This window comes from Sus scrofa, chromosome 8 (genome assembly GCF_054392235.1).
Source record: "Sus scrofa isolate SSC_HxYL_T2T_F1_AM1 chromosome 8, Sscrofa_HxYL_maternal_Yorkshire_Landrace_v2.0, whole genome shotgun sequence".
Lineage (NCBI taxonomy): Eukaryota > Metazoa > Chordata > Mammalia > Artiodactyla > Suidae > Sus > Sus scrofa.
Window position 1 is genome coordinate 17510758 of NC_139390.1, and position 1153433 is coordinate 18664190.

The following is a 1153433-nucleotide window of genomic DNA, read 5'->3' on the forward strand; positions in this document are numbered from 1 at the left end:
GTACATATATGTCAATAAATATATGTGTGCATGTTCATGTACACCTGTGTGTACATGTGTATTTATATGTGCATATATATATATACACACACACATACATATATACATGTGTATGTATATATATAAAGAGAGAGAAATAAAAAGGGTTTTGTGATCTTCCATCTGCAAACTGAGGACCCAGGAATGCCAATAATATAATTTAGTCTGAATCTAAAGCCATGGGAACCAGGGGTTGATAGTGTAATTCTTTTTTTTTTTTTTTTTTTGTCTTTTTGTCTTTTTTTAGGGCCGCACCCTTGGCACATGGAGGTTCCCAGGCTAGGGGGTCTAATAGGAGCTGTTGCTGCTGGCCTACTCTAGAGCCACAGCAACGCCAGATCTGAGCCGCGTCTGCGAACTACACCACAGCTCACGACAACGCCAGATCCTTAACCCACTGAGTGAGGATAGGGATCGAACCCACAATCTCATGGTTCCCAGTTAGATTCGTTTCCACTGCACCAAGACAGGAACTCCAGATAGTGTAATTCTCAGTCTAAGGGCAAGAGAAGCTGAGATGAGATACCCTAGCTCAAACAGGAGGCAGGGAAAAGGCAAATTCCTCCTTTCTCCATGTTTTATTCTGTTCAAGCCCTCAGTGAATTGATTGATTCCCATCCACATGGGAGAGGTAAACGTGCTAAATGCCAATCAATTCTGATACCAGTCTCTTCTAGAAACACCCTCCCTGACAACCCAGAAATAATATTTAATCTGGGAGCTCTGACCAGTCGCTTTGACGCTTTGACCACTTTAACTTTGAGGGGACATTTTCCCAGCTCCCCTTTTACTCTTTTAACTTCCACTTTGGGAATTCTTCTAATAACCTGATGTCTAATCCTGAAAACCGACAGCCTTATGTAGATATTCTTTCTTTAGACAACTCTTTTGTTTTGCTTTTTTTTCCTATAGTCCAGAGTAAAAACATATATGCCATATCTTTTATTGAGCCAAACCAATTGTAATGTGTTCTAAGAACCCATCTATCCATGCTGCCTGGACATGTATTCTGAATCATTTAGGGTTTTTTCTCTGCTGCACTGATCAATCTGCACTGAACTGCATTAATGCAAAAGTTCTGTAGTGGAGAGGGAGTTTCATCCAATGAAGATAATTCAGAGAGAAGCCTCAACTTTGGTCCACATTGGTCTTTGCTGAAATTGGTTAATTCTGCTGAGTTTCCTGAATATGAAGAACACCTTGTCTCCGACCTTCCCTTGGGCATGGTGGAACTTGCTAAGGTAGGGAAATGAAGACATTGACCCTGCCTTCTGAAATACCCAACACAGCTCTTGATCTCAAAGGTCATTTAGCCTCCTTATAATGTAGACATGAAACTGGGAAGCTTCCCACAGGTCGTAAAACCTGTTCCTTTCATACTCTTTTAAGAACCTCTCCTCACCTCCTTCTAGAGTTCAGTCTCTTCTGCCTTCCCATCTCAAGGCCTCCCTCCATCCTCATTCCCCCAGGCACATCCTGAACAAACTTCTTTGAGTGGCCTTTGAAAAATAGAACTCTGTCCTTTCCTTCCTCTGGGAAGGGGTGGAAAACAAGACCACCAGTGAGGTAGTTTTCACTTATTCACTATTTTATTTCCTTCTTTCATTTCTCCCTCCCTTCATTCCTTCCCTCTTGACATAGCTACTTCTTATGTCCTCCGTATAACTTAAGGAAGTTTTATCGCGCCTAGCTTCCATATTGCCCTTATGCAATTCTGTTTCAAATGTCTTTAACTGTTTCCATTTTCCGAAGTTTGCCTTTCTTATTATTTGATCAGTAAACTCCTATTATTACAACAAATCTCAGTTCAGAGATCACTTCATTCAGTCTTTTAACAAATATTTAATATTTATAGAATGACTCCAGGCACAGGCAGATTTTAGTAAAAACGAAAGGTAAGATTCTGCTTTCATGATGCTTATGTCCTTTGTGAAGGATGCTCTACAATAGCCCAGTATTGATACACACCTTCTATTACAGCAGTGATTCCCAACAAGGTGTATCATTGCTATTATTGTGTTACATTTTAATTATTGGTTTTCACATTTGTACTTTCCATAATTCTAAAAATTCTTGAGGGTCTTACTTATATTGTTTTGGGTCCCCACCTCATTGCTTACTAAAGAGTTTGGCATACATTAAGTGATCACAAAATGCTTGTTGAATTTAAAAGATTTCAAATCTCCCAAGTGTCCACTGTACAAAAGCACTGTCATAGACCCTTTAGAGCAACTGTGAAGTTTGATAAGACAGGCAGCAGTATGCTCAAAAATACTAATAGAGAGAAACAGAGAGTTGTAGTTTAATGGGTATAGAGGTTTAGTTTGCTAGATGAAATTGTTCTGGATATTGTTTGCACAACAATGTGTATATACTTAATGTTATTGAAATACATTTAAAATGGTTAAGATGGTAAAGTTTATGTTATCTGTACTTTATGTTAATTTTGTTATCTGTATCTAAATACAAAAAGACTAAAAGTCTCATAGAGATAAGTTTTGCTCATATTCAAAATGATATCAGGGAGTTCACATTATGGCGCAGTGGAAACGAATCTGACTAGGTTGCAGGTTCGATCCCTGGCCTTGCTCAGTGGGTTAAGGATCTGGCATTGCCGTGAGCTGTGGTGTAGTTCTCAGACGCTGCTCAAATCTGGCATTGCTGTGGCTCTGGCATAGGCCGGTGGCTACAATTCCGATTAGACCCCTAGCCTGGAAACCTCCATATGCCGTGGATATAGCCCTAAAAGGACAAAAAAAAAAAAAAATTAAAAATAAAATAAAATGATATCAAATTAAGTGTGGTAATTCTTCTAAGAAATGTATAGATCTGATTGGAATTCATAAGATGGTAAAGTGACTAAGGAAAATTCCATCTCCTCTATTCCAGAAAACTTGCCTACACCACTCCTGGAAGACCTGACGGTCCTGTGTGGGAAATCTTTGGAATTTATAAAGTGAGTAGCAGAATTTATGGGTAAAGAAAAACAGGTTAATGTTTGTTGAGTTTGAATCAACTCTAACTTGTCAGAACTTCCCAGGAGACTGTGTCCAGCAGGCATGAGAAATACAGGGTATAGGCTGAGGAAAGAAGTCTGGATGGAAGCTAGTGATTGGAAATTCACTCCCAAACAAGCCTGCACCCATGATAGTATATCATGTCTGAGAAGGAAAGAGGGCAGAGAAGGGAAAGCAGAGAAAGCTGTGGACTGACCTCATAGTATATAAGGGTACCAGAGGAAAGTGAGATTTATAATGGAGATAAAAGGAAAGGTAAGAAAAGAAGTAAACCTACTGATTTTTTTTAATCTTCTAATAATGAACACTGACCTTAGCTGGTGTTGTATTGTTTCAAAGAAAAAGTTATGATATATATTTTTATTATCTGTTAATAAATACTAACATTTGTGTCACACTTTACTGTTTACAAAGTTGGTCCTTAGAAAGGTCCCATGAGGAAGGAATCCATTCCTCCCATTTTGCAGAAAACTAAATGCTATGTATTATAGTTTATTTTCTTTCCACATGGGCAAACAGGAGAAACCATGTTTTCTGACACCAATTCTCCTTCTCATTTTAAACACAGTTTATTGACACCTTATTTTTAACACTGATTCTCAATTTTCCCCTATGACATCCTTGTCCTAAAAAGTAATAATTCCTGTGGAAGGGTAAAATGGGTGGTTGTATGATCATGGATGACTTTGAAGAGAGCAAATTGATTTGAGGGGCAGAGGTTTTTTTTCCCATCCCCAAGGACTATGTGTGTACCATGAAAATGGAGGCAAAAAAAAAAAATGGAGATCACCCTTTGAAGAACTTTGATAGTGAAACAAAGCAGAGTTAGGCTGCTTTCTTTAAAAGTGGCAGGACTGAATAAGACATTTTCCTAACATATAAAAGATCTGAGAATCTTCAGGAAAATAATTACACAGTGGATTAGAGGAGATGGAAAAATGCAAGAAGGCAAAAGAATAACAGAGAGAAGGGGTCCTCCAGGAGACAGGAGAAAATGGAATCAAGAAGTGGTAGGATTCGCTTGAGAAAGGAGAAGGGACACTTCTCTCAGCAAAGAAGAGAAGATCAAAGTCTTTCTAAAGGTAGAAAAAGATGAAGAATGGCTATGGTAGGATTGTTGACAAAAAATCTTGAGATGGAGAGGAGAGAAGATAAGTCACCTGCCCCAGATAACTCCAGACTTTTCAGAAAATAAAACAGGACATTAGAGTAAGGGAGAACAAACTCTACATTGAATTACAGGAAGAGTTTAAAAGGATTTACAGTGCAGAGGTTATATGGCACCAGAATGTGGGGAATACCCCAAGCTTAAACTTGAAAAATGGAGTCTTGAAAAGGTTAAGAATGAATATAACCCTCTGGGTCCAGTTCTTGGTGTGTAGATTTCATTCCTTCCTAAAAGGAAATAGAGTGCCTTGGAGAGATGGCTAATTCCAGAGAGGAGGAGGGGCGCCAAAGAGAATACAAGATAAACTGTAATATCTTGTTGTGCCTGAAAATAAAAAATGCTCCAAAAATGGACATGGAAAGGAGCCAGATTGAAGTGATTCCCAGAAGGTGAATCTGAAAAGATTTGAACTGATGATGTTGATGTGTTATAATCCATTGAATAAAAAAAGAATACACAAGTTCATACTAATAATAAATGAATAAGCAAACATTCAGGGAGAGGGTAAAATGGAATGACAGCTAATAAATGTTGAAGAAAATGAAAGAGCAAAGTCATCATTGTGCAGTCACCATGACTATAGTGGAATCACCCAGAAATCAATAATGGAATCCTAACATCAGTGTGTGAAAAGTTCATGAGAGATGTCATATTTTCAAGGTCTTAGAACGTCTCCTCATAAATTATGTATTAATTACAGAGAAAGTAATTAGTAACTGCGGAAACACGACAGTCATCACTTGAACCAAGAAATCAAAGTTAAACATACAATCCAGTAATCCCACTCCTGGGCATATATCCAGACAAAACTATAACTTAAAGAGATATATGTGTCTGCATGTTCATAGCAACACTATTCACAATATACAAGACATGGAAACAACCTAAATATTCATTGACAGATGAATGGGTTAAGAAGATGTGGTACATGTACATAATGGAATACTACTCAGCCATAAAAAAGAATGAATAATGCCATTTGCATCAAAATAGATGCAACTAGAGATTCTCATACTAAGTGAAGTAAGTCAGAAAGAGAAAGACAAATACCATATGATATCACTTAGATGTGAAATCTAAAATATGGCAGAAATGAACTGATCTGTAGAACAGAAACAGACTCACAGAGGAGAGAATAGACCTGTGGTTGCCAAGGCAGAGAGAGAGGGAGTGGGATGGATGAGGAGTTTGGAATTGGTAGATGTAAACTACTACATTTAGAATGGATAAGCAATGGAGTCCTAATGCATAGCATGGGGGAACTATCCAGTCTCTTAGGATAGACCGTGATGGAAGATAATATAAGAAAAGGAATGTATATGTATATGTATGATTTGGTCAATTTGTTGTTCAGCAGAAATCGTACAACATGATAAATCTACTTTAATAAGACATACTTTAAAAAGAAATAAAAATTAAATTTACCCCAAATGGGACAAATTGATTGACATTCTGTGCATCCTAATGTGATGCTCTGAGGATACATAATTACATCGTGGCATTCCTGCCTAAAAATGCATACTTTAAATTTAATCATTAGAAGCATTAGACATATTACATTGAGGAAGAATCTATGACATAACTGGTCTATATTCTTCAAAAACATTGATATGATGAAAGACAAAGAAAGCATAAGAAACCGTTCCAGATGAAAGAAGACTAAAGAGACTTGACAAGTCAATTAAATAGATGAACTTGCCCTGAATCTTTATTCAGAAAAAAAAATTCTGTGAAGAACCAATTGGAAAAATTTGAATACTAGCTGTAAATGAGTATTTATTAACATTTAATTCCCTGACTTGTATAACTTTATGATGGTGATGTATAAAAATATTTTGGTTCCTGGGAAATATAAACAAAAAGCTTTCAGGAGCAGAGTCTTGATGAATATAATTTGCTCTCAGGTAGTTCAGGAAAAAAAGAATAGAATACTTACAAAGAAAGAGGAAGAAAATGATTTAAGGCAAATGTGGTAAAATGGTAACAACTTGTGAATCAGGGAGAAGGGAATATGAGGTTCTTCATCCAATAGTTAAGATTTTTCTAAAAGTATACAATTATTTCAGAATCATTTGCCACCAAGCTAGTGATTAGTGAGTACCTGCTAGACATCAAGCCTAGGAGAGGTACTAGAAATCCAGAAGTAGGAGATTCAATTCCCGGTCTCAAGTGGTTCCCAGGTCACAGGAGGAAACAGAGAAACCAGCATTCGCAACCCTGGAATCAGTGCTAGAGTATGCAGAGGAGCAGAGCAGGCTTAGAAACAGCCCTTAGATGGGAAAGTGAGGTCAAAAGGTAGGTTGGTTGATTTTACTTCTTATCAAAACTCAAAGAGTTTCCTATTGCTTACCAAAACTCCCCCCCCCCCAAAAAAAAACCAAGCAACCAACCAAAAAACCACCTTCAAACATGTTAACTAATGGATTTTATCTACTCTGCCAGACTCCTTCGAATTGTGCTGGCTGCTTGGGGGTTGTTTTAAGAAACATCCTGATGGAGTTCCAGTCATGGCTCAGCGGAAACCAATCCGACTCATGTCCATGAAAATGCAGGTTCGATCTCTGGCTTCGTTTGGTGAGTCAGGGATCTGGCATTGTGGAGAACTGTAGTGTAGGTTGCAGATGAGGCTCGGATCCCACGTTGCTGTGGCTCTGGGGTAGGCTGGTCGCTATAGCTCCAATTTGACCCCTAGCCTGGAAACCTCCATATGCCCAGGGGTGCAGCTCTAAAAAGAAAAAAAGAAAGAAAGAAAGAAAGAAAAAGAAATTCTGAGTCCGTAACATGCACTGAGTTACAGGAACAGTGCCTGGCACAGAACTGTGGATCTGAGGTCCCTGTCCATTATTAGTTTGCTAGGGCTGCCTTAACAAACTACCACAAACAGTGTAGCATGAACAATAGGAATGTATTGCCTCTAGAACTAGAGGCTGGCAGTCAAAATTATGGTGGGGCTAGGGTTGGTTCCCATCAAGGGCTGGGGAAGTAATATATGCCCTGCATCTTTCCTAGTTTCAGAGGGTGTGTTGTCAGTCTTTGATGTTCCTTCACTTGTAAATCAGAGATCACACTGCTCTCTGCCTTCATATTCACATGGCATTCTCCCTGTCTGTCTGTCTTTGTGTCCAAATTTCCCCTTCTTATTTATGCAGACACAGTCATATTGAACGAGGGCACACTTGAATGACCTCATCTCCTCTTGATATCTGTAAAGCCACTATCTCCGAATAAGGTCATAATCACAAGTTCGTAGGGGGTTAGGTTTTAACAATTTTGAGGGGACATAATTCAACTCATAACACTGTCTCACCATGACATTTACAGCTCTCAAAGAATTTCTCCCAAACCATCTTTTCAATCATATTTCATATTCCTCCTTATTAAAAAAAAAAAACCCTATTCTAAATAAGCTGCTATAAATGCCCTTGGAATACTTTGCCCCTGGGTCTGATCACGGCTAACACATTCTTCTTCCAATTCTTGATTGTTATACATCGAGTTACTCCTAACACAACATGTGGCTTGATTTTTCTTTGCAGAATTTAAACTTTGATCTTATTTACACATTGATTTATTTATACTTTATCTCTTGTTATTAGGTTATATGCTCCACAAAGGTGAACATTCTGCCTGTCAGGGTGATTACCAGAGCCTTGCTGCCAAGTTCAGTGCCTGGCAGGTAGTAGATGCTGAGTATACATCTTCAAGTACAATGAGGACAGGGGCCATTTCAGTCTCTGTTATATTTTTTCTTCTTATTTTGACCCAAAGTAGGGATTCTAAGTTTTGAATAAGTATATAAATTTGAGCCACCTACAGGACAGTAACAATTCATCAGAATAAACCAAAATGTCCAATGATAATATAGCATTTGAAAGCAAACAAAATGAGCACCTTTCCATGACTACAAATAGAAAAGAAAATCTCCATTGGAAGTAAATTAGAAATATAAAGATAATAAAACATAGGAAAACAATAATAACCACAAAACCTTTAACATGGAAAGAGTTCAAAGCACATAAAAGCTGATGCATCTATGTTTTAGAAGACTCACACTGCCAACATTGAAGAAAACAGTGACAGAAAATATTTAATTTGGGATCAATTTGGCTTTGTTTTGCCCAACCTGCTTTTGGACAAATTGTTTTGTTCCAAGTGCATTCAGCCTCAATGGTATTGTGTGTGTGTGTGTGTGTGTGTGTGTGTGTGTGTGTGTGCGCTGCATTCAGCCTCAATGGTATTGTGTGTGTGTGTGTGTGTGTGCGCGCGTGTACGTGTGTGTCTTCTGGTTCGGTTTCATTTGTTTTTGTGTGTGCTTTCTTATTTGTTTTTGTTGCAATAATTACCAAGGGCATACAAAAGCCACTCATTAAGTCATTAAATGATAGTCATTGTTGCTGCTATGATTACTGGTCTTCACAATAAATGTATGTCTGTAGGAGGTGGAAAGGGAATATCATTTTAAACCTGAGAAAATGAATGCTTAAAGGTCTTACATGCCTAATCCAAGGTTAGGTAGGGCTACAACAAGAGTCCGAAGAGTGCCTTCTTTCCCTGGTCCATACTGTCTCTTTAGATTTATTTGTTCAGTCACAATCTGGAGCCAAACTCTTTGGGGAACAGAGTGCCTAGGGTTCCGTTTCACCTGCCTTTCTCAGCCTCACACTGCCAAGCTGTAAGGTTAACCGGTGTGAGTCAGCTGCCTGCTGTACTGCCAGTTGATCAAGTCACATGGCCAATCCCTCACAGGCAAGGAATGTCACCATTCCTGGGTTAGTCACCTGTGTGTGGGCAGAGCAAGAGGGCCCCAAAGGTAAAACTGCAGTCACACTGACATAATTACTCAGCTGTTCTGTCCCTGCACTGTATAGCAAAAAACAGTGGGACACTGAAAAGCAGAAATGACATGACACAGAAAAACAGGCACCAATGGAAAATGCATCAAATGAAGACAAAAAGAGTATGTCTTAAGTTTGATTTTCAAGCAATATATTCATCAAAAGTGGCCATTTGTACAATTAGATAGAGTTGGGATATATTTTAGTTACAGTATGTTTGTGTAAAGAGTAGAAAGCAGACTTCCTCCAAGTTCATGGATGACAACCTTGGGAATATGCTATGTTACTTTCTAGTGGTAAATAGGACAATGCACTTCCCTTCAACAAAATAAGCCATCCATGGTCAAATATAATGTATGTTGCATGTGCAAAAACATTGATTATCCCATCCCTGCCATCCATTTGCATTTCCTTGTGTCTTCTTGGTGGCTTTTTGCATAATGGTGAGCAATGCATCACTTACACACTTGAAACAGAAATATATACTTTCTTTAATATGCAAGCCTAATGGTTCCATTTGACAAAAGAAATCCCAGTGATCTATATGGTCTCTTAAATTGATCCACATATTGTGGTATTCAGGCCAAGTTACTTGCTCATCATTTCTTAACAGAAAATGGAAAGACAATAGCATTAGTAAATCAAACCAAAGGTGTGATTAAATGCCCAGTGACTATCAGGCATTTGTTTCAGTTTCACCACCTTGACTTCTTCCAGCCTAGCCAGGGGAGGAGGCTGTGTTATTTGCATGCTCTAGCAAGGGCATTATACAAATCACCCTATGCTATTGACCCAACCACAGCAAGGGAAATGGTTGCTAGAATATAGTGTTCGTATATCAAAGGCAAACCTCCAGTCAGGACACACCTGGATTCTCATTTAAGAGGATTCACTTTGTTGCCTTACAGTATTTGCCCTTCCCAAGACACAAACACACTAGCTTCTCCTCCAGTTTTCTTGAGGTTTAGCCATCCTGACAAACAGGCAGTAAGCTCTTACTTTAAAAACTTTATGCTTGCTACATCTTTCTCAAAATTTCTTTACCATCCACTTCCACAGAATTTTGGGTTTTAAATATGGGTTTTATTTTCATCTCTAGCTTTAAATCATGCAAGATCTAGCCTTTTCTCAGTTGTGCTTGTTTGAACGGTGATTCCATCTCTTTTCACTTTGATGTTTTGACCCCTTGGGTCAGGGATGCCTCTGGATTCCGCCATGGAATCTGGGTGCTACAGTGATCTATGGAACAGCTTTCCATTAGAGCTTCATCGATACATTAAGTATCTGAACTCTCAAGAATGATAGGAGAGGGACTTCCCATCGTGGCTCAGCAGAAACGAATCTGACTAGGAACCATGAGGTTGCAGGTTCGATCCCTGGCCTCACTCAGTGGGTTAAGGATCCAGCGTTGCCATGAGCTGTGGTGTAGGTCGCAGATGCAGCTCGGATCAAAAAGACAAAAAAAAAAAAAAAAAGAATGACAGGAGAGGTTCATATGCTGGTCTCAAAGTTGGAGAATTCATCATTTCTTTCTGGCAGAGTGCCCTCCAATTCTTTGTGGGGACCCCTCTTTCAGAGTCTCACACAGAAAGGCTGTATTTGGAGGGGAGCAATCACTTACCTAGTGGGGCAAAGTATATCTACTTAGCTATTTATTCACCATATATATTTTTGGATTTGAAAAGTTGTACAGAGATTTCCCCTTATGGCTCAGCGATTAACGATCCCAACTAATATCCATGAGGATTTGGGTTCAATCCCTGCTCTTGCTCAGTGGGTTAAGGATCTGGTATTGCAGTGAGCTGTGGTGTAGGTCACAGACATGGCTTGGATCCTGTGTCGCTGTAGCTGTGATGTTTTCCCTCAGCTGAGCTCCGATTTGACCCCTAGCCTAGGAATTTCCATGTGCCACGTGTGGCCCTAAAAGGAAAAAAATAAAAATTGTGCAGACATGTTGTAATGGACAGTGCAAAGACTTGTTTTAATTATAATCCTTGGTTTATGACACATTGTTGTCCTTGAATCTTGACCTTCCCAATTTATTTTTTTAGCTAGATAAGATGAAAATAATTAGCACTCATGTATTTGTCACCCAATTCCTTATATCTACCAATTTGCTTCTACCTAACTCTATCTCCTCTGCTTTCACAGAGATATGACTACCTGAAATTTTGTAATTCCCTACTTTATTTATTTTTTTTAAACAAAGTGCTACCTAGTTTTGTTTTTGAATTTAGTAAGCAGGGCTCCATGTAATCTTCCAGAATGTCATTTTTTTCACCCAGAATTATGTCATTGAGATTTGTTTTTCTAGATGCACCTATCATTGATTCTCATTATTTGCAGTTATGTTCTGGTAAGTCACTGTGGATACTGAATCAGCCAATATTGGACAACTGCTTCTAGTAGAAATGCAGGGTTAAGTTCCTATAAGTCTCTGGTCACAACATGTTAAATGAGCAATTCTTAATCTTTTTTTATGTATACTTCCACTTAATGGCACCTTATTTAACATATATCACTGATTCATTAATATGAATGAATGAATATATCACCTCGCAGCCAAGTGGACTATAATTCTTGCATTGTCAAAACTTGCAGAACACAACTTACAGAACACATGCATTTTCTCTAGAAGTCATACCACGGCTTTCCGGCCACTTAGGACCACTTGAAAGCACTTTAGTACTGCACTTGGAGGCCATTTAAATAATAAAATCATCAACAAAAGGCACAAAAATGAGAAAAGTGTGGCACTGAAGAGACTGTGAAACGGATGCTTGTTTATAACATGAGAGCTGAAACAAGAAGGCAGAGTATCTTGTGCAAAGGCAACTCAAATTTCTCACCATGTGTGTTCGTTCATAAGTGACCATGGAAGTGCTACAAGTATGTGTTTTGGGGCTACACAAAAAAATTTAACAAATAGGGAATTTGCAAATATTGCATAGAGAATAATGAGGATTGGCTCTAGTTATCTTTCATTCATTTTTCTTGCTATGTGATAATTCATAATGTAAATATACCTTTTTTCTTTTTTGTCTTTTTAGGGCTCCACTTGTGGCATATGGAGGTTCCCAGGCTATGGGTCCAATTGGATCTGTAGCCACCAGCCTACATTACAGCCACAGTAATGCCAGATCCGAGCCTAAACTGTAACTTACACCACAGCTCACTGCAACACTGGATCCTTAACCCACTGAGTGAGGCCAGGGATCAAACCTGCATCTTCATGGATGCTAGTCGGATTCGTTTCCACTGAGCCAAGACAGGAACTCAGTAAATATATCTCATTTTAAAAATCATTCTTCTGTTAATATACATTTGAGATTTTATCAGAAATGTTTTTTAAATAAAATTTAATCTTTCATGGTACATGAATTGATCATACTGCTGAAATGATTGTACAGGGGAGAAATGCTGTTTTTAGATACATATAATGTTCTGTATTTACATGACACAATGTCAACTCCTATGTGTCATCAATCCAATCCTTTACACACATATTTAACACTTGACTTTATAACAGGAACAGAGATGTATTAGATGTAGAGTAACTTATCACAATTTTTGAAGACAAGAGTGTATTCTATGTTAAAAATCTGTGCGGTGTTAAATAAACATTGCTAATCAACTATACTTTAATAAAAAAATTAAATATGTGTGGGCATGGTTGTAGACTCTGAAAACACAGAGATAAAGGATGATCATTGTTCTCCATGATTTTCAAGTCTAGGAATATGTGAACAGATAACATAAAATTATAAATACTATGAAAGTAGTATAGAGGCTACAAAATCCAGTCACAGGAAGATTGACTTCTCCATCAAGCTATCAGATAAAGCTCCCAAGAGGAGCTGGAGATAATGTTGATACTTGAAACATAGTGATACCTACCTTACGAGCCTTTCATGACACTTTCCAATGGAAAATTTGCCAATTCCCTGGGCTTCATTATTACTTGTATTTGAAATACAGAAAGACCAGGTTTGGCCTTTACACATGAGCATTTCCCTCAGTTTCATGCAGTCTTCTCTGCTGACAATAAATAAGGACCTTGGGTGCTATGAGTTGGTTTTAGTTGATGTAAGGTTTGTGTGTGTGTGTGTGTGTGTCTTTTGTCTTTTTAGGGCTGCACCTGTGGCGTATGGAGGTTCCAGGCTAGGGGTTGAAACAGAGCTGTTGCTGCTGGCCTATGCCACAGCCACAGCAATGCCAGATCTAAGCCATGTCTGCGACCTACACCATAGCTCATGGCAAGGCCAAATCCTTAACCCACTGAGCAAGGCCAGGGATGGAACCCGCAACCTCATGGTTCCTAGTTGGATTCATTTCCACTGCACCAAAACAAGAACTTGCAGTTGCTATAGGTTTTGATGCAATCAAACTTATATTCCTCTATCCTCCCTTAAGCTTTGGTTATATGTGTATTGCAGTTGAGATATTCCTGAACTTGACGGTATCAAATATGACTGGCCACTCTTATCCAAATATATCAGTTCCTCTTTACAGGCACCGAGACCTTCTCAGTATAAGCCAATGCTTTCAATGTCTCGTTCTAAAATCAGTATCACTAGCCCTTTTTAGAAATATAAATTCTATACTTTCATCCCATACCTAGTTAATCAAAACTTCCTGGGATGAGGTCCTGTGGCCTGTGATTAAAGAAATCTTTCAGGTAATTTGAATGCATGCTAAAATTTAAAAACCAACGCAAAAGGCAATCTTCATTGATTTAACCTGTCCCTAAGCACTAGGTTTTGTCAGAGATGTGAATTGATCAAAGGATGTTTTCTGGCTCCATCTTAATTAAGGAGTTAGGGTAAGAATTAAGAGGGTAAGTGATCAGAGGACTATAAGTTGTAAATCACGAGTGGTAGGGTGCAAATGCACTACATGGGTTGTAATTGAGAAAGCTCTTAGAGAAATGAAGAAATATGCCATTATAGCCAAGCCCAGATGTCACTACCTGGAAGCAGCAATTAAGTCTATTTCTTTAGACCCACCCAAACAGATTTGTAGATCCTTGGTACATGTGCCTATGCCCACAAAATATGGTCCACTCTTCAACAGTATTGGCTTCATCTTAGAACTTTAAGAACTAAACAGTCTTGGTGCTCCATCTCAGATCATTGAGTGGAACCTGCTTTCAAATAAAATCCCCAGGTGACTGATGTGCAAATAATGTTTTGAGAAGCATTGGTCTAATCTCTTGCACGTGTTATATGATATATGTTGCTTCTTAATTTTAAGTGGATGAAAGAATGAATAAAACCTTCCATAAGTCATTTAACCTTTAGACATTAAAGAGAAACACCCTTAACACGAGTATGCACTTGTCTAGCAAGAGCTATGTGCTGATCCTCATTTAAAAATGTTATATATGTTCATTCATTTAAGCCTATGAAATAGGTACTGTAAATATCCAGAGTTTACACAGAGAGGTTGAGTCATTTGTTCAAGAACATTCCGTGAATAAGAGACAGAATTGGGATCCACATTTCACCAGTTTCGCTCCTGATCCCGTACTATTCCTAAGGCTGTCTCCCCTGATTCTCCTATGAGCAGAGAGCTGCAAGGCATTTGATTAGATGAGGAAGTTGTGTTGATTCTGTCGAATCTCATAACCCGACTTATGGACGGTGGAGCAGAGTATGTCCAATTGCGGTCTTTTTTCCACATTCCTTGTGATTTCTTTTAAAGGAATTTCATTAGAGAAACATCTCTGGATTCTTAGGCCCCCTAAGTTGCCTGACAGATGTATCTAGGATAAGGAGCTGAGCCCATTAAGGGTCAGCTGCTTCTGGGTTCTCTTGGGCTCTGCCTGTCTCCAAGGAAACCCGATCTCTTTCAAATGAACCCAGAGAAAAGGGCCTGTCTCCATCTAGTGAGACTTAGGGTTTTTTAACAGTTTTTGGTACAGAGGGTTAAATTTGTAATCTCAGGAAAGCTGTTGTTGCTGGACATCTGAGCTACAGCCTTCAACCGACCCATCAACACCAGTTAACAAAGACATTTTTTTTTTTTTTTTTTTTTTAAGGGCTGCACCCACAGCATATGGAAGTTCCCAGGCTAGGAGTCAAATCAGTGCAGCAGCTGCCAGCCTACGCCACAGCCACATCAATGCAGGATCTGAGCTTCATCTGTGTCCCAAACCACAGCTCGTGGCAACACCAGATCCTTAACCCACTAAAGGAGGCCAGGGATTGAACCCATGTCTTCATGGATACCGGTCAGATTTTTTACTACTGAGCCATGGTGGGAATGTCCATGGTCTATATTTCTTCATTTAAGATCGTCATTGTCTCAGCATATATTGGAATCAAGCATGGATTCTTTTCTCTCTTCAAAACCTTTCAGATGTTTACACCAAGGGAAGTGAGACTGCCTTCTCAGAATTTTCATAGCAAAAATATTCAGTCACTGTAACAGACATAAGTGCAGTCTAATGAAATTGTTTTCATATACGGAGGAATCCAGATGTCTGTGATATTGTGCAAGCTCTTTCTTCTACCTTGCCCATCTGGAAAAGCAATGCTCCTCCTGTGGTATAAGGTCACCTCTCCAGAGGTCTCCTTTGTCATGAAGCTTTCCAGGGCCTCCCCAGGGACCACCGTGGGCTCTTCCTCTCAATGACCCTTATTGATCCCTTGATATTATACCTGAATTATAATATTCACTCCCAAGAGAGAGGCCTTGAAGAAAGGGACTACCCACTCTTCTTCGAAAAGAGCCCACACAGTTATGGCTGGGCACAGAGTTGTCATGAAATAGATATTCATTCAGTGAATCAATGGATGAATAACTTGGACTTGCAAGGTGAACATATTTTGAAATTAAATGTGGATTAGGGCAATCTTTGCACACAGAAAAAGAATTATCATAGAGGTTCATGAAAGAATAGCTGCTCTGAGTTGGTTAAAAGCCCAACACCAAATTGAAATATAATTGAGTTATTTTAGAATACTTAGAGAAAATATGGTGATTTATAGCCTGGAATTTTGGAATAGTATCAGACTGATAAATTTAAGGCATTTGGCCCAATAAGCCCACTCACACGAAAGAGAATATGCAGTCAGAGGAACAACAACTCAATCTAGCCTTGCTTGGCAGCTCAGCAGGTATCTTTTGGGAACTTATAGAAATGTCCAGATAATACTTGGCCTACAAGTGGCTCGATGGGAAAGTGCAAATGGTTACACTTGGAAAAAAATCAGCTAGCTCCTATACTTAATTGTAAGTATTTTCTCTGGATCCTCCTCCTCCTGATCTGGTTTGTCTTGAACCTGCACAATCAAGGAAGGAAGGGTTGGTTATGCAAATCCCTGTCTGAATTATCCCAAACTTCAAATTGGCAGGATCTGAATTCACAACATTTTTACGCAAGTGCATTCCATTTCAGCTCTTCCAGATAAAATGTTCTGTGGAAAAGTTGGAGGTGGTCCAAACGACAGCGACTGAAATGATTAAAGGTTTGACTAATATTCCCTCTGAGGAAAGGCTAAAGGAATGGAGTTTATTTAGCCTCGAGAAAAGAAGGCTGAATAAGGAATTAATAATAGTTCTCAAGTATATGAAGAAGTGTGTGTGAGTGACAAAAAGCAGATGCTCTTACTTCTAATGAGTCCAGAACAAGAGGAACGTGTCTTGAGGCAGGAGAAAACTGTATGTCATCCTTAGAAAGCTTTCCTGGCTTTATAAGACCCACTACACTGACATGTTAGGGACTGCTCCAGTGGATGTTTTCTGAAAAACCTGAACATTTACCTTTTTCCATAGGCTCATACTAAGTCTTACCTGGATGCGGTGGGTTAGACTAAATGACCTCTCTTTGTCCCTCTAACCTGGCGATTCCATGTGAAGAAAGGTCATCTGGTGGAATTGATGAGAAAGTTAAAATTGCACTCCTGGATCAGTGAATCTGTACTGCAAGAGAGAACCTTTCAGTTCTGAGTGGCCAGTTTGAATTTCATCCTGTTGGCAGCAAACCAACGTTATAGCACACTGCCAGCGCAGCCTGGACACACTGCACTATCCAAAGTAATAAGCCTCGTTGGCATTGCACTGAGAGTGTTCTATCTTACCTTTGGAGGAAAAAAAAAAAAAGTCAGGACTGCATGAACGACAAACTGCAGCATCTTTTAGATTTACCTCAGGTACGAAGACAGCAAAGCCTCTACAAAAAAGCATCAGACCAGAGGAAACAAGACAGTCTAGACTTTAACCTCCAAGGACTCGGGAAGCTCTGAAACAAATAGGATGGGATCAGAACAGGTATTTCTAGGACATAAGTACCAAAGATACACATGTGGAACTTGCAGTCTCTATGTTATCATCGAAACTACAGGACAGTCACAAACTAGGGGTTCTGAAGAGCTACTCTAGTAAACATTACAGTGAAAAGTCTTCCTGCGAAATTCAAGTATTTCCCGAGACCTGAAATCAACGGATATTCGTGACCTCTTCTTTTCTATCCACAGCTCCCTCCCAATTCCGTACGCAGCCATCCCCAGGTTTCTTTCTTCTATACAGTTCCTGTCTATAGCCACTTTTTGCATCCTTACTGCCACTCTCTGATCCATCTTCTTTTCAAGTATCAACCAAATCCTGGAAGTAACCTTCTCACCAGTCTACCTGCCTCTTCCTGTCCACAAACCACCTTACACACAGTAGACAGAATTTCTAGATTGCAGATCTCATCATCACTTACCTGCATGGAGATCCTCAGTTAATTCTCCTGAATTCCAAAATAAAGGTCAGACCATCCCTGTAAGGCATAAAAGACTTCCACAGTCTAACTGATGCCCCCTTCTTCAGCTATGCTCCTATCCCCAACTGCAAAGTAATTTTCTGTTCCCTTGATGACTCATGGTTTTTCAAACCTGTATGCCTTGACTCATGCTACTCCGTTTGTGTAAAATGCCACTTGATTTCCCACCCCAGCTTCCTGTTCCATATTTCCCAGGCATAATCTGTTTTCATATTTCTGTTAAAGCACCACTTCCAACAGGAGACTTCCTAAATCCCTCGGGATTATTGCAGTGCTAATAATACTGTCTACTTCTACATTCTCCTGACATAGAGCTATTTTAGTGATCATTTTCAGTTTTCTTTGCCTGCTCAAAATCCATGCCCCCTTTTTTTCTAATTTTCTTCCCCCTGTGATGTGAATTCTTGGGTGGCTTGCCATCCAGAGTGCCCTGCTTTCCCCTAGCCAACTGGTGAGCTGAGATAAAGCTAGGCCAGTTGAGCTCATGCTCTTGGAAACTGAGATCTTGAGTGGAGAGACCTAAGGATGGAGAACGGTTAGTGCTGATTAATACCAGTGCTGGAAACCTAACAAAACCACTGATTGGTCCCTGACTTTCATCGTGGAGTCCCTCTGGCTCCTACCCATTTGGAAACCTTAGTTACTCAGATTTCCTTTTAGTCCTGCGAGCAACTCTATAACCTTCAAATAATTTTTAATTAAAATAACTAGAGCTGAAGTTTATTTATGATAACTACTCTTTTAGGACTTATCTTTTATTTTTCTGTCTTAATGTATAGGCTGTTTTCTCTTAAGGGGCAGGGAGCAGCACTTAACATCGTTTTATGCTCATCATTTAATACAATGCCTGCCTTACCCCATGGGTGAGTGAATGATCTACCTTGCGGAATGGACATGGGCAAGAAGCAGTGATTAATACCAGCCTGGTGGAAGGATACTATTGTCTCTGTATTGGCTTATATTATTTGTCAATGACTAGGATGAAGATCTAGATGGCATACATATCATATTCTCAATTGGCATGATCTGGGAGGGATAGCAAATATATGAAATGACTAAATCGGGTTCCAAAGAGATATAAGTCATCTTTAAGGATATTACATTTTTAAAGACAGGTTTATTGAGCTATTATTAATATACCATAAAATTCATTTAAAGTATACAATTCATAGGTTTTTTAGGGTAGTCACATAGTTGTGGAGCCATTGCCCAAATCTAATTTTAGAAGATTTTCATCACTCCAAAGCACAGCCCCATACTCATGAGCTGCCCATCCCCCACTCTAATCCTCAGCTCTCAGCAATCACTAATTTATTATTGGGCTCTATAAATTTGACTTCCCTGAACATCTCATATAAATAAAACATACAGTATACTACATGTGTGACTGGCCTCTTTCACTTAGCATGTTTTCAAGTCTCATCCATGCAGAAGCATGTATTGATACTTCCTTCTTCCCTATTGTTGAATAGATATTTCATTGTATAAAGATTCCACTTTCTGCATATTCATGCATCATTTGACAGATACTCGGGTCATTTTCATTTTCTGACAGGTATAAATAATGTCACTGTGAACATTCATATTCAAGTGTTGTATTGCTGTGTATTTTTCTTTTAATGTGGTATATATTAGAAATGGAATCACTGAGTCATATGGTAAATTTATGTTTAATTTTTTGAAAAACCACCAAAATCTTTTCCAAAGTGGCTCCACTATTTTTACACTTCCACCAACAAGGTACAATAGTTCCAGGGTCTTGGAAAAATATTTTTCCAATTTTTTTTAAATTAGAGTTTTTTGTTGTTGTTGTTGTTTTTTGTTTTGTTTTGTTTTTCCAGGGGGTTGGTGGTGACTGTAGCATGTGGGAATTCCCAGGGCCAGGAATCAAACTTGTGCCACAGTAGGGACATGAGCCACAGCAGTAACAAGTTAAGAACGCTGGATCCTTAACCCACTGAATCATCAGGGAACTCTGAAATTGGTTTTGTTTATTATTAACATTAAATTATAAAAGTACTTTACATATGCTGGATAAAATCCCCTTAATTGGAAATATGATTTGCAAATATTTTTCTCCCATTCTGTGATGTGTCTTTTCACTTTCTTAGTGGTATCATTTACAGCACACATTTTTTTTTATTCAATATATATTTTTTTCTTTCATCATTTGTGCTTTGGATTTCATGTCCAACCTAAAATTTCAAAGTTTTACTTTATGTTTTCTTTTGTGAGTTTTATAGTCTTAGCTCTTATTTTTTGGTCTATGGTTCATTTTGAGTTATTTTTTTGTGTATGGTATAAGGTTTGTGTTCACCTTTACTCTTTTGTGTTTGGATACCTAGTTATTCCACATCGTTTGTTGAAAACACTATTCTTCCCCCCATTGATTGTCTTGGTACCTCTGTCAAAAATCAATCAAACAAATATGCAAGGGTTTATTTCTGGATTCTCAATTCTATTCCATTGAACATATGTGTCTATCTATATGCCAGTACTGCACTATCTATATTTTAATATTGGAAAATATGAATCCTTCAACTTTGGTCTTTTTCAAGATGGTTTTGGCTCTTCTACGTCCCTTGTATTTCCATTTAAGTTTTAAGATCAGCTTGTAAACATCTATAAAAATAAATAACTGGGATTTTGATGAGTTAATTTTATATTATGAAATATCAGTTTAAATACCTAAACAACCATCAGTAATTAGTTAGGACAGGGTGATTTAAGGTCCCTGTCAACTCCGAGATACCAGAGTTCTGAAAATTAACCGTGTTAGAAGAAAAGTGGCAACAAATAATAATTTAATTTAATTATTAAAGTAGGAATTTCCTTTAATCTTTTACTAGGACCAGGCTTCAAGATTTTTTTTTTTTTTTTGTAATTTGCCTATGGTTCATCATTATCACCATTGAACATTAATATTTATAGTTATCACGGATAAAGCTGTTAGCTCACTTCTGTGATTTTAGCAACTTAAAAGAATAATAGGAGTTCTCGTCGTGGCTCAGTGGGTTAGAAGTCAGACATAGCGTCTGTGAGGATGTGGGTCTGATCCCTGGCCTCACGTGATGGGTTAAGGATACCATGCTGCTGCAAGCTCTGGTGTAGGTTGTAGAGGTGGCTGGGATCCTGAATCGCTGTGGCTGTGGCAAAGGCTGGCAGCTATAGCTCCGATTCAGCAACTAGCCTGGGAACTTCCTTATGCTGCAGGTGTGGCTGTAAAAAAGAAAAAAGTAAAAAAAAAGAAGAAGAATTTATTTTAGAGAGACAGGAAAGGTTTCCAATCTGGAGCGGACAGAGACTGTGCTCTACATTCTTTCGTAATATTAGCATCAAGTATCTATCACCTAGCGCTAGTAGACCTCAGATTTCCAGGCTAAACCTGACGAATAAAAAGATTGGTTTATAAGAGCACCCAGCGATGTTCATTTTTAGTTCTTCCCTCATAGATGATTGCAATGCTTCTAAACATTCCTTAAGATCCTTTCCCAATTCTTCCCTGACCTTTACGGAAAAGCCCAGAAAATCTTCACAGATGGCCATAAGGACCATCTTGTCGGTTATTAAACATCATCTATCATTTTCTTATTACTCAGTTCTAGCTCTATGGAGAGGAGTATGAGACTTCAAATGCACAGAAACTGCCAAAAAAGCCTTCACAGCTTTGGGAACAGTTCTATCCCATCCATTTACAACTAGTCCATTCTCAAAGCTACCATGTTATATTCCATTGAGGTCCTTGACTTCTCCAGGCTAAAAATATTAATAATAGTAGGAAGGCTTTTAATATTACTATTAATAACACTGATTTATTGATATTCATGTCTCTTAATTCATTATTCACGTATTTTAACCATTTTAAAAAATCAGTTATTTTTTCTTGTCTCCTCAACTTGCAAGAGTTTCTTTCCTATTCACTATTAATCCTATATTGGCTTTTGATGTTGTGAATAATTTTCCCAGACCCTTATCTATCATCCACTTTTATCAGTGGTTTCCGTCAGCAGATATCCTTTATTTTTAGCCATTCAAAATTACCAATTTTTCTTCTCCTGTTTTGCTTTACCATCTCGTTTAAGAAGTTCACCACCTGTGGGGGGAAATATTTTGCCTATTTTTGATCTAGAAACTTGATAGATTTTTCTTTAATACTTACATTTTTATTTCATTTTTATATTTTTGCTTTTTAGGGCCGCACCCACGACATATGGAGGTTCCCAGGCTAGGGGGTCTAATTGGAGCTACAGCTGCCAGCCTACAGCACAGCCACAGCAACACAGGATCCGAGCCGTATCTGTGACCCACACCACAGCTCACGGCAACACGGGATCCTTAACCCACTCAACGAGGCCAGGGATCAAACCGGCAACCTCATGGTTCCTAGTCAGATTTGTTTCCACTGTGCCACGACAGGAACTCCTTTTCTTTCTTTCTTTTTTTAATATTTAAGTTTTTAATCCATCCATGGGACAAGGTGGGGGGCTCTCTTTATATGATATAAGACAAGGATCAAGATGTCTTTTCATTTTCTATAAATGAGCCAGTTTTCCTGCCTCAATGACTTAAATCAAATTGTGATATATAAATGCAATTTATTTTAAGCCTTTTTTCTTAGGCTTCTTATATTTTATCACACTACTCATGTATTTTTTCTTTTCCTTTTTTTTTTTTAAATGACGGCTTTCCAACATAGCTTTCCAGAAAGAATTCCTTCTTGTTGCTCTTTAAAAGTACTCTATGCAGCACTGTCATCTTTCTTTTAAATTTTGGAATGAAAGTTTCACTTTTTTTTTTTTTAACAACAGGAACACCCAATAAAATTTTCTAAAATAAATATTTAAAAGTATAATAAAAAAGTGAAAACACTGTCCTCCAGATAACGTTATAATATTTTAAAACTGATTATTGTTGTTATAGAGAAGCTCTTTTTTCTTATTTTTCTTATTTTGCTTCTGACATCTCAGTACCCTTTTTTATTTGCTACAATTAATTATTTGGAGTTAATTTTACTGAGTTTTCTAGTGATAAAATCAGGTCTTTGGCAAATGATGATCATTTTCCCATAGCTAAATTTTGTAATCATGCTTTCCATCTTGTCGCATCAGCTGTTATATGTGTTCTTTGCTATGATTAAAAGGTGTCGAGCTTTTGAGTAGCTAGCAAGAAAAATTTATTGTCAAGCAAAGAAGCTAGGGACTGAGTAAGTGGCAAGAAAACAAACAAAAAAACAGACAATGATAGTAATTTAAGTGTGGGGTGATGGGACAAGTCCTGGACCAGTATCATGCCTGCAAAGAAAGAGATATAGGGAGGAGTGGGCTTAGATGCTGAATCAGCAATGAGGATAGAAACTAAACGTGACTCCAGGTCTGCACGTCTGAAGCCCAGCGGTCCACCTGAGTGACTGTATAGTAGGTGGCTATTACCAAAAGTTTTTGTGAAAATATTAATTAGATTGTTTTAGAATTATATCAAATCAGTTGATGAAATTTGGAAACTGTCTCTGGATAAACTAATTTCAATCCTCTAATAGCATATAGCAATCTCTTCATTTGTCTAGATTTTATTTGGGGTCAGTTAATATAATTTGTTTTTTTCCTTGTAAATGTATTTTGCATTCTTCATCAGATTATTACTTGATACTTTATATATGTTATTTATTGTTATATTAATGTTTTATTTTCATGCTATTTTCTACATAAATAGCAATGGTTAAAAGGGGACAAGATTGATTTTTGTCAATTGATCTTGTGTCTGGTAACTTAACAGACTACTAAGGTAAGTTTAATATTTTATCTTAGGATAATGTTGGATTTCCTACACAGGTTTTCTTACCTAAATCCTAAATTGTATTTGTATTCTTCCAATCTTTGCATTCCTTATTTCTTCTTTTCACAGCATTTCTCAGGAAATCCAGAACTGTGTTAAACAAGAGCGGTTATAAAAAAATCATTATTTTATTCATGAACTTGAAGGAATATGACTCAAGTTTTTCCATTACTTTGTATGCTTTAGTTATAGGGCCTATATTAAGTTAGAGAAGTTTCATTCTATGAGTGATTTTCTAAGTGTCTGTCAAAAACAGACACTGAGATTTAGTAAACAAATTTCTTGCACCTATTAAAATAGTTGTATGATTAGTTCTTTATGTGGTGAAATAGAAAATGGATCTATAAATGCCTTATTTTGTATTCTACTTATCCAATTTCAAAATCAATATTATACTAGTCTCATAAAAATGTGGGTGTCGTTGTTGTACACCTATAAATGTAATAAAATTCATTAAGTAATAAAAAATAATTATGAAAGAAAAAAAACTTGGGTGTCTCTTGCTCTTTTTTTTTTTTTAGTTTTCTGAAAAGCTGAAAAGTCTTTTATAAGCTAGAAGCCATCTATCCCTGTAAGTATAGAAGAAATCAGCTATGAAGCTATTTAGAACTGAGGCATCTTTGAAAGAGAGTTTGAAATTACCATTTCAATTTCTCTAATGGTTATTGGTCTATTCAGGTTTTTATTCTCCTTGCTTCAATTCTGTTTTTTTATATTTTTATACAAATACTTCTCTTCTTTCTAGGTTTTCAAATATATTAGCGTATACAGCTGTTATAATAAATTTTTATTATTTCTAAATTTTTGTGTATATATATTTATTATTGCTTTTTCATTCTGTTTTGTTGACATGTATATTTGCTTTTATTTTTTTCCTAGATCACTCTTGTCAGAGTTATCTTTACCACATGAATCCTTTTAAAAAACATTTTTTTGGAAATATTCTCTCCATGTTGATGGGATTTATTTATTTGTTCATTTACTGCATATGTATTGAGCATCTGTCACGTGCTAGTCTTTGTTACAGGCACTTTGATATAGCAGTAAATAAAGCAGACTAGCACCCCTGGCCTTATGGATGTTACATGCCCATGCTATTTTCTAAATTTAGCTAAGATTATGATCGGGTCCTCTTGCTTCATTAAATATTCTTTTGTTTGTCTTTTCCAACTTTTTACATTGGATGCATCTGAATTTCACCCTTAGAAATGCATCTACATTACGTGCTAAAAATGGTATGTTTTAATTTCCTTTATGATTTTTCTTTATATGTATTTTATTTTTAATCTCCATTTAATTATGCCTAACATAAATATCCATCAATACATTGTTTTCAACTCTTAATAGCTCTATCTCCCTGCAAATAGAGTTCTTGTTTCTTTGAGTGATAAACTACTTACTCGTCCCTAATGTCATGTGCATGTTACATCTATCTATCTATCTATCTATCTCCTTTAGGACTCTCTTTCTTTCTCTTTTTTTTTGGGGAGGGGGGGGAACTGACCCATGGCATATAGAAATTCTCAGGCTAGGGGTCCAATCGGAGCTGTAGCCACTGGCCTACACCATAGCCACAGCAACACCAGATCCAAGCCATGTCTGCCACCCATTCCACAACTCACAGCAACACCAGATCCTTAACCCCCTGAGTGAGGCCTGTGTCCTCATGGATACCAGTCAGATTCATTACCCCTAAGCCATGACAGGAACTCCATCACTTTTCTTCTTATCTAAGTACTTTCTCAAAAAATATCCTTTTTTTTTTTTTGCCATTTCTTGGGCCACTCCCAAGGCATATGGAGGTTCCCAGGCTAGGGGTCAAATCGGAGCTGTAGCCACCAGCCCTACACCAGAGCCACAGCAACACAGGATCCAAGCCACATCTGCAACCTACACCACAGCTCAGGGCAACGCCAGATCGTTAACCCACTGAGCAAGGGCAGGGACTGAACCCGAAACCTCATGGTTCCTAGTCGGATTCGTTAATCACTGCGCCACGACGGGAACGCCTCAAAAAAATATTCTTAAAGAGGATTATATGAAGTAAATCTTATGAAGATTGAATATAAGCTTTATTTGCTTATATTTAAATAATTTTAGCTTATTAAATCTTTGTTTGACGTTTCCTTCAATAGTTTGAAAGAAACTATTATTTTTTCCTTGTTTTGCTATTGAAAAACAAAATGTTCAGTGATTTTTTTTTTTTATTTAGGAAATTTTAGCATATTTTATTTTTCCACTTTTTAATTTTTGGTATTCTCCACAAGTTGTCTATGTGTAGGTGTTTTTTTTTTTTTAATCGAACTATTTGTCACTCTATAATCCTTTTCAAATTGACGTCTTTCATTATCCACTAATTGTAATAAATTCTCACCCCCCATTTCTTAAACTCTGTTATCTCATCCATTTATGGGTTTCTTACCTTTTAGGAATCATAAAAAGTTAAAACGCTAATTCTATTCTCCATATCCTCCAACACTTTTTTTTTTTAATATTTCAGTTCCTTTCTGCTGTTTTGTGCTGACATCCCCAAACTCCATATTCTACGTCAGCAGTCCATTCTGGATGGACCCACCTTGATGGAGTTTTTACTCTTAATTCACATTTTTATTTTTAAGCTGTATGTGGCTGGCACTGGGGTTGCCCCCACCTTGGTTTACCATCAGTTAAAAGTGCTTCCCATCACCCCCAGATTGTTCACATTTTAAAAGTTGCTCTGAGAAATAGCAACAACAACAACAACAAAGAGACAAAAAAAAAAAAAAAAAAAAAAAAAAAAAAAGGGAGTTCCCGTTGTGGCGCAGTGGTTAACGAATCCGACTAGGAACCATGAGGTTGCGGGTTCGGTCCCTGCCCTTGCTCAGTGGGTTAACGATCCGGCGTTGCCGTGAGCTGTGGTGTAGATTGCAGACGCGGCTCGGATCCTGCGTTGCTGTGGCTCTGGCGTAGGCCGGTGGCTACAGCTCTGATTCAACCCCTAGCCTGGGAACCTCCATATGCCGCGAGAGCGGCCCAAGAAATAGCAACAACAACAACAACAAAGAGACAAAAAAAAAATAAATAAATAAAAGTTGCTCTGTGTATGTCAATGTTTTTCTCTCCCCTAGGTAGTGTTACCAGGGTGCCCTTCATGGGAAGGACGCATCCTATACTCATTCTCATTCTTGACAGAAACTGAAAGTCAAGATTTGTCTTTTATATCCACAGTGGAAAGCAGGAGAGTTTTGAGAAGTCAGGTATGAATCCTAGCAGGATATCCCCTTGGCCATGCTGGGTCTCTTCCAAGAATGTCCCAACCATCACATGTTCTTGAGACCTGCCAGTACATTGATCATGACTGAAGAAGATTGAAGACCTGGACAGAGTGACATAAAAGTCAAGCAACAGGGAAATGAATTCCAACAATAAATCGCATGTTGACTGAGAAACCATTATCACCTCCCAGGGATCGATATTCTTATTTTATACCTACAAAGGCTGATTGAAAGATAAAAAGAAAATATTCTCTGCTCTCACCTAGGTTGTCACACTGGAGGGTGTCAGGAGGCATGCAGATGGATCCTTAGCCATTGGAAGCCTTTAGAATTTGCTCTCTTCTTTCTTCCACTTGTGCTTGTTTACATACGTACACACACACGCAGAGCCCTTCTTTATCTCTCCCCGAATTCCACATGACTTGGAAACTGATTACCCATGAGCAAGCTGTCACTAGTAATTTCGCATTTTCTCCCACATTTTCTGCCCTCTACTGTGAGGTGCATCTCTCTGCATTCCAGAAGAATATACTGCAAATGAAGCATAAAATACACTATGTAATAGTAAATACTAAATAATAGTAAAACATTTAACATATAATGCTATATATTATAATAAATTATATATTATATACCCCTGTGTATAATATTCTAGCATATTATTTATTATGAGAACAATTATTATTTGGCACCATGTAGTATAGTAACATCTAGGGGTACCTGTTTTCCTTCTGATGCATTTTCTGGTTGTCTTTGGGAATCTGTACATTCATGTTATAGGAAAATAAAATGGGGCATTCCCAGTAGATTTCCATTGTTAAAGGTGCTTTTGTTGAAAATTACCAGTTCCACATATTCAAAGTTCACCCCTAGCATTTCTTATGTCCTTTGAGGGGTATGGGAAGCACAGAAGGGGAGAAAACAAGCAGAACTCCATACTACTCAATATCTCCTGAAGATTCCCAAATTTGTGGCTGGCTGGCCTTCCTGGAATCTTTATCAGTGTCCTACCTGTCCATCAGAAACAGAGATGAGTTACTCAGAGCAAATGTGTTAATAAAACCAGATAGGCTACAAAAAAGAACAAGATAATGCCATTTGCAGCAACACGGATGTACTTAGAGATTATCATACTAAGTGAAAAAAGTCAGAGAAGAATGTCGTGTGATCTCACTTACATGTGGAACCTAATTTTAAAAAAGAACTAATAAACTTTTTTACAAAACCCTAATTTAAAAAGATACAAATACACTTATTTACAAAAGGGAAAGAGACTCCTAGATTTCAAAGACAAATTTACAGTTATCAAAGGGGAAACATGGGGAGAAGGATAAATTAGGAAGTCGAGATTAACATATACACAGTACTATGCATAAAATAAATAACCAAGAAGGACCTACTATACAGCACAGGAAACTCTACTCAAGATTCTGTAATGACCTATATGGGAAAAGAATCTAAAAAAGAATGGATGAGCGTATATGTATAACCGAATCCCTTTGCTGTACACCTGAAACTGACACAACTACACTCCAATACATTTTTTAAATTATATAAAAATATAACAGGAGTTCCCATTGGGGCGCAGCAGAAATGAATCCAACTAGGAACCATGAGGTTGTGAGTTCGATCCCTGGTCTCGCTCAGTGGATTAAGGATCCGGTGATGCCATGAGCTGTGGTGTAGGTCGCAAACACAGCTAGGATCTGGCGTTGCTGTGGCTGTGACGTCGGCTGGCAGCTGCGGTTCCTATTTGACCTCTAGCCTGGGAACCTCCATATGCTGCAGTATCACCCTAAAAAGCAAATGTGTGTGTGTGTGTGTGTGTGTGTAACATTCTAAAAACAAAATAGGAAACCATGACTAATGTACAAATACCAGCCTCATAGGCCAAGATGTTTTTTTTCTCTCTTGTTCATTGCAGTATTCTCAGCACTTAGAATAGTACCTAGAAAACAATAAATACTTGTTGAAAGAATTAAAAGAAAAAAATATATATATTGCACTACTAAAACAAAAATCAGCTACCAGTTGCCAGGTGCCTCTTACATAGTTTTTATTATGCTCTGCCAGAAAGATACATTCTTTCTTTCCTGTGTTGCTGGAGCAGGAAAAAAGGTACAAATACTAAATCACAGGAGAGGCCAAGGGGAGATGACTGCCTTGGATGAAGGTTGGTATTTATGTGGTTTCTGTACAAGCCAGGTACTTTATAAACATTATTTCATGTTATTTTCCCAACAACACTGTTAGGAGTTTGCTATTATGAACTTCTACAGTTGATGAGCCCGAGCTTAATGGCATTCAATAACATTCCAGTTTCACAAGTAATAATGGGGAGAGCAGATTTCTCCAGAAGCACGTCTGAACCTAAATTTTGTACTCAGTCTACTCTCACACAAGAGCACAGAGAGGATTCCTTCCCTTGATTAAATATGGAGCAGCTTAAAAACTCTCCCACCTGTAACGTGTCTGCTCTAGACCTTATGTTCCCCTGTAGTACCCAGCCCCCCACCACTTAGGCATCCAGAGCCCTTAGCCAGTCTGAGTTCTTCCAGCCAGACCATCTCTGATAAACGAATTCTCTCTTAGGTGTTAGCCAAGAGGTTGTTCTTCGGTGTTGTTGGGGTTTTTTGCTTCTTTGTGGCTTAGAGTGTTTTTGCCTTTGATTTTTTTGGCCTTCCCTAGAGAACCATAAATAAAGAAAACCTTGTTGCTTTCCTATTTGCTATTGTTTAATTCGAAGAGTTTCATTCCCTTGAACCCAAGAACAGACCATGTGAACACCAAATATACTATCATCTTAGCCAGACAGTGGGAGACAAACATCATATGCTATCACTTATAGGTGGAATCTAAAGGATACCAATGAACATATGCACAGAATGGAAACAGACTTAAAGACTTTGAAAAACTTATGGTTGGGAGGGAGGGATTGACTGAGGATTGGGCAAGGAAACATTCTAAAATTAGGATGTGATGACGGTTGTACAACTGTAAATATAATTACATTCATTGAATTAAATACACACACACACACACACACATACACACATATATACTATCACCCAAATGAAGTGAAATCTAGCCAATTATCCATACCCTATGGTCCATTTGGCACCAGAAGACCTAATATCCGAAAATGCAAGAGAAAGTCAGTCAGATGCTCCTGAAAAACATTTCCTTGAGACAATCAAGGTAGAAATAAAAAAAATCTCCAAAGTTTGGCCTGTGGATGTTTATCTTGCTAGATACCGTCAGTAGCTGCTTATTGAGCTGGCTAATGTTTAATTTGAGTAACCTTGTGGAAAGACCTGTTTAAGTGGCCCTATCAAACAATAGCAGCAAGAGGAAAGATAAGGAGAAAGCATAAAAGGATTATTAAAGAAATGCTGGGGGTGGAATTTATCTCTCCAAGCAAATCAGCATCTTCTGGGCTTAATAGAAAAATCCTATAATAGGTGGACAGATAGGAACCTGTTATTTTCCAGAACTTAGTTGCATGTGGGTGGTTTTAGTCTGATTTTGTAGCAGAGAGTTGGGGAGGGGAGACTGCGATTTTCAGATCACTATTTGTATAACATATTTTCAAAGATCCTGACATCCTAAATACTTTTATTTTTCAACAAGGGACGAAAGTGAAGGGAGGGAGAGGGGTTTAAGAATTTCTTCCCTGATTCTCCTTCTACCATGTAGATGTATAGCAAAGAAATCTCTGTCGATCTCTTCAGCAACATCTCACAGCAGCACTTGGATAAGCTTTGACCAGTTATATCTGAGTAGTTTTACTAAGCAGCCAGAGTATAAAAAAGAGAGTCTAGAGAGACTAATTACTAAATTGAGGGAAAGTTTGCTTTTCATTGTCTCTGTAACCTAGCTAGACACAGTAAAACTTCTAACATGTGTTCCTTGCATTTCTCTATCACAGAAGAGAATTAATAATGTGCATGTATTGATTTTTTATTTGTATAGTTGTTGAAGCAAAGGGGTTGAAGTAGAGAATCCAAGATTCTATTTGACCAATCAGTTTATATTTGTTAAGAACTTAATAAGTGGCCGTCTCTGTGGGAATTTGGAACAGGGCTATCAGAAATGAAATGACTTTCCTTTGGGTGCTTACAGTAGAGGTGAGCTGACAAGATATCCATACAGTAGTCACGGTGGTAGAGTAAGATGCTATAGATTTGACTCGTTTCATTTCCTTTTTTTTTTTTTTTTTTTTTGCTATTTAGGGCTGTGCCTGTGGCATATAATATGGAATTTCCCAGGCTTGGGGTTCAATCAGAGCTACAGCTGCAAGCCTATGCCACAGCCATAGCAATGTGGGATCCGAGCCACATCTGTGTCCTACACCACAGCTCAGGGCAATGCCGGATCCTCAACCCACTGAGTCAGGCCAGGGATGGACCCTACATCCTCATGGATACTGGCTGGATTCCTTACCACTGAGCTCTAATGGGAACTCCCTTCATTTCCTCTTCTGTGTTAACCAGCAGCCCATAATTACTGGACTTCCCCATAGAAATTAAGTTCTAGGACAAAGAGTTGAATAACTAGCTGTGCCTCACAATTATCTGTGAAATCCTAAAAGCTCAGATCAACTGGCTTCACCCTGGATGAAAAAAATCAGAATCTCTCTGGATAATTGTCACAGATTAAATGTTTGTGTCCCCCCCAAATTTATATATAGAAGCCCCAGCTCCTAGGGTGCTGGTATTTGGACACAAGGCCTTTGGAAGTAGATGAAGTAATGAAGGTGGGGGCCCCATTATGGAATTAGCACCCCTATAAGAAGAGAGATGAGAAAGCTTGCTCTCACTCCGTGCTCTCATAAAGAAGAGGTCCTGTGAGACCACAGCAAGAAGGAGGCTGTCTACAAATCTAGGGGAGGGTTCTCCCCAGAACCCCACCATAGCAGCATGCTGAGCTTGAACCTACAACCTCCAACACTGTAAGAAAATACATTTCTGTGGTTTAAGCCACCTCATCTGTGGTATTTTGTTATGGCAGCCTGAGGAGACTAATCCAGCGAGCCTAAGAGTTTGTGATGAACTGAGCTCCTAGTGTTTCTGCCTCTACGTATATGATTTTTACAAGATAGTAATTAATTTTTTTTCAAAATGTTCTTCATTGTTTCATTGCCTTCCAACCATTCAGCTATAGTCACCATTGCCTCAGTAGGAAAATGGCTATAACCCAAGAATAAAACAGATTTAGTCATGCCATAGTTTAAATTATGACCTACAAAAGAAAAGAAAAAGTCTGTTGAACTTTAGCCTCCAGCACTTCAAAATGTCACACAATTTAGAGATAGGGTCTTTACATAGTTCAAATGGCTTTATTAGGGTAGGCTTTAATCTAATATAAATTATCTTCTAAAAATGGGAAAATTGGACACAGATATGGAGAACCCTATATGAAGACTGAATTATGCTATCCCAGGCCAAAGAATGACAAAGAGGACCAGTAAACAACCAGAAGCTATGAGAGAGGCATGGAACAGATGTCTCATGCCCTCAGAGGGATCCCACCATCCTGACATCTCAGTGTAGGACTTCCAGCCTCCAGAGCTGTGAGACAATGCATTTCTATTCTTCAGGCCACCCAATTCGCAGTACTTTTTTTTAATCTCCTTGGCAACTCAAGGAGATTAATATAAATCATCTAAAAGCTAAAGCACTTATGACTTCCAAGAGTCACGATCTTGAGGAAAGATTGCTTGCTTGTTGGTTTGAGGTGGATTTTGTGTTGTTTTATTTTGCTTTCTAAAATTTACCATTATATATCAAGATTCAAAATCCTGATACTTCCTGTTGTGGCTCACTGGAACAAACCCAAATAGTATCCAGGAGGACACAGGTTTGATCCCTGGCCTTCCTCAGTGAGTTAAGGAGCCAGCATTGCTGTGAGCTGTGCTGTAGGTCACACATGTGGCTAGATCCCACGTTGCTGTGGCTGGGGCGTAGGCCGGCAGCTACAGTTCCCATTCGACCCCCTGCCACCAGTGAACTTCCATATGCTACAGGTGCAGCCCTAAAAAAATAAAAAATAAACACAAATCCTATAGTACTTAAACTGGTTGCTCTCAACATTTCATGTGCATCAAAGCAGCAGGAAGCATTTGCTAGAATACAGATTGATGGGCTCATCCTCAGTTTCTAAATCAATAGGCCTGAGATGAGGCCTGAGTATTTACTTTTCTAATAAGCTATTAGATGATACTAATGATGCTGGTTTGAGGACAGAGAAGAATGTTGGCTGACAAAGGAGACCTTTTAATAACCAAATGGTGGTGAGAGTTGGAGCAGTTGGTAGAGGAAAGAATCAATGAGTAAACACAGAAGCTGTGCCAACTGGGATACAGAGCTGGTACTGAAATATGTAGAAGGAGGAGGCTTAATCCGTGGTTCTCTAAAAGAGGGTCAATATAAGTGATCGGGAATTGCACAGATTTCGTAGTTCAGATATTTTTGTATATTTGGCCATGTTTTGCAGAACATACAATTCTGGAAGAGCTGGATTACTAGAGGGGAGTTAGAAGGCTAATCAGAAAGAAAGTTTCAGGCAGAGTGAAAGAGTAAATAGAAGGTGCAAAATCCTGTGACTGAAAAACACAGCACACGTTCAAGTGAAAGAAGGCCAGAGTGGTTGGAATGTGGATACTGTGGCAGCTCACTTCTGTGACCCTAGACAGAGGTGGGAGAACATTTAACAGAGATGAGGCTGCAGATTACAAAATAGGTGGGCACCCTAGAGGAACCCTGTTAACTCGGTTTGGTTGTTTTAAAGGTGGAAGAAACCTCTAACTCTGCTGGATCTTCCACATTTGTACTGAGCTCAAAGGTAAAGACATGATAGAGGCTCTTCATGAATTTGCTGAATCTTCCAAGTCCAACCTCTACAGGCCAGCTGGTAGCCAGGTCAAGAAGGCAGGCATTCCATTTTATACAGAAAGCATCTCAGGTCAGGTTCTCCTGAAGCAGGTCCTGAAAAAAGATTGATGTGAATGCACCTTATCAAGGAACAGCTCCTAGGAAAAAGAGTCAAGAAGTGGAGGAAAAATAGGGAAGAAGAAGTTAAAATAGGGTGCTCTCCTGATGCTGAAGAATTCTAGTGCATAAATCACATCGTAGGGTTGTCTTGGTCCGAGTGGGGTCAGAAGAACTCCCAAGGGCTTTCCTCCAAGATGAGAGCTTCCTGATAGCCATTGGAAGTCAAAACATACCAAAACTAGGGGAAGAATGTAAAGAAATGGTAAAGAGAAGCTACCTGTGCTGCCATAACCAAATAGATTAAGTGACCTCAATGAAACAAATTCACTTTATCATGGCTCTAGGTGAGGAGAAGTTGATTAACTTGTATCATCCAATTAAGTTTCTGTGAAGTCCCTTTCCTTGGGCTGTAGATAATTGGCTTCTCACCATGTCCCCAGTGCCTGTGGATGTTGGCAGAGGGAAAGATGTCCTCTTCTTATAAGGGCACTAATTCCATCCCAAGGGCACCCCCCCACCCGCCACGACCTAATCCTATTATCTCCCCAAAAGGTCCAAATACCACTACATTGGATGTTAGAACTTTAACAAATCAGTTGGGGTGGGGAGGATGGGGGGATGCAAACATTCAGTCCACAACAGAAGCCCATATCCATAGTAGTGGATATGGTTGAAATGTGGACAATAACACATTTATTATGTCTTCCCTTGTCTACTTCTAGTCTTTCCTGATGCTGGCTTCAGGCAGGATCATGTCAATCCATTCAATACGTTCTCAAAGTTTGGAAACTCCTGCACTGGTTTAGAAGACTCTTTAATTTCTGTAAATTTTCCTGTTTGCCCAACCCTATAGGGTTTGTGTGCCCCAAAGCCTTACCCTGAGCTTACCCTAACTGAGTCACAAAGTCACACGTCAGAAGCACACCTTTCAGAGATTAGGTGTAGATTAGTTCTGCATTTATTTAACGGAAATATCATAGAGGTCACTCTCTCAGAACAATGGAAGTCTATTGTTGAGGAAGCATCTGAGTGTTACTCCAGAAAGAGGAAACACACAGCAATGTCCAGATGGCAATTCTCCCGCTTAAAAAAAATAAAGTCCCTTCCCTGGAAGTATTGCAGTGCATCAAAAATAACATCAAGCTGTCTTACTTCAAAAGAGCAGGAAGGATATGTTTTTGGAAAAGTATTTTGCACTGTAGTTCAATTCCTCCCTGAAGCCCATTCCAAGCTGAGGATGGAAAAGTATCACCCAAGAGGTCAATGCAAACATCGTCCCTTGTAGAAGTTCTCTCTCACTGAGCTTGCTGACTTTTCGGTCTTCAATTTCACATTTGTTTCTGGTATATATATACATACACAAACACACACACATATACACATACATGTATGTGTGTGTGTGTGTGTATATATGTAAGTGTATTTGTGTTCCAAAAAAATTTGCTTTAAGTACTCTGTTTGGAGTTCCCTTCGAGGCGCGGTGGTTAACAAATCTGACTAGGAACCGTGAGGTTGCAGGTTCGATCCCTGGCCTTGCTCAGTGGGTTAACGATCCGGCATTGGCGTGAGCTGTGGTGTAGGTTGCAGACACGGCTTGGATCACATGTTGCTGTGGCTCTGACGTAGGCCAGTGGCTACAGCTCTGATTAGACCCCTAGCCTGGGAACCTCCACATGCCGCGGGAGCGGCCCTAGAAAAGGCAAAAAGACAAAAAAAAAAAAAAAAAAAAAAAGAGAGAGAGAGAGCTCTGTTCATCTTCAGGCTGACTATAAGCATTAAACTAAGTGGTTGTAGAACAAATACATTAGGGATGGGCTCTGGCATCACACAGACCTGGATTTGAGTCCTAGCTCCACCACACTTGCTACAATACTAACCCTCCCTGAGACCCAATCATCTCATCTGTACAATAAGGCTAATTATGCCTTATCCCAATTAGCTGTTGTAAGACAGGCATTAGATTCCATTTGTAAGGCTTTCAGCTCAGTACTTAGTACACAGTTATCTGTAAAATAAATATTTACCATTATAATAATAACTATATTGGAGTTCCTGCTGTGGCGCAGTGGGATCAGCAGCATCTCTGGAGCTCTGGGCTGCAGGTTCAATCCCTGGCCCGACACAGTGGGTTAAGGATCCAGTGTGGCCATAGCTGAGACATAGGTCACAACTGCAGCTCAGATCTGTTCCCTGGCCCAGGACCTCCTTATGCTGCAGGACGGCAAAAGAAAACAAAAAACAAAAACAAAACATAATCCATTTCTTATTAATTCAAACACCCCCTAAATCAATTTCTAATTGAGATAAGTAGTCTGGTTGCACAATGAATTCTACAGAATGAACAAACTTTAGTGCTTGAAGGAATATTAGGATCAAATATCCTTCACTTTCAGATGATAAAACTAAGGTACCAAAGATGCTCTGACTTGTTCAAGGCCAAAGAGCCCCCTGGCAGAGGCAGCACTAAAACCCAGTGCTATCTTTCTACCACAGTCTGTTACACCTCAATTCATATTTGCTAAAGGAATGGATCAGTTTCTTTTTAGAATTTATAGATGTATACATGTATAAAGCTGTTTCAGGACAGGCAATTCCAGGTAACATGTCCCCAAAACAACTGAGCATTCGTTTGACACACATTATTTGGAACCATCAAAAAATGTATGTTGATGCCTGAACATGCCAGAGTCTTGGAAGCGGAGGAGAAGTGTTTAAATAGCAAACAAACCTGAGTCATGTTATTAAAGGACACTTGCTTTGGAATGGAACTCTGGAGTGTTTAATTATCAACATGTGCCTTTCCATCCCCGGCCTATTAAATCATCTGGCCTGCTAATAATAGCCTGTTTAGCCATCAGGAGAAGATGGATGAGTTTTAGTTCCCATTTTCAAATCCGAGGGATCTGCCCTGTTTCTGAATTATCTGCAGATGAAGATTAGTCACTGAGGCATCTGTAGGTTGTACAGAGGACACTGGCGTCTTGGCCAGCACATTTATCCTCACCAACGTGCTCCTCCCTCTCCTCCCGGGCTTCCACTGGTGAATAGAGACTGAAAGAGCCAAGGTTAAATGTAGGGAAGGAAACCTCACCAATTAAAAAGCTCTTTTTAGCATTTGTAAACTGGATTTAATTGCTTCCCTTTTGTAAACCATCTGTGAGGAGATCACCTATTTAGCTTGGCAAAGGAAGTTGTACATGTAGCAGGACTGCTTTTACAGAGACAGCTGTTGGATTTCCTTTTCTTGTTTCTTTATCCTTTTTAATCTAGATCTAGCGCTCCTGTTTACCTGTTGATGTGTAACAAACTATCCCCTATCCCGACACGGAGTGGCTGAAAACCACAGTTTATATGGATCATGATTTTGTGGATCAGGAATTTGGGAAGAGCTTTACTGGGTTTCTCGTCTCTGCTCTGTGAGGTGGTAACTGGAATGGTTTGACTGGTCCACCATGGCTCACTCACAGGGCTAACAAATCGGTGCTGGTGTTGGCTGAGAGGTTAGCCCAGTGTCTCCTCGGGGTGACTTGGTTGTGATCCATGGGGGCCTATCTGCAATCTGGTTGGGCTTCCTGTAGTAAGAGCAGCTGAGTTCCTAATATCAGTTTTCTTTCCGTCCAGTGACATCTGTTAAACACGTTTTGACCTAGCCTCAAAGTCCCAGATGGCCACTTTTGCTGTATTCATTGGTCAAGCAAATCACTTAAGGTGAGCTCATATTCCATTTGGATGGAAAATATACTCCCTCTCTTCAGGGTAGAAAGGCAAAGATTTTGCAGACATCTTTATCCTATCAAGGAAAATCATAATGAATAGAAATTAATTACCTCCTTCCACCCCACAAATCATCTGATATTTCTCAGAAGCTTGAAAGTATTTTTAATTTATTCATCAAATCTCCCTCCACTCATGATATTTAATATTTCATGTAATAAATTAAATATTCAATTATGTATTTATTTAATAGTTAATTCACTTATTTAATATTTAATTTAATAAATATTTTGCAATGTTTTAAAACAATGATTTTAATCACTCAATCAAATTCCATTTATTTTTCTCATGATTTTTTTCCTTTCCTTTCCAGCCCATTTCCATATTGATTATCATACTCCAAATGCCATTCTGGATCCTAAATAACTAGTCAGCAATAAAAAACAGAAGCTTCAACACAACATTATCTGTGAAAATAAGGCAGACAAGGGAAAAAAATAATTTAAAAACATTTTCCAAGCTAAAGAAGAATCTTAACAATGGTAGAGCTTTGGAGATATTTAGATGGCTTTTATGCAACCCTTTCTCTTTTATGCTCCAAGGAGTAAGGGTACAAAAAAATTAGTTTGCAGATCATATCAGTAGACCCCAAGTAGAAATTAACTAGTAGTAAAAATCTCCTATATTGAGTCCCTTTTCATTTGCCTATATTTGCATATGAATACCTAACTAATTGTTGTGAAGTAACAATTAAAAGAACAATAGCAGAAAGAAAAGGGGCTTGAGGCTGCAACAGACACCTGGGAGACTGTATTGAAAATGCTTTTTAAATATTTGAATTTTTTTCAGTAAAGACAAAGGCACTGAATCCTGCACACAAAGGGCTACCAAAAGAATCAAAGTGGGAAAAAGTTCGTGATCTACTGATACCATTTTTTGGTAGCAAGAACTCAAATTCTTCCCCCTTCAGTCTTGAATATCAAGGCACTGTAATCTGTTTGGAACCCAAGTTCTGAGCTCCCCCTGCCACGCTCCTAAATTTGCACTACACTTCTTCAAAATGATACTTTGAAATAGTCGTTTAATGTTTCTTTAGCAGAGAGTTTGTTTACTATGCTTGTGAAACTGAGCAGGACCCTATAGGGCTCTTCTGCACCAGAGCATTTCTGTATCCCCCATTTCTTCTTTTTTTAGAAAACAGGTCTCATTCCTTCTCCATGACATTCGCTGAGTTCTAAAGGGCAGGTTCAAACACTTCCTAATCAGGGAAGGGAAGGGATGTAGAGACTACCGAGGAATCAGGAAATAATACTGCACCTTCAGGCAGGGTCCTGGTTTCTCCTCAAGGGATACACCTAACAATATCTTGGAGCACTTCTTGGAGAACTGAAACCCCCAACAAATAAAGATCCTAACTACTTAATGAAGCATTCTTGCTTCCAGAAAGAATGAGGACCACCAGCCCCAGGCCAGGGATCACCAAACACCGACTTTGAAGAAGAATGGAAACTTGCATCTACCCTGATGATGATCTGTGGCCCTATTTTCCACCCCAAATCTGTAAGACCCCCTCCTAGTCTCTCCCAAAGTAGAGCACATTTGGGCATTAGCAAATGTGGCCTCCTTTGCCTGGCAAAATATAAAGCTCCTTTTTTTTCTCCTTTGCCTCAAACTCCCTTTCTGCATTTCTATTCAGCACCGTTAGACAGAGAACCGAGTGAGTTTCAGCAACACTTGGGACTAGGTGGCCTTCCTTGTTCCCTTTTGTCATCCTGAGCAATTCTGCTCTGTCCCCAAACTAGCTTACTTCACTCAGTAAAACTAAGCACTTGGCCTTGACCCCTTTTCATTCTACTTCAAAAGCAGTTTAGCAAACACATGTGCTATCTTAAGCACAATCATTGTAATAGAGCTTATAAAAATGTTGCCTGCCTTGCATCTATTCCCTTTTCTGATAATAGAATGCTAAGTTTTCTTTACACAAATTTCCCCCATAATCTCAGTTTCTGTGGCTTCTGAATCAAATTCTACCCTCAGCTTTTAGATTCAAAACAAGGGAAGGTACAGTTCAGACACAGAGATGGACTAGGATAATGTGAACACAAGAAAAGAACAGGGAGAAAGACCCAAGGAAGAAGAAAGACAGGTACTTCCCATCACGGCTCAGCGGAAACGTATCTGTCTAGTATCCATGAGGATGTGGGTTTGATCCCTAGCCTCACTTAGTGGTTAAGGATCCAGCATTGACATGAGCTGTAGTGTATGTCACAGATGTGGCTCAGATCCTGAGCTGCTGTGTCTATGGCGTAGACCAGCGGCTACAGGTCTGATTCGACCCCTAGCCTGGGAACTTCCATATGCCATGAGTGCAGCCCATAAAAAAAAAAGCAAAATAAATTTTTTTAAAAAAGAAGAAAGACAGGGGAGTTCCTGTCGTGGCTCAGTGGTTAACTAATCCGACTAGGAACCATGAGGTTGTGGGTTCGATCCCTGGCCTTGCTCAGTGGGTTAAGGATCTGGCGTTGCCGTGAGCTGTGGTGTAAGTTGCTGATGTGACTTGGGCCGCGAGTTGCTGTGGCTCTGGCGTAGGCCTGCGGTTGCAGCTCCAATTCAACCCCTAGCGTGGGAATCTCCATATGCCACAGGAGCAGCCCTAGAAAAGGCAAAAAGACAAAAAAAAAAAAAGAAGAAAGACAGAAAACACTGATGATATTGTTTGAAATCTTGAATCCAACCATGTCTAGACTATATTTTCAAGTTATACAAGCCAATTTATCTGCCTTCTCTGACACATACAGGCACACGCATGCCTACACAGAAACATTTGATTAATTTATATAATTAAAATAATAGCTGTTTACATAATAAAAGATAGTAGTTGCTTAAGCTGGTATGATTCGGATTTCCGCCACTTGAAATCAGGCTTTATGAATTCAGTCCCTTGGAGTTGACATTGTGGCTCAGTAGTAATGAATCTGACTAGTATCCATGAGGATGTGGGGTCAGTCCTGGCCTCAGTGGGTTAAGGATCTGGCGTTGCCATGAACTGTGGTATAGGTTGCAGACTCAGATCCTGCATTGCTATGGCTGTGTAGGTCGGCAGCTATAGCTCTGATCTGACCTCTAGCCTAGGAAATTCCATGTGCTCCTGTGAAGCCCTAAAAAGACAGCAACAAGGGAGTTCCCTAGTGGCTCAGCGGTTAACAAACCTGACGTGGGTTCATGAGGATGCGTGTTCGATCCCTGGCTCCGCTCAGTGGGTTAAGGATCCAGTGTTGCCGTGAGCTGTGATGTAGGTGGCAGAGGAGGCTCGGATCCCTCATTGCTCTGGCTGTGGTGCAGGCCAGCAGCTGTATATCCAATTTGACCCCTAGCTTTGGTACTTTCATATGCCTTGGGTGCAGCCCTAAAAAAAAAAAAAAAAAAAAAAAAATAGACAGAAACAACAATATAATCCCTTGCTAACCAAGAAAGAACCGAGTCTTTTCTCCAATTATTTATAGTACTGCCCTTCCAAAGCACTGTCAAATTTCAACTCAGACGTTAAATTCACAACACTGGCTTTTATATAATAAGTGCAAACCCACTAAATATAGCCTTTCCAAATTACATATATCTTTTATGGGATTATTCAACATCGCTAACTAAATTATCCAATAAAAAATTATTTAATTTGGAGTTCCTGTCGTGGCACAGTGGTTAACGAATCCGACTAGGAACCATGAGGTTATGGGTTCGATCCCTGCCCTGTTCAGTGGGTTAACGATCCGGCGTTGCCATGAGCTGTGGTGTAGGTTGCAGACTCGGCTTGGATCCTGTGTTGCTGTGACTCTGGAGTAGGCCGGTAGCTACAGCTCCGATTCGACCCCTTGCCTGGGAACCTCCATATGCCTCGGGGGCAGCCCAAGAAATGGCAAAAAGACAAAAAAAAAAAAAAATTAATTATCTAGGCAAAACTTTCCTGTTAAAATACACACTCACATATACTTTTTGACTAAGGGTAAAAGGCCAGAGTATTCAATTCCCTAGGTGGGTACATATCTAACTAGTGCCCCCATATGTGTGTGTATTTGGTAGCTTTGCTAGAGTGACAAATAACTCCAATATCTCTGTGTCATATAACACAAAGGCTTATTTCTTGCTCACATTACGTGGAGGCTTTAGTCCAATAAAGTTCTGTTCCTGCAATGGCTCTGTTTCATCTGTCTTCTCAATTAGACCTGCATACTATGGGAGCAACTTCTATCTGGAATATGCCATTCTCAGAGCCAGAAAGAACAAGCAAGAGACTAAGCTGAACCATGGAACCCTAGTTAAAGCTTCTGCTCTGACATGGCACACACTATGTTCCCTTAGATTGCACTGGCCAAGTCCACCAACAGGACAGGAAAAGATATGCCACCCAAACAGTGGCATGGCAAGTTACACAACAAAGACAAGGATGTATAAACTCCTCGGAAAGGTAAGAGTGAGTTGTTTTGAACAATGATATAATCTGACATGATAGATATAATCCGACACAATAGGTTTGTGTCGAATTATATTACTCTCTTTACCTGACTGCTCTCTAGGGCACCACTATGACTTCAATCCAGAACTCAGGCATTCATTAGCTTTCTAGAGCCTCCCATGAGAAAATTTACCTTCAAGACTTAGCACAGAGAAAAACCATACACCCCTGCAGTGGGGAGACATGCCTTAGAGGTATGAAAGTTTAAGGTTCTTTGCAGGAAGGAGGAGTTTGCAGGAAGGAGGAGTAATTCACTTTCTATGGTGGGTTCCCCTATGGTCACTGCTTTGCACAGGCTTGCTAAGAAAGCTATATGAAAATGAATTAACTCTAATGTATTGGTCTTCGATATGATTAGCAAATATTTTGTCTCTGCCATCCAATTCCTCTATGTCTTTTGTTTCTGCGTTTTTGTTTTTTACGGATACATGAAATATGCACCCCCTCCAATGCTGATGCTATTAAGATGTGATTATCAGTGGAAATTTCATTCAATAAATGTATTCACACACTTACAAATTCTAAGACATTCTAGTAAATGCAGTTTTCTCCATTTTGCTATATTTCAACTGATGTTTTAGGATCCTTAGGTGGGCATGATTCCAGTAAGTGGCTATTTAACAAACCACCCCAAAGCTTATCAACTTAAAACAATGAAAATCTTTTATTATATGTCATGATTTATATGAATCAAAATTTACCTATTTATTTATTTATTTATTTGCATCTCTCTCTCTCTCTCTCTCTTTTTTTTTTAGGGTTACAAACACAGAATATGGAAGTTCCCAGGCTAGGGGTCGAATTTGAGCTGTAGCTGCTGGCCTATGCCATAGCCACAGCAACGCCAGATCCGACCTGTGTCTGTGACCTACACCACAGCTCGCTGCAACACCAAAACTTTAACCCATTAAGCAGGGCCAGGGATGGAACCCTCATCCTCATGGATACTAGTTGGATTTGTTACTGCTGAGCCACAAGGGGAACTCCCTGAATCAGAAATTTAAGAGCAGCTCCATTCTTTGGTTCTGAAGTTTAGACTGATCATGGCCAGTGTCATGAAGGCTTCCTTGCTCATGCATATGGAGTTCCAGCTGGGAAGACTTGAATATCTGGGAACAGACAGGATCCTCAGGTATCTTCCTGGAATATGTGGTTTTCTACGTGATCTCCAGCATAGCATCTTCAAAACTACTTAACATGGCTCATCAGACCTCCAAAGGTACAAGTACGTAAAGAAAAAGAGAAGAGGGCTCCAGGTGAAACTACATGATGCTTTATAATCTAGCCTCAAAAGTCAAGAAAGTGTCAATTTTGCCATGTTCTCATAGTTGAAGCAGTAACACAAGTATGCTTAGGTTGAGCCAATGGACCAGAGACCTCATCTCTCAATAGAGGATTGTCAACTTCACTTTGTAAGAAGAGTGTGTGGGATGAGATTAATATTGGTGTGATCATCATTGGAAAATCCAATTTGCCAAAAATACCCTGGCTTCCTTGCCCCTTAATCTAGTTCTGATGAGATACATTGGATTTGAATCAAAAACTGTTACAGTTAGAAGGAAAAGACCATAAAATAACCTCATGCAACTTTTTTCCAATTGCCAATTCAAGGAATTTAAGTAATTGCCCAAGGTAAGACAGGTAATTGGATATAAGTATACCAAAATTAGACTAGGAGTCTATCCTGAGCACTTTTCACTGAATCACAGCAGCAGGATGATTCATTTTATTGGGCTTCGGTTTTACAGGTCATGGCCATGGTGTCATTAAAATGATAAAAGCTGAATCTCAAGTTCTATTGAATTGCAAATACACTTTTATCTGGCCTTGGATATTTGGTTTTTTAGATTTGTTATCTGGTAATGATAAATACTTAAATCACTGGTCAAAACAGAACAACTTCACTCCTATACAAAATTAACCCCAAATGCACTATAGATTTATATACATATATTTTTTTTTCTTTGTTTATTTTTTTATGGCCATATCTGTGGCATGGAAGTTAGGCCAGGGGTTGAATCAGAGTTGCAGCATGGCCTATGCCACAGCCACCACTGAGCAAAACCAGGGATAGAACCACATCCTTACAGAGGCAATGGGTCCTTAACCCAATGAGCAGCAATGGGAACTCTGGACCACAGATTTAAATGTAAATATAAAACTATAAAACATTTAGGAGAAAAAGAAGAGATATATCATATTACTAAAATACATAAAATGATAGTTGGTATGATTTCTCTTATGTTCTTAAATCTATATGAAATAAGCAGTATTACTAGTTTTATAAGAACTTCAAACTCAATTACTTAATAGTTGAATTCAAAGTCTTAGGGCAATTGTGGTCATCTATTTTATAATCTATTTTATATCAAATAAGTAGTGGCAGTTTGTGTTTTTCAATAAACTGATTTATTTCACCTATGTTGTCAAACTTATGTGTGAAGTGTTGGTCATAATTTTTCCATATTATTTTTGGTATCTCTGTAGAGTCTACAGTGGTATCCCTTGCTTCATTTCAAATATTGTAATTCTTTTCTTTTCCTCCCTCAGTCTTGCTAGCTGTTTGTCAATTTAATTTTATTGATCTTTTTAAAGAATAATCTCTTGGTTTCATTGATTTTCTCTATTGTGTTTCTGTTTTGAAGTTCACCAATTTCTGCTCTTAATACTTCCTTCCTTCTGTTTGCTTTGAGTTTCTTTTGTTCTCCTTTTGATGGATTGAAATGGAAGCTTAGATTATTGATCTGAGGAATTTTTCCTAATGTGTGAATTTAGTTGTACAAATACGCTGTTTAGCAGTGCTTAATCTGTGTCCCATAAATTTTTTAACTCAATGAATTTTATTACATTTATAGTTGTGCAACAATCACCACAACCCAATTTTATAGCATTTCCATGGGTTATAATAATTTTATTTCCATTTTCACTCAGTTAAATGAACTTTTTAAAATTTCTCCTGAAACTATACCATGGCTTATTTACAAATATGCTGCTTAGTTTCCATATGTTTGGAAATTTTTCTGTAAATTCCCTTATTGAAGTCTAGTTTGATTCCATTGTGGTTAGAACACAAACTGTATGATTTCAACTAGTTTAAATACATGAGGTTTTAAAAAACCCTGAAATATAGGGTTTTCTACCTCAGGATGTGATTCATGGCATTTGAAAATAAAGTGTGTTCTGCTGTCGTTGGATGTTCTAAAAATATTGAGTATATACTGTTGGCTAAATGGTGCTGTTCTTCTATATCCTTGTTGATTTTCAGTCCAGTTTTTGTTTGTTTGTTTGTTTGATTTTCTTTTTTTTTTTTTTTTTTAGGGCTGCAGGTACAGCATAGGGAAGTTCCCAGGCCAGGGGTCAAATTGGAGTTGCAGCTGTTGGCCTACACCACAGCCACAGCACCACCAGAACCAAGCCACATCTGTGACCTATGCCACATAGTTCATGGCAGCACCGGATCCTTAACCCACTGAGTGAGGCCAGGGATTGAACCCACATCCCTATGGACACTAATCAGGTTCATTACCACTGAGTCACAACAGGAACACCATCTGTCCAGTTTTTCTATAAATTGCTGAGAGAAGGGTGAAGATCTCCAAGTATAATGGTGAGTGTATATTTTCTGTTTCAGTTTTATCAGTTTCTGCCTTACACATTTTGCAAATCTGTTGTTTGGTGTATACATGTCTAGAAATTCTGTCCATTGCAGGTTTACCCTTTTATCATTGTATGTTAATCTTTCCTGTAATTTTTTTTTGTTCTAAAGCCTTCTTTATCTGATATTAATATATCCATTCCTATTTCCTTTGATTAGGGTTTGCATTATATATATCTTATTTTATTTTTTTAATTACTCAGTGACTTTTATTACATTTATGGTTGTAAAACAATCACAACCAAATTTTATAGCATTTCCATCCCAAACCCTCAGTGCATCCCCCCACCCCCCAACCTGTCTCATTTGGAAACCATAAGATTTTAAAAGTCTGTGAGTCAGTATCTGCTCTGAAAGAAGTTTGTTGTGTCCTTTTTTTAGATTCCACATGTCAGTGACAGCATTTGATGTTGGTGTTTCATTGTCTGACTGACTTCACTTAGCACGATAATTTCTAGGTCCATTCGTGGTGCTAAAAATGCCATTATTTCTTTCATTTAATGGCTGAGTAAGATTCCATTGTGTGTAGGTACCACATCTTCTTGATCCACTCCTCTGTCGATGGACTTTTAGGTTGTTTCCATGTCTTGGCTATTGCAAATAGCGCTTCAATGAACATCAGAGTACATGAGTCTTTGCGAGTCATGGTTTTCTCTGGATAAATGCCCAGGAGTGGGATTGCTGGATTAAATGGTAGTTTTATTTTTACTTTTCTGAGGAATTTACATACTGTTTTCCACAGTGTTTGTACCAATTTACATTCCCACCAACAGTGTAATAGGGTTCTTTTTTCCCCACACCCTCTCCAGCACTTATTGTTTTAGACTTTTTGATGATGGCCCTTCTGGCTGGTGTAAGGTGGTACCTCACAGTGGTTTTGATTTGCATCTCTCTAATAATGAGTGATGTTGAACATCTTTTCATGTGTTTTTTGGCCACCTGTATGTCTTCTTTGGAGAATTGTCTGTTTAGATCTGCCCATTTTTGGATGGGGTTGTTTGTTTTTTTGGTATTGAGCTGCAGAAGGTGCTTATAAATTTTGAAGATTAAACCCTTGTCAGTTGATTCATTTGCAAAGATTTTCTCCCATTCTGTGGGTTGTCTTTTTGTTTTGTTTAGGGTTTCCTTTGCTGTGCAGAAACTTTTAACTTTAATTAGGTCCCATTTGTTTATTTTTGTTTTTATTGTCATTATTTTAAGAGGTGGATCTGAGAAGAAGTTGCTAATATTTATGTCAGAGAGTGTTTGGCCTATGTTTCCCTCTAAGAGTTTTATAGTGTCTGGTGTTATATCTAGGTCTTTAATCCATTTTGAGTTTATTTGTGTTTGGTGTTAGGAAGTGTACTAATTTCATTCTTTTCCATGTGGCTGTCCAGTTTTCCCAGCACCACTTATTGAATGGGCTGTCTTTTCTCCATTATATGGTCTTACCTATATATCTTATTTTAAAATAAATGGCTCGTGTTTATAAATCACTCTGACAATCTCTTTTAATTGGTTTATTTATGTTATTTACATTTAATATAATTATTAATACTTTTAGGATTGAGCCTGCCATTTTCATTTTGTTTGTTCTCTCAAGTTTTTATTTCTTTTTTTTTCTGACTTTCTGTGGGTTATCTAAATTTTTAAGACTATTTTGATTTAACTAGAGTGTTTTTTGTGTATATATTTTTGTGTAGCTTTTCTAGTGGCTCTTCTAGGTATTACATTATATATGTGTATGTATGTGAGATATATAGATAAATCATCTCAAATCATCTATCTATCCAAATATATATGTTACTTAAACTAGTATAAATTTAAACCTTCCCTCTCTTTAAGTTCCTTTGAACTTCCCTATTTATAATATAATTTTCTTAAATATTTTCTCAGGGTATGTTTACAGCCATGTCATATAATGTCAAAAATTTTGCTTCAATTATCAAAAAAAAAATTAGAAAACTCAAGAGAAAGGGGAAAAGATTATATTTTTTCATATTTTATTTATTTTATTCTTTCCTTCCTTACAGAGATCCTGCACTTCTTATTTTTGTTTCCTTTTTGTTTAGAGAACTTCCTTTAGCCATTCTTATAGAATAGGTCTGAGAGCAAGAGATCATCTTAATTTTTTTTCATTTAAGAATATCTTGGTTTCTCTTTCATTCCTGAAAGTTGTGTTGATGGGTATAGTTTTCTAGGTTGACAGTTCCTTTTTTGTTTTTTTAGGGCCACACCCACGGCACATGGAAGTTTCCAAGCTAGTGGTCAAATCATAGCTACACTTCCTGGCCTACACCACACCCACAGCAACACCAGATCTGAGCTGCATCTGCAACCTACACCACAGATCATGGCAATGCTAGATCCTTAACCCACTGAATGAGGCCAGGGATAGAACCTGCATCATCATGGATCCTAGTTGGGTTTGTTAGCCGCTGAGCCACAATGGGAACTCTGATGGTTTTTTCTTTCACCACTTATTTCTGTTCTACATCACTTTTTATAAGACCTCAGCTATTATTTTACTTGTTTCTCACTTACTATAAGGTGTTATTTTTCTCTGACCACTTTCAATATTTTTTCCTTGTTTTTAGTTTTCAAAAATTTAATTATAATATTAATTTGCATGTATTCCTCTTGGTTATTACTGCTTGGAGTTTACACAGCTTTTTGAATCTGGAGATTTATATCTTGACAAATTGGGACAGTTGTTCATTATTTCTATGTGTAACTTCTTTATCCCTGTTCTCTTCTTCCTCTTTTTCTTAAACTCCAGTGGCAAGAAGGTTAGGTGTTTGATTATAGCTTCACAGATCCAAAGATTCTGTTGATTTTTTCAATCCATTTTCTCTTTGCTATTCATATCAGATGATTTATATTTTTCTATCTTCCATTCATTTATGATTTCCCCTGTACCTTCCATTCTGTGATTGAACCTGTTAACTGAGTTTTTTATTTCAGTAATTTTATTTTTAGGTTCTAAAATTTCTGCTTAATTCATCTTTATATTGTCCATTTCTTGCTGAGACTATTTCTTTGCTGAGACTTCTTATTTTTTCATTTGTTACAAACATATTGGTAATTGGTTATTAAAGCATTTTTACTGTTGCTGCTTTAAAATGTTTGATAATTTTAACACTTTGTTATTTCAGTATTGGAATCTCGATTATATTTTATTTAGTTTGAAATTTCCTGATTCCTCATATGAAAAATGATTTTTATTTTTTAATTATTTATTTATTTATTTATTTATTTGTCTTTTTGTCTTTTTAGGACCGCACCTGCAGCACATGGAGGTTCCCAGGCTAGGGGTCTAATCGGAGCTGTAGTCGCTGCCCTACACCAGAGCCACAGCAACGCAGGATCCGAGCCACGTCTGCAACCTATACCACAGCTCATGGCAATGCCAGATCCTTAACCCACTGAGCAAGGCCAGGGACTGAACCCGCAACCTCATGGTTCCTGGTTGGATTCGTTAACCACTGTGCCATGAAGGAAACTCCAATAAATGATTTTTATTGAAGTCTAGTACTTTTTGTATTACCTTAGGTAATTTTTTTTTTTTTTTGCTTTTTTTTTTTACATTTTTAGGACTGCACCTGTGGCATATGGACGTTCCCAGGCTAAAGGCCTACACCACAGTCACAGCAATGCCAGATCCAAGCTGCATCTGCAACCTACACCACAGCTCACAACAATGCCAGATCCTTAACCCACTGAGTGAGGCCAGGGATTGAACCTGCAACCTCATGGTTTCAAGTTGTATTCATTTCCACTGCGCCACCACAGGAACCCCTAGGCAATTCTCGACAATACTAAACTTCACTTTCAGCTGGATTTTTGGAGGCATGACCTACTGAAGAAAAAGAGGAAAGCACTCCTCTAGTACTGAGGAGCCAAATGATGCACCTTAACTGTTTCAAAATCTGTGGATCTTTTCCCTCCTTTGAAGATCACTAAGGACTGGGCTAACCATTCATAATGCCAGTGAAGTCTCATAACAAACATCAGTCAAGAGGACTATTTTCCAACCAGTTCAATCATCCTGCTCTGCTAAAACCCATCTCATCCTATAACTACAAAATAATGTCTATCATGTAATTCTTCCTCATTTGTATTTGGAATTATTTTGGAAAGATTTTTTTGTGTTTGTTTCTCTATGTACATAAAGTATGGTTGTCATAATTTTGATAGAGTAACTGCCAAGCCAATGTAAATAGAATAACTAAATGCATAGGCTTATGTGATTTATTCAATAAATATTCACTGATTCCAAATATCTGTGAAGCATACATACCAGAGATCAATGCAGAACGAGATGCAAAAAGTTCTTATTCATGTGGAGTTTGTAATCTAAAGAGCTGAAGCACTAGTCAGGTAACAAATCAAAAAGAAGGAAAGGGAGCTCCTCCCATGGTGCAGCGGAAGCGAATCTGACTAGGAACCATGAGGTTGTGGGTTCGGTCCCTGACCTTGCTCGGTGGGTTAAGGATCCAGCGTTGCCATGAGCTGTGGCGTAGGTCGAAGACATGGCTTGGATCCCGGTTGCCGTGGCTCTGGCGTAAGCTGGAAGCTACAGCTCCGATTAGACCCCTAGCCTGGGAACCTCCATGTGCTGCAGGCGCAGCCCTAAAACGACAAAAAGACAAAAAAAAAAAAAAAAAAAAAAAAAAAAGGAAAGAAGGAGAGAGAGGGAGGGAGAAAAGTAAAAGGAAGGAAGGGAAGAAGAGAAGGAGGACGTGAAGGAAGAAGAAAGGACATTTCTGGCAGTGTGAACTAAGTAGGAAAATTAAAAGGGTAATGTGATAAACCACACTTGGCCTGTGTCCACTACTCAAATACTTAGTGACTTGAAAACTACATTGTGCTTTGTTTAGAGTTTTGTGAGTTGAGAATTCTGGAAGGATTCAACTGGGTGGTTTTTCTGTGACAGTGGCAGCTGGGACAGGAGAGTCCACTTCCAAAAACAGCTTTTTCATGCACATGTCTTATACTCAGGGCATCTCTCTCTCTCTTTTCTTTCCCCCCCTTTATTTTTCCACATAAGATTTCATTCTCTATCCCTCTGTGTGGCTGAGGCTCCTTACAGTGTGGTGGTCAGAGAGCGGTCACAGTAATTACATGGAGACTTGCTTCTACGTTGCCAGTATCTTATGGCCAGAGCCCAGAGCATGACTTATGAGCAGTCACAGAATTTACCTAGATTTAAAGAGATGCTACAAAGGCCCCTAGCTCAATGGAGAATGCCAAAGCATGCAAGGCCATCTTTAATCTGTCATAGCATCTTTGGGAAAGTGTTGAGCGATTAAGATAGCTTTCCTCAGGAGGCTATATTTGAACGGAGTCCTAAATGACAAGAAGGAACTAAAATGCTAACTTCTAAAAGCAGACCATACTAGGCAGAAGGAATTGCAAGTACAAAAATGCTGATGCATAAATGAGTGATGTAGTTGAGAAAAGAGGGAAGTCTAGTGTGGCTGGAGCTTGAAGATTGAGGGAGAGACTTTAAGGAGATGAGACAGTGAAAGTAGAGGTGGTTGGCCACAGGCAGGGATTTGGATACTATTCTTAGTGTAAGAGAAGGCATTGGAAGCTTTTGAAATTAGCATGAAGTAATTTACATATTTAAAGGATTAAAGAAGTGTAAGAATAGCAGTTGGAAGAACAGTTAGGAGACTATCACACAGTAATTCAAGTATGAAATGATGATGACTTAGACTCCCTTGATTCCAGTGGAGATAGATTTAAGATGAATACAGATATAGGAATAGGTTTAGGGATAGGTATAAGTATAGGTATGAATATAGACATAGACATAGACATAGATTTAGAGGTAGACCTATATAGGTATAGATTTAAATAGAGATAGAGATTTAGATATACATATGCACATAGAAATCAATATGGAAATAGTTCTAGCTATAGATTGAGATAGAAATAGAAATATACATAGAGAAATAGAAATAGATAATAAAGATAAGATATAGAGACAAAGAAGTATAGATACATTTAGATACAAATAGAGATATCAACATAGCAGTAGATATGAATTTAGAGATAGAGACACAAACATAGATGTAGGTGGACTCGATAGAATTTGCCAGTGAATTAGGTAAGAAAGATTAAAAAAAAAAAGAATTCAAAGATGACTGCAGCACCTGGATGCAGAGAAATGCTACGGACTGAGTTAGAGACTAGTTTATGGACATTAGTCCACTAAGGTAAAATAGCCCTAAGAAAACCTTCGAAATCAGAAGTACTTGTGGAGGGTCATGTCATATCTCTCTGGGTACCCACTGATTTGTTCCCTCCTCCCTCCTACACGAATGGTCTTCCTTACCTCTGTCTTTTATCCCAGCATTTCTCACGTTCAGGAATCCTGTGATGGGTCTGGAATCCTATGATTGGGAGAGTGTCACAGTCTCTGGAGCAAGACAGGTCTGCATTTAAACCCCATGACTACCACGTACAATCTGTGGACTATGGCAAATTAGCTCACTTGTATAAGCTTTAGCATCCCCCACTTCCAACTGGGAAAAAAAAAAAAACTGTACCCATCTCACAGAGCTGCTCTGAGAATTAAAAGGAAAAACAGTGTCAGAAGCATTTCTGTGTCCAGAATTTATGAGGGCTCAAGACCTGTTACTCTTCTTTTCCTTTAATTCTCAAGCCTTTCACACTCCTATTTGTTTCTTATGACCCAACCTTTCTTATTGCTTTTATTAAACTGTTTATCTTCACAATGCATTAATTCATAATTATTTCTGTCAAACTGATACAATCCCCTGAAAAAAACTGTAATTTTCTTAAAGACAGCGATACACTATTACACATCCTCTTTTTTCCACAACATCCAGCCCAACACCGAACATTCTATATATACGGTATAAAATAAGCCTTGTTGATTGATTCCTTTTTCTTTTGGTGAGTTAAATAATTCTTCTCTAATATTAAGGTTCCAAAGAAAAATTGATTCTAAAAATTGCTTCATGGATTTTCCTAATTAAACAAGAAAAGAACCTCAAAGATTTTTTTCAAATTCTTTTCAGATGTTCTCATATTTCATAGGTTGTTATAGATATAAAAACAAAGGTCTCTGTAATAGATGATTTTTTTTTTCCATCAAGGTGGCTGAGAGTCCACATCTACAAATTACATTGATGTGTCAGTGTCTTAAAATGAATTAATTATATTAGAATGTTTGTGAATACAAATTGCCCATCTATCTTGATGTAAAATTTACCTGTGAAAATGTAACTTCCTTGGGACTTCCTATTGTGGCTCAGTGGGTTATGAACCTGACTAGTATCCATAAAGATGAGGTTTCAATCCCTGGCCTCACTCAGGGATAAAGGATCTCGAACCTATTCTCTTTCTTACACAGAGTATTAAGGCATACTCACAAAGGCTGGGCTCTTCCTTTCACTGCAAAAGTCATGACCACTCAGAATGAAGTTTGTCTCCAATTCTTTTTTTTTTTTTTTTGTAATTAGCAGAAAAGGCATTTAATACTGATCAAATATGAGCACTGATGCCTTAGTCAAAACTCCTTAATTTGAAGAGAATTTCTTTTTGTAAATTCTTAATGAGCCACTTGTAAAATTATCTCTCTATGATTTGAGAAATTTTATTTTCAAGGAATATCTGTCACTTTACATCATCACTGTGTACTGGTCTTGGTATCCATCAGTTTCCCCCACTGGAGGTTTTTGTGAAATAATAACTCCTATTTTAATAATAATCTCACATAAGATAAGAGAATGGTCAATATGGATTTGATGATTGAAGTCATTAGAGTAAATGAGGGGGAGGAGTGACAGTACTTAGGGAAGAGAGAGAAAGATGAGAATAGATTCTCATGAAAGTCTAATATTTAATGAACAGGCAGAGGGAGAATAATCTTTAAAGTTAGCTAAATGACCAATGATGGAGGAGGAAATCCAGGGTAAATGATGTTAAGGGAAAAAATCAGAAAGGATTTTCAACAGCAATCACATTATTAAGTTTTGCCAAGGTTAAATAAGGCTAGAAATAAAAATGCTCATTGCATTTATGAATAAGGAGATCACTAATGACATTTGCTAGTGAACTTTCGATAAACAGCAATAGTAGTCTGATTACAGTAAGTTGTTATAGGTGTGAAATAAAGACGCAGATGTCTGTGATATTCAGTTTCTCAACTATGAAATGGATACAGTAACACTTTCCTTGGGCTGATGGGAAGCTTACATGAGATCAAAATCTTCTAACATGCTATTTAGAACATAATAGCTACTTAAAAATATTTCGAAGAAATGGTTTTTGTTCAACATTATCAATACCAGATGAGGGATTCCATATTAATTCAGTAAAATTTAATTCAACTTCTGTGGGTTAAAAACAAAGGCTCCATTAATTAATAAAAGATAGTAAGTCATCTTCATCAACATTTATTAATGATTAGGACATAAGTCAATGTTTTTGAGCACATGGAATTGATAAAATTAATCTAAATTATACATGCTAAAATACTATCAAAAATAAATAACAATTTCCATTACTTCAATATTCTGTGGGGTAAAATAATGTCCTGAGAACAAAATTATATGAATGCATTAAAGACTGATATAATGTAATCAGATTATATTCATAAATCAATTCTGTACTGCAATCCAAATTACAATGATGTTTATTATACTAATCTTGCCAGGAAGAAAAAACTGTTTAAGACAAGTTACAATTTATTAAGTAATTAATTCATTGTGTTCATAGTTTTAGCAAATTTTATGAGTGAAACATGTCATAGGAATGTTACATATGAGTGAAATATGTCATTAGGGATGTTGCATCTTTTTACTTAAACTTTAAAATAATTCTGGGGCAGAAAGTGCTCATTTCTTTTTTTTTGCAAATGCCAAAATGTAGATTTATAGAGACTAAGAGTGTTGCCCAGGACACACGGCTATTTAATAGCAGTATTTGAACTTAGCCTTTGTCAGTTTAACTCTTAAGCAAACTAGGAGGTCAATTTCCTTTAGTCTCAACATCTCTACTCTAAGAAACAAGGCATTAGGTTACATCGTGTTTTAGTCTTCATAAACAAATATCTGTTCATTATGCAATACAGAAAAGTCCTCTGTTAAAACCTGTTCAGGTTGATGATTTAAAGCATTGTTGTTGGCTTTATCAAAGATAAATGAGAATGTAGGCGGATCTTTTCACAGTCTGGCTGAGCTTGTTGCAGCTTTTCTGGGCTGCAGGGGGTCCTGCCTGGAGCTGGCAGTCCTATGCAGCTGGTCCACTAGAGCATCCCCTGGGGGCTTGGGCGGGTAGCAGGGCCGTTGGAAACTGAAGAGGCTCCTCCCCGGGGCAACCCGACTCAGAAAAACCGTCCGAGAATTAGGCCGATCTATTCACAGCCTGGCTAAGCTTGTTCTAGCTTTTCTAGGCTGCAGGCCTTTTCTCGGGGGCTGGTGCTGTTTGGTGCTGCTCTGCGGAAGTGTAGCCCCTCCAAAGGGCAAGCAGGCCTGTGCAGGGACAGCCCCTGCGGTGGTAGGCTTAGCCACAGCAATTAGACAAACAAAAGAAATAAAAGGCATCCATATAGGAAGAGAAGAGATCAAACTGTCACTGTATGCAGATGATATGATACTATACCTAGAAAACCCTAAGGACTCAACCCCAAAACTCCTTGAACTGATTAATAAATTCAGCAAAGTGGCAGGATATAAGACTAACATTCAGAAGTCAGTTGCATTTCTGTATACCAGCAATGAAACATTAGAAAAGGAATACAAAAAAATGATACCTTTTAAAATTGTACCTCACAAAATCAAATACCTCGGAATACACCTGACCAAGGAGGTAAAGGACCTATATGCCGAGAACTATAAAACTTTAATCAAAGAAATCAAAGAAGATGTAAAGAAATGGAAAGATATTCCATGTTCCTGGATTGGAAAAATCAATATTGTGAAAATGGCCATCCTATCCAAAGCAATCTACAGATTCAATGCAATCCCTATCAAATTACCCATGACATTGTTCACAGAACTAGAACAAACAATCCAAACATTTATATGGAACCATAAAAGACCCAGAATAGCCAAAGCAATCCTGAGAAACAAAAACCAAGCAGGAGGCATAACTCTCCCAGACTTCAAGAAATACTACAAAGCCACAGTCATCAAAACAGTGTGGTACTGGTATCAAAACAGACAGACAGACCAATGGAACAGAATAGAGAATCCGGAAATAAACCCTGACACCTATGGTCAATTAATCTTTGACAAGGGAGGCAGGAATATCAAATGGGAAAAGGAAAGTCTATTCAGCAAGCATTGCTGGGAAACCTGGACAGCTGTATGCAAAACAATGAAACTAGAACACACCCTCACACCATGCACAAAAATAAACTCAAAATGGCTGAAAGACTTAAATATACGACAGGACACCATCAAACTCCTAGAAGAAAACATAGGCAAAACACTCTCTGACATCAACCTCATGAATATTTTCTCAGGTCAGTCTCCCAAAGCAATAGAAATTAGAGCAAAAATAAACCCATGGGACCTCATCAAACTGAAAAGCTTTTGCACAGCAAAGGAAACCCAAAAGAAAACAAAAAGACAACTTACAGAATGGGAGAAAATAGTTTCAAATGATGCAACTGACAAGGGCTTAATCTCTAGAATATACAAGCAACTTATACAACTCAACAGCAAAAAAGCCAATCAATCAATGGAAAAATGGGCAAAAGACCTGAATAGACATTTCTCCAAGGAAGATATACAGATGGCCAACAAACACATGAAAAAATGCTCAACATCGCTGATTATAAGAGAAATGCAAATCAAAACTACCATGAGATACCACCTCACACCAGTCAGAATGGCCATCATTAATAAATCCACAAATAACAAGTGCTGGAGGGGCTGTGGAGAAAAGGGAACCCTCCTGCACTGTTGGTGGGAATGTAAACTGGTACAGCCACTATGGAGAACAGTTTGGAGATACCTTAGAAATCTATACATAGAACTTCCATATGATCCTGCAATGCCACTCTTGGGCATCTATCCGGACAAAGCTCTACTTAAAAGAGACACATGCACCCGCATGTTCATTGCAGCCCTATTCACAATAGCCAGGACATGGAAACAATCCAAATGTCCATCGACAGATGATTGGATTCGGAAGAAGTGGTATATATACACAATGGAATACTACTCAGCCATAAAAAAGGATGACATAATGCCATTTGCAGCAACATGGATGGAACTAGAGAATCTCATACTGAGTGAAATGAGCCAGAAAGACAAAGACAAATACCATATGATATCACTTATAACTGGAATCTAATATCCAGCACAAATGAACATCTCCTCAGAAAAGAAAATCATGGACTTGGAGAAGAGACTTGTGGTTGCCTGATGGGAGGGGGAGGGAGTGGGAGGGATCGGGAGCTTGGGCTTATCAGATACAACCTAGAATAGATTTATAAGGAGATCCTGCTGAATAGCATTGAGAACTATGTCTAGATACTCATGTCGCAACAGAAGAAAGGGTGGGGGAAAAAACTGTAACTGCAATGTATACATCTAAGGATGACCTGACCCCCTTGCTGTACAGTGGGAAAATAAAAAAAAAAAAAAAAAAAGATAAATGAAATAATGATATATACTCACAAAGGACTTATTATTAGTTATAATTTATTAGTATTAGTGCATAAGTACTGAGGAATGAAAGTTGCATCTATGACTAATTTCAAAAACTTGAAGTCTAGAAGTTTTACCCATACTGGGGTCCAACTTTGATATTGTACATTGCCTTATAGCACTGGACATTGCTTTTAGAAATTAAAAATGTATAGTTGATGAATTGCTGATACCTAGGCAATCTACGAAGACAAGAATGTAAAAAATAACTTGTCTACCTTGTGCATTGGGCCCAAGAGGCAAGAACTGCTTGCTATTGATGAGATGACTAAAATTTACTTTAAGATATTTCAACGTAGCCCTCTATGTTATGCTGTTAGAGGTTTGTTAATTGGTTAAGCTATGACCACATGCAGATGATGGCTCTAAACAGGAATTTCCACTCTGAGGGCATCTAGCTAGTATTTTTAATTTAAAATATCTCTTACTCTTGAATTGGCTTCTACCTGTGCTTCCATTATCCCAATCGCAATAACAATGTTTTACTAAGTAGCTAGATGATTGTCAGAAAAAAATGTTGTCAAAATCAATATCCTATTAAATATCATGGTTAACATTAGACTTGAGTTCCCATTGGTAAAATATTCAAAATATTTTAGATTGGCAAAAACATTTTAGAGAACGTCTAATACTTGCTTAGACAGGGTGAATACGTCTAGGCTGCACTTTAAGAAATCATTTCTTAAGTTCCTGTGCCAGCCCCTTGGTTCGGAAGATTTCTAGTTTCCAGATACAGACCGCAAAGGCCACCCGTCCCTACCTCTGACCTGGTGTTACATTTACCTTGAGTGAATGTTTCATTCAAAGTGATGACACTTTGAATGAAACAGGACAGCGGCCTAGGACTTATCAGATTTATAGAACGAATCGTGTGGATTTTCAAAGCTTGCTTCCAAATAAATGATTAAAACAAACAAACAAAAAACTCAATAGTTAGATGAAAGATACTAATCTGAAGTATCTTCAGCAGGTAGCCTGCTCGTGGAGGATTAGACAGACCTGACCCTCTTCGAACTTCTTGGTTGTCTGGTTTTCTACCAATAAGTATCTGAATGTTAACGTGTATAAATTGGTTTAAGATCATGTGCATGATACCAATGCACATGGGCCAGACCATAATGGGAGGAGATATTTTTGATTATTGAGAAATTGCCATAGCTTTTTCTATAGTAAACCTCATCATGCAACAGTGGAAATATCTCAGAGGTCAACAAGCCTGCCTCCCACGACCCTCCTCTTATTCTTTCTGTTTCAAGGATAATTTTACCACTTTAACTAAGACAAGGATCATTCCTATGTAGAGAATATTAGCAGCCACTGGATACTATTCTGATATAAAAGCACATATTAAAATAGCTCGATATAAAACCACCTGTTTTTCCAAATATTTTTCAAAAGCATCTTGCATTCTAAATGTGTACATATTAAAGATATACATCTTTACATATTTTGATCCTAATTGTCCAAATTAATATGCAAATCTAAAACTCCTTATTCTGTGTTAGATACAGTTCTCAATGAGTTTTAACCAGAGAGATGACTACGTATGTCAGATGACCCTTATCTATTCAATATTACATTCATAGGCCATTTAGAAAAATAGAGTTCTTTAAAAAAAAAAAATTGGCATCCTTCGGATCAGCACAAGTTTTGACTTAACGTAGTAGAAATATAATCACCTAATATATAGGTGATATCTCTGTTTCAACTACTGTGATTGTCAGCCATTAACTTGGAAAGAATAGAGGTTATTCCATAGCATTTAGAGCAGAAACATAATGGAACATGGTCCATTATTGAATTCACTCTAAAAGCATTTCTTAGAGCACCTGTTAAATCTGTCCTTAATTTTGCATATGGATAGCACACTGGGTGCCAAGGAACTCAAAGTTTCATTTCTGCTAGTGGGAATCAATATTAGTGATTGAATGGGACAAGTTCATCTGTCTACCCAACATTGAAATATGACTGATGTGGTGAAACTACATCTAGTTGGAAGGAACAGAGATATTTGATAGCAAAATAGGTGAGATCTTGCCAAAGACCTTCCCCCTCCTTCTGTTTCTCAATGACATCTGAACCAGAACCAATGTAAGAACTATCATGTTTCTGAAATGTTCCAAGGTCACCCTTCTGGGACGTTGTTTCTGCCGTCTTACTTAGACACATGTTTACTCTCGTTCTTAAAAGAGGTCCATCTGTGGAATAAGTTTTTTTAATAGGAGTTGTGCATTTTAAATAAAAATAATAATTTGACCGGGTTGGGGAGGAGTGAGAATTTTTCACAAGGCGCTATTCCAAATTCCTCTAGTCCTATAAACTACATCTTCCTTATTTCAGATGTATTTTTGAAAGAGTCTAAGGTTAACCCCCAGGCGTAAATGCATATTTTTAGGAAAAAGGTTTGCCTCCTCCAATGTAGATTTATATCAAGATTTGTGTGTGGGGGGGTGATTTGGTTTTGCTTTTACTTGCAAAAGGAGCATTTCTGAAAATGCTGCATTAAAAGTCCTTGGCATAGCAGCAGGCAACAACTGTGAATGCAGGCATAGACACCGTGGATAGCTAAATTGATCTCACCTCAGTGTACTCTTTGGTATTTAGGCTTTCAGTGATCTGTTAAATGCTCTGCACATTTTAAAAGCTGTTTGCAGGCAATTCATGTAAGGTGGCATAACAGGCAATGGTTTGCATTTGCAAAACCTGTTTATTTAACAAATTCGGTTTGGCTTCAGTTGGATATTTTGGCATATTATATTTTTATCTCTTCAAGATTTAGAAAATTTTTCTTTAGGAGTCTTCCCATCTTGCCTACAAAAGAGTAACAAATGCTGTCTTTCTTGGTAATCTTTTGAATGGTATTCTCAAAACAGGATTATCAGAATTCCTTTTCCTACTAGAGAATCCTGAATCAGCAAAAATTTTAGCTTTGCTGCATACTTAAAATAGGTTGGCATGAATCTAGCATGGTATTGCTGGCATGTGTCATTAAAAAACAAACAAAAAACCTGTAATGTCAACAGAATATGACCAGCGTGTGGAAAGATTCTATCCTAAAACACACCAGTGCCTGCTGCTTTTCTGCTGCTTTGCCGCTATGCTTTAAGAAGACAGACTAATGATTTTGAATTACAGTGGTCTGGTGACTTGTCTGTGACAGAAATGATGGGCTTTTGGACTAGCCCAGTCTTCTCACCTCCCCATTATTGGTTTCTCATTGGCCATTCATACCATTCAGTGTCCTCTTGGATACCCTTAAATCTCTAGATAAGCTCTTTAAGATAGAGAGCTGATGGAAAATGGGAATGAATATTGCCATTATGTGGAATCTACAATTTCTTTTTCTTTTTTTCTTTCTTTTTTAGAGCCACACCTGCAGCATATGGAAGTTTCCAGGTGAGGGGTCAAATTGGAGCTATAGCTGTCAGCCTAAGCCACAGCCACAGCAACTCAGGATCTGAACCACATCTGCACCTACACCACAGCCTATGGCAATGCCGGATCCTTAACCCACTGAGCAAGCCCAGAGATTGAACCCACATCCTCATGGATACTAGTCATATTCTTAACCTGCTGAGCCACAACGGGAACTCCAAAACTATAATTTCTCTAATAAATGAAAGAAAGCTTGGCTTCAGGATATCTGGGGAAAACAATTCAACTACAAAAGAAAGCAAGAACTAATCCAGAAGAATCTTCCTTTGTTTCATTTCTGAAATCCAGTCCTCTGCTGAAGTGGTACTATTCACCTCTTTGTAGAACTTTAGCTATGAATTCTAGTGGCTTTGTGATGCTGCTGTGTGGCCAGGGTTGGTATCTGACTCTCCATATTGTCTCTCACTCATGGTCTCACTTTGGGCTGCTTTCACAGTTTCTGATCTCCGAAGGTGGAAAGAACCCCTGGAGAAGGTGTTCAAATGCTGTGCATATTTATGGTTTTGTCCACCTAGCATCCACAGGTGCAATCCAAAAGCCTTTGAAATTCCCTTCACGGGCTTAACCCTCCACCATTGATACCAGTCTTGACGGGGCTGTAAATCACTTATTTCCTCTACTGTAGAAAGCAATGAAGTCCCTGGAGACATGATGGGCTCCCCCAATGAACTCTTTTCTCTCAACTCTGTATAATTAGCTTAATAATTAAGTTCAACCAATCAGATTCTTTCTCCAGGAACTCTGAATCTCAGCAAGAGAATTTCAAGATTGAAAACAGAGCGGGTATTGATTTATTCTATCTGGCAATCTGATAGCCTAGCCAAATAGTTTTTCCTGTCCTGATTGTTCTGATTCTATTTGAAAATATGTTTGTTTATGTGTGTGTGTATGTGTGTTTGTGCATGCACAAGCTAGTTTTCTGATCTATATACTAATTATTTTAAGCTGCTAGTATCTTCCCAGGAAATTTATTTTTGCTCGAATCACTCATAATATATTTTTATTACTTTCAACAAAAAGGAAAGCAAATAAACAAAGCAACAACAACAGAAAAAAACAAAAACAAACAAACAAAAAACAAAGGATATATCCATCACAAACCCTTTCCAGGACAAGGTAGAATAGAAACAAATGTAATAAGTATAAAAGCAGGTTTGGGGCATTTCTTCAGGTGCTAGGCTGTCATTAATTCTGACATCCCTTTGTAGGAATCCCTTTGTGGGGAAGAACGTTTCAAACAATACGGAGTTTCAGTCTGTAGGAAAATTTCAAACCCAATGTAGTAAGCACCTACTACAGGTCACATTTATTATGAGAATAGGTATGAGAGATAAAACAATGAAGAAGCCACTTGCAAGCAGCTTATAGTTCAGCCTAAGAAATACACATAAACAAATGTTTTCAAAATAATACTGTAACCCAGCTGTAGGGCATTTCCATATGGACCACTATTTCCCCTCAATGTCAACTTTGACCTAGTATATTTCATCTCCTAGACAGAACCTACTCACATCCATATGTGTGTCACCCATGTAGATTTTTCTCAAAGATGGGTGAGGAAGGAATATGGAGGATCTTATATCGCATACCCAAAACATCTGCCTCATGCATTTGCGAGATGTTTCCTTTCTCAGACTTCTTTTTCTTATCTTTTCCCCAGGGAAACTTTGTCCTTTTCTCTTTCTTGCCAGCAAATATCTTCCTTGACACTTCCCTTTCTCTTACACTCTTTTTATCCTACCAAATGATTACTCCTCCAAATTTGCTTTATCCCATCCTTCGCACTTCTCAATGAACCAAGGATCTTCTGGTAACAGGATTCATTATCCTTCATAGGAAATTGTAGAGTACCAGTGAAGGTTTTTGGTAAATACGATGACATCTGGTCTGGGTTTCAGCGTGTACCTAAAATCTGCTGAATAGCATAGGTCTATACAATTCTCATATCTTTCTAGGTTTTGTTTTTTTTTTTTTTTTTTTTTTTTTTTTTTTTTTTCCCCACCACTTAACCCAAATCTATTTCCATTAAGGGTCTTTGGCTAAGATAAACTATGTTCTTTGTAAAATGTTCTATATTACAGATATGCAAGAAAATAAAAAGTCATCTTTAGGGTAGCTTGATAAGATCACCTTTATGTATCTTATCCCAAGATGTCATCAGTTACATGAATCGCTACATAAAAGAAACCCAATTGAAGGTACGTAAATGACAAGGAGAGCATCTAAATTGTCATCATCAGAAGTTCCAAAGCAATCATCTTTGCCTTGTGAAGTTCAGTAGTTTTACAGCACTGCTGAGTAACCTGATATTCTCATTCAATGGTGATCACTTGGAACACACTAAGTTATAATCAAACATTCCTACCCACAGTCCCCTTTCCCTGTGTGTTCAGTGGAGCCAAGTCTAGAAGGATGAAACTAGAGACAGAGAGGCAAACACATTATATACTGAAAATACTCCATTACAACAGGCACTCTCCAAACAACACGTGCAAACACACACACAGACACACACACACACCCTCATACTAACACATGCCCATTTAATATCAGAATACCTGCCCTTAGGGCTCTTTTTCCAGGGTTAATTTGTAATGAACAGGGTTGTTTCTACTCTTTCTGAAGATTCACTCTCCTCCCAAAAGTGTCGGCTTTCTCAAGAACCTATAAAACCTCAGCACAAGAAATGCTCAAAATCCAATTGGAGATTCACCACATTTAGCATATTGTTCTATGTCTGCATAAGCAGTCAGTCTTCCTTTCTTAGAAGTTTCTAAATTTCTGTGACATTAGATCCTGTTAAAAATTAAGTATAGGACAAAAGCCTTGTGGTTTCCCTGCCACTGAATTTGGTGGCAGGCAGTAAGAGCTTCCGCAGCTAATGGACACATGGGCTTCAGTCACAGCTCATTACATTGCCTTCTCATGGGGAGCATGTATTAGTGATCACCTCCAAGCAATCAATTTCATCCAGAGTGGGCTTAATGGAGTATATATACATATATACATATATATATATAAAATTGAATCAAAAATATATGCAAAATCCCTCTTATCTGCATTGACATAAGACAGTGAAAAGTGAGGCTTTTATAAAGCTCTAAGATAAAAATCGTGAGAACCAGTTGTTTTATAAGAAATTATGATTGTGGCAACCTGGCCCCAAAATGGGGAAAAAAACAAGGCACTGCGGTTAAACTTAATACTACACAGGGCTCACCAGAAGACATGCCTAAGTCGGCTAGGGAACTTTTTTCAATTACTCTGTCCCAATCTGACAGGCTCAACCTTGCCCCACATAGCAGGCAAGTCCCACATAGCAGGTCTATGGGATATACAACAACTCTGTCTTTTGTATATTTAAACCTGGTGGCCACACATCTATTATCTGTCCAAACAAGACTGTTGGTGCAGGATCCCAGGGAGTCATACTAGGACAAGCCTGACTGCTTCCTTTGGGTGGTATGACCTAACACTGCCCCCAACAAGCCATTAACCTCCCCCCCACATCCATTGCCTTGTTGGAGTGTTATCAATGCTAAAGAAACTAAAGCCTAAGACAAAAAAAAGTGCTTCCCAGTATGACTTGAAATGCAAACAACTGAGGACTTCCTGAGATTTCAAAAGAGGGACAGCAATGCCCTCCTGAATATTTATTAAATTATAATATATGAAAATATATTTTAAGCCCTAAGGGAGCATTCAGACAAGAATCGATTTAAGAAATAAGTAAGATATGCCTCACATGCAACTCAAAGTTAAATAAGAAGGCCAGCCATTCAGTTCTTTTCCAATTCCTGCCGTATTAATGTTCCTAAATGCACAGACTTGAACTTGAGCAACCATTTAGGCATATCCAGTTTGGCCAATGATTATAGTTTTCTAATTTCATCAGAGGTTCTGATGGTTAAAATAGGGAGAGGGTCCCTTCCAAGCTTACAGGCAGCAAATGGCTTTTGAACTAGAGCTAATGCCATCACAACAGATTTTCTTTGTTAGCAAGCATACAACACCCATGTGGGTGGCATGAACTTTCTGGCAAAACATAAATACACAGCATGAGGAGCTATGAACACATGCCCTTAAATGTGCTTCAAAAGAATATAGCATGTTTTTCTGTTGCTTCCTGAATTAACTCTGAACTGGAAAACAAAGTTTCATATTACAGCAGGAGTAACTCAAGCAATGTGTTCTTCCTCCCACCCCTCCTCTGGCAGAGGGATGTGTTGGCAAGAGCAGAATTAATACTTACAGGTTATGGAGTTCCCATCGTGGCTCAGTGGAAACAAATCTGACTGGCTTCCATAAGGATGCAGGTTCGATCCCTGGCCTTGCTCAATGGGTTAAGGGACCAGTGTTGCCATGAGCTGTGGTGTAGGTCACAGATGCAGCTTGGATCCTGAGTTGCTGTGGCTGTGGTATACCACTGCCAATTAGACCCCTAGCTTGGGAACTTCCATGTGCCATGGGTGTGGCCCTAAAAAAAAAGGAAAAAAAAAAAAAACCTTACAGATTTACTTGGTCACATCAGCCTGAGAATTAGATATAATTGTGATGCTGCTTATATACAGATGATGATGTTGGCCCAAGTAGGACTTTATTTATTTTTAGACATTGAATTAGGTTTACTGAAACAAAACTTCATAGGCATCCCATAGCTGATATATTTTAATCTCTCTGGGAAACATTCCTCAGCTTCACCTTTCAGTTTCTGCAGGGGCTGTGGGATGAACTTTTCCTGGTTTATAGTTCCCTATAGTCAGCCATTCTGGGGTCTCTGACTGCAAACTAGGCTGGAATGCAGTTGCTGTGGAATGCACTAATTAATTACATTTATTTTACATAATTGGCATTAGCGCTTTCTGAACAAAAATGCAAATTTATGGAAATTGGTTGAAATACTTATGCAAAAAAACATAAAAATGGACTACTAAATTATTGCAAAAAATCAGGTAGTTTTAATTGAACAGCTAAAAGATTTGTACTTTGCTATATGATTATATCTAGTAAACTCAATTTAAAAAGTAAGTTCATTTGCTTTTATCTAACCCTTCCACATCTTGCTCAGTATTGTTGGTGTAATTATCGCCAATAAAGGGCCAATCTTATTTTCTATCTCTTTTTGCATCAAGCGTTAGTTCTGTAAACAGAAATGGAATATGTTATTCTTTTGAACAGAGCCTTGTGCATAACAAATTAGGAAGCATCAGGCCAAAGAGTTGCAAAGCAACTAATTATTGCTTAAAGGGACATATTGCAGCACCCTGCTTATTTGCTGTTTTGCAGGGGAAATGACTTTGCTGTAGATCAAGAGACTTTTCACAGAAGATCAGTGCAAGGCAGTTGTAAGGGAAATGGGCTTGCAATCAATAGAATATATCTGGCAATGGTGGCAAAGTGTAATGCAGACAGATACGTGGTTAGCGGTGTAATAAAAGAATATTAAGATGGCTTGTGACATAAGAGTGAATACTTGAATACCAATAAATGAGCACTTAATTAAAAAAAAGTGTCAAGAAATTTGGAATATGGATGGGTAAACCCTAAATGAAAGGAGTGAGAAATAAAGCATTGCCAGGTTAAGGGACAGAGACATTTACATACAATTAACAAGATAATAATTATTGATGGACAACTCCCCAAATTCAAAGAGATCCAATTTAATATACATTCAGCTAATCAAGAAATTAGACTGACCTCTAGACTCCAAGGGTGTGGAAGCAGATTCACAAGATTCGAACAATTACGCTAAGGCACTAAATTTCTTATTCCCTATGTTTTCCTTTGGAGAAGGTAGGGAGATGGTTTGGAACAGGTTGAGGATGGGCTTACCTTTCTGGTGCTATTTTAGTGCCTCCACTTGGATAATTATTTCTTAAAACATCCTCAGGACTCAACCTAACACTTTATTCTCTTTAGATTATAAAATGTAATGGAAGCTTGCCTGAGACTATTTAAAGCTTGTCAAACTCTCATCAAGACATAGTAGGTGAATTGATCTTTATAAATAGAGGGCTACATTCTCACACTTTTTTCCTCTGGAATGATGAGTGACTAAAGGAGAAATCTAGTAATCTGAAGTGGAGAAGTGAAATTACTAAGATTTAAACACTGTTTCCTGAAATATTCAGATTTTTAAAGCCAAAATGGGGCTATGTTTTTTTTTTTTTTTTTAGGGCTGCATGCGCAATATATGGAGGTTCCCAGGCTAGAGGTCAAATTGGAGCTGCAGCTGCTGGCCTACAACACAGCCACAGCAACATCAGATTCGAGCTGCATCTGTGACCTACACCATAGCTCAAGGCAACGCTGGATCCTTAACCTACAGAGCAAGACCAGGAATCGAACCCCTAACCTCATGGTTCCTAGACAGATCACAACGGGAACTCTGGGGCTGTGATTTTAAGTCTCATCATATATTTCCTGTGTGATGACACAACATTTCTTCAATTTTCCTCTTTTGTTTTACTACTTGCTATTCTGCATGTGTATTTGCTCCTACTGTGTGCAAAATAGTACAACACCTGCAGAGAAATACAGAATATGTTTCACAATTTTTACTTTTCTACTGACACCTACAAAATACAAAGTATCAGGAAGTCTAGGAAATGTCTATAATGAAAGTAATAAAGAATGAAGTTTAAAGAGAATTCATTCAATTTTTCCTAAATGCTATATAGATGACAAACTGGATCTAAAAGCCCACATTTCGATTACTGGGCATTAATATCATATATTTCCATTTAATATTATTGGAGAAAGCATTGAAATAATTATACACATTCTTTCCTCCTCCTTTCTTATCTTTTTTCATTTTTGCTTATCCTTAAAATTAAAACTATTTGGATCATGCAAGATTTTCAGAACGGCCCTCTGCCAAAATATAGGAAGTACAAACCAGAAAGATACAATAAAAAAAATGCTCCAATCAGTTCAAAGGAGTGAACAATGTAGTACACAGGTTAGATCTGAGTAGAGCTGCTAGAAAACCAGCAAAAATGCTGGGTTAACTAGTAACATTTGTTGTCATCAGAAGCAAGTTCCTGTCACCAATGCATAGTGAAGCCAAACAAACCTTAATTTGGGAGATTTGGGGCAGAGAAAGATTTATCGTAAGGGCCAAGCAAGGTGAATGGGTGACTTGTACTCAAGATACTTGAACTGCCTGATAGTTCAGGGGAAAGCAATTTTATTTTTATTTTATTATTATTATTATTTGCTTTTTAGGGCTGCACCCAAGGCATATGGGAAGTTCCCCGGCTAGGGACTGAATCCGAGCTACAGCTGCCGGCCTACACCACAGCCACATCAATACGGGATCCAAGCCATGTCTGAAACCTATACCACAGGTCCTGGCAACACAGGATCCTTAACCCACTCAGCGAGGTCAGGGATCGAACCTGCCTCCTCATGGATGCTATCTGGGTTCATTAACCACTGAGCCAGGAAGGGAACTCCCGGTAAAAGCTTTTAAAGGGAACTTTATGGTAAGGACTTTATGGAGTGTGACTTCCCTCTGATTGGTTTGCAATGAGGTAAGAATGTGGTGTGCCAGGAATGACAATCATCAGCCTTCTGGGTCCAACCAGTCTGGGGTCTCTGTACACAGATACCATTCCCCATCTGGACGGGGCCATTAGTACCTGTAGAAGAACTCAAAGATATATTGCTATGTATATTCTTTGAGGAGGAACGGGGACTCTACCTTGTTGCTGTGCTATTGTTTCTTGACTGCTTTTCATTTGCATCTGCATTTCCTCATTTCCCTGATTAGTAACTATTTGAATCTGCCCTTTGGGACTCAGAGGAGGTCTAGGAGGCTGAAGCCTTTTTCTTACAACCAAGACATGGGAGAGACATGGAAAGACTTTTTTACCCAGGAGGGCTCCACGGATCCTGCTAGGTTTCAAATTCATATTAATAAAACTATCAGAATGATTAATGTTGGAGCCTACACACAAGTTCATTGAATATTGTTCATCAAACCTTCGGTTCAATGTCGGAATTATACAGATGAATACAAATCAGTGCCTAGCCCCTGTCTTCAGTGTAGAAAGAAAACCAGAGGTGCAAAAACACCACCGACCAAACAGTGAAGGGGACTAAGTGAAACAAAAAGAACAGGTTTCAAGATCTGAAATTGGATGGTGTCAGGAAGGAGATGTGAGAGTTCCAGGATGGTCAGTGGTGGGAAGGAAAGATTCTGGGTAAGGTGAGTGCTGAGCTAGGTTTTGACAGATGAATAGTTGTGCCTGGATTTAAAAAAAAATACATTTGAATTGGGAGGTTCTGTATTATACACAAAGACAACAATAAATGCAAATGATATAAAAATTATATAAAATTATTTAGGCATTATCTGTACTGGAAGAACTCAGAGATGTTAAATATTCCTAGTGTGCAAATTGCAGAGATTGACCACCATCTCTGCTGGAGATGGTGGTCAAATCATAAATGGTTTTGCAGGTCAGAGCAGAGAGTTTGAACTTTTTAACCTGTTAGCAGTTTATCCCAAAAGATTCCCTCAGGTTTTCTTTTAAATTTTTCATATACCCCCATGGTGGTCCTTGTCAGAACTTGCTAGTGAACAAAAGAGAAGGTCTTTTTCAACCAAATTTTTCCATAGTGTAAGTTTTGTCATCCTTTAGATATCTTGAAAAAGAAAAATAAACTACCTTAGATTCCAGTTTCTTTTCCCATTGCCACCTCCAGAATTCTGCCTTTAAGTTATTAATTAACATTATTTTTTATTAAATATCTACTATATGCTCAATGAAAATAGGGGGGGGGAATGCCATTTTACTGTTTTTATTGATAGTGACAGAAAGGATTCATACACAAAGAAGAGGTGATTCAGAACACACTAAATTTTGTCAGCACAAAATAAGTCACTCACAAAAAAGACCTAAATGTTTTAAACCAGGAGCCATGGAAATGATACATGATACATTTGATACTTCTTTCCCTATTCTGTAAAGCTTCAGTGCACTCATATGAGAATACTATGTAAACCAGGATTCATTAACTCCACTTGCTACATCAAGATACTTAGGCAGAAAGAGAGAGCAGGACACTAGGTGAAAACCTCTTTATGAGCATGGCTGGATCTCAAAATATAGTTCCCTAATTCTAACTCAAGTTTTTTTCCAACAAACTAATCATTTTCACATCCCATCCGTTGAGCCTCAGAAATCTCACCAGCAAAAAGCTGGAATGAAGAAAGAGTAAGAGTATAGTACTGTAGGAAGTAAAGGAAAATCTACAGCTTGGTAAGTATCTGTGGGCTTTAAGGAAATTAGCTTAATTGTAAAAAATTATTTTACAAGTCATAGCTCCTTACAATAAAATTCCAAACCCTCCAAACTGTCTTTGTTATGTTGTTATTTTTACAGGATAAATATTGGGTACTCGACTTTAATACTCTTCATAAGTAACCAAATACAGTATCTGAAAAACACAACTATACCCATGTATGCATGTCCACACACACACGTTGTCTCTCAGGGGGAGTGGATGCTTGAACAAGAGTGAGTTTGCCAAGTAATGGTACCCCAATACCTTGATGTTATTTGTCACATTTAAGGAGACATTCAGGGCCAATCATTGTGCTAAGTGTCATACAAAAACATATTCTCATATTATTTGCACAATTATACTGAGCTGAATTTTACAAACTAGGAAAGTGTCGGTAATTTATATTGAGTTTGAAGCAATGTCTGTCTGATTCTAGAATCCACACATTCCATCTTGATGTCATCAATACTGAAATGGGTGGAGGATGCTTTGAAGTTTGAGTTTCTCCCCGACCTAACAAACAGACTGGGTAAAACTAATGAGTAGACAGTCCCACCAGCAAAATTGTATTTAGAGTTGATTGTTATATAAATAATGCATGCACATAATGTAAAAATCACATTTAAAAAAAACAGAAGGTATAAAACAGGAATTTCTCTCACTCAACTGACTTATCCATATTCTCACTCTCATTAGATAACTGCTTTGAATCCTTCATTTCAGTTCAAACTGGGTCCATGAAGTAAAAAAATATGTATTTATCAACATTAAATAAGTGTCTTTTAGCATTCAATTTGAATGATGAGGAAATTTTCAGTTATACCACCTTTATTTCTTTTCTATTCAGCCAAGTTCTCTCAGCAATATGACTACTTTTACATTGTTCAAGTTTGCAACACATTCATTGAAACCAGCAGTCATAATTATACTGTCTAGCTTTGCCCTACAGTTTGGTTCTAAATGCTGAAAATTTTTAAAGTGTTTAGCCTCTACCTAGGTATTCTAAATGGATCTGTGAGAAGCACTGAACTATCCACTTAAAAGATAGAATTTTGTAAGTCTAAAGCAAATTATCTTTTTTCAATTGCTCATGTTTATGCCATCTTTTTTTTTTTCTTTGTTTTTGGATCTTGATTTAGTTTTCCACATGGTTTGATCTAAGAGTTAAAAATTAAGTCATTGATATCACATACGTATTGTTCACTGACCCTAGGTAACATTTCTTCCTTATATATGACGTGTTCTTTTTAGAAGCTCCAAATGCCTTTTATTTCCTATTAGTACATTATTTTTTGTTAAGCACTTAGGGTCCAAGGGAACTCCTAAACAGCTCATGAAATCATTCTTTTATTCCTTAATAAGTCCCTCTAAGAGCAATTTGTCCTTCTCTTCTACCCTAAATTTTAAGTCCACTGGACCTCTTACATAATTGTTCTCCTGGGAATTTCCTTCATTGTTTTCCTTAGCTGGAGCCACTTCTTCTTGGAAACCCATGTGGTACGTATAGTGTCCATATAAAACCATGTCAGTTTTGGTCCTTAAAATCTTTATGAGTCCATTTTAATTATTAGTTTTATCGATCATTTTGTGATTTCCTTTTGTGTCTGGAAGTTTTTGGTTGTGCATTGTTCACTGTCTTCGAAAAATATTTGGGGTCATGGGTTCTCTATGATCTAGGATGAAGCAGCTTTCTACCACATTCTATAAATCCGTGACCACCCCAAATCAAAGCTTGCAGTTTATGTGAAGTGCCAGGTAACATGAATCCGAACTGCAAATCTGAGTAACAGCATTGCAATAATCATAGCTCTCAGAGTTTTTGCTCTTGTTATCTTTTCCCATCTTTTTCTCTTCAGCCTTGAGACAACTTTCACTGTCCTCTGAGGATAGACTAACTTCCAGTTTACTTGTATCTTCCCAGGTCAATGTGGAGATATCTCCAGTTCAACATTGGATGGGCCTTGCTTGCTAAACCACAGACTCAAGTTTGCTGGCAATAACAAATGTCCTCAGAGTAAACGCTCCTTTATTTGAGGGCAGGACACTGTTTGTATCTCTGGGTTCCTATATTCCCACAATTTGTTTTGTTTTGTTTTGTTTTTAGGGCCGCACATGCAGCATATGGAGGTTCCTAGGCTAGGGGTCCACTTGGAGCTACAGATACTGGCCTACGCCACAGCCATAGCAACGCCAGATCCAAGCCAGGTCTGCGACCTACATGTGTTCGACCTACACCACAGCTCACAGCAACACCAGATCTTTAACCCACTGAGCAAGGCCAGGGATCAAACCCACAACCTCATGGTTCCTAGCTGGCTTTTTATCCGCTACACCACAACAGGAACTTCATAAATTTTTTTAACTTAGTAACTCCTTGCTATGTTTTCGGCTAAACAATACTTTGAAGAATTTTTTTTTTATATTTTATCTAGAATTTTTTGTTATTTTTAGCAAAAGTATCCAAACGACCTGGATCCCTATGACTGAAAACAGGACACTTTCTCTTCATTCTTGCAGGTCAGTTATTTCCTTTGCTTATTTTGGTGTTTATGCGTTAGGGACAGGTGGTTTTTGTTTGTTTTTGTTTTGTTTTGTTTTTTCATCAGCAAATTCAAGCTTTCCCAATAGTTTCACTTTCGCTGTATATTTTAACATTTTATGTTCCACAAGTTCTATTCTCATCTTCAGAAACACCATTTTTTTTTTACAAATATTCAATTTCCTTTTTCTGTCTTCCACACTGAGTATATTTTTATAATCAATTTTAAATGTTATTTTATTCTCTTTTATGCAATTTTCTCAGACCCTTTTGCAATATTCTCGACAGTATTTTCTGTTGAATTTATACCTTACTGTTGTTTTTTTAATGTGCCTTTTCTCTCTATTTTGTTTTCTTTGTTCTCTCCCATATCCTCTCTAAGCTCTTACTTGCTTTTTATCTCTGACCTTTGTTTTATAATTTCTTCTTTAAATCCTTGTGTCTTTTGTTTGACACCTTGTTTCTTTGTTTTACTAAATAAACAATGTTATTCTTTTGAGTCTGAGGTTAACTAGTTGTCTGAATCCATCTTAGTGTTTCCTCGGGTAATTTTGTTAGTCTATGAAAAATCTTTTCTTATTAAATTGTATTTTGTGAGAAAATAAATCTAGATGACAGATCCAGGAGTGTGGGTTGGAAAAAGTTGGGAGGAGCTGTGGGACTTCCTATAAATCTATTCTTTCTCTATAAACTACTGATGGGACTATGGGACCAGGATTAGGCACTCAGAGTTGATATGCTTAAATTGGAGAAGAACAAGGAAGAAATTTTTTCTATCATCACATAATTGCACACTGTTTCTTCCTGCCATAGCTCAAAGGTTATCTTTTCAATATCCTAATGGATCTAAGACTCACTAGAGTTTATAAACACCATTGCAGTATAAAATGTCAGTCTAACGAAGTGTCCAGTACATGCATAAAAGTACTTTTAAAACACTGTATTTTTATTAATTTTTATGGTTATAAGCATTCAAATTATTGAAAAGAGGTGTTTCTTTATTTTTTCCTAGAAGAGTTTTCTTTGCTCTAGTTTAGAGAATTAGGAATGATACATGAATTCATTTTACATCATTTTGAACAAGATTATGGCCAACTTACCTTGACCTCTCCAGGAAAGTAGACACTTGAGTGACTTCCAGGTTGTCTTTGGATGAAGGGATAACCATGTAAAGACCCTGAGGTAGGAGTTAGTTGGCATGTTTGACAAATTGCAAGGGGGACAGTGCGAATGGAGCAGAAAGAGTGGGTAAAAGATGAGGTCCGATAAGTTGGGGGACAGGCTTATGTTAGGTCTTGTTAGGTTTTTAACGTTTACTCTGAATGAGATGGGGAGCCACTGGAGGGATTGTAGCAGAGGAATGATATAATCTGGCCTATGTTTCCAAAAGATTCCTCCAACGGGTATCTCAAGATTAGACTGTAAGGGAAGAAAGGTAGAACTGAGGAGACCAGTTGGAAGGCTATTGAAATGATACAGGTGAGAAATGATGGCAGCTCATAAACATCATTTGCAGTGGAGGGAGTGAGCAATGGCCAGACTCTACATACAATTTCCAGAAATCAACAAGAGAATTTTCTGGCATATTGGATGTGAGCTGTGAAAGAAGGACATTAAACAGGAATAATTCCTAGTGTCTAGTCCTTAACAACTGGAGTGATTCTGTTAAGATGGAAGAGACACTGGATGGAACATATATTTTGGAAGATGATTTCAGGAGTTCAGATTGGATATGTTTTGTTTTGTTTTGTTTTGTTTTGTTTTGTTTTGTTTTGTTTCTGGCCACGTTTGCAGCATGTGGAATTTCCCAGGCCTGGGACGGAAGCTGCATCAGAGTCCAACCTAAGCTGCTGCAATGACAATGCCAGATCCTTAACCTGCTGCACCATAAAAGAATTCGAAGGATGTGTTAAATTTGAGATGCCTCTTAGAGACATTTCACCTGAAATGATGTTATAATCTGGTATTTTTGAGTTGGATAGTGTTACCCCAAAAATCATATCCATGTGGAACCATTGAAAGGGGCCTTATTTAGAAAAAGAGTTTTTGCAAATGAAATCAGATTAAGATAAGGGCATACTGTATTAGGGTGGGCCCTAAATGCGCTATGATTAGCATCCTTACAAGAAGAGAGAAATTTGTATGGAGACACAAGCACATAGGGGAGAAATAATGTGATGACAGAGGCAAAGACTGAAGTAATGTATCTCCAAGCCAAGGATGCTAGTGATTGATGGCAGCCAACAGAAGCCAGAGGAGGCAAGAAAGGGTCCTTCACTAGAGAGAGTATGGCCCTGCCCACACCTTGACTTCAGACTTCTAGCCTCTACCTACACCCGTGACGTAATTAACATATGTTGTTATAAGGCTCCTAGTTTGCAATAGTTTGTTATGATAGCCTAGGAAACTAATCTACCTATGTGCATTACTGTGGTCTGACTGGCTCTCAGCACTGCAGAACCTTTAGCTTCTGTATTCTAGATTCTCTGAGTCTCTTCCTACAAGAATGGGGCATGTTCATTCTGGAAGGCAGGAATCTGCTTCAGACACCCAATGAAGTTTGAGCTAAAAATCTACAACCATTAGTTGGAAAAGACATTATTTTTCTGTTGTTGTTGTTTTACTTCTCCAGCGGTAGTTTGTTCTCCATCTTGCATTTATGCAGATAATGTTCTCAACACAAATTCTATTTTTTTTTTTTTTTTTTTTTGCTTTTTAGGGCCACACCCACAGCATATGGAGATTCCAGGCTAGGGGTCAAATCAGAACTGTAGCTGCCAGCCTACACCACAGCCACAGCAACGTGGATCCAAGCAGCATCTGCGACCTACACCACAGCTCATGGCAATACCAGATCCTTAACCCACTGAATGAGGCCAGGGATGGAACCTGCATCCTCATGGATGCTAGTCAGATTCATTTCTGTTGAGCCATGACAGGAAGTCCAATACAAATTTTTTCTGAGATTTAATTTCCTCGTGTCTATGAGAGGGAAGTTCTAAGAAATGCAGTGTGTCCCTATAACAGATTTTGGAATTATACAGACAAGGTTAAAAAAAAAAAAAACTTGAAGCAAATTTAACAACTTGCCTCATGTTTCTCTTTAGAAACACTATCTAAAGAGAGTTTCATGGATTAAGGACATCAGTAAATTAGAAACAAAATAGTTTTTTTTCTTGTTCAGGTATTACCAGTCATGATATATCCAAAATGCTAGCTAATTAAGCCATTTACTCTTGTTCTTTAGAAATGAAGGCTGTCTTATCCATCTCCTAGGCTTTGAAGAAAAGTCTAAGCACTCATACTTGAAGTAGCAGCATCTTACCCTAAAGATCCTTAAGACCCTGTTTTGAAATTCTACATCTCAGAGTTCCTGCGGTGGCTCAGCAGATTAAGAACACAACACATTGTCCATGTTGCCATGGCTGTGGTGTAGGCCTGCAGCTGCACCTCTAATTTGACCTCCAGCCTGGGAACTTTTATATGCTGAAGGTGTAGCTGTAAAAAGAAAAAAATAAATTAAATTAAATTAAATTAAATTAAATTAGGAGTTCCTGCTGTGATACAGCAGAAACAAATTTGACTAGCATCCATGAGGATTTGGGTTCAAGCCCTGGCCTCTCTCAGTGGGTTAAGGATCCAGCATTGCCATGATCTGTGGTGTAGGTCACAGATGTGTCTGGGATCCTGTGTTGCTGTGACTGTGGCGTAGGCCAGCGGCTATAGCTCTTATTTGACCCCTAGCCTGGGAACTTCTATATGCCGTGGATCCAGCCCTTAAAAAATAAATAATTAAATTAATTAATTAATTAAATTCTGCATCTGAATTTACTTATGGATGGTAAAAAAAAAAAAAAAAATCACAATGCATGTTTGTCCTCTGCCATGTGCCCTCATCATTTTGAGTAAGGTGAAGTTTTAGAAAGAAGAAAAGCTGGGGAAAGATCTCAAAAACTGCAGAATTTCTCTGAGGGTCAGAAAGACAATAGGTTTTTTGGAAAAGTAATGGGGGGACGCTCACATGGTGAGGATAAATTGACGGGGTTGAGCTGAAAGCTAAGCATCTGGCTTATGAAAATTTTTGCTGTCGCTGCTGGAACTAGTCAGCATTATATAGTTCCTTGATCACTAGGGACCTTACGCTCTGTCTTAAGCTATTTGTGCACTAACAGTAACTTTGTTCATTCCATGATTTCTACTATTTATTGGGGAGGGAAAGAATAAACACTGTCTGAAAAACCTGAACATAAAGAGATCTTAAAATAAGGAGATCGAATATCAAAAAATAAAAAAAATAATAGAATACGTTGAGATGCAATAAATCCAAATGGTTTTCCAAACAGGAGGGAAAAAACTAGTTAAAGTAAAACTGAAGGAAAGATGCAAATAAATAGGTAAATTTCTTATTCAGGATCCATTTGGAGGCTGTATTTCTTGGCAGTTACTGCTTATTATTTTCATGTTTCTAGTTTCCCATCTCCTTTTGTCAGTCTACTGAAAGCTTGTTAAAATCTTATTTGCTTTTCCTGTTCTTTTGTGATGGTTGTTCTTGCCTAAACTTTAATGTTAAATCATGTAGAAGTGAGATAAAAAGGAGAAAAAAAATCCACCAAAATAGGCACTGCAGTGGCCTGGTTTTATGGATATTTTATATATTGATCAGCTTGTTTTATTCAGACTAGATGGGAGAAAAATTGGGAAATAAGGAATCTCTCTTAAATAGTAAATTACAATGCTGATGCAAGGATTTCCTGGAGAGATTGGTTAGAGTCTGAAAGAAGTTCTGATGTAGAAAAGAAATAATTTGTTCATGGATACTCCAAGAAGAACAAGAGGTTGCTACACTAATCTTATATCGTCTTATTTTGGAGATGATAATATATTTATTTTTGTCGTCCAGAACTAAAGGCAGTGTTTGACAGATTGTAGATCTTCCATAAATAGGTGAGAAAGGAATATGTGAATAAATAAATTGATGATGCTAAATAAGTATACACTCATCCGATTAAAAGGAATCTGGTCCATTGAGGTTCTAATGGTCAGAAATGTTAGTTTCCACACCCAAACCAAGGACCACTTGAATACAAATCATATGCCCTTAGTCACTGTCTAACATGATTTAGAGAGTCCTAACTGTAGTCTTGGGCAAGTAACATTTGTGAGCCTCCTTTTCTAAAATTGGAATAGAATGAAATAATATCCCAAGACATAGTTGTGAAGACAATGAGTAATAATGCATATAAAGTGCTTATCATTATGCCTAGTGCATCATTGGGAATGATGAAGATAGAAGAAAAGGAATTATATTAAGTGTTTTCCTGGCTATTGTCAGCTACTTGTCTAACATTTTCTCTTTCTTATTCTTAACATTCTCTAGAGACCTTTCCTCCCCCACCCTTTTTTTTTTTTTTTCTGCTATTTCTTGGGCCACTCCGCGGCATATGGAGATTCCCAGGCTAGGGGTCGAATCGGAGCTGCAGCCACCGGCCTACACCAGAGCCACAGCAACGCGGGATCCGAGCTGCGACTGCAACCTACACCACAGCTCATGGCAACGCCGGATCCTTAACCCACTGAGCGAGGCCAGGGATGGAACCTGCAACCTCATGGTTCCTAGTCGGATTCGTTAACCACTGCGCCACGACAGGAATTCCTGAGGGTTTTTTTTTTTTGTTGTTGTTGCATGGGAAGTGTATGAATGGGTATATTCAGTATGCCTTTTAAGAAATGACAATGGGAGTTCCCCTTGTGACACAGCAGAAACAAATCCCATTAGTATCCATGAGGACATGGGTTCCATCCCTGGCCTTGCTCAGTGGTTTGAGATCCAGCATTGCTGTGAGCTGTGGGGTAGGTCACAGACATGGATGGATCCCCCATTGCTGTGGCTGTGGGGTAGGCCAGCAACTGTAGCTCCGATTCGACCCCTAAACTGGGAATTTCCATATGCCACTTCCATATGCCATGGGTGTGACTCTAAAAAGCAAAAAAAAAAAAAAAAGAAAGAAAGAAAGAAAGAGCAGAAAGCAAAAAAGAAATGGCAATTGAATACTTTTATTAGACTTTATATTTGAAATGTAAAGCAAAAATCAAGTACTTATTTCAAGTTTGCATTTCATGAGTGAATATTAGTTGCCAAGACAGACAATTAAATATCCTATATCCTGTAAATGTGGGTCCTTTACCTGAGAGAGCCTGCCTTTACTAAATATCCTGTTAAGTTCAGTTCTTCCCTCAAAAGAAAAAAGCAATTGATGTTTTGCCATGATGGTTACATCATTCACTCAAATATTACTCTTTTATTGTATATATATACATATTTCTAATAAACTTTTAACATTCTAGAATAAATTTTTAAATTTTTTATTAAAGTATAGTTCATTTACAATGTTCTGTCATTGTCTCCTGTATACCAAAATGACCCAGTCATACATACATACATATATATATATTTTTTCTTTTTAGGGCTGCACTTGTGGCATATGGAAGTTCCCAGGCTAGGGGTCGAATCAGAGGGGCAGCTGCTGGCCTACACCACAGCCGCAGCAATACAGGATCTGAGCTGCATCTGTGACCTATGCTGCAGCTGGGGGCAATGCCAGGTCTTTTAATTCACTGAGCAAGGCCAGGGATCAAACCTGCATCCTCATGGATACTAGTGAGGTTCTTCACCTGATGAACCACAATGCAAATTCTTTTGTTTTTTTCCCCATTCTTTTTCTCATATTATCTTCCATCATTCTATCTCAAGTTAATAGATATATTTCCCTGTGCTATACAGCAGGACCTCATTGCTTATCCATTCTAAATGTAATAGTTTGCATCTACTAAACCCAATAAATTTAGATTTACCGAAAAGTTGGGAAGGTAGTACAGAGGGTGCCATATAGCCCACAACCAGTTTCTCCTGTCATTGGCACTTTACATTAGTATGATAGATTTGTCAGAATTAAAGAATCAATACTGACACATTTTTATTCAATCCATACAGATCCTTCATACAGATTTTCTTACTTTTTACCTAAATGAACTGTTTCTGTTCTAGGATCTTATCCAGGACCCCACATTCCATTTAATACTCATGCTTCCTTAGGTTCCTCTTGGCTGTAACAGTTTCTCAGGCTTTCCTTGTTCTTAGTGGCCTTGAGCATTTTGAGGAGTACAGGGGTTTATCTTAAGTTCGCCCTGGGGTTAGACTGGGGTTGGGGAAGGAGGACCACAGAAATGAGGTATTATTTAATCAAACCACACTCACAATACCTGTTATCAATGTGCCTTGTGTTGAGGTTAATTTTCATCTCTTGGTCAAGGTAGTGTTTGTTAGATTTCTCTACTGTAAAAATGTAGATTTCTCTACATTTTTCTCTCTTTCTGTGTTAGAAGCAGGTCACCAAGGACATCTAATACTAAGGAAGTGAAGTGGTTAAACTCCAACTATTTAAAAGGGTATTATCTATATCACTTATTTGGAATTCGTCTGTATGAGAGATTTTTATATGTGTGATTATAATCCAGTACTACCCTTATTAATCAGAGTTTTCCAGAGACGTGCATATATATATACAGAGAGAGAGAGAGACAGACAGAGAGACCCAGGAGGGGGGGATTTAAGGAATTCATGCAGTTGTGGAGGTTGGAAAGTCCAAAATGTGCACAGTAGGCTGGCAGGCTGGAGACTCAGAAGATTTACAGTTAGAGTTCAAAGGCAGTCTGCTGGAAGAATTTCTCTTTTCTTGAGAGAAGTCAGTCTTTTTTCCATTAAAATCTTCAGCTGGTTGGATGAGGCCCAGCCACATTATGGAGAGTAATCAGCTTTAATCAAGTCTTTAATTTCAGTGTTAGTTTCATCTAAAAAATAATATTTGTAGGAAAATTTCAAATAACATTTGAAATTATTTGAAATGATTTCACATGTGAGCTGGTTACCATGACCTAGCCAAGGTGACATGTAAAATCTATTGTCACATTACCTTAATTACTTTGTTGCTCAAAGAGTTCCAAATTTGGCCATTGGAAGTGGTCTTTGAGGACCCTTTGACATATACCCCGTTATTGTGGTGTGTATTTCTTTTTTGGGGGGAAATTCCTTACCATCTGGCACTGTAAGAAACTCAGACATATGCAGTAGTCTTCTCTTATCCAGAAGGACACATTCCAAAAAAGCCAGTGGCTGACTATAACTTCAGATAGTACTGAACCATGTATATGCTATATTTTTTCCTATACACACATGCCTAAGATAAAATTTAACGTATAAATTAGATACAGTAAGAGATTAACAACAACTAACAGTAAAATAAAAATATTTTAAATTGAACAAAGAATACCTGTTGAGGAGTTCCTGTCATGGCTCAGAGGCTAATGAATCCAACTAGTATCCATGAGGACATTAGTTCAATCCTTGGCCTTGCTCAGTGGGTTAAGGATCTGTGAGCTATGGTGTAGTTTGCAGATGTAGCTTGGATCCTACATTGCTGTGGCTGTGGTGTAGGCCGTCAGCTATAGCTCCTATTGGACTTCTAGCCTGGGAGCCTCCATATGCTGGGGGTGTGGCTCTAAAAGACACACACACACACACAAAATCTGTTGAGTACCTAAAAAAACAAAAACCAATTATAGCAATATATTGTACTAAAAGTTATGTGAATGCATCCCCCCAAAAATATCTTATTGTACTCTACTCATCTTTTTTCTTGTGATGATGGAAGATAAAAAAAAAAAAATCTACATGATGAGACGAAATGGGGTAAATGACATAGGCCTTGTGACATAGCATTGGGTTGCTGTTGACCTTCCGATGATGTGTCATTGACATGGACAGAATGGCACAAAATTTCATCATGCTACTCAGAGTTGCAAGCAATTTAAAACTAATGAATTGTTTATTTCTAGAATTTCTTTTTTTTCCCTTTTATTATTATTATTTTTTAATAGTTATTTCCCCAATACAATTTTTTTTCCTACTGTACAGAATTTCTTATTTAATATTTTTGAACCTCTGTTGACAACAGGTAATGGAAACTTCAGAAAGTGACACTGCAGATAAGGGGCGGACTATTGTGCTGTGTATTTCCTCCCATATCCTTAAGACAGCCATTTCTCTAAGCAATATGTAAGTGTATTTGTATGTATGTGTGTGTGAGAGAGAGAGAGGAGAGGGAGAGGGAATGCCCTTGGGTGTCTCTTCTTATACAACTCTAATTTTATCAGGTCAGAGTTCCACATTTATGACCTCATTTAACCTTAATTACTTCCTTAAATGTCCTATCTCCTAATACAGCCACACTGAGTGTTTATAGCTTCAACATATAAATTTTTTTTAGGGGGGGAGGCACAAACATTCAATTCATAACGTATTATTTTATTTCTACCTAAAGAACTTTTAACATTTTTTCAGGGAGATAAATCCCCTCAATTTTTATTAGTCTGAGAAAGCATTTCTCCTTTGTCTTTTAAAAATAGTTTTGCTGGGGGAGGGAGTAGGAGGAATCAGGAGCTTGGGCTTATCAGACACAATTTAGAATAGATTTACAAGGAGATCTTGCTGAATAGCATTGAGAACTATGTCTAGATACTCATGTTGCAACAGAACAAAGGGTGGGGGAAAAAATGTAATTGTAATGTATACATATAAGGATAACCTGACCCCCTTGCTGTACAGTGGGAAAATAAAAAAAAAATATTAAAAAAATAAATAAATAAAAATAGTTTTGATGAATATAGAATACTAGATTGGTGGTATGGGGTGGGAGGTTCTTGCAATATTTTAAATATTTCACTCTGCAATCTTCTTTCTTGCATTGTTTTTAATGAGGAATCTGCAGTGATTATTATCCTGTCCTTTTATAGGAGAGGTGTTTTTTTTCTCTTCCTTTGATTTCTTTCAAGATTTCTCATTTTAAATTTTTTGCGGCATAAATATAGTATTTTACCCTGTTTTGTGTTTCTTTCTTTCTTTTTTTTTTTGGTGTGTGTGTGTTCTTTTATCTTCCTGGATTTGTAGTTTGCTGTCTTTCATTAATTTTAGAAAGTTCTGCTTTTTATTAGTTCAGGTAATTACTCTGCTCAATTTTCTTTTCTTCTTCTATTCCAAGGATATGTATGTTACACATTTCAGTATTGTCTGACAGTCCTTGAATGTCTGTTCCCTTTTTAAAATGCTTTGAGCAAAAAGAACTGCATTTCGCTTTGGGAATTTTCCATTGACCTATCTTCAAGTTCACAGATCATTTCTTGGCCATGTCAAGTCTACTGATAAATATATCAAGAAGTCCTCTTCGTTTATGTTACACTATTTTTGATTCTTTCTTAGTCTTTCCATCTTTCTACTTACATTATTCATCTGTTCTTTCACATTCACTCTTTTTTTTCTAGTAGAGCCCTTAAAGTGTTGATTATAGTCGTTTTAGATACTCTGTTTGATAATTCCAAAATCTGTGTTATATATGAACCTGATTCTCATGCTTTGCTTCTTCAGACTTTTTGTTGTTTAATTGTTTTTGTCTTTTGACATACTTTGTAATTTTTTCCTTGAAAACGAGACATGTTTTGTTGACTAAAAGAACTTGAGGAATTGGCCTTTGGTTTGCAGATTTAAGTTAATCTGGCTAGGAGTTGGACTGAATCTAATGTTCATTGTAGATCTAAATGCTAGAGACTTCGAATTTCTCTAATGCCTTGTTTGGGTCTTTCCTATATGTTATTCCTCAGGGAGCGCCTGTATGCACAGCTTTTCCAGATAAAAACCATGGCTATTGGCCCAGAGCCCCATTTACCCCAGTGGTAAAGTGAAAGGGGAGCAGAGTTATCTATAATCTTCTGATTAATTTTCAGCCCTTTAATGAGCCTTTTTATTCAGCCTTTTTTTTTTTTTAACCTTCATGTTTCCTCCTATGCAAAATTTTCTACAAGATTTTCTATTCCCTTGCATAACTACAGTGTTTTCAAACTATTTCCTGAACCCTGAACCTCTAGACTGTATTTTCCCCTTTAGGTGAGACAAGAAGCCTGAAAGAGGCTGGAAAGGGAGGAATTCCATTCCCTCAGCTGGGATTAGATTCTGGCAAACTTCATTCCCCCTGGAAGAGTAGGCCTTTGTTACAGTGAAGGCTCTGGGTATATTTTACAGTGATTACTCTTCACTACATTTTGCCAGGGCCATAAAGGTATTTTTTTCTGGATATTTACATGAACCTGGTGGAGTTCCTGGAGGTAAAACTCAGAGAACCGTGCCCTCCTCCCAAGACTTTGGACACTGGGTATTTCTCAATATCTTGCTTGTCCACACTCTGCCACAAGCAGTTCATCAAAATTATCGCTTAAGTGTTACTGCCAGATTATAGCTCCAGGACTTCTGCCCCAGGGAGGCAGATCTAGGCAGGCAGACCTAGGCTGTATCTCTCGGATGCACTTACCTCCAGAGATTTCGGAATGCTGATTTGCCCTAAGACCTCAATTCTCTGATTGGCCCAAGAAAAAGTCACTGATTTTCAGGTTGTCCAGCTTTTCTTCATGTCAGGGTGAGGGTGGTAACTTTAATTACTTTACATGTTAGAACTGAAGCCAGCAGTCCATATTTTTAAAACTCTACATAATTTTGCAATTTCATTTAAGTTGTTTAAACTTTATATAATTTATGCTAGTGTTTTAAATTAGAAATTCTAAATGACCATGTCACCAAAATTGTCATTTACCTTCCTCTTATGTGCTTCATGCCACCTAAAAATCTTCCATCCTCATCAATTTACCCTGAGGAATTTCCGCTAATTTATTTCATACATCTCATCTACTACAAGCCATATCAACTCTCCATTAAAGATTAAAGGTTAAGATATAGCAAACTTTCATATTTTTTGTGATATCAAATAGTAAATAATCAATTAGAGCAACTTATGAGTCAGATATAACTCCAGGCCTCATTTATTAAGGGAACACACAGCATATAGTCTCCAGACTAAAATGACGGGGCAAGAAGCGAGGCTTTAAAACTGCAGTGCATATATTCTGGCTGTTGCTTTTTTTTCTCTTTTTGGCTACTTATAACTTGACGGATTCAGTAATTGAAAATTTAGAATCTTGGCTAATGAATGTGTCACAGCATGGGATAAAGGGCAACCTCATGCTTCCTGACAATAAATGCTTAATCCTCCCTCCTTGAGAGACTTCAGAAAACTCTAGTAATTGAGGAAGCAAGAATATCTAACCCTGGAGTACAACTTTATATGAACACTGTGTAGTTCATGGCACACAAGGGATCTTTTAAAAACAGAACATTGGTGTTCAGTAAGTTTACCCTTTGACAAATGATTGTTTTACTGTATACAATACTCCCTACAAAACTTTTATTACTATTACACAAAAGAGTAATAAAATGAGATACACCTTTTTTTTTTCCTTCTCTTAATTATACATCACTTTTGCTTCTATAACTACAACCTAGTATTTACCTGAGAGAGAAAAAAATTCTGGGGAACCCTATGCAAAGTTGATAAAATAAGCAATGAGCTAATGCAAGAAGCAGTTATTGATTTATCCCTGAATGACCCAAGAATATCCCACCTCTATTTTCTGCCATTCCACCACTGGAGAGCCAGTAATAGTGACCCTACCAAAAGAATAGTCAGCCAACCTGTAAAAATGAAGGGAGGTATTTCCCATTTAATTCTTTGTTTTCTTGTGCCATACTAATGAGAAAATATTCACTACGAATGCAGAAATTGACAAGTGTCTCTTCTCCCCTCCCCCCCCACACCCCTGTGCTGTGTGTCCAGAGAGAAATTCTTCCAGAGATGATATCATATGGAAATAACAATACACCCCATTAATTACTCTCTCTAAGGAAGAGACATGTGACACGTCTTACAGAATCAGCTCAAAAGACAGAAAATCCAGAGCACTCATTATGTATTTTCTCCTGACACAGCACATTCAAATCTGGAAAAAAGAGAAGGCTGTCTTATCATAGTCAGCAAAAAAGGAAACAAAACAATGCTCCTATTTGCACACCTCTGGTCATTTGGAAGATTATGCGTTATGCTACAAATATTATTTTCCAAAGATCCCACGTGGTGTCGTGTAGGGAACATGGGATGGCTAATTAAAAACAAATTAAATCTCTGTGACTTCTTAATCTATGTGATCTTCTAACAGTTATTTAACCTCTCTGTTGCTCGTACTTAAATTAATCCTTATCTTGGAAGGTTGTAGTAAGAATTTTCATGAGACGGTGAAAGTAAAGCATCCAGTAAAGGGTTTAGCACAGAAAATAACTTGGCAAATGTTTGCTTCTTCTTGCCTGATAGTCTCTCCATAAGCAAATGAGACCTAAAATATAGCTACAGCGGCTTAATTACTTTAGTTGCTGGTATGCCGGAAGATAATCTCCAGAAATATCACCTACTTCATCCAGTCAACAATCAATTATTTCTCATCTGGTAAAATCTTCTTTCTCCGGGGGTTCCTGTTGGGGTTCAGTGGGTCACAAACTCAGCTCGCATCCATGAGAATAGAGGCTCATTACTCAGCCTCACTCAGTGGATTAAAGGTCTGGTGTTAACCATGAACTATGGTGTAAGTTGAAGACGCAGCTCGGATCTAGCATTGCTGTGGCTGTGGTGTAAGCTGCTGGAGACAAGTCTGATTCGACCCCTAGCCTGGGAACCTCCATATGTCGCAGGTGTGAGTCTAAAACGACAAAAATAAAAATAAAAAACAAAAAATAAATAAAAGAGACATGTATCCTACTGATGTTATTATGTAATAATGGAATATTGTGACAATTGTTTGCTTATTCATCAACTTAGATGTGACAGGCCAATTTTTGAAAGATACACCCAAAGTTACTATGGCTGTGGTGTAGATTTGAACTCTAACCTGGGAATTTACATATTTCACAGGTGTGGCCCTCAAAAGCAAAAAGAAAGAAAGAAAGGAAGAAAGAAAGAAAGAAAGAAAGAAAGCTTCTTTCTATTCTTTTAAGGCCTTTCTCATCAGCATATTGTCAGAGGTTTTAAAGAAAACCTTCTGGAGTTCCCATTGTGGTGCAGCAGAAATAAATCCGATTAGGAACCATGAGATTGCGTGTTCAATTCCTGGCCTCACTCAGCGGGTTAAGGATCCTGCGTTGCTGTGAGCTCTGGTGTAGATCGAAGACACGGCTTGAATCTGGTATGGCTGTGTCTGTGGGGTAGACCGGCAGCTAAAGCTCCGATTAGACCCCTAGCCTGGGAACCTCCATGTGCCACAGGTGTCGCCCTAAAAGGACAAAAGACCAAAGAAAACAAAAAAGAGAGAGAGAAAAAAAAAAGAAAAAGAAAATCTTCCATTTTAGATATCCAGTGTTCTAGGTACATCTGATAAGCCAAACCTGGATTTTTTTTTTTTTTTTTCCCACTGTACAGCAAGGGGGTCTGGTTATCCTTACATGTATACATTACAATTACAGTTTTTCCCCCACCCTTTCTTCTGTTGCAACATGAGTATCTAGACATAGTTCTCTCAATGCTATTCAGCAGGATCTCCTTGTAAATCTATTCTAAGTTGTGTCTGATAAGCCCAAGAGCTCCCGATCCCTCCCACTCCCTCCCCCTCCTGGATTAATCAGAGAACACCACTTCCTTGGCCAGAATTATTGGCCTGGGTTTAGGAAGGAAATTCAGCTGAGGAAAATCACGATCTTTCAGTAGAATTTTTCAAATGGCTGCTGGAAAGAAAGAAACAATGTCCTGTCTAAAGAAATATGAGGAGTTCCCATTGTGGCTCAGCGGTAACAAACCTGACTGGTATCAGTGAGGATGCGGCTTTGATCCCTGGCCTCACTCAGTTGGCTAAGGATCTGGTGTTGCCATGAGCCGTGGTGTAGGTTGCAGGCACTGCTCACATCTCACATTGCTGTGGCTATGATGTAGGCTGGCAGTTGCAGCTCCGATTTGACCCCAAGCCTGGGAACCTCCATATGCCACAGGTGCAGCTCTAAAAAAGCAAAAAAATAAAAAATCAGACAAAATAAATAAATAGATAAAAATAAATTTGAAAAATAAAGAAATATGAATTTGGAAATTGCGTGAAGTTGTAATGTTCTCTGTCTGAGGAAAGAGCCGGTTGCAATAGAAAGGAATTTGCTGACAAGCAAGAGGAAGCTTCAGGTACCCTTACTTTGCCATGATAGTTTTGAAAATTAAGACATTCCTTTAAGATTCAGTGCAGGTGTCACCTCCTCTAGCAAGTCAGTCGCAATCTTGCCCTGCTGGATTTAGGGCTCTGCTTTCTGCCTTCGCATACAGTCCTGTGACCACATCTATCCTAACTGTGACTACTTTATAATGATGTATCAATTGCTCTGTCATCATCAGTGTCCCTAAGGGTCAAGAAAGACTTGTTTTATTGTTTAATACTCAGTACATCTCTTGGTACTGAATGCATCCTATCTGGGATATAGATATAAAATTCTTTTTATTTTTTATTTTTATTTCTTTGTTTTTGTGTGTATGTTTAGGGCTGCACCTGCAGTATATGGAGGTTCTCAGGCTAGGGATCAAATTGGATCTGTGGCTCCTAGCCTATGCCGTAGCCACAGCAGCACTGGATCTGAGCCTTGTCTGCGACCCACACCAGAGCTCCCGGTATTGCCAGATTCCTAACCCACTGAGCTGGGCCAGGGATCAAACCTGCACCCTCATGGATACTGGTCATGTTTGCTACCACTGAGCCAAAATGAGAACTCCCTATAATTCTATTTTAATTGACACTTCTGTTTTTAGTTGAGTTATTCATTGACCAGCAGACCACAGCTGTGCCACAGCATTTGAAATTTCATTTTCATGTGTCTTTATGGTTGCTTTGATTACTCTGGTTGAGATTTGATGACTTAAATGCATACACTGCTTTATTTTATCATATTTTTACTGTCATCATAGGCAACTAGAAACCTTCAGCAAAACAATTTTGAAAAAAAAAGACCCCCTAAAACCTATCTTTTGGGAAAAGTATTCATATTTCACCTGAAAATCTTGCTCCTCTCTGCACACATGATCTGTATTTAATTTTGGCAGAGAAAGAACCACACTTCTATTTGACTGTTTGTCTCATTTTTAAAAGCTACCTTGTTTGTTTGTATTAATTATGAAAGTGCTTCAACCCACGAGCAAAATACCACATGTTAAATGTCAAAGCTTGAGAAAAGAAAAGCCACAATCTTTTTACACTTTAGTTCAGTAGGGCTTGCATTTTATTTATTTATTTATTTACTTAGATTCTTGAAAGTGCAAGGCCCTTAAATTAACTGAAGTGAAGCTAAAGTGAAATGATTTTCACACTCCCTAAATTTCTCTCCAAAACACAGTAATCAGAAGCCAAAGACTGAGATACCCCTAGGTAAGAAGCTATCGGAAAATAAGTGGGAACATTTTTTAAGGAAGACAGGAAAAGACTGTTTGGGCTGATGCCTTTCAAGGCTTTTACTAATTCTGCTCTAGAAAGTCCTCACTGAGTTCTCAATACTTAACGAATATCCACACAATTCGGGATTTTGTTTTAGATTCAATTTCTTCAGAATGCCTTTTAGGCCAATTCATGTTCAATGCCATTGAGAGAGGATTTATGACTGAATTCTTCATGCGGGTTGCTTATCCAGTCCCCCAGACCAAGGAACAATGAGACCAGTCCTGACTTCAGAACCAGGGAGACTTGTGTTCAAATCCAAGCTGTGATCTTTAGCAAGTCTCAGTGTCCCTAAACCTCAATTTAATTGTATAAAAACTTCAGCTAAGGGATACCAACCTCTCAAGGTTGTTGCATGGAAAAATGAGATTTGTATATAAAGTATAGCACATGACATGCAAAAGGTGCTTCAAAATGGTAGTGATGATTCAACAGCATTATGAAACCATATATTTGTGCCAGGTATTGTGGTGAACACTGATAATAAGGGGCAAGGACAAGTTATTTCCCTCTGAGTGGTACCTTCTGTAGGGGACAGTCCTGTCCACAAGTAAATGAATGAATGAGGGAATGAATGAATGAATAAATAACTAAAGATTTTTTTAAATATAATGAAGAGGAGCAACAATGAAGAGCATGTTGGCAAAGTAGGGGAAATGATGCTTTTAATGGGTTTTCTGAATATGTGATATTTATATTGAAACATTTTGGTGATTGAGGTCCAGCTGGTGGAAGTCACCTTGGGAAAAATAGTCCAGGCAAGAAGGACACAGGCAAAGGCCCTTGGGTTTCAGGGAACTGAAAGGAAATTAACATGGATGGAACTTAGAAAACAGCTGGATTTTGGAACAAGATTCGTTGAGAGGTGGGCAATAAAAATCAAGAAGAAATGACAGGAGCTTAAATTTGATCCTAAGAACAATGGGGAAGGGAGTCTTGAAATACTTAAGCAAAAGAGTAACTTGCTCTAAGTAACCTGGTTAGTTTGAATACACTACAGGAAGGCAAGGGTTGAGACAGAGACACCAGCCAAAGTTTTTTAGAACAGTCTGGGGGAGAAATGATAGTAATTTGCACTAAGATGGTAGTCATGGAATTGAGGTCATTTACACTGACATATCATACAGGTTTGTCACTTATAATATGATTCAAAACATCAACACCACCTCATCAAAGCACCTAAACTCAGCATTGTCTCAAAGTTCCACTTCCTCCACTCTCTGCATTTTGTTTGTGCATGTCTCTTTTGCTCTCCCTCTTACATCGAAGTTTCCTCTAAGGTTCGAAGCTCCATCTTACCTGTCTTGCTTGCCAACTCCCTCCATTCCTTCATTCCTATCCCAAGAACAAACATCTAACATTTGGGCAACAGCCAAAAAATGGCCACGATAAATAAATGATCAGTGTCATAATGAGCAGTTTGCAAGTTTACCAATTCTCTCTGGTGCTGTTCCCTTCCAGAAAGTACTGCAAGTCTTCCTCTGACATTTGAGGCGCCCTGACATCTTTCAGAAGGCTACCCATACCAACGGCGCAGAAGATTCTGCCTGATTATCTGGTTTAGAAATAGTTTCTTTGAACATCTCCTCATAACCAGAGGTGAGTTCCAGCTCTGGCGTTATTGCTGGCCATAATTAGCTCGAGTTAAACTGCCCCTGTGCCTCCTGGCAGGCAGATCACCTACATTAATACTGCTACCAGCTTAAGCTGGCTCTGGGGAGACATTGTATGTGACAGACTTTATCTTCAGGGCAAACCGCCACCGAGTGCAGTTGCAGAATACATGGCTCTGCTCAGTTCACTTAGCACCGTATTTGATCGGTGGGGCTTGTGGGCAAGTGTCAGAATAATAAGGACACTAATCATTTGTAATTGTGTGGCATCACTCATCCAGGAATCTCCGAGGACTTTGCGGGAGCTAATTAATTCTGACAATGCCTCTGTGAGCCAGGTAAGTGTTATTATCCCCATTTTACAGATGAGGAGACTGAGTAATGGAGAAATTAAGCAGCCGGCTCAAGGTCGCTCAACAGAGCGATGAAAACTCAAAAAATACCCCTGAGCCTGCTGAGCCTCTGCCTGCCTTGTCAATTAAATGATCAGCTCATCATTACTCGCGGCTTCTTAGATGATCATGTTTTATTAATGTATGCTGTTAAGCAGCTGCCATATTTCACCCAAGAGGTGGCCACCTTTCAATCAAGGAGAGAGTAATTCTGGTTTACAGCCACTGTGGTAGCAAATGCTCAAGGAAAGTTAAGCTGCCTGCTTTCTATGATATCACTCACTCTCTGCCCTTAATGACTTCTCGCTTGGGAAAAATATCTGGTCAGAAACTTTTGATTGGTTGCTTTGCACCTAAGGTAATTGGGAGTAATTTTTGACATAGGAGGGAAGGATATGACATCCATATTTCTCAAGAAGGGAGGAAAACCTGCCTTGTTATTATAAAAAAAAAAAAGAACCAAACTCATTATTTTACTTCAACGATCAAAAAGCAACTGAAATACACATGCAAAAGCTCCACATAGTGACTCTGAAGGGAGATGAGAAACTTTGAATGCTGCAAGAGAATATCCAGGTAGACATTTTTAAACCCTCTCTTTGGTCAGGGCGTGATCCAATTTTTGTTCTTTGCAGGATTATAGAGTGAACGGAAAGGTGAAGGGCAGAGAAGCCAAGCCTGAGACAGATGTGAAGAAAGGGAAATTTGTTTTCAAGGCCCGGCCGTGACCTTTTCTTTGTTTGCTTTCTTGTGAGCAGTAGCGTGTGGCTGAGAGAGAATGTGGAGTTTAGGAACAGATTTCGCCACTTTACCCTAAGTCCCCTCCAGCAAGAGTTTTATGTTTTTAAACCCCTGTTTCCTCATCTGTAAATTTGGAGTATACTCCACCTTGCAGGATTAATGTGCCGTTAGAATGGAATAGCATGAGGAAGATGTCTGGTTTTATGCTTAGCAGGGAAGAGACGCTCAAGAAAAGCTAATAATGTGACTATTGTTAGAGCCCCCAAACCCTCAGATCACCTTGGCTATTCAATATGCCCTCTACCAGTCCAGCAAGAACTGAGCCTCCCCTTGGCTGTGTCCACGTTCTCCTCCCCCTCCTCACTGCTTACTCACGCTTTCGTCCAGTTTGCCCTCGCATTCATTCACCATCAGAACACCCATTTCTTCATCTATTTAATGAAAAGGACCCTCCCCTCTGCATACCTGATCACGCACTGTCAGTATAAGAAACAAATGGATGACTAACTCAGCTGGGGGAGTTCCCACTGTGGCTCAGTGGTTAATGAACCTGACTGGTAACCCTAAGGAAGTCTTGCTCAGTGGATTAAGGACCCAGCATTGCTGTGAGCCGTGGTGTAGGTTGCAGACACGGCTCAGATCTGGCGTTGCTGTGGCAGCGGCTGTAGTTCTAATTAGACCCCGAGCCTGGGAACTTCCATATGCCATGGGTGCGGTCCTCAAAAGACAAAAAAGAAAAAGAAGAAGAAATAACTCGGTTGGCGTTGTATCCTCTGGCAAGCCACCAATTTTAAGTTTTCAGACATGACCACTATCATTTCATAAGGCTTCACTCAGGGAAGACATTTTAATTATTCACCGTAAGACATTAATGATAAAGAGGAAGTGGTTTACCCCTGCTAGGTAATACTGGTTTGTTTTAATAGAGGCCCTCAGTGACTTAATTCAAAATTGGAAACATTCGTGAAAATCCAAAGCAGAGGAAAGAATATGGAGGGGATTTATTTGAACGAAGGAACCCCTAAGTTATCTTGCATGTGTTTTGCCTTTAAACAAGGATTGTCCCTTCTGGCACATTTTATATCTCTGCAACCCTTTGCATAGCGCTCAAAGGTGATCTTGATAGAGAAATCAACGACAACAGAAAAGGACATTGATCATCTGGTCACCCAACAGCCCGTGTTCCATTTTCATCTCTCCTGTCTCTGCTTCCACTACGAAAAGGTTTCCTTGTATGACAACCTCAATTTCAGTTTTTTTTTTTTTTTTCCCCACGGCTAAGAAGAGTTTTCTGCTGCAAGTGTTAATTGTCTTGACAAGGATGCCTGTCCTCTTAATTTGAACAGTGACTGTGCTAAATGATGCAAAAAATACAAAGATCTGTAGTTATACTCCCCAATAGAAAATGCTGTTATGAAAAGGTCTGCTTTTCATGTAAAAATCCCTGCTAACTGTTCCAGTGGTGAAAATGTAAGCCCGATACAAATACAAAATCCGAGTGCCAAAAAAGCTAATAAAATGATAAGATTCTGGCACTGATTCTCGATGCTTGCAATGATGTGCTGAAATATGCCAAGTCATGTTCAGGAAGAACATTAGGCTGTTCCTATAAATGGGACCTACGGATCAGCTAAAGCAATAGAGTCTAATTACTATTATTAATAATAGCAAGAGTATATTAATCGCTCCTATCAGCAAGCAGGTATAATATTGACCTTTCCTTTCAAAGACAGCCCTAATGCTATTATTTACTATGCCAGGCATTTTATTCTGCGGCACTGGTCACAAAATGATTAACACAAGAATGTCCCATGCTGCACTATCAAAATTCTTTTGAATTCCAGTGGACAAAAGGGTGAACGTGCCCTTCAACTGAAGAGCGTCGATCTCCACGCATAAAAAGTAAGGTGGAAAACAAACACCAGCCTCTCCAAGATGATCAACTGAAATAATGACGATGGTATTCCCTGAGGTAGAAGATATTTCACATTTATTCACCTGTCTATCCATCCATCCACCCAATTCTCTTTGTGTTCCACCACAATCACCAGCAGCATGCATTGAAAAATACTCGTTGATAATAGGTCACTCGTGGCAAAGATAGTTGGACCCAATAAATCTCATGCATTCTAATACATTTCTCAGGTTGGGGCAAATAAGGATTGCACAGGTCGATGAATTGGGAGAGAAAATGACAAGGGCAAGGCAATTAAGTGTCAGTGTGCCTCCTTTACCTCCCTCTTCTCCTATTAGGACAATTTCAGAGGCCATGTGTTGCAAATGACATATCCACAAGGTGGGCAAAGTCCACCTAGACCGCATCAGTTTCAAATAAAGGAGGAGGAGACCCTTTTTTTGTAGCAAACTGCTGGATTGTGAGGTTTTGTCTATAGTAGCATCTACTGTTCATTTTCCTGGTACATAAAATCCGAGCATTGTTTAGTGTCTCTGTGCAAGTCACTCAGCTTCTTGAGGTCTATTATTTTTCACAGATAAAACAAAGAATTCTCTTATTTCTAGCATTCTACAGTTGCCAATGCATTTCTTGAGTATATTGCAGAGAAAAAGCATTCAATTATTGGATTTAGTCTACCCCTTTCTCTTACTCTACAGACAAAATATATTGACCCATCATTAATATTCTCACAGTTTTTATGCATAACTCTTCCATAGTATTTACCCTACTGTATTGTCATTATTTGTCTATGCATCTCTCTGTGTTTTTTGCTTGTTTGGTTGGTTGGGTTTTTTTTTTTTTTTTTTTTTTTTTTTTTGCACAGGACTATGACTCTCCTGGGGACAGGAATTGTCTTTTTGATCACTTTATCATCAGGACCTATGAGAACGCCTAGCAATCAATATTTTTTGTTGTTGAAATGTAATTATGAATCTTGGAAGGACTGCTTGCAATAACTTATCTGTCTCTTTCCTGCCACCACTAGGCAAAAATTGGCATATAGAATCTATAAGGCATTTTAGAGAATGGAAGTGCATACAAAGGAGGGCAGAGGACGAGTGAGAGAAAGAATGAAAATGGATTTGAGAATACTAGGGGAGAGAACAGGAGTAACTTACTGATGTCAAAGGGGATGTGGAGAAACTGAACGAGTTAAGCCAGATGACATTGTGAAAAGTCCAGGTCAGAGCACAAGGGCCATCTCAAGCAGAGCACCTAATCATTTTTGAAGGAGAAAATGAAATGTGACTGAGAATTGGGAGTTCAGAGATGGGATCATCATACATTCAATATCTTTCTTTGTTTCAAGCAGGGACATGCCATTGCTGGGACTTGGAGGGAATGAAAATTTGAGATCTGATGGCAGGGCCTCAACTCTCCAGATGTCTGGGGCCAAGAAACAAGACAGGGTGAATTGGTCAGGATGCTGGTGACAGTTTCAAACTTGTTTGACAAGTAGAACAAGACAGGATGATATGACTGGATGCCAAGTGGAGTATCCAGCCTCTGGTATTGTCTCAACTCATATACTCATAGAAAGAAAACATTCTACTCTATTGCTAAAAATGTCCAACTCATTTGTGGGCATCTCCACAAAGCATCTCCTCCTCAGCATGTCACCAGGGTCTTCAGAAGGCCATTCATTGTAACACTGGTTGGCAACAACTGGACTTCGCCTGATTGTTTTCTACCACTAAAGCAAGGAGCTTCAGTTTTTCAACATGAAATAATCTTCCCTATCCTTGAAACTGGATCTTGATATACCATCCACAATCCGGGGAAAGTCACAAAGCTAGGACCACAGCACTCGAAGACAGCGATCTGCCTTTATCAAATCCCACCCAGACTGGTGCTCAGGCAAGTCAGGCCAAGGGGCCAGTGACACAGAACTATGGCCAGGCTGGGGATTAAATTGCAAGGTGCCAAATAAGCAAAAAACACCTCAAAGAGGTGAAAAGGATGAGCGGTATAGTGCTGAGAGTCAAGTGAAGCCTTGAACCTAGAAGGCAGCAGCAAAGCCAAAATAAATTATGAAGTCAAATATCAAGAAAGAAATGTCACTGATAGTTCCCTGGTGGCCTAGCAGTTAAAGACTCAGGGTTATCACTGTTGTGGTTCTGGTTATTGCTGTGTTTTGGGTTCAGTTTCTAGCCTGGGAACTACTGCATGCTTCAAGCACAGCCCAAAATCTTAACTAAGAGTAAGAATAATTAAGAGGAATAATTGAGAGGAAAAGATGAGTAAAGGTGAGTGACCGGATGATGTTTCCATGCCAGTACTTTCCAGTATAGAAAAGTAGACTTCAAAGAGTTCTGCCTCTATACCCAAGTTCAAATACATGCTGTCCTCTCTTCGGACCTGAGCTCCAAAAATCATGCTCCTGAATAGTTCTGTATCTCAACTCCTTCCCTTAGGTTCTGTCTAGTATATTTGCGCCCTCAGCTTCCCTGGTGGGTTGATCTTGTTATATTTATCTATGATAGGACTAGAAGACCTCTTAAATTAGAATTCCACCTTTGGATTTCAGAAAGCCCATGGCTTCAGTCTTTCAGCCTCCTTGTGAGTCATCCAGGAGGATTGTCTACGTGGTGGTCTCCCTTATTCCCCTACCTGTCCCTTTCATATCGTCTCTGCATTAATTTCCTGGACCTCTTAACCGTCTCCGCTTTCTCTAGGACCATTGTGCTTTTAGGTACAGAAATTCTCCCTTGAATGCAGCTAGGCTGGTTTGTGTCATGTTCCCAGGGACTGACTCTAATTTCTTGGTTCTTAGCTGAGTTCCTAGTTCTAAAACTGGCTGCTATAGTCAATTAATTGTATAGCTAATTGTATAGCATCAGTGTATATTTTATCTGACCAGTATCACTAAAGCTGTTAGTTGATTCTGCCTACTTTCTCCATAATTAAAAAAAATTGCATTTCTTTAAGCAACATTAATAGGATAATTAATTTTTTTTTAATGTGGAAAGAAAAATCTTTAGTCACCAGTTCCCTGATTTCTCCTGTTGTTTCAGAACTGGGCATCGAGTCTGGCCAAGGGAAATGATACAGTGATAACTGGATTGCATCAGTCATGATACATTTTGGGGTAAGAGTCTAAATTCTGTACAATCAAAGGATGTCCACAAACTACCTGAACAGATTGAAGTTTGTTAGCAGGGAAGAAAAGGGGAATGGCTGTTGAATATGCAATGGACTTTGCCTTTTTTTTTTTTTTTGTCTTTTTAGGGACACCCCTGCAGTATATCAAGGTTCCCAGGCTAAGGGTCGAATCGGAACTATAGCTACCAGCCTACACCACAGCCACAGCAACATGGAATCCAAGCCAAGTCTGTGACCTACACTACAGCTCAGAGCAACACCACTGGATCCTTAAGCCACTGAGCAAGGCCAGGGATTAAACCCACATCCAGTCGGGGTTGTTACCTCTGAGCCACAAGAGTACCTCCAACTTTGCATATTTTTAGCTATAACAACGTTGTCAAATTAATTGAGAAAATAAAATTCTACAAATGGGAACTGTCCAATAATCTGATGGAGTCCTGAGTTCTTGCTCTGGAACTGTCCAAGCAGAAGTCAGTTGACCATCTGAAAGTAAAGGACTGATGGGAAGCCGAGCTAGATTTTAATTTCTCTGCCTTACATGGCAGATAAAGTCACAAAGCATTTGAGGAAAATCATGAAAACACTGAACATGAGGGCAACTAGGAAAACTTTCAAAAGCAAACTTTGGGTTTTTTGGTTGTTTTTTCTAGGGCCGCTCCCGCGGCATATGGAGGTTCCCAGGCTAGGGGTCTAATCAGAGCTGTAGCCGCCGGCCTCCTACGCCAGAGCCACAGCAACACGGGATCCGGGCCGCCTCTGCAACCTACACCACAGCTCACGGCAATGCAGGATCCTTAACCCACTGAGCAAGGCCAGGGATCGAACCCACAACCTCATAGTTCCTAGTCGGATTCATTAGCCATTGAGTCACAACGGGAACTCCATCAAAAGCAAACTTGACTCCTTCTACAACTTTGCTAGGACCTGTAAACACATGGCCCATACTGATTACGTCGTAGAATGTTGTTTCCTCCAATTTCTTTTCTTCCTTTCCTACTTTAGTAAGGGAACCATTGACTTTTAATTGTGCAGGTGGCTGGCTGCCCAGCTGAAGGCTACTATTCGCAGCCTTCTTTGCAGCTGGCATAACTGTGGTAAGCTCTCTGTAATGGAATGAGTTTGACTTCCTATGAGTGGCCCTAATGTCAGTACATTTGCTGTCCTTCTGTCCTTGATCCTCCTTCTTCTTGCCTGACATGTGGACATGTTGGGAAATGATCTTGAATGATTACTGTAAAGGCAAAATGCAGAGCAAATGAACAAAGAGTTCTGTTCTCCAAGACTGTGGGGCCACAAAATAAGTCTCTGTTGCTTCCATGAAAGCTTCTTCCTTGTTTAAATTTGAACTTGAAAACATGAAAATCTTCTTCTTTGTTGAAACCACTATTTATTTTCTTTTCTTTTCTTTTCTTTTATTAATTTTTTGGCTGTGACCGTGGCATGTGGAAGTTCCTGGGCCAGGGATCAAACCTGCGCCAAAGTTGTGACCATGCCACAGCTATGGCAACATTGGATCCTTAACCCGCTGAACCACAAGGGAACTTCCAAGCCACTGTTATTTTTGTTTTTGTTACACTGGGCAGATCTTTATCTTAATAAAACTATGGCTCTTCTCCATTTCAAACAGTAGCTTTTGCAGACTTTGGCTAGGTCTCTAAGAACACAAGTCCAATCTTACCTCTCTCACTCTTTGTAAATGGCCTCATATCTTACTTTTTTGATGACAATTTTGGCAATTAAGATAAATTTTCTTTTTTTGCTTTTTTTAGGGCCACACTACGGCATATGGAAGTCCTCAGGCTAGGTGTCGAATCAGAGCTACAACCGCTGGCCTATGTTATAACCACAGCATTGTGGGATCTGAGCCATGTCTGTGACCTACACCACAGCTCACAGCAATGCCGGATCTTTAACCCACTGAGCAAAGCTAGATCCTTAACCCACTGGGTGAGGCCAGGAATCGAACACACATCCTCATGGATCCTTGTTGGGTTTGTTAACTACTGAGCCACCAAGGGAACTCCCTAAGAGAAATTTTCTGAAAAAAGTTTTAACCTTCAAATCTACAAATTTGTCTGCATCCATATCTATATGGATTTAGACCCTCCTGCCATCACAGACCAAAGTGTACAGAGCAGTCTTTCTCAAGGATATTATTCTATTCTTTTTTTTCATATAACGTTAATATTACTCTCTTTATTGTTACATCACATTGAATTTAATATATATTCAGTTCTCCAACTCTGCATGTATGCACGTATTTGTGCAGTAGGAAAGCAGGGGTAGGATTGAGGAGAGAGCAGCTTAAGAAAGTGATTGAAGTGCACCCCGCATCTCAGGCTTTGTGATTTTCATCACAAATATCTAGGAAAACACAGAAAGAGATGAGAGTGAATAATAAACCAAGAAACTGAGATTGACAACTAATCTACTGCCAAAATCTTAGAGGAATTTCCTCTAATTATAATATTCATGGAGTGGAAAAGAGAAACACAATTGTCAGGTAACATTACCATATACCTTGTCACTTGCAGGAGATCAAAACTGCCAACGTGAAGGACGATGCAGAGGCAAATCAGCACACTTGCCAATGGTATGGCTCAGAAAAGCGGAACCTGTGATCACCACCTACCGCCAATAGATTGTATCCCCACAGACCTCTCAAACGGAATATGAAACATAGGTTATAAAGTAGCTGTGTGTGTGTGTAAAAGAGTGATGTGTGTATCAGATGAAAAGGATTACATGCACACGTGCACATATATTCCAGTCCAAATTCCAGATTGCCTGGTTTGGACACCTAAATTTTTTCGGGGATAACAATTTTCAGGAATTCTATACTCATAGGCAGAGAAGTTAAGCTATAACGAATTATCATCTTAGAATATAATGTGAAAAGAAAAATAAATGCATGTTATTGGAATACCAAATTTTGTTTGTTGGTTTTGTTTTGGGCTTCAGCCACAGTATCCAGAAGTTCCTGGGCCAGAGATTGAACCCATACCACAATACCGGATCTTTAACACATTGGGCAGAAGGGAACACCTAATTTGGCGTTTATTGTCTCAGGAAATCAAAGAACCACTGTCTACTTTCAATCATTCATAAATAAATATTCCTCCTAGTAATAATAATAACAAGCATTTATCAGATGCTAAGTACAGAGCACTCACTGGAAACCAGGTTGCCTGGATGCTAATACCATTTCTATATTTTATAATCGATATGACAGTGGGCAAATTACTTAATCTGTTGCTACCTCAATTTATTCACCTATAAAATGAGTATAAAATTGTTGGGAGGATTCTATTAAGTTAACGTTTGAAGTACTTTAGTCCAATATATGTTTGATATCAGTATCAATTCTCCTAGGATGCCATAAGGTTTGTGTTATTATAATGTCCATTGCATAAATAAAGTAGGTCTTGCAGAGGTTAAACGACTCTTCTAATAATTGGTAGACCCAAAATTTGAATGCACCATTTTCGTGAATATATCTAGTATCCTAATTCCTAGAGTGTGTTGCCGCCTCACAGCAAGTCAAGATACCTCAAGGATAGATGTTAAACACGTCAGCATCACCACTGACCTCTAAACACCATGAATTTGGCATTGAGCCATGAATATCAACCAACCTTTTGTTCAAGATCTGGGAAGAGGACTTTTAACAGTAACCCAGGGATGAGCAGAAGGAAATGATAGTCCTCTATCAACCATCTACAGATACCCTTTGTTTAAAGATAAGAACACTGAAAACAGAAAAATAAATGCTTCTACCGAAAATATTGTGCACATTAAAAGGAAGAAGGAGACATCAAGATGCAGAGAAAGAACAGTTTAAAAAGTCACTAAAGGAAACAGAAATTGCAGAAATGGTCTGCTTTGTAATCTTAATAGAAATGAAAACTACAGCCTCTGAATAAAGAGATGAAAGATGAGATTACATGAAAATAAGTTGAGATAAGAAAGGAGCTGGCTGAGAGGCAGGTAGAAATAAAAACAGGAGTTTGACATGATAAAGAAAGATTATAAGGAGATTAAAAATGCAATAATAGAATAGAAATCTGCATTAAAAGCAATAAAGAACAGAATTAACACTATAGAATTAGTGATGATAATTTTAAATCCTAGAATCTGCAGGAAAAAAAAATGCAAAATAAAGAAGAAAAGCTCCAACATGCAGACACTGATGGTAAGGACCAGGAACAAAGAGAGAGTCTGACGTGGGGATTTTTAGAAGCACACATGACCAAAGAAGCAATTGTTAAAGCTATTTTCAAAGGAAGGTATATAATACCTATATTCAATGAGTTTTTAAATCAAAAAGGAAACTCACGACATGGGTTATATATGGCTGACACTTTAGTTTTGAATGTATTTATAGGTCAATGTCACCGCTTATTACAACATTGTAATATGTACATTGAGGAAAAACTAAAAAATGCAGATAAATAGAATATTTTTAAAGTTGCCTACCACCCTTTTACATAAATATTATTAGCTCTATGCTGTATAGTATTTCAGATTATACGTGAAAATTAATTACATCATACAAACTTACAAAACATACATGATATTTTATAACGTCTCTATCCATGTCTGTGCTCTGTTTCTCTTCAAAAGCAGCATTTTTTTGTTAATGAGAAAAATATCTCCATCGTTAAAAATTCAAGCTTTGCATAAAATTATGAGTAAAAATCTTTGTTACCTGCAATTTCTCTAAGAAATAAACTATTGTCATTTTGAAAAAGTTTTTCCAAGTTTCTCTTTATGCAAATGGAAATCTGTAAGTACAGATGAATTGTGAATCTGACCAAAGATGAAAATAGAGATAAAAATAAATATAGATAAATTGTTACATAAATTAATCATACAGACAATGCTATATTGATGTCTAACTTTCACTTAGCAATGGATCGGACATACTATACATCAGTTAATAGAGATTTATTTTACCGTGTTGATTTCAGCAGATTATCTTCTATGACTGTGCCATGATTTATTTAATTCATTGACTATTGCTGAGCACTTGGATTATGTTTAAACCTCTCTGTGACTTACTTTTCTCATCTATATAATGGGGATAATTAATATTCCTCTCAGATTACCTTAAGAATAAGCTGAGTTAATAAGGGTACAGAACTTAGAAAAATGTATAGTACATAGTAAAAGTTATATAATTATGCAATATTATTTTAACTAATATTATATTTAAATTGTGCATTGTTTTTTAATCATAAATATAATTGAGGAAGAAAACTTTTCATGTGTATATTTTAATACATCAGTTCAACTTTATTCTAAGAAGTGCCAGAATCAAGTTTTTTTTGTTTGTTTTTTTCTCTTCTTTTCTTTTCTTTTCTTTTAGAGCCACACCCATGACATATGGATGTTCCCATGCTAGAGGTCAAATCAGAGCTACAGCTTCGGCCTATGCCAAAGCCACAGCAATGCAGGATCAGAGCCACATCTGCAACCCTCCACCACAGCTCATGGCAGCGCTGGATCCTTAACCTGCTGAGCAAAGCCAGGGTTTGAACCCATATCCTCATAGATCCTAGTTGGTTTGTTAACCACTGGGCCACGAAGGGAACTCCCAGAATCAAGTTTAAGTGTTACATTTGTTTCAGGCTATTTATTATTTTTGTTATTCTTGGGAATGGATTTTTTTTTTTCACTTGTTTTCTAGCTGGCTACTATTTGATACGTAAGTAATCTGTAGAACTTATATTCAATTTTATAATTAGTCTCCTTACTTAATTTTCTTAGAGAATTTTCTCATTTCTTACTTCTAGGTTTTCATTTGGTTATATTTACTTATCTCATTAAGCACAATCATTTTTATTGTTTTTGGAATATATATACTGAGTATCATATTCTAAAAAGCATAAAGTACAAAATACCAAATTACTCCCAAATAATATTACTTGCCAGAAATAACCAATATTTGGTGAGGTCTCCATGCATATAAAAACAAATATTTTTTATCTATTTAAACAGACATGGGAGAGGTAGATAGACACGTGTACATCAAGACATGCTAATATGCTGGTATTAAGTTTAAAAGGATTTAATTTAATTTTACCTGAATTTAAAGAATATTAAAGAAAATGTGGTCAATTTAAAGGAATTAATATATTTTACTTAAGATGTTTTTATTTGGTTTTTAAAATATGAGATATCGAATCCTTTAAATTCCTCTGGGTTTAAGGAAAGAGATACTGAAAATATTAATGAGCTGAGGCATGATGAATTTAAGCTCAAGTTCAATGTAGACAACCTTGAATTATTCCTTGTTATCAAATGTGAAATAGACTCATGTATTTCCTCATAATTAAACCCTCCCTTAATTATCCTTTTTGATGATCATATTTTATTTCAAATTTTCTACAGTTTATATCATGCTCTGTAGCCATAATTATCCCAGTCAGTCTTATTTCTACATTTAAATAGATTTAATGATTTGTGGGAATTTGTCGCACTATTGGGCTCTTATTTTAATCCACCTCTTGGTAGATTTTTTTCAAAGGAGAGATTATGAATTCTATCTTCTGTGAGTTTTCTCAGTTTTATATGTCTTTTGTCCTGTATGTCTATTACTCTGTCTGCTGGAGCATATCTTGGTTGGGTATGATAATTTTAGGTAATACCTTCCTTTCCTTAGAATTTTGTATATTTTACTATGGTTTTTCTGAGAAGTCTAAAATTGATTTAAAGTTTTTTCCCTAGAAAGTAGACTTGGTTTTTCTCTATGGATGCTTGAGAACATATTTCCTTATGGTTAAATTTAGTACTAAAGCAAGATACAGTTTGATGCTTATTCCTCTGTTTCAAGTTACTTCACACATGCTGTGAATTTTTATTTTTCCACATAAATTTGAGAGTATGTTTACAAAGTACATAAACTATGAGATTATGGGGAATTTGTGGGAGTTTATAGCATTAGGTCATCCAACCGATGGAATACTGTCGATCTCTATAGTAGTTTTGTGAAATCCTTATTTCCTGGATTCAAAATAGTTTTCATTGACATATGAATTGCATTTAATTTTTAGTGTACTTTGACTTGATCTTTATTGCAAGATTACTGTAAATTGATCTTATGTATGATAAGCTTACTAAACTTATTTGATAGAGTTATTTGCTACTTCTTTTATTTTTCCATGTCAATGATCACATTTCCTACAAATAATGATGGTTTTAGATTTCCTCTTTCAACTTTGACAACTTTTTACTTATTTATTTACTTATTTATTTTTACTTCCTAAGAACGTCCTCAGGACCTCCTGCACTATGTTTAAAAAATAATAATAATAGTGAGCTTTGTTACCTCATAGAGACTACATTCAATTTTCTCTATGTATTTTCACCAAATACAGTGAATTCTATGGTATACTGCTTAGACCCTCTCCTTCAAGACAGAAGCTCTCATTCTTCCAGCTGCTGACATATCAACAGCTCTCATGCAAGTCCCGCCAACACTTGAGCTTGGCTGAAGAGACCCTCCTTGCACAAAAACAAAGCCTTTTCCCAGGGACATATCCCAGCTAATGATGGGTAGATTTGGTTGTATAAAATTATGGCCCTCTTATTTCAAATATGCTCACCTCTGAATGGCTGTGCCCATGCTCCTTACAGGATTAGGTGAGGCCTTCATTACAATTCATAGTTAAAATCTATTTAATATATAAAATATGTATATATATATATATAAAATAAAATAAAATCTATTAAATAATTTTATTCATCTATTCAGATAATTATTTGATTTTTATCCCATATCACTGTAATATATTACCATATTGGTAGACTTTCTGGTGTTAAGCCAACCTTACATTCCACAGATAAACCTAACTTAGGAATCATAATATACTTTATAAAAATTATTGGACTTTTTTTATATCACATAATATATAATCATATGTAAGACTAATATTTATGTTATATATATATATTAATAGGTACATATATATGATCATTAGATTTTTTAAAATCTACATTCATATGTAAAGTGAGCCTGTTCTTTCCTTTTTCTTGTACTGTCCTTAATAAATATAGCAATAAAGTAATAAAACTCAATATAGCAATAAAACTATATAAGCCCTATTAAATTAGCTTTAAATGTTGGCTTAAATATTAATCAGAATACATAAAGCTAAATTGTAAAAAGAAAAACAAATATCGATGTTTTAAATATAGCACTTTATGGGGGTTCCCTGCTTGGCTCAGCAGTAATGAATCTGACTAGTATGCATAAGGATGCAGGTTGGATCCCTGGCCATGCTAAGTGGGTTAAGGATCTGGCATTGCTGTGAGCTATGGTGTGGGTTGCAGATGCAGCTTGGATCCTGCATTGCTATGGCTGTGGTGTACGCCAGCAGCTGCAGCTCCAATTGGACCCTTGGCCTGGGAACTTCTGTATGCTGCAGGTATGGCCCTAAAAAGATAAGTAAATAAATAAACAAACAAACACAAACAAACCCTTTGTTGTGGCTTAGAGCAACCCAGGAATGGCTGGCAAGGGTGGTGGAAGGGAGCATTTCATAGGAAAGAAAGGAAAGAAAGAAAGAAAGAAAGAAAGAAAGAAAGAAAGAAAGAAAGAAAGGAAGGAAGGAAGGAAGGAAGGAAGGAAGGAAGGAAGGAAGGAAGGAAGAAAGAAAGAAAAAGAAAGAAAGAAAGAAAGAAAGAAAGAAAGAAAGAAAGAAAGAAAGAAAGAAAGAAAGAAAGAAAGAAAGAAAGAAAGAGAAAGAAAGAGGGACGGAGGGAGGGAGGGTGGGAGGGAGGAAAGGAAGGAAGGAAGGAAGCAAGGGACAGAGAGAGAGAGAAGGAAAGAAAGAAAGGAAAAGAGAAAAAAGGAGAAAAGAAAAAAGAAAGAAAAAGAATAAAGGAAGAAAGAGCATTTCATTTCTTTCTTATGCAAATAAACGAGAAATGAAAAATGTTACATACATCTCTGAACATTTTTCTTTTTTTTTTTTAATTTTTTCCCACTGTACAGCAAGGGGATCAAGTCATCCTTACATGTATACGTTACAATTACATTTTTGTTCCCCACCCTTTGTTCTGTTGCAATATGAGTATCTAGACAGAGTTCTCAATGCTACTCGGCAGGATCTCCTTGTAAATCTATTCTAAGTTGTGTCTGATAAGCCCAAGCTCCCAATCCTTCCCACTACCTCCCTCTCCCATTGGGCAGCCACAAATGTATTTTCCAAGTCCATGATTTTCTTTTCTGTGGAGATGTTCATTTGTGCTGGATATTAGATTCCAGTTATAAGTGACATCATATGGTATTTATCTTTGTCTTTCTGACTCATTTCACTCAGTATCAGTCTCTAGTTCCATCCATGTTGCTGTAAATGGCATTATGTCATTCTTTTTTATGGCTGAGTAGTATTTCATTGTGTATATATACCACAATCTTTCTAATCCAATCATCTATTGATGGACATTGGGTTGTTTCCATGTGTTGGATATTGTGAATAAAGCTGCAATGAACATATGGGTGCATCTGTCTTTTTTAAGGAAAGTTTTGTCTGGATATATGCCCAAGAGTGGGATTGCTGGGTCATATGGAAGTTCTATGTATAGATTTCTAAGGTATCTCCAAACTGTTCCCCGTAGTGGCTATACCAGTTCACATTCCCACCAACAATGCAGGAGGGTTCCCTTTTCTCCACAACCCCTCCAGCAGTTGTTATTTGTGGATTTATTAATGATGGCCATTCTGACTGGTGTGAGGTGGCATCTCATGGTAGTTTTGATTTGCATTTCTCTTATAATCAGCGATGTTGAGCATTTTTTCATGTGTTTGTTGGCCATCTGTATATCTTCCTTGGAGAACAGTCTATTCAGGTCTTTTGCCCATTTTTCCATTGGTTGATTGGCTTTTTTGCTGTTGAGTTGTACAAGTTGCTTATATATTCTAGAGGTCAAGCCCTTGTCTGTTGCATCGTTTGAAACTATTTTCTCCCATTCTGTAAGTTGTCTTTTTGTTTTCTTTTGGGTTTCCTTTCCTGTGCAAAAGCTTTTCAGTTTGATTAGGTCCCATGGGTTTATTTTTGCTCTTAATTTCTATTGCTTTCGGAGAGTGACCTGAGAAAATATTCATGATGTTGATGTCAGAGAGTGTTTTGCCTATGTTCTCTTCTAGGAGTTTGATGGTGTCCTGTCTTATATTTAAGTCTTTCAGCCATTTTGAGTTTATTTTTGTGCATGGTGTGAGGGTGTTCTGAACATTTCTTTATTGGAATTATCCTCCATGCAGTGCTCAGTGACCCAGTACTCTTTGATTCTGTTGTTCTTCCATCTACATGTGAGACTTTTTCATTCCCAAGCCTGAAAGTGCCAGGAGTCACTTCTGTTCACCATCTATTGGCCAGAACTGGTCACGTGATCTCACCTAATTATAATGAGGATTAGAAAGTAGAGAATTCTGTGCCTACAAAAGAGGAGAACTGGATGTTAATAAGAACCATTTCACTTTCTGTTTTCTGTAACAACTTATACAAGATTTATGTATTGTTGATTTAAAAATAAGTGCAAAATAAGTTGAGGATGATGGGTACCTAGTAACCATTTCAATTGAAACTATAATATAAACTAAAAAACAAAAGGTTGGAAGACAGTATGTGGCTATAATCTTTTGCTTGATGAGGGATGGAGATATGTAGAAGAGAGGAGGGGAAAAAAGAAGGAGGAGAAAGTGTCAAAACATGAAGGAAGGAGTTCCTGTCGTGGCTCAGTGGTTAACAAATCCGACTAGGAACCCTGAGGTTGCGGGTTCGATCCCTGGCCTCGCTCCGTGGGTTAAGGATCCGGCATTGCCATGAGCTGTGGTGTAGGTTGCAGATGCGGCTCGGATCCTGCATTGCTGTGGCTGTAGTGTAGGCCGGTGGCTCCAGCTCCGATTACAAGGTTGTTCTGAATAAGTTATTATGTGTAACCCATCACTTAGATTGGTTCTCAAGATATAATTAATAGTAAAAATTATGAACTTCATTTCAAAGTGGGAGAAACTAGACATATACATGTAGAAGTAGAATCCTTGGCTGTGGAATCACGTTTACTGGTTAAAGAGTCAGACTCTGAGCCAGACTGTCTTGGTTGAAACCCTACTTTGCCCCTTATATGCTTTTTTTGTCATGCAGGGAACAGGTAATTTTATCTTTCTGAGTCTCAGTTTTCACATTTGTCAGGTGGGATCACAGCAGTAACTACCTCAGATAATTAACTGAGCTAAGGACTGTTCGGTGTTGAACACAGTGCTGAGCTCATGGGAAGAGCTACAAATGAGACCCTCTCACAGCTGAACAATTTTTTTCAGCTAGAACGAAGTTTATTTACTTATTTATTTATCTTTTTCAGCCACACCCACAGCCTATAGACGTTCCAGGCCTGGGGATTAAATCCGAGGTACAACTGCAACTTACACCTTCGCTGTGGCAATACCAGATCCTCAACTAGCTGTGCCACAGCAGGAACTCCTAAAACAAAGTTTCTTAACTCTATTGTGTATGCAGTGGGCAGTACATTCATGTGTTTTGAATGTTTTAATTGAGTGAAGTTTTCAGGTGGGAAAAATTTAGCAAAATTCCACCATAATATAAGCATTTATGAGTTCTTTCTTTCTTTCTTTTTTTTTTTTTTGGTGAAAGGTTGGAAATGGTAAGAAGTTGATCTATATAACAACTTGTCATTATCAAATTGTCTCTCCTTCGTAACTCATAAATTCTTTTTGCAATTTGGACTTTATTTTTTAAGCAAATATTTATTGGCTTGCTTATTTCTCACTTTTGCAGAGAATTTTATCATTTTAAAGTAAAGGGCTGGAGTTCCTGTCGTGGCTCAGCGGTTAACGAATCTGACTAGCATCCATGAGGACGCAGGTTTGATCCCTGACCTTGCTCGGTGGGTTAAGGATCCGGCATTGCCGTGAGCTGTGGTGTAGGTGCAGATGCGTCTTGAATCTCACGTTGCTGTGGCTGTGGCGTAGGCTGGCAGCTATAGCTCTGATTTGACCCCTAGCCCGCGAATCTCCATATGCTGCAGGTGGGGCCCTAGAATAAGTAAAGCAAAAAAATGAAAAACAAAAATAAAAATGAAGGCCCAAATGAGGAGTGTCAAACATCTTTTCCATGTTTCTCTAAAATTCAGTTAAAAGTTTATAGCAAGAAAGGAGAAATTCAGACCCACATCTGCTCTGAAAGAGCTATGTGACACCTAGAAATCCTGCAGCCTGAACTCAGGATGATCTCTCTGACCCAGAAAAATATAGTTTATATTCAAATTCTGTGCTGGCTTCCTCAACTTTTTCATTCCAAGGAAAGTTCTATTAACATCAATGACATAATTCTTCAGTCAACCAGAGGGGGACCTCTGTTATTTAGACCCACTTATTTTTGTGTCTGATACTATTCTGGGGTCTGTGAATATAGCACTGAACAGTACAAACAAGGTTTCTGTCTTCATGAAGCTAGCAAGTCAATGAGAAAAAGCCAACCAAACAAATAGATGCAGAATTATATCTACTGAAAAGATTTTAAAAATTAATGTCTTATATACACATACTCACTTTCAAGCTCATAACCTATAAAATAAATCAACTTAAAAATGAAATATCATCCTTACTGATCAAATTGAACTTTAAAAGGAATAATAACATGATTAGTCGTATAAGCAAAGAAAGGAAATCAACCTGAATGCCCACAAAGAGAGAAATGCTCCAATGAATTATGGTGCCCTCACACAATGAAAGATTATGCAGTCCTCTGCTCTGAGGGAACAAGAGATTAAGTAGTCACAGGATTCTACCCTCCGGGCATATCAATAGTAGCATTATGAATTGGATATCATTTCAGCACATTTAAGACTGAAACAAGAAATAGATCTTCTCAGTTAGCCACCCCGAGTCGCCTGATCCTATTTATAAGGCACTTGAACATTAAATGGCTCTTTGAAAACAGTCTTTTCATACCTTAAGTACAGCTTGAATCAGAAACACATATATTTTGTAGCTATTTGAATCACAAAAATGATTGAGTTTTTGTCAGTTTAAGAGAGATTATCAACTCCGCATATCATATCTGTGAAATGCCAGTGGACTCTCTCCCACAGGATTTTTATTGGAAGACACACACTTTAGTCTCAGATGCAACTTGCTTTGCATCTCAGTTTTATCCATGTATTACCTTTGCAGATTTCCTGCATTCTCTTTAGTGCATTTTACTTACCTGTAAAGTGGGGATTAAAGTGAATGATTTGAAAGTGTTGCATGGGTTCAAATTTATAAAGCTTCTAACTCGACTTGGCTCATAGTTGACATTTTTAAATGATTGTGTTTCTCCTATTTTTTTCCCCTTCATTGCTTCCATATGCCAGGTAGGAAAACCTAAAGATGCCTAGCTATGGTTGGAAAATGAAAGCTTTAAGAAGAAAGAGAGGAAAATGGAACTCTGGGTTGAAGAGGGGTTGTCTTTTGCAGTGGCAGAGATTGTTAGACCTGCCTTAACTTTAAAACCAAGAGTTGAAAATAGAACTCAAATTAGGACACAGAACTGGATGAGGATGAGAAAAATCCTAGTCATTAATAGGAATCCCAGGCAAATAGAAAGGGGCAGAGACAATTTGGGGCTCAGACCTACTGGGTGATCAAATGTATTAATAAAGTCAGACAGAAAATAAGAGCCCAGACTGATTCATGTAGTCTGGGGTTGAAGAGAAGGACTCTAATCTTTCTTAAAGTAGGGTAGGGGCTCAGGGCACTGGTAGCACATGATTTAATTTTAGGTGGCACAATTTATTTGATTTGATTTGACCTTATTTTATTTTACCTTTTATTTTAATGGCTGCACCTGCAGCATATGGAAGTTCTCAGGCTAGGAATCCAATTGGAGCCACAGCTGCCACCCTACACACAGCCACAGCTGTGCCAGATCCAAGCCGCATTTGCTGCAGTTTATGGCAACACTGGATCCTTAACTCACTGAGTGAGGCCAGGGATTGAACCCGCACCTTCATGTTTCCTAGTCGTATTTGTTTCCGCTGAGCCACGAAGGGAAGTCCTACTCCTTGTCACTTTAAACACTTCCCACTGGCGATTAGACCCTCTCATGATGTCTGTCAAAGGGATTGTGAGGAGAGGCTAAATTCCGTGTCTCCCCCTGGTCCTCAGTTTTGGGGCCTTGACAATTCAGAGAAAGGTCAAGCTTGGTCAGAAACTTTCCCAAATTGCACACTTTACTAAATTTTCAGTAGGACAGGCAATTCTCTAACTCAATCTTAGACCATTACTCTGCAAAATCTTAAAAGAAAATCAGCGATAGCAGGACCTTTCCATTTGAAGAATGAGGAAGTCAAAGGAGCCTGAATATCTCCCATTCTTGTTGAGAGCACCATTATATCCTGACTGGCAGAATAATAACCACCAAGGGAGACACTGTTGCAGGCCGGAGATCCAAGAGTGAAAAGCAACTGCAGAGATGTAGCTTCTACTGGCATTTGGAAAGCAAACACCCCAGATAAAATTGGACATAGGAGCATATTCAGAACTCAAGAAATCAGCGTGACTAATAACAGAAGGGGGCATTTAAAAATGCTATGGCCCCTTGTCTAGCTCCAGAGGGCCTGGCTGGGGAAAAACAACACCCAGGGCAGGAAGTTCAACAGATGAAATCAGGTTATTTAGGTCTTTATTAACCACAGGCCAGGGATGTAGATGATGGAAAGGAATAAGGTATGTTTCTCACATCTTCAGTATTGATATTATAAAAAAAAATCACTTCTGTAGAAAAAAATGCAAAAGGAAAGTACTGTCCATTAAACAACTATCATGGGCTAGGCATTTTACACGTTATGTCATTTTACTTATTTATTCATTTAATAACCATTTATTGAGCACCTAATACACAAGCCAGGGACTATCAAAGTGAGGAAGATAGCATCTTTCTCCCCAGGGAACTTAGGTCTCAGTGAAAGAGATAGCAAGGAAAGTACTAAATATGCAAGATAAGTTTTCTGTGAAGAAAAATAAAGCAGGTGAAGATTAAAGAGTGGCTGAGAAGATAGGCTGCTGGATAAAAAATGATGGAGAAGGCCATGTGACAAAGAGCACTGGAGCTTACACCTTAAAGAAATCACAGAGCTAGTTAAATAAAAGCAAGTCCAGTTCCAGCAATAGGAGGGGCAAGTGCTCAGCCCTTAGGGTAGGAATGGGCTTGACTCATTCTAGGAAGAGCTCACTCAGTTCCACGTGGTTGGAACTGAGTGAGCCATGAAGGGAAGGTCAGAAAGAAGCAACAGCAGGATGAAGCCATGGAGACAGCCCCACATCCTAGCAGAAACCTAGAGCATCTCGCCCTCGAAATAATCTGGTGTAGGAGGCTTTCTGGTCCTAGATTCTTAGATATAGAGAGCTGAGAAGAAAGCCTCGAAGTTCTTGATATAGCAAAATTATAATATATTATATTGTGTTTAATAAGATAGTGTATAGAATATATTATTATATAGTATATAATATTACATAGTCTACAATTATATACAACATGTAATTATACGATATAATATATAAGACAATATTTAATATACGGTTATATAATGTATTTATATTTTATAATGATATATTTCTTGTCTATATATATTTTATAAAGTACTTACTATATATGTAAATTTACATATTTACTATACATACATATTTATACATGCATCCATATATACATATACTGGAATATAATCTATAAATATAAATAGATATTATATAAATACCATATGTAGATATATAAGTAATATACAGTTACAATATATAAAATATGGATAGGATATTAGAACCCAGATTTGATGTTTGCACATCCACCATTACTTCACCACTCTGCATTACTTAAATTACATCCCAAGTTACTTGGAAGAGTGTATGACAGACCATTTATAGCAAATCTTCCTTTACAATTTAAAAACTGGTATTTAAGTATCTTGATTCTATTCAATATATAATTATTGAGACTAAGCATGTATACAGCAGAGTGCTGCTAAGGATGGGAAAGACATTTCAGAGAACACCTTACATCCAAGGTGTGTGCAGTCTTTGTGGAGAAAATAGTCTAGTAGCAAACTGGAATCGTTTCTAAAGCCTGGGCAACTGTGCAGATTAGAGGTAAGAGACTAAGGAGGTAGGATCTGGGGGCTGGTTGAATAGGCTGGTTTGAGTGAACCTTACAATAGAAAATGTCAAAGCCCCCTGGTGGCCAAAGGATTAAGGATCTGGTGTTGTCACTGCTGTGGTGCAGATTCAATCCCTGACTCAGGGAGCCGTGGGCAGGGCTATAAAAAATAAAATAAAGTGAAATAAGATAAAAAAATATTGTAATCCTGATAACACCAACTTTTGGAGTGAACGGTTTGTTAGTTTACGTGTTGTTTGGGTTGGGTGTCTATTTTAATAACTTCCCAATAGAAAAATAAACAAGCAAGAGTATGGTTAATAAACTGCAAGAAGAAAAAAAAAAGAAAAGAAAAGAAAAGGGGACTTCTATCAGATATTAAAACATAGCATGCCATCATTAATTAAAATATTGTGATATGGATACATAAGCAGAGAGATAATTCAAAAGGAGAAAAATAGAGAGTTCGGAAGTATACCCAAGTTGCAGGTAAATATAATATTGGATAAAGACAGTGCCTGAAATCAGTGAGTCTATTAGATCCCTAGGTCTGCCATAACAAGTCCCACAGACTAGATGGTCTTACAGCTCTGAAGGCCAAAAGCTGGAAATCAAGGTGTAGGCAAGGCCATGCTCCCTCTGAAGTCTCTAGGGGAGCACACTTTCCAGGCTTCAGCCCAGTTTCCATAGCCTCACCTGTTCCTTGGCTTTTAGATGGGTATCTTCTCTTTGTGTCTTTCATAGATTCTGGCCATTCCTACCCTAAGGGCCCACCTTATTGTCCTCATTTAAACTTGATTATCTCCGTAAAGATGTACCTTCCAAATCAGGTCACATTCTGAAGTACAGAGGGTGATGACTTCAGCCTCTGCTTTTAAGAGGACACAATTCAACTCATAACAATAGGGGAAAAAAGATGGGGAAAACGTAAATTAAAAATGATCAAATTACAGTCACACTTCACACTGTACCCCGTTTTTCTATGAACCTAAAACGGTTATAAAGTTTATTTTTTAAAACAGACTGTGGTTGCATAGGTGTACATTATTTTGGAGCTAAAAGAAAACTAGCAAAATCTCAATATAACCCTACTCTCTTGTTTTGCATTAAGGAACACAGATACCCAAAGAGACTAAATGACATGTGAGTATCACACAGCATCCATGTGTAAGATCTGCATCTCTAGAAAGTCTTATTCTCTGGAAGATCATCAGAACATAAATTAAAGGTGTTGATGTACATGGGTTTATTTGCTGATGAATAATTAAAGTGCAAGTAATAGCCCATAAAAATAGAAATCAAAATACATTATGATCTTTAAGAGGAAACTTTAATGTATACCATTTTTTTTTTAATCTAAGATTCTGGAGTTCCTGTTGTGGCTCAGCAGGTAAAGAACCCAGCATAGGGTTGGGGTACAATGAGAATGAGGGTCGAATCCCTGGCCTCACTCAGCTGGTTAAAGATCCAGTGTTGCCACAAGCTATGGTGTAGGTCACGGATATGGCTCAGATCTGGCTTTGCTGCGGAGGAGGCCTGCAACTGCAGCTCTGATGAGATCCCTAGGATGGGAACTTCCATATGCCACAGATGGGGCCATAAAAATTTTTTTTAAAATCTAAGATTCTGAAGAATCCTAGAATGGCATGTAGAAAGTGACAAAACAATCTCATTAACTAGTTGTATAGCAAATGTATGAAACAACCTCACTGAAGGGATTAAGGGAAAAGATGCTAAGCTAAGTAACTGGAAATGGGTGGTGTCTGTACATCCAAAGGGAAAAGAAATTATACAGAAGCACTGTACTCCAGTTCACCTTATTCCCCATGGGGGCAGGGGTTAACAGCTCTGATTTTGCTTGCACATATACTTGAACAATTAAATAAATGCATGGCAGATGGTGGGAGCCCAGTTTCTCATGGCTGGAGGGGGAGGTTATTTGTGAGCAAGCAGGAAAGACTAGAGTGACCTATGTTGTAAGGGATTTGAGTCAGAGACATCAACACGAATTTGTGTTTCACTTAATATAGATACAGATGGTTAGACATAGATATATTTATCGTTGTGTGTATATACACAGATTAATGTACACATCATGCATTTCCTCATTCTCTCAGGTGAGTGTGCCTAGAAGGAATAGCATTCCAGTAGCAAGAAGTACATCTAGAACTCAGACCTTGGTTTCTACTATCATTCTCCAATAAATGGAGCCAGAAATCCTTGGAGAAATGTTTGATTCTCCAAGGGCAAGAAATCTACAAGGTGGGCCTGGAACATAGACTAGTGACAGAGCTCAGCACGGCTCAGCAAAAATGAATCTGACTGGGATCCATGAGGACGAAGGTTTGATCCCTGGCCTTGCTCAGTGGGTTAAAGATCCAGCATTGCCGTGAGCTGTGATGTAGGCTGCAGACACAGCTCGGATCTAGCATTGCTATGTAGGCCGGCGGCTACAGCTCCGATTCGACCCCTAGCCTGGAAACTTCTTTATGTCATGGGTATGGCCCTAAAAAGACAATTAATAAACAAATAAATGTGGGCTGCCAATAGTGACGTCCTTTTAAAAAGGACAGACAGTATGGGAAGGGGCAGGGACAAGTAACTTGTCAGTAGAAGAACCTGACAAACATTAGTTAAGGCAGGAGGTCAAGGCCCGTAGCAACAGGGATGTCAGGTTGATGGTGTATACCCTTCACGGGATGGATTGGAAATCTCTTTGATCCTGTGATCTTCACTCCAAACTCATTAGCCCAGTCTAATCACTAGATAAATATCAGACAAAACTAACGAACAAACGTTTTACAAAATACCTGACTAGTATTCCTCTAAACTCCTAAGGCCTTCAGTGAAGAAAGGGTCATAGCCAAGGGGACATGACTCCTAGATGTAATGTGTTATTTTGGATGGGCTCCTGGAACAATAAAAGAATATTAGATCAAAACAAAGGAAATCCGAATACGTCATTGAGTTTAGTTAATAACAATCTATCAATGTATGTTCATTAATTATAACATAGGTATCATACTCAAGCAAGATGTAAATAACACATGCACTCTTTGTCCCATACACCTAAAACCATTAAAAAATAAGGTGTATGTTCTAAAAAGATCACGGTTGCATAGGTGCTCATTATCATTGAACTAATAGAAATCTATTTCTATTATGAGATATCTGAATATAACCCTATTCTCTTATTTTGCATTGAGGAACACTGATACCCAGAGAGACTAAGTGACATGTGTAGATCACATAGGATCAAAGTGTGAGGTCACATAGCATTAAAACTTGCTCAGAGTTAGGACAACTTCACTTTATCCTGAACAAGCTCAAATGCAAGCCCAAAGCAATCTGAACTTCAACAAGTTTCTTTTGAAAATGTATGAAATCATTTCTGGTCACTTTCTTCCAAAATGTTAACCAAAGTTAGTCAAATTCTAAAAAGTCATCCCAAACTGTGTCTACGGAGACAACATTTAGCCCACAGAATTAATGAGTGATTCTGAGTGATACCTCCAAAAGAAAGGCAAAATTTCTCCATCCCATGGTGCAATGTTTCAGTCGGATTCTTGTGGTTTTATCTGTCCAACAGCCTTTTATTTATCTATTTATTTTTTTACATAGCCAAACCTAAGGCATGTGGAAATTCTTGGGCCAGAGATCGAACCCACACCTCCATAGCAACCCAAGCTTCTGCTGTCAGATTCTTAACCCACTGAGCCATAGCAGGAACTCTTGTCCTAGAGCCTTTAATCCCAAAGTGTTCAGAGACTCAAAATTAATCAGGCTTTGGGAAACAAAATGGGCTGATCATTCTTAGAAGAGAACAAGGTCTCATTTAGGAAGTCACTGTACTGATTGAGATATAATGAAACAAGTAAATGTCTCCTAAACCAAATCCCTAATGTTACCAGATCCACCTGAAGTTCCTCAGTAGTCTAACCAGCCCAAGAAGCTACTTTATTTTCCAAAGCGTTCTCTGCATAATAGAACGAGAGCAAGAAAGCATAAGCTGACTGATCTGAACTGTTAGTGGAATTAAACTCCCACCACCTAAGTCCATCTGCCACAGGAAAGGACCTTCTTTGGCAATGCTAATGGTCCATCACACTCTGCCTCCTTGGTTGTTCTGTTCCAGGGTTTCTCAGCCTGGTTCACACTAGAACCACTTGGAGAACTTGCAAAAAATGCTGGTGTTGGATGCCTACCTGGGTGTCTCTCTGGAGGCTGGATTCAAACCTTGCCACATGGGCACTACATGGGCTCCACAGATTTATCTAAGAAGATACATTCTGGAGTTCTTATTGTGATTCAGCAGGTTAAGAACCCAACCTAGTATCCATAAGGATGCTGGTTCAATAGCTAGCCTCACTCAGTGGGCTAAGGATCCTGCGTTGCCACAAGCTGCAGTATATGTTGCAGATGCAACTAAGATCTGGCATTGCTGTGGCTGTGACATAAGCCTGCAGCTGCAGCTCTGATTTGACCCCTAGCCTGGGAATTTCCATATGCTGCATGTGTGGCCCTAAAAATAAAATATAAATAAATAAATAAAAAGACACAGCCAAGAGAATCACAGATCTATGTCTACTAACCCGTCAAACCCCCTCACATAATTTCTGAAAGACAAGTTATTTGCTCTAGAACTATTACTGTTTTGCTCTGGAACTTTTATTTCTTTTTCTTTTTCTTTCTTTCTTTCTTTCTTTCTTTCTTTCTTTCTTTCTTCCTTTCTTTCTTTCTTTCTTTTTTTTTTTTTGTATCATTTGTCTCTTTAGGACCGCACCCATGGCATATGGAGGTTCCCAGACTAGGGGTCAAATCAAAGCTGTAGCTGCCAGCCCATGCCACAGCCATAGCAACATGGGATCCAAGCCATGTCTGCAACCTACACCCCAGCTCATCACAGCAATGCCTTATCCTTAACCCACTGAGTGAGGCCAGGGATCAAACCCACATCCTCGTGGATACTGATGGGGTTTGTCAACCCCTGAGTCACAATGGGAACTCCTGGAACTTTTATTTCAAAGAACTATAAAAGCTAGAATGATAATACAAATTAACATTTAAACAGAGAAGTGCTACCAGTTTAACAACCTACACACTGTATGCGGATGAATTGCAATGTTCAATTCCAATAAAATATATCATTATTGGTATACACTTTTATGTCAGCCTATATATAATAAAAGGAATTATGTTTCTGCTGGACATTCTGTTAACTTTGAGACATTTCTGTCAGCCTCTCCTGGTTGTGCCATAAGGGCCTCCTATACCATGGTTGTCACAACTGGAGCAATAGGAGTGAGAGGGGCAAGGAGCGGGTTAAGTATTAATTTGTGAAGTGGTACATTATTAGCTTGTAAAGAGTTACTGTTGGTTTGGTATGATTCTAAATGATCACTTTTCTATGCTGTCCTTCCCTCCAATTCAAGAGGGGTTTGGAGGTGACAGGAGACATCAGCCATGACTCATTCATGGGCTTGTTCATATAAACTACCTTCTCTTCTTCCTCCCTGCATTACTTAATGTGTGTGAAAATTGATCAGATCTTCACTTCAGCAAAGAGGGAACAAAGACACAGACCAGAATGAAAACATGGTCCCAACAGGTTTTTCCCTTGCTCTTAATATTTTCTGATTTGGTATAAGAACAGATCGGATTGCGATTGAAAATTAAATTTCTAATTTTATGAATAATTATAAAATGGTATTTCTTAACATAAAATAATAAATTAAGCTAAACAAAGGAATTAAAGATTTACAGCTAATATTAGTAGGGAAGCATAGAAGAGGGACCTAGGGCATTAATATAAAAACATAAAAAGACAGTAGTCAATACCTCCAATTTGTTGTCATCTTGGTCACCACCCACATTTATATGTATATTTACTTTCAACCGTCACTTCTTCCTCTCATGTGAGAGGAAGATATATGTGCATCTGACTGTTTTTAATACATCTGGCTCCATCAAACACATCTGCTGCCCTTCAGTACTTCTGTCTCCATGAGCTCTGTCTGCATCCAATGCAGGTAGCATTTTCCCACAAATGCAGGTTGCCACGTAGTCCAAATTTTAAAATGTTTCAGAAAGAGGAAGTAGAATCCAGTTTTGCTTTCCCTTAGTGCCTTGCTTGGTTTTCATCATCATCCATGATTTAACTTTTGTCGCATTGATGCAGGCCTGGGCTCTCCCTTTTCCAAAATTCACTGGGAGTAACTTTCATTCCAGAGCTGACACCAAGATTTAGCTCAGAAGTTTCCAGAGACTGAGACTTAGCTGTATTTTCCCACTGAGAACAAAGCAAAGAAAGTGAGGTGACAGTATTCTTGTTTCTGGCTTGCTTTGTTTGTGCAGCATAGTCTTCTATGAACTAAGAAAACATCGAAGGAAAACAACCAAGATATCCCCTAATTATCTGTAAACTCAACCTGCTTTAAAGATAAATGAAAAGGGCAAATTTAGGCCTTGACTTGTTCCAGTCGACAACCATTAAGGGACCTTTTGCAATGCCTAGCCTAACCCCAATCACACCTGACACCCCTCACTTTTCCTATAAATTGCACTCCAGTGCACCGTTCAGAAAGCAAACTCAGAGCAAGCCAGCTGTGGCTACACAGGAACGTTGCTATGGATTCATAGGTGTGACTGAGTGCATTTGTCTTTATCTGATTTTTCTCTCCTTCAGTCTCCCCCGCACATATCCCTCCACCTACCACATCCACCTTTGCTCATTCCCATTAGGCAGATTTATTCAAAAGAAGTAACAAGGTTTTCCAAAAACCTGGCTAAACCACCTGAAAAAGCTTGAAAAATGTTGGGATTTGAATATGAAAAAAAAAATTGATAAACCAGTAATTAAATGTTTTGACCCAACATTCAGAAGCAGTCTGTGGACGTCTACACCCACTGCGGTTCCAGCAACGTTATCCACTGAGGCAGCTAGGAGCAATTCATCCACATAGTCCCCTGCCTCCTCTCGTGCATCTCTCTCCTCTATGCACTGCCCTAAGCATCAAGGTTTTATAGGAGCGAAGTGAACCTCTATCACTACTGGACTTACACCTGCCATCAATCAGGTGGACCAGAGTTCAGCCCAGCTGAATGGTTTCTATCGCCCGAGCACACCTCATGACACTGGAAATGCAAAAAGGAAATGAGACACAGGCTCTGCCTTCAAGGTTCTTCTAGTCCAATAGAGACAGGCAGTCATGTATAAATAGGTGACTACCATGATAAGAACTAGTGGAAGATGTAGGCATAACACATTGTAGGAACACAAGAGAGATTTTTCAATATACTTAAAAATGCAGGAAAGGAGAAGAGATGACACACAGATGAGATGAGATGAGAGTTAGAGGAATAAATACGGGAAGGCTTTTAGGAGGGTAAACTGAATAAAGTAAGAAACAGAATGGTAAATGTGGTTAACGTCAAGAAGTTAAGGGAGTTCCCACTGTGGCTCAGCAGGTTAGGAATCCGATTAGTACTCACAAGGATGTGGGTTCGATCCCTGGCCTTGCTCAGTGTGTTAAAGGATCTGGCATTGCTGCAAGCTGTGGTGTAGGTCACACACCTGGCTTGGATCTGACATTGCTGTGGCTGTGCCGTAGGCTGGCAGCTGCAGCTCTGATTAGACCCCTAGCCTGGGAAATTCCATATGCTGTGGGTATGGCCCTAAAAGCAGTAGACACATACCGAGTATAAGTTGATGAGGGCTGGAATTAAAGCTATAGCAGTAGATTGGAGATGCTTAGGAAGGCCTAAGGAATTTAGTAACATTCTGTAGATGATAAGGAGTCATTGAAAGGGTTCAAAACTTAAAATGATCTTCTAGTTTTCTGATTTGAGCATCCGAAGAGAGGGGGGATGCCATCACTGGGCAAGAAAATAGATGGAGAGAGAAGGCTGAGGGGTGAGGATGGAATGAGAAGTTTTGTTCTCAATGCGCTGAGCGGGAGGAGGCTGCGGAAGATACATGTTCATATTTTCAGTAAATTGTCTTAAGGTAGGAATTAAGGGTGAAGAGAGAGACAGAGATTTAGTAACATCAGCATATGGAGAGTTGTAAAACTATAAAGTTACACTATATTGACCAATAAAAGTATGAGGAAAGAAGTAAGGTAATGAGCCAGAAATGGATCCTTGGAGAACCCTATCCTTTGAGGAGGTCCCAGTAACCCAGAAGGGATGGGATTAGGACAGTATGTCCTTTGGAAAAATGTCCACTAGAATCACTTATGTTGCCTTCGTAAAATACTTCTACTGACTTCCTATTTCTAGCCTCTCAGATCTAACTTAATACCTCTTAGGAGGGGCCTGGACTAGGTATTTTGAAAAATCTCGTCATTGATTCTGATTTTTGCTTTTAGTTTAACACCGAAGGGGAGTTTCAAAAGGTGTAGATGGGAATGTCACTGAGAGAGCCTGACTGCGAAGACCAAAATAAATCCATTATGCTGGTGTCAGGGAGGTCACTGGTGACCTCTGCTAGAATGAATCAGGGAAGAAGGGAACAGAGCTTAGATTGCACTCGAATGCTTTCTTAGTGATCTATTGCTACCTAAAAATTATCTCAAATTAGCAGCATACAAGAACACACATGCATTATCTGATAGTTTCTGTGGGTGTCTTCTGCTTCATGGTCTCATATACATTCAAGGTATGTCAAGTGGGCTGCCTTCTTAGCTGGAGAGTCCAGTGAAAAGAATCCACTTCCAAACTCAAAGAGGTTGTTCTCAGAATCTGTTTCTTTGAGGTTGTAAGACGGAGCGCCCCAGCTTCTTGCTGACTGTGAGCTGGAGGCCACCCTCAATAATGAGGCGTTGACCAGCATTCTTTGCCATGAAGGCCTCTCCAATACGTCCACCTACTTCACCAAGCCGGCGAAGGCGTCTCAAGAATGAATATCCCAGTAAGAAAGAATCCTTTATATTGTAATGTAATCATCAAGGGACATCCCAACCCCTTTGCCATATTCCACTAGGTAGAAGAGTGTCACAGATACTGCTCACGCTTAAGGGGAGGAAATTCTACAAAGACATGCATACCAGCAGCTGCCCCATGGGGGCACCTTAGAATCTGTGTGCCAAAAATAGCATATCTTAAACATTTTCTGTGCCCAGGTTTTAATTTTTAAGGTGACTGAGCGATGACATGGAAAGATCAACACACCGAAAGAAAGGTTGAATGTTACTCAAAGTTCCTCTAGCAAGGCACGGCTCACTGAAGATCTCTAGGAGGAATTCAAGGTTTCAGGAAGGTGAAGCAAGAACAAGGGGTAGATTCTGAGCCTTTATTAGGGTTTCTGCAGGAAAGATAAGTCAGGACACGTTAAAGAGTTTGGGATTGGGTAGGATGAATAGTTTTGACTGCCATTGGGCTATAGGGATGATCTCTAGTTATTTGGCACTTGCTCCTGGGATGATTAAGGCAGAAGAATGGTGAGTGCCTCCTGGGGTATAGGAACCAGATAGAGGAGGTCTGGCTCTAGATTGGTGAGTTTGCATATCAAAGTCAGCTCCCAGTGGCGGGCCCTTTGCTATTTCTAAGAATGGGCCAGCCCTGGAAGGGCAGTCTCTCTCCAGCCAGCCAGAAAATTGTTTTAAAATACCAAAATATCATAAAATACAGAAAATTAGAAAATATGATGAAAATAAGATATCTGTATGTTTTCCATACAGAATTTGGTCCCGGGATAGAGGTGGGGTAGGGGGTCGGATACAGAAGAGAAACAGAAAAGTAAAGAGAAAAAGAAGTATGTGACTATACCTCAAGAAAGCCATTGACCAACTGGCCATGTCATCACCCATATAAGCCTAAACTATAGCAGCTTGGACTTCCTTTTGACTCCAGGACTAAGGAGACTGGAAGGAAAAACATGAGAATGACCTGTATTTGGTAGAGAAAAGAGAACAACCAGTATAATAGCAATACTTGTGGGGAAATAGAATCCATGACTGCAAAGAAACAGTTTCTTTTCCTTAGAATTTTTTGGGTTCTCAGACCCAACACAGGCGCTGGACTTTCACCTAATGGATTTTTTTTTTTTTTTGCTTTTTAGGGCTGCACCCACCCACAGGGTATGGAAGTTCCCAGGCTAGGGGTGGAATCACGGAATTGGAGCTACAACATCTGCTGGTCTACACCACAGCCACAGCAATGCGGGATCCCCACCGCGTCTACAACCTACACCACGGCTCACCGCAACGCCAGATCCTTAACCTACGGAGCGAGGCCAGGGGTGGAACCCTCATCCTCATGGATACTAGCTGGGTTTTTTCTGCTACGCCACAATGAGAAGCCCCTAATGGCCTTTTTTGAAGTCAGAAACATAAAGGCTAATGAACTCTGTCAAATATCCCTCATGTGAAAATATTCTCCAGTCTTTCTTTTTTCTAACTCTGCTTCTCCCATTTTTCTCCTCTCTGCTTCCCCCCCCCCCCCCACACACACACTTGCGCATGCATGCACGCACGTACGCACATATCCTTTCTCAGCCTTGTCTCCTAAGATCAGACACCGCACTCTGGAATCAGATAAATCTGGTTCGGTCATTAACCTAGACATTTACTAGCTGATTTTGACCTAATTCTTGGAGGTAGGGATGCCAATTAACACTTACCTCCGGTGGTTATTTTGAAATTTCAAGAGCATACTATGAGTAACCAACAAAGCACAATGACTGGCACATAGAACTTGCTGTGAGCGCTACTAATAGTAATGATAACGCAGATGGTGGTGACGATGACAGTGACAGGAGGAAATACAGGGGTGAGGCTGGTGACTTCCACGCCTGGATTTGCCCAACAGCTGCCTGTGAATTTACTATTTCAGCAGCAGAAACTATCAATATCTGGCACTTGAGGTCCCAAACCCATCTCTAACCCTAATTAAAGGAAAAGTTCCAAGGCAAATGATGACTGGCAACATCAATAACTCACAGTGGGAAGGACTGAGATGTTACCCAATGAAAGGAGTCCAAAAAAGCTTCAGGGCAGATTTAGCCAAGGTGTATTGGCTTTGGACTCTTGTTTATGTTCTAAAGGAATATCAATTGATAGATTAGTCAGAAACACTGACCACCCATGGAAGGGAATCCCAAAGGCAGTAAAGGAGGATACCTGAAGTGCCCTGGGTTTAGGCACCTTTGATACAATTATTTTCAGGGCTGGGTATTCTCAATTCACACAAATGATGGAGATTACAAATGTGACCGATATTATCAATTCTCAAAGAACACTGAGAGGGTGAGTCTGATTTGGAGGCATGAACAAGAGAGATTACTGGTGTGAGGACAGGAAGGAGAGAAACCAGGAGGGACTCCTGTGGAAAGACTAAATGAGCCATTAAAATGATGTTTTTGAAAGATTTAATGGAGTGAAGCAAAGCTTATAGTACAGTTTTAAGTGGAAAAAAAAAAAAAAGCAAGACTCAACATTGACTATACAGTAAATAATTTGAAAAATGCAGAATCTGGCTCATTTCTTCATGACTTCCTCATCTTCCCCCCCACACCTACACCCAAGATTAGAAGAAAAGGTGCCATAATTTTAATGGTTAATATTTGAATAATGAGGACTTAAGATAATGTTTTCCATTCATTATCCTTTTATCCTTTTCTATTTTCCAAAAATTCCACAACTATATGCATAGAACACACAAAAAAATCTGTTTCCTTAGTTTGTTAACTCACCCACTTCACCTAACTGACTCCTACTTAACTCCCTGCTCACTGAGCTCTTACTTTATCAGGGAAGACATCCCCCAGCCCAGCAACAAGGTTGGAGGGATTAAGTCCATACAGTCACACTCACCCCACCACTTATTCTATCCACAGCCATTCATTTCTTGTTTCTCTACTGGATGGTGAGGTCTGAGCACAGGGACCCTGCATGATTATTACCATTGCACCCCAGTGTTTATAATACCTGGTCATAGGAAGGATGGAACAAACAAAAAATAAAGGCAAACTTTTACCCCCAAAAAAAGAGAACATGAGAGAGAGATTACTTTTGTGAATCAGAAAGGTCACCTAGGCCAAATGGTGTCTCCGAGGCAGAAAGCAAGGGAACTCGGGCAGGGAAGAGAATTGTGTGCCTGAAAAAGGCATAGCCAGTTGAAGGCAGAGGAAGGTGGAGAAGGGCAAATTGAGCTCATCTGATGACCTCTGAGGTTCAGTAATAAAGTCTCCAGTTGCTGAAAGGGGAGGAGAAGACACCAGGGTATGAAGGAGAGAATTGGCATGGCTGGGAAGAAATAAGGAAGAGAGGTTTTACCTCTAGATTAGACAACATTATAAGTGGCAGCACCTAGGGCATTAGTTTGTCTCTAAAGAGGAAGCAGAGGCTCTTGGTTTTATGGAGTCCTAAAAATGCTGTGTCATCCTCCTGCTCTCACCTTTCCAGAAGACCTGGCAGCAGCTCCCGCACGCCTCACCCAAGGTAAGCTGGAAAGTGGGAGGCGGGGATGGAGAGAGAGAGGAGGGCTAACAGTCAATACAGGGCAAAATAAATGCAAGATCTGGCCCATCAAAACCTAGAGCCTCCTGCCCCACAGCTGTTTTTAAAGAGATGGTGGCTTTGTTTGCATTCTTCGGAAGAAATCTACTTGCAAGTCAAAGTTGTTATCCTGGTTAATTGGCTAGCTAAAAAAAATAGAACCAAAGCTGAGGAAATATCTCTTTAGGACAGAACTCAAAGTCAATTATGTCAGCTTCTTGTTTTAAAAGCTGCTTTGGTTTCTGGACCCTCTAAGAGAACACTTGTCTCATTGAGTTACAGCTGCCGTAAGAAGCTGAGTGTCTGTTGTAGGGACCGTTATTCTGTAAAGGACTATAGGACACAGGCTTGGGTCTTCTGCTTGGCTTTGCTGTCATGAGAGAGTTATTACAAATCCAATGCACCACTCCAGGAAAATTTTAATTACAAAGGAATTGAAGCATTAGCAGGTTATCTTCAGAACACTGACAGTAGCTTAAACTGGCCAAAGACCATGTCCTTCTCAAGAAAAGGTCTTGAAGAACAGCCAGAATAAATACAAAAAAAAAGCCTGCATCTAGGAGGTGTAAGATAATCAAGAACCCTGCAATATACTGCAGCCTTCTGATTCAAGTTATAAAATGACATACTGTGATCTCTCTGAGCCCATCCATTCGTGGCTACTCTGAGAATATTCGTTTTCAGATCATACTGAAGCCTAAAACGTGTTTATGACATTAAACCCCTTTTAAAGCTTTGAATTGATGTATGGTGCCCTTTGATGTTTTCCCTAGGTCCTTCTGGGTGAGGTGTTATGTTACAGCCATTAGCCTTTACCTTAATTTTATTTGGATACTGAAAATGCTTCCTTGCTAACTTTTATAGACTTGAAGGAAAGTATTTGCTCATACTCCAGTGCAGAATGGTTGTCAGTGTGTTTGTTAGTCAGCATTCTGGATGCAAAGCAATAGAACTCGATTCTAGTTCAGTTCAATGGAAGGGCGTTTACTGCAGAAAATATCTGATCAGCTGGAAATCAGATGATCTTCACCTAACACTATGTTCTAGAGCTACAGGGTACAAGCATAGGGGTGACCTAGAGGAGGAGAAAGAATGGAAAGGCAGCCCTGCCCCGCACCCTAACTGTATACAATGAGGAATCACCCTGAAAGGCATCGGCGTGCCCTCAGAAAGGAAGACTTGAATGTTTTTAGCCGAGAGGTGGTAACTGGTCATTCTGATCCAGTAGTCCTAGGAAACAGATGCAGAAAGATCCTTGAGAGATTGGTTAGCATACAGAACCCACAACTTGAACTCAACCAGATTCCTTGATTTCAAAAAAAAAAGCACTAACCAGAATATCATACTAGTTCACCAAATGCTTTCTTCTGATTTTGAAAAACTGCATTTTTACATTTTTTTTTACCTTTTAAAAAATGTGGTTTTAAATTATAAAGAAAAAAGTAGTCATTTTGGAAACACTTCAGAATGCAGAAAAAAAGTGTGCATGTATTATTACTCATAATTCCATCATTCCAATTACTGATGACATTTCAGCTATTTCCTTCTGTCTTCTCTGAAGCCCTATATGCTCTGCTTTTCTTCATTAACAAATCTTCCATAGTATTCAAAGCATGTAAACATTATTTTTTTTAGTTAATTCATTCATTTATTTATTTATTTTTGCTTTTTAGGGTCACAGCCATGGCATATGGAAATTCCCAAGCCAGGGGTCGAATCAAAGCTGCAGCTGCCAGTCTATGCTACACCCACAACATCACCAGCTGAGAGCCGTGTCTGTGACCTACACCACAGCTTGTGGCAATGCTGGATCCTAACCCAGTGACTGAAGCCAGGGATCAAACTTGCATCCTCATGGACACTAGTCAGGTTTGTTACCACTGAGCCATGACTGGAACTCCTTGTAAACGTTATTTTAATGGTTGTATAATATTCCACTGCTTTGTCTAACTATTAACTCACTCTAGTCTTTGAGAAATATTTACTTTGTGTCATCATTAAAAATAAATATCAACAAACAACTTGGTATATAAAACTTTTTTTTCCATTTTAACTAAATATGGGTTACTTATAGTGGAAATATTAGATAAAAAGATTTGAAAATTTTTGAACTTCGCTACATGCAAATCTTCTGAATTTTCAATCCACTAGGCAGGTGTGAGAATAGCAAATCATGTATCTTCCTTCATATTTGAATATTATAATTAATTTACATGTGATAATTTAATAGTCAGTGTGGAATCTCTATTAATTTAAATTATGCTTCTTTGTATGGTACTTCCCTAAATGTTGGTGAGCTTTGGATAATTGACGGCAGGTGTAGGAAAAGGAGCACCAGACAGGGATCTAATTCTGAAGTCTAGCTCCTCTGTTTATTAACTTGTGACTTGGGCAAGTCATTTAACTCCTTTCAGCTTCTTTCCTCATTCACAAAATAGAGAAATAATCATCATTGTCATAGAGTGTTGTGAAGATTAAATGACATCATTGCACATAAACTTGCTTTGTAAAATATAAAACCACCTTTAAATCAAAAGCTTTTCTTAGATGTCGATATATTTTAGAGGTTTGGGTGAGGGGTGTTCAGAAAAAATTCACCTACATACATACCTCCTTTCAAAGGAGTCCAGCACCATAACCTATAGAAGTCCTTGCTGTGTTCATGTATGGCAAATCTAATATTGCCGTCATCAAAGGGTGTCTGATTGAAGTTTAGGTCCGCTTTCCTCACCTGGAAATGTAGTGGCAAATTAGCTCTTCCTTACAGTTTAACAGAATCACGGCTACTTCTCAGAATCTTGCCAGTATCAAATCTAGAGTGCAGTATTAATGAAAGCATGAAGAAAAATCCTAACTTCAACCCATTACATCTCCCTCAGCATGTTTCATATCAAAATATTCTCAAGGAGTTTTTCCCTCTCCCTAGATTTCTCCTACCACCTTCTTCCAAGCTCGGGATGAGTTATACCAACTGTTTCGGTGCCCTACAATTAAAAACATCACAAAGGACTGATAAAAAACCAAGTAACCCCACTCATTAGTACTGAGACCACCTCGGTCTCCCAGGATTAAGTCCCCTTAAGTCAGGAACTTTGAAACTATCAGTAGACGAAGCGTTTTAAGATAGAATCAGGAAAATGCCAATGACAGACTTTTGGAGGGAGATTTTTAGTATGCTTTTATTCTACTCAATAATAGGTAGAGTTTCTGATTCATAGGCTAATGCTTGCCCCGAATAAAGTGTGCTCTAAAATTGATGGAGAGTCTAGGAAGAATCCAGGTGTATTCTTGATTTTGTGTTTTGGTACCAAGGTATATAGTCCTTAAGGTTCATTTTTCAAAATGATCTCATTATAAAGTCACTCCCCTCCCCAAGGTATGGGGCAACAGGAGAGCACAGCTAAAGTTTTCTATGATGTTGTCTTTTAAAAAATAAATTATTTGCTGAGTTTCCTTGTAGAAATATTGGTGGATCCATCTAAAATGACTCATTGTTTTGAATTCTATGAGACCAATGTGTTTCTAGGGAAATCACATGTTCTAAAACAGCATAGCTCCAGGTGATAAAAGACCAATTCACAAAGAAGGAAAGCACTGTTAAAGAGAGTTCGATACTCTTTGCCAGCTTTTCTTCATGCTATTCTAAAGAACTATAGGTGGCACTACCAGGTAGTTAATGACAAAATTCTGGAGTCAGACTGCCTTGGTTCCAATTGAAGCATCTCCATACACAAGCAGTTTTGGAGAAGCTTCTACATACACGGTCATAATTTTCTTCTCTGTAAAATGAGAGGAGTAATAGATTCTATGTCTTCAACTCATCACGAATATTAAATAATTTGTATAAATCAATTACAGCAATTCCTGGCACATGTTAAATGCTCAATTAGTATTAGTGGTATTATTTTAACAATTAGTACTTCAAGAAACTGAGTAGAAAATTAAAAGGTTTCCTTAAGTAACTAAACTTTGGAAATCATGATTACTGTTTTATCTTTTTGGAGATTCATAACATACATTGATTTTGGAGTTCCTGTTTTGGCACAGCAGAAACAAATCCAACTAGTATCCATGAGGATGCGGGTTCGATCCCTGGCCTTGCTCAGGGGGATTAAGGATCCGGCATTGCTGTGAGCTGTGGTGTAGGTTGCAGACGCGGCTCGGATCCTGTATTATGGCTGTGGTGTAGGCTGGCAGCTGTAGCTCTGATTCTACCCCTAGCCTGGAAGCTTTCATATGTCATGGGGGTGGCCCTAAAAAGAAAAAAAAAATACATATATATATATATATATATATATATATATATATATATATATATACTGATTTTATTAAAGTCTCTGAAAAGTCCTGCACTGCACGTGTTTAACACCATTTTACCAAAATTAATTAATCACACTCATTCAGGGATTTGTCTGTACTCTGCCTGTTAATATGTCTCCTCTTCACCTTCTCCAAATTAGCATTTCATTCACTTATGGAGTAACAATGCAAAACGTCCCTTTGGAAGCATAAGCCTTAAGACACCATTATACATGGCAAATCCCGCTTCTTAGGGAGTGTGAAAGGGGTCTGACTGTGATATCTTTCTCCTCTCTACTCTGTATTTGGGACATCCAGATATATGTTCTCCTCACTCAGTATTTCAGAAAATAGACTTCCTAAAGAAGAACTTTTCTTTAGGCAAGCTTTATAAACTTTGGTTTCCTTCTAGAACGTCTGTTCTATCCAGCGAACCCCAAAAGCCCCAGGAAAGATTAATGGGATTACATATGCGTTACGCAAGCTACTCTCTGAGTTACCAAAATTTGTGAGTCTTTTAAGCCCTCTTTCACTTTGAAGTGCTAGTATGGGCCAGTGTTTCTTTTAATTACATGAAGAGGAACAAAATGTATTTCTCTTTTTTTCTTGAGGTTCAGCAGTGTATTTGACTGAGACAGTTTAGAGATAAATGCCAACGTCACTGCTGTTGGTGACCCCAGTATGTAGAGACCACTCTAGTCTAGTCCAAGAGATGTCAGAAAGCAGACTCCACCCATGGTAGTCATATTTTCTGTGCCTGTTCCTGATCCAGAAGTTCCCTAATAAATTCTTGGTTACTTACATATGTCAGATCTTTTCAAGCTTCCTTTAGGTTAATTCATAAATAAGCAATGTGGTGTGAAGGCGAGTGGCATCTTTCTCTTGGACATTCTCATCTACAGCAAATACTATTTGTCCCAGGCACACTCCAGTCACAACTACGAAGACTCAGGAGATCCTATATTATTTCTCTGCTCAAGTCGTTAGTAAAAATAATAATAATAATAATAATATAACTACCACTTAGTATAACTTACATCCTTTGCAACTGTAAATAAAGAAAAATGAACCAGGAACAAACTTAGGAAAACCCTTGACCCACAAATGTAAACTATGGTTCCAAGCAAGGGGTGCTCAGAATGGCCTATGCCAGATTGTGGGGGCCTCTAAAACCAATCCCCAGAAGTCAGCCTGTGTGATGAAGTTGGGAGTGTGGGATGAGGCTGGGAGTACCACGATAACCATGGGAATTGAGGAAGAATAGTTCCTAGAAAGGAAATACCTGGTTGAAGTTTCAGAAGTTCAACTTAGGAGGAGAAACACAGTAAAAGAAGAAACTTGGGAACTAGCTAGAGGCCAGATAATACAGGACTTGAAGACTACATTAGTAAATATTAAGCATAATCAAAGAGCTCAGTAAGTACCTGTCATGGTCCAAGATGGCTCTGGGGACTTGGCCTGTCTCTGCTTCTAATTAACTTTTTAACCAATCTCCTTTGCCCTAAATATTTCAGCCACATGACACTATACAATCCACCAAACCATCACATCCAGCCTTCTTTAAGAGACATTTGGAATGTATTATTTCTATTACTTTGAATGTTGTGTGCCCCCAGCTCATTTCCCCCAAATGATTCCTAAACTTAAGCCTACTGAGATGACTCTGATCATTTTCCTCGTGACTACTTGTAATTATACATTTATTTGTGTGATCATGTGTCTCCACCAATAAACTTTAAGCCTCCTGAAGTCAGGATCCACATTCCTGTGGACCGTTGTTTTATTCCCAGGGCTCAGTACAGTAGCCAGCACTCTAGATGGACAGTAAAAGTTTGTGGATATATTAATAAACATAACATACATTTCAATCCTTTCCTGAGTATAGAATGTCGTCTCATGTTCCTGTTGTGCTGTGTATGCTACACATTCCTTCCAGATTCTCTGCATAGAATGCGTTTGCTCCTGTGTTATAAAAACTCATTTTCTTCCCCTCTTCTACTCTATCCTAGACTTCCCATTCCCTCTCAGAAAAACAGATGCTACCTGTGTTTGACCCTAATCACCCGGTGCGTACTTCCATAATGGCAAGCCATTGCACTTCATTGTAACTTATGTTTCTATTACGTACTTTCACTGTACAGTGAGTTCCTTAAGAGTAAGTGACTTCGCATCAGCAACAACTAGCAAAAGGCATGTTAACACAGTAGTCATTTAATGCCAGTTTCTTAAATTAATGAATGAGTTGAGAAAATAATGTTTCATTACTGAAAGGGGCTGTTGAGATTCCTTTATTTTATAAATGAGAAATTTGCATTAAGTGGTAATGTTATTTTGTCTTCCGAGTCAGCCAGAAGATGAATTATGTGTCTCTCTTGCCCATCATTATATTCTAAATGTCTAGTGTTTTGCACAGTATATATGTCCAGTAAATAATGCTTAAATGTTAAAGTTTAAAATCTCATAATTAATTATGGTTAACGCTAGTTTAAGAAGCAAGATATTCAAATGCCAGATTCACTTTCTATTTCTCAGTCTGTGCCCCATTATAAAGTGCTGACTGCCCTCTTAGAGTTGTTTTCAAAGGTAAAGAAAAGCACCTATGCATTTCCAACTTAATAAAATAATCCCTCTTCTCTATGTTTTCTCCTTTTTTTCTCTATTTTAAGGTTGATCTTTCTTCCTTGAAAGACTGGCATAATCTAAACTCTCCAAATTGAAATCAAAGAATAGTCAGCGATAAGCACGGGGCAGTTACAGCTGTGGTTCATGGGAAGCAAACCAGGTCAGTGCATATTGACATAGAGCTGTGTTCCCTTGTCCATTTATAAAATACCCTCACATCTTTCCAAATCCATCTCTAGCATTCTCTGCTAAAACTGGTTAAATAAATTATAGTGGTTCTTCGCCAGAAGATATTTTGCAGCCATTAGAAATCTTTCAAAGACTCAAAGACTTTTCAATGAATTGGTGAAATAGTCAGTATATAATGCTAGATGATCAATTGCAAGAGAAAATTGTATCTATCATTTGATCTCAATTTTGAGATAAATGGATGAGAAAAAACACATCAAAATATTAAGAGTGATTTTCAAGAATGGTAATTCTCTAGTCAATGCCTTCCTTCTATTTTTTATCCATTTTCCAAGTATTTTTCCAATGAGCATGTAAAAACTCCTAAAACCAGAAAAAAATGATGTTGTAATAATTCTCATGGAAGGATCTGCAATTAGTCATTTATGTATCAGTGTGGTTTTATTTTATTACTTTACCCCCTCCAGAGGCATTTTCCCTCAAGCTCCGTTTCTCATTGTGAAATGAAAGGCTTTATCTCCAGTCAAAGGGCTTTCAAAAATAAGAGGAGCAGTAACAATACTGTGAAAAAAATTGGCATAGTTGGAAAGAGTGTGGATTTTTGCAATCAAAAAGATTTGAGTTGAGTCTTAGTTCTGCACTTTAAAGGCGAACCGTCTTCCCTCATTTGACTGAGCTCTCTGAGATTTAGTTTTTCCATTTGAAAATTGTTAATGAGAGGTAGGAATGGTATGTTGAAGATAAGATGAGAGTTCACATTGTGGCTCAGCCGGTTAAGGACTGAACGTTTTCTCTGTGAGGATGTAGGTGAGATCCCTGGTTTCGTTCATAACATCTCTTTTTGATTTTTAAGGGTTGACTCAATGTTTTTGTAACAATAGAGGAAATAAACCATATCTGTGGGCCAGTCCAACTTTTTAGCCACTGGTTTGTGACTTTAGGATTAAAATATGACATAAACATCTATCACAAGACTCTTGGAAGGCCTGAAGGAAAGGACTGTTCCAATGAAATATACCCACTATGAAACCGAGTCTATCTTCAGGTTCTTAAGAAGGTGGTTCTTATCTCTGCACAAGAGAAACAACACCTGCACTGATGTTGTCAGTATTTAGTCCTTAAGCCTGCTCCCCTGATTTGGGTCCATGCCCAGAGATCCAAGCCAATCCCTGCAGGGGCCATAATGATAATTCCTAACACACTGGAGGTAACATATGTAATGTGCCTATCACAGCACCTGGACATAGAAGACATGCAATAAATGTTTGCTTTCTTACCCCTCCTAATTTTCTGCCTTTTCTTCTCTCCCAGGTTCCCCTTGCCTTGAAATGTAAACGTTTGACATGTCATCTTCTCCAGCGTCGTCTTGGTCAATGCAATTGACCACTGCTGTCATTGTCTTTAGAGGTTTTGACTATCTGATTTAAACATTTATTGAGCGTCCTCTTCCCCACCCAGAGATCAGCAAATGATTCTGACAGAATAGTTCTAAGGCAAAATAAGTATAAAAGAAGGGCAATTTGGCGGCATCCATACATATGTAAAATACACATCCTCTTTGACATGCGAATTCATCTAGGAATTTATTCTACAGATAGGCTTATACATTTACTCAGAGACAGGTGGATTTGAAATGCTCAGTGCAGCATTTTTGTGTAATCTCAAAAATTGAGAACAACCTAAATATTTATCAAAAGGGAGTACCTATTTATACAATAGAATCCCCTAACGCTGCATTTCTCAACCTAGGGCGATTTTGCAATCCAGGGAACACTTGGCAATTTCTGGAGAGGTTTTTGGTTTTCATTACTAGGGAGAAACTACTGCCACTAGTGGGTAGAGGCCAGAGATGATGCTAGACACCCTACTCTGCACATGACCACCCTCCAAAACAAAGAATTATCTGGCCCAAAACTTCCATAGTGCCAAAACTGAGGAAGCCTGGCTTTGCAAGTACTAAAGAGAATGAGCTTGTCTGCATGGGCTGAGAAGGATCCCTCTTGAAGACCCATTATTTGGAGAAGCAAGGCACTGTCTATTTTCATTTGGGTAACTCAAGAGCATAAAGGCACACCTGCAACACATGCACACATGTACATACCCCCAGGGTATGCATGTATACTAGTATGTTATACATGCATCTATGCTTCTGTATTTGAGAAGTATTCCTGGGAAAATAAACTTCAATATTTCCTCACAATAGTTACTTCTGGAGAGAGGTCTGAGAACCTGGAGATCTGTGGTAGGGGTTAAACATTGCACTTTACGTATTTTTGTATCATTTGAAATTTTCAACACATGAATTTGTTTTCAGTTGAATTTTAGACTTTGTGGTAATTGTTGTCAAGTACAGTGGGTAAAGGTAAAATGGGACAGTGGCTGGTATGTCTTCTTTTCTGCTTCTCTCCTTTCCCTCCAAAAAGGCATCCTCCCACTCAACATATCAGAACTCTTAGCACAGCAAAAAGCTCAGGCAAAACTCGGCTATCTGTAATTTTTACTTTAACAAAAATTTAATTAAAGTGTAAACTCTGTTAGGAAGACTTACATTTTCAATCCCATTTTTTCACATTCTACTATGAAATAAAAGTTTGTTTCATGTGTAGTGGGATTTTCAGTATAGCGTATGTTCTGAAGATGGGAAGACGGTTTCAGAGCTGCTGAAATGATGCCAGCGATGGAAGCATCTTTTGCCTAAATCTTTGAGCAGTTTTCTTTGGGGAATGTGTCACTTTTCTTGTATGCTCATGAATTCGCAAAACTTTAATTCAGTGATGTCTACAACAAGCTCCAAGGAAGCATAGAGTTTTGGGGGGGTTCACTTTTGTTTCCAAAAGTTTTCAATTAACTCTAAAATTAAAACCTCTGTCTCTATAATTTCAAGACTAAATCATGACATTTTGTAGTTAACTGATGGTTATTCCATATGACAAGAAACACTAAAAATGTTAAGTCCTGTTGTAATTGAAAAAAAAAAAAAACACCCAATAGATAAATAAAGCTTGCTAGAATCTTCAATTTTTATTAACAAATAAGAAAACAATCTGGGACTGGCATCATTATGTAGTTTGTGAGAAAGAAAATCTGAAACTATGGAAGTGTGGGATGGGGGCTGTATTAGAGATATTAAATAAAGTTGACATATAAAGGACAATATGATTCTATCAGCATTTGTGTTGTGCATATGTAGAACCTTTCAAGGCAGTAAATACTTCTTTACTATGTAAAGTAGTCTTTTATAGATTGGCCTCTTGGTTATATCAGCCCTTCCAATCAAGCATCCAATTGTAATCCTGGCTCTCTCCCTTGATTCAGTTTTCACTAGTTGTATATTAAATATACAGCCAAGGCTCTATAGTTATGCTCTCCATCTGCAGACTCTGATATTTTCAATGGCCGTAGGAAGATTTCCTTTGGGTACTTTGAACAGAGACAGAATAGGCAATCGACTATCCTGAAGCAATTATAAAGCTGGGTTGTTCAATTTTGTATGGTGAGAATTCATTTGCCTTACTCCTAACCTAACATCACTGCATATAAATGCAATAAAAACTATAGGCTCAGACTCAATTCTGGCATCACATATCAGAACATTGTATCTTATCAAAAACATTTCTCAGGTGAAATACGCTGCATATAGTTACAGAAATGCTTCAGCCATAAATGTGATTGCCATAAAAAAAAAATCATGTTAACAAAAGGTCTACCTTTAAAGAAGCAAAAGAACCATCTAACATGCCCTCCAAAAAGATATTTTCCATTTCCACCAGTGAACCCCCAAATTCAAATACTTTTCAGTGAGCCAAATACTATGGGTAACATAAGCATGATTACTTATCTCGTGTGACCACTGCAATAGCCTCCTAATTGTTCTCTTTTAACGGAAAATAGCAAAACCCTCCAAACCAGCTTCCACGCTTTGGCCAGTTTCATCTGTCTAAATGACAGTCTCATCTGGTCACTCTCCAGTTTAAAACCATGACTCACCCCTGTGATCCTCAGGGTAAAATCTTTGGAGATCTTCTTCAAAGAACAAATAAGACCTTTCATCATTTACCCCAGCCAGTTTTTCTAGCTTCCTTCCCTTCAGTTCTCCTCCGTTTACCTTACATTCCAGCAATACCTTAATAATTGCACTCCCTGCATATTACTGTTACCTGAGGCTCAGGGCTAGGTAACAGCAGGCTAGGGAGGGTGAGGCTCTTGCCTCAGATGTGAAATTTAAGAAGTCAAAAAAAAAAAATTAGAAATCAAGGTAAGAAATGTTTTGTGGACTTTTTTGAAGTTTAAGTATCTTTATTTTTTAAATTTTATTTTTATTAGAGTATAATTGATTTACAGTGTTGTGGCAATTTCTGCTGTACAGACCCAATCATATATATATACATATATATATATATATATACATATATATATATATATATATATATATATATATATATACACATTCTTTTTCTCATTCTATCTTCCATCATGTTCTGTCCCAAGAGACTGGATACAGTTCCCTGTGCTGTACAGTAGGACCTCATTGCTTATCCATTCTAAATGTAACAGTTTGCGTGTACCAACCCCAAACTCCCCATCCAGTCCCCTCCCCATCCCCTGCCCTGGCAACGACAAGGTAAGTAATGTTTTAATATCATATTAAAAAAAAAAATCGAAGTTCCCACCGTGGATCAGTGGAAACAAATCTAACCAGCATTCATAAGGAGGCAGGTTCGATCCCTGGCCTTGCTTAGTGGGTTAAGGGTTGGGCATTGCCGTGAGCTGTAGTGCAGGTTACAGACACAGCTTGGATCTGGCATTGCTGTGGCTGTGGCATAATCGGGGAGCTACAGCTCCAATTAGACCCCTAGCCTGGGAACCTCCATATGCTGTGGGTGTGGCCCTAAAAAAAAAAAAGACAAAAAAATTAATGCTAAAAAAATCAAAATAAATGCCAAAATCCAGAAAGAAAAAAATATCGAAACATTTAAAATATGCATTCTATTATTGTACATGTCAAAGATACCACTTATCTGTTGGTAATCCTTCCTCATTTTGTGTATCTGCTATTTGCTAATCTTATCATATTCATCTTTCAAGTAATACCTCTTCTCACACGCTGTCTCTGATTTTTCCCTTTCCAGGGAGAATTACAAGCTCCCTTTTCTGCTCTTCCCTGGTGCCTTATACAGGCTTCTACTTTTGCACTGATCATCCCACATTTAACTGTGTTTGTGTTTACATTTCTATCTCTACACCAACTTGAAGATAGAACAATGTGGATTCCTTTCACATGTTTCTTTGGAGTCATTTTGCTTATTCACCCAGCATCTCTTACACTTATAGAGAAGATGGTGAGCAGAGTCCAAAGGTGGCCCCCTTAATCTCTGCTCCCCGGTGTTATGTTCATGATCAATTACATTATATGACAAAGGAAATGGGTCTCACTCCCTTGAATAGGTTACATTATAATGCAACTATAGAGGAATTTTGCAAATGTAATTAAAACCCCAAATCAGTTGAATTTAATCAAAAAGGAGATTATTCTGGACAGTCCTGATCTAGGAAGAGGAAAGCCCTTTAAAAGAGAGCTTGCACTTTCCCTAAAATTAGAGACAATCTTATTGCCGTGAGTCCTACAGCTGTAAGAAAATGAGTTCTGCCCCTAAACTGAATCTATGTATGTAAAAGCATGGGATTACCTTGTTTTCACTGATGCATATATGCACTGATATGTGTGTATATTCATAGAAAATTTCTCAAAGTGTTTGTAAGTGGTGGTCAATGGTAGTTATGGAAACTACCATTCAGCCCTGGAAAGCTGAATTAAAATTTTTTAAAAATTATTTTATAAGTTTTTACTGATCATTAGAGAAATATAAGTCAAAACCACAATTAGCTATCACCTCATGACTCTGAGAATGGCTAGCATCAAAAAGAGATAAATGCTGGCAAGGCTGTGGAGACACGAGTACCCTTGTTTACTCTTGGTGTGATTGTAATCTGGTACAATGAGTATGGAAAACAGTTTGGAGATGCCTCAAAAAATTAAAAAACAGAACTACCATCTAATCCAGCATTTCCACTTCTAGGAATATATTCAGAGGACACTAAAATAGTATCTTGAAGAGAGAGATCTTTGCACCTGCCTCTCATGGCAGCACTATTTACAATAGCCAGAACATGGAAACCACCTAAGTGTCTTATCAATGGATGCATGGAGAAAGAATCTGTGGAATATTATTCAACCACAAAAAGAAGGAAAGCCTACCATTTGTGACGAAGTGGATGAACTTCAGTGCATTACACTAAATGAAATGTCAGAGAAAATAAGTACTCTATGTCCTCACTTATATGTGGCATCTAGACAAACAAGTAAATGAACAAACTCAATCAGAGAGAAAGCGCTCAGATGTGTGATCACCAGAGGCAGGGAGTAGGAGAGGAGGGGGAATTTGATGAAGATGGTCAAAGGGTACGAACTTTCAGTTACAAGATAAGTAAGTACTCGGGGTGAAATGTACAACATGATGACTATAGTTTATACGGCTGTATGACCTATACCTGAAAGGTGAAGAAAGTAAATCCTAAGAGTTCTCATCACAGGAAAAAATACTTTTTTAATTTTTAGTTTCTTTTTATGTACCCACAGGAGATGATGGATGTTAACCAAACTTATTGTTTTATGTAAGTCAAATCATTGTGTTGTACACCTTAAATTTATTCAGTGCTGTGTATCAGTTTTATCTCAGTAAAACTGGAAAAAAAAATTGGGAGTATTTGCATTTTGTAAGTTTTTAAATTTTTGGATCTATTTGGCCATTTTACTATGTGCATGTATTACACTTAAAAATTAATAGGAGTCTCTTTCATGGCTCAGTGGTTAATGAACACAACTAGTATCCATGAGGATACGGGTTCTATCCCTGGCCTTGCTCAGTGGGTTAAGGATCTGGCGTTGCCATGAGCTGTGGTGTAGGTCACAGATGAGGCTCAGATTCCCTGCTGCTATGGCTGTAGTGTAGGCCGGCAGGTACAGCTCCAATTTGACCCCTAGCCTGGGAACTTCCATATGCCATGGGTGAGGCCCTAAAAAGACAAAAAAAAAATAAAATAATAAAAATTAAGAATATGTACATTTATTATAAAATAAATCAATAAATAAAACATACAACTATATAAGATAACTTTATATTTATATATAATTGTATGTATATAACATATACACATTTCTTCTTTGAAAAAAGAAGTATAATCACTTGTTCAATATAATCATATTTCCTCTATTTTGAGGAAAAGGGAGAAAAAATACTCAGATACATAAATCCAAAATAATTGTTATTATCTTCATGTATCTTCCTTGTCTTTCCTCCTATGCATACATTTCTACTTTTTCTTACATTTGACATAGAATTTTGCATAAACTAATTCATATAAATTAACTAGCATTACAAACATTTATTGATATTATTCTATAATCTCCATAGAGCACAGTTTCAATGTCTGGAAATAGTTCTTGAAGAATCATGCCATACTTATTAAGTCAATATATCATGAGCTAGCATTTAGTTTGATCTCAATTATTCACCATTGTAAACAATATTGCAATAAAAATGGGTTTTGCAAAAAAAAAAATTATCCTTATTTAGAATATTTTCATTAAGATAGATTCCCTGAATTGGAACTGTATCAAATGTATCAGTTACCATCTGCACAGACTTTCTTTACCCTACTCCCTACTGTCTAACATAATCTCTCCCTACTAAGACACTTGGACGTGTTGGTCTGTTTTGACATACTACTCACCCTTTACAATGTATGTATTTAAGTCTCATAGGTAATTAATTTCCATCTAGTACATGATATATAAAGTGGATGGTAATCAGTGGGAGATATTCTAGGCAGGCTGTTATAACATGAAGCTCATGGTAAGAGGCTCACTAGGAGCTTCAGTCTGTGGTAGTTCTGCTTCATGTATCCCTGTTGTTATAGGAAGACTTTCCAAGAGTTTCTAAGCGCCCAAGTTCCTTAAGTGCACTTTTATAAAATTAGTCTCTTTGAGTATGTTAAAGACATCATGTTTTTGGTTTTTTTTAATTTCCACTTCATTTAACATAAACCTCTTTTCTTCTGCTTTAAGATGGAAAGACATAGCTCTCACCAATCCTAGAGTCTACCTCTAGTGAAATACCCTGGGGTACATGAACCTCTACAACACTAAACAGAGGGACACATATTGGTGGAGATGCTGAAAAAGTGAATGACTCTAACGACTAGGTGACAGTTCTTTTTTCTCAAAGTCAGGTGGTTTCTAATTCTTTACTTTCAGCAATATTGAAGAGGACTTAATCAAGTTGTCAGCTAATAGATTAAAAATAATTTATGATGCTAGATGACTATGTGAATTCTGGCATATATCTCTGAAGAAGATCAAAAAATTGAATGACATTGCTCCTTCCATCCCCATCCACTTACTTATATGAATATGATTTTTCAGGGCTACATCTATCAAAACCAAAAATAGGAGGAGAATTCATTAGGTAACTATATGATTCTGCAATAAGTACTATTCTTTCATAGATATATGAGCCAAAGAAAGAATAAAAAAACTATCTCATTAAGAGATTAATTTCCAATAAAATACTACTTTTATACTTAATAATTATTAATCTGATTTGAAATATATTTTTGATCAATGGTGTACTTATGACAATTACTATAAATTAATGTGGAAGATGATTTTAACACTTAACAGTCTTATGGTTACAGGAAACCTTTTAAAAATTAAATCTCAATTTATATACGTGGTTTATTGTAGAGAAGTGTGTTCAGGTGAGCAATAAAATCCTTTCAAGCATAAAATACATGAAATTAGGATAAAATTACTTGGAGAAAGTAGACTAAAAATACTAGTTTGAAGATAAAAACAATTTTGCTTTATTTAAAGCTGTTCATATAGTTTAAATGAATGAAAGATGAGTATTCATTATCACTGTGTTTATATTTTATTGGAAAAATTTAAAGTATGATCTAACAGTTTTATTTTAAAACTGTAATATTTCCACCATGTGGGAAATTACATCTTTGAAAGTATTTAAATATATAATGCCAAATGTCAGCTACCAAGTGAAAAGTGAATAAGTATGTGTATAGTTTGACTAAATTACTTCAGGGTTACTCTGTAAGCTATAATTATTTAACTTTATTATTATTATTAAGTAGTATGCACAGCAGTTAACCTCACCTAACCATGGCTTCACTCCATGCCTGTAATACAACCGATGTCTGAGTTTCAAGACTCTTGAACCATCCTTGACCTCCACCAAATCGGCACATGTTCAACAAAATGAACTAAAAATTGGTTAAAATTTTCAGTAGACACTTCAGGTGTGCTCCTTTAGTATAAAGGATGTCCAAGTGAATTCCAATGAACTCCCTGCAGGTGCCAAACCAAGCATCTCTTCTGTGGAGAATTGACTCCTCTGAGAGTGTAACCACTGATTCCCCTGTCACTCTTGTTACTCACAGCCATGGCTGTGCCAGACACTGTGATCTCTCCAAAATTTTACATTCAGGAGAGAAAAATTAGTCACTTGTCATCTTTAGTTTAATATTTTACAAATCAAGCATGTTTGTTACATAAGCTCTTTCAGGTGTGATTTTTTTTCTCTTTTTTCTTTCTTTTTTGGCCACCCCATGGCATGTGGATTTCGTGGGCCAAGGACCGGAACTGAGCCACAGTTATTACCTATGCTGCAGCTGTAGCAATGCCGAATCCCTTAACTCACTGTGCTGAGCTGGGGATCAAACCTGCATCTGGTGCTGCAGAGATGCTGCTAATCCCATTGTGCCACAGCAGGAACTCCTCAAATGTGATTTTTTTTTTTTTTTTTTGTCTTTTCAGGGCCACACCTGCAGCATGTAGAAGTTCCTTGGCTAGGGGTCGAATCAGAGCTGCAGCTGCCAGCCTATGCCACAACCACAGCAATGCCAGATCAAAGCTGCATCTGCTTTCTATGCCACAGCTCACAGCAATGTGGGATCCTTAACCTACTGAGTGCAAGGGATCAAACTCGCATCCTCATGGATGCTTCAGGTTCTTTACTGCTGAGCCACAATGGGAACTCCTAGATGTGATTTTTAAGAAACACTTTCACTCTTAAATTTTCCTGAGGATTTACAGTTTTCCATGTGTGAGTTATTTAGACTTTTACTTTCAGGACTTTTTTTTTTTCCCTAGAATCAAAGAATGGATAGGATGGAAATGACACTGATTTGAAAATATGAATTTGAAATGTCATGTGAAAGTTTGATACATGCCTAAATACGGCAGGTTGTTCCACATGTTTGTTACTCAAGATAAATCTCTATTAAAATGTTCCTTTATAAATTGTCCTACTTAGAATTAAACATTTTTAAACTATAATTGACTTACAATGTTGTATTAATTTAAGGTGTACAACAGTAATTCAATATTTTTATAGACTACACTATATATAAAGTTATTATAAAATATTAGCTGTATTTCCTGTGTTGTACACTAGATCCTTGTAACTTATCTATTTTGTTTCTAGTAGTTTGTTACCTTTTAACCCCCCCCCCTTCCATCTCTCCTCCCTCCACCCTGCTCCCATCTGGCAACCACCAGTCTGTTCTCCCTATCTGTGAGTCTATTTCCCTTTTTGATATATTTCTTCATTTGTTTTATTTTTTAGACCCCAAGTACAAATGAAAACATAAAGCTTTCACTCTCTTTATGAAAAAGAGGAGGTGTTCCCGTCATGGCTCAGTGGTTAACGGACCTGACTAGTATCCATGCGGATTACAGTTCAATCCCTGACCTTGTTCAGTGGGTTAAGGATTCAGCGTTGCTGTGAGCTGTGGTGTAGTTTGCAGATGTGGGCTCAGATCCTGCACTGCTGTGAGTGTAACATAGGCTGGCAGCTGTAGCTCCGATTGGACCCCTAGACTGGGAAACTCTAAATGCCGCAGGTGCAGCCCTAAAAAGACAAAAAAAAAAAAAAGAAAGAAAAGAAAAGGAGGAAAAATTATACTCCTTTTATATAAATGGAAGTGTATCACAAGTATTGCAAAACTGAATAGAAGGTTCAACCAGGGTATAACTCAGTGGATCCAAGGATGCCTTACATACTTGTCAGATTGCAAGAAAGTTATCTGTAGCACCACACACCGTGTCTTGATTGCTCTACCACCTTTCCACCTCTCCAAAATATAATAATTAAAATGTAATTAAAACTAGACAGTCTAGTTTAAAATTACAGTGGTTTTTAATGCTAAATTTAAAATATGCTTTAAAAAATGATGTTACACATTTCCGCCTAACACACACATCTAGAACTTACACTCTACTTTGCATTATAAAATAGACTGTAATATTTTCATAAAACACTTTGTGCATGTAAAATATCCCCAGCAGTGTTCAAGGTATTGAGGATTAAAAACGAATAAAAAATAATCCATGCCTTAAAGAGTTCACAGTCGGTAGGGTAGGTAAATTTGTACACTGTGAATCTATAATTATCAATTGTGAACTTATCACTGTAAAGTACAAAAGCAAATTTATAATTGTAGCATATTAAATATTTTAGTGAAATAAACAAAAATAAGTAATTTCTTTATTTGTTTACTTCCTATCTCCCCTACTGAAATGTGAGATCCAAAAGGCCTGGGGTCATCTATTTCATTCATCAAAGTATATCCAGATCCTGTATTGGCACATAGATGACACAAGTATTTGTTAAGTGAATAAATTAAAAACAAATATCATTGAATAAATGAAAGAGGTATAGTTTATGGGCTTCTAAACATTTTAGAAGCAGTCAAACAAACTTGTGTCTTTTTAGCTCACTTTTGATTTATTTATTTATTTATTTTGTCTTTTTGCCATTTCTTGGGCCGCTCCCTCGGCATATGGAGGTTCCCAGGCTAGGGGTCAAATCGGAGCTGTAGCCACCGGCCTCCGCCAGAGCCACAGCAACGCAGGATCCGAGCCGCGTCTGAGACCCACACCACAGCTCACGGCAACGCCAGATCGTTAACCCACTGAGCAAGGGCAGGGACCGAACCCGAAACCTCATGGTTCCTAGTCGGATTTGTTAACCACTGCGCCACGACGGGAACTCCTAGCTCACTTTTTAAATAGGGATAAGAATAAGTATTATTCCTAAACTCATAAGGATACGGTAAGTATTATAAGAAATTGATGTGAACATCTGGAAAGTTAAAAGCATTAAATCTTTGACTTTTATTATCATTTAATGGTTATTATTTGTATCACCTTATCATTGTCCTGGATGACATAAATTCTTGTTATTAATAACTAAATATCACTAAATGCCGATGTCCCTTTTGAAAAACATGTGACAATGTTCCAGGACAATTCCCTAACCTCTGGTGGCCTCAGTTTCCTTATCTGTAAAATGGGGCCTCCCTCTTAGAAAGAGCTCTGAAAATAACTAATTAATGAAAACCACCACTGGTTGTTGAAAATGAAGTTGGGAATGAGGGATATCTGTATGTTAAGGGCTATTAATTCTAATAAAACACAAAGGCCACTAACTGACATCTTTCTCCTTTGAGAGACTCAGCCAAATGGATTTGGAGCACTTTTGCAGAAATTCCTATCAGGTCCTTGCATTGAGGTTATAATCCCCCTTGGGGTTGGGGAGGAGAATTCACTGGTTCACAATAATATGTGTCCTGCCAGGATCATAATATATTTCAACCTTCTTTATATGTAGCCCTTTGATAATCCACAGAGGATGCTTGGCAAGCAACAGTTGAGATAAAAAGTGTCCTATTTTAGTGATTTTCCTTTTGATCACCAAAATTCAATATTATTGTAACAGTGAAATGGTGCTCATGATAGCCTGTTAATTGGCTGGACATAGGCAACCCCTAAGCGCTTCCTTGCTTTCAGGTACCTTCTTTCTCTCGGGTGCCCAATTCACCCTCTGGAAATATTACTTTAAAACAAACCACTCTCCCACTTAAAGGCTCTCCATGCCAGTTATCCTTAAGGATTTCCAGGGACATTAAAAAAATCAAGCAAACAAACAAACAACCTCAGCAGCCATTCAAGGCTCTCCCCAACTTGATGTGGCTTATCTTCTGAAGCTGTCCTTCAGATCCCTCATGCTGCATCCAAACCGATCTGGAATTGTTCCAATATACTTTATTCCATGTTGCTGTTCACACTGACACTTCTGAGCATTTCATTTTCGGCTAAACAAAACTCTTTCTCTTGAGCCCTCTATAAAGCCTATGCTTACTGGTCCTCTTGCCTGGAATTCTCTTCAGCCATTCATGCATTCAGTTCATGTTTCTTGATCACCTGCCATGTACAAGGTCTTGGGCAAAGAGCCATGGAGAAATGAGGCACATTTCCAAACTCATGAAGCTTAAATAATGTTAAAAGGAGATACTTGGAGTTCCCATTGTGGCACAACAGAAATGAATCAGACTAGTGTCCATGAGGATGCAGGTTCAATCCCTGCCCTTGATCAGTGGGTCAGGGGTCCTGCATTGCTCTGAGCTGTGGTGTAGGTCACAGACATGGCTCAGATCCCAAGTTACTATGGCTGTAGCATAGGCCGGCAGCTATAGCTCTGATTCGACCCTTAGCCTGGGAGCTTCCATATGCTGCGGGTGCAGCCCTAAAAAAAAAAAAAAAAAAAAAAGCGAGAGGAGAGAGAGTAAGCGAGATACTCCATGAACAAATAAAAAATAGTATGCCCCAAGGTAATAAAAACTATGATGATAAATGATATGAGATAAGGGGTGTGGCAGAGAGGTGATTCGGGAGAAGCGTGTTGTGTATGGGGGCCATGGAGAGCCTGCCTGTAAGAGGTGAGAACTACGTGGGGACCTGAACAAAGTAAGGGAAAAATCCATGTGTACATCGTGCCAGAGACATAGGGGCATCTTGGGGAAGGGGTTCCAAGAAAAGGAAATGGTCAGGAAAAGAGCCTGGCTTGTTCGAGGGAAAGCTTGGAGATTCAGAAGCTCAGGGTACTTCAAGGTATGTGAACCAGGAAGAAGGAAACAGGGACAGAGGTAATGGCAGGGAGTGACAGTTTTAATGCCCAATAGATTTTCTCTCTTGCTTTTTTAAGACTGCACCCAAGGCATAAGGAAGTTGGAAGTTCCCACGATAGGGATCATAATCAGAGCTACGGCTGCCAGCCTACACCACAGCTCACGGCAACGCCGGATCCCAGACCCACTGAGCAAAGCCAGGGACTGAACCTGCATCCTCATGGATACTTCGGGTTCATTTCTGCTGCACCACAGTGGGAACTCCTGATTTTTTTTCTTGAAGTGGAAAACCTTTAGTGGTGTTTAGAGAGCAGAAGTGACTTCTTTTGACCTAGTAGTTTAACAGGCCCTCTGATTTTTTTTCTTCTCTACTCAAGGAACTACTGTGCTCTACAAGCTGAGGGCTAAATGCCTGCTCCTTGCACTAGAGTACAGAAGTCACTTCCACATAGAAAGCCCAGGCAATTGTAAAACTCATCATTTCTTTTCCCCCTCTGTCCTACACTGCCCATTTTCCAGGGCTTCATACATTTTGACCAGCTATCTTGTTATTTACAGCAGGAAGGCAGGTCCTGTATTAATTAAGGAGAATCTCTGAAATGATTTGCTTTATGATTTGAGTGCTTATAATTATTCTCTTGTATGCTTTAAGAAGAACAGGAAGTATTGGGAGGAAAATGTTTAAATTCCTCAAGTAATCTTAAAAAAAAAACAAAAACCTGTGACCCTAAGAGAAGTCTATACAGTAAGGACTCATTCGTTCTTTCTATCTATATTGGAGCAGTACATTCGATCCCTTATACATTTATATTTGATTTTATTGTGTGCGTGACATCTGTTCCAGGAAGAGTCTCCCTCAGCCTGCCTTATGTTGTGCTGACACTAAAACGACTTGCAGAGAGCACCCCCTCTGGGGGGCACATTGCCTTTTTCTCTTGATGTTGTGGTCATCATTGTCTTCCCTGTGGTCATTCTTGTTGTTGCCTTCATAGTGAATCTTGAAATCAATTTTTTTGCTTTTTGCTTTTTATGGCTGCGCCTGTGGCATCTGGAGGTTCCCAGGCTAGGGGATGAATTGGAGCTGCAGCTACAAGGCTACACTTTATCCACAGCAACGCAGGATCTGAGCTGCGTCTGTGACCTACACCACGGCTCATGGCAACCCTGGATCCTTAACCCACTGAATGAGGCCAGGGATTGAATCCATGTCTTCATAGATACTAAATGTGTTCATTACCACTGAGCCACAAGAACACTCTGGAAATCAATTTTTAATAGAAAGGGATTGCAATCTACTAGATGTTAAGTCAATCATGTATCTAATGCCACCATTATCTCAACTAATATCAGCATCCACTCATCTGCTAAAAGCTCTAGTTCCCAAACCATGCACTTAGAGTCTATCTCAAGCCCATTTGTTTTAAGCTTGCTTCCCCCAATCTATAAACCACTCTTCCTTCAAGGCTCAGTACATGCCCAAAGTCTATCAAAAATACTTGCCAATTACTAATATTTCCTAACATGTACACTCACTGTCTGTCTATAGTATATGCACTTGGATCTTAGTTATATAATCTACTATGAATTGAGCTAGGTTATAAGAAGAATCAACAGCTATCCACTAATCTTATGGGAACCTTGGGATATTTTATTTTTTTTTGTACCTATAACTAGTCTAAAAGCTAGGATCTAGCAAACACTTAACAAGTTGATTAATATTGTTAGATATAATTCCATGGATCAATTGCTCATCATGAAAATGGAGGAACATTTTTAAAAAGGAAGATCCTTTGGAAAACTAAGACAAAAGACATGAAACAGCAATTTCACAGAAGATATGTAAATGGTCAATCAACTTGCGAAACTATTTAGCCTTACCAATAATCAAAGAAATGCAAATCAAAATGGCCATGAAATATGTATTTTCAAACTTAAAAATTGAAAAAAATTTTAGGAGTTCCCGTCATGGCTCTGCAGTCCACCAAACCGATTGGTATCCATGGGGACACAGGCTCAATCCCTGGCCTCGCTCAGTGGGTTAAGGATCTGGTGTTGCTGTGAGCTGTGGTGTAGGTCAGCAGTTGTAGCCTGGAACAACCTCCATGTGCCGTGGGTGCAGCCCTAAAAAGACAAAAGACAAAAAAAAAAAAAAAATTGGAAAAGATTTTAAGTAATAATATTTAATGCTGATAAACCTCTGTTGAAAAAGGAACATTTTTAATTGCTAGAGGGAATATAAATTAGCACAACCTTTCTGAAAGTCAATTAGCAATATGTATAAATTGCTTAAAACAATCATACCTTTTTAGTCTATTCCTAGGAATCTAACCTATGGGAATAACCATAGATTTGCCAAAGAAATGTGTGGTAAAGGATGTTCTTCTCATTACTCACAATAGTCATGAAAAGCAAGTATCAACGAATAAGGGAAAGGATAAATAATTGTATGTATTTTGATATAACCATTAAAACTGATGTCTCAAAGAATACTTAATGACATGTGATATAACATGTAGTGAAAAATCAGGCTACAAATCAATATATAGAAATGTTATCAATTTTGGTAAGAGTTTACCCATGCATTCAGAGAAAATAAAAATTAAAAAGAAATAAAATCAGATGGACTAAATTAAGGAAATAATGAAATGATTTTTTTAAGTCCAAATATGCCAATAATTACATTCCATGGTAATGGATAAAATGTCTAACTCTTTCTAGATCAGTGTATCTTCTGTCATTCTATTAAGTTGTTATTTACTCATTCTTTAAGTGGCCATCATAGAAATTACAAGTTACATTTTTTTTATTTCTTTCAGTCTTGATCTTAAAAACTCTGTCTCTCAGAAAATGTAAGTAGTTCACACTTTAACTCCATTTTTTGTGCTACTGCTATATTTTTGTCCTACTTCAGTATGTATTAGTAGATGTTTAGTAACCAGCTATCTGGGGAAAATGTATGCAGAGATACATATATGACTTTATTATACTTTTTCTTGATAAAAAGCATGTATAACACTAAGTTTTCAAATAAAAATAAAATGTGCTATTTTATCTATTATAAATTCCATATAGCTGGTTGATTCTCACAAAATGCTTACATTGAATTTGTTAAATACCTATAGTTATAATACCAATGGGCTCATATCTTGGTTATATTAACATAAATGATGAAAATAAAACAAGGATAAATGTCAGAGCTTGACAAATTGACATGAGCAAATTTGCTAAAATGGTTGATAGTTAATCTGCTTTATTAACTTTTTTGTCACTTTCTAGACAATCATAAAAAACAATAAATCAAGCCCTGAATTATAGTATATTACAATTTTTGTGATGTAAATACCCCCATGAGAGCTACAGTGTGATGTCACTGAATACATGTTGTAAACACATGTGCATTACTACATCATCATATGGCATTACTCCATCATACATATGTAATAGATATCAATTATCTCAAGAGCATAGATGAAAGAAAATGTGGTAAAATAGGGAATAGAAAGTTATGGAGTTTGGAAGTATTTATAACATTTGTTGCTACCATAAATTATTTTATTGTTGTATTATACAATTTAATTTTTAACAATGGTTAACATAATGTATTGAACAACCACCTTCCAAAATTCCTGAAAATTCACAGAAGTTCTTACAAGCCAGTTCTTACAAGCCAGCATATCATTGGACTCTATATATCTCAATTCCTCAAGATATTATTGTTGTTTTAAACAGTTATGCTTATCCACATATTTACCCTTTTTAATGGTTTTTGTTTCTTCCTGAATCACCATGGTTATTAGTAGCATTATTTTCTCTATTCCTGGAGAACTCTGTAGAATATATATCAGTGAAGAACAACTGGCAAAAATTTTTGGCAAGTTTTCATTTTCTGGGTGGTAGGCAGAATAACAGCTCCCATATATGTTCACACACTAATGCTAAGACCCATGAATACAAGATGTTACCTTTCAATGACAAGAAGGACTTTGCAAATGTAATGAATATTATGCACCTTGAGATGAAAATATTATCCAGAAGTGTAAATCTAATCACATGTGTCTTCAGAAGTGGAGAACCCTTTCCAAACGTAGCAAACTAAAATGATGGCAGCGCTAGAACACCTAGGGCTTTTGCTTTGTTTTTTTTGATTGTTTGTTTGCTGATTTTAAACATTGAGCAAGAGTGCCACAGATCAAGAAATGCCGCAAAATCAGTAGATGGCCTCTAGAAGGCTGTAAGTCAAGGAAATGAATTTTACTCTAGTTTCTCCAGAAGGAAATTGAACCCTGCCAACACTTTTATTGTATTCAGTAAGGCTGATGTCGGACTTCCAATTTAAAGAACCATAAGATGATTACAAATTTGTGCTATTTAAGGGACCAAATTTGGGGTACTTTGCAATGGCAGCAACAGAGCACTTATACAGTTTGAAATGCCTTTATATTACCTTCATTTCTGATGCATGTTTTTGATGGCAGTTGGATTCTAGGTTGGCAATTACTTTCTTTCAGTAGTTTAAAAGTTATTTCATTATCTTCTGGCTTTATCAGTTCCATTTAAAGTCAGTTTTATTTCTTATCTCGATAGCCTCTCCTTTGAAAATAATTTGTCTTTTGTTCTCTGGCTTTTAGGTTTTCTCTGTGTCCTTTTTTTTTTTTTTTTTTGACAATTTTACTATGATGTGCATATATATAGCTTTCTTTTATATTTATCCAGCTTTGATTTTTCTAAGCTTTTTAAATCTGTGGTTTAATATCTTGTTGATTTCTAAAAATGCCCCACTTTTTTTTGTATTTGTTAAAATATATTTGCCCCATTCTCTTTCTCTCCCCTACTCTGGGACTCAAGTTACAAGTATATAGGACATCATTATTTTATTCTAGATGTCTGAATTTTGTATTTTGCATTTTTGTATTTTGTATTTTTTCTCTGTGCCTCAAAATGGATATTTCCTAATGTTTTATCTTCCCATTCTCTAATTCTATCTTCTGTGGTATTTAATATTCTATTAAAAGAATCTATCGACCTCTTAATAGCTGCTATTTTCTTTTTTATTACTAGGATTTAAATTTGTTTTTTTCTCATATATTTAAATTTAATTTCAATTCACCCTTTAATATATTTTTAACACATCAATTTTAGTTATCTTAAAGTTACTGTTGGTGACTAGTAATTGTTTCCCTGAGGTTTTGTTTTGTTTTGTTTCTGTTTTCTATGTTTCTTTTTCTCCCATTTTTGCTCAATATTATACAATATTTAGAATTCAATTAAATAAATATCATAAAACTATTTTAAAGGTTCTGATGTTATTTTTTCAGAGGGTTTATTTTTCTTCTGGCCAGTAGCTAGTATATGATCATATCACTATAATTAATCAAAACCATTTTATTATCATTTGCTCTTCCAGGTGCTGAAAAAAATTTGAACCATTTACTTAGGCTTCTCTTCCTTCATTAACCTCAATTTCAGTAATTATAAAACTGCTTAATATTTTTTTAGCTTTTCAGCCTCTTAGAAATATCTTCTTGAAATTCTGTCTCTAAAATCCTGATTGCCTTGGTTTTTCTCTATATCTTCAAATAGTTGGGTTTTTTTCTTTGTACTTTATCCAGATTTTATAGTTGGTTCTGGTGAGTGATTCAGCCTAGTACTAGCTATTCCATTCAATCCAGAAGCAGAATTGACTAAGGGACTATTTTTTATTTCTATATAGACTAAAGATTTAATTTAATATTGGCAAATGCTAAATATTCAACGTGAGTTGATAGAATTAACAGATTAATAGAATTTTTTATTTCTAAGTTCAAAAATGAACTGAGTACTTTGACCAATTTACACAATACCCGTTGGAACTTCATTTAATGAATGATGTTTTGATTTTTATGCCCATTGTTTGCCCTACTGAACACCAAAATAAACAGTCCTATAAAAGTATTATGGTATGTATTGTTTGACGTATTATCAAGGAACTTGTTTGTTATGATGATGACATTCTCCCTAGGAGAGGACTCAGAAAACATACTCCTTTGGCTATAATGCCAAGAATAGTTATTCTTTGCCATATTGCTTCTTGAAAATAATTCTGAATTTACTATATCACATAACTCTCAAGGTTTGGCTTTAGTTTTTCCATTTGGTTGAGAGGAAATTTAGAAGAAAGTTCATAGTCTATCCGTATTAAATCTACATGATATATGATTTAGTTTTATTCCTCTCTACATTTTATGTTCCTGAATTTTTTTCCTACTGTACCTATTTTGAATATTTTAGTTTATTTTATGTATTTTTGATTGCTTTTTCAGATGGCTTTGGAACTAAATAGAAAGGACAGATAAATTATTTGAATTTATTAGAAAGGGTTTTCTACAACATATATTCTTTCTCAAAACTGCACTCGGCTACATTTACATTGATAAGAAAGCTTTGATAAATATAGTATATAATATACAATACATTTTATGGTCAAAATAGATTTGCAAATTTTATTTAGTTTTTTAATATCCCACAGTAAAACAGTGTATTACCTCTGTCATTTATTTAATAAGTAAAGAAATCAAAGCACAGAATTAGATAGTATGTGAATAAATTAGAATTTAAGCCAAATATATTGATTGGAATAAAAATACAAATAGAAAATAAAAACATTAAATATTTTCCTCTAAAAAGCATTTCAAGACCTTAGACACTCATTCCCATTGTCTTTCTGCTTTGCTTTTGTGGGTCTTCAATTAACCAGTACAAATATTTTCTTAAGTGTGATAATACAATTTTATTTTAGCTTAGTACTTACAAATCCTTTCTTTGCTTATCACTACACTTGCTGTAAAATAAGAGCCCTTTAATTCGCCTTTCATACATTTCTGCTTGAAGGTACACCTTCAAATGGATCAAATTTAATTGCAATGTGGCCCTTAGCTAGTTCAAATTCCTCAATCAATTCACCTCAGACTCATCTTCTTTCAAGACTAAACAACCCCATTTTTCTTAATCTCTTCTCATATGTTCCATAATCCTTTCCATTCCATTTATCATTTTTGTTGCCCTATGCTCTCTCCAATTTAGCTATAATGTTCTTCAAATAAGAGCCTCTATCAGATGGGCACATGCTTAAAACTTCCTCTTCTTTGCTCATATTAGGCCAACTAAGAAGGTGCCCTTCTTAGTAATTTCAGCTTGCATGGTTATTATGAGCCCCAAGTCTGTGGAATGTTAAATATTCTAAAGAGGAGGGAACAAATGACATTTGCTTGTATTAGTATTTTGAGACCACATGGTACTCTCCCTAGGGGGGAAAAAAGTTGAGTCTTTAAATCCCAACAAAGCAAGTGCTTTGCCTGTAATATGGATTTTTTTTAATGTTTATGTTAAAGAGCTACCTTGCAATTTCAGTACATAATTATAAATAATTAAATACGGTTCCCTCTTCCAAAATATCCAATGACTCTTTTCAAGAGGTTATCTATCATTATCAAGGCAATGAGTCTGATGCAAATTTGAGGTCTTGGTAATAATGAAGCAAATTCATCATAAGATAATATTTGCTTTAAAAATTAAATAAGCAAGAAAAGGAAAGTATTACCTTAAAAAAGTTAGTCTGCAGTTCTCTGAGGCATCTCAAAAAAGAAAGAAACACTGGTGTATGAAACATCAATTACAAAAGCCCCTGAGTGATAAACAGCTACTTCCATGCAAGGAGTAATTACTGTCTCCCAGAGCTGACCCAGAGACTCTCTGTAGGGAGCGAGTGTAATATCATAGCTGGCGCCATATGCCATGGGCATCTCTATGCACTGACGGAGAGGACTCATTTGGGAATGAGTTGGAAGAAGTCATGTGTGTTTATGCAAAACAATCTTGCCATTTTGTTATAAAGAGCTCAAATGCTATATTCAGATTTTTAAGGGAGAGTCAGAGCAGCGAGACCAGAGGTTGGGGAAAGCAACTCACTAGTTAGATCTTGAGAGCAAGCACTCAGTTGAAACATGCATGGAGAGCATAGCTGAACAGTCTTAAAGACTTGAAATATGTGTTTCCAACAGTACTGAGCATTTCAAATGCATTTGGCAGTTCCCACACTTGGAAGTCAAGAGAGTAACTATCTTTGCATTGTTTAGTGGCAAGTGATATAGTACCGATTTTACTGGTTTGGGGGAAATGATAATTTGTTGGCCCTGGTAACTGAAAAATTTGGCCATGTTCTGGCTTCAGATACAGATACACCCACAGGAGACCAATAGTATCCTCAGGACTCAATCTTTATTCATCTCTGAACTGCACTTCCCTCTGTATTGGTTCCACTGTCAGGCAGTCTTCATTCATGATGGCAAGATAGCTGCCAACAGCTCCAAAGTTATGTTTCTATCCTATTCTCTCAGCCATGTCAGCAGAAAGAGTACGTATCCTTCTCACTATTTTTAAAACAAGTCCAGAAGGAGTCCTACTGACTCAGGTTGGTCTGGCTTTATCTGTCCATTTCTCTACCAATCACCCTGGCCAGGGGAATGTGATTCTCTGACTTGTCAGACATGAGTCGTCTCTAATGTCCCATTCAAGTTACCCACGTTGGAACTAAGAGCAATATTAACCCTCCCTCCCAACAATTACACAGGCTGAGAGAGGCTGACTGATGTATTCCCAAAGGAAAGTAATGGTGTTGGTATCAGAAGAAGAAATGAATTAAAAAAAAAAAAGTCTGGTGTTTAATTCACCATAGAATTAAAAGGGAAAGAACTATTCTGGGAAACCCCACAGGACTATAAAAAGAAGAGAGTGGAATTCCTCTCCATATTTAAATACTTATGCATATTTGTGAGTACTGAAACTATTCCAGACATGTTTAAAATATTATCAAGGACAGAAATCCCAATGGATGCTTTTGGCCATAGGAGGTTGGCTTCATATCTCTCATAAGACATTCCAGCCCTAGAAATCACTCATATTTTTTGTTGTTGCTGCTTCTGTTTTTTGTTTGTGTGTGTGTGTTTGTTTGCTATAAGGGATGAGGATGCTCTGCTAAGTGCTTTACAAACATTAACCCATTTAATAATTAAGGCAGACCTGAGAGGTAGTAATATTGATAGCTATTTACACATGAGAAAACTTGGTCACAGAAGGTTAAATGACTTGTGGTTCCACAGTCAGTGATAGCAGGACTTGATTAAGTTACAAATTTCTTAGACCTTTCTTCTGCATAATGATTTCACCACTCAAAGTTAGCAATGCCATTTGAAAAGCAGAGAAAATAAATTCCATTTTTATTTTTTTTTGCGTATAGCTGATTTACAGTGTTGTGTCCATTTCTTCTGTATGACGTAGTGACCCAATCATACTCAACCATCACAAAGAACAAAATAATGCCATTTGCAGCAATATGGATACAACCAGAGAGTCTCATACTAAGTGAAATAAGTCAGAAATAGAAAGACAAATACCATAAGATATCACTTATATGTGGAATCTAAAATATGGCACAAATGAACTTATCGACAAAACAGAAACAGATTCACAGACATAGAAAACAGACTTGTGGTTGCAAAGGGGGAAGGGAAGGAAGTGGGATGAACAGGGAGTTTGGTAGATGCAAACTATTACATTTAGAATGGATAAGCAATAAGGTCCTACTGTAAAGCACAGGGAACTATATCCAGTCTCTTAGGATAGACCGTGATGGAAGACAGTAAGAGTAAATTCTAATTTTACTGTCAAGTAGAAAATTGTTTTTGCTGTGACCATATACAACACTTCAAATTCTTGTCTCTCCTTAGTTTGTAGCCCTTATACCAAAACTTGAGAAGAATTTAGGGTCATTCAGAGCTCCACAAATTAAGATTTATAGTTTGACAGCCATTTCTGCAGTAAGGTATGTGATTGTTTATTCAAGGCAGTTGGTCAATATGAGTTCAAAACCCATGTTACCCCTTTCTAGTTGTATCAATTCAAGTCAGCTTTTTTAAGCTCTCAGTTTTCAATCTTTCAAAATATTAAATAGGTATGGTATTGGTCCCTCCTGATAGCTTTTCTGAGGATTAAATGAATTATACATAGAAATTCCTTAGAACAGTCCCTCGTATACAAAATGCCCCAACAACTTTAGTTTTATTAGTATTATTGCTCCTGTTATTGTTGTTGAAAGTAACTCCCATAGCATAATTACCAAGGAGCAAACAGATCAGCAAGCAGAGCCTATGTGTTCTAGTTAAGAAAAAGATGAATATAAAGCAATTATTTTTTTGTGATTTTGAAACCACTGGTGGAGCTTGAAATATACAAAGCCCCAATATATACATGGGCAATTGATGACTACAATTTATTCTCCAGTCATCAAGAATGGATTCTCAGCAGGAAAGAAAGATGAACAAAAGAATCAGCCATTCAAATGCTATCTGCTCTATGAATTTGTCTAGTCTTTTCCTAAAACTTTGGGGGGGATGTCTTTTTTGGGAGGTGTACCCACATCATATGGAGGTTCCTAGGCTAGGGGTTGAATTTGCACTGTAGCCACCAGCCTACACCACAGCCACAGCAACACCAGATCCAAGCCGTGTCTGCGACCTACACCACAGCTCATAGCAATACCAGATCCTCAACCCACTGAGTGAGGCCAGGGATCAAACCCTCATCCTCATCGATGCTAGTGGGGTTTCTTAACCACTGAGCCACAGTAGGAACTGCACTTCCTAAAACTTTGGACTGCACATTTGCTCATTTGACATCACCATGTCTTTCCCAGTCACTTGTGGGGGCTTAAATAAAACATAGTGATAGTTTGTGATACACAGTGCGTAGGTTAGCCTCATGGATGCAGGATTCTGTTTGACTTTAAGGACTCAAATTACATTCTTTCTCCCGCCAGCATTGTGATTCAAACTTAATACCCTTTTCCCAGTCAGTCAACTAAAATTCAGAAAGATTCTAACTTACTTAAAATATTTTTACAGCTATTAAGTGACTTTGAAGTACATTATTTCTTTCCTCTACTACCTATTCTAAATGTTTGTTTGGGCTAGTCCCTGCAGCTGGTCTATGTGGCTTATTGGGTGGGATGAGACAAATCCTTGTCCCTGAACTTTGTCATAAACTCCACACTGTCTTCCACAAGCAGTAATACCCTTTATTCCGTAGAGTGATCCAGGTCAGGCAATTCATGCTGCAGGGCCACTAGCACAGAACCCTTTCTCCTCTGGGCCCCATAAAATATGTCTGCTTTTTTGGTCATTCAAGGGTATGGACTAGGGCAGTATTTCCAGGTGTGGTATTGGCTTTCTCCAACCCTAAAAACATCTATGACATGTTCTTCTTCCTTCATCACCAAGTGGGGTAGAAAATATAATCATCTGTCTTTTAGTTTGGAAGGTATGACACCGCATTTCCTAGACTACCCGTATCCTAAAATTTCCACCGAGGAGTAAGTCTCCTGAATCATCATGTTATTACCTACTTTCTGGAGGGCATGTGTCTTTCTGAGGCCTCTACACTCCTTGCCACATCTTGCTCATTCGTGCCAATTAGCATGATGTCATTATAGAGTGGACACGTAGGATGTTCTGAGGTATGTCAAGACAGTCCAGCTCTCTTTGGTCTACATTTTGACAGAACATAGGACAGTTTTCACATGGCTCTGGGGCACAACTAAAAATGCATGCTGTTTTGGTTTTTTATTTGAATGTGAACTTCTTTTGATCCACCCTTTTGATAAAGATGGGAAGGAAAAATCATCCACCAGGTCAGTGGCTGAATACCATATATCTGAGGTTATTTTTATCTGTTCTAACAAATATACCACATCTGTATCTACAATTGGGATACTACTCAGTTGAGTTGGCAGTAACCTACTCTTACCTTTCAAAATTCATCTGACTTCTATAATGAAGAGATTGGTGAAATAAATGAAGATATGCTAGGATGTGCTACCTATATTCTCTGGGTGGAACTAATTTCTGTCATCTTCCTTTTGTTTGTTTGTTTGTTTGTTTGTTTGTTTGTTTTTGGTAGCTGTCTTAGCAAGAGAGAGAGGTTTATTTTCAGAGATTTCACTTGGTCTTCCTAACTACAGTAGCTTTTATCCCACAACAAGGGAACAAAAATGAGGACGTCTATTTCAATTATTCATTCAGGGACTCGAAGACAACACTGGGTGGGTCCTTGGATGCCCTGGACCTTCTGTAAGCTAGACCTGGGTCAGAACATCATTTATTACTTGGCCACGTAATTCCACTTTACCAGGGGAGTCATGAAACCTGGATATTATCTCCAATTCTCTGTTCCTGAAACATTTGGATGTTCTTCGTTCCATTATAAATGTCTGAAGGCCCCTTTGGGAAGTATTGGGGAGATATTACTCTATACTTGACCTGGTTTTTGAGGATCCTTTTTTATGAAGATCTGACCTCTCTTTCAGCCAGTGGATTCCAGATGTGAAAACTGGCTTCTATTTCGAGGCTGAGCAAGGGATCATGATGTCCATTGGATGGCTAGTCTCCATCTCCTGATCATCTAAACTTGATTTCCTCTTGTTATTAAAGACGGTGCAGCATGTTTTTAGCTATTGTTCTATTTACAGTCTTCACGGATTTCCATAGGTTGAGACTTTTGGCTGCCTCTCCAACCCTGCTGTTCATTAGGAAAATCACACCCCTTGGATTCTGAGAAGTAAGCACTGCTACCTGGCCTCCTTTATTTGAGACCCTATCCTTCCCAGTGCTATAAGGAGCCAATTTTGTCACATCTCCCAGTATCAAGGGACAATATCATCTCAGAGGAAAACCATCACTATGTTTCTCAATGAGGCTGACACCCTTTTTACCAGTGAACTCTTCATTAATTTTGCAAAGAAAATGTTCTCTGGGTTCTCCAATGAGACATAATCACCCAGTGGGCTTTTCGGGCTTATACCCTCTCTCCCTTGCCCACTTGTGGGAGCTTTCTTTGTTCTTCCACAGTGTTCCATAAAAGTTACAGTATGTCTTCTTCCCTTAAGGTGCATCATAACCTTCTTCCAGCTCCTAAGAGCGCTCCCAGCAGCTGTTCACACAGCCCCCTTGTACTTTTATCAGGGTGTTAAGTTTTGCCCTCCAGAGAAATGCTCACATATGATACAATGTTGATAATCAGGCCAATTGGATTTCAGCCTCAGGGTTCTTTGACCCATCTCTCCTTTCTTTAAAGAGTTTGTTATTTTTTTTTTTTTTGTCTTTTTAGGGCCGCCCCCATGGCATATGGAAGGAAGTTCCCCGGCTAGGGGTCACATTGGAGCTATAACCACCAGCCTATGCCAGAGCCACAGCAACGCAGGACCTGAGCCATGTCTGCGACCTACACCACAGCTTACGGTCACGCCAGATCCTTAACCCACTGAGCAAGGACAGGGATCAAACCTGCATTCTCATGGATGCTAGTGAGAGTCATTTCTGCTGAGCCAAGACGGGAACGCCCAAGAGTTTGCTAATTTAAATAGAAAACAAGCATTTTATCATCCCTCTCTCAGAATTCACCCGTGGTTTTTTTATACATACTGGTGAATCCTGCCCAATAATGAAGGAATAATGAGTATGAAAATGCAATTTCCTAGCTGATTTCTGTGACTCTCCCTTCTATACATAGAGGAAAATATAGTTAAGAGAATTTTTATTTTTGTAAGTTTCAATAGGTCCCTCTTAACAGAATATTTGAAATAGATTAAGTGACCAATCAGTTTAAAAGATTTATAAATGATTAAGTAATCATAATTATAATCAATCAATCAATGATTGCATTTGAAATCTATTTTGCTAGTTTTGTTCACTGGTCAATACCAAGCCCCTAGAGCAATGCCTATTGCAGTCTACCATTCCAACAAATATTTGATAATGAGTGATTATTAGGAAATAATATACATTTGTGTTTGTGTATGTGTGTGAACACATATAGTTTTAATATATCATTTTAATACAATTATATGTTTATTTTAAAATATTTAACTAACGTAGATCCCTATAGTAAAAAGTGAAAATCGTATTTCACTCCCAACTCAATTTATTTAGTTCATTCATTTAACAAATAAAGAAACTTCCGTGTGACAATGACTATGCTGTGAACAAGAGATAGAATGTTTACCAAAAAAACAGAATGATCCTCCTCAGAGTAACCGCTGTCACTATACTGGTTTTTAATCCCACCAGATATTTTCATGTCTGTTTTTAAACACGCAAAAAACCCACACATACGCACATTCACATGTCAAACATTTTTTATAGCATAAATGAAATTACCCTCTGCATATGATTATGTAACATTCATTTCAGTTTAAAGTAAGGTATTTTAAACTTCTTTACATCAAGGAAAACATGGAAAATTATAACATTTATACAGCATACTAGGATAAACTTTATAACTTAACATATAATGGACATTTCTTCTGTTAAAATAGCTCTTCAGTTACCTTATACTAATCATGAAATATTCTTTTAATAAGTTACTGGACCTATTTTGCTAAATTTCAATCTAGAAATTTTTATATATTTATATTTTCAATATGTTTATGTTTATATATAAATGTGATTGGACAGTAGTTTTATCTTTTTTTAAACTCCATATTTTTCTAGAGTTGCTGTAAGGATTATGGTAGCTTTACAGAATGAGTTGAAAAGCTCTGCATTTTATCCTAAGATCTGGGGTCATTTTTATATAAATAAAAGGATTTATTTGCTTAAAAGACATTGATGACTCTCTCATGTAAAACTTGGTTTACTGCCTTGGGAGAGGGGAGTTAGCCTGAGATCTATTTTTCAATTTTTTCTATGATTTTCAGTCTATTAAGATCATTTCCTTCCATTTGAATCAATTTGCTCATTTCTGTTTTTTTCCAGAAAAATCAGCCATTTCAATTTCAGCTTAAAAACTCTATTTGTTAAACTTTTTCCTCTATAGCTTATGTTGACGTTCTCATTTAAAGAGAGTCTATCTGAGATTTCCCTCTTTCATCCTCTCCCCTGAATGAGAGGACAGGCTGCCCGCTGGACTGGGTGGACCAGGCTTAGGGACAAGCTGACTTTCTTTACAGCTAGTGAACTGACTGGGAAGAGGTGTGAAGTTGGCCTCCTTCTCCCTAATTGCCAGAGAAAAGTATTTTTACTCTGGATGAGAAACTTGTCAGTGTCTGCCACACTTTGAATACGAGGCGGAGCTGTCTTTCCCTTTTCCTCTATTATTATTATCTGGATTCGTTCAGATCCACTATGAAGGTCTCAAATCACCACCTGCTCTTCTTGGTTTACCCTCACCAGGGTAACCCTCATCAGGAAAATTTCTTAGTTTTAGCCAAGAATCATGCGCTGCAAGGGGCCAGTGTTGTCTACGAGGAGCGTAACTGGACCAGCTCTTCCATAGTCAAGCCCGAATGCTTCTCCACAGCATCATCTGGCCGACGACTCCTGCTCTTTCTGTGCCTTGATTCTGAGATAAGCTCTCTTCTGGTCCACGCTGGCAAGAACTGCTCTTACCTGCATAGTTATGATTTTTTTCTGTTCTAATTTCTATGCCAATCTGATTCCATATGCTTTCTGGCTTCCAGAGTTTTTCAAAATTTCGCTTTCACTGATGGCATCACTTCCTCTGTTACAGTCTGTTAGGACTGTGTTCAAGTTTTAAAGTATTTCTCTCACCCTTGCAAATTGTAATAAATTGTCATTTTACCATTTCAATGGGTTGCAAAAAGCAAACGCTTGGGATGTTAAAGAGGTGATATTTATATTATATTTATTTATTAAATGTCTATTTGTATGGGAATTATAAGGAATTTTATAGTTGTTTTTATGCAAAAAAATATATAAATTAAAAATTGTAAAGCATTCATAGACACGGCTCGGCTCAGATCTGGCATTGCTGTGGCTGTGGTATAGGCTGGTGGCTACATCTCCAATTAGACCCCTAGCCTGGGAACTTCCATATGCTGCAGGTGCGGCCCTAAAAAGCAAAAAAAAAAAAAAAATTGCAAAGCAATTTATTTATTTATTTATTTTTTGTCTTTTTGCCATTTCTAGGGCTGCTCCCACGGCATATGGAGGTTCCCAGGCTAAGGGTCCAATCAGAGCTGTAGCTGCCGGCCTATGTCAGAGCCACAGCAACATGGGATCTGAGCCGCATCTGGAACCCACACCACAGCTCACGGCAACGCCGGATCATTAACCCACTGAGCAAGGGCAGGGATCGAACCCGCAACCTCATGGTTCCTAGTCAGATCTGTTCACCACTGCGCCGCAACGGGAATTCCCTACAAAGCAATTTAAAGTTGTATATGGAATAGTCCTTTCCATTCCTTAAAGGGTTTTTTTTCAAAACTTCCTGTGTTCTAGCAAAGACTATTAATAGCCAGATATGGACCTATTTTTGAGACGGTGATTGGAAAGTATTTCCACCAACGTGAAAAGAGTTTCCAATATCTGTCAGCACTATCTGATTTTTGAGTATGTGCATCTTTCACCACCTAGATCCCTGCTCATGATAAGTGACATGTGGACTTTCAGTGCTCCCCACACCAGGGACCAACTCATTGCAAAATCCTTTCAGAATTCGGCAACATGGCTCATCTTGATTATGCCACCAGTCTCTTTGATGGGAGGCTCACCCGTTTCCTCTAAGAATAAGGCTGCGATTTAAGGTTTAACTTCAAACATTTAAGGCACTTAAGATGCCAGGTCCAATTTATCTACAGCTTCTGATCGATGTCTAGATGTCTACTTTCCACACGGAGTCTGAACTCCAGACCTCTGCCGGTTCACTCACCATCCCTTCACGCATGTGAAGTGAGAGCCCTTCTCCCGAATCGCCTGGTGCCGCAGTCATCTTTTGGCATCAGATTCAAGCAAGATTTTTGACTTTTTACTTTTTGGACTTTTAATAGTCTAACTGGAGATCCATTTGGACAGCATATGCAGGAAAGATGTTAAGAATGGAGCCCCTTTTGAAAATTGAGTGCATATTTGCCAACGGGAACCTGCTGTATTGCACAGAGAACTCCACCCAATATTCTGTGATAATATATGTGGGGCAAGAATCTGAAAGAATGGATGTATGTATATGCATGACGGAATCACTTTGTGGTACAGCAGAAATTATCATAGCATTGTAAATCAACTATACTTCAATAAAACTTTTTTTTTTTTTTTGCTTTTTAGGGCCGCACCCCAATAACAAATGGAGGTCCCAGTTATGCCACATCAACTCGGGATCCGAGCTGCATTTTCAACCTAAGACACAGCTCATGGCAACGCCAGATCCTTAACCCACTGAGCAAGGCCAGGGATTGAACCCACAACTTCATGGTTCCTAGTCGGGTTCATTTCTGCAGTGCCATGATGGGAACTCCCAATAAAACTTTTTTAAAAAAACCATTTTTAAATTAAGGTTTTAAAAATCTTCATCTGGTTTGGGGCCAATGAAATATGTAAACCAAAGTTGTTCACTGGGGTAGAAGATTATTATCTTTCACTGAATAGTTTTGGTTGTATTTTGTTTATGATTCATGTTTGGTTTCTAATATTTTCATGGAATCTCCTTGGAGAGAAAGCATACCCCTTTGTAGTGGCATGATGACGAGGCAATGAGATATGTAGCATGGCTTTTAATCCTTGTTCTGTCACTAAGAACTGTCTGAGCTTTGTCATCTCACCTAATCTGGCCATGAGCTTCCACAACTCTGAAATAATCCTGAAGTTTCCTCTCATCTCTAAGAATCTGTTTTCTATGTTACTGATTGTTTTTTTTTTATGATTAGGCTCTGAAAGTTATGAAAATCCCCATACAAGTAAATAGACAATCATAATAATGACAAAAACAAAAATTAGAAACCACAACTTCATTTTTTTCCCTGCTCAAGCAAGTCTGTAGTTATTCCAGTATTGTCTACAGGTATCTGATTTTATGGGAGTGCCATATTTAAACATTCATTATCAACTCATGCAATCAGACTTAAGTGCACCTAAGTACACCATCTGTCTTTTTCTTTCTTATATATTCCTCTGTAGTCACACATGGATATCTGCTATTCTAGTAGTGTCTGGAGCCTATTATAGCTGCACCAGTTACAGTGCAATCAGCAAAGGAGGCATTCCCTTTCCAAGTCCTGATTTTCAGAATTTAACAGCACCAGCGTTTATAATGGCTCTATCCTTAATGTGATACATTCACGCTTTTCTACACAGGTGTGTGTGTATGTGTGTGTGTGTTTTCCCCCAAAGCTCCAAAGGCAAAGTCTATCCTTGGGGGACTAATTCCAAGCTTGGACATCTTTTTAAAAAGGCAAAGCACGACAGAAAATGTTTTGCAAATCCAAGAGGTTTCTGGTCAAGTTGCACAGTCATGCAAGTGATTTCAAGATTACAATGCAGGCAGAGAATGGCTGGGAGGCTGCCATCACTGTAATCCTTAGGGCAAGAGCCTGGTCCCTTTGATTGGGTTCTATGGTCCCATTACTGGAACAGCATGCTTGATCTTGGCCCAAAGAGGCATCAATTCATTCTCTACAAAACAAACAGGAACACACCTTTTCAACATATCAGTGATGACTTGATGGCAGTGGGACCCAGTGGTACAGAGCAGGGGCACTCAGCTGTAGGTCTTGAATTTTGGCAATATAAGCATGTAAATGAATAGGACACAGAATGAGAACTGAGGCCTCATGGAAACCAAATGAGATCCTGAAGTTGTATTCTGGAATAATCAACTACACATCATTGAAATAAAATGCCACTAAGTATGCTGACTCTTGTCACCCTGTTCTTGTACTATACCTACAGTCTCTTGGGACAGAAATAGTAGTAGTAAAACAGAGGAAGTGACCTTTGAAATCATTCAAACTTTATTTTAGGTCCCATCCCTGTCTCTTACTAAATGTGTGGTTTTAAGCTGGTTGCTTAACCCTCATTAACCCTGGTTGCTTCATAGATGGGATGGGATTATAATACCCAGTGTTCGTAGCTATTGCAAAGATCAACAGGAAAAAGCAGTGTGCCAAAGGTATGATTAGCACTGCATAAATGAGAGAAGAAAATAATAATACAAGGCACTTACTACGTGCCAGGATTTATTCAAATATCTTTCATATATTATCTCAATTAGTCCTCACAACAACCAAGAAGTTGATACTGGGCTCCCCTGAAGGGGGTTAAGAATCCAGCTATAGGAAGTTCCCATCGTGGCGCAGTGGTGAATGGATCCCACTAGGAACCATGAGGTTGCGGGTTCGATCCCTGGCCTTGCTCAGTGGGTTGAGGATCCAGCGTTGCCGTGAGCTGTGGTGTGGGTTGCAGACGTGGCCCAGATCCCGCGTTGCTGTGGCTCTGGCGTAGGCCGGTGGCTACAGCTCCGATTCAACCCTTAGCCTGGGAACCTCCATATACCGTGGGAGTGGCCCAAGAAATGGCAAAAAGACAAAAAAAAAAAAAAAAAGAATCCAGCTATAGAGGGTCACTGCAGAAATTTGATTCCCACTCCAGCACAGTGGAATCCAGCATTGTCGTAGCTGTGGCATAAGTCACAGTTGTGGCTCAGATTCAATCACTGGTCTAGGAACTCCCATATGCTGCAAGGGTAGCCATTTAAAAAAATGATATGATTAGTATTTCCATGAGAGAGGAGAGGTCTGCAGAGAGGTTAAGTAAATTGATGTACATTCAGCTAGCTCTTGATGAAATCAAAAATTGAACCTAGGAAGTCTGATTCCCCCAGTCCACACTCCCTTCTACTAATCTGTGCTTCCTTGAAGAAAGCAAAGCAGCCAGCCAGCTGACCACGAGTTTGTCCAGGGCACACATATTCTAAGAATATTGTTTACTGTGCCTACTTGTCCGCAGAGGGTCACGTTATCTCTCCTGGCCACAACTGGTGGAACCATGGGATGAGCTGGCTCAAGAATTGTCCATCCAGAAACAGGCCAGCAAGTGATGATTTGATCAAGTGCAAAAACTATATCTAGTCACTTGTGATGGAACATGATGGAGGATAATGTGAGGAAAAGAAGGTATATATATGTTTGACTGGGTCACTTCGCTGTACAGCAGGTAGCAACAGAACATTGTAAGTCAACCATAATAGAAAAAATAAAAATCTTTTTTTAAAAAAGTGAGACAAATAAGATTTTTCTCACTAAGGAGTCTGAAGGAAAAAAAAAAAAAGTGAGAGAATGTATCCTTAAGCAATAAGAAACAAGAGGAGTTCCCATCGTGGCGCAGTGGTTAACGAATCTGACTAGGAACCATAAGATTGCGGGTTCGATCCCTGGCCTTGCTCAGTGGGTTGAGGATCCGGCGTTGCTGTGAGCTGCGGTATAGGTCACAGACGCAGCTCAGATCCTGAGTTGCTGTGGTTCTGGCGTAGGCCAGTGGCTACAGCAACGATTAGACCCCTAGCCTGGGAATCTCCATATGCCTCGGAAGCAGCCTTAGAAAAGGCAAAAAGACAAGGAAAAAAAAAAAAAGTTGAAACAAGAAAGAGGCCAGGGAGGCTGAAATTTGTAATAGTAATATCATTTTTATGAGCCACATTGATGGTACCTTGAAATTTTAAGTACCAAAACACAGGTCTTTTTCGTGCATGATATCATTATTTCCACTATTTAAAATCTGAATCATTTGAAACTTTAAAAGTTATTCAAAGAGATGCATGGAACCATGTGGCACTCTGAAAGTGTTCTGACTGGATTTCTCCCTTGTTTAAATTCCTCCCCACGTATTTTATTGTCGATATTTTCAGTTCTTCTTTCCAAGGTGATCATCTTCTCATATGTTTAGTAACCATTTTCATACCCAGGAGGACTAATTTGGGTTCATTGTCACCTCCGGACTCTCTGCTAGGGTTGGCTTAGGGTGGTAGCAGTTACCTTAGGGAAAAAAGCTGGAAGGTTAGCTAAGGGGATTGGGGGAAAAGAGGGCAGAGAAAAGGTGGTACGGGGGTCTCCAGGCCCAATTACTAGATATTTCCCTAAAGCCTATCTATCCCCTTTCCTCTTGTGCATGGGTTCCTTTTCTTCTTTGCTCCTTTATTCTCATAAGACCAAATTCACTTCTTAGGATCTCATCACTGCCATCTTTCAAGCACCACAGACATGATTATTTATCTTAACAAGGACAGTATTTGCTAATCATTTGCCCTGGGGATACTCCAGCCAAAAAGCCCGAATAGCTTTAGTCTTCTCCCAAGTGGAACAGAATCTGATATGCAACATGGAACTGTATTGCTCTTTAGAATAGCTTCCAACCATATGTGGCTACTGAACCCTTGCAATATGGTTCATCGAAATTAAGATCTGTCACAAGGGTAAAGAACCTGCTGGATGTCCAAAACTTAGTACAAATAAAAGAATAAAAATATACCTCACTAGTTTTATATGGATCATCTCTTGAAAAAAGTTTTAGATATAGCTTAAAATACAGTATTAATATTAATTTCATACATGTCTTAGGTTTCTTTTACTTTTTTAATGTGGCTCTTAGAAAATTTATAATTACATAAGTGGCATGCATTATACTTACATTGGTCAAATCCAAAAAGTAGGACAAATAAGATTTTTGTAGAAGTCGACAGCAATCCCAGTTTGCTTTTTATTATACATACTGAAATTAATAATGGTGCAATACAGCTATTTTGAAATTACATGAACTAAATATCAAAACACTATGATGGTCATTTTGTTTTACAGCACCTCTAACTGTAAGGTATTATATGTAAATCAAAATTATGAGAAATGAGTCAGCAGAAACTCTGAAGAAGGGAAAATATAGAGAACAAGTAGTAGGTCAGGAGCTCAAGCTGCATAAAGAATAAATAACAGAATAGAAACAAGCTGAGAAGGTAATACTGCCTCCCAAGCAGAGAGCTGAGGCCCCCAACTCCTGCTGGTTGGTCCTTACTGGCATCTGGAGCCATCCTTCAGTTTCTGTCATTTCTGAGGCTATGCATGGGTAGTTGCAAAGAACGGAAGGCAAACTTTCCTTGTCTTTATTAAGCACCTTCAACATACAAAAACCTTCTTTTGCTTCAAGACCTTAAGAGTGAACAAACCAAGTAGCTCTTTGCTTGCACTTAGAGAGAAAGAAATGAAGACAATAGAAATAATCAGTACATGGTAACTGTGAAACAATAACTAAGCAAGAAAAAAAAATGATGCAGTGAGAAGATCTCTAAAGACAAGAGAACAGGTTGATGCCACAGAGGATTTTTGTCAGGAGATGGCTACTCCTTATTCAGGAAGTGACAGTTGAGCTGAGACACAGAAAGTGAGAAAAAGCCAGTCATGCAAAAAAGCCTGGAGTAGGGAGAGAAAGGGGAGAACATTCCAGGCAGAACGAACAGCAGGTGCAATGTCCTGAAGGCAGAAAGATTTTTAGTTTGTTGAAGAAATAGTGTGATTGTGATTGGAGGGAAAGAGTGGTGTGAAAGAAGACGAAAGAAGCAGACAAGGGACCAGGTCATGTACACAATTTGGTTTTATTCTGAATGCACTGGAAAGCCATTGAAGGGTTTGAAGCTGAAGAATAACATGTCTGATTAGGAATTTTTGCAGTGGTCCAAGCAAGATGTAGTAGAAGCTTGGTTTTGAAGAATTCCTATATTTTTGAATCAAAAAAATGTAGGATCATGTCATGTATGTGGGATTTATTAAATTTATCAAGAAATAATAATATTCAGCTGGTTTTTAAAGTGTTCCATTCTATTTTTATCAATTACAAAAGGCATACACTGTCTTTGTAACAAATTATAAATAAGCATCAAAAAATCTTCCATATTTCTTTCACCCTATAAGCATGACTGACACATTAGAGTATATTCTTCCATGTGTTTCTAAAACCTAGGTATTTGTGTGTGCAGAGAACTAGGGTCATATTCATATACTTTTTAGAAACTTTGGAAAAAACATACTTGGGACATATATCTATAGCATTAAATAGTCTATAAAACCATAGACTTCATGGCAATTCAAGTGTATGGATATTAGAGAATTGATCTGATATACAATATTTATGGATTTAACTTGCTTTCAATTTATTACTAGTGTTATTGTTATTTTTTAAATTTTAATAATAAAATAAATCAATATTTGTGTTTACCCTTAAGTATCTTCAAATTTTAAGTTCCAAATCTTGTAATTATATTCTAATTTAAACTATTTGCACATTTTCAATGTATAGTGTATATGGAATGTATTCTTATACCAATTTGCTAGGACTTTTGGATACAATGGGTATGATCATTTTAAATTATTTGCCTATTTAATAGGTAATTAAAACTACATCATTGTTATTTTGCTTAAAGCACTTTTTTTTTTTTTGTCTTTTGTCTTTTGTCTTTTTAGGGCTGCACCCGGTGCATGTGGAGGTTCCCAGGCCAGGGGTCTAATCAGAGCTGTAGCTGCTGGCCTACACCACAGCTGAAGCAACACCAGATCCGAGCAGCTGCCTCTGCGATCTACACCACAGCTCACAGCAATGCCAGATCCTTAACCCACTGAGCGAGGCCAGGGATCAAACCTGCAACCTCATGGTTCCTAGTCGGATTCATTTCCAATACACCATGAAGGGGAACTCTTTTTTTTTTTTTCTTTTTTCTTTTTTTTTTTTTTTTTGTCTCACCTTTTTAATTTGTATTTCTGTTTAGTAAGGTTGAATATATTTTTCAAATGCTTACTGGTTTACCTATAGTCTCTGTTTAGGGGTGATCATTTGAAACCAATTATTTTTCTAAATAAACTAATGGCCCCAAGAAACTTTCTAGAAATTTCAAAATGGGTAAGAGTTTGGAACCATATCCAATTTTTTTGCCATTTAGTATTGTTCACATGAAACAAATCGGTTTTCATCTGAGGCCAATGCTAATACTTTAAGCCCAAATAAAGGCTATTTACTTTACCTGAATGAACATATTTCTCCAATGATGGGTTTCATAATTGATCTCAGATGAGACTTAGCAGAGCTCAGTTGAAACGTTAGGGGATTAAGAGTCAAAAGACCTGGATTCATGTCCTGGCTTCCTCAGCTTCAGACCTGTGTCCTTGGGGGAGCCACTTTAACAAAGCCTCAGTTTATTTTTCCATAAACTGTATTTATTCTGCAAAGTAAGTTGAGGTATGCGAACTTACTGTCAAATGCAGAAGTTTTATGTAAACATGGGATGTTATTTGGAGCTGGAGTCACAAGCACAAACATCTTCAAGGGGTAGGTTGCCTTCCAGCTGCATGGGGTAGGTCCACTGGGCTCTCCTATCTTCTAGTTCCAGAGCGTTGCTGCCATTGTGGCCACAAAAGCCCGGCGTTGTATGATGTTTCCTCTTTGTTTACACCAAAAGAAAAACTATAAATCCTGATTTGTGTGTAAAATATCCATCTTTCAGCATCAACAGCTGATTACAGTAGATTTCAAAATAATTTTGTTGGCCAATCAAATCACACTGGCTACTCTTTCTCTAAATTGTTCTTTTGTTGCCAATTTACATGGCTGCTAACACCCTTCAAACCTCCATGTTAGCATCTTTAGTTAAGAGTATTTATTGTACTGAGTGTATCAAATGTAGTCCAATCTTGTAGTAACCAATTATTTGTAATTATTTCCACGATGAGGGTTTTTCTCTTCAGGTGGCCAATTACTTCCTATCAAATTATCACTGAAAACCATTATTTTCATTTCCATTTGTAGACATCTCAAGACTTTATTTTCCATTTGGTACAAGTAAATGAAAAGGAAATAATAACAGCCAATGCAATTATGACTGTGATCTTATCTGTCTGGATTGATTAGAAGTCCTTACTCTAATCATGCAAACTCTTTATTAATGTTAAGTTTATTAAAACCTAGGTTCAGATTTAGGTTTTTTTTCCCTTTAAGGATTTCATTTATTTTATCTTCGTATTTTATAAGATGGCAGGGGATGCAGGATAGAGAAACCAAAGGAAGCCTAGTTACCAAAGGGACCTAGTCTTTCCTGTAATTTGGCTTCACCACACTGATCTCTATTAAAACACTTCCTCCATTTATCAAAACTCTGTCTCTGGTGAATTACAGTGGAGCACTGCTAATTCATACTAATGACTGGGATACCCAGTGCAGATTATTGAATCTGAGAATTAGCAAGTGAGCAAAAAAGGGGGAAAAAATGACAATAAATGGAGGCCATTGCCTCACAAAAGTGTCCATTGTTCATTTGTTTTCTTAATTATAAGCTAGTTTTTAATTAATTAGGTTAATGTATCATTGATACCAGTACAAATTATGTCCTTGGAGTTTGCCAACATTAAATATTAGTTTAAAATTAGGTGTAAGTTTATTTGGCAGTGAGTTGAAATAAAGCATTGGCAGAAGAGCAAGACAAGATTTAAATTGGTACTAAATTCACAAAATTTCCACTTAATGTAATATTCTTTTTTTTTCAGCCTTGGCATCAGTAGTTGGTATTAAATATGCTTTTTGATGGGACCAGTACTCTAGGGAAGGGCTGTCTACTCTTGAACACTTACCTCCTTAAAGGAATGGCAACTGGGTATTCATAAGGAGTTGGTATGGTTGCTGCTTCTCCAGGAAATCCTACAAATGTCTCGGGGTTAAAAAGCACTCCCTTCTTACTCTATTTTTTTTGAGAAAACAAAGAAGAAAGATTGGGTAGAATGTTGTCAAATACTATTAACTTTGTTTTATTTTTTCATTTTTTAAGGTTTTATTGAAGTACAGTTGATTTACAATGTTGTGGTAATTTTTTTGCTATTTAACTTGTTTAATGGTAAGCACTAGAGATCTCTTTGTTTTATAGATGATGAAATTGAAGTTCAGGGAGTTCCCATCGTGGCGCAGTGGTTAACGAATCCGACTAGGAACCAAGAGGTTGCGGGTTCGGTCCCTGCCCTTGCTCAGTGGGTTAATGATCCGGCGTTGCCGTGAGCTGTGGTGTGGGTTGCAGACGCGGCTCGGACCCTGCGTTGCTGTGGCTGTGGTGTAGGCCAGTGACTACAGCTCCGATTCGACCCCTAGCCTGGGAGCCTCCACATGCCGTGGGAGCGGCCCAAAGAAATAGCAAAAAGACAAAAAAAAAAAAAAAAAAGAAAAAGAAAAAGAAAAGAAATTGACGTTCAGAGAGAGACAGAGAATGGGGTCCCACAAAGAAGACCTGGTTTCATGTTCTTTTCTCTTTACCTTCTTGGATGTTGGAAGACCCCTCACACTCCTTCTCACATTTTTTTATTCATCATTCATGTATTCTTTTAATGAGTAGGCTGTAGGACTGTATGGACCTGGGTGTGAATTTGTGTTCTGCTTGTCCTGTGCATGCACTCACTGTCTGGCAAATTTCACTAGAAAATTGTAAGCATTCAGTAAACATGCTTTAAGTGACTGAATGCTTATATGATAACACGTGGAGTCCCAGAATCTACAGATGCTGAGCTGTGGGCCTTTCTTCTGGAGAGCTTACATTCTTGAGAGGGAAAAGCAAAAGCAAATCAATGCAGTCGAATGTTTCTAGGATGGGGGTTAAACAAAGATTGCCATGAAAGCACAGAGTAGGTGAAGCAAAGTTCTCCCAAGATAGTAAGGTTAGAAAAGGCCTCCAGGGGAAAGTGGAATTGAAGAAGGAGGAAGAGTTATATGGAGAAGCCTGGAAAAATGTTTAGGGAGCTTCATCTTGTTCATTGCGGAGAGGAGATAGAAGAGAAACTAGAAGATAGGTGGGAAAAATTCATTGAGAACTCTGTATGCCATGTGAGCTGCTTAAGTTTCCTTTGCTTGTCATCAGGAGCAGAGTCAAAAGTGGACCAAATGTGGCAATCCTAGAGGCAGGGGGCCCAATGAGCAGGCTTGCAACAGCTCAGCTGAGATTTGACAAGGGCCTCCTGGGATCCATCATTGCTACCCTGAACTTGTTTCCTCCCCTAGTGGTTCCCAGGATTTCTGGAAAACTACACTTTCCCCTACTTTTAGCCTGGAGTTTGAGTGAGATGACTTGTCCTCAGCTCCAAGGATGATTCTTAATTAACTTAAGTGAATCAGAAAAACCCTTTCACTTGGCCATAGTCATTGGATTAGGACGAGGCATAGGACTGGGAGTTTGGGATTGGCACATGCACCCTGAATATATGGAATGATTGTCCAGTGGGGACCTGCTGTAGAGCACAGAGAACTCTGCCTGATGTCCTGCAATCATCTATGTGAGAAAAGCGTCTGAAAAAGAATGGATGTGTGTACATGTATAACTGAATCACTTTGTTGTACAGCAGAAATTATCACAACCTTGTGAATCAACTATACTTCAATAAAACTTTATAAAATAAAAAAACATGCAAAAATTAATGACAAAATTTAAAAAAAAAAATAAAGAGAGGACTCAAGTGGAGCAAATGTGGCCAGAAAACTTCTGGGCTGGGCTTCGGGAAGCGCATCTTCTTTGCTCCTTTAGGAGAACTACTGGGAATACAAATTGTTCTGACTTATGATGGTTTGACTTAATTTTTTTACTTTTATGAGAATGTGGAAGTGATCCACATGCAATAGAAAACTAGGAAACTTTGAATTTTGAATTTTATTTTTTTTCCCCTTCCAATACTATGTGGTACAGCCCTCTGTGGTGACACTGGGCAGTGGCAGCTCCCAGTCAACCATGCGATCCTGAGAATAAAGAACCGATCCAGTTATAACAATTGTGTCCCCAGACACCCACTCTGTTTTCACTTTCAGTACAATATTTAACAAATCACATGAGATAGTCCACACTTTATTATAAAATAGGCTTATATTAGATGATTAATCTACATGTTCTGACCACGTTTAAAGCAGAAGGAGCTAAACTATCATGTTTGGTAAGTTAGGTGTATTAAATGTATTTTCAATTTATGATATTTTCAAATTATGATGGGGTTATCAGGACTTAGTCTCACGGTAAGTTAAAGAAGATCAGTGGTGCTCTCTCTTCCGGAACCAAGACATGCAGCCTCAACACTGTTGGCTGCCAAATTGGGAACGGAAGGAAAAATCAGCCTTTAGATTAAGCCAACACTACAGAAAACAAACATGGAGAAGCAAATGTACTAAACCCCATTTTAAATCTTCTCTAACTTGGGGCCAATAAGTCGTGCAGAATTTTGATTTTTTTAAAAAAAATCTTTTGTGCCACTTAAATGGGTTTTTCTATAACTGGGACATTCTTGTTCGTAAAAGTATCTTAACTGCTAAAAGCCTGTCGTCCGTGGCAGTGACCATCAGGACAAAGGTAGAAAATTAGATGACCCTTCCAGTCTTTTCATTTTTAGGATTCCCTCTCACCCTTCGTTTGTTAAGAAAATCTCAAGCCTGCAAACAGCATGCTGATGACTGAATAAAAATGACAAAAACAGCACAAGAGTCAAGTGACTCCCCCAGAGTCCCCTGACAGCTTTTCTCCCTTCCTCTCTGTTGCCTGCCTGTCTCTGGCTGCCAAGAATTTGCTGTTTGCTTCTCACTTCCCTCATCCAATCCACACTGAGAAGTTAACATGCCCAGCAAGCTCCAGAACAGAAAGCAAATGTCGGCACACATTTTCCCATGAATGAAAATAACCTACCCGCTCCGAGTGGCCTCTACTCTCCAGGGCTGAGATCATATTGGGTTGGGTGGGAAATTCTTGAGTCTTTCAGCTAATGGCTTTGGGGTTTTGCACGAGCCACATGCTCCTGGCTTTAATGTTGCCACTGTGGATGAGAACTTGTCATGTTGTATAATATTACACAGTTACTCCAAAGCAGCTTTCCTGACTAAGTGACAGCATTTGACATGTCTCTAATATTGACAGTAGTGGTGACTTTCAAGTGTTCTATTTATTTCAGGTAGAAAGGGAGCAGAGGGTTTTAAATAAAATAAACATGTGCAAAGGAAACTTGTGGTTTAGTGGAGTAAAAATGTCAAGGGAGTCTGAATATTTGCTCTGCTATTTTCTAATCATGGACCATTGGGCAAGTTTAGAGACTCAGTGTCTGTCTATAGAATGGAAACGGTGATAATGTCCACCTCGAAGCATCAAAATCCCATTATCCAATGTTTCTAAGTGTCTTGTGCGATGCCCAGCTCACTGTAGACAATAATGCTGTAGCTATTAATTGGGATTCCTGCCATGTCCATAACCTTTTCTAAGCAAACAGCCATAATCCAGCATTTAACGCCGAGAATCCTTAGGCAACACTGATTCCACCATAAGGCTTGGCTACCTTGGCCACGGAGGATCCTGCCGTTGGTCACCAGGCTCAACACAGGTGACCTATGAGGCAGCCAAGAATTATGACCTGGCAGGTGCCTAAATCTGAACTACTTCGAAGAGTCTGACAGACTCTAGCTGGAAGCCTGAAAAATTCAGGGAGCTAGTGGCAAGAATCGAAACTGACAGGATTTACAGAGAGAAGCCATGATGTTAAGCAAAGGCATGAAGAAGTGCTGAGGTTATGAGAAAGGAGAGTGTAAGCAAATGGGCATAGTTCAGAAATATTCATGGATGGAAGGATCAATGAGTTTTTGGTGAGGGAAGCAGACAGACCTAGAGGGAATCAGAACTATTAAGAGGAGCTAGGTTGCAAGAAGGGCAAAGCAGAAGTAGGAGGCCAGAGACCCTGTCTGCTGAGACCCTGGTGACTTCCAGAAGATCGTCCAGAGGTAGGAACGATGGTCCTGGAAGAGACCGTGTGGTCCAGAGGTAGGATGGTCCTGGTGGCATTGTTAATGATACAGTCTGGAATAAGAATAGGAGGGCTCAAGCCCTGTGTATCTCACTTACCATCGATGAGGATTTAAGCAAGTTACTCAACCTCTTTATTGACTCAATTTCTTCATCTGTAAAATGGGGAAACAACAGGACTCATCACTAAAGCCATTAGGCAAAATAAATAAATTAATACATGGGAAGGCCTGCAATGCCACTGGCACATAGTTTTTTTTCCAATAAGTAAATATTAGCCATTACTAGCTATTATCAACTATGCCTCAGCTGCCATAAAACTGACATATTTAGCAGCCCCTCAGTTCCAATATAACTCCTCTTTCCCTTATGGTCAAATGTTTCTTATAATTAACATCACTGTCAATCAGGAGAGTCCACCTAAATATCTATTATCAGTTTTATTTGAAGAACAAGATAAAAAACAGTAAGAGAGACCAGAAGGAGATAAAACGCTTAGTTCAACAGTCATGGTTACCTTTCTTTGTGTCCCAGCAATTTCTTGTGTGATTCATTCATTCATTGATATTATTTGTTTATTCATCATTTCATTTTTCAAAAATGTATTAAATTGCTACTATGCTGGAAATTCAATAAAACAAAGCAAAACAAAACAAATTCAGCCCCTGTATTTGTGGAGCTTTAAGATCTTGTGGCATTATGCAAATATTGAAGAAGGATCAGTTTTAAGCTGACATCTGAAGATGAAAAATCTGTTTACACCCTCACCTCATTTAGACAGGGACTCAAAGACTCTTTTTTGGTGAGTTCTTGCCTAAGCAACTTTATTATCAGGATAAGATAGGTGACATGGTAGTAAATGAAGAAATTAATACTTATGGTTTAAAACAACAAATATATATATATATTTCTTGCTCATATTATGCCTCCAAAGTGTTGGGGGGGGGGTGGCCAGGCAGCCTGCATCTCATGCAACTACTGAGGTCAATGAAGACACTACCATCTTTGATTGGCAGCATCTAGATCATGCAGGCTACATGGCCTCAGAGGCAGAGGAGGAATGTACAGCTTCTTGGAGTTCCCACTGTTGTGCAACAGGATTGGCGGTGACTTTGCAGCACTAGAACACAGGTTTGATACCCCCCCCACGGTGGGTTAAGGATCCGGTCCTGTGTAGGTCACAACTGCAGCTCGGATCTGATCCCTGGTGGGAACTCTGTATGCTGCAGGGCAGGAAAAAAAAAAAGAAAAAAAGAACAACTTCTCTTTAACTCCTAAATGGAAGTGATAATATCACTTTACTACGAATGCATTGGCCGACACTAGTGGCATGACCTCATCTCACTGCAAAGGGCTGGAAAGTCTTCCCAGATACCCAGGAGCATAGAGAACGAGGAATCTGTAGCAGACACCGTCTCGTCTCAATTGTAGCTCCAACTTTCACCCTCCCTATCTCCTTCGTTTATTTTTCCCTGCCACCTAACATGCTAATTCAAGACTATCTTTTCTAACTAGAGGTGAGCTTTAAGAAGGAAAGCATAATTGTCTGTCTTGAACACTGATACCTCCCTAGCACCTAGAACAATCTTTGGCACAGAGAAAGCACTCAATAAATATCTTTTACGTAAATGAACACAGGAATGTTATCCATGAGACGAGATAGCAAGTAGAAAGGGTGAAAGTGTTAAAGACCCTGAAACGGGAAGGAACTTGTCTTGGTCAAATAAGTAATAGAAACCAACCTGGCTACAGCAGAATGGATAAGAAAACTGGCCCAATGTTTATAAGCATTTCATTAATGCTTAAAAAAGCCCCTTCCAGAGTAAGAACTGATCTATTCCTGGGAAACAAACACTGAAGCTCAGGAAAGTAAGCTGACTTCCCTAAGGTCTCACCATTACCAAATTAAAGAACTAAGATTCAATCTGAGTTTACACATTTTCCACTCTCCCAGAGAAGCGTAACTGTCTGGCTGATTCAAACCAACCTATAGCTGCAGGAAAACTAGACCCATAAAATCACTGTTACGTGGCCAACTAAGAATAATGTGGACAATGGCAGTTAGATATCTGTCAATTTATGCACCTCCTATGATAATACCTGATAGGTTCCACATGGTAAAAATGCTCTGTTACTGAGTCTTACTACCTTATATGTGCGTAACTCGATACACACCAAGTAGAGCTAAAAGCTTAAAATTGAAACTCAGATGCCTGATACCAAATTAGTTGTTTGAACTCAATAAGATAAATTGCTTTACACAATTGGGAAAAACTAAAATCCCCCACAATTAGCATGAGTATTAAGAGGAGAAGCACAAAGTTACAAAATAAATGGGAGGGAATTTCACATTGGGACCATCACAAGGAAACCCAGCAGGAAACACTGATTCCTTTAGTAAACTTTCCAGAAGTCATAATGCAGAGGCAAAACCCACAACTGGGAACTGGAGACCACAGTTGGAATAGTCTCCAGTTTGATATTTTGATCTCCCTCATATCTGATACCCTTTTCAATGTTTGAAGAATTCCCTCTGAAACAAATCTTGAAAGGAGACAACATAACTCCACTAGAATTTTCAAAGACAAAAGTCAAGAATCACTTTTCCAAACCATGTTTGTGGGCCTGGGACCCGTACTCAGCCAATAGCATGTATCTGATAAGAACTTTTACGAAGAAGAAGTAAAAATAAAACCTGTGACATAGTGGAGTCCATTTTCAGGTAGAGACTCTATGAGGATGGGAACATTCAGTTTCCATGTGCTCCGGGTCAGAGTTGGCAATTGGAATTCAATGGCACTGACACCTATATCCTTGTAAGAGATGGGTTTCAAAGTGGACATTTTCTGCTGCCATCCTAACTGCTTTCTGAGTTTGATTCTGCAATATTTCTTTTATTAAATGCCTTTTCTAATTTAGTTTGACACATTCATTTCTGTTGTTTACAATTTTAAAAACTGAGTATTCTAACACTCACATATTAACTACCAAGTAGGTCTAGCAAAGAAGTGATGCAGTAAAATCCATGAAAGATAATGGTGAGAGACAGATGATAAATTGATAGAGAAAATATAGATAGATAGATAGATGATAGGTAGATGGATAGATAAATGATAGATAGATAGATAATAGCTAATATTTTGATGATTGCTATGGGCTGGGAAATTTCCTAAACACTTAAAATATCATGCAATTTCTCACATCCATTTATGATAAGCTCTTTTATTACTCCCTCAGATAAGTAGAGTAAGAAATGTTAAGCAAAATGCTCAAGGTCACAGAGGGAGTATGGTAGAATATATTCCTGTTTTTCAGAAATTTACTATGTTCCCCCCACCCCCCCGCAACATACCTACCCATTGAAGGATTGTACCTTCTTGCCCCACTGATACTGAACCTGGTCATGACACTTGATTTTGTCTCATAGAGGGCTGAATATATTGCCATTGACTTAGGACCTGGTCTTATGATTTGTTTCAGTCAATGGGGAGTAATGGACTATGACACAAGCAAAGTGTAAAATATGATTGCATGTGATTGGACTTTCAGCTTGCACCTCTGTCTTTACTGTTGTAAGAATATGGCCCAAGTAGTCTATTAGTCTCAGACAAATTAAAGATAAATTGACTATGCCTGAACTAAACCAGTGTTCCAATGCCAATACTAGATCAGCTAAGCCCTAGCTGTTTCACAAACACTTGAGTCACTGAAATGTTGAGATTTTTGCATTCTTCTGAATTTGGGAGTGACTTGTTACTCAGCATTATTGTGGCAACAGCTGACTGATAAAGCTAGTAATAAACACAACCAGGAAAAACGTGGACAATTTGACTTATAAACCTCTCCCTTAAATACTTTACTATATCACCTTCCCTGCAAGGTCTGGAAGCTTGCACTGAATTAAGACAAAATTAGGACCAAGTATTTAAAGTGTTGATGCACCTCAATTGCTGCTCCTTCCATAGACATAAGAGAGTTCTTTACAAAATCTATGGTAGTGCCTCTGCCTTTTTTTGACCTCAGCCTCATTTTAGCCCATTAGCCATGGTTTACATGTCTTATCTCTGTATTACTTTGTACCATGCTGGTCTCAACAAAGCAAATCACTTCCTGGTTTCAGTGCTAATGTGTATAGTACAAAGATTTTCACTCTCGTTTAAGTTCTGTCCTTAACTCATGAAACTGAGCAACAAAATCTGTGTTTCTTTCCCTGCTGCTACTTTTGTTTCTGCCATGGATTCTTAGTTCACAAAGCTAGCTAAAACAAGTACATGAGGTGAGTGTATCTTGTGAATAACTTGTAGAGCTTCCTAAATATCTTGGATGGATCCTTGTTCCAATAATTGATAGTTTTGTCCTCTTTGGTTTCAAAAGCAGATTTGTGCCAAATAATTCATAAAAAAGTTTTCCCCCTTCTTGTGCACATTTTGCATCATAGCTGTTTCCTACCTGCTCCTTAGAGATTATTGCATGGTCATAATGTTGTGTTTTCCTACCTGGTTTTGAGTCTAACTCTTTGATGCTACTCAGCTACTCTCTAAAGATTTATACCAGCACATTTACTTCATGTCTCCTTACATTCTATTGACTTTGTGTAACCAAGGATTGGATGATTAGCTGAAGGCACCCGACCTTGCCTGATTGCCACCTGGAGTGGGAGAAGCAAGGCAGCGTTGATGGTGTTTGAGCATCAGTGCTGATAACCACCATCCACTTAATACCTTGTCTTGGCTGAATTTGTAGAAAAAGGAAATAAGAGATCTATAACTGATATATCTGATATAAGGTCTTAAAAGCACAATATCAGCTATCCCTAAAGAAGAGAAGAGACTTCTCGTTCCTGAGAATAGCACTTGAACATGGTATGAACTGGACCCTTTCTGTTCCTACCTTTCAGGTAATGCACATGATTTATGGCCCACATGAATACGATTTGCTGAGCCAGAAGAGACACAAGCTGATCTTGAGCTTTTTAACTAGAGAGAAACAGAACTGAGTCTTTCCTGATCTTGTCACTCACAGAAAGTCCTTCCTCAGAGAGCTTCCTGCTTTGTCTCTTACCCTGTAGATGCTAAGGGTTGTAAGAACTAAAGGAGAAAAAAAAAAAAAAAAACAGAACCATCCATACTGATCACCAATATCAGGTCCAGGCTGGTCCAAGGCAGAAGAGAAAAGGGGTCAACCAAAGCCTGATCTGAGTAGTTACAAAGTGCAGAGAATAGAAGCCTTGGGACCATGAAAGGAAAATAAAAATCATTCAGTGACAGGACCTCCACCTCCTGCTATGGGTTCAATCTCTTTCAGAGAGTTATTTGTATAAGCAAATGCCCTTTGTAGAGCACACCTAAGGCTCTAAGTTACTACATGTACTACCTGCAACTATTTTAGAGACTAGACAGGGTCTCTAGAAACATAAGAAGGAAAGTGGTATTAATACAAAAAAAAAAAAATCTGAGGCTCAGATGTGTATAAAACATTTATAAACAGTATGCTACTCCTCATACAGTAGAAAAGGATTGAAAGAATCCCTGATTCTTTCTACCCAAAAATTCCTAGGGACATCAGATACACAATTCTATTAATTTCAGATATCCACAAAAATCAAACGACTGGGTAAGGACTCTTGCATTTGTCTGGTTACTACCTGCAGTGGGAGAAGTGACCAGTTGATGAGTAATTCTCAGAACTTCAGGATCTCAGTAATTCCAGGTTGTGTTTTTCCCTCTGATCATGAGTCATACCACACCTTCAGTCTCACTGAGCAAAAAGCATAGGAAGTATATTGAGCAAGGAATTGAAACAAGGTGAAAATTCTGGGTTAGGCCAAGGCCAGGACGTGGCTGTGCATACATTATGGGTCTGCCCTCCAGGGAAAAGGACATGGCCCACCTCTCACTCCCCATTTTAACAGGCAAGTGTGAGAAAGTGGTTCTATCTGTGGAGAATGCGCAGGCGTCTTGACACTGGAAGGTCTAGAAGTGGGTTCCAACTCTTCATAAGCGTTTTCTGCCCTTGGAGGCTCTGTCACCATGAGAACTAGCAGTTCCCGTACTGGAAGGAATCAGGCCCTGACTCATGAACAGTGAAAGTGTGGACAGCCATTCTCCCCACAGAAAATCTTGGGGGATGGGGGAAGCAGCACCACCAGCTCTGTATCCAAGCATCCCAGACTGAGCACTTGGGGTCCCTTTCCAACAGTGCCACTCCTTCTGCCACACCAGGTCACTGCCCTGATGTCCCCCCAGCATGTTGAAGAACAAAGTTACTAAGCAGAGAGGACCCTGCACGGCTGAGGCAACCTCATCAACACAGATCATTAATTAAAATAAAACCTGACTCTGAGTTGTCTTTTTAAAAATAAATAAATAAATTGAACGAGACGTAATTTATACTGATTTTGTTTTATTTTGTTTTGTGGCTGCTTTTAAAAAATTATTCTGGGGCTGCACTCCATAAGGGCATTTCATTAACCGGTGGAATTTAAGTGACTTAATTGATGTAGTTAAAGCATTAACATCGCTGATAAGAAAGAAAATGACTCAGGGCAAACACGCTGTCATATTGTTGTTATTGAACGCGGACTGCAAAGCGCTGGCACAGGAGATGCTGCAGAGCACACAGTTAGACACGGTCCGTGTCCCAGGGGCGTGCAGTCCCAGCAAGGTTGTTCTATGGTATTCATTGCAATTTGATGAACTTCATTTATCTAGACAGCCACTTATTTAGGATGAATTGGAACCTACTGAATCATCTTAATTCAGAGCCTTCTCCTGCACCATGGGTCTGCAGCAGCTATTAAACTAGGGAAGATGCTGCAGCCATGACACAATGAATGTATTAGTCCCCCAAAATTGTCTCGGGGTGATGAATCATCAGCTTTAGGGACAGGTGTTGGGTGATACCCACTACGGCCTTTCTTCCCCCTTAGGTTTCTAAGTATGATATCAATGCGACAGTCGGTGTTACTCATCTTCCCCAATAAAGAAGTGATCTGTCACAGATGATGCTATCTCCCCAATAGCACAATCATTCAATTCTTGGGGAAAAAAAATCACACAGTCAGAAACCCTGATACAGGACGAGGGTTCCCCTAGGCACTGAGTTCTCTGAAGCGATGAGTTAATGAGGAGAGCAGTCCTCTCTGTAGCAGATGCAGCCACTTTATGGCATCCTATTACTAACTGAGAGTAGGAACTCCCATAAACTCTACTTAGAGGATTTATTTGGGTTATTTACAAGGCCAAGGGAGGAAAGATGCAAATGGAGACTTGCATACAGAGTGAATCCAATTGCTGAACAATTGCACTTTCTATTTCTAGACTAGAAGGCTTTTTCGAAGACTGGTGCTATGTAAAATTTGAAGGAAAAAAAAAAAATCTCAGGGTTGTCACTCTCCAACTTCTCGGCTGCTTTCTATATTCTGTACCAGAGACTTTTACAACTTATAGACTTAGTCTATGTTGTCTTTGATGATAAAGCTTAAAATCTTGGAAACTAAAAGCTCAATGGTAGAATCTTACTTCAAAAAATTACAGCAACATTTAATCCTTCTATGCTCAAAAACATACCAAGGGCATTGCATCAGCCAGGGTTCTCCAGAGAAGCAAATAGAACAAACTTATACATCATATATAATTATAAAATATATATGACTTATTATACATAATAAATATATAGCTTCTTCATATATTATTTATTTTAAGGAATTGGATCACACAAGTGAGAGGATGGCAAATCTGAAATCTGAATCTCCACCCACATTATTGTTGCTCCCTCTGATTATAGATGTTAATCACATCTGTAAAATATTCTACAGCAAATCTATGTGAATGTTTGACCAAATAACTAGACACATAACGTAGCCAAGGTGATACACAAAACTTAACTATCACACATCAGTTCTGTTTGTCAATATCTATGCTATGAATTTCATTAAACAATATTTCTTGAATTGGCACATACAGAACCAATAAGAGCTGTGTTTAATAAAAAAATGATTGTCTAACATTTTTCCATATTATAGCTTCAGTCAAAAGTTATTTGGATTCAGAATGCATAATACTATTTTGTGCTGATGTCAATTATTCTGCTGAAAAGAGTATTTCTTTTGTTTTTGCAAACCCAGCATTGGTAAAGGATGACCCACAGCTAACTCTGATCCACTGCTTATTTTTGATTTTACATTTAAAACAATTATATTATTAGTAGTTATGTAAGGAACCATATACTCAAAAATGGTTAAGATAGTAACTTCATGTTATCTGTAATTATAACATGTGTGCACGCACAGCACACATACCCTCTCTCTCTCTCTCTCTCGCTCTCTCTCTCTCTCTCACACACACACACACACACACAAGTTATGTAGGAACTTCTTATATTGGGAGCTTGGGATTGGCATATGCACACTATTATATCTGGAATGGATGGATGGTCAGTAGAGCACAGGGAAATCTATTCAATATTCTGTGATAACCTAGATGGGAATGGATGTCCCTATAGGTATAACAGAGTCACGTGGTTGAACAGCAGAAATTAACACGACTATAAATCAAATATACTTCAATAAAATTAAAAAAAAACACATAAATAGATACTTGGCTCTCAAACTCTAAATATGTACCACATGACCCTTCAAAAAGAAAGCTTGCCAGCCCCTGTTATAAACCAAATGCTTTCTCAGGGAGGGAGGTCCTAAGTTATCCCACCTTGTTATTTATACACAGCATTATTGTAACAAATTCCTTTAATCCTTCTCATGATATCATAATTCCTCAGGAAGCATTACAAACAATATCTTAGTGTTTTGTTTTGTTTTTTGCTTAAAATCCTATCTTTATGAAGTAGACTTTAAAAAATTAGGGGAGTTCTGATAATTAATGAAAGAAACTTTCATTTAAAGCAACCGAAAGCAATCAGGCAGCAGACACCCAAAGGATGCCATGGCCTGTCCTCTGACCCCTCTCTCCAGCCTCACCTCCTATGGCCTCCCATCCCTCATTCTGCTCCAGCTACATGGACTTCTTCTCTGTTCCTTGAATACTTCCACGCTGTTCCTATCTCAAGCCTTTGCACTTACCATCCCCTCAGCTGGGGATACAATCCCCCCCAGGGCTCCACATGGCTGTCCTCTCCTCATCGGGCGGATGTCAACTCAACTGTGACCTACCAAGGTAGCTGTCTCTGACCACCCTCCTACCAACACTCTCCATCCACCTCTCCATCTCACTATCTAATTTAATTTTATAAAATGCTGTCTGGCATTATCTGTAAATGTGTTTCTTCCCTTTCATCAGTACAATGTCAGCTCTAAGACAGCAGACATCTCATCCATCTTGTTCATGGCTGTACCTCAGTTTCTAGAACATTCCATGGCCATAGAACATATCCAATTGATGTTTTGTAGGCAAGGGGGAAAAGAGAACACTGGTCAGACTGAGTTAATGTGTCCTTCTCCCTAGTCATTAGTCTTCCAGTTAAGTTACCATTGGTTTAAGAGTGGTATTTAATCTATTAGTTCATTTAACTAAAGGCACTAAGGACCCAAATCAGGCAAGGTGCTAGGAGCAGCAGCTCCAACAGTTAAGAAGGACAAAGTCCCTGCATTCAGGGAAGTCACTGAATGATGCAGCAGAAACAGAGAAGTTTGAGATAATGTCATACTCCAGCGGTATTATAAAACATTTTGTAGATGTCACTGCATATGTTTCTTACCTCAAATAATTTCCAAACTGCTTTGAATCATCATTTTCTGGCTTTAATAGCATTCACAGTGTTTCTTGAATATGTAAGGTTTTGACACCAAATCAATGTTAGCTGTAAAGAATTATTTAAAAGATTTAAGCCAAAACCTAAAGGAAAGACAGAAAAATTATTTTGGGTGCTACAAAACACAATATAGAAAGGAATTACTTTCCAACATTCAAAAATATTGATTCCCTGAGTTCACAACTACTGATTTGATGGCAGAGATGGAACTTTTCCACAGAAAGATGTATACGATGCTTTTTCAGTCGTGTGGATTTCTGACATTCAGACATAACAGCTCATTTTCAGCCAGAAAGGAGGTATGGAACATGTCTATCTTTACCTCCCCCTTTTTATGCTTTTTAATAAGAGCTTAAACATGGCCAAGCCCAGGTTTGAGTTTTAAAACTCCAGGTGACCTCCAAGCCCAGGGTCCCTATTGTAAGAGGGGAGATCAACAGTAGAACCTGGCAAACAATCCAACAGCATCTCAGACCAAGAATAAAAAGGAGAAGTAGCAACACTGTGTCCACAGGTTGTGTTTCATGTGCTGCTTTGCTTCCTGGAGAATTTCGTATTTTTAACTCGGTCAGTACAAGTTTATTAAATAGCCAAAAAAAAAAAAAAAATCAAGTCCCCCCTGATAAATCTTTCTTTATGCACCTGTCAATATCTGCGTGGGTATCTCATGACCTTGTTTCTTGAAATGTGCCCTTCTAAACACATAGCTATGTGCGTGCACACACACCACACACACACACACACATACACACACACACTGAAAGAAGATTTGAGGGTTTCTGTCTTATTTACTTCTTAGTAACTCAGTAAGAAATTTTTCATTCTAATCAGCTTTCAACCTAAATTTGAGAAAAGTTTTTACATAAACAAATATTCTATATATGTATGTATATAGGGAAAATAGTTCATATTCATATATAGACATTATCATATAAATATAAAATAGAAATATATATGTGTGTATGTGTATATTTTTCCCCTGCCCTCAAGAGTGAAAGTGATAGGTTATACGTCACTGCCACAGAGCTAAAAACCAGAAGCCATGCCTGGGCTGTATCACAAATAATCTTTGACCTTGAATAAGAGACATAACTTCTTTGACTGTCAGTTTCCTCATCTGTAAAGTAAAAGCGTCTTATTCTATCACCTCTATCTGTTCGTTTCCAATTTTAAGTTCTACCATAAAATTTAGTTTATATAAATAAATAGAGCCCTGTGTCATGATACTAAGCATGGCCAGTTTAAAGCAAGGATAGACAAGAAATTTTTGGACTATCAGGACTGACACTGGATACGTATGTCAAAACATAGAAAACAACACACTTGAAATGTATGCAGCTTAATATATGTTAACTATACCGTAATAAAGTTTTGATTTGTAAAAATTTGAATGACACTGTATCTCATTATCTAAAAAGAATTTCTATTAGCATTTTGGAGGGAAAAACAAAAAATGATGTATTTTTATATGGATATTATTTTAAACTAATGCTCAGACAAGTTAAAAAAAAAAAAAAGCAGGTCCTTTACTAGCCATGCTTGTTGCACAGCACAGGACTCATTAGCCTTGTCTCCACAGATAGATAAGCTACTTTAAGACAAAGGCTCTAAATTTGAATTTTGTTGACCTGTTTGATTTTTTTTAACAACCTCTTGAATTGAGTGGGTAAATAGTTACGCATCATTTTCAAAATAACCAGTTCTTTGTTTCCCCCTTCCCACTGCCCCCAGCCTGGGCATGAACTGGGGTGCAGAGACTGCTCCCAGCTGGTGAGTGGAAGAAGTCTAGTCTGTTACCTGCCAAGGAAGGTCTGGAATGCCCACTGGCTACTCAGCTGTATTGCCGCAAAGCAAAACAGCTCCTTGAAGAGAAAACAATTCCGTCAATCTGAAACAACACATCCTTTCCTCTGAATTCAACTCTATTTTGATAGAGTAAATTCAATGAAACCAATTAACAGAGGGTCAGGCAGCTTTAGGAATAATGAGGAGAAAAGGAAAGTCTGGGATGGAGAGAAAACACAAGGAGAAGAAAAAATGAAAGCAAAAGAGAGACGGAACTGTAGTTGACAGTTTCGGGATCAAAACTCCTGTTTTCTTACACTTCATTTAAAAAAAAAAAAAACAAAAAAAAAAACACCCTTTCTAGAATTCCCAGGCAAAAATCTATGCCAACCTGCCGACTCCGTGAATACAGAAAAGAAAATGGAGAAATGAGGAAACTACACAGACACTGCAGAACAGTCTCTCCTAAACATCAAGGAGATGAAAGCACATTCTTTTTCTTTACCTTGCATTATTCAGAGAATTATCTCAGTGCTTCGCTTCTCATTGTGTTGTAAACAGAGCTAAAGCCAAGTGAAAAGTTGGTCTAGTTGTTTTCATAACTCAGGCAGAAAAATCTGAATTACACGCGTATTTGCAAATGTATAGATTTGCATCAGAGAACTTCATGAAAGAGAAGATAAAATAATAGGGTAGGTGTCTACGAACAGCACAAAAATATTTTGTAGCATTTTCCTATACCTTCCCTGAACAACCAGGGATGTTTTAAATAAGCTTTTACTTTCATTATCACTGAGGCACCGCTCTCTTCTCAACACTGAAATGACATTGTAAATGGCATGTCTGTGTGTTGTCACCAAGTCCCAGTTTCTCTTTGTTTTTACCTTCCACATTAACAGCAGGAAAGGCAAAAATTGGCCTGGACATTGCCAAAGCAATGGAGAAATGCCTTTAGTTATTATGACCAAAGTAAATGAAGAAACGGCAGGCCAGATGGGTGTATATTATCTATCCAACTAAAAAAGTGTCTTGTTAACAGAGATAAATGGTCTGAAATGGCAGAACATTTTCTTGCAATTTTAAAAAATAATAGCTGCAATATTTCAGAGGATAATTCTGCAATTTTTTCAAGGTTTCTGCTAAAAACCACATTTGATATTGATAGATACATTCTTAAACTGCTCATTGACACACGCATAAATATGTGAAATTGAAAGGGATTTTTTTTTTTTTTAATCCCCACTATAGCAATCTGTCTTGGAAGCCTGGAGACGGGTTGGCACCCAGTAGGGCTGAAGATGTTTCTTTCACCCCTGAATCAGTATGACCAACTCAAGACAGACGCGGAGCACTGGAGAGGGAAAGGTATAGTTTAGAAGAATCAGACAGATCTGGGCCGTGCCCATTACTAGCCCCATGACCTTGAAGGTGTCAAAGGATGCTGTACAATCTCAGTTCTCCTATTCCTAACACACAGATAAAATCTAGGATTTGAGGGTTGCCAGGAATATTGTCAAAAGACCTTATAAATGTCCCGTTTGGTACATGCAAGTGGCCATCTAAATGTTAAATCCTCAAAGAGCAGTATCTGCACAGTATGTTGGTTCTTCCCATTTCCTACAAAAGAGCTTCTAGCTTCTAGTTTTATACAACTGCAACATTTTATTTTCATTCAATATTATGGGTACATAGCTGCACTTGGAATGAAGAACAAAACAAGATCTTTGGCCAAAATTGAGAGTAAATATTGTCCCTGTTATAGACCTTGGCCTGGTTGTATATGAGGTACAGTCAAACCTAAAATCCACTGTGAATATGAAAACATCACTTTAATTTGCATTCAGCCATATCTTTAGGCAAAAAAAATATATATATATATTTAAAAATATATATATAAAATAAATATATATAAATATATATATAATATATATATAATAAATATATATATAAATTATATATATTTATATTATATATTATATAAATAAAATATATATATATAAATAAATATATAAATATATATATTTATTTAAATATATATATTTATTTATTTAAATATATTATATATATATTTATATATATTATATATATTTATTTATATATATTATATATATATTTATTTATATATTATATATATTTATTTATATATATTATATATATTATATATATATTTATTTAAATATATATATATATATTTACTAGGAGAAAAATACAATTAAGTTCTGAGATGTGTTATTTCTTTGGAAAGCCTCCTTTCTTTAGGAGTGTCACAATGACTTACTGATTTAGAAAGTGCTATACTTTAGAGGCAGTCAAAATACTTTCCTTATAATTAGGATACCTTGTTTTTCTTTTCTTTTTTTTTTGTCTTTTGTTGTTGTTGCTATCTCGGGCCGCTTCCACGGCATATGGAGGTTCCCAGGCTAGGGGTTGAATCGGAGCTATAGCCACCGGCCTACGCCAGAGCCACAGCAACGCGGGATCCGAGCCGCGTCTGCAACCTACACCACAGCTCACGGCAACGCCGGATCGTTAACCCACTGAGCAAGGGCAGGGACCCAACCCGCGACCTCATGGTTCCTAGTCGGATTCGTTAACCACTGCACCACGACGGGAACTCCTACCTTGTTTTTCTAATCTTGGTCATACCTAGCTAGAACATCAAAAACTTCCTTTAAAGAGGCATTGGGTCTTTTTGTGTGTGTCACCTCAGCTGCCTTTGTAGCCACCCAGGAGCCTTGAGTACGTTTTAATATTTTCATTTTTAGCCTTTGGTCAGTTGGTTTGTGTCATTACCAGAAGTACTGAATAATACAGGTGACTTACTAGTTCGTCAAGCCCAGGAGAAACTACAACACTGCATGTGACAACCCAGGAGTCATAAAGAAATTGAAGACGTCTTTTCTGGAACTTGCAGCCCAGCTGTGTTAAAATTGGCTGTGGTGGGCATAATAACCAGAGGAGACCCATCTTACTTGGAGATTCAAGTTGGAGCAGTAAAGGATGACTGTGTTAAGTCAAAGGACTCTTAGGAAGAAAAGAAGGCAGCAAGGGTGAGCCTCACACACTCTCTTCATTATGATAGGTCCAAAGCAAGCCATTCTTGCTTTAGCATCCCCCTGCTCTTCAGTTGAGCACCAGGGAGGTATTTTGCTTAGATCGAGAAGTATCATATGAGAAACATATATCTCAGCACAGTGGGGAAGGTGAGATGGATGATGGCAACTCCAGTTTCATCCCTCTTAATTCACGATAGAAGAGAGAACTCTGTTTCATCAAGTGGACCTGAGGTTGTATGCTTATGATTAGATATGTCTTTTAAGTGACTCCATCACATTACTTTTCTCAGGAAAATGCAGGGTGTGGGACCAGATCCTTCTCTACCCCATCCATGCATTCCCGACTGGAGCTGCCATGTTTTTATTAGCCTCACCCTCTTTCCCAATCTGGACCAATCCCTACACTTTCCTGGGATATTTTAAAATTCAGAACACACAGAGGGGGATACTGTCTCCCTCTTGTGGCCAAAGCAAAAAATGTGAATCTTGCTTTTTCCAAATGCCTCTTCAGAAGCATGACATGCTATGAAAATAACAATAATAAAGTTGAAATGCAGGCAGACCATGCTGTGGGACTTGGAAGGAGAGTCTAATGTATCCACACCCCTGGTCCCGTTTGTTCCTGAGGCTCAGTGGATCCCTCCCCTTGCCCTTCTTGGGTTGTTGAACTCCGCCATGATGGCGTAAGTTGATAAATGACCTTTTTGTCTACAGCTCCTTAGGGTTAAGGTTCTGACACTTGCAACAAACTAACACACTGAACAAAGTATTATTTACTCAGCTTAATTGTCTCCTAAGCAGAGGCAGAACTAGCACTCTAATAAAACCTTCATTACTTGTATACAGTACAGTGGTCTTTGCAGAACCCTTCATTCCGACAGTCTAGTTTAACAAGCTGCTTCAACACTCTGTGTCTTAATGTCCCCATCCATGAAATGACAGTGGTCACTAGATTGGAGGAATTCAAAGAAGCACACAGGCCACCTCACCCCCATGGCAGTTATTAAGCACCGATCCTGGCATTCTTCCCAAGGACCTTCCCTTCTGTTTCAGAAGCTTTCTCAATGCAGTGGACAAGAGGAACTTTATTTTTCTTTATTGGATCTTAAGTAATCTCAAAATATCATTACACCCCTTCTGCCTGTCCAGTGTATTAGACCAGGCAAGTATTCGAGTCCCATTTCACAGGTAAGGAAATTGGAGCACAGAGAAATCTATGGTTTACATAAAGCTATTCAACTTGCCTTTAATCTCTCCTTCCCATTTGAGACTGGGAGGAGGAAGGAGGATTAAAACTGTGCAGGCTCAAGTATAGACAGCTGAACTCCACTGGAAAGGGAGTGAGTGAGGCAAGTCACTCCAGAACTTTTGCACGTTGCCTGGGAGATTACCTCCTGCTCCTTCCAGCTCTCTCTCTCTCTCCGCTACCTTATCCCATCACATCAGTACCAGCTGGCTGTACCCCACATTAGAGCAAGAACGGGGCTCAGCCTTTATTGCTTCTCTGCACTTCTCTATACCCTGGTGAGCAGCGCTCCCAAAGGGGTTTGACTTAGCGAATGGGAAATAACAGAGGAGCCAAGGGAAACTGGCTCCAGGACCCACTTTTGAACCCAAGCAGAGATGCAAATTTGGGGTCTAAGCATGCCATTTAGTCAACCATGCAAATTAGCACATGCTCACTTGCCTGGGGCCTCAAAGAAACCAGGAGGGGGGCCACAAGGAATTCCAATCTGTTCTGTTTCTCCTTCAATTGACTTTTGGTCATGTTTTAGTTGGTATTTGCTTCCGTAGATTCCAACACTGAAGGTGAATGTTTGTTTCCTTAACCTGGGCATCAGAAAGCAGATGTGAAGGAAAAGAAATGAGTTACGACTGAAGGTTAGTAATGGTAAATTTTAGGAGTAAACTGGGAAGAAAAGGTTAAAAGAATGACATATAAAAGTTTTGTCTAGAGCTATATAAAATTTTACACACACACACATACACATCTGAAAAACTGGTACAAAAATGCAATTCAACCTAGTCAACCCCACATCTGAGAATCTTTCTTTTTTTTTTTTCTTTTAAAGGTTACTATTTACAATCATTGCTTATGGGTGCAGGGGTTAGGACGACTGTATTTAGTTGCAATTGTTCAAATATATGCTCTTCATAAAAGCAAGTGTCTCACTCTGACAAGGGTTGTAACCCTCATGCATTTCCCATAGCTCTAGCTGAATTGCAACTATTAGGTCCTATTCACTTACACCTTCTCGGCAAAGATTCCATTTCCCAATTATTGGAACAGTGAGTCAAATAAAAGCAAATGTTGTTAAAGAAAACAACATAAAAAGAGTCTTTCAATATCCAAAGAAAGCTGGGGATTGATTGAAACTAAGTAGTTGGAAATGCATCTCCATCCATGTCTTCAACTACAAAGGTGGAAACGGGAGGGGGTGGAGGTGAGGGCAAGAGGGGTAGAAGCTTAGAGTGGGGGCAAGGAGGAGAGAAAATTCATTGAAGTAAAGAGAGGGAATTGGTATCTGGCATTTCTTCTGCAATTTAATGCTGTCAGGCCGGCATCGTGCACAGCTACCCAGATTGAACACATTGCTATTACGGAAGCAGAGTTCTCTTCTAGGATAGATTAAAGAGCTAATAGGTGAAACCAGCTGCAAGGAGCATCTGTTTTGTTCATTGCAGAGCAAGAGTCCTTGCGGAACTGGAAAAATACAGGTTCCGGAGTTCTCTGGAGGTGGTAGCCTAGGAGAGAGTTGTTAGAATTTTCCAATCCTTAAAGAGCCCTGAGCTCATTGAATCTCCATGAATCCTTCCAACATGTGACCAGTCTTAGCAGCTTCACTTTCTATAACATTACTGGTGTGAAGAGACCTGGAGAGGAGTTCCTGTTGTGGCTCAGCAATAATGAGCAAGGCTAGGAGCCATGAGACTCTGGTTCAATCCCTTGCCCTGCTCAGTGGGTTAAGGATTCAGCATTGCCTTGAGCTGTGGTGTAGGTTGCAGACATGGCACAGATCTGGCACTGCTGTGGCTGTGGCTGTGGCTCAGGTTGGCAGCTTAGCTCCTATTTGACCACTAGCCTAGAAACCTCCACATGCCACGAGTGTGGCCCTAAAAAAGCAAAAAAAAAAAAAAAAAAAAAAAAAAAAGAGAGAGAGAGAGAGGAGAAACCTGGAGAAGAACAGCTCCACTTTACCCATTATTTCCTTTCAATTGTCTTATTCTTTCAGTAAGACCTGGGTACCTATATTTTCACACCTTGGCTCCTGGGTACCTTGAGTAGTTGCCCCATCAATAATGCTCTAAAAGAATAGATGACCTGCTTCTTCTCTGTCTCTGCAAACTAAACAAATGATTGGAAATTGTAAGTCTCCCAAACATCTGGAAGGGGGTAATACTGTCAACTCACAGAATTTTTAGGGATTTCTTGGGCCAGGGATCAAGATCTATAAAGCATGAATTGTAGGGGTGTCAGAGAAAGAAAAGACACCCAGGATGTTTGTTAAGCATCATTCGTATGTCAATCTATTTATATTTGTTATCTCATGCAATCTTCACAATAACCCTACAAATGAAATCTAATTATTCCCATTTTCATTGAGAATCGTAAGACTTTTCAAGAATTCCCCACATCCATGGCTCCAGCCTTGCACAGTGAACTCAGCTGTCTTTGATTCCAAAAAGCTCAAGAACTACAGAAAAGGCACCCACTTTTCCCCAGCTTTACTGAGGTATAATTGACAAATAAAATTGTAAGATATTTAAAATGTACAACATGATAATTTGATATAGGAATGCACTGTGATAGAATTCCTCCCATTGAGTTAATTAACACATCCATCAACCATTTATTCTTTTTCTTGCGTGTGAGAACATTCTTCAACTCTCCTAGCAAATTTCAATTATACAAGACAATGCTATCAACTATAGTCAGTATGTTATACATTAGATCCTCAGACCTTATTCATCTTATAACTGAAAGTTTATACCCTCGAAGAGATCTCTCTTTGTACCCCCCACCTCCTGGCTCCGGTGCAGCCACTTTTAAAGTTGTATCGCCTTCTTTTGAAATCCTATTTTAAATAGCAGATACTTCTGAGATCAAGAGTGGATTCCTATACACTAATGTGCTGTGGGTTCCTGTGGTTTAGTAGCAGGGCTTTTTAAGCATTTTGAGCATGTTGCACATAAGAAATGAGTATTACTGGGACTCTGCCCATGTATACCTGTTCCATATGTATTACTAACTGGAAAAAAAAATCCCCAAATAGTATTTTCTTTTATATATGCAATGGATTCTTATGTTTAATGTATTTTTAGATCATGTTGCTATGAACCCCTTAGCACAGTGGTTATGAAAGCACATCATGGAGTAAGACCAGCTAGGATCAGATCTGAGTCCAGATGCATTCCAGGTATTTGAACATGGAAACTTGACCTAACCCATAATAAGAGTAATACCTCACAGGGGTGGTGATGGGTAAGTTTCTGCGTCACTCTGCTGGGCTTAAGGATGCCCAGAGAGCTGGCATAATAGAATTTCTGGATATTTCTGTGAGGGTATCTCCAGAAGAGATGAGCGATCGAATCTGTAGACTGAATCCCTTTCAGAAGGGATTTCAAGAAGATCCCTTTCATTGATGTGGGGCGGCATCAGGCCACCCACTGAGGGCTTGGTTAGAACAAACGAAGTGGAGAAAGTGTGCCTTGGCTCTATCTGCTTAAGCTGAGACATCCATTTTTCTCCTGCCCTTGGACATCGGCACTCCAGGTCTTCGGGTCTTTGGACTCACAGCGAGACTTCAGACATCAGTGCCCCCATTGCAGGCTTTTGAACCACTAGCTTTTCTGGTTCTCCAGTTTGCACATAGCAGGTCATGGGACTTCTCGGCTTGTGTAATCCTGTGAACTCATTCGTATAATAAATCTCTTTGATGTATCTGTGTCTATATCCTATTGGTTCTATTTCTCTGGGGAACCCTGACTAGCACAAGGATATTGTGAACATTAAATAAATACTACATGAAAATCACTGACACATTAAAAGAACCCAATACATGTTGGCTCTTATTCTATGAAGCCTTTAGCATAAGGTCACACATAGATGGAGCACTTTTATGGTGACTGACAAACCCAAAATGCTCTACAAATATTATCTATTTGTGGTAGTAGGCACTTATCATACCTACTCAGTACAGAACAATGTACTAGGAATTTTGAAAGTAACACAAAAGAAATTGGAGGCTATTTAAATAAATAAGAAAGAGGAGATCAAACAATATGAAGACAGTGGAGACAAAAATATTTTTTTCCTACTTTGGCATCAGAACCCCAGTCATTTTCTCTTGTAACTTAATATAAAATAATACGGTGTAAATATTTGTCCATGCTCTCATTTTAGACTATTTATCTCACTAGGCTGTCGAGTCTTTAAGGGCTGCGAGTGTGTCTATTAATCCACCACTGTGTTTTCTTAGCCCAGAGCCACGCCTTTTACATAGAAGTTGCTCCATAAATTACTGCTTGTTGAATGGCTAACGAAATGAATGGACAAGCATTATTCATTTACTTGTATCCATATGTCAAAGCAATTGTTTAATTTAGTAAAAAGTATCGCCTCGTGAACTCGTGGTTGTCAGTGAACAGAATACTTCCTTAAACTTTACGTATGATCCACTTTTTAAAATTATGTTGGTATCCATGCACTCTGAAAGACTGAGAGAAAGAGAGAGAGAGAAAACGCAAAAGGTGGTTTTTTTTAAACCCTAAAAGAAAAGTTAGACTTGGAGAAATTTTACCTTTCTCTGTGAAGCACATCATTCCAGCCATGGGACACGCCTTGAGAACTTGAAATGCTTTTGTGAGGTAGGGCTCCAAGATGAAGTTGAGATCTCCAGCTGCTCATGATAGGAACTGGGAGCCCATAAATTTCCACTCCATCCACTAGTCCAGAGAAGGCAGAGAAGCTGAATGAAATGTTACCACCTAAAGTTGCCATTTGCATGTTTTCATTTTTGTTTTTCTTTTGACTTCCTCTATTGATCTGGGCAAAAGTACAGAAGAAACTGGCAATAGAAGAAAAGTCCTGAAATCCAAGAGGGAAAAGACCTATGAGATTATGACACCTTGTTTCCTGCTGATGCTTCCAGCTTCTTTTCATGGCCAGTTGGCATTATATCCTTAACCACTTCTCATTTCCATTTCTGTTAATAGAAGAGAATTCTGTTAATTCTTGTCACTGTGCTAATGCAAGGGAATTACAAAGTTGGAATTCTTCAGAGCACTGAGGGATCATGATTCAAGGTACAATGGCCCTGATTCACCTCTCTAAGTGGGAGATGAATAAGCCAATTATGTAGTATTGTTGAATGCCTGCTGCTTGCCTAATATTATGTAGGGTAAAACAGAGGAGGAAGAAACAGAAGACTCAGTTCTGTTCGAGATCTATGAAACTTTCTTTCTAATAGGTGAGGATTGACTAAAACATGAAAGATATAAAACCCATAAAACAAGTAGGACTTGCTTCTTATCTGTGATTCCCTATACCTAGCATAGGGCTTAGCAACCAGTAGGTAAATGTTACTTAACTAATGAGTAGGTTAAAGTCATACAAGCATAACCTTTGGAATTGAATAGACCCCTATCTCAAATCTGTCATCATCTAGATATGTGATTATGTACAGCTTACTTGATTTCTCTAAGTGCTGGCTTTCAAAATTTCCTCATCTTATCTGAAATATAAAAATTATAAAGATTAGGTGGTTTAGAGGTAAAGCATCTATAACAATGCCTGGCAAGGAATGTCTGCTCAGTATACAGTCATTGCCTTACGTGTCAGGAATGTATTATGTTTCTATAAATGAAGATGCCTGACAAACCAGGGTGCACAGCACAATTCTTTTTCTTTTTCCCCAGTGTTTTTTGTTGCTTTTTTATCTATTGTAAGAAGTGTCCTTAATATGTACTATTTCAAACATACATAGGGCTTGAACTCTTTTTTTCTTTTTATATTTATTATTTAAAATTTTAAATTGAAGTATAGTTGATGTGTAATATTGTGCTCATTTCTGCTGTATAACATAGTGACTCAGGCAGGCATGCATATGTATTTATATATATATATATATATGTGTATATATATATATATATATATATTCTTTTTCTCATATTATCTTCCATCATGTTCTATCACAAGTGATCGGATATAGTTCCCTGTGCTATATGGTAGGACCTCATTGCTTATCCATTCTAAATGTAATAGTTTGTATCTACCAACCCAAACTCCTGGTCCATCCCACTCCTGCTCCCCTCTCCCTTGGCAACCACAAGTCTGTTCTCCATGTCTGTGGGTTTGTTTCTGTTCTGTAGGTAGGTTCATTTGTGCCATATTTTAGATTCCATATATAAGTGATACCATATTGTATTTGCTTTCTCTTTCTGACTTAACTTCACTTAGTCTAAGAATCTCTAGTTGCATCCCCAATTCAAATACACTCCTCAAATATCTCCCTCACTCATGTTCTACTGATCTCAGATTTTACTGTTAGCTGTGTCTTGGGTAACAATGATCCCTGACTAATACTCAAGGTAGCCTAATTTGCACCTAAACAAAGAACAGAAGGCCTAGTCTTATCAGAGCAAGGCTAACAGGTAGTGAAGTGATACTGAAGATTTGTAAGTCAAGAAGCAGATACCAAAGTTGACATGGTTGAAAGAGAACACAATTTTCTGACAGATTCTGAGTTCAAATCCAAGTAATCCAGTAAAGTAGGTATATGCACTAGGGCGAATTATTTAATCTTTCTGAGCCACAGATATAAAATACATATATTATCTACAAGTCTGTTGTAAGAATTAAGTGACATGATGTATAATGCATTTAACACAGTTGCTGGCACAGAATAATTACCTAATGCCTGATTTTAATATTTTTTTTCTCTTCTGAACTTGATAGCAAAACCCTAACAGGGGGTACAACCATTTTCCAGCATACCCATCCTGTCCTCCTAAAATAGTTCTAAAACTACTTTAATTTCACACTGTTTCATTGAGCGCTAATATTTTTCACCCTTTGAAATCATAAGCCTTTTTAGTTTGGGAAAGATTGATCATTTCTGTCACTGGACCCCAGAAATGCTCAGCTTCTCAAATAGTAACTTTTCTTCTCCAGTTAAAGAAACGTCATCAACAGCCATTACCAGTGGCTTATTCTTTCAAAGCCTCTAGAGGGCAAGATCACTATAATTTGCTCCTAAATTTCATCTGACTTGTGATTCCAATTTAGCCAAAATTATGAAATGTCCCTTCAAATTAAGTAAACCACAGCAGTTCTTGCACTCTCTACAGGATGACAATATATCCCATTAACCCTGCTCAACAGATTTCAATGCAATCCAAACTCATCTTTAATGGCCACACAATTGGCACTATTGCCCTTGATCAGTACCAAGAGTCTATTGATGGAAAAGAGGCATCAGCAATCAATAGAGTGTTAACTCCTCCCCGCCATGCCCCAGCAAAAAAAAAAAAAAAAAAAAAAAAAACCTATGGTTACTGGTTATCTAGTGAGATGTGGACAGTTTCTAGACACAAACTAAAATTCAGAAAACAGAAAATGAGGGGACGCCACCATCATTAATGAGACATCTCAAGAGAGAGAAGTGTTACAAAAATATAATGTGATTCTGTGTTCTTAAACGGAAATGGGCTGTATTTGAGGCCCAAACAGTGAAGCATTTGATCTCATTATCCAGGCAAAGAAGTTTTCAGACATCTAAGTTAAGGATGTGGATAGCACCGTATGATATAGAGGGGAAGGCATTTCATACATCTAACCTATGCTAATCTTCTGAGCATTCTTTGTTTATATCATGTTAGCCTTTCTTTTCTTTTTTTCTTTTTTTTTTTTTTTTTGTCTTTTTGCCTTTTCTAGGGCCGGTTCCCATGGCATATGGAGGTTCCCAGGCTAGGGGTCTAATCGGAGCTGTAGCCACCGGCCTATGCCACAGCCACAGCAACTCAGGATCTGAGCCACATCTGCCACCTACACCACAGCTCACGGCAATGCTGGATCGTTAACCCACTGAGCAAGGCCAGGCATCGAACCCGCAACCTCATGGTTCCTAGTCAGATTCACTAACCACTGCGCCACGTCGGGAACTCCCCTATATCACGTTATCCTTTCTACTACTCTATAAAAAAATATATACCAATTTTAAAAATGAGAACATTGGGAGTTCCCTCACAGTTTAATGATCCAGCATTGTCACTGCTGGGGCTCTGGTTATAGCTGTGGCTCGGGTTTGATCCCTGGCCTCGGAACATCCAAATGCTGCAGACGCAGCCAAAAAAAAAAAAATTAAAATGAGTGAACCGAGGTTCATAAAAGTTAAATAACCCATCCAAGAGCATAGAGTTAGAGGTGGAGCAATTAGGATGGGAAGGTAGAACCGTTCAGCTTTAGAATCTATACTTCAGGTTGCCTTTAAGACTCAAGGGCAGACTTAGAAAGCCTCAGAAGCATATAGCCCCGAGGACAAGGCCTAGAGAGGGATTATTTTTAACTCAATGCTGAATTCAGTTAAAGTCCTATTTTTTTTTTTTTGCTTTTATTTTATTTATTTATTTTTTATTTATTTTTTAGGGCCGCACCTGTGGCATATGGAGGTTCCCAGGCTAGGGGTTGAATTGGAGCTACAGCTGCCAGCCTATGCCACAGCCACAGCAATGCAAGGTCCAAGCTGTGTCTGCAAAACTACACCACAGTTCAGGGCAACACTGGATCCTTAACCCACTGAATGAAGCCAGGGATCGAACCCACAACCTCATGGTTCCTAGTCAGATTCGTTTCCTCTGCACCACAACAGGAACTCTATTAATCTTTTTTTTAATAACTGCAATGACAAGCTTTTTTCAGCTGCCCTAGAGAAGCTATATACCTTGAGGTTTATACCTGTGGGTTCTAGAGTCAGATTCTTTTGGCATTTGAATCTCTCATCTGCGTCTTACTTGCTGTGTAAATTCAAAGAAATGAACTGAATTCTCCGATTTCCTTTTCTGTAAAATGGATATAAAAATAATTACCTTGCACAGTTTCCATGAAGATTAAACAATGTGGCAAACAAAAGCAACGTCCTTTGCCTGGCACAGTGAGCCCTCAACACATGACGGCTGTGGTTATCACACTTTTAACACAAAGCTGTCTTGTAAAGTCGCATAATGTAAATGAAGCAGATGAAGGATTCAGTGGCGATACTATGTATTGTTAGAAGAGAACAGAATAAGAGTGGACAGAACTCCTTATTCAGAACAAAGAAAAGGTGGAACCCAAACATCACACCACAACCAGAGTTACAGAGAACATTCCGGAAAATAGAAATGTGAGATGGACTCCCCCCCACCCAGGATTGTGGAAAATCATACAGCAAACAGATGGTGAGGGAAAGGCTCTTTCCCATCTTGTTAGGATTTTACGTTATTACTTATTCAGAATATCCGAGGGAGAAACCTTTACTAAAGCTTGTGACAATGATAATTGACAGGGAAAATCTAATGATGGACATTCAAAATTACTTTGAAGATGTGGATCATCGCAGAATTGCATGGTTCTCTTTCAGAATATGATGCTCCCAGTCTTTAAACTCTTTAATTAAGCTGCTAATTTAGGGGCATCACGGTCTTTATAAAGAAGCTGTTCATTCCGAAGATTTCCTCAATTCTGATCAATAGTTTTGTTGGGGGAAAAAAATGTCACTAATGGCTGCAAAAATGCCGAAAAATCCCTCCCCAAACTCTTGGAATCCATGCTGTCCCATGTCTTCTGAGCACATAATCCAGATCACCTGAATTTGGCCCTTTTTGATCAGAAGCAAGAAATGGGATCACAGGGGTCAAAATAAGGCACTGAACACTGACTGGCCCCGGCCCATCCTGTCCCCACCCAGGTCCTATTCAATGTTAAGGATGAAAACTTCACAGCACTCTTTTGGCCATTAATTCCCCGTAGGTCCCTTCCACTTCATTTTCTAAGCAGAAGATGGCTATATGGACCTCTGCTGAGCCAATCTACTTCTCTACAGAGAAATCTCTATTTCCCATGAAGTACATGCAGGGAATGAATCCATCACCTTCAACAGATTCCATGCAAAAATGAAAGAGGCCAGCCTGAGCTCTGATGCCACAGAGCTTCCGTCCAATGCCCCTGACACACAACCCCAGAATCCCTGAGCTTGTTTACTCATCCCCAGCCTGAGATGACTCCCCTGGGAAGCACTTACTCACCCTCTTCTGAGCTCTTTGCTTTTCTTCCCCTTCTTTCCCTCTCTCTCCCTCTTCTTGGCTGCAGGCTCCAAATGCTTTCACACGTTACTAATACATTTCCTACTCTGTACCTTCTCTTTAATTTGACTTCTTCCTATCATAGTCCTGGGCCCAGTTTTATATGCTTCGTTCTCACTAGTATCTTCTCCCCATGCAAACTTCTACTTGGCATCTCTTCCAAAGCTTATTTTCGGTTTTTCAAGGCTCACAGGAAGCAAGGTAAACTTGGAAGGCAGGCCTTGACATTCAAAGCATCCTGGAATATTTATCCCAACTGGGTTCTTATTCCCAAGATATTTGCCTTTCTTTTCTTGTTAGCAGATGGCTGGAGTGAAGAAAAAGAAGAGTATGATTGCTGATCTTGGTCTTAGGAGGCTGATCCTTTCATGGGAACAGCCTGTTTGTTTACAGATAGGGCCCTTGGGATGGTTACCATTGGCGGTTGCTGTGGCAGCTTCAACAACACCATCAGCAGGAATTCACCTCTATCCTGTCTTGTCCCCACGCCTCCCTCCCCTCTTTACCCAGACCCTAGTTACCAGGAAACAACAGAAAACCAAAATGTTATGTAGACCTCTTTGTTGATAGAAGAGCTCATTTGCTGTAGTTAAGCGCATATTTGCAGAATTAAACTCAGCTACTTGCTTCCATTTCTAAACACCCTACCTTGTCAAAGCCCAGGACATGTGAATCTGCTCCACGTTCAATCAGCCTTTATGCTCTCTGTGTATCTGACACCATTCAGTCCCACAGGAAATGCCAGCTTTCCTGAGCAGCTATGGACCCACCTGTGGCTAACACCCAAGCAAGCTCTTTGTGATAGGGCTTAGGATGAACAATGAGTTGGCTGTCACTAGTACTATGTCTAGTTTCTAATGTGCCTGGGGATGAACTGAGCCCCTGAACCCCCAGTCTCATTATTTAATATCAAAGGCAGTATCAGAATGCCTGACTGGCTTTATCCTTTCTGGTTTTTCTCCTCAGTCCTAACAACCTAGACCATTTTCAAGCCCTATATTCAGACCCCTGTATTGACACAAACTGATCTCTTTCTTGCATTTAAGGCTGTGACGTCAAACGTTTATCATGCCACCCGTGAGTCTTTTTATATTTGACTGCTGAAATATTGGCAGTGGTTGAATTAGCCTGAAGATAGATCAAGTTGGCGCAACACTAAAAGATACTCTAAATTTGATGCATAGGCCTCTGGATCTTCCTTGAAAGGAAACTTATCCAGAGGCACTTTATTTCTAATATTTTTCAGTAGCTTGAGGGACTATACATAGAAATGTTTTCAAACAAGTCTCCACTTCTGTAGGTGAAAGTCCTAGCTGTGCCTTTCATGGCACGTCCTGCTCACTCCTTTCCATGTCACGGAGAAGATGGAAGCAGGACGTTTGCCATAACTTCATGCCAGTAAAATATAATGGCTAAACAATTTAAAGACAATCACAGGATCCCAGGCAACCAGGCCTCTCGGTTTTAAATAACTGTGGACTCATTTAAGCGTTTGTTCACAGAGGGCCAAGAGTCTATAATGGATCATGCAAGTCAGAGCTGAGTAATGGTTCACCACGGCCTGGTTAATAGTTAGACAAGCTGTTCACGTTTGATTAGGATTTTCTTTTCCATTGCTATAATTGTATGATAATTAACTCAATAGAATTACATCTCATTTGGGGGAAATATGTACATTTTGAAGTTTCAGGAGGAAGAGATTCCACGTGCCAAGAAAAAGTCTGATATTATGCTGTGGGTCTCTTGCTCAGCTATAAAAATCGAATCATTTAGGCGTGTGTCTTGTGAATTTTTGCCTCTAAAGGAGCAAGTGAGTTTCCTTAGCTCTGACTTTTTCCAAAGGCTCTATGCACAGAAGTACTCTACCTAGACAGCTGTTGATAGATCAGAATTGCCAAGTGGCAAAAAGCATGAACATCTAATGTAATCTGACTTTGGAGTTCAATGTGAGATGGAGCACTTAAGGCTTCCCTAAAAGAAAAAGGGTCCATTAACACAGGAACCACCCTATGGTCAGGTGTTTTACATAATGGAAGGAAATTCTTTTAAAGCAGATGGCAAGATATCAGAGTGGGTGTCCCAATTAAGTCATTTATAAATTCGCCACCCTGATAACTGTGGATATCTTTTCCCTCCTCTGACCACTGATAAACTTATCTCTATCACACATCACAGCTAATAATCATTTACTGTCTCATGGTTATGCTAATTTTGAGAGTTGCTTGTACCTTTAAAGCGAGAGAAGACACTTTAGCGCAGAAACTCACAGTTGATTCCTCCAAATTGTGCTAGTTCATTGCTAGTCCATGGTCTGTGCTTAATACATGTGTTGAGTCACCCTTTAGGCCTCCATAAGTCAGTGTCATTTTTTCTAAGAAGCCACCCTTAACCATTGGTATTTGGTGAATTGTCTCGACTCTGTGCTTTTAGAGCTTTCTGGTCTTAAACATATCAAAGACAGGACTCTTGTATTAAAAACATTGTCCTTTTTTTTGCATATTTTAAATTAATGTATAGTTGATTTACAATGTTGTTTACATTTCTGCTATATAGCAAAGTGACCTAGTCTCATATATATACACAAATATATATATTGACATGTATACACATTTCCTTTCTGATGTTATGTTCCATCATGGTCTATCCCAAGAGACTGGATATAGTTCCTGAGGCTGCATAATAGGGCTTCATTGCTTATCCATTCTAAATGGACTCATTTGCATCTACAATAAAACTATGGTCTTGCTTGTCTTGTTGGTCTACAATTTGTTTGCAATAAAGAGTTTTAAGTCAATAAATTATCAAATATATTCATCTTTCTCTCTTAGCAAGCAGTAAGAATCACTCAAGGATCCTTGATAAACAATTATCAATTTACCTCCTGACTAAAACTTGGTATTATTCTCCCACCAAGTTCCAGTAGTCTCACCACACCACACACAGGATTTAGACACCTAAGCACACTCCCTTAGTAAAGGGCTAATTAATGAGTAATGTAAAAATGGGGGAAGGGTGGAAACAATGGAGAGAAAAGAATGTGAAGATTTCTGAAAGGCCAATTTCATATTGCTTGATGAGGCAGATGGCAAACTGTCACCCTTACCTGTTGTCCATGCTAATGGTGCCACTTCTTCCACGGATCTTTGGATCCTAGATTCACTAATAAGATTGACGCCAAAGCAGGGTTGCTTTTCCTGTTCCTTGTCTACTAGAGAATTCTAGGGACCTAATATCCCTCCCTGAAACCCCTGAAGTTTGAGTAGACGAATGTTCGAGAATCACAGGTGGTATTCCCTGTTCTCCTGCTTCCCTCTCAGACCAGGAATGTCTATCACTCTCGCTGAATTTTTCCTCTCTCTTATCTCTTTCCATCTCAGTAGGGAAGTTCTCTTTCTCTCTGGTTCAAACCTGGATACAAATCCCCCTCCTTATTTCTCCTTAGAATAACAGACTGATGTTGTGAACAGATGTGTTACGAAAAAATAACCCGATCCCATGCAGGTATAGAGTTCATGACATAGTTCATCTTATCGAGTGTGTGTTTCTGATTCTACACATGCTGGGAAATGCAGTGAAGAGTCGTCACACCCCAAATTCCCTATTCCTAACATGATTACATTCCGGGAAGGGTTTGGCACAGCTGTCACTATGGTTCTTCCTTCCCAGCCTGGCTGCTGGCCATGTTGCCCAAGGACACCATCTTACTTCTCCAGCAGCTACATGTAGAACTACTTATTCATGTCCTTCCAAGGAAAAACGGCAGTGTATTAAATGACAGCAGTTGAGAGTTCAAACCTTACAGACACCTAGGGTCTTTCCACTCAGCTCCTGTTTGCTGGGGGCGGGGTCTAGCATGGTACATACAAAAATAATTTGAGGGGTTTCCCATCGTGGCACAGTGGAAACGAATCCCACTAGGAACCATGAGGTTGCGGGTTCGATCCCTGGCCTTGCTCAGTGGGTTAAGGATCTGGCATTGCCGTGAGCAGTGGTGTAGGTTGCAGATGTGGCTCGGATCTGGTGTTGCTGTGGCTGTGGCGCAGGCCGGCAGCTGTAGCTCTAGCCTGGGAACCTCCATATGTGGCGGATGTGGTCCTAAAAAGACAAAAATAATAATAATAACAATTTGCAAGGATGTATCCTACCTATGATCCCCCGAGGGCCCTGATTCTTCCATGTCTGAATATCATCCAGTCTTCACACATCTAGAGAATTCTACATGATCCATTGAAAGGAGTAGCATCACCCGCATACCTAGAGAAGGGATGTTTCACTCAACCACCCAGTGGGCTGTTACTAGAACCTCCTTACAATAAGCACGTGCACTATTTTTATATATATTGCATTTAGAAACATATGGTAGTGTTACTTGCCATGTCCTACTGACCAGTCTATCAATTTAAGAACAGTGAGTGTTAAACATACGACTGCCTCTAAAAGTAGCCTTTACACTCTCTACACACTTGTTAATGTTTCTGTCTCCTCAAAGCCAGAAGCCACTTGAAATCAGAGATTATGTCTTTTTAAAAATTGTTCATTTCTCTCACCCGACACAGTGCCTGACACCCAGCCCTCAGTAAACGTTTTTCGGGAGTTAGCAAAGGAGTACTTGAATTAATTGTCTGATACAAAGCAACTTTGCTTTCTATAGTAAGGATAGTCAACTTTCAACTGAGAAAAACATAAGCAAATTCAGGTGAAGCTTAATGATTGAACGCCCTAACTGCATATTGAAGGTGTTGAAAGCACAGGCAGAAGAATGAAAACCTGGGTTTGCTAAGTTTCCTTCTCGAAAAGCAGGGATAACAATATTTATAAGGCTGTTAAATAACATTTATAAAGCTCTTAGCATGAGCCTGGCACACAGTCAGCATTCATTAATTCAAAGCTTCTGCTGTTGTCATCCGTATGTCAGTGTAAACACATAAGGCACAGCCAAAGACCTTCTTAGTTAAGATCTAAGCAAAATATTGCCTGAGGCATCCATCTCTGGTTAGCTGATCTTCAAGCCATAGACGAAAGTTAACAATTAAATATTTAATCTTTAGCGTTATTTACAAGAGCCAAATAGGGTCCCCTAAGCAGAATGGAGGGCTTTGAATGGACACAAATAATCACATTAGAAACTAGGCTCAGTAGGACCAAAGGCCTGTGAGCCCCCATGGCCACATAAAGAGGCCTCACTGCCAGCAAGGAGCACCAAGCCCCCATTTCCAGGGCAATAGATTTATACTAAGCTCCAGCTGATATAGGAAGTGCGTGGAGTGGCAAGTACTCTCTGTCTGAGTTAGTGCAAAATCAACTGGGGTACAGTTTTAATCCTGAATAGAGAGATCTGTGGACCAAACTAGAAAGAGGTGCTGAGGAGAAGCAGAGGCGGCTGGACAGAGACAGAGACAAAGCATCCTATGCCTAAGGGATGACCATGTCATTGGGGTGACAGTTTGTAGCTGAACTTGGACAAAGGAAAATCTTTTGTAGCCGGGTCCTCTTCACATAACAAACATTCTGGGCATCCATCAAATGGAAACCCTGTTCAAAGTGAAATCATGTTTGCATGACCAAAAACACTACATCAATCAAAATGTGCATCCAAGCCCAGGATACACTGAGAAATCAGGAATACAAGATAGCAGCAAATGCCTATAGCACTATGACATGGAAGTCCCAAGAAAGAAGATATTAAGAAAAATATGACAGAAAAACAGGGCTAGGGGCATACGGCCTGCCTTGGGGTTAAGTTGTCCTAAAGAGACATATCCTAAAAGGTGTTCTTCCTAATATTAAACAGTGAGAAGTGCCAAGAAAAAAAAAATATTCCCGTGCTCTAGTAACTGGGAAATCCTATATGCTATAGCTCTTTTAAGAGAGCTTTAATATAATATTAGCATATTAATGATATGAGAAATCTTACTAAAAAGCCTGCTTATATTTATTTAATCTAACTCTTCCCAGTCTTCTGGGGCCACCATTTTCTTTTCATAGTATTTAATATTCTGTGAAATAACTTTGGGAAATTCTGGCCCAAGACCACCCCTATTATAGCAACTACATGTTTTTTTTTTAATTTCCTCATTTGAATAACAGACATACCAAAAATATGATAGCAAAGTGCAAGGAACAAATAAGATAAATGTATAATAAACACCAAGAGAACAACCGACCTGCTGCATGGTACTTGGAAACAATGGCCATTAACAAGAGGAGTCTTTGAGAATAATGGCAGCTAAAAAAAGTCATCTCACCATTACAGTTAATGTTATCATTGAGATATTGGCATAAATACTCTTTGGGTTACATTAACTATATGTTTTGCATCTCTATCCTGCATCCAAGAAGGTCTTAAGCATATCCTCCTGAAGTCTTATATCATAAGGCGGTAGGAACCCTTCCTTGTTCCCTCCTCATATCATAGATGTCTGATCATTGTCAATTCTCCATCTCAAAGATCTCTCTCCCTGTGGTCATCCAACTCCTGCCCTGTTTTCAAAAGCAGCACCGCTCTGAAGGGAAGCTGGAAATCAAAAACCAAATGACGTTTATCCCTTTCCTTTCCTTTGGGTTCCCAATGGGTGGGAGGCATCGGATCCAACAGAAACATCTTGGAAGTGAAATGTAGAGAAGAGTAAGAAAAAGGAAAGATTCCTCTCCCCACCAAAACACACACCCCACCGTAGACACTTCGGTGACCAGGTCATTCTAGGCCTTGCACGAGAAACTCAAATGTTGAGCTTTCAATAGGCCCAGCCTTCTCTCCACACCTTGAGACTCCGCTATCCATTTACCTGTTTTACAATCCCAACGCAAGGTCACAACCACATTCTTTTTTTTTTTTTTTGCTTTTGTTGGCCGGACCTGTGACATATGGATGTTCCCAGGCTAGGGGTGGGATTGGAGCTGCAGCTGCCAGCCGATGCCACAGCCGCAGCAACACCAGATCCTAGCTGCATCTGCAAACTATACTGCAGCTTGCAGCAACCCTGGATCCTTAACTTACTGAGTGAGGCTAGGGATCAAACCCACATCCTCACAGATACTATGTCAAGTCCCTAACCCATGGAGCCACAGTGGGAACTCCCCAAATTCTTTTTTTTTTTTCTTTTTTGTCTTTTGTCTTCACCAGAGGCATATGGAGGCTCCCAGGCTAGGGGTATAATCCAAGCTGTTGCTGCCAGCTTACACCAGAGCCACAGCAATGCCAGATCTGAGCATCTGTGACCTACAGCACAGCTCACGGCAACAATGAATCCTTAACCCACCGAGCGAGGACAGGGATTGAACCTGCAACCTCATGGTTCCTAGTCAGATTTGCTTCTGCTGCACCATGACAGGAACTACTCCCCAAATTCTTGATTCAGGCTCCTGGTGCCTCCAGGCTACCTAAATGCTCCTCCAGTAGTCATTCAGTAACTAGAATAACCAGCAGCCCAAGTGTATCACACTGCTCAATCGGAAGCCTGGATGTCATCTCGGATGTCTCTCTGTCTCTCGCACACTGATTCCATTTCTTTAGCCAAACCCATCAGTTCTATCATCAGAATATATGCCCTCTACTCATGGGCAAGCCCCCACCATCTCACCGTCCTTCTAACAGACATGCCCCTGCTTGCTCCCTGTGCTCCTTAGTCTTTTTTTTTTTTTTTTTTTTTTTTTGTCTTTTTGCTATTTCTTGGGCCCACGGCATATGGAGGTTCCCAGGCTAGGGGTCCAATCGGAGCTGTAGCCACTGGCCTACGCCAGAGCCACAGCAACGCAGGATCCGAGCCGCGTCTGCAACCTACACCACAGCTCACGGCAACGCTGGATCGTTAACCCACTGAGCAAGCGCAGGGACTGAACCCGCAACCTCATGGTTCCTAGTCGGATTCGTTAACCACTGCGCCACGACGGGAACTCCTCCTCAGTCTTTTTAATGCCAGCCCTCCGGCAGCTTCCTGGCTCACTCCTGGTACAATCCAAAGCCCTTACCGTGGCCCCCAAAGGCCTGCATTCTCTAACAGCTCACCTCCCCTCATCATTCCCGACCCTCCTCCCACCCACATCCTCTCCATTCCCTGGTCTCTGGTATTCTCGACTCACCTGGAACATTCAGGAATGTTCCCACTTCTCGGAACAGTGAAGAGGATTAAATGGTTGATAGATATAGACACTTAGAGCTGCATGTCACTCACAGTAGGTCTGCATTCATATTGCATCATCACTCTTTGAAGTCCCTATGTATTTTTTTTTTTTTTTACTTTATATCTTCACCATCTCATGTCTCACGGGTAGCGTTTTTTTTTTTTTTTTTTTTTTTTTTTTTTTTTTTTTTTTTTTTTTTTTTTTGTCTTTTTGCTATTTCTTGGGCCGCTCCCGCGGCATATGGAGGTTCCCAGGCTAGGGGTCCAATCGGAGCTGTAGCCACCGGCCTACGCCAGAGCCACAGCAACGCAGGATCCGAGCCGCGTCTGCAACCTACACCACAGCTCACGGCAACGCCGGATCGTTAAACGGGTAGCGTTTTATAGAAAGCCCTCAAAAGTGTCCCCACCTCAGCACATCCCCTCTAAATATTCCCTCTGCCTAAATAGTCTTTCCCCAGAAAGCTGCATGGTCCTCAGCTTCATGGCCTTAAGATCACAACTAAAATCATCTTATCCATTAGTCTCTCCTGGCCACACTGTATAAAATAGCACTCACAACACACAACGTAGTGAAAGTATAAAGAACCAAACTCCTTGTTTATCCCTCCTCCTGACGTTTCCCCTTTGGTGACCCTAAGTTTGATAATTAGAGGGTTTTTTTTTATACATTGCTATACACAAAATAGGTAAGCAACAGGACCTGTTGCTTAGCGCAGGACCTCTGTATGGGAAAAGAATCTGAAAAAGAATGGATATAGGTATAAATGATTCACTTTGTGATACTCCTGAAAATAACACAACATTGTAAATCAACTATAATCCAATAACATTGAAAAGACAAAACCAAAATGTCAGAGGGCCTTCAAATAGTTACGATGTCATATTAACAGAGATATGAGACATGGCTCTAAGAGCTTTACATAAATTGATTACTTAATCCTCAGAGCACTTTTGTGGGCTAGATCACCTTCCTAATCCCTCATTTTAGAGAGGAAATTTAAGACACACAGAATTTACTAACTCGCCCAAGACTACGCAGTTAAACATTAGGTGACGAAGCTAGTATTGGAACCCAGGCATTCAAATTGATAGCCACTGTTTAGCCATATGACAGCCTTGATGTTTTGCTGATATTTCTATTTTTGTGCACACTGAGCCCATCTTTCACTGATTTGGCCATGTTTTGCTGAGCACCTGCTATGTAACATGGGGTAGGCAAGGGAGAAGAAAAAGTTAAAAAAATTTATACAAAGAGATAGCCAGGGCTCAAATGGCATACAGTTTCATAGGTGTTGTTCTAAGCGTCATGAGAAACCATCGGCAAGATAGGACCCCATTTCCATTTAGAGGGAGCACTCTGGTGGTTCCGTGGAAAACAGGCTATCGGAGGTGATGGAGAAAGTTGGAGGGTCTGTCAGGAGGCTATTGTCAAATCCTAGTTAACAGGAACCACAGTAGATTGTTCTTGAATAAGGATGCCTGTGGTGGAATTGATGAAAATTGGTCAGATTCACAGTACATTTTAGAGGAAAAAAATAAAATAAAATTTGCTGTTAGAGGAAGCATTCGCCTTCCACATTCTTTTAAGTTGTTCCATTATATCTCACAGTATGAATACCGCATCGTTATTTAGCCATTTCTCATCTACAAGGTACTTCCCTGACTGTTTTTAATTACAAAGTGTGCTAGAATCTTTGCCCATATTCATGTTTTTCTTACACATGTGTCCTTGTTTCTGTAGGGCCGTGAAGTGAAATTGTTGAGTCAAAGAGTCCACGACAGTTTAATCTTAGTGGAGACTGACAAGAAAGTCTCTAAACCATGGGTACCGATCAACATGTGCTGACAGATATTCCTTCTCCTCTCCTAAAAGACATGTGATTTCAGTGTGACATTGAAAACAGGTCCTCTCCCTGCTCTCCCAGTGCATCTGCAGGTTATGCCAGGCCCAGCCTCACTATATACGAGAGATAAGATGGTCTCATTGCACCCTTGGCCTGACCTGAACCAATCGATACCCAGGCAAACTCCCACTTCTATTTGCAGCTATTTATTCTGGGCAAAGTTGAGAAATCACACAGAGAGAGGATGGGTGGTGACTTTCCAAGGAAACTGTAACGGCTGCATTTAGCTACCCTTGTAAATACCTGGATACATGAAGAGCCCTTGCGAGTCCGGTTACTTCCTTGTTGGGAACGTGTCGTTTCACAGGCCTGGTACAAGGTCAGGCAGTGCCTTCAGGGGCTGTTAAGAACAGGTTGCCCTGTAATTAACTGATTTTCTACAATACAGGAGTTAGACATGTGTTTCCTCTAACCTTGAATATCACCTGGTACGTAGGTGCTCATTGACCTGTAAGTGGAGGGCTTTCAAGAAAAAGAGATAACTGTGCCGAATAATCTTTCTTACCAAGATTTCATAACCCTGTGCTATCTAGCGCACGCACTCGAGAGATTGCCTATCACAACAGACTGTAGACTTTCTGATAAACAGTGGTTTGGACACTTTCTAAACTTTCTCTCATTAACTCTTTCAAATTCACATGCCTGGGAGCCAGGCAGCCAGGGATATATTATTCTAAGTTGACTTAAGGTCAACCTGAGGAATGGAAAGGTTAATTGACTTGGCCAAGGTCATAAAACAAGCTATAAAGAGAATCAAGAACAGAATTCGGATCTCTGGAAATTTTCCAGTCTCGTGTGGGAAATGTTCAACTACAGCGTATTTCTCTAACTCTGCACTGTTCCTTTCTACAGCCTTATCCCCCAAGAGCAATTCTGCCTTTCTAATGATTCTCGATATGTTTTCACATTCTAGCAAACACATAAAATGGCAGCACCTATAAGAGTCACGAGGGTAAAGAGAGGCAGAGGTTCAGTGTGTGGTCCCAGGTGACCTGCTTGGACCCCAGTCATGTCAGGTCCTGCCAGACTATCCTGAAGAGTGGAGGCATCAGAATCTCTGCCCATTCTAGTCCATTTGGGTCAAACCAATGAGGAGGCATCCACCATTCCTATAAAGCTCAGCTTCAGGCAAAGAACAACCCTCCTCTGCCTAAGGAAAGATGTGAAATACGGCAGACCAGAAGAACTGAGATTTTGTGCATGCGAAGGGAAACTGTAGCCCTGGATTTCATGGTGGCTCCTTAATGGAGTGGCAAGAGACCAGGAAGTTGGAAGAGGGAGCTAAGGGCTAAGTCAACATCCCACTTAAAAGAAGAGGAAGTGCAGGACCATGGAAATGGCAGTAAGACAGAAAGCAAACACATGATTTAAAAGAAATTTCCTAGGAATTGGTGACCCTCTATGTGAAGTGTTACAAAAGAGGAAGTCAAAGATGCCTTCAAGTTAATTAGCCTTTTAAAATTTCTCCCTAGTGTTCCTTTCTCTGTCCTTCAATAATCTTACATAGTTATATTTATAACACAAACATTTGATCACACTTTCTGTGAAAGTTTTATGATTTCTTACTGGGCATAAGAGAACGTCCAGACTCATTATGTGAGCATACGAGAGCTTTCAAAACCAGGGCCCAAGAACAAATCACCAGATTTCTCTCTCTCCCCTGTCTGTCTCAAACACAGGCCTTCCAACCACACACAAGAATGATCCTTCCCAAACTTCCCATTGTGGCACGGTGCAAACAAATTTGACTTGTATCCATGAGGATGTGGGTTCGATCCCTAGCTTCACTCAGTGGGTCAGGGATCCGGCGTTGCCGCGAGCTGTGGTATAGGTCACAGACGCAGCTTGGATCTGGCGTTGCTATGCTGTGGCACATAGACTGGCAGCTGTAGCTCTGATTCAAGTCCTAGTCTGGGAACTTCCATGTGCCGTGGGTGCAGCCCTAAAAATAGCAAAAAAAAAAAAAAAAAAAAAGACCCTTCCCTTACCGAACTGAGATTTTCAAGGCCTTCTGAATGGTCTTTGCTCTTTCTTTTCCCTTATTCCCTGCCTGACAAACGTCTCCTCAAGATCCTACACAAATGGTTCTTCATCTGTAAAAATTTTCCCCAATCTACCATTCCCATGAATTTTCTCCCTTCCTTCCTCTCCCATAGAACCTTTTTCTTCTTGCATATTAGCTAATGATCTAACTTCTGTCTCCTCCACTGGACAATGGAACTCTCCCACAAGGTCAAAGCTAAGACAACACCCAGCATCTAGCTGATGTACCTAGCTAGATGCTGGATCTATCTAGAACATAATAAATACTCCAGAGTGTTCACTGGAAGAATAAATAAATCTTCCATGTTTAAGAATATTTGCAGACTAAGAAAATGATGATTCCTTTCATTCTCTAACATCATAATAGAAGTTGGACTCAGTAGTGCAATGAATTGGCTTAAAGTCATACATGATTTTGAACCTCATTTTTGACATTAGATTTTAAGGGATTTGCTTACTATCTTGGAACTTCCTTTCTCTCACCTATATAATGATAACAGTAACAAAAACCTTATGAGGTTGATGTGAGAAACTCGTGTTATCTTAATATTTTCCATGTTATGGTGATATTTAGTAAACATTTCTTCCTTTCTGCTTTTTTTCATTGAAGGCACTTTGAATGCTAATAAAAAATGCTTTTTATTTTTACAATTCCAGTCTTTATTCACATCTTAATCTACTCCTTTGTAAAGTTCACACCTTTACTTTTGGTAGTTATTTATCTCTGTGAACATAATGTAGTAAAGGTTATATGTACAGTTGTATCTTTAAGTATATAAACCAAAATTGTTCAATGGCATCCCCAAGAAACATATTGTTGGTGCTTAATATTCATACAGGCACAATTTATGAATGGCTAAAAATGAGATCTTACTGTAGTAATAACCTCCTAATAAAATATAGAGGTTAAAATCTTTGGCTAATATATAGAGGTTAAGAACTTGGATTCTTGAATCCAAGAATTCAAACTTGGCTTGAGTTCAGACAGTATCCCTTACAAGAAAATCTAACTTACGATGCTTCTTCAGTTTCCTCCACTGTATCATGGACATAACAAAACATCTGAAAAACAAAGAATTATTGGGAGAGCTTAAAGAGACACAGAAAGTAAAGTGCGTGGCACAGAGCCCCCAGCACGTGGTATGCTCAGTGGCAGTTATTATAACGATTCTAATTATTATTATTATTTCTCTGTCTTTCACCCAAACACACCATTGCAGACTTCCAGGGCCCTGATAATCTCACCTACATATTCTGAGCATCCCACAGGGCATCTTCAATGTGCCTGTGAACATGACACCTTAGTCTTCACCCAAAAGGGAGCATAAAAAGGATAAATATGGCCTCTTGGTGAAGGAAGGGTGTGACTACGGTAGAAATACAGGAAGCTGTGTGGCTCTTCCTTATTCATGCCACTGGTGTAAGAAATGTAGTCACCCCATCTTTTGACCCTCTACCACCCTCCTACCCTCTGAGCTCTACCATGGCAGACCAAGGTGACATCTACTAATGTCGTCACCCCACATCCCCCTGCCACCTGAGTGCTAAGTATTTCCAGGGTACAACAGCTCTTGATGTGCCAAAGTAGCTGAGTTCCCTGCCAATGTGGAGAAAATGCTTTGCCACCACTTGTGCCACTTGTGACACAGACACAAAAATGGTGCCACCACTTGTGTTCCACTTGTGACACAGACACAAAAATGGTTTTGTCTTGAGGCTCAATATTTTATAGGATTTTTGGTGTGGGGTAAGTCGAGGTTATAGGTTGTAGGTTGGGGTAAAGTCTGAATGACTAAATGGTTCTTCTATCATAATCAGGCTCATCCTCTTTCCAATATCAAAGTCCGATGACCGGACACAGCCAATTTGTTTGTCTTTCTCTCCTCTTCAAAGAGAAAGTCACTCTAGTTAGCACTCCTCAAACTTTCCCACCCAAGTTCTATACACAGTGAACCTGAACCCCATGTGTCTGGGAACAGAGCCAAAAATACCCTGACATGAGAGCAAAAATTCTTTGATGTCTCATCTTTTATCTTAGGGAAAAAAATCGTATGAGTTTGGCATCCTCTAGGTAGTATTGTACCAATATAAAATCGTGGCATTCTTCCTTCAGATTTTTTAGTTCATTTCACAGCTTTGGGTTCCCTCTGGAATACCACACCAACCTCAACAGGATTCATATCCCATGTTAGGATCCCCGATCAGCTTCAGAATAAATGAGTTCTCTCCCAGGAGATGCCTCCTTTGTTAGTACTTGGTGGAAAATAGATTTCTGGCACACTTTTTCCACTCATTTGTTAAACATGCTCTGACACGGCTGAATCCCAGCCATACCCACAACTTAAGGTTAAACTTTACCCCCTGTCCCCCGGCACCTTGAAGCCCTGCCTCAGAGACATAATGAAGCACCTTGATTTTTTTATTCTACCATCTGCCTGTGCTTTGGCTGGGTAAATGTGAGTTTCTGTTGGCTGAGGAGTCAAAAGCAGAAGGTTTGCTGTGCCTGATCCCTGATGAAAACCACGTTTCTTCAAAGTATGGGCATACAAACAAGGGAAGTGTTTGATATATGTGTCTTAAAGATAATGGCTTGCATGGAAGGAGCGCTTTCTATGAAGAAAATTGGGGTTATCCAAAGACAGGCAGTGCCTTCCAGAAAATAAAACCCATTCAATTAGTTCTCTCCATATACTTAAGCATTTAAAAGAAATGGATTCATACCCATTATTGCATTCCATATTCACCCCAATGAAAAATTCCTCAGATGGTTCCATCATTGATCCATATGTATTCTAGTTCTAGCGACTCCCATCTCTTTCATAGATGCAAGTCAACCATATGAACTGACATAGGCTGTGCCAGAAGTACCAAAATAGTCCTTGGAAATGAATGCCTCTGCATTGTGGCTCATAAAAATACCTGTTCATTATACATGTAAGTCAGCTCAGCCCAGATTTAGTTGAATGACATGAAGCTAATTTCTGAAATGCAGCAAGATCCCGAGCTAAACGCAGCGGGCAGAGACATAATGGAAAAGTAATAAGGTTGGGTCATGTTACTATTATCTCCAGATTCACGTGGTTTTCCATGACATAAGTGGAGCTTACTGCCTTCCTCTGAGACATGGAGGTTTATAGCCCTCGTGTTGGTTCTATTTGAAAAGGCCAACCTCCATAAAAAGGAATGAAGTACTGACCCTTGCTACAACGCAGGTGAACCTTGACACACTATGCCAAGTGAAAGAAGCCAGTCACAAATGCCACATACTGTAAGATCCCATTCATATGAAATCTCCAAAATAGGCAAATCCATAGATTAGTGGTTGCCAGAGCCTAGAGAGGAAAAAAAAAGGGGGTGGGACAGCTAATGGGTGGGAGTTTCTTTTTGGAGTAATGAAATGTTACAAAATTAGTGGCAATTGTTGAACCACCCTGTGAATATACCAAAAACCACTGAATTGTATGTTTTAAAAGCATAAAATTTATGGTAAGTGAATTATCTCTAAGTAAAGCTGTTAGGAAGAAAAAACAAAATTCCAACCAGGGTTTCATATGACGTGGAGCCTGAGAATATAGGGAAGGATGAACCATGGCAAAAAAAAACCAAAAAACAGGAGTTCCCGTCGTGGAGCAGTGGTTAACGAATCCAACTAGGAACCATGAGGTTGCGGGTTCAGTCCCTGCCCTTGCTCAGTGGGTTAACGATCCGGCGTTGCCGTGAGCTGTGGTGTAGGTTGCAGACGCGGCTCAGATCCTGCGTTGCTGTGGATCTGGCGCAGGCCGGTGGCTACAGCTCCGATTCGACCCCTAGCCTGGGAACCTCCATATGCCACGGGAGCGGCCCAAGAAATAGCAACAACAACAAAAAAGACAAAAGACAAAAAAAAAAAAAAAAAAAGGTTCTGATCACAACGAAAATACCCAGAAGAGCTCTGCTGAACTGACCCATTCCTGGACAAGCTTCTAGAATGAAGTCCAGAATCACTCTCGGACCTCAGATTTCATTCTCCAAATCCAAAGGGTGATAGTCTTCAAGCCCGGAAGATATTTTCATTCCCTTTCTTTGCTTTTTTTTCCTCCGCTCATTGAATTTTCTAGTAATTTTGCGTCAGGTGGTGAGGAGTCCGCTCTGCTTGTGCTGTTCATTATGGAAATTGATTTGACCCTCATTTGCATCTATTTGCACCGCCATCAAGCTGATTTAGAATCTGAGGGTGGTTGCAACCTCCTCTGAAGCTGGCAGATTTGCTCTAAAAACAGAGCCCTGGAACTTTCCAAGCAGCTCTGAGGAACTTGTTCTCTTGCCCTTTTGATTTCTGCACAACATAGGCAGAGTTTCAGAGAAACACTACTCGTGGCAAAGGAAAGAAAGGAAACCTTTGTTGCCTCCTGCTATAAATAGCTTCCATTCCCCTGCCTTCCCTCCACGCTGCTAGTCAACCCTGCAATCCCAGGGTTGCACATCAGAAGAAAATACCTTGGTCTGTGGAGCAAGTAGCCCCATGCAAGCTTGCAGGTGGGCAACTGGCAGCAGAGGAGTTAAGTCTTAAACAGTGGAATATGGCCTGAGCATAGCAATTATCCCCTGCCTTACTGACCCATGCATTCCTCAAGAGCTGCAGGAAGGATCAAAGTGCAGCTCTGCAACCTGCACCAATGTGCCCAGAGTAGTGATAACAGCCTCGGAGAATGCAGACGTCATGTAGTCACGTACCTTAGCCATTCTTGCCGCCCCTCTCTCATTTCTCTTTCTTCTACGGCCCTGGGCTAATGCCTTGCTTTCCATGCAACACCTTCTCACACTTGCTCTGTTTGGTCCCTTCCTGCATCCAGCAACTGCCACCATCCTCGCCTCCCCTCTGCAACCTGCACTCCCTCTTATTATAACGGAAGAGTTTTATTGCTGTTTGCGATGGTAAAATATTGACTTCTCATTGTAAAAAAAAATTTAGTTTCCATAAAAAGGTAAATAAAAGAGCATAAAAATTAACTGTATTCAGCACTCAGAGAAATTCAACAGTACTTGGAATGCAGAGTCTTCAAATTCACAGAGAATATAGTTTTTTAAATGAACTATTTTTCACACAGAAATCCATCTTCTGCATCTTTCCGTTTCAATAAATATAGATCTACATTACCATTTTTAGCAATTTCTATAAATGTATCCATAATTTGCACACTTTGTCTTTTACGTATATATATAGTAGATAATGTACACATTCACAGTATTTTTTTTTCTTATCCTCAAATTTATCCACGAGGCCCTCATTCTATCCACAAGTTGTCCAGTTTCTTCAGTCGCACCTGACATCTGGGTCTCCTGCTGTACCAGACTGTCAGCTCAGCAGAAGTTACCCATCCCAGGTCTTAGTCTTCAAGACCTTACTCCATTTTTTTGATAACTGGAAAGCTGGAAGTAACAAAGTGAACTAATGGCTTGGTACAGTGGCTTTAATTTGTTATCAACAGATCATTGGAGCGGGATGGGCTTTAGGTAGAACCTGATAGGGCATTTCCCCAAGTTGTCAGTTCATGAGACACTGGGGTGAAGGGCAGGGAGTAGAGTATTAAAACTTCTGCTTCCTACTCCAAAGAGTTCAATGTGATGAGTTTGGAGTGGAATCTGGAAAACGATCATTTAACAAGCACTCCAGGAGTTCCCCTTGTGGCACAGTGGGTTAAGAACCCAACTAGCATCCACGAGGATACGGGGGTTCAATCCCTGTCCTCGCTCAGTGGGTTAAGGATCCAACATTGCCACAAGCTGAGGCATAGATCGCAAATGTGTCTCCAACTCTATGTTGCTGTGGCTGTGGCTGTGGCTGGCAGCTGCAGCTCCATTTCTACCCTTAGCCCAAGAATTTCCATATGCCACAGGTGCAGCCTAAAAAGACAAAAACAAAAACAAAACCACTCCATGTGATGATTTTCATCAGTTAAATTTCAGAATTTCAGAAACTCCGATTTTATTCCAATGTCTTTATCTTTCCTATGAGGTAATAGAGGACCAAACGGATAAAATTTGTCATGCCTCCATGGACAATTAGGGTAGGACTTGAGGTATTGTCTACATTTTCCTGTTCCCAAAGCTGTCATCTTTTCACCATGCATCTTATCACAAAAAAAATTATTAAAACAAAGGACTTCTAAATAGAACACTATAACAGGAAGGATTTTGCCTGGTACATAGTGACAGTTCTGGACCTTGTAGTAGGCTAAAGGGAGATTGACTTTGAGGCAAAAAAAAGAGTCTTTTATTGCCACTCAAATCATGTAGAATGCAAATGGCTGTTTACATTGTGTGTGTGTATGTGTGTCCACATATGGCTATATGTTGGTCTTAAAAAATATATTTACAGTGAAATATGGTTATAGAAGCAACAGTATAAGAATAAAGGTTTTAAAGAGCTATTTCTAGAATTAGCTCCAAAGAGAAAAAAATACCCGTGCTAATGCAGAAAGACTGAATCTAATCAAAAGCAGTTTCCTTTTGAGTCTGTCTTCATCCATGCAGAACTGTTTTAGCAAGATTTTCAGCTTTCACTAGACACGTGTAACACAGAGCACACAGATAGGAAGACTTCTTAAAAGCAACATTCAGTAGTGGGCTACTTATTTGGTCTGGTGGCCAACACAACTCAGATGTGTATGTGTGTATATATGTATGTGTGTGTGTATATGTATATACAGTAAGTATATATTCTTACTAATACATAGTATTTTGTAAGTATATAGTATATATACTATATATATGGTAAGTATAAGATAAACACACACACACACAAAGTATTTTGCAGGATTCTTTAATTCAATATCATATAAAGACAATGAAAGTGGTCCTTTAAAATGCCCTAACTGGAAGTTCCCTCGTGGCACAGTGAGTTAAGGACCCAGCATTGTCACTGCAGCAGCTCAGGTTGCTGCTATGGCTCAGGTTTGATCCCTGACTCAGGAACTTCCACATGCTGCAGGCACAGCCAAAAAAAAGAATTAAAAATAAATAAATAAGTCAATAAATGCCCTAACCTTATGGAGTAGGAACAGTGATGGAAAACTTCCATTTTCCCAAAAGACAGTGGCTCTTCCTGTGGGCACAACTTCAAGCGCTGCATTCCATCATCTACTTTGGGTGGGAGGACAAGCAACAAGATTAATTTCCACAGTTCCTGTCATGGGTTAAATTGTGTCCCTCCAAAATTCAGATGGTGAAATCTCAGTCCTCAGTGCCTCAAAATGTGACCTTCTTTGGAAATGGGGCCATTGCATATCTAATTAGTTAAGTCAAATGTGATTACAGTGGAGTTAGAGGGGATTTTAATGCAATATGAATAGTGTCCTTATAAAAAGGGGAAATTTGAACATAGAGACAGACCCAGCGAGGAAGAATGCCATGCAAAGACTGGAGTTTGACTGCCAAAAACCAGTGAACTACCAGAAGCTAGAAAAGAGCCTAGAACCGATCCTATCCTAGAGCCTTCGCAGGGACTACGGCCCTGCTGACAGCTTGATCTTGAACGCTTGGCCCCTAGAACTAGGAAACAATAAATTTCTGTTGTTTAACAACTCAGTTTGTGGTATTTTGCTAAAAAACGAATAAGGTACCTTTCAGAACACAGCCTTCATCCAGATCTCACTTTTTAAGCCAAGGACAATCCAACAATAGGCTAATATCCATGACAGCCATGGATCTGAACATACAAAAGCTTAGTAGATTCTGCAATTCTAACACCAAAGGAGAACGCCTGAAACAAGGTTCTAATTCTGATTCTCTTGCAACACAAGCGGACTGTCCATGTCAGCCATTTCGTGTTCCCTACGTAGCTGCACTTAACAGGAAGAGAAGGGTCACTGTGACCCTTACAAATGAACCTGTAAGGGCAAGGATGACTAATCCTGGGTCTTGGATTGTTGGTACCAAAGTTTGCATAGACTACATGGAGGACAGTATATGAAACAGAGGATGTCACGTGGAACACCTCTTAGTACCCCCTCACCCAATGGTGATCGTGAATGGAAAGCTGAATCAACCCCTCTTCACATTCTCCCTAAATGATAAGATCCCTAAGGATGCAAAATTATGGGAATGAAGGTTCAGATCCCCACTCATCCAGCCAAGGTGCTGTCAGAAGGTCTGAGGAAGCTGAGATGTGTGGCAGGCGATGGGAGCCACGACAGCCAGATGAGGCCTCGTGACCCGCGACCGAAGCAGGACCGAAGCCGCTGAATGTTAGGGCCCTTTCCTCTTTCTTTTCCTACTACTGTGTGTGATGACCAGTGGCCAATGTCTTCGGTTTCAAGTAGAAGAATGAAGGAATCCACAGCACCCCTACAACAATACAGTAGCAACTTTGTCTCCTATGCTTAGGCCGTAAGATCTTTTTAAATTCATTTTTATTGAAGTATAATTGATGTACAACGTTACATCAATTTCTTCGGTACAGCAACCTCAGTCATACACATATATACATTCTTTTCCTTTTTTTGTCTTTTTTTTAGGGCTGTACCCTCAGCACATGGAAGTTCCCTGGATAGGGGCTGAATTGGCACTGTAGTTGCCAGCCTACACCACAGCCACAGCAACATGGTTGCATTTGCAACCTACACCACAGTTCATGGCAACACCAGATCCTTAATCTGGCCAGGGATCAAACCCACATCCTCATGGATGCCTGTTGTGTCCGTTACTGCTGAGCCACAACAGGAAATTCTACATTTCTTTCTTTTTTCTTTTTTTTTTTGGTCTTTTTAGGGCTGCACCCACAGCATATGGATATGGAGATTCCCAGGCTAGGGGTCTAATCAGAGCTGTAGTCTCCGGCCTACACCACAGCCACAGCATGCCAGATCTGAGCCACATCTGCAATCTACACCACAGCTCATGCAATGTCGGATCATTAACCCACTGAGCAAGGAGAGGGAACAAACCCACAACCTCATGGTTCCTATTTGGATTCATTTCTGCTGCACCACAATGGGAACTCCCCCTTTCCTTATATTATCTTCCATCATGCTCTATCCCAAGAGATTGGATATAGCTTCCTGTGCTAAACAGTAGGACCTTATTGCTTATCCATTATAAATGTAACAGTTTACATGTGGTACATTATATACAGTGGAATACTATTCAGCCATAAAAAAGAATAAAATAATGCCATTTGCAGCAACATGGATGGACTTAGACATTTTCATACTAAGTGAAATAAATAGCAAAAAGAAAGACAAATACCATATGATATCACTCATATGTGAAATCTAAAATATGAATGAACCTATGAACAAATAACCTATCTACAGAAAAGAAACACACTCACAGACATGACGAACAGACTTGAGGAGATATATATATATAGATAGATAGATAGATAGATAGATAGATAGATAGATAATTTGTCTTTTCAGGGCTGCCCCTGTGGCATATGCAGGTTCCCAGGCTAGGGGTCAAATCGGAGCTAAAGCTCCCGGCTTACTCCACAGCCACAGCAACACCAGATCTGAACTGCATATGAGACCTACACCACAGCTCATGGCAACACCAGATCCTTAACCCACTGAGCGAGGCCAGGGATTGTACCTGCATCTTCATGTATGTTAGTCAGATTCGTTTTTGCTGAGCCATGACAGAAACTCCAAGGCTGTACATTTTTTAATGGATGAAGGACAAGAGTAGTTGCCGAGAGGCCAAAGGCTTGACTATGCTGCTGGTAATCCCCTGGTCTCTCCAGATATGCTCATGGCTCTTCCCCACCCTGCCCTTTGCCTCAGGAGGCTGACCCATACATATTGCATCAATGGATTCTCATCTCTCTGAGGTGCTGGTGGGATCACCCAATGGGAAGCGTTGGCAAGAAAGCCGATACAGAGAAGAGAAAGAAGTCATGCTATTTTCCTCTCTCCTTCTATTAATCAGAGTGTTTGACAGGCTACATTCTCATCAGAAGATCAAAGGGCCTATCAAGTGGCCCTCACTTCATATTTCTTTCTTTTGAGTTCTTGTAAGTAATTTCTTTCTCTGCCAATTTATGCGTAGAAACGGTAATGGTGACCCCCACTCCTCATCACACACACACACTTCAATGGTTCCTGGTAACTGCTCTCTGTCCATAATGGTTTCCCTGTATCTTTGAAAGCACTTTCTTTATTAAAATTATTCACTCTTCAAATTATTCCATTTGAGTATGACATCCTTTATTTGCCAGGACTCTGATGAATCAGAAATTCCTTGTTTAACTCTATGGATAATGTAAACAAATTCTATTTAGTAAACTCACATTGCATCTAAAATGGAATTCTCATTTTAAATTCCAGGCTTCACCTCCCAAGAAATTGATGAAAACCCCGAGCTGACCATGGGTTCAATCCAGCATAGACTTGTGTTCTGGCTGTGGCTGTGTTCCTCTGATCATCAAGGCTAAGAACTCAGCTGCCTTCATCCCATGGCAGTCTGCATTCAGCTGTCCTTTTCTTATATCTAAACTATTTTTCTATCCAAGTTTATTTTTCACAATGAATCTGCAGTAACTTCAAGTTTTCATCATTAGATTCACTTGAAATAATTACTTCTTTATCTCTGATATTTCTAAAATTTGTTCTCCCTTCAACGCATTTTGAAAAATTCTGATCAGGTATTTTTTATCCAGGTAATGGCTTCACTTCCCACTCTCTACATATTCTCTTTCTCCTTCTCCCTTTCCATCCTATTCTCTCCCCTCAGCATTCTTGTTTTATAATTGCACAGAGCACTGGTCAGCGAGCATTTCATTTGTAGCAAAAGTAGCTCTCATTTTGGGAATTCTACTGGAAGGAGCCACAGGCTGTTTAACAGTGGCTGTAGCTTCTTGGGGATGGTGTTGTTAAATGATTCTATGTTTAACTTTGGGTAAATTGACCACAATCTTCCTGCTACTGACTTTGTGTAAGAGCCCTTCCAAGAGTATATCAGCTTTTAATGAGACACTGCCTTTGTATTATTCTGCCATAAATATCACCATAACCCTCATTGGCAATATTTGAAGAGAAAACATTTTCAGAAGACAATCTTTTTTTTTTTTTTTGTCTTTTTTGTTGTTGTTGTTGCTATCTCTTGGGCCGCTTCCGCGGCATATGGAGGTTCCCAGGCTAGGGGTTGAATCGGAGCTATAGCCACCGGCCTACGCCAGAGCCACAGCAACACGGGATCTGAGCCGCGTCTGCAACGTACACCACAGCTCACGGCAACGCCGGATCGTTAACCCACTGAGCAAGGGCAGGGACCGAACCCGCGACCTCATGGTTCCTAGTCGGATTCATTAACCACTGCGCCACGACGGGAACTCCCCAGAAGACAATCTTTTGAATCATGTTTTGGTGCTAGAGATATGCTTGGGGTGGGGTCTTGAGTTTCCATGATATGAAAAACCTCACTTCGGGTGGCCATGACTCAGAGTCTTTTTCTCTCGTCTTGAGTTGAAATTTTTCACTTCAACTCCACTCAATTCAATTTCTTTTCATTCAACCCTCAAGATACAAACGGAAGACTTACTTTACTTGCTATTATGAGAGATTCAATGGTTAGAAGTTGCTCTCATTTTAGTCTTAGCCCTTCCCCATATAAAAATTTACCTTCTCTTGCTTGTCATCCATATCCCTCTCCCATGTGTTCTTCATACTGTGACTGGATTGGGCAAAAGCTCATAGAATATTGTGCTCAATCTATTGTTGGGTCTCCAGAAACAAAATCTCTTCTCTCATTATTTTCAAGCAAGCACCCTTTTTTACATGCATTCCAAGAAAGACATGCAATAGTTGATGTACAAGGATCCAATGAATTCATCTCCGCTATTGTTCTCTAAGGTGAAATAGGAATGGGGCAAAAGTTCGCCTTTGGGTACGATGCTGTAAGACAATGGAGTCCATTATTAATGCAACTTAAAGTTTTAGTCCAAAGTAAGTTGGTAAAAAGACTGGATAGGGAGTGGTCTGGATGTTGTCCATTGATTTTTGTTTTGCCGCTAGGATGCTTTCTCCCACGGTTACCACATGGAGATCTCCCAGAGCTCTTAGTAAAAACCCTGGAAGATTCTATGCTTTGCATCTGTAACTAAGTGTCTGGATCAAAGGAAATAAACTCTATGTGAAAGGTGATGCTGAGGAGAAAATAGTCCAAACTCATTTACACAACTGTGCCATCATGCTTCCTGAAGAACACCTTTTATCCTAGAACTTCGTGCTCTATTTTTTCTACACATATTGAGGTATTATTTACATAGAATAAAATATGTTCTTTTTAGGTGACAGTTCTATGCATTTTGACAAAACTTATACAGTCATATAACCACACAAAAATCAAGGTGTAGAATATATCTGTCACCCCAAAATATTCCCTTGGGTTCCTGTGTAGAAAAATCTCCTTTCCTCACTTCCAACCCTTGGCAGCCTCTGATCTAATGTGTGTCCTTTACGTTTTGCTTTTTCCAATATCTTATGTAAGAGGAATTGTACAGTATTGTAGCCTTTGAGTCTGGCTTCTTTCAATTAGCATAATGCTTTTGCGACTTAACATTTCTGTTCAATGTTTTGGTACTTCATTCCTTTTTTATTGCTGAATAAATTATGTATTATAGTGTTTCATTGTATGATACACCACAACTTGTTTAACCATTCACCAGCTGGGAGATACTTGAGTTGTTTCAAGTTTGACAAATATGAAAAAAGCCACTGCATGTATAACTATTTTTCTTTGGTAAATACCAAAGAATATATTCATGGGTTGTATGGTAAGTCTACGTTAAAATTCATAAAAAACTACGGAAGTGTCATATAAAAATCTATACCATTCTGAAGTTTGACCAGTAATATATTTGAATTCTAGCTTCCTCATATCATCACTGACATTTGCTATTGCTCTTTTTAAAAACTGAGTCATCCTAATAACTATATTGTGGTTTCCTTTGTAGTTCTGATTCGCATTTTTCTAATAGTTAATGCATTTAAACATATTTCCATGTATTTATTTGTCATCTATAGATCTTCTCAACTGAACTTTAGGATCAGATGTTTGGCCTCTTTTTTAATTGTGTTGATTGTTTCCTTATTATTGAGTTTTGAGAGTTCTTCGTGTATTCTGGTTATTAGGACTTTTTCAAATTACTGTCATTTTTAAAAATGTAAGTAATTTCCTTACAAACCTTGTAACTCGAAAGAATCACATTCTCCTTCTTTCATTACCTTTAGGGGACAATTTATTCACAACTATTATACTTCTCATTAATCTTTTTACCTTAAAATTTTGATCACAGGTCACTTTGAAAGTTGTATAAAAACTGAACATTCTCTCCCCAATAAAATCTGTATATATGCAGATTTTTGCAGAGCCTTTTAGGATTTCTCAAGCTACCTACTTCTGAAGTTGCACATGGGCCGTGAATCATGGGTTCCAGGTTAGAATCTCATGTGTGCAACTGTTGATGACAACTCGGATCACAAAAATTATCTTCTGGAGTTCCCGCTGGGGTGCAGTGGGTTAAGAACTTGACTGCAGCAGCTTGGGTTGTTGCAGCAGTGCAGGTTTGATTTCCAGCCCAGCATAGTGGGTTAAAGGATCCAGTGTTGCTCAGATTCAATCCCTAGCCCTGGAACTTCCATATGTTACAGGTGCAGCCATTAAAAACAACCGAACAAACAAACTGGGGGAGTTCCCATTCTGGCTCAGCAGAAACAAATCTGACTAGCATCCATGAGGATGCAGGTTCAATTCCTGGTTAAGGATCCGGTGTTGCCGTGAGCTATGGTGTGGGTCACAGAAGTGGCTTGGATCTGGCATTGCTGTGGCTGTGGTGGAGGCCAGCAGCTGTAGCTCTGATTCGACCCCTAGCCTGGGAACCTCCATATGCAGTGTGTGCGGCCCTATAAAAACAAACAAAAAATCCCTGTAATTATCTCCCCTCTTTATCTTAGATGGACACAAGCTATTGGATCATCTAGATGGATCACGCAATTTTGAAAATATGCTAAAGAGAGTCTTTCATCTATTTCAGCAAGGCCTGCGCAGATACATAATAGTTTATCATTTGTCTCTGTAGTTCTAGATTCTGTTGATAGAAGCCAGTCAACCAATATTCTTTATCACCTGTAGATCCTTCACTCTTTGCAGATGAAATAGAAGAATATTTCCCAGCGAAACAGATGAAATCAGGTGTGAATGCGTCCCCACTTAAACTTACACAGGTACACGTCCTTTCTTCCCTCTAGTCTCAGTGAGAGATGTGACTTGCTTTTGGCCAGTGCTGATCTTGCCTTTCAGCTTCTTGACCCTCCTCTCTGATGCCTTGTTCTTGCACACATCTCCTCCAACTATATTATCGATGGCTCCCCTTAAACTGCTATTTATTCTCAAGATTTCATTAGTTTCTTATTTGAAAAGAGGAGAAAAAAAAAGCTTCCTTGACTGTGTAGCTCATTTTTTATGCCTTCCCATACTCTACCCCATCCATTTCTCTCTTTTCACAACACTTCTGTGTTATACTTACTATCATCAGTGGTCCTATTTCTCAAATCACTTCCAACTCTGAAATATCCCCAACACTGCATTTAAATTACTCTTCACAAACAACTTTACATTACAAAAATTACAAAAGATAGGTTGGTTATTTTTTTTCTCTCTCTCTCTCTCTCTTTTTTTTTTTTTTTTTTTGTCTTTTCAGGGCCACACCCATGTCATATGGAGGGTCTCAGGATAGGGGTCAGATCTGAGCTGTAGCTGCCAGCCTATGCCACAGCCACAGAAACATGGGATCTGAGCCATATCTGCAACCTACACCACAGCTCAACTCCGGATCCTTAACCCACTAAGCAAAGCCAGGGATTGAACCTGCATCCCCATGGATACTAGTTGGGTTCACTAACCCCTGAGCCATGATGGGAACTCCAGATTGGTTATTTTCAGTTGTTATATAAATCCTCTTGGAAATAATTGCTGTCGATGACTATTTCTCAGAACTCATTTCTCTCTAGTCTTCCATAATGATACTCTTTCCAAATGTCTCTGTTAGTGTCTCACCATTTATTGGTGAGTCTCCTTTCTCTCTTCTCCTAATGAATACCACTTTGTGGGTGACCTTCAGGTCTCTCTGTTAAGATGCTTTTATCCTCAATTTACACAGTCTTCCTGGATGATGGAACTGTATGATATTTTCAACAACCACCTACCTAGAAATCAATGAATCACAACTCTTGTCCTCACACTGGATCACTTTTAGGTGTTCCAAAAAATGTTGGGCATTCTTTTCATAAGTTGTTTGAATCCAACCAACTCAAGCATATGTAATCATTGTCACTCTCCCTAAATCATTCTCCCCCAATTTTTTTGCCCCTCTTTTATTGTCTCAGTAATTATCCTCACCATTTCCTTGTTGCCCAAGAAGAAACCTGAGTCACGGTAAGTTTAACCTTTTTTCCTAAAATTCCCATTTCTGAGTAGTCATTTATTCACTCATCGGTCTCATCCATGCAATAAGTAATTATTGAGTGTGTACCATTTGCCATACATTCTGCTAACCATTTGCCAGGTTGAATCGAGACATCAGTTTTGCTCCCTAACTGCCTAAATTTTAGCATTGCGGATGCCGTGTACTATATTTAATGTGAGCTTAAAGGTAAGGTTATCGTAATCAGATTGGAGTGGGGGGAGTCAGAGAAAACTTGCCAGAGGCAACTCTTGAATTGAACAATAAAGGATAAATGGTAATTAGCTAAAGAAAGGAGAAAACAATAATCCAAGAAGGAACCGCCTATTTCAAGGTATGTCAGAATGGTTCTGCCTCCTAAGTCACTCATAACCCTTTCACTTCCTCTCCAGATATACTTCTAAGAACATACATATGGCTGGTCTATCATATTTTTTACCAATACAATTAAAAAGTGCTCCTAATATGTCTCAGCAGCCTTTAGTATCACCTCCCTCCAACCCACCTCCCACACTGCTGCTAGAGTGCTCTTTCTAAAGCATCACCCTGAGCAAATCTCTCTCTTACCTAAAATCAACAAACAGCTCCCCAGTTTTCAATGGCATCAAAATACGTAATGACTTACCTTCTCATTACCCTACAGGCCCAGTAAGCTACCATCACTGGATGCTTTACTGACTAGTCAGCTTGATAAATATGCCAATGTTCTCATCAAATTTGGATCCTTTTTCATGTGTTAGTCATTCCTCCTAGGATTTGCTTCTTTCCTCTTCTCTGACATCTATGAGTCAGTGACTCCACTCACTTACAAATTCATTAAGACTCAGTTTAAGTGGCATATTTTTAGATGCTCAGGTAGACTGAAACACTACTTTTTCTACAGTCCATAGCAGCATATACATATGTTTATTATAGCATATATCACATCATATACCTATTCCCCATCTATTCCCCAGTGAAACATGCAATGCCGTGAGGAAAAGAAAAATGCCTTATTTATCCTTATATCACCAGTGCTCAACATGGCCCCTGGCATACTCACAGGTGTTGAGAATACGTACTGAGTATCAATTAATAAATTAAGTTGTTAATTAATTATTAGGTACTGCTGCATCTGCAACCTATGCAGCAACTTGCAGCAATACTGGATCCTTAACCCACTGAGCAAGGCCCACAACTGAACTCACATCGGATACTAGTTGGGTTCTTAACCCACGGAGCCACAATAGGAACTCCAGAGAAAGATTTCTTTTATGAAACTGAAAATATGTCTTTCCTACAACCTAGCACCGATCTTTGAAAGCACAGTCCTTACTTTCAAGGGGCTTACGGCCTATAAGGGAAAACAGACATGAACATAGGCAGCCATAAAATTTAATTGTTAAGTAATAGGATAAGAGAAATAAAGAGAATGATGAGATGTGGGGGAAGGAGGTTATTCCACTTAGATTCTTAGAATAAGTTTCAAGAACCAGTGAGGATTAAGCTGAGACCTGAAGAATAAACAGGATGAGAAAACTATTCCAGCCAGCACGTGCATGTCCTGGGTAAGAGGAAAAACACAGCTGATCAGCAAAATTTTTTTTTTCTTTTCTCTTATCTTTTTTCTTTTTCTTTTTCTTTTTTTTTCTTTTCTTTTCTTCTTTTTTTTTTTTTTTTTTTTTTTTTTGCCTTTTAAGGCCAAAAGTAAGTTCCCAGGCTGTAGGGGTCCATTAGAAGCTGCAGCTGCCAGCCTACACCACAGCCACAGCAATGTGGGATCTGTCAATCTGCAGAATTTAAAGATCAGTTGGCATTGGAGTTCCCATCGTGGCTCAGTGGTTAATGAATCCAACTAGGAACCATGAGGTTGTGGTTCGATCCCTGGCCTTGCTCAGTGGCTAAAGATCTAGCATTGCCATGAGCTGTGGTGTAGGTCGCAGACCCAGCTCGGATCCGGCGTTGCTGTGGCTCTGGCGTAGGCCGGCGGCTACAGCTCAGATTCGACCCCTAGCCTGGGAAACTCCGTATGCCGCAGGAGCAGCCCTAGAAAAGGCGAAGGAAAAAAAGATCAGTCAGGATAGATCATAGGCATCCATGAGGATAAGTAGGAAGTGAGATGGGGAAGGGCTCTACAAGATCCTGGGGCTTAAAAAAAGGGACGGAAACGTTCAGGTTGTGTTTAAGAAAATCACACTGGCTGCAGGATAGAGACTGGCTTGGAAGAAGGCAAGTGTGAAGGTGGAGAGACCAGAAAACCCTCTACTTCAATCACATGATGGTGTGGCTGGAACCCTGTCGGCTGCGTGCATCCTTAAGACTGTGCTCAGTGACCGAGGATTAAAACAAAGCTGTGATGCATCAAAGAGCCTCTAAGATCCTGCCTCATTTCCTGGGAAATGACCAGAAGGCTATGCAGTGAAAGGCAAGAAGGAGCTCCTGGATCTGAAGATATTCTGTATCTGCATCTGGATGCCAATTTAAATGTGTGAGGGAAAACTTTACAAGACAAGGTGTGAAGGGCTGCGGCTCAGAAATGATGACAGATTGATGATTAGGCCTTGGCCAGCCGCGCCGTGGAAATAAGAGTAAGTTGCAGAATACAGCGTGAAACAACAACAATAAAAGTATGTTCCACAGGCAAGAAAAAATTGCTCTCGATGGGCTGCTGAGTAGCTGCTGAGATGACTGGCAGTAAAATAGGAGTCTATTCAATTGGACAAAAGTTAAATTCAATAGGGAGGCGATATAAAGCCAAAAAGGGGCTGCTGTTCATGTACATCCTGGTTATAAAATGGGTGAAAAATGAGGCTTCTCGGGTTCTACGTCAGAGCCTAGCATGGGCATCCAGGCTGAGTTGAGATGCTTCTGAGGTGCTGCTGTCATTCTGTTTTCTGAGAATCTGGCTTTAAGTCCTTCTTCATCTGAAGAAAAAGTAACTTGAAAGGGAGAGTAGGCAGTGTAGCGAGAGAGAATATTTCCTGCCATCCTCTTCTTTCAAAATAAACAACTGCTGTCAGGAAGAACTCCCCCTCCTTTTCCCTGCTGAGCCCCGTATTTCAACGCCTCACAGCAGACATTTGGCGAAATAATTGCAGACAGGATCTCAAGTCTACACGACGTACCCCAATGTTCTAATACAGCCCATCCTTTGCCATAAATATTGGGCTTATTTGGTGAAAATGAGAAGTCCCCCTCTCCTGTATCCCCAAACAGGAAGATGTACATTTTGCTGACATAGGCTTCCCATGATCTCGCAGTCACTCCAGTAGATGTTAAAAATATGGCATGAAATCTTACTTAAGTTGTATTTACTCCAGAGGGATAGCAATGCAGAAATAAGATATACATCCCCTGTGAAAAGCCCATGCTAAGTCCTGCCAGGCTCACCTTTTTAGATGTCTTTCCGTCCCATTCACATTTCTCTATCCCAGGGGCCACTGCCCTAGTTCAGGCCACTACAATCTCTCACCCTGAGACGGGAGCTGACTCCATCCCAAATGGCTCTTCCTACAGGCTCGCCCCGTCCAATCCATCCTCCACACTGCAGCTAGAGGGATACTTCTAGAATGCAAAATGCATGAATCATGTCACTCCCCTACTTAACACTCATCAAAGGCTTCCAAGTGTCATTAAGATAAAGTCCAAGCCCTTCAGAATGCCCTTTGTAGCCTGGCATCCTGCCTCCTTTTCGTGCCTAATCTCTCATCCTCTTGTCCTTTCCACTTTATGTTCAAATTAGGAAGTGGATCTTTTTCTAGTTCCTGAACATCATTTTACTCCCACTCACTGAAATCTTAGCGACCCTTTGTTTTTCACTTTAAATATCATTCAGCAAAGCTTTTCTGCCCCTTAATAAACAAGTACCCCTTCTCTGAGTTCACTCTGTATCTTGCATCTTCTTGTTTTACCCAGCACACTTTACCCCAAGTGATGATTTAACTATCTGATTCTCCCTCCAGAGAAGTGAGCTTTTTGATTCTGTTCACCATCATATTCCTAGCACCCAGCACAATATTGCATGTCAATTTGCTGAACGAATGAAAGAGTGAATGAATGAATGAATTGTTGGATGAGCCTTCTGTAGAGCTTGGTACTGAAATTGAATGGAGTCTTCTATCCCTCTATAACGTGGAGGTGATAAAAATACCAACGCATGCCATTGCTATGATGGGTAAATAAGATATTTATCATACCTAAAATGTTTGAAACAGTGCCTATTATGTTATAAGCACTTCTTCCAAATTACGAGTGCTAATAATCATATGGATATGTCCTCAAGAATATGACAAATAGGAGTTCCCATTGTGGCTCCGTGTGTTAAGAACCCGACATAGTATCTGTGAGGATGCAGGTTCGACACCTGGCCTCGCTCAGTGGGTTAATGATCTGGTATTGCCACAAGCTGATATGTAGGTCACAGATGCGGCTCGTATCTAGTGTTGCTGTAGCTGTGGCATAGGCTGGCAGCTGCAGCTCTGATTCGAGTTCCTAGCCTGGGAACTTCCATTTGCCGTGGGTATGGCCATAAAATGAAGAAGAAAAAAAAAAAGCTGTGCCAAATAAAGAAATGGAAAAAAAAAATTAAAAAGAGCAAAACAGACAATTCAGTAGTAAAATCTAGGTAAATTCTTGCTGACATTTCTATCCTATCCTTCATCACAAAAAGCTTTTGAGACTTCCTGACAATGCCTGGCATCTGTGGTCCCAACTCATCCACATTTAGCAGGCAGTCGTAGAGTACAACGGAGCAATTTCTGCCCTAGGATCCAAGTTCAGCTCTTCTTACTAGAGTCATTGCTGCCAAATTCCTAACCTCTTAGGCCCTGGACCCTGTCTGTGTTCTGAGATCTCTGACATCTTCTCGCTACCCCTTATATTACCTGACCTTTTGGTCTTCGGTCCCTTGACCGCGTGCACTGGTGGTACCTGATTAATAGGACTTCTGCTCCTGACCCTTTCTCGTTTGGCTTGTATCCAGGATGGGTCAATGGCTTTAAGGGCCTGCCCCCAGGCAGTGCCCTGTGCCAAGACACACAGGAGCAGAATACCACGGCAGCTGGTCTACATTAGCATAATTATCGCTGAATCTACTTTCAACCAAGTCATTCTTTGTCTCAAACCAACCTAGTTTAGACCTTCATCTTTATTACTTCCTTACCAACTGCCCTTTCAACTTGGTGTCATCTTTTCTAAGGCTTTGATTAGCATTCTCCTCCTGTGACATTTCCTTGGAAACTGTTTGACTTGGTCCCAGGATTCCCGCTATCCCTGAATATACTTCTGTGCTGCCCTAACTGGGTCTAAGCCAGAGGTGACAATACAGAATATTTAATAAGCCAGTAAGGAGTCAAACTGAATACTGGCAACAGGACTGCAGAAGGATCCTGGAAAGTTCTCGTACTACATCAAGCACTGATCCTTTGGTAGCTGGATCTGAGAATATAGAGTGAGACATGGGATAACAACTGCTTCCAAGCTGTGTAGAAGCATTCCAGTACTCAACAACCACAACAACTGTACATCAGCAGAGATTTTACCCAGCATCATGTTTTCCAAATCAGTCTATTTTTTTCATACTCTTCCACCCAAGGCATTGCCCTTTACACTAATCTCTAATCTCAGGCAGTAGGAGACAGGATTCTCACAAGGACTCTGTCTGCACATATATTTGGCTTTAGTTTCTTCATATGGAAATTACCAGAAGCAAAATCACCCCCAAGGTTACTATATTTTTTGAGGATATGATATTGCTCGGGAAACTTCAAACTTGTGACTGTTCAATTCTATAAGCCCTTAAAATTTTGTGAATAGCAAATGAACTAGGACGTTTGTACATTCCTCAAAAAGAGCCTCTTCTCCAAAATCTACTTCAGATACAGCCATGATGGATGCTAGGGATCTTCTTAGAGATGGAGAGGCAGATTGTCTAACAAAACATTGTACTCCACTGCCATGGAAAAGCCCTTGCATTGGATGTGTGTTACAGACCAGTTGTCTATATCTAAATCCCAGTCTTCCTTTGACTGGGGAGAGGAAGATTGGTTGCAGTTACTCTGTTCCTTCACCACCACTGGACACTGGAGGAAAGGGGCAGATTAGCTGTTTTTGAGCTGAGAGTCACTAGACCAGATCTACATCTGGAGACAATTGCGAGGACCAGTCATCATTCAGAGGTAATACACTCCAAGTTAGATTCTCAAATGAATGACATTTGAGGTTACTTCTGGTAGGAGAAGAATGAAACCTATCTAGATGAAGAAGGCTGTGTAGGGATGCCCACCAGTGAAAGGGGCAGATTGTGATTGGTTTATTCAATGCTTATCCCTAACCTTTTTCTGTGCACATCTACCCCTGAAGCCAGAAAAGCCACATATATGCTTTTCTAGCTTCCCTTCCAATGAGCGTGCACCACATGACACTTCTAAACACAGAGAGACGAAGGTCAGAAACAATGTGTGAAAGCTTTTACTGACAAAAGGAGCAGCCATTCCTGATTCTTTACCTCATTTTTTTCCTGACTTTGAGGTAGACATGAGACTTGGTGATGTGGCATCCACTTGATAACTGTGGGGAAAAACCCAAGGGAGTTAAGAGTACAAGCCCTGGTACTATTATGCTATTGAACATGTCAGCAATAAGCAACCTTCTAATTCTTTCTTTCTTTTTTATGCTTAACACAGTTTGATTCTTGCTAAATGGAAAAGAGTTCTTCATTTAGCTTACATCATTGTTGAAAACTACAGGTTTGCTGTTGTGTGCACCTGAAAGCATCTTTACTAACAGAGTCCTTCGTAACGTAATTAAAGTCTCTACCATCTTTAAACCCAGTGAAAACAATGGTAAATTTTGCAGGGCACATCTTTATGCTTTCTTAGGAATATCTCTGCTTTCTTCACAGTCCATGTGGACTCTCTGTTCTCCACAATGAAATCTGTCAGGGTACAACTTCATAATAACCCCAACTGAGCAAACAGTACAAGGGCCAGATGGCTATTATGATACATCTATCTTTTCAGAAGAAAATTTTACAATAACAAATTTAGAAACCTCCCCAAAAAATTATCAGAAGAGAATCAAACATAATTGAAGCAATAATTAGACATGAATCAACAATGAAAAATTCATACAAATCAAGCTAGCACTTTTGAGCATTATGCTCATGATAAATACTCTTGATTACAGATCATTTTCCCAGGAATAGCCCTTAATATCTGAGAATCCTTCATTACGGAAAGTTCTAGATAACCACTACCAAGTAATTGGAGTTGACACATAATGTGAAACCTTTTTCTTAACAATTGCATACAACACTGGGCAGTAGGTATGGTTCATGATAAAACACAATCCGTATTCACCAGGACTGATAACATTTTCTTGGCGGGCAGGGGGAGGGTACCAGCTGAGTGTTTCAATTTTGTTTTATACCCTCTTACTTCCCTTAAGTCCTAATTAACTTTGTCATCTTCGTAACTACTGAGTCAAGAAGATACACAGAATCTCACTGAATTTATTCAAAACTCCATTACTATAACACTGTCCTCATTGTGCCCATAACTATTACTAACAAACAATGCATACACTTTTTATTTTATCTCTGTCCCTTTATCTTTGCACCTGAACATTTAAAACTTCAAAATTTGGAGTTCCCATCGTGGCTCAGTGGTTAACGAATCCGACTAGGAACCATGAAATTGCGGGTTCCATCCCTGGCCTTGCTCAGTGGGTGAAGGATCCCTGGCCTTGCTCAGTGGGTTAAGGATCTGGTGTTGCCATGAGCTATGGTGTAGGTTGCAGACGTGGCTCAGATCCCGCGTTGCTGTGGGTCTGGTGTAGGCCAGTGGCTACAGCTCTGATTAGACCCCTAGCCTGGGAATTTCCTTATGCCCCGGAAGCGGCCCTAGAAAAGGCAAAAAGACCAAAAATAAATAAATAAATAAATAAAATTAAATTAAAAAAAAAAAAAAAAAACTTCAAAATTCTTCTACTTTTTTTTTTTTTTTTTTTTGTCTTTTTGCCTTTTCCAGGGCCACTTCCCATGACATATGGAGCTTCCCAGGCTAGGGTCGAATCAGAGCTGTAACCACTGGCCTATGCCAGAGCCACAGCAACGCAGGATCCGAGCCGCGTCTGTGACCTACACCATAGCTCGGCAATGCCGGATCCTTAATCCACTGAGCAAGACCAGGGATTGAACCTGCAACCTCACGGTTCCTAGTCGGATTCGCTAACCACTGTACCATGACAGGAACTCCAAAATTATTCTTATTATTGTGTGTGAAAAGGTGTTTCCTCTATCTCTTCACATATGATTATTTATCTGCTCTTTTGGACAACTAAGTCGGTCAATGAAAGGAATTTTCTAGATATGACTTTTGGAGGACATCCTCTCCCTCTCCCTCTCCCTCTCCCCATATGGAAAAATAGCTTCTTGCTTGAGTGACCCTCCATTTCCTACTTCAAATCTATCTGGCAACGCAACCTAAAAGATTGATGAAAAGGAGAAGGGCTATGAGGAGTTAATTCTTAACACTTTTCTGCCAAATGCATGGAGCGTACTTATTGGATATGAACTACTGAAAGAGTGCTTAAGGATACTGCTGAAAATACCACAACGGAGATATTATCAAGAAAACTCAGGCGATTGCTCTTTGGTGCTCTTAAAAAAGAATTACACATGAGAAAAGTAAAGAGGAAGTGCAAAGAAAAGAAAATATAGTTGGAGGGGCAAGAATAGAACAGAAAATTAAGTTTAATGACATTTTAGAAATAGGTGTGTAGGGAGTTCCCATTGTGGCACAGCAGAAACGAATCCAACTAGAAACCAGGAGGTTGCAGGTTCCATCTGTGGCCTCACTCAGTGGGTTATGGATCCGGCGTTGCCATGAGCTGAGGTGTAGGTCACAGATGCAGCTCAGATCCTGCATTGCTGTGGCTGTGGCATAGGCCGGCAGCTGTAGCTTTGATTTGACCCCTAGCCGGGGAACTTCCATATGCTGTGGGTGCGGCATATTAAAAAAAAAAAAAAAAAGAAAAGAAAAGAAAAAAAAGAAAAAAGAAAAAGAAAGAAAAACATTAAAGAATTTAGTAATAATGATCAAGGTCAAAACATTCAGAAAAAAAAAGAAAAAAAAGAAAAAAGAAAAAGAAAGAAAAACATTAAAGAATTTAGTAATAATGATCAAGGTCAAAACATTCAGAGGTAACATCTTTTTTATTTATTTATTTTTTCCTGTCTTTTTTTTCTAGGGCCGCACCTGCATTATACGGAGGTTCCCAGGCTAGGGGTCTAATCAGAGCAGCAGCCGCTGGCCTACGCCAGAGCCACAGCAACTCGGGATCCGAGCCGAGTCTTCGACCTACACCACAGCTCATGGCAACGCCAGATCCTTAACCCACTGACCGAGGCCAGGGATGGAACCCGCAATTTCATGGTTCCCAGTCGGATTCGTTAACCACTGCGCCATGACGGGAACTCCGGGAACATCTTTTTTAAAGGTAAAAAGAAAAATAAATATAGCAATGTGTTAAAGAGTCATGTTTTCAGAGAGGGGTTGCCCATCCAGACATCTATTCATCCATCTATTTATCCTAAGAGGAGTGAGGAGCTCTGGGAAGGCATAGGCAGGTTTATCCTCACAAGAAAGAGATGCCCTAATATGAGTCGACTTGCAAAATCATATTCAAATCCCACAATGTTTATCCAGTAGGCTTTGTCAATAGAGCTGATTCTTGAGGAAACCTGTGATATAAGCCCTAGTTGTCTGGAGCCCAGCCTCGAAGGCTCTTCCTGTGCATTGCCACCTCTTTGCATTTCCTGTTGAACATACAGGTTTGAGTGAGCCATTTCCCAAAGTTGTTAGATGTGCCTGCAGGTACATCTAACAAGACAAGGTAAAACCCCAAAATCCTAAAAAGAGAAATCTGCCTCCTGTCGGGGATCTACCGTAATTTCGCCTCGCCATGAGTGATGTGGAGAGATTCCACAGAGCATTAAAGAAAACCCTGGGAAATTTACGTTAAATGCAATCGGTCTTACACAGACGTCTACCCTGAAGTCCACTTCCCCACATTCCCTTCTAAAGACAAAAATTAAGTAAGGACCCTCCATAAAAACATTAAAGGCCTGCTTTTACTGAACAACAGCAACAACAAAAAAAGCAAAATTACAGGGCACTTTTTCAGCTCAACGTCTGCTTAGTCCACCTCAGATTCCTCTGACACACTTCCAGCTGAACCTCACAGCAGTAGGAACGATTCCGTAAACTCGAGATTTATAACATATGACAACTCAACCCAGATCCTTATGAAAGTAGAAGTGAGTCAGCAACATTATAGCTGCTTGAAATTCAGGGCATTTCAGAGTGAGGGGGAGAAATCTTCAAGAATTTCACAGAGAATGTTTTTACTCTCTGAAAAATTTGCTGAGAATTCTTCAGAGGCAAAGTGGTGCCGGAGCTTTGGGGGATTTTTCTCGATGGCTGGGTGGTCAGTAAACCCAGGCTTTGTGAACAGGGGCCACACAGCAGGCAAAAGAGGGGCTACATCTCCTGGAGGTCTAGTTGCTACCACAGACCATTTCCTAAAAAGTGATTAAGCTTCAAAGGCTCCCATACCCTTCAAGCAAACAGTCTTTACTCTTTTATGCAAGCTACACTGCCCCCCCTTTTTTTCCTTTTCTTTTTAGGGCCACACCTGCAGTATGTGGAAGTTCCCAGGCTAGGGGTCGAATCGGAGCTGCAGCTGCCAGCCTAAGCCACAGCCACAACAACACCAGATCCCAGCCAAGCCTACAGCCTTCCCTTTTGGCAATGCTAGATCCTTGCCCAGGGAGCAGCGCCAGGGATCAAACCTGCATCCTCATGGATGCTAGTCAGGTTCTTAACCTGCTGAGCACAATGGAAACTCCTTTACAGCCCTTAATGAATATATTTTTCTTGGCTGTCCACATGTGCCACCTACCCAGGCTTTCTACTCCTTTTCTCCATATTCATTGCCAAGGTCAGTCAAACTGAAATTTCTTCATCGCCGCAATAGGTCGTGCCCCAGTTCTCATTATTATTTATTTTGATCTTTTCGTCTTTTTAGGGCTGTACCTGCAGCATACGGAAGTTCCCTGGCTAGGGGTCTAGTCTGACCTTAGCCGCCCGCCTATGCCAGAGCCACATCTGCAACCTACACCACAGCTCACAGCAAGCCGGATCCTTAACCCGCTGAGCAAGGCCAGGGATCAAACCCACATCCATGGATACTAGTCAGGTTCACTAACTGCTGAGCATGACAAGAACTTCTCATTTATAATTAAGTTGATCTGTGATGTCATAGTATAAAATGAATAGTTATCATACATGATGACAACAAAAGTAGAGTCTCTCTGTATTGAGTCTCTACTCCGTGTTGGACATGAGTCTTGTGCTTATATACAGAGTGTGCTAATTTCCACCAAAATCCTGCAAAGCAGGCTATATCTAAGAGCTAAAGAACCTACATGTTGATAGGATGGGTAATTTGTCTAAGGTAACACCAAAAATATATGGTAGATGTGGAATTTTGGTATAGATCTATTAGATGTCCAAGCAGTGTCTTCCTCCTAAGACTCAGTCCATTGCAATGGTGCCTAAAAAGGCTTCCTTGGACACCCTCAGCCTCTACTTGTCATTAGAAAGCAAGGACAATATGACTTACTTGCCTGCCTCTTCCTCTTGGAGTTCAAGCAACAAACTGGCACTCTTCCTTCTCAGTAACCATGTCACCTTATATGAGCTAGGGGCTCAAAAGATGTTTGTTACCCATGGCCAACCATAAATGAAAGAATGATTCAAAAGATGCTGCGGGGACCAGGTGAATCCCAAGAAGTAGCTGTCTTAAGTCTTTGCCAGTCAGCACTGCCCGAAGCTACCCTTCCTTCCTCTAGTCGTTTTCTGCAAACACTACCAGATGTGGCTGAAACACAGGGCTTTGTCTTTTAAGCCCTCGTCCTCACCCTTCCAGCCCAATTCCCCTCCACAAACAATTCAGGAAAGCTAAAAGACAAAATTAGCACCCTACAAGGAGGTTTAAAGGTGATCATGACAGGTGGCCGCTAAAGGGCCTGTGTGAAAAGACGTCATGATAAAGGCCATTAGGAGGCTTTATGGAATTATAACCAGGGGGAAATGTGGCTGGATTCAGCAGGCTGTGGTTAGGGGACCTATGAGCAAATTTTCCTGGCTGACCTTAGCTGGAGAATTGATTTTTCTTTTCTCACCAATCCTGTAAAAGATGGGAGCAGAGGAAAGATTGGAGGCCAGCAGGCTGGACTGGGGAGATGGCAGAGCTGGGGGGGGGGTGGTTTCCTTCCTTCTTCACGAGGAATGTCTTCTCTACGGGCTCAGCCCTGGGAGAGGGAGACCCCACCATGGCCCTGTCGAAGGTGAACCCACACATCCCCCCGCTGTGGCAAGGCTGGGAATTTCCAGACCCAATCATAGAGCAGGTCACAGAATTAGGTCGCAGGTGGAGAGACCGATTTCCTGCTTCACTTGCAAAGGTGCTTAATGATGCATACAGAATCTCTCTTTCTGTCTGTCTCTTTCTAGATCTCTTGTGCTCTCTCTCTAGCTCTCTTGCTCTTTCTCTCTCTCCACGTTTAACAAGCAAGGGATCACTACAGCACATAAGCCCTCCACAGACTTGTATCCTAGGTAAGATAGGCCTTCAGTCCATTAAATGTCTTACTATCCTACTGTCCTAGGTGGACTAAGTGGGAGTTGGAAGGAGGGCTGTCTACCTGAGCTCAGAAGCTCTTCCAGTGTGTGCCAGTATTAAGGGATGAAAACTTGCTTTGGCAGAGATTGTTATCACAGAAGTTGTACCATCATCGATCTTAAAGAAACATGATTTTTTAAAAAAAAAATGTTACCTGTAGTGATTTCTAAACTGTGACCATGATTCTTATCACTAGTGATTGGTGTGATCACACTTGACTCATGGAGACTGAGCCTCTGATGAGGGGCCATGTGCTTGAAGAGCAAAAATCATCATATCAATGTTTGCCATTATTATTAGCCTATTCATATTATCCCATTTTACAGATAAAGGAGCTGAGGCTTAGAGGGATTATAGGCTTACCCAAAGTCACGCAGTTAATCACTGATGGAGCCAGGCTTTGCTTCTCAGTGAGCCATGCTAAGACTCTTTCAAGGCTTCTTGACAAAAGAGACATGAGTGCATAATGTGAGATGCAGAGAGGGTTCCCATGGCTGCCTCTCTCTATCCAGGAACTCAGAGGAGAAGGCCAAGAAATGCTTTTCAATAGCTTTAGTAAGAAGAGGGTCCCACACTATGTAATGAGACATCAGCAGCCACTCCCTGGGCCAGTTTCACCAAAGACCTCCCTAACCACCGTCTTGGAACCAAGTCGCTCAAGCTGGGAAGTTGTGGTAACTCCTCAGAACTCAATTGCATTCTGACATTCTATTCATCTTCCAGCTTATTTCCCATCACTGACCCTGATCTTATTAGAAAAACCTTGGAGAGTATCAGTAATGGCACTTTTTTTTGACAAGTTACTCCAGAATGGATTTAATATCTTAAAATTGTCATTGATTGAAACTGGTAATTCTAAATGAGCAATTTAAAACTAATATCTCTCTTTTTTTTTTTCTTAATCTTTTTTCTCCCTAGCCACTGGATACTTGATCTTTTCAAAGGTGGGTTTTCCTCAGCATTCAATGGGCTATAAAAATGACCCTGAGAGAGGAAGAAAGAACTGTCCCGGAGCATAGAACTTCATTGGAGACCTGAGTGGCTTCCCCACTGAATCTCCTGCTTAGAACAGAGCTTAGCATATAATAGGTGCTCAAGAAGTAGTTAACATATCAAGAAAAGTCTTTTCTAATAGATTCTTACTATTTTGAAAACTGGAGGCTCCAATCTCAACAGCTGGTGCTTTTCCCCATAGGGCTTTTGTAAGTGAGCCTGTACCAACATGTCAGTAGGGTGGGTAAGGCTACTCAGTGAGATTTGCAAAGTAATGAAGTTTTGTCTACTTTAACCACGTCTCTCTTCTTTTACTAACTGCAACTTCCATCTTTGATGCTACATTCAGAACCAAAGGAAGTGCACTGACTTTGGGATTAAGAGCTATTAGCCCAGATGAGTTTATTTAATTAGCTCATAAAGAACTTGGGCCCCTAAAAAAGGTATAGGGGTGAGTGAGGCCCAGTTACAGAAGAGAATGAAAAGTGGAAGAGAGGTGCATGGCAAAGGGAGGGCCGCCCAACCAAATTTACCAACTTAACTAGCCCTTGCCTAAGTGCTGAGCAAGTGACATGGGTTTGCTACAATAAAGCCACATTTGCCCGGTCCATGAGAGAAATGTAGCATTGTTTTTAAAATCATGAGTTTGGAGTCTGGCGAACTTGAATTCGTGTTCTAGCTCCATCACCTTAGCTGTAGAAGTAGTAACTTGTGTTTGCTTGATTTCCTCATTTGTAAAGGGATCCAGTGGCCTCCCCTATGCCCTGTTGCGATAAAGCACAATTGAGACTGTGAAGATGCCCGATGGAGAGACTGGTGTGAAAGCAGTGTTGAGTAAAGGGTAGCTTTTATCATTAACAACCATTATTTCCAGAGCAATCTCTCCCCTTCTTAAAGCATGCAGGAGGAGGGGCTCAGGGGAGAGGAAGCCAAAAGAGAGGGGGAGAAGCAAAGATAGAGTATTTATTAAGCATCTATTATGTGCCACACATTTACTCAGTGATTCCTGACATATAAATACTCCCTGAGGGAGAATAAAATGTATAGCATATATTTCTCCTTCTCTAAAATTCTCCCTTAACTTCACTCTAACCCTTAGACCCAAATTCTGCAGGAGCCCCAAACACAGAAAAAATCACGAAAGAGGGGAAACAGAACTAGGAAAAAGAAGACCGAAGCTCTGTATAACCCCAAAGCTTAAGTGCCTATATACCAAACCCTTTATCTTAAAACTCTGAGCAGCCTTTTAATCAGAGAGATTGCCAAGCTGCAGCTAGAAGTGATTCGTTAAGAAGGAAAGCCTCCATCTCAAAGGAAAAGGGGTGCACACTGGTTCTAAAACGCTCATCCTAAAACACCAGTGGAAGTGATGAAAGGGGAAGGTGGCTCAACCATCATCACAGCATCAGAGTGGGCAGCGCTCTCTTAGAATCCTGGGATATTCCGGAAGAGAAGACATTCCATCTCTCTGGCTATTTTTTCGTCCCCTCTTCACAAGTATTCAAATGAGTTGAGACAACTGCTCACTTGGCATTTGGATCCTTCTATTAGCTTCTCCCCGCCTTGAGTGCTTAGTCATTTCTTAGCTCATGTCACTGCCACTTTGTTCTCGCATTTGACACTGACTCCCATAACCTTGTCACATCTGCCCTCCCAATTCCCTGAAAACCCCGAGCAACCTGCTCTGATGAACGCTCTTTTGAATGTCCTTCTCTCTCTCTCTCTCTCTCTTTTTTTTTTTTTTTTTTTTTTGTCAAGGAAAAGAGCTATTAGGTTTCTTGAACATTCTTGAATAGCTAATTCCTGGAGTCCTTCCTTATCCTCCCTCACTCCTTCCCCTCTGTACCTTCCTGGCATTTGCTCTAAGATCTGCTGCTTTTCCAACAACGACCTGGCACAGAGCTGAGGTTTCCAAATGTTAACTCCTTGGCACCGGTCCTGTAGGTGCTGAAAGAATTCTTCCCTGATTTGCACACAAACCCGTTCATTTTGATGCATATCAGGGTCAGCTTTTTGCCTCAAGTACAAGGTGGTTTGGAGGCCAGGGCACAGGGAACAGGGTGCAGAAGTGTCCTCTTTCTTTTCAGACCATTTCTCAGCCGCTCTCACCTGAGCTGTAGAAATGCCCTGTCCTTCCCGGCTCTTACTGAATCCCCTGTGGGCAGAGGCAGAGTCAGACAGCAGACTGTCACCTACATACCAGCTTTTCGGACTTCCTTCAAGCAGGTCTGCACAGTCCCCAGCTTCCCTGTGTGTCTCCTGCCTTTGTCCAGGGGCAAGCTTTTCTAAAGCGCCTGTGATCGAAAAAAACCTTTCCACCCAGATGCCACCGTTAATATGACTATTTTAGCACGACACCTGTGAGGTTTACTCTGGGGTGAAGGAATGGTCTCACCCGCCTGACAGCTATGGGTGTCCTTATTCTCTGCCTGATTCTTATAAACAGATGGAGTTGGAGCATGGTTCAGGGAAAACAAAGAGAGAAAGAGATAATTCCTTCATGCATTTCTTCCTTCCAAAAGCTTCTCTTGAGTGCTACTGCATGGATCTGGGAAAGATATTGGGGATTCCAATATAAATGACACAGTCTTTGTCCTCCAAAAACTCAAGAGTCTAGAGAAGAAAGAGAAACCATTCTAATAGCATACAAGCAGAGCCTATTACTTAGGAGAAGTTCTTCACAATGTTGAGGGAAGATTAGGGGTTTAATAAAAGCTTCCTAGAAGCAGCAGCATTTGAGTTGAATCTGCCTAGAAATGACAAATGTTATGGTGGGCCTTCTGTGGGTCAGACACTGTGGCAAGTGCTAAATAAATGTGAACAAAATCGACTCTGACCCTGACATTACAGAGCTTAAATTTCAGAGAGAACAGAGAGAGGTGTAGTTGCAGGATGGGAGGAGGGGCTTAGCATCTAGCTGTAAAGGACAAATACTAGCTAACAATGATGGAATGGTCTTATGTGCCAGATACCACACTAATTGCATTGTATTTCATCTTAAAACAAAATTATGTAGCAGGCGTTGTTATTTACATTTTAAAGGTGATCTCACTGAAATTTAGAGCGTATAAATAACCTACCTTCCATGGCAGAGCTTGTAGGTACAAGATCTAAGATTTCATCTTCGGTGTGTCTTACCCCAAAAGAGAGGGAGGGCATTTCAAGTCGAGAGACTAGCTTTTGCAAAGTTTTGGAAGTGGGACAGAATCGAATTTATATTCCAGAAGCTAAAAGTGGAGTAAAAGTGGAGCTATTCTACAGGGGAGCAATGGAGCTGAGAGCATGGTAAAAAATAATGTTCCAGGGAGGGAAGTAACCATTCATAGATGAACTTATAACTTAGAATGCTGAGGACTTTGCAGTTGGTTCCAGAGAGCCATGAAAAACCATCAGTGGGCTCTAAATAAGAACAGGGTGGGATAAATTTAGAGTTTCGGAAGCACTATTTTGACTGATAAGTTAAAAGAAATAGTGGAATTGGTAATAACTGGAATAATGAAGGTGAAAAACGGATCCATTGGAGAGCTTTAAAAGACATATAATAAACCAGAGTTGGTGAGCTTAGACCTGGTGAAATCAGGCATGGTGATGAAAGGGAGAGTGAACTGATGACAACTCCCAAGTTTTTAGCAGGGCAAGCTGAGTTGATGACAATCTCTGAAAAGGGGAATATAAGCCAATTTTTAGGGAGTAAGACTTTGTGTTCCCTTTAAACTTCTGGGAGAAACTCAGAAGGAGATGTCTAGTAGTCTATGAATCTGAAGCTTTGGAGAGTGATTTGGGTGGGAGAAATTGATGTAGAAGCCGTCTCCTACAGTCTTCCAGAAGTCACTGTTAATGTGTTCAATGATGCATCTCAAGCAGAACATGCATGGAGAAGAGGAAGATGATTTATGAAAAATCCAGGGAATATCAACACGAAAGAGATAAGTAGAAGAAAATAAAACCATTAAAGGAGACTACAAAAGAGTGGATAGAGTGGACAGAGAAAAGGTGCACGAAGAGTATTTTTCTCTTTCCATAGCACGTTAGGACTAAAAGCCATCTGTCTCTTTCGCTTTAGAGATGGAAGTGGTGCTGGGAGAGTTCAAGTGTAGGTGGCAGGGGTGGGGGTGGGGCTCCCAGAACAAGGGGAAGGCCACGGGGGCAACCAGCATCTGCGCCCACATGCGCACCTCTGTGGCGGTATGACATAATCGGTACCCCTGGGCACAGGCGCAACTATGTAACGAACTGCCCACATTACATATCAGAATTTACAGAATGTATGTTACCTCATAAAGGGGACAAAGAGACCAAGCTGTAGTGGAAAACTAGTGGAGGTATATAAGGCAACACCCCGCTGCATTTGGGGCTCAGCCTTTGGATATGAATCCGCTGAGCCAGTGCCAACAGGAATAAATGCTGCTTCCTGGCAAAAACCCTCGGTGTCCCATCTCTCTGTATGAGAATCCTGCAACACAAGCACACTGGCCAAGGACGTACAGCTGGTCACTATTACAACTAGCCCTGAAGCCCAGTGCTGAGGACAGTTTTTGTGCTTTTGATTTTGTTTTGGGTTTTTTTGTTTTGTTTTGTTTGGTTGGTAGTTTTTTGTTTTTTGGGTTCTTTTTTTTTTTTTTTTTGCTGCACCCATGGCATGCAAAAGTTCCCAGGCCAGGGACTGAAGCTGTGCCACAGCAGTGACCTGAACCACCATAGTGACAATGCTGGATACTTAACCACTAGGCTGCCAGGGAATTCTATTAGTCTTTTGTTTTTATTTCCCATAGTCTCACTGTTTAGAATAATGTGTGGGAATTGAAAAAAAAACATATACATGAAAAAGAGGTATCCTTTTGACATCAGATTTCATCACAGATTTCCAATTTTTAAAAGGCAATTCAATTATCCACTTGAGCCACTAAGAAGGGAGAAGGGAATGTATTCCTTGTTTGCCAGTTTCTTTTGCATGGGGTAGCCCAGGAAATATAAGCTCAACCCCACAAAATGGGCCTTATTTTTCCATTTTCTATGGAAGAAACTGAGGCTAAGAAATAGAAAGGTGTTGGGATCACACAGCTACAGTAGACAGTTGCTTCATTGCCATGTTGTCATGTTTCTGTTTGTCAACTCCTTGGGGGTTCAGTGCTGACTCTATATGCAAACTAGCCAGAAGGGACAATTTTGGGGGGGGGATCTTAATAATAATAAAGGGGAAGAGGGTAGGTTGATTTAAAAGCTTTGTTCGCTGCATTGGGGAGTTGAGATGAATTCTAAAGTGGACCCAGAGCTTTGCGGAAATGAGCAAGATCTTTCAAGAAATGCCAATAATTGAGAGCTAGCACCGGAGTTATTAACAGAGTCGGCACTTTCTACTTTCAGAGCAAGTCTATCATTGTGCCAGGGCCTCAGCCTCTTGTGTTGGAAATGAGTTAATGTAGTCAAAATATGACATGCTATTTTTATTCCTTCCCCAGATCAGCCATAGTTTAACAATGCATTTCAAAGTACGGCTGATGGGAGCTCCACCTGGAACCTGTTCTCCCAGATAAGTATCTTCATCCCATTCATCCTTTCAAGAAAAGAAATCTTACTTGCATGGCAGCATTTTCATCTGCTTTGGTTTCAGCTAGAGATAAATTGTGCTTGCGGGAACTAATTAATATCAGTCACCTGGAAAGTAGAAATTGGGAGACAACAGGCTTCTCTTTCTTGATAAACAGATTGCTGGGTAAGGGAGGCACGTGGATGTGAGAATTCATTTGGTCCTAGAAATAGCAGACATGTGACTTTGGGGACCGATATTTGGAAAGCACAAGCAACCAAACCTCCTGGCTTCAGCCACTTGGGCTCAGGTGGGGCTTTTGTGCTAAGTTTCAAGCTTCCCTAAATCCTCTGGATCAGCAGAAATCTCTATGGCCCCCCAGGGAAGTTGCCCTGAAACTCTAACCATATTGTGAAAATAATGACCAACTCCTGGGAAAGCTTGTTTTGCACCCCTGTCATCAGAAGTCCACCTTTGCCTGACCCGAGCTCCCACTTGGCTCAAGAACCATAAATGCTGGCCTAGATGATGTGTAACCCAAGGAATCCAAAATCAGAACCATGCAGCTAGTGGGAAAAAGCAAAATATATTTAGAAACAAGAAGCAGCAGACAGATTCCCTAGAACCAGCCTGTCCAGGGAGAAGTTGTAAAGCTCTGAGGCAAGATAGCCCATGTTTGGTCTGGACCAGGAAGAGCAAACCCGTCATAACCGCCACCAATGAAGATATCACACTTCTGTCATGGCAAACTCTTCTTTCGGGAGATGGATTTTGAATGAGGCAGGAGAGGGAACATGCCTCCGAAGGAGTATTCCTTACACCCAGTTTCTCAGAGAAGGCTTGAGGGGTCATTTCTCATATCAAGAATCATTAATTTCTCTTTTTATTGGAGCTTGAGAAGAATGATCTCCCAGAAGCTATTGAGAGCCAGGGCATCCAGGGATTGATGTAGAGAATGTTGAAAATTCTGACAATTTGTGTTCATTTACCCAGTCCAACAGCCAATATCCTTACAAACCCAAAGGACAAAACAAAGGGACATTAGTAGATTCGAATATGACAGTATGGTTGCTGTGATAGGTGTCTATGCAGAAGACATAAACATGGAGTCAGTTCTACAAATCTGGGCAAAAAGTAGGCGGAGAGAGATCTGCAAAGATTTTCTAGAGAAGGCAAAACTTGAACTAAGTCAATGAAAGATGGCAAGCGTCTGTAGGTAAACAGATTAGGGAAATCTATTTTGCTCTGCACTCCACTCCAGGAGAGATCTGGATAAAGAGGGTTTTACTTCTGCTGCTTCTCCCACTGCCCACTGAACATACCAAGGTCCACTCTGGGAATAAAGATCCCATGTAGCTCTCACTGCCCATTCTCGCTTATGAGCAATGGATTTGTTCCCCTAGATCTTGGGACAGTTCTGAATTACTCATTTCATTGTATGCATTCACTAGATTGCAAATCCCTTGAAGACAGGGGCTCTCATTAATTGGTTTGTGCTTCTCTGGTGACTACAACAATGTCTGGGACATAGCTGGTGTTTTTCTGAAGTTCATTAAGTACTATATATATGTCTCCACACATTTTAGCAATTTCTTAAATATAGGAACCATATGATTCAGCCCTCTAGCACAGAGTTCAAAGGAAATATTCAATAAATGCTTAATGAATGCCTAAGTAAGTGGGGACATTTTTAAACGTTGAGAAATAAGTTAGTGCTACATCTTCTTCTAGGAACCCCCCCCAGACTTTAGCTTGATAGTGGAGGCAGTGATACACTATATGTCCATCTTCTGACCAGTGTCAATGTCCCTCCTGCCTTCCTCCAGGGAGTAAGGACTTGGTTAGGCATTCTGATTTCTCTCACTTTGGGTCTCAGATAACCATCTATCACCTTGAAATGATCTGAGCAACAGTGATCTACAACTGGTAATGGCCATGGTTTATTATCTTTCCCAAGAGTCCTTTCAGTGTGGTTAAAAAATATGTGCATCACAAGCATTGAATTTCTAGTGTGACTGGTCAGCCATAGAAGAGATATTTTGGAGAAAGGAATCTGCCATGAACCTCTCAACTCTTCTCTGGATGCAGCTGCCTAATCTGCAATAAGATTGACTCTGCCTCCTTTTCTGGCCACACCTGACTGATTAGTCAATATCCCTGATGTCTTCATGGACTCAGTTTATTCTGTATGAGTTTGTCAGTGTGTTACTGGTTCATGTTCTGATATTATATGATGCCTAACAACTTGTGGTGTCACTGAAGCAGCAACAATGGCTTATATTCTAACCCAGACCCTACCATTGTGTGACCTGAAGCCAAGGACTTACCTTCTGTGACCCTGAGCATCCTTGATTGTGTCCCCTCAGATCCTTATCCTGATGTTTGTTCTGTAATTCTTTGAGTTTTATTTACCTTCTCGAATAGAGTCTATGAGGTCATCAGATATATATTTCACTTCATCTTTCCTTTGGGGAAGTTTCCTCTGCAGGTGGGATGGGGGTTGGCCTTGGAGGGATATAAGAATTGCCACTGATCTTGTGTAACTTGTTACTCATGATGCTGAGAGGTTCACAGCCCATCCAAGCTTTTTAAATAATCCATTCAATCCCAGCCCTTGGCCTGATCATGTAAAGGATTGGAAAATCACAGCCATAGGAAGCTCTGAAAGTGGAATCGCATCTGTGTATTTGATGGGTGATGAAGGAGACGTGAAGAAGGAGAAGGGACATAGCCAATAAGGGAGTAGCATCTTCTGCCATCCAGATTTACTTAGGACCACCTCCTTCCTGAATTTAAATATTCACAGATTGTGTACAGTGGTCATCAATACAGAACGGCCATCCCCTCAAGGAGAACCATGACCTCCAAACATATACACAAACCAAATTCCAGCCAGCGTCTCAACAATACTATGTATATATACACTGCATTTCCTCTCTTAAGCCCAACCTCCTTTCAACAATTCCTTTCTTACTTGGCCCATGCAATGAATCATGAAAAGATTATTTTCTGGGAAAATCAGTAGAAAAACCCTGATGCAGTTTCCCTTCTGATTGAAGCCTTCCACATATGGAATCAAGTAGTGTTCAGGGGTTTCAAAGGAGAGCTCAGCAAAAGAAGAAAAAAAATATAAGCCCACAAAGTTTTTCAAGGCACCTACTGCCGAGTTATCAGGTCATAGATCTAAATGTCAGTGCTATATGCCTGATTTGCACATTTCAAACCAATTTGGTAATTTTTTTTCATTTTTATCTGCACGCATGAAGTGCTTTGGAATACTGAAACAATTTAGAATCATATTTAGTTTGCAACAGTTCAATTAACTTAAGTGCTGAAACATGCTCCCCAGCTGGTAACTAGTTTAATCGGTCACTATTACAAAAAATAATTTCTTCTATACTGGGGCTCCCCAATGTCCTCTCTGGAGAGGGTATGGCTATTCACTGGGGGGTGGGAATGGGAGGGTGAGGAATCTGGCAAAAATCCCTGACTTGAGGGGAAAAAAAATCAGAATCCATTCTACTACTTAAAAACAAAAACAAACAAAAAAACAACAAAAAAACTTACCTAGGTATGGGTTTCCAACTTCCACTGTGATTTTACAACCTCATGTCTCCTTGGAATAACTTTATAACCATTCAATAAGCAAGATGAGGGTGTGGAGCAAGGGTCGAAGACTTTTAAAGATATTGCATAAATGCACTTAACCATGAGCCAAAGTGATAAATAGGAAACCAAGATGAATGTCAGGAACGCTGTGAAGAATGATTAGCTGGGACAGTTGGAGCAGCTGCTAAGGCAACTCCAAACACCTGGAAAGAAGGAGTTCCTTCTGGCTTGCAGCAAGGCTGAATTGTTCTAATTACATTTGCATTAAAAGGCACCACTGGCAAATTGCAAAAGAGGATACATACAGTGGGAAAACATTATGTAAATTTTTCAAAGACACAAAATAATACCGACATCTTACTTGTGGATATGTGGAAATGCAGTTAAGAGAGAAAGAAATTGATGGGAATCACAACACACCAAGCACAGGAGATAGGATACTATGGAGGAGGGAAGGAGAAAAAAAAAAAAAAATGGGATGTGATTTAAGAGAGACCTTAGCATAGAGGGTAAAATGCCAAGGTGTCGTAAATTCTGGAAGTGAATGCACGAGGTTCTATTTTATTATCTTATGCACTTATGTGTCTATTTGATATATTTTCTAATTACAACTTAAAAACATTTTTAAAAGAGTCGACGGCAATATCCATTTGCAGCCATTGTTCAAACTTTGCTGCAATGTTTTCTCTCACCAGGAAGACTGAAAGTTCTAGATTATTTTGAGTTGGATTTCTGTTCTGGAAACTTTCAAATACCACAGACAAGGCCCCCCACCAAAAAAAAAAAAAAAATTCATAGAATTCCAAAGATTAAAATAGTTGATCAACTATCATCCCTGTTTTCCACTTTATAATTTTGACTGATCTCCTTGAACTTGGCCACTGGATTGGAAATGTAGCCCAAATATTAAAGTATTAGAAACTGAGCCCTTTTTTTTTTTTTCTTTTTAGGGTCACACCTGCATCATATAGAAGTTCCCAGGCTAGGGGTGTAATTGGAGCTGCAGCTGCCAGCCACAGCCACAGCCATGTGGGATCCAGGCTGCATCTGCGACCTATACCACAACTTATGGCAATGCTAGATCCTTAACCCACTGAGCAAGGCCAGGGATCAAACCCACATCCTAATGGATACCAGTCCGGTTCTTAATCTGCTGAGCCACAATAGAATCTCTGAAACTAAACCTTTTTTTCTCTACTATTGGTTCCAGGTACAATAGGGACACTACCCCAAAAAGGCCATCCATAACCTGGAACTATGAGTGTCTAGTGATTTCCACAGTAATCTTAAGACCTAACTGCAGCAAGGTTAGCACTGGAGAGAGAAATCCAGGCAAACACATATGAGAAATTTTAAGAAGGTTCTCTATCATAAAAGCTGATATTCAAGATAACCATGTCTATACTCATAGGAAAGGAGAAGCATTCAGTTAAAAGGTGACTCATGATTACACCTACAGCTTGTCATATATATATAACATATAAAACAGAGGGCATTAGGAGCATCTAACTTTTAAATAGTGCTTGGAAAAACCATAAAGAACTATAAAATGTTGATAATTTTTTGTTATTAAATACCTAACTGATAAATAAATGCGTACCAACTTCAAATTCATTTTCATATAGGGAGGAGGTCTACTTTTTCAAAAGTTGATCATCGGTCTTTTTAAATCAAATTATATACCATGGTATCATAGCACTCTGCCTTTCATGGCCATTAAGGAGGAGAATCTCAGGCCTCAACCTTATACACATTGGTTATACAGCAATATACTTTCCAGAAAACACACACACACACACACACACACACACACACACACACACAGCTGATCCTTTGACAACACAGGTTTAAACTGAGGGGATCCGCTTACATGTGGATTTTTAAATACAATGCAAAAGAGAATCACAGATATGGAGAACTGATGGTAAATGTATTCTCAGTTTTAACCGTAAAGGTTGCATGTGCTCCTAACTCCCTAAGTTGTTCAAGGTCATATGTATATGTACACAAATTCTATCTCTGTCTCTCATACTCCTGGCAAGAGTGGCCTGCTGCTGCTATTACCAAAGACACATATTAATATGTTCTTGCTATATTGCCAGCTAGAATATAGGATAGGAATTCCCCCTTCTGCTCTTAGTACCTAGTGTGGTTTTTGGCCCTCGGAAGTGTTTAATGAATGGGGAATGAATGAATGCATTATACGCAAAGTTTGGCTTTAACAAGATGGTAACAATAAAACCGTACAAGCTTTTCAATCACATCCAATTGAAGTGTTTTCTTTCGGAGGCGAATATTTTATTGGTGGAAGCATTAGATACAGCACAATAATCAAGTAAATAAGTTTTAGGGTCAACTGGACTTTACCCAAATCTTTGGAGTTATTTCTCTACACCTCTGTTTTCTTATCTATTACTTGAGAATGGTTGTACACCTACCTCATTCTTTAGCCAAGAAAATTCACATAGAGAGTTAGGCAAAGTGACTAGAAGATTGTAGGCCCACAATAAATGTCAGCTCATACCATCATGATCATGCCGGACTTTCAAACAGGGGCTAGATTTCATACTAGCCTACTTGCTGCAACAGAAAGATTCGTCTTATTTGAAAATTAGGATGTTAAAGGAAAAGTGTCAGATTAAGTAACATCATCACCTGGGTAGAACTGCTGAGCAACAAGATAGCCTGATTCTAAGAAAGGAAGTCTCCAAATTGATCAAGTCTCCAAATGGAGGTGGTAAGGCCAAGTGTTTGTTTGTTTGTTTGTTTTTATGGCCATGCCCATGGCATATGGAAATTCCTGGGTCCGAGATTGAAACTGAGCCAGAGCTGTGACCTATGCCACAGCTATGGCAATGGATTCTTTAACCCAAGGTGCTGGGCTAGGGATCAAACCCACATACCTCTGCAGTGACCGGAGCCGCTGTAGTCAGATTCTTAACCCACTGCACCACAGCAGGAATTCCAGCAAGGCTAAGTTTTTAAGAGTATGAGAAAATCAAATAATGCTTTTAAATCACCCCAATGCCATCAATTTAAAGGTCTCCATGGTATCTAACAGATACAACTTTTGAGAGGGTTCAAGTTTAACTTTCAAAATGCTGGAAGATTGTGAAGCGCCCTTGCTATAGGTGACTACTCTGGGGATGGTCAAACTGAATCAGAAGAAAAAAAAAAAATGGGATTTTCTGCAATGCATTACTGGAAACTGAAGAACCCTATTTATTGCTGGCACAGAGGGGTCTTTTTATCATTCTACAAAAATAAAGTTGAACATTTCTATCCAGAAACCTAGTTAGGGAAATCTCTAAGAACCTCCCACCAATTGTAGCCCAGGCAATTAACAGGATTTTAATAACTCCTTCAAGCAAACACAAGGTCAGCAAAGGCCTACTGCCATCCAGCTCACACAGAACCACACACACACACATATAGAACTAGCTTTGTAAGTTCCATTCTCTTAGTCACAGCTCTATTGCCCCAGCCATACCATCCCCCCACCTTTTAAAATTATAATTCCATAGAATAAGTCGCTATAAAAGGCAAATAAGAAACCCCAGGGGAATCTTTGTCCAAACTTTGCTTTGTACCCAAAGTTCACACGTGTTTACTTAACCTTCTATTTATTCCTTCTCTTTCCTTCAGCTGACCTTTCTAGTCTTAGTCTTTGCCATGGTGTGTCATGGCAGAAGGTGGCTCATTGAGACCCTGGCACCATGTGACAAAGGAACTCTTATGAGCGCTCCATGAATTGTTTCATTCATCAGGTGTATACACTGACACTTTCTTTGTATGCCACCATACCTGCCATTAAAAACGGGAAAATGTCAGCCTCAACACACAGATACTTCCCACCTTCGGACACAGAGGCCGAACATGTGGTGATAAACTCCGATGTTTGTTTTCTCTCCAATTGTTTTGCCATTGGATGGTCCAATACCCCGGAGGTTGACCCTGGGAAAGGCAGCTCATCAAAGAAAACTGGCATGTTTTGTCCCACGTAGCCAGATAACTGGAGGAAAATGAGGCCATGCGTTGCCCTTGATCATGAAGTTACCTGTCATCAAAGTACCATGGTCACATCACATGTTATGTGACCTGCTTACTAACAGCCTTCTCCACAAAGCGGAGTAATTCATCATCATTCCGTGATAGGGTACACATAGCCTACCAACAAATAGCAACGGCCTTACAGAGGGCAACACCTTGAAGCGCCACGAAACCTGAGTCATTTGATTAAAGGGTATAGCCATCGAGCTGAAACTCTGCTAACTGGTTAAACTAGGAACAAGCACAGCCTCATTTTCTGTTAAGACTTCTAAGTGTGCTGTGAAGCTCCGGGAGGAATAAGGGACCTGGTTGGAAATGAAGTGTGAGAGCATTGATATGAATGATTTTCAACAACACCAAAGTCAATCAAAGAAAAGTACCTGTGATTTCCCTGAAATGACTTGCTGGAGGGCATTGCACGGTAACTATATTACTACAGTCCATTTTCCCCCCATCAATTAGTATTGTTAAAGAGAAGCTTGACGATAGAGTTCCTAACAGCGGCAAAAAATAAATTCTCTCCAATTAAGTAGTCTAATAAGCTATTTAGGATTTTACCACTTAACATTCTTTCCTTTCCATTTAATTTTGGCTTTCACTTGGATGTCATCTTGTTGAAAATCCATCACCGAAAACTACGTGGAAAAAAAAAAAAAGATAATGTTGTTAAGTGCTCCCGATGTTCAAAAACGAGCAGAAGCGCAATATTTTTTCTAAATTACCCCGGGATTTTCCCTAATAATTCAGCCTCTTCCTACTAGAAATTAATATATGAAAATATATGAAAATGGTCAATATGCAAATTCAAACATCACACTAGCTACTTGCCTTCAGTAAGTGCTATATGCATAAATTTGGAACAATACAACATTTTCAGGTTCTTGATTATAATATTGCCTTGGTGTGCATATGTGCATGTATAATTATGCTCATTTAATTTAATCATGAAAATATTATAGGATCATTTGGTTTTCTCCTCTAAAAATTCTCACTTTTTTTTCAATTAATTAATTCCACTCTGCCCCTTTTCTAAGTCAGCCAATGGTAATTAATGGTTTTAGGGTTAAAAGGAAAATGATCACATTCCTACAGAATTAGGGACAGAAAAGAGGCCTGGGGAAAGGGGGTGGCCTCTTGTCTTGAACACCCTTCCCAAGCAGGGAACAACATTAGGCGTTTCTGTAGGACCTGGTCCCAAAAGTACCTGCATTTTATGGTCATTTCTTCCTGCAAAGTTTCCAGTGTCCCCGAATGCTGAGAATTTGCCCTGAGGGCAGTCACCTGATGGCAGCAGAAGCCCTGGAAACCATGTGACCCACGCATTCCACATGCTTGACTGGAGTGGAGCTTTGGGAACTTTGCAGAATTACTGGAATCACATGGGATAGACTGAGGGGAGCAGGAGGGTGGAGGCCGTTTAACTTAACCCTGCACTAGAAGAATAGATAATGCCACCATGGCTAAGTAGAATAAAATGGACCATGCTGCACGAAGGGGAAGAAACATGACACAAAGGTCGTTTATATCATCCTTCCCCCACCAAAGAAATCTTACTTCCTTGCTCACAGACCAACTTCGTTCCTTTCCCCCGACATGTTAACAGAGACCAGCGAAAAGAAATAGGCGGCTTTGTGCCCATCAATAGACTCTATAGAGCATCTTTCCCCCCAGGGATTAATTCAGCTTTTGATGAAATCTTTCCGAGATTTAAATCATGATGTTACAAACCTCCAAGGAATTCCTCTATGAGTTGTGACCTTCGTTATTACTCTCTGCTGTTTGATAAAGTGAGAAGATTGATTTATAATAGTGTATCCTGTGTTTGAAAACAAGGAATAGCAAAGAGAATTGCAAGATAGGAGATTAATGTAAATATTGCAAAAAGTATGCCTTGGTTAAAATATTCTCTAATTAATGCTGAGTTGCAACTGTGCAGCTAGTGACACTAGTGTCAAATGAGTCTAATAATGCTTTCCAGAGCTGTAGATCACATCCAATGATTAGCTAAATAATGCTACGATGAAGGCAAAACTGGCAGCGCCGAAAAAGAATTCTGAACCAATATCACATTGTACACTTTTAAACAGATGTAGTTTGGAGGACTTTGAATTGAAACAAGCTCCTTTTAAATAAACTGTTCACAGCCAGTGTTCATTTATTTTCATCAGCCTAATTTTGGTTTCAATAATGATTTTTGCCATTAGTATCATCAAGGATGGAAGTGATTGAATGTTTGAGGACAACATGGAATGAATCCTTTCTCTCTAATCAGGATGTTCCTGTACAAGACTAGCAAATAATACTTTTTTTTTTACTTAAAAATCCCTCTTTACCCTCAAAAGGGTTTTAAGGGTGAAAACCCTTAGAATAAATAAATAGAATAAACCCTTAAATAGGAAGACTTTTATTATTCGATTGTCCTTGTAAATTCCAGCCAGGAGATTCAAAAATGCCCTATACAACTGAAGCATCAATGGAAACAAGTCAGGGCCTGAGGCGTCTCCATTGAATCATAGTTACAAATGAATGCAATATTTGGGTAAGATAATGGTAAGTTTTTATTTTCTACTTTGATAAAATAATTGGCAAATCATCTGCAGTGGTATAAAATAGAAATAGAGCCATGGGGAGTTCCCATCATGGCTCAGCAGAAACTAATCTGACTAGCAGCCATGAGAACACCGGTTCAATCCCTGGCCTCACTCAGTAGGTTTAAGGATCCAGCTTTGCTGTGCACTGTGGTGTAGGTCAAAGACTCGGCTCGAATCTGGCATTGCTGAGGCTGTGGCATAGGCCAGCAGCTACAGCTCCAATTGGACCACTAGCCTGGGAACCTCCATATGCCGCAGGTGCAGCCCTAAAAAGAAAAAGAAATAGAGCTATGGGAAGTGCTGTACTATTGATACTCTATTATATTTCCAATGATTAGGAATATTTTTTCCAGAAGATAAAGGGGGGCAGGAGCTGAGATGTACTTAGCCAGTTTTTCCCATGGCCAGGCTCATGCTGACTCTTGCAATGCAAGTAGCTAAGAGTGGGAACTGCCACCTGAAATCGGGAGAGAACAGGGTACTATAATGCATTCTCTGCCATCTCTCATGAGGGCCACCAATCACCCATGCGGCACATTGGACATCCTGACAGGGAGACGTATCAGCAGCTATCTATCAGCTGGTCTCATATTTAACCATATGATGGGGCATGGGAGGTGCAGGGTGGTGCATTCTGTCACAACTCTTCAAAAAAGATCTATTCCATGCTGTACACCAGAAACTAACACAACACTGCAAACCATCTAGACTTCAATTAAAAAGAAAAAAATCTGTCCGTTATAGTAGAACTGCTTCCTAAGCTGAATAAGTGGCAGGTTTATCACTAGGGGCAGTGGCTTGTACTTAAAATTCACACTTTCCGAGGGTTCGGTTCAAAAACAGAGCTAATCCATTTGATAAAGTTCCAAGTCACTTCTCATTATAGAAATAGCCACTTCTGCCTTTGCTGTTTGCAAGGCGACAAGGTAAAATACAGAAGGTGCATGTTGCCTGCAAGCCGAAATCCATCCATGAGTATGGAAAAGCAGGGGGAGAGGGAGGGTGATCCAGAGAGGAAAGAGATTAAATAATAAGCGATTAATGTGGACTGATCTGAGCAACAGGCCAGGAGTTTGGTCACGATAAATAAGAAAAGCAGAAGTAGATTTGAAACATTCGTTTCCCTTTATTAGCTCAGTGAGGCTGATGTGTACTGCACATTTAAAAAAAAAATCACAGGAATTTTCATACAATGAATAAAACCACAACAATACATGTAGAATTGGCAGGTGGAAAAAAACGCCCGGCAAGGGCTCAACTAATCGCTCACTTTCCCTCTTCAGCATAGTTCAACCAATAGTATTACACTTTCACCTACAAATCTTAAAGTAGCTCCATCAAATCAGCAGTTCACATTATTGAAAATGTCTGTCACATAGGTACAAATTTAGAATCATCACATTATATTACATGGCTATTCTAGGTCATCTATAGATCAGGTCTTAGACTACAGTGATTGAAGTTCTCATTACAGCCATCAAAAAAGGACACATAATCATTACCTACTGTAAGCTCACATCTAAAGGCATGAAAAGGTTTCCTTTTTTTTCAACTGACCCAACCATCATACCCCAATAGTGCAAAGTTCCCTCTCTGCTGCTTTGAATGTTGACAGCCCAACCATTGCTCTCGGAGTCGTTTAGCAAAAATTGATTTTGTTGCACTGGAAGGATTATTCTGCTACATCTCTTTAAAAAAAAAAAAAAAAAAAAACCCACATTTCTAAAGCACCAGTTCGGGTTACCAAAATTGTAGATGTGGTACTTACCACAGCATGAAGGCAATGGCCCGGGGTCATCTAAAAATCCTACAGATCTATGCTGAAATCTGCTTCCAGTGATGATGGGCATGTGTTCATTTCAAATATTCTCTCAAAAAATTAAAAATAAAAATAAAAAGAACACAGTTTACATTTTGATGGGCTACCCACAGTGTCTGCATAAGATACAAAGGCTCTATTTGGATGGTCTAGTGATTCTCTCGTTGCACTAATTTTAGATGCAATTTGAAGTCCATGGAGTAAAACTATCTTCATGGTAACAATATTTGTCAGGCCAGAAGGGGGGAAAAATTAATCCTCAACATGAAATCTGCAGTGTTATCTTTTGATAAGTAAGAAAATAACCCAAGTATTTTACTCATGTCCACGATCCAGGGCCAAAAGGAGAATGTTATTTAAAATTGGATCACAAAACTTTAAAGGCAAAATAGAGAACGCATCTGGTCCTTGAACACATAATGTGATGTACTAAGTATCGATTTCTTAAAAATAATTTATTGCTCTTAATAGTCTTTTTTTATTATTCTTATTCTACAACAGAAGATACTCAAAATTCAAAAAGAAAGACTGTAAACTTTAGTTTGGCGTTCACACAGAGTTAAAATACCTGCATTTAACCTACAGAACAACAAGAATTAGGCGGATTAAAGATGTGTTACTGTCGTAACGCAGAACCTGTGAACAAGTTCTTTTATTTCATAGTATTTTTATTGCTTTCTATCTACTTAGAAATAAGAAGCCAAAAAATCAAGCAAGCATCTGACAGGACAGACAGTGATTCACTCAGAACACAATATGCTGGTGATAAAATGAATGCAGCTATCAAAATGAGCTGCATTGGCTGGGGGGGGAGGGAGGTGAATCCATTTTAGAAGACCATGTTGGGCGAGAGAAAGGAAAAGAACGATTAAGGGGTAGGTACGCTGTGTCTTCCAGAAAAGTCATGTCGGCCAAACTGTAATCGAATCTCATTTCATAAACTTGAATACACACTCCAAACTTTACTGACTTGCATTCCAGGGGTTCCACACTCAGAGGAAATCCTGATGCTCAAAAGTGGAGGGTTTTCGGAAGTTTTTATTGAGTTTAGCAGAAGCAATGTCATCAAGAACGACATCATGGTCACGTCAGAGGCCATGCTAGTGCAAGTAGAAACACTGCTTCTGCAAAAGCTGAATTTCCCAAATGAAACACTTAAACTCCAACCTGACAATTGCCATGCATCCTAGGTAGAAAATTTCCACTGGCTTTATTATTTTCATCATCTCATAATTTATAATAAATAGGCTATCTGCAACTGATAAATATGTCTCTTTAGTAAACAAAGGAATGAAATATCAGTATTTATACAGGATGCATAACTGTAAAAAATACAGATAAATACCATCACATCCTCTGCCAAGGGAAGGAGATACTGGCTTCAAAGATAGTCTTCAGACACACATTAATTATTGTAAAAATCATACTGTAATTATTACCTCAGCATTTTGTATCAAATTAAAATCACAAAAATTAAAACAAAAACAGCATTTTAAAAAGATTTTTGACCTCTAGTTTCAAAACTACTGTTGATAGAGAAAATAAAAACATTTCTTAATGGTTACCCATTGAGAGACTTTACATAAAATCATGATATCTTCTAGAAAAATTTTAGATGAGAAAATTTCATTCCCCTAACAAATCCAGTGTATAAAACTTCAAAGAAAAACAAGCAACAAGAAAATGTGGAAAAATATCGCAGAAGTGGTTAATACCTTTAGGGGCTAGGATATTTCTTGACAAGATGCTTAGATTGAAGCTCATCTAAGAAGGGATGATTGAAGCTCATCGATTGGTTGTGTTGCACTCAACGGACACACACACTGTCCTTTGTTTTTGTTTTTTTTTTTACAATCAAATATATATATAAGCGGTAAGTTCAGCTTCTAAATATGTTAGTGTACAATAGTTGTTTCACCTCATAATTACATTTGAATATTCTTGATTAAGAAAAATTTAGCAGTTTTGAAAAGAAGGCTGCATTTACAGTGCATAGCTGTAACAAAAAAAGAACATCATTGTATCGTATGTACACAAAATAAAAATACTCCATTTAACATCTGTAAATACTTAACTACATCGGAGAATGTAGCAATTACACTAGCTGAACACATCCCAGAGAGTTCTACCCAACTCTCATTATCATGTAACACCGCGCTCGCTCCTCAGAAAGAACCGCTGAACAAGCTGCACGCTTGACCATTGACAAGGCTTTTGAAATTTGCAGTGGAAGATCAACATTTTGGACATTTACATGGGTGTCAGGAGAAAGGACGAACTACAGAAACTTCAAAATGTTAGGAAAGTTTAGCATTCCGGTGCCGGCAGTATCCTCTCCCACCCAGATTCCATGGCAAAAGGAAAAGGGGGGAAAAAAGAAGAAAAAAAAAGAGAGAGAAAGGATATGAGTTCTACGGAACCTGTGGTTTCTTCGGGATTGTCACATAATCATTACATTATGAGAGAAAGCTTGCTTCAAGTTGATTTTGCACTTTCTTAAAAAAACAGAGTACAGAGGCCGATGCCCAGACATCAGTGGCTGTCATTTTAGGGTGGCTTGTGGTTGGTTGGTTGGTTAGTTTTCTTTCCTTTTGAATTTATGCTTTTTTTTTTTTTTTTTTTTGCCTTTTGAATAGAATATGCACATTTTGAAGTTCTAGGTTTTACGTGTGTCTTCATGGAACTGCTGCCATTTGAAGTGGTTTGCCCTTGCACGCTCTGGTCAGGTGCCCCCAGTCCCCGCCTGTACACACACACTTCCCCCAAACCAGGCGAGCACGCGCACACATGCGCGCACTCACACACACACACAAACACACACACACACACACACAAACACTCCATCACCAAGAGACTCAGGGAAAGCAAAGCTGACACCCATGAATAAACATGTGCTTACTGGATATCCATCCTGTCTCTTGCCTCTTCAGCAGCTGTGTTCATGTAAACCATTATTGTTGTTCTTGTTGTATTGTTGTTGTTGTGTTTTGTTTTTGTACAGAGAGTGTAAAGTAGGAGAAATTCCTAAGTATGACTTGCAAGAGTCTGTTAGGGAAGGACGCGCTGTCCCGTGAGGTATTCACCGTCCCTCTGTCATCCTCAGCCAGGGAACATGTTACCTGCGCAAGCTTCTCTGAGCTTCTTTCAGTAAACTATCGAAATCCAGAGAGTCATACTTGCTCTTGGTGGAAGCAGGATCAAAGTCATCTGAATTTGAATCTGAAAGAAACCCAAGCCTGGTAAGAGGTATCCTTTGCTGACGGTCATTGACTCAATCATCTCATTGAAGGTTACTTCATTCAATAGCAACTTATCCAATCTATATACTTTAAAAAATACACCCAACATTTATTAGTATATGGTAGTGGTGTGGGTGTGCACATATGATCTATACATATACATGTTTACAGAAGGTATTGAGATGTATGAATATTAATATGTATGTATATTCCCAGAAGGTATCTATACAGTATATGGTATTGGTATATATACCAATATCTTAATTAGTTAACTAAGAAGGTATTGATATGTATGAATATTAATATGCATATATTTTCCCAGAAGGTATCTATACAGTATATGGTGTTGGTATATATACCAATATTTTAATTAGTTAACTAAGTAATTACGTATTTATATATATACATATATACATATACACACTTTTTTTTTCTTTTTAGGGCCATAGCCACAGCATGGAAGTTCCTAGGCTAGGGGTGAAATCAGAGCTATAGCTGCTGGCCTACACCACAGCCACAGCAATGCCAGATCCGAGTGACATCTTTGACCTACACCACAGCTTGCAGCAACACCAGATCCTTAACACACTGAACAAGGTCAGGGATCAAACCCACATCCTCATGGATACTAGTCGGGTTATTAACCTGCTGAGCCACAATGGGAACCTCTATTTATATATTTATACTAACTGCATATATTTGCAGAGGGTAAGGGGTGGTGAGCATTCAAAACACTCAATTCTTGACTCCCTTTTTTTTTTTTTTTTTTTTTTTTTTTTGTCTTTCTAGGGCCGCACACACGGCATATGGAGGTTCTTAGGCTAGGGGTCCAATCAGAGCTAAAGCCACTGGCCTGTGCCAGAGCCACAGCAATGCAGGATCCAAGCCGCATCTGCAACCTACACCACAGCTCAGAGCAATGCCAGATCCTTAACCCACCGAGTGAGGCCAGGGATCGAAACTGCAACCTCAAGGTTTCTAGTGGGATTCATTAACCACTGAGCCACGACGGGAACTCCATCTTGACTCATTTTAGTCTTGAACATTCCTGGGAGGGAATCAAAACCGACTAACATATTGCTTCTCAACAGCAACTTATGCAATCATTGTGCTTTAAAAATAAGCCCCCTCCCCCTTCCTGGCATGTTAAGTGACTTACCCAATGTTCCTCAAAAACTTACTTGGAAGGATAAAAAAAAAAAAAAAAGCTGGATTAATTTTCCTATTCAGTGGGATTGACTTCATGTATCAGTGAAAGTTTTATGGGAAAGAAACTCCCGTACCCTGAGGGACCCCAGTAACAGTGGCACCAACTCTTCCCAAATGAGAAGGCTTAGAAAAATGCTTTATGTCCAGAAAGGGCAAAGTCAGCCTCTTTACTCATTAATAGGAGAGGAAAATATGCAGGTATAAATAAAGCCATGGTCTTTCTTAGATCTGTAAATGAGTTCAAGTAAACTTTTGTGCAAAGCTCCACGTGCTCCTTCAAGTAGCCCTTAACAAAAGTGATGTATTTCAGCCATGTTGGATGTCAAGTAAAATTCTATTGAATACTTCTGATTTTTCTCCATTGACATCTATGAAATAGTCACATATTTCTGCTGGTCTTTCAGCTTGATAAAGGGTATCTTGAAAATATAATAGAAAGCTTTGTAAACATATTCCTTCTTTTGAGAGCCCTTCCTCAAAGGGAAAACAAAGCCTTTCTTGGAAATTTAAACAATCCTATATGAATATTTCCATGTTGTACCCAGATTAAATTACAAAACAGGAATGCTCAAAGTGACAGAAAAAGGGTAATACTAGATAATATGGAGACTAATCATTGATCTCACAAATTATTACACTGAAGAGGTTGCAGATCCTTCGAGCTCCCCAGAACTAGGCTGATGTTTTCTCCTAGCTTCACACTACTTTATAAACACACCTTGGATTTAAAAACAAGGAAATTCCTTCAATTTTTTTTTTTTATTCTCACCATCCCTTGTTTTTACTGACCTTTTTTTCCCAGGTAAGGTGAACAATTATCGTCAGCCTCAGACATAAAAAACAGGACAAAAATGGCCAATTTCCCTCACTAAAATTGTAAATGGTCAGTCTTAAATTCCGCTAGCTTACACCCTTTTCTTCATAGCCTGATGAATAGTGTGACTGTATAACTAAAGCCTCATGAGCAGCTGTCGTTCAAATCAAAATCTTTGCTGTAGAGACAAAAAAATAAAAGTCCTGCTCATTGCTAGCGATTAGCCTGAAATCCACTTGCACCATAGATGAAAGTGCAAGTCTTCCAAGGATGACGATCTATGTGACATAAAGTCAGCACAGAACCACTGAAAACATATATGCATATCTTTACTTTGAGGAAATTCGGAGAATATTTTAAATGTCTCCATTTTTAAAAATTTATTTTCTTGCAGTATAGTTGATTTGCAGTTATGTGTTAATTTGTGCATACAACAAAATGACTGTTTTATATATATGGGTGTATATATAACCACAGACACAGGTTCATATTCTTTCCCATTATGGTGTACCACGGGAGACTGGATACAGGTCCCTGTGTTATACAGTAGGACCTTGTTCTTCCATTCTGTATATGACAGTGTGCATCTGCTAATCCCCAACTCCCGATCCAGCCCCTCCCCTCCCCCTTGGCAACCACAAGTCTGTTCACTATGTCTGAGTCTGCTTACGTTTCACAGCTAAGTTAATTTGTGTCACAACTTAGATTCCGCGTATAAGTGATATCATGTGATATTTGTCTTTGAATGATTTACTTCCCTTGGCATGATAATTTCTAGGTATATTCATGTTGCTGCAAAGGACAGTATTTCATTCTTTTTTTTTTTTTTTTTTTTTTTTTTTGCTTTTCAGGGCTGCACCCAAGGCTAGGGGTCAAATCAGAGCTACAGCTGCCAGCCTATACCACAGCTCATGGCAACGTTGGAGCCCCAACCCACTGAGTGAGGCCAGGATTGAACTTGCATCCTCAGGGATACTAGTCAGATTTGTTTCTGCTGCGCCACAACAGGAACTCCTCAATATTTCATTCTTTTTAATGGCCAAGTAGTATTCTATTGTATATATGTACCACATCTTCTCTATCCATTCATCTGTCAAAAGATTTAGGTTGTTTCCACGTCTTGGCTGCTGTGAATAACATAGGAGTGCAGATAACTTTCTGAATTACAGTTTTATCCAGATATATGCCCAGGAGTGGGATTGCTGAATCAAACAGCAACTCTATTTTTAGTTTTTTGAGGAACCTCTATACTGTTTTCCACAATGGTTGCACCAATTTACATTCCCACCAACAATGTGGGAAAGTTCCCTTTTCTCCATACCCTCTCCAGCTTAAAATTCTTAATTTTGGATTATTCTACATGAAACCTAGAATTACAGTGTTTCTGTATTTTCATTAGCAAATACTGAAAGTATTTTGGTACAGTGGTTCTCTAGAGTTTCTTGACTGTGAAATACGGTGGCTGGTTCTTACATATACAACAACTTTCATGGGTATACTATGTCAGTGGGTATCCACAAAATCTTTTTCATTGCTTGAAGAGAGAATTGTTTACATACAATTCTTGAAGCAATAACATCTATTCCACCCCTTCCTCTCCATTAAAGGGAGGATACTGCAACACATGTAAGATATAATGAAATTTTTATAGGACTAGCCAGTAAGCCACTCTAATAATTTTTAAAAATAAATTGTTATAAATCATAACACTGGCTTAATAGAAACAAATCACATCACAATTGTATTCTTAGTGCTTAGAAAACTGTTGGCACAAAGTCAGTACTCAAATTCCTATTTGTCAAACAAATATATTAATCTCAAATCTCAGTATGTTATAAAAACTGTGATTGAAAATGCAAGTGTTGAGATCTGGGATTGATTTGTCAATGGATGGCAAGTATATATGTAAAGTTACATATATATTCAAAATGCTGATATATAATATATTTCTTTGCATTAATAAAGGATACGTGACCAATATATGATTTATTTATTTTTACTTAAGTTCTACACCATAACTAATTCTTGACCAAATTGATCATATTCTTAATCTGGCACATACTTCTGTCTTGGCTCTACAGTCCTAATTTAATTTTTGTCTTTCCTCTGTAAGATTTTTCACCAAGCTCTTTCAAATGGAAAGATCCATTTGTTTATAAAACAGTAAATAGAACGACATACAGATTGCAGATTCAGATAAACCATACTTAAAAACAGCTTCATCATGGTAAGCTTGACCATCCCTTTAAATTCTGAGTCTTATTTATAAATCTGGCTCCTGAATAGTAACTGAAATCACTGTGTTTTGCATGAATAGTATTGCAGTAACCATTATGTGGCCTCGGAAGCAGAAAAATGGAGATCTCAACAGACATTTCTCCAAAGAAGACATACAGATGGCCAAAGGCACATGAAAAGATGCTCAATATCACTAATTATTAGAGAAACGTAAATCAACACTACAATGAGGTATCACCTTACACCAGTTAGGACGACCAACATTAATAAGTCTACATATAGTAAATGTTAGACAGGGTATGGAGAAAAAGGAACCTTCTTACATCCTTGGTGGAAATGTAAACTGAAACAGCCACTATGGCAAACAATGTGGAGGTTTCTCAAAAAACTATACCTGTTTCTGGGCATATATCGGAAGAAAACTCTAGTTCAAAAAAAAAACACATGCACCTCAGTGTTCACAGCAGTATTATTTACAATGGCCAAGAAAGACATGGAAACAACCTAACTGTCCATTGACAGAGGAATGGATTAAAAACTGTGGTGTGTGTGTGTGTGTATGTGTGTGTGTGTGTGTATATATATATTAAAAAAGAATGAGATAATGTCATTTGCAGCAACATGGATAGACCTAGAGATGATCATATTAAGTAAAGTAAATCAAACGGACAAAGACAAATATCATACGATAACCCTTACATGTGGAATCTAAAAGAATGATAGAGGAGTTCCCATCGTGGTGCAGTGGTTAACGAATCCAACTAGGAACCTTGAGGTTGCGGGTTCGATCCCTGCCCTTGCTCAGTGGGTTAAGGATCCGGTGTTACCGTGAGCTGTGGTGTAGGTTGCAGACGCGGCTCAGATCCCGCATTGCTGTGGCTCTGGTGTAGGCTGGTGGCTCCAGCTCCGATTCGACCCCTAGCCTGGGAATCTCCATATGCCGCGGGAGCGGCCCAGGAAATAGCAAAAAGACAAAAAAAAAAGAAAAGAAAAAAATTAAAAAGATAAAATAAAATAAAATAAAATAATGATAGAAATGAACTTACAAAAGATAAACAGACCCACAGATGTAGAGAACAAACTTATGGTTAACAAAGCAGAAGAGAGAGGAGAGATAAATTAGGAGTTTGGGATTAACATACACACATATACACACTACATATACAACAGATAAACAACAAGGATCTACTATATAGCTATACTCAATATTTTGCAATAACCTATAATGGAAAAGAATCTGAAAAATAATATATATGTATATATGTACATCTGTGTGTGGGTATATATATATAAACTATAACTGAATCACTTTGCTGTACACCAAAAACTAACACAACATTGTAAATTAACAATATTTCAACAAAAAGAGCAGAGATATGAGATGTGTGAGCTAACTTAATTTGGGAACATACACGAAAATTTAAAAATTGGTAAAATCTACCTAAAATGATGGGTCACCTTACTTTTGGTAAAATTAATCATTATCACATAATTTTCACTTTTGTCTTGACATACATGTAAGCTCCCAAGCCCGGTAAATGTCTAGCGTATGCCTATATACACCTTATTCAGCGCTTATGGCCTAAAGCACTTAACTTGATGACCTCTTCAAGTGACAAAGACAAGACACGTATGAGGTTGTTCAGTTCCAAAGATGGGGCCTGGTATTGATTCTTCCATTTTAAAATAACTTGAAATCTCTCACCATCATTTTTATTGTAATTATAGCTACTAGTTATCGAGAACCTATTTTATGCCAGACACCGTGCTAAGGGCTTCGCAAATATTTATTTAATCTTCACAACAGCATTACAAGGCATTTTACAATTGAAGAGCCAGAAGCTGAGGGAGTTTAATTGCTCCAGATCAGAAGCCTACTCAGGTTTCAAAACCAGGCCTGCAAGATTCCCAGACCAGGGCTCTTTCGAGTACACCATGCCTACGCTCAGATTGACTACCCTTCCTGCAAAGTGTAAGGCTGGAGGGAATTGGAACAACCCATGCTACGACAATGCACATCAAACACACTCTTCAGAAAATACAGAGCTAGCTTAGCAATGGCAAAATTTCTGTTGCTGCTGGCGAGGCAGAGCAATAACGAGAGGGGAAGCACTCTTCTTAGAAATATTTCAGGGAGGCTCCAGTTCAATTTGGAAATCCCATCCCATCCTCCCTCTACCAGTGATGAATCATCATCTAAAGGCCCCTCTAGGTAGCTTATTTTAAACTCTGGATGTTTTGAGAGACTAGAAAACATTCTGGCCTTCATCACTGAAGAAAATAAGTCAAATCAATTCAAGACTTCCATCTGTCTTGACTGTTTTTATCAGCCAACATTTGGACAAATGACTTGCCACCTTTTATATTTTCATCCCTAGGCCTCTATCTCTCTAACAGTCAGCTGCCTCTTCCCTGCTTCACACTATCTATTTAGCTTGTGAAGTGAATTACAGCATATTCTCCCTGAACGATGCACCCCACCTGTATCAATTACTCTAGGAAGACATCACTTCAATGGAGGGAAGAAAAGAATCCCCGTATTTGGTATTCACCTTTCTTCTTTATACCAAGTCAAAGCACTTATGGCTCAACATATAAGAATGCTTAGGAGCAGATTTATATGTAAATGTCATGATTATTATAAATTGATTTAAATAATTGTGTCAAAGGCACAGGACATTTGCCATTTTCCCTCCTTCTTTCTTCCACTTAGGAATTTAAAGGCTTACAATACACACATTTGCTAGGGAATAACACGGAAAGGAACAAAAGTAAAATTGGACAGGAAATCAAGATGTCCACTGTGGCATTATTTATAATATCAAGAATTAAAAAATGTGTTTAGCTATAATGGAATGATCAAAGATAGCAGCACTATTCATCAAACAGAATGTTGGACAACCATTACAAATGTATTGGCAAATTATTTTTAACCCTGTGAACCACAGCAGAAAATGAATTTATAGACTATTAATTGAGAAAAGTAGAATTTAAATATATATGTATATAATATGACCTCAAATTTAAAAAAATTAGACATTCTGAGACAAAATACTGAACTGCAAGGTAACAGTGCGTATCTCTAAGTGATAGCTTGATAGGTGATTTTACTATTTTTCTTAATTACTTTTTACATTTTCCAAATGTTACCCCTTGTGTCTGTACACATTTTATAACAGGGAAAATGAACACCTAGCTATGCTTCAGTTTCTTTATCTGTAAAATGGGGATGACAATAACAATATCCACTTCCTAGGGTTGTTCTGGTAACTAAATGAGAAAACGTTTGCAAAGCCTTGGCAAAATGCCTAGCGTATGGAAGCCCTCCAAAAATAAGTGTTTTTTTGTTTTGTTTTGTTTTAAGGAAAGTATAGTGTAATTTAGCATAAGAAATTTTACTTTCTCCTCTCAAAATGTAATTTGTAAAAAATGTTAACATTTTTAAGAGTTTGTAAGATAAAAGGGAAAAGAGAATAAGATTTCTGCATATCCCGTTCTACAAAGCAGTGATGCCAACGCTAGAGTTTGCACAGAAGGGAGTCAGGGTTGGAATTAGGATTACGGACATAAAGACACACACACACACAAACATAAATACGAGCAGACACACACACTGCACAACACATACACATAACAAGTGCACACACAAATCATAACGCACCACCCACACACAAACACGCACAGGGTAGAATTTCAGCATCTGGGCAGAGAGCAGAAAGAATCTGCTCCTGCTCTTTGTTGCCAAAACCTAAGCTCCTTGCTTCTGAAACCGTCTTGTGCATTACAAAATAAAAATAAGATAAAATCTGTATCCAGACATCCCCTCTAGTAAAATAAAGTGATGGGCCAACCCAACGTGCCTACGCTTTACCCACACTTCCATGCTGAGCTCTGCATTATGGATTCCTCATTCCATGGACAGTAAAATCCATACCTAGGTCTGCATAGTTAGACTTGAAAAATTGCTTGCGTCCACAAAAGTACAGCTCGAAGTCAGTTTCATTCGACCTGCGCAAAGTGTATCCATTTTCAAGAGCAGCAAAAGCATCACAGGTATAACGGTAGGTAATGAAACCATAGCTGTCTCTGCAATGGACAAAGAAGAGAAGTTCAAAGCTAGTGGGAAGCATTAGCATATATGACTGTAACCCTTTCTGCTTTGGAGACTCGGCTGGTGCCAATGACGGAACCACTGCATCCATTTATCAGTGTGATTGTCCTGTCAAGCAGCTAAATACTTATTTCTGGGACAGGAAATCTCAACTAGAAAGATTAATAAATAGGGATGAAAGAAAATAAATAAGGTTCTGAACTTAACATGTCATCTGTCAAAGCATTCCCATCCTAGTAATCTTATGGCCATAATTTTTTACATATGTCAGCTTCTAAACAAGAAATAATCTTGAAGATTCTCACCCATCATCCCGCAGATTTACTGTGCACTCCTCAATTTCACCAAAAACTTCAAAACGGTCCCTCAGTTCTGTCCGTGTTGTGTCAGGTCTGATTTTACCAACATAAATCACACGACGTTCTTCCTAGGTGGGGAAAGTGAGGAGAGACTTGCTAGTTCCAGAGACTGGAAAGAAGCTGAATGCTAGAAACATTCATACAGGTACAATCGCGCATAACGAGAATCCCCAGAGCATGCCAGTGACAGCAAAACACACGCTGAAACAGAACAAAAGACTCCGCTTGAGCCAAGTTGTACTTTCTACTTCTTCAATATCACTCTTTTCTGTATCTCACTCTCTTCTATTTCAATCCATCTCTGGTCCTTTGTCACACGAAATTTAATGTAGTACAAAGGAAATATGTGTAATGCAATCTTTTTATCACTGAATAGCTGAACCACACCTATTAAACATTTTTTTTTGGGGGGGGGGCTGCACCCACAGCATATGGAGATTCCCAGGCTAGGGTCCAATTGGAGATACAGCTACCCGCCTACACCACAGGCACAGCAATGTCGGATCCTTAACCCACTGAGAGAGGCCACGGATTGAACCCACAACCTCATGGATCCTAGTCGGAGTCATTTCTGCTGCGCCACAATGGGAACTCCAACACCTATTCAACATTTTTAATCTGTGTGCCTCGATTATTAATCTTCAACATTGGTGAGAAACTGACCAGGCTCGCAAAACAGTTTAATTTCTCATTAACTCGGAATTTTAATAATAAGATGTACAGATTTTTGCAGTTCAATTGATAAATAATTGACATACATTACTGAATAATTTTAAGGTGTATAGCATGATAGTTTGATATACAAATTTTGAAATCCCTCAAAATAGTGATTCTTAAACTCTGGTCTAAAAACAAATTACCTCGGATGCTTATTAAGAATGCAAATTATTGGGGCTTAGTCCAGCTGTATTAAAAAAAAAAAATTAGAAGGTAGGGGTCAGTGATCCTTATTTTTAACAAGAACACCCCAGTGATTCTGATACAGGTGGACCAATGACAATAATTTTAAAAATACAGTCATAAAATATAGGGCATTTTAAGCCATTGGGTCTCTGAAGAATAAGAGCTATAAAAGAGGCTATAAATTTCACTTTGCCAATGAATCTTATTTTAGGAACAGATGAGAAGGGTGTGGCCTAATTTTCACAAGTGGAGTCAATACCATCATAATCTGAAAGTCAACAGCAATTTATAACCTACAAAATACGGGAAGAATATTTTATAGCCTGAAGATGAATTCGTTTCTTTTTTTTTAAGAACAAGAATGCATTCTTAGTGTAAGAAGTCATCTTATATCTCTTGTTCCCAGAAAACAAGGCCAAAGATGATGATGTCTCTCCAAACGGAGAAATGGTTTTTCAAGAACAGAAGAAATTGATATAACAAATGTGCTTACCAGCTAGTCTTTATGTCTGTGCAGGACAAATGAGAATGAAATAAACTTGAGGTTGAAGAGATTTAAATTAGAGGGGGCAGAAACTAGGCAACAAAGGACCAAGGTACAGATAGAGCTTGCCTAAGAGTTTTCCCCAGATGTGCTGAGAACATTTTGCCTTGGATGATGTAACAAGTTATTTGGGCTCAAGACAAAGAGATGCCCTATGTTATCTACTGGACACAGATCCTTTTCACATGCCCAGTATTTAGCAAAGGACCCGTTAAATTGTGAACACTCAACAAATGCTCATGAAATGGAATTGAACAATTCATAGACTCTATAATATCTATCCTCCTAGGTGATATGATCATTTATACCTCATCTTCTTTTACGATGTGTAACACTCATACTTCCATTTTCATCAAGAAAGTTCCTCTGAGCTTCAGAGTCAAATAACCAACTACCTATTGACATCTGAGGTTGGATGTTCCCTAGGTACCTCAAACTAGACCAGTGTTACCCCAACCAAACTCTCTAGTCCCACCTCTTCCCAGTGGGGTTTTCTGCAATGTTCTTGTGTCAGCGAAGTTAACACCATATACCTAGTTATTCAGGACGAAAACCTAAGTGTCTTCCTTGATTCTTCCCTCTTAGTCCCCTCCATGTACCCAATCACTCATTACGACCTGTTGGTTTTCACTTCCTAAATCTCTCTAATCTGCCTCCTTTATTACATCTCCCCTAAATCAAGCTCCCAGCACCTCTTTCTGAACGAGTATAACGGCTTCTTCATTTGGATGGAGTGTCTGTTTCCCCTCATCCAATCTATTCTTTCCCTTGAGTCAGAATATTCTTTACTAAGAGAACAAGAGTCCAATCATGCCAATTAAGATCTAGGCGTTCCGGAATTCCCGTCGTGGTGCAGTGGTTGACGAATCTGACTGAGAGCCGTGAGGTTGCGGATTCGATCCCTGTCCTTGCTCAGTGAGTTGAGGATCTGGCGTTGCTGTGAGCTGTGGTGTAGGTCACAGACATGGCTCGGATCCCGCGTGGCTGTGGCTGTGGCATAGGCCGGTGGCTGCAGCTCTGATTGGACCCCTAGCCTGGGAACCTCCATGTGCTGCAGGTGCGGCCCTAGAAAAGACAAAAAAGACAAAAAAAAAAAAAAAAAAAAAAAAAAAAGAAAGAAAGAAAGATCCAGTAGTTCCCATGGTGGCTCAGCAAGTTAAGAGCCCAACCGTGTCCACGAGGATGCAGGTTCAATCTCTGGCCTTGCTCAGTGGGTTAAGGCTCCAGCTTTGCTGCAAACTTCAGCATAGCTTGCAGATGTGGCTCGGATCTGGTGTCGCCTTGGCTGTAGTGTAGGCTGGTAGCTGCAGCTCGAATTTGACCCCAACCCTGGAACTTCCGTATGCCGCAAGTGTGGCCATAAAAAGAAAAGATCTAAAACATGTCAGTAGTTTCTCACAGCATTTAAGGAAACACCTAAATCATGAACAGAACTGACAAGGTTCTGCAGGGTCTGGACCTGTCTTCATCTGGGGCTTCACCTCCCGCATCCCATTCTCTCCTTCCCTGTATTTCCAGCCTCACTGATGGTCCATCAGTCCCTAGCATATGCTGTGCCACTTCCTTGCCTAAGGCTTTTGGACAAGCTGCTCCTCTGTATTCCCAGACTGCCTCTCCCTCCTCTTCACCGACATGTACATACTTTGCAGAATTACACTGATCTCAATAATCATTTCCTCTCTGAGACTTGAGATAAGTCCCGGTTCCTATTGTAAGTTGCTCTGGTAGAACACTTTACTTCTCCTTTGTAGTTCTGGGCCCAATCGTAATTAAATAATTAATAGTTTATTCAGTGTTTAATGTCCATCTCCCCCTACGATGAAAGCAGAGATCATATCAGTCCTATTGACTATTTTAAGGATACCTAAAACGTAAGAATCTTCTTAATGAAAACCTGCCGAAAAATCAATCATTTGCCAAACCATGAATCCATCATTTGCCAAACTTAGGCCCATACTCTTCATTCCATCAAAGATGCCTACGTGGTCCTTACTCCCTGAGATTCCCTAAGATGATGGAGAACAAAAACCAGGTTTGGTGCCTTTTCACAAGAAAAGTCTTGCCCATGTACCTCAGCAGAGTAACAAAAGTTTCCATGATTTGTTCTTACAGGTTTAAGTGCAAAGAGTATGGCTGCAGGACTCTCACTTTTCTACCTTTGCTGAAACAATTGGTAACTGACCAGATGAAATACAGCAAGCAGAGCAGGCTGCCTGATTTGCTTCCATGTAGATTGTATGTCTCAACTGAAGGCTGCAATTGTGTTGTTCCAGAGCACCCAGCACATCCTGGAGGTCAATAAACATAAATGAAGACGCTCATTCTGGGGCAGTGCTGCACGGCAAAGGAATCATCATGCCACATTCCATTCTATTTACGCAGCCAGCTCCAGCCAAACAGCCAAATGTGATGGCACTGTTATCTAAACTTCCTGGCGCCTGCCTGCACAAGTGTTATGTATTTTTTTAATGAGCATTTTTAGAAAGGTTACTACTGTATAGAGGAAAAGGAGGGGGAAATGTAGATGGGAGAGAAAGAAATTGAACCATCACAAAGAAATTGCAGAACTACCATTATGGGAATACACACAGCCTATGTTCCCATTCAAGGAAATTCAAAGTTAAAGCTCAAATCGACCATATGCACGTCCATATGCAGACGTACTGGGATAGTCTCTGAATTGCTTCTTTATACAAAAGTGTATGCAACAATAACCCCACAAAGAAGATAAACCAGAGGACCTTTTATGTCTGATACCGATATATTGTGCAGTAAAAAGAAGACACAACTTAGACGGGAAAGAGAAATCCAAAGAGCAGGTCCACAATCACTTAAATTGCCTATTTGACTATCATCTCCTTTTATGCAATATAGGAATGGGACCACGTCTCGCTACCTTACAAAGATGAGAGATTGAATACATGTTGAAATTCTCATTTGAGAAAATGATTATTAGAGTGCTTGGTTTTCCTACTCCTAAAAATGAAACTAAAAGGCACCTGAAGGTCTAAAAAGCAAAGACAAAAGTCTTTCCAAGATTGGCCAAAACGTCTAGCAAAGAACCAATTTTTTTAACATGTTGCTGTTTTATTAGACAGATGAATAGATTCTACATCTTTAAAAAAACCTTAACATTTGCAGCCAATTTTTCAAGACATTAATTTCTAAACAGGAGATGAAAGGAAAAGAAATCAAAATGCTTAATAACATTTCCAACTTCTTAAAGGCTTGGAGGAACTCTAAACCTTTGGAAAAAGCTTCTTGAAAAATGATTTTCAGATCAGTTTTTACCATCGAGGAAAATGGAACATTTATCAAGTATCTTTTAGTTTCAATTTTCCCAAAAGCTAGTTTCCTGATAGAGTGGATAATAAAATTGAATATTTGTGTTTCAGTAATAGTTACCTCATTACATCAAAACACAGAGGATAAATAAAGAAAAAAACTGACTGAATTAACCAAGTTTGCATTATCAAACTCTTTATCAAAAAGAGTATAGATAGAGTCCCTTTCAGTTAGCTGGTGAAAACATACAATGGTTGTTTTACATCAAATAATAAGCTACTCGTGGTAAAAGGGGTTTCACGAAGAAGAAAAGAAAATTAGTAGAGAGGTAACATTTTCTGAATTCTAACATATGCCAAGCACTGTGCTGGATGCTTTCTTGTGGGCTACTTCCATCAAAATACTCTGCAATGCTAGGCAGCAACAAGGAACAGACATATAATTTGCTTATCAGAACTTTTATTCAACATTTCCAAGTCAGAATAATGTAAAAATCCCTCCTTCTCCATTAGGGAATCTTCATGTCACCTTTGGCAATGAAAAGGTTTAGGTTCATTTTCAAATTAGTTAAAATCTAACTTCCTCAAAAATACCAAGGATATTACAAATACCACAGATGGGATGAATGGATTAAACTCCATGCCACCTCTAGAGTGAACGGTACAGCTAGGTCCTCTATCTAAAAAATAAAGTGAGGAGTTCCCGTGGTGGCGCAGTGGTTAACGAATCCGACTAGGAACCATGAGGTTGCGGGTTCGATCCCTGCCCTTGCTCAGTGGGTTAAAGATCCGGCGTTGCCGTGAGCTGTGGTGTAGGTCACAGATGAGGCTCGGATCCCGTGTTGCTGTGGCTCTGGTATAGGCCGGTGGCTATAGCTCCGATTAGACCCCTAGCCTGGAACCTCCATATGCCACGGGAACAATCCTATAAAAGGCAAAAAAAAAAAAAACTATAGCATTCAGTTCACCAAAGTTACTTCCATCCAAGCATTGTCCAGGAATGCTTTTCCTTGGTATCTAAGGTCGGATAAATGTTAATAAATCCAGGTTAGTCTGCTGAAGAGCTAATATACAAATAAGAGCTAAGATGCAAGTAAACACAGTGATAAGTCAGAAAACATGACAACTACAGACAGAGAATGGGTAACTACTTTTGATAAAACTGAAAATTTCTAAGTAGTGAGTTCAGGCTCATAGCATATTCGCCCATATGAAATAGCTCACAAAAAAAAAAGTCTTGAATGGAAAACTATTTAATTTTCTCCAAAAGGAATAACTATGAGAAATTACAAAACTTTTTTTTCCCATTTGGAAAAAGCTGATAATTATCAGGGATGATGTACCATTTCTGGCTCCTCGGCTGCATTGTGACCCATGGAGAAGAGAAAAGAAATGGCACAGTCATTGCCTAAGCACATCTGGTTTTGGTTTTAAGCACTGAGCCATTTCATAATATCTACATTTGGCCTTTACAGTAACATCCCATTATCATGTTTTCTGGCAGGAAACTGTAGAGGCTGCAAATGAAGTTGGACTTAGAACTCCACAAGAAATTAGAGCAGTGACAGTTTAGACATTAAGTACTAAACTCTGGCTTGCAGAGTTCCAGTATAACCTGAATTATTTCAAGCCTATGAGACTGAAAAAAAGCAGAGGTTGTATTGGATTTTGCAAGCATCTGGACAGAAATTGGAAGAAAGTAGCAACTTAATGGCAATATCCGAACACAACATATGATTCTGCATTAGTAATTATTAATTACTTGTCTTTTCTTAACTCTCTGATTAGGTGCATTGAAGTTGATCTGAATAAAGACAAATACCATATGATATCACTTATATCTGTAATCTAATATATGGCACAAATGAACCTTTCCACAGAAAAGAAAATCATGGACTTGGAGAGCAGGCTTGTGGTTGCCAAGGAGGACGGGGCGGGAGCGGGATGGACTGGGAATTTGGGGTTAATAGATGCAAACTATTGCCTTTGGAATGGATAAGCAATGAGATTCTGCTGTATAGCACTGGGAACTATATCTAGTCATTTATGATGGAATGTGATAATGTGAGAAAAAAGAATGTATACGTGTATGTGTAACTAGGTCACCATGCTGTACAGCAGAAAATTGACAGAACACTGTAAACCAGCTATAATGGAAAAAAATAAAAAATCATTATAATGGAAAAAAAAAAAAGACTTCTAAACCATTTCCTTCTAATGGAACTCGGAAAAACAAACAAACAAAACCAAAAAAACAGCAATACAGACCACAAGACAAAGATAGTTATTTTGTCTTAAATATCAATTATTACATAATTTTAACATTATTTTTTCACTTCCTTTTGGAGTTTCTGTTTTGCTGGGCCCTGCAGTTTATGATTGATCTGAATTAATGAATAATCCAGCACTGCAACCAAGATATTCCCAATGTAATTTGCTATTTATTCATTACTTCAAGGCCATCTCAAAAATCTAAACGGAACTCACCCACCTGACCAACTTAGGCAAACTGTGCTGGTTCCTTTAGCTGTTTCATGAATGACTTTTCAAGCTCATCTAGGCAAATGAGTCAAAAAGCATTGCCTGTATCTCCATGCCCAAGTCTATAAAAATGTACTTTTCAAATGCATTACGGCACAAGAAAGCAGATCATTTTAAGGAAGGAAATCAATGAGGAAAACTTCCTTGGGTAATCTCATTAAGTAATAGTTCCACTATGCCTTCAAGATAGTCTTCAAAATCATTATTCTGGAATTGCAGGACCCTTCAAGGATCTGGCTAACTTGGAGCCCTCTGGACTTACTTCTTGCCGCTCCTGTACTCCGGTGTTCTGATTAGATGACTAGCAATTTCCCAATATAACTTGTTCTTTTCCAGACACTTAGTATGAGCTAAAGTCTCTGCCTAGAATAGTAATTTCCAAAAAAAAAATATAATGCACCGTATGTAATTTTTAAATGTTCTGAGGCACATTTTAAAAAGTAAAAAGAGGAAGGTCCTGTCATGGCTCAGCAGTCACAAGCCCAACTAGAATCCATAAGTACCAGGGTTCGATCCCTGGCCTCACTCAGTGGGTTAAGAATCAGGTCTTGCGGTGAGCTGTGGTGTAGGCCGGCAGCTGTAGCTCTGATTCCATCCCTAGCCTAAGAACTCCCATATGCTATGGGTGCGGCCCTAAAAAGAAAAAAAAAAAAAAAAGAAAAAAAAAAAAAAGAAATTTAATTTTCATAATATATTTTGCTTGGTCAATATAGCCAACATATTATTGTTGCAACTTGTCACCAATATAAAATATATTAATGAAGTATTTTTCACTTTTTCGGGGTACGATCTTCAAAATCCAATCACATGGTACATCTAACCTTGGGACTAGCTTAATTAGCCTCATGGCTAATGGCTACCATGCTGGACAGCACAGGTGTAGGAAAGCTTTGCCCTTTCCTCCCTTTAGGTTGGACAGGGACATCGTCCATCATTCCCAGAGCCACCACAGTACCTTAGATGCATCCTCTACACTGGCAATTAACACACCCTGTTGCTTCTCTGTGCATCTTTATCAGCCAGTGGACTTAAAGCTCCTGGAGGTGGAGATTAGGTCTTACCTAATTTTATATCTCAAATACCTAGTTAAGGTTTGTCACATCTTTCAGGTATGTTAAGCAGAAATAGCATGTAATTGCCCAAGTGGGAACTAGTTCAACAAGAAGCCCCAAATCTTTATATTAAGCTCTTTACTACCTATGGGTCACTGCTTGAGCAAACAATCCCTATGTCCTGGTTTTCTTCTTTTTTTTCAAACCTGCTTTTGAAAAAAAGAAGATAAAAAATCTCGAAGCCAAAATTCTCACAAATGTCTAGTTAATTTATAATGATGTAACATAAGCCAATTTGGCATTTGTACTATGTAAGCTGTCTTTCAAAGGAAACCGATAGATGGTCTTAGTCAAAGAATTAACTAAGAAACTGATCAACATTTGTGCACAAAGGAAAGGCAGGGTGGTGTCTGCTTCCAAACTCAGGTTAGTGACCTCAAAAGTGCTTTTGGCTCAGGTATCGGCGTGGAATGTAGAACAATCACACTATTTGATCTATTTGGAAAGAGTCAAACTAGCAGGAAAAAAAAAAAAAAAACAAACCCTAACCCTCCCTCCCTTTCTTCATTCTAGTATCTGGCACTAAATTATCTTTGGAAGGAATAAAATAAGCACCTGTCATTTATCTATATTATCTACACAGCTTTGGTTATAACTGTTATATTTTGCCCAAATGAGCAAATACACGATAAAACAGTTTCTCTCTTTAGTGTCATTTTGGGGGGGAAGAAATCTGAAGACCTTTATCAAATCTGAATTTGAAAAAACTGAAATAACTATTTTCCGATATCCTGACTCAACACGATTCTCTTTTGCAAAGATTAACTGTAATGTTGTACAGTACAAAGCTTTGTAAACTATACGGCACTCTCTAAGTGTGAGTTCATATAATTATTGAATAGGCAATTCATTAAAAACAGCAACATTAGAAAAATTGAATATTTAATGTTCATTAGTCTTCTTAAGTGTTAACTAATGATACTCTGGCAGATCTGAACATCACAGCTCATTCGAAAGTTAAGAAAAATGAGGGAACGTGTTATAATATACACAAGCCTTTGATTCAGTCTTAGGTAGATTCAAAGTTAAACAGCAGCAAAGCCCTAGACCTTTAGCCTAAGGATTCAATTACTTCTCCCCTCTTTCTCCTTGAGTGCCTGACTTAACAAAACCTCTCAGTTCACCTTCTTCCTCCAGCTGATAACTACTGGCCAACCCTTGACTCCATCAGTCAGCTCTTTTATGTAGGTTTGCCCAAGATTTTGTTGATGGTAGCAGGTCGTCTTAAAGGTACTATATAAATCTAACCTTGAGAGTTAAACATCATGCCCCTTATTCCTGGTTAGCTTATATGCAAGATAGGTCAAAGGCTGATCTTCACCAAAATAACTCTTAGCAGTGAGCACAGGCAGACAGCAGCGGCAATGAACAAAAACAGTGCCATTTCTGATGGATTAGCCATGGCTCCCTGGAGTACCATGTTAGGAAAGCTCTTAAGGCTCTCTGGGGGCGCAGGGGGAAAGAGTCCCTTAATCAATCAGGAGTATCTGCCTCAGACAAGTCCTGGAAGCTAATAATTGAAGAGCCTCATTTTGCCTCCTTCTTTGCTCTCCAGCAGAGAAGGAACTACACTCACACAACCCAGATGACTGACTTACCCCAAAGGGTCAGTACCGTCTACATGGCGAGTGAATGCAACACCCTTCAGTACGTGGTGCCAAAATCCATAATAGGTTATTGAAAAATAGTTCATAAGAAATATGGATGGTCCAACTACCCAGTTAGGTGTTGACCCAGCCCAAGAACAAAATTCTTAGCAAATTGTTCTCTATGGCCTCCTTTAAATCTAACTTAGACCCAGTCTCTCCAGGTCATCATGTTGGCCTAAAAGATGAAAACTAAAACCAAACCACGATGTCTCCTCATTGTCCACTCAGAGAAAAAAGGGGCAGAAACTGGTAAAAAGAACTCCTCCTCTGGTGGGATCAACCAGTATCTGATGGACTAAATGTCTCCTCTCTCCATTTTTAGAAACAAAAGTAGGCAACAAGAATGAGCTTGACGATGAATGAGAAACAGGTAGTATGAATGACAAACAGACAGACTTAACATTTTGTCTTCCAATAATCTGTGTTAAGGGGGTTGAGGACTCACTGATATTTTAAAACAAAAAGGCTGAAGATTACACGTTCTGAGTCTTTATCTCATTTTCTCATCTACATGACCCTGCCCACCCCCCCCCCAAAAAAAAGGCAAAAAGAAAAGGGAAAGAAAAAAAGAAACCCTCCTGTAAAACAAAAGTGAGCTCCAGGCTGCTTACAATTGCCTTCTGCCTCTGCCTCTCCCTCTGCTTGGCCCTTTCAGACTCCCGCTTCTCATACTCTCTGCGGTATTCTTCCCTCTTCAGCCTCTCGTGCTGATATTCCTCGTAGCTGTCATACCTGAGAAACAGAACTTCAGCATTCAGTCCACCACCTCCATCTGCACCCGCAGAATGAATCACAAACTGGGGAGAGGGCAGGGCTTGGGGCCACGACTCGGCATCTAAGGGTGGGGATGCAAGGAGTGGAAGGTCATTACCTGGGCCGCCGGCTGTAGGGAGATCTTGAACGTGATCTGGCGCACAGGGGAGAATTTCGGTGCGTGCGGTGTCTGCAGTGGCCTGACTCAGAGTAGTAGCAAGATCTACAAGAGAGGGGGACACACACAAAGGGCACTTGCAACTTCCCGTGAACCCCAGATTACCATGGGCATGACTGAATGGCCCCTGGAGCTCCGTATCACATAAACAGGCTTTTGCTTCATAGTAACTAGTGAGGTTTCCCAGTGACCGTCTGTGATCACCTAGTTGGTTAGAGGGCTGGGAGGGATGCGTTCTCTCGCGGTATCTCCCGCAAACGCCAGTCTGGGATGCTGTCAGCTTTATCTCGCATGGATCTCAACTATCCTGGTACTAAGGCAGCTCTGTAGGTAATGGGAAAAGCTAGATGGGCAGGTTTCTTACAAATTGCTCCCTCTGATCTGACTGACTCAAGGCACTGTGCCCAAGGACGACAGATTTAAGACACAAAGGGGAGAAATGTATGGGCACCAACAATCTCATAGTTCTGGCAGCACCGGGAACGTGATGCTGAGGGGCTGGGATGCCTGTGGGTTTTGAATTTTTTTTTTTTTTTTGACTTCCTGGGGATGCCTTAGGCTTTGGGTAGGTTTTGCCAAGGTTTACCTTGAAGAGGATCTACTGCCTGGGGACCTTGATCTTGACCTGGAATATGGTGATCGAGAACACGACCTGTGTTGAGAAAAGGACCTTGAACGAGAGCGCATCTTTTGGGGTCTTTGAGAAAATAAGGATTTGGGTGGTGATACGGAATCTCTACACGGAGAGTTAAAAGAAGAACAAGAAGGCGACACATCGAACAATGAATAGGACTGCGTGCCATCCCAAGGGGAGTTCAGTTTATCACTTTCATCTTCGCTGTCATCAAACAGGCCATCCATGGCTAGTCCTGAATTTATAAACATAGGTAGTTTGGAGAATTGTTCGTTACTGAAATCACTGTCCCTCAGTTCACTGGTCTTGTCTGCTTCGTCGTCAAAAACAGCTTGACTGGGATGACCGAAGTGCTTGTTCAGCTCGGCTCGGATTTCCTGGTCTTGGAGCTGTTTTCGGGCGCTGCCCGGAGAGACCTGCCTGCTCGCCTCCGACGTCTCGGTCAGGTAGCACTGGTCTGAGTCTGTGGAAGAACACATCTGCCTCTGCCAGTCAGAGGCGGCATCTTTAGAGTCTAGTTGTCTGGAGTCGTGGAGCTCCTGCGATATATTGATGAGGATTTCCGCTTTGGAATTAATCGACTGACAATAGTCATGGTCACCAAATAGCCGCAGACTGGGCCGCCTGGCCTTCCTTTCCTCGTGTCCGCCGCCGAGCGCGGACGTCTTGCTGAGCTGCGCGTACAGCTCGGACTGCTCGGGCCCTTTCTTGGTGGAGTTGTTGCCGTGGGTCCCCGAAGACTCACTGTACCGGGTCTTCTTCGATGGCGGAGGTACCACAGTCTTGCAAGGGGGCTTCAGCTTTGGAGAAGCCCTAAAAGGGTTATCTTGGTTGGCTTTATGAGGAGGAGTTGTGGGTGGAGTTAGGCCTAAAATAAGAGGGGGGAGAAAAAAAGGGTGGGGGGGGAGAGAGAAGAGACAGGGAGAATGGTAAATGCCAGGGTACGTTTTCTTAACGTTTCTGAGATTGCGGACAGTGGTTAAAACGCTGTGAAAAAGGAGGAAACTAAATTCATGACAAGACCTGAGAAAGTGACTCTGTGCCCCGAAGCCCCTGCCCCCAAGAAAAGATGGATCTTACGACGGGAGGATGCAGTCGCAGTGATGATATTTTGTACTTCCGACGCCCATGCCAACAGATTCTGCTTCCCAGAAAATATGACGGCCCCACCACCAGCCTCCACAGTACCAGACGTTAGCAAACCAGATTTTCGAGGGCATCTTAGAGTCCCGCGTCCCGGCAAATTAATGACGTGGGATTCCGGGGAATCCCGGGACAGCGTTGCTAGCATTCGTCTGCAGAGAACACTGAGAGGATGCATGTGGGTCAGGGATTTTTGTACAATCAAGGATATCTAGGAGTTCCCTGGTGGCCTGGCAGTTGAGGACTCTGCTGTCACTGCTGTGGGTTGGCTTCAATCCCTGAATGTCCACACGCTGTGGGTTCAGCCAAAAAAAAAAAAAAAAAAGATACTGGGATACCTACCCATGGAGCCAAAGAATTAGGCCACTTCAAAAAAATTTAAAAAATAAAAACAATGAAATGACAGCAAATGTGGGGCAGGGTGTGCGAATGACAGAAGCAACTTCAAAGTAAGTTCAGTAAAGTACAGCTGGCGAACGCAGGGCACCAGACAGCTCTACAACCTGACGGCAATGATTCTTTGTCTCCACAGTTCATTAACTTAGTAAACCATGGCTAATGTAGGTATAATACATTCTTGTAAGCATAACTAATACATTCTGTCTAAAATATGGTTCTGCAACAGAAACCTAAGTGAACAGTAACACGAAATACTGCAGCGCCAGCGGGCCATTTTATCTGGAGACCACATCAGGGCGGGTTACAAGGCTGAAGGATTGAATGGAATCCAACCTGCGGCAACTAACTAATTACAAAAAATGAAAAAAAAAAATACCAAGGAAGAAGGGGGAAAATCTGTCAGTTGTTGTCTCCTTCCAGTGCTTTTCCACAGAAGGGCAGACGATTCCATCTGAAGTCATGGTAGGAGAGCCTGCAAAGGCTGGTTGCCTCTGTTGAGCTTCACCCAGAGTTAAGTCCCGCTCACTCCTTGATGCCCAGGAAGAATATGTGTGGAATGGCTCCGGAGTTGAAGGAGCTTTGAAGAAGGGCAGGCTGGAGTTCAAATGACTCTGTGCCTGCAAGGGGAACGTCTTCGTTTACAATACACTTTTTATTTAGGAGGATGGGTAAATGCTAGTCAGCAAAAAAGAACTTCAAGTCCGCTGACAAGCCTGGGGTTAGACTTCAGGCAACTGCACGTCTCAAGGAAAGGCAGCAAAATCCTACCTTGCTGGGGATAAAAGTGTGGAGTGTGTGTGTGTGTGTATAATCAAGTAGGTTGCAGAAAGCCACATTTTGTAGGAACAAGACACTGCCCAGTTCCCCTGCTTTATAACAAAGAGGGAGAAGAAATTAATATTTTCCTTATGATGAAATATTCTGCATCAGGACGTGGCGGCTTTTATTCTGCATAGCTAATTCCCCCTAAAAGAGGGAAGAAAAGGTAGGAAAATGCAAGGAGGTTTGTTTGCCTTTGGAAATCTATCGCAGAAAAGTTAAGACAGGGAACTGCTAACACAAAGAGGACACTGCTCTCCCTTCATGACACATCTGAGTCTCAGAAAAACTTCCCTTTATTAGCAGCCTTACTTTTACTTGAAGATGATAGGGAGGTGACATTTCTGAGGGAATCATCTGTGTTACCAACGCTCGCTCCCGCTCCTGGTGTTCCCTCTTTCGTAGACAGGTATCTTTTACTCAATCTAATAAATTCCGCTATGGCCAATCCTCTCCTGCTTCCCCCCCCCCCCCCCCCCCCCCCCGCCGCCTCCGTCTCTTCCTCCTCCCCCCTCCCCTTCCTGCTCCTCCTCCCTCCCCTCCATTTTTCTCTCCTCCCCCCTCCCCTTCCTGCTCCTCCTCCCTCCCCCTCCTCCATCTCTTCCTCCTCCCCCCTCCCCTTCCTGCTCCTCCTCCCTCCCCTCCATTTTTCTCTCCTCCCCCCTCCCCTTCCTGCTCCTCCTCCCTCCCCCTCCTCCATCTCTTCCTCCTCCCCCCTCCCCTTCCTGCTCCTCCTCCCTCCCCTCCATTTTTCTCTCCTCCCCCCTCCCCTTCCTGCTCCTCCTCCCTCCCCCTCCTCCATCTCTTCCTCCTCCCCCCTCCCCTTCCTGCTCCTCCTTCCCCCTCCATCTTTCCCTCCTCCCCCTCCCCTTCCTGCTCCTCCTCCCTCCCCCTCCTCCATCTCTTCGTCCTCCCCCCTCCCCTTCCTGCTCCTCCTTCCCCCCTCCATCTTTCCCTCCTCCCCCCCATATTTTCCTCCTTCCCCCATCTCCCTCCTCCATCTCCCTCCTCTCCTCCAAGTTTTTCTCCTCCTCCCTGTCTTTCACTCTTCCTCCTCCTCCTCTTTCTTTGTCTTTCTGTCTTCCTCCCTCTCTCACATTTCCTTACCCTTTTCACTGCCCCATTTACACATGCTGATTTCTACCACATGCTACCTTCATTTACCACTACAACAAATTTAAAGATACCAATTCCCAGCAAAGAAATGACCAGATCTCAAATATTTCTCACAGAAAGCTAAACTGCTGCAAGAAATAATAATGAATAATCTCTCTTTACTGAGTAAATAACACAAATACTCCAAATGACATAGCCCTTGAGTTGGGGAAAATGACATTCAACATCCGCAAATTCATCTCCATAAATCTTTTCATGATACTCTGAATTAGGGTAATTTTTACTTTTCCAATAATTTACTGCCAGGATCACTCACTCAATACTTATCAGATACTGCTATATTTTCCTGCTTATCTCTTCTCGAATGTGAATTATATCTTGTCTCTCCAAGTAGATTAGAGGCTCTTAGTGGAATGTTGCTTGGGCTTATTTCTGCAATTTTTTTCACTCATTTTTATATTTCTAGATCCTCCTTTACTGGTGGTTCTCTCCTTTCAGCGGCCCGAGGATCACTTGGGAAGCTGGTCAAATATTTGTAATGACACGGTTCATAGACCACATATGGCGAGCCACTGTCCCGTTGTCTCTCTGCGGTCCCTTGCCTTGATCTCAGGTATATGTATTTTCACTGACATTCTCCATTTATAAAAAGAACCCCTAAACTTCAGAAACACCAAATTAGGCCACTATTAAAGAGAGACTAGTTCTAAAAATAGCTCCGCTATCTAGGGATTTTAAATATAGAAATTCTTTTTAGTCTTGAACATTCGAAACCCTTGTCCTAGTACCTAAGCTCATTATCGCTTAAATAACTGATTCTCCAGTTGCCCTTGGGAGTACTGACACCCTGATTGTAGCTTATTGGAGTTCAAAACAAAGCCTTTTACTCTGTTCACATACTAGGCGGACTGTGGCAATTACACAGACTCCACTGGGCACCTACTATGTGCTGAATACTCCACCAACTGCTGACATTTCAGGGACTAAGCCTGCAGGACTTCACGATGCTTTTCAATAAAGAGATAATTCTTTAAAAGTTGCAGGAAGTCCATTTTCTTGTGTATCTGCTTACAATGTGCAGAAACACCCTGAGATAACTAGAGAGACCCTGTGAGTGAAAACAGCAGGGTTCCACATTTCTGACCATGTTGCTTCTTAAAACAAATAAATAATACCCGTTCATAGATGGAAGTTATTTTAGGATTAGCGAGGAGGTAGGCAGGGGAAAAATAATTCAGATGATTCCCTAAACTTTTTACTGTGGACTGAAACTTCTTTCATCTGAAAATATCCCAGAGCAAGACTGAGACATCGTTAGAATCACGAGACTTGGAAGCACCAGGACCTCACTGAAAATCTATTTCCAGATAAAGCAGAGTACCGGAGCAAAACAAAGCAGGAACGTTTCTTTTTTTTTTTTCCTTTCAATGGGATGTCCAACTTTTTGGAGCTGGGGATGGGATGGGGTGCCCCTTGCTGCACCCAAACGAATATGATTTCTCTAACTCCTCCTCCATCCGGCATGCAGTCCCCTGCAGTGGGAGGGCCAACACCTCTCAATTCCTCCACATCACCGCCTTTGCGCCTCTCCCCACCCATCGCCGGACTCTGAATTTCATCCCAGCAGCCCACATCCACAGTGCTAATGCCTCCCATCACCTCCGGATTATTTCCTGTGTGTTGATTTTCTGGGGAATGTGTACATTTTGGTGTTGACAGTACAAGGTATATTCCATGCTCTCTCTTGAACTTGGCAGGTTTTGACAGATTTATGTGAGGACAGATGGCCATTACAGGCTGAAGGCTGACAAGAGGCAGTTCAGAACACTGTTAACACACTTGCACAAACTCTCAGCAGTGCAGCACTGTGCAGAATGTAATTCAGACTATAGCTTTTTTATTGCTGCCTATTTTCTTTTGTCAAAAGAGCCTGCTGTGCAGAGCAACAAATGGCTGCTATTACCCAGAATGTAATGGGTGTCAGACAAATCACGTAACACAAACAATCAAGAGTATGTAGGTCATATTTCAACAGAGCACAACCTTAGCAATATTTATGATTACTGCATTGAAATGTGCTCTATAATAAACAAGTACCTCTACATCACTCACACTTACGCACTTCTGCACAGCAAATCCGGGGGAAGTGGTACACACTTCAGTTATCTTTTTAAACAGCCCTTTTTAAAAAAAAAAGAAAGATAGAAAGAAAGAAAGAAAAAGAAAAAAAGTCAGAGACAAGTTTTGTTTTGTCTTTCATTATGCGCTCTAAAACGATTTCCTTTGAGGAATTCTCTTTGGGGTTTGTTGCTTTAATTGAATGACTCTGATAAATGGTGAGTCCTCGACTCTGTATTTTGGGCTCCACTCTCCAACCAATGACTTCAGCAAGATTTTTTTAAGTAGTTTACACGATTTTACAGTTTACATTTGACAGACTCTCCTGCTGAATCTATGACTCGCTTTGGTGTTTGACAGTGGGGTTCTTCTTATGGCGCATGCCAACTCAAATATTTCTTCAGGAAAGACGATAAGAAGATGATTTTTCTAAATTGCTTAAAAACTCACCGAAAAAGGAGAACTGGGAATAGAGAGGAGTGTGACTTGAGTTCTACTCACGTCTTAGGCCTCAAGAACTTGGTGGGCGTCAAGAAAGCACAGGAAGGACTGATCCCCAATCAGGATGAAGTGTTACTGCTACACTAGTTGTCAAATATATACATATGTATGGGCTGCACTCGCAGCATATGGAAGTTCCTCGGCTAGGGGCTAAATCAGATCTGCAGCTGCTGGCCACTGCCACAGCAATGCCAGATCTGAGCTGCATCTGCAACCTACGATGAAGCTTAGGGCAACACTGGATCCTTAACCCACTGAGCGAGGCCAGGGATAGAACCCACATCCTCATGGGCACTAAGTTCGGTTCTGAACTCACTGAGCCACAAGAGGAATTCCCTGAAATATTTCGTTGATAATAGCTCCTCCAGAGCCCTCTTCATCCTTAACTGTCCCAGGACTCACGGGATCTCCACACAAGTCAGTAACCCAGGTTTTTAACCCCTGGCATGGAAGGGCCTCCTGCACTCACCCCAACGTGGTACCCAGGCTGGCATGTCCTCTCTGACTGATGGAGCCTCTACTGATTTTTATGTATTTCCTATATAACCCCTGATAACTGGGGAACAAATTGGTCTTACAGAGAAGCTTCAGAACATTCCCATGACAGGAGTCTAACTCCCCCAACTCTTTCTCAGAGAAGGAGGATGAATATGTAATTAACTGGCCTGTGGGCACTTTCTCACAGAGCTGGGGCAAAAAAGGGATTTGAGGAGGGGAGGGAGGAATCTGGCTTTCCAGGTATCTCCCACCAAAGCTCTGAAGTTGAAGTGGGAGAGAAAATTGCTTTGTTATCCTTGGATTAAGTGAAATTGGATAGCATCAGTTCCAGACAAGAAAACGGAGGCACCTTCAGATATGGAGAAGAATGAGATTAAAAGTAGAAAATGAAGGATATCCTTGAACTTTGGAAGAAATTCCTGTCAGTACACAAGATGCCAAACATTGGAACGGGCTGTAAAGAGAATTTGTTGGGTCTCCCTTTCTTGGCTTCCTCAGGCACAGAAATGGATTATATGACCTGTCAAAGTCACTTTCTAGTTCTCTGTCACTATGGCTTTCCTTTAAAACTACCAGCTACTGCTCATATTTTGCTTTGGTCTATTTCTCTACAGATAAGTCATGTACAAAAGATGCACATAACAAAAGGATATAGGAAATTTATGCTGTTTGTCAATATTCCATCTAGCAAATCGAGCTTTTAAATGGGATGTGCAAAGAAGACCAGAAAAAAATTCCATATAAAAGAATAAGAAATTACTAACAGATTTGTTAAAGAGTTGGGGTTCCTTAAGCACAACACCACTGAAGTGCGATTTGAATGACTGCCAACCAAAGGAAAATATTCAATGAAAACCAAATATGACGGTAAGTCAGAAGTCTATCACCAAGAAAACCATGGGGAAAAGATACATATCAACGGAGGAAAGCTCTGCAAAGACCTAGTGTGTTAGCATGATGAGACTGCTAATTATTTTGTCCTTCTCATTTTCCTAATTAGTTCTTCCTGATACAAAACAGTTGCATTGAGTCTTATTACTTACATAGTAATAACAACAAAAGTATGTGTTATTTTATACTTATGTACATGCAAAAGCATACATACACACACACATACATATACATGCATATGCATATACATACATATTAATAAAATCTGGGGTCAATCACTTTGGTCCCTATCCAAATGCCTTCATGTGCTGTGGTTAAAACCATTGTCTTGTTGAGCTGACATTGCTTTGCCATTTTTTGTTTTCAGAAACAAAACGTCTAGCACTCTGAACATCTCCATATGCAATAGATTTAAACACCTTCTGCCAAAAGAGCATTCTCTTTTCTCTCATCTTGCTTTACTAACAGCTATTTTGAAATCAAATTAGTTTTTACACCTGTAAAAGAGAAGGATTTTTTTTTTTTTATCAGCCAAAATGAGCTAGTTCAGGACAATCGCAAAGTCAGACCAGCTGGTGATACCTAATAAAGCAAGCTTCTAGCTCATCCCTCCGTTTCCCAAAGTCTCTGCAGATGGGGCAGAGGGATTGTTCTGGAGGTCTTAGAATTCTGTTAGTTCTTTACATTTCCACTTCAATGTTTCGAAAATTTCACTAAAATTTGTGAAAGTAGAAAAGAAAAAAAAAAAAAAAGACACCAGAAAAGCCTGGGCAACAGCTTGATCCCTTTCCTCTGTGGCAACTAAAGGTGAATAAGCTTGTACATCAAAGATCAACAAATCAACAACATGAATGCTATTCCCACCATGCCCAGCCCCTGCTGCGCCTATGGCAGACATAACTAATTGATCATGACACTCCCACTGAGACAGATTTGGCCTTAGAATCATTCTCAACACCATGCTTCTGGCAGCCAATACCAATCGATGACACTTGGCAAGTGAAGCAAAACCTATTTAACATAACGGATGTCCACGACTATCTTTAAAATTCAGGCTTCAGGAAAGAGACATAATCTCTAGTCGGATAGACCTGCTTTGAACCCAGGGTCCACCGCTGACCCAGAATCAACATATAGTTTTTCCCTCAACACAAACAGGCAGAGAGCCAAAGAGATAACATATATGAAGTGTCCACTGGGGAGTGCCTGGTCTCCAGGATTTGTACCTGTTGTTGAGAGAATACCCAAGAGGAGATTTTTCTACCTTGATTTGGTAAATCACACACCCAAATCTAAAGGAGCATATGTTCAATTTTGTGGGGAATTAGGGGGACTTTTACCACCAAAAAGAATACATAACTTCATATATAAGAATGCCAAAGAGGAGAGAGCATTGAGGCCAAGGGAAACAGGTAATGGTAGTCAGAAGTTTAAAAGATGAGCAGCAAGGCACAATGGCCTCCATAGATGAATCTTACCAGTAATTAACTAGCTAATATCTATTGAACACTAATATATGCTGTCAGGACTAAGCTTTTTTCATGTTTTAGGTCATTTAATCCCCACAGTGACTCGAGATGCAGGTACTGCAACCAGTTTCATGTGATACATTAATCATTCTGAATCCTACGGAATTTAATTAAATTGACCAAAGGATGCACACCTAGATGGGGTAGACCAGAATTTGAACTTGGGTTTGCCTAATATCAGAGCCAAGGTTTTGTGCAATTTCACTAGACTACGCTGTCTGATTTTAAAAAATCATTACAGACTCCTTTTGTTTGGTGCTTTGCAGTTTACAAAGTGTGTTAGTTGAGTTGAACCACATGAAATTGCCATTTTTCGTATGTCAACAATGTTGACTACTGGCAATGTGATGTTTCAATGTGCAATTTAGTATCTTCTGCTCCATCAATATCTTCTCCCCTTTCCTTCCACACCCTTAAAAATATGATGCAAATATTGTTCTCCCTTAAAGCTCCCCAGATCAGTGGAGAGCTCAATTTCCTTCAAACTCCTCTCCACAGATCAACACTGCCATTCACAGCATTGCCTTCATGCTTCTTTCAGTCCTGAACTGTCTCTACAATTCTTTTCAGTCTTTTTCACAATCATGGTATTTAACTTGAAGCCATTTTACAGGATCCCCTTTGATAGCTTCTTTTCTCCTTTGATGAGTCTCTTGAGGCACAATCAGGTCTTGTTGCATCTTCCAAACACTGCCACACAACCAATTTGACGAAAGATGTTTAGTGGACATGGAGGTCATGAATATCATGCATTGTCTAGCATTTTAAACCCACGGTATCTCTACAAAAAAAACTCTTTTCTCCTCCAAGTTCCTCCTCCATCCACCACTCTCCTGGCCGATTTCAAATTTCTCCTTCCAGCCACCTTCTACATCCTCTGAGTTTATCCCTTGATTTTCAGGTAGTCTTAAGTCTCTTCTTATTGCAATGTGATTTTGCTGTATGTCTAACTTGTACCTACACTCATGACCATCATACTCAATGAATGAAAAACCTACCTCTGGACCTACCTTCCTTAGAAAGTATCAAAACATGATAAATAAGAAGTAATATTTTCCCTTCATGCTACTCGTACCATGTGTTATTTTTCCAGCTGACTATAAGCCCACACCTTGAACACAAGATTATTAATTATGCATGTACTATTAGCTACATTTTACAGGGATTAGTCTCTATGTCTTAAACCTGCTGTATATCCCCCATCCTATTATATTGCAAACATAGAGCAAGTGTTAAAAATATATTGGTAAATTGATTTCCATTGTACTCAATAATCTTTGAAAGCACTAAGAAAAAGGGATCATACCAGTAAGAGGACTTCTGGTTCACTGACAGAGAAATCCACTGTACATATTTGTAAGGATTCTAAGTATTTTTGAAGTATCTTCTATAAATCTCTATCTGCCTTTCAATAGTGGAGCCTAGTGTACTTTCTTTTTTTTCTTGTCTTTTTAGAGCCACACCTGCGGCAAATGGAGGTTCCCAGGCTAGGGGTCTAATCGGAGCTGAAACTACCTGCCAGCCTATACTAGAGTCACAGTAACACCAGATCCAAGCCTCATCTGCGACCTACATACACCACAGCCCATGGCAATGCCGGATCCTTAACCTACTGAGTGAGGTCAGGGATCGAACCCGAAACCTCATGGTTCCTAGTCGGATTCGTTTCCGCTGCGCCACGATGGGAACTCCGGAGCCTAGTAAACTTTCAACTTGATAACTAAGTTATTTAAAAGTACGTATAACAATAAGAGAACTATTAACACTTCTGACAAGAAGGAAATAAAAAAAAGAGGTGCTTTTTCATAACACCATACTACTTTTCAGAATTAACAAAGATTTCCACTGCAGTGCTATTTCAAAATGGTAGCACTTTACAACAACCTAAATTATAACAATGAAAGGATAATCAAGGCAGTTCCACTGTTGGCTCAATGGTAATGAACACTAGTATTCATGAGGATGTGGGTTCGATCCCTGGACTTGCTCAGTGGGTTTAGGATCCTGTGCTTCCGTGAGCTGTGAGCCGTAAGCTGTGGTGTAGGTTGCAGACACGGCTAGGATCTGGCATCGCTATGGCTGTGTTGTAGGACAGCAGCTACAGCTCCGATTGGGCCCCTAGCCTGGGGAATTTCCATATGCCCTAGGTGTATCCCTGAAAAAGCAAAATAAAACAAAAAAGTATAATCAAATAAATTTTGATGTAACTACTCAAACTAATGTTATGGAGCACATTAAAAACCTACAATAAAGGGTCTGTGATGATATAAAACTTCCTTATTAAAATGTTAATTGAAAAATCACAATGCAAAATTATGTGACTATGAAATTATCACAGATGTAAAAATACCCATAGAAAACAATTTAGAATTATGAATAATTATTTTCCACTAGTTTGTATTTTTGATTTTTTAGAGTAAGTTTATATTATTTATAATCAGAGAAAAACAAAAAGGGATTCTTTAATGGAAAGCTAGTATCATGATATACAGTGAGAGCCTTCTTAGCTCTCTCTAAAACAAAGTAAGTTATACTCATAACAATCTGAACACTGGTAGTTAATAGATTCCTTTCAGCTAACTTGTTGCTAGGAGCCAAGATAGTGTATTTTCCCAGATCCATTACTGTCCATTATACTGCTGACAGGAATTATTCTGTAAGATAATCAAAGATTATGTAAATGAATGAAATATGAGTAAGAAAAGTTGTTTCTATAAAAAGACTCAAGAAAGGTATGTCACTAAAAGCAGGCCTGTCATATTCGTTATAGACGGGTGGTATCAGGAAACACTGGGAAAGCATGGGGCATTATGATTATGATTTACAGAAAAAAATATAAAAAATCTAGAATGATTCTGCACTCACACTACCACACAAATGTCCTTAATTCTTCTCCTTCAAAAAGCAAGAAATGAAAAGCATATACCACCTATAATGCATTAATGATGATGTTTGGGCCAGAAAGTACATTTCTGTTCAATGCAATAATCTCTTTGTCTTACACCCAAAATTTTATATTTGAATGCATATTTGTATGTTTTAAGCAAAAGTTAAATGACCAAACTTCAACTGTTTCGATAAACCCACCAAAGACTCAGTCACTAGTTAGATAGGAAGCCTTCAACTGCATATAATATACACACACACACGTTACTTATAATCATATATGTAATTTTGATTTATTTAAGAAGTGATGTTATGTACATGATTCATAAGTGAATACATAAGGACATATTCATATATGTACACACGGTAAAATATACATAAATGCTATGAAATTAACTGCTCTATTGCTTGACCAAATCATGCAATCATGCGATAGACCTTTCACAAGGAGGTAATTTAGCAAACTCAAAGTGTGAAATTAAACTTAGCAACAACGACCATGGTGCGTGTAGGCACCATAGTTCTGGTTGAAAGCATCTTGTTTAACTTACTGTTCCTTTCCCCTTATCAGAAATGGCCAGATCCAAGGAACTTCTTGTTCAAACATCCTGATTCACTTTCTGGTGTGGCTCAAGTATCAAAACCCAAGGCCTTAGTTCAACGGTACCATTCGCAACCAACTCAGAAGTCAACCTAGGAACTCTTTGGTTTAGTAGTTTCTCAAAGGTTAGTTCAAGTTTTTAAAGCTTCTTCATCTTCAGAATGTGAAGTAAGATTGGCCAAAGAAATTCACAAGTCCAAACGGTAAAGGAAATTTCTCTTATTTAAAAATGTAAGAACATTTTGTTTTGGTGAATGGTCATATTTTTTATTTTTCTACTTTACTGAAAAGATAAAAATGGTAACATACATAGGAGAGCATTATACTGTATATAATGCAGGGTGAGAAAATATTTCAAGTGAAGCATTGATAATTAGTGAACCTGAGTTTAATCCTTGGCTCTTGCTCTCTAGCTCTGTAATCTTGGGCAAGTTCCTTTGTATCTCTGAACCTTATTTTCTCATCTTAAAAAAAAACAAAAACAAAACTAACATCATCCTTATGAGGTCGTCATGAAATCTGCCAAAAACATTTATACGCTTGATATATTTATTGAGTGGAAGACCAATAAATGTTAATTTATCCTCCTACTCAAGTTGTGGTGTCTTCATCCGAAATAAGTTTATTTGTGGATCCAGATCAATAATATACAGCAGAGAGTCTGGCCCAAGTCTGACACACAATAAATGTCTCCTCTTAATAAATAAATAAACAACTGAAAATATTTAACTTATTATGCCATGTTGTTGGTACTCTGTTTACTTCATTAATCACACAGAGACTACATCTTATAGTTCAATAGATATTTCACACATACCCTCACCCCCACAAAACGTCCAAGTGATATGTAAGGCTTACCTGCAGTTCCAGAGAGTTCCACACTTAAGGTTCGTTCAATAGTCTTGTTCTCAAATGGGGAACCCTTGGGGTCACTGGAAGATATGGCACATTTATAAAAACAAACTGAAATGGAGTTGCTGTAGCCAAATGTATTAGAACCCCCTTCCCTTTCTGAAAATGGTTACAGTTCTTAATACTTACTTTGGTGACTCTGGGGTCAGAGGAAGAGATAAAGATGTTGGTTTGGCTAAAGGGAAAAAAAAAAAGGAAACTAATTATGAAATATTGAAGGTTTCTCGGATTTGTTTTCTTTCTACAACAGTCATGTTGGAAACTGGAAACTGGAAAACTAAAGTAAGGAAAGCCCTGAATATTGGATCAAAGTCAGACAACAGTCCATTACGCTAAAACAAATTCCAAACAATATTTGCATTTGCAGCAAACTATCACTTGAAAACAGACAAATATAGCATTTTCCCCAAAATGTAGCACCCCTGTTAAGGATACAAAATTTGCATCATACTGTCAGAGAGAAATAATGTTTTCTATTTTAATTTGGAATAGAGTACACAGTTTGTTTAGACAAGAAAACAGCAGAGTAACTACAAGACGACAGAACGTTATGAACATTCAGTTGATTTTTCTCCTAAAACGTATAATTTTATTACCAGCCCTGAGAATAGCTTATTTCTTACGAGGCCAGAGCTCACTCAATAACCATTCCAATCACTGAAAATTAATTGCGATACGATAGCAAATTGTGGACACTGAACCAGAGAGTTTAAGAGGGTTTCAGATCCCCAAATCTAATAGACAACTAAAGTAAAGATACTATGTTTATAGACTGAGAAATCTATAGACTTGCAAAGAGAGCTCATCTACGTCCTTTTATGCTTCTTAAATCTTACCTCCTACAGGAGGCATTTCCCAATTATGAAGGGTGGAGTAAGAATCTTCTTCTCACTCCAAAATTTCAATTGCTTCTCCTTGGCAGTCTTGTATTTTGAACAGAAGGAGGGGAAAACATGATGAGAAACATACCTGAGATAGGCATCCACATGTTATGTGTGTGTCTGTGTGTGTGTGTGTGTATGTATAGAGAGAGAGATAGCCATAGCTATATTTACATGTATGTAGTTTTTTCAATTTTTACTCATTAACTATTTTCAAAAAGTCAAGAGGCAGATTATTTATGTAATGAAAATCATAGACTTGAAACCAAAAAGGTCTTTATTAACTTTCTTATTTTATGGATGAAAAACATGAGACCTAAGATGCTAAATCATATTTCCCAGGGCCATAAAACTAGTTACTGGCAGAGCTGGGCCCAGAATATGTTTTCTTTCTCCTATTAGTAAAAGGAATTGTATTCAGTAGATGTTAAAGTAAATTAATCAACCTCAGTAATTAAGGTCCTCTGAAATGTGAAAATATTATTTATGTCCAAATTAGGTTGAAATTAGGTATTTTACTCAGATAAATAGTATTTACATATTTAATTTGTAGATTTAGATTTCATTTTTAAACAATTGAATGGTTTATCATGTATCCAAAGTGCATCCAGAAATATGAAGCTCCCGCTGTCTAATACAAATTAGGCATATTGATTGATTGGCTTTTTCATATATACAGATAATGAACTTGTTTGACATAATTTTTTGAGTTTGTCTGATATAATGAGCCTTTTCAAAAAAGAACACACTTATGATGAAACTCTACCAACTTTTACCATGTTAACTAATAATTACAATAACACAAACAGATTCTACAGAAAATATCACCATATAGGAACTATGAGCTCTGTCACACAATAATGTACATTGAAAATCAGTCACTGAAATTCCAGTTTTCAAGATGTAGGCTAGGCTATTTGAAACACTCAAATTGAAGACCCCCAAAATTCTGACAGTTGGGTAGAAGGCAGGCCTATGGCAATGGAAGGAGAGGGACAAGCAGTGATCATATTTCATGGGACAAAAATGCTAACAGGAAATGAGGGCCACAGGAAGGGTATAGCTTCAAAGCATATACAGAATCTAATCCCAGAATAAACCCATGCTCACAAAAACTACCACCAGAGAAGCACTGATTTGGTTGACTGGAAGTTTAATCCACTCTGTGCCAATGACTGGTAGAACAGAGACTCTAAGAACCTTGAAGACAGGAATGCATCTTTTTCATAAAGTCATGGTATCTGAGATGAATGTATGCATTAGCAAATGAATGAATAAATGGGACACCCACAATCACCGAAGTCCAGACTACTGTGCTAGGGAAGTGAAAATAACTTGACCCCACAATGTTATACAGAGCACAGATAAAGTTCAGTGTGAAAAAATGACAACACATTAAGTAAGGTAACTTCAGTAAACCCCCTTAGTTATCATCTGTAATTGTTCATACATTTTCTAGATTAAAATTGTGAATAATAATTTAATCCTTGAAACTCATTTTTTCCTGTTGCTTATTAAGTCAGCCACATTTACACGTTTGTTTTCTTTTAGACCGTTAAGTAACTATGGGATTATTATATATATATATATATATATATATATATATATATATATATATATATATTTTTTTTTTTTGCCAAGTCTTTCTTCTGCCCTAGGATAAGCTTTTGATACCTCTTCACAAACATACACCTTAAAAAAATCTCCATATAGCAGGTCTCATCTAAAGAATATGTCTTTCACAGCCAACTGAATTCCTCGCTGCCATGGTTTGTAATAGATTACAGTAATATTTAATGATATGTGCATTGAGAGATTGAAAAAAAACCCTCAAAATCCGAAAAGGCCAACTAAAATTAAAAACAACAATGATAACATCAACAATCCCACAAAAACCTGCTAGGCTAGGTTCACTGACCACAGAGGTTCAGGAAGTTTGAGGAATTCAAATTCAGCTGGCGAAAATGAACTGTGATTAAAACTTGGTAGAGAGCAGCCCAGCGGATCCTTCAGCTCATCCCCAGGAATCTTGTGGCCGGCTCTGCGCTGAGAAAACTGTTTCAGCGCATGCGTAAGAGAGGCCAATCAGGGCGAAGCAAACCAAGAGTCTATGACCCACTTGAGTAAATATATTTCCATGAACCGATATAAAGGGATGGGCAGTGATTTCGAGATATCCACCAGGGAAAACCTAATTTAGAGCCAATTAAAAATAGTAAAAGCCTAAGAAAATCCCGGGCTTATGATGAGGTAGGGATGAGAGAGGGAAATTCAAAACACTGGGAAAGAAAAGACGTATTAAAAACAGCAGCGACAGCATACCTGTATGAAATAATCATGGTTCAAAACAGGGATCAAGGGCTACCACTCTGCAGCTGGAAGGGGAATTGGGGAAACAAAAGGAAAAAAAAAGAGGTGGATGTTTATAACTGCTATTTTAGAATGTGCCTACTTCCACTACAAAGTTAAAGGTACAGATAACGTGGAAGTTAAATATGTTAAAGCAACAGCAACTTTCAACGAGCTCTCTTTGGGCCTCTACAACTAGAATATTTTGAGGGAAGATGCCAAAAATAAAGAAAATTTTATCTTTGCCAAGAGAGGTTTTCCCCAAATCACCCTGATCTGCCTCAGAAATATCAGCCTTCTAGTAACGCATGGGGACAATAAAAATCAACCCAGATGTTTAGTGTAATATAAGCAATATCTTTTTTTTTTTTAAATAGAAAGCAATTTTTAAAGTATCCAGGAATTTCCAAATCCTAATTTACAAAATAAAAGTTCTGAGTATACCACGTAGTCTAAAAAAAGAAGAATGCGCACAACTGGCAGCGAGCAAGTAAATACTATTTACTATTTCTTAAGGGATCTAGAGCAAATCAACAGTGCCTCGTTTTGGGGTTTTTTGGTTTTTTTTTTTTTTTTCCCATTAATGGAAGGGGAAAAAAATAAAAGCTCTTTAATGAATTGGCTAGCCCAGCTTGCTCAGAACTTCAATTATCTCGGCAATTCAGAGATTCATTTAAACCTCATCTGATGTTGCAATACCCTATGCTACCCCCCCCCCCAAAGTTAACATTTCAGGTACCCTTTTGGTGATTGTGAATTAGGCTGCATATCAGCTGAATAAGATATGTTCAACCTGTGTCCAAGGAAAGTTGTTTTGTTTTCCCCCCCAGCTTATCACCAAGCGCTGGTTTTGCTTACAGGAGAGTCACGGATGGAACGGAAAGCTGCAGTTCAGGGATCCTTCGCCTCGCGCCCCGCGCATGCTCGCTCTGCCCTCAGCGACCTCGCCCGCCCGACCGCCTGCAGTGTGTGCTTTGGTCCCCAGCCTACCTTGTAAATGTTGCGACTGCGATTGTGTGTGGGCCTTCTTTTTGGAGGTGCACTTGTCTCTGCTACTGTTTCGGGTCTCTGTGGGTTTGGTGTGAGGAGGGTCATCATTTGTGGTCAGATACTTGAGAAGCTCGGAGCATGGACGTCTTTGTGGCTTTTGCTGTTGACAAATGCTCTTCGCTTTATTGCTCCATGAATTCTCGGTCTTAAAAACAAGGCATAAAGAAAGCTAAAATTAGTGAACTGAACCTTATCAGAATGGATATAGGTTTTCTGAAGAGATGAGATTTTCAATGAAGTGTTCAGTCTAAGTGTACTAGATCTATGAGCTGTGAATAATTGTTTGCAGAACAAGGAAAGAAAATTACATTTAAAATTCCTAAATGACATTTATGCAGCTTTTTATTTCATTTCTCCTACATTTCAATGTTCCTACTCAGCAACATGTAACTAACAAGACCCTACAGCGCCTTTCCTGTGAATAAAAAAAAATAAATAAATAAGCCGGTTTAAACCTTAATTTGCCACTGATTGCCGGCGCCCAGTATTCACAATTCTCTTAAGTACCCCTTAACGCTCCGTTTTCACTCACAGTGAATGGCAAGACAAACATTGTTTAATACAGCCCGCTAACCGAATTATGTCATTGCCATCATTCCATCCAATTAATGGCAGAGATAGATCTTCTGTGGTGATTCTAGAGCAATCTTTCTCAGGTTAGACAGCTGGCAAAATGGCAATTCTGCATCTTAAAATCACTCATAGATGATACCAGCCTATCAGCAAATTTTATTGGAGCCCACACTGCTGCATGTATTAATAAAGTAGGCAAGAAGTAAAAGACAGTGGATGCTTTCATTTCAGTTGTCCAAAGACAAAGCATTGATGAAATCTTCCTAGTTTAAAATAGCTAGAGTACTGCTTTGGGCGTCCAATTTCATAATCTGTTTCACTGCTATGAAGCCACTGCAGGATCTCAGCTGAGTTAATACATAGAAACCTATTGTTTGTTTTAAGCTTTAAGGGGAAAACAAAAACAAAAACCAAACCCTTGCTACTTCTCCTGTATTAAAAAAATAATAATAACTTTACATCTGTACCTTAACAACTGCAGGGTTTGTTCTGATCCTGTGATTGTGGTTTGCATGGTTCTGGGTACTGAGACCACTGCATTCATTATAACTTAGCTGAGTGTTGGCTGGTGCCAGTAAGAGCTTCTTAAGCTAGAAACACATCAAGAAAGAGGGAAAGCAAGAAAAGTTACGCATCTTTTAAGCATTAGAATAAGTAATTGAAATTTTCACCTTAAAATTAATTATAATTACAAAGATGAATTCATTCCAATTATAGCCCACTTTAGCACACAATAATGCTAAAGGAAACTTACTTTTAAAAAGGTAAGAAAAAGTTTGGCCTTACACTACCAACTGTGAAAGTGTTACCTTTTCCTACATTTGAGACTCAGTAGCATCTACCATAATTTTTCTTCTAGACAAAATAAGGCCCAAGGATCTTCCTAAAAGGATTCCAAATACCTGTGAGGTGGGGAAAGCTGCTTTGCTAAAAGAAGAGTTGGGGGATGAGGGAGAGAGTTTGTACACTGTCCTCTCAATAACCCAAATGAATCAAGTGACAATCAATGAAAGATTCTGTGGTGCTCTGTTTTTGTTTGTTTGTTTTTGCTTTTTTAGGGCCGCACGTCCAGCATATGGAAGTTCCCAGGCTAGGGATCGAATCAGAGCTACAGCTGCCGGCCTACACCACAGCCACAGCAACACCAGATCCAAGCCATGTCTGCGACCTACACCACGGCTTGTGGCAATGCCGGATCCTTAACCCCCTGAGTGAGACCGGGGATTGAACACTCATCCTTATGATGACTAGTTGGTTCGTTACCACTGAGTCACAATGGGAATTCCCGATTCTGTGATGCTTTGAATGCTGTTTCACATTCAAGTATAAAACACTACTAATTCAATGTAAACTATTATATATAGAATGGGGGAAAAACAAGGTCCTACAGTATAGCACAGAGAACTATATTCGATATCCTGTAATAAACCATAATGGAAACAAATATGAATGTGTGTGTGTATATATAACTGAATCACTTTCATGTATAGCAGAAATTAATACAACATTGTCTAACAACTATACTTCAATAAAATAAGTGTTTTCAAAAAAAAAAAAAACACTACTGATCAAAGAATATTTGGGATAAAAGAGTGGTTATCACTAAAAAGCATTTCTAAATAGTAGAATCCTGGCCTGTAGATCAAGAGATGTGGGTTCTGGTTTAGACAAACCATTTCCTCTGTCTTGACCTTTGTCTCTTCATTTGACTTGCTGACCTTCTAGGATCTCCTGGCTCAGACACAAAGTATGACTCTGAGTCAACAAGACAACCCAGTTGAAAAAATTGTGCGGATTGGAGTTCCCGTCGTGGTGCAGTGGTTAACGAATCCGACTAGGAACCATGAGGTTGAGGGTTCGATCCCTGGCCTTGCTCAGTGGGTTAAGGATCCGGTGTTGCCTTGAGCTGTGGTGTAGGTCACAGATGCAGCTCAGATCCCGAGTTGCTGTGGCTCTGGCGTAGGCCAGCAGCTATGGCTCCAATTGGACGCCTAGCCTGGGAATCTCCATATGCCGCGGGAGGAGCCCAAGAAATGGCAAAAAGACAAAAAAAAAAAAAATTGTGTGGATAAAATCATTGGGTATCAATGTAAAGAAATCAGAGTACTAGAGAGCAAAGCCTATGACACTAACACATGGGAAAACTGAGGAATACATACGCTACAACAGCCTCTGAGATAGTCTCTAGCAAAGGAGTGTAAGTAGGATTTCCATAGGTTTATGTGGAGTATTTTTAACACTTAAAAACTTACAGACTAGAGAGAAACAACATCTAAATAGTGGGCCAAAGTGCATTATTAAAGTTTGCAGGATGGCATTCCATAATTCATATTATGCGTTCTTACATCAGATTTATGGCAGATGACAAATGGCTACCATACCTGGGAAGGTAAACTGTGTCTTAGAACTAATAAAATCCTAGTCAAGCACTGCATTGAAAAGAAAATTCACTCTTCATTGCCCACAAATCTACTCTTCATTGCCTACCATAAATTTAGGTAACTTAGGTTGCAAATGTGCTATTATTTTTCAATCTTCATAAGAGTTATGGATCCAAAGCCTTAAAATATTACATACTCTTTGATCTACCTTCTATTTCTAAAAGAATATGCATGAGAATAAAACTACAAACATGTCAATTACCATATAATTTACGATAATGAAAAAAACAGGAAAAAGACTAACTATCCAACCATAAGGGATTGTTTAATACATTAGTTCATCTCCAAACAATAAAATGCTCTGCAACCATTCAAAAGTATGCATGTATACGATTCACAAACATGTCCATGATATCTCTTAAAATAAGAGGAGATTTCAATCTCTTCGATATTAGAGGTTATTTGAAATGGCAGGTGAATTTTTTTGTCTATTCTTTGTAGTTGTCTACATTTTCTAAGTTTCTCACCGTGAACATACATAATACTAAGACATAACACCACACCAATAAAGAGCAAAAGGTAGTTTTAAAAAACTGCAGCGAGACCACACAAAGACGATATCATCAACATCTTTAAACACAGAATCACAGAATTTGCAATGCTGAGTGTGCTTGGGGATTATTTTGGCATCAGTCTACATGAAAAATCCAAACCTTATTGTTACTACATCATACCCATGCAGCGGGTAGCCAGAGGCAACTCCAATTCCTGTTAAACAGTAGGAAGGGTTCTTACTAGAGACGGCTCTTCTGCCTCCTGAGGCGGAGGGGTGCCGTCAGGCATGGAGGAAGGACTAGCCTCATTCTCAGTGGTCACATCTCCATCTGTCAGTGCATCAAATGAGGGCAATCCGTCTTCATCCACAGGGAGACTGTCCAGCGTCTCTGTGAGAACTGCTAGCAAGTTTGCCTCATTCTCTTCATCTATCTTCTGCAAAAACAGGAAAACAGAAGTCCTCATGAATGAGTTGACACTGGGCGGCGAAGAGCCGTATGAGTCCGCATGGACTGAATGTGTTTAACCAAATGGGCGGGTTCTATGTGAAATTGTCAATGTCCACCCCAGAACACAAAGGTCAGGTCTTCTTCAAGTTCCAAATTCACTTCTGGTCTGAACCACACAATTAATTAATACCTGTACCGTATCAAACTCTAGTGGTTCACCTGTCCAATTTAGCTATTTATTGCGTCAATATTAATACAGCTTATCATGATTCCATCCAGTTCAGAGTTGTTTTCCACATGTTGATGTCTTGTTTCTCTAAGCAAAAGAGAAGATTCAAGGACCCTCAGGGCTTGAGAGAATTTTAATCCTCATCTATGGCATCTTCAGCTATAGCGTTTCAATCTCCTGTACAGCATACCCCCGCCCCCCCAAATGTTTAGATAACCCTCTGCTTGAACACCACCCGAAACTGAACCCGTACTAAGAGAAACTAAACACGTTCCTGGTTTCAATTATAATCTCATCACTGAACGTTCCACAGTCATTTATTTCTCTCCCTGACGTCTCTCCCAACTTTAGTCATAAATCTGTAGCTGCCTACGGAACATTTCTACCTGATAACAGCTCCCTCATCTCAAAAACCAAATTCAGGAACTTTTATGAAAAGGGAAAAAGAAAAAAGAAAAAAACCCACAACCCTGCTATTTCTCTTGACTTTCTGCATTTGAGTATTGAGTAACAATTCTTCAGACCCTAAACTCTGGAACTACCGTGAGTGTTTTCCTGGTCAGTCACAGAGTAGAGTCTTACTCTATAACATCTCTTAAATTCATTCTTTTCTTGTGGCCGGGGTGGGGAGTACTTTCTAGGGCAACGGTCCTTCTAACAGGGGCTCTTGCAAACATTTTAATTTCCCACCCGCCACACTCAGCACCACCAACACCTCCTTGGAAAGCTAATTTTCAGTTAATTCATTCCACAAATATTTTTGAACACCTACTCTACGTCAGGGTCATGCTAGGTGTTGGAAAGACAAAGAAAACAAGACAAAACAGCCCCTCTGAGACCCTGCCAATGGAATAAAAGAACCTGTAAGCAATTCATTATAATAGAAAATATTGATTTATTTCAACACTCTGTAGGAAAAAAAAAAAATTCAAACTCTTCCAAACTGGGGATTATCCATCTTGTTTATAGGGCTAGGTGCTAGATTCTTAGGTACCTGGGTAACCAGTGCCAAGGCTGGGCTTACAGTATAGACAGTCATTGATTACTTACTAAATAATTCATCGATCTGCAAGTTTTGCCCAAACTGTGTAGATCCCTTTCTTTTCCTTCCTTTAGCACTTCACATCGTCCAATCTGACCTGCTTTGTAAGTCATTTCCTTAAGTTCTGTACGCTATGACATTAACAATATCAGCTAAATTATCCCACACAGATTCTATTACAAAATGCACCTAAGCTGCTGACATCTAATGAAGCCAGCAGTGCCCACACTTCCTTTCTCTCTACCACTGAACTCCAGTTAATTGACCTGACAAAATTACAAGAATCACAGAATAAGACAGCTAATCAGAAAATCAAATTGTATTACTAGACAAATTAGGCAGGCCTTTATCACGTATCCATTTTATTTTCACATAAAAATTGTTTTTCCTCATTATTGAAGAGTCTCCATCCAGGAGCAAAACGTCTTTCGCATTTGGATCCAAGAAGCCAAGAAGAGCCATGTGTACTCGTGGTAGATTTTATTCAGCTTTTTAAATATTTGATGCCATCTCCCTAATGCCCCTGGACTGGATTTTGTGAGTCAAGTCATTTGGGGCACACAGGGTGGGGTGAAAATTCTGAGTTTTTAGACTCTAGTGCAGGAGATAAATCCTAATCAGAAGGGGTGAAATCTTAACTGCAAAATGGCACTACTTCCTTCCATAAATTGACCAATTCTTTAAAATCCAAATTGCTCAATTCAACAACAAGAATATATGCATATTTTTAGGGCCAAACCCCTGGCATACAGAAGTAGACCCTCCCCCCGCCAGCAGGCTAGGGGTCAAATCAGAGCTGTAGCTACCAGGCTACACCACAGTCACAGCAATGCCAGATCCCAGTCACATCTGCAACCTACACCACAGCTCCCGGGCAATGCCAGATCTTTAACCCACTGAGCGAGGCCAGGGATAGAACCCTCATCCTCCGGGATATTAGCCAGGTTTGTCACCCCTGAGCCACAATGGGAATTCCAATAATAATATTTTATTGACTATACTCCTCACCCTCGACTCTTCTGGACACTGTCCATGTAACCGTAATAATAAAGATTCTGACATAATTTGCCCTTATTTCCTGTAGAAGATTGTAATCTGGTACCCAAAGATTCCAGTCTCTCCCTAAAGGGAGAGATTTTAATTTATTTTAATTATTTAATTAGTTTAATTCCCCTACACACCAAAAATCCACTTCAGGTTATTAAACTATTCTGAATAAAAATTATATCTAAATGAAATGTATATTGTCATCTTTATATATATATAAATAAATATATATGAATATAATATATAGATAAATAAAAATATATATTATTTATATATAAACATCCCCATATTACCAAGTAAAAGTAATCTTTGAAAATGTCTCAAGCACACACACGCATACACACACACACACAAATGCATGTACACACACAAGCATGTGCGCGCGAGCCCGCATGCTGCACACACGCACATTCAATTAACAGGATATTTTTCCCAGGTATCTCAGTTTTCAGAAAGGCTTATTTCATTGAAGCTCAAAAATAACTCAAGAAAATAGTTAAGAATGTTTACCAATAAATGAGTGATTTTGTTTACTCCGATTTAAATTTTGCATTTGGTTTCCCAGCAATACTACAAGCCACTATTTGCTTTCAATCACATAATACAATTGCGTCTTAGTTCTATCCCTCGTGTAAACAAACTACGGTAATTCCAATCAAGTCAAAATGACAAAGAACACTTAAATTAACTAGTTTTCTCCAAATTCTTTAATAAGGCTGGGTGAATGTACACCAAATACAATGGCAGAAATACTGGAGCTTGATAATGTCATAATTAATTTACAAGACCTGATTAATCCACCTACTATTTAAATTCTCCTCTGTACTGAAACCACAATGGGAGGGGAGGTAGAGTGAAAGACTGGTGTAGTGTGTGTGTGTGCTGAGGTATGTGGGGAGGCCAGGCTAGTCTTAAATCAGCATGGAACAGTGGGATTGTAATCGTGGTTTATTATAGTCAATGTCCATTAGAAATAATTAATAAACTTTTTATTTTTTTCTTTTTAGGGCCACACTAGCAGCATGTGGAAGTTCCCAGACTAAGGGTTGAATCAGCTACATCTGCCGCCGGCCTACGCCACAGCCACAGCCACAGCCAAGCCAGATCAGAGCCGTGTCTGTGACCTACACCACAGCTCACAGAAATGCCAGAACCTTAACTCACTGAGCAAGGCCATGGATTGAACCCGCATCTTCATGGATACTACTCAGGTTCGTTACCGCTGAGCCACAGTGGGAACTCCTAATAAACCTTTCTTATTATCATCCCTGTGTATGTGTGACTCAGAGAAGTGCTCTAAGACAATTGTTTTAATAAATCTGTTCTTGGATTAAAAAAGAAAAGAATGTCATAATTTCAAATTCTCTGTTTTCTTTAATCATAGAAGACTGGGAAAAAAGTTTCATGTTTACTGATGAGAAAAACTTTCTGGCTGCACTCGCAGCCTGCAGAATTCACTGAGCCAGGACTCAAACCTACGTGACAGGAGTGACAACGCTAGCTCCTAAATAAAGGTCCATGTGATTGTAGGCCACCAGGGAACTCCATGTTGAAACTTTCATGTTGAAGCCCAACAGAAATTCCTACATGTAAAGCTAAGTGGACACTGTCCCTCATTCTGGTAATTTCAGTTAATTTGGCATGAGTTTCAACAAACACCCCAGAGAAGGCAATGCACATGGCAAAACGAACCAAGTTAAACAATTAATGTCACTTTCCATTATTGCTTTGGTCCCAATTTACAGAGCAAATAAATCAAAGATGCTGTAGATAAAGCACACTGGCCTAGGAACACTTGTCTGTTCACAGGTGACACGGCTTGGAAAGACATTAGTCAGGAAAATGACATCACAAGATAACCTTTCAAAGACTCAGCTCCAATATTGCTTTCCAAGTGTTCAAAATGACTCTTTGTATAAAAATACTAGCTCCATCTAAGTTAGGAAAAGAAAAGCCGAGGGGTGAAAGAGAGCAGATCACCAGTTGGGTGGCCATCTACAACTACACCAAGAGCTCAGTCGCAGCTGCGGACAGAGAGGCAGAGGTAAATAACGGTAGGAAGCATGCAATAGGCATTTCCACGTTAAGCTCTGTGGCTGGCGATCAAGCAGCATTTCCCGAAGTGGGTTTCAACCTGGGCCTCTCCTTCCACAAAAGAAGTCTGCCGCTGTTCTTCCGACCTAAATAAAGGTCCATGTGATTGTAACACTTCCTCCATCTCTAAGGGCTCTCTAGGAATAAGGAAGGCACAGCAACAAAACCTCGCCCAAGGTGTAAAGAATTTCCAGTGACAGATGATACACATACATGTATATACGAACAACCCACCACCACTGAAAATGTGCAACAAATTCGAAGCAATGTCACGTCATTAACAAATGATAGGTCAGAATAGCCAATAAAACCCGAAGATTCATTACCACTCCTTGAGGCTGCTGGGTCCCTTTATGAACCGCACTAAGTGTGCTATAATTCAAAAGGCACAGCTGAAGGAAGGTAGATTCTGCCCTTTCACATGTCCCAAGTCACCTCGAGATGGAAATGTGGGATCCAGTGTATAATACAAAGGCCTGGCTCCTTTGTGAGCAGTTGGCCAAAGGATCTTCCAACCGGTTACACGTGGTGGGCCAGGCAAGGCATTCGATTCACCCAACTGCACACAGAGTGAATAAATCCACTAAATTAAGGAGATGGGGGACTCTGAGATGCTGACACCTGAAGGGAGAAACACAGAGTGAAAACTGCATGCGGCATCCCAGAGATTTTTAAATGCAGGCTATTATGGAAGGGCCATGCCCAGCTTAGGCTAGTCATTTTTCCCACATCTCGTAGAATTGCAATTACACTCTGCGTCCCCAGATTCTCACACTCGCTTGATCTCTGTTTGATAAAAATAGTTTAATAGCCATTTAATCACAGCTTCATTATGTGAGCTCTCTTAATGCGAATTAGGCCAGGAGAATTCTTGCTTCCTCATTATTCAAATCATCAATAAGAAGGAAACAGTGGGGTCTTCTTATGATTCATTAATCAGTTTCAGGACCTTAGGTGCTATTTACTCAGAGATCAGTCTGTGTGAGAGGTCGCTTAACCTCTCTGAGTTTCTACCTATTTTTTTTACTACGAAAATTGTGGATTATTAGCTGCTTCATTCCAACTACAGAATTTCTCCGCAACCACGAGTCATAGGGAAAAATAAAGTTGATAAAGTCCCAAGAATTTTTGAGAAAGGTGCAAAAAAAACATTTCCCGTGGACACACCCATCATCCTGATTATCCCTATTTGAATTTCATCCCTTGAGCAGGATCTACTGCTGACTTTTAGCACTGGGCCCAGTTTCCTCCCAAATACCCAGCATGCCATGGGTTTCCTTCTTGCCCCATCCTGCTGATTTGGAAGCAGCTAATGAAGACAAAATTAACTCCTCCTTTAAGTGAGGCCTAATTAAGAAGGGAAATCTGCTAGAGTAACATCTGGTAATGTATTCCGAAGCCAAATATAAATGACATTTTTGGATTATCCACTATTTTGGATTATTTGTTCCACTCGACCCCACCAGGAGTTGAAGCAAATAACTGAGTAAATGAATTTTATGATAGATTCAGGGATTCAGATGAGGAATACAATTGATCATAGCAGTCCCTTTCCCAAATTGAGGTACGTAAAGTGCTGGACCTCTGTTTCACGTACAAAAAGGCAAAACAAGTTTGGGTGTATCAGGTTCGGTTTGGATGTATAAAGTTTGATTCAAGATTCGCAAGAAGCTGAATTCCAAATAAAGAAAGAAAATTTTTTTTTCCAAACCGAAATTTAAAAAAATAGCAATTTCAATTAGACCCCTAAAAAAGAATTTGAGCGGTGGCAGGGGTTTTTAAAATATTTTAATGAGGTCACTAATTGCTGATTGCACATGTCTGCTCTGAGTGGTCTGAGTCTTTGCTGAAGAGGTTGTTAAATGTTTTGAATACCTGTTTCGAACAACTCTTTTTCCCTCTTCTCTTTCTCTCCTTGAATGCTCAACAATCCACTTTACATTTTCTTGCTTCTCTAACACTCCACATTGAGCAGAATCCCCACATGGCACTTCTTTTGGTAGCTAACTCCTATCCCATTCAATAGGAAGAGTCTCTAAAATCCTTCACTCACTTTTTGATTGGCCTATGGAATAAAGGACTTTAAAAATGGGATGCTCGGCATTCCCGTCATGGTGCAGAGGAAACGAATCTAACGAGGATCTATGAGGATGCAGGTTCGATCCGTGGGTTAAGGATCCGGCGTTGCCATGAGCTGTGGTGCAGGTCACAGACGAGACTCAGGTCTGGTGTTGCTGTGGCTGTGGTGTAGGCCGGCAGCTGCGGCTCTGATTCGACCCCTGGCCTGGGAACCTCCATATGCCAAGGTGCGGCCCTAAGAAGCAAAAAAGAAAAAAAAGCAAAAAAAAAAAAAAAAAAAAAAAAAACGTGGTCACTTAAAGGCAGAAAAAAATATGACTTAAGAAATCTCAAGCATATACATCCAACAGAAAGAAAAGTTGAAACAATAAAGTCCACCTTACATCACAACACACATTTCTTATTTAAAAAGACCTAAATACCTTGGCCTCTATTCATTTCTCTACAAATGTTCCAAGAGTTAGCTTATTCTTCTACTTTTACTGCTAGGAAAGGAACATTGAGCACGTCAAGTGCTGCTGTATTTGCCCTGTGAGATCCCAGAGTTGCTGGGTGTACTGATACAGTGGTTAGCAGAAAGGACACAAATTTTTATTTCACTATCTGGGCACCTCTCCATGGACACAGAGGCTCCCTGAAGTATCATGTATGTAAATGTGACTATACACACCACCCACCGCAACACACACAAGTTCGCATCCCTAGGACATCTTTTTATTTATTTATTTATTTTTATTTTTTATTTTTATTTTTTTGCTTTTTAGGGCTGCACATGCGGCTTATGGAAGTTCCCAGGGTAGGGCATCAGAACTGCAGCTGCCAGCCTACACCACAGCTGCAGCAACGCAGGATCCGAGCCGCTTCTGCGACTGTATACTACAGCTCACGGGATCCTTAACCCAACGAGCGAGGCTGGGGATCGAGCCCTCGTTCTCATGGGTACTAGTTATGTTCATTACCACTGAGCCACATCCGGAACTCCTCAAGGACATATTTAAAACAGAATCTATGTTAAGTGCATATGCTGATCTTTTGAGTGCACTTTACATATCCAATTGTCATTGACTCTAAGTGCATCATCAGTGCATGTATTCTTCCTTCCAGTTATCCACTCTAATGGAAGAAAGCAATGAACAGAATCTGAAGATGATTCCTGCAAAAATAAAATAAAATAAGGGTCTGGCCGAAAGAAATGCAAGCAAAACCAAAGAATTCCCTCCATAGAGTTACACCTGTGGGAGTCCATTTAATTTCGGTTAATCCTTACACTCCTATTTAAGCAGGCATAAAATGTAGGTTCACATCTGTACTCGGGCTCTATTCTAACTTAGTAGTTTATGCCACACACTCATGAGTTAATAAGTATGTCCCGAACATATGGAGTTCATTATTCTGAAGAGGTCACATGAGCCAAAAGTGTAAAGACAGAAGTTCAAGAGAAAGGCCTAAGAAAATCCTGGATGACGCACTTAAAATAAGCTATTTTGGGAGAGTGGGAGCTGAGGGAGGGAGATGTTTCATGTCTACTTCTTACAACATAAAGAGGAAGCAACTGGGTTGTACCGTCAAACGGGAGGCTCAACAGACCTGCAAAGAGCCACTAAAGCATCCCATTTGTCCTGAAGTTTAACCCCAGAGAGAACCTGGCAGAGTTTAAAAGAACACCAGACTGGAAGTCAGGAGAACTGACCCTAGTCCGATTTGTACCACGAGCTAGCTGTGTAGCTTCAAGGGAAACACTCCATTTGGGCTACACTGCACGTGCCAGAATGATTATATATAGGCTTCTAACTGGCTTCCTGTTTTCACCCTTGCCACCCTATCCCAATGGTCCATTTTCAGCACAGAAGACAGCGAGCCTGATAAAATCTAAGTCTTGCCCCAGTTGTGACCAAAACCTCCATGCTGTCCCACATCTCTAAGAGTAAGAGCCAAAGTTCTAGGTGTGACCTACTAGCCTGGGATCACCATATAAATGTATGCTACAAGCCAGAACACTCTGGAGTGAGAGTGGTACTATAAATAATCAACCACTAGGGGGTTAACCCAGACAACTGCAAGCTGAGATGCATGGCTGGTTGCTCTGTATTAGACCTACATTATCTGAGGCTCCCAACACCCCCATTTATCAGGAGGAATCCTTTTCAAGCACTCTGACCTCCTTACAAGACCACAAAAATGCCAGGCATTCCCCTACCTCAAGGCTATGCACCTGCCATCTCCCCTTACTAGAAGGCTCTTCGGCCAGATGGCCGCATGGCTTGCCCCCTTTATCCCCTCACTTTCTCAAATGTCACCATCTCAGTAAGACCCCTCCCAACGACTCCAGACACATTCCATCTACCTTCCTGGTTTATTTTCCCGCTTGGTATATATTTTACTGACGATTTTCCATAGTCTACCTAAAACTGAAGCCCTGCAAGGTCCACCTGATCACTATTAAGACATGCCACATAGAGTAGATCCTTAATAAAAATGAAGGATGATAACTAAAAAATCTCAACCAGTTCTAAGACTATAATGCGACTTTTCATCCTCCTTTTGTTGTTGCCATGGTGGTATCTTCTTTAATTCCTACCTCCTCTTAGTGCCAGTAGATGTGCCTTATTAATAATGTTTATATTGGGCTATAATTTAAAATGAGCTTCCATTCATTTCTCCTGCATCTTTTCTAAAGCAAGGGTTTGGGATGGGCCTTGTAAGTGTAGAGATTTACTCTCACCAATTCCAGTGTTTGGAAAGATATTGGAATGCATTATTAACCAATTAATTTGGAAATATCTCAAAAGAGCCAAGAGAAAAATCATGCCAGATCAACTATCTGTCGATGCAGGAGTATCAGGCTCTCTGATCAAGAGGAAACAATTGCTATACTCTAATTGGACTAGAGTAAGCTTCTTTATTCTATACTTTATAACATACTCATCTACAATCTGGGAATATATATTAATCTTAGCCAGAGGGTTTTTCAAGCTGTGTTCCATGGAACCCTAGATATCTGTACAGTTACTACGAGGACAGATTATTAAATATTGTAGTATATGATATATTTCATATAATTGAATTCATATGCAAATATAACTGATTTTCTTTTAGAAAACAATATGCACACTCCATCGCATTATTTATCTTATCATAAACACGGTGGAGGCCACCACTGCTTTAACTTGCCAAGTTGAATCTTTTGGTGCTGGTCTCAAGATTTAAAAATACCTTGAGATGTGAACATGAGCTGTTTAACACCTGGAGCCATTTACAAATACTCCTTTCTACAAAGCAGGATTTTTCTCAACTGTCTTCGATCAAAACAAAACACATGATAATCAGTTGCTAAGATTGATGTAAGATACCCATCATTGTCGTAAACTCCCAACTTCACGCTTTTATGTTCATTTAAGTAGTGACAAAAGTATTATGACCTATCGATGTTATTTTGACTTCCAAAATAGTAAACAGCAGCTGACCTGTACTGAATTCTTCCCACAAGCCCTGTGCTGAGTTAATTTCTTTATGCATACATCATTTTATACAAACCACCATTAACCCTGTTATTAGCCCCAAACTCATGTGGCTAATGAGAAGAGAGCTGGATATCAAACCAGATATATCTGATAACGACTTGTTCTCACTCCCTTTCTTTATATGTTGAAATTTTACAGAAGAACTTGTTGGAACAAAAATGAAAGTGGGCAGGGGCTCATCTAATCTATATTCACCTTTCACATCTGAGGATACAAACGAAGTGAGTTGGAAAGACATTATCAGCAGGTAAGAACCAGGGTGGAGAAATATAGTAACATCTCATGAAGCAGAGTTGGACTTCTTTGTAGAAAAAGGTCATTGCTCAGAGTTTTCCTCTTACTATTTATTGCTGGCCCTGTATTACTATTTATCTTTAGTGCTTCCGAATGTGATTTGCTCATCTGTTTAAATGATCTTCCCTTTCCTCTTCATATTTTCACATATCTGATCCTTACTGCAAAGCCTCCTACAAGCAGTCCTTCTCTAATGAAAGGTTTTGCCAGAAATCCAGCTCATATTAGTCCCTTCAAGCATTTATAAGAATAACCTGGGTCCCTGGATGAAAATACAGATTTTCCGTCCCATCACATACCGCCAAATCAAAATAACTAAATTAGGGCTTCTCAGGTTTGGCACTAATGACATCGTGGATCAGATAATCCTTTGCGCGCGGGGGGGTGGGGTGGGGGGGAGGGCGCTATCCTCTACCTTGCAGGGTGTTTCACAATTTCCCTGACCGTTGCCCGTTCCATGCCAGTAGCAGCTCTCCAATTATGACAACCAAAATCACCTCCAGATATTGCCAAATATTTGCCGGGAGGCACAACTGCTGCCAGTTGAGAACAATTTCCCTAGAGGAACAGTCCAAGATTCTGCAGTTTTCTTTTTTTCTTTTTTTTTTTGGTCTTTTTAGGGCCACACGTATGGAAGTTCCCAGGCTCCAGGTTAAATCGGAGCTGTAGCTGTCAGCCTGTGTCACAACCACCGTAATGCGGGATTCTTAACCTGCTGAGTGAGGCCAGGGATTGAACCTGAATCCTCATGGACACTAGTCAGGTTGGTTACTTCTGAGCCACAACCGGAACTTCAAGACTGCAGTTTTGATAAGCATCCCCAAGTGATTCTGACAATCATGCAAGTTTGGGTAAGTTGCTATTTCATGCCTGTTGAGAAGCATGTAAGACAAGTTAGAATTTACAATCCCATGTATGCTAGATTTATTACCTCTAACACATGCAATTCTAGCAGTGTTTAACAGTTATCAATAACATATTTTAATGTATTCTGTGTGAATTCTTATTTCCAAGATCTTACATTAATGCGCCTAAATGCTTTACAGCCCATGCTTCCTTGTTGATTATAGCTTATTGGTTATCTACTCCCTGAATTTCTTTTTGATTAGCCCTATGGCATTTTGCTATTTTTATTGCCAATCACTCTCCTCTTTCTTCAGCATTTTCAGACTATCATCATTATCATAAAGTTCATTTTCGTTTTGTAATCTATTTGATTACACAGACCGGAAACCGAATGATTCTTGAGGATTTTTCTTCTATATACTTCCATGCAGTTCTTAAACATTTCTAGACTTAAGACTTTTTTAATGATCAAAAGCACATAAAAGCATATATATATATATATATATATATATATATATATATAGAGAGAGAGAGAGAGAGAGAGAGAGAGAGAGAGGGAGAGAGCATTTGAAGTGGCAAGCCATAAAAGCTGAGAAAGAAATATTCTAGGCAAAGAACAGAGCAAGTGCAAAGGTCCTGGGGTGAAAACTTGCAATGAGTAAGACATTAATTTGTTCATGGTTTACATATTGGTAGAGGGAAGAAGGAGGTAATATAGAAAATATTTAACAAACATTCCACATGAGCATCGATCAATCAGAACAGCAGCACTAGGACTTCAAAAAGGAGGCCAACTCCAAATGACTCATAAAGTTTTATTGCAAATTAGCAGATGATATTAACCCTGGGCACAAGCAATGTTTTTTAGACTGACTCTGTAAGAAACATTTGTAATAATTTCCCCTTACAACTAATAATTTCTAAAGATAGTACATTTTCTGCCGCAAAGAAGTGCTTAGAAGGCCACGACAGAAGCCAATGCTATTTTGTGCCTAAAGACTTAGCACCACGAGATGTATGTGCAAACACTGCAGCTGCGGATGCCTGGCACCTGGGTCTAGATGGTATATTAAGGTTGGGGACGCCAAGATGCAGGCGATGTCAAATGATCTGATTACTGCAATATTCTGGCAATAGCATTAAAAGGAGAGAAAATTGTCTCAAGGTGGTTAGAAGCTAATCAGGAGCAAGGCTGTCCTCCCTGGGGCCATCTAGGGTGAAGGAAATCAAAGTGCACTTCCTGATAATGCTCTGTGCCGCTCCTGGCCCACCCCCAAGAGGATAGGAGCGGTTTAGAGCCTGGGATGGGTCCTTAGATCCTTTGAATAACTTTCATTTTCCATTAAAGGGTGCTGCACGGAGTAGTAGGTTGTCAATGCATACTTGCTGAACAAATACAATCTGAGAAGTTCATCTGTTCAATGACTTTGTACTAAGTATTCCACATGGGCTTGGCTTTCCAAAGCATCTGAGTAAATGTGCAATCTCCTAGGATTTAGAGATAGCTTCTTTTAATGCCAGATTGAGTGCTATCCTCCTAAAAAATCTTTAAATACTTTATAGTGAATTCCTTCTAGATCCAGAATCATTTATGATTGTCTGTGATTTCTATGCATTCATGGTAAACATGCAAGTAGCAAGCAGTGTAGCCTAGGACATGTGGTTAGACAAAGTGGCTTTTAACACCAACAGTAACATTTTCAAAAGCGACCTTGATAACTGGATTTTTTTTAAATTTTTTTTTTTTTTGGTCTTTTCTGGGCCACACCCATAGCACATAGAGGTTCCCAGGTTAGGGGTCTAATCAGAGCCATAGTTGCTGGCCTATACCAAAGCCACAGCAGTGCTGGATCCAAGCCACGTCTGCGACCTACACCACAGCTCACGGCAATGCTGGATCCTTAACCCACCGAGTGAGGCCAGGGATCTAACCCACAACCTCATGGTTCCTAGTCAGATTCATTAACCACTGAGTCACGATGGGAACTCTGGATTTTTTTTTTAAATGGATGTGCATTTAACAACACGGGAAATGACAAGAGAAATACAAACCAAGCTGGTTACAAATTGAAAAGTTACAGAATGAAGAAAGGAGGAAACAAGTCATTTAATGAAAGTCTCACATAATGAGAGAACATAGTAACAGAAATAACGAAAAGAGAGTTCCCATTGTGATTCAGTGGTAAGGAACTTGACTGGTATTCATGCGGATGCGGGTTCCATCCCTGGTCCTGCTCAATGGATTAAGGATCTGGCGTTGCTGTGAGCTGTGGTGTATGTTCTGGATCTGGTAGTTTCAGATCTGGCATTACTGTGGCTGTGGCATAGGCCAGCAGTTGCAGCTCCAATTTACCCCCTAGCCTGGGAGCTTCCATATGCCACAGGTGCAGCCCTTAAAAAAAAAAAACAAAAACAAACAAACAAAAAAAACACAGAAATACCAAACAGTAAGAGCTGAAAAGAGTCAACTCATTCAACTGCATGATTTTGGAGATGAGATGAGAAGACTGACCCTTAAAGGGTTAAATAAGCTTTCTCAAGGTCAGTTATAACTAATGTAAATCTGTATTTGTTCAGGGCCTCTGGTTTCCTTATTTATTTATTTTTTTTAGTATACCTATACCACTTCCCAAAAGAATTAAAGGAAATAATGGCAAAGGCTCTTACTCATATATACACTTGCCATTTTATTCTTTAGGCCTCAACATTGTTTAAAATACTGTAAATAGAAAGTTTGCAGTTCAGTCTTCTCTAGAAACACTGGGCTATAAATTCCATGCCTTGCTTTTCAGTAGATCATAAGGTTCCTGGGACTAGGAATCATGATATGTATGTCAAACTCAGTATCAAAAAATGTTAACAAATATTTATTGAGTGTCTACTATGTGCCAGGCCTTCTAGACACTGGGGATATGAACAAAATAATTCAATTTCCCTGCCCTCACAGAGTTTATGCTAGCAAGGGGAGACAGCCAATGAACAAAATAAAGGAGTATAAATGAAATAAACTACTGTGAGGAATAAATGAGTGGATAAAGCAGCAAGAATTCCTCTTTTATTAAAGGTAACCCAAATATTTTTAAAAATCAGATTTATTTACGAGACAGGTCACGACTATTTTTCTTAGAAAAGATTTCATACTGGGGTAACGTAGAAATATATCTCTAAAACTGTTGAAAATATAATTCTTACAACAAAATCTTGACTCAAAGAAAAGTTTCCTGCTACCTGTCTTTTGCACAAAGTAAAAGATGCCTGTAAATCCATGAGTCTCAACTTTGGCTATATAATAGAATCACACAAGCATTAAAAAAATAATAATAATATGCTTGTTCCCTCTCCCCAGAGCAATTAAATCAGCATCTTTGGAGATGGGAGTTAGTATGTTTTGAAAAGCTCCCCTGGCAGGACTCTAATGGGATCCAAGACTGAGGGTCAGTCCCACGGCTGAATGGCAGAGCTTTGGAGGGAAGGTGAAAATATTTGTGATGATGCATATCTCATGGGCTTTTCCATTAGGGAGGCCAATGTTTCACACCGAGTTGCCCTGAACCCTCGCTTGTTCCACAGAATGTGGATGCTTCGTCTTCATCCTGTGCACATCAAGTCTGGTCCCTTCACTAGGGGGTCTTTCTTTCTTTACCTGAGTCCCAGTGCTCACTTCAATTTCCCACTCAGACTAGAGGCTGAAAGCTTTAACCTTTGAACTTCTGAGTTAGCTCTTGTCAGTATCTTTCTCCAGTCCCGTATCTGCTGGACCCTTTGTCGGTACTCCTAAGCCCATCAAATAGGTAGATCTCTTTGGCATATGGCCAGGATGACCACTAGACTGAGGTCTTATTGCTATGACCATTGCCATCATATTGGACTCCTTTCTTTTAAAAAAGTCATCACAGGAGTTCCCACTGTGGCTCTTCAATAATGAACCTGACTAGTATCCAAGAGGATGTGGGCTCGATTCCCGGCCCTGCTCAGTGGGTTAAAGGTCTGGCGTTGTCATGAGCTGTGGTGTAGGTCTCAGATGAGGCCCTGATCTGGCATTGCTGTGGCTGTGGTATAGGCCAGCAGCTTCAGCTCAACTGACCCCTGCACCCACATGTCGTGGGTGCAGCCCTAAAAATAAATAAATAAATAAAATCATCACAGATCACATTAGAGTGGGCTCTGACAAGAGACTGGGCAGGCTATGCAAGTTTGGGTTTGAAGTAAAAACACATCCAGAAGAACCCACACAATGTCACAATACAGCCATGAAAATGATAATATAGATATGGACCCACTAAATACTATCAAGTCAATAAAGAAAGTTAGCAAATAGCACTCGTTCAGCCCCTGATCTATGCATGTACACTGGGAAACTTCTGAAAGAAAAAAAATACCAAAAATTTATAAGGACGTAAGATTTCAGAGGACTTTAATTCAATTTGTCTCTTTTCTAATCTTCCTATAATGACCATTTCTGTATTTATGAAATAAAAATGCTGGAGTTCCCATTGTGGCTCAGCGGATTAAGAACCCGATACAGTGTCCATGTGAATATCGGTTTGATCCCTGGCCTTGCGCAGTGGGTCAAGGATATGGCGTTGAGGCAAGCTGTGGCATAGGTTACAAATGTGGCTCAGATCCAGCGCTGCTGTGGCTGTGGCATAGACCTGCAGCTGCAGCTCTGATTTGACCCTTATACTGGGAACTTCCATGTGTCTTGGGCGTAGCTGTTAAAAAAAAAAAAAAAAAAAATATATATATATATATATATATATATAAGTATAAATCATGTATAGGAACATGATAAAAGGGACACGAGAAAAAAAGCTTATATGTGATTAAATAATTAATCCAATTCAGTCTGCGTCTACTCAGCTTTGTGGTTCTGGCTTAAAATACAGCCTTAATTTTCTCAACTGTAAAATGGCTATCCTGGAAGGTTATTGAAAGCAAAAACTGCAGAATACTTATGTGTTCTGAGGAAGAGTTAAGAAGCAATACATAAAAATGTAGTGCTAAAGGTACACACATGTCAAAATTATTCAAACAATATTTACTGAATGTGTACTATACTTTCATAGCTGAATACTTAAATTTAGTTCTTCCTTACAACACCTCACAATAACAGACTATAGCACTCTATATAAGTACAATGACAGAATTCGCTGAACCAGAACAAAAAATACCATTAAAAAAAAAAAAGTACCACTAGTGCTAGTGAATACAAACAGAAGACATATAGGAAAATAAAAGGTTATTGTGTTGGAAGACTCCGTAGCAAAGCCATGAAAGGGGCTGAAAAACCACTCGGACCACTCTTGTTGCCTCAATTGACATTAGTGGTTGTGGACTAACTTTTCGGGTTTGTTTGTTGGGATGATGTCAGCCAGCTGTAATCTGCTCAGGGGTGAAAGACCTGATGCTATGAGCTAAGGGTGGCCCTGGCATAAACCCTTTCACCTCTGGGTACGATATGAAAACACACGGCTCCAGCAATCGACAGCAAAGGAGTTCTGTGTCATTACAGCATCAGTTGCTGCTCAATTTGTCCCTGGAAGAGCATTTGGCAGTTCAATATTCCTGAAACATTAACCCAAGGTCCTTCATTATGCTTCTGTTCCTCTTGATATCATGTCCTCTGTGAAAATTTCCAAAGTAAGAGTTAAAATCTTTGGGATTTGGCTTTAGAAGGATAGAGTTCAAGTTCTGATTCTGTCACAGACCAGCCTGTATCCTTAAGGAAGGCACCTGGGTCCTGTGACCTCAGTGCCATCAACTGTAAAGACAGAGAGTTACTTCACAACATTGAGATAAGGATTAAATGAGATGAAGGGCATAAAAGATGCCATAAAACACTATGTAAGTATTTCCTACTATTTCTCTAATGATGTCCCTTTTGTGAAACCATTTCAAAATGTTGCCCTGTCAATAAAAGACCAAAGCTTAAGAGAATATCCTAAGAAACCCTATGCAATCAGAACTTAATCCATTACCTAAGATAAGCCATTTCAAAATACTCACCCCCGATTAAACAGCCTTTCTACTTGTACAATAAATCGGGCTTAGCAACTGATAAAAACCTTCTGGATAGTGCCTTCAATTTGGAATAGCTGAACTGGGAAGGTTATTGAATCGTTAAAAAAATCAAGTACTATTGAGTCATAGGAAATATAAACAGCAGATAGAGGAAAAGAAAATGTTACTGTGTTTGGAGATGATAAGGGAAAGAAATAACTGATTCATCTTATCTAAAAAATAAGACAAAGTTAAAAGGTCTTCAGTAAATATCAGGCATTACTTTAATTTTTTATAATAGCTTTAAAAAAAGGAAAAAAGTCCTCAATACATATTTAAGCTTTTTGATGTCCCTGGACATGTTGTATGTGACGTTATTCCTTCGCTCCTCTTTTCATTCTTTTGTAGATTTAGAAAATACTTTTTGAATGGCAAGTGTCTCAGGCACATAGCAGTGGTTCTAAGAGACACCATTCCTGTCCTCATGGAGTTTCCAGCATCCCAGCTGCCCAGCAGCCATGCATATAGAATTTAACATAATTATTTAAGCACATGAAGGAAAAAGAGACTAAAAAATGAAAATATGGAGAAAAAGAAAACTGAAAATCAAAGAAAAGGAAATTAGAAGAATGAAATAATCCATAATTTTTTCATACTTTTAGTTGGCAGTGAAATACTCTTTTCACAGTATACTCTTCATTTGGGCTATGGGCTTCAGAAAATAATTACTGTCTTTGAAATGTGAATTAGAGTTTTAATCACCACACACAACTCTCCAATTGCTCTTTATTCTTAAATGTTGCCAAGATCTTCTTTGGGAACTACAGCTATAATAAAACATTGGAGGAGAAGCAAGATTTTTCTCTGAGCTTCTGTGACAGTGATCAGAGTGTTATTACCACAGAGGCCAAATAAAATCAAACCACAATCTACCAGGGAACTAAAAAGTCAACTCTTGTTTTGGCAGAAACTGTCCATTTCTGTAAAGTACCAGCCTGACAGCAAGATACAGCTATCCTTCTAGTAGATAATATAATGGCTGCATGCTTTTTAATGATGACGTATTTAATCTCGAAAAAAAAATAAAGTTGCTCTAAAATCAAACTTATTTCAAGATAAAGGGCAAGTGAAGAAAAATATCTAGTGACAAAGAATAGTAGTCTTAGAGCTCTTGCTCTGTGATAGGGATATTATGCCTGCTATTTCCTTTTACCTGCATAACAGTCCTTTGAAATAGCTACCATTTTACCATTTTACAGATAAAGGGACTGAGGCTCAAGGAGGTTACGAAATTTGCCTAAGTTTACGGAACAAACCGGTGGTGACTGAGTGGAAATCTGAACATAGGTTCTGCCTTTCTTCAGTGTCACTAACTTTTCCAGAGCAGAATTTTTCCAGTGGCAGAATTCAAAACTCTTATTCTTTCACAGGTACGAATTTCAACTTAATTGTTCATTTTATTTTCAAGATCTCTATGGGGGGATAAAAAAACACAGCTCACTGAATATTCTTCTAGGAAAAAAAAAAAAGTCACATGTTTCATTGCTTCTAATGAGTTGCTGCAGCTTAGAAATTTCCATTACATTCTGACAATTAAGTTGCTAATAAACTGAGGAACCACTAATTGGCTTATCTATCTCACAAATTCAAGATCCAGCTAGTACCCTAGAACACAATTTTCATCACTGGACCAAAAATCCCTCACATTTTGCAATCCACTTAGTAAGCAGATTTGAGTTTAGGAAACTGCATATTGTTCATGTACTTGACGTGAGGTTCTGTTTGGGAACACACACCCATGTGTTGTCACATATTAGTGACGACATGCCCTCCTGCTGTTGACTGCATTATCAGAAGCTATGAGAAGACATTGTTGTGCTGGGGCCAATGCAATGGCTGTGGACCTAATATAAAAAAAAGGATGGTAATTGAGACGGCAGAATCTTAGGAAATGCAGTCAATTTCATAGAGTATCAAAAGGTCATCCTATTCAATTTATACTTGAGGCTAAGCACAATATTGAAAAAGACACGTGAAAGCCAGAGATCTTATCAGTTGTCCAGGATGTAACATTTACTGACTGTATAAGGTAATTTACTGATGACCGAATAAATGCATTACCTGTGTGGAGCCTTGTATTTGGCTCACCAAGTTCTTGTAAAGAAATTTACATTGTGAAAGCATTACTAAATATGTCAATATTACCATATTAACTGCTCCATTCAAGTTTCAGTAAGAGCAAACACTCCTGGTTCCCTGCTCCACTGGAAATACTAAAAGTTCTCAGAAATATTGCTGTCTGCTCAGACTTTGGCTGTATGATTTGCCTTATTGGGGCCGTTCCAAAATAGGAACATTTGGGAATGGCATATGCACACTGGTATATGGAATGATTGGCCAACGAGGACCTGCTGTAGAGCAGAGGGAACTCTACTCAATATTCTGTGATGATCTATATGGGAAAATCATCTGAAAAAGAATGGATATGTGAATATGTATAATTGAACTACTTTGTTGTACAGCAGAAATCATCACAACATTGAAAACCAACTATACTTCAATAAAACTTTTAAAAACGAAAAAAAAGAACATTAAGTATACTACATCAAGGGCTTCCCAAATTGTAATACGCATACACATCACACAGTGATGTTGGTAAGAGGCAGATTCTCATTCAAGTAGCCTGAGACCCTGAATCTCTAATAAGGTCTGGATGTTGGTGATGCTGCTGGTCCACGAACCACAGCTTGAGGGGCAAGACTCAGGTTTCTGCCTCGACTCAGCACATTTTCTCTAGTACTTGCCTTCATCCTGCAGGGCAGAAAAATCCTGTTTATCACATCTAATCCCCATGAGAAAGGCATGCTGTACCTTTTACGAATGAAGACTTAGATTTATATGTCATTTCTCTCCTTTGAGCTCAGTTTCCACATTGGAGGTCTTCAGGCACTAGTTCAGACAATATGTTTTGTTTGCATAACATAGCAATTACCTACAAAAGTTTTAAACCTTTTGATCAGGTAACAGTATTTCCAAAACTGGAGAGGTCATCTGAAATTTTTGTTTTTCCCAGTAGATCAGAAGATCCAAGGATCAGCTGATCACTTAACACAGGGATGTCCTCTGCAGTTTGCCCCTCTCTCTTCTACCCCTTTTAGCTCTGATGTTGAGTTCCCATGGCCTACCTTATTGTGTGGCATTAAAGTTACTCTCTCTGATCTTCCTTTTCTCCCCTATTTTTCTACCCATTATGGTATTTCTGATATAAAGTACTTTTCCCATTTTTTTTCCCTCACAGAAACCCTAGTATGGCTTAAGATCCTGTTTGATTTTTTCCTGTCCCATGAAATAATTACCTAAGCCACCAAGGTAACTCTTTTAAGTGGTATAGTCCATTCTACTATACTTTAAGCTTACTGTATAAAGTGTAATTTTTATCTTTGCATAAGCACTTTTTTATCAGCCTTTATTGATGTAGTGAAATAAATAGATGCAAAATACATGACTCAGATAAGCACATGAATGTGTGTGTGTGTGTGTGTGTATACCAATTACCTCAACTTTTAGCTAGATTTTCATATCCTCGGGGAATTAACAATGTGCCCTGGTGTTTACAGATTAACAGGATGATCCACAGGAAATAATTACAAGCAAAATTATTTGCTAATTTTACTTGGGAACTATGATAGATCTCTTTTCACAAGTTTTCTTTTTCTGTACAAGGAAGGAGTTGTAAATATTGTTTTTTTATTTGAACATTTAGCACTTAGGGCATTGGTTTTCTATATCAGAAGAAGGTTTTGGTTATAGAAAGCAAAGACATAGTCAAATCTATTATTTTTTTAATGGCCATATTCATGGCATAAGGAAGTTCCTGGGCTAGGGACGGAATCTGAGCCACAACGCTATATCCTTTAATCAATTGCACTGACTGGGATTTGAACCCGCACCTCTGCAATGACCAGAGCTGCTGCAGTCAGGTTCTTAACCCACTGCACCACCATGGGAACCCTCAACATGGTCAGAACTTTTAACCACTTAAAATGCCATAGCTTGATTAAAGGTAAGCACAGAATGAGGGGATCGGCTTTAGTAGAAATCTTGTTCTACGGAGTTCCCGTCATGGTGCAGTGGAAACGAATCCGACTGGGAACCATGAGGTTTCGGGTTCGATCCCTGGCCTCGCTCAGCGGGTTAAGGATCCAGCGTTTCCGTGAGCTGTGGTGTAGGTTTCGGACACTGCTCGGATCCCGCATTGCTGTGGCTGTGGTATAGGCCAGCCGCTACAGCTCTGATTCTATCCCCAGCCTGGGAACCTCCATATGCCATGAGTGAGGCCCTAAAAAGCCAAAAAAAAAAAAAAAAAGAAAGAAAGAAAAAAAAGAAGAAATCATGTTCTAAAATATCTCAGAATGGGGAACTTGAGAAAGGGGTAAGAAAGATGGGTGGAACAGAAAATTTAGCACAAAAGCAATATTTATATTAGGATGGTGATATGTTATATGCTCCATTAAAACAAGCCAAAGATATATTATTTACTAAGTAGACGAAAAGAAAGATTTCTGAAGTTTTAACTACGACGTTGCCTCCAAAAATAATGAGATTCACTTTGATGCAGGAACGTATACTAGATGCTTCTCAAATTAGGGAATCCGACGTGTGTCCATAGCTGAACCTGACCAACATTTAGCCACCATGCATTTTCCAGGGTGACAAGGAGGAGCGATTTCTGCTGAAAATGCTTACCCTGTACCTGAAATAATCCCCGTTCCTTATTCAGACTCCACAGAATATGCAGGTAATAACTGCCTCGTAGCTCCTATCCACAAGGATATCTCAAAACTTGAGAAAATTATGAAAACATTTGGAAAGCTACTTGATAAAGCAATCATTTCTTTCTTTCTTTTTTTTTTTTTTTTGGAGCCCCTTCCATGTATGAGTCATCAAGCAGTAAAGCATGAAATAGCTGGAAAGGTCATGCAGTGAAGGAATGAAGGATACAGAAGCTGGCTTGCGAGTCCATGGGCATGAATCCTAGCTCTGCCACCTACTCGGGTCAGGGATCTCGGCTACTGAACTTCTCTGCAACTCAGCTCCCCATCTATAGTGAAGACAACTACAAAATATCTGCCTCAGAGTTTTGTAAAGCTTCAACGAATTAAAACATAAAGTGCTGGGAATACTGCCTGACACATAGAGGCTTTCAATACTGAAATGGTTTATCTTTTTAACCCGTGGTGAGTAAGTTTATAAGCTGGTCACACAAGTGGGACAGGAGCAATGAAAATATAACTAACTCCATAAGGCTGTGATGGAGGACATCAGATGCTGAGGATTAGTACTGAGAAGGAAGCATCATTTTTCAGTTTTACATAATGTTGCCAGGAGGCCAGGCAAGGGTTGTCTTATCAAAGTCATTACATTTTTAGCACAGTTATGTTCTTTTGGTCATGGAAATCCCTTCAACAACAATTACAAAACAGGTCTCTCCTAATGTCTGGGTGTGTTGAGACACCTAAATTCTCTCTCTGATCTGCAAATGAAGACTCATGTGAGTCCCTCTAGACCTCACACTCAAGTTGATTATAAACCTATCCAATTACCAGAAACACGTACATGTTTCCGATGGCCTTGCAACTTGTCTGGCCTGACGGAGCGGCCATCCAGCCGACCAACAGGCTTAGCAAAAAAAGCCTAGCTGGATAGAAAAATAAAAAAAATTAAAACTCTATCTACAAAGATGCCCTTGTACCACGATAATATTTTATGTTATTTTTAAGCAATCTATTATATTTCACTCAAATTTAGGAATAGGGTTTTATTTTATTTACATGTTTCGCACTTATAAATCTGGTAAAGTCAGAAGAATATGCACAAACTAGGAATAATCTAACATTAACATGGAAAGCCACAATGGAGGGGGAAAAGTATGCTCTCTTTGATATTAATTATTTAAGAGAAGTCTATCAACCCCACATAAAAAGCTTCACACACTGGCATTTACCAACAACAGCAAAACAGAGACACATATTTTCACCACCATTTATACCCTTTAGTTCATTATCTGAATGTCAAATAATGAAGATGTGTTTTAATACTGACAATATACACTGTACTAAAGTGTTTGGCTCAAAGGCAGGGCTAACCTTACAAAGTCCTTAACTGTATGTATTTCCTAGGGAGGGATGTGCCACTAATTTTTGTATTCTGAATATCTGATAGAACAGATACTGAAAAAAATCCCAGATGGATGAATGAATGAATGCGAAGAAAAAAAGGGGAAAGAAAAGCAAGAAAGGGCTTACTTCAAAATAAAATAAGCTCAAATAGGTTACCTCTCTCTAAGTGGTTTTCCCATGATGCCACTCTTCATTCTCCTTTGTCTTATTTGAACCTGCCATTTGTATGAAAGTCAAACAGCACTTAAATATGAATTATCTTTTAAAATACCCATCTTTACTTTCATTATAAACGTATGTGAAACAGTCCACGACTCATGTAATTTTTTTCTAAATCTCCTTAATTATTTTTATAGAACTGTTAAGGTCAAATGATTGCAACTATGTGTGCTCTCTGACCCGGGAATTCACAACAAATAAAGTACAAGTAGTAATTAAAAAATATTTTTAATAAAATAAGATACCCATCTCTGCTTCTAAATAGATAGTGGCTTGGAACATAGTAGGTATTCAAAAAGCACTTGTCAGAAAATGAATGGTTAACTGTAAACTCCTTTAGGACAAACAAGTACCTATTTATGCTTGATGGTTCTCCAAATACCTAGCATTGTATCTTTGCATAATGTACTCCAAAAATAATTTAAGATTTTTTAAGGCCTTACCCATTCGAACTATGCATAACAAGAGTTCACTACATTCAGACACTGAATTAGGTAATGGGACTGTATTAGTGAAAATCAGAGCTCAGACCCTCAAATAGCTTCCCATCCAGTGGGAGAGGCAGGATAGACTAGAAACAGACAGACTGAGTAACCACAGGGGAAAGTATAGCTTCTATAGGGCACACATTAGAGGCACCTGGATGACTTGGGTACCAGAGGGAGAGAGTCTAGGAGAGGTGATGTCGAAGGGGATGTCTGGATGATAATAAGGAATTAGGCGAAGAGATGGACAGAGGTGTACCACATCTAAACAGAACAGTATAACTTACACACAGACCTGGCATCCAGCGGATGTTCAACAGGTAACCACTGAATAACGTTACGTTACATTACGGGACCCATTCGACATTTAACTATCACCACGTTCTCCCACCCACCCTGAACCCAAAATCAAGTGGTATTTGGAAATTTGTCATAAAGCCATAACATAAATTGGTTATGTAGTTAGGAAAAAATTTATATCCCCTAACCCCGCACCAAATTGTGCACATAATATATATTAGAGCTTACTGCCTTTCCAGAATGTGCCACCACAACCGTAAGGAAAATCAAACAGCAGTTGTCGAAAATGCCAAATGCTGAACTTTTGCAATCAAGATTCTGAAGGAATGTTCCCTACATTGATATTTTTTTCTATAGTGCAAGCCACCACCTCCTGGTTTCCTCGTACCCTGGACTCATTAGTCATCACAAACATCGTTGACTGAATGGAGTTCACTTTAGTATACAGAATGCCTTTGCCTGCTGGCTCTCCTCAGCCACATCAGAGAGAGGCCCCGGCCACGCGCAAAGCTGCAGGACACTCTGAGAAGTCACACTGTGGTAGCTTGTCTTCCCCCCAAAGGTTACATTTCATGACAGAGATTAAACATCCTGCCCGTTCTAGGATGGCTTTTGGAAATTATGCTCTAATGATGGCCACTCAAGCAAGTAGCTTAGTCATTTCCCTTTGGCCTCTGCCTAGAGCTTCCCAATTTGGCCATTTTTTAATGCATATTTCTTAGATGCCTACCATGTGCTGGGAACTGTGCTAAGGGCAGGGTCAGTGATGAAGAAAAGAGACACGGCCCCTCCCTCATGGAATTTACCTTGGATTAAAGGTCTGTGTTGGATGCACACTGGGAAGTCAGTAAGCAGAAACCCCACTTTCTCCTCATCACTGACGGCCTGGCTCAGAGCCCAGGGCCAGGCTGTTGGACACGTCTTCCCCGGAATTTGAATCTTGCCCAGAATTCTCTTGCAGTTCTGTTCCCAAGGACACTTTGGTTTTACAGAGCTATCCAGGAAGTCTGGGGTATTGAATGTTCCTACAAATGGCCATTTATTGACTACCAATTAGGTACAAGCATTGAACCAGGCACTTCCCTTACATTATTTCTACATATATTATTTGAAATTTTTTTTAAATGAGAAGACTGATGTTTCTTGGCAGAGGCATATAAATGATTTCTCAGGGATAGCAAATATGTGCAATTATGGAATGGAGTGTTAACACACCCCTCCGTATTCACAGAGCCAGCACACCACTGGGCTCACAGAAAATGCTCATCAGCGATGGTCTATATATGTTTCTGGAATTGTCGGATCTCTGTAAAAGGCAATGAGTGCCTGCTGCCAAATGCCAGTGAGATATGTAGACCACAGGATGGAGAGCTCAACTGTGGCAAATGATGTCCGAAGCAACGTTTCATAAAATGGAGTGTGTTAAATACCCGTGTATATGAATATATATTATATTCTGAAGCCACAGGTAGTTCAAATAGCAGCAGTATTTTGAATTCATAGAATTTCACAGGAGAGCCACTGGGTGGTGGGATTCCCACTGTTTATTTGGGAGCAAGAACCCCCATGCCCATCCTTAATGTCAAATGCTTTATGGTGACAAGGTCCTCAACAACCTTTAGGACCCTACAGCTTTCATGTGTTGTTTCTTGACTTCCGTATATGTTTGTAGTAGCACCACCACCGCCTCTTACAAAATGATCCCTTCTCCACGAGACACACAGAGAGAGTCAGAATGCAAAAGCCCCACTCTCTGCTCACCACCCAAGAGCTAGCATGGAACTAATAAAATGTGAGTGGTGACCAGTCCCCTCTTGCAGTTGCATTCCAGATGTTGTCAGTCCAGCTCAACATCTGCTCCCTCACTTCGATCAGCCAGTGATATCTTTTTGCTCTTCCGCTTGGGAGTTGATTCTGTTTTTTTTATTTTGCTGTCCGCAACCAAAGAACTCAGCACTCAAACTCCCAGTTATTACAGTTTGATCCCGAGTGGTCATGGAATAGATTGATCCTTGGAAAAGTGAAGCCTTTGTTCACATTACATTTATCATCTTTGCAGTCACCCTCATGGATGATGGACAAACACTGCGTCCAGCTGTTAACAGACTTGTTTGTTAAAATCGCTTCTTGCATATCCATTACGTTCCAGGCATTGCACAAAGCACTTCCGTTGCAGTATCTCATTTAACCTTAACAACAACACCCTAGCGGAATTCCCGTTGTGGCTCAGGGGAAATGAACTCACGCTGGTATCGATGAGGATGCCAGTTCGCTCCCTGGCCTCACTCCGTGGGTTCAGGATCCCACATTGCCAAGAGCTGTAGTGTAGACGGCAGACACAGCTCAGATCTGCTGTGGCCGAGGCTATGACTGTGGTGTAGGCCGGCAGCTACAGCTCCAGTTTGACCCCCTAGCCTGGGAACTTCCATGTGCTCACCTGTGGCCCCTAGAAAGAAAAAAAAAAAACAAAACAAAACAAACAAAGCAAACAAATAACAACCAAAAAAACCCACAACGCACTAGAACATAAGCTCCAGGAGGGCAAGATTTGTTATTCTCTGTTTACGACTGAATCGCCAGGCTCCAGCAGATTTTTCACTTGTAAGAAGTTATCAGTAAATGTATGCTGAATGAATGGAGAACCCTATGAGGCAGGCACTAGTATATGAAAGAAGAAACTGAGACTCAGAGAAATTATAAAAATATATCTGTGGCCACACTCAAATGATGGAGCTGGAATTTCTCTCTCCCTCTCTCTCTCTCTCTCTTTTAGGGTCACAAGTGCAGCATATGGAAGTTCCCAGGCTAGGGGTCCTATTAGAGCTACAGCTGCCGGCCTAGGCCACACCCACAGCAATGCGGGATCCAAGTCACATCTGCAACCTGCACCTCAGCTTGAGGCAACACCAGATCTTTATCCTTAACCCACTGAGCGAGGCCAGGGATTGAAGCTGCATCCTCATGGACACGAGTCAGGTTTGTTTCTGCTGAGCCACAACAGGAACTCCCAGAGCTAAGATTTCAAACCCAGGACCCTATCTCCTAACCATCCCGTTACGCCTCCGGGCTCTTGGGCTGCAGAGAAGGAGGTTGCTGATGTCTAGAACTTGGGCAAGGGGCTCTGATTGCTGGTGTCCTCTTGTGAAAAGGGGATATGATTCTCCTTTGTTTTCTGTAGGCTTTCCCTAGCCCCTTCGCACACATGGAGAAATGCCTTTGTAGAGAAAAAATGTGAACTTGGGAAAGGGGATTCAGAGCCAAATGTCACCATTGCCATTGCTAGCTCATAGACTGGCAGGCCTCTCAGTTCCAAGACTGAGGGCCACTCTGTAAAACATTTGCCTTCTAGTCCCTTTAGGGAGGTGGAAAGAATTAGCGAAAGTTGTATGGACTGACTCTGTGAATGGAAATATAACTAGAAATAAAGGTATATAAATATATGAGTAGAAATTACATAAATTTAAAATATAAATTTCTATTTTATAAGGTAATGTATAAATATAAATTAAGGTCATATATAAATATAAATTTATATACCATAAATAATGATAGTTATAAACATAAGTTAAGCTATCATTATAATAATTTTTTTTTCCTTTTTAGCCCACCTGTGGCATATGGAAGTTCCCAGGTTAGAGGTCAGACTGGAGCTGCACCTGCCAGCCTAAGTCACAGCCACAGCAATGCTGGATCTGAGCTACATCTGTGACCTGTGCCACAACCTGCAATAATGCTGGATCCTTCAACCCAGGATTGAACCCTCATCCTTATGGGTACTAGTGGGATTCTTCACCCGCTGAGGCACAACGAGAACTCCTCATTATAATAACTTTTAAAACCAGCCCACTCCAGTATACTCTTCAAAGGAATTATCCACTCTATGGTCTTCCCAGGAAATAAAGTTATACCAGGAGGCTGCTCAAGCATCATTTCATAAATCATTCTTCCTTGGGTTGCCTCTGTTAATTAAGGAAGAGAGAGACTGCTTAAAATAACACTCCCCAAGTCAGACCAAGGCAAGGCTCAACTCAGAGGTGACGGCAATGTAATCAACAAAGCCGGTGGTGAGCCAATTCAGACGGGAACTCTAGCTTGAACAATTAGCGCTGGTCTGCCCGAATGCCAAAAATGTAGGGGACAGCTAACTTGAGGCTCTTCTAAGCAAAGGAAAGAGAAAAGATGTGTTCAAAGAAGTAGGAAGAAAACCATCGTGGTGCAGAGGAAACAAATCCGACAAGGAACCATGAGGTTGCCAGTTTGATCCCTGGCTTTGCTCAGTGGGTTAAGGATCCGGCGTTGCTATGAGCTGTGGTGTAGGTCACAGAGGCAGCTTGGATCCAGTGTTGCTGTGCCTCTGGCGTAGGCCGGCGGCTGCAGCTCTGATTCGACCCCCTAGCCTGGGAACTTCCATATGCAGCCCTAAAAAGACAAGAAAAAAAAGAAAAGAAACAGAAAACTAGGAGCTTACAGAAAGCTCCTAATGTGGTGCTAACAACATCCAACATTTAAAAATACAATACTAAGAGAGCAAAGAGTTTTACCACACCCAGTCAATGGGAAATATTCAAATAGCACAGAAAATTCCAAAAGAATGGGGACCTGATAAAGGGCTTTGATATTAGACAATTAATCATTCCTTGATGATATCAGAAGAAGCACCATTCAGTTCAAGAGAGGGGAATTAAATACAGTGATATTGTCTTCCCATTATCCTTCAGAAAATGGATGAAAACATGAGAATTTTTTGGGCTGCACCCGTGGCATGTGGAAGTTCCTGGGCCAGGGATCGAACCCAAGCCACAAGCAACGACTGAGCCACGGCAGTGACAATGCCAGATCCTTAACCCACTGTGCCACAAGAGAACTCTGAAATCTGAGTATTACCTTGGGAGGAAAAAAGGAGTGAGGAGAAGAATCCTAAGAAGAAGACGTCTAAGAAGTTGAAGGAGTCTAAGAATACAAAGGTAGAAACAGGGCAGGGTGAGCGCAGAATCTAAACGATGGTGCTGGGAGGGGACTGGATATCACTGGATCGCACTCTGCTTGCTAATATTTACCTACCAACCATCCCTAGCCTTCCTGGGATAACCCGGCTCCCAGGAATGACAATAGTGCCTGTTAATACCAGTTGCATTCTTAGATATTTATCTTCATTCAATCAGCAGTATAACTGTTACCATCATACCCTGATCAATAATCTGCTACCCAAACCAGAACACGGTGACCTTTAAATACAACATATTTCAAATGAAGGGCAAGTCCACTTGACAGTTCTTTCTCAGTGTGCTGCAGTGGGAGGGGCCGTGAGCACTCTGGTGTGTTTAGACAGCAATAAAAGACTGTTTTGTAAATGTAACCAGAAAGGCAAAATGGGCACCACTTTATCTTAAACATCAGTGCACAAAAACCTGTATTATCCGAAACAAAGAATGATCCGGCTGAAATGGAATCACGGAACCCACCAAAGGTTTTGATACAGTCACCAGACCCAGCCTGGCAGCTACGCAAGAGATTTTCTTACTCAGGTAATTTTCTCCATCCCTGAAAAATATCTCCAGGATGCTTAAGATCACAAGTAAAATGTCATTAATTCATTCATTGGGCCGTACCGAGTACCTTTTGTGTACAGAATTTTGAACTAGGAACTAAAGAACTGCTAAGAGAACGCAGGAACTAAAACAAAAATCATCATCCCTACTAGTAAATTAGCTGAGGAAATAACATATGTATTTATTGAGCTCTTCTTACGTGCAAGGCGTTGCATATAAAAAAAAAAAAAGATGAATAAGGCACAGTTTTATGTCTGAACCCAGGAACAGCAGAAAGCTAAATATTAAGGAAAAAAAATGCACAGCTACAAGTGCAAAATGATTTGATGCCCATTAAGGAAAGGAGAAGGGTCAGAACTAAGTGCAATTGTAAGAAATAGTTTATTGGGGGGAATACACCTGTATCAACTGCATTTTAGAAGAGTTATATTCCCCACTAAACATGTCTTCTGGGAGACATCGTATAGGCATATTTTACCCTATCTAGTTTATGAAGACATGCCTAAGAGTTCAATAAAGAACTTTAAAGCCAAGTTTAGGATGCATTATCAATACTTTGTAATTGCCTTCCTTCTCAAATGCCAACAAAAATATTGGCCAACACAAATATCGGCCATCAGTCAACAAGTATCAGGGATAACCACGCGGGGAGATGAAGAACACCATGAAGAGTCCGTAGCCTTCCAATTTTAATATATACTTTCAAGTAGGGTCATCTACAAGTGGAAACATCTACAGATCCATGGGTAAGGCATTGAACTCTGATTGTTGACCACGCTGCGGCAGGATGGATCCATGATTGTCACGCTACTAAACAACATGAAATCTAGTCTAACAAGACCAGACCTGGGCTCTGCTAGCTGCTGAGACAGAGGTGGAATTAATCAGGGAACATTTCCTCAATTTGTGAGGTTCCTGTGATTTTACAATTCAGGAGAATTGAAAACCAAGGGACAGAAATAATTCTGGGCATGTGGAAAATGTGAAAAGGGCCGGGAGTGGGAGGGGCGAGGAGCTTAGAGCCCAGCACCAGGGGTATCGAGTAAGAGGCAATAAAAGGGGGTGGTTAAAAATTCAAGTTTTGGAGCTAGGCAGTCTTGGTTCTTCTGGTTACTTTTCGTAACTTGGCCCCGGAGCAGTTATTGATCTAAGCCTCACCTTCTGAACAGTAATTGGGGGTAACACATCCAACCCACCATAGTGATTAGGTAAATTTGATGAGATTATTATTTTTCTTTTCGTTTTTGGTGGCCCCACGGCCAGGAATCAGATCTGAGCCATAGTTGCAACCTAAGCTGCAAGGGCCGGGGAGTGAACCTGCATCCCAGCGTTCCCAAGACGCCGCCGATCCCATTTCGCCCCAGCGGGAACTCCCGATGAGACTATTTTTAATGTATTAAAGTTTATAAAATTATTTTTCACACGAAAACACTGTTTAAAAATGTTTAGCCCCAGTGTCTGACACATAAAAATACCCAAAGTTACTATCACTCTCGGCAAGAAAAAGGCCTGGCCTGGAGTTCCCGTCGTGGCGCAGTGGTTAACGAATCCGACTAGGAACCATGAGGTTGCGGGTTCAGTCCCTGCCCTTGCTCAGTGGGTTAACGATCCGGCGTTGCCCTGAGCTGTGGTGTAGGTTGCAGACACAGCTTGGATCCCGCGTTGCTGTGGCCCTGGCGTAGGCCGGTGGCTATAGCTCCGATTCGACCCCTAGCCTGGGAACCTCCATATGTCGTGGGAGCAGCCCAAGAGATAGCAAAAAGACAAAAAAAAAAAAAAGAAAAAAGAAAAAAGAAAAAGCCTGGCCAATTATTGATCTCGCTCTTTCGCAAAAGCGAAAAAAAAAATCTTGACTGTGTCAGACAGAGGAATCTTGATATCCCTCCTTCACTGTGTCTTCCAAACAAATATGTCCTTTAAGACACTGTCCTCAGAAAGCCTTTTAATACTCATCCCAAGCTCAGTTATTATGATATTATTTTCAGGCTTCCACTCGCTTTGCCATCCACACACATCGCATTCTAGATCCTTCCTCTCAGCTCCTGCCATCAACTATCCCCTCCCCCTATTCTCTTCGTTTCCTTAACGGATCCCAAAGTCTCCAAATTACCCGGGCTGGAAACCACAGCCATTTTTACTCCTTTTTCTCTCACCACAGCATCGAACCCATGACTCGACGCGATGAAGACCTTCATCGATTCTTTCTTCCCAAAGTCGCCCACATCCACCCTTCCTTTCACTGTCACCATCATTTCCTAATTCCAGCCCTATGACCTCAAGCTCGAAAACCACCATAGCCTCTGCCTGCAATCCCTGTGCAAGGCGGCCCTTCTTCCATGGTAATGAGCCCCTTCACCTGTCTTCCCCCTGCTTATCCGGGGGGAAGTCATTTAAGGTACCGGGCCTCAGTTTCCCTATGGCTGGACTAATCTCTCCTCCTATTAATTTAGTCCAATTCTAAGATTCTATGCACTCATGTCTACCTTCCCTTCTGCTCAACTACTTCTTATTTTCCAGTCATCCCTGAGCTCTCCTCACCACGGTGACTTGGCTCTTACCATTGTCTTTATCCCGTCCAGTTTTTATGCCAACAGCTGGCATAAATCCTGGCACATAGGAGCTGGTCAATACGTATGCGGTCAGTAAATAGTGAGATGAAGTCTGAAGTCTGAACTCCATCCCTTTGCTTTCCAGCGATGGAAATCTCTCTCCCTCCGGAAGATCTGTTTCAGAAGGCTGCCTCCACTGGTCTGGCTTCCCTCTTTTCCTGCATGGATGTCTTCCCAATTCCAAAACTCTTAGAGGAGTTTGCTAATATCATGCCAATGACCACATAGTTCCTCATGGCACAAGTAGTTTCCAATGGGAACTAAACACAGGGGTTAGATGGCTGATGTGTAGATATTTTAAAATTTTCTTTTATTGAAGTACAGTTGATTTACAATGTTGTGTTAATTTCTGTCATATACGTGTGTGTGTGTATTCTTTTCCTTTTCCTTTTTTTTTTTGTGTGTGTGTGCTTTTTAGGACCGCACCTGCAGCATGTGGAAGTTCCCAGGCTAGGGGTCGAATCGGAGCTGCAGCTGCCAGCCTACACCACAGCCACAGCCACACCAGATCTGAGCTGCATCTGTGACCTACACCACAGCTCACGGCAATGCCAGATCTTTAACTCACTGAGCAAGGTCAGGGGTAGAACCCACATTCTCAGGGATACTAGTCAAGTTCCTTACCACTTGAGCCACGATGAGAACGCCTAGATTTCTTTTCATATTATTTTCTTATGGTTTATCACAGAATATTGACTATAGTTGTCTATGCTCTTCAGTCAGACCTTACTGTTTACCCCCTCTGTATACATGACTCGTATGTTTTACATGGTGACCTAGAGGAGGCTTCGCTGAAAGACCATCCACATTTCAGCCATAGTCTGACTGTATCATCTGAGCGAGTAGGTCCTGTTTCCTCACAAAGCTGTGTCTCCCCAGAGGAAGATAACCCCTAAAGGCCATATACTTGTTTCGCATGTGCCATAGTTTCTGGCAAAGTTGTAGGAACACAGAACAAACTGAGAAGTCATGGTTAGCTTCATAACCAAGCAGGTGCATGCAGGATATGGCACCTTCAGAAGGAGCTGGAACAACCCAGACAGAGGGAAGAGGGAGGTGGGAAAGGAGGCTGTGATCACTACGTACCAGTGGCTGAGCATCAGAAAGAGATGGTGGAGGAAGATGTAGCCGTTCCCCTAAGAACGAGGCAGTGTTTTAGCAACAGACTGAACACGGAGCACAAAGGACAGGGAGGCAGAGGCAGTGACCCTAAGGCTTATGGTTTGGGGGCAAAACAGCAAACTGGTTTCTGATCCCTGGGAGCACACAAACAAGAAGTTAGGCAACTTGGTGTGCACTGTGTTGCCGAGTCAGCCTGTGCTAAAGATTAACAGCCAGTCTTAAAGGGGCCTAAAGATCAGGAGAGAGCTTGCAAGGCACCAAACACCTCACTGGCAGCAAACTGCAACGGCTGGGCTGAGAAACCAACACCCCACCAGGGCTCTGCAGAAATAGGCACTATTTAACAGTCAATAGAGCATCTCAAGAAAGCAAATATATCCTTGCAGATGGCCACGAGACAGGCCGGTGTTTCTGAGGCTTCCTGATAGAAAATAGAAATTCCATCCTACCGACACAGAGGGGACGCGTGGGAACCAGGGAATTTGAGTTCTGGTTAAATACTAACTCCTAAATCCCCAAGCTGTGGGAAGATAGAAAACCTGCATAACCAAGAGGAGTGGCGGGGCACTTATCAGGGGCCTAATGACCTGGCTACAAGGAGGCTGGGACTTGGGGCAGAATCAGGAAGAGAAACAACAGTGTCTGGGATTTCTGTAAATACCCTAACCTTTGCAGACTGCCCCTGTGTGAGCTTGAGTATCTTATTTCTGCAATTCAGTGACAAGCCTCCAGGAGAACTGAGGGCCTGCTTTAAACACCTTTCTGTCCTGTCCCCACACCTGGCACCCCACCTTGCATCTACAATGAGCTCAAACTACCTGGCTACTGATGGCTTGGCAGCTCGCATCTGTGGCTAAAACCTACCCCACACTGAACTGGCAAATTTGTTCTTTTGCATTTCAGTAAACCAGTCCTTCTGGGAATAGCCTTCAACTTGGATAGTCAGTAGCATTGTTTTTGATGAACTCAACAGAAGGTCACACATTGTTAAGTCGTGTAACTCACATCTGTGGGCTACATGATTTAAACTGCGATAGTTCACACTTCTGCCTCCGGACGCGCGCGCACACACACACACACACACACACACACACGCAGACACACAGATACACGCGGTTGTGAACACTAGAAAGCTGATAAAGTTGTCTGCGTGTACGATATAGAGACAGACAGACAAGAATTGACAGAGCAATAGTCTCACGAAGAGTCGTTAATATGTAAGGAGAAAGATACCAGGAATAGCCAGCCTCGTGTTTTAAAACTGCATTTTCTTTGCTTCCTGCTTTTAAATGACACACTGCAAAGTCACAGAGGAGAAAGCGCTAAGAAAACTTTCATTTGCTATGGTACAGCTCGCCGGTCTGTCTTTGCCTAAAAAAATAAATAAATAACCCCCCGGACACGTTTCTTTCTTCTCATAGACATTAATAACGATAGCTTGCACTGTAAAGATTTGGTTTTACTGAAGGTAATGGAGTAATGTTTATTTCCATTAGACTAGGCCTATAAAATCCTCTTTTTATAACCGTGAGCCTACAATTTCAAAACGGCAAAGTTTGACATTTTGGTCTCTGACAGGCACCACTTAATATTGGGATGTTTTAAAAATCTATAGGAAAAAAAAAAGCTCTTCATACAAGATAGGCTGAACAGTTTCCCCGAAAATGGTTTGTTTTAGCTCTCTCTCTTCCTCCCGGACAGACAAGGAAAATCAGACAGCTTATTGGCTTAGTTGGTTAGGCCAGGTTAAAGGGATGCAACGCCAAAAGACTCTTAAAGGAGCTTACCCTTGGGCTAAAAATAGCAGGCACTAGAGAATTATCTTAAATACGACCCAAGTTGTTCTGTACTGTGAATGCAGATAACTGTAATATGTTTCCATTTTCGGTCTTTTCAGAGCTTTTTTTTTTTTTTTTTTTTAAGTTTGGCTTGTGGTAGCTGACTCTTTAAGTCATTTCTGATTATATTTGTCACATTTGCTCCCAGCGATACCGCCGAGGGTGCTCGACTGAGGAGTGCTTCTCATGCGGCTCTGCTGCTTTTGTTAATATCTAAGGAGCTATCGGACTGCAAGCATGACGCAGAAAGGCCTCGTAAGACGGCAGACTCGTTAGGAAAAATGTCATCAAGGACCTGCTCTGTGCATCCTTTGTCTTGACTGTACTGTTTTCCTCCTAAGAGGTGAGAAATCCATCTTACCACATATTACAGAGTACGTTTAATCTCCGATGTGATGAAATTTCTCAAATAAATAACCCACCAACAATTATAAACATGCCCCCCCCCTTTCACTGTTTCAGCAAACATTTTTACTCCTCTGTCCATGTCATGTCTTCATGGTCCTTCATTTCTAATTTTGCCACAAAATCCATCCCCTTATCTTACAATTTGTTATTTAAGTGTCTTTTCACTAGACAACTAACTCATGTATCTTAGGTATTATATATGTGTATAAATATATATTTATATAGTATAGTATATAAATAATGCATGTATTTATACAGTGTAGTATATAAATAATTATATTTATTTATATAGCATATATAGTATTGTGTATATATTTACACACACACACACACATACACACACAAAAAGCATCCTTGTATTTTGAGTACCTAAATCAGTGCCTTGCACATAGTTGATGCTCTTTATATGGTCAACAAATGGGTCAATTTAAGAAGGAATGAAATAAATTCCTATATTAGAGCATCCTACATAATAGCAGACTAAATTCTAACACATGAGTCAGCCTAAACAACTACCCACATGGCCTGGGTAAACTGTTGCCTTTTAAACAAAGAGAGCTCACTGAAGCCTTTGCTAAAATGGCAAAGATGACTGTGAATTCAATGGCTCTAGAGAAACTGGTAAGAAATTCAGGTTAAGGGGACCCTTTTGCTTTGCTCATTTTGTACCCAGGTTTCTATGATCACAGCCTATAAACGAAAGCAAGGCCAAAACATCCACAACTTCTGAAAAGCCCGAATGTCTCAGAGAATTAGTCATGCTTTGCCACCCCACCATTACTTTCAAGCCCCTGTGCGTGATTCTTTTTTTTTTTTTTTTTTTTTTTTTGTCTTTTTGCCATTTTCTTGGGCTGCTCCTGAGGCATAGGGAGGTTCCCAGGCTAGGGGTCTAATCGGAGCTGGAGCCACCGGCCTACGCCACAGCCACAGCAACACGGGATCCCAGCCCCGTCTGCGACCTACACCACAGCTCAGGGCAACGCTGGATCGTTAACCCACTGAGCAAGGCCAGGGATCAAACCCGCAACCTCATGGTTCCCAGTCTGATTCGTTAACCACTGCGCCACGACGGGAACTCTCAATTCTTTTAAGAAATCAAGTAACTGCCATACAATCACGATACTATGAACTTGTGCAATTAGGCCATCACGTTGCCATGTGAGGTCTGTTCTCTTCATGGCCATTTTTGACAAGGAAACTACAACAAAAACAAAATCGTTGCAAAAGTCTGAAGTCTGGATCCCTTGAAGAGAAGCAAAACAGGCCAGGGAATATTGGGAATAGAGTGCTGGGGCCCCAGAGCCATGTGTTTTATGAGCGCTCAGGTAACAGCTGGTCCCTTATACAGAGGCAGAGTTACTCCAATGCTCTGGAACCCCACAATGGTACCAATTCATTCCCTCTCCACTGAGTGTGAAAAATATTCCCTCTTCCACAGGAGAGAGGCGTAAACACTGGACATCCACTGCAGATGTATAAGAGTGTCTTTATGTGCCCACAACTGCCATACAACCTCCCATATATCTTAATCTGAAGAGCACATCTTGGCGAATTAGAAGGTAAGTTCACAGCCACTCTGGCAGGTGCACACGTACTGCTGTCACGGTTGGCTCTGTTTACAGACCGTCTCTTGGAGAGCATGTTCTCAGATCTTTGCGATGTCTTATTTTTAGCATGATTGGTCTGAATGGCTGGGAAGGTCATTTTATTCTCTCTCCATCTTCCTCTCCCTGAATCAGATAGAACCACTGTAAATCCATCCCTTAACAGACCTCAGAGATGGAATTCCAAATATACACGGCTTTGTGCTGGGCACCGAGAAGGTGATGAGGCCCAACTTAAGACAAACCTGTCTTCCCCTCACGCCGTTTATAATGTTGCTTGAGGGTTGATGCCAGGGGAACAGACCCCTATGGTCACCATGCAAAGACCTTCACAAAAGGAAAAGCTGCTCTTTTGCACACATGACAAGAATACTCGTTTTGTGCCTAAGAGGGGCCAGTGATACCTTCTTCAATTTAGGGACTTAACAGTTTATCCTCTGCCTGGTTAAAGGCTCCACCTGAACCCAGACGCAAACAACCACCGGCCTTTAGTGTGGCCCATGGTTGTACTGCCGCTTATGGAAATTGGGTCTATGGAAAATTTCCTTGGGATAATCACTTCTTAAGACTTATTTCCACTGACACGCAAAGGAGGACAGATTTCGTTTCCGAGAAGCCCCCAACCGCACACCTTTTTCTCTGCACCTCTGCACCTCATTTGCATTTATTCTCTCCTTCCACCACCTGGCTCCACGGAGGACACTGAGATGGCGGGGCGGCCAGCTTGCACACAGCCTGGAATCGGCTTTTATGCTGCCGGATAAAAGGTCGGGTGGAAAGGCCCACCACTGGCACAATTAATCTGGTCACTCAGGGACCATCCGCTGGTTCAAGAATAGCTTGCAGGTGAGTGACGGACAGGGTCACCGCTGCCTGACTGTATCAGGGACTATTATGACAGCCATAAAGAGAAAGGGAAAAATTGAACAAGGGAAGAATTACTCCTGAAAGGGACATGAAGGGAGGCACAAATGCCTTCATACAAAGGAGAAGCGTGAGAAGCACCAGGGGAGCCAGGCTGCTTACAGTAGGAAGAGTGGACAGCATTCTTTGAAATTGCCAAAGGTGGAATATTAATGCGGGGTCATAGCCTAACCAAAGCTCAGGGTCCATGTAGAGAAACCCAAGCTTTCCATTCTCTCCCCTCCGGTGAAAGGTGACAGAGCTGGGCCAGAGAGTTCGGATAAAGACGACACAGTTATCGCTTTCCTTGGCTTTCGAGACGGAAATGAGATTTAGGGAACCCAGGCCTGCATATTATCTGAAATCCTTGATCCAAACCCAAGCAGCACATTTTAGTGATTGCCTTGCAAGCCTTGCAGTTGGTGATTTATTTATAAGGATCTCCAAACAAAATGGGAAAAAATGGGGAAATCACTCATAGTACTGGTAATACAATTGAGTGTGTTCTCAATGAAAATATACACATGAATTATGCATTGCTGGGGTGGTGGTGGAGTTGAGGACTGAGTAGGAAAGCAAAGACGGGGAAAAATATAAGCAATTTCATTCTAAGGTAATGTGGGGAATTACTTATTTAAGGATAACTCTGCTGAGCTGTGCTTGTCTTGACCAAGGGCCCTACAGCTAAAAATCGTTCCTAAAACACAAGAAAAAAAAAATCACTGGTGTTTTTATTGGAGGAAATTTTACCAGTTGTATTTTTCAAGGGGGAAAGTGAGCTGACCAATTATACAATGAAGTTTAACATTTCATGGAACATTCTCCTAGTAGGTATTACTACGCGGGAAAGACAGAGGGATGCCAGACCACGTGAAAATCTTCTAGATGTAAAAACATGTGTGTGTTTGTGTATATGCCTCATTTATCTCTCATGATCAGGCGTTAATCCATCTTGGCACGTGTGCAGAAGAATCGAAAAGTTGCATCGCTTAAGCACCAAATTTTTTATTAAAGCATTTAATGGAAAGATTTCAAAATCATTTACATATTTCCCTCACCTTAAAAATTATGAGAATTGATTTTTGTAGCTTTGTACAATATTATGAAATGACCGTAGGGAGCTATTTAGAAATACAGCCCTGAAAGTATAGAGTGTTCTGCCCTCTACTGAAATGGCCCCAGACAGTCGTATTTTGAGTGATTGTCTACTTTTTGTAGTTTTTAGTCTCATCTCTTTGGGTCAGTTCCTACTTCCCACTCCTTGCCTCTTACAAGCTCATTAACTTTCTAAATCATTTCTTCTAATCTCCCATGTGCTCAGAACACAGATAACTAGATTGGTTTAAATTGAAAGTAAAACAAAAGGAAGCAAATGCTAAGTGAGAGCTGGAGAAGCTTATCTGGTAATAAAATGCATTGAGTTTGAGGGTATGATTTTTTTTTTTCCCCATCTGGTTTGGCTTCTCAGAGACATTTTTACAAATGGTGTGTTTCTCAGCTATGTTTCAGACAATTAATAACACTAAGTTAATAATGGCCAGAGAAATGAGGTCTCCTAATGCGAATTATAAAAATAACCACTGTGATTAAGTAAAACTGCATCCCATCTATGGAACATACATCTTCTCTTTCAGCGATGAAACGTCGCTGGAAATAAAAATGAACCAGCCACTAAAGGGAAAAAAAGTAGGATCAAGGTTTTGTTTTTCTGTATCACAGAGAAGTCACCCAGTACCACTGGAGGGTATCAAGGCTTTTGCTGACTCAGAGAAGAAACGCATTTGCCATTCAAAGACAAATTAAACAGGGCATGGATCATGCCACATAGATCGCCAGACTCAGTTATCTGCCAAGACCAGGCAACATTCAGTTCCCCCCAAACGCATCAGCACGCAGCAAATTCTCTGGCTCTGTGTGGCCAAAACGTCTTTGTCAAAATGTGCAGTTGGAACAAATATTGCCAAGTGGCCCAGACTAGATTTGTCCCAGGAGAAATTGACACAAATTCCTTCAGGACCAGGGCAGCCACCTCAGCTACATGGATTGCCGGGTGATAGGATTAAAGGAGCTCGAAAGTGGCACTGTGACCTAATATAACTCTCAAATCTACTGCATGCAGAGTCCTGGAACTGAGGACCAGCAGGGGGAAAGAAGTCACTTATCCCAGGCGGCACCGCGGCATTCCAGCGTTTGCCCAGACTCTTCTTCAGTAGGAACAGGAGGCGAGCCTGCCCATCAAGCAGCCCTGCCCAGAAGAAAAGGCAGGCTGATAGACGAGGCTCAGGGGAGATCAGGGTGTCCCTGCTAAGCATGTGCTGGCAAGACACGAGAGGATCCTGACATGAGAACATTTCTGGACAGGATCTGAGTTGGCGAGGATCCCTGGACACCCGGGAGAGCTATGTCTGGACTACAGAAGCTCCAACTTCACATCTGAACAAATGAGATGGCACCCAGGGAAGCCAATGTCCTTAGGCCAAGCGTCCATGGAAAAACCAAGGGCATTCCTATAATAGAGGTGCCTTTTCCCCTATGTAAGCAGCATTCAGAAGCAGAAATCAACTTCTCAGAAAGGACTGGTGAGAAGAAATTGAAGCTGGAGAATTACCGGGACGTGAAAACGATCTAAGTGAATCAGGCTCAGTAGAGATGTAAAGCTTGGTACCTCCCAAGAGAAGAGGAAAGGGGTACAGAGCCTTCTTCTCATGCCTGCCTCATCACCCAAGGCCAGACAGTCCCAGGGAAGGACTGTCCATGAGACAACACAGAGAAGGCCCCACATTCAAGATGTCGCAGAGAGGCAAAAAAGCGCGTCAGTCCTTCCAGCAGGAAATACCATTCTCGCAGAGAAAGGTCGACAGGCCTCAAATGGTGCAGAATCATTTTCACCCAAAGGCACCCACCTGCATTGCCAGGGACTCAGCATTCCACTCACATCAGCTGTGCACCCTGGTTGCAGAACCTTCTGCTGACAGCCTTTCTCTCTTCCCTGAAGGCTCCTTCTTCTGGTCTTCCCTCAGCAATCCCCATGAGCAAACTGCTGTTTTTCTCAACACACTGTGTGTAGGGCACGGTAGAGCCAGATCTCCCCATTTCAAATATTCTGTCCCACTGCCCTGCATTTGCCAGACGCTGTGCCCAGGGCCCTTGGTTTGGAACAGAAGGTCCCATTAGCCAAGGGAAATGTTCTCCAGCCAAATTCCACTTCCAGGAGAAGGCACTTCTGAAGATGGTAAATGAACCCCCCCCACCCCCTGAGAAAGGCAGAATTTATCTGTGATCGATGATCAAGACAACAGGCCAGTGGAGAAAGTCCCTGCTTGGCTTTCTCTATCAGAGACTGTATCTTACTGGGTTCTCAAGCTGCATCTTCATCATCAGCCATGAGCAGCATGGCGCCATGGACTTTGTCTGCATGGAACCACTGTATCCCCAGGAAGTGACATGCTAATGGGCATGCTAATGGTTGACGGTAATCATTTTTTGAGGAATGGATAGAGACATCAGTGAGAGAAGAGAGGAACTTTTAACCAGAAGCCTGAAGAAATGTGAAAATATTTCTGGAGACCAGGAGCTTTGGCGGACAAATGGCTTCTTCTACGTGAAAACATGACCATCCACACCACACACGATATGGGATGAAAACATCGGAGTTAGTAATACCCTTTGGTAATCCACACCTCCTAAAGCACCATCCTGAGGTTTTAAAGTCAGCCACTTTAACCAGGGAAATTCACATGACTGCAGAGAGAGCTGGCAACACTTTCTGACTCCGGGCCATTTGAAGGAAGATGGGGAGGATTGAACACATCGAAGAATTTCTCAAAAGTGAAAAAGTACTTGGCATCCGTTTCTTCTCATGCCTCTGGTGCTGAAATATCAGCCACTGTGGAAATTGGTCTCTGTAGTTGCTCCCCGGCGACCGATGCGTCGGTTTCATTTGCCCCCTACCTCCCCCCGCACTTTCTCCTTTAAGCAAGTTGCACATTTGGTGCAATCATTTCTTTGCCGCATCTCTCTAAATTCTCTATCATGAGAAAGTCTGATCAAAATGTCCAGCCTTCACTATGACCCGGGATTCTGGTAATGAATTAAGAGTTAACTGGAGTGCAAATGAACGAGAGAGCTTGCCAGAGGATGGTTAGAGAATTTCATGACAATTAGCACTGATTTGCGCTACAAGAATAGAAAAAAAAAATGTTTTAAAGGAGAACAAAAAAAGCTACTCACACATACACAACCCAAAAAAAGCCTTCTAGCACTGGCTGAAAATGATACCACTGGATGACAGAAGAAACACACCAGATTAGCCAATTAGCATTCACCCAAGAAAAGCAAGCACTTTGGAGAGAGGGGAGCAAAGGAACCCATCAACGGTAATATCAACTTTACAATAGCCCCAACTGTTTATCGACCAAAGGAAGTGCTACCTCCCCACTTTTGGGTGACCCTCTCAACAATTATGGGGGAAAAAAATGTTAGTTCAACATTATCGCAAGCCGGAATATGACTCTATTTATGTGACAAGTTGACAACATACAATTTCATGCTTGTTGAACTGATCGGTGTTATATATTCACTGTGAATATTATGAAGCCTCACCATTATAAATATGAAACAGTATACACTTATTCAAAGGCACTCCAGCAGTGGCAATTTATAGCTGGGCTGTTTGTGTTCTGATGAAGTCCAATGCCACCTTAAGGAGCTGCAGCGCAGAAACAGATGTGCAGTGTGGCCACGACCAAAATGGATTGACGATGACCCCTGTGAAAGCAGGCTATTACATTTTGGTCTGCGTGGCAGCTGACACTGGTTTGTATTTAGATATCTGACTGGTGAGAACACTGTGTCCTTAAAGCTCTGTTTAAACATGGGCCAAGACATTTGTCTGCTGGACTAATTATTTTACCACCCTGCTATGGCAAGCATCGCTTTTTTTTTTTTCTAAAAAAAAAAAAAAGAATGTGGATGTGTATGCAAGCAGGCGCACCCCCCTGCACCCCCCCTCCCCCTTGACACACACACACACACCCCAGGCACGCATTTCCCCTCTGCTGTGTAAAGTTACTGCCAGTACTTTAAACCTTGGTCATGTCAGGTGAATGTTGGCAGGCGCTCCGGAATGCCTGCATAACAGGATTGTACCACTTTCTCGATCAGGTGCCTGGGAACCGGACAAGGCCACAAACCATCGAATGCTAAGCTGTCCCAGCCACTGTTTTTGGTCCAAGTGTTTCCTCCTTCCTCTCCCCCGCTTTCTTCCTCTTCGCAAGCTTTAACCAATTTGCAAGTGTTCCCTTTCCACAAGGACAAATTTGGAAGAGTGAAGAACAACACAATTTATCCAAATGTGGAAGGAAATGAGGGAACCAGGCACCTTGCTCAAGCTAGATATCACAAATTTGCATAAGCAGTTTCCCCACGACAGAGGTGCTATTCGGAACAAAATAAATTGCTTGTATTGTATGCAAGGACACAAACCTTGACCAAGTTTGTAGTTGCTTCCCTGCTCCCTCGTCTCTTTAAGTTCACCCAGATATTCCTGCTAAAAAGCCCAGGCTGGTTGCCCTGGGTCAGTGGATCTAAAAGGACCATGGTTTATTATTTCGTTTAAATTTGGTTTGGGGTAGACCTGACCTGAAAATGGGTACTGTTTACACTGAAGGCTTCCACATCTGTATCTGACGACTGAGAAACATAAACCTAAAACATGTCGAATATGAACGACGTTGCTCCAGGATTTTCAGGAATCTGTTTGTTTCTTTGTTTGTTTGCTGAAGATCAGGTAACACCCTTCGCTCTTGTTTTGAGGTCTAGCAATGGAGTCACTGACCAGCATCCTCGACCACTTTTAAAAGATTTTAATGATGACGTATTGGGACTTGCACGCTCTGACAAAGTTTGCTATTCAAAGTCGACATCTCTTTCTCCTTTTCCTGTCGGACTGAAGTGAAAGTGTTGTCGGTCTGTCTAGTAAATCCAACCCATAAGATAACATAATCACATACATTCATTTCTCAGAGACCCTGGCGGTTCTTATCTCCTTGCTTTTATGATCTCTTATGAACAGCCAGGAATAGCAATTTGCAGCCTGTTTGTAAAGCCATCTGAGTCTGAACCTAGCCTTCTCCTCTTTTATCACACGGCGATATTCTGCAGCTAAATCCCATTCGCTATAGCAAAATTTGCTCTGAGCTCCATTTTAGAATAATGTAAGTATTCTCCGTGTGTATGGAACATATCAGACATGTAAGGGAGGGCGATTATCATTTCAATGAACTATTTATTAATAGAAGGTGGTGCGCGTGCTTTGCTTAGATTTACTGTATGCCGCCCACTGTATAGTGTAGCCTGAAGCTATTTAGTTCACGGCCATCAGCGTCTCAGACAGGCAGCTCTGCGGCTCTCATGGTCCCAGCTTTGCTTTGTGCTTTGCTCAACTTTATTTTACCATTATATCACCTAGAACATTAAACACAATGCTTGAGTTCTGTGTTAAATCACAGTGGTTTCCTATTCAGTGTTCCAAGCTACCCATTTTTATTAACAGTTACTTTATTAAATCCTTAATAACATAGATAGAATAGTTAGTTAATTTGTGTGTTGAGCCATGGATGTTAATTTGTAAACATAATAACATACTGCAATCATTTGCATAATAGCATTTTAATCTTTTTAGTAAAAGCTATAATTCCCTACAAAGTACACTGCAGTAGAAACTAAGTGACTATTGGTAATAATACAAAAGGCCTTAAAATTCTGATCCTATTATAGTGTTGGAACATACCCAAACTGCTTCCATAATCTCTGAAATGTTACTGTTCTCTGATTTAGGTGTCTGTGTCAAGAATAAAAATGAAGTATAACTGGTAGCAGTAGACTATTTCCTAAATGTAATTTAGTATTCACTAAACACCAGCACTTTGCAAATAGCTCTGAGGCTTTCCTTCAAAGTTCAGAGCTCCAGCTCTGCATAGTGTGTGAGCAACACCAAGGAACTCACTCGAAACTCAGTTGTGCTGAAGACAGGGTTCCGACAGGTCACGTGATAGGGCCCCGGGAAGGACATCGGCCACCAAGGATGTGGCTACTAAGTCTCCTCCCCTCATCCCTGCCTGACCAGCCTGCTTGTACCTCCCTGAACGGACTGCTTCTGAGCAGAAGTGTGGGAGCGAATGAAAAAGTGGAGGCAACAGTTAACAAAGCTACTTGTGGGAAGAACAAAAAAACACGTCCATTCTATGGGGGGCTTGATCTCTAGAGCCCATTAACATGGACCACGAGACTGGCCAACAAGAAAAAAGATAAAAAAAAAAAAAAAGTAGTTGTTTAAAAGTCAGGCCAAGTCATTTTACGCAAGATCTAGTAATTCATTAATCTATCCAGCTGCAAACCTTGAATGAATAACTTGCACTAGTAATGGAGATGGGCAGGCCTACAAAGTCTCGGTGTTTAGAATCTGAAACTATGCAAACCATTCTCTCATTTTGGAACAGAAAAGGCACAAAAGTATCACGTATCATCGTTTTGGGACAAATGGCGTAATGGGTAAGAAGTCATTTATCTTCCTAAAATGTTGCCCTTGCCAAGAGTAAGAGTGTGTATTTCCTTGTGTATCTTGCCTCCCTTTTCCCTTGCTCTCATTCTAGCTACTTGTAATTCAGCATCTTTGGCAGGCTACAGGGAAACACAGGATCCTGCTTGGGTTTCAAACTCTAGCTCAGAATGCACCCTCTTGAAAGCAACCTGAGAGGCTAAAGAAGAAGAAGAAGAAGAAAAAAAAGAATGGTCCTTACAAAATTGCTTTACATCACAGGCAATTCATTTTATAAAAGCCACAATAAAAGTGTTCATTGCTAGAAGAATAGGCACATATTATAGGGACAGATTAACCTTGTTAAAAACGTGAAGTCTGGGGTAGAGAACAGTGGAAGAACGACTTGGCGCTCAGTCTTGAATGTTCATCTTTTTATCTGCTTTGAGTGTTGATCTCATTCAGAGGTGAGCCATCTGCTGGGCTGTGTTTCCACGGTGTTGCATACAGATAGGGGGACATGGACAAACAGGCCTGGCATATGTATAAGGTCCCTACACAAGCACACGTGGCTGCTGTACAAACAGACAGTGTGTCCCACACAGCATCCTGAATCTTGATTACTTTAACCTCGACTAGGATCTCTGAAGTCAATCTGAGAGGCAATGAACTACTTTTTCCCGATTCCTTTCTGAGAGTTTCTCCTTGTGGGTGTGGGTCTCCACTTTTCTGCGGAGTGGTTTTTAGTTAAAAGACCCACTTGAGAGCCCAGGAGGTGGGGAAAGCCTAAGACATGCCCATAAAAGAGCTCACCTCCTTCTTGGAGTGCCCAGTGTGTAGGACATGAAACAGTCGGTCTCTGCCCGCTCCCCCTCCTCCCCAGCACCAACTAGTACATTTTACAATCATCATCCCAATTAAACATATGAATTTTCCCTTTCCAAATGGCCAGTGGCTAAGAACTGGATTGGCTTCTAAACTCATCTTCTGCAGCCACAACTTGCACCCATAAGAGCAGCCACCAGAAAAGTTAGTGATGGTGAAAGATGTCATGTAACTGGCATCATGTGACTTATTATTTATTAGCAGGGTTGATGCCAAGAACTCTGTGGATCAGAATCCCTGAACCATATTTTTCCAGTGGTCAGCATAATGGCAGGGAAGAAGCAGGGTGATAAACCAGATGTTCCCAAGATAAGGCAGATGTTATCTAGGCAAGGAGTCTAAAATGGTCTTTAACTGAGGTGTGTAGATGAGCACACATGCATGCACATACGTGCGCGCGTGCACACACACACACACACACACACACACACACACACACACACACACACACAATTTAGCCTCCCTGCCAGAAAAGCTGAGTAGAGGTTGAAAATAAAGCCCCACACAAGCTGGGTCAGATTGTTGCTTTCTGATTTGTGATTCTCCAAGATGAACATCTAACTGATTTATACCCAGAATTTGGAATTTTGTGTTAGACTACAAATGCAAAGATAAGTACAACATAAATTTTTAAAATACTCCATAAGTCTCCATGAGTTTCAACATTCTTCAATGTTCTTATGTTTCAGCCAATTATCTCCCCACTTAAATGGCTATTATTTTCTTACTTGAAGTCTATATTCTCTGTAAGCATCATTACTGAGTGTGGCAAAAATCTGGTTGTGGGCCGTAAATTTCATTTAAATGACAAACATTTATTGATTGCAAATTGGAAATTCCAGAAACCTTCACAAAGGGATTATTGTAAATGAATTCGGTCTCCCCACATAACAAAGGAGAATTTATTCTTCCGATGATTAAATTAAGGTGAGGCGGTTTTGACACACATTTTGTTCTCTCTGCTTGTTGTGTTAAAATTCCAAGAGGTTTGCCATTCATAGAAAAGTCTGCCTGACCACAGGCACGGTCAGAAGCAGGAATTCATTACCATGGAAGGCTACAGAATTTCCTTCAAGGAGACAAGTGAGAGAAAGCAGACACCACGTAAATTTGTGGATTGGGTTAAATACATTTTGCCCCTGAGGCAGCAGGGAACTGGAGAGCCCCTTTGTAAAATGATTCACAGTCCAGGAAAGTACTCTGGCTCCTAAAGGTAAGCAGACACTTAACCAGGACCACTTCCATGAAGTTCCGATTCTGAATATTTTTGAGTTAGCATGTTTTGCCACCTCCCTCTCTAACCTCACTCATATTTATCAGGGCTGATGGAATTTTCCTTCAAGGTGCTTCGGGTTTTATTCCCTGGACGCCATCCCCTCTGCTGTCACCTTGTCCCTTCCCTGCACCAACATCGCATGAGGTTTGGAATGCAGCAGAGCCTGCGGTCAGGTTCCCTCTACTTTCTGCTAGTCCAAAGCTCTTTCAACAGTCAGAATGATCACCCTTAAATGCCATCGCCATCGCATCCATCTCCCGCTAAAAAGCTTCAGTGGCACCCTAATTCCTATCATGGAAACACTGAACACTTCCAACCCGGTTCTCCTGGCCTGGCATAATCTGAGACCCACCCTAAATCCAGACTTATTTCTCTTACGCCTGGGTTTCACTTCATACAAACTTCACTTTGAGTAAGTCAAGCTTTTCAACTTCATACCCACCTCTGTGAAAGTGCTTCACTCTTATTCTCTCATCAGCCTCAGTGCCATTATTCTTGCTGATTCCCTCCTTAGCTAGGACACACACACACATAAATGTATACACACATATACACATGTATATGCATACACGCAGTCTCGTAATTTTTCCGATCAATATATACACGTAATATAGCCCCATGCACATAAATATGCATGTGCATATACACATGAATATATATAATCTTACATTCTTCTCCAAATGCTGATGTATGTGGACATATATATGTATATCTGTATACACAGTCTCCCATTATTTGCTAATTGTTTCCCATTTCACCACTTGCCCTCCCCAACTGGATTTAAAGTGCTTTAGGAAAATAGATCTTTTTGCTTTATGTTTTCACACTACCTAACTACCTAACGCAGTTGACACCATCAATACATATATGACAGACAACATATTCATTAGGTTGCAATTGTTTATGGAGTACCTACTTTCTTCTGTTTTGTAAAAAAAAAAAAAAAAAAAAAAAGTCTAGAAAACTTCAGTGAATAAGACAAGCTGGTTCCCTGCTTTCCAAATTCTCAGTCTTTTTTTTTTTTTTTTGTCTTTTTTAGGGCTGCACCATGGCATATGGAGGTTCCCAGGCTAGGGGTAGAATCCGAGCTATAGCCACCAGCTTATGCCAGAGCCACAGCAATGCAGAATCCGAGCTGTATCTGTGACCTACACCACAGCTCATGGCAACACCAGATCCTTAACCCACTGAGCAAGGCTGGGGATCAAACCCGCGTTCTCGTGGATGCTAGTCAGGTTTGTTGACCACTGAGCCATGACAGCAACTCTTCAGTCTTTTGAATAGCCAAGACTTGTTTCTTCCAATGTTTTTCGGAAGGATATAATATATGCCCATTTTAGGAAAACAAATAGAATACAACTGAACGTCAATGAAAAAAAAAATGTAACATCATTTAAATTCCCACGAGAGTGATCAAACATTCTTGAGAGCGTCCATCCACCTTGCCCTTGGTGCCAGACAGCAGGACACCATACAGAGAGGTAGCAGGAAGCTACCCTTTTTCTTTTACAAAAGTTCACAGTATCAGACCTTCCTGAGAGTTTCAGTAATTACCCAACACGAAGGCTGGCCACAGCTAAGAGCCCTTCCCTCACCCCCAGCAGCAAAGGCATGTTTCAGAACATATTAGGAGTCAGGACCTAGAGGCAACTACATTCTCACTCTCCATGTTCTAAAGAACCCCAAGTAGCTGCATTCAGAAGTATCAGACCAACGCATGAAAGATGCCCATTCAGTGGAATCAAGGCGGCATTAAAGCTGCGGTTAAAATAAAGCAGAGACAAGGTGGCCCCCAGTGTCCCAGAAGAGCCAAGGTGCCGTTTAACCTAACCCCACACCACCCTTTCTTTACACACTGTCCTGCTGTAAAAGTAGTTCTTTATTCTCCTCCTTCAAACAATGCACAAAGCAACCCAGAGAAGGAAGTGGTGTTGCAATATTCTGACACATAAATCTTGCTACCAGCCAGTCCAGAGACAGCATCCTGTTTTCCTGACACATGGGTCAGATTCGCCGGGCACTGCACCTATAGGCCCTGTGTCCTGTTTTGCTAAGCGGCTTCTGAATCATACCTGATCACCTGCATTTACACTTTCAAACATAGGTTGTGCAAGCAGAGATCGCTGTTTGTATGCCCAGTTACTCAACCACCACGTACAATTGCGTGTGGACTCACCTTGCTCCCACTTAGGAATTCACCAGTTCCCAAATTGTGACATTCAATTTCATTCTTTTTTTTTTTTTTTCCTTCTTCTTCTTAAGTTACATAAAAAATTCAACTGAAAGTCCAATGTGGGGACCAGGTCCACGGAAGATATTTCTACTCATCCCCAACGTTTAAACATTCTGCAATACTAAATGTAACCTTAAATACCCCCTCTCTTCCTGCTTTGATGAGAATTCAGAAATCCTGTGGCTGGTTTCCAGCAGTGTCATCAGTGTGCGACTTGAGTCAGGGAAAAAGTGTTTAACTACTCCGATGCCTTATTTTATTCTGGGAATCTGAGGGAGATAATGCTTGTTATTGGCAGATCAGAGGTGGCAGAGACCGTGACTGTTTGGCTTGCTCAAGTACAAGGCCTTCACAAATGTGATGAGGCAGGGTTTTGAGAACTGGAAGAAAGTGAGGGAGCACAGGTGAAAGTCCGCGTGAGAAATTTAAAGTCACAGGCGCTGGGAAATGCCTTCTGGGCCACGGTGCCTGGGCAGAAGCAATGTGCCAAGCCGTAGCCATTCAAGGGTTATTCCGCTGCCTACGAAGCTGCTTCTCAGGGGAAGATGCAATTTGAGAATTCTACCCGTGCTCAAAACACACTTTTTTTTCCTTCTAGAAAAGATGTCTGGATTTAACACTAGAGGGCAAAGAGCGGAGGCGTCTTTTCTGGATGCAAATGCTGGGCGAGCAGCTGCAGTGTGTGTGTGTGTGTGTGTGTGTGTGTGTGTGTGTATGTGTGTGTGTGCTGTGTGTGTGTGCTGTGTGTGCGCATGTGTGTGTACATGTGCTGTGTGTGTTGCGTGTGTGTGCTGTGTGTGTGTGATATGTATGTGTGCTCTGTGTGTGTTGCCACATACAGCCTTCCCTTTGCATGGACAAAAAAGATTGGGCTTCGTGACATCAGAGAAAAACTGGTATGAGACTTATCTATACAGTCACTTTTGCTGTCTGTCACTAAGAGAATTCCTGACATATCAGTCCTGAGGCCCTGGGCATCTCAGTAATTTTCTATGGCTTCTAATTCTTTACACCCTGTATCTTAATTAACTTTTCTCTCTCATAAATCTAACCAATTCATCTTCAGTGTTTTCTAAAAAGGAATGGCAATGACTTTACTTTTAAAAACAAGGTTTCTCCACCTCAGCACCATTGTCACTGGGACTCAAATAATTCTTTGTTGTGGGATGCTGTCCTGTGCATTGTAGGGTGTTTAGCAACCTCTCTGGTCTCTGCCTCCTAAATACCAGCAGCACCTCCCTGACCCCAGATCTAACAATCAAACATATTTCCAGACAATGCTAAATATTCCCAGGCAAGCAAAACTGCCTTCAGGTTGAGAACCACTGGTTTAAAATGACCTAATGAGAGATACAATGAAATAAGCCTTGTGTGTGAGAGTGCCGAAAACAGTTCCATCAGCAGTAAAAAGTTGCATGGGACAACAAGAGGGGTGTCTTGGTGGAGATTCAGTGTCTGTAGACATTTAAGTAGTTGCTGGACAATTCTCCTTAAAGCATAAATGAAAAATTCTTCATACAGGTGCCACGGTACAAAACATGGGGACACAGGTCATGAAAAAAAGTTGTATTTTTTGCAACCAGCCCACCAGGGAGGCCCTGACTACAGAGCCATCTCCCCCTCCAACCTTTTAGTTGTTCCTTAACCACCTCCTACAAAATGCATGGCATTTACCCAATATGCAATAGCCGATTTTTAGATAAGAGGTCTATGGAGATGAACATTTTTTTTAAAAAGTTCTGTTTATTTAATGCAGCATGACTTAAAATGGGCCTGTAACCTGACAAGTGTCCTGAATGAGGAATGTTCAATTTACCAGTTTGAACCAGCCAAGTCCTCGCATGAACTTTCTGAGACCCGGCTGAGAAGCCTGGGAAAGTATAACTAACCACAAACCCTCGGTGTTTCTTCCACCTGATTCCTTCTCCCAGGCCTTAACTCCATTACCTTAAGCACTCTTCTAAGACCCACTTAATGCTCCAGACGTATTATAAAATCTTAGCCGTTGACAGAATCTGCAGCCACCTCGGCTCACCAGCTATACCTGCTTCCATGTCAACCAACACTGCAAAGAAAGCGTCTGTTCTATTTTTAAGTATATTGAGCAAAGAAGCAGCTTGCTCTGTCTTTGCAAAGGATGGCTGTCACCCACATTCACGGTGAGTCTATTTTTATCCATGATAATAGACTTCGAAGTCCGATATGGTTGGGGTTCAAATTCGTCCACTGTGTGATGTGGCGAAAATCACTTCATCTCTCTGAAATGCACTGTCTGTATACGTAAAATGGGAATGATAATAATGGTACCCAAACAAGAGATTGCTCCGAGGGATGGGTGGGACGGCATACAAAAAGCAGAAGGGTTCCAAAATGATGGCGGTTTCATTATTACTGTTACTGTTATTAACACACATGTTCGCCATTCATTCACTCTTCGAGAAGCACTTATTCCACACCTTCGGTGTGCTGGAAAAACTCAGTAAATATTGTAAAATTGGTTTTCTTAATGACTCAATAAACATTTATTCAGTGCCTTTTATGTGCTGGGTGCTGGAAAAACTCAATAAATCTTGTAAAATTGGCTTTCTTAATGACTCGAGATTTCAACCAAATAACACTGAAAGTATAAGAAATGTCTCTGCTGGTGGATAAAAAAATGCGTGTCAAGAGGCTTTGTATGGAGCCTGGCACATGGTAGGTAGAAAATGTTAGGTCCTACGGGTGGTGCCGGTGGTTGTGATACTGAAAACTAGTTGATTTGATAATCTTTCTTCAATGCACTGGCCAGAGGACCCACTTCATGTTTGTCCCTATAAGAAACCATTTATTTTCAAGTATTTTCTTGTGAGAAAAAAACCATCTTTTCTCGAAGTAACACTTTCACAGGTGCAAAGGAACATTCTTTATTATAGGGTAGGCTTATAATAAAGAGTCTAGAGTCTGGAAGGTAATGCGCACTTCTGAAAGGTAAATTAATTTTGACTAATTTAGAAGTACATATTAGTTTGGCTTAGAAGTTCCCATAATATAGAGACATCAGAGATATGATCAAAATTATGATAATAATAAAATCTGCTCACCTACATTGTAAAATAAGTAAAGGTAGACCGAACCCTTGGTTAAAAAGAAATGCATTCTTTTACATTTTATAAGAATTTCCACTAGGCACCATTTTTCTGTGGGAAATAGACAGGAATAAACAGGTTTAGACATCCGTTCTTCTTTGTCCCTTATTCTCTCACAATCCCTTAGGATTTCAACAGAGTTTGATGCACTCTTTGGTGGGTTCTTAGGGCCTTAATTCTTAAAAAAAAAAAAAAAGAAGTCCATGTATTTTCCAAACATTGTTTTTCCACAAAATAGGAAGTGCTTAAAGGTGATAAAAATGTCTTTTGGTGACAGCAGAGTAAGAACGTATTATGCTTTCAGGCCAATAACCATATTAGTACGACCCAAGCCAAGTTCAATGAATTCCCACCAAGTTCAAGTTCAACTTAAGTTCCACCTTACCTCAAATATGTTTGAAGGCTCATTGTTGTACTGATTGGATATTATTTCTGATTGGTCACTGCACCACTTGAGTCCACCCAGAAAGCTGTCTGTATCCAAGTCGTTCACGTCTAGTTCAGAAAGGTCAAGTTCAGGAAGATCTGGGCAAAGAGGCTGGTCTTCACCAACCAGAGCAGCACACTGCAGGAGGCAGGGGGAAGAAAAAAAAAAAAAAGGCTTTCATTAACTGCAGGAATTTATTAAACTGCAATAGCATGTGATAGGAATTAAGCCTGGTTAATTCAACGACACCACCAAAGCTGGTTTTCCAGGGTTTAAGTCACCAGAAAAACATCCTAAATTCTTTAACTCACTTTGCTCCCTAAGGATGCTTTGCCTGAACCATTCCATCCAAAATTCAACCTCCATATCCATGGTCAATACTATGCTTCCATGAAGCCTTCTCTGATTCTTCCAGTTGGAAAGCAACTTAGGTTTGCTTGTACCTCTTTGACAGGTAGGAGTTAGCAAGTTTCAAATTGCTTTCTGGTTAACTATATGCCAAATTTCACTCTACCCTTAGAGTAGAAGCCTTTCGAAGGAAGGCTACAAATGTGATTTCACCTTGGAATTGCCATCACCCATAAGAGAGTCAAAATAAAGGATTACTAAATGAGAAACAGAACCTAAGAACCATTCTAGGAAAACTTTCTCCACTTATGCTCCCTTTAACCATTATAATCCATACAATTCATTTAGCAACTAATGATGCAAAGTCCTTTAACTTGCCTGTGGTTCTCTTGAATTGTTATTTAAATCTTTTACTCTTACTTGACTTTCCATGAGCTTCTGACCTTTATCTCAAACAGGTCAAAAACAAGTCCCTTGAGGGGAAGAACAAAAACCATACTTTTATGATCTCTGTATCTTTCACTACGTGTAACTTGGCAAGTCTTGTGTGTTGGTGTGTATGTGTATGTATGCACATGATCGGCATCGCCTGACGTCGGAAAAGAAAAACCACTACAGCACACAGCAACCATGCTTTTGTTCATGATTTATATCTTCCTAAATTATGCTCTAAGTGAATTAAGAACTATTTTTTTTTTCTTCAAAGTTTTAAGAATGATTTCAGGATACTGAGAAGCTGAAAATAGCCTCTTTCCTTGACTGGGCTGTGTGTCACCTCCCGACAGGGGCGAATGGTCTGTCACCTGTCCCACACTGTGGCTCTTTGAGGAAAGTGGTCCCCCTTCCCAATGAGGTGGGCTCCTAAGCTCGAAGTGGCTCTCTGACTGCTGATTCATCACTGCAAGCTTTGAAGAACCCTGCAGAAACTTCTGATAGTAGGGGTCTGGTGATGCCAGAGCCAGAAGGACTTCATCCATCTGCAAGCCGAGGGGGTCCCCAGGGGCAGACACACACTGTGAGGTGGTACCCTCACGGCCCTCCCTTCCAAGGTCAAGAAAGATGCTGGGGAGTTATTCACATCCACGCAGCAGTCAGGCAGGATGCTGAAGATCCTGCTTGACACTGAGATTTTGAATACAATAAGTTTTAGGCAGCTTTTTCCCTCAAGCACCCCTGTCTTCCCTGGCAGGTGACATTCCACGGGTCATATGCAGCAGCGGGACTGTGAGCACCCCGCGGAGAAGTAGGTACTGGGTAATGGAGTCAGCAGTGGGTAAGGGGAGGCTGGGAGGAGCCTGCGAATTCTGCCCTTCCCTCCCAAGACCACCGGGCCCCACTGCGATCCCAAAGTGCAGGCATAAAGGGCGATCCCCTCCATTGAAACTCTTGCCTTATCATTTTATGGGTCTTTTCCTCTTGTATTATCGGAGTTAGCCCCATGTAACAGGCAGGTAGACCTGACTAGGTTTATAAGTAAGCAGAGGCTGGGCTGAAGAGAAGATTTCATTCTGGCACAGTGTATTCTGGCACGGTGTTCGTGTTTTGTTAGGGGTGTAACACTTCCCAGTCTCCACACCTGCCCACTGCTCGTCCTGTGAACACACACACACACACTGTTAACGCCTCCACAGTATGAAAAATTCAGAGACAAGAGGATAACTTTTCAAGGGTGCAAAGCCCACTAGGATCGGAGGCTAGTCCTTAAAAGAAAAAGCATACACAGCAACAAAAAATAAAAGTAAGTTAGGAAACAGAGGATCTCCACATCTGGCTTAAATTCCTTTTGGAGGGAGAGTGATTGAGAACCAGTGTTTGGGGACACTGACGAGGCCCTACCAAGTGGCGGACAATGTCTTGCTGTATCCCTCACTGTAGCAGCCCTCTCTAGGCACGGCTTCCGCAAAACCCTTTAACCTTCCAGAAATAGGTATTTTTCAGGAACTTTTAAGAACCGCTGAAAAGACCAGATCAATTTTTTTTTTTTTTTTCGGATTTCCCTCCACTGTACTTGACACATTTCTTTCCTTTTGTCTCTCTGTCTGTCTCTCTCATTTTTCTTTGATGTTATGGTTGAAAAGAATGTGCACGTGATCTTGCCAAGGTTGACGCACTAATCAAATCAGGGCTTCTGAAGGTGGCATTATCCTGATAATCTAAAACACATTAGTGGTAGCAAGTGTTCCTGTTATTAATTTATATTTGGCCTCTGGATCATGCCAGACTTAACAGTCCGAGCCCTGTAAGTGCCCTCATCTGACATGCTGATATTTACGGCTTCCCTATACATCTGTAACAGGTGTGCTTTCCTGCAATTACAGAGACACATTCTACTGCTTCTTTGCAACCATGACAGCTCTTTCACCACCGTAGCCCTAATTTTATAATAAGATTTAGGAGGATAAAGCAGTCACTAAACACAAAAGGCTAATTATTGTACGTTATTTCACCCCAACAGACTTTTCTCTTAGTTAAGGAGCAGACAATAAATTAGCTTAACTGCACTGATGATAATGAATCATTATAATTAAGTATAATTCTCCATTAACCTTTTGGAGGTTTTTGTGCCATTGATGGTAAATTTTAAAGGGAAAGAGCAGAAAGAGTGGACTTGGCCACATTAATTATATTAATGAAAAAAAGAATCTTCTTAAAAAAAAAAAAATGAGTGAAGTCAGGGGGTAGGGGGTCGGGCGGGGGTGGGTAAAGAGTGACAGCCTGAGCGGGTTGTATGTCACCTGACTGTCTCTATCAATCTCAGTCGCCTTATTGGACATCACCTTCATTAAACTGTGAAGCACTGGGGACTCCGAGTAGGTAGAGCCATACAGGCCTTTATTAACCAATGTGCTGTCCTGTCATTATGTGCAAAAGGGCAGAATACGTTTTAGGATGACAGCAAACATTAATGATTCAAAAAACGAAAGCGGCCTACGCTACCTGCTGCTCGTAATAGTTGAGCCCGGCTGAGGTGATTCCCAGGGCTGCCACCGCCAAGGCACGGCTGCAAGCAAGCAGCCTGCTGCCTCCAGTGCAAGAGAAGCGAGTGGCCGGGGCTCAGACGACGACAGACGACGACACCGACAACTCAATCCAACCACTGGACCATCAGCCTGAGCCCTCACCTCCTTCAGAACAAACGCGAGAGCCACGGACGCTTATTTGAAAATGACTGCAGGAATTCCAATGATGAAAATAAATCTTCCATATTCCCCTCTGATCTAGTTCCTCAATCAACTCCTAGCAGCATCAGGAATAATACGTGATGGAAAAATGAAACTACAGCAGCTGAGACCCACGGAGCCAGCCAGACAACCACCCACAGGATACTCCAGCTACTCCAAGACAATTAGGACTTTGAAGCCTCTTAGAACCCTGACGCATAACAACCACAGGACATATGAATTCTCTCTCTCTCTTCCACCTTACGGAGAAATCACGAGATAAGAACAATTACAGTCCGCAAATACGCATCTGCCAAGGCAAGAGAGGGCAAACACCGGAGCGAGCTTTTGCAAACCCAGCGAAGAGTTAAGAATCCAGGGCATGCCTCGCTAGATAGGAAAAATGCATTCGCAGACGGCCTTGGCCAAATTATTTTCACTTTAGATGTGTATCGCCGCCGCACCACACGGACATCTTCTTTAATCAAATCACGTGCAGCCCTTGATTCTCCCCCTTACCCTACGTGCCCCCGGCTTCCCAGAGGAAGCACTCCTAGCCCGTTGCCAGATTCATTGTTAGCCGCTCAGATTCACCCTGCAATTCAATTCGGGTCCATCTCACCAGAGTCCACAGAAAGTTTCACTTGTTTCCCAAGTTGGCCAAACTTTCCGAGAACATTCCATTGTGTTGAATGCAAACATGCCGCGGTCCTCCGTCTCCCCCCTCCCCCCCGCTAGTCATTCTAGACTCCAGAGATTACGAGGAAACCGGCTTGCTTTCTTTTCCCCTGTATGAATTGTAGCCAGCAGAGACGGTGGAATTGATGTATTGCCGTCTATTTTTACACAAGCAGCGAGCAGCTCCACACACACACAGTCCTGCATAAACTCTATTCTCTCTCCGGCTTCAGGCAGCTCTCCGTGGTACACAGAGATTTAACCATTGGCTTCCCTGCCACCGACGCTAATAGAAAACCTTGCACTGTAAGGCTTTTTTTTTTTTTTTTTTTCCTGGCCAAAGCTTTCAACCACACATAGGAGTTTTAAAGGAATCAGCTTTGTTGTCTTGTGTTCTGTGGGAAAAGCAATCTAAAATAGCCTAGCAGGATTATTTCGGATTTTGTGAGTTCTCTGTATGATGAACAGAAAGAAGAGAAAAAAAAAAAAAAATCCGGACTAGAGTCAAAACTGACTCTGTGTGATCACATCCATTTTAATATTTTTATCTTCATCTTCTTATAAATAGAAATGGCATTTTTCCAACCAGGCCACTAAACACCACTGGAAAGTCTTCAGCTTCTGATTCATATCAATATCTTAGAGCATAAATATTGCATACGAGTAGAAACAGAGCCAAAGGCACATGGAAAGAGTTTCTCACTGCAACAGATCCTGATGACAGCAGCTAAGCTTTGATTTGGTCAAGGTATCTCACAGCCACCTTAAAATAGCAAACTTATTGGAGTTAAGATAAGATTGAGATCCCTGTCCCAAAGCTCCTTCCCCGGGCTACTTTGCTGCCTCCTCTCCTCGCCCAAGCCCAAGCCCTTCCCCCGTCACAGGAACAATTGCATCGGGAGGGAAGCTTCAGTCCTGGCTGCAGTGCCGAGCCCAGCCCCAGCTCACCTCGATGTCAGTCCATACAGAGTCCTGGTTGCACATGTCCCACGCCATCCAGCTCCTGAATGACGCTCGTCAAGCTGTTTCAACTCCAATCCACAGTGACACAGAGCACACACTCATGCAGGCAACCAGCCCCTTACTGAGAGTGAACTGAAGGCACCTGTCTTACTACAGTCCCCAGTCACATGACAAAGCTATTAAAAAGTAGGCTGGGCTGTCACTCACCCAGCCTCCCTTCTCCTGTGCTGCTAGCTGCTCAAACTCGTGACGTCACTCAAAGGCAGCCCTCTGCCTCAGTGAAGTAACGCTTAAAAAAAAAAGAAAGAAAGAAAAAAAAACGGAAAGAAGAAAGAAAGGAAACACTTGGACTTTTGGAGGCTTCAAGCATCACGCTGTGATTAAAGCCAGCTTTGAATGCCACCGACTCTAAACGGAGCCCTGACCGTATAATAACTAAAATCCCCTGCAATCTTTTTTTAATTTATTTTCCTTCCCAAACAAGCAAGTGGCAAAGCTCCTTCTTTCATGACAAAGTAACTACATTTTAGCTCAAATGTGTACTTCCTAAGGACTCATGTTCCGAGATATCCAAGTGGACTGGTCTGAGACTAAAGCAAGATCTTATCACATGATGCATTTTTATGAGACATTTTCTAATTGGGGGAAGTGTTTGAAAGCAGAGAACGGGGCATGCCTTTTCTTTTTCTTTCTTTCTTTCTTTCTTTTTTTTTCTTTTTTGCTTACTTAATCAACAAAACAGCCTGTATGTGTTAGGGTACAAACAAACTCCTCCACCCAGAAATCAGCTGTCCCTGTGGCAGAAGGGAACACCAGCTCCCGAAGTGTTACTGCAGTTTGCTTTGCTCCATATAAGGAGAACAAGCAACAAAATGCCATCCTTTCAGATTCCTTCCAATTATTTCCATTTCTCTCATAGGCTCTCAGAAAACAAGTGTTAGTAAATACAGTCCCTGCTGCTTTGCCCAGATCAGCTTAGTTTCCCGGCTGCCTTTTTTTTTTTTTTTTTTTTCCATACATGTAGCATTTCCTCTCTAACTGCCTTTAAGGTGCCTTTTTGAATAAACACTGGATTCCAACCCTACTGCCCTGGGTTGTGCAGTCTGCATTTTAAGATCAAGAATGTCCATGGAGTAAGGGAAAAATACCAACACGCCATTAGCAGAAATATTCATTTCTTGAGCTTTTTCATTTTTTTTTTTTAATTTTTCAGCTTCTAGCCTGAGACAATGAAGGCTAATGCAGGTGCAACTGTTTTATGATGACACTACATATTGAATACACAACAAACTCGAGGTACTAAATAAGCAGGGCCAAAACACGCTTCCCGTAACACCACAGTGGTCTGTTTTAACCCTTCCAAGTTCCAGAGTGATGTATGCATGTACATATATTTGTGAATATACGTGTTTTTATAAAATGTTAAACTCAATATAATTTAAAAATCAGTTTGACTCTTTTACTTAGTAAAAACTCATCTAAAAAATAATTCCCCAGGCATCTAAAAATAATTCAAAACACTATTCATTTAATCTCCTATTCACTAAGGTTAATTTAATGAATTCCCTACTATCCATCCCTTTATAAAGGAAAAAAATGGTGATTTGCTCTAAATATAAAGTTGCTCAAATGCTAAAGTGAAAGAAAGAAAACACAAGCAACAAAACAGCAACAAAAAATCAGACACTTTCTTCTTTCAGACCACATTTTTTTAAAGAGCTGTGTCTACTCTAATATCTGCAACAAGTTGCTAGTATATCCTGAATAATGAGATGAAATCAACGGTTTGTCATTACTGGACATAAAAAGATGGCCAACAGCTTTGACTTTTTAAGTTAGCTGAATACATTTCACTGGCACATTTTCCCTCTTACAAATAGCGGAAAATTACCGTAGTTTTAATTTTCTAAATCAAAAAAGAACAGGAAAATACAACCTCGGGAAGGCTTTTATACATGCAATTAGTGGCATTACTCTGCACTCCCCACAAAGCAACACTAATTTTCTTCCCAATTATATTCTGATTTAATGTAAAACTACAGTAAATTATTAAAATTCAGAGCAAAGGTCATTGGCTCTACCCTCAACACAGTCAACTATGAAGTAATATTGGTCACTTGACCAAGAAGAGTTGATATTTATTAATTATTATCAGGTGAACCCTGTGTCGTGATAGTCACTGATACTTTTGTGTTCACTGAATGCTAGGCATCCACTATATGTGTGTGTGTGTGTGTGTGTGTGTGTGTGTGTATGTATATATATACCCTATTCACATATTTTAGAAAATTTTTTACACTGGGATATTTTGTATGACTGTTTTTGCTATTTTAACCTGTTTGCTCTATGTCGTGGCGGTTTTCTTGTTTGTCTTTTTATCACCTAATTCCACTTTTTCTTAAGCAGATCAGCACATCTGCTAAAACCAGAGGTGGTTTTTCATATATATGTGTGTGTGTGTGTGTGTGTGTGTGTATAAATACTTTTTCTCCCTTACCATAAAAGAGGGTTATTTAGCCGTCAAAACATTGAAATAATTTATCAACTACAGCATCCTGCAATTTTCCTTCACATTTCTATATTATACAAATAAAAATTTAAATAGATTCTTGGGATAAATCAGAGTACCTTCCACCATTTTTTTTTTAAGCACAGTCTCAAAACTTACAACTCTAATAAGAGGGATATTTTAGAGGTCTTATAATTTGGTTAATTAGCTCTCCAGATTAAAATTTCTCTTCTGTCCAGTTTTTCTTTCTCAGGAGAACAAAGTGCTAGTTGCTCACCAGCCTTGGTCTCTTCTGGCTTCCCAGGAGGTTTCTGTATTTGATTCCCTCTCTGCCTTGACTGTTTCTCTTCCGTTCTCCCTGCAGCCCTCTTTTTCACCCCTCCATCAACTCTGCCTCCAAGATTTCCACATGTTTGACTTCAGTCAACAAGGATCTATTGAAACCTTACTGTGTCTACAGCAATGGATTGCAAGGGCTGCCAAGGAGGCATATGTCATGGACACAAGGGAGCTTACAATTTGGGGGAATGACAGGCTTTAAAAATGGATGATCATTTGCTATGAAAAAACAATGCTAATTTGCCCAATATCCAGATTCCTGTCCTCCTTAAAATACACCCTTTCTAGGTCCAAGGTCCTTTCACTAACCAGTAAATTCACACCCAAATCAACCCCGTTTTGTCTCAACAATAGAAGGAGGTATTTATTAACATCTGCTGAGTGCCCATAATGTTCCATATCTACACAGAGCCTGGATTCCACCCCAATGGAATTTTCCCCCTAAGTAGTTCTGTTAACGTTTCCCAAGGCGCCAACATCGGTGGAGGCAAGAGACTCTATCCTTAAGGTCGATAACAAGAGAGAAAATAAACTTTCAAGAGCATAATTCAATTCTATTAAAAAAAAAAATCGAAAAAGGACCTCACATTCGGGTTCCCTTCCCCACTCCTGCCCCACATGACAGGCTTTTCCTACCCTCCCTATTTCAGACAACTGCCACTTCTAAAAAAATGCACATAAACTCAAATACCCAAGTAGACAAAAGCAGAGACAATTGGTGGTGATCTCATTATTGTACATTGGTGAGAACTCCCAAGAGCTACTAGCTTTGCTCATTTGTTTTTCTAAGCTTGCAATACACTGCATACGAATACAACTCGAGGCTGAAACTTTTCAAGACCAAGGGAGAAGAAAACATCCCACAGAGCTTACAAGGGCTAGACCCTGAGGTGAGTATTTCAGATACCACATTTCTGGCAACTTAGTCCTCCGAACTACTCAGGCAGATGATCTGCGTACCCATTTTATAACCAAGAAAAATAAGGCAGAGCAAGGATTTAGACAGCAGCTGAAAAGAGCATACAGATCTATGGAAACCCTTCTAGGAAGAACTAAAATTTCATACATAAGCATAATATTCATCCCCAAACCAAAAGCACAGCAAAGTCCCCCAAGGCAACTTTCTAACCAAGAGACAATCTCCATACTGGAAACCAACATTCCTGGGAAGGCTGCCTGCCTAGGAAAGAGTTCTGCTCGGAGTGGCTAATATTTTTTTCCCCCAAAGTTAATCATTATGCAAAGGCACTCAGTTGCTTGCCTTTAATTCCTAGAGGGGCTCATTGATTCCCACACCCCACGTCAGTGTCTGAGCACATGCTCTGGGTCTCTGGGACATGTCTGAAGCTCTGGCCGTGCAGGGCACAAAAGTTGGGAGCAGGACAGGGTATAATAAAGGCCTCTAGCCTATAAACACTCTGAAATGAAATCTTATTTTATACAAAACCATCATGGTGATGCCACTGTGAACAAAGCATATTTGGGAAACAAACAGAGGAAAATGAGTGGACAGCTTTAATGCCTCCTAGCATAGTTTTTTTTTTAATTTATTTTATTCTTAATAAGCTAGAAGTGATAAACAACTTCAGCAGCCTATCTCTCATCTCCAGTGAAACCTCTGCAGACCAGCTCTGTAACATGGATCTCAAAATCTGCTCTTGGCAGTTTTCACATTAAAACAAAAAATAATGTGAAAATTAATCCAAATGGTAGTCAATTGAACTCATCTAAACATAAAGCAAGAAGCATTGCTTATTAGGCCCACAGATAAGAGATAATAAAAGGATGGTTAAAAAAATCTGATTTTGTCTGATGCTTACCTCTGGGGTACTTGTGCATCTACAGACATTTTCATTTACCTTAATTATTTCAGTTCAATTCATCTATAATGCAGTGAGTTATTGATTATTTAAACAAGAAATGTTCAATAGGATTATTTAACTTTTTTTTTTTTTACTGAAACTGAAAATAAAACACATCATACTTCATTAAATTTGGTTTTGTTTAAAATTTAAAGTGCTCCTGGACCTTGATAACAAAATAATTCTCTTCATGAGAAAGATATTTTACTCCCTAACTGAAGTTACTGAGGGCCAGAGAAAACTAAGGTACACAAATGATTAAATTAAAAAAAAAAATCATTAGTCAAACCGTTCCCCCAAGTACTTATTTCTAGAGCTTGGGTCCTAATGAGTTTAACATTTTTTGATGGTAGAGAAGAAAATTGTATTTCCAACTATTCTCAAAATGGAAGAATTAAATAAATGAAGGCTTTTTTTCCCCTTTTCCTTTTTTTTTTTTTTTTAATCCCACCAGATAAAACTTGGAAGGGTTTTGGTTATTTTGCTTTTGTTTCTGTTGCAGATTTTTCCAGTGCTTTGGTATTTGAATTTTACTCTGACAGAACAATATACATCCTAAAAATGTAGGGATAGAGAAAGGAAATAAATGCTCATTTTTGGAAGCAGTTAGCTTAAGGTCTAAGCTAAGTTTTGTGATGCCCATATAAAATCTTACTTTACATTGGCTAGCCCAACTAGACACAGAATTTTTGAGGAAATATTCTGAACCAAGAAGACCGTTTCTAAGGCTGACCTTCTACAGTTAGCGGCGCAATCAAAAATAGACGTCAAACACTACTGGTAGGATTATAAACGAGCACGAATTTTCTAGAGAACAAGCAGGCAGTACGTGTCTAAAATTTTAAAAATGGGTATCCCCATAGATCTGGAAATTCTGCTTCTAGAAGTTCATCTTAAGGAAGCAACGAGGGGATGAGTGCAACGTTTTTAGAGTGATGACAGTCAAAGCTATATAGTTGACATTATTAAAAACTTGAAAGGAGTGCAAATGTCCAACAATAATGGCCTAGTGAAATAATTATATACTATATATAAACTCATATATATTCATACACATATATTCAATTATGTATATGTATTCAATGCGATCACTAAAAACCATTGTAAAATACATTTAATGGCATCCTGAGAAAATGTTCAAAATATACTAAGGCTTAAAATTATGTTTGGGAAAAAAACATAATCGGAGTGAATTTACATATAAATATACACTTAGAAGGAAAGAAAAGCAAAGAACACAGGAAGAAAATATAACAAGGTGATAACAGTGGCCAATAACACAAATGCATTTAAATGTTTGTGTGTGCGGTGTATGTACCCTTATGTAATTTTTTTTAGTTTTCTGTGAGAAATATGGATAACTCATATTCAGAGGAATAAAAGCTATTCATTGTTTAAAGGAATATAGAGATTCTGACTTAAACCTACACCTTCTTAACACAGAGGGAATATAGCCAATAGAAACATCTCCTGACGTCCAACAGAAGTCTCAGTATTCATCAGCTATTTAAAAGGAAGCCATTGCTGTCCATCACACTGAGTCTAACAGCCACTCCACTCGGGATGCAAAGCTGGAGGAAGTTACTACCCAGCACGCTGAGAAGTCCTCTGAGCTCTGAATTATAAAGAGAAGAAAGCTATCAACTATTAGCCTGTCTCAGAGGTGGGGCCGAACTACTGACCCCCAGACACCACGACTGTCTTCGCTTTGTTTCTTAATGTGAAATATCATCAAGTAAGTGAAACAAACATTCCATTCAAAAACGCAATTATCCTTGGTAGGGTGAAGGGGATCTCAGTTATGCATACGAAAGTATCTTTTTTTTTTCTTTTTTTCCCTTTTTTTTGCTTTTTAGGGACACTCTTACAGCATATGGAAGTTGCCAGGCTAAGGGTGGATTCGGAACTGTAGCTGCCGACCACAACCACAGCAACTCAAGATCGGAGCCGCATCTGCAACCTACACCACAGCTCACTGCGATATGGATTCTTTAACCCACTGAGCGAGGCCAGGGATTGAACCCGTGTCCTCATGGACCCTAGTTCATTACCAGTGAGCCACAACGGGAACTCCCAAAAGTATCTACGTGTTAATCATCTTTTTTATTCCCCCTTCGAGCATCTGAGTTCAGAAGCACATACCAAGAAATAAATACAGAAATAAATAAATGTTTCAGAATGGTCTGACTCAGTTAAGAAAACTTCTCAAGAAGGGATTTTTAGTGACTGGGGAATAGGAGCAGGCAGGTGTAGAAGGAAGAAAGACCTGTTGGAGATAAGACTTCTAATGGTGACAACTGAAATTGGCTGGATGGGAAAAATGCAGTCTAAGCTTCAAACCAGCGATTTGCCTGTGAACTTCTGGAACACAATCTGTTCCTAGACGTGGAGCCACCTGTATAAATGCTGTCACCTTGCAGCCCTATTCTTGGGAAGGAAGCTCATTCTGGGTTCTCCAAATGTCACAGGACCCACCCCCTCCCCCCTGGAAGGTTGATGGTCTCCAGGGAAATGAAAGCTGGACTGTTGGCTTCTTTGAGTTACAGTTCCTGCAGTTTCACGGGTCTTTCCTGCAAATCACTCTTCCTACACTTGGGTGATTATTATTTTGACCATTAAGAATTTTTGCGAGAAGAGAGTTCACGAGGCTGGAACCAAGGCCAAGTTCATGAGATTTAAAGTGATTACAGAGGTCTCAAGTTTCCCCCAATGAGTGGAGTGATTTGTGGATCTTGACTTAGCCCCACATGGAAGGAAAAGGATGCTAGGAAGGACTTGGGTCCTCACTCAACTGTGTCATTAGCCTGCAATTCAACTTTGGGCAGATCGTTTAATGATTCCGAGCCTCAGTTTCCTTCCCTGTCAACAGAGATGGCTGGATTCAATTGTATCTGAGATCCCTGTCAACTCTCAGAATGCAGTGATGTGTCTGCCTTAATGGAGACAGGCAACCTGGGAAGACTTCTGTGCACAGGGTGAATCCAAATGTTTCACTGTATTAGAACTCAGGCAGGATGTGCAAGAAAAGTACCTAGAGCTCAACTTTGCCAAAAGACCACAGCTTCATCACTTTCCTAGCAGGATATTGGATAGATGGATATTTAACTTCCCAATAACTCCAGAGAAAAAATGCAAGAGAACTTGTGAAACATAATACTTTCATGCATATGGCCTGTAAGAAGACCAGCTTCTGGTCATTTGGCCTAGAGAAATAGCCAGTTTTCATCTAGTTTATCATTAATTGTATTAAATGGCACAAGTCATGTAGAAGACCAAAGGCCTGCTTGCCTAGTAAGGATGAAAAACCCACTGCTGATGTGATAGCAACTATACACTTACCCCTGCATATCGATGCAATTTAACACACTAACAGGCAATTTGGCTTTATAACAGGTTTAAGAAATGATGTAACCCAGAGAGAGACGATTTAGAACGAGGATGGATCTGAAATTTAGGGTATTTTTGTTTTTGTTTTTGCTTTTTAGGGCTGCACCCACATACGGAGGTTCCCAGGCTAGGGGTCAAATCAGAGCTACAGTTGCCGGCCTACACCACAGCCACAGCAGCGCCAGATCCAAGCCGCATATGTGACCTATACCACAGCTCACGGTAACGCCAAATTCTTAACCCACTGAGCGAGGCCCGGGATCAAACCTACAACCTCATGGTTCCTAGTCTGATTCATTTCTGCTGTGCCACGATGGGAACTCCCTGAAATTTAGGGCTTTGTAAACAGGAATAAGGTCTTAAAGTAACACTTTTGCCTCCTAAGGTATCAGAGGACTCCCCCCTTTAAATAAATAGCGCATTATATCAGGTAAAAGGAGACCTTACCTTTTTTTTTTTTTTTTTTTTTTAGTTTGAAAAGAAGCATCTGAGATATTACTGTACGGTATGGAGGTAGAAAAGAAGGACGTATGTCTAAGACATTTTTCCCTGGTATTATATATAAAATGTATTAAACCAAGGCCCTATGACTAGATGTATAGTTCATGTGTTATTAAGAGTTTTCTGAGTTTTCCTGTTTAGCTGTTTTCTTTGTACATAGAACCCCACTTAGCAGGAGGAAGATCCCAGCCAAGTAATACCAATAACTTAGAGATTTTCTTTCAGGGATGAATGAATAGCCACAGCCACACTAAATTCCCTAACAGAATATTTGGAGAGGGAGCCTCTCGTAACAATGGAGTAAGCAAAGCAAGACCAGGTAAATGATAAGCCACGGTAAGGACAAAGCCTTGAAAACCACCCATTCTTCTCATACAATGCTGGACACGCCAGCCGTATCTTCTCGCAGAATAGATTTCACTTCACATGTTCTTGCACCCAGAAAAAGAAACAACGAGAAAACCAACCTAAGAAAGCTTGATTTCTGGGCCTTGTGAAACAATCTCCAAAAGGCAGGATTGTTTAAGAGTGTCCCTTTTCAACAGTCCAAAAGCTTTTGAGCGTCCAGATTGTACTTGGCTCCAAGCTGATGATCAGAAAGGACTCTTCTCCCACCTCCTTTCAAAACAAAACATCTCTGACAACTAACTGAGGTGTAACCTTCTACCATCCATCTTCGTACATCCATTTCCATTTGGGTACCTAAAAATAGGTCACGCTTAACCTTTCGCACAGCCGTACAAAGCTACTTGGTGGGAACTCCAACTCGGCGCTCTCCTGTGGGTATTTTCAGACCATGCCCTCTTTGTCTTCCCTATTATGTTACCCTGTGTTGAATGTTGCGTAAAAACACAGGACAAGAGTGGTTTGCAGGGATGTACCTTATACTGCAACCGCTGAGGCTCCATCTTTGAGCTTTGTTATTTTAGTCTAGACTGAGTCAAATGAAACTGTGGCTAATAATGCTCTTTAAACAAGCAATTTAAATGGTAATTAATGTTCAATAAACGTATTAAATCCATGCACAATATTATGGCTGTTGAGGCTCTCGCCCTTCAGAAGTATAGCCAAGTACATCAATGAGAATGAATAAACTTCTACTATGCATTAAAATGCAGATAAAGCCCCCAAACATAATGTGAAGCAAAAGAAGCTAAATGCACCCCCAAAATACATACTTGATTATTCTAGACATTATATAAATAAGTACAGAAATGGATATAGCTAACTTGGGCAGCAGAAGTCAGGAGAGCCTCTCCTGGTGGTTGGAGGTGGGGAGTGGGGCGGGGCGAGGAGGGAAAGTTGGTCACGGTTTATCTCTTGCTGCCAGTGCTGGTTCCATGAGTATGTTTGGTTAGAGAAACTGCATGGAGCTAAATCCTTAGGATACATACATGCACTTTTCAGTATTCATATCATAGAAATAGTCTTTTTAGACTTTTTAATCATGTCAACAAAAAGCCTAAAGAGCATAGAGAAGAAAGAGAAAGAAGTCTTCCGAAACTACCAAGTTTTAAAGTTTGATACCTTTCTGTTAAAAAACAACAACAACAACAACAACAAAATTCTGAATGTTTAATTTATCTTAAAGAAACCAGTAAACCACACAGACAATCAGACGTAAGTAAGCATCAAGGGACTCAAGGTGTCAATTTGTTTGCTGATCCTGGGCAAAGCCATCTCAAGTTTCTAGATGTATTTTCTATCAAAAATGGGATAGGATTAGGTACCTCTGAATATGTTTCTCTCTCTCTCTCTCTCTCTTTTTTTTTTTTTTTTTTTTTTCTTTTTTCTTTTTAAGGCCGAAGCCACAGCTAGGGGTCGAATTGGAGCTGCAGCCACAGCCCTACATCACAGCCACAGCAACGTAGGATCCAAGCTGCATCTGTGGCCTACACCACAGCTCATGGTAATGCCAGATCCTTAACCCACTGAGCAAGGCCAGGGATCGAATGTGCACCCTCACAGAGACAACATCGGGGCCCTAACCCACTGAGCCACAATGGGAACTCCTGAATGTATTTCTCAAATGAATGAAGTGAAGGAAACTTCCAGCTCTAAAACTGAAAGTATTTTGGAGTTCCAGTCATGGCTCAGAGGTAACAAAGCCTAACTAGTATCCATGAGGATTCGGGTTTGATCCCTGGGTTCACTCAGTGGGTTAAGGATCTGGCATTGCCATGAGCTGTGGTGTAAGTTGCAGATGCAGCTCGGATCCCGAATTGCTGTGGCTGTGGCATAAGCCAGCAGCTGCAGCTCCAATTTACCCCCTAGCCTGGGAACTTCCATGTGCCTCAGGTACAGCCCTAAAAAGACAAAAAAATAAAATAAAATAAAAAATAAATAAAACCGCAGTATTTTGCCTTTGGTTTAATTTCATTATTGAAGGAGTCATTGAATTGGTGTGAACACATGGTCCCCTGCTCTGAGAACACAGTCTTTGGGGTCAGTCAGTGAAGATTTCTATCTGTGAGATGCCAAGCAAGTTATATGAACTCCCTGACCTCTCATTCTCAGCTGTGAAAATGGCAATATTAATACCTTCTTCACATGATTGGTGCCAGGGTTAAATGACATATACAGGAGCCTAGTGCTTGGCGTATATTAAGTACTCAGTAACAATACCTGCTATTCACATGTGAACACTTAAAACTCATTAACACCATTAGAATAAATATATAGGTTTGCTCTTTGCTTGGCTTCCTCATCTTAAAAAAAAAAAAAAAAAAAAAAAAAAGGTTGTAGAGACAAAGCAGAGCAGGCTTTCTGTTGAAGTTTCACATTAAGCCGACTTTCCGTGAGCGTGCACCCAGAATCATCACCAAGGCTGTCCCAGTGCCAAGCGCCTGTATCTGAAGGAAAGGAAAACCAGCCTCATACCAGTCCTGACCTGGCTCTACCTCTAAAGAGACCAGAAGCAGCAAGTACAGAGAACAGTTTGTGTTCCCAAGCTGGCCACAAGGGCGATGTGAGCCAAAAGTCTTTCAAGAGCTTCTCTGTGAAGAAACAAGACATCCACATAGTTCCTGAAAACTGACAAGATATCATGAGTTTTCAAACTCAAGAAGATGGGCAAAGTAGCAAACCATGTTCTAAAATGATGGTATCTAAGGGGCAAAAGTGGAAAACAGAGCCACAGGAACAAAACATTCCAACATAAATGAAACGGTGGCCACTGGTGGGTGGCCCACCAACTAATTTCTCAGCATTCACACACTTTTCAAATGTGTGATTCATCAGATGGTCACTTTTCTTTTTTTCCTAATTTTTAGGGCTGCACCTGCGGCATATGGCGGTTCCCAGGCTAGGGGTCGAATCGAAGCCGTAGCTGCTAGTCTATGCCACAGCAACGCAGGATTCGTGCCACATCTGTGACCTACACCACAGCTCACAGCAACGCCAGATCCTTAGTCCACTGAGCAAGGCCAGGGATTGAACCTGCAGCCTCATGGATGCTAGTCAGATTCGTTAACCACTGAGCCACGATGGGAACTCTGACAGTCACTTTTTAAATTGATAAAGTGACATAAAGGATATGTTATATTTTGCGTTAGATAGTTAAGGGATTTTTTTTTTTTTTTTTTTTTTTTTTTTTGCCTTTCAAGTTAAATTGTCTGTGTAAGCGGATGCTGCTAAGTTGGCCCTGACATTGAAAACTCTGCTGTCCAATGCAGTGGCTACTACCCCTCCGTGGCTACTGAGCACTTGCAATGTGTCTAGTCAAAACGGAGGTCTGCAGTCAATGCAAAATATACAGAGGACGGCAAAGTCTTAAGTGTGAAAAAGTGAATGGAAAAGATCTCATTAATAATTCATAGTGATGACAGGTTGATATAATATTTTGGATATCCTGGGAAGCGAACAATTTTATTAAAATGCAATTTGCCTTTCCTAAATGTAGCTATTAGAAAATTCAGAATTACATATGGGGTGTCCAGAGTCTTCCCGAAGTTTGGTGCTCGCTCTCAAGTAAGTGATATCATAGAGGCAAATAAAATAAAGGAGTGACAGAATCAGGGGATTTCAGAATGAAAAGGGGTATGAGGGCGGGGTCTCAGCAACACACAGCTGTAGGGGCACCACTCCCATCCCAGTCTGTGAAGGGTGATTAGAGCCTCACCGTATTCTTACACAGCCCTGTGTTAAATGCTGCCGAAGCCCCTCGCCTTACATAATCAGGAATCCCTTCTACGACATCCCTGCGGCAACCCCACATATCTTTTTAATGCCTTCCACGCCTTTTCAAAACATATACACAATAATGAGATGGAAATTTATAAAGTGAGGTCTCCCCTGTACTCCAGATCATGAGGGTAGAATACAGAGCTGATCACATTGCAAAACTCAAAGAGCATGCAGAAGAAGGCCAGAGCTGCACAAAGTATGCGAGGTCTGAGGCATGCAACGTTCTCAAGAAGACTGCTTTCTTCCTGGAGACTAGAGGCATTTTTCAGAGAGGAACATTCACTTTAATTACAAAATGCACCCACCTCTCTCTTCCAAGGGAGAAAAGCCTGTTGTTGCATCTATAATGTAGCTTTAGTTTTTGATGCCAAAAATGATTCAGTAAACACAGTTATGTTATGGTATACTATTTCTTATTCAGCACTCAAATTAATCTCAAGGCAGTGCTGGCATTAATTCAATCCGACGCCTGTACTTAGGATTTCACATAGGTGCCTTCATCCAATTCTTCTTCGCAACTAATAAAATCTTAATTCATGGTAATATATTTATTTCTAGTTCAGTTCATGTTAAGGAGTGCAGTACTTTACCAAAAACTAATTAATATCAATCATATATTATAACACTTTTAATGGTTCAGAGGCAAATCTTACACTGGGGGAAAGATTAGCTGAACCAGGGGGTCTTAGCCCATCCTATTTACTCTATTTCTAGGATTTGAGAAAAGGATACCAAGCATCATTTAAAATATGAATTTAATTAAAGGTATGCATTATGGGAAGTCTGGGAATTAAGAACCCTGGTTCTGATCCCTAATAGGACATTGATTTGATGTGGCCCAAGAATGCAATTGACACTCTCAGAAACTGTTTTCCATGTATTTTGTGTAACAACCATATAATTTGTAAGGTGGTAAAAATATTTAAATTCAGATGCATGGTGCTATGAAAATAAGGAACAACTTCCCTAATAGCATGCCTTCTGCAATTTTTGGTAACCACTCTTGTTTTTATGTAATGTTTGAGTAATGTTAATAGCATCATATTTCCTGGGATTGGACACATAGATATCCTGATGTATCAGCAGGATATCTATATGTCCAATCATATAGATTGGATCAGCAGGATCGTACAAGCATGAGTCCTTAACTTTGACAGAAATGGTGCCCCCTGGAGTTGTGCAGTGCAGTGGCCCTCACGCTGCCTTGAGGAACTGTGTTTAAAAGGCCTCACTCGGAGTTCCTGTCATGGCTCAGGGAAAACAAATCTGACTAGTATCCATGAGGATGCAGGTTCGATCCCTGGCCTCGGTTGGTGGGTTAAGGATCTGGCATCGCTGTGAGCTGTGGTGTAGGTCTCACATACGGCTCGGATCCCGCATTGCTGTGGCTGTGATGTAGGCCAGTAGCAACAGCTCTGATTCAATTCGACCCCTAGCCTGGGAACCTCCATATGCCGTGGGTGTAGCCCTAAAAAGACAAAATAAAAATTTTTTAAAATAATAAAAGGCCTAACTCTCCCCTATGTACAGAGGATGGGAGCAAGTGTTATACAGCTCTTTGAATATATTTTTTTTTTTTTTTTTTGCTTTTTAGGGGCACACCTGCAGCACATGGAAGTTCCCAGGCTAGGGCTAGTATTGGAGCTGCAGCTCCTGGCCTACACGATAGCAAGAGCAACTCAACATCTGAACCACGTCTGCAAACTACACTGCAGCTCTCAGCAATGCCAGATCCTTAACCCACTGAGCAGGGCCAGGGATCAAACCTGCATCCTCATGGATACAAGTTGGGTTCGCAACCCACTGAGCCATGACAGGAACTCCTGAATATCTTAAAATAATAATAATAATAATAATAATAATGATGATGCAATAGGTCCCCCTGAAATTGCATGGCCATACTAGCCAGCCTTTCCAAATTAGCCATTAAGCATTCATTCATTCTATAACAATTTCCCCACATTGACACACTGCAAGCAAAGAATAAAATAAAATAAAATAAAAATTTTTAAGACAGGCGCACCCTATTCTTTTTTTTTTCTTGCCTCAACAATCTGCATATAAAACCTCCAAATCTGAGATATAAAAATATTTTTTAATCCCCCAAATTAGAAATAAAACAAAAGCCATAACACCAGCAGGATACTGGGAGGCAGAGATCAAGCCTCTTGATACTCACTTTCAGAACCGAATCCATAAATGATAACACGCGAGACGTGTATCATGCATTTTACTGCAGTGTAAATAGTTGCACGGCAAGTTGAGGGAACACGCACATGGGGCTTCCACAGGCTACTTTTAATTCACAAGGGCAGCGTGACGTGGGAGGGCACTTCGGAGTCATTGCTCAATGAACTCCACAATAGGGCACAAATCTGAAACCCAATCTTTGCCTGATATGGACGTAAGAGCAAATATATACAGTATCATGTGCTTTCCAACAGCCCCGTGTCTCGAGGGAGCTCTCTGACATCAGCAGTGGAGACAGGTGGTTCCCTTTCCAACTGTGGAAAATAAAACCCCACTGCAGAGGCACTAAGTAAATATAGCTGTACTGTAATTTTTCCTTGGTGCACTTCTCCCTGTGATTTCTGTCCTGTGATGATACTTTATCCAAGGAACCCATGCTAATCACTGATTAAACATTTGCAAACTGGCTGAAACTGGCAGTCAAGACACTGCCGGAGGATTCTGTTTTGCTGCTCTGGCCAGGAACGAGAGTTTTCCTCCTCTCGTTGTCAAGTGGCTGCCTCAACCTCAGCTGGCATATGTCACCTTTTGTCCCCGTTCCTAATGCAACCCAACAATATGACAGACAAGAGTCAGACCATCTGAAAATCACATGCATGGAGCAGGTCAATACCAATCTCAGCCAGTTCGAGTCTGAGAACAAAAATCAGCTGAGAGGGACTAAGCCCTGTGTGGCCACAACTATTTGCTTTTGCATTTAAGAATTATTAGCACAAGGGCACCCAGTAACTTGCGTATAAAATTACTTAATTCAACTTCTATTTCCCTTTCTGAACATAGACACTTTTACACTCTGACAGCCGCTGGCCCTTGAAGCATTCTCCTTTTTGTTGTATCTCCTTAGAAACACAAATCTGGTTCCCTGGCAGCGGCGGCTCTAAGCGCCGTACCACATGCCCAAACTAGTTCTCCCTCGCAGCTTTAATTCACAGTAAGTGGCATGAAAGGAGGTCAACCCTTCTCCAAAAACACTCCGAGTTCTTTTCGACTTCAGAATCTATTTTGGAAAGCCACACTCCCTGGGACGTAAAGAGCAGCTTCCCAGTTTGAAATTCTGGCTGTGACTACTGACAACTTTAGGGAATGGCCCTGCAAGAGGCAAGAGCAGGGTGGCGATCCCAGTTCCAGCACCTGAGGATCCTTCTCTTGGGGACATCCGTGAGACCAGAACGTCAGGCGTCGCCATCTCGTCTTTGCCCCCAAGTCACCCTTTCACTGGAACACTGCTTATGGCGTGCATACATGTCATAGCTTCTCTTTCCTGAGGTGTTTATTGAATGCTTAACTCAATAATACCATCTTAATCCCGGACGTTGCCATGGTAACCTACCCCTGTAATAAACAAGTCTGAAGAGTGGGAAACGAAGCAGCAGTACTCCGTTTCCCGTCTCCTTCTTCCCCTTGCAAAGAACAGAGTCCTCTCCACTTTTTGAACTTTTGTAATTCATAGCTCTTTGAGCTAGAGGGACAAGAACAGCAAGGAGAATATGAGAGCCAGCCTTTGCTGCATGTTTGCTTCGTGCCGAGCACTGTGTTGCGTAGTCATACGGGTTACCTCGCTGAGTTCTTACAGTACTGGGAGAGCAAGTGCTATTATCATGCCGACTCTAGGAATAAGTTCGGAATCTCAGAGCATTTAAGGAACTTTTCTAAAGACCAAAAGCTGATATGTCAGAGACGAGGGACCTGAAGTCCACCTTGTCTGACTCCAGACATTCTGCAGACTGTGAAGAAAAATGGCACATGTGGGAGTTCCCGGCATGGCTCAGCGGTAACAAACCCAACTAGGATCCATGAGGACTCAGGGCTCGGGTTCGATCCCTGGCCTCGTTCAGTGGGTTAAGGATCCAGCATTGCCCTGAGCTGTGGTGTAGGTTGCAGATGTGGCTCAGAACTGCCATTGCTGTGGCTGTGGTGTAGGCCAGCAGCTATAACTTCCAATTCAATCCCTAGCCTGGAACTTCCATATGCTACAGGTGAGGACCCCCCCCAAAAAAAAAGACCAAAAAAGAATGGCATTTGTGTTTATACCCCAAAGTCAGATAACTTAGACATCTAAAAGTCTCTCTATGAAGGGAACCACAGCTTCACATTCAGAAGGAAAGTGAAAACACTACACATATCTAGCTAAAACTTCCATGGAAATTGAGAAAAAGCAGAACTCTCAACTTGGTAAATCACTGTAGTTCAATAATAAATAAGTCCATAAATAAATAAATGCCAATAGGCTCACTTTAGCAAAAAAAAAAAAACCTCAAACAGGAACCTGGCCAACACATGGCACCCTTCTCTGGTCAACAAAAGCGGTACCACAAGTCTCTTTGAATGTGATCTGGCAAATCACTTAAAAGAATGCCCCTTTCTCTGTGGATCAACCCCAAAAGTTAACTTGGGGTATCTGATTGAGATCATTGAGAGCAGCCAGACAGCAAAAAAGAACTCTTTGTATAATGCCACTCTTCTCCCTAAATGAAATTAAGACTCCTTTGAAGATGGCAGTTGAAAATAAAGGCCAGATTAGAACACAGCTTAAGACCACATGGAAAACCGTATTACCAAAATGTTTCCCAGCCTCCAAACCTGCTTCCATACATATCTATACCATGAGGTATCAACTATGTGCTTATCTCACTCTAGAACAGCAGCAAATAGACTTAAGTTTGCTTCTTAATATCAGTAGTTGAATAAACACTCAATATATATTTTATAGTCTTTGCTTGGAAGCGTGATCAAACATAGAAAGGTCACACGCGTTAGGCCATTCAAAACGCATTGTGGTACAAGTCTTCAGAGAGGGAGGCTAACCATGTGGCTTACAAATCACCTCTGATTTATGAAATATAAACTAAACTTTGTGGAATATACGTCTCCCCCAAAAAAAGGTAGACTTGGAGGAGTTTGTGGCTCTGGTCTTGAAAGAGTTATAACTAAGACTTGAAGTAGCTGGGTTACCTGGTGAACGAGAGGGCCATCATTCAATGGGACAGCTTCGAAAGTAAATGGCCCTGAGTTCAAGGCCAGAATAGGCTGTGTCCTCTGAGACCCTCACATCTCCGGGAGCCTAGAAGAACAAAGGCTCCTTGGAGAGGTGGGCCTGTGCCATTCGTTCTCAAATCCCCATGGCCACCATCACGACCATGCCTTAAGAAACATCAAAACCACACCGATTATAACTGAAGAGGAATGAAAGTTGCATGCTTTGGCTTTGTAAGATTGTGAGGTCTGATCTGAAGGTAATGATTTTAAAAAGTAAAACTCACCTTCTAAAAGAGCATTAAGCCAAGTTCACATTCTTGATCCCCTTCTAGGTATGCACATTATGCTGCTAGGAACAAACACTTTGAAGTAGAATCTCATTTAGATGGATGCAGAATACACTGGCTGTGAAGGCTGTGCCCTCAGCAAGGAGCACCAGACACAAACATGAGTAGGAAGTCATTTCAATACACTTTACCTCAAACCTATGGGCTGACCTACTTAATTTCTCTGTGTCTTCATTTTTCCATCTAGAAAATGGACACAAAGCCTACCTTTCAGACTCATCGTGGAGATTCTGATGAGGTGTAGGTAGGGAGTGTGCCGATTGAATGCCTCACCTGCCACAGGAGCTACACAAATGCCCACCGCCTTCCCTTTTCAAATTTATCAGATTCAATGATGTCTCTGGCCCGCCACTTCTTCTTCTCCCTCCTCTCCTGAGGCATTTTTGGCTGCATCAGTGGCACGTGGAAGTTCCTGGGCCAGAGACTGAACCTGCACCACAGCAGTGACACAAGCCACAGCAGGGGCCATGCTGGATCCTTAACCCTCTGAGCCACCAGAGAACTCTGTCTTAAAGCCTTTTAAAGAAATATATAGCCAAGAAAGTTTTTGTACCCTCTATCCATTGGAGAAGCCATTGAGACTTGTGAATACACAAATGTGTGTGAGGACCAGGGCTCCCGTTTCCCTCCCCAGCGTTGCCTTGCCCACTTACGGTGGGGAGAGAAGGAAGGAAAACTCTGCTTGGAGCATAAAGTGCGCCCCAACTTTATGTGTCAAGTTGTAAGAAAGGCATTTTTCAAGATCAAAAATGAGTGTGAAAGAAAAATCTTGAAAACGTTTAAATGGAAAAAAATGATAGTTGGATTTATCATCAGTGTTTTAGTCATTGCAAGTTTGGGCAAATGTACGAAGAAAGAGAGAGTACAAATTGCCACCAAATGTCACTTGCTTCAAAAGAATGTGTGACAGGCAATATCTACAGTTTCCAACTTCAAATGTCCCTTTAGGTATTTATAGGCAAATTACTAAGGACTAAATACGAAAACTCAAAATTTTGAAGATGCGGAAATAGCTGAAATGCAGTAATTTCCCATTCAGGAAAAACAACAACAACAGAAACCAAGGAAAACCTGAAAGTTAGATTTGTCATATGCACCAAAGCTCTCTTTGAATATCTGCATCATAAAACTCCTATAGAGTTTAAAATAAGTAAATGCCCAGAGTTTAAAATAAGTAAATAAATTAAACTGGTGACGTCAGAGAGAAGAAATGTATTCTCGGAATCCATATATTGCTCTTCTAAATATTATCAGTAACCACCACCACTTGAAAAGGGAATAGGAAAGAAGAAAGAAAACACCTCGCTGCTTGGAAAATTATCCACAAAGAATCCATCTCTGCAATTCATGTCTTCGGTGGATATTTATAGTCTCTCAGACAGTAACTTGACACCTGTCAAAGAGTGTGAGATGGACTTCCTTCTCCTCCACTTGAACTCTGCCTAGTAAATACTAACTGTTCATCATCTTCCCACCTTGTAAAGGTAGGTAAAGTCGATCCTAAAGATTGCAGTTAAAACTCCAATTCCCTGCTAAAAGGCTTGGGGGTTGAAAGACTATCCCGGCACCAAGATGCCATGGTCAAGAGGAAGACACATGACCAATCTCTCTATGCTACACCACCTGTGTGGGAAATCATGCAGCTGCAGGAGTGTAGAATGCAAAAAAGGGGAAATGGCCAGAGGTTACAAGTCAGCAAATCAATAAGACTCTACTACACTCCCAAAGATGGTCCAGAAATGATACAGTGGAACTTACAAAACAGAAACTGACTCAAAGATTTCAAAACCAAACGTATGGTTACCAAACAGGAAACGTGGCAAGGAGATGGATAGATTCAGAGGTTGATACACACACACACACACACACACACACACACACACACACTACTATATATAAAACAGATGCTGAAAAAAATGTACTGTATAGCACAGGGAAACTCATTCAACACTATGTAATAATCTATATGGGAAAAGAACTAGAAAAGGAATGGAGATATAAATATATGTATTTTTTTTTCTTTGTTGTATTTCTGAAACTAACACAACTTTGTAAGTCAACTATATTCCAGTATAATTAAAAAAAAAAAAGGAAGAAAAAAAAAGATGGTCCAGCAACGTGCCAGGGGCTTAACCTGTGTAAGTTGTATAATTTTTTCTTTGAGCTAATGGAACATTTATTTATTTACATAACACATGTGGTTTTAATTACTCAATGAATTTTATTACATTTATAGGTGTACAACAATCATCACAACCAAATTTTATAGCATGTCCATCCCAAACCCTCAGTGCCTCCCCCCACCCCCCAACCTGTCTCCTTTGGAAACCATAACTTTTTCAAAGTCTGTGAGTATCTGTTCTGCAAAGAAGTTCATTGTGTCCTTTTTTTAGATTCCACATGTAAGTGATAGCATTTGATGTTGGTCTCTCATTGTCTGACTGACTTCACTTAGCATGATAATTTCTAGGTCCATCCATGTTGGCACAAATGCCATTATTTCATTCCTTTTAATGGCTGAGCAATATTCCATTGTGTATATGTACCACCCCTTCTTTATCCACTCCTCTGTCGATGGACATTTAGGTTGTTTCCATGTCTTGGCTATTGTATATGGTGCTGCAATGAACATTGGAGTACATGTGTCTTTTCGAGTCGTGGTTTTCTCTGGATAGATGCCCAGGAGTGGGATTGCTGGCCACCTTACACCAGCCAGAACGGCCATCAGCAAAGTCTAAAACAAGTGCTGGAGAGGGTATGGAGAAAAAGGAACCCTATTGCACTGTTGGTGGGAATGTAAATTGGTGCAAGGTTGCATAATTTTCTTCCCTGAAAGTGCTTACATTCTAAGAGTGAGTGAAATGAAAGGTCAGTCTCATAATCAAACAACACACCCACATGTGAACGGAACAACAGCAAGTATATTGAGGCAGAAGAGATGGGGATAAGCCTGGGGCTTGCAAACAGATCAGATACACAGCCTAGAGTGAGAATGCCATCCAGACCCTGTGAAAACTTTAGAGGCCTCTGCCCCACAGGTAATTCAAAATAAAAACTAGACTCATTACTAAATAGCATGTGTAGAGAGAAGGCAATCAAGTTCTAACCTTTGTCACCATAGCTGTTTCCAGTAATCCCTTAAAACAAAGACTACAGCCTTTCACAGGAAATGCTGTCCCCTTGCATGGGTGTCCTCTTTTGTGGGTGTCCTCCTTTGTGGAGTGTCCTATTCACTGGTTTAGGGTAGTGCTAGGTAGTCCTGCGGGGGTGCCAACTTGCAAATCATGGAAAATAGAGACATGTTTTGCCAGGATCTTGCCCATCCATTCATGTGTCCACCAATAAAGTTTGAGGATCCAGAATGAATGAGTGCAAGAGGCATACATGGCTGGAAAAGAGCATGTAGATACCTACAGCTTTGCAGGTACCTGCAGAGCCCCCAGAAAGATATGAGGCAGGAGGGGATAATGAGGGAGAGACCGCATTCCCTTTAAAATGAGGCTGACATAGGTGGCTCGTTAGCACAGTAGGAGAGTGTCAGGCTCATAAAATAAGGCCGACCTGAGGGCAGAATCAGGCTCTGACCCTTCCTGACTCTCTGAAATGAGTCAATACACTTAATCTCCCTGGACCTCTAGAAAAGAGGGATGACACCACTGACCTCACGGAGGATGTAAGGATGAGAGATCTAGCTTGGCACCTGTAGCTATCTGGTTAGGTGTTAGTTTTCCTCAATATTACAGGGGCTAGAAAATAAAAGGTCCTGGTGACAAATGATGAATCATACAGGGTCCAGTGTTAGCTGCTCAGGGAAATACAAAGAAATATGAAAAGCAGTGAGAGCCAAGATCTGGCTCTCAACCAGGTGGTAGGAAGCAGCTGCTCATGTGTAGGATGCAGTCTTGGAAATCAGTCTTTAACCCACAAGATTCCAGGAAGTAACTGGACCAGAGATATAAAATCAAAAGTCATGAAAAACAGAGATAGGTGGTTTTTCAAAAATACAGCCCAATGTATGATGGGCACCACGTACCCACTACTATTCTAAGCTCTTTAACATATTATCTTATGAAATAGGAATTATTGTTAACCTTCTTTATTGCAGATGGAGAAAGAGACACAAAAAAGTCAAAGACATTGCCCAAGACTCTACATCTAATAAATGGTAAGCTTGGAACTCGAACCTCAGCAACCTGGTTCCAGGGTGCAATTCCTTGACCTCGACACTGAAGTGTCTCCCTCTGCTGCCTGACACAGTTCTTAATCTTTACTAACGAAAACTCTGTGATACACTTCAGCTATGTGGTTGAATCTGATCTGGCTCCTGGCTTCACAGACCCCACAGTTTTAGAGGGATAATGGAATCTGTGAGTCTGGAGCAACCGTACAAGAGGAATTTGTGGAACAAAGAACGTAGAAAACTAGGCTTTTCTTTAATTGAATTGTAGTTGATTTATAATGTTGTCTTAATTTCTATTACACAGCAAAGTGATTCAGATTATATATATATATTCACTCATATATACACATACATATACATTCATATATATATACACACATTCTGATTCTTTTCTGGAAGAGAGTGGGGAAGGAGAAGCAGGTGTTCTCAGAACAGAGCTCTTCTCTCATCTTCCCTTCTTTGAAACCACTGTGTGTGCCCAGCACAGTGTGGGTCTCACCTGGTAGAAATAATCACTTTTGTCATCTTTTTATTATCAAGATAATTATATTTTCTACTGATCTTACAAATATGAGTAAAATACAATCGACCCTCTTTCAGGGAGTTTCGTGATCGTGTGAGAGATATGAACGTAAATAACTCTAACATGGGTTCACATGGTTTTGTGATGGTCCTGAAATCTTGAGATGACAGACATGATGGACAATTAGAATCCTAATACGAGTAATGACACCAACTGCTCATAGTTACCTGATGATCGTCTTAACGGGCCATCAGTCTGACAGCATCTGCTGTTATCTGTTGATGAACTGGGATAAATGGCCGTGAACGTGACCAAGAAACCCAGGTTAAACGCTATTTAGTCAATGGTTTCCAAATGGACAAAAGATTGACAATGTCTGTCATGGGCGAGAGGAACCACGATATGTGAATATGAATTATTTCATCAAGAAAAATATACTAAAATGTGCATCGATGGCTTTGGAAAGGACTCATTTTTAAAGAAATGCAGTCCCGTGGGCTGTTTGGGAGCTACCTGTCCCCAGACGTAAACAGTCACAAGTTGAATAATCATAAAATGGAAAGACTAAAACAGGTAATCAGGATTAGGAAAAGACAGCCAGTAGGAAAAACTACTTTTTTTAAGTAGAAAACGCTCTTAGAAAGATTTTTTTGGAGTTCCCGTCATGGCGCAGTGGTTAATGAATCCGACTAGGAACCATGAGGTTGCGGGTTCAATCCCTGGCCTTGCTCAGTGGGTTAAGGATCCGGCATTTCCGTGAGCTGGGGTGTAGGTCACAGACGAGGCTCGGATCCCGAGATGCTGTGGCTCTGGTGTAGGCCGGCGGCTACAGCTCCAATTAGACCCCTAGCCTGGGAACCTCCATATGCCACAGGAGTGGCCCTAGAAAAGGCAAAAAGACAAAAAAAAAAAAAAAAAAGATTTTTTTAAGTTTAAAAAAAATTTAAAAATTTTACTACAGTTGATTTACAGTGTTCTATCAATTTCTGCTGTGCAGAAAAGTGTGTATATGTATATATATATACATATACACATTCTTTTTCTTATAATACCCTCCGCCATGTTCACCTCAAGTGACTGGACATAGTTCCCTGTGCTATAGAGCAGGACCTCATTGCTTACCCACTCCAAATGCATCGTTTGCATTTACTAGCCCCAGACTTACAGTCCATCCCACTCCCTCCACCTCCCCCTTGAATTCCAGGTGAAGAGATGGCATTTTCAAAAGCAGGTCCTCAGGTGCTGGGCCGGGCTGAGAGCAGCATGGTCCAGACAGAGCCTCACACCCCTGACCCTTACGCTAACCTTGGCTCCCAGCCACATGGCCTGAGGGAAGGTGTGAAGGTTCTCTGTGCCTTGGTTTCCTCATCTATAAAACAGCGCTGACTGTGCCTGCTTCTTAGGCTCTTCGAAGGATTCTAAGGTCTTTGGCAGCTGTAACTAACATCTCCAATCAGGTGACTTTATAAGTAAAGCAGATGATCCTCCGTAATGGGGATGGACCTCAATCAATCAACTGAAAGCTGTAACACCAAAAATTGGGGTTGCCCCAAGAAGAAGGAATTCTGCTTCAGGGCTGCTAACCTAAAGATCCTGCCTGAGTTTCCAGCCTGCTAGCCCCATCATCAGATCTATAGATTTTAAGCTTTCCAGCCTTCCCAATCATGTGAACTAGTTTCTTCAAAATTCTCTCTTTCTCTCCCTCTGCCCCTTCCCCTCCCTGTAACGGGCCATCAGTCTCATGGTACGTGTTGTTAACTATTGATAAATGGGATATATGACCATGAATTTAATCAAGAAACACATGATAAACTGCAATTAGTCAAAGGCTAGTAGTCAATGGCTTCCCTTTCCCACCACCCACTATACCTGTCTATCTCTACCACCCTCTTCCTCTCTCTCTCCCACTCCCATGTAATAAATGAGCATATGGAATGTAGGCCTTTCATTGGAGTCCCCGTTGTGGTGCAGTGGAAACAAATCCGAATAATATCCATGAGGATGCGGGTTCGATCCTTGGCCTCACTCAGTGGGTCTGGGATCCAGTGTTGCCGTGAGCCGTGGTCTAGATCCCAAATGAGGCTTGGATCCCACGTTGCTGTGGCTGTGGCATAGGCCAGCAGTTGTAGCTCAGATTTGATCCTTAGCCTGGGAACTTCTATATGCTGTGGGTATGGCCCTAAAAAGACAGAAGCAAAAAAAAAAAAAAGAATGCTGGCTTTTCATCAGTAGGAGACAAATTTGTCAAATGCCTAAAAGCCCAGGAATATAATATTTAATGCAATTTCAGAAGTAAGTTAGGGAGTTCCCATCGTGGCTCAGCAGTTAATGAACCTGAACAGCATCCAGAGGTTGAAGGTTCGATCCCTGGCCTCACTCAGTGGGTTAAGGATCCGGCGTTGCTGTGAGCTTCGGTGTAGGCTGGCGGCTGCAGCTCCAATTGGACCCTTAGCCTGGAAACCTCCATATATATGCCATGGGTGTGGCTCTAAAAAGACAGAAAAGAGACAAAAAAAAAAAAAGTTAGGACTCTCAGAAGAAAAGAAATGCAAATAAAATTAGACAAAGATATTTCTAACATAATCTCCATGAAGACAAAGACATTACCTTGTTCACAATTATGTCCATAGGTCTAAAATTGTAACTAACCAACTTAAAAAAAAAAATGTTGAAAATGAATAAATGCCAGAATTCTATAGCTATGTAGATCAAGGTAGGAGAAGTTTTCCTATCACTTGGTATCCACCCAAACCATTTTACTTCTGAGCTATCAGAACATCATGCACGAGATGCATATTCATTCATCCATCTTTATATCCATCCACTCACAAAACATGCACTGAGCACCTGCCACATTCTATAGGCTGTGCCGGCCTTCTGGCTGTGGAGATAAAGATAAGTCTTCCCTTTGGAGCACCACAGGCTGCTAAGTGAGCAGAGGAATAAACAAGTGCAATGATATTAGCAGAAGATATTAGAGTATAGCCATGTAAGAGGGGCTGGGCAAGCTCAGAGGATGGACAGAGATCTCTTCTGGAAGGGCTTCATTCACTCATCCATGAATTCCTTTTTAAAATTAATCTTTTTTTTTTTTTTTTGTCTTTTTAGGGCCACTCCTGTGGCATATGGAGGTTCCCAGGCTAGGGGTCTGATCAGAGTTGTAGCCGCCAGCCTACGCCACAGCCACAGCAAGGCTAGATCCAAGCTACATCTGTGACCTAAACCACAGCTCACAGAAATGCCAGATCCTTAACCCACTGAGCAAGGCCAGGGATCGAACTCACAACCTCATGATTCCTAGTCAGATTCGTTTCTGCTGTGCCACAATAGAAACTCCCAAAATTAATCTTTATTAAGGTGAACTCTGTGCTGAGCACTAGGCTACGTCCAGGGAAGATAGTCTAATAAATGATATTAATAATGGGTAAGTTATATCGAGTGCTTACCATGTTTCGGGCACATTCGAAGCCCTTTACTGTATTTATAGATTCTCTTTATACCGCTAGGGAACTGGGTATGAGTTTTCCATATTGGACAGTCATATTGACGTACATTCTCCTATTTACCCTTCAAAGAGTTATTGATCACCAACTACCTAGAAGGTACTTGGCAAGGCACCAGCTTGACTAACTCATAACCTCTGCCCTTTCAAGTTTCCCCAAAACTTGAGACTATGATTAAGAACACAACCCAGGAGTTCCCGTCATGGCTCAGTGGTTAATGAATCCGATTAGGAACCATGAGGTTGCAGGTTCAATCCCTGGCCTCTCTCAGTGGGTTAAAGATCTGGTGATGCCATGAGCTGTGGTGTAGGTTGCAGACGTGGCTTGGATCTGGTGTTGCTGTGGCTCTGGTATAGGCCAGTGGCTACAGCTCTGATTACTACCCCTAGCCTGGGAACCTCCATATGCTGAGGGTGCGGCCCTAAAAAAGGCAAAAAGACAAAAAAAAAAAAAAAAAAAAAAAAAAAAAAAGAACACAACCCAAAGATTTTTTTTCACTTTAAAAAAAACACTGAAGTGTAGTTGCTTTACAATGTTGTGTTAGCTTCAAGTGTACAGCAAAATGATTCAGTTACACGTGTGTGTACAACAAAGTAATTCAGTTTTATATATATATAATTTTATATATAATATATATATTCTTTTTCAGATTCTTTTCAATTATGGGTTATTACAAGGTGTTGAATATAGTTCCCTGTGCTATACAGTAGGTCTCTATTTGCCTCTTTTATATACAGTAGCGTGTATCTGTTCATCCCAGACACCTAACTGTTGACAGTGTGTTGTCCTCTCCTTACACAAGAAAAATACCCAAAGAGAAATATTAACATACATGATGGAGAAATCTTCAAAAGTATGTTTAAAAACAAAACTCTCTAATTTTTTGTGACCAAGGACTAGACCCCATATCTAGGTCAACTCTAGGTCACCATCGCCTGAACCGAACACAGTTGCCTGGGAGGTCAGTCAACACCAGCGATTTCCATCACCTTCCAGGCACTAACACTAGCATAAAGTATGATTTCTCAAGCTCTCAAAGCTAAAAGTGCAGCATAGTAGCACAAGATGTTGACATAAATATCTTGCATTATTGATAAATAGCTTGAATTTGTCATCAATTAACACCAACTATATATTGCAACTGTTTCTAAATGAAGCCTTATAAATAACTGTAGTTTTAATTGCTCGTGGAAATGACAACATCCATCAACATTTACAACTCCTGCTAAGTAGCTCCATGGTCCTAGGAAGTTTCACCATCACTTTAAAAGGTTACAGCAACAAAAGAGCAAAGATTTTTGTCTCAGAAGAAAAAGACCAATTCTATCCAGGAAACACAAATTTAAACTTTCTTGGGAAGAGAGACAGAGACAGGGAGAGAAAGAAAAAAAAAAAAGAGAGAGTGAGAGTTGTGAGCACTGGGGAGAAAGTAATAAAAGCAATAAAAGAAAAGGGAGCGTCCCCAAGGAAATCAGAGATGAGATTTCAGTCCATATGGGAAAAAAAAAAGGAGGGGGGAATTCCTTTGAGCTCAGGGAAAATGGGCTATTTGGTTTCTTTTGCACTTTTCATTGACTCGATTCATTTTTTTTTTTTTGATATTTAAAATGTATATTCTATCTATTTCCAAAAATGGAATTCTGGATTACATATGAAGCTAGACACATAAAACAAGACAATAAAAATGAAAACCAGATCAAAACAGGTTAAAAGGAGCAAGGAAGTAAACACTAGTTATAGCTTTGGAATGCACCACTTTTCTGGTAACTGAGTTCTGAATTTACTTCTGAGTTTCCTGGCCATTTGGACAAAAATCAAAAAGGGTATGTTAAATAAATATTCACCATCCCACAAAAGGAAATAGGACTTCTCTGACCTCTCCGGCATCACCGTAACCCCAGCCCTACTCCCAGTGCCCAGCCATTACTATCCTTATTCCTTTTATATTTTTCTTCAGAGCATTTATCAATTTTCTAAATTTTATATTTTTTGTTTATTTTCTGTCCCTTTCCACTAGAAGGTAAGATCCATGAGGACAGGCATCCATTTTTTGTTCACTATTTTATCTCAGTTCCTACAATTGTGCCTGGCACATGGTAGATTACATATGCATAAACACTATCATGTAGTCAAGAGTGATTTTATTCTCAATACTGAATTCCAGAAGAAATTGATCATGAGGTCCCCTAAATAGATAATACCAAACTATGAGGCCATGCTGGAATGTGGAGATAATCGGGCCGACAATCCATGACAAGCAAAAAATAAGAGGCACATGATGGAGAAGCAAAAAATAAGAGGCACATGATGGAGAAAAAGAATGTATATATATATATATGCATGAGTGGGTCACTTTGCTGTACAGTAGGCATTGACAGAACACTGAAAACCAACTATAATAGAAAAAACAAAAATCATTGAAAAATTTTTAAAAAAATTAAAAAGAGGCATATGCAAACGTATAGAGACAAGAGAACAGAGTTAGTTAATTTCAGTTACCAAACCCACTTCCTCCCACCCTGCACCTTCTCTCTGGCAACATGATGTAATTGTGAAGCATGTGAACTCTGGAGTCAAGCAAACTGGTTTTCAGTGCTGTCTCTATAAGCTTATGAGCTGTGTGACCTTTGACAATTCACTTAACCTCTCTGGGCCTCAGTTTCTTCATCTGTAAAATATAGATAATAATAGGACCTACTCAAAGGACTACTGTGATAATTAAAAGAGTTTATATGTGTAAAGCAATCAGAATATTGCCTGACACACAGTCACACTAAGTACTGTGAGTTGATTTGAACTTGTGCCCTTCATTTGTAAAACACGGGTAATAACTCCCCTTGGAGAAGTCGTAAGGATCAAGGACATTAATATATGTTAATGCACTTAAGTTTCTTAATGGATGGCTTTTTTTTTTATTTTTCATGAGTGTAGCACATGTTCACCATATATTTTCAAAAAAAATGCAGAAAGATAGAAAAGAGACAAAGTCTCCTACATTCCAGTAAACAGTGATAACCACTATTGGCATTTTCTCGTATAAATTTCCAGGTTGCTTTCAATGCCATATCTACATACAGATATAGATGCGTCTTTGAAAATATAATTTTTAAATAGCATTAGACCTGTACAATACACTGCTCTGAGACCTGCTTTTTTAAAAACTTATCATGGGTGTTATATCAGTAAATAAAGATCTACATCATTCTGTACAATAGCTGCCTAGTATTCCATCGTACGAAAGTGCCTTGATTTATTCAGCCAATACTCCATTCACAGACAGTTAGGTTGTTTCCAATTTGTGAAAGTGCTTGGTAAACGACAGAGTAATATACAAATGTGAGCTATCATCACCATTATTTTTAACATAAATATCTAGACATCACCATGAAACTTCTGAAAGGTCTTTTTTCACTGTTACTTCAACCCCCTGGAGATGATGCTTTGATCTAATTGTATGGAGTCCATCATTCAAAATGCATAACGTTTAGGGATCCTATGACTGAATCAGAAAAACAAGAACTACTACATCCGAACCAGAGGAAGGTATTAGGGAATGTTCCTCAGAGCCTACTGCTCAGGACAAAGACCATGTCCTCACTCCCTCTCCTTTCTCAAAGACTGACATCTCCTTTCAGAATCTGTCCATGGCTTCAGGGTGCTATTTTTTTCTTAACAGTGAAGTCCCATTATGCAAAAGGCAAAAGAGATGACATGTGTTTGCTCAGCCCAAGTTGAAGATATAAAGAAAAAGGTGACATCTGTGAGCACTTAACTGAGTAGCTAACACTTAAAGGATACACCTTGTAAGCAGCGGAGTTTGCAGCTACATTCGTTTACATCATTGCCCCTCCTACACTCCGAGTTCCTTGAGATTAGAAACCATGTCCTGTCCTTCCATGTAGCCTCGTCTTTGCCTAATAGAAGGCCTCATAGGAGTAGATGCATAATACATGTTGTTCACTGGTGAGGGAGCAGGTGAAATAACGTCTGAGGTCTTTGAACTCACATATTTAAGCTCATTGATTAACAACTGAAACTAAAAGTGCCAACATATTCTCTGACAATAAAACCTGCCAAATTATTTCTGGTAGAATAGAGTTGGGTAGGGCATCCAAACGCATGAAAACAAGTGATTTGGAATTGCTACTCTTTTTTTTTTTTACAATAAATTTTCTCCATTAATTAATGTTGTGACTTAGAGCAAATGTGCATGGCGGGAAACAGAGGGCCCTGCTGATATCAATTTTACAGAAGAAGGAGGCTATGCATTGAGATATATTGCAGATATTCTACTTCCTAACTCAGGTCCCAGCATGGGATGGATGCATTCAGCTTTTAAAACTCTGGCCTTTTACCTCTTCAAGGCTACAATTAACTTCACTGTGAGTTTCATTCATTCAACAAATATTTACTGCCTGCCCAACATATACCAGGCCCCCTGCAGCAAGAGCTAGATTTGGGAAGGACCAATATGACAAAAAAATAATTTAAATTCAAATAGATTATATGTAAACATTCTAGGTCTCTTAACAATGGATCATCATGGCAAATATTATTCATGACTATCAAAGATAGGGTTTATGCATTATTATCTGTTGGTATTAAAATAGGAACGTGTCACTCCAATCAGGAGCTAACCTAACACGGAAATTAGCAAATAGATCTCATTGTCTCTTGCCTATTCCAGCTATTTCATAATGACTACCGGGAATTCATTGTTTAAAAAAAATTCAACCATTGGAATTCCCATTGTGTCTCAGTGGGTTAAGAACCCGACTAGTATCCATGAGAATGTGGGTTTGATCCCTGACCTCGCTCAGCAGATTAAAGGATCCAGCATTGCTGTGAGCTGTGGTGCAGGTCGCAGACACAGCTCAGCTCAGATCTGGCAATTGCAGTGGCTGTGGTGCAGGCGGACAGCTGCAGCTCCAATTAGACCCCTAGCCCAGGAACTTCCATATGCCCCATGGGTGCAGCCCTAAAAAGACAAAAAAATAAAAAGTAAAAATAAATAAAAATGTCGACCATGTCTAAAATACTGGGAACAGTTCTGCAATCAATGAGTAATGCCTGCCACGCATAAAGACTGGGGTATGTAGTCTGTGTGTCAAGAATTTGCCATTCCTATTCCACATATTTCATATTGACCCTGCTCCTGTATTCTGTGCTGTTCTCTCTGGATAACTCTATTCTACTGGACCTTTGTGAGTTATTTGAGGATTCATCTCTTTCATGAACCATGACCTAATAGCATGGTTCATATCGAATGCTTCCCCCATCCACACTGCACCATCTAGCACTCGATTACATGCTAAGCTTCGCCCTTCTCCAGCTTCTTCATTTGAATATGTCTAATTTTGAAAAATAAAATCATAAAGTTTCCTGAGGGAAATAGCCTTTTATCTTCATTCTTTTTGGTCCCTGCAGCACGGAGCACCCTGCTAGCTTTATCAAAGTACTCCGCAGGTATTTTTTGTATGGTTGCATGGGGAAAAGATCAGTCTCAGAGTCCTCCAACCTGGCTTCTTATACTAGTTCTCCACTTAGCACGTACATGACTTTGTATAAATTTATGTCACGAGTGTGGGCCTCAGTTATTCCACCTCTAATACAGAGAGGTGGCAACGGAAAATCGCGAAGTTCCCAAATCAACCTAGCATTCAACAGTTCTATATATCTTAGAGGATATGTTGCTTTAAGGAAAATTTTTGCTGTTTGAAATATCTCTTTTCATCGAATAAAGGAAGAGATATTTTTTCTTTGAAAAAGAAGTGAATTGCAAATCCTCTTGAGAGGCAGCTCAGCTTTCACTCTGTATTCTAACTTCCCAATAAATGAATGGTGATTCTCTCCTCTTGCTTCAGCCCTTAAAGAAAGCCCATCCTCTTACTAATAGAAAATAGGATTTGAGTGATGGCTTTTATACTAATTGGTCAGGAGCCTTAGATAAAATATTGTTATTGACAGAATGCTCTCCTCTTCCATGCATTGATAAAGTGGCTTAGCAGCACAAGTAGAGAGGAAAGAGAGCACAAAGGAAAAGTACCTGAGGAGTTCCCGTCATGGCTCCACAGTAATGAACCTGACTAGAATCCATGAAGATGCAGGTTCGATCCCTGGCGTCGCTCAGTGGGTTAAGGATCAGGTGTTGCCGTGAGCTGCGGTGTAGGCTGCAGACACAGCTCGGACTCTGCATTTCTGTGGCTGTGGTGTAGGCTGGCAGCTGCAGCCCTGATTAGACCCCTAGCCTGGGAACCTCCATATGCCACAGGGATGGCCCTAAAAAAAAAAAAAAAAAAAAAAAAAAAAAGTACCTGAAACTTGAGTCAGACTAGAAGAGTCAGGATGGTAAGGTTCTTGCTAATAAGAGACCCTGCTAAGAGGAGATAACAGCAGCCAACATATTCAACAAGCCAATGGGCACAGGAAAGCGAGTATCACCAGCGGCAGGTGAGAGGTTAAGCGCGAAGGTCTAAAAGTCTGACTCATTCTGTTTGACCCTTGAGGTTCCACCTCGGATCAAATGTAAATGAAATCATTTTAGAGACTATAATTTCTAACTCAGCCAGAACAGTGGTATGCATCAAGAAATCCCATCACAATCTGTCAAAAGCTATCTATTGATTTTAAAAGATAAAACATAAAATGTTCAAAGGAGCCTCATAAATGTAATGGTATGGTTAAGATCAAGTGCAGGGAAGCTTCCACCAGGGGACTGTATTCTGCTGCGGCAGGTGATGAACTCACTCAGGAATCTGCCAGGTCTTTCCCTAGAAAGGAGCCTCCAGCTACTATGACTTAACCTACCTACATTTTATTTTATTTTATTTCTTTCTTTATTTTGCTTTTTTAGGACCGCACCCACGGCATACGGAGGTTCCCAGGCTAGGGGTCCAATCAGAGCTACAGCTGCCGGCTTATGCCACAGGCAGCTCAATGCCAGATCCGAGCCACGTCTGTGACCTGCACCACAGCTCATGGAAATGCTGGATCCTTTGCCCTCTGAGCGAGGACAGGGATCGAACACGCATCTTCATGGATACTAGTCGGATTCGTTTCTGCTGAGCTATGACGGGAACTCCAACCTACCTACATTTTAGAAAGATGAAAATAGAACCAAGGTTCATAGCCATGTTACTTCTCATTAGTGATAGATTGTTGATACCTTGCTCAAGCCTTCAATTTTCCATCTTTTAACACTCAGCCACTAAAGGGCAGGAAACATGATGCAGCCAGCAGCTTGGCAATGCACGGAAGGAAAGGGAAGCTATGAGGGGGGCAAGCAGTGCCTCCTGCCCCTGAGTCATTTAATTCAGGCGTGAATATCACATTTTCATTTTAAGAAGTCCGTGGGCACACCCAAGCCTCCTTTCCCCCCAAATTCTAAACTTGTCGATGAAGAACACTGCAATCGTTTGGCTTACACCCCACCTTTCCTCTTCTCATCTCCCCAGTCCCAACCTTCCCCCCAACTTCAGGAATGGGAACAATGGGGCACGTTTTGCTGGAATTATTTTATGTTATTTTGCTTTTTAGGGCTGCACCTGCAGCAGTGCCCCTAGTTCCCAGTCTAGGGGCCAAATAGGAGAGCTGCAGGGGTGGGCCTACATCACAGCGGCAGCAATGCAGGCTCCGAGCCCTGCCTGTGACCTACACCACAGCTCATGGCAACACTGCATCCTTAACCCACTGAGCAAGGCCAGGATTGAACCTGAATCCTCATGGATACTAGTCGGGCTCATAATCGATGGAGCCACAGCAGTAACTCCTAGTCTTTTATGTGGTCTCTGTATCCTTCAATGCCATCACTCGGCCTCTAGAATCTTCCTTCCTGCTAGTCCTGCAATTGAAGTGACCAGAGCCAGACCAGACTCAGTTCCTGTTTGGAAACAACTGAAGAGGTTCCTCCGGTTCCTCAAACCAGCCCCAGCAGTGGGGAGCCAGTCCCAGCCAGAACCCTCTCTCTGCTGAGGATTCAGCAGTCACACCACCCAGCCGGGGCTTGCCCACCAAGAAAACAGCCAGAAGCCAGGGGGCACAGCCCAGAGAACTAGGGGTTCTTCTATTAAAAAGACAATTGAGACCCCCCCCCCACATACACACCACCCACCCGCTTCCCTCCTACCACGGGTCCCAAAGGGAACCGAGTGGGGTACACCGCTTTGAGCTTCGGCAAAGGAATAATTCCTCTCTCCCACTGCTCGCATTCTTCTGAGTTATGGGGCTGACCGTGATTCCTCAGATTACATTCACAATTAAACTCTTCAAATCTTTGTACTCTGGGAAACCGGTAAACAACCCAGGCCTTGTCCTCAGAGAACCAACTCTGTGTGTGTGTGTGTGTGTGTGTGTGTGTGTGTGTGTGTGTGTGTGTGTGTGTGTGTGTGTGTGTTGGGGTGATGGGAGTAGAAAGTCTAAGGAATTGCAGTGAATGAATGAGAAAGGATTCTTGGACTCCTGAGCATGTCTCCATCTGGAGACGTGCATGGGAGTGAAGCACCTTGTAATTTAAAACTGCTTCTCCGGGCATCTTCAGTTCTCAGTCTGAGCCAGGCCAGGCGGGGCCTTAGACTTGGCTGCATTTAGCACGCACCCCGTCACATGACCAACTCTGGGGTGCCAGGCAGCAGCTCCAGGAAAGTCCCCCCACCATCCCCGCCAGCATCTTGAACACCGTTTCACTGGAGACAACAAAACTGTCTCAAAGGGCTCAGACCCCATCGTCAGGCTGGTGGGAGGGGAGGGGGTTAATAAGAGAAGCCGTCTGTGTGAGCTCCCTGGGAATTTATTGTCAGAGGCACACGAAACCAACTGAATGCAAGCATAGTTTTACAGGTAGATTCTTTGTGGGGGGGAAACGTTACTGGGACTCAGCTTTCAAAAGGAAGTTCCATCCTGAAAGGAGTAATAATAATAATTCCGTGGTTTTGAGGAAAAGATGACATTCGCTTAATTGGAATGCCTCTGCCGGTCCCAACATTCTAACATGATGCTAGAAACGTTAGAGAGCCCTTTCCAAGTGTGAGCCTTGCTTATTACCCATCACCGACGAATAATATCATTCCTTCACCCCACCAATATTTACTGAGTATCCACAACTCTCGTGAACTGTCCCTATCATACCAGGCAGGCAGAGCAGGGAAGGGTACCCAGATAATCAGACCTAGATTCTGACCTTATGGAATTTGCAGTGTGATGGAAGGAAGAGTACGCACACACGGAGGATCCTTTGGTGCAAGGGACAGGCCAGGCATGTGAGAAGCTGGCCCCTGATGCACGGGGTGTTTGGCACTTGGAGGGAAATTGACTCCCGCTGGCGCAGGGTATATTTCTTAGCTTCGGTATGCAACAGAAGATAGGGACCCCTCAACATCCCATCACATCAGGAAGGGAGCATCTCTAAGGCGGCTTCACTTTCTGGCCAAGATATGCAGGAACACATCCACAGGTGGTCTGACTTTCTATAGCTATCCAGGGCTTTTCCCTCCCTCGCCCCCAGTAACAACAGGCAGTAGACAGGTTCACACAAAGCCTAAGCTTCATTTTTTTTTTTTAACGCTGTCATGTTTGAAGAGGATTAGCTTTATTCGTTCAGTGAGTTCACTTTGCTTTTTTTTTTTTTTTTAATGTTAAAAACAACCTGTTATATTTGGCATGGAAGGGCCATGGGCTCCGACTGTACAGCAGAGGGAACTGTGTGTGATTGGGTTACTGTGCTATACAACAGAAATCGAAGACACACCGTAAATCAACTATAATTTTAAAAAGAAAAGGAAAAAGAAAGGGGAATAAAAGCAGGCATTGACTTCAGTGGTTCATGGTACGTCACCGACTCTCTGGGTCTGAGGGGGAGGCGTCCGCCAGCATTTTTGCCCTCCGTGTGTTTGTTGGGTCTACTCCTGACAGATACAATGGAAGGCCTCAATGGAAAACGGCCAGCTCATTTTGCATCTGTGAATGAACAGAAGGCATCCCAGGGCTAAGGAGGGATAAATATTCAACTCCACCGGAAGCCTGCTGGCTCGCCCGCCCAGGCTCCACCATGACTGTACCCCCTCTGCCTTCCACATGTAATTTACTGAAGTTTGTGCTGTTTCATGGCAGGGTGATTTATCACTGACACCTCTTCGCCACTTCCAACGGGGGGCCACTATGATGGGGCAAGGTTCAAGGAAGTTGGCCGAAACTGAAGCAGACATTTTATCAGCTAACGATTGCATTTTCTAGTTCTTGACTTTTCCCCAGGAGCTTTTGGTTTTCATTTTGTTGGCTGCCATTAACTCCTCCAGTGCTGTACCACTCCAGGTTTTGTTTTGTTTTTTTTTTTCTAAAAATAACAGAACCTCCAGGATAGCGGTAAGTTTTGGGTAAAAAGAAATTTGGAGGCTCCTTACTCCTAACACTTGACTCTCACCAGGGTTTCCAGTGTTAAGGAAGTGGCTCTGAAGACACTAGACAGATGGGCAGACTGAGGAATGGAACTAAGCCGAGAGCCTGAACTTATATACAGGTCAAAAGAGGCAGCTGAGGACCATGGCCATAGGCTTGACTCACCCTCTTGAAAACAACTCTATTCCAGGATCTGTTACTTTCATAATTTCTCCACTTGCTCAATCATTAATTTATTTACTCACTTACTCATTTATTCAACAAATGAGCTTAATGAACTTAATATGAGAGAGATTACTGTGTAATGACTAAATGCTAGTGATGGAAACAAAAAAAAGGAGTAAGATATGGATGTTCCTCTCAAGGAATCCACAGTCCCGTAGGGAATACACATCCTCAGCAAATACTTCTGACGCAAAATAATAATAATAATAATAATAATAATGAAATGACTGCTAAAAAGTACATCAAAGAGCTGTCAGAACAAAAAAGCAGAGAAAGGAGTATACGCTGATCAGCATAGACTTAGAAATAAAGTCCCCAAATACTCTAATTATACCAAAGTAAAATTTTAACTTGACATCTGGAGATGGGAAAGAGAGAGAGGGGCATGACACCCACCCCTTGAGAGAAAATATTTCCCCAAAAGTTCACTGTGAAATAATTTCTTGACTTCCTTTTCCTTTACTCTCACCCTCAATGCTGTCTTCATATTTTCATTCTTTTCTCTTTTGTTGAAGCCACATAGTTTTCTTTGAGAGAACCACATCCCAGAATGCAAGGAGAACTTGAGACATCTCCTTGTAGGCCTGGCCCACACTCTCCTCCTTCCCTGAGAAGAAATGTCATTTCTGAGTCTGGGAAGCAGGGATAACTCAGTCCCGGCCTCTCCTGGGCACAGGTAGAAATGATACCAAACTGTGTTGAATCACACAGTGGTTTTATGATGAAGATGATTAGGCAGAGAAGATGGACTTGACCATCAACCCCAATTTGTAATGCTGCAAAACAAAGTAGACACCAGGTGGGCCAGTCTTGAACTTCTCAGCCTCCCTCTCCATGTAGACAAGTGCTTTGCCCTAGCCCTTCCTAGGAAATGCCCTACTGCATTTTCAGGGACCCTCTGTGTTGCCTGGAGGAAGGGTTAATGGACATGGACAGCAGACATGTCCAAGTTTCTAGGGCAAAAGGTAAAGGATGAGTTTTTTATTCCATGTGTCTTCTCAGGACTCCAATCACAAGGCCCTGGACCAGCTTACCTTTTGCAAATACAAAAGTCCATGTAGCACTAAGTCCAGACAGGACCAACTTCTTCATCACAGATGCTCGCTGAATTCCACCCTCATTCATATCAGCAAAGGGCCCAAAGGAAAAGATCCCCTGACCTGGCCCTTTGGTTTTACACACACTGTTTTCATGTAAGACCCCTCATCTCCATCCTCTTGCATACATCAAACAGAAGAAGGATGCTTTTCTCCCCCTTTCCTCTCTTTCATGGAAAACTGATAGGTTTGTGATCATAAGATCAGAACAGCTCAGCGTTGAGCAAAACACGTTATGTTTTGCAAAGGATGAACTGCTTGAGCAATTAAATAGCTCAAAAGACAAACCTTCAAGTGTCCTCAGAAGAGATGGGGAAGCACAATCTTCTCCTAAAATGCAAACCCAGAGAACTAAATATGGGCCTAAAAGCATTCTGGTTGTAATTAACTTTTTACAAAATCCTCTCAATACGAGTGATCTTTCACCGACCCATTGTCAACGGGAAGAAACAATTATTTTGGTCATCAAAAAAGTTATTTTTACCCACAAGCTGTCACTATCAATCAATCTAAGGTTCTCTGCATATCCCTGCACTAAATACAAAGATGAATAGGAGAATAAATCTGTAAGTGAATAAATTTCCTGCACACCAATCCCCGCAGGCCATGTGTTTATAAGTCAACAGCTTAAAATGAAAACATCTGATGAAGGTAATACACCTGTTAAAGGAGCATAAAATTCCAAACCCAAAGGTAAAATATAAAGATTATAAAGCCTCTTAAAGGAGCCATCAAAGCAAACTATTAAATGAATACATCTGTTCTGTGCTAGAGTCTAGTTTATAAGTGCCACTCAAAATAAAAGAGATTTAGGACAAACATTTCATGAAAGAACGTGAAACGCAGTGAAGGGACCGTCTTTTGAGCATGATGAGAGAAAATGGAATGGATTCAGTTAAAGAGAAGAATTGACCTAAACGCAGCCCAGGACTCACACAGAAGGTTTTATGAGTCTAGTTTTCCCTGGAAGGGGTGAGACATGAGGAGATAAAGGAGGATCATTTTTATGGACCACTTCATACTCTGGCTTTAATCAATAAGCAAGAAGAAAAAAAAAGTCAGTTCCGTGCTTAAAAGTATCTGTCATGAAACACAGTATTTAATAAAAATGGTAAACAGACTGACAGACATAGAGAATAGACTTGTAGCTGCCAAGGGGCAGAGGGAGTGGGATGGACAGGGAGTCTGGGGTTAGGAGATGCAAGCTACTACATTTAGAATGGATAAGCAATGGGGTCCTCCCGTATAGCACTGGGAACTATATCCAATTACGTGGGATAGAAAATGATGGAAAATAATATTAGAAAAATTTTATATATACATATATATATATATACACACATATATATGTCTGACTGGGTTACTTTACTGTACAGCAGAAACTGGCACAACTTTGTAAATCAACTATACTTTACTAAAAAAAAATTAAAATTAAAAAAGAGCATAGTAATACAGATATATTGATATCTCCAGTCAAGGAAGTCAAGGCAGTTTCTATAAAACTTTGAACCTAAAATGTGAAAGAAGTATAATAATAGAGGAATATTCATTGTGCACAATAATGTGTCTACCTGGTCTTCTTGAATTCGATTGTAGTCATGGGGTACTTTCTGGGTTTCCTGCCTTTCCAAATGCTGTTTCTCAGGGTTCCACCCCTGCCATGTTGATGTTCCCTATAATTCTGTTCTCAGCCCCGCTCTGCTTGTGCTTCTCACTCCTCCTTGAATGATATCATGGCCTCTCAAAGTTTTAACCACTTCTGCTACAGTAAGGACTCCCCATCCTCATCTGCAGCCCCAAGGGTCCCCTCTCGGCTCCTGCGTCAGCTGGCTGCCCACTAGGTTCCTATGTCTCCCAGTCCAGGGAAGCTCAAAGTATAGAAACTGTATCTTCCTCTTCTCCCCCCAATCTAGATGCTTTTCCATCACAGTTTTTTGTTTTGTTTTTGTATCAGTTTGGAAAGTAGCAGCAAGATCCACTCAGACCAGAAATAGGGATCACTTTTAATTCCTCATCACTCCGAACTAACTCTTTCCTTTCTTTTCCATCCTACTGCCAATGCCTGGATCAGGCCCCCATCAGCTTCACCCCAGGGAACTCTCGGAGATAACAGAGAGCTGGATTCTAAGACCACACCCACCTGGCACATCATGTCAGGGTCTCCACATGGGCCTGGAGGGAGCTCTTGAACATGGCAGGGAGGCTTTTTGGAGCGGACCCCTGCCCAGGCCTCTTGACTGGTTGACATCTTATCACGGCCCAGCCCCTGCTTCCAGCTTCCAAAAGAACGCTCTTTCTCATGCCTTTGCCCAAGCTCTACCCAAAACCTCCTTCTGGGCTTTTTTCCTTGTCTGACATCTCTCTCTTTAAGAACCAGCTAAGATGTCAGCTTGTCCAGAAGGTCTTGCTGACCCCTTGAGGCTAAGTTAGGTCCTTATGCTCAGAGCTCCTGGGTACCTGGTATACTTATCTGCTATGGCACCTGGCACCTAGCATACTATAATTGTTGGTTTATACACCTGTTTCCCCAATAGACAATGAACGCATTATGGCAGGGGGACCTGTTATCCATCTCTGTATTCACCAACACACAACAATTACTGAGTACAATCTCTCTCACAAATGGGCATATATACATATATCCTACACACAGAGATTTTAAAGGCACTACCATTTATCATGCAAGAAGAATAAGAAATTAATATCTATTTACTTCTTCATATCTCTCAAGAAAAGGTTTCTGGTGTCTTTCTTGGTCTTGTGTTTTGTTCCAGTTAGAGAAGAGAATAATCGAAGCCGGCTCACCTTTCCTTAAAATTTATTAAATTTAAACACGAGTTTTGCCAAACTATCAAATAACAGTAAGAATAAAGAATAGTCTTTGCTTGGCATTCCCACTGTGCCTCAGTGGTAATGAACCTTACTAGTATCCATGAGGATGCGAATTCTATCCCTGGCCTTGATCAGTGGGTTAAGGATCTGGCATTGCCATGAGCTGCCTTGTAATTTACAGATGTAGCTGCAGCTCAGATCTGGTGTTGCTGTGGCTGCAGCCAGCAGCTGCAGCTTCAATTCGACCCCTAGCCTGGGCGCTTCCTCATGTTGTGGGTGCAGCCCTAAAAAAAAAAAAAAAAAAAAAAAAAGAATAGTTCTTGCTTTGCTCTTACCATACTGAAACACTGTTCTATGTGCTTTATATGTCTGGATTAATTTATCCTCACAGGAGAGCCCTGGGCAGCCTGGGCTCTAGGTATTACTGTTCTCCCCATCTACACAAAGGAAAACTAAAGAAGTGAGAATAGCTCATCCAAACCCACCCCAATCAGAAGGGGTGGGTTCTTGATAGAGCCTGGGATCTCCAATTGTGTACTGCTCTGCCCTCAATCAAAATTCAGCTCACGATGACTGACTTTTATGTCAAGGAAATAAATTGTGCCAATACAGAAATGGACACCCACTGATCAAATTCTAGAGGGCTCTACCATTCATTAGTCCTTTGGGTCTTGGACCATGAGGCAACCAAGGTATTCCAAGTACAGAAGCCACGATGACAGGGGAGGGGGCACTTGAGCTCAGGCCACAGCTATTCACCCAGAAACACGCCAATATTTTGACAACCGATATTGCCATAATATCAGCTGAATATCAATCCTGATCTGACTCATCAGAACAAAGGGATCAGGAAAAAGCATCTGGCCTATTCTCAGGGTTTGGTGGTTTACTCTCCCCCGTGGGTCAACACCCCTATACGCAGCCACCACTGAGTAGAATTTCCTTAGAGGGAAAAATCCACATTTTCTGGTGGAAGAAGAGAGGCACCAAAATTGGTCTGGACTTCTAGGCACGTTTTGTCTCTCCAGGCCCTTGAAGAATGCCTAGCACAAAACAGGCACTCAGTAAATATTGTGAAATAAATGAATAAGTAATTCACCAAACTAGATTAAATGCTAGGTCAAATGGGGAGAGACACAGAGTACAGCTCTATAAAGGATGCTGGAGTACCAGTATGGACAAAGTGAGACAGAGGCTGCTAGATGAGGCAGAAGGAAAACTTTGATAAATTACCAGAGATAGAAGAATAAAACCCCCAGCATGTGCTCACATCATAACAGATGTTCCTTAAACCGCCATCTACATCTACAGGTACAGTTAACCAGAGGCCAGTTGTACGGTTGAACAACACATGCAATTTGAAGCCAGAGCTGAACTGCTTGGGGCAATAGGAGTGGAGCCGATGCTGCCTCCAAGGATCCTCCCACTCACTCCATCGTTTTGCTGGAAGGGGCCCTGGTCCCTCTGCAGTAACAAAGTGGGAACATGGCTGCAGGTCAGTGACAAAGGTGGTAGCAGGCACTTTACTGAGGGGACGAAAGGTGGCCCTCAGGGGGACACAGGGGGAGGACTTGAGTATGGCTTGACCCTCACTCAGAACAGACTAGAGTGACCCCGAGATGGGAATCATTCTGGAAATGGCACCATTTCCAGTCTGTGTTCAAAGTTTTCTGCCTTCTGCTGTGGAGCATGCAAACAATGACAATAACAAGAATAATAACCCAGACTAACACCTGCCACTTTTCATTGAGCACTCATTGTGCCCTAGGCTAAGCCTGTCTAAGCTTCTTCTCATTAAATCTTTTTAACAACCCAATAAGGAAGGTACTACTATTATTCCATTTTATAGCTGAATGTTAACAGGGCCTGAACTCAACCAGGAAATCTCAAAACATGGCTGTCTTCCAACATCTCCTAAAGATTTGCGATCCCACTCTTTGTCACTCCAGGGTACCCCACTGAATAGAGTTATATTTTAATGTCTGGGACCTTATTTAGATGATGTCATCCGAATGTTGATCCAAAACCTCTGTTTTATGTACTTTTCGGTCCCCAAATAAGCTATGAAATTTCTTTTCACTCAAAATAAAGATCATTTACACCCCTTCTCACAGCTTCAAGCCGGACAAAGTCCCTCTCTGGCGTGGGAGCTGCTGTGAATTTGATTTTTGGCGAGGCAGCCCTCGTGCAGCTGGCTACTATTGTGCCATTCCGTGTACACTCAGGGGCAGTGTATAAATAATAAATCGTAGCATTTCTTAAGTCTGCTTTGCACCCTCCGAAACGCCAGTCATACGATGGGGAGGAACGCCTTCTCGCTGCTGACATTTAGGTTGACGCTGAAGGACTGTTTCTCCAGCCAGGACTTCAGTGCGGCTCTCTAATATCTTAAAGATCAACCTTAGCAACAACAACGACAAAGGCGTAGAATTTTATCAGTACAAGGTGTAAGGAAAGAAAGGTTCTGAAATATGAACAACCATCATCATTGATTTTTTTTTTTTTTTTTTTTTTTTAAGCCCAAAGAGCACATACCACTCAAGCTGCAGGGACAAAAATAAACGACTAGGGCCATCCAAATGGGAACTAGGAGGACTCTTCCACGGCCAGTGGACTTTTTCGTTCCTCTCCTCCTCCCCTTTGCTACCCAGACTCTCAAGGGAAGGAACGCCTGTGGGAAAGTGATCCTGGAGAGAATGGGTTAATACAAGCTGCACTGTTCCCTCAGTGATGCCTTAAATAATTGTCACATGGCCCCTATAATCTGTCCCATGCTGTCAGCACTGGGTTAGTCATAATACTATCAGATAAGAACTGTTCAAAGTGACACACTAACCAACATGAGAGGCACATGACTTTCTGGCTTGGCAACTGCCCTTCAGCTGAACTTTGGCTTAGAACGAAAGACTCCCGGGGGCGGCCCTGCACATGCAGCCGCCTGGGGTGTCCGGTGGCATTTTCCGTTGCTAGGGCTTGTGTGGCTTCACGAGCCAGAGAGGGGCCGCCGGGGCTCAGTTACAGGGACTCGCTGGCTCACCCCACGTCTGGGGCCAGGGAAAGGGAACCGCGCCGCTGCCTAGCCGAGCCTGTGCTGGGACTCCCTGTCCCCGCTACACTTGATTAGTTTTGCAAATGTGTGTGTCACACGTTGTGCCAAGTGCCGCAGCGGGGCAACTCGGACCCCCAAAGGGAGTTTGTGCTGGAAGAGGTGGAGAAAGAATGTGGCTGTTGGCTAAGAGGACGCAAAGGCAAGGGCAGGCAAGGAAGAAGGGGGAAAAAAAAAAAGAAAAAAGAAAGCGATCACCTCTGGGTGGAAGGTTACTGTGGACTGGCTCTGGGTTTTTTGTGCTTTTCAGCTGCCCCGCCCCCATGCCACCTTTTTTTTTTTTTTTTTTTTTTTTTTTTTTTTTTTTTTTTTCCTTTGCTTCTAGCATGTTTTAGATTTTTAATTTGAAAAGTGAAGTCCTATCTTTTTTTTTTTTTCAAGGAGAATAAAGGAAGCAAAGAATCGTGGAAAAGAGGAAGGAAGGTGACCCATTCCCTCCCTGATTCATTCACAAAGCAGAGAGCAGAAAGGAAGGGAGAAGACAGGTCATCAGACATTGGATTTGAGAACATTTGTTGGCTGTGTGCCTCTGCTGTACTCACCTCTTGTCTCTCTCTAAGCTTTATTGTCCTCAGCAGTAAAATGGAATAACAATACCCAGGTTACAATACTGCTGTGAGGCTTCAAAGAGGTGATACATGCTAAGTGGCTAACATATGGTAGGTGCTGGATAAAGAGTAGCTCCTGGAAAGCCACAGGAACTGCAGTGATCTTTGGAGCCAGGGGTGACCAGGTCCACAGTCTGGTGCCACCATTTAGTGTGTGACCTTGGTCGAGTTATTTCACCTCAATGAGCTTCTCATCTATAAAATGGGATGATGACAGCCAACCGGTAGGATTATTGAAAGAAATTATGGAGGTAATGTTTACCATTCGGCACAAAGCCAGGCACAGAGCAGGTATTCAGTGGATGGTACCCTGGTGGTGCTGCTGGAGAGTAGGTAGGTAGAAAGAAAACCAACCCACTCACTTCTTCAGCAAATGGAAATCACAAGAAGTACAAGGCAAAGAAAAATTGTAGGAAGATATATGGATTATGTAACTAAAAATCAAAGATAAGGTTCAATAAAGATTGAAAGGTGTCCAGAAGGACACAAGCACATAAAGAGACAGAGAACATGAGAGAATGTCCTGAGTGGGAATAACCATATTTCCTAGTTAGAATTACCTAGTCCACCCTCCTTCTGCCCCAGGGAGGTAAGACCTTATTCCTCCCACTTTACAGATCGAAGCTCAGAGAGAAGTAATGACTCTTCTAGGATCGCACAGCTAGTAAGTAGCATAAGGGGGGCTAACCTGGAGCTAGTGCCCCTACTATGCTCTTTTAGGAAAGACAGGTGGGTAAGAAAAAGGATAACAAAAATTCCATGGAAGTAGCGAAATGTTAGAAACTACGTGAAAAGCAATAAATGACATTAGATAAAAATTCCGGTTCACATTGGGAGAAACGGAACGGAAAATAATTGTTGTTGTTGTTTAATAAACACAAATAGTATTTTGGAAAAATGAAAATTTTAAAAATGGGAAATAAAAATGGTATTTAATAGAAAGACATTTTTATAGGAGATAAATCACGGAATCTAGAGATTCCTGGAGAAATCTAAGTAGGAAGAATTCCAATGGAAAAGAGGAAAGCCAGCTTGACCCCTCCTGCTAATGTCGCCAAGTCTGATTATCCAAGGTGCTGCAGGGGTTAAGACCTCCTGACAAAGGCAACTGGAAAAGAGGAAAGCTAGCTTGACCCCTCCTGCTAATGTCCCCAAGTCTGATTATCCAAGGTGCTGCAGGGGTTAAGACCTCCTGACAAAGGCAACTTACTTTGTAGACAGGAAAGCCACCAACACATGGGGTCTAGGAATCCTAGTGTTGCTGGTTCTGGGCTGCTGACATAAGGTACTTCAAGAAGAGAGAATACTAGCATTGGCATGGTGGGCATTCTCTTCCCTATAAGTGGTTGCTTTAAGGGGATAAAAATCAGAAGACCCCAAAGCGAAGATGAAACTCAGCCAGAAGGAATGATATTACTGCCTGCAGTTTCTTCTCAATAACTCAGATGCCAAAATGTCTGAAAGCTCCTTTTTAAGTGGAGGTAATTCTCTTTCCAGACGCCAGGGGGTGCACTAGAGTGGAAACAACCACAGATGATGAATCCCACCTCTTGCTGGCTCTTCCCACTCAAGAGCAGTGTAGACTTGGGCCTGCACCTGAAGCCCACCAATTCCCTCTTTCTCTCCTCAGATGTGAAAAGTCTTCAGGGTTGTTTTGAGAATTAAATGAGATAGTATAAAGGCACCTGGCACATTCTAAGCCATTCATACTATATTTTTGCCTTTGCTTCCAGAAGCATGTGTTTGTGGCCTCCCCCATATGCAAGAGGTTGGTTTTCTGGGTGAACTAACTCTCACCGGCTCAGCCCAGACTGGTTGGTGGTTTATGACGCTTAAGCAAGAGAAATTAATAGGAAAATGGATGACACAGAGTGAGAGAAAAAGAAGGAACACAATTTAATATTAAGAAAAGCCAACTGGCCCCACATCCTCGAAGGCATTAGAGAGTATTTTCCTTCAGACAGCTTTCTGGCTACAGCCTGAAGTTCATGAGTGCTAGCCTTGCTTGTGCCATGTGTCTAAATCACCCCTGTCCATTTAATAATAATCATAAGGTCTTACTTTTATAGGGCTTTAGTTTAGAAGGCACTCTCACATACATTAATCATTCATGTGACACTGGGTACTCATCTGCCAGGGGTTGGGGGCAAAGTAAGTCTTTCTCTAGTTATGCAGAGATGAGAAGTTCCTTCTGGGAAAGATGTAATGCATCCTATGTGGTCTAACAAAGACACCTCTCAATATCACTTGCAAGGTAGACCCATCCACTGAAGAGAGGTGAACAAATTGCCATGGGAATAAGGAAATTCCTGGAAAAAAAAATTGGAAGGTCTCACTTAATACTCCATGTTAATTGGAATCTCGCTATTAGAAAAAAGCAGTCTCTGTTAAGATCCCAAAGAGGACACATAGGAAGGGGAGGGAGCCCAAAGGGGTGACATGGGGAAGGATGGATTTGGCTGAACCTAGAAATCCACCCAGAGCCTGCCACTCTGTGTGGATACAATGCTATGAGAGCACTGACTTAGCACGTGAGTGTGATGAAAGAAGGTGGCAAGCTGGAGCTCAAGCCAGGGGACATCACTGGGTCCGTGTAGAGAGCAGTGGACCAGGCTCCGCAGTGCTATACACGATCACCATCCAACAGTGACACTGTGTGGCAGCAACAGAAGTAGCGGTGCAGGCAGAAGACATGGCACCCGCTAGTCTGGTGGTTCTTTTTTTTTTTTTTTTTTTTTTAAAGGCTGGATCCTCTAGATATCTGGAATATATCTGGAATATCTGGAACAATTAGGACTGTGATCTGTGAGATAAGAGAGGGGTTTAAGAAAAGCAATTTTAACTTCCTGCCGCAATGGAACCGGAGACACTCTGTTGCTTAATAACAAGAAGAAACATAACTGTATGGTCCATGCTGGAGAAGCCCATCATATTGGTTGCATTCACAGCAAGCATTGGTGGAGCAACAACCCTGGCCCAGACACTATACTATAGACAGAAAAATTATTATTAGTCTCAATTTATAGATGAAGAAACTGAGGCTCATTTAGGTTGAATGGCTTGCCACAGACCCCCATTCCAGGAAAATGAACCAGCAGGCTCCCTTTCCAAAGGAGGTGGTTGTAGGTAAACAAGAAACCATGTCTCTCCTTTGGGACAAAGGTGAAATATCCCACTGGCCATTGTGGAATTGTCTTTGCGCGTGAGGCTGCCTCATTTTCACAAAGGTTCCCTGTCTTTCCACTCCCTACATGTACTTGGGCAGGAACCAAGCTCGAGGTTCTGCTCACATGCTTGTGGTTTGGCTCCCAGCTAGAGATCACATTCCCTGCTCCACAGGCAAAGCCAAGGATCCTTCTTGCAAAATACTACTGGTGTCCTGGTACCACCTCCTGAAAGAGCCATCTATGATGCCCGCGTGCCTGGGGGGTGTGAGGGGCAGGATCAAACACTGGCGAGCAGAACATCTAGCAAGAAAAGATGATGCCTCCTCTTTCCCCCAGTAAGTTTCCCAAGAGTCATAGGCTTGACCATTGATAAATGCAACACACACTGAGGAAATCTCTCACATGAAATTAAAGCGAAACACTGGTAAGTTTCTAATATACCCATTTTGGCCATTTTTTTCTGCTTCCACATTTGGCAGAGAAAGAGCAGATAATCATGTATTTCTGGCTCACAGGGACTTTTCCTAGCTGTGTCATCATAATGAAAATGTTAGTGAATACCAATTTTTGTATCAGGGCCACTTATTGCACCACTCAAAAGGGTGCCATTTACATAGACTACCATGTCAAATGAAGCCCCTCAGAGCTGTGCAATATGTGTTTCTATAGAATACTTTCCTTATGTCAGGCACCAAAATGATTTACATGCAATGTCTCATTTTAATAAAATGACAAACCATGTGCCTATTCGGATCTGTTTTACAGTCAGGGAATAAAATGAGTAGTAAGAGGTTAAATGATTTGCACATGGTGACACAACTAGTAGGTTGCAGAAGCAGGATTCCAACTCAGGACTGAGTCCAGAGCTCATGCTGGTAACTTTCACTAATTACTATAACAATTAGACAAGAACCTTTAAGAAAGAATTACAAAGACAGTTAGTATCTAAATGTTAACCTTATATTCAAGTGGAACCTTTAATTCTATTTTTTTCAAAAAGACAAAATGGCAAATGGATTAACTTTTCTTGTCCTCTTGATGTTTAAGGACTTTTTGGTAATCTGTTTAATTTAGTGAATATTAAGTATTGATACTGCTGCATATTCATTCATGCCCATGTCCAGAAAAAAAAAGTTTAATTCATTTCACTCAATGTAAATAATAAGCCAATGTCATCACATAGCCTTTAGATCCATCAGTATGATTTTAAGAGTCAGTAACTAAATCTAGCACAGATTGAATACCTACTGTATTAGCTACAGTTCTGAGTTATCTCCATAACATGTCTCATTCCCAAGAGAATTCCCTTATAATGCATTATAGTTAGTCCTACCTTGCACAGTTTAAGGAGCCAGAATATGAACTGAGCAGGCTAGCTCTACATCCTACTTGACCAACTCAGAGACCTGAAGGAGTGATTATAAGACATGAAAAGCAGCTGAAGGAGCCAAGAAGGGTAATCATATAAACACAGGAAATAAACAGGATCCCAGAACAGGGAAACACACCAGTTCCTGCATATGCTAGACAGCAAAAGCATAGATCTCTCAATAACGCCCAAGAATAAGGAGGCATTTTTGTGCAAAGTCATTAAGACTAGAGACCAACAGTGGTACCACGGAGGGCTGTTGTTGCAGCAACCGATCCCAAGTTTCATGATGAAGTTCTTTCAATCATATCTCATTTACATAGAAAAGAGAGGAAGCGAAGACAGGAGAAACCGTAAGATCCCCTATGTAGCTTCTACTGACTTATCCTACTTTGGCTCACCTCTATGGTGGTTTTACAGGTGAAATTCAAATTTCATTTATTTGGGTGATCTTTATCCCACCAATACAGGGGGCTCATGCAGTGTATGATGACACACGTTCATAAGAGTTCTTGATCCTACTCTGAACCAGGCACTTGAGTCAGAATGTTCCACCATTTCTCCCTCAAGTTAGAACTCAGCACTAAACCAGAGATAAAACTGTGAATCATACCTGACTCCCAGTTGCCAGCACATAACTTCCCTATTTTTTTCCCTGGAAAAAAAAAAAAAAAAAAAACTAACCCCAATACAAACTCTATTGACTCTCTTTGACATTTTTTTTCTATTAAAATATGCTAAATTTCTGTCTGTCCTCAACGTATGTCTTTCTTCCAGAAAGCTGAGAAGGTACTGCCAGCTGTCTAATCACTGAGCAAAAATTCACTTGTTGGGTACCCCTTATTCCACTCTATACTCTGCAAGTCCAAACTGGTTAAGAGATCTCTACCAGAGACAGCAATGATCCCTCTGTCACTCTCTCCCCAGGAGGAAGAACAGAGCTGCATGTGGTAGTATTTTCTGCCTCATCATCACAGTCCATTCAATTATACAACTTCTCATTACTTAAGATCAGTTCCTTTTCACAATGTCCCAAAGGGATGTGCCTTGACAAACACCCCATTCATCTCAATAGAACTTAGCAAAGTCAGAATAATATACACAAGCACAACTGGGCTTGGAGGTAAGTCCAAAAGAAACTATCTGATGCTATGGCCCATGATAGGCTTGGAGTGGCCAAATCGGGTCCTATGAGATCCAGAGTCGAGGCTCCAGAGAGGTTACAAAAATAAGTGAACTGAGGAAGTGGAGGAGTTTCACAGAGATAGGAAAAATCAGCATCAGCCAAAAAAAAAAAAAAAAAAAAAAAAAGTCTTTGCTAAATACAGTTTCTAATTCTTGCCATGGGCTTAATTTCAGTACCTCTGAGTATCCTGACTAGGAATTGTTACAGAGAAAGTCTGAGGGACCATAAAAAGCCCCTCTCTGGAAGGTAGAGGCAGCCAGTGACACTTCCTCATTTCAGAAAAAAAATGCACATCTTTTCCTGGTCCAACAACTCTCTAGGTCATTCATTTATTCATTCTTTCATTAAATTGTTACGCACTTAGTACATGTCATACGTTATGCGAGGTAGTCACTGGAGGATACAATGACAAATAAGACATGCCTTCGAGGAGCTTGCAGGAGAGTGAGAAAAACAGACTCTAAAAGACTGATGAAGATGCACAATGCTAAGGGAGCAGAGAGGAGCAAACGACTAACTCTACAGATGACAAGGAAGGAGGCCTCCTTGAAGGTGTGATGCAAAACGCTGTGAACAATGAAGGCGAGTGTACAAAGCAAAGGCGTCAAAGAAGGACACTTGGCAGTGGTAACATCATGACCCCTTTCATTAGGGAAGCATCCCTAAAAATCAAAGCAAAACAAAAGGAGGTTCAGAGCGAAAGTCAGAGAAGTGAGAAGAGACACTGTCTGGGAAGGGAACCTTCCTTGCAGCCCTCTAGGACTTACTTCCATGTTGAAGAAGTAAGAGCTATGAGGAGACAGTGTGTCTGCTGCCCAGCAAAGGTCGGCCTTTGGCAGCTAGAAGGCATCCTGTGGCTGCCCCGGCGGGCTGCCCCCTTGGAATCGGGGAGAAGCCTCCACAGCTGCTCTTGCTCAGAGTCTCATCAAGGCTATTTTGGGCTGGATGGGGTCCATAGTGATGATTGCCTGGCCAGGCCAGCTTACCCAGTGTTAGGTTTTAGCATTCTGTTTTCCTTGTCAGTTAGCTCTGTACCATACAATTACTCAAATAAGGAGGGGAGAAAAGGAGGGGGGAGAAGAACATGACTACATCTTATTTTTAGTACTCTGAAAATCAATGGTGGCGATGCCCTCTGCATTTCAAGTGGAATTTTGCATATCAAAATCCCCCCAAATAAAGCATAGTAAACATATTAAAATCCATAATGACATTTTTTCTGTGCTGTTTCAAAATATGTTTGTTTGTTTTGAAATACCAAAATGGCTCAGCCCAAATTAAAGACTAATTCATTGACAGATGGGCAAAAATAATGTACCCACGCAATGAGCAGCCTCAGAAATGTGTGCCTCACCTCATTGCCCTCTAGGTCAAAGAATATTCAAAAAATAACAACATTATTTTTTTTTCCAATGCACTCTCCTTCTAAAGAATCCAAAGCACATTTCAAAGATGATTATGGTCACAGGATTCTACAGTGGTAGGAACTCTCAGAGGTTTGCTGTCTTTGCCCTATATGTGAACATTTTCTGGGAAATGAATTTCTAGCCCATTTGAATATTAGAGAAGGGAAGGGTTAAAGGGCATCTCACTAATAAATGCCACAAACCTAGGAGTTTATGTGCAGACACTAATGCTGAGAACATGACAAGCAACATCATCATTGAACTCTCACAATTACTCTGGAGAAGTTGATATGAACCTGCTTTTACCGATGAGAACACTGAGGCTAAGACGCATAACTTGTAAGGTAGAAACATAGTAAGAACCTTCAAGATCTTGTCTCTTTTTAAAAATAGCATGTTACCTCTTAACAAGGAAAAAAAATATCGCTCTCATTAATTTAAGCTATATCTTCTCATCATCCCCTGCTTGAAAATGATCAGAATCTGCAGATAACTGTATGGATTTGAAAAGATATTTTAATTATTTTGCACCTCTAAAATCTCCCCTAGAACTCCACATTTCAGGCATCCCCTTACTGCTCCAAATCTCTTACAAAAAGTGTGTGTGTCTCTTTTCATTCAACAATTAACTCACCAAATATGTATGAAGTGCCTTCTCCTGCCCTGCACTCCTCTTTTATACAAAGAGAGGACAGAATACCATTCCTGCCTTGAGGAACTCAAGAGACATGTAATAAATTGTTGCAGAATGTAACCAATTCTGTCTTGTAACTGAGAAGTATTGAAGGCATCACATGGAACATGGTAGAGAAAGTGCCAACTCTTCCATTAGCTTCAGGGAAACTTCCAGAAGGAGGTGACAATTCATTTAAGTCATAAAAGCTGAATTGAAATTTCTCAGGCGATCTTGATAAGCAATTGTCAAAGGGAAGACAGGATGAAGCACATTCTAGATTTCCATTTGAGAATAAGTTATGGTTCCCTCGATCGTGTTAAACACAAATAAACCACAAAGAAACATCTAATTCCCACTGACTCTACATGCTTATGATAATATCAAATGAATAGTAACTGTCTGGTCAGTAGTAGCAATAGCATGAAACCAGAGGACATCAACAGAACTAATCCATGCGATGTTTTTATCTCCTTAGCTTAAGTGCATGCATGTGCTATTGTTGGTTTTTCTTGGTTTTTATTTTGCAGTTCGTTCATGGAATTGTCTTGTTTTGTGGGCATTCTAACAAACTAGACCGAGGACTCATAAGGTGTCATCCTGTCAGATCCAGTTCTGATTTGCTGGGATCTTTCTTGGTTTCCCGCTCCTTAAAGCCCCAGCATAAGAGTATTCCCTTCTAGACTCTAGAACACAATTTAGCTCAACATGAAATAGATGAACTTTAACACCCAGATGTAGTGTCTCCAAACCACAGGCCAAAATGTAGCTTCGGCTAGAATGTCTCATGAAATTAAAGCGTGTTACACAAAGACGTTGGCAAACATAGAAGTCTGAATCACTGAAAATAATTTTAGATGCCTTCTGTCTAAAATGGATTAACCAATCCATACGGCTTTGTAAGAGAGAAGGCAAAAATCTAACTTATAGATTAGAATGTGATTAGAATGTAATCCATCAGACTGGATGAGGCAGGCCACTGATATAAACCAAGAATTTCAGGATTACCTTCTAAAATGGAAATAATGACCCACCTTTGACCTTGTCCCTGAAGGGACTTATAAAGTCCGCTGAGAGAATGTATATTTCATTTCACGCATACCCATTTTAGAAAGGAGAATGGCCACACTGACGGATTTCCATGTCAGAGGGCACCTAGTGTTGCTTTTTGGAGCGGGGATTCTAATGTGGGACTGTTCTAGCTTTATGGAGGCCAAGCACAGTCCTAGGGCACCGAGTCACCACTAAGTGGGCTTCATGTCCATCAATCCTTCCAGGTATTATTTCCCTGGATACCTGTGGGCATCATCACTAAAAAAAACCCACTGCATGAACCCAAGCCTCAGCACTGACCACTGCTACAATTACATTATGAAGAATGACTATAATATCTTCCCTTTTCCTGCTTAACCTGTACTACTAAGAATGATTTTAATTGGATTTGGAGACTAAAAAACAGCCATTGTATCAGAGAATGGCCAGAGCACGTTGTCCCCTGTACTTTTAAGCTGGGCAAAGTCTTTAGCTCTTAAAATTCACAAACCAAGGATAGCATCGAATATGTGCCAGTCCAGTCTTTCCCCTGCAGAAGACAATGTGCTGCCCCAAATCAAAAGCAAAAGAAGGAGAGGGGTTGGGGGAGGAGGGAAGGAAAAGGAGGAAAGAGAAGGAGAGAAGGGAAGAAGTACAACTTCTCAGATATTTAACTTAACGAAATGGTGTTCACATTCCACCTCTTACCAGTCCAAGTGTGTTCTGAAAGAGTACCGTCAACAGCTCAGTTCTCCTTGGGATAAACAAGGAACTGATGAGCAGGGGGGGAAAAAGTAACTGAATTCACTGAAGAACAGCTGAAATTGTCTCTCTGAGAAAGGAATTCGCCTCCATATTTAGATTTTGATTGTTATCTAAATGATTCCCAATTTCTTACCCATTCTGCATGGTCAGATTTCACAAAACCAGTGGATTTGGCTGTTAATAATCTCAGAATTTTCTCTGTTTTCCTCTGGTCCTCGATCTAAATATAGTACATTAACATCATCCCAAATAAGTACAGGGTTTAGGACAAAAACTGCAGTCCTTTGAAACACCCACATTACTGTTATTATTTAAAATTCACTTCCACACTTATTGAATCTGCACAGATCTGTTTTCTCCATTTCCCATTTAGTGCTCATACACTTCGTATTAGTAAATTGGTCCCTTTGGGAATCTAAACTTAGGTGCACATAACACCACATCTTGGAATTCATAATTCTTTCATAATCACCTCCCATTTGGCATCCGTGAACTCACAAAGGCAGGTTTCTTCCGTGAAGATCTGTGCAGAGTCCAATATTTACATAAACAATTTCTGTTTGGAATGTAGGTTCCTTCATGCACCAATAATCTCTCCATCTAGGTCGGTCTCCAAATTTCATGTTAAATAAATTTTAACAATACAGAAATACTTCAAGCAATCTTCACATTTTTTTTTTCAGCCATGTAGACAGTCTAAAGAGATTTTGGGGGATTTTTAATGGAATAAATGTAAGTGCAATTGGAATTATAGGTATTATTTGAGTTGCAGGAATAATTTGAGCTTTTTAATGTTACCTTCATTCCTAGACTAAAATATACTTGGGAGAGACAGCTATTTATTCAGAACATGGTCCAGCAAATACTCACTGAATTAACATTTTAGTTAGCCTGAGTTTGTTCACTTGTAAAATAGGTGATTGTGATTTTTCAGTCAAATTAGGACTTTGACTTTATATTTTTTTTGGAATTGTATCCTCACTACAGGATTAAATATTATACTTATCAAATCATCAGTGATTAAAAGGAATAATACACATCCTTGCCCCTGTTTTGTAAAAATGGTACTTAGTGTAAACAGGTATTACCTTTCCATTAAGTAATTTACCACCATAAAGTCTTTTAAAAATACCCACTCTTTGACCTGAATTCATGCAGAAAATGTTTTTTTTTTTTTCCTAAAGAAAATAATTTGAGAGGATCCCAGGATACTTGTAAAGGATATTCATGTGCCATTGGTTTAAAAGTTGACACGAATGGGGAAAACTCAATGTCTATCAGTAGGGGGTAGGAGAATCAGTAATGGAACATCCATGCCATGTAGAAATGCAACCATTCTCTGCTCAGGGAATTAGAACTTAACTCCCCATCCCTTAAGGGTGGGCTATACACAGGGAGGTGTTGCTAAAGAGTACAATCTGGAAGGCAGGGTAGGGAGTGGAGAAATCTGACACACAGACCTTTTAGCCAGGTGTTGAAAATTAATTAACATCACCACAATTCATGCTGATAGCATGTACTCTGGACATGATGTGTTGAGGATGACATTTCACCTCTATGGGCCACCCCTGCCCCCGACCCCAAACCCATAACCCGAGTCTAACCATGAGAAAGGCATCAGACAAATGCCAGGTGCAGCACATTCTATACAACTCCTGACCAGGACTCCTCAAAAGTATCAAGGTCATCGAAAACAAGCAAAATCTGAGAAACTGTCACAACCCAGAGAAGCCCAAGGACACTTGACAACTGAATGCAATGTGGGCTCCTGGAGGGGATCCTGGAACAGAAAAAGGACATTATGGGAAAACTAATGAAATCTGATTAAAGTATGGAGTTTAGTTAATAGCAATGTATCAATATTGGTTCATTAGTTGTGACAAGCGTGCCATAGTAATATGATATTAAATTAGGTGAAACTGCTTACAAAGTATGTGGGAATTCTCTGTTCTAGCTTTACGACTTTCCCATAAATTCAAAACTATTCTAAAACAGAAAGTGCATCTGAAATAATGCAGTCATGGACAACGATGCTAAATAAAGGCAACACTTCCAGATTAAATTAGATGTTGCCACGTGCTCCCACAGTACCTAAAAGTCTCCTATCACAGAGCCCAGATCACATGTATTTGGTTTTTTGTTTCCTACGTTGTGAGAGCAGAGGCTAATTGTACTCCGTGCAAAATTCTCCTAGCACTATGTATGACACATTCCAGGAACTTAGCAAATAAATACCTGTTCTATAAATGAATGGATTACACCATATTGTCAAGTAAAATAACAATAACAATTACAAAACCCTATGTATCGCAAGCTCTATCACATATTAGCTCTACAGCCTCAGGCGAGTCAGTTCACAGCTCTCAGCCTCAGTCTCTCCACCTTTAAAACAAAGGTCATCATCACCCATATCCCATAGGTTTGTTCTGGGGAGTCAAAGGTTCATATACAAAATACATTGTTCTCTCCCCCACCACCTCTCTGTGTCTCTCTGTCACCCGGATGGAACAATTAAATAGGTAGGTAGATAGATATAAAGCTATTACCTAGAGTGAATGGCATTCGCCATTTTAAGACGTGTATTTTTGATTATTTTCAATTTATTTTATCTCTATTTATAATTTTTAGATAATGAACATAGATTACACTTAAAATATTAAGAAAAAGGAAAGTAAGCAAACATACATACACCGATTGGACATAGCAAAGATACGCTGAATATTGTTCTGTCCTCCAAATAATTTAAAATCTAACTGAAGAGACAAGGGATAAAACCATGGCTGCAAAGCCGACGAACCACTCAGTAAAGCAATATAAAAGGTGCCTTCGAATAATCTCTGATGAGCAGGCAAGTGACCAGAAGAAGCCATCATTAGGCTAGACCTTGGGGGAAAGAAAAAGATGAAACTATGAGGTGACAGCTGGGGACAGAGTGGTGGGGAAGGTGGTCCTAGCAGGAGGCCCCGCGTCACAAAGGCGCAGTTAGGGAAGCCCAGGTCTGAGAGACACACACAGCCTGCCTTGTCTATCTTTACCCTTGATCTGGGTTCTTTAATGGTCCCCAAGTCCCTAAAGACTCCCGATTGATAAAACCCTCCTCAAGCATCCCTAATCTGCTCTCATTGTATAGAAAGGGGAACAAAAGACCAAAAGAAGCCTAACCTGATTTCTGAACTGACATTTCCAACGCCAGTGACGCACATGTCAGGATGGCCAGCTTCATGTGACCTGCAGATGCGAGTTACAAACGGAGGAGATGCAGATCTGGCTCCGCCCAGCACAGCTGGAAGCGGGCACGGAATGACAGGCCAGCCCCTCCCTCCTCCCCGGGGCAGAATCCAGTGCCTCCATATCATAACTTGGCCTGGGTATCTTTAGCTGCCAGGCCCCCCGACAGGGAGGGAAGGAAAAGAAGCAGGGGGAGCTAATACCCCTTCGTTACTCAACAGCTCATCGTGAGGTGCACCCTCGCTCCCACTCGCCGAGGAACGAAGTACCCATTTTCTCTATCGGTAGAATTTACGGACTTTGAAAGATAGATTCTGCCCAAACAATCGCGTGGGCAAATGCTGAGCTGCAGTCTGGGAGAGATCTCTTCGTCAGGCCCAGCAAGATGAAAGCAGGTTCTATTTTCATCGTGAGAAAGCGCCTTGGAGGGACAAAGGAGAAATTCACTTTCCATCTCCATCAAGCGCAGCCCCTCAGGAGCCAACGCAGGGCTGGCTGCAACCATCGCCAGAATACCACCGTGCGCAGGGGCACAGAGGATCCTGCTTGAACCAGGGCTTCCTGCAGCTACCCATCCAGGACTGAAGGATTTCCCAGCGCCCAGCTCAAGCTCAAAGTACAGAAAAATTCTTTCCTATTTAGTGTGCCAGGAACTCGACAGTAGAATAGTATCAGTAGGAAGAGCTGCAAAGGTACAATGCAACCCAGACACAGGAGAACAAGAAGAGGACAGGGCTCAAGTCTGCTCCAAAAGCAAAGGGGATGGACTCTGCTTGGGCATCTTTTCGGTTTTCCCTCCAGGGCGGATTGTGCCCTTCAAGCTTCAAGTCTGAGAGTCATTTCAGTGTATTTCTTTCTCGGCGGGGAGGTTAAAAAAATTTTTTTAAATGTATGTATGTATGTATTTTGCTCTTTTGTTAATTGCTCCAAGGTAGTATATTTGAATATTCGCATGGCACCTCTCATGTAAATAGCCCCTTGCAACAATCAAACTGAACCCACAGAACCCATTTGTGCTCAGCCTCTGGCAGGTTAGTGCAAAATTCAATTTGTACTAATCGGCCCCTGGCTATTGAAGCATGTAATATACTAGATGTGACAATTCCCTGTCTTACGATATCCACTTGTACCCTGGGAGGTCCCCTGGTGCCAGGTAACTGGGAGCAATCACCTCACAGAGAGAATTTGGTATAATGAAGGGTCAGGTTCAAAACCCATTAATAATGAAGCTGATGCTGACAGTCCTACTAGGACAAATATGAAAACCGGCAGCAAAGAATTACTGTGTGCCTACTATGTGCCAAGCACAGTACTAAATGCTTTACCTACATTGTCTCATTTTACCTTCAAAGCAACCCTGTAAGTTAGATATAAATATTATCACAGCTAAACAGATGGGGAAATGGAGACACAGAATTTGATCCGTCTGCCAAGGTCATGCTATAGTAATCAGTGGGGCTGGAATTTGAACTTGGGCAGTGTCGCCCCAGAGCCGGTACTCTGGTCCACTGCTCAGACCAGACCCACACTCTCCCCAAAGCTTTGCTTACAACCCCTTGGGGCAGACAGGAAACAAAAGCCACTAAGTTGAGAGAGGGCCCATCAGATTTCAAAGACATCACATGTGGACACCAAGCTCCTCTCAGGTCTGACAGACGAGCCGAGGTTCTCAGGCTCCTGGGTCCGTCGGTGGCACGGCAGGCATGCAGCAGCCTGTTAGAGCAGCCCGGTGGAGAGAAGCGACATAATTGCCGGTGTGGGAGGCAGAGGGTGGGCACAAGGGAAATTACATGTGTTTCTCCCTCCCTGCTGTGCTGGGCTCCGTATTTGCTTCCTCTCCATCTCAGAAACTCAGCAGGACCCGGGGAGCCAAGTGGGGACAGGAGGACCAGTTTCTCCCTGGGTTATGACAAACCCCCATGAAGAGCCTTCTTATTTTGCCACTCAGCTTAAGTTTCCATCTGGGAAAGACCGCTCTGTGTTCTCATGCTTCCTGAATTCTTATCAGCCAAGAAGGCAGTCACACAGCTCTCTGTCTGAGGAACCTCTGCTATGGAACCATCACGAGCCTTTGATTCTTTAATTCATTCATCTATTCAACAACTGTTTACTGAGTACGACTCGGTCCCAGGCACCACGTGGCTGGGATAAATGATTAACAAAACACTACAGCTCACTTCAAAGGGTTCAGCATTGACTAAGGAATACAAAACTCTGGTCCCTTCTTTTAAAAATGTATATTAATCCATTCTATACAGTACAACGGTCTCCATGGAAAAAGAGGGGCAAAGGGGAGGAGAAGGGCAGGAGAATGAGAGGACACTTAACTAAGGAGTAACGCCGGAGTCCTAGTTTTTTTGTTTTTTGTTTTTTGTTTTCCTTTTTAGGGCTGCACCCATGGCATATGGAAGTTCCCCAGGCTAGGGGTCGAATTGGAGCGCCAGCTGCCAGCCCACACCACAGCCACAGCAATGTGGGATCTGAGCTGCATTTGCACCCTACACCCCAGCTCACGGCAATGCCGGATCCTTAATCCACTGAGTGAGGCCAGGGATTGAACCTGGGTCCTCGTGTATACTACTCAGGTTTGTTACTGCTGAGCCACGATGGGAACTCCCAGATGCTTTATTTTTTTAAGTTTTATTGACATATAGTTGATTTACAAGGTTGTGATAATTTCTGTTGTACAACAGATTCGGTCATACATATGCACATAGCCATTCTCTTTCAGATTCTTTCCCCATATAGATTATCACAGAATATTGGGCAGAGTTCTCTGTGCTATACACTCTGTTCCTGTTGGCCAATCATTCCATATACCTCAGTGTGCATATGCCAATCCCAAACCCCACTCCATCCCCCCCTCCCCAAACCTGTCCTCTTTGGTAGCCACAAGTTTTTCAAAGTCTCTGAGTCTGTTTCTGTTCTGCAAACAAGTTCACTTGTTTCCTTTTTCTTAGCTTCCCCACATAAGTGATATCATAAGATGTTTGTCTTTTACTAACTTAGTATGATACTTTCTAGGTTCATCCATGTTGCTGCAAATGGCATTATTTCATCCTTTTTATGGCTGAGTAATATTCCATTGTATATAGTACCACATCTTATTTAGTCCTTTCTCCAGTTCTGAGAGGCAAGTACCCTCACCTCCATTTCATAGCCAAAAGAGGTAGAGAGAGGTTCAACAACACCTTTTTTCCCAGAAGACAAAGGCTTCACGATTCCTGTCCAGAAGGCCCTGAGGGGCTATTCTGATCAGACTAGGAAGCACTGGGTGGAGAGGGAGGGGTCTTGAAGTTGCTTTTGCACAGTGAGTACTCATCTTGACTTAAGGACACTGCGCATCCCAGGGTCTCGAACCTAGTCCTGCTTTGTGCCAGGGTGCCTGAGTAATTATTAATAAACTCCTCTTTTCACTGTCAAGTCTTCCATGTTGATGATAAATTATATGGGCATCTTATTTTTGCTTCAATTTTACTCCTATTTGGAGAAGACTGGGGGACATCTTTGGAATTTAAATCTTCCATTTCCCAAGCCCGCCCTTTGGAGTAACCAGACCAAAAGGCTTACGACCAACATGAGTGGGATTCTTCCCCAAATTATCAAACTCTGAAAGCAGCATTCTTTTCCCTAGTCCATGCACCTCCTCTGAGACTCACAGCTAGAGACAGACATGGCTGTCTAACTTCTAGACCACATGAGTCCATTGGCCTCAACTAGGCCTTCCCTTCCTATTTCAAGTCATAAGGCCATAGAGAGCTGAATGGGACAGCACTGGTTCAATAAAGATGAGGTCTGAAAGAACGGCCCATTATTAGGAAGTCAGAATAAAGATCAGTTATTCAGAGAGTCAAGAAGCCCATGCACAGACATGGACTAGGTACAGCTTCACTTATCTGCAAAAAGTCAACACAATATCTAATTTGTCAACCGCATATGAGCACAAAAGAAACGAAGAAAACACCACGATGCTTGCAACCACCGGTTCTCTCTGTGCTGGGCTGTTCTGTTACGGACATCCCAAAGCGCCGAGCAAAGCACTAAATTACATACAGGTAGTGGCTGAATATAGGCTGCCAGCCGGCTTTCAGCAACATCCCCCATATGGCTAGGAACACTTGTGCCAGTTAATTAGCACTGGCATTAATCGAGAGAAGGAACATTGACCAGGACATCGAGGTTATCCTTAGACTATTTAAATGTGTCATGTGATCATTCGTTCCATCTGTTATCAACACACCTCACACTTAATCCAGTAAATAAACTCCCTACCATTTTAGAGGAAATGGATTACATTTCGTCCGGCCTCTTTAGACTTTGCAAATCTCAGTATGTTTTTCTCCCTAGAATCTATATTGTAAAGCATCACAGGGTCCTGATGTGAATTCAAGGACAAGAGCCAGCCCTTCCCCCATCTGTGAAACCCTGGGGAAGTATCCATAAGAGGTGGAGGAATAAAACCAACCTCATGCCGTCACTCACTCAAATGCCTATTTTTCACTTTGCAGCTACCCTACAAATCTGCCTTGTTTTCTTTCCATGCTCACAATTCTGCTGAAAGCACACAGAAAATAAAGCCCATTATTCAAATGAATTTCACCGTGCACTAAAAATGTGACTGAGTTTAGACTGAAACCCATTTTAAAAGTGCTCTCCTCTGAAATGGATGATGCCTAGCAAGGTATAAAACACTCGGGTACTTAGAAAAGCAGATAGGAAATAGTCCAACCCCAAAACCCTTCATTGGGAAATGGACTCATCATAGGTATAGACCCAAGGTAGCTTTCCAATCCACTTTCTAGAAAGGTATGGAGCCTGTGCATTTTTAGGAACACTGATAAATATCTTTCCTGAGAAACTTATCTTCAAGAGTCTGTTTTCTTGCCTTAAGAAAAGTTATATGTTCAATATATCATCAATCTCTACAGTTTCTTTATCTACCTCTTCCGTAGACTTCTTTCCTCTCCCCACCACCTCCAAAGCCAATTCATTCAATTGACAAAAATGTCCATCTTTTGCCCAATGCACAAGACGGCGTTTAGTAAAAGACCAAAACATCCTTGAAGCCAAATGAGACATTGAGTATTAGTCCGATGAATGTAAAAATAACGTCTGATTGTGTGGGAGCTTCTCTTGGGACAGAGACATTATAGAATAACGAATAGAAAGCACTGGACCTGACTCAGAAAGATCAGGGTTCAAATCCTACTGCCTCCAGAGTGGTGACCTTGGGGAAATTATTTGCACTCTCCTGGCTAAAAAACAGGACAATAATCATCCTCTCCAAATGACAGAGTGGGCACGACACTGGTGTGTGACAAGGTCTGCTGGGATCATAGACATTGTCGTGGCCACCTTACTCACTGCGGACTTGGCATAGAGCGAGAATCAAGGTTAGCTCCCTTCTCAACTACTTCATATAAAAGTATTACCTGATTTGCAATGTAGTCTTAACAAAAAGTACAACTTACCCTTTCAGGTAGTTGAGTGTGAGGAAGTAGACACTTACTAATTTTACCCCAAGCACAGGGAAAATCCAAAAGTCATCTCAGGAGCCAATTAATCAGAGAGAGATAATTAAATTTTACACATTGGACTAAGTTTTAACTAGGACACTAGAGCTACCTTGAGGATTACATAGTGTTTCCGGCTTTGGGGAAAATGAAATTGGTACAATGATACAATTGTTCAGTTCCACAAATACTTATTGATGATCTGCTTCCTGTCAGACCTTGCCCGCTCTTGATTAGATTAGACCCAGTCCTTGACTTGGAAAGCCATGTGGTCCAGAAGGCAAAGCCAAACAGACAGATAGGATGTGACAGATGATATGCAAATGATAAGCTAGCAATACACAGAGAATTGGGGAATGGCTGCCTATAAGCAATGCAAGGTCCGAGTCAAGACGAGTAAGAGTTAGATGAGTGACTTGAAACAGGAAGGGGTGCCAGGCAGAGGGACCAGCACCAACAAGACCGTACAAGGAAACGTTAAGGGGACCTCGATGTCATGTCTTTTGATTGGAAAATAAACATGAAAGAGCAAGGTCTGGGATGTGAGGCTAGGGAGTATGACAAATGGACAACCTAAGAAGAGGAGAAGTGGTGCCATTTACTGTCCAAGGATTCTTGACTTTACCATCAATTCATGACACAGTTTTTCTTAAAGATCAAAAAAGACAAGCAAAACCCATTCCCATTTGCACAACCCAGGCTTATGATAGCATCAAAACAAAACATCTATTACCCAAATAAGGAGCAGTGGCATACATACAAAGATGGAGACAATAGTTTCATGGATGCTGAAAAGCTGACTCCTTTTGATTGAAACACCAAAAACAACGACCTCGGAGTTCCAATGTTAAAACCTGGAGCTTTAGTCATCCTGCTCTTACCTCCTCTCCTTATTGACTAGAATAATTTGCAGTCTCCCCATCTAGAACCCATTCATGAAAAATAAATCCCATCCCCTCTGCCCTACCAGAAAAGCCATGGCCTTCATCTCCAAGACGACGCCTCAGCAGCCTAACGTTCCTATCCATTCATCAGAGACACGAGTAAATATTTGAACAGTTATTAACGAAAACTCAGGCTGAAAGGTAGTTGTTCATCTGGAAAGTGTCTGCAGATTGAATACTTCTGTTTATAACTCATGGTCATTTCCTTCCACTTCCCCGTTACAATTTACAGCATGGCCCATGCTCATTTTGTGGGTTCTGTTACTTGTTTTAACTGAGGCTCTTGCATGAACTAAAGTTCTTGCAGGACACCTTTAAACATTATGATGCATATTATAACTGTTACAGATTATTCTCATCTACCGTAAGAATGGCCCCTGCCCCCTGCACATCCGCAGGCTCACAGGTGTCTCTAAAAGAGAACCGGAAACAGGAAATGGTCTATTTCAAATATCTGACTTAGAAACCAGAATGCCATGTTCATTTTACGTTTCATTATTTTGCTGGTTATTCTTCTGCCTCCCCTCTCTCCCCTCCCCTCCTCCCCCTCCATTCCATTCTCCATCCTTCTCTACCAGACTCTGCACCTCAGGAGGCCCCCGTACACATGGCCTCACCTGAGCTTTTTGCCTGCTCTCTCCAGGTTGGTTTCCGCCAATGGAAAGCATCATCAGGAAAGCAGAAAGAGGTGAGAGAGGATTCGAGGTGTTCCCTTCCCACTTCCTCCCTGACTCTGGGCTGCTTACTTAGAAGATGGGTCCCTCTTCAATTTCACTTACTATTAAGTGGTTTCCCCGCCCTTTAACCCCAGGACTCCCCTTGTCTCAGGTCCCACTCAGGTCCTCTCCCTCTCCTGTGCCCCTAGAGATATCTAGGTTTTTATGGAGCCCGGAACTTATAAAGTTAAATTTGTAAATTTTATTTAAAAACAGTGACTATGGAAACATATCGCATACCTTTCTAGAGCCTTGAAGGGTCTATGGGATGAGGAACGTGGAAGCCTAAACTGGATTTGCTCCACGGTAGTTCCCACTCCGTGAAGACCTCCAGCTACAGCTCGTCTCTCAGTGCCCGACGTGCCTGTTTGTTTTCTTCACGAGGTCACAGCTCTGTAACAAGTCCCTTCATTGAAGTTTCTTGATTTCCACAATCTGTGTACATTCAGAGTCCCACAGAAATCCTTGCCCAGAAACCAAGTCTCTGTGAAGATGTGATAGACAATCTCGCTTTCTTCCCCTTCTGCCTGCCTCCTTGGGGGACAGGATGTTTCCTATCATGTGGTCTAAATGTGGGGTCTTTCTTTCCAAAAGCAGGAATGAAAAAAATTTAAAACTAGACAAGACTAGAAGGAAATAATTTACTCTCTTCTAAGCTTCTCCAAGCAGGTCACAGGCTAAACCTATTGGGTCCATCGCCACAAAAGGCATGAAAGTAATATGATGGCACCTTTCCAAAGATATGTTTGGTCAACTACAATTTTTAGCAGCTGTAATTGCAGTGCAGCTATCCAGCATTTTTCATGCCGCTCCTTTTGAATAAGCATCTTAGTAACCACCCAAAACAAAGCATTATTATGTTACAGAAACAGAGGGAAAAACTTTATTACGGAATAATGTTGATTTGGCTCTAACTAGACAGAAGATATAATTCTGCAGGTATTCGATGCAGATGTTTGATTGATTAGCCCCTTGCTTTATAAGATCCAGGGTCTGTAGCATTAATTACAGAGCAAATTCCCCGGTGAAGTGGCTAGGGCTTCATTCCCCTGAACATCCAAAGCCCACTCCGATTAAGCCTGCAATTGGCATCGCAGGTCTGTTCTATTTAATTTTCAGAATCATGGCTTTCCTAATGCCCGCAGACAGAATACTCGGTAGCAAAAGAAACGGTGACAATTTTACAATTGATTCAAGTCGTCAAACAACTTCACCTTCCAAAGTCAGAAACTCTAAGAGCAAGTGCCAGGAAGAAAATACAAGGCTACATTGTCGCATGTGGAAATATACAATGGTATTCCAGTCACCTCATATGATAAAAGGGCCTCAAATTAGAACAACACGTTCATTGTTACAAAGATTTTTTTCATAAGACTGCATTGCCCAGTAGGAAATGTTCAGTTACATTTCCTTTGAAGTCTGGCTTTTTCTTAGGGCCACATTCACAGCGTATGGATGTTCCCAGGCTAGGGGTCAAATAGGAGCTGTAGCCGCCAACCTACGCCACAGCAACACCAAATCCAAGCCATGTCTGCAGCCTACACCATAGCTCACGGTAACGCCGGATCCTTAACCCACTGAGCAAGGCCAGGGATCGAACCTGCAACTCATGGTTCCTCGTCGGATTCATTTCCACTGTGCCACATTGGGAACTCCACAACTAAGAGTTTAAATGGCTTATGGATGCTGGCAACCTTGCTCAACCAAGTTGAAATGTACATTATCAAATTTTTATTACATTTTCCAAGGATGAAAAGTAAGGAACAAGAGGATGAGATCTTCGTAGCAAGGTCACTACACTAGAGTGGTTTCCCTCTGGCAGTTTAGTAAAGCTAAACTGTAAGGATTTCCAGTTTTTATATATTTCACATTTACTAATTAGCAAATTGCTTATGTATTAATATGTGAGTAAACGAGTACATATTTGTTTCAAGCAATGGTGAGAAGCTTTTTTTGACACGTTTACTATTTGTGATTTGAATGTAACATATAACCTCTTATACTTAAAAGAATTCTAGAGAACTCTTTCTTACTGTTTACAACCTAAGAGTGTCTAGAAACAGCTCACATTTAAATGTTTGATTTGAAGAAGTTTAAGTAAAAGTTTGAAACATTCTCAATAATTAAATAATTTTGGCATAATTCTAGTAGATATCAATTGGGAATATACATTTTGATTAACAAAGTAAATTAAGATGGAGAATAAGAATATAAATAGAAAACGTGTGTATTTATCTCTACGAAGGTGTAAAGAAAGACTGCTTCACACTGAGGCACTATCCTGTTCTTTTTATTTTGCCATCATTACAACACGTTAGAAATCTGAGTCTGTTTCCTTATTTCCTGACTCTTAAAGGCTGTCATAAGAGAAGATATTTACAATAATTGACGAGCTAAGGAAATTATCTGACACTTAATACCAGAGCCCAGTATTATATTCACAACCAGGAAATAGCTGCACATAAATCCTCAGTTTTGCTGTTGTCTTGCTCTTTGCCCTAAGCATCCCTGGATATCAGTATTTGTTAAAAGAGGCATAAGACTATAGCTAATAAGAAAAGGCAGAAGTAAAAAGGCATAAACCTTCCATTTTTCTTGAAACGGTATCTTTCTTTTGAGGAAAAGTTGTACTTCAGTTGAAGAAAGAACCAAAATGTTTATCTACGTTCAACTTAAGTTCAAATCAAGGTCCAAGGACTAAATACCAGCAGGCTCATTTGCAGCATTCTCTCAAAATGGGAAAACTATTCATGGCAGTGAGTTTCTCTTATTGATGCTTTTAAAATGTATTCAAGACACCCCATGCTTGTGTTACTATTAATAAACGTTAATTCTTTACCCTAGAAAACCTCTGGAAATACACTCATCATCTACCCAGAATATAAAACAACATTGATTTATGCCTTGAACGTAGAGTTACAATGAATAACAAACAAATTCATTATGATGGCATAAAAATATCAAAATAAATTACTCCCTAGTACCTACACCACATTGTAGGTTATTAGTTACTAATATCATTATTCATGACAGGCTTAACTACTGATGTAAAGGAGTAATTTTCTTTATTACTATGCATTCCTCTGAAATCAGTTCGTTGGACAAGGGCAGAAATCTGGGTAACTTAGAAATCTATTCACTTAGCGGGAATATTGAGGAAAATAGCAGTGGTAGCTGTGCCTGAAAAGAAAGATGCATGGTTGAGAAACATGCAAGATTAAAGGAAAAGCCCTGGGATGTGCCTCAGTCATTTCTTAATCTATTTGTCAGGTAATATGAATAATCGCTGGTATGTACTGAGCACTTACTATGTGCTGGTCTTTGGGTTAAGTACAATAGGTGCATTATTCCAATTTCCTCTTGTGATTCCAGGGTGAAATTATAGCTTCATTTTATAAGTGGAAAAAAATCAAAATAGAGAGATGTTAAGTAACTGCGTGTGTGTGGGCCCATAGCAGCGGCAGGGTTCGAACATAGGTCTTCCTGGATCCCAAGCTCTTTCTCCAGATCAGAAGCCAGGGAGCATTCTTTTAAGAGCCACATAGTAAGTATTTGTGGCTTCGTGCATCGCACATTCTCTGTGGCAAATACTCAACTCCACGGTTGTAGCGCAAAAGCAGCCATTGACAATGCAGGGATAAGCATGGCTGTGTTCCAGCCCAACTGTATTTAAGGACACTGAAATCTGAATTTCAAATAATGTTCGAGGTCATGAAATGTTATCCCTCCTTTTATTTTCTTCAACCTTTTAAAAATATAAAAAAAGAATAGATAAAAAGATGTCATATAGATGCATATATAATATATATAGTGGATTTATATTATATATAATGGACTACATAACAAGTTATATAGTCCATATATAAAATGGACTGCTACATATCCATTATATTACTATAAAAGAATGAAATAATGCCATTTGCAGTAACATGGATGGACCTAGAAATGATCATACTAAGTGAAGTAAGAGAGACACTTATATGTGGAATCTAAAGAAATAGTGCAAATGAGCTTATTCACAAAACTGACACTGACTCACAGACATAGGAAACAAACTGATGGTTACCAAAGGCGGAAGGGAGAGGGATAAATTGGGAGTAGGGGATTAAGAGATAATGCATGACTATATATAAAATAGATCAACAACGAGGACTTACTGTATAGCACAGGGAACTATATTCAATATCCCATAATAAACTATAATGGAAAAGAATCAAAAAAAGATAGATATATACATAGCATGTTGCTGTACACCAGACTTACACAATATTGTATATCAACGGAAAAAGGGGGGGGAGGAGTTTCCGTGGTGGCGCAGCAATAACAAACCCAACTAGTATCCACAAGGATACACGTTTGATCCCTGACCTTGCTCGGTGGGTCAAGGATCTGGCATTGCAGTGAGCTGCAGTGTACGTCTCAGACTCGGCTCAGATCTAGCATTGCTGTGGCTGTGGTGTAGCCCAGCAGCTGCAGCTCCAATTTGAACCCTCACCTGAGACCTTCCACATGCTGTGAGTGTGGCCCTAAAAAGAAAAAAGAAAAAAAAATCTTAGATCTCAGGCTAAATCAAAAACAGTCAGTGGGGTAGATTTGGTCAGGCAGCTGTAGTGTGCAAAACATGCACAGGACTAGTACTTTTCTAACTATGATATAGACACACATCACCTGGGGATGTGGTTAAACGCAATTTTGATTCCGGAGGTCTGGGGTGAGATCTGGAAATTCTGAAATTCTATCAAACTCCCAGGTGATGTTGATGCTACTGGTCCACTGACCACCACTCTCGGAAGAGCAAAGTCCACGCTGTCACGCTCTCCTAAGCAATCTCTAAAGATGCTAATTTTCCTAAGTCCAGGGTTTGGGTTAATGATCACACTGAAGCCACACAGTTATCGAAGCTGGGAAACTTCGAGCCCCCTCCTCCATCCTTATTGGTCCACATCTGATTCACCTTTCTGGAGGCTCTGTCTCCCCTCTACCCCCCATGCCACTGCCCAACCACAGCCTCCAAACAGCACTCTTCTCTTGCAAGTCTCTCCTCTACTTGACAATCTGGAAATTCTTACACTAAAATCAAATCAAATCAAAATAGTTCTCTCCCTGACTTACACGCATCTCAAGGGTGGCCCAATACATAGAATAAGATTCAAATGCTAAGTTCTTCTTCCCAGTCTCCTCTAACCCACCTTACCACAGCCACCTCCCACCATTTCCTAATGAGAATTGTGAGAGTAGAAGCTCCACATTTTGTTAAGCTCTTATCGCATAGAAGGCACAAATGTATTTCTTTTCCTCTTTGCTCCAGACTACCTTATGAGGTAAGTCTATTATTGGTATTTTACAGACACGGATGCTAAGACCTAAAGAGCTCAAGGTACTCGAGGTTACAGAGCTCAGAAGCAAGAGAGGTGAAACCAGGGTTTGAACTCACACATTCTGACTCCAGAGCCTACAGCTTCACCACTAAGATATGTTCCCTCCCAAAGTCGCGTTTTTTTACGCAGAACGACTGGACTCCCTCGCGTGGGCCACACCTTCGAGGTCATTCATCTCTGCCTACAGCCTCCATCACTTCCGTCATCACTTGCTCTTCCTCCTTTCTCAGCACTCCACCCACAAGTCACTGCCCTCAAAGTCTCCTTTGTCTCCCTCTCCCCCCAGGGCACAGCAATGCCCACAGAGTCCTTATTTTTTCTACGTCTGTTTCCCCTACCAACGCTGACCTTCCTTAAGGCAGGGTCTCTGCTTTACTTTCTTCTAGTACCAAGAGCAATTAATTCCATGCTTGGGAGGTAGTAGGTGTTTAAGAACTATTTGATAGATGAACAAGAGCATTGAGGAATAAATGAATGGGTAGGAAATCAATTTAGCAAATCACTCTTAGCCCGATTTCCACATCTGTATAAAGGGATTGCATCAGATAAGTTCTAAATTGTTTGCATCAAGACCCAACATATATTTATTCATTCACTCACTCCCAAATGTATTAAGTGTGTACAGTCTGCAGGGCATGATTCTAGGTCCTGAGGGTGCAACAGCAGGGGTAGCAGAGTCCCTATCCTTGTGCCCTTGCAGTCCCATGCCCTTGTGGGGCAGTGATAAATGCCATAGAGAAAAATCAAATATCCAAACGGACTATAAGAGCACTCTTCTAGACAGACACACACAGACACATGACAAAAAAAGACAGCTGTTTACAAGTAGCATTTATAATTGTATTAATCAACTCTTATATGTACAAATAAGAATCAGTTCTTTCCGGTTTTTAAATAATATTTATTGCCAATAAGGCTGGAATATGGAATGCTGACAAAAGGATAGAGGGACCCTTGAGCTGAGGTTGATTATACCATCCATTCGGGGCCTCAAATTTGTAGTAGTTCTGGAGTTCTCCTGTGGTGCGGTGGATTGAGGATGCAGCGTTGCCACTGCAGCAGCTTCGGTCTTTAATGTGGCACAGGTTCGATCCCTGGCCCAGGAACTTCCACATGCTGTGGGAGCCACCAAAAAAAAAAAAAAAAAAAAAAGTAGTAGTTTTGCAACTGATGTATTTATGTGCTTAGCCACCCATTTCTGAGTGTACTTTTTTTTTTCTTTTTGTGGCCATACCTGTGGCATATGGAAGTTCCCAAGCTAGGGGTCAAACTGGAGCTACAGGTGCCCGCCTACAGCAACAGCCACAAAAACACCGGATCTGCATCTCCCACCTGGGCCACAGCTGGCGGCAACGCCAGATCCATAACCCACTGAGCAAGGCCAGGGATTGAACCTGCATCCTCATGGCTTCTAGCTGGGTTCTTAACCCACTGAGTCACAACAGGAACTCCCTGGGTGTGCCTTTAAACAAGGACAATGCAAGTAAGAAAAGTGAAGAGACGTGAAACAACTTTTCATGCCTTAAAAACAGTTATCTTAGAAAGGAATGGAAAGTTACATTTGTTGGATTGTATATGAAAAGCGCAAGTAATTTAAGTTCATTTGATCCAGGTTGAAATTAAGTTCTAAGTATTGGATTATTTTAACAATAATCATCACTTTACTTACTTTCCTTTTTCTTACTGGTCATTTTTACTGTATAGAGAATTGTAGCTAATTCTATTACAAATAGAAGCATTTTTATAGAAGAAATATATATATAACCTGAAATCCTTATGAAATTTTCATAAAACCCCAGTAAGATAAACTTGTAAATTAGTATACAGAGATTTAAAACAGCTGAGAACTTGACTTCAAACCAAACACAAATTCATAGCAGAAACAGACATGAACCCAGGGGCCTAAACATAGTTTTCAAGTTTGTAACGTAGAATTTTCTTTACCTTGTTTAAAATTCTGCTTTACTTTAAGTAAATGTATCTGTATCAAGTGTAATCTACTCTGACAATTCATTTAACCTTAATGATATCAATTTTGCTCAAGAGCAGTGCAGTTTTCAAATAAATGGTCTTATGTGGATATCAATACCTAGGCTTGTGAATGTAACTCATTGCCCCTTCTATAAGAGACATAGAAATGTAGAAGAATAAAATATTTTCTTATAGAAATGTTTTTCTTATAGAAAACATACCCAATGGAAAATAGGTAACAGAAAATAAGTTTTATATTTGCAAGATTTATAGATCTGCAAAATTACTTCCAGAAAATGCTTAAATGTATTTATGAAATGGAATTGTCTTTAGCACAGCATGTCTCAGATATAAAATAAAAATAGATTAATACGCCCTTCCCACCAAGGAAGACTTGAAAATGTTAGTAGAGATACACCCAAATAGAACCCTAGGAACCTTAATTTCTTTTACTCGGCCATAAAAAAAGAGTGAAATAATGTGGAGGTCCCATCGTGGCTCAGCGGAAACGAATCTGACTAGCATCCGTGAGGATGCAGGTTTGATCTCTCACCTTGCTCAGTGGGTTAAGGATCTGGCACTGCTGCGAGCTGTGCTGTAGGTTGCAGATGCAGCTTGGAACCCATATTGCTGTGGCTGTGGTGTAGGCCAGCGGCTACAGCTCCAATCAAACCCCTAGCCCAGGAACCTCCATATGCTGTGGGTGCGGCCCTAAAAAGACAGGAAAAAAAAAAAAAAGAATGAAATGCCATTTGCAGCAACATGGATGGACCTAGAGATTATCCTACTAAGCGAAGAAAGTCAGGTAGAGAAAGATAAATATCATATGATATCTCTTATATGTGGAATCTAATAAAAATGATACAAAAGAACTTATTTATAAAATAGAAACAAACTCAGATTTCAAAACCAATCTTATGCTTACCATAGGGGACACTGTCGTGGTGGTGGGGGGGATTGGAAGGACGGGAATAATATATACACACACTACTGTATAAAATAGGTAATTAACAAGAATCTCCTCCGACTGTATAGCATAGGGAAATCTTCTTAATAGTTTGTAATAAACTATATGGGAAAAAAGAATGGATACATACATATATATCCATTTACATATCCATCTATCTATAACTGATTCATTTAGCTCTACACCTGAAACTAATACGACATTGTAAGCCAATTACACCCCAATAAAATTAAAATTTTTTTAAATTTTAGTATGACTTATTCCCCCAAATTTGAAACAAATCCTAGAACTTCAGTATGCAAATAAATGAGTTTCGCTAGGGCCCTTGATTTAGAAAAACATCTTTAAAACATGAAGCCTTTATTACCCCACATTCAGTTCTGCTCCAAGCACAAGGTCCTCGGCATCGGAGAGGAGGCACCCATTCCTGCCTCATCAGGGAACGAAGGCCAATGCGACCGCACTGATTGAGGGTAGGCACTGCCCACCATATGGCCCTCCTCAATGGAGTCGGCGTGAGGAGAGGCTCTTTGCTGACAGAGAACTGAGCAGGGAACAGAGCGAACACCTGGTCAGATAAAAATCCATCAGGACGTTTGAATCGGCTGCCCAGTCTCCAAATTACGTGCAGGCATCAAGTCCAAGGTAAAATGAAATGTGCCCCTCTTGCATATTTCAGTCATTGTTCCCGTGTTAGAATGTGCATGATATATACACCCCTACATGGAAAAACCTTCTCAACTGGCCAGGATGGTTTTTAACTCCACAGAAGGTGGTGATAAGATAGGCTGAACACTTTAAGAGATGAGACAGGGAGACTCCTTCCTATTGCTCCAGTGGAGGCAGACCAGCCCAGTGTGGCTTCGAGGCAAACACCCTCCCTTCCTTCCTCTGGGCCACCAGAAAGATGCCAACAGGGCCTGTGGTGGTGCCTGCTGCCCTTTGAAGCCCTCAAGCACCCGGGAGGTCTTGGACCCTCCTACGAAGGCAGATGGAGAGGAGTGTATGTGACGGGTCCGTCTTTTTTCTTCTTTGCTCTCTGATCACCACTTCTTTGTCCTTCTCATTTACAGGGCAGATCGTCTCTATCAGCCGGGAAGGTGATGGCAGCAGCTTTCAAACCACTGGATGCACAAATAAAAAACTGTTTATCGGTAAGCGCGCCAGCCATGGGAAGCTCGGCGAGCTCCTGTACTGAGTGCTCAGGAGCAGAGGGGGAGCCTTGAGTCTGTGAAAAAGCAACTCAGCCTATCGGCTTGGTCGGCCTGGGCAAGTGCTCCAAATGGCGATTTCGAGGCCAGGCTAATGAGCTAATAAATTATAGTCACTTCACACGCAACGTGGTATGATTTTTCCTGCTGAGCTGAATCGGGGAGCAATCGAGGCTAACCTTTAAAAACTGATTTGAAATTTCCCAATAAGGTGGCCCAATAGATTCAGCCTCTGTTTTAGATATGAAGGCCTATATTTTCATCCTTTTGTGTAGGCAATATCTCGAGAGTGATAGTGATTTTTGTCCCCCAGGGACATTTGGCAACGTCGAGAGAGACATGTTTAGTTGACCACTGGGGGCGGGGAGGGGGGGTGAGGAATGGATGCTTCTGGCATCTAGTAAGTAGAGGTCAGGGAAGCTGCGAAACATCCTGCAATGCATATGACAGCACGCCCCCCATAAAAAGAATTACATAGCCTAAAATGTCAATAGTATTGGGCCATCACTAAGGAACCTTTCTCTAGAGTGGCAAAAATTGGTAAACCACAGCTAGTTTGACCAGTAAGAGTGAGCTGGCAAAATCTGGCTCCTAATTTGAGAGGCAGGAAGGAGAAAAAGGCGTTAAGTCCCCTTGAGTTTCTCTGGGCAGGTCTTGGTCACGTAAATCCTCAACAAAGTCCTATTGGGCATAATGCACTTATCCTAAGAAAACGACTAAATGGGAAAAGGGAGTAAGATTATCCTTCCCTGCCTCATGTTGAATCATGTGCTGTCCCGCAGATGGGTAGGATTTAACAAGTGCACCCAATTTGTTCGCTTACCTCCAGCTAGGGTGACAGTGATGACATGGTTTCAGTGCCTGAGGCTTCAAGCTCCCCTTAATCTGCCCCAATTCATAACAAAAGAAAGCGGCACTAAAGTAAGTCTTTCCAGTTTCTCTGGGAACCCAGTGGACTGGGGGGCTTATAAGCACATGATAGAACAAAGGTTGTTAGATTAACTACCGATGTTGATCAGTGGGCACCCTCACTTCAAAGTATCAAAGAAATAATATATTAATAGTTGCTTAATTATATTTCTACGTTTTTTTAGGGCCGCACCCATGGCATATGGACGTTCCCAGGCTAGGGTTCAAATCGGAACTGCAGCTGCCAGGCTATAGCACAGCCACCGCAATGCCAGATCTGAGCCACAGCGGCAACGTACATCATAGCTCAAAGCAATGCCGCATCCTTTAACCCACGGAGTGAGGCCAGGGATTGAACCTGCATCCTCATGAATACTAGTCGGGTTCTTAACCCCCTGAGTCATGACAGGAACTCCCATGTTTCTAAGTTTTAATTTAGCTAAGTCTACATGTTGGGGGAAAAGGGGAAAAAAAAAATGGCTAAAAGGATGCGTGTGTGTGTGTGTGTGTGTGTGTGTGTGTACTTTTTCTAGATAATTCTTAGAAAAAATAACCTCATGTCTAGGAAGCTGATAATACTATCAAGAACAGGGCAATTACACCACTTTGCTATTTTTATCTCATAACAATATTATCTCTTCATAAAAGATCTGCTGCCATGGCAGAAGTTCTGATGACAGGATAGCGATTTAGATTTAATTTCCCTCAGATGAAACTTTCATCAAACTTGAAAGAGGGTCAGAATATCCTAACTCAAGTCCCAGAGCAAGGCAGTTCCACCTGTGTGAGTATTTCAGGGATGTGGCTACAGTATGTGGCATGACACATCCTTATGCTTCTGTGGAAACACCATGGTACCCGGAAGTTCTCAGCATGCTCACCAAACCTACGGGGGAGACCAGCCATCTCCCTTGTTGACCCCCACATTATCCTTCCTATAAAACATCAGGATACATGTGTGTAATTTTGCATGAATCCAGTTCCTAAAGCAACACATGACAACCAGGCTGGCTGACAAAGACGCATGGTCCCCATGCTCCCTTATCACTTGTTACTGTGTTATAACCACATGGTACAAGAATTGGCCTTTTTCACCACGGCGACTGAGATGGACATTGAGTGGCCACATTCTCCACCTATCACCAGGCCCCCTGTGCTTGTCGTGCAGCCACGATCTGCCCATCCCAGAGGACTCTCTCAAAAGCATCCTTCTCCCCACATGATGACATCAGCCCTATTAGCCTTGAACGAATAGACTGTTTTAAGGGCTCTGGACAAAGACATGGGTCCAAGGATCACGACCAATAAAGATAATGAGCATTTGCCCGATTAGATGCCATTTCCAACTAAATCAAACTCTCTGGCCAGTAAGAAAAGTGTTCAGGAAAAAAAAAAAAATCATACAGTAGATCTGCTGAGAAGACCAAATGAGTCCACCTTCTACAGCCCCTTGTCTCCTTTTTTAAAAAAACAGCACCAAGAATGAAGTGGACATAATAAGGGGAAAAGTTTTTCTTCTTGATAAAATTTGCTGGGAGAGAAAACTCTGAATATCCATTTGGCAACAATCATCAAGTTTTGTTGTATGTTGTGGCGGGAGGGAAAGCGTGGCTGAGAGGGACTGCACCTGGGTTTGTCACCTAAGCAGAGCATGTGAGGACCAAGGGGCCACCTGGCTCAACACCTTCATTTCAAAGAGGAGCAAACCGAAGCTCGGCGAGGGTGAATGACTAACTCACATGATTCTCCAGGAAGCAGACTTGCCTCCCATCACTGCACTGGTATTTCAGACCCATTGCTTAGATGCTCTCTCTGGAGTTCACCATCTCTGAGTTCAAGGCTGTCCAAGACAGCTTGAGTCTAAAGTCACCGGTGCTTCCCAACTCCCAAATCCAAACTGGGTGTTGGAACTTGGGATTGGCTCTTCCCAGCCAGGAAGATATGTGTCTGACTCTAAGCAATCCCAAATGTCAATACAAGATTCCTGTTTGCCCAGGGCTTACTGCATGAACTTGGTCCACTGAGAGCATAGGGCCTGCTGGGCACCTGCACGTATAGATTATAACCTTGACTGAAGCCCAAGTGGAGGAGGTGATAAAGGCAATTGCCATTAGTCTGTGCCTTTTACCTCTTCCATTTCAATTGGCTCTTGCTCTTACCTGAACCCACAGGAAAGCTGCACAGCAAGAAGCACTAGAAAAGGGGAGGCCTCTTAAGCTCCGGGGACTTGAGCTCCTAGCTGCAAATTTCCTTTCATTCAAAAGAACACTCTCCACCTTTTTTCTCAGCACAACACTTAGCATGCCCATGAGGGGGGGAAAGTGTTTCTCACCAGGAATAAGCTGTAAGGTATATTTGAAAATTGAGATTTTTGAATTGCAATTGGCATCTCTCGGTGCCTTTCAGATGGGGGCCATCTAACTGCAAAGTGACATTTTGTGATCAGGACTTGGTGGAGACCCAGTGAAAAAACCACAATCAATCAGTTTCTAAAACACAGGCTCAAGAAACTGGGGCCTAGCGTTAAACCTAGATGATCTTTTATGATTGTTCATCAAAGGAAAATAGCAAGAGACATTCATTTTTCAAATTATTCTCCCTCGCTAGCCTCTCTTACTGCTATTACCATGAGCAATATCATTCTTTACCCACTGCAGGAAACTTTTGTGAGCAAAATACCATTGAAAATCTTTACTTTCAAATCCATTCACTCCTGGCAAGAAACAGTTCTGGATGAACTTTTGGAGTGCCCAGCTCTGTAAATGAGTGACCTTTGGCTGATCTAATATACTTGTCTCTCTTATCCACATATGATTTATGTTATATGTGTATTTAAGTAACGCCTTTGTCTTCTAGCACCTGTAAGCCCTTCATAATCATTAATTAAGATGCAGAGTCCTCTGAAATAAGAGATGTCTGCCCTCTGCAGATGAGGAGAAACTGTGAAAGGGTTGCAGATCCACATGGAGGCAGTCTTGACTCAAGCCCTAGAGGGAAAGCAATACATTTCCCAACCCTCTCCAGGCAGCTTAACTGCCCATAAATGTGTGGCCATAATATTAAGTCCCGACTAACCACATAATTGCATTTATGAACCCTGGCAGTCCTGTATTCACTCCTGGGTGCTCTTGGAAAGTTGGCCAAAAGGATGGAAAATGAGGGTATTGGAGCATGGCTAGAGTGGGGAAGGGCCAGCCCGGGAGGAAATATTGAAGTTTTCAATGCCTAATCTTCTCGAAACAAATATTCTTACTAACATGGTCAAGCAGCTGTAAAGAAACCACTGGGAGGGGGCTGGTTAGGAAGTCTTTGTAGGGTGAATCCAGAAACACGGAGGCTAAGGGCACACGTTTTGGCATCAGGCAGTTATGGGCTGGAAAGTTGGCTTTGTTACGCACCAGCTGTATGGGCGATTTATTTCCTTTTTGAGACTCATTTTTCTTATCTGTAAAGTGGGACTGATTAAAAAAAAAAAAAAACCAAAGTGCCGTGGAAATTCTATAAGATAAATGTGAATCCATAACCACAATATTCAGTGCAAAAAAAAAAAATGTTCAATTATAACCGCAAAAACTTAAAGAATGCTTACATATGCCAGGCACTGTTCTATTACTCAATACATCCTCCTAACAACTCAAGAGGTAGGTATTACATTTTGCCTCCATATTGCAAATGAGGAAACTAAGGTACAGAGTGGGTTTGTAACTTCAGTCATGGAGCCAAGATTCAGACTCATACACTATCTCCAGAATCTGTGCTGCTTATTACTTCTCTACTAACAGCAACTAGCTCCTAATTCCTAAGGCCAGAGATCTGGAGTGGAGACACGTTGAAGGCACATTAAGGACTGCATGCCTAGCAGGATGTAGGGATGCCGAGAAAAGGGATGATCAAGACTGGTTCCCTGGGGTTTTGACTTAGGCTATGACCCATGATACCTCTCCTGGTGGTAGGGGGTGGGGAAATACAGAAAGAGGAGCAAATCTGATGTATCTGTAGACTATTTTGATACCAATAGTTAATAGAAGGGCACATACATGGATCTGGAGCTCCAGGCAAACATTAGGGTGGATGTTATAAATTTGGGAGTCATCAGAAAATACTCGGGAATTGGCATCCTAGGAATGGATGAGATGAAACACCGTATATGGAGTGAGAAAGGAAGAGAACCAAAGAGGATCCTTTTAGGGGAAGCAGGGGGTACCATCATTTAGGGGTTGAACAAAGAAAGTTCTTTAAAGGAGCACAAGAAGGGGTGGGTGGAGAAGGGACATGTTGGATGACAGCTAAGAAGGAAGAGGGTTTCAGCAGTCATCTCTGGCTTAAAATGTATCTTTAATTAGGGAAGTATTGTTTCTTTCCCACTTACTTCTTTACCACTCCCCAATGAAAAACAGGGAATTTAAAAGACAGTGTAGATGGATTAGTGCTGTGCCAGCTCATTTCCTAGGAAAATAAAGGAACCCACATCGTGAACTAAGGGGAGGTTAGCTGATCCACCTCTCCCTCCTTCCCTGATTCTGAAGGGCTCGTCCATCCTTCCTCTCAAAGACTGTCACATCCAAGAAGCTCTCCTGTACACTCTCGATGGAATTTAAGCCGTATTCCCTTGTGGTTCTAGAAAGTTCCATACGCATCTATACCACATGGGGGGTGGGGGTGTCTAACTTCTATCACAGTTGTTTGTATAACATGTCAATCACTTGCTGGATCAAAAAGTTATTGATGGCAAGGCCAACTCTTGGCCTTTCTGTATCCCCAGTGCTTGGTGCCATGACTGGTACACAGCAGGTGCTAAATAAATGCTCATGCGCCATGAATGAATGTAAATCCTTAGCGAAATCCTAACAGGTACATTCAAGCCTGACTCCACCTTCCTCTGGCTTCACCTTTTATTCACTGTACCTCAGTGCAGAAATATAGCACCAGGTTTCCACATCCGTAAAATTAATAAGATAGAGCTAGTGGGCATTAAATGAGATTATAAGTGGAAGGTGCTTAAAACACAGCAAGCATCCAATATTCGTTAGCGATTAAGGGCCAGCTCCTTAGCTCGATGGCTGGCTGAGTCCCTCCGTGGAGGGTTTTAGAAAACCTTCCCTTTGTTTAGACTTCTCACAGGCCCCTCATAGACCCAGGGGTCCTGGTTCCCAACCCATTCCTGCAACTCCTGTCCTGTAGGATTTATAGCCTGACTGTGACAACTAATTTTGGAACTCTAATGCCTCCTGTCATCTTCCATAAATTTGACATAAATAAATCACAAAATACCCTTTTTATATCGCTTTTTATCTTGCCACGCTTCTTGTTTCTTTTGGAAACAGTTTTTATGGCAAATGCATAGTGTAAATCCACCCGGCTATAAAGCATGCCAAACAAGCATGTAGAGCAGGCACCTGAGAGGAAATTACCCGCCATTTGCAGTGCTTCACACAATTACCAGCAGGATGTTGTGGAGTGGGCCTGTTCCACACGCCGTGCTGTCTTCCTCGCGCACGATTTGCATAGCCCCAGTGTAAACAGCACAGTCACACAACAGGAAGGGGAGCCCCTGGTCCACGTCCTCGTGCTGGCCTCCTCTTGTGGCCGTGTGCAGTCTTGACTTTGCAAGTCATCTGCCCTGTCTGTTTCTTTGAAGAGATCCTCTTTCCTACAGCAGCGGCATCCAACAGAACTTTCCTGCATTGAGGGAAGGGTTCTGTCCAGCTACACTTGCTATCCAATGTGGTAGCCACCAGCCCCATGCAGCTCCTGGACACTTGATATGTCCATAGTGAACCAGAGGAACTCAGTTCTCCTATGGGAGTGTAAGCAATTTAAATGTAAATAGCCACAGGGGGCTAGAGGCTACCACCGGGGAAGCATAGCAAGGATGGCTTGATGTATCTTCCATTCAGATCCTTAGTTCCACACTTTGTCTTCCATTTCAAAGGCCAGGAATCCCAGTTAAGTATCCACTGAGTACTTTCGCATGAATCCTCTCTGCTTTCAACATCATGGTGAAGGAGTAATTATTATAATCTCCATCACTGAAATGAGGCCCCAGAAGTTTAGCGTTTAAGCGATACATCTGAAGTCTCTCCACTACCATTTGATGGAACAGAAACTCAAACCCATGTCTGCCTGTCAAAGCTTTGCTGCTCTCAGAATGGTTTTTCGCTCTGGCTTAATGTTATTATACCTGAATTATACAGGGCATCCTTTGTATGAATTTGTTAGCCCTGCAGGGTTCAATACCTGGCTCTGCCAAGCTCCCCAGCCAGGAATGGAGAGAGCTAGCTTCTCATCACACTGTACTGCCCACTAGCTGTTGGGAGGACAGGCACACCCAGACACATCCCTTTCTCATGTGTGTGTGTGTGTGTGTGTGTGTGTGTGTGTGTGTGTGTGTGTACAGGCTTGTTGCTGCCTTACAAGTTTGTTTGGAGCACACAGGACATACATTTGAGGAAGTGCTAAAGAATAAAAGCACTGCACGGATATAAGGCCTTGTGATGAAAGGCAATTCTGATGAATCCTACCCTCCCTATTTATTTCCCGCCTAAGTTGCCACAAAATCCATGTGCAATATCATTACCCACATCGATATTTACTGAACACCCCTAAAAGCCTACACTCCGTGCAGCAAAATTAAAGGAATGTGTCCTGTGGCCTTTTTATAATTCCAAATTAAAGCAATGACAATGCACAGCAGAAAACCCACCCCACCGTGCACCAGGCACCGATTATTAACATGTTAATTTCTATGTCCCAGCTTTTGAAAATGATTCTGGGAACTACTTATTGAATTTTTAATTTGCAGATTATCGACCAAATTGGCTGCAATGGCTCTGAGCAATGGGGCCCACATGTCAGCTGGGCAGGTAAAGCAGATGCATGCAGACAACAGCGGCTCAGGTTCTGATGAGATGAGCTGCCTACCCAGGACCTGGGCCCCTTACTGGCTCCTGAGAGCTTTGGGTTCAGGGCAATAATGATCTATTTCCCACATGCGTACATCAGGACAGGAAGAGACCCAAGAATTCTTTCCTAAATAGGCTTCTAAAAGGCATTCCGGTCTGAACCTCCAAAGCTCTTTACCAAGTTTATCTTTCATTATGTAAAGAAGGCCTCCCTCTCTCTTTCCCTTCCTTCCTTCCTTCTTCCCTTCCCTCCATCCTCCCTCCTTCTTTGCCCTGGGAATACCACATGGAATAAGGCAGACCCATCTCACAGAACTCACAGTCCAGCAGAAGGCTGTGGACACAGCAGCAGTAGGTGACACTACCGTGTGCCCAGATCTACATATGACAGTATCTAGGGAACCCTAGCCCAGAAATGGGGAGGAATAACCAAAGAAACCATCCTAGAAAAAGCAAATTAAAACAGGGAGCGGGAGCCGGTTAAATGGTTCAGGCCGTGGGAAACAGCAGAAAAGAAGAACGGGAAGTGGAACTGAGAGCCTTCGGCGCATCCTCCACCAGGGCAGCAGGCTTTAGCCACGCCCCCCTCAGGTGGAGGCAGCGGAGGCCCAGAGCCCAAAAGCCTCCACCTCCAAATCAGTTCGGAGGAGAATGGTCCCCAAGGCCCTAAGTGACTTAACCTTTCTAAGCCTCATTTGGCACATCTTTACAATGAAGGCGTTCCCCTCCTGGCTCAGCAGTTAGCGAATCTGACTAGCATCCATGAGGACGAGGGTTCGATCCCTGGCCTCACTCAGTGGTTTAAGGAGCCAGCGTTGCCGTGAGCTGTGGTGTAGGTCGAAGATGCGGCTCAGATCCCTCGTTGCTGTGGCTGTGGCTGTGGCATGGGCCAGCGGCTACAGCTCTGATTGGACCCCTAGCCTGGGAACCTCCCTATGCCGTGGGTGTGGCCCTAAAAAGACAAATAAAAGAAAATGGGAACCAGGATGGTATTTTTTGTGAGAATTAGAGGAGAAGATACACAGCTGAATCATGCACCTTGAAAGGGCTGCATCAATACCAGGGGTGTCTGCTTTGTTCTCAGCACCATAATCATTCTCACCAATCTGGCCACTAGGCTGTCCTCTCCTATCAGACGCAGAGCCTTCTGTTCCTTCCAGTAACAGTGCTGATCCCACCGCACCCACCAAGCCCTCCCGTCTCAGTCTGGAGGCCCCGTCTTCACCTAGAGTACCTGTATCTATCTTTTTCTTTCCCATTCTCTGTCTACTCACCCTCTCCTATATACAGTCCCCTTTTTCTTCTATGCGTCATTTCTGTAACTAGATCATAACAATGTATCCCCAATAATAAATGCCTTATTAAAGTAAAAACTACCGAGACTTTGCTTTGCCCAGAACTTTGTAGCTTGCAAAGGGTTTTCACCAAAGGGATTGTTGTAGAGATGGGCAGAATAACCCCTCAGTCAGTAGGGTGAGTCTTAAATCCTCAATCTTCTGAAAAGAGTGCTGTGCTTCAGAGAAGCACGGAAGCTAAGCGACGTGTCTGAAGCAACACAGCTGCTTCATGGTCAAGTTGTTCCTGGGGCTCAAGACCTATAGCCAAGATCAGATCCTTGAGGAATGTTCGGGAAGAGTCTTGATCAAATGGCTGCCTTGTATTGAGTGCCCGTTGTTCTCAACATGTCATATGTACGCGGTGCACAAAATTTAAAATCATTGTCTGAGGCAGGGGCTACCATTACCTGCTTTATTAATGACAAAGAAACTGAGTCACAGGGATATTAACCAGTTCGCCAGACCAGTGAGTGAGGCAGCTGTGGTCCAGGCCTAGGCCCACCCAACAGCACATCCGAAGCCACTATGCACACAGCCTCCTTGATGACAAAAATTTTTGTCAGCCTCCTTGATGACATGTTAGGAATCATCCAGTGCTGGGAAGAACACAATGAGTATTGAAGAGGCTCCACGAAGATTTATTTATTTATCTTTCAACCAGTTCACTCTCTTGTAGGAAGTACAAGTTTCTTGGAAAGTTGGAAAGCTGTGATTGTTTATTTCCTTCCAAAGTTCCCATAAGGATCAGGGCCTCCCATGAATCAACTTTTTACTATATCTCTACATGCAGCCCCACTCCTAGACCTGCGGACATTCTGTTATTTTGTTTCTTTCTGCTACCAGGTGACCCATCGGACCCACCCACGTTGGCACTCCCAGACACACGCCTGCCTCAAGGGCAGCCTCTCAGCATAAATCACACGTGTTCTCAGCAGGAGACACCTTCAATATTGCTTGCTCAAAATAGCCCATTTATGTCCCTTCAACTATTCTCCTGGGTGGGTAAGGACTTGCCTTGGTTCCCTTTTTTTTTTTTTTTCCCACAGAGAGAAGGAAACAATTCTCCTTAATCTTTCAAAAGCAAAAACAAGATATAGATACCTGCCAGGTATCCTGAATATTCTGTGGCATTCTTAGCGTCTGACTGCCCTACTTCTCGTTGACCAAAAGCAATGTGGACTTAGGAACACATTTCTTCTTGTTTTCCTAAATGTCCTTTTACTTCTGGGTCTAAGAATTCCCACATCCACCAGCAGACTCAAGAAAAAAACTTGAGTACAACAAATTCCATCTTACCATATTCCATCATTCGATAAGATAGGAAACCAAATGATACACTCAACCTGCTTCCCGCTGCTGCAAAGAGCTGATGTACCCTAGTTGCAGACTCCTCAGCTCTTGAGGAGCTTGCTACTGAACTGAGGAAGAAGGAGTTAATGATGGTCTCGGAGTCAGATGAACCTTGCAACTGCAAGGGCAGCTATTTTGCAACTTAGCAGAAAACAAGCTGTTAGCCACATGCCCCAATGTAGCCCCTCCAATTTTTCAAAACATGATTTGTACGCTTGACTGCTGACTTCCAGAACAGGCACTGTAATGTGTGCTGATACAGGGGGTAGGTCACCATGAGGAGGCGCTACTGGGGGTTTAGTGCAATGAACAAGCTTGAATTTGAGCCTCAAAGAATAGCAGATACAGTTCATGGAGTCATATGCTATGCTCTTTGGCTTCATCCGTTTATTTTCTTAAGTGTTTACTAATCCATAAAAAGTGACGGCCCTCTGGTCACTATTTTATGTACCTCCTTTCTTCCTGCCTCAATGGAAAGAATTGCAGGTAGAGTAGAGTAGAGTCCGTGCCTATGATTTTGGTTAAAGGTCAAAAGTCGTTTATACCCCAGAATTGTTTTGCCATTGCGATTGCTATAATGAAGAAAATGGTACCCCTTCTGCCTATTTCCTAGTATCCTTCTCATGATATACGCCGTTCTGATATTCAGCATAGAACAGATGGATGCACTGGCTGTTAAAATATTAAAACACTTCCATGCTGGCTACTTGGGTACATCAGCACTCCTCCTACAATGTGATGCAACCTCTCTTGGAAGCAACATCTAAGAGCGGAGTGCCTAGCACGGCACAGCGGAGGCTCCGCATGATCTAGCTGTGGGCTGGACCTGGGTCTGTTTTGATTGGTTATTGCCCTAGTTGTGTTACCCATGGCTATATACCCCAAATATCATTCCTAGATATATGGGATAATAAATGCAAGAATACTTTGTGGAAGGTTCTAAGATTCCCTATAAATTTAACATTCTAGGAGTTCCCGTCATGACTCAGCTGTTAGTGAACCTGACTAGCATCCATAAGGACACGGGTTTGATCCCCGGCCTTGCTCAGTGGGTTAAGAATCTGGCCTTGCCATGAGCTGTGGTGTAGGTCACAGACGCAGCTCGGATCCCTCGTTGCTGTGGCTGTGGCATAGGCTGGTGGCTACAGCTCCAATTGGACCCCTAGCCTGGGAACCTCCATATGCCATGGGCGCGGCCCTAAAAAAGATGAAAAAGACCAAGAAAAAAAAAGTTTAATATTCTAGTAATAACTCCTGTAATCCATATGGTTGGGGCATCATATGTTCAGAACTACCTACTTTCTCATTTACTTGAGTTTAATCCACTTCTTCAGGAAAACTGCCTGAAGCAAAGGACCGCTCCCCAAATGATATAGAGACAGAAACTTGGACCTGCTTTTCAGACATTTGACTTTCATAATCGAGCTTTTCTCTAATTTATATTTTTAGCAGAAAACAGCGCTTTTCCACCAAATACAAACACGACATCTGTCATCTGGACCATCATATATACTTAGAAACAGCATGCTTTGCCTGCCACGTTGCTTATCTCCAATGATGTTGGTTAAGCAAGAGGGAAGAGAGAAAATTCATCCTCCCCAAATAACACAGGAAAAAAAGGCACAGACATTTAAAGAAATAAAATAAAATCTGAAATGTAAAACGTCAGAGGTGGTGCTTAGGAATAATGAAACTGTAAGAAGTTAAACACAATCAGGTTTAAAGAGATAATGATAAAAATGAAAATCTGAAATCTCTTGCCAGTAAAGTAAACCTAGTCTAGGAAGATGAATTCCTTATTTCCTGCAAATAAACAGCAGTTTTTCTAAAAATAGAAAGCACAGATGTGAAAGCCAGAAAACTTCAGGGGATCGTAGGTAGCGATGGTCAAAGTATGACTTTTGTGACTCTGGGAAGTTACAGATGAGGGGCTGCAACACCGAAGGTAACTGAGATTTTATTAAACCGACAGACTCTATTTTAACACATCCCTGATGAAATATACATGTGCTCACTTTTCAGACATAATCTGTATGAAAGTGCTTTGTGGAGCACTAAACCAGCATATCTTCAAGTGGATTCCAAAGCATCAAAGACCTGTGAGATATTTTGTGAAAAAAAAATCAAACTATTGTTTGACACTGTGCCTGTTAGATATTCACAGAGCATATGAATCAATGAAAGGCTCTGAAAAGTCCTGCAATAAAGTTTTTTCTTCTACCTTTTTCCCCCCTTTCTTTAATCACTATTTCCCACATTTACCTGAGCAGAGAAACCATTTCTATTTGTCACAATTTGGGGAATATCACTAGAAAAAAAGAGAAGTAATTATCATTTTGCTCCCGGAAGTTGTTTGAAACTCCCATTTTCTGTGCACATCTTCAGATGCCTGACCCTAAGGGTCCTCAAAGACCGCCCCCCCTCGGGCTTTGCCTGTGACTTCCTATCTGGACCACTGATGTTGGTTTGAGCGGTCTTTCAGCTGCCAGCGAAGAGAAGATGAACTGCCTTATGATCCAACTGCCTTATGATTCTACACTGTCAATTCCCCACCATGGTCTTCCTGGGCTCGGGATGGCGGCTTGCAAGCTTCCGTAATTGCTTCACTCCACTCACTTCCTACCCTGCATTTTTATCACTGCCAAGTGTTAGCAGGAAGGACAGTCCTGTGGCTGAAGGAGGAAAGAAAATTTAGAGCAAGTGCCTTCTTTTAAGGAGAGCAGCCTTAGCAAAAATGTTACAAATTAGCTACAATATCAGGTTCTCATTCTTTCCTGATTTCCTCAGGTGCCTGCACTTGACTCTCCAAAGGCTTTCAAACTTGATTTTCCTTCCTTTGATTGTGCTGGTAGAAAGATGGAATTCTAAAGGAAACGCATCATAAAATTTATATTTGGGCAGTCTTATCAGCATTGGACATACATAATCTTTCCTTGCAAAGTTTTTGCTATGAAATTGCACACAAATTTGTTTCTAAAAAGAGAGAGAGACAGAGAGAGGAATCCCTCTATGTTTTTATGGTGTTTGATGTCTATTTATATGTTTCTTAAAGATAAAGCATTTATTCTATGCATGATTTGAATTTTATGCATCTCTTCTCCTTGCCTTAACGGAAGTGAATTCTTATTGCATAGCCAAATTTTATACTCAATTTATTCTGCAGAGTAACTCCCTTCCTCCAGATGGGACTATAAACCAGTGGAAAGAAGTTTTTTTAAGTGTTCCTAATTGAATATATGGGATCTACTTCTGAAATGAAATCAAAATCTCAGGGGAAGAGCACAGAACAGTATTGGTAGAGGACACTAATATCCATAAAACAAAATCAATTGACTGCTGCCAGGATGGCTTGGTTACAGGGACAGGCTGGTAACCAGAATAGGTTGGTAAATTTCAAGGCACTGCTGCATCACCAAGTCACAGAATGCAGAGGGAGAAAGACCAGCTTACGGGGGAAAAAAGATATCTCCAGCTTCTTTGAGAGCTATTGGAGATCAAACATAAGGACTTCTAATGGCCTAGAAGATGAAATGGAGGATAACTACAAAGCCATGGAGAATGGGCCCAAGTGTTGGAGAGATCGGCAGGGAAAAGCCAGTTGTTTCAGGACCACGATTTACTGATCATTCATTGATGATAACATGGAAAAAACCTTCTTTGCTTAAGAATGTGTGTGTGTGTGTGTGTGTGTGTGTGTGTGTGTGTGTGTGTGTGTGTGTTTCCTCACCAATCACCTGTGATGATGCTCTTATGCAAGCAGAACAGACATCTGCCGGGGGACCCCAAATAATATCATGTAAGTAATAGTACCACTTCATAATTTGTGTTGCATGCTTACTGTGTCCCAGGAAGCTGTGCTAAGCCCTTTGCATGCATTGTCAAATTCTCACAGAAACGTCTGAGGCCAAACTCTGCCTCTAGTGGTCACAGTCACTAGAAAGATGCTAAATAAATATTCGCTGAATTAATCAACATTGCCTGGATGTGGTTACCGTTACTTTCCCTCTTTCACATATGAGAAAAATTGAGTCTTCAAGAGCCTTGAGGAGGTGAGACTAGTAGCTGCAGAGGCTGGCTTGCACCCACGACTGTCTGCATTTATATTTTATTTAGGCAGTACGGCCTAAATTGTGAGAGAGACGCAAATAAACTTTCCTCACAAAGGTGATGAAGAAGGGGGGGTCTCAGGATCTGGATCCACAGCTGTAGAGAGAGCATAAAGCCAAGAGAGAGGAGAGAGCATGGTTACAGGACAAAGAGCCACCTAGTTTGATTTGGGGGCCATTATAACTAACTGTGTGATTCATCGATTCACTGGCCTTTGCTGACCACCGATTCGTTTGTCTGTCTGTCTGTCTGTCTGTCTGTCTGTCTTTCTTGCCTTTTTAGGGCCCACTCGCAGCATATGGAGATTCCCAGGCTAGGGGTCGATTCGGAGTTACAGCTGCCGGCCTACACTACAGCCACAGCAACACAAGATCTGAGCCGTGTCTGAGACCTACACCACAGCCCACGGCAACATGGGATCTTTAACCCGCTGATGGAGGCCAAGGGTTGAACCCGCATCCTCATGGATACTAGTCAGATTCGTTGCTGCTGTCCACAACGGTGACGCCCTGACCCCAGTGTCTTTATCTTGTAAAACGAGAGAATTGAAGTCCACCTTATTCAGTTGCGAAAGTTTAAGGTTATATGGACAAAATGGTATTTAAGTGTTCAAAATTGGTAAATATTATTTTTATCGTATGTAATAAAAACAGCAGTCCCAGCTGCCTGGGTGGCACTTCATCGCATGACCAGATGAAAATGAGACCATGTGCGACCTTGATTTCTCCATCAGTTTCAAATACTGAGTCAAACTATGGAGGGTTTCTAGGGTCTCTTTCTGATCCCAACTGTGCTATTCACTCCTAACAGCATAACAGTTAATAGGTGTTAGAACCAGGCTTCCTGAGTTCAAGTGCTTGCTCAGCCACTTAAAAGTTGTGCCATCTTGAGCACAGCACTTAACCTCTTAAAGGCCTTCATTTCTGATTTCTGAAATGCAAATAATAACATAATGGTCTCGGTTTCCACATTTGTAACACATAAATCATGACAATATTTACCAGCTCTAGTTGCTGTGAGGATCAAAATATGTCAGGATGGGCGATGAAGACATTGTCACAAAGACGATAATATCCTTTATCAGACAGCTCTTGGAGTTTGAAATTCTCACCATACACATAAGCCAGGTTTGGTTAAGCGCATACGAGATATCCAGAAAAATAAAGGACAGAGTTCCCGTCGTGGCACAGCAGAAACAAATCCGACTAGGAGCCATGGGGTTGCAGGTTTGATCCCTGGCCTCACTCAGTGGGTTAAGGATCCGGCATTGCTGTGAGCTGTGGTATAGATCACAGATGTGGCTCAGATCTGGTGTTGCTGTGGTGGAGGCTGAAAGCTATAGCTCCGATTGGACCCCTAGCCTGGGAACCTCCATATGCCGCAGGTGTGCCCCCGCCCCCCAAAAAAGACGAAAAAATAAAATAAAGGACAGAATTTGGAATGAATGAAATTGAAGGTATGTAAGCTTTGATGTGGGGCAGGAAGGAAGAACCATGGAATTTTTACTTAGTCATTAAATAAAGAAGGTTCTTAAAAATGTAATGGTTCTGCTAAAAAAACACCCCAACAGGAATGTGGGCTTGGGACCCTGACAAGGAGGATGGTTGGTCTCCAGGGTAAGAGATGCTCTGAAGGAGAGGTGAGGAATTAAAAGAAGACTGGGGAGTTCCCCTCATGGTACAGCGGAAACAAATCTGACTAGGAACCATGAGGTTGTGGGTTCAATCCCTGACCTCGCTCAGTGAGTTAAGGATCTGGTGTTGCCATGAGCTGTGGTGTAGGTTGCAGATGTGGCTCAGATCCAGCATTGCTGTAGCTGTGGTGTAGGCTGGCATCTGTATCTCCGATTAGACCCCTGGCCTGGGAACCTCCATATGCCGCAGCTTCAGCCCTAAACAGCCAAACAAACAAATAAACAAACAAAAAACAAATAAAAGAAGAGTGGGAGTGAAGGCTGGGGTGTTAGCTCCTTCTCAAGTAGTTCTCTATTGGATGTGAGATCCCCAACTTTCACTCACCAAAAAAGATCTAAGGTATATTTCATTTCATGGTAGAAATGGATCATTTATCCAGACAACCTTTATGGTTGCTATTCTACATTGAATGTGTCTCTTTAAAATGTACATGTTGAAATCCTATCCCTCAATGTGACTGCATCTGGAGCCAAAGCCTTTAGGGGGTAATTACGGTTAAATGATATCATAAGGGTGGAGCCCTAATCCGATAGTACTCAGGCCCTCAGAGGAGGAAGAAATCACCAGAAATTAGTGCACACAAAGGGGAAAGAGCATGTGAGAATGCAGGGAGGAGAAGCCACAGGCAAGCCAAGAAGAGAGGCCTCAGAAGAAACCCCCCTGCCAGCACCTTGATCTTGGACTTCCAGCCTCCACCACCCTGAGGAAATAAATTTCTATTGGTTGAGCCACTCCCTCTGGGGTATCTTGGTAGGGCAGCCAGAGCAAACAGACTCAACAGCTGTAAGAACCTGTAGGCTTTGAAGAGTCCCTCTGCTTCACCGCTGAAGAAGAAAGAGGAAAGCTAGGAGTTATAGAAGGAGAAGTAACAGAAGGAGGGGGAAGACGTGCAGGAGGAGGAAAGCAATGTTCCTTAGCATCTATTCTGGACCACCGCATAAAATCGTCACTGCTGAAAACTCTTCCCCCAACCCTCGGCTGACGATGGAGGGATGGAGTCTACCTCGCTACAGAGCTCAGCCCCACGTGAGCTGCACATGGATCCTGCCTTCTTCTCCACCTGCACTAAAGCCATGAGGACCTGTCCCCCAGCAGCAACCCTGGTGATTGCCTTCACCCGAAATCAAGCCCAAAGCAAAATTTTTTATTTTTTTAGGAAATAAAAGTTAAATATTTTATTTGGTACTCCAAATCTGATCGAAATTATTTTTTTAATTTTTTTAATTTTTAAAATTAAAGTGTAGTTGAATTACAATTTTCTGTCAATTTCTGCTGTCCAGAAATTATCTTCCATCATGGTCTATCCCAAGAGATTGGATATAATTTATTATATCCTCATATTATCATCCATCATGGTCTATCCCAAGAGATTGGATATAATTTCCTGTGTTACACAGTAGGACCTCATTGCTTATCCATTCTAAATGTAATAGTTTGCAGCCACTAACCCCAAACTCCCAGTCCATCCCACTGTCTCCCCCATCCCCTGGGCAACCACAAGTCTGTTCTCCATGTCTGTGGGTCTGTTTCTGATTTGTAGGTAGATTCATTTGTGCTATGTTTTAAATTCCACATATAAGTGATATCATATAGTATTTGTCTTTCTCTTTCCACTTTAAAAAACATCACCTCCACCCTAAAGAGAAGAAGAGAATGGAAGCTGAGCTATCCATAAACTTGGCCTTGTTTAAAAAAAGTAAAAATAAGCAACATCTCAGACAAGCTGTCTACCTTGTATATGGCTGCAATGAGTGAAAAATTAAAGTGAGAAATGGATAGTTCTATGATGGATACAAATATGAAAAAGAAAAGCATTTTTTCACTTTCATTCAACTTCTGTCATCATCATCCCTTCTCTTCTGACTTGGAAGCTGACACAGGACCTATTTGTCAATAATAAAGGTAAAGAGTAAATATATCTTGAGATGCCTGTATAAGAAGCCTCCTGATACATTTTTATCACAATTTATATTAATTTGCCTTCTCTTTTCACATACTGAGGGTGCCAAACTAAGTTTAAAAAACCACCAGTACATTGTACAACCGGGCAGAGAATTATATCAAAATGACAGTATTTTCAGCTGGCATTTATAGAAGATCTCCATTCAGATATGAGTGGCCATAGTTAGCCCCCTGTCCCCGGCCTCCTAGCATCCCATTTGCATCCATTTTGCTTAGTACCAGCTAAAGAAAAGACTCCAGCATCACTTTGAACCCACTCCAACCTGACAGAAGAGGACCATTGGAAAGGAAATTATGTATTCAATAGTAAAATGCTTGCCTGTTAAGGTCACCTAACCATCCTACTCTATTCTGTTTGAATTTACTGGCTAGAGACTACTTTAATTCATTTTATAGCAGAACAGTTAGATTATGCTCCATTTATTATAAACATTTGGTTTGCATAGAAGATTTGCTATGTTTTATTAATCCATCACATAGTCTTTCTAAAAATATGATGAACGAGGTAGCATAAAATGTCATTCTTTATACACTTTAGGTGGTTTGGCAATTAACGCATTGAGCCTCTGCAGCTCTTCTGAATCAAAGGCTGTTTTCTGATACGGATCCATCTTGCCCACATCATCCATGGAATTACAAAACATATGATAAATCCAAGCATTTGACAGCGTTATTTCCATCAGGTTATAACCCTATTTGATAAACTCAAATCAGCAGCAAAACTATACCAGATTAATGAAAACCCATCAGAAAGTGCACCATGCCATTTCATTTCTGGGGAATTACAGCAAAGATATATTCTAAAACATTCAGAACAAATGGGGCAGACTTTATAGAAGTATATTTTATTTAAAGTGACTGGGGGAAAAAAAAAAAAAAAAACGGCAGGATTGTGTGTTCACCACATCATGTCCAAGAAGCTGAAATAGGAACAAAATAAAATGAAATGTGTTTTTGCCAATGAACAAAAGCTTCTTCAATTATAAAAGAATAAACTGATAATGGAATCCCAGAGACAAAGAAGTAATATGAACACAGGGCTCACCACTTACTGTATATACGGCAAGGAAACAAGTTACACCTTATTGCACATAGAAAGAGGCGAGGAAAAAAGTAAAAAAAAAAAAAAAAAGAAAGAAAGAAAGAAAGAAAACAGAGGAAGAAATAAAAGCTGCACACATAGCCCACGTTATAGTCAAAGAATAATTTCCTATCTAAAAATGGTTTAACCCAATCATGGAGCAAACATTCTGGCTTATATGTAATTACTGAAGAATCCTAGCACCATCTTTTTTTTTAAGAAGATAAAATTGTCATATTCAGATGCTGACCTTTCCCCATGCAATACAAAGCCATTAATAAACATTTATTTTAACACCAACACCAAAATGTTTTAAAATATCAATTTTAAAGGATACTTTCTTCTGTATCCTTTATTATAAATGTTACACAGACAAAGGCAGAAACCAAAAATCAATTTTTAATATATTTCTTCCTACCACAGGGCATGAGAAACATTAATGGTTTCTGCATCTACATGGTTACAATTATTAGCTTTGCCTTTCTAACGCAGAGCTCATAAAGTATGCCCCGCTTACCATTTGGGGGGGGGGTGCTATTCTTTGAGGTTTTTCTGGATGTAAGTTAATAAGCAATAATCCACGATCTTGAGAGTGTCATGCCATTACTTGCTTCCCCCATCCAACATCCTGATATTTACATGATCACTTACACGGAAGCAGCAGAACAACTTAAAACTTAATGATCCCAATTCACAACCCTGCAGGGGGGAGAAGAAGCTGCTGGAAACCTATTGAGGGATGTTACCGTGGGTCCTTGCTGTACGGAGAGGGAAAAGAACCACTCTGATGGTTTTGAGACACGTCTACTCAGAGAGCCATGGATGCACTCTGAGCCTTTTCACTTTGTGTCCAAGGGCTTTAGGGCCCGTGCTGAGGGCACGTACAGCCGACGTCTCCTCTTTCATCGGCTCCTGGTGCCTTATCTTCTGGAAAACCACTTTCTGTCTCCCAGGGTGTTCCTACTGGGAGTCTTATCAGGGCACAGGGCTCTCTCTTAGCCATGGGGTAACAAGCACAGCCCACTGAGAAGACTGCTTTGTCATGCCTCGTCTCTAGGGCCTCAGGAATACTCTGGCCCGTTCTTTTCTGAAACCTGCTTCTTCAGGTTTTCCTCTGACTCAGGGAGCTACCCTATAGCCTTTCCTCTCTGTTTTAGCCAGCATCATTTCCTGGGGCTTGAATTCAAACAACCTGCCTCCAGAAAAGGGGAGATAAGCAGCTTGGTCTATACTTTCCTCCCAGTCATATTCAGTGATGCCATTTATCTGCTCAAATATCATCAGTAGCTCTCCTTCTCAATGGTTTAAAATCTCCATTCCTCTGCAGGGCCTTCAAGGTCCCTGTCAGCTGGTTTCACTCTCTCAACCCAAACTGGACTCCCGTGTGCCAGGACAAGGGGATCCATGGCAGTTGGATGAACTCCTTTCCCTTGCTTAACACTCTTCCTCATTCCAGTCAACACATCTCCCAATCTCTATCAGCAGTGATTCTTAGTTGGAAACTACAGAAGCCACATGTGCCAGTTGTAGCTGAAAAAAGAAATGATCAAAGGATGTGAAGTACTTCCCAGAAACTGTAAGACCATAGGCCAGAAGCTAAGCCACCAAGAGCAGCAGTCAAATTATATTCCAGCCCTGCTCAGTGGGCACCCAAGGCAGCTGAGCAGGCCACAGACTTCCCACTGCCCAGAAAGAGGCTGGCACTGGAGCTCCCTCTCCATTCTCTTCCCTGCCACTTCTGATAGCAGGTGCCGAGTCAGGCCCCCTCGTTCCCATACTGTGTTTCCAAACTAAAATCTAACATGGGCACAGAACTTAGATCACATGCCTGTACCTTAAGAAAAGTGCCTGGGAAGAAGTTTCTGTTTTCTGCCTGCAGGGTGGCACACATGTTTAAAAGGTGCTGGATGACCATGAACTTGACAAACATTCAGTCTACTTATGGGCCTACCCCTCCATAAGACCTTCTTCAAGTTTTTAATATGCCGTGTTCTCTCTTGTCTCTGAACTCCTTTTAACTTACTATCTACATCGCAAACGTTCAACTTGATGAAACACATTTAAACTACATTATGATTTGCAAAGCATTTCCACGCTATCATCACTTTTCTCTTCCCAATGCTCTGTCAGCTGGGTTTCCCAAGTGTTCTCCCTTTACAGATGAGGCCGGGGAGTTTGGGTGAAGTTGAATGACTTGCCCACATTTTTACTTCAGACCCCACTCTCCGTGTTATTCCCAGTGAACAGACCACGAGGGAAGATTCAGGAGCCAGTGTTCCCTTGGGTATCTGTTTTCTCAAATTGCTGACCTCCTATCTAGAAAAGCATAAACAAGTTTGTAAGTGTGTTCTTTTCCTGTTTGAACTTAGAGAACAAAGTTAGACAGCACACCAACCATGGGCGATCACCTTTCCAAGGAAGAGGAAGAGGAACTGTTGCTAGGTCACCATTGCTGTAGGAACACCCCCTAAATACATCACAGCCATGTAAGCCAATTGGGCAGCATGAGGGAAATAGGTGGGGGCTGGAAGAGGAACATTTCTGGAAAAAGTCATTAGCACCACCTATCAAAGGAAGGGATCAGGAGGAGGAAGAGGGTTTCACGGCACAGAAACAGAATAGCCCCAAACCCTTCAGAGGAAAGACAACAATCAAACACCAAGGACCCGAATGTAGAAATGGCATAAGCTTTATAAGCTTCGTAATTTCTCCACATGTGTGTGTGTGGTCTTTTTAAATTTTTATTATCTTCTCTGGTTGGTTTGGGTTTTAACTAGTTTTTGCTTTTTTTTTTTTTTTTTGCCTTGATTTGTTTGATCACAAAGTGATTAGATGTGGCACTTTTCTTTGAGTCCACAAAGAATGGGAACACTAAGAAGATGATATCTTAGTGGGAAGAGAGAGCACGGGATGGGATGAGGGTGATTGAATGAAAGAAAAGGAAAGCAGAAGAGGTTGTACAACGAATGGGCTCTGGGGCAAGAAACAAAATGCGCGACCAAAATACAGGCCCAGAATTAAGCAAAGAACAAGATACTTTGACTCAAATACATCAAGAAAGTGACACCTTTCATTGCATTTCTCCTCAAACACTAAAAGTGTTTCTACTCTCATCCATTAGCAGGAGATTTTTGAAAAACTCCTTGAAATATGCTCTCTCTCTCCAGTATGGATTTTTATATTAGTCAGGATACAGGTTACTAATATAACAAAGCTATGCAAAATAACAGTGATTAAAAAGAAAAAAAGTGTCATATAGAAGTTCAAATAACATGTAGTCCTAGGCTAAAATGCTAGGTCCATTTCTGGTACTCAGCCCGAATGATTCCACCAACCTCAACACATTGCTTTTAACTCGTGATCTGGAGAGCTGCCCCAGCTCCTGCCATCACAACAGCATTCCAGCCAGTGGGAAGAGGAACAAGACAATGTACTAGGCATGCTCCTTTTCTTTATGAATGGGCCTGGAGATTGAAAACACTATGCTCACTTACTTTCCTTTGACCATGTCCATGCCCCACTACCAAGGAGACAAGGAAATGTAGTCTTTGATGGGGCAGTCAGAAGCTCAACAATAATTCAGAACTGCTATTGTAAAGGAAAGAAGTAAGGATAAATATTGAGGGACAACCAGTGTGTTTGCCAAAAGGGCTGTAAATAAAACAGACCTAAGATAAAATCCTGGTGCTAGTACTGGAAAGCTACTTAATTTTAAATAAGTTACTTATCCTGATGAAGTCTTACTAGTTTTCACATCTATAAAGTGAAGGTATAAACATTCACCGAATAGAACAGTTACGAAGATTCAGTGGGATAATACACATGAAGTACTTGACACTTGACCCATAGAATTGGCAATTGATAAATGACAGTTACCAATATTTTATTGTTATTATATTTAACAGGAGTTGGCAAACTACAGAGTGAGGGCCAAATCCAGCCCATCATCTGTGTTCATAAATAAAGTTTTATTGGTGCACAGCCATCCCCAATTACTTGTGAATTTTCTATGGCTACTTTCATAGTATAAGGGCAGAGCTGGATAGTTGAGACAAAGTCTATGGCCTGCAAAGTCTAAAATATTTTCTCTCTGGTCCTTTCAAGAAAAAGTTTTCAAATTCATGATCTATAAAGTCAAACAAATCTTACTTTTTTGAGTCACACGTGTTCTGTTTTCTCCGTTGCAAATAAATTACATCACATCATTTCAAAAATAAAGAAATAAATTATATGAAGCACGGTAATCTTTAGTCTTACTTTATTTTCCTTGATGTATGACTACATTGGTCCTATGAGAACACTAATAAACATATGCAAGACAACCTGTAGCAGAAACAAGTGTCTCACTCTGGGATGCTCACGAATTAAACTCTGGTGCAGCAACACCTCATGTTAGTGATGCCAGGGAATCGTGTGCATCCTTCATGACCTGGAAGTGGGAAAAACAGGGTACATGTACACATAAAGGAATTGTTATCCATGTGTTCCCCAAATGTGTAAAGCTTTGAATGGGAAGATGCAAAATCTAAGTCAAGAATTTCTAGAACTACAAAATACAGTAGATGGGAAAATACCTGGCCCATAGAAATATTTATTCAATGCAAAGAAAGGAGTGGAGCGGTGGAGAGCCTTGAATGGTTTTCCATTTTCCTCACAATAAAGAAGATCCTTCACTGGCCTATCCTACCTCCTTCTGAGCCCATCCCACACCATCAGCCCCTCTCATCTTCTGCTCTCCAACCATACTGCTCTTCTTGAAGTTTTTTTCTTTTAATTGTCAATATTCCTCCCTCTTTTAGCAGAGCTTTTTTGTATACCCTTTTCTATCTGGCTAAAAGAGTACTATTTTACCTTTTTTGATTGTATGTTTCTATTAGTAAAAAATTTCCGTGCCCACTTGAATATAAGACTATTTAGTCACTTACCAGTTACATGGACATATATGTATATAGACATATATATGCATGTAGACATATGTGTGTGTGTGTGTGTGTGTGTATACTTATACAAACTGTTTCTATATATTCTTCTCCAAAATGATAAAAAAAGAAATGTACAGGTAAAATCAAAAAGTCATGACAGGGCTAATGTTTAATATTTTCCCACACCCCCAGGACACGAATTTCTCTGCCCCCCACTCATTTTACTTCGGGTCTCATCTCGAAGGTCACTTCCTCAGAGACCCCTTCACACCACGAGATCCTGTTCTTCTTGGCTCCTTTTATCTCTTTTGACTTCACATTCAGAGTACTTATCCCAGCTTACAGGCTCATTTGCAATTATTCAACAACTCTCTTTCTCCCTCTCTCTGCCGGCCCCACCCCATCACCAATTCTAATATCCATTCAAATGTCTGATTTGTCCTCTTGAGCAAATAGAAATGGCCCCTGTTTTACTTTCCACGTGTCGTCATGGTTTGTGCTTTGACACATTGTAGATCTGGCTAAATACTGATTTAACCAATACATGAACCATTCTACCAAAAAAAAAAAAAAAAAAAAAAAAAAGGATGCTTTCTTTAAAAAAGCATTAGAAAGGATAATTTTAGAAAATAAGAAATGTCTTATCAAGAAGGTAACATATGATAATAAGCCGGCTGAATTATCACATACCACTTTCTGGGACATTATCATTTTTCAAAAAAGCCTTTTCTGGCCGTAACTGTATCAGATTCTGCCAATACCTCTTCAGGTAGATGAGGTCAGGGATTTTTATCCCCATTTTACAGATGAGGGAACTGAAACTTAGAGAGTTAGAATGATTTTCCTAAAGCCACCCAGCTAGTTGGTAGCAGAATAAGAATTTGAACCCAAGGCTCCCCACCCACCCACCCACCCCGTCCACACAGCCCACTGTCAGGCAGGTTGTGGTGAGTGACCCCAGCAGTGGGAAACTCTTGAATGCCCTTGGGAAGATATGAATCAGAGCTGTCAGCAGATCCCACTATATGCGATGTCATGTAACACTGACAAACATTTCAGAATGGCCAGAAGACAGAAATGGAAATAATTAAAGCCCTGGGAATTAAAACAGAGAGATGACAAGGCTACGGCGAAAGTCTGGAGGATAGAAACTGAGAGATGAGTTAGGAACAGCCTCTCTGTTTGTTGCACGGAGGGTGGGTAGCCAGATGCTCTCTAGTTCCAAAGACGACCAAAGAAATGGGAAATCATTTTAAATGAAAAGAGGACCCACACTCTCCATTAACTACATAAATGACTGGGAGCAAACAGCTGTTAGACTGTAGATTTCACCCCAGGTATGGCATCTTATACCCTGATGATGACGGCTGAGCGGGTTCACCTATCAGGTGTCCCATGTGACGGACAGTCAGTGGAAGAGGCAAGCTGTGCCGGTTCTTGCTGACCAGCAGTGTCCAATGTTCAGAGGTAGTTGTCATGCCTAAAGCAGGAAAGACCAGGAAAATTAGATACATCCCCACAGTTTTTCCTGCTGACCATTCCTGAACAATGAGCAGACACTGATGCTTAGCTTTGAGGGGTTTTGTTTGTTTGTTTGTTTGGCTGCGCCCACGGCATGCAGAAGTTCCCAGGCCAGGGACTGAACCCATGCCACAGCAGTCACAATGCCGAATCCTTAACTGGCTGAACCACCAGGGTACTCCAGTGCTTGGTCTTCTTAAAAGGAAATATTTTGGCTAAACAGTGAGGGAGCAGAGGTAAATGTCCATCTAGCCAAGACAGTGATTTTGACCAACAATCTGCATAGGAGGTGTTTTCAAATTTGAAAATGAATTAAAAGAAAATTAAATATAAAATCACACACAAATCTTAATGCTTAAGGGATTACAGAGAGAATAGAGGAAATATAAATGTTTCCACTTTATCATCAAGTTAATGAACAACAATCAAAAAATAGAATGGTCTTATTGGGGCTGTCTCATAATTGTGTCTCATGAAGGCCATTTATTAGTAGCAGTATTATTATTGCTTTTTAGGGCCACACCAGCAGCATATGGAATTCCCAGACGAGGGTTCGAATCGACAGCTGCCGGACTACGCCACAGTCATAGCAATGCAGGATCTGAGCCAGGTCTGTGACCTACACCACAGCTCAAGGCAACGCCGGACCTCTGACCCATGGAGCAAGGTCAGGGATTGAACCTGCATCCTCCTGGATGCTAGTCGGATTTGTTTCTGCTGCGCTACAACAGGAATTCCCATGAAGGTCAATTATGCCAAAAGCATGTTATATATCACATCTCAACCAAGTTTTTAATGGGGAAATGGTGGTGGAAAATGGTAAACTAACTTGAAAGGCACTAGTCAAGCAATCAGAAGACCAGCCCGCTGGCCTCCGCTCCAAGACTAAACTAACTTCAAATAAATGCCAAAGGCTTGTGCTCTGTGACCTCAGGGCAGTAACCCATCAATTCTCTAGACCTCAGGTTTCTTGTCTGTAAATTAAGAAGAAGACACTGCCCAAGGCCTTTTCCAGTTCTAAAATAACTCAACTCTCTGGTTTTAAGTCTCTAAAGAGTTATCAAAAGTAAGCTATGTATGAAGGGCCTCCTCTGTGTCAATCTGAAAATTAGAGAATTTCTAATAAACATTTGGAAAGTAAAGTGTTCAAAGAGATGCATCTCAGTATTAATTGAAATGCCTTCAGGCAGAGTTAAAAAGTCTGAAATATTCACATACACTTAATCGAAATTAGCTAGGGGAAAAATAGCAGATTTCCCCTTATTTGGGTTCATAACATTCTTAATCAATTAAACTTAAATGTAAGGACATTTTTTTTTTTAAATGATTGTACTCACAGACAGTCTGGGGCCAGGGACTGAATCTGAGCTGCAGCTGTGACCTGCTCCCCAGCTGGAGCAATGCCAGATCCTTTAACCCACTGCCTGGGCTGGGGATCAAACCTGTACCTCCACAGTGACCCAAGCTGCTGCCGTCAGATTCTTAACCCACTCTGCCACAATAGGAACTCCTGTGATGACATTTTGACTCTGGTTCTCGATTTAAAATGATTTGTGTATGACTCCAGGTAACATTCCATGAACAGTGATAATTACTAAGGCTCTGACTGCCAGGTTAGCGGGGCTGCATTCCCCAAGCCTAGCCCAGCTTAGCTTCTCAACAAGGTCAGAGCATTTGAACTTCCCTTCGGAAAGGACGGACAATTCTTACAGGAAAGCACAGAGAAACCCCAACTACATGAGGCCTTTGATAACTATGATCCCGTTTCATTGTTTCCCTCTCACAGTAACAGTTCGTAGCATCCTCTGCATTTTACCGATGATGAACCCGAGGCTGAAAAAGAGGCAGATTTGCCCGGGGTCACATACCCCAGCACCCAGCAAAAGCAGAATTCAAACTCAGGCATTCTAGGTTTCTCCACCTCTCTAGAGCACATTATTATAACAATGAGACATTGCGACATGTTCCAAGAGGGAATCAAAGGGAAACGCACACAATCTACAGCAAACGTTATCGAGAATATTATTTCTCTTTCTTATCTAACTTGGCCATTACAGGTTGTGAGAGAGTAAGCATAGTTCATCAGTAATTTTACCACCAAAAACAACCAGGGAACTGGTTGTAAAAGCAAACCCCAAGGCATCGAGATCGACTTTCAACTCTCAAGTCCCATACCGTTTCTTATGGTATATGCATTATAGATATCTGACGGATGCAAAACGGAATCTTCCTTACGGCAGCCCGTGGGGCAGAAATATCAAACCGAAAGCAGAGAATCACAAAATCGCTTGCAGAAAGCAATATTAAGAATATTGAATTTGTCTACCACCCTCCTTTACAGGAAGGTCTATGTTTCAGCTACAGAAAGCACACATGATTCCCTCCACTCCTAAAGGACCACAGGAAGTAATTGCAACTGTAGCGGGATTTCTTACACGACAGACGCTAATGCTTGCCTGCTTGTTAACAGTCACATTAATGGCACTCGTTCCTCCCTCTTCTGCTCTCCCGAATATACTGCAGGCTTCAAGAGCTACTCCGTTCCCTAAGCCCGCCGTGGTACCTTGCGTCTGAGCCTTTGCAGAGACGCCTGCTCACGCCACCCAGACTTCGGCAGGCTCCTCTCCCACCCCCCACCTACCTCTCTTCCTGTAGGTGTCAGTGTATCACTGCTTCCTGGAAGCATCCCCCAACCCCCACCCCACCCACCAGGCCCCTGAGAAGTGCCTCCTCCAAACCTTCCCAGAGCGTCACACACTGAGGATATAACCACCTGTTCTTTGACTCATTTCCCCACTCCCCAACTATCGGCCCCATGAGAGGATAACTTGGTTTATCATGCTATCTATAGCTTCCAGCTTCCACCAGCACCTTCTACAAGCACTGGTTAAAAGAATGAGAATGAATAGCTCTGGTGTTCAATATCATTGGGAATAATGCAAAGGTATCCTCAAATAAGGAAGCCTTTGAAAGACAAGTTTTGTTAAAACATTTTGTGTACTCAACATGAGTAACTTTCCTTGCTCTCTTAAGTTTTTAGAATGTATTTGCACTTTATTAAGATTAGTAGAACTCCTCCCAATAGTATATATGAGTTTACTACTCTTTATGGAGAAAATTACATAGAGTATGTCCATATAAACATGGATATACATACATATTCTATGCATATGTGTGCACAATAGATATTGTATGTAACACATAGAAGAGCTCTAAACATAAGAATAATTTGCACCCTAAGTTTATGTATTTATGTGTGTGTATACATATATACATAAAATTAATATATAAAATGTATATACTAATTCCTTCATCTCTGGGGAACAAATCTTACATTTAAAAACATTTCCTGATACAGACATGGTTACACAGAAAAGCAAGGTTGGAAAGATTGCCAGCAAAGTATGTATTTATCAAAGTGTTTCTAATGGCCCTGTCATTCTAAGATCCAATACCTTCTAAACTTTCTGATTAATGGCTTTAGAATTTGGGGTGGAGTTTTCTTTTAATAATGCACATTTCAATCCTCGGTTAACAAGAGGTCACGTCAATAATTAATGGTTTCTGTGGCAGTTTGACACTGCATCACTTCCTTGACAGATTTTTTTAAACGTGGATTTTGTCTTCACAACTAAGTACAAGAGGGGAAGGGAAGAGGGAGGCGTGGCAGAGGGCCACCCCGTGGGATTTACACATTTAACTCATGCTCTAAAGGATTCTTACATATCGTCCCATCTGACAGGTACAGCAGTCCTGCAAGGAAACCCAGGGGAGAAGAGGGACAGCGAGAAAAACGGAAAACACCATTCTTTTTTTTTTTTTCCTTTTTCTAGTTTATCTTTTTCAATTTTATTTATGAACCTATACTTGACTTACAAGATTATGTTCGTTGCAGGTGTACAGCTTCAGATTCTTTTCCATTGCAGGTTATTACAGGATATGGAGTATAGCTCCCTGTGCTGTACAGGAGGTCCTTGTGATTGGTCTATTTTATATATAGGACTGTGTATCCGTTAATCCCACACTCCTAGTTTATCCTCTTCCCTTCCCCTTTGGTAACCGTAAGTTTGTTTTCTATGTCTGTGAGTCTGTTTCTGTTTTGTAAATAAATATATTTGTACTATTTTTTTAGATTCCACATATAAGGGATAGCATATGATATTTGTCTTTCTCTGACTTCACTCAGTATGATCATCTGTTGATGTACACTGACGTTGTAGAAGACATTAGTCTGTATGTTTCACAGAACTGTAGAAATCTAAGAACATGAACTCCACAAGAAAAGGAGCATTATCTGCATCCTTTTTCATGGCCAGCTTTATCCCTAGCATGCTAGTTACTCGGTAAATCCTTAGTGAACTAAATGTTGAATGAGTGAATGAATGACCAAGGAAATGTAGACTAAAACTTGTTGCAAGAATAGGACCTCAACTCTAACTTTGTGACTCTCAGTCTCATGAGCTCCCAAACATCTGAATTCTTTTGTTCTTAGAGTATGACAAGAAAAGATTAAAAATGATTTAAGGGAAAATACTTGCCTATCTTCCAAAAGACGTTAATAAGTTTTAACCCCACTTCAAAAGGCAGAAAGTTGTTGAAATTTTTTTACATTAGCTTCCTTAAATAATTTGTCCTTATTATTATCATTCACTTCTAATATACATATTCCATGGATAATAATAAAAAAAATGAGCCTATTTGCTGATAATTTACCAGATACCTTGAATGCACCAAATAACAATATCAACAATAGTACATTATATAAATGCTGCATTTGCCGTACTATGTACCTCATAGGTATTAAGGCAGCAATTATACCACCTCACCTTACTACAGTATGAGGGCCCCATAGATTGCAGTAAGCAGTATCTGGCTGATACATGGAGGGTAGATTATTTTCCTACAGCAATTACTAGGATGCCACATAACCCATAAGAAAACTGCTACATGTATTAGAGAAGCATGCCATCTCCCGTTTTATTGAAGGCAAAACTCAGTCGGCCTCTCTGAAGAGTAAGTTCTCATCGAGAAACACACTCAGGATTTCCTAATCACTAGAGGATTGAGTTATGGTACTCAGGTCCAGCTCAGAGGTGGAAACAGCTGTACCAACATGCAAGGATTCTGCAGGCGTCACTAACTCACTGATCAACAGAAAGGTGAGAGCACAGAAGACTTAGGCACAATTTTAATCCATTCCTGTAATGGAAAGGAATAAACCATGACCACCTGACAGAGTAGAAATCAAGTCAGGTAGGAAAGAGAAAGGGGCATAGCCATCTGATAAATAAATTGGCATCTGTTGCCAAAATGGCTCCCAGAGATGCTAAAATAAAATAAAAGTAACTAAACACCTCACCCGGTGAGAGTATGGCAGCTGCAATTAAAACATCTTTATATGCCAGAGTCTTGTTTAAATTTAGTTTTCCATCAATTTAAAAGAAGAAATAAAAGAGCTCTCCAGAATCATACAGCTGACCTGGAAGGCTAGCCTTGCCAAGGCTAGCCTGCCAAGGTCGGTCCCAAATGATATGCCCACCCCAATTCTGGAAATCAAGGCCATTCCCTCAGAGCCTAGGCCAGTGGAAGGACATGAGTGGGCAGATGGCTCGGTTGTTCTGACAGGTAGGAATGTAAAACAATCAAAAGTTTATGAAATTAGGAACTGTGTCTTCTCCACCCTGGTAACCTCCTGTGTTAAGCACAATGCTACTTAATAAATACTTGTCGAATGAGTCAAACAATTGATTAACCTAGAACTAACAAAGATTAACCAGGCAAGAGAAGCATCTGACCCTGAGAAAGTGCTTAGACAGAGGCAGGCAAAGCTCCTTTCCCCTCAGGCCCAAAGCCTTCTCCACTCTGATCACACTGGAGCAGGGCCCTGCCTCTGGAAAGATCTTCAAAGAGCGTGTGAAAGAAAAAACTGGTGGGACCTAATTAAACTCAAAAACTTTTGCACAGTAAAGGAAACCATTTAAAAAACAAAAAGACAGCCCGCAGAATGGGAGAAAATCTTTGTAAATGATGCAACAGACAAGGACCTAATCTCCAAAATATATAAAGAACAAATGCAACTCAAAAACAAACAAAAAAACAACCCAACTTAAAAATGGGCATAAGATCTAAATAGACGTTTCTCCAAAAAAGACATACAGATGGTCAACAGGCATATGAAAAAATGCTCAACATCACTCATTATTAGAGAAATGCAAATCAAAACTACAATAAGGTACCACCTCACACCAGTCAGAATGTCCATCATTAACAAGTCTACAAATAACAAATGCTGGAGAGGGAGTAGAGAAAAAGGTACTCGCCTTCGCTGTTGGTGGGAATGTAAACTGGTACAACCACTATGGAAAACAGTAGGGAGGTACCTCAGAAAACTAAAGATAGAACTACCATATGATCCAGAAATCCCACTCCTGGGCATATATCCAGTCAAAACTTTCCTTGAAAAAGATACATGCACCTGTATGTTCATAGCAGCACTGTTCACAATAGCCAAGACATAGAAACAACCTAAATGTCCATCGACAGATGAATAGATTAAGAAGATGTGGACATATACACAATGGAATATTACTCAGCCATAAAAAAGACAAACTAATGCCATTTGCAGCAACATGGGTGGAACTAGAGATTCTCAAGCTAAGTGAGGTAAGCCAGAAATAAAAAGACAAATGTCATTCAATATCACTTATTGTGGAATCTAAAATACGGAACAGGGGAGTTCCCATCGTGGCTCAGTGGTTAACAAATCCGACTAGGAACCATGAGGTTGCGGGTTCGATCCCTGGCCTTGCTCAGTGGGTTAAGGATCCGGCATTGCTGTGAGCTGTGGTGTAGGTCACAGACGTGGTTCAAATCTGGCATTGCTGTGGCTGTGGCGTAGGCCGGCGGCTACAGGTCTGATTGGACCCCTAGTCTGGAAACCTCCATATGCCGCTGGAGCAGCCCTAGAAAAGGCAAAGAAGACAAAAAATAAATAAATAAATAAATATAAAATAAAATATGGAACAGATGATTCTATCTAGAAAAAACAGAAACAGATAATGGCCAAGGAGAGCAAACTTGGGGTTCCCAGGGGGAAGGGGGAGGGAGTGGGAAGGACAGGTATTTGGGGGGTTTTCTGTATGCAAACTGTTCTTTTTGGAATGGATGGGACATGGGGCCCTACTGAACAGCACAGGGAACTGTGTGTGATTGGGTCACTCTGCTGTAAAACAGAACTTGAAGAAACATTGTAAATTAACTATACTTTAATAAAAGAAAAGGAAAGGAAAAACTGGGTGGTGGAGGCAGTGACATATGAGAGCCTACAGGGAGTCAAGTCCTGCCCTGGGAGTTGAACCTACATCAACTGGGCTTATTCCCCAGCAACCCTAAAAAGGCGTTTGTCAGAGCCTCCTTTGGCCAGTGAGACAACAGAGATTGGAAGAGCTTATATCAGTTGCTCTAAATGTCCCACAAACAAAAGACAGAGCAAAAATGTGAGCACAAGTCTCTGAAATCCATTGTCACCTTCTCTGCACTACACCTCAGGTGTTTCAGCAGCTGGACTAAAAAAATTAATAGTGTAACAGAATCACTTTGCTGTAGAGCAGAATAACATGACGCTGTAAATCAACTATACATCAAGAAAATAAATTTTAACCAATAAGTAAAATAAAAAAACTTCCCTCTGACAAAGGTCAAAAGCTAAGACATAAAGGAAAAGGAATGGGGGGAAAAACGTGGCAAGAAACCTCAGCCAGGGAAGCTACAACAGCAGAGCCCACAATCGCTGGCCCCGAGTCTCCCCAGCTTGGGAGAGTTTTCTCTGTATCCTAGTGAGCAAGATCTCAGTTCAACAGAATAAGAGTTTTCCAGGCACTGCAATTTGGAAGGAATTTACCACGGTATTCATTTTATAACACGCCTTGAACAATATAATAAATGATTCTTGCATCAACCACGGCTTGGTGATTTTTCCCCCTTCTTTCAAGTCCTTGGGAAAGAAAGTTTCAATCATATTTCCTCGCGTCTGTCGCATAGAAAGTAGAACGGCATAGGAAGCAGAACTCTCTTAGCAGTTCCATTGATGCCATTGTGCTAATACAGAGGGCAGGAATACACCTGATTGGATGGGAACATGAATGTTAAGATCACCATCAGGAAATATTATTACTATTATGTGCCATCCTTATTGTGTGCCAGGCATCATTCTAAGCACTGCTTTGCATACATGATTTCATTGCATCTACATAACAGCCCTATGAAGTCGGTATTCTATGTCTCCAGTTAAGATAATCAGAAAACTGGGAACCGAGAGGTTATATAACTTGCTTACCAAGGTGCACCCAGAAAACTCCAGAGTTGGAATTTGAACCCAAGTCGGTTAGATGCCATCTTCTTAACCATCACTACAGGGAGGATGCCTGGCTTTGTGGCTGCTAATAGTACCTTTTGACAAGCTGCGTGTTCCTGTTTTAAAAGAGTGATTGAAAGGCTCGATGTAGCCCATTAATTTTATACCCACTTGTATCAAAATCTCTTCAATTCCCTTTGCAGCTTTTCTGCTTCCATTTTAAGCTCTTCTCCTCTCCGTTGCTCTTGCCCTCCATATGCTCATCAAAATGAAGTCTGGAGGCTCCTTCCAGCTAAAGTCTTTCAACATGAGAAGAGCCAATGAAAGCATACCCTCTACTTTCAATTAAACAATATTTAATTCACGCAGCACTTTCCTTTTGAAAAATTCAGAGAGCCTTAGGTGCTTTTAATCAGAGTCTCCTGGTACCTAAATGATTGCTTAAGTTTAATTGTGTCCCCTTTAGGTGACAAATTAACCTCATCCCCTAATCCAAGAATCTGAATGGAATTGATCCTATGCTGCCCTCCCTTAAAAAGCAAGGGCCCCTGAAACTAACAAATACACAAGCAAAGCAAAACAAAACCCCAAAAAGCAAACTCTGGGTACATAGCAATAAAAAAAAACAATTAAGGAAAAGCTCTACTCTGTAGAAACTCATAGGAATAACGATGGTATTTAACAGTTATCGAGTACATTCTATGTGTCAGCTAATGCTCCGAGTGGCTTACACAGATTATTTCTTCCTTCCCCACTGAATCACATCAGACACCAAGTCACAGAAAAGCAGTAGACTTAACTCCTGCAATGTACTGAGATGATGGGGACAGAGGCGAACGTTGACCTGACGGACACAGTGAGAATGAAACACTGACATCTTATGATCCCCGGTCAAAAAATGTTGGCCAGCTTTCTCCACGAGGGAGTGATAGTCAAAAAAATAAACAAATAAATTCACATCTATAGTGGCATCTCTGAAGTCAGCCATGCTCTGCCTGCTGTAGCTGCTTTTGTATTTGTTCCTGGTTAACCTCTATGAGTCAGGGACTATTGTCATCAGCCTCATTTTACAGATGTTGAAACTGAGGCTTCAAAAAAAGGAATAACTTGCCAAGGACACACAGTTTTTTAGGGCTAGACACAGGGTTTGGACCAAGCTCCCCGATCTAAGCTCTCGACTACAAAGCTAAAAGACACTAGCTCTGTGGTCCCTGGGTTATTGAAAAGTCAGCAAGCATTTAGAGGAGAGAAGGGATTTGTTTCCTAAACAGCACAGCAAAAACGTAATAACTGGAAAGAAATGTGGCATGATTCAAAAATAATTTCTTGATGGACTAGGATGCCATTCAGTACCTAGAAGTACCTAAAATTCGGCACCTAAAATTATTTCAATAATTTGCTCAGTGGTATCCTAAGGGCTTACAACAATCCATTGGACTTTTTTTTTTTCCTTCCTAAAGGAACTTCAGAGTTAAAAAGATTGTCATTTGCGTTTGGCAATTTCTCCTGAGAGTACAAGTCTCCAGGTAATGTGAGTCGGAAGTGAAATATCCCGGTCCCCTCAGATCCCCAGGCCGTGAGCTAGTGGTGATCTGAGGATGAGCAGCCTCGTCATCTCGTTTCCAGACCAGCACTCCTTCTACTGGCCATTTTCATTCTGTCTCGGCTTAAACCCATCCCGCCCCTGTCTATGTAATCCCTGTGTGTAGGGAGTCATACGTTAAAGGCTCCCGAGCAGATTTAAAAATGTTCTGAAGCTCCAGGAGTCCAGAGTTCTTTTGATCCTGCCTGGAAGATTCAGCAGAAAGACTTTAGAGTACACCAGTCAGAAAGTACTGTAGAAAAGGACTGTTTTGTTTCCTGGGGTGAAAGTCTTCCAGGGGGTTGAGGAGAGAAGTGATCTGTAGGGAAGTCAGTTTTCCGGCTAATGAAACAGACATTTCCTGATGGAAATAAACATTCAGCCAGACTGGGCAGAGAAGGGAAGTGAGAAAAACACGACTACAATAAAGCCCTGTAGCCATCATTTTCTAGGCATGTGAATTGCAGCAAACACAAGACTAGGCGCATTCCTCAGGTTCAATCTAAACCTGATGATGATCTATGAGGTAGGTACGAGTCATTCCATTTTTACAGATGGAAAGAAAAATGCGAGCACATAAGCAAACTCCTTCTGATGTCGCTGAGATACTAAATGACACCTGCAGGGTTCCACCTCGAGTTTGTCGGATTTCAAAATCCAGATTCCTTCCAGTGCATGGTACTCTCTCAAGACCAGAGATGCCATGGCAATCCAGAAGGAAGGAGGCAGGAGGAAGAAAGATACATTTTTAAATGCATATAATATAATAAAGGAAGAAAATAATAGGATAAGAAAGGAAGTTGGTCAGGCTTTGCTGGAAGGGCAGCCACACATGAATACTGTCTGAAATGACAGTGACCGCATACTACCAAGGAATGGACTTGGTCACGGCAACATACAAAGCAGATGACCAAGAAAAGCAACAATCCACAGAGCTAAAACGAGACCAACCAGCCCCGACTTAAAATTTTTACTAGTTTCCTCCGTGAAGGACTCCTGGCCCCAAAGAAACTCATATTTACAATAGTCCATTCAAAATTGATCCTATCCTACCTAAATTAGCAGTTTAAAATAATTTAGTGTGAGTCTAAATCATTGTTAGATAATCAATCTCTTTCTGTGACAGGTTCCAATGTAAAACCCCCAACGGTATTGATTATATCAAAACTGCTCAGCTCTGCAAAGTAACAGGTACCCAAACAGGGGCTAGGGGCTTCTCATTGGTCCTAGCTACATCCCGAGGTTGTATGGTTGAAAATAATGTGGGAAAGCCATGTAGATCGACTCCATGAAGAAGAGAAACACACACACACACACACACACACACACACACACACACACACACACACACTTCTTGCTTAGATTTTTCCACCTGGTCAATGGGCTTACTCTCCTCTCAAGAGTCGTATTTCAGTTCACAGTGCCTCTCTGACCTCCAAAATGCTATCTTCTTTTATTAAAGACCTGTCCACTATTTGACAATGTCCCTGTCCTGCTTACTACCCCTCAGCGGTCCCCAGTGGGATGGCAGATAGAATTCAAATTCCCTTACCTTCACTGCCCCCCACATTGTCCAGCTCTACCCAACAGCAGGGCCTCCCCTCACTTTAATTTTGATTTGTTTCCCTTCCATATTGAACACTAGCCTGGAAGCCTCATCCCATCCCTCCTCTGTATTCTAAACATTCTGCTCATCTCTCGAGATTTGGCTAAAGGGTCCCATCTATGCGGAAGTGACTTTCCAGAGAAGGATCCAGACCGTCCTGGAGCATCGTCAAGGCCCCACCTCTTTCCTCCCCGTCACTTTTTTTTTTTTTCTTTTTAGAGCAGCACCTGTGGCATGTGGAAGTTCCCAGGTTAAGGGTCAAATCATGGAACTGCAGCTGCCAGCCGACACCATAGCCATTGCAATGCCAGATCCCAGCTGCATCTGTGACCTACGCCACAGCTCACGGCAACACCGGATCCTTAACCCACGGACCAAACTCTCATCCTCAGGGACACTCTGTCAGGTTCTTAACCCATGGAGCCAAAGTGGGAACTCTGTCCTCATCCTAATTATCATTTACTTGTTTATACTTCTGGTAGACGGTGGGGAGGAAATGAGTCCTTTTAACATTAGATGCTCATTGATTAGCTGAATAAAGCAACAAACAATTCCTTTCAGTGACAGAGAGCATTTTGAACAGTGAGGTGAATTCTAGTCAGCCTTCCAAAGTGATCCTGACTTTGGGCCAAATCCAGAAGACCCTCCAAAGCAAGAAAGAATATAAATCTAGATGTGCTTCTCATCTTCAGCAGGGCTGACATCTGCATGAAACAAGCAAGAGCTCTATGCCCAGTTGCTCAGACATTGCATTTTAAAGCATTTGCACAGCTATGATAGCTTTTTTCTACCTTTGATGAAATGGAGATGATTAGACAAAACAATGGTCGAACACACACCACTTACGTGTAAGAGGTAAATGTTATCCATATTTAATAAGCAAAGTCCAAAGTCACCCAGGAAGTGAGCAGTGGTCACGGCTCCAACTCAGGGATGACAATGGGAAAACCTAAGATCTTTCCACTATAGTGCGGCTTCCACAGAAGAGAAAAATCTTTCTCTTCATTGGTCTTACCTGGATCAGTCAGAAAGGATTTCCCACTCAGAACGGCACAGAAGGTTTTCCTGGGAAGCAAGTTCACTGCCTCTCATTCTCAGTGCCGCTTAGATCTGATCGCTCCCCAGAGATCAGCTCACAAAGCTTGGATGGAGAGCAGGCCTTCTCTTCTGCTCCATTCCCCCTGCCTTTCCTCCCTCCCTCTCTCCACCGTGTTACCCCTGACAAAGATTCTCAACATGCTCTGTTTCTGCAAAACAAAGAGAAACTAGGCACAGGAAACCTATGAAGACCTGGGCCAGAGCTCAACAAAAATTTTCTGTAAAGGGCCAAAGAGTAAATACTTTCAGATGTTGAGAGCCATACAATCTCCATCACAACCACTGAACTTTGTCACTGTAGCATGAAAATAGCCATAGACGAGATGTAAATGAATGAACATGGCTGTAGCCCAATAAAACTTTATTTTCCCAAGCAGGTGGCCAGCCGTATTTGGCCTGTGAGGTGTAGTTTGCCAACCCCTGGTCTAGACCAAGGGCAGTAAGAAAATTTCAACTCATGTGCCAGCTTTGATCAGTGAGTGGTAGTTGGCTTCCTGGAGTTCCGCGTTCATGAAGATCTCAGGCTATCTACGGACTCGATAGGAAAGATGCTTTGATCCATTGCTGCTGTCTGCTATGGACATCTGAAAGATTACGGAAGGACATGTGCCATATTTGCCATCTCTGGCTAAGCTTTGAACACACAAATGAGTCTATAAAGAGGCTGTGAAATGATGTACAGTTTTGAAATAGCCAGACACCAACCGAAGCTCAATATTCACCAAGCCATGGCTCTGCTGTCCCATTTTTCCCTAGTAAATTTCATCTCGCTTCTATTCTCCATGACTTGCAACTCAGGAACCTATGATTTGGAAAAAGAAGAAAGTCAGAAAGTCTATCTATAGATCAAATCTAAAAGTAAATCACACTTTGAGAAGCTGGATTTGGCAAAAGTCCTTTTTTATCTAAGGTTTGTACGACAGATTACCGAGGATTAAGAAAGCATCCTGCTCTCTCCATGGCAAAGGCAACTGTAACAGAGGGAACTGTTTTTATTTTTTAAAGAGACTCACCATCAGTGACTGCCAAGAAAGCCTTTTCTACAAGCAATGTTGTCGACAACAGAGATGGTTCAAGAATCATACATTGAGTTAATATTGAACTTGCGAGTAAATACATAAAGCTTCGGCTCTGTAAAGCTAATTTAAAAGGGACATTTCTCTTTATAGTTCCCTGGAGTATTATAGACTCCATGATATTCTTCTGCTATAATGTGGGATTCATTAAAGAACTGGAGTTCTAATTGTCTCCATCAGTGACTGGATAAATCGTCCAAATGAATTGGTTAACACAACCTCAAGCCCTTGGTATGAAGGTCTCCATCTGAGCCCTGGCAGGTGGGCGGGAAACCCAAGGCTGAATTTAACTTGTGAGAAGATCAGAGAAGGGAATTCAAAGGGAATTTCCAAAGCATGAAAATCTTCCCACACAGAGGACAATTCTTACTTCAGAATTATATTCCTAAACATGGAAAATGATATAATAAACAAATGCATACATGGGTATTTTTAAGATTTATGCGCTAATCGTGTCATTATAGGATCAATATTATCTTTCTCATTAGATTAATAATGGAACATTTAAATTTAACTGGAAAAGCATATATCATTTGATGGCATGTCTTTTTAGCCATCATATTTCTACTTATTTTTGTATAATGGCAGGGTATCGGCATGAAGTAACAAAGAAAGGTATGAAGTATGCAAAATCTTATCCTCTTAATTAATCAATGAGAAAGCCACGTGGTAACAGGAAATTTAGAATAACACAACTTTTATACTAAACTCACTACCAATTTTACTGACAGCAATTTTTGAAAGAGCAAGAAAATGTGGAACACATGGGCCAGATATAGCTATAATTTTGTCTGTTTAAGGTTTCTGTGCATTATCATTCATAAAATATGTATGACTTTATTGACTTCCTAGTGAGAACAAGAGGTCGCTTCCCTTTAGAATATAAAAAGTCAGGGAGAAGCTTAAGAGTCAATAGCTCTCATGCTAAATGCTGTGGTAGCTTGGTGAGTGGCCTATATTTGAATGTTTTGGTCTCCCTTAGTTGTTGTCAAGTTTAAGGACTACTCAGTGATTAAAATTCTAAATGAAATACTGCAACTAAAATCAGAAACGAAGATGCCCGATTTACTATGTATCATGAACACCGCTATCAATCTGGAATACATATTTATTTATTGCAATAAAAAGAGGCATCCGTGATAACAGGGAACCCTGGAGATGCTTTTGCCCATGTCTTATTTGGGCTGGTTACAGACAACAAAGGAAACAGCATATGTAGCTCTTCTAGCAAGTGTATATCTACAAGAATACCAAGGGCTCCTTCCTAAGTGCCTTTATAAGCCACGGTATTCCCTACCCTCTCCGGTGGAAGTTATCGCTGTATTAGATGTTGTTGAACATATTTGATATGAAAGCATTGTCTGTTTGCTACCAGTGTCTGAGGAGTCTCTCCCCCAGAGTTGCCAGCAAGGTGCTGATTAATTAACTGAAGTAGTGAAGCTGAATCATACAACAGCTGTTTAGAGGATTGTCATTAACTTGGTCTCCTTTCCTGTCTATTAGCTTTCTTGCAGCGATTCCACTAAAATGCAAATCTGGGAAACTCAGCATCACCATCTACCTTAACCTCTGTGCCCTCTTGGATGCAAAAAAGAAACCAACCAACAAACAAAAAAAAACACGAGTGAATTGCCTGGGCTGATTCATTTTTAAGGGAAATCAGATGAGGAAACAGGAATGAAAAGACGCCCTAAGAAGGTAAAGAAGGGATTTTGGAAACTTGCTAGAAGTCCCAGTTTGTCTTGTCACTTGTCATTGACAGATGACCACAGGACAGTCCTTTGGGCTGAACGTCAGAATGGGAAGCGCAGTTAGCCTAAGCTTATTGCACAGTTCAGCTATCTGACAGTCTCTCCCCAGGACCTCCTTGCACTGGAGGGAAAAGGCAGTCTGCGACAAGACAGGGAGACTGCCGAAAGGAGCAGTGTGGCGAGGCAGATGTGGCTGCTCCTCTGGAATCACGACACTTGGCGAGGCATTCCAACCTGTAGACTTCAGTTGCCCCAAGAACCAGGACGAGTATTCAGAGGAGCAGAATCTGTATTAAGTGGCAGATTGGAGGGAGGGTCGAATTGATGAGACACCAGCACGTCATTAAAATGCTCTGAAGTATAGTGGCTCAGCCCAAATCAAAATGATGCACTTTTTTCTTAAGGTCAATTCTTCCTTGCTTTCTTCCTTCTTTCTTCTCTTCCTCCATTTCTCTCCTCTTCTTTCTTTCTTCCCTTCCTTCTCTTTCTCCTTCCCTCCCTCCCTCCTTCCCTCCTTCTTTCCTTCCCACCTTCCCTTTCACTCCCTCTCTCACTCCTTCCTTTTCTCCTTCCTTCCCTCCTCCCTTCCTCCTTTATTCTTTTCTTTTCCTTCTCCCCTCTTTTCCCCTTTTTTCTTTTACGTAAGTCTACCTGGCACAGTTTGTAAAAGGCAACGCCTTCGACAGGCAGGCCAACAAAATTAATTCATAACAGAAGCTGTCACCATTTCATCCCGGGCATCGCCTGATAACCCCGGTAAGCTCTGCTTATTCCCTCTGACATGAATCTCAGAGACTTGGTACCAGAGAGCTCAGATGTTAACACCTTCTGTCGCTGTAACGGTTACCCCGTGTGATTTCATTTGCCGTGGCACCCCTTCACATCAGACTCACTTGATAAAATAGCAAAGGAATGTTCATATCATAAAAAGGAGAAATTAAAGACGTGATGAAATAGCACATAATCGGGTCATCAGCGGGGCAGAGAAGAAAGAAACTAACTACATCCCCCCAAATGCAGCAGGTGCTTTTTTTTTTTTTTTAATGAAGCAGATAAATGTAGAAACGAATACATTGATACAGACAGAGCATCTGCCTCATGATAAAATTAAGTCTTGTGACAGAAATAAATCACTGTGGGGGAGAAGGAACCCATTATCCAATGGGATTTTTTCTTTTCTTCTTATGTGACAGGACTTATTGGATTCCCTGACGCTAGGCAGCTAAGTGCATCCACAATTTGATGATAAATCAGAAAGACTGCAGGATTTGAAATTTAACAACTACTTATTTTTCTGTGATGTAGAGATAAGGGAAAAAATTTCAGTGGGTAACTATTAAATCGGGAATCTCCTTCTTTTCTGATAATCTGATCTTCTGGTCCTATGTCACATCATCACGCAATGCCAACAACCAGCAGTGAGTAAAATAGATTTTGGACTAAGATGAATAAGGGGACTACTTATCTTTCCTTTTCTTTCCCAATATTCCGTTTTATCTAAAGAGTACCACAGAAAGGTTACTTTTGACATCAAAATATACTGCTCTTAGTACACTTTCCCTTTTATCCCTTTCAATACTTTTGGAAATGGCAATAAAAGCATGTTTTTCTTTTTAAAGCATTTTCACATGTGAACAATAGGAAAGAAAAATCCATATATCATGTTAAAAACACACAGGAACTAATAGAGCTCAGGATGACTTTACTGTGTTTAATAAATGTGGCTTAGAAAAAAACACACCTTCACGTTTTAATGATTCCTTTTGTTATAATATGCTGTTAATTACTGGAAGTGTGGAGAAATGAGTCACCACTTCAAGATGTACCTTTATTTTTCCCATGCTGAAGCTTTGCATTATCTTGAGGGCTTGGCCAATACTTGCACCAATCACAAACTCTTGGTACTGAACTGTATCTGTTGCCCTTCGAAGAGGCAGAGAGGGGAACATCAAATGGTTTTTTTCTCCAGGTAATTTTTTAAAAGTGAAAACATGGTATATCTTCCAGAGGAATCTGCTCCATGGTGAAGAAAATATAGTCACAATCCAACCACTGACATCCCAGAGAATTCTCAGAAACCGTGCATTGTCCAGCCTGGGTCTATTTCAAAAGCCAGACCAGAATCAGTTTTCTTGTAAACTAAATCAAGTTCACTGTCAAGCTGCAATCTGATTCTTTTTCTTCTATGTACTGTCTTATAAAGGGCCAAAGTTGGGGTTGGATGGAGAGAGGCATTAAACATGGATCACTGGTAATTACGGTAATCTCCTGGAAGAGCAGTAACTACTGCAAACTCAGCCTGTCTTCAGAGAGATCTAACGCCTTGTGACAGCATGAGAAAAGCTGTTGAAGAACTGGAGTCGCCTACAGCTGGGTACCAGCCTTTAATTAGAGTGTGGCCCCGAAACAGACGGTCTTCAAGGATCCAAAGAGACAGAATGAAGCTGTTAGTTCACAAAGTAAAAGACATCACCAGCCGAATCCTACTTCTATCACAAAACACACCAAGAAATGAAGGAGGGGACATACAATCAGCCAAACATCAAGATCACCCAATGCGGTTTTGTATTTAGCTATTCTGTGTCCTACAAAACTGGATGACAACAACAACAAAAAAAGACAGACATTTCTGAGAGTGTCTGGAAATTTGGAACCTTCTTCGCTGCCTTAGAAATTCAGTTTGACCTGATTCATATTACAAAAGTCACCGATCTCCTTGCAATTTGCTGTTGAGACAGTGGAAAGGATTTTACAAAAATCAAGCGAGAGATCCTGGCATAGTCCCAGCATTAAATATGGTTCTCAAAAATGCATGCCGCATATTTTTTTTCTTTTAACAATCATGACAATATTTTCCTCGCTTTGTTTTCCACAAAAACACAAACAAAAAGAACTAGACGCCATATCGAATTGGCAAGTTCTCCATAGACACCTCAAGATAAAGGACAAGAAAATGCACCTCTTGGTGTCTTTCATTATATGCGACCATCTCGCATTTTGGATCCAGCTACCTGGCATGCCACACATATCCACCAATATCCCTTTTTTTGTTGTTGTTGCTGTGATTTATTGCAGCCAGACATGTTACACAGGAAGAATATGGACTCTGCCTCACAGGGTCTTCAATATTTTCCAAAACATATAAATAATTTGAAACGCAAAGCCATGTTCATTTCAATCTTGCTGGATTTATTGACTCTGATCCTCTCTTGATGACCACAGAGAAATCCATTTTTATGATCACACAAGAAATCATAGTCATGTTTGAAAACTATGGCCATGGAAAAAGAGAATGAGATGGAGTCAAAAATCATCTCATTTTCCAGAAGGTGGACATCTAGAACACCAGCCCCCGAACTAGGAATCCAATATTCTTCCTACCACCGTGTCAAAACACTTATCTTCTTACCTTTTAAGCAAACAGCATGGAAGGGGATATGGCAGGAAAATCAAAAATATGCTACTTCAGCCTCTGGGAACTTAGGTGAATATATTTTTAGTAGTACATAAGACCTAAAACAGTTGTCCAGTAGGTGAAAGAACAGAATTAAAATAGAAAAAAAAATGTGCAGTCAGAGAAGACCTGAGTAGAGAAAAGAGTGCGAAGGTGGGCTCTGAAACAGTAAACATCCATGAGAATCACCCAGGTCATGAGGAGTAATTCAGTTGACACCTATTTCAGGTGTCATGGAGCCAGCCACATAGACCTTTCCCCCTCTCTCTCTCCCACTCACACACACACACACAACATCACACACACACAACATCACACACACACACACACACACACCCCATTCTAGGCACAGAGAACAGCAAAGGCAAAGACCCTGAAACAGAAATGAATCCCAGGAATATGAAAAAGACTGACAAGGCTATAATTGAGTCAGCAGGAGATGGACTAGAGAGGCAGGCAGGGGTCAGCTCCTGTAGGAACCTTTAAACCACAGAAAGAAAACTGTTATTTGTTTTGATGGCAACAGGAGGTGAGTGGAGAATTTTAAATAAGGTTGTGATATGATCAGATTGCTGTTCTGTTTTTTTAAGATGACTTTGGCTGCAGTGTGAAGAATGGATTGTAGGACTGAGAGAACATGCATAAAGATATCTGCACTCCAATGTTCACTGTAGCACTATTTACAATAGGCAAGATACAAAAGCAACCTACATTGTCTTTCAACAGAGGAATGAATAAAGAAGATGTGGTATATATATATATATATATATATATATATATATATATATATATATATATATATATATATAGTGGAATATTACTCAGCCATGAAAAATAACAAAATAATGCATTTGCAACAACATAGATGGACCTAGAAATTTATCATACGGAGTGAAGTAAGTCAGACAGAGAAAGAAAGATAGCATACGAAACACTAATATGTGAAACTAATAAAGAAACGATACAAAAGAACTTAGTCACAAGACAGAAATAGACTCAAATATTTCAAAGCCAAATTTATTGTTACCAAAGGGGGCATGTTGTGGGTAGAGACAAATTAGGAGTCTGGGATTAACATATACCCACTACTATATATAAGACAGATAAGTAACAAGGACTGACTGTATAGCACAGGGAAATCTACTCAATAGCATGGAATAATCTATATGGAAAAAGAATCTGAAGAGGGATGGATCTATGTATACGTATAACTGATTCCCTGTGCTGAACGCCTGAAACTACCACAATGCTGAATGTCAACAATACTCCAATAAAATTTAATTAAGAAAAGAAAATTATGCAAATTACCAAGATAATGTTATGGAGAAATCCAAATGGAAGTAGTGGCTGTCGTATAAACAGCACCACAATCTTCAGAAATAATAATTCAGTGATGTTTTTCACTGCATATCTTAAACTCTGGCACTAGCCAAAAGCGTGTGGCTTCTCCATGTTCTAAAACCCTGAGTGATAGATCTTCAAAACCTAAACAAAGATGAAACTAATGTTGGGCCTGACTGAGTTGGGCCATTGCTGGAATTCATGCCATCTGTGTTATGACTACAAATTGAGAAAGCCTAGACCCCAGCACAGGCAAGTCTCTGGTGCTCAGAATCTTCAGGACTCTGTCACCTAAGCTTTCCAAATTGAATAGAGGGAACATGATACTTCTTTACAGAGAAGAAACCAAAGAAGTGGAATGAGTGATCTGAGGGGCAGAAATGCAGCCTCTCTGTTGAGAAGAATCAACGCCCTCTGACTTAGGGAGCAGCTGGGGTGATTAAAACACAACTGGTGATTTCCCACAATGAAGGGGTAGTCAAGTGCTGCCCCACAACTAAATTCAAACCGATTAATATCATTCTGCCAATCTCCCTTCAGTTTTGGCTCTAACTATGCACTGTTAACCCAAGGTAGAGTTCACCTCTGAAGTGCTGCCTGTTGATGATAAATTCCCAAGATGTTCAGATAAGATAAAAAATGTAAAAGGATGGTTTACAAATCTCTTTAGGGAAATCACTGATGGCATTATGGGTCTTCAGCAAGAGATAAAAAAATTAAATCAACAGCTCAAGAACCACACTTCATGAAAAATTCAAGTTCTTGGATATGAAAAGACAAACTACTAGAAGAACACCAGGTTTCATAAAGAGACAGATGTGGGTTTGAATCCTGGTTCCACCTTTCGCTACATGAGTGACTTGCTGGTCCATTTTTTTTAACCACTCTGTGCCTCAGTTTCTTTGTCTGGAAAGTGAAAGTCATATTGGCATCTGATTGTCAGGAGGGAACATGATACTTCTTTACAGAGAAGAAACCAAAATGAGGTCTTTTTGGTAAGGCACATATTAGGTACAAAAGAAATGTCCATTCCAGTCCAGTTTGCCCAGTCCTCTCTCCTTTGAGGGCTTTCCAAGAGCACTCCTGGCTTAGAATGACTTCAACTGCACTATGGACTGAATGTGTGTGTCCCCCTCCTCCCAATTTCATATGCTGAAGCCTAACTCCCAATTTGACATTATTTGGATGTGGGGCCTTTGGGAGGTAATTATGTAGTGAGGACGGAGCCCTTGTGAACTGGATTGGTGCCCTTATAAAAGAGACCCAAGCAAGCTCCCCTGCCCTTTTCACCATGAACTAGGAAGCAAGCACTCATCAGACACTGAATCTTCCAGTGTCTTGATTTGAACTTCTCAGCCTCTCACACTGTAAGAAATAAGTGTTTATTGTTTAGCCACCCAGTCTATGCTATTTTTGTTATAGCAGCCTGAGCTAAGACAATCTAGTTACAGAGACCAAGTCTTCAAGGGAATGAGACTCTTAAAGACAGGATCCTGAAGAAATATCCTGGGCCCCAAGGTTATTCCTAAGAAAGAGGATTTAAATTTGAAAAGCAGCAACAAAACATTTTGAAGCTGGTGATTTAAAGAAAATTACAAGCACTAAACTTGTAAGGGAATTCATATTCATATTTTTTTAATGTGAAATAAAAGAAAAGCTTTGGGGAAAAAAAAGATACAGTTCTTTTTCAAAACAGGTTTGCAAAACTCAGAAGGCAAAGTAAACAGAAACTTAAAATAGGGTCCAGGAAACGACTGTGCTAGATATTGTTAAGAATGAAGTCAGCCTGGTATATTGGACAGTGGCCACCTGGGGACTCCTGTCCTGAGTCTACCAGTACCAGCTGGGTAACCTTTGGTAATCTACCATGCCAGCCCCTCGAAAGTCTGTTCTTCTGATAAATGAGCTAATTAGCTAAGACAATCCTGTCAGATCCAGCCTTTTCACATATTTATGTCTATGGCCCTAAGATCACAGGGGCTGAGAGAGCACTAGCAGGTGCCATGTTATTCATATTTTCATTTCTAGACACAGCTAGAAGTTTCTGGACTTGAAGTACAACACCTAAGCTGATGGAAGGACACAGGGTTGGACCTATGAACAGAACGAATTCCAGAAGTGAGGGGAAAATGCAACAGAAGGGCAGAAGTCATCACTACACCATAGTAACTGCCACTGAAAATGTGTTGATTGGTTAAAGAGAAAGATGGAGACCAATCAATGGAAGAGTGTAGGGAAGAGAGGGTATACTGACACAAACCCTAGAAATCTTACAATTTCATTGTCACATGGGAAGGGGGCTCAGATTAAGAGTGGGGATTGGTGGCATAAGCTGCCAAGGTCATTCAAGTAGTCATAGACCAGGATCAGAATGAAGACCCTTGACTATTGACCAGCTAGTCTTCCTTCTCCACGTGGAGAGCAAGAATGGTGGCTTTGCAATTTATAAGTTTACCACTAAATAGTGGTTTAAACCACCATTAATCCATTACTCCTCTTCAGAGTAGCATGGAGCCAAAACAATCTCAGAAAGATGCACAACTGTGCTGCTTTTAGGAGCTGAGAGAAAAGATATACTTGGCCACCTCGTTGGATTACATTCTGTACTATTTGTAACTTGCTAGTCCATTGGTTAGTCCACTGGTAACTGTGATGTCTTCCTCTTGCCATACCGCAGACTGTCCCTCATAATCCCAACCACCAGAATCTCAAATGCTACTTCGAACCAGATGGCCAAGGCATACATGCCTATACGGGGATGGTACAAGACATACCGCAATCCATATCACACTACAGAAAAGAAAACAAGAAAAAAGATAAAAACACTGCTGGGGTCAGCTGTGGCATTATAACACTCAAAAATTGGTGTGTGGTAGCATCAATCGCAAGATCATCATTCTTCAACCACATCCATCTCACTACTGATTGAGCTTATTTTTCCTACATTTAATGTAATCCAGCTCTGATGTGCAGCAATTCTAAGACGCACATCTTTTCACCTTTTGCCATCTGAAGGTTTGATGTCTAAAATTGGGAAGAGTTTAACAATCAATAGTATGTCATTTAATGGGCAGTGTTTGTGCTAAAGAAAATAATTGTGTGTCATACCATTACATATCTTAGACTCAATGAAATGCAGTATTTAAGGAAGAAATGGAAGCCATTTCCTCACTATCTTCAGTATGCAAGAAGAAAGTGAACTGTCCATTTTAACCTTTGTCTCTCTGTTTCTGTCTCTCTCTCTCTCTCTGTCATTTACTCTCTCTCCCTGTCATTTACTCTCTCCCCTTCCCTTCCTCCCTTCTTCCTTTCCCATCCCTCCCTCCCCCTCACTCTTTTGTGGGTGTGTGCCCATGCTCTATCCCTACCACTCTCTCTCATTCTCTTGTTCTTTCCTTATTTTAACTAAGATTTATCAACTCCTCTGTGCCAGGCACAGTGCTAAGCACTGGAGATAAAATCATGAGCCCAAAGAGAAGTGGTCCCTGCCCACATGAAGCTTACCATCTACTAAGGAGAGAAAAATACTGAACAAATACTATAAGAACCAGTGTAAAGCTACAAGCATAGTAAAGCTTCATAGCCTGGTGCTATGAAGGAGTACAGAACAGGGCAGACTCCTCTGAGAAGTACAGAATGAGCTGGGATACACTACTTGAGAAGAGGCAAAGGTGAAGGTTACAGGCAGAAGCTTTTGTACAGAGGGAAGGTCCTTTGGTATATGGAAGCAGAGCTTTGAGAAAGCCCTGTGGCTGGTGATCAAAGAACAAGGAGGGTGTGGATGAGGGATGAAATAGATCAGGAGTCAGACCTTGGCCAGGCTCTGTCTTTACTGCATGGGAATTTGAAGACATTGAAGAGATAAAACCATGAGGGAGGGGTAGGAAAGACAAGACGCTCAGATCAAAAACAGCATTCTAGATGCCAAGTGGCGTCCATTGGAGGGTGTGGGCTAGGAGACCGTTCTAATGGCCAAGTGAAAACTGATGGAGAAATACGGACTCAGGGCCACCCTTTTCACTTGCTCAGCCACACAGATCTCAGCTCTGCAGTGCAGCCTTGCTGTCACCTCTTCTGTGCACAGACCTTGCAGTGACATCCTGGGAGCAATACGCAGAGAATGAGGTCAGAATATTCAATAGAGGTTCCTGCTGCAGATGGCAGAGAACCGTGAACAAAGCAGGACAGACAAAAGCACAAGGAGGAGAAAGAAGTGTGGCCCATACAGTCAGCCAGGTGTCCCCAGCTGGGACAGTATATGACGAGCCTGGACCCTCCCCTGAATTTTCTTAGTCAACCTATTGTATCACTAGCTTGGTCCTCATTAGATGCACGGAAGGGCTCATGAACAACTTGGGGATGATAAAAGTTTATTTGAAGCCTGGAGAAAAAAAGAGGTCTTTATTTAAAGGGAACACGAAGGGTCCTGAGGAGCTTTTTTTTCTTGGCAGATATTGACTTACAAACTGATCTTACTCCACCGGTTGGAATAGATCTATTTCCAGTCCTTGTACCTCTACCCCATGAATTGCGATTTGATGAAGCCATATGAACAACAAATAAAGTCTCAGTGTAAAAATGCTAGATGTTCTTAGGAAGGGAAAACATAAAACTTCAATCCATGGTTTATTAAAATCCCTAGGTAAGCACAGTTTACAAAGCTAAACGCCAATACCTATAATTCACCCCCATGATAACGTTAGCCATAGAGTAACTGCCATCACTAGCTGCATTTAAGTTTGGTTGCCCTTCAGAAGTACAGAAGAGCTAACTCCTAATGGCTTTCATATAAAAAACAGTCTTTGATTGACAGAATCTAATCACTAGAAGGGCAGCAAACAAAAAGCTGGGCAAAGCACCGTTCCCTGTTATTTTTTTTGTTTGTTTTTTTGCTTGCCACCTCTATAAGCATCTGATCACACACTTGCGCAATTATTTGCTAACCGAAGATGTTATTATTCTGTTACTGTCTTAGAAAAATAGTAACCTTTCTCAGCGAAGATAAAAATATGTGGGTTCTTTTCCCGCAGTTTATATATCTTAAATCTTAGGTCATTTTTACAGCAGCTTTCTTCTCAACTCTCCCACCATTTATCTTTCCATTTCTGCAAGGGCTCGTTTACTTAATACAGCAAGACCTTCACATAACTTTCTGGCATTAATTATTTTGGTGGCACCAACTCCCGTGTGAAATATTTGCTGCAATGTGTCCCGCAGCCTATTAAAAAAAAAAAAAATACAGTAAAAGGGGGAAAAAAGGAAGGCTAAACACCTCTGATGATTATTTGCTATGTTACAAGGATTTTACATAATTAATCGAGAGTTTGACTGTAAAGCACAGAGCCTCGCCTGGATGGCCTCACATTATGAAGCTAACATCAACATTTTGAAACTGTAGCTGCAAGGAAAAGAGGCCAGCAAGGAAGGTGATGGAGATTCTAACACAGCCTTTATTCTGAGAACACGGTCTGATCCTGCTCTTGCTAGAGGTGTCTTCTGGCAAAAGCATGAGGATTATGAAGCAGCGTGAGTGACATGAAAATAATCCAGCCTTAAATGAAAACTAATAAGCAGTGCTGAAGAGGCAGCCCGTTAGGATGCCTCGCAGAGAAACACTGCATGTTTCAGGGCTGATAATGTATTGCTGCCTTTTCCCTCCTCGGTGTCTCCTTCTTGTAACTACAAACAACTCTCTGTAAACTTCCATTTTGAGAAGAAGTGAAGTGGGTAAAACACCCGACTGGGTCAACACTTTCAGGGACAGCTTTGGGTTTAACTTGACAGAGAGAAACTGAACATAGCACTCTCTTTTGGAAGCAGCGGCAGCAACCTCCTGCAAACAGACTGTCACTCTGGTCCAGCTGTGGGGCACTTCACTGTTTATCACCCCCTCCATCGGGAGTATTCGGGAAGTCAATTGGCTGAAACCTGCCAGTTTGTCCTGTCTGTGCATACAGACCCACCTACACTTCTTTCCCCAACACCTGCCCTGCCGCCTTTTCTCCTTAGTGGGTAGAGAAGGCAGGGACCCCTCTACCAGGCACCCAACATCGATGTTCAACCAACCAGTCAACTAAGCCACGGTTACATCGTGCCCTCAGTAATAGGGGGTTAGCTGACTGGTTGGCTGAATAAACAAGAAACTCACTGGAAGGTTCTGACGGTTCAAGGGATGGCTCTGGATCATGGTCATTCACCTTATCAGTCCTGTGTTCTTGGGCACGACTTTCACCTCTGTCAACTTTAGGATCTTCATTTACAAAATGGGCATAATCACAATACATACGTTATAGACTCGTAAAGGAAAATCTCAGGCAAATATCAATAAAGGACCTATCCCAGCACCTAGGATGAAACAGACCACTCAATAAACCTTAACTTTCAAGGCAGTTTTGCACAGGCTAGAGGATTTAAAGGGGAAGCAACTTAGAAACACCTGAAAACCACAATTTAATGTTGCTGCCACCATTTGTTCCCTCATTCAGTCCCCATGGCAGATCTGTGAATTTAACCAGTACATACGAAATGCCTATCCTTTTTTTGAAAAAGCTGTGTTGACTCAAATAAGATCCCTGCCTTCATAGAACTTACATCCTAGTAGGGAAAATAGATTAAAAAAAAAAAATCAGGAAATGTGTAACGTGCCAGAAATACTAATGCCGAATAATAATTCATTCATTCATTTAATGTGTATTCATTTAGGAGTGCTTTCTACAAATCATTGAGCATATATATAACATTTTTCTCTGATCATGGGGGAATAATTTTAGATAAATAGGTACCTAAAACATCAAGATATGGAGAGAAATAAGAAATCAGAACTGTCCACATAGCCTGCCTTCTCAGAGCAGATTGCGTCCCTGTAATATTTGCCTGAGGGGCAGAGAAGTGTTGAATATTGTAACTACTGAACATTCCAGGCTGGGGCAGGGTCTCCAAACACCAAAACTAAGTTCTTGGTTTCAGAATAACCGAGAGTGCCCATGAGTGTTAATTTTCATTTGGCATCATATGGAAATCCAGAGAACTGCTCAGAACCATCTGTTCATCTATGATAATGAGGGGTAGTGGGTTTCTTTAGGGCGTGTGCTGGGGTGGATGAAGAGCTGGTAGCAGAAGCAGGACCTTGAGGTTTCAAGAGCAAACGGACATGGCCAACATCATCCTGTCTATATGTGTAAAACCCCTGGCGGCCACACCTTCTCCCTCCCTCCAACTGTGAAATAAGGCAACTGAATAAAAGCAGACCTAAAGTAGGGTCATTTCCTTTTTCAGAATGTTCAGCTTTCTATCCTTTCTCTCTGGAGCTCTTGGGCAAATGCATGCAGGTAGGGACTTTACCATCTCCCATGGGAACATTCCCCTCCCATGTTAAAGTCTTGATGGAAACAGTACAGCACCAATTACACACTCATGGGCCCAGGCACACATGCCACACACACACACACACACACACACACACACACGAAAACACATATTGGAGACTCTCACTCAAGGAAGGTGTATGTAGAGCATCCATCACCATGCTTGAAGAGTGAACAAGGCAGTTTGGGCCCAGGAGGGAACCCACCAAAGTTCCTTGTCAACCTTAACTGTGGACTCTGGTACAGTCACCTGGCACCATCCGAAGGCTGCACAGAAACCCCTCCCTTGTGTCCATAAGGTCCTGGATTTTCCTTCCCATCAAACATCTCTATCCCACAGTCACTACAACAAAATGTAACAATGCTAGCTCTTATCGTTCAAGACCTGAATTTGATCAGCTCCGACCCTCCAAGGACATGGCAGAAAGATAATAAACTACCACAGGCTCTGGAAACAGCTGCCAGTGGAATCTGTGGCAACCTCTACCATTTGTGCACAAGTATGGCCTCTTTAAGGACAAGTGGTATGAGGTGTCATATATCATTTATTCTGGAGGTTACTGGTTGGGAAGGTATGAGAAAACTGCCAAATTATGAGTAATAACAAGAGTTATAATTTGCATTCGGGTTCCGTTTTTAAGTTAATGAGGTATCTAACATGCAATCCAGTAAAAGGCCTTTTGTGCACACCATCCCTCCTCCCTAAAATAGAAATCTGGGTCTCGGTCATACCTTTCAAACTCCTAAGAACACTTAAAATATTCACCAAGAAAATAGAGCGACTCTTCACAAGATGGAGCTGCCATTATGAGATCAGTAAATCTTAGAAAGCAGGAAATATTTTTGTGAAAAGTGTCCAGGGTGGTTAAAGCTAAAATCACCTGTATATGTAGAAGTGAGCCTCTTGGGAGGAAAAAGTTCGTTGTGAACCAGCCAACCTCATCAGGCAGCACAGAGTTGGAAATTTCTAGGTGAGGCTGATGTTAAGGAAGCTTGCTGTCAAGAAGTACAGCTCAGCTTTTAAAGGTTGACCTGAACTTTTTTTTTTTTTTTTTTTTTTTTGTCTTTTTGCCATTTCTTGGGCCGCTCCCGCGGCATATGGAGGTTCCCAGGCTAGGGGTCTAATCAGAGCTGAAGCTGCCAGCCTACGCCAGAGCCACAGCAACGGGGGATCCGAGCCGTGTCTGCGACCTACACCACAGCTCACGGCAATGCCGGATTGTTAACCCACTGAGCAAGGGCAGGGATCGAACCCGCAACCTCATGGTTTCTAGTCGGATTCGTTAACCACTGCGCCACGATGGGAACTCTGACCTGAACTTCTTACACTCCTGACCCATTAATCCAACTGGACATAGGATTTCTGCTGTGCACGCTTAGCTTCCCCTCCACAGAAAGCATCTCCCTGGACTTTCACCTTTGGAATAGTCTAGGGCCATTGCCAGCCCATCTGGATTGGTCTCTCTCCCCTGCCCTAGGTTCTTGATGATCTTGTGCAAACCTGCTCTTCTGCTCTGAAGCCCTGCTTCATAACATTTCAAGATCTGAATCCCTTGTCTTGAACTCGAGCCTGGTTGACTACTCAGCTTCCAAAGCCCATTCTTGTCTCATAATCTGTTAAAACATCAAAAAGAAGAGTCTGCCAAAACCTCATGAAATCTTTACTCGTTCAGAAGGTCATATGGGAAGGTAGACTCATGAATGAGACTCTGTTTTGGGGGAAAAAAATAGCTATTCTTTTACATTCACAAGATCTAGTGAACCCCACTGGACTATCAGTGGATTCATTTGCAGCCTTCCTTTGGAAACTGCTTTAATCAATGGGGAACAATAGTCTGTGATGGAATAATTATGTCCATGTAAACCATTGGCTCTTCCCTTTTTTTTTTTTTTTTTTTTTTTTTTTTTTACAGAGGTAATCACACAATTTGTCTTATTAGGAAACCCTTTTAATGGGTTGCTTAGTGGTGTGATTCACTCACTGAGGCTCCAACTGTGTTTGAACCTCCATCTACCACAGGCAAAACTCTGAGTGAGGCATCATGGATGCAAGAGAGAACAAGGTGTTGATGGTTCCCGTCCTGACAGAACCAACATTCAAATACTCATCAACTCTGGATAATCAGAATACTAGCTAATTAATGTTTATTCTTCCATGCATTGGGTAGTACAAAATTTTTCTAAAATGGTACCAGTTTCAAGTTCAAGATGGCTGAAAAAATCAACAAAATTCTTGATCACCCCATACCCCTTTTCTTCTGCCAAACTTTGTCTCCAAATCTAGTTCAAACAAGACTTCTCATGTTCCTTCCTTTCCCCCTAAAAACAGTTTGTCTTCCTATCCTCTTCTCTTCATCTCTTGGTACTCGTGGTTGCACTGTCTATCAGCAGTTCATGAGGGATTATTGTTGCATGCTTGCTGCCCTAAAAAACTGTAATCTCCCCAAAGCATGGTTCAGCCCCCCAGGATGTTCCCCTTCCAGAGCGCCAGAGCATAAACTTGCAGAGAGAATGACTCAAGAGACCTGAGTCCAGGCTCTCCAGGATTCCCTCACTATCTTCCTATGAGTTCTGTCCTTGCCCTCCCACACAGGCAGTCTCCATTCCCATTCCCACTAAAGCAAGTTCAATAAACGATTAATGTTTGGCAAAAGGAAATGCAATAATTGCACATGTCCCATGCCTGGACATTTAGTCAGTCAATTCATACCTAAGAAAGTCACAGTTGTGAAGCACTGCTAGGATGCCAAGAATTAATTACCCCCAAATAAGTTCTTGGGGAGGGACCAAGTTTCCCTCATCAGCATTCAAGGCAGATGCCACCACACAAAGGGAAAGAGGAAGAAAAAGCGCAGAAGCCTGAACAGGAAAGAACACTTAAAAAGAGAGGAAGGGAATAAAAGAAGTATATTATGGTGGCCACACGCCTTTTTTCCACACGCAGTGCTGCAGGGTGACATTTATGTGGGGAACAGTCCAAGACCCCACTCCTAGCATCAAGTGTCTGATGTTTCCAAACCAAGAACGAGCTAAATATTTTTTTTTTCCTGAAAAGAGAATGTCTCCCTGTTGCAATTACAGAAAGAAACACATAAGAATAAAACTGAATTCACAGACACGGGTGCAAAAGCATCAGCTGAAGCCAGAATGAACATGAGGGTCCCTCTGTGCATGGACCCCTTTCTTGGTTTTACTCATGGACGGGACGGGACGGATGAAGCAAGAGGCTGAAGATGCAGGTGGCGATGAAGTCAGACCTACTAGCCGAACACTCAGATCTTTTATGTTTAACCATTTCCTATTGTTGCCTAATCAACTACCCAAACCTTAGTGGTTTAAAGAAGCACAATTTGGACACAGATTAGCAGGATCTTACAGTCAAGGTTCAAGGTGTTGGCCAGGCTGTGTCCTCACCTGAGCTCAAGGTCTTCCTCCACACTCAATCAGTTTCTCGGCAGTCTTTAGTTCCTTGGGATTATAAAAGACTGAATCTCTGAGTTCTGAGGGGCCACTGCCCTCCGTAGGCTGGTCACTTCATCACAGCCCTGACAAGGGTATCTGTCTTCTCAGGAAGGACCCAGCCTTCTTCGGAAAACTTTTCACCTGCCTGAGTCAGTCCCATCCACAATGATCTCTTTTGATGAATTCAAAATCAACTGATAATGTGAGAAAAGAATATATATATATATATGTATATATATATATATATATATATATATATATATACATACACACACACACACACACACACATATATATAACTGGGTCACTTTGCTGTACAGCAGAAATTGACAGAACATTGTAAATCAACCATAATAAAAAAACTTAAAAAAAGAAAAACTTTCACCTGCTGGAGTCCAACCCACCCAGAATCCCAAGAATGATCTCTTTTGATGAATGCAAAATCAACTGATTTGGGACCTTAAGTACCTCTGTAAAATCTCTTCACTTTGCCTTATAATGTAACCTAATCACAGAAGTGACAGCAGCCGAGCACAAGTCTTGGCCACACGGAAGGAGACGGGAGTACACAGGGCACGTACACCGGGTGTAGACATTTTAGGGTCATCACCAAGTTCTGCGTACCACCATGTCGCAATTCCCTCTTGGCATGCCCGGCTTCTGGTCAAATCTCTCTCTAGTATGGAAGGAAACAGGAGAAAAGCAATACAGAAGGGAGGCAGGAAACCTGCTTTGGTCAGTGTTACTAGGCTGAACCATACAAAATCACCAGGAGCTCATCATTTTGGGGCCAACAGACACAGCTACAGTAAGAGGGTGGGACTAACATATACATCCTACTATATACAAAACATATAGGTAACAAGGACCTACTGTGTAGTTTAAGGAAATCTACTTAATACTGTCTAATAAGCTGCATGGGAAAAGAATCTGAAAAGGAATGGATATATATACTTGTATACTTGGTTTATTTTGCTGTACACCTGAAACAAACACAACATTCTAAGTCCACTATATTCCAATAAATTAAAAAATAGATATGGAAGGTGAGAGATATATATACACGTATGAAGATATGTATATGCACATATGTACACATATATACCTAGAGATAATCGGATATAGGAATAGATGATAGAGACAGAGATAGACATTGAGATAGATGCGAATCAGTCTCTTTTCATAAAGTGGAGTCTTCCAAGCCACTCCGTCTCTAAGGTAACCATGAAAACTCTTTTCGGTTTGCTGCATATTATATGCATTTAAGATTTCAGTGGTTTTCTGGGTAAAATAGGTGTTATTTACTCTCCATTCTAACGGGTGTTCTTTTTCATCTTCACCTTCATTTCTGCAGCAGCGAAGGAGTCTCAGGGAAAGGAAAAAAACAAGAGAAAGCTCATTCCAAATCAAGCTTTCACTTCTAGCTCAAGCTTGCTTCATGACGGCCTGGATCTTCAGCGGAGACGGAGCTATTCTCAGTTCACGGTGGCATATGTGTGTCTGCAAGTGCGTGAGTGTGGTGTCCTCATGTGTACATACACTTGGGAGACTCTGGAAGGAAATGCCTCCAAAGTACTTGTCATTTCTGACAGATGAATTAAATTGGATCCAACAGGCAACCCATACAACTCATACAAAGCTGCACAGAGAAAGCCTTGCCCAAAGCAGGAAAACAAAGCAAAACTAAACTAACGTCCATTTTGTAAGGTGGCAAAACTTCAAGAAGACATCATAAATGAACTTGGAGTGAACATGCTAGGTTCAATGCCAAGAGCTGCTAAAAAAAAAAAAAAAAGTGGAATTGCGTCTGTGGACAAGCCGGATGGCGCAAAGGCACGAGTTGTTTGCAGGCTGATAAGACACACACAAATGTGAGACTGTGTATACTTTAAGTGGATAAAACCACGGCCAACAGAGTGGTACCACAGGCTGTAATGTTTACAGTATGAAGAGGAAGTCATGAACCCCAAATACAAGAACTTCGCCTATCATTTAAGCAAGGAAAGGGTCAATGTTCTAAAAATCAGAAACCATTACTTGAGTTCAGTTCTGTTGGAAGCAGAAATTAGAATAAGAATCACACATACCTGGGACAATTTCAAGGCCTGACTGGACCTTTACTGAAAAGCTGGGTTACAGTTTCGTGTGACAGAAATTGGACAGACACAGAGGAAAGCACACTTTTTTTTTTTAATTTAATTAAATGTTTGAACTAAACAGCCAAATCTAAGCCCAGTTTTCTCAGTGACTTCATGTAGGACCAAAAGCAGGTTGTTTCTCCTCTCTCTGCCTCGGTTTCACAAACACCTAGAAACATGTTCACTCATTTAACAAACCTCTATTGAACGCTAAGCACAATCTGGGCACTGGTGTGCTCTTGGCATGTTCAGGGAAATCAGCCTGACTGGTAGGGGCCCCAGCAAGGAAAAGTTATCAAACATTTGTGGAGGGAAAGGGGAACTCAGAGACAACCCCAGGAAAGACCCCTTCCAAATCCTGGAAGAACCGTGAAAGCTAGACATGCACCTGTATTACTGCAAGCTGGACATGCCCCAGTAGAACTGAAAGTTCTTTCAACTTTCATTTCAGTTCAAATTATGATAAAATATATTAAAGTCCATTGTCCCTAAACTTTCCAAACAAATGAATAACACACCTGAAAAATACCAGAGGACAAATGATGCCAATACGTCTATATGGTTGCTTGACTCCAATATCAGTGACCTCAAATAACATTAGAAGCTCTTCCTAAGTTACTGATATTCGCTGATTTGAGTCCAGCCAATAGGTAAGCAGAGGCATCACTTGAGGGGCACTTTGAATTATCCTTCAAGTGACTCCTCAGCTTACATAAAGGCTTATTGTTAGGCTTATTGCATAGGCTTTCATATAGTCTTACTGGTCCAGCCATCGCAACTGGAATTCCCAAAGTTCCTACTTCTTTTGGTGGAGGACAAAGGGGGGTTCTGGGAGAGGAAATTATAGGAGCAGGAAGCAAGAGAACAGGAATGGCAAAGTCACATGACTCCAGAGATCAGTGCAGAATCAGAGATGAATGAAAACCCCAAAGAGTTGGGAAAACCTATGCTGTATTGAAGGACAGGCTGCCCTCTCTTCTCTTTAGCCCATGACTGCCATGCGGTGAGGTACCCAAGGTGGATACATCTCTTCTGGGTTTTTTTTTTTTTTTTTTAAGGAATATTCACATTTTCTTTCTTTCTTTTTTTTTTTTTTTTTCTGGCCACGCCTGCAACATTCAAAAGTTCCCATCCCTGGGCTTGAACTAGAACCACAGCAGTGATCTGAGCCACATCAGGGACAATGCCAGCTCTTTAACCTGCTAAGCCACCAGGGAACTCCAAGAAGATTCTAATTTTCATGTAAAATCTTAAATCCCTGGCAAACAAATAAAAAAAAATATTTGAGCAGCATTTGGATCAAAGGAAACAGCCAGGAAGCCCCTTGTGACCTCTGCACTAGGCCAGCAAACATGGACATTTTCATCTCCTAATACTACGCCTGAAATGATAATAATATATAATTCCTGATGGTTCAAAGGGCTCTGAGGAAATGAATGATGAGGATAAATTTTATTGGGGAAGCTAAGATCTCCATGGTAGGAGATGGGCTCAGAAGAGAGTGGAGAGGGTTTTTACATAAAAAATAAAAATGGTGTGTGTCAGAATACAGAAAAGAAAAACAGATAAGCAGAGAGAGAGAGATGGATAGCATGAGGGGGTGGGGAGAGAGAAAGAGAGACAGAAAGGGGAAGAGAGAGGGGGGGGGGGAGAGTCAGCACACAGGGACCAAGAAAGAACGAAAATAAGGCAGAAATGGGCATTTGGGGAAAGTAAATAAAATTCCTCTAAAATTTTTGCTTAGAACAGCCTTGCTAGCAAAATAATTTCTAGAAATTTTTACTGACAATGTCATCATTTTTTATAATCTTCAGCATAGTTGATGATGCTCAACTCTTGGGTTGCCCTAAAAATAAGTGGGACCCCAGAAGAAAACTCATTATTCCTGGAATTAAATTCTTAACAGACAGAGAAACTGTCTGTGAATGTATCTGAGAGCATGATGATCTTGAGCAATTTTTCCCTTGCAGAAAACTCAAGAGTTAAAAGGATAAAATGTTCATAAATATGCTTTAATACTTCGGAGGGAAAAAAAAGGGAGGGTTAACAAGCATTAGGGCACAAACTTATATGTGAATCCAAATGCACCCATCTCTAAAATATACATTCAGCTGGAAGCCCTGAAAATTCCAGAACTCTAAGGGTCAAGTTGTAGCATCATAAAAATGATGAATCTCAATTCATGAAAACAATTTTCAAAGTACGAGAAAAATTAAGAGACCTGGCCCACTCCCGAGGTATGAACCTAAATAGATACTGATAGCAATCATGTGCTCCTTCCAAACATTATTTCAATTTTTACAAAATCCATTAGGATTTAGACCCAACTCTTTCAATAAAGACTTGATAGGAAACTATTCTCAGTTCTTCTTGGTTTTTTCCTCTCTGAACGGGTACAATTTTCTTTTTTCTTTCTTTCTTTTTTTTTTTTTTTTTGTTCTTTAACAAGAGTCAGTAAAAGTGTTTAAAATGTCACCAGTTACTTTTTCAAATTTCTATCCAGATAAGTCATATTTTGAAAGCGACAACTAGTCTTTCTACACATAGCAATTTTAGAAGGTTTTATAGCTTATCCAATTTCATTCAGAGGGTAGATGGGTGAGGGTTTGGATGGGGGGCAAATAATGCCTTCGACTGCCCATAAATGCCAATCAACCTCCAGTCAGTGGCCCGGGCCTCCATCTTTCAAATGTCAGTAAGTCTTCTATTAAAAAAAATACATGGGGCCAAGCGCCTGTGTAGTTCTCATTTCTCATGATCGCATTTTCAAATGTTCCTGATCTTTCCTCCCTTGCTTATGCTTTCTGATAGGAGTGACACAGCTGCCAACGCACCCACGTTCACATCCTGAAATCTCTGATAAAGCCACGCTGATGCTGTGATTTTTTTTTTTTTTTTTTTTTTCACCGTGAAAGAAGATAGAGTCTCTTCTTTCTGGGCAGTTAGCCTCTTTTTGAACTGGGAGCTTCATCCCATTTCATTGTTTTTCTTTTTTCCAGACAGAATTAGATTTAAATCAAGGAGTTCCCGTCATGGCGCAGTGGTTAACGAATCCGACTAGGAACCATGAGGTTGCGGGTTCGATCCCTGCCCTTGCTCAGTGGGTTAACGATCCGGCGTTGCCGTGAGCTGTGGTGTAGGTTGCAGACGCGGCTCGGATCCCGCGTTGCTGTGGCTCTGGCATAGGCTGGCAGCTACAGCTCCGATTAGACCCCTAGCCTGGGAAACTCCACATGCCGCAGGAGCGGCCCAAGAAATAGCAAAAAGACCAAAAAAAAAAAAAAAAAAAAAAAAAAGATTTAAATCAAGAACAGCATGTGCTGATTGATTTTTTAAAAAAACTCAGATAAGCCAAAAATTAATTAATTAAAACTTAAAAACATACTGTATTCCATCCCCTCAGAGATACACCTAGATATATTTTTGGGTGTGTGAGTATATATTCATGTTGTTGCTATTTGAACAAACAATAGGATGATACTATTTTGAGACAATGTTTCACTTGAATTACTATAAATACTGTTCTGTCAATAAGTATCAACCACATGGCTCTTAATAGCTGAATAAAATACAATAGCCATTGTATATTTTGCCATCCTATATTTAGTCAGTGTAATTTTTCACTATTATAAACAATACTGTGAGGAACATCTTTCCAACTAAATCTCTGGACATGTACATCTATTGTCTTAGGCTAGATTCCTAACAACAGCAGCAATAACAACAGAAAGAATAATATATGAGAAGACTTACCCTCATACTAGGCTCTGACTAAACACTTGTCATGCATCATCTCCTTTAATTTTGGTACCAATCCCAGTTTTATAGGTTCGAAAAATAAGACAGGATGAGGATAAGCAATTCATCTCAGGAAGTAGTATTCCCAGATCTGGTTGAACCCCAAATCCATTCTTCTACTCATCCATGCCACTCTACTGCCCAGCAGGTGAAGTTTTCAGCTCACACAACAGTCATGGTTCAAAGCATTTTGATGAGACTTGCCAAATAGCTCTCCTGTTACGCCAACTCCCATTGTCTCTAGGGACTCAGGGGAAGGGTCTATCTGGCTCTCTCAGCCCCTCCGGAAATACCACCAACACCACCCTTTAAGCACCGCTTGTGAGTTAGCTTCAACACCTCAGAAAACGGTGCTATAAAAATAGGCAAAAGATCTGGGACTCAAATTGAACATAAAGCTGTTGCAGATATTGTTTCTTGACAAACAGCCTCTCCAAACCATATAAATTGTCCAAAACCTCTTAAACCTTTGTTCTACATCACCCACGTAGGACTGACTGCAAAGGGAATTCCGCCAAGGAACTACAGGCTAATTGAAAAATCATTCACCTGAGATGCAGTCAGCCTCATGCTCCATTTCTACCGACATCTATGGAAACGGGAAACACATGGAGCCTTCTCTGAAAGGAGCAAGTGGCTGATCAGCAAACTCAAAGGGACAGCATCTGTTTTTTCCTCCCCTGTGTTCCTGGGGATTTACATTTAATAATTCATGAGAGATGCAAAAAAATCCCCAAAAGATCTATAGGGGAGAGGGGTTCTCCAAACGCCTTCCATCCCTGAGTCGTAGCAACTCCCCTTTCAAAGAAGACTAGCACTGATGGCGTGAGAGCCAGTGTATCATCCAAGAGCTGTTTCTAAAACCTATTGTTCAGAGAGGATTATCATGGGTTTCCATTAACAGGACTAAGTAAACGCTTTCCTAAATAATCCTGTCAATGTTTTGTTTTGTTTTGTTTTTTTAACTACATCTATTTTTGGAAGAAAGGCTCAGTAGGGTGCTGGCAGGGGGATTCTATTGATCCTCATTTTGGAGGTTTTCCCCACCTCTGCTTTTTGGAGGGACAATGAATATTGACTCTACCTACCATTAATTTTCCACAGTCAGCACGGGCCTTTAGGCTGTCTAAGTATACTCTCAATACAGACTGGCTTAGAAGCTCTTGTTTATTGGAGGTTTTCCTCCTGCCTTCAGTGTTCTGTCCCCCTGGAAGACACTACTTCACATATTTAAGGCAATTGGCTGCTGGAAAAAAGTCCCTCCCAGGCTTGTCAGGAGACGGGTTTTTCACCATCTTTCCAGGGGGATCAGGACGTGCAGTTAAGGTGCAGTGATTTCACGGGCGTGGGGAGCGGGTTCTGAGAGTAGAAAGAGGACCAGGAAGGGGGTTCAAGAGGGTATCAGCCACCCTCCCTTTTCTTCTGCATTCCAGAGCTCAAGGCTGTGCACTTCTTATCTCTCCAAAGCCCCCACGGAACACGTGGGCATCTAGACATGTATGTATTTTTCTCCCCACGAGGAATGACCATACTTTAGGTGTCATTTGAGTCTGTGTTCTCTCAGAAGCCCTCTGTTGTTTCAAGACTCCTTAGGAAAACACCACCAAAGTGACCGACAAGAGCTCAACCGTGACTTCTGTGGCTCTGCTCGGACCAGTGTGTCCGGGTCATCATTGCTGCCGTCAGGGGCGGCCCTAGTGGTTCTGAGGCTGCGAGAGCATGAGTGGAGCCAGGCAACGACCCAGACTTCTCAATAGAGACCTGCATGGTCCTTTGGCTGTCAGAGCCCTTTATAACCTCTGAGATGCCACCTGAAGTGTTTGGCTTGGAGGCAGGCATCTCGGTCCCTAGATGGGAAGCAGGGTTCCCCTCACCTGGCCCTCCTGCCCCCTTTCAGGCACATGAGAAATGGCAGAGGGACCCCTGGCTGGGCAGCTGTCTCCAGAGGGCACAGCCCATCTGCCTCCAAAGGCCCCTCACCCAGGAATACCCTCCTCTGGCTTTCTGCGCCGTCTCAGGCCAACCCCAGACGGTGTCACCCAGGTCTTCCAAGCCATGGTTCAGAAGCACACAGGTCGCTCACTAGCCCTTCCTCTGCGTGGATGTTCTAACCATGCTGCCTTCCTTCCTTCCTCAGGGATGTATTCAGAGATTTCTGCCAGGTCCTAAGCTACGTACCAAAGATGCCTATCCTGCCTTCCAGCAGCTCATCATCCAAGAGCATGTTTGAATCATCTGGGGGAGGGGAGGAGAGGGGAGGCAGAGAAACATCACAAAAATGGTGAAAAAATCCAATCTCTTGGGATAGACCACTGATGGAAGATACTATAAGAAACGTGTATGTTGGGGGGGGGGGTATGACTGGGTCACTTTGATATGCAACAGAAATTGGCACAACATTATAAATCAATTATACTTTAAATTAAAAAAAGAATGGGAACAATATGGACTTAAGGAGCTCTGCTATTTAAACTGGGTTATCTTGGGCGAATTTCTTAACTTCTCTGTGCCACAGCTTCATCACCTCTAAAGTGAAGGTAATGATAGCACTAACCATCAGGGGCCATGAGCCGGATTAAACCAGCTGGTGCATACGTGTGCCAGGCTCCTTGCCTGGTCCTTCGTCAGTGTCCTGCGCGTTTGCTGCCATTAGCACCAGCACTGCCTGTCTCAGTTGACAGAGAACTGAGACCGGAAGGTGGGAGTCCATGACAATGAGGCCCCCCAGCCCGGACTGGAGTGGGGCTGGGGAGGGTCAGAGAAGCCTCTGTGCAGAGGTAGGGAGTTGCCAGTGCAAGGCGGGGAGTGCACCCTCAGGGCCATGGGGCAGGACTGGACGGCTTTCAGGAAGCCCTACGAGGGTGACATGATGGGCTGTGGATGGTACAAAGACGGCTCTGCGCAGGTGTGAGAAGGCAGCTGGAGGCGAGGGCAGGGTGTGGGGAGAGAGCTTAGAAGACTAAGAAGCAGGTGGATTGGTGCGTGCTGAGGGCATGGCGCCAGGGCTCTTTGGTGTGGCCATGCTGCCCTTGCTCTCGTCATCTGTCCCCATCCTCAGCGTCCCTCTTCCCTCTCTTCGGTCTGTCTCTGCTGGTCTCTCTCACTGTGTATGTGAATCTCGAATCCCCTTAACCTCCAATCCCTCCCTCCCTTTGTGTCTCCCCAGCATCCTGCTCTCCTTTCCCGTAGGGCTTTCTGCCTCCCCACATAACTCCCATTTACCTACTGGGCTTATCTTCTTGGACCTCCTTCCCCTGCCCATGAAGGTGTAAGAGCCACAGGGCTGAGATTTCCCACCTGTTTGCTCCCTGACCTACACCAGGAACTTAGCGAAGTTTCTGACACTTGGGAGACACCCCATAGTACTGGGAACTTGATTTTGGCATCCCCCGCTGCCTCAGACTGAAGAACAGCCAGAGTCCCTGGGGCTGCAGGAGGTAGGGGGTCAATCCCAGGACACAGGATCACTCCATGCTGCTGTGGCTTAAGGCCCAGTGTCCTTTTTTTTTTTTTTTTTTTTTTTTTTTTTTTTTTTTTTTTTTTTTTTTTTTTGTAGCTCCTGAACTCTAGGTTAGCAAAGGAAATGCAACTGAGACCCTCACTAATACGTGGGGAGAGACCAGTGCCCTTTGGCACTGCCCATGGGGCTTCTGCTCTAATATTCAGGGCAGTCTTGTCTCTGGACTCCAGAATTTCTAGCCATGATACCTCAAAGATTTGAGAGTTGATATCACAGGAAATACATACTCTTGGGCCATTGACTTAAGTCTCATTTCCCCCAGACACTTAAAATAGAGATGATATAGGAGGAACTAAACTAAGATCAACAAAATCATCCTCCAACCTTTTAGCAAACTATATTCATTCAATACACATTTGTTGAGCTCCTATTATATCCAGGGACTACAGAGGATGCTCTGGATGCGTCAAATCTGGATCACACAGCGATTTGGTGTAGGAGAGATTTGAAAAACCCCAGGCACTATTACACACGACAGAAATACTGAGTGGCATGAGGAATGTCAACAGAAAGCGTGAAGGGTGATCAGATCAGGGGGCATCTCTGATGGCAGATGGCTGAGGTTGCTTTGTTACAAACCTCCTGAGCAGGTAGAATCTAGCTTCTCTTCAACGAGCATCCCAAAGTGCAGCTAACTGAAGTGGGAGTTTATAGCTAAAATGCAACCCTGGTATGTCCATGTAGCAAACAGTAGCCTCACTTACTTGTTTCTGCCTTTCCTATGGGGACCCCAGGCTGCCTGCACCTTCCACACACTGGGATAAGTACTGACAAACATCTTGTCTGTGTTTGGGTCAGTATTCATGCTCAACTCACGAATGGGCACCGTCTAGTTCAGGGTCAGACTTATGCCGGGACCAGCACATACAAAGCATGTTCTATGTTCCAAGCCATGACCCGGGTAACTTACAAACAAGTCACGTGGCCAGTGAGTGATGGAACCAGATCCCAGTCCACATGAGACTGATTCCATAGCCCGGGATCTTCCCATAGCACAACGGCCAGCTCTTCTCTGGCTTAGTTCACAAGATACAGCTTCTGTCTTCACCCTCGCTGTCCACCCACGTCCTTCTATTTAACACAACGTCTGGTTTTGCCTTTTCGCAACAACCTTGTCACCTGACTGCCCATGACCCAGCGTGACAGTCCCCAAATTCTGAGGACCAGCAATTTAGATCCACTGCCTCCTATCCAGCTCCTTCTCAGAGACTGACTTCAAAGGTTCCCTGGAAATGAAAAGCACCAGGCATTGTGGTGTTTGATGGCAATTTCAACAGACCAGCCAGTGGTCCAGCTCTCTCACTGCCTAAGAGTATCTAGTTATCCCTAAAGAAGCGAGTCCTGGATCCTGCCACAGCACAAGGCAAGGATGGAGAGGCACTGCCAAATATCTGCTGTGCTGCACAGTTCTGAACCATTTATCTAATAGCTAATATAATATCAAGTGACAGTTTAAACAGGCCAGCTCTTCTCTGGCTTAGTTCGCAAGATACAGCTTCTGTCTTCACCCTCGCTGTCCACCCACGTCCTTCTATTTAACACAACGTCTGGTTTTGCCTTTTCGCAACAACCTTGTCACCTGACTGCCCATGACCCAGCGTGACAGTCCCCAAATTCTGAGGACCAGCAATTTAGATCCACTGCCTCCTATCCAGCTCCTTCTCAGAGACTGACTTCAAAGGTTCCCTGGAAATGAAAAGCACCAGGCATTGTGGTGTTTGATGGCAATTTCAACAGACCAGCCAGTGGTCCAGCTCTCTCACTGCCTAAGAGTATCTAGTTATCCCTAAAGAAGCGAGTCCTGGATCCTGCCACAGCACAAGGCAAGGATGGAGAGGCACTGCCAAATATCTGCTGTGCTGCACAGTTCTGAACCATTTATCTAATAGCTAATATAATATCAAGTGACAGTTTAAACAGGCTACTTTCACCTAATCTGTGCATGCTGTATGCAAAACAGCTCTGACCCTGGCTTGATTCCTTAAAGCATGGAGGATTTAATTATCTCCCACTGTTATAGAAGTAATGACAAGTTACTTAGTACTTTTAAGACCGATAAATAAAGTCCTTTTGACAAGTGAGCTAAAACCTACCTCATTACAAAGTTGCAATACAAATGCCCCTGTCCTTAAACTCAGGATTTCTTTTCTTAAGTGAAAATGGTCCCTAATCCCAGGACACTTTTAAATATGGCACAACCCAGAGCAAGGAGCCATACAGCGCCTTCTCTGAAAAGGGGGATAAATTAAGAAAGAGAGGGAGAGGTGGGAGGGCAAAGGAAATAAAGAGAAGCGTCTATGGGAGTTCTCACTGTGGCTCAGCGGGTTAAGGACCTGACACAGTCTCCATGAGGACGCAGGTTCGATCCCTGGCCTCTCTCAGTGGGTTAAGGATCCAGCGTTACCACAACTGAGGAGTAGGTTGCAGATGAGGCTCGGATCTGGCATTGCCATGGATGTGGCATAGGCCTGCAACTGCAGCTCTAATTCAACTCCTAGCCTGGGAACTTCTGTATGTCACAGGCACAGCCATAAAAAGGAAGAAAAAAAAAAAAGAGAGAGAGAGAGAGAAGCATCTATGTATTTTATTAACACTGAACTTCAAATAAACATCTGAGGGAGTTTCAATACACTCGACGACACACTATCATCTTTATGTTACAGCTAAGGCCCTGGATTTGGAAAGTGCAGCAGAGATTTATCTGCAGCGATAAAATTTCCAGTTTCTCTCAATTCACATTCATTTCTCCCATCTTTCTGGAAGGAATACTCCTCCTCCCTCCCCACGAAACACAAATCGGTTCCCTTTCCCCAGACCCCCCACTTCCAATCTCTCTTATTTAACTGAGTTTGACATGGCTCTAATACTTATTTAGAGCTGCAGTGACCTCTGTCCAAGGCCTCACCCCTTCACAGATGGGTATTTGTCACTAGGAAAGAAGGTATGGATATTAATACAGAAATCAGCAAGGCTGCAAGTGCAACGGACATAGGGACACACAATAAGGGACATTGTCATAAATATGAGTAATATTCAGTAAAGGAGGAGTTGCTTCAACTGACTTAAATACAACTCCAGGTTTGGATGATTTTTTTCTTAAATCATCATATAATTCAATGGGAAAATAAGCAGAAGAAAGCCCGTCACCAAGTGCCGCAGCCGTCAGTAGCAAAGCTGGTGTTTCCCCACGTTTTTGGCATCATGGTTTCTCTCTAGAATCTGATGAGAGTTACAGATCTGTGTTTGCAAATATGTGGCCCATAGTTGATATCCAATCCAACATCATGTTGTTGTTGGCCTGCACTAATTTAAAAAAAAAAATCTTTGCATGAATTGACAATATGAAATTGAAATGGTTTACACAACGTCCTGAAAACGCACTTCTCCTAAAAAGTTTAAAGGCCTGACAATATGAGGCCAGCATGACCCCATGGTAATGACTGATACTAAGCAGCAGCTTTTCCTTAGAATGGAGTACAGAGTGTTCAGTTGGCCTCACTCTCCACCAGTCCCAACTGCCCTCCACCTGACGGCATCACTCATGTGCATTATCTGTAGAACCATGAGTTTCCAATGCCTGCCATAAACCCTCTCCTCCAAGAAATATGTGTCATACCAAATTCAGAGTAAAGGTTCAGGGGTAGATGGGACCCTTGGAATAGATTATCCATTATCCAGAGCTCCTTAAGCGTGGCCCGGCCACCTCTCTGATCTTCGACTTCCTTGTCTGTAGCATCAGAGTGCACATGATCAGCTTTAGGTCCCTTTGTCCCCTTGAATTTAAGTAAAAGACAAAAACTACTTTTTAAATGAATTCTCATGATTATTGTGGAAAGCTCAAAGTTTCAAAAACCATTTTTTTTTTTTTTTCATTCTGTAGACCAACCAATGAGCCATGACCAACAACACATTCAAAGGCTCCGTGGGGAAAATTGGGAAATCTTTAGATACACACTTGCTCCAAACAATCATCCCTCCTTCGCTCCCAAGTCCAGGTGTCCACTTTGCACAACAAGCAATCATCTGCAGTTTCTCTAAGGAGCAGTGTGTACAGGAAAGCTGTGGGAGAAGAAATCCAGCTGGGGGAGCCTCTCGGTCCACAATGCAGCTGTCCGAGTTTAGGAAGAGAACCAGCTCTCCAGGACTAAGTCCTGAGGGAGAAGCTGATCACATGCTTCAAATTGCTCTGTTGGGCCTCCATCCTCACCCCTTTCCCCAAAATTGGATAAATGAGGCCTAAGTACAAATTCACATGATGGCCATTTTTCAGCAGGTCACTAACGTGGTGGAGACATACAAGGAAAGCTGTATTTTGTCCACCTATTTAGAGAGCCATAGGCTTTTAGTTGCAAAAGGGACTTTAAAGGGGCCCTAACACAAGCCTCTATTTTTACGGGGAAGGGAAACAGGCTGCCGTACCTGTGTCCGTGTTTGTTTCTCCCCACTTGTAGCATAGGGTGGCCAACAGCACAGACTGCCTGGGCTCCGAGCCTGGTCCCATTCTTATGGCCTGCTTCCCTGGACTCTATTTTTTCATCTACAAAAATGGGGATAATGGCAGTACGTACAGGATGGTATGAGGATAAAATGAGATGACTCAAATAAAGCACGTGAAACAGAGCCCAGCAATTAGACCTAAGTAAGGGCCACCACATCATTTATCAGCAGTTTTGCTTCTGAGTAGAATTAAGTGAAAAACAGTGTGGGGTGCGGCCAGGTGGATCGTGGCTTCCACTTGGGGAGCCTCTACGCATGGAACCCTGAGCAAGTAACTGACCACCCCGAGATTTCATCATCGGTCAGTAAAATGCTGAGAGAATCACATGAATCATGTGTAATGAGAGGCCCAGGATGTATAGGTGCTGGAGCAATACAGTTCCAATGAGTAACCATAAACATTATCACCCACTTTTGGAAAGTTTTCAGTTACAGGTCACACAAAGTGAATCTTGGAATCCCCCATTTCCCCCCAAATCAGCATCAATAATAAAAATGACTAATATATGCTAAGTGCTTTTATCTACAAGGCACCATGTCAGGTACATTGTATGTATGGAGTCATTGAATCCTCAAAGCAACACTCTGAAACAGGTTACAGGATCATCATCCCCATTTTACAGATGAAGAGACTGAGGCTTAGAAAAACAAACCTAGTCAAGAGCATATGGCTAATCACTGGAAAAGCTGGAACTGAAAACCAGGCATCAGACCCCACAGTGATTTTGTCAGCTCCCTGAGGACACAAATCCATTCTCCTAATAAGTTTTGTATCTGGCCACTTCTGCCACAGTAATAAATTTTGCTTAGTAATAAATGGGCAGGGATATTTATTCTGCTTAGTAACAAATGGGTGGGGATATTAAAATGATAAAGTTCAACCTCATTTCTTCCATGGAATTAAAAAAAAAATCTGATACAGTGTTTTCTGACAAACATGACCATTGAGACACAGTGGCACGTGGAATCATAACTGCACCAAATCCAATTATCTATCCTAAATCCTTATCAAAGGGCCACTTGCAATTCTATCCTTATGCAAATAAAAGGCTCCTCTTTTTGGAGCACCTATATCATGCCAGGAGCCATCAATCAGCCTTAGAGATGTCATTAATTCCTAATGTCATACAGGTGCTAAAAGAGCAAGTGAGGACTTGCATGCAGTCTATCTCCTTTTAAGTCCAAAACCCTATGCACAATGTCCAGACAATGTAGAGAGGTTTACAGGGAAGGTCCTGGAACCAGCTGCCTGCCTTTCATGAGGGCTGCTCCTCTCACTAGGTCTGCAGCCTTGAGAAGGTAATGCCTGTGTCTCCATCCCTTCCCCTGCAGCATGAGGAAAATCATCCTTCCAAGAAGGATTATAGTTGCTTAAGGAAGGGCTACTCAAAGTATGGCCCATAGACCATGCCAGTCTTCATCCTGTATTTCATCCCAGTTCATGATTTGATAAATACTGACACTGACCTACAGAGAGAATAATTTTGATGCACATTGACTCCAATCATAATACAAAATGGGGCTTTATATTCTATGTCAGTTTACAAATTTGTATTTCTACTAATCAACTTTTATCATATTTCAATAGAGCAACAACAGTCCATGACAGACTGGATTAAAAAATAAATAAATAAAAAAGGAAGGTGAGTCCTTCCCCAAGAGCAGTTTGAGAAGCACTAGATTAGATGCTTACCTGTTATGTTCAAAGTTCTTAGTAAATGTTAACTATTAACATCATTATTTGCTACACTGTTCCTCTCCTTCCTAGAAAGGAAGCCAAAAATGCAAGCAGTATCAAGAAGATAAATTTCAAGACAGACAATGCTGGTAACTTTACCGACCAGAGCTTGATTCTTTGCAAGCCCTTGTTCATGATCTGTAGGGAGAAACTATCTGAGGATTTTGCTGGATCAGCTCTATGGAATTCCAAGATGCCCATTAGCGGAAATGGTGGAAAATAATTCAGCCCTTCCACCTTCCCCCTACTTTCCATGGCCAATGTTCTCCTATTTTCCAGTTTTAAGGTCCTTTGCTTTAACTTTTCCCTGGTCTCCTCCTTCCCCTTTTAGATAATGTTTGATGGGATTTCCCAGAATGTTGGAGCAAAGATAAATCTAGATTGGAAGTCCCAGTTCTCCACTCACTGGCTCTGTGATCTTAGGTGTGTCACCTATTGTCTGGAAGCCTTGATTTCCCATCCGAATAACTGGGATGACCATGTCTGCCTTAGTGGAAGGTTAAAGGAGGCGTCATATTGAAAACACTCAGTAGATTCCATGGCCTTCTCCACTCTCCTCTGTAAGGCAGGTCATGTAGCAGATGGTAGAGGTGGGGAGGGAGAGGGAAATCATAAAATCTGAGAGCTACATCGATAGAGTCACTTCGCTCTTATTATTTATTTAAAGCTAAGACTCCAAAATGTCTGTTAGACCACAAGCAAAAAAAAAAAAAAAAAAAAAAAATCATAAATATGAAAGCCAACCCTTTCATACCATTACCAGAAAAAAAGTCTCAGTGAACAAGGCCGTTTGACTGAAGACCTGAGAGAAATGTCCTCCTATATTAAAAAATTCCTGGAGGAAATACAAGCTGCTCAGGAGTCTGTGTATAAAGGAGGTATATTGGTATGGAAGAGGATTTACAGCAAGAAACCAATATGAAGAAGAGGCTCCCCATTCAACAATCAGCCACCCACCGTGCAGATGGAGTGTTTGTGCTGGTGAAGTGAAAGAGAGGAATTGAACTATAAATTAACACTAATAACCTATTGACGAGGACAACAGACCATTGACCAACTTAAGCGACTCTAACAGAAAGGAATTAACTGCTACACAATTGTGTTTAACAAACACAGTCACCATTTGACTGGGTTGCAAGCGTCTTCGCAGTGAGTCCGAACTTTTGGTTTCAGTGAGGGCTGCAGGGAGCAGAAGATGAAGTCATCTACAAAGAAGGATCCAGTGCCTCCAAAAGTGCCTCCTCACCCCGAGGCCCTAAGGCAAAAATACGGTCTCTACCAGAAAATGCAGTTTGCATCGGGAACATCATTTACAAGGGCTGGTGCCACTAGTCTGAGAAAGGTTTACATTCGGTGTAAATAAGGGAGACTTGAGAAGTTAATGAGTTCCACTACCCAAGCTGCTCCTTATTAATTCATACTACTCAAAGACATATACTGAAAGTCATACCTTTTGAGTCATATACCATCTTTATGGAGATCATTAATATTTCCCCATAATAGAGCAGTTACCAGCCCCATTATTTCCCCTGATCACCTTCAGGCTCCTGACTCACAACACCGGCTCATCCATGGTTCTTCATTGAGTTTCAATCACCCTCCAATCCTATTAGCCCCCCTTTCTCCAAGTGACGGTCCCCTCTCTGCACCCTAGTGAGACCTCGTCTGGAAAGCTGCCCTCCTCCCCTCCCTCCTCTCCCTTTCCAGTCTGGGGTGCACAGAGGGATGAAGAGGAAACTGAGAAGGAGTCCTCAAACTGCATGAACACTGGCCTGAGACGCCTTGACTCCTTTCCTGCTTCATTCATTTGTTCTCCCTTGCACGCTTTCAACAACAGTTTTTGAGAGCCTGCTCAGTGCCATGCACAAGGCAAGATGCTCAGGATTCAGGGCAGAAAGAGATCTGATCTCTGCAGGGAAGCCAGTGGATAAACAGCCAAGTGAGAAGGTAAGCGCAGGCTCAGTGGGACCCAGGAGGGCACCCAGCTGACCCTGAGAAAGTTAGAGAAGGAAGATTTTTCAGAGCTGGGTCTGGGAGGATTAATAGAACGTGCCTGTGGATGAAAAGAAGGCACAGGACAGCTCCTATAGAAGAGCAGAGCCTTGATCCATTTTGTTCCCTGCCATGTACCCTCAGCAACAGCTCAGAGTCTGGCTCACAATAAGGATTCCAGGCACGGTGAGCAAATGAAAAAAATAGCACCGAGGGATTCCCACGAGAAACTAATCCCTCATTGCCCATCAGCCCCTCAGCAAGATAGGTGGTGACCCATTTCCATTCCTTTCATGGCCCTTTAATACAGAAGTCGCTTCATGCTCTTCTTTTTAAAGGAGTCCCCAATTCCATTTCTTATGTCGTAGAATACCTCATCTTTGTCCCCAATCGCCTGTCACCAAGAGACAGAAAAAGATAGGAAGAAAAGGCTCCCAAACAATAAAATTTGTAAGCGGGCCCCTTCACATGGCCAAGATGCCTTGTAAAACAACAGTGGATGGAAGCTTGAACGCATGTACAGTTGTGGCTCAGCCCCCAGCTTCGGAGAACACAAGGTAAATAATGAGCAGGACTTCTCAACCTTCATACTATTGATACTTTGGCCCAGATCACTCTTCGTTGTACAGGTCTGTCCAGCGCATTGGAGACACTTGGCAAAATCCTTGGCTTCGACCCACTAGAGTAGCAACCCCCATGTGAGGATATTGATAGTGTCTCCAGACTTGGCCACGTGTCCCTGGTTTGGGGGACAGTCAAGATCCCTAGAGATGATCACTTCCTTGGTAATCTTCCACTCTGGGGGTCTTCAGCGGACAATCTCAGGAGACCACCAGAGATTCCCAGTATGAAAAAGGACCTTGAAGATGATCCAGCTCAACATGAATTTTTGCCTGTGAAGCCAGAGAGGGGACGATGCCACCAGGCCTATGGTGATGGAATCAGCCCCAAAGAAGACCCTCTCTTGACTCTCAACAATCTTTCTACCGCATCATGATTCTACATACCATTATTTTTTTTGGCAGGGGGAGGGCTCTAAAAAAGAAAGGTAACTAACAATGATTTAGCAGCAATACAGATGTTTTCTTGTAATAAGGAAATTATAACAAGAATGAACAATAATAATAAAAACTAACATTTACTAAACAATGACTGCAAGAGATAATGTAGGAACCTTTTTGCATTTTCTCATTCCCTTTTGGCAGGATGATTACAGAAGTCTTGCAAGGTACCCCTCACCCTTTTTACTTGTATAAATGACAGGTAGAGGCTAAAGGCTAAAAATCTTTAAGGGCAGAAAACGTGTCCAGGGTCCCCAAAGTTGGCCAAGAGCAGAGAAAGGGTTCATGTGGGGACTCCCAACTTCTGACACCTCTTGTCTTTCCACTCTGTCATCTCTTTAGAGGGCTCGACCTGCTCACGAGGGGGCCCTCTCCCCTACCTCTGCCTCCCTGTATGCCTGTCTTGTACTGACTGCATTTCCATCCGAGTCAGCCCTTCTCCACCCTCTGCCTTTTCAGATCGCACCTTCATCTGACACGTACATTTTTAAGTCACATTTGTTGACTGTCTCCAGCAGCTGATGCAGTTCATCTGATCTAACAAGTGTTTATTGAGCTGCTCCTATGGGCCAAGCTCATAGCTCATCATGTGTAGGAAAACTAACAGTAATTTATTTCTTTTTCAGCGCATGTCGAGATTAGTGATTGTGTGTTGATTTTGTCCACTGGATAGGATGCTCTGAGAAGGCATGGGCCATGTCTGTTCTGCCCATTATTGTACCCTCTGTGCCTTGTACAGACTACATGCTCAACGAATGCTTGTGAAACCAAATTGAATAGATGGATCATCCACTCTGGGCAAGACATGCCTCAATATTTAATAGTACCTTTTTTTTTCTTTTTTTTTTTTTTTTTGTCTTTTGTCTTTTTAGGGCCACACCCACATATGGAAGTTCCCAGGCTAGGGGTCACTTTGGAGCTACAGCTGCCAGCCTACACCACAGGCACAGCAATGAGGGATCTGAGTCGCATCTGCAACGTATACCACAGCTCATGGCAATGCCAGATCCTTAACCCACTGAGCAAGGCTAGGGAGTGAACCTGCCTCCTCATGGATAATATTCGGGTTCGTTACAGCTGAACCACGACAGAAACTCCCACTATTTAATAGTATCTTATTTGATCTCATAAAAACCTTTCATGAGATATATCACCAGTTTAATGATAAAAACCTAGGAGCAGAGATTTTTAAGGGATTTTTTCAAAGTCCCCCAGCTGGTATGTAGAACTGCCCCAGCAACAGTCCAGATGGAGCATATGGTCCACAGGGAATATATGTACAACTCCAAAGAGGCTGAAGAGAGTAGTGATTCAAAACACAGGCTCGGGTAGTTCCGGCTGTGGTTCAATGGGATCAGCAGCATCTCTGCAGCACAAGGACACAGGCTCAATCTCTGGCACGACAGAGTGGGTTTAAAGGATCCAGCATTGCCACAGCTGCAGTGTACGTCACAACTGCGTCTTGGATCTGATCCCTGGCTCAAGAATTCCATATACTGGGGGGCAGCCAAAAAAGAAACAAAACAAAGCAAAACAAAATTAAAAAAGAAAAAAAAAAAAAAACCCTGCAGGCTCAGCATTCCCGTTGTGGCTCAGGAAGTTAAGCCTAAGACATTGTCTCTGTGGGGATGCAGTTTCCATCCTTGGCCTGGCTCCGTGGGTTAAGGATCTGGCATTGCTGCAAGCTGCGGTGTAGGCAGCAGAAGCAGCTCAGATTTGGTGTTGCAGTGGCTGTGGCATAGGCCTGCAGCTGCAGCTCTGATTCAACCCCTTGCCTGGGAACTTCACGTATGCCACAGGTGCAGCAATAAAAAAAAGAAAACAAAACAACAATAACACCAACACAAAAAAACCCCACAGACTCAAGAGTCAGACTTCCTGGGCTCACATCCGTGATCCATCCCTTACTGTGTAATCCAGGACCAGAAACTTCTCTCTTCCTTAGTTTCCTCATCTGCATAATGTAGGTTATTAAAATAACTACCTTGAAAAGTTATTGTGAGGATCAAGTAAGTCAACATACACCAAGTGCTTTAAACATTGCCTGGCACTGAACAGTTAATTGTTATATAGCACTTACTATTTTCATAATAAAGGAAAGAGAAGGAAAAAACTGATGTATACACACACACACACACACTCAGCAATTAAAGAATGGTGCAAGAGTGAGTCAAGAGACGTGAAGAAGTGTCACAGGGGGAAATAATCCTTTTCTGCCCCACAGGAACTAACATTCAGGTTTTTGTGATTCCATTTAGAGTTGAAAGAACACATCCTTTGTCTCTAACATAAGCTACCCTTTTTACTAGCATGGAATTCAATTTAGCTTTATATGCTACTTACAAAAAAAAAAAAAAATTCCAAAATGCCTTCAAATGGATGATAGAGGGGGAAAAGGCACACGCACAGACACACGAAAGCAGTAACCCCTGTGTCCTGCTGCTATCCTCTGTGAAATTGACTAGGCAGAGCTCTGTAGAAATGGTTTCAGAAGAGCAAAAGAGGAGTTCCTGTCGTGGCCCAACAGAAAAGAATCCGACTAGGAACCATGAGGTTGCAGGTTCGATCTCTGGCCTCTCTCAGTGGGTTAAGGATCTGGCATTGCCGTGAGCTGTGGTGTAGGCCGGCAGCTGTAGCTCCAACTGGACCCCTAGCCTGGGAAACTCCATGTGCAATGGATGCAGCCCTTAAAAAAAAAAAAAAAAAAAAAAAAAGGCAGAAGACTGGACGAGATGGGGCGATGTGGGGCCAGTAAATGGGATGCTTAACTCCAACCCATATTTATTTACTGCTACATTTAGGCTGCTTTCCGGTAGATTTTCTCTCAAAAATACCTTTCCTATTAAAATGGCATAGTTCTGGCTCTGAAGCGGTAGGAGGCTGAGTGATCCATTTTGCCTTTATCTTCCTAAACATGTGGGTGAGCAGGGTCTTGGACAGGTTAGTGATGCCATAACATCATAAATAAATAATGAGGTAGATATCTACCGGACATGCAAAAAAAAAAAAAAAAAAAAAAAAAAAAAAGTTTCTTAACAAAAAAAGAAGCCTCATTCTTTCTCCCAAGAAATAACTCAGAAATCAGACCTGAGGTCTTTTTCTTCCAAGATCCTAAACATGGAGAGAAAACAAACTCCAATATCCATGTTCCGGTTTGTTGCTCTAAAACTCAGAAGTTGGACCTGACCGGTCTTCAATAAATGCATTACCAGGTAAGACGAAAGAGATGGGGGATCCATAGAGCAAATGAAGCTTAAAAGACAAATCAACCGACAGGAACACATGGGCCTTATTTAGGTCCCTACTCAAACAGACTAGTAAAACATGGCATTCGTAAAATAACTAGAAGTTTTGATATTGCCTGCATATTTGATAATAGGAATTCCTGCTAATTTTTTTGATTTGCCAGTGGTATTATGACTGTTTTTCTCCAAACATACACAACAAGATACAGAAGAAAGACTATCTTGGATTTGTTTCAAAGTTATAGGAGAGGAGGAAGTGGTATTAAAGAAACAAGACTGACCATGAATTATTCATTGTTGAAGCTGGTAACAGAAACAGTGGTTCATTACACCATTTTGTCTCTTTTGTGTGTGTGTATTTAAGTGAAAGAGATTAATTTTTAAAGGAGCTAGAAAATATATTTTTCTAAAAAAGTGATCGAGGATAAGGATAGATTAACTTTTTGCTTCCCCCTTTTCTTCCTCATAAAGTGGCGCATTAGGCATTCCTGTTGTGTCTCAGCAGTAATGAACCCGACAAGTAACCATGAGGATGCTGGTTTGATCCCTGGCCTCACTCAGTGGGTTAAAGATCTGGCATTGCCATGAGCTGTGGTGTAGGTCTCAGATGTGGCTCAGATTCGCTGCAGCTCCAATTTGACCCCTGGCCCCTGGGAACTCCCATATGCCGTGAGTGCAGCCTTAAAAAGCAAAAAAAAAGAAGGGGAAAAAAAAAAAAGCAGGTACAAAAGAATAAATAATGTATGATTATGAGTCCATTTACATGAAGGACACGAATAGACATAACTAATTGATAATGACAGGAGTAACCTCTGGGAGTGGTAACCTCTTGGTAGGGTATTGACTTGAAAACAGGACAAGGGGACTTTCTGGAGTATTGGACATATTGCATACACAGATAAAGACCCACAGAGATTAAAGCACTTACATACTAGACTATTTTTGGTGCACGGATCAAAAGTAAATTGCAATAGAAAGTACTCAGAACAACGTCACAATAGTAAGTATTCTGGAAGTGTTTGCTACTATTATTTCCTCTTCTAGGTATCTATCCACTTCGAAGAGTCTAAAGCATTTCTTGCAAACCTAGATACGCTATGACAGCTCAAGAGTTATCAAATATGGTCCCCATCCTAACCAATGGCCCAGTTATTTGAGGAGATCTGGTAACCAGTTCCGGTCACTACTCAGGAAGCATTGGCTTGGCTTAGCAATTCAGCATACAGCCTCTAAATCAGAAAAACCCTCCTTTGATTCTTGGGTCTGCCATTTATAAGCCTTGGAAACACTTAACATCCCAGAGACTTGGTTTTTCTTTAATATACAGCTGAGAGTAGAAGCTGCTTCATAAGATTGCTGTGAGAGGCATATAAAAAGTTAGCTACTATTACTATTTTTAGATTATTTTAATCTTTAATTTTTCAGAAAAAAAAATGATCAGGGCTAAAACGGAATATTGGAGAGGCATGAAATACAACCGAGTTATAACTATGTTCCCAGCTTCACCTTCATTTGAACCATTTCTGAGTGTTTATACAGACATCACCTAAGAAAGGCTAAATGCTCTTGCAAGATCACAAGGGAGTATCAACTCCAATTTATTTACAGACATGCTTGTGAAAACTTGTCAATATGGCAGTCAATTATGATTTTATTTTTAAGTATTATCTCTATTACCAGCAGGAAAAGCAGGGCATCCCTAGCTGCACCTTTGCATTCTGGCTCTAGATTACTGACAGATTTTTCCAATGACCTAAAAGAGAAAAAAATCAGTGTAGGTTTCCGCCTATGTGAGTGTGATTGCACTGGTATCTGTATGTGTACCTTCCTCAACCTTGCCAAACCACCTAAGCCTCTCTGCTTTTTGTACCTATGACACGCTGTGTGTAGAATACTTTCATCACCGCATATATTTCACAACAGCGCCTTTATCCATTTACCTGGCTGCCAGCCCCATGAGACCACAAACTACTAAAAAGCAGAAGCCATGGCTTGCTCGTTCCGGGCCCACCAGAGCTTAGCATGGTGCCTAGTACAAAGCAGGCAGTCAACAATTTTGTGTTGACCTACATGACTGCAACGATCCAGGCTGCCGCTAGCCTAAACGGCAGCTTTTGAAAAAAATCAAAGATACCCCTTTCTTCCCTCACAAGCAGCCCCACACCAGGACACACAGCTCAACAAGCTGAGAAAGAACTGGATTTCAGCCCCCCACGTGCCCTCTCAAACCAGGTCCCCCTGTGAAGTAAACACCCCGCCCCCAAACATGAGCGGATGACCAAGAGAACCCATGACCTTGTAGAATCACACAACATCGAGGGCCTATGGCTTCGCTGTGCATAATTCTCTGGTTCAGGATTGCTGGCAGCCCCCTCTCTCAACGCAATCTGGATATCTCTGCCATTTCTAGATGAGATGGCCTCAACCCCAGCAGTACCCAAAGACTAGGGAGGTTGACCTGGGTGCAGCAGAAGTGGTCCAGACCTTCCTTTAGTGGGAGAATCAGTAGCACCCAGGTACCTACTGAGCCAATGCCATTAACTCAAAGTTGGCAAAGTCTATAAGGGATATTTATAATTCAAGGGCCAGGTACCGAGTAATTGCCTCTCCTGATTCTGACCCTCCAAGGTTATATGGATGCAGCCTGCTCTTCTAATTCTCTCCCCCGGGGAGTCCAGAGGAGGAACACTCCAAATGGGGGCCTTGAAATCACCCCAGCTGCTCTCTCTGAGGGTCATATTCCCTCTGGGGCCCTCAAAGGAGGAGCAGAGACTCTCTATATGGGATGCTGGCTTGGATTTTTCCTTTTAGTTCTTTTTTTTTTTTTTTTTTTCCCTCCATCTGGTTGTGTTTATGAAAGCAAATAGCTATATTCGGCAGTGGACCCATCTCCAGTTTAATTTCTATTTAAACCTTGTAAGTGCACCCCAGACACTGCCCTGAGATGGGCATTCCAGAATCCAAATAGAGCAAGTGATATATGGCGGAAGCTGGCCAATCCTGCCTCTTAACTCCTCAGGCTTGGTAATTCCCCACAGAACCCTGACAGGCTCACCTCACGTCGCCACAGAGATTTAATAGCTAAGAGCCATGGTGAGGTCTTGTCTTACACAATTTAATTACACTCATGGAAGAGACAACAGTGCATTTACTGGCCCACCATTAAATATTATCCTAAGTAATTTAAACTCGACTTCACTTGTCCAAATATATGGACAAAATACATTCTGTCATCCCAAAGCTTTAATGTTCCCTCCATAACTGTGAATCATCAACACACCCTCAGTAATTTATTCTGCTTTCCAAGTGGAAGCATATCTTAAAGGAAGAAAAGTCAGAATGTGCAACACTTCTGATAGTAAACTTGTCCACCTGCTATTCAACATAAATTAAGGAGCCATACTTTGGTGATTCAATTACACCACTGAGTAATTGAAAATATGCAATTACAAGGAGTTGAGGTTCTTATGAGAAATATAATGTCTGCATTCCAGATTCCCGAGTATTTGATTTATACTTGGAATATTGGCATAATATTCTACATTTGAGAGGAATTGCTCCCTTCTGGATGCTTCTAGAATCTGAATATTTAAGGCTACAAAGATCCTAAGAACTCACCTTGCTGAACCCCTCGTTTTATATATGAGAAAATGGAAGCTCCTAGATCAGTCAACTTAACAAATGCAAAGAGAGGCCTTCTGACTCCAAAGGAGAAAGTTGAGCATCATGGTCAAATTTACAGTCTCTAGCATTGGACAAAACACAACCTTGATGCTATACAAGCCACTTAATCTTTATGCCTTTGCTGCTTCTTCTCAAGTACGGTGCCCTAGAGAAACTAGATACTATTATCTAGTCACGTAAAGATGTTTTCATATCTTTCTCTGTTAAATAGAGAGGAGAACTAAAGTAATTAGAAACAAATAGAGAAGAACTCTTAGAATTACTGCCAGTGTTTGTTTTCTAAAACACTTGGCATAACATTGGCACCTAGCAAGTACTCAATAAAAAATTAGCCAGCACCGCCACCACCACCACTGTCACCATTATGTTCAGTGCGAGTTACTGTATCATTTCATAGTCTTTTACTTGAATCTGGTTGACACGCTCAACATCTAATCAACAATTTGGCTACAGTAGATCGTGTTACTATTCCACAAAGAGCCAGAGTATGTTTCCCTTCTATTCCAAAGACAATGCATCTTACAGCACACTTCTCCAATTTGAAAAACTGGCTCTCTCTTCGTTTTGAGGACAATATGCTAACCAATCACTACAGCCCCAGTGCTGGATTCATTTCTTGGGTTCTATGCTGACCAGGTATGTCTGTATCAAGCGTAACACTTTTCACCCAATCAGGCGTCCTATGGCAGCTGTCCCAATGCTAACATAAGCACAGACCTGCCATTTTAACTCTGTCACTAACAGTTGTATCTTAATATGCAAATATTTTAAAAATCACAAATGATTATTCCCACCATTGTCCTCCCTTCTTTCTCTTGACAAAGGAAACCATAGCTTCTTTGAAACCCAAAATAAGCACATGTGATCAAATGCTAATTTAGCAATAAACAGAAAATTGACTTCAAATCATCTCTCTGTCACTCTAATTGATTAACAGTCACATGAAAATTGATAACATGATTTTCAGCAACAGAGCGTGTGCCACAAGCTTGTCAGGTCTATTGGCTTTGGATATTGACTTCTTTCCAAATAAAGCTTTTTAAGAGTACATTAGTGAGTCCACTAATAATCTTAAAAAGCAGTCTAATTACAATAATGAACTCTGTACAGTGAGTTAATGCAATGCTGCAGCTTACAGACCTGAGTCTCTCACTGAAATAAAAACAAAGTACAAATTCTCTTGCATATAGGACAATTATTGTTTTGTTTCACTTGGAATGAATCAATGACTATTGTTTTTCTTGCCTCTCTAGCATTCTAGTAAAATTGCTCACATGATATCTACCTGCCTTAAAATTGTCCCAACATCCATAATACTTGTCTTAACATAAAATTAATTTTAAGCTTCTGACCCTCTGGTGTTTGCATGGCTTAATCAGAAATCATCCTTAAGAAGTAGAAGACTGGAAAAAATAACCAAACATAAAGCTGCATTGGTCTAGGTTGTAGATATTTCTAAACTAAGTTATTACAGCAGAACTTAACTTCAGCTCATGCTGGCAATAGGAAAACAGTCACTGGGATTGTGATAAAGCAAGCTAACTAGGTTTCATTACACTGAACATTCTCTGTTTGCCCCTTCAGATCTATGCTCTTTCTTTATTACCTGTGACCTTTAAAGATTGTGTCCATGGGTCTCATCGCCTTCCACCTATAACAGGATTGTGTTATTAGAAGGCACTCGGAATAGATCCAAGGTCGAAGGAAAATGAGGTGTTTTCCCTCCAACTGCCTCCCTTCTAAGCACAGATCGAAAGGGATCTCATTCCCTCCACCAAAGGCTACACTGCTGAGAAATACCCTACCCAGCAGCTATAGCTACAGCTCTCTGGATTCCGAAATAAGCTCCCTTTCCTGGCATCTTCAGGTCTAGGGGTGATCCCAGCCTTCCACTGGGACCTAGCCAGTGGAATTCATCGCTAGCCCTGGGGATTCATCATTGGCTGATTTCCTTTAACCCTTCCCACATCCTTGAAAATAGCCTCTTCATTAAACTCTAATCCCATTTGAAGGTGCCATCTGTTACCTGCCAGAACCGTGTTGGTATGTCTGCCTTCCATGAACACAGTGGTTCTCTGCCTACTGGAGGTTTTAAACCCCTTTGAGAGCCTAAACAAAAAAAAGTAAAATCATAGAGACCTCTCTCTGTCAAAATACACATAATCAGAGGCATATGAAGTTTCAGATACAAAGAGCTGACAGATATCTTGAAGATCTCCAGGTATGAACCCTTACTATGTTTAAGAAAACAGTTTTATATTCACAAGATAATGAGATGGGTACCATTTGTTCTTTAAAGAGCCCATCCTTGGATATCACATTATGGAATATGAAGTTATAAGAAAGCACTGCACCCCTAAAAAATTCCAAATAAAATATGAAAGGTATTACTCAATAACATATCTTTAATTGGACTACTTTCTTTGCTTGTCATTATCATGTAGGTATTTATCACATACACCCTTAGAATGTTTTTCCATCGGCTAATGTTTTGCCTACTTATAAAGCTTATTATTTGCCATTTCAAGTGTCATCTGGACTACTGATAAGTTAGTAAATGTCTTTAAAAATCTCTGAAAGAGATTTCTTAGCTTTACCATCTACCAGACCCACTCAGCATTCCAAAGCCTGATCTCCAAGGATGCTGATATGCATACAGCTGGTCTTTTTTATTAACATTGGTGGCTTCACAATATTAAAAATGTATACACCAAGTTACCCCAATAGGAAATGCGCACGGAATGTGATGAAAAATAAATTCCACCTCAAATAGTCACCCTCTCTACCTATATGCCTATATGCCTTCCAGGATGAGCATCTTCCTATAGGAAAAATTTAAAAATGAATGCTGAAGTCCAACACTCCAGTGTGCTTGAATCTCTTAAGGTCTCTATCTGTGGCTATTAAAATTTAAAGTGCGCTGCATAATACTTGACTCCAGAAAACACAGGCTACTTATATTCCTTAAGCTAATGGCAGTTTAAGTTATTCTGTGTGGTGCAGAGAGGAATAAAAGAACCAATGCAACAGACACCAGACCATATAAATGTCACCCAAAGACCATGTGAAAAAAAAAAAAAAACCCTGCAATGATGTTTTCCTTCTAATGTCAGTTATCTTAATGACCCTGTATTAAAAACTCACCTTTTGTATGTAAACTCATTTAAACACCATGACATAGTATATAAAAACTTCATGTGTCCCATGGGCATAGAAGTTATTCTTCTCTTAGCCTCCCCCAAAAAGATGGGCCTAAAAGACACCATTGGTGTTTATAATTTTAAAGCATGTTGGGACTGGCATGTGCGTACCGTTGTATACGGAATGATGGATGGTTATTAGGGACCTGCTGTCCAGCACAGGGAACTCAATATTCTGTGATAACCTATCTGGGTAAAAGAATCTGAAAAACAATGGATATGCGGACATGTCTAACTGAATCACTTTGCTCTACAGCAGAAATTAACACAACATAGTACATCAACTATACTACAATAACATCTAAAAATGAAATAAAAGAGCTGTTCAAAAAATAAAGACGTATAGGATATTTACTTGGCTGCAACTTACCATTTTTAAAAACAGAAATAGAACGGAAAGAAACGAATGGTATCAGAATGCACCACTTGTATTAAAGGTGAAATACCGTTCATTAAAAAAAAGTGTAACAAAAAGAGTCTAATTGGGGGTTCATAAACTCTACCGTTCACATCCTTTAGAGAAGTGGTGCATCTCTTTTTATTATGCTGCAGTATTTTCTCTGTTAACAAAGATCGCCTTGGCTATTTCGGTTGATGGTCCTTAACACCATCAGCAGTACCGAGAGAGTGGTCTTATCCTCAAATGTTATTTTTGTCCCTCGTGGTTTCCTAAGCTGCCATGAAGCTCCCAATCTTGCAGGCAGCTCTCTGGGGTCAGCCAACTGCGATGTGTTCCCTTCATCCTTTCCATACTGATCCTCTCCTACTGACTCAGAAGACTTCTGTTTCATCTTAAAAAGAATAAACATGCAACTGGATTCACAAGTCCAAAGGAGAGTCGTCTCCTTGTCGTGTCCAGCCCACCTAGGGATCCTGCCCCACACTCCATCACATGCACGGCTGCCAAATTAATCTTCCTAAAAGGACAGCCCCAATTGTTCCCCAACCCCCAACCATCCTGTGCAAAACCTTTCAAGGGCTCTTCCTCTCCTTCTGAAAGAAGAAACTGTTTGAACGCCACAGCTTAGGATTCAGAACCCTTAATAATCTGGCACTGGTTTTACTCTGAGTTTCCACTTTTCTGCTGTGTTACTGTAGGTTTCAAATAAATTACCTCACCATTCCCTGGAGGTACCCTACACTTTATAACCATGCTCTGCTCATCTCTTCCTTCTACCAATACAGAAAGGCTTTTCCAAGGCAGTTCAAATATTACTGCATCTGTAACATGTATGACATCTTTCGCCTACCCTCCTGCCCCCTGCTCTCTAGCCCAACCCCAGTGATTTAGCTGGTTATATATCGCATACCCATAAACTACTAGACCTAGTTTACCTGTTTGGAAAATGAGGTTAACAGGGCTAAGTAACGCTGAGGATTAAATCCGCAGAAAACTTAAAGCACAGTTATGGTAGTTGTCATGATTATTGCTTTTGTCTTCAAACAGTTACTACATAGTAAGGAAAATGAATGTGATTGAAAATAGACTGTGGTTTTGTTTTATTTTTTGTATCTTCCACTGTGCCTACCACAGTATAAGTAACTTAGGAAGGAAGAGGGAAGGACACACGAAAGGAATCGCATGTCCTCAACGTGGGGGGCAAAGAAAGAACCAACAGTTTCAGATTCTGAGTATCTCATCTATGTAGATCTTTTGCGTCCACCGGCTTGGGCTTAACAAAGAGTGTTAAACTGGGTCACTGCACTATCTATCGCTAATTGAATTCTATGAGATGTCAACCACAACTCCCAGGCTGGGGCTCTTTGTGCGAGATGGCAGTTGAGGGTGACAAGGACCCCTGCTGCTTTTACCAAAAGAACGAAGCCTGTTTGTGAGTCGAACCCATGTCTTCCTCTTTAGCGTTCCTGAGCTTTCATTTACATCGAAAGCAACTTAGATGCCACTTTGTCGTCTTGGTCTGCAGTTTCTCAACAAAGCCTTTCTCTTGTAAAAGACCTTGTGGGTCAGATTCTAATCTGAGGTGTGCTGTGATGAGTCTCTTAAAAGAACCACTCTGATGCCGGCAAGCACAGCAGAAGGTATTAGGACAAACAACCTCATTAGTCAAAATCATGGCCACCTCCCAGATGCCTCCCTTAGGATGGGGCAGCCATTGCTGGGTTTGTTTTGAACAGGTTTCACGCTGTCAAAAGACTACTTCCAGAGCTTAGAGTGGAAACTCTCAGCAGAGGCATATTCAACTGCTCTGAGACATTTTAGGCATCGGATACACTCAGCTTGCAGCACCTCTGAGCCGAGGGGAGCACTGGGTGCATCTCAAAATGACATGTGGTGTCACAGAGTTCCACCAGAGCACAGGGCCCTCTGTTAATTGGCAAGGCTGGCCACTCAAAAGCAAACTTCACTCTGCAGAAGCCGGAAGGCCATTTGAGCAGCATCCAAAGAAACATTTTCAGAGGCTGAGAGTCACAAAACTCCTTGCAGACAGCTCACATGACAACCAGGAACTCCTGATTTGCACTTGTCTTTTTACACTTCCCAGGCAGCGCTCTCAGAGGGGAAAAGGTAAGCCTTTCCGCCCAGGCAAGTATTTCAAGCCCTGCTGAACACAGAAGTTCTCGGGGGAACTCCCCACAGCCTGCAGGGTCACTGCTTCCTAATTTCCCTGGGTAGTGCCTGATGACTCAGCAAGAGCCTGCATCTTAACTCGTGCACGAAAGGGATCACCCAGGTTCCAGGAATGAGGACAGAAGCCAGAGGACCTCAGTACTGCTCACTAGTCGTGGGAACTGGGATAATTTTTGCTCCCCACTAAGCCTTAGTATCTTCGGGTCCACCGTCAAAATTATGTTATGAGAATATACATACAAATTATTTTATAATTCGGTCATATAAAAATACATGTCAATCAATGATTAATTTAGATGCTGGGCAAAGATGGAGCATCCCTCTCTATCAAAATCTCTCTTTGCATTTGGGGCTCGTGGAGCCCACACCTGGCATTAGTCCCCTAGTGCTACTCTAACAAAGTGTGACAAACCGGGTCGCTTAAGACAGGAGAAATTGATTCCGTCACAGTTATGGAGGCTAGGAGTCCGAAATCCAGGAGTCCGCAGGGCCGTGCCCTCTGTGATGACTCTAGGAGAGGGATTCTGTGTGGTAAGTTTTATAAGACAATTTGACAAAGTCACAAGGTATCCAGATACTTGGTTAAATATTATTTCTGGGTGGGTGGGTGTGAGCCAGTGTTTCTGGGTGGCACCTGCATTTGAACTGGTGGTCTGAATGACATGACGGCTCTTCCCAAGGTGGCGGCGAACCATTCAATCCACTGAGGACTTGCAGAAAACAAAAAGCCAGTGGACGAGAGAATCTTCTCGATCTCCCTGTGTCAGGGACACCGGTCTTCTCCGGCCCCCAGATTGGGATCCACACCATCAGCTCTCCCGGTCCTCAGGCCTTCAGGTTTGGACCCCCATCATTGGTTCTCTTGGTCCTCAGGCCTTTGGACTCGGGTCAGAACTATACCACCTTTCCTGGGTCTCCAATTTGCAGATGGAAAATTGTGGGACTTCCCAGCCGCCCCCATAATTCCATTTCATAATTACAAGAGTTAATTCCTTATAATAAATCTGCTTCTCTCTCTCCCTCTCTCTCTCTCCCTCCCTCCCTCTCTCTCTCTGTATGGATCTATCTATAACACCCCGGAACCCTGGATATTCCAAGATAATCCTGTGCTGCCCCACAACCTCACTGTGCATGTCAGGATGTCAGGATATCTGTCCCAATATTGGCCAAAAGCAGGCTCACTAAAATATAGGAGCCAGAATCAAAGACAATGGGGTGTTTGTTCTGCAAAAAATCTTCATTTCCCTTCACAAATTTCTTCTCTCAGCGAATGACAGCTGGGAGTTCTTAATCCTTCCATGTCAATTCCTATCTTGTCTCTCCCACCCACTAATTTCTAACCCTGTCCATTCAAACCCTTCCACATTTCTCAAATCAGCCTCCTCTTCCCCCATCCCTGCACCACTCCCTCTGTCGAGGACTCAGAGTGTCTCAGATGATTCACTTTGTTAACTTGAAATTTTGACCCCCCCCATCCTTCTTCTACCAGATTGATCTTTCTAAAAGGCAAACTTGATCATTCACTGGCTTCAATTACTTCAGTGACTATCTACGGCCTTCAGGATTGAATCCAAGATTCTTAGCACGCCATATGTGGCAGCTACTGCTGGCTATGTATTCCTCAAAACTCATTTCCTCTTCTCGTGGGCATACCACTGGAGTTCACTGCCTAGTCATCCTTGCAGTTGGTTGTGACCATGTGAGTATGTTTCTAGCCAATGGAATGTGAAAGAAATTGACATGTGCTATGTCCATCCTGCTCCATTAAAAACCCCAGATGTCTCCCCCCCCCCAGCTTCTCCGCCCCAACCAGTCACTAGCCACAGGGCTCTGGGGCCTTAAGATATAGGAGAGCCACAAGAGAGGAGAAATCTCAGTTCCTGGAATACTATTGAAAGCCACCTGCTACATGAGTGAGGTATTTATTTCTATTGTATTCAGATCTCATTATTTCACCATATTAAGATACTCATTTCTGTTGTATCATATCACTAAGTTGTTACAGTTGTTTTTTTGTCGGGGTTTGGCGGGGGGGGGGTTCTAATGTTTTTGTCTTTTTAGGGCTACACCCATGGCATAAGGAGGTGCCCAGGCTAGGTAAGGGTCAAATCAGATCTGTAGCTGCCAGCCTACGCCACAGCCACAGCAACGCTGGATCCTTAACCCACCGAGCAAGGCCAGGGATCAAACTCACGTCCTCTTGGATACTAGTCGTTAACTGCTGAGCCACAACAGGAGCTTCAGTGATAGTGTTTATTACAGCCCTGAATGGGGAAATACACCATTCAAAGCTCTCAGTTCTCTGGCCCCTGCCTACCTCTCCCATCTCATCATTCACTCATTCCTCCTTTCCATCCTATACCAAATCTTTTTGCCTCAATGAACTATTATGGTCCTTCAAACGCATTACTTCCCTCTTGACTTTGGTGTTATTACAGCAACGCTCTCTCTCCTCGGAAGAACCCTAGAAGAGAGACTTACTCTTTACCCTTGTTTTACTTATGAGGAAACTTAAGTCTTAGAGAGGTTCAATTCCTTGCCAGCTTGCCAGCTGGTATGTAACTGGATCAAGATTTGAACCCAAGCAGATGGATACAGAACCCTGACACTTAACCACTGGTTCATGAATCAATAAATGCTTGGTAATAAGTCCTTCTCAGCCAACGGCAGAAATATCCTCAAGGTCTAGCTACTGCCAGGCCGATCCCAGGCCACTTTGAAGGCTCAGTCGCTGTTCAGAGATTCCATTCATGAACACACAAAGAGAAGCCATATAATCTCCCATGTTTAATGTCACTCTTAATCTTACAGAGCAGAAAGTTAATAATATTGTTCCTTGAAGGTAACATAAACACTTAAAATGTTTTCTTCCCAAGTCTTCAGCCTTTCCACTTCACTTCCTGCCGTTTCTGGTTCAGTGTCATTGAACTCAGTGGGTAAATGGGCAAATATCTATCTCCAGACCATACTAAGCATGTCTTTTGACGTGTTCAAGTTCTAAAATGAATGTCACTCATGTTACAACCTCTCAGGTGCTCAGAAGTATTAGCAATTTTCCTTTTCCTCTGCTATTTTTCTCTCTAGGCTATCTATGCTATATTACTTCAATCTCTCTTCGTACAGTAAGTCATGCCCTCTAATCCATTTATCATTCTCGTCATCCTTGCTCGCAGTATTTCCTCTTCATTCTTTTCTGAAAGCAAAATGGTGCCTTAACAAACACACATTTATACAAACCCACACTTCACAATCTCAGGCATTCCAGAACCCGTCTTTCCATCAGAATCCTCTCTTGACAACAGCCGACACACTACTTGGCCTGCCTCTTCCTCGGTTCCTCTGTTTGTCACCACTTCTCTTTTTTACCTAGATCTGTCCTTCTCATTTGTGCCCGATTGTCATCAATGGTCGCAAGTGGCTCTTTGATCTGCTATAATATACGTAAGTAAACACATTTTGTGGTTCATTTTTTTTTAACTCAAGAATTCCGAAGAGTGATAAAAGTAAGTAAGCCACTGTAAGTGGACCCCTGTGGCACCCCATGAAAGTCAGGGTTCAGAGAGTGTCCAAGCCCATCTCTCCAGCATGAATGAATGATGCCTCATCTCAAATGGTGCCTCGTCCGTACCCAACCTGAGCCTAGAGAGTTTATGAAGGAGAGAAATTTTTTGCCTTTTATAACTTCCCCCAAGCTGTCCACAGACCTTATTTTCCAGCCAATCATCCAGAGCCCACACTCCAATCTCAGACACCAACTTCTTCCAAGCTACCAGTAAATTAATTTGATAAACTAATGCTCACTAATAGCAATTAAAGAAAAATCTTTCTCTCTTCAGTCGACATATGACACCTCTGAACCTCAGTTTCTTTATGCATCAAACAGAGATGATAGTATGCTTTCTGCATTTCTACACGTAGGGAATTCTCAATTATAGGCCTTGTCTAGAAACAATACATTAATTTTCGTGGTCTCTTCCCTCAACCCTCTTGCTCCCAAGAAAAAAAATCTAGTACTGGTATGTTCTCCTCCTCCTATGAGGTCCCAGCCCATAATATATATATTATTAAATATATTTGTATAATTTTAAATGTGTTTATATATTTATATGTGTTTATATGTTATATAATTTAAAAGGTGTTTTTATATATTTATATGTGTTTATATGTTCTAAAATTTGTATGCGTTTATACATATTGAGTTTTTTATATCTATAAACACACACACATTCTAGGATAATCAGGGAAGGGAAGAACCTGAGGAGACAGGATTTACCCTGAAAAAAGATGAAAACCAATAGGCTCAGGAATGGGGTAGAGGAATAAGTCGGGAGCTTCCTGATGTGGACTGGAGGGAAATTCTAGGGAAGAAGGGAGAGCAGCACATATTGAGGGGAATAGCCATTGTCTATCTGAAAGACAGGATAGGAACAGAGGAAAGAGGTTGCGGGGTGTTATACGTGTCCTACCTCCTGAGCATTTGTTGGGGAGGTTACAACGAAAACTTAAATCAACGTCAAGGACCGTTTTCCCTTGACTCGATCCTCAGCAAGACTGTGCTGAGAGGGTTTGGCTTTATAAAGGTTATATGCAGATTTTTTCACTTTTCCATTATCCAAGGCCATGGCTGGTTCCACCTTCCCAAGTCCAGAAGAGCCCACTTCAACCTCCGTGTGCCCCTTCGAGTCACTGGCTTCCCACCTTAGTCACTGTCCAGCAAGGGTTCAGAATGACCTTAGAAAATTTAATAAGAAGTTTCGTTCTCCTCCCGTGCAGGGGATAAGCACAGAAGCACTTCAAAACCAAACTAACTGTTTGAGGATTATCCACAAATTTGATTTATTTGAATTCTCCTCCATGACTGTGCTTAATCAAAGGCACACTGTGTGAACAAGTGTGTATTTACATGGTTTCTAATGTTCATTCTCTGAAAGATTTTTTTTTTCATGAATTCCTCCCTTGTTAGCACTTTAAGAACCCTTGGAATAGATAATATAGTCTTACTGATTTATACGGTATAGTTTAGTGACTAGAATATTCTTGTATTTAGCCTCTTATGTAGCTTTCTGACTCTCCCCCCAAAAATCTCCTTGACTCTGCCTCCTCTAAGCTTCTCATCTGTATAATTTAGTCAAAGGGGGAGGCCAAGTAAGTGCTAATTAATTCCTCACATCCCAGTTCTCTAGCAGCCTGGCTTCCCTCTTCACATGAAGGGGCCTCTCTGGCCTCTTGTTCTTCTTTATTTTATTTTCCAATGTCTTTGCTCAGGAGAAATATGTTGGTTGTGGTTGTTCTTGGCATTGTGGAATCTATTTCTGCAAAATGCAAATTGTCCGGGACAAGTCCTTAAATAAGCTCATGGACAACTAGCTTATTTCAAAAGCAATTTTATCAGCCTTTTTACCAAATCCAATACACATTTTATTTGAGACCTCGTCTATTCTTAGAACTCCATTCATTCAAATACGTTCCTGAATTCTAGGTAGTGTACTACAAAAAGGGAATATGATCAAAGTCATGGCTCCTACCCTCTAGAAACGGGTTTCAAAGGAAATACCTCCTTATCTGAAAAAAAGATGGAGCACAATTTTTAAAGGCTATACTCCATCATAGGAGGTATCAGGAGTAATGCCATCTATTTACTATGTACTTACTCTCTGTGAGCTCTCTGTGCTGATGATTTATCTTCATTTTTTTTTTTTTTGATACTCATCACAGCCCAATGAGTTAAGTGTTATTGCTACCCACCCCCCATTTTACAGATAAGAAAACAGAAGAGCCAGCCATAAAAAAATGAAAGAAATTTTGCCATTTGCAGCAACATGGATGGAGTTGGAGGGCAGTGTGTTAGGTGAGGCAGCTCAGACAGAGAAAGACAAATACTGTATGAAATCACTTATATGTGGAACCTCAAAAATAAAAAAAATAAAATAAAAAAATAAAACTAGTGAATATGACAAAAAAAGAGGCAGACTCACAGATACAGAGAACAGATGAGTCGTTGCCAGTGGCAGGGGAGGGGCAGTGTCGGGCTGGAGGAGTGGGATATACAAACTCCTGGCTGTAGGATGGGTTCAAGGATGTACTAGACAATATGGGGAATAGAGCTAATATTTTGTAATAACTGTAAATGGCAAGTAACCTTTCAAAGTTATATAAAAAGTTTAAAAGAAAAGAAACAGTAAAATAAAATGACACTCTACTTCAACCAGTCAATAGCTATTTCATATCAATAAATATAGTTTAATGAATGAATTTTTTTAAAAAGAAAATAGAGAATCAAAGGAAATTAAGGCACTAGCTCAAATTACACAGCTCCCCAGTGGCAGAGCTAGAATTCCTATCTACAGTGTCTGCATTCTTAAGTTATAAACATGTAGCAAGATCATGCGTGTGTCTGGCATGTAGAAGGCATGCAACCAATGCTTGGCTAATTGTTAGTAAGAAGAGGGGCTGGAAAGACAACAGTGTGGCTTAAACAGCAAGTCCTAGCCAAGGAGCAATGGAAGCAAATGGACAGGCAGGCCGAGGAGGGAGTGGCCGAGGCCTCACTGGGAGGTCAGGTTATGGAGTGAGCTGTGAAACCTGCAGAAAAGCAAGAAGGCACTGAAGGCCTCTGAGCAGGGACAAAACTTGGCAAATGTGTCAACCTGGGACAGCTGTTCTCAGCAGTGATGTGAACAAGGAATTGAAAATTGGAGACTGAGACTGGAAGAAAATAACAATGGTCCATGGGTGGGGTAATAATGAACTGAACGAAGAGAATGGGTATCACGATGGACAAGATTTGGATACTGGACTTTGATGAGGGTGTAGACAACGATTCTGAGGTTTTGAAGCTGGTAATTATCATTGTCATCATCAAAAATCATGTAAATCAAGAATCAGTGTCCACTGGGCTTAACAAAACTGTTGATCCAGAGTAGGCACTCAGATGTTCTTACAATGAATGAAAGGATGAGTGAATGGCTGAGTAAATGAATGAGTGAATGAAGAGTTTTGGAGCAGCTGAGCTTGAGAGAGTAGCAGAGCCTCCCAAGTAGAATCAGATTCCACAGAACTGTCCTGGGGGGCGGGGGGAATCTACATTCTGTGCTCTTTATTTTTCCTTTTTTTTTTTTAAATTTGCCCCTGATGTAGTCAAGCCTCCCTTTTTCCATATTTTGTTCAGTAATAATAGTGTATTTTATTTTATTTTATAGTTGATGTACAGTGTTGTATTAATTTCTGCTGTACAAGAAAATGACTCAGTTACATATGTGTATATTCTTTTTCATATTCTTTTCCATTATGGTGTATCACAGGATATCAAATACAGTTCCCTCTGCTATACACAAAGGCCTTGTTTATCCATCCTACATGTACTGGTCTGCACCTGCTAATCCCAAAGTCCCAAACTCCCAATCCTTCCCAATTCTCTTTAAAAAACTCTTCCCCTGAGTTATTTCAGATAATGTGGTAAATAAACATTCAGATTTATAAATGTATAGGAGTAATTCTCATGAAACTCTCTTGTTGGGCAGCCAGATACATACTTTTCTAATCCAGCAGGACTTCTACTCTGAGAAGAGAAATTCTCTAGTAAGAAGAGACTGAACCAATACCGTTATCCAGGTAATACAAGCTTTTACAACTCTCTTTCAGACTATTACCCAATTAGGAAACCCAAGGTGTTACCCAAAGTAACCTAAGGAATTCCCCTTATGTCTAAGGACAAAATAGAAGAAGCAATGTAATAAAATGGGTAAAAAGTCACACTCATAAAAGTCTAATCACCAGCTTTGATAACCACCACCACTGTACCTTAGGAGTAGCCTAGATAAAAGATAAAAGACGAGCACCAACAGGAAAAAGGAACTCAGGGTGCATCAATCCTAAATCTCTGAGACCAATCGAAATGGAATTTCAGATGAATCCATCCATCCAAACACAATATTTGCGGTGACAAGGAATGGAGGTTTTGATGTCAGACAGATCTGAGTTTGAATCTCAGCTTTTGCCATTAACCCAGGGACATCGAGTGAGATATTTCATTTCCCTGTGCCTCCATTTCCTCATTTGTAATAGGGAGGGAAAGTCTCAGGTTAGTTGTGAGGGTTAAGTAAGATAATGTGCTTAAACTCAGCATCTGCCTGGGGCACAGTCCATTGCTCAATAAACTGCAGCTATTAGTGACACTGTTGTTTCAGATGGTGCGAGGAACCAAGGCGAATCCAAAGAAATCTAACTCTTGTTCCTTCAACCCCCCAACTCCCCACGAGCCTCAGCCAACCATACCTCTGGCTGTCACACTGCTTCGATCATCAGAACACCATGAAGATATAAAGGGAACGAGAAAATGTGTGAAGTAGATGAGAAAAATGCACCCTAGTTACTGGTCTAGCATTGTGGCTGCTCTGGATTAAGGAGATTCAGGTCATCAGCTCACCACTGTTGCTCAAAGCAGTGCTGAATTCTCTAATGGAGAAAGGATTAGAGGACAGAACCAGCTCTTTGAGGTCCTGGAATTATAAGACTCTGGATGTGATTTTAAGAAGAGAGATCCTAAGGAGGAAAGAAAAAAGCTCATTTTTAGATACATGGTATTATTTGCTCCTAAGGCTGGGGCTGGGAGTCTCGGGTCTCTGAAAGAAAATGAAACATACTCCTCCTTAATATCCTCTTTTTAAAAAATTATATAAGCACTTAAATCATATGTTTGTTAGAGGAAGTAACCTCTCTGAGACAACAACCTAATACTGATGTCTCCTGAAAAAGGAGAGTTTTTTGAGATGTTTATTCCACTTGAGTTTTCAATTTTATGTTTTGCATATGTCTATTTCAGGTTTTTTAATACTGCTCTCTTCTCGCTGTCACTAATCTTATTTGTACTCTGGAATAAGTCACTCTGTTGTGCGGTGGGTGCTTGAAAAGATCTTTTCAACTGAGTAAAAATTTACATAATTTACATTTTACATACATATTTAACTCTCATGGTAAAAACATAATCTCACTCAACTGGCAAATGAGTTACTATTAACATACTTTATTAATAATACGAGAAATCCTATTTAAATTAAGAAATGGAATTTCTTTAGAACTTGAAGACAGTACATAGTACCTAGCAGTTATGCTTTAAGATATATTTTATAAGATATGTCTGAATCCAAGAAATCATGATGAAATGAGGAATGTTTTAAGTAGGCAGTGATTTCATGGTAGCAGGAGTAGTATGGACTCAACTGCCAAAGTAATAATAGTAATTGTCTTAGTAACAGTAGTAAGAATATAGTTACAATATTACTAAAATGTCACTAAACCATACTAACAAGATAGTTATAATATTACTATAGTTACAGTATTGCAATATTACTGAATATTAGTTATAATATTACTAACAGCAGTAGTAATAGTATAGTTACAATATTATTAAATTAGTAGTAATAGTATCATTGTAATATTACAGGGCATGGTTCTGTATGTCATTTGTGTTATATTTAATCCTCGCAACTCTATGAATTTTTACTACTATCCCTATTTACAGACAAAAAAGTTGAAGCACAAGAAAGAGGTTAATGATTACCTTAGATTGCGCAGCTACTAAGTGGGAGAGTTGGAATTTAAACTGAGAAAGACTGAAGAATCTGAGTTTTTCCTTTTTGACCACGTCCGCTGCGGCATATGGAAGTTACCAGGCCAGGGGTCGAAGCCAAGCTGTAGCTACATGGCAGCTACAACAACGCCATACCTGAGCTGCATCTGCAACCTACACCACAGCTTACAGCAACACCAGATCCTTAATCCACTGAGCAAGGCCAGGGATCAAACCTGAATCCTCATAGAGAAGACATCGGGTTCTTAACCCACTGAGCCACCATGGGAACTCCAAGAACCTGATATTTTTAACACTTCTCTAGAACACACTTCATTTACATAAAAGGAGCTTGGATTCTAGCCTATGTCTGGGTGATTCCAGAATGCGCTCCCTGATAATAAGATTTTATTTGGTTTTTAGACATCTCCAGTGTCCTTTGGGCAAATATTGTCCTGAAGGACCAGTGAGTTCAGAGTATACGACCAGTCACCTTCATCCAAGAAGTAGCTATGAATTAGGTCTGGACAGTGACCAAATATAAAATGAATGTGCATCAGAAAAGCAGTCCATGGGCCTTAGTTGAGAACTTTGCTCATTTCCAGAGTGGAAATGGGAGGAATGAAAAGATGGAAGAAGAGAGAAGAGAAAGAAAATGTTTATTAAACAACTATTACATGCCAAGGAAAGTTCTGAGCACTTTAGAGATAAGAACTCATTTCACTAAGGTGATCAAAAGATTGACTTACATAAACTTACAGAAAACTGAAGAAAACTCGATTGACTTCTTAGGAAAAAGTCAACTATTTATTTTTTAGATCAGAGAACTTTAGTTGGGAGGGCGTGCCCCAAGTTGCACACTAAGTCAACACTAAATCTAAGACTGGACCAGTCCACTGGGTTTCCCTCTGCCCCATCTCCATATTTGCATCCAACCCCAAAGTGGGCATCTTTGCTGTGCGTCCTGCTTATCCACTGGTGCCTGGCACCAGATCACATCCCAGCTGAGATATGCTCCTGCCAGGATTCAGCTCCCATCAGTAGTGACAAATGTCATCAATCTGAATCAAGGGTACCCCTTGTCACACTGGACCACAGGGAGCTGTGGTGGGTACCAAGCTTGATTTTCTAATGTACACAAAAGGTTATGCTTGTTCTCACTCTCTCTTTGGGAAGAAGAGGACAAATGCTATGAGTAAGATATTTGTATTCCCATTTAATAGATGAGAAAACTGAGTTTCAAAGAAGTGAATAAATTTGCTTACAGTTACTTGGCAAGGAAATGGCAAACTTAGGGCTCAGGGCTTGGACTGCTGAACAAAAGTTCCACTGATGACAAGGAAACACACATGTTTATGTCTGTGCCTTTCACCTTGGATCAAATACCCTCAGGCTTACCAGTTCTGCTTTGTAAAGACATGTTCTGCTTAGGCTGACAGAAAATAGCCATTCTCCTTCCAACCCTAGGAGGAGTCACCAGGTTGGTTCCTACCTGCATAATTAGGAAAGTATTATGGAAGACGGAATAAATGGCCCCATTGTTATTTAGCTTTGGTTTCCCCCCCTTTTTTTTTTAATAATAAAAGAAGAATGTCATCTTTGTGCTCATATGCACTGTGCAGAACTCTGTTTCCCTGAGAAAGTATATGAAAATTTTATCCATTAACTGGGAAAAGAAACACCCCAACTCTTTGTTGATATGCTATCAATATAGCCAGAAGAGGAGGCCTTATAGAACAGGGACCTTATTTTTCTTACAGGCAGCCAGGTTTGAGTGAACCAGCTATGTAGCCTTGAACAATCTCTTTGACATCCCCAGGTCTCAATTTCCTGATCTTTTTTTCTAACTTTACTGAAGTATAATTGGCAATACATTTGTAAGATATTTAAAGTGTACAATGGGATGATTTTATATATATAATATACATGTTTATGAAATATATATATAAAATCCTTGAATTTTCTATATATGGAATATGTATAGTCCATATATAATTATAAATATATATTCTATGTATTTTTATACATATATATAGAGAGAATATATATAAAATCCTTGTGAAAGGATTTCCCCCCCAATTGAGTTATTTACTTTTTCTTTTTTTTAGGGTGGCTCCTGGGGCATACAGAAATTCCCAGGCTAGGAATCCAATCAGAGCTGCAGCTACCGGCCTACACCACAGTCACAGCAACTTGGGATCTGAGCTGTGTCTGTAGCCTACACTGCAGCTTGTGGCAACACAGGATCCTTAACCCAGTGAGTGAGCCAGGGATGGAACCTTCATCCTCATGGATACTGGTCATGTTTGTAACCCACTGAGCCACAAAGGGAACTCCCTCTGTTTACCTTTTTTTGTGAGAACATTTAAGTTCAATTTTCAGATCTTTCAAATGAGGAAAATAATAACTGCCAACTGCACAGGGTGGTTATGAGATACATAAAGTACTTAAGCTGTCACCTTGCACCCAGGAGGATGGCCACTATCAAAAAGGCAGAAAATAACAGGTCTTGGCCAGGATGTGGACAAACTGGAAGCCAGGTGGTCTGTTGGTGAAAATGTAATAAGGTGCCACTGTTGTGGCAAACCATACAGAAGTTCCTAGAAAAACGAAAAATAGAACTACCATATGATCCAGTAACTCCCCTTCTGAGTGTACACCCGAAAGAACTGAAAACAGGAGCTCGAAGAGATATTTTACATCTATGTTCATAGCAGCATTATTCACAACAGCCAAGACGTGGAAGCGATGGAGTGTCCATCAACAGATAAAGGGATAAGCAAACGGTAGTATCCACACACAGTGGGATACTATTTGGCCTTTAAAAGAAAGGCAGTTCTGACACACGCTACAATATGGATGAACCTAGAGGAAATTATGCTAAAGGAAGTAACAGTCACAAAAAAAAAAGACACATACTACATGATTCCCCTTACATGCGATACCTAGACAAGTCCAATTCACAGGAAGTGGAATGGGGTCCCCAGGAGCTGGAGAAAAGGAGAATGGGGAACTATCCTTAATGGGTATAGAGGTCCGGGTTTGCAAGCTGAAAAGAGTTCTGGGGATGGATGGAGGTGAAGGCTGCACAGCAAACGCGAAGGCACCTAACATCACTTAAAATACAGTTAATGGTTAAAATAGTTGTGTGTTGTTTTGTTTTTTGTTGTTGCCGTTGTTGTTTTAAGCCATGGAAACAGCCAGCTGGGCAGGGGAAACAATGACGTAAATCAGAATGATTGCAAGGAAAAAAGAAACAGCCCTTGGCAGAGGGCCCGCCCAACAGCGATGGTTCAGTCAATGTTGAGCCGCTGGTCAAGGTGGCAGCGGAGGTGGCGGTAGTGATGCGATCCTAAGGCGCTGAGCACACATCTCTCCTCCTTAGAAGAAGTTGGTTTCCTGGGAAAACGATGCCCGCTTTCCACCTCAGAAGGCAAAGCAACACTAAATCAACGGACTTCTTTTGAACAGAGGAGCCCGTGTGGGGGACACACAGGTAGGAGCTAAGCGGGCCCAGCGTGGCGGTGGTGAAGCAGCACTGGGGCAGTCGCTCCAGCAACTGGAAAGACGTGTTTTAATTAGGTGGGTTGGTGGCTGGTTCCCAAAGCAATGAGCTCTGGGCAGAAGGCGGAAGCGGAGCGGGGGTGCACGTGTATGAAAATGAGAGAGAGAAAGAGAGAGGAGCTTGATTGATTGGAGAGAAGGGACCCAGCAATCGGCTATAAACAGCCCATTAGATTCTGAACACGTGACTCCAAACACACGCAGCAAACTCCCTGCACTTTCAGATCTTAGGGGCGTCTCTCCGGGCACCCAATGAGAAGCCTGCCCTGGAACAACAGCCGCGGAGGGGGGGTGGGGGGGAGACTAGCCCATCACTCCCACCCTTCCAGGGCTGACTCTGCCTGATTTCTCCCGAGTAGGAAGGCCAATTGAGGTGAGCGCCTCATCGTCCAAGGCTAATAATGATAATAAACCTGCAAGAATGAAATTGACTCCACAAAATAAAATTTTAAAAGGGAGACAGTCCTTCACAGTTGTCTGTCATTTCTGTCTCGGATGCTGTTGGGGAAGGTTGAACACCGTTTTATGGAGAAATCAATTGTAATTGGCACTCTGCATGATCTCTGGTAGAAGCCGCTGGAAACAGGGCCTCCTGAAATCGGCAGGCTGATTCGCCTCTGCCACCGACACCCTCACAAACGAGCCCAGATTAGGGGCCCCCTTTCCCACCCCATTGATGGGAAGACATGGATTCTGCCGCCCTTTCCTCCTGATGATGAGATAAACAGTGAACTGGGGAAAGGGAAAAAAGGGATGAGGCCAGGGCAACTAATGCAAAGAACAGCTGAGGGGATGGTGATAAAACAGCAGGTGAGAGTACCCACCAAGGACTGGAAAGGCCTGGGACATAGTTGACCAGAGAGAAGAAGGAAAGTTAATTACATGTTCGTGTGGTGGGAGGCGTGATTGTTGGATGTGGTTTCTTATTGTGTTTTAGAATTAAAACCCAACAAAAGATCTCTTCCTAAGCACTTTTCCATGCTTATGCCCATCAGGCTCCACCACTTCAACCAAAGAGAACATGCCAACCTGTGCCATCCAAGGAGCAAACTCTCAACAAAACACATCATGAGTTACTGGGAGCAAAAAATTAAAAAAAAAAAAAAATTAATGCAATGCTATCCTGACCTTTACAAGGGAAACAGCAGCTGGCCTCCCCAGCATCATGGATTACAGGACTTTCCTCAGAATTTATCCAATGTATCGAGGCAAATCCACCCAGATACCCTTTATTTAGCTGGAAATTGCAATGTTGGAGGCTTAAGGCTCCCCCACGTGGACCTCGGAATGCGCTATCCCTATGACAAAGGCTATGCGAACTGCTTCCGAGCAGTAAAGAGCCAGCAGTTTTCAAACTTCATACTTAGCCATTCATCTTATTGACAAGCACCCCGAGTGTCTCACGAGGTGTTCCTCGGTGCAGGGGTGAGGACAGGAAGGACAGCCACCAATGTCTCTCCTCTTCCAAAGGGCCAGCTGCATTTGACTGTGGACTCGCGCTCATCCCGCGCCAGCCCCCTGTCCTGGGCACAGCTGTGGCTGCCACACATTCTTGACAGGGGTCACTTCCTTGAAAAGCATAATGGCATCTTCAAGACGACTTCCGATGCAAAACGACAGTCAAGTGTCGCCAGGGTCCCACCTGCCCTCACAATTGGGGAGAGCACCCTGCTGGGGGATTTCCCTGTAGCCTCCCCTGTGGGGTCCCCAGCTTTTTTTTTAACTCCTATAATATCCCTTTTTTCCAAGTTACTTCCAGCAGCCAACAGAAACTAAGACAGCATGACCCTAAAATGACCATTCCTTCAAAGTCCCAGCAATTCCAAAATCACCCAGGTCCCCACCTCTCATGACCCTACTCTGGAACGAGTGAATTTGGAAGTCACCCCTCGCACCTGCACCTGCACCCTCACCACACACAAGCTCACCTTAGACCCTCCTCTTGCACCCCGCACCAGGTAACACCAGTATCTCCCTTACGGAAAGGTTCGCTGCAGGGCTGCTTCCCAAACTGTTGGATTTACCAGGCACATGTGGCTTTGAGCTCTGAAGATCCAGATCAAGAAAGACTGAACTTCATCTGACTTACACTCAGGAAGTTAAAAAGAAAAGGAAACAAACATACGATACAGTAGGAGTTCCTGTCCTGGCTCAGCGAAAAAAGAATCTGACTAGCATTCATGAGGACGCAGGTTCAATCCCTGGCCTCACTCAGTGGGTTAAGGATCCGGTCACAGATGCAGCTTGGATCCCACATTGCTGTGGCTGTGGTATAGGCCAGAGACTACAGCTCCAATTCGACCCCTAGCCTGGGAACCTTCTTATGCCGTGGGTGCGGCCCTACAAAAAAAAAAAGAAAAAGAAAAGAAAAAAAAAAGGGTTCAATAAATAAGCACAGAAGTTGGAAGTATTGGCTGGTTCTGTGCACTGCCACACAAGCAGGCCTTGGATGGGATTTCTTTCATTTTGTAAGCAAACCGCCACAGAGCACAATTTCAGGAAATATATGCCGTTAAAGGATATTACAAGCAGCTTACTGCAGTAACACCTATAATTTTTCATTCATTTTAATATGCCTGTTTTTCACATTTAGAATATCTAGTAACTCTACCTTATTATGTTCTCTTGGTTGATGGGCCTATATAATCGGATAAACATTTGTCTAATACTGGGCTGTGCTATTTTTAAAAGCACTTTTGTGGAACACCAAAACAAAACCAAAAAAATCACTATAAAAACAAAAGCACCCAAGGATTGCATTTTTAATGTTTAAGTCTTTCTAAGGTTGAAGAAAGATACATATTTTTAAAAAAGGGATTTTAAGGAAATGCTTTCAGCTTTTCAGTTAACCACAATGGCCATGTGGACTTCTCAAGTCTTTCTATTTCCCAGGTGAAGGGGAAAGGGCAGTGTTTTAGGATGTCTTCCTCGAAAACCTTTATATAATAAATGTATAGAAGTAATAGCAGTGAGTACATTTTAAGAAAATAACATTTATGAGTGATTGCTAGATCCCAGAGTTTTCCATAAATCAGCCATTTAATCCTAACAAAAATCCTGTGAGGTCCAATCACATGCATCCCCATTTTACAGATGAGCCCCTGAAGGCACCTACCACATAACCGAGCACAGCCCTAAATATTTTACATACAATGTTAATTTAATCCATGCAATCCTCTCAGTCCTCATTGTTATTCTCATGACATAAACAGCTTTATGTATCTTAAAAAAAATGAAAAAAAAAAAAGATCAAAGACTTGCAGGATGTGCCAAACATTATAAAGGAATTCAACCAAGAGCCAGCTCCTTCTAGAAGCCACCCTCTTAACCACCACGTTAATGAAGTGCTGATAAACTTTCTCTACACCCTGGCCCAGTTTTCACTGTTCTAGCCTTTAACGGATGCAAGAGGTTGGATTCATGATGATGAAGAACAGCCACCTTGGCCAGCATCTGGGTTTAGCCTGATGACTTGATTCCTTGCGTGCAGGAAGCTCAGGAGAGGTTTCACTGAGCTCAATAAGTCTGGTCAAAGGGAATTCTAGACAAGTGTCTCAGAAACTGCATAAAGCTTATGGCAACAGCCATGCTGTTGCTACTTCCGTGGGGTGCACGCCAACCACCAGAGGAAGACAAAGATCCTCTTTCCCTCCAAGCACCCACAACTGTCCTCACCACCATAAATACTCATGGGCCAACATACTTGCTGCAAAGAGAAGACAGGATTGGCAAAAAGGTCATATACTGGGCCGTGGTTGGCTGGCTGGGCCAAGAGAAGGTGGTTGAGGACATTACGTACACTGAGGAGACCTCAATGGCTTCCTTTCTCTTGGTTTTATTTCAGCTCTAAGCCTGTCCTGGATGCCATCCATGTGTGAGCATCAATTCAGAGCCATAGTTCCTCCAAAAGAAAGGTCACAGTGACCAAGATGCCCAAGAACGTAGATGCAAAGTCAATAAGCTGATTCAACCACTCGAAGTCTCTTCCTCCATCATACCTGCCTCAGTACCGTGACAGAGAGGGGGGAACCACAGTCTCAATTATTAAGTGCCTGTGGTTCTTTACTTTGTCATCTAGGTAATCTTCGTAAGGCACTTCATGGGAAGAAGAAATTATGACTCTGGCAGGTCTGGTCAAGACTCTGGCACACAGGACCCCAGACCCTACCAAATATGCCATGATATTAAACACATCCTACCGTCTATTTACACTCCAAGCAATTAACAACACCCTTTGCACACCCTATCCTAGGACATTCTTACAACATTTAAGCCCTGGGAAGCAGCGAAATAGCATGACTTAGCCCTAAGAGAGCAACATCGATGTGCTTCCCTAATGGCACTGAGCATGTGCTACAGGTGGCCAGGATACTCTTCTGGTACCTGCAGGAAACTGTTGACTCTTGACACTCCCTAAAATTCCATAGGCTAGGACGAGCTAGATCAAGTGTTTCCGAACAGCTTTGGTGTACAGATGCAATGAACCAGGTGGCCACCCTCTGATGCCTAAGAGGTAGAAATGTGCCAGCCTCATCAAGGCGAGTTTGGGAAGAATATACTCTGCAAGGAGAATTACCCTGACGGGAATCACCGCTTCCTCTGTGCTCCCACAGCACCAGGTACCAGTCTCTGCAGCAGTTCATCTCACAACCCCGTAATTATTCATCTGCACGTCTACCTCCCCCCTCCAGCCTGGGGGGGCGCCCACTGGCAGGGCAAAAGCGTCATCCTGGGCAGCTCTGGATCCCTGGTGCCACACAGTCTACGGCCCATCGTCAGAGCTTTACAAATGGTTAGCAAAGGCTTAGGGAAGCACCATCCCACCCTCAATATCCGTTTTCTTCCGTAGCCAGACACTAAGTGCTGAACAATAAAACTGCAGCTTCGTCTCCTGGTATCAACCCAAATAGTCAGGTGTGTGCCTTCCAAATGGATGCCTCCTCTATAAATGTCTTTCAGCCTTTTTTGAAACCCATGTATTTTTTTTTCCAGACACAGGAGTTCTCCCACTGGCACAGGGAAAGGTAGAAGTACCCTTTATTCCTCCTGAAGAATTCCAAGGTGAAGAAAAAATATACCCCTCGTTCTAGAATTCTGGACCCTCCTTAGAATCCTCAGGACCCCTTCGATTTGGCGGATGATCTCTTGGCCGCCATCTTTCCAGACAGAGAGAGAGACTCTGTGGCCTTCCTGCCAGAGGGCCCCTTGTCCTTGACCATGATGGATGTTCCTCCTCTCAAGTGGGCCCTTTTCAGACCTTCTGAAAGTTCTGTAGCTGAAACTGTTCACTACTCTCCAACTGCGGATTCGGAGCTGGCAGATGTAATTGGAAAGGTTGGCAGAGACGTGAAAAACCCAACCGGCCATGAGAGTCCCCTCCCTCCCGTCTGATAGAGGGGAACCAGAGGCAGAGAGGGGAGGTGAGACCACCTGCCCGTCCTCCCTCCAGCCTGTTTAGGACACACTGGCTTTTCTTTCCTTTAAACAAAGGCCATTCTCCTCTTCTGCCAAGGGCTCCCAAGACTTTTCTGGGATCTGGCTCAGGACATGGCCCCACCACTCAGTAGGTAGGGAGTAACTTCTGCCAAATCACTTAACCGCCCAATCTCAAGTTCCTCATCTGTAAAATTGGGATAATATTTCTCCACCGACATCCCAGATTCTTAGCGATAAATATTCATGTCCGTAGAGGGCTTTGAGATCCCGGGGTGAAGGATGCAGCCGAGTGTTATTTTTATGACGTTGCGGCTTCCATAAAGCATCAAATTCAATGAGAAAGAGGAGAGAGGGGGCACTGGGCCGGAACCAAGAATAACGCAGGCAGATGCTGCTGGGGCTCCCCCCGCCTACTGCTAATGCAGCCCAACAGTCACCTGCAAGGCTGCTGCTGCGCCAGTCCCGAGGCTCTCATTTTTACAGGTGACCTCGTTCACTGCTTCCCCATCCCCCCCTCTGGCAAGTGGCGGAATCCCTATTTAGCATCATATTAATATGGAACTTCACAATGCAGATACGGATCTGTGTATTACAAACATCAGGGGGCCCGCCTGGCAGTCTGCTGGCATCAACATGCTACTCAGCAGGGGATCTGTGTTCGAGGCTCTGGAGTGGGCCAGCCTTCCGGGCCTGGCCAGATGCCAACATCCGAACTGCCCAAGCAGCACCTCCCTTCCACCCCCCACCCCAGGAGAGGCTCTTCATCTCCTTACGCCTCCCCCCACCCACCCACCCCCGCCCAGGCACCAAAGAGGAGTGAAGACTGCTGTGCATAGACCTCTGTGACCAGAAAAGCAACTGATTTTATTGGGGGAGAAATACTTAGAAGAGGAATCCAATAAGCACAAAGAACTAGGAAGATAATTCAATGGTCAGAAGAAGGGGGGCCGCGGGGTTGTTAGAATGTGATGCTCCGGCTGCATAACAGGCCAGTGGCCACTCATTCTTGCCACGTCTGGAAGGTCTTTGGCTGCGAGAAAGGGACTAGGGGGCCTGCTGCAGTGTAGGGTAGTCCATGGGTAGTTGCAGTGGTTCCACGGTGTGGGACAGGGACCACAGGCTGGGAGGGAACGAGTCCAGGAGGGGAGGCCATGGGAGTCACCCCTCCTTCACTCCCCTGATGCGGGCAGGGGAGTCAGAGCTGTCCCAGGGCTTAGACGACCAGGACCATCGGACCTGGTTAGAGCTGTCAGGGGGCAGAGGGCGGAAGTCAGAGTTTGGAGAAGATGCCATGGAACTAGACTCTGCCAGAAAATGTGAGCAACGGCCCCCTCAAGATGCTCATGTCCATACATACGAGGCAGTGTGTGTGGCTATGAGCAGCCATGAGTGGTAAGGTGGATGCTTCCCAACCTCCTGGCTCTCAGTGTCCTCACCTGCAACCTAGCGAAGGCGACTGGCCTTCCTCCCTTTACGCCCCTCCACTGCTCCTTGTCTTTGTGTAACGACTCTTCGTTGGAATTCCCTCTGCACCTTCCTTCCTTCAGATTTCATCTAGATAAGCCCTGGCCTTTCTGGATTTTTCTAAGCCAGCACGTACCTCCTGCTAACTATGAAATGACTGCTCATCCCGCCTTTTCCTTTTATAACTGCCCCTCATGGGCTTCACTTAAAAACCAGGTTAGTGGATGTTGGGGTTCCAACAAATAGTGAAAATCAAGGTGATCATCCTAGAACATAAAGGCTTGGGGGACTTTGTCCTAACACCCCATTAAGAAAGTTGTGCATCAAGCCCTTTAAAGAAGGGATGTGGGAACGTCTTACAGCGGGTTAAGGGGGGAATGGTTAGGCCTCATTGGGCTTGTTTTCACCGGGAAGGGGGTCATTTAAACACTAGGGTCCTCTTTCCACCCTGTGCCTCCCTCCTCTCCAGGGTGGGGGAAGGGACTTACTTGATTGGTAAGTTTGGAAGAAGGAACCCAACCTGGGTGGCTCAGTCCCTTCTAGGTCCTCTCATAATGTCCTGCCTACCTGCATCTGCTCCCCCAGGCAGGACTCTCGTTCTGCCAGTGTGCAGCGGGTCAGTTTCTTTCTGGTGTGCAGCCTTTAGGCAGACCCTCCCCCAAAGAGCAACGGCTTGTCCTCCGTTCAAGCGCTGATCTGCAATAGCACCCACATTCTGATCTTCAGCTCATCGCCTCCCATGCTCCCCATCCGGATCCCTCAAACCCCAGTGCAGCCCAGCCTCTTCTCTATTTTGCCATGGCCACTGTGGCTGAGAAAAGGGGTGCCTTTAAGAGATTCCATCCCGGAGTTCCCATCGTGGCGCAGTGGTTAACGAATCTGACTAGGAACCATGAGGTTGCGGGTTCGGTCCCTGCCCTTGCTCAGTGGGTTAACGATCCGGCGTTGCCGTGAGCTGCAGTGTAGGTTGCAGACATGGCTCGGATCCCGAATTGCTGTGGCTGTGGTGTAGGCCGGTGGCTACAGTTCCGATTCAACCCCTAGCCTGGGAACCTCCATATGCCATAGGAGCAGCCCAAGAAATAGCAAAAAAAAAAGAGAGATTCCATCCCTTGCTTCTGAACGATGGCCTGTGAGCCAATTCAGTGCTACCCATTCGTCCCTGTTGAGAAAGGCCCTCAGTAGAAGAACTGCCAGAAGGAAGAACCTCTCCAACAAACGCTGACTCTGGATTGAGCCTTCAGCTACAGGCTCCCTGGGCTTTGCCCTCCTGCCTCCGCAGGAAGGCTCCATAAGGTCTGAGCCAATCGCCTTCCCTAGGTTGCAGGTGAGGACACTGAGAGCCAGGAGGTTAGGAAGCATCCGTCCTACCCCTCATGGATCTGTTAATTCACCAAACATTTCCTGGGAAACCGCTGTGTGCTGTGCCCTCAGCAGGACCATGGAAGCCCAGGTGGAAATGAGCGCCGTCCAGCCCTCCTCAGAAGCTCGAGGGGAACGTGCCTTGGAGATCCTAGATGCCTACCAGCCCTGGGAATCAGAAACCTGATTTCCAATGCAAGTGGGTTTCAGCCTCCCGTTTCCACAAAATCTCAAGCTTCGCCTCTCGGCCTTGGTCTCCTCAGATGCCAACGGGAACGTTCCCCCGGGCCCCTCCCTCACAGGCTCCTCTAAGGCTCATGACTGACTGAGCCACGTGGGGGAAGATGACCGAAGCTGAGCCCTGAGCTCTGGGCATATCAGGTGGATGGTTGTCTGGCAAACAAGCCACGTGAAAATCGCCTTCACGCACCAACTGCCGCCCAGTGAGTGAAATAGCCATTGACTTCCTCTGTGTGTGGTGGGGATGGGGATCGTTTGTTGGCAAAAAAGAAAAAGAACGAAAATTAATATGAAAAAATTTGTTTCAGCCGAAAGAGAGTTTTAAAAGTAGAATTATGACCCTCTTAAAAAAAAAAAATAGCTGACACAAATCTCTATTAGCATAATGGCACCACAATGCTATCAAAACCCTATTAATGCAGCCCTCTGTCCATCTCCAAACACCAGATAAATGGAGCAAGAACATTATTCGGGGGTCTGTTCCTCCATCAATGAGAGGGCAGTTTGCATGCGGGGAGCACCCATTAGTGCTAATGGGAGCTACGGATGTAAATCCCCAGGCACCGGGAGGAAAAATGGTCCCCCAGAATTTTCCACCAAGAACCCAGCCCCTGTGATAGGTACTTGGGAGCCGGAAAGTCTTTCCTCATTAGCCCGGCCCCACTCTGGGGATGATTTGCCATCTCGCCCCAGGTACCAGAGATTGAACTAGTCTTACTTGGCTGTGACATCCATAGCCTTCCATGTTTTTGCCTTTAGATATTGTGCCACCAAAGCCTAGGCTGAGACAAATGCCATTTTAATTTGCTTTAGGCAGTGAAGGCCAATACACATTTCAGTGGAGAAAGTTATGTGTTTTAATTGCTTTATGAAGACATAGCATATGCCCTGACACAGTTAAATGATTAACAGATTACTCCAAATGCCTTTGGCATAGAATATCTATACGTTCATTAGCCAGGACAATTCATCTTCTTGATAAAACTAAAATTACTTATACGGCAGGTTTACTTTCCATGATTAATAAATGATAGAAATCTAAATTATCCATCTGAAATGACTCTTTTTGGCTATTCATCTCACATTTCTAATACAGCTTCTATAATACATATTAGTAATACAAAAATTCAATTTTCCCAGTATTTTTAACTTGCTAAGAAAAACAAAACACATTCAGCAAAGAAGGATTTCAAGGACTAGGAAATTCTATACTGATTCCGAAACAGGGAGTGAAAAGACAGAGTTAGCTTTAAACATGCTTTATGAAAACAGATAAACAAAATCTGTGGTGTAGACAGGCATCAAAGCGTTCCCAAAGCAATCCCTCGCTCAAATGTCTTTCCAGCAGCAAGCCATCAGATGGAATGAATGGAGAATTTAGTATCATTCTGCCTGTATTCAAAAGGACGAAATTAAGAGCACGCCCGGAAACAGAGCTGGGCACAGAGCGATCTAGAATCCACGAAAGGTCAAAATGCAAGCATTGCACGTGTCCAAGAAAGTGAGCTTCGGAGAACAGGTTTAGCTTGAGGGGAAGCCTGGGGAATTAGATCCTTCTGTCAGCTTTTTTAAATGTTTAAGACCGTCTGTCCTCCAATTAAAGTGATCAAGGGAGTCCAGGATGGTTTGTTAGCCACTCTGCTCGGGAGAACACTCATTAAAAGCCCGAGGCTCATTCCGGCCCTTCGTCTCAGGCACTTCACTTCTGCTGTCAGAGGCTGATTTCTCTGAATTCCAACTGCCAGGGAGGCTGTGGAGGCTGAGCCGTGCTGCCCCGGCTGCCAGGAAAGCGGGAGAGAGGAGACATCTGCCACTGTCCTCAGTCACCTGTTACTCACCTTGGTGACTCACTCACTGAGCGGACAGAACAGATGGGCTCCTCAAAGGCCATGTGAGTGTGTGCGCGTGCGCGCGGTGGGGGGGGGGGGGAGGGGTCTGGGCCCTCCTGGGGGGTCTGACCCTCTGCTAGGCACAGGGCATGGGGTGCCAAGGAGGAAAACCTCTGCCTCGCTGTTGAATGAGGTGGAGGACTCCTAAAGAGAGGATGGCGGTGATAAAGGCTGAGGAGGAATGGCAATGGGCCCTGTGCGCCTGGGGCTCAGGGGTTAAGAAAGGAGGGAAAAAGCAGGACAGGCCCCCTGGAAGAGGTGACTGACAAAGCCAGGCTCAGGGAGGATGCGAAGACTGTTCCAGTCGGAAGAGAAGGACTTGCAGAAGTCCAGAGGTGTGGCGGACTCCTCACCCACTCCTCCTTTCACTGGGTCACCCATCATTCACCCGCACACGGGAGGCGCTACCCCAGGGGGTAGGGCGGCGGTGGGCTGTGGCAGATAGGGCCCTGCCTTCTCGAGCTTTCCTTTCCAGGGGTCATCGGGGAACTGAAAATTAATTCTGTGTGACCAGGGCTCGGGAGGAGCATAAGGGCTAAGAGATGAGGTTGGAGAAGTCCACCTGGCTTCGCCCACATGACAGTTAGGATTTGGACTTATGCCCAGCACCACTGCGTGTGTGTGTGCGTGCGCACGCGCGCGTGCATGTGTGCGTGCACACACAGACACGTGTGTTGTGGGAAGAGTGTGGTATCAGGACGCACGCACGCCTGGCCTGAATTGAAGTCAAGGGGAAAGGTAGGCAGGCAGGTTCGCCTCGTCACAGCCTTAGGTGAGCAGCGGTTGTTGCCCCGAATCAGAACACTTGCACGTCCCCCGATACACCCAACTTTCTCTCGTGCCACTCATCACCCCAACCCTCTGCTTCATTGCAGGTCTCTCCTCATGGCCCCTCATGGCCTCCATGGTACCGCAGCCTGCACCCCAGCCTTTTGCTGGGCCACCTTCCACGATGGGGCTGCAGTGAAATGAGCACAGAGGCGGGGTCAGACCTGCATTCTGGTCTCAGCCCTGCCACTAAGCAAGGTCTTTGGTGGTGACAGTAATAGCTGTACCCAGCATCTATTAAGCATTTACTGTGTGCCAGGCACTTGGCATGCCTTGACTCCACTAGCTCATTCATGCTTCATCTTCATTCAACAAGAAAAAACTAAGGCAAAGAAAGGTTCAATGTCTCGCCTGTGGTCACTAGTTAGTAAATGGAAATGCCTCGAGCCAATCCCAGGAAATGTGGCTCCAGAGTATATACTTTTTTGTTTGTTTGTTTTGTTTTTTAGGGGCACACTCGCGGCACATGGAGGTTTCCAGGCTAGGGGTCCAATCAGAGCTGTAGCTGCTGGCCTAGGCCGCAGCCACAGCAATGCAGGATCCAAGCCACGTCTGTGACCTACACCACAGCTCACGGCAACGCTGGATGCTTAACCCACTAAGCGAGGCCAGGGATCAAACCCGCAACCTCATGGTTCCTAGTCGAATTCACTTCCGCTGCGCCATGACGGGAACGCCCAGAGTGTATACTTTCAACCACTGAGCTAGCCCTTCTGGGTGCCTTGACTTCCTCAACTTGAAGGTTGATGTAATAATACTGATGTTTGGTGAGGATTTAATGAGTAACTTCAGTGCCCAACAGTACACACTCAAAAAATATTGATTTCCTCTGTCTATTTCAGGCCTCCTCATTTCCAGAGTCCGGGTCAAATCTGTGCTTCTTCATGAAGTCTCTTCCAGACATCAAGGCTGTACTGACCTGTTCTTTCCCTGAAATCTCCCGCATTTTATTTAGTTTGTCTGCCATTAATGCTGGCACTGGTCATGCTGTTATGTGTCATGATGGAAGGATTTCAAGATTTCTTGGTTTTTCCAACCTCATACATTTCTTGGGCCAGTAATCAGGTTGTATCTTTTCTGGTAACTTTCTCAGGAGCCAGGGCATTGCTAAGGCATGGGTTTTGGGAGTGGGTTGGCAAAATAAAGAATAAATATAGGAGTTCCCATCTTGGCGCAGCAGAAACAAATCCGACTAGGAACCATGAGGTTGCAGGTTCGATCCCTGGCCTCGTTCAATGAGTTAAGGATCTGGCGTTACCATGAGCAGTGGCATAGGTCACAGATATGGCTTGGATCCCGCATTGCTATGGCTGTGGCGTAGGCCAGCAGCTGCAGCTCCGATTAGACCCCTAGCCTGGGAACCTCCATATGCCATGGGTGCAGCCCTAAAAAGACAAAAGCCAAAATAAATAAATAAATAAATATATACCACAGGTATCCACACATGGAACAAACACTCTTTGGAAAAGAAATCAAGTAATTTACAAATTTGTTGGGGGGGGGGTTGTACATCTCTCCATCCGTCCTATAGATTCCAAGGAACTTCATTTTCATACTATGTTCTAATCTTTATTTCAATCCTCTTGCCTCCTTGAGTATCTATTTTCTTTTAATGTTCAAAGGCAAAAAATCCCCAGGTCAACACAGGGAGAGAGGGGCTAATTGCTCAGTACGTTTGAATGTGGGTATTCATTTTTCACTCTCTAAAGCATGAGATGCCCTCCTACACTCGAGTCAATGACTTGCACTTAGGAGGAAGCAAACACATTAATAAAATACATAAACACTCTCTACTGGCAATAAATTGTAAGAATAATTGACCTCGTCGAATTCAAGTTTACAAGTGGCTTCAGATCCCAAGCCCTATAAACTCTAAACTACAGGCAAGGCTGCATGGCTGAGCAGAGGGGCAATGCCTCGGGAGTCCAGTTTGGCTTTCTGGTTCCACAACTTTCTACCTGCGTGACTTCCCCTGAGTGTCAGTTTGTTGTCTCCATCAGAGTTTTATACGGGAAGAAACTTGTCACCTTGAAAGTGTGCCTTTATGGGCTTACAGTCAGAAAAAGGGCCAGGAACCAGTCCAAAGTGTGGGGCTTGGAGAGAGGAACCACACTGAGTTCACAGGAGGGATGGCAGCGACCCGCGAGGGGTACAGCCGGGCGCTCTTCACCGAATGCACTGTCGGGGGGTGGGGGGCGGTCCTTAGCAAGGTAGAGCCCCCCACCCCGACATGTAAAAGGAAGTTAAAACCCAAAGGACACGTGGAAAGGTTTTCCCACAGGCATAGCCCACAGAGATCGACTGCACTTCAGAACAACAACCATCTTCAGAAGCGCTGCATCTTAGACACGATGGCAAACATATGCAGCGGGTACGACAATGCAGTAAAGAACCCTCTTTGTTTTACCCACTGGAGTGCTTTGTGGATCAGGAAGTGAGGTCTGGGAGTGAAAAGATCACACACAGATCTTACTCTGTCTTCTGGCAAGGCTGCTGGTCTACGGAAAACAAAGCAAAACAACCAGTACTTAGATTCCGGAAACCACAGCTTTAGAGAGAGAGAGAGAGCAGAGGCTCCTCGCTGCCCCTTGGCTGGGACGGCAGAATCACTCCCTAAGTGCTAGAATCTGACGCTTTGTTCCCCAAACTCTGATCTGTGAGCCAGATCCAGCGACCACCTGCTTCTGTAGAATCCTGTGACCTAAGAGTGGTTTCTCTATTTTTAAATGGTTGAAACAATATGAAAAGAAGAAGATTGTGTGACATACGAAAATTATATGAAATTCAAATTTCTGTACCATAAATAAAATCTGATTGGCCCACAGCCATGCTCAGTTGTCTACATCTTGTCTGTAGCCACTTTTGTGTTACAACAGCAGAGCTGAGTAATGGCAACAGAGACTTCACGCCTGGCAAAGCCCATAATATTTACCCTCTGGTCCTTTACAGAATAATTTTGCCAGTCCCTTGTCTAGGCCAATTATGATTTTCTCAGACGGTGAAACTAACCTAACTAGCTTGGTCGCTACGTGATCAAATGCCTTCTGACCTTAAGACTGGATTTCAAATATGTCAGCCTCTGTTCAAGACAGTCTAGAACTCCAGAACATTCTCTTGACTCTGGCCTCTAATTTATCATCACCACTTCCATATACATAGATAGCCCCACATGCACCCAGATTCTAGCGGGGGTTTTTTTGGATGAGCCTGAAATATACAGAAGTTCCCAGGGCAGGGAGTGAACCCGAGCCACACCAGTGACACCACCAGATCCTTAACCTGCTGAGCCACCAGGGAACTCCCAACACCCTAAATTCTGATTTCTATTTCCCCATTCCTTATACTCTCATATTTCCTTTGTCTATTACATTGTCTTCTGTAATCCCTGAACCATCAATGCTCTGCTTCCTCATCACATGACAAACTGATGGAACCACCAAGCATGGAAAGAGGGTACTGGAACTTAACATTAGCAGTAGAAAGTTCCTACCAATCATGCTTTGTAATATTACATAGTTCCCTGGACCTATAATGTTTTGTTTTTCTGATTCCAAATTGCCCGGTCCCTTCTTTTTGTCCTGCCAAACTGGGTCAATTTCATAGGTACATTATAATCTTACAGGTACGCTGTAATTTGCTCTGGTCTCTAAATGACAAATGCATCCCTCCCCTTGCATTCACATTAACTAGAATTTTAAAATAGTCTGTCTAACAAAGAGACCTAGTTTATCAGAGCACTACTCAGGATGTACTTGAATTGTGTCAAAACACATCCTGAGAAGCAGTAGAGAGGAAAGGGCATCAGACCCAAGTTTTATTTCGTAAACTAAATGTCTGACCTTGAACTAGTCACAGGCCAAGTCACTCTTTAGACTTTTCTGTCTTCATTTATTAGGGCATTGGTTTAGATCCTGAGAAGCTTTCCCATTCTCGCATTCCCTAATGCTAGGATGATAACTCACCCATCATCATTTAGCATCATAGAAGAATTTGAAATATTAAATGGCAATTTGAGTATTTGTTTTTGTTTTTTAGGGCCTGAGAAACCAGGAAGGAGTCATGGTATTTGCCACTAAGGATCAAAGCTCAAAGTGGAGGGAGGTAGATCCGCTGTTTTTCAGTACGAGTCCTTTTGAAACACTTGATTTTTTAAAGAACATATAAACACATGTTATTTTGATTTTTACAAATGTTAATTAAAGCTGGAAGGGACTTTATATTACTTATAACTCACACCTTGATAGATTGGGCTAAATGTGTTACTGAATTTTAAACATGCATATGGATTTTACACACACTCCCCAAAAGTCCCTGAGAGGACCAAGGAGGGCTAAACGACCCTAAAGTCCCTTCCTGTGATAGGTTCTATACTTCGCCCGCCCCCCACAATGCTCTTATTCTCTTTCTGAACAATCCTCATTTCATGAGCAATCTTCTCCCTGGGAGCTAGCAGGTGGAAAGTTTCAGCTTTTAAAGTTCATTTGAGTCCTTCCAGAACAACAACCAAAAAAATTAATGAGATTAAAACAAAAATATTTTATTTCTTCAAAACCTCAAAAAAAAAAAAATCACTGAAAACAGATCCGTATGAGATTTATCCCTTTAGGCTAAAATAAAGCATTAGAGTTTTTTGTTAAGAGAAACATTTCCTCAAATTGAGAGAAAACAGAGCTGTAATGGAAATATGAATGCAAGCTTTGCAGTTGCAACCATCTAATACAACATTAGGATTCTGCATTTGTGAATTGCTCTAATTTTATGTACATATATTTTTCAACAGGAATAGCGTTTCTTTAGTTTTATAGATTTTTTTCACTCACTTAATTGGTGATATAATTACTTGTTCTTATAAATCTGAAAATTAGGAATTCAAACACACACACAAAGAAAAACTTGATTCTTAATGGCTTAACTATTTTCCCCAGTGCGTTGTCATTCCTTTAGTGGAATCTACAGGCCCTTGCACAGAGTGGATCAAAGATGTCCAAGCTACCTTCTTGAAATGCACATACAAACTTCTCCGAGCAGCCTCAACATTTTGGACCACAGCCATCCGCAAGGTCTCTGGTATTTTAAAGGGCTGAGCGTGACTCGGCCTTGCTCAGAGGTGCCACAGCCATTCAGTGACTCCTAGAAAGCCCTCCCTCCAGTGCCAGGGAGACAAAACCAGGTGGAAACACTGGCACAAGGCAACTGCACGGTGCCTGCTGGCCAAGAGGGACTTGCTGAAGGAAAGTCACTGGGTGGAAGTTGCTTGATGTGCTCCGAGTCACAATGACTAACTTGCACTTAGTTGCAAAGGTTGAAGTCTAACTAGAGTTACACTAAAGAGACGTATCAACAGGAGCTCCCAGGGTAGCATGGAGGCCCAGATGTCTTAATAGGCTTCCTGGTGTCTTCTTTCATTTCATATGGAAAGCTGAGCCGGAAAGCTTTTAATTTTTTAGCTTTTCTGAGAGGCAGATTTCAGAGCAATCTGATGACCAGTAGACTTCATCCATAATAAAAATAGAGAGAGGTGTGTGCATGCTTATGCGCGAGTGAACTGGGTGGAATGTTTATAAGGGTCAAGAGGAGAAACATCAAGCAGAGTAGGGAGTTTATGTTCATAGGCATTGCCCTTATTTCTGCTTTTCTTTCTCTTGAACCCTGATCCTTCTCTCACTCACCCCTATTCCTGCAAATCCAAACTTCAAAGAGCTAAAACCAATCTCAAATGAAAAAAGCCACATGCCCCGAGCACCTACGATGTGCAGCCCCTTTGGGGATGGCAATGAGATGGTGATGACGGTGGTGGTGGTAACGGTATAATTTTCTTATTTAATCCTCACAACAGTCCTACAAGATGGCTACTGTTATTATTACCATTTTACAGGTGGAAAAACACAGAAGCGAGCCCAAAGGTTAGGAAACGGTCAAGTTCTCAGGGCTTCTAAGAAGCGGAACCAGGATTTGGACCATCTGATGCTGCTGACCAGCATTAAACTTGCCGCCTCTCTTCTTTACAGACAATCATGAGGAATTGCTAATCAACCGTGTGTCTCAATTTGTGGAACGTGGGCGTGCTGGGGTGCAGGAGAGGGGGCGAGAAAGGGCTTTAATATCTTTCGACCCCTTGTTGGCTCCTGGCGAGTGTCCAGCACTTTGACCAAAAGCAGACATGGAAACAGCACTCAGCCTGGACGCCCAGGTCCTCCTCCTTACCCAGGAGGTATAGACGGTCCCAAAAAAGCAAGTCACCTCCAGAAGGAAAGAGGGATTGGACCAGCAAACACTGGGAACAGAGGGTCCCAACAAATAGGATAACCAGTAACTGTAAAAATACATGGACAAGAAAGGAATTAATGTTCATCGCACACGGGGGAAGGAAAATGATAACCTTTGAGGCCAGAAAGACATGAGAAGATGCTGTATACTACTGCCCGGGTGAGCATGAGAAGCATATAATTATATTTGCAAGTTTGCCGTGAGAATTAAACATCGACGTATTACCTAAGTTGCTTTCCCCCAGTTTCTTAATTACTTCCTTCTCCAAAGAAGTCCTTTCTCCCACATGATCCTTTTCCACCCTTTACAGACCCCAATCTTTCTACTGTGAAATCGGCCTTGCCCTTTCATTCCTTCGTAGAATTCTCTGAAACTTCCGATAAAGAATTCTCCCTGTGATAACTCCCACTGGCCGAAAACATTTGCCCCATGTGGTGAGATGCAAATAATTAGATGCTTTGGCACTTAAGTGTCTGTCCAACCACGTGTTTACGACATCCCTGACTCTGCCCAGAGAGATGTTTAGGGTGTTTGAACAATGAGCATAAACAGAGGACAATGAAAGGACACTTAGGGAAGCTCCCACCTCCCCTAAACGGCAGAGAGCGCTTTCCCTAAAAGCAGAGAGAAGGAAGAGCTCTATGGGGCCCCTCACAGATTGCAGCTCCTTGCTCCAGAGATACCTAGGGGAGCCCTCAGCAACCTCTCCCTTCCCTTCAAGCCCCAGAAGCCATGTGGCAGTCTCAGGTGAAAGGAAGAAATGCATCATTTCCCTAGAGGAGAAGACAAAAACCTCCCCCTTTCCCTGCGGAAACCTTCAGGTTTATATGCTCCCATCTCCACCTCATATATCAGAGAGCAGGGCTTGTCATCAAGTAATGCATCATGTTTGAAAATACTCTGCACTCCGGTGTGTTTCTAAAGAACAAGAAACTGCCATACGGGATTCACCTTGCAGACCAAGCAACAGAGGGGTCCACTGTGCTTCCTTGTGGAAATGTGTGATCAGTAGTGGTCTCCAAAGCTCTAAAGGCAGGGAGCAAGGTCAAGTGTCCCTCTTTTGCTTCTTGAATCAACCATGCAATTTTCAGATAATTCTTAAACTCACTTTCATATTCAGAGACGTCTCATGAAGAAGTATTCTGTGAATAACTGGGAGAAAGAACAAACCTTGTAATACGTTACTACTACTAGTTTCTGCTCCAATTGTTAAGTACTACTACATAGGTAGGACCAGGCTCTAAACCATGCCAGTGGTTGGTGAAAGCATGAGACCTAAAATTGGCACCGTACCACGTGGACCTGATTCCCTACAAATCTCCACGTTGCTCCTATATTTTTATGTCATAATTCCCAACAACCATGCAATGTAATTGTAACATTATCAATATGTTCAAAAGGTGCAATATTTGTAGTGGTTTCTGGGATCAACTACTCCCACCCCACAACTATGCTTCGGCCGCTGCCACGATCATTGACATGTCGAAAGACCTTCTATGAGCCCGGTACTGTGTTCATCCCTTTGCATTCATAATCTGATTTAATCCTATGAGCTGCCTACTATTTTTATGCCCATTTTACAAAAGAGAAAACTAAAGTTTGGAGCGATGAAGTAGCTTGCCCAAGATTAGACAGCTAATCAACAGAAGAGACAGCCCTTAAACCCAGACCCAGAGTAACAACAAAGGCAGACTGTTCAAATCACAATTTATATATAAAGGAGAGCCTACAAAATGATCTCCTTAACAGCACAATTCCTGCATCTCAGAATGAAACGCAAATGGAATACATAACAAAAATCACCTGTTACCTATTTTAATTTAATACAAGTTTATGGAGAGAGGAATTTCTTTTCCTTCTTTCCTTCCTTCCTTCCTTCCTTCCATTCTTTTGTTCTTTCTTTCTTTCCTCTTTCTTTCTCCCCACCCACAGCATATGGAAGTTCCTAGGCCAGGAATCAAATCTGAACCTCCAGATCCCTAACCCACCACACCACAAGTGAACTCCTAGGGAGAGGAATTTGTATTGAGTCAGCCAACTTGGTGGTATGGGAAGAGCCAGAGAAAGGCAGAGGATGTATTTTGACATCTTTCTGCCATAGTTCAGGACCAAGACTAGTCAGACAACTGTGTCCCAGTTCTGGCTCTACCATGAGCTTGCTGTGAATTCTTGAACAAATCATCCAACCCCTAGGCTCACTTCCTTGTTTATTACAACAGTCCTTCTAGGCAGGTTGTTCCATCAGAGATTACCTACTGACCTTCAAATACAGAAGGGGAGGATTCGGTCTTACACCAGCCCTGCTGACACAGACACTTCCTTTCCCTGACCCTTCCAATATTGTTATTTCATAGTATTTTGTAAGTTAAATTACATTTGCGATAAGACACATTATTTAAAACTCTTTGTTCTGTTCACTGCAGAGCTATATAGTGTCTCATAATTAAATTTTCTTTCTTATATATTTTTTGTCTTCCCTGGAGTTAATAGTTGTCTACATTTTTTATTTCCTTTTGATTTTCTTGACCCAATGACAAACTCTCTGTCAGAGCTGAAAGAAGCTTCTCACACTTCCCAATGGAGCGCGGCAGGTTAAGGATCCAGCGTTGCCGTAGCCACGGTGTAGGTCACAGCTGCAGCGGATTTGATCCCTGGCCTGGGAACTTCCATGTGCCATGGATGTAGCCATTTAAAAAAAAAAGGGGGGGGAGGAGGCTTGATAGGTTCACATCATAGACAGATGTTCAGTTCCATTTTTTTCCAGAAGGCATCCCTCCAGGAGTCCTTCATCCTCTTGCTCTGATCTGACTGCTTCTCTTCGGGCATTCAGCACAGCTGACATCCTAGAGCTGCCTTCTGCCAGCATCCCAGGAGTATCCTTTGCCTCTCTGTCTCTCTCTCTTCTTGGATCTCATATCTTCTTCCTTTCCTTGATTCACTCTCTTGTTTATACAGTGCACATCCTTTAGTAGCTTGCTGAGAAATTCATAAAGATCTTATAATCTGAAAATCTCTTATTTGACCAACTTGACACTCATTATCTTATTTAATTCTATAAGATGCCTCCAATTTTATTTCTAAAGCAGTGAGAAGCAGTAGCAAGATATTGCCTTCTAGGCTGAAATCAGTTAAAAATTTGAATATAATACTCTATTCTCTTCTAGCTTCAAGTGATAATTTCCATTGTGATTCTCAATCCATTGTATGTGACCTATTTTTTTCTGGAAGAATTTAGTAAATTGTCTCTATGCCAAATGTTCTGAAATTTTTCAGTGCTGTGTCTAGGAGTGTGTGTGGGGGGGGATTTGTTATTCGGGAATTAAGCGAGTGGACCCTTATATCTATAAATATGTGTCTTCCAGTTCAAGAGAATTCTCTTGTATTATTGCTTTAACCATTCCCTTCCCTTCATTTTATCTAATATCTCTTTCTGAATCTCCTCTGGATTTTAGACTTCCTGAACTGTTTCTCAAATATTCTTGGTTTTCTTTTTTTTTTCTTTCTTATTTTCCATCTGTCTTTTTTATCTAATTTCTCACAGAATTTTTTCAAATGTGTTTTCCAACTTTTATATTAAGTTGAATTTCTGCTTTCATATATATTTTTTTTATTTCCAAGAGCTCATTCTGGCTTTCTGAGCATTCCTTCCCATAGTGATATGTTCTTACATGCAATATTCTCTTACCTCTAGAAATAAATTTAAGATTTAAAAACATGTTTTCCTCTGGCCTGCACTGCCTCCATTTGCTTCCTTTTTTTTTTTTTTTTTTTTCTGTTCTAGTTTTTCTCTTTTATATTAGAATGCCTTGCAGTAATATCTGGTCATTCAAGAGGAAAACATCCACAGCTGACTGGAAGTTCCAGGAGCGTGGAAAGGCGTTACAAGTGGTGGGTTTTACTGCAGGGCAGCATGGAGGAGAGCTGATCTTGTCACAGGAGGCATTTTCCATTGGACTGGTCAGTTTTCCCAGAAAAGAATCCTTCACGTTCCTCTCCAATCAGGACTATGGCAAGCCACCAACACTTTGGAAAAGAAGAGAGAACTGGGGTCTCACTGTTCAGTATGCAGACTTTCACTTGAAATCTCCTTATTTTCTTCTTTTTTTTTTTTGCTTTTTAGGGTCACACCCTCGGCATATGAAGTTCCTGGGCTAGCTATAGCTGCCGGTCTACACCACAGCCACAGCAATTCAAGATCTGAACCACAGCTGTGACCTACACCACAGCTCACAGCAACACCAGATCTTTAACCCACTGAGTGAGGCCAGATATCAAACCTGCATCCTCATGGATACTAGCTGGATTCATTTCTGCGGCACCACAAAGGGAACTCTTTCTTATATATTACCTGTCCCTCCACTGTGTCTGACTGTTCAATCCACATCTGTTCTCGACTCTGTTGGGACATGGACAGTTTTCTGCCTTCATCTAGTGAAAGAAGGACCTGTTCTCTTTATCCTTTCTGTACATCACTGACATCATTACAAACATAACTGCTTCTCAGAATCTTTGCCAGGGAGTTCCTGTCATGGCACAGTGTTGAAAGGAATCCGACTAGGAACCATGAGGTTGCGGGTTCCATCCCTGCCCTCGCTCAGTGGGCTAAAGATCTGGCATTGCCATGAGCTGTGGTGTAAGTCGCAGACTCGGCTCAGATCTGGCGTGGCTGTGGCTGTGGCATAGGACAGCAGCTGTAGCTCTGATTAGACCCCCCCAAGCCTGGGAACCTCCATATGCCGCAGGTGTGGCCCTAAAAAGCAAAAAAAAAAAAAAAAAAAAAAGAGTCTTGGTCAGTTGTGTCCATTGTTTTAATTTGAATTTCTCTGCTGACAAATCTGATGACATTTTTTTTCATGTATTTTTAATAACATATCTCTCAGGAATTGTTCATGGACAAAACTCATTTTTTTTCAAGTGGAATATTAGATAATTTCTTACTTATCATCTCTTAATTTGTTAAAGACAGAAATCCTTTTAGACCAGATTTATGAAAAATATTTTTCCATTTTATTATTTGTTGGATTTTTTGTTGGCTTGATTGTTACATTTCTGCCGTAGAATTTTTTAAAAATTTTTACATGATCAAAATTATCACACTTTTCCTTCATGCCTAGAAAGCCTTACAATTCCAGGATCAGATAAAAATTACTCAATATTTTCTCCTTTCATTTGCATGTTATGAATTTTTCACATTTTACACTTTCTCCCTGGGATTTAATTTGTAGTCTTTTCTCCTAGTCAGTTAACCAGGTGACTGAACACTGTTTATTAAATAATCGTCAGTTTTTCAACTAATATGCAATCTAGCCCTGACCACGTCCCTATCGTAAACTCTTCTTTGTATTAGAGTCTGTTTTTGGTCTATTTCAACCCCATTTGTCTGTTGATTTTTATTCCAGAACATCCAGTTTTAATTACCATAACTCTATAGAACATTACAATATTTACTAGAGAAAAGCCTGCTTATTGCCCTTCTTTTCAAATATTTTTTAGCTCTTTCATTCCATTTACTATTCAAGATTAACTTTAGAATACACGGTCAAGTTTCCAGAAAATAAAAGCAGCGAAATGATGTCGACTAGAATTACATTAAATATGTACATTCATTTGAGAAGAATTAACTTGTTGACAGCATCTGTTTCTCCTCTCTAAGAAGATGACTCCTTTTCCAGCTAGCCAAGCCTTCTTTTCTTTCTCCTGCTGAAGATGTATTGTCTTCTTCATACAGAGTCTGTGTAATTACTCAAGGAGTTTATTTTTAGACAGTTTATATTTTTGTGCTATTTTGAATGATTTTAATCTTTCTATGTTCTGATTATCACTATTACACCAGAAAGTCACTGATGTTTGTATATTTATTGTCTGTTGAATTGACTCACTCAACTCTCATTTTTAAAAATAATGTTTCCGTTTTCCCAAATATCTTTGCTTTCCTATGTAGACAACAATTTCACCTGGGCATGTAAATGTTTATCTGTTCTATGTCTTATTCCTGTCCCCACGTGAGTAGATTGGCATAAAAGGGATTGTTAACAGCATTGTTATAACTCTGGCCTTAATGGAATAATAATTGCTCTTTTTTTTTTTTGGCCATCCCTGCAGCATGTGGAAATTTCCAGGCCAGGGATCGAACCCATGCCACAGCAGGAACCTGAGCCACTGCATTGACAACGCCTGGATCCTTAATCTGTGGCGCCACAAGAGAACTCCAATAATTGCTCATTTTTACTGAGCATTTTCTACACGATAATCGCTTTGCCAAAGGATTTAGGTGGAAGTTCCCATATGATACACTGGTTAAGGATCCACTGTTACAACAGCTGTGGCACAGGTTGCAACTGCAGTGATGGTTTGATCCCTGGATCAAATTCCACATGCTGTGAGTGCAGCCAAAAAAGAAAAAGAAAAAAAATGATTTAGGTATGTTATTTCCTAGAATCTTCATAGTCATCTTATAATAAATGACCATTGTAATCTCATTTTAAAAGTAGGGAAACTGAGGCTTTAAAGTAGAATAGATCCAAAATTATCCACTAGTCAATGGCAAAGCAGAATTCAACTTTACTTTTGTTTGACTCCAGAGCTTATGTTTGTCATATAACTAATACTACATTCCAGAATTGCAAGCAAGTATGACTTGGGGATAGGAGTTTTTAAGGTTGACTAGGAGGGATTTTAAAAATCTTTTGGTTGAGAAATGAGATGGGAGAGAGGAGTGGGTTGGTTTTAGGCAGATGAAACATTGACATAAAAAGCACATTAATGATTCAAGAAAAGTACAACATAAGGTGCTTGGCCACAGTGCCCCAAGTTATGGGAGAACACCAAAACCAATTACTAACAAAAACAGTAAATTTCAGGGACCAATACACATGAGTTTATTATTATTCCCCTTCAAAAGAACAAAGCTCTACTATGTGACCTCTTGGCCACCTACGTTTCCAAAAATTTCTAAAGAAAACAGTTGGTCTCATTAGTTCAAATGCTGGACTCACTGAAACTTTGATTCAGCCAAAAAGAGGGGTTGAGGTGATTCATGCTATTTAAGTCAAATCTTGGCAAAGAGCTGGGTTGTGGGAGATGGTGTGGCTCCTTTTCCAATGTGAAAAAAGACACAGAAATCTAGCAATGCTAAAAATGAAGTCTTTTAGAGTGTTATGCGAAATCATGTATTTCTGCGGCATATCCCCAGATTACTGACTGTGTAATAGCCCTGCTGGACTCCCGCCACCGCAAGAAACCCGTGCCTGAAGCATGATGATCAGTGTGGTGAAGCCTGAACATCCTGCTTTTTCACCAAACGTTTTCATGCTTGGGGTTGGGGAGAGAAGTTCTTCCTCAGAAACAATCACATAAGTCTTGAGCTTTGAATGTCACCCCTAAGAAGGGGACAACTGATTGGCGTTCATTAAGGATTCATGTAAGAACACAATGTTTAACAAGCTTCAGGAAAGCTCACCCTTGACCAGTGAACCAAGAGGCCGCTGGATCTGCGCACACAAGCACAGGACTGCACTTCAGACTCAGGTTCTAGTCCGGGTCCTGCTGGGCAAGGCTCTTAACCTGTCAGCCCTCGGTTTATGCATTGCACAGATTGGTAATAATAACTCAGTTGCCGTTTCTTTCATAGGGCTTCTGTGAGATGGAAAAGGGAGTATAAATGGATATGTGCTTTTGAAAACTGAAATACACTTGACATGTGTTAGGAAAGATCCAACAGTTTCCAGGACGCACTCCCTATAGAGCAGTCATATTTATTGCTCACCCGAACTTCTCTGAAAAAGACAAACAGTCATCACCAGTAATGGAGTTCTGCAGAGAGCCAGCCCGCTTCCATTTCAATTCAAAGCCCTGGAGGCAGCAAACTTTCAATCCAGGCACTACCCCCGAGTTTCCAGTAAATTTGTCTGTTTCCCCAATATATATGGTGAGCATTTGAAGAGAAGCATCGGGCTATGTCTGATCAGATTAGGCTATCAGGCAGAGATAATCACAATTTAAAGGCTAAAGGAGAAATGGCCTATTTTACACGGGCTTGGTGAGAGGCATGGGGGAGAGATGTCACGTGATCCCAGAAGTGCTGGTAACTCAAGCTTTGGTCACCACGTGGCTCCGTCTTTCCCCCCAGTCCCTTTGGCCAGTCATTTCTTTACACACTATACAGTGGCTCTGGGTACTGGGGACTGAGCTTAAATTGAGCTTGAGACAGGGGCCGTGGAATGATTGAGGAGTGAATTAGATAGAAAATTGCGACTTTTGAGCCCTAAGTGAGATAATCACAGCATTCAACCAGCTGCTACCACTTGAGTATTTCTCACTTCTTTGGACATTTTTTTTCCAACAGGGGGACTTAATGTAAAACAAATATGTCACTTTAGAGACTCCAGAACTGCCATTTCCCCCTCAACCTTCTTTGAAAATCTGTCCTTCACCTCTCGAATGTTCTGTAGCCACCATCACCGTGGATGGTGACCTATGAAAGCCAATGCTCAGGAAAGAGCTGGAGAAGAGAAGAGTCTGTCTTAAATTTGCTCACTGTTCACAGGGCCCCCATCAAAATAATGATCCATGAACGTGGCACAGAAAAGCACTGGGAGCTGAATGTAAAAGGCAAAGTCACCGCAGGGAGAATTTGTTTCTCATATTGGTTTTGTGGGTTTAACACAAAACTGTCCCCTTCCCAAGAGGTGCTCAACATTGAGTCAAATTTGGAAACTGTAAAAACCCCTGGATTCATTTACTAGCCTGTGTTCATTCACGCACAAGCACTACTGGTTGTCCTTGAATGGGCAGATGAGGGCACTGCTTACACAGGGCAAACTTGATTTCAACACACATGACTTTAGCCTACCCCATGCCTGGTACTATGGTAGACCCTGCGAGAAGTGAGGGAAACGAAGACGATTCAGATTCTGGCCTCCAGGGATTGATGAATAACTCTGGGCCAAGACGGAGTAAGACAACTCTTAGAAGAGAAATATCAAAATGCTGTGGCAGCCTCCCTACCACATCTACAGAGGTTTCAGCCTCCCTAACACATCTACAGAGGTTCCAAACCCAGGAGCATGGATTAGGTTAAAGATACCACAAATGCCTTGGCCAAGGCCTCCAGTTCCATCACAACCCGATGCCACCCAGACGGCCAGCCCCTTCCAGCCACACTGCCTACCACTCCCCACGACACAATCAGCCACGCACCATCTTTCAGACATGTGCCAAACGTCTACTTTTCTAGTTCTTTGTTCACAAGGTTCCCTCTGACTAGGATGCCTTTTCACCCTTTGCACCATCTAGAAAACTCTTACTCTTCCCCCTAAGATCCAGCGTGGTCAACTGTAGGGCAAAAATGAACAAGGAGATGTCATTCTAAGGCCCCAAGTTCCCACTAGGCCCAGCAGGTTAAGAATCCAACTAGTAACCATGAGGACACAGATTTGATCCCTGGCCTTGCTCAATGGATTAAGGATCTGGTGCTGCCATGAGCTGCACATTGCTGTGGCTGTGGTGCAGGCCAGAAGCTACAGCTCCAAATTTTTTCCTAGCCTGGGAACTTTCATATGCTAAGTGTGTGGCCCCAAAAGACCAAAAAAAAAGCCTTTCATTCTAAGGCCTCTCCCAGACATCTTATGTCCACGATATGTGAATTTAGGGTAACCACAAGTCTGTTCTCCATGTCCATGAGTTTGTTTCTTTTCTGTAGATAGGTTCACTGGTGTTGCATATTAGATTCCAAATATAAATGATATCATATGGTATCTCTCTTTCTCCCTCTGACTTACTTCATTTAGTATGAGAGTTTCTAGTTCCATCCATGTTGACTATATTTAATTACTTGTGATGGAACATGACGGGGATAATGTGAGAAAAAGAATGTATATATTTGTATAACTGGGCCACTTTGCTGTACAGCAGAAATTGACAGAACATTGTAAATCAACAATTGGAAAAAAAAAAAAAAGAGGCATGTAGCCAACAGTCCGCCATCCCTGAACCATGAAGCCATTCCTGGTGCCCTGGGCCACAGTTCCTCTTAGAGCCGCAAACTTTCAATCAAAACTGAACTGTAACTGTTTACCTCTTAGTTCAGCCTTCCAAGTAGAGTGAATACAACCCAGGGCAGGATATGCATCTGATTTAAGTTTGATTTTCTTTAACAGTTACACAACCATAACTATGCACCAGCCACTACTCTAAGTGCATTATATGTATTTATCCATTTAATCCTCACAACAACCCAAGGAGATAGATATTGTCCTTACTTCATTTTGCCCATGAAAAAGACAGAGAGAATTCAAGTAACATGCTCAAGGTCATACAGCTGCTAAGTCAAGTCGTGATCCATGATAGGAATCAGGTTCTGAAGTGCTACCTTATGCTGTGTTTAGTTATCTTTGTACCCTCAGGACTTTGCCTGGAGGTCTGGCATTTAAAATGCAGAGCTCAATAAAGGTGCCTTAGCTGACTAAATAAATGAGCAGAGGATCCCTACTGGCTAGATCCTAACAGTTGTGGGCTATAGACTCTAATGGGAATGAGTAGATTTGGAGATGTTTCAGAGAAACTCAAGAAGATGGAAATGAAGAATGATACCTAAGGATTTAAGTGGCTTAGCCTTGAGATGCAAAAGCCAAAGGCTGCTTTCATAATGATCTTCAAGGCCAGGAAGGCTGATTCCTGAGGACAGTGACTGAGCTGTTTTTCTCCACCTCCAGGGAGGATGAAAGCGCAAGACGGGTCCTAAGCTTCAACGGGCACCATTTAAATCCACCACAAGGAAGAGTTTCCTTAACCTAAGAATCATTTGTTAGACCTAGGAGTGAGTTATGGAGAGAAGCTACAGAACATCATCTGTCTTCAGACTTTTGGACTTGCTCCTGCTCAGAGAGAGGGGCATGAAGGGTGGGAACAAACAATGACATGCCACCCCAAGGTCTCCCAGAGCCTTATAAATCAATGACATTTAAATCCAAAAAATACATCAAACACTTCACCTTCCTGGACTGAATGAAGGAATGTGTCCCGACTAATTTAAAAGGCAACAAAAAATCACCACCAGCAGAAAAAGAGGTCTTCTCAACCATACCATTGTGCCAGAACAATAGAGGGGGGAAGGGAACCTGTTTTCTGAGAAACCTAAATTCTTAGAGTTTCTACATTCCAACCGTTTCTTGCTGGGTCCATCACACTCTTGACAGAAAGTGAGAACTGGTCTGTCCATATCCTTAGGTGCTGATTTTGCCCCATCATCACAATTTGCTCATCTGATAGATGACATGAGTACCTTGAAGCAGATTTCTCTAAATATCAAGGAAACTCAAAATATAAACCACTAGCCCATCAGCCCAATATAAGGTGTGTTGAACATGAAGAAATGAATCCTTTCCTGAGAGAAACCTCAAACATGCTTTTTTTCCTCCCTACGTGGAAGCAGATACACAAAACCACAATGTAATTGGAAGGGAAGGCAGAGAGTAACATGGAACTATTTTTGTATTTGGTATTATTTTGAAAGATACAATTCATTATTTTCAGTTATTAGAGGTAAAAACCTTGCAATTATAGAATGTTTTCCATCAAACAAGATTCTTTCAAACACATCATTGCACTGAATTCTTACTTGGGAATAGGTATTTTGTTTCCCATATGATAAAGGAGGAAACATCTTAGGGAGAAAAGGGACTTGCCTGAGGTCACACACCCCCATCAGGCCCTCTAGTTTCCAGGCCTACCATCTCCCATACATCTTGGCCAGCTGGACTCTTGGCCAGCTGGACGCTGGGCCAGCCTTGCTAGGGGCTTCCTTCAACACATGCCACCTCTTTCGGCAGCTATGGAGTTGGTCTGTCCCACCTTGAGAAACTCAATCCAATAACCTCAGGAGACCCACTTTACCCAAGAGACACCTACTTGAGACTCTTCTACCTGCCCCAGGTAGAGCATTTTCACCATCAGTGAAGCAGTGGAGCTTGGATTCCAGCTCAGGGTTTCTCTGCTTGCAATGCACACCTTAAAAACCTAGCTCGAAGGCCACCTACCCTACAAAATCATCCTTGGCCCCCAAGTTCCACACAGATGGGCGTAATCCTAGGGTGATTTCAAGCTCTGGATCAGGCTGCTTTGGCCTAGGCTGCAGGGAGGGGTTCAGCGATCTTAACCTCTCTGAAAACTTCTACATCTACAAAATGAGGACAGTACTCATTTGCTGAGATGATAAAGATCCTGTGAGTTCTTATAGCGCAAATGCTAAAACAGCTCTTGGGACAAAGTCAACCCTTGGTCACTATTTGATATTCTTGATATCATTACCTTCTCCGGGTTTCCTGAGCCCTCACGGTATCTTGTTTATCCTTCAAGTATAAAATACTAAATGACTCCTCTTTCTTATAGCTGTCCTCCACTATTTTATTGGTTATTACCCGCCCCATCATGAGCCTAGAGACCACGTTATTTCTGGCAATCTCTTTGCAGATGGCATCACTTCTATCCACTTAGCCATCCTAACGCGTCATTGGACTCTGCACCTTCATTCCCTGCATCAATCCATCACCAAATCCTGAGGCCCCGTGTCTTCTAGATATTTCTGAAGCTACCCTTCCATCTCTATCTTATTTCCATGGTTCAGCCAGGCCTCCCTGAAAGTGGTGGAGCAGCTTCTTAACTGAGTTTCTGGCCTCTAGCCTTGTTACAATCTAATCTATCTTCCACACTGAAGCCAGAATGATATATCTTTTTAAAAAAATGTTGATCCCATGTCATGGCCCTGCTTAAAACCCATCTATGGCTCTTCACTGCTGCTGGAAGCTATTTGGTCTGTCTCTGTGGGAACTTTCTCCTTCCTGTACCTTCAGACTCATCTCCATCACTCCTTCCTCACCTTGGAAGACTAGCACCAAAAGACAACTGGTTTCTCAACACATATTTTGGAGTCTCTTTCCTTCCTGTCTCTGCCATGTTCTCTCATTCAGCTCACTCGCTCCAGCTCTTTGTCCGGCTTAAGCCCTTCTCCTTGTTTAATTACCATCAGCCAGTATCGCCTCCTCCCTACAAGCCCTTAGACACATCAGAGGCTGCTCCTCAGTGCTTTGGGGTTTTTTTGTGTGTCTTTTTAGGGCCGCACCTGTGGCAGGCTAGGGGTCAAAATGGAGCTGTTGCTGCTGGCCTACACCACAGCCACAGCAACATGGGATCCGAGCCACATCTGAGACCTACACCACAGTTCACTGCAATGCTGGATCCTTAACCCACTGAGCGAGGCCAGGGATCAAACCTGCATCCTCACAGATACTAGATGGGTTCATAACGGCTGAGCCACAATGGGAACTCTCATCAGCGGTGACTCTCCTGGAATCACCATGACCTGCTGTACTCTCCCCACCATGACCTCAAGTGCAAGGCCCATGCCTCTGGTCACTTTCTCATTCACTTAAGTGTAGAAGTGCTTTACACATAGTACCCATTCAAAAAAACATTGAACGGCTGATCTCCTTAAACAGATAATAGACAGAGAGCAGCTGACACATAGAGCGCACACCATGGGGCATTAACAGTACTTATGGAAGGATGCTTCTAAGACCTTTTCATAAACTGACTCATTTAATCCACACAAGAACCTTAGAAGGTGGCTAGGAGAAGTCTCTCCTACGTGAGGAAACAGAGGCACAGAGAGGTTAGAAAGGTTACTGGTGTGACATGTGACATAGTTAGAAACTGATGACACTGAGGTTAGAACCCAGAAGTCTGGCCCCAGAGGCCATGTTCTTAACCCTGATGCTATGGTTCCTGCCCAGAGGGAGGTCCCATGAAAAATTAAGATATCTAAACAGACACAGATCATATATTCTAGTTCCAGCTTTCCAGATGGGAAAGTCGAGGCATAGCAAGTTTACAAGAAGCAATCCAGGGAAAAGGAAGAAACATAAACAAGGAGATGGCAGTCTTTGCCCCTCACTAACCAGCAGTCGGGCTCAGGGCAGTCACTTAGCCTTTCTCAGCCGTGAAAAATCAGGGCCTTGGGTCCACGTTATCTCAACTTTCTTCCAGATCAAATTTGCAGTTCCCTTCTGTAGGGCAAGCAGCATCAGGGTTGAGCGTGTGCCAGGCTCAGTTTTAAGGGCAGAGACACAGAAGCAAACAAGAGGCAGCTCTACACTTGAGGACTTCATCCTCCTGTGCAGGAGACAAACCCAGAGAGACAGCACTGATCGAGGAATTTACAATGGCCGCAGAGCTATTATGCTGGTTATTTTAAAGGGATCACCCCAAGATAAAACATTACCCAAAAATGAGCCCTCCACAATGGCTGGCAACTGACCACTGCCCAGAAAATGAAGCATCAGAGTCTCCTCCCACCTTCTCTCCAACACCCAACTCGAGAATAGCCAGCTCGGTTTATAAGTGAAGAAGAAAAGGCACTGCCTTAAGGAAGTTTGACACTAGTCAGATGGTGACTTGGTGGCTTAGGCCCCTGCCATCTTGGTTCCCAACTTCTCCCAGAGCTGAAGGGGGCTACAGACGACAAGAGCCTTAACTCTGACACAGCTGCTGTTGGTTTTCCAGTGCAGTTCACATGCCTAAATGGATTTTTAGCTTTACAGTTGATTCTAGAAATTGCGTCTAGTTCATTTTCAACTCCACGGGTAAGCTGGTTCACTTAAGGCAAAGAGCATCCAATTAAAATACATTCTGAAGAAATGAGTGAGCCAGGCATTTTTATCCAACTCTTAATTTATTAAAAAAAAAAAAATACCATCAGGGGACGTCTCAAGGACCAAATCCCATCACATCGTTGCGAGATGAGATAGTTAAAATATGTATGATCAAAGAATAATTTGAAAATACACTCCGAGAGGCAGCCTTGTAAAAAAGGACAGGCTTCAGGAGTTCCCATCGTGGCTCAGTGGTTAACGAAACTGACCAGGAACCATGAGGTTTCCGGTTGGATCCCTGGCCTTGCTCAGTGGGTTAAGGATCCCGTGTTGCCATGAGCTGTGGTGTAGGTTGCAGACGTGGCTCGGATCCCGCGTTGCTGTGGCAGTGGTGTAGGCCGGTGGCTATAGCTCTGTTTAGACCCCGAGCCTGGGGACCTCCAGATGCCACACGTGCGGCCCTAGAAAAAGACGAAAAAAAAGAAACAAAGTACAGGCTTCAGGGCCAGTCCGAGTGTGACCACATGCCTTTTCATCATCTCAGCAGCTGCGTGACCTTGGGCATGTATCCTAAAACCCCTGAGCCTCAGCTTCCCCATCTGTATAACAGGAATACATAATATCCGCCTGTAGAGGTACTTGTAAGAATTAGATATGTAGGTCGCTTAATGCCTGATAGAGAGTAAGGGTTAAAAAAAATAAGCTATTAAAAAACATTTTATTAAAGTCTTAATGATTCAGAGATTGAGTATTGCATTAGAAGATTGTCATGCTTTTTCCCTTTCTTCCTCTTTCTTCCTGCCTGCCCACGTCACAGCTGCTCATAAGCTATTATTCCATGAGATTAAAAATGAGATAAACTTCAGTTCAGATGGCACAGCAAAGTGGGAAGAGCACAAGCACTGGACTCAAACAGGACTGGACGTGAAGAGTGAATGGCTTTGGACAGGTTATGTAACCTCCTTGGGTCTTAATTTCTTCGTCTGCCAAAGGGAAGTAAACAGAGCTCCCCTGTGACAGAGTGAGTTAAGGATCCAGCGCTGTTGCTGCTTCAGCTTAAGTCACTCCTGTGGTGCAGGTTTGATCCTTGGCCTGGGAACTTCCACATGCCGTGGGGCAGCCAAAATTAATAAATAAAAGGAGCATAATCTTACATAGGTTTCTTAGGAAGGTTGGAGTGTGTCTGTGCGTGTGTGTTTGTTCACACACACGCACAGACACACACTTGGCACTGTGATTGCTAAATAGTCGTTAGGTAAAAATAAATGGAATCCGTTTCAGCAAGAGATACAGTACAGAAGCTAAAACTAAAGCTTTGGTATCGATCACAACTTGTTTGTAAAAGGTTCTCAATGCCATCACCACCATGAACAGCCAAAAGAAGTCACTGTCATGACAGAGGTCTTACGTGGAATGCCATCAGATTAAATTTGCTCCTTTAGGGACAGCTTGAGGGTCAGCTGAAGTGGGGGGACTCCATGCAGGTGGGGACCCAGGGTGCCAATACAGATGGCTGGACAGTGTGGACAGCACGGGGCAGGGCACCAGAGGCAGTGAAGCAGGGCTGACGCACCGTGACACACAAGGCCACGCATGGCCAAGAGTCAGGGAGGCCAAATGGGAGCCTGGGATGCCCCTTCCATAACCATGTCCTACAGGGAGCTCTTTGGGGACTACAATGGAAGAGTCAAGGGTCAAGCTGTCCCGGAGCGCATCCGTGGATGCAAGGAACAGAGGGAACATTTGCATCATCTGCCTTTGGGGAAATGACTAAGCTTAAGGTTCGTGGGATGCTAACACTGATTGGACACGTGCTTTTTTACGTAAACATTTGGATTTCATGTTCCTAGTTTAAATATTTGCCCACAGAGATCTCTGAGTCACCTCCTCACATACTTCCTCCCTTCATCCTCCTTGTAAATGAAGGCTACAGATAAGATGCCAACGTTCGTAAGGAAAACACATCAATAGACAAAATCCAAAAGTCACATCCACAGGCCATAAAAGATGGGAATCTTTGTGTCGACCCCTCGGGGACTTACCATGTGACATTCTCAAAGTAGCACGCAGAGATTTATTTGTATGCCTTCCTGCTTCCTAAATAACACTCCCACTCAAAGTGGAAGGACTCCAACTTCATGCCAGGCTGAAGGATTTTTTTTTTTTTCTCTGAAGCTCCTTTCTTAACATCACATTGCTTAGAACAGAACATACCTGTCAATATCAGCACCACCCTTCACGGAAAGTTCCATTGCAAATAAGACATTTATAAAAAGGTTCCCTCTTTTTATAAGAGGGGAGAATTATTTTTAAAAAGTGATGTTGAAAATCAACGCATCCTGAATCATCATTCTTATGGGAAACTTTCTGCTATAGACAAATGGAAAATCACAGTTGCACTTTATCCAACACCACCCATAAGAAATGCTTCATGCCCAGAAGTATTCTTTTTCCATAAGGCAGCAGCATTTAAAAAAAAAAGAAAGAAAGAAAGAAAAAAAAAAATCTCTGGCATCGCTCTTCAATATTGTTGTCTAATTAAATGGCAACGGAGTGGATGCGTAAAAATATGCATTAGAGGTGTGTAATGTGTAATGTGAAGAAGAATAATCAAAGCCATTCAACAGGATTTAGGAAGGGATTTCAGTTGGCAGCTTACGAGACAGGAGCATATAATTTGGCTAATTTGAAATAGGTATTGTAACATATAAACATTACTGCTTTGCATATTTTAATGAAAACTGCCTCTACACCAAAATGAATCCTTTAGCCCGAACTTTCTGCATACCACTGCATAGAGCTTCTACCTATTACGAGTTCAGCATAAATAAGGAAGGCACGCAAGCCACATTAAAAGAATGGTCACCTCATTAAAATAGGTTAAAACCAAAACCCTTATTCCAAGCAACTATAACACCATAAAGTAAGTCTGATGACAGGTGTTGTATTAAATTTTTATATTGCAATGAACTTGTACTCACACAAACCAAATCTTCATGCTTCCTTTGATATACACCTGCAACTTGTTAATTCAAGGGCCTTTATTAAGAAAGTATAAATATAGCAACATCTATAGATTTGTAAAACTCTATTAGCTTGCTCAAGAATCTAGAGGAGATTCATGTGGAAACTTATTTGCATGGTTTTCAAAGAAATGAGAACGAATGATGACTTTTCCCAAATGGATGGGCCTGAGATCACACATCTGGGCAAAGAGACTGATGTGAATTAGCCAGACTTGGGCTCAAAAGAGTTGAGAGATGGGGGCCCATCTGGAGCTGAGGACATCACTTACCTGCCAGCTCGCTTCTCGCTGCAGTCCTTTTTTCCAGTCTTCTTCCAGCCTGGGGGAGGTCTCATCCATTGCTGAGGCTGCTTGCACAAACTGGATTCGCCAGTGGCTGTCACTCTTTCGTTGCGAGCCTTTACCAAAGCGGCAGCGAGGGCAGTTCAGGGGCAGACTGTCATGGAGAAAATGCCATGCCAGAGGATGAGGGATCGAGCAGGGGGAAGCCACGCAGGAACAAATTTGGGATATGTGGGGCTACCCTGACAGCTGCCAACTGGCCAGGCAGGAGGCCAGCTCAGCCACTGAGTGTCCAGAGATTAGCAACAACCAAGCTCCAGGGCCAGCGGACAATGGGTCATTCTTATGCTTCTGGCACAAAGGTCAGAGGAGGGAAGAGTGAAGGCCTGCTCTATGACCGAGAAAGATGATTTTCTATGTGCGCTCCCATCTTTCCTAACTCCCAACACACACACACACACACACACACACACACACACACACACACGGACTCACACCAGAATTTGCATTGCTCTGCAGGGTTGCATCAGTGGGCTGGAGGATCCTGGAAGAAATAAGCTACTTTACATAGAAGCAACACATTTCACTTGAGCTCATCTCCCCGCAACACCGTATGAATCACTCAGCAGCCAGTAAACATGCATAATAGCAAGTTCCTTGGGGAGAAAATAGACTCATTCCTACAGTTGAATCTTGAGCATCTAGAGTCCCTGCTTTCCCCTCTCTAGGAAGTTTTGTGTCAGGCATTGAAACTGACCATGGACCTCAACCCTTTACCCAAAGCATTAGTCAACATGACCAGAGGCTTCAGTGTGAATGGACACATCAATATTTGGGGCTCAGCGAAGTCAAAGCCAGCCAGACTGCGCCCTGCTTCATTACTGTTTCTCATACAGAACAATACTCTCTCCTGCTATTCAGCATTGATCACCTACAGTTTTAAGAGATGCAGCAAGGGCTATGGGTCAATGATGCCTACTTCTTTTCCTTGAAAAACAGAGGTTTTCAAATCTCTCTACACAATAGAATCAACTGGAAAGATGTGTGAACATACTGTTACAGGAGCCTCACCCCTAAAGATTCCAATTTAATTGGTCTAGAGTGGGGCCAAAGACACTGTTATATTCTTCTTAAATCCCACTGGATGATTCTACTGAGTACCCAGGATTAGGACCTCAGTATTATTTAAGGTTTCTCTCATTACTTGGCTGGCACCTGAATCCCCAAGATCTGGCTGATATCCATATGAGCAATGTTCTTACCACCAATGACAGTAAACTCACCATCTCACAAGACGGTCCTGTTCCATGGTGGATTGTTTTGTCCCCAGATGAAGTGATATCCTTCTCCCTGCAATCTCCATGACTGTCCTGTTTCTTAATTCCCTAAAGCCTATTCTGTAGGACAACCCTTCAGAGAACCAAAGACAGTAACAGCCCATGCCCTTGACCCTCTACTGAAGGGTCTCTTTTCCAGGTGAGATCTTGCTAGTTTCTTCAGCAAACCAAGGAAAGTGGTTTCAGGTAGTTTCTCCATCCTGGATGCCAGCCTCACAGTATAGTCCACTGTCTCTAGGGAGAGGGATGCAACTATTCCAGAAGTGACTTAATATTCCCACTATGATCTGCCATTGCACGTAGAGCCTAATAATCTCATGCCTTGTTTTAAAAATCTTCACCGTAACAACCATCATAATAGTAAGAAAAGCCAGCATTTACTGAGCTTAGACCTACATACCCACAAGCGCAGATGTCTTATTAACCTACCTCGTCTGTCCTTTATGAACCTCTATGGGAATTCCCATCGTGGTGCAGCGGAAACGAATCCAACTAGGAACCATGAGGTTGCGGGTTTGATCCCTGGCCTCGATCAGTAGGTTAAGGATCTGGCATTGCCATGAGCTGTGGTGTAGGTCACAGACATGGCTTGGATCTGGCGTTGCTGTGGCTGTGGTGTAGGCCGGTGGCTACAGCTCTGATTCAACCTCTAGCCCGGGAACCTCCATATGCCGTGGGCGCAGCCCTAAAAAGACCAAAAAAAAAAAAAAAGATTAAAAAAAAATACTATGAAGTCATCATTTTGCTCCTGACCTACAGATGAAATGTCCAAGAGAGATATTTTCCTGGGTGATGGGACCAGGAGGGAAGCCCAGATCTGCCCCCAAGGCGCATTCTCCATCCCTACTTCATGCCAGGCAGTCCCGGGCCACGACTGTGGCTGTTTTGACAACCACACTTCACTTATATGGTGTCACAGTCAATTAACACTTAAGTTTGCTCTCATCTTCAGGTTATATCTGAATGTGTTTTGTAGGCTACAAATTGCCATACAAGCCTAACCTGCCATTAGTATCCTTTTAATAGTTATAAGATTATACCTTCCACCTCATCCCTAGCAAAGCAGAGAAATGCCAGATCTTTCCTTTACTTGCTCAGCTCCTCTCTTTTATTGAGACAATTCAGAGGCACCTTCAGAGCTTACCCTGAAGGGTAAGTGAGAAAGGACAGAGGAGAAAGAGTCCAGAAAATTTCCCCAGGGACTAGACTCAAGGGAAGCCTCACTAAGCCACCTGGTTCTTCCTCATGTTCTTTCAATCCCTATCCTCAGGACTCCATAAGGAAAACTGGGGACAGTCAGTTTTACCATTTGAATCACACCATCTTCAAGGCTGTGGCATCAGTTCTTCTAGAAGGCAGGTCACAAAGTGGTTGAACATAGTCTTTGGACTCAAACAGACCCGAAATTTGAGTAGCAGCTCCATCATCATCAAGTTCTATATCCCTGGGCAGATCGCCTAACACTTCTGAACCCCCGTTTCCATGTCTGTAAAAGGGAGATGTTCCTGTTTCAAGCACATTATTCTTCATCAACATCTGATTCCCATCTCTGCCGGTCACAGAGCAAGACTGCATTTCCTTAAACTCCTTAAAATGAGCTATAACCCCATGTCTTGCCTTGGCCAAGGAAATGTAAGAAAAGTTGATGGGTATCACTTCCCAAGGTGATGCCTTAATCACCAGCCCTTGACTCCCAGCCAACTCTTGCCCCACCGCAGTGATTGTATGTGCTATCAGATGTGCCTTAACATCAGCGCTAGAATGCTGAGCCCACTCATGGAGAACAGGTGTCCTGCAGAGTCACCTGGACCAACAAGAGGCATTATGGAAGCAAGAAATAAACTTCCGGTGTATTACGTGTATTTCCACAGCAAAACCTAATCTACCCTACCCAATACACTGTCCTTTCCACACAGTCGTGAGGACCAAATGAAATTACTTCACTGGAGCATTACCACAAGCACTGAGTAAGCCTGGAATATTATTTTAAATAAATTCCATTGCAAGCCCATCTGTTCTACCCATGTACCACATATTCCACTCTCCTCCTTCTTTTATAGCCTGGGTTTTCCCTGCTCGTAAGATAGTAGCATTAAGTGTGGCAATTTCCACAGATGATGCAGAAATATGAATTTTAAAAAGAAAGGGTAAAAGTATTCAATAAGGCAGTGTCACTCTGTCACAGAAAGCAAACTCAGACTAGCATGACTTTAATGCCACTTATCATTTTACAAGGAAATTAATGAAAACAAAATGAAGCATCAAACCCCAAGTGTAGCTTGGTATGAATTCACTGCTGATGATGTACACGTCTTTCAAAATGTAAACATAATGAGAATGTACACGAATACAGGAGTTTATTAAATAGCAGGGCTTTCCTTCACTATTCTTAAATCAAGCCATCAAAAAAGAATTCATTTTGTTTCTTTCCTTGTCAACATTTCCATTAAAGGAAGGTTCACCTATAAAAATAAAGCAGAAAGAAAGCATGATAACACATTGGCTAGATTGCCATATTGGCATTTCCAAACACAAACTCAGACCTGCTTTGGGACACTGCTGGGAGAGTCTTTTTCTTTTCCTGTTATGGCTTCAACTGCAGCATATGGAAGTTCCCAGGCTAGAGGTCAAATTGGAGCCGTGGCCACATCACAGCCACGGCAACAACGGATCTGATCCGCCATCCGCGACCTATACCCCTGCTCATGGCAACACCAGATCCTTAACCCACTGAGTAAGGTCAGGGATCGAACCCACATCCTCACAGAGACAACATCATATCCTTAACCCACTGAGCCACAACGAGAACCCTGAGTCTTTTTTCCCCCAGTGTTGTGCAAACGCAAATGTTAAAAACTATGTCCTGAGTTGAACTGTGTATTCCCAAAAAGATAGAATCCTATCCCTAGTACCTCAGGATGTCACCTTACTTGGACGTAGCAACGTTATGTAGGTCAATAGGCTAAAACAGAGTCATTAGGGTGGGTCTCACTTCAACCTGACTGGTGTTCTTATAAAAAGGGGAAAATGTGGACTCAAAGACAGACCCACACAGGGAGATGCCGTGTGACTGTGAAGGCAGAGATTGGGTGATGCATCTACAAGCCCAGGATTGCCAATAGACACTATTTTTCCTTCAGGAGAAGCAGCTTATTAAGAATATGGTGACAAATAAGAAATAGAAACAGTTTTAGAATTTGTAACATTTTCCTGGAGGAAGGTTCCATCAAAAAATTTAAAAGGAAACATCTATACAAAATGCATCCATCAGTCCTCCCTTCATTTTAAGGAAAATTCAAAATTCCTCAAACTTACAGAATAAAAATGGGTTAATACGTCAAGAATCAAAGGCTGCGAGAGTTCCCTGGTGGTACAGCATGTTAAGGATCCGCCATTGGCTCGGGTCACTTTGATGGCTGGGATTTGCTCACTGGCCTAGGAATTTCTGCATGCAATGGCTACAGACCCCCCCTCCCCTGCAAAAGAAAAAAAAAGAAAAAAAAATTTAAAGGATTAGAAAATAAAGGTTTTCCAAGTGATTTGAGCCATGCATTCCATGGCGTTCCATGATGGTAGACTATGGTACTTTAGCATGACCTATGGGATACAGATATTTGGTCTAGAAGAGAAAAACAAAAGAAAGCCTGGGATGGGGAGAGCACACGGGGTGGGGGTGGGGAGGCATTGATGAAAATAAGTACAGAGCCGAGGAGTCCCCAGACAGACGTGGAAGAAATTGATGGTCTTTCGCCCACCAATAGGATTTTGTACACACTTTCACTTAACACCTGGGCTAGAATTTTTATGAGTTCCTCCCATCCATTTTATTATACCTTCTCACTTTAAATCCATTCTCAATGAAATTTCCCAAGACATTTCCCCACAAACTTTTACTTCTGTTTTTGCTCTTTGTTTGATTAGAAGCTAATAGTAAGATGTTTACCTTCAGAAATTTGCTACACAAAAAAAGCAATAATAATGTATCAAATCCACAACACCAGAGGTGTCTGTCCATTAATTCTCACAAAATCAAATAAATACAAACAAACAAAAATGGGTGTCATAAGCAGGATAAATCTGAAAAGGATAAATGCTGGTGATATAACCATATTTTGGAAAGGGGAAAAAAAAGAGAACAGTGGTTTCTAGTTCCCAGTTTCACTGGACCAGTTAATGCTTACCGTTCCCTCTGTAAAATACCTAAACTGAACTACCGTGAAGACCACAGGACTGGGGCTAGAAGATTCTCGTGTACACCTGCGTATTTTGGTCCCACATGGCTGAGTTGTGTGCTTACCGGGATTTGCTTTTTGTTAACAGTGTCTGTTCACGTAATTGCTCAGGTTACTGGTCCTCACCTTAAAATTCGTAATTCACTTTAAGGAAACTGAATGTATAGAGGTTCCTCTAAGGATACAGCTTCCACACAGAGACTCCAGAACTGCATTCTGTGGCCCTCCTCTTAGAGACAGGCCCCGACTCCATAGCAATATACTGGCGAATAAAGTATGGATTTTTAAGCAAAAGTCAAATTATGTCTGTGTAGGTATGATTTACGATCCCAAACTAAATCAACTTACATGATTAATCAGTCAACAACCATTCTCAATTGTACAGAAATAGAAGACTTCCTTGATTTAAAGAAAAGGTAAACCTGGAGTTCCCGTTGTGGCTCAGCAGTCAATGAACCTGACTAGTATCCATGAAGATGCGGGTTTGACCCCTGGCTTTGCTCAGTGGGTTAAGGATCTGGCATTGCCATGAGCTGTGGGGTAGGTCGTAGATGCAGCTCAAATCTGGCGTTGCTGTGGCCATGGCACAGGCTGGCAGCTGCAGCTCTGATTTGATCCCTAGGCTGGGAACTTCCATGTACCTCAGGTGTGGTCTTAAAAAGCAAAAAAAAAAAAAAAGGGGGGGGGGGGGAGAAAGAAAGAAAGAAAAGGTAAACCAGGAGTTCCCATCGGGGTGCAGTGGTTAACGAATCCAACTAGGAACCATGAGGTTTCGAGTTCGGTCCCTGCCTTTGTTCAGTGGGTTGAGGATCCGGCATTGCCTTGAGCTGTGGTGTAGGTTGCAGACGCAGTTTGGATCCCACGTTGCTGTGGCTCTGGCGTAGGCCGGTAGCTGCAGCTCCGATTGGACCTCTAGCCTGGGAACCTCCATATGCCATGGGATTGGCCTTAGAAAAGGCAAAAAGACAAAAAACTATTTAAAAAAAAAAAAGGTAAACCAGAAAGAACTTGTTCTTAACCTACTCCTAATGAACAGAGATAGAAAGCAATAGACTCAAAGAGTCAAACTAAGAAACAGAATCCATTTCAATACCTAAGTCTACTTATATCACTTAAGTGAGAAACAGCCTGGCTGTACCTATAAACATTAACCGTATAAATATGAGCCACGCAGAGTCCAATTAATTACTGCCTGGTATCCCATGTCTCCCTATAACTGTGTCACAATACCCACTGCCTATTATCGAAAGGGTTTAGTAGACTTTTATTGATGGAAATCAGATGAGTTCATCCACAGTGTCTGAATTACTTTGATAGGTTTGTGCCTGAAGCAAAATAATGTAATAAAAAACAACATACAGATGAAGAACCTCGATTTTTCTCTACATATGAATCTGTCGCTGCTTTGAGAAGAAACAAATCTAAGTCCAACCAGGTGAAGACATTCCATGCATCATCCTTCTCAATTCAATACAAAGAATAATATTTCCCCTTCCAGGATGTGGAGAGACTGTTCCTGACGATGTGAGATCCTGGACTTCAAGAAAGCCCAGAGAGACAGAGCGTTGCCTTAGCAAATGTTAGGCCCAGCAGAGATGAATTGCAGACTACTTCCTTGAGGGAGACTACTTCAAAGACTATCTTGAAGCCCCCAGAAATAATAACGAATGGACTAACGAGTAGAGTGGGAAGGCAGATCTTATGAGCAGGATGAACGAATGAGAAATAGGCTGGTTGCCACAAGGGGGAAGAAGGGAGAAGAGGGACTGGAAGTTGGGGGTTAGTAGATGCAAACTATTGCATTTGGAATGGATGAGCACTGGGATGCTGCTGTAGAGCCCAGGGAACTATATCTGATCACTTGTGAGGGAACATGACAGAGGATGGTGTTAAAAAAAAATAATGTGTATATATATATGATGTGTATATATATATATATATATGATGTATGTATATATGTGATCTATACATGACGTGTGTGTGTATGATGTATGTATATGTGTTTGTATAACTGGGTCACTTTGCTGTACAGCAGAAATTGACAGAACATTGTAAATCAACTAAAATTAATTTTTTTTAAAAAAGAGGTAGCTATCTGTTAGGCTGGAAACATCATTCCTTCTTCCTACCCACCCCCCATAAAGGTCCTCGAGCAGACTGCCATGGGGCTCAGATTTCATCAGGCATATCTTTTGGTTTCAAGAACTTTTCTGCCTCTTGTCTATGAAATTGCAAATACTCCTAGGAGGAGTAGCCTAAAGCTTTACCTCCTAACACTTTGTCACAGGTTATTTTTCAATTCAGCGTAGAGAATAAGACTCTTTGCAACCAGGCAAGAAATCATGATGGGGCCAGAGGAACCTCAGAAGAGGAGAAAGGCTTAGAACAGAGGAGGTGAGGGATTGCCAAAGCCCCCCAGGCACACATAACTTTAAGGAATATAAATTCAGGAATTCCTGCAGTGACACAACAGGATCAGCGACATCTCTGGAGGGCTGGGATGCAGGTTCGATCCCCAGCCCTACACAGTAGGTTAAGGATCCCGCATTGCCACAGCTGCAGGGTAGGCTGCAACTGCAACTGGGATCTGATCCCTGGCCCAGGAACTCCATATGCCACAGGGTAGCCAAAAAGAAAGAAAAGAAAGAAATATAAATTCCAAGACTCATGAAAACTGACTTTATCACCCACCAGATTCTTCGAAGATTATTAAAAACTATCCAGTTGGTTTACATATTTGCAGCACACACCTAGGTTCTCAGAGCTGTTACAAAATGCATGTTGTATAACAGCAGGGGTAGGGATATGCTCTTTCTTCTTCATTTACGCCTAAAGCTAACATCTTAATGCCAGGGAAACCTCAGATACAGTCCAAGAATTTCAAACTAGGAGGCAATAAGAATGAGAATTTAGTTAGCAGGTGGGCGAAGGGCTTGTTACTCAAAGTGCACAGAGCAGCGTCACCTAGAAGCCTGCTGGAAAGGCAGAAACGCAGGCTCCGCTCCAGATCTCCGAGAACCTATTTGCATTTTATCAAGGCTGATTCATGACATTTAAGAAACAAAGGGTGATTTGTCTTGAAGATCGACTTGCATAGCAAGCTTTATTTATCTTATTATTTTTTTCTTAAGAGTGTAGGTTTACAGTGACTTGGGAATGGATTAACTGATAAATGTTACAGGGAAGAAGTGAGCCCCCGACTAAGAAACTGTTGGGTGCTACCTCTGGAGAATATTCTCAGTGATCTCACTTTTAAAACTAAGTGAGGATATTTTATGTATATAAATTTCACTGGAATAGAGTTGACTTACAAAGTTGTGTTAGTTTCAGGTGTATAGCAAAGAAAATCAGATATATATATATTCTCAGATATATATATATATTCTCTTCAGATATATATATATTCTCTTTAGATTCTTTTCCCACACAGTATTGAGTAGATTCCCTCATACTATACAGTGGGTCCTTGTTAACTATCTGTTTTGTATATACTAGTCAAAATTACATAAGGATTTTTATAAGCAGGATCTAGCAGGTGTGATGGGCAGGACTCCCGCCCTTAAATCACCCAACAACCTCGATGTACATGACTCTTCCACTTATTAGTTCAGAAAAACAGCTGATGACAAGTGAATGACGCCTCCTCTGGACATTTAGATGACTGATTTTGTACAAATCAATATCGAGTGCCACAAAATGTCAGAAAATACCAAATGAGGAGAAAAGAATCAATAGCTAACCTTGGAATTGAATGAGTGATGAATAATCTTTACCAACTAAAATAAATTAAACCAGGAAAACCAAGTTAAAGTAACATCAAGGATCTGGCTTTAAAACCACACACACACACAAATATGATGTCGAGGTTAGACCACTCGTGACAAACGTGCTGTTCCTTTTTTTTTTTTTTCAGGAAAGCACTGCGACAGGAACTACAAAATAAGACCTAAATTCATACTTTCTAGTTTCTGTCTGAACAGCATCATTTTTTAAGGTTCCACAACAAATAAACTCCAATTTGCAGATGCAGACGATGCGTTAACCTAGCAACCATGAAACCGGCACACATTTGATTCGCACTTTTGGGTTTTAGGGGGTAGGGATGGGGAGACAAATTCTCTAACTTATTTAATTCATTTTAGATTTTAAATGTGCCTCTTAGAGCTATCAACTCAGCCATAAATTTATAGAGACACAAAATGTCAGAATTCAAATCCAAATATTTTTCTTAGTCCTAAACTGGCATCAGAGATAAATCCAGTCCTGGAGCAGAAATCAAGATAAATGTCTTTCTTCATAAGTAAACAGATGCGAAGTCATTTTTTTTTTTTTACAACATTTTCTAGCTCATGGATTCTAAAAACATGAACTAAAGGCCTAATGTGTGTTAGCAATGGGGCTGGGTGCTAGGAATGAGAGGTGAGGAACCGTTGAGGCCCTCACTGTCCTGTGAAGGAGAAAGCCAGGCAAGTAAATCAACTTAGCCACAGTATCACCTGAGCTACGGAGAAGGGAGGATGCTGGTACAGCCTCAGGGCTCCATCCATCCCAACCCCCAGGATCGACCAGGTTCGGCGCCAGGAGTTCCGCTCTTATTGCAGTGTCCTTGGAGAAGGTCAACATGCAGACCCGGCCCCAGACCGTGGTATATAATCTAGGCTTAAGGCTTTGGGTGGTAGCATTTTTATTTTTTTATTTTTATGTTTTGGCCACACCCATAGGACGCAGACGTTCTCAGGCCAGGGATCAAACCCTTGCTCGCCACAGTAGTAACCAGAGCCGCAGCAGTGACAACACCAGCTCCTTAACCCACTGAGCCACCAGGAAGCTCTGGTAGCGTTTTTTAATAAAATAGTTTCTGGGAGTTCCCGCTGTGGCACAGTGGGTTAAGAATCTGACGACAACGGCTCAGATCCCTGAGGAGGTTCAGATTCAACCCCCCACCCTGGCACAATGGGTTAAAGGATCTGGCACTGCCTCGGCTGTGGCTTCAGTCACAGCTGTGGCTCAGATTCAGTCCCTGGCCCAGGAACTTCCATATGCCATGGACGTGACCATAAAAATTTTTTTTTTAAACAAAATACTTTCAGAAGTGTTTCAATGGGAATGAGGACCACTGCACCAACAAGAAGACTTCACAGCACTCTAACCTATGAACTCTTTTTTCTCTTTAGTTTCATCCAAATCCAAATATCTAAGGATGCAGACAAGACACTGATGCCTACACAAACTAACTCTTCTCTGCTAGTTTCCAGTCAAATATGTGTATAAACAGAGAAATTTGGGGGCAAAGGTTCTTCTGACCTAATAGCCCCAAGGTGTTTCCCCAAAGGCCCCCTTAGGGGCTGACCACTCAGAGATCAGCAGAGATGTCTTTCTAATGGCACTTAACAAAGAGCATTGCTCTGGAAAACTGCCTTTCTTAAAGACAGAGGGACGGGAGCACACGCAAGCAAAGAGATTTAAAAATGCAGCTGCACAGCTCAGGAAAGTCTACTCCATAGTTGGAAACAGCCTATATGGGAAAAAAGAATGGACATGTTTAGGTGTGTGAGTGATTACGCCTGAAACTAATACAACATTGTTAAGTGAACTATCCTTCAACAAAACTTTTAAAAATAAAAATAGGAGTTCCCGGCGTGGCACAGCGGAAATGAATCTGACTAGGAATCATGAGGTTGTGGGTTCAATCCCTGGCCTTGCTCAGTGGGTTAAGGATCTGGCGTGGCTGTGGCGTAGGCGGGGAGCAACAGCTCCGATTTGACCCCTAGCCTGGGAACCTCCATATGCTGCAGGTGTGGCCCTAAAAAGACAAAAGACAAAAAAAAAAATAATTAAAATTTTTTTTTAAATGCAGCTTCTTTTGAAAGGCTTAGGGATAAGTAGGGACTGCGTTTCTTGGATTTGGGCAGAACGAGAGCCATTCGGGACTTTCTGATTTCTACCTCCTTGGGAGACATCTTCCAGTGCTTCCAGCTGTAGCTGCATCTCTCAGGCAGAGTTGCGGGCTGCTCTTTATTGGGGAATGGCAGAGGAGGCAGACAGCAGAAGGCCTCTTCTCCAAGAAGCAGCCACAGAGATGCAAACGATTGCCTTTGGAATCGATAAGCAAAGAGATCCTGTTGTGTAACACTGGGAACCACATCTAATCACTTATGAGGGAACATGATAAAGTGAGAAAAAGAATGTGTATGTGTATGAGTGACTGGGTCACCTTGCTGTACAGTAGAAAATTGACAGAACGCTGTAAACCAGCTCTGATGGAAAACATAAAAATCATTAAAAAAATAAATATTTACACACGCACACACACACACCAAAGCAGCCACAGGAAACATAGGGACAACTGTCAGCGTCCTTGCAACTTCCCACCTGAGGGGAAGGTTGCCACCTTTCCTCAAACAACACTAGGCATGAGGACCACGAGCAGATCAGAAACCAAAACAAGCCACGGCCCCCCTGTGGATGGTTGTGGAAACATGGTAAATACATCAAACCAGGGGCCTGAATCGTGTCTCCGCTCTGGAAGGTTCCCCGGCCCCACCCTTTGTCACCGTGGTAGACACAGAAGCTAAAGGATGTTGAGTGTTTGCAATGTACCACGGGCTTCAATTTTTGAAACAATTCCCTACGATAGTATCATCATCTCTCCTTTGCTGATAAGGAGACGAAAGCAGGAACACGCTGAATCCCTTTCCAAAGGGCTCATGGCTCCCAAGGAGGGAATCCAGGACCAAGTGGATGATTCCAGAGCCCATCGCGGGAGCCACTCTCTCGGCTGCCGGCCCTTCTTCATCAGCGCCGCCCCTGGCAGAGACAGCCAGTGACGGCACCCGCGCCAGATTGAAGACACCCCAGGGACTATTCCAAGCCGCATCCCGGGATGCTAATAATATAGGGATCACCCCAAACACATGGAAACAATGGATGCCGAAGGCGTGTGGGAAACGCACAGACGTGAAAGAACACCTAAGACTGAGAGGGGAGCCCTCCAGCACAGAGCCCTCGGGCTTACGGCTGAGGCAGGAAGCCCTTGCCTCTCCTTCTGGTCCACTGGGTCCTCACAAAGTCGTTTGCTTTTAACAAGCACTTAATGCCTTCTTTACAAAAAAGAAGGGGAGAAAAAGGAGGCTCGTAACCATATAATAAACCGGAATTCTAGCTGCTGCTCTGATGCCATGTGGTATTTTTGGCTGCGCGTCCTGCTCTTCTGGATTCCGATGGTAGGGTTGCTCCAGGAACGCAGGCTGGCTGCTGTCCCCAAAGGACCCCGAGGAGAACAAGAGGAACGAGCTCGCTGTCTTCAGCAGACAGGGGAGGTTTAACATAAATAAACTCCCACTTAACGTTTTCTCCAAAAAGAATCCATTCATTATCTTTATTTCCGACACAGTATTTATGAATTTCCTTTCAGCCGGGCCCACCGGGGCAAAACGTCACAACTCTGTGGTGAAATATCATGTGCGTGTGCTTCTCCTCCCAGTTAGATTAAGGCCAATGAATAAAAGAAAGGGGGAGGTGGCCCCTATATTTAGCTCTCCTTCCAACATCATGTCTCACGGGTATTAAAAATAGACCCAAATCACTTGAAGACATTCTGCAAAATCAAAGGCAGAAGAGCTTTCCAAGAGGAAGTTTTAAATGTGGGGGGGTTTGTTTTGTTTTGTTTTGTTTGCTTTCTTTCTCGTTGAGATTTTTTTTCAGGAGCAAAAGCCTTGGTGCGCACCCCCACCCCAACCCCACCGTCCTAGGAGGCAAGCGCACCACCCCCTCAGCTTCAGTTCTTTGTGGACTGGATTTTAAGAGAAATCCGAGCTGGCCCTTGGCAAAAAGTGTGAAATAGTCTGTGTAGAGCAATTCTCCGCTGTCGACAACCTTTTCTTCCACCTGGAGTCCTGACGCTCCCAAGGTCCCTGTCAGGGAGGGAGCAGCTCAGATTCAATTCGCTGAGCAAATATGTGTTATTTGTGATGGGCCAGGCACAGTGCCAGGCAGGGCAAAGTGGACAGAGGGGAGCAAAGGATGGAACGCCCTTGTTAGAGAGCCTGCCAGGCAATTCCGTGAATTAAGCAGAGCTTCCAGAGCATCACGGGCAACACAATTCGAAGAAGAGAGAGCTGCCGTCTTGCTGGAAGGTATCGGCATGGATGTCATGCTGGAGGCGGCATGTGAACCAGTGAAGACAGGGCGGGGATGTGAGGCTCAAAACGCATGAGCCCAGATGTGGAAGAAGATCAGGAATTAGCTCAGTGTTAACACCTCTTCTCAAAAATATAGGCCTGGTAGCCACCAGGAAACCACCTTTTTAGAACCAGTTGGAGAAATCATGTAGAACTTAAGAATGCAGCCCTTCTCAAATCCTGCAGTTCATCAGTTGTATAACTTGGGGCAATTACTTCCCTTCCCTGGGTCTCACTTTCTTATCTAAAAAATGGGGATCACACCCCATTGGGCTAATGTTCTCGGAGGTCATAATATGCATGTATAACACTCGGTCTAGGGTTATGACTCAAAGAAAGGGTAGGACTCAAGTGGGAGCTAGTTAAATTGGATCATATTCCAATATGCCTCTAACCACCTGGACCACCCACTCTCCCGGCAGAAAGCCTTTATCAATATCAGGGTCCTGTGAGAGTAAGATCGTGTGTCCATTGCTTTCGTAAACATCTCGTTTGCAGACTACTTGGTGGCTCAAGCCACTTTCCAAAGGAAACTTTCCATTGGAAACTGCCATGACCAGTTTCCAATTACCGAAGCAAATGAGCCACCTTGGGGGGAAAACTAATTTAATTGGCTTTGATGTCAATCCATGACAGTCAAGCTCATCACGCTCTGGAATCCCACATACGGAGTCTAGTGAAAAGCAGACGAGCATCTCCCGGGCTAGGGTAAGAGGGGGACGAGCCGTGAGGAAGTTAACAGCGAGGGAACAGAAATAGCAGGGGTGAAAATCCATGTGTATGGAAAAGCGCAGTGTTTCTCAAACTTCCGTGTTCCCACGGATCCCCTGGGACTCTTGCTCAAGTGAAGACTCAGATGCAGCAGGGCTGAACCAGAGCTCCCGGGGGGCATCTATGTTGTTGGTCCCTGGACCACAGTGAGAACAACAAGGGAATGGTGTTTCCTTTGGACCTAAGAAAGGACTAAGAGGGAAAACCAGGAGAGCCCCCAGTGAAAGAGGGGCAACTTGAAGAAGAGTCATGTCCAAACGAGATGGCAAGAGTACCACCAGGTGATCTGAGAGGCAGCCAAGCCAGAGATGTAAATACAGAGACACCATGTCCAAGGGGAAGGTTTTCAGAGCAGAAGAGGCCCCAGCGCACGAAGCTCCAGTGCATTACTCACACTGGCTGTGAGTCACTCACAGCCTTTTAGAATTGTTGATGGCAAACATTTTGGAGAGCGCAACGATAAAGGAATGTGCTCACAGCCATTAACTATGGAGCACTAACTCATTTCAGCAGTCTGACACAAATTATGCTCCGCACTTGAAAAACAGCTATTGATCAGTCCCTTCCTTCTCGGGCCTTCCAATACTCCAGATCAGCACTTCTATTCACTTCCCGCCCCACAGATGCCTTCACACACCTCATTAGATCCTTCCCAAACCTGAAAATGTCCCCCGAGACCTCAGTCCACTTTCTTCTAGATTTCGCTTTTGAAAAACAAGCCAAGACAGGGGCAAACCAAAGACATCTCTTTTCATTTCTCCACATAGCTGCTTCGTAGGAATGTCCCAATGTCTTTTATTTTCTCTCCTCATTATAGACACCAAGGCAACAAATCAACTGATCTATCATGGCCTGGGCTAGAAGATAAAAAGCTAGGAGGGCATGAAAAGGACAGAATATAGAATTAACCTTTAAAGAATTAAATCAGCTTCAGAGCAAATTGAGTAGTAATACTCTGAGCACCTTCAAGTAGTAGCTGGAGTGTTAGGAAGACAAAAGGAAACTCATGGTCCCTCCAGTTAGAGTAAGGCATCTTCCCTCGTCTCTCTCATAATCCCAAGAAAAACTGAGGAAGCATGTAGGTCTTCTGGGGCAGATGGACTGCAAAGATGGATGCCCCCATCTCTCCGCCTCTCTCCACCCAACGCCCTTTGCCATATGGCTCTGCAGCTTCTTCCATGGAGAAGTGGGGTCTAGCTCCCCAGTGCTGAAGCTTGGCTGCCTTATCTCTTGTTCTGCCAATAGAATGTGGTGGAAGTAACAGTGCGAGTGTGTGATCCAAGCCTTGTGGCCCATACACAGTTGTACTCACTCTCTTTGTCTTCTGCCTTCAGCAAGAGAACAAGCTTGGGCTAACTCACAACGACTTAGAGCTGAGCCAAGGTTATCCGCTGCCTTGACTTGCCAGCCCCCAGCTGGCCCACCAGCTGGGCCAGGCAGAAGAGGGAGCCCAGCTGAGCTCATCTAAGCCTGCCTTAAACCAGTAGAACTATAGAGATAACCCCATGGACTACCATGAAATAATAAATAGCAGTTGTTTCAAGCCACCAAGTTTTGGAGATCTTGGTGATACAGCATGATCTGGAAATAAATAAATAAATAAACAAACTGAAATAGCTCCCTTTGAAAAAGCCATGATAAAGAGTCCAGGTATACAAATAATTCCAACAGGATATCGGCTTTCCTCTGACAAAATTATTAATGAACATAAATACATTGTAATAACATAATTGCATCATTTATAAAACTAAAAGCACATTAGGGATTAGATAATAAAAATACATTTCTATATTGGTTTTCATTTTTCAAAGGGTTTAATCTATTCATTAACAGACTACATGAAATTATGCAAGTTTTTCAAGTTCAATAGACTTCAAATTTGGCTGGTAATTCCTTCTTTTGTGCTTTTGTTTGTCCATGATTACAATGAGCAGAGTTGTGAGTTGGGTACTTATGGGGGCTCTTGAGAAGAATAACACAATAGTCCCTGATCACAAATCATTTCCATCTAGCAAAGTTGACAAAAGTACACATTCACCCTTAATGCATCACAAGAAAGATGTTATATTCTTGCTGCCATCTCTCTCATCTTGAATCTTACCCATCTTTTCAGGTCCAGATGAAGAGGTCCTTTTCTCTTTTATCTTCCCTAAGGCTCCTCTTATTTGCCCCTTCCCCAGCCATAAGTAAATACTCGCAACTTTCAAAACACTTTTTGGGAGGTCTAGAGCAGGTTCAGGCAATAATCCAGGGAAGTCTCAAAATTTAAGGTTAAAAAAGAAGCTTTGGAGTTCCTGTCATGGTGCAGCGGAAGAGAATCCAACTAGGAACCATGAGGTTGCAGGTTCCATCCCTGGCCTCGCTCAGTGGGTTAAGGATCCGTCACTGCCTTGAGCTGTGGTATAGGTCGCAGACTCGGCTTGGATCCTGTGCTGCTGTGGCTCTGGTGTAGGCCAGTAGCTGTAGCTCCGATTAGACCCCTAGCCTGGGAATCTCCACATGTAGTGGGTACAGCCCTAAAAATCAAAAAAAAAAAAAAAAAAGCTTTGTATCAGATTGATCATGAAAGTCCTTGAATATTGGTTCCAGAGTGTGTACTTGATTCTGTGGGCAAGAGAGAGCCACAGAGAGCTTCTGAGACAGAGAGTGACACAATCAAACCTATGGTTCAAGAAGGTTGAACTTGAATTGCCTCAGGTCCTTACTGAAAGACCGTGAAGGTCCCAGAGTGATGGACATTCAGCAAGGATGAGACGGTCAGTTGCAGATTCTGTGTAGAAGTGAAACAGGATGAAAAAGCCATTGGGTTTGCCAAGTAGATAGTTCTTGGCCATGTAGATAAATAATCCAGGGAAGTCTCAAAATTTAAGGTTAAAAAAGAAGCTTTGGAAAAATTCAATAGAATATAAAAAGGGAATGAGACAGAGCAAGTCATTGAGAATTCCATCCCAAATTCTTCTAGAGAGGAGGCAAGGTTGACTGGTTGAGAGTATTTAAGGATGCAGAGTATTTGATATAAGATTATAGCCCACCTCCTGCTGATAAATGGCTCTGGCTGGTCTAAAAGACCAAAGAAACTCTCGTGTTCCTCAGAAGTGTCTTATAAGCTGTTGTGGGGAGAAGAGGGTTGAGGTCTCAAGGGGCACACGCTGAGTGGGCAGGATCCAGATTTCTTGCTCCCATTTCAACAAGCTTCATCCCATTTATCCTCCTTATGAACTGAGGTTCCACGCCAGATTTCATTTGGAAAAAGTAGCATTCCTTCTACTGATTTAAAAATTATAGTAATTTGAAAACCATTAAACCATATGATTGCCATGATCCATCCCAGCTCTAAGATAAACATCTATTCTAATTATCTTCTGAAACTCAGAAAGAGGAAAAAAATCAGAAGGTAAGCCCCTAACACCTCTTGACAATACTGTAGTTCAGGCGAAGTGTTGTATACTTGGGTCCTCTCAGTGAACTCACGCCGCAGGTCTCTGAACGAGGACTCATGAGCCTCACTCTGCAGATGATGAACGGAAGCCCAGAAAGACCCAATAACTGCTGATGACAGAGCCTGGCCTCAAACCACAGCTGTACACAGTGCCATGCACACCCAGTGGGCTCCTGGACTGATCCATGACTTCTCAAGGGCCTCTGACTTTGAATTTCTAGAAATACAAAGGGGTACCTTTGGGCAAAAGATGTTACTAAACTTAGGGAACAGAAGGGATATATTGAAAGAAAGAGAGAGGAAGAGGAAGATTGAAAGAACTAGAAATAATGGAGGGGAAGATTAGAGCTTTAGTGGAGGCTGGATGAAAAGAGAAATCTTGACTCTGGGGCCATGAAAAATCACACACACACACACACACACACACACACACACACACACACACACACACACATCTATATACACCACAATGCCAATTCTAGAAAGGAGACCTCCATAACAAAAAAAGGTATTCTTCACCCTAGGTTGAAATGGATTTTAATTCAGAAAATCTAAACTCCTTGGTAAGAATTAATTATTAAAATACTATAGGCCCAACAAGGCCTTGTCTCGTCTACCCAATTTAAAACTGCGCCTCTCCCCAATTCCTGAGGCCCCTCTCTGCTTTATTTTTTCCTTCATAGCCTCTAACACCATTTTGTGATTCTATATATCTTATTCCTTTGCTTATCGCCTATCTCTCTTCATCAGGACACGTTCCTTGGGCAGGAGGGGAGAGGAGGTTTACTGTCGTTTCTGTGGTGGTTCACTCTATCTCTACTGCCTACCATAAAGTCTGGCTCCTAGGAGGCAGTCAGGCACTCGATAAATATTTGTTGAACAAATGAATGTGTTACTTTGTCATGATATTTATGGAATAAGCCTTTATATCTATTCATCCCCAGCCCACCATACAGTATCTGAAACGTTCGAGTCCCCATCAATTACGAGTCTATTTAGCATTTTTATGACACTTCATATTTAAAACTCACTGTTCATTTATCGATCCCCACGATCGACCTTGAAAATAAATGCTGAGATGTGGTGAAGCCCACACCTCTTTTCTTTCCTAGGGCTACACAACAGATGTGAGCCATGGGGTGGGAAGGAAGAGCAAGTTCAAGGATGTGGGAGAAGAGGGGAGGTGCAGGGATGTGAGGCACAGGGAGCCCCTGGTGTTGAAACTACCCTGGCCTCCTTAGAATTGGTGGCACAGAGCCAGAGAGCCTCCCTTCCAGATGCTGCCAATGAATTCAGCATCCCCACAGAGGAGGAGGAGAAGGGAGAAGCCCCAGGAGTCTAGAGAGGAGGTGAGGCATGAGGGGAGGAGGGCCTCCCAGCAACCTTATCCCAGCAGGGATCTCTGATTCCACCCTCTGACCTCTCCAGCCTTTTCTCAGGTGGCAGTCCGACTGCACACCTCTCCACATCACTTCTTTGCTCACCTGATGCTCTATTATCAACCACTGCAAGTCTGAACGCCTGGACCTCACTCAGCCATCTGGTCTACCCTACCTGTTTTGTCCACAGGACTTAGCCTTAGGTGGAAGACCAATGGGCCACTTTGTATGTGGAGATAACCCAAGTGGCAAATAACAAACCACCAACGTTTTAACCTAAGCGCTTGATATGCCCTGCTTCATTTCCAAATAGCTCAGCCCCCGGCTCTCGGAAAGAGGTTGACCCAAACATGGAATCAAGTGGACGCTGTTATGTTACCTGAACAGCACATACTCAACAAACACTTGTCCAAATCACTTAATTTGGTATCATGGGACTTAAAGCCTCAGCTTCTAATCTGCCAAACCCTTCCCAGCTCAGCAACAAGCATCACCAAATCATCAGGAAAATAATCAACAGGGAGGAAGGACCCGTTGTGAACAGTCAGATAGATGTTTTCAGATGAGGCAAGACACACGGGTAGGAACAACCAGATCATATTTATATGTTGGCCATTTCTATGACATTTCTAACATACAAGGTGGAAAAAGGCTGTTTTTCAAGGAAAAAGACAGGGAGCTAACACAACCAGCACACTGACTATTTCCATGATGTCCAAAACAAGGCAACCTCTACACAGAAATCATCTTACTTCAACTTCTTAAGAACCCCATGAGATGCGGAGCATATATCTCATGAAGATATATCTTCATTTTAAAAAGAGCAAAGTGAAAAACAGTCATAAATGTCTAATAACTTGCTTAAGGCACCATAGTTAAAAAGTGGAAGAAGCAAGTCTGAAAACCAGGACTTCTGACTTGCAAGCCAATTACTTTGTCTAGTCATTACATATAAATAATTTAAGTATTTTTTCCCCCTGACTTTAACTTTTTAATCATTCCTTGTTTTACAAGCTTAAGGGAGCAGGCATTTAGTGCATTTAATCTTTCTTTGGTGTTACTCAAACATCACCGTTCTTGCATTGCCCCGGGGAGATGACGGCAAACATGATTTGTTACAATCCCGTTTGATCTCCGGGTATTTATTGAACACCTATCGATTGTCAACAGGGATTCCTAGTTGACAGAAAGAGTTGGAGAGCCAACTTTTTTCATTGTTTTGTATGTTGACTTGGTTATTTGACGCCTTCATCTTATCCTTATGAATATTCTCTAGACATATTTGATTCAAAGACATGTTCCCTCCACTGATGTTTCCAGTCTTCAGTAGGTCATACATTATATACACATCAGCTAGTAAATGCATTTAAAAAGACATTTTTGACACACATAAATTCACCCTGCATGATACTTCATGAAAGACACTTCCAAACAGAGAACCTGCTGTCAGACCATAAATAAAAATGTGGAAACGGCTTCTAAAGGATTGCAATTAGCTACAGAGATTAGACGAAACATGGTTTCACATTAATTGATATTTAAATGTAATTGTTTTTAGCTCTGTGGTGTCAAGGTACTACATAAATTCATCATTACTACTATTTAACAGCAATAGTAACAACCACAATAACGCAACCAAAGTTTCTGAGATTGTGAGTTGCAGTGCCCCAGAGAAGTTAAGTGCATATTTGGAAGGTGGGCTAACTCCTGCAAGCCACCTGGGATCCTTTAATGGCAGTTATTGAAAGAGTTAATTGCCTTCCAAATTGCCTCCCAGTGGAGAAAGTTCATTCCTATGTATATATATACAAATAGTGTGTATATTCATATATATACAAATATGAATATTGCATATATTATATATACACATATGAATATCATATGAATATATGTGTATTATTTATATATGATAAATCTATATGAATACATGTATATATTATATATGAATACATGTATATATTATGTATCTATATTTGAATATTATATATGAATATATGAACATATATGAATTATGTGCATAAATGAATATTATATGTATATATAAATATTATATGCTTCTATATGAGATATGTGTATTATGCATATATACATATATATCTCATAGCTCTGAGGCAGGGTATTACTTTATGCTCAGCTAGATTAACACTGCCCAAAGAGTTTTACTCCATTTCTAAAACTAACTGAAATGTCAACACATTATAAAGAGAGCTATTAGCAATTCAAATATGAAGTTATTCACCACTTCAGACAAAACAAACAAACAAAACAATAAAACCTTTAGAAGATAGTGGGGCGCTTTCTCGGAGGACGTTGAAAGATGAGAAAAGTCAGTAATTTCTAATTGAGCAGACTGCATCTGTTCCATGTTGCCTAAATGGAACGAAAATCTCTAACTCAGGGAAGCCCAACTCCACAGTTTTGACTGCTGTCCACAGGGAATAACCGTGAATCAAGGGGAGCCAGTGTGAGACAACAGAGAAGGGGAGGTAATCACTGTTCTAGGCAAATATCGCCATGTAGGAATATGGACCCAGAATTTATATATCATTTCATTTCTTAAGGAGGCCCCAAATCTGAATTTTTAGTTTTGAAATTTCGGGATTTTTTGAAACCCCATGTACACCCAACAACATATGACCACAGCTGGATTTGACCCATATGCTTCAAGGGTGCCCATCTGCCCTAAGTGGTTCCCAGTTTCAAGTCTAAGTTAGCAGGTAGAATATTTGTAGATGTACAACTAGTAGCTCTTTATGCCATCATTATCTTGGAAATGAAGCCAGGCACAGGGCTGCTTCCAAGAGAGGAAAAAAAAAAAAAAGACCCTATCAATGCCATGATCATTCATCACTGTTAATGTGGCTGATAATTTCTGTTTCTTCTACAGGTTTTTGCTGTAGTGATCTAGCCCTGGACACATCACTTGGAGTCAATGGTGACATAATTCCAATAACAATTTCATCAAAACCAGCCACCCAATTCATCCACAAATCCAAATGCACTCATTATCAAGTGAGGTGAAAGAATCCTAAGACCCACCTCCTGCCCCATCTCTACTCCTTTCTTAACCAGAGGCCACGATGCCACCCCAAGATGTGTCACTGGCAGCCACAGGAAGGTGGGAGAAGAGAAGCTGTCAAGAATAACTCCTGAGAGAATCATGGATGTGTTTTACAATGAGAAAATTGCAGAAAGAGCCAGTATGTTTAACATGGGTATTCGACAGAAAGAAAATGCTCAAATCCCATCGTATTCCAGAAAGCTTCCCTGGTTCTCCTATATCTGAAGTCCCAGGTCAATTCATATTTTCCATCTTGAGTTACAATTACTCAGGCCTGTGGCTAATTTCCAAATTATGGGGAGGGTTCCTTTTATAGTGGAATCTATGTCTGGTTTATCTCTGTGTCCCAAAGGGGAGTTAATCTATACCTAATACATAGGAGCTGTTCTTCAAATGTTTGGTAGGTTGGTAGGTGCGGATGGGTGGATGAATGGAAGGAAAGAGGAAAGATGAATGAGAAAATCTCTACGTTGACCCAGAGAGCAATATCACAAGTATACCTAGTAGATATATTTACTGAGCAAAAACGAACCAACCACCTTATAAATTGTTTTGTGAACAACAAGGCAGATAACAAGTACTGGGTATTCATTATCCCATAGACATAGCCCCACCTTTTCCTCACTAAGGAAACCCTCCCCATGCCATAGGCCAATCCTGCTTATTTTATTACTTGTTTGTCATTTGTTTGGGGGAGAAGAGGGTCTAGTGGCCCATTTCTGATCCATAAAACTTAGGGCGAAGCCTGCAGAGTCTGAAGGAGGAATTTCCCACCTATGGAGAAATAAAATAAAACATACAAACTTACAAGACATCTACCCCATCCTTCCTTTTCTGCTTGGGATGTTTAGTGTGAGGCCATGATACTTTGAGCAGCAGCAGCTATTTAGACACCATGTGGCAACAGAAATGAAGAGAACATGAGAGAAGAGTGATGGAAAGAACCTGGATTCTTTTTTTTTTTTTTTTTTTTTTTTTTGGTCTTTTGTCTTTTTGTTGTTGTTGTTGCTGTTGTTGTTGCTATTTCTTGGGCCGCTCCCGCGGCATATGGAGGTTCCCAGGCTAGGGGTTGAATCGGAGCTGTAGCCACCGGCCTACGCCAGAGCCACAGCAACGCGGGATCCGAGCCGCGTCTGCAACCTACACCACAGCTCACGGCAACGCCAGATCGTTAACCCACTGAGCAAGGGCAGGGACCGAACCCACAACCTCATGAGAACCTGGATTCTTAATAACATGGCTGAGCTAATGAACAAATCTTGAGACCACCTCTCTCCCCTTTTAAGTAAATAATAGATATGTTTAATATCGTAAACAACTATTACTTGGATTTTCTGAATCTTACAGTAGAAATCATTCCTGATACAGCCTTTCACTCAAAGGCAGATGACAATAAACAACCATAGCCCCGAGTTGCCATTGTAGCTCAGAGGTAATGAACACGACTAGTATTCGTGAGGATGTGGGTTCGATCCTTGGCCCCACTCAGTGGGTCAAAGGTTCCAGCATTGCCGTGAACTGTGGTATAAGTTGAAGATGCAGCTTGGATCTGGCGTTGCTGTGGCTGTGATGTAGGGCAGAAGCTACAGCTCTGATTCAACCCCTACTCTGGGACCTTCCATATGCCATGGGTATGGTCAAAACAAAAAAAAACAAAAAAACCCACAGCCAGGATGGTAATAAAGCAGGGAAATTTGTGGCTGGATCTGAATCATTTCCACTATCCCACCCTGCAGCAATGCAAAGTCTTGGGGAAAAAAAAGCAGAATTTTAACTGCAATAGTCTAGCACTTCCACGCCGTCAGGCAGTCACACAGTCCAAATGAGTTTCATTCCTGAGACTGACATCTCAGGGACTCATTTTTTGTTCCCATTTGCCTCAAATCACAGTGCTCCGGCATGCCTCCGGGACAATATTTACGCAGGCGTGAATGCACGGCTCACATTAGAACAAACAGAACTTCCTAAATTGGGCAATTTGTGGCTTTGCCCCTCAAGCTTCACTCATCCCTGATTTGAAAAGCACTAAAAGCACATTATTACTGTTTAAGATGCAAACTACTGCCCTGAAAAATATCGCTTTTTACCTGAAGTGAAACAAGTTATAAATTAATGGTTGGACAAGGTTAAGGTGCGTGGGTAAATAGAAATTCCTTAGAACCATGTGTAGGCCATTCTGCTAATATGATGAGGCTATACTTACTAGTGGATTAATTACTCTTTTCTTCTAACTTAATTTATTTCATACTTTAACAAACCAAAATGTCCAGTAGCCACTATGCTTGTGACAAAGAAACACAATAAAAGCAATTTCTCCAGTACAAAAAACAAAGCGTTCCCGGTAATGCATTTTTGAATCCAGCATACCTTCCCCTAATGAGGTTTCAGCATGCTATAAATAACACTAATGAGACTTTGTCTTGCCCATGTAATATATTTCCTTGATATAGCCTTAGATTCTCTGTGTTGCGTGGAAAACTAACAGCCTCAGAAAGAAATGTCGTCCAATAGCACATTAAAACCAAAAGCACAATTAAATATAAATGAATTCAGTAATTTAATTGCACAATTGTCGCTTTAAAAAATTCAGAAGAAAAGTAATGATGTCATTTTTTTAAATCGGTAAATAATAAAAGTGCTTGTGGGATGGTACAATATTTAAATAAACATTTTTCTGGTACAGGGTAGGTAGCAAAGACAGTCATCCATGCCTAAGAAACTCCTACGGCTTGCCAAAAAAATGGGCTCTCTTGGTCTACATCATTCTGCCCATGAGATTCGTGGAGACAAACACCTCAATTTTAACCTTTTTGTGAAAGTGTATCCCCTATTTGCAGGGTCTTCCGATTCTGAACATTAGCAACCAGGATTCATAATATCCCAGTTAAAATAGAATGCCAAGTGCCAATGTATCTAAGAGGCTCTCTAACCAGCTCCCAGTGAATTAAGAACCCTAGGCTATCAGAAATGCAATCATTTTCATATACCAGCGACGGAGCCCTTTCCTGCTGACCAAGTATTAGAAAATCACTAAGGGCTATTCTTGAGTTCCCTTTTATCTGAAGACTGACCCAATGCATCCTCGCTTTGTCCTCCCAGATAAGATCAGAGATGTGAAACTTTGTCTATAGGAAGATCTAAAAGAAGGCGTCAAGCTTCACTTTACATTGATTTTTATTCAATTCCAATCAAGACCATACACCAGAAATTTACTTACTGGATTCCAGCATTATGATCAGGACAGTGGCGGGGGGTGGGGGCGGGAAGAAGAAAGAGGCTTTTTCATTTTAAGTTAGCTAGGATCGTTCATTCGGGTTCCTGGAACCAAACACAAGCAGGTCGCCTGAGCGCATTCTCTGATGGAGCACCCGGCCGCTTGGAACTGTCCTAAGCAGATCTGCTCTTTTGTGGTCATTGTATTTGGGCTTAATACTTGCAATACTTTGTATGTAGAATTTTTTTTACTTTATCCCAGAAAATTCTCCAACAAGTAACTTATTTAGTCATTTGCTCATTCCTCCTTCCTTTTTTTCTCTTATGGCCACACCTGCAGCATACGGAGGTTCTCAGGCAAGGGACTGAATCTGAGCCATAGCTGTAACCTAGGCCACAGCCAAAGCAATGAGGGATCCTTTAACACACCATGCCAGTCCAGGGAGCAAACCCGCACCTCTGCAGTGACCTGAGCTGCTGCAGTTGGATTCTTAACCGAGGGCAGAATATCTTTCAACAGATATTTATCAAGCGTCCTTTCTGTTCCAGGCACATTCTAGGCACTGGAAATATGTCGTTAACAAGACAGCCCCGACATTGCTTTCAAGAGCTGACACGAGTGGATTTGGGGTCACAGATGATCAACAGGAAGCAAATGAAAAAGATTATTTCTAGGAGTTCCCGTCGTGGCTCAGGGGAAATGAATCTGACTAGGAACCATGAGGTTGTGGGTTCAATCCCTGGCCTTGCTCAGTGGGTTGAGGATCCGGCGTTGCTGTGAGCTGTGGTGTAGATCGCAGACATGGCTCAGATCTGACATAGATGTGGCTGTGGCGTAGGCTGGCAGCTATAGCTCCAATTAGACCCCTAGCCTGGGAACCTCCATATGCCTCCAGTGTGGCCCTAAAAAAAAAAAAAAAAAAAAAAAAAAAATCATTTCTAAAAGCAATAGGTATACTAAGAAGATAATAAGTACAATAAAAATATGAAACAAAATAATGCAATAGAAGCTCAAGAGTAAAGGGCTTCCCACTTTGGATTGTGACCAGGGAAGACTTTTCTGGAAGCTGACCTGTGAGCATGACGAGGGAGAGCCAGCCATTGCAAAGATCTGGGAAGGACACTCCTGGCAGAAGGAAGAGCATGTGCAAAGGCCCAGCGGGGAGAATGACTCGGCACATCCAGGCACGTGACGAAACAGGCAAGGCAGGTGGGATGGTCCCCATTTGGATAAAACAAAAGCCCTGGCAGGATTTTGTGAAAACCCACTGGCGTCTCAAACTCAGCCTTCAGCCTCCCCACCCTACCTCTCCCTGCACTTTTCAGGTTAAAAGATTCTGAGTGGGTTAAGGATCCGGTGTTGTCACTGTAGCAGCTCAGGTCGCTGCTGTGGAGCCGGTTCCATCCTTGGCCTGAGAGCTTCCACATGACACAGGCGAGGCCAAAAAAAAAAAAAAAAATCTGTTGCGTGCTTTGGGACAGAGTTCCAAGTGGCCCTTGGGCAGCCCAGCCTCAGAACTGTGCGGCATTTCCCACTGGGCTCTCTTCTGGCCTTCACAAGGTTTTTGGGGGGTGTTTTGTTTGTTTTGTTTTCACGATGGCCACACAGTGAAGTTGGTAAGTTATCACTGGAAAGACATCATCTTAGATTCCTCTGAAACGGATGACACCTCTCCTGCGCAGAGGAATTCCCAGAAAGCTTTTTGGAACCCTCAAGTCATACTATCCCCATAAATAGAGAGCTTTCTACTCTTCCAAGAAGACAAACGGCCTGGATTCGAGTTCTGCCAATGTCTTTACCAGCTGCGTGGCCTCGGGCTCATTCTGTGCTGCGGTCTCCTCTTTGGTGAAACAGAATGAATAGCAAGACCAACGCTGTCCGGTTGCCTCGAGCACAAGTGAGGGAATCCATGCAAGGTGCCAGCTAGGACAGGGCAATGCCTACTAATGTCCTGGGATGTTGTTTATCAACGTTATGTCTCTAGGAACAAGTCCACCCAGATGAGAAACAGTCCCCCCCCCAAAAAAAAAACAACCCTTTTCATCTCTCTCTTTTTTTTTTTCTCTCTTATTTGTAAAGGGCCTTTTGGAGAATAGCTATTACATGCTTAGCATTTGCAGTTTTCTCCTCTCTTTCACCTCGAAGTGCCTAGTGGGCAGAGAATGTGTCTTTTTAATTAACTTTCAACAGAGCCTGGCACACAGCACATAAAGGGGCAGGGGTGGCTTCCCCAGAAAAGAATGCCACCCCCTCCAGAAACCTCTGCCACTTGGTATGAGGATAAAATGAGATGACAGACAAGAGTGCACTGTGGAGCTAAAGTCCCTTGGAGGAACAAGACATAATTGCTGTTAATAATAAATAGTCATAATAAAGAAGTTCCATACACGTTGGGTGAACCATCCCCACGTCCGCAGGCGTGCTGGAACAGTCATCTCCAAGTTCTACGCATGTCTTCACAGCGTCATCACAAAAGGCCCCGCTGGGTTCCACAAGTCGGACCTCAGTGTCTCATTCCCACAGCTCCCCCGTGCAATCTCCGCTCACGCAACCTCTGGAATTCCACACGACGGGGACAACAGCTGTGTTAGGCCAGCCCGTCATTCATCTCGGCGCCCCTCGCAGTAACTCAAAAAGCCTGTGATCACTTGGAAACGACCTCTGATGGGAGAAGGCGGCGTGGCAGACGGAATTTACAACAAAGCCCTGCCTGCAGAAATCTTCCTGTCACCTGCCGGCCACATAAACCATTAGCATCCCAGCCATCGCGCGCAATGAGCTACACAGGCATTTCAAAACCAAGCACTTTGCCGCTATTTATGGGCCGAGTCAGGGCTTCTAGCAGCTCTCTGATTTTCTTGTCGGCCTGCCAGAAGAGAAGCTACAAAGAACAGCGCCGTTCCCCACCCTCCTAGAGTTTGAACGTTTGAAGAAAATTAAAAGAAAAAAAGCCCCAAACGTTCAAAGGTGCTGCTCCCCGTCCCCCACCCCGAGTGGGCTTCGGCTTCGCCTTGCGGTGATTCTCTGGCTCTGCAAACACTTTTAGCTCCACTGCGGGGCCACTGCCTTCCGCTAAAGAGGAAATTGACAACCGAATATCATTTTTGTCTAATTGCCCTACACAGAGCTCTCACCAAAGGCAAGCCACAGTGGAATATCATTATTTTTAGAACACTCCCCGGTTTTAACATTTTAGCAGCCACGTGATCTCGTAGAACCACAGTGGTCTTAAAGGAACCATTTTACCCCATTCCCAGAAACAGATAAATATAGACACACATATATAAACATTTTTTAAAATAAGCCCTTTACCCTTACACAAGCTGATAAAAATATACTCAAAAGCCATGCCCACATCTATTTGTAAGTACAAGGCTAACATGGGAGATTTAAAGTGTTGACTGGTCCTCCTTGATAGTGTTTTTCACTTGCGTGTTAAACTAAGTAAGGTCACCACAACGAAACGTTTTTCTAAGTCACTCCTGTTTATTAGGAAATTCAGGATAAGAGGCTTCAACCAAAAAAAAAAAAAAAAAAAATCACTGCAATCTAAAAATAACAAAAGGTGCATAACAAATTTGTCCTCATTTTGTTCTTAATAGAAGGTGTTTCCAGTGCATTGGCGAGAATGACCTAGCAAACGCGTCACCTTGTACAGTCAATTTATTCCTTTATCAGGCAGTCATCAGGGAGGGATTTTGTTTTGCATTGTCTCAACATAAAATGGAATGCCAAGCCTGCTTTCCCTGATGCCGGGAGGGAGGCTCTTTTGTCAGGAAACCTTTCGGAAAGATGACTGATCAAGACCAAAAAGATGAGGCAGGGCTCATCTTCATGTTCCTCCCGCCGCCGCCCCCGGATAACAGAACCTCTCCATCAGAAGCTGAGTTAAGTCCAAAGCAGGACCCCTTTTGGCTCAGTGCCCCCACTTCCCCAGAAACACTCAGAATGTCTCCTCAAAATCAACTGGTTCACAAGACCTGAAAGCCCTGGGCTTAGAAGGCAGGCCTGTGCCTTGTCAATTTTCCAGTCGTAAAGCTAAAGGGAGGAGAGATAAGGGGCTGCTCAGTGGGCAGCGAGCTGGCTGTCAGGAGATCAGAGGAGCAGGTAGGAGCTGCCCACCACAGTCACCTCCTCATTTGCACCTCCTTATTGTAACAAGCCTAATGGAAAGCCAGAGGACCTGCCCGACTTGACAATGATAGAGAACACGCTCTTGGCCAAAAAAAAAAAAAAATTACAAAGAGCATCTGGTTAGACGATGTTAATACGGTGCATGTGTTCATAGGGAGAGGAAGAAACAAAGAAAAGGATGCTTTGATCCACGTTTTCTGTATCTGGGGTGAGTTCAGGAGATGTGAATTCGGCAGGAGCCATCCTTGACCCCACCAGCCTATCCCCCCAAAGCCACCACCTCTTCACTCACTCGGCAACACATCTAGAATCATCTTCTTATACTTGTAAAAGGGACCTGAATTTCTTCCATCAGGAATATCCTGCTTGAGTCTTCAATGCTTTCCTGGTCCTCACACGTCCCCTTCGTAGGTTACAAGAATACCCAGGACTGGTGTTCCCATTGTGGCCCAGCGGTTAACGAACCTGATGGTATCCATGAGGACACAGTTTCGATCCCTGCCCTTGCTCAGTGGGTTAAGGATCTGGCGTTGCCATGAGCTCTGGTGTAGGTCGCAGACGTGGCTCAGATCCCAGCATTGCTGTGGCTGTGATGTAGGCTGGCAGCTAAAGCTCTGATTCAACCCCTAGACTGGGAACTTCCATATGCCATAGGTGTAGCCTTAAAAAGACAAAAAAGAAAAACAAAGAATATGCAGGACAGATAATGCTGTCAGAGGCCTGAGAGCAATGTCTAAGGACCATAGGAAAGCAGCTGAGAGCAGGAGAGGAAAAAAAATCTCACAGGCACAGAATACTGCCACATACCAAGAACATGGCCTATGTTGCTTCATGGAATCTTTGTTTACAACAAAAAAAAAAAAAAAAAAAAAAAAAAAAAAAGAAGAAGAAGAAGGAAAATTTTAAAAAAGGGAAAGAAAGAGAGAGAAAGAGAGAAAGAAGGAAAGAAAGAAAGAAAACGAACTCTTAAAGTAGATGTTTAACTCCACCATCTGGTACCACCCCCGCCAGGCGGGCCCACAGGCATGTGGGTAAGGGAGGCCGAGACCTCAGGCAAGGAGAGGGACCGCAGGGACCCTGGCAGAGGCAACAGCATGCCTGACATTCACAACCAAGGTTTCATGAGCAGCGACTCCATGCTGATTTCTGTCCATGATGTGTAATCTCTCATTTAATCCCCTGAAGAATTCTGAAATAAGCTTTGTTCCCATTTGAAAGATGAGAAAAATCAAGACTTAAGAGAGAATAAGTAATTCGCCCAAGGTCTTACAGAGATTAATGGTAAAGCCAGGCTTCAAACCAACTCATTAGACTCCATTGCTTTACTCTCTCCAGTGGTAAGAAGCATGAGATAATTCAAGTTGCTGGTCACCATTCTGGCAAGCTACTCAACCTCTCTGGTCCTTATTTCCTTACCTATAAAACAGAAGTAGTCATGATTGCCAATCGGAGTTCCTGTGAGGATCTGGGGTGAGATATCTGGGCCCTGCAGTGTGGCCGCATCACAGCCAAGCACCTGGAGGGGCTGAAGTTCACGGTCACAGGACAATGGTCAGCCCCTTCAGATGGCCAGCTTTGGCCAGGAAAAGGCCAGTGAGAAAGAACACAGGCTTCTGGCTCCTGGAATGAAGGCTTCTTCCTCCATCCTTGTGTTTCAAACAAGTTAGAACATTGACCTGAGGAAGCTCTGAGCCTGATCATCAGTCTCTGGGGTCACCCTTGCTAGGGTTTACCTCTGGTCCCTTCCTCCTCCTCCTCATCATTCTGGTAGTTTCCTGAGCACAACTGGTACCAACCAGGAAAACATCACTAAGGAGAGATGCAGCTCCAGCCAGAGACCCCACTGGCACCTCCTCAGACCCCGGAGCCACCCCTGCCAGGCTGGGGTAACCCTGATCTGCCCCCCTGCTCTTTCCAGACAACCCACACGGTGACCAGGGGCCAGGACGGCAAAGAAAACCACAAGCCCCATCCACAGCTCTATATTTTAAATAGCATCTCCTCTCTGCAGCCCTACGTGGGAGGGAAACATATGGTCCTACATTCATTATACTCCTGAGTTTAGGTTTGAAACATCATATTTTCATTACAAATAAGCTTTGATGACACTGCCTATTGCAATAATTTCAACGCATGGTTAATTTTATCTGCAGCAGTGGTGAGAGTGGCATACCAATTTACTGCCAGAGGAGAACAATCTGATTTTAGCATCTTAACCCTGAACTTGAGTTCCCTTTGTTCCTGAGAACCCCGTTTTAGCAAGACTCAAAGTGATGGGGAACAGCGCGTCACTGACGGTGACTCAAAGGGTGGAAAAGCTGAGGGGGGAGGAAACTCACTGAGGAACCTGAATTCTCCAAGTGGGGGGGAGGAGAAGACGGGGGCAGAGAGTTTGGGGTCGGTGTGACAGTGTGCTTAGAACCTCAACGAGCACGAGCATGTCAAGTCTTCACAATTTGGCTGGCGACCTGGCAAAAGCAGACTTACTTGCAAGGTTTCTTTATGCTGCATCGGACTTCGAGCCAGGCCAGGAAGCTGCAAGAAAGGCCTCACTCATGGAGACCTTTGTTCTGGGCCAGGAAGCTCAGAGCAAACCGAAATGCAGAGTAAAGTTGCTACTGGATAGGATAGAGAGAAAGGTATACTCCTCTGTAGGAGGCAGAATATATATATATAATTTTTATATAGTTATATATATAATTTATAGTTATATATAAGGATACAGATATCATTTAGAGTTATAGCACATATAAATTATAAATATATATACTATATAATTAATATAATGATACATAATTTTATATATGATGTGTGACTATAATATGTTATAATATTATATACATTTTATTATATGAAATTTATTTTATAGAATATGCACTGATATCTAAATATCTATTTTTATAAATTACAACTTTTTTGCAACCAAATTGCTCCATTCTTATGTGGCAAGCTTTTCCACAGTCATTCGGTTCCACTTCATTTCCCTCCTTCCGTCTTTCAACAGCCTGAGCACCTGCTAGGTGCCATAAAATATTGGGCAAAGAAAAGGGACCCAAGAATACGGTACCTGTCCCCAAGCAACGGGGACACAGAGTGGAAAAAACCAATTACAGAGATGTGATAAGTTGTTCAGATGTACCAGGAATTCTGAAGAGGAAGTAAGTGACTCTTCCTAGGGATTCAGAGAGGTCTTCGAAGAGGTGGTTAAATAGAAATTGAATCCTAAAAAATTAAGAGGAGTTAACCAGAGTGATGCCACCAGACAGAACTGTTCTTACAAAGGCCCAGAGGCTAAACACAGCTTAGTACTGACATTTGAGGAACTACAGGAACAGAAAAACCCCACGATAACATGTCATGCAATAATGCGAATTTGAACATAATTAAGAATTGGCTTTAACCCTCTCTTCAGCCTCAGTTGTCAAATAGAAACAGCTAAAGTTCTTTGCTCTGTACACACGCATGTGCAAATAGCATTCATGCAAAGAAGGTAGATGCTGGATCACACGTACTAAGTATCCTCCCATCCCAATCACTCCGCAGGCCAGAGAAAGAGATGACAACCAGCAAATTCCCAGAATCACTGCTGCTACAGAACGGTTTGCATCAAGAACTAAGCCAGGGAGTTCCCGTCGTGGCTCAGTGGTTAGCGAACCTGACTAGGAACCATGAGGTTTCAGGTTTAATCCCTGGCCTCGCTCAGTGGGTTGGGGATCCGGCGTTGCCGTGAGCTGTGGTGTAGGTTGCAGACACGGCATGGATCTTGCGTTGCTATGGCTGTGGTGTAGGCCGACGGTTACAACTCCAATTGGACCCCTGGCCTGGGAACCTCCATATGCCGCAGGTGCAGCCCTAAAAAGAAAAAAAAAAAAAAAAAAAGAACTAAGCCAGAGTAGACCTCTACCACCGCCTGGTACCAAACTGCAGGTGGGACTGGGATGGATTTGGGTCTTGCAGCAAAATCTCTGAAACCTGTGTCCTCCCTACAATGGCTCTCCCAGTCACTCCATCTACTTCATTGTCGCCAAGGCCCCCACGCCCCTCATTCCGCGCAGGTGAGGCCTTGGAACCCACTGACTGCATTATGAGCGGCTTTACTATAGTTGGTTCAGTGTGAACAGCAGGGACTGGTGGGAATGGACGGAGGGCAGGGTAGACGAGAAGCATGAAAACAAAGCCCTGATTATTGCGTCGCATATCCCAGGTGCCAAGCTGAAGGGTTTGGACATTATCTCGAGGTCCAAGGTGGGGGTTGGGGGGCAGCGAGTGAGTATAAGCCAGGGATTCAAAAGCTGGACATAGATGCCATTTGTTTGGCCTGCACGAAGTTTGCAACACCAAGACATTCTTCGTAAATCAGCATCTCTGACTTTCCTTAAGTGGTTGTGCTGACTTTCCCATTAGCTGGAATAGCATTGCTCTTTGCCGATGGATTATGCTCCCCTCGTCACCAGAAGCCCCATCACGCCTCATCAGACCCGTGCCTTTGGTAAACCTGATCCCTGCAGGAACCCGGGTTTGCTTTTTTAAAAATTGTTAAAAGGAAGCTTTAAGAGAATCAAATGTGCATGTGACAAAAATCACTCAAGCAGCAGTGTCCAGAATGGGTGACAGGAATGGGGAGTGACGGCAGGCAGAAGAAGCTTGTTGGAAGGTTACAAAAATCATCAAGGTTCCACAGGCAGAACCCACGGAAAAACGTCAGAAATGGCTCGGACTACACCTTCAATAAGTACCTTGTAGCTGGCTACACGATCTTCCCATGCTAACCCATAACCCCATCATCTAAATGCAAATGTCGAGGTGTCAGAGCAGCACCACGGTTTGACAATACTGATGGGAAACACAATAAATACGGAGGCAAATACACCAGTCAGAAGTAAAGTAAATTAATAGTACAGCTTAGCTGGGATCACAAATGAATCACTCTAAAAGCAATTTTGTCCTGTTGTAAAATGAGATAAACACCTACTTGCCAGTTATTTTAGGAATAACACAAATCAGCCCATCTGTCTTAATTCAGTGGTACTCATCATACATTTTTTTCAAAGTTATCACTTTCTCAAGAGTCATCCCATAGATGCCAACAGACACCTGACATTGACAGGCTATGGCACGACCTGCAATCTGGGTGTCACTTCGAAGCAGCCTTGAAACCTCAAGCTACACGTCTTTGCTGGAAGTGACTAGTTCTCTAGAAAGCTGGGGAGCGGGAGCCCTTAGGAGCCGGCCAGATACAGTCTCGAGAGGACACTGGAGGGGGGGAGCCGAAGAGAGAAACACGTTTTCTTAGGAAGGAGATGCAAATGTGAGTACACACGACCATTTACTGCACACTAAATTACTAATCAATCTCTGCTAGTGGGACAGACTGTCCGCCGAGGTTGTAAGAGTCATATTCAACCTATAATGGGAGATGCTAGAAAGGGGGACCGCACTGTTTAAATTGTATTCACGCTTTGTACTCAGATATAAATAAGCTTGCTGATGGTATCACGGTGTCAGATTTATGGTAAACACAGGAGAGCACAAGAATTTCAGAAAACCTCCCTGGGTCTTGCAATTTCTCAGAGCAAATACTTTCCACTCCCTCCTTGAATGACAGAAAATATGGGCTGAGAGGGAGTCCAGAGAAACTCCTGAAATGCACAGTTAGAAACTTAAGGCTCCATAGAAAACCCTGGGTTAGACAGCCTGAGGTGAGGGCAGCGCTATGGAAAGAGCTCAGATATATGCTTTATGCCTAACCCAAACTGCATGCAGAATAATGTTCTCTGACTACAGAGAGTCCAACAATGATATTCCACACACCTTAAATTAATCAGGACGGGGATCACATAATTAACTCCCACTTTTCATTATCATTCTGGGCTCTCGAGAACCTTGCCAGGTCCTCCCTCCACGAGAGTGCCAACAAAATGCCTGTAAATTCATTCTCTTGTCACAGGCAGCGAGCACGCAGACAGGCTTCCTCCCCATCCCATTCCCCCAGGTGGTCTCCAGGCAAATATTCACTGCCTTTCTGATTCTATGATGTGGAGCTGTGGGCTCCTGGCCCCAGAGTCTTCCAGAGGAGCCCCCCACACCCCAAAGCATCTGCCATGTGCCTTGAAGACACCGGAAGGCCAGGGACCCTCTCTTCTCATAGAAGCTGTGCACTAAGTCCAGCCACTGGTCTGTTTTTGGTGATGCTTCCAGGCTTGGGTGGAAAATTCCACTCCAACCCTCCTCCCTTCTCCTTCCCTACTCCCTAACACACTGTATTTGTAAGATCTCTACAGGAGAGACCAGAAATTTACAAATAATGGCATCAAACCCACAAAGTTGCCGCAAAGTTTTATGGAATGTTATCAGATGGTAGGAGAATTGAGAGAGCAAAAAAAAAAAAAGACCTCCTACCCCAAATTTATTCAATGTGACTCATTTCTACATAGGGTAATGGGCTCCTTGGTTCCTGGAGGCAAGGTGAAGGCCTGTGTCTCAGATATCTGACCGGCCCCTCTCCCTTGAGGGGTGGCACAGGGCTCCTGGAATAAATCCATGGTTAGTTTTCCTGGCCTCTAGGAGACCGAGACCAGACCTAGAAGCAGGTGAGCTCAGAACTGGAATTTTTTAAACTGCTGGTCATGAAATGAAGGTTGGTCTTTGATCTTTACTATGATCTTGTGAGGATAAGGTCATATAGGAAAAGAATTTTGAGGATTAAAGAGATTAAGTGACTTGCCCAGTGTAGTGACCGCCCACTGTAAGTGACAGGACCAGACTCCGATCCAGATCTCGCTGGCTCTACAACCCAGTGCAAATGCCAACAGCACGTCGTTTGATAATGACTAACTGCTCCTCCCTCAGCGAATGTTGGCACAGTAACTTTTTATTTATTTATTTATTTATCTATTTTGCTTCTTAGGGCTGCACCCATGCCATATGGAAGTTCCCAGGCTAGAACTTGAATCAGAGCTGCCGCTGCTGGGCAATATCACAGCCACAGCAATGCAGGATCTGAGCCACATCTGTGATCTACACCACAGCTCACAGCAACACTGGATCCTTACCCACTGATCGAGGCCAGGGATCCAACCCACATCCTCATGGATACCAGTTGGGTTCATTTCTGCTGAGCCACAGCAGGAACTCCAACCCAGTAATTTAAAGCACTGACTGTGACTGGCTTCTCACCACACACAATCATTTTTCACGTGGGTGAATTGACCCCAAAAGTCTTCTAAGTTAATTCATCAGGAATGCCCTTTGCAGTCTGAAGTTACACAAGAGACAGGATCCTTCCTCTAGGTCCTCAGAGGAAACATGTGAAAGGGGCTAAGAGACGGTGAGAGGTCTATTTGGGATGTGTGACCTCAAAAGGACTGAGTAGAAGCCTAGTAGCAGGAAGAGACGGGTACTCTCTTGTGCATCTCAGGGATGATGAGGCGGAACGAGGTGAGTTTTCTGGGCTATTTTCCCCAGCCCAAGATGATGTTGCCATGTAGATCCCCAAGTAGATCAGATCATCAGCAGAGGTGGGGAAAAGGGTGGGGGGCACACTGGGATGTGACACAGGGCTGATGGCAACTGCGACTTCCCAAGGGCTGCGTTCCAGGTACATTACCTGTTCATTTCAATCCTGGTGCGCTCTCTGCTCAAGTGAATACGCCATCACAAAAGCCACTGACCAGCCAATTTTTCAGATACAATTCCTTTTTTTTTACGATGAGGTTCCAGACAACTCAGGGCATCAGGAGGACTTCTGGACACCACACATCACACCCGGAGCCTCTCTCTTCAGGTTCCGTTTGTAAAAGGACGAGTCAGCCAGGGTGGCCATTTTCCAGGACTGAACCAAACGGGTGGTCAATAGTGGCCATGCCTGCCCTCACGCTGTGGTGACCTCCCAAAGTCCCGGGTCACGGCTGACTAAATGAGCTGGGTAATTAACAGAGTGGATGAGCCATGCCTGAGATTTTGCCTGCCTCATCAAGAACACCATGCCCTTTTTATCAATCTACTTGGGGTTTTGTTTGTCATTTTCCCCCTTTGAAAAATGATTCGCCTTGAGAAACTTCCTATGCACGGCAACCTCCCCCATTAGCCATCCTGGCTGGAGTAGTTGAAAAGGTTCAAATGTGTCCTGTGCTTAGAAAATTCAACAAATAAATATTGTTTTGTTTTGTTTTGTTTTTGTTTTTGTTTTTTGATGAGGTGTTTTTATTTTCTATATTTTTAAGATTTTTTTTCTATTAGACTTGATTTACAATGTTCTGTCGATTTCTGCTCTACAGCAAAGTGACCCAGTCATATATATATATATGACCTCTCCCCCCTCAAGAGGTCTTCCTGGTTTTCTCACCTCCAAAACCAAAGCCCCAAAGTGTTCTTTCAATTTTGAAGATTTTCTATCACATCAAAATCTTTGCTTAGAAACATTTTCATGTGGTAGGGAAAAGGATGGAGCTAGGGGTGAATCATTCCTTGGCAATTAAAATTTCAATACAACCATTCTTAAGAATCATATGATGTATATTTTTAATATATATATATTATGTATATGTATATACACACATATGGTGCATGTATACGGATATATATAATGTTATATAATACATACAGATAGAAATAAAGATTCAACTTCATAAAAACTGAAGTTCTATGACAACTTTCCATTTCATCCAGGAGAAAATTTCCATAATTAAGAGTGCTAATTGTGGAGTTCCCGTTGTGGCACAGCAGAAACGAATCCAGCTAGTATCTATGAGGGTGTTGGGTTGAATCCCTGGCCTCAATCCACGGGTCAGGGATCCAGCGTTGCCATGAGCTGTGGTGTAGGTGGCAGACATGGCTCGGATCCTGAGTTGCTGTGGCTGTGGCTGTGGTGTAGGCCGGCAGCTGTAGCTCCAATTCAACTCCTAGCCTGGGAACCTCCATGTGCCACAGGTGGGGCCCTAAAAAAAGCAAAAAGTAAAAAAAAAAAAAAAAAAAAAAGAGTGCTAATTGTGCCACTCATACACTGGAATATGTGGAGGGAGTTATATTAACACGACTAGTACATCAGCATGTCAGCAAGGGCGCCACCACAGAAAATAAATTCATAAATAAAGGAAAGGCATAAAAGTCCAGCCGCAAAGGACCAATAAGAAATCATGAAGGTCCAAGTGAATCCCCCAAAATAAAATCAGACGAAGGCTAGTTTCCAATTTTTTTCATGCTCTGTAACTAATGTTTACACCGAACACAAATGCTGAACACTGGTCTTGAGCTTCCTCTCACCCAAATCATTGCGGGGCCTATTTCATTGGAATGAGCTCTCTTGGCATCTTCCAAGCATGTCTATGGAAAGGGGGGACAGGTGATGGACAGAGTCCAGGCCACTGTCCCACAGCAGAGCCTTGCCTATGAGGCATGCTCGGATCCCCCAACACGGCTGTCTAGGAGGGTCTCCAAACCTAGTCCAAATCCTGCTTTTACCACTCACCAGCTCTGCACCTATTACTTAGCTTCACTGTGATTTAGTTTTTCCTTCTTTATAATGTAGATTGTAGCAAGAAGGCACATCTCATACGGAGGTTTGTAAAAATTAAATGAATTGGAACAGTGCCTCAAAACTATTAACTGAAGGTTACCAAAGGGGAAAGTAAGGGAGAAGGATAATTTAGGGGTTTGAGGTGAATAGACATCACTACATATAAAATAGATACTCAATAAGGACCTACTGTATAGCACAGGGAACTAGATTCAGTGTCTTATAATAACCTGTAATGGAAACGAATCTGAAAGAGAATGTGTGTATACATATACATAGATACACATATATATAACCGAATCAATTTGCTATACACCGGAAACTAACGCAACACTGTAAATCAACCATACTTCAATTTTTTAAGTACTAAATACATGACATTGTGATTATTATTATTATTTGGTTGAAAGAATGAATCATGGATTCCATCCTGGGAGGTTATACATCAGCGACAGAAAGAACTAAAGCTGATCCCAGCTCCCAGAGTCGAACTCAACATTCAAGCCTGTCACACTGTTTTCATGTGTGTGTGTGTGTGTGTGTGTGTGTGTGTGTGTGTGTGTGTGTGTGTGAACAATGATAGGAAAGAAATAAGCAAAACCAAAACCAATACATGTGTGGGTGTGCGTTACGGGTGATTTCCACCTTTGTTTTCAAAACTGTCTTTATGACTGTTATGTTAAGTTTATAACAATTAGAAAAACAAAAGCAATTCTCTCCATGGTCCTCTCTTAAAACCACTTGAGCCTGGCTAGTTGAGAGCATAAATGATTTCTCTTTGCCCCACATAAGACTCTACTCCTCAATTGTTATTCGAGAAGGATCTGAAGTTTGGAGTAAAGTAATGTCCCCTTAACAACCAGTGAAGCAAAGGACTGCAGAAAGCAACAAAACATCCTTCACCCTCTAAGAAGGTGGGCAACCCAGAGGACTTCTCCAGGAGGAGCAGGATACTTCAGCAAGGAGTCACAGTACATGGAATGACAACATGTATCATGTAGGTATGGTGACAATTTTTTTTTTTTTTTTTTTTTTTTTTTGCTTTTTAGGGCCACACCTGCAGCATATACAAGTTCCCAAGCCAGGGGGTCAAATCAGAGCTGCAGCTCCCGGCCAATACCACAGCCACAGCAATGCAGGATCTGAGCTGCATCTGTGACCTATACCACAGCTCATAATAAGGCCAGATCCTTAACCCACTGAGAGAGGACAGGGCTCGAACCCACATCCGCATGGTTACTAGGCAGGTTCATAACCCGCTGAGCCACAGCAGGAACACCCATATGGTGACAATTATAAAGGCAACTCCATGCTTGAAGGACTTCTTCATTTTGTACCGAGTTAAAATGAACTGATGGGGTCTTTTTGTCATTTGAAGCATCCATAGAAATGACGATTGCATCTAATAAACAGCCATGCTAATGGGGATGGCAGGTAGTAGATTTAATCTTCCAATTTTCGATTCTTCATGCAATCACTGAGACCCAAGGGCACCTAGGTGATGAGGGTAACTTCAGAAAACCCTCTAGTTACAGCCAGAGGCCTCCAGGAACTACTTGGTGGAGATCTACGGATAGCACTCAACATCCCACGGGTTAAGGACTGAAGAGCCAAAGTCGACCTCCAACACCCAGCAAAAGGCTCATCACTATGATGTCTAGAACGTACATCTGATCAAATCCAAGATCTCTGTGGTTTGAAAGCTATCTTGGGAGTTCCTGTTGTTGCTCAACGGGCTATGAACCTGATATTGTTGCTGTGAGTAGGCAGGTTTGATCCCTGGCCTCACTCAAGGATCGAGGTGTGGGTTGCAGATGAGGCTTGGATCTGGTGTTGCCATGGCCATGGTGTAGGCTGGCAGCTGAACCTCCAATTTAACCCCTGGCCTGGGAACTTCCATAAGCTGCTGGTCTAGCTATTAAAAAAAAAAAAAAAACTATTTTGGAGAGGATCACAGAAAAACAGCAGAGTATATTGGAAAGAATAACAGACTAATAATATTGACTGGGTCACTTCGCTGAACAGCAGAAATCGACAGAACATTGTCAATCAACTATAATAGGAAAAAAAACAATCTTTAAAAAATAGACTAATAATCATTTAAAAAAATAAATTAATAATGGGCAGCACTTATTAAAGCTTGCAATGTGCAAGCTTGCTATTTTACATGCATATGTTCATTATCATTTAATGCCCACAACGACCAATCAGGTATCATCTCCATGTGTAACTGAGGAACAGAGAAGTCAAGCAGCTTGCCCAGTATTGCCCAGATGGAAAGTGGACGAGCCAGAGTTCAAGCCCAACCAACCTGAAGCCAAAGGCGAGGCTTTTAACAAATAACATTCATACTTCTCCTGCACAACACAGTGTCAAAGGCCCTCACATGCACTGACTCATCTGAGCCCCACAACATCTGCCTACCCACCTGCATGGCAGATAAAATTACTCTCTCCACTTTAAAGATGGAGAAACAGAGGTTCAGAGAGACTGACTTGTTTGACAAAATGCAATTAATAAGATGGCCCGATCCAATGCTGACCACACACTCGTCCCCCTAGAAATTTCCTTCATCTTCCTATTATGCGCCATCACCTCCAAATCACTTCATATCTCCAGGCCTGAGTCCCTTCATCGGTACATGTTTTAAATCTTTATTCTAAATCCACATCTATCTCTAACATTTGATGCTTCTATAAAGGAAAGTTAACTCATGTCACAACCTACTCAAGACCCATCAACAGCCACATGCGGCCTACAACGTATTTTCCAAACTCCTGGGCATAGGACACTGACCCTACTCATCTCTCCAGGCTCCGCTCTCAAGCACGACCCCACGCGTCTGTCCAGACACAGCCTGCTGAGCAATGGAGTCCTCACTTTCTTCTCTCAGCCTGCAACCTTCTCCCATCACCACCACCACAACTACTTTTTTCCCAGCAAAACTTGCTGATATTCTCCCACCCACTTCCCACAGGAAGTGTTTCCTGTCCCTTTCAGATAGAACTGCTCACTTCCTCACCTCAGGCCCCGCCCCACCCTTCTGTCACAACCTCCCTCCCCCTTTCTGCATTTCTTTACTGATACGTCCCCCTCCCTTGACTGCACCCAGAGGCCATGTCTACCTTTAGTACCTAGTAGAGTGGCAGGCACTATTTCTTGATGGAGAAATAGAGGTTGAATGAGCAGAGAAAACACTTGTAGTCTGAAGAAGAGTTTTTAAATGGCTTTAATCAGAGTGCCAAGGTTCTATCTGGCACCCAAGACATAATCCACTGGTTATTAAGAACTGACTTCAAATTAAATAGTCATTTCTCTAAAGATATACAAATAGATGGCCAACAGGCACATGAAGAGAGGCCGAACATCACAAATTATCCCAGAAATGCAAATCAAATCAAGGAAGTGCCACCTCATACAAGCCAGAAGGGCCATCATTAAGAATAACAAATGCTGGAGAGAATGTAGAGAAAAGGGAACCCTCCTATGCTGTTGGTGGGAATGTAAGTTGGTGCAAGCACTATGGAAAAGAGTTAAGGAGGTTCCTCAAAAAACTACAAAGAGAGTTGCCATATGATCCAATAATCCCTCTCCTAAGCATCTATCTGGGGAAAAAGGTGTCAAAAATATGCATGCACCCCTGTGTTCACTGCAGCACTATTCACCGGAGCCAAGACATGGACACAACCTAGATGTCCATTGACAGTTGAATGAATAAAGAAGATGTGGCATCTATGCACACTGGAATATTACTCGACCATTAAAAAGAATGAAATAATGCCATTTGCACCTACATGCATGGACCTTGAGATTATCACACTAAGTGAGGTAAGTAGGAAAGGATAAATACCATATGATATCACTTATATGTGGGATCTAAAATAGGGCACAAATGAACCTCTCCACAGAAGAGAAAGAGACTCACAGACATAGAGAACAGACTTGTTGCCAGGGGAAGGGAGCGGGGTGGGAGAGCTTGGACTGGGAGTTTGGAATTAGCAGGTGCAAACTATTATATATAGAATGGATAAAGAACCAGATCCCACTGTAAAGCACAGGGAACTATATTCAATATCCTGAGATAAACCGGAATGGAAAAGAATATGAAAAAGAATTTTTAAAAGAAGAACTGACTTTACTAATTCTGCAATTAGAATGGACTTTACTAATTCCACCCTATTATTACAACTATAATCAGTCAACAAAAGATAAATGAGGTCCACAAAGTGCCCAGCATTGTTCTGAGAGTGCAGATCACACTGATAAATAAGGCAGAAAGCAGATGCTAGCTGGGAAGCCAGGTATGTTATATACGTCAGTAACTTTACTGCAATAGGACACGTGGTATAAAAGGGAAATTTTATATTGGGCCACAAAAAAAGAGAAGGTTAAACATTCTTCTGAATACTTTCCCAACTAATTAGAATAGACAAATGGCAAAGAACCCACTGACTTTGATTCCATAGGTTCTCCCTTTTGCAATTTACATGATTTGCCAAATGAAATAAAACTACATTAGTTAAGACACCACTATTTATAATAATAACCAGAATGTGAGTTATTTGAAAGGTGACCTTGCTTCTATCCTTTTCAAAAAGGAGCTCAATAAGCCAATTAATGCTGAAAACAAGATCAGAAAGGAAGCCCCGTCTTCTAAGCACTTGAGAAGGACCACTGTGTATATAAACACACCTCTCACGATAGAAGCAGAGGCCAGAAGCTCTGATGTGCTGATTCTGAAACATGCCACCAAGCCATGAAAGCACATCTCTCTAGGCAGCATAGCACAATTCTCATGCACAATAGAAAATTAAAAAAATAACCAAAATAACCAAACCACATTTACGCTAAAAAACAACACAATCTAGGTTTTTCACTCACTCACAGCGGCCTTACTCTGAATTTGTCTGGAGCACTCATCGAGTGCTGAGGAAGGCATGTGGCATGCATCGTCTTACAGAATCCTCCCAACAACTCCGTGAGGCTGGTGTTATTATCCTCCCCATTTAGAAAAAGAAGAAACTGAGGCAGAGACACTAAATCTGTCCAACGTCACACTCTTGCAAGGGAGGGAACCAAAATTCATTCTCGGTTCCTTCCAAGTCCTACACCCGCCAGTCATCAGCAGCTCTATGATCTTCATGGGGCTTGACCACACCCCAAAAAATAAAAGCCATCGTCAAAACCAATGTCCAAATCCCTCTTGGTTTTTTGAAGAAAGTGAAAACTGCTGCAAAGCTCACTAGGAAGATGGCTTGGGGTGGCCATGACTTTGCTGGGACAGTGTTCCCCCTCTAAGTAGTTAAATAGCACAGACTTCAGCTAATCCCGCAGCTGCTAACCACGCTGTCACCATTACATTGTTTAGTCAGCGATTGTACCTCGGTGGCTTTCTTCTCTTGCTATGTGCTTAGGTTACCAAGAGAAATCGGAGAGGCTGCTAATGCAAAATACCTCTAATGCAAAATGTTTTCCCTCCACCCTCTGCTCTCCTGAAGCTGACCTTAGCCTTGGGGTCTTGACAAATGCTCCTTGATTTAAAGCTTGATTCCGAATCGGATCAGAGGGGTTTCCCAGCTATTCACATATTAACATTTGCAGTTCAGATTTTTTTTTTCCAGACAAACAACATCCTTTCAAAGAGTTCCTCTGATACCTTCTTCACTTGACCTATCTAATTTAGAGCTGTCCCTGGTGCCATCTTGGTGGCGACGTTGCTCTGTGATAACTAATACACATGCATACATTACTGTTGACATTTAAAAGCATTCCTAGCAGTTTGTGTGAGTACATGGTAAACAGATGCTATGGGATTTTTTACCTATTATCAGTCATCTCTGAAGACTGCAGTCAAGTGACAGGTTTTTGAGACTTTTCGGTCTAACAGCAAGAGATTTATTTTTAATAGAATATTGATATTATGGTACAAAATGGCATTTGGTGTTTAAACCCCCCAACCCTGCTTTAGCAATGCGGTTCGGCTTGGTGGGTTATTCTGGAGCCCGAGCACTCTCTATTCTATCTGTTACTCTCTTTTTCCTTGGGGTGGTGGTGAGGGGGAAGTTGCAGACTTTTATGAACTCTCTGATTAAAGTACCTCCATCTGAATGCAGATTAAAAGTTCCAACACCTGAGAGCTCAAAACCAATGAATATTTATACCGAAAACCAGCAGATGAATACACTCTAAATCTTCAAATGCAAGTCTAGTCATGGGTTTTATCTTATTTTAGGACTTACTTTTTATTAAAATGAACTCTTGCATATTTACACTACAGAAATAAATGTTATTTGCAAGCACAATACAGAGGAGACCTTACAAATGCATTGCCTCTGGGGAAGGCAACTTCGCTCCCCAAACAGACTTTCTTTCTCAGGTCTTCGTTGAAGAGGGGTTTCATCGTATACGATTGGCATAATTCGAGAACCCAAGTACCTATGCCCTTGGGGCAGATCATTCACTTAGTGGCCCAGAAATTGTGAGTCCCTCTGCACGTGGGGGATTTCATCGATCTAACAATTTTCCCCCTTTCATGGAAAAATCTGTTCTGGACTGCTTCTCTAGAAAGTAGAGATTGGGTGAGCCGGCCCAGAGGACCACTATTTCAGCAACAAGTGTAGTGGCCTTCTCTGTGAGGTGGCTGAATACATTTTGGTCTTGTATTCAGGTATGTCCTTAAATCCTGATCCATCACCTCAGAATATAATCACGGGGAACCCAACGCTGGCCCTCGGAACAGCCAGCTCTAAGAAGTGGGTGGGGTGGCAGGGTCAGGCCCAAGTTTGATGATGCTTGGTTGATGATGGCTCCCAACTAAGCTTCGGCAGTAACACAAGTGAAAGTAACTGCTGTCAGCAACCAACATCGCAGGAGAAGTAATGACTCCAAAATGCATTAAAAAGGGATCGTTGCAAAGAGAGAAAAACCGTCCGTCTTAAAATAACTAAGCTGGAGGTGAAAAATAAACCCATTCCTTCCCCTAAACCCCTTGCAAGATTGCCTCTTGCTCTTCGTTAACATGCAATAAACCGAAAGCACATGAAAAGTCAAGTGGGGTTATCTGACTTGGGGGAAACACAAATTTTGATTGAACCCACCATGCACCTTGCGACTTCTATGCCCTCATGATGCTGAGGACTTAGAATGTGCAAATTTGCCATCATGTTCCTAAACTTATTCCTTCTTTTTCGGAGAGTAAAGCTTAGAGATAAATGTTTACAAATCAACCCAGTCATCATTTCTTCATTTTAATGCTGAAACGCTTCATTTTGATTGCTGCCTTTTTGACATTTCACCAAGGAAATATGTTTGCGTGTTCGCAATGCCATTGAATCAGCAATTAGATCCCCATATTCCAGATGTCATGAGAGTTTTCAATGCCTCTCCCAATAAAATTTATTTCTGAACTTTGGAAAAAAACAAACAAATGTACTTTGTATAAATTAAACACATTATCCCTATTTTTTTCCAGTTGCTACATGTAACACAGCGAGGGCCTCTGAATTTATGAATTCAAGGATTTCACATCATTCCACACAATATTTTTTCTTACAGTGAATACAATTTTGGATTATTTATGGGAGTGACTTAGGCATTTTGATTCACTAATTTTTTCCCCAGTGGAAGAGACACAGAGACAAATTTGTGCCATTAGCCATGTGCTACGTTCTCCATCCTCGTAAGTCTCTCTTGAGCCTCAGCATGCTGGCTGGAGCAGGAAATTTATTGTCAGAAGTGGACAGAGAAAAATGTAACTCTGGCCTCATTCATGCCTTTATTAAGATTTTTTAACTTCTTAACTCCCCTCTGGTAGATCTCGAATGGCTCTCGTTTTCCTTTAGCTCAGAAGTTCAGAAGTACTGTTGCTGTGACTCCCTGGCTGTCGTGTGTCAAGCCAGAGCAATTCAGTGCCAAACTGTTCCTCTTTCACTCCTTGGTGAACTGAATATACAGCTTCCCGGCTCTTCACAACAGACTCTAATTGACACTTTACAAAATGCAATAAACCAAAACGGCTATTCAAGGTGTCAGGCGGCACCACTGGGGTATTTCCATGGCAGAGCAGAGGTACCACTTAGGAGCTACCCTGGGTGACTTCAGGCAGCCCTGTATCAGGGAGAAACGCATTTACTCTGGGATTCTGTTCACCTGAAATGGAAATACACACCCCATCTGCGTCTTCATGAGTGGGGGAATACGGCTGCGTGGATAGACAGATCCTTCTTCCAGGGCAAGCCCATTGCCATAGACAGCCGTAGCAGACAGCAGAGGCTCCGCTCCCTCCATTAGTCCCGAGACAATTTGTTGGCATTTTCTCCTTTAATAGGAAAAATGACACAATCCAGTGCTCCTTCTTCTTCTTCTTCTTTTTTAATGGCCACACCCATGGCCAGGGATTCAATCCAAGTCTCAGCTGCAACCTACACCAGATCCTTTAACCACTGTGCCAGGTGGGGCTTGAACCTGCACCTCTGCCATGACCGGAAGCATTGCAGTGAAATTCTTAACCCACTGCACCAAGGTGGAAACTCCCAGTGCTCCTTCTGATGGAAGGATTTTGCTCTGGATTTACCCAGTTCCAAAGGGCAACACTAGAAGAGTTTGAATCCCTCTTCTCTGCCCATCCATAAAAGGTTTTGCCGATGTCTCCGTCTAGCCCATCCCACCTCCTGAAAAATGCACCCGGGCGAAAACTCATCTGTTAGTAACAGACCTGAAAAATGCCTCATTCCGGCTAGAAGTGGTACGAGAGCTGCTACTGCTCCAGCAAATTTATTTTGCCTTTCAAGGGTTTAATTGCACACAACATGGTGCAGTTTTGATTAATCCTTCAGAATTTAATATATACTCTGGGGGGGTCAGTATGTTGATTCTTCATGCATCGCTATCATGGGAGTAACTGGAACGCATTTAAACACCACAGGAGGTACACTTCTCCAACTTACCTGCTCCTGCCAAGGGTAAAAAGTGCTCATTAATGACTCAATCCAGGAGGGGAGCCAGCAGAGGGGGTGCCTCCTCTTTGACACTATTTCTGGTTTGCTTGGCAGGCACGTTTCCCTGGGGGAGGTCCCAGGTGAGGCACACACTGGAATCTTCCAGGCTTATGCCCTGATCATTTTAATGAGAAAGCAGCGTCGAAATATTGGCACCTTGCATCCAGCCAACATATGGAGCCACTGTACAGGCACTTAATTGAACTCTTTCGAGATTATGAAGGGTAGAGTCAGCCGGGTCGATGAGTGTTCATTCTGTGAACTCAGGCTCTGAAGAGGTGACACAAAGGTAATACCAAGTCCATTGGCCATTTTCGCAAAGAGTGATCTTTCAAATTCTAGACTCCATGTTCCTGTGGCTGGATTTCCGATGAAGCACAAGGCAAGCCTGTGAGTTACAGCGTGTGATTAAACATGTGGACGGTTTCATTAGAGCTCACGGTTCGAGTATAACACAAGCAGACTCTAGGTTACCAACCCTCCCCAGAAAGTCAGAATCTGCAGGAAAAAAAACCCCAAGAACAGGGATGTGGCGATGCTGTGCTTGTGAAGTCATCAGACAGCCTGTCTCCAGGACGGAGGGCTGCTTCCGCTGAAGCAGAGAAACAAAACAGAACACAGAACGATGGACCAGAGATGTATTCGAGTCTTGGCTCTGCTCCTCTCTGTGGAAGGCTAAACAGCCTTTTCCAGCCTATTTTCTTGCCTAAACATTGCAATGTTAGATTTGATACACAGGGGCTGTGTTACAGGCTGTGCTGTGTCCTACCCCAAAATCTTTATGTTGATGTTCTAAGCCCCAGGACCTCAGACTGTGAATATGTTTGGAGATAAAGCCTATAATAAGGTTATTAAGGTAAAATGAGGATATATGGGTGGGCCCTAATGCAATGTGACCGATGCCTGTACAGGAAGAGGAGAATTAGAGAAAGATACACAAAGAGAGGAGTTCCCGCGGTGGCGCAGTGGTTAACGAATCCGACTAGGAACCATGAGGATGTGGGTTCGATCCCTGGCCTCGCTCAGTGGGTTAAGGATCCAGCATTGCCGTGAGGGGTGACGTAGGCCGCAGACACAGCTCTCGGACCCTGTGTTGCTGTGGCTATGGCGTAGGCTGGCGGCTGTAACTCCGATTCAACCCCTAGCCTGAGAACTTCCATATGCCATGGGTGTGGCCCTAAAGAAAAAATAAAATTTCTAAGCCACGAACACGGGGTCAGTGGGAGATCACAAGCCAACGGCACAAGCCAACGCTTTTTCAAAAATCCCTTCTCTGAAGTGCTATACAAACAATCAAGCAATGGCCAACCCATCTTCCCCCGCCTACACAGACAAAACTACCTCACGAGTCTAGGATGGAACTCACCCAGTTCCTAACTGCCGTCCCCACAACGTCATCTCATGTGACTGTGAAACCGCTCCAGTCATAGTCCCAGGCTGTCATGCAAGCATCTGAAAAGCTTCGTGTCAAAGAGAACACCAGGCCCCAGAAGGCCAGGGTTATCGTGGAACCCAAGATTGTGCTTCTGTGACTCCCCACAGCCATGGACTTTGTGCTCACCAGATTAAACCAGCTATAAGACATTTAAAAGTTAGAACAACAAACACCCTGCCAGGTTTGCAGGGAAACTGCAGTCAGACAGGGCCACCTAGTCAGGTGTGCCCCTCTTAATCCCCGCAAGGGTCAGGCAACTCACCCAGGACCTGGGAAAGGTACAGATCCACCCGCAGCCTCTTCCAAGTGGGTTACTCTAAGTCAGGTCTCTTTCAACCTCCAATTCTGGGCAGTTTTGAGAACCAGAACCAAAGGGACAACTGGACACAGTCCAATTGCAGTGAAATTAGAAGCTGCCTCAGACACACCAGGGTATACAGAAGAGGGACTTGTTTACTCAACATAGAAGTTAAGGTCAACAAGGGAAGGAACGCTTCCTGCTCACAAATCCTTTACGGCTATTTGTTCTGGGGCCTCTAATTGTTCCTGGTGAGATCCCAAACTACGTGCCTGGGAATAACCAGCTAGGTCACATGAAATGCGTTCTCTCTTGCAAATCACTAAAGACCTACCAGGCCGAACAAGACTCAGTTCCTGCTTGTTCTTGTTAAGAAGCGAAAGAGCAGAACTCTCTCGCTTCTCAGAACAGCAAAAGCCTCTGCACATTAAAATGGTCGGCTCTCCCTTGAACCTGCTGACTCAATTCAGCTGGAAACATCGGGAGAAATCCGTGTGAATGCAAAGATCCTAGTGTGTGCAAATGAATACATTTCACCCTGCTTGGAAACACAGCAGGGACTGTCTATTAAGCGAGAGTATTGATTTTGAGACTTGCTCCTTGAACCTACAAGACACTCCGTGGCCTCTATCCAGCACCTCTTTTAACTTCTGTGTTTTTGGCCCTATGTTGTGATCTACCAAGGGAAGCTTGTTTCCATTAGCAACATCTCCTCATAAACTCCATGGAGTCCTCTGCTATAGTTTTTCTTCCTTTGAATCAATGGTGAATGCAAAGTGGGTTAAAGCTATTTCAAAAGAAGCACATTACTACTAAACTGTCTTTCTCCACCATCGGAAACTTTTAATTACATATGTTTACTAGTAAATTTTTGCTAGATGGTTATTTAAAAAAAAAAATCAACTGACATTAATGACTCTAAGTGTGAAATACAGATCACTTGAGTAAACATTGCTTTTTTTTTTTTACAGAGTATAAGTGGTGAGAAAAACAGACTTTTGCTATTAATTGATGCAATATCACCCTACTGATCCTGTTTCATGAGAAATAAACACAATCCTAATATGAAGATTACCATTTGCAATCAATCTGACCTGTTTCCCAGGCTCATGACCCTGGGGATACCTGAGTATTCTTGATCATGCATGGAAGGATCGGTACCCACACAAGGGTACCCGTCCTTCCTTCCCACATATTAGTAAGTATTTGAGCAAAAGCATCAGGCAAACGACACACTCAGTGACTCACACGGGAAGTGCTCATTTGTGAGTTTAGGTGCTGGAAAGGAGCACACCAAAAAAGAAGGGGTGTAAAACACTGGTCCATTAGGACTCAATTGTCCAGAGGATTTAACCTGAAAGGCAGCATCTTTGAAACAAGTTCATCTGAAAACCAACTGGAAGCCTCTCCAAAAAAAAAAAAAAAAAAAAATCAAACAAACAAAAACAGGTTGCTCCTTCCCGGTGGAGAATGTTGGGGAGCTGCATATCTCCATGTCCCAAGAAGAGGCAGCCCCATCTTCTGCCCCATCACTCCAGAGGTCATGAGGAGAGCATCATTCATCCAGGAGCCAAAAACTGCCCAAGGCTGCATGGGACATCAGATCACAAAGGCCTGGTGAGAGAATGATTTGCCCTCGGCACAGCACCAAGGGTAAACGCAAGGCATGGTGGAGGAGAGGACTGGAAATAAATCCAACAGGCATGTCATCTTCTAATGCAAAGGACGCACTCAGAGATAAAGGTGGGGACAGGTACAGATAAACTTGAGGCACATTCAGGAAGACATCCATCTTGGGTCACCTATCTGATCACAGGCCCTGTAATCACATTGCTAGGAGACAGGAACAAGGAATTTCTTTTGTTCGCAACAATGCCAAGGATCTGTGATTTCATGGCCTGATCGGTGGACAACGCTGCACTGGAAACTTTCTGAAAATAGCATGCTTCTCAAATGTACGTATCACCAGGAGAGAACTGAGATAATACACTCTGCCCTCAACTTAGTCACATACCGAGAATGGCTCTAGAATTCCTAAAAGGAATGCCAGGACCTGGTTGTAAGGGAAGCTGAATTATATGCCAGTGACCTAAAAATAGGACTCTGCTGACAAAAAGAGAGACAAAGCAAGGTGAATCTCTCTCTTTGTGCACTCGCACCTGAGAGAAGCGTGACTTTGGAGGATTTTTTCAAACCATACCCGTCGTGATGAACGTACTCTCAAGACCCATCAAGCCAAGACATTGCCCCCATCCCATCCCACATGGAACCACCCCCCTACAAAAGTAAACATCAATGGTCCCATCCAAAAATGATGAAGGATGCTGTTGGCAACGCAGATTTATCGGATTGTCTTCACCTTTGAGCCATATTAAATGATTCTCCAGATAACAAAAGAACTACTAGGAGTGGAAAGAACTCTAGGGAAGGCTAATCACTAAACACAGGCTTCAAACATCCACTAGAGGTACCAGAAGATGCTGAGCTAGGAGCCTTAGAGCAGTGAATTAGGGAGAGCAGTGAGGCAATGAGGAGTAGGCAAAGTCCCTCACGGTAGAAGAATTTCAAAATGCCTTCTGTGATTGATAAGACGGCAGGCACATTGAAGAGACACAGAAAGCAAGCTGGTGGCCAACTGGCCTCCAAGTCCACACATTCCGTCCCCTGCCCATCCTAAGCTTGCCTACCCCTCAAAGGATGCACTGCTAGAAGCATCTACTGAGTTGTCACCATCATCTGTGAAGTCCTTCCAGCATCTTTAGTGTTGTTCCTGTGCTCAAGTATTGCTGGGTTGATAGAGTTTCACCCCAGACCTTGATTCCATAAGCCATGTCAGGTTATGCATTTCTCGGAGGAACCAGCAGGGATCCCAAGCAAAGAGGACAGAAGGACAGAACATGAAACTCCAAGGAATTACTTTATTAAGCAAAAGCAGGAGGACCTGGGGGAAATGGTGTATGCCTTCCCCCCTTGCAATGCAGACACTTTCTTACAACCGCCTATCATCTTGAACTGACCACCGAGGCATCGAAAATTCAAATGAGAGCTGGGCTGGTAAGGAAAGCTGCTTGGTTTTATGGCATATCTTACTTGCTTAGAGGCAAAATCTGTTGCTGCATTTGGACTCCTGAGAGGACGGGCTGCAGCTCTTGCTTCAGGATCTAAGATGTGACCATTTGAAGCAAAGAAAGAAACACTCGGTCTCCTTCAGTGAAAATAAAACACTGCAGGTCGGTAAGTTCTAAGAACAGTTAAAAGGAAAAAGGTCAACACTTCTAATCTGGGCACAAAATCTGCTACCCAAGAGTGGCTCAAAAGCCATGGCATCATGCAAAAAAATGATCACCCATAAAACTAATTTATGACCCTTTACTGAGAAGCTCAAAGAACTATTTAACTTTCACAATATTATTGTATTATAAGAGAGTCAGCATGTAGTATTACATTCACTCAAAATTAAATCATCATGACACACATAGTCCAACCATCCAAGATAATGGTGTTGAGAGATAATTCCTTCAGCAAAGATATATTGAGACCAACCTCCATAAAGTATTCTAGGCACTGTTCTAGGCACGGAGGACTCAGCAAAAAAGAAAACAGACAAAATTCCCTGCTCTTATGGAGCTTACATTTTAAGAGAGGGAGAAATGGAGAACTAAGAAATAAGTAAGTAAAATATATTTGATGCCAGTGACAAGTACTAAGGAAAAAAAAACAAAGCAGGGGAAAGAGAAGGAAGAGCTCTGGGGTTACAATTTCAAAAGGCAAAGGGATGATAAGGGAAGATGTCACAAAAAAGATGATGGTTGAACAAGACCTAAAGCAGATGAAAGCATTGGTCACATAGAGATATAGAGCCCGAGCTTGCCAGACAGAAGAGGAAGGATGTGCAAATGCCCTGGGGCCAGAGCATACCTGGTATGGTCAAGGAATTACAGTAAAGAGGCCAAAGTGACTGTGATCAAGTGTTCGTGGGCCCAGCAAGAGAAGCATGGAGAGATGGGCAAAAGAGAGTGATTAATATGTGTGAGATGGGAAAAACTGTCAGCACGGAGGGAAACTATGTTTATGAAAATGTATGCATAATCTGTATCTCTTAAAAACAGGAAAATAGACAGCAAAAATGGTAACCGTGGTTATTTTGAGGGAAAAGAATGATCAAGATTAGGAGTTAAAAAAAAAAAAAAAGCTTAGGAGTAATGCTTGTTCCCTCCTTTTTTGTTCCTTCAGCAAATGTTTCTGGAGAGTCTGACGTGTATCAGACACTGGAGACATAACGGTGAACGACAGGGAGACAGCGGACTCTCCTTCCTAAGCTGACATTCCAACAGGGGAGAGCGACACTATAAATAACAGACAATAAGCAAAAAACTAGTGCAAGTTGCAACCTGCTGTGAGGAATCTAACAAGAGCTAGGGTAGAGAATAACAGATTTGGGAGAAAGTGGGAAGGGAAGGTCTCAGGGAGGAGGTGACCTAGGTAAAGCCTACAAGGATCAAAAAGAGCAGCTAGAAGAGCTTTCTGAAGGAGGGGCTAGCATATGCAAAGGCCCTGGGGCAGAAAGGAGACCTGTTTGAGGAACTAAAATAAAGGTATAGTAAATGAGGAGATGTAAATTAGAATAGCATGAGATGGTGTGACAATGAATAGCTTATACATATATAAACACAGACAAAAATATATGTATATTACAATGTACATGTATTATAATGCATATGTATTATGTATACATGTATAATGTAATGTGTATATTATATACATATGTTCTTACACAGCTATACGCCTTTGCCAAGTATTTTGATCACTCATTTATTCAACAAGCATCCACTGGACATCTATTAGATGCAAGCAACTGTGCTAGGACTAAGGCTGTAAATAACACAGACACTGGTCTCTGCTCTCGTGGGAAGACTTAAATCAAATCAGAGGCAAAACCAGGATCTCGGAACTCCCACTTGGCACTACAGCAAATTGGGGAAGCGCCAGCAATGAATTTTAGAAACCTGGCAGTCTCGCCCCAAGTTTGCCACAAGCTTCAAGCAAAAAATAGCAGGTAAACTGGTTTCCTGAAGCATCCTCTTGACTGAACAAGGGCGTTTCATTGTTTGCGTTCCTGCTCTCATCCAACCAGCCCTCCCGACCATGTTCTGTGCGGACCCCGCACTAAGAGGTAACAGCGCAGAGGGGGAAGACGTCTCCCGTGAAGTAGCGTGCACTCTGTTTAATAAGATAGACTGCAAACAGTGACAGTTTAGAGTGTCTGGGGAGAGTGCCTGCACGCGAGGTCACAGGTCACGTGATGGTTAACATGCACTGTGGCCAACACGGTAAACAGATGTTAACAGTTTTGAGCCCCTTCAAGTTACAAATATTCAAAACCCTCACCAGTGCCAGAGGAGACCACTCCTGAGGTTAACTGCAAAAAGGTGTACATGGCCCAAGAAACCCTCTGGAGTGGAACCATGCAGGACTCGGACAAAGAAACAGGAAACCGTCTGTGTGATAGCTTTAAGGACAACTTCCCAGGGGAACTGATGCCAGAGGTGGTGACTTTTAAAAGAAAATGGGAGTGAATCCAGCCCGGGAATTTCCATAAACAGTCGTCCTGGCTAGCCATGGGGCATGGGTTCCAGGCACACACACACACACACACACACACACACACACACACACACACACACACACACACACAGACAGATACCCAAGTCCAGTTGCTCGAGTCAGTTAAATAACCTGGCCTGGTACAGTCAGGACCCCTGATCCGTGGATTCTGTACCTGCAGACATTCAATCCTCAGTTGGCTGCTTGAATCCTCAGATGCAGAACCCAGGGATGTGAAGGGCTGAACATAGAAATCTGCAAGCGGACACTAGCAGCCACTCCAGAACCCTCCCCATCCTGTTGCTGTAGGTAGAGACCAAGGGAAGCGTGCTCTTGGCTTCAGAGAAGGCATGCAGTGGAATTCTGAGCTCCGGGCAGACGGCGAGCCCCCGCAGAATGAGCGTTCCTAGGGAAGGGCTCCACTCCTCCTCTGGGGACCCCTCTGGTCAGCCTCCTCTCCCTCCACTCTCTCCCTCTTTGTCTGACCTGAACCTTCACTGTCACTTCATCCAGACATTAGAAGAAGAGAGCCAACCTCCCTGCAAAAGAGATGCACTGTTGGAATAAATGTTAGCGCTCCTTGGATGTTGACATTTGGCAAAATAACCCAAGTATTATTTTGTCTCTCAGCCAGGGGCACGCGTGCTTTCCCTGCTCAAGCTCCGGGAGGGCAATAAACATGTTTCAGGTTTTCTTTTTACTTATGGTCTCTGGATCCTTGCCAGCCGGGAATAATTAATATCTTGCATAATGCCCCACTTTACCACTCACCCACATGCATCTGTTTTATGTAAAAGCTAGTGTTTATTGAACATGCCTATTTCACACATATATTTATCTAAATTACATATTACATCATATCCATATATACTTAATATATGTATATATTAATTATACAAAATGTAAACAATTATATTATTAGATAAATATATTACATTAGTGTGTGCTGAAGATATATAAACATACCTGTATCTGCCAAGCACTTTATAAGTCCTTACACATTTAATCCTCACAATTCCCCTGGAATTATTTCCAGCTTTACAGGAAAGAAGAAGGAACTTACCCAAAGTCCCTCAGCCAATCCCAGCAGCCACGACCACGGTGCACTCGAGACAGGGTGCCTTGTACCTACCCCCCAGTAGATCACGCTTTTACCATCTCGACCAACAGATAAGAGCACAAGGATTGGGCAAGTCTAAGTGTCTTGCCAAGGTCACACCGTGGGACCCTTCCCCGAATCTCCTGCTGGTTTATTCTGTGAAACCGCCGTACTCTGAAAAGCCTGCTGACCAGAATGGCAGACGCCACTTTGGAAAAGTCAAAAAATTCCCAGCCTCGTATGTGTGGCAGAACAGGGTTGGGGGGTTGGGGTGGGAGTAGGAGGGCCGGGGAGTTTGGGGTTGGCAGATGCGAACTATCCCATTTAGGATGGATAAGCAACGGACGCCTATTGTACAGCACAGGGAACTCATGTCTTGGGGAAGAACATGACGGAAGACAGCATGAGAAAAAGATACATATATGAATGACTGGGTCACTCTGCTGTACAGCAGAACTTGACATAACACTGCCAATCAACTCTACCCTAATGAAAATAAAATTTTAAAAAATCTACGTTCTGAAAAGGAAGGTCATACCACATTCTATGGAGGTTTCTAAACACCCAGTATGAGACGGCCAGAGACAGAGGGATAATTCCAGAGGCATAACGAACAAACAGCAAATTTCAGCGTGTGGGCCTTGTTTATATTTCTGCCATCAACTTTAATGATGAGCCTATTTATGCTAAACTTCACTACATTATCGGAGTCATTAGTGCCTGTAAGTGAGTGATAATGTGCTTGAAACTTCCACAAGTACACGGGGCTTTCTCTGAGCCTACATTTCACCGTGGGGAGAGGCAGGGCCAAAGGCTATTTGCCTTCGCACGCTTGGCACAGCTATTTGGTCTCATGCCCTAGAAAGCAGCCCATTGGCCACACACATGGAGGAATGTGCGTTAAAGAGCGTTAGACAGACTTGTTCAACCTCCAAATCTCTGACACCACATGACGTGTTCATGTGGTCTCTCCATTCCCAAGGGGAAACACTTCACGTCGGAGTTCCTGAAGACTGACCAAAGAACTCTGCTCCAAAAGAGGATCTATCTGATTATCCATCTATTAAACCATTGCTGTACGGGATGGGGAGTCCAAGAACCGTAGCAAAAGCCAGTTTTTAGGTATAACGAAGGGTGAAGAGCATATGCACTCGGTCACCTCTCAGCATTATCCCGGTGTGTCCGGGCCTGGCAAAGCTCTATGTGCTCATGTCAAGGTCTTCCTCGGGATGTGCATGTTACCAGGAACACACGTTTCTGCACGTGTGCTGTCCTAATGGAAAAGGACTCGATACGGTTAAAGTCAAAGCTCCATCAGAGAACCTCGAAACCCTGCAGGAGTGCTTCCCCTCTGTCAAGGTGAGCCAGACAGGTCCCGCAAACTCAAGAATCTCTACCCTTGGGACCACAGGCACCTTCACCCCCTAAGGACGCATAGCAGGTCCTAAAAGGAGATACAGGTTTGGAGTTCCCATTGCGGCACAGCAGAAACGAATCCAACTAGTAACTGTGAGGTTGCGGGTTTGATCCCTGGTCTCGCTCAGTGGGTTTAAGGATCTGGCATTGCCGTGAGCTGTGGTGTAGGTCGCAGACAAGGCTTGGGTCCTGTTGCTGTGATTGTGGTGTAGGCTGGCAGCCATAGCTCCAATTCTACCCTTAGCCCGGGAACCTCCATATGCCGTGGTTGTGGCCCTACAAAGCAGAAAAAAAAAGGAAGTGTAGATTGAAGACTCCAATCAGCATCAGAATTTTTCCCCAAAATGCACCATGTTAATAGCAGATAAGCTGCATGCAGCCTCAATGAGGCCTGAAAGATAATCAAGATAAGAGCCAACACGGGACCTTAAGAGCAGCTCAGGATGGGCCCAGCTGGAATGGGGCACTGGGGAATTCTCAGGCGACAGACTTCAGCACCTTCTGAGAGTGTCACCACATTAGAGTGGTCCCACCCACCCACCTTATGTGAGGATGCATATAGTGGCTCCATACATGCACTTGCAGTGGCTCCCGGGCACATTTCCCTGCCTTGTCTTCCACAGTACTTACTGTCTGACATGACCTCATTATTCTTTTTTTTACTGCCTTTCTCCTCCCACTAGACTATAAGTTCCATGAGGTCGGGACACCACTGTCACATTCATCACCATGGCCCCCATGCCTGGAGTAATACTTGTCACAGAGAAATCAATCCATCAATAATACCTGCTGTACTTTGAATGACTGGTCTGCTTTCAGGAAACCTTGATCAGGTGACCAGATTCCCTGCCTTGGGGAGGGATAGTCCTAGATTTTAATTTCCTGTCCTACCTTGACCCCACTGTCACTCCTCCTTGACACTCCTGGCAGCCCCAGACTAAGCCAGGGCAAAAGAAGGTAAGACAAAAGGGGGTAGGGTACAAGAGGCTGGAGTTCCCGTCGTGGCTCAGTGGTTAATGAATCCGCCTAGGAACCATGAGGTTGTGGGTTCTATCCCTGGCCTTGCTCAGTGGGTTAAGGATCCAGCATTGCCATGAGCTGTGGTGTAGGTTGCAGACACAGCTCAGATCCCCCATTGCTGTGGCTCTGGTGTAGGCCAGGGCTACAGCTCCGATTAGACTCCTAGCCTGGGAACCTCCATATGCCGCGGGAGTGGCCTAAGAAATGGCAAAAAAAAAAAAAAAAAAAAAAAAAAAGGAGGCAGAGACATCACATGTGTCCTTGGGCTCATACTCTATCCAGAAGGTCAGGTGCTCCAAGACAGATTCAGTGGTGACTGGCCCCATGAGAAAGGCGCTCCTGTCCTAGCTTCCCGCCTCAGAGAAGACAATGTCTGGCATTCGTACCAAGCCTCTGGCCACAAGGAGCTAGTCATAGCCTTTAAAGATTGCAAGGATCTCTCTCTATGCCTCTTCTTGCACTGGTAGGTTTCATTGCCAGCCCTGCCCACAGCGCCCCTTCTAGAAAACTGAGTCACTCAAACACCCAGTAAGGTCTGCCTGCCCTCTACCCAGTCTTGGCCAACTGAATCAGAAATAGACATCAGGCCACAGCCAGCCAGCCCACCGACTGACTAGTGGCCAATCAGCTCACATTTTCCTGAGAGATTATCTAAGAACCACAGAGACCATCATCCATTGGTCGTAGGCAATAGAACTGTGAGGTCTTAACAAATCAGGGTGTGAAGCCATACAGACCCATGAATGAGCAGAGGCAACCAACCAAAATACAGTGGAGATGAGGAGAAACAGGCATGAGATATTGTGTGTGGCTTCTGTAGTTAAGAAGCTTGAAAAGCCAGGCCTGACCCTTGTAGACATGACAAGAAATGCCCTACACGCCCAACAGATGCCTAACTCCAGCCAGCAGAGTTCTCAGCAGTTTTCATTTCCTATATCTGTGAGTTTGCCCCCTAACCCACCACCTGCACCCTCTTCCCTTCAAGATGCCTGTGTGGTCTTTCCTACCCCACAACCAAATCTTGGCTGGGACACCTGCCTTGGGTCTAAACTCCATTTGGCATCTTGTTTCTTGATATATGTGCTCAGGCTTATCCCCATAAATTCTGTTTTCCACACTTCCTTTCATGGCCCTGTTATAATCAGGGCTTCTTTTTTATTTTTAATTTTTTTTAAGGCCGCACCTGTGGCATATGTAAGTCCCCAAGCTAGAGGTCAAACTGGAACTGCAGTCGCTGGCCTACACCACAGCCACAGCAACGCCAGATGTGAGCTGCATCTGCTACCTACACTACAGCTCAAGTCAACAATGGATCCTTAACCCACTGAGCAAGGCCAGGGATCGAACCCATGTCTTCATGAATACTAGTCAGGTTTGCTTCCGCTGAGCCACAGTGAGAACTCCCTCTACCTGCTTCTTAAAGTCTTCTTTTAGTCCCAGTAGAATGAGCACTACCTCTTATAAGCTCAGGCATGATCTCTGGTTCCATGTGGTGCCCACTGAAATTCCCCCATGATGTATTGAGCATCTACTATGTGCTCTCTTGGGTTCTGGGAATATGAAGAGGAGAGAGACACAGTCTCTGGTCTCAATGAACTCCTAGCAGGATGGAAAGGAACCAGCACAGCAACATAAACTGCAGCACACCACGTGAAAGGCTAAACAGAACAACAACCAGGCTGAGAGCCCTGAGATCGCCCATGTAGGTTCGGAGTCAGAACCGGCACCTCTGTGTCTGTAATGCATCCCCAGTTCAAACAGTCAGAGTCCAGGGAAAGTTTTAGTTGTTCATCATATCAAAGCTCAAGGTGTATGCACAACGGGGAAAGAAATGCACTTTAAAATGCTGCTGTCGGAGTTCCCATCGTGGCGCAGTGGTTAACGAATCTGACTGGGAACCATGAGATTATGGGTTAGATCCCTGGACTCGCTTAGTGGGTTGGGGATCCGGCGTTGCCATGAGCTGTAGTAGGTTGCAGACATGGCTCGGATCCCGCGTTGCTGTGGCTGCAGCATAGGCCGGTGGCTACAGCTCTGATTGGACCCCTAGCCTGGGAACCTCCATGTGCTGCGGGTGCGGTCCTAAAAAGCCAAAAAAAAATGCTGCTGTCACGTTGTCTTGATACATGTTTGTCAAAGCCGATGAAAAATACTTGCTCTCCATAAGTAAGGACATTCACAAACAGTAGCTGAAACAGCCCATTAATGACATAAGACCAAGTGTCACTTTAAATGCAATGTAAACACACTTGCTTGATTCATCAGTCAAAACTCTAACATGCTTAGTAGCATCAAAGGCTGCATTCCAATCATGCGGTGTCCAAATATTAATCTCTGATTGGTCTTCCCTTTTACCAGGCCCATTAAAATTATTATTGCACTTATCTTTAAATGGGGAAGCACTCTGAAAGGAATGACAAAATTGGCAAAATACAAAGAGAAGGCTCAACACTGTAGGGAATTACTGCATAAAATAGTTCTGAGCAAGAGTTTTCTGTATGAGTACAGTTATTATTTTGCACTCTATCGCACATGGCAAATCAAGAATAATGAAGATATGCTACCTGTATAGAGTTCCATAATTCATTATTTGCTCCTAAAGCCAATATTTCTAAAAGGAAAAACCAAGGTAAGCAGTATTAATGAGTTGTTGGATTTAGAAGTTTTAAAAAGATTTTCATATCTAGCATCTTTTATGACAATCTGCTGATAAAAAAAAAAAATAAGTTGGCGGTGCAAAGACAGAACCTGGGTCTAGAGAATTAGGCAGGGGTTAAAGCAAAAAGACCTATCAAGTTACGTTTTTATTACTAATTTGCTTTGTTCATTCAGGGAAGCAATTCTTTGCCATTAAAGGCTTGAGTTTCATATATTTTACAATTTACACACACTTCCTGATGTGAAAGAGCTATGCAGTTTGCAGGAGCTCAGACAAGCTGTCCTCTAATGGTCCAATAGAGAAACACTGTCCTTAAAATGTGCTTGCAAATAGTAGTCACCGTGCCTACTATTCTCCATAGCGGGGAAAAAATCCTGAGTAGCATGGAAGCTTGGTTCAAGAGTTACACACACATGTATTTATAGATAGGTCCTCCTACAACAAACCAGTTGTGAAATCACAGAAATTAAGAGGGCCCTTCCAAGCCTGGACTATTATCACCTAAATCTAAATCTAATTTTTCCTAACTTACAGCAAACCCCGTGGGGGAAGTTGAAATTCATTGATCTGGAATAGGATGGATGACTATCCTTCCAAAACCCTTCAGGAAGGTGGAGCGTCCCCAAGTTGGGGGACAAAAGGGTTTTTACAGATCATAGTAAATCAATAACTCATAGACAGTATGACAGATACAGAATATCCTTACTTAAGATGAAAAACAAATTGTGCCTGGCGATCTTTAATCAATAAAGAGCTCAGAAATCAGCAGTGCAAACAAGAAGAGAGAATCTTATTTCATCCTCAGTCACGAACGGAAGAGATATGCCGGGCTGTGTTTTGTGGTTAAAAATTGCTCCCAGGATGGTGTGCCTGCGAACTACTGAGTAAGAAGGTCAATGGAGACCAACTCGCCGTGGGATTTGCGATGCAGAAAGGACAACTGGATGCAACAGAAAAGGGCAGTCTACACAAATGTCAATTAATGTATTATTCCTCTACAAACTTCCTTTAGCACTATTTCGGTGGCTTTAAAGCCTCTGTTTTTCTCGTGGGAGCAAGAGTGAGACTTCTTGCTTTTGCTGTTCATTAAATGATGTTCAGAAGAAAACCTATCAACATAGGCTAAACACCGCATTAAAACGAGAAGACTTGACCCACCCCAATTAGCCCAAATCCTTTGAAATTTTCCAACCAAGAGGTCCTTTCTTTTCTGTTGCCAGTTAACTCTAAAAGGTTGCTGTTGGTATATGACTCCTCAACTGCAAAAGCCTCAGTGTGCACTGCACACAGGAACGACGCTAATTGGAGCGTCCTTTGAGTACCTGGAGCACTAGAACTTATGTAGATGATGCTCATTTTATTGATGAGGCCTCTGACGCTCAGAAAGGTACCTCGACATGCCCAAAGTCATACCATCGAAAGAGGCAAAGCTCACGCCCAGGCAGTCTGAATCCAAAGTCCATTCCCTTATGCATGACACGACTCGCCACGATTTGCCCACGCTCGTTTTCCACTGCCTCCCACACACTCGCTCTTCTCTGCTCTCACATATCCCCTTAATGCCTTGCCCTCGGCCACTTGCACTGTTTTCTGTTGTAATGCCCCCAATCGAGGGTCCCCTCTACTTTTTAAAGTCTACCATTCCTCAAGGTTCCACTCTATGCCCAGTCCCTCCTAAATTGCCATTGTCTGTGGTTGCTGTCCACAAGGCATTTCTAACATGCATTTCTCGGCCTCCCCTCTCCTTCCCATCCCCAAATGATATGTTGCCTGAGGGGAGTAACTGTGTGCCTAGTGTCTTCATCAGCTCTGGCTGCTATAACAAAATACCATAGACTGGGTGGCCTAAATAACAGAGGTTTTCTTACAATCTTGGAGACTGGGAGGGCAGATTTAGTTGTTGGTAAGGGCCTTCTTCCTAATTGGCAGATGGCAGCCTTCCTGCTGTATCTTCACAGGATGGAAAGAGAGGGCTCCAGTCTCTTTCTGTTCTTATAAGGACACGAATCCCATCATGGAGACTCTACTCTCATGATTTCCTCTAAGCCTATTCACCTCCCAAAGCTCTCACCTCTAAATATGCCCCATTGGAGATGAGGACATCAGCATATGAATTTTGGAAGAATATATTCAGTCCATAGCACCTAACTAATATCTATTGAATGCCCATATTTTTGTGCCAAGCACTGTTCCAAGATCTTTATACTGATTAGCTGTGTTCATTCATTTATTCACCTCAATAACTCTGTGAATAGGGTTTTACACGACACCTGTCCTACAGATGGAACGCGAAGGCACAGAGCAGTTAGTATCACAGCCACCCATCATGGAGTGAAGGAATGAAGAGAGGCCTTATGGTGCCAGAGGTCACACTCTCAACCTTGATGTTCCCATATATGTCTATGCTAGAGCACCCAGCTAAGTGCCTCACTCATAGGCGAAAACCAACCTCTGCAGAGTGGTTGGAATAATGGAGTTCAATCAAACTCAAGAGTTTGTGGTCTCAGGAAGCATTCGGTTCACTCGTTTCAACCATAAGGTTCAAGGAGGGAAATGCGTGGCCTGGTGCTGGAGCTGGTGTTTGGCTGAGGAAATGGAAGAAGAAAAGCATGGCTCCCCCACTGAGGGAATCGCTGGCTATTTCAGTGTTTTTCTGTCTTCTTTTTAAAGCCATGTCCATAAAGGTACATTTTAAAAGAAGCTCTTTCTTAACTACAAAGGTCTGGCAACCGTCTCACTTTTCTATCTGTATTTACATATTTAAAAAGAAGCAGCTTTAGGGAGTTCCATTGTCACTCAGTGGGTAAAGAACTTGATAGTATCCATGAGGATGTGGGTTTGATCCTAGCCTCACTCAGTGGGTTAAGGATCCAGCGTTGCCATGTACTGTGGTGTAGGTCGCAGACATGGGTCGGATCTGGCATTGCCGTGGCTGTGGCATAGGCTGGCAGCCGCAGCTCCAATTGGACCCCTAGCCTGGGAACCTCCATATGCCGTGGGTGCAGCCCCCCCCCAAAAAAAAGGCAAACTATTTCCTTGATTGGAATTAAGGTCAATGAAACTCTGAAAATCAGTCTTCCATTCATGTAAACACTGCACGTGAAATACGTGCAGCACAGTGAATGATCATAGGACAGCAAGGCAAGGCGAGGTCTGTACCACCATGGGTCAAATACAAGCAAGGAGCTATGGAAGCACAGAAAAGAATCAGAAATGGACTTGGGGCTTTGAGGCTGAGAATCATCAGTAGCTGTCTTCGTCCCATACCACAGCATGAAATGTGATGAAGCCTTTGTCAAGATATTTGAATAGTTCACCACATATTATCATCATCATCGTTATTATTCATAGCTATGAAGTACCTTCCAATGACCATACTAGGAATTAGCCAAATTCATTCATTGCCTTTTTTTTTTTTTTTTTTTTTTTTTTAGGGCAGTTCCCTTGGCAAATGGAAGTTCTCCAGGCTAGAGGTCCAACTGGAGCTATAGCTGCCAGCATTCGCCGCAGCCATAGCAACACCGTATCCGAGCTGCACCTGCAACCTACACACAGCTCACGGCAACACTGGATCCTTAACCCACTGAGGAAGGCTAGGGACCAAACCTGCACCCTCAGGAACACTACGTCAGGTTCTTAACCCACTGAGCCACACCAAGAACGATTCCTTCATAAACTCTTTATCAAGTGTTCCCAACATTAACTGTTGAGACTGAAGCACTCCTAACGAACCGAACTAACCTACCTCCTAACTAACCTAGCTCTAGGTCTTCAAGGAATCAATGTCTCTTTACATCTCACAGATCAGTTGGAATTTCTCAAATTCCACCTTGCTTGCCACTCAGCAACACGTCCATGTGCTAACACTTCTGTTCAAGACAGAAGACATTAATTAAATAATTAGCCTTGAGCTCAGACGTGTAAACAAACAGAATTCATGAATTTGTTAATTGTTCTTCCCTGCTGTGGACAGGAGCTATTGTTAGCAACAGTAATAATAGCGCTAACTCTGAGTTCAGAGGGAGGCTTTGCATACAGGAGGCAAAAAGAGGTGGAGACGGTGCGGAAGAGGAGTACAGAGTTCTCTGAAGATGCCAAGTGTCTGGTGGCTCTGTTTATACAGTCACGTGGAATGCTGATAAAACAAAAATAACCTAGTTGATGGATATTAGAGTTTCCACCAAACATCGATGATTCAATTGCTTTTGCTGGGCTCCCAATGCTCAGAAATAAAGTCATTTAGATAATATCTCAGGGAAAAAAAAAAAAAAAGCCATGCCTTGAAACAAATATCAACCATTAGCCCCTCCCCTCCTTTCAGCAACAGGAAGATTTGATCTGAATAAAAATGAAACTAGATGGTGCAGATTGGTGTTCCAATGCTCCCCCAGGATTTCCTTATAAATGAACTATAAATAGCAATTATCAGCAGACATGTGTACGCTGGGCATGGAAGACATACGCTAGTTGACAACAGGTTTCTAATAGGAAGTATGAGGCTCACTAGAAAGCAAACCAAAATATTTTTTTGCAGTTTATTAACATGTCAATCACTGCTTCGTCCATAAAATTTTTCATAAAATGCTGTAAACATTTCCCCATGTTCTTCATTCACATGAAAACCCAAGCATACGATTTCCGGTGCCACGTTCATGGGGGTTGATGGCGACTCTGTTGATGAATGAAGTGGTGCGATTGCATTTTTATGGGCTGGGCTGTAGGATTTCTATCACTAGAAGCCTGGAAACAGGATCAAATTGAAATCAAACTGGGCCATTGGCCCCAGAGAGGCGTGCTCTCTGCCAAGCAGAAAGAGACCCCTCCAAATGACAACGGGGGGGATAGAGGGAGACAGCAGGGAACATACATACTTGAAAGGGAGGGAAGGGAGACGTGAGCACAGGACAAAATATCCCGGAAAAGCCAGATTTGTTCACCCAGAAATAGAGAGGACCTTGGGGCAAAGGAAAGGAAACCACAAGCCCAAAGCCAGGAGCCACCTGTCCCATTAGGACATTTGAGATTAAACAGGTAAGGGCATGAGGCATTGCAACATCTTGAGCTAAGTCTTAAGACATGTTTTGGAATCCATCCATCAAGTAAGGGCAAGGGTATTCCAGGCCCAAAAGGCAAGAAGCAGCATGATGAACTCAAGAAGTCTGGGCTTTGCTCAGTGAAGAGCTAGGTCCTAGTCTGAGGTTAGCCTCTTAGAAGACGGATGGCCTTGCGTGAATCATTCTCTCCTTCAACCCCAGTTTATGTGTCATGAGGCAGGAAGGTTCACTGCCAACTTCAGTGACTCTCGTATTACATGTGATGATGGATGTGAAATTGCTTGGCAAAATATTTTACAGAAGGCAGAGGCTAAAGATCTTAGGGTGTATTTGGGAAGCAAATTAATCAATGAAGTATCTGCAAGAGGTACCTACTCTGCGCCCAAATCTCACTTTCAAAAATACAAGGGGAAGATGAACAATCAGTATATTTCACTTTCGGTGAAAGCCCTCAGGAAACTTGCAGTCTAGTTGCGAACACACACGCACCAAGCCAGGTGTGATGCAGGGTTCAACGGAAACTAGGGTGACCAGTCGTCACCCAGACAGAGTGAGTTTCCAGGACCTGGCACCTTCCATGCTAAAACCGGGAAAGCCTTGGGCAAACCATCATGAGTTGGTGGCCCCAGGGGAAAGGTGCAAGTTACAAGTTCCGCAAGAGCTCCAAGAAAGGAACTGGTCCTAGGACCTAGATAACTGGAGCCCTTTATAAAGGGCTTTCGAGAACCCTACACTCAGCTGTTTCTCCTTCTTTCTGCTCCCAGGATTCTGAACATTTTTTTAGAAAGGAGCCACTCACCTTAGAACTCAAATGGAAATAGGACCCTGAGCTTTGACGATGGAACCTGGCTTTCTGGTTCTGTTGGGTATAGGCAAACGCTGTTTTTCTCATTTTGAAGATGGATACACTGAGCTCCACAGACAGGTTAAACAACCTGTTCAAATCAACGACACAGCGGGAAATAAAACCCAGTTTCTTTACCTCCTGGTTCAGTATGTATTTTGGGATATATAACCTAGGCTTCAAACAGTGTTTAAGTTCTATTTAACCTTAGTGGGGAATATTCCAATTAACATATCCACCCCCAGGGTGTTTCTCCCAGTTGAAATTTTCATCCTTTTTTTTTTTTCCCTGTAAAGTGGATATATATATTCTCCCTCCCCATCTTTTTTTTCTTACTGAAGCTGGCAAGTATTCGCGGCTTTTTGGCTTTCTGCTCAATTCAACTCAAGAGAAGCTTGAAATGTATTCCATTTTTTGTAAGTTAGGAAAGAACTGTTAAGGGGTGGGGAAAATCAATCACTTGTGAAAAATGCTAGGTGTCCCATTATGGTATGATAAGTTCAGCTGCATAGCATATGCATTTTTTTTTTTTTTTTGCTCTCTGAATAAATGGCAGAAGTCAGTTCCCCATAAATTCAAAATGTATATTAGAACATGAAATCATATTTTAAGTGGATTTCACATATTGCTTCTCTTCATCATTCTAAATACCAAAGATTAAGCTTGCCACCTGCTCCTGAGGTCTTTTCTCTGCCTTTTTTTTTTTCTTACTTTTGTTTAATCAGATATGAATAGTGGTCGGGGGCCTTTATTGCTCAGAACTACCTGAAAAAGGAAAGGGAGAAAATAAACTCTGCTTACTCCCCCCATTCTGAACAACATTTATTTTCATTATGACCGTTTCTGGCCTCTTTCAAAATGGCACTGTCACTCCAGAGGTGAAGCTGACCAAAATGTCTTGTCACCAAGCCCGTCCTTCAGCACCCATCCCGCTGCTGTTCCTTGGATACAAAAGATTCTTTTTTTCCCCCTTCATTTATTTTAAACTCTTTTTAGGATCCCATTTAGAGGCCGTGTCATAGGGTGGTTAAGCATCCAGATGGTGGAGCCAAGATCTTTGAGTTCAAATCCCAGCTCTGTCACTTCGTAGCTCTGTCACCTTGGTCAAGACACTTAACCTTTCTGTGTTTCAGTGTCTGTAAAATGAAAGGCAGCTGCTCCTTTGATCAACATCAATACTGTTCCCAGGAAAACGCTCTCTCTCTACTGGACTCTCAACCCCCAGGGGGTCCACCACCCTGCAGTCTCGATGTTTTTAACCCTTTGTTTGGTTTTCTCCTCTTCATTGATCTGCGGAGCTTACCATTTTCTCATAGCAACACCAGCATCCTGAACATTTTGTGTTGGCTCCTTCTCCTCTTCCCCTACACGTCTTCCTCACTCTCTCTCCAGTCTCTCCTAGAAAACCTCACCTGCGTTTTAAATAATCTCCTACAGGTGCACCTTTAACCGTGATGCTTCCTCTGAACTCCTCAGTGCACCCCACCTGGATGACTGATAGAACCCAGACTGGGACTTGAACTCACGTTCTGGGACTCAAATCCAGACAAAACCCAGACTGGGACTTGTTCAACTATCTGGGTGGTGACCTGAACCTCAGAAGTCTCCCTGATGGGCTCCTGTAGGCTCTTCTCTACCTCAACAAGAGGCATTGTTTGGGATGGAGTAGGCACAGGTAGTCGGAGAAGTCCCAATAAAAGGGACCACAGATAGAGAGGGACGTTGAGAGAGCACTGTAAGTTAATAATTGCTCAAGAAAGCCATCAGAACAAGGCAGGCTTGCTAGACTAGTGGAGGTGTGAGACTGGCCTCAGGTCATTGGGTCGGCGATGGGATGAGGCCTGCGTTCAGGTCCAGACCCAAAGCAGGAGTTTAAGGACCACTGTTCCACTGATTTGAATACCAGATACCAAGGAGGAGCCACTACTCCCAGAGAAGAAGAGGCAGGCTTTTCCCACCCCCGCTCCCCCTGGATGATAAAACTGTAGCCCACCCATCCTCGGGGCAGAGCCTCCCTGCCTGCCCGCTTGCATCTCTCACAAGCATCCTATCTTAATAAATCTATTTCTTGCCTCTCAATTGTCTCTCACTGAATTCCTTCTGCATAGAGGCATGAAGAACCTGAACCTCAGTGAGTCCAGACACAGGGTGAGTGATTCTAATTGAAAATTGTGGCTTAAATCCCAACCTGGGTTTTGGCGGGGTTGGAGTCCCAGCATTTGGGTTCAAGTCCCAATGTGGGTTCTGGCTGGGTTCAGGACATTAGGGCTGTCAGTTTCAGCATGACCATTCATTCTGTGGCTCACTGCCAAACACAGACTTCATTTTTCTCTTTCCTTCACCTCCCAAATCCACAGCCAAGACTTCTCCCTCCTTAATCTGCCTGATCCAACCCCATGGCTCCATTTTTATCCCTGCCATTTTAAATATGGTCGGGATCTCTGTGGGGTCATCTTGCTTCAATCCTTGCCCCTGTGCCTCACCCCACAGTGTTCTCTCTACGCTACAGCCACAGAATTCAGGAAAAAAAACAATCAAATTAGATCGTATCACTCCTTGCTTTAATAACCTGCCCTTCTCCACTGGTTTCTCCTTACATTTAGAAGAAACGCTTTGTCAATGGCCGCCGTGATCTAGCCCCTGCCTAAACCCCTGCTTTCCTTCCCCTGCTTCCCCTGCGTTTATACGCTCCACTCCGCTCTGTTTTGTAAATAATCCAAGCTCTTTTCTACCTTAGGAGGGCTTTGCAAGATCCGCCTCTGGCCTCTGCACCTCCACCCACGTCCTCCACCCGCAGCATCATTCAGGTAACATTCATTCAATGGTAACATCTCCAAAGAAACTTCCCTGCTGTTCTACCTGCAATACCCTCAGCATCAGTCACTTTCTGTGGCATTATCAAGCTTTATTTTTGTCATAAACTTCATTGCTATCTGAAATAGTATTTCTTTGTTACTCAGGTATTACCTGTCTTCCCCCAAATTCCGTGAGAGCAGGCACCTTATCTAGTGCACAAAATCCTATTCCCGATATTTAAAAAAAGACCAGGCACATGTTATGCTCTCCATAAACATACTGGATGAATGAACGAATGCATGAATGGCAAACTTTTTAAAACTCGTAATTCCTTGAACTCAGCCACATTATATCGGTGAGGTGTTTTGCAGGCCTAGATGATTATACTGTAATTAGACTGAAAAAGAAAAAGCATTTAAGTTGTAACTTAACAACTGGATAAATGGAGGGTTCTGAGAACACCAACCACTTGTTTATTGTCGGCAGAGTGGAATAAACAAGCAGAGTCTGGCTGAATTTGTTGTGGGACAGCTTGACTTGATGTCAGAAAAATCTTTTTGATTCTGAAGGTCATGAATAATTAAGAGAGGCTAGAAAGAAAGATGCTGGCACTCAGTTTCTAAAGCACTTGACAAACAATAGCCCATGATTTGCCTTAAGGGCGTCAGTAATTTGTCAATGTAGTGTCACCATTAGCGGGCTATACAACCTATAACATACACATATTTCATCTATTCTAAGATGCACCTTTTCCCATACATATCAGAATGTATCTTACAATTGATAGTGCATGATAGTTAAATTGGCAGCGTCCTTTCTTAGTGGTATGCAAAATGATGGTACTTAATATATAGCATCTTAGACTCAATAAAATATAGTGATTTATTATAAGTTGCATTCATTGAATGCCGGCTTTGGGGAAGCACTTACCAGTGTTATCTTATTAATCTTCACAAGAAGCCTATAGGATAGGTAACATTAGACCTATTTTATAACTAACTAAGGAACACGGAGATGAAATAACTTTCCTAATATCATACAGCTTCTAAGTGCCAGCACCTGGAATTTAATCCCGATCTATCCAATCCTCAAGCCAATTCTCATTACCATTCTACTGTAATAATTATTAATTGTTAAATTAGGTTCTGTACATAAAGGACAAAGCCACAAATGAGTCACATAGCAAGTATTCAATTCGTGTTATTTCCTTTCCCTTCCTCCCTGTTCTTTTACATTTGCCTGAATTTTGACAGCATGAACTGTGCTCTGATTCCATGATTTATGTAAAACCTCTTAGAGGGCAGGCTTTGGCAGTCAGAGTCTGAGGTCTGGTTGTTTGAAGAGATCTGAGCCCATATCAAAGGCAGCAAGTTAGCTTGGAAATCAGTGGGACCCTCTCATGACTGGGCTGCTGAGGGACCACTCCCTGATGAACAGGGCTGAGCAGAACAGCCAAATTAACTCCCGGCCTCAGTCTTGACTCAGAGGGAGGCTAACAAGATTAGACTTGGGAAGCAAGTGGGTCGGATGTACTAGGGCAAGCGTGGGAGGCGGAGCACAGGAGGAAAAGCATTGGTTTTCCAGGCTGACAGACGCAGGCTCAAATCCCAGCTTTCCTTAAATGTCTCTGAGCCTCAGTCGCCTCATCTCTACACTAGAGGAGGGGCTACTTCCACTACAGGACTGCGGTAAGGATTTGTTTAGGTCACACATATTTACTGAGCACTTTCTATGTGCATGGGAGCTATATCACTGAACAAAACAGATCAATAGCCCTGTCTTCATTTGGCTGATGTTTTAGCAACAAACACTAATGGTTACAGAGCATCTAGCCTATTGCTGGGTGATTCAGAAATAACAGCCACTGTTAAAACCCTTATATCAAAATATTCACATCCAACATTATGATCGGAACTGGTGTCTAGTTGAAATTCACCCAGGAATTCTTAATAAAGCTGATCCCACCTCGGGGCCCGATGCCCAGGTCTCCTCTGCCAAGAACTTTCTCCTTCAAGATCTTCGTGTGTCGTGTGTTGACCTCTTCATCATGCTATATCCAGTCCAATGTCACCTCTCAGCGGGGAAATGCTGTCTAAACCAGCCTCTTCCTCCTCCTGGCCTCTATCCCTCCTCCTCCCAGGTCCCTGTCCCCTCACCTTCATTATGTGCTTCAGAGGCCTCAACACAATCTGAAATTCTCATTTTTAAATGTGTTTACTTGTTTCCTTATGTATTATCCTATCTTTTTCTAGAATGAAAGCTCCCTAAGCATAGAGACCCATGCTCTTTGCACCTAGAAGGGGGCCTGGCATTTAATATTTGCATGAATGAGCATTAATGATACCCCTTACATTGCTAGAAAAGAGCTGCCATTTATAAATATGTACATCAAGGATACAGTTGGGCAACTCCTGAGCAAACACTCAAACGTCGCTAAGAATGACCAAAGCAAGGCAGAGTTTGGCTGGCTTCCAGACCCAGGAAAGACAAATCACCTGATTTCATTCTGAGACCCGCAGAGTCTTAGAATCAAAATTTTAAGATCATTGAACAATGGAAACAACAAAATCCATGGGAGAATAGGAAAGGATTGAGGCAGAGGGCAATGAACTCAGATCTTCCTGACCACAGAACTCCTCTGAGAAGGCAAGCATGGGAATTAGAAGAAACGAGTTCACGTGGTTTCTTCAGCCTCACGAAAACCTTCTGACAACATCTCAAGTCTGGGGGCATTAAAACATGAGTCATCCTGGGATTGTGGGAACTAGCCTGACAAAGAAAGGGGATCAATGAACCAACAAGAAGTGTATTGAACACATACTATATACCTAACCTATGTCAAGTGAATTGTCTTGAAGATATGACAGAGAGCAACAAGAGAGCCCCAGAGGCTATGCTGACATTGGCCTTCTTAAATATTTTTATAAATGATCTAATATAGTAGTATGCATCCAATTCTCCAGTTCTGCTGGACAAAACAAACTCTTCAGGTTAATAACATATTGAGCTGATTGAATAAAGGGGCAGGAAGAGTTCACAGTGCTACCCGATGTACAGAGGAAGAGCCAAGGGGGGAGCTTTGTGAGCTCAGAAAACTGTCTTGAGCTAGAAGAAGCCCCCCTAGGGAGAGGAAACTGAAAGGTTATGGAGGGCTTGGGCCTTCTCTCTCTTCTTTGTCTCTGCATCCAGAGCCTAGCACGGAACGGGTGCTAACGTGGTGAGATAAAGGGAGAAAGCCACGAAGCAGCTAAGACATTCCTTCCACTGCATTTCAAGGCACAGGTGGGGTAGAGGCATTGGATAAAAGGAGGAGGAGCTAAAACTAGCCAGTCCTGTTTCTCCATTCCTGAGACCAGAGCAGACAACGGGCTGACTGAGCAACAGTCAAGACCTCTGATTCTCATGACAAGGGGGAAGAAGTGAAACAGACAGAAGGTGGGTGACTTTCCACCTGAACAAAATGGCCTACACGAGAAGCCTTTGTCAGATGAGAACATTTGGAATCTCCTGCTTCCCCAGGTCTAGCCATGCAAGACCCAAACAGCTAAGGATTTTCCTTTGTTGCGTGATCTAAAATAAACATTCGACAAGCTTGATATGGATGGACTTTCAGATTCCACCACTTGGTCATGGAGCTCAGCGGTGACACTGTTGGCGGTCGAATTTCTTAGCTTCAAGAGGCTCCCCAGATAGAAACCTGAGACTTAAAATGACAGCACAAGAGGAAAAGAAGCAAAACCATTTCATCAGGAATGGGCTTTGAGACTCTCTGGCTCTGTCAAATGTTCTCCCTCCTGATGCCAAAAACCAGACATTCGCTGGGGGGAGTAACTGTGGACGACGTGATAGGAGACGGCGGAGATGTTTTAACCAGAGCCCTGTGCTGTGCCTTTAGAGTGAAAACTCAAAGTGGGGACTGAGCCAAATCTTCTTCCAGGCCTGGTAGACAGCAGGGACAGGAAAGGTGTGGGTGTGGATCCCTCAAAACATGAGGGATGAAGCTGCTAGCTGCAGGATAAGTGATGAGGAAAGGAGTTTGTCAAAGAGCCAGAGCTACCCTGCAACTAAATGGTTCCCAGCTACTGGCTGGTCCTCAGTGAGGAAGAGCATTATTGGGAATTGCAATGGTCAAGAAGGAAGAAGAGAGCACTGTTAAATGGCCCAGGGCCTCCCTTAGCAAACAAGTCTAAAGCACCAGAATCATGACTTTGTTCAAGAGCCCCTATTCCCAGGATCCGCCACATGCTCTCTCTCACACCTTTGAGCTTTTGTTTACTTGGTAATTCTGGCCTGCTCCCACCTAGAAGGTCCAACTCAACACAATTCTACCCCTGCCTTCAAGACCCAGCTCAGATTCCAGGCCAAAGGAGCAGAGGCTTGGGAATCAAGCACATGAGGAATCTGATACCAGGTCTGATCCATACAAGATATGTGGCGATGAGAAGCCACTTCACTCCCCTTCGCCATTTTCCTCACCTGGAACACGGAGCAGACAGGATCTATTTCATTCATGGGGTTATCGATCTATTTCACTCATGGGGTTATCAACACCATGAGAGAATTAGAGAGGAGAACAGGGGCTGGACAGGTAGCCCCGATTATAAATCAGCAATACAAGGGGGTTTTGATTTGGTGGAAATAAATTACGAAGGAGTAGCCAGGGAAATAAGGCAGTTTGCAGAGGTTCAGATGGTAAATCTGAAGGTCAGGGAAGGGACTGACAGGGAGCTCTCTTGCCACTGAGCACCTTGCATGGGCCCTGGGAGACGCAGAGGAGAGTAAAAATGTGACTCATTCACACATGACTTTCATTTTAATGAAAAGAAGTGGCCTCTGGAGCCAGGTTCTTCTGGGAGTGAATTCCAGCTGAGCCATATTCTTTCTTCCTTTTTTTTTTTTTTTGGCTGCACCTGCGGCATACAGAAATTCTGAGGCCAGGGCTAGAACCCTCAAGACAACTGTAATTAGAGCCACAGCAGTGACAAAGCCAGGTCCTTAACCTGTTGAGCCACCAGGGAACTCCCAGCCACATTCTCTCTCTCTTTTTTTTCTTTTTACAGCCGCACCTGCTGCATATGGATGTTCCTAGGCTAGGGGTCAAAGCAGAGCTGCAGCAGCCACAACACTGGATCCGAGCCACATCTGCCACCTATGCCACAGCTTGTGGCAACACTGGATCCCTAACCCACTGAGTGAGACTAGGGGTTGAACCTGCATCCTCACAGACACGATGTTGGGTTCTTAACCTTCTTTTTTTTTTTTTTTTTTTTTTTTTTTTTTTTTTTTTGTCTTTTTGCTATTTCTTGGGCCGCTCCCGCGGCATATGGAGGTTCCCAGGCTAGGGGTCGAATCGGAGCTGTAGCTGCCAGCCTACGCCAGAGCCACAGCAACGCAGGATCCGAGCCGCGTCTGCGACCTACACCACAACTCACGGCAACGCCGGAACCTTGACCCACTGAGCAAGGGCAGGGACCGAACCCGCAACCTCATGGTTCCTAGTCGGATTCGTTAACCACTGCGCCACGACGGGAACTCCGGGTTCTTAACCTTCTGAGCCACAACAGGAATTCCCAGCCATATTCTAATAATTGGTCCTGGGCAAGTAATTCAAACTCACCAAAGCTACTTCCTCAGCTGTAAGATGAGGTTAATATTAGCTATACCTCGCGGCGTTCTTCTAAAGACCAAATGGGATACCTATGTAAACAGCCAGTCCCACAGAAGAAGGCCCTCGTGGAAAAGACTTCCCTTATTTCCTTCTTACTGGAGTTTTCTGCCATGCCAGAAAAGTCCGAGCATGTTGTTTTCACCTGAAGGTAATAACATAAGCTTTGGGGAAACAAATACCAAGCGTATTTTTTTTCCATCTCCCTTTCTTAAAGATACTAGTATACAAACTATTGCCATGTGTGTATTGGTTTGGACGCGCATCGTGGCCTTCATACAATATTCTTTATTTCTTCGTGAAAAATAAAGGATCTAATGATTGGAATGCTTCCCCCGCCCTCATGATCAACAGCAATGCCAATTTGTGTATGTTTCCACTAAATTATGTGCCATACTAGATAAAAGATTTGTTTTGAAAAACAGCCACTTCCAAATATAAGAGAGTTTATCAATTCCAATCATTCTTATCCAAAATTAGTTGTCAAGTTTCAATGGCTGAAATGAATTTAACGACATAAATTCGGCACCGCTGCGGAATGACTAATGCAACCTTGCAGAGTAGCCCTGAATATGCAGCCCTGTTGGGGTTCGCCAGCGACGTTTAAAATATCAGCACTTTTGTGTTATAATAGAGCCTATTAACAACAGTCGACTGACATTAGATGTGGTCAAACTAAGCATCAATTAAAAAATATGCTGACCTCCCCCCAAATTAAGAAGTGGTTGTCCCACACTCACCAAAGGGAAGTCGGAATAATTACTGTGGTATTAGGAAACCAAGTTATTTGACTAATAGACAGCAGTATTTTTTCACTGTCACAAAAAGCCAGCAAATACATTATGATGCTGTAGCAATATTGATATTCATAAAATCTCATTAGGCCAACTGGAAGTCAAACATTAGCCAATCATGCTCCTGACTCCTACTTACAGATCAAAGTTAAAGATGTGCTTTAGCCAGTTAGAAACAAAATTGAATTTGAGATCTGCACAGCTCTCATTAAGCAGCACTCTGTTAGGCTGTGTTTAAGAAGGAACAGCCCATAGGGGGCTTTTCCCAAAACAGCAAGAAGGCCTCCTTCCCACATCAGACTGGTGATTTAAATAAACACGCTCTCAAGCAGGCTGGATTTCCACCACCCTGCCCTCTCTTCCCCCGGTCATTTCGCCTTGTAAGCCGGTTTATTTACAGCAAAATGAAAATCCTGTTTGACCCACATAATTCTCATTTTCCAAATAAGCATCTCTGTATTGTGTCCGAGGTACAAAAGGCAACTCTCCTCCTCGTGTATTCCTCTCTCTCGTCTCTCTGACATTAGTGCCTAATGAAAAGGAAAGGCAAAGAACCCGACTTAAACAGGTGTCATGAGTGAGCTGAGCTCCACGCAGAGGAAAATAAAGTTGAGTCAGGTGGGAGCCGAGTCCGGCTGGCACCGGGTGCAGAAGCAAAATCGCAGAATCCTCGGTCGTGGAGCTGGAGTTCCTTTTCCCAGAGGAAACCACGTTTTAAAATTCCAATAAGCCGCACAAACACAGCCGTGCCAGCAAAATGTGTCTCCCCGCATGCTGAGATGGTTCACTGGCTCTTCTACCTCATTTACGGCCCACAGCTGGGGGTTCTTCCGCAGGGCTGCCAGGCCAGGGAGCAACACCCAGGGACTGACAGCTTTGAGCTGAGCTGCACAGCACATCCTCAAACTCGGACCGTATCACCACGGTGCCATATTATATATATATATTTTTATTGTTTTATAAATATAAATAAATATTTTTGTATTATAATTTCTAATATATAATGTACCAATAATAAATATAAATTATATATTTGAAATATAAATATTATATATTTATGCATAATATAAACATTATTATTTATAAATACTAGAACATTTCATTATTTTATTAAATATAAATACAAGATCATATATTATATATTATATGTAATAATTAAAACAACAATTTTATATACAATAATTTTATATAAAATGTATTTTATATATAATATAAAATATAAACATTTAATGTAAGTATTAGAATATATTTATATTTTATATATAAATTTATATTTATATTTTCATATATATAAAATCACCCATCTAGTTGGTTTAAACGAGGGACGTCAAACAGAAAGAGGCTGATGTAATTTTGTTGTACTCTTTCAAATGAGTTACCTTGGAGGGTCTACTTTAAAATTACAGAGAACTCCATCACCTTCCCCACAAAGGCACAGACTTCATAGCTTGCAGCACATGGTTTAGTCTATGCCTTGTTCCTCGGGCACAGATTGGAAGGTAAATAAACCTTCGGGCTATCCACATTGGCAGAGCCAGAATTTCCATAAGGGAGCGGAGGGTGGGCCAGCAGGTTGGAATGGGGGCTGAGGGAACCCATTTCAATGTAGCATTTTGCATGACAATCACATTCCTTTGGTGTGGGTGGGGAGCCTGCCAAGGAGGCAAGTTCCAAGTTTCTCCAAGCTACTCTGGCACAACTACTAAGAGTGACCACTATTGTCTCTTGGTTAGTATCTGAGTTCTTTTTAAAACCTTTTAAAGCACGGAAAGGAAAATCATTTACACAAAATATTAGGAACTTCTTTTCATAACAAATTTCTAATCGACATATTACTAAATAAATTCTAAGATTAAAAGTTAGAACTTATTTTTTACTTAAAAAATAACTGAATGCTGGTGTTTAGGATCCTGTACTGGAAAATGCATGAAGTTTGGTCAAACTAAAATTATGACAAGAGGCATAACATATGCAAAAGTATTCACATGATGAAAATAAAACAAACCTTGGTATAGAAACTTGCAATTCACAAAACATTTTCAAATAATACAAACTCTCCAGATCTTTGGTTTGTAAATGAAGTGGCAAGAAACCAACGTCCCCATGTCGTATATCACAGAGGAAACTGAGGCCCACAAGAGAAATGGCTTGCTGGCATTCAATCGGAGAATTGCCTGGACGAGTGTCAGCTAGCGCCCCCAAGAGCAGTTTCGAGTTCAGAGCCCCTTCTCCCATACCACAATGTTGTCTCCTCAAAAAATGTTTGCATTAAAGACAACCCCTCTGGGTGTAGAGGAATAACATCCCAGCAACAATGAGCACTCCTAGAACCTAGTCTTTGGTTTCTACTACCATTCTCCAATAAAAGAAGCCAAGGATCCTTGCAGGAGTGGGTGGTCTTCAGACTGGGGCAAGAAATTAAAAAAAACAACCCTGGAGTATTTTGCAGTGCCAGAAAGTAAGGACGTGCTCAAACACACACACACGCACGCACGCACGCACACACACGCACACATAGCTCAAACACACACATGCACGCACGCACGCGCACACACACACACGCACACATAAAACCCCACATATGTAAACATACACAGTGATGTGAACATGTCAAAGGAATTGCCTAAGCTGACACAAAATAAATAAGATAGATAATTTATGTATTATAACTCTGTGTAAAATAAATATCCATGACTCTGTACTGGTATAAGTAATTCAAATAAATAAGCATGAGACAGGTAACAAATCTCCCATGTAGCAAAATCCCAAATAATTTCTGTGCACATGCCACCCTCCAAGAAGTGGAGCAGGCAGTGCCTTGGAAATCTCTTCCAAAGAGTACAGAATAGGAAAAGGAAAAATTAAAAAAATAACTTTAGAGTGGAGAAATGTGACAGACACCACGTCAGCCTGATGATGAAATTCAACATCAAAAGTGTTGATATGATGTGATTTACCTCCATCGTCTTCCTCCCAAAAAAAACCCCATGGACCTAATCTAATCATGAGAAAAATATTGAACAAATTTCGATTGAGGAACATCCTACAAAATGCCTGACCAGTCCTCTTCAAAACTACTGAGGTCATCAAAAACAAGGGAAGTCTGGAGTTCCCGTCGTGGCACAGTGGTTAACGAATCCGACTAGGAACCATGAGGTTGCGGGTTCGGTCCCTGCCCTTGCTCAGTGGGTTAAGGATCCTGCGTTGCCATGAGCTGTGGTGTAGGTCTCAGACAAGGCTTGGATCCCGTGTTGCAGTGGCTCTAGCGTAGGCCAGTGGTTATGGCTCCAATTAGACCCCTAGCCTGGAAACCTCCATATGCCGCGGGAGCGGCCATAGAAAAAGGCAAAAAATTAAAAAAAAACAAAAAAACAAGGGAAGTCTGAGAAATGGTCACAGCCAAGAGGAACCTAAGGAGACATGACAACTAAATGTAATGTCATGTCCTAGATGGAATCCTGGGGCAGAAAAAGGACGTTAGGTAAAGGATTTAGGAAATATGCATAAAGCATGGCATTTCCTTGATAATAAAGGATCAATCATTGTACATTAATTGTAACAAATATACCATACTAACAACAGATGTTAATAATAGGAGAAACTAGGCTTGGGGTACCTGGGGAACTCTGTATTACCTCTGCAATATTTCTGTAAATCTAAAACTGTTCTAAAATTAAATGTTGGGAGTTCCCACCTTGGCACGGTGGAAATAAATCTGACTAGGAACCATGAGGTTAAGGGTTCGATCCCTGGCCTTGCTCAGTGGGTTAAGGATCCAGCGTTGCTGTGAGCCATGGTCTAGGTTGCAGACATGGCTCAGATCTGGCATTGCTTTGGCTGTGGTGTAGGCTGACGGCTACTGCTCCAATTAGACCCCTAGCCTGGGAACCTCTATATGCCACGGGTGTGGCCCTAAAAAGACAAAAAAAAAAAAAAAATTTAAATAAAGATAACCTTTCTGCAACAAAGTCACATAAATGACATTCATTTTACACGACCTAAGGATGGGATTTAATTCAGAGTAAACAAGGAAACTTAGCTATGATTTCTGTACACAGGCCCTGATGGCAGCCCAAAGGCTTGTCATCTAAATGTTTTATAATAATTTTATTTTTTATTAAAGTATAGTTGATACGCAGTGTGCCAATTTCTGCTATACAGCAAGGTGACTCAGTCACAAACACACACACACATATATATACATTCTTTCTTTTGTATTTTTTTCCATCATGGTCTATCCCAGAAGATTCCAATCTGTGCTACATAGTAGGACCTTATTGTCTATCCTATAATGAATATTTTAAAACTTTAAGATCGTCTACAGTCTGTGGGTCATCCCTCTTCACCACTAAGCTAAACCAGTAAAAGACCAGAGGCAGCAGCTGCTAAGGAAGCAAGAGACACTTCAAAAAAAAAAAAAAAAAAAAAAAAAAAAGGTGGCACCGCCTTTGCAATCGGATTCCAGCTCCAATCATTCTCCCCAGTGGTGGTGAGTCCCTCACAGCTGGGAGTCAAAGGGGCCAACTTCGCGAGAGCGTGTGTGGACCGGGTGTGTGGCAGAACCATCCAAGTCGCCGCCAAGTGGACATTAACGTACCATAAAGTACCTGCTGGAACCTCACACACAAAGTTATTTTTCCCTCCTACCTATACGCCAAGAGGGTATAATCTACTGAGGGGGAGAAAAGAATTCTTGATTTTTCAATTGAGCTAAATTGCAAAGCCCGGGCAGGGAGGGGGCCCAAGTAAGACCCTCGTCACTGCCAGAGGGGAGGCCCTCTGACATCTGCTCTTACAGCCCATCTATTTAGGACAAACAGCCATTTCTTCTCGCAAAGACTCAGGCGGCTGTCTCAGTTCTACAAGGGACCTGAAAGCTGTTGTATCCAGCCCATCATGTGACACCTGATCCATCGCCCTAGGGTGTCTGCCAAGGGAGCCTTCAGCCTCTCTTTGGGACGAGAGCCTCACTACCTTTCGAGGCACATTCCAGGGACATCACAGCCCCTCTTGATCCCACGTCCCTGACGTCATCTCTTACTCCCTCCGCTCCAGCCGTCTGGCCTTCTCGCCTTTGCTTGTGCACTCCGAGGACACTTCTGCCACAGGACTTTTGCACTTGCCTTCTCCTCTACCTGGAACGCCATTCTGCCATATATTCACAGGATCTTTTCCCTCTCCCTCTTCATGTTTTGCCCAAGTGTCACCTTGTCCGTGAAGCTTTCCTTGACCACCTTATTTTAAAGTGTCCCATTTCCAACATGCTATCCTCCTTAACTGCCTAATTTTTCTCTACAGCATTTATTACCATCTAATCCACTATACATATTACTATTTATTTCTTTTCTTAGTTTCCGCTCAAGAATGTAAGTTCCCTGAGGTCAGCCTTTTTTTTTTTTTTTTTTTTTTGTCTTCTTGCCTTTTCTAGGGCTGCTCCTGTGGCATGTGGAGGTTCCCAGGCTAGGGGTCTAATCGGAGCTGTAGCCGCCAGCCTACACCAGAGCCACAGCATCTCAGGATCTGAGCCACATCTTTGACCTACACCACAGCTCACGGCAACACCAGATCCTTAACCCACTGAGCAAGGCCAGGGATCGAACCCGAAACCTTATGGTTCCTAGTCAGATTCGTTAACCACTGAGCCACGATGGGAACTCCAAGGTCAGGCGTTTTTATTCATTGCTATACCCCCAGCCCTCAAAACTATAATTTACCTATGTCACCAAATTCACAGAAATTCATTCATGAATGAATGCTTAACTCTCAAGCAAAACTTTCTATTTGTTTGAAAGGGTCATATCTATAGAAAATTTATACACCACCCCTATAAAAAAGTTAATCCACAGAGTTAATTCTCAATGTCCATGAAAATATAGGACATTCCACTTATGGTATTATAAACTTTTCATCAATATGTTTGGGGTAGAAAATAACAATCACCTTATTCTTCAAAGTGATGATAATAATACAGGTTTCTTTTGTTTCTTACTTAGTGAATGGGGAAATTCACACATACTTGTGAAATTCATCTCGTGGAGTTCCTGCTCTGGCACAACAGGATGGGTGGTGTTCTTGCAATACAGGACACAGGTTCAATTCCCAGCCTGGCACAGTGGGGTAAAAGGATCCGGCATTGCCGCAACTATGGTGTGGGTAACAACTGTGGCTTGAATCTAATCCCTGGCCTGAGAACTCTATATGGTGTGGGGCAGCAAAAAGAGAGAGAAAAGGAAAGAAAAGAGAAAGGAAGGAAGAAGAGAGAGAGAGAAAGAAGGAAGGAAGGGGAAAGAAAGAGAGAAAGGAAGGAAGGAAGGGAAGGAGGGAGGGCGGAAGGAAGGAAGGAATTCATTTGTCATTCATCTCTGTGCTTTTCTCTGCTGCGCAGAGCCTGACACATTGCTTTCCATATACGTCCACACAAAAACTTGTACGTAAGTGTTCACAGCAGCATGAGAATCAAAAAGAAAAAAAACATAAAAATACAAATGTCCATCAACTAGTAAATAGAAAAACAAAAGATGATGTGCTCATACAAAGGAAAACTATTAAGCAATAAAAATAAATAATCTGCTGATACACACCACAGCATGAATGAACCTTTGAAATATTATGCTGCAGGAAAGAAGCAAAATTCACATAGCATAGGATCCTCTCATACGAAAGTTACAGGAAAGGCAAATCTACAGAGACAGAAAGTAAATTAGTGGTTGCCTGAGGCTGAAGGGGGGACTGGAGACTAGGAGCAGACATGAAGATTGTTTCTGGGGTGATGGAAATAGTTTACATTTGGGGTGCAGTGCTGGTTGCACAACTAGGTAATGTACTAAAAATCATTGAGTTCTACACTGAAAAAAGGTGAATTTTATTGAATGTTAAGTATATGTCAATAAAAACATTTTAAAATGAAAAAAAAAAGTGTTCAGGAACCAGACAGGCACTATCTCTCCATCACTATTGTGTCAATGCATACGACAGAGACAGCAGAAAGACAGCCTCCAACCTCGGTCCTCTACAAGGGCAAGCACTACCTCTAGTTTTATCAGACAGAGAAACTGAACCCCAAGATATATCACAGTTTCATAGCAGAGCACTGAAAAAGTTTAAAAGTGGTCTCTTGGAGTTCCTGTCATGGTGCAGCAGCAACAAATCCAACTAGGAGCCATGAGGTTGTGGGTTCTATCCCTGGCCTCGCTCAGCAGGTTAAGGATCCAGAGTTGCCGTGAGCTGTGGTGTAGGTGGCAGACTCAGCTCGGATCCCGAGATGCTGTGGCTGTGGCGTAGACCGGTGGCTACAGCTCCAATTCGACCCCTAGCCTAGGAACCTCCATGTGCCATGGGTACAGCCCTAAAAAGATAAAAAAGACCAAAAAAAAAAAAAAAAAGTAGTCTCTTGCCTTTCTGGGTGTTTTCCAACTGGAAGAAATGAGATATTCATTCAGATAAACTTCCAACTTAAGGATATTTTAATTCATCACACACACACACATATATATATTCTTTTCCTCATACTCTGTCTTCCATTATGGTCTATTCTAAGAGACTGGATCTAGTTCCCTGTGCTGTACAGCAGGACCTCATTGCTTATCCATTCCAAATGTAATAGCTTACATCTACCAACCCCAAGTGCCTCGTCCATCCCACTTCTTTCCCCACCCCATCCCGGCAACCACAAGTCTATTCTCTATGTCTGTGAGCCTGTTTCTGTTTTGTAGACAGTTGCCATATTTTAGATTCCACATATAAGGGATATCATTTGGTAGTTGTCTTTCTCTTTCTGACTTACTTCACTTAGTATGAGAATCTCTAGTTGCATCCATTTTGCTGCAAATGGCATTATCTCATTCTTCTTTATGGCTGAGTAGTATTCCGCCATGTATATGTACCACAACTTCATTAGCTAATGCGATGGGAAAATATGCTAAAGAGATGTTGCATTTTAAGTTGGTAAACCGTGTACATAGTAATTACACTTTGCAAGACAGTTTTTAAAAAAGAATATTTTCATTCGCAAGCTCCCAGAGAGAAAGCAATTCATCAACATTTATTCATTCAATTTTCCAGACATTTATTGAACATCTACTTTGTGCAACCACTGGCCAGATGGTGGGGCCACACAGATGCACCAGACACAATAAAGCCCAGAAGAATTCTGAAACTGTCAAAGCACAGTAAGATCCTAAAGAAAACCCCACCTTCTCTCTCCCTACAGCTGAGCTTTCCCGGGAGGCTCTGGCAAGCTCACAGATCTATCTCCCTCTAGGATTCCGAGAGAAGGATTAAAGCTCCAGAACATGCTCCTGGTCGACCATGAAAGAAGACAGGGCCTGGGGTGTTTTATGTGTGATTCCCTCCCCCCTTGAAGGTCTGGCCTTCTGGGTTTTGGCTTCCCTGTCAGTCTCTTTTTCTTAGGCAGACAGTTCATCCGTTGAAATCAATAGGTAGGAAATCAATAAAATGCAAACACGGCACTATACCCTTGCTGGTTTAGACTCTCTCCTTTCAATCCTGAAAACACCAGTGTTTCCTTCATGTCAGCCCTTTTGGTGGCTTAAAAGCCTCTTCCATTTTTGCCCTCTTACCATTCTCCTTCATTCTGAGATGAAGTCATTTTGCCGTTTATCCAAGGAAGGTGACGCTTCCAAAACCCAGGGATCCTGTGTCCTGGAATCAGTCAGCCACTACTAACTGCACGTGGTCTGCATCCCTTGGAGCTTTCCGATCAGCCCAAGAGAAGACTGAGCTTGCAAGGAGATGTGGACGGGTCGTGCTGTCTGCCCAGAGCTGTCAGAGATGGCCTACGATGCTAGCAAGTTCTCCATCCCCGAGGCATTCAGACAGAGGGCTCAGGATGTGTAGGAGATTCTGGAATCGGCCTTCTCACATTGTTCAAGTTTGGTCTACATGACCGTGAAAGTCTTTCTGATGCTGAGATTTTGTTATTCAAAATGGGCATGATAGTGTCACACAACATTATGAAAGCAAAATAGCTGGGGTCAGGATTGAACTTGACAAGGAAGCCCCCCACCCCCATGGAAATTTTCAGAAACATCGGAAGAGAAGCAGACTGTCAAAGACCAGACAAACTGCAGTCAAGGAGGTGGAGCCTGAGTGCATCAATACCAACGTGACCACATCTGTAAAAAGCAGCTGGAAAGCCCAGAAACATTGGGGTACATGAGAAGGGAACATTACAGCATGAGGGTTGAAGATCTGAGGTTGAACTGGGTTCCCATTTCACCTCTGCCATTCACTATGCTAGCTTAGCAACCTCATGCAAGTTATATAACCTCTTTCCAAACATCAGTTTTCCTCATCTATAAAATGGGAATAATAACTCAGAGAGTTGTCATGAAGGTTAAATGAGACAACACTTGTAGAGGAGGGCCATCCTGGAACATAAGAAGCTGCCCAGACATTGTGGTTCATTGCTATTCGTTCTTACTCCGCTAAAGTGTCCAATTTTCTAGATCATCAGCATGGAAAGGCACTATCAGATACCCCACAGACTGTACTAAGAGGTGAAGCCCCAGATAACACACCAGGCTGGCTAGACCATAGATCTAACTCATGGGGCACCTCTTAGGCTTCCTGTGAAAATGCCAGATTCCTCGGAAGGTTCATCACCACTCCAGGGAGAGAGCTTTATGATAGCTCCACACCGTCAGATAGCCAGCGCTGAAACTGTGTGGAGCGTGCTGGGTCAGCTGTGGGGAGATAGGCAGACTTGTCACTTTGACTTCTGTCTCTTTGGGGAGTCATGCTTCTTGGACTGATGTTCTTTTTAAGTTTAGAATACATTTGTGTGCCTTGCAATTTTGACTTACACAAGAAGAAAAAAAATTCATTCTGTCCAAGAATTATAGCCAAGCCACTCTGAGATGGTCACAACAGAGTCACAAGCCACATCCACACCCACCCCTGAATCAGCATATCTGACCATCCTGGTTGGATACATTGCTAATTATGGAAAGCAAGAGCCACGGAAATGGGACTAATAACCCAATCAGGTGCCCAATGTAGCCCCTATGGATGACAGAAACAAAACCAAACCAAACATCAAATGAATCCTTGCAGCTTCTTTGTCATCACTGCTCTTGTCCAGTCTAGTCTGACCATAAAAATCAACTGAAATGCTTATTAAATGCAGGTTTCCAAGGCTCTCTTCTGGGCAGTGTCAGTGCATAGGTCAGTCGGGAGGCCCAGAAATCTGTACTCCAACAAACAGATTAAGAGAGAACAGGCAAATTTGGGGAATACCTATCTTAGTGCCAAACCACTTATTGTCGGCTTGGTTCCTTTAAGAAGCACCGGCATCGAGGTTCTGGAATATGCCAGAACCTTCTTATAGTAATTAATGCCCATAAGACATGCATCTCAGTCCTCCCCATTTCCGCGTGACCCAGTGACATTTCTCCTCATTTTAAGGAAAGGCACTGAAGCTCAGCCAGGTAAGTGACTTGCCCGTGAAGAGTCAGAGCTGGGGTTCCAACCCACATCTTATGACTGCTGCCCAGGGCCTTTTTCCATGATCTCATGGTTGCCTCAGTAATCTAAATCACCCCTCTATCAACAACTCCAAGACCGATGATCCAGGCAGCCATATGGGACTAGTCATGGGATCTTCCCAGACTAATTCTGACATGTCTTTCATAGCAACAAAGAGCAGCTGCATTTCAGTTGCGAGGTCACTGGCTGGAAATGGCACCCTGCCCAACGCATGGCCTCTTTAGACATCCTGTGAAAATGCCCAAAGAATGCTCTTGCAAAGTGTTTATTTTCTCTGGTAATACTAAATACAAATGTTGTCCCCCCAGAATCTGGTAGCTTGGGGCCTACGTATAACTTTCTAAAAGTAACTACTGCCTCGACCCAGTTCCCTACAGAGGCCTCACTATATATATCATTAGTTCACAAGCTTCACTGTTGGGTAAAAATGCCATTAGAAAACATATCATTTACCCAATAGACTGAAATGGATCCCAAGGAGCTGTTCCAGTCTATCAGGTAATTATGGGGAAACCCTGTATTATTTACTGGAGAAAATGGAATGCCACTCCGGGAGGCACGAAGGTCCATCCCGGCTTTTGGTAATAAATAGACAATCCCATTTTGTGAGAACAACCATTGAACTTACTCTGATTTCTGGGGCTTTTTTTTTTTTTTCAAAACTCCTTTTGTTGCTTTCCTTTGATAGATATAGCTAATGGCTCCAAGGCAACCATCAACAATAAAATACCTCAAAAATTCATTGTAATCCCATTCATACCCTTTTTCAGCAGAAGGGAGTGCAAAATCCTCCGAAATCTCATTTATTTCACGACAGCAGTAATGACCACTTAAAACAGGCAGCATATGGCATCTGTTTATCTCACGGGGCCTTTGGAAGCTTAGAAGCCACAGGCCCAGAGTCAACTGACCCATCTTCAAATGCAACCACCCTGGGGACGCCAACTAGACACACAGCGAATAACACGGACTTAAATTTCACACTTGTCATCTCAAGTCTTGAGGATCTCTAAGCTAGGACTTCGCTTCCTTCCCTAAAAGCCATTCTTCAGAGCCTTAGGCTAGAGTACAGCTGTATCCCCGGGACCTACCACAGTCCCTGGCACTCAGGCTACGCAATCAAGGTGTGTTGCATAAGAAGGTCCCTTCTTGGGAGTTCCCGTTGTGGCTCAACTAGTATCCATGAGGATGTGAATTCAATCCCTGGCCTTGCTCAATGGGTTAAGGGTCTGGCATTGCTATGGCTGTGGTGTAGGCCAGCAGCGGCAGCTCAATTCGAACCCTCATTTGGGAACTTCCACATGCTGCAGGTACAGCCCTAAAAAGCCAAAAATAAAAAATAAAAATAAAAATAAATAAAAGGTCCTTCTTCCAGCTCTAACCTCCTCCTATAACTCAGTCACTGCTTTGTTCCAGCAGCTCAAACACTGCTGACACAGAATAGCCCTAGCTTTTTAGCTGGTGATTTTTTTTCCCCCTCTTTGCAACATGCCTCAATGGCTTGATTCCATGGCCTTAACTTCTTGAGCCTCCATCGTCCCCTCACTGTCCTGCCGACAAAGAAGAACTGTAATGGGGGGGGGGGACACAACCCAAGCCTCATCCTTGCAAGCTGCGTGGGGCAAAGGAGAGCAGGGCGATGTTCGAAGGCAGAAGAGGATCCTGAAGATGCCAAGAGGGAGAGCTAGTGTGGAGCTGGAAGACAGCTACACACAGGCGATGGAATCCGCTTGGCCACTTAAAAATATATATATTTCCTGGACGTGCAGAGGGTGCAAAGCCCTGTGCTAGACACACCCCTGCGACGCATGGAGAAGAGAGAATGCTTCTGAGCCAAAGACCTACTACTGCACTCATCAGAGAAGGGTCAACGTCCTCCGTGAAGCACAACTCAGGTTAAGAAAATACTAACACTAATAATGTCAGCTCAGAGAACTAAGTGGAAAGCAGAACCGGGACGAGAAGGCGGCGCTGGGGAGGAACATCGAAGGTGAGGAGTGCAAGCAGCTCGCCTTCAACCACAGGTTTCGGGCCCATTTGCTCTCTGTTTTACACCTCCTGCACTAATGTCAGTCTAAAGGCCTTGTGATTTTTGGAACTCGGTCTTAAAGGCCAATCTTTATGACTCTCTGCTGTCTCAATACTAAACAGGAAGCTCCTGGAGGGTAGGGCTTGGGTGGTGTCTTCAAGAATTCATGGAAGGAAGTTTCCATTATGGCTCAGAGGTAAAGCACCCAACCAGTAACCATGAGGATGCGGGTTCGATCCCTGGCCTTGCTCAGTGGGTTAAGGATCCCACATTGTCACGAGCTGTGGTGTAGGTGGAAGTCGAGGTTGTGGCTGGCAGCGACAGCTCAGATTTGACCCCTAGCCTGGGAAACTCCATATGCCACACATGTGGCCCTAAAAAAGCAAAAAAAAAAAAAAAAAAAAAAAAAAAAAGAAGAATTCATGGAAGAATTCTTGGGTTTCTTCAAGAAGTGCCTAGTGGCTCTCAGGCATTCTGAGAGGTGACAGGTGTTCAAGGCACAAAACACAGTTGCTCCGTCTTCAAGGAGTTTGCCGTCTCAAGTAAGGTACTGATAGGAAACAGGTTGCTTTAATTACATCTGGGATATCTTAGGATGGACATATGTCATGAGTCAGCTGCCACTTCTAAGTGACCATGAGGATTCCAGCTCCGGGAAACCATCTACAATCAAGAAGGTTACCTTATAAGGGAAGAGGTTTCTCTGCGAACCCCGCGCAGGCTACGTTAGAGTAGCAAACAGCAGCAACAGCCAGGGGGCCGGGGGCGGGGGGGACAACACATCTTTAGCGGGATGTCTTTTTTGTCATTAATTAACTATATGAGATTTGGGTCAAAAGTTGGCTTTGAAGACTATTCCATAAATATTCCATAAACCACCCGCCATTCCTTCCTTCCGTCTCCTCTTCTTGAACTGAAATGCATTTCTCGATTTTTTTCGGCTCTCTTGTGGGAGGCCAAAGTTGGATGGCATCAAAAACGTGGGAGAAAGGTGAGGAACGCTCTCAGTGGCAACAGAATATTCATTTGAATGGGCAACTATTTATGGTCAGCTCACTGAGATGTAAGTCAATCCCAAGCTAGGCCTTCCGGAGCCACAAAATCTAGGGCTGAAAACAGCAAGCAAAGGGGCCCTTTTGCTAGAGGGTTGACAGCTATGAGGATTCCCAGGTGTCTGTACTTTAAAACAATGCCCATAATGGGTGAGGGTCCCAAGTTCAAAACAGCATGTTGCCGTTCATCGTTTTCCAGAAGCATTACCGAAATAACATCATAAACACACGAGACTAGACAGAAGGAAAGAAACGCATCTGTACCAAATACTTTCTTGGAAGAGCTAACAATGAGATCTTTATTATTATTTTTTTAAATCTGACTTTGTACAACATCATGGCATGCTCTACAATCTTCCTTGAAGCAGTTAACTGGGGCGGGGGGGGGGGTAGGTGTTGAATATTCCTTGGGAAAGTTTGTCCGTTTCTACCTGCTAATGCGCCATCTAAAATGACCATTTGTATGCACAATCATTTACCTGATGCATAATACTTAACTCGAAAATTATCACTAAGAGGTACTGCCAGTGCCAGCATTTGAGCACGGGGTTTTGGTGCAAATGCTAAAGCATTTCTGCAGATAATGAAGCACTGAACAAAGTGCCCTTTGTTAGACAATAAAAATAAATGATTTCAAAAGCCATCAACTGGTGATGAAGAAATGCATTTTAGAGTAAAGCAGTTGGGGATTTGGGGGTAAGCTCATATTTCACTACAATGAGTTTATTTTGTCTTTTGTTTTGGTTTCTTTTTTAATCACAACCTACTCGTTATTCTCCAGCTATAGCTCATCCCTATTTTCTTCCTTAATAATAAAAAGAGCCACTGCCATTTATGGAATCTTTCTTTGTACCAAAACTGGGCTAAGCAGTTTGCAGTCACTATCTTATGGACTCTTTGCATCTCTTTATGAGGCAAGCTCTATTATGACGTCCTGTTCTACAGAGGGAATTGTGCAAAGCAAGCACAAAATCATACCTTTTTAAGAAACTTTTGTAGCTTTCAAAGTGTTTTGACATAGCTAGTCTGAGTCAGGTGGCCTGGTTGCAATTTTGAGCACTGAGGGGCTAGTGTATATGTATATATTTTATATATATATATATATATAGTGTGTGTATGTATAGTATGGGTATGTGTGCAGAGAGAGAGAGACATGTGCATATACAACAGGCACAAGGATACCATAACCTTCAGAACTGAAGTTGCCTGTTCAAGGTGGCATGCTTGCCAAGGGCTGTAACTGCAAAAAATGGCACCACCCTTCACTTCCTTCCAAAGGAGAGCGATTCCTTGTAACCACTCTCCTTCGCCATGTACTTTTGCCATGCCTCTCAACAAAAGGCAGAGTGTCTTTCACCTTGAGTCTAAACTAGCCTTGGGATTTGCCTTGGCCAGACAGTGTGTTATAAACAGCAGTGCCAGTTGTCAGGCTCAAGAGATCTTGCCCTTTTCTGTGTTCTGTCCACCAAGAGAACAAGCCATGGTAGCCTGATGGATGGTGAGAGACAGACGTGTAGCCCAGCCATCTCCTCATTCCAGGTTACAGCCTGCAAGGCCCAAAATCAAAGTGCCTACCTAACCATCAGCTCACTGCAAATGTGTACATGAACTCAGGTGAGACAAGCCCAAATTACAGAATTAAGAGCTAAAAAAATAAAATTAAAAAAATCATTGTATTTAACCATTAAATCTTGGGGTGGTTTGTTATGCAGCAAGAGCTGACTGACACAGTGGTATAGATGACAGCAGAGTTCAGAAGTCAAGGCAGTCTTAATTTGCATGATTTTTATTTGTTACAAAAAAACTAGATTACTTTGTAATTTAAAAGCTAAAATTGGGAACGGGAGGGTTTCACACTAAAAGATAAAAACATGGAATTATTTGATTTAAACAACGAGTAGCAGTTAATTATTCCCGCATGTGTGTGTGTTTCATTACCAGATCCTACCCATCATGCTATCAAGGAGCAATGTCCCTCTAGGATTTACCATGGTTATTGCCTTACTGCTCCAGTCTATCAATGCTTCTTCCTGCCATGAAAAACTGCATCCACTGTGACTACACGCCCAATTTGAGCTCTGAAAACATAATGAGCATGAAAAATTTTAGCAGCATTTACATACATAACATTACCTTTTTAATTAACATTGCATTAGCTCAATATTCTCCAAATCTCACTCATTTACATATCACTTTCACAATCGTTGCTAATCTGCAAACTACGAATATTGTTTTTTACTGAACGTTTTTCTTTAAATGAAATTCAAATTGACTCACTTTTTTGTTACTTGCCTAATCCTAAAGGATAATAACTATGAGATCACTTGTTTGGTAAACTAATGATACATTTTTCAATATAACTCTTAAAATAAAAATACGCATATTCATCTTATACCATCTAAAATCACCCTGCTTGCTATACTCTGAGAAATAGTGTATGATCCATATTTGATTGACTTCAGCTCTTTACCTTTGACTATTAGCTGTAGGGGAAGAGCAACTTACAAGGATTTTCTAGGTTAAAGGGAACTCTGGAGATGGCAATTCCACTGGTCACTTACTTGACCAACACCCAGCTGTTTAAAGAACCATACACAAGTGTTCGAGCCCTGGGCCCAACAAACAAATGCTATTTCATTGGTCTCAACTGAGTTTTTGACCACTCAGCACTCTTGATCTGAATAAGCCCCTTGAGGTGGGTTACGGTAAATATCACCAGGCCCTCAGAGGTCTTTGAAGCCAAGAAACTGTTCATGGCCATCCACAAAAACAAGAAGATGGATGGGCAAAGGTATTAGAATGGTGCCGATGCCGCAGACCATTTTTTAATACATTTGATGCTCAACATAAGCGTTTAAGTAGAAGCATTTAAAGTCATGATTCCTATGTCATTCACAACATCAAGACACCCACACAAAAAAATATGACCTCTTTGAGACCAACAAAAAAAAAAAAGTGCCTCTGATTCATCTAAGTAGGTGTCTGCCAGTTCACAGTAAACCAGCTCCAGCCTTGGGAACATATTTTGGTCCCTTCAATTATAGCCCACAAACAATATCAAAGAAATGCCATAAAACAGAGTAAATCTTGCTCTAATCAAAACACTAAGTAAAATGTCCCAAGTTTTCACTGCAAATAAGATGATAGATTTAAGATTGCTAATAGGTAAAAATCACTATAACCAGGAAGAATGGAATAATGGGGTAGTATATACAGCAGTGGGCACAGGGTAGGGGAGAGTGAAAAACACCCGGTCAAATTCTCCCTGGTTGAATCCTAACTCTGTCTAAGAATCTTGGGTAAATTATTTAGTTGATTTCATATTTGTTATTCCCCCAGGTAATATGATAATGGTTGTTAGCTTGTAGGGTTCTTGTGAGGATTAAATCATCTAATTCATTCAAAATCCTTAGAACAAGACCTCACCCATGCTAAGGACTTTACACTAGCTGTCACTCTAAGTAATTTGGATCGTTTCTTTATGTCAATATGCGATGGTGACTTTGGGTGCCACAAGCTCCATCAGGCTCTACAGGTTCACCAGCTCCTTGAAGGAATGTATGTAAATCATGCTGATTAACTAGGTATGGATACATGAAGATAAGAGGCAAATTTCATACAATAGATGTCAGAACAAAAATTCTAAAATAGCTTGACAAAGAGAACCTTGGGGGCAGAGCCAAGGAAACTTAATTTAACAAGGTTGAAAGTCCCACGTGGTCAATTGTACGAGTTGAAACAATTGCAAGAAAAACTTTGCTCCACAAAGGTTTGGTTGGCCAGGAGCTGATGTGTGCCCTCTGGTTAAGACAGAAGTGAATAGAGCACTTGAGTCTCAGCCTGGGAAGACAACATAGTGGCCCATCTTCCTGAGAAGGATGGTGTCTGCAGCTGCGGAGCTGACAAGATCACATCTGGTACAGGGCGCCTGGTTCTTGGTGCCACACTTTAAAAGGAATAAGATGAATGGCAGGCTGGAGACAGTGAGGAAACCAAGTTCACATGGGGATGGCTAATGGTCTTAGGGATATCACCACTTAAGCAGAAGAATCAAGTTCATCGGTCAGTATTTACGAGCACCTACTATGTGCCAGGCCGGGCACCAGGAATCACATGTTGAACAAAACAGACAGCATCTCTGCCCTCATTAACCTTACATCCCAGTGCAGAGAGTGACACAATAAACATACAATCCAAGAAATAGCGAAAAGTGACTTCAGGCCCTGAAAAGTGCTAGGAGGAAGATAAAGTAGCTCATGCAGCTGCCTTTCTAAGGAGAAGACTGCAACTGGACATGATGTAAAGACAACCAGATAGAAGTAAGGAGAAAATGATATGTTAGATGTGAAACAGTTACCAAAGTGCCTGGCACATAGGAAAAGATGCCATAGCTGAGTATTTCCACAGCACTTACTGAGAGCCAGACACTGCTCTGAGCACTTTGCATGCATTACGTCATCTCTGCCGGGTAGGAATTCTTATTACCCCATTTTACCAGTAAAGACACTGAGGCTCAGGGCACCTCGTAAGATGCCTATAATCACACTGGTTAACAAGCTAGTGAGGTCCAGGCTCTAGAGCAGGGAGCCTGGCTCCAAAGCCAAGCTTCTTGGCTACTACACCTTCCAAGTACTATAGAATCATCCCATCATCTCACCAAAAGGAAGTACACTTGAGGTGGAACTGAGGGCAGAAATCGGACCAAAGTTGGCAAGTTTATTTAAGATCTTGGAAAATAGCCTTGTGAATATCTATCAGCAAATGGTCCTTGGACACCGCCATGTCTCCTGCCCCCAGGTAGGCATTAGGTTGGTGAAAACCACGTGGTTATATTCAGAACAGACCTGTCGCAAATGGAGCTGCGTTTTTTGTGATAGAAAATCATCTTGGAGTTCCCGCCGTGGCGCAGTGGTTAACGAATCCGACTAGGAACCATGAGGTTGCGGGTTCGGTCCCTGCCCTTGCTCAGCGGGTTAAGGATCCGGCGTTGCCGTGAGCTGTGATGTAGGTTGCAGACGCGGCTCGGATCCTGTGTTGCTGTGGCTCTGGCATAGGCTGGCAGCTTCAGCTCCGATTAGACCCCTAGCCTGGGAACCTCCATATGCCGTGGGAGCGGCCCAAGAAATTTCGAAAAGACAAAAAAAAAAAAAGAAAAAGAAAAAGAAAATCATCTTCTCCAGTTTTCCTTCCTCTCTCTCTGCTCTTTCATTCTCCTTCAATGACCTTGTTACCTATATCAGGAACATCTGATCTTGAAAAGGATCTGCTTGTGATAAAAGGAAAAATGCAAGATGCAACTTAGTGGCTTGCCTGGCAGAGATGTTTTTTTAATGAACTGTTATAGGAGTCTAGTTTCTGGGAAATGATCAGTTTGCCAGTTGAAGAAAAGACATAAAACTCCATGTACACAGGACTGGTGTGAAAAAAATACTTGCTTACAATTAAAAAAAAAAATGCCTGCTGAATCTTCTTTTGCTACATTCCTAAAACAATGCCCATCCTTGACCCCTTGTGTCCAACCTTCTCAGTTGCACTTAGATGGCACCTCGGCCACCATCAGAGGAAGCGTGGAGTTGTAAAAGCATTGCTGGGCTACCTCAAATTGGTGACGCAAATTCTAGGAAGCCGTTATTATTGTTGTTGGCTATAACAACAGTAATAGTAGCTCACAATTATTGAATATCATAACAGGTTTGGCCCTAAGTATTTCACCTGGAGTGTGGTACTTTTATTATTCCCAGTTTGGAAATTAGGAAACTAACGTCTTATGGAGAATATGTAAATTTACTGGGAAAAAAAGGGAATATTCTATTTTCTGGTGAGACAACAGATGGTCCAGTGGTGAACACTGAACTAGATTTTTCTTTCTCCCCTCCCATGGGTCTTTGAAGAATTGTGAAACGAACGTAGAAGGGTATTGGAGAAATTAATCAGCCGGTTCTTACCAGGTGTTTAGTCCATCCCTGGTATATGGGAGGGCTCTTCGTTCTGCAACAAACAACCCCATCAGGTGGCCAAAGGTAGAGAGGGTGCCTCCGCGGGACCTCACCGAATGCCTTGCACAGAGGAGATGCTCAGGAAATATCTGCTGGTTGATTACTTTCCTCCTCTAGGCCCAGCCCCCGATGAAAGTAAGTATGCTGTTCTTGGTACTGCTGATTGTTTAGTCTCCTTACCCATTACTCTCTTTTTTTGTCCTTCAAAGCCCACTTGAAATTCCACGTGGCTCAAGAAACTTAAAGGAAGGTGCTGAATCCCAGTCTGACTCAGAGATATCCCAGCTGAACTAATGTTCCAGGGTCAAGAAAGAGCTTTTAAAGAAAGGATGAGGATGAAGGAGAGGGCAATGAGAAGAGGCAGAAGGGGAAGGAGAACGACTAGAGAAAGGAAAAGAATAAGAGGGAAACGGAAGCAGAGACAGGAGGGTTCTGACCCTCTTTGTCCTCGTCTCAGCGATACTCTGAGCTTCTTGAAAGGCACTGTTTCCAGAGAAGAGGATTTTTTTTGCAGTCTAACAGGTGTGGAGGCTTAATTATTATTTTAACAGTGTGTTGGAGAAAAGTACAGACACAGAGCTATACAATTACTCTCCTCAAATACAGACATTTGCCTCTGTTTTCACACATATAAAATGAAATCATCAGATGTACCAAATGTTGACATTTTCCCTCATGAAATGCCAGATATTTCCTGAAACTTGGGTAATTATGTCCTTCACCATCCTCCACAAAAAAAAAAAAAAAAAAAAAAAAAAAAAAAAAAGTTCAGCCTGTCACCATGTAATTCCAAAATCATGAAAATGGTTAAGTCGTATACTTGAAAAACTGAGAGAAATCGAGACCCACCCAGCGGTGGATGATTTTCGCATCTTAAAACCGAAGACTAGATCAGACTCATATTGACAAAGCAAACCCTGGGATTCTGCAAACGAGCGGGGATGAGCACGTCTCCAGAATCCCATCAATGAAACGGTGACATTCTGAATGTAGACGACCACATGTAACCCTAGTCCTCTCAAAAGCAGGGACACCAGCGTAGGATTTCTCACCAGCCAGCCCAAAAAACAAGGTAGAGCAGTCGCCAACTTTCAGCTCAACGTTAGGCGCTTTGTATGAGTGATTTATTACATGTTTATGGCTGGAGAGAATAGATTTTTGTTGTTGTGACTATTGCTTGCTTTCAGGGCTTTGGAATTTTACCTCCTTTCTCTCCTTTAAAGCAGCAAAAAGCATTGCATGAACAAGGCACCAACCCTGGGCTAGAGTCTATTTGCAGAGAGTTGGAGGAAGGGGAAAAAGAAAACAGTTCTTAAACCTATCTTCGGTTACTCACAGACAGCAATTTCAATTTGAAGGTTCGTGAATTTGCTGTTTGTTGACACCTCTGCCGAATGTGTCAGTTATTGGTCTACAGGTAGATAGGAGCCTTTAGCTCTGAACGAGGCAGAGAGAAGGCAGGAGACAGAGGTGGGAGAGGGAGAGAGGGTGAGGGGGAGCAAGAGCAAGATAAAAGAGACATAAATAGAGACAGAGAGACAGACAGACAGATGGAGACGGAGGCATCCGCAGTGCCAAATGCCTCAGGATGCAAAGAAGATTCTTCTGTGCAACCATCAAGTTAGAGTCAAACCATCTCAGCCCATCTGAGTATTTGGGCTTCAAATAATCCCCCCTGTTGCCTCGTCCATCTGTGCTGCATGAGGTAGGATCACCCAGTTACTGAGAGCATGGGCACTTCTGCATCAGACACCTGGCTTCAGACCCATCATTTGCCACATGCTCATGCCACATGTGACCTTGGGTGGTGTATTAACATTCTCTGTGTCACAGTGTTTTCAGTGTCAGCAAATAGGGCCCACCTAACAGAACTGCTGAAACAACTGAGTGTGGATGGAAGTAAAGGACCTAGAACAGTGCCTGGCATGTGAGAAGAAAGGACTCAATAAGCATGTGCTGCTGCTGCCCACACCTTATTATCGGGTCATCATCTCTGAAGGCAGGTTGCAAAGAGGCTGCTACCCAGTTGGAGCCACTTGGAGCATGTGTCCCTTCCACTGAGTGGGAGCATGATGGCTCCTCTAATCCATTCAGCGCCATGGTCACCCGAACCATGGGCGGGACTGCCAAAAAGAGACGGCCATTCATTGCCGGCAAAAACTTGTGCCCCCGATTGACCACAGAGTGGTTTCTACGTGTCCAATCAGAGGTGTTTTCTAAATGAGCATCTATCCGTGGACGAAGTTCATGTGCTTTTCTTTAAATACACCTGTTTTTTCATTTCTAAACACCTCACCAGCTAGAGAAAGGACATACAACTGCAGCTCCCATTGCCTCTAGGACCTTGGGGTTTTAGAGCAATAAAATGCCATGAATACTACTAATCCTCTTTGTCTGTCCACCTTAAAATGATGTCACTTGTCATCTGAAAATACCCTCATTGTGTCAAGATGATGGTGGTGGTGGTGATGGTGGTGGTAATGATGGTGGTAGTGGTGGTGTTGATGGGGGTGATGGGGATGGTGGCAATGGTGGTGATAATGATGGGGGTGGTGATGGTGATGATGGTGGTGATGGTGGTGGTGGTGATGGTGGTGGTGGTGGTGGTTGCGATGGTGATGATGGTGGTGGTGGTGATGGTGGTGGTGATGGTGGTGGTGGCGATGGTGGTGATGATGGGGGTGGTGATGGTGGTGATGGTGGTGGTGGCGATGGTGGTGATGATGGGGTGGTGGCAATGGTGGTGGTGATGATGGGGGTGGTGATAATGGGGGTGGGGGGGTGGTGTTGATGTGGGTGATGGTGGTGGTGGTGGTGATGGTGGTGGTGGTGGGGGTGTGATATAACGAAGACGGCTAAGATTTATTGAGCACTCTCCATGAGTGCTTTACCTAGATTATCTCATTTATTTCTTATGACCACTCTAGGAGATGGGTAACCTCTTACCCCCATTCATAGAGATAAGAAAACTGAAGTGCTAAGGAGTTAGGCATCTTGCCCATAGTCATACAGCAAATGACTTCAGAATCTTCACTCTTAATCACCATATTAGGCTACCTCTAAAAATATCTAACAGAAAAATCGCTGGTGTGGGATTCAGGAAATCCAGTTACTCATTCTAGTTCTGCCCAACTACCTTTTCATCTGTTTAACTTTGATTAAGTCACATTGCATCTTTGGTTTCAATATCTTCTAAGAAAGAGTAGCTTTTACATTAAGTGTTTGCTAAGGTCTCTTCCTGATCAACAATTGCATGATCTATTCATTCATACAGTAAATAATAATTAGGGATTAAGTATACACTGTGCTATAGGCACTGTGTGGATCCTTATGCAACAGGGGTGAAAATATAGATCTGTTCCCTATCTTTGTGGAACTCATAGTCTAGAAGAGGAGATAGTGCTAAGTAAGAAACCAAGTAAACATATCATCATAAATCTAAAATGCCATAAAGGACAAGTGCCAGAACCCCATGAAAGAGAGTAACACGAAGAACCTGATTTAGACTGAGACGTCTTTTCAGGATGTGATATTTAAAACAAGGGCTGCAAGACAGCAGAATTTGGTTAAGTGTGCAAAAAGGTATTCCAGGTTGAGAGAAGAGAACAAGCAAAGGCCTCAGACAGAAAGAGCATTGCGTATTCCAAAAACTGAGAAGAGGCCATCATAGCTAAGACTTAGTGAGGAGGGTAGAAAAGTGGTACCATATAGATGTAGTGAGGCAGGCAAGGGGCAGATCATTGGTGTCTTTGTCCATCCATGTGCTGTATCCTAAGACTACACCAGAATGCTAATAATTGCCACAGGAGAGAAACCTTCCCTGGTCGTATCTACAAAACCTCCATCCCAAAATTAGGCTTTCCCCAAGGAAATAGATGCTGAGTTTGGGGATCAGGCAAAGGCACTAACTTGACAAGATTTACCTATATCACTCTGTTCACCAATAGGAACAGTCCTGGGGGAAATAGAGTAAAGAAGGAAAAAATTGACCACGACCTGGATCATTCAAGTGAAGTTTCCAATATTGCCTCAAAAACTGACTCGAGTGGTCCAAATAGCTCCTTAGATTCTCCATTTCACTTGGCACATGAATACAGAGCTGTGAACCCATCAAGAGGTTCCGCTGTACCCCTAGAGAGCCTAGGCACTTCAGCCTACCCTCTGGTAAGACTATGAAATAGGAAGAATTTGGTAATTGTCCTCTTTAGATTTCCAGGTCCTTCTAATGTCACCTCTTCTAGAAAGCCATTTTAATTGCCCCTATTACAAGTGAGAACTCACTTATTTAACTACCTATAGTTTTTGCATCATACCTGCCTAAGTGGTTAGCTTCCTCTGACTTGCATTCACAGTTTGTTCACTAGGTGGTAAGCACCTTGAGAACAGAAACCATCTTAGCGAAAAGTCTCTTTGCTGGCACCTGGCACAGTGGCTGCACAGAGGAGACCCTCATGCTTCATGCCTTTAGTTTAATGGATTTATTTATCTGTAGCTCTAACGTTTTCACTGCCTCCTACACTCCATCCCTATCCCCCTGCCCTGAGTTCCCCACCAAAGAATTTCACCTGGAGACACTGTTCCTTCCACCATTTCTCAGCAGCCTCTTTCCAAGTACATTTGCTCTGTGTCCCCTTTCTGAAAGGCTACTTCCTGCTAGGTGACAAGGGATGGCAATTGGTTGATCCAATCAACAAATCCTTTCTAACCTGGTACCTAGTTGAGGAGGTTCCCTCCCATCTGTAACTCAATCAAAATGACCAGTTACAGAAGACCTGTAAGAATTGTGGACCCCTGGACAATAATGGTGCCTTCTGCTGCCTGCCGGTCCTTGGTAAAAATCACAATACAGGGGTGGTTACCAACTACACTCATGGATACAATAAATAATTTCATGAAAACAATAAAAGTAATTACCTCCATTATTTCCTGAACACCTTCTCACTCCCAGGTTCTACTCCTCTCCAAGCCCCATAAATTAGGTTTTATTAGCCCCACTGAGGGGGAAACTCAGCCCCAAAGAAATGAAGTGACGTCTGCTCGTGATGCAGCTGAAATCCAAAAGGAGGATTCAGCTGCCAGTCTCTCTGTCACCTGGAGTCATGCTACTCTGTCGCCTCATGCCTCTGAAAGAAAGGAAAACTACAGCCAGTGGCCAGCCCCTACTCTCTTCTCAAGCTCAGCATATTTCCCACTGCTGATGGAAACTGATGAACAGCTGCAGCATCCTGGAGAGGAAGATCACCCTGCCTCTCATCAGAAAAAGAGCTTCCCAATTGAAGAGAGCAGGAGGAGGTGATGCGGTCTCCCAACACTGCCCCCTTTGGTGAAATGGGGCAGCGCAGCCATCCCCCAGATTTCTGAGAGTTGAACAGACCCCGGACTGCTGGGTAAAGGAAGTCGTAGCCCCTGTGAATTGTGTTCATAGTGGACAACAGGCAGGTCTCCACAGTTCTCAACATGAACCGGTGACATTAACAAGGCATGAAAGGACACGTGACTCAACAACCACCAGTGAGGAATTGAGCTGCATGAGTTCTTTGGGCAGAATCACACATCATCTTCAATGGGGCCAATGTCTGCCTGAACTTGTGAACAAGGAAAGCGAAATAATATCCAGGAAGCACCGGGTATCAGGCGAGGCATTTTATATACGTTATCTCTGATTTGCCTACAGAGAAGAAGCATTAGCTAGAGTCCCATTGTGCAGAAGAAGAAACTGAGGCTCAGGGAGATGATTTGCAAGGGGGGACCTGGCTAGCAAATGGCAGATTTGGGATCCATGCCCGGGTCTGTCTCACTCCCAGGCTGTTGTTTTTTCCATTATACCATCCTGTCTCGCCTTTGCATGCTTTCTGAACTCCACTTGTTGTGATTTTCAGCTGCTTGGATGGATTGCACACTTGGAAATCCACCAAAAGCAGATCCTACATCTTTAGCAAGCCACATAAACGCTAGGCCGAATTCCAACCATCTTTTTAACAAGAGAACTCTCCAGCCTGAGTAATGGGGCTTTAAAAAAAAGAAAGAAAAGAAAAGGAGAAAGGCAAAAAGTAATTTGCAGAGGGGGCCTGTGGGATTCAGATGGGTGTGGGTGGCCGACGCTGGCACAGATACAATCACAGCCCATCGGGAGAACAATGAGGCCATAAGTCCAGCGTCTGAAGAATGCCATTCATTCACTCAACAAGGATTTCTGAGTGCCTCGTTCGAACATAGCAAAGCACTGTGGGAGCGACAAAGGAGCAAACAGCTTGGACCCGACCCATAAGGAGTACACGGTACTCCCAGGCAGGCTGTCAGATTCAGGGAGACGGGCAAGTGGACTGAGAAACGTGACATTTTTCAGGCACACCTAGCGAGATCACTGATGCGAACTTCCCACCCGTCTCTGAGCTTCTAAGTTTGGTCCACAGCTCCACAAGGATTTCTTCCTCCTTTTCCTTTCTTTCTTTCATACTCCTCTAGTCCTGTTTCCTTACCTCTCTGGCGGCATGTGCAGGGCAGGGGTAAAAACTTTGTCCTGGAGATAAAAGTTGTGTCCACGTAGCTCTGCCATCTTCTAGCTATGTGACCTTGGACCCGTCTTCAAGGCTTCCAAACCCCTATTTGCTCATCGGCAAAGGAAATACAACAATCCCTATCTCAAGGGTTATGGGAGGATTAATTGAGATAGTAATAGGCAAAAGGCCTTCGAAAAGAGCAAACTGCGCAAAAAAAAAAAAAAAAAAAAATGTCCATTGTTACCACCAAGGCCGATTTATTAGATTATTATGTTAATGGTTAATAGTCAGATGAACAGAAACCCCTGCCAATTGGCTGTCATTCTTGCTGGTTTTCCTGGGGCAAAGGCTGGCTAAGCAAAAGAGAAAAGCCAGACAAAGAATGCTATTTTGTGAATTCTTCCCCAAAAGGACAGCATTGTAAGCCTGCCGTGAATAAAGAGTGTAAATTATATTCAGCATGATATAAGTAATGACATATCAATTAACTGTGTCAACAAGGTCTAAAAATATGCAAATTACTGTACTTCAATTAGAAAAATCTACATCCTTAGAGAATATTGTAAATCAGGAAATTTGGGAGACATTAAGAGTAATCAGTGAGGGAAAGCATGTACTTTTTGCTGTATCCTATTTTTATACATACATAATGAAATAATTATAGCTACACTGTATTTATGCCTCTGCAAAAATATTAAAATCTTAAGATCTTTACAATGATAAGTTAAATCTGTATTATGTTTTCAGACAACATTAATTATAAGAGAAAGAAATCTATTATCATTCAATATAAGTAAGTTGAAACTAATTTGGACATGTAAATTAGAAATGCTGGGGTTTTTTTTTTTCTCAGCACCAGAACATTAGAAAAGAGAAAGCAAGAAGAGATATCTAGATCAATTACTGAATCTATAAATGCAGAAGTTTTCAGCATATTTAAATTCTGATGCAAATCTAAGCGTATTTAGTAACTTTTATCAAAAACGTCAAATGATTTGGCCTTTCCATTTTGCAGAGGTCTCTCTAGTCTTCTTTGCTTAAAATGCATTAATCTATCTGTTTGGAAGGTATCTGTCCTTACCTGAGCTGTCCCCTCACTGTGACTCCCAACAAACCACAAGAGGCAAGGCTAGGATCATATAAGGCGATGCCAGTTTTCAATGACTGGGATATATTCGCACAGTAACTGGAGTGCTACCTTTGCTTTGAAATTCAACAAGCATCGATTCCAGAGATGCCAGAGGAAGGCAAGGCAAAGGGACCCAGGACTCAGATCAAAAGCAGCTCACCTCTCCACAGCCTCAGGGAAGTACATCCCCAGGGAAGGTCCTGCAATGAGACTCCTTGGGGCCTGAGAGATTTTAGGGAACGAATCGTAAGCTCCATGGGGCTGCAAATTCTGACTCCATAATGACTTGTTTCCTGCCAGGTTCCCACCCCCTGCTTCCTTTCCACGTGGAGGGATGCCATTCACGTTTTAGAACCCAGAGTTCAATATCATCTTTTATAAAAATCCATCCCAACAATTGCAGGCCGAGTCACTCGCTGCTCTAATTTTATGAGGCCTGGGGCATTCTGACTCTTAGTGCGTCCACTCAGGCTAGAAGCTCCATCAGGGCAGGAGCGATGGTTTTCTGTGTGTGCTCCAGGGAGGCCCAGGGATTCCTACAAAGCAGACATGGGATCACAGCAAACAAAAGGAAGAAAGAAGACAGATCTGGCAACTGTCTACTAAGAAGATGGGCTTTTCATAGCACTTTCATTAAAGCCCTTAGCACGGATTCAACTCCTCCCTTGGTTAGACCAACTAAATAACCAGAGTTGGAGCTGCTTTGATGAAAAATGGGGAAGAAGGTAAAGCTTACTTTCATCCTTGGCATCCCTGTTCTAGTTTTCAACCCCTCTCTCCCCACCAACTCTCCTCCTGCTTTCTTACCTGCCTGCCTCTAAGTCTGCTGATAAAATTGCTCTCAGTAAGTGGCAGGGTTTACTACAGCACCTCTTCCAGGAGTTTTGTCCTGAACAAGGAGTGAAATGTTATGTCAAAAGAACCAAGATCTAACAGAGGAATTTCAGGCACTGGTGGGCCAAAGTGAAAGGCACATTTCTTGTCCCCCTTAAAACGCACATGCACAGGGAGTTCCCGTTGTGGCTTAGCGGGGTACAAACCTCACGAGTATCTGTGAGGATGTGGGTTGGATCCCTGGCCTCACTCAGTGGGTTAAGGATCCAGTGTTGCTGTGAGCTATGGTGTAGGTTGCAGACACGGCTCAGATCCCGTGTTGCTGTGGCTGTGGTGTAGGCTGGCAGCTGAAGCTCTAATTCGACCCCTAGCCTGGGAACTTCGGTATGCTGCAGGTACGGCACCAAAAAGAAAAAAAGACAAAGAACACACAAGCACACACGTGTGTGTACACACACACACACACACACACACAATCAGAAGGCGTAAATGCTTTGCCTGTTTGAACATCAGCTTTGATAGGTACAGATATTTCTTAAAATGGAGCTAGACAAAATATTTCCTAAACAATTGCTTAACTGGTGGTGGGAATGGAGCAAGAGAAAGGTTGCTGTTTCAACCAGGGAAATACTAATGTGCAGCCTAACAAATACATACCAGCCCATCAAAATTTTTTCCAAGATATTTTTTCCCCTAGAGTGAAGAATAGGGCTAGCAGTTGAGATTTTAAAACTAGCATCCTTCCTGGTTTGCCCAGCGTAAATCTCAGCTTCTAACAGTTGAGTCTGGGATTGATGCTATTTTACAAGCTCGTACTTACCCCCAATTTTGTGGGCATATGGTACCTGCTCCCTGAATCCACATGGCTCAAAGTAATTCATCTGCCTTACTTGTTTAAGAATTTAGGGAGATAAATATTTGGGCCAGATTTGCTTAATCAAATGAATTTCCAGTAAAAAGGGAACGTCAAAGAGCAAGCAGGATTTACAATAGTAATTTTAATACCGTAAATTCAATACTACTCCTCATGCAAACCATGTTCTTATCATGCTTTTTTCCCTCTGCATGATCAATTAATCCATATTTTCTTCCTCCCTTTCTTCATTTTCTCCATTCTCTGCATTTGTAAGCCTCACCATGCATAGTTTTGGAGCTTAGATGCTCTAGGATTTATTGCAAAAGTATCAGGTGCCCAGGCAGCTAAGGTTCTGCGTATGGATCGTGCTAATAAAGAAATACGCTCAAGGTTTAATCACCAAGTGTAGCCCAAACTTCAGAGCATCAAGGATCATGAGCAAAGGATTCCAATCATTTATTTAAAAGAGGAGTCAGAACTAGATAACACCAAATCTACCTGTCTGAGCCAAATGAGGCGGGGGGACTTCCCTCTAACTCATCTCATCTGCTTTCTCACTTTGGGTTCTCAGGAATAGAGAGCACACACACTGATCATACTTCCTGATGATCAAAAGCTACCTTTATTGAATGCCAACATCCTGCTGGTTGTGTAGGATAATGTCAGATTTGGGTCAGGATAAATTCTACAACCTCGACCAAGTCATCAGTCTGCGTAAAAAATACAGGGGGAGCTAGGGAGGGAAATCTGTCACCTCTTCACCACTCCCAAAGAAAGAAGGGAAGGAAAAAAAAACCACAAAACAGGAGACACACAGGCTGTAAACACAGCCCACCTTTTATTGCAGAGCGCCTGCTCTGTATCCAAAAGCTTTGCAATTATTTGGCTATTACTTATCTTTAAACATCAGCTAAAGAGATCTAGCATTTTGGAAAAGTAATTATACCGTAATGCAGATGGTAGTAATAACAATTACCCAAGATAAGCCCTTGCAATGATCTTTACAAAGCAAAGCAGAAGTGGTACTGACTCAGGAAGGACCTCCAGTGGAGAAGGGTGCAATGCAGTAGTCAGACTGTCCCCTGGAAAAGAGACAGGCAGGTGCTCCGCCTCTCATCCCTGGAGGCAAGGCTAGCTGGAGGGTAAACACTTCCTAAGTTGAAAAAAGTCGACAATTCCTGGCAGCTCTTATTTGCTGTGACTCTGCCCACCCCAAATTGAAAAGATTTCTTCTCCCTGCTTCATGCAGGCCAACTTTAGCCCCAGTTCCCCATCTTGAAACTGCCTGCCACATGCATTTCTGTGGGGAAGGATTTATCCTACAACATGAGAGTTGTCGAAACCGGGGGATCTAATTGCTTAGAAATCATTAATTGCTATAAATAGATTACTTCTGGGAGTCAATGAACTATAAGCAGAAGAGACAGTGTGTTTGAATGTCACGCTTGTGCACTGGATATTTTTATGACTTGTCAGTGGTTCCGTAAAGAACTCACACAGCAAAAGGTGCCTAGTCAACCTGGACTGATTGAAATCGCCGGTGAGAAATAGATGGTTCTTCTTTTAAACCTTGGCCACCCTTCGAACAAATCAGAATGTGCATTTATGATGCATCACTAAGGAAAGTGAGTACCAGCAATCCAAGAAGGAAAAAAAAAGAAAAGAAAAAAAGTGAGAACATAAAGGAGGCACTATCTGATCTTTGCTATTTTCCAGGGCATAAAATAACAACCTGTCATCTACCTTTTGCAGGTCATTTTTATCACGTTGCAGGCCAAAACGAAATTTGACCTCCATTTTCCAGCTATGCTGGTGATGATAAATTTAATGCATGCAGAGCAAATGAACAGAGGGCCCAGACAGAGTCAGATTAGTGTGGGATTATTTATTCCAGAGGTCCTGCAGGGAAAGGGGCATTGCTGTCCTTAGAACTTTTGTCATCTCCCCTCCTCTGGGTCCTCGCTGGGTGCCCACATCTGGATCCCCTGGCCACAGTAATTCCTTTCTGCCTTCCTACACCACGAGGCCCTTTGCTCCCAAGACTTAAAAGAGGAAAGGCAGTCATTTCTCTGAGTCATCTCATTCTGTGAATCAGATCACGACCCTCGTTTTTTTTCAACAAAGCAGTAAATAAATACCACGAACACCTCTTTCAAACATCCCAGCATTCAAACAGGAAAGTGCCACCTTACAGGGGAGAAACTGCTGCAGGACCCCCCCCCCATCCACCATGGCTTTGCCACAGGGATCACAAAAATAATCGAGCTGCCAGGGAGCCGTTTCTTACAAACCTGATGAATTAGCTAGCGTCCCCCCGAGCAGTGGAGCTCAGTTTTGTGAAGGAAGCTTGCCTTCCACTTGCAGCTCACCTGCCGGAAAACGCTGCTAAGTGGCGGGCATTCTGACTTTAACCCACCCCCATCACAAAGCCACAAGTAGCCTGGGACCCTCGTACAGCCTCAAACATCATCTTCAACATCCTAAGTACCCAGGGAAATTATAACTGGCCTCAGATGCCTATTACTCCACTCCTCCTTTCCTCTCCTGCACAGGCTTATGAAAGCCAAGCAACTCCCCCCCGCCTTTGGTCTTTTTAGGCCCCTGAGGCATATGGAAGTTCCCAGGCTAGGGGTCAGATGGGAGCTGCAGCTGCCGGCCCACACCACAGCCACAGCAACTGGGCATCTGAGCTGTGTCTTCAACCTACACCATAGCTCACAGCAACGCTGGATCCTTAACCCACTGAGTGAGGCCAGGGATCGAACCCGTGTCCTCATGGATCATAGTCGTGTTCATTACTCCTGAGCCATGACCGGAACTCCAGCCAAGCAACTTTTGACAAGAGCAAACTTCAGGATTGTCTACGTGTGGAATCCAACTGGTCCTCACGGGAAGAGTCAGTTGTGGTTCCACACTGTCTGATGAAACACAACTGCCCTTCAGAGCGGCATAAAGTGGAATCTCTAAACCACCAAATGAGTTGTGAGGTTTGTCTCAATGGTAAGTACACACATGCATGCATGCATTCACTCATTTCAAACCTCAGTTGCGTCCTGCCTCTCTTCTGTTCAAAGGCATCTAATTTTTTCATTCAGAACGAAGGATAAACCCCTTGCCTTGGCGGACAGGGTCCCCTCCCCTGCTCCATCGTCATCTCCCTGGCTCTCATCTGCTCCAGCTGTTTCTCTTCGCTGTTCCTCAAACATCCCAAGCACCTGCCCACCTCAAGGTCAGGGCTGGGCTTCGACTTACTGTTCCTTCTGCTGAGACCCCTTCCCTCCAAGTATCCAGAGTATAATCTCTTTACACCGCGGGCGCCCCCATCCAAAGAATCCCACCTGACAACACTCCACTGATCCGCAGCCCCTCTGGCAGCCTCTGTCTTTGGGTTCCTCCCGCCTGAGGCAAGGATGTGTGCGCTGAATGTTGATTTGAAAGGTGATGCGAGGGAAGGCGTGAGTGGAGGGGTTGCAGGAGAGAAGCAGTGGGAGGGCGAGGATGGGGTGGTAACCACGGTGGGTAACTGGAGCTCCGTCCTGCTGGAGAAGAGGCTGCACCTCCCAGGATGAGCCAGCTCCTCAGCTTTGGAGGAAGTGCCACAGGCGGGAAGCTGTCATAGGCAAAGGAATGTGGCTCAGCCCCAGCTGAAGTCACAGGCGGGCTGGAGGGACAGAGGTGGTGCAGGGCACTCTCTCGCTCACCGGACGTGGATTTTCTTTCCTGCAGTGCTCACCCCCTGACATGGTATATATCGATTTGCTGATTGACTTACCATCCATTCCTTTTCCAGCCCTGCTCCCACCCCAACAAACACATCCACGGAAGCTCAAGAACACAGAGCTCTCAGCAGGAGCAGGTTGTTCTCCGCTCCACCTCCAACACCTAGACATGTGCTGGGCAGATTTTGTTGGATGAATGAACTTATCAATTTATTTGCCCGTGTATTTATGTAAGAGCTCTTGCCTGGGCTGTGCCTGGGCTGTACCTGGGCTGTAAAGTGCTAGGATGTCAGAAGGGACAGGAGCTCATTTCTATGCAGCCAGTCACTGTCTTCCAGCTTCTTCATAAACCTCTGCCTTGGGCCCCAGGAGGACACAAACAACACTTGAGAGAAAGAGACTGTGCCGTGTGTTTTGCTATGTTGGTGGTGGTGGTTCGACAGGACCTAGCACGGGCCAGGCAGAGACAAGGTTCTCAAGAGATGCTCATGAGCTCAGTGGTCCGCCTATCAGCCCTGCCCTGGAAACAGCCACAGAAAATTATAATAATAAATCTCCTAAGTGCAACAAATGAGATCCACAGAGAGAGCCATGAGAACAAGGAGAGGGAGCAACGAAGGATCTGGGAGAATGGGAGAAAGTGACACAGAGGCAGGGACATTTTAATTGGGACTTGAAGAATAAGCGTCTGCCACTCAAAGGCAATAAACGCGTTCCTGGCAAAGGGGATGGCTTCTGCGATGTTCAGATAGCGTGTGACACCATGCAAATCTAGAGCACGAAGCACGTTGGCAGGGGTTGGACTTTGTAGCACAGACTTCATCAGCCAGAAATAAGTTCCCTTAAAAAATCAAAAGTGAAAGACTCTGCTACCAAGCGTTAGCGAGAATGTCCAGAAGCAGGCATTCTCTTAGACGGCTGGCGCGAATGTCAATTAGTACAACCTTTGTGGAGGGCAATTTATTGATATCTCGTAAAGCTGAAAATATAATTCCCCACCATTGAGCCATCTCACTTTTCGGTACGTGCCCAAGAAGGACTCGCTCACAAGCCAAAGGAGAGACAGGGCGGGGATGTTATTATCAGCACCATCGATAATTGTGAAAAACTGGGAGAGAATTTAGATCTCCATCCAGAGGAAGGGAAATAGGTATCTACAAATAAGCAATAAATAAACCATGAAATTGATGTAGAGAGGAGTTTAAAAATGAAAGAAATAGGAGTTCCCTTGTGGCCCCGTAGGTGAAGGATCTAGCATTGTCACTGCTGTGGCTCAGGTTGCAGCTGTGGCAGGAGTTTGATCCTTGGCACCGGAACTTACACATGCCACAGGCATGGCCAAAAGGGGGAAAAATGACCAAGTAGAAATCTTCCACACGGAGAAATCTTCGCTATGATATTGAGAAAAGAAAGCAAGTCACGGAAGGGTACCTGCATCATAAAACTATTATGTAGATTTTAAAATTCTAAACTGTTTGTGGAGTGTATGCTTACCTTTAAAGAAGTCGAAGGATAAAAAAGCAGGGATAGATCCTGTAGAGTTAATGGTTACCTCTGAGACGTCGGAAAGGCTAATGGGATTAGAAAAGGGGCAAATGGAGCTTTAAAATATCTGAAACGTTATTTCTAAAGGAAAAAAAAAAAAAATCTGACGCAAATGTGCCAAACTGTGAGCATTGGTTAAATATGGATGTTGGACACATGAGTGTTTTCAGGTGTTTTTAGGCATCGGTCTTTGTGGTTTTCTTACTGTTCAAAAAGATTGTGCATCTTTTTAAATGGCCAGAGGAATTTCACTTGAAAGATAGTCTTAGTTTGGTCCACGGCCGAGTTTTTATGGAGGTGACTCTGTTCTCTCTACCAAAACAAACAGTTGGCAACTATTTACTCTCTTCATAAGTTCAACCATTGGCTTCATCAGCAAGCATTTATTCAGTGTCCATTATGCAAAGAGCTACCATTCTGCATAACCACAGGGGATTTCAATCAGCTCAAAAGACAAAATCCCCACTAGGACCTACTGTATAGCACAGGGAACTATACTCAGTATTTTGTAATACTCTATAAGGGAAAGAATCTGAAAATCTGAAATATATGTATAGTCTAAATCACTGTGCTATACTCCTGAAACTATATAACATTATGAACCAACAATACTTCAGTAAAAACTTTTTAAAAATAAACTTTTTCAAAAAGGCAAAATTCCCAACTTCAATGCACATCTAGCCTGTCAAGAGCCAAAGGACATATACATTCAAATAGCTCCCAAACACTTAAGTAGATAAAAGTTATACGCCAGAAACCTACATCACCATAACACACTTTATTTTTTATTAGTATGTGGCTGGTATCAGCGGAAGATAAAACTGGAGCCGTAAATATGATATCACATATCAGCAGTTGTCAAGATCTAAAAAAGCAATGGCAGAAAAGGACCTCACACATACTCAGGCTATGACTTTCTTAAGGACAAGGAGCCAGAAGTTCCATTGCCAACCCTCACCTCCGTGAACACAAACACGGGAGCTAGAAGAAAATGAAGACAAATGGTGGTCCCTCCCCTGACGTGTTGTCCACCCGCCGAGTCAGCCATTTTTTAAGTCGTATTGATTATGGAGGCTACTCCCTAGGCCCAGGCCTCGGGAGAAGCACCTCCAGCCAGGCTCCTGGTCATTTGCCCAAATACGACAGTGGCTCAATATTCAGCGTCAAGGAGAGAACACTCGTCCCTGCTCTCTTCTGATCTCATATAACCCAGCACTTCCTTCCTTAATTTTAAAAATTGTGCTGAAGTATTGTTGACTGACAATGTGGTGCTTTTGGGGGGGGGTTGATCTAGATAGATAGATAGATAGATAGATAGATAGATAGATAGGTAGGTAGATAGATAGATAGATAGATAGATAGATAATTTTTTTTGTTTTTTTTTTGCTTTTTATGGCCACACCTGCAGCATATGAAAGTTCCCAGGCCAGGGGTCGAACTGGAGCTGCAGCTGCCAGCCTGCGCCACAGCCACAGCAATGCCAGATCTGAGCCACATCTAAGACCTACATCACAGCTCACCAGCAACACTAGATCCTTAACCCACTGAGCGAGGTCAGGTATTGAACCCACATCATCATGGATACTAGTTGGGTTCATAACCGGTTGAGCCACAGCGGGAACTCTCTACAGTGTGGTGTTAATTTCTGCTGTAGAGCAAAGTGACTCAGTTTTACATATATACTTTTTCATATTCTTTGTTCATTACGGTTTATGCAGGATATTGAATATAGTTCCCTGTGCTATGCAATAGGACCCAGCTGCCTATCCCTCCTCTACGTAACAGTTTGCCTCTGTTAGTCCCAAACTCACAACCCTTTCCTTACTAACTTTTAAAATTACAGCCAAGACACGGAAACAACCTAAATGTCCACCGACAGAGGAGTGGATCAAGAAGAGGGGGTACCTATATACAATGGAATATTACTCAGCCATTAAAAGGAAAGAAATAACAGCATTTGTAGCAACATGGGTGGACCTAGAAATTATCATGCTACTTGAAGTCAGTCAGACAATGAGACACCAACATCAAATGCTATCACTTACATGTGGAATCTAAAAAAAGGACACAATGAACCTCTTTGCAGAACAGATACAGACTCACAGACTTTGAAAAATGTATGGTTTCCAAAGGAGACAGACTGGGGGGTGGGGGGAGGCGCTGAGGGTTCGGGATGGATATGCTGTAAAATTTGGTTGCGATGATTGTTGTACACCTATAAATGTAATAAAATTCATTGAGTAATAAAATAAATAAATACCAAGACATAAAATCAAATAAAATTATATAAGTAGTAAATAAATACCTTATCCTTATGAAACAGAGAAACAAAAGTCCACATGTAAATATTCTTCAAGTCTCTCTTCATGCATTTATCTACAGTCACGAATACATATTTTTTAACACGGATGACTTTGAGTGAAAGTAAAATTCTTTTTCTTTTTTAACTTGACAGTAGGCTTGGAAATCTTTCAATGTCATTTCCTTCCTTTAAAAGGCGCAGACTATTCTACAGTATGGTTATAGCGTCATTGCAAAGCATTCCCATACTGCTGGACATCAACAGTGTTTCTAATTTCATTGCAACTCTAAGTAATGCTGTAATTAATTTCTTTGTGAAAATCAGTTCTACACAGTCAGGCACTGTTTTCTATGTATCTCTACCTGGGGGCCCAATACGATTCAAACAACAGTTGGGAGAGAGCGACTATGCCCTGTATGTTTTGTTGCGGTGGTGGTTCCACTGAACATAGCAGGTCCAGGCAGGTCCTCAAGAGATGCTCAGGAATTGAGAACGTCCTCCCACTGTCTCTAGGCCTCTGGTGAGTGGAGTGTGCTGGGGTGCAAGCTGGCAACGGGTGCCTCGTGCATAGTAGGCAATCTAAAAAATATTAAATGACCCCAACCACTTGAATAAACTGAAGCATTGTGCCAGAAAGTTGGAAAATTGTCCGTGTGAAGCAACTCTCTGCCTCCTTGGCCTTTTAGGGGCAGAGAGGACATGTCTCCCCACCCCCGACCCCCCGGCCCATTCATCTTTCTGCCAGCCGCTCCAAGCGAGATGCCTGCCAGCTTCCTCTCTCGAGTGGTCCAGGCAAGGTCATTACCTGGCAACAAGAACTCTCCTTATCTCCCTGGCCCTGTTTCAGAAAAGAGTCATTGACAGCAGGGATTCAATCTCCCTTCTAAAGCCCTTTCCCAGATAAACAAGCTTTAAAGAATCCATCGTTTGCTTGACCTTTTGAGAGGCCAAGTCATCAAACCAGCAGGGAGGAGGCTAAGGAAGTGCTGCCCCCTCGCCAGGAAAAGGTTCTCTCTCCCAAAAGATTTGTGGCCCCGGAGAGGGCTTACAAGAGAGACCCAGAACCACAGAGGCAGCTCTGAAAACAAACCGCTATCAATTTAACAGGGCATGGCTTTTCAAATCCGACCTGAGGTCCACACACATGGGAAGACTTCAGGATGGGAAGTAGCAGATGGCCAGCCAGGGGAAGCACAGAAATCCCTCTAGGGTGGGTTTTCCACGAAGAATGGACAGTACTGGAGATTCATCCTTGCCCTACAGAAATAACGAACAATTCAAAGAACGTGAAGGAAAGAGTTCTTTGGGACGCAGCGGGTTAAGGAGCTGGCATTGTCCCTGCAGCAGCTCAGGTCACTGCTGTGGCACAGGTTCCATGCCTGGCCCCAGGAATTTCCACATGCTGTGGGTGTGGCCCAAAAAAAAAAAAAAAACGTGGAGCAAGAAATAGAGAAAAAGACAACAGAAAGAAAAAGAAAGAGAAAATGGAGAAAGAATAAAGAAGGGTTTACAAATTTGGTTTTAAAATATAAAACATCTTTGAATATGAAAATCTATCCTTTTTGCTGGCAGACTCACAGAGGGTGAGGCAAGGATGGACGGCCAATGGATGATATAAGGATCCAGGGAAAAAGCAGGCGAGTTGCTGTGAGCGCTTTGAAAGAAAAGGAGGACTGTCCCAAAGTACGGACATAGGAGTGGTTTAAATTCCGCATGACTCAAATATGGTGAACTTGACTCTGCCCCTGCTTATGGGTGCTTTGAAGCATCCACTGGAAAATGTACAGTGCATTGTTACTGGGAAATTAAGTTGCTGGCGTAGAACATACCTCAAAAATAAATGTTTTAAAGATCTGCTTATTATAGATGTCAAACCAACACCATCCTTGAGTCAACTCCTGCAGAGATTGCCTGAAATTAAGTCAAAGATGTAGAAAACGAAGTTTGCAAGGGAAAAAGCTGGAATATCTATTAGGAATCAGACAGAATCAGCCAAGTACTGATGAACAAGCACTTAAATGAGGGCCTATCAGGAGCCCAGCATGATATTGATAAAACTCACACAGAGCCAGCAAAGAGTTAAAGGACTTGAGGAGCCAACAGGAGTTTTCTGCTAAGACAGTGAGGTTTGATTTTAGTGGAATCCTTTGCATAGGGAGCACTGCAATTTGGTCCTTTCAATGGTACCCGTAGACTGAAGCAATGGAATGTAAGCCTTTGGAGGGCAAGACCTTTGTCTATAGGCAGCATCCCTCCTATCTCCATTCTAGTAAATAGCAGAATATTTGCTGACGGAATTAAATCATAAGTGAGAGGAAGAAAGGGAGGGAGGGAAGCAGAACTCGTGGAAAAGAAGATGGAGAAGGCCTCATTCCTCAGTGCATAGCCTTCCAAGGATGATTTTCCTGGAAACAATTCCCTCCCATGTTCACAGACCGCTCAGCGGCCTGAAAGATGGACACAGAGAACAAGAGCTGGCAGAGAGCTGAGAGTGGCAGGGTGTTGAGTGCCAAGTGCATCAGGCCTCTTTTAAATGCAGTAACTTTGAGTTCACAATTCCTCTCCAGCACTTCCCATCACTCTTCCTTATTTGTTGGTTCCGAGTTTGTTTCCCTGATCCTGCCCACTGAGAAATGAGGCCCTGACACCTGGGAGCCTTTCAAATTCAAACTGAGTATTAATAGTAGAAAATTCTGTGCAACAAGACATCGTGTTTTCCTCTTACTGCTTTTTTTGGCCGCACCCGCGGCATGCAGAAGTTCCGGGGCCAGGAATTGAACCGGTGCCACAGCAGTGACAATGCAAGATCCTTAACCCGCTGCACCACCAGGGAACTCCAGATTTTCCTCTTATTTTTCGATGGGGTTAGACCAGCGGAACCCCTAGTAATGAGGATCCAAGGCATCACCCAGCCCTCCCATCTCATACTAAATTATCTGCCTCTTATCTCTAGTCCCTGGGAACATAGCAAGAGTTCTATAGGGACCTTTTGCCTGGATGAGAACTTCCTTTCGGACCAGACTAGCAGGGCTTATCACGGGTGTGATCAAAAGAGTGGACAAGACCAGAAGAAAGACATAATTAGTAAGACCCTATACTGAAAAAAACCAACAGGAGAGACTCCAAGTGAACAGAGACAGATTCACTATAACCTACGGACATTTGGCAAATGATATCTACCATGAAAATCATCATGTGAAATCAGCAAAATGTGGTAACTTGAAGCAGATATTCAAAAGGTTCACCCTTGACCTCTCCACACAGTACATCTAAACACATGTGTCCTGATCCCAGGCTTCCGATCTAGATAATGGCAATCGAGGCTTTTCTTCACAGACATGATCAATGCAGGGTAACAGCTTTTTCCCTAAACACAATCCCCTTGAAGTCAGAGGCAGGATATCCGGAGATCCTTCTGCTACAGGTTCATATAGGAAAGTCTGTAACTGAAGTTAATAAACCACACATTTTCATACAGGTGGCCAAAAGGCCCATCAAAAGATGCTCAACATTGCAAATTATTAGACAAATGCAAATCAAAACTACAATGAGGTCCCACCTCACACAGGTCAGAATGGCCATCACTAGGAAGTCTACAAATAACAAATGCTGGCGAAGGTGTGGAGAGAAGGACACCACCCTACACTGCCAGTGGGAACGTAAGGTGGGGCAGCCGCTGCGGAAAACAGAATGGAGGGTCCTCAAAAAACCGAAAATAGAACAACCTATGATCCAGCAACCCCACGTCGGGGCATATTTCCAGACAAAACTATAAGTCAAAAAGACATATGCGCCTCTACGTTCATTGCAGCAGTATTCGCAACAGCCAAGACATGGGCCCAACCTAAATGTCCATCTGCAGATGAACAAATAAAGATGTGGTACTTAAATGCCATGGAATATTTCTCAGCCTTAAAAAAAAGAAAAACTGAAATAGTGCCATTTGCAGCAACATGGATACAACTAGAGGTTCTCATACTAAGCGAAGTAAGTCACACAGAGAAAGAAAAATACCATGTGGTATCATTTATATGTGGAATCTAATATATGACACAGAATTTTTTTTTTTTGTCTTTTTGCCTTTTCTTGAGCCTCTCCTGCGGCATATGGAGGTTCCCAGTCCAGGGGTTGAATCAGAGCTGTAGCCACCGGCCCACGCCAGAGCCACAGCAACGCAGGGATCCGAGCCGCGTCTGCAACCTACACCACAGCTCATGGCAACGCCGGATCCTCAACCCACTGAGCAAGGCCAGGGGTCGAACCCGCAACCTCATGGTTCCCAGTCGGATCTGTTAACCACTGCACCACCATGGGAACTCCTATGACACAGAATTTTATGAAACAGAAACAGACTCAGACATAGACAACAGACTTGTGGTTGCCAACTGGGTTGGGGAGGGAGGAACTGGGAGTGTGGGGATTAGCAAATGCAAACTATTATATACAGAATGGAGAAACAACAAGGTCCTACTGTATAGCACAAGAAACTATATTCAATATTCAATGATAAACCAGAAAGGAAAAGAATATAAAAAAGAAATATATCTCCATGTATAATTGAATCACTTCACTGTACAGCAGAAAATAACACAACATTGTAAATCAACTGTATTTCAATAGAAAAAAAATAAATTAAATAAATAAGCCATGCATTTTGGGTATAAAGTAACCCATGTTCCATACGAGCAACCTATAGTTAAACATAAGAAACTTCTGATGATTGGAGATTTAAAAGAGGTTTTAAGGGAAGCAAATCTTAAATTATTAAAACTCCACTTTAAAAGACAAGGCCAAGTTCAGCCAAGTTTCTCTCTTGGCTGAAGGCAACTAGAGCTCCATTCTTTGGGCTCAGGGCAATAACGTTTCTACACTGGGGTCAAGATTGTCGGTCAATTGCAGTAAATCACTGGGGTACTTTAAGCCTGCAACCATCCCCTGGTAAAGCGGTGGAAATTTTATTAAAAAGATAGAAGGTCATTTGGCCTAGTGGAAAAGCCAAGTTAAGACACCACAAAACGAAGTATAAGCCAATCACAAAAGTTTGAGAATGGGAAGAAACAGGTGGGCCAGACCACATGCATCTACTTAAGAAGTCCACACATTTGTGGAGCAAAAATAATGGAAACGCCCTAAATATTTAACACTAGAAGAACAGTTGAGTCAAATATGGTTTACTCACCCATGAAGATATTGGACGGCTATAAATGCATAAGAGCACAAAAGCATGACTGTAAGTTACATGAAAGAAAAATTAGGACATAAAAAGGTATGTGCCCTATTATCTCAACTCTTTTACGTGAACCCATCTATGGAAAAAAGCCTGAGACCACATTCAAAACCATTAACAGTAGTTGCAATTAGATGACAAAACTTTATACAACAAATGTTTTCTGTTGACTTTTCAAACATTTTTCTGCATGTTTCCCATATTTTCATAATGAGGGACGGGGAAGAAAACTGAAACCCCCAGACCCTCAATTGTTTACTTTCTTTGAATCTCAACAGCCTTTCCTAGACACAGTGGGAATAAAGAGGCTGGCTATTCTTGCTTTCAATTTTTTTTAAATATTTTGATGTGGCTAGGCAATTACCTATAATTTAACATAAAATCAGCCTTTGAGTGATACCAGACAAGGCAAAATGGAAGCTTCTATTCACTCATTCCATTAATACCTAAAGAGAGGTTACTCAGTGAAGTTGAGAGGCAATGTGTTTTCTGAATACATGCTTTTTGAACAAAAGGAACATTCCAATTGCCTGTCTCATCTAGGTTAAACGAAAAAAGCCACATGCCTCTTTCCATACACACCTCACTAACACACTTCCAACACCCATACAAACACAAAAACAAGCCCATACGACTAATTCTGCTTTTATAAAACATATTCTGCAAATTACAGGTTTGAGGTGCTGAAAATGTGAGGAATATACAACATGAACAAGTCAGAAAATGGTGGAAAATTTTCCTCTCTTTTAATGTTAAGATCCAGATCATCAACCGTCATTTGCTGAAAAGAAACCTGCTCGTTTTTAAACAAGACAGAAATTAAAACTGATGTAGCTCCTGTATTTGTTTGAATAATGACGCAACCAGGCATTAGTTTAAAGCAGCTATTGCTGCTGCAATCAGTTTTCTCCTAAATGTATCAAGCATTGTTCTGCCTGGTTTATTGATGATTTTTGATGTATTCCCAATAACAACAACAACAAAAAAAAAATCTCCCCAACCTCATATATTATCTTTTTTGTTGTAAAGCCACAAAAGGGTTCTAACTTTTCTAAAAACTAGCCAGAGGAGACAAAGCGTAAATCAAAAACCTGAAACCAGATAAGCAAGCTCGTGTTAGGAGATGGAATTCAGCAAAATCTCAGGACAGCAAGCATCTCAGTCAATTCCAAGGGAGCAATTAGACAATCCTGATGATTAAGTTTCTGCATTGCTATTGACTAGATACAATTATGAAGAATTCCCTCTCCTTAAGCTTCGGGTCATAAGAAGAGTTTGAGCTGCCTTCTCTCCCTTCCTTCCCAAGGTAGAGCCAAATATATTAAACATATTCCATCACGTTGAGATGGAGGAAGTGAAGGAGGCAGGAGAATGTCTGGGAGTGTTGCCTCGCCAGGACCATTAGGTATGATTTTAAAGCAGACCAAAAAAAATACGGATCACATCGTGATGGCTTCAAAAGTACGTACCACCTATTACATGCCAGGCTGAACTGGGCAATGAGGACCAAGTGATAAATCAGACAGATTTTGTCCCTACTTCACGGAATCTGTGGTCAAACTCACCAAATTCAGAAAGAGGTAAATCTGCAATATACATTATGATAATATGTATCATTCATCGAGTGCTTACTATGTGCCAGGCAGAGTCTGTGTTATAGAATCATCATCATAATCAAAATAATAGCTACTTCTGTTTATTCGGAGTCAGGAATAAATACTGAAGCCCAACTATATAAGTGGTCCCCTCCCTCGTGTCTTCTCATGATGAGCAAAGAGTGGTTTAGGGAGGTGGAGGGAACTGTTCAAGCTCACAGATTATAATGGCAGAAGACAGATTTGAACACAGGTCTACCTGATTCTCCCCCACACTGGACCACCCTGGTCCACACTGGGCTTTGTCAAAGTCCATTGGCAGTGAAGCGCAAGATGTTAAAATTAGACGTGATATGCAAGGGGACGGGAGCCATCCCGAGGCTGATAGCATCACTGAACAGCTGGACTTCCGTTCTGGCTGGCTAATCTCAGGAGCTGCTGGATACAGGCTGGAACCAAGCCCAGGGGTCTTCTGGATGAATTTCAACGGGCAAGAAAAAAACCTCTTCCAAACTGGTATGGCTGGAGGCCTTCTTCCTTGGCATTAGCAAGAAGGACCACCTTCCAATTGATTCTCCTAAAACAGTGGTTCTCAACTGGGGATGATTTTGTTCCCCCCCTCCCAACAGATGACATGGGGCAATGTCTGGAGATGCTTTTCTTTGTCTCTCTGGGGAGGAGGTGCTACAGGCATCTGGTGGATAAAGGCCAGGGATGCCAGCAAACTTCCTACAATGCACAGCCCCTCACAACAAAGAATTACCGGGTCCAAAGTGCTAATGGTGCCAGGTTGAGAAGCCCCACCCTGAAGTATCCCTATGCTGCCTCATAGATGTTTCTAAGAAATGAGCCAGAGGAATGAATTTTATGCTTCCAAACTGAAAGGAGCAGTCTTCAAAATGGAGAGAAGAAAGAAAATGGTAAGTTCTCCATTCATCTGTAGGCATCTTTGTTTTTATTTCTTAGGTGTGTTTTATATAATGTTCCTAAAGTAGTAGGTACAATAGTACATGCAAATAATTTTTTTTTTATTTTTCAGATCCTTTAATATAGATCTCTCCACCCCCTTGAGCCACTCACTACCTTAATCATGCAAATAATTTGTGTATAAACCAATACCGATTTATTGGAGGTAAATGTCAGAAGAGTAAAAACACATAATGAAAAAAGTTGGAAATGTAGAGAAAGAGCTATAGATTTGGAAGCAAGGAGATCTGGCATCCAATTCCCAACTCAGCCTCTAAATAGTAAATGTATGACCTTGGTTGAACTGCCTATAAAATAGGAGTAAGAATACACATCCCCCTCCAGGATTCTGTGATTAATTAAACTCAGTTGTATACTAAACACCTAGCACCTAGTAGCTGCTTGATGAATATTCATCGATGTTTAATAGCCACGCCCACAGCATGTGGATGTTTCCCGGCCAGGGATTGAATCTGAGCTGCAGCGACACCGCAGCCGCAGCAACACTGGATCCTTTAACCAGCTGCTCTGGGCCAGAGACTGAACCTGCACCTCGGCAGCCACCCAAGCTGCTACAGTTGGATCCTTAAACCACTGTGTCACAGCAGGAACTCCAAACATTCATTTTTTTTTTTTAACCCTCTTCTCCCTCCTCTGTATTTTAGGTGTAAGATCCTGGGACAGATCAAAAATTCTCCGTCCTGCATGTCTTCATCTCTAATAGAATGATGAATATGCCATCTACTTTACAGAGTGGGCATGAAGGATTAAATTAGAAAGCTGATATTAAAGTGCTACCGAAAATACAAAGGATTTATAAATATAAAGTTGTTTTCCTAAATTGTGATCGTACAACCTTTTCTCCAGGTATTCCTGATAATTACTCCTTTGCCCAATTTGGAAACTCAAAGGTCAACATTCAAAAAGGAAAGGGCTTGATTCTAATAACTCCATGTGGCTTATTATTTTCTGCTTACGCTCTTTCACCATCTAAGCTGAGAAAGTGCTTACATATTGCAAAATCGTGAATTTCAACAGTGGTAGATCCAGTTCATCAGCATGGTGTTTGGTGTGTGTGTGTGTGTGTGTGTGTGTGTGTGTGTGTGTGTGTGTGTGTGTGTGTGTGTGTGTGTGTGTGTGTTTCCAATTTCCTAGAGGGAATTGATTCACAGGCTATGAAAGCACCTTGCATCACAGACTGACCCCGCAGAGAGGCCCAGAAGCTGTGCGCCTCCCGGCCAGTGCTGACGTCAAACTGCAGGGCACGTGGCCCTGTGCACTCCCAGATCAGCGCAATTCTGCCACACGCTTTCAGTTTGGGCTTCGTGCTTGATCATCTCCAATTCCAAGTGCGTATTTTTAAACTTTTGAAAGTGAAGTGTGTTCACGCAAGCACTCTTCACAAAGGTCAAAAGCAGGCGGGAGCCATGGCACCCTCCTTGGAGGGGCCTGTGCTCTTGGAATCTCTCCCAGTGGGAGCCCTGGAGATTAGGGAACTCAACCCCAACCTGGATCTTGCTGGCATTTTCTGACTTTTTCCTCTCCCTCTCCCTAATAGAGTTAATAATAAGAGCACACCATTTCAAAGCACTTTAGATTTTGAAAACCTGTGATGAATATCATTTCTTTGATTCTCTGCATTGCCACTGCTTATTTACTTACTGGGATCAGCCACCAGACTCTGCTAAGAACACACCTGGTGACTTGCTCACGTCTTGGTATCCCCAGCACCTCTCTAGCATGTGCCTGGCTCATAGTAGGGGCTCAATATCCCTTCCTTGAAAGCCCAACTAGAGGAATGACTATCATCACCCTCAAATTAATCTTGAGAAGCCTGAAACTCAGTGATCTGAAGTCATGTGCCCCCAAAACATGCTTTTATAAATTCCAGAGGCCATCCCAAACCCAGGTCCTTTGACCTCAGTTACACCAGAAACTCCAATACAGTGGGTAACTCCTATCTAAGGGAGAGAAATAGAAAGAAACCTAAACGTTGCTGCCTTGAGTACAGCCTTGAACGGAGCTGCCAGGATACAGGAGGGGGCACATACAGAATCATCGAACTCACTAATGCCAATTCTCTTTCCACGTGCCTTTCATGCACTTGGCCTTGGGAGAGAGGGTAAATGTCCCTAGGTGCATGCATGGATGGCATGTCTAGGAAAAGGTGAACTGGACCTTAACACCTCATCATGGTCCAGGATCTGACATCAGGCTGGCCAGATCTCAAAATCTGGAGTGAGAGTGGCTGAGACCGAATGCAGGTTCGGCCACATATACGTGGTATCACTTGGGCACTCTTTGTCTCTCATCTCCTCATCTGTAAAATGGGGGAGATGATACAAATTACTTCATAGGGTTATTCTAAGGATTAAATGGATTCATTCAATTTTTAAGGGCTTCATACAATGATAGGCACACTGTCATAGGATAATAAATATTATCTATCGTTATTCTTGCACTGGCATATTCTACTTCCATAATGCCCTTCCCTAACGGTTTCATCACCTACACCAGCCAGCGCCGTAGCATTAGTTACCTGGATTGTGCCAAAGTCTTCTTCACTAGATCACCTGCCTGCGGCCCCACCTTGCCCTAAAGCATCTTCTTTCTAAACTCTTTCTGAAATTCTCCCCTGGTCATGTAACTCACTTGACGGAACATCTGTGGCTTCCTCACAGCCTGGAGGATGCTGTCCAGGTCCTTCATATGACTGTCAAGATAATCCCCCATCCAACTCCAACCTCGCATTCAAGCCACATCTTCCATGCCTTTCTCGTGTTCTACTTCCTTGTTCCTTGAGCACAGCCTGTGCAAAATCAAGGTGTGCATTCTTTGACTATCTGTGTACCTTTGATACCTACAAAGACTGTAAAAACATTCTAGGGAGTTCCCTGGTGTCACAGTAGGTTAAAGATCTGGTATTCTCACTGCAGCTGCTAGGTTGTTGCTGTTGTTTGGGTTCAATCCCTGGCCTGGGAACTTCCACATGCTGCGGGAGCAGCCAAGAAGAAAAAAAAAAAAAAACACTCCAGTGATTTAAACATGTGTTCACTGAATTCACTTCATAAAATAACTGAATACCGAATTATATCACAAAAACGTCTGGGCGTTAGTGGCAGGCAGATTAGAGTTTCCGTGTCAATTCTGGCATTTATTAGATCTGTGGCCTTGAACAAGTTATTTAACCTCTCTGAGCTTCTGTTTCTTCTTTGATGAACTACAGCTATAGTCTGTTTTATAGAATGTTGTGAGAATTAAATGGAGTGATGTATTCAAGGTACTTCCCACAGTGCCTGTGCATGGTATACACGCTCCAAAAAGTGGCAGCTAAAACTAAAAGTTTCTAGTGTACATCAACAGTAAAAAGGCTTCTGGTGATAATTGGGCAACTTGTTGGGAATCCTGGAGCCTACTTGCTTATCAGACTAAGCCCCCTAATGCGTAAGCCCCCAGCAAGAACCACAAGGCCCGCTTTTAGAGAAGCCAGTGAACATATGCTCTGAGATAGCTTTAAATAAGCACAAAGCACTCAGCAGCCCACACACATTCTCCTGGCCCGTTCCCACCCACAGAAAGCAGAGAAAACCCTGGTCACCGGCCTTTCCCATTCTCTTAGCAGAAATGACTTTGGGCTTGAGCAAGTAAGAGCATGACCCTTCTGGATCGACCACGTTGGCCCAGGCAGAGCATCTCCAGGCCAGCAGTGATTCCGAGACGACAGCAACTGAAGGGTGGAGACTTTGAGGTGGTCCACTGCTCGTCTGAGCTTGAGCAGAGATCCATCAGTGGTCCCCAAAGAGGCTCCAGGTCACACTCCCATCCTGCTCTGGGGACCCACAGGCTCTGCTCCATGGCCGACTGTCTTCAGCTGACCAGAGCACAAATGAATATTTAACTCGAACTCCCATGACCTATTGTGTATATAACCTTGTGGACATAACACTTATATAACCCCAGCCTATGAGGGCCAAGTCCTGCTGCATAGATGTACAGACAGGAATGCATGACACTGCAGCCTTTCTCCTGAGAGCGAGAAGCTGCAAAAATGATCCTTTTTTAAGGAGTAGCTTGACAGAGTATGATGCTAACTAAAGGAGAGAGAGAAAGAGTGCGTGTGTGTCTGGATGTGTGTGTGTGTGTGTGTGTGTGTTCACATGCAGACGTGCCCGAGTATGTGTGTATGACACAGAAAAAGAAAGAAAAAGGAAGTGATTCCTCCGCATCCAGAAATTCTTAATTGATTATCTAACATGGCATGTTGGCTCAGGTAATTTAGGAAATTGAAATTATATGTTTGTACAGAGATAATCTATGCTTCAAAATATCTGGCATGGTAGGAGGAACACTGACGAAGAGTTGAAAAACTTGCTTCGTGCAGGCTTAATATGGGGCTAATTCAGAATTACAGAGCCGGAGACTTATGGGACTCAACATAAAATGTACCAGTTCACTGAGCACTGGAGCGATCAAGGAAACACACATAAAAATTCCGATAAGAATGGAATGTGAGGCAAAAGCACAATTTCCTCCCAATCTGGAATATCAGCAGGATTTGCGCTCGTTGTTTGTGGTTTTCTGGGGTAGATGGTACATTACAGCGGAGCGTCAGCAGTAATGCTACATGGCAGCTCCTCGGAATACCATCTGCTTCCCCGGGAACTGTTAATATAGTTGTAATTATCTACTTCTAAGCACTTTATTGGGAATATCATTTGCAAATTAATCAACTACAGACCGGTAAAACAAATGACATGCTTCCCCGAAAACAACAGCGTTGTTTCACGTTCTTTTCCAAAGGATTTGAGAAAGCCGAAGGTGGAGGGGGAGAAGGGGGTTCACACTTGCCTTGAAAATCTTGCCCTGTGCCTGCAAGTTGAGCAGAAAGAATCACACAATCGAATGTTCTAGAAAGGCCTTTGGAGGATTCGGGCAACAGGGAGGAGGTGGAGAGCATGAAGACCTAAGAGATGGGTAATGTTATCAGGTGAGACAAGAGGCGTGAGATGGACTCCAATGGACAGCTACGCAACAGTGAAGACAAAGGCTTCCAGACTCTTCTGCAATTGCTCCCTTGGCTGGAGGGTGCCGCCTTCTCGGTCTCGCCCTCCCAACCCTCCAGCTGCCTGCAGCAGGTGGGTGGACCCTCCAGTCAAGGCCATCTCCTGGGGCCATAGGACAAGAAGCAGGAGTGCTGGGGAAAAAAGCAAAAGCCCTGGAGTGCTAAGCCTTAATGCTCCCACCGTAACTGAAACGCTCACTCCTAAGAAGGTAAAGCTTGGGAAGCAGAAAGGCAAAGAGGGGAAAAGGCAAGGCAGCTTAATGGCAGAAACGACCAAGGAAGGTCAGGGGACTCTGTATGGAGACGAACCCCAGGCAGGCCGCCCCTCCCTCCTGGTAAGCAGCGTACTTGAGTGGCTCTGAACCACGAGTCTTCAGCTGAGTCTGTGGCTTCAGCCCCAAGGTCCAGAGGAGACAGAGAAGCCCAGTCACCATCGCGGACATCGCTAAGCACGCCTTCCGTTAGCAGCCAATCCAGGAGCAGAAGGAGAAGGAAGGACCGACTGCCCTAGCCGTCGTCCCCAAAGGTGATGGCTCTAGTCTGGGGAGAGAGGGAGTCGTCCTCCCCAGGCCATGCCCAGGCTGCCCATAAACAAATGGCTTCAGACCCTCCTGTGACTTCCCCACCGTCTCAGCTCAGGCGACCCAGAGCCACAGCCAGAGGGGCAGCTTATCCACACTCCATGGATCACGGAAGATGCTGGTACCTGGTCAGTTTACAAGACCCAAGCTGAATTTCACGGATGAAAATCATGGTTTGTTGGCCTTATTAAATGATTTTTGCAACCATATCCTTCTTGCGAGGAAAAGAAAAAAACAAAAAAACTGTGTTTAGAATCAGACAGTCCTCGTAGGAAATCTTGCCTTCGCCAATGACCTGTTACTTCATCTCACTGTCCTTGTGTTTACTTTTTTATTCAATGGGGGTGAATAAACTTATAGGAGTTTATGGGCAATTTTAAAATAATGCTACACATATTACAGGGAAAAAAAGGGAAGATATAAATGAAGACTTTTCAAACAAACTTCGAGAGGTTTATTGGGGAAGAGGTGGGAGAGCAAGTGAAATGATGCCACATGAAAGCCCATGGTTCTCCTGCAGGGCCAGAAAGAATGACCAAGATGGTCATAACGGGCAAGTGCCCACAGAGAATTCATAGAAGACGCGTGCCCTGAGCATTTCCTATACCAGGCAGCCATCTCCATGAGAACATGCTTTCCTAGGAATGGACAAAGCCAACTTCCTATTTGTCCTCCCAGCCCACCCCAGGGGAGACAGAAGGGGATAAACAAATGTACTAGGTGGGGCTAGGTGCTGTGGAAACTGCAACTCAACTCTTTCCAGCTCCCGTTCAAATGTGGGTGTAGACCTCTGAGGCAGTTATATGTGAGGTGAGTATTATTTATCAGCTACCTTCTCACCAGATTGGTACATCCTGGGCTGACCTACTCAACATCGGCTCTTCTGATTTTTCTAAGGACATAATGAGGTTCTTCACCAGTTGAAAAGGTCCACTGAGAATTATTTTGTCCTTCAGTTTTGTTTTGTTTTGTTTTGTTTTTCTGGCCCAAATTATTTTTTCCATGAAACATAGCTTAGGGGGAAAAACACACACACACACACACACACACACACATTCAGAAGCCTCAGCCTCTTCTTTGTTCAAATATTTAAGTCAATTTAAAGAGACAGTTTCCAGAACTGACAAACAAAAGTTACTACCAGCAAAAGGAAGGAGTTCCCACTGCAGCTCAGCACTAATGAACCCAACGAGTATCCATGAGGATGTGGGTTCCATTGCTGGCCTTGCTCAACAGGTTAAGGATCCAGCATTGCTGTGAGCTGCAGTGCAGGGCACAGACACAGCTGGGATCTGGCATTGCTGTGGTTGTGTCATAGGCCTGCAGCTGCAGCTCCAATTCCACCCCAGTCCGGGAACTTCCACATGCTTCAGGTGGGGCCATAAAAGAGAAAAAAAATTGCAGTGCTGTTTGAGTGGACTGCGAGGGGGGTACTTATTTTTCCCATAGAGTTCAAATTTCAGCTGATTTGGAAGTAGTGATGGCAGGAAGGTGAGCACATGAGGTACCAGCCCAAACATCCTGGAGATGCTTCCACATCCCCGTGCCCCTTCAGAAATGGAACCGGGGACACCGCTATGCTTTCCTGTAAGTGCCAGCACACCAGCAGGGGTGGGCTCACCTGGACCAGCATGCTCTGAACTCTTGTTACCTGGCAGCAACCATCTAGAACCTTTCTATAACACTAAGAGCAGCTGTCAGACCAATGCCTGCAGGTTGGGGTTGCTCCATTTCCAGGTAGGATCTCACAAACAACAGCAACCAGGTTATCTGCTCCATCATACTGGGTCTTGCTTCCCCCGAACTGTTCAAGGATGGAGTCAATTTTCTGTCACTGTTTGCATGGCTGCCTCCATCCCCATGAGACCCACCATCAAGATAAAGTCTCAGGGGAAGGGTCCTGCTCGGTTAACAATCAATCGATCAATGGGTTGTCTCCATTATTCCCTTAATGCTTATCTATCTTCACTAAACACCTGCAGCCACTGGCAGGACTCCAGAGCCCATCTCCCCTCCAGCAAATATGGGCAATCGGGAAAGTAGTTAAAAATTGGGGGTTGAGAAAGATCTTTGGATATTCAACGCTCTGTGAGTGGTGCCTTGAAACTGGAATCGGAGGCCATTCAGACATGAGTCATGATAAAGGTCATTGCCATGCTCTGGGGCTCAACCATCTACCATCCCAGCCCCCCCCCCCCCCCCGCCCCGTTGAGAAGCTCCCTGGAGGGGCTCTTCCTAATGATAAAAGGGTCCCACCTTTAAGAAGAAGGGATTTCTCTCTTTGGACTGGTTTTAGATATGAAGTTTAAAATTTTTCCCTTCTTAGAAATAAGTCTATTTATTTTACAACTCCTTTGTACAATTTCAGAAACTGCTAAAGAAATAGCACATCCAACCCAGCTGGGAAAAGAAAATAAGGATCTCTCCAATGTTTACCAAAAAAAACAAAAAACAAAAAAACCTGTATATATTTTTTTACAAAATCCATAGTGAGAAATCAAATCTTACTTCATTCTACCTCCTAGAGGAAACTTTTAGAGAGAGGAGATCACAAAATTAAACAGTGAGGGCGCTGGGAGTCATTGATTTAGAGAAAGAGAAACAGGGAAAAGATGAAACAATTTCCCCAAAGATTTCCGAGTTTGGACTTTACCTAAACGTTTATTAGATTTTAGTAAAATGTTATTACATATATAGAGTGGCTCGTTTATTGAACACTTAGTATGTACCATGTACTGATGTGCATTTTATAAGTCTTAGTTCATTAATTTTATTTAATCTTTATAGCAAATGCAGCTGAGGAAATTAGACAAACTAGCTAGGACTTTATCCAGAGCTAGGACTTTATCCAAGTCTTTCTGACTCTGAAACCTGTGCTTTTAATCAACTGGGCAAAGTTATCTTCCAAACAAGAGTAAAATTCCCTACAAATAAAACATAATACTAGTTCCTGACAACCAAGCGCAGAGGAGATATTTGCCTCTGACATAAAAGCACAGCAGAAAGGCATAAAATGGTAAGTTGTGAGGAGCAATGGAACAACTGTAATCAAATTAGCTAGTTGAAATGATTTGTTTGTTCCAATAACAGTAAGACCTTTCTTCGCTCAAAGTTCACCATTCTGTCCGGTAGAGAAACAAAACGTTCTAGAAACATCCCAGATGCTGCAGCATTTGGAACGTTTGCATTAATTTTAGCAAGTCCCAGTGTTTTGAACATCTGCCTCGCTGAGAGACACCCACTGATAACACAGGGATGGGGGATGGAAAGGGGTACCATCTCCAAGGGCAGAAGATATCACCAGGGTGTTTGGCTCAGGACTTGAGTCAAAAAGCAGACAAGGCTAGAAAATGCACTTTCAGTTGGCAAGAGGGTACATCTCCTGCTCCCAGCCTAGACATGCAAAGTGAGCTCATTAGCATAGAGGTGAAAGTCCTCCAGGATCTGACAGCTCCATCAACCTCTCCAGCCTCCTGTCAACACTGCAGTGTGTTACACCGGTAGAAGTAGCTTGAGGTGGTTAAGGAACAGGCTGTAAGCCAGACTGCTTGGCTTGGTAGCCCAGCATTTTTACTAACTAGACACATCGACTTCTCGGTGCCTCAATTTCCCTTTACGTCAATGCAAATAATAGTAATAATAATAACAATAATATCCATTTCATGGGGTCATTGAGCGAATTCAATGAATATACAAAGTGATTGTACATTCCAGCAAGGGGTAAACGCTACCTATGAATGTTTATTGCCATTATTATTATGTATTATTATCATGTGTTCAAAGTGATTAAACCAAATCTAGAGGCAATAAATGAGTGACCACCTGCAGCTGGAGGTGGAAGCGGGGAATGATTCAAATAGACCCATGAGAAATTTAGGGGGGAAATTTAAATGTTCTAAAACTGGGTTATTCCAATCCCAAACCCCCAGTCCATCCCTCCCTGCGCCCCACCACTGAGGTATATGGAATGATTGGCCAACAGGGACCTGCTGTAGAGCACACAGAACTCTACCCAGTATTCTGTAATAACCTGTGTGGGAAGAGAATCCGAAAGAGAGTGGATGTGTGTACATGTATAACTGAATCACTTTGTTGTACAGCAGAAATTATTCCACCACTGTAAATCAGCTATACTTCAATAAAACTTTAAAAAATGAAAAAAGATAAAATAAAGCTGGGTTATGGTGATGACTGCACAACTGTAGGAATTCACTAAAAAAAAATCCAGGAACTGCACACTAGCAATGCTTGTATTTTACGGCATGTAAATAACACTTCAATAAAACTGTTTACCAAATTAAAAAAAGGAACCCCTCCTTACACAGTCAGTAGCAGAAACAAGCAGCATCAAAAATCCCAACAGAGATGCTTGAAAATTCCAAGGTTTTCAAGACTATAAGACATTTTTTAAAGGTCCTTGGGAAGTGGCAAAAGTCTAATTAGATTTGTTCTTAGAAACAAAAATTGATTTTCTTTTTCAATAATTCTATTAATTGAATCTTCCCTTTCACCCAAAGACCAAAACTTTGAAGAACAAATTCTAGTCTCTGTCACCCAAATAAAATAATCTTACACCACTTCTTCAACAGTAACACATTTTACCAGCAGTTTAGGCACGTCACTCAATTTGCTACCAAGGTAACTCATACCACCTTCTGCATAATCAAAACAATGCAAATATAAACCAGCATGCATATAAAATTAGCAAAAAAAATTAAACTAAACAAAAATTGATAAAACCTAATGCTGGCAGAGTTGCAATTAAGCACAAATCTCAAACATGCATTCTGGGTAACAGGCTAAAATGCTTTAACCCTTCTGAAAAACATCACAGCAATGTGCTTCAAAAGCTTTAAAGGGTCCGCCTGTATCCTAATGAATTTATACCAAGGAAACAATTCACAAGATAAAAGCTATCGACACAAAGATATTCACAGCAGGGTTATTTAGTAAATTATGTAAATATAAGTGTAAAGTAAATGTAAAATAAATACATATACTATGAATTCTTTTTCCCAATTTTTAAGATACTTTTTCGGTAAATTTTCAACGTCTGAAATTAGACTGCATCTTACATACCTTGTACACATTTAAAGGGGTAATATTTCTTCTCTTCCTTGAAGAGCGATTATGAAAGCAATGGTGCATCTTAAAATCAGTAGCATCTTATGATCAAGAAAATGCAGAAGTCTGCAGCCATTAAAAACAGTAATGATAGAGGTTGTGTAAAAATATAAAAATACCTGACACAACCATATTAAATTTCATATGACTGGGGGCTAGAGTAGAAAGTCAGTAGACAAATGCAGTTTGATTTTCCAGTAATATTTTTCTTCCTTTCACTTAGAGTTGCATTAATGCTACTCTGATATTATGCGTGTGTTAACATTTCTTTATTTTTAAAGAAAGAAATACGCCCTCACTGACATTCACTTCCCATGAAATCCTGGACAGAAATATCATAAACAAGGTGGGAGTGAAAGCCACCTAAATGCCCTGCTCACTGTAAAAACAGACACTTAAAGAGTTTTTCATCCTTATCTCCTCCTTCCATCCCAGGAGGGGTTGGGTAGGGGCAGGATGGGGAGGAGAAGGGCCTGTGACCCCTGAGGACATCCAGCCCTGCAAACTACAGCTGGTTGGGAGGAAGCCTGAAACCAAACCAAACCCCTACGGTGGATTACGGGATCTGTTCAGACCTCATTCCAACTGCCACATTAGACCAACGAGAGCTGGACTCCAGAGAAAGAGGAGAAGAAAAGTAAGGCAGTAGGAGCAGAACCTGTATTCGAAAATGAGCAAGACTCAGGAGGTTGATGTGGAGGTGAAAAAAAAAAAAAAAAAGAGAGAGCCCTGGAAGGAAAAATAAGTTAGCAAGAAAAGAGAGAAAGTACTAGAACATCCTTGGAGATACCCAAGTATTTGTTAAAGGAATAAATAAGGGAATGAATGACACATATGCCTAAGGGCTAATACCATGCCCAGTCCATAGTAGTTGCTCAATAATTCATTAAGTCTCCTACTCATTCATTCATTTAACAAATATTTACTAAGCATCTGTTATACGGCAGGCAATTATCTAGGCAAGAGAGACAACGCACTAAACCAAAGGGACAAAAATCCACGCCTTCAAGGGGCTAAGCTTCTGGTGGGCATGGGGTGAGGTGGAAGATGGGTAGAGGAAACTGACTGTATAATACACAAGTCTGTGAAGCACACAAAACATTCGACCATGGTATGTGCTATGGAGGAAAGCAAGGGTGCAGGTGGGTGACAATGCCTGGGAGTAAGGAAGAAGCTCACGACGTTAAGTAGAGTGTCCTGGGAAGACCGCACTGAGGTGGTAACACTGGCAAAAAGACTGGAAGGAACTATATAATATGTGAGTATCTGAGGGAGAGGAAACAGCACATGCAAAGGCCCTGGGGTGGAGTGTGTAACGCATGTTCAATGACAGAACAGAGTGATGAGCTCAGAGAGCAAGGGAAGAGGCTGGGGCCTCAGAGACCATCTTCAGACCAAAGCTTTTACCGAGTGCCACAGGGAGCCAATGAGGAGCTGGGGCAGAAGGGTGACATGATCTGACCAACTTTAACAGCCTCTATCGCTGTGTCAGAGTCGTCCAGAGGGCAGGGGGAAAGAATCAGGGAGCCCGTTTGCAGCCTATTTTAATCACCAGCTAAGAGACTTGGACTAGGATGATAATTGAAATGTACTAAAAAGTGATTGGATTCTGGAAATATTTTGAAAATAGATCCCACGAGGTTGGCAAGTGGATTGGAGGCGGTGTGTGATAGGAAGAGAGAGGTCAAGGGTGACCCCAGGCTCTTCGGTCTGAACAGATGGAAAGTGGAGCTTCTGTGTGCTGAGACAGGAAAGGCCACGGAGAGAAGTCGGTTTGGACGGAGAAGACCAAGAGTCTACTCTGGGGACATCGCAGGGTTACGAAATTATTTGATATTCAAGCAGAGTTATCCAGTCAACTGGCATTTAGGTTGAAGCAATAGCTGAACAAATGGTCAACGCACAGAAAATGAAAGGACAAAAAAAAAAGAGGAGAGAAAGGTAAAATACGAAGGCTAATAATAAAATAAAAGAGACGGAGGCAAAGAGAAGGCACAGCCTATGAAACAGGGCGGAAAATGAGCGAGGAGAGGTGGGCACTGATGCTGAGCATCTGCTGACAGGGGTCTCTAACCCTCCATCACCTGTCGTGTGGGTCTGGGTTTATGCCCAGCCCCACTTTCCCCACCTGCTAAATCAAGAGCCTGCGTCTGAATCTGCCATTGTCTGACACTGTAAATGCCAGTGACAAGATGATTTCCTGCACGTTTGTCTAAACTGTGCTCATTCCGGCTGGGCTGTAGGATGCCTGGAAATTGGAAATGCGGGAGCAGGGCAGAGGAACCCAGCCTTCTGCATCACACGCTGTCAACCCAGCCTGGGTCTCTTTAATACCCGTTCGCCGTGGAATAGTGATTGGTCCAGCTCCTTCCTCTGCCCTCCTGACTCAGGCTGGCTGGCAAAGGCAGTTCATCATGAATAAGGAGGATTAGGAAGGAAGATGTGGCGAACTGAGGAGCAGGAACTCCCCAGCCAGCCGCTTTTCCTGATCTCACCGTCAGAGTCAAGGGCAAGGGCTGATGCAAAGAATGAACGCCTCTGGAAAAACCCTGGGAAAACTATCTCCCAGTTTTTCTTTGGAATCGACTATTTTGGCTCCGTGTTTGGAGAGAGCTTGAAGTCACTGCCCCCCACCCCCCTGCCAGAAGTCCCCGGGCCTGGGCCTGAGCTATCACTTACTCGCTGTGTCATCTTGGGCAAGTCACGCAACCTCCCAGGGCTCAGTAGCTCATTTGGAAAAATAAAGATAATTAGCGGTTGCCTGCCAGAAGGCAGGATGCAGGGCCAGATGATCTGGCTCAGGCCCTTCCAGCTCCAAGGTCTATGATTGTGTGATGTTTATCGACAGTGAAATGCACAAGGGCAGGAGTCGAGAGATGTGTGCTGGGAACAGATGTGCTCGGTCACCCTCCCACACCTTCTCGCAGTGGAACTTCTTATGGCATCTGTAGCAAAAGAAGAGAAAACCCCTATCTTGACTTTTTATCCTGTGTAGGGAGTGGAACATGAGACAATGGGAAAACCACGTATTTTTTATTCAGCCAGAACTGGGTTTCAATTCTTGGTTCCAACACTTCGAGAATTATAACCCTGGGAAAATGAGTTAACCTTTTCATGTCTTTGTGGACTCATCTGTAAAATGGATATAGGAGAAGGCAAAGATTTCTGGGTTGCTGGGAAAACTCAATAAGATGATAGATATAAAACACTAACTCTACCCATCATGGTTCACTCATGGGAACACAGATCACGGTAGGTGTTTAAAGGATTGAATACAGAGGGTTGGTTATTCCAGGGATGGGAGAGAGCCCCACATTCCTGCACTTTCAACCTCAGCTCAGGCTCCAGACCTCCCAAGCCAGCCTGGTTCTAACACTCCCAGATCCTCTGTGCCGGGGAGAGAAAACTGGACACGAATTAAAAACCTGAGAGCCGATCCCAGAGAGGAGGGCAGAAGCATAAACGGGGGTGGGGGGCCAAAGATAATTTATAGGGTTGCATCATGAGAGAGAAACACTGTTTCTTTGCTCCCAGTTTCCATGCAGGACAGATTTCCCTAGCAAACAGCTGCTTTCCCATATACAGTGGGGCCGTGGAATGATCCATTTGCCTGAATGTGAGGAGAATAATTGAGTATGCTGAGCTCAGTGCCATGCTTCTCATCCTGGGCACGAACTGCCCTCAGGAAGCTGGCATCCCTGGATATTCCCGCCAGTGCCAGAGGGCTGGGGGCACATCCTGCAGTGAGCAGGTGGATAGACCTACCTCATCCTGGGCTATCATGACGGGCCATTCGCCTCTCTTGGCCAAGCCTAGTATCAGCTCCAGGGGAATAAAGATGGCCTCCACTTTGACTCCTTTATTTCTTGATTTATTCAAAACCCAGGGAGGGAATAAAGGTAGGACTGCTCAGATCAGCCAGCCCTGGTCTTTGATTTAATGCTCTAGCTGTACCCATCACTATTATCAATAACAAAGGCTATAATTACTCATGTCATCAAAAGTAGATATTTATGACCACAGTTCATTTCTTTGCTAGCAGACGTGTCTTTCAACTCTTGTCATTGTCAGGATCACCTGGGGAATTTATGTAAAATGCAGAAGCCCAGGCTCCAACCTTTGGGATTCTGAGTCAGTGACTGTGTATTTTATATAAGCATTTCCAAGGTATTCCCACATTTTGAGAAGGAAGGTCTATAACCAATGGTTCTCAACCTGGCTGAACACTGAAATGACCTGAAAAGCCTTTTAAAATGATGATAACCTAAATCCTATGTCCAGAAATTCAAATTTAATTGGTTAGGGATGACACCCCGCTCTGTGGACGTTTGAAAGGTTGCTGGTTGATTCTAACATGCAGCCAATGTTGAGAGCTACTGGTATAGCCCCTCAAAGGGGATCTTCTTTAAAGACTGTTGTTGTTTTTAAAGATCTGTGTTGTTGTCAATGGGAGGAAAAGCTTTCTGTTCGCTAGATGCCTCCTGGTCTCCGGAGTTGCTCTTCCTCCTTAGGGCACAGGAGGCTGAAGGCATTTTCGGAAACAGAGACCAGAATCCCAAAGTCCCAGCACCAGCATCAAAGTGCAATACCCCACTCTATCCCACTCTATAGCAGCCCAGCTCCTCATCCCACCATATGCTCCACTGTGGTTCTAACTTGCTTTCAAATGAAGTGCAATTTACATCTCTTTAACTAGACGTACTGGTGTTATTACCATTGCAATCCTATTGATTGCAGTGCTGCTCTTAGCAACACATTCCAATTTTATCATCCTTACTCATTCTTGCATGAGTATATGTATATAAACAAGCGCTGGTATTTAAACTAGCACATATTTGGGGGTGAAAAAGATCATCTTCTAACCTCTAACCTGTTTGTGAAATGAACCCCAAATGATGAAAGCCCCCACTTCCAGGACTTTGGGTCCTCTAGATTTCCCTTCTGGGAAGAAGCATGGGTAGGGCAAGATCTAAGATCAAGTTGAATGCGCCATCAGTTCGCATTTTGCGGACCGCTTCCTTTTCAAGATGAAGGAAGTGAGGACAGGAGATGTAAATTAATTTACCCAAGGTCATCAGCTGGTTTCTGTGGAGCAATGAGCAGAACACACTTTTTCTTAATCCCCAGCTGGTGCCCTTGGACCCATCCCCATACAGCACATTTCTTTGTCCCAAGATTGCATCTCTAACTTGAACCACGAGGACGCCAGAGAAGGGAGGAAATCTGGGAACAGTAGAATGAGTTCCAGGGTAAAATGACTCTGGGCAGTGTGAAAAGAGAGAGGGAACGCAAGGTGGACGTTAGGAAAGATCTAAAAGTAGGCATTTTTGGAAACAATGAAAAGCAAAGAGGGGGGCCACTCGCTATCCTGACCAAAAGTGGTTAGGCTGACATAGGTAACTGCCAACTCTACATGTCAAGGAATGTATGCATTTCAAACCACGATATAGAAACAGGGGGGCAGGAAGGGGAGAGGCACAGGAGGGTAAGGAACCAGACAGATGGTCAAATTTTTAGAAAAGAAGAAAAGGTTTTATTGGCTGACAGGGGATGACATCACTGCAGCTTTATAATTAGAAAGCTCCCATCAGATACGGAAGAGGAACAGAGAACCAATAGCAAAAGAGCCAAAGCAAAAGACAGGCGGGCAACTGCAGGGGAAAAAAGGGCTCCACGGTGCTTCCAAGAGAAAGTCCACAGTCCATAGCCGAAATGCCAAGTCTCTGAGTGACTCAGCCCCTCGCTGGGTCCCCCGTCTCAGGTTCCGATGCTCTACAACCCAAATCCTCTCTATGGCCACCAGCAGTACGAGCGAAACGAGGCCGAGAGTCAGGGGGTCTGGAGCAAAACAACCCTCAGGCCGAAAACTCGGTTCCACCATCCACTCATGCTGTGACATCAGGATGGTGACTTTATTTCCCCACCCACCCCACTGTCTCCTGGGATCTTGACCTATAAATCCCATAAGAAATTCTGGACCATTCAGAGCCTGGACAGTCAATATTGCAGAGAGGCCTCCTCCAGCCTGGGCCCGATGTCCCCCCTAAGGGTTCCCAGGGCAGAGGCTTCGCCACCCTCCCCAGAGGGACCATCCCAGAGGGCTCAATCCCAGAAAGCTTAGGAGATGGAGCTCCCATTGGGACATTTTCCCCAGGCTCGAAGGCCTCTGGAGAGGGAAGTGTAATCCTCCCCCACTTAGCTGTCAAACAGCACTTTGTAGGAGAGGTCAAATACCTATGCGCAGAACTTTCCACTCAGGAGAAATCAAATTTCCATAAGGGAACACAAAGAATGAGGGTGCCGCGAAACATTATTTGGGTATTTGGGACAATCGCTTTTTCCTTTTTCCTTTTTGCCAACTCAAAATCCAGTCCTTTTCTTGTCAAATGTGATAGTGCCAGAGTGAAAATGACAAGACATATGATAAAGTCAAGGAAGAGAAACACAAAGACCTAGATATAACCTATTTATTTTCCAGAGGGGGAAAAAAAAGTAACAACTATTCTGGCAAAGAAAATAGCCCTGCATTTGGTCCTTTTTTTTTTCCCCTGTTTTCCCCTCAATTTAAGAGAAAAACTTTTCAAATTCACACAAAATGGCACACCTTGACTGCTTTTCTGTGGCCATCTTCAAATACATAACCTTTCAGGTCATCACGAAACACTTTTTTGAAATATGTCTCAATCTGTCTTTCAGTGTGACAATGAAATTACCAGACAGTTCAGCATGTGACATGACTGAATTAGGCTGTAGCTGACCAACCGCTATCATTATCATACCTCTTTCTTTTACTTCCTGAGCAGGGAGGGAGCCGGCCGGGGGGCGGGGTGGGGGGGCACAGCAGAAATCCCTGAAAAAAATCCTGGAGCAGAATCACAGCTGATTATTTGTCTGAGTGAAGTGACCTGATGGAATTACATTGTTCCTTCTCCCGGGGATCTCAGGTCAGGAGAACTATTGATATAGAAGCAGGTTTGCTTAAATCCTTCTGTCACTACTTTGCCAGCCTCCAATTTGTGACTCCATTAGTTACATATACCTGTCTAACTCCCTTTGGACCAGCAGGGAACATCTTAGAATATCTACAGATGAAAGTTATGTAGAAGTACTTGACCTTTTGAAGAAACACTGATCAAATTTGCCTTGAATATTTCACTATATCCTGGGAACAATCATAAATGGCATATAAAAATTCAACAGCGGCTAGGATCAATAAGCTGTTCACTCAGAAATACACACACACACACACACACACACACACACACACACACATAATACACACATACATAATACACAAATACCCCTGTCTTAAAAAATTTCACCGAATGCGGCTGCTGCTCTAAGTAGAATTGGTTTCATTTTTATGCTAGTACAGCGAAGTTGGCTTACAGCCTGGCCTGATGGGGAAATACCCAGAGGATCAAATGAAATTCCTATCATGTACACCATCTTTTTGACTTAGGGCATTGTCTCTAGAAGGATTCTGCGAAAATACAAATATTTTATCTAGCAAGGATAACACTGAGTAATTAATCGTTTTGAACACTCGGGCATGCATGTGCTTATTAACATAGACGGCAGTAAGCAAATCCTCAAGCATCGGCGTCAGAGGGAGATACGTGGGATAAAGAGAGGGCCGGGCAGGAGTCCAGAGCAGGCAGGAGTCTCAGAAGTTGACTGAGAATCTCCAGCCGGGGTCAAAATACCTACAAAAAGGTGCCCCACGGCTGCCTCAAGGTCCTGGAGCCAGACATTCCCCTTGGGCCCCCTTTGGTCTCGAGGAAAGCCCAGAAACAACAGACATCCAGGGTGTCTTTGGAATATGTAGAAACAGCTCAGAAAATCTCCCTTACAGGCAAATGAGATGAGCTTGGAGAACTTCCAACACAAACCTAAGAAACAAAGAGTCTGGAGTTCCCGTCGTGGCGCAGTGGTTAACGTATCCGACTAGGAACCAAGAGGTTGCGGGTTCGATCCCTGCCCTTGCTCAGTGGGCTGAGGATCCGGCGTTGCCGTGAGCTGTGGTGTAGGTTGCAGATGCGGCTCGGATCCCACGTGGCTGTGGCTCTGGCGTAAGCTGGCAGCTACAGCTCCGATTAGACCCCTAGCCTGGGAACCTCCATATGCCGCAGGAGTGGCCCAAGAAATGGCAGAAAGACAAAAAAAAAAAAAAAAAAAAAAAAAAAAAGAAAGAGTCTGATAAGTCACCCAATCACCAAGCAAAGAGGATGGGATGTGCTGGCCTGTTCATGCACCACAAGCCGTTCACAGGCACGTTGCACCAAAGGTATCTCATCTCGTTCTTGATCTCGTTCTCTCTGCCCCCCCCCCACAACTACCTCCCCCTTCAACTCTGTCCTCCCTCCTTCTTTCTTTGCAATGGATGCAGAAGAAACTCACACCTTGTCCCAGTGGTCCCGATGTAACTCCAACCAGCATTTAAGAGAAGTGGCCGGAGGAAACACATAAATGGAGACTATCCCACGAGTGCCAAACACAAGAGGCTCTGATAGCTGGAGACGCCCTCAGTGACCTGCAGTGAGCAGACACACACACACACACACACACACACACACACACACGTCTGGCAAATACTCCCATTTGAAGACCTTCCAGACGCTTCCCTTCTCCCTCCTCAACAAAGTTACCTTATTGTCTGAGATTCTCCATAAATTTGCTTCAATGGTCACACAGGTTAAAAAAAAAAAAAAAAGAATTAATAGCCTAAGAAGCGGGGGCGAAAGACCAAAAAGTTAAAGCGCTTACAAGGCAAATAATTTGAAGAGGCAGGATAAAATCAAAAACAGAATTTAAATGGCCCAGCCTAAGAATTTATAAAAGACCAAGTCCTGACCTATGACAGAAATGAGAACTTTATTGGGCACGTAATTCAGAGAGGCAGGAAAGGCTGATACCCAGAACACAATGAATGTCAGGTTAAGGATTTAAATCTCAGCCTGACAGGGTCGGGAAAACCAATACAATAATGCCAACGAGCAGAAGAGGCAAAGGAGAGACGTGCTGTGCAAATCTAGTGCGGTTTAGAACTTGGACGGCATAATTAGCCCGCGTTGTAATTAAGAATCTAGAGGGCCTATTGAAATGAAAGCACAATGGGCAGATTTGGATTTTGCCGCATGGAGCCAGAATACTTAGCGCAGTAAGAGTGTTCCCCAATTTTGGCTCGATCCTTTGGTAGCTGACAGCCAGCAAGGCTTATAAACATCTTTGCGCTACCTGTTTTATAACAGTCGTGACTGACAGAAGGGAAATAGTTTAAACATCCTGACACGATGGTTTCATCTTTGGGTTTTCTATCTCGATTCAGGAACACGCGTTGGGTGGGGTTAGGCGTTCCCCATCTGATCACAGGAAACCGAGCGCATTACAGGCATGAGGTCAAGGCGGAGTTGATCTCTAAGCCCATGATAAACTGGCATTACCGGCTGGTTTTATTTATAGTGACCCACCACATCAAATTAGATGGAAAAGAGGAGAGGGAAGAAGTCTAGCTTTATTTAGAAGAAGTGTCTCTGGAAGGCATCGACTACCAGTTTTCCAAAGATGTGGTGAGACAATGCCACGGGTTCTGTTTTTGCCTTTAGGAAACTCAGAGGAAGAAAGTAAAACGCTTACACACCGCTGTGGTTATGAGCTAATTCAAAGGACCCGTCTTCCTATGAAAGTAAAGTAACCTGAGGAAAATAATGCATTCTGTTCATTTCCACTGCTCTTTCATACAATCCAATAAATGGACTCTGGGGGTCACTGACTCAGCTTGCCATACTAATTGGGGGAAATGAAACAAAGATAGGATTCTTTTCCTTTTTTTCTGTTTTTTTTTTTTTTTTTTTAAAGACAGGCCTTTATTACAACTAGATGCAACACAAAAATAACACATCAAGTGCTCAAGGAGACGTGAAGAAATGTAAGCCCCCACAAGAGCCTCACAACACAAACTCTTGGTTCCCGGGATTTGGGCATTGTTCATTTAGGGAAGATGTTTTTTTAAGGGGATATAAGAGCTCATCAGTAATCTCATGATCCGTCAAGAAAAAGTCCACTGGCTACTTAATACCCGCCAAGGTACCCAGAATAAAAAGAAAGGATGTTGGAGAAGCATTCACTTTGGGGTTCAGAATTCTCAATCCAAGGGAGGCGGTGACTTTAAGAAACTCTTCAGTGAAACTGACATTTATAAGAATCAAGAAAGGAAACCTTCAGTAAAAATGTGGTGAGCAGAAGCTCTTGGGCCCTTAATATAGTTTATCTTTCACATAAAGGTATCTTGAAAACCTTTACACAAGTCCTTTATGAGGGAATAATTTCTGAGCTGGGGCAGACAATGGTCTTTCAAATCCATTCTCAGTTTAGAAAGCATTTGTAAGGAGGATTTTTTTCCCAGCCACCGCAGGAGAAGTGTGTGATGCCCTTGGAAATCTCTGTAATTAACAATAAGCCTCTTTCCCAATTGAAAGTGGACCCTCATACCTTAAAGTAGCTCCGATGCATCTATTTCTGACCTACACCCGTCATTTTATGCAATGTCTTTGTAAAAATCAAGGGCAAGAACAACCTGGAGAGAAATTTTCAAATTTTGGACCAGAGCCACCAAATCAATAATGGTGGAACAAAATGAATTATCAACCTCCACTGCTTCAATCACAGGGAAAGGCAAGGAGTTAGCCAAAAGAGAACCTGCGGTCAATGTTAAGAAACAGAATGAATTGACTTTGAGGTAAGCTTATATCTAATTAAATGAGACTGGGGGCAAAGTCAAGGTAGACGCATCCGCAACTGATAAGGAAGTGATCAGAGAGGCAGGTGACTCAGCTCAATGGAACTGCTTTTTCCAGAGAGCGGAAGGCATGTCGGGAGGAGGCGGGGGGTCCAGGGAGAAAGCAGCCGGGTTTTCAGAGGGTGTTTTTACTCATCCTGGTACCCTGTGGAGTATCTCAAAATCCCACCACTAGCAAGTAAGTCAACATCAACATTCAAAGGTTCAGTAGGAGCAGAAAGGAACGGACCCTTGCTGGGTCGGGGGTGACATATCGGCTAAACACAGCCAGAAAAGAGAACTGATGAGGTCAACCTAGTAGTGAACCCAGGCTTCTAGGGCTGAAGCCTCTGTCATGCAAATGTAGAAGCTTCCCGGGAGACTAGGGTCCCCAGACTAGTGGATCTTAGCATCAGCAGCCACCCATGGGGTGCCACGTGAGTCTGGGGAAGAGAAATAAGATGTGTCTAAAGGCCAAAGACACGCCTGGTGGTATTCCCTGTGGACCTGGCACTAGTAGAGTCATAAAATGGGACCCAACTGCCCATGGAGGATGACACTCTTTTTCTAAAACGAAAGTGGGTTTCCAAGGGCCCCATGCAGTACCCTGAGTTGTACCTGGAAACGCTGAGGGTGTGAAAGTCCAATTAACATCTGCTTTTAGGAGTTCCCATTGTGGCTCAGCAGCAACAAACCTGAATAGTATCCACGGGGACGCAGGTTCAATCCCTGGCCTCGCTCAGTGGGTTGGGGATCCAGCATTGCCGTGAGCTGTGGTGCAGGTCTTAGACACGGTGCAGGTCTCAGACACAGCAGATTCTGCATTACTGTGGCTTCGGTAAAGGCCGGCAGCTACAGGTCTGATTAAACCCCTAGCCTGGGAACCTCCGTATGCTGCGGGTGATGCCCTTAAAAAAAAAAAATCTGCTTTTAGCGTAGAATCCTTGTCAGTCCCAAGAGCCTAGACAAAGAAATGAAATCCCATCTTACCCCACTCACCACGTCCACCGACTACTATTGCACCTGTAATCTGCGCTAGGAAAAATTGTACTAAACTTTCAAGCAGACACTGAGATCAAAGAAGCCATGGCTTTCGTCCACTGTACCCCGAGGCTTACCAGCATATAGTAACACTTCTGCTCCATTTGCAAACACTCGGTGTCCTTTAAATGTGTGTAAGTGACACCCAGTGCTTTCAAAACACTATTAAATAAGTCCAAGATGACTCACCATTTTCTGGGCCTGTGCTACTAATTATATGTTCAAAAATCCCTTTAAAAGTTTCTAAATCTATCTCAGAACTCTCAGTGCTTTTAAACAGCAAAAGGGTTAGCCATGAAAGAGTAGTCCTGGCAAGGCCAGTAAGAAATTAACATGAACACTGAGACAGGAGTTCCCGCCCTGGCACAGTGAGCAAATGATCTAGCTCATCTCTATGGAGGCACCGGTTAGAATTATCAGCCCAGCCCTGTGGGTTGGGGGTCCGATGTTACTGCAGCTGTGGCATAGGTCTCATCGCTGCTCTGGTTTGGGTTCGATCCCTGGCCTGGGACCGTCCATATGCTGCAGGTGCAGCCAAAAAAGAAGGAAAGGAAAAAAAACAAAACAAAAACTCTGAGACAGACTTTGGCGCTTCTCATAGACCTATATTCATAAGAGTCGTGCATGCCCTTATCAGGAAATTATAGATTTTATTGTTGGGGAACTGGGTGGCAGGTGCCAAAAACATTTAAATTCGCTCCATTTCCAATTCATGAAGCCCATTGTAGCTTGGTATTATGGTTTTATTAGATTTGTGCATTTAGCCAGGAACCTATTATTATAATAAAATACAAAATACAATTATTGTTTTCTTGCAGTGAGAAGCTCAGAATTATCTAACATTTTATTGTTTCCCCATCAAAAGAAATCCTAAGTTAGGTTTTTTTTTTTTTTTAGACTTTTAAAGAAATGTCGCTTCCTCAGTCTATTTCCATAATAGTTCTTACTTTATGCTGCTTAAAAGGGAAAGAAAGAAAAAAGAATTGAGATAGAAGCCGTAAGTCACATCGGTCTTCCTTTAATTATGGTATTATACTCATATTTCTCACGTTTTCTACCGTTATCTCTGCGCAGCCATATCGCCATTCCTCATTCAGCGCTCATTAATTGAGATGGTGTTTGGGGAAAGCTGATATATAGATGTGAGTTTCATGTGGCCAAGTGCTCACCTACTATTACACACCAAATGGAGTTCAATACCCGTAAATGGTCAATTTAGCTACTTGTCATATGATACCCGGCCCTTCATCCATCCCTTGCTGAGGCTCTTACCACTCCTCTTTCCTCCTCTCTCTTTCCACTTCACGTTATTATTTTCTCTCTTCATCAGAGAAGGAAAACGCTTTAGAAATACTGAGGGGAATCACATCAGATATGAGACACCAGGAAATTATGCTCAGATCACTGGTTTTAGAGTTGGAAGGGGCCTTACCGGTTGTGTCATCCAGACTGTCATTTTCCAGACGAGGCTAGCATGACTCCAGGAAAATCGCACTGCGGTTAGGGATGGAGGGCAGGCCCTGTCGCCTGCTTCTCAGGTAGCTACCAGGGAACCCTGACTCTGTGCCCGACAGCCAGGGCATCATCTTCCATAACCTTCAAGATGACCTCATGAAGTAGATGCTAAAATGTCTTCCATCTTGGAGACAAGGAAACGGATGCACAGAGAGGTCAGGTACTTGCTCAAAACACACAGCAGAATCAAGATTCAAGATTCAAACCCAATTACAGAGCCTTACCTATAAACACTACACAGGACTACCCTCTGGCTATTATCATGCGCTGCCTTTATCCTTAGTTACTACAGAGCCACAGAAATAAATACATCGTTACCGGTGCTACTTTACAGCACATAATATAAAGCATAGGCTTTGGCATGCACCTCCTGGTCTGTCACTGACTAGCTAGGGAACATTCATCAGGACTGTCAACCACTCTAAGAGTAAGTACCTCACTGACCAAATAGAGATAATGACATTAACCATCTCAAAGGGTTATGGTGAAAGCCAAATACGATCATTCAGCCACTCATCAAACACATGCTGAGCACATACTACGTATTAGGCACTGTTCAAGTGCTGGTTATGCAGCGTCACTGCTCCTGTGCCCTATCCTCTAAACCAAGCCCAGCAAAATAGGTGTTTGATGGCAACGCAGGAATGGTAGGGAGGAGATGGTGGGTCTGTGCTAGCTCGAGAGAGAAGGGGTCTCTGCCCATCTTGTTTGTTCTCTCTGACTCTCCAGGTCTCTGTTTCTTTGCATGTATGTGAAATACAGGAGCTTTACAAATGTAAGGCACTATCCTGAGTCGTTAGAGTGATTATGTGGTACAAGAAGTTCTCCATTTCTTAGGAACCCTCTACCTATCCCTAGTGGGCATTTGCCTTCTCCAGAAGATCCTGTGAATGAACCCAGGCAAACTAAGGCTGTGTGTGTGTGTGTGTGTGTGTGTGTGTGTGAGATTACTGAGTCTCCAGATTTTTATTGATTTAGATACTCTTTGGAAATGTTTACATGGTACTTTCTATAGATACATTCCCTCTAATTTACTAAAGTCAAGGAAATACTACAGTTAACATGTGAGCCCTTATTGTGGTTCAGGCCCTGGACCAACACGGCAAGTGTGGTATTTTCAGTCACAACTACTGGTATAAGGAGTTGAATACACAGCACTTCATCAGCAATCAAGACTCCTGACTCTACAGAAGTCTGCACTGGAAAGTCTGATTCCACTTCCTGTGTTTTTTATCCACACAATCATTTTTTGTTGAGCATCTACTATAGACCAGACACCCCGCTAGCCACAGAGAGATGCTGCTCTCACGGTGCTCCCGGTCGGATGAGAGGGACAAACATGCACATGAACTACGATGAGAAGACAGGGATGGTGCTGGGATCAAGGAGAGGGATCCCGGACACACAGAAAAGACTGGTGAGCGCGCTCAGAAAATAATGCGAGGCTTCCGAGCCCTTCTCTGAGAAAACAGACACAGACTTTCAAGGGCTGGGCATGACTCTGGCTGCTTCTCTACCACTGATTTTCTGCATGATCTTAGACAAGTCACTTGACCTTCCAAGCCCTTCGTGTCTCTATCTGTAAAATAACGTTGGGGATAGAAAATAAGACTCAGGCTTCCCACCTGCGCAGTTATGAGGACTCTCTTCTGCTGAAGTCAGAATCTAAAATCTACATGCGTGGAGTTCCTAGCGCGGCTCAGTGGGTTAAGAACTTGACATAGTGTCGGTGAGGATGCGGGTTCGATCCCTGGCCTTGCTCAGTGGATTAAGGATCTGGCATTGCCATGAGCTATGGTGTAGGTCGCAGATGCGAGTTGGATCCTGTGTTGCTGTCACGTAGGTCTGTGTTGCTGTGACTAGGTCACAGCTGCAGCTCCGATTGGACCCCTAGCCTGGGAACTTCCACATGACAAGTATTCAGCTGTTAGGAAAAAAAAAAAAAAAAAAAGGAATCTAGACACGTAAAGGCTCCAAAGTACCTGACTTGTCTTCGGGAATAAAAAAAGTGGTGCAAAAAACAAATCACTTTTCTTTGAACCCTGGAACCTCACTCAGGGTGGCCAGTGGGTGCACACGCTGAATCGGGGCACGAGGGGGACAGGTGCGTCTGCTGGTTGCCGAGAGCAGCGCCATTTCCACTATCCTCTCCACCACAGCCTTCTCCCGGCTCCTGTGGCACATCTTCTAATCCAAACCCGAAGCAGCAAAGAGGTGCCAGGTGACGATGGAGGAGGAGAAGGAGGACAGAGAGTGTGGGTCGGAGGTAGGTGCAGAGGGCAAGCGTGTCTGTCTTGCCTTTTCTCCCTCTGACTCTCCACGTCTTTGTTTCTCTGCATCGTCTTCCCGGACGCTCTCCTCCACCCCCTGTATCCGCACCCTCTCCTCATTTTTTTTTTTTTACAGGCACACCTTCGGCATATGGAGGGTCCCAGACTAGGGGTCCAGTCGGAGCTGCAGCTGCCAGCCTCGACAGAGACAAAAGAAAAAAAGAAATTTTTTTTTTTCTCAAAAGATGTACATCTGGTAACTTCGACCTCGTCAGAGGAATGGAAAATCATTGATCTTTTCCTCCTACCCGAATCCTTCCAGAACTCAGAAACGAAGTGGCTGTAGAATTATATGAGGAAAGTTATCCAAGCCTCATCTGCAAGCTACCCAGATCCTTAACCCACTGAGCAAGGCCAGGGATGGAACCCACATCCTCAAGGACACTACATTGGGTTCTTAACCCACCGAGCCACAACGGGAACTCCCCTCTCCTGGATGTTATACCTGAATCCCAGGAAACTAAACAAACAGAAGGTGGACTTCACTCTCTACTAAAATGCTTTGCCTCAGTGGAAGATGTAGTCCCAGTGCTGGTGACTGTTATTAGTTCGTGTTAATGCCGTTAAAAGCCTCCCCGTAATTTTCCAGAAGGGTATGGCTTGTGCGGAGACCCACGAGGACTATATAATAGACTCTGGGAGAACTAGAAGCCAAGGAGAAGGCGTCTTAAATCAGAGGCTTAGAGACACACCAGTCCTTAGGAAGTTCTGCGTGGCAGGTGAGAGGAGGGCTTGAATGCTTACTTTTCTTTTAATTATCTGATGCTCACGCTGCCCTCCTCTGCTGCCTTCAGCTGGAGCTGATAAGAAAAGACACCAATAAATATCTTGGAAGTCTGGAGGGAGAAGCCGTGTTTCATGGGACTCCCTGCTTCTACAGCTGTTGTTAAAATATTACTGCTAATTAGCTGGCTAGTTATATATAAACCCTTACAAAGGAGTATTTTTACACAATCATAAAATAAATTAAACTACCAAAAATTCACGCTGTTAATTAAAATAACCCCTGTAGGAGGGGGAAAAATCGCTACAAGGCTGAGGTAAACAGGAGGCAATTTCACAAGCACAAACTGATTAATTTTATTTCCCATTACATGTATTTGCTAATATCATCAAAATTAGAAAATAAAGCAATTTTGCCTTGACAGTGGTTCAAACGGAGGCGGTTCCTAGCAGAGGAAGGTAGCTAGGCAGATACACCCTTGGCCCGAAAGCAGCTCTCGAAGACACCTCCCTAGAGGGTCACCCTTGCGGGGTGGGTGGGCTGTGCAAGAGAGGAAGACGGCATCTCCCCATCCATGGAAGCCCCCTCATGGAGCTGGGGGACCATCCACAGCCTGACCCATCATAGCCACTCCCCCCTCCGGACCAAAGATAAAAACGGACGAGGATTCAGGAGAAACTTATGATGCTGCAGCGGGGTGATGGGGGGTGGAAAATGAACGAATCTACCCTCAGTTCCAGGATTGGCCAAGATCATTTACTCACAATTTTATTAATAACACGGTTTTCATATTCTCTCCTGAACGTTTCTCCTGCCCCAGATATGACAATGGGGTTCTACCAGTCTCAAGTCTGTGTATAATTCCTATACTGAAATAGTTGCCCAGACCCTTAGTGGATCGTTCTCTTATGAAAGATCACAAGGGGTTAATCAGAAAGCCTAGAAAATACTTTCAAAACAACAACAACAAAAACGCTTTAGGAAAGAATGAACTCAGCCTTCAAGTTCCTGCCTCTTTGTCGGCCGGCCAGGCTAAATGATAGACTTTAGTCCAGCTGGAGAAGCCCTTCACATTTGCAATCTCCCTGATCTCCCCACCCCGAGTTGTTCAAAGCAAACATTCACTGGCAAATGTATCCTAAAAAAAGCCCCAATACACTCCTTTGTATCCCTTTTCCTCAACCAGAAATATTCTCAATTCCCTTGGACCCATAATTTGCTTGGTTATCTTATAGCCGCCTTGAGTGGGGTTTATTCATCCTTCTACCCCCTCCAAATTTATCTGTAGGAGGCTCAAGCCTCGTGTAGCACCTAGTTTTATGAGATGGCTCTTCACCAAGACTCCCGGGCCTTGTCAACGGGACACCAAACATCTGGGAAAAGAGGCAAAACTTCAGGCCTAACTCCAGATGTTTTATCTGTGCAACGCCAAACATCCAGATGTTTAGAGGGGAAAAAAAATAACGGCGTCTTATAAATAATGCTCTGCCGTTGACAAAGACAGTGAACAGGTGCACGAATCCAAAAGAGCAGATAAAAGGGGGAAGTACTCATTGTTGCTTCTGTACGTGTTGGACTCTTTTATTCTTGTCATTTCGCTCTGCGGTAAAGTTGTCTTCCAAGCAGCATTTTGTACAGATTCATGATAACGGTAGCGAATATTTCCCCAGCTATTAGGAAAGCGATAGGGTGTCTGTGGCGTGCACACTGCCTCCTGTTGATTCTCGCTCCTTAAAAGTTCCAGCCCACCACTCCTGCCCTGGTGGAAGATCTTTGTATCCCCATCCTGACCACTGCACAGCTGGATGCGCCAGCTTCTGCTCTTCCCTGCCACGTGGAAGCCCAAAGACTGTTCTAAAACTGCAGCTGAGGGAGTTCCCCGTCGTGGCGCAGTGGTTAACGAATCCGACTAGGAACCATGAGGTTTCGGGTTCGGTCCCTGCCCTTGCTCAGTGGGTTAACAATCCGGCGTTGCTGTGAGCTGTGGTGTAGGTTGCAGACGCGGCTCGGATCCCGCGTTGCTGTGGCTCTGGCGTAGGCCGGGGGGCTGCAGCTCCCATTCGACCCCTAGCTTGGGAACTTCCATATGCCATGGGAGCGGCCCAAGAAATGACAAAAAAATAAAAAATAAAAAAATAAAACTGCAGCTGAGCATCTCAATCACCCACAGAGGCTCAGCTTCAGGATGAAGCCCACCGTCGAGGGCTCTTGGCCAGCTAGTGATGCCCAGCTCTGACCCCAGCCCTGTGCTCCGTGAAAGATAACTTGCTGTGCTTTGGAATTGTCCTGTGGCTCTTCATGCCTGCCTGCATGTGTGGTGGCAATTTCCCTACCCGGAACACCAGCCTGAAAGAGGCCCACTCTTATTTCACAAGGACTCAGACCTTCCCTTCTCTAGAAAGCTTGCTGTGGCCTCAGCGGCGGGGTCCCTTGCTCCATCCTCAGCCCTCAGACAGCATTTATTTCAGTGTATTCTCTCCATCCACTGATTGGATCTGGTCTGTATCTAACCGTGACCAAGCCTGTGCATTTATCCCCTCGACAGCTCTGGAGATCCCTTGGACAGCCTTGGTCTTAAGACAAAGACCAATATCCACAGCCCCCAAAGCCCTGCTGAGGGCAGCCACCTCTGCCTCCTGACTCCACCCCTGCAGGCCTCTATCACTCCCTGTGTCCTCAGGTTTGCTCCTGTTTCAGCACATTCCAGCCACCCCCCCCCCATTGGGCTGCTAACCCCACCCCTCCTCTTCCAACCAATTTTCATTCCTACTCATCTTCACCACTCGGAGAAAACAGCCTGTTTGATGTAGAAACCATTCCCTTTTCCACCCAACTCTCTACGCACAAAACCACTTCCTTTCTCTCATTACACTTAAGTTAGTGCCACCTTATTATATATTTACTAAGGTGAAATTTTGATTACTGTCTTTCTCTTCCATTAGGCTGCAAGCTCCGCTGAGGGTTGAGATGGTGTCCTTGCTCCATTGTATCCCCAGCTCCTAACAAGGTACCTGGTTCATTGGGATGACTCATAAATGGTTGTTGAATGAATAAATGATTTACATCCATGAAACATCTCACCGTGACCATAATGCCCTCCTTGAGGGCAGAAGCTATATGTAATTCATATTTGGGTCCCGGCATAGTTGGGTCCACAGGAACCCCCACAGCTGGGTTGATAGAATATTGGGTGCAGGTACAGGGAGGCAGACCTCTAAGCCCCTAACAATTAGAAAGAATGCTTCAACAATTAAGCATCCTCCTTCCCATAAGCGTGAACGCCTCATCTCTAGAATCATTCAAGGAGGGAAGAGATGGACCGTGTCAGAAACGGTCTAGAAGCAATGCAACCAATGGGCTCGACGAACTGTCAAATCCTTTCCAACCCTCGGGTTCTACGGTGCAACTAGAAAGGATGAGAAAGAGAGTGGATGCAAAGAAGAGGGACCTGCAACATGTGAGGGACACCGCAGCACCCTCCCCCGAGAAAAGAGCGTTTCAGAACAAACTGGAAGAATGGGGTTTTGCCAAGCATTTCTTAATTGGCGGCAGGTAGCAGCAGCCTTGAGAGGCTCTGTAAAATATGCGAGTGATGGCTGAAAAGGCGGTGTTAAAGATTACAGACTTCACTCCCTGTCTGATGTCGACTTCGTTCTTAGCCTGGCCCTTCTTTCTAGATTTAGATACAGCTCAAAAGAGACTCAGACTTTGAAGACCCAGGCAGAAAATTGTGCGAGTCACATGGAGTCATTTCGACGGTTTTCTCAGCTGTTTCCTAAGAAAACAGATTTAACATTTGTCACCTTCCTTCCCGAATAAGGAAAGCGATTTCACTTTCTCCCGAAGCAAAAAAACCACAAGGTGGATTTGGCATTTTGTTGAGGGCAGGGTGGGGTTCAGATGAATGGTGTGTGGAGGGTTTCTTTGTTTTTACAATCATTCAATCCTTACACACCCATGCAGGAAGCTAAAGGGATTGCCCACGCCTCTTCCTGGGGCTTCCTAATTGAATGATCCCACCACGAAACTGTTCTCCTCTATTCCCCTCACCGCTTCTCTTTCCATTCTCCCTGTTGCACATCTTGGGCCATAATTAGTTTCTGGAATAGAAGAATGGCTGGGGGACAGAAGAGAAGGGAACGAGAAGAAGGAAGAAACCAGAAGTGGGCAACACATGATGAAAAGGGCTTTTTTTTTTTTCTTTGTATGTCTAAATTGACAGTCAAAGTATTTCCTCTATCAGGTCAGGTCATCAGACCAGCAATTCTTGAGCATGTATCATACACTATATTCTTTATACATATTAGGTCGCTGATTTCCAATTACCTTATAAGTGATGCAGTATTGCGCTTACGTAACAGGCGAAGAAGTGAAGGCTTAGATCGAAGCTAAATAGCTTGTCCAGAGTCACATTAGCGAGTGACAGTGAGGGCTGGAGCCCAGATGCAAACCCAGGTTGTCTGCCTCCAAATCCAGTTCTGACACCTATATCCTTACAATCAAAGAGAGAGTTAGGGAAATTGCTCATGAACAATGACCCAGGCAGTCATCACACTAGATCAACCAGGGGCGATTTTTGCTCCCGAAGGGACCCTGAGGAATGTGGTTATCACAATGGGTCAATGCAACTAGCGTCTAGTGAACAGAGGCTAGAAATGCTCCAAACAGCATACCATCCACAGCACAGCCCCCACAATGAAAAATGATGAGGTCTGAAATATTAATAGCATCACGCCCAAGCTCAGAGACTGCACCAGAGGCTCCCATTATTATGTAAAATGGGTCCTCTGCCACCAACCCCTGACCTTCTGTGCTAAACAGGAGAACAGATCCTAACTCACAGATATACAGTGACGTGTTTAACCAGGTCTGGAGCTGGCCATTTTTAAGAATGGGGTGGCGGGGGGAGGGGGGGATGAGAAGGAAGAAAAAGAAAAGAAAGAAGAAAAAGGAAATGAACAAGAAAAGGAGAAGGAGAAAAGTAACATTAGAAACCCACAGGGCGGCATTCAACAGCTGGATCACATTACATGGAACTCCGCCCCAGTGACAGCACAACAGGCTGCTTTTGTGTCTTCATGAATAACGCAGTGCGCTGGGCAAATGCGTTTCCCCATTTAGAAACAGGTAGTTAATGGGAATTGAAGTGATCAAATGCTGTGTACCCCAAGGTTACTTACATCACAGGCCTGGGTGGCCCAGAGCTCATAAATAAAGCATCGGAGTGTCTTATTTTAGGCCTGGGCAGATAAGCAAAAGCTTGCATCATGTGAGCGGAGCTCACAGCGCGACATGACACTGAGCCGGCTCATTCCAGGACCTCTTGGAATGTGACATTTCGAGCACAGTACACCGAGTTCATGCCCTGTGGAAGCTCCGTGGCCCACCATGCCTTAATTTTCCACCATCTCCTTGATGCGGCTGCCGCGAGAGAGGCTGTCGCTGAACTGGACTTTAAACGATGCCAAGCTCATTCCCTACTATGCAGAAGCTCATTGGCAGCCCATTTACAACTTATAACTCTGATTTACTCATTTGCTGGGACGGGGACCACACACAGCTGGACAGCCTGCCAGCTCGCCCAGACCATTCCCTCGGAAAAGGTTTGGCCCCACTTCTAAGCCAGCTTGGCAGCTCAAAAAACAGCTGCCAGACCATGGCGGAATGTGGAGCTGCCTATAAGAAAAGAAAAAGGTCTGTTCTTCGCCTCAAAGTTTTGCACATAATTATGTAATCATATCCCTATTCAGATACTTTGACATAAATTGTGCTTAATTAAATTGTTGCTAATGTGTTGTTTTATTATTAGTTCATGGCTTGTTTGCCAATATCCACCCACATGCCGTGTGCAACACACACACACACACACACACACTGATGCTCAACCATACCAGTGTTGTTGCTTTGAAAATAATGGAAATGTTCTCTGTGAATAATTTCTCTATTTGACAGAATCACAAAATTTTTTCCAAGAGTGCTTATTCACATGGGATACAAATGGCTGGATGAATAACTCTAACGCGATAATTTGCTGTGTTACTGTTTCTTTTCTCATAGACTTCCTATAATCTGATAATATCAATCAAATACTATATGCTCTGCATGAAATAAATTCTCCCTACTACAAAAAAAAAAAAAAAAAAAAAAACAGCTCTCGTAATAAATATGTATTTCCCAGTAATCAGTGTTACGCTGTCTGATTCCAATCCTGGGACCCCGAGAAAATCTCTTCCATATATGTTTGTAAACTTGAATCTGGGGTCTGAATTTCCTACAAGGTTGTATCATGAGTCACTGATGAAAAACCACCACTCAGTCACCATGAGACCACCTTCTGGGAGAAGGGACATTTTTCTCTAATACACATCACCTCTCTTTCTGCACCTGGAATCTGCCCAGGTACCAACTCCTCTGCCTCTCACACTGTTTCTCAAAGTGTAGGCCTCCCAAAACCTTCCTATTAGAAATAGAGGCTGTCATCAGCTTTTTTAGGATGCTTAAAAAACGGAGATTCCTAGATGCCACGCCAAACCGATTAGACCTTGAACCTCGACAGGAATCTGCTTCTTCAACAGCATGTACAGGTGAAATGGGCTTGCTTTCTCCTTTGAGGCTAAAGGAATATGGACTGTTGGGTAGCGGAGAGAAAGCAAAACTATATTATTAGGCAATTTTCCTTGGAACAAAGGATGCAAATGAGATTGTGGAAAATGTGCCCATTAACTCACTGCATTGGAAGTAAATTGATATCAAAAATTTCAGGCTAAAAACCATCAGTTGGCTAATGCCCTAAATCCTCTCAACCTAACCCCCCCCCCACACACATACACACACAAAAACAAAAAACAAAAATCTGATCTTCAGAAATGACAACCGTCTGGGGTTCCTCCCGTTGTGGCTCAGTGGTTAACAAACCTGACTGGTATCCATGAGGACTCGGTTTAATCCCTGGCCTCCCTCAGTGGGTTAAGGATCTGGCATTGCCGTGAGCTGCGGTGTAGATCACAGACACGGCTCGGATCCCGAGTTGCTGCGGCTGTGGTATAGGCTGGCAGCTACAGCTCCGATGAGCCCCCTAGCCTGGGAACCTCCCACATGCCACAAAAAGGAAAAGGCGTAAAAATGGAGAGAGAAGCATTTCTTCCATGATATACTTTAGAATGGATTTTCAACCAAAAAAGGTTGAAACAAAACTTTTCCTAGATAAAACACCACTTACCGCTCCAGCACTCCAGCGCCAGTTCTATATTTTGCCCGATAATAATCACTTTGGTTTTCTAGCCCAGCTCATCATCATTGTGATGACAGAGTACAGGGACTTTATTTATTTATTTTTTTATTTATTTTGTCTTTTTTTGCCATTTCTTGGGCCACTCCCACAGCATATGGAGGTTCCCAGGCTAGGGGTCGAATCGCCCGAGCCACAGAAACGCAGGATCCGAGCCGCATCTGCAACCTACACCACAGCTCACGGCAACGCCAGATCGTTAACCCACTGAGCAAGGGCAGGGATCGAACCCGCCACCTCATGGTTCCTAGTTGGATTCGTTAACCACTGCGCCGCGACGGGAACCCCGAGTACAGGGACTTTAGCACAAAGTTCCAGAAGAGGCTCAAAGGTAAAATGGTACCATAATTTACACCACAGAGATTCAGCTCTACCTGCAGAATTAGACCTGCACCCACACAGCACCCCCAGGGTTGAAGACTTCAAACACCTCTGTTAACCTGATGCCAGGCAGTTGCTAAGACAGACAAGGGTACGCAGTGTGTTCATTTAGCAACAGTGTGATCATTTATTAATATCTTTCATTAATGTTGTGCTCATGGCCATGGTCATGTGAAAGGAGTCACAGAGGAAGACCTGCGTTTTCTGTCTCTCCGTGCCCCCCATGACACCTAACATCTGGTTGGGCATACAGCTGCGCCCTAAAAGATGCACGAGTCATGATAAGGGCCATCCCATGAGGGTTGTCATCCAACCTTGGTCTGAGGTTACAAAGACCAAGGTAAGCACCTTTTAAACCTTCTGCTTCTTGGAGTGCCCGTGGTGGCGCAGTGGTTAACGAATCCGACTAGGAACCATGAGGTTGCGGGTTCGACTCCTGGCCTTGCTCAGTGGGTTGAGGATCCGGCGTTGCCGTGAGCTGTGGTGTAGGTTGCAGACGTGGCTTGGATCCCGTGTTGCTGTGACTCTGGCGTAGGCTGGTGCCTACAGCTCCGATTCGACCCCTAGCCTGGGACCCTCCATATGCCGTGGGAGCGGCCCAAGAAATGGGAAAAAGACCAAAAAAAAAAAAAAAAACCTTCTGCTCCCAACACCAGGGACCCGGGTTTCCTCCCCACAAGCCTCAGTGCTGAGAGGGCAGCCTTGTGTCACCTGGGCAAAAAGCACATCACCAGGCAGCTCCTTGCAAATTCCGATCTCTTTACCTTGAAACCACAGAGAAGAAAAGTGTCCTACCCTCTCCTAGGGACCATGACACCTCTGCCTAGATGCCAGCTGTATTGGAGATTTTACCGCGTGGCCCTGGGCAGCTCATTTAACCTCTCCGTGTCTTAATTTCTTCAGCTGGAAAATGAAGATGCCACCTACAGCACGGGCACAGCGTTTCAAGGTTAATGCGCGAAGCTGATATTGAAACGCAACGTTGCAGGAGAAATGTCTAATTCCGGGGAGGAAGTCAGGCACAGCAGTGCACTTCTGGTGGTTATAACATGTGCGGCATCGCGAGGCTGGGCCCTAAGGTTAGTAGCGCACTAAGCCATTCGCAGTACACCACCTGGAGTCTTTTATTGTTATTGCCAAGCGAGGTTGATAAAGCAAACAAAGCAAAGGGTCGGAGCCCTAATTTATCAAAGGTATTGATACGGATCCGATACCGACAGGCCACAGGCCACTTTTAGATGCAGATCAATAAATCCATCTCATAATACAGTGCCGTCCTGGCACTTCATCCCCAAATCCATCCATCTAGATATTAGAAATCCATCCTGCTTTGCCTGCAGTCTGTCAAATGTCACCACAGAGTGCAGACGCCGCCCTGCCAAGTCTATATCCTGAACTAAATCCCAATGGAAACTTCCCAGATATAAATAACCACCAGGAACATACAGGGAAGAAAAATAGCTATGAAGTTTCACTCTTACTTTTTTTTTTTTTCCTTTTAGCCCGTGACAAGTAAAAAAATCATAGAGTTACTCGCTCTCCGAAAACAATCTAAAACCCAAAGGTTTAACCAATTCAATTTTCTAGTCACTGTGACAACTATTTTCATCCCCAGAACAGCGCTGGGGGCACGAATACAGGACTAATCCCAGGGTACTTTCACGGGCAAGCCCCGCTGGAAACTCTGAGAGAAGCTTCCGTTCCCGGACTCGCTGTGGGCAAGGGCATCTGATGACTCTCAGAGTCTCTTGCCATGAAGACAGATGCTTTATTTACAGTCAGGGAGGGAGAAACCTGCTACTTGGGAGTTGATTATTGAGATCCTAGGCAATCAGTGGTGAGAAGGTCCAGCTTCAGAGGGAGTGGGGAAAATCCATTCAGGGTTTGCAAGGCCCAGGAGAGCAGCATAAAGAAAATAAAGGGGCGGGGGGGGGGCAGTGCGATGGACTGGGATTTGGGGTTGGTAGATGCAAACTATTACATTTAGAATGAATAAGCAGTGGGGTCCTATTGCGCAGCACAGGGAGCTACAGCCAGTCTCTTGAGATCCATCATGATGGAAGATAACATAAGAAAGGGAATATATGGAATATATGTATATATACATATATACACACTTACGATTGGGTCACTATGCTGTGCAGCAGAAATTGACACAACACTATAAATCAACTCTAATAAAAATTAAGTTGAATACATCTAAATATTTTTAAAAATAGAGAACACTGGGTCTGGAATACCCAGACTTGAATCCTGTCGAGTTAAGAATGTGTGGTCTTGGAGCTCCCACTCTGGCACAATGGGATCAGCAGCATCTTGAGAGTGCTGGGTTGCAGCTTTGATCCCTGGCCTTACACGGTGGGTTAAGGATCCAGCGTTGCTGCAGCTGTGGAGCAGGTCGAGACAGCGGCTCGGATCTGATCCCTAGCCCAGGAGCTCCATATGCCATGGGACAGCCAAAAAAAAAAAAAAAGAGTATATGTGGTCTTGGTTAAATCATTTCGCCTTCCTAAGCCTCAACTGCCCCAATATGAATAGATGAAAAGGGCTGCGTGAGACTCAACCAGTATGAAAGCCCCCCTGGCACAATGCCTGGCACATAGTAAGAGCTCAGTAAGTATTTGCTGAAACACAGTCTGAAACAAGAAATACTGAATTATTGACATCACTCCTTAACCAATGGGCAAAAGTGTACTTATTGAATGCACGCCATATGCCAAGCACTAAATGGTGAGAAGAGAGAGGTAAAACCAGATTACAATGCCTGTCCTCAGGGCACGACAGAGAAAATTCGTAGGACTGGATAAGGAGATCAGTCATCTCCAAATATGAAATCTAGAGCCCGAGGGGCGGGTATCTGACCCGCACCCAGTGCGGGGGGGGGGAAGACCCTGGAAACTATCCAGAACCTTCCCACTCAAAGGTAGGTAGTTACACTCTGGTGTCTTGTAACTTACAGACTAACTCCTGCCGTCATGGGCCCAGGGAAGGACGCTCATTTTAACATTAGTCTCAAACAGGTTGTTAGGAAGATAAACCTGCAGCAAATGTCAACACCTAAGCATGGGTTGGTTTAGCATAATCTAAACACCCAAAGCAAAGATTCAAGGGCAGACACAAGTGCCGTCCTGGAAAGCTGAAGGTAAATTAAAATGCCATCTAGAGTATTCGGCTCTTTTTCCTATTGAACTGCATTAGCCACTTGCATTCTTGGGGTACCACCTCTGTGATATCTATCCTCAAGCACAATAAAAAAGGAGAAGGGGAAGAGGTAGAAAGAAGAAGGAAGAGGAAGGAGGTGGGGGATGGAAGAGGAAAAGGAGAAAAAGAAACTTAAAAATCTTCCCAACAGCTCAGATCTCAGTGCAGCCATTCAACAGGGCATTGGCACAGGGGGTGGGTGGCTCCGAGGGGCGGGGGGCGGGGAGGGGTTCTCTTCCCAATGGAACTGACAGAAATGGGAGTGAACTCAGCAAGCTACAAGGCCTTCCCTTCTCCTGGCTTCCCTTCCAAGGGGAAAGGGACTTGCTTCTTTCCCAGAACTTAAAGGATTTGTTGTTTCAGAGGCAGCTGCCATCTGTAGCCCCCATCTCTCCTTCCCCAGAATTTCCCAAGCCAAAATCATCTGGGGACGAGCCATAGGATCTTCATCATAGTAGATGTCACCCATATTATTATTTGTTGTTTGTTTTTTTAATTTAGGGGATTTTCTTGGCCCCAACTACAGCATGTGTAATTTTGAGCCAGGGATCGAACATGCATCACAGCAGTAACCTGTGCTGTAGCTATAACAATGCTAGATCTTTAACCTGCTGCACCACCAGGGAACTCCTTTTATTTGTTTTTTATTTCTCATTTAAATCAACTTACTTTTGCAAATGGCAATTTCTAGGTCCATCCAAACTGCCTCAAATGGCATTATTTCGTTCCTTTTCATGGCTGAGTAATATTCCATCATACATATGCACCACATCATCTTTATCCATTCCTCTAATGCCATTTGCAGCAACATGGATGGACCTAGAGATTATCATATTAAGTGAGGTTAGACAGTGGAAGACAAACGTCATATGGTATCACTTGTATGTGGAATCTAAAAAAAAAAAAAAAGAATACAAATGAACTTACTTGCAGAACAGAAATAAACTCACAGACTTTAAAAACAAATCTGTGGCTACCAAAGAGGACAGATTTGTGGGGGAGAGAATGGACTGAGGGCTTGGGATTGGCAGGTGCAAGGAATAAAGGGCCAACAGGGCCCTGCTGTACAGCGCTGGGAACTCTACCCAACATTCTGGGATAATCTATACGGGGAAAGAATCTGAAAAAGAATGGACGTGTGTACATGTATAACTGAAACACTTTGTTGTACAGAAGTTATCGCAACACTGTAAATCCACTATACTTTAATAAAACTTTAAAAAAAGAAAAAAATACCTCTACCTTCAATCTCCTTTTCAGGAAACTCTTCTCTCTTTTTAAAAATACAGAGAATGATGCTCACCATAGTCTACCATGTAGATGATCAAAGCTAAATCTTTTGCCATATGTCCTTCCAATTTTCTTTAAGTAATACAGCACTAAAAATACCCCAAAAATCAAGTTGCTTTTCAAAACGTGACTATTGTTCTAGGCAGAAATATCTATAAAAGCATGGTTTGTATTGCACTAGTTACATTTTCCTGATACACACTGAGGTAAATTACTACCATTAAAATAGCTTAGCATAGCGGTCAGAAGCACAGATGCTGACTGCATTCAAATCCTGGCTCTGCCACTACTAGCTGTGTGATCTTGGGTGAGTTACTTAACCTCTCAGTGCCTCAGCTTTACGATCTGTTAAATAATAATACCTACCTCACGGAGTTACTCTGAGGATCTACTTTATGAATATTTGTAACACACTGAGGATTCAATTCGAGAATATTTGTAAAATACTCGTATCGTCTAGAACTCTCTACACGAACAACACCATGAAAGGCACGCAGGTACACGCCATCTCTTACCTCAGGATTTGCCTGTGTCGTTCCTCCTCTTGGGGTCACTCTACTGTTCCCCCTCCCCTATTCCATCGAGAAAGCAAAAACAAAAGCAACAGACAACACGCCCTCATTCCTGCCCTCTTGAAAGCCACCCATCTTCAGGTCCATGTTGAATAGATAGAATAATTGAGCATCTGTTATTCTGCAAGCCCTGTGCTCAGCCCTTTGAAGACATCACCTAAATTAATTTGTCATTTTTCTCTATGAGGAAGGCCCAAGCTTAAAGAGATGAGGTTCCTCTCCCAAGGGCCTACACCAGGTAAGTAGAAGAGTCAGGATTCAAACCCAGGTCCATCTGACCCCACAGCCTAGGCTCATCCCACTGAGCCCTGAGGCCCCACGTGGAGGTTCCCTCTTCCCAGGACCCATCACATGAACCTTCTTTCCTCTCCCATGAGACTGAATAAAGTCCGCTTTATATCAGAATTATTTATCTGTTTGTCTTTCCCCCTCAGTTATTCAAGATAATTTTTTCTGTTTTCAGCATTTTGAAAAGAAATTGGAGTCCTCCTTGTGGCTCAGCAGGTTAAGATCCTGACATAGTGTCCGTGAGAACGCAGGTTCAATCCCTGGCCTCACTCAGTGGGTTAAGGATCTGGCGTTGCCCGTGAGCTGTGGTGTAGGTCACAGACACGGCTCAGATCCCGCATTGCTGTGGCTGTGGTGTAGGCTGGCAGCTGTAGCTCTGGTTCGACCCCTAGCCTGGGAACATCCATGTGCCTCAGGTGAGGCCCTAAACAGGCAAAGAAAAAAGAAAAGAAATCATCTTAAAATTTCCCTGAATTTGAAAAAGGATTTCATTATGCTGAGCTGAACGTAACCTTTTCTTTGCAACTCCAGTCATCCTTATCGGTGACAAACACTGTTATGTTCTATGCTCTGGACGTGACTTCAGGGCAATTGCTCTCTGTGTGGTACAGGGTGACTGTTAAAAAAAATCAGACTCCTCAGCCCCTCCTCGGGTCTACGGAATCAAAATCTCTGGGTTAAGGACCAGGAGTCACTCAAGTTTCAGAATCACTGCCTTGGGCTCTGGATGGGCATTTGACCCTGCTTTACACTCCCAGACAGCGACTGTGTTTTAGAGCTTGTGTCTGTTTTTCATGGGTTTTTTTGACCTCTCCCACCCTGCACGTTGACAGCTATCATTTCTCACTGCCAACCAACACTGCGGCATAAATTTCTTCTATTTTATCTTCTAGCCACCAGTGCTATGGTTTCCAAACTCTTTCTTGTTAGTTTTAGCACACTCTTCCTGAAAACTGAGTCTTCGACAGATGCCAATGTACAGCACATACTATCAGAGCTATTCTGAGGGACCAGAAGGGAATGGCCTGGATTCCAACGCTGGTCCCACTTCCTGTCCTCTGAATCCCCATCGCCACCATCCGGGGTGGCCTGAGTCCCTCCCCAGATTCCCTATGCTTCCCAGACAGCCTTTCCCAAACCACCAAAATAATGCAACCTTCCGGCAGCTCTTGCCACACATTTAGAGTGACCAATACCTTATTTTTTATACAGGCTCAAACTGATCAGAAAAGAGTCTTTTCAGGAAAGTTTGTCAGTATCATCCAAAGTCAAACGTGGATTCCTTTTTCTTTGAGAGCCTATCACCACATGCATAACCAGCCCCTCTCTTTGCAAAGTCACCCCTTACAGTGAATATTCTTGACATGAGAGAGGATAATCTCATTATACTGGCATTGGGACTATCCTCTACTTTTTTAAAGACTCTTAGAAAGGCTCTCAGAAAAATAATGGTCAAGGAAATTTGCCTTTTCCAGAAAATCTCTCCTCTGGAAAAGAGAATGAGAAAGAGCATCCAGAAAAACATTCTAACCTTTTTAAAATTTTAGGCATCTTGTATTGGCTGCGTTCTAAATATGTGAGGAGTATATGAATAATCTAAAAATATGTTTCAGGCAGCAATCTTTAAACTTGAGAAAATATTTTTAAGCTAAGTTCTCTTAGGCTCTTTTTGGATTTTCCTTCTAAAATGTATCACGTTGAAAAGATAAATAAATAAATAAGTCTAGTCTTGCACGCAAGATTAAATGATCCACCACACGCCTTTTTTTTTTCGCGTGCTTTCATGCTGTTCGTTAAGTAAGTCATCTCAGTAAAAGAGAAAATGATATATAAATTTGTCCATTAATTCAGTCAATTCAGCAGAAATTCATTGTAGAACTGTACGCCTGCCATGCTAGTGCTGGTGGCATAGATATGAGAGCCAAATGCTTGTTTTTCAGGAACTTACAGTTGTATCAGAGAACCTTCTAACTAAAAGTTTAAACATGTAAAAACAAAGCACAGAATTAATTCATCCATAATAATATGTTCAAGAAAATATACCTTATTTGGGAAGCATAGTAGATAAATAAATAAACAAAATTCCTAATGCTGAGATGTAGAATTGAAGAAGTGGGATGAACATTGTGTGCTCTGAAGGTGGGGCACATGGCGGGTACATGATCTCTCTGGTGAATTAAGACCAGGTTCAAAGTCACGTCGAGAGAAGGAGAGATGGCACTGCAGCCAAAGTGGGACAATTAATGCCTATAGGTAAAAGATAGGTGTCCAGAGTGTTCCCTCTGCTATTCTTTCGACTTTTCTGTAGCTTTGAATTTTTTCAAAATAAAATTGGGTGGGCGGGTGGTGGAAGGTTCAAACACACACATCCGGACAAGGCACAGCCATCAGCGCCTGGACTGGGGTGAGGAAATGGAGCCACTGGTGTGAGCCATGCATTTATTCGCTCATTTAGTCACCAACCAGGTCCCGAAGCCCAGCTCTCTGCTAAGTGACTGCTCAGCGAGGAACGTAGTCTGTGCTAAGAAACCACTGTGACTCTCCAACAAGGCCACCTGAAACCAAATTCCCGCCACTCGTTTACTCATTGACGCGTTAGGTCCCAGGAAGCCTATGACAGGCCAGTCCCTGCTAAAATATCTTACTCTCTGCCAGACACTGTTTTAACGCTATTATTTTCTCCTCCTACTCCTCCTCCACTGGCAAGTCTATTTTCCCAATTCCATGCAACTATTGCAGGGCAGGGGATGAATACTATTCGTCTTTGTTTTCTGATACCCAAGATGGTGATAGAAAAAGTATTCAACAAATATTTCTCGGGAGCTTGGACTTATCAGACACAACTTAGAATAGACATACAAGGAGATCCTGCTGAATAGCATTGAGAACTTTGTCTAGATACTCATGTTGAAACAGAACAAAGGGTGGGGGAAAAAATGTAATTGTAATGTATACATGTAAGGATAACCTGACCCCCTTGCTGTACAGTGGGAAAATACAAAAAAAAAAAAAGAAAAAAAAACGAAAAGAAATGACATAAAAAAGAGGAATTAAAGGGGAAAAGGCTATACATTTTTATAAAAATGTGAATAAGAAAAAAATGTCAAGGAAATCCTTCAAAATGCCTGGATAAAAAAAAATATATATTTCTTGAATGAACAAAACTGTAAATCTGCTTATTTGTTCTCCCTCAGACTTGTGGGTGCCGAGGGGGAGGGGGAGGGAGTAGGATGGACAGGGAGTCTGGGGTTAGGAGATGCAAACTCTTCCATTTAGGGTGGATAAGCAATGGGGTTCCACTGCACAGCACAGGGAACTGTGTCCATCACTTGGGACAGAACATGATGGAAGATAATATGAAAAAACAAAAGGAAGGTACATATATGTGTGTATGTGTGTGTGACTGGGTCACTTTGCTGTACAACAGAAATTGAAGGAACACTGTAAGTCAACTGCACTTTCATTAAAAAAAAAAAAATTTTTTTTAAAGAAAAGAAACAAAGATTTGCCACATTCCAAGGACGATGAAACTTCCTCCCGGACTGCCTCATAATACCAGCAAACATGGACTAGATGCTTGCAAGCTGCCTGGTATTTCCTGAGCACATTCCATTTATTAACATTCCATTTATTAACGAAGCCTTGCAACAAAACTAGGAGCCTCATGGTACAGAGAAGCACAGGGGAGAGACGGAGCATCTCCCCCAGATCGAAAAGCAGGTAAGAGGCCGCACCTGGGCTTGAACTCAGGGAGCCCAGCTCCAGCTCCTGTCTGCTCTGTGGCTCTTTTAAGCCAGCTCACTTCTCTGACCCAGAGAAATGCTCCCTCACCCGACAGCGCTCCTCTTCCGCCTGCTTTTCACCTGTTATTACCTGGAAAGATCTAGAGGGCACCAGGGATGCTTTTAGCCAAATGATCCTCAATTCCCAGGGCCAAGGCAGACTTTGGGGGACTTCCTGCTTAATTTCACCTCGTCTAAAAATAACCACCTAAAAATAACCCGAAAGGGAAGTGTCTCAGAACCGCCAGAGGAGCCACCGTGGGCTGCAGAGGACGTGATCTGAAAGAAGGATCCGGCCTCCCTAAAAAGCTGCGATGCTTTCCAAACCCCAGCCAGTGGCATGTTGGGATGAGAAAACAAAGTCTCCAATTATTGAAATTCCATAGTGTATTAATTATGCAATTATCTTATTGTATTAACGAGTGCAAGGGCACAGCCGCCGTCGCTGAGATTTCTGCAGTTCGGAGCTGCAGAACCCCGTCTCCGCCTCGGCTGATCACTTCTCGCAAGTCCGTCCATTTTTCTGGGCTTATGGAAATGATCTTATTTTTGAACAGCTTCACGGGGAATCGAGAGTAAATCAGATTTCCATCTTTGCCACTCTCACTTTTAAGCAGGACCCTGTGACAGACTGAGCATGTTTCAGGGGAAGAGGTCTGCAAATTGACATCGTTTCTGTTTTCACTAATCCCTTTAGGCTCTTTCCTCTTCTGAAATTCCAATACATAGAAGGTAAATCTAGAAACTAAAAAGCAGTTATACCAATCATATATTTTCAGTGATGCCAATATATTCACAAATACCATCCTGTTCCTCTGCTTAATAAGGACCCATCCCCAAGGGTTCATGTATCAGACTGTAAAACCCAGCGTATTTCATCAAAACACGGAAAATAGGTCTGCGGCAATAGCATCGTGCACTTCCATGTGCCACCGTTACCCCAGCAAATGTGAAATGTAATCATGCAAGATTAAACATTCCATACATTTTCTATTCATTCCCTAACACTCTCCCTATACTCCAAAATAGGCTACCACACTTTCAAGTTTACAGGGACAAAAGGTAAATCAAAGTTCTTGCTTCCGAAAGCATTTCGAGTAATAGGTCTTTTCACCCAACTATCACCAGGCTCTTTACACATAAAATATAATGAATCCTTACCGTCAGCTACACCCCTACCCAAGGGGAATCCTCCTTGCCGACACTCACTCCTGGAGAAGCCATACCTGCATATTCTCAAGCTGAATTTGGTCCAGCCTATTAGCAATGATGTTTCATTTGCTTGAGCATGACCAGGAGGCACAATCCTATGGAGGAGAACCTGGCCCCTTCCCTCAGATAAGGAAGGAGCTAAAAACACAAACTCTGCCCCGGCCCCCATCGCCTGGTGTTTGAATCCCAACTTGCAACCATCTAGCTGTGAGATGATGGAGCGAGTCCCTTTTGCTCTCTTGAGCTTCAGCTTTTGCAGCAGTAAAATGAGGGTAATCACAGTATCTGGCCCACAGCGTGGTCTGGCAGATGAAACGAGTTACTAGATCTAAGTCATGTAAAACACAGCCTTGGCCTGCCCAGGTATGACACCGAATACGTTCCAAGGCCCTTTCCCAGCAGTGGGCTCTCACTGTCTTCCTGTGAAGCAGTGGGAGCAGAGGCGATGATGCCCATTCTACAGATGAAGAAAGTAGGATTCGGAGAGGGCTCCTGCTGCTCAGGACTAGGCCCCCTAAACCTAGCCTGGGATTCTTCCACTCTTGCCCTTTACATTCAGAACAAACTGACTCCGAGTCTCCATCAGCTCCCTGCCTATTTTTCCTGGGGGGCTGGAGAGGGTCTTCTCCAAAAGAAACACAAGAAGCATTCTGTTGCCAGGCCTGTCTAGCATAGCCAAAGAGCCCCGGATCAGCAGAAGACACATCAACAAGACTGCCTTAATCATGATTTCTGCTAACTACGAAATGAAAGTTAATTTCATGCCTTGCCTGCACAGACAAAAAGGTTCAGAGCTGTTTAAATTCTCTTCAGCCCAATGACAGTTAGTAAACAGGAGGCTTCGTGTTCTAATGCTTGAAATCACCCTTCGTATCTCAATATATTATTTATGCACTTGGCTTAAAATAAACAGCGACTCGCAAGTAGGTGAGTGGTCTCATCCTGGAGGAACCTTTTTTTTTTTTTTTTTTCACTCTGACAGTTACTTTAAAACATCGGTAAACAACCTTAATTCACTTCTAACGAATTAGTAGGCGACTGCTGTGTCTCCAGGAGGCAAGCAGATTGTATTATTAACCAAAACAACTTTCTCTCTGTCAATCATCTGCACCTCACAGAGGAACGTGGGTTTTGCTGTGCCGTTCCTCAAACCCATCCATGGGCGCACTGGATTCCAGACGATTCCTTCCAGGTCATTCTCTTCCAGATCTTTGATTAGATCTCTTGGCTCTGAGATGCAGAATGGGGCCTGCAGAGGGGAGACGCTCAATGCTGCTAGTTAAGAAAGATATAGACAATGAGAACCTTCCAGAGGGTAAGGAATTAGGAAGTCAAGGCAGACAAGTTCTGCTTGAGAAGGGAACGCACGCTGACAAAGACCACACGAAAGGGGACCCAGTGAGTGCCACCAAATACTTGCAAGTGTCACTTTGGAGGAGGAAGGCTGGTTCTTGGTAAGAATGGAGAGTGACGTTAGAACCCAAGTGTGGACAATACATAGAGGGTGGATTTGAGTTCAACTCAAGAAGGAACAATGTAGCTGAAAAGAGTTGCCTCCTGAGGTTGTAGTTCTGCCTCATCATCAGATAGAATCCTTAGAACTGGGCAAGAAATAGGACTAGAGGTGCGACGTGCATGGACCTTTCCAGATATAAGACCTCACAGCCGCGTGAATCCCAGGGGGACTCGCCAACATGGGCTTCAATAAGCAGTCACAACCCTTTCAAAATTGTTCTATGTTTGGAGTTTTTAATGTGTGATAGCCACCCTGTAAAAAATGCATGTACCATGGGTTAAGCCAGGCACACTGCTGGCCAATCTACAACTGTTCCCACAATGCTACGTTAACCTAGAAAATAAAAACATGTTTCATTCGGCAGGGAAAACTCAGTTGACGCAGTTGCAGTAGGATTTTACAGCTTCTGTCTGCTCTTTGGCTTTGCGGCTTGCAGCCCTTGGCCAGTCCGTGGACAAGAGGCCACCCCTAAGTCACCTGGGCTGTCCCATGGTCACTGTTGTAGTTGGCCTCCTCCCCAACCCCAAGTCTAAAAACACAATACTGAGCAACGTGTCTGAGAGACGTCTCATTGAGTTTCATCATTAACAAACCATCGCCCTTCACCACAAAACATTCCATATCTCCCTGAAACCAACCATTTCTTTGAGACATAAAAGGACTGCTCCCAACACAGCGTTAAATGCAGATCAAAGGAGAAAGGGAGAGAGAGGTGAGAGAAGAGAAATAGAGATACCTTGCATTCCCATCCTGGGTTGATATCAACATTTGTACACAATATGCAGACATGGATTCTTCCAAATTGTCTATCAACAGTAACCGAGTATGTCAGAAGCCCAACATCTTGACAAACCATGAGAGAGTTCAGAAATGTTAAATTCCTCCAAGAAAGTCAGATTCTCAATATTTGGGAATGAAACTTGGTGTTACTGTTTTCCTAGCATGGCAAGAACAGACATCTGATAGTTGCACTTTGGAGTAACAGAACAGAACATGACAATAATGGGTTATACTTACAAAGTACCCTTCATCCATGGGGCTCCAATTTTACCAATTTTAGTTCACTGCTTTTCGCAAAAAACCTGAAAGGCAGAGGGTAAGTTTGTGTTACCCCCACTTTGCAGATGGGGCTAGAGAAATGCAACAGGGGGAATAAATGATTGGTCTGTTACAGTGAGAGAATTCAGCAACAGGAGGACAAGAATTACAACTTTCCTCTTTCCCGTCAAAATGCAACTTGATCACCCACCTTTTCCTTGAGAACAGACACTTCCCATGTAATTCCCACCCTTGTCACAAAATAGTAAACACACTTTACCCAGAGTGAGACAGTACTGCCTGGCACTTGGTCCAAAGATCCCGGAGACCAAGAACGCTTTAATACCAGAGAAGACGTTAAAAATTTTTCCGGGAGTTCCCATCGTGGCGCAGTGGGGGAGTTCCCGGTCGTGGTGCAGAGGTTAATGAATCCGACTAGGAACCATGAGGTTGCGGGTTCGGTCCCTGCCCTTGCTCAGTGGGTTAACGATCCAGCGTTGCCGTGAGCTGTGGTGTAGGTTGCAGACGCAGCTTGGATCCCTTGTTTCTGTGGCTCTGGCGTAGGCCGGTGGCTACAGCTCCGATTAGACCCCTAGCCTGGAAACCTCCATATGCCGTGGAAGCGGCCCAAGAAATAGCAAAAAAAAAAAAAATTTCCCACATCCAGTTTAAAACAAAGAGGAAAACTGAAATTGACAAAATACAATCATCCAACTAAAATTTGGCCTGAAAAGCATGTTACTACTGTTCAGTTCGTTATATACGTACTTATGTTCACATGTCAGCATATGGACTTGTCTTTAAAAATTATCCCAAGGAAGTCAGAAGCTTCAGAAGTAATCTCGCGAACCACATTTTTAGAAGGGTGTATTTTTAACAACCCTTTCTAGGACACACCGTCCTTTCTACCACGCTCAGGCCATTTATTCGCGCATTGACCAAATAATCAGTATTTACTGAGTCTCAACTCTGCATAAGTTCAGCACTCCATGTGGTTTCTTGGAGGACACAAACATACACACGACGCAGGTCCCATCATCAAGAAATTTATAATCTTATGGTTCAAGGATGTGAGTACAGTAACAAGCTCTCTCATCCAAAACTCTCTGGAAAGATTTGATGGTTTCTGGATTCTCCTGGTGGGTTTGGACTCTCTTTATAAGCCACATTATTCAGGATCATAGCAATGCTAAAAGATGTGTCTTCTTAAAAATATCTGACCCTTGGAGTTGCTGTTGTGGCTCAGCAGGTTCCATCCCCGGCCCCCCCTCAGTGGGTTAAGGGTCTGGCATTGTCGCAAGCTGTGGCATAAGTTGCAGATGCAGCTCAGATCTGGCGTTGCTGTGGCTGTGGTGCAGGCCAGCAGCTGCAGCGAGGATTCAAGCCCTAGCCTGGGAACCTCCATATGCCGCAGATGCAGCCATTAAAACATACGTCTGACCCAGATTCTTCCCAAAGCCCATGATTTAAGGGTCATGATCTCTCCCACTATCTTCACCGCTGCAGGCACACTGACCTCTTTGCTTGTGCCCTTGGAGGGACGAAGGGCGTTTGCCCTTCCAACCATGTTCCCTTCTCTTGAGACAATCTTGACGCAGGTATTTCCATCATCTCTGCTCCTATACCAGCTCAGCAAGGTCTCCTCTGATCCCCTGTCTAAAATAGCTGCATTTCATCAGGCTCCACCCCGCACTGCTCTTCCTCTTTCTCTGTAAGGCTCACCATCTCTTTACTAGGTTTCCCATGCTCCCCCCCCCCACACCCCACCCCCCAGCACCAGGATATAAGCTCCATGAGAGTATGGACTTTTTCGTCCACCGCTAAATCCATCTTGAGGTCAAAGCACCCCATAAATACAGGTTGAGTGAATGAATCACGGTGTGGAACTGGGTGCTCTGCTCCTGTGTCTCCTTTGATTCTCACTGGGCTGCTGTTGTAATTACTAATAAATATATCTTGAAACTGGATCATAATAGATTTTTCCACCTAAAGAGGGGGGAGGAAAGCCAATTTCACAAACACTCAATGAAATGTTTCTGAAAAATGTAATAGTCACCCATTTTTATCATGCTCCCTTCTCTTGATTGCTCTGGGCCAAGAGTCAGGTAACCTTGCTCCCAAACCAACACCACTGTGGGCTGCTCCGTGGCCCTGACCTCCTGCCCTCCACGGCTTTTGCTTCTCAGTGGTAATATAAGAAAGCTTACGGAGTTTCCACTGTGGTGCAGTGGGTTAAGAATCCAACTGCAGTGGCCTGAGTCACTGCAGATGCAGGGGTTCGATCTCCTGCCCAGCGCAGTGGGGTAAAGAGTCTGGCATTGTTGCAGCTGTGGCTTAAGTCACAGCTGGGCTCGGATTCAGTCCCTGGCCTAGGAATTTACATATGCCTCGAGTACAGCCATTAAAAAAATTTTAAAAAAAAAGAAAAAAAAGCTTAAGAAGCTTCTTTCCAAGGTTCCTTCTGGTTCTGGTTCGGAAACGACGGAGATCAACAGAGCAGTAATAGGCCAAATTATATTCTGACATCTTCTGATTTCATATCACTTTCTAAGCATAAGCTTATCTCAGAGGTCGCAAGGTTATTTCATACCAAGAAAGTAGGAATCGCAGAGGGAAGGACTTGTTTATCTAACCACATCTGCAAGAGTGCGGATTTGGGGCAAACACTACAGATATCACGGAAAGCTTCTGTGCCCCCCTACCCCCGCCCCCGCCCCCTCCCCATGCTCACACCACCAACATACAACAGACGTGCAAAGAAAGATGCCACCTCAGCTGGTTACGACATCTTGAGTCACAGACACTTTGCCGGGGTCTCTAAACAGATTTCTTCTTTCCTCGCACATTAATAAAACGCATACCTTCACCAGTCAGATTTTTTTTTCCCCTTAGCATCTAACATCCGACGAGATTTAGGAACAATTAACATTCACGAGTAACAGAGCAATCAACAAGGGAATCGCTAATGGGACTGGACAGAATCCAAAAGCAGATATTAGGATAATCGTGAGTCCCTGACATAGGTTATGGTGTTAATTTTGGAGGCCAGACGCGCGGCATGTTTTCAATAGCTTTGTGGGGCTGCTGTCACAGTCACATATGCCTCTTCTATATATGGTTCCAGCCCCCCTCCCCCACGACATACTTTATTTAACTGCTATGGAAAAGAAGGCATCTTTGCATTGTCAGCACACAACCTCTAGCATGAATGGTATATATTGAATTCAAGCTTATTTTTAAATTGCCTCCCTGACAAAAATGTTCAAAGGTCCTTTTTTTTTTTCCCCCACTTTGGGTCTTCAGACTATCTTTACCTGTTAGCTCTTGCAGCTAGAGGCCACAAAAATAATAGCTATGAAGTTCCACCTTGACGCTTCCCCGGTAACTTTTGCCACTTACTAGCGTGCACATGGGTTTATGCATCCCCTAGTACACAGAAAGACACAGCCACGCCTGATCCAACGCGCTCTCTGCTGGCCTCCCTGTCAGTTTTTCAGGCCTGTTTTCATAAATATCACTCCTGCAGTCAGCACACACCCCCACCTCTATTTTACTCTCCCAGGAACATCGCTGGGTAATGGAGACTGTTTCCACTGTTCCTCGTCCCGCTTCCATTCTTGCTTTTTTTTTTTTTTTTTTTGTATTTATACAATTATTTTGCATGGTGCCATAGAAAAAAGTTGTATCGAATACTTCACATTAATAAAATGATTGTCGTAAAGCCCAAATTTTAGAAAGATTACAGTTCTCAAATAAAGCATGCTTCATTTGGTATCAATCATTTATAAATGGTACTTCCTTTTTTGTTGGAAACTTTCAGGAGTTTTCTCATTTTGTCAATTTTTTTTTTTTTTACCTGCTATTTTTTTTTAATTATCGTTATTTCCCCAATACATTTTTTTTTCCCTACTGGACAGCACAGTGACCCAGTTACACATGCATGTAGACATTCTTTTTTTCTCCCATTTTCTAGTCTTCATCTTTCATCACTACAATCTATCTAAAAGGCCAACGCCAGGCAAGTCTATCTTTACCTCCCCATGGACCACATTCCTGAATCCCTGCCCTGGCTCTCCTTGCCCCTCGGCCTAAAGTGCAAACAGTTCAACCTTCAGAGGCTGGACCTCTCCAGTCCCACACATGCCTGTCAGTCCTCAACGCCCCTGCCAGCTTTCTGCGGGGTCACCTGGTGTCTCTCATGACCTAGACTTTCACCTCCGGTCACAGGACGTCTTCCCTTACATACGGACTCTGGGCAGAAAACCTGCTTCCTTCCCATGTCTCCCTTTGGCTGTAATGACTCACTCCTTCTTATTACGGTGCACTTTCTTCTGCGTGGCCTAGGGGATGGAGTACGTTCCAAGGTCTGGGCTTTCACGTTTTTGCAGCTCCGTTCATGTTAGGTACGAGCATACAACGGGCTAAACGCCTTTCCTTTTGATGATGTCTTTTCTGGTTGTTCCAGGGCATCCGTGCTCTCTGCCACTTCTTTCTCCTTCTACTTTGCTGTTTCGAGCTACGCCAGGTCCCTTCTTAACAAACCCAGTTGTTGCTTTTCCCTTCACCTCTCCACCCCCAACACACACCCATGATGAAAATGTGCCCCTACTTAAAGCTTTGGTTTATTCCCTCAACACAATCAGCCACTGGTACACAATCTGCCACCACCAGGCTGTGTGTGCGAAAAGCCGGTTTTGACAAAGATTCTATACAACAGAATCCAAATTAAAGGGTCGTTACCAACAGACCCATACTTAAGGATCCCTCACTTTATCTCTGTGGCAAGTCGTTTCATATTCCCAGCGCCCGTCCCAACGCTGGGAGCCTCTGAGAGCCTCCACTGCACACGCAACGTCTCAATCATCGCCTCTCTCGCCCCCCCGGCTCCCTCCCCACCCCCGAGTAGCTGCAGTTGAGATTAAAGTGCTTCTGGGGCTGCGGTAATCCAATCAGGGCTGGGCGTGCTTCAATCTCCAGCGTTCGGTTGGAAAACATTTTGGCAGCATGCCTTGCCACTGCACTCTGCATTCCGCGCTGGTCCTGTGCTCTTTTTTGACGGCTCCGCAGAAGTGAAGGTGGCCACAGCCGCCCCGCCCAGGGAGCAGGCCTGCCTTCTTCAACCGCATGCAGGGTATCAGGAGACTCCTGGCACCAAGGAGTGGAAAGTGGGGTGTGTGTGTGTGTGTGTGTATGGAAGAGTGAGAGAGAGAGAGAGAGAGAGGGAGAGCGATTCTGATGCATCCACCTGCAGATGGGAATCGGGGAGAGCTACTTCTACCAAACACATAGATTTGTTTCTAACTTTCAAGACTAAAGGAAGCCCACTTTTCAACCCTTTGCCTTGCCTAAGTATCAACTAAAATATACGTCCCGCCCAGTCTATATTAATCAAGGCTTTTCAGAAGCCCTTATCCTTTCCAAATCCCTTCTGCTGTCGGATGAAATCTATGGACCCCTTCTAAGAAGGATGGTTTTTAAAGGATTGCAAAGGAGATTCGTGATATTGAAACACTTTTCCATCCAAGTCAAGAAGCCCAGAAGGGTGTGGTTTTTGTGGGTGGGAACGATGAAAGCTGCCCTCTGGGTTTTTATTTTTTTAACTTGGAATTTCTGCCAAAGAGATCTGGGCTATGGGAGCGACAGGCTGTCAGGAAGGTGTAAAGGGGTGACTCTGCACACTGACCCCGGACGGACCGTCCGCCTTCCTGTACTCAGGCTTTGTAGCTGCTTCTGTCTTGCAAACAGCCTGCGCCCAGGAACCCAAGGCCCGTCAATATTTTCTACGCTGGAATAGCTAAGAATGTAGACTTCCTTTATTTACAGCCCTAAGTAGGTTTTAACTACTCCTGAGAGAGAAGTAGACGAATAAAGAAAGCAATTTGAGGAGTTTGGGAAAAGCAGAAGTAACAGTAAAAACCTGTATTCAACCATTTGTTCTTTCACCAGATATTCACTGAGCACCTTCTGGAAATTCACGCTGGTGAATAAATGACCTACAGAACTTCCCCTCAAGGAGTTTACAACCAAATGCGGGTGACATCCTGTAAGCAAATACATGAGTAAATGTAAAACAAGTAAACATACGTCTAGCGGTGATCGATGCCACGGAGAAAAAAAAAGAAGAGGAGGAGGTTAGGGAGTGTAAGGACATGAACTCATATTTCATATAATGTTTAGTTCCCCATTTCACATCACTAAATACTTATTACCAAACTCCTGTATGTTTCAGGCCTAAAATGGATTCTGGAGAAGCCAGGATAGATAGATAGATAGATAGATAGATAGACAGACAGACAGACAGACAGATAAATAGATGGATGAATTAATATATGCATGAATGGATAGACGGATGGATGAATGGATGAATGGATGGATGGATGGATGGAGGAATAGGTGGATGAATGGACAGATGGATGGAAGGATGGATGGATGAAGAGATGGATGATGGTTGGATGGATGAATAGATATAGATACTGATATATACACATCACATACTGAAGTTCCAGTTATTTATATGCAGGGTATGCAGTCTTCACCAAGGGAAGTCTGTGTAACGGTACATTCTGACTGTAATTGCTTTTAAGGGGCCAACTGATGAATGCCCCTAAAGGGTCCCCAAAGTGGGAAGGCTGCAGTGGAGTCTGTGACTACCATGCTGAAGAGCAAGCATGTTGGAAGGACTGAGAGCCCTAGTCACAGCCATGGCCCTCCCTCAGCTCCCACGTACCTCCCTGAGTGGCCACGAGCAAGTTGCATCACCTCTTTGAGCTCTAGCATCTTCATCTACAAAGCGATGTTCCCGGGTGTTGTGGAACCTAAACGCAAGGAGCGTGGCCAGCACAGAGCCTGGTATGAAGGAAGGGACAGATGAGCCCCTGCCTCCCTCATCTTCTCACCCAGGGAACAATGAGCCCCAGACATGCAAAAGCCCCAAACAAAAAGCTATGCCCCTGTTGTACAGATACGGTAACTATTTTTGCTTATTTGTTTTCTATTTTTGTGACCCGAATAATTCTAGGGAATAGTAGATGTTATTTTTTTAAGTCCGTAATCAAATAAGCTTTAGAAACAACAAATGAAATGAAGCAACACGGGTCTCTTGACCTCAGGCTATCCCCTTCTGTAACATGTGGACATGCATCCCATAGCTCCAAGAAATGTGAACAAAGGCATGAGTGTTTCCCAACTTATTTGACCCCGGAACTCTCTGGCAAATCCTACATGACTTGGGAAATGGGGATTGGCTCTAAGAACAAATGACTCAAAAGATACGGAATCTATACGCTCTTTGGTTCTGATGTGGTCTGATGGCTTTCTGTGAAAAGGCAGACTTGGGCATCTTTTTTGCAAACCCAGGCAGCCTGGTGGCAATGTTTCTTATCCACTGGATCACAGCGACTTCTCCTCTTCCTATAAAAGAAGTCATTATTCTGGGACCACAGCACACTGAGGGGAGCGACGGCAACATGTGAACACTTCTCATTCTCCAGGACAGGCAATTCCCCTATTTTCTGCAATAAATGGGCTCTTAAAACGAGTTTTGTTAATTATTCTCTTGAAAGCCAAATCCTCTTCTGGCTACACTGGGAAACCTGCTACTTAAAGTCACCTCGGGTTTTCTTTATCATCTGAATGCGTCACGGTGAGCACGCATTACTTTCATAAACAGAAAATCGATGCAGAGGAAGAAAAGAAAAGGAATTCTCTAGAGATGTGTTGATACCGCAATGATTAGTCCAAAAATTACCTACTTGTACATGAAGATTTTTCTCTACAGGCCTTTTCATGAAGATCTTACTTAATATTAGAACACTTGATATATCTGAAGCAGAAGGGGTGGGCAAGGAGGGTAGCAGGGCCAGGATTCGTTCGCACCTGCTTAGAATCCAATCTCAGGAGGAAGGAATCACTCACATTCTCCAAGCAAAGGAAGAGAGAGAGAGGGATGGAGAAAAAGCAGGAGGAAGGCAGGGGTCAGGGAGAGAGGGAGGGAGGGAGGAAAGAAAGGGAAAGGAAGACATAGAAAAGGAAGAAGGAAGGAAGGAAAGGAGGCAGGAAGGGAGGGAGGACCAGAGAGAGAAAGAATGAGAGAGAGAGAGAGGGAGAGAGACAGAGCACAAAGGAGAGAAAAAAGCAAGAGTGGTTGAGACGCCTAGGGTGGGGGGAGGGGAGCACAAGCCCACAGATTAAGTTGACCCAAGTCAATACAGAGGCTTTGTGCAAGGGCCCTGGCATTAACGGGATTGGGGCTGCGACAGCCCTGCGAATCAAGTACAGAACATAACCATAGAGGCCGGAGCTATTTTTGAAACGGATGTCTTCAGTAACATGAAGCTTAACTAACGGGGACATCCAGGGCATTCTGCGTGACTGCTGCCGGCTGGTGGCCCGGCTGGGAACCAGAGCCGCCCCACTAGCAGCAGCCTCCCACCTGGTTCGGGACCCTTGAGGTGAGCATTACCCCAGAACCGGGCCGGGAGGAGCTGGTGTGGGTGACGGTGGGGAGACCCAGGGATGCAAACGACATGCTTGGTGGGGGACCCTCTGAGCTGGAATCTCCAGGCCTGTGGCTTTGCATGGAGGTTTCACTCTCGCAGTCAGTCTTGGCATCGGGGTCTCCAAAGTGTCTGCGACTATTTGGGGTCTTAAAGATCCCAGGATGGACCATACAAAAGCCCTTACTCTCAAGGAGCTTACACACTCCTGGGAGTGGGACAGCCAGCAAGTAAATAAGAATTCTCCTTTTTGGTTTGTTTTCTTTTTTGGCCACCCCACGGCACATGGAGCTCCCTGGGCCGGGCTGGGGATCATACCAGTGTCCCAGTGCTCCCAAGACCCCACTGGCCTCATTGCACCACAGCAGGAACTCCCTGAGGAAGAATTTCTGATGGTTGTAAGAGCCAGGAAGAAACTCAAAAAGGAAAGAGAGAGGTTGGGGGGGGGGGGGGGGCTAGGCCCGGGAAATGTGCTCAGGAAAGACAGTTCCAAAGAAGAAACTTTTAAGCTAAGACTGGAAGAACAAGGAGGACCCCACCCTGCCAAGCCCTGGGGGAAAGAACGGTGGCAGAGCAGACAGCAGGCCCATCCTCCCTCCAACTCAGCAGGGGCCACCCTCGCCCCTTGCCCCCTGACCCAACCAGCTTTGGGCAATTCTAAATTCTAAAGCTCCCAGACAGGTATCATTTTAAAATCTTGCATCGCGGGACCATGCCCGCTAGAAAATCTGTCCTGACACGTGGGCTATTTTTAGACTGGTCCACTTGTGTCTCTTCAAGTCCTTTTTCCCCTGTTCAACCGGAAGACCCGAATCGTCCAGGTACCTCAGCCTCCTCGCCACACCTGAAACTGCATTCATCAGCCACTTTTTCAAAATTGGATCTTCCTTCAAAGCTGAAGGACTTGATTACTCCCCTAACAGAACACATCACGCTGATTACGGGATTATTCACGTGCCATTTCAAAGAGGCTGGGCAACATTTCACAGCCTCGCAGCCGCCAACACACACAGACGCGAAAGCGGAAAAGGCGATGCTGATAGTCAAATGCCCTCCATCTCCTGAGGTCATGATAAAATACACTCTTTTTTTTAACTGATGTTTTAAAGCGGGGGGGAGGGGTAGTTATTTTGGCACAAGGCAGAAATCAAAGAAAAAAGCACCAGCAGGGGTGCAGATATGGGGTTGTTTCTGGGATCTGACACACACCAGACCCTCAGTAAACACGGGATCCCCTCCCCGTACTCCTAGCCTTCCATACCCGAGCATTAATTTTGATGCCAATAATTTGCCAATAACATATTCATTGGCTCGTTTTTTAGAACTGTCAGTCTAATGCTGTGTTTTCAACCTGCTGGCAATTGATTCAGCTTCATCAATTCATAAGAATGGCTTGGGGTGAGAACAGGGGTGAGGAGGTGAAGCTTTATAGCCATGATTCACTGCTAATCGATGGTTAGCATTTTACGCTCAAGACAATCAAATTCATATTATTGTACATTTTAAAAGTTTGTAAAGGCATAATTATTAACAGCCAAAATGAAAACAGGGCATCACAAGTTCAAATAAGCCATAAATTAGACAAAAAAAAGCATCATTCTACTGAACACCATTTTATTAGCTAATCAACGTGTCGTCTTTTTTCTATCGGCATCTACTTACTGTCATATAATTTCCATAAGGGCACCATCTGTATTTATAAAAAGAATTATCTTTGTGGTGCTCTAGCAATCTGCAAACAATGGTGATATTTAACTTTTCTTAAGGGATCAATTTTGGAATTGGGTTAAAGGATTTATAAGTCTCTTTTTCATGATGAACCTCAAAAGGACTTATACATCTTGTGGTGTTAGAAGCACTTGACATAAACAAACAAAAACCAACAAAACATATTTTTGATTTATTAAAATGTGACGTTCTGGGTCTTGACGTGCATGTTTTTTAATCAAGCACAGTGGGTCCCTACTATAAAGTCCAATAAAACAATCACAGGCAAAATATTTTCTTTTTTCCATTTTGGCTGAAAGGGCAGGTTAATTTTCAACGTGATCTGATTTGGTGCCCCATGGCTCAGAGAGAACTCAGTATTTGCCAAGGTCACTGCTTTGAGGTTAATCAGCATCCAGCCAGCTCCCTCAGTTATGACACATGATCAAACCCTGCCTTGACCAGTTCTTAATGCTAGCCTTGCAAGGGCAAGTCCCTGGCTTAAGGATGGCTAGTCAAGCTGGCGGGAATGAGCCTGCAAACCCCTTACCACCGACGGAGCAGAAACTCACAAGAGAAGCCCTTCCACTGGACACAGACTTCCTAGATAGATGACACCACATGGGTGCAGGGAAACATTTGTTTAAAGGGCTTCTATAGCTACCAAAAGGACCCCAGAAAGTACAGTCTTTGGTTCTATAAAGGCGCATTACTTCGGCTTTGAGCCAGTCCAAAGAGCAAGATACAGTTTGAAAGAATCCATCAAAGACAAATGTCTCATTCTTGGTTAGGATGCAAATTTCTCCACTAATAATTACTTTGTAAATTTCATTTTAAACAAGATTTAGAAGGACTATGATTCAAAATCTCTGACATACTCACCAACAAAAGCAAAACACAAACTATTATTTATACTTCATTGATCGAGATTCCTTAATTTGTACATGTTCTTGGATTTCTTCCAAATACCAAGGATGGTATTAAGTATTAGGCATAGTGAACAAAACAGAGTCTCTGCCCTCCTGGAGCTTATTGTCTTTTTTAAAAAGTATGTGTGGGAGTTCCAGTGGTGGCTCAGCAGTAACAAACCCAACTAGGATTCATGAGAATTCAGGTTCAATCCCCAGCCTCGATCAGTAGGTTAAAGATCCCTCGTTCCTGTGAGTTGCAGTGTAGGTCAAAGATGAGGCTCTGATCTGGTGTGGCTGTGGCTGTGGCTGTGGTGTAGGCCAGCAGCTGCAGCTCCATTTGACCCCTAGCCTGGGAACTTCCATATGCTGCAGATTCAAAATTAATTAATTAATTAATTAATTTAATGAAATCAAAGAAAAAATTGTGTAGAAATTCATCAAATCATATTAGTGATTTACATAAGATGTGTCACTATCTATTCTTTCTAATACTGGTTTGTTGCTTTTATTTTTATTTTTTTATTTTTTGTCTTTTTGCCATTTCTAGGGCCGCTCTCGCAGCATGTGGAGGTTCCCAGGCCAGGGGTCTAATCGGAGCTGTAGCTGCCAGCCTGCACCAGAGCCACAGCAACACAGGATCCAAGCCGCGTCTGCAACCTACACCACAGCTCACGGCAACACCGGATCCTTAACCCACTGAGCAAGGCCAGGGATCGAACCCACAACCTCATGGTTCCTAGTCGGATTCGTTAACCACTGGGCCACAACGGGAACTCCCTGGTTTGTTGCTTTTAAAACATTTTTTAAAGTAATTTGATTATGCACTGGGACCAGGAAGTAATTCTTCTGCATTTGGGACAGTTCATTTTTTTTGTTTGTTTGTCTTTTGAAATGTTATGTGTGGAAATGCTTAAAATTTGAAGAAGCGTTGATCACTGACTATTTGTCATATGTTAATAAAATGGAGACTGTTTAGGGAAACATAATAAAAAACATATTCCAGAATGGAAAATGGGTCTTCTTGGGGAAGGAACTCTGGAAGCAGACGAGTCCTCTATTCAAGTCCTGGCTCTTCCACTGTGTAGGAAACATATTTCCAAGTCTCAGTCCCCTTATCCATAAAAGGGGCGAATTACAAGAAGACATGAGTATAATAGATGCTAGTAGCTGAGCAGGAAATCCTTCATCCCACATCGACATCGTCATCACAAAAAGAACACAAGATCCATCGTAATTCAAAGCCGTTTCAGAGTATCCTGGGGGGACCCCAAAGGAAGCAGGGAACAATCTATCCCGAGAAAACACTAGAATTTAAGTCGGAAATCCCGGGCTCAAATCCCCACGCTTCTCATGCTAACTTGTGCGCACTTGAATAAAACCCTTAAACTTCAGAGTCTCGGTTTTCCCTGCTCTGACATGGACCTAATAGAACTTAAAGAGATAATACGTGATGAAGAGCCATACGCATCATTATACATCATCTCATCAAATACAGGACATGACTAATTTTACAGGAAAGCACATTCTGACAATAATCTACCATAGAATGATCTCTCTCTCTTCTTTTTATCTTTTTATGGTGGAGCCTGCAGCACACGGAAGATCCCAGGCTAGAGGACGAATCAGAGCTGCAGCTGCTGGCCTAGCCACAGCCAGGGCAACGCTGGATCCAAGCCATATCTGCAACCTACACCGTAGCTTGTGACAATGCCTAACCCACTGAGCAAGGCCAGGGATCAAACCCACGTCCTCATGGATACCATATTGGGCTTAACCGCTGAGCCACAATGGGAACTCTGAATGATCTCTTTTTTAACCACCCAGGTTAAAAACTCCCAGAAAGATCACGAACCTGAATTTCCCATCCATCGGCTCAATGGACGAATAGCATCTCTTAAATCCTCTGGGCTCTGGTTTCTGGTCAGGAAAATAACATACCCATTGTGAGGACTAGAAATCAGATGTACAAAGTGCCCAGGAGAGGTCTCATCGCAGCGTCCATCCCTCTCTGTTAAACCACGATTCGGTACATTTCATTTGTAGTATGTATATTCCCACACTCGAAAACTCTTCAAATGATAAAGCATTATAAATAAGCTTTGGGTGATCTTTAAATAATTCTTTATGGTTTGGAGGGGGAAAAAAATCTATAGAAACATAAACTATCCAGGGTGTCAAATCTACAGTATAATTATTTTGTATGATCCCGGCTAATATAGTTCAATCTAAATTGCAGTCTCATATTTGACATAATTATACATAACCAAACACTAATAAAAATTGCTGCCTTATATTTCAAATTAGTAATTATGGTAGTAAACATTAACAACATGTCAGATATAAGATGGCGATTTGTTCTGAAATGTATTAGAAATCATTATACTGTATGATAATTGTAATTACAGTTGGGTGGCGAGAGAGTGCGTGGTTAGGGCTCCAAGGGCATCATGGGAACCAGCCGCTCTTCGGTTCAGCCCCAGAGCTGACTCCCTTCGTTTGAGATCAGGAGAGGCACGATCTTTCTCCTCCTTCAAATAGCGAACCCAATTCCCTCTGCAGAATCAGCCCCATCACGAGGCTTGGAGTCACTCTTCCAGGGTTTGAAAAGCCTCATTCAATCACTTTCTAGCCATATGGATTTGGCTGACAGGAATTTTTCTGTGCTTCTGTTTTCTCTCACCTTTAAAATGGAAACCGTAGTAGCACTAGCTGGGAGAGTGATAACAGCAGCTACATGAGATCATTCTGTGTGCAAAGCTTAGCCTGGCACCTGGAACACAGTAAGTCTTCAAAACACAGTCACATTGGTGATTATCATTTTATATTAATATTCAGAGCAGGAGTTCCCATCATGGCGCAGCGGAAACGAATCTGACTAGGAACCATGAGGTTGCGGGTTCGATCCCTGGCCTCCCTCAGTGGGTTAAGGATCCAGTGTTGCCGTGAGCTGTGGTGTAGGTCACGGACTCGGCTTGGATCCTGAATTGCTGTGGCTCTGGCACAGGCCTTCAGCTACAGCTCCAATTAGCCCCCTAGCCTGGGAACCTCCATATGCCGCAGGTGTGGCCCTAAAAAGAACAAAAAAAACAAAAAAACAAAAAAAAAAAATTCACAGCAATCATCTTCCTAATTTTAAGACCATGTTCTTAATAACAGTGGCCTAAGAGTGGCCAAATGTCCTGTGTAGAAGGGAAATGTGCTGAATGTTAGCTTCTACTGTGGTCTTCCTTTTATTTTATTTTATTTTGTTTTTCTTTTTAGAGCCGCACCTGCGGCATATGCAAGTTCCTAGGCTGGAGGTTGAATCAAAGCTGCCAGCCCACCCCACAGCCATGCCAGATCCCAGCCGCATCAGCGACCTATGCCACAGCTTGCAGCAACATCAGATCGTCAACCCACAGAAGGGGGCCAGGGATCAAACCCATATCCTCATGGATACCAGTCAGGTTCTTAACTCACTGAGCCACAACGGGAGCTCCAGGACACGAGTTTTCCAAACTTAGTTTTTCTCTCCTTTCCTCTCTCCTTCCACTTCTTTTCGCTCACTCAGTGTTGTGAGTCAATGTGAAAACCCTCTTCTTCATACTTGCACCTCACAGGGATGTCTGGCTTCAGCTCATCTCTTCATGGCCCCTGCTTTCATATTGCCCTTAACCATGGCCTCTCCACATGGTCTAGCGTCCACCCCAAGCTCCATTCAGGATGACACTGAAAAGACGCTGCGACAGTCCTTTCCCCACAAGTGAGAGTAAGAGCCCCCACCTGCACCCACAGGACAGCTGGGCACACCTGAGGTCTGATCACTAGACTCTCATTTCAGATCTCCCGCCCCACCGACACCCTCCTCCCTCCAAAATGAAAGTCATTATTCTAACATAAAACCCATTTCTTTATTCAGTTGCCTACTCCTATCACTTTTCAACATCTCTAGATTTATCCCATTTAAGGAAAAAAAAAAAAAAGATCTCTGGGCCTCACCCCCCTCCCCTTTGCAGACTCCCAGCCCCAAGATCTCCGTGCATTTACACGGCCTCCTGCAAAGTGGGAGAGAAACTCCCAGCGTTCTGATAAAGCCCCTTTCCTGCCTACATTTCCATACTGTTTCAGGGAACATATTCAGGGGAACAGACTGGACTGCTAATTAGAGAACTGTCTGAAACCACCATGAACCACATTTCCATCGGTGCAATAAGCAAAGACTCTTCATTAAAATCACTGTCCTCTGCAAGGGAAAGCTGTTTCAAGCGCACTAGATCTAATTCACAGGAGTGATCATGCAGACCCAGGTACAGTATTCATTATTAACTTAAAAAGTATGCCAAATCAATTAAAAACCATTTTAAAGGGAAGGAATAAAATTTAGTTCTACCCAACTGCAGTGCAGCTCTAATTTATCTTCCAGCCACTTCCAAGGGATTTTTCTCCTTGGTTCTTAATCTAACATTCATTGGAAAGGGTAATTCTCATGAAATTACAATGGCATCTCCTGCATCATTTAATGCAAATGTTCCCATTCTTCGGAAATGGAGAGCAGCTTGGCCAGGAGAGACTCCCTTCAAGGTGTAAAGTGGAAGAACTCGGGGGATCTGTTTGAAAAGAATAAAACATCCTGTTTCAGAAGCTGCGCAGCTTCAAAACTCTGCCTGCATCCCTGTGACAAATTGTATTCCAAATATAGGTTATTCACAACATGTTTGTTAGAAGGCGAGGCATATGAATTCCTGCCGTGTCTTTCTTTACAAACATGTCAAGACTCGTGAACCTTTAATGAAATGCAGCCTTTCAGAGGCCAAGAGGAAGCCACAATGATGCCGGAAGGAAGAGGTGCTTTTCCTGGGACGGGGCCCTTCTCAAGCTCGCAATGCTGATCAGAGATGCTGTATCATCGCAAAACCAAACGGGGCTCTCGAGGTCATTGGGATGAGCCGTTTTAGCTTACAGGTGGAGAGATGGAGGCCTAAGAGAGAACACGATGCTTCTAAAGTGTAGGGCTGGTGGGGGCAGAGACAGTCAGGCCCAGGTCTGGCCTGGCCACCCCACCCCTGCCTTCCACAAGTACCATATCATTGACAAGACCCTAAAATAGACTTTGCCCTCTTGGGGCACTTTGTAAGTTCCGTGGGGCACCAACTTTCTAGACAGTGGTTATTTTAGGCTTCGTGGGCCATTTAGTCTCTGTCTGAACCCCTCAACTCAGCCACTGTAGTGCAAAACAGTCACAGACATTATGTAAGCAAATGTGCAAGGCTGTGTTCTGATAAAACTTTATTGATCTCCATTGAAACTGAATTTCCTATAACATTCATATATCAGGAAGCATTATGCATCTGACTTTTTTTTTTGTCTTTTTGTTTTTGTGTCTTTTCTAGCACCACACCTGTGGCATATGCAGATTCCCAGGCTAGGGGTCGAATCGGAGTTGTATCCAGCCATAGCAACGGGGGATCTGAGGTGCGTCTGTGACCTACACCACAGCTCATGGCAACGCTGGATCTTTAACCCACTGAGCGAGGCCAGGGATCAAACCCGCAACCTCATGGTTCCTAGTTGGATTCATTAGCCACTGAGCCACGATGGGAACTCCAGCATCTTTCTGACTTTTATTGAACCATTTTAAAAAGACAAAAAACTTTCTCAGCTCATAAGCTATAAAAAAAAAAAAAAAACAGGCAGTGGACCCAATTTATCTCATCCCTGCTATAGTTTGCCAACCCCTGGTTTATTTATTTATTTGTTTATTTATTTGTTGTTTCTTTTTAGGGCCGCACCCACAACATATGGAAGTCCCCAAGCTAGGGGTTGACTCAGAGCTGTAGCTGCCAGCTTACACCACAGACACAGCAACATGCGATCTGAGCCACGGCTGAGACCTACTCCATAGCTCACAGCAATGGTGGATCCTTAACCCACTGAACAAGGCCAGGGATCGAACCCGCATCCTCATGGATACTAGTCAGGTTTTTTACTGCTGAGCCACCGTGGGAACTCCCAACCCCTGGTTTAGAGTTAGGAGAGCATCCACTGCCAAGAAAACTCCCTTCTGCCACCCAGATGCTCTCTTATAATTTGCTATTAGCACTCACCTGCTGAATCCACTTTTGCTATTAGATATGCCTGTTTTTCCATCAGTATGGGATCGGTATGACTACAATAAGGCCATGTTCTACTTCCTCATAACGTCAATTATCACACAATGTTCCTGAGTGGGTTATCATCTTTGATGGGAAATATACCTAAGAGGACTAACTTGACCATCAAGCAAATGTTGCAAGATTATGTCATTATGACACCAATCAGATGAAAGAGAAACATCCAGCTATGGGGCAGTCGATAGACGTCTTCCTACTGGATTTGTAGCCTTCATATGTAAAGAACGGATTTAATTTTGGAAAGAAATATTTCAGTTTTGCCCACAGCCACTATTAGCACCAGCAAATCCATCACTGAAATCGTTATCAGTCTTTTGTCTGTACAATGAAGGAAGCAGGAACGCTCCATTTAAATACCTTTACACACAGCACAACTCTACTGGCATCAGCATATTACAAAAACCAATTTTCTTACATCAACTTCTATCTACTTCTAATTCTGTAGCATAGCTCTGGGGAGTTGCTACAAGGTCTGTGTAAACTGAAAATCTAAATAACATTATGACGCCTATTACAGAACTAATTTATAATCTAATACCCCAGTTGAATTTAATATCCTATTTATTTATTCAAGCAAAATATCTGGAAAAGAATATGTCACATCATAATGTAGTTGTTATGAAAATGGAAAAATAAAACAGAATTTTAGAGAAGGCACGATAATTGCTAGGGGCAGGTATGAGCAAGAATTTCAGAGCCCCTCACGAAAAGGAGAGACAGAGACGGGGAGCCCTTTAATAAATAGAATTTGGGCTTTATAACGCAATTATTGTCAAATTTAGTATTTTACATCAAATTTACAACTTTCAAATGTGATTCCTATTAATGTTATCTGCTCAGAGCTACTGCAGCATAAAACTGTTGGCCAACAGATGCCACCTCATCAACTGTCTTTAACAACTCCCTTCCCATCCTGGACGGGAGAACTGGGTTTATGGCAGCATTTACAAGCACGCACAGCCAATACAAATGCATACGAGATGCCCGTAAGAATCCTGCATACAGGCTGATGGAAATGCCTCTACAAAATACCTCTTCGCTTCTGAGAAGACGAGGTTTTGTGCTGATGTCTTTATCATAAGAGAAATGGAAGGATGGAAGAGAGGAGGGGACGGAGGGACCGAGGGAGGGAGGAAGGAAGGAAGAAGAAAGAAGGAAGAGAAGAAAGAGGAGAGGGAAGGGGAGAGAGAGGAAGAAACAAAGACGAGAGGCATGAAGAACAGAAGGAAAGAAGGGAAGGAGGACGTTATGACATCTGAATAAGAGAAGCTACGGAAAACCTAAGTATGAAACATTGGCTGTTGTTAATTACGTCTGACCCCTGGATGCTCCTTGCCATCCAGGAAGCAGGGGATGCTTTTATGAAAGGTGAGCAGGGCTCCACAGTTCATTTACAGAAGAGTTCCCAAAACTCAGAGAAAGAGCAGCAGCAGCACCTGAATCCTCCCCTAAGTAAGGAAAAAGCCTACTGCTTGCTTCTGTTGAGATAGGAGCCATGTCTGTGGTGTACATAGCAGCCCTGAGTCGAGCTGGCTCGAGGTCCTGAAGTCCACCTGCCCCGGGTGCGCCCCCACACTCACACTGGTGACTTCCAATCCTCATGAAAAAGCAGAAGCAGCCGTTGGCGTTCCCACTGTGGCGCAGTGGATGTAAATATGACTAGTATCCATGAGGACACGGGTTCGACCCCTGGCCTCGCTCAGTGGGTTAAGGATCTGGCGTTGCGGTGAGCTATGGTGTAGGTCGCAGATGCAGGTTGGATCCCACGTTGCTATGGCTGTGGTGTAGGCCAGAGATGACAGCTCCAATTTGACCCTTAGCTTGGGAACTTCCATTTGCTGCAAGTGTGGCCCTAAAAAGACAAAGAAACAAAAAAAAAAAAAAAATGCAGGAGCAGCAGCCACCTACACTGCAGGGTCTCACACCTTGAGGTCCTTGAGTCCTAGTCCAAACCTGAATGTCTGGATTACAAGCCCTACAGTAGACTTCTATTTTCTTTTCTTTTTTTTCTTTCTTTCTTTTTTTTTTTTTCTTTCTCGGGCCACACCTGGGGCATAGGGAAGTTCCTGGGCTAGGGGTAGAATCAGAGCTGCGGCTGAGGCCTACACCACAGCCACGGCAACGCCAGATCTGAGCCACATCTGTGACCTACACCACAGCTTGTGGCAATGCCGGATGTTTAACCCACTGAGCCTGCATCCTCACAGAGACGACGTCAGGTCCTTAGCCCACTGAGCCACAATGAAAACTCCCTCTTCTACCTTCATGAAGCTCCCCAGCTTATTCCAATGCACTACAAAGTTTAGAAGCCAGTGGCCTCTGTGATCATATTTGAAAGGCATCTGGGAAGAGTCCTCTGTCCTGGAAATTTTAACACTGCTCTCTCAATACCCTCGAATCCCATAATTAGCAATTCATTCTTTTGCTTTTTCAAGGTTTTCTGGTCTCCACGGGGACTGAAGTTGAACTCAGATATACATAGGAGAAGAAGGAACTTAAGTCCTGAAACCAGAGGATGGCTTCTTGGCTACTCCAGCAGAAATTAAATGAGCCATCCCCAAAAGCGCAAGAAAATGCCCCAGAAAAGGAGGATACTGACGATACAGGATTAGACTCAGTCCTACATACAGAAACACCCATGGGCTGCATGATCACGCATAAACTCTGAGCAAAATGCGTGGGTATCAAGGGTCAGGCACCCCTCCTTTGTCTAGTTCTGCTGTGGACAGTCTGACAGCAAAAGCGAGGCGCTTTCAGGCCCCTCTCCCCTTCCGCTGGACGCAGCTCCAAAGAGGCCTTCCTTCATTGGCATCCATTCTCAAAAGCAGACATGGTGATTTCGGCAGGGGTGTCACGCTCGCTCCTGACAGATGGGCCTCCTCCGACAGCTGTCTTCTCCAAACAGAGAGCTGGACCCCCACGACTTCCCCAGCATCCCTCCTCCTCCTCCCGCCTCCAGTGTCAGCCCAGGGAGGTTGTCTGGGACTGAGGAAGACTATGGCTTCCCTGAGCCATGCCACCTGCTCTCGGTGAAAGGTCCACACGGCAACAGAAACCCGGCTCAGCAGCCTATTGATCATCACCTATAAATCTAGCTACTCATAAAAAGGTTCCATGAAATACAATCCAGGGACATAAATCTCTCTAAGGGAGATGAAATCTGATGGGAAATAAAATGCCCTCATTTCATTTATTTCCTTGTTTAAAAGACTGACTTTCCAATGAGCTGTGAACATTAACATGAGATGCGGGGGTGGGGGGCACAGGCTGGGGACAGATGGACAGGAGAGCACACGGTCCCTATGCCAACCCCTCGGTATGGGCCACAGCAAGTGACTTAACCTTTCGGAGCCTCAGTTTTGTCATCTCTAAAATAAGTGGAATAAATGCCCTTGTCAAGAGATCGAATTCGGAGTTCCCATCATGGCTCAGTGGAAACAAATCTGACTAGCATCCATGAGTATGCAGGTTCGATCCCTGGCCTTGCTCAGTGGGTTGAGGATCCAGCGTTGCCGTGAGCTGTGTGGTGTAGGTCACAGGTTCGGCTTGAATCTGGAGTTGTTGTGGCTGGGGTGCAGGCCAGTGACTACAGCTCCAATTTGACCCCTGGCCTGGGGACTCCCATAGGCCACAAGTGTGGCCCTAAAAAGACAAAAGACAAAAAGAGAGAGAGAGAGAGAGAATGTCAAATTCGATATTCTACAACGTACCACGCATACCTTAGGCACTCAGGATGATAGCTATACCATGCTGCACGTCTCCACCTGTGAAATTCTCTTTAATACAAAAAAGACAGAAAATAATTACCTACTCCCCCTCCCAGAAAAATCCACACTTTCTTCCTTCATGTCCCAGTGATGGGACATGAAGTGGTTTCATTCATTCAGCTGACATTTATTGAACACCATCTGTTTATCAGGCTTTGTCCTAAATCCTGGGAATGGTCCAGGCTTGACCTCCAATTGTCAAAGGTGACAGAACCAACACTTAAGGTGACACACAAAAAAAACACTGGTGGTGGGAAAATCATCATTCTTCTGGCAAAAATCCTTATACTGCACTCAGGCTCGGTCCCCTGTGTCCTTCATGAATCCTTAAGAGTGTGCCTGTCACCACCGAAGCCTTCAGAGACCTCCAGCCAGCTCCTCCCCCGTGCTCTCTTAGCTCCCCCATAAGTGTCGGTCTGAATTTCCACACTGTGTTGCCATTTTGATTCAACAAAGTGGAAAATCCCTACTTTGTGAGCTTTATAAGGACAGGGGCAAAGTCACGTTAATTTCTTTACTGCCTCCCTCACCAGAAGAGTATCTGCACATCGTATTCAGATTGCACCTGTGAGCCTCTGCTTCTAGAACAGAAAGCCTCGCCATCAACGTCCTCCCCACGGTCACTCCTTATGGCCAGAAAGTCAGTCCCTGAGCTTAAGTGGCTGAGTTCCAGACACATTTTTCCCACAACAACAACAAAAATATGACAAATAGAAACTGTTTGGTCCTCGAACAAGAAGAACAGCTTACCAGGCTGAGAAAAATGTGGGTGTTAGCATTCACTCCAAGTGGCCAGCAAAATTTGCCACGGCTTTCTCCCATCTGATCTCTCGGGCCTTCCAACCCTATCCTCCCGTGAACTGACCACGAGGCAAGAACCACATTCTGCTCTTTTCCACTCGGCTTCCACATCAAAATGGTCTTGGGCTTGACCGAGCCAAGAGCCTCCTAGTTTCACTCTTTTCTCTATAAAGACAGTATATGGTGCAAATGAACAAGAAGACTTGACCAAATGCTGGTCAAAGATCAAAGCAAGGTTGAGTCATGTCACTGGCATCTTGAGAAAAAAAGACTATGACTATAGCATGGTCCTTGTAATCCCATTTTTAGGTCACACAGAGGGAAGTTTGGGGCTGGAGAAAAAAACAAGGAGGAACACGATGATGGGGAAAGAAGTAACGGGGAGCGGCTGGTGGGGGGGGACCCTCCTTTTATCCTGTAGAGTCAGGCCAAGCATGTGTTATCGTTGTGCCTAGCTCTCTAAACCAAAAAAAGTAAAATCAAACAAACAAAGAATTCTCCAGCCAGAACCAGGCAGACTCTCCCGCCTTGATTCACACATGGTCTCCTCGCTTCCCACTCCTGCCACAGACGGTGGCAAAGCTCTGACACCCGCAGCGCCCTCAGGCACCGAAACTCCCCACCCCCCCCACCCCCCACCAGTCCCTCTGCAGGGGGCGCTGGCCGTCCCACTCTCAGTGGCCTGGGGGCAGTCTCTGCCCCACCCCCCTCCCGGCCCCCCATCAAAATGGCACATGGCAAGACATGTGCTCAGGACGTGTGTGATTTGGGGCAGATAGTTGTTGCAGTTCCCATATGCTTAAGGTACATAACTGGGCCACGGAGAAAAAGGAATTTAAGCATTTGAGAAAACAGCAGGAGAGCAAATTGGCCTTTCCCTCTGAGAGCTATTATTAGCGAGGCCCAGCCCAATTCAACCAGAAAGCCAATATCAAGCCCATCGTTCTTCCCCTGAAAGGAGGCCCCACACATCCCACCCCTTTTCTAATGGTCCTGCCCTGACGCATCCCGGCCAGACACACGTGTCATCTCCGCTGCCGACCAGTGGCTGACAGAGATCAGGGGAAGCACCCCTTCTCCTATAGCCACTTGACAACTTGACGGTCCAAACTCTAATTGCACGTAAGACCCAGAACTTGCAGAACGTGGCAGTACATTTGATCTGTACTCGTGGAATTTGGCAACCTGCTAGAACCTCCCTTTGTGTACCTGCTGAAGTCGCAGCTGCTGCCTAAACGTTGTAAATAAATGCTAAACAAATGCCAAATAAAGAAACTAACTTCCCAGGAAGCGGAAAGGACAGAAGATCACAGTTTTTGTTCCCAGAAACATGCTGTGACCTGCCTCCGAACTGCAGCCTGGCAGCCTGGTGGGTGTCTCTGTTCTCCTGTGTCTGGAATGTTCTTTTAGCTCCTAGAAACACAGACAGAGAGAGAGATGGAGAGAGAGAGAATGGAGGGGAGAGGAGGAGGAAGGAAGATCTGAGGAAGGGAGGAACAGAGAAAGAGCAGGAAGAGTGGAGGGGCAAAAGCCTCTCCTATTATTTGTACCCAATTAATGAGTCGACAATGTTGGCTAAGAAGACAAAGCACAGCCTGAATCTTTCTTATAGCGCACATTTCTATGGAAATTAGAGATTTTAGAGTCAGTTCTTCTCAATGGACTTCATCTCCAATCGTGCCATGAAAGTTAATGAGAAAAGAGGTTTCATTTCACTTGACCCCCAACTTTTCGGGCACGGATCCACGGCACACAAGAAGACATTGCTGGGGGGGCCTTTTTATGACTCCTGGTCCTTTGGCCTCCGGGGGCATGTTTCTCCTCCCTGCTGAAGGATGCGGAGTTAATCACTCCACACACGCTGGCATGCTGCAGTCTGCGTTCTCTTGGGCACAGAGAATGAACAACTGAATCAACCAACCAAAGATGGAGAAGCCCAGCATTTCTCATCACGGATGAAAATAGACATTATAAGTGGGCTGTCAGGCAGCCACCTCTATTTCCCTGCCTATCTCAAAGGATACATCCATCCCAGATGCAAGACAGGGAACCAGAACGAGGGGCAGGTATGATGCATGAACTAGACATGACTTACAGCTCCTCTCTGCCTTTCAGAGTCTGGCTTCTGGTGACTCGGGCCAAGTAATCTGGGTAACAACGATGATACTCACAGCTACCCTCCACTGAATTCTTAAACACCAGCCTCTGCTCTGTAGACCTGCATGTGTCTTGTCTTCTCCCAATAAACCAGGAGTTCCATAAAGGGCAAAGATCTTGTCGCTGTTGTTGTTTTCTCCTTTTTTTCTGTTGCTCTCTTTGTCTTTCTTTTGGCTTTCCATTGTCCCCACCACATAATAATAACTAACACCTAAGAGAGCGCTAACTAGGTGCCAGGTAACTTTCTAAAGGTGGTAAATACAGAAACTCATCAAATCCCCGCAACAACCCTCTGAGGTAGATACGCTTGTATTCCCATTTTTAACAGATGTTCAGAGAACTTCAATAACTTGTCTAAAGAAGTGGGAAACCTGGAATTCAAACACAGATATTCCGCTTCCAGAATCTAGGCTTTTAACCTCCGTGCTATTGCAGGATATTTATTGTACCAATAAACATGTTTTGGATGAATGAAGGCTCTCATATAAGCAATATACGCATTACAACAACCTTCAGGACAAAAATATGACTATGCTTATCTACAAATTAGGCAGCTAAGATTCCGAGTGGTTAAGTAACTGGCCCAGGGTCACACAGCTATTGGTGCAGAATGAGGACTCAGCTCAGATCTTTCTGACACTGAGGCCCATGATCTTGAAACAACAGAAGTATTTTAAACCACATGAGCCAACTATCTCCCTATTCAGGTTTCCCTTCAGTGGCTCTCTTTCCCCCATTTTATCAATAACAGTATCCATTTCTGCAAACAAAAAATGTTGTTTGCGATCAAGCAACTATATCTCTCTATGGGTCTGCACGGGGTTTTTTGTCTGCTTGCTTGTTTTCCCCCAATAAGTTGTGTAATAAAAGAAAGGCTGATATTGCAGGTGACGAGTGAGAGGTGGGTCAGGCAGCTCGTTGATTTCAAGAGAGGCTGTCCATCAGAATTTGTCACCAATGGGGACCTTATCTGTGCAGTTAATTCTGTAAGGACTCTCCCCAGGAAGGGCTCTGGGCCTTGCTTGGTCTTGGGGAGACTTGATGTCAATACCACGGAACCGAGGGGTGCGGGTGAACCAAGGGCCTCGACCCTCTCTGTCATCTGGGCCCAGGTCTGGAGGCAGGGCCGTCTTCCTCGGCCGCAGAAAACCTTTACCTTTGTCCAGCACTGGCTCCGACCACTCGCTTCTAAATGACTGTTCTTCCATCTGATTATTTTTCTTCCATACACACCTGTCATCCAACTTTTCATTTTTTAAAAAGTTTTAAAAATTTATTACTCCTGAAGCAAGAACCTGAGAATGAGCAGGCGATTAACGGAATCATTTGACTGACCTTCAGGAGACCCAACGGGTGGGTGATTGATGAAACGGCTACAGGTTTTAGCAGGAGGTCAGCTCCAATAATACGCCTGTTACTTCCCATGGTCCTTACAAACCAACTCAGTGGATGGCCTTCACTTCTCCTTTGCAACAATGTTAAGGTGAAGGCATTTGACTGACTCGGCCACATGCCACCCTCCTGTGAGGCTTGTTATGCGGTGACAAAGACATGGGGCTGTTGGTCCTGCATCCAAAACAATCATGATGTAACCTCAGTTGGGACTGCTCTCAACCACTGACATCCCTGCTAGTTGCCTTCCCACCTTATCCAATCGAGGGGTCCAGCAAGAGGCTACCTGGGTGGCAGTTCTAGCAGCATCATCTAACTAGCCCTACCGCCCAGCACCACTTCCCCTTTCTTGAGTTTAAAACTGTATCTAGGAGTTCCCTTCGTGGCACAGCTGAAATGAATCCGATCAGGAACCACAAGGTTGTGGGTTCGACCCCTGGCCTCGCTCAGTGGGTTAAGGATCCGGCATTGCCATGAGCTGTGGTGTAAGTTGCAGACGTGGCTCGGATCTGGCATTGCTGTGGCTGTGGCATAGGCCGGCAGCTGTAGCTCCAATTCAACCCCTAGCCTGGGAGTCTCCACATGCCACAGGTGTAGCCCTAAAAAGCAAAAAAATAAAATAAAATAAAACAAAACTACATCTAGTCACTTGTGCTGATGGAGGATAATGTGAGAAAAGGCATATATATATGTAGGACTGGGTCACGTTGCTGTACAGTAGAAATTAACAGAATACTGTAAATCAACATATAATGGAAAAAATAAAAATCATAAATAAATAAATAAATAAAATGGGGTTATAAGGCCTACCTGCCCACGTTCACATATTTAAAACACTGAGGTGCTCCTTCTAGCAGGTGATATTTGAACTTGAAAGAGGAAACAAAACAAGGGGAAAGACTTCATGGACATCTTTTTCTGGCAACCTCTAAGGGTTATTTAGGAAGAGATACATCTTGAACCTCATCAACATTTAAGAACACATTTCAGATTCACTCTGGAAGGGAACTCAATAAATATGAAATAACAACAAGAGGAGCCACGAGGCCACTGCATCCCTTTGCCCGCATCATCGCCGCAAGTCCTCAAAGGCTTCCTAGGAAATCAGGGCCGTGGTGTGGTTGGGAGCAGAGGCTCTCCACCCGTACTGCCCAGGATGAAATCCTGGTTCTTCCACTGTGTGACCTTGGGCAAGTCACTTAGCCTTGTACGCACAGAAAGAAGATGCTACTCAGCTCTCAAGACTGCTGTGAGGATTAAATAAGCCAAGGTACTTAAAGGGTTAGAACAGGTCTGGGTACATGGGGCACCCTCAGGGAAGCACTGTAAAGTGTTACTATCATTAATCCTGTTTGGAGATGAGGAAACTGAGGCTTGAGGAGATCAATTAAATGGCGTGCTTCAGTTCAGGACTACTGAGTTGCAGCGTGGGGATTCAGACTAGGTAGGCATGGAATATTACTCAGCCATTAAAAAGGAAGAAAGACTGGCATTTGCAGCAACATGGATGCACCTAGACATGATCATGCTACATGAAGTTAGCATGACAGTGAGACACCAACATCGAATGCTATCATTGACATGTGGAATCTAAAAAAAGGACACAATGAACTTCTTTGCAAAACAGTTACTGACTCACAGACTCTGAAAAACTTATGGTTTATAAAGGAGACAAGTTGGGGGGGGGATGCACTGAGGGTTTGGGATGGAAATGCTATAAAATTTGGTTGTGATGATTGTCGTACACCTATAAATGTAATAAAATTCATTAATTAAAAAAAAAAAAAAACTAGGCAGGCAGACACCAAAGCCCAAGTTCTTATCCCCTCCATTAGTTTCTTCACGAGGACAGTTTGGGGTTTTGGGTTTGGTTTTGTTTTTTTTTTTAAGGCCACACCTGTGGCATATGAAGTTCCCAGGCTAGGGGTCAAATCACAGCCACCGCAATGCCAGATCCAAGCCTCATCTGCCGCCGACACCACAGCTTACAGCAATGCTGGATCCTTAACCCACTGAGTGAGGCCAGGGATCAAATCCCCATCCTCACAGACACTATGTGTGTGGTGTCCTTAACCTGCGGAGCCACAGTAGGAACTCCACGGGGACAGTTTTTAGCTGTGAGTTTCTGGGCCCCCAGTCTTCATTATTAGCCTTGTGATAGCCATTGAAGATGGACATTTTAAAGGGAAAAGACCGCAAGGCCATGACCAGAATGGAGGGAGGTGCTTCCTGGAGCCTGAGTCAGGAGGGCAGGGCTTTCTCAAAGAGCTACTGCCTTGGGGACAGCTCGGCTCATCTTTTCCAACCCTTTCCAAAGAATGAAGGAAGCTTCCGGGTCTGTCCCTGCCCTGTAGTAGGCTGCATCAGGATAGTTTTCACCCCTCAGAAAGGAAAGAGGAAAGTAATCAATCATCCACTGAGGTAGAGAGGGCACAATCCATCAGCCTCATAGGCAGCCCTTCTAGGAACAGGGAACTTGGCACCTGTAAGGTCAGTCTTGGGCAGAGGAGGAGCATCTGGTGCCTAAACAGGGTGGTTTCGATATCACAGAAGGACTCAGCTTCCCAAAGAAAGGTTTACCCACTGAGGTCCTGCTATTCAGAATTATGCTTTCACATTTAGCCTGCGTCCACTCAGTCGTCCGCTTTCAAAGTGCAAATATGCCTGTGATGGCTAAGAAATTAAATTCCAAGCCCCAGCGGTGTCTCCGTTCCTTAGATCCATTTCCAGAGAGTAAAATACACAAGCACATGGATGTTCTCAGGGAGGCGTAAGGAATTAATGGGGGACAGGGGCTCTGAAAAAGAGGCGGGGGGGGGGGGGGGGAAGACAAGAACCGACACCAAGGTTCTACCCAGCAGAGGCAACCTGATTTGACTTTTCATAAAAGAGAAGGAAACACAGGGCTTCCGACACGGGGTGCTCTCCTATACTACAGATGACAGCGTCAAGCCTCAGAGAGGTTAAGTGACTCAGCCAAGCTCACACACATAACAAGGGGCAGCGTTGAGATTTGAACACATTTATCTCCAAATCCCATGATCCCACCCCACCCCCTCTGCCTCGCTATATGAAACTACCTGCTCTTGCAACTCAACTACGACTGTGGGTCTCTATTTCTCAGCCGGTATTTGGGCTCACCCGCTCCTTTGCAGGTCATGGTGTTTATAAACTTCCCTCCTCATACGTATTCGGCATCACCGTCCCAAGGCCATCATGAGGATAAAATACGGGATTTTGTTCCTCTCCATAATTTCTCCTCCAGAAGGCTATGGTCATAGTTGGAAGCAGCAGCAGGAGTTGCAGGGAAGCTTAGGGAAAAGCAAACCTATTAAACCACAGTCCACCCCTCTTCAAGAACTCTGCCCAAACTTTCAGAGGAAGCGGTGATTCCTGTTACAGCAGCAGCAGTCCCCTGGGACTCAGCCAGCAGCCAAGAGCAAAATACCTGAGCCAACCATGCCTTCTCTCCCTCCTTACCAACTTTCTGCATGCCAGCGTATCTGTCTGCCACAGAAAGGGAAGAGGTATGGCACATGTACCTGTCCAAGCAGTCAGTGCCCAGAGATACAAACAGAATCCTGGACCCACGGCCTCCACAGGCGAGTTCCCCCAAGCTACAGGCTTCTACTCACAAAGTGGAAGACGTGGAATTATCTCTTCTTCAGCCTTGCTCTTCTTTTTTTGCTGATAGAGACCACTTCCTATCATAGACGCCAAAATGCCCAATATTTACTTTCCCAGACTACCTTACAAGTAGGATATCAGTATATGTCTTAATTATGTCCACAGGGATCTGGGAGGAAAGTCGTGAGAGTGGCTCCTAAGAAAAGTTAGTTTTCCTTCCCAATAAAAAGAGATGCCCAAGAAGCGGCTCTTCTTCTTGCCTTGGGAATCGAGTCTATGATGCCTAGGGCAGCTGTCTTAGGATTAAAAGGGAAGGGCCAAAGGCCAGCTAAGGCGGAGAAGATAGCTGAGTGAAGGCACAGAGAAAATCTGGACCTGGATGATACTGTTAAAATTCTGATCCTATTCCAGAACCCTCTCGCCTCCAGACTTCTTGCGTATTGGTTATATATTGCTGTGTAACAAATAGCCCTAAAGTTTAGCAACTTAAAATAACAAACATTATCTCACAACTTCAGTGGATCAGGAAGCCAAGAGCGGCACAGGTGAGTGATTCTGGTTTGGAGTCTTCCAAAGAGCTACAGTCAAGGTACCTGGTCAGGGCTGCAGCTATCTCAAGGTACCACTGGGGGAGGATCTGCTTCCAAACTCATTCAAAAGGCAGTAGGCAGGCCTCAGAAGATCCACTTCCAAGGCCACTCACACAGACCACACCATAGGAACTCCTTACAACATGGCAGCCAACTTCTCCCAGAGGAAGCAAGGAAAGAGAAAGTAAGGGAACATACCCACTATGGAAGCCACAGTCTTTTTTATAACCTAGTATGAGGCATGGCATCCTATCACTCTCTGCTGTATTCTATTCTTTTAATGCAGAGGTTCTCATACTTGGCACCACTGATATTTGGGGCTGGACAATTCTTTGCTGGGGAGGGTGTCCTTTGCTTTACAGGATTTTAGTGGTATCCCTGGACTCTACTAGAAGCCAGTTATTACCATCACACTCAGCCCCCCAATTATAACAAAAATAAAAAATCATCAGACACTGTCACATGTCCCATGGAAAACAATTACCCTCGGATGAGAACCACAGATTCATAATGAGTCACAAAATCAAGAGGCGAGGATTACACAGGACGTGAAGGACCAGCAGCAGGGATCACTTGCGGGAAGCCATTTTGGAGCCTACATACCACATCTTACTTTATAAGAAAATCAACTTCTTGAATGTGTTAAGTCCCTTACTGTTGACTCTTTGGTTATGTGAAACCAACAGCTCCCTAACTGATACAAAGGGATTAGCCACTTAACTTTCTCTATTAACAACATGATTGCTTCTCCCAACTTTCAAGAGTTCTAACCAAAAAATCAAGCAAAGCAGCATGCTTACCAACGAAGTGACGCAATGCTCGTGTCCTAGGAAAGAACCACTATTCCCCTTTCAGACCAATAAAATGCCCAACACCGCACACGCATGCACGTGCACACACAGGTTTCTAAAAGAAAGACATCAAGTGTCCCTATCTTGTGTATTTTCCCTACATGAAGAAGACCTGAAAGTCAAAATACAAAGGAGAACAATTTCTTTAAAATGCCATGACTTAAAAAAAAAAAGACTATATCATGCCAAATGGGATTTTTTTAAAGCATTTATTAAATGCCACACACTTAAAAAAAAGACTGCCCCTGATCTGCCTACGTATAGAGCTGAAATAAAGAAGGACCCACCATTCAGAAGATATAGGCGTTGACTATATAGCAAAGGAGAATGACAGCCAGCTGATCCTGCAGGAACTTCTCTCATATTTGTGTCTGTTTGTACCATCCCCTCCAGCTTTCAGGGGTGTCTTTCAAGTTAAATACTCTTTAGGGACCTAGTACCTCCTGGATCCTTCCTCAACCCATTCCAGTCCGCTGGCTAACCTTCCTGTGATACTCTCTAAACCTCAATTACCGGATCCTATTCACTTTAACAACAACCCTGGTTTGCATCCTATACATCCTTGGGGAGCTGTCCACCCTTTACAGTCTCCCAGGGGCAAAGAGCTCCCTTCTCCCTTACCATGATCCTGGCTGGGTTTCTCAACCCCAGGCTGTGAACGAATGGTCCTAAGGAAAGACCATATGGTAATTTTTACTCAAAAACGAAGGGTCTTTTTATCAGCCTAGCCCATCCCTTTCCAGAGCTCCTCAGGAGATTGGAAAGTCTGTAACAGACATCGGAAACCAATTATCGACTGAGGGGGCAGTAGTCCCAGAAATAACTATGGAGTTCAAGATGAAAGGCTCCAAATGAAACCTATTTCCAACACAAATATCTCTTAGAATGGTAGAAATAAACCTTGGGGGGAAATAACATTATTGTAAAATGTGTTTTATGACACTGTAATGATTAATGGCATTTCACACTAATAGAGTTGACAGGAAGAGGATGTGAAAGACTAACAAAAGTGCAAATACAAATTTCCTTTTAATATCACCAGTGTTTGGCTACAAGAACAAGACATGCACCAACAGGATAAGGGGAACGGTTATTTTAAAAATGCAAAATAAATAAATAAACAGCAGTAAGACATCAACAGCACCACCAGCTGAATAGTAAGTCCCGTTTGACGAATTCCCCAGAAAAATACTGAAAATCTGGAAGATTATCCTTCCTCTTTTTAATCACCCATCCTTTTCTGCTGACCAAGACTGGTACCAGGTAACACAGAATCTTACTGTTTGAAGAAACAGTTGTCCGAATCAAGAGTCCCTCCTGACTGTTACATTGCTCCATTTCAGCAAATCCATGCCTTACATCTCCTTTCTCATCCTTGCCTGCACTCAAGAGCTGAGCCGTCTTGTTCAAGGCTGGCCCCTCCACCACTGCTCCCATTTCCTCCAGCCACCTGGGGCCCTTCCTTTTCTCGACCTCACCTACATCTCATCCTCCCTTCTGGACCTTCTGTAACTTCTATACACAGAAAGAAACTTCCTGTGCTTGCATTGGGTAACTGTTTTTTTTTTTATTATTATTTCACTTCTTTTTCTCCCTAACTCCTGGGCTGAGTGATCCATGCCCATTTTCTCATGAGACATCCCTCACCCTGGGGCAGCATTTAAGATGCGTCATGTATGTGTACCTGCTCCTTGGGGAGACTGACCACTGGGAAGTCATCAGTAGTTAGCTTTCCAGCCAAATCCCCGAGGTCTGTTCCCATTTCTTGTTCTGCCTGATTTCCCAGGGCACTTGACATTGAGCACTGCTACGTGTTGCTTCAGATTTCTGTCCCACTTCTCTGACCCCTTCTCCACTCCTTCCTTACTTCTCCTTTCTCCCTCCCAGTTTCACCAGTCAACAGCCTGCCGAGCTCATTCTTACGTCTTCTGTTTCACCTCCTGAATTAGCTTCCCTAAGCCTCTAATTCCTTATCCATAAAATAGAGATTACAGTAGAGTCCATCTTACCGAGTTGATTTGAGAACAAAATAACATAATTAAACCAAGTAAAATGCTGAGCCTGGTGTCATCTCAAAGTCAAGGTGAGCTATGATCACGATTTCCTTGAGTGCCCATTCTGTTCTCACAAAGGAATGGAAGCTCCAGGAGGGCAAAGACTTTGTTTTGCTCAATCCCGTAGCTCTAGCTCCTAGAATCAAGCCTGCACAAAGGAGACACTCAAGAACTATGTATTGAACTAAGAAAATGAAAGAGCATTTCAAGTAATAACTCAATGTTGGTTCTTCCCCAACACAACCCCTTATTTCTGACTCTATTTGATTCTGATTTTGAGACACATTTGATAGGACATTAGCGTCACAATCTGTCTAAAAGTTAACTCAATGTCTCTTTCCCATCTGACTCCTCTTTGCAAAGTCCTCAATCTTTACTAAAATGAAACACATCTTCTTCACTACATCCTACAGACAAATTTTGGTTCATGCATTACTCTCTCCTCCCCTCAACCGCACCCCCCATGACTCATGTACCCTATTCATCCTTCTTCTCTGCAGTCATTTTACTCTGGGCCTTCACCCTCCTTTCTGCCTCTCAAATCATCACTGTGGCCACCCACGTGGTTTGCCTACCTCCAATCTCCCGAAAACACTCCACTTACTGGCCAGACAAATCCCATGGAAATGAGGGCTCAGAATCACTCTTCGAAGACGTTTGTCTCCTTTGCTTTTTCTAACAAGTCCAAACCCCTGAGCCTGAATAAACTACCTACTTAAAATTCTCCCTCTCTCAATATCTCTTAACGATACGGTAAATTCTTCCCACCGTCTCCCCATCTTGGTTTTATAGTGGACAAGAGGTCCTGGGCAACCATCCTATGCCAACATGTGTATGATGTAAATGGTAAAGGGCGTGCCTTAAACTTGAACTAGGATGACTTGACACAGTGAACAATGGCTGTGGCTGCTACTGAGCTCCTGCTCTCTACCAGGCATGATGCAGAGCCCCCCACACAGCCTGCAGTATTGCACTGAATCCTCACAGAGCCCCGGGAAGTAGGGAGTTTTATCCCCCTAGTACAAGAATCCCTAGACTCAGAGAGCTAAACAACTTGTTTCCAAACACACAGCTCCTGAAGCAGCAGAACTGGCTTCTATCCCAAGACCAGCTGATCCTAAGGCCACACACTTGAACAGCCTGCACGTTTAAGCTGAACTCAGGGTCCAGGTGCCTGGGGTGGAGCCCAGCGGACATGAAGGATAAATAAATTAATTAAAAGGGAAAAGGAGCAGGAAGCAAGCAATAAGTCCGAGAGAAACATCTGGCCTGAAATCAGTGAAGAGTGGAAGGGTTGGAAAGAGAATTCATTGGAGAACGTGAGAAATGAAGACATAAGTGAATCTGAGGAGACAACGGCTGGACCAGCTGGAGGAAGCTAACCAGGGCTCCTGCAGACGCAGAACACAAAGGGTTATCACTCTGGATGTCGGGCGGCAGCAGCCAACACAGAAGACTGCTGGAAGGGCCTGGTTCCCTCGAGGACAGAAAGAAGTGGATGAAGAAGGAGAGCGAGAGAAGGCAGGGACCTGGACCTAAAGGAGGACTCGGGGCTGAGATGACTAGACAGACGCATCCCCACACAGGCTTCTCTGAGACTTACCTCCCACAAGGGGATGCGCCTGAGGACTCAGCCTCGATTCTCATCCCTGCACAGAGATGAATCCCAGGAGCACACATATAAATCTCCACGTACAAAACAGCCACTCAGAAAAGACGCCCTGCGCTGAGAGAGGGAACCGCTCTGAGTTGCTTCGAGTGCCCTGATTATGTCCATTCTGGTCGCTTGCGAGAAAGGAGAGGCTACCAGGACAGAAGAGGTCAGGACTGCTGTCCACTAGTCTGAGGAAAATGTCAATTACAAATAAGCAGGTGGCCAAGACCTGATGTTCCGGCTTCTCGACAGGCCCTTTCGCAGAGAAGCTTCAGAAATGTCACCAAGTCATGGCTGCCCTGCTTCCTCACCAAGGAGTGCCCACCCCACCCCCGGCCCGAAGCCCGGGCTCCTTCTAAACCCTTGCTACCACTTCAACGCCCAACCTTTCTTCAAGGCCTCACTCAGGGATTAGAGGTTTGTTTCCTCCATGCTTTCTAGAATGATCTTATTTCCCAGGTACCTTCCCCTTGCTCTGAATTCCAGGATAAGGAATCACCCAAAATTGTTTTCTGATGCTTACAGGTACAAATGCCTTCTCTTTTGAACTTAAACCCAGGTCTCTGAGTATTGAAATCATATTTTCTCTATATCTTCCCTACTGTATTTTCTTAGGGGAGGGTGGACCAAAGCTGGAACTATTTTTTTTTTGGTCTTTTTGCCTTTTCTGGGGCTGCTTCCCATGGCATATGGAGGTTCCCAGGCTAGGGGTCCAATTGGAGCTGTAGCCACCGGCCTACGCCAGAGCCACTGCAACGCGGGATCCGAGCCGCGTCTGCAACCTACACCACAGCTCACAGCAATGCCGGATCGTTAACCCACTGAACAAGGGCAGGGATCGAACCCGCAACCTCATGGTTCCTAGTCGGATTACGTTAACCACTGCGCCACGATGGGAACTCTAAGGAACTACTTTTATGGTATGAATGAGGATATAGAAAAATATACAAATGTACAAAACTTTGAGAATGGAACTTGCAGAGTTCCCATCATGGCTCAGCAGAAACAAATCTGATGAGCTTCCAGGAGGATGCAGGTTCAATCCATGGCCTTGCTCAGTGGGTTAAGGATCTGACATTGCCCGTAAGCTGTGGTGTAGGTCGCAGACGTGGCTCGGATCCCGAGTTGCTGTGGCTGTGGCGCAGGCCGGCAGCTGTAGCCCCGATTCAACCCTAGGCTAGGAACCTCCATATGCCATGGGTGCAGCCCTAAAAAGAAAGAAAAAAAAAAAGAAAACATATGTAAGAGCCAGTTACTATTATTATTATTATTATTATTATTATTATTATTATTATTGTAGCTACAGTGCCTTGCCTGGAACAAAATTGATGCTCAGAAAATATGACTTGAATAATGCCTTAATTTATTACACAGGTAATATTCCTAAAATGAATACTATACCTTCTCTGTGAAAAGCTTAATTGTGATGAACTTTCTTTAAGACGTCTCTTTGGGAATAAATATTGCAAATCTATTGGTACAAATTGTCTTTTCTAAAATAAATAAGAAGCAGTTCAACACTACAGTTAGGTCACAAAGTAAAGAGTAAGTAAGAATGAGCCCAGGGTGGTAAAGTTGCCACCAAGAAAGCCTACAGAGGTCTGAACCAACCCCGCCACTGTCAGACAAGAGAATCATTGGCCTTTGGACATTTCTAACGAGAGTCAGCATTTCCATGGGTCTCTTCATCCACGAACACCAAATCACTAGGCCGTCAAATTTTAATCTCTCCCTTTGAAAGATAAGAAACCAGGCAAAGGATTTCCTTTCATTTTTCTCCCCCAGGATCCCACAAAGATGCAATGACAAGGCAATAGGAGTTCCTAGTTCTTTGGCACCAATCTTGTCTGTAACTCTGGAGTGATGACGGTTTTTGAGCTACAAAGCCTATACAGAGACACAGCACATCCCCAGGCCCCTCGCCCGTCCTGGGTCCACCTGCACCACCAAGCCCCTGAGAAGGCTTCTGAGGATGCACTTTCATGGGCGACTGGCCACGCCATGGCCAATCAGAGGCATCAATCACTGCTCGCAACCCAGCTGCCTCTCCAATGAATGCAAAGCTGTTTAGTTCCTGCCTTGAGAGTTGGGACTGAGAGGCAGCCTCAAAGAATATTCTCTAAGGGTAAAAGCAAAACCTTCTTCCATTCCTTATCACGAGAGGTTGGGGTGTGTTTGTTTCCATTTTTTCAGCTTACCCCCCAAAAGAAGAGAATCGCAATAATCTCCCTTCTTCCATCACAACTTTCAGAGATGTTTAACGCAGCCAAACCTCTCCTGACGTTTGCCAATTGCTAAATAGAAGTTGTTTTTCCTGCCAAAGATACCCTCTCTTTTTCAGCGCTTATAAATAGATTATATATAAATAGGATGAGTTAATGCTGTTCATCTAATGAAAAGGATTAAAATAGATGAACACAAAATTAAGGTCAAATAGGGTTCTATTGGAGTTTGTGGGAAAAGCATCAGAGAGAGTCTTGTGCTGGAGTCCAGGGCATCAGAAAGGGGAGAGAGAAGCCCAACTTCATTGTGAAAGCACTTTTCTTGACTTTACCAGCAAGACTCATGAGAGTCGTTTCTGTATGGTCCCACCTGGTGTGGCCACATTCAGAAAATAAAAATAGAATGTTCAGTTGAATTTGAATACCAAATAAATAATAAATCATGTCTTAGTATATGGGTCCCACATATTGCATGGGATGTACTTATACGAAAAAGGATTCAACGTTTATCTGAAATTTAAATGAACTGATTGTCCTGTATGTTATCTGTCAATCTTACCCCCAAAGAATTTAAGTTGCTGCCGAAAAGACAGAAGTTAACATCCTGTTGGCGAACTCACTCAAAGGCCAGGAGCTTTCATCTAAACCGACTAGGTTGCGGAAAACTTTGCTGGAAAGCATTCACAAATTCAGGACTTGGCAGCCTTCATGGCAACATGGTCAGTGGCCATCACCACTGTGAATTTTACCACTTCAGCGGTCCTAGCGGTGTGTACCTTTGATACATGCTTTAAAGTGGTAACACATTCATATTTCAAACAGAACAAATGCTATCATCAAAAGCATCTCCAGAGTTCCCTGGTGGCTCAGTAGGTTAAGGATCCAGCATCGTTATTGCCATGCCTTGGGCTGCTGCTGTGGCACAGGTTTGATCCCTGGCCCCAGAACGTCTGCACGCTATGGGCTCAGCCAAAAACAAACAAACTCCATGTTTGTGCCCAGCCTCTGCACTAGGTCTTTATAGCTCTAGCTCATCTAATCCTCACATTCTATGAGCTGGTATTATTTATTACTCGCCAAGTTTCAGAAACCTGTCCGAGGTCACCCAGCTGGTAAATGGAGATGCCAGGATGAAGATCAAGGTCTGTCCCACCCCCAAGCATATGCTCTCCTGTCTCACCAATCAAACCAACACATCATTTTTTTTTCTCCATTGCAAATGTACAAAGTGTGGAGGACCATCTTATACACTAGGGATTGATTCTGGTTGATGACGAAAGAAAAAGACAAAAGACAAAGGACTTGAATATCGTTAAGAAGACAAGACAAATGCATAGAAATACAACAAATAAAAGATGATAGAGAAGCGTCAAAGTGACTCTCCCTCGAAACCAGAAAGGGTTTGGGTTACGGACATGAAACCCATATTACGAATAAGAGCATCACTTAATAAACACCTGCTAAACACCAGGAACAAGCAGGCCTTACAACTTTACTAGTACAAATAGGGAAGTGAGGCAGAGGCTTTCGCAGAGACGACAAGTAGTAGAGCTAAAGAAGTTAAGCCCACAGACCTACGATCCCTCTCCCATGAAACCCGTAACCTGAACCACTAGGCTGTGATGCTCTGGTCTAATTCGTCTCAGAAATGTACTTTGAAAAGCCTCTCCCTTCTGCCTCTCCCTTCTCACAGCCTTCCGCTCACTTCAAAACACAAACATACAATTTACCTTCATGGGCCATCATGGGGAGGTAAATACTCCATAAAAGCCAGTGGACAGATTTCAAGCGTCCACGTGTAATCTCTGTATCTAGCAGTAAAGGGTCACTGCAAAAAAAGATTCATTACCATAGGGTCAAAAAAAAAAAATCAACCACAAATGTTTGTTTCCATCCCAGGAATCAGAAAATAACAAACACCTGGAGCTCAACGTGAGCTTTGATGGAAATAAAGCCGAGCCCTCCACATTTTGATTCAATTCAATCACCATAAAATGAGTATCCCATTTGTACACAGGAAAAAAAAAAGTGGCCAAACAGCCTAGTTTGCCTGTATCCAAAGACACTGCTGCTCCATGCCAAGATACCTGGAGACAAAAGGGAACCATGTCACTAAGACGTAACCACTCTTCTGTCACCCATGCTCTGGGTCAATCAGGATTCTCCGGTTGTAAGCAACAGACACCAGCTTTGGCTAATGTAAGCCCAAATGATTTTTTAGAAAGAGAGAATAAGAGGACATAGGACAACCCAAAGGACCAAATGAAAGACTGTAGAGTCAGGCTTCAGAAAGAACGGGGACCTAGATAACAGGGGATCTAGAAAGCAGGCGTTAGAGAACCTCTTCCCAGCCACCTCCATGGAGACATATTTTACCTCCAATTAGAGTCAATATTCCAATTCCTGGGAGAGAAAAAAGCAAAATTTATGCGCTAGTACCAAAAAGAAAAGGGGGGGGTTGTCAAGGAAAAGATATGCTTTGGGAAGCAAAAATCTTAAATGGCTTCAAAAATATTGTACCACAGCTACAAGCTTAGACACTGAAATCAGACTTGCAAAGTAAAAATCCTAGCTCTGAGACTTCCTGAGTAACTTCAGATATACTGTTTGGCCACTCTGTGCCTCTGTTCCCTTGACTGTAAAATGGGAATGATAATAACACCCATCTCGTTCAAGTGTGAGGATTCACAGTGTTATTGGAAGGGAACTATTTAGAACACTGCTTACTATGTTGTAACTACTCAGTAAATGCTGCTATCACCATCCTTGTCACTGATACACACGACCGCTCTTGCCCGCCATGAACTGAGGATTGTTTGTTAAAGCAGCATAACCACCTTATCCTGACTAATAGGCTGTTTCACCTTCGTAACAATTTAGTCCATCCCGACCAACTCCTAGAAGGACCTACACCTACCAGATTCTGAGTTAGACACTCAATGCTCATAGAAACGCCACTGTCAGCACTTAAAATGTAGGAGAAAATGCATAGTGTCTCTGTAGAGCATGGCTTTTACTATGCTCAATTCCACACCAAAAACAAAATCTAGAAACAGATGTCCAAGAGTCATAGTTCCTACGAAGTTCTTAGGTTTTACCAGCATTTGTCGTACAAATTTACTCTTCTCAAAACGTAAACATCTAGAAGCACCTAGGCCTCCCTTCTGTGAAACAGCATTTAGACTACATATGTGTTTAATAAATGTGCTTACTAAATGTTTAATGATAAGAACCTAAACAACTCCTCTCGCTACAGTAATAGAACAGCTAATAGGCCACTGGTGGACCCAGCCGTAAAAAGAAGTACAGAATTGAGTCGACTAAATCCATAGGTCTCATTACCAAGAAGGGGATAAAATATTCCATACCAAAACCAATGCACAAATGCTGCCAAAAGTCACAGCCAAATACACAGATTGAACACAATGAACAGCTGCGGTGAAAATTTTATGCTCTTTATTACGCAACTTCTCTAAGGACCTGATTTTAAATTCAGTCACTGATTTCCTCATTTGTCACCATGGACTGCCACTGCTGACCACAGAACCGAGTTGATAAATGGGACTTTTGCTGTTAAAAATTATTCACTAAAGCCATGGTTTCCAGTGCAATAAAAAATATATGGACATTGCCATGTTGGAAGTCCATGTCTTGGGCATGAGCATTATTGCCGAAGCGCTTGTAACAGCAGGGATGCAGTTCTATCTGGGGTGCCGGATTGTATGCAGAAGGAAGGCTATAGGATTTTTAAACTTCCGCAGGGCCCTGGAGCAGTATTTTACTAAATAAAATCCCTTCGGGGGCTGAAATGGTTAACCCCTTGCTCAGCCCTGGTGGCATCTAAGAGGTAGCTTGCTCTTTGGAAGACATGGGCTCCAATTTAGTCTTGCTTTTCCAAATAAGTTAAAATATGACTCTCTCTCGCTCTCTTTTTTTTTTTTTCTTTTTAGGGCCGCACCTGCGGCATATGGAAGTTCCCAGGCTAGAGGTCAAATCAAAGCCATAGCTGCTGACCTACGCCGCAGCCACAGCAACGTGGGATCTGAGCCACACCTGTGACCTACATCATAGCTCATGGCAATATGCCAGATCCCTGACCCACTGAGCAAGGCCAGGGATCGAACCTGCATCCTCATGAATACTAGTCAGATTCGTTTCCAGTGCGTCACAATGGGAACTCCAATATGACTCTTATTTAAATGAGCACAGGAACATGGGCTGGTAGCCAATCAAGTCTCTGTGGCACAGAGCAGGACACGTTAAAGACATCCCACCTTAACACATAAGTAACTTCCATCCTAGGGACCCTCACAAGCCTAATTAACTGGGCTTTGGGGGTCCTTCGGGAAAGATGCACCTTACACCAGAAGATGCATAGCATCACTGGAGGTAAGATCCAGGCCAGAAATTCCAGGGGAGAAAGCACCTTTTTGAGAAATACAAAATCTTTGTATTTGTTAGGTGTCTATCAGTCAACCTGCTCTACAAGAGCCATGTAGGCTGAAATCAGAGTCTGCGTCAAAAAACATGGGGCTTTTTATTTGTGATGTGCAAATTAAATGCGTACCTATTTACAACTGAAGCTTTTGCTTGATTCATCATTTCCAGTCTGATGAGGGCTGCATGAATGTAGGCCTTGGAAAGGTCAGGTCTGACGAGGTGGGAGCAGCATGACATAAACCTGAGGACTCGCCTTGCCACCTCTTCCCCATCGACTCCCAGCTTTTTTTTTTTTTTTTTTTTTTTTTTTTGGCCCTGGCAGCACTCTCAGCATATGGAAGTTCCCAGGCCAGGAATCAAATCCAAGCCACAGCAGCGACCACAGCTGTGGCAACATCAGATCCTTAACCCATTGCTCGAGAACACCCCAGATCTTCCTTCAGGCACCGTTTGCCTCAGAAATTTGTGTCTTCCTCATAATGTTATACCATTGTTCAATTTCCCACATTTTGCTATATGGGACTACATTATCTAGAAATAAGGCAAACTGCCTTACTATTGCTTTTATGGTTTCTTTTCTCCTTTAAGCAATGGTATTTTTCTAAACTACAGCATTTTTTGCATTAGTTAAAAACACAAGATATAGGCATATTGGCATATATACATACTGGGGTAATGAAGCATTACATAAGCATATATCAAAACAAAAGACTGTGAAAAAGTATGTATACACACACACAGAGAGAACTACAAATGCACAGTATAAATTTCCAGCTAGATAAATTTATTTACCTTTGGCATCTGGCAGTAAGCTGACATCTGCAATAAACTGGTTATTATACTAACACATCGGTTTATAGACTGGTACGTGTATGCCACAGAGAATGTCTATCTAGTATTTGTGTGGTAGGCTGCCTAAACTAAAATTCATTCTCTCCTTCTGCTTACCAATAAATCTCCAACTTCACCTGGAACACCAAAGTGCCCAGTTGAGTCTCATTTCATAGCTTCCCTTGTAGCTTTCCGTGGAGAAGTAAATTCTGGCCAATGAAACGCAGAGGGCATTGACTGGGATGGCCATGAAACTCCTTAAAAGATGATAGAACTGAAACTCACCCCTTTTTTGCCCTTGCCCTTGCTCTTCCTGTCTGAAACATGAAAATAACGGCTGGAGATTCAGCAACTGTCTTTCACCTTGAAGATGAAAACCCACGCACTACACATGGAAGACAGAAAGACAGAAGGACCTGGGTCCCTCATACATTTTTGGAGCTACCATGCCAGTGTTAAAGGGCCTATTTCCATTCTTCGTTCATAAAGAGAAAAAAACCCGCCCCTAATTCATTTGTTCGCAACTTCATTCAGTATGTATCCATTCAGTATGACCACACTGAAAGTCAAAATAACCATTTATGAGCCTGCTAATGGGAAATAAAATAAATTTAATTCAGATTTTACCTGAATAAAAGTTGATTTATTTTTAAATATTTACCCTAAAAAAAAAAAAAAAAGACGCATAAGATCTTTCAGACTCCATAATTTGGAAGGATTTTATCTGGCAAAACCATCCACGTCCAGGGTTAATGAGGTTCACGTTGACAAGAACTGAACTCTAGCTGTTAAGTAAATAATAACACCAGTTGTGATTTAGAGCTTTTCATCCCTAAAATTTGTAGCAAATTGCAAACAGCCCTATGGGGTAGGTAAAATTCCTGACATAATTTTATTGACAGAGAAACTGAGTCATCAACTCATAAAACAGCCTGGGGTCTATTTCGTAAGAAAGCAACAGCAGTTGCGAGAGATGTTAGCTTCTAAGGCCATCAGTGAGGATTCTTTAAGGGTCAGCATTTAATGAAAAGTTTAAAATTCACCCTCCTCATCCCCCTCCAAAAAAAAAAAAAAAATATATATATATATATGTGCATGTGTTCTGAAGCAGACAGCCAAGCTTTCCTGGTTCTTAGAACCAGTGACTGCATCAAATGCAAATATCCTGTCTGAGATCTTTTTATTATTTCCTGTCCCCTTAACCCAGCACAGGGCTGGGCCCTTGATTGTTGTCCAATAAATGCTTACTGAAGGAAGAGCCATTTTCTAAAATCATCCTGTGGGCTATGCCGCGCCGGACATTGCACCTCCCCTTTGAATCGATGCTCTTCCCGCATTAGGGGCAGCCCTTCCCAGCCTCTTCCTGCCCCGCCCCAAGCTGGCCCTCTCCAAGCAGACGCTGCATGCCTATGGGGCGGTCCCTGGTCACTCTAAATTCAGGCCACCTCTGAAAATCCATCTTCCTCCTTGATTCATTTTTCAGCATGAACAAGGAAATGGTTTGACGATAGAAATAATAATTGATGGCTCTGATCTCTGATGTTGTATAAAAGGTTTGATTTCATGGCTGCATAACTGTTTACAAAACATCATATACAAAAAGAAAAAAAAAAAAAAAAGTCCTGAGTAAGGTCCTTGCTGGAATACTTTATTTCTCGAGGAGCCCGGCACTGCCCACAGAGACGGATAGGCCACTTTGAAATTAGAGCCGACGTGTCCGTTCTCGGCTCGCAGGCTGTTGTTATGAATGGGCAGCATCTGGCCCATCTCTTCCTCGGCCCTGCCCTCCAGGCCGTCTGGGCTACTTGTCTTCAACCGGAGCACTTTGACAGGGTGTTTGATGGAGGTGGCCCTGAGGCAGAAGGCTGGTTTTATTGAATCAAAATGCTGTAGCTTCTCCGAAGACCTTTCCCCCGACCACCGCCGAAGGCCTCCGAGGCCCTCGTTTACAGCAGGTGGATGAAGCGAACTTCCCACCCAACGACCGGGAAACCTCCCCGTGTGCCATTTGTCACGCACACTCGGTGTTTCTGAATGATCCGCCAAAGGGGTTTTGGGGAAAACGGGGGTCGGAGGAACCCAGTTACTGGGAGAGAAATGCATCTCTGCCTGGGGCCGTAGGCTCCAGATCAGACTCCGCGTTCTCTAAATGAGGAAGAAACCCATTTGAATAAACATGCTTTCCCAGTTTCCATCTCCTTAGGACATCGCTATATTCTTGTACCTGCTGGTCTAGACTCGGAGGAGAAAAAAGGGTAACATCAAGTCAAAGGACGCCTTTCTCTGCCTGACATGAAAACCCAGGCCCCCGGGTTGAGCGGCTACCACAGTCAAAGTCATTCTTCCTCCCCACCCCACCCACCAGGCACCCAGACACATCAGCTAGACAGGAACAGTCAAATCCTCGTGGCGGATAGTCACTTTATTTCCAAGATAGAAGTTATTTTTGTGCCAAAGGGAGGGGGAGGAGACAGAGGAGAGGTTATTTACAGAAATTAGTTGCAGAGAGAAAAAAAGAAATGGGACTCTAAATGGAGAGATTATCAACATAGAAAGACGTGTGAGAGCCTAATAAGAAACACATGCTTCACGCAGTACATCTGAATATAACCATTAGCAGCATGGAAGAGAGGCTGTTTACTGTATTAAAGCTACCTTTACTGGTTGTATAAAAACAAAAAAGGATTGTATTGGGGCCATCACACTCCCATCTTTTCAATTACAGAGATAGAACAATCTCAGATTCCGAAGCTAACTACAAATCAAAATTGTGTTATGTTATCTGCTGAGACACAAATGGAAAATAAATACTGTTAACTGTCACTTTCCATTAGGTAACAGAAATTCAATTACATTTCAAACAAGCCTCCATGTCAACAGAATAAATCTGTTTCATAAATGAGCAGGTAACCATTTTTGATTCCAACTTCCCAAAGGGAAAAAATCAATTTTAATCACAATTCTTCAATTTTTTTTCCATATGAATGTTTTGGAGTCGAGTACATCATCGGGGCTAATAAACAGTGCTGTACAGAAGAAAGGCAAAAAGCTGAAACTGGCTGTTGTTTTGTTTCTGGTGCCTTTTAAACCAGACACTCTTCGTGTCCGGCTTAACTGAAAACTCTGCATTGTCCTGATGCTTTCCCTTTAAAAGCCAATGTCAGAGAGCGGGGGGGAACACACAAGCGAAATGCTTTCTGCGGTGGGGTTAGTCCTAATCAGAAATGTATGTCGGGAATACGAATCATTTTTAGTGGCAGACATTGAAAGGCGACACCCTTCCCCAAGCCCTCGTCCCAGCTCCCTTGAAATGTAAGGAGAATTGGGAAAGACAAGTTTCTGTTCTGGAAGATTCGGTCAACCAGAGGACAAGCTGACGAATCTGGGATGACTGAGAGAGCTGGAAGTAAATTGCTCACTCCGTACAAGGGTGTTTTGATCTATAAATGCTTGCTGGGTACCAGCTTGTGTTGCAATGGGACAGCTTCGGGGAGGGGGAACTTTAGACCTTTTGTCTTACAGTGAATGCTGAAAGATAGAGATTTCTGACAGTGGACCCCCATTCTGATAATGGACCCCCAAACTATGACAGCTTGTGAAAGGACAGAGGACTCCTAATTGCTACTACGTCAGGTCCTAACTCTGATCCAGGCACTGTTGCAAGCACTTCACATAATTATTTCATGTCACCCTCAGCAGCAACCCTGTGAGATAGGTCTTAGTCTTATAAGGGGATGGAGACACCAAGAGGTTAAGGACTTGTTCAACGCACACAGCAAGAATATAACTGAGCTGGGATGCAAGCCCAGGTGGTCTGATTCCAGAGTCATCTGTACTTGCAACCATCTCTCCATCACATTTCCAGATTCAACCCTCCAGGGCTCAGCAATGTTTTAAGTGTTCCAAGTGGATGACCATATGATTCACCGACCAAATCAGGACACTTCCGAGAGCGAAAAGGGATTCTATTAATAATTGTGCCAAAGCAGAAGCAAACTGGAACTGTCCTTGGCAAACAGGCAAACACGGCCCCCTTAATTATAAAGAAGGTGTGCATGTAATAAAGAGATATATGAAAAGGAAGACCTTAGCAAAAGTCACATTACTGGCTTTTAAGAAAGAATGGAGAGGGATAGTGAGCTGACCCACTCACGCTAGAAAATAGAAAACCAAGGTAAGTGGCAGTGATGCTGAAGAGTACAGAGTCAGAACATTCTAGAATTAGAATTGACAAGATTTAGCACAGACAACAAGAAAGAAGTTTACACTGAAGATGCCCTGTGGCTTTCCGTGTTAGCATCCAGGAGGACAACGGTGATATTAACCAGAGAAGGTTTCTGGGGTGACCATGGTGAATTTGACATGTCAAAATCTGGGACATAGCTGTTATTAGGAATAAGTTCTCCCAAGCATCTCCCCTCTAGTTCTTCAACTTAGGGGAGAAATCTCCTAACAGAAGAAAAATAACCTTCAGAGTCTTGGTCCAACACACTGATGAAATCGATATTCACACTATCTATACATGTCCTAATTTATCAGTCTAGTAGTCCATCAGAAAAGAAATGAGGTTTGCTTGGCTTCTTTTTCCTTTGACTTTACTGAGCTTTCTTTTTTCTCACTGCTCAATAATCAGCTATTTAATTCTCTGGAATTTTGCTAGAATTTTTCGGAAGATTGATAGATTAGTGACTGGTTTGTAGGATTTCTAAAACCCATTAACTTCTTTTTAAAAACTTAAGTCATCTCTAACTTTCCAGCCCTCTGGCCTGGCTCCCTTCCTATAGGATATACCTATAACCACCCACAGTGGTCCTACAACACATACAAAGGTCCCCACAATACTGCGGGGTGGCCCAAAGGCTGGGTCACATCTACGATTCAGCCCAACTTCAAAGCCACTGAACACTCAGTTCCGGTCTGAAGGTCATTGCCTTTAATGACAAAAAATAAACAGACGCTTATATATAGAATCTAATATACAGCACAAATAAACCTTTCCACAGAAAAGAAACTCATGGACTCGGAAAACAGAGTTGTGCTTGCCAAGGGGCAGGGGGAAGGAGTGGGATGGACTGGGAATCTGGGGTTAAGAGATGCAAACTATTGCCTTTGGAATGGATAAGCAATGAGATCCTGCTGTACAGCACTGGGAACTATATCTAGTCATTTGTGATGGAGCGTGATAATGTGAGAAAAAAGAATGTATATGTGTGTCTGTGACTGGGTCACTTTGCTGTACAGTAGGAAATTGACAGAACACTATAAAGCAACTATAATGGAAAAAATAAAAATCTTTGAAAAGGAAAAGAAAAAAGAAAATTAACACAAATAAGGGGACTTTGCCCACCATAAGCCATGAGTCTACCTTTTCGTCATTATCCGGATGCAAATCAGGAAGTTGGCCCAGAGTTCAAATTCTATTGCTTTTCCCTTCAAGAACCACCTCCTTCTCCCACACACCACCCCAACCCCCGCCACCACCCCCAGCCGAGGTTCACAGGTCGTGGCACACTGCAGCTTCTGGTTGTTGTAGCACCCAAGCTGTGTGCCTTAGATCCTTGCTCAACAGCTCTGACTATGGCCATGGTGCCACAAAAATGATCCCCCCAAGATATCTACATCCCAATGCCCAGAACCTGTGAATATGTAACGTTACATGGCAAAACGAAACGAAGGCTTCAGAAAGAATGCAGATGACTAATCAGCTAAACTTACAATAGGAGAGTTCCCATCGTGGCTCAGCAGTTAACAAACCCAACTAGTATCCATGAGGATGTGGGTTCGATCCCTGGCCTTGCTCAGTGGGTTAAGGATCCAGCATTGCCGTGAGCTGTGGTGTATGTAGGCTGCAGATGTGGCTCAGATCCTGTGTTGCTGTGGCTGTGCTGTAGGCCAGCAGCTACAGCTCCGATTGGACCCCTCGCCTGGGAACCTCCACATGCCATGGGTGTGGTCCTAAAAAGACAAAAAGAACAACAACAACAACAAAAAAAAAAAAACCTTACAATAGGGAGACTATCCTGCATTATCCCAGTGCGGCCAATCCCTATGGAAAATGGGTTTGTTATATGGAAGAGGAAACCAGAGAAATGGCAGCATGAGAAGGACTGAGCTGAACATTGCTGGATTTGAAGATGGAAGGGGGCCACAAACCAAGGAATACAGACAGCTTCTAGAAGCTTGAAAATGCACGTAATGAAATCCTTAGCTAGATCCGGCAAAAGGAACACAGTCCTACCAAAACCTTGATTGCAGCCCCGTGTGACCCATTTCAGACTTCTGACCTCCACAACAATAAGATGACAAATCTGTCTTGTTCTAAGCCATCAAGTATATGGTAATTTGGGCAGCAGCAATCAGAAATTAACATAATAGCACCTGCTGAATGATTTTCAAGTTTATGCCATTATTTTTTTCTGCCCAGTTATACATCTTATGAAATCAAAAGCTGCTTTCAAGCACTGCCTTACTCGCTTTTCCATATTGTAAAACAAACACTTGAGGGACTTACAAATGCTAAATGCTTAACATTTTTTGTTGCTTTTTCTTTGGGGGAAAAAAAAAGGTATAAGGGAAGGACAGCAAAAAAGATCTACACCAAAATGTTGGCAGTGGTTATTCTAGTGATGATACTCTTTGGAGTTTTCATTTTCTTCTGCAGCAACGTAGAAAAAAAAATATTTTCAAGATTCCTTTTTAGAAATAGCACTGTTTTCGGAGTTCCCATCGTGGTTCAGTGGTTAACGAACCTGACCAGGATCCGTGAGGATGCGTGTTCGATCCCTGGCCTTACTCAGTGAGCTAAGGATCCAGCATTGCCATGAGCTGTGGTGAAGGTCACAGACTTGGCTCAGATCCTGCGTTGCTGTGGCTGTGGTGTAGGCTAGAGGATACAGCTCCAATTCGACCCCTAGCCTGGGAACCTCCATGTGCCACTGGTGCGGCCCTAAAAGACAAAAAGGAAAAAAAAAAGAAAAAAAGAAAGAAATAGTACTATTTTCATTTGGGACTATTTCTAGATAGGTCTCTTGGGGTGAAGAGACATGGAAGTGATGTACCAGCAAGACCCCCAAAATCAAAAGGACAAGTTAATAATAGTTATCCTGTGGTGAGCCCCTGGGTCCTGCATTCATGGCTGCCCTATGCCTCATCTTTGTAAATAGTCTATTAAACTTTGCTCAAATTAGTCTAATTTAAGCATGTCTTCTGTTTCCTCTTGGGAGTCTCACTGGTACAGTGACCTAGTACAAACACACTCACACACACACACCTAAAACAAAAGATTCAAGAACACTTTCTTGCCTACTCTGCCTCACTACATAATCAAAATTGATTTCATGACCCTCATTTTGATAAATCCATTTTAGACAACATCCATGGTAAGAAACACAGAAAAAAAAAAAAAGACCTAATTAAGCGTGATTTCTATCGGAAAAAAAGAAAGAAAGAAAAATTTGTGGCTATGAAAGAGAAAAAAGGGGTGACAGTAGAGAACAGTAAAGGAAAGAGTCAAGCAATATGGCAAGGCTGTCAAATGCCTGTTAAGAACAGGCATGTCTACCACTTGCAGCAAGAGGGATGCAAATAGAGATTCTCGTACTGAGAGAAGTCAGTCAGAAAGAGAAAGACAAATACCATATGATATCACTCATATGTGGAATCTAAAATTCGGCACATTGGAGTTCCCACCCTGGCTCAGCGGAAACGAATCTGACTCGCATCCATGAGGACGCAGGTGTGATCTCTGGCTTTGCTGGTTAAGGATCCAGCACTGCCGTGAGCTAAGGTGTAGGTCACAGACACGGCTTGGATCTGGCTGTGGCTGTGGTGTAGGCCGGCGGCTAAGCTCCAAATCAGCTCCTAGCCTAGGTACCTCCATATGCCACCGGTGCGGCCCTAAGAAAAGATAAATAAATAAGTAAATAAATAAATTTATTTACTCTAAAAAGATGGCACAAATGATCCTATCTACAAAACAGGAACAGATCATAGACAGGGAGAGCAAACTTGTGGTTGCCAGTGGGGAGCGGGGAGGAAATAGGATGGATGGGGAGTTCGGGGAGGGTGGATGCAAGCTGTGACCTTTGGATAAGCAATGGGGATAAGCAATGGGGTCCTACTGTACAGCACAGGGAACTAGGTCCAGTCTGTTGGGGCACAACCTCTTGATGGAAGATGGTATGAGAAAAAGAATGTTTTATATATATGTGTGTAAATCAACTATATGCTAGTAAAAAACCAAAAATAAATGAAATAGGAAAGTATTAAGAGTGACATATGATTTTGACTGACACTATTGTCTCACTGCTAATTATACGCAGATGTACTCAGAATGAATAACATCTAGAAAATGGTCACAACCTTTTATTCCCAAAAATGGCAGCGGCAGTAGAATGGCTAGCCACTTCTCCATTAGCAGCCAAGATGAATCTGCAAATCTATCCTCACAAATATTTATAAAAATAAAAACTAAGCATTGTGAAAAAAACAATGTTCAAATAAATCTCTTTCATGTATTGTGCATTATAATAATTTTGTTCCATATGCTTCCAAATATGTAGTTAACATGTTCTAATATTTGAAAAACTATAATCTTTTTCATGTTTAAATATGTTTTGAATTGTGGCTTTGTCATATTTAGCCTTTATTATGTTGAGTTACATTTTTTTTTCCATTTTTTTTTGGCCACACCCACTGCACGCACAAGTTCCTGGGCCAGGAATTGAACCCATACTGCAGTTACCACCTCTGCCACAGCTGTGGCAATGCCAGATCCTTAACCCTCTATTGCCACAAGTGAACTTCCAAAAGACTATAATCATTTTCTAACTAAAGTTTCCTAATTCATATATTTGACCAAAGTTGAAATTGGAAGTTTTGAATATATGGATCCAACATTTCATTTTTTACTTCCAGGAAGTGTATACCTATTATACTTCACCATTTTAATATTAGGGTTGTTTAGTTGCTTTTCAAATAGGTTTGTAAAAGTTCTTATAGACTAAAAGATTCTGTCTCTGTAGTGAAAATAATCTTCCCATTTTTTTCAATTGCCTTTTAATTTTAATGCAATGTTTTTAATAAACCAATGTTTAAAATTTTTTTAAAAAATCTCTTTCAAAAAGAAAAAGAAAAGGCATGTCTAATATCAGTGTGAAGGGATTTGTTTTGCTCTACCTTAGCCCTCCTCCGTCTTCCAAATCCTAAGTAAAGTTTGCTGTCTACACAAACACCTTGCAGGCACGGATGTGGGTTGGTTGGTTGGTTGAAAGGAAGAGGGAAAACTGAGTCAAAGAACAAGAGGTTTACTTCCAGGTCTATGTATTTAAAGTAGAAAGACATCTGTGAAGCATGCACCTGGTCCAGGGGCAGTGGTACCATGAAAAGGGTGCCAAGGTCCCACAAGGTGTATTAGTGGGGTTTCATCCAGTCTATCAAGACACCGGAAGCGGCTCTCGCCATTTGACACTTATATACACTTCTTTCCTTCTACTTAGGTTTAATTTTCTACAATAAATATATATTACTTTCATAAAGAGGAAAAGTCTTTTCTAAACATTCATTTGAACTGAATGATGTCAAAGGCACATCGTGTTAGACACTCTTGCACCTTTGCGACTCCTCGAATATCCATCTTTGGCTTCAAGAAGCGTATACTCTCCCCCAAAGAAGGGGAAGCAAGGACGAAGCTGAAAACAACGCTACTTTGCTACTCAGCATGGTTCAAAGTAAATCAGGAGAGTTAAGAGTTACTGGGGAACACAGGACTAAAAGCGCCTGAGTGGATAAAGACAGATTCTCCGAGGAGCCCAGGTATAGAAGGGGGGAAGGAAGTCCTGACTGAGCACCGGCAGAGGAGCTGGTTCAGAAGGTGGAGTTGTTTGCTGGAGGCCCTCGTTAACAGGGACTGGAGCCCCAGGAGACTCAGGAGCCCACCCTTGTGTCCCGTCCTGCCTCTTCCCACTCGCCTGCCCTGCCTGTTTTAATGAATACCCAGCATAGTGCTATAGCAGTGGTTTCTCCTGCCTCATCCTTTACAGACTGAGTAGGACACGGACCCTGGGACCAGAGTTCTGATGCCCAAATTCCCTGCTTTCCCAGCCAGTGAGGCGTACTGCTGTTCCCTCCAGAGGAAAGAAAAAGAAAAGCCACTTGGAGAGCATGTCTTCTCCAAGGTTCCTTTAAGTCAGGTTCACTTTTTTTCAGTTTGCTCAGCTTAGGGTTATATTCTCTCCCTTCATTTGTTTTAACAAGTACAAATGTTTGGGGATTTCTGTAGCACAGAGAGATGAGGCCTACGCTTTACCCCCTGGACAGTACGGATTTATTTGCCATCTACTTGCCACAGCATTCATCTCCGAAAAAGTGGCTGTGTTAGTCAGAGGCTGCTTGAGCTGGACAGTGGTTTGCGAGCTGCATCCAAAGACCTCAGGTGCTACACAGATATCTCAGGGGTCAAGTGTGAGGGTGAGAGGCAGGGCTGCAGACCTCCCATCTCACTTGCGATGGAGCTATTTGAGGTTTTGCATAAGACTTCACCAGAAATAAAAGAGGGGAGGCTTTCCTGACACTTAAAAAACTGTAAACCACTGAGTTTCATTCTATTTGCTCATCTCACAGATGGAGTAAAGGGAGTCCCAAGAAGACGGGAGACTCAGCCAGTGTCATCCAGCTAATCGGCAATGGAGTGAGGGTGAAAATCTCAAAAATGGTTGGTACAAAGAGAGAAAATCTCCGTCCTATCAGTGACTTCGTTCAACCTTTCAGCAAGAGGTATCAGAAAATGGAAAAGGCTTAGATGAGTTAAGGAGTTAGTATATTAAGGAAGAGAAAGGGGAGTTCCTATCATGGCTCAGCAGTAATGAACCCAACTGGGATCCATGAGGACGCAGGTTCGATTCCTGGCCTCGCTCCCTGGGTTAAGGATCTGGCATTGCTGTGAGCTGTGGTGTAGGTCACAGATGCGGCTCATATCTGGTGTTGCTCTGGCTGTGGTGTAGGCTGGCAGCTGTAGCTCCAATTTGACCCCTGGCCTGAGAACTTCCATATGCCGCACATGAAGCCCTAAAAATCAGAAAGAAAGAAAAGAAAAGAAAAGAAGAAAAAAGAAAAGAAAAGAAAAGAAAAGAAAAGAAAAGAAAAGGAGGAAGGAAGGAAGGAAGGAAGGAAGGAAGGAAGGAAGGAAGGAAGGAAGAAAGAAAGAAAGAAAGAAAGAAAGAAAGAAAGAAAGAAAGAAAGAAAGAAAGAATCAGTCCTCCTGGTTTCATTCATTTATTCAACCACCATTACCGAGTATCTTCCATATACCAGATGCTATGCCAAAAACTGAGGACAAACAGCATCCAAGAGAGACAAGGATGCTTTCCAGGAGCTCTAACTCCAGTGGGGAAATTTTAAAAAAAAAAATTACAAACCAATACATAAGCAAAAGAATTACAGATGGGATACATACCACGAGGGAAGTACACAAGATGAAAGTTACTCTACAGATTGGTTAGGAAAGGTCACTTTAAGGAGGTGATACCTGTACTTAAAGCAGAAGGAAAGAAGGAGCCAGTAATGCAATAATCCAGACAAAGGGGGTAGGGGAACGTTCCAGATTAAGAGAACCCTAGACAAAAGATCCCAGAAGCAAGAGTGGGACTCATTCAAGAAACAAAAAGGGGACAAGGTGGCTAGAACCTGGTGGAGACAGGGACCAACATGAAGTTGGAGAGATGGACAGAAGTCAGGTCACCCATGGCCATGTGAACCATGGCAAAAGTCCTGGATCTTCTCCTAAGAGGAAAGAGCCTAAATCATTGAAGAGTTTTCATAATCTTTTTTTTTTTTTTTTTATGCTTTTTAGGACCGCACCTGCAGCATAAGGAAGATCCCAGGCTAGGGGGCAGAGATACAGCTGCCAGCCTACATCACAGCCACAGCAATGTGGTATCCAAGCCTCGTCTGTGACCTACACCAAAGCTCACGGCAATGCCGGATCCCCAGCCCACAGAGGGGATCGAATCTGCATCCTTGTGGATACTGGTCAGATTCATTTCTGCTGTACCACAACAGGAACTCTGAGAGTCGCATAATCTGATTTACATTTGAAGAATATTCTGGCTGGTATGTGATACCTAGTTTATAGGGACTATGGGGTAAAAGCAAGGAAGACTAATAGGAAGAGTCCATTGCATTAGTCAAGGGAAGAGATAACAGTGGGGAAGTAGTAATATTAGAGATAGAAAGAAGTGTATGAATTCAAAGGATATCCTGCCTATAAGGCCAACGGGATTTGCAGATGAATTAAACGGGGAGGAGTAGCGAGGAAGAGTATGTCAAGAGTGGCTCCCAGCTCAACATCAGGAGGACGGTATTCGATTTCTTGAGACTGAGAAGACACATATTTTGCATATAGAAACCAAAATATTTAAGTATATTGTGTGTGAGCTGCATACTGGATATCCAAATGGAAATGATGACTAGGACAGTGGCCATGAATATATAGAGCTAAAGAGGGTGCTCGGGGCTGAAGCTGAAAATAGGGCATCTGTAACTTGGAGATGGTGTTTAAAAACTTGGGGTTGGGGAGATTCACTCCCAGTATGGCTCCTACTATTGGCCATCTCACAGATAAAAACGATAAACTCTGGAAAAAATAACAAAAACAGGAGTTCCCACCGTGGCACAGTGGGTTAAGAATTGGACTGCAGCAGCATGGGTCACTGCAAAGGTGCAGGTTCGATCCCCAGCGGAGGTCTCAGCTGTGGCTTGGATTCACTCCCTGACCTGGGAACTTCCATATGCTGTGGGTGTGGCCATTAAAAAAATAAATTAAAAAAACAACAACTACATAAGGCTCTGAGAAGTAAACAAAGCAGACAGATTCTGGAAAGGAATTGATGTTTGGAAAAAGACATCATCATAGACGAGTTTCTCGTTTTTATGGTTTTTAGCTTATTTAGGAGGAAAAAAATCAGTCTTTCTGCCCTGAAGAATCAGAGCAAATCTCTGTGACCCTGAACCACAACTGATGGGGCCAACTGAAAGCTGCTCAGCTAAGGATAAAAGACCTGAACTGAGATTTCAGCTGCTGCCACCCAACAAATGGAGTTTTTTGAGTTCGACCAAATTAATGGCTTAAAAAAAAAAAAAATCAAGTCTTTAAGGACTATAACAGAATCCAAAATCTCCATGGCATAAATCCTGTAATATCTGGAATACAATCTAAAATTATTCAACATACAAAAATCTAGGCAAGTGTGACTAGTATTAAAAGAAAGACAATCCATGGAGATCAACCACAAGATGGAATTAAGAGACTATAATTTTAGGGCATCTATTAGCAATGCAGTAAAAGAAAGCACACTTGTAACGAATGAGTAGATAGGAACCTCACAAAGGAAAGGAAATACTACCAAAATTCATACGGAATTTCTAGAACTAAAAATAGAGTATCTGACATCCTTTTTTAAAAAGTCACTGCATGGGCTTAACAGACCAGAAGGATGATTCAATGAACTTGAATACAAATCAATAGGTAATACACAATCTGAAGAACAGAGGAGGAAAAAAATTTTAAAGAACAAGAGCCTCAGTGGGACAATATCAAAATGTCTAGGAGTTCCCTTGTGGTACAATGGATTAAGGATCCAGTGTTATCACTGCAGCGGCAAAGGCAAAAAAAAAAAAAAGGTCTAGCATATGTATAATTAGACACGTTAAATAAGATCACCTAGGAGGACAGAAAAGGGGAGCAGTCTGAGGAATATGCCCAAAGGGGGTTCCAGTGAAGAAAAAAAATCAACAAAGAAGATAAAGAAGTAATTCTTCAATTTTCTCATCCACCAGAAAATCAACTTTGATGTTTTTCTTTTCTCTTTGTCTTATATCTACAAACCTAGTCACCAAAAAAAGGCAGGTGACACGGAGGGACTTTCATCTATTAAAAGAAATAAAGTTGCAACTTACCAACCCCTATCCGTACTTCTGTCTCTACTCTGTTAGTAAGACCTAGCCAGTAGTATGAAGTGTAGTAATTTGTTAAAACATAAAGGAATTTACTTTCCTAGAAGTTTGTTTATTGCTTCATCTCACAATGAAACTCTGTATAGCATTCCCCCAGGAATTCTATCACAAAAAGTCCCATGAAAAAGAGATTCCAAAATTTTTAATCCACAATCAGAACAAAAGTCACATCAGACAAAAATTAAAACAGTGACCAAAAAAAAAAAAAAAATCAGAAAACCAACAAGGTTCAGAAGCTTACTGAGACCAAAGAAAAAGGATATTTCAAGAAAATGAAATCCATTCCTGTGTGAGGCTTACAGAAGAATAAACTTTAGCAGGTGAGATGTAAAGCGAAGATTAGAGAGGATTAAAAATGGTGTTTGAAAACAAACAGCCAATGACAACACAACAAATAATATTAAGTTCTTTAAGTACTTCGGAAATAAGTCTGCTGCAAAGGGTTCAGTGAATCGGCTAGACAAGCAGTGCACAAAGGAGATATTCAAAAGGATGAGAAGATTGCAGGGAAACTAAATAATGTATTTGCATCAGTTTTCACACCGAAGAAGAAGGCAGTGGAGGAAAAGGAGGAAAAACCTTATTTCGTGAGAGAGAGGCCTGGCTCAGATTGAGACATCAAAGAGAACCATGAGGCCATGAAATGGTGAAAGAAGATCTTGCCATGTTCCAGCCAAAGCAGGAGGCATTCACCAGAGAATGCCTGTAATCCCTGATTCCTTACAGCTTTATCATTTGCCATTTAAAAGGCTTCCTACTGCGGTGAACTGGAAGGCAGGTTATACTCTACCGCGGTTGGAAAATAACCTTCATTTCTAGAGTAGAATGATCTCCATACAGCAAAATATGCAGCCCGTAGATCAACCTGCTAGTTGATCAAAAGTCAAACAAGATTATGCAGCGTGAATACAGCCCCACGGAGAATGTATGGAAATGGAAACATCATGTATGTTTAGCGGGAGTATAAACTGGTACCACCAGCTTTAGAGAACATTTGTAATATCTAATAAAATTTAAAATGTGCCCGCCAAATGAAGTGCCAGTTTCACTGTTAGGTGCATATGCTAAAGGAAACTTGAGGAGAAATTATAAGATTGCTAATTGCAAGATTATGTCCAGAAGTGGAAAACTGATAATGATATAAACGTTCATAAATGGAAGAATGGATAAATAAAATATTTTCATTCAATAATATACAAAGGAAGTTTCTAACTCTTAATTAACTAGGTCTATATGTATGTGCTTGCATAGACTTCAAAACCATAACACTGGAGGGAAAAAAGCAGTCAATAACACTTAAAACTATAGAATACATTTTACAGATTCATTTTTTATGTAAATAAAAAAGTAAAAAAGTGCACTAGTAAGACAGACAACAAATTCATAATATCAGATGCCTAGAAAGACTGGGAGAGTCATGGAACTAGAGATGGACTGAGTATTTCACTTTACCTCTGAAGATGTATTTCTTTAATAAAAAATTTTTTGAAACAAGTATGACAAAATATTAGCAATTATCAATTCTAGGTTGTGGTAATAGAGTTTCTGTTAGAGTCCTTTCTTTTCTTTTTTCTTTTTAATTTTCAAGGGGAAAAAATGTGTTCTATCACCTGGGCACAAAGCTTAACTTTACTGAATTTACTATTGAATGTACTGAGAACTATTACCAACCCAAACTCAAAATTTGCCTTGGAAACCCAGAATGGAGGCAGAACTGGTCTCTTCGGCCTAGATCCTGATCATATAGACAGCATCTCTTCCGTCCCTAAGGCTACCGGCCTTCCATCATCAAGAATTCATGAGGAATAATTAACAGCTCATATGGCATTCCGTCTTTTGCCAGCGAAGTCTGACTCCATTTTATAGAATAAACAATGAGGGACTTGGTTATTAAGGAAAGAAATCAAAACAATCTAGACATCCAGGCCGCTCCCCCCCGCCCCTTATGTCAAAAAGACCCTCTTCCCACAACTATCGTAACATCTGGCAGTTCTCTTTGGATTCAGTTCATGGGGTCAGGCCCAGAGACGACAAACAGCTCACACCTTGTGTACTACTTCTGAACAATGATAGGTTCCTGGAACCTCTGTAGAAAGGATGCCAGAGCCACTAAGTTCAGTAGGAAAGCATCTCGATGGATTTGCAATGTCTGCATGAGCACAGGAGTGGGGGAGGAGGGGTTGTAAACCAGGCATCTGCTCTCCCAGGTTTAGTCACTTGGAGAAAATGGACTCTGTTGTACAAAAACTGAAAATACATGATGTTTTATGGTATTAGACCCCAGACATCTTACAGAAGTCCATCCGAGAGCACATTAGCTCTGAGCATTCAAAAGTACACCTGGGAGGGAGCTCCCATCATGGCTCAGTGGTTAAGGAACCCAACTAGCATCCATGAGGACATGGGTTTGATCCCTGGCCTCACTCAGTGGGTTAAGGATCCAGCATTGCCGTGAGCTGTGGTGTAGGTCGCAGACACAGCTTGGAGCCAGCGTTTCTGTGGCTGTGGTCTAGGCAGGCAGCAACAGCTCCGATTCAACCCCTAGCTTGGGAACCTCCATATGCCTTGCGTGTGGCCCTGAAAAAGCAAAGAAAAAAAAAAATACACCTGGGATGTGAGATACATCAATGAACTAAGGCTTTATTTATTCACTGACCAGCTCTGCTCAGGCCAAGCCTTCACACGCCAATGACCCTGCAGCAGGCTCTCCACCAGGGCCTGTTTTACTGCACTCCCAGGGGATATTTAGCAATGTCTGGAGATATTTTGGTTGTCACATCTAAGACAATGCAACTGGCACATCATGGGTAGAGGTCAAGGATTCTGGAAAACATCCTACAATGTCATGCACAGGACAGCCCCCAAAGGAATTATCCAGCTCAAACTGTCAATGAGGCCACAGTTAAGAAACTCTTCCATAAAGCTCAGAACATTTGCAGGTTACACTGCCAGGGCTTTCCTGGGCATTCAAAGCCAGACCAAACTGGATCACATGGAGCATTCTAAGGGTTCCATTCTGGACCTGCTCTTCAGAAGGGACACCTCATATCCAAGGGCTCTGGCCTGAATCACGAGCCACAGGCCACCACGTACCCAGGGCACCCAGAGGCCAGGCCAAGGAGGCAGCTTCTGAACACAGCATTTTTCATTCTGGCCCTTGGGGCTCAGGGCTCTGCTCAATTAACCTCTTCTGTTGGATTTAAGAATGCTTTTCAGCATCATTAATGCTCAAGTCTGCCTTAGTTTAGCTGGAAGATAACAATATCTCCCAATGCAAGAGGTCAGCCAAAGGGATGCTGCATTTGTCAAGACCATATGTCTTTGCCACAGTAGGTTCCAACTTGGACAAACAGAGACAACTGTACAGTGGGGCTAAGCAGAGACAAATACTGGAGCTGAGTGAACCAACCACATCCCTGCAGCTGGTGAGACAGTATGAGCATCCACGTCAAGATTCCAAACCAGCCAGCACAAAGTCCCAAAGCTTTATTTTTCAGTGGTGATTTCACGGGTTAAAATTTTAAAACTTGTCCTCCGATCACCCTCTTGAAGCAAAAATAAAAAAGGCATGATTATGCTGCTGAGACGCCTTCGCTGCAAATGGAACGCGTTCCTCAAACACGACCCTAAGAATGCTTTTCAAAACCCGTCCGTGTCAGTTTCCGTAACGGGGTCTTCCCACAGGGGCAGCGGCAAGAGCGGAAGGGCACACTTGGCCCTGCCGTTTTCTCACGCAAGATCTTGGCCTTGGTCGCTGAGCTTCCATTACATCTCCTGCAAAATGCGAGTACCAACGCCTCCCTTCAGTCACTGGCTTTGAGAGTGAAACGGGATTCCCACCAGGTCGCGAAGGGACCTTGCCTGACGCGCTGTGAGAACTCTGAAAACAGACATTGTTAAAAGTCCTCTGGAAAGGCAGGCGTTCATTCAGCCACCGTGTCATCCGCTGAATCAGCACAGCGATGACGGCAAACGTCCCTCCCATGTCCATCAACGTCCAGCAGAATCCACACGCATCTCTGCTGTGTGTACACACGGAGGAGGGAGAAGAAAGCTACTTAATATAGATTCGGAAATAGAAATAGAGATCAAACCTTAACTGAGGACGGTTCCAAGCATGTTGCAGCATAATCCATCACCCTCTAAGTAAGTAATATTATTCCCATTTTATAGATGAAGATGAGGCTTTAAAAGGCTGTGGAAATAGCTCACCTGTGGTCAGTGAGCCAGGTGGGGAGCATGTCACCCTTAACCACGGCTGCTCACCTCTAGTCATGCATGTATTTGCTCCTACATTGATTAACAAACATTACCTGAACTCCAGCTGTATTCCAACCCTCTTCTAGGCACTAGGGATGCAGAAGTCATTCACTCCATGGGTGCTGACGGAGCGCTCACTGGATGTTAGGAATTGAGCAAGACCCTGGCGCTCAGCAGGGAAGCGTGGCCAGTCTGGTGGAGTGAAATCGGACATTCGAAAGTACTGTGGCTCCATGACAGAGGTGTGGAGAGGGAACCAGCAGACGCCCCCACCACCCCAATGTAGAAGAGGTTGGGACTAAAGTGGGGAAAGGGATGAGAGGATGCAAGTCCAGGAAGGCTTCATAGGCATTCCCGTTGTGGCTCAGCTGATTAAGAACCCGGCACAGTGTCCCTGAGGACACGAGTTTGATCCCTGGCCCCGCTCAGTGGATGAAGGATCCAGCATTGCCACAAGCTGTGGCGCAAGTCGCGGATGCCCCTCGGACCCCGCGTTGCCATGGCTGTGGTGTAGGCTGGCAGCTGCAGCTCCCATTCCCTTTCACCCTCTAGCCTGGGAACCTCCAGATGGCCCTACGAAGACCAAAAAAAAAAAGTTGCACAGCAGAGGGCGCCTGGAGAAGTCCAGTATTGGCAGGACTTAAGCAAGAAGAGGCGACAACAAATACCCAAAGAGTTATCCCTAAAAAAAGACATGCAGGCAGACTGGCTCCGTGGCATCCCAAAGATAGAGAAACCAATTGTTGGGCTGGATTCTCCCCTTCAGAGCTGCCCGCCACTCTCCACGGGCCCGGCCCCAGCCTCAGACAAGCATGCATCTCTACCCAAGCACAAGCAAAGAATAAATTCCTCAGAAAGGCGATTCAGAGCCCCCACCAAGACGAATATGCACTCTGGCCTGGTTTTTTGTTTGGGAAAATTGTGTGCTAAAAACAGCAGATAAAAAGGAATCGTGGGCATAATTTATTTAGACTTTCTAAAGGCTGCGGAGAAGGTCTCTCTCATAGGAGGCTATTAAGGCCAGGCAGGCAAGTCGGCAACTCCAAGGTGAAAGGTAAAGTTCTGCTGTGATTAAAGGCTTCTTAAGCGAGAGGAAACAAAGAGCAGGAATAAATAGCCAATTCTCCGCATGGGAAACTAAAAATAATGGGGCTGCTCAGAGATTAGTCCCGGGGCCAGTGTTGTGCTATCTATTTTTAATGATTTGTCAAATGAAGTACAGTAAATAGCAAATGCAAGCAAGTGCATATGGTAGTTTGGACAAAGCATTGAGCTGCCTGGGTCTACCCAGCCTAGACATCGCAGGCCACTTCTCTGTGCCTCAGTTTCTTTATCTGTGAAAGGGTGGGATGCCTATGAGCTCCTAGACCTGTGAAAATAGTTAAAACTCTTCAACTTGAAGTTAAGGTAGAACCAGAAGGAGAAAAGAGAATGAACAAAATGGAGAGCAGCAGAAAAGGCAAAGGAAACGCTTTTGCCCTGCTGTCTTTGTGCGGCTGGACTGGTCCAGCAGGCGTGATCACTTCCTCACAAAAGTTACACCCATCCCAGTGGACCGTGAGAATGCCTGTTTAGTCCGGCGTCATCAAAAGTGGCAATAAACCGTAGGCAGCCTTTTTTTTAAAAGCAGCGAAAAATACCCAGAAAAGTATTATTAGGCTAGGGCTGAAATCAGCCTGACAGGCTATCTTTGTCTCAGATATTGTCAGAAAAGGCTTTTTTTTTTTTTTTTCTTTTTTTCTTTTTTTCTTTTCAGGGTTAGGGCCGAACCTGTGGCCTATGGACGTTCCTGGGGCAGAGGTTGAAATGGAGCAGCAGCTGCCAGCCCACGCCACAACCACAGCAATGCAGGATTCAAACCGCATCTGCAACCTACACTGCCGCTCACGGCCATGGCAGATCCTTCACCCACCTGGCCAGGCCAGGGATCGAACCTGCATCCTCACAGACACTGTGTCGGGTTCTTAACCCACTCAGCCACAACAAGATCTCCCAGAAGAGTCTTTATTAAATCAAACCACAGCTACAGATTAAACCAAGGATGTATAATTTGGGGAGGCCCTGAATTCCTTATCTCTAAGAAACTGCAATCTGGTTGATGATTTTGCAAACACAAAAGAGAGAACCAAGTGTCACCGGCTGTGCCTCCTTGAGAACCCAGCCAATACAGTTAGAAGAACCTCCCAGACAAGACTGGACATGAGCACCCCCTTCAAGGGTCAATTTCCATGGATGGAGGGGAACAGGGAGATCACTGCAGATTTAAAAAAAAAAAAAGTCAATCCAGAACAGAGAAGTAAAAAGAAGAGATCAGAAGTGAAGTCATTCATTTAAGAAAGGACCTAGTTTGTCCTAAGAGTTACTTCATTGTGAAAAGAGAGAGGTGTCAGGAAAGATAAAAAGTACGAATGAAGTAATTAAGAAATGAGGGTTCATGAATATGCCAGATGGATCCTCTTAGTTACCTTGTGCCACAATGCAAGACCAAGGAAACACTCCATGAAATTAAAGAGAAAAAAAAATTAATGGGTTGAGGAAGTGCTTTTAACATAACACAATTAGCTCTGGGGATTCACGGCTGTAGAGACTCTTTTCCCAAGTAGCTTAGTGAGCTGGATTTTTAATAGAATTATGCGTTCCTACCAGTAAGAGTTCTGTCTGCAGGTACGACTAATGTTATTGATACTCATAACTCAAGGCAGACATTTGGGGTCGGGAAGAAATTTTTCCCTCCCGTTAAACGGTTGTAGAATGAGCTGAATGCACTCTAAGAAGGATGTGTTACTTTCCTCTAAAGTACCTGTTTCTATCCACAGGGCTATCTCTGATTTCATAGTCATTCTTTTTTCTTTTTTTTTGGGGGGGGGGGGGTCTTTACTTTTTTCAGGTTTGCTTTTTTCAGGTTTGCGGCCCAAAAAGCTGGCTCATCAAAAAGAGAGACAATTGCTCCCTAAGAATCATTCCAGACCTGGGCATATCTCACATTATGTAAGACAAGGCCTCTGGAAAACACCACCCCAAGCCGCCTGGAGGGACTGAGACTAAATGGCAAGTCACCAGGAAAAGGAACCACATGCGAGCCGACTCCTTTTCCTTCATCTGGTAAACGTAAATGTTTCAATAACGGATGGCCTTAGAAAATGCTGGCTTGCTGGGAAGCCGTCACAAGCTCTCTGCAACCTTCTTGAAGCGTTTTGTTTCTGGCAAGTTCAAGCAGCGTGTTCTAGAAGTATCCTCCAACTTCATCATCACAAAAAGGAAGAAAACGTTGCACCCTTTTCTCATTCCAGAATAAATACTATAGTTTTCACCAAAAAATAAATATGACACCATGACTAATAGGCCCCACAGATTCTATTCTACAGATTTACGTTTCCTCAGTCAGATCCCACAGAAAGTAGACTCCTTTAGCCTCTAATAGTCATGATATATACACTCCTCTTTCTCTCAGTCTTTTCACCAGAAAGCAAGGCATTTAAAATGCAGGCTTGGTTTTCACTCTTTTTGACATTTCCAAAGTATATTTAAGTGTCAGGAGTTTGAACATATTTTGCCAGGTAATGAACATCCTTTGAAAGCCAGGGGCATTCCTATATAAAAACAGAGAGCTGGGGTTTGATGCACAAGCCAGTAAACAGGTGTCTCCCTTGCACAAAGCTCAGAGACGCTCCTGGGAATACGTGTAAAGGCTTTACCTAAGAATGCAGCTCAGCGTGTCGTGGAGATCATCCAGATTTACAGACTGCAACGAAGAGAAACACACACAGGCAACTATAGAAGCTAGGGAGTAAATGTCTAAATACCTGCTTGCTGTTTTAACAAACATGGCACTTGTGCAAACAGTATCGGGAGCCAAAAAATGACTCCCAGTAAGCCAGCCTAGGAGACCTCCAGAATGACAACGCTATCCCAGCAGTTTCCAGAAATCAGCTTTCCAAGGCCACCAAGATATCCGGGCCCCCATTTTCTCTCCCCTACTCCCAGCTGTACCGACAAAAGAGCTGCCAAACGTAGGGCCCGACTCCTCTTTGTGCAAGCCTGAATTATCTAAGCAAGCTCCAAAGAAGAGGAAATTCATTTCTCTGCTAAGTCATCATGTAAAGCTTCCAAAATAGAGGTGCCCTTCGAATTAAATTTGCTGGTGTCGATTCCTTCATCCTAAACGATACCGTGTAAGAAGGATCAAGTGATTAAAATGAAGCAAAAAGAAACAGAGGTCACCCAACACCTGGCTTTTAAAAACTAGGTAGATTCCAGGCCTCAGAATGCTTGGAAAAATAAAATGTGTGTGATGCAACCATCAGACCCAAAGGCCTTTGAACTCGTGTCCCATTAAAATGCATAATCCTATAATGATGAAGCTGGCAGTCCCTCAATAGTTTGACTCATTTCCCTGCTAAATATAACTGAAGACAGGTTTTCCACTAGGAGCTACTGTATTATTTTCTCCCAAGTGGGAATCAGAAGCTAATCTCGATATAAAGAAATCAAGGCCAAAAAGATGAGACAAGTATATCTCTGACTTTAATTTTTTCACAGCTGCATCCTGCTGGAACCACCATTCCAGAACCCAGATAGGCACCAATAGAGATGTCTGTGGATGGGCAAGGAAATATTTGTCAGAAGCGGTGCAATGCAAAAATCACCCTCTATCTGCTACATGCAACTTGACTGGAATGATTTAGTCGTAATGTGTGATGATGGACATTGGTTTGTGTTGTTTAGCTCTGCAAAGGCCACTGCCAAAGAGACCAGCATTTCAACTGACTGCTATTTCTCTCCAATTCAAATGAAAAGAGACTTAGGAACAGACAACACTCAGCAGGATGCCTATTAGAATTCTTTGTAAGGACCACACTTGCAAGGAGCGACTCTGGACTTGTCCGTAAAAGAAAGAGCAACCAAGTACTCAAATCAAAAAAATCTCACCGGCTGCATGGGATTGTTTTTCCTTCTAAAATAGATCATGGATTAATGGAGAACACTGACCTAATAGAAGCATCAACCATTTTTAGAACAGAGCTGCCCCAAGAAGCCTTGCCAGGAATTATTCCAACGATAATGCTATACAATTCGTTACCCACAGAGTTAAAATCAGCTCAAATCCATTTGCTCTTATGCAGAATTTCCTGATTATAGCCTCAGCTTATTTTGTCCACATACCAAATCTGAAAATGGTTTCTTTAAATTGGTGACTTTCAAGCTAGCTTCACTGGTGGCCTGGGTACAAAATCATTTTCTCTCCTCAGATGAAGCGTATTAAAAAAAAAAAAAAACAGTTGGTGAGAAATGCATTTTGAAAACGAAGCTTGAGTTGTAGCTTCCTACAATGGAGAGCAGAAAATAATCAAACTGTAGCTTTTCTCTTGACAACCCTGATGGCTCAGATGATAACACTTCAGACACTTTATTCCCAGCTGACTTGTTCTTATATGTCATTTTTAACTTCACATTTTTTTGGAGGGAGAAAAGGATCTCTTGGATGCATGTGCATCTGTCTGTGTGTGTGTGGGGGGGGGGGTGTGCAGGATAATAGTAAAATGGTATGTACCTGCTTCAGAGAGTGGTACTGAAACTGGCTTATGTTGGCTTTTGCCAGAGCTGATTATTAAATCTGCAGCAATTTTGCAAGCCGGGACCTCATATTGGTGGCTTGAAATTGACTGTGGTGGGAGTATTTACACCACAGAAATCGACATGCACTATGAGTCAGAGCTTAGTTACAGAGTTTCAGGGGGAGAGAGCCAATTGTTAAACATGTACCCACCCACCTCTGACTACTGTCAGGCTGGCTGTTCACGCAGGCATCCATCCTGATGGGCAACCATGTCCACTTTGGTCATATGCAATATATTTATTTATTTTTAGGGCCGCACCTGCGGCATATGGACGTTCGCAGGCTAGGGGTCGAATCAGAGCCACAGCTGCTGTCACAGCCACAGCATCTCTATATGGGAGCTGCACCTGCAGCCTCTGCCACAGCTCACGGCAATGCCAGATCCTTAGCCCACTGAGCAAGGTCAGAGATCAAACCCACATCCTCATGGACACTATGTCTGGTTCTTAACCTGCTAAGCCACCCTAGGAACTCCTATATGAAATATTTTTAATATCACCCTCATCCTTGTATTACCAAAAGATGCAGTTGCACTGCCTACTTTTTCTTTGGATGTAATCATTGAAAAGCAGTTTATACTAACCCAGAATCCATGATCAGAAATATACGTATAATTGGGTTTTTTTTTGGGGGGGTTATATAGAGTTGGACCTCAGGTACTCTGCTGAATAAATTCTGGACAGCTCAACTGATAGATCCCAAACAGATCATTTGGGAAGGAAGAACCCATGCTGGGCCTTAGAGAAAAACAAAATGAGTCAGTTCTCACTGCTGCCTTTGGCCAGCCCAAACCCTGAAGTCATCCAGCATGGGGGAGATTTTTCTAGTCAAAGGACTGGAGGAGGCAGCCCCTCATCCACTGAGGCACGCCGGAAGATAAATGATGGGAGGCTCCTGACAAAGCTGAAGGCTCCCCCCCTCCCCACAACATGGAAATTAGCAGGCCCCCAAATCAGAGCATTAAAACAAAGCTCTGCCAACATGTGATTTTAGTAAACAGAGTAATTTGGGCTTTTGGAAAGCATGCAAATTCTGTCAGGATTATAATGTCTTCTACCACAGACCTTAATTTCTCATGTCATGGAGAATATGATTAAACTCAGTCCCATTTGATTGTAGGGAATGTCAGTTCCTATTAACAAAAGAAAAGAAGCCCAAGGAAACATGTTCCACATTTTTAACCCCTTTGGGCAAGGAGGACTTTTTTTTTTTTCCAGCCCCAACTTCCCATCAGCAATCTTGAAAGCTTTTAAACCCTATCCAGCAGCAGTTATAATGGTGTACCTACTAGCATCGCCTCCCTTCCCAAGAGAAGTTATTTTTGTTTCAGGGTTGGCCCCCAGACCAAAAGCAAAGGCCACGGATATGTGTTTTTGTTTTGTTTTCTTTTGCAATTTAAAGGATTTTTTTGTTTTTCCCACACCACCCACCCCAGTCAATGAGAAATCCCACTCCTTGAATGAATGGAGCTTGTTTCAAATGGTCTGATTCTTTGAGGGCAGTTCGGGGAAACAACATCCTTTCGGCTCCCTGCACTGCTTGGCCTTTCGGTCCATGAAGTGGTTAGCGCAGGGTGTTTTCACGGGCGCGAGAAAATTACAGTCTCAGACCCAAACCTGTATCAGCAAACACCACCGCTGGGCCTCGCGGCTTCAATTCCCCTGGACCCTCAGCAGTTCAAACAGGGCACCCGGGTCGAGTCTGCGAGCTTAGCAGGCACAGCTGACCCCGGCTGCCCAGCAAACAGTTTATGTTGGGGAGCAATCTAGAGATTTCCTGAGATAAGGATGCTATTACAGGCTGACACATGTGGAAAGGAGCAGAGTGGGCAGCTTTTGTCCAGACTGACCCCGGGTGAGCATGCTGGGATTATTGCTGATTGGGGATAAATGGCAACCGGTGATTTATTTGTTCAAGTGAAACCTGCCAAGTTCATCCCTCAACACCATCTGCCATCTCCTTAAGATATTTCTTTTCCTTCTTTAGGAAGAAAAAAAAAAAGACTTTGCAATTTGGGGAACTCTTCAAATACCATCATTCTCCAGAGAATGTCATGACCCTTAGGATAAAAGCTGCAGTGCTTAAGTAGTCTCCAATGCCCTGCCATGATGCGGTACCCACTGCCTCTCCAGCTCCAGCTCCTGCTCCTGCCACCAGCCTCACCACCTACTGCCTCTCAGCCAAAGGGCCACCACTCAGGTTTCTGAGTGTCCCGAGCTCCGCTCCACTTCCAGCCTTTGCTGATGCCAGGCCCTCTTTCTGGGGCTCTTTACCTGGCAATTCTTCCTTAGTCTTCTTGTTCCACATGGAATGTCATCTGCAGAGATTTTTTTTTTTTTTTTTTTTTTTTTTTGTCTATTGAGGGCTGCACCCGCGGCATATGGAGGTTCCCAGGCTAGGGGTCGAATCGGAACTGTAGCTGCTGGGCTACAGCACAGCCACTGCAACATCAGATCTGAGCCACGTCTACGACCTTCGCACCACAGCTCACAGCAACGCCGGATCCTTAACCCACTGAGAGAGACCAGGGATCGAACCCGAAACCTCATGGTTCCTAGTCGGATTCATTTCCACTGAGCCATGATGGGAACTCCTGCACAGATTGAAGTAGGTCCCCTTTAGGTTCTGGGGCCCTTAGCACAATCACAAATAATTAATTATCAGTGACTATTGGTTTAAAATTGCACTCCCCCACTGGCAAGGACTGCGCCCTATTCACCAAGTACCCAGTGCAACAGAGAACATTTGAATGCCCACGATTTGAACGCTCGCCAAGGTTGAATGAATGAAGTCGTTGCGCAAGAGACACTGCCTGCCTCTGAAAGAACCTAACAACAGCAACCAAAACCCAGGAGAACATCTGCATTGCAAGTGTACACAAACTAGGGAGTGAATTTTCTCTCCAACCCTCCTCTGACACCACTCCAACCCAAGGATTTCAGATGACCCTGCCATTCCATCAGCAGTGTCCTATCAAACCTCCTGCCTGGCTTTCAAGACCCTCGCTTGTCGCCATCACCATACGAGGTAGCATCACGGAACGTGTTCTATGTGCCGTGAGCCACGTGCACGCCGCTAACCCATTCACTCCTCACCACGACCCATAAAATAGTGTGGCAGGTTACAGAAGGCTACAAATGGCTACAAATTCTTTGACCTCTCTCTCACTGAGAAGTGAGGTCTTTGTCCTCTTACATCTGAGGTGGCATGTGACTGTTTTGACCAAGAGGAGGCCCTGGAGGTTCCCAGGCTAGGGGTCACCTAGCCTGGGAACCTCCAGTCACCTGTCACCTGTGTTGCCATTTCCTGTCTCAAAATGCCTTCTCTGAAGGAAGAAAGAGAAGTCTCAGTCCCCCGAGAATTGTCATGCAAGGAGGAAACCCAAGCTGGGTACAGGAAGAGGTCCCAGGGAGAGAATGCCCATCCATCCAGCTGCTGGATCCATCCCTGTCCAGTGGTCAGACATTCAAGTGAGATGCCATTTGCACCCTCAACTCAGGGGAGCCTTCTCTTGACTCCTGCCTCAGCCTCCGTCTGACCATAACTACATGCGAATCCCCACACTAGATCCCTCAGCAGGTCCCAGGGAACCCACAAAATCGTGAGCGTGAATCATAAATTGATATTTGAAGCCACCACGTGTAGGGGAAGGTTGCTATGCAGCAGCAGAGAACCAGAACACACGGAGACTCTCATGACCCTAACTTTACAAACAGAGAAACGGAGACACACAAAGCCCACAGCCACACAGTTGGTAAGGGCTGGAGCTGGGAGTCCAAGCCAGACCGCCATCCTTCAGACCCTGGGCGCTCATCCTCCACGACGCCACCCCACTCCACTGCGAGCCACCTTCTCCACTGGACTGGTAGAGTCTCTCCAACTGCTGTTCCCTCTAGAAGGGTCCCCTCGCCTTTTCTTCTGCCCACCTGCCTGACCCCTTCCTCTGTCATGATTCCCTCTCCGAATCCTCCCCTGATGTTCGCTTGCTCCAGACTCCTCAGCACCTTTAAAGACAGCCCGTGGCCTCATCGTTAATGGGTCTGCTGCTGCTCTTCATACCACACACGCTTCTTAAAGACTGAGACCAAGTCTTCTATTTTGCTTTTGCCTGTCTTTCAACAGAATCTCACCGTCCTTCCGCAGCCCAGCACAATGTACTTTCCGTAGGACAGTCTTCAGCCACACTGCCCCCGCCTGTCCCCTTCTTGTAGCCTTTACATTTACAGCTTTTCCCCTGGAATGTTCTTTCTCAGATGTCAGCCTGAGCTGCTCCTTCACGGCACTCCCATCTGGGCTCCTCTTCCCCTCCTCCAAGAGGCTTCCCCTGACACCCCCATCTAAACGAGCCATCTTTCCCCACTCCTAGTCCGATGCCATCTCCTAACCCTGCAGTGTCTTACCTATGCTTTTCTATTTTCTTCTTTTTTTTTTTTTTTTGCCATGCCTGTGGCAAGTGGAAGTTACCAGGCCAGGGATCAAAACCACACGACAGCAGTGACCCGAGCCACAGCTGTGACAACACCAAATCCTTAACATGCTGCACCACAAGGGAACTCCTACTCCTTTTCTTTCTTTTTTTTTTTTTTCTTTTTAGGGCCACACCGGTGGCATATGGAGGTTCCCAGGCTAGGGGTCCAATTGGAACTGCAGCTGCCAGTCACAGCCACAGCCACAGCAATGCCAGATCCAAGCCATGTCTGCAACCTACAACAAAGCTCATGGCACTGAGGATCCTTAACCCACCGATTAAGGCCAGGAATCGAACTTGCAACCTCATGGTTCCTGGTCGGATTCGTTTCTGCTGCGCCAAGACGGGAACTCCCTACTCCTTTTCTTATCTAGCAAGTCAGTTCCATAAAGCCAGTGCACTTTCCTCTCTTGCTCATTGCTGTAATCCCAACCCTAGGACAGCATCTCAAAAAATATTTGCTGAATAAATGCATGAATATTTGTTTACCAAATCTTCATTTCTTAGGAAGTTCTACCACGAAGCAGGCTTCCTAACAAATACAAAGTGCTTTTCCTTTTCATGTCAGTTGCATCTCTACTATAAGGTATCTTCTTCCATTTCTCATTAAAAAAAAAAAAAAAAAATACTGCCATGTGGCCCTAAGGGAAACTCCCATCAAATCCAGACATTGATGTTGGGCTGTAGCTCACATGTTGCTTTGTTGTCCAGGCCACCATTGACCATCCTGCATGACTAGGCTCTCAGAGGACCAGTGGCTTTATAGCTGGTTCTCAGAGGTGCCTCTAGGATGGATCCTAAAGAGAGAGGGAGGCAGAGGAGGCCTACTTCACAACACTTCATGCATTAATAAAGGCCACATAATTAGAGATGAGATGACGATATTAAATCCAGTGGAGGTTGGCTGTGCTTTGGACTATAAACACAGAGGTTGAGCCGAGTATCAGGAGCATACTCTCAATAAACCTTTGCTGAAGGAATGACGGAAACATTCTCCCTCGTGTTTTACCACTTACCACTTACCATTTCAGTATGCCTAAAAACCCAGAGCGCATCTCTTACTGTGTGCATGTGAAACCTACCAAAGACCAGTAGCTAAAGGGTTGTGAAAGCATTTACACTCATTGGCACAAGGCCAAACTAAAATATAAATTAACATCTATGCCACCCAAATGAAATAATGCGCAGCTGGCGAAGTCTATAGAGGAAGAGCCATAGCTTGGAGGGGTAGTAGATGTGATATCCTGTTCCCAGCATTTAATTTTCCCAAGTGTAAAGTTCAGAAATTAGCTGTGTTTCGCTGAGCCACAGCATCCTCGTCTGTACACTGAAGACAATTCCTTGCCTGTCTACCAGCCCGAAATGTTCACAATGAGTCTAAAATAATAGATAAGTGAATACTTTAGAGAATTCAACATGTGGTCGCACCAGTGAGCTAATGACATTGTCTAGCTTTCCATCTTCCTGTCTTTTCAACGATGTCAAATATATTTGAAATACTAAAAATCAATTTAATGTATTATTTACTCTACGTTTCGTGATCCATTCACAGAGGACTAGTACATGTTTGTTCCAAATGTTCCATCTCAAAGTTTCCCCTGATCCTTTTATAATTCTTCACAAATATTTTGATTCTTCCCATGTTTCTGCCCAGGATCTTGTTACAGAGAGTTTTTCGGTCTTACCAGAGGCAGAGGATAAGTGAGGATAGCAAAACAAAAGTCAAAATTCTTGAGCATCTGGTCTGTGGATTATATTACATATACAGCCAAAGGCCACCAGGTCTAAAATACAGTCACTGGGAGAGTAATCAGTGCCTAAGACGCCGGCCTACTGGTTCCCAAAGAAGGGGTGGGGTAGACTCAGAAGCACCCAGAGGGCTTGTTACAACGCAGGTTGCCACACTTCACCGCCACGGGGTCGGATTCATAATGTGTAGGATGAGGCCCAGATTCTGCATCACTTACAAGTTCCCAGGTGATGCGATGCTGCTGGTCTAAGGTGAAGGGGATTCCACCCATTTTCTGTCTTAGAAAACTGAGGCCCCAACTATAAGCGTGCCTCTAATTCCAGCTTGTTGAAGAACCAAATCAGACATAGGCTTCAGAAGTTCAATTAGCCTCTCTTTGGCCCATTTTTCTTTCAATTGCTGAAAAAAATCTTGCCTGAGGTCTTGTGAGGATGAAAGAAAACATGATGCCTAAGGAGTGTTCAGTAAAGTCAAAAGAAGGTGCAGTTCTCGAAGGCTCCTCTATCGCAGGACTCAACGTGGTGGAGAAGAGCTAGGGTTGAATTCCAGGAATCTCAGTGAATGCTAGTGTTTTTGTCCTTTTTTTGTTTTTGTGGGAGATTTTTAACCACCAGCTTGGCAAAGGATTCCATCATCCAAGCACTACCGTCCACAGGTTCTGGGTGGGTTTTGTTTTGTTTTGTTTTTTAATTACTGAGTTTGTTTTTCCAAGAAACTTCCTTATGTGCTATAATGGGGGTCTGGGGGGGGCATGGATGGGGGATTAGTTACTAAAACATCCAAATTGAAGACACTTCTTTTTTTCCCTTTTTGCTTTTTTTTTTTTTTAAGGGCCACACTCACAGCATATGGAAGTTCCCAGGCTAGGGGTCCAATCAGAGCTACAGCTGCCGGCCTATACCACAGCCAGAGCAACTCAGGATCCAAGCCGAGTCTGTGACCTACACCGCAGCTCACGGCAACGCTGGATCCCCAACCCACTGAGTGAGGCCAAGGATCTAACCCACATCCTCACCGATGCTAGTTGGATTCGTTTCTACTGAGCCACGACAGGAACTCCTCTAAGACACCTCTTAACTGAACAGACAACATTCCCCATATCTCGACAAGCAGTTATATTGAAGAAGAGTGAGAGCACATCCTCCTTTGGTGTAAGGTTTCGTGATTTGGTGTTCAGAGGATTCAAGGTATTTGATTTCCATATTTAGAAACCCAGAGCTTTTTGGTATGCTACAAATCACGCCGAGGCAAGACTAATTGTAAGCACTTGTACTTAAAAATTAGTTTCAAGCATAAGAACCTTCAGAGGTTTCCATATTGTATTCCACTAGAGTATCATTAAGGGAAGCAATTACTTATCAGGATATACTCCAAACAACTTTATTGCGTTCGGAGGAAATAATGGGAGTTGTCTGTCTAAATTACTAGGCAGGGGCCCTGGAAATCACTTCGCATCATTCTTGGCATAAGGTAGGCAGTCAGGAAATGGAACAGGGAGTCACCTAAATGACCACCTAGTATGTGCGAGGTGTTTGCACCCATCAGGTCACTCAGTCTTCAGCATAATTCCTAAATTAGGTATGACCAACTTCACTCGTAGATGAGGAAACTGAGACTCATAAAAGTAAAGTGATTTTACCAGGTCATTAGGTAAGTAGGTGAGGGAAGAGGCCAGCCCACAGGGGCTTGAAGCCAACAGCAATTTCCTTTCTACTACCTTCAGCTCTTTCCATCCTTGTTTCTTTCCTTCCTCCCCTTTCGCCTCCCATCCTCCATCCAGTTCCTCTCACAGGTGAGAGGAGTCTTTGTAAAGTCCGGCCAGCGACAAAAGTTAGCAAGGCATTCCCATTTCATGGATTGGCTCAGAAAAGCAAAAAGCCATCCCTCAAAGCCATCACCGAAAAGATCTCAGAATAAAATATGGGATGCATTCCTGAATCCTATCCCTCAGCGCTCCACCACGAGCACCAGGGCAACTTTCAGAGGATCCTTTATTTAGCAAAACAGAGTGTCTGTGTGTAGACAACAGTCACACGACCGTCCATCACTCGGGCCGAGATTCCCAGCTCAGTATGAACCAGCTGCTCAAGGTGACAGAGATACATGGCAGGAAGAATTGGTCTTGTTTTCAATTTGAATTACAAATGCTTCCTGGAGACAGAAGTCAGGTGGATATGCCCATTTATTTATTGCCTGATGATACGATTGCTATAGAAAAATAAGTAAATAAATAAAAGCAAAGCACCTGTCGATTTATTATTTCATCAAAATAGATGGAGGACCAGAGCCATAAAAGGGACTAAGTGAGGGCTTTCTTTATATGCCCCCCCCCCTTAAAATGCCAGTTGTCTTTCTCTTCTGTTTCTTCCTAGCTGTCCCATTCCCATCCCGCCATCCTTCTGTCCTCCTAATGTTTTCTGTTTTCCGCATCTGTCTTTTTCACCCTCTATTCTTGGGTTCTCTTGTCCTCACCTCCGGAGCACCTTTTCTCTGTATCTGGTGTCTAGTTCCAAGAGGAGGGATCAAAGGGGCAGTGTTTGCACCTACCTGTTGGCAAGACCTTTGTGTGACTGTGTTACTTTGGGATGCGCTGATCTCTCGGCTTCTCTTGCTCTCTGGGAGGAGATAGAGATGCTGCTGGTGCCCCTCAAGCTGGTCTATCTCCTCCTAAAATGCACGCTGAAAATGGCTGCCCAGTGTCTCCTTTTATCCTTTTCTTTGTTAGGGCCACACCCACAGCACATGGAGGTTCCCAGGCTAGGGGTCGAATAGGAGCCGTCGCCGCTGGCCTACGCCACAGCCACAGCAACGCCAGATCTGAGCCATGACTGTGACCTACACCACAGCTCACGGCAACACCAGATCTTTAACCCACTGAGTGAGGCCAGGGATGGAACCTGCGTCCCCATGGATACTAGTCAGATTCACTTCCGGTGAGCCACGATGGGAACACCCAAGGTGTCTCTTTCTTTTTTTTTTTTGTCTTTTGTCTTTTGTCTTTGTTGTTGTTGTTGTTGTTGTTGTTGTTGTTGTTGCTATTTCTTGGGCCGCTCCCTCGGCATATGGAGGTTCCCAGGCTAGGGGTCCAATCGGAGCTGTAGCCACCAGCCTACGCCAGAGCCACAGCAACACAGGATCCGAGCCGCGTCTGCAACCTACACCACAGCTCACGGCAACGCCGGATTGTTAACCCACTGAGCAAGGGCAGGGACCGAACCCGCAACCTCATGGTTCCTGGTCAGATTCGTTAACCACTGCGCCACGACGGGAACTCCCAAGGTGTCTCTTTTTAAATGAATTGTGGAAACTTGATTTTTTCTTTTTTTTAGTTTTTGTCTTTCTGATTATAAAATTAAAAACTATTTATTTATTTTTAGGGCCGCACCTGCAGCATATGGAGGTTCCCAGGCTAAGGATCTAATCGGAGCTGCAGATGCTGGCCTACACCACAGCCACAGCAATGCCAAATCCGAGCCGCATCTGTGACCTACACCACAGCTTATGGCAAGGCTGGATCCTTAACCCACTGAGGGAGGCCAGGGATCGAACCCTGCATCCTCATGGATGCTAGTCGGGTTCGTTAACCACTGAGCCATGATGGGAACTCCAAAACTATTTATTAAAAGTATAGAAAATATGGAGAAAGTAATCGCCTTGTCTTACTGCAGTACAGAAGCAATTACTGTTGAACATGCATATATTCTATTCTTATATTTCAACACATATCATACACTTGCATATACCACTAATTTTATTTATATACCTACACTATCCATGCTATTACAGTTCTCAACATCATTTTTAATGGCTACATCTTATTCCAATATATGTTTAATACCAAAATATACTGAATCCTACTCCTTTGATGATTAAATAACTTCATCATCAAAGAAAAATAGTTAGCTTTCTTTTTCAATTTTCTGCTGCTATAAATAATGCTCCCATGAACAACTTTGCACAAAAACAGTTCTTTGTGAACTTCTCAATTTTTTACCTTAGGAAATAATTTCAAAAGTAATATTGTTGGGTCAAAGGTTATGAGCCTTGTTAAGGTTCTTTATATTGTTTAATTGCATTCCCAAAACTTTGGGCTGGTGCTCTCTCCCAATCCCTTTTAATAATTTAAGTTTTGTTGACATATAGTTGATTTCCAAGGCTGTGATCATTTCTGCTGCACCACAGAGTGACCCAGTCATACATATACACATATCCATTCTCTTTCAGATTCTTGTCCCACATAGATGAGCACAGACTCCTGGGAAGAGTTCCCGGTGTTACACAGCAGGTCCCCATTGGCCAATCATCCCATATACCTTAGTGTGCCTGTGCCAAACCCAATCTATCCCCCCCACCCCCTACCCACGCCAACTGTCCCTTTTGGTAACCATACATTTTTCCAACAGGGAGAAGTTTTGCAAAGAAAAGAATCACCTCCTGACGGATCCTTTGGGAAAAGGCCAAAGAAGTCAAGGTCCGTCTTCACTCTGACACATCACCTGCTCTCTGCACGCCACCTCCAGAGGGTCAACAGCTTCTGCCCACTAGGTTTTTGCAAGGCAGGTCAAGTAAAGCCATTCTCTTATTCATTCATCCGACCAATAGTTGAACAGCAGGTACTGGCTAGACCCTGCACTGGCTGCTGAGGACACAAAGAGTAGAACATCGTCCCTCACCTACAGACAGAGTAGTGCTGCAGGGCAGACAGACATGCACATAAATGGCAGCTCCACGAGACCAGGACTCCACAGAGCCCCAGGTGCTCCCGAAAGGGCATCTGTAGAGGGTGGGGGAGAGGAGGAGTCAGAAAGACATCCCAGTGGCCATGGCACCGGCCATCCCCCCAACAACAGAACAGTTACTCTGAGCTCTTGAGCTGTACAAGCCTTGCCTTAATTATCCTCAGATCACCTCCATTAAGGAGACATTATTGCTCTTTCATGAATGAGAAAACTGAGGTTTAGAGAAATAACTTGTCCAAGATCACGGCCCCGATAAACAGTGATGCCAAATGGGACCCCGGATGTAACTTGAAAGCGCTACATCGAGCTGCTCCGAGGCTCACTACCAAGTCTCCATCAGCCCAAATAAAACTCCTGAGCCTCGAGCTCCATCACCGAGGTTCCAACTGTCACCACAGATGGAGGTGCCTTCCCCTGCAACCTGCCTTCGCCCAGCCCAGCTCCCTTGCTTTGTCTCCTCCTTAGCTTTCTAAGCACCCCATAGGATTTTCCTTTCCTTTTGAGCGGACCTGCCTCTCTTTGCCCAGCCTGGCCATTCGGGTGTCAATCTTTTCTACCTGCCAGAAAATTGATGGGATAAGAAAAAGAATCACGGATGACTCTCTGGGCCCCCAGCTTCTCCATCTCAAAAACAAGATCCGAAATGATGATGAGGGACCCCCCCTTCTCACATCTCGTGCTGTAAAATCCTGTGAGCCACTGAACCACACCATCAGCATGTACAGCCACCCTTGGAATGCAAAAGCGAAGGTTTGGTTCCAAGTGAAAAAGCAGACACTTGTGGCCTCTTCCAATGAAGAAGAAAGGAAGAGAAGTATTTTAATGATGTTTTTTAATCATTTCCTCAGAGCGCACAATGAGAATATATTTCCCGGAGAATGAGAAAGAACACAACATCAATTTAGAGCACAAAACTACTCTCAAACCTAAGGGCTGGTCTCACATTTTTCATTAATTCCAGGCTGATAACTTTCAGCATCAGGCCCCGGTGCTTCATCCAGTGCAAGCTTCCTAGCAGCGCAGGCAAATCACAATTTCTCTGGGTTTGCCAAGAAGTCTTGCAAATACGGGATACCAACTCTGATTGCTAGTTGTTTATGCCTGCCCCAATTTCACTGTCAACTATACATTCTCCATTAGAAACGTCCATCCATCAACCCTGTTAGTTTTCCCTTGAAATTATAGACCGAACACTCATCTTCCCATCTGATAGCAACAAAAATGGTCTCAAACATAGCTTGTCAACAAAAGTACAAAGCTTAAAAAAAAATAAATGAATAAAAAATAAAAAGAGCCCATAGCTTAATTCCAAAGATGCCACTAGGAGCCAATCCTCCCTTCCACAAGAATCTTCAAAGCCTCCCACTGTTTGCAGAATTCAACCCAGCACTTTTTAATTTTTCTTATTATAGTGAGAACTATATAAAGAAATATATACATGCACATAACATAAAATTTTAACCATTTTTAAGTGTGCAGTTCATTTAAGGCGGCATTAAGTGTGTCCACATTGTTGTGAAGCCATCAGAACCACTATCCTGTACCCACTAAAAAAATAACACCGATCCCCCTGCCTCTGGAAATTTCCTTTCTACTCTCTGTCTCTGTGCATTGGCCTCTTCCAGGTCTCTCATAAAAGTGGAACCACGCAATCTTTATCCTCCTGGGTCTGGCTTATTCCACATATCTTAATATTTTTGAGGTTTATCCGTGTTGTGCATGTATCAAAACTTCCTTCCTTTTGAAGGCTGAATAATATGCCATGCATTCAGTCTAATACTTTTGGCATGCCATCTGAATCCTCCACATCCTGGCCTGGTTGGATTTTTCCTTCTTCTTCTCGCTTATTTCTCATGACATAGCTCTGTGTGCTCTGCAGTAGAAAAGATTGATCAGGAGTGCCTTGCCTCTTCCCCAGGGATCTCAAGCCTCTCCCCCTTTGCTCACAGGGGTTCCCATCCCAATACAGCCCCACCCTGCTTCCTCTAATCTAAATCCTGGTGGTTGCCAGAGCTTGATGCAATGTCAGCGCCACCACAGAGATCCATGGGCACCACAGATCAAGAGAGATCTAGGAGTTCCCACCCTGGTGCAGCGGAAACGAATCCAACTAGGAACCATGAGCTTGAGGGTTCGATCCCTGGCCTCGCTCAGTGGGTTAAGGATCCGGTGTTGCTGTGAGCTGTGGTGTAGGTCGCAGACGTGGCTCTGATCTGATGTGCTGTGGCTGTGGTGTAGGCCGGAGGCTACAGCTCTGATTAGACCCCTAGCCTGGGAACCTCCATATGCTGCGGGTGCAGCCCTAAAAAGACAAAAAGACCAAAAAAAAAAGAGAGAGAGAGAGAGATCTATGATGCACCCACTAAGCCAAGGATCCTTTATTTTTCATTTTATTTTATTTATTTACTTATTTATTTATTAATTTTTCTTTTTAGGGCTGCACCTGTGGCATATAGAAGTTCCCAGGCTAGGGAACGAATTGGAGTTATTGCTGCCGGCCTACAGCACAGCCACAGCAACGCCAGATCCGAGCTGCGTCTGCGACCTACACCACAGCTCACGGCAACGCCGGATCCTTAACCTACTGAGTGAGGCCAGGGATCGGACCCAAATCCCCATGGATACTAGTCAGATTCGTTTCCGCTGTGGCATGACAGGAACTCCCCAAGGACCCTTTAATTACAGTCAGACCAGCCATAAAATGTTTGCTTTCATAACAGCAAATGCAAGTTCAAGTGTCTTCCCTAAAGCAAGAGAGTTCAGACTACATTCCTCAATCCTATGGCAGTGCCTGTTTTCACTGACATCAAGAGACAAAAATGTTTCCTGTTTGTGCCCAGGTAGTAATATGGCTAATGTGTATTAAATATACATATTCAATAAAATATATTGCATGTATAATCTCCATTGTAAAATGTAGTCCTGAATAGCCTTTGGGGGCAGTGGGCTATTTCTAATGTAAGCATTTTGAACTGAAGAGAGGTATCGCTTTTGTTCAGAGTATAAATATTCTTCTCTTGATTTTCTCAGTTATAGATAAAAAAATACATCTGTATTTTTATTTCATCATAGCATAAATAAACTGACCCAAAAAAAAAGAAGTCACAACTTCTCCTCTCTTGCTTAAACTGTCCTGAAAATTCTGACTGGATGTCTCTCTTTAAGATTTGCAAGGAATTAGACTTTATATATCTTTTTTTGTGGTGAAATTGGTAATAACAGTATTAAAATCTTAAGAACGGTATAGTACTATATTTAATTATCTTCTCCCATAATTACACTGATTAAACACAGCATAAGAGACCATAAAGATAGATAAAACATTATGGCTACAAAACTTTTTTTTTAATGTCCATAAAATGACTATTAAGCCCTAGGTGACTAAATTAATATCACCCATACAATTTTATGGAGTTTCCATCCATATCCAACAGTATCATTTGCTGTGATGGCAGATTTTTTTTTTTTTTTTTTTTTTTGGTAGCAGTATTGAAACTTGAACTAATACTTTTTGAAAACACAGGAACACTGTGGGCTGGCTTAGGCAACTTCACCCCCCCCCCAAAAAAAAGAGGTTTTGGTTTGACCAATGCTCCAAGCTAGTATCAGCTGGCGACACTTAAATCCAGAGACCACCCCACCTCCCCACCTCCTCTCCATCTCCTGCTCACCCCAGCAGGCAAACAAAGATGGAACATTTGTTTGGTGCATTACCCATTTCTTCATTTTCTTCCAAACATTATCTCCAGAGATTTGGGCTTATACTGACAGCAAAGGCAATCAAGGGAGCAGATTTACATTTTCCATCTGAAAAATGAGCCTCTGAAACACCCAAGGACGTTCATACTGAGTGACCCATGCTATTATAAAGATTAAAGAACATGACAAAATCCCAAGAAAAATTCACTCTAAAAGCTAATCCTGTGGGGAGGAAAAGAAAACTATTTGAAAGCTTTTCAAATATAAAGAATAGCTCCCCAGGATCATAATTTAGCAATTAAAAAATTATATATAGATATATACATACAATCCGTTAGCAGGACCAAAATAAACCTACTGATCTCAGTGTATTATCACCACTAAAAATCTGCACCAATTTTCCATTAATGCTTGTAAAATGAAAATGTGTTTTAATGCTAAGACGATTCTTTTATTAAATCAACAAATTTATTTTAAGAACCCGTTAAGTTCTAGATGTGGCAGAGAAAACATTAAGCAAAATCAACACAGTCTGAGACCTGTTGGAATCTAGTCTAGTGGATGAGGCAGTAAACAAACAATGATACAAATAAACTGTGATAAGTGTTTTGAAATGAAAGTTAAGAAGATGTTCAGAAAAGGTAATAGTGGATTTTTTTTTTTTTTTTTTTTTGTCTTTTGTCCTTTTAGGGCCGCATTCATGGCATATGGAGGTTCCCAGGCTAGGGGGTCTAATCGGAGCTGTTGCCACCGGCCTACGCCAGAGCCACAGCAATGCGGGATCTGAGCTGTGTCTGCGACCTACACCGCAGCTACTGCAACACCAGCAACGCCAGATCCTTAACCCACTGAGCGAGGCCAGGGATCAAACCCAAAACCTCATGGTTCCTAGTCGGATTCGTTTCCGCTGTGTCACGATGGGAACTCCAGTAGAATTTAATTTAGATTGGATTGGGAACAGGAGCTCAGTAAGGCTTGTCTAAGGAAGCAAAATTTAAAACACGAAGTCGCATGGAAGTTAGGCTGAAAAAGGCATCCAAAAAAGAACATCCTTGGTAGAGGTGAGAAGGAGCTCGCTGTGTTTGAGATGCTCGCAGCATAAACATACCAGGAAAGCAGGATTCCAACCCGCTTTATTTACCACTTGCTCATAGAAGTGCCTTGCTCATAGAAAGCACTCATTAATTACCTACTAAATGGCTGCTGAGGGAGTAGATGGGGCCAGGGTGCCTGGAGTTTAGTGAGCAAGAAGAGGAGCAGCCTAGGATGAAGCTGTGGCACAAGCCACACATGGAGGGCCCTGCTGCCATTTTGAAGATGGCTCCCTCACTTCACCCAACACCCCACAAACCCACCACAAATTTGTTTCCTCTTTTACAGACTAAAGCCACAGACTTCCTTACACCTCGTAAGAGTCACTTACTAGATGATTCTCAAAGGTGAAAGCCATTTCTTACTCATTTGGGAGGCCCTTGTGCCTTGTGCATGCACGGAACAAAAAGGCACTTGAGTACTTAATGAATGAACTTCCCTGTCTTAAGTCCTTGGCAGGGACCAGGTCGTGTCCTAACAGTTTGTATGCATTCATTCACTAGTACTTCCAAACAACATCTGCAGCAAGTGTGTGTGCATGTGTGGAGGCATAAGAAAGAGAGTAATTTTCATTGTTCCCAATTACTAATGAGAAAACTAAGGCTCATAGAAGGTTAGGGAACTGCCCCAAGGTCAGATTGCTGAGGATCACCAAATCTTTTACCTCTGGAATCTGTTCTCTTATCTATTACTCTATGCTGCCTCCCCTCAACTAAACCGTAAAGGTAAGAACCCCACTGATTTCTCTTTCAAAGAGAAATATAGAGAATGGCTACCAGATGCTATATAAGGAAGTCTTTCCTTTATGATACAGCCAAGATTTAAATTCATGATGCAAAACATATTTTCTTCATCAGGGCATGGTACAATAAAAAGGATGGTTCTTTACAGTAAATGGTTGAAGTGAGCAAAAACAGAGCTGCTTTCTTCTAATTACATGATGTTTGGGACTAATTCAAAAGCTTTACAGACACCAACTTGGAGCCTTTGCCTTCTTTGGGTTTCGTCATGGGCCTCCAACCCAGCTTGATCCAATGGATGCCTAGCTTTACTGGAGGCTGGAGGAAGCCTCTGAGTTCCTGAAGATAACTCTGTGGTAGATCCTGACACATTCTCCTAAAAAAACCCACACTTTCCTCCCTGCTCACCCCTCCTCTCCCCGCCAACTGGTGACAGAAAACTGGGCTAGAGAGACTAGAAACCTGACCCTCTGTGGCATTCTCATTTTCTGATGTTGTCAATGAACTTCAAACTCAGCTCTGAAGGTCAACTGGCTTGCAGAGGAGGGGGTCAGGGAACCCGGAGAGAAAGTTGCAAAATAGCAAAAGCCACCATGAAAACACTCTGCTTCTAGAGTCTCCTGATTCAAACTAAATCCTTATTCATAGATGAATTACCCTCTACCTGGACCTCCCATGCAAGTTTCAAGGGCAGGGAACACAGAAAAATGATGCAAACCTAGCATTTATTTGCCCGGAAAAGACCTGGTATGTATGTGCCAATGGTTAGGGCTGAGGGTCGAGATTTGGTCTATGGTTTAGGAAAATTATTTAGTCTGTCTGTACATTCTGAACGAGCAAAGCTTCCCAGAAATTGGCCTTGTCTCTGAAGAAATAAAGAAAAAAATAATAATAATTTAATGTCCAAATGACTGAAACACTGACATCAGGTTAAACTACAAGCAAGGATACCCACCCCTGGGGCGTAAAGGAAAAAGGAGAAATAGAACAACAACAAAAAAAGAGTTCCCTTAACTAAACCATCAATCCACTAACAAGAGGGTGTGAAACAGTGGTTCACACCGAGGGAGCACTTAGTGTCGGAACACACACGTTCCTGCTTTCATGAGAACGTACGTATTCTTCCTATCAACCCTATAGGGTAGGTCGGAGCATTATTCCATTTTATAGGTGAGGAAACTGAAACAGGCAAGTTAGCCGTTTTGCCAAAGTTGCGCAACTAGTATCGATGGCTTGAAGCTGAGAACTCTGGCTTCACGCCCTTTGTCACCAACGACAACACAGCCTCTAGATCACTATGAACAGAACGTGGAGAAAGGACCGTAAAAAGAGCTCTCAGAGGAGTCCCCACTGTGGCGCAGCAGGTTAAGAGGCCGAGGGAGTTTCCGTGGCACAGCAGAAATGAATCTGACTAGAATCCATGAGGATGCAGGTTCCATCCCTGGCCTTGCTCCGTGCGTCAGGGATCCGGCGTTGCCGTGAGCTGTGGTGTAGGCTGGCAGCGGTAGCTCCGATTCGACCCCTAGCCTGGGAACCTCCATATGCTGCAGGTTCAGCCCTAAAAAGCCAAAAAAAAAAAAAAAAACAAGGAATCCAAGTGCAGCAGTGCAGATTCGATCCCTGGCCTGGCATGGGGGGTTAAAGGATCCACAGTTGCCGCAGCTACAGCTTGGATACAGTCTCCAGCCCTGGAACTTCCATATGCCATGGGTGAGCCATTTGGGGTTGGGGGGTTGGGGGGAGCACTTAGAAAAGACAGATCAGGTGAGGTCAGGAGCTAGTAAACCTGGGAAGTCAGACACCCGAATTTAGTTTAGAGGTCAAAAGCGATTAGGAAACAGCCCAGAATTTCTGAGCAGGGTTGTGATATGCCAAAAGCAGTGTTTAAGGCAGATTATTCTGACTACAGATGTTTTGCTCGATATGGATGGATTGTTTTTAAACCATTACAATGCACTTTAAATAATTCAATATAAAAAAATTAGTTCACAGAAATAAACCCAGATAGAATCCAAAACTCTTTCCGAAAAGACACTAATTATCCCATGTAAGAAGTCTTCAGTCTTAAGTATTTAAAATCATTAAGAATTGAGCTGAAGGGGGGAAAAAAAGCTTTCATGGTACAAAAAACATACAGAATCCTGATTTGGGGCATAGTGTACTCTGGGAGGATATTCTAACCAAAAAAAAAAAAATCACAGTTGTTTTTTTTCCTTTTTAATACGGTCTTCTAAAAAAAGGCCTCCTGCAGTCAACAAAGAAGAGAGAGGTTTTCACTTTTTTCTTTTTCTTTTTCTTTTTTTTTTTTTTTTTTTTTAATCTCAGTAAGGATTTTCTTCTATCCTAGGCTGCAGTTTCTGTGCCAAGTTGCAGAGCTGGGCATTGTGTTGGCCGGGCTCTAGGGTCGAAGTTAAAGCCTCGAAGGGGAGTTATAAACCCGATGGGTATAAATCAAGGAGGCCCCACAGGGCTGAATCCAGGGTCCGATCTGTTGCTGTTCCAACTCCCAAATGAGACGCTCTGGGACTTGAATGGTACTGAGCCACCAGCGAGGCAGCGAGAAGCCTGGGATGGGAGGATGGGGGGACAGAAGCTGACCCAGAGGCAGAACGGGATAGGAGAGGAGAGCTTGGAGTCTCAAGAGCAACTTACAAGCTGCGGGAAATAACACAAAGACATCAATCCAACAGAAAACAGAGAGGTTGGGCACTGGCCCCAGCCAGCAGCTAGGGGAAGGAGCATCTAGGACAGATTTCCAGCAGCTGACAGAAGAGAAGTTTCTAGAAGCATGCTCCAGCTGCTGAGAAGGCAATTCAGAAGAGCTCATGGTCTAAGCTGGCATTCGACATCCTGGGGTGGCGGTGGGGGATCAGAGGTGCCAGTTTCACCCCCCAGAGGGGTCTAGCCAGGCGCACACACTGAGCTGTAGCCCTCAGGGTCTAAGGACCTGATTCTCAAGCCTCGCAGGGTGCTGCTGTAGGGATCCTCCTGGACCAACCCATGAGCAAACACAGGCCACTGACTTTGCCTGCCTCCCCCAAACCTGGGCATGCGCTGGGTGACCTTCGAGTCTCCTCCTCACCTGTGGAGCACAGGACTATCTGTTTACTGAAACCTGTTGGTTCCTTTTTTTTTGTCTTTTTAGGGCCACACCCATGGCATATGGAGGTCCCCAGGCTAGGGGTCTATTGGGAGCTGTTGCCACCGGCCTACACCAGAGCCACAGCAACGCCAGATCCAAGCTGAATCTGCGACCTCCACCACGGCTCACAGCAACGCTGGATCCTTAACCCACTAAGCGAGGCCAGGGATCGAACCCACAACCTCATGGTTCCTAGTTGAATTCGTTTCCACTGCACCACAACAGGAACTCCCTATTGGTCTTTTTTAAACAGCCCCCTCCCTCCCTCTAACTAGATGCTCCTTGGAAGCAGGTAGTATTTTTGACCCTCGTGACTTAATGCGGCAGAGGAAGTGCTTTAAAACCACCCATTAAACAAATCCTGTCTAGAGGCTGGGTGTAAGGAAGCCGTCTCCCAGCACAGGGGTGGGGCTGGGCTTCGTGAGCTGATAGTCAGCGTTCCCCCCTACGACCTGCAGGACCGTTTAATGGCTGGCAGAGGATCTTGGGGTCTCAGGAGCATGTTGCACACGTCTAATCCAACCAGCACTGCCAGCAATCGAACCAAAATCTGGCTTAAAGCGGTAGGATCTGCAAAGCCAGTCCCAAGTGACCCTTTAAAATAAACAGTCTTTTCTTTTTGCAATCCTCTTTCGTCTTAAATATCAACCTGATTCCCTGGCTAAGAAACCGGGTGCATTTTCTGTGAGCCACAGGCCTTGCTGATGAGCAATGAGCAAAGTCAAGTACACAGATGAGAACTTGAGTAGAGACTAAGAGATAAGCCAGTCTGTCTGGGGACACCCCCCCCCCCCGACCCTGTCCCACTGTGGGTTTAAAAAAAAAGGTCAGGGGCAATGTCCCTCATCTTCAGCAATGTTTTCTCAACCAAAGAAACAAGTGATTCTATTCTCTTGTTTACTGTGATGGGAGACTCAGCCACGACACTTGATTTCCTGACTCCCGAGGCTTGCTAAGAAGGAGGCAAGCATAGGGCGGAAAATAGAAAGAACGTATTTTCTGGAGGTTCACAACTTCGCCGTCACTTGCTACTTCCTTAAGCTCAGAAAAGTTGCTGTTAACCTCTCAGAAACAGTTTCTGGTCTGTAAAATATGATATGATTGACCTCACAGGTTAGTAGGATTAACGGTAAAGCAGGATAATCAGTATCCCTGGAACTTGGAGGATGCTCCATTAATATTCATTCACATCCTCTTAGCTGTTGATCACAAGTCTTCCGACATCCAAGCAACGCAGGACCACAAGCTGGAATCCACTGAAACACTGGAGCCAGAGCTTTTGATTTTGAAAGGAAATGATTCAGCCCTTCCTGATTGGTTCCTCGTTATTAGGAAAACTCTACACCAGAGAAACTGAGATGTATTAGTTTGCTGTTGCTGCTATAACAAAGAACCTCAAACTCTGTGGTTTAATGCGATGCACCTGCATTACCTTACAGTTCTGTTGGTCAGAATTCGGGTCTCACCAGGCTAAAATCAAAACATTGGCAGAGTTAGCCTCCTTTCTGGAGGCTCTCAGAGAAGGTCGTTCTCTCACTGAGTGGGGCTGTTGGCAGAACTCAGCTCCTGGCACACAGCCCCTGTATCTCAGGACCAGTGGTGGGGCATCAGATCCTTCTCGGGCCATTCTTTCTTTCTTTCTCACCACAGCCAGGAAAAGTCCTCCGATTTTAAGGACTCAGGTGAGTAGGTTGGATCCACTCAGATAATCCAAAGAAGACCTCTCCACCTCCAGGTCTGTGCCCTTAATCATATCTGCAAAGTGCCTCTTGTCATGTCAAATAACATTCACAGACTCTGCGCGATTAGGATGTGGACATTTGGGGGGAACAGGCACTTATTTTGCCTCCAACACAAGAGTGCTTGTCAAATATAAACAGTTCATTAAAGTGGGCACCAACATGCACTAGAATCCTGGGACCTGGGTCAGGGAACATTATTTGTGGGCTATTTCCTCCATTTAGTTCTCTTCTAGTTAACTAAAATTAAGTTTCCCCAAATAATCTGAAGAAAAAAACCCACAATGACATGCCACTTAAAAGCATTCATTTGTTGTTAACTTGGACTTTGAATCGCAGGCATTTCCTTTGGCGGATTCAGCTTAAAGCAAAATGGGGAGAGGAAAAAAAAAAAAGTGTTGAAGGAATCTGCCCCCAGCAAAGAGAAGCCACGAGATGTTCTCGTCCATCAGAAAGCTGAAGCGCCTTTTACCAAAGCTGCGTCTGTCACGACCTCATCTCTGCTCCTATTTTACAAACAGAAACAACTCGCTCACAATTCATGACGGATGGCATAGGAAACAGGAGCCGGGCAGATTTTAAAAGCCTTGTCCATCATCCCTTCTATAGCTTATGAGGCATGGCCAAGCCTCCACCTTATTAGTCAAGGGACATTCTAAGGAACTCTCCAACCAAGCTCAGTAGGTGCCAGTGCCAGAAGAAGGGTCGGGTAAGAAGACAAAATGAGTACAATGAACCCCATGCCTTTTATTAGCAAAAAAAAAAAAAAAAAAAAGAGGAGCTGCCTGCCACTCATACCTTCATCCACGGCAAGATGCCCCTTCCGTCCATGCCCTCTCCCCTTCTCCAAATTGGATTTATAATCTCCAGCCCCTTAGACAGAATCCCCAGTACGGGTCAATGGCTGTCACTGTGAAAAACAAGAAAGAGAAAAGCTTACCACTTCCTGAGGCTTTTTTAGCCCCGAAGCACAAGAGTACTCTTTATATATGCTTTTTCAAGAAATGCCTCATATGAAATAATAATGTTAATTTATCTGAGATCATTGGCTGGAAAAAAGCAAGTGCCAGCACCCAGCCGTCAGACACCAGCAGAGCAGCACTTGAACAGCAATGGGTGGGGTGTGGAAGAACGGATGCTCCCATCGTTGTGTTAGAATTCTATTTCGATGTCGGCCATCGACTTGAAACAAGCCAGCTGAAGCCAGGCATCCTAAACTTACTGTCATCCTACCTCTGCAACAGCTAATGAGTTTCCCAAGCATGTGAACTGTACTAGGGAAGTTACAGGGAGTCCCTCTCAGTCAATATTTTCATAGAAAGTCACGCCACGGGAAGGCCCAGGGTCTGACCTAAGCTAATAAATGATTACCCTTCGCTACTAAAATCAGGACCCTAATTAACTTGCTAATTGTTGGTCTCTGTTCACGGACATTAACCTGAGTTATCCCACCATATACACCTGTAAGTAAATTATAGGCTCTATACTCAAGATGAACCTTCTGTCCGAGTGGATAAATGTGACTTCAGTGTGTCAGCCACACATAATTCTTTTAAGTGACCAGGTGTAAAAGATTCTATTATGGGCACTTCTCCAAGCAAATTAAATGGACACAAATTCCCTCTAACAATTTATTTCTTCAGTGGAATCTATGGGCACTACCCTCTGCAAGGCACAGTCTCCTTGTTCATACATTTCTCTTTTAGAACAAGGAAAGCTAATTACATCGGGCTTTCCAAGCAGCATCAGCCGAACATTGTATGTTCACGATCATCCTTAATCCCCACAAAGAGCTACGAGGTGTATGTTATTATCATGCCCACTTTCTCAAGGAAGAAGCGAGGCTTAGGGAGCTCGCGTTGTCTTCGCGTGTGCTGTTAGGGCCCATCCTCGCCTCTCTGCGAATGACTGAATATTTGTGTTCCCTCCAAACTCATAGGTTGAACTCCTAGCTTCCAAGGGGATGATATTAGCAGGTGGGACCTTTGGGAGGTGAGCAGGTCATGAGGGTTAAGCCCACTCAGTGGGATTACTGGCCTTATAAAAGGGATCCCAGAGAGTTCTCTATGCCTCTTTCTTTGCATTTTTATCTCTCTCTCTCTTTTTCCTGTCTTTTTAGGGCCAAACCTGAGGCATATGGAAGTTCCCAGGCTAGGGGTCCAATCGGAGCTGCAGGTGCCGGCCTATGCCACAGCCATAGCAATGCAAGACCTGAGCCATGTCTGTGGCCTACACCACAGCTCACAGCAACACCGGATCCTTAACCCACCGAGCAAGGCCAGGGATGGAACCCGCATCTTCATGGATACTAGTTGGGCCACGACGGGAATTCCTCTCTGGGCCCCTTTCTACCACGTGAGGCTACAAGAAGCTGACAAGCAAGAAGAGGGCCCTCGCCAGATCCTGACAGCACTGACCCCTGATCTCAGGCTTCCAGCCTCAAGACCTGTGAGAAACAAAGTTCTGTGGTTTAGAAGCCACCCAGTCTATGGTGCTTTGTGACAGCAGCCAGAACTGACTAGGGCCCTCTCCTCACTCATAAGTTAGCATGTTTAGCTTTTTCCTAGAGCCTAGACTCTGCCCCAGGGCTTTCTCTGTTCCCAGAAGCACCTAGACCCATGAGTGGGGCAAGTACGGAAGTGCCAAGGCATTGATGCTCCCTGGCACTTTATTTGAGCAACCCCCCAATAAAGAGAGGGGGTGGTCAGCGGGTAATATTTGAGCTTCTTCGCCCCATGGGTGGGACAAGGCTGAGGCAGGTCTGTGTGGTCATCCAAAGGTCCAAGCAGAACTGGGCTCCTGGCAGCCACAGCCATCGCCTGCTCATGAACACGCCTTGTACTGGCTTCCTGACTCTCTTCCCCAAGATAATCAAGGGCATCCCAATAAATCTGCATCCAAATAGGTGAGCACAACTCAAGTCTAAGACTCAGGGTCAGCTGCCGGGAGAAGCCCACCAACAATATGGGCCCAGGGCCACATCTCCAACAAATGGCGCAGCTGAAACCAAACCCAGGCTGGCCAATGCCAAAGTCCAGACTCCCTAAATTTTACCATCTCATTTTATCACAGGTGCCTGATGTCTTTACAAAATTTCACCATCCCATATCTGATTTAATCAATGCCTTCAAGCAATGGATTGAAATTAGACTCTACCATATTTTTGTTTCCTTTGGCAGCTCTGGCTGCTAAAATAGTCTGGGTTGAAGGGCTGTACATGGCATTAATTCTGACCTTCCCTCTGATACAACCACTTCATCTCTCCATCCCTGACACAAGGCCACCTTCCCTATCCTCTGAAGTATCTCTAGAGATGGTTGACGCCTTCCTGTTAGTAGAGGGCTAACACTTCTAAGCACTCATGAGATATCAGGCAATGTTCCAGGGAGTCACATATATTGTCGCACCGACTCCCACATCAGCCCTTTCAAACGGGTGTTATTATCTCCATTTCACAGATGAGTAAACTGAGACCAGTATCCTGCTCAAGGTCATGCAGTTATTATGCGGCAGAGTCAGAACTGAAAGCCAGGTCTCTCCGACCTCAAAGTCCAAGCTCTTTTTGTGTAACAAACAGTGTTTCCATGTGCCAGGCACTGCTCCAGTTCTTAAAACACTCAATTACTTCACCTTTAAAATAACCCATGAAAGAGATCAAGTCATTATCCCCCTTTTTTCCTCCCTATTATTTTTTTTTTGATTTTTTATTTTTTATTATAGTTGATGTACTTGTCAATTTCTACTGTACAGTACACTTATTTATATGCATTCCTTTTCTCACACTATCCTCCATCATGTTCCATCACCAAGTGACTAGATACAGTTTCCTGTGGTATACAGCAGGATCTCAATGCCATTATCCCCATTCTACAGTTGTGGTCTCTGAGGCACAGAGAGGTTAAGGAACTTGCAAAGACCACACAGTAAATGGCAGAGGCCAGATTCAAACCTGGGCACTCTCAGCTTCTAGTGCCTGCTCTTACACATTACCTGTTGCTAACTCTCTTAACCATGGTGCACTTACTGACACAAACCTTTATGCTCCATTGAAATGTCCTCAGTGTCACTTTTGCCCCATGTTCTTCGTTTTGCCTTCCAGAATACAAAACTAGTCTCATCCGAACTTTCTCCTGGATAATACTAGAAACATTCATAGATGGAGATCCTGTTCTCATGTGGTCTCCCATCTCTAACAATGCCTTGACCTCAAAACCCTTTCACTGTATCATCCAGGCCCCATGGAAACGCTCCAGCCCTGAGGCCACTTTCTCAGAGCTGAGTTCCCCCAGGCGTGGCTGGACCCCTGCACAGCTCAATATGAAGGTGACTTCCCAGGTGCCGGTGCAAGACTTGGGTTAGTGATGCTTCAGGTTGCCTTGCCTTTTTTAGCAGCTGGGTCCCAAGAAGAATCTCAGCAAAGAAGACACGCTCCCAGAGTTCCCACTGCGGCTCAGTGGGTTAAGAACCCAACATCGTCTCTGTGAAGATGCGGGTCTGGTCCCTGGCCTCAGTGGGTTAAGGATCCAGTGTTGCCACAAGCCGTGATGTAGGTGGTCACAGATGCGGCTCAGATCCGGCATTGCAGTGGCTGTGGTGTCCATATGCCGCAGGCGCGAGTGCAAAAAGGAAGAAAAAAAAGACAAGCTCTCATCCTGTTCCATGCCGCTGTTTTTATACACCTGTCCCTCTTCTGTACCAGGCAGATGGCATGGAGGAGCAGGGGCCCCTGCAAACACATTGCACTGGCTACAGACGGGCCAACACCTTCCTTTCTGCTGGTATTATCTTCCCACTGATACTGTGCATTTATTTAAGGTTTAAAAACAGAGAAATTTCCCTGGACATTTATTTAGCAAGCATTCGTGGAGCCCCTCTCTCCATCAGCACTCATGCTGGGAGCTCACAACATAACAGTTGCTGCTCTCCACAAGCTCAGGCCTTGTAAGAAAGATGGGCGCAACCAAATAAGCTTCGTGCAGATCCTCCGCCCCCTCCCCTCATCTCCAGACACTTTTAGAGCATTTTCAACTCAATCCTTACACCTCATCCCTTCAGAATATACACCCCCCCTCCAGAGACCCCCAAGGGCTGGAACTACCACCTCCACGCAGAGGCCACACCTCCTGGGTACCTCCAGCCCAGAGTCTGCCCTGACTCTACACCCCTGTGTCCAACTGCCCACACACTGTCTCACCTTGGTTGTCAAAAGGCCTCTTAACCTCAAGCTGACAAAAGCCAAATTCCTGATCCCCACTGTTATGAGTTGAATTATATCCCCCCAAACTGGTAGGTTCAGGTCCTAGCCCCCAATACCTGCACATGTGAGCTTATTTGGAAATAAGATCTTTGCAGCTGTGAAAGGGTTAAGATGAGGTCACACTGGATTAGAGTGGCCTTAATCCAATGACTGGTATCCTTATCAGAAGAAGGAAACTGGACACAGACACACAGGAAGCATGACATGCGACTACAGAGGCCAAAATTGGAGAGATGTGTCTATAAGTCAAGAAATACCAAGAATTGGAACCACTAGAAGCAGAAGAGGCAAGGGAGGACGTTAAGCCTTCAGACCTAAGAGACAGAGAATTCTGTTGTTTGAAGCTATCCAAGTTTGTGGCAGTTTTTTACAGTAGTCCTAGGAAATTAATACACCCCAAAACCTACACCTTCCATCTCAGTAGAAGGGAAATCCATTCCTGCCATTGATCAGGCTAATTCTCCACTTCTCTCACTCTCACGGCTCACATTCAATCCGTCAGGAATGTCAATGGTCAAATACACCCCAAGTCTGGCAACGCCTCACCCCTGCATAGCTGCCACTCATTCAGGCCACCGTCAACCCTTCCCTGGACTGGAGCAAAAACCTCCTAGCCGGCCTCCCCGCTGCCACCCTCAGCCAGCTACAGTCCGCCCTCCACACAGCTGCTCAAATGCACTTGTTTTTCTTTTTCTTTTTTCTTTTTAGGGCCACACCCGCAGCATATGGAAGTTTCTAGGCTAGGGGTTGAATCGGAGCTACAGCTGCCGGCCTGCACCACAGCCACAGCAATGCAGGATCCTTAGTCCACTGAGCGGGGCCAGGGATCAAATCCCCATCCTCAGGGATGACAGTAGGGTTCTTAACCCACTGAGCCACAACGGGAACTCCCCAGAATGCTTTTTTATAAAACCATAGATCAGGTGAATTCACGCTTTGCTCCACTCTCCTATGACAACAGAATAAAACCCAAGCTCCATTCTACAGCTCACATGCCCTTGGTCCCATCTCCCCTCCTGGAACTCATCCCTGCCCCTCTCCATCCCTCACTCTGCTCCAGCCACGCTGACACCCCATCTGATCAGAGGCCATCGATATGGCATCCCCGCTCCCTCCCTGTCCCTGCTTGTTTTTCTCCAAGCACTTACCCCATCACTACCCCTGGCTCTTACGTATGTGCCTGTGTATTGTCTATCTCCCTCCCTAGAACAGGGGCGTGATGTTTCAGCACAACTGTTTTCCAGGCACTAGAAGAGTCCCCGGTGCATCAAAGACTTTCAGTACATCTGCTGAAGCAGGCAGTGCTGAAGAGAGAGCACATACCCAGCAGCTGTGGTATCAATGGGCCAGAACCTAATTCCACCGTCACCCTCAGTTTTCCTTTTCACCTCTAAAAGGGGAATAATAACAACATCTATGCCCCCAGAATAACGTGATGCTTACACAGAGCATAAGCCACAGCATGGTTTTAATCAGCTACATTGCACAGCTGGAATAGGGAGCTAGATATAGATACGATACAGATATAGATACAGATCTTATCTACAGCTTACATACAGATAAGGAGTGTCCAGTGGGCAGTGTCAAGTGCAGCATAAACATTGAAGAGAATGGGAGGACTTCAGGAAGGAAGTAGCTCTCGAACTAGCTCACCGTGAGGGAGAAAAACAAGAACGGCAGGTGGATGCAAGTGATGAGGCGGGGACTGGCACGAGGTGTGCAGGCAACCACCTGCTCGCCGTTAGCGTGGCTGGAACACAGGTGAACTGTGACAGCGGGGGAGGGGAGGGAAGAGAAGGAGGTAGGGGCCGTGGGGGTTGGGGGGTGGCAGCCAAAGACAGGTGCAAGATGTAGCATCCGATCCCGTGTGCCAACACCCACCTCCTGTTGATGGGTAGACAAGAACTGCTAAAGAAACCACGTTGCAACATGTGCATAGTCAGGGTGGCAGCAGAGGGACCGGGGCAGGCTCCCGGCAGGAACATAAAAGCCTGTTCCTCCCCTTGGACCAAGCAGTCTTCTCAAACACAAATGCGTTGTCCAGAAGAATTTGCCACGTGGGGCGTAAAGACAGAACGATAACCTGGACCTCAGCCCAACCAATCCTGACATTCTGAGGGAGTTCTCCCGTCATAATAAAACTTTAAGACTCACAAGCCCAAGGCCCACGTAAAACTCACATGCCTTCACGGTTGCAGTTTATCCAGAATATTCTTCACATTCCTGTCCCTGGTGCCCTCTTCTGAAGAGACTCCAGTCATTCAGAGGGTCCCCATTCCCGAGCACCTGCCCTTTGGGACAATCAGTCACTTCGAAGACTGGCTGTGACCATCTCCCTGCTTTTTTAATACGTAGCTCCTCCCATCTCATTGGGCTGCTCCAGATTCCTGTGCCAATTCCAGCTCAAGCACAATTCCTGAGACCTAATGGGCCACCAGTCAAAGTGTGCTGAACCGGTGAGTGAATGAATGAAGAGGTTCATTCATGATCAAAAGATCGGAGATCTGCTTTTCTTGGGGTCCCAGAATAAATCAATGCATGTAGAGGTGGGTTTTTTGTTTGTTTTGTTTTCTTTTTTAAGGAGGGTGCAAAGGAAATGAAGAGTTTTTTCCTCCATAGATTACATTTCACAGCCAAGAAGTAGCCAATAATAAGCTGCACTGCCTTAAAGTAATGAGAAGTATTTATTGGCCCCGTTCTCCTTGCTTCCCGAAAAGGAATGAGATCCTTGCTTCTAAATTTCCAAGAAATGTCTAGAGGTTGTTTGCAAGCTTCTTCATCCCAACAGACTCATCTCCCTTTAGCTGATATCATCAGAGTCGGTTCCCAAGAATCCTAGTTGGGCAACTACCACAGGCTTCCACAGGCAACTACCACAGGCTACCACAGGCTTCTCGGATCTCAATAGAAGGATGCCAGGTATTTGATGACCTTCTTTCTATGAGACAAAAAGAGGCATCTGAGAGCACACACAGAGGCCCCTGGGAGATATCAAGCCTGAAAAAAATCCAGATGCCCTAAAGCTCACTGAAAAAGAACCATTATAAGGACCTTATTCCAAAAGGCCCCGATAATCATTAGGAATTTCTATTCGGACAAGTGCCAAGTACAGCTCCTAGAGCATCTTCTCACCTGGGTGGCATCCTCTCCCACTCTCACTTCAAGCTTTTCTCAAACATGGGGTTCTTTTCAGGAAAATGTGCCCAGAGACAATTCCTTTACCTGTTTCCCGATGACAATGTGACCTTCAGGAATGAGTGTGAAAGTCAAGTTCATTCCCAGACTCAGAGCATTTAAAAACCCTGTGTACATTCCAATTACATAATACATTTCACCAAAGAAAAATCCGGTTGGCTTACCTGGGCCCCAGTCTTCCATAAGACACTGGGGTCTCTTCTATGCTGAGACCAAACATTCCTGTTGGTTCAATATAAACATGTGGTGCCAGCTTGAAGTAATTGTATCACTAATTACTATTGAATTACAGTGGAAATCATATAGAAGTACTTACCACATTCAGACGAGGACAGGAATGCGTCCGTGTGACTCGCGTTATTAACATAGCATTCAGTTCAGTAATACACCATAATGATCCGGCTATTATATTAAAGTGTTACTAAATATTCACTTAGCTCCCAAAAACACAGTGGGTGTGAGGTTTCTTTGTCGGATGTGGAATTTAAACAGGGCTCTTTGTGGGATTTGAGCCTGGTATGAAGCCCCAACAAACAAAGTCTGCCTCCTAAAGGCATGTTTACAAAGACATCGAAAATACCCACGGAAGGAAGCGGTTTATCATAAACAATACAAATATTTACTTGATTATTTAATGGGTGCCCAGCATGTCTGTCCTTAATGCAGCATTAGCTGACATCAGGAACACACCATATGTGCAAATAATTAATTCAAATTATGCTTTTCTTCCAGTGAGTTCTCTTATAAAGGCGGGGAATTAATGTGGAGGCATATTCAGGAGGAGGGAGTTGGAGGCACGCTCTCCATGTCTGCCTTTCTGGGTACCTCGTTTTTAATACTTCATCCTCATTGTCATTCTGCTGCCAAGAGCTGATGGCATTTGAAATGCTCCTACAGTGTTCCTTATGTAATCAGTAGGATGACTAACACAGCGATTAAAAACCTGACTTGGCTAAAGATTTTCTTATGAGATTAAGCTTTCGATGCCCAAGATCCTCGGAATAAGTCCGCCTCTTTTAACAGCCGCCGCAACTGCCAAATAATCCGCTTGCAAATATCAACAGTGGAGATCCATCATTCCCAGCTTTCAGGAACGGAAAGAGAAGCAGGCCATTCAGATGAATATAAAGTGTTTCCAGTTAAGGTGCTTGAGGCTTATTTATAATAAAGACATTCAAACTTGATGAAGGGGTTTCCTGTGGGCAATTACATCGTCCCTTTTCTCTGTGAATTAATACATGGCAAACTTTGGTTGGCATGACATTTCAAATGGCAGAACCCTTAGCGGAAGCGAGGTTCAGATGCAAAGCGCTCTACTCAAAGTCGCAAGCCCTTAAAGCACATATTCCTGTGATGTTGCTTCAGGGGAGGCCCCACCCACCCAGCCCCCACCTCCACCCTCCAACTCTGTAAGAGGTCAACTCAGGCCTCTCCTCGACATCATATTCTTACGTCTGTTTTCTCTAATTGTTCCAGGGAATAATACTCGAGCCTTTGCTCTTTCTAAGAGTACATCAGAATGTTCAACTTCCCTCTGATGAGGAAACTGATCTTTCCTGAGAGCAAAGCACTCTAGACCTATCACGTAATTATTTACTTATCTATATGTAGTTTGTATATTTGTGCATACGGACTTATATACGCACACGTGTTACAGAGCTGCTGTGAGGATTTAGATAGTATACACGAAATGATCAGCGCAATATCCAACACCTAACAAGCTTTCGATAAATGTTAGCTACTCCTGCGATCCATGGATTATACCCAGAGCTTTGAGCACAATGCTTGGAATACTGTCATCTTCAGTAATAGCAGATGAATGAAAGACTACAAATGCCCATTAATATGCCTTTAAGGGCATTACAGAAGAATATGGTTCACGGACGTGCCATAGCTTCTACAGGTGCATCCCTCTGACAAATGCTAAATCTAGGATTCGAATCAGACCTGTATGAGCTAGAACCCTGGCCCTTTTCACTACACCCTCCTCATTCTCCAATACCTACAATAACAACCTAATGCCGAGATGGCACTGATGAATCAAAAAGTTCATTGATCTATTTCCAATTTCAGTGGGACTTCTGAACAAAATAAGGCCTTCCCACCAAACTAAAGAAAAAAGGATCCTCCAAATTATTTTAAAATATCTTCACAAGATTTCTCGATATTGTACAAATGACTGTGAAAACCAGAACATTCAAAATCGTAAACTTACTCTCTGCCCAGTGACATTTTCTTCTTTTCTAATGAATCTGTATTTAAGAGGAAAATTCCACAATTGAAACAATGGCAATGATTGAGTAATTCATGGCTCAGTGCTATATTAGCAATTAATTAAATCTCTCCAGCAATACAGAGAAACCAGTCATCTGCCTTGTATTTATTTTATTTCATTTCCTGTGTCTTGTATATTCCCCAAAGCAATTCTTTGCAGTCATTTTACCTTCCATGCACAAATCTAATAATCTCTCTTGTTCTTAAGCATCACAGGTACACAGCATTGTTATTATATTATTAAATGTACATCAGATAAATTCCAGTTGTGCTGCATGCTCCAAAACACTTTTTTTTCCCAATCCCTAATTTTCTATTTCTCCTAAGTAAACACTGAGGTCTTTATTAGCAATAGGAGTTTGTTTTTTTTTTTTTTAACCTATGCTTCAATTATTTTGCCTTTAAAATTTGTTGCTAATCACAGGATTTAGTCAGTTTCATATGCACAATCACGACTCTGTAATCTTAACAAGCTATATGCAGCTGATTGACAGATAATAGTTGACAGGTTCAAAATGAGAGAATATACAATCAAAAATTCAGCACAGCCAGATCGCTTAGTATGCTACCCTTTTCCAATTTGGCTTCCCTCATAATCATCACCTTGGGAGGGAGAGGAGGATGGGAGAGAATGGATCTGACCTACCGGAGGAAAACCACTGGGCTCGCACCAGCATGAAAGTGTCATCAGTCGGAAACCACGTCCCCAAGAGTTGAGCATCATGCCACCAAAATATCAAGTTGAGAGTATGATTCTTTGGCATCGAAACCAAACCACTAGCCTCTCCTTCCTAGAGCCAGCCAAATATTCTTTTCACATATTTTATTCAGTTTCATTCACCGAGAGACTTATCGTTTATGTAGCATCACTCCTTAAATCTTTAATGAGAAAAGAAATCAGGTCATGTTTATTGAAATGATTAGACCAATTTTTATTGACTCTGCACAATTTATGTGAGAGCTGATATTTACCTGAAGCCTTTCTACTCCGGAAAGGATTGATTGATGGCTTTCTATCTAACATCTGACTCAACTCCTAGTGTTCCAGCTAAGAAGGGGAGTTTGTTTGTTTTGTTTTAGTGCCCTTAACTTCTATTAAAGTCTCTTCACTGACAGCCAATAGTAAATATTTTTTTTCTCTTTTTCAGAACTGGGTGACACAAAACTCTTACCGGTTAAACCGGCAGCACAAGATGTTTGGAAAGTGCCGGAGGCCATGCCTAACCAGGCAGATGTTACCCCGACGACTTGACCCTGGTTCGTGGCCGTCCACGCTGCCTTCCCCAAGATCGAAATGCTATGCTATTTTCAGGCAACACCCCATCGTGATGAATTCGAAGGCTCACTTGGGCAGGCTCTTTTGTGAGGTCATTCCCGGGAGGATTCCACTGGTACCAGCCACGGGTAGGACTTTGTGTTCTCTGAAATAAAAATAAGTATTTTCCTCCCTTTGCTGTTACCTTCCAACTCCGATCATGCTCACAAGATGACAACTACGCTGGGACGCCATCCAGGGACATTTTAGGAGGGGAGGAATCAGCTCCTGGGGATCCGCAGTTGACATGAGCACTTGCGGAGGAAAAAGACAGGTTGTAGGTGACAGGCCCCTGCTCTCCTCCGGTACAGCCATTCGAAATGGGTCATAAGGGATAAAATTGTGGAAACGTGGTTTAAGTCCTTTTAGAAAGCAGTTAATGGTTGGTAATCCCAGGCAGGATTAGCAACCGCTCCTATGGAAGGTAAAGTGAGCACCCGAGGAAAAAAATGGGAGGTCCGTAGGAAAACCAAGAGAGAAGAGACCCCGAATTTCCTTTTGCGGGGGGGCGGTCCTTTTAGAGCCGCACTCGTGGCACTCAGAGGTTCCCAGGCTAGGGGTCAAATCGGAGCTGCAGCTGCCGGCCTACACCACAGCCACAGCAACTCAGAAATCAAGCCATGTCCACAGCCTACACCACAGCTCACGGCAACGCCAGATCCTTAACCCACTGAGCGAGGCCAGGGATCAAACCTACGTCCTTGTGGTTCCTAGTCATATTTGTTTCCACTGAGCCACGACAGGAACTCCTCCCTGAATTTTCCTCACCAGAGATACATACACTGAACAGCCACAACTGGAGCAAATTTGTCATGAAAATCCAATGCTTTAATTTCTTTTCTCTTCTTTTTTTTTTTTTTTTTTTGCATATGGAAGTTCCCCAGCCAAGGATCCAATCCTCGCCACAGCAGTGACAACCCTGAATCCTTAACCACTAGGCCACCAGGGAACTCCTCTAAGCACTTAATTTCGAACCAACCTTGAAAGAGAAGACAATGCAGAAAGCAAAGTTCTGACCCGCAACAGCCGCCCTCACTTAAAAGGTATTTACTTAAAAGCTAAAGTATAGTCCACTCACATGCTAGCAAATTCCAAATGAAATGGGCTTAATCATAAGCAAATACGTCAGGAATCTGGTCGGCTAAGCCACCCAACCGCCAACAACTCCAGCGGCTTCAATTTTCAAAGAAGAGAATAGTTCCAGACTAGGGCAAGTAATAAGTAATTTAGAGGTAACGCTGGGAAGATGTCAGGGGCAACTTAAATTGCCTAAAAAGCCTTTTCCTCTCTGGCTTTGAAATTGCAGTTAATTTCTAGAAAACTTCTTATTGAGTAGATAGGTATTCATATCTCTACTGCTTCTGTGAGGGCATTGTTTCTTTGTTGCTACTGAAAAAAAAAAAAAGAATGAAATCCAGTCTGGCTCCTCTCAGGCTCCTTTTGTGCTGGAAGAGGTAGGTGGTCCTTTGGAACAGCCCCCCAGCATGACCAGAAACTGTAAAATAATCCAATACACAGGGCCAATCGGCGCCATCCTATTCCGCCGGAAGTGTGGTTAGGAATGGTAACCTTTTATTCAAAGGACACAAATGCCTTCCCTCTTCAAAATACCAGCCTTTGGTACCTATGGTTTCTACGTGGAGAAGAGAGAAAGGAAAAGACATCAAAATTATATAAGTAAGTTTTTCTAAAAATACCCTCCCACAACTTGCCCAAATGACTGAGATATTTCTAATTCACTTTCAAGTCACAGAAACCTAAACACTTCGCTGTATGTTAAGATGTCAGATATGAATCGTCTTAACCAGCTGGGTCAAATGTGAGCTGCAAACCACAGTCAGAAGGGGTGATTTCTCACCTTCATGGGCACACAAGCCTGGAGGACTCCGCCTCCGACTCAGCAATCTGTTAAAGGGACAATTTTGAAGTTCTGTGCAATGTGAGGGTAGCCAGCCTGAAATATAGCTATGGATGGGACAGCCGCAGAAAGTTAACAGATACTTTCAATAAGTGATAAAGATATTGTGTAGTCATGGTAACCTGCATGCAAATTTAGAACATTTATTTTAAAAGTCTTCTCTCCCCTTTCCCTCAATATCACTTCGAGTGTTCTCTTTTCTGTATTCTTATCTGAAGCTGTGCCACTAAGAGTCCAACAATAATGGAATCTAATGTTTGAGTTTCTTTCTTCGAGATGGAACTTGCACGATTTCCAGGCAGATCCTCTGAGCAAGGGCTTTGAGAATATCCATGTATTGCTCTACGCATCTGCATCATATAATTTACACCACACTGAAATGTGAAAAAGGCCTTTAAGTATCCTGTTCCCTAGAGGCTGTAAACTAATAAGTATTATAATTAATTTCTTAAGCACTAAGCTAAAGGGATGCAGTTGAAACCTCACATGCATGAAAGGCAGAACTTTCCCCGGAACCCAAATTGGAAGGAAGCATATCCACCAGGAGAGGCAGAAGAAACAGAGAGGGCAGAGCCAGGAGGCAGCAGTTTTCTTGTGGCCCATTAACTGTTTCTTTCACAGAGTTGTATTCTCCCTTTTGAAACGAGAGGCCAAGCAAACTCCTGACAACAGACCGGAGACAGGCCTTTCTCCCTAGACCTCACTCCGCTGTATCTTCAACCCCCCACTGGCAGCCCAGCTGGCTCGGACAAGCATCATTTCAGAAGAGGACTGAAGCCAGGGCAAGCTTCTCACGTCTTCCTGAGGCCACTGGATTTAAAAATATATGATAATTTGATATCAGCATGGATGGAGAGAAAAGTCCGAAAGGGCACAGTGACAACACAGATCCCTGGCCCTTCCTTCTTTTAGCGTGTGTCTGCTCTGTAAACGTGCTAACGGAACACACATCCCTTTTACATTCAGAAAAAGAGCCATCTAACGGACTTTTAAAAAAACAGAAGTAGTAGTTCCCATCATGGCACAGCGGAAATGAATCCGACTAGGAACCATGAGGTTGCAGGTTCGATCCCTGGCCTCGATCAGTGGGTTACGGATCCAGCATTGCCGTGAGCTGTGGTATATGTCGCAGACATGGCTCAGATCCCACGTTGCTGTGGCTGTGGCATCGGCTGGCAGCTATAGCTCCAATTTGACCCCTAGACTGGGAACTTCCATATGTCTCCGGTGGGGCCCTAAAAAGCAAAACAAACATACAAACAAAACCCCAAAACCTAACAGCTCCCCACCTCCTGTTCAAACTCTGAGATCAGGGATCAAGGAGACGGTTTCCCTCTAACAGTTCATTTTCTAGGATGAGGGCAAGTGGTGGGGAGAAAATTCCCAGTGGCGGGAAAGTCACAAATAAATTCACCTGAATTAGAATAATACCAGTACTTTACATACATCCTGAATGCACTTTCCAATCACCATCTCATCTGTCCAAATTATAATCCTGGGAGGTAGGTACGAGAAGAGGTACCAAGTCATGTATGAGAAAACTGAAGCTGAGAAGAAAGAAAAAGTGCTCAGGGTCCCACAGAGAAAGAAACATGAAACATCCAACTCATTCACTTTTTAAAAACACCATAACTGGTACCACGCCATGCGTTTTTAACACCCTGCAAAGCTGTAGCTATAAATGCAGCAAGAAGAATTTTGGCATCCTTGCTGTTGCATAATTATTCAAGAAGGCACAAGTGCCCCGTCAACACATTCGATTCAGTCACAATGAAGAAAGGCAGCCAAGACTTTGGTTGTTCGCGCCCACCCACCCACCTACCCAAGAAGCAAGGGTTTAGCAAATCACGACCATGCCCTATGGCTCAAGGTACCCACTGTGAGGGAGGGCTCCACCAGCAGAAACCGATGTTACTAGCTGGGCAAGGGCAGCATGAAATAACGTGCTAGTTTCTTGCCAATCCTGTTTTCAATCACTGTGCTTCCATCAAAGAGAAAGTCTTGGTTTGGAGATAATAAACCTTTACCGCTTTGCTTGGTCCTCCTAAGACCTCTTTTTAACAAAAGAAAATCAGGCTCATAGCCTTCATCAGGCAACAGTGTCTAGCTGCACATATTAACTTTGGGGTGCTTTTTTAACTTTGATTAGGTATCCTTCTATTTGCCCCAAGTGATACTGGTTTTCTAGTTAAAGAGTAACATAAAATTTCTTCTAGGAATAAATTCCTGAAGATTAAAAAAAATGAGATAAACATATTAGGTTTACCTGTGTGAAACCACTGGTGGTATTTTTTTAGATCGAAAATACTCAAAAAAAAATTGGCCCTTTCATATGATTTGGCCCAATGGATTGACACATGATAGGTAAGTAGTAAATCATAGTGATAGTGTAGAGCTATGACGAATAATAGCTCTACTTATAGAGAGAGAGAGAGGACATAGATACAGACATATTTAGATATGACTCCAAAGACTATAGTAGATAAATGACTCCAATTTAGCTTTGTTACTAGGACCATCAGAGTATTAGTTTGGACTCTCATCCTTCAGTCGCAATCCCCTTTAACCCAAGACAGTGTAACTAACTCTTGATCCAGGTAAAGTGTGGTTTCCCTTAGACTGGAGCTCACTGTAGCCCGGGACCAGCCACCAAAGAGAAGCATGTGCTCCAGTTAATGACAGAAGTCAGCCAAGGAGCAGAAACAAGACTACTCTCTCTCATCGCCTTCCTCGTGCCTTCCCTCATCTCTTATGGAACTTATGTTCAACCACCATGAAATACACAGTCCGCCATTCATCCATCAGAAACAATTTCGTTCTGCCTCCACATCTCATACACCCTTCTGTCCCTCACACGCTTCCTCTAGAATAATCAGGTTTCTCGGAGTCCTGAAAAGAGCTTTGAGTGATGGTACCTACCCTTGCCTGCACTGTCCCCAACCCTCACCCACCACCTTCTCCAAAGGAGAAGTGAAAAACATCTCAGGAAGAAGGAATCGCAAACGTCCATGAGGAAAAGGAAAAGGTAGGGTCAGAGGGAGAATCGAAGCATCAGGGGTGAGCACAGGAGCCTGCACCTTCCACACTAAGACCATGGAGAGTTGGCAGGATGAACTCATTGGTACACGATGTTGCCTCTCTTCAGAAACTCGCTGGTGCTATTTATGGAACCTAAGGAACATGTATCTCTCTGCTGGCCTCCAGAGTTTGGGAAGAGGGAGTTCCCACTGTGGCTGAGTGGGTTAAGAGCCTGAGCACAGCAGCTCAGGTCACTGCAGAGGTACCAGTTCGATCCCCAGCCTGGCACCATGGGCTAAAGGATCTGGCATTACAGTCGCTGCAGCGTAGGTCGCAGCTGCAGCTCGGATTCCATCCCTCACCTGGGACCTTCCATATGCCACAGGGCAGCCATTAAAAATAAATAACTAAATCCAAATAAAACCTACAGAATTTGGGAGGAGCACATTTGATCCAAAGCTCCAGGCTCGTTCCACTCACCCTGAGGCAGCAGGTCCACTAAGGACAGAAGCTACAGTCTCCTTCCCCATCTTTCCCAAACAAACTTTGTGACCTTGGCCATGTCACTGAATTGCTGGCTTTGGGTTCACTTAAGCACCAGATGAGGGGGTGGCCTAAATCAGTGGTTTTCAAAGTTGGCTCCACATTAGAATCAAGCCCCGGTGAAGAGCTTTATAAACGTACCCCATCGGGCCCCACACCTGGAAAGCGTTTAATGGGTCGGCCCCAGCCGGGTATTTGTACCTTGTCCCGTTTCCCAGCTGGTTCCATTATGCAGCCAGGCTTGAAGATCCCTGGCATGAGTCATCTCTAAGGACCTGTCCCAGCGCTGACATTCTAGGAGTCTCTGAACCTCACGCAGGGGCCTTTTCTGGTTTCCACTGGCTCCCCAGCCTTTCTCCACAAACCCATTTGCCTTTGCCGAAACTGCAGTTCTTAGCCTTATCCGGAGAACTGCCAGCACCAAAGAGGTGAGGTTTATTCTCCTACCAGCGGTGACTTTGTACTTTGGTGAAAAACTGGCTCTGCAGGGGTGCAGACCTTGCTGCGAATCCCAGCGTGGTGGCCTTGACCACGCTTCCTCCTTTCCCTCCGCCCCAGCTTTCTCATCTCCAAAACGGAGACCATAATACGTCTTTCATGGACCAGGGTGAGGAGTGAATGTACGTAAAATACAAAGGATGTCAAGGCTGTACCAGTGTCAGTTTCCCCTCCTTTCCTGCCATGAGGAGGTGATGGGGTTCTGTGCTCCCAGAGGAAAGAGCTGGGTGAGGGCCAGTTGGAACTTCCAGAACCCCCAAAGCAGGCTTTGGCTGAGCCGCCAGAGAAGACCCTTAGAGCTTCAAAGCTCTGCCTCCTACCCCGAGCGGCCGCATCCTCCCTCCCCATCAGCTGCAGAGAAGCAGAAACACGAGCCGGTCCTACACCCTGGAAAGGAGAAGCTACAAGTGTGAACGACCGGAACTGCAGGCCACGAGATAAGTAGGCCAGTCCTGGACTCCTGCGGCCAAAAGCGCAGGAAGAGAGAGGCAAACAGTCAAAGGAATGTCATGAGGAAGCAATGCAGTCTAGGGATACTGGGGCAAAGAGCCGCCCGCCACAGATGCAAGAGGGAAAAGATGAGAAAAATAAAAGGTCCCTGCCCTTTGAGCCCTGGCAGGGCCAGGGAATACATTTCCCAGGCCACCGAGAATCAGCGGCAAGGGAACTGCTCACAGCTTCGGCAGGCAAGGCTGCTGTGAAAAACTAGCTTTACCCTCCCCGTGCATATGTTGGCAGAGGAAAAAAACTGGAAGGAAACAGACGAAAATGGTCACAGGGTCCGGTGCTCGGCAGCGAACTCGCTGGTCACTAGAAGTCTCTTGGCTCCATATCCACGTCTGCAGACGGCACATCCATAATGAATAGGAATGTCTTTTCTTTTCGGGGAAACAAATGGAAGGAATAAATGAAGCATGTCATACAAGTTTATAATGAGAGAAAAGGCATAAGAAGTAAAGAGGCCCGTGGCGGGGCTGAGGGAAGACACGAGATTAAAATATCAAAACAGGGAGCTGTGTTTTTAAGAAAAGAAGGCATGAAAATTTGGGGGGTTAACCATTCCAGTGACCCTATTTTCTGGGAGACGGGGCGGGGGCGGAGGGGGGCGGTCAGCATTTGCCACTGCAAATAGCAAATACGGCTGCAGGGCATATTTGAACCTTTTTTGCTTGCCATGTTGACACTGGCGTTCCCAGTGTTTTGGAACCTGGCGATTGCTATGTGATAGCAAACACAAATAAGTCACCGAGGAGCACTGATGCAAAAGAGAAGGGCCCAGCGTTGAGCACAGGCCTAGAGAAACCAAAACAAAACCAAGGAGACACTGCGATTTTGTAAACCATCGCTTGTCAGTATTTTTCCGATCTAAAAATACACGCACCCTCATATAGGATGTCATGGATTTCAAAGAGGCAGTCCCAGATGTCAGAGTTAAAATTTTCCTACAATGTCCAAAACGCTTCCTGTGGCAAAACTGTGGCAGAGAACACCCCCAGGGAAGGACAGGCTTTCCAGGTGGGAAAACCTCCACGGGCCTAAGCCAAGGTCAGCATTCCTTTCCTTCTCTCGGCCTCTACCTCTGGCCTGCTGCCATAAACGCACTTGGGGAGCACGGAAGAGAAATCCCACCCCATCACCGAGTCCTTAGAGGTCTTCCTACGAGTCCTGGCTGCCAGAAGACATGAAGAAATCCAGTCTATCATCAACCCGGGCCAGTTAGGGGATGCTGGACTTTAAGAGAAAACAGCTAAATAGCCACCATTAAACTCCTTGTGAATGCAGCCAATGTTTTACAATAACTCTATGAATGGAGTATAACCTTTACAAATTGTGAATCACTATACAGCACACCTGTAACTGCTATAATACTGTACAGCAACTCTACTTCAATTAAAAAAAAAAAAACAAAAAAAACCTGCTGGAGTCCCTGTTGTGGTTCAGCGGTAGTGAACCCAACGAGTATCCAAGAGGATGCAGGTTCGATCCCTGGCCTCATTCAGTGGGTTAAGGATCTGGTGTGGCCGTGAGCTGTGGTGTAGGTCCCAGACATAGCTCAGATCCCATGTTGCTGTGGCTGTGGTGTAGGCCGGCAGTTGCAGCTCTGATTCGACCCCCAGCCTGGGGACTTCCATATACTGTGTGGCCCTAAAAAGACAAAAAAAAAAAAAAAAAGAAAGAAAAAAATTGTTAAGAGGTTAGATCTCGTGTTAAGTCCTATACAGCACAAGGAACTATATCCAGTCTCGTGATGGAACATGATGGAAGACAGAATAAAAAAAAGAATGTACATATATGTATGACTGGGTCACTCTGCTGTACAACAGATATTAAAGAAACACTGTAAATCAACTGTAATTTTAAAAGTATTCTTAATATGAATAAATTCTAACAATAAAAATTTTAACATATATCATTTTCTTAGTGTGATAAATAATTTGCTTTACTACAGAAAACCAAAAAAGAAGATAATGAAATCACTCATAATCCTCCCCCCTAAAAAAAAAAGAAAAAAGAAAAAAAAAAAAAACCTCCTTGTGAATTTGTGGATTTTCTGCTCTCAAGACACTTCTGATCTAGTCTCCAATGTTACTTTTTGAAGAAAGAAGTCTCTTTAAAAAGGAAAATAGAGCTGTGAAAGTTTAAGGGTTCGTGAAATTCAGACTCCACACATTTCAATTAAATGGCATATCAACCCATGTACCAAACTGGACTGAAATCTGCTCCAAGTCTCATTTGTCAAGTTTTATCTGCCACTCTTTGGATTCAAGGTGACAGACAGAATTATAAATCCAACTCAAGATGGGACTTAAACGGAGCAGTGTACCAAGTTTTATCAACATCAGTCTGCTTCCTTAAGAGCTGAACACAGGATAGACAAAAAAGACAATTTAAAAGGAAAATGTCATGCCAACCAATGGAAGCAGGAGTTGCACATAAACTGGCCATTTGTGGATCCATTCATTCAGCAAATATTTATCGAGCACCTACTTTATGTCAGGAAGAGCCAGGGATGCACAAACTACAGGGCAAAGTCTTTGCCCTTGTAGAGCATATTTAATGGCGAGGAGGTGAGGGAATAATTAGATACAGTCATTACAAACTGAGATTCGAGCCATCATGGAACTAAAAGGGGAGTTATGACAGAGAAAAACAGAGCAAGCCCACTTTACACAGTGGCTACAGGGAAGCTCCCTCTAAAGAGATGTATTTAGGTCGAGATGGAAGGAGAGGATGAAAACAGTCATATCAAGAGCCCAGGAAGAGTGCTTCCCACACACACAAAAAGGCAACCCCCAAGGTCCTAAGTGGGACGTGTCAAGGTCATGGACAGACTGAAGACCGGAGGGTGAGGTGGAAAGGGAGGGCAGCCCGACCGTGACTCCAATGCCAAATGGTTAGTGGTGACATGAGAGTACCACGGTCACAACCACTTGTGTGGACTATGCACAATGGGAGACGTTACACCCCAGAGAAAACTACATCTTTTGCCTTTCTTCTCTTTAAGAATTTTCCATTCACACATGAGATAATACCTAACAGCTCATACATTTCCCTTTCTTTTGGGAAATTATCAGTATTAAATATTATCATCAGCCTCACTCAGGAACGTTTTAAGTGTGATACATAGTCCCTTAACGCCTTGAGCACATAAGCACATAAGCATATAAACCTCCCACCATAGACAGTGGAAGAGCCTTCCATCAAATCAGTTAACTCCAAAAGCAGTCAGGTGCTGATTGCATGTCCCAGGGGGCAAAGGACACTTGGGCACTTCAGCCCCAAGCAGGGGTGAAGAGGAGACATCAGATCTCCAGGAAAGCCTGTCACATTCGGGAGCTCCCCAACCCGCTCCGTGGATAGAAGTGAAGCCTCCAACAGACAAAAGGATGCGCTCAATTAGACAAAGCATCCTTCCACTTCCCGGTCACCAGAAAAGTTGTACATTTTATGAAATTCCAATCTTAACAGCTCTCTTGATTGCTTCTAAGCCATTTGGAAAATAAAATGGATTGCTAGAGAGTTTTCCTAACTAGCTCACTGATCTTTCCTTGTCATGCCAGGATGAAAGAATTCACCATTTGACTAAAGGTCAATGATCTAGAAATATTTATAGGTGACTAAAAGGGGAAGACTATTAGGGAAATACTTATTCATTACGTTCACTGTTGCATAGTTAAGCTACAGAAGATACTGGACACACCTATGCTACAGCCTTACCCACCTTTCCATGTTCACAAACCCATCTGTTCTGTTCGTAGGAGGAGGCGGCGGGGTGGGGGGGGTGGAGTGGGTTCTCTTTCTGATGAATTTAAGGATACTCCTTTCAAAGAAATGACTAAATGTTGGTTACATTTTAAATTGTGCATGATTTTAGTTCTCTCTGAGCAACGTTTGATGGATAAGTCTTTAAAAAATGGTCAAATGGCCTAACCTTTCAGCAATAAAACGGTGTGCAATAAAAATGCTGGAGGGCACCCGTTACCGAACTGTCATAGGCTGGAGAATTATTAGGCCCCATAATTCTGTACTGCAAAGCCAAATTTGTAGATTTTTTTTTCCAAGTGGAAAAAAAATCCAGGAAATTAAATGGAAAGACCTGTAGTAATGAAATATTAAATGCAATTTCAAGTGCACAAAAAGGTCAGAAGCCAAAAAAAAAAAAAAAGATTTGGGGAACAACATTAATTTTCTCATACCTCATGTATGCCTGAGCTTAAATACCCCTAGAAAGCAGCCAGACCCAGACAGGGGCAGGGGTGGGGATGCAGGGGAAAGGCAGGAAGAAGAAGCCTAGGTAGGAAGAAGTAAGAACTAAGAGGTTTTAAAAATATCAAGAGTTCCTGCTATGGCTCAGTGATAACAAACCCGCCTGGTATCCATGAGGACTTGGGTTCAATCCCCAGCCTTGCTCAGTGGGTTAAGGATCCAGTGTTGCCGTGAGCTATGGAGTAGATCGCAGATGTGGCTCGGATCCCGAGTTGCTGTGGCTATGGTGTAGGCCAGCAACTGAAGCTCTGATTGGACCCCTAGCCTGGGAACTTCCATATGCCAAGGGAAGCGGCCCTAAAAAGAAAAAAAAAAATCAGATAGAAAGTATTTCACTTGTTTTCAGTTTCCACAGTTGAAGTCATATTGCATCAATGTACATCAGTACCAGCAGACAGACATAAAAGGCAAAATTACTGGACTTCTATCATGACACGCCTGTAGTGTCCAAAGTTCAGTCTGATTCGTGGTTCCTGGCACGGTCACAGTTCTGGGCTCCTGTTCTTAACCACACCATAACAATATTTCAATTCTGGCCAAAGAGAACACAACTCATAGGGTTATCAGAAGTGGGCTCTGACTGCTCGCTGCTCTAAAACCAATAAAGAGACGAGGCTGGTGGAAAGGAAAGTTGCCTTATTTCAGATGTCAGCATCTAGGGGTGGGGGTAGACTCTTGTCCAAACACTGACTCGCCACAACTGACAATCAGTGGGCAAGAGCTTTTATAGGCCCGGGGGGTGGGTGGCAGGGGTGCAGAATAGCACAGTCAGCTCCAACAGTCCAATTCTAATAGGTGCTGCAGTGGTCTGATCAGCATCATTTTGTTTTTAAGTACAGTTAGTCTTCAGCTCCAGGGTCGGTTTGTTCCGATTTTTTTGAGGCCAGTTCTCAGAATTGTGGCAGCTTATGTCATGGCTGTAGTCTGGTCCTCATGCAGTTAACTTCTTCCACGTGGTGGGGGTTTCAGTATCTATAAGACAGCTCACAGGACATGGCTCAGAATATTATCTACAGCCCTTGAGGAGGAACCAAAGGTCCTTGACGTTGCTAAATGACTCAGCTATTATTATTCGGCCTTGTTCCACTGTTTTCTTCTGCTTCTGCATTTTTTTTTCACTTCTCTGATTAAACATATCATTTGACTAAAGTTTTTCTACCAACAAAAGGCAGGCGGAAGACATGGTGAGCGAGTGGGGAAGGACCACAGAGTCCCCCTGATCCATTTCAATAGGATGGTTTGGTTGGCATTTGGAGTCAGTCGGTTGAGACGTGTCTATGCAAAGAGGGTTACTGTCATTAGAACCAATCACTGAAAACACATGGCTTCAGTTGCAGGACCAGCAGTAATCATTCATTTTAGTCATATGCCTTTAGGAAGGGTTGGGGGAGATCCAGAGAAACTTTAAAGGCAATATTTTAAAATGCAAATCATGGTGTGAGTAAGAGAGTGGAATGTCAACATCAGAACCCCGTTGTCCAGCACCACACATCTGGTGGGGGGTGGGGGATGGGGGATGGGGGGCATCCATGGCATTTGGAAGTTCCCAGGCCAGGGATCAAACCTAAGCTGCAGCTGCGACCTACACCAGAGTTGTAGCAACACCAGGTCCTTAACCGGCTGCTCTGGGTCAAGGATGGAACCTGGGCCTTCTCAGCAACCCCAGTGGCTGCAGAGACAATGCCAGATCCTTCACGGGCTGTGCCAATAGCAGAAGCTCCAGGCAGAACACATTGTTCACGTGGAGTGTTGTTTCAAGATGAACACAGGGGAAATCTTATTTTAACACCTAGATAACTCTCCGGGTCCATTACTCACACAGTTTGTACCCTCTTTCTTTAAAGATGCTGCAGAAATCAGAAGATCTGTAATTTACCATTGCTACAACTTTAAAACCAAACAACACCTGGTGACGTCTATTTCTTTCGAATACTCATCTGTGAGGCTGCCGTGTTGGATGCAGAAAGAGGGATTTATATGCATGGCCAATGTTTATTTATTCTCACCTGTTTATAAACTGGGCTACAACATCAATCGCCATGGTTAAAAAGAGTCATGGCATTCCTAACTACTGCCTTTGACTGTAAAAACAATCTCACCATAACGGGTAACACTAAAATACTCCAAGAATAATCCATAAATGAATCCTGGATTACTAGTCTAAAGATGGTGGTTACAAATGATTACATGAAAGAGTTGATGTTACTTTGAAAACCTTAAAGCCTGTCTATGGATTTTCGTATTTTATATGTAACATTTTTATGAAGTGATTTTGCCCTTACATAATAGCTTTCATCTTCAAAGCACTTCACAAATATGAACTCGTTACATAAAAAGCTATATTACTGCAAAATCAGAAAATGGAAAAGCTCAGGTTTTCCCAGTAACCATCACTCTTGCACATTCTATATGTTTAATCCACAACAAAGGTTATGTTTTTAAAACATGTTTAATTATAAATACTGTTAACAAAACTGTTAAAGGGTTAACAGAGCCTGCACTATACCAGGCAGCTATTACTATTCATGACAAAATCTCCCTTTTACTGAATTTGCAAAGTTTGAGGATATCAGGCTTGTGTTATGGTGGATCTTTGTCCCCTTCTTCTAGTTCATGAAATCTGTTAAAAATCAGTAAAAAGCAATGTTCAACAAAGCTTTATCATAATAAAAAATTTTTTTAAATATGTATATCATGGGGACCAGTAAAATAAATTATAGAAAGTTTATATGATATCATATCAAATATCATACAGCCATTAAAAATTGTATTTTTGAAGACTATTTAAAAGCAAAGGGAAATTTGTGCAATCTATTATTTTTTTTAAATGGCCACAAGATTATCTATACCCTATCATGCCAATCTTATAAAAGAAATAATTGGATTTAGGCACATAAGCAAATTGAATGAAATAAATCAGAGGGATGGAGCATTGTGATGTTATTTCCTTCCTTGGACTTTTTAAAATTGTTGACAATGAAAAGTATATATATATACATATATGGTCTTTTCAGGGCCACACCCATGGCATATGGAAGTTCTCAGGCTAGGGGTCCAGTTGGTGCTGTAGCCGCTGGCCTACACCACAGCCACAGACACGGGGGATCCTTAACCCACTGAGCAAGGCTAGGGATCTAACCCGCATCCTCATGGATACAGGTCAGGTTCATTACCACTGAGCCATGATGGGAACTCCATGAAATCTATTTTAAATGGGACATAAATGTTATTTAAAGGAAAACAAGACCACAATCCTTGGCTTCAGGAGCTCATTCGCTACCAGAGAGGTAGAAATAGCAGTCAGGACAATCATCTCTCTGAGAATAGAGAGGTCAGAGTACCACAGGAGTAACCCAAGGCACAAGTTCGGGATAGAAGAAGGAGAACCTTGAACTGGGTCTTGCCAGCTAAACAGGTATCCAGTAATAACAGCGAGAGCAGTCTAGACAGAGCATGCACAAAGGCAAAGAAGCATGAGACGCATGGAAACAACAGGAAAAATAAAGAGCTCCATTGGAGCAAAGAAGATAATGATAGAGGGGCACATGCTAGATCATAGAAGACCTTGACTGCTATGGAAAAGGATCTGAGTGTGTCTTTATCTTTTATTTTTGCTTTTTTTTAAGAGCTGCACCTGCGGCATATGGAAGTTCCCAAGCTAGGGTTTCAACTGGAGCTGCAGATGCTGGCCTACACCACAGCCACAGCAACACCAGATCCTTAACCCACTGAACGAGGACATGGATTGAACCTGCATCCTCATGGACACTAGTCAGGCTCATTACCACTGAGCCGCGATGGGAACTCCTGACTGTAGTCTTTAGACATGATGGGAAGGGCCTGCTGGAGAGGGTGGAATCAAGAAAGTAATAAGAATAGAGGAGTTATTTACATGACCATCTGCAGCAAGTAGAGGATTGGAGGAAGGCAGTACTAGAGTCAAGGATCTGGAGTAGGAGATTCTGATAGGCTTTTCCCTGAAAGAACAGTGGAGAAAAGAGGGGAGGAGGCGCTCCAGAGATAGGTAACAAACAGAATCAATATAATTTAGTAGCCAGACAGAGGTAAGTGAATAAAACAGAATGGCTATGTGAATTCCCAGGATTTCAGATGGAATAACTGGTACCATTACCTAAATGAAAGTGGATCTGGGCGAAAAGCCAGTGGGTTTGATTTGGGACATGTAAAATTAAAGGTGACCCTGGATGAGCAGATACGAGGCAACAGGAGGCTTCATGGATTAGTACACAATCCAGAGGCGAAGGAGAGAGGAACCGGCCTGAGAACATTCAGCAAATTAGGAATGGATGGAATGAAGCGCCCGAGAAGAGGAGGCCAAGTGAAAAGCCTGAGAACTGGGGGAACATCAACACTGGGGACAGTCAGGCAAAGCCAGCAAAAATAACCAAGACGGAATGGGGGAGCAGAGATTTTCAAGAGGGAGTGAAAGCCTACAGAGGTCAAACAGAAAAAGGCCAAAATACATCTTTCGGATTTTGAGGATAAGAATGCTCATTTGTACACAGGCGTTTCTGGGTCCTCCATTTCTTGTTTTTAGGGAATAAGCTTCAGCCTCCTTGACCTGCACTGAGTCCCAAAGGGCAGTTGCTAATCAGGGTAGGGAGGGGATGCAGAGACCAAGGGACCACAGTGCAGCCTTGGGGCAGGGCCCTGGTTCCTCCTCAAGGGATACACATAACAAGATCTTTGAGCCTTTCTGCAGAACTAAAACCCCCAACAAATGGAAGAACTACTTGACGAAGCATTCTTCATCCCTGGAAGAAGGAGGACCTCCAGAACCAGTCCCACCAGAACCAGTCCTGAGGCCACCAAACACCAGCTTTGAAAGACAGTGCAAGCTTGCCTCTACCCTGATCCTTATCTGTGGCCCTATTTTCCACTCCCCAAACTATAAAACCACCTCCTAATCTCTCCCAAGAAGGGCACAGTCTTCAAGTCATTAGCCTGCTGTGGCCCCCTTTGCCTGGCAAAGCAATAAATTTATCTCTTTCTCCTTCATCCAGCACCCCCCCCTAAAAAAGGATATACATTTGACCACTGTTGCAGCAATTTCAGCAGCTTATTACAGATCAAGGAAGAGTTCAGACTCAAGAAACGTGTGATTGTAGCAACTCTTTCTGCAAACGTAACTATGAACTGAGGAAGGGAGTGCCAAAATTAGAGAGGAACACGGGATTGGAAAGAAGGGCATTGATGATTTATAGAGAGATGACTAGCTCCACTCACAGTAATGACCACCCAGGAAACACAGTCACCCTTTTGCACCTACTAAAAACATGGTCCTACAGCCACAAAACAAAGATATGACAACACATGTCCAAATGCTTGCTCTAAAACGGCAACATCATTCAGCTAAAATTGACACTGGCAGGATTTTTCATCATTGTGAAGAAATCCTGAGATCCCATTTCCAAAATCTCACCTTAAATTTTCCCATTACTCAGATCTTTGAAAGTGTTTGCTAATATAAGGGATACAATAGAAAGCTGCACATAATTTGGGACCAGCAACTAATTCATTTGGAGCTAAACTATCTACGGAATAACCCAAAGGTTTTGAAATAACTCTTTCAATATTAAGGAGACTTGAGATGGATTAGCTAGAAATCCATTGGTGTGTCTAAACTAGCTGAAGTCTGATAGAAATTGAAGAAACTTTGTTTCTGTTGTGGTTCTTACTTGGCTAGTTAGAGTTAAGAACTTCAGCCTGTGTTGAGGTCCGAGTCTATATCATTCTTTCCTTCAATTCACCTCAAAATATCAAGTTCATTGTATGTGTAAGATGTGTGTAAGATCTACAAAAAGATTCATGATTCATTATTTCTAACCCAGTATTTCTGCTCTCAGGAATTTATCAAATAATAGGGAAAAAATGCTATTTGCAGAGATGTGTTCACTAGGATATAATCCAGAAGAACGAAAACATAGAAACGACCTAGACATTCGCCAATGGGGAGAAAACTACCTTAATTATGGACATCTGCTTAATGGAATAATGCACAGTCATTAATCGTGTGAAACAGAGCCAAATGAAATTGTTCACTTTGTAATCACATAATTATAAATTATGTGTGCAAACCAAAAAATTCTTAAAGATAATGTAATACCCCCCACACACAAACACACCAAGCTGTGCTGTAGGAATAAGAAAGATGTTTTCTTTTTTCCATATTTTCCTTTAATATTCCTATAAGAACTCTCAGAAGTTAAAAGGAAGGGAAGGAGGGGGAGAGAGAGAGGAAGCAGGGAGGGAAGGAGGCAGGAAATAGAAAGAAAGGAATGAGGAAGGGGGGAAAGTGACTGAAAATCAAAACCAGTGGAAAGAAAAGTCCTAAATAAGAAAAAAAGAATCCTACACTGTACCTTGACATGTTTGCAGACTGTTTGTCGGCTGTGACTCATTCGTAGATTCTGAAGCCCCGTCTAGAACTGATCCAAGGTTAAGTGGAATTACCCACTTGCAAGTATGACTCATTTAAATCATACCGACAGGTACCCCATCATCTCTGCAGTCAGAGTCTATAAATGTTACATACATATTTTTGACCAATTTTACTGAAAAGAAAGACAAGAAAGATGGCACACAGTTCCAGCATCCGAAAACTGTTGGTGAAGTGCTGAAGTTACCAAGCGTCTCCATAGTCTTCGCTGAATACCATTTGCAATAAACTTAATTTTATCGTTTTAAAGATTTTCAGTAAAATGTTGTACCTACTCAAATAACAACGCTCAAGTCGAGCCGGGTCAGCCTGAATTTGCTCACCGGCCTTGCTTCAACTTTCAGCAATTGAGATGCACAAAGGCTATTTCCCAGCCTTTCCATGAGAACTGAACTTCTTACCACCCACAGTCATGCTTCCGATAACAACTGTTTATTTTGCTTACAACTTCAAGAGGCCAGGCGTAGTCAGAGGGAGGACACCAGAGCAGAGGGGTTTGAATTTGCACTCCAACATTAATAGCTTGGAGACCCTCGATGAGTTACGAGAATGCTCCAGGCCATGGGTACCTCATTTACAAAACGGGGATGCGCGTTGTGTCTATCCCACGAGGTCTTGTGCATATTAAGTGAGATTAATGTATGTAGCGTACTTAGAGATACAGCAGGAACATAATAAGCACACAGATCATGCTAGCTGTTATTAGTATTAGAGTTGCAAGGATACACTGAAGCATCAAACAAAGCTCTGGCCTTGAGGGAGCCTCCCTTTATCAGCAGGAACAGTGATGACATCAATACAACTGAAAGTACGACTGTACCTTTCGCAGGCATGTCAGCCTTTCCATACAGCCCATCCTCTGATTTCCCTATGACTCTGGAAGATGGTCTTAGAGCCATGACGCAGCTCAAGAAACTGAGGTGAAGAAGAGCAATGCCACTGACAGGTCCGCCCACGAATAGAGACCTTAGTACCAGCCAAGCCCAGGTCGGTTTTGTTCTAAAGCCTCAGCTTAGAAGCGTCAGCCCCACAATACGACCTGGGGGTGGGGACAGGGGCACGGGGCGGGGGTGGGGGGTGTGGGGGGGTGTTGCAGTGGGAACTAGTTGAAAGTTTATGGTCTGCCTTTTTGTTGACAAAACAGGACAGGTTTGGAGTTTTAAATGGTATTGTAAAACACCACTAACCCTTACCCAGAGTATGAATTACAAGTAACTTACTTTTTCAGAAAAATGAAAGACCTGCCAAAAGCAGCCCTACGAACGCTGTCTTTTAGCGGCAATCTCCTAAAAGTTCATGGAATCTGACTATTCCTCAGACACGTCCATGTTCCCAGCTTCAAAGGGAGATCAGAGTCACAAGACAGGAAGTTAGCCCTTTTTTCCCCCTCAAATACAAATTAGAAGATTACCATTTGAAAATACCCATGCTTGCAACAAGAAGGTAGGATTTTTAGCAACTTATATAATAAATTCTGGCTCCTTTTATGCATTACTTTACACAACCAGATGTATTTTTATTAGTTTTTGGTCCCACATAAAAACATGTGTTTACTGTGGAAAATTACAAAAAAGTGAAAAAAACCATCCAAAATTCCACAACTTCAAAGTAAATACTTAGAGTGTTGCAGTGTTTTGTAGATGTGGAATGTGCATCTATGTACAACTGCTTTTTTATTATTATTATTATTATTTTGGCTGTGCCCACGGCACGTGGAAGTTTCTGGGCCACTCACTGACAGAACCTGCACCACAGCAGCGACCAGAACCACAACAGTGGCAACCCCAGGTCCTTAACCTGCTGAGCCACCAGGGAACGCCTCCAACCACTTATTTACATGCCCCCAATATAAAAATTTAATTTCAACTTTTTGCAGCTCATATTACACCTTGATTGTGTCACACAAAAGCTGTCTCTTCTGTTGTTGGGATACTATATGTGCAGTTTTGTCTAGCTTGCTTTTTATTTAACGTTATATCAAGACCATGTCTCATGTTACCCAACAGTGAAATAATATTTTTCCTGACTCTTTAGATTTGACTAATGCACCTTTTAAAAATAGCACATGGAGTCAAGAATTCTCTGCATCTCTGCATAATATGGCGATCTAAGTTTCATGACCCCCTGACGACTCCAATTAACACACGTTAAATTGTCTAAAGTAACTTAGGGATTTAAGTAATTTTACCTTAAAATATCAGGGAAAAGCTTTCAGGTAAGGGTCACTCCTTTTGTTTGCATTGTAACAGACTCTTTAGAGGACTTCAGATCTCTTGGCTATAACAGCTTTCCTTAGCTTTATGGTTTTCCCTACTTAGAAAGTAAAGATCAAAGCAAAATATTATTTGCAAGTTCCTAGGTCCTTATCTACTATAACTGGAAGCCTTTTAAGGGCAGAGACCATCTCTCAACCCATCTCTGTGAATTCTTCAATGCCTTAAAAAATTAATTCCACCAGACGTTTTTTACTTTTCCAAAAATTCTCCAGGTGAATACTGTCCACAATACTGTATTTTGAAACCAATGAACAGTTACATACACAGAACAATGATCTCTGTACAATTTGAGTTTGGGAGTTCCCGTTGTGGCTCAGCGGTAACAGCCCAACTAGTGACCATGAGGATTCGGGTTCGAGCCCTGGCCTCACTCAGTGAGTTAAGAATCCAGTGTTGCCACAAGCTGTGGTGAGGGTTGCAGACATAGCTCGGATCCCTCATTGCTGTGGCTGTGGCTGTGGCATAGGCCAGCAGCTGCAGCTCCGATTTGACCCCTAGCCTGGGAACCTCCATATGCTGCAGGTGCGGCCCTAAGAAACAAAAAATACCATCAAATAAAAAATAAAAAAAACAAAATAAAATTTGAGTTCGACTTGGTCATACCTCATCACAAGAGATGCATGACCTATACATTGAATTCAAATACATCTCCAATGAATCAGGCAAAGTTGGGTCTTCTTCACCAAGAAATCCTTTCCCTAGTAGGGGTAAATACACATTTAAACCCACAAAAATTCTATTAGCACCAGTTACATTGTAACACAATGATGACTATTTTTCTTCTAATTTGCTGGCTTCCCAAATAAAGAAAGGCTTTGCCAGTTCGGGTTGGCATTTGAGCTGTATGTAGTAGATATGCTGATTTTTTAAAAAGAAAGAAAAAGAACTACAATAATGGTGCAGTCTCCTGAGAATACATTCATTTCTGCAGTATAAAACAAAATTAAATTCTTCAATCTCAAAAACTATTAAAAGGTTGTATTTAAAATGCATGAAGCATTAAAAAGACATCAAAATTAAAATAATCTCATAAATCTCTTCATTTAAAAGACTTATTAGAATACAGATCGAGGCAGAAAACAGCTGCCCGGCACTCTGGAGCAGTAAATTATGACTATTTTAACTTTTTTTCATTTTCATCATTGAAAATTCTTTTCCAGAATAATTGTATTGCTGTAGCAAGACCAACTGTCCCATATATTTAATAACTGAATAGTAAATTGCTTTCAATGGACTCCGAAACAGATAGGCTGTATATTCTTCTACAGATCAGCAGACCACAGGGTCGTACCCTGACAAAGGATACAGAAGATACAAGCAGAAATTAGCTTTTAATGCAAAACTGATCGAATTAATTGCTATTCCAATTCAGTTTGCCCAAGCACTAGGGATGTCCTAGGAACACCTGATAGTGTAAGAGGATTTTTTTTTTCCTGTTTCTATCTTCCCTAAATCTGCCAACTAAAACCCAAGAAAACGTCAGCCTAGGAAAGACGGTGAGATGTGTCCACTGGCCATCAATCCTTAAAACCAGACTCTTGGAGTTCCCATCGTGGCTCAGCGGAAATGAATCTGACTAGCATCCATGAGGACGCAGGTTCAATCCCTGGCCTAGCTCAGTGGGTTAAGGATCCAGTGTTGCCATGAGCTGTGGTGTAGGTTGCAGAAGCAGCTCAGATCTAGCATTGCTGTGGCTGTGGTGTAGGCCAGCAGCTACAGCTCCAATTCAACCCCTAGCCTGGGAACCTCCATATGCCACGGGTTCAGCCCTAAAAGGACCAAAAAAAAAAAAAAAAAAAAACAGACTCTCGTGGAGTCTTCCATTGTGGCTTAGCAGACTAAGAATCTGACATAGCATCTGCAAGGATGAAATTTCCATCCCTGGCCTCGCTCAGTGTGTTAGGGCTCCGGCGTTGCTGCAAGCTGCTATGTAGGTGGCAGATGAGGCTCAGATCCAGCACTGCTGTGGCTGTGGTGCAGGCCTGCAGCTGCAGGTCCAATTCCACCCCTAGCCAGGGAACTTCCATATGCCACAGGCATGGTTGTAAAAAAGAAAGAAAGAAAGAAGGTTTTATTTTTAAAAAAAAAAAAAAGGAGTTTCCATCGTGGTGCAGTGGTTAATGAATCCGACTAGGAACCATGAGGTTGCAGGTTCGGTCCCTGGCCTTGCTCAGTGGGTTAAGGATCCGGCATTGCCGTGAGTTGTGGTGTAGGTTGCAGACATGGCTCAGATCCTGCGTTGCTGTGGCTCTGGTGGAGGCCGGTGGCTACAGCTCCGATTAGACCCCTAGCCTGGGAACCTCCATATGCTGCAGGAGTGGCCCAAGAAATAGCAAAAAGACAAAAAAAAAAAAAAAAAAAGGACTCCCATTTGTAAATGAGTGACAATTAGATAAGTTTTTTTGTTTTGTTTTTTTTTTAAACAAAGATCCTCAGTCCATAGACCTTCATGTGTCAGTCCTGGTTGTACTAAAACATTCCTTGGAATACAATTCAACTATCATGTCGATGGCACCTCAATGCCATCAAAGCCTAAAAGGAGGAAGAGAAAAGCCGGAGGGCTAACCTCGAGGCCTGAGCCACTGGCCCCCCTGTCATACTCCTTAAGAAATACTGGGAACTGAGCCGCGCTATTTTTGATGAAAACAGCCAGGTACGCTTTGAAAGTCTTAGAAGAAGATAAAAGGTGTGTTCTCATAAAGCTGCCTCCCGTTTTTATCGACCTCCCCTTCCTCAGACTCACGCTGACCTCATTCCTCCTTCGCAGAGATAAGGTTAGTCAACAGTAGGCTTTATGAGGAGCTGTTTAGAGCACCATTAATCCAACGTAATTGATGGCGTGATGGTACCAGGTCTTTTTCTGCTTTCTCTTTCCAGAAGACAATGTTGGTAGCAGAATTGGACTTCTTTCCAGAAACAGCGCCTATCTTTGTCATTCTGAACACTTCCCCAACGCCTTGGCTCATGCAGGCGGAGCAAAGCTTCTTATCTAAGACTCTGAAAAGGATAACAGGACTGCTCAAGTATAAAAACTGCAAGTATTTTATTTATCTCTCTTTCTTTCTGCTTAGATTACCATTATCTTTGGTCACTGAATTTTGTCTTTTGGGGCTTCGAATGGAGAGCGAAGTCAACCAGAAGGTTCAGCTCTAAACCCAACGGATTCCGGCTCCACTGGCACCCACGTGCGCACACACATACACACAGAAGCATACACACAACAAACAGAGACACACACACAGGCACACACGGACACATAAAGGAACCCAGATTCACACACAGAGGCACACAAACATAGACACACACAGGCGACACACAAAGGCACACCCAGACACACACGCAGACGCACAGAAGCACACACAAAAGCATGCCTCCTTCTGGCCTTTCTTTGGCTTTACCTTCGGGTTAACGTCCTCATGAATCCTATCAGATGATTCTATGACCTTCCTTGCAAAATATTTATGCTGAAAAAGAAATGCAGGTTCTACAAGTGCCTTGGTATCAATTACTTACCCTGAAGCTGAAAGGTAAACCAAACAAATGAGCTGCCTAAGAGCAGGCTGGGTTTCCGCAGAATGGGGGGCATTGCATAAAATAATTGCTAACATGAATTTCAAATCCACCCATTCATTCTTTCCCCAAACCATCTAGAAGGCATGGAAGAAGCCAGGGGGATGAACTGAGATGTGGTCCTTGCCCATTAAAAGCTTCCAATTACAACAAGAATGGGCAGATGAATATCTATGATAAGATTAGACTAACAAAAGTACTAAATCGAGTTTTAAGCACTGTCCTATGGGCGTGCACAATTAATTCTACCTACAGAAATCAGGGAAGGCTTCAAGGAGGAGAAAGCAAAGGAGATGCATCGTTAGTGATAGGGAAAAGAGCATCTACGATTAAGGAAAAGTATGCACAGACACACAAAGAGGTGAAGGAACCAGAACTTATCCCCACTGCCCACAATTTTGTCACGTGAGGACTGTGTTCACAGTTCATGCCATATCTACACACCATCTGTACTAGTACTTGCTGAATATTCTTTTTTTAATGGGCTCCATTTTTCCTGAAAGAATTTTATTTTTTCAAAGGCAATTTCTCCATCACTACCAAAAATGGAAATTCAGCGCTGCTGGCCCCAGCGCAAGATAACTATAAAAATAAATAAATGGCAACAAAATAATGAAATGCAAGCTAAATACCGTTGATACCTGCCCTCTCATTACCACGAAGGGAAGCCAGCGCAGCAAGATATTGTAGACTTCCCAGCATCAAAGACTTGCCCCTCAGGGTTGGCGGAAGGGTTGAGAGCAAGCTCAAAATTCTAAATTCTGAAAAAATCACTCATGGGGGCGTAAATCAGGGTTTTCCAGGCCATGTTACGCGTACCACCTCAAGTCATTCTGAACCATTGCCTACATGCAGGAAACACTGAAAGAGACCAGAAACCCCCAGGAACTGCCTAAGACGAGGAGATGCTGGAAAATCATTATGAGTAGGCACTTCCTTTTTTTTTTTTCTTTTTTTTTTTTTTTTCTGTCTTTTTGCCTTTTCTGGGACCGCTCCCGCGGCATATGGAGGTTCCCAGGCTAGGGGTCGAATCAGAGCTGTAGCCACCGGCCTACACCAGAGCCACAGCAACGCAGGATCCGAGCCGCATCTGCAACCTACACCACAGCTCACTGCAATGCCGGATCCTTAACCCACTGAGCAAGGCCAGGGACCGAACCTGCAACCTCATGGTTCCTAGTCGGATTCGTTAACCACTGAGCCACGACGGAAACTCCGAGGTAGGTACTTCTTAAAGAAGAAAACACTAATTGCAGTACAAAAGCCACTTGGATGTAGAAAAGATGAAAAACTGAGCTATCAGGTCATTTGAGAGAAGCCAAGGGTCTTGAGAGGAGTAATAGGAGACGAGATGGAAAAGAGATAATGGTAGTCACCCTAGTATGCCCCTTGGTTATCTCTGTTTCCCCGCACCATCCAAGCCTTCATATAAACCACGTCATTATCCCTGAGTTTCATCAAATCTAAGATACCATCAATTGCGAGATGCACCGTTATTTTATGTGCCACCAAAAAAGAAAAATGCTGCCAATTAAATGATGCTACACCATCGCTTGTAAGAAGCATCCAATTTCAGAGATGTTAGGGGGGGGGCATGCTTGTTTTGGAATCATTGAGACACGTTATTAATCACTATTGCTTAAAAGCAAATAATATAGAGCTGGGAAGTTAATTGGTTTTCAGAAAACAATGAAAAAGCATCTCTGGTGCAATGTCCTACTTGATGTAACGAAAATAGTAAATTGTCATCCTTTTGCAACAAGACAATATAAAACAGTGATTCAGAGCCGAGCAGGTAAGACCCTGGGTTCAAGTCCTGCTTCTGTCACTTATTAGAAGTGGCACATTAAAGGCCTAACCAACTCGGAAAGCTTCCATTGATTTTTCTGTAAAATTCTTTGTATTTTCAACGTTTAAACATGACCCCCCACCCCCGCCCCCGGAGGAAACAAAATAAGGGAACCCTGAGCATTTTCCTGCCCAGATTTCTCAGAACTGATTTTTAATGAAAACGAATTACCATTTATAACTAGCAGTATCAATAGAATACAATGTAAACTTTTTTCCTCTTTTATTTATGAGACCCAAAGAACCACAGTCCCAGCTGGATTTAGACCATCACCTCATGCTTTATTCATGCTCAGTTAAATACGGCAGTACGGGAGGACCTGTCCGTCACAATAGAGCTGAACCCTCCAGACGTGGGTTCCTTTGAGTTAGTCAATTTACAATCTCAGATTCCAGTTCCTTGTGATTTTCTGTGCCAAGGCTCCTCCTGGACACTAACAAGTCTGTAAATATGAATTTCCCTGAGGAGAAAAGGTGGCATGATCTACCCAGCGCAACGCCTGGGAGTAGCTGGCTGCTTCTCCTGTTCTCAGAGGAGCATCTCCTTAGTTAGTGCATTACTTTCCTAGGTGCTTTCAAACTGCAACACCATCTGAGCCCCATACCAGGCCTGGCCTTAAAACAGGAGACTCGTTGGTTATCCATTCTATATAAAGCGGTGGGTATCTGCTAATTCCAAACTCCCAATGTTTCCCTCCCCACCCTTTCCCTTTGGTAAGGAGTTTGTTTTCTATGCCTGTGGGTCTATTTCTGTGTTGTATTTATGTTCATCTTATACTAGCACAACGTTGTAAATTAACCATCAGCTTCAATTATAAAATAAAATAAGCGAGTCAGGAGTTATCGGTTGCAACTCAGGGAAGAAGATGTTGAGACTCAAAGAGGTCACGATGGAACCTACCCAAGGTCACACCACAGTAGGTCATGGGGATGGGAGGAAGCCCAAACACGGCTCCGAAGATTCCACTCACTCCATGTTTCCATGTCATAAAAACAACATTTAAAAAAAAGCAATTACACCATTTTGGCTCTACATCTGCATTCTGTCTTATCGGTTCTGGTCCATGGCTTGTTCTTCACTGGTCCTTCAAGCTCTCGCACTAGCCCTAAATCTCTTGCTGACTTCTCCTCAGTGTCCTTGAGATGAAACAAGTTCCTGGGAGACTCAACGGTTTCATTGCTGAGTTGCCACACTTTCTGGGGCTGCACAGCATTCGCACTGGGACCTTGGTCGCCAGGGCGCAGGACAGTGCTGTTCTCAGGTAGAGCCGCAAGGGGCAGAGTGACTCAGGATGCAGCCACGCCTACAATTTCTGGGAGATCCAGCAAGGCGGGCTTCTCCAGAATGAGTGTGTGCAGTCCAAAGTCTTAGGGCAGGTGCAGGGCGATGGTGAAGGCTCAGAGGCAGCTAGGAATGGAGAATGTGTCGCTCGTGTGGGAGTTAGAGGCATGAGTTCTAGTGTTGCTTCCACAGCCAACAAGCTGGGGAATGGGAAGCAAATTGTTCCCTGTCTGTTAGGTGTGGAGTTTGATCTCGTAATCTCTAAGAGCAGACCCTTCTTTAAGAGTCGTGGACTCAAGACCTTTATAGTCTAGGGTTAAGGAACTCTGATAACATTCTTACTATGCGCCGAGACCATGTGCAGGTTAAATGAGACAGTGTTTACAGAATGCTCTTAACTGATAGCCGAGATGGCTGTCTGTAGCGCGCCCTCTAATGGAGAGGTGGTATAATTACAGCCTTCTCTATCGTGAAAGAACAAGAGAATGTGTATCCTAGCATTAGGTCTCATATTTTTTCCTCTGAGTCCCAACAAAGCAGGATTCAGGCAGCCCTGACAATCGTTTTAGAAGTCAAAGAGCACTGCATTGATCCCCACAGCTTGTACTTCAGACACACTGCATGCAACTCCCTCTGAATTATCCCTTTCTCCATATCCTTTCTGGTTCTTCTGATCCTTCACAGAAACACTCTAATTTCTGCAATTAAGTTCTTCAGAAGGGGAGTTCCACTGTGGCTCAGTGGAAACAAACCAGACTAGTATCCATGAGGATGCGGGTTTGATCCCTGGCCTCAATCAGTGGGTTAAGGATCCACTGTTGCCGTGAGCTGTAGGTTGCAGACACGGCTTGGGATCCCAAGTTGCTGTGGCTGTGGTGTAGGTCAGCAGCTGCAGCTCAGATTCGACCCCTAGTCTGAGAAGTTCCATAAGGCATGGATGTGGCCCTAGCAAAAAAAAAAAAAAAAAATCTACTGTGGAAGAATGATATTGACTGGGGGGGGGGAGGGCAGGAGAGGGTTGGGGGCAAAGGAGGGTGGATTGGGAGTCTAGGACTAACAGAGGTAAACTATTTTATATAGGAGGGATAAACAACAAAGTCCTATCGTATAGCACAGGGAACTATATTCACTATCCTGTAATAAACCATAATGGAAAAGAATATGGAAAAAAATATATATTCTTTTAGCATTGCTATGGCTGTGGCGTAGGCTGGCAACTATAGCTCCCATTCGACCCCTAGCCTGGGAACCTCCATATGCCATGTTTGTGGCCCTAAAAAGACAAAAGACAAAAAAAATTTTTTTAATTAAAATAAATAAAATAAAATTCATTCTATACAATGCCAATGAGGTAACATAAGAAGGGCATTTCAATACATTGTAATTGGTACAATCATTTTGAAAACAATGTAGCAGAATATATGAAAAGTCTTATTTGGACTCATAAGTACAAAACATGAGGAAATCCTTAATGTACAATTGTTCTCTGATAGCCATTCTCCTCTTCCTCTTTGGGAATGGAATATCCAGGGTTTTTTGAGCTGAGCACATGTCCATTTGTAATAAAGATTATATTTCCTAGCCTCCCTTGCAGCTAGTTATGGTCATGCAAATAAATATATGCTTACCTAAAAAAATAAAAAATAAAAAATATATTCTAGCCTAAGTATATATAAATGAGAATGATCAATGCAAACTCCAGGTAATACCCTTAAAGACGTAGTTTCTTCCCCTCTTTCTCCTTCTTTCCTACTGGCTGGAATACACATAAATGGCTGGAACTCCAGCAGCCATTTTAGATATTAAAGGGATTTGAGAATGGAAGTCACCTATAATGGAGCAACAAAATGGAAAGAGCTGGACCAACCACTTCCAAACTTCTTAAATCCAGAAGACGAATAAACTTTTTTTTTCTTTTTTTTTTTTTTTTTGTCTTTTTGCCTTTTCTAGGGCCGCTCCCAAGGCATATGGATGTTTCCAGGCTAGGGGTCGAATCAGAGCTGTAGCCACTGGCCTACACCAGAACCACAGCAACTCAGGATCAGAGCCACATCTGCAACCTACACCACAGCTCACGGCAACGCCGGATCCTTAACCCACTGAGCAAGGCCAGGGATCGAACCCACAACCTCATGGTTCCTAGTTGGATTTGTTAACCACTGTGCCACAACGGGAACTCCATAAACTTCTATTTTTATTTAAGCCACTAAAATATGGAGTTCTTCTTGCAGCCAATCCTAATCTCAAATAATATATGTATTAATACTGAATGTACTGCAAAATATTTGATTGAAAAAAGTAAGATGCAGAACAGTGCGTAATAGGTTACTGTTGCATAAAAAAGGAAAATAAAAACATGATGGTATGTGAAAGCTAGGTCCCTAGTGAGCCTTGCCTCCCATCACCCATCCTCTTACACAGGCTCTTCCCACACTGAATTGGAACTTGCCATATGACTCACTTAAATCAGTAGAACGTGGAGAAAGTGACACTGTGCCAGTTCCTAGCCTAAGCATCAAGAAGGCCTGGCAGCTTCTGCTAAGATGTTCTTTGCAAATAAATAAAAAGGGTAAATAAATCCAAATATAGGGGAACATTTACATTATGACATTTCTGTATCTGCATATATTACACAGCACAATGATTAGAAAATGCTTATTATATAGAAAGAAAATTATAGCGTAAAATTATACTCATATGGAATATGATGTCTACCTGGTAAAAATGCATAGAAAAAAGACCTGAATGAATTACATAAAGAGTATTAATATTGCTTGTCCCTTAGTGATAGAATAATGGTTTAATTTATGGATGCTCCTTTATTCCTTCCAAATTTCTTACAAAGAGCATGTTTTACTTTGAACTTCAATAATTCTATTTTTCTTTCTTGGTGTTCTACTTGGGCCTTTTTTTTAATCTTTCTAGGCTTTTCGGTAAATTTTTGATACATAAAGAAGCCCCTCCTTATCTGCAGGTTCACTTTCCATGGTTTTAGTTACCTGCTATTAAATGTAGTCCAAAAATATTCAGGAGAAAAATAGTTCATATGTTTTAAGTTGCATGCATTTCCGAGTAGCTTGACGAAATCTCACACTATCCAGCTCTGTTCCTGCCCAGAACATGAATCATCCATTTGTCATATGGACACTGTATAGGATACCTGCTCATTAGCATAAGAAAACACATAGTATATAGAGAGCTTAGTACACTCTGCAGCTTCAGGCATTCACTGGGGGTTTTGAGATATATCCCTCATGAATATGGGGGGCAACTACATACTATTTGAGATTAGTCGATCATTTTGTTCATGTTTTCAGTTCTATTATTTTTCTCTCTTTTTTTTAAGGGGTGCACCTGAGGCATATGAAAGTTCCAGGCTAGGGGTCAAATCAGAGCTGCAGCTGCCAGCCTATACCCCAGCCACAGCAACACAGGATCTGAGCTGCATTCTGTAACCTATGCCAAAGCGCATGGCAACACCAGATCCTTAACCCACTGAATGAGGCCAGGGATCAAACCCACATCCTCATGGATATTAGTTGTGTTCCTCACCCACTGAGCCACAATTGGAACTCCTATTTCCTTGGACATTTTCAACTTATCTCTGTATTTTTTCTGTACCATAACTCCAATATAAGAAGTACTAGAGGATCTCATTCTGCTATGTGTTGTTTCCCTTGACTTCCCTTAAATTTATAACAACCACAGTCTTCATGTGCTTGTAATTCCAGATTGTGAGATCACATGAAACTCATCTGAAACTATGGAGATGCCCTAGGATCTGGGATAAAGGTGCATTTCTCCAGAGAGTATTTGCATCCACATCTTGCAGGCACTCTGAGCACTACCAAACCAGGACCTTTAAAGTTAAGATCTCATCTAGACCACTCAAGGAGGTATAAATTCAACCCCCAAAGCCAATGGAGGGCAGGGCTGTTGTTAAGATTTGGGGAAGAAGAAATTCCCCCCACCCCCAATGAAAGCTAAGTCTAAGATATCTCACTTAGCCAAAAAGAGGGTTCTTCTCTTAACTCACGTTTCTACGGAAGGCAAAGCCCTCTGAATACCCTGGCTTTACAGTCGGGTCTCAGTTTCAACTTCTCACATCGCAAGGGCCCAAAGACTGGTTTTGGGTCCTCGGCACAGCACTCAGAGCTTAAGAATCTAAGTTTCTGCTCTTAGCAAACACCCTCGGGGCAGAGTCTCAGCTTATGCTTCACACCACTTTCCATCTCCCTCTTCAGTTTTATGCCCTGGAAACGGCACTGCCTTTGTTGCAGACATCATTAAACCATGTTCGTTATACTTTATCCAGCATTCTCGGCTTACTTGAGCAGGAAGATTTATTAGAGTACCTGGTCCACCTGCCACATAGCTAGAATTAAAAGTGTGAACTGATATTACTTTTACAATTGAAAAGAATTTTTAAGTACGAAAGAACCTATCCCTATAAAATGGACAGAGTCTTACCTATTGACAATCCTGAAAACTTCCCTCACAGAGGAAGTTACTAAACAATATTTGGCACTGACAGGCAGCTCTAGGAAAACACCTAGACGAGACTGAAATTAGCTGGGTTTGTCTGTTTGTTTTTCATGGCCGAACCCACGGCATATGGAAGTTTCTGGGGCCAAGGATCGAATTCCAGCCATAGCTGTGACCTCCACCACAGCAGGGCAATACCTGATGCTTTAATCCTTTAACCCACTGCAGCAGGCCAGGGATGGAACCCGAGCCTCCAGAGCAACCCAAGACAGTGCGGTTGGATTCTTAACTCACTGTGCCACAGCAGGAACTCCTGAAATTAACTGTTAGGTCATTACCAAAGCGAAAAGACATATGTAATAATTCAAAGAACTTCCACAGGTGAGTAGAGAAAGCAGGATGCAGGGGAACATCAAGAAGCCAGAACATAGTAGGTGCTCATTAAATTACTATGTAAGCAAACTAAAAATACCCATGTCCCTTAGGCACTATTTTGGAAATGATAGTGGCCGAGTTGTCAATAATTTTATATTTCTCACATCCTATTTGTCTAAGCCTACAGACACTTGCACCACAGGAATCTCTTCAAAAATCCTATGGAGCAACTCTTAAAAAGAGTCAAAAAGCTGAGATACATTTCTCTCCCCTCCCTTCTGCTGTAACTATAGCTAAGCAATAACGCTGCCACAACATTTGCCTTAAATCGTAGGTGACTAATTTACAGAAATCTTCATTTTATGTGCTAATGTGAGAATTAGAGATGATTCAGGCAAAGCACCCAACACTGAGCACACAGCAAGAGCTTGTTATGCTGGTGATGGGGAGGATGATGATAATGATGAGGAGGACGGCGATGGCTTTTAAACGCAGCTATGCAAAATGCGAAGTAGATACGCCAAGCGATGGCAAACTAAGACCAATGCAAAACAAGCGGAGCATTCTTTGTTTTGGACTTAAGACTCCAAGAGGGGCATGAGTCAGGGTTGTTTACCTGTATCTGGAGCACCTGAAAATGCATCAGCTCTACGAGGCACTTCATCAAATAAATGATGTAAATGTTGGGATTGCCACAAAGGTATCACAGTCTCATGAGGACAACTCATGAGCATTTGATTTCACATTTCTAGCAGGCGGCCGAGATGAACACAGGTACCCCTGAAGAATACCCCCCAGCCACTGTCCTAAGGCCCTGATGCTTACTGCCCCAGAGAGCTCCATGCTCCCCTTCAGAGCTGAGAACAATGGTTATTATTCTGAGTGTTCTGTTGTGGGGGAGAGAGAACGAGGTGCTACTGATCCATGGGCATAAAAATAAAGAAACTCTAGAGATCCTTTCCACAGCAACGTGCCTGTAATCAACTAGAACGTATTAGACCCTGCAAAGTTTGTTAAGTGAGTAGATCTTAAAGTAACAAATAAACAAGTAAAATTTTAATTTACTTTTTCGTAGCTAGAAAATGACGTATAAGCATTCCAACGATTAAAATATTAAGAAAAAAAGAACTTTAAAGTAGAGCTGGAATGAAAAAGGATGTAGATTTCTCAGCTTAAATGATAGGAAGGAATCATAAAGACGTACATACTTGACAATACAAAATTAAAATTATTCACTGGAGGAAAAAAATGTATGTTTACTGAGCACATACTATGTGCCAAGTTTGATGCTTATTATCCCACCTGCTCAGGGAAGGAGGTAATAGAATAATGGTTAAGAGCACAGATTTCTGGGATCTGTCTGCCTGGGCTTGAATCCCAGCTCTGTCCTTTTACTCCTTAATCTCTCAAAGCCTCAGCCTCCTAGTTTCCAAGTAAGCATAACAATAGCAGCTCATTCACAGCACTTACACAGGGATGGATGAATTGGTATATGAGAAGTGCCTAGAACACTGTAAATTTTATGTAAGTCTTAGCTGTTATTATCCCTACCTTCCAGATGATGAAACTGGGGTTTAGAGCAGTCAAATCACTTGGCTCGTAAGAAGCAGAGCTGGGACTTGAACCCAGGCAGCCTGGCTTCAGATGCCTGACACAGAGCAGGATTTTGACACACAAGCACTCTCTCCATGGCAGCTCTGATGCCTCTTCCTCAAACATAAGTGGTCTCACCCCCCATCACAGCCAAGGGCAGGACTGCCAACTAGAACTCCATTTGGTTGAGAGGGACCAGACCAGACCAACAGAAGCCCCATCCTCCTGGCCTGCCCGACTCATGACTCGGCCCAGCAGTTTTTAAAAAGGATGTGGACAGACAGCTGAGAGGTAGAGAGAGAAGCCACAAGCCCCTCAGACTCAGCAACCGCTGAGTCCTGATTCCCTGGCCCCAGAAAGGGCAGCTCATCATGAGAGACAGGAGCAGCTACGTCTTCCCCACCGACACCTGTGCTATTGCAGAGCCCAAGTGTTCAACCCAACTTCCCCATCTGTTGGGTACCACTTCACAGAACTTCCACGGATCCCTAGGATGCCCCCGCCCCCGGGGCAGGTGCCCTCATTGCAATGAGGAAGCTGAGCATTCGGGAAATCAAGTCAATGGCCCAAGAGCACACAGTGGGAGAGCAAAGCCAGGCTCCACCAGAGACGGGCCGTCATCCATCCAACCACGCTCTCTGCTGGGACTGAAGCTTTGCCACCCTCACACCCCAAGTGCATATGTTGACACCTATTAGCAGGTGGGCTTTTGGGAGGTCATAAAGGGGGACCCCTCAGGAATGAGATTATAAGAGACCTGAGAGCTCCCTCACTCCTTCTGCCAGAAAATGCAGCCAGAAAGGCCGTCTACGAACTGGGAAGTGGGTTAACATCCACGCTGCCGGTGCCCTGAGGAACATCTCAGCCTCCAGAACTGGGAGAAATAAATGCCTTTGTTCAAGCTCCCTGGTCTAACAGCATTCTGTTACAGACCAAGACACCCTGCTCCAGCGGTGCAGGCCAGGGAGGATGGGCAATGGCTCAGGTCACAACTGCGATGAGCTTCCTTCCTCTGGAGGATTGGTGGAGAGAGTCCACTCATCAAAGCCTTTGGAGCCAAAGACTCCAAATCCGAGCTCCACTCCTCCTCTGCACTCACCAAGGAACTCTGGGCTGACTGTTTGTCACAACCACCATTTATTTAGAAATTACTGTGCGATTCACACTGTCCTTGATGTTAGATCATAAGTCCCATGAGGGCAGGAACAGGGTCTGTCACATTTACTAAAGGATTCCCCAAGCCAGCACAGGGCCTGGTTCTCAGTAGGGGCTGAAAAAATATGTGTAGAAAAAATAAATGATGGATGGATGGATGGATGATATCTTCTATAATCCTTACAACTACTCTATAAAGTAAAAGATTTTTTCTTTTTTTTTCTTTTTACATCTGCACCTGCAGCATATGGAAGTTCTAGGGCTAGGGGTCAAATCAGAGCTGCAGCTGCCATCCTAGGCCACGGCCACAGCAATGCCGGATCCAGGCCACATCTGTGACCTAGGCCACAGCTCACAGCAACTGAGCAAGGCCAGGGACCCAACCTGTATCCTCACGGACACTATGTTGGGTTCTTAACCCACTGAGCCACAATGGGAACTCCTATAAAGTCAAATTTTAATCCTCTGTATGTAGAGAGAGAAATTAATTTCAGAGGTGTTGTATTCCGATTCCAGGCCACAGTTCCTGAGTTACAGCAGGGTCCCAAACCCAGCATCTCCAGCTCCCAAGTCATAGTCTTTCTCTGTATTTCTCCTTCCCAAAAGGAGACAAGGCCACTCTCCTCCCTCCCTCACAGGGCTACTGGGAAAGTCACATGGAGAAAGTGTATGAGTGTGTTCTGCAAACTCAGCAGTTGAAAAAGTTGATAACTGAGTTTAACACAGAATCAAAGCTTAAAGCCAGAACAGCACAACTTAAGTGGAATTTTAAGCAATGAGAAGAGATGGGTGTATCCCTGGGACCAGAGAGCTGTCACCAGCTTTGAAATCACACTGAACTGCATGCAACCTGCCACCTTCTCAGGAGGTGGGTGGTGGGCAGAATCCCCAGATTTGGAGTTGCAGAGTTGCAAAATTATGCAAAGGGCACCAAAACAAACTGCCACCCAAGGCGAGACCCTCAACAGATTGTCAACTCAACTCTGATGGAACAAAAAAAAAATGACAGCATCACACCAGGAAAAGGTGGGGCCCAGAACCCACTGTATAAACCCAGCCTGCTGCATATAATCCCTTCCCAGAAGGTCTCTCATGCGCCAGAGCTGTTTTTAGATTGCTAGCTGATCCGTCTAACCTATAACTTCCATGGTTAAATCAAATGATTTAATTAAGCTTCTGCAGTAAATTAGAATTTAGCTACACCTTATATCTAAGGAATTTTCAACACCAGGTTCATCTCTATTTCTTCCAGTAGCATTATCCTCATTTTCCTAATAAGAAGAACCTACATTCAGCAGAGAAATTTGCCCCCAAAAAATCAGAAAATTGAAGCCCACCTGCAAAAGTGAAGGCTGAACAGACTGTTTTGTTTTGTTTTTAGGGCCCTACCAGTGGAATTTGGAAGTTCCCAGGCCAGGGGTCAAATCTGAGCTACAGCCGCTAGCCTACACCACAGCCACAGCAACACGGGATCCTACAACCCACTGAGCGAGGCCAAGGATTGAACCCGCGTCCTCATGGACACCAGTCAGGTTTGTTTCTGCTGAGCCACAATGGAAACTCCCTCAACAGACTTCCATCTTCACACTCCCTATGCCTCCAAAGGTGGCTTAAAAACAGAAGATAGAACACAAATGAATAATATAAGAGCCACAAAAGCCTTTTTTAGAACACAAGGAGAATATCGGCCGATGATGACTAGTAAAGTAAAAATCTCTCGTAAGCCTCGAAATCCTAAATCATCAGGATTGAGGACCTACAGGAGACAGTCTTTTTTAAAAAAGCTGGAAAATTGCCAACTTTTTTTAAAGCTGAAAAGCTAAAGCAATGGAAAAACTAAAAGACTATTTTAAAAAACAGGTGCAAGAATGTGGCTCCAGGGCAAAGCACCCACATCCCTAGCCTCTCCCAGAATCAGCAGAGAGAGCAACCCAAACCTTTCTGGGCCCAAAGCTGACAACTTCAATGAGTGACTTGGGCATAAGGATGTAGGCCATGCCTGGCCTGGTGGAGCTGTCTCACTCTGATGGAATATAGACTGGGTGTTGCCAGATTTTATGGCATTTTTTTAAAAGAGGCCAGAAGTTCTCTCTTTTGGGGATGGGGGGGGGGGGTAAAACCTTCTTAGTTTCCGATGACAAATTAAAAGGTTTAGCCAAGCACCTACAAGTTACTGATTTGCAACTGCAAACTATCCCATCCTGAGTGACATCATGGCACCCCATAACAGGTCCAAACCAGACTCTGCAGACCTGTTCTCAATCCTTCACTTCCCCAGTGTGCAGACGTTCAAAAGGTCACTGAAACTTCTCTGGGCCTCAGTGTCCTCATCTGCAAAATGGACATAATGGACCGAATGATGTCTGCCTGATTTATTTCATGTGATTTTCCCCATGAACCAATTAAAATAAGCTTTTCAAAAGCAAGGGCCCTTCATTTTTTATGTTATCAGGGCCTGTGCCCAATAAAAATAAAATATATACTAAAAGTTTGTTGAACTGCAAAGCACTTTGAAAATGGCGAAGGATCGATCAGATGTGAAGTGTCACCCTAAACGCTAGTCTTCAAAATCTTTTAAAAGTTGTACAGAAAGTTTCCATGTGGCATTTTCCCCCAAAACAATGTATTTTCTCCTCCCCCCCAAAAAGCTCCCCCAACAAAAGTAATTGACAATATCTGTTTAGTAACTTAGAGAGGAAGAGAGAGAGAGAGAGAGAGAGAGAGAGAGAGCTTTTATGCAAATTTGATTTCCCTATAATAATCTAGAGCTATTCTGCTAGAAGGAATTATCTCTGCAGGCTGGCAGCTGTGGTAGGCAGTGAATTAAAAATGGCTCTGTATATGGGAAAATCTGTTCTATAATCAGCGCTATTCTTGGAGGGGACATCAATCTAGCCCAGCTCCCATGATGCTCCAGTCGTGTGCATGACATACAAGCGTGAGGTAGAAACTCTCATTACATCACAGCTGGGGATTCTGCCCCCACCTGAGACTGTGCACCATTACCTCGGAGATGGATGGAGATGGACCTAAGGGTGGCCTCCAACCAGCCAGAGTGGCCAATCCCCTTAGTTTAGGTAAAAAACATGGGTGGAAAAACAAATCTTTCAACGATGATTTATTCAGCTCAACTCTAGTGAACTTCCCAGTCCTCAGGGACATATGATAAGGTTTCCACATTTTTCTTCTACCCTTCCTTCCTCCCTTCCCCTCTTCCTTTCCTTCCTTTCTCCCTCCTTTGCTTCCTTCCTTTTCCTCCCTGCTGTTCTCATGCAGAGTACAAGCCTCTGTTCCTGAGTCATAAGACGCCAAGTAAGGAAATGTTATTCAAGGGCTCTTTGTCCACAGAAAAGGCACATGGACAGCAAAGTGCTTTAAAAATAAGCAACCATCACAGTGCTTTACATAAAATGTCATCATGCTTTTAATGAGACAGCTGCTTGGTCATTAAAAACTCCCTGGCCCTGAGTGGCTAATTTTTTCAAGTCAACTTGGAGGCTCCACACAGCAGCCTCAGCCCACAAAGAGAAATTAGGCTGCAGATGAATAAAGCCATTACATGCCTCCAAGTGAATCCTTCTCCTTCACTGGGCCATAGAAACTTCTTGGGAGTCTGTGTCCCTGTGTTATACCTGAAGCAGCCTCCATCTTGCCCCAAGTCAAACGCCCCATCCTTGCATGGGTTTGGGGGCTATCAGGATATGGCAAAATTAAACTGTGTGTGCTTGTATCCCTGTCCTCATAGCAGGGTGTGAACTTACCCTGATTTAAGCCATTCGGTGTCCTTCAAAATAACCAAGAACAATGCTAGGAATGCCAAGAAATTGCATCTTCTAAAATGAAACCCGTCTCCCCCTTTCAAGGCCTTTTAAAAGAAACCGGTTTTGCTAACCTTGCATCGCCCGTGAGCCTGGAGACAGGTGCACACGAGACCTCAGAGGAAGGTCAGGGTCTCTGGAATATTGAGTCCTGGGGGGACTAGGGGGCGGAGCTGGCACCATTCAGCCCCCAGCTGGGCAGGGGCACCCGCTTAGGTGATGGGACAACTTCATGAAGCTGACGAAGCATAGAATCGGCTTCAGACCGTGAGACTGGGCGTCAGCACCAAGATGGCTCTGAAGAGCTCCACGGAGAGGCAAGAAAGGCTGCCGTATCCTTCAGGAAGGTTCCCCGGAGAAAGAGAAGGCTTCCGGCTACTCAACAGCACCCTCGGGGCTGTGCTATGGGGCCTTGGCGGCTCAGTCTCACGCAGCCACTTCCCTGGTTTCCTTGGTTCTGTGCTTTGGAGGCTTCCCCCACCCCCGCCGGCTACATCAGCCCTAGATGCCGGGCATCACCAGGCTTGCACCTATCTTTCAGCCCAACTGCACTCCCTCTGAAGTTCCAGAAGGCCCCAAAGTCCTACGGAAAGCCATAAAAACTGCCTACATTCTCACTTCTGTAAGAAAGCAAACCGGGTGACACTGCAGGGTTAATTTAAAAGACAGCTGCATCCATTTTGCTCATTACTCTTCAAGTATAAACTGCAAATTGCATTTGAAAATATTTTCTTTAAAATAAAATTGTCATTTCGGAGCCTCCTGCAGGCACCCGGTGTCTGGGTAAAACAAGTAGCAGGAATGTAAACCCGGGGGTCTTCCGGCATCCTTTGCGAGACAGCAGGCCACGCCCTATTGAATAATGAATCATGCAAGAGTTGGGGGGATACTGCTGCTCAATAAATCATTCTCCTCCATTGGGAAGCTGGAGCAGAGTTTTCCCCACAAGTCTCCGAACTCAGTCTAGTGACTCTGCATTTTAAGAGGAGGCCACTCAATGTGTGTGAATCCCTCATTTCGACTTCCCATAGACCTCGTTCCCTTTCTCATGGATCTAAGTGAGTTTCCCCGCCAGGAATCCTGAAAGGAGAATTAATCCTTTCCGTTAATGGGAATTAATCAGAAGGCATGTCAGGCACGGGGGGAGGGGGAGAAAGCGGGGCGGCGGGGGGGGGGGGGGGGGGGAATGTGCCTCAGTTTGCTTCTCTGGAGAATGGGGATGATTATAAGATCTCTTTTATAGGGTTGTTATGAGAAATAAGTCAGTTGATTCACAGAAAGGATCTGATATGCTATCCAGCATGTGGCTTAGCACATGGTAAATGCAGACACAGCTATAGAAAGGTAGACATTCCATATCCAGCGCCCGCAAAGCGGGAGGCAACTATTTATCATCTTTTTCTGAAAAAGGCTCCATCAGAGTAAGGCACGCTGGATTTAACACCTGAATCCACAAGTCAATTTCAACATCACCAAAGAGAGACAAAACCGATTTTGCGCCTCCTGGTGTGATGCAGTAAGAAGTACACATCACCACCTTGGAATGTTTTCTACCAAAATTGTAAACCTGAACTTGATCGAGCTTCCGGAACTAACAGTTTCCAAGAGAAAAATGAAAGAGACAGGGGAACATCAGGGATCCAAGGAGCAAAATCCAGATTGTGGTAAATTTAATAGGATAAACATCCTGCTTCTCCAACAAATAAATGTCAAGCAAAGAATAAAAAGAGAGGGAGTATTCTGGATTAAAAGAACATAAAAGGCATATCCGCCAAATAAATGCAGCGCATGGACCTGATTTTGATCCTGCTTTGAATGAGCAAAATGTAAAACATCAGTAGTTCAAAGGGGGCAATTTGAATACTAACTGGATATTTGTGATATAGAGGAATGATTCTGAATATTTTAACTGGCTCCTCCCATTGAGAGGTAGAGTCTAATTCCCCTCCATTGACTCTGGGGTGACCCTAGTGACTCCCTTCTCCAATGGAATATGATGGAAGCCATGACGGTAATGAGACTAGGTCATAAGAAGCCTTATAGCTTCTACCCACCTATCTTGGAACTCTTGCTCTGAGACTATTCCTTCTTGGAACCCAGCAGCCATGCTAGGAGAAGCCCAAGCCACAGGGAGAGCCCATTTAAAGAAACTAAAGCGTCAACAGTCCCACCTGAGTTCCCAGCTGGCCACCTTGCATGTCCAGCCCAGTTATACCTTCAGATGACTGCGGCCCCAATTGAAATCTGGCTATAACGGCATTAGAGACCCCAAATGAACCCAATCAGTTCATGGAACTGTGAGAGATAATAATTTTTGTGTGTATGTGTGTGTGTGTTTTGAGGGCCACACCCACAGCATGCGGAGGCTCCCAGCCTAGGGGTTAAATTGGAGCTGTAGCTGCTGACCTACACCACAGCTCACGGCAACACTGGATCCTCAACCCACTGAGCGAGGCCAGGGATCGAACCCACATCCTCATGGATACTAGTGAGGTTCTTTAACCGCTGAGCCATGATGGGAACCCCAACAATAAACTATGTTTTAAGATATTTAGTTTATAAGAGGTTTGTTATGCAGCAAAAAAAAAAAAAAAAATCAGAAAACTTTATCTCTTAAAGATACATCCTTAAGTTTTTACAACAGAAATGATATATCTATGATTTTCTAACTAATCCAGTTGAGGTGGGGGAATAGGCGAAACAACCCACCCATGTGCTGCTAATTATTAAAACTGAAAAACTGGATCATAGGAAGAAATTATACTCTTGCTTCCACTTTTGAGTGGTTTTGAATGTTTTCTAGTGAAGGCTTTTTAAGAGCTCTGGATTTATCAAGATAAAGTTTTAAGACTACAGGGAAAAAGAATATTAACTACTAGGTGATTCTAGGTGGTAGTCATCACAGATGTCATTTAGATGTGTAGTGTAAATAAATTCACGGGTACCTGTACAACTATAGGACAGCCGTCTTTGAGAAGGCAGCAAGGAAAGCTGAAAGAGCCAGAGTGGAATTCACCAAATGTCTATCAACAGATGAATAAGATAGATAGATAGATAGATAGATAGATAGATAGATAGATAGATAGATAGATAGAGATTTAAATATATAAAGAAGATACACACACACACACACACACACACACACACACACAATGGAATACTACTCAGCCATAAAAAAGGAATGAAATCAGGTCATTTGCATCAACCTGGACGGACCTAGAGATTATCATACTAAGTGAAGTAAGTCAGAAAGAGGAAGACAAATACCGTATGATATCACTTATATATGGAATCTAAAATATGACACAAATGAACTTATCTACTAAACAGAAACAGACTCACAGATACAGAGAACAGACTTGTGGTTGTCAGGGAGGGGGAGGGGGAGGGCTGGAGTGGGAGTTGGGAATTAGCAGATGCAAATTCTTACATGCAGAATGGATCGATAACAAGGTCCTGCTGTATAGCACAGGGAACTAGAGTCAACATCCTGTAATAAACCATTAGAAAAAAGAATAGGAAAAAGAATATTTATATGTATGAATCACTTTGCTGTACAGCAGAAATGAACACATTGTAAATCAATTATACTTCAAGAAAATATATTTTAAAAAAAAAAGGCGTGGAATTCAAATCCCAGCTCCACCCACTTCCGGGAGGCCTCCCCTACAAAGTGCTATAAAGGTATCGTTATTATTGTTGTAACAGAAAAGAAATTATTTATTCTCAAGGGCTTGAGAATATGCTATCACCAGAGATCATCTGCCTACCAGTGTAAATGACATTAAATTTCTGTCCTTTTATCACATTGCAGTCAAGAGCTGGAGAGACTTTTCTTCGTACTGTAGGATGCCTTTGGAATGGCCTGGTTAGACTCTAAGCCATGCAGGGTACATAAGGTTCTTTTTAGCGGGGAGGCGCATCTTGAAGAGCTAAGCACTCATCGCCCAGGGCATTAGAAATACCGTGCTCCGTTTGGAGCAGAAAATCGGGTACACTGCAAAGAAGAGGTCAACCGAACTGCTCCTTGCTATGGGCAACTCCACACACCATGCTGCAGAGTGAGCAGCTCAGAAACTATTTTAGGATACTTGATTATTTTCCCCAACAACACCAAAGAGGCTAATAGGTCATTAACTTCACCAATAAATTAATCCATGAATATGTGTGCTGCTGTCTTGAGAACCAGAATTCCACGTACAACTCTATGTCGTGAGTATGGAGAAAACCAACTATAGTAATTGAAGCAGATTCCTCCCTTAACTTACTTGCCTTTCCATTTCAATGATCTGTCACTACTGAAATAAATCAGGAAAAAAAATAATGAACTAATCTAAAAAAGGAGCTTAAATCCATACATTGGCCAATGGCTCACAACTTTCTAATAAAATAGAACAACATGGTAAATAATATCAAAAAGTAATAAAACAAATGTCAATATAAGACAACTCCTTGCCTTTCTCCCGCTACCAGCTTTAAAGCTTTGTAACAGTAAGTTTCTCATGTTTTTGGCTTTCCTATGGCATTAACTGAAAGATCTTAGACTAGCATTTCCCAAAGAGCACCTGCAGACCCCCACACCACCTAACTTTATGGGTGTTGGATTGGGGACTCTCTGGAGTCATGCCTATGTTTGGGAAAAACTGAGTGGAACAACCTTAAACCATACTTGGTGGCAGTTTTTTGTTTGTTTTTTAGAGCCAAACCCACAGCACAAAGAAGTTCCCAGGCTAGGGGTCGAATATGAGCTGCAGCTGCCAGCCTACACCACAGCCACAGCCACGTCTGATCTGAGCCGCGTCTGTGATCTACACCACAGCTCAGGGCAACACCGGATCCTTAACCCACTCAGTAGGAGGCCAGGGATTGAACCCACATCCTCATGGATACTAGTCAGATTCGTTTCCACGGAGCCACAAGGGGAAATCCTAAGGTGGCAGTTTTTGAATAACAAGCCTCGGGACCTTCGCTCTTGGAGCCCAGCAGCCACGCCGGGAGGAACCCAAGCCCCATGGAGAGAACATAGGCAGGAACTAAAGGGTCAGCCGTCCCACCTGAGTTTCCAGGATTCAGAAGTGAAGTCCTCCGCTGGACCCTTCCAAGAGTTACCTGCAGATGTTTCCTTCAGGAAACCTCTCTTCAGACGTCTGTGACTCAGACCATCTCAAAGCGAAGGAGGGAGCTGACGTCTACTCGGTAACTAGCTAACTTTGGGGAACAACATCCTATTTCCTTAGCACTCTGCAACTAACTCATCAGATCATTGGACCAGTGAGCGTTAGACTGAGCAGGTATCATTCGTTCTTTCATAGATTTTTTTTTTTTTCAGAGTTGTTGTAGGTTCACAGCAAATTTGAGCAGAAAGTTGACAGAGATCCTATAGCCTCCCTGTTCCCACACACAGGTACAGCCTCCCCCACTATCCACAGAGTAGAAATTTGGTTACATGCAATGAACCAACACTGACACAAAATAACCACCCATGGCCCGTTGTTTACATTAGGGTTCAACTCTTGGTGTTACACATCCCGTGGGTTTTGATAAATGGACAAGGGCATGTATCTACCATTGTAGCATCATACGGAATAATTCTCTGCCCTAAAAACTCTCTCTGCTCCATCGCCCCGTCCCTCCCTCCCAACTCCTGGCAAGCACTGGTCTTTTTACTGTCGCCCTGGTTTTGCCTTTTTCAGAATGTCACTTGATTGGAATCATACCGTACATGGTCTTTTCACAGCGGCTTCTTTCACAGAGCAAAATGCACTTACTACTCCTCCATGCCTGTTCATGGCTTACGAGTTCATTTCTTTTCAGCGCTAAATAATGTTCTCTTGTCTGGATATACCAGTTGATTCATCCACTCACCTACTGAACGACATCCTGGTCGCTTCCAAAGTTTGGCAGCTGTCAATAAAGCCACCATAAACGTGGTGTACAGGTTTTTTGTGGACACAAGTTTTCAAATCATTTGAGAAAATACCCCAAACCATGATTTTCTGGATTGTATGGTAAAGATATGTTCAGTTTTATAAGCAACTGCCAAACCATCTTAAATGGCTGTCCCATTTCGCATTCACACCAGCAACAAATGAGAATTCCTGATGCTCACCTCCTCTCTAGCAGGTGGTATCCTTTAACCTAATTTTTTTGTTGTTGTTTGTTTGTTTGTTTGGTCTTTTTAGGGCTGCACCCTCGGCATATGCAGGTTCCCAGGCTAGGGTTCAAATCGGAGTGACGGCTGCTGGCCTATGCCACAGACACAGCAACGCAGGATCTGAGCTTCGTCTGTGACCTATACCACAGCTCATGGCAATGCTGGATCCCTAACCCACTGAGAGAGGCCAGGGATTGAACCCAAATCCTCATGGATGCGAGTCAGATTTGTTTCCACTGAGCCATGATGGGAACTCCTAACCTGATTTTTTAAATGAGGAAGATGATCCACACTCCAAATGAAGTAGCTGGAACCAAGCATGAGAACAATTATTGTGCTTTTTCCAATTCATTACATCAGAAGTCTAAACACTAACCCCCGGGGCCAAGCACCACTCACCTGTTCCTGTACAACCCTTTAGCTAAGAATGGTTTTCACACTTTCAAAAAATTAGGGGGGAAAAATCAAAAGACAAATATCATGACTTGTAAAAACTATATGAAATTTTAAATTTCGGTGTCTGCTTAACAACCTTTTCTTGGTACCCGGCCACGCCTATTATTTTCCCATTGTCTAGGGCTGCTCATTCACCTTGTCAGCAGAGCTGAGTAGTTGCCAGAAAGTATGGCCTAAAGAGCCTAAAAGACTTATTAGCTGACCCTTTACAGAAAAAAAATTTGCCAAGCTCTGCACGGAAGAGTCAGACCCAATTAGAAATATCATCTCGGAGTTCCCATCGTGGCTCAGTGGTAAATGAATCCGACTAGGAACCATGAGATTGCAGGTTCGATCCCTGGCCTTGCTCAGTGGGTTAAGGATCCGGCGTTGCCATGAGCTGTGGTGTAGGTTGCAGATGCGGCTCAGATCCCGCGTTGCAGTGGCTCTGGCGTAGGCCGGTGGCTACAGCTCAGATTAGACCCCTAGCCTGGGAACCTCCATATGCCGAGGGAGCGGCCCAAGAAACGTCAAAAAGACAAAAAAAAAAAAAAGAAATATCATCTCTATGAAGACAACCAGAGTTTGTAATGGTTTGCTATCAACGAACTCAAAAATTCGTTCAAAAGTAGTTTCTATATGCAGCTCTCCTCCCCACAGAACTCTCCTTTCTAGACATCTCAGCATTGTATAGGCAGTGATGTTACAAGGAGAAAGTATTGAATTTGGACTGCCGACAGTCACATACAGCATCTTTAAGATTGAGACTCTTTTCCCCTTCAAGGGCGAAACATCCTGCCTGGCTTTTTTTTTTTTTTTTTTTTTTTTTTTTTTGCCTTAAGGTTTGTTTATACTCAGCAGGAGGAAAGGTAAGGAGATAAAAGAAATGCAGAATGAATAAAGGAAGACAAGGCTACAGCAAAACACAGAGAAGGCAAGATTAGAGGAGCGAGCCCCAGGGAAGAAAGTTTACAAGTTAGCAACGGAGTGGATGGAAAGAGAGATTACACCTGGAACACAGTGGCCAGAAGGAAGACTCGCTGGAGACGAAATTGCCACAGGCAAAGGTTATTTCAAATGCACAAATCTCCCAACCAACGGGTGGATCAAGTCTCTGAAAGAATGAATTTAATTCTGGCGATTAGCTTCTTTAGTGGCTGGGAATCCCACCGGTATTTCGACCCAGACCCTTGCTGGGGGGTCAGTTAGAACAGGGACCACAGGGAGTGCAAAACATCTTGCATCTGCAATTCCTTCTTTCTGGGGCTCACTTTCCAGCCAGGGGATGGTGAAAAAGGACTCAGGGCCCGTGTCAGCCTGAAAACACCCCTGACACTTAGACGCTTGACAGGCAGAGAAGTGGAGCTCTTTTTTTTTTTTTTTTTTTGCATCCCCCATAGTAATCTTATGAAGAGTAAAGAATGGCCAATTATTGAACGTTTACGATAAGCCACGTCCCACATTGAATCCTTTCCCTGTGTTAGCTTCTTTAATCCTTGTAACAACCCTTTGAGCTAAGTAATATCCTGGAGACTTTGAAGAGGTTTAGAGAAGTCAAATGACAAGGCTGGGAAAAAGTCAAATGACAAGGCTGGAAAGAAGCTGGGAAGAACCCGGGAAGAACCCACAGTGATTTTATCAGCCTCCAAAGTCCACACTCTAAAACCACCATGAGACACCGACTGCCAGTGAGCTAAGAAAATGACCTTAAGGCACTAAATTAATCAAACATGTGCTGGGCAAATCCAAATTGTGTTCTTTCTGGGCATCAAGTGTATTTATTCGTACTAAATTATGATCATTTTATTTATAAACACATCTTTGGGAGTTCTCGTTGTGGCTCAGCAGGTAATGAACCCAACTAGTATCCATGAGAATGCCAGTTCGATCCCTAGCCCCGCTCAGTGAGTTAAGAATCTGGTGTTGTGCCATGAGCTGTGGTGTACGTTGCAGACATGGCTTGGATCCCTTGTTGTGGCTGTGGCATAGGCTGGCAGCTGTAGCTCTAATTCAGCCCCTAGCCTGGGAAGTTCCATATACTGCAAGTGGGGCCCTAAAAATTAAAAAAAAAAAAAATCTTTGAACCACTGCAATTTACAAAGTGATTTTATGTACACTTATCTCATTTAATCTTGCCCCCAAACTTGAGTAGGAACAGAAGGGAACCCTGAGCACCTTTAATCAATAGCGTCTCTCCCTTTCTATCTTGTCCTTCCAGAGCAGTAAAAAACCACGTGCCCAGCCACCTGACAGATAGGCACAGAGGATAAATAATTTGGGTCACTGTACCTCTGGATACCCAGGATAGGCTTGGTTTAAACCACCTGTCCCTCTTTCACTCTCAAGAGATTCCATCTGGATTATCAACCACCCTAGCTCAATGATTCTCACCCTCAGCTATGAAATGGATCACTGAGATTATTTTAAAATACTGAGTCCTAGAGTCTTTTTAATGTATTTGCAGTGAGGCCCTAGCATAGGTATTTTTTAAAAAGTCATCATGTGTTTCAAACATGCATCTGTAGTGAAGAAGCACTATACCAGCTCCAAACCAAACCTGTTAGGTATAACTTCTGGAAAACCTCTTTTAAGCTATTTAAACTATTTATTTATTTTAAACTATTTAAAGAGAGCTTAATCAGCTAGAAGGAGGTGGCCTTGGGCCCTTCCTTCTTCGTGCTGGGAATGTTGACATGACAGCTGGGGCTCCAGCAGTCATTTTGGTCTCTGAGGCTAACTTGAAGATGAAAACCACACACCAAGAGGGAAAACAGAGTAGAAGCTGGGGTCATCAACAGCTATAGCGCATGGACTATCTATAGACTTTATCTACAAGAAAGAAAAATAAACCTTTATTTTTATAAGCCACCATATCAAATATCTGTTACCAATAGCCAAATGCAATTCTTAAGTAACAGAGCGAGCATCACCATGTTACAAATGAGAAAAGTTGCTCAGGGTCACGTAGTTTATAAGTAACAGAAGTCAAATATTCTGACTCCAATCCTATGACCTTTCTGTTAGAAGGAAAGGGCCAGAGTATATTTTAAGGACAGAGAAAAAGGTTCTCACTTACAAAAGTCTATCTTTCCAGGCAACTCTATTGACATTCTGACCAGATATTTTTGAATCCCATTCATATGTGTTGCCAGAACATGGAGCAAGAAAATTTGATAAGCAGCAACTATTATGAATACATATAAAGTTTATTTTGCTTTAAGAACAGTAAGACTTTAAAATGTGCTTTTATACTGCAGTTGTATTTCTGATAAATTTAGGTAAACGTTCTTAAATCTCAGTTGCTTTCAATTCATTTTCTCCACAAATACTTTCTGAGGATCTAGTATAGAGACACTACTTTACAGGAAAAGGGTCTCAGAAGGAGTTTGCAGGGGTTTGAGAAAGATACATGTTCTTACCCATGAGGAGGTAAAAACCTAAGTGGGACATAACATGTACAATGATGGCTCAGTGGCTGCTTATTACTGTCAGCAAAGGGCTGTGGTCAACCAAAGAAGGACAAGATCACCTTTGGCTTAAGGAACCAGGGAAGGCTTCATGGAAGAGGTGGCATTCATGTTTTCAGATCTCAAAGGGCCTTAAGGAACTGGTCTGATCAAGGCTCCGAGCCAGGTACGAGCTGGGTGTGTTAACAAGGAGTCCAGTTGGGCTGAAACACAATGGCTATACTAGAGAAAGAGGGTAGATGAGACTAAGAAGGTAGTTTAGGGTCAAAAAGTCTTGAAGGCCAAGCTAACAGGTTTGGAATCTATTCAGTAGATAGTGTGGGTCAGAGCAGGGAGCTCAGAAGATTAATTCGCCAAGCCCAGGCAAGATGAATTGGCCAGAGAGAGAAGAGAGGCAGAGGGACCAGGTCAAAGTCCAGGGGCATAGTCCAGGCAGGAGGCCATGTGCGTCAGAATGAGGGCAGGGGTAGTGGGAAGGCAGAGGGAGGCCAAGCGCCAGAAAGAGAACTGAGTGGACTCGGCCCGATGTGGGAGATCAGACGAAAGCGAGGGAGGAATCAGACAGCTCAAGGGTCCAGCCTGAGGAAGTGGGTGGCTTTCGTTGCAAGTAAGGGTTCCAGGAATGCAAAGGGCTACCTACAGTCGGTAGGATGCGTGGAAGTGGTCGATGGGGGAGACATCATGAGGGGAGGTTCCAATTTGGGAGTCATTTGCCTGGAAGTGGCAGGTGAAGCCATTAAAATAGGAAAAGACACCAGAAACGTGAAGATAGAAACTCGAGGAATACTGACAATTCATAGATGGGGGGCAGGAAAAAAAAGAAGAAAGGAAGAGAGGAAGGGAAAGAGGGAGGGAGGGAAGGAAGGAAAGAACGAAGGTCAGAGAAGAAGGAAAGAAACGAAGGGAATGCAGTGTTACAGAAGGAAGAAAGGTCTTACAGAAAAAGAATTGTACCAACAGCGTAAAAGCATAAAAAATAAAATCACCTTATGGGTTGGTTGGTAACTTGCTTTCTTTTTCTAGGCGTAGCTTAGCTCTGTTGCTGGACGACTTCCAGCACAGGCCACAAAGTCTTCCCTTTCCATAGGAGAGCATAGCCACAGCCACCAAACAAGTTCAGTGGCTTCCACTGATGTAACAGCAAAAAAGCTACTCAGGGAACCAAACGCCCTGAAATCTGGTCCAAGCTCTGCCTCTCAGATAAATTTCATAACCTCTCTGGGTCTCTATAGATTTATCTATAAAATGATGGATCGAGATCAATTACACCAAGATATATAGTCAAGGGTGTTCACTGTGGTGTTGCTTTATTATAGGAAAATTTTGGAAACAACCCAAATGTCCAACAATAAGGGACTGGTTACATAAATTATGGTCTGTTCATGTAGCAGATCACTTTAGAGCCATTAAAAGTTGTGATATACAAATAATTTACTGACACATGAACATGTGCACTGTATATTAAACCTCAAAAGCAAATTATGAGACTATGATTTCTTCTAAAAAATCATATATATATATGCACAGAAAAAAGTAACAGATGACATAAATGTTTGTCTCTAAAGTAGAGAAATGATGGGTGATTTTTGCCATATGTCATTTTGCTTATCTGTATTTTTTAAAGTTTTCTAGAATAAATAGTCATGACAGGTAAAAGTTTTTTTTAAAAAAACAGATTTTTGTTAAGTGAAATGGCCTCTATATGGCTATAACACTATCCCTCTCCCTCAGACTACTTATTTCAGGTTTTTAGCAGGAATGCTTATCATATACATATGAATACATATATGTAAGAATATTATTCCTGATCATATATATATATATATATACAGTACGAATATTATTCCTTATGCATAATTTTAATTTATAAAACTTATTTGGCCATCCATGGAGCATACAGCGGCAGGAAAGACTCTTCAGTCTACAAGCAGAAAACCTGAATTTAAGAAGTTTTCTTTTTCTTTTTCTTTTTTTTTTTAAGGGCCACACCCAAGGCATAGAGACGTGCCCAAGCTAGGGGTCCAAGAGCAGCAGCTGCCAGCCTATGTCACAGCCATAGCAACTCCAGATCCAAGCCAAGTCTGCAACCTATACTGTGGCTCAAAGCAACACCAGATCCTTAACCCACTGAGCAAGGCCGGGGATTGAACCTGCATCTTCATGGATACTCATCGGGTTCGTCACCACTGAGCCACAAAGGGAACTCCATCAAGAAGGTTTCTTCACCCTAGCAATCCAGCTTCTTCATTCTGTAAGACTCACTGATACCTTCCACCCCGGGGAACTCAAGATCTGAGATGCAATGAGTAACACAACGTACGTGCTGCTGAAGGGGTCATGGAGAGGATGTGTCTGCCAGCGACCCTCAGGCTGAACCCGGGCAACGGGAGGCTCCTCACTGCTCCCCGTCCTTGGAATGTACTTGCTGGCCGCCAGGCCCACACGAGGAGCTGTTTCGAGGAGGCGGCCTTGAGAGAGGAAGGTGTCACTGAGACCATCTGGGCTGTGTATGTGACTGAACCCCACTGAGGCCTCTTTGTGAACTTGTAAGATTCTGGTGGGCGGGGGGGGGACAGAAATCTACTCTTCTTGCTTTGTAAGTTTCCTTGCTTATGAAACCCGCCCTGGACCACTCCAGAGTAGGCTCTCTTTCTTTAATCTCTCCTTGCCCTCTGTGGACAGGGTCAGTTTCAGATTTCACCACAGGAGGCTCCCAAGGTTGTGAGCCAACCCAGCCCTAAAGTGAAAAAGGCCACACAACCAGGAAGCGATGGTTACATTCTGGACTTCAAGAGATACATCGTTTTCTATTTCACCACCAGGGAAAACTTTCAGGCCTCTGGAATTTACCTATTAGTTGAGTAAGCGTATTCCAAAGTCCTATCATGTGCCGGGCACTGTGACAGGTCCTGGGGATGCAACAGGAAGTGACACAGACACTCTCTCCACCTTTATGTGCTTCTATCAAATCACTCCCTAGACATCAAGACACAGCGTTGGTGCCCCACAGACCTAATTCTAATTAGGGCTCTTAAAGGTGTTCGATCCCAAGCCAGAGACTTCACCAAGCCACGCCACCATTTCTTTATGTGCCAAATAAGGGGGATGATACCCATTTCAAAAACCTACTCTACTCTTCTTTTCAAAAACCTATTCTAAAGATTAAGCAATTATACAAAAGTGTCCGGCACAGGATCTGGCACACAGTAGGACCACAGTAAACATAGCTATTATCGTTTCACTATGGATCCCACGGTTTGCTGATTTAGTTGCCAATACACATATAAATTTTTCTGAGCCAATTTTTCTTTAAGTCATTTGATAGCAAATTTTATTTCACAAGACACTTCAATTTTGATCAATACCATACCTTTCACTACTTAGGAAATAGTTTTGCTAATTCTTTGCCAGAATTCTCATATTTAGAGAACAACTTGGGTTGTGTTATTCAGTTTTTACTCTGACATCCCTACTAGATTCTTCCTCAATGTCTTCCTTTCTTCAAGGCAATAGTGGGGTATCTAGGTTTCAAATACTTGGCTTCTGTTGGAAAGGGAAAAATTAAAAAATAGTCTTTTGGACGATGATTTCTTTTCCCCAGTGGTTAAAAACAGAGAGAAAAGAGCTAAAAGAGGAGGCTGGTGTAAAGAGAGCAGCTATGTGACTTACCGTCATCTAGAAGTTGGGCCATCTCTTCTAAGAAAACACATCCCACAGCCCCCTCGAGCAGATAAACACCAAAGAAAAGGGCGCCCCTCTCACCCAGGGCCCATCGTCAGGACATCATGTGTTGTTCAGTTGGAACAGACTGTCCTGCCTAGAAACGATGGAAGTGTGACATTTGCCTTCACTTCCTCTTCCCAGCCAACATCCATCTCTGCCATCTCTAACCAATCTTCAACTGGGCACATATACGTGTGCCTGTGTTACAACACAAACGCAGGAAACACTGCATCCCCCCCAAAAAAAAAATTTTTTTTGTCTTTTTAGGGCCGCACCCGAGGCATGTGGAGGTTCCCAGGCTAGGGCTCAAATTGGAGCTGTAGCTGCTGGCTGACACCACAGCCACAGCAACGTAGGATCCGAGCCATGTCTGCAACCTACACCACAGCTCACAGCAATGCCTGATCCTTAACCTACTGAGCAAGGCCAGGGATTAAACCCGCGTCCTCATGGATGCTGGTCATATTCGTTTCCAATGAGCCACTCCGGGAACTCCACTAAAAGAAAAAAAATTTTAATTAAAAAAAAAATCCTCTCCCGTTCCAGCATCATCCTAGACACTCGGAGTATGCTACAATCCAGAGAAGTCAGAGATCCCAAGGCTACTCTCTCCCAATTCTGGCCTCAGGGAACTCCCTTAATGTGACAGCCAAACTATGTAACTGTGACCACACGTCCTTATGGCTGCAGCGCCATCTAGTGGCCAGGTGAGCTAGGCGTGCTTCTCCTCATCACCGTGAAAAGGCAACTTCCATCCTCTCCAAAGAGAAACAAAAGTGGCTGCGACACATGACGACTAGAATTAGGAATCACCAGGGTTCTATCATATTCAAATTATTTCCTGATTAAAATCACATCCAAATCCCTGGGAAGAGGTAAGAGAGAAGAAAATTCTTGCCAGCATTAGATTTTCATGTCCAAATGCATCCTCACACAGACTCACAAACTTGCACAAATATTTAGTCTGAATCCAGGCATCTTCATGGCCTTTAAAACCTTCAAGGCCTGCAACAATATACATAAAATCTTTTTAAAACAAAAGGGAAGATGAAAAATAGGTCTCTAAAGACCTGTAATGAGATCCTTTTTTTTTTTTTTCATACATGGCTCTGTCAACCACTACCATTTCTGATGCCATCAGAAACTGACAAGTGAATCGCAACTCTATCCTGCAGAGAACAACCAAAAACGTGCCTGTACATTGCAAAGATGGCAATTTAACTCCTATAACTTTGGGGGGACTTAACCTGGGGATATACAACCTAATTCAGTTTATTTTAAACCCAAATTATTCTGCTTAATAGCCTGGTGGAGCTCAGAACAGAATGTGTGCACTGCTGCTAAATATTCCATATTAAAAATAGTTTGTGATGGGATATGCTTTTTTTAATTAAAAGTTTAATATACATTAACATTTTTAGATGAAAAACTGACAATCTGAGAACAGTTCTAAATTCTCATTTGATTATTTTTCCCGAGCATTGGAGGCATGATATAGCCACAAAAATAGGCTAAAAGGAAAGTTCTTTGAAAGGTTACTTTCTGTCCTATCACACATGCTCTTCTTACCCTCCAGTGGCTTTCTGGTGCAGAAATGGATTGTGTAAAAACTCATAGCTGGGACTATAAGTTATGAGGATTTGCCTTAATTCCTGACCCAGCACCTCCTGGTCAGGCCAACTTAATCACTGTCTGTCCCCTGCTGAGACCTCCCATAGACCAAATTTTAAGTAGAATGAGTTGCTGCTTTCTTGCAGCCTTTCTGCCCCCACCAGGACTGTCAACCCCACCACCACTTGAATGTTTTTGCACTGACCCCTTGCTGTTGGACTAGGGTAGGTTTGCTGGATTTAGGGGAAAAAAAAAAAGGTAAGACCCAGTAAAATTTGCATTTCAGATAAGCAACAAATGAATTTTAGCATCAGTATGTCCCACAAATCACCTGGGGCATATTTATACTGAAAAATAATGTGTTGTTTACCTGAAGTTCAAAGTTAATGGATGTTCTGTATTTGATCCAACGACCCCAGCTTAGGAGCCCTCCTGGGGTGTCACATAGTTGACCTGGTTTTGGATGCAACTGTCTTTATCCCAGCAGTTCCTCAGCCACTGCCTCCACGATGAAGCCTCCCTCTCTATATCCTTCTACCATTTGATCCAGCAATCCCACTCCTGGGTATCTATCCAGAGAAAACCATGACTCGAAAAGACACATGTACTCCAATGTTCACTGCAGCACTATTTGCAATAGCCAAGACATGGAAACAACCCGAATGTCCATCGACAGAGGAGTGGATCAAGAAGATGTGGTACATATACACAAGGGAATATTACTCAGCCATTAAAAGGAACAAAATAACAGCATTTTTAGCAACATGGATAGACCTAGAAATTATCATGCTGAGTGAAGTCAGTCAGACAATGAGACACCAACATCAAATGCTTTCACTGACATGTGGAATCTGAAAAAAGGACACAATGAACTTCTCTACAGAACAGATACTGACTCACAGACTTTGAAAAACTTGTGGTTTCCAAAGGAGAGAGGTTGAGGAGTGGGGGGATGCTGGGGGTTTGGGATGTATATCATTGTACAGCCATACATGTAATAAATTCATTGAGTAATATAAAAAAATAAATTAAAAAATTTTTAAAAAGAAAGAAAAGGACACCAGAAACAACACTGAGGGAAAAAAAAAAAAAGACATCAAAATGAACAGTCATCAAATCAGAGAGACTAATTTTAAGCTGTCTTACTTGTTACTGGCTACAGCCTTAATCAATAGTTCCCAAAACGGGGTGTGCACACAATCAGGAGTACGTGACTGAATTATTTTCTTCTCGTTGTTTTGTTTTCATTGTACTTATTTTTTGGTGACCTCTTATTAATAACATCTACTACTGCTTTCCCATTTATGGTAGTGATTAAAGTTCCTTTTAAAATAAGTTTAAGTGTTTTAGAGGTTTTTCTTTTTTAAGGTAAATAAATAAAGGGGAAGAAGTAATAAGTAAATAATAGGGCAGATGCTACTCAGATTAAGCCATATCATCACAGGGACAGTGAAAGGACTAACATTTGGGAAACAATGACCTAAGGCCCCCAGGCCAAATCTGGCCCACTGCCCATTTTTGTAAATAAAGTTTTATTGAGACACAGCCACAGTCATTCATTTATCTATTGCCTATAGTTGCTTTCATGCAGCAATAGCAGAGTTGAGTTAGTTTCAAAAGAGACTACAAAGCCAAAAATATTTACTCTCTGGCTCTTTACAAAAAAAAAAAAAGTTTGCTGACCCCCAACCTCAAGTATCACTCACCCAAGAGTGAGAGTCAAAGGAAAAGATAGAAGTTTGAAAGTCCCCAGGACAGAGATTTTTTTTGGACAGAGTAAATTTATGACACAATCCAACCTAAAGTCGACATGGTCCTCCATTTCCCATTTCAGATCCTTTTCATTAACCTCCTTCCCATGCCTAGATCTGGCGAGGCTTTTCATCCTTCATTCTCACGCTTAAGATTCAGAATAATATCTGATTCTTCCAGTAAGACTTCCCTTATTAACTCAGACCCACCTACACCCTAAACTAGGTAATGGTAAGTGAAATACACCAAGCTGCCTTTGATCAAGCTCTTAAAAATGCAAAGAGAAAAAAAAAAAAAGCCATCTATTCTTATAGAGAACTATGGCCATATAAGGCAAACCCTTTTTAATAACTCAACAACTCTGGAGTTCTCGTCATGGCTCAGCGGTTAACCAGCCTGACTAGTATCCCTGAGGACATGGGTTCGATCCCTGACCTTGCTCAGTGGGTTAAGGATCTGGCATTACCATGAGCTGTGGTGTAGGTCACAGACACGGCTCAGATCTGGTGTTGCTGTGGCTGTGGTGTAGGCCAGCAGCTATAGCTCTGATTCAACCCCTAGCCTGGGAACCTCCATATGCCACAGATGCAGCTCTAAAAGCAAAAAAATTAAAAAATTAAAAAAATATTAATAACTCAACAACTCAATACTTTAGTACAGAATATGTTAAAGTTAGCACAAATAGGTAACACAGTAACTTCTATAATCATGCACAAATTACTTCTGAAACAATGGGTAGGCTCTGGAAATAAAGCTTTAATCAGCTGCAAAGGTCTGAGTAAGCATAATTGCACCCCACCAGTTAAGCCTCCTTAAGCATGATAGCATTCTGATCCCACAGGTCAGCAGTATTGAAGCATCTCAAGCTAATTCACTCAGATGGAAAGACACAGACACCTTAGGTTTAAAATAAAATTAAAATACAGCCCCCCTTTTGCTCCTATAGACATTGAACATTTCTAGAAAATTTCCCAGCCTTGGAAAACACTAAAGAGAGAGAAAGAGAGAGAGAGAGAGAGAGAGAGAGAAAGATGTGAATTTCGGCTCAATGTCATCTCCTTGCTAAACCTTTCCATGCTGCCCCAGACAAATTTTGTTGCCATTTCCTCTGAATATCTATTATCTCTAGTTGCTCCCAAAAGTCCAGTTGTCACCAACGTGCCATAATTGCGTACCTGGTAGCAAGTCAGTGACCCAGTTGCCTGTAAATCAAGACCTATGTTTGACTTGCTTTCTCCAACCTACCACATGCGAGGGCTTGTTAAGTCTTGGCTAATAAAAGGGGTGAAACCCTCAAAGCTCTTCTAAAAGAGATCCAAGGAGAATATGACCACAAGTTTCCACTAAAGTAGCAGAAAAAAAGAAAATTCTGTATGAATCAAAGAAACATTCTGTTTGTAACCGAGTTTAATTGATAAGTTATGACTAGTAAGGCAAGATAGACAATGAGTCGTACTGGGAGAGGGTAGATCAATGACCCCTAGCCCTTCCCTTTTTGTACGATTTTTCTTCCTGTCAAGTTCTTATCATCTCCTTTTTCTCTTAAAAGATAAGCCAGTATCAGTCATTTACACATTAGTATGAAGAAGATTATTAGTTACTTCTCCCAGCCTCAGTTCTAACAGAGGCAATAAAGTCATTATCCCAAATTTAAAAGGACTGGAAACATGTGCAACAGGCCAAGGAAAAATCAGACACAACCCAACTCTGCCTACAAAGAAAACCTGTTTGCATGGAATGTTACTTTGGCTCAACTAGAGATATAAAAATAAAATGGCAGCAGTGATGGTGGGGATTGAAATACATGCAATGATTATTCTCAACATCCTTCTCAGATCTTAGAGTCACTTGGTTTATTTCAGAACATAATAAGATAGCATGTGAAACTATCTGGTATACGTTTAAAAGGACTGATCTTGGAGTTACCGCTGCGGTGCAAGGGCATCAGTGGCATCTCTGCTGCAGCAGGAGGCAGGTTCGATCCCCAGCCCGGCACAGTGGGCTAAAGGATCCAGCGTTGCCACAGCTGCAGCATAGGTCACAACTATGGCTCAAGTCTGATCCCCGGCCCAGGAACTCTGCATGTCACAGGGTGGCAAAAAAAAAAAAAAAAAAAAAAAAAAAAAAAAAAAAAGTAGAGATCTTGAGCAGAAAGAAAAAACTTCAAAGAAAATTTTATTGTATGCATGTGAAAGATGAAAACATCCTAAAAAATGTTTGTTGTCCCTGTGAACTCTGTGATTTTTTTTTCAGTCTTTATATGTTTATAGCTGGCTTTTTTATTGGGGTATTTTGGGTGAAGCCTCAGAGATTATGCCACATCAGAAAGGGAGAGGTAAAAGACAAAAACACAACAACAAAAAAAACTATGAATGAGCAGTGCTGGCTGAACAAACTGTTTAAGTAACCACCTAGTAATAGGGGAGCAGAAGAAAGGCTAAAACCAGAGGGGCTGATACACCATGTGTTCCAGTATCCATCCCTGTTAGAATGCCACCGTCCCAAGGGAGAGGTGCTATAAAAAGCATCATTTGAGTATCATCTCTCATCATTCAATATAGTTTTTCAACCCTTTCAAAATTACATTGAAAAATCTATATAATGTGCGCCTAGATTAATGAACTGTTTGAATCTGGATCAATAAGCACTCGGGGCTCTGTACCGTGGACACCTGCTGGGAACATCTAGAAGGATGCTTCATGGAGGGCAGAGCCGGTTGGCACTTTGTAACTACAGGGGTTCCACTTAATAAACAAGCAATCTAATATATGACCTCTGCAGATTAATTTCCTGAGAGCGAGTAAATAATCTGGATTCCAAATTTCCCTGATTATGCATATAATTACAGTATCACTTACCAATTAACACATTGATTTAAACCTCCTTGGGATATGTATTTAAGAGCATAAAAGAGATCATTCCGTTATCATCCAAAATGCTCAAAAACGCTCTAGTTTGGCAAAGAATCACAGGGCACATCACTTTCCACCCCTCTGATTTCTCTTATGGAAGAAAACACAATGAGGGTCAAATTATAAATGATACCTTAAAAGATCACAGACCATAATTATTGTCTCAATAACTGGCACACAATGACACCCATTAGCAAAGGTTTGTACGTGACATAATAACAAAGTCTTGGGGAAACTTCATCATCTCCTGAAATATTTCTGTGGACCCACACATTTATAAAACTGCTTCTCTAGCTCGGATTATTATTATTTTTTAATTTACTGCAGCAACTAGGGTATAATTTATCTACCATTAGACAGTTACATAAATAGACAAAGATATACGGTGGAGATTCTTCTCGACTTTAGACAAGTATAATAATTAATGCTAGTGTGTTGTTCCTTATTCCTACATAAAATTTCCCATTAAAAATGTTAATATCTCCCTTCATAAGGCCACAGAGCGATGGGGGGAAAAAAGATACAGGTGAAATTGCTACATAGCAGGCATACATATGTAAAAGAAGTTAAAAATAATAAATCAACATGGCAAATATAATGAAGCCTGCTGTCCAACAGTAAAAGCTGTCAAAATGAGGTTTTATTATTAAGACTTTTATATCCAACTGTTCAGCTGAATAAAATCTTTCATATCACTTGTGCACTTTCAGGAAGAGAATTCACATCTGGGATCAAACGTCGTGGTGCCACATTCCTGATTCCCCCCCCCCCCGTATTACTTTCTGAATAATTATTTGAATCGCCACAGAAAATGAAAGTTGACTGAAGCTAACCACAAAATAACAAGCTTTTACACGCAGCAAAGCCACTCTGTGGTGTTCTCTCGAAGAGTAAATATTGCGAAAAGCGATGCTTAAGCGTTGGAAAAATAAAGATCTCAATGGTTCAAACCCCAGAACTACTGTTTTCTCAGTAAGATCATAACGCAAACAATCATAAATGTGATTTAAAATTACAACTCTGGGGAAACACAGGCAGTTAACTTTGGACTCCATTCTATGTCTTCTCACAGAGAAGAAAAGCCCCTAATATAAGGCTTTATGCTTCCAGAATATATAATATTGACATTGTGATTATTTCTGAGACATAATAACTAATTATTCAGAAAGAGCAAGAAAAGAAACGGGACCGACTCCTCCTCCGACCTTAATCCCTCATTTAAAGGAGGAGAAGATACGGCTTCGTAGGATGGGAGGTCCCATGTGCCATTTCAAAATAAAAGGAACATTTCAAATAAACTTCAATACCCTTGACAGCGTACGAACAAAAACAGCAGCCTATACCAGCTTCTCCCCCAAACAAACCCCGGTGAGATGATGGAGGATTTCAGCTACTATTAAGCCAACGCTGTGAAGCTTGGGGCCCGGGGCAGGGTGGAGGGGGCAGCAGCTACTCAATAAAAAGGAAAACTGAAAATAGTACAAAAATGGCTCCTAATAGCAATAATGTATACTTCTGTGGTCATTACCGGTCAGATAATAACCGGCAGTGACCTTAAAACCATACATTACGGTGTAAGTACGGTCTACTGCTCATTGCAGATGTGTATGTACCTTAGAAATAAGCACTACAATCTTGCCGTAAATGCTCAAACGGCTCCACGGCTGGCTGGCATGCAGGGATTTTTTTCCCTCCCCAGCGTTATCACACCAGGAATCTTATAATGATCTGAAAAAATATGTACCATAGGGTAACAGTGCTCTACCGAAGAGATAAATACCCAGGCCGAGGTAATCGAACACACACAGAAAGCAGCTTTCCTGCCATGCAGGTGGATGTTTTTATAACACAAAGACTCAGGGAGAACATTTTGACCTTTTTAAGTCTCAGCTGTCAGGAAAGCTGCAAGGATCTGAGTTAATATATTCATCCCGGCTACAAAATGCTACAATAGCTATCCTCCCATTTTGCAGCTCAAAATAGTGAGGCCCAGGTAAACCAAATGGCCTGTTTCAGGAGGAAGCAAGGCAATGGTTCTGAGAACTAACTTCTCTGCAGTGCAGGCCTGGGTTCCTGCATGAAGGTAACTAACCTTCTCACAATCCTCAAATACTTTCATCACAAATCTATTCATATTTCTTTCCTGCCTCCTATAGACTGGAGGATTACACACATTTAAAAAAAAAAATTTTTTTTTTGCAAATGTACGGGGGATGTTGCATCTACTTTCTTCTTTGTAATTTTCCTGCTCAACAACTTTTTTCCTTTTTTGGCTTTTTAGGGCCGCACCCACAGCATATGAAGTCCCCAGGCTAGGGGTCAAATTGGACTGTAGCCGCCAGCCTATGCCGGAGCCACAGCAACACCAGATCCAAGTCAGGTTTGCAACCTAGACCAAAGTTCACTGCAACACTGGATCCTTAACCCACTGAGCGAGGCCAGGGGTCAAAACAACTTCTCATGGATACTAGTCAGGTTCATTACCGCTTAGCCACAACGGGAACTCCCCAACACCTTTTTTTAACATCAAATAATCTTTGCAAATGCATCTCTGACCAGCGTACAAGAAACTATACAGTCTGGGAGACATGCTGGGTCTAAAAGCCTCCTGGGTCTTTCCATCCCAAGACTCAAGAATTCCACTGCTTTATCAAGAATTGACATGGGTTATTTCTTAGCAAAGCAGTCTTGGGGGGAGTACAGAAAATTAGGCACTTCCTAGAAAACAGAGGAAATGAAACCAGTTACAGCAAGGGTTTTCTGCTGTTGTTGTTGAAAACTCCAAAGTAGGAAAAGACCCCACTTCCCTCCTCTTCTTCATTGACCCCAAGAAGCTTGTTCATCCAGAGGGGACATCAGCCGGGGTTCCTTTGGGTCACTGTGTTCACCCCTTGACCACACGTCTGTGCCTAGAGCTGAGAAACAGCTCCCTAAAGACACACAGGGCCTCTTTCATTCCAAGGGTTCTTACTACTAGCTTTCTCATTCTCTCCTTCCCCACTTGGAAAACAATCTCCCGGAACTGATTTCTGGCAGGGTCTTTACTGAAGAAGCTGAGAGTCAACTTGCTTTCAAAGCCTTATGGGCTTCATCCTTCTGGGTAGAGGGCTCAGGGTCTCCCGAGCCAGGGGTGATCCGCCCGACACCCTGGGAGCTGCCTCACTCCTCAACGGGCTGTAGGTAGGCTGGCAAATACCTGTGTAGAACACTGGTGCTCCATGGGAGTGATTCCCCCCCACACAGGGGGCACTGGTCAGTGTGTGGAGACATTTGGGGTTGTCATAACTGGGGAACAGAGGGGTGATGATTATCTAGTAGGTAAAGACAAAAAAAAAAAAAAAAAAAAAGAAGGGTGTTCTCGTGGCTCAACAGAAACGAACCAGACTAGCACCCATGAGGACATGAGTTCCATCCCTGGCCTCATTTGATCCCTGGTTAAGAATCCAGTGTTGCCATGAACTGTGGTGTAGGCTGCAGATGTGGCTCAGATCCTGCATTGCTGTGGCTCTGGTGTAACCCAGCAGCCATAGCTCAATTCAACCCCTAGCCTGGGAACCTCTCTATGCTGCACCTGTGGCCCTAAAAAGGAGAAAAAAAAAAAAAAAAAAAGGAAAACCACACACACACCAAAGAAATATCCAGCCCCAAATGTCAAGAGTGCCAAGGTTGAAAAGCTGGATCTAAAGGCCTTGCTCTTTGGAACAGGTGTCCCCTGACTCCTGCATCCCCAGCACCTCCCTAGCATCTGCACACAACCCGTGTGGTCTCAGCCCATGCTACTGGAGACACAGACCACCTCCAGTGGGAGAGCCAAGTGATGGGCCGTCTTCCCCATCCCACCTGATGGCCCCATTCCTGCCGTTCTCTTCTTCCTGCCTCTCTTTTACCAGGTCCCTTTCCCTCGCTCTTGTTCTAGCCTCTGTTCTTTCTCTTTGCTCTCAAAAGGCTACCTCTGGAGAGTGCTTCACAGTTTCCAGAAGCATTTAACCAGCTTGATCTCCAAAGCTACCCTGCTAGGGAAGGCTCCTTCCTTACTCAACACAGGGTGATACCAAAGCTCGCACAATATACACCCTTTGTCAAACAAAGGTCACCAAGCTTCTAGGCCATAAAGCTGAAACCAGATGTGTGTCCGGCTCCAGGGCCAGGCTCTCTCTCCTGGTAAAAGATGTCTGGGCTACTCTCTGGTCATGCTGTGTGGAGGGGGGTGACTCAGGTTCTAAAACGAATTTTAAAATATGCATCCATCATTGAGGAGCAGGAATGAGGTAACAGGAAAGAGACCAACTTCACGGCAAACCAACCTTCCCCTCTCTCTCCTCGGTGGCTGTGAGCCGAATTCCTTCAAGGGCTGAGAAGTGAACGTGTATCCTTGTCATTAGCTCTACAAATACCTTATTTTAAGAGACTCGGGCCATAGGGTAATCCTAGGCTTTCTGAGATCCAAGCATCATTGTCATGGAACCCAAAACACCATGAGCCACCGATCTCACAAAGCAGAGCGACCAACACAAGGGCAGGGGCTATGTCACATTGCTGCCGGACCTGACAAAATACGTGTGGAATTTCACTGCAAATCCCCACCTGCTGAGCCAGGAACGGGGGCACAGTACACCTGTGATCAGTGTCTGGCCTCAGGGGCACTGGGCCCAGGCAGCAAATATACAAAAGTTGTCAAAGAACTCGAAAGTCCCCTGTGCGTACAGGCACGTATTTATAATCACCGTAAAACTAATAAACGCATGTGTTTTCTTTTGTGCATCGGGCCCTGGGCGAGGTACCAAAGATACAGAGATGAACTGGCCTGACCTTCATTCTCTACGGGGTCGAATAAGGGAGGCAACAGGTGCTTCACACTCCAAAGAGACCAGTACCACACTGGAAGGTCCGGAAGCTAGGGACGGGCCCCCGGAGGAAGGAAACATGTAGCCCTGCCTAGAGGAGGTGACACAGAAGCTGAGACAGAGAAAAACAAGGCGAGGTTGGCCTGTGGAAAGGGGGAGCAGTACAGAGACAGTGCGCTCAAAGGCACGGTGGCAGCAGGACCAGACCAGCCCGGCGAGAGGGAGATTGAAAACTCTGACATGTGACTTGAGAGTTTTGCCCGTGATGAGCCCTGTGTGAGAGGGAGATGGAGGCAGGACTGAGAAAAGCTTTCTATGTCAAGCAAAGCAATTCAGGTGCTACTCTAGAAGCCTGAACTTTTTAAAAACTTTTCAGGAAAAAAAAGAAAAACATTTTTTTTCTGAAAAACAAAGGGAAAAAAAAAAAAAGGAGTTCTCTGGTGGCCTAAGGATGAAGGCTTTGGCATTGTCACAGCTGCGGCTTGGGTCACTGCTGTGGCCCAGGTACATCTGCATGCCCTGGGAGCAGCCAAATAAAGACATAAATATAACGTTTCTGGTGCTGCCCAGATAAGACAGGCATTCTCCCATCACCACCCAGGGCTTCCTGACCAGGTTTGCAGCCGAAACAAATGTTTTACAAAACACTCACCTTTTCTGCATGAAATTCACTCTGTTCCCACTCATGTTTTTGAAGGTTTGTTGCAAACCGCATAAAACAATGTCATGAGCCACATGTCAGTTTTATTCGGCAGCTTTTAAATCCTGCTCCAGGCCGCAGGGAAGCAAGAGAGTTTTTCTTTCTTTCTTTCTTTTTTTCTTTTAATTGGGAGCTGACAAAATCAGGTATATTTACGATGATTGCTTTGGCAGCCAGGTGAGAGGTGGCTTGGAGCTGGGCACCCCGGGGTGAGGTGAAGCAAGAGTCCACAAAAGACACGATCTGAGTCTGAACTCAAGTAATGACCCTGAAGATGGAAAGTAGGGCAAAGTCCTGGTTCTTCAAAGTCAAAGAACCAACCACGCTGGGTGACTTAGAACAGCAGGGATGAGGGGAAAGCTTCCGGATTGAGAGGCTGATGGGGTGATGCCAACACTCACAGAGGCAGAGAACACAGAAAGAGAAGGGGGCGGGGTGATGGGAGGCTGTGGGTCTGGACTGGGTAAATGTGAGGTAACCCTAGGACACCCCCAGTGGAAATGTCCAGTAAATGGCTGCAAAGATGCTTCCAAATTTCAGAAGACATGTCTAGAGATGGAAACACAGATATAGATGTAATTAGCAGAGAGAGGATCATTAAAGCCTTGGGGTGGATGAGCTCTCCTAGAGAGTCACGTAGAAAAGCAAAGAGGAGAATAGACATGGAAACACCAAACGGAAGAGCTGGACAGAAGAACCAGAAAGAGTGTCAAAGGCATCGGAGGGGAGATCAGCGGCCAGCAATGGAAGACTGGCCTTCATCATGGCCTCATCACTATCTACCATGATACTTCATATTTATTTCCATAGTAATTTACTGCCTGCCTCCTCCACTAGAATATACTATACTTCTCTACCTCCAGAACCTAGAAGGGTGCCCTCAGCACATAGTAGGACTCAATAAGCATTTGTCAAGTGGGCAAATGATTAGAGAAAGGAATGCATGCCAAGGCAGGAAACTGTTTCAAAGTATGGGATTTGTCAACATGGGCAACTGCTGCAAAGACTCAAGAAAATAGGTCATTAGTTTTGAAAATTAGGTCGTTGGTAACCTTAGCAAGAGTCCTTTTAATAATGTGTTGGTATAAAAGCTAAATTGTTACAGCTTCAAAGAAAACAGGGGTGAGGTCACTCTTTGCAAGGGAAGAGAAGGCAATGTCAAGAGGTTAATTTGGGAGAGGAGAGATGGAAGCAATCTGAGATCATGGGTGGACTTAGATGAATCAGCCAGAGGAAAGAAAGTGGAGCTAAAGAAGAAGAAAAGCATGGAACAAGGCAGTGAAAAGGGCAGAAGGCATTAGAGAGACCAGCATACAAGAGGTTGTCTTAGTTCACTATATTCCAGCTGCTATAGTAAAATGCCATAACAGAGGTGGCTTACAGACAACAGAGATTTATTTTGCACAGTTATGAGGTCTAGGAAGTTTCAGATTAAAGCACCAGCAGGTTCAGTATCTGAGGAGAGCCCGCTTTCTGGTTCACCGATGATACCTTCTAGCTGTGACCTAGAAAGAGCCAGGGATCTCTCTGAGGTCTCTGGAACAAGGGCACCAATACCATCCACGAGGGCCCCACCCTTCTGCCCCAATACCTCCCAAAGGCCCTACTTCTTCATAATATCACAGTGCTTTTAGGATTTCAACATATACATTTTGAGGAGACACAAATATTCAGACCATAGCAGGAGCTGACGGGTAAGCTTTGTCTGATACAGAAAAGGAGAGAAGGAGTGGGCTGCCATGGGGAAACATTCAGGTATGTACAAGGATAATGAGGGAATCCCCAGCTGATGGATTCTGTTTTCCTTTGTGAAAAATGAGGCAAGACTACCTGTACAATCTGCATAAGGCGAGGAGTAGCTTATTTTGAAGGAGATTCCATGGGGAAATCAAAAGTGGCCAATTAGGGGGGAGCAAGGAGATTTCAAGACGCACTGAAGACCTAACCAAAACTGGAAACCATAAGTCCATGGTGGTGTCCAGGAGCATGGTTATGGAGCTGAGAGCCCCAGAGCAGAAGCAAGGAAAAAAGTCAGGTTCACCATGCATCCATGGCGTGGTGTAATGAAAACTACCTTGGAAGAAAGCCTACCCTCCTTCTCTACCAGTAAGAACAGGCAGTCCCTGCTTAAGCCCTATGGCCCCCTCCACATTGCCAGATCCTGAGCATGTAATCACACCTCTATGAGCTTCTTACCCACAACTGTGGATCGTAATATTGTTCTAGTCTTACCAAATGTGGTGAGGCCCAAATAGGAAAACATATTTGAATGACTTTTGCCAACTCCTAAGCACTACGGAGGTTCCCCGCCTTGCTGTTTCCCCAAACAAGCCTTGTGCCATCTTTTCAAGTAACATGGAGCAAGGACATCCTAAACGCCTCCTAGGCACCTGGCATCCTCCTCTCCAACTATGCCCCTGGCCCCATGGGAGTGACATTTTGGACCTACAGAATAAGAACAATTTACACAGGAGGCCCTAAACTCATTCAGTCTCTATTTAAATTACTTCCCCATGAAAAGAACTTCTGCCAACTCTCATGCCTTAGAGATGGAACCAAGGAGAGAGAAATTTGCTTTTGTTAGCAGACTCCATAATTACATGGAGATATGTCCACCTGGGTAATAGCACATGGGATTTTTTTTTTAACTTTTTATATAAATATTTCAGTTTCTTACCTTGCTAGATTGACTTTTTCTCAATATTAATTGCCTCCATAGTCTTAATCTATAGCAACATTTCTAACCGGTGTCCCTGTACATTTTTCTTTCTCAGGAGGCTGCTACTGGACGACTTAATTTAAATTTTTTAATACCATGAATAAATAGTATCTGGCTTTGCTCAAGGGGGGTAAGTGAGTCTCTAAAGGGTGAGTGTCAGCTCTTCGACAGTTTACGGAAAGAGGCTACTTACTGAGTTTCAGTCTGGCCCACATGTTTCATAAATAGGAAAATCCACATCTCCTTTAACCAATGCTAATTTCTATCATCTACGAAATGGACATCTAAGCTGTCACCTTAGGTGTTCCTATCTATAGGCACTGAGTTTATGAATGAGGTCCCTTGCCTAAAGGATCAGCCCTTTACATAACGAGGCTCCTCCTGTTGGTCACAGATCCCAGACAACCGGGTCACCTGGGACATTAAGTTGCAGCCATAAATTATTCCGTTTTGCATCCCTAGAGCAGCTGCTCTGGTCACACAGCCCATCTCTCTCTCCTGTGCCAAGAGAGAGGGTGATCTTAGGCCCCCCTCACTTTTCAAATAAGCCCTAACTCCTCCCATGGCCGAGCACGTGTTCTGTTCCCTGGATAGCCCCATTTTTACTGCTGAAACTCAAGAAGCTATTAAAGTCTCCTCAACCTGGCAGAGCCCCAGGACCAGATGGTGTTCTCCCAGTTCTTATAAAGCCTTTATTAACAAAATGACACCAAGCCTCACTGGCCTCCATAATGACTGCTTTTTCCCACCCACGGAAGACCCTCGATGGCAAGGACGACCTGTTGATTGCTATGCTTGCCGTCACTGTCAGAACACCTCTGGACCTCCGCATGGCTCTGAATCTTCACTCGAACCCTTGCAGGGCCCTGATGAGAACAGCTCCCTCTCCCCCTCCCCGACCCCCCCCCCCAAAAGGGAAGAAAGCCAAAGCAAGCTAATGAGAAGCATAAACAGCAGACTACAGAGGGGGGTTTGCTAGAAACTCACCACCCCTCTTCTGGGATTTTGAAGAGTCTGGCAATGATGAAGCTTTTGGCAGCCCCCCCTCAGGAAGAGGCAGAGCTGTTAATTGCTAATCTGGCCTCATGGGATTTGCATGGAGGACTGGCTTTCAGTCCGGTGTAGGTTTTCATCTTGTGTGGCGGCTCCATCAGGGTGCCCAGAAGAGCCGGGGGAGTCAGTAAGGGAAGACGGAATTTCTCACCTCCGGGTCAGTAGTGCAGATGTGAAAGGCCACGGAAAGCCCTTATCTTCGGGTGGACTCTGGGAAGGTGCTCAGGCACCATCAGCTGCCATACGTGATGCTCAAGTGACAAACACTCACGGCACAGCATCTCAGGGAAGCGCTTGGAAACTCATGCTCTCTGAAGTCAAACTGGGCTCGGGCGCGCCGAGGCCGAGGGACAGAATCCGTGTGCCTTTTCCACCTGTTCTGTGACCTTGCCAACAATGCCAGAATGTTCATAAACGCGCATTCCTCCCCGTGCCTTTTTCAAATGACTTTTAAAGTTCACCAGTTTTTTTCCTCTCCCTCTCACCTGATGTTTGTCCACTCATGGCAGGTCCGTGGAAATAGGTTAGCAGGTGGAACTTTCAAGATTCCCCCAAAACTCAAACTCCGACATGGGGAACACAGGCAGAGCCCGGGAGAGCTGCCTGTACATTTTGCTCGGAAATGTTAACCCACCAGGGAATCTTCTCAGCACGGGTGCTTTACAGCTCAGGACCTTTTCTCGCTGAATACTGAAGTTATTTCTGGAAAAACAATTCTTATTTCCAAAGAAATATGGCTGGTGACACAGAAACGTCCCTTCTTGTTTCTCCGCTGTCCATCCTAAGGTCGGCTCGTTTGGGTTTAACTCTTTGCCCTCTTTCTTCACCCTTACTGAGAAGTTGTCCTCTTCCTGCCCTTTACTGGAACCTTCTCTAGAAGAACAGCCTCAGACCTAGGCCTTGAAGGCAGCATGGTCCTCCCTGCAGGTGGCATGAATAGGCCAGTGAACCTTCTGGATCCCATCCTCCCCGTATCCCCCAGAGCCAGCAGAGCGGATGATAATGTAAAAGTGACAACAGAGGAGTTCCCACCATGGCACAGCAGAAACGAATCCGACTAGGTTCCATGAGGATGCAGGTTCGATCCCTGGCCTCGATCAGTGGGTTAAGGATCCGGCGTTGCTGTGAGCGGTGGTGTAGCTCACAAATGTGACTCGGATCCTGCGTTGCTGTGGCTGTGGTGTAGGCCGGCAGCTGTAGCTCCCATTCGACCCCTAGCCTGAGAACCCCCATATGCCACAGGTGCGGCCCTAAAAAGCAAAAAAATGAAAATAATAAAAATGACAACATAACTTGCATAAAGGGATGCTCTGCACGGCAGCCACCCTGGCATGTGTTCATTTCTGCACGCAGGCCAGGCCCTTCCCTATACCGGGTCTTTGGATAAGCCGTTTCCTCTTCTTGGAAGCCCTTCCGACTTACTCTGCTTCCTGAACTCCTGGAACTTCAACCCGCATCACCGCTTCTCCCCTGCTGTCTGTGAGGAGAGCAACGAGCCCCATGGGAGCACGGGCGCTTACATTTGTGACCAGATTACATTTGTGACCAGATTACCAGCCACCTTCCCCTCTGGAGCACAGACTCCCACGGGGGCAAGACCCCAACCTCGTTTCTCTTCCTCACCTCCAAATCCAGGGCCGATAGCAGAGCCGGCACGTTGTGGGCACCTCGAGTCAAGTGCATCTGTGATCTCTTTTTCTGTTCACAACAACCCAATGAGGAGGTGATTTTCTGAAATCTCCATTGCACTAAGGAAGAAGCTGAGGCTCAGGGAAGATAAATCACTTGGCCCAAACCACACAGCTAATAAGATGGCAGAAGCAAGATTTGAACCCGAGGCCATGGGGCTCCCGAACCCTGCCCTTTCCCCCATTCTGTATGACCCTGCTCCGGTGCCTCAGTCAATGCTGAGCTGTGAAACAGTCACCATGTAATTGCTTAGCTCCTGACCTGTTCCCATTGTCAGTTTAGCAGAATGGGCAACTAGGCTGCACCTACCCAAGTCCATGCACACCACAGCCCACGTGACCAACCACTCACTCTTCCACTGAGCAAAATAAGGATTTGACTCCTCATCTATGCCCATATATTCATAATCAATATGCCTAGGCCAGGACTAGGGTGGGACAGGTGAAGCACTTGCCTTGGGAGCCAAAGTTAAGGGCACATCAAAATCTCCTTAACCAGAGTCCCTGTCGTGGCTCAGCAGAAACAAATCCGACTAGTAACCATGAGGTTGCGGGTTCGATCCCTGGCCGCGCTCAGCAGGTTAAGGATCCAGCATTGCCATGAGCTGTGGCGTAGGCTGCAGACCTGGCTCGGATCCTGCGTTGCTGTGGCTGTGGTGTAGGTTGGCAGCTGAAGCTCCGATTCGATCCCTAACCTGAGAACCTCCATGTACCGAGAGTGAGGCCCTAAAAATCAAAAAGCAAAAAAAAAAAAAAAAATCTCCTTAACCAAGATATTTTAATGCAGTATGCTTTTTAAAAACTGGGGAAAAAATGACAAGCAAAAAAGTCAAAATCAAAAGTTTAAGTCAAGACAGGAAGGGTGTAAGTGGGCAGGACCCTCTGGGCCTTCCCAGGACAGACCCCTCCCCCATAGCCTCTGCTTTATCTCCTCTCTGAAGCACCTCGATTGTTATCTGATTTGTTTTACAAATGCAAAAACCACTACCAGAGGGGAGAAATTAACTACTTGATGATGGGTGAGCACAGAGCCCCCAGACCTACCGGCGCCTGAGGATGGATAATGTTAACCCCTGTGACACTGCCCTGTTAACCTCACCGTCACCCAACTGTGCTCTAGCTGCGTACCCTGGGACCCTTCCCCTTCACCTGGCATTCAAAAATGCTTTGCTGAAACCTACCAGGGAGTCCACCAGGCTTTTGAACATAAGCCCATTCTCCTTGCTCAGCACCCTGCAATAAACACGGCACTGTCCTTCACCACAACCCAGTGTTAGTGGATTGGCTTTACTGTGGGCAGGACCCAAGTCTGATTCTGTCACGCGGTATTACTGATTTGCACCCCACCCCCCGCCCTCCAGGCTCCAATGTGGGCTTGCCAAAACTCTACTCCATACGCTCCTTCCAGAGGAGCAGAGGTGGCGGATGAGCTGACACCTCTTGGCCACCCCAGAGCGTGTCTGTCCAGTAAAGTATGTCTGCCTGACTTGCTTTATGGAGAACTCAGCTGAGAACCGTGAACACATGGGTGTTGTGTCGGCCAATATGCTATGGTGTCTGCCTTTCCTCTCAGATGTAGAACTACAAACCTGAACGCTGTAAGAGCTTACTCTCTTAAAAGATGGGGCTTTTTTTTTTAATTGATGAATAGTTGACTTACAATGTTCTGTTAATTTCTGCTGTACAGCAAAGTGATTCAGAAATAGACATATAGATATAGACATGTATAGATATATAAATACATGTATATATTCTTTTCCATTACGGTTTATCACAGGATATTGACTATAATTCCCTGGGCTATACAGTAGGACCTTATTGTGTACCCATTCTATACACAATCGTTTGCATCTGCTAACCCCAAATTCCTACTCCACCCCTTCCTCACCCCGCTCCCCTTGGCAACCACAAGTCTGTTCTCCATGTGAGTCTGTTTCTGCTTCATAGATAAGTTCATTTGTGTCATATTTTAGGATTCCACATATAAGTGATATCACATGGTATTTGTCTTTCTCTTTCTGACTGACTTCACTTAGTAGGATAATCTCTAGGTCCATCCATGTTGCTACAAATGGCATTATTTCGTTCTTGTTTATGGCTGAGTAGTATTCCACTGTGTATATGTACCACGTCTCCTTTATTCATTCCTCTAGCAATGGACATTTAGGTTGCTTCCATGTCTTGGCTATTGTAAATGATGCTGCATTGAACATCGTGGGGTGTGTATCTTTTCAAATTAGAGTTTTCTCCAGATATATGCACAGGAATGGGATTCCAGGATCATATGGCAACTCTATTTTTAGTTTTTAAGGAACCTCCATACTGTTCTCCATAGTTGCTGCACCAACTTACATTCCCACCAACAGTATAGAAGTGTTCCCTTTTCACCACACTCTCTCCAGCATTTATTAATTGAAGACTTTTTAAGATGGCCATTCTGACCTGTATAAGGTGGTACTTCATTGCAGTTTTGATTTGCATTCCAAGATCGTGCTTTTGTTTATCAAAGCAATAAATATACATGCGAGGTGAGGTCAGATGGAGTCAATATCCATGAAGGATACAAAGACAATGAGGAAGGACAGTTTCATGGCACAGCTTCAGCTTGCCCCATATTCTGTGTGAACAGCACCTCCTGGAGGAGTGGAGGCCACAGCTCAGGCGTAGTGACAGACAGGTACGGAGCCTCAAGTGGCCACTTTAGCTGGGGCGGTGGTGGAGGAGTTCTCTGTGGAAGGGACATATAGAAACTGTAGAGTAGACGTAGCCGGCTCAGAGCGGAGGGTACAGTAAGGCCCCAGGGCTGACAAATGCCTGGTGTCTGATTCAGCTTGGGCTGCCATAACAAAATGCCACAGACTGGGTAACTTAAACCACAGGCATTTATTTCTCCCAGTTCCAGAGGCTGAGAAGTCCAAAATCAAGGTGCTGGCTGATCAGTGCCTGGTGAGGAAGCTCTTCCTGGCCTTCAGCAGGGGGTCTTCTTGCTGGTTTTCACATGACAATGAGAAAGAGAAGCAGACTCTCTGGGATTTTGCGTGTGTGTGTGTGTGTGTGTGTGTGTGTGTGTGTGTGTGTGTAAGGACCCTAATTCCATCATGAGGACCCACCCTCATGACCTCATCGAATCTTAATGATTTCCCAAAGGCCAACACATTTGGACGTTTTGAGCTTCAACACCTGAGTTTGGGCAGGGAGTTGGCCCCCAATTCGGGCCAGAGCGGCATTCAAGAATTAGAAGAAAGATGTGACATGTGAGACATAGTGACCCAGGGAGAGGATGGCAGGTGGTGAGGCTGGACACTCTGCAGGACTTTGAAGACCATGGTAAGAAGTTTGGATTTACATTAAGTGATGATTGGAAGGGAGGAGCACGGGGGATGGATAGAGCGGGTGGAAGGATATTTAAAGCCCAGGACTGGACCAGAGGGTGCAGAGAAGATCAAGAGGAACAAACTGACTCAGAGGTAGAACTGATAGCACTTGGTGATGGGTTAGGTTCATAAAAGACTGAGTAAGAGGAGTTCCCGTTGTGGCGCAGTGGTTAACGAATCCGACTAGGAACCATGAGGTTGCGGGTTCGGTCCCTGCCCTTACTCAGTGGGTTAAGGATCCGGCGTTGCCGTGAGCTGTGGTGTAGGTTGCAGACACGGCTCGGATCCTGCATTGCTGTGGCTCTGGTGTAGGCCGGTGGCTACAGCTCCAATTAGACCCCTAGCCTGGGAACCTCCATATGCCACAGAAGCGGCCCAAAGAAATAGCAAAAAAAAGACAAAAAAAAAAAAAAAAAGACTGAGTAAGAAAGAGATGTGAGTTAGGGCTGGCATGAAAGAATTATCCCATTCTCTATGGAACAGGTATTTTTCACCAGAGGTGAGGGTATGATACCGGAGGGGGGAAAAAACCTACCTACATTCCTACTAATAATACCCATACCACTGGTTGAAATAATCACCTAAAATTTCAGTCTTCATCAATCCTCCCACTTGTGTCTTATTCATGACAATAAAGTTTATTTCTAATAATACTGCTGCAATTTTTTATTCATCATATTTGTGCTTTAGAATCACCATTGCAGTGAAATTTATATTCAACAGCATTATTACAATTTTCGGCTGCTAATGAAATTATTGTTTCTGTTTGTGATGTGTTTTGGAGCTATAATGATAAAAATTGTCCTCTCAAAAATACCACTGCAATGGTGATGTCCTCAAAACCTGCCATAAATGACAAACTGCAGAATGCCTGTGAGCAATTAAGCTCTGGGCTTCTTATTTGTATCATGGTGGGATCTAGGTCCTGTACCAGAAGAGAACTGAAATACCAAAGGTTAAAACTCACAGTCCAGGACATCATTCATAAACTAAAAAATAAAACTGAGTGGAAATCTTCAGAATGTGTTTAATTTATAGTAAAGTGTGATAAATTTAATTATAAATTACGTCTACTGCACTAACATATTATATACATTAAACGTGTGAACCAAAAGAAATTGAAGAGGATGAGATACAAAATAAAAAGACATTGGAAATCTTTTTTTTTTTTTTTTTTTTTTTGTCTTTTCAGGGCCACACCTGCAGCATATGGAAGTTCCCAGGCTAGGGGTTAAATCAGAGCTGCAGCTGCCGGCCTACACCACACAGCCACAGCCACACCAGATCTGAGCCCCGGCTGCAACCTACACCACAGCTCAAGGCAATGCTGGATGCTTAATCCACTGAGTGAGGCCAGAGATCAAACCTACAACCTCATGGATGCCAGTCAGGTTCATTACCGCTGAGCGACGACGGGAACTCCCGACATTGAAATTCAATGCCCTCTTCCGCTTCCCCACTGCCCTCAACACCTGGGTAAGTGCCCAGCAGTTTGGAAAGAATGGGCCTAGAATACTGTTCCCCTCCAACCCCTGACCCCCATCTCTGATTCATATCCACCCTACTCATTCTTCGAGAGAACAGATCTGACCATGGATTTCCACCTGCTGGGGCTAAATGCAGCGCTTAGGTGGCAAGGGACAGGGGCCGACCCTTTTCATCTGTTTTAAACTGGAGGATTTTTGCATAAGAAGTTTAAGTGAACGAAGGGCTTTGTAATTAATAAAATCAAGTTTGAAAAGCACTGCTCTGCTGTCAGCACATCAGTTACAGATTATCCACATGCTCCCTTCCATTCTCTGTACTTGCTGTAATTTCTTCCTGTTTTCTTCTTGACCTCTTCCAGGTTCCAGGCTAGAAGTCATGAGAGCAGCCTCCAATGCCTATTTGTAAATAAAGTGTTCACTAGTTATCAAGCAGACACTTATACCTAGGAATGATATAGCCACCATCTGGGTGTTCCCACAACCACTTTCACATGAAAAAAAGATTTCTAGATGAAAACAGGAAACATTCCCAAACAGGATGAGACAGCTTCTAACCAGCAGGCACAAGGACCCTGCCGTCACTCTGTAGAGACTCCTATTGTAGCTGTCCTGATCTTTCCCATCAAAGATCCAAGGTTGAGCCCAATAAAATGACCCATTTACTCAAAGAGCCCCTGGAGTTCTACGCCTGGATTTTCCATAAATTCACCAACCAGTCATGAGCAAGTGATCCGACCAAATCCCATACCTCCATGGAGACATTTTCCCCAGAAGAAACCCTTTCCAAAGAGGAGAGATGCCACAGTCTCTCACTCTGACTCTCTCTCCATTTTATCTGGCCTGTTTTGGAGCATTGTCCTAATCTTTTGACTCCTGTTCAAATTCCTTTCCATAGAGCAAACTTAGAGCGGTCTCTCTCCTCCTAGGAGTTCCTATAACAATGATTATCTGTGCGATTCATTTGACAGTTAATCCTGGGAGGCCTTGTATGTTGCTCGAAACTGTTATCGTGTTGGTGGTAGACTTTTCATACAGCCCTCCGGTATCTGAGGTAGACCAGAAGTCCCCACAGGGCAGGGACTCTTTTACATCTTCCCGCAGGGAACAACATGGCACTTGGCACACAGGAGGTGCCCAGGAGAGATTTGCTAAATTCCATGTGCTTCCAAGCTTACTGTCAGTTTCCTTTAACTCCTGTAAAAGGGAAGAGCAGTAACCACCGGGTGGGGCCAGGCCAAGAAGTGAGTCGGCCAGCGCAAGCCCTGCAGAGGCCACAAGTCAGAAACTCTACCAGCCCCAGACACATTCGCCTCACAGGCACATTTATTTGATGGTGTCAATGAACGCTCAATGTCTAAGTTTTGTTGTCAGCATTTAAAAATCAGGAGATGTCACACACACCACACACACACGCACACACATATACACACGAGCATCAAACTTGGAACACCGACTTTTGTTGAAAAATCAGAGCTCAACACTTTACATGTATCCCTCTACCTGGCAACAACTGATGAGATCTAAGGAGCAGCTGTCTCCTCTGAAGAAGCATAGATTTTTCTGGTTCACAATGTCCTCATCATTCCCAAGCTGCCTAACACACTGCTAAGATTTGAGACAACATAAAAAATCCTGTTTCTTAAAAACAGTCCTCCCTTGTTTGTCAGAGAGAGACACTGGGGAGTGGTGGCGACTATGGCAAACTGACAAGGACATGCCCAGCTACCACCCACCCAGTGCGCTTCGTTGGGGTCTTCCTCTGCCTGGCGCTTGTTGTAGCCACGTGTGCGTCTCGCCCCCAGGAGGTGCTTCGGAAATGGTAGGTTCCTGACCCACTTCCCCTCCCTTCTGCTCGTCTAGCTCTGATTCATTCTGTCTTTCCATAACCTAATTGTTTCTCTGTGTCCTTTCAGGCCCCTTTCAGATTTGTATTCCCCTGTCCCCTTCTGCCTGTGGGATCCTGCTGGTAGGACGCTGGAATCAGACCTTACCTCATTCTTGGAGGCTAAGCGACCGCAGCCTGACTGCTGGAGAGCAAGGAAATGAGCAGTCCAGTCAGGGAAGAGCTATGCCACCCAGAACAAAATTAATTCCTGAGGCTTGCTGGACCTGGCAGAACCAGAGCCTCGCTCAGTCACAGGCCCAGGAGGCACAGCAGGCGGGGGCAGGGGGAGGGCGAGCCGCCCGGAATGTGGACTTTGCTGCCTCAGCCCAAGGCTGGCCTCACATCTGTCATGCCCACAGCGCTGGCTATTTGCCAAAGAAAAGAAGGAAGGAAGGGAGGAAGGAAGAAAGGAAGGAAGGGAGCAAAGGAAGGAAAGAGGTGGGGGGGAGGAAGAGGAAGAAATTCTTGAGATTTCCCCCAAACATGCTCCTCATGGAGACAGTTCTTAGCCCAGGAGTGTGGTGCTACCTGATTGCAACAAAGCTACACATGCACAATTCAGCTTGTCCTTAAAATTCAGCAGCACTAGAATGAAAAAGCAATGCTCGGCGGAGTGGTGACATTTAAGCGGTCATGCATTTTTCAACGTATCAGTTATGCAAAGATGTTTATACTCACTCTCCTCTCAGTCATGTTTCATTTAAATGGAGTGGAAAAAAAAAAAGTCTTCAAAAAGTTTAATTAAATAAAACAGAATCGCAGAAGTCAACGTTAACGAAAACAGACTTCAGAGGTGGAAAAAAAAAAGTAGAAACACAAATTACAGAAATAATAAGGGAAAATACAAGCAGAAGAGTACACTTAATACATATTCTTGTTATCTCTACCTCTTGCTGTTTCACCGCCTTGTGAATTTTTATGTTGTATTATATTTCTAAAAATCCAGGAAGAAAACTGTCAGGAGACGACCACATGAAAGGGTTCATGGGAGGCTGGGTTCGTCAAAAACCTGGAGCAGGAAGGGAAAACATTTTTTTCATTTAAAGAGGCAGTTTCTCTTTAAAAAAAAAAAAAAAAAAATGTGGGGCCGTAAGGAGAGCTTTAATTCGGAAGCTTACAGGCAGGCAAAATGAAGTTCACGAAGGTCTACTAGAAACCCGCACAAATTCAAGATCATCCATTTCGTTCCGACGTTCATACACAACAGCTCTAATGTGTATGATGCTGACAGCAATGCTAATGAAAATGAACTTAACTTGGGTAATCCGTTTGTTGACAGCAGGTGATAATTCGGCCTTCCTGATAGTCATCTGCTTTTTGGCAAACAAGAGAGAGGGCCAGTTGCCACATACATTTATTTTTATGGGGAGGACACGTTGTATAAGGCTGGCTATGGGACAGTACAGGTGTGGAATTAATCGTCCAGGTTGCAAAATATGTTCGAGATGGTATGTTCAATCTATGGCACACAGTGGCCCTGACATGATGAAATGCTCGCTTCTATTAAGGAACCGCAAGCCTGTATTTCCAATGATGGTGGTGAACGGCTTTCTGCTGAGTGGATTAGCTTACTACTTCATTCTGCTGGTGGTTTTATGATCTGAGATCTTTAATTTTCCCAATTCAACTCTTAGGGCTGCAAAGACAAGCTGCCTGACTTTTAAATAATATATTCCCCCTTTAAATTTCTGCCTCCTACCATTTCCTAGGAGTGCCATTTCCTGTCACCATAATTATAATAATTTGTACGTAGTTCCTGGGATCACATTTCTAATTGAGTCCTAAATTGGTTAACCTCATGAAGTTATTAATATGCTTTTTTAACCTGCACAAATTATATATTTGTCTGGTTGGTCAAATAATGTTCATTATCACGTACATTCTTTGCCTCTCTTCTTTCAGTGTTAATGTCACTATTTTGGTTCACAGAGTGTATGTCACTTTTTTTTTTTTATAATATGCTAAAAAAATTACAGAACTCTTAAGAGTTGGAAAGGAAGGTCCAGGATAGGGACTCGTACGAGACAAAGCTCCATGGAATAAGAGATCACGTGGCAGTGAAACAGGAAGAAAGAGCCTCTGTCACTGAGGAAGGCAAGGTGCAGGAGTGGTGAGAGGTGGGACAGGAAGGCTCAGGTGACCCCACCAGATCCTAGAGGGCTGCACCAAGGCCTGTGAGAAAAGCAGCCAACTCCAGAAGCCTTCAAGACACAGTCCCTCCAGGGGACCCCCTCACGACCAAGTGACCAGCTCTACATAAAACCCCTTAAATGTCAAGTCATTCACCCCAACTGTCTAGGCCCAAACCTTGTGCCGACTGCGGTATTCACAGGTGTGAACATTAAATAAGATCTGAAGACCGAAGGTCTCTCCGTCGTGAAGGTTCATATAATCTCCTTTCTCTGGCTGGCCTTTCATTTAAATGTTTCCTAAATCATGGGTCAGTAGGCTTGTGTTGATATAAAATCAATATCTTCACAATTCCTTTTTGTCTATGGTGACACAACTAGATTGCCGGTACTGGATTACTGTGTCTTACAGGGACTCTGCTCAGAATACCAGCAGCGGGTTTGATTGCTATAAGATCAGAACAATCTGCATCCACAGAATTCAATTCCTCCAAATCGCTCAAGAAATGTGTTGGTATTTTCTAAGCCTTGAACTTAAGGCATTTTGGAGGTAAAGTTCATCTGCAGCTCTTCTGAAGTTCTTAAAGGTGACTAAAAGAGACGTGAAACCAACAGAAAATTCCACCATGGAGCAGGTCTGGCTTTACTAGGCAGGAAAGGATGGCGCACCTTTGCCAAAGATATTCGGATCATCTGGAGAACATTGCTGGATAGAAGAAATCATTGAAATGATTCAGAAATCACTGAGGAGTTCCCGTCGTGGTGCAGTGGTTAACGAATCCGACTAGGAACCATGAGCTTGAGGGTTCGGTCCCCGCCCTCGCTCAGTGGGTTAAGGATCCGGTGTTGCTGTGAGCTGTGGTGTAGGTTGCAGACGCGGCTCGGATCCTGCGTTGCTGTGGCTCTGGCGTAGGCTGGCGGCTACAGCTCCGATTCGACCCCTAGCCTGGGAACCTCCATATGCCGCGGGAGCGGCCCAAAGAAATAGCAAAAAGCCAAAAAAAAAAAAAAAAAAAAAAAAAAAGAAATCACTGAAATGATTCAGTCCATATCGTTACATTCTGAGTGTGTGTGTCTCCCCAAAACTCCTATGTTGAAATCCTAATTCACAACAAGATGGTATTTGGAGCTGAGGTCTTTGGGATGTAATTACATCATGAGCCCTGATGAATTAGATTATGGGGAGCCCTGATGAATAAGATTAGTGTCCTTATAACTAGGAAGAGACCAAAGGTCTCTGTCTCTCAGGCATGTTGGGATGCACTGAGAAGTCAGCATCTGCAACCAGAAGAGACCTCTCACCAGAACCCAACCACGCAGCACCCTGATCTGGGACTTCCAGCCTTCAAACTGTCAGAAATGGGTTTCTGTTGTTTCTAAGTCATCCAGTGTATGGTATTTTGTTAGAACCGCCCAAACTCACTAAAACAGCTGGGAGACACTGAATTTACTAGAGAGAGTGTCTCACAGCTTTGTCTTATTTTGCAAGCGACAATCTGACCAGCACATGTAAAACACCTCCTTCTAGAGCAGGTCCTGCAGCCAATGGGCAGCATCTCTTCTGACTCCACCGCAACCTTCCTCCAACCCTCCTTTGGAGACAATCGCAAATTCTCCACAGGCAGCCTCCCTTGCCAGCACCAACAGTGCCTTTGCACCCTCTCCACGGCATGACCAGGAATACTCTCCACCCTCCACTGCCAAGTGGCCCGAAGCCATGGAGAAACCAAAGGTGGCTCTTCACAAAACAGCTACACTGGATCCAGCCGTCCTTGTCTTGCCCAGCACTGCTGAGTGGCTGGATGATGGGCCATATTAGCTCGTTTCTGGCCATCACAAACCAGGACCAAGAAGGTGACTCCAGGGGCTGAGCCAAACAGAACTGCCCCCGGGAAACCAAACAAAGAGGCAAAGGAGGACCATCAGTGGGGATGCAGCACTGGGGCAGAGCAGTGATGATGGAGAATCAGGACTGGCAGCCACTTAGACTGAATCTTAGGCCAATACGTGGAGGGAAAGGGGGGCCCCTAAGGCAGTGAGGGCACAGAGCCCTTGTCCAGACTCTGCAGGGCCCAGTCCTGTTTCACATGACACACAGCTTCACTTCACTTTCTGACCCCGAATCCCATGATGTGTCTGGATCCTCACCATACATCTGCTACCCACCAAAGCTCGGTGTGTGTGTGTGTGTGTGTGTGTGTGTGTGTGTGTGTGTGTGTGTGTGTGTTCTGCGTGGGTTTTCTTCCTTGCAAATAAAAGGAAGAAACGTTCACATAAAACAGCCCCAGAAGACATCCTTTCCCATAGAACATCTGAGGCAATGGCTGGCAGCTTCAGCACCAAGCTCTTCTTCAAACCAGGGGATCGTTCTTCACAGGAATTGACAAAGCAGAGGTCTGCTCATTGAAGCATTTGAAACACTTGTTTCTAAAAATCCCAGAGGGTTCGCAAGGGTTCAGAGTGTGTCCACTGGAGTTACACCCTTCTCATCTCCCACTGGAATCCAGCCAATCACAGAGAACCGCCGGCATCTGCCCTGAATGTGCCACTTAACCCTTGACCACTGTTGAATGTTTGAGGAGCCTCCTTCAAGTCTGTCATTTGCCTTATTTACCAGACACATGGATGACCTCACGACGCTGGGAAACAGAGGTAGATGCCCACACTCTCCTTTGTTCAAGGTAAAGATGCTCCACCTTCATCCCTGCCTCCGCTCTCTCTCATCTACTTTACACAAGCGCCCCTAACTGTTCCTTCTTGCCCCTGATTCGCCCCAGCCTCTGCCAGAGCCCATCTTCCTCCTGCTGGAAGCAGCCAGAGCGATCTTTTGAAAACATAAATCATGCCATGTCCCTCCTCTGCATGCAAATCTCTGATGAATTCTCATGTCACTGAGAATGAATTCTAAAACCCTCACTTTCCACCAGCCCTGCGCCGGGATCTGGGCTCCGCCTCCATCCTAATTTCCAGCCACACCCACTTTGCCCACACCGGAAGTGATTCCCACTTCCGGTCAAACTAAGGACGCTCCAGCAAGACCACCACAGGGGTCTTCCCTTGGCTACCTCCAAGCTGAACACTCCCTCCATCTCTCACATACCGCATCTGCGCCTCTGTCGATCCCATCACAACGTCCTTTCTTATCATCTTAGCACTTATTGCTTTCAGAAATTATCCTGTGACTGCATTTAATTTTATTGTTTTCATCCTGTCTCCATCTGCAAGATGATAAATGCCACCAAAGCCCCGGCCTTTTTTTTCTGGCTCCCTGCTATCTATTCAGGCTCTAAAACAGTGTCTGGAACATGACCAAGCCTTCAAAAATATTGGTGGAAAGAAAGACCCTCTAACCTGAGATTAAAAGTGTTATAGTTTTTCTGATAGTTTTGCTCAGATTTTTTTCCCATTTATAAGCCCCAAATACTAATCTCTACCTTAACATTACTTTTTCCACTGATAATGGAAATAATAGTCACCATTTGGTTTTGAAATACCACTCTATGTTAAATACCTACACAATCTGCATTTATTATAGGTCAACCAAAAAAGAACTGGATATTACCTGTCTCCTATAATTGGATTGTATTTTCTGAAGAATCATGTTATTCTGGATTTTTACCTTCTAATTTTCTTTGGTGTTACATGTTTTTATTCCCTGCAAATAAATGGGCAATTTTTCCCATTTTGTTTGCAAACCAGAAAAAAAAAAAATTAAAATGTGAAGCAGACGACAGAGCTTCTAGAATTGACCTGACAAGTATGTATTAGGGCATAAGGCTTCTCAACAAAAGAATAAACATGTTCGTTCCTAGAAAATATTTACTGAAACTTACCTCATCACCAACATGTTCTGTAGAAACAAATACAGAAGGGGACAGAGAAAATGGGGTCAAATGGATATTATGGTTTCCCCAAAATTGCCTCTTATAAACCTGGTTAGCATCTGTTCACATATGCTGCACCTGTCTCCTTCTCTCTCCTATTATGCTAACATCATCCCTGAAGCTTCTGTTTGCTTCCCACATGCCATGCACTGTTCTAAGCATTTCACTTGTATTATCTCATTTGACTCTTAGAATAACCTCAGAGGATAGATATTATCATGTCCATTTTGCAGATCAGAAAACTGAGAGTTAGTAACTTACAGAGCTGACCGTAAAATACCAAACCTTCACCATCACATTATACTTAGATTTCCTTATATAACTTCTATATGTAAATTTCAACTTGGAGAGGTCAAACCTTTGAGGCAACATATGATCCTGCAATCCCACTCCTGGGCATATATCTGGAGAAAAACATAACTCAAAAAGGTACATGTATCCCGACATTCATAGTAGCACTACTGACAATAGCTAAGACATGGAAGCGACTTAAATATCCAACCACCGATGAATGAATAAAGAAGCTGAGGTACATACATACGATGGACTATTACTCAGCCATAAAAAGAATGAAATCATGTCATTTGCAGCAACATAAAAGATGTAGACTTTATTGCACTAAGTAAGCCAGAGAAAGACACATATCATATGATATCACTTATATGTGGAATCTAAAAACAAATGATACAAATAAAGTTATATACAAAATAGAAATAGACCCGCAGACAGAGAAAACAAACTTATGGTTACTACAGGGGGAAGTAACCATAACTTGGGAGTTTGGAGTTAACATATACACACTGCTATATATAAAATAGATAGGCAACAAGAACTTATTATATAGCACAGAGAACTATATTCAATATTTTATAATAGCCTATAATGGAAAAGAATCTGAAAAAGAGTATTTATGTATGCACATATATATAACTGAATCACTTTTGCTGTACACCTGACACTAACAACAATATTATAAATCCACTATACTTCAATAAAAATAAAAATAATTAAAAAATAAAAACTTTGATCAAACATAGACTTCTTATACAAATCTGCCTGAGAAGATATAAACGTTGCAGAGAGTCTTTCCTTCCCAGTAAAAATGGAAAAATCTGAAGTCTGATTATACTTGCTAGTAAAAATGATGACAGAATTAATAACTACTGTGTGGAATTCATCATTACAAGTAACCTTTCTCTCTTCCCTTGATTTCATAAACACTGCATGTTAAGTCTGGGCTAGATGCCTACAGACATCTTTGAAGACAGTATTTCATCATCTGAATATTCGGCCATTTGAAGAAAAAAAAATAGCTTGTTCCAAATTCCTCACCCTTGTAAATGTTTTTAAGACTTAATGGAAATATCGCCTCGTGCCTGTTACTGCCTCTCAAATGACCACCTACAAAGGCCTCTTCTGTTATGAGAGACTTTCTCAGAATCCAAACTGTCTAAGAAAACAGTTATTTCTTTTCATAAGTCTTCTGAGTCCGCTCAAAGACAGGAAACTACAGGGGATTTGATTAGCATCATAAATAGATCTAAGAGTAATAGTAAAGGATAATAACTAAGCTACGATAATCAGCACTTCAGCTTGGGTTCCTAATCAAATAATTCTTTGATTTTCATGATTTTGGTCTAATCCATAAGACCCTTTCCCAGCATATACCATAAACTTTGATTTCATGTTTGCATAAAAACGAATACTGTATCTATATTTGTGTCGTGTCTTATCGATGGGAGATAAGGTCAGCATAAAATAAGGATTTTAAAGTTTTCTTAAACCCACAGGGCTCATCATATTTTCTACTCTAGCTTCAGAAAATCATATGACTGTTCCTTTTTAGACGACGGAACATCTTTCTTAAATGCTGGCTAATGTCTAAAGCAAGAAGGCATTTTCAACTGAAATCTTTTCCACACATGTACATAGGTCAGTTACTTATTTTCATCCATCCCTTCTGCCTACATTCTGGTCGTTATATTCTGTACCATGCAGTGCCTCACAGGACCAGGAGGGTTGACCTGTACGATGGTCAGTTTTATGTGTCAACTTGGCTGGACCATGGTGCCCAGATATTTGGTCAAACTTTATTCTGGATCTTTCCATGAAGGTGTTTTTTTTTTTTTTTTTTTTTTTTTGGATGAGAGGAACATTTAAATTGGGGACTGTGAGTAAAACTGATCACCCTCCACAGTGTGGGTGATTCTCGTCAAATCAGTTGAAGGCCTTAATTGACAAAGACAGACCTCCCTGAGCAAGGATTCTGCCATCAGATGACGTTGGGACTCCAACGGCGACTCCACCCTCGGTCCCCAGCCTGCTGACCTGCTCTGCAAAGTCTGGGCTTACCAGGCTGCTATACTTGCATGAACCACGTTCTTCAAATACCTCTCTCTCTCTCTCATACCACCCTCCACACACACACACACACACACACACACACACACACACACACACACACACACACACACACACACACCCCCCGTTTGTCTGGATGTTCTTTCTCTGGAAGACCCTAACACAGACTGTTTCAGAAAAATCTAACGTTGCTGTCATTTGCAATACAGACTCAGTTTCTTTCTTTCACTAACAGAACGTGTTCCAATTGCACATGTGGGTCTATCGAGTTCCATTCTCTCAACCGTGTCCTTCAGTCACTCTGCACTTGTTATAATACGACCTTGAATGGGTGAAGGCTAGAATTGCCTCACTCGCTTGTTCATGATCAGCCACAAGGCACTGAGGCCACATCATTCATCACTCTTTTCTAAATTACAAATCTTGAGATCACTCTTTCTGGAGGACCATTTTCTCCGGGCCTCTAGTAAAAGGATAATTTTACATGGTTTCTTTTTTCATAAGCTGGAAGTCATACATTCAAATTAACCACTGTTGGTTGGGGAGTGTCTACTGTTTCAAGTGCTGGACACACAAAGACAAATCATGCTGCTCTCATGAAGCTTACAGTCTAGTAAGGGAGACATTAAAAAAATGAGAGTTCCCTTCATGGCTCAGCCATTAATAAACCTGATTAGGATCCATGAGGATGCCGGTTTGATCCCTGGCCTTGCTCAGTGGGTCAGGGATCTGGCATTGCCGTGAGCTGTGATGTAGGTCGCAGACACGGCTTGGATCCCCAGTTGCTGTGGCTGTGGTGTAGGCCAGCAGCTGTAGCTCTGATTCAACCCCTAGCCTGGGAATTTCCATATGCCACGGGTGCGACCCTAAAAAGCAAAAAAATAAAACAATAAAAATAAAAATAATAAAGGCAAAAAATATACTATCAGTTGGCATTAACTAAGGGAGTGAGATTTCAATGTTACCACTCTCATAAAGCTGTTTTAGAATGAGGCAGAAGATGGCAGGGGCGGTGGGGGGGGGGGGTCATCATGTGATGAATTGTGTCCCTCCCCCCAAAGAATTCATGACATAATCCTAACTCCTAGGACCTCGGAATGTGACCATATTTGGTGGTAGGGTCTTTGCGGATGTGATTAATTTAAAATGATGCTCTAGGGTGGGCCCTCATCCAGTAGGACTGGTGTCCTTATAAGAAGAGGGAAATTTGGACAAGATACAAACAGAGAAAAGATAACATGAAGAGGCCCAGGAAGAAGAAATCCATCCAGAAGCCCGAGACAGGTCCTTCCCTAGAGGTCCTCAGAAGGAACCACGGCTACCAGCAGCTTGATCTTGGACTTGTAAAACTGTAAGGAAATAACTCCCTGAACGTAGGCTGGCCTTCTGACTTGCTTTGACCAAAAGAATAAGACAGAAGTGATGTTTTACAAGTTCTAGGCCTAGGCCACAAGACACCTTGCAGAGTTCTCTCTCTTGCTTTTCTTGGGAATCCTGTGGTTGCTATTATGTAAATGAGCCAGGACTAGCCTGCTGGATGATGCATACCAGATACAGGTCTTGGTTAACCCCCTCTCCCCCGCCAATAGCCAACCATCTACCAGATGTATGAGTGAGTCCCATCAACTACCAGCTGTCTTCCCCTTTGCTCCAGAAATCTGTGAGCCATTGTGAGAAACCAACCTCATGGTCATGCCGATTTGTGACACTGAAATGTAGGGTCACATCAGCTGGGCTTTTCATGCCATCCCACAAAAGACGGAGACAGGCAGCCTCTAAAGGGAAGTGAGGAGTTCCCACGTGGTGCAGCAGGTTAGGGATCTGGTATTGTCACTGCAGTGGCTCAAGTCCCTGCTGTGGCATAGGTCTGATCTCTGACCCAGGAAGTTCCACATGCCATGGGTGCAGCCAACAAAAATAAATACATAAAGGGAAGTGAAAGGTTGCTGGAGGCATTTTTCAAGATGGGAGTGGTATTTTATTCCTAAGTTTGTGGAGTCACAAAGCCATCACAAAGGATCAAAGTCCTGGAGAGGATGGGAGGACGTGATATTCACCCGTGCAAGAAACACCAGAGGTGAAAAGATGGAGATTTCCAGATATGAAACAAAAGACCAAGGTGAGTCACACTGGGTGGCCAGGAATCCTCACCTCGGAAGGGAACCAGGGGTAGGCAGGGGAGTTGAGGACAGTGGGCAGCGTCTGGAGTTGCAGATATGGACAATGAGTAGCTTGATGACCCATAAAGCTAAGTGACTCACCACGCTTTGATGACCCACTGAAATGTGGTGAATGACCCCGAGGTTGAGGATAACAAAATCATAGTGGCATTCTTTAGCATGACTGGGCTTTTCCAACAGCAGGCAACAGTCTGCATGTAGAAGCAAACAAGGGAGTTGGCTGGACTAACCCAAGACTGGGATTTTTGTGGACAGATAGAGAAGAGCAGGGGATATGACCTAGCAGTCCCACTCTTGGGTATACATCTGGACAAAACTTTCCTTAAAAAAGACACATGCACCCACACATTCATGGCAGCACTGTTCACAATAGCCAAGACATGGAAACAACCTAAATGTCCATCGACAGATAATTGGATTAAGAAGATGTGGTATATACACAAGGAGTACTACTCAGCCATAAAAAAAGAACAAAATAATGCCATTTGCAGCAACATGGATGGAACTAGAGGCTCTCATACTAAGTGAAGTAAGTCAGAAAGAAAAAGACAAATACCATATGATATCACTTATATTTGGAATTTAATATATGGCACAAATGACCCTTTCCACAGAAAAGAAAATCATGGACTTGGAGAGCAGACTTGTGGTTGCCAAGGGCGAGGGGGCGGGAGCGGGATGGACTGGGAATTTGGGGTTAATAGATGCAAACTATTGCCTTTGGAATGGATAAGCAATGAGATTCTGCTGTATAGCACTGGGAACTATATCTAGTCATTTATGATGGAGCGTGATAATGTGAGAAAAAAGAATGTATACATGTATGTGGGACTGGGTCACCTTGCTGTACAGTAGAAAATTGACAGAACACTATAAAGCAGCTATAATGGAAAAAAAAATCAGATAAAATTAAAAAAAAAAAACGGGCAGGGGATGAAGGGCTTTGAGGTTTGGCAAGTGGTTAAAGTGATGTAGCATGGGTCTGTGCTGGCAAAAAAAAAAAAAGAAGAAGAAGAAGAAGAACGAGGGGGAAAGTATGACTGATGAGCTTGGGAAAAAGGGAGAATAGTACAGGGACCAGAGATCTTAGAAATAAATAGGTAAGGGAGCCAAAAGGCTAAAAGGCTGCAGTCCAGCATGATTACGCTGGAGTCTAAGGTTCCAGGAGCAGAGCCATTCCAAAGGATAAGGGAATAAGACCGGGGCGGTGGGGGGGAGAGATGATGGGGCCACCAAAGCCTCATGTTGCAACTGGGAGGCTAAGCCCCTGGCTCTATCCTCCACACACAAATGCTGAAGCTCACCCTCGTGGTGACAGCTGGGGAGAGAGGAGACACAAGCCAGGTGTATGAGCACTCAGGGGGAAAAGGGGAAGTGACAGGGAGATGATAAAATGGCCAGGAAGCACGGGAGGCTAGAGCCTCCAGGCATTTCGCTTGGGGCTACAGGAAGCACACAGTTGTGGGAGATAGTGGCAAAGTAACTGTTCTGAAAGCAGCAATGACCACAGCTGCTCTGTGCTAGGGGTGGGGACGAATGAACGGCCACTGCCACTGCCACCCCCCAATGCATTTTCTTAGGGAGGAATCAAATTGTAATAAAGGCAGTATATAAGGAAAGGAAGTTTACATTGTTAAAAAATCAAGGATCCAGGATTTCCCATCGTGGCGCAGTGGTCAACGAATCTGACTAGGAACCATGAGGTTGCAGGTTCGATCCCTGGCCTTGCTCAGTGGGTTAGGGATCCGGTGTTGCCGTGAGCTGTTGTGTAGGTCGCAGACGTGGCTCAGATCCCCGCGTTGCTGTGGCTGTGGTGTAGGCTGGTGGCTACAGCTCCAATTGGACCCCTAGTCTAGGAACCTCCATAAGCCGCAGGGGAGGCCCAAGAAATGGCAAAAAGACAAAAAAAAAAATCAAGGATCCAAAAGGACTACTGAAAAAGCTGTGAGGGAGTTCCCACTGCGGTGCAGTAGATTCATCATCCGGCTTGTCTCTGTGGAGGTGCTGGTTCAATTCCCAGCCCAGCAATGTGCAGGTAGCCAAAAAAGAAAAAAAAAAAAAAGGCAAGAAAGCAAGCTGTGAGGAGGTAACAGAGAAAGGAAGTAGGGCAAGCTGGAAAGAAATGAGTTTGCCCTTCATTGTGGAACTCAACCATTATTACTTTTGCAGAGAGGTTTTTTTTTTAATGATTTTTATTTTTTCCATTATAATTGGTTCACAGTGTTCTGTCAATTTCTACTGTACAGCAAAGTGACCCAGTCACACATATATCTACATTGTTTTTCACACATTATCCTCCATCATGTTCCATCATAACTGATTAGATACACTTCCCTGCGAATGGACAGAGTTTTGACTTTCACAAATATTTCTAAGATCTGTCATCTCTGGGTCCAGACCAGACCAGACCAGCAAAAATGATGCCGTAGTACGTAGTTAACTTTCCTTTTCCCTTGGGGTGATCCCAGGAATGACAAGAGATACTGCTTAGAATCCAGACTTATTCTTTGTTTTGAAGTTGAAGTCGTTCTGTGAGTGGGACGAGAAAGATCTTTCCCTCCATAGATCTCAACAGAACATAAGCCAGGAGGTTTTACAGAGATAATATGCCCTGGAAAAAGAGAGGGGGGAGAAAAAAAAAAGCACTTCTCTGACAAGCAGAGTTAAACTCTTGACATAACTACTGGCTTGGATCATCCGACCCATGTTTTGTTCTAGCAGCCCAGAGAATCTGAAAAACTAAAGACGAAAGAAGGTCATTCTTGTAAGCATGACCTCTTGACCGACGTGGTCCTTAAAAAGGTTTATTTTTGTGATTTTTAAATGGACAAAGAAAATACAGTGATATGAGGATTCATTTTCTATACCCCTCCACTTGGTATTCTTGACATGTAGCTGCTGGGAGTATAAGCTGATGAAACTCATCTGAGAAAAGGCAAAAGTCTTAAAAATGTGTATGCCCTTTAACCCTCCTACTACTATGACCCTGAAGAAATGATCATAGATAATAACCATAGATATGCCCCACGTTTAGTTATAATTGGTGACAATCTAAATACCCAACATTTAGGAGGATGATTAAATAAAGAGTCTTAAAATCATATAATGGAATACTACAGAGACATTAAAAGGGATAAAGAAGCATATAAAATAGTACGTGCCAAGTTAGTTATGATTTATTGGGCTAAAATACGGTTATACAATTGCTTACACGTGATATCAATTTAAAAATAAAATACTAAAAAAAAAAATTTTTTTAAATAAAAATAAAATACTACCTAGGCCTAGAACAAAGACTAGGAAAATACCTATTAAAATAGTATCTGTGATTATCTTTAGGTATTTGCATTATGTAATGTATGGTTTCAATTTTTCTCTTGTTTCTGAACCTTCCTAAGAAAGATCTCCAAAATGAAAATGCATCATACCTATAAGAAGAAAAATGAATAATATGCTTTTATCAGTTTCCTGGCATATGATATTCAAAAACAGTACCTTAGAAAATCGAATTTAAATCTATTTTTTTAAATTAAGTAGTAAGCATAAAGGAAGAAAATCTTCCCTGGCCTTGAAAATGCAGAACAAAAGAAGTATTTGTCCTAATTTTGAGAAGAGAACTCCCTTTTTAGTAAAAAGTCCTTTCGAGTCAGTGCTTAAAGGAAGGTTCCTACCTCTACGTTGTGATGCTTTTTGAAACAAGGGCCAATATCTGGAAATTCCCAGAAGGAGTCAAAGGTTATTTTTCTATTCAAATGATCAATAAAGATTTAGCACCTAATTCGTGCCCTGCAACTGGATTTAATGTGTGGGTCATGCAAATAACGTTTTAAAAAAACCCAAGGCATTTATAAATCAACAAAGAAAAAGCCGTAACTATTTAAATACCTCAGATATAAAAGAACCGATAAGAACAACAAGCATTCAAGCAGCGCTTACTATTTATGAAGATTTCTTAAATACCACGTGCCCAAATACAAGATTAGGCATTTACCCAAAATTCTCCCAAAAAGAGGAATACTCAATTATTTTCAAAGGCTTTCATATTACAGGACATTCTCTAATTCCTTTACTTAAACAACTAAGTAATGCTTGGGGAAGACTCATTAGCCTGAAAAGACCTCAGCCTATGCTTTTTTGAGATGCTCTGAGCGGTCACTTGACAGAATTGGTTACAGAGGAGGCAAAGAATTTTAATACAAATTTAGCCACTGTTCCTGGAGTGAGGCTCCACAATGCAAATGTTTAATATCACTGTAAACAAGCACTTTAAAAATAACTACCTAAATGAGCATAATGCATATTTATTTAACATTTACTTTATTTCTGGGTGTGGGTTCGATGCGACTGTAATTAAAAAAAAAAAAAAAAAAAGGTTTCGGAAGCCAATCTCTCCTTCCTTAACCATAACCATAATGCCTAAGAAAGCACTCTACAGTTTATAAACGTCATCATACTTGATTTTACTACTATAGTGAAAGAACGAATATGGCCAAAATTGGGGGGAAATAAACGAGTATTGATTTTAATGCTCATAAGCAGGAATCAACCCATTGGGTTTTTTGGTTTGTCTGTCTGTTGTTTTAGAAATGTGTCCTTTAAGACCAGTTTAATTGGGGGAAGTAATTTTTAAATAATTTCTAATGCATCTGTTTACTAGCAGGGTCAAAAAAAAATCAGTTAGCAATGAAGTCCTACTTCCTAAAATAACAAGCATTTGACAAACACTGTAAAGATGATTCCATTCCTTTTACGGGGGGGGGGGGGGGGGTCTTTGCCCAAGTATGCAACCTTTTTAGTCTGACATCAACCAACAGTAAGAAGTGAAGGATTTCATTATCAGGGCTGCGTGGGCCTCAGAGTGTAGACGCTTTTTCACGTTCTAGCTTCGATGACTAATTTTAATCCAGAAGAAGTTTGGCAATCTATTAAAGCGCAATAAGATCCAAAGTAAAACTTTACATTTGATGTACTAATTAAACCATTCTCCTGACCTTTTCGACAGGGCGGATTTTAAATGATGCAAAGATCTTAACTTTCAACTTGGTTTGAAAGCTTTCTTGCTCGCGGAAAGCAACTGTTAGTGAGAAGAGGAACTCACAGGATCCCAGCTCTCCAAGCTGGGTCCCTTTGCTTAGCAAGAGAGAGGGAGGGGTCGCTGGCCAGTGGGAGGACTATAAATTTACTCTCTGGAGACCCTTCTAGTAAATTTCCAAAGTTGAAACAATGAGGAGGCTAGACCCCTCCCCCTCCCCATTCTTCTCTCTATGTAAAACATTCTTTATTGTTTCTTTCTTGGTACTTCACAAAGTTTAAAGGAAAAAATGGAAGGATGGATGGATGGATGGATGGATGGATGGAAGGATGGATGGAAGGATGGACAGATAACTGATAGATTGATGATATGTGCATACATATGGAGATGGATACAAAAGGACTTATACATATAGTACATATATATCACATATGCCATGTCATCTATGTCTGTCCTACTAAATTAAAACTCCTAGAGGGCAGTGACAAGCTTAACAAATTGTAGGTACTCAATAAACTTGGTTGAATGAAAAAACAAGACACACACACACAAAACAACCCTTGACACCTACTCCCTGACAATTCCTCCTATGCTTTCCTTCTGCTCGGATTGCCCACTCTGTCTCATTCTCACCTGCCCAAATTCTCCCCATCAAGGCCCAAACAAGATGCCACTACCTCCTTAAAATCTTCCATTTTTAAATCTGTGATTCTTCCGGCCAAAAGGAAATGCCTCCTCATCCGAATGACCACAGCACTGTTATCCGCTCCCTCCTTAAAGCACTCCCCATTTTCTAACCTTCTCTGCACAGAGGTGAGGCTCCCCTTGAAGGCCACACCCATGTTGAAGGCAGCAAGTTTAATTCATCTTTCTTTTTTTATCTTTTGTCTTCTTAGGCCCACACCCGAGGCGTACAGAGGTTCCCAGCTAGGGGCTGAATCAGAGCTACAGCTGCCGGCCTACGCCCCAGCCACAGCAACACGGGATCCGAGTGGCATCTTCGACCTACACCACAGCTCACGACACCACCAGATCCTTAACCCACCGAGCAAGGCCAGGGTTCGAACCCGCAACCTCATGGTTCCTAGTGGGATTCATTTCCGCTGCACCACAACGGGAACTCCTAGTTCATCTTCGATTTCTGTCACCCCTCAGGTCATCCACCTGAAGGCAGCCCAGCACGGTGCTTAACATTGAAACATGGGCTCGGAGGCCAGATCTGATAGATACAAATGCTGACTGAACCACTTACTGGCTGTGTGATCTTAGTGAAGTCACTTCACCTCTCTGTCCTTCAGCTCCCTCATGTGTAACAGGTGATATGCAAAACTGACAACAGTGCCTACCTCTAGGGTTATTTCGATGATGAAATGAGTTAATCTATGCAAAGCACTTTAAAAGGTTTCTGGAATGGTAGCGTCAGTGTTCATTGCAAGAATTCTATTACTATTGACCCAACCTAATGCACTGAGAATCTGCTATGTGCTCCGGCATGCTGCCGGGCTGCCACATCAGTAGGTACTCTATAAATATTCGAAGATTGACCGATAAACCTAACATTGACTCAGCTCTTTATTAGTCAATAGCCAAGGTCTTCCCAGGTCCAAGGTCTCACTTAATCTTAACAGCCATTTTAGGGGCTCGATGTCATCATTTGTACTTTTATGCAGAAGTAAATGGACTCCCTTCTGCCCTGAATTGCAGGAGCACTGATTGGATGGGTGAAAAGTCTCCACAGGATTTACCTCACAAGCCCTCCAACTTCTAGAGATTTTTTTTTTTCCATTCCCTCCTGCAGTTCCCGCGACTTCATGCAAAGCATCTTTTTTAGCATCTGTTCAGCCTGACTCCTGTCATTAGATACATTCTTGTGTGTTTATAATGCACCAGTGATTTGTTTCAGACTAAATCGTGGGATCTAAAAATAAAGCGATGTTGAACATATTTCTTTGCATATTAACTTTAAAGAAATAGATTAATCTTTTAGAAATAATCAAAAATAAATGATCCACTCTGCATGTAGTAGTTACCAAAAGAGAAAAAATTAAAACTAAACCCCCTCAGATTCCCACTTTTCCTCCTTTATCCTCTCTGAATTTATTAATTGAAGTCTATACTTCATAACTTCATAACTTTTCATTTTAAAGATGAAGAGGTCTGGTGAGCCTAGGGTACACCAATTGTGTCCTTCCCTGGGGATGCATAAATGAAGGCAGGATTCCTTGACTCGCCAAGTCAAAATCCCGTGTTCAAAAATGATACTGCAGAATTGTCCTCATCATCCTAAGAGATGGAGCGAAGAACCATAAAGAAAGGGGAACTTATCATGGTGCAAAAGTTGTTTTCTGAAATTTCAGCCCTTGTCCAACACATCTGTTTTGTCTGCTACAGGCCAGGTACCATGGGGGATTTTGAACTGAAGACTGTAGGGTGCCTTCCCACAAAGAACTTCCCAAATGGGGGAGGACCCCCACATCAACGATGACAAGACAGGGCAGAAAGGATTATGGGAAGGACGGTGACAGGGAAATTAATTCTTGCTGATGTAAACCTATGATACGTCTATTTGACAAATCATTTAAAATGTCCCCCCCCGCCCCCGTCAACACACACTCGCACACATCCATTTTGACTCTATGCTTTTTTTGTTTCTTTAGAACCTCAAAACCCTCACTTATGAGCCCTTGGGGATTTATCTCAAGCCACCAATCAGGCTTGGCGGCCTCGATTTGATGTTTTCTTCTTACTCAGAAAGGGTTACATCTGCCAACAAATATACATTGTGGTTGCAACGCGAAATAATGAGGCAAACTGCAGTTTCTAAAATGCAGTCATTCCACGCCACATTTCATTTTGGAAGAGGGAGGGCTACAGTCAACTGTGAACAATTACCAAATCGTCAATGGAATTCAATAAATGTTGTTTAAAAAAACTAATTATTTGTTACAATAACCAGCTACGACTGCCACTTTGTATTTGGAGGTTTGTAAACTACTTCCATTTGAAATGTAATTGATTCCATTTTTATCATTTGTTCAAGTTTATGTGGTTGTTCTCATCCTAAGAGATGATAACATCTATTTTCAGCAAATTATACATTATAATTCCTCATTCAAAAGCTGTAACAGAAAACAAAATGCTAATTTATGCTGTAAACGAAACTCCAGAATCATAATCATTCATTGTTAACTTTAGGGACTGAATGGCTACTAGAAATAATAAATGGGAGCAAAAATGTGGTAGGGGGCGTTGAGCAGAGCTTTCTTTCTTTTTCTTTGTGGTTTTTTGACTTTTGGGGGTTTTTTTGTTTGTTTTCTTGTTTTGTTTTGTTTTTTGCTTGTTTTGTTTCGCTGTTACACAACTAACACACTTGCTAATCTGCTCTCAGGCGGGAGATTACATGGCTGTTTTGTCTTCTCCCAGATACAAGCCAAGCCAGCCACAGTTCCTTGCCCCATCGCTATTACCTGCAGTTCAGTATTTCAAATCCACAGAAGACGTGTTCCCAAATCAATCAGAGGTGCACGCTGAAGAGGGGCAGTGCCTGTTCCAACTGCACACCTGCTTTGGCATATTTCCTCAGGCATCCACGCCCACACTGTGGTCCTCAGCAACCACCCCCCTTCCCTATGCCTCGCCCAGACACGCACCCCCACCGCAGCACCCCCTTGGCTCCCCCCATGGCAAGTCTGCCCTCTGTGTCACAGAATACCTGGACAAACAGGCAAAAACCCAGTGACTTTCGCAAATCAGGTCTATTCTTATTAACAACAACAGTAATAATAAAACGAGGGGAGAGGTAGGTCCGTATCCCAGACACTCTGCCTTCCTTAAATAATTCTCCTTTGAGGGCAAAGAGGACCACACCACCTAATGGCAGTTCCTCCTTTCTTTTTGTCTTTTCCTAAGAAATCAAAAACATATACTCTCAAAAAAGAGAAAGATTTTAATATAATGATGATGTCAAAAACGTGACTCCTTTGAAGGCACCCAAAAGTCACACCGCCGTCTAGAGTAAATCACTTTTCTGCTGCCCTTTTATTTCATGCCGTCTGCCATCCACATTCACCTCTCCACAGGCAAAGTGTGAGCATTGATTTCCTATGCTCTCTCTGGAAGGAAGTTCTGCTTCCTTGATGATGACTACAAAGGGGAGGTGACCCCATTCTCATTTCAATGCAAACCCTGCACATTTCGATCTCCGCTGGGGCCGCGGGAACGTGAAACCAGAGACAGCCTCTTTGGCCTCTTCGCAGACACTGTCTTGCTGTAACTACTGACATTTAATGCTTTCCCTCCCCTTCCCGCAACTATTTTGGAAGATCATGATACAAGGGGTGAACCACTAAAAGGCATTAGTTCATGATGGGCTTAAATGTTAGGTGCGTGGTTTGGTACAGAAGACACCTGTTTAAACGTGGCCATGCCAAGAAAGGTAAATCTCAGTCTGTCACAGGCAGAACTACGTACCATACAAACCCAAAAGAATATGCGTTTGCTTGTAAAAGGAGAGTCAGTTATGCCTCAAAAATAATACACGCATATATACCACACACTATATACATATTATATACATAGATATCACATTATATATACATACGTATCATATTATAATACATGAGCTAGGATTTGTGGCATCTGAATGACTATAACATTCTATTCATAGGTCTTGAAATTATAGTTCTTCTGCAGAATGTTATTTTACTAATGTCCATCACATGTGGAATGAGCCCTCCACTAAATAATAATTATCTGATGCTGGGAGCTGGCCTTCCAAAGACCCTAGCTCTCTCTCAAAGTGGATCAACTATTCAAACCCAAAAGAATGGTAAACTTAAACATTTAGTCCATCACCAAGAAGAAGGAAAAAAAAGGATCAAGTAGTTATTTCGCCAAACAGAAGACTGCACCTCATTCCCAAAGAGAATTAAGTAAGCAGGAAAAAATGAGCAAACTTGGGCAGGCAAAAGAGAGCTTCGTTATTTTATGAAGCTGGCAAATGAATGACAGCATAACCGGCTTGCTAGAAATGCACATGTGGCCATACAATGTCTTTCTGCTGTCCTGGAGAGTAAATGGGACTTGGTTCTGAAAGCTAGAGGATGTCCCAGTTTTGTCCCTAACTAGCACAGAGGTCTGAGGCAAGGTACCTAATTCTCTTGCCTTATTTTCTTCATCTGTAAAATGGGAATAACAATAAAAGTACCTAACTCATCTGTTGTGGAGATTAGATGAGTCAAATAAATGTATTTAAATGCACTTAATTTGGAACAGCATTAATAAGTGATAGCTATTGTCACTGCACTTTGGTTCCCAAGTTTTAGACTAACAGAACTTTATACAGAAGAGGGAACAATATTTTCAAGCTGCCACCTTAACTGGAAAACCCACAGCAAACTCAAATTTTTACAAGTGCCTTTTACTTACTTTTCTATCTACCCAAGAGAAATCCAATGTTGGAAAAACTGGAGTTAGGTGAGTTGGATTTATATGTAGATGGCTAAAATTTCTTGAAGGTAAATATATAGAAATATACATAAAAACTAGTTTGCAGTTCATACATACATCCTCCAGAGAATCAAAAAAAAATTTTTTTTTCTGCATCTGCTGCCATATGGAGGTTCCCAGGCCAGGGATCGAATCTGTGTTAGAGCAGCAACCTGAGCCACAGCAGTGACAACGCTGGATCCTTAACCTGCTGCATCTGTCACAAGAGAATTCCTAAACTGTTTTTTAAGAAACCCAGTTTATATTTTTTAAACTTTAAGATATTGGCTTTCCACAAACTTGGTAAACGGAGGGCAATCCCAAAGTCTTGGCTCATCTCTGTGAATCCAAGCAATGTTATCACTTTAGGAATTAGGAAATCCCAGAAGACGGGCGGGGGTGGGGTGGGGGGGAAATATTGAATGCTTTGTAGTACATGGACTGGATGGAAAAGAAGTGTTCCTTAGTGGAGTAACTGCTGCTTTGGCTCTCCATATCATGGAAGGAGTGCCGAGCCCCCCAATATAAAATTAAATAGGCAGACAGCACAAGCGTTCAACAACTTACCCAAATCCATTAATGATTCGGCAGTGAAACGTCTATTCTGCTTGAAAAGACAGAGCAAGTACAAAGAATTACAGGTACTGCTGACAAAAGTCCAGGGCTGAATTCAAAACAGCCACTGCCTACCCTGAGAAGATACTGTGTGTCCTTATAAGGATGCCATTTTCTATTTCTAGTCTGGCAAATTTGAGGGAGTGGCAGGGGTGGGGGGGTGGGAGGAGAGAAAAAAGTTCAAAGGCAGACTCAAGGCAGGTTGTGATGTCACATTCACAAACTTAGGCTAAGCTACCCAGTAAACAAAGAACTGGTCAAGTCAGGTGAATTAAGTCAGAGGTCTGGCCTCCTGGAGGCCCAAGCAGTCAGCTAATTGGCTTCATTTTTCACTTGCAATTGATTGCTTCAATATCATACAGGTCTGGCCTGCTTTCATTTGGGCTTACATTGGGACGACTAATAAGCTGCCCCAAGTCCAAACTGCAAGCAGGAATGACCAGGGCGCCGTCAGCTTCATCATGGAGACAGAAAGCTTAAACAACTATGGGAGAGACTCACAGGTTGAAAAAGCACAACATAAAAAGATAGAGCTGGGTTCTGGAAGCTTGCACTACTGCCATCCCTAGGCGTGAAACTGTAAATTAAAGAATAGTCTGTTGTCTGCTGTACTGAGCCAAATCAGAGACATTTCGCATACACACTTTAATTGGGGTTTTCATTCTAATTGAAGAAATAAATTCCACCTAAGCAGATGCTCCCCCCGCCCCCACTCTCACTATGGTATGTTTTGCACATTGGCAAGTGGGTGCAAAAATTTCTGCAACATGGTCTCTTCAGATATAAGATGGAATATGGAATCTCCCAGTTTTGAAATGGTAACAGATGCAGTTTCGGCTCTAATACACACTGGGCTCTCTCCAAAAAAAAAAAAAAAAAAAAAATCACCCCAATCCACCCTCCCCCTGCTTTGATAATAAAATGTCACCGAATAACTACAAACCTTCCAGTCAGCAATGATTTGTATTTGGGTTTTGGGGGGGTTTGGTTTGGTTTTTGTGTTTAATAATGAGTAAATGCCCCAGTTGTTTCCAAATTGCCAGGTCCCTATATAAAGAACCCCATCTTCATTATTTTTTTTTCACTTGCTTGTTTATAACCAGAGGTGTCATAATCATGTTTCTTGTGAAAATGAAAGTAATCAAAATGCCTTGTGATTCCAGGAAAAGAGCTTCTTAGGGAGACATGCCTGCCTGCTATTGATGTTGTAAAAAGGCTCCTTTTACATGGTATTAGATGTTGAGAGCATATCATATTGATCTAGAAATAAAAGGCTTGATTTTTTTTTAGTATAGTGAACTCTTACTTTCATAAGCACTTTATAACACTAGGAATAGGGTTTTATTTTTAATTGAGGTAGAGTAAACAAATTATAGTTGAAGGAGCATTGCTATTTTTAGGGAATGGAGGATTTGTAAGCTTTTTGGCAGCAACTCAGGTAAAAAGCATGAATAAGTCTCACTCTTTCAAATTTGGCCCAGGCCTCCCCCTAGCAGCCCTGCCCAGAGTCCACGACTGAGAGTTAGGGTTGCCTTTGTTCAAGCCTTTTTCTCCCAAGGAAGAGTGAAGAGCAGGTTCCCTCATCATTTGCCCAAGCTCAAGTGCTGAAAATGCAAACTGGAGATCAATAAGAACCTAGGTCCTTATACACATCTATTCTTCATCCCTGAAAATGGTGAGAGGGCCGAGTCAGAAGCCGCAGATCCTGTTAAGACGCACTGCCAGGCTGTATTCACCACCAGAGATTAAAGCCTCGGTAACACTTGAGGGCACCTTTCTCTAATGACGTACATCTCTCATTTGTTTCTGTACTTTATCTTAAAGTTCATACGGCACCACTGGAAGAAGAAATCAATATTTCAAATAATCTCCCTTTCCGCACCATACAATTCCCCTGCACTAAGAGGAGCACGCCACCCAACACCGGCCTGCGAGCTAAACATCCACCGAGCAGCGCCAGCTGCTTTGTCAGAAATTCTTTCCGATCTTCTTAGCAACGTGAGCCTCCCTTTCTAGAGGAAAGATCTTGCCTTTGGGGAAAATGCTTTTCTAAATCAACTTTAACTTTACCCCCAAGAAACTGATAGTTTCCCTCTTTTTAAAACCCCCTCCCGCTTCTCTGGTTCTTTCGTTCCTATACTCCAATCCCGCCCCGCATCTCTCTCTCGCCCACCTCCTTTGGTTTCCAAGGAGTTTGCACGTGATTGCCTGTCTTAGAAAATCCGGCCGTAGCCCTTGCTTTTAAACGCTCTCCAACGACTTGCTGCCTATCTCGTTAAAGATGTTGCCGCCCCCCGCCCCCCAATCGCTCTAAGGCTGTATCGCTGCGTGCTTCCCTCCACGCGTCTCCTTTCTCTCTTCCTTGGCAGGGAAACAGAGAGCCAGAGTTTCGGGGCCCCGAGGTGCAGGTCAAAGGTACGCGCCAGGAAACTTATCCTAAAGCATCTGACTCCAGTACTGAGGGGCGCGGCGGCGCGGAGGAATCCCGAATCCCCGCCGGGCTGGTGCCGGGTGAGTGGTTCACACCTTTCCTACTGGTCTCGGTCCTCTAAGACGAGCTGGGATTGGTTTCTGACTCATCGACAATCGCACACATACACACACGAGCACGCGCGCACACACACACCTACACACACACACACGCACGCAGGCGCGCGGACGCCCACTCCTGGAGAGCTGGAGTTTGCCGAGCCGGAGGGGTCGTTGGCCCTTGGCAATTCCGAGCCGGAGCGGGAGGCAAGGAGAGCACCCGGGCCCCTCCGGATGAGCCTGGGTGCTCTGGAGAAAAGCCCGCAGCGTCTGCCACGGGCAGGCGGGGCACCTCTCGAGCCCCCAACTCCGGCGCCCGCCCGATCACCTCGGCAGCTTCTGCAAGTTTCTACTCACAGAGGGGCCTCCCCTTTCCCGGCTGCCTCGCCCTGAACCCCCACTTCGCGCCCCTGGGCCGCCCTCCCTCCTCGCCTCGTAGAGCTCCGCTCCGGGCGAGCGGCGGTCCGGCGCACTTGCCGGGAGCAGCCGAGACGCCCCCACCCGCGGCGGCTGCCGGGCGGTCTGGCTCGAGCTCGCCACTGTCTCCCGCTGCTGCTGCCGCGGCGGCAGGAGCCTCTCCAAGCCTCCCGGGCCGCCCTTATGTATTATTCACTCGGATGGCCAGGGCGCTTTCTGGAGAGCCCACGCCGGAGATGCGAGGTCTTCGGCGGGCGACTACTTGTTCAGCGATCTCAGTTTCTTGGAAACTGGGGGGTGCTGCGGGGGCGGCGGAACGCATTTTTCCATTGTTTTCCTGCCGAGGGGGGTGGCTTTTTTGCCCGGAGCTCGCAGGAGCGCGCGGCGCCCCGGGCCCAGGAAGGAGCGTGCCAGAGCCGGCGAGTGCGGTGGGCAGCCCCGCTAGCGGCCAGGGTGGCGGGTCGGCTGGGAAGAGACGCGTTGGAGGCCTGGAGAGCCAGGCAGGACAGAGCTCTTTTCCTTGACACCACCCCCTCCCTGCCGACCCGCTCGTCCCGCGGTTCTCGCTCTGCCGGGCCCGGGAATCCCCCGCGCCCCGGACCGCCCACCGAGTTGCTGCTGCCTTCCCCACTGCTCCTTCACCTTGCTCCGGCCCCAACTTTCCGTAGCACGCCTACACAAACACACACACACACTCGCACGCTCAAAACCTCCCCTCCCTCGACTTCAGCTCCACTTCCCCGTGTAGTTTGAGATGACAGATGCTTGTAGACTTTCACCAAACAAGCGGTGGGGGCAGCAGACTACAACAGTTATTTAATTAAAAGGCATTTTTCCTCTCTCGCTCTGGCTCCCAGAATAGCTTTTGCACCCCTAGACCCTGAGCACACGCCTGTCTCGCCCGGCTACCGGTGGCCCGCTAATACCCATCTCCTCCCACGCCCCCCCCCCTTCCGGCGTCTACCCCCAGCTTCGCGCCCCCCGAGTCACACCGACATGCACACCTAGAGGCCGGCGGCGGGGAGCGTCGAGGGCACGATGCAGCCGGACTGCATTGCACAGTCATCAAAGTTAAGTGTGTGTGTTTGTGGGGTGCTTGTGCGCGCCGGGGGAGGCTCGGGGTCATGGGCACCAGAGCATCCACTCTGCTCCCCCCCTCCTCCGGGGTCAGAGGACGCCTCCACTTGAGATTGCAGCCATTTTAGGGAAAGAGGTGGCTCGGGGCCCGGGGGGAGTGGAGGGGGAACAGCACGTCGCGGGGGACTCACAGCTCCGCAGCCCCTCGGCGCAACTGGAGGGCGGGCAGGCGCCGGGCGCACAGGGGCGCGGCGCCCGCGGCGACTTGGGGAAGGTTGCGCTCGAGTTCCCCGGTTTTGCCTGGAGTTGTTCGGGGTAACGTGCCGGCTCCTGCCTGTCTCTCGGGTTCCCGCTGGGCTGGGAGGTGGGGGTGGGGGAGGTTTGGATGGGAGATTGGACAAGGGAGGGACGCGACGGACCCTGGAGACTGGTGCTAGTGCTGGGAGAAGGGGGGGGGGGCATCTCCTCTCGCCGGTTGGCACTGACCCAGACGGTGCGACCCACTTGGCCCCCCAGCCTCCCCACCCCCTCCCAAACCTCTGCCTCCGCGCCGAGTGCCAAGTAAGCGCACGGCGGGGGGCACGGGGCGCGACGCCGCCTGGCACCGAACCACCCCTTACCTGGTTGGAAGGGGTTTCCCAGGAGGAGCCGTAGTTGTAAAAGAAGGAAGAGAAGAAGGTGTCTTCCGACAGCCCGCAGCCCGCCATGCTCTGGATGCAAATATAATGAGGAAAGGGGGGGAAAAAAAAAAAAGCACACACACAAAAGCAACCAAAAAATGTTCAAAATCAAATTAAACCAATAAGCGAAGAAGAAATTCTCTCGAAAAATAAAGAAAAGGAGGGGGAAGGGAACGGAAACTCTCGGCGGTGCTCCCTCTCCGGCTGAGGAGGGATGCTCGGGCTGCCGCTGCCGCCGCCGCCGCCGCTGCCGCCGCCGCCGCTGCCGCCTTCTCAAGACGGTACCTAGAGAGGTTCGTCCTGACTTGAGCAGCCGCCGCCGCCGCCGCCTGTGCCGGCTGCGTGTGTGCGCGCGTGTGTGTGCGTGTGCGTGTGTGTGGTGTGTGCGCGCAGAGCGAGAGACCGCAGGGGAAGCGAGAGGGCGAGAGAATGAGGGAGCCGGGATGGAGGGCGCAGAGGCAGAGCGGGCGGGCGTGTGCGCGCGGGGGTGCGTGCGTGTGTGTGTGTGTGTGTGCGCGTGTGGCTGGGTGTGCGTCTGTTTGGGGAGCTCACCGGAGAGCCGGGGCCGTCACGTGGGCGCGCTGACTCCGCCGGCTGCCGGGGACAGCCTGTACTACAGCCCCGGCCACTAAATCAGCCCGCGCCGCCAGACCTTTGCAGCCCCCCCCACGGCCGGTCGACCGCCTTCCCGGCTGGGCCGTGCGGGCCGGGGGACGGCAGGGGGCGCGGATGCAGCGGCTGGCAGGTGGGTGGGTGGTGAGGGGGTCGCCCCAAGCCGGGAGGGGGAAAGAAAGATGCCGGCGGGGAGGCACAAGTACCGCGCTACGCCCCGCACCCTCCTGGCCAGCCTTCCTCCCACCCTCTTTGAAGATTTTTTTTTTTTTTTAATTCCTAAAATTGCTTTCCCGTGCGGAGACCCCTCTTTCAGCCACGGGGAAATTATTTTGACACAGTTGCTACGTCTCGATGTTTTTTTCTTTCCAGGTGCCCCTCGTCTCCCGAGCGCGCGCGCGCGCGCGCACACGCAGCCACACATACACACACCCGTGGCCGCCTCCTCCCATCCCAAATGCAAACCCACTTCCTTTTGCCGGTTGCTGTAGTTAAGCTAAGTCAATGCTACATCAAACTAGGCTAGGCTGAGAGAACTGGAAAGTGGATTTAGGGGACAATACTGCCCCAGCAGGAAGAAAGGCTCTAGTTTGGCATTCTGTTGATTTAACAGTTTAAAACGAAGAAGGAATTTGTAGCTTCTGCACTGAAGCTCAGGCCCCTTGAGTCACAATTCTTTAAGTGGAGCTATTTAAGTCTATTGTGTGTTATAAAACCGTAAACGGATAACCACCACCCCCCGCCCCCCAATGGTATTTTAGAAGCAAACCTTCCTCTCAATTTTAATATTTGAATAGCTGAAAGTTTTTTTCTGCAAGAAGCTGTTCCTTACCTGCTCTCCCCCCAACTTTTTATAGGTATTTATAGTAAGTAAAATTCAAATAAAAATCAGCATATCAATGTAAGATGTTCCCACAAGCATTTGAATCCTCCCCAGAGGAGGATTCAACTTGAAGCAACCTGTTATAGACAATTTATAGTATGTTTCTTTCTGAATCCTTTTCCCAAACGCTGCCCATTTTTATTCAAACCAGTCGTGTATTTCCAAGACTCCAGACTTCCTCTTTTAAATTCCCCACTCGAGGTGGAAATCCTCTGTGAAATAAACATTTCCACAGCAACCCAGTGATGTCACAAACATCGACTCATGGTTTCAGAGGAGAAAGCAAGCAAGAGAAAAGGATCTCTCTAGAAAAACAGCTTCTGTTTTCTTGCAAATAGCCTTGCTCCTCGTAGCGATTCAGAAAACATATTAGATTTCTGGCTAAATGCCTGTTTTATTTTTCTGAGATTGACTTATTTTTCAAAGATATGTCAAATAAACTTTAAAAAAAAATAGGTCACCATCCTCCTTGTTGGGTTTGTGAAGAATGGTGTTTCAAAACTGTGGTCCCTAATCACACTGGCCACTCCAGATTTTAATAAAGGGGAAAAAGATTTTTTTTCTGAAAAAAAAAAATGATGTCAGAACACTGATAGATGAAATTGAATGTACTAACTTCAGATCCAAATAATGCTGACTGACCTGGCTTCAAAAATACAATAGTTTTTAAGAAGTATTAGACTCACAGAAATTCTATTCAGTTATCAAAATTAGTGCTGAATTGCCAGACCCAGAGAGGGTCTTTTCCTCCAAAGGTCTTTTGTTGTTTCCTGCATCTCTAGGCTTAAAGAAAGAGGGAACCTTCCTGCAGTCCTCTTTTTAACCCCCTGTGGTCTATGCTTATCAATATTAAATGTAAAGGGACTGGAAAATAGAACGTGGGCCCACTGCCTGGGGTTTCTTAGCCCTCCTGTCCACATAAAGGCCTTTCGTGATATTTCTAGAGAGCGCTATGGAAGTCTAGTCTCTAAGATGCTTTTTGTATACGTGGTAGCCCAAATTTACATCCTGTTCCTGCCGCCACTTCCCTGCTTCCCCGGTTTCAGCTCAGTTCCTCCCTCCACCCCAAGGGCAGTTAATTCTGTGTCTGTGACCCCTTTTCCTATTTGTGGAATGAATAGATTTACTCCTCACCACAATCCTGGAAGACCCAAAACTCAATAAACCCATTTCACAGATGTGGATACAGGCTCAGATATGCTCAATAACTTGCCCAAGACCACCCAGCTGCAAAGTAGTGGGACTCGAACCCAGACTTTGTGACCCTGCCTTCCTGCTATTCTACTCTAGGACCGGATGCCACAACCCCCCGAACCCCCAAACAGAGTCAGCAGATCCACCCTCGAACTGCCCAGATTGGTGCTAAGCGTCTCACATCTGTGACAGGTTCATTTAAAAATTGTGTGCACGTTCACTAGCTCAGCCAGGCTCCATGAGGACCCTGTTAGGAAGCTATTATTTTATAGATGAGGAAACTGAAACTCAGGGCAAGACTCTCCACTCCCCATCCTACCCACACCCAGTAAGTGGCAGAGCTAGGGCTTGAACCAAAAAGATTTCTGGTTCCTGGCTTCTCTTTCTTTAAAAAGTAGTTTTCCCCATCTCCAAACACACACTGCAGAGAGTACAGGGCTCCACTGAGCAGGCCCAGGACCTACAGGGAGGGAGAGGCAGGAACAGGTGGAAAAAATCTCCTCTGAGCAACAACCAGGGGAACGTCTATATAGATGAAGTCTGGCCTCCAGCCACACACATTTGGCTGCCCTCAAATCTTCAGCTCTTTCCTTTTTAAACAGAGAAGGCCCAAGGAGGGCCATCTGCACAGACTTCTGATGAAACACTTTGGTGAAACTCTTTGCCCCCATTGTCCCTCTTGGGGAGGGGCAGCCCTGCGCCCTGAATTCTTCCTTGGTAGCTTTGCTCACCCGGCATCACACAGTAACGCAGAGGTTTGTTTGCTAGTTCCCAACAACATAAAAACAAGCCACCCCCTCTGCCCCCAGTGGGGCCCAGAACAGATGGAAAGAACCCCTTGGGAAGCAGAGGGAGCCACAAGCTCATTGAGAAAAGATCACCCCGGCCGCCTTGCCAACTCCTTGCTGTGCAGTATCCAGAAATCTGAAGATGGAAACCCCAGAACAGAAAGCGTTTGATTTCCAAATCCACTGCAGTTGGTTTTCTCAAGGCAAACCAAACTTTCTTCTGCACGCATTCCTCTGTCATACTGCCAGGTCACCATTTGTCACAGTGAAAATATGTGATTTGTTGAATTGATAGCTTCCCACTAACAAGAAAATTCATCTTTATTCGTAAACACTCCCACCCCAAAGAAATAAGTTTTGCATTAATTTTATCCTGGAAATTGGTTAATAGTCCAGATGATGCTGGGGTGTTTTCCTTGTTTATAAATGAGGTGCATTAACATTCGCATACCACTAGGGTATCATTTAGTGAATGGCTGCTCCGCTCTGCAGATGCAAGAGGCCAAATTGTTGTGGATGTGGGTAAAAAATGATCGTTTTGGCGAAAACTGCAGATGGGAAGCAGATGCAATGTGCAGAGGAAGTAGATTTCATTCAGTCTCTTTCCTTTATTAAAATAAAGTCTGCTAATTTGTCTTATTTTAAAAAGCCCTCCGAATGCAAACGCATGTGTTACGTCCAGGCGCAGTGAAAACCAAAATCATTCCTGCCTTCAAGCAGTCTACAGTCGCAATACCTGTTATTTGGTCTACCGGTTGTTTTAGTTGCCAGCTTTCTTTTTGATCGTTTAACTAGCTTACAGCCTCTTATCAAAATTATAATTGCCCTGGGAAAGGTTAAAATTAAGAAACAGTGAGATAAGCAGAGGGGGCCGAGGTATGGATCCTCCAACTCCTTGCAGGAAGACAAGGGTGAGAAAGATACAGCAGGTCATGAAAAACCCAACTATGGCAGAAAATGAACCTCAAAATAATTGACTAGGACAATGGTAATGCAAACATGTATTGCAGGCTTATAATATGCCAGGCGTGACATTAAACATAGGACTCTCTTATTTGGGGCTTCCCAACTTAAAGGAGGTTCATTAAAGCACAAGTTATTTATTTGGGAGCAGGTCCTAGGAAGTCCTAGGAAGCAGGAAAAGGGAGAAAAAGAAGTGAAGGAAAGAGCTCCCGCTCTGGTGCAGTGGGTTAAGAACCTAACTGCAGTGGCTCAGGGGGCTGTGGAGGTGAGGGTTCGCTCCCTGGCCCGGTGCAGTGGGTGAAAGGATCCAGGAACAGGGTGGCCATTAAAAACAGTGAAGGAAGCATGAAAGGGTGAAACGGTGGCCAACCAGAGCTTAATCCTACTTGGGAACCTCTGGGAGGCTGTGGAGAAGGCACACTTCACACCCATTTGAGGGGTGAGGGGGCCGAGGTATGGGTCCTCCAACTTCTTGGCTGAAGGCTGCTCCCAGATGTTGTTAACTCCCTAGCGTGTCCAAACTGGGGCAAACCTGCAGCCAGAGAAAGTCCTCAGGCAAAGGGATACAGAGGCTGACATTAGACTCTAGGGCCACTTACCTGGAAATGGTTAAAAAGGCTATGGCAATATGGGCGGGCACCAAGAGCATTTGATCCCCAAACATTAACTCATTTCACTTAAAAAAAAAAAAAAAAAAAAAAAAAAAAACCTTTTGAAGCGGGAACCGTTCCACTTTTTCCTAGGAAAACAGTCTAGGAGAGTACGAAGGGCATCTGTTGTTTTTACCCAGTTAGCATCAGTTCCCTCTTCTGGTAACAGTGCCTTGCTTTTCCTCTGAGAAACACCCCACCCCATCTCAGTGATCTGACCTAAGTCCCTCACCCCAGGCGTGTGCAGGTGACCCACAACCCACGCTGACCTGATAGGGGCACTACCGCAGATCGTCACTGTAGCTCTATGGGGCTCCAGGAGCTATTGAGTTCTTTCTTCCAGGAGAGCATATTTGGGAGGATATAAGCCTGGAGCACTTCCACGCCAAGTTCCACCCAGTAGAATGAACCGGATTGCTTGAGAATGAAACCAGCCCAGAGGAAAGCCAGCCTGAAAAGCCAGCACTGAAAGGAAGCACCACAGATTCCTGACTTACATCTTTTGAGTGACTGGATCCAGCCCAACCTGAAGCAGGCCACCGCCCTGGACTTTCCAAGTACATAAGCCAACAAAACTCTTCCTTAATTATAAGCCTGTTGGGGCTAAATTCATCGAAGTTAAACATCTTTGCCAACATCACACATCTAATAACTGTGGAGGTAATATTCAAACCCAAGTAACCCTCATTCATTTCAGTGCTATGGCCCATGTTCTTAGCTCCTACTCCACAACGGCAATTAGCATCTACCACAGGACAGAGTTCAGAACCATGACATCCTCTTATTTCCTGGCCCTCACTTGGAACCTCTTTGCTTCTAGAAGCAGCTGCCAATTTGTTTAAGAGGATAATGGGTCAGGGTGCATTTTGGCTTTATTTGAATCGTTTGTTCCATCAAATCATTAAAAGTGCAACCATGTCTTTTTTTTTTTTTTTTTTTTTTTTTTTTTTTTTTTTTTTTTTTGTCTGCAGCATGCAGAAATTCCTGGGCCAGGAATCAAACCCATACCACAGCAAGCGACCCAAGTCACTGCAGGGACATCCTTAAACCACTGTGCCACAAGAGAACTCTGAAACTGTGTCTTAATGATGGTCTCTTGAAGAAAGGCTGGAGTGGAAGTCCCAGAAAGCTTAAAAAGAAAAGGAAGTAAGACCTTCAGTGTTTTGATGAGCCAATCAGGAGCTCTGTATGAACAATTCTGGTTTTAGTCAAGCATCTCAGTTGTAAGTGACAAAAACCCCACTCACTCGCCGAAGCACAAGACAAAACAAAAACTTCGTGGACTAACCTAACTGAAAAGACCAAGACTGGTCCAGGAAAAATGGGCCTCGGCAGGGTTCAACCTGTATCAGCAACAGTTTCTTGGCTTTATCTTTGGGTTGACCTCATTCTCAGTGCTACACGGTGCCTCCAGCTCACCCCTTCCTTTTCATCAATGGCCCGAACAGAAAGAGAGTAGGCAGATGTCCCTCTCTTTCAACAGTTCCAGCCAAAACCCCCAACATTTCAGATCCTCAGCTCTGACTGGGTCACGCGCCCATCTTTACCCGAATTGTGGTAGCCAGTGGGACGCAATGCTCTGATTGGCTGGAACCGAGTCACAAGCCTATCCTGGGTTCTCTTGGTGGAGCCAGCCCATCAAAGCACGTGAACTGAGACTAGAGAAGGTAGGTTTCCCCCAAAAGAAAGCTGAGGCACAATCTGGTATTTTCTTCTCTTTCTAGAAGAATGATTGGCTGTCAAGCAGACAAAAAAAAAAAAAAAAAAAAAAAAAAAATGGCAGTCATCCACAGCAGCACTGTGCTTGACTAAGCAGAGATCATGTGTCCTCTATAATGTCTTCAAGGAGCTCACGTTATGTTCAGAGAAAAGGGACATTACATGCAGGAAAACAAAGAAAATATATAATAATGAAGTGAATTGTAGGTTCTTATTTGCAGACAACAGAATTCAGTACTTTAAGCAGATAATTTGAGGTAGTTTATATTTCAGTGGGGCAGAGAATTGGGTTTGGAGGCTACAAATAAGAACAAAGCAGCCAGGAAAAAAGAAGAGATGTGACAATAAGAACTGGACATCAGAAAACTACCACCCACTGTCTCGGAAGAACAAGAAGGTTTTGCCACTTCTTTGGCCAGAACACCTGACCACCTGTACCTAGCAGCCGCCCAACATTGCTCACTTCTGCCTGTCAGTCCGGAGTAGGTGTGTGCACTTGGGGGCACCTTTCACAGGCAGGACCTTACCTGCAAAGGAGCCTGGGAAATGTAGTTTTCCCCTTTCTGGCCTGCAGGCACCAGAAGGTCAATTAGAAGGTGTTGCAATGGACACTGAGTTAATTTATAATACCTGCCACAGAGCAGATGACAGGCGTTCAGGGGGAGAAAAGATGATAAAGGCTCAGATACAATCACCTGTCCCACTGGTTGGTCTGATGTGGCTCTGACATTTTTTAAGAATTAGAGGATCTCAATGCCAGGCGTGAGACGTCCACAGAAGCCTGTCCTCTTCAGACCACTTCCCCTGAAACCCCCCATCTCCTGTTTCCTCCCCTTAAACCTGCCACTTTTCTTCATTTCCTCCCCATCACCGGAGGCGGGGCCCCTTTCCTCTCTTGCCTGGACCTTACAATAGACTCCTGTCCATTCTCTTTGTCCCCATTCTTGCCTTCTACCTGCCATTCAAATAGAATAAGCTTTCAGAGCACAAAGTCTCATCACGGCTTCCACTGCTCTTTGGGTCAAAGCCCAAATCATTAAAAGGACCCCTTCCAGTCCTTCCAGCCTAGCTGCCCTCGCCCTGCCCAAGAATGATGTCATTCTCTATGGTCCCCTGTGGCCTCAGAAGCCACTGGAGCCCTGATGACAGGATTGCTACCACATCCCTTCCCAGTCTCATCTCAAGTGCCCTGCACCTCTGCTTCTTGTCACAGGCTTCCGGGCGACACGCAGCGTCCGTGCTGCCAACAGCGACCCATGTCCAGGGACGTCGGATCCCCCACGTGGGTGGAGCTATGCGTCTATGGCTCCGTCTGCCTGAAGTGCCTTTGCGACCTTTCTGCCCCGCCAAGACCTACGCAGCACGGAGCTTGGGAGTCCCGGTTGGGGGGAAAGCCCTTTGCAAAGACCCCAGAGGAAAGGAGTCGCTCTTGTCCCCGCCCCCACCCCTCCTACAGCCCGCCGCCCACCAGCCGGTCTTAACTCACGGCTTTTGCCACCTGGCCCAGGACCGACTCGATAGAAGTTGACGGAACAAGACCAAATCAACTTAAAAAAAAAAAAAAAAAAAAAAAAAAACCAGGCATCCCGCTACACAGAAAGCAGTAATAAAGAAAATGTGTTCTACTACCACCTTGAGACTTCAATTAATGTGCTTTTCTCCTCGTGAATCCTTGCTTCCAAACAAACAGAACCTGACAGCCCGAATTAAATCATTTATCTTTCTAGGTCTCTGCCTTGGCTCTAACACGAGCGGAGAAGCCCTGATATTTCATAAGAAACTGGCAAAAACAAAAGCTGCAGCCAAGTATCTTGACTTTATCTGTTTGTGCAGCCCATATATTCACCCACACAGGAGAAACATTACTCCAAACCTTTTTTTTTTTTAACCCAGGTGGGATCGAAGGCCAAATTACCCGACTTGATCATGTTGGTTTGTTTCACATAAATTCTAAAGAGATGTGTGTGTCCAGCAGGAATTGAAGGATCATTGTAAACCAACTGCACTTTAATAAAAATTTAAAAAATAAAAAAGACACAAAAATAAATAATTAAAAAATTGAAGAGGGGTGTGTGTGTGTGTGTACACACACGATCGTACGCGCCCACCAGCACCCATGCAAACGTACAGACCACATTAGCCAGCTCCACACATGAATTACACGATGCAAAAGGCCTTGGCAGTGAAGAACACAACCAGAAAGGCAGCAACCTTCTGCTGAGTGTTCTGTTCCAGTTGCCTCCGAAACACTGCGATGCCTGTCGAGGCAGGGTGACCTATGGGTTTCTAACCATGGGCCAGTGAGGAAACAGAAGCCCATTCCCACTGTGCCCTGCATAATTAAATGCCTAGATGACGTCTCCTCCAGTTCTGCTTTCAGAGCCAAACAGCGCTTGTTTGGATTCCATCATCATATTTAAGCACCCACAGGCCAGGGTCATTTACCTTTGCTGTTCTAGCAGTTACCCCCTTCAATCAGGGCACCCTAAACCACATTTAAGCATATCAAAAGGGCCTCTGGTTATGAAGCCTACCGTATTTATTTTTCTTTAAATAACAAGAGTATCCTCTTTACATCCACTGTTTGGGAATGGATAACATGGACCGAGACCCTCCCTTGAGAATCCTCGCATCTGGTCTAAGAATTCAAACATCTTTTTTTTTTTTCTTCCATCTTTTGTCTCAGGGCTGCTAATTAGTCACTGAAGAGGCTGGTTTGGAGGCTGCTTCTACCGGCTTCCCCTGCCGAGAGCTGGAGAGTGAGATCCCAGCAAGGAGTGAGACGGGGCCAGGTGGCCAGGCAGCCAGGCGGGCGGTGGGGAAGGCGCAGCACGGCGGTTCCACCAGCGGTTCTCGGGCTTGGCTGTGCAGGTGAACCACCCGAGGGCATTGTCACAGTGCAGATTCTGGTAGGGCTGACTGGGACCTGAGATTCTGCATTTTCTAGCACGTTCTGGGGCCCTGCTAATGGTGCTGGCCTGGGGCCCACCATTCAAATGATGAGACCTCAGGCTCCAAGTCAGATAAGCCTAGCTGGGAACCGCCTCCTCAGTAGCTGGGCACTCAGGCAAATGACTTGACCTCTCTGGGAAGGTTAAGAATCTGGGGTTGTCTCTGTGAGGATGCGGGTTTGATCCCTGACTTTGCTCAGTGGGTTAAAGGATCCGGAATTGCCATGAGCTGTGGTGCAGGTCGCAGCTGGGGTCTGGTGTTACTGTGGCTGTGGTGTAGACAGGCAGCTACAGTTCTGATTTGACCCCCAGCCTGGGAACTTCCATATACAAATTAAAATAAAATACAATAAGTAAGCAAACGCATGGAGAACCCGGCGAGGTGCTGTGATCATCGCCCCATTTTACACCCCAGTGCTCGGTTCCTTCTCAAGGTCACCCAGCTGGTGGCGAGGCGGTGCCAAGCCTGGCCCTGAACCCTGTGAGCATCTGCATTTGGCCCCTCCCTGCTGGCCTTTGGGTCTCCCCTCCAGTCTGTGGGGTAAAAGGCCACAGTCCAGGTGGGAGAGGTGGCAGGAGCGTCGCAGAAGCTTGGGGAGGCACATCTTCACACCTTTCCCAGCCCCCGGCACAGGGACCCTGCAGATGTCACCTCCGCCTGCTGTCCCAAGCAGCTGGAAACAGAGCAGGCAGCAGAGGGGTCAAAGGGCGCTCCCGGGAGGGTGACAGAGGGGCCTTGTGGGGGGGTCTCCCGCCAGGCCTGGGGCTCCTGGGCACAGAACGAGGCCCAGGGCCCTCGCAGCTCTCAACCACCCTCGCGTCTTCAACGTGTTCCCTCAATTCCCCAGGGACGAGCAGGTGGCCTGGGTTTAATGATTTCCGGGGACAGCTTCGCCAGGGCCATTTTCCGGTGTCTTTGGAGGAAGGACTAATCCAGCCAGAGTGTCTCCATTGCCCGCCCCCCTTCCCCCTCTCGGACCGGACCAGCCTGGCCTTTTTTTTTTTTTTTTTTCTCTCTTGAATTTAAGAGCCTTGCAGACACAAAGATCCTTTTAGCTTTTAACATATTTAATAATTTATTATTTATCTGATATTTTGGTAAATGTATTCCTCAGATCGTGCCTCTGCATCTCCAGTTTCCAATTTGCACCTACCTGACATGGTTTCTATTACAATCCATTGATGCTCTTTAGGCAGCGGTTCCTCCTTTAACACTTCGTTATCGCCCTAATGAACTTCTCGGCTTCATTTACTCAAGAAGACAGCTCTCTCCCCCTTTTATATTTTCCTGCTCACAGGCATACAAATCATATGTGTCACTAATACAGGGTTGGTTTTCCCCGTGTTGATTCTTTCTTAAACCATGTTTGCCCTTCAGCCTGCTATTAACCAGTTTCTCCCTACTTGGAAAAACTTGCTCTTTTAAATTTCATCATTCAGTTTTTTTCCTCGGGGATTTTACCCTTTATTAAGCAGTCAAAACCAATTTTGGAGCAATCATAGACATCAAATAGTCTCATGAATCTTTTGTATCTTCCACAGCTCCTGACACAGGGGTGGGCACCCAGCAGGGATGCAGTAAACACTTGTTGCCACCAAGATGGTCAAGGAGCAGTTTTGAGAGAAAGGCGGGGGTGGGGTGGGGGGTACACTGGTCAAGTACCGAGATGCAAAAAAGGAGATGCATGGGTTGGTTTGAAGGCTGGTTTTCATCCCACATGAGCTGTGTGACCTCAAGCAAGTTACTCAAAGGCTCTGTGCTTTAGTTTCTGCAGCTCTAAAATGGGAATGAGAGTCATTCTGCCATCTTCCAAGGCTTGCTGCAAGGATTAAATAACTAAAGCACTCAACCTGGTTCCTGGCAGAGCAAGCTCGGAACAAACAGTAACTTTGGTTATCACTGACTGCCTTCTATATGCAAGACTTTTAGAGATAATAAGAGATTATCTTGGATCACATAAAGAATCAGGCAAATCATCTCTGCCCCCTCCCTTCAGAATTAAAAACCACATATGATAAAGGTATTGCGATCTCCCTCCTCGTTGTCTACACAAGCACACAGGTGTGTGGAAAATGGCCCCGCTGTGTGACCTCAAGGCCAGCATCTATAAAATGGGAATGATGCTTTGTGTCTTGCAAAAGAAAGCACCCACAATCTCTGTTCTTAGATATACCACTCACCTTCATTTAAATAACTTCTTGACTCGTTCGTCTGAAATGAGTTGCCCACACACTAGTTCAGAACAGTTGCTAACAAGCCAACAGAAGCCATCCAGGCCTAAGGATGGGCCGACTCGGGTGGCAGAGGCAGAAATGCCCACTAGGGGGCGAGCGCGTTCATTCATTTTCCCCATGGTGGATCAGTCCCAGAACCGGGAAAGGGAGAGCTGGCCTGTTCCCGGACCTGCTCCAGTCCCTTCTCTATATGCCCTACAGCCTCGGGTCCCCCACCGCCCCAGCTCAGGCAGCTTTATTAAGTCCATATTAGAGCTGAGAAATCTGAGGCTAACCTGCCCAGCATCACAGGGCTGAGAGGAGAAACTGCAATGGAACCCAGATTTCTCTCACTCTACCAGGCGGCCACCCCCCACCATCCCGGAGACGGCGCACTCAGCGTTGCCTGGGGAAGGGAAACGTGTGTAGACCCCTGAAACGCAGGCACTGACAACAGGGTGGGTCGCCCATCTTCCCCTCTTTGGGGAAGCATGTTTCCCAAAGTGTGTCCCATGGAACCTGAGACCTGGGAGGTGCTCTGTAAAAAGGGCCTGGGGTCATCCAAGTCTGTGGCAGTCACTATGCTCTCTGAAATACAAAGTTCACATTAGTCTGTTAAAGGTTCTGAGAAGTCCTGCAGTCAAGAAAACTGTTTGCTTGACTTTATTCAAGCATTGGAATTTCCCTGGCCTACTTGACATCACCGCGTGTGTATGTGTGTGTGTGTGTGTGTGTGTGTGTGTGTGTATGTCAATATAGTATGTATGTGTATGTTTGTATACATATATATGATATATAATTGAGAAATGCTGCTTTTGGCAAATAGGGAACATAATGAAAGTGAAGAAATGGAACTCTACCCACGTGAATAATGAACTGACACAGCTACTTTGAGGACTGAGGAAAATGTGTCCAAACAAGATACTTATGGAAAGTCTGAGTTATGACAACCAGAACCATAGAGAAACCTAAAGTCTTTATGATATGAAAAACCATTTCAGCATTCAGGACAACTCCCAAATATAATGCAAAAGACAAAATAAAATGGCAACCAGGTTGCTTCACACCTTGGAGTATAAAATCTGTATTTCATGAGTTCATCTCAGAGCTAAGATAACCGCATGGAATGATGAGGTTGCTATGCTCACCAACATGCTCAGCTGTTGCTGAGATTCTGCACCAAGTGGCTTAGAGAGAACAGTTGTGCGGCACTGTTTACAATAGCCAAGACACAGAAACAACCTAAGTGTTCATCCACAGATGAATGGATAAAGAAAATGACAGACACACGCACACACACAATGGAATACTATTTAGCCATTAAAAAGAAGGAAATCCTACCATTTGCGACAACGTGGATTGACCTTGAGGGCAGTGTGCCAACTTAGACAAATACTGCATGATTTCATTTACATGGAGAATCTAAAAAAATACTCAGAGAAAAAGAGACCAGGAGTTCCCCTGTGGCTCAGCAGGTTAAGGGGTTAAGGACCAGGAGTTGTCACTGTTGTAGCTCAGGCCACTTCTGTGGTGCATGACATAGATATGGCCAAATTAAAAAAGTGATCAGATTTGTGATTTCCAGGGGTGGGGGGAGGCACATGGGTGTGGAGGAATCGGAGAAGGTAGTCAAAGGTCAAAGTTCCGCTTATAAGAGAGTAAGTACTGGGGATGTTATATAGTATAACTATAGTATGATAACTACAGTTAATGCTGCTGTATGGTATATTTCAAAGTCACTAAAAAAATAAATCCTAGGAGTTCCCATCATGGTGCAGCGGAAAAGAATCCAACTAGGAACCATGAGGTTGCAGGTTTGATCCCTGGCCTCGCTCAGTGGGTTAAGGATCCTGCGTTGCAATGAGCTGTGGTGTAGGCTGCAGGTGCGGCTCAGATCCTGCGTTGTTGTAGTTGTGGTGTAGGGCGGCAGCTGTAGCTCCGATTTGACTCCTAGCCTGGGAACCTCCATGTGCCACAAGTGAGGCCCTAAAAAGCAAAAAAAAAAAAAAGAAGTCCTAAAAGCTCTCATCTCAAGGGAAAACATTTTTTTACAACTATATGAAGTCATGGATATTTTCTAAACTTATTGGGGTAATCATTTCACAGTACACATTATGTCACGTCATCATGTGGTTCACCTTAAACTCACACAGCCCTGTAGACTGATTATAGCTCAATAAAACTGAAAACCAAAAGGATTTAAACCAGTATGATATCGCTTCTATGTGGCATCTGAAGAGAGAGTACAAATAAACTTATCTGCAGAAGAGAGGCAGACTCACAGACTTTGAAAACAAACTTATGGTTACCAAGGGAGACAGGTGGGGAGGGGCAGGATGGACTTGGGGTTTGGGATCGGCGTATGCACCCTGCGGTGTGTGGAATGATTGGCCAACGGGGACCTGCTGTGTAGCGCAGGGAACTCTACCCAGGGTTCTGTGATGATCTCTCTGGGAAAGGAATCTGAAAAAGAAGGGATGTGTGTACATGTGTAACTGCATCGCTTTGTTGTACAGCAGATTTAACACAATGCTGTGCATCAACTATCATTCAGTAAAACCTTAAAAAAATGGGGGGGGATTTAAACCAGTATCTAGAGGATTACTCAGGAAAACAAATCAAGAGGACTTGAAATAAATAAATCATCAAATAAATAAATAAAAGAGAAACGGGAGAGAGGGAGGGAGGGAGGAACAGTCCACAGGGACAGATGGTGAGACCCATGGCTGGCTCTGAAATCAGCGTTTCCAGTTCAGCGAGAGGCCAGCACAGCTGCTGCCCCACAGCTGGAGCAGCTGCAGGAGTGACCCTGAGTAGACCCCAGGTCAGTACCGGAGCCCAGCAGCTTGTGCTGGCCTCATGCCGCAGCCAGCATAATAACACTTTTGCTGCTCCTGGTGGGTGAAAGACAGGCACTGCCTCTGATGCGTCTTTCAGTAGGTGTGGTCTCATTTGCCTCCCCTTGGATCTGAACTGGCCCTCATGACCCGCCTGACCAGGAAAATGCAGCAGCAAGAGTGTTCTGGGACCTCTGAGACCAGATCTTGAGAAGCACTGCAGCTTCGCTCACAGTCTCTTGGAAACAGCCCCTCTTCTGTGAGGAAGGCCATGCAGCCGCGTGGGGCTCCAGCCGAGCTCCAGCCATGTGGGTGCGCCATCTTGGAAGTGGGTCTTCCAGCCCCGGTCAAGCCATCTCAGCCATGGACCACCCCTAAGCCACCCAGGCAAGCCCTCCCTGAATAACCTGACCCTCCGGGCATGGAATTTAGTAAGGTGGTTGTTTTAAGCCACTAAATTTGAGGTCATTTGATAAAGAGCAATAGATAACTGGAACACATGCTTATTGAGCAACTACTATGACAGGCGCCAATAGGTGCTTTTGTATGTGCTCTCTTATCATCACAAGGGCCTCCATGAGGTCGAGGTTTAAGCATACAAATGTGAGATCGAAGACCTTGGCCTCAGGAGAACTAAGAAACTCACTGAAAGTCACACAGCAACCCGTCCAAGTCTGTCTCCAACATCTTTAATGACTAGGAAACTGTACAGGAAGGTTCCATGACATGTGCTAGGGATAGAATAGGTGGGAGAAAAGCAGAATGAATGGTGAGTTTGTGTGGGCGCAAGGGAAGGAACCTCAGATTCTGGCCTAAAATGAAAGTTGTAGGCAACCAATGGAGAATTTGCAGGAAAACATGCTCTCCCTCTGGCTTCAGGTTTAATCACTGCCAGGCAACTGAATAGAAAAATAGAGGAAGAGAATGTTTTCATAATGGTAAATATTTTTTTTTTCTCCTTTAAATTAGCAAGGCTGGCACACCACCTGGGGCCTGACGTGTGTCTTTAATAACAGCGCTCATGGGTTTAGCACCTACTATGTGTAGGCATGGCTTCAGGGGTGTCACCTGTCAGGTAACCACAGGCATATCTCCTCACATTTGTAAGTGCTTTTGAGTGTACAAACTACATTCACCCACATGCTCATTTCATCATGAGAGCAGATGCTTTTCCTGGGGAGCAAAAAGAGCCAAATTAATCAACAAATAATTAATATTTATCAGGCACCACCTATGTGTTTGAGAAATAGGATCTTTCCTTACTTCCCGCTTCCTGTGGGCTTGCTTATTTCTTTTGCTGTCTTACTTAACAGTTTATATTATAATAGTTTGTACATGTTTCCTTCATGAGTCTATAAGCTTCTCTTGAAAATAGCAAGAGCCTAAGTGCCACGTCTAAGTGGAACAGGCAAGCACCGATGGATGGATGGATGGACGGATGGACTGTATGTAGTTAAGCAGTCAAGAGTGGTTAAGATCTCAGTTTCCTGATGACAAGGCAGGTGAAGGATCTGGCATTGCCCACTGCTATGGCTTGGGTTCCTGCTGTGGCTCAGGGTCGATCCCTGGCCTGGGAACTTCTGCATGCTACAGGGGTGGCCAAAAAGAAAGAAAAAGAGGGGGGTGGTTAAGACCTGTGGTATCACCCAGTCCTTATTACATTCTTGACCATGTGATTGTCAAAGTCGAGTTACTTTGGTACTTAACCTTTCTGAATGGAGAGTCTATTACTTCCATAGCGTTACTCGGGATTAAATGAGATAATACATAGTTCCATAGTGGCCGACACATTATTAACTAAGACAGAAGCTATGAAGAGGAGAAGGTGGAGATACTGCAGCGGGTGAAAAGCTAAAGAAGAGGAGGAAAAAGAAGTCAGCACAGGGAAATACTTGCTCACTAAAAGAAACAAGGAGATGTTTCTGACCCGTCCCCCACAGGTTTACACATCATGTGGCATGTTTTCTTGTTCAACCATTTTTTAACTAACTTGCCCGATTGACTGAGGCCATCCAGTCCCTCTGTGAAGCATGCTGAGGGCCCCGTGAAATACTTAGAGCTGGTTTGTGCCACGTGAGTACGCCCATCTAGTCCCACATATTGAGTGACTTTTTTGGGTTTTGTCTTTTTTAGGGCCCCACCCACAACATATGGAAGTTCACAGGCCAGGGGTTGAATGGGAGCTATAGCCGCAGGCCTACGCCACAGGCACAGCAACACCAGATCTGAGCTGCGTCTGTGACCTACACCACAGCTCACGGCAATGCTGGATCCTTAACCCACCGATCGAGGCCAGGGATCGAACCTGCATCTTCATGGTTACTAGTCAGGTTCTTAGCCTGCTGAGTCATAATAGGAACTCCCTTGAGTTCTTATTCCCCAAACTTGCTGATGCCAGTTTATGCCCTCATACCACAGACATATGACCACCTGTGATGCGGGTGTGCTGTTCTCAGCTCCAGTGAATAAGAGAAGGCCTGTCCCCAACAGTATCACAAAGCCTGTCAAGTGTCTGTCAGGAGCCTGGGCAGTTTGGGGCCAGCTGGGAGTGGGAGAAGGGATGTTTGAGACTAGGGTGGGGTTTTGGGGTGTTTTTTCTTTTTTTTTTGCTTTTTAGAGCCGCGCTCGCGGCATATGGAGGTTCCCAGCCTAGAGGTCTAATCAGAGCTGCAGCTGCCAGTCTACACTGCAGCCACAGCAAAGTGGGATCAGAGCCGGGTCTGTGACCTACACCGAAGCTCACAGCAATGCTGGATCCTTGACACAGTGAGCAAGGCCAGGGATCAAACCCGCAGCCTCATGGATACCAGTTGGGTTCGTTACTGTTGAGCTACAACAGGAATCCCAGGGTGGTGTATTTTTCCAACCCTAGAGCCCAGGGAATGTTTCAGTAACCACGCAGCAAAGGCAGGGGGTGAATCCACACAGGTCCCCCAGCTCCCTCCCGGCTCTGCTGATCTTTGATTGTGAATTAGGATGAAACACACCTGCTCGTCCAGGGAAGCCCAGGTGAGCCGTTTGATCGGAGCCATCGGATTCACCTGCGTCCTCTGCCCAGCACAGTGGCCCCGATCTCCGCCGTTATGGGTTTAAAAAGCTGCTGGCCTTGGACCAGGTATGTCTTTCTCATTTGCAAAGCAGAATTAATGCCGATTTCTCATTGGCAACCCACTGTGTGCTTGAAGCATTCCTTGATTTAAGCAGAGGGCCCTCATTTTAATGAAAGATTCAAGGAAGAAATCCACAAATTACTCTAAGAAGATAGGTGAAGGGGACATGTCATTTAGGAAGCCCTTAAGTTAGAGGATTCATATCACAAACAAGATCTTTCCTTCCTTCCTTCATTCAACAGATATGTCATGGAGCCCTTACTTTGCGCCAGGCAAAATGAACAGAACAAGCCTCTGCTCTCGGATACATGTTCAAAGGTACACTTATCTGTATGTACTGTCAGGTAATTGATGCTATGAAGTAAAATAAAGCAAGGTAAGGGGAGGTGTAGTCATAGGAGTGTATGTTATTTGAATTAGGCCTCTCTGAGCAGGTGGCCTATGAAGACAGAGAGACCCAGAAAGGTGACAGGAGGTGGGGGAGAAACACAGGCAGGTTAATGGGGGAGCGGGGGGGAGCATTTAGGAAGAAAGAAAAAAGCATCCGCATATTGGTTTATATCTCTTGTATAAAGCATGTGATACAGGTTATATTAGTTTCCTATTGCTGCTGTAACAAATAAATACAAAATTAGTAAAATAAAACATATTGCTTATCTTACAGTTCTAGAGATCACAAGTCCAAAATGGGTCTTACAGCTTACATCAAGGTGTCAACAGATCAGAATTCTTTTTGTCTTTTTAGGGCCGCACCTGCGGCATATAGAGGTTCCCAGGCTAGCCGCCGGCCTACACCACAGCCACCGCAATGAAGGATCAGAACCACCTCCGTGACCTACACCACAGCTCATGGCCAAACCCACCGAGCAAGGCCAGGGAAGGAACCCACCTCATGGTTCCTAGTCGGATTCATTTCCGCTTCGCCACGACGGGAACTCCTAAGATCTGAATTCCTTCTGCAGGCTCTAGGGCAGAAAGTGTTTCTTTGACTCCTTTTAGCTTCTAGAAGCCTCCTGCATGCCTTGGCTTGTGCCTCTTTCTTGAAATCCCTCCAGACTCTCTCTGCCTTAATCATCACATCTCCTGCTCTGTGACCCTCCTGCCTCTTTGTTTTCTTTCATTATAAAGTCCCTTATGGTTATAGCTGGACACACCAGCTAATCCAAGACAATCTGTTTATCTCAAAATCCTTAATCACATCCGCAAAGTCCCTACTGGAATGTAAGGAAATATAGTCACAGGCTGCAGGGATTAGGAACAACACGGACCACATTTGGAGTGCAGGGCATCATTCAGCCTAGTGCTGTACAGCCAACGCTTGATTAGTCATCATGCTAGGGCCCCAAACAAGGATGGCAAAATGTGAGCTGTTGATGCAAGGAAATGGATACACAGGCATTCATGTGAAAACATCTATACTTCTGTACATGTTTGAAAAACCCCATTCAAAAATCCGAAGTCGTTTGAAAAGGATCAGATGAGGTTTAAGGGAAAGAACTTGGCTTTTGAATTAGAAAATTTATGGTTGATTTGCATATGGAGACATGTTCTACCTCATTAGTAATCAGAGAAATGCAAATTGAAACCATGAGATATTAATTTGGCAAAAATGAGAAAGTGGAATACCAACTGCTGGCAGAGACACGGAGGAAGTGTACCTTGTGATATGCATCTTGCAACCATCTCTCCATCCTGACAGCAATATGGGCCCATTCTGACCTGGCATGCAGCACAGAGACAGTCACACAGGTGCACAGGGCAAGGGCATGTTCCATGGCAGCTTTGTTTATGGCAGTGGAGAGGTGGGTACCACTCGTGTGTCCATCACTGGGGGAGTGGGTGGGTAAACTGTGGGGCCTGAAACCCACAGAGCACATAACCAACAGCAACAGATAAGAGGTACCCACAGCCAGAACGGGCCTTCTCGGCATGAAGTTGGAGGAGAAACAACAAAAAAAGAAGACAAGTTATATGTGAAATAATTAAAAATACTGCCCCACCAAACAAAACTCTCATTTGGAAAGACACATATAAGCAAGGAAATTCACATGAAATAAAGAATGGCTATTTAGGGAGCTCCTGTTGTGGCCAAGTGGAAAGAATCCAACTAGTAGCCATGAGGATGAAGGTTCGATCCCTGGCTCGCTCAATGGGTCAGAGTTGCCCTGAGCTGTGGTGTAGGTCGAAGATGTGGCTCAGATCCCGCATTGCTGTGGCTGTGGAGTAGACTGGTAGCTACAGTTCTGATTCGAACCCTAGCCTGGAAACCTCCATACGCTGTGGGAGCAGCCCTAAAAAAAAAAAAAAAAAAAAAAACTATTTGTGAATGACAAACTATGGATTTCAGGCCAAATCTGTCCTTAGGCTGTTTTTGGCAAACGTTTTATTGACGCATAGTCACACCCATTCATTTAAGCCTTGTCAGAGGGAGCTTATGCACAAATGATGGTAATGTGCCAGATGCTAAAGGGTTAACCACCTCACCCCTCTGCACCAGAGGTTAAAAAGCAAAGAAGGTAAGAAAATCTAGGCTTTAGTCCTCACCAGTTAGCAGAACTCTGGAAAGTCACTCTTCCTGCTTGCTCTTCAGTTTTGACAACTGTGAAAATGGGGTACGATCCATCTTAGAGACAATATACCTACAGGTGCCTTGTTAACTACAAAGGCTCTTTAATGTGAAGGTGTCATATTATCAGAGTAACAGGAAGGTACTGCAAACATGGGTCCTCCTATAATCCAATGGTGTCTTCCCCCAAGACTTCTTACCATCAGGGTCTTAGTCTTCCTTTTCCATGCCCACCCTATGGAGACGCGAACAAAAAGGAAGTAGCCAGAAGGCCAGACAAAGAAAAGGGAAACTGCAGACCAACAGGATCCACACACGGGAAGCGAGCTGGGAAACAGGTGGCCAAGCTTTCCCCCATTCCTCTACTCCTCCGGGGTAGAGGAATGGGGGAAAGCAGCAATTTCCGGTAATGAGGTACAACAGTTATTATGGCTGAGATGTTGAGCATGCACCACGAATATCTAAACACCTCACATACATAACCTTATTTCTCACAAGTACCTATCATCATCCCATTTGACAGATAAGAATATTGACGGTATCAGGAGTGGCTTGGCGGAAACAAATCCGACTAGTGTCCAAGAGGATGAAGGTTCTATCCCTGGCCTCGCTCAGTGGGCTAAGGATCTGGCATTGCCGTAAGTGAGGCCCTAAAAAGAAAAAAAAAAAAAAAAAAAATTCGCAGTAGTGATCTTAGGCAGGTCCTATGCCCTTCTATATAGCTTATGTAATTTTATACTTAATATAAACATATGAAGTCAATACTAAACCATCCCCATTTTACTGATGGAAGAGTAAGGGTTAGGGTTAGGGTTAGTGACTTCCTCAGTGGAGTCACAACTGAATCAGAGTCTGCCTGGCCAACAAGAACTCATGATTTTAACCTAAGGTATCTAAACCCTAGATTCGCATTAGAACCGAATGGGGAGTTTTGAAAAATAATTACTAATATTTAGGCCCCAATTTAGAGATATTGATTTAATTGTTCTAAGGTGGGGGCTGGATTGAGAACCCCCGTTTTAACCATTATTATAAAGCAGACCCTCATTAAAAACTGGTCAACTGCTCATGTTCCATCCCATATCCGTGCACAGAATTGCACCAAGATGCATGGATACAGCTGTATTACAAGCTAATGTAAGAATGCTTCATAACTTGTGACAGGAGATGATATTCTTAAGCAATTAAATATTGCTCTTAGCTATTCATACTACTTTATATAAATGCAAATGGATATACTTCACTATGCAATTTTTCAAAAATCTGAATTTGAAAGGTGTAACATTCTGATAACATCATTTTAGATTGCTGGGTTTTTGTTTTTTTGTTTTGTTTGTCTTTTTAGGGCCGCATCTGCGGCATATGGAAATTCCCAGGCCAGGGGTTGAACTGGAGCTGCAGCTGCCTGGAGCCACAGAGACGCCTAAGCCACAACTGCAAACTTCACGGCAGCTTGTGGCAATACCAGATCCTTAACCCACTGAGAGAGGCCAGGGATCGAACCCACATCCTCATGGATACTAGCAGAGTTCTTAACCTGCTGAGCCACAACAGGAACTCTGGTATTTTTTTTTTTTTTTCTAAGGAAAGATCATCATAAATCAGGAAAATGAATCAAGCATTAAAAGACAGCTCTGGTAAAACAGTCCAGCCAACATTCCCACTCATACAGATGAGTCACTAATTTAAGGGTGGCCCTTAGGGTTTTGTTGTGCGGAAGTTTACATCAGGGTGACTTTTTTTGCAAGGTGCAGCGGAGAGACTTATATTTTCTTTGAAACTTGGAATAAGAGTAATTAACCCTTAGGTTATGCAACTAAACTGAAGCCAATTTCTAGCTTTAAGCTGAAACTGTCACTGTACATTAAAGTAGCATTCTACGCTCTCCAGAGTAATTCTCTCACCTGCTTATGATCCACAATGACCTGGGACACTCAGTATCTCTCAGCCTTACTTTCTATATATTGAGCAATAGGAATAATACTCAGGGTTCTTCCCAGTGTCCCTGTTAGGACTGAATGTGTTCATTTGTGCAAATCGGTCTAGCACAGTGGCAGGAACAGAGAGGGGCTTCACTAAATAGCGGTTCTCTACCTCTCCTATGAATGTTCCTGCAGGCGAGTGGATACAGGGCATGACTCAAACATACATATATATATATTTTGTCTTTTTAGGGCCACACCTTTGGCATATGGAGATTCCCAGGCTAGGGGTCAAATCAGAGCTGTAGTTGCTGGCCTACACCACAGCCACAGCAACGCCAAATCCCAGCCGCATCCGTGACCTGCGGTGTAGGTCACAACAACACAATCCTTAACCCACTGACTGAGGCCAGGGATTGAACCTGAGTCCTCATGAATACTAGTCAGGTTCCTAAATGCTGAGCCATGATGGGAACTTCTCAAATATATATATATATATATATATTTTTTTTTGCTTTTTGGGGCTGCAGCTAGAGGTCAAATCAGAGCTGCAGTTACTGGCCTACACCACCGCCACAGCAACACAGGATCCCAGCTGCGTCTGAGACCTACCCCACAGCTCTTAGCAACGCCGGATCCCTAATCCACTGAGCGAGGCCAGGAATCAAACCCACATCCTCATGGGTGCTAGACAGGTTCGTTAACTGCTGAGCCATGACAGGATCTCCCATATCCAACAATTTTTATAAAGCGTCAGCAAACACCAATGAAAACAGAGAAAACCCAACATAAGCAGTTTGGGCAGCTCTGCCCACTACCTGAGAAAACACCTTTTAGCATATGAAACGGGAAGTGTTGAACCTGTCTGCTCTTCTCAAGATGTGTTTGTCTCTTTAAGTATCTTCTGAGAGTGGGATTCTTATTTGATTATTTTTGGTAAATGGCCTCCAAATGAAGGCCAACTATACCAATTCTCAGCTTAAAAACTGGGATCTGGGAGTTTCCATCATGGCTCAGCAAAAATGAATCTGACTAGCATCCGTGAGGACGAAGGTTCCATCCCTGGCCTCGCTCAGTGGGTTAAGGATCCAGCGTTGCCATGAGCTGTGGTTGTAGGTCTCAGACACAGCTGGGATTTGGCATTGCTGTGGCTGTGGTGTAGGCCTGTGGCTATAGCTCTGATTCAACCCCTGGCCTGGGAACCTCCATATGCAGGTGTGGCCCTAAAAAACCAAACCAAAAAAACTGGGATCTTTCAACAGAGAGAAAAACTGGCTTTTTTTTTCTTCCCTTGAAATCACCCAGCATGCACCTCTAACACAGCACTTTCTTAGGGAGGTTTAATTTGAACTTATAATGATTTTTGCCTTAAGGGCTGACTTCAGAGTCTGACCCCTCGGTAAAAGACGAGCCTCCACTTCATCCCTCTCCGCAAGATGCAGGAACGAACAAAGGCTCAGGAATAAATCACAAGGACACGGAGCAAGAAGCGGCTCACAATCCCCATCTCCTCAAGGCAAGTTCCCTGTAAAGGAATAGCTTACTTACATGCATCTCAAGAACTGGGGGGCTCTCTGGCTTTGGCCCCTGGCTCAGCCACTTCTTCCACCCTGAAGATGAAAAGTGTGAGGCAGGAGGCTAAGAATAGTTTCCACTTCTCTCAGTTAATCCTGATAAGGAAGTGTTTTGGTTGCAAAGCCTGACCACTGGGTGTCAGGCTTCAGGGGGAAGGAAATAGCAATGTTTATCAACCCCACTTAATTATGCCAATAGAACTCAGGTGAGATTTACTAAAAGACAGGCAAATCAGCAAGCCCAAGTATGTCAGATGTCAGGGAATGCTCACTAAACTTTTAACTTTATCAATTAAATCAATAAATATTTATCTGTTCTGGATCTGTACAAATAATTCATTAAACAGCATAGTGCTGTGACCTTAATTCTCTCTCCACTTAAGGATTAAAGGAAGTGGTCGACTTCAACACCAAGCAATTCTAGAGACAGATAACCTGAAGTTTTCCTTCAACAAAACACCTGGGAATGCAGAAGAAAATAAATATAGCAAGGGAGTTCCCGCTGTGGCGCAGTGCAAACGAATTCAGCTAGTATCCAGGAGGACCAGCATTTGATCCCTGGCCTCCCTCAGTAGGTTAAAAATCCAGTGTTGCCATGAGCTGTGGTGTGGGTCACCGATGCAGCTCAGATCCCGTGTTGCTGTGGCTGTGCTATAGGCCAGCAGCTGTAGGTCTGATTTGACCCCTAGCCTGGGAACCTCCATATGCCGCAGGTATGGCTCTCAAAAGAACACCAAAGATTTTTTAAAATGCATAACCCAGCATAGCAGGAAATGCGAAAAACCCCAGGATGGGGCTAGGAGGGAGGGAATGAAAATTCCAGTAGGTATTATGGGAGTGGGTACGTGTGACTTTTGCCAAATTTGACACGAAGACAGGAAGAACGGGATTACGAGGCGGAGGACAACTGTGATGTCTATATAAACCCTTGGCCTTCAAAAAAGCTTGTCGCAAGCGGCACACACAGATACGACATGGAAGCTCAATTCTGCACTGACTGGGAGTGGGGTAAGGTAGGGATAAGGGAAATAATATTACTCTCCCCACCCCCCACCTCTACCTCCCAGGTTTGCAAACAAGCTCTCGTGGGATCAGGCTCGAAACCTTGGGCAGTTCACATAACCTCACAGCATCTCATTTTCCTTGGCTAGTCTATCACGGAGTTGATAAATTCACTTTATGCCAAGTGCTTAATTAGCACAGTGCCTGCTTCATAAAACTAGTATTCAAAAATGGTAGGACAGGAGTCCTATTTTGGTGCAGCAGGTTAAGGATCTGATGTTGTTACTAAACCAGCTTGGGACGCTTGTGTGAGTTTGATTCCTGGCCGGGAACTTCCACATGCTGCATGGGCAGCCAAAAAAAAAAAAAATCAAAATTTGCAACTGTGCCTTTCTTCGAGTTCAACAGATTTTTTTCCTTAAATCAAAAAATGCTATGCATGGAAAAATACACTCCATCTTTAGCTGTAAAGGACCGAGATTTAACGGCTATATGAGATGCTAATTGAGTTAGAAAAAATGGCCTGAGATGAGCAAAGGTTTGAAACTTCCTCCATTGCTAAATTACAGCCACCTGACCCCCCCCACCACACACACCTTTTGGTAACTATTATCCAAGTTCTCTTAATGCCACTGCCATAGTTTAAAATCAGTTTTTATTTGGGGGAAAGCAAGAAATCAAATGGGATTATAATTGTAAAAGACGCTGTGTATATAACTGCGTAGAGAAAAAGCCCTCACTCAGAATGAGAAAACAAAATAACAAAACTAAATGACCTTGAAGCCAACTTGGTTATCTAGAGGCCTTGGTTTTCTTTGAAAGTGAGGGTTTGAAATCAATGATTCCTGAGATCCTTTCTAGCATTTTCTGATTTTGACAGCTGTTTCAATTGCAACAGCAACTATCCATTTAGCCCTCCTATTCCACAAAAACAAAACACACAGTATCATTTTAAGAGTCAAAGAGTCAAATTCTTGTTTTGAATTTTAAAGTGTTACATGACTGCTAAGGTTAAAACTCCTCTTTCAAAAATCGAAAAGGTTGAATCATCAGAGGATAAAACCCATCACCACTGCAAACCAAAGTGGATTTTCAACCTAGTAGAAAATTTGAATTGACAAAGCATGCAAAAAAAATTAGCTCAAATAGCTGCAGCTTTTCTCTATGAGTATCCTGGTACATGCTCAGTGGTTTAAGTGTTCACTGTTTATGCTGTAGAAAGCAATGAGGCTGGAAGCATGAATGTAAATATGCCTAGAAACTAGAATGAATCTTCATCAGCAGGGAAGGAGTTTTCTTCAAGTAAAAGCAACACAACCAAAAAATTATAAATTCTTAATCAAAAGATGTTTTAAATTAATAGGATTTATGGGGGGGCAGGAACATTTGGGGGTAAATTACCAACTGTCAATCATGTGTTTGCAAAATTTCCATTTTTTTACAGTCACTGCATTTACATACATTTTTAAGTGATGTTTCTCCACATACACATCCAGTGAAAAGACACTGTCCAAGTAACTTCTGATGTAAAGTGGAACTTAGAAAGAAAAATCACTTAAGAAATCAAATCTTATAGAAATACTCTGAGCACAGCATCCATACATTTGACTGCAGATTCTAAATGCTTATCTCAACAGAGGGAAATGCAATTAAGCCGCCTTCACTCAAAATGGTGTCAGAAGGCAACTACCCTATTTACCAGCCACTGATAAGTTATGACAACACGATTTCAGAGCCTGTCACCATATTTCTTTTAACACCCCCTTCTCCTTCCCAGCACGAGGATTCAGGATTTCCTCAGCGCTAAGGAGTTATCTCAAAAGCTTTGGTTCAGAGCAGTAAAATAAATAAAGATTGCAATGCCACATTCAGAAACTAGATAATGACTTGGAAATAAAACGGGGGGAGGGCGGGGGAGAATTGATGAACTGTCAATCTGTTTCCTAGGTTTTCTATTTTTTAATAAATAGCCAAACTAAACTTAAAGTACTAAGTTAAAAAATAAATCTGGAGTTCCCGTCGGGACTCAGTGGTTAACGAATCCGACTAGGAACCATGAGGTTGCGGGTTCGGTCCCTGCCCTTGCTCAGTGGGTTAAGGATCCGGTGTTGCCGTGAGCTGTGGTGTAGGTCGCAGACAAGGCTTGGATCCCATGTTGCTGTGGCTGCGGCGTAGGCTGGCGGCTACAGGTCCGATTTGACCCCTAGCCTGGGAACCTCCATATGCCACAGGTGTGGCCCTAGAAAAGACAAAAATTAATCAATCAATGTAGCAAATCAAGAAATTCTATGAGAAACTCAATGGCCATGGAAAACTTTTAGACCACTACTAAGGGGTCTTTATTCAAACATAATTTAATAAATATGAACATGGTAGATATTTATACTTACTAATGAGATGAATTTGCTGAGACATTCCTTTATACAATAAAAGTTTTGAAAAGACTCTTTAGATATAATTATACAAAAGAGATGAGTATTAATTTTCAACATGAAATATAATAGGCTAATTCCTATACTTATACCATTTAAATACTATTTTCCTCTCTTGTGGGACTGGGGCAGGGAAATGCTACATAAGAAAAACAATTGATGTTTCTGTCAAATAGCTTGAAAAGTCGTGTTTGAAAACCTGCTTCTACTTGCCTACCTGTGCCTAAACCCTGGCATGAAATGAAAAAAGGTGAAAACACATAAAAGCCTTTTCTCAGAAACTTCAACTGGGTCCTCTGAGAGTGCATGACACCCCGAGTTTCCCTGGTAGACAAAAACTTTAGCCACTTACTTGCAATCAGATACTGACTTCGGAGATTACAGCACAGGATCTATAAACACACTACACTGTCAATTCACACACACAGTATGGATTATCCATGAAAAGCTTGTGATTCCTTTTAATACATTCTTTCTGTATACTTGCCTGCCAGCATCTCCTGGCATATAATCAGAAAAGAAAGTGTCCAGGTTACTTAAATCTGTCACATGCACAGTAGCATCAGTGTTTACACAAAGGAATCTCTTTCCAGGTGACTTCAACTGAGAATCCTGAGTCAGGAGACAAGCAATTCAGACCTCTGGAAAGCGGTCACAAGAAATGACCAAGTTCATGTAAAGAACGGAGCTTTACACATCAGGCCCCACAAAACAGCGAAGCACATTTCTATCCTAGTGGTTAAAAGAGTAGGCAGTTTCTGGCATTCCCGCACCACCAGTGAGGAGGGGAACAATGCAATACACAAGTGGACACAAGAAAGCACAAGAAAGCAAGCCACAGCGGTTACATTTTTTAAAAATACCTGCTGAAAAGTTACTGCATGTAGGGGCCCAGTGTCAGAGGTACTAGAAACATGATGACATGTTTCTAAGGAGCTCACTGCCTACCAGAGAAAAACAACCTTAAATAATTAAGACTCCAGGACAGAAATGGGAAAGACAATCATCATGAAAAGCAGTTTAGTGTGAATAAGTAGGAGGGAGTGTGATTCACTTTGATTTGGAAATTTTTCTAATACTCACACTAAACAGGTGACTTTGGATGATGTCACTTCAGACTAGCATGTCAACTGACCCCTTTTAAAACTATCAAGACAAAAAAAAGAAAGAAAAAGAAAATCCATACTATAATGAAACAAGTCACTAGTTTAAAAAAAAAGACCTCATCAAACTCTTGGAGCACCACTTAAGGAAGAGAAGCAGTAAGGTTCTTTTTTGGAAAACAAGATCCACCTTGTTCACACAGGTACCTAATATATAATGTGGATAATGTTCTAAACTTATAACAAGATCACAATCTTAGAAAAATGCAGTGAATCAAGGACTCCAACCAGATTTTACGTATCCAGGCTCCCTAGTTCCCAGCTCAGGGAAAATGCATCAGGTCGTGCAGGGAGCCCTCAGTCAGGCAGACGGAGGAACGCCAGCTCTGCTGGGTGGCTACATGACCTTGGACTTCGGTTCTTCTGCAAAGGAAAAGAACAGGGGGAATAATGCAATCTACCCTAGAGTTATGAGACTGAGGTCTGATGAAGGACTCTGAAGACTTCCTATAAATTATTTTAAAAGTTGCTATTGATCGCTTTCTCTTTCCCTCCACCAGGCCCAATCATTTCTATTGCCTTCAGTCTCCACAATTGCGTCTTGGTGGTGAAAACAGGACAAAAACTGTCCAAGAGAGCTGTTCATTTCAAAGTCCTCTATACTAAAAGATATTCAGTATTTCTCTAGAAAAATAAGACAAATTGGGGGACATTTGGGTTTCTTAGACTTTTCTTAGCCTGACAAACAAAATATCTTGTACCAAAATTGACACAAACACATCCTGATCATCACATTACTTGAAGGAGACCTCTCTAAAGCAACCAGTACTTTCTGTACAAACTCCTGTTTCCCTAAGGTAACTAATTGTCTCTATAAAGGCAAGGGAAGAACACAATGGGGCATTCAAAAATTTAAAAAATAACTAGGGCATCAGTTCAGCCTCTATTAAATGTAGAAAGGTAAACAGTAACAAAATAAAATGTAAACTGTTTTTTAAATTACAAAAAATTTCATTAATTCTGGGAAGTTATTACACAAAAGAGCCAAATAGAAAGCTCTTAAGAATTTCTAAGCAAATAATACTTCATAAGATGTTATTCAGTATGTTTTTGTATTAGCAGAACTGAGACTATACAGTAAAAAGCAAATAAAGTAATGCCATATGCTCACTACTACAATTCAGAAATGAAATTCCAATCATTTCTTCTACGATTTACTGTGCGAGTTTATCATTCCCTAAAAATTAAAATGTTTCCCTTTTAGAGAATGTTATTAGCACTGGTAAATTCTCCCTATGAGCCAAATACTAGGTTCTCTGATAAGGTACTAAAATAGCACTAGTGCCAGAGAGCTAAAATATTCCCCAGCATTTAATCTTAACAATTCTACTTCTTTAGGTGATCTAAAATAAACAACACTCACCTCCGTAAAGCACTGAAATAAATTTCCGTTCATTAAGGGTGTTAAACGTTACTCCCTAAAACTGATAGCATGCTTCTGATCAAACCTCAGATCTGGCTAAGTCAAAATTTCTTTCCATTCCCAACAATTCTTCATATGAATAACAAATTTAAGAGCTGAAATTTAAGACACCTCTCAGCAAAAACATCACATCTATTACCGAGGGTGTACTGTGTTCACCAATGCCACTGAACAAAAATCACAAAAACAAGGGGTAAGGAAAACCCAGATACTTACTGAGTTTATGGATATAGTGGCCATACAAATACATAAGTTATTTGTTCTGCCTAAAAAAATTTTTTAATGGCAAGACCTTAAAGACTTTACCACCTTTCTCCATGCCTACTATAACCCTCCTCATGCTGGGGCAGCCTTTTCCCTGTGTCATTTCTCAGGCTACAGATCACAGAGGAGGAACCTGAGAGGATTATTTAAACCACACAATCTCAGCCTGCCCATGCCCTCAGGCATCCCTTTGATGATCCCTTGCTCACTCACCATCAAACCACATACCAAGTCTCTTTCACACATTACTCCTGAACTTCATATCCAGGGCACGCTCACATCAGATCCACTCCTCCAACTGCCCCCTTCTATTTTCATCTTAGTGAAGTTTTCCCCCTCACTTCCAGGGAACACCACCAGGCTTGGCCTCAACATCAGTCTCTCCTAAGATACAGACCTAAGGTTTGCTTAAAAAGGTTAAGGTGGGTCCCCCCTTCAGAAGAAAAGAAAAATCCCTCTTCTGCTCTTGATCTCAATCCTAACCATACAAATTCTTATAAAAAGTTGGCTTTGCAAGCTTTTCCCACTTCAAAAACCTGCTCTCATTCAGCGATGCCTAATAGAGGCCAGGTGGGGCATGCAAGGAACACTGGTGAACTGAAGAACATGTGCCTGCCTGGGGGGAACTCTCACCCCAATGCAGATTCCTGATGGCACAATCAAAAGTCAAGTATGCCTGTCCTTGCCTGACCTATGAAGACTGAAAAATCTTCATGTGCTATCTTTTCCTTTCTAAATAATGGCTCTAACTGGTTTGAAACACCCCTGAAGTCATATAAAACACATTAAGCAAGCTGAATCCGGCTCTTCCCTTACCTGCTGGCAGCCTTAACTACCGTAAACATACATAAACTGGACAATACGATGACTTTCTAGATTCACAAATTTCATCTACCTTACTGTTCTGTGACATAAAACTCCACCATCTACACTGTTTTATTTCTTGGGCTTTCCCCTCTCTAACTCCCTTATCAAAGGTTCTATATACTTGTAAACTCTGCCATTCTTTAGGTGGCAAGTAGGATCCCAATCTAATGACCTGAAAGCTACGTTTGCAATTGGCACACCAAGCCACCCCATTCACCTGTACCCTAAACTATTATCTTTAATGACTCCTTTGGTTTGTATCACTACTTTTATCTCTTGCCCCTTCACTCTTATTGTTTCAGTTCAATCTCCTTACATGGATTATAATATTCTTTTCTAAGTGGCCCCCACCATTTATAATCAATCCTTTATACTGAACTTGGACCCACTTTTAATCTGGCCTTCAAAGCCCCCCAAAACTCCACCCTCACCTAAATTCGTAGCATCATCTGTCCTCACTCTATAGCATACATGTCATGCTCCAGCCAAAACGGAATCCTTGTTGTGTCTTTTTAATGCACCATTAAAATTGGCCCTAAACACCAAAGCACGAACCAAGGGGGCGGGGGAAGAGGAGAGAATAAAAGAGACTTCATCGATATTTACAAGTTCTGCTTTTCGAAAGACATTCTTAAGAAAATAACAAGACAAGCCAACAGGCTGGGAAACATTTGCAAAGCGCATCATCTCCTGGAGTTCCTGTCTTGGCACAGCAGAAACGAATCTGACTAGGAACCATGAGGTTGTGGGTTTGATCCCTGGCCTTGCTCAGTGGGTTAAGGATCCGGTGCTGCCATGAGCTGTGGTGTAGGTCGCAGACATGGCTCGGATCTGGTGTTGCTGTGGCTCTGAGTAGGCTGGCAGCTGCAGCTACGATTAGACCCCTAGCCTGGGAACGTCCATATGCCACTGGTGTGGCATAAAGGCAAAAGACAACAAGCTAACAAAAAGCATTTCGTCTCATTAAGAACTTGGATCCAGTGAGTTCCCTCATGGCCTAAGGTTAAGGATCCAGTGCTGTCTCAGCTGTGGCACAAATCTGATCCCTGGCCCAGGAATTTCTGTGTGCTACAGCAAAAAAAGGGGGGAAAAATTTGGATCCAGAATACATAAAGAACTTTTAAGTTCAACAATAAAACGAATTAAAAAGGGCTAAGGATGTGAACAGTCACTTCACCAAAGAGCTATGTTATGAATGGCAAATAGGTATATGAAAAGATACTCATACCACTAAAAATAAGTCATTAGGAAATGCAGATGGAAACCTCAATGAGATGGCTACACACCTACTTTAATGGCTTAAAATTTAAAATAAAAATGGATAATTATAAACTGTTGGCTAGAATGCAGAACAACTGAAGCACACATGGATGGTAGGATAGCAAGGCACAATAAGTAGTACTTTGTTTCCTAGGCATTTATGCAAGAGAAATAAAAACCTATATCCACACAGGCACCTATATGCAAACAGCTTTACTTATAATAGCAAAGGCTGGAAATAACCCAATCTTCCAGCAACAGGTGAATGAATGCATAAACAAATACGGCACATGCAGAACAGACTACTGAATATACTAATATATGCAACCTTAAGAGTATTATGCCCAATGAAAGAAACCAGAGACAAACTACAACCAGTGTGATTCCATTCATGACCATGTGGAAAAGGCTAAACTAAAAGGACGGGAAGTCTGTGGGCTGGCCAAGCTCTTGGGGTGGGATAAGGGGATCAGTGAACAAAGAACAGGGGGAAACCTTTTGGGATGATGAAAATGTTGTGTACGGATGATTTTGGTGATGACTACACAACTGTATAGTTATCAAACTTCACCAAACTGTAGACCTAAAAAAGGTAGTTTATGTAAATTATACCTTATAAAGCAGAACTTTAAAAACTGTTTCTGAATCATGACTCTTACCAAATATTCCGTTATTGTCCTAAGAAAACCTTAGTGCCTGTTGAAAGCCTAATATTTGTTTGATGTCCAACTAAACCTCCTTCACAAAATTTTCTGATTACTTACCCCAAAGGTGCAAACGGCTACCCAGAATCCAGCTTTAACAATTAAACACTTCCAGGGAGTTCCTATCATGGCTCAGTGGTTAATGAACCCGACTAGTGTACATGAATGATGACACGGGTTCAATCCCTGGCCTCACTCACTGGGTCAGGCATCTAGTGCTGCGTGAGCTATGGCAAAGGCCTGCAGCTGTAGCTCCGATTAGACCCCTCGCCTGGGAACCTCCATATGCCGTGAGTGTGGCTCTAGATAGACAAAAAGACAAAAAACAAACAAACAAACAAAGAGTTAACACTTCCAATGACTCTCACTTAACCATTTAACTTATGCGCCTGCTTATTTAGCTTACTTTCCTCAATACCTGACTAATCCTTAACCCATCTTTCCTTTCCGAAACCTACAGCCCTTTCACCATTACTATATTCATTATCTTGAACATCTTTGAACACAATGACATCTTGGAACACAATTTTTAAACCCCAGTAAGACTTTAATTCGAAATGGTCTCTGAATCATCAATCTATTTTTACAGACTCACACAATGCCTTCCAGAGTTGATAGGTAATAGGGAGTTCCCATTGTGGCAGAGTGGGTTAATGATCTGATTTTGCTACAGCTGTGGCACAGGTCACAGATATGGCTCAGATTCAATCCCTCAGGAACTTCCATATGCTGTAGGTGCAGGCTAAAAAAGGAAAAATAAATAAATAAATAAAAACAAGTTATAAATGTAGCTTTCCTATGTTTATCATGAGTTCTCACTCAGGGCATTTACTATTAATTACAAATGAAGGCTCTACAGAAAACAGTACCTTTTCAAACAGAATAAAATATACCTACATATTAATCAAAAGAATGCAAGAAACTTGCCAAATATAGCTAAACTCTCAGGTTTGGGTTTAAACTTACCAGGTAACAATCAAGCTAAAGAATTCACAGTAAGCCAAGCAGGAAAGCTTCCCCATCTAGTCAGTGTATACCAAGCATACCAAATAATTAAAAGTGACTGCAGCAGTAAGTTCTCAATAAACACCAAAATAACTACTTGACCACTTGTGTGACGGAGCCACTGTATTCACACTAGGCATCTTTAAAAATGCCTGGAACCAGACCACAATCCTCTCCCCTAATTTCACTGATATATAAAGAAACTAAAATTCAAATCAATGTTTAAAAAAATATATAGCACATCTGTCAACTTTATGTTCACATTCAGTATTAATAAAAACTGCACCTGAAAACAATGTATAGGTTAGTTTCACATTACAAGAATTATGGACCTATTAGAAAATATGGGAGTTCCCGGCATGGCACAGCAGAAATGAATCTGTCTAGGAACCATGAGGTTGCAGGTTCAATCCCTGGCCTTGCAAGGGATTGAAAAAAAGACAAAAGACAAAAAAAAACCCAACAAAAAAAACCCAATTAAGACATTTCTATCTCGATTATTTAAAAAGTAATTTTTTAAATGTCTAATTTAAAAATATTATTTAAATGCATTTACACATGTGGGGTGAAGTCTCCAAATATGGATATCGTGAGGCTCTTTTCTCAGCTCTGAGTGAGCCCCATTTGAAACTATCACATAATAACTAGATGCCTTTAATTTATAGTAAGAGTAATATAAGCCAATGTAATGTAACATAACGTAATATAATCTTAAATTGCACTAACAGAAATGATGGAATGTTTAGTCCCCTCAGAAATACAAGTTCCGCTCAACTCTGCACAATTTAGACCATAGCACTGACTATAATTCAGAGAACACCTGGCAGAGGTTAAGTGAGAATGTTCACAATATCTAGAAACTATAGCCAAGAGGAAGGCTGAGGGGAAAACAAACTATTCAGCCTAAATAAGAATAAAGATGACGGTAACTCAAATAACTAAATGGCATCATGCAGAACAACAGCCAGGCTTATTTAACTCTGCTCTAGAAGAACTAAAAACAATTAGAGTATTTATAGCTCAGCATTTCTAACAGTACTACTAAGATGTCTTCAAAAGTAATTTTTCTCTAAAGTACCTGAGCAGAGGAGATGACCTAAAATTCTAGGACTAAGTCATATATTAAAAAGTTCAGCATAGAATTCCTTTTTTTCAAGTTCCTGGGCTAGGGGGCAAATTGGGGCTGCAGCTGCCAGCCTAAGCCACAGCCACAGCCACGCCGGATTTAAGCCCCCACTGAGGAGAACAGGGATGGAAACCACCTCCTCAGGGAAACTATATTGGGTTCTCAACCCGCTGAGCCACAATGGCAACTCCCAGCATAAATTCATTTGGGGGATTCTGGCTAAATGGACTGACTATAGGGCATATATTTTAACCTGTCCTATGCCCCCAAGTTGTGTTCATTTCCTCAGACTTCAAATAAATACCCAACTTTGTTCTACACATCACTCTATAAACTTAATAGTCTAACTATAGATTTTAAAAAACACAAGATTAAACAACACATACACTACAATGAAACTTATTTAAAACTGGATAGTCAGATTATAAAGATATGCAACTGATTTACCAAGTATATACTGTGGTGTAATTTTAACAATGTATTACTTTGGCAAGAGCTACCTTTTTAGTTAAAAGTATGACCAGTGCCTAGACTTTCTTAACATAATCTAAAGAACTGCGAGCATACAATTTTGAAATAGTTAATGTAGGATAAATTTTTAACCAATTTAAACAAAACCTAAAACATTATTTGGGCATGTAAATTACTCAATGGAAACAAAATTAGGCACTTACTAGAAACATTAGTAACTCTGTCAAACCACTAGGCATCATTTTAATAAGAGCTACCACACTGAAAAGTATCTCAGTAGCCTGAGGAACTCTTAACTTGCCCATTAACTCCCTTATATCACATGTACGACCTCAAAGTATATTTAAATTCCAACTATATATACCTATAAATTTACTTTATCATTTAAATATTTTTAAAGGGGGGGAGGTGTAGAAGAGAGGAGTCCAGACTCTTCAAGTGAAAGGAACTGATTTATGAAAGACCCTTTGATGGATTCCACCAAATAAATACATTTGTAATTAGGAAAGGGTTTTTAACTTATTTATAGCATGTCACAGGAAATGGAAAGTCAAATTCACACTTGAACACACTATTCTAATTACTTTGTATACTGTATAAAACGCCTAATACTGTGAATTCAGTGAAATTGACCAAAGTCTACAATATAGTATCAAACATTTATTTCAATGGCTAAAGTGCTTCGAAGAGCTAAATAAAGCAAAAAGATCTGCTAAAATGGTTAACAAAATGATAATCAGTCTTAGGAAATGAACTTTAAGATGAAGAGAAAATGATCCTTTCATTATACTGTCTTTGGGGATCCTATTCTGAGTAAAAACTTTATCCCATTAGATCACATCCTGACTAACTGAACAAAGTGCTAAGCTATTTTCTTGAAAACACGGTGGCGGGGGGGGGGGGGAAGAGGTCCCATACTTGGGAAGAGAAGAAGCAATGCTTAAAGAGACTAGAACAAAAATATCAAAGTGCTGGGGCCAAAATTAGTATAAATAGACTTTATTGAAGTCAGTGCCTCTGTACTGAGACAGAAGATTGTGTCTACATAAGCACAAGTTGTAACATTTCACAACTTCTAAAAGGAATGTCAACAATTACAACGATCATGCATACCATGGTCGATAATCACATTTTAGAAGCATTTTCAACCATTTCTAAAGAAATGCTTATAACATTGTTATATATAGAACTACTTTCAATAAACTGCAAAAACATTGATCGACTTTTCCAGTATGAGCTACAGTGTCAACACAAAAGGGAGGCATAAATGTTTAATTTATGAAATCAGAATGGAATATTTACTGTAAAGAAAAATTAAAAAGCTTTCAAATAAAGGCCATTATTGAACCAACGTGAAGAGCACAACTTGAACTTTTGAGTTCATTCATCTTTTAAAGCTGTCCTCTGAATAACTTCAGTTCTAAGCATTGAATTCAGTACTGTGAATATTCCTTGGATTGCAGTTTGGCAATGATGCGGTCCAACTGTCTCTTTGCTTCACACTGTGGGAAATTGCTCATGTCATAATATTGAGGGGCAATTTTCACCAACCTGTCCAGAAGGGGGGAAAATTACCAAATTAACAATAAAGTACTCAAGTTGCTAATAAGATAGGCATTACTTATTAATATACTGATAAACAAAGGCAAGTCTGTAAATCCAAATCAATGTTAAAATTACAAATGCACAATCCCAACAAATGCCACTTTTTAGAAAACTGTGTGCTTCTGTAAATTTTCTGATGGTGGACTTCCCATAGACTTAAACAAAAACAACTCAAGGTAAATTTCTAAAACAAATCCTTTCTTTATATTAATTCAAAGATATTAACATATGGTTATTACTTTCTTCACTCCACAATACTGTTTTGACCAACCTAAGGTTACAGTACTACTGGTTCTATACAAGAAACATCCTGGTATTCAAATGATTGGATCTCCTCATTTTCAAAGTTTTAATAACCATAAACATAACTCTGTACCACAAAAAACACACGATTCTTTTTTTAAACATTTAGCCACAAAAATTTTTTTAACAAAGCATTCAAGATAAAATGGTAATGCTCCACACAATTAGTCTCAAAAGTCATAAATCAGTTAAGGAAAGAAGCCTCAAAATAATACAGCAAGAGACATCAACTAAAATAAGTATTTTCAGTCCCACCATTCTTAGCTGACATTTCCTATCTTAAAGAATAGATTCTGGGAGTTCCCATCGTGGCGCAGTGGTTAACGAATCCGACTAGGAACCATGAGGTTGCGGGTTCGGTCCCTGCCCTTGCTCAGTGGGTTCACGATCCGGTGTTGCCGTGAGCTGTGGTGAAGGTTGCAGACGCGGCTCGGATCCCATGTTGCTGTGGCTCTGGTGTAGGCCGGTGGCTACAGCTCCGATTCAACCCCTAGCCTGGGAACCTCCATATGCCGCGGGAGCGGCCCAAGAAATAGCAACAACAACAACAACAACAAAAGACAAAAAAAAAAAAAAAAAAAGAATAGATTCTGGCAAAAAAAAAAAAAAGTGAAGGGGGGAATGGGGGTGGTAATTTTGCTTAAACTAACAGTTCTTTCTTTTTTTTTTTTTTTTTTTGTCTTTTTGCTATTTCTTTGGGCCGCTCCTGCAGCATATGGAGGTTCCCAGGCTAGGGGTCGAGTCAGAGCTGTAGCCACTGGTCTACGCCAGAGCCACAGCAACACGGGATCCGAGCCGCGTCTGCAACCTACACCACAGCTCACGGCAACACCGGATCCTTAACCCACTGAGCAAGGGCAGGGACCGAACCCGCAACCTCATGGTTCCTAGTCGGATTCGTTAACCACTGCGCCACGATGGGAACTCCTAAACCAATAGTTCTGATTACATTTGGTGAATTAAATATGCTACAATGCAAAGAGGTATAGTTTTTAATGTTTTCGTAGCTCCTAAAGCACCAAAATATAACTAATGGTTGAGAGCTTAATGGGACAAACGGAATATAAAGACTGCCTGATGTCTGGAACCAGGAGACTTCAGCTGATCACAACACCAAGAGAATGGCTCCAAATCCTGTCCATTCCTCTACCAACAATCCCACCGTCCTCTTAGTAAAGACTGTAAGAGATAATCGCAACAGCAAGTCAAAGCCCCGTGTCTATACAATGGAGTATATACTCCAGCTGAGGAGAACACCAAGTTCCCCTGAGTGAAAGGAAGAATAAGACTCTACTCTGACCAAAATGCTAATGAAAACTTTCAGAATGAAAGGCATTAAGCTTACCATTCAGGCTTGATATCTGTACATGTCCGGATGTAATTCTTCGTTGTGAGAACAAACTCGTTATAAAGCACCCATTCAGGCTTGTGGTCAAGAACAGTAGAGGGATGCAACTGAACCACCTGGTTATCTTTCACAGTTAAGTAATGCCCTGTTCGTTCTAAATGTGCCACCTGAAACCAAAACCCAGTAAATCAATACAATGCTTCTGATGTGCTAGTTATAAAACAGAAGAAATGTCAAGATACCTATATAATTAGGAACAAGCAAGTCACATTTTTTGCTTTTTATTTGATGGCTGTATTTATCATTGCCTGATAAACGCAGGAATGAGCCCACTACAGTAGGCCAAATCAAACACACTGCCTACCTTTCTAAGGCTTGTCAGTCAAGAATAGTTTAGATCTCTTTAAATGACTGGGGTTTGGGGGGGGGGGAGGAAATCCAAAGAAAAACATTTGGTGAACTGGAGGGAAATCACATGAAATTCTAGTTTCAGTGTTGATAAGTAAAGCTTGTATTGGGACATAGGCATGCTTTTACACTACAGCAGAGTCGAACAGTTTCAAAAGGGACCTAATAGGCCCACAAAGCCTAATACATGCTATTTGGTCCTTTCTGCCCTGGACCATCTGGAGTAAGTTCTTTAATGCCAGATGACAACTATGTAATAGATGAACTACCTAAAAGATGAAAAGATTCATGTTTAAGACAGAAAAAAAAGAGAGCAAAAAGTAACCTACAAAGAAAAGATCTTTAGTAAGAAAAAGAATGGGGGGTAGGGGGATATGTTTCTTGCCTGTTTTTCTCCTATTTGCATTCAAACACATCAACAAGTGGCGCTCATCTAATATTTAATTAACAAATAGCAAAGCAGATGGCAATAGGCCCTTTGTAATTCTAGAACTCTAGTAACAAAGAATGTGTATAAATAATAGAAACGAGTAACTAATAATTATTAACACATAATGGAAAATAAACTCAATTTCATTCAATGTGAATTTACTAAGCACCTACTAGGTGCTAGGTACTATACTGCATATCCTATTTCTAATAAATTTTAACCTTAAGGAAGAATTAGAAATCCATAATGCTTAAATATGGCTTTGTCAATCTTTTTTGAATTATTAAAAGCAAATGCAAGAATACGTCCAAACAGGGCTAGTATTCATTGGTACTTATTAAATAAATATTAAGAACATAGTTAAGCATCTAGAGAAAGGTGGATAACAGAATAAGGTATGAAAATCCCAACTCTAATAAGCATTAAGATCTTATAATAAGATGCCACAATAAACATTTTGACCATTATTTGGATTTAAAATACAGACAATGCACCATTCTACTTATTGAGCTCATTTGGCTTAAGGCAGGCCACATCTTGTTCAACAGATGTAGTCAAAGGAGAAAATGAAAAAGAACAAATGGGAGATATAAAAGATAATTAAAATCAATCCCATCCCAAGTAATGGACTGATTTGTTTTCATTTATTACCAGAAAAATTTGGCATTTGAAAAAACATAATTGGTTTAAAATCCCTTAAAATAGTCACTAGATTTATCTAACATGTTTTATTTACTTCAGCCTCTAATAAAACCCTTAAAACTAAAGGAAATGTTTTAAATTATTTTTCACCTTTATTACTTAACTCAAAAGACATATTTAGTTTTCCCAACACTCAAGTTTTATCTCAGTTGTAAACTCCAATGATCGCTCTATAGGACTGTACATAAAATATAGTCGCCTGTTAGAATTTTGGGGTGATTAGTTTCTACAGAGAGGGAAAGTGAACTGTACTTCTGGATGCACCCAAACAACTGCTTCCTTTCAGTACTCTTATGATTATATATGCCTCCAAGTAAGATCTAGATTCAAAGAAAAATTTCAATACATTCACCAAAAATCATTGAACAAACAGCTGGTAAAACCCACCTGGACAATACATACACTTAGCATAAATTAATCCTATATACCTGGGTCAGTAACTATGCCATTTAATTAATTTAGACACATAAAAATTCTTAGTATATTAGTTCATTTAAGAATCTGGACATAAAACTTAAGATCAATATTTATAGGCATTACTTAACTGAATTTGGTTTAAGTGGACTCCAAGGGCTGCTACAGAAACCAACTATTATGTAAACATTCAATTATGCATTCCCGTATCAACATACCTGCATAAAATACCCAGTAACCAAAGCTTTTCTTATATTAATATAATAGTCCCTGCTTGTGAAATCAGTACTTCGACGAGGCAAATTAAATCTGTCCATAATTCTCGATAGCTGCTGGCGTACATTGTCTGCTGACATCAGGGACCTGTAGTTAATGAAGTTGTCATAACACCACTGAACTGATTCATGATCTACAAAGTTGGGGAGGAGAAAAAAAGGGGGGACATGAATCATCCAAATAGGTATATTACCTAATTAAAAAAAGAAAAACTAGTATAGAGTAAATAAGCTAAATAATCCAAAAGAGGGGTGTTAAGTCATATCATTTTTATAAATTAATCATAATATTATCAAATTTCCCCCAAATCTGTGAAATTCAGAATTAGAAATAGCACTAAGGTTTTTAGCTACTGAAGGACAAAACCATGATTTTGGATAAACTATTTTTAATTGTACTGAGTTATTTTACCCATGAACATCCAGCTGGTTGTTTTCAATAGATGGTCTAACAGACAGGGGTAGGTTGAGAGAGTTTGGTAAAATGCCCTATCTTTCTCATTTTCAAAGAAAAAACAGGCTGAGGTTACAATTATCAAATACAGTTTAAAGGTTATAAAAATGAATTTCAAATGACTATTGTGCACTTCAATTATTGCTGAGCCAGGGCACCCCAAACCCAGTGTATACACAAGTTTTTTATTGTGACACATAGGCCTTTTAGTGGTTTAAAATACAAATGACACAGTTTGCAAGGATGCATGGAACACCCACTCGTATGTTTAATAAACAAGGCTTATCCTGAAGTACTTCAAGAAATTTCACATGTATTTTATTATCAAAGGTATTTTTCCATTTAAGAATCCTTGACATGCTTCCGACTAACCTAGAGATGTTCATCTAAGAGCTCAAACTGCAGCATCACGTAAAATACTTTACAGTGCCGTCTTTATGTCCCAAAGACAGCCACAATAGAAAACTGCGTTTACTTCAGAGGCCCTTTGATAAATAAATCTAAGAGGGTTAATGTAAAATTAGGACGGAGAGGGGAATCTTAAAATCTTAAAAATTAAAGCAATGTGGATCCTCTTCCAGCTACTGTGGTATACATTAATCTTTGGCTTATTCCTTTCTCCTCGGTTCTAGGATTGTATCAATTATAAGACAAAATTCTCTTAATAGCTTTTCAGAGGAACAACAGATAAATTAGTAAATGCTAATCCATTTCAAAATGCAGCCACGTTTCAAAAACAGTATGGGTGGGTAGGTGTAGCAAATGATCTTTAAATTGAAGAATTAACATGTTAAAATGCCCATTAATTAACCCATATTAGAATGAGAAATACTCTGTATAGCACAGGGAACTCTATCTAGTCACTTGTGATAGAACATGATAGAGGATAATGTGAAAGAAAGAATATACACATATGTATGACTGTCACTTTACTGTACAGGACACTGTATATCAACTATAATGGAAAAATAAAAATCTTAATTAAAAAAAGAGAATGAGACAGAGTTCCCATCATGACTCAGGGGGAATGAATCTGACTAGTGTCCATGAGGATGCAAGTTCAGCCTAGCCTCACTCAGTGGTTAAGGGCTCAGTGGGTTAAGGATCCGGAGTTGCAGTGAGCTGTGGTGTAGTGAGTCTCAGACATGGCTCAGATCTGGCATTGCCGTGGCTGTGGCGTAGGCCAGGGGCTACAGCTCCAGATTCGACCCCTAGCCTGGGAACCTCCATATGCCAAGAGGCCTAAAAAGAGTGAGGCCCTGAAAAGACCCCCTCCCCCCAAAAGAATGAGAAATAAAACATATCCATCTGAACATACTGACACTTAAAGTATAGACTATCTTCAGAGATAAAAGAGCAACAAAGTATGCTTAAAATCTTTCTGCTTATGCTAATGTTCTATAAGAAGCTAAAGGTTAATGCTGAAACAGAGACAATAAAAAAGACTTCTGAAAAGGGTGGTTCACTTGCAGACTTGAGGGTAGTTTTTCTGATATTCTAAATTTCTCATAGAATTCATACACTAAAGAGTAACAAACAGAACAGAAAATTTAAGTTGTCAAGATAAATAATATCTGATGGTTTTACTATGTTTCTAAATTTTTGAGAAATAAGAAACAGGAGGGATAAAATCTAAAAATGAAACATTTTGTTAAAATAATTCCAACCATATATTTCCCACAAATATAGTAAAACTACTCTTAAGATTTAAAACCAAATCACTAGAGTGAAATCACACACACACACACACACACACAGAAATTATAGCACTGTAAAGTAACTTAAATCTAGTTGTTTTAAAAGTGTTAAATATTATTAAGATGAATTTTAGCTTACTATGTAATCAATCATTGTCTCTAAGGAAACAGTCCTCTTGACTAATATCTAAAATATTTGCTAGTTTTCAAATATACTTAACGTTTCAAACATAACAGCAACACTTAAAAAAATCATTATTTGGAATTCCCTGGTGGCTTAGACTAGGTTAAAGATTTGGCAATGCCACCGCTGTGGTATGGGTTCGATCCCTGGTCTGAGAACTTCCACAAGCTAGGGCTGCAGCCAAAAAGATAAATAAATACATGAAAACCATTACTCAATAAGCAAATTAAAAAAAATCATTAATTAAAAACATTCCTAGCTCAATAAATAGATATGAAATGCCCAAATATTATGTAAAGATCTGAAGGTTTTATTATTTTTAATATGGCTCTTATTTGAAAACGGGGGCAGTGATTAAAAGCTAAATGTCCAGTCATTCTGTTTTGTTTGAGCTGATTAAGACAAATATATAGAGAAAAAGGTCTAAAACTAACCAATAGCTTACCAATCCTATGGCAACGAGAAGCATTTGGAAAAAGATCTACTGAGTAGATGCTCCCATTTATAATTCATAACACTCCCTCTGCTTAAAAGGGATAGTATGTAGCTCTTATAGGTACCTACTGTTCAAACACTCCCAACTACAAAATATGTACATAAAAAATTATTTAGTAATCATATTTAAATCTTAAATTCCTCTAGTATTTCATTTATGTTTAAAATCAAAATATACAGTTCTAAATCTACCTTAAATTTCATTTTCAAAGCAAACTATGAAATCCAGATAGATTGCTGTGCTAGTTATCAAAAGCTCAAATGATAAAATCTCCTAATTTTGAAAGAAACAAAGTGTCCTGTGAGAGAAACAGGATTAAAACACCATGCTGCTCCTACAGAAATCTTTAACTTCCACTTAAAACAGTACCTTATTAGCATCAAAGGATCCCAAGAACCAAGAGGGATGTGAACCTGCTCCTTCTCAAGGCAGCTACCACTATCTTTAATTGGTTATATGTGCCTTGTGGTCACAGTTATCAGTTAGTATGTGATACAGTTTGCAACACAACAGGAATATTTCTCAAACCGACCTATCCCATCAGAAATAAAGTCTTTACCATTAGGCACTACCAATACTTCAAACACAAGAAGGATAAAATAAATATTCTGAAGTAAACTATGTGCCGCGGACCTTCCTCTCTTAGTTTCTCAGTCACTTTCCATTTACCTCCCTGTCTGCGCCCAACTTGTTAGACCCAGGAAGAGAATTCCACCTTTTCTTTATCTGATATTCATCAACTCATACAAGGGTTCATGAGTAAGACACAGATGTGCAGTTTGGCTGCTAAGGTCTTTGTTCCTCATATTGGCCCTCTAGAATTGAGATGAATCAATTCACCCCTAATCCCACAGAGATGTGCCAAAGTCAACAGACTCTTTCAAGAATATAAATATGAGATAATATCCTATGAGATACAAATAAAACAAGGAGTTCAAAATCTGAATGTCAAAATTACAAATTAGAAAATTAAATTCTCATTAGCAAAAACCAAAACCTTATAGAGTGATTGAGAACACAGTACTAGAAAAAAAGCAATGTAGGGCTATCAGTCTTTGATTACATATTACCCAATGGGTTAACCTGATAGGTAGAAACCAAATATTTTCAGAATCTATTGTGATTATTTCCACCATTTTCCTCCTTTACATTTCATCTCAATTTTTATAAATGATGAATTCTAACAAAAGGATCCAGCAATGACCTGATTATTACTATATTTCCTTGTTATTTTATTATTTCCTTGTCACTAAATAGTCCCTGAAAACATGATTTAAAGCTAGAATAATTAATACTTCATTTTGTAGCTCTTGCATTAATCACTGAACCATCTTTCTATTGGTGGGCATTTAGTTTCCTTTTTCTTTCTTTTTCGTTCTTTCAGGCCCCACTTGTGGCATATGCAGGTTCCCAGGCTAGGGGCTGATTGGGAACTATAGCTGCCGGCCTACACCACAGCCACATCAGATCTGAGCCCGTGTCTGAAACCTACACCACAGCTCACGCCGATGCCAGATCCTTAACCCTCTGAGCGAGGCCAGGGATCGAACCCGTAACCTCATGGTTACTAGTTGAATTCATTTCTGCTGTGCCACAACAGGAACTCTGAGTTTCCTTTTTTTTTTACACTATCATAACTGTGGGATAAAAACCTTGAATCATTTAAAAGAAAATTTCAAAAATTATCTCTGGGTCAAAGGGTATGAATTTGTTAAGGTTCCTGTTAAGACAGAATCTACTGTGTTTCATAAAGGTAGCAAATTTCTGTTTCCATCTCTGGTATATGATTGTTCCACTAAACCTACTCTTATATAGCTAGACTATTTTTGTTTAACCTCTGCCAATTTTATAGGTGAGAAAATGGTACTTCTCAAATAACACATTTCTTAAACTACAAGGAGAGGTGAATACCCTCCCTCATGTTTATGGACCACTTACAGCCTGAGAATGGTGATTCACATGGGTAGTCTATTTCTCTATTTTGTTAGTTTACTTTTATGTAGGAGCTATTTATTATTAAAAATATTAGTAATAATTCTATGAGGGATATAAAACTACTCACACAAAATACAAAATGTTTAAAAAAATAGTAAAAAAAAAAAAAGTATACCAAAGTCTGTATGCTCATGGTAAATTTTATACAAGTATTTCATTTTTATCACTCTACATATTTTCTAGCTTTCCATCGCTTTACCCCTGATTATAAAAAATGTAAACAACTCTGGAAAAAGATGGGCAATTTCTATTTTAAATGCTAGTCAGTTTTTTCTGAAGTACCTCTGGGTTTCTAATGTAAAGTTGTCACGGATAATAAATGAAAGTGAGGTGAAGAAACATCTTATATGCTGCAAGTGACATTTAGACAAAAGAGTGCCTTCAATCTAATTTGCACTTACTTTGTTTAAAAGCATGGTAGACATTCAGCAGTGTCAGATGATCTCCATCTATGTGGGCAAATCTCATCTTGGCCTCATCTGCGGCTTTCTTGGCCTCCGTGGGGCGAACAAAACACTGTGGGACTAAACAAGGTTGGTATGGGCCCAACACAAACGCCCATATCGATGAGTCACGCATTCACAGATAGAGGAACAAGGCCTAGCTAGGTCAGTTCACAGAGCATAGGGCAGGGCAGGATGGCCTCCAACTGCATCTTGGACTGTTTACTACCTTGATTTGGTACATCAACACCTAACCACATCTGTAAGACAAGAGGGTTTCAAAGCTACAGAGTACCTGATTATTTTAACTAGATCTATAAGTAGGCATCAAAACAGCTATTCTGAAGGCCATCAAGATACTAGAAAGCTCAACTTATTTCAAAAAACCAGTGCCAATAGCTCTACCAATAATCAGAATTATGGTCTCAAGAGCCTTTTAGCTAAATATAATTTTTCAAAGGGCCATCCATTGAATCTGCTCAATGGATATGGAAGTTACAAAGCTATACTTGCCCATTACAGGCTAAAAACAGCTTTCCAACCAATCTATTGCCACATTTCTATTTTAATTTTTTCCCTAGTGCTGTGGCTATTATCAACTGGTGGGTATCGCTATTAGCACTGGTGAGCAGAAGCGTATGTAAACATAAAAAATATTATGAAATCTTGGGTTTTGATGATAGCAGTAGTGGTGGAAGGTTAAACCGCCTTTGAATTAAGACAATTCAAAAAGGCTGGGAATAATTAGCCTAGTTTTCCAGCATTTTAAGAATAAGATTAGCAAATAAAGTCCCAAGTTTTTTTCTAAAAAGCGAAAAAAAAAAAAAAAAAAAAAAAACAACCAAAAAAACTATTACTTGAATCAATATAAAAGCAGAATCCAGTATTTTAAAAGTTGACAATTAGTCTGAAACAGTCAATATTTCAATGGTCATCAAAATATATAACTACAGTTATTTGTTTAGAGCCTTGATATTAATTCACACAAAACTTTTACGTTGTTACAGAGCGTGCACTTCATGTTTTTGAAATACAACTTTCCTTAATTCACTCAAGCAATTCCATAGTCATAAAAACAGTATGAAAATAAAAATAACAGACTTGGGACTTTGTCAATACATTTTTAAAGCTCTTAAAACCTTGTCAATAAAAAAAATTATAAATTATCAGTTCAGATAGAAGATAATGGGAATAATCGACAAATTTACAGTATCAAATTACTCTTTGCCATACAGTTTCCCCTTTAAAATGATTCCAAAGAAGCCAAATAGAAACAATGACACATGATCACAGTAAATATTAAGTCTTGCTTAATGTAACTGAAGCAAGGTAATTTTTAAAAGTACAGAAACCTCTCACAGCCATGGAAGTTTATGTGAACTAGCTATCGGAGTTAAATACTGGGTTTAAGCAGCACTCCATAAGGTCCCTGATTTGTACTATTTATATCAGGACCTGAAAACTTCAGAAACTCTTTCAATGGAAAACAAAGCATTATAAGCTCAGCAAACTTTTTTAGTTCCCTGACTTCTTCCTCACCCTCGAACATGCCTCCTACCAATGTTATTCTTAATAACTGCTGCACCTAATGTTCAATTTTTTGTGTGCTAATAAAGAAGACGACCAGCAAACCCTGTTTTGCAGAACTATGACAAAAGATGTAGTTGAAAGATCTCAACTGCATCATAATGACCAATTTTTTAAGTGACTAATTTTCTAAACTTGAACAATGGTAATCATATAGAATAACTAATAAGAGTACCTGGAAAAATTAAAACTGGGCAGATAACAAACATACAATCTGTTAACTCCTGCCCCACACTTTCTCTAAAAACTAAAATGTTGGGTTAACTACAACTGGGAGAATCTAAAAAAACATGTAAGAAAAGGCAGACAACAACCTACCACCACCTCCGCAAGAGACTACAATTTCATTAAAATGATTCGATACTGCCCTGCCCATCTGCTCTGAGTCTGATCAATCATAACTCTGCAAAAAACATTTTAGCTAGTTCTTAAATTAAAAATTCACACCATTAAAATATACACACATCTAAACTAATCCAAAATCTTTATACTTAGAAATTTTAAAAATGTCTTCCTTTAATTCCATGTAAGATTTTGAATTATTTGAGGCAGTTAATTATAAATAAGACCAATAAACCACTCTACAACTGGAAGTCCATTCTCCCCAGTACCAAAACTAGTATTATAGAGTACTTTCATGGTCAGTAAAAACTCAATATGCCTTCTATTTTTAGCTCTAAGAATCAGTGTACATTTTTATGTTAACAGTATTTCCCTTTTTTGGAAAATCTTATTTCCAAGTTACTATTCATTTGTGAATTAAGTTTTACTGCTACTAAAACCAGTACTATTTATTCAGCTTAATGTTCCAATTTTCAAAATAAGCTATTTTATCTATTAGGCCTAATTCTCCTATCAAGTATTTTCCTGCCATTTTAAAAGAATTACCATCAGATTAGATTTAAAACTAAAATTGTACATTCTATGTCTATTTATTTGATACTAAGTTTGAAATTCATGTTTGATTGCCACTGGGGTACATATATACATGTAGATAAATCTCACTCTTTGATGATAGGCTGATTTATCTCGGGCTCACTTAATAGTGCCAGGGCAGGTACTAGAACAAAGTTCTTCTTGTACTTTAGCCAATAAACTACAAAACTGAGAGACCTACCAAAGAACTTGGTTATACTGTCTTCAGACTTACTCTTTTCTTAGTGAAATTTTTATTTGCACTCAAGAGAGCCAATGTTTTTATACTATCTTGTGCACAATGACTTACTTTACTTCTGTAAATACTATGTCATTATGAAGCTACTTTACAAGTTATCTTTGGGAAACAAAATGAGTCCCTTAAAACCATCTATAAATCCACTATCATACTAAATATTAAAAAACAAAACCAAAAGCGAAGTCCACCCAAACTTTGAAGAGCTGGGGTTTTTTTAGTTCTTTTCCCTCTATTACCTGACAACATAGCAGTAATAGATAGGACCTCATTAGAACAGTTGTAGTCACAACTTGCAATAACCATTTTAGCGAGCTGTGGATCTAGAGGAAACTCAGCCATCATGGATCCCAATTCAGTCAGATCTCCATCATCATTTAAAGCAGCCAGATAATTCAAGAGTTCTAGGGCTCTCATCAGAGTTTCAGGAGCTAAGGGGAAAAGGCAATCCATTAGACAAGCTGCCTTAATATGCAAAAATGTGACAAACCATTATAAGCAATCTCATTTTTCATTCTACGGTGGACCAAACTTGAAAACTCAAACTGTCACCAAATGCAATTACAGAGATCTAGCAAACTATGAATCATAGAAAACTGCTACTTTTCTAAGTTAAAATTGTCGTTTTCCTAAGTACATTAAAATCACTGTTAACAAAGTGTTTATCAAGCTGTTTCTCCTTAAAAAAATTTAATGTTAACACACAAAATTCATCTTGCTTCACTTTCACAAAAAGGTAAAATATATTTAATATATGTACTGAACAGGATACAAAGAAAAAGTGTCAATTTTCGTTAAAAGGTTTGATAAATTATGTTTTGAGAATTCATACCTGGTGGGTCCATAAAATCAAAATGTACCAAATCATCAATACCAAGTTTCTTCAACTGTAGCACAACTGATCCTAAATTAGAACGCAAAATCTCAGGATAGGTATTATCCTAGAAAAATACAAAAACCATTTGTTCTGTTAAACATTCCTTAATCTTCTTGAGCCAGAAAACAATACGTATCTGTTCTCTGCCCCCTTAACTATTTGGCATTTCTTCTAAACCACTGACTCAAAGAGGAGAAACATACTTGTGGACTAAAAGGGAATCACTTTCTGTGAACTATCTTTAGAGAAGCTCCAAGTGTTACTGCTGCTCCCACCTTCACCAAGTACTGCAACAAAGAGTTGTGCATTGGTAGACTGCAACATCAATCTCAGGAAAAAACTAAAGAGCTGGAGTTCCTGTTGTGGCTCAGTGGTTAACAAATCCAACTAGTATCAAGGAGGATGTGGGTTCGATCCCTGGCCTCGCTCAGTGAGTCAAAGATCCAGCATTGCTGTGGACTGTGGTATTGGCTGCAGACACAGCTCAGATCCTATGCTACTGTGGCTGTGGTGCAGGCCAGCAGCTACAGCGACAATTTGACCCCTAGCCTGGGAACCTCCATATGCTACAGGTGTGACCCTAAAAAACAAAAAACAAAACAAAACAAAAAAAAACACCACAAAAAACAAAACATACCTCCCTCCAAATAAAGGGCTTATATTGCCGGAAGACATATAACTTAACTTCTAAACACTCGGGAAGGGAGTTCCCATCGTGGCTCAGTGGTTAACGAATCCGACTGAAAACCATGAGGCTGCAGGTTCAATCCCTGGCCTTGCTCAGTAGGTTAAGGATCCAGTGTTGCCGTGAGCTGTGGTGTAGGCTGGCGGCTGCAGCTCTGATTAGACCCCTAGCCTGGGAATCTCCATATGCCGTGGGAGCGGCCCTAGAAAAGGCAAAAAGACAAAAAATAAACACACGGGAAGGATACAGTAAAACCCATACCTGCATTTCTGTTTTGTAAGCTTTCTCCGTATAGAGTCTGAAGCATTTCCCAGGTCTGGTACGTCCAGCTCGACCAGCCCTTTGTTGAGCTGAAGCTTTACTAATGGCTGTCACTAAAAGGGACTCGACTCTGATTCGAGGATTGTACACCTATTAAAATGGAAGTAACATTAAGAACGAGATTCTCCAATTAAACACAAAACTGTGATCTAAAAGAAGTACTCAAAGCCAAAGGCTAATTAAATAAATAAAGTAGTACTGATGACCACCATAAATCACGTTAGGACAGAAACAGAGAATTCATCACCCTTATTCTTTAACTTTCTTTCAGGTATTCTGACTCCAGCATTCTGAGAGATTCAAGCTAACATGAAAAGTCATCTAACACAGAGAGCTTACATCATCCTTACTCTTTCTTAATTAAAACAGCTTCAGTTTTACCTCACTTTTACATAGTGGACAGGGCTAAAGGCCTTTGCCTGAAAAGAACCTGTCAATTTGAAGACCTAATGTTTAGTGTGAAGATCAATCATTATTTTCAAGTACTGTGCCTGGCACATAATAGAAACTTTAATTCAGCTGGGTGAAGTGACTGATCTGCAGGGATGATAATCCTATACTTATTACTATCATCACACTCCTTAAATGCACACACAAACCAAAACACTCACCATCACTACACAGAAACAAAGAAACCAATGCAATCTTAAAAGAAAATAAGCCTAGAATTAAACATTAAAAACGGGCTCATTAGTGAGAGCTAGCTAGAACACAAAGGGCTCATGTCACAGAAGTCTGAAAATGAGGCACAAACTGGGAAATAATTCTAAAAAGTAAATTTTAGCCATTAAATGAGTAAGCAAAAATTATTATTAAGCTAATACTGATTTATAAAGTACTAAAATATGTACCTTTTGTTTTGCAAATCCAGGATCAATCACAAATACCACACCATCTATTGTCAAAGATGTCTCTGCAATGTTAGTTGACACAACTACCTGTTAAGAAATAAACAGTATTTAACTTATACTACAAGCCAAGTACAATGCAAATGATAATAAGATTAGCTAGGAACTTTCACTAAACAATCAACTGCAATGCAGTAAATAAACCAGAAATAAGATTTGACCTTTCATGACCAATGCTACATAAAGATAAATACTTAAGAATTCAAAATTTCATTTAGTCATCATTGTACCTTCCTTTTTTGACAATAAAAATCTTCATGTTATTACCCAATCACATTATGTTTTGATTTTTCAAATAAAACAGAATCAAAAGAAAAACATCGATAAAGGTGATATAACCTTACCTCACAGAAGGTCTCCTTGAGAGAACACCCAACCTCACACAGCACATTACATCTTTCATTTACAAACCTTTTTTTTAATCACCAAAACTCAGTATTGCAAACAAAATGGCACACAGGGATGAAAATCTCAAGTTAGATTCCAAGAACTGGCAGATCATCAGAATTCAAAATATTTGTTTTAGAAAGTATGTCACTGCCTACAGACATTGTTAGGAATCATCTTAATAAATTTTATTGACAGGGAATAATGTTTAAAGCCATGATAGCTTTTTTATGTAGGTCTCTTACTGCATTTTAAATATGTTGTAGGAAATTAGGGGCTTGAGAACATGTTATGTAACTCTTCTTTTTAAACAACAGAAAAATAGGATCCTCATTACATTTTCCCCAGAACATCTGATTTTTGGAACAGATTACTGCCATTAAGTAGTAGATGCCTGCATATGTAAGCAGCTGACAGAGAAGATGAATCAGACTCTGTGTTTAGGGCTTTTACAGTTTGTAAATAAACATCAGAGGTGGTATGAAGTGTAATGACAACAAAATACACTGTTAAGACTTTAAAGGGGTTTATTTTCCAAAGCAAAGACAAGGAAAGCTTACTGAGAAAATGTCATTTACAAGAGTTGTTGAATGTAAGGTGGGATCTACCCATAAGAGAGAATGCAAGAGCATTAGCAATAGAAGGTTCAGCTTAAAACAAGAGCATGAGAACAAGAATGCCCATAGGCATGTGTAAGAAAAGACTCACACCGACAGGAAATCTTGGAGGTTTAGAAGATTACTAAGAGCTTCATTAACAGGATAATATTTTAGAATCATTTACATGTCTAAGACCAAAAATCCTTCCTTTTTGCACTGATCAACTGAAAAGACTACTAAACTAGCCAATGGCCAATAAACTGCAAATGGTTTGATGTTACTGAAATATATTTTCCAGAACATTTAGATGGCACATGCATTCAAATAATTAGATACAAAGTAAGCACAAACAGTGTATACTAGGTTAATAGGTGAACCTGAATAAATATAACCTGAGTTTAATATTCTTCTAGAATAAAGTCAATGAGTTGCAGAAGGAACAATGAACGTAGGGGTAGATGGCAAAGCTAGGAATCAAACCTATGTAGCTAAGAGTGGAGAGGTTTTAATACCTCTGAACTTCAGTTTCCTTTCATAACTCTTGCATATTGCTAGTCTTGCTGAGTTTTAAGAAATAAAATTAGATAATGAATGTGGAAAGCCCTTATAAACTATACAGAATCACAAACTACATGCTTGTGATTATATAAAAGGTCCTGAGGCTTTCTGATAGTCTAGTGTGAAAAGCGTAGTTCTGGATAGATGTTTAAAATATCTTTTTTTGGGAAAAAATATATTTCACATATTTCTTCTAGAACAGAATAGTCAATGTCATAAAACTGTACTGATGTGATCAACTCTTCATAGAGTTATTTAAGAACAATTTTTGTCCATAAAATTAATTTCACTTGGTGTGCACATGTTTTCTTTGGGTGTGTGTGTGAAAAACTCTGCAATGCCTATAAGGAGGTGTTGATTACACAGGTGTTTAAGAATCAGGTGATTACACGAACCTGGTAAGCCCCCTTCACTACTGATGATAGAGTCTAGTGCCATCCTAAAGTTAAACTCTAAAATGTGTAAAAAAGACCTACAGAAGCATGGTTTTTAGACTTTTCCCAAAGACTAAAAGTAAACTGGCTAAAAAGCTCTAAGGCAATAACCACTAACTAAGGCTAAATAAAACATTCACACATACATAACACAAAAGAAGAGACAAATAAATAGATGATAAAAGTTAAATCTAGCTCCCTTGGAACCTTAGCAGGCGGGTGAGGCAAGCCCAAAGTATGCTCTAATGGAACTGGTCACAACACAAAGTGATCCTGAATTGGTCAAGGGACTCACATACTACCAACAGGAACACATATGTTACAAGCGTTCTAGACTGTAGCTTGGCAATGTGTTCAAAGAGCCTTAAAAAGTGTTCAAATCTCACTGACCAAATAATTATTTCAGGTAAAGAATAACCCTATAGAATAAACCCCATGATAAGAAGTTTTACACTGCCAGTTCTAATCCTTTTATGTTAAATGGGTTAAGAATAAACTCTCATCTAGATTTATCCCCTTCCCTTCTCAATAATCTGTCTTCTAATGGAATCCACATTGATTTATTTCAATAATTCCATTTCAAAGTACTTGAGTTGCTCTACTTGAATTCTATTTGGACACAATAACACACTTAGGTTAAATAAGTTTGGGTTTTTAGTCCCTAGGGAACTCTGTGGGGTCTCCAATTCAGTGAGGACATTAGCTTGTTTGTTTGAAAATGTCCCAGCAGTACACCACACCAAGTTATCTTCAGATAGTGGATCATTAAGCCTCTCTTTAAAACTACAGAACCATCTCCACAAGAGCCATTTCTCTTTTTTATTGAGCAATGTATGCTCTGAGCCATGTTAATTAGTAAACTCTAAGATAAGCAACAGAAAATCAGCTATTTATATGGGCAAAATTAATGAAAACTAAATAAATACAATAGCTGCTAGATTTTAATAACCCCCAATCTATAAAACAGCAACTATAAGTCTTAGTCAAAAAAAAAAAAAAATGCATACAAGTGATTTACTGATGAATAAACTTAAAGGCATGTACAAAACTACTGCGGCTTTAAAGTTAAATATTTGAACAAAAGTCAAGCATGACCAAAACAGGTCAAAGTGTCCACCCTCACATAAATTTATGTATTGCATTCTCAACCTTTCTTGAACATTAGTAGCTTGAAAGTTTACTATTAGTGCTATGTTAGAAATCCATATAAAAAGAACTCAGTAATTATTTGTAAAAGGAATATGAGTTAAGTCCCCAATGCCCATAAGTTTACTTTAAAGTGGCCTACACTTTAAAACTTCAATACAAAAAAGCTGCTTTGTTAGTTTTACCAATTGTATTATGAATTCTATTATTTTTGCATAAATTAATACAATGCATAATATGGTACTACCTTATAAAAGATGCCCAAGTATAAAGTAATACAGAATTACAATTTATTTTGGTGTAATTTTTAAGTGTATTACTCTCTTTGTTCCAAAACTTTTAATCCTTATTACATTCCACTCTGCTAGCTATTATGTCTCTATTAGAACAAAGCAATTTAACAAAAAAAAAAAAAGAATCAAATGGTATTTTGTTTTACACAATTGGAAGCAGACCGTAAATCACTAAATATTCCTATGTAATTTTAAATTAATTGTGAGTATCAATCAGTGACAGCACTCTTCAACGAAGGTCCCATTCTAGTAACTAGCACAATAATGTTTAATTAATGAACTCATATGACAGAAGAATCAAGCCTTGGCCTCTAGTCCTTTATTTCATAATAAAAACAGGATATTATCAAAGTTGTAGTATTTTTAAAAAAGAGAGTAAGAAAATGGTAACTTAACACCAGGTCTCCCTGTTCTAGTATACATTCCCTCATAACAACCTGTGTGCATCTTAATTCCTACCCTTCCCTACAACCCCACCATCCTTTCTCCTACTTTATCTAACTGGACCTGTCAGGCCTTGGGTCTTGCTGCCACCGGCTCACCTTGCCTGTCAGTCAGTGCTTAGCCAGAGTGCACTTCAGCAATCTCAGGTTTTCAGCTGGCACTCCTACCTTTCTTGCCCAGCTTCAAAATATATGACTGGATACGTGAATCCTCCTCTGTAAACTAGCCTTCTATAATAATCGTTCATTTTCCCTTAGGCATGCTAGGCTTCAAAGTGTTTTTTTCTCATAAAGAAGGATGCACCAAATGTCAAGGAAGTCCCCCCTCCCCCAGGATCACTCAGGAAGGCCATGACAGTGCTCTTCTCAAGCTTGAAGATGAAGCTGACTCCTACCAGGAGATTAACGCGACTTCCCACCAAGAGCGCCTAGAGCTTTGCTTGAAAGAAACATCTTGGTGGATGATGAAGTAGCACTGTGGCCCTTCATTCTGATTCTGAATTAAAAATCTGAGAGAGGATCCCAAGGTGAGCCCAAGCCACAGGATCTCTAATGGACCTCCCTTTAACATCTGTGGCCATCACACATACATTCAACTACTGCTGAATCGCACTGCAGAAAGAAAAAATTCCCAACATCCTTAAGATTTACAAGAACTTTTAAGCACTAATTAAAAAAACTAATTCTATTCCATGGACTTACACCATAGAGTCCACAAAATGTACCATGTACTGCACCAGACAGAACCTACATTTCCAATACACTAGCATTAACAGAGCAAAGAAGAGCTCAGATATGAAATAAGTTTTAGTAAGTATGGGCCCTGTAATTCTCAAAGGAACTCAGAATGAAGAGAACTACACGAAAACATGGTAAATATTCCTATGTGACAATTTTACTCAATGATAAATAAAAACATCATTTAAAATTAAAAGAAATGCAGATCTACAAAATGTTCATGATTGCAAGAAAAATGAGTACTTTTTAGTCAACAAATCAATTTCAAAATTATATACTGAAAGTTATCACTTAAAACTTCAGGTTTTCCCCAAGGTTCTGAATGTATGTAAAGTAACAAAATATTTTAACATGTTCTAGAGACAGCATTACAAAAATAATTGCCAAGTTCAACATAATGAAGCTATGACCAGACATTTAAAAAGTCATGTTTACTACTCTTACTGATCTATGAAAAACTCAAAACCTGATTTTTTTCCTATCAATCTCTTGTTAATTTATATTCCACTAGGCTTGTACTGCTTATCTTTTCAGTAAGTTCTTTCAATTTGAAAAATGTATCTGGTTCATTTAACTTTTTACACAGTCATTTAAAGAGGTAATTAGCCATGATATATTTAAATATCTTTATAATTTGTAATTTTCCAATAATCAAAAATACGAGGAAAAAAAGATTTAACGAATACAACCAAAAAAGCTGTGAATCTGTTAGGCCCCGAATACAGAAAAAAGAAAGCACTGAACTCCAAATGTAACTGACCAGTAAACCCTAAGGGAGTACTATTTCCTAAGGCTTTTACACTGGCTACCGTGAGGGACTTTGAGTCTGTTCTGGATATGTTAGTACCCTACATACACCAAGCCTGATCCTTGACAATCCTCTCCCAAGGTGATGAGGGTAATAAGTTTTACCCACTTTAAAACTTGCAAACTTTAAAACTAGATTAAGAATCTTACCAAAATTGACATGTGGCTATTATTTACTCTAATAAACAGCCGGGCTTTTGGGAAGCCAAGTTGACTCTACTGTTCTAGTGGCTTTTGATCTTCTTTCAAAGAAATTTATCAGAATCCCCATCTCTTAAAAGGTAAAAGCATAGCTGCCTATACTGAACTAGAACTCAGATTTCCTTCTTACCCTCCCTCCCAACAAAGCACCCAGAAAGAAGGGTGGAACACTGTTGCTCCCTTTCTGTGCCAGGCAGATATCCAAACCAAAAGGATGTTTCACAGTCCCTGGCCCTCAAGAAATCCACATATTTATACAGTGTGATTAGTGCTGCTGTTATTAGAGATCCAGGTTGTCAACACTTCATACCTACAGACATGACACTGGGTTAGATCTTGACAAAGAAATTCTAGGCAGAAGCCAAGGCACTGGAAAAAAAAGTGCTTTAGTCTTTGCCAAGTGATTTAATGGGGAAAAAGACATTTGGCCATCTTCCTCACACTAAACAACCTTCCATTTGCTAAGGGGAACTTACTATGGGGAAGGGAAGCTGCACTTACTCTAAGATCAAAAGAAACGCCACACTCTACCTAAATTTGTTTCTTCCTATTTACTTTGGAAATGGAGGTAACTCTATAGCATACAACTCAGATCACAATCACCCATAACTTATTCCTTTATAATTCAATATAGTGATACTTCAGAGACAAATCTTTTAGTGTTAATACAATGTATACAGAGAATATTTCAATGCTATCTACCTTTCTTCCAATTGCTCCGTTCTGTTTTTTTGGAGGTGGAGGCTCAAAAATGCGTTGCTGCTGCTGAGGTGGGAGTGTAGAGTACAATGGAATGATTTTAATGTCGCCAACTTCAGGACCTAAGTCATCAACCTCACGCTTTATTCTCTTACAGGCTTCATCAATTTCCTACAAAATAAAAGTTTAAGTCTGAAAATGAACTCACTGAAACATTTTAAGTATTTATCATCTTAGTTCTATGCATCTTATTTTCATTTTAGAAATCAAAATCAACTTAGCAAATTTCAGTGGGATTTCCAAAATAATCCAAGAAACTTTGATTTCCAGAGTCAAATAAATATACAATTGCCTTATTTCCATTCCATACCCGTTTTCTTAAGAGTTGGATGTTCTGGAGTTCCCGTCGTGACTCAGTGGTTAACGAATCTGACTAGGAACCATGAGGTTGTGGGTTCGGTTCCTGCCCTTGCTCAGTGGGTTAAGGATCCGGCGTTGCCATGAGCTGTGGTGTTGGCTGCAGACATGGCTCGGATCCCGCGTTGCTGTGGCTCTGGCGTAGGCCAGTGGCTACAGCTCCCATTCGACCCCTAGCCTGGGAACCTCCATGTGCCGCGGGAGGGGCCCAAGAAATAGCAAAAAGACCAAAAAAAAAAAAAAAAAAAAAAAAAAGAGTTGGATGTTCTAATTAATCTTCAACAAACTATTAGAATTGAAATTTCTCACCCAGGAATATTTAACTGAATGCATAACCTTCTCAGTTTTCACAATCTAAAAGAAATTGATGTGCAAGATATTTCAAATAAGACAATTAGCTTTTAACGTCACATATTATATGAAAATTTGCTTCATTGTGCCTAATAAAAACACACACCTCTACAGTATCAACATAGATATTTAAGAACTAGGTTAACCAACTATCTTAGAGCGTCTTCAAAAATTTCCCTACTACAAAAAACCATTCCAATGGATTTGCATTCAAATCCAGGTTTAAGAGAGGAAACAGAAGACAGGGAAGTAAGTAGAAGCTCCATGGAGTGGCAAAGGGACTTAGAAATTGAAAGAGAGCGTCTTTTAAATTTTACAGAGGTTTTAATTCAGTTAAATTCAGTTTATGACTTGGCAGTTTGTCCAATGAATAACCAATCAAAAGTTACCCTTACCAACGAACTACCTTTTATTCAAAAGACAGACTGATTAAGTGTCTTGTTTATTTTATCAAGCTAGAGTAATTTCCTTTGAAATGATTTTAAATCAATGTGCAACTGTTTCCACGTTAAAGAAAACAAAAATTTCGTATACTTAAGAAAAAAATTTTTTTCCATCTATTTCAAATGTGTTGTTTTTCCTGAGTAACAGATAAGGTCTTGAAAACTGATATGAAAAATTACTACTTAGGATTCGATATAATAGTTTCCACTGAGATCTAATGTTTCCAAAAGAAAATGCAAGTTCTGCTATTCACTGAAAAATACATAATAAATGCAACAAATATTTTTTTAACAAAAAAATCGCCTTCAAATGCTGTATCTAGATTAGAATGCCCCCTGCTGGTATACAAATACAAAATTAGATCTCTTCCAAATTAAAAAAAAAAAAAAAAAAAAAATTGAATATATATCCAAAACCAGATTTCTTTTTATACATGGACTTCCCCTATTTCTCATACCATAACTACACTGTGTTGTGTACGTGTGTACACACACACAGGAAAATTGACACCAATATTCAGAATATTTTCAGAGTTCCTGTCATAGTGCAGTGGAAACGAATCTGATTAGGAATCATGAGGTTGCGGGTTCGATCCCTGGCCTTCCTCAGTGGGTTAAGGATCTGGCGTTGCCACGAGCTGTAGTATAGGTTGCAGACGTGGTTCAGATCTGGCACTGCTGTGGCGTAGGCCAGTGGCTACAGCTCCAGATTCAACCCCTGGCCTGGGACCCTCCACATGCCATGGGTACAGCCCTAAAAAGAAAAAAAAAAAAGAAAAAAAAAAAGGAAAAAAAAAGAACAGATAAAAAATTCAGAGTATTTTCAATTTTGTTAATTCAATCTGGAAAATAAATGATCAGAAGTCACTGAATTCCAAATTTTATATATTGGAAAATTAAATGCCCCAAATCATTAATGTGCAGATTCCAGAATTTTAAGATGTTAATTCCAACTATACTTGGAATTAACTATCCACTCTGCTAAGCATGGATGGAGCTAAAACAACATCATTACTGCATGGGATATAAAAGCAACTAAAAAGGGGAGGAAAAAAACCTCACATACCACTTATGGTTTTATACAAAGTTCTAAACACTAAGTTTCGAACCTGTGCAACAAAATCTTCCCTAAATTTAACCATACTTCCAGAGTCAACACTGCAAGTCAGAAGACCACAAAGCTCACTGACATTCACAGCACAATGCAACCTTCTGAGAATTGAAACAAAAAAGTCTGTGAATTGAGGAAAGACTTTCAGCACCAAAAGCATCAATATTTAAGTTAGTAAAATTAATTCAGACCCTACCAACTTAAAGAGTCTAAACCTACATGTGGAAAGGACTCAGTGAAATTAAAGAATGTACCACTTGCAGTTCCCATTGTGGCTCAGTGCATTAAGAATCTAACTAGTATCCATGAGGATGTGGGTTCGATCCCTGGCCTCGCTGTGAAGTGTGGTGTTGGTTGAGACATGGCTCGGATCTGGTTTTGCTATGGCTGTGGTGTGGGCCAGCAGCTGCAGCTCAGCTTCCACCTGTAGAACCTGGGAACTTCCATATGCCTCGGGTACAGCCATTAAAAAAAAAGAAAAAAGAAAAAAAAGGAAAAAAGGAAAAAAGAAAAAGAAATGTACTACTTAAAGAATGAAAAGTACCAACATCTTCAAGTACCAGCTTGCAAACAACTGATATTTCAATTATAGTCATTCTTAGCTAACTCAGTAGCCTAGCTCCTCTAAGGAGCTCTACTAAGCAGCACTTAATTTTAATTACAGACCCAGATTTTATGGATTAACAAAACATAAAAAACACTCTAGAATTCAAATCTTTCCCAACCTTTAACCAATTAAAACCAGTCTCTCCCTTCCCTAATTAACCCAGGAGACTATAGAAGCACTACTGTTTAAGTGGTCAAAATGGTAACATGATCTTCATCATCATTCTAAAATTTCAAGCTTATGCCGCAAGTGCGGCCCTAAAAAGCAAAAAAAAAAAAGGGGGGGGGGATTGTTCCCATCACGGCTCAGTGAGTGGTTAATGAATCTGACTAGGAATCATGAGACTGCGGGTTCGATCCCTGGCCTTATTCAGTGGGCTGAGGATCTGGAGTTGCTGTGAGCTGTGGTGTAGGTCACAGATGCACCCGGCCTATGTGGCATAGGCCGGCTGCTGTAGCTCCAATTAGACCCCTAGCATGGGAACCTCCATATGCCAAGAGTGCACCCCTAAAATGCAAATAAATAAATAAATAATAAAATTTCAAGCTAGCTAAATTTTATGGATGCTGTTCAAATTTATGAAGATAGGAATACTGAATTCCCAGAGTCTACTGTTTAACTGACCAAGTGAGAATAAAGAGGTTCACAGATATGAGAAGCACTTGTATTTTATGTATCTTTAACAGCTTTATTAAACACAATCAATGAAATGAACTACACTGGGCACTTTGCTAACGTCTCCATAAAGGTCTTCAAATTCATCAAGCCTAGTCTTATAAAGGATACTTAAAAATGTAACAGGACACATGTAAACCTAGTTCACAATTACGGTAACACTTTATTGAAAGATATATACACATTTGAAATCCTTGAGGCTTATTTCTTCCTCTCCCCAGCTGCAGGGTAGATCTAGCCAAAATATCAATCATAGGAATTTAATTTACAGAAAAGCACTTCAGGTCCTCATCATAAGGGCATCTGATATTTCTGATACAACTCTGATGTGCTTAGTTATCTGAACATAATGACTATTTTGAACAGCTGCTTAAAAAAACACTTCAGAAGTGAAAAACTATAGAGACCAGAAACAAAAGAAGAAAACGAATACCTCAACAGCCTCATCACCCCATTATAGGATAAGCACTGCTTATATGCTATCTAAACAGCATTTGCTACTCTTGCTTATAAAATATATAAAAGTTCCCCTATTCAAAATGCATACAAAAGAAAGACTAGTTACCAACAGGGGGTTATGTGCAAAAATGAGTTTGCAACACATCTTATTTCCCGAAAGAATAACTCTACTGCAAATGATATTTGGCAAAATCTGATATTTTTAGTTGTCCCAACTGGGGGACTGCAACTGTATCTAATGGGTAAAGGTCAGAGATGCTAACAAATATCCTAATGCACAGGGTACCCACAGCAAAGAATTAATTGGCCTACAACATAAATAGTACTACAGTTGAAAAACTTTGCTCTACAGAAAAACAGTGGCCAATGGGGCACAAATTATAAATCACAGGGACAATACTGAAAAAAATGTGAGGATAAAAAAAAATTACCCAACATTTATATTTATGACACTTGATGCAACAGTATTGATCAAATACCATGTATCAAGCATCCCTGTAGAAACTGAACACAACTAAGATAGTTCACATTCTAGTGGAGGCAGACTGTCACACAGCAGACTGATTTTGATTTGTGAGGAGATAAGGGCCAACTCCACTCAAGTTTAAGGTGGTATCATTAATGTGCCACAGGTACCACACTGGCTAAAACATTCACCTGGAACAGTGACCTTTAACCTAAGGGAACATAAAAAAGGCCTGAAGTGCTTGCTTAAAATGCAGATTCCTATATGTTGTCCTAAAATTTCACCTGTTTCAGCATGTCTGGAACAGGGCCAAGAACTTGCTTTAACAAACTCCCCTCAACATTGGTAAACCACTGACCACACTTGAGAAAAACATGTTCTAGAGCAAGGATCAGAACTCTTACTGTAAAGGACCAAATTTTTAAGATCTCTGAATCCATATATCAACTCTGTTGCATATTCTTTGTTTCATGTACAACCCTTTAAAAACTTAAAAACAATTCTTAGCTAGTAGACCACACAAAAACTAAAGTAGGAACAGGGTTAAGCAAATGTTATCTATTTTAAATTAATTAAAATTCTATAAAATTGAAATTTAGTCCTCTCTCTCAGCAGCCACATTTCAAAAACTCAAAAGCCCTTAAGTTGTTGTGGCTACTATATTGAACAACACAGATACAGAACATTAGCATCTTTGAAGAAAGTTCTAATGAAACAGCACTGCTCTAGAACCTTGCCAGGAATAGAATGAGGTCTTACCTGCCCTACTGAATTGGAATCTATATGTTTTCTTAGTAAGCAGCTTGTATACTAGTTTGAGAAGAACATTCTAGAAAATTCAAAAATCCTATTAGAGCAAATGACAAGCTTTAAGAAAACCTCTAGAGAAAGGCCTTCTAAAACTAATGCTTATTTAGCTATCAAGAATTCCATAGCATACCTGTTAACACCTTGCTGGAAACAAGTTTAGAAAATGCCACACCTGAGAATAAAATCTCTTTCTTAAAATGAGGGAAATTCTAACTAAAGAATTTCAGTGATTCCTTCCAATCTTCAGTGAGCACATACAAGAAGTTTAAAATAAACACAAAACCAAACAAACAAAAAAATGCAAACATTTGTTTTGATGGTGGATGGGCACCTGAGTTCACTTACAAACTAAATTACTGACTGTAGTTTTGTATTTCATACATATATACAATCAAGTTGAAAAACTTTTGAACACCGGGGATAAGAAATGTATGGTTAATACAGGCCAAGTTTTTAAGTTTGTTGCCTAAAAGAAATACAATGAAACAAATAATCACAATACCTCTTGACCAGTTAAGAAAAGTAGAAGATCTCCCTCCTCCTCTTCACACATATGAATTTGGATCACTGTCCGAATTGCTGCTTCGAGATAATCTCTCTCTGGTTCCGGAGTATAAAAGATCTCAACAGGATGTGTACGCCCAGGGATAGTTAAGAGAGGACAGTTATCAAAGTAAATCTGGAATTTTCCTGCATCTAGAGTAGCACTCATAACTATAACCTGAAAAGAAAACAGTAAATCATTTGAAGGTGTCTTCCAAGACTCTTACATGGTTTTAAAGCAAAAAACAGAGGAGTAATGTTTATTGCTCTCTATAGAGAGTGGTTATGCCTAAACTGTGATAAAAAATTAAATACAGAAAGGCTGAGCTACATGAAGTTATTTACATTTTTAAAAAGCAGGAATAGGAGTTCCCGTCGTGGCTCAGTGGTTAAAGAATCCAACTAGGAACCGTGAGGTTGTGGGTTCAATCCCTGGCCTTGCTCAGTGGGTTAGGGATCTGGTGTTGCCATGAGCTGTGGTGTAGGTTGCAGATGTGGCTCGGATTCCCGAGTTACTGTGGTTATGGCGCAGGCCAGTGGCTGCGGCTCCGATTGGACCCCTAGCCTGGGAACTTCCATATGCCGCAGGAGTGGCCCAAGAAATGGCAAAAAGACAAAAAAAAAAAAAAAAAAAAAAAAAAAAAGGCAGAAATAAACCTGACATCCAGTGAATAAATAATTACAATGCGTCTTCATGAAACTACAACCACCTTAAAAACTAAAGTTTTAAAAATTATGTAATATGTAAAAGGGATTGGTAAAAGACAACATTAATATACAACATGATTGCTGTTATGTTATTAAAATAGAACATAACAACCTTGCATATAGGGAACAGGAAGTAAGTGGGGAAAAAAAAAAAATCAATGACACAGATAAAAATCTCTGTTCTTCCAAACCATCTTTATTAAAGCATAACTTCTCCGGAACATTTTCTAAAACAGGTTTTCTATACTGTTGTAAGTCGCAGGGTTACATGACTGTGTAGTCACCCTCCCTGTATGTAAATTATACAGTTATATAACCCATTAAAAATAAACTTTAAAAGAAGGTTCCCCCATTAAACATTCCGTTAGTGTTCTTAATTTCTACATTGAGTTCTTCTCTAAAAATTTCAATATAACTCATAGGTTTAATCAATGATAGTACTCATGTAGTTATTCAAGTATATTCTTTAAAAGAATAAATTTAATTTTTATAAGTAAAATCATACTCAAAGATCGATTTTTTTAAAGACCCAGAATTTTTCTGCCTGGTGTTCCAACCCTTTATAACACATACAGGTAACACAGAATACTAGGTTTCAATGAATGGTACATAAACACAAACACACAGTGTAAAAGGAGAACATCAACTTTGGGGGACAAAAATGTCAGCATACTCAGTCAGTTTTAAGCTTGTATCAACATAGTAACCCTGGCCAGGGTACAAGTGGTATATAAGAGAAAAAACAACGAAGACCCTAGGTTAAGCACAGGAATTTCTGAGAAGCAGTTTGTTCTGGATATAGCTATTCTACTCTCCAGCACTGTAAGTTATAATGAGTGGTCTGTGCTGGGACAAGGACAAAGATTTGATCCCCAAAGGAGTCCTCTGTCCTTAATAGAGGCCCCGGTAAACAGAAGGCTTACAAAACTACCAGGTTATTAGATCGTTTAAAACAAAACAAACAAAAAACTAGGTGGGTTAGAAATTGAAAAGATTTGGCTTAAAAATACTTGACTAGGAGCTCCCGTCGTGGCGCAGTGGTTAACGAATCCGACTGGGAACCATGAGGTTGCGGGTTTGGTCCCTGCCCTTGCTCAGTGGGTTAACGATCCGGCGTTGCCATGAGCTGTGGTGTAGGTTGCAAACGCGGCTCGGATCCCGCGTTGCTGTGGCTCTGGCGTAGGCCGGTGGCTACAGCTCCGATTAGACCCCTAGCCTGGGAACCTCCATATGCCGCGGGAGCGGCCCAAGAAATAGCAACAACAACAACAACAACAACAAAAAAAAAGACAAAAAAAAAAAAACTTGACTAAAAAGTGGAAGCATGCTTAAAGTCTAAAAACAAAGACACAGCAAAGTAAATTAGAAAGAATAACCAGTGCCAAGTACTCTCACTGGTTGCTTCTCTTATAAGTGATTTTTTTTCAATATATGATTAGAGTGATCAGCATGTGCTCTGCTTTTTATACATACATGCATATATAGCTATTCTGAAAGAACGAAAGAAATTAATTCACCTTTAAATCTGATCTCTGTCTAACAACTTCCTTCAGAACACCCATGAGAATATCTGTAGCCAATGTCCTTTCATGAGCCTCATCAAGAATGATTACACCGTAACGCTCCAAGAGAGGATCATTCATAGCTTCACGAAGTAACATGCCATCAGTCATATACCTATGTTGACAAAGAACATATTGGTTAAGGTTCATTTAAGGCATTTTAAAGCTAAATATGACACAAATATGAAATGCAAAAGCATCAGGTAAGTCAAAATTAAATCCTTGTCCAAAACAAACATGATACTGTTTCAAACCAATTGCAAAATAAGCTTCTACGAAAAATTTTTAGTAAATATATCAAACACACTGTACATTATTAAATCATGTCAAGTGAGGCTGTAATACTGAAATGCAGAGAAAAGGTAAACCTGATGATGATGGAATACAATGAACACATGATTTCGTATAAATGCTAAAACAAATTAGTCACTTAAATTTCTTAAAAAACAAATAAAATTTAAAACCAATATTCAACCTGTAAAACAAAACCAAGAAACCATTTTAAGTTGCTTTATTATCACACTGTATCACTGAAATGTTACACTTTTTCAAAATCTGAACTCCCCACTCCCCACTTAAGCTAAAAACGGATTCCTGTTCAAAAAGGCTTAGAAAATCAAATATACTTTAATAATTTTTAAAAAACCCTACAAATAAGTAGAACCAAAAGGGGGGTGGGGGCTAAGAAAGCACAAATTTACCATCTCTTTCCTCAGCCCCACCAAATTCAGTAAAATGACAAAGGAGGAATCATAAAAAGGAATACATTCATGAAATGAGGAGCAGCATTAGCACTATGGAAATGCTGACAAATACGTATGGAAAAGACAAATGGCATTAGTTATCTCAATGAACCAAAAAGAGGAAAATCAGACTTAGGGATGGTTAAAGACAGCTAATATGGATTCTAGGCACTCATAGGAAGGGTGGTTTCCAGAATTGCCATGGGTCAGCTTTCTGCTGTCCATTCCACCCTGGCTGCTACTGTCACTAACACAGAACAATCATCCTATGTTTGGCACCTGGACAAAACAAAGTCAGCTTGCAAATGCTAAAGTCACAGATCAGTTAAATAAAAATCCGTAGTTTTATGCACAAAATTAAAAGTGATATAAAAATCTAAGCCATCATGTATGACTTCACTGTTTTGACCCTATTTCTCACAAATTAATCTAATTTAATCTTTCATGGATCAACTTGGTTGTTTTTTTTTTTTTTTTGTCTTTTTGCCATTTCTTGGGCCACTCCCGCAGCATATGGAGGTTCCCAGGCTAGGGGCCAAATCGGAGCAGTAGCTGCCGGCCTACACCAGAGCCACAGCAACTCAGGATCCGAGCCGCGTCTGTGACCTACACTACAGCTCATGGCAACTCCAGATCCTTAACCCACTGAGCAAGGCCAGGGATCGATCACACAACCTCACAGTTCCTAGTTGGATTCGTTAACCACTGCACCACGACGGGAACTCCCCAACTTGGTATTTTTAGCTAATGCCATCTGTTAGAGCACTAAGTTCAGCAAAATGACACTGTATAACCCAAGTGAAACCATCTCTTTATTTCACCTGAAATTAATTGTAAATTAAGACTTTTGGCAAACAAATCCATCTTTATATACTTTATGCTTCTTTCTTCTTTGGTCCTATTTTAAAAAGAAAACTACCACATTCATGGAATCAACAGAGCATTACCTACAAGATTATATTAAGACCATGAAAGAAAAAAGAGCCAATTAAACTCTGACTCAATACCTTTTCCAGGGTCTCAAAACCAGTTAAATAGCTCACCAAATCTAGGTATCAGTGTACTGATTCCCAATCCCAGGCCCCTCCTACACTAACATACTCCCCTCCAAGTCCCAGGTAAATAAATAAAAACAAGCTACCTGATGACTTTCTATACTGCTAGATGTATAAAACCCTTTGGTAAAAAACTCCAGCCATTTTCTTTTACCTATGTTAAGTTTTACTACCTTTTTGAGTAGCAATAAAATATTTACCCAGATTAAGAGGTGAGCCATAAAAACAGGGTATCACAATAATAAACAGTAATTACATAATTTTGAAGTTTCAATAACGGACTAATAAACAAAAATTGCACAGGACAGCTAAACTCTACATTTTACTGGGTACCCTATTACCCACAATGTTTTTCTGTCCTGGGACAGACTCGCATAAAAAGTCATTAACATTAACTGGGAACTGGTTAGAAATACAGAACTTGGGTCTTACTCCCAGACCTACTTGATCAAAAATTTCGAAGGTGAGATGTAACAATCTGTGCTTCAACAAGCTTTCATATAATTTTGCTAACTTGTGGAAAGCACTAGTCTAAAGTAATCAAGTTAAACAAGAGGCAGATGAAGTGGATAGCTAAAGCAGCAAAAACATCCTTGAAACAAGTCAGAAACAGTTTCTATCTTCAACCGGAACTATTTAACAAAAGAAAACAAACCAAAAAAACTCAGCATGCTATCAACTTAGCTTAAGTATTTTTTGCAATGGGTATACATAGATGTACAACTACAAGCTAACTAACCACCAACTGTGATCCCAGCCAATATCACTAATTCTGATATAAACAAAGCATGGTAAAACACTTTGCAATTCAAATGTATTGTTTGTCTACAGTTTTGTGTTTACATATATTTATAATTTTTGAAGCATCTCAAGTAGCCTGGTTTAAAGGAAATACATACAAAAGGGAAAAAGATCCACAGGAAAGTAACAAATGCTTTATAAAATGAACACTGGAAATCTAAAAATCAACACACTGGAGTTCCCGTTATGGCACAGTGCAAACGAATCTAGCAAGGACTAGCATCCTTGCGGATCCAGGTTTGATCCCTGGCCTCGTTAAGTGAGTCGGAGATCTGGCACTGCTATGAGCTGTGTGGTGTATGTAGACCTGTACTCGGCTCAGATCCGGCATTGCTGTGGCTATGGCTGTGGCTGGCAGCTGTAGCTCAGATTTGACACCTAACCTGGGAACTTCCACATGCGGCAGGTGTGGCCCTAAAAGCAAAAAAAAAGAAAAAAAGAAATTAACTATATATTATTTGTAACTTAATTTCAACAAATGATGCTCATTATCAGTGATAACGAAAAACTTGTCCATGTGGGTAAGCAATCCTCAGTAACTCAGTGTTATCTGGCACAGGTGGGGGGGTGGGGTGGGTGTGTAAGAACCCCTACTTGAAACCTTATACCCTCCCTTAAAAAAATTCCAAATTGACCAAATAAATTTAAAATGAAACCAAAATACTAAAATATAGAATACATGGATTATTTAAAACAATCTAGGCCTGGGGGTGGATGTAAAATCCAATGTTAAAAAGTGGTTAAATACTTGTATAAAATTGAAGTTCTATGTGGCATGAAGTATCATAAACAAGGTGAAGAGCAAATGGAAAACCAGGCAAAAATTGCAACTCATATCCAGAATGGCAATTATTATTATTTTTTAAATTAGGGCACCCGCAGCATATGGAGGTTCCCAGGCTAGGGGTTGAATCAGAGCTACAGCTGCTGGCCTACACCACAGCCACAGCATCGCAGGATCCAAGCCGCACCTGCAACCTACACCACAGCTCAAGGCAATGCCAGATTCCTGACCCACTGAGCAAGGAACAGGGATCAAACCCACTTCCTCACGGATATTAGTGGATTCGTTTCCACTGGACCACAATGGGAACTTATAGAACGCCAATTATTAAAAGCTCACACAAATCTCTAAGAAAAAGGCCAACGAATACAGGTTATTAAATTTCATCCATTCTATTTTGCATATTTTTCAAATTTACCTTCTCTGTGATTGGCATGCATTTTAAAATTTTAAAATGACTGTCAACTAGGCAGTAATACTTCTGGAAAGATGAAAAAGCACTAGTCTCAGATTCCAAAGACATACAAATGGCTCATAAACACATGTAAAAATGCTCAATTTCATACAAAAGAAATGCAAATTAAAACCATAATGAGATTCCATATTTCACTTACAATACTGACAAAGATAAAAAAAGTTCCAAACCAAAGTGCTGGCAAGGGTATGGAAACAGATACTCATTTGCTCATTCCTTACTAGTCTGAGGAGATAAAATCTCTGTGGAGAGCAATCTGGCAACAGCTAATAAAATTCAAACACACCCTTTGACCCAACCAGTTTCATTTTCAGGAAACTCATTTCAGATACATACACCTGAGCGTGTGTGAAAATGTGTGTACAAGATTGTAAGAGAGTACTAAGGGCAGCAACTGATTTTAGTAACTGTACATCTGAGTGTCCCATCAAAACAATTAAACTATACAGCCATTAAAAAGAATGAAGCAGGAGTTCCCGTCGTGGCGCAATGGTTAACGAACCCGACTAGGAATCATGAAGTCTCGGGTTTGATCCCTGCCCTTGCTCAGTGGGTTAATGATCCGGCGTTGCTGTGAGCTGTGGTGTGGCTCACAGACGCAGCTCGGATCCCGTGTTGCTGTGGCTCTGGCGTAGGCTGGGGGGCTGCAGCTCCCATTCGACCCCTAGCCTGGGAACCTCCATATGCCATGGGAGCGGCCCAAAGAAATAGCAAAAAAGACAAAAAAAAAAAAAAAAAAGAAGCAACCTCTATATTTACTGTTCTAGAACAATCTCCAAGATACAATGTGAGATCAGCAGCATATTACTCCTGAACCAGCCCTGCTATAAATGCTGAAGTTAATCTGTTCAGAAAATCCTAGTTACATATTGCTATTTGAATACTGTTAGGATTTGGTTACCGTTCAAAGTATAGGCTTTATTCTGGCATGACTAAATAAGTAGATTAATCAAGACTGTTTCTAAAAGATCCAAAACTTGTCTCAGCATGACCCAAAGAAATTTTTCTTGTTCCTGCTTCAAACAGCATCTATTATAAATGACAGGCATTGTCAATTCTGAGTAATTAGCTTTACTGCTTTACAAATACTTACACATAGATAATTACATGGAAAGATGAAGAACCAGGATGGAGAGGAATAACATATACAGTGGTTAAAAACACATCCTTGTTGCAGCAAGACAAACTTTGGTCAAGGCCCTGCTTTTTCCTACCTTGAACAAGCTCAACTTCTCTAATGCTCCACTTGAAAAATGAGAATATGGTGGCTACTTTTAAATTAAATAAAACAAGGTATATAAAATACCTAATTATGCCAACTGCCTGGCACTTGCTAAGTATTCAATACAGAATTCTGTACTACACTCTTAACTAACCTTCACCTAATGAACGAATCCTTGGGAAAACCAATCATATTCCACAAAACATACTGCAGTATAGCCACACTTTGGTCCCTACCAGTTGGCTCAACATAATCATATCTGATATGATAACTTTTTCAAAGGAAAGAGTTGTATACATGTATCTTAAGGTCTATGTTCAGAAAAGCTTGAAAAAGATGAATCACACACCAAAAACCCTGATCAATGCATGAGAAAGCTACAAGAGTGAAGGGGGTCTGGAATTCCAGAATTCCAAAAGACTCTACTCTCCTAAATTCCAGAAAAGCAACATCTGTGCATTTTACAAGCGTCTGAAGTTTAAATTCCACCTTAAGAACTAGACATTTTACTGAGTAATGGAACTAACTCCAAATAAAGGGCCCATATTCAAAGATATGTTGACAGTCCCACATTAACAAATTGATAAATGAATGTATAGGTTTTTGAAGTTAAAATGTTTAAGGTTTGTATAAATTTATTTTCCCTTAAATTTTTAGATTAACCCACTACAGTCTAATCAAGTGACACATGTACCTTTATTAAAGAAAAGCTATCCACATTAAAATGCCTACACCTTCAGGTTTGTGTGAGGTAACTTTTTTCAAGTTATAATGGATCTAGACTTCTCAAAAAGACTACAACCAAAAGAACTTTTACACATTTTTATTTTTCATACCACAAAACCTACCTTTGTTTAAAGCCCCTATCAGTAGAATACTTTTCAAATAACGACAGTAAGGAAGAGAAAAATCACAAAGCTAAAATAGTTTGCACTTATCAGGGATGAAGCTAGAAGACAGAACTACATACAGCTATTTTATAAAATACTGCTCTCTTTACTACCAAATATGGGGAGTCTAAACACTCTCCCTGTTCTTTACAATGAACGCTATGAAGTGGTCATTTACAAAAATGCAAAACAATTTATAAACATGTTTATAGAGAATGCTATTATACTTACTTATTAAACAGCTACCAATAAAGTCATCAAACCACCTTCATCAAAATTTTTTTCCACTATCAGTTGCCATGAGCACAAAAAAACTGATATATTTTATAATGTCAGTTTAAAAAATGAAGTTTTAAAATCTCTTTCAAGTGATCTCTTTCTGAATTCATCACTTAGTCTTCTGTGCATTTAATTTAATTTATTTATTTATTGTTTTTCAGGGCCATACCTACGGTATATGGAGGTTCCCAGGCTAGGGGTTGAATTGGAGCTACAGCTGCCAACCTACACCACAGCCACAGCCACAAAGGATCTGAGCCACGACGGCGACCTACAGCACAGCTCAGGACAATGCTGGATCCTTAATCCACTGAGCAGGGCCTGGGATCAAACTCGCAACATCACAGTTCCTAGTTGGATTCGTTCCTACTGCGCCACGATGGGAACTCCTCTTTTCTGATTTTAGTTCTATGAATTTATGTAAAGACAACTTCACAAACATGATCCATGAGAACACAACCATTTTAAAAAGTAAGACATTTTGCTGTTTAATAGTCAGACCTCCTAAGGACAACTCATACATAACCCCCTAGCACAATTCAAGTTTACATTACCAGCAACTTTAACATCTATGTGTACACCCAAAGTCAAGAGAAGAACCAACTACTTCCTAGAGATCTTTAATACAGTAAATTAATTCACTTTGTTAAATGGCAGCCTATTTCCAGAGGAGAATAAATATTGCCTTGCTTTAGTGACTCAAATAATTTATATTTCTGTTTTTGCATACTCAACATGTGACATCCAAAGGAACTACTAGTTTGAGGTGGTTAGTTCGGAATTTTAACTGTTCATCATGCTATATTCCTTCTGATAATGTCATCTTTGAAAAGCTGGATTTTTGATGGTTGTTGTGATAAAAAGCAAACATAATGCAAAAATAAGTGTAGAAAAATAAAGGTGGAAGCATCCAATCTGATTCCCAAGGTATAAGAAACTGCAGGGTTCAACTGGCAAGCACATTGCATTAGTAAATAATGATGGTTAAGAAAGAAATTAAAATACTGAGTTCTTCTTTCAACATCCAATATTTGTTTAATGGGTTACTAAGTCATTTGAACACAAATACTAGGTTGTTAGAACTACTAAATAAACAGAATTCAGAGTTATTTCTTTAGGCTAGGGTGCCAATAAGCATACTGTGGACCAAAGCAGCATGGGAACTTCTCTATTTAAAACCTAGATTATCTACCTAGTTAATTTGCCTAAGTCTTTCCATTCTTCTCAGATCAGATGAAATACCTCCTCTTCTGTGAAATGACCTACACAATTCATGTAACACTGAAACCCGTTTTAATTACTTCACAGCCTACCTCCCCGACCAAGTCAGAAAAGAGCCAGTGACACTAGCACAGCTCCTTTATATAGAGAATGCTCCTTTCATTGGTAAAGGGATAAAGATTTATATAGACTCAATTCAATCTGACATATTTCTTGCAAAAGCATTTCCCAGTAAGAGCAACACTAATCTTACTATAATCACAACAGCATTATATGACATTGGTTACAACAACACACCACTACTAGATATAAATAGTCACATGGAAAGGTACAGTAGAGTAGTAGTCTGAGTAATTTGGAATCTACAGTGCTTTAATATAATCCTAATAACCCCCAAAAGGACCAAAAAACGGCAAAGAGAAAACATCAAACCCTATCAATCAAGTTATAGCTTCATGGTTACGAACTAAAAATGGTGAAAATCAGCAGCCAAAGCATACAGCTTTATTTTGGCAAATAGCCAAAATACATTTGGCATGTGTTTCAAAGTTAAGAGTTAAAACAAAAGACATGCTAAAGAAATAATAGAAAAATAAGAAAATTAAATCATTTCTTCAGAATATACTGCCTATTGCTCAAATTTTCGTAACTTCTGGAGGAAATGCTCTCCCATCCTCAAGAGAATTTACAGAAGCTAGGATGAAAGTGTAGACTCTGTTTAGTATCTTTAAAGATGTTGGCACTGTAAGCAAATAAAGCCTTCTATAACTAATCCCTTGTCAGTGGTAAAGCATAAACACCAAGGTCAAATCTAATACCATATGCAGACCTTTAGGAAATCAAGTTAGCTTTCTATAAATTAACAAAAGCCAACCGAATCTTAATTCTAGGGTGACAACAGTGATTTTTTTTTTTTAGTCTATGACAAAAACTGCTCCATATAACAGATACTTGCTTATAATTGATGTTTGTTTAATTAATGATCTCTAATGACCAAGCCTGTTTCCAGATCTTATCTCCAGCCCTAAAAAAGAATATCCACTCATTCATTTCACAATGACAAGCAACATCAAGGTTTAATTCAAGCTAAACCCCCTCAATTATAATTCAATTACTGTACTAAAAGGAACTTTAATAAATTGGCTTTTTAAGTATGTTTTAAATTAGCTGGGTTAACTAGTTAATAAGATCCACTAATTTCTCAAATTGGAAGTCTACAACAACTATCAATCAGCAGCAGCAAAAGTAGAAATGTTGACTTAGCATTTGCTGGCCAACAGGAATTACTCTAAGAGCTACAAATTACATATTCAATCTCAGAACAACCCTAAGATGTAGTTGTTATTATCAGCTCTGTCTTCTGAAAAATAAGCTCAGGGAGGTTATTTAACATAGCCAAGATCACAGCAAAAAAAAAAAAAAAAAAAAAGAACGTGAGCTATGGTGTGGTGTGGGTCACTGACGAGGCTAGTGTTGCTAGGGCTGTGACACAGGCTGGCAGCTATAGTAGCTGATTTGACCCCTAACCTGGGAACTTCCATATGCTGCAGGAGTGGCCCTAAAAAGCAAAAATAAATAAACAAATAAGTGGCAGAGCTGGGACACAACTCAGGCACTGTGATCCTAGAGTCTGAGCTCTGCTGTTTCTTTTTGATTCTCAAGTCATCTTTTAAAAACAAAGCTGCCTTGTTGGAAACCCACTCTGGAACCTAAGTTCTACAGCTGTTGCTTCAAACCATTGTTTCCAGGGGTCCCATAAGAATCTGCTATGGCGAGGAGTTCCCGTCGTGGCTCAGTGGTTAATGAATCCGACTAGGAACCATGAGGTTTCAGGTTCGATCCCTGGCCTTGCTCAGTGGGTTAAGGATCCAGCATTGCCATGAGCTGTGGTGTAGGTTGCAGACATAGCTTGCATCTGCGTTGCTGTGGCTCTGGCAAAGGCCAGCAGCTATAGCTCTGATTAGACCCCTAGCCTGGGAACCTCCATATGCCGCAGGAGCGGCCCTAGGAAAAGCAAAAAAAAAAAAAAAAAAAAAAAAAAGAATCTGCTATGGCACTGGCTGGTAACTCCTCCCCAGTGTTAAACCTGAGTTAGAGGTTCTGTAGCAGCCAGCTCTTTACTAAAGCAGCATTTGCATTGGGCTCATATCTCTCACTTCGTATCAGAAATTAAGCTTCTGATCCACACTGTGTGGAACAATACTTCTTTGTTCTTTGACTAGTTTGTTCAAAACTTCTCTCCCTTCAAGTTTTACAAAGGGCTCATCACATCTTAAAACACGAGACTTCATTTCTCCATCATTTAATTGAATTTCAACTACTTTCTTTTAACTTTTGATTTTCTAGCAGTTTGTCCCGAAGTTATATAAAAGATAAACATCTCAGGATGGTGCACGCTCACAGAACAACCATGTGAGTTCTTAGTCTTGTGACAGATTCCAAAACTGAAATGAATCTGATAACCCAAAAGCAAAAGATTTGGAATAAAAGGCAAATTATGTACACCAAATCAACCTACCACTACACTTTCCCCACTGAGACAAGTTTAAAGAAATTAGGGAACATGTCTTGCCATGAAAATCCTACCTTTTAATGATTATGTTGAAGACATACCCATAATCTACATTGTAGTGACAAATTTTCACACCACTCTGCTAACCTTCTATATCCTTAGATTTACTTCTTTAAAAAAGGATTCATGCACAAGTATACAGATATAGACACAAATTCTCTTCCCAAAGGGTTTATGCTCTAACTAGGCAAGATAAACCAATCTGCGATCATCCATACCATCTATAAACCAATCCTGAAACATCTCAAAAGTGATCTGGGGTAAAAGCCTGACTTACCCAATCAGTTGGATACTTTAAATAACATACATACTACAATGCCTTCTCAAGTAAAAAGTATTATGTTTTTCTCTTCAGTAAAAGTTTTTAAAAATGATGTCCTATCTGCCTAGAAAGCTCTACTTTCTTCGATTCCTTCTCCTGGCAAACCATTACTTTTAATTCAGTCCTTGACCTAAATCCTGCCTTTTCTTTCCCAGTCTGAATTCTCAAATCATGTTTTCATATATATGCCACAATTCTCTTTCAGAGCCTAATCATAATCTGAAATTTTATATCTACTGCTTTATTTGCTTTATGGGGGTAGGGAACAGATTTACTTTTTACTACTATACCTGGCACTGCCTAATACACAGAAGGTATTCAATTATCAAAGGACTGAATGAGCATTACTTGTGTAATTATTGGATTCCCTCAATATAAAAATCTCTCAGTAATTCTGCAGTTTGAGGAAAAAGAAAAAGGAAGCAAGTTCCCACTGTGGTACAGCAGGTTAAGTATCCAGTACTATCTCTGCAGTGGCTAGGGTTGCAGCGAAGCTCAGATTTGATCCCTGGTCTTGGGCCTTCCATATGCCATGGGTAGGGTTGTGAAAACAAATAACATTAAGGACTCCGGACAAAAACTTCTCAATCTGATAAACGAATTCAGCAAAGTAGCAGGACAGAAGATTAATATTCAGAAATATTTAAAAAGGAATATTAAAGGAGTTCCTGTTGTGGCTCAGCAGTAAAGAATCCGACTAGTATCCATTAGAACAGGAGTTAGATCCCTGGCCTCGCTCAGTGAGTTGCTGCGAGTTGTGGTGTAGGCCAGCTGCTACAGCTCCAATTCGAGCCCTAGCCTAGGACCCTCCATGCTGAGGGTATAGCCCTAAAAGGAAAAAAAAAAAAAAGTACTAAATAAATCTTTAAAAAAAAAAAAAAAATCACACCAAAAAAATCTGCTGCATTTCTGTATACCAACAAAAAATACTAAAAAAAAAAAAAAAAAAAACCTTTTAAACCACACCAAAAAAAACCAAACCAAACCAAAACACAAAACCTAGGAATAAACCTGACCAAGAGGGTCAAAGACTCACACACCGAGAACCATAAAATATTAATCAAGGGAAATTAAAGAGTATTCAAAGAAATGGAAAGCTACCCCCTGCTCCTGAACTGGAAAAATTAACACTTAAAAGGGCCTCTACCCAAAGCAATCTACAGATTTAATGCAAACCCTATCAAATTACCCATGACATTTTTCACAGAACAAGAACAGTCCAAAAATTGACATGGAAGTATAAAAGATCCAAAATTGCCAAATCAATCCTGAGAGGAAAAAAAGTAAAAGGCCTAACTCTCCCAGACCTCAAATAATATTACAAAGCTACAGTAATCAAAACAATGTACTGATACAAAAACAGGCATAGGGATCACTGGAACAGGACAGAGAGCCCAGAAATAAACAGACATTTATAGTTAGTCTTTGACAAAGGAGGCAAGAACATAAAATGGGAAAAAGCAAATGGTGCTGGGAAAACTGGACAAATGCATGTAGATCAATGCAACTAGAACACATCCTCACACCGTGCACAAAAATAAACTCAAAATGGCTTAAAGACTTAAACATAAGACATGACACCATAAAATTCCTAAAAGAGAACACCAGCAAAACATTCTCTGACATAAACTGTACAAATGTTTTCTTAAGGCAGTGTCCAAGGGGAATAGAAACAAAAACAACCAAATAGAACCTAATCAAACTTAGAAGCTTTTGGACAGCAAAGGAAACCATAGACAAAGACAACTTACGGAATGGCAGAAAATAGTTGCAAATGATAAAAACGACAAGAGCTTAAGCTCCAAAATATACACATAACTCAACTGCAAAAATACAAACAGCCCAACTGAAAAATGGGCAGAAGACCTAAAAAGATATTTCTCCAAAGACATAAAGATAGCCAAAAACACACACGAAAAGATGCTCAATTTTAATTATTAAAGAAATGCAAATCAAAACTACAAAGAGGTACCAGCTCACACCAGGCAGAATGGTCATCATTAATGAGTCAACAAATCACAGACAAAACTGTAATTCAAAAAGACACATGCACCCCTATGTTCACTGCAGAACTATTCCATGTTCACAAGATGTGGAAATACCTAAATGTCCATTAATTAATGAAATGGATTAAGATGTGGTACATACACACAATGGAATACTCAGCCTTAAAAAAGAACTAAATAATGCCATTCTCAGCAACATGGATGCCCCCAGAGGTTATCATACTAAGTGAAGTAAGTTAGAAAGAGAAGGAAAAATACCCTATGATGTCACTTACATATGGAATTTAAAATATGGCACGAATGAACCTATCTACAAAAGATAAACAGACTCACGGACATGGAGAACAGGCTTGGGGTTTCAGGCGGGAAATGGGAGGGAGTGGAATGGACCGAGAGTTTGGGGTTTATAGATGCAAACTACTACATTTAGAATGGATAGACAATAAAGTACTGCTGTACAGCACAGGGAACTGTGTCCAGTCTCCTGGGATGGACCATGAAGAAAAATGTGCACCAGTAAGAAATAAAACAAAAAATTTAAAAATAATAGTGAGCTTAATGGCAACACAGTTCCCTGGTGGCACAGCAGGTTAAGCATTGTCACTGCTGTGGTTTGGGTCATGCCACAGATGCAATAAAAAACATAAAAGAAAAATGAAATTAGCCACCAAATTAATAACTTAAATATTATGATGCTTTCCCAAACATTCAAGATTATCAAACTGATTCATTCCCTTAAAAGTTATCAGCTCCTTCAAAAAGAAGGAAGAACAGATTCCTTAAAATGTGTTATGACTCCAATACAAAGAGCTTCTTAATCCTCTGCAAAATGGAATTCCCTAGTAGCATAGGAGGTTAAGGATCCAGAGTTGTCACTGCAGCAGCTCTGATCACTGCTGTGGTGCAGACTGATCCCAGGAACTTCCTCATGCTGCGGGCGTGGTCAAAAAGAAAAAAAAAAAAAAATCCTCTGCAAAAGTATACCAACCTCTTCCTTCTAACATTAAAATGAATTGATATTTTTTCACCAACTTGTTACAAATTTGGCAAGATAATCTTTCAAGGACTGTTCTGCTCTTCTTTTAGCTACCTCACGAGGTCCCCCCCACCAATGATTTCCATTCGAAGACAGCCAAAGGAGTAAAAACCCTGCAAAAGGGAAAATACTTCAGGAGAAAAAAAAAAAAAAAAAAGATGGGAGCAGGCAAACGCATGACAAACAAAAGAACAATTTAGCAGAAAAGAAACTTGTCTACTGGAACTGGATAGCTATATAAGGCTAGTCTAAGAGTGTGCACTAATTTTTATTAGATCCAATTCTCTGAAAATAGCAATCCTCTCTAACAATAAAACATTAGACCTAGAACCTAGAGGTATTTGTGTCTCAAACACTGAAGAAATCATCTTTAGACCACTAATCTGTGTTGAGATGATTTAAAACTACACTAGTTAGGCTAAAGTACTCTCAAACACACTTACTTAATTAGTAAACAAGTATTTGTTTAGTATATTCAATGAACCAAGAAGGATATGGTTAAATTCTAAGCTCCTCAGACAAAATCTTCCTAAGTTTGTCCTCTTTACCATCCTTCTGAAAACTAAAGGTTCTTCTGGCTAGCCAGTAGATACATAAGCATCTTGTACCTATATATGAGAATAGTTAATGGAAGGTACTGATAGTTGACTGATGTATTCACTCTTCCTACCCAAATAACTATGTAACTAATCCTCATTAAGTTAAAGCTCTGCTGTTTTTAACATCTGAGTTCTCCAGAAATGAGTTGATAGATGACTACAAAATCTACATAGGGATTCATAAGACACTGCATTTAATGAAGCATTTGTTAGTCAAAACTATCACTAATCCTTTCCTAATAAGATTTAATACCACTTAAAGACAACACTAGGTTAGCTTCTAGCTCCTCAGAAGATGCTAGAAAAAATCCCAATAAGCCTACCCTGTCATGAATTAAGGGTTTTAATTATAGCCTCCAGAAACCATTCCATAAGAAAACATCACAATGCCAAAGATACTTTCATTTAGAGCTATCAAATCTATTCACATTGTCACTCCCTATTAAGTGAACCAAAATCTTTCACAAGCATACAGCTTTAGAAAGCCCACCACTTCCTACTACAAACAGACACATTCTACCCCAACACTGCACATAACCTTCTCATCTCCCAATTTCCAAATTATGTTCTTCCTGCTCAACTGTGGCTTACTGAAAACAAAGTATCTTCAATGCATAGTGAATCAAATGCCAGATTATTCCTCCTAAAGGTGAGTAAAACCTGCCCTTTACTATCCTCAATTCCTTGACATTATCTGCATCTTAAAAAGTATGATAAAATCTTAAGTTTGTTTATGCAATGCTTTTGTCAATTACACTGTAATTACAACTGATCAGTACTGTAACTACCACTAAATTAAAGATTTATTCAATGAAGATTCAGGTTTAAGCCAAAAACATGCCTCATGAAGTCAAAGGTAAGCTGATTATTTAAATCCAACTGTTGATTAAAAATGAAACAATCTGAAGTTCTAATAAAATATATATCAAAGAAACTAGAAGTAACTGATATAAAACTTGACAGGTAACAATGTTTTGATTACAGAAAAAATTTCAAGTTGTAACGGTTAAATTTCAAGAAAACTTCTTTGAGAGAGATACACTGAAATATTTACAGAAAAAAGTATATGATGTCTAGGATTTGCTTCAAATTCTATGGTACAGGGCAAAGGTTGAGATATGGATGAAACAAGACTGGCCAAGTTTGAAGATGCAAGACAAATAAATATGAGTTTATTTCACTATTTTACCTCTACATACATTTGAGATTTCCTGTAAAACAGTTTTCCCCATAACATTGTATGTATGTCTGCCATCAAAGACTCATGTCACTGTCCATGTTAACATTTATCATGACAAAGAAATCATTTTAAAAGAAGCACACAGAATAAACAGAAAAAAGGAGAAGATTTTCAAGAGAATTACCATCAAGAAACAAATAACACTACTTATGCAGAATGCAAGTATTAAGATGAAGATAAAAAATTACGGAAGTTTAAAAAAATGTTAGAAAGCAGCTCAATATGGTTGTCAATCATGTACCACAGTGTAAGGGAGAGAAACAAGAACTTTGAGGAAACTAAGAATATACTACAAAACAAGATTCTTCCATTTAGCTCCTAACATATACCCCATAATAGCTATGTAGTAAACATTAAAAGCTCTCTCCCCCAAATAAATCACATCCCTTCCCACACCTTATTCTAAGACTGCCCTTGACTAAGATATATCACTTTACTTTTCTATAGTTAAATGACATAACATTTCACCTTAGATACGGTACCAAGTAACTAAAATCTGACCTTTGAGCCTCAACATCTACTGAACAGCTATGTATATTACTACCAAGAAAAAGAATTCATGTTAAAAAGTCATCTAGTAAATCTAAGGTCTACTCTGGACTATTCTAAATTTAGATGACCTCAGACTCCACTAGCAAAGTCCCCTATCCGGGGCAGAAAACTAAAAGCAGGCGGAAAAAAGTGTCCATTTTTAAAGACAGTACTTACTTAAGAATGGTTTTTGCACTACTGCAGTCTTCAAATCGAATGGAGTAACCAACTTCCTGGCCCAACATCACATCCATTTCATCAGCAACTCTCTGAGCCACACTCATTGCAGCCACTCTCCTGGGTTGGGTACAGGCAACTCCTCTTTTGGGTCCTGGTAATGATCGCATGTACTCCACACACCACTGTGGAATCTATCAAATAATTTCACATTTAAATTAATTCTACTCTGCCTGCATATCAGATATATTTAACACGAGGTGTTTTATCTCATTCTAATAATTTTACACAAAATTTAATTAGGCACACCACAAATTATTACTTAAGACTGAAATTTATAACAGCATGAGCTCTCCAAGCCAAAAAAGGGTCATGTACAAAACTGATATGACATAACTGTACTCTTGAGCGTGCTAGGTTCACTGAGGCTCTGCTGAATATGCTCTATGGTGTCAATGTTCCATCACCAAGCATTTTTCTATGCAATGAGAAGAAATCCAACTTAGGAAAACTCTACAGTTATAACAAATGTTAATTCCTAAAAATATTCTAAGAAACTTAACAAATTCCTATACAATCTAATTTACAAAGTAATGCATGTAACAAGTAGAAATCGTATCTGCTTGTGGTTAGCTTTAGAGCTGCTATCTTTTAATTCAATTCAAATTTGGTAAGCCAGCAGCATCTAACTCCTATCCTTCTCCCCTCAGAAGTATGCATACAAGAGTACACTGGTTTACATTTTAGCTTGTCTCTAAAACCTGGCTTAAAAGAAGATAGCTGGATTCACTTAACTGCTTCTATTTTAAATGTGCTGCAGTATTTGTTTTGTTTGAAGTATATGAAAATCCCAGGACCTTGAAAGAGTATACTTCCAAGGGTTCCCAGCAAAGATTGGAGAACAGTTCCATCGATAGATCTGTTCATATTTCTAAGAATAGTATTAAGAAGGGAAGTATGTCTTTTTGCAGACTACCAGCTTGATCAAGCCAGATATCAATGCTAAGCTATCCCTTCCTTCAGCTTCTCTTCCTTCTTTGGGGCCATCTTCTAAAAACTGATCCTTAGCCCTCAGCCTTCTTGCTTTATACATTATCCTGAATGGTTTTATTTATTCTTCTGCGACTATACACATACATATGTGAAACACATCAAATGTCAATCCTAGCTCAAGTCCCACCCGTGACCTTGTGGTCATTTTTACTTAAAAAAGGAATTTTATTGCTATCCTAAATTCAACAAGTTCAAAACCAAAACCATTTCTCATCTTCCTCCCAATACTTAATAACCCCTCCCACATCCCCTACACTCAACAGCATTAACATCCTAACTTCAACCTGTCCTTTATTCTCCACTCTGCCATGCAATAGTCAAAATTTTATGACCTCCTACAAAGTCTATCAACAGTCTCACTACACAGGAGACATATCTGTAAAATTCCTTGTTACTCCTCTGCAACTAAAGTTCCAGAGTTCCCGCTGTGGCACAGTGGGTTCAGGACCCAGCTTGGTCTCTGCAGCAATGCAGGTTCAATCCCCACCCAATGCAATGGATTAAGTATCTGGCATTGCTGTGGCTGTGGCTCAGATTTGGATCTCTGGCCTGGGAACTTGCATATGACATAGGTGCGGACCAAAAAACAAACAAAAAAAACAATTAGGTCAATCCATAGCAAAATAAGGCCCAATCTACTGTTCGAGTCTCACTGGTTCCACTTTTCTTTTCAAATACGCCCTATACTCTGGCCAGAGATGATAATGCTTTTCTTTCTCTCTCAACATGTGCCCTTGCTCATGCTGTCCCTCTTGGTTGAACTAGCTTTAATTTCTTATCTATGAATATAGTAGGTACATACCAAGTTGCAATGTGAGATGTTTTTACTATGAGTCTCAGTCAAAAGTTAAATTACTTCAGGTTTTATTTGAAGGATTTCACTTTCTGATAGGCACAAAAAGATCATCAAAATATGGGTGACTACTCTTGCTGGTTTTGAGTCAAGATTTAATAATAGTATGCCAAAAAAGCATTTGCGTGAAATTTACCATTTAACTTGCTGTTTCCCTTGGAATCCTCCAAATGCCCTGAAATCCTAAGTACTAAAAAAAAAACAACCAAATACTAAACCAAATAATCACAAACCTCTTGTTTTGAGTTCACTTGACCTTCTTATACACAAACTTACTAAATAAACTCATCTCCGAAATAAGGTTAACCATATAAGGCCACAGAAGAGCAGTATAAAATAAATATAACTTTGGCTATGAGACAAAGGGACAAAGTTTCAAATACTCAACTCACCTCTATCCATTACCCACTAAAACCCTCATAACTCAGGGCAACCCACTAAATCTCTCAAATCTAAGCCTCACTTTGCTCATCTGTAAAATGGTGCTTAAGAACGTCCTTGCATGCCTGCTGAAAAACTTAGATGATACAAAATATACAGTGCCTGGCTTTATCAAACTGCTGATAATATTACGCAAACTAGACAAACCAGCTGAAGAAACTACTAAAGACACTGTGGTATTAATAAATTTATTAGTTATATCTTTTCACATATTTAGTTCTTTAAGCTTCTATAAGGTGATAATCCAATAGTTACCGTTTTCCTAACTGCATTACATTTTCCTTTCACTAAAAAGAAAAACCATACCAAAGCTCGGTCTTTAATAAAATCTTCCAGTTTGGGTTGTTACTATAGCCTTCAAAAATGTCTCCATGAAATACTCAAATTAACAGATTTGTGGCATTATGTAACTTTAAAAAAGGATAGCCTGTAAGATGCAGTATGCTCAAATCTAAATATGTATCACAGGTAGTACAAAAACACGAAAAAACAGGTAGTGGGAAACAACACAGTAATTATTTCAGCATGGTAAGATGAAATTAAATTCATTTCAACACTGCTGAATTTTCCAAATGGTCTACAAGGGCCAGGGACTGCTACTTTTGTAACCTCTAAGAAATTTTCTGATGGGTCAGGCTCAAGCATCTGTATATATGGTTACCTCACTTGTACCAAGAAAATGCAAATCCATAGAAGGTTATTTGGCTATATGTATTACAATTAAAAACGATCTTCTGACCCAACAATTTCTACTTCTGGGAGTTTACCCTAAGGATATACTTGACCATGCAAAACAACTATTAGAAACAGCCTAAATGTCTGTAACATGGGCCATGTCTGAGAAATATCCTAAATATATTATTAATGGGACACTAATTTGTGTGTTTAACTTGGGGAGGCACAGGGAGTGGGACACTATTGGATGGAGGTCATGACTAAAGAGACTTTAACTCTGTTAAAAAAAAAAAGAATGGATACTATCTACACAGTTCAAATCAATTAAAAAAAAAAAAACAAAGAAATGAGAATGACAAAAACAAAAATCACTCCACTGGTTCAGATCTCTCCACCCAAGGGCTGGAAAACAAACTCTGTATCCCTAAATATGTACCACCTCAGGGTTAAAGTGGGTGGGAGAGCATCAATGCCATAATTTATACAATGAAACGGCGGGTGGGGGAGAAGCCCTGCTATTTTCCCAAAAGGCCTCAGGAAAATAGGTACTCCTTACAGGATTCCCACCCTGTAAGTCACTCAAAAGTGTTAAACATAAGCAGCTACGCTTCAAAATGTTCTGACAGACAATGGGAATGACCATCAGAATCAAATACACAACATTAAGTAAACAAACATTAATAAAATACGCAGCATGGTATTCATAACTCACCTGTGTTGTTTTACCAGACCCAGTCTCACCAACAAGAACAAAGGACTGATGTCTAACCAGAATATCTGTAAATCTATCTTTGTATTCCCAAACAGGGAGCTGAAGCCGTTTCTTTAGAATATCATAGTATCGAGGGGTATGTGGCAAGTTGGTAAATGGATTAATGCACTGTGGAAGTGATGTGTGTCCTGCATGCCCGGTGTGTGTTGAATGAGCAGAATGTGTTGAATGTGCTGAATGTGCTGAGTGGGTTGAGTGAGCTGAATGGGAAGCTTTTAAAGGTGGTAATCCAGCACTGATGAGCATAGCATTCGTCGAAGCTCGCAGTTCCTTCTCCTTTTCTTTCTCCCTCTCCCGCTCTCTATCTCCTCTATCACGTTCTCGGTCTCTATCTTTAGACCGATCTTCACGATCACGGTCACGATCTCTATCCTTCCTAAAAAAAAAAAAGAAAAGAAAAAAATTACAATTCGAATTCCAAATTTTATGCAAAATGTTTATGGCAGCATTATAGTCACAAGGAAGTATATGTTCAACAGCCAAATGAAAAAACTGATATAAAACTCAATGAATTACAACAACAACAAAAAACTTATAATCAGGGATTCCCCATGCTTCTTCCATAAACACCGTTCCCTTTTTTGATACTTCAAATTCTGTTAAGGAACAGTCTCTTTCCATCTTCAGCCATCACCTTAGACAACACAAGAATTCATTCTTCAAGTAAAATCCCTTCCTACTTAGAAGCAAAAGACTGAGGGCAGTGTGAGGAAGAGATAGGACAAATGAGGCAAAAAGAGAATGGCACTACAATCTTTCCCAGATCCTCCTTCAAGTTATACAAAAAAAGTAATTTTACACTGAAAGTATGCTCAAAATTTATAACAAATCTTTTATTGCACCTGACCACCAAGACAATTCGCATTACACTAATACAAGTTAAAGGATTAGTGAGTGATTTAAGTTATACTTTCTAGCACTTTCCAAATTTTGTTCAATAAGCATATATTGCTCTATAAAAAAGTTAAATGAAAACTTTTTATTCTTGTTTTTACTTTTTATCTTTGCATGTATTTTTTTTTCTTTGCTTTTTATGGCTGCATCTGCGGCATGTGGAAGTTCCCAGGCTAGGGGGTGAATCCGAGCTGCAGCTGCCGGCCTACAGCACAGCTGCAGCAATACCAGATTCCACTTCATCTGCAACCTACACCACAGCTCACGGCAATGCCAGCTCCTTAACCACTGAGCGAGGCCAGGGATCAAACTCGCATCCCTATGGATAGTAGTCAGGTTCGTTACCACTAAGCCATAACAGGATCTCTAGCATGTATTCTTAACAGTAGTAAAACACTGGAAGTAGTTTGTAAAACCTATGTATGCTTTGATCATCCATAAAGTGAAATATAACCTATTAAAAACAAGCTTCACTGAACACTACAAAGGTGTTTAAAATGTTTAAATTATGCAGATGTCCACCATATTAATCTTAGGTCACTAAGTCAATTCTAGTATCCACTTCTAGTTACTAGAGATGACCTCTAATACAGCTCTAAGTTTTAAATAATCTCTGCTCATCCATTCTACCAATCCAGTTTACTTCAGACCAAACTCTCCAAGGATTTTGGACTCAGCCTTGAAATAGTGGGGCAACATGGAACTATGACACAGGCTACTAAACATGTCATTGTCCCTTATCCACAACACACGAAAGACCTACATTTCCCATGCCCCAATTATCAGTTGCAGACTAGGGAGGACCATTCATTCATTCTCTGTAATGGTACATCAACCGGGCAGCAATTACTCCTCTTAGTAGAATATAGCTGAAGCCAGCATAAGTAAGGATAGTCCCTCAATGACAAAAATTGTAAACTGACCAATTATGGTTGATCTTGTCCCTTCTAAAATATATAATTCTATTCCATAGGAATTTGCCTAAAGAGAGAAAAGCCTTATTACATGTATACACTTACATTAATAGTCACACATATACTTTTCACATATATATAATCTCTTTTCACGTATGTATATGATTCTTCCTTCTCCCATCCCAATGTTCACCTTTAATGAATTAGAGGACATACAAACTAGGACTGAAAAAGCTTCTTATCCCATCTGGCACAAAAAGAAAGTAATCGAAGGAACCCAAAGGATTACTTAACACACAAAATGAAGTGCCACGATTCAGAACTTGAACTTCCTGACCTATCTCTGAAATATACCACAACCATCCTTTCTTTCTTGTCTCACTCTGCCTTGGTCTAAGGTGCTTGTTAATTAAATAAGTATTTGCACAGCCCGAAAATGTGAATGAGAAATAGTTTATAAGATATGCGCCCAGTGAAGTCAGAAGCACTGTAGTGAAGGATGAGTTCTAAGACTAGAAATTCTATAGTTCATAGAACATAAAAGAATCTTTAAAGAACATCTGGTCTGAGTAAAAAGAAATCACTCTTCTAGTACCCTACCTTGGGGGAGTAGGGGGGTTAATGAACTTCTATACTTCTAGCACGTAACACACAGACCAAACTCTCAAGAGTTATAAAATCTGGGTTAGACAGTGATGGACAGGGTAAATCAAGAATCATCTGCTTTGTTACAACAGGAGTACCTAAGCTAACAAAGACTTTTTCAAGGACTTACTTCATCAGAAGTTTCATTACCCAAAATAACTGTAGCAGAGGAAGCATAAAATACATCCTGAGGACACAGTGATTAACTGGTGACCAAAAATTGGAGTTTACCTGTGAGTAGAAGAGTAAAAAGAGCACCTAGATCACAGATGCATAACCACTGGAAATATTAAGCCTCAATTTACTAATCTGCAAAGCAAAAAGTACTAATAAAGTAGTCTCTGCTTAAAATGGGCAACTGAAGAATGCAGAAGGCAAGTTCCATCACTTTGAAATGCTGTCTGCGATTCAACTACCTTCAACGGGAGAGAGAAAGAGCTCAAACCCACTGCTCCAAATGCAGAATATTGTGTACAGGCATGTTTTCTTTTTAAAATAGGTACTTTTTATTATTATATTTGTTATTTATAAGATTTACTAATTGAGATGTGAGGCTTAAAAAACTAATTATCAAAGTAGTGCTTGGTAGTCACTTAGCCACAATACTGGCAGGGAGAGACACAAGAGGACAGAGTTATTAAACATGAATACTGAACATTTGGTTCGGTATTCTATCTTAGCTTAATCCTCAACTCAACACTTAAGCTAACTATATGACCACAGTTACTTCTTTCCTCGTCTATAAAATATGGCTATTCACATGTCATTGGAATACTGCAAAGAGTAAATGAATTAATATAGGTAATGTGCTTAAAATAGTGTGTGGAACAAAATGCCCAATGAACAAGGGCTATCATTTACATTAAAATTCTACAAGGAGAAATAGAAACCAAAGAAACGCTAATGAAGATGTAAACTGGTTAGAGTATTTTTAAAAAGTCATTGCTTTTTATCTGGCAATCACTTCCAGGAACTTCTAAGGATCTAAGTACACCTAAGGATTTTCATCAAACTTTTCACTCATAAGACTAAGAAACTACCAAAGCATTAGTGAACAGGAAATTGGTTAAATAAGTTAAAAATACCCCTTTTACAAGTGGAATACTATGCAGCCAATGAAAAGAATAACGTATACCCATTCCACAGTTTATGACACATTTCTGGGTGAATTAAAAAAAAAAAAATCAAGGCGCAAAATAATATATATTAAAAAATCCTATCGCTATCACAATATTATAGTGCACATCTGTGAATAAGTATGCAGAGAGCTAAAAAAATGTTCATGAAAGAATAAATAAAGATAGGGAGGAAGTTTTCAGGTAATTTTTTGCCCTTTTCTTTTCATTTTTATGTATGGACATTTCTTATGTTCCCTGAGGCAAGTTACTTAACCTCACCAAGACAAAATTATAATGAAAATGTGCTATTTAAAGCACCTAAAATTGTGGAAGTCTCTACATGTTATCTTGTCACTATATTTATTTCATACTTTTTAAAAAAATTTATTTTTCTTTTTAGGGCCACACCTGCAGTATACAAAGTTACCAGGCTAGGGTAGGACCAGAGCTGCAGCTGCTGGCCTACAGCATAGCCACAGCAACATCAGATCGGAGCCGCATCTTCAATCTACATCACAGCTTGTGGCAATGCCAGATTCCTTACCCACTGAGTGAGGCCAGGGATCGAATCTACATCCTCATGGACACTATATGGGTTGCAGCCACAGCAACCCCAGACCTGAGTTGCATCTTCAATCTGCATCTTCCATCTACACCACAGATCCCTTACCCAATGAGTGAGGCCAGGGATTGAATCTACATTATGTTGGGCTCTTAACCTGCTAAGCCACAGGTTAACAGCTCAATAGGAACTTCTTATTTCACATTTTTAATAGGAAAAACTATCAGGAAGTAATATCAGAAACTAATATCAAAGTGAAAAATGTCCCTATATTCAAAAATTTTTCCTCATATGTCAACGTAAGTTTTCTTTTGCTTAATAATTAGTTTTATACAGAAAATGTCAGATGATGGAAAAAGGAATAAGGTCAGTACATAACAGAAAGAAACCTTCAACTTCTCTCCTGACCCCCAAATTAAAAGATAGCAGGAATACATAAAGCCATATATAGTTTAGGTCATTGAATCTGAGCAAAATCTCTCACTGAATTACCTCCCCTCTCAGTAGTGACATAGTGGCATCCTTGGCAGTGGAGTTCACAAAACTGACAGGTCTACCCTCTCAGATAAAATGGACTAACTAGCAGGGCTTTAAAAAAAAAAAAATCTGCAAGATTGCATGACAGTCAACAAAAGTAACTTAAAATTATTAAACATGGGGGAACAAAACTAATAAACACTAAACCCAGTGTTAAAGTTCTGAGAAATGACATTCAGGTGACACAGAAAGGAGAATACAAATGTCCCTCCAGAATTATCTCAGAACTGTATTACAAAGATGAACTCTCATTCACCTACAGGTAGGTGTCATAAAAAACATCCAAGAATCATAAGGTCACCAAACATCTAAGTCCATATTTCTACTAAGTAGGTCGGGTTTACAAGTGAAGGGAAGCAACCCCATGTACATACACCAATCGTGGGACCACTAATTCCAAGAAAAGCATTTAAATGGTGCACATATACACAAATTTTTGTAAGTGAATTCATTCCTTCCCAGCATATTTTTTCTCCAATCTGAATTTGTGAGAGACATCAGTTGCATCTTAACCAGATGACAAGCAATTTATTTTTGCTTCAAGGGAACAAAGAACCAAGTGTTCCCTACTTTACCAACCCATTATAAATGTCATTAAAATGGGCTGTAATGAGTCTTAACTACAATCATAGGCTGTGTGCTGTATAGGAAAAAATAAGAGACTAGGGGTGAAATTTTAAAAATCAAGGTTCTAAATCCAGTTGTAAACTGTTTAAGGTTGCACAAGCACCCTTAACAATTTTGGGTTTCCATTTCTCATCCCCGAAGTGGAGAGGATTATACACACTTTCTTCAAAGCAGCTCTCAGGAGCCTGTGACTTGTAGGTCAAATGCCGAAGTTTTGCTATTCTGTAGGGGTGAGGGGTGGGGAGTGTTAGGGGACTGGCGACCAGGAGGGGAACCAAGATAGACACAGCCTAAGACAGAAAATTGACATCTAACATTGTAAATTACAAAATTTACAAGATTAAAGTGTTACACACTCATGCTTCCCATATTTTAATATATGGGAAGATATCAAAAAGTACACCCTATCCTGGCTTATACTCGCCAGACACAGATACCTTATTCCATCCAAAAGAAGGACTTTGGATAAACAAAAACTCACAAAAGTTATTCAGATGACTCAACACAGTGATTCTGCACACATATACCCACAATAAATGCAAAATTATTCAAAGTATTTAGATATTCAGGCTTTCATGTTTCTGCCTGAATTATCCAAATAAAGCTCTGTACTTCAGGAATGAAAGGACACACTGGAAAATGATTTCGATGCAATTGCTAAAGCCAACTGTTAAATTCCTCTGTACCTTTAAAAATAAAGGCTAAGTGGAAAGGAATCTGAAACACCACGAGTATCTGAACTCCCAAAGAAGCTCCCCAAGTGTGATATTTTCCCATAAATTACTAAAAAAGGGTCTTCTTGTTTCAAAAGCTACTTATGAAGGAAAGCGGGGTGGGGTAGAGGGCAGAAAACAAGAACTTATTGGAAAAAACACAAGGCCTTTCTAATTTACATCCCTGGGATGCCCCGTGTACGTAAATACAGTTTCGGCCAAAGCAGGAAATAAAGGAGATGGCGGGAGCGTAGGCAAGAGCGGAAGTTTGCCTAGCATCTACTTTGAAGTGTTTGAATGGACCGAGGCACGCGCTCTCCCGCCAAAGTATAAACGCAGCGGCTCCAAACCACCAGCCCTCCCGCTCAGGAGGTATACTCCACGTTTTCCTTTCTCCCGGCTGGCCCTCTACTCTCCCCTCCCCCGAGAACTCCCCGCCTGCACGCCTCACCCAACACCCACCACCCCCACCCCGGCCTACACAAGAATCCACGCGCTTCTCTCACTTTCCGGCCTCCGCCTCTCCCCGGACCGGGCACCCAGCCGCCCCCCAAAGCCCTTGCCCCGACCCCTCTGCCTCAGAAGTACCTGGTGCCCTTAGAAGCGACTACTCCCGCCGCGCCCTCCCCCACCCTCCCCGGGCTCCAGGCCTTACCCTGGAGCCCGGGCCACGAGGTCCGCGGTTCCCTCCCGTCCGCTCCCTTCGAAGTGACTCTTGCTCGACTCCGCCCGGAGAGGAGGCGCCCTAGTGGCCACGAAAGGCCTCTGGGCTCTTTTGACTGGGCCGGGCGGCGGCCGCGGCACTCAGCTCCCCGCGCCCTTGTCGGGCCGAACGCCGGGAGTGGCGCCGCTCTCCCGCGCCCCGCCGCTAGTGACCCGAGCCCGAGGGGAACAAAGGGTCGGCCCTGGGGCCCTCTCGGCCCGGCCCACCCTGGCCCGCTCCCCTCCGGGACCCCAACAAAGCCCGAACCCCTGGCTCGCGCCCCCGGCCTGGCTTACCCATCGGTCCCCGCACGCTTCTTGCCGGAGGGGTAATCCTCCCCCAGGTCCAACCGGTGTCGCTTAGACATCTTCGGACTCTTCGAGCTGGCGGTAACGAAGGAAGGAAAAAGAGAACCTGACGGCTCTATCGGCGCAGTCGAGGATGACTACTAAACTCTGGAGGACCCCCACCCCTCCCGCTACAACAGCCTACACCGTGCGGCCGGAACCAGGAGCTAAAATGGCGGCGGCGACGAGGGCTGGGCCTGCGCGCGCGCTTCCGCGGTATGCTGTGTGTGCGTGCGTGCGTGCGTGCGTGCGCGCGCACTGCGCGCACGCATCGGAGGCGGGAACTTCAGCCCCGCCCACCGCCTGGTTGGCCCGCCCGTCTTCCGTCCCGCCGGCCTCCTTCCTTTTGCAGCCACCTTATGCTCCTCTGAGTGGGTTGGGCCCTTGGGGCTTCACACCCCTCTGATTTAGAAAATTGAAAGAGTGAGTTTAATCCTACTTAGGAAATCCTATCCACCAGTATTAGGGGAGTCTAAGACCCAGAGATGTTGAAAAACTTATCAGATCATACAGCTGATAAGGGGCAGAGACAGGATTGGACCCCAGCTCTAGAACTTGAATTCACTGACCAGACATTCTCTCTCAACTGATAGGCGAACTGAGGTGAGAAAATGTCAAGACTCACCATAATCCATTTTGCCTTCTATTTTTTTTTTAACTGATCACCAACAATATGCACTCAATCTATTTATGCTTTTACCCGGAATAAAGAAAATTGGCAGTAAGAACATAACTTTTTTTTCTTTGTACCTATCATGTGCTTCCACAGCGTTCACCTTACCTCTATTCTTATTCTTACAGTAACTCTGCAGAGTAGGTGTGATTTTGTAGATGTGGACACTAAAGCTGAAAGAGGTTATGTTACATAGCCGTTAGGGCTGTCCCTAAAGCCACGGCAAATTGTTGCTATAGCATGACATGACTTTTGTAAATCTCTCCTTCCAGAATCTACCTGCTTGCTCAGTTGATTCATCCCCTAAGAAGCACACAAGAAAAAGATCTGTGGACCAACCCAAATCAGGTGATCTTTGTAGTTTGTGCGGTGGTTGTTTGGATGCCCTGGAAGATCATATTCAGACTCTTATCAGTTCCTCAGAACTGCAATCCCTAAGGTTAAATACGACTTGAAAATTTCAACTTATGAAGAGGATTTTTTTGGTACCAAATCCATATTTCAAAGTCACTATAAAGAAAAGTGAATGTCTTCACTTATAAAATTTTCTATCCTAAAAGTATTTTAACAGTATATCGACTTGTGTCAGAGATCATGATGCATAATCACTGAATTGTAAACCTGGAAGGGTTTCCAGCTGCTTTTTCTGTCTTTGCTTGACTTTACAAATGAGGGGATCTGAGCTCTAGGTTATGGCCAAGTTCACACAGTCAGTGAGTGTCAAAGTCAGAATTAAAATCCAGATTTTCACTTTCACAATTCCAGGCTCAGATCTCCAGGTTCCCAGTTTGAGGGCTACCATAAATTAGTCTAACATTTTGGAGAAATAATGAGGGAAAATGTTAGCATTCTGTCTGCAGAAGTGTCCCGCCCTAAGAGACATAGGTGTGCAAACAAGTGCAAGGAAGCTTTGTAAAAGAGGAACTGAAAGGGATGAGACATCCTCCTTGGGTCTAGTATATATTTAAAGAAACTACAACCTAATCAATTATGTTGTACCTGAATGACCGAAGAGAGATTGTTTTTACCTAAGGAGAGTGGCCTTTCTGGAATCTACAACAAGAGGAGCAAAGGCCAGAATCTGCCAGGATGTTTACACTCTCTGTAGGAGGGATAGAGGTCTGGGTCTGAATGAGCCACCCTAGATTTTCAGGCAGAACAGTCCCTAGAATAGAGAAGAGCTATCCGCTAGCTCTTCTACAGCTTCCTGGAAGTGTTATCAGAGGATTTTTCCTTTACTCTTACTCTCTATCTACCAGACAACTCTCCAGTCTATTACTTGGTCGATGGCATGAATTTACTCACCTAGAGGGAATGTCTTGTGCAGCTAAACAGCTCCAGGTGTCAGTCAGAGGTGTCTCCTAACCTTAATTAATAAATAGTAATATTACCTAGAACATATAAAGCACTTGCTAAGTACCACACTGTTTCTTCTGTCTATTAACCTATCAGATCCATATGGCAACTTTAAGCTAGAGGCTATGAGTTATACTTGTTTACAGGTGAGGAAACCGATGCACCAAGAGGCTAAGTATTTTGGTCAAGATGACAGCTTTGGAGTCACCCCAGAACAGTCTGTGTGCTTAAAGGCTATGCAGTATTGCTGCTGATAAATAGGTATTCTTACTATACCAGTTATTCTGCTAGGGTTTTGTTATTGCGGACAAGTTCCCCCAGTCAGACAGACTTAATGTGAACTAATAAATTAAGGTTTCTACCTTGTCCAAGAGGAAAATATGTTTATAGAGCTCTCAAGGGGCAAATCAGGATTTAAAGGATTTGAACCCAATCTGCCTCTAGAGCCACATGATTAACCACTATCCTGTATCGCTGTTATCTATGCTTACTTACTTCATTTACTTATTCACTCAACAAATATTTATTAAATTCCCATGTCAGGCATTGAATTAAGTGCTGGGGAAAAGGGAAGGAGCAAATAGCCATAGTGCCTGCCTTCATGACATTTATCGTAGGGAGAGAGGCAAGCATTAAACAGCTAAACACACAGATAACTATATCTGGTAAGTGTTTTTAGGCCATCTAAAGGGAACAGGCACAGCGAGAGGCTGTAACAGGTGGCCTTTATCTAGAGTGAGGGTTGGGAAATACCTCTTTGAGAAAGGGACATTTAAACAAAGACTTTAAAAATCAGTACAAATTGGGCAAAGTGAGAGGAAAGCATTCCAGGCAGAGGAAAGTCAAGTGCGATCCACAGACAGAACATGAATGCAGTGAGATGAGGAAGACATGATCCTGTAGATGCAAGAAGGGGCCATTTCATGCAGAGCCTGAGTTGTCCTGCCAAGGATGTTAAGACCATCCTTCCAGAGAGAAATAGGAAGACATCACAGAGATTTAATTGGGAAAACAATATGATCACTCATGAGGATTTGCCAGTATCAACTGGCCAGTCTCCCTCTTTGAATTCCCTTTGGCAGCAAAATGTTTACAAATTCAAAAGAATCTTCAGTACTGCTTTTAATCACCCAGCCCTCCCTCTACCATTTAATAGAAACCGTTACAAAGTGTAGTGGACGCTCTGACTTGCCATGGAAATCCTGCTTCAAGAATGAAAGACACAGAGTTCCCTTGATGGCACAGCAGGTTAAGGATCCAGTGTTGTCACTGCTGTGGCTCAGGTCGCTTCTGTGGCTGGAGTTCAATCCCTGACCCCAGACTGCATGCCTCAAGGGCGACCAAAAAAAAAAAAAAAAAAAGAAGAAAGAACAACATCCCTCAGTTTCTAGGAATGCTGCCTGCAAACAGCCCTCAGCTGTCTGCTGTCTTCAGGAGTTTCCTTGGTTAAAGTGAACTGCCCAAGGGCAGCCTGAAGATATTATGGAGATACCTGACTCCCGTACCCAGCTTGGAACAACCATGAGCTTCAGAGCATCAGAGCTCCCTGTGGGATTAGCTGAGGCTGTTATTAGCTAAAGCATCTCTTGTATTGCAATGCATTTTGGCCACTAACCACCCAGAGTTAGTTCAGATCCCACAATTTAAGGGCACAGTCTCCAGTAAGACTACCTTTACTCCAGATGCCATCGCCAATTTCAGGGACTTACAGGCCACCTGCACTTCTAACCAACTGGATACAAATTTGGGATCCCTAAATTCTCTGCAAATTACAACTTCTTCAGGTTCAGTAATTTGCTGGAAGAATGAGTCACAGAACTTAAGAAAGCACTATATTTATGATTTTACAAGTTTATTATAAAGGATACAAGTCACAACTAGCCAATGAAGAGATGCAGAGGGTGAAGTCCAGGAGGGTTCTGAACCCAGAGCTTCTGTGCCCTCTATCTGAGGAATTAGGACATGTCACTCTCCTGATCAAGAATATGTTGTTCCCAAACCAGGAAGCCCCAGGATCTTCAGGGCCCTGGGTCTTTATTGAGTTTCATTACACAGTTGTAACTAATTGGATCACTGGCACTGTGATTGAACTCAATCTCCAGCCCCCTTCTCCTCCCTACCAAATCTAATCACATGGTTGGTCTTTAGAGCTGACCAGCCCTGTCCTGAATCATCTCATTAGCATAAACTTGGGTGTGGTCCAAGGACCAGCCATTAATAACTAAGTCACTCCTATCCCATGCCCCAAATTCTAGTGGTTTAGAAGTTACCTCCCAGGAACCAGGGATAAAAGCCAATCAAATTCTTAATTATATGATAGCATCTCAACACAGTTTTCCCCTCTGTCTAATCCTACAGCTATACCTTTCCTTCCACTAGTGTTGATCCTAAGTGTACTCTTTAGTAAATTTCAAGGACATGATCTTTGCTTTGGAGTTGACTTTTCATAGAACCAAAATACTTAGTGCCAGGATTGGTCCAGGAAAGCAAACACTATGATTGAATTTTGGAGTTGGCCACCAATTTCATAGTCTGGCAATGAATCAGTGGTGGTAGGTAGAACATAGCTACTACAGGAAAGCAGGACAATTGTTATAGCTTTCAACTGTAGTGTACTAGGGAAGATCAGACACTGTCATCAAAGTATAAGGGAAATCACATCTATAAGACCATTGGAATTGTGATTGGCTATTGCTAAGTGAACTTGAGACTTTGGGGAGAGATCATGAAAGGCTGAATGTCATTAATCTCCAATACAGAGCTCAGTTTGAAAGCCAGAAGACCTTCTGGAAGCACTATAAGGAGATTCTCATCTCCTGCAGTGGGAAGACAGAAAGTTGAGGCCCAGTCCCAGGACTTAACTATAACAGTAGCAGAAGCCCAAGTGGAAACTTCCAAGAAGATTAAACTCACCACTTAGACAGGCATGATATTTTATGGTTAGGTCCCTGGTTGGGAAAGAGTGGAACTCTGACAAATGGGATGAGGACATTTAGGTTAACATACATGAAAAATCTTGAATCCCTAAATTCTCTGCAACCTGCTGAGCCTGCCAAAATGCCTGCTACTTCCTAGTAAAAGCTAGTGCTCCTTCCTTGTGAGATAATGAGAGGCCTTCTGTGCAGGAAAACATACCCCCCCCGCCAAGGATGCACCCCTAGATTCCCTGCTGACCACTAAGCAATGATGAGAATTAAGTAACAATATGTGATTGTCCATAGACATTTTAAGGTTGATAATATTGGAAAGCAACCCCAAAGAAGCTGTAGGACCTAGCTGATAAGTACTAACAGGAGCCAGGGAAGTATGCATGGGATTTAATTCTGAAGGTTCTGGATAAAAAGGGAAGAGAGAGGTGGAACATAAAGTTAGATGAGGGAGGAGTTCCTGTTGAGGCGCAGCAGAAACGAATCCGACTAGGGACCGTGAGGTTGCGGGTTCGATACCTTGGCCTTGCCCAGAGGGTTGAGGATCCTGCATTGCCCTGAGCTATGATGTAGGTCGCAGACACGGCTCAGATCTGGCATTGCTGTGGCTGTGGCGTAGGCTGGCAGCAACAGCTCCAATTACCCACCTAGCCTGGGAACCTCCATATGCCATGGGTGCAGCCCTAAAAAGACAAAAGACAAAAATAAATAAATAAAAATAAAAAATAAAGTTAGATGAGGGAGAATTTATCAATTTGAAAGCAGTCTCCCAGGAGACAGGATTTAACACTCATGCAGGAATGTCAGGTGATAGCTGAACACACTTAAGATTTCGTCTAGAAGCATTGGGAAGCCATGGCCCACAGTACACCAGGTAAGATAGAAATGCCAGAACTGCTGTGGAAATTAAACAGTTCACATGAGCGAACGTACTAGAGTGAAAATACATATATCAAGCTGGAAAACTCAGCAGATGACTATATTCCACAGAAAAGTTCAGAGGATACACCACTTATCAAATCAAAAAGGAATTTTTCTGGTAAGAGGCATCAACGTCACTCATCAATTCAATGGTGGCTCTGTAGTCCAGGGCTGAAGGTAGGAGATGACATTTCAGAACTGGGCTTCCTGAGAGCAGTAGAGTTGATAGGACCCTGTAATGCAGAGGTCTTCTGGTGGCATTTAAGCATCCGAAACCAAGTGGATGCTACCTGGTAGGACTGCAGTACAGAGGGCCTGACCCACAGAATTATAGAGATGGTAAATAAAACAAGGCACCTAGGGGAAGATGGACGGGCAACCATCAAAGGAAGTCCTTGATCTGAACAACCAAAATAAATCAAGGATAGACGATCAAGAAGTTGAGGAAAGTTGCCCTGTGGAAGACTAGCCAAGTTTCTGGACCTAACCTATGTCAAAAACTAGATTCTTTACACTGAGTAAAACAAAGCAGAAAGATAAGTTTAGTGAAAGGCTTTTGACCGGCAAGCTGGGACACTCAAGGCAGCCAGAGCAATATGAATTCTGAGTTGCTCACAAGCTGAAGGGTTTTTATGGGGTAAATCAAGAAGATATTTGACTTTTTTCAGCTAATTGGTTGCCTGGTGGTCGTCTTTTTTAATTTGATCAGGGTAGCTGAGTCAGGAAATCCAAAGATGGCATGAATAGACTTGGCCTTTGGGGACTGGCTGGTATCCTCTGCTGATTTCTGAGATGAGCTGTAAATTCCTGCAACTTAGGTAAGGTTACGTTTCATTTTTCTTTGATGCTCCTGAATTAGCCAACTCCGTTTGTCCCTAACATAAGTAACTTGGTTTTAGTTTTGAGTCTACGACCAATTTTTGGACCTGTAATACATTAATTAAGGGCAAAACATGCTCCCAGAAGAAAGGATGCTGCAAGACAAGAACATGTGTACACAGTAATAATTCCCCAAGTCCTTTCCCTCAAGGGATCTATTGCCATTGGCTTATGTCGCCACACACTGGGGTTAAGAGAATACCCACACATTTCAGGGACAATTGGATATAGAATCTGAACTGACATTGATACTGAGAGACTCACGGTGTCATTATGGTCTCTGTTGGAGTCAGGGGAGGATAGGACCCTGGAAAGGAGATGTGACCCAGGTCCAGCTCATACTAGTTTTCCTGGATTCTCAAACACACCCATTTGCCACATCCCCAGTCCACAAATGTACACTTAGAATAGACATCTTTGGTAGTGTTCACAATCCCCCATATTGAATGTTTGGCCTGTAAGGAGTAAGAGCTATCATAGTGGGAAATGCCAAGTAGAGGCTTATGAAACTGCACCCCCAACTCAGCCAGGATACTAAATAAAATCACCACTTACACCATCAGCATGTAAAGTTTAGAAGTTATCACTTCTCTTCTTAAAAGAAAAAGCTGAGCAAACTGAAAGCCAGTAGCTTTTCTTGGAACCATTAGAAAACTGAGGTTATAGGGTAAACTGCGACCCTAAAGTCTAGAGAGACAAGCAAGCTCAAGGAGTCATAGCAGGGAGTCCCCGGTGGCTCAGCAGGTTAAGGATTGGGTGTTGTCACTGTAAGGCTCCAGCTGCTGCTGTGGCTCAGGTTTAATTCCTGGCCATGGGTGTAGCCAAAACCAAAACCAAACAAAACAGAAAACCCAAACCCAGAGTAACAGCAAAGATCAGTTTACATGGAGCAGAAGTTGCTGGAGCTATAACTGATTGGAACACTTACCCCCATGGTCATTTGACAAATTGCCAAATTCTGAGTGGGGACTATCTAGAGAGTGAGAAACTCCCATGGCCCCCAGGCTGAGGTGGGCTCCCATAATTCACTGGGTTTCACCTCCAGGAATCCCACCAAGTTTTCACAGTAAAGAGCCAGGAAAGATGCTCTTGTGGCTCTGGCAGAGGTAGGGGAAGAATAACCATTGTAAATATGCCCAGAATAGCCTCCATAACAAGAGGTTACTCTCCATGAGAAGACTTTACCAGAGCCATGTCCCAACTGGAGGAGGGCATTTCTCTCACTCCAGCCCCTTCTAGCCTTCCTGTTTTATCTAAGGGGATTTAAAACAAAACAGAAAAGCTTGTGAAGGTCATAGCTCAGGAACACAGACCCATTAAAAGACTAAGATCCGGAGTTCCCATTGTGGTGCAGTGGAAACGAATCCAACTAGTATCCATGAGGATGCGGGTTCCATCCCAGGCCTCGTTCAGTGGGTCAGGGATCCGGCATTGCCATGAGCTGTGGTGTAGATCACAGATGTAGCTTGGATCCCGCCTTGTGGCCCTAAAAAAGAAAAAGAAAAAAAAAAAAAAAAGACCGAGATCCAACGATAAGATCAGAAAACACATCTCCTCCCCACTCCTGACTGCCCCACCGGCAGGGCTCCAGTGCAACAGTGGATTAGCACCAAAAAAGCTGCAGGACGAGGACTCAAAACAAGGGGAATCCCTAGGGAAACCCATAGTCAATAAGGGAGACTAAACCAGGACACCAGAGGAATTTGAAACCTCTAGCACCTACAGCGACAGCAAACATTAAACACAGCCCAGCTGCTGCCAGGTTAATGGTAACACCTCACCCTAAAGACCTGCTGTTTACTTCAGTCCCTGTTATCCAATACTTCATGCCGGCTTTCAAGAACAAGTTACAAGGCGTGCTAAGAGACAAGAGAAAACATAGTCTAAAGAGACAAAGCAAGCATTAGAACAAGAATCAGCTATGACACAGGTTTTGGAATTATCAGACAGGGAATTTAAAATGACTCTGATTAATATGCTAAGGGCTCTAATGGAAGAAGTAGATAACATGCAGGAGCAGACAGGTGATATAAAGTAGAGAGATGGAAACCCTAAAAAAGTTTGAAAAGGAAATGCTAGACATTAAGCACCTTGCAGCTGAAATGAAGAGTGCCTTGCAAAAAATGTTACTGGAAGTTCTTCGGGGAAGAAGAAAGGAAGTAGGTCAGAAACTCAGATCTTCATAAAGAATGGAAGCATATTGGAGAAAGAATAACTGAAGGTAAAATAAAATTTTTTATTTTTCTTATTCTTAATGGATCTAACGGATAATAGTTTATTTAAAGTAATAAAAACAGTGTATTGAGTGATTATAGCAAATGGAGAAGTGAAATGAATGATAGCAAGGTCATAGGAATGGGAGGGAAGAACTGGCCGATACTTTAAGTTAATTGCAGTATGTGTGAAGCAGTATAATGTTATTCGAAGATGATAAATTAAAATGTGTATTGAAAACTCTAAGCAACCACTAAATTTTTTAAATGTACAATTGATATGCTAAGTGAGGAGATAAGATGAAATCATAGAAAATGTTCAGTTAAAACCCCAGAAGGCAGAATAAGAGAGTGTTAAAAAAAAAAAAAAGAAAGAACAAATTCAATGAATATCAAACAGTTACAAAATCAACTTAGGGAAACAACGAAAAACAAACAACCCACTTAAAAAAAAATGAGTAAAGGACTTGAATAAATATTCCTTCAAAAAAGGTACACAGATACCCAATAAGCACATAAAAAGACGCTCAACGTCACTAATCATTAGGGAAATGCAAAACAAAATCACAGTGAGAAATCACTTCTACACCCATTGGGACACGTATTGTAAAAAGAAAGAGAATGCAACAAGTGTTGGCCAGAAATTGGCAGCCTCATGCATTGTGGTTGGGGATGTAAAGTGGTGCAGCCACTGTGGAAAATAGTATGCTGATTACTCCAAAAAGTAAACATAGAATTACCATATGATTCCACAATTCCTCTTCTGGGTATATACCCCAAAGGATTGAAATCAGGGACTTGAACAGACATTTGTACATTCAAGTTCGTAACAGCATTATTTCACAATAGCCAAAAGGTAGAAATAACCCAAATGTTCATTGATAAATGAATGGATAAAGAAAATGTGGTATATACATACAACGGAGGATTATTTAACCTTAATAAGGCATGAAAATCAGACCATCTAGAATACAAATGCACCTTGAAGACATATGCTGAGTGAAATGAGATCCTGAGAGTTCTGGACATTAACAACGAGGTGAATGTACTTAATGCCACTAAACTGTACACTTAAAAATGGCTAAAAGAGTGAACTTTGTGTTATATAGTCATCCCTTGGTATCTGAAGGGGAGTGGCCCCCCTGACCCCTGTGGGTACCAAATTCCATAGATGCTCAAATCCCTTATGCAAAATGGTGTAATATTTGCATATGCCCTATGCACATCCTCTTGTATATTTTAAATCATCTCTAGATTACTTATAATACCTAATACAATGTAAAGGCTATGTAAATAGTTGTAAATACATTGTAAATGCTATGCAAATAGTTGTCAAAGTGTGGCAAATTTGAGTTTTGCTTTTGGGAATTTTCTGGAATTTTTTTTTCAAATACTTTCCATCTGCTGTTGGTTGAATTTGTGAATGTGAAACCCATGGATACGGAGGGCCAACTGTATGTATTTTACACATTAAAAAAAAAACCAAACAAAAAACTAAGCGATAAAAGGTAAATATGGTTGCCCCTTTAAAGGCCTAAGAGATGGATAGGTAGTGGTTTCCATCAATGTCTATTTAATTTACCATTCTTGGCCTCTGCAAAATCCAGACAAATTCTGGAGAATAGCCATGGACCATCACAAATCTATCCAAATAGTAGCCCTAAACAGTAGCTGCTGTGTCAGTTGCGTTATCTTTGCTAGAGGAGATCACTATGGACTCATGAACAGGATATGTGGTCAGTGATCTGACAAATCAACTCTCTTTCTATCCCTGTCAAAAAGAGAATCAGGAGTTCCCGTCGTGGCGCAGTGGTTAACGAATCCGACTAGGAACCATGAGGTTGCGGGTTCGGTCCCTGCCCTTGCTCAGTGGGTTAACGATCCGGCGTTGCCGTGAGCTGTGGTGTAGGTTGCAGACGCGGCTCGGATCACGTGTTGCTGTGGCTCTGGCGTAGGCTGGTGGCTACAGCTCCGATTAGACCCCTAGCCTGGGAACCTCCATATGCCGCAGAAGCAGCCCAAAGAAATAGCAAAAAGACCAAAAAAAAAAAGAGAGAGAATCAGGGGAGTTCCTTTGTGGGATAGCAGGTTAAGGATTTGGTGTTGTCACTGCAGCTGTGGCGTGGGTTGGATCCCTGGCCTCCAGAACTTCCGCATGCCATGGGTGCCACCAGACAAAAAAAAAAAAAGAGAGGGAATCAGAAATAATTCAAATTCCTTCGGTACATGTGACAGTATCCATTTATAGCCATGCCCTCAATCTATGTTGCCTCTATCCTCTGTCATAACATAGTCTGAAGAAACATGGACCAGCTGGACATCCCGCAGAATATCACACTGGTCCAATAAACTGATGATGCCAGTTGGACCAAAGAAACAAGAAATGGCTGATACTGGAGGCCTTGGTAACCTACATGTGTCCTTGAGGAAGATGAACCTTAAAAGACTCAGGAGCCTGCCACAATAAGTAATTTTTCAGAGTCCGGTGATCTTGAGTATGCTGGGACATCCCCTCCAAGGTAAAGGGGAAATCATTGCAATCCTGTAGCTCCCATCACTAGCAGGTTAGCACAGTGGCTGCCAAGTGGGCCTCTTCAGGTTCTGGTGGCAGTGTATTTCCAGGAGTACTGCTCCAACTCTCCTGGTGACACAGGTGGATGCTATTTTTTTGTGGGGTCCATAGCAGGAAAGGACTCTGCAATAGGTCCAGGCTAGAGGGCAAGCAGCTGCTGGCCTTTTGGACAACACAGCCCAGCACACCCTGTAGTATTAGAGTTATCAGGGGTGGTAAAACATGACCTGTAGATTTTATGACAAGCCTCGGATTGGAGAATCACAATGTAAACCCATAGGGTTCTGGATCAAAGCCCCACCAATTGCAACAGAATTTTACACCTTTCAAAACGCAGCTTCAGGAACACTACCAGGCCCTAATGGAAACCAGCACCTCACCATGGAACACCAAGTGGCCGTGACACCAGAACTATCTACTATGCATTCCAAACCCTAAGGTGGGGCAGGCGCAATGGAAAAGGTACATGTAGGATTGAATGTCAGCAAGACCTGAGGGCACAAGCAAGATGCATGAGAAGATAGCATGCAAGTAGCTCATGTCATCCACCGTGTTACACAGCACGTAGTGGTGTGCTGGAGCCAGTCAGCACCAGCTCCTGGGAGCTCATGGCGAAGTTTTCAGGAAGGTTGACATCACATCGGTGACTTGAAATTGACTGTAGCGGAAGTATTTCCACCAGGAAAATTAGCTAATGTTACAATCAGATATTCATTTCTCCTCTTCAGAAAACTGGGGTTGTTAAATATTTACCGGTACCTCACTGCTCAGCTCACATCACTTACTGCCTGGGGGAATCCTTGGTGATCAGTTGATACAGGAAGAAAAAGCCTGAGCTTGATTCACAAATGGCACAACTTAGTTTACTGGGGAAAGCCCGAAAGGGGTGATGGCTGTGCTGCTGCCCCACCCAGCATGGTCTTGAAAGATAATGGTGAGGAGAATGCCTCCCACCTGGCTGGCCACTTTACGTGGAAAGAGAAAGTGGCCTGAAATTAGAATACACAGGGATTCGAGGCAGTGCCGAATAGCTTGGTCATCTGGTCAAGGGTCTAGAAGCAGAAAGTTTGGAAGACTGGGAGACAGCAAAGAAAAAAGTAAAGCCATGTGGATGAACATGTGGAAGTGAGCATATGCATAAAGATCTTTATTTCACATTTATGACCATCAGAGAGCATCCATCATAGGAGAGGTACAGAAAAAACACCTATCCAGTTGCTACAAGCCAGTCTCTGTCATCACCTGCTCCAGTGCTTGCCTGATGGGCACACAAACGGGATGGAGACTATACGTGGATGCAACAGCACGGGTCCCTCTTTTTTTTTTTTCTTTTTAAGGGCCACACCTGCAACAGATAGAAGTTCCCAGGCTAGGGGTCCAGTCAGAGCTGCAGCTGCTGGCTTACACCACAACCGTGGCAACTCGGGATCCAAGCCACATCTACAACCTATATACCACCCCTTTCTGCAACGCCAGATCCTTAACCTACTTAGTGAGGCCAGGGATCAAACCCGCATCCTCATGATACTAGTTAGGTTCTTAACCTACTGAGCCACAACAGCAACTGCACACAGGTCCCTCCTAAGACTGATCTAGCTCCTGCCACCACTGAATGTCCAACTTTCTAGCAATAGAAACCAGTGCCGAGTGCCCAATATGACAGTCCCTCAAAGAGACCAAGCAACTGCCTGGTGACAAGTTAACTATGCTGGATACCATCTATCCTTCCACAAGAACAGACATATATTGAAGGTGTGGATTTGCCTTTCCTGCCTGCAGGGCCTCAACGAGTACCATTTTCCAAGCACAGGTAGGATGATCAATCCTCCAGCAGGAGATTCCACATATTCCTGGGTCACACAAAAGAACTCACTTAACATTAAAGGAAGTGCTAGAACAGGTACGTGACCGTGAGATCTGATGTTCACATCACATACTGAGATACCTAGAAGCCACTAGCCTCATAGAAGAGCCAGCTCAGGGATAATAGCTTATGAAGAAGGACTGCCGTCCTCCATAACGCAGTGCACATTCTGAACAAAATGATGCTTATATGGTGCTATTTCCCCAGGAGGTAGAATCCATAGGCCTAGGAATTAAGAGATAAAAGCAGGAGCGCTCCCATTTTCCTTTTGCTCCTAATAATCCATTTTGGAAAACTGTGCTTCCCATTTCTGAAACTCTCGGTTCTGAACAAAGGTTTTGGTTACACACACACACACACACACACACACACACACACACACACACAATGGCTGCCAATTGGGCTTTTTAAGTTCCTCATGCCAAGGGATTGGAGGACAAGAAGAAGAATCACTATCCTGGCAGGAATAATTGGCCCTAGTCACTGGGAGGAAATAAGACCGCTTATTTAGACAATGGGGGCAAAAAATAGTATGCTCTTTGGAGTTCCCATTGGCTCAGCGGTAATGAACCCGACTAGTATCCGTGAGGATGCAGGTTTGATTCCCTGGCCTTGCTCAGTGGGTTGAGGATCCAGCATTGCCCCGAGCTCTGGTGTAGGTTGCAGATGCGCCTTGGATCGGGTGTTGCTGTGGCTGTGATGTAGGCCGGCAGCTGTAGCTCCAATTTGACCCCTAGCCTGGGATCTTCCGTATGCTGCACCTGTGGCCCCATAAAGAAAAAAAAGAAAAAAAGAAATATATGTATATAAAAACTATTGAAGTAACTTAGATGGGAAATGATGGTGGATGATGGTGACTAGACCTGGAATGGTGGCAATAAAGCATGTAAGATGTTGTTGGGTTTGGGATCTATTTTAGAGGCACAGCCAACAGGACATGCTGGTGGACTCTATCAGTGGAAGTTCAGGATGGCGGTTAGGAAGGAGAAGAATAGAGAAGTCTGATCTGTTTATTACGATGGGGAGGATTGTGGTGGGTGGGTGGGAGGGAAAGTATCAAGAGTTCTCATTTGCCTGCTGAGTAGCATTGAGAACTATGTCTAGATACTCATATTGCAACCAGAACAAAGGGTGGGGGGGGGAATGTATACATGTAAGGATAACTTGATCCCCTTGCTGTACAGTGGGAAAAAAAAAATTAAAAAAAAAAAGAGTTCTCATTTGGTTATGCTAAGAGACATGACACGGAGTGATAGATAAAGTCATGAGTTCTGATACGCTATCCAGACCCCAGAGAAAGGGTTCAAGCTGGTAAACAATAAGATTGGGATCCTCCAGCAAGATGTCAGGCCAGAGAGTCTACTGCCAACATTTGAGGGTCTGGGGAAAAGATAGCAATGAATTCCCCTGGCTTTCTCTCGCTTCCCTATATGGACAGCCCAGCCCAACTGTGATGGCTCTGCTCCAGATTCCCCGGGGCACAGACTCCAAGCAACCACATTGCCTGTAGACACCTGACTATGTGGGTCAGTATGGCCTAAGAAAAGTCCCAGCAGAACTCTGTGTGGCCCAGGGCTCAGGACAGGAGCCCTGGATCCTTGGGTCTAAGGGGAAGTCTGCTCTAAGCTCTAGTAATTTGTACCAGTTTCTCATCCCATCATGATAACTGTATAATGAAAGCAGCGGGAAGCTCATGGCACCTTGTTATCAGCCCATACAGGTGATGAATTATTTAAGAGGCACGTAAGGAGCCTATAAAGAAAACAAGAAGGAACAGAAAGTGAGGAAGGCAAGCCTCTAGACTGTGAAGAAACAGTGGCCACCTCAAACCCAAGCTTGAATCCTCAGCACAATGCCTAGAACTACTCACTAGGTGTATGGGGATAGCTTCTTTTTCCATCCCTAGCTTTACACTCTTTCTTTTCTTTTTCTTTTTTATTTTATTTTATTTTATTTTTTTATCTTTTTAGGGCCACACCCATGACATATGGAAATTCCCAGGCTAGGGGCCAAATGAGAGCTGTAGCCGCTGGCCTATGCCACAGCCACAGCAATACAGCAATGCCAGATCTGAGTCATGTCTGCAATCTACACCATAGCTCATGGCAACACCGGATCCTTAGCCCACTGAGCGAGGCCAGGGATAGAACCTGCGTCCTCATGGATGCTAGTCAGATTTGTTTCCACTGAGCCACAAAGGGAGTTCCCTAACTTTACAGTCTTTTTAAGGCACATCTTCCTCTTGGGGAAATACCAGCCAGGAAGATTTTGTCAAGTCAGTAGGGCTTGACTTCCATTGGTCTGTGTTTTTTCATTGGGTGAAATCAGTGGCACTATGCAACCAGCCTTTTGGTTCCTGTTCTCTTGGATCTGCATGCCCACAAAGGGAGTCCATTCTCTTTCTCCACTCCTGCTCCTCAGAGGAAGCTTACCGAGACACAGCACCCACCCTATTCCCACCCTCCATCCCCCAACAAGTGGAGGGAGGCCTGCAGTTTCCAAGCTGTGCTGCTTCCATTCAAAGAAGGAAGAAATATTAGCCTCCCCATCAATCTCATGTCTAAGATACAGTTCTTGGTCAGTTCTCCAAAAGCCAATTTTCTGAAAACCAATTCACCAAAAGACTGATTTACAATGGCCCAGTCTCCAAACCCCATCGCTAGGAGTCTGATGTGGGGCTTTGCCTCCACGTCTCCTCGCCATGCTATCTGCTCTCCTCCACTTTCTGGAACATATTTGTGATTAATGCCATCATCTACTAATTTTATCATCTGTGTTATTTCTGGGTCTGCTTTATTGATTTTTCTCATCATTATGAGTTATATTATTCTGGCTTCTTTGCCTGCCTGGTAAATTTTTATCAGATGCAAATACTTTGAATTTTACCTTATTCAATACTGGATATTTTTCATTCTTTTGAATATTTTTGGGCTCTGTTCTAGGACACAGTTAAGTTACTTAGAAGGAATTCAATCTTTTCAGAACTTGTCTTTAATCTTTGTTAGTTGGGTTCAGAACAGCCTTTAGTCTAGGGCTTCTTCTGGGGATGGTTCTGCCTGATCTTTTCTGGTGGTCTTCCCCTAGCCTTATATAGTTTTGTGACACATATTGCTATGGTCTGAATCGTGTCCCTGTCCCCTACCCCCGAATTCACATGTTAAAACTCTAATCCCCATGTGATGGCATTTAGAGGTGGTCTTTGGGAGGTAATTAGCTTTTGATAAGATCATGAGAGTGGGGCCCTTATGATGGGATTAATGCCCTTATAAAAGGAGTAGGAGACTGGGGTCTCAGTCTCTCTGCACGTGTACACCAAGGAAGGCCATGTGAGGGCATAAACAGAAAGAGAGCCCTCACCAAGAACCCAACCAGGCACCCTGATCTCAGACTCCCAGCCTCCAGAATTATGAGAAATAAATATTTTTTAAAAAATTTATGGCAATTAATTTACAATATTATATTAGTTTCAGGTATACAACATATTGATTCAATATTTTTATAGATTCTACTCCACTTAAAGTTATTATAGGAGTTCCCGTCGTGACTCAGCAGTTAACGAACCCGACAAGTATCCATGAGGATGCGGGTTCGATCCCTGAACTCCCTCAGTAGGTTAAGGATCCAGCGTTGCCATGAGCTGTGGTGTAGGTCGCAAATGCAGCTCAGATCCAGCGCTGCTGTGGCTGTGGCATAGGCCGGCAGGTGCAGCCCTAAAAAGACAAAAAAAAAAAGTTATTATAAAGTAATGGCTGTAGAGAAAGAAATGTCTATTGTTTAAGCCACCCAGTCTACAGCATTTTGTTGCAATAGCTGAGCTAAGACACACACCGATGTGTACTGAGCTGAACTTTCAAGGGTAACTCTGCTGATCCTCCGAGCTCTCTGCACATGGCTCTTTACTCTCTGGCCTGCCCTACAATCTCCAGCTGCCTTGACCTCCTCAGGGCTCAGAGACCACTCAGTTTAGGTGCTCCTTCCTGGGCTCCAGATGAGAAATTCTCTCCCGACAATATGCTTGGACAACTTTGGCTTCATCTTATTTATTTTCCTTTCCTGTGCTGCCCATTGTCCAGTGCCTGAAAACTCTTGTTTCACTTTTTTTTTTCCCCTAGTAACTTCATTGGATAGGGAGGAAGCTAAATGTGGACCCTGTTGTTTCATCATGGCCAGGAGCAGGCATCTTACAGTTTATTAGTAAGCGAAGTCTATGCTATAGACTCAGGGCTTCAGTATCTAATAGGCAAAATCTTGCTTCATTTTTCTTTTTGTTTCAGGAAAACTTTCTTGGTCATTTGGGTCCCTTTCTCTTTCATATGAATTGTATAGTCAGCTTACTAAATTCCCTTAAAAAGTCCTTTTGGGAGTTCCGTTCCTGTCATGGCTCAGCGGAAAAGAATCTGACTAGTACCCATGAGGACACGGGTCTGATCCCTGGCCTCACTCAGTGGGTTAAAGATCCAGTGTTGCCATGAGCTATAGTGTAGGTTGCAGATGCAGCTCGGATCTGACATTGCTGTGGCTGTGGTGTAGGCTGGCAGCTGTAGCTCCCGTTAGACCCCTAGCCTGGGAACCTCCATATGCCGCTGGTGCGGCCCTAAAAAGACAAAAAAAAAAAGTCCTGTTGGGTTTTGGATTGGGATTGAATTAAATTTATATACTAACATGAGATATAACTGATATCCTTACATTTACATGATTACATGTACTTTGCCTTTGGGTAGAGAAAATTGGTATAAAATACTGCTTTTTAGCTGCTGGATGCTGTTGATGGCCTGGAAGGGGAGGACACATAATATAGTTGGATTAGGTGTTTAAAGACCCAGTGGAGGACAGGCTGGCCAGTTCAGGGCTCATTACCTGGAAGGGGGTGGGAACTCTATTGGGTGAAAACATTACAATTTTAAAGGTTAAGAAGGTAAAGTGATATCTGAGATGGTTATATGAGAAAACAGGACTGAGAGAAGTACATCTGGTTTTCTATTCTTCAAGAAAGGAGAGATGCATATACACATTTACTCATACTATGTATACACATATGCATAAATCTATAACCACTTGAATTTTAAAATGCAAAGTTAATTAACTATGAAAGCAAAGTTTTTGGTCTTTTTTTAGGGTTGCACCCACAGCATATGGAAGTTTCCAAGCTAGGGAGCGAATCAGAACTGAAGCTGCAGGGCTATACCACAGCCCCAGCAATGCTGGATCCGAGCCACATCTGCAACCTCCACTACAGCCCACAGCAACCCTGGATCCTTAACCCACTGAGTGAGGCCAGGGATCGAACCCACGTCCTCGTGGATACTAGTCGGATTCATTACTGCTGAGCCATGATCGGGAACTCCTAAAAGCAATTTTAAATAACTTCTGATAGGGAAGTACTGAACAAGGGAGACAGAAGCTGAGCTTTTCTGCATACGCTCTGCTTTTAGATTTGACTTTAAAACCATCTATTTTACACAATTATACTTCAAAGTTAAATTTTTAAAAAAGCAGTCCCTGAACACCGAACGTGAAATAAAACAAATGAACCCAACCCAACTAGAATCAGGTTGGTGGCACAGCTACTCAGAGAGAACCAATTTAAAGTGACTTTTAAAGCACAGTAATTTGATAGCCCATCCCTAGTGGGATATGCCCTAAGGACAAAAAAAAAAAAGAGTTGCAAAAAAATATCTTAAGCTGCTCTGAGAAATCCCACATTTTTGAGGCAGTACAGAGACCATTATTTTCAGACCGTGTATGCAGAGCCTAAAGAAAACAAGTAATTGCGTTGGGATTGTCAACCACTGACGCGTTTCAGTGTGGTAGAAAAGAGATCAATAGGTTTAGGTAGTTACCCTGTAGTCTTTAATTTGAATTGAAACTATTAGTATAAACTCATGACATATGTAATCTTACCAAAAAACACCATTTTCTACTCTGTCCACTGAAAAAGTCCAGAAACACAGTGATTAAGCTAGTAACACCAAGTGCCCAGATGGTCCCAAATTCCAGTTCAACTACAAGGCCACAGGGCCCCTTGGGTTACAGCTGTGACAGATCCAGGGCAGGAAACACGCCCCCTGCCCTAAGGAACTGAGCTTCCTGCTCTCTGGTGTGACCTTTCCAGGGCTGTGTCCAAAGCCCTCACAGAGCAGTCAGAGGAGGCTCCTATAGGCCAATGAATCATAAAAATAGTAACCTCAATCGATTGAAATAATCCAGTGGGATTATGTCTACTAGTTCATAACAACACAAAACAACACTTCGTGGTCACCTTTAAAGGATTCTAGAGGTCAGCTCATCAGAATTCAATCCCTTATCTTGCTTTTCTGCATAGCATGTAGCTTCAGTTACCCAGGTGGTTGAGACAGCTTTGTAGAAGAAACGTCTGAAGGTGCTTCCATTGACAATAAAGGAGTGATGGAATAAAAACATCCCCACAGTGTAAGTTCTAACAAATCCATGGATCATAGTTCCCATTGTGGCTCGGCAGGTTATGAATCCAATTAGTATCCATGAGGATGTGGGTTTGATCCCTGGCCTCGCTTAGTGGGTTAAAGGATCTGACATTGCTGTAAGCTGTGGTGTGGGTTGAAGATACAACTCAGATCCTGAGTTGCTGTAGCTGTGGGGTAGGCCGGCAGCTACAGCTCTGATCCAACCCCTAGCCTGGGAACTTACATATGCTGCAAGTGTGGCCATAAAAAAAAGCAAAAAATAAAAATAAAAATAAAAAAATAAATCCATGGATGAAGGAGTGCTGAACAACAGAGAAACAACCAGACATCCTGTACTGTCCTCTGTGGAGAATATTTCCCAGAAAATTGAAGCTGAGTGTGATCAAACTTATAGATCTAACCACCAATAGGCAGAAACTACAGGGGACAGAGGCATGCATTAAATGACACCACAGAGGTGTCATTATCAAAATTCAGGCTAGGAAATGCTACTGGGAAAAAAAATTTTTTTTTCAGTACTTGCAAGAAAAAAGTGTGGCAGAGGAGGAGTCTACAGATGAAAAAAAGATTTAAAGATCTGTCACCACCAGCTGCAATTTATGGCCTTATTTGGATCATGAGTCTAACAAATACACTAAATAATCATGAGATAATTGGGAAAATTTAAACAGGGACTAGAGATTTGATTATATCAATAATTTGTTGTTAGTTTTTGGCTTTGAGTTTTTATTTATTTATTTTTTGCTTTTTTATGGCTGTATCTGCAGCATATGGAAATTCCCAGGCTAGGGGTCAAATTGGAGCTACAGATGCCAGCCTACACCACAGCCACAGCAAAACTCGGGATCTGCACCGCATCTGTGACCTACACCACAGCTCACAGCAACACCAGATCCTTATTCTACTAAGTGAGGCCAGGGATAGAACCCACATCCTCATGGATACTAATCAGGTTCTTAACCTGCTGAGCCACAATGGTAACTCTGAGAAATTGTTGTTAGTTTTTAAGATGTGATAATGATATTTCTTTTTTAAAGAAATAAATACTGAAATTCTTATAGATTAAAAAATAACAGCATTCCCCCTAAATAAATATTACACAATTCCACTTATTAACCTAACAAGTTTTTTGGGGGGGAGTAGAGGGAGTTGGCTAAAATTATTTTAAAATCCATGTGGAAATATAAATGCCTGAATAGCAAAGAAAACTATAAAGAAGATAAATAACGAGAGACTTGCCTTCAACTGAAAGCCACTGTAATGAAAATCACTGTAATACAACCAGCATGGTATTGGCATAAGAGTAGACAAATCAGTGGAACAGAAGAGCGGATCCAAAAATAGATCTCAGCATATATCATAATTTCATATGTGACAAAGGTAGTATTTCAATTCCTTGGGAAAGAATGGTTTGTTTAATAAATAGTGCTGGCATAACTGGCTCTTCATCTAGAACAAAATGAACTTGTATCCCAATTTCACAACAAATCCCAAAATAAATTCCAAGTGGATTAAAAACTTAAATGTAAATAATAAATCTTAGAAGAACATTTAGGTGACAGAACACTTCTTTCACTAAAATCAGAAGCCTGGAAGTAAAAAAACAACAACATATTTTATTACCTAAACATTTAAAACTTTTATATGGCCAAAAATACCACAAAGTTAAGAGTCAAAATAATGCATTTAGAAAAATATGGGTAATGCAGATAACAGACAAAGGGTTAATATTTCTCATATATGATAAATTCTTACAAAGTGATAAGAAAAAGATAAACCCTTCCAGTGTTTAAAAAGGGCAAAGGGTATAAACAGGCATTTCACAAACTAGCAAATCCAAATGGCTAATAAACATATTAAAAGGTACACAAACTTACTAGCAGTCAGGAAACTGCAAATTAAAATAATAATGAGACAGTAACACCTATGGGACTAGCAAATATTAAAATGAATAATATTATCTTTTGTGGTCTCATACATAGCTTGCGAAAATGTAAATTGTTACTGCCTTTTGGGGGGAAAAAACAAACCATGAACAGCATCTATTAAAATAAAGAATCTACACACCCTTTGTCCCAGTGATTGCCCTGCTGGGAATGTAGCCAATAGAAATAAAAGAACCAGTATGGAAGGCTATAGGTAACTTGTTTATTGCAGAATTAGAATAACCAAAAGCTAAAAACAAAGTGAATATGCATCCATAAGGAAATGGTTGAATAAATTGTATGTGTATCTGCATCATAAAATACTATGCAGCTACTAGGAAGAAGGAATTAGAACTACTCCTCATGAATTAGAAGGATTTCTTCAAGATGTTGAGTGAGAGACAAGATGCCAAGATGCTGAGAATCATGTATCCTGTGGTTCCCAGCTACTAGCTAGTATATGAGTGGGCGTATGTATGAGTGTTGTCTGTGTGTAAATGTATATATTTATCTGCAGACTTCAGTTTGCTTATGATTATATGAGCTTGGGAAAAAAAAGCATGGGATGCTCTACAGGGCCTTGGGTGTTTTGTTTGTTTTCATTTTTTATCATTTTAATGAAGTAGAGTTGATTTACAATATTGTGATAATTTCTGCTGTACAATGAAGTGATTCAGTTGTACATATACACATGTAAATTCTTTTTCAGGTTCTTTTCCCATATAGTTATCACAGACTGTTGAGTAGAATTCCCCATGCTATATGGCAAGTCCCCATATAGGGACTTGCCCATCCATTCCATATACATAGTGTGCCTATGCCAATCCCAAACTCCTGCTCCATCCCTCCCCCTCACCTGTCCCCTTTGGCCACCATAAGCTTGTTTATAAAGTCTGCGAGTCTGTTTCTGCTTTGTAAATAAGTTCATTTGTATCATTTTTAAAAGTTCCACATGTAAGTGATATCATATGATGTTTGCCTTTCTCTGTCTGACTTACTTCACTTAGTGTGATAATCTCTGCGTCTATCCATGTTGCTGCAAATATCATTGTTTCATTCTTTTTAATGTATGGGTGTTCTTAACAAGGGCTCTGCCAGGTTGAAGCTAGAGGAATTAGATTTGGGTAGATGCTGGAAGAGGGTAGAAGGGGGGAAAAAAATCTAGATTTTTTTTTAACTAGCATAGTGATACCACATATAAATGTAGACACATTAGTATGTATGTACATTATATATACACCTATTATTGGGAAAAGCCAGAGCTGAATATATATCAACATATTTGCAGGAATGTCCATGATAAGTTGTTAAATTTTTAAAAGCTAGTTATGTGTATGGTATGATTCTGTTTTGTCAAAGCACATATAAACAAACCACTGTAACTGTGGGCTGCATAAATGCTTGTAATACTGAATGAGCCATGAAAAATATGTGAAGGGATAAGTGCCAGGTTGTTAACATTTGTTACCTCAAAGAGGGTTGAAATGCGGATGAAAGATGATTAACTTTTTCTTTACACATCATTGTACTGGTTCCCTTGTTACAATAAAGCTGTATGGTTTTATGAGTTGAGAAATATCAAGCGGAGAAAACAAAGAAAAAACATAGTCTTCCATCTAGAGAACGTACTATCTTTCACGTACATATATATTTTTTTTCTGCCCACCACCCCCCTCCATGGCATATGGAGTTCCTGGGCCAGGGATTGAACCCATATCCCTGCCACTGCAGAGAAACCATCAATCCTGTTGCACCGCAGTGGGAACTCCTTTCATCATATATTGAAGTCTTCCCCCACCACCACCCCTTGAGTAAAATTTCTTCATATTTGTTGTTTTCTTAATCAGGAATGAGTGTTTAGAATTGAGAAAATATTTGGGGGCATCTATTGAGATGATCAGCTGGTTTTTCTCCTTTAATTAATTAATGTCATTTTCTCTTCAATATCTGTACTCTCCCACGTGGTAACCTTATTCACTCTCATGGCTTCAAACATTATCCATGTGCCAGGAGTCCCCCAGTACACATCTCCGGCTCAGATTCCTCTTCCACACTCCAGATCCTGGATAGCTCCTCTTGACATCCCCCCCTTGAACGTCCAATTGCTATCGCAACCTCAACATGTCCAAAATGAAACTCATGACCACATCCCCACCTCTCCCAAGTTCCACCAGTCTTACTCAACATGCAGCTGTCACTGTACCAGGTGAGGGCCACCTTTTTTCTTTCTCTCACCCTCTACACTCGGTGCATCAGGAAAGCCTGCTCATTTGACCTTCAAAATACGTTGGAATTGACTACTTCTTTTACCACCCCTGCTTCCATCCTGCACAGAGCTGCATCCTTCTTCTGCATTTCTGGTTGTCTGCTCTTGACCTTCTGCAGTCTGTTCTCAACAGGACACCCAGAATCAAACCTTTTCGAATGTACATGAATGAGATCACTTTACTCCTTTGCTCAGAACCCTGCACTCACCTCTCCCCTCCTGCACACTGCCCCCTGCCGCCACCTCCATTTCATTTAGATTCAAATCCAGGGTCCATACAAGAGCTGCACAGTCTCGCTCCCTGTGACCTCTTGACCTCATCCCTTCCCACTTTCAGCTTTCTCAATGTCCCTGGAACATGGCCAGCACACCACTCCCACCCTGGAGCCTTCACTCTCTCTGTTCTCTCTCTCTCTCTCTCTCTCTTTTTGCTGCAGCATATGGGAGTTCCAGGCTTGGGGCTGGTCTGTGCCTCAGCCACAGTAATGCCAGATCCAAGCCCCATCTGTGACCTACACCACATTTCACAGCAACGCTGGATCCTTAACCCACTGAGCAGGGCCAGGGATCAAACCCGAATCTTCATGGATACTAGTTGCTTCTGTAACCCACGGAGCCACAACAGGAACTCCCTCTCCCTCTTCTCTCTGTTTTGAATGTGCTTCTCCCGCACAGCTACCTGGCTAACTCTCTTCTCTCCTCTCCTCCTTGAGTTCAACCCTGATCACCTTGTTCAGTAGCCAGCCTCCTCCTCCCACGTGGCAAGTCTCTCCCGCCCGTACTTTTTCATCTTCCATAGTGTCCATCCTCTTCTCCATGCAGACTCATGCCACTAGAACACAAGCTCCAAGAGGACAGGAATCTTGCTTTTTTTCACTGACGTGACCCAAATGCCCAGAACAGTGCCTGACACAGAAGATATGTTTCATAAATATTTCTGGAATAATAGAAAGATTTAGTAAATTGCATTAGCTCCGAGCAGGGAGCTCCCTCAAAACCAGTCCTCTCAATGCTGTGATTCCTCTCCAGTGTGTGTTTTTGAGCTATAATGTTCCATAGGATTTTAAAATTTCTCTTAAGTATGGCTCTTTGTGCTGTTCCTCTTTTAGGAATCACTCCAAATTTCTGGCTCATTAGTGAAGCCTTTTATTGTCTTCCCACAGTATTCTAGATTTTTTTTTTTTTTAAGTACCTCTATGGTGATTTTATAGGATTTGGTGAGGAAGGAAAGGCAAACGGGTGCACTCACTCCTCCCACCCTTGACCTCGGAGAATTGGGATTTTGTTCCTGTGCGTCATTCTCTCTGAGTCTGAGCGAATCTGGTGAATCTAAGTTACTGGACCGTGGGCCGTAGTGACCCCATCAATACAGCATAGCCTTATGAAGCCTGGCTTGGCCACCTGCTGGCCTTCCTCTAAGATCCCCAGCTCCAGCCTTTCAAATGTAACACTGCTCTCATTAACCAAGATATTAGAAAGTGTTTTTTTCTATTCAGAGAGGAAATGAAATGCATAAAAGCTAGATAATAAAATTGAGGTTCTCATGCCTGACACCACATTTCCTTCTTACTAATTGACTCAATCTTAAAATCAAAGATATCCACCCACATCCTTAGGGAACTCATTGAAAATCTTATGCAGCTGAAATATTTCTAATCTCCTTTTACCATGGCTCTACTAGTCAATTAAAGACTTTTCAAAATGTAAAATATGCATTTTTATGTCTATTCTCAAAGTCACTGAAGACCAGATTTTGACCACTGATTCATATGCTGAATATGCCTGCCCTATGAAAAGAAATTTGGTTAATTTGGGGGTTTGGGAATGTGCTAAACTATTTTTTATCTATTTTTTTCCTACCAGCATAGCATTTATAAACCACAGAAAACATGCTTTTTATTTCCTTATTTGAAAAAACTTTTGCTCTCAAGGCTTTTGGTTTTTGGTTTTCCGTAATTGCATGACTCTGTTGGATTTGGAGGAAAAGTGTTCTCTGTGAATCCATTTGTCCAAGGCCAAGCGCGCATTAACATAGTTTGCAAAAATCACAAAATTGTGACAAAAATTATTTTTAAGAATGTGGGAGTTCCCATTGTGGCTCAGCAGAAATGAATCCAACTAGTATCATGAGGATGCGGGTTCAATCCCAGGCCTCACTCAGTTGGTTAAGGATCCGGCAATGCCATGACTGAGCTGTGGTGTAGTTCACAGACCAGGCTTGGATCTGCCAGCCTGGGAACTTCCATATGCTACAGGTGAGGCCCTAAGGGGGGAAGAAAAAAAGATATGTTTCCCAAAGTAAAAGTAATTAACAACAACAGCAACCAAAAAATATCACTTGCTCTTTGACTGCTAATCTCAGCTGATATTGAGAAGAGACCTTGAACAGTTAGCTGAGTCAGCACCCAACCCTTCACCACCCCAACTGTCACCTGGATAAACCAGTTTTTCCAGAGCTTTTTGTTCAGTCAATAGACCCATGTCCTTTGGCCTGCTGCTAACAGTGTTATCCTCTTCCCCCTACTTTCCCCGAGATACACCAAATAAGAACTCCAGTTTGTAAACCATTGGTATAAATGAGTTCTGTTTTCTTGGGAAAACCTATAGGGATGGTGGGCCTCATATTATTTTGGAGTTTGCTCCATTGTTCTAGCACACTCATAGTAAATAAGTTCTTCCCTGGGCTCATCCAGCATTTTTTACATTGCTATAAAACTCATTTTCTCTTAATTAAAATCAGTGGACACAGAAAGTCGTTCCTTATCATCTTCTGTATTATCCTTGGAGACAATAACACGAGATTTGTCTTTGGTCTGCTCTATTTTAATTTTTACTTGTGAAAAAAATGGAAACCTACTTTTCATTTCTCATCATTTTTGGATGCTTTTCAGCAATGCCACGTGATTATTGAAATGTGGCCAAAATGGGGCCCCATTTACTAGATCTTTGTCAAGATGGTAGCTTTTGAGAGATTGAAACAATAGGAGAAATTAAACAGGAAATGATGGACTAACTCCCTAAAAATTTTGAATTTCTGTGCCATGGAAATTAATAAAGCTGCCTAGGGAAGTATTTGCATCACATTAAAACAGCAAAACATTTGTATCTATAGAATCTAAAGAATTACTTAACTACTTCTCCATAAGATCCAATTTTTAACAAATATTCATATTCACTTTAAAATATTTTTATTATTTTCATTTAAAACCATCTTTTTGAGTAACATCAAGCTGCCAATAGATACATGAATAATGAATAAACAATATGTTTATTGGCCAACATTCACTTTTTAAAAATCTTTTTTGGCTGAACCCTCAGCATTTGGAAGTTCCCAGGCAAGGGACTGTATCCGAGCCGCAGCTGTGACCTATCGGTAGCTGTGGCAGTGATGGATCCTTAACCCACTGTGTTGGGTGGGGGAATCGAACCCCCACAGGCTCAGAGACAATGCTGGATCCTTAACCCACTGCACCACGGTGGGAACTCTGGCCCAAACTCACTTTCCCTCAAAATCTAGTTGACATGTTGTACCTTGGGAGCCCTCAAAAACTCCTAGGGAAAGTAAGCTCTTCTTCAAATCCTGTGATTCCATAACACACTGTACTGCCCTTGTTAGAGCAGTCACAACACTTCTGCAATTATTTATTTGACTATTCTCCCTACTAGAAATGATCAACTGATAAAGTGTCAGAGCAAAGACCATGTCTTTACTTCATTATCTTCTCATTGCCTAATGTGGTGTGTGCTACATGTAGTAGGTACTTCATAATTGCTTATAGCATGAATTAGTTTATCAAATAAATAAATGTATATAGTAATTATAGAACTATAGAAAAGGCCTCCCTTCTCAAGCTCTTAATCAAAGGTCTGCAGTATAATGCAACATTATTTTATTCAAGAAGATTTCAATGTGCTGATGTACATGTGTTCTTTTTACTTAGAAATTTTAAAAATATGATTATTGAAATATATGAAAAAATAAAAGTTCTCTTAAAATTAATTTATAAAGTCAGTATAATGTGTCAGAACGCAGGGTTTTTAAAACCTTAACACACTCTTTCTGAAGCTCATCTAGAGAAACAAACATAAGAGAAGAGCCAGGAGAAAAAAATGTGCAGATAAAAAGAAATAATGAGGAGTTCCTGTCGTGGTGCAGCAGAAATGAATCCAACTAGGAACCATGGGGTTGTGGGTTTGACCCCTGCCTTGCTCAGTGGGTTGGGGATCTGGCGTTGCTGTGAGCTGTGGTGTAGGCCAGCAGCTACAGCTCTGATTGGACCCCTAGCCTGGGAACCTCCATATGCTGCAGGTTCAGCCCTAAAACGACAAAAGACGGAAAAAAAAAAAAAAGAAATAATGAGAAATAGCCCTATCAAACATTTAAATATTTCACTAAATTACAGTAGTTAACATGCTATGGACTGATATGGAAACAGAAAGATTCTATTAAATAAATAGAATGAGAAATTCAGAAATGATCAGAAACATTTACAAACATTATTATACAATACAGTTAGCCTTTTGAAAGTAAAAAAAAAGTGAAAACGTGGCCTATACAACAAAGTGTGCTATGAAAAATGGAAAGGCATTCAACAGAGTCATCTGGATCCTTACAACACTTCTTTCATCAAAGGAAATTCGATGGCTTAAATTCTTAAAGTAACACAATGACAACAAAAACACTGTAGACAAATATGTGAATAAATTTTTTTTAAAAGTTTGAATGAGGAAGTCCTACTAAATGTGACATGATACTAAGAAACCATTAATGACTAGATTATTTTTAAAAAATCCTTAAGTCTTCATGCGGCAAAAAACAAACAAACCCCCTTCATAGACAAAATCAAAAGACAAACAAGAAACAGAAAGAATGTAATACATGGAGCACTAATCTCTTTAATGTGCAAATGTTCATACCAATCCATATGGAAAAGATTAATGTTCAAATATAAAGATGGGCAAAGGATATGAACACAAAATTCATAGGAGAGTGGAAAATAGCTAATAAATCTATAAAAATGTAATAAAAGAGTATCAAAGTAAGACAATGAAATTTCATTTTTTACCTATCAGATTAGTAAATTTCAAAAAAAAAAGCTGATGGAGTTCCCTTGTGGCACTGTTGGTTAAGGATCCAGCATTGTTACTGCAGCAGCTTGGTCACTGCTATGGCATGGGTTTGATCCCTGGCCCATGGACTGCCAAGAGTGGGCCAAACTGATGACATAGAGGACATAAAAATTCCCTGCCAAAATTGGTGGAGGGCGAAAAGATACGTAAACTATTTGGGAACATTGTAAATCAACTATACTTTTAAAAAATTAAAAAAATATTCAGGAGGGCAATTTGACAATTTTTTTTTTTTTGGTCTTTTTAGGGCTGCACCTGTGGCATATGGATGTTCCAAGGCTAGGGGTCAAATCAGAGCTGTAGATGCCAGCCTGCCACAGCCCCGCAACGCGGGAGGGATTGGAGCCGCTTCTGCAACCTTCACCACAGCCCAGGGCAATGCTGGATCCTTAACCCACTGGCATGACCAGGGATCAAATCTGCAACTTCATGGTTCCTAGTCAGATTCATTAACCACTGAACCATGACGGGAACTCCCCAATTTGGCAATATTAATAAAAACTTAAATTAGAACAAACAAGCAAAAACACATTTAGGGGGTTTTGTTGTAACATTGTTTGAAACAATAAATGCTAGATACAACCTGAATTTCTATGAAGAGGGGGCTAAGTTATTATAGAGCTATACAATGGATCTCTCTGCAATCAGAGAGACTGCACTAGAATAGAAGAATATGAAAAGGTGTCTGTTATAGCATTGATCAAAAAGAAAACCAAGTTCAGAACAGGGGTAAGATATGATCTCATTTTTTTTGTTTGTCTTAAGTTTAATTGAATTATAGTTGATTTACAATATTGTGATAATTTCTGCTTGTACAACAAAGTGATTCAATTATACACATAAGCAAACCCATTTTTTTTTGAGATTCTTTTCCCATATCCCACTTGTTTTTTAAAATGTATGTACACTGTATATACTTTGCATTGTTTATATAAAAACCATCTGGAAGAACATACAATTTATTAACTGTGGCTCCGTCTGTAAATGAAATAGATAGGAGAAAGGTATGAGAGACTTAAACTTTTTTACTTTAACTTTTTATGAGTATGAAGTACTTTTATAATTAAGTTTGAAAACATTGTAAAATAATGCTCAAACTTTATATAGCAGGCCTTAGAGGCAAAACCCTTTGGCAAATAATTTGGCAGTTCCCGCAGTGGCGCAGTAGCATCAGTGGCATCTCTGCAGCGCCAGGATGCAAGTTCAATCCCCCACCCAGCAAAGTGGGTCCAAAGATCTGGCATTGCCGCAGCTGGGGCATAGTTTGCAACTGTGCCTCTAATCTGATCCCTGACCCAGGAACTCCATATGTCATGGGGCAGCCAAAAAAGAAAAGAAAAAAAAATGGCAACATGCAGTGAGCCACAGGGCTGGGAATAGAGTGGGGTGAGTGAAACACTTGCCTGGAGCACAAAATTTAACACAAAACTCAGAAATCAAGATGAGTGATATTTTAATACACTATTCAAAAAAAAATTTATTTTGTCCACGCCTTTGGCATGTGGAAGTTCCGGTGCCAGGGATCGATCCTGTGCCACAGCAGTGACTGCTGCAGTGACAATGCCAGATCCTAAACCTGCTGTACCACAAGGGAACCCCTAAAAATTTTTTTTAATTGAAGTATGATTGATTTAAAACATTGTGCTAGTTTCAGGTGTATAGCAAAGTGATTCAGTTATACATGTGTATTTATTTTTTCCAATTCTGTTCCATTATAAGTTATTATAAGATACTAAATATAGTTCCCTGTGATATACAATAAATCCTTGATTATTTTTTTAATACACAGTGATGTGTATCTGCTAATTCCATACTTCTAATTTATCCCTTCCCCTTTCCCTACTATGAGTTTGTTTCTTATATCCATGAGTCTGTTTCTGTTTTGTAAATAAGTTTATTTGCAGTATTTTTTTTTTGTCTTTTTTGTCTTTTTTGTCTTTTTGTTGTTGTTGTTGTTGTTGTTGTTGTTGTTGCTATTTCTTGGGCCGCTCCCGCGGCATATGGAGGTTCCCAGGCTAGGGGTTGAATCGGAGCTGTAGCCACCAGCCTACACCAGAGCCACAGTATTTTTTAGATTCCACATATAAGTGATATCATATAAACATAGTTGTCTTTCTTTGGCTAAATTCACTCAGTACAATAATCTCTAGATCCATCTGTGTTGCTGCAAATGGCAATATTTCATTCTTTTTAATGGACAAGTAATATTCCATTATATATGTATACCACATCGTCTTTATCCATTCATCTGTCAATGGATACTTAGGTTGCTTCCATGTCTTGGCTATTGTAAATCATGCTGCTCTGAACATTGGGGTATATGAACCTTTCAAATTAGGGTTTTCATCTTTTCCAGATACATGCCCAGGAGTGGGATTGCTAGATCGTATGTTAACTCTCTTTTTAGCTTTTTAAGGAACTCTGTACTGTTTTCCATGGCGTCTGCACCTATTTATTTTCCCATCAATGGTGTAGGAGGGTTCTCTTTTCTCCCCATCTTCTCCGGATTAATGCAATATTTTTTAAAAAAAATCAAAGTTAATGCAAAAAAAAAAAAAGTCTACAATGAACAATATAAAAAATTTTTTTTTTTGTCTTTTGTCTTTTTAGGGCCACACTGGCAGCACATAGAGGTTCCCAGGCTAGGGGTCTAATCAGAGCTGTAGCTGCCAGCCTACGCCACAGCCACAGCCACAGCAACGCGGGACCCGAGCCATCTCTGCGACCTACACCACAACTCACAGCAACGCTGAATCCTTAACCCACTGAGCAAGGCCAGGGATCAGACCCACATTCTCCTGAATACTAGGTGGGTTCGTTAACCACTGAGCCATGACGGGAACTCCACAATATCAGAAATTTAAATGAAGTCCTGCAATTGCATGATTTTCTTCACTCACCTCCCCTCATTCCTGATCTTGCATTCTGTCTTTATTTAAAATGTTATTTATCATTGAGTTTTAAAAGCTTTTTAGTTTGAAATAAGTATGCATTTACAGAAAATTACAAAGAGAGTGCAGAGAGAATCCGTGTATTTTTTACTTAGTTTCCCACAGTACAATGTTAATACCAGGAAATTGATGTTGGTACAACAGATATGTATTCTGCCATTTTGTGGAACGAGGAGTTCCTGTTGCGGCCCAGCGGGTTAAGAACCCCTAGCTCAGGAACTTCCATATGCTGCAGGTGTAGCTGTGACAAGAAAAAACAACCAGCAAGCAACCAGAGCATGCAGAGGATTCCATCTCCTGCAAGATCACCCGCCTGCTGTCCTTTACAGTCATAGCCATCCCTTCCCCGCCCGCCTCCCTCCTTCATTTCCAGCCAAAACTGATCTGATTTCCACATCTATGATGTTGTCATTTGAAGAATGGCATATAAATGGAACCCCATAATATGTGACCTTTTGAGATTAGGGTTTTTTATTCAGCATAATGACCTTTTAATTCATCTGAGGAGTTCCCCTGTGGCAGAGCAGGGTAAGGATTCGGCTTTGTCACTGCTGTGGCACAGGTCACTGCTATGGTGCAGGTCTGATCCCTGGGGAATTTCCACATGCTGTGGCTGTGACAAAAAAAAAAAAAAAAAAAAAAAAGAAAGAAAGAAAAAGTAAGTAAAAATAAAGTTCATCCAACGGTTATGTACATCAATAGTTTATTTTCATTGCGGGGTAGCATTCCATGGTATGGGTGTTTCCGTGAATGGATATTACCATGCCATTGTTCAGCCATTCACCCATCCAGGGAAGTTGTAGTTGTTTACAATTGTTTTTGCCTATTACAAATAGTGTTGCTAGGAAAAGTCATGTACCGGCTTTTGTACAGATGTAAGTTTTCATTTCTCTAAAATAAAGGCCCTGGAGTGTGACTGCTGTGTTATATTGTGTGTTTAGTTTTTGTTTTTGTTTTTGTTTTTTTGTCTTTTTGCCATTTCTTGGGCTGCTCCTGCGGCATATGGAGATTCCCAGGCTAGGGGTCGAATCGGAGCTGTAGCCACCGGCCTACACCAGAGCCACAGCAACGCAGGATCCGAGCCATGTCTGCAACCTACACCACAGCTCACGGCAACGAGGATCCTTAACCCACTGAGCAAGGCCAGGGATCAAACCTGCAACCTCATGGCTCCTAGTCAGATTCGTTAACCACTGCGCCACGATGGGAGCTCCTGTATGTTTAGTTTTTTAAGAAACAAAAACTGTTTCCAGAGTGGCTGTACCATTTTACATCCCCACCGACAATGCCTGAGTGACCCAGTTTCTCTGTGTCCTCTCCACATTTGGTATTTGTTATGGACTGAATTATGCCTTCTCTGAATTCATATGTTGAAGTCCTAACTGCCAGTACATCAGAATGTGACTACATTTCAGATAGGGTCTTTAAATAGGTGATTAAGGTTAAATGAGGTCTATGGTGTAGACTCCGATCCAGTATGATATGACCAGTATCCTTATAAGAAGCCATCAGGGGAGTTCCTGTTGTGGCTCCGTGGAAACGAATCTGCCCAGTATCCATGAGGATGCAGGTTCGATCCCTGGCCTCAGTCAGCAGGTTAAGGATCCAGCGTTGCCATGAGTTGCAGTGTAGATCACAGACGCAGCTCAGATCTGGTGTTGCTGTGGCTGTGGTGTAGACTGGCAGCTACAGCTCTGATTAGACCCCTAGCCTGGGAACCTCCATATGCCACAGGTGTGGCCCTAAAAAGCCAAAAAAAAAAAAAAAAAGAGAGAGAGAGAGAGAAGCCATCAAGACGAAACATACACAGATAAAAGACCGCGCAAAAACAGGGAGAAAATGGCCATCTGCAAGTCAAGGAGAGAGACCTCAAAATGAAATCAACCCTGCAGACACTTAGCTCTCAAATGTCTAGCCTCCAGAATTGTGAGAAATAAATTGCTCTTGTCCTCAGCCACCCACCCTGTGGTATTTGTTATGGCAGTTTTAGTAAAGTAACGCAGTATTGTCACAATTTTTTATTTTAACTGTCTGGCAGGTGTGTAGCGACATCTCGTTGTACTATTAATTTGCATTTCCCTAATGGCTAATGATGTTGAGCATCTGCTCATGTGCTTATTTTCCACTTGTATATCCTTTTTGGTAAAATGTCTCTTCATGTCTTTTACCTGCTTTCTAATTGGATTGCTTGTTTTCATAATGTTGACTTTTAAGTGTTCTTTGGATATTCCAGAAATGAGACCTTTGTCAAATATGTGATTTGCAAATATTTTCTCCCTGTCTGTAGTTTGCCTTTTCATCATCTTAACAGGGTCCTTCACAGAGCGAAGTTTTAATTTTGATGAAATCCAATTTACCTGTGTTTTTCTTTTATGGATTGTGCTTTTGGTGTTATGCCTAAGAACTCTTTGCCTCTAAGTTCTAGGTCCTGAAGATGTTCTCCTATATTTTAAAAATTTTTATAACTTTGTATTTTTCATTTTAACCTCCATTCCATATGCCTTGGGTATGGCCCTAAGAAGACAAAAAAAAAAAAAAATCAAGATTATGGTGAGGAATATGGCAATTGAACAGGATGAAACCCAAAGGAGTCACTTTCCCTCAGTCATTTGCACAGCCACTTAACCTGGTTGAGGCCCTCATCATCTCTGCCCTGGAATATTGTAACAGCCTCCAAATGGCCTCCTTGCCTCCAGCCTCATTCTCTTCCTATTTATTTTCTATACAGCCACTGCAGTTGTTGTTTTTTAAACACATACTTTTGCTCATGAGACTTCCCTATTTAAATCTTTTTGTGATTCCCTTATGTGTAAAGGATAAAAACCCATAAGACCCTTCTTCTATCTCCCCGCTCATAAAGCCTAATCTCTAACCATTGAACTACTCAGAATTTGCTAAATAAGCCAAGTATTTTTATGCATTTTATGTAATTTTCCTCTAATTTTAACTCACTTCATTCCCATGACAAAAATTTACCTATCTTTAAAGACAAACTTAGGAGTTCTCTTGTGGGGCAGCAGGTTAAGGATCCCACGGCAGTGGCTTGGCTGCTGTGGCGTGGGTTCAATCCCTTGCCTGGGAACTTCCACATGCTATAGTTGTGGCCCCCCCCCCAAAAAAAATACAAACTTAAAAAAAGGAGTTCCCGTCGTGGCGCAGTGGTTAACGAATCCGACTAGGAACCATGAGGTTGAGGGTTCGGTCCCTGCCCTTGCTCAGTGGGTTAACGATCCGGCGTTGCCGTGAGCTGTGGTGTAGGTTGCAGACACAGCTTGGATCCCGTGTTGCTGTGACTCTGGCGTAGGCTGGTGGCTACAGCTCCGATTAGACCCCTAGCCTGGGAACCTCCATATGCCGCGGGAATGGCCCAATAAATAGCTAAAAAAGACAAAAAAAACCCCACAAAAATTAAAAAAAAATCACCATTTTAGGAAGCTAATCACTTTCCTCCTTCGCCTATTTCAAAGAAAATTAATCATTCCCTTTGTCATGTCGCATAGTCCTTTATCCTTTCACCCATGACTTTATCTTCCTAATCAACAAGGGTAACACATTTTCTGATAAGTAAATTATACTAATGAGGACAATCAGAGAAAATATTTTAAAACTACAGAGCACATTTGACAATGTAATTACAATATACTCAAATACTCTAAATCGTATTCTCCATAAGTACATGTGATGGTATAATACCATCTTGACTTTAAGACACTGTTGGTTTTAAGAGGGCGTATTTATTTAGTAATACATTTTTAAAAGACTATTAATTTACATCAATCTACATTTTTTAAAGTGCCAAATTTATCCAGATCAATACATTTTGCTTTTTTTGTTTAGCGTTGCAGAGTGTCAGTCTAAGTCTTCAACGTGAGAGTCTGAGTTGAATCTTACCTTATCACCAGCAGTTTGCCTGGCATGATTTTTCATGATCATTTTGTGATCTGTGCTGGTGAGAGAAATCTCTTTAACACCTTTAGGTAAAACCATTAAATATTAAGTTATTTGTTTTTGTTTTTTTATTTGGTTAAAGCCAGAATCTTGGTAGCCATTTAATTAAGTGATATATTGTTGGAAATCAAATGGTTCCCCTTTAAGTGACAGGAAGCTTTGAGCAGAGAGGTTTCTAAAGCCTGGGTGATAGCCCTTCATGGTGCATGAGTTGGTCACATTCGTCTCTCCCAGGTTTGGAAATGCTATCAGCTATTCCTGAGAGACTTGGCTATTTCTACTGCCTTTAATTGCATTGCTTATTGAAGAGAAGAATCTTTTTGTTTGTTCAGTTGTGTTTGTTTGACTGCTTCATTCTAGCATAATTTTTTGGAAAACACTTACACAACAACTAGGAATCTGAAGTTTACTTAAAATTTTATCACCAGTGCAAATAAAGGTGGAAAAGGGGTAAATACACTCACTGGACATCACTCCATATTCCTGTGTTCAGGCCTCCTCACTTGTGTTACCCCAGGCTGTGATAATTCACTCGTCTGCCTGGCAGCTGAGAGGAAAGGAAGGACTAGCATTGTTTATAAAGGCACATTGCAATTCCAGAAATATAAAAACTTAACAGGAGTTCCCCTCGTGGCTCAGTGGAGACAAACCTGACTAGTATCCATGAGGATGCAGCTTCGAACCCTGTCCTTGCTCTGTGGGTTAAGGACCCGGTGTTGCCATGATCTGTGGTGTAGGTCGAAGACACGGCTCGGATCTGGCATTGCTGTGGCTGTAGTGTAGGCCAGAGGCTATAGCTCCGATTTGACCCCTAGCCTGGGAATCTCCATATGCTGCAGGTGTGGCCCTAAAAAGACACAAAACAAAACAAAACAAAAACTTAACAAATGTTTGCATTTATCACCATAAAATTAAGGTAGTTGTTTATACGTTTGCGTCCTTCACAAGACTAGAGGCTGCTTAGTTCTGCTTTTTCTCCCGCTTTTATCTCTGTGTTCCTGGAGTCCAGTATGGTGCTTGGTATGTATTATATGCTCAGTAAATACTGAGGAATGAATGGGAAAGTTCAAACTGTAAACTAGTCAAGTGACTAATGATACGTGTTCATTCATGAATTAGTGAATTTCATGAATTTGAAGGTTTGAAGGGGGTGATTCTCAACTTATTCTTCCTTGTTTGGTGAATCGTGATGTGTGGTTTTGTGCTTCAATTTAAAGAATGTTTTTCTCCAATTCAAGAGAAAAAAAATCTCATAAGCAGAATTTTCTTACTTAAATTGTCCATGAATCTTTGGAACCTGCTTCTACTTCTCTGATAGGGGACAGTTCATAAACAAGTGAATAAACAAATAGCAAACAAATACTAACAGGACATTTTAGCAATAGATGATAGTCCTTGGGTCCACAGATTAATTTTTCAAGGAAATGTATACTGAAGGTTATGTGGTTTTTTTATTACATACCTGTGCTCATGTCCTAGGTAGGCTGGTACAGTTGTTCTTGGTTCATGTAATGCAATTCAATAAACTAGTGCTTCATGGCGCTCTTCAAAGAACCTTCTCAGTTGTTCAGAGGTTTAGGACTAGATAGATGCACCATCTGTCCAGAGGTGCTTCAAAGAGGGGGGCATGACAAGCCTGAAAGTGAATGGGGTGTTCTGATTATTATTTGCCTGTACGAAAGCTATCCCAAACATACTGGCTTAAATTAGCAATCTTGTTATTATATCTCACCATTCTGTGCCTGAGGAATTTAGACAGGAGTTAGCAATAGTGCTCCATGTGGCATCACCTTAGATCACCTGGCAATATTCAGCTGGAGGCTGGGCTGGCTGGGAGGGTACAAGTCAGCTTTACTCACGTTTGGTGGCTTGGTGAGTTGGATGAAAGGCTCAGCTCAGAGGGGACTGTTCCCTGGAGTGCCCGCGTGTGGTTTTTCTATCATGGTGACCTCAGGATCCTTGGTCTTTTTACTTAGCAGCCCAGGGCTTCATGGCTGTTTATGCCCCAACCATAGAGTTGTCATTCCACTCGATTCTACGGGTCTACACCTGCCCAGATTCAAGGGGCTGAGACATAGAGCCAACCTCTGGAAGGAAGGAGTGTCAAAGACTTTATAGCCTTGTTTTAAAACTGTCATGAATGTGGAGATGGGGAGACCCCAAAAGGATGCCCAGTGTGTAGGAGCAAAGACTGTGTGCCCATCGAGCCTGGAGAGCATGGCGAGGCTGCAAGCGGGGGGGTAAGAAATAGGTCAAGATTGAAGCAGCAAGAGTCAGAAACTACATGACAGGAAGAGCTATTGGCATCACATATTCAGAACTAAGATTTTTGAGCAGCAAGAGATGCTGGAGTTTTCCCTTAGAAATAGTGCAGCGCCTGACATGTGAGATGCGTGGTGTCGCCTCAGAGGAATGCATGACCAGACAGGTGCTATTTTATGCTGGACATCTGAGCAACCTTGATAAAGTAGTCACCAGAAATTGGCATTTCCTCTTCTCAGCAACTCCGTCATTTTTCTGTTTCACAGATCGCTTCTCTAAACTCTGACCAGGGATCCCTGTGTTCCCAGTCTTTCCTCAAACAGAGGCTTCTCTTCAGTTCCCCAGTCCATCCCAGCTTACCCTTGGAGACCGTGGGGCGAGGGCCATGGACAGATTTGGGGCTTCCCTGGCTTCGAGGGAACTCCATCTTCAGCAGCAAGCCTCAAATCTGTGCCCCGAATCGTCTTCCTTTGTCATTTCCCCACATCCTGCTGTCTCTTTTTTCTTCCGTAACTAGCTGTCCCCATCCCCATGTTCCAGTTCACCCCAGATTTTCTTTCTCTGAATTGATATTTTTTTCACCTCAAATTACCTCGTCAGCAGCTCTCAGGATCACTGATGGTCGAATTATCAGGAAATTTGCAAGCTGGTTGACTTCACACGGATAGTTTTAACTTGGCCACGGTAGAGTAACTATAAAGCAGCCCTCCCTACCCCAGAGCTGGTTGTTAAACACTTACCAGCACACTGCTGCCCACTTCTTTATGATCTTATTTTCTCTCTCCTTGTCTCAACCCACCTCTGTCTAAATTTAGTTCAGAAATCACCATTTCCACTTGCTGTGGAGTCTTAGAACATTTGCATTTGAAAATACAACATGGTTAAGAGCAAGTGGCTTCACCTTCTCTACCCTCTCATCTCCTGTCTGTAAAGTGGTGATAACAACATCTTTCTGGGAGGTGGTGATGAGACGAGACCAGGTCCTGTGGATTCTCAGTACTCGTTGGCTCTTATCACTCTGCTGGTCCCCGCCCCACCCAGTCTTGGGTTTACTCCTTTGTCCAACAGATAGTTTTTGGAACTGTCATGTTCTTTGAAAAGTTGACACTAATGATTCATCAGTGAAATGTGTTTTAAGCTGACAGAATCGTTTTAATGGTGGAAAAAATTCACAGTCATCAATCCAAGCTCGTTTATACTTCTGTGATGAACTGTGAGAACCAGGTCTTTTTCTGCAGTACCAGACCCTGGGCACTCTGAAGAGATTATCCACATTGTCATGTTGCCATTCTTTCATTTGGACAAAGCTGTTCTTCTGGGAATACCCATCTGGCACATGTCTCCATTCATCTGCGCCCTATTTGTAGGACCAGCTTCCCTATGTGTTGAGGTCATTGTGCAGTGAGGTCGGATATGGATCCTTTGAGCAAAACATGTTGTCCCCTCTTTTCCCGAGTCTGAGACACACACATCCCTTCCTAGGCATTATGTGACAGGGGTAGTGGCTGTTAACATTTTTTACCCAATAGGGTTCATATCTGATTCTTCCTGCAAGGCTAATTTCATTTGGAAAAAAAAATTTTTTTATCCTAGAGTTATTATATTTGATGAGATTAATTGTCCCATGCTTTTAAAAATGCATGTTTCAGTGGCTAACAGGGATGCCAAGAGGGAGTTCCCTGGTGGCTCAGCAGGTTAAGGATCCGGCATGGTCACTGCTGTGGCTCAGGTTCAATCCCTATACTGGGAACTTCTGCATGCCACAGGCGTGGCCAAAAAAAGATGCTAAGAAATGCATAAAGTAGAAATAAAAGACAGGAAAAAAATAGCAGTTATTTGTTTGGCTTTATAAAGTGCCAAGATCCTTTTTTCCGCTGCTCCATGATCCCTATGGGCCATCATCATATAAAGTTAGGGTTCTGAAGGTGTCATTTACATGCAGTAAAACTCGCCTGTTTTAGTGTTGAGTTCTACGAGTTTTGAAAAATGCATGTGCTGTGTGATCACCACAATCAAGGTATAGAACGTTCCCAGGCTTTTGCCCAATGCCCTTTGAAGCCAACCCTCCTCCCATGTCCCCAGGCCCCAGCAATCACCGATCTGCTTTCCATCTCTCTAATTTTGCCTTTTTCAGAAGGTAGTACTAATGGACCATTACACTGTGTTGCTCTTGGAGTCTCATTCCTTTTACTCAGCTAATGTATCGGAGATGCATCCATGATGTGCCTGTACCGGTGGTTTGTTCTTTGTTCTTTCCAAACAGTATTCCATTGTGTGCATGTCCCGTGGTTGGTTTTATCCATTCGCAGTTGAAGGACATTTGGGTTGTTTCCAGGTTTGGATAGTTATGAATCCAGCCACTATAAATATCTGCATACAGGTTTTGATATGAACAGAGGTTTTCATTTCCCTTGGGTCAATCCTCTGGACCATTTTGTGAGCTCCCCCACATTCCTGTGGCTGCTTCACATCTGCCTGCCTTATCCTCAGAAGCCCAGCTTGGAGAGTTGAGCACCGGTCTCATTTCAAGCAGAATATGTGAGTCCTAGAGCCAGGGGACCGTTTCAGAATGTAGGTCTCTAGACAACAGACATACCCTCTGAGGAGACGGGGAAACAAATAAAACACAGAGAAATCGATGAGTGATGGAGGAGAAATGGGGGGGGGGGGAGAAAGGCGAGCGGGCACGAGGCAGGTCTCTTACATCAGGTGCTGTAATTAAGGGCTGCTTCTTAATTAGCAGCCCAGCTGCCTATAAAATTGAATTATGTTTCTCTGCTTATAAACTGGAATTGTGACTCACTGAATTATGATTTGCTTAAATCCACTCTTGCCATTTGTGCTTAGGAGCTAATGTATTGCAGCTGATATCTGGACTAAAGTGAGATGATTAGGAGGTCTCTGGTCATTAGAGATTTCTATTAATAATTTGATTTGAAGAACGCTAATAGCTAATGCCGAGCGCTTGCCATGTACCAGATACCGTTCTAAGGATTTTACATATTCAAACTCATTTACTCCTCATGACAACCTTAAGAGCTAGTGATAATTTCCCCTACTTTGCAGATTTTATAGAATCTGAGGCACAGAGAGATTGAGGATCATTAGCAAGTGGCAGTGCTGGAATAAACACTAGGCCATCTGGTTCTCCAGCCCACTTGCTTAACCACTAGGCTGTCCTGGCCCCACACACCCGCCATGAAGCAGCAGACCTCACTGTGTCTTCTCTGGTCTTCACACTGGCCCTGCAAGGTGACTCTTATTATCTCTGTTTTACAGATGAGGGAATTGGGACTCAGGGAAATTAAGTATCTAGGTCAAGGTCCCTCAGCTGATGGGTCGTGGAGTTGAGAATGGAATCTAAGTCAGTCTGCGTGGTGATGGACTCTACCACCTCTCCCTGCCTCTAATAAAATCCTTTGGTTTGCCTTGGACTTGACCAAGGTTGAGAGACTGTCGAAGACATGAAATGAAGATGAATCTGTCTGAGGCTGTGTTATCCTGCTGCCCAAGCTCAGTGCATGTTGCCTGCGTGTTCCTGCTGGGGACTGGCTCCAGGCAGCCTGCTGGCCCCAGAGAGGAATTCCATGGGGACCAGAAGGCCGATTGTAAAAATATTCCCATTTTTACCAAGCCTTTTCTCAAACGATTAACTCCCCTAGGAAAGTTGGTGCAGAAAAACAAAGACAAAAATATAAATACTTGTTGAAGTTAAATTTATAATAGATGTCGTTTTGCATTCATTTGACTCGAATTTCCTTAATAGGCCGCTTGTTCTGGGCATCATGCTTGTTCTAATTAGTTTTTTTTCATCATGTGATGGTTGGTCTCTGGAGGGAGAGAGAGCTCGAAAGCCTGCGCAGCAGCTCTGGCTATAAAACTACCATATAAGTTCATCACTGCCTTGACTGTCCTTACGAATCTCACCTTGCACAAAAATGCCCTGATGTGGGGGATGCTTGGTTTTCACTATTTATTTTATCACTATTGGGCATCTTCTTTGTGTTCAGCCCTGCAATCAGCACTTTGGACGTTTGCTATCGCTAGTCCCCACAGCCGATTTTCTGTACCCATCTGTCCCCCGACTGAATTATGGGTTCCAGTGTAGGGAAATATGTCAGCAAGGATGAATTGGATCTGCTTTTCTATCATCCAGAGGCTCCTAGTTTAATAGGAGAAACCAACATATATAAATAACCCCAAAACATGGCACACTGTGATAGTGTAATAATATTATAAAAGTAATAATTAATATCTAAGAACAGGGGATTGTGGTCCTGGCACTGTGCTAAATCCTGCACGTGTTTGTATGGATGTTTAATTCTTAGTGAAGTTGGCACTGTATCAGTTCTCTATTACCGTAATAAGCCTGTGTAACGACCATAAAACCTCAAGGGCGTGCAACAACATCCATTTTTGTTCACAAGTCTGAGCGCTGGCTGGGAGCTTCTGCTTCTGGGGCAGCCGGCTGTTGGCCGACTTGGTCTCTCAGCCAAGTTCTCTTCATGCATCTGGGTGGCTGGGGGCTGGCCGGTCAGAGAAGGTCTTAGATGGGATAGTTTGCCTCTGCTTTACTCTGCCTGTCCTCCTCCAGCAGGCTAGCTCTGGCCCATTGTCATAGCAAAGGCAGGATTCCAAGAAGCCTGTGGAAGCCCACACACCTCTAGAGGCTGAAACTCAAAAACTGGCACACAGTGATTTCTGCTGCATTTGTACTTGGCCCAAGCAAATTTACAAGGGTAACCTAGATTCAGGGAATGGGGAAGCGGCTGCACCTCTTAATGAGAGGGGCTGCGAAGTTTTTCTGTGAAGGGCATGGATGCTACAGCAGTGAAGAATTGTAGTAGACAATTTTTTTTTGATTCAGTGGATTTTATTATGTTTATAGTGTACAAACATCATTACAACCTAATTTTAGAACATTTCCATCCCAAATCCCCAGTCCATCCCTCCACCCAAACCTGCCCCTTTTGGCAGCTCTAAGTTTTCCAAAGTCTATGAGTCTGTTTAAAAAGGGGGAAAAAGAAAATGGTATAAATGAACTTATTTGCAGAATAGAAACAGACTCACAGACCTTGTAGTAGACATTTTTCTCATCTACCACAGGGACTACTATCATCCTCCTTGTACAGATGAAGAAACTGACGCATAATCTTGCACAGAAAATAGTGGTGTCATAAACAAAAGGGCTATGGAAGTTTTGTTGGTTTTATCATTTTTGGCCACCCCATGGCATATGGAGCTCCCGGGCTGGGGATCAGACCCAAGCTGCAGTTGTGACTTAAGCCGCAGCTGCAGCAACCCCGGATCCTTTTTTTTTTTTTTTTTTTTGTCTTTTTTTGCTATTTCTTGGCCGCTCCCACGGCATATGGAGGTTCCCAGGCTAGGGGTCCAATCGGAGCTGTAGCCACCGGCCTACACCAAAGCCACAGCAACGCGTGATCCAAGCCGCGTCTGCGACCTACACCACAGCTCACGGCAACGCCGGATCGTTAACCCACTGAGCAAGGGCAGGGACCGAACCCACAACCTCATGGTTCCTAGTCAGATTCGTTAACCACTGCACCACGACGGGAACTCCAACCCCGGATCCTTTAACTCACTGTGCCAGGCTGGGGATTGAACCCTTGTCCCAGCACACCCAAGATGCCACAGATCGCATTGTGCCACAGCAGGGGTTCCAGGACTATGAAAGTATTGATGAAGGAAGAGATTGGTGCTTTTGTGATTGACTTGGAATCTTCTTTGGTGTGGAGATAAGTCAGAACTGGGGCACCGTAGCAGATGCTATTGATACCTCGCCCCTGATACCTTCGTACCAGGACCACCTCTGAGTTCACTGGCATCTGTGGAGGACAGCCTGCTGGCTTCTTACCTCAAGGGACCCTCTGCTTCTCTGCTTGAGACTCTCTCCAGGGTCATCAAAGTTTGCTCCATCTACCTGCAGGGCAGCCTACCAGTGTCAGAGTTAATGCCCTGGGGCAGCCCTCAGCCAGCATGGGACAGGAGCTAAGGAGTCAATACCCCAGCTTCCCCATCCTGGATGGAATAATTCTGTAGCACATTTTACAAAGTTCCTCACCTAACACCCCAACCCCCACCCCCCTGGGAACCGAGCGCCAGGTTACTCTCATAGTAAGCAGCTCATTAACACACACCTTATCACTGTCCTGTTTCAAGAACGCCACCTGCACCCAAGCTCTTGTCCTGGTCTCTGCTTTTGCAGGAAACCAAACAAAGACACCCTGAAGGATGGACAAGATATTGACAGGTAGGAAGAGCTTGGTGCTTTGTTCCAGGTGGAGGATCTCATTTGATAAGGTCTCGAGTCTATTTTGTTTGTCCAGAAGTGCTTTCAGAACAAGGGACTGATTTTGCAACACGTAACACACAAAGCAAACATGAGGGATACCGCTTACCTGGTTATTCATTAGGCACATTAACATTTTTTTTCCTTTTCAAAAAATTAACCTTTCTGGTTATGAAAGAAATGCAGGTACCTTATAGAAAAAATTGGAAATGCAAACGAAAGTAGAGATGGAAGAAAAATACGTAATCCTAATGCACAAAGGCAATTTCTTCTAATTTTTTTCTGTATTTTCTCTTGATTTTTCTTGTGTGAATATTTTAATATGTTTCCTGTGTCTTACATATTCAGTTTTTTTAGTATTCAGTCTTAGATTCTTCCTTTCCAGTGGAAAAGAAGCAAAAGCATTTTTTGTAGCATTACTAATAAATTTCCAGAAATCTGATTTCTAAGGGCTGCTGTATAGTACAGCATGTGAATGTGTATGGTACAGCACATTCCTTTTATTATTCCTTTTAGGACTGATTCCTAGAAATAGAGTTAGTAGGTCACAGCGTTTAAACATTTTCGCAGGCTTTCGGCCACCAAAATCTTTAATGTTTAGGTTTTGCACAGCACAAATATGTACATAGCACCTAAGAACATTTTATTTAAACAAAATTTGTTTTTTACGGCCGCACCCAGGGCATATGGAAGTTTCCAGGCCAGGGACTGAATCTGAGCTGCAGCTGTCTGAATGCTGGATCCTTTAACCCGTTGCGCTGGGCCAGGGATTGAATCCATGCCTCCACAGAGACCTGAGCTGCTGCCCTCAGATTCTTAACCCCCACTGCGCCACAGCAGGAGCTTTAAAAAGTTTTAAATTAAGAACCTTATTCATACCATCAACAGATATTTTTGAGCATCGTCTACAATCAGGCATGGTTCTAGGTATTGGAGATACCAGTGAACAAAACACACAAGATCCCTTCCTCACTAAGTACAAGGTGAGCCTCAAACGTCTGCTAATGAATATTAGAGAGTAAGGAAGTGCTTTTTTTCTTTTCTTTTCTTTTTTCTTTTGTCTTTTTAGGGCCGCACCTGCAGCATATTGAAGTTCCCAGGCTAGGGGGTCTAATCGGAGCTGTAGCTGCCGGCCTACACCACAGCTCACAGCAACGCCAGATCCTTGACCCGCTGAGTGAGGCCAGGGATTGAACCTGCAACCTCATGGTTCCTAGTTGGATTCATCGCGTCACGATGGGAACTCTAGGAAGTGTTTAAAAAGTGATGAGTGCGTGTCATGAGAACCCAAGAACCTGCTTGAACCCTTTCAAAATCTGGGACTATTCGAATACCAAATAATTAAGGAATATAGTTAACTGTAAACTATTGAAAACTAGAAATTGATTAATCCATTGTAATATTAGGTAGATAAACAAGGGAGAAGGGAAGCCTCTTGCTTACAGTAAAATGCCAAGTTCCCACCAGTGAATGGGCAGGGAATGCTAAAGTTGGAAATTACCATTTTAACTTTTTTTTTTTTTTTTGTCTTTTGTCTTTTTTTGTCTTTTGTTGTTGTTGTTGTTGCTATTTCTTGGGCCGCTCCCGCGGCATATGGAGGTTCCCAGGCTAGGGGTCTAATCGGAGCTGTAGTCTCCGGCCTACGCCAGAGCCAGAGCAACGCGGGATCCGAGCCGCGTCTGCAACCTACACCACAGCTCACGGCAACGCCGGATCATTAACCCACTGAGCAAGGGCAGGAACTGAACCCGCAACCTCATGGTTGCTAGTCGGATTCGTTAACCACTGCGCCACGACGGGAACTCCCGGAAATTACCATTTTATTATTAACATAATAAAGATTGGCTTAGGCAAGCATCATCCATTGATTATAATCTCAGAGGTAATTTTCCTAAGGAACAGGAGATTTGCATGGTCTTCAGCATCTCCCTAGAGACTGGTCACCAGATGCAAAGGAAAGAACAGTAACTATAGAGTATAGAAACCAGACAACACCTCAACTGGAGGATAAAAATTAATATCACCCATAAGGGGCAGAGGGTTGGTGTGTGCTTCTGGATGTCATTCATTGAGAAGGACACGTGCCATCAATAATGTATTCTGGGGAGTTCCTGTCGAGGCTCAGTGGTTAACGAATCTGACTAGGAACCATGAGGTTGTGGGTTCCATCCCTGGCCTCACTCAATGGGTTAAGGATCTGGTGTAGCTGTGAGCTGTGGTGTAGGTCACAGACGTGGCTTGGATCTGGCATTGCTGTGGCTCTGGCGTAGGCTGGTGGCTACAGCTCCAATTAGACCCCTAGCCTGGGAATCTCCATATGCCGTGGGAGCGGCCCTAGAAAAGGCAAAAAGACAAAATAACAATAATAATAATAATAATAATAATAATAATAATGTATTCTGGTTGGGAATGCCTAACCTGGATATAACCGTGAGAAAATATCAGACTAATCCCAAATGAGGAAAATTCCACTGAGAGAGAGAGACACTATAGTCTTCAAAAGAGTTAACATGCCATAAAATGCAAAGAAAGTGTGAATTAGAAAAATTGCTATAAAGAACACCATTCGGTCAGTTGACATTATTGGGTCAGTTATCAGTTGTTGACGTTATTAGGCCAGTTATCAACTGGAATACCCTAAATACATCAGATAGAAGTATTTTATCAGGGTTAAATTCACTGAAGTTGCTAACAGTATTGTATGATTATTTAGGAGGATATCCCAGTTCTTAGGAAATACTGAAGTAATGAGGGGTAACAGGACTGTGATGTATGCAACCTACTCTCAAATGTTCAGAAAAAAGTATTACATAATTATATAGCATGGTTGTATAATTAAAATAATCACAGATGCTTTCTATATGGGAGAGGGGGAGTAAATCATAACGCATGTGGATAAAAGACTAACAATAGGTCAGTTCTGGGGATAAGGCTCATGGGTGTTCTTTGTACTATTCTTAAGCTTGAGCTTTTCTGCATTTAAAATGATTTCCAAATAAAAGTTACACACAAAAAAACTCTGAGAGCCTACTTCATTAAGAATGCAAAAAGATTGGGGAAGAATAACTGACACATTGGAATGAAAACTGTGTTTGAACACCTTACTAAATATGTGCTTACGGATTCCCAGCCTTACAGTATCACCTTCCAGTACCCTCAGTTGGGGTGGGGTCCTTAACCAGTGGGTACAGGTTCTCTACCTTTGCCTTGGTTATGCCCACACCGTCTCATCCCTCTATTGTTCTGCATGGTGCTACTTCCCATTTCAGGGCTCTGTTAGGTTCCAACCAGGACAGTGGAAACCTTCTGGTGTTTAAAACAGAGGGAGTTTAACACGGGGGACTGGTTACATGGGTGATGGAAGAGTTGAGAAGACAAACGGGAGATTGAGGTGGCCCAGAGATTTGCAACAGCACAAAGCCACTGCCACCTCTGAGCTGGAGGGGAAAGGGAAGAAGGCAGAGCTGCTGGAGCCCCAAGGCCAGAGTCACCTGGCAGACACAGGAGCCACCACAAACCTGATCGGCAGGAGCTGGCGCCTCAGACACAGCCCCTGCCAGAGGAAGTTCTGGTGGAGTGAAGTCCCTCCTTCTCCCCCGCTCCAGTGCCAATCTCGCACTACTGCCTCCCCGTGACTGAACCCGGGGCAGCCTGGGAAATGCAGCCCATCTCTCAGCCTCTTAACACACACACACCTTGCGGGATGTAGAGCAGAGCAGGGAAAGGATGAAAAGGAGATCTTAGGACAGCCATTCGTGTGCCCTTACTGCTGTCTGCAGATGGTTCTCGGCATTAGCATCCGCAATGTTTAGAATCACCTTTATGTATTATCTCTGAGGGGCTTGACTTCTCTCTTGTCTCTTTTGTAAAGTTTTGGTCTAAGTTCCTGGGTCTGAGACTCTGCCTCTATTCTAAGCCTCCCTCTGTTGGTCCTGATTCCTCTCAAGATGACCTGGGTCACCCGTGGTTTCTGCAGCCAAGCAGACCCCTTTGACGTCCACTCCCACATGGTTTTCACATTAATCGTTACACGCTTATATCGTGTCTGCCCCTTTGGGGGTGCACTTATCCTCTCTCTGGTTTGCTGTTTCCCCAACACTGTCTCTTATCATGTGAGCAGGATTTTAATCCTCTTTAAGGTGGAAAAAGTCCCTTTTCACTTGGGACCTGGCCTGAAAGCAGAGTTGTCCGTGGGGCGGTGCCATGGCAGGTCCTGTGTCCTATTACTGAAAACAGCTCTAGCATCGCTTACGCTGTGACCACCTCAAGCCCAACAGGCTTATTAGCCTGTTGCTTTTTTGTGGTCTTATGTCACAGAGTAGAAATCATGGGACTTGGCTTCCCATTTTTCCTGGAATATTAATGTATTCTTTCCATGCCCACACTGAGGATGGCCAGAATGTTTGAAAGAGGCACATATTGGAAGTCACACTGGGGGAGGGGCAGGTAACAACCTAGCTCAGAGTGACTAAAACGTCAGCGATCTAGATGTCTCTGCTTCTCTCAGCCTGCAGGCGCCATGTCTTTAAAGATTAAAAAGATCAGCTCAAATTCCTGGCTCACTTTTGCCGGAAATCCGCCTCCCTCCCAGCAAATCATACTGTGCTCTGTGGCTTGAAGTTCCTCCCAGTCACCTCTGGCTTCAGTTTCCTGCTTCCATTTGATTCTCAGTCTCCATTCTACATCCTCTTTGGGAGGTTCGCTCTTCCTTTTCTGCACTGCCCAAAATGGGTGTCATTCTTAACATCATGCAGGTCCTTGACCCTGGAGACCATGTGTTTCAAATGCTCTGTTCTCGTTGTGGCCAGATGAGAAATGAACTCATATTGTGTTCAGGTTTATCTGTTTCAAGTTCATCGTCAGCTGCAGCCAGGACTGCTTACTCAAGTACACACACTTCCCTAAAATCCCATATTGACCCAGGACATAGCAAACTTGTACTGGAACTTTGAGGGTCTGAGGGCTGCTTTTAACTTAATATTGCACATGCACGTGGACATACATCCAAACATGCCCCCACTTAAATATTAAACATCCCTGTTCTAAAGTCCATTGGCCTTTCTTGTACCATGAACTTCTTACTGGACAGTCTTCCATATAAAAAGCATGATCTGTCACCATATTCTCTGTTTCTTTTACAGACTCTTTTTTTTTTTTTTTTCTTACTTCTTCCATTTAAGAGATGGTCTTCAATCCAGCCACTTTCCCTTTATGTTTTCCTAAACCAGGCAATTCACTTCTCTCGCTATTATCTCTGATCCAAGCAGGACACACCCTGAGCCCTAGCCTTCCATGACCAGAATGGCTCATCACAATTTTCACGAAATAAAAAGCAGTTCGCCTCTCTCAGGTACCCTACAAATGAGCTACTGACAGCTAATGTGTTTGTAGAGATGCGGTGGGAGAAGGGAAGGGAGGGGAGAAGAGGGGCGGAGGGTTTAACAGTAGAGATCCCTTGTGAAGAGGACAAAATAAACATGTTAAACTTGAGAATAATCTGGACAATTTTCTGCCCTCCCAAATAGCCACCCCAAAGCCTCTAATTCTGTGCTTTGTTCTTTTGGACTCGGAAAGCTTTCCGGTCTTCAATAATTCTCTATTAAAATGCAAATACCTACTGGGAGTTGTTAAGCCTTATCAGTTAATAGTTGACTGTTGCATGAGCATAGGATCCTGCTTTAATGGGGCCAGGATGGCAGAGGGATGGGGTGATATTGTGGAAGGACAAATAGATTCAGGAAGAAGGGGAGAGAATATTTATTGAAGGGGTTGTTTTGGGGTCTTTCTTATATTTTGACCAGAGTAAGCTCTGCTTACTAGCGCTCTTCTCAAGAGGAGCCGTTTTTAAATGGTTGGTTTGTTTCCCCTTGACCTGAGAGTAAGTTGAATTAAGGATGGATGCCAGAGCTTCTCCACTTTGTCATGCCTAAATTAGAAAGAGTAAAAGTAATCCAAGGAAATCGCTACAAGAGAACTTCCCCCCCCCCCCGTCCAGTTTAAATTTAGTTCTCTTTGATGGCATCAGTCCCTTGGCCTTGGTGGCTCAGTGGGTGGCAGCAAAGCCTGGATGTGGCCAGGATGATGGGTGTGCTTCCTCTGTGGTAGGAGGTAAAGCCAAATTCCTACCAGCAGACTTGCCAATGAGTGCCCACTGGGAGAGAACAAAAGAGAGCACAGACGCACATTGCCAATCGTCCCAAATTCCAGGAAACTGCAAAAAGCCAGCACAACCTCCAGGGGAAATGATGTATCATCAGCTGGGTCCCTAGCAGCCTTCCAGCTAGAGCGCCTTCTCCATCACCTGTGCACTCTCTACCTACTGCGCATGTCTTCTCTCCCCTGCTGGACTGTGCGTTGTCTTCAGCAGGATCCAAGGCTGCTTCAACTTCAAGGGCAAGTCCAAGAGGCTTTCAGAATAAATGCACCTGGAAAGAATAAACAACAATGCAAACTCCAAAGTGGAATTTGGAAATTAATGAAATCTGCCACCCTCCCATCCCTTTCCTCCAGGATTCAGTTTTCCCTATTAAGGTAGTAACAATCAGGAAGGCACCAGCACTGACCAATCAGAACAGAAGCAGCCTTGCTCAGAAGCTGGGTCCTGCGACCATCTGCTGTGTGGCATCAACCCTTCAGTTCCTGAAGCATCAAGTTCCAGGGGAGAGACTGGACCAGGAAAGGTTTGCCCAGCCGTCTGAGGATGGCATCAATTTACCCAGCAATGTGGAAACATTCCAGTATTTGAAGAACCTTCTGGTTACCCTGGTGTGTCCTGCCTGAGTACCAGCTCCTGGCCCTTGGCAGGCACTCTGCTCTCTGCACCAGAGCTGGACCTATGAAGCTCTCCCTTCCACTGGCCTGTACACTTGAGGAGAGGGGTCAGTGAGCTCAGTCCAAAGGCAGGTTCGGGGGTCGTACTGAAGAGGCCCAGTACCTCGTGGTTCCAAAGGTGATGTCTGTGTGGCTCCGAGCTGGTGGGACAGGCCACAGACTCTCCTCAGGCTTAGCAGGCATGGTCACTGGCTTTGGTGCCAAATTCCCTGTGGCCAGTAACAGCCCCAGGGAAAGGCTCCCCACGACACCAAGACATCAGCTTTCTCTTCTATTTTTTGCTTTGCTTACTCCCACTATTGAAAAAAATATTTTCCCTTCCCCCACAATGCTCATCTCCTTAAAAAGTTATCTTTAGCCAAACCCGGTTCTGCTGCTTGCTGGAGAAAAGAAAGGAACCCTTTTAGTTGCATGCATATTAGATCCTGCTTAGGGCTCACTTTTACTATCTCTGTCCTCATTCAGGCATCAGACCCTCTCAGTCAAGGAGAGGGGTAGGGGAATCCTGACTCTTGGGGTCTTTGACTGTAATTATGGATCTGGTTTCCAGGGTGGGGGTACTAGGAGGAAGAGAGCAAGGAAGTGAGCTATTTTCAGTTTGTCAAAAATCCAAATGGAAATTATAGATGAACACAGCACCCTTGTGTGCAACTAGAGAAATTCAACTTGAGCCAGCTTAGGGGGAAAAAAGTGGAATTAATTAGCTCATGAAATCAATCCACAGGAAGAACTGGGGTGTGCCAAACCTCGGGGACAGCTGAGACCAATGCCTTAAATGTCGTCAGGACGTTCTCTCTCTCCAGCTCTCACCTGTGCTCTTCTCTGAGTGTGGGCTTCATTCTCTTCTAGAACAGTGGTTCTTGACCAAAGGTGCGGAATCACTTTACCCCCCAGGGGACATTTGACAACACTGGGGGGAGGGTATCTTGTGGGCAGAGGCCAAGGATGCTGCGAAACATTCTACAATGTACAGAATGCCCCCCCCCCCAAAAAAAACAAGGGAGTATTATTTCTTTTGCCTTTTTTGGGGGGGAGTGCTGCACCCATGCCATATGAAAGTTTCCCAGCTAGGAGTCGAATCAGAGCTACAGCTGCCAGCCTACACCACAGCTCACGGCAATGCCAGATTCTTAACCCGCTGAACAAGGCTAGGGATAGAACCCACATCCTCATGGATACTAGTTGGGTTTGTTACCACTGAGCCATGATGGGAACTCATGGGATTATTTGACTCAGCATGTCTATAGCAGTTAAGAAACCCTGACTAGCTTCCTCCATGTAGTTGGAAACTGGCTGTGACATCTTCCAGGTCCACATCCAACAGCTTTGGTAACCCAAGCAAGACCAAGACTCACTCATTCTAATCCAAATGTCAGCAATCCCAGGGAGCTCTCCGATTGGCCCAGCTTGGCCCACAGGCTCATCCTAGACTAGTCAGGAGGTCCAGAGAGACCTCCTTCTTGGATTTTGGAAGATCAAAGAAACCCTTTCAAGAACCTCATGGATGAAGTTGGGAAGGAGCATTTTCAGAAGTAGGAAAGTAAAGGGTAGAGGAGAAAATGACAATATTATAAATGTTAGTTACTTTTGGAGACAACATCTTTTAAAACTAGGGATCGGGGGAGCAGGTTAAGAGAAGTAAGCTTTGATGGAGTAGAAGTTGGGAACAATATTAATACGGAGCCCTCTACTAAAATACTGCACAGGCCAGACCAGTGGCCCAGATCCAGAACCCCTTTCCCCATTCCATCCATGAAGACAATTCCTAGGGGACATGTTCTCACTCAGAATCTATGGGTGGTAAGCGGCTGTTCAAATAAACTAATTATCGCTAATGTTTAGCCAGCTAATGAGTTATTCTTTCCAGATGACATAATGCCTAACCCCATTACAACGTGCATATCCTTTAAAAAGTCCTTAAAGGAGGAAATAATGGTCGGAATTTCAGGCAAATGAGAGTTTGGTGGGAAGATATTTTTGTTTTGGTGTCCTCTAGATTTAGGTAGTAGGTTACACTGTAACTGAGTGAGGCGTGTTCAAGGTCAATGTCTGAAGTATGTTCTATGGAACACCAAGTCCCTAGGATGGTAGAAGGTATTATTAAAAATAAACCTTCCATAATCAAGGCAGTTGGGCAATGCTGGTTTAGATGATGTTTAGTGGGTTTTTTTTTATGGTGGGACTCAGCTTTTAATAGGATAGGTGTTGTGATTCTCAAGAAGAAACTATACAGTATGCAGACTTCTCAGACCTTTGGGGTCAAGAAACCCCCTTTGTTGATACATTTTACCTGGGATGATCAGTCCTGTCTACACCTACTGTCCTTCCATAATACCTTAAGGTGTCTACTTTCATTCCCCAAAGTGTACCCAGTTTGGAGAGTAAATTATATGGTTGCCCTAGTCTAACAGGAATCACGCTTTGGAAAATGCTTTTCTGTTGTCATCTTTATTTGGGGAAAGCAACTTTTTATACCACCTTCAATCAGCCTTAAGGATTTCTCCTGGCATATTTTCACTCCTTAAGCATCAAACTTAGAACTGATTCTTGGCTCTGTCTAGATGAGCACAGTGTGAGAATTACCTGGAATGATGGTTTCCCATTGCCCCCCAGAACACTTCTAAATGGACCCCTCCAATCAACATTAGCATTAGAATCCCTGAATCAAAGCACAGATGGTCATTGCATTATTAAGGAGTGGTTTGGTCGTAAGGGACAGAAATTCAAATTGAGCAGCCAAAAGAATAAATAAATAAATAAATGCATAATACATACATACATTTAGGGAAGAAACTTCTAGAAGCAGAGGACAAAATTCAGGAACCAAAGCATCTTTGAGTCCCTGGGAGGCTGGACCTAGTTTCTTGCTGTTTCGAAGATTCTCTCTCCAGTCACACTTTGTCTCTGCCTTAGCTTCCCTCTGTCCCACCTCAGATCATGCTGCCGCTAAGGATGCTGGTGATTACAGAAGACAAATGTATGACCCTCAAGTAGTCGCATCATAAACATCAGACAAAACAAAGACAGCCATTTAAAAATTAGAACCCTGAGCAAAAATGTTAAGCAATGTACAGTGGTGTCAAAGGAGAAGCCCAGAACAATGAGATTTTAAGGTCAAAGTATAGGACAAAAATCAATTCCTATAAATAATCACCCTTGAGTGTCCCTTAAATCACCTATAAAGTACAGTATTTGTGGTTTTATGTCCTCAACTCTTGATATGTACAAGTGACAAAGACATAGAGTAATGTGCAGAAAGTCCTGAATGGTGTACATAAGCTAAGGTATAGAAAATAATGAGTACATATGCAAAGCATACATGTCCAGACTTTTATAAATGAGAGATGAGAAGTGGAGCGTAAAGGAGAAAATAAAGAGAAACTACAGATGGTTCCTTCTATTGAGCACCAGATAAAGGACTCATTTTAGAATGCAGGGAGTATTTTTTTTATCCCCCTCCAAATTTATCTTTAAATACTAGAATGATATTGAGGGCAGGAGACCATGAGACTCTTACAGAGAGAAGAGCTCCATGTCTTTAGAGTATGTCACACCAAGGTTGGTTGTCTGTTGGGAGGGAGGGAAGAGTCACCTGCCCTATTTCGACTGTTTCCTTAGATTCCCTTTTGGTTTTCTCCCTCTCCTTCCGCCTCTCCCCTTTCCCTTAAGCCAGCATGGCAGGCAATGTAATCTAGTAGTAAAAAAAACATGGGATAAGGTTGCATCAATTTAAATCCCACCTCTGTTTTTATGGGACCTTGGAAAAGTTAGTTTTTCTATATAAGATACATATAATTATATATGTAATATCATTATATATCATTCCATATATATAACGGGGCTGATGATAGAACATACCTTAGAGTTTTGTGGTGATGATTCCATGAGATAATGCCTACAAAGCACTTAGAACAATGGAAGATGCCTAAACCACTCTTTCAGCCACAACTACTATTTGCCCTGTATGATAAAACCCAGAGAGTCTCAGTGCTCTGGTAACTTTTTTGATTCTCACTTTGTTCATTTCCTCCCAATCCCCCTGCTTGTTTGTTTTTCTTTTAAACCCGTCTTTGACTGCTTTGTACCTTATAGAGAGAAAGCCTCTGAGTCTTTCTGCAGGAGTTACACTCCATGCCTCATCCATTCATTCATTAACGCACATATATATTAAGTGACTTCTCTGTCCGAGGCATAATTCCAGGAGCTGGAGATAGAGCAGGAAACAAATCAACACGAATCCCTGCCCTTGGGAGCTAATACCCCAGTGGGAGAAGGAAGCTACGAAGGGGAAAATTTCCAGCGCCCCAAGCTCCCTAGTTCATAATCCAAATTACACTGTCTCCATCCCCTCTCCTCTTCTACATTGTACTCCTCCTCTCTAATTTCTTGATGCCACCTCCTTGGTGTAAACTTTCCCCCTTCAGGTTTACGTGTGAATACACTCCGTTGTTCCAGAAAAGATTTCAGGCAGCTGCCTTGCCTTTTAACCTTTTTGCACCCAAATGACTTGCTCTCTCCCCTGCCATGTGCTGTGATGTGTTCTTAGGTGCCGTTTGCCTCTTCCAAGCTGGATCCATCTTCTGCCTGGTCTTTCAGAGTCCTTTCTTTTGGTGCAGGCAACAAATCCCAATTTAGCATCACTTGTGATTATAATGAACGTGCTGTTTACTCCCTCTTCCAGATCATTAATGAAGATGTTAAATGAGACCAGAATGAAACCGCGTCCCCGTGGCATCCCGCTAGACACCTTCCAACAACTTGACACCTTGCCATTTGCTGTTTCATTACCCTTTGTTTGCCTCGTGAGCCCAGACCCTTGCTTTTCAAAGAGACAGAGAGCTTGATATTTCTACTGCTGCAGAGACGCCACTTAAAGATGGGGATATTAAAGCCTGGCAGATTGTCAATGCATCCTTTTGAGTTTGAATTAAATGTGGATTATGAATAGAGCATTGTCAGTAAATACTTGGTTGCTCTCCCTCCTCTCAGATGCCTTTGTTTTCCCTGGACTTTCTGCAGCTGTTCTGGCTTTCTGAGAGCAGAGAAGGGTAGATGTTTTCTGTTTGCAAAGATGTTGCTTGGATCAGCTTAACTATGAACTGGAAAGTTACTCTGTTACATGCCGAGGCTGTGCTAGATGGATTGCCTTCAGAGCCCCAGTTTTTCTCCCTTCCCTGTGTGCACGCCTTCCCCATGAAACCCTGCAGGGCCCTCTTGCGCAATGAGTCTGGCCCAGCCACGTGACTTTCTTTGACAGAAGGGATTTTAGCAGACATAATGCAGACATGGGCTTGAAAACAGTCACTTGCATGTCTCTGCTTGCATTCTTGCGCCCTCCGCAGCCACTGTGAAAACAGGCCTGGGAGCGCCTGTTGGAAAATCGGACACATGGGGCAGATCCCAATCACCCCCACTGTCCAGTTAGGACAACGGATGATCTCGAGATATGGGAATGGGCCCAGCTGACAACCAGAGGCATACACAATTTATGTTGCTTAGGATGACTTGTGGTTGTTTGTTATACGGCAGTAGCTGTGATAATAGATAGCTGATACAGGAGCCCACATCTGGGTGTGTGAAACTCACTGATGTCCTAACGGTGTTCCACATCGTGTGTTCCCGACACGATCCTTGATAAGAAAGGAGAAGGAAGTGTTTTCTAAGTAGAGACTCAGTGGTACAAAATAGATCCTAGAGTCTGGCTTCTTCGGGCTTTCAAAAAGCAAAAAAGGCAGACTCCAACCTCCATGTGTTTTCAGCTCAAGACGGTTAAAGCAGGTACCTAGCACGGGTGCTGCGTTCAGTGTGCCTGATGAATCCTGACAAGTACCGTCACCTTTCTGTGCAGTGGGGAGGTGGGAGCGCCTGAGTTTGCAGTGCACTGAAAAATGCCTTTTCCCAAAGAAGACAGGAAAGAGAAATGAAGGCTGTCGCAAGAAGAGCAGACTGCACTTACAGCCCTCAACCCTAAGCAATGGTTTGTGCTGCTTCCTTACATAGTTACCTCTGAAACTGCCCAATCACTCAGCTCAAACCCTGTTCCCTTGGTTTGTGGCAACCTAGTGACAGATGGCCTTAGTGGGATGGACTAAGTCCGGAAAAGCTCTGTTTGTCCTCTTCTCTATACTTCCCGAGTGGAAGCCATGCACTTCTGAAGTACAGAAGCTGCAGCCTCTAAATGCTCCCTGGGCTTTTCTCAACCAGCGCCCCCGCTAGGCTTCTGCTGCTTGGCTAACACTCGGCCCTAAGACCTTGCTAGGAAAAGCAGCACGGACATCAGACTCTTAGCTGGGCAGAATCCCAGGATCCTCAGTTCCACTGAATCCATGTCTGCATTTTCACAAGAACCCTGGCAGAGGGGAGGCGTTCCCATTGTGGCTCAGTGGGTTAAGAACCTGACATAGTGTCCCTGAGGATGTAAGTTCTATCCCTGGCCTCACTTAGTGGGCTAAAGATCTGGCATTGCTGTAGCTGTGGTGTAGGCCTGCAGCTGCAGCTCCGATTTGACCCCTAGCATGGGAACTTCCATGTGCTGCAGGTGCGTTCCTAAAAAGGAAAAGAACCCCAGGGGATCTGTGTGCAGCACTGCAGTAGGGGATTTAGAGCTTTCCAAGATGGAAAGTCACCTCCTCTAGATGGTGGGCTTCTTGGGAGCAACATCATATCTTGTTTTTTGTTTGCTTTGGTTGAGCCTGCAGCATGTGGAAGGCCTGGGCCAGGGACTGAACCCTCCAGGGACCAGATCCGCTGCAGTGATAACACCTGATTCTTAATCTGCTGCTCCACAAGGGAACTCCAGAATCACATCGTTTGGATCCAGGCATCCCCAGTACCTCATACTGTTTGAATATAGTAGGAGCTCCAAACAAACTTGAACTGAGGTGACTGGAAATGACTGGGCAGCCAGACCCCTCAAGCTTACTCCACTGCGTACAGATGTACCTTTTCTCTCTGTGGTTCCTGAGCCTGCTGGAGTGGGTGCCATCCTGGCTGTGCAGATCTGCCCAAACAAAACAAGCTCTGCACAGGCTCTGGCTGCTCTGCACACTCCAGAGATTTAGGTTGGAACATGGTGATGCAAAGCACAACATCAAGTGCATCTGAATAAGCCACCTTGGGACCAGTGTTCTGCATATATTAGAAGGTCAACCCTGAACCTAAATTAGGGCCCTAGTGAAAAACTTGCTAGACCTTCAACAGTGGACGCAGAAATAGACCAGCAGGCAGGAAGGGAGGGAGGGTGAGGAGCGGGGAGAGGTAGGAAACCAGGGGGAATGGTGGTGGGAGGAGAAGAAAGGAAAAAAATAGGCCAGGGCTTATGGGACCAACATTTTACCTTCTTATTTTCTAGTGGAACTTGGAATTTTTTTCGCCCCCTCTCACGGTATCATTGACATTAAATATCCAATCTCCTCGGCCCCACATCAACTTGAGTGATATACTACAGCCAAGGTTGGCTGCATCTGCTCTCTCTCCCCTTACTCAATCCAAGTTAAGAATGCTCCACCATACATTACTATGGGGATTTTAAAAATGATTTATTTTGCTACACAATTCAGACCTTTGAACCATACTGGATGCTGGGTGCTTTGTTGACATAGTAGTTAGGGATAAAAGGAGAGTTTGGGGGATTGTGGAATTCTGACTTTCTATAAATCACTAATTTTATTGTAGTAAATAGAGGTCACCTCCTGGAACTTCAATAGCCTGCCTTGAAAAATGGTATGAAACTATCAAAGTCCATCAAAGGGAAAAATAGGACAAATGGAGTGGAGGGGAAAGAATATTTTCTCAGTTTCAGCCAAGGCCACAGCAAGAATATGGCCAGGACTCGGTCAGAGCTAGTTTTAAGAGGTGGGCCAGAAACTTTCTTCTGCTTCTTTGAGCATATTATGTATTGCCCTTGCCCCAGGTGAGAAGATGAGGATGAAGAATGGGGCAAACTAGCTGGGGAGGGTGGGGCCTTGGCAATTCAGGTCTGCTGTGAGCTTCGAAAGACCTGGTCAGAACACTCTCCAAAGCGATGTCCTGACTTGGCTGAGAATAACAAAAACCACATATGGCAGAAGTTGTGAATGCAAATATAGATACAGGGGCTACAGAGGGCAGGTAAATGATAAACCAGGCCGGGAAGGGTCTGTTCAGGACTGAGATGCTCTAGCTTGAGTTGTACAATGCATTTCTAACTGCCTTCTTTCTTAACAATAGAGGCGGTAATAAAATGTTCCATTTCCCAGCCAAACTTCGAGCAAGCTGTGGCTGACGCAGCTCACTTCTGACCTGGACGGTGTTAGCGGAAGTCGCTGCGGGAGTCTTCTTTTCTCACAGAAAAGGACAAAGGCTTGCCTGGAGAGATTTTGTCCCTTTGCCCCTTTCCGTCCTCCGCCCCCTTTTCTTGTCTGAAACACATGCTGTAGCTGGAGGTGCAGCAGCCATCTTGAGATCATGAGGCCAAAAGACACTGCATGCTAAAGTGGCAGAGCAGGAAGACAGAAGAGCCCAGGTTCCTGGAGGCATTGCCCAGCCTCAGTGCCAGCCCCAGACGTCTGACTCCTGGACATCTTGTGGCCTGAGAAAAACTAACCTCTCGTTTGAACCCTGGGAGTCAGATTTTCTATTATTCACACGGTGATATACTGCCCCCTAGCCCTATCCATTGTTGCCACGTAGAAATGCTGAAATCCTGACCCAGTGTTGCTAGATGTGATTTTTCAAAAGCCGATGTAAGTCTAGATTCCCTTTTTCCATGTTATTTCTCAGCTGGCAGATAGGAATCGATCCCAATAGAGATAATTAACGGAATTATTTGAAAACGCACTTCCAGTTTGTGACCTCTGATTTCTAGACCAGGTGTGATGCCAAGCACTCTATATAGATTAGCTCACTAATCCTTACAATGATGTTGCAAGTAATGCTGCTATTTCTTCTGGTTTATAAATGAGGAAACTGAGGCTCAGAGGTTAACTTGCCCAAGACCATAGAGCTGGTGGGGAAAGAGTCATTATGAAAGCTCAGGCCAGTCTCTGTTTTATTTTTATTTCTTTTTGCTTTTTCAGGACTGCATCTGGAAGTTCTCAGGCTAGGAGCTCCCATCGTGGCTCAGCGAATGATGAATCTGACTAGAATCTATTTGACCTCTGGCCTCGCTCAGTGGGTTAAGGATCTGGCGTTGTTGTGAGCGGTGATGTAGGTTGCAGATGCGGCTCAGATCTGGCATGGCTGTGGCTGTGACAAAAAAAAAAAAAAAAAAGGAAGTTCCCAGGCTAGGGGTCGAATCAGAGCTGCAGCTGCTGGCCTACAGCATATCCACAGCAACTCGGGACCTGAGCCGCATCTGTAACCTACATGCAGCTCACAGCCTCGCTGGATCTTTAACCCACTGAGTGAGGTCAGGGATGGAACCTGCATCCTCATGGATACTACTCAGGTTCACTACCACTGAGCCACAATGGGAACTCCTCAGGCTTGTCTTTGGAGCAGGCATTGCTAACTGCTGTTGAATCAATCATCTTTTAACTTAGATGCTAAATAAACTGCCCCGCACTCAGTGGCTTACAACCAGGACTTATTCTCATGTGTCCAGGCCTGTGGATTGACTGTGGTTTGGGTCTCGGTGGGTGACTTTGCTTCAGGCTGCAGGTTCTGTGGGGCAGGCTCCAGGCTGGGAGTCAGGTTCAGGTTGACTCCATGTATATTCATCGTGGGGTCTAGGGGAAAGGGTGCTGGCCACACAGGGTGTGCCCTTCCCTTGCGGGGACACCAGAGTTAAGATCTACACCACATAGGCTGGTGCAGGTGAAGCCAAGCCCAGCATCGATGGAGCAGAGACATATACTGGGCACGCGGTGGGAGGGAGAGTAAGTCTTGCTCAGCAAGAATGCAAACAATGGCAATTATGCCGTGCAGTCTGAGGAACAGCCGGCCTGCATGGTGATGAAACAAGGACCCCTTTTTCTTCCCATGGCCTGTGTGCAGCAGGGGCACGTGGTACACGGACCTGGAAAATACAGCACAAAGCCATCCGGACTCATCTAAAATCTGTTCATTTCAGAGATGTCATCACCCTCTGACGATGTTAACCCTGCACATGGTAGTCCAGCTCCAGCTTCTGCGAGGCGACTGGCAGAAGGTGGGGAGGAGTCGGTGGGAAGGGATCCCAGGTCCTCTCTGGAAAAGAGCTGTCGTCTCCTTCCAGTTGCGAGCAGTGGAAGCCAGGCCTGGTGCTTTCTGAGGCCTCCCCCCGCCCCCCACCCCTCCCCCTGGGCTCCCACCTTGTCTCTCTTCTTTCCCCCTTATCATCATTCCCTCCTCCTTCTCCAACACTCTGGAAGATTCATCCAGTCATTCAGTCACTTCACCAATATGCATTTTTTGGCCACGCCCATGGCGTGAAGTTCCGGGCCAGGGATGGCACCCGCGCCGCAGCAGTGACAGTATCAGATCCTCAACCCACTGAGCCACCAGGGAATATGCATGTACTGACACCTCTTTTGTCCTAAGCACTGTTCAGGATGCTGGAGAAACAGTGAGAAATAGACGGGAAAGATTTCCATTTTTGTGGTGCCTGCTTCTAGCAGGAGCAGACAGGTATAAGCAAATAAATAAAATGAAGGAGACACTGCAGAGAAGAGGAGGGATCCTGAGGACAGACAGGATGGAGAGGGAGCAGAGAGAGGGAAGGACAGGCCAGGAGGGCCTGCCAGACCAGCCCCTGTGCTGGAGGGTCCGCCTTCCGCAGGCTGGTTGCCTGAAGCTCTGAGCTTCAGGCAGAGGCCACACACAGTCCATTCAGCACAGCTTCTGGAAACACTCCTGTGGTGTCTATGTCAGCAGGACTCCCTGACTCCCAGAGTCCTGTGTGTATGCGTGGAGGTGAGGGAGGGAGTATGTGAGGAGGGGGTCCGTGGGGAGGGGCGGGAGGGAGGGCCATAGCAGCTCCATCATCCCCCCTTTTATGGGCAGACCAGCCGTCTGACGTCCCTCCCCTACCATGGGCTTCAGGCACAGATATGCGCATGTGCCACCTGGGAGCCGCCAACCTCACCAGTTCTCTAAAGCAGGGGTTCTCAGCGAGGAGCAGGGGTGGTTTTGCCCCCAGGGGACACTTAGCTAGGTCTGGAGGCACTTTTGATGGTCACAGCTTGGGGAGGGAGTGCTACTGGCATCTAATATGTATAGGCCAGGGATGCAGCTAAACACCCTGCCATGCACAAGACAGAATTATCCAGCCGGGATTGTCACCAGGGATCGAACCCGCATCCTCATGGATACTAGTCAGGATCTTAACCTGCTGAGCCATAATGGGAACTCTCATAGTAACGTTTATTTTTTTCTACTGCACTTACAAATATGTGTATGTGTAATATGCGTGTATATATATGCACAGTATATACTATATTGTACACACTGAATGTTTTTGTCCCCCCCAAATTCATATGTTGAAACCTGTTCCTCACTGTGATGGCATTAGGAGGTGGGGTCTTTGGCAGGTGATTAGGCCATGATGGTGGAGCCCCCATGAATGAGATTAGTGCCCTTATAAGAGGGACCCTGGAAGGCTCCCTCAGCCTCTTTCTACCATGTGAAGATGCAAGAAGTCAGCAAGTGAGAGGAGGGCCCTCACTGGATCCTGACCACACTGGCGCCCTGATCTCAGACTTCCAGCCTCCAGACCTGTGAGAAATAAATTTCAATGGTTTATAAGCCATCTGGTCTATGGTAATGTTTGTTATAGCAGTCTGAATAGACCAAGACAAATGCGTGCATACATACATGCACACATGTGAAAATGTGTGTATACACATGGAAATATATGTGTATATATCTATTTTTACATGAATTACAATATTCTTTTTTTTCTTTCTTTCTCTCTCTTTTTTTTTTTTAAGGCTGCACCCGCAGCATATGGAAGTTCCCAGGCTAGGGGTTGAATCAGAGCTACAGCTGCTGGCCTACACCACAGCCACAGCAATGCCAGATCGGAGCCACATCTTCAGTCTACACCACAGCTCACGACAATGCTGTATCCTTTACCCGCCGAGCAAGGCCAGGGATCGAACCTGTGTCTTCATGGATCCTAGTCAGGTTCGTTTCTGCTATGCCAGAACGGGAACTCGTGAATGATAATATTCTTCGTCTTGCTTTTTTTCTTAATTATATAGTATCTTGTTAATTGCTCCTTATTAGCACAGACAGCTATCTCACTCTTGTATCAGCAGCATTTGTATTTCATTGTACAATTATACCATAATGTATGGACATCAGAATAGTTTTCAATCTTCCATGTTTATAAAGTTGTTGAAGTGACTATTCTATATTTGATATCATTTCTTTCAGTGGAATTGCTGGGCCGTGTGGCCTGTGCATTTAAAATTTTGACAGGCGGGAATTCTTGTCGTGGCTCAGTGGTTAACAAATCTGACTAGGAACCATGAGGTTGCGGGTTCGGTCCCTGCCCTTGCTCAGTGGGTTAACGATCCGGCGTTGCCGTGAGCTGTGGTGTAGGTTGCAGACGTAGCTCAGATCCTGCGTTGCTGTGGCTCTGCCATAGGGCCGGTGGCTACAGCTCCGATTCGACCCTTAGCCTGGGAACCTCCATGTGCCACAGGAGCGGCCCAAGAAATGGCAAAAAGACAAAAATAAATAAATTAAATTAAATTAAATTTTGATAGGCATTGACACTATTCTCCGTAAAGCCTATACCAATTTAATCGCATAGTATAAGAATAGGAACTCAGAGCTGAAAAGGTGGAGTCAAGTGTTCCTGCTACCTTTGTCTATGCTTTGGTCACCGCTCAAAGCATTTTTCTCTTTTCTGTACATTGGAGGTGGACATGACCATGGAATTCCCAGACTGTGGAAATTCAGGTGCATGAATGTAGCCGGGAGGCACACAGGCGGCGCTCTTGAAGGGGTGTGTGTGTTCGCGCACACACATGCACATGCAACATAGCCCCCATGCTCATCTAGTTAGCTAGAATCCTTTTTGATTAAGCATCACAGAGGAAGAAAGTTCTGAACGCTGCAAAAGTGAGGTTTCTAAGTTAGATTCAATAATAAGGCATTGAGGGGATATATACATTTCCTGTGACAGCATCCCTTGAACTGTGATAAAGACACATGCATCTGGAGTGGGTACTGTGTGCCTGGCAGAGGGTCACATGTCTTCCTTGTGTCCTCTGATCACTTCATGACCTCTGTTCAAGATGATGCTCTTATCCCTTTTGCAAAATAATGGGGATACTGAGTCACAGAGCTATTGAGGGATCACATATCAGTAGAAGGAAGCAGTTTAAAGCCTGGTCTCTATAACCCAACGTGCCCAGGATAAAATCCTCTTTTTAGCTACATTTAACTGTAGGCAAATTGCCCTTCCCCTCTCTCTGTGTCTCAGTTACTTCCTCTGTGAAATGGAGACAGTGTCGTGACGATTAGATAGGTTAATAGAAAATGCTCAATAAAGTTTGGAAATCATCTGAAGTTTAATCACTCTATTTTACTGGATCCTAGTAGTCTGGTTCATCTTTAAAAATACAAATAAAATTTATGTCTAAGATTTTAAGAAAATGAGTGAGAGTGATCAAGCAAAAGTTTTGCTCAGGAAATTCTCCAAGTGAATTTAAAAACATTGTTGGAACCACCACATACCTAAGCCGTATGGATGGCTGGGGTACCTGGTGGGAACAGATTCTGCCACGGTGAGTGGCCATTGTGGAGGCAAAAGGCGGCACCAACTGCTATGCTTATCTGCAGAAATCCAGGCTCTCTGCTGTCTAGAACAATTTGATCCACACCATCTGGCAGCTTGAAAGAATGAGAAAAAGAAGAAGAGGAAGAAGAAACAACAGCCATGTAGCATGATTGTAATTCCCCATCTGAGATATGCACTCGCATTTGCTTCATGTAATATGAGCCAAATTTAAACATGTCAACATCTCGACAATTGCTGATTTTTCAAGTGCTATACGATGCATCTGGCAGGCGCTCATTGAATGCTCTTCAATGATGGTGACGCAAATGTATTTACTAAAATATACATTGTGTACTGAAAAAATAAATAGTATATTGTGATGTCCTTTAGTCTGCATTTGTATAAATTGGCACTCTCTGAAATAAGTGGTTGAGATGTAAAAGAACATGATATGTTTTTAAATGTTCAAAGGATCATAATTATAGAGCTTACAAATCCTTTCGTTCATTTCCTTCATTTTAAGTGTAGGAAAACTTAGCCCAAGATTAGTTTTTGATAATGAGAGAGAGAGAAGAGGGTGGGAGCCAAGCGCCGTGGCCCCCCAGCAGCAAGGAGGGAAATGGCAGAAAGAGGTCAAGGTCAGTGGAAGCTGGACCCCCCAGGGTCCTGGAGCATCCTCCCTCCTTCCCTCCTCTTCTGCGGTGACTTCTTAGAGAGGAAGCAGGGGTGTAACTGCCAAGGAGGTATAGCTTCTTGGCTTCCTGTCCTCAAGGTTGCTCTGAGATGGCGATGGTGGTTGTGTGCCTGTGGTTTACTAGGAAGGATGATTGGGATCAGAACCTATAGAAGGGAAAGGGAGAGGGAGAAGTTGAGCTGTGGTACTTTTGTGGGGCCCCCGGACAACTCCATGGGGACAGCTCTGAAGTGGGGGTGTCCCTTCAGATTGTGCCAGGATGATATAGGGGACCAGGCCTCTATATCCCCACATTGGCCAGTCATTGGATGTGAGTCACCGCAGGTGAGGTGGCTCCCTTCTGCTCAGGGGGTCCCAAAGCAAGGGGACAGCTGAGGGCTGGATGCCAAGAGCATTGTCAGGGCTGAAGGAGAGCCCTTCGTGCCTAAAGGTGTCTCAGGCAGCACATTGCGGTGCCCATGACACCAAGGCAGTGCCTCGCCCAGAGTAGGCCATCAGGAAATATCTGTTAAATGGGTGAACCCATCTAGAGCCTTGGGACAGACCTGCAAAGGACAGACGGGTTGTCACCTTTACAGCATGATTTAGAGGTAGCAAGAAGAGGTCAGTTCACCCAAGGTAAAGAGAACTATACTCTGCTTGTCTCTCTAGTGTCCAGAATTGCTCCAGCTTCCAGAGCAATGGAGGCATTTCTGAGCAAGGTCAACCTTACTATGTGCAGTTCCAAGTCAACTCACAGTATGTTAAATGTTGGTCATTAATTTCCCTTTTCATTTTGGGCCCTAGAAAATGCAGAGCTAAATTTGTACCTCGTCTGTAGTAATGCATGGAACTTGGGAGGCATCAAAACTGTGCTCTTCATCCTCCTGCCCCCAAACTTGATCTCCCATTCTGGTGTGTAGTTTTCCCGATTCCTGTATTTTAGCATTTTTTAATGCCCTACTATTTTAACTGATGGTTTTTCCATAGTCTCTCTGCACTCTGTGGAACAAGGCCAAGTATGAACACATGCATACTGTAAGGTTATTCTCTTCTCTTGACGCTTAGTGTTTGAGACCCAATCTCATTGACATTGACTCTCATTTGGTGACATCAAGGCTAATGGATGAGATCAGGAGGATTATTCTGGGGTCTTTAATGGGATGTCTTCACCTTGGAATGCTCTCTTTTGGCTCCGCAAAACTGCAGTCATCATATCTGCAGGTGTTAAGAGGCTTTCCTTAGAAGACCTATTTGTGTGAACTTCTCTGTAATGCAACTTTATTTCCTGGATTTAGTTCATATATTCAATATAGGTTTTAAAAGCACTGTTGTGGTCCCTAAGGCATAAATAAATATTTTCAGCCACAGCTTAGCGATTTTGCTTTAAAAATGCCAACATCCAGATTCTTTGGTGTGAGCATCATCTGCTTCTTGTCCCCTGGTCTCGGCATGGTGGGCAGCAATGGTTTCTGTAGGATTTACAGGTGACCCTGGCCTCTGTCCTTGAGGAGACAGGGGCAGTGACATTATTAAAGCAAAACTGTCCTTGAAAAACCTGCTCCCCTAGCCAGTGTTCATTTAGGCAGCCAAGAAATTGAGCTCTCCATCCATTTAAATCTGAGAAAAACTTGCTTTCACCATATTTGAGGAAAGTAATAAAAGCAAATCAAGAAGCTGTATGATGCTTTCGATGGGACTTAGACCTGGTACGGTCGAAGGGGATTAAAATTGTAGGACAAAGAGTGAATTTTCCTTTATAGCCACTGCTATATACTAGGCTTCTGGCATTGCACCTTTGACATACTATGGCCTAGTGGGTGCTGAGGCTTCCATGGGCCTTGGATCCACCCAGATATATATGTGCCATTGGACTCAGAAACTCTCTCTCCTTCGCAGAGCAGAGCTAATGTTCCTCAGGTCCACAACTGGCTCCATATTTTAAAGACTTTTCAGTCGTCCTGAACATGGGTCTTTAATTTTATCTTTTATTTGTCCAGTTTTTTCATCTGTTCATTCAAAAGTACTTACTGAAATCCTGCTCTGGATCAGGCACATCTAGTGAGATTGATGAACAACTGAACAAGAAATATAATGGGAGTTCCCTTTGTGGCTCAGCAGTAATGAACCCTACTAGTATCCATGAAGATGTGGGTTCTATCCCTGGCCTTGCTTAGTGAGTTAAGGATCCTGCATTGCAGTGAGCTGTGGTGTAGGTCCCAGATGTGGCTCGGATCCCGTGTTGTTAGAGCTGTGGTGTAGGTCGGCAGCTGTAGCTCTGATTTGACCCCCTAGCCAGGGAACTTCCACATGCCCCACATGTGGCCCTAAGATGTAAATATATATATATATATATATATATAATATAAAAATTATATATAAATATACAAATATAATACCCCCCCAAAACACACAATGGAGTGTGATAAGTATTACGATGGAGGACATGTGGGGGTAGTATAGGAGCCCAAAGGGGCAGCATGGACTACATCAGAGGAAATAATATCCAAGAGGAAAGGAGATGGGGAGAATGTTCCAGGCAGAGGAAGAGTGAACACGAAAGCCTGGAGAAAGGCTCTCTTGAGATGAGGTATTCGTGGAGTAAGAGAAATCCACTTGGCTGGAGCCCCCAGGGTGAGAGAAGGGGAAGGACGGAGGCAGGTGAACTGTGGAGTTCAGGTGTTTAGGCAGGTGCAGGGGAGGGAGTCTGGGCTGTATTCTGGGGTCAGTGGTGAACCATTTTGAAGGGTCTGAAGCAATATGATGACACAATCCGATTTTTGTTTCTAACAGACTAATAATCTGGACAAGAGATTACTGCCATGTAGACTATGCGGTGACAGCAGTGAAAGAAGCAGATGCCTTCTAAAGGTGCTTAGGAGGCAGAATGTCCAGACTGGGGGTGGTCCTCCAGCAGGAAGAATTGGGGAATATTGGGGAATTCAGGGGTAGGGGCTGAAATGCCGCCAACACCACCTCACTAGCCTGGGGTGCTGAGTCTCACTGCCCCCACAGTCCTATTGCCACCAGAGTCCCCACAGTCCTATTGCCACCAGAGTCCGCATGGAGCTCAGTCTCCCACTGGATTGTCCTCGATGCAGGTCCTGCTTCCCAGACATGATGTGAAATGAGGACGAGATCTCCAGGGTGGATTCTTGCTCAGCAAAAGGCAGAACAGAATCTTCGACTGCCCTGCCCCTGAATCTCTAGCTTTTCTCTAAATCGGCTTGAGGTTGCTCTCACCCCGACCTTGATTTCTATCGTAAGCCCACCTCTTTCTGAGCAGGGGAGACCCTCCCCCTCGAAGCAGACCAAGTCATCAGTTTCGGAACCTTCAGAACCTAACCGTGGCACTTAGCAAAGAAGCACCTCAGCCCTGAGAATGTGTGTGATTGAGCTTTGTAAACAGGAAAGGCTGGGACCACGTAAGGTTCGAGGCTTCTCCTAAGTAGGGCAGGCCCTCCTCGTGCCGTGTGTATAAGAGAGTGAACTGCAGTAATTAGCCTATTAAACACATGTTACTGATCACAACATTGTAAACCAGCTATACTTTAATAAAAAGTTTTTGAAAAATATATTACGAACACCTACTCTATGCAAAGCACCATTGGAGGCAGAACCTCTATGTTATTTCTCTCTCTAGACTCAGTCCTGGCACAGGCCTGGGAGAGAGAGGTTGGGTGTTGCTCTACTGTGAAATGAGCCTCTGAATCCTCCAGGTGCATCTCCAGGTGCACCAGCTCCCCTGCGTCTCGCTGTCGCCTTTCAAACCATGGGCTCTGCAGCCAGGCTGGAATTCCACGCCAGGTGGCTTGCTTGCGGGCTGTGTGGTCCTTGCTTGGCAAGTCACTTAACTTCTGTAAATCTCAGACACCTCACCTATCATGTGGGGGAGCCATTAGGTCAAAGGACAGAAAATTACCACTTTCATAAGCCCTAAATCGACATGTTCAGATGGTTTGACCACCTACGATAGAGGGTTGTTGGGAGGATGAAATGAGACTATGCATTAAATTTTTTCATCTCACCCCTATCACAGGGGATGAGATCTCTTGATCCTCCGCCTCTTTTTATAATAATAATAATAATAAATTAAAATAAAGTAATTACTCTTTATACAGTTTGGAACATGGGTATTGAGGTGGAATATTTCTCCCTCTCTCAAATTCCAATAAGAGTTTTCCCCGAGCAGTCCTGGTCTCTTGCCACACCCCTCATCCCACACCTTGGAGACAGAGTGAGTTACCTGGTTTGGGTGACAGACATTGGTCCACTTTTTTTGATGGGGAGGAGCCAGTCCATCAAGAATACTAAAAGTAAGTGCATGTGTATGTGTGTGTGCATGCGTGCGTGTGTGGGTGTGTCTCTCTCTTTCCCGTCTTTCCTGGCCACCATCCTTCCCTGGACCAGTGCCAGGCAGCCATCCTGCATAAGGTGTCTGTTCTAGAGACTCACCCTTCCCCTGCGAGTGCTCAGCTTCAGAATGGGATGTAGAGGCCAAGAGAAGGAGGAAGCCCCCATCTAAGCCCAACCCCGGAATCCAGATCTTAGCAGCAATGAAGCAGGTGTTTTGCTCTCCATCCCCTCATTCCCGACTCTCTCATTAAAATGAGGCACAGAGGGGAGTTCCCACTGTGGCTCAGCGGGTTACACACCCAACCAGTATCCATGATCCCTGGCCTCGCTCAGTGGGTTGGGGATCCTGCATTGCCATGAGCTGGAGTGTTGGTCACAGACGTGGCTTGGATCCCATGTGGCTGTGGCTGTGGCTGGCAGCTGTAGCTCTGATTCGACTCCTAGCCTGGGAACTTCCATATGCCTCAGGTACAGCCCTGAAAAGCAAACAAAGCAAAACAAAAAACCAAACAATGAGGCACAGAGAAGAGCCAGTAGTGTAGTTATTCTCTCAGCCCCCTCAGAGGGGACTGCACCAACTAGCCCCAGGAAGGCATCATGGCAACACCCTGCCTGCACATGCTGGAGGAAAGCCTAGGCAGGCAGGAAAAGGGCAGTGGCTCCCAGCGTGGCCACAGTAAGGCGTTTACAGTTTTTGGCTGGGGTGGGGAAGGAGGCAAAATCGAGTACAGTCGACCCTCAGTTCTAGGACCTGCTGAGGATGCCAAAACCCCGATGCTCAAGTCCCTTATGGAAAATGGCTTAGTACAGGCAAACTTCCCCATCCTGGATTCAACCAACCCAGCATGGAATTCCGTTTTCACATCACTGCTTTCCTGGGGGTGGCATGGGGGTGAGGGGTGAAAATTATCTTGGGCAGCCCAGCCAGAGAAGATTTCCTCACTAGGGGAATTTTTTTCCCACCTTTGAGCATCCCCTCCAGCTTTCTGTCCTTCCAGAATCTTCTCCTTCTCTACCCGAAGTCCTTTGGCCTTGGGCAGTTTAGCCCTGCTTTCCTGCCCTCCACCCACCCTGGGCGGGCACATCCCTCCGCTCACGCTTCCTAGCAGTGCTCTTCCCCTGGCTCTGCGGTACCAAGAAGTCCTGGCCCAGCCTCCCCTCTGGGGCTCCCAAGCAAGGCAGGGTCAGCAACTGGCAAACGTGGATGAGAAAAAAGATCACGTCTTTACAGTCACTAGCCTTTATCTGAAATTTAGCCTTTCCTTTAACTATGAATGTAGACAACAAACCACCGTGAATTTGCCATTAATAGAAATCACAGGTATTTCTCTATCACAAACATACAACTGTTACAGATATCTCAAATTATCCTCGAAGCTCTTTGGAACCTTGAATTACAGTCCTTCGGAGACCTGCTACTAGAGCTTGCTAGATATGACTGCATTATTATTTCACTGACTATTTCGGCAACTGTGTTTCTGTAGAACTGGTTTCCTTTGAAATCCTATGTTTTTATCTGACGCACTTGGAGACATTACACTGAGGAGTCCATAGACTTCAGCATATTGCCAGTGGGACCCAGGGCACCAGCAAGAGTAGAATTGGTGCTTTGGCAGGAGAAAAGCACTGCAAAGGTCATGAAATTAGTCATTCTTTTCTTTTTTCTTTTTTTTTTTTTCTTCTTGTTTTGTTTTTAAGGGCCACACCTGCGGCACATGGAAGTTCCCAGGCTAGGGGTCAAATCGGAGTTACAGCTGCTGGCCTACACCACAGCCACAGCAACACGGGATCCAAGCCGCGTCTGCAACCCACTCCACAGTTCACGGCAACGCCAGATCCTTTACCCACTGAACGAGGCCAGGGATCAAACCCGCATCCTCATGGATACTCGTCGATTCATTTCTTCGTTTCCGCTGTGCCACAGTGGGAACTCCCTCAGAATGTTTTGGAAATTCCCAGGCCGGGGATCGAATCCAAGCTGCAGCTGTGATCCTTAACCCACTGTGCCACAGTGGGAACTCTAGGAATTAGTCATTCTTTTACATGATCAACTCCTATCTGGAGCTTCCATCTGCAATCAGGGCCAGTGACCAAGAGGGCAGTGATGTGACAACAGATACTTGGCCTGTCCTGCGAATGTACACAGATGGCCCACGCCCTCTGAAGGTGAGGGTGGCTTTCCTCCTGGTCAGAGTGGTTGTCTGTTTCCCTCCTTGGTCTGTTTTCTCTCCTCTTGAGTAGAAGGAGTGTGATGGTCAGTGCAACCTCCCAGGCCCGCTTCCGGGAGGTGGGAGGTGTTACTGTTCCCTCCAGGACAGGCCCCAGCTGAGGTCCTCGCTGACAACCACCTCAGCAGCCAGACACTGACACCAGAGGAAGGAAACCCCAGCTACCCTGGCAACCCCACACAGACACAAGAACCACCTCCCTCAGCCCAGCGCCCCCTAGCGGGAGGGATGAAGTGCCGATGTTGCTCTAAGGCTCTTCAGTTCTGGAATGACTTGTTCCACAGCAATGTTAACCAGAATGGGAGGTGCCTGGGCCTATTTTTGTCCTTCCGGTTATGCTATGTTCCTGAACTGTAGCTAGTGCACAGAGAGTAAGATTTCTGGAGCCCAAGCTTGAAATATGTATCTATATCGTGGGAGAGATATTTCACTAGTGGTTTAATTTATTTATTTTTGTCTCATATTAGACTCTAGAGCAGTGCTGTCCAATAGAACTTTCTACGATGATGGAACGAATCTCTAAGTGTGGTCTCCAATATGGGAGCCTACATGTGGTTTTTGAGCTCCTGAAATGTGGCCAGGGTGACTAAGGAACTGAATTTTTAATTTACCTAAACTCTATACATTTAAATAGCTACATGTGTTACTGGCTACTCTGTTGAACAGTACAGTTCTAGAGGGACCCTTTCAGATTCCATGTGCCCATAATATCAATGCTTATCTTCATTCAATATGTGTTTTATTTTATTTTATTATTTCTATTTTTTTGTCTTTCTGGGTTTTTTAAGGGCCTAACCCGTGGCATATGGGGGTTCCCAGGCTAAGGGTCCAATCAGAGCTGTGGCCTCCAGCCCACACCAGAGCCACAGCAACGCAGGATCTGAGCAGCGTCTGTAACCTCCACCACAGCTTATGGCAACGCTGGATCCTTAACCCACTGATCAAGGCCAGGGATGGAACCTGCATCCTCATGGATGCCAGTCAGGTTCGTTAACTGCTGAGGCATGACGGGAACACCAATATGTGTTTTATTAAGTGAAGGAGATACTTCCCCGATAAGTATGTTGCCTACTGCAAAACTACCGAAGGGCTTGCTTTGGGCAAACAAAACAAAACACTGCAAAAACTGGAAAATCAGCAACCCTGTCAAATTGGCATTTGGGTACCAAGTGGTCATGAAAGGGCTGAAGCTGTCAGCATCCAGCCCCATCAGTTGCATGAGGAAGGGTGGCAGCCCCAGGCTTGCTGCTGTGGCTCCTGGGATGCTGTTCTGGGAAAGCAGAAGTGGACCGTGTTTCTCCACAGAAACAAGGCAGGACAGAGCCAGGAAGCTCCATGTCTGTGCAGGAAAAAAGAGTGGAGGAGTTCCTGTTGTGGTTCAGTAAGATTGAATCTGACTAGTATCCATGAGGATATGGGTTCGAACCTTGGCCCCACTCAGTGGGTTAAGGATCCAGCATTGCTGTGATCTTCAGTGTGGGTTGAAGACACGACTTGGATCTGGCATTGCTGTGGCTGTGGTGTAGGCCTGCAGCTGCAGCTCTGATTTGACACCTAGCCTGAGAACTTCCAAATGCCTTGGGTGCAGCCCTAAAAAAGAAAAGAAAAAAAAAAAAGAGAGAGAGAGACTGAGAGTGGAGTGTCGACTTCTGCTTTTGCATGCTTTCATACTGTTGACATTATTGTTTATGCAATGAGTGCAATTAATACTTCCATTTATACCATGGATTCTGCAACTATATTTTTTAGTGAAGGAAAACCTTCCTATTTTTAAAAGTACAGTTTTATTTTTAAAGAGGGATCGGTTCAGTTCCAAAACACAGTGAAATCTGAGTAAACTCCGATTACTGAACAGGTTCTAAATTAGTGATCATCCATGTTATTCGTGAGGCAGAGTTGATGTGTCCCTTTCAACACTGACAAGTAACAGAAACTAATAGGAGACGCAGTGCTGCCAGGAGGAAATTCTGCCAAATCGACTCAGTGAATTATAATCATTTGTAATCAGTCTATTAATTAACTGGGCACAAAAGGATGTTGTAAAGAGTTTAAAAGTGTTTTCCCAAGGAGGTCAAATAAACCCCTCCCACCTCATTTGCTTACATGGACACTTTGCTCAACAAACCCAAATTTTATTCAAAAAATAAAAATTAATTTCAGTCTTGCCTAAAATTTCCAAATTTTCATAAACTAGAATTCAAAAGAGTCTAAATGGATAAACTTCTGATGTCAAATACGAAAAAAAAAAAAAAAAAAAACAAACCCTCTCAAAACCTAAAACCAAAGGAGGAAAGGGAAGAAATCAAGCAAGGATGAATAGCTGCTGAAAACCACAAAGGGACAAGGATTAAAGAGGAAAAAAGGACATGTTTTCTGTTTTCAGCCGCTTACATTTTAATCAGCGGCTGACAATGTAATTATAAAAAGATACAGTGTTGGCCAAATATCAGTATTTGGCTAGGATTTTTATTTCTCCTTTTAGTAGGAGCTACAAAAGAAGAGAGACGTTTCCAAATTCTGGGCCCTCAAGCAAAATGTTTTGGAAAGCAGCTTTCTAATCATTCTAAAAATTACTCTTACAAAAAAACTAAAACAAACTGCTCAGGAGATGCAAGTTCATTGTAGAAAACTATTTTTTAATGCCGAGAAGATGACAATGACCTATAATCCCACTATTTAAAGATAAACCGTTAATTTTTTTACATTCTTTTTGAATTTTTGTGTGCATGTATTTATTTGTCCAAACAGTATTTTACATATTGTTTGAAACCTATTTTTCCCCTCCTTTAGCTAATAAACCAGCAACATGTTTCTATGGCAATAAAAAACAATAGCTATGAGGTCTTCCAACTGCATGGGGATCCCATAATTTACTTCACCAGCACCTATTCGTGGACATTTCCATTATTTTATTCCACCCAAAACAATGCTGTAATCAATGGTTTCTTTGTTGCATCTTTGTGTACAGCTTGGCTTATTTCTGTGGGAAATGATATCACATTGAGTGAAAGAGCACAGCCATCCATGTCTGAGAAGAGGTTCTTCGGTTTGAATGAAATTCAAAATAGGTGGTCTAGCTGGTGAGGTCTGACTGATATCTGATTAGCTGTGTGATCGCAGCCAAGTTAACTGCCAAGGGTCGCACGGTGGAGAGAAGGACCACCGTGGGGCTGCTAGGATGCTAACTCATGTGGCTGTTCCCATCACAGTGCCCTGCACACAGGAGGTCAAGTCCTTTCCTGCCTTATCCCCACCCAATACGAAACCTGGTCTCATTCAGAAGGAGAAAGGAAGGAAGAAAGGAGGGAAGGAGGGAGGAGGGAAGGAAGGAAGAAAGGAAAAGAAAGACGAGGAGGAGGCGAAAGAGGGAAGGAGGAAGCAGAAGGAAAGAGGGGAGGACCGGGGGTGGAGGGAGGTGATTAAGAGAACAGAGAAGGACAATAGCAAAGAATGTGTGTGTCCACCTGCCTCTTTTTAGGAGAAAAGACTCGTGGTGGCTTTTCCTGTTGTTTTATTTGTTTGTTTTTCATGGCTAGACTTTCCCCAGCCTAGCACAGAAGCTTTACAGTGCGTTACTCCAGCGTTTCCATCTGCCCTTTGGGTCTTATGAAAGGTTAAAACCCACACAACAGGGCAGAGGAAAGCTTGTTTACTGCAAGATTCATGTCTGGTCTTGAAAGGTATTTTCCTCCCTTGCCCCACAAGCCCTGATGAAAAGGAAGATGGATGCTCCACCAAGGCTGTGGGTGATGCATGCAAATCGGGTTCTGCATGGGCAGGTTGGGCAGGGGAGGGCTTCTTCCCGACCCACATGCACACCTGGATTCGTGTGCCCAGGTGACAGCAAGACAAGCTCTTTCCCTGCCCCCCTCCCCCAGCCTACCTTCTCTGGAGACTCTTTCCCGGGCAGGGTTCTCCTAGGAGTCCTTTGCACGTCAGAACGCATTTCTGTCAACTGCTGCCTTTCCCAGGGGCCTGTGCGTTTCAGATGGCAGCTCTCTCTGTGGGATGCGAGGATTGTCAGTGTTAAAAATGTTCCCTAATCATTCAGGCGGCCCCGCTTCCTCCCCTCTCCTTCCTCCCAGCAGCCATTTATGGAGCACGTGGCTTTCTCGGCTGTGTTCCCTACCGAACCGCCATGGACAGGACAGATACGCTCTGCCCCCTCGGCGCTTCCTTTTGGATGAAAAGATACACAGAACCCAAGTACACAAATACACGCCCAATTCTGAAGGTGCAGGGAAGGCTGACTCTGGGTAGGAGGGTCAGGAAAGACGCTCTTCCCCAGAGCAGTGATACTGAAACTCTTTCCATTTTTGCAGTTTCTTTGTTGTCCAGAAAGGACCACATCCATCGCTACATCACTGGGGAAGTGGACGCTTTTGTCTATTTTAATAATCATAACGACGGAGTTCCCCTTGTGGATCAAGGGTAAGGAAGCCGACTCGCATCCATGAGGATGTGTATTCGATCCCTGGCCTCGCTCAGTGGGTTAAGGATCTAGCGTTGGGGTAGTGGAAGATGTGTCTCAGATCCCCTGGGTTGCTGTGGCTGTGCTGTAGCTCTGATTCGACCCCTAGCCTGGAAACCTCCGTATGCTGCAGGTGTGGCCCTAAAAAGAAAAATAAAATAATGACCAACCCATATTGAATGCCTACTGTGTGTTACACAGGCTAATAGGCATTTTTGTTGTATCTAGTCTTTATGGTAAACCTTTGACTACTTCTAAAAACAGCGGAATTTCCCCCAAATCATACTAGAAATAGTGGCAGAGCAAAAATCTGAACCCAGATCTACTTGGCTCTGTAATCAGTGTCTTTTCTATAACACCACATCCTCTCCCTTCCTAACTAAGAAGAGGTTTGTGACAACAGGCTGGTCTCAAACTCTTGTTCCACAGACAGTGAATAGTTTAATTTAGAATTTACCTAGATTCATTTCCATGCAAATGACAAAGGCTTTTTTTTTTTTTTTGCCCCATTTGAAAGAGTCTGCAGGCCTTGAATTTCCCCCTGATTCTCTACAGCCCTTCCCTTTGGAGGAAATAATCCAGCTGAACCAGTTTGCAGCTGCAGACGCACAGGACACTGGGGTCAGGTGGCACCGCATCCCCTCCCACTCCCTTCCTCTTCTTTCCTTCGCTGCCTCGCACTGGTTTGCGTTTAACTGACATAACCATCTCAGGTTTGCCCAGCCCTCCTCATCCTGGAGTCCGCCGTTGTTACAGAGGCAAACAATAGCCCTGTACTCTGGTCCCCCTGAGATGGCGTTTATGGAAATTATTATTATTATTTGGCTGCACCCATGGCATATGGCAGTTCTGGGGCCTGGGATGGAACTAGCACCACAGCAGCCACCCAAGCCACAACAGAGACAACACCAGATCCTTAACTCACTGCACCGCCATGGAACTCCTTATGGAAACTCTTATAACACTACTGGGACATAGGATCATTGAGCAAAAAGCATGACTTTGCAAGGAAGCACCTAATATTTCACCACTAGAAATCTGTTCAGAGGTTTCTCTTACAATACAGATGCCCTTTTAGGAGAAATGCCGTGAGTATTTCCAGCTAATAACTCAACACCCATGAATATCAATAACATATTTCTGTGGCATTTCTCAAAGTTCTTTAGCTTATATTAAGCCCTGTGTCCTTCCTCAGACCATGAATTGGGTCACAAACCATTGTTTCCACTATAGACAAAGGAGCATGCAACATCTCTCTGTAATGATAAGTAAAAAGCCATCGGCCTCAGATCACCCAGCTGGTAATTGATCCAACTGAGACTCAAATCCAAGGCTTAGGAAGTTGAGGCTGGGTGCTCCTTCCAAACACTGTTTTGTTTTTTGTTTTTTTGTTTTGCTTTTTAGGGCCGCACCAGTGGCACGTGTAGGTTCCCAGGCTAGGGGTCGAATTGGAGCTGTAGCCTCGGGCCTACGCCAGAGCCACAGCAACGCTGGATCTGGGCTGCATCTGCAACCTACACCACAGCTCACGGCAACACCGGATCCTTAACCACAGAGCAAGGCCAGGGATCGAACCCTCAGCCTCATGGTTCCTGGTTGGATTCGTTTTCACTGAGACCCAACGGGAACTCCTCCAAACATTGTTCAACACTGCAGATGAGTTTACCTGGGTCTGACTGTGGCGCCTGGCTGCAAGAAAGGGTACAGGGGAAGTAGGACACAGGATAAACCGAGGATGTCAGTGGGTGAGGACAGATTGATGGAATGAGTGAGTGCTTAACACACTCAGTCATACCCCAATTTCCCCACAGTTTCCTGATCGCTATCACCTACCGTAGGATAGTATATGAAAGCGTATACACAGGGGGATTAATACTTGTATAGGGCAGAGACCTGCTAGGTCGTCTTTTCCCAGGCTCCCTCGCTCCCAGGCTTCCTAGACCCTCGTTCCCACCCTCCCTTGGGCCCTGCCTGCTTCCTAACGAAGGAAATGCGAATAGAACACCCTTCCCCTCCCTGTTCTCTCCCTTTCATGCAGATGAGCACGGGGAGCATGGAAGCGCTGAATTATTTTCTTCCTGCCAATTTGGAACACGCATTAGATGTACACTCCTATTATATTAAACCACTGAAAGTTTGAGGGTTTTCTTCCACAATGATTAGTATCACCAGCACTTCTTAACCAGGTTGCGGGAAAGAATTAAACCTTAATGCCCTCAGGCATCCATGGTAGGGAATGAATTAACTTCTCTCCTTTGTATCTAAAATGGTACTAGTACCTTTCGGTTGGCTAAGCAATGAGGCCCTTCCTGGACAGCACAGGGAACTCTGTCCCATCTCTTGGGATAGAATGTGATGGACGATCATATGAGAAAAAGAATGTATATATATATGTATGACTGGGTCCCTTTGCTGTACAGCAGAAATGGGCACAACATTGCAAATCAACTATAATTTTTTTAAGTAATGAAAATAAAATAAAACAAAGAACTAAAAAAAAGATACGCGTCATGTATATTATCCCTAGGAGAACAGAGCAAAGAGTCACTCACGATGTTTTGCGGTGGAGATTCGTTCTCTTGCCAACCCCCCCGGTGGAAAAGGCTGGATGTATCTGAGCCTTCCCTGTCTTCAAGGGGTTTATTATAATCTGGTTGCAGACATTGGACAGATGTACGTATCCTGACAAGGGACTACGAGGAGGGACACTCCTGTGGCTTCACTTCGTCCTCAGGACAAGCCTGTGAAGGGGATTTTATCATGGTCATTTTGCAGATAAAGAGATTGTGAATGAAGTAAATAAATATTGCTCCACGGGGAGCTGGTGGAGCTAGGAGTTGAACCTGTGTCTGCTAAGGCCAGGAAGGACCCTTTATCTGAGCCACTGCAAAATAAGCAAGTTTCATCTAATCCACAATTGTCCCTGGGGCCCACTAGGACCAGAGGGTCCAAGACTATTATTTTCAAGGACAAAGATAACACTTTTCTGCTGGAGAGGACGGTTCTCGCCAGCACCTCTGGTCTTCGTCACCCCTGTGATGCTCTCATGAGAATTTTCCTACCCTGGGCCTGTTTATGGCAAAGGGATAATAATATCAGTAAAACCCATTTATAGAAGTGAATCTTCTAATAAAGAGTCATCCCACATTCTGACTCTAGGAAAATTGATGGAAAGTTTGTGAGGTATGATTAAGAAAGCAAAAGGTTGTTAGTTTACAGAGAAAATTAGGTTAACTAACAACCATCTTCCAAAAGCTTAATTAAGTCTCTCAACCCTCAAGTGAGGCAAGGAAATAATTGATTTCTGCATTGCTGATGGGGAAAGTGATGGGGGAGGGAATTTGCCCATGACCAACAAAGGAAACAACATCTGTCCTGGGATTAAAATGGAAGCTTTTCTGGCTCTTGATCCTTTGTTTCACTTTTGAATCTGGAATGCCCAAGGCCCAGAAGAAGTTTTTGAATGTGAGAACCCCAGAGCAGAAGCCTCAACCAAGATACGCCTTGCAAACAAGAGAACAAATAATTAACGCTTCACGCCTTAGTAATTGTCCTTCAAAGAAGTAATGCCAACAATGCACTGCTTCTGAGAGTCAAGGCCACAAGGGTTCATTGTAATAAGTGCTGGCACTTCTCATTGTAAATCCTGCTCATCACCTAGTGACTTGGCAGGCCAGAAAACATTTGGAGATCTTAAAATTTAAAACAAGGTCTCGGAGGTCCTGTTGTGGCGCAGAGGAAACAAATCTTGCTAGGATCCATGAGGACTTGGGTTCAGTCTCTGGCCTCGCTCCGTGGGTTAAGGATCCAGCGTTGCCGTGAGCTGTGGGGTAGGTTGCAGACGTCGCTCGGATCCTGTGTTGTTGTGGCTGTGGTGTAGGCCAGCAGCTACAGCTCTGATTAGACCCCTAGCCTGGGAGTCTCCATATGCCCAGGGAGCGTCCCTAGAAATGGCAAACACACACACACACACACACACACACAAAAGGATCCGGCGTTACCGTGAGCTGTGGTGAGGATCACAAACGTGGCTCAGATCCAGCATTGTTGTAGGCCGGCAGCTTCAGCTCTGATTCGACTCCTAGCCTGGGAACTTCCATATGCTGCAGGTATGGCCCTAAAAAGCAAAAATAAAATAAAAAATAAAACAAGATCTGGAACAAACTGGAGTGAAAGAAATGAAAGAAGAAAGAAAAAGAAAAGAAGTAACAGAAGAGGGGAGAAAATTCTGGAAGAAGGATTTTTTTTTTTTTTTTGTCTTTTTAGGGCCACACCCAAGGCACATAGAGGTTCCCAGGCTAGGGGTCTAATCGGACCTGTAGCCACCGGCCTACACCACAGCCACAGCAATGCGGGATACAAGCCGCGTCTGCAACTGACACCACAGCTCACGGCAACGCCAGATCCCCAACCCACTGAGCAAGGCCAGGGATTGAACCCGCAACCTCATGGTTCCTAGTAGGATTCGTTAACCGCTGAGCCATGATGGGAGCTCCGACAGCACTAGATCCTTAACCCCACTGAGCAAGGCCAGGGATTGAACTTCAGTCCTCATGAATACTAGTCGGGTTTGTTACCACTGAGCCACGACAAGAACTCCTGGAAGAAGGATTCTTGAATTCACCAATTACTGAATACTTACTCTGTGCAAGGAGGTTTTCAAATATTTCTCATAGGAATGCCAAGTGCTAGGCATCTGATTACTTTATACAGATGTGAAAAATGAGCCTCGGATGGAAAGTGTTTTGTCCACGTTAAGAAGGGGCAGGACCAATACTCAGATCCAACTTTGCAAGTCAGCCGGTTACCTTAATGTTAAACAAACGAAAAACACCCCCCACGCCCTGCAACAACCCACTCCTGTCCACCCCATGTGTGTCTTTCTTCTTTGCCACTCACACAGAATCCTGTGCTTCCGACACTTCTGGTCACCAAATGTGTCTGCATTTTCCCCCCACCAAGAAATTCGCTGACCCCTGTGGGATGTCCTACAATTGAATTCAATTCTGACACTGTCTGCCTGGAGATGGTGTCAGATCCCACAGGTTCCAGGAGACAGACCCCAGTTCAGATGCCAGTCTCTCCAGTAGTGAGTCCCCGGGCTGCCGCAACTTCTGTCTGACTTGGCTGCCAGTCAGAGGTTCCCACAACCCCTCCACCCTTGGATTTGATTAATCTGATAGAGTGGCTCGCAGAACTCAGGGAAATATTTACTTAGGTTTATCAGTTTATTCCAAAAGGATATGATAGCTGCTTCTAGTGAATTTTTTTATTTCAGTTATTGTATTTTGCATCCGTTCTTGTTGAAGTTTTATATCTTGTATCTCTTTGCTCAGTGTTTCCTGTAAGTTATCCATCTTTGCCTCCAGTTTATTTCCAATGTCTCGCATCATCTTCAGCATCGACAGTCTAAAGTCTTTTTCCTGGAGGCTGAGAATCTCCTCACCGCTTAGCTGATTTTCTGGGGTTTTTTCCTTTCTCCCTCATCTGAGTTATGGTTCTCTGTCTTTTCATTTTTATAGGTTTTTGGTGTGGTGACCTTTTTATAGATAATAGAGCTGTAGCCTCTCTTACTTCTGGTGTCTGTCCCCCTTGTGGCTGAAGTCAGTATGGGGGCTTGGTGTAGGCTTCCAGATGGGAGGGGCTGATGCCTGCCCCCTGGTAGGTGGAGCTGATTCTAATCGCTCTGGTGGGTGGGGCTTAGTCTCTGGATGGGATTAGGGGCTGCTGTGTGCCTGAGGTTCTTTAGGTAGCCAGTTTATTGAGGGGTGAGGCTGTGATCCCACCTGGATTGTTGTTTGCCCTGAGGCTTCTCAGTACTGACTGACTGGGGTGGGGCCAGATTTTCCCACAATGGCCACCTCCAGAGAAAGGCAGCTGCTGGATATTCCCGAGAGTTTTGCCTTCAATGTCCTTCCCCCACAACAAGCCACATTCACCCCTGTTTTCCCAGGATGTCCTCCAAGAACTGCAGTCAGGTTTGACCCAGATTCCTGTGGAGACCTCGCTCTGCCCTGGGACCCAGTGCACGTGAAAGTCCGTGTGTGCCTTTCAAGAATGGGGTCGCCGTTTCCCCCAGTCCCGTGGAGCTCCTGCGCACAAGCCCCACTGGCCTTCAATGCCAGCTGCTCCAGGGGCTCTTTCTCCCAGTGCCAGATCCCCACAGGTGAGGGTTTGATGTGGGGCTCAGAACTCTCACTCCTGTAGGTGAGTCTCTCTGAACCAGTTAGTTTCCAGTCTTTGGGGCTTCCCACCCAGGAGGTATTGGGGTTGCTTATATCACATAGTCGCCCCTCCTGCCTCTTGATGTGGCCTCCTCTTTGTCTTCTGGAGTAGGGTATCTTTTTTAAGGTTTTCGGTCCCTTTGGGTGGAGATGGCTCAGTCTTTAGTTGTGAATTTTGTTGTTTTTAGGAGAGAAGTTGAGCTCCAGTCCTTCTATTCTGCCCTCTTAATCCTGTCTCCTCCAACAGGATATGATAAAGGTTACAGATGAACCACCAGATGGAGGAGGTGGGGAGGGCAAGGTGTGTGGGAAGGGGGTGGAGCTTCCACGCCCTCTCCAGGTGCACCACTCTCCCTGTTTAACCACCTGGAGGCTCTCAGAACCCCGGACCCCTGGAATTTTGTGGGAGACTCATAACATACACACAATCAATCGTTAGCTCCATTTGCAGCCCTTCTCCCTTCTCAGGAGAAGGGAGGATGTGGCGGAACCTTCTAAACTTCTAATCCTGGCTTCTTGTTATTGGTGATCAGCCCTGGTCCAGGAGCCGCCCCAGAGTCACCTCATTAGAACAAAAGATGCTCTTATCCCCCAGCAGATGACAAGGGTTTCAAGAGTTCTGTTTCGGGAGCTGCTGTCAAAGACAGATATTAGAACAAAAGATGCTCCTCAGGAAATCAGGCAGGTTTCAGGAGATCTGTGCCGGGAACCAGGGGCAGAGACCAAGATATATTTCCTATTATCTCACACTTAACAACTGCTCAGTACTGCCTTCCACCTACAGATTTGACTAAAAGAAGCTGGGAGAAGGGCTGTCGGAATTTCTGTGCTCCTGTGTTTGACTTTGCTTGATGGAATGCTCCTTGAAGACGTGAATCAAGACTTACTATCTTTTTTTGGCCATGTCTGCACCCGTGGCATGCAGAAGTTCCTGGGCCAGGGATTGAACCCAAGCCACAGCCATGACAACACTGAATCCTTAACCGCTAGGCCAGCAGGGAACTCTAAGATTTAATGTCTTTGTCTCCCCAGAGCCTAAAGTAGTTTGTGAAAGCAATAAATGTTTGTTGCAATGGATGAATGAATGAACAAACCTCTGTAATAAGCCATAAGCTAAGAATCAAATATCTCAACCATCTCATCTTCTCATCTACTCCGGCATCATCTGGGATCTCTCAGGCTTTCAAAACGTAGGGGAACGTTGGTTTGCCTTCCTCCATTCCCCTCACATCCAGGAAGCCCAAAGCTCTTTCGGGAACATCTGAAAATTTTAGGCAAGTCACGCCCGGATTCCAAGACTCAGTTTCCTCTCCTGTAGGGGAGTGATTTGATTTAGATAAAGATGGCAGAAAAATACCTGTAAGGGTCAGGCAAGTATTGAGAGTGACGCAAACATTTTTTTTTTTTTTTTTTTTGGTCTTTTGTATTTTTAGGGCTGCACCTGCGGCACATGGAGGTTCCCAGGCTAGGGGTCGAATTGGAGCTGTAGCCACCGGCCTACGCCACAGCCACAGCAATGCCAGATCTGGGCCGTGTCTGGGACCTACACCACAGCTCACAGCAATGCCGGATCCTTAACCCACTGAGCGAGGCCAGGGATGGAACCCGCAACCTCATGGTTCCTAGTCAGATTCGTTTCCGCTGCACCACAACAGGAACTCCTGATGCAGACATTTAATGTAAGCCAACTGGGAGTGTGGTGACTGTGATGGCGAAACGGAAATGGTACCCCAGACAGAGGAAGAAGCTACTCTTTGCTTTCATCTGATTGTGTGAGGATGAGGGCTCAGAGTGGCCACATTTCTAGGTTTTTTTTTTTTTTTCCAGAAGATGCAGAAAGTCTGGATTTTTATGCGAAAGCTTCCGTTTCTGAAATGTTGGCACAAAATTTTTCAGAAACACAAAGCGAGCCAAACTCAACACATCTGTGTGCCGAAATCGGCCCATGGGCCTTGAGGTGCAGCCTCCAGACCCAGTGACGTCTGAGGTCTTTTCTGTTCTGAAAGGACTCGGCCCAATGGCCAATTGTCCCTCCAATCTGCATGTTTTGGGCCTTCTGGTCTATTTCTGTTACAGTTTAAGCAGAGTGGACGAGGGCTTAAGTGTAACCGTGTTTATAAACACCCTAAAGAATTCCATATGGTATGCCGAATGTGAAGTTGGCTTAATTTGAAAAGATTGAATGTACTCAGGCAATTGCAGAGTTGTCTGTTTCGTAAATCAGTGCAATTTGTCGGCAGCAGCAGCCTGGAAGGGATGGGACCAGCAAGCCCAGTGGTAGGACTGTCACAGACAAGTCATGTGGGAGCGGCTCTCCTGAACACTCACACCTCTTCTTCTTCCTTTGTCTCACACTAGCGTGTGCGCACGCGCACACACACACAAGCTCCCCTTCTCCCCCTCCCCCACCCGATTTTCCTGCTTCTTAATTTGAACCTTATCCAAATGAAAAAGATTTCCTTTATAAATTCAGGAGCAACGTGGAAAAGGCTTAGCAACCTGGGACCAGCCATCTCAAGGGGTGGTGGCTCCTAGAGTCAGGCAGAAGCCCCCAGGAGGAACCTAAGTAGGGATGCAGGCCTGCCTCTGGCATTAACCAACTGTGGGAGCTTGGAGAATCCTTTCCCCTCTTTGAGCCTCATGTCTTCAGCCAACAATGAGCATGAACTTGGATGTCTTAGGTCCCCTCCAGCAGTAACAATGCTCAGAATCTTTGATCCCCCATGAGGCAGGAGAGGGGGACCGCTCCTGTTTTCCCCTCTAACAGTGTTTCTGCTTCAGATGATGGGAAGCAACCTTCTGGCCTCACATGCAGGTATAGGAATGACCTCAGCTCTCCTACAGAAATACCTTGAACAGGTGGATGGGAAGTCTGGTGTAATGGGTGCTGTGGGCCTAAGGCAGACCTGGAGGCATCTATGGATCCCGTGTAAGCCTGGAACAGGGGCCCCCTTACTTTTGTCTTTTTAGGGCCCCACCTGCGGTATATAGAAGTTTCTGGGCTAGGGTAGAATCAGAGCTGCAGCTGCTGGCCTATGCCACAGCCACAGCAACACCAGACTGAGCTGCATCTGGGATCTGTCCCATAGCAATGGCAACGCTGGATGCTTAACCCACTGAGCAGTGCCAGGGATCGAACATGAATCATTACGGACACTATGTTGGGTTCTTAACCTGCTGAGCTAATTGTACTCCATGAAGTACTCCACGAAGGGGTCTTTTTTATAAGGCTACTAATACTATTCATGAGGACTCCCCGCTTTTGACCTAATCACCTTCCAAAGACCCCACCTCCTAATACAATAGGAGCTCAAAGGAGGCCATAAGATTTATCATAACAAAGTAGCATAGACAGGCAGCACCCTGTTCCCCTGTTACAAATCTCCCTGGGGGAGGCATCAGTGTTGCCAGTGGCATTCTTCCTGTTAATACCTGGGCTGGGATCGCCCGGGTTTCCCCTACCCCGCTGCTGAATCCTCAGACAAAGAACATAGCTTTTCATGTATAAAAGGGAAGAGCTGTACGTGTTTAAATCCTCTTATCACTCAGAAAACTCTGTTGGAAAAAAAAAAAAACATATAAACACAGAAAGTTGAGACCATGAAGAAGTACAAAGTTAATAGCATGATTCTAACTTCCACCTGTCTGCTCCCTCTGTCCATCCCCCCAAACAGGTAAACACAGTTAATAAGTTTCCTTCAAGGTGGAAAAAAAGAAACTAGTATCTGTCAGTGCAAAGAGCTCTATCTCATTCTTTTAATTTTTTATCAAATATTATCTCTGTTCTATTCTAGGAAAACGATTGCTTCTAAAGCCCTGTAATTATCACCCCATCCACACCATCACCCGTCATTCCCCTTCCAGCCCAGCCAGAGTTAGCACTTTGATTCATGGGTCCTTTCATATCAATTCCTGTATATTTACTTATATAACAATATCCTCATACATGACATATAGCAAGACTATGAGGCTCTTCTTTGCCATGCAAATGGTTTTACACTGTACACCGAGGTTTAACCATCGCGCAGTTTTCCATAGTATGAGCATATTATAATGTACTGAACCTTTCCCCCATGGATGAATATTTAATCTCATTCCAATTTTTGTTTATTACTTTTATAACCAGAATAAAATATTAACTACTTTGAATTTCCTTTTATTAAACCTAAAGTATCTGTATAAATTTAAAATGGAATGTTGGAAGCAATTCAAAGTTCATCCGGCTTTCTTGCATATTGAATTAGTGAACGCTTTTGTTTCGAGGAGTTCAACTCGTTCTAGACCCTTTGAATGAACCTGGCCTGTACCACCTCACCCACACTGGACCTCAGAAATCAGCACTCCATCCCAGAAGCTGCTCCAGGCTCCCTCCAGTTTCAGCTCCACCACCTCAAGGTTTCGCTTCTCTGCACACATCCCTCCTTCTCTCTGCCCTCCGCTTAGCCCCCCATCCCAGTTCCCACTTGCCGTCCTAACCAGGAGCTTTGGACTTGCTATCCCAGCTAATCACTGCTAGACGAGAAGCAGCCATGTCAGGAAAAAAGACCCCCCCACACACTTTTCTTTAAATTCAGCTCGTTAAAATAAACAGGATGTTATTTATTTATTCTTTTTGGCCATGCCCATGGCATACGGAAGATCCCAGGCCAAGGATCAAACCCACGCCAGAGCAGCGATCTGAATTGCAGCAGTGACAACTCTAGATCCTTAACCTGTTGAGCCACTAGGGAACTCCTAATAGGATGTTATTTAAAAGGAACTTACACAAAGTATATAAGTACACAAATGAATTTATTTACAAAACAGAAATAGATTCACAGACATAGAAAACAAACTTATGGTTACCAAAGAGGAGGGGGACGGGATAAACCAGGAGTTTGGAATTGAAATATACACACTACTATATATAAAATAGATTACCAACAAGGACCTACTATAGCATAGGAAACTATATGCAATATCTTAGAATAACCTATAATGGAAGAGAACATAAAAAAAAAATCTATATCTGTCCTGTATCTATATCTGAAACACTTTGCTGTGCACCTAAACTAACACAGCATTGCACATCAACTATATTTCAAGAAAAAAATTTTTAGAAAGGACTTTACACCAGGTAGTATGTAATCTTTTTTTTTTTTTTTCTTTTTGGCATTTCTTGGGCCGCTCCCGTGGCATATGAAGGTTCCCAGGCTAGGGGTCCAATCGGAGCTGTAGCCACCGGCCTATAGCCAGAGCCATAGCAACGCAAGATCCGAGCCGCGTCTGCGACTGCGACCTACACCAGCTCACGGCAACGCCGGATGGTTAACCCACTGAGCAAGGGCAGGGATCGAACATGCAACCTCATGGTTCCTAGTCGGATTCATTAACCACTGCGCCACGACGGGAACTCCGGTAGTATGTGATCTAGACTGATAATTTTGAAAATAGAAGAGAGCATAAAGAACAGAATTTAAGGAGTTCCTGCTGTGGTGCAACAGGTTAAGGATCTGGTGTTGCCACAGCTGTGGAATCGATCCCTGGCCCAGGAACTTCCATATGCCATGGGTGCAACCAAAAAAAAAAGAAAGAAGAGATTTAAATCATTCGTATTTTATCAGACATGAGGGTCATTAATAAAAGTTTGATGGTTTCTGCCAGTATTTTTTCTTCAGTCTATTAAGGTCTATTTTAATAAAATTGAGTTATACTTTACGTTCAGTTCTATGCTATTTCTTTTACTTAATAAGGTATTATGAGCATTTTGCATGCCATTAAATATTTTTTATTTTTTTAAACTAAAAAAAAATTTCTGTCTTTTTAGAGCACACCCATGGCCTATGGAAGATCCCAGGCTTGGGGTCGAATGGGAGCTGAAGCCTCCCTGCCTCCACCACAGCTACAGCTAGTTGGGCTTGTTACTGCCTAGCCATGGCGGGAACTCCCCATTACATATTTTTAAAACAATACAACTTGGCAGAGTTATGTAACAGTACAGCACGCATACATACAGACTATACTATATATACATGTATAAAATCAAAATATGATGCCAATGGTTAAACTCTCACAGTGCTCAAGGATTTATAGAAAGGATGTTATTTGCATTGTCCCATTCATCCTTCCAACAGGTCTGCGAGGTAATGCCATCACCCCCATTTTATAGACGAGGATGCAGCGCCTCAACTAGGTTATAGCTGCCAATGACCCTGGTGCCAAAGCTCATGAGTAGCTAAGCCAGGTCTCAAACTCACATCTATTGTCCTAACCACCATCTAAACAGCATGTTGGACATAGGACTGCCTGAACATTTTTACCCTGTTGAATAATCTGGTGACGAGGAGTTCCCTTCGTGGCGCAGTGGTTAATGAATCCGACTAGGAACCATGAGGTTGCGGGTTCGATCCCTGCCCTTGCTCAGTGGGTTAAGGATCCGGCGTTGCCATGAGCTGTGGTGTGGGTCACAGACGCGGCTCGGATCCCGCGTTGCTGTGGCTCTGGTGTAGACCGGTGGCTACAGCTCCAATTGGACCCTAGCCTGGGAATCTCCATATGCCGCGGGAGCGGCCCAAGAAGTAGCAAAAAGACCAAAAAAAAAAAAAAAATCTGGTGATGAATATCCTTGTCCACACCGCTTTGACCACATCTCAGAATTCCTTGCTCAAGGGGGAATTACCGGGTCGAAATGAGAACATCTTTCAGGTTCTTGCAACATATTCCCAGGCCGTTTCGCAAGCGTCCTTTGGAGCTGGAGGCAAACCCTTCCAAAAGGAAAGGGTAACTCTGCGGGAACTAAGACCTGCAGCAATCTCGGCCCTCCTGGGTTGAGGGCCGAGCTGGAGCCCGCTGATGCTGTCTTCTGAATGATGGCACTCAAGTCACACCTGGCGCCTGGAGAGTTTTATTGAATTTCCCTGCAATGCCATTATGCTCTGTAAACACCGAGTCAGGCAGAGCGGTGACCGAGGGCCCCATTCCAGCAGGTAAGGGCACATCTCGCTACTTGCCTCCTCGCAAGTTTCTATTATTTCAAATGTCAAATGCACTTTGCCTCAAGCCTTTTCGGCCTGTAATTTTTAAATCCACATGCATTTAATTTATTTATTGGATTTCTATAGGACTTGAGGGGAAGTTTAATTCATATGCTTCTGGTTCATCTTCGCTTAACTCATTCGATGGTTTAAAAAGCTTTGTGAGCTCTCTTAAATAATAATTTTTTTTTTTTTTGGTGCAACTTCTTTCCAGAGACAAGATGCTGAGGAGAGGGATTCTCACTGAAAAAAATAAATGCAAAGCTAGGAAGGTGATTGACATGGGGGAGGGCAGGCTCCCAAGCCTTCTTTAAAACATTCTTCCTAGGGAAGCGGTTACAGAAAGGTACAAGGAATTGGTAAAGTTATAGCCTCTTCCTTAGCCTTATTAGCTTGATTTGGAAAGCCTACCACTGCTACAGGGATTGTGCCAAGATGCTTGGGGTCACCCCCAAATTTTAAATTTTGAAATTCAATTTAATTTCAAAATTTTAAAATGTTCTCATTCAAAAAAAATTAATTGGTGACATCTGAACTCCCCAACTTGTCCTTCATACTAGGATAACTGAATTGGGATCATTCCAGCCCAAAGCAGCCCAGACTCAATATTTTCTTAAGTCATTTCAGTCTGAAGGTGGGTACCTGTGTTATTTCCATGAGGCTCCGTTCTTTCTGTTTTTATTTTTTATTTTTATTTTTTGTCTTTTTGTCTTTTTCTAGGGCCGCACCCGCGGCATATGGAGGTTCCCAGGCCAGGGGTCTAATCGGAGCTGTAGCTGCCAGCCTATACCACAGCCACAGCAATGCCCAATCTGAGCCGCGTCTGCAACTTTACGACACAGCTCACGGCTACTCAGATCTTAACACACTGAGTGAGGCCAGGTATCAAACCCGAAACCTCGTGGTTCCTAGTCGGGTTCGTTAACCACTGAACCACGATGGGAACTCCTCTGGTTTTTTTTCCTTTTGATTTATTACAGAACTTTTCAAACATTGAGAAAAGTTGAAAGAAGTGTATGCTGAATGCCCGTATACACAACACCTTAATCCTACAATGATTTTGCCCTATTGACTTTGTTGTATCTCAGTTCATCTTTCCCCACATCTGTCATCCCATCTTATTTCTTAGTGGATTTCAAAGTCAGTTGTGGGCATCAGTAAACTCCATTTCAGCATGCAAGTTATTAACTAGAATTTATTATTTATTTACATTTTTTTTCTTTTCCAGGAAAAAAAAATTGCACAAGTGAAACGCCCAAATCTTCATAGTACCATCCAATGGGTTTTGACTCATTTGAGTAGCCCAGTTCCCACCAAGATATAGACATTTTCATCACCCCACAGACTTTCTTTGTGTCTTTTTGCAATTACCTTCCCCACACTTTGCCCTAGATAACAACTGCTCTAATTTCTATCACTATGTTAGTTTCGCCTACTCAGGAACTTCATATAAACAGAAGCCTGCCATATGAACTATTTACTTAGTCAAGTTGCCATGGCTTCCTGTTGTAGCTACAGGCCTTCTAGTTGAAACAAGAACTATTTGAGGTTGACCTTTCTCGCCTTATGTTATAAATTGGAGTTTCCCAGGAATACATGAAAATGGAAGTGAAGGTACTCCTGGAAATAATAACCTAGTTAATGCCTGGCTAGAATGGTATTAAGTATGCTATAGAATTTTCTCTTTAATAAAGGACTGTTCAGCAGAGAGGCTTACCAGAAAGACACAAAGTTGCATTTTGGTAAGAATCTTATCCCACTGGAGTTACCATCCTGCCTGTTAAAACCACATGGGCCTGTCCTATATTCCGTGTGCTTGGATTTTGTCCCTCTCGGTGTTACTTCAAACCAAGTTGGGGGACAAACCACCATTCCACGGCTCCCTTTCTAAGATTCTTGCCACAGGAACATGAACAGAAAAAGCGAAGCCCAGCTGTGATGATGTTGGAGGTGGAGTAGGTCACCAGTAGGTGGCGCTCTTCCTCTGAACTATGACCCAGAAGGGCCACCACCAGCTAAGACCAGAGACCAGCCAGCCTCTTGTTTGATGCTTTTAAACTTGAAGGCTGCTTCGTCAGTCCTTGACTGGTGTCATTTGAGAACTGTGTTTAACCATTTCCGGGGTCTGTTACCTGGAAGCCGAAGTCTTAGGTATCCTAAAAGCAGATATTATGTGATCTTATCGAAAAAGGGTGCCTGGTACATATCAGTGTTTCTCAGCACTAGAACGTTTGGGAACGAAATATCTGGGAAGGTGAATTGGAAGACGTGGTAGACCCTGAATGTAAACCAGAAATATTCGGATAATTTCACTAGGGAAGAAACATAATTCAACTTCTTATTCTTTTAGTCGTTTGGTATTCAACATTGGGCAGAAGAAACAGCTGCTGGAGTTTGGCAGATCTGGTTTTCTCCCCGAACCATTCATTCACTGGGTCTCCATTTTTTTATCTGTAAAGTGAAGATGATATACTTACATCATAGGGCGTTTCGTTCCTTGATTCAACATTTCCTGGAGCATCTTCTATGTGCCAGACGTTGCTCTACAGCTGTGGGTACAGTGTGAATAAGGCAAGGTCTCACACTCCCGGAGCTCTCTGACAGGCTGTATTTTCAAATAGGATTGTGCCAGTGAGGTCCACACATTCTCTTCTTTTTAAAAAAAAAAATTTTTTTTTTTTTTTTTTTTTTTTTTTTTTTTTTTTGGTGGGGGCATACGGAAGTTCCCAGGCTAGGAGTCGAATCGGAGCTACAGCTGACGGCTTACACCACAGCCACAGCAACACCAGGTCCAAGCCATATCTGTGACCTACACCACAGCTTTCAGCAACACTGGATCCTTAATCCACTGAGCGAGGTCAGGGATCAAACCTGTATCCTCATGGATGCTAGGTGGGTTCTTAACCCACTGAGCCACAGCGGGAACTCCCCCATTTTAAAATTTAACTTTATTTTATATCAGATATCCTTGCAAGCAATGAAAACAAACCAAATCATGAATGAATGCCTGTTTGTTTGTTTTTTTTTAGACTATTGAGGGATGACTGACACAGAAAAAGTACTTAATATATACAACTTGATGAGTTTGGAGATAACTATATACCTGTGAAACCAATACCACCATCAGGCCATAGATATATTCATCACTTCCCAGACGTTCTTCCCGACCCCTTTATTTTTTATCTTTTTAATGACTACTTAACATAAGATCTTAGCAACTTTTAAGTGTAGTACAGTATTATTAGCCATAAGCTAACACATATATATTATATACACACATATGCATGTATACATATGTACATACCTACCTACATATGTATGTGTATTCTCTTCTTATATGATGACACTGGCACTTCTCCGTCTTCTTGAATTGAGACAGGCCTGTGACTGTGGTAGAGTGACACTGCCTAACTTTCGAGTCTATGTCATAACTGGTGAGCTGGCATTCCCTTGGCCCTCCTCTGGGACATGTGCCTTGGGATCCCTGAGCTGACACATAGGCAGTCCAGGTGCCTCACTGCTGCCATGCGGGAGGGATCATGGGGAGTGACGCCACGGAGACAGAAAAAGATGCCCAAGGAGCCCCAGTCGTTCCACCCTCCGGCCTTCCAGTCTTCAGCTAAGGCCCTGAAAGATCAGTTCTACCCCACTGTTCCTTCTCTGACCTCTTTAGCTGCATCGTCTGCGAGCTTAATAAATGGTTGTTTGGGGCTATAAGTTTGGGGTGATTTGTTTTGCCACCCTAGCAATTAGAACAAGTTGTTTACTGGTTGGGCAGGCAGAAGAAAAGCCAGTGAACATATTAACAAACAAAATACTGTTAAACATGGCTACAAAGAACCGAAAATAGGATGATATGACTGGGGAGTGAAGGCGGATAAGGATAAGGAAATCCTGGCAGAGGAGAGAACACGTGAGCTCTGGAGTCCTGCAAGTACAAGAAAGGGCCAGAATGAATGTTCTGGGGACAGAGGTGAGAGCAAGTGCAAAGGCCCTGGGGCAGCTAAAGCCTCCTGTCAAGGAACTGAGAAATGGCTGTTGCCTCTGGACTGTAGTAAGAAGAGGTTAGCTGTCCAAGGTGAGGTCAGAGTGACAAGGTCCCCTGGTATATGGGCTGGTAGGACGGGACTAAGGGTTTAGATTTTTATCCAAGTATAATGAGAAACCATTGAAAAATTCTTAACAGTGAAGTGACACGGTTTTATTTACTTAGTAACAGCATCCCTTCAGGCTGCCATGTGGTGATAGAACTGAAAGGTAAGAACTGGAGCAGCAAGGTTAATTAAGAGGCTGTAGCCCCAGTTCAAGTGAGAGCTCAGACTGGCCTGGAATCAATTGACATTATAAGGACAACAACAACAATGGATAACATTGCCTGAATGGTTTCTAGGTTCAGACATTGTTTCCAGTGCTTTATGTGGATAATCTGCTTTTGTCTTTGCAACAAACCTGTGATGTAGGTTCTATGATTATCCCCAACGAGAGTTCAAGTATTTTGCCCATTATCATGAAAATAAGAAGGGGTGGAGGCAGGCTCAGAAGTCAGGCAGGACCACCGCAGAATGCTGCTTTCCTGGATTCCATCCTGAGAGAGGATGCAGGATGTTCTGGAGGTAGCGCTAACTAGTTAAATACTTTGGGATTTGGAGGAAAAGAAAGAAAAAATGAGCATAATAAAGCCTAATATTTACAGAGTGCCCACCCTGCAAGCACTCCACCAACTCCTTTGATTTGATGACAGCCTTAAGAAGTAAGGTACCATTGGGGAGTTCCCTTCGTGGCACAGTGGTTAATGAATCCGACTAGGAACCATGAGGTTGCGGGTTTGATCCCTGGCCTTGCCCAGTGGGTTAAAGATCTGGCATTACTGTGAGCTGTGGTGTAGGTTGCAGACGTGGCTCGGATCCCGTGTTGCTGTGGCTCTGGTGTAGGCCAGCAGCTACAGATCTGATTAGATCCCCTGTCCTGGGAACCTCCATATGCCATGGGAGCGGCCCTAGAAAAGGCAAAAAGACAAAAAAAAAAGAAGTAAGGTACCATTGCTTCCTCATTTTATTGAGCATGAAACTGAGAAAGAGGGAGGCTGAGAAATGTGTCAAAGGTTGCAGAGCTAGGAAATTGTGGGCTTGGGATCCAGTCTGGTGGGCTGCCTGCCCTAACACATTGCTTCTCATTTAATGAGCAACAGTTGGGTAAGCACGAGTGCAGGGCCTGGTGCCTAGTGAGTTATCAATAAGTGGTAGCAATTATTATTATACTACCATTATTATTGTGCAAATATTGGTGCCCTCAGGAAAGATGCCATGTCCACAGCACATCCAGACTCACATACATTGAAGTTCAAAGGATTCAAGACAACCACACAACAATACAAAACAGCAATAACAGAGGTGCCGTAAGGCAGCAGGAGATGAGGTGCTGAAGGAACGGCATGCATCTAGCTCTATGGATTTTCTCAAATATCCAGAGGAATCTTAAAGCCTAACACACGTGTTCGCAACAGGGAGATTCCTCCTCTATAATTCATTGTGCCCTGTCAGGACCCAAACCAAATGTCAAAGATGGGAATAGCGGCATTTACACTGTTTTAATTACTCGACGAGATTAGTGTTTGTGGACTCATTAAGTAGTTCCCAAGCAAAGCAATGAAATTGAATGGTGCTGCTCTGCATCAAAATTCACTCCCTTTTCTCTTTTTCTTTGCTTCTCTCCCCTCCTCCTCCCCTGTCTCTCTCTTTCTTTGGAGAGGCAGTGGGGACAAGTTTTTACTAGTCGTATTGTTGCCGACACTTGGCCTCTGTCTGTCTTTGCCAAATAGTAAAGTGGAGGCAGAGTTTGGGGTGAAAGAGAAGAAGACAGCTTTATTGCTTTGCCAGGCAAAAGGGGCCACAGCAGGCTAATGCCTTAAAGACTGTCCCTCACCTGGGAGAGATTAGGAGGTGGTTTTATAGTTTGGGGAGTGGAAAATAGGGCCACAGGTAAGGATCAGGGTAGGGACAATCTTGCACTATCTTTCAAAGCTGGTGTTTGGTGGCCTCAGGACTGGTTCTGGTGGTTCTTCTTCCAGGTTTGAAGAATGCTTTGTCAAGTAGTTCTTCCATTTGTTGGGGGTTTTAGTTCTGCAGAAAGGCTCAAAGATACTCTTATGTATATTCCTTGAGGAGGAATCAGGACCCTGCCCCAAGGCTGCACTATTACTCTTGACGGCTCCTCCCTGGTCTCTGCATCCCCTCCCTTCCCTGGTTTGCAAGGGAGTGATCTTTGGAAATCAGGGTGGGTCGTGGAGGCTGAGGCTTATTCCCTAAAAACAAGAAATGGAGGACACCGGAAGGCTTGTGTGCCCCGGAGCCATACAGGGCCCTGCTAGGTTATAGTATCAAGACAAATTCTTTGATGTTTTGATATAACAAAAATGAAAAAACTTGGGCTGCTCCCACTTTTCTTGAATTTTATAGCACTATTTTTTTTCTCTGTGGTTCCCCAAATGCCAGATATTCAAAGCACTAAGTCAAGCTATGTTTTGGGGAGGCTTTTTGCATTTCCTTACATTTTTTTCAAAAAGAAAAAAAACAGAAAAACAGAGAACATTAAAAAAGTAAGCCCTCATATAATCACGCCACCCCAATGCAATGAACGATCATATCCGGATGTGTTTCTTTTTTTTTTTTTTATTGTTTAAAGAATAGCACGCTGTTTTTCTTTTTTCTTTTTTTTTTTTTTTTTTGTCTTTTTGTCTTTGTTGTTATTGTTGCTATTTCTTGGGCCGCTCCCACGGCATATGGAGGTTCCCAGGCTAGGGGTTGAATCGGAGCTGTAGCCACCAGCCTAAGCCAGAGCCACAGCAACGCGGGATCCGAGCCGCGTCTGCGACCTACACCACAGCTCACGGCAACGCCGGATCGTTAACCCACTGAGCAAGGGCAGGGATCGAACCCGCAACCTCATGGTTCCTAGTCGGATTCGTTAACCACTGCGCCACGACGGGAACTCCTGGATGTGTTTCTTATTTTTTCTCTTCCCATGCTCATACGTAGTTGTAATTCTAGAGTTCTTATGATGTTGTACCTGCTATGTAAAGGTTTATCGGGTACACCTTTCTATGCTATTGGGTAAAATTCCAAATTTTATAGGAATAGTCGATTGAATGAACCTCCCTTAATTTTTTTCTTTTCTTTTCTTTTTCAAAATTTTTATTTTTTTCCATTATAGTTGATTTACCATGTTCTTTCAATTTCTACTGTACCGCAAACTGACCCAGTCATGCATATATACATACATTCTTTTTCTCACAATATCCTCCATCATGCTCCGTCACAAGTAACTAGCTATAGTTCCCTGTGCTATACAGCGGGATCTCATTGCTTATCCATTCCAAAGACAATAGTTTGCATTTATTAATCCCAGACTCCCAGTGCATCCCACTCCCTCCCCTTGGCAAGCACAAATCTGTTCTCCAAGTCCGTGAGTTCCTTTTCTGTGGAAAGATTCATTTGTGCCATATATTAGATTCCAGATATAAGTGATATCATATGGTAGTTGTCTTTCTCTTTCTGACTTACTTCACTTAGTATGAGAGTCTCTAGTTGCATCCATGTTGGTGAAAATGACATTATTTTGTTCCTTTTTATGGCTGAGTAGTATTCCAATGTGTATATATACTATACCTTCTTTTTTATATAGTTTAATGGTTTTTATTTTTTCCATTATAGTTGGTTTACAGTGCCTGTCATCCTTTAATTTCTAAACTATGTAACTAAATCACTTTTAGAACAAGGAATTGAATATGTTAAATAAAATACATAAGTTAAACAGCATACTCTTTCCCTTAATGTTGAACTTGGCAAGGCCTCATGTATGGGGATTGAGAATTCTGGCTCTGAATTCTGCCCCTTGCCAGCTGTGTGACTTTGGGCAAGCTACTTAACCTCTCTGGGCTTTAGTTTCGTCACCCATAAAATGTCAATAATGACAGTGCATGCCTCCTAGGAATGGGATAACGTACCCTGATGATGCCTACTGCAGTACCTGTCACAGAGGCGCGCTCAGTGTCAGCCACCATTACTATTATAATCGCTACCATTTCAACCTCCTGACATGACTTTGGTGGAATGAGCACCAGATTAGGAATCAGAAAATTCGTGCTCCAGACCTGAATGAGCCGTGCCTTGTGGCTGGTTTCCTTACCCGTAAAACAGAGTATTAAATACCTGTCGCCTTTTCTGAAAAGAACTTCGAATAAGACACAAAACTCTACAAATGCACAGAAGATCACATGCGCTCCTTGTGATCTGAGAGGCACAGTTCCGAACTGGGGAGAACTGGGGGACTGGGGAGCCCCTGGCACCTCTCTGATGACCGGACCTCATTCCAGGGCCAGGCTTGCAACTTAAAACAGTGCTGGCAGCACATGAGGCCATGCAGAGGTCAGCAAAGGCTCCCCTCTGGTGTTGGTACATCACCTTGCCTCCTATTCACAGAGGGTACAGAACCACCCCGTCTTGCTGTGTTTTAAGGAAACCCATACCTCTGGCTTTTCTTTTCATTTTTTTCAGTATTCATGTATTTTAGGTACTCTATCAATGCCATGTGCACAGCTCAGGTTAGAAGCTGTCAGCATTTCCCATTTAAGCTGCTCTTTCCAGGGGATGGTAATTTGATCGCAGCATTTGTTCTGGGCAGCAACAGGCCAAAAGAGGTCTTGGTGCAAAAGCATCTTCCACCCACTTAAAAACCTCAGCCACCACAACGCACTCCTTATGTGACCAATTTAAAATGATGGAGGTTGACAAAAAACACTGATATTTTGAATTCTGGAAGACGGAGGGGTTGTTTTCCACACCTGCATGAAGTTCATGGCTGCGGGTCAGCAGGAGTTCACTCTCTAGCGTCCCAGCGTGGTCACGGGAGCTGCCGAGTCATCACAGGATGCAGTCTCCAGCCTTGTGCGCCTCTGCGGAAAACAGGTGAGTGAGGGCCACCTCCTCGTCTCTGCTCTCCACTGGAAGGTGGGCTAAGGCACGGGGGTAAGTGGTTTCTGGGGTGGGAGGGGGTGGTCAGACTCAGCTCCTCCTTTTTTGGGAGTTTGCCCAAGGCCAGAGCAGGCTTTGCAGGGAGCAGGGAGGGAAAGTAGAAGATGCGGGACCTTGAAGCAGCTGACTTCCTACATTTGCATCCCTTGCCTGTATCACCGGGAGAAGCCCAAGAGGTACTCAGAGGGATGACTGAGCACCTGTTTCAGAGGCTCATTCATTCAAGGGCTATTTATTGAGCATCTACCATGTGTCTCCTACTTTGTGTCCTGTTGGTTCTATGAAGTTGCTGCCTCTTCCCAGGGAGCCTTGGCTGGTGTGTAGGACAGTCCCAGGTGACTATGCAATGACACATGTATGATTAGGGCTATGCAGGAGAACCAGTGGTCCCTTACAGAGGCATGATTTGGAGTGTCAGGTCAGAGAGGCCCTCTCAAACTTTCTAGAGAAAGTGGCATCTCATGTGAGAAAAAAAAGGCTGTGTCCAGGGTATGGAGAACATTTAAGAGGCAGATTCAAGTCCAGTAGCATCTCTTGAGCAATTAGTATGTATCCATACCTGGGGTCCTGAGTTTTGTTTGTTTGAGCCTGAGTGTGGTTGGATGTGAGGTTTAGACACTTACCCTGCTTTAGTTAAGAGGGGGAATTGGGTAGAAGGCAAGAGTCAGAAGCATAACCAGCCCCCCCAGGGAGTGGGCTGGAAAATGAGTAACTTCTTCCCTCTCTCCCTCACAAGACTACCTGCAGGGGGGATGAAGCCCTGGCTCCCTACTTGGCCTGTTTTGAGGTCCCCCCCAGGAAGGGCACCTTTGTAGCCTGGCAGGAGTGCAAACCTGGGCTTGGGCCCTTGCTGGCGGGGTGGGGTGGGGCTGCAGTGTTTCCTGTCAGGTTTGGCTGCACAGAGTGGCGATGGTCTAAATGTTTTCTGTCCCGCTTGGCTGCCCTGTCCTGGTCACTTTGGCAGAGGGAGCAGGTTTCTGTAGGGACTTTTGGTCTGTACTCACTGGTGCTTCTGGATGTCTAACCTCTTAGGTATCCACTCTGAGATACACCAGGCAAGAAGGAAGACCCAGGGAACTCATGGCTTCCTTGGATCCCCAATTCCCTAACCAGTCAGCTCTCTTTCAGAGACTTCTTAGATTTGTCCATTTGATGTCTAGAGTTTTTACTTGTACCTGGCAGAGGAGGAATGGGAGAATGTCTATGGCATCTTTCTGAAAATAGGAGTCGCTCGATATCCTTTTTTTGGTTTTGTTTTCTGCTTTTTAAAAAATTTAATTAATTTTTATCCAGTGAAGGTTCTTTAAATTCTGTAGTGCTTTACGATGTTGAAAATTTCACACAGATCATTTCATAGAATCTCATGTTAGCCCTCCCCCCACCCCTCTACTCCCCCTCCCCCATTCCCTTTCCCCAAAGGTAACCTCTAGCTTGTTCTCTGTATCTGTGAGCCTGCTTCTTTTTTGTTTGTTTTCTTCACCAGTTTGTTGTATATTTTAGATTCCACATATAACCAACTACTTTTCTACTTCACCAGAGTGAGATGTTGTTGTTTTAAACTAGGAACTTGGCATTCCCGTTGTGGCTCAGTGGTTAACGAATCTGACTAGGAACCATGAGGTTGGGGGTTCGATCCCTGGCCTTGCTCAGTGGGTTAAGGATCCAGTGTTGCCGTGAGCTGTGGTGTAGGTTGAAGACATGGCTCGGATCCCAAGTTGCTGTGGCTCTGGCGAAGGCCAGTGGCTACAGCTCCAATTAGACCCCTAGCCTGGGAACCTCCATATGCCGCGGGTGTGGCCCTAGAAAAGACCAATAAAAACCCACAAAAACCAAAAAACTAAGAACTTATCTGACATACAATTCTTAATGGTAAGGAACACAAAACCACTCAAGCCAGTTTTAGCAGAACAGGACTGATTGGAAGTTAGGAGGCAAGCCCTAGAATCTCTTGGGGAGCCAGAAAGGGTTTGTGAAACCAGCAACTGGGTCCAAACCACATCTGGGAATAGATGCAGGGGTGACGCCTCTGCCACCATCATTGGGCCATTGTCCCTGGAAACTAGGAGATTCTGCCGTCACCTTTTCTAGGGTGAATTGTGCCACATAGAATTCATGTGGCACTTGCCCCTCTGCATCACCTCTTCTGAGTCAGAGTCCATTGTGTGGATGATTGATTGGAGGCCAAGTGAATGTCTGTGTCCTGGCTGAAAGGGATGCTGGGAAAATCACTTCTTGGCATCTGTCTTATGAAAGTGGGGACATTTTCCAAATATAGAAAGGGTTCTGGGTGGCCTAAGACTGATGAATGTCTCCTACAGAATTTACTTTAACAGTGTGTGTGAGGACCCAAACTCAGGAAGTGGTAGAGGAGATGAAGAGGAGAAAATACATTTGAAAAATGGTGAGGACGTAGAATCACACACACACACACACACACACACACAAATAACAGATTGGATGTGAAGCATGAATAAGAGCAAAGAATCTAGTTACTAGTTAATGTCTATGATTTTAAGCAAAAGATGACTAGTTATTGAGTAGCTGATGGAGGATCCAGTGACCAAGTACTTATACTCTTGTTGGGAGTAACTCTCCTGGAAAAAAGTGCAGAAAATGGAGTTCACCAGTTTTTCAGTTTCCCAAACATTGCCACTGGGCCTTTCAACAAGCTGAACTTTAGTTTTATAGGTGCTGCAAACGAAGACCTCCAGACACAAGCAAAGCAGATATCTGAGATAAACGAACAAACACATCTGAAGTGTGTCTTTCCTCATAGTGTCATGATACAATTTTTTTCCTGGTATTTATCATTCTTATATCCCATCATCTTCCAAAATGTATCTGGAAGATTTGTCATTAAAACACATCCACACCCACGGAATAGGCAAACATAATGAAACAAAACCCCACATCCTTACAAGGATGGAAGCACAAGAGCTGAGGCATGAGGGCAAGAGGTCAGAACAAATTATGAGAGGAAATCCAGATGAAAAAGTCTAGTGGAATTGAGTCTAAAGCTTTGCTGTGATGTTCCTAGCATCAAGGATGGGTTGTGTACACCTGTTGCTATGGACTATTTGTGCCCCTTCTATCATGTTGTATTTGGAGGGAGACCTTTACAGGAGTAATTAAGGTTAAATGAGGTCATAAGGGTGGGGCCCCAACCCAGTAGGATTAGTGTCCTTATAAGAAAAGATACTGGAGCTCTCTCTCTCTCTCCCTGCCATGGGAGGATGTAGGGGGAAGGTGGCACTCACAAGCCAGGAAAAGAACTTGACCGTGCTGGCACTCTGATCTCAGACATCCAGCCTCTACGATTGTGAGAAACAAAAATTCTGTTGTTTAAGCCACCCAGTCTGTGATATTTTGTTATGGCAGCCTGGGCTGACTAAGACATACATACTGCACATGTTGGATTTTCAAGACAGAAAGCCAACTGTTTTACCCGTGCTGAGCTCTAAGGGTAACCCCTTGTAAGTTATCTAGATAAGAGATGGAGAACAATATATGAAAATTTGATAACTGTTTCCCCAAACACCTAAAGATGACCTTAAACAGTTTCTGATAAAACAGCTGATGCCTGGAAGTTAAATTACAGTTCGCTGAAGAGATTTGGGGACCAAGTCATATCACAGAGGTCCTGAGCTTCCTGGTGATGGGATTTGATAAGAGGTGTGTAGCACTCAGATGGCAGTTGGGGTTCCCATTAGCGTCTGGGCATTGGCATTACTTTCAGGCCATATTTTCTCACAAGTTGGAACACCTGTGAGAGTGTGGTGTGTATGAGTGTGAATTTCACATGTGCCAAATGACAGCAAAGCGATGAGCACAGCTTCAGAGAAATGTCTGCTCAAGGTCACAAAAGAAAAAAAATAATACCTTCAAGAGCCAGACAGGTGGGGCTGTGTGAGGAGTGGGTCCCAAGGGAGCACACCTGGGTCAAAGGAAGCAACTGATTTTTTCTTCAAAAGCCAATAGGTGCACTGCAAGAATATTCTGCATGTCAAAACCATCTCAGGGCAGCATCCATCGAGAGAGCCTCCTGTCCTCGGGTCTTACAAACTCTAAGGCTGTGACGCTCAGATTTCAGTGATCCCATCCAAATCCTAACTAAGGATGCAAATGAAGATCGTTGGAGGAGTTCCCACCATGGCTCAGCAGGTTAGGAGCCCAGCTAGTATCCATGAGGATGTGGGCTTGACCTCTGGCCTTGCTCAGTGGGTTAAAGCTGTGGTGTAGGTCTCAGGTGAGGCTCAGATCCTGCATTGCTGTGGCTGTGATATAGACAGGCAGCTGCAGCTCTGATTCAACCCCTAGCCTGGGAACTTCCATATGCTGCAGGTGCAGCCCTAAATTTTTTTTTAAAAAAAAAAAGGTTGGTAATGTCTGCAAAGCAATTCTTTTAAATAGGAATGTCCATAGCAGGCCTTTAGCACCAGAGTTTAAAGCCTGGACGTCCTCATCACCGCTGCGGCCTGCTGTGTTCTTTTTCCTTCTTCATTTACTTGGGCATGTTTCCCAACCATGTGTCCTTCAGCAGAGTTTCTAAATGGGTTAACAACACCCTCCCTCGAAGTGCTTGGTCAGGATATTTGTCGCTTTTCCGCAGCCATGGAAAATGCACACAGGGATTGAAAGGCCCAGTTCATGCAACATTGCTCAAAGGATTTGAGGATTCCATTACTGCACAAATCCTTTAATTAAAGCCAGTTCCTCCAGGCCCCTGTTGCCCGGGCCCAATCCACAGCGTCCCTGGCGACCTTGGGAGGGTTGATTAATTGACGAGTTGGCAGTGCAACCATTCCTTCAAAGATCCCAAGATATATCTGCTAAAACAAAAGTGCCCCCGGACACTGTATGGGCCTGTGTTTGCAGTGGCTCTAAAAATTTATCTGCAACTTCTCCCCTGTGTGACTAATGCCTGCCGCCTTCTACTCAGTGGCTGTTTCGACCCATCACCCTTCCTCTCTGAGGCAAAGAACTCTTCAGCAAGGAGGTATTTTTGGAAACTCAAGAGGGTGTTTTTGCAATTTGGCAATAAGAAGCAACATTCTCCACTGGGCCCAAGTCACCGTTGATATCAAAGGAGCCAGATTTTTGAAAAATATCTCTGCCTTGACTTTTCAGGGATTCAGCAATAAGCAATTATATCTGGAAGTACCAACATCTAGATTCTGCTTATCAGAAAAGTGAATTGAAGGGAAACTGGAAAACACAGGGAAGTCAGGAGGGAGCATTTTTCCAAGGCAACTCTTAAGGGTGACTCTAAATGTTTCTTCTTGATGATGCTGGGTATTCTCCCTTGGTCTTTGTCAGCACTCTATGGATAAGGCTCTAGTAAAATCGAATTCTGATTCGTCTTTTCAGAAACCCAAGAAACAAGAGAATTCAAACAAAGGACAGCTTTAAAAATTGTCCAAAGACAAAGAGAGTGACTTCTGCAACATTTGTCCATCTGAGCACAATGATGGGTCTGGGCATGTGTATTTGAGAGAAGAGTCTGGAAAAAAAGCTGTGTAATAGAAGGAGGAGAATTGGGAGTTCCCATGGCAAGGCTGAAGCAAAGAGGTAAGCAGGTGAGAGGGGAGGAGGAAGGAGGATGCTGGCTGGAGTCCTGTTCAGCTGTGTTAGTAACATCCCTCCATCTTCAGAAGATGCCACCAACTCAGGGGTACATTTTTTTTTTCAAAACAAACAACTTTTTAATGGAAGTACAGTTAATTTGCAATGTTTTCATAGTTTCAGGTGTATAGCAAAGTGCTTCAGATATATTTATATTTATATCTATAAGTAGGTATAGATATAGACACATATTTTTTTTTCAAATTCTTCTCCATTATAGGTTATTACAAGGTACTGAATCTAGTTCCCTTCCCTGTGCCATAGAATAAGTCCTTCTTCTTCTTCCTCTTTTTTTTTTTTTTTTTGCTTTTTAGGGCCACACCTGTGGCAAATGGAAGTTCCCAAGCTAGGGGTTGAATTGGAGTTACAGCTGCCAGCAGCCTACACCACAGCTCACAGTATGCCGGATCCTTAACCCACTGAGTGAGGCCAGAGATCAAACCCACAACCTCATGGTTATTAGTCGGATTTGTTTCCACTGTACCATAATGGGAACTACAGTCCTTGTTGTTTTATCTGTTTTATATGGAGCAGTGTGTATCTGTTAATTCTAAACTAATTCACGCCCTCCCCCAATCCAGGTACTCTCTTTTTTTTTTTTTCTTTTTAGGGGACACCCTTGGCATATGGAGGCCGTTCCCAGGATGGGTGTCGAATCAGAGCTGTAGCTGGCCTACACTGCAGCCATAGCAATGCAGGATCAGAGCTGCATCTGCAACCTATACCACAGCCCATGGCAACGCCAGATCTTTAGCCCACTGAGCAAGGCCAGGGATTGAAATTTCGTCCTCATGGATGCTGGTCAGATTCATATCCACCAAGCCACGGCAGGAATTCTTTTTTTTTTTTTTTTTTTTTTTGGCATGTGCTCTTTTATTTATTTTTAATTTTTTAATTTTTTTGTCTTTTTGCCTTTTCTAGGGCCACGGCATATGGAGGTTCCCAGGCTAGGGGTCTAATCGGAGCTGCAGCCGCTGGCCTATACCACAGCCACAGCATCGTGGGATTCGAGCTGCATCTGCAACCTACACCACAGCTCACGGCAACACTGGATCCTTAACCCACTGAGCAAGGCCAGGGACCGAACCCGCAACATCATGGTTCCTAGTCGGATTCGTTAACCACTGTGCCATGACAGGAACTCCGGCATGTGCTCTTTTAAAAGCCAGTATATTCCAGGGCTCCCCATGGCTCCGTCTCAGGTTGATGGCATGGACAAGGGAATGCAGTCCACTAGCCAAAATGAATAGCTAATACCAAGCTTTACTCTAATGCCTGTAATCTCATACAAGGAAATGCAGTTAGCAAACCACGTGAGAAGGACTACAGAGCAGGGCCAAGAGCATGGACTCTGCGCCAGGCAGCCCAAGTTTGAATTTTGGTTCTGCCACTTATAAGCTGCAAGATCTTTGGTGCATCACTTGACCTCTCTGTGCTTTAGTTCCCTCATCTGTAAAAGGAGGATGATTATAGTACCTAATTATTAAGATGGCGATGGGAATGAAATGAGTTTATATTTGTCAAGTCATCATAACAATACCTGAAACCTAGAAAAACCTACATCAGTGTTTGTTGAATAACGACATTCTAGGATCCATTTTCTCTGACACTCAAGCCCAAAGGGCGTTTCTAGTTTTCCTTTCTCTGTTATTTCTTTTCATCACTTCTTCTCCTCTTCCTTTCTACTCCCTCTTGCTGAGAAATAGCTCTGCATTTTCTAATGCAACCCCCAGCCTTTGATTCACCCTCCACCCCAGCCTAGGGAGTAGCCAGATCTCCCTACGAGGGGTCAGGAGGGGGTGCGGAGAGGATAAGATAGAAAAGTGCAAAGTAGGAGTTCCTGTCGTGGCGCAGTGGAAGCGAATCAGACTTGTATTCATGAGGATGCAGGTTTGATGCCTGGCCCTGCTCAGTGGGTCAGCGATCCTGTGTTGCTGTGAGCTGTGATGTAGGTCACAGATGTGGCTCAGATCCCCCATTACTGCGGCTGGGGTGTGGGCTGGCAGCTGTAGCTCCAACTTGACCCCTAGCCTCGGAACTTCCATATGCTGCAGGTGTGGCCCTAAAAGCAAAAAAGAAAAAGAAAAAAGGAAAATGCAAAGTAAAACTTGTGAGAATTTTCCCTGTTCACTGAGGATGATGGGTTGGGAGAAGTGCCATGAATTTGCATTGCCAGATTACACTTTTCCCTTATGTTTGAGGTGAGTGGCCACGGAGAGGAAATCGAGGAGGGGGTTGAGATTCGTTTCACACCAGGCAGCAGGCAGACGCCGCCTGAGAGATATGGAATCTGAAGGTGAGCTCAAGAATCTAAGGTCACCTAGGAATTCACAGAATCTTTGGCAACTTTTGACTTGCACAGGCTCTAGCAATGCAGGAAGTGGGATCCAATTTCTGTAGCATCTTGAGAGGTAGGAAACTCAAAGGACTATCAGTATATGGGAAAGTGCAGAAATGGGTTTCTTTCATTTTTTAATTTTAATTTTAATTTTTTATTATTATTAAAGTATAGTTGATGTATAATGTTTCATCAAGTTCTGTTGTACAACAAAGTGACCCAATCACACACAGTTCCCTGTGCCGTACAGTTGGATCCCATTGCCCATCCATTCTAGATACAACAGTTTGCATCCCCCAAACCCCCAAAATGCGCATCCCTCCCACTCCCTCCCCCTCAACCTCAAATCTGCATTTCTTGGCCACGCCCTGTTTCTGTTTTTTTGTTTGTTATTTTTAGATAGGATGATCTGTTCCATATTTTAGATTCCACAAATAAGTGATATCGTATAGTATTTGTCTTTTTCTGTCTGGCTTACTTTACTTAGTATGAGAGTCTCTAGCTCCATCCACGTTGCTGCAAATGGCATTAGTTTGTCTTTTTTTGTGGCTGAGTAATATTCCATTATATATATGTACACATCTTCTTAATCCAATCATCCCTCGATGGACATTTAGGTTGTTTCCATGTCTTGGCTACTGTGAATAGTGCTGCTGTGAACATGCAGGTGCATGTATCTTTTTCAAGGAAAGTTTTGTCTGGATATATGCCCAGGAGTGGGATTGCTGGATCATATGGCATTTCTATATTTAGTTTCCTGAGATACCTCCATACTGTTTTCCATGGTGGTTGTACCAATTTACATTCCCACCAATGGCGGAGGAGGGTACCTTTTTCTCCACCCTCTCCAGCATTTATTATTTGTTGTCTTGTTAATGATGGCCATTCTGACTGGCGTGAGATGGTACCTCATTGTAGTTTCGATTTGCATTTCTCTAATAATTAGTGATATTGAATATTTTTTCATGTGCCTGTTGGCCATCTATATGTCTTCTTTGAAGAAATGTCTACTTAGATCTTCTGCCCATTTTTCAATGAGGTTGTTTGTTGTTGTTGTTGTTGAATTGCATGAGTTGTTTGTATATTTTGGCGATTAGGCCCTTGTCTCTTTTACATCATTGGCAAAGATCTCCCATTCTGTGGATTGTCTTTTCATTGTTTAAAATGGTTTCCTTTGCTGTGCAAAAGCTTTTGAGTTTCATTAGGTCCCACTGGTTTATTTGTGTCTTTATTGTCATTATTATAGGAGGTGGATCAAACAAGATGTTGGTGTGATTTATGTCAAAGAGTGTTTCTTTTAAAGGGAGCTAAGTGTTTATCACAACTCATAACAAAAGGGAGATGGATGGCTAGTGTTCAATATCTTAAGCGATTGTACACGAGGAAGGACTTTTATTATATTAAATAATAAGTATATCAAATATTTGGTATACATAATATGATACATAAATTCCTTTTTATACATAAAGAATCATATGCTTGTGTATGTGGAAATGAATATATTCAATGTGGAAGAATGTGTTTGGTTAGTAAGATATACAAGCAATATGGTGAAAATATATGATTCTACAGTCTGGCAACCACAAGAGAAAGGGAGCTCAGGACCCAGCTGAAGACAGTTCATGTGGGTTAGTGGACTCCCTAAGAATGGATAGTACCAGCCTTTCTCCTGGTCGTCCTGGTAATTGTACTCCTCTGCCCATCCTACTGACATTATAATAAGAAAACCTCATGCAAATAAAATAAGTGGAAAGGGTGGGGAAAGATGAGAGGCTGAGTGACTTGCACAAGACAGAGCTGTCAGCTTGGACTTTCAGGTGGCTATTGGGTCTCCCTCTGGTCTGAGCGAAAACAAGGTAAAGACCAAGCTTGGGTGCCTCCCACATGCCTTGCCCATTCTCTTTGCTGCCATGGCTATAGGTTGAAGCATCCGAGGACCGGAGGGAGACAGAACGCCTTCTCCCGGTGGGTCTGAGGGGTTGATGTGAGTTACCTACAATGTGAGTCTTGCTGGCTCTCCCTGTCCTGCTGCCTCTATAAGAATATCCAGGGTGAAAGGGGGGACTCAGTTTACATCTCACATGGATTTCTATAGGAAACAGACACTGGGAACAAGTCTAGGGGTTAGAATGATAGGCCAATTTTGTCATTCTCTCACCTTCCCATTAAATATGCAACCTGGGGAAGAGGAGGGTCCTTCCCCCATCTGTGGGTAAAAACTCGGGTGGGTCCTATTAGTTCACTAGTCACTCTTAGATAAGAAGACATTCTTTGGTCACCTTTTTTTTTTTTTTTTTTTTAAGGGCCACACCTGCAGCATAGGGAAGACTCTAGGCTAGGGGTTGAATCGGAGCTATAGCTTCTGGCTTACACAGCAGCCACAGCAACACAGAATCCAAATCGCGTCTGTGACCTACACCACAGCTCATGGCCACACTGGATCCTTAACCCACTGAGTGAAGCCAGGGATTGACCCACAACCTCATGGATACTAGTCGGGTTCATTACCGCTGAGCTACAACGGGAACTCCTATTTAGCCATAAACACAGTATCAACTTAAGTCATTTTTAAATGCTCAATCCCCCTGAGGGTAATGATGACTTTTTTTTTTTTTTTTCTGGTAAGGAAATGGAAGTTTGGAGAAAATAATTGGATAATCCTACCTCTAGGATAGAAGTGGGTAAGTCAGGATACAAACATAGGAGCCATGTGTGTGTATCGCCACTGACTATACCTTCCCCTCTCCACTGGGTGCGTCCAGACCTGCCTTAACTACCCCTTTTATCCACCCCTTGAACACTTGAAAGGCTGAAAACCAGTTGCATCCCCATCTCTCGACAGGTGCTGCATAGACAGTATTCTTAGAAGCAGAACTCTGAGATGATGTGAAAAGTAGCATTTACCATTCTGTCCCACTAGGAAAACAGGGTATTGTTTACAAACTGATTACTTTACCTGTGAGCCATGGATCATCTCCTGGTGGAAAGAGAAGTCTTCTCCTGCTCTCCTTTTTTCCCTCTGGGATCTTGCAATCATGCAACACAATGGCGCACCTGTCAAGGTTCTGTGGGTCCTGTGAGGGGAGCTCCCTGTCAGCCCGTGATGGACGTGGGGCATGAGTGAGAAATGATCTCAATTGTTTTCAAGTGCTGGGTTTTTCAGATTGTTATTGTAGCACAATCTAGCCTATCCTGATGGGTCTGGCATCCATTTCAACCCTTCCTGCACCATCCAGGCATTCCTCTGACCCTAGACACAGGCAACATGGAACCAGAGAAAAGAAGGCATTTCATTTACAGAGCTCCTTGCAAGTGCCCAGGGTAATGCTTAGTGCTATTCTCAAAGCCACTTTCTTTCAACAGCTCAAACAGCCCCGTGATAGGGCCAGGGACTCCTAGCTTCAGCATAGGGTTCAGGAGACTGAGGCTCAGAGAAGGTTCAGTAGGCAGTGCTGGGACCCTCCGGTTCCCCCTGCAAAGCTGTCAGCCTTTCCACTGCAGCAACTGTCTCTCAGTGAAAAGCTGGCTAAGGTCATTCTGGGAGAGATGCTTTGGGATCTTAAAAAAAGAAAAAAAAAAAAAACCCAATAACCTTTACTAATGACCTGGTAATTGTTTTTATAGCTTCCCAATGAAGTGTGAAGTGTTCTAAGAGACAACACAGGACAATTTCCTTTGATGGTGAAATTTTCCAAAGAATGATTGCCTTGCTCTTCCGGGCTCCTGTGCCCTGACTTTAGAGTGATATTGAACGGACGCCGAGCTGCAGGCCTGGGAACCTTGGAAAAACAGCCGAGGTTGGGAGGAAGGTTGGCTCAGCCTTGTCTATATATTCAAGCAGTACCCTGTCTTTCTTTTTCAACAGTGGTTGCATAACAACATATGAACGAATAATAAATAGCTGGCATTGGTCAAGCACTTACCCTGTGCCACGGGGTGCAGCGCCAAAGTCCTCACCTGCTCTGACCAAAGCCCAGCGTGGTGCCGGGCACATGGTGAGGGCTCGTACCCATCTGTGTAATGAAGGAATTCTCCACAGCAAACATTCGTTAGACCTGCTGCTTCGAGCCCTGCTCAAATGCACTGAAATACTTTCTGCTCAAATGCCTGCACTCTCTTCAAATGCAATGAAAAGATACTGAGAGAGGGAAAAAAGTTGATGCTCAGACAGCTTGGTCGCTGAATTCACATCCCGAAAACCATTTGCAATCCCAAGACAATGAGGAGAAGAATTTTAATTGGAAACATGAATGATTATATCAGCTAATATCACAGTGAGGTCAAACTTAGGACCCAGGAGAGTTGCCTTTTATTTGCTTTGGTACAAATAACTAGCCTCCATGGGTCCAGAGCAGTAGGTCCCTATAGGATAAGGCCTGACTTCCATCAGGGCTCTTGGTGGTTTACTAACAAAAGCCCCGTCCAGCAGCTGCTTCATTTTATTCTCACAGTTAGTTCCCCAGTGCAGTGGGCAGGGGCAGATGTGTTTATTATGAGTTGCAGCTGCAGAGGTTCAGAGCATTCAGTGAACTGCCTGAAAGCCACACACTCATCTGGGGCAGAGGAGCCCTGGTAACCCGCGACACCAGCTCTGAGCAAGGCCAGCTGGGAGAGTGCAGTGCTTTCCATCACCCCAGAGCATCTTCATTCTTCTCGGCTTCTGAGAGGTCCTGGCAGAGGGGTAAGCAAGTGATGGGTTGTTGGACCTTTTGTGTTGTTATTGTGCCTTTATAAACAGTGTTGTGAAATTAAGGGTTATTTCATGGAGTTCCCACGTGGCTCAGTGGTAATGAACCTGACTAGTATCCATGAGGACACAGGTTCGATCTCTGGCCTCCTCGGTGGGTTAAGGATCTTGCATTGCTGTGGCTGTGGCATAGGCCAGCAGAGATAGCTCCAATTCGACCCCTAGCCTGGGAATCTCCATCTGCTGTGAGTGCGGCCCTAAAAAGACCCCCCAATTTTTTTTTTATTTCATGCTCACTGCTTGGTTAGGTATGATTTTCCCAGAAGTAAGAGAGAAATATCTGTGATGGTTAATTTGAGGTGATGATTTGGCTAGGCTGTGGTGCCCAGGTGTTTGGTCAAACACCAGTCTCCATATTATTGTAAAAAAATATATGTATATTTTAAAGATGTGATTAATGGAATTCCCTGGTAGCTCGGTGGGTTAAGGATCCTGTGTTATTACTGCTATGACTTGGGTCGCTGCTGTGGTGCAGGTTTGATCCCTGGCCCAGGAACTTCTACACGCTCTGTGTGAGGCCAAAAAGGAAAAAAAAAAAAAAAAAAAAAAAAGATGTGATTAATATTTAAATCTGTAGAGTTTGAGTAAAGCAGGTTACCCTCTGTAATGTGGGTGGATTTCAGCCAATCAGTTCATGGTCTTAAGAGAAAAAGGCTGAGGTCCCCAAAATGAAGAAATTCTGCCTCCCACCTGCCAAAAAAAGAAAGAAGAAATTCTGCCTCCTGACTACCTTCGGACTCAAGACTGCAGCATTAACTCCTGCAGGAATTTCCAGCCTGACAGCCAGCCCTGCAAATTTTGGACTTGCCAGCCCCCACAACTGCATGAGCCAATTTCTTAAAATTCACTCGCCTCTCTCTTTCTTTATATATATGTGGATCTGTATATATACATATTTACATCCAATTGGTTCCGTTTCCCTGGAGAACCTGACTGATACAATACTTTATGCCTTTCTGGCAAATGATGACAACAATGATAATTCCCATTCCTGAGCGCCTGCTCTCTGCTTTTCTGGAGCCATCTCATGTAACCTTCACAAGAGCTACATGTGGTCAGCCTTATTCCCCCATGATACCCATGGAGAAATCAAAGTGAGTTGAAATAACTCCCCCAAGGTCGGAAAACTAGAAAGTGACAGACAATGAAGCCAGATTTCCAGTCGGAAGCATTCAAACAAATATCTCTGGGTTCATCAGGCAATCCGTTTTCTCAGCCAGTCGAAGAATGCATCACGGCAAAACTCAGGCAGCTGGCTATATTTTTCCGATGTGCTATTTTATTCATTGGGAAATAGCAGGCCGTTTGTCGAATATCATTTGAATAGACATAGATGATACCTTGAACTAAAAGAAGGAGGAAACCTGTCTATTTGCTGCGTTTCCAAATTCATTACAGAGAGTACACCAAAATCTGTCACCTGGCAACTCAAAGACCAAGTACCGAGCCTGTGGCAGAAGACAAAAGCCTATGCCTTTCCATTTGGTTCTGGGTTTGGAGATGTTTGGGACTCGAGGCGGTGCATGAGGGGAGAGAAATGATAAATTGCGCTGAAGTGTGTTCTTCCTCCTTGCATGCAACGACACAGCCCCTCGGAGCATAAACTAATATTCCAGGAGTTCCTGTTGTGCCTCAGTGGGTTAAGAACCCACACAGCATCTTCGAGGATTTGGGTTTGATCCCTGGCCTTGCTCAGTGGATTAAGGATCTGGCGTTGCCGCAAGCTTCAGTGTAGGTCACTGAGGTGGCTTGGATCTGGTGTTGCTGTGGCTGTGGCGTAAGCCGGTAGCTGCCGCTCTGATTCGACTCCTGTCCTGGGAGCTTCCATGGGCTGCAGATGTGGCCCTAAAAAGCAAAAATAAAAAAATAAAACCCCTAATGTTCCAGAGAGAGAGAAAAAAGAGATAGGGTTTGAGATGGCTGTCATTTGTCCCTGTGTCGTGCATGCACAGTCAGTGTCATTTATTTCATCTGC

At 42.1% G+C, this 1153433-nt stretch overlaps 2 protein-coding genes and 6 long non-coding RNA genes across 41 annotated transcripts in view; 3 read left to right on the plus strand and 5 right to left on the minus strand.

The window, feature by feature from the left end:
* Positions 1–123164: 123164 nt before the first annotated feature.
* LOC110262067 (uncharacterized) lies at positions 123165–252939 on the minus strand. Of its 10 annotated transcripts, XR_014812252.1 has the most exons (8): positions 219154–219259; positions 215456–215502; positions 196832–197118; positions 192718–192860; positions 187987–188051; positions 186136–186237; positions 182066–182178; positions 172989–176576 (listed from the first exon to the last, which is right to left on the minus strand). It is a non-coding gene; the product is annotated as an uncharacterized LOC110262067 (long non-coding RNA). The 10 variants fall into 10 exon arrangements; XR_014812248.1 differs by lacking the exons at positions 182066–182178; positions 187987–188051; positions 219154–219259 and adding an exon at positions 252693–252938 and having other exon boundaries at positions 186136–186272; XR_014812247.1 differs by lacking the exons at positions 182066–182178; positions 187987–188051; positions 215456–215502; positions 219154–219259 and adding exons at positions 200986–201089; positions 202314–202755 and having other exon boundaries at positions 186136–186272.
* Positions 252940–260477: 7538 nt separating this feature from the next.
* On the minus strand, positions 260478–946832 carry PPARGC1A (PPARG coactivator 1 alpha). Of its 16 annotated transcripts, none has more exons than XM_021100439.2 (15): positions 946270–946832; positions 745563–745627; positions 576653–576818; positions 360223–360402; positions 306205–306399; positions 303496–303618; positions 302396–302600; positions 298305–298350; positions 298122–298195; positions 284715–285630; positions 284069–284173; positions 283809–283929; positions 273111–273232; positions 272629–272780; positions 260478–264413 (listed from the first exon to the last, which is right to left on the minus strand). In XM_021100439.2, the coding sequence occupies exons 2-15, from the start codon at positions 745574–745576 to the stop codon at positions 264310–264312; spliced, it is 2523 nt and encodes an 840-aa protein (XP_020956098.2). In that variant the 5' UTR covers positions 745577–745627; positions 946270–946832; the 3' UTR covers positions 260478–264309.
* LOC110261971 (uncharacterized) lies at positions 317231–330051 on the plus strand. Of its 2 annotated transcripts, none has more exons than XR_014812242.1 (5): positions 317231–317570; positions 324825–324995; positions 326864–326934; positions 328274–328363; positions 328489–330051. It is a non-coding gene; the product is annotated as an uncharacterized LOC110261971 (long non-coding RNA). The 2 variants fall into 2 exon arrangements; XR_014812243.1 differs by having other exon boundaries at positions 317261–317570; positions 328184–328363.
* LOC146400347 (uncharacterized) lies at positions 910308–916979 on the minus strand. The gene is made up of 3 exons (XR_014812253.1): positions 914696–916979; positions 913888–914523; positions 910308–912723 (listed from the first exon to the last, which is right to left on the minus strand). It is a non-coding gene; the product is annotated as an uncharacterized LOC146400347 (long non-coding RNA).
* A 36180-nt stretch (positions 946833–983012) lies between the features above and the next one.
* Positions 983013–1039788, minus strand: DHX15 (DEAH-box helicase 15). Of its 3 annotated transcripts, none has more exons than XR_014811889.1 (14): positions 1039546–1039788; positions 1032477–1032912; positions 1028743–1028936; positions 1012745–1012904; positions 1010479–1010697; positions 1004641–1004808; positions 998276–998362; positions 997365–997514; positions 996374–996482; positions 995781–995972; positions 992742–992856; positions 987458–987648; positions 985283–985452; positions 983013–983580 (listed from the first exon to the last, which is right to left on the minus strand). XR_014811889.1 is itself a non-coding variant. In NM_001252212.1 (14 exon segments), coding segments are annotated over 14 exon segments (2388 nt in total). In that variant the 5' UTR covers positions 1039617–1039785; the 3' UTR covers positions 983017–983462.
* LOC146400348 (uncharacterized) lies at positions 1039679–1096014 on the plus strand. Of its 2 annotated transcripts, XR_014812260.1 has the most exons (4): positions 1039993–1040199; positions 1040542–1040617; positions 1046183–1046291; positions 1095749–1096014. It is a non-coding gene; the product is annotated as an uncharacterized LOC146400348 (long non-coding RNA). The 2 variants fall into 2 exon arrangements; XR_014812261.1 differs by lacking the exons at positions 1039993–1040199; positions 1095749–1096014 and adding an exon at positions 1039679–1039812.
* Positions 1066807–1078860, minus strand: LOC146400349 (uncharacterized). 6 transcript variants are annotated; one of them, XR_014812257.1, is made up of 6 exons: positions 1078667–1078860; positions 1077127–1077300; positions 1076129–1076211; positions 1074074–1074230; positions 1072205–1072329; positions 1066807–1069743 (listed from the first exon to the last, which is right to left on the minus strand). It is a non-coding gene; the product is annotated as an uncharacterized LOC146400349 (long non-coding RNA). The 6 variants fall into 6 exon arrangements; XR_014812256.1 differs by having other exon boundaries at positions 1066807–1067870; positions 1071959–1072329; XR_014812255.1 differs by having other exon boundaries at positions 1078519–1078860.
* A 55075-nt stretch (positions 1096015–1151089) lies between the features above and the next one.
* The window catches only part of LOC146400350 (uncharacterized), a 3893-nt gene continuing 1549 nt past the window's right edge, over positions 1151090–1153433 (plus strand). Inside the window, exon 1 of the long non-coding RNA XR_014812262.1 lies at positions 1151090–1151392. This is a non-coding gene — a long non-coding RNA (uncharacterized LOC146400350). The remainder of the gene's footprint in view (positions 1151393–1153433) is intronic.

Bases quoted from the DNA above. Each gene is read 5' to 3' on its own strand.
- PPARGC1A (XM_021100439.2), bottom strand. The intron at 283,930-284,068 runs GTAATGACCTTC...TCTGTTTCTCAG, and splicing joins CCCTACAGCCGGCGGCCCAG to GTATGACAGCTACGAGGAAT. The intron at 273,233-283,808 runs GTAAGCAGCCTG...TTCCCCACCTAG, and splicing joins GGCAGAGGCAGAAGGCAATT to GAAGAACGTCGTGTGATTTA.